Below are 1,053,100 nucleotides of genomic sequence, written 5' to 3' on the forward strand. Positions count from 1 at the left end.
CTGTGATTCCTTCTGTGGAAATTACAAACCTACCCCTTCTGTAAGAGAAATCTAATTTGTGGGCATTAGCAGTAAGCATTGTTGATCAGGTTACTGCAGATGCTCTTTTCAAAATAGAATCACTGGAGAACAATCATCAGTTCATAATTTGTGAGTCAAGTCCTAGTTAATCTACCAGGCAGAGGCTTGCTTTGCAAGAAGAACTGCATGATCCAATTGCACACTGGATGGTGTTATAGTTGAAACTTCAGATGAAGAAAATTAAATCAGAGGAATTAAGAGTTCAGTTGTTACTAGTTCCTACAAAAGATGATTGCCTCTGCATTTAGGTCATATAGTCAAAGAAGGGATATGGGATTTCACAGGTAAAGAGATAGGATTAATGAAAAGTGCAAAACTTGTGAGAATTAATGACAAACCTACTGGAGGAGTTTTGCCTAGAAATAGGCAATACAGACTTTAAAAAGAGTCAGAAGATGGAATGAAGCCTGTTATAAAAAACATGATAGAATCAGTGGCATAACAAAATCCCTTGCAGCCCCGCAGTGCGGGAGCCGCCCGTGAGTTCTGTGGGCCCCCTCCGGCCCTGGCAGGTCTCTGGCCTGAGAGCTTCAGACTGGGTCCGGAGTATGGGGGCCCTCTGCATGTACTTTGCATGGAGGCCCCCTCAAGTTTCGTTCCAGATTCCTGCAGATATAGAATGATATTCATCCCTTAACATATTCCAAGTGCTATTCTCCATTCCTCTGCATGAGGTTAGTCAATTTCGCTTCGCACTTCAGTTCCAAAATAAAGTTCTTCTTTGGTGTTGAATTCGACAGGGGTATACTGGAAATTCCTTGTCTTTTCCATGATGTTTACCAAAGTCTGTAAACTCTGCGAGTTTGTCCATAGAACCTTATATAAACTATCATGTTCTCAAGAACTGGTCTTTTCCATGATGTTGGGGGCATTATGCTCATGACCCCTCCTTCATGAGTTTCAGTGGTGGATCGCTGTAATGAGCATCAAAGCTCTGCCTTCCTTGACTTCTGCCCATATTTTATTACATCAATATAGATTATTAGCCTCCTATTTACTATTAGAAAATAAAAAAAATGCAGATCCTAGCTAGAGGAGTGAAGTAGAAGTGCCAGGTATTGGTCTCATGGCTGGCACAGGTGCATAGAGACACCGGCACGAGCCATCAAAAATATTTCCAGTGCTGGTGAAGTCCTAGCCTTTGCCTCAGAGATTTGAACAGCCTCAGTACCCCTCTGTTAGTGGTATAATGCAGTGTCTTAAGTACAAATAACCCAAGGCACTTTGGTTTTAAGCCTGGCAGTGCCATGGGCTATCAGGAACACACCATGACACATCATCTTCTCTCATCTTGTAAAAGGGTGGGGTGGGGTAGGCTAGGGTAAATTGTCTCACTGACCCGCCACATCCTGAGATTAGATGATAAAGAGTGTGGTGAAAAAAAGAAAATCTTAAAAACAATTCTGCACACTAAATCATGTATTTACTACGCAGATATTGGCTTGCAATTTGTATTTAAGATCGTGAGGAGGGAATCAGCTGTGGGTCAGCCCAAGGGTCCATGCACAACTAGCTTAGGCGCAGATTGGGCCTGTTCAGGAATTTGAGGTCAGGTAATTAAAAAAAATCTGTTAAACGCTATTTGTATGAGAATGAGACTGTGTGTGTGAGTGTGAGAGAAAGAGAAACGGAGTGGGTTACAGTGAGTGAAAATAAGTGAGTAAGACAGAGTGAGTAATAGTGAGATGAAGTGAGTGTATATATGTGACTGAGACAGTAAAGTAAGAACGCATAAAAGTGTGAGAAAGCGAGAGTGAGTGAAAAGAAAGTGTCTGAGAAAGAGTGAGTAAAACAGTGAAGCAGTGTGTGGGTATAAATGAAGCATAGAGAGACTGAATGAGATTAAGAGTGCAAGTGAGTGAGATTGAATGAGTGTGAGGAAGTAAATGAGCAAACGTGTGTGTATGTTTTACGCTGGCAGGTGTGTTGCTGGTCCTTGTATGAGGTAATTTTTATCTAATGTGGCATCCATGGCATAAGTTTGGTGCTGGTATACTAGTGGTTATTCTTGCTGCATGGGGCATCAATGGCAAAATTCTGGTGCTTGATTATGGGTGGTAATTCGTGGTATATGGGGTATCCATGGCAAAATGCTGGAGTTAGCATATTGTCAAGAAATGTTGGCATATTGGGTACCCACAACAAAATGCTATAGCTGGCTTGCTTGAGTTAATATTTGGCATATGATGTTGGCTCTGCTTTTTCGAGGTAATTGGTGGCATTAAGGAGAACAACTTTGACATGTAGGAGAGGGGGCATACAATCAAGACAAAATATTAACCCTAACTTTGTAGAGGTAATTCTTGACATCTGGAACACCCATGGTATAGGATGGCATCAATGGCAAAGTTCTGGCACTGACATATTCCGTACAATTCTTAGTATAAGGAAGCACCTATGACAAAATGCTGGCTCTGGCACAATGGATGTAATTCACTTACGGGGGACACCTACTGTGCATTCAGAAAAAAATGGGGTCGACTTCTGAGGGGCTTCAGACTGCATTGTCTTGCCACTCCAGTGGCTTGTGTGAAAATATTTTTTTTAAAGGTAATGTTTAACCCAATTCTTTTAAAAAATATCCTAGTGGGAGAATCCCCCCAAGACAACATCCCCTCAATCCTGCTAGAAAAAGTCAGTCTAGCTTTTTACTAAACAGTACACCAGAAATGTGACTACGAGAGATGACCTTGCAAATTCTATATTGAAGGAAGGTGAGGAGCTATCATAGATGTAGCCTTCCCTTTCCTCCTGTAATTTTTACAAGAGTATTGTTTGCTGTCCAGTGCAACAGAGCAGAAGAGTGCACGCTGCCGCCTCGTTCGATAGAGTGCCATTTTTTTTGCAGTTTTTTTTATATAGCGCAAACTTGACCCGAAGATATTGGAGCACTTTATATGAGTTCCAGTTACGTTACAGAAGGATATTTAGCCGATGCCAAGGCTCGTGCCTGGTTCCCCAGCTCCAAAGATGGCAGCTCTGGCCGTTATGCCACATCATCTCCCCAAGGATACATGGAGTTATGCATAAGCACGGCATATAAGTGGCCAATGTTTAAAGCAAGGTAAGACACACGGAACAGTTGCTAAAAGGATATTAAAATACCGACTTTAGACTTCATGCAGGATGGAAAGGATACTGGGAGGCCAGCTGCATCAGCTGCGGATGTCGTTTACTGAGAGGAACAGGCAACAGTCGGGAGTACGTCAACGGATGGAAGGTGGTCTGTGCCAGAGCCATAGCCTGAAGAGAACACAGCAGGTCCCTTGAAGGAGCAGGAAAGCGGGAAGCAGGACCGCCGACCGGAACTGTCTCAGAGGAGGAGGGGGACTACACCTCCCATCATCCCTAGCGCGCAGGTCGCGCTCAAAAGCGAAACGCTGACCTGCGGTGCGGTGTTTCCACTTGCCTTTTGCCACAGCCATAGCCTGAAGAGAACCCAGCAGGTCCCTTGGAGGAGCAGGAAAGCGGGAAGCGGGACCAGCGACAGAGGAACTGTCACGGAGGAGGAGGGGGACTACACCTCCCATCATCCCTAGTGCAACGCACTCTACGCCGGAATAAACAAAAACCTCATCCACAAGCTACAGAACATCCAGAACGCCACCACAAGACTGGTCCTCAACCTGCCAAAACACTGCCACATCTCCCAGCACCTGCGCACACTCCACTGGCTCCCCGTCGAGGCGAGAATCACCTTTAAGATGCTCACCCACGCACACAAGGCCCTCCACGGCACCGGACCAGCATGCCTGAACAGCCGACTCAAATTCCACGCACCCCAAAGGACCCTACGATCAGCCCAGCTTTCCTACGCCATGGTCCCTCGCACCAGAAAGACCAGATCGGGAGGCCGCTCCTTCTCCTTCCCCGCGGCCAAAGCATGGAACGCTCTTCCGCTCCACCTCAGACAGACAACATTGCTCCCCATCTTCGCAAGAAACCTCAAAACCTGGCTCTTCGACAGCCCCCCTCCTTGATGGAATGGAACCTACACCCCCCCTCCCCCCCTCCCCCCCACCCCTAGCGCCTTGAGACCCTCACGGGTGAGTAGTCGCGCTCTAACAAACTCCTGATTGATTGATTGACTGATTGAAACTCCAGGTCGCGCTCAAAAGCAAAGCGCTAACCCGCAGCACGGTGTGTCCACTTGCCTTATGCCGCAGCCATAGCCTGAAGAGAACCCAGCAGGTACCTGGGAGGTGCAGGAAGCAGGACCGCCGACAGAGGAACTGTCACAGAGGAGGAGGGGGACTGCACCTCCCATCATCCCTCGTGCTTAGAAGTGAAGCGCTGACCCGCGGCGTTTTGTTTCCACTTGCCTTTTGCCACAGCCATAGCCTGAAGAGAACCCAGCAGGTCATTTGGAGGAGCGGGAAGCGGGACCGCCGACAGAGGAACTGTCACGGAGGAGGAGGGGGACTACACCTCCCATCATCCCTAGCATGCAGGTCGCGCTCAAAAGTGAAGCGCTTACCCGCGGTGCGGGGAGGTGCCCAGGGAGGGAGGGCCTGTCCACGCCCATCGGAGTCAGTCGGAGGCTGAGCTGGGCCCCCTTCTGACGCCAAAGATTTCCCAAGGTAAAGTGTTCAACGCTGCTACTTATTACTACTACAATCACAGGGCCTACGTCATCTTACAGCACCTTAGCAGAAGGATGAGTAAACAATAGGGCTTGAGCACCCAAGTGGGCGGTAGCATCGTGGGGACACTTGATTCTTTTCTAACTAGGGCAACATCAGTTCTGGAGCATGACATCGAACTGACGGAACGTCTTCTACCATTGGAGCCCTTTAACTACAAAAGATCCTCATTGGGGGGTATACCGCACCATAACTTGTTAGATGGACCAGGGCCGAATGAAATGGTTCCGATCAGAGTTACAAATATAGTGTTGCAGGGATTCTGCTCCTATACAGAACGGTGCACAGAGACTTGGGACCTCAGTGAATTATGGTGTGCCAAAACTCACCTTAGTACCCAAAATCCCCTACCAGACTAGCATCAGTGTCTCATTGGCTCTTCCAAAATACCAATGATTAGACAACTCAGAACATGCAACTTAGGTTACCTCAAGCAATGTGGAAAACATGAACACTCTTTCGTTATACTCTCATACCCGTCCAAAACAGGGAGTAAAAGAAGACACATGCAAGTTTGAAATATTTATTTCTAACGCCGTGTTCTCATGCGCAGCATCTTAGCTAATACAAGAAGACATATTATCAGAAACAAGATTGTCAGCATAGTTACTATTCCATAAAACACAAAGGGAGAAAGCATGTTATAATGCTAAATGGAAACAGGTTTAAAATATACCTATAATTCACCCTCACTTGCTAGTAGGTTATTTTATATCTACAGAAGGTCTCTTTGGATTACAAAGGTGGCGCTATACCTCTGGTATTAACAGAAATGGATCACATCAGATTCTGCACTAGCTATCAGCATACAAATGTTCTCCAAGTGTGTGAAATCATGCCTACGCAGTGCATTATTAAAACGTGCCAATCTCGGAGGTGGCCACAGCTGCATATGTGTTATGTCTAGAACGTGCGCTGATCAGTCCGAACAACAACCACTGTGTTGAAATAACCTTGAAGGCCTTGGTACTCACTGTTCAGACTAAGCTTACCAAGCAAGGCTGCTACTATAGAAAAACATGTTATTCTTGTGTGAATCAAAACACTCTGCTAAACTCTAAACATTTAATACAGTGTGTGCCGTATGCAAAAGGCAGCAGAAAGGAAAAATGGCTTTTAAACTTCTAATAAGCTCATGTCAACTTAACACCGTGTGAATGCAAGGCTCAGTCCCACGACACCCTCCCTTGATCTGAGCACGGATAAGAAGGGGGCAAATTTGGAAAGCAGAGTTCAGGAACAAGAGCCAGAACAAGTTCAAATTGCCACAGGGAGAGAGCGAAAAGAAAAAAAAAAAGACATCCGATGTCCAACATGTGACCTCGGCAATGGAAGAGAGAGAAGCGACGACACATCTCACTCCAACAATGTATATGCAAAGTACGTTACAACAGCCTCCAACAGGAAGTCATTGTTCTCATCTGAAAACATTTCAGCCATCCAATTTAGCAATGGGAAGGAACAAACATGTTCCTTAACAACCGGAGCCTCTAGCACCTTCAGAGGACAACTCTGGTTTTCTTCAATGTAACTGCGTGCCAAGAATTCATGCGCCGCTGCAAAAACATTCCAACGTCCCAGGACTCCATGCATCGCTGCAAAGGCCATAATCCCTCTGCCAGAACAAAGCAATTCATGAGCAAAAAAGGGGCTGATCAGTTGATTATAATCCACGTTGGAAGACACCGTATTGCAGAGACACAAATCCAGGGGCCAGTCGAAATTGCAACTCAGGCAATGAAAGACAGGCTGGACGCATGTGAAAAAGGAAAATCGAAACGATGATCCATAAGCTGCACTCAAAGAAGCGAGAGGCAGCGCTCCATAATATTCAAGGATTCGGTTGCGGAGCAGCAACAGCCGTGGCAGATCGTCTTGCAACACAGAACGTGCATCCATTTTGAAATAAACAAAGCAAGAGAAGTACATCTGCAACCAAAGTGAGCATCAAAGGAAACCCACCAAAGAGGCTGGAAAAAAAATCGAATTAAAACATTTTGGGAACACACCAAATATAGTTTGAAAAGAAGTCACAAGGCCACTACTAACAACTTTAAAAAAGTGAGCCAGCCCTGTGGTGGAGGAAGCATTAAAGAAAATGTGAATTAATTCACCGAAATGCAAGGGCAAATCCGTATTTAATAAAGCATGCACCTCTGTACGGGTGTTTGCCACGTGAAGGACAAATGTTTCATGAGCAGATGTGAGGGCGACTTCTTTTTGAGACAAAAGAGCTCTTATGCGACTCATCTTGTTAAACTCTGCTTTCAAGGTCGGAATCGACGGCCAGATGGAAACATCCAGCTTCCCATGTGGAGGAGGAAACATTACATTTTTGCAGCAGACTACTCGTTCACTGACTGTAACCATGTAAGTAATGCCAGCTAACATCCCACAACAATCCTCATTATTTAAAAGTAAATAACTACCGTTTGCTAGTAATGTGAATGTCGGTATGATAGCATGGGTCGTTGTACCTTTCAAAACACAGGCTAGATTAGGCGCATTTTGGTTGCATGAGCCAAGAAATTGGATATTCCTAGACACTAATGAGTGATCTGGTGTTTTTGTACAATCCTCACCATTCAAATAAACCTCATCTCCCTCCCTCAGGTACCTATAGGTAAAAGGAAGGGACCAAGCTTCATGGAGATAAGCTGTGCCCAGAGGTTCATATCTGCCTATTGCATAGTACTTCATGCAAGCTTTGAAACTTGAACAGCAGAATTTGTCTCTGCCACGCAAAATGGTAAAGGTTCTAACTTTTCAATAAGTAACATTGAAAAAGTTGCATCCTCCATAGACCTAAAACGTTGCTTGTCAGTCAAATTTTCCCTCTTGTACCTCCTTCCTCTGTGTTCTTTTTTGCCGTGTGCATTACACCTTCTGCTCGTTTGGCCCGTTTCGCCCTTGTGCCCCCTTCCTTCATTGTCCCCTTGCCTCTGTTTCACATCCTTGCGGCCTGCCCCCTTGTCTCCCATTGGCCGCCCGCTCCCACCTCCCAGCAGTTCCTCCCTCCTTCTGACCCTCAATTGGAGGCCGCGCAGCAGTAGAGAGCGACCTTTGACCCTGTAACCAGGCTGGTCGCTCCCCTCACCGCCACGCAGCCCCCTGTGTGACCTGTGACTCACTGCGGCCGCGGCCCGTGATCAGCCCACCTCGCCTGCGTCTCCACTGGTATTGTCTTTGTCTCCTTCCTCTGTGCCCATTTGGCATTTTGCCTCTTGTACCCCCTTCTTCTGTGTTCATCTTTGCCTTGTGCATTACACCTTCTGCTCGTTTGGCCAGTTTCCCCATTGTGCCCCCTTCATTCGTTATCCCTTTGCTCCTGTATCCCGCCGCTGCGTCCCCGCCCCCTCATCTTCCATTGGCCGCCAGCTCCCACCTCCCAGCTGCTCATCCCTCCCTCTGACCCTCATATGGAGGCTGCATAGCGGCTGCACGCGCCCCAAAGGCGCACCAAAGGCAAGCCCGTCTGCGCCCGGACCGCGCCCAGTGCAGGAACCCCTGGCCCCAGCCGATGCCAGGGCACCCGACTGAGATACGACACAGCCACCCTCATCGCACTCAACACTGGACGACCTGCCGCCTGCCACTGAGTCACCCCGAGGCGCACCCACCGACCCTTCACCTGCCAAGCCTGCAAATTCACCTGCCTCCGAACCTGCACCCAGCCCACCGAACACAGCAACGATAACAACAACCACCTCAAGTGCATCCTCCTCAACACCCGCTCCAGCCACAAACACGCCATCGAACTCTGGGAACTCCTTGATACATTAGCACCAGACGTTGCCTTCCTCACGGAAACCTGGATGAACGCCTTCTCGGCCCCAGACATCGCCATAGCCATCCCGGATGGCTACAAAATTACCCGAAAGGACCGCATCAACAAAACTGGAGGAGGAATCGCCATAATCTACAGAAAAACCATCAGCGTCACGACCAACGCCGAAGACACACTCACCGCCGCCGAACACCTACACTTCCAGATCTACACCGACCCCCAGACCACCCTCAGAGGAACGCTCATCTACAGGCCCACGGACACAATTCAGCGAAACCATTGCCGACTTCATCAGCCCGCACGCCCTAGCCTCACCAGAGTACATCCTCCTAGGGGACCTGAACTTCCACCTGGAGAAAAACGACAACACCACCACCATCCTGCTCGCCAACCTCGCCAACCTGGGACTCAAGCAACTGGTGCACACGCTCACCCACCTCGCTGGCCACATGCTCGACCCCATCTTCTCCTTCAGCCACTCCACCGGACTACACTGGACTGACCACAGCTGCATCCACTTCACCTTCAAGAAGACCACATCCCACCACCACATGCTACAGATCCCCCGCAGATGCTGGATCAAAGTCACCACAGACCAGCTGACCACATCGCTGAGCCAGAACCCACCTGTCGACACCCTTGACACCAATGACGCAGCACACAATCTCGCACAGTGGATCACCAACTGCGCCGACGACCTCGCTCCACTGAAGAAACCCCCAGGCAAGACTAGCAACAGAAAAACCTCATGGTTCACAGACGCCCTCAAAATCGCAAAGAAATCATGCTGAACTCTCGAAAAAGCTTGGCGCCACAAACGGACATCAGAAAACATGACAGCCCTCAAGAGCGCCACCCGCGAATACCACCAGATGATCCACACCACCAAAAGGACATCGTTCAAAGAGCGGCTGGACAACAACACCCACAACACCAAGGAACTCTTCAGCATCGTCATAGCTCTCCAACCCCAGCGCCAGCAACAACGACATCACACCGTCGCAAGACCTCTGCAACTCCCTTGCCACATTCTTCCACTGCAAGATCGCAGATATACACGACAGCTTCGGACCCCAGTCTCCACCTCCAGCCACCAAACCAACGACCCCCACCACCAGCCTCAGCGCCTGGACCCCCATCAGCACTGAAGACACCACCCATGTCATGAACACCATCCACTCTGGCTCTCCCTCCGACCCATGCCCTCATCATATCTTCAACAAAGCCGACACCATCATCGCACCCCACCTCCGGAACGTCATAAACAGCTCCTTCACGTCAGCCACCCTCCCTGAAAGCTGGAAACCCGCAGAAATCAACGCCCTTCTGAAGAAACCAACAGCGGACCCCAAAGACCTCAAGAACTTCCGCCCCATCTCTCTGCTCCCCTTCCCGGCTAAAGTCATCGAGAAGACTGTCAATAAACAGCTGACTGCATTCCTCGAAGCAAACAACTCGCTCGACCCATCCCAGTCCGGATTTCGAGCCAACCACAGCACAGAGACCGCCCTCATCGCAGCCACCGACAACATCAGGACCCTGATGGACAATGGAGAGACAGCCGCTCTCATCCTCCTGGACCTCTCGGCAGCCTTTGATACCGTCTGCCACCGCACCCTAATAACCCGCCTCTACAACACTGGGATCGAAGGAAAGGCCCTGGACTGGATCACATCGTTCCTCTCCGACAGAACCCAGAGAGTCTGCCTCCCTCTCTTCCCCTCCGAGGCCACCAAGATCATCTGCGGCATACCTAAAGGCTCCTCACTCAGCCCAACCCCCTTCAATATCTACATTAGCCCCCTCGCCACCATCGCACGCAAACACAACATCAACATCATCTCCTACGCCGACGACACCCAACTTATGCTCTCCCTCACCAAAGACCCATTCACTGCCAAAACCAACTTCCAGGACGGAATGAAAGATATCGTTGAATGGATGAAGCACAGCCATCTGAAGCTCAACTCTGACAAGATGGAGGTCCTCATCCTCGGATAATCCCCATCTGCCTGGGACTCCTCCTGGTGGCCCACGACGCTGGGCACCGCACGAACACCCATGGACCACGCACGCAACCTGGGATTCATCCTGGACTCCTCCCTCATGATGACCAAGCAAGTCAACGCAGTCTCGTCCTCATGTTTCAACACCCTGAGCTTGCTCCGAAAGATCTTCCGGTGGATCCCCACCAAAACCAGAAAGACGTCACTCAGGCCCTCGTCACCAGCCGACTGGACTACGGGAACGCCCTATACGCAGGAATCACAGCCAAACTTCAGAAACGCATTCAGCACATACAGAACGCCTCCGCACGACTCATCCTCAACATCCCTCGTCACAGCCACATATCCGCCCACCTGAGAAACCTGCACTGGCTCCCCGTCAGCAAGAGGATCACGTTCAGGCTGCTCTCCCACGCACACAAAGCGCTCCACAACATGGGCCTCAACAACTGCCTCTCGTTCTACACCCCCACCCGCCAGCTCCGCTCCACCAGCCTTGCCCTCGCCACCGTCCCACGGATTCGCAGAACCACCCCCGGAGGAAGATCGTTCTCCTACCTGGCAGCCAAGACATGGAACTCCCTCCCCGCACACCTACGACTGACCCAGGACCATCTCACCTTCAGGAAACACCTCATGATCTGGTTATTCGAGCAATAGCGGCACCCCCCTCCCTTCAGTGCCTTGAGACCCTCATGGGTGAGTAGCGCGCTCTACAAATGTATTGATTGATTGATGGATAATGGAACGCTGTTGATTTTTACCATGATACAAAACAGAGACATCATCTTGCACAATATCAACAACAGATGAAACAATATTATCTAAAGTGTAAATGCGGGAAGAAATCGTGTTAATGCTGTTATCTACAACTGCTAGTACTTTTTCTAAATTTTGCTTGATCTATAGCTCGTAAGCGGGAAGCAGCCTCAATCTGGGGCAGTTTCCAAAATGTGTTGTAAATAGCATATATCCACCTTTTGGATCTGCCAGAAGCCGGGCCCTTGACAAAATAATTTAGCTCAACATCGTCAGTCAATTTAGACAAATGTAGCTTAAATGTCGCTAAAGTGCAATGTTGGAGCCAACTCTGACATAATTTGCCTGCAGAGTAGGTAGTCACAGAATGGCCACTTTCAAAACAGGGATCCACTCTAACCTGTGTGTAGCCTTAGCTAAACCCAGAAAACGATGTTGGCAAGAATCTGCACCTCAATGCCACAGTATCCAACCATTAGGATCCAAACTGGATATGTTAAAAGAAGAATTAAGCAGCAGGGTTTGCAAATCTCGAATAGATAAGTTAGTATTATTATCGTAACCCGGGTATTCTTCCAATTCTGGAAAAGTAGGAGCATTTCATTTTTTAGTTGTAGCCAATCCAAAGCATGTAGTTTGTGAAGTTGTAGAATTCAAAAACAACATATGGGTCGGGATGAGACATGCACGATGCAAAGCCTCAGTGCCTTGCACTTGCCAACTTTTAGAACCCCAAACAGATTTAAGATCAATTGTATCCTTCGACAGTTCATTGCCCCCACCAGCCAATTGGTCAAGAAAGGACTTGAAATATAGTAATTTTGTGAGGGTAAGTCGAACTTTGGAAGTGGACTTCTCGGTCATTTTAAAATAAAATGGATTTGGATTTGACTGATTAAAATCAGTAAAATAGGTGAACCTCTTTAAAAGAGAACTGGAGCTGCCTTCAACAGGAGCGGGGCAATGTTCTTATTGGGTATAATTAACCATATTTCTCATTGTGTTTGCCTTATGCAGGTAGTGATTGCCAAAGTGTTGGTAACTAAACAAATCACCATAATTCGCTGAGTCTAAATATAAATCCTCAGCATCAAAAGCAGCATAATATTTCAAATCTGAAAACAAAGCCTCTACAGCCTGAACATCCCAATCATCAGAACGTATATTTTGTTTATTCACATCTCCCATAGAAACCCTTAGCACATTCGGGACATTTACAACCTCTGTGGGACCATGGATTTGAAATCTGACAGCAAAGACGGGCCAAGCAGTAATGTTTACAAAAGCCAGGTCCCTCTTCAATCTGTGTGAAGAGGAATGGGGTGCCAAAGTTCTATTAATGTGTCATATAGATGTTCTCTCCTCAACATAGTGTCCGTTGACAAGACGGAAAAAATACATTACAAATCCAATTGACATGAACAAAAAAATTGAAAAAAGCACCAACCAAATGTAGGTCCAAGGAGGAATCAAAAGTTTTTTAAACCATGGAGCAAAAACAGAATTTTTTGAAGGGGTCGTCGATGTGGTAGAGTCAGTGTCAAATGAAAATCTGGACTCAGTAGCCAAACAAGTTTGCAAATCGGGCATCGATAAATCTGTGGGGTAAGTATATTCAGTCTCATCAAGATGAGCATCAGGTGGGAAAACTACAGGCATCTCGAGGGCAACGTCAGGCCTGGTATTAGGAGCCGGAGCCAAAACAGAATGTCTCAGTATAGATGGACAAGACACCGCAGGCGTCATACTAAGAAGAATCGGCCACTCCTTGTAATTTGACATTGTTAATGGAGAAGTACCTTTTCTCTTTACGGCCTGGAAGTGGTGGTAAAATGACTGTTCTTGTGTCCTGCACGCCAAGTACAGGAACAGGAGCTCGATAAGAGGGACCAAATTCTTTCTTCTCGATCTTCTCTCAAACCAGTTCTCCAACTCGGGGTAGCCAACCAACTACCGGAATCTGCAACGCAGCATCAGATGTGGAGGGCAAGTGTTCCTTTGCAAGACTGTCTCTCGTTTCTTGTAGATTTAGTAAAACATGACAATGTTCATCTACGTCAAAGGGGGCAGCAGCCGCCACCTGGTCTAGACCTTCAAGGTCCGGGACGAACATTTTGATACCAAAGAGCATTTCGTATGCGGTCCGCCCACCCAGAGACCTTCTAGGGAGATTATTAAGTGCATGTTGTATGCTATTGAGATGGGCTAGCCAGTTACTGCCAGTACCTATAACCCTGGCTGTCATAGACTGCTTTAAATCTTAGTTCATTTGTTCCACAACACTATTACCCATAGGTCTATGTGGAAACAAAAATTTGACTTGGACCCCCAACAAACTCTTGGCATCCTTATACGCCTTAGAGGCGAACGCTGGACCCTGATCCAAATGAAAGGTCACGCAAGTCTCTTATGACAGTTTGCGAATCAGCGCTGCAGTGTGGCCAGACCCAAACAAAGCATGTGCAAGAATTAACTGCAACTAAGATGTACTTATACGCAGTATTAGAGGAAAAAGGAACGCAGTGATCTAAATAAACACAACTAAGTGGTCTATTAGAAACTGTGTCTGTGGTGGACGCGTTGCAGTCGAAGGCTTTATTTGCTGACAAATGTCACGCGTCTGTTTGTACAGTCCCCGCCACCAGAAACGTTGTTGTAACTGAGATACAGTAGCCGAAACGCCTGCATGTACTGACGCAACCCTCGTGGGCAGCTGTAATCAGTGTGGACCTGCGGTCTGCGTTGGGAATCAATCTTTCACCAACAAACGGTATTTTCACATAAGGAACTTTATCAGGACTTAAGTGATAAGAATACTTTGAAGGAAATCCAGAAGGACATTTATTTCCCTTCTCAGTAGCGGCAATTGCTGCCAAGATGTCATCATCAATCTTACTTTTGGAACTGCTGCAACCAAATATGTTGAAACTGCTGTTTTTGTGGCCTCATAGGCCAAACTAATGCCAACAGCGTGAACTCCCACACATTGATGACCCAGAGTATGAATTACATACACAAGTGGCATCTGCTCTTTAAGTTCAGCCACTCGGACCCAGATAATTTTATGTTTTATTGTGCTACCCTTGGAATCACAGAAATCATTCTGAATCCTAAAGAACAGGTTTTCATTGTAAAACTGGACACAGTAGTAAGAATCACTCACAATGAGAGTAGTCACACTAGGATCTGCGTACTCCAATGCGAGCATCAGAGCACAGAGCTAATCCAATTGGGCGGTAAAGTTCCATAATGTCTGCATATATACGACATCAGACTTGAATTCATCATTCACCATGGTACCAACCACAATGGCGCAAGCTGAAACGTATGCATGCTTAGACCCATGCGCAACTTGCGCTGAACCATCAGTGTAAATGATACAATGGAAATCCTGCAAAAACGACAGCATAGTCAAAGGAGCAGGATGAACAAATTCATACTGCAAAAACTCTTGTGACTGCAAGGAAGCATCAAAAATGAATGTGACATCTGGAGATGTCAATGATGAAGCCCATTGCATCCACAGTGGGTGCAAAGCTTTAGAATTAGGTACACTGGCTTTCGTCACTGCCTCTAGTGAAGGATACAGGGTTACAACCAACATGCGTTTTCCATGCGACAGTGCACGTTCCTTCAGAATCGCCATTTGCACTGCTGTCAACTTTTTCCACAGTGGAAAACCACATTTTAGCCGAAGTATACAAGTGTGACTTGTAAGCGATAGGAACTGTGTCGCCTTCGTTAAAAGTAAGGTATGTGAAACCCACCACCCCAGGGTGTCGTGTTCTTATCTAGGACCCAAATTTGATATTCCCGATTTATGCCCTTGTGAGGTTATAATCAATAATGTCCTGACAACGGCATAAGAATCAGATTCATATTCAGTAATAGCCCATGCAATCCAAAGCACAGCATGGCTACTCCCATCGACTCCTAGAAAGCACACCGCGTTCTTTAAACAAACCAAGCCTTCAGCAGCCCTGGAAACCCCCCCCCCCCCTGCTTTTGTTTTGATTTGAACAAGAACTCCTGAAGTCCTGCAAGAACTGTTAGTTCTTGGTGACGTCTTATGTCCAACCTTACGTCAAACCCGGCACCTTTCAGGTATAAAATACCAACAGTAGCCTTAAGCAAACACACAGTGGTTTGGAGCAGAGCGGCCATCTACTTGCCCGAGAGCCCAGCTGATGCGAGTGCCCACGGAAGCCGCCCCTCCTGTTTGACGCACTGAGAGAGACGCTGTCTTTTTCTCCAGCCGAGAAAATCCAGCTCCGGTGTTTCCAGCCTACCCTTGCGGGTTGCTGGGATATCGAGTCCTGAGGAAAGAGATACCAGACCTCCCACATTCTATTACCAAGGTACGGAGCTGACTAAACCCTTGAGAGAATTCTTGATGCAGATTCTTGGCAAAATTATCTTAACCAACTTAACTTAATATCGCTACTTACTTGTCCCTTCCCGAGTATTAGGCTTAGGTCAGGTACACCGGGGTAGGCTTAATGAGAAGCACCAGTTGAGCCTTTTAGCCAATGTCTATATGTATGTATATATTTTATCCATTTTAAAGTATCATATGGCTAAGAAACCGTATCAATGCTTTTACAGTATTATTTCATAATACTACTTTTACTGTTCGCACTTTACTTTACTTTAAGTATTGCAATTGTGGCAATTCATTTCTCTTGCATGAGAAGGAATACTGCTCAATAAATAACACCTTTTTATTGAAAACGCCTGTCTCTCCATTTCTCTGCATTCTGGTGAAACTAAGTATGCACTGTTGACTGAGTGAAATATCTGTCTATTGTTTTCACACGACTCTAGAGATATACTCTTATTCTGAGGGAGCAAAGTTGTCATGTTTATGCAGTTGTCGGAAACTGAATCCCTTCTTGTCTGAGCCAGGGAAGGTTATCCATCCCTCTTCATTCGAGAAAGTTTCCAGTGACCTCTGAGCTAGCTGGCGCAAACCTAAATTAAGTTTAACATAGTCAGTAGAGACCTAGATGACCTCAGTCCTACGTCTACACTGCTGTTTATGTTATTCCAATGCGCAGAGACTATTGGGAAAATAGGAACTACACTACATGGCGCCCAACGTTTGATAAGGCGATAATCTAACGCAAGACAATAGAGTAACTCAGTCGTGCTTTTTCACACAGAACCCTTTCCCCGTAAAAACTCCAATAGACGTCTGAAGTGGGTGAAAGGTTAATATCCGCCGGAACTTAGTAGGAAGAGAATCCTATGTATCAGTTTCTGGTTTTGATCAACGTTGAAGGATACAGTGTTCCAAAATACTGTGCACCTAATCTTTGTTTCCTTGAAACTCGAACTGCAACAGAAAACTTTCAGTCCGTAAAATGCCAGAAAGTGACGAAGAAAGGGAGCGAGCAAGACTAGCAGCTCGACTCTTAGAGGAAGACACAAGTCTTCATGAAACCGAACCGGATGCAATACTCATTCCGGTCAATCTAAGAAGAACTATAACTCAAAAACTTATAGAAAATGGCCTGACACTGCGAGGTGGTACAGTCATATTCGTGATAGAGGCACACGAGTATCGGCTGACAGAGTTATTCTATGCATTGATACATTTTCCAGCAGCACACGCTACAACAAAAGATTTCCACTATTACAAAATAGAGGAACCTCCGGATGAATACACTCCTTTCGAGGAGATTGAAATTCCACTAAAATACCAAGAGCATCTGCTCTGGTTTAAAGGCGCCCTAAAACATAATGATCACATCACCAGGTTCGGTCCACTAGGTAGACCAGGAGCAACGTGGCCGGTTCTAGGCAGCTACACACCACATCCAGACATTGATAAAATGTCAGTTCCTGAACTTTTAGCTCAGCTAAAACTCTTAATTAAAATACATAGACAATTAGTCCAATATGTCATGCGGACCTCAATAGTCCAACCGACATTTAACATTCCATAGCAGACCCCTCACCAGGGGACCATAAACAAAATCACACTACAGAACATACAATTATGTCTTGGTAAAGTACCCATAAAACGGGAACTAATTCCATTTTGGTTAGCACAGAAAATTACTCAAATAGAGGCAGTATTTCCTGATACTACGCCTACTGATAAACACAGAATTCTGACTATCTGCCTCCCGATGGGGATCGCACCACATGTGGAGGACTGTGACACTTGGGGCACAGTCTTTACTTCCATCTACACAAAACATACGGTGTCCAGTCTATGGCGGTCATACCAGATGTATTAAGACAGATTCAAAATGAATACGGTCCAGAACCAGCTTTAACTCTGGGTATGAAATTACTAAAGGACTTCAAGCTGGTCTCGGCTATATTATTAGCCAACATAAAAGGTGAAGCAGTATCTGTGGCGATCCGCCAAAAACTGAAGGAAACAGATATAGCAGCCCAACCAATGGAACTTGCCAGAATCATAGGAAAATCCTATGAAGAGCTAGGAAGAAATAGTTTGGGTGGGAAACCGATAAAACCCAACTAACTGAAAATCCTGAAAAATCATTTATTAAAAATAATTTAAAAATTTCAAAAAAGAGCTGGGATGATAATAAACAATCCATTCCCAGAGAAAAACGTTTCCAGACCAGAGGAAGGTCTCCTCAGCGTAGAGAGAGATCTCCAGGACGAGAAGACAAGTCTCCCCAAAGGGAACCCTCTGAAAAAAGATACAACCTTAGAGATAGGGATAAAATAAGAAAAACAGACAGATATCAAGATGTTGATACACGTCCCTCTCGATCCTTCTCACTGAATTCTTCTCGATCTTCCTCACAGAAATCGGAAAGAAGAGGACGGTCAGAACACAGAGAAGATCACGTCAAGTCCAAAGACAAGGAACCTGCTCATCAAAGTAAAAAATTACAATTTCCCAGAAAGAAGTTAGCAAGTATTAAGATTAAACATGCCGAGAATTCTGAGGTCACAGCTGAAAAAGGGAGCGTGGGCACAGACAATGCTAGACAGCGGAGCAGAAGTGACCATAGCTCACAAGACCCTGATGAATCTTCTGGAGACAGTGGACACGAATGAGTACATTCAAGTGGAAACTGCAGACACACGAGTTGGTGTGCCCCATAAGCTATATGAAATAACATTACGTATAGAGGGAGATAAAACCAGGAAAATAAAGTCTCTTTTGGGAAAAACTTTCAAAAGGCTATGACATTCTGTTAGCTGAGAAGGACTGGCCACCAGAGTTTGTCAGGGAGTGCCCTCATGGCGAAGAAATGATTATGCCTGCCTTCTCGAATCATATCCCGATTCATAAAAAATATACTTATGCAAGAAAATGGGCAGTAGCCCAAGCTCCTGCTTTATACAAAAATCATGTAGGATGGGATGAGGACTCACCTCACCACAAGATCCAGTTAAAAAAATCAGCCCACTGCACAAAGGCAGTATCCAGTTAAACAAGAAGCTAAAAAACAAGTCAGGGAGATCTTAGATCAACTTGAGTATCAAGGGGTGATCGAAACATGCACCTCTCAAATGAACAATCCTTTGTTTCCTGTCTCCAAGCCAGACGATTCGTATCATCTAGTTTTGGACTACAGACACCTAAACTCTTGTTGTAAAACATTTGCAGTGCAAAACTAACATAGTGCAGCACTAATGAATAACATTGTGCGCAAAAAATATAAAACGACATTAGACATCTCTAATGGATTCTTCTGTCAAAACATTGCACCAGAAAGCAGGTATTTGACCGCTTTCTCAATATTTGGGTCGCAAAAACAATTTTGCCGACTCCCACAGGGATTCAAGAATAGCCCAGGATTATTCTCAGCAAGAGTAACGGAATTACTACAAATATATGATGATGAAGCATTATCATATGTCGATGACATCTATCTCACAGATGATGACCTGGAGACTCACTTAAAAAGGGTGAACACCATAATACTTGGACTCGCCTCAAAGGTTTACACATTCAACTTTAAAAAGTCAGGAATTACCCATCTAACTGTCCTATTTTTAGGTTATGAATTATCAAGTGAAGGCAAAAGCCTAGCAAACAATTTCTTAGAGAAATGTGCGGTACTCCAAGCACCAAAAACGCTGAAGAATTTACAATCACTAGGTTTCCTGAATTTCGGAAGAACATATATTCTAAATCATGCTGAAAGAGTTGAACCTCTTTATGAATTAATAAAACCAGATTTCAAACAAACCAATTGGACTCAGAAACACACAGAAATTTTGAGATCACTACAAACAGACATGTTACCTAAAACAAAATTGCAAACACGCGAAAACACACGCAATCTTGTAATCCGAGTCATCCCAGGAAGATGCGGATTCACATACCTGACCTCTAATGAGGGCGAAACGGTACCTATAGCTTACAAATCCCATTTGTACACTCTGAAATGAAATTCAGTTCCACAGAGAAGATTCTAACTGCGGTTCAAACTGCTGTAGCAAGAGAAAGAGCCCTAGCACAAGGTAAACGTTACACCGATACCTGCTTTAGAAGCAGTGACAAAAGCAAGCATACCAAATACGAAAGCATTACATCCAAGATGGATACAATGGGTTAATTCCCTTGCAGCGACAGGCGTGGTATACATATTTGATCCTAATTTGAAAACACAAGAATTTCTGCAATATGGATGTCCTCTGCCAGCTGAAATCCTGCCTCTGGATCAGTACGGATGTATAATATATACAGACGGATCAGCACAACCCGCAGTTGGGGGTAAACAAGCATATAGAGCTGCATGCGTGATCGTTAAAGGTCGATGGCATGAAGGGAAATTTAGACCAACGGTCACTAAAACTCAATCTCTAGGAGAATCTCTAGGAGATTGTACAGCTCAGCGAGCTGAACTACTAGCATTTAAGATGGCGCTTGAAAATACCGATCGCGAATTCCCCACACTAATAGTGTGCGATTCATATTATTGCACTCAGTCTTATAATGAATACTTGCAGAACTGGGTTCAGAATGGCTTCAGCGATGCAAAAGGTGGCACAATCAAGCATAAAATGCTTTGGGAACAAATAGTTCTGTTACAGAAAGAACTACAAAAGACTCACGTGATACACACACTGAGTCATCAACGTGATGGCGTTCACGTTGCAGGGAATTCATTGGCTGATGAAGCCGCGAAGGCAGCTGTGCAAACTGCTATCACCTGGTCAAAAACAAAAATAGACAGCGACATACTACAAGCTGTCAGTGCGTCAGTAAAAAAAGACAGAAAAACACTCCCGAAAGGCTTTCCAGTAAAGTACTCATACATAACTGATGCGAACAATGTTCCATTTGCTCAAATCCCTGGAGTGGGGGATAGAGCGATTCTAAACATGGAACACAGATTAGGACTAATTTCAGCGGCACACGAAGGGTTAGCATCGGCACATGCTGGTATTTCCGCCACAACATCATTATTAAAACAGAGATATTGGTGGCCGGGTATTAGGAAGCAAACTAAGAACTATGTTCTAGAATGCGAAATATGCCAAAAAAAAAGTATCAACAGTGAAACGCCAGCACAGACACCCCTTCTAATCTCAAATAAACCATTAGCATGTGTTTACCTGGACCACTGTGGTCCCTTACAAAGAGATGGCAACTATAACTATATCATGGTCGCAGTGGATTCTTGTACGAGATTCATGTGGATGTGGCCCCAGCACTCGGCTGACGCCAGAACTGTTATAAAAGATTTGCGAGTCTTTATCCGCACATACGCAATTGGCATGCTACATTCTGATCAGGGTCCCGCGTTTAGCTCTCGAGCTTACAAAGAGGCCATGAACAGAATGGGCATCGCATTGCGGTATTCTAGTCCCTTCCATCCTGAAGGAAATGCGGTTGTGGAAAGAAAAAAACGGGACATAAAGCAATCTATAACGGCGAGGGTATTAGGTTCAGGTGATGGGTGGGTCAAACATTTAACAAGTGTCCAACGTAGTCTTAATAATCTGCCAAGAAACTCTCTAAAAGGTCTCACTCCATACGAACTATTGTTCGGAACTAGAATGCATATTCAGGACTTAGATAGTCATACTTCAGTGGTGAAAGAAAAAAGCTTTGATATCAAAGATCGCTTGGCTGTTTTACAGGATCTAAATGAAAAAAGAAAAAACCAGAGTAACATAAAGTTGAAACAACAGCCAACATCCACTGAAGAAAAACCACCTGTCCCAGCAAGACCTGTCTGGATTCCAAAGATTGGGGATCTGGTCAGAGAAAAGATCACGGTAAAGAAGGAATTTGGGCCTTCTTACAGATAAGCAGTACCTGTCTTAGCTATCAACGGAACAAGATCAGTAGTACTACCGCCACTTGCTGGTAAATAGGAGAACCGAGTTGTATCCATCGACCTGGTAAAACCACAATCATGTGGCCAATAATAAGTAGTAGGCCCAGTGGACTCCCAAGAAATAGCAGAATGTCAAAGTTTGCTACAATCCAAGAGGCTCATGCCGAGAGACTTATCAAAATTGAAAAATCTGCGATTAATGAAAAAGGACTATGCAAAAATGCCATGGAACTTGTGCCTCTAGAAACCCAAATAATAACAGTTTGTCAAGAAACACCAATCTACAATGGTGTAGCTGCAGACTATTCAAATGAAACAAAGAAAAATGCAAAAGCAAGTGAAAATGCGTAAGCAATTCCAACAATTGACAGAACTGCATCAGGCTACTTCATCAAAATCGACAATTTCTCTGAAGACCCAAGCGAACATGAAGAAACGCCTCCAACACAGAGTTTTAAAAACAAAGTAATTGAACTTTTCCACCAACTGAAAAAGACTTACCTAATTTCACCATGGATTGAATTTTGGATTGTGTTAGGTGTACTTTTCCTCCTGCTTTGGCTCATAATGGTTATATGTTTGGGAAGATTCATTGAAGGAAAATATAGTACAATGGACACAGCAAGTCAGAACACCAACTTGGTCCTAAAGCCACACACATCTTCTCACATCGTGAAAAGAGAACTGTCATCAGTGAACATCACAGCCATTCCAATACCCTGTGGGGTAGCATGGGACAGACCTGATTATGACATTTTGGGCCCGGTCGAGCTTTTAAAGTATCCCCACCAGCTCAAGATTTCATTAAGTGACTTTGTAAGACCTAGTACCTTCTCTGATGACTGGGACTTTGAAAACATTAATAATATGATGTCAGATTTAGTAATGTCAGCAAAATTTACAGAACATGATTACTTGCAGGGTTCGTCCAATTATGAGGAGCTTTACTGCTACAACCATTACGGTGATCACTATTTGCATAAAAGTGCTCAGCCTAGAAATGTTTTATCTTTTAACCAGTGGGAACACTGTCCTACTCCACCAAAAGGCAGTTTAAAAAAGTTTTCTGATAAATTCCAATACTTCTCAGGACTTAATAACAGTGACCCAAGAACGTTTTATTTTAAAATGTCAAATAGAACAGGAATGAAAACAATGTTGACAAATACTAAATTGATTTATTCAGAAAAATGTTATGACAAAATGTCTACATTAGGTTTCGATATTTGGAAAAACACCATTGAAACAAAAACAATCTGAGGTTCCAAAGATTGGCAAGTACAAGGCCTAGAATCACTTTTTAGGGCTTGCATGATCCCTGAACAAATTATTTTCTTGAATGACACAATTCAACAAACTACTTGTCTTGGCCTTGCTAAGATAAAAGACATGAACACACCGTCTATTCCAAAACCCATGCCTGATGGTGATAGCACTACTGATGTGGAGATAGACGTTTCTAATATTTTATACCAAAACAGAACACATACTGATTGGAAAAAGTGGTTGATCTGGCCAACAGACACAAATAACTGTCAAGATAGATTCCTGAATAAAACACAGGGGTTCAAAATGACCAGACCAGACCCTAGATATTCCCAGAGACAACATCCAGGGATAATTACAACAAACAGTGTAGGGAAACTATGCCTTGAGTGGCTACAGAAATCCACACTGGCAGAAATTAAGCAACACTTGACTTTACTTAAAGATGGTGCTGACTTGCGTGATTTCGTAATGGGACCACGCAAACAGCGTCAAAAACGTTTCGTAGCGGCCGGTATACATGATGCATACAACGAAGCATGGAAAGTATTGCAAATTGAAACTGCTGAGAAAATACGAGAAATTGATCGTATTAATTTGGAAAAATCACTTTCTGTTGTGGACAATGGGTTAACGACTCTGTCTTCCAGAATATATTCACTGGACAGTATTGTATCATCTGCCTTTGATATAATAGAGCAGGACTTACTAATGCTACAACATGGTCAGTCTCAGTTACGTACTATTGTATAGCTTGGATGGACGTTGCAAAATCTGGCTTCAGGCTACGTACCAGGGCGTTTAATCAACACAACGTCATTATTCGGTCTCTTTAACCTTACTGATAAACAAATCAGTTTGGCACAAAAAGGAGCAGATTATACAATCCTGAGCATTGAAAAACTCGAGAGATTCCCATTGACAATGTCAGAAAGACCTGTCATTGAATGGATAATACATGGAACGATTACAATTCCGATAACAACTTTCCAGTTTAATTACTGTCAAGAGTATATACCAGCAGGCCAGTATGAAAGGTTGGGTAAGGAATACATCAAATCAACCTGGGATTTACCTTATACACACAAATGTTACAGTGAAGGAAACAGAGAGGTATTTCTTAGTGGTGAAAATTGTAAAAAATCACTAAGCGGTACACTTCTGTGTCAAGGAATTAATTTGCATGGAGCCTGCGAAGGGTCTTCAAATAACCTTTCATGTCACCTGCATGGCACGCCTGCAAAACAGATAGAACCATTCTTCAGACCAGTTTAGAATGGTAGCTACATTTTAATAAGTGACCACAGCTGTTGTGGCATGCTGCCAGGCAAAGCCTATCTGACAACTGTAACTTCCAAGGCCATTTGCTGTATGCAAGTATTGTATCCACACAGCAATCCAGATAGGAGGGCTGCGTTATGGCCTCGGTTGAATATCTCTTCTATTCGAATTGATACTTTAAGCAGAATAAAGTCTATTCTTTTACAAACAACTGTGCCTCTAACGTCATCAAAAGAAACGTATGAACTGCAAGTTGCAAGGACAACAGCAGAGATACATACCCTTTTATCAACAAATTGCCCCGTACATTTTGTACAAGTATTAAGCCAAATCTTAAACATGTCTGATACCAGTGGCATGTATTAAAGACAATTTTTTCGGGACTGTTAACACCATTTGAAACAGTTCTGGGCATCTTTCTGAATTTTGTCCATTCTGTCTTTGGCGGCCTACCCTTGATCTTGGGACTCGTAGCAGGAATTTTATTTTTGCTTCTTCTGCACCGATATGGCAAGCCAATCCACAGGCAAGACTCTAGCAACGATGGAAGAAACGATCCTAGCAGTACGATACCGAGACCGTATCACTAAGGTCCTCGGATTGGCCCGGCTAAGAGATCTAAGTACAACTTAGTTTCTTTCATTCAGACCGATCTGGAAAGATTGCACCATACCTGTGCTTCGATGTCTGCTATGCGGAGAAGAATGCGTGTTGGACATCTGTCTTACACTACAATCAGCAGTACCAATGGATATCGATACTTTGCTAGGTCCGGTAACGACTCCTGCATCGTGTTGTCCCCACCGGCTACCGATTCTGATGACAGCATTTGTTGAGACTTCACCACTACGAGAATGTGGCGGTGAGGTAAGAGAGGAAAGCAGCACCGAACAGGTACAGTCTTCTGTGAGCATTGCTGATCCTACCATCGATGATAGCACTCACACAGAAAATTGCACTGTTGCAGCATTTTCATACTTGGTAGAACTTTCACCTGATGTGGTAGACCTATTTTTTGCGAACATGTCTGAAACAATGTTCTCTCCATCCAACGAGAATAAATCTTAAGAAAAACAATGAGCACACAGCGTTCCCTGAACTCTAAATTCGGCCTTCAGTTTTTGATAAACAAAGCTACAGAAAATATTTGGAACTTTTCCCCTGAAAGCGAAATTATTTTGCCCATATTTCCAAAATATAAAAAAATAAATTGGCACATGGTACTCTGCTTAAAGTAGAACTATTCTTAGAGGACAGAGCTTCTATTTTAGGATACTAGAGACAATATTTTACCTCAGCCTCTAGCACATATAATAGAAATTTGTATAAATATGTGTTGAAATGGTCTCGAACTTCTTTTCTGTATTTAGAGCCATTTCATGTGTAATTTTTGCAATTCGTTCAGCTGATATATATATATATGCATTTCTCTGAATGATAACACTGCTTGAAAAGCGTACAGTACAAATACTAATTTCCGTGTATTTACTGTATACCATTTCAAATGCGAAATATGTATTTTGGGATGGGTCGGAAAAAACACATGCACCTTTGAATGTTTAATATTGCTTAGTTTTAGTAATGATGGACATCAATTCGTGGAGTGGGTGTTGTGTTCTTATCTAGGACCCTAATTTGATATTCCCGATGTATGCCCTTGTGAGGTTATAATCAATAATGTCCTGACAACGGCATAAGAATCAGATTCATATTCAGTAATAGCCCATGCAATCCAAAGCACAGCATGGCTACTCCCATTGACTCCTAGAAAGCACACGAGTTCTTTAAACAAACCAAGCCTCCAGCATCCCGGGAAACCCCCCCCCTGCCTTTGTTTTGATTTGAACAAGAACTCCTGAAGTCCTGCAAGAACTGTTAGTTCTTGGTGACGTCTTATGTCCAACCTTACGTCAAACCCGGCACCTTTCAGGTATAAAATACCAACAGTTGCCTTAAGCAAACACACAGTGGTTTGGAGCAGAGCGGCCATCTACTTGCCCGAGAGCCCAGCTGATGCGAGTGCCCACAGAAGCCGCCCCTCTTGTTTGACGCACTGAGAGAGACGCTGTCTTTTTCTCCAGTCGAGAAAATCCAGCTCCGGTGTTTCCAGCCTACCCTTGCGGGTTGCTGGGATATCGAGTCCTGAGGAAAGAGATACCAGACCTCCCACATTCCATTACCAATTTACAGGGCTGACTAAACCCTTAGGAGAATTCTTGATGCAGATTCTTGGCAAAATTATCTTAACCAACTTAACTTAACATCGCTACTTACTTGTCCCTTCCCGAGTATTAGGCTTAGGTCAGGTACACTGGGGTAGGCTTAGTTAGAAGCACCAGTTGAGCCTTTTAGCCAATGTATATATGTATGCATATATTTTATCGATTTTAAAGTAGCGTATGGCTAAGAAACCGTATCAATGCTTTTACAGTATTATTTTATAATAATACTTTTACTGTACACACTTTACTTTAAGTATTGCAATTGTGGCAATTCATTTCTCTTGCATGAGAAGGAAGACTGCTAAATAAATAACACCTTTTTATTGAAAACAACCCGTCTCTCCATTTCTCTGGATTCTAGTGAAATTAGGTATGCACTCTTGACTGTGAAATATCTGTCTATTGTTTTCACACGACTCTAGAAATATACTCTTTTTCTGAGGGAGCAAAGTTGTCATGTTTATGCGGTTGTCGGAAACTGAATCCCTTCTTGTTTGAGCCAGGGAAGGTTATCCATCCCTCGTCATTCGAGAAAGTTTCCAGTGACCTCTGAGCTAGCTGGCGCAAACCTAAATTAAGTTTAACATAGTCAGTAGAGACCTAGATGACCTCAGTCCTATGTCTACACTGCTGTTTATGTTGTTCCAATGCGCAGAGCCTATTGGGAAAATAGGAACTACACTACAAGGGATGATTCTTATCACAAGGTTGGTGTGGTTATCACGAGTCAGTAAGAATTTAGATTCTAGAAGATCAGCCTGCAAAGATTGCAAAATGGCTGAATGTTTAAGCAGCCAGCATGATTTGGTAAAAGTAGGTTGTATCAAAGCATACAATGGCTTGATACGCTGGGCATATTCGGGAATATATGTACGCCCGAAATTCAAAAATCCCAGCAAGGACTGTAATCTTTTTAGTGTTGTAGGAGCGCGCAGCTGTGCGCATTTCTCCAAGAAGTGAGGAGCCAATCCTCGAGCTTCATTATTGAGCTCATAGCCCTGGAACAACACTGTGTACTCTGCAATGTGAGACTTTGCAAAGTTGAATTTGTAACCGAAGTCCGCAAAATTACAAATAATGCGGTCAACTCGACACAGATGCACCCACATTTCGTCGTCTGTGAGATAGATGTCATCCACATACGAACATGCATCAGGGTCTACTCTCTCTAAGAGAGAGACTATATGGGCAGCAAACACACCCGGACTATTCTTATAGCCCATGGCTAGGCATTTAAATTGGCGTTGTTTGCTGCCACTGGTAAAACTGGTCCATTGGGAACTCAGACCAGACAGATTGTGGGCAAAAAAAACGTTGGATATGTCAAGTGTGGCTTTGAACCGTTTACGCACAAGACCATCCACTAAAGCAGAGCTGTGGGTATTCTGTACTGCACAGGTACGGCAATGCGAGTTTAAATGCCGGTAATCCAATACCAAACAGTACGAACCATCAGGCTTGGTCACAGTAAAAAGTGGGTTATTCATCGGTGACACACAAGTTTCAAACACTCCCTGATATTCCAATTGTTCAAGGATTTCTGCAACGGAAGCTTTTGCATCATGCCGCATGGGATATTGAGATAGAGGCTGTGGCATAGACCGCAAGGGAATCTCGTGGTGGGGGGAGAATTTATCCCAACCACAGTGAGTACGGTACAAAGTCCACTCTTCTGCAAAATTCAGCGCATGCTCCTTGAACACTGTGTGCGCGAAACTAGGGAGGATCACCTTCTCCCCTCTCGGAGCTGCAAGAACAAAAGGTGGGGCCCAGTCTGCCTCCGCTAACAAAATGTCATAGGTAGTTGTAAGATTTTCCCAAAATACCCCTTTTATGGTACGTTATGTGACCTTCAATTAAAAGGTCAATTTCAAAAAGCCTATCAGGGGAGCTACTCTAGTATCAGCTGTCTCTACAACAACAAATTGGTCAGTCGCTGTCACCTTCAGTAGTGGACGCAGAGTTTCTCGTACTGTGGTACAGTGCCCATGTCTGATTCCGAAGCTGCGTTCTCACTATCTGTGGCATATCTCGCTGTTAAAGCAGCAACTTTCTTTTTCTGAAACTGGGGTCTTTTCTGTGAAGAATCGTCCTGCTTGCCTTTTCTGTCTTTCGGGCGGGGCTGGTCGCGAATCTGCTGGCCACCCCGACCTCTGCCGCCGCCTCCACCACCGGACAAAGAGGCTGATGTGTCCTGTAAAGAACGAGGAGAGCGTTGATCAGGAACCTGAAATCGATCAGGTGACTTAATCGTAGTGCGGTCATGCAAATCATAAACGTGCTCAGACGCAGGCACTGGTGATGGGGGACGGGACTCTTATTTCTGTTGCTGTTTCCCCTGTTTATTATTTCTGTTCCAATTTTGCTTTGGAGCTTTGGGTTGAACGTCCGTTTCAGACTTCGAACCCTGAGTTTGTTTTTTATCTTTAGCAGAAAAGGGCTTGACACCTAAACTATTGCAGGAAATGGTCTTTTAAGCCGCCAAAATAATTCTCGGTAACTGTCGGGGTTTGTCGGCATCGGGGACATCGCGCAAGGCATTAGCCACTTGAAAGTTCACTGCATCTCCCGTTATATTAAAAAAGGACAAGATTGGAAACTACGTCAAATGTGCCTACGAGTCTCATTCCTAATTCAACCGCAGCCTCGGTCTGTGTTCATCTTGAAGACGCTTAATGACCGTCGGAAGAACAGCCATTGACGGAGTGCCGAAGCACCTCGTGTACACTGCCGCAAAAATTCTACCCCATGACTCGCAGTCACCGGCTTCTGGTACCAAGTCCTTCGTTAAACTAATTGTAAGAATCCTGTGTTTTTCTATGGGAGTCGATTTAGGAAAAATCGCCTCCAGATGGTCAAATTTCTCGTCAAGCCAAAAAGGCATATTATCCTTATCCTGGGGACGCTTGGCCATAACCGCATTAACCATCACGGGACTAAGCTTCATTCTGCTCTGTCCAGCTGGGAGAGCTGAAACACCAGGGGCCCGCCCTGGAAATTGCAGGTGATATATTCAACTAGGGCCCGGATAACACTGATTGCAGAGTTATACAGGGGCCATAATTCAGCAACGGGGACTACCCCCCGCACGAGGATGCGGGGTGAATCCTGCCAAACACGTCCAAGAAGTGCCTGGAATGGACAAATGACCCAATCTAATCGCTGTTACACTGTGGGGAAGGGCGCCATCAAACCAAACACAGTGCTGCCATGCAGAAATCGGAATCTCCTGTGTCCTATAAGGAACATATTCTACGGGCATGACTGTGTGAGTATAAGTGTGAAACACCTGCGTAGCCGCATCCACTGTAGGAAACGTCACCCATGAGTAGAAAATCTCAAACGGGTAAGCAACCTCCGCACTAACCACCAAAATAACTGCCATGTTCTCCAAACCAATGTTATATGCCTGCAAATTATTGTGGACCGCAATGCGACTATGCTGCGGTATGTCAACGTTAGCCATAGCGACACAGAGAAGAAGAGATGCAATGTAGCACAACTGGGTAGTAACTCAAAAGGAAACCGTTTTCATAGATTCAAGCTTGAAAAGACCTATGTAACTATAGCTAGATTTATTAGACACCACTGTTAACCGGAACCAATAGCGAAGGGGCTAAGGACTGATATAAGTACTACTCAAGCATCATGAAATGAGACCACCATCGTTAGGGCACCATGTTGCAGGGATTCTGCTCCTATACAGAACTGTACATAGAGACTTGGAACCGCAGTGAATTAGGGTGTGCCAAAACTCATCTTAGTACCCAAAATCCCCTACCAGACTAGCATCAGTGTCTCATTGGCTCTTCCAAAATACCAATGATTAGACAACCCAGAACATGCGATTTAGGTTCCTTAGGCAATGTGGAAAACATGAACACTCTTTCGTTATACTCTCATACCTGCCCAAAACAGGGAGTAAAAGAAGACACGTGCAAGTTTGAAATATTTATTTCTAATGCCGTGTTCTCGTGCGCAGCATCTTAGCTAATACAAGCAGACATATTATCAGAAACAAGATTGTCAGCATAGTTACTATTCCATAAAACACAAAGGAAGAAAGCATGTTATAATGCTAAATGGAAACTGGTTTAAAATATACCTATATTTCACCCTCCCTTGCTAATAGGTTATTTTATATCTACAGAAGGTCTCTTGGGATTACAAAGGCGGCCCAATACCTCTGGTATTAACAGAAATGGATCACATCAGATTCTGCACCAGCTCTCAGCATACAAATGTTCTCCAAGTGTGTGTAATCATGCCTATGCAGAGCATTGTTAAAAAGCACCAATCTCCGAGGTGGCCACAGCTGATGTGTTATGTCTAGAACGTGCGCTGATCATTCCGAACAATAACCATTCTGTTGAAATAACTCTGAAGGCCTTGGCACTCACTGTTCAGACTAAGCTTACCAAGCAAGGCTGCTAATATAGAAAAACATGTTTTTCTCGTGTGAAGCAAAATACTCTGCTAAACTCTAAACATTTAATAAAGTGTGTGCCGCCTGCAAAAGGCAGCAGAAAGGAAAAATGGCGTTTAAACTTGTAAAATACTCATGTCAACTTAACACTGTGTGAATGCAAGGCTCAGCCCCACGACAATAGAACCTACACCGCATGACTCTGTTTTGCCTGCTGTCTCACAAAGAACTTCCACCAGCACTGAAAATGTGGCAAAGAGAAAGAGGGGGTGGGAGTGGGGGGAGGGGGGATAGGCACAAAGACCAAAACCAGCAAAAGCCCCGAGATCAAACAAAAATGTGGGGGGATATTAACACAATCAGCAGATTGTGATCTAAGTGGTCCGGAAACACAAAATATTGCCCATGCCCCCTGACAAATGAGGCTATGTGGCAGAGACTAGAGACACTGGTTTCCGCTGTACTTAACCCTTTTGTATAAGACTAGGCCAAATAGAGGAGAGATTAACTGGCCTAGAAGCCCAGGCGAAAGATAATTCATGCGCACTAGAGGCCATAGTAAGAAAGATTGGCCCATTGATCACCCCAAAGCCCCCAATTCACCAGGAGAGACCTAGACCAGATCTCACTTTAATAGCCCCGAATATGCTCCCCACTACTTCAAATACGGCGCACTACCTTAGTGATAGCTTGGTGAGAGCAACCCCCAATGTAACAACAGATATACCTAGTAATTCTGTTTCTAGTAATCAAAATCAAGAAAGGGTTAATCTCAACACAGCATCCAAAGGACACGAAAGAACACTGAAAGAAGGGGGCAGCCAAGATGACATGCAGAGGGAAGCAAGCCTTGGGTATCCTAAGGAATGGTCATCAGACTCTACATCTCCCTCCAGATGCTGCCCTTTTGGTAATAGTGTTGAGAAATATACCACCATTGTGGGAGAGACAAGCAGAACCAACAGCTTGATTAATGTCCGAAGCTCTCAATTGGTTAACTCAAAACCTAAATAAGGTGGGGTCCGTGGGTAGAAATATCTCAAGCCATAAATTATGGCAAGAAGAGTATCATGGGTGGGCCCCGCTAGGAAAGAAATGGCGGATGATTGTGTGGTATTGAACTTTAAAAGTGAATTTTTTTGTTGGTTTTCTCCTGACACAACTAGGCAATGCTCCCATTAGAAGTACCCAGATCACTGTTCTACCACTGGCTTTCTTCTATAGACCTCTGGCGCCACCAAGAAGGGAGGGTCGTTTTTCGCCTAGGGAGAGACAGACAGGGAATTATTTTGGGGCAAATCGGGACACCTGAATAGGGGCTGGAGAATTAATTTGTGACTCGGTCCGACCTCGAAGCCAGTGCAGGCAAGCTCTGAAATGAATTGTGAAGAGCAACCCATTCAGGCTAGGACCAGCAGAGAGAGTGCACAGTTACCACTAATACATCAGGAGCCACAAAAATAGTACTAAAAATAGCATTGTGGAATGTGGCTGGCATCGCCCTCAAATTGAATGATATTAATTGGATAAAGTCATGGCAGGGTCATGAAATAGTATGTTTTCAGGAGACATGGGCCACGGAACCAGTATTTATTAAGGTTATAGATCTTTCAGACCCAAGCTAATCCAGCTACCTCGGGGAGGGCGAAGAGGGGGATCCTGACTCTAACCCGGAATGACCTACCTGTAAAAGTAAAGATGAATGCCCAACTAAATATAAACTTTCACATTATGACACTGGAGGTACAACAGGAAGGGACATGGATATTAATAAACTACTATAATAATAGATTTCATCCAAATATGCACTCACTCGTGGGGGAGGTCGATAAAGCAATTGCCGATACAGTAGGCAACATTAAGAATGAGAACATAAATTGTATATGGCTAGGTGATTTTAATATACACCCGTGCAAACATAACACACTGCTTGTATGCAGAATTGAGGAAATTGCGGGAAATCCGATACACCATTTCACACATAGTGAGTATGGCAATGGCTTGAATAAATTATTAGCTTGTATGAATATGGAAATAATTTGTGACCCAGACCCCGCAACAGACACCTTGATGAACACCTTCCAACGAAATGGGGTTGAGTCCACGATTGACTACATACGTTTAACCCTCCCTCTTAGAGGTAGGGCCAACCCAAAGAATTACAGACCAATTTACTTGCTGGATGCAACATCAAAGCTCATGGGTCGCCTTCTCCTATCTAGACTTGAGGAATGGGCAAAGGAGAATAACATCTTAATTCAGGCCCAATATGGATTCCAGCATGGAAGGGGCACTGTGGATCAATGCTTGAATTTAGCATTGACCATAGAAAAGTATACTAGAATTAAGGATGGGAAAATCTATATGGCATTCATGGACCTAATTGCTGTGTTCGATTGCATGGTCCATGATAAGCTATGGAACATAATGGAGATGATGGGGGTAGACTCAGCTATTTTAAATTTAACAGGCAGTTGTATGTAAATGCGACGGCATTAGTGCATTACACCAAAAATGGAGATTGTACACGTTTTTTTAAAACCTCCAAGGGAGTAAGGTAGGGATGCGTATTGGCCCCATTTTTCTTCTCCATATATACGAATGGAGTTGAGGAAGCACTTACCGTGGCCATGCGGGATACCCCACTTTTTGAAAATCAAATGCTAGCAATACTGGTGTATGCGGATGACACGGTTCTAATTGCCAGAACCGGCCTTGGGCTGCAAAGGCTGATAACCGCGTATATCACATTCATGGACTCACTTTATTTGAAAGTGAACCAAACAAAGTCTTTCATAATAGCAGCCGGGACAACAAAAAGAGAAAAAATCCTGCAATTCTATGCAGAAGCGGAAAAAATAGAGGTAGTAAACTCTTTTCCCTATTTGGGGATTCTTTTTGATGAATACCTGACATGGGCTAAACTGATGAAAGAAAGATGGTGATGGAGAGGGGTATCCTTGCTGTAAAATCCTTTGCTAGAAAACTGGGCGCGAAACCCCTATTACCAATAAAAAATATTTACCAGTCAAGAGTAAAGTCAGTAGCGACCTATGGAGCCGGCGTTTGGGATGTGGTGCCATAAACACCACTACAAATGATTGAAAATAAAAAATTTTTAATCTATAGTGGCCCTCCCATCATCTATTGCAAATAGTATCCTACATAAAAAACTAGGTTTGTCCTATATGTCAGATTACATACAACTAGCCCCACTCCTCCTTTGGCACGCAATCAGGAGAAGAGACACAGTGCCACTTCCTTAATCAATAATAAGGAGCTGCTTAACCATGGATAAGTGGAAACGGTCTAGGTGGCTTAGTTATGTAGAGACAGTGTTAAGGGAGATTGGCCTTCATGAATTAATTATAGATCCATTGACCATGTAAGAAGGTCTCCAAGCAGAAGTTTGCCAACATGTTCCTGCTAATGTTTGAGTACAAGAGTAGAGTACAGCAAAAAGAGAAACACACCGTTTGTATATATAGCCTCAATCCACTATTAACAGAAGGGGAGTTCTCTTATTTAGTGAATGTGAATAGGACCCAACACAGATTTATATTACTCAGGTTCCGCACTAACTTGATCCCTCTTAAGTTAGGTTATCCGGAAAAAACATATAATCATTCTGAGTTTAGTGCGTGCCCTTGTGATAATCTGTCATCCCAAACCGAATTGCATCTAGTTTTATTCTGCAGGCTATATAAGAATGAAAGAAATGATTACTTAAAAGCAATTTTAAATAAAGGGAATTGTAAACAGTGTCGGATGGCACTCTACTTTTTAAAATCATTACCTGACCCTTTGGGTTGCTACTCAGTAGCGTCGTTCTCATGGGCCTGTATGAGGAAGAGGATCGTGTGTATATTAAATGGTTTCTTTTTTTTTTAAAGATTTTAATGCATTCATGTCTTTATTCTAGAATCATTGTTGAAATATCTGTAATTTTTACAAACAAAAAACTCGTACAATTTTATGAGGATGTATTTATTTGTACATTTATGATCATTTTTAACCTGATCGAATAAAGAAATTAAATGAAAATGACTGCTTTACATGACTTGACCTTTACAATTACACTAATACAACTAATGTTTTAGATAGCTAGTTAGTACTTAAGTAGTAAATAGACTAATTGATGAGGGATGTGTGATGAAATATGATTGTGAGGTATCTAAACTTAGTTCTAATGAGTATGTTAAATGCTGAGATGTTCCTGTTTCAGTTCTTTTTCACATTGTCTACACAAATAGTGTAAAGAAAATTAATATAAAATGCCAGTACCTGTGTGTTTACCTATTTCTGGGATTGAAGTGGGGCTGTATCGTATTGTGTGTAGGTAAGAGAGTATCTGACAGGTCTGTCTCATTCCTAACATTCCTGGCCATATCACCCGACTCACCGTGGAGGAGAAAAAGACACCTAGCAGTTTTACATTTCTCAAAAAAAAATAAAGATAATTGCTGTATTCTTCTGGCGTTTGGAAAAATTTACTGGGTGTGAACCCAGTAATGTAGAGGTAGCATAACAAGATGAGCTTCTGACAAGCCTTCTCTCAATCCTTTCGCATTTAAAGATTCATTCACTTTGTTGTGATGGCCATTGTTTGACTTGAATCTGTAATAGTATGGACAGATGTGGTAAAGCATTTTAGGGCCGGCTCCACAAAAAGAGATTTCAGACTCAGGTAAAAAAAATGCACGTCTAAATTGTTATTGTTGTTATTGTTATTGTTATTTTTGATTTGTAGCGTGCTCAATCACCTACAGGCCTCTAAGCGCTCGGGAATCGATGGTAAAACAACAACTTTGACAATACAGAAGGCATCCACTAGCCTAAGTGGCTCACAAGGCTCTCCTAAACAGCAACGTTTTCAACCCCCTTCTAAAGCGTAGGAGGTTTCCTTCCCTGCGCAGTGGCTCAGGTAATGTGTTCCATAGCTGAGGAACCAGCACCGAAAAGGCTCTTCCGCCCTTGGTGGCAAGTTTGTACCGAGGGCAGACCAATAGTTGAGAGTCTGAGGATCTAAGAACTCTCTTTGGGCTGTACACTGCCAGACGATCTTTAATGTATGCGGGCGCCATACCATAGATGGCTTTGTGGGCTATACACAAACTTTTAAATTCCACTCGTTCCTTGATAGGGAGCCAATGGAGACTTTGTAACAGGAGGGATGCTTTGGTACGTCTTGGCAGTCTGAAGATAAGACGAGCAGCGTCATTCATCACCACCTGTAGCCTATTTGTCAGAGTTTTTGGTAGGCCAAGGTAGAGGGCATTTCCATAATCTATTCTTGAGATCACAGTGGCTGCGACAATGGAACGTAGCATAGATTGGGAAATGATAGGTACTAATTTCCGTAGCTGTCGAATAATGTTAGTACAACTGCCCACTACTGAGGAAATTTGGTTGACCATAGAGAGGTCACAGTCCAATTTAATCCCCAGGCTCTTCACGTTCAGGCTGGGTTTTGGGGCTGGACCTAGCTCTGCGGGCCAGTAGAGATCACACCATGGTGAAGTGGCGGATGGAATCACCAGGACCTCAGTCTTATCTGGGTTGATTTTTAGGAGGTTTCCTGTCATCCACTGGACCGTGTATCTCAAGATATTCTGAGTGTGGAGTTGAGTGGCACTTGTATTGTCAACGCTCAGCAACAACTGCGTGTCATCCGCATAATTGTATACTGTGCAGCCCATACTCGCCAGGGAGGCAATCAGAGTCTGTAGGTATAAGTTAAACAGCAGTGGGGATAGGGCCGAGCCCTGAGGCACCCCACATTCTAACTCTCCCACTGCGGAAACTTCCTCTCCAAGTTGTATTCTTTGTGTCCTTCCTGACAGAAAAGACTGCAACCAACTAAAGGCCAGGCCTTTGATGCCAAAATCATTCAGTCTTTCCAGCAACAACGCATGGCTGACGGTATCGAACGCCGCTGAAAGGTCTAACAAAATCAGGGCGCTCGGTTTTTTACCGTCAGCCAGGCCTCTCAATTCATCCAGCACCGAGAGCATCACCAACTCGGTGCTGTGATGCGCTCGGAACCCTGCCTGTCGTTCGTGAAGCAGGGAATGGGACTCCAAGTACATGGACAGGGATTTTAGTACATGTTGTTCCAGCACTTTAGAGAGGAATGGTAACTGAGAGATCGGCCTGTAATTTTTTAGTATTGCGGGGTCTGCACCTGGTTTTTTTAACAGCGGTCTTCCTTGAGTTCTGCTGGTAGTTGTACTGTTTTCAAAGACCTATTTAGGAGAGAGATGACATGCTCCTCCAATAGGGGACGGGCTGCCTGAAAGACTTTAGGTGGACAAGGGTCCGCTGGGGATCCAGACTTGATTCTATCCATCAACTGCTGCAGGCTCAGGGTGTCAATCTCTGGAAACAGTGTGATAGAACAGTCAGTTTGTTTACGAGGGCCTATAGGTATGGCCATCCCATTAAGCATCCCGCTTTTTATGTCCTGGATGATGGTTCTTACTTTCTCCAGGAAGTATCCCTGAAAGGAATTGCAGTTTATGGGGGACTGAACACTGTCCGGTTTTTTAGTCAACTCCGACAGAATCTTAAAGGTCTCTTTCTGCACGTTGGCTGCCTTACTTAAACAAGATTCGTAGTACTCGGCTTTGGCGAGAGTGATATGTTTTTTGTATGCGTTCAAAGAGGTTCGGTAAAGGTTCCTGGCTGAGTCCTGTTTGGTTTTCCTCCAGCCTCTTTCTAGGGCTCTAAGTTTCTTTTTGTGGTCCCTCAGTGCTGGCGTGAACCATGGGGCATCCTTACCCGGACCTTTTAACACCTTCATTTTCATTGGTGCTATCTGGTCAATAGCTAGTGTCAGGCATCGCGTTAGATCCGCGTATTGCTGATCCAGACTATGATCTAAGCTCAGAGGGCAGTCTCTGGGCAGGAATACCTTGGTCAGGGTCCTCAAGTCGACCTCTGCCCATTTGCGAGTATTTCTGGCCTCCGATATTGGCTTAATTATTAGGCCCTTGATACGTATCGCGCAGGATATTAGATAATGATCAGACCAGATACATGGGGCTACTTCTTTCAGTGTTAGGGACGGATCTGTAGTCCACACCAGGTCAAGGGTGTGACCTTTGGTATGCGTGGGGACCTTCACGATTTGTTTAAAATTTAACGCTGACATCAGGGTGTCCAAGTGACGCATAGGAACGTCCCAGTGGGGTTTATCCCAGTGCAAGTTGAAGTCTCCTGTGACTAAAATTTTCGAGTAGCGAGTGCAGAGGTCTGATATAATGGGGTCAAACAGGTCCTGGAATATTGGGGTTGCATTGGGAGGGCGGTAAACCGCTAACACCACCCAACATGAGCTGTTTACTGTAACTTTCACCCCAAGTAAATCAGCCAGGTCGACTGTCTCTGATAGTAGAATTTCCACTGACAGAGCCTTTTTAAAAATCACAGCTACCCCTCCTCCCCGTGTGTTTCCTGGGCGATTTTGCCATAAAGCATCATAGCCGCTAGGAAGAGCGGCCAGGATGTCTGGCATTGAGCTCTCACTCATCCAGGTCTCTGTTAAGGTCAATATATCTGTGTCGTTATTTTGCAACAGGTTATAGACCTTAACGTGGTGGCAATGGAGTGATCTGGTGTTTAGGCTTGCTATTTTCAGAGTAGAGTATGCATCTAGAGGTGTAGTATTCAGTGGTCTATAGATCGCATATGTTTTTAGTTTCTTCAGGGTGTCGTTATCCAGGCATGCCTCACCCTTATCCAGGTTACGCAAGTCCTCCGAGGTGTAGGAGCGCATTTGTCCAGAAGTCCCTGCCCCCGAGCCCGTCCGTGCGCGGACGGGCGCAGACGGGCTGGACTCTGGCGCGACTCCGGCGAGCCCGCCGCGCGTCAACATGGCTGCCTTAAGTACTGTTCTAGCGTCCTTCTGACGACTAGACCAGCCAATCCTTGCCCTCACCAAAGATGTCCGCCGTTCTGGCGGTGTGGTGCCATTCCCAGAGAGCAATGATCCGCTCTAAGCGCGGTAGTGTGGCAAATTCGAGTGCAGGTATGCGGTCAGTTCAATTTTAAAAACAGGGTACAGTGTCAAAATTAAACTAACATAAAATGGACAAAATGGGGATTTTTTAAAAAAGCGATATTTTGCTCTCAGCGAGCGCGCAAATTATTTCACATTTAAGCGGAACACCTCTGCGTTGTCCAAGAGGCTATTCCCAAGTAGTTGGCCGCCTAATTTGCCTGCCTTAAGTACTGTTCTAGCGTCCTTCTGACGACTAGACCAGCCAATCCTTGCCCTCACCAAAGATGTCCGCCGTTCTGGCGGTGTGGTGCCCTTCCCAGAGAGCAATGATCCGCTCTAAGCTCGGTAGTGTGGCAAATTCAAGTGCAGGTATGCGGTCAGTTCAATTTTAAAAACAGGGTACAGTGTCAAAATTAAACTAACATAAAATGGACAAAACGGGGATTTTTAAAAAAAGCGATATTTTGCTCTCAGCGAGCGCGCAAATTATTTCACATTAAAGCGGAACACCTCTGCGTTGTCCAAGAAGCTATTCCCAAGTAATGCCTTTCCTGAATCCTTAAGCAATTGATTCCTCCTATTTTACCAATATAAAACATGTTGTATTACTTATGCCTTCATGAATGCGTTGTCCAAAGACTTTATTGTAAAAAAGAAGGAACTTATGTTTTTTAACCTGAAACAGGAAAGGAACAATGGCTCTAGTGGATGTGGATCTGTGTGCTCTGTCTCTACAGTGTGTCAAGACTGGATTTACACAAGAATACTCACTGCTTTGACTCCACATCATGACTGCCTTCTGACTGTATTATTTCTTTATGATTGAAACTTCTAACAGCTCGTTTCTCTATCCCCAGGCACCAGACTGGAAGCAGAAGCTTTAACAGTATTGCTCCTGCATACCGAAAAGTGGCTTTTTTTGGCTCTGATGCCAACTTCCTGTTCCACCAGAAGTGACTAATGAAGCAGCATATAACGTCCGTTCCTATCTTTACATAAATTCGTACATGGATCCAGAACTTTTTGCTTGCCTTTAAAGATTTTGACCCCAAATTCATTTTTCCACTGTGCGAGGCCTATGTCCCATCCTGAAACTGTAGTCTTTATCCTTGTAGGGACCGTTGCAAACATATGTCTGTGACGGATTTCCGCGGTACACAGTCAAAATATCTAGTATTAAATATCGACCTACCAAAATATCGTGTTTGAAATTTCGAAGGTGCAGAATATCGATGTCAAGAATATCGTTGGACAGAATATCGACCCTAAGGTAAGTAATATTGAAATTCTTTATATCGATGTAAGTAATATCGAAGTTAGTAATATCGATAGCATATATATCGATGTTACCAATTTCGATGACACTAATATCGATATTTGTATTTTTTTGTTTTTTATTATGCATGTGTTATGTTTTACTTAAGTATTTAAAATAATTAATATTATATGTGTATTAAATTTATATATTAATATATTTATTTATAAGCAAATTATATGTTTTAGTACCTGAGCGGGTTGTGGGTTTATAGGGGAATAGGGTGGGAAGGAATTTAATTATGTTAATTTGATTATTAATTAGTAGGATTTATTAATAAATTGTAATTAATTGGTAATTATTTTAATTAATTGGAAATTAATTTTAATTAATTGATAAATATGTTCTGTAGCGGGTTATGGATTTATAGGGAAATAGGGTGGGAAGTAATATAATTAGGTTAAATTAATTAATAATTAGTAGTTATAATTAATTTTAAATAATTGGTAATTACATTTAATTGGTAATTCATTTTAATTAATTGATTAATTGATAAATATGTTCTATAGTGGGTTATGCGTTTATAGGGGAATAGGGTGGGAATTAATTTAATTATGTTAAATTAATTATTAATGAGTAGTTATTATTAAATAATTTTAAATAATTGGTAATTACATTTAATTAATTGGTATTTCATTTTAATTTTATTAATTGATATATATGTTCTGTAGCGGGTTGTGGGTTTATAGGGGAATAGGGTGGGAAGTAATTCAATTATGTTTAATTAATTATTAATTAGTAGGAATTATAAATTAATTTGAATTAATTAGTAAATAATTTTAATTAATTCATAAGTAGATAAATGTGTTCTGTTGCGGGTAGTGGGTTTATAGGGGAATATGGTGGGAAGTTATTTAAATGTAATTAAGTAATAATGTTTTTAAAATAATTGTTTTGTTAACAATATAATTGTTAATTATTAATTGGTAATTAAATATTATAAAATGGTATGTTTTAATATTTATTTTCGGTTAAATATATTTAGCTAATCATGATTTTTATAATTATGTATAGGTATTGTATATGGTTTATATTTATTTAATAGTTTATATTTTTATTATTAAAAAAAGCTTTTCTTTAGAAGTATGTTATTTTAACCCCTACGCTATCCAACACTTTCCCTACTGTTGCACTCTCTGGAGTGGGAAAAGTAATTTTTACCCCTACGCTATCCAACGCTTTCCCTACTGTTGCACTCTCTGGAGTGGGAATAGTAATTTTTACTCCTACGCTATCCAACGCTTTCCCTACTGTTACACTGTCTGGAGTGGGAATAGTAATTGTTACCCCTACGCTATGCAATGCTTTCCCTACTGTTGCACTCTCTGGAGTGGAAATAGTAATTTTTACCACTACGCTATCCAACGCTTACCCTACTGTTGCACTCTCTGGAGTGGGAATAGTAATTTTTACTCCTACGCTATCCAACGCTTTCCTTACTGTTGCACTCTCTGGAGTGGGAATAGTAATTGTTACCTCTACGCCATCCAACGCTTTCCCTACTGTTGCACTCTCTGGAGTGGGAATAGTAATTTTTACCCCCACGCTATCCAATGCTTTCCCTACTGTTGTACTCTCTGGAGTGGGAATAGTAATTTTTACCCCTACGCTATCCAACGCTTTCCCTACTGTTGCACTCTCTGGAGTGGGAATAGTAATTTATACTCCTACGCTATCCAACGCTTTCCCTACTGTTGCACTCTCTGGAGTGGGAATAGTAATTTTTACTCTTACGCTATCCAATGCTTTCCCTACTGTTGCACTCTCTGGAGTGGGAATAGTAATTTTTACTCCTACGCTATCCAACGCATACCTTACTGTTGCACTCTCTGGAGTGGGAATAGTCATTTTTACCCCTACGCTATCCAACGCTTTCCCTACTGTTGCACTCTGTGGAGTGGGAATAGTAATTTTTACTCCTACGCTATCCAACGTTTTCCCTACTGTTGCACTCTCTGGAGTGGGAATAGTAATTTTTACTATTACGCTATCCAACGCTTTCCCTACTGTTGCACTCTCTGGAGTGGGAATAGTAATTTATACTCCTACGCTATCCAACGCTTTCCCTACTGTTGCACTCTCTGGAGTGGGAATAGTAATTTTTACCCTTACGCTATCCAACGTTTTATATAATTAATTTTAAAAATATTAAAAGTATATTTATTATTTATATTTTTTACATTTTATTTATGTTATTGTTTTATGTTTGTAAATCTATTAGTAATTTAGAATATATTTTATTAATTTATAAATTAGTAAAATAATTATTACAACTTATTGTTCAGTACGTATGTATTATATATTTACTGTATATATTTATTAATGTATTATTATTATTATATATGTATTTATTAATTTTAAACATTAGATACTTTTAACTATGTAGATTTTATTTATTAGTGTTATTTACTTTATTTTACATTTATATTTTAAAAGAAAAAAACGATATTTTTAACATCTATATTATTTTTTCGTTATTTTTGTACTTACCATGTTATAGATAGGATGTCGATATTCTTGCCCTCAATATTTTTGACTCAATATTCCTGTAGGTCGATATTTTGCAGGTCAATATTTTGTCAGTGATCCGGATTTCCGCATGGTCTGACCCTGGTGTTTGTATTTGGTTTTGGCGCACAACTCAAAGTCCTGTTTGGAGGGCACCCTTATGAACCCAAAAGCAATCCAGGAATACAAAGCTGAGCTGTACTTTGCCAAATACAGAAAGAAATCTCTGACGTCCTTCCCCAGCACAAAAGTGAGGGCATGAATTCATTCCAGCTCTGAAGTATGGTCCCATGACGTCATTGTTTAGGTCCAAGTCTTCCAGTATGTCAGAGTCAGAATGGAAGCACAAAAAGGCCAAACTTGATTCATCCAACCTGAGAGATTGCAAGGAAATCATTGTGCTTTCCTGTCTCTCTCTTGGTCCACCGCCAAAGACCCTATTTTCAACTAATTCCAATACGTCCCAAGTTTATGGGCGATGCGACAAATCATCTGGTGAGCCTTGGGGCTCCAGGGCTTCACAAAGGCCTCAAGTCAGGATACTGCTAGTGGGTCTGCCCTTGGCAATGCCTGTGCCTCCAGAACCCTCCTGACGTGCTTCAACACTAAACTGACTTCCAATTTAGCACCAAGATCTGTGCCGGCCCCAGTGACTACAATGCTGACACCAATGCTGCCGGCACCACGGGGCAACTCTGTTCCTATCGTCCTATCTGATTTGGAGCCTAATCCAACATGATTGAGGTCTTGCGTCAGTGCAGTACCAACACACCCTGCCCAAGTCCATTCAAATTCAGACAGAACCATGCCTTTATCTGAGAGCCTCACCCCAGCTTTTCGTTCAGACTTTGACCAGGGCCATCCTGCCTTTAGGGATGATAAAGACAATGGTGATGAGGAGGAGTACTTCGTCCAGTGTTACAATGATGACAATGATACTTGGAATTACAAGGTGTCTGAGGATTGGACACTTCACCAGGACTGGATTGTGTTCTTCCTGTGGACTAGCGTCAGAAGAGAATGCCTCCTCTGTCGTAGATTTTAAACTTGCAGTTGCCCACTATGGAGATCAAAACCAATGTCCCAACAGGTTTTTCAATGTGGAAAAACTTCATTGGAGCCTTCTCTCCCGTTTATCGGGGCCTTGATGGTGACACCCTTTTGAATACCTGGTCTAAGCCAGGTTCCTGTCCCACAGTAAACATGTAACTTGCCAGATGCCACAGGCCAGCACCAAGTGACCCTGAAATTCTTTCACAGCACCTTCCACCAGAGAGTGTAGTGGTTCAATCTTCCACCAGTAGTGTGAGCACCAACACTTTCCCCATGCCAAGTCCCACTGCCACACAACAGGCACTCCAGCCCTTTTGGCGTTGGTGACTGGGATCAAGCAGGCAACCTTAGTGAGAACAACAAGGACCCCCTGATTGACCAATTGTTACAATTCCTAGGTCAGGGATATAAACATGTGAAATAACCTAGGCAATTTAGACAATTTCCTCTTTGCTTGTCAAAATTAATAGGGAAGAGGAAAAGACCAATGAAACATAAAAAATCTCAGTTTTTTATTAATTCGGTCAATAACATAATATTTAAAAAGATGTCTGACTCAGAGACCAAAAGCCAATACATCAAAGATTAACAAAGAATATCATACATTTTTACAAAAAATATTTTAAAAGGGTAGACAATTTATTTTAAATAAAAAGACAATCCAGTGGCACAACAATATTATCAAATATTTCACAGCACCTTCCATCAGAGAGTGTAGTGGTTCAAGCTTCCACCAGTAGTGTGAGCACCAACTTTTTCCCCATGCCAAGTCCCACTGCCCACACAACAGGCACTCCAGCCCTTTTGGGGTCGGTGAATGGGATCAAGCAGGCAACCTCCAGAACATTGGTGGCAGTGGATTTCCCAGTCCCCCAGCCCCTCTGGCATCTGCCTCTATGCCGCTTTAATCTGCCCTTATTGGCACACAACTACTCTGTGAGAGGCAGGATGAGACTTCCTCCAGAGATGGCAAAATATAACATCTGACAGGTGAGTTCTCCAGATCCTCCAACAAGGCTATGTTCGGTCATTCCTTTTAGATCCACCATACCGCCCACCCACATCTGAATACCTCTTGGAGGCATACTTGTCCATCATGTTTAAGAGATGGAGACTCTTTTGGCCCAATGAGCCATAGAGATGGGACGGCACAGGAAATAAGGACTGACTACTACACTCACCTTATTTCCCCAAGCAGAAGGAGGACAGAGGTATTTGTCCCATTTTAGATCTCCACCCTCTGAATGTCTTCTTGTGGAAGTATGAATTCAAGATGTTCATGCTGGCCCAGGTTCTGCCAGCCCCGGATCCAGGTGGCAAGGTGATGGCCTTAGACCTGTAGGATGCTTACTTTCATGTATCAGTCATGCAGTCCCACAGGCACTATTTGCGATTCAAGGTGGATCAGGAGCATCTTCAATGGGCTGTGCTCCTCTTCATCCTCACTGATGCCTCTCTGGTGTACTCGAAAGTAATGGCGGTGGTCTCAACACACCTTTGGTGGTTGAGGATCCTCCTTTTCCCCTAGCTTTTCAACTGATTTTGAAAGCGTGCTTTCCACAGTCATTCGTAGACCACCACTAGACCTCAGCAAACCTCTTGACATCATTGGGTTCACGATCAATGTATCAAAGTCACACCAACTCCTTTGCAGAGGTTCCCTTTCATTGGAACAGTCCTGGATACGGCGTATGAGCATATGTCCTCCAAATAGGCTTCCTCATTGGGAGTACCTCCAGTTGATGCAGCAGAGTAGCGTCCTGCACCTGAACCTGCACAATATACACTTTCATGCATGGAGATTTAGCAGTGGCAGTTGATGAGATTCAGTTTTCCTCCTGAAAGTGTGGATGTCATCCTAGCTGTCAGGTGTCCTTCTACATAGTCTTTATATGCTGCTACCACCGCATTGGCACGTGGAGTGCCTGTATTTGACGTCTGTTAGGCTGTGAAATGTGCATCAGTACACACGTTCATGAAGCACTACTGCTTGAAAGCTAGGTTCTATGGGAAGGGCATTTTGCTTGGTGCTCCCTCATGATTTTTTGATCTGAGCCATTCTACAGACCAACTATCTTGGGACGTGGTGCTTTGGTATCTATTTTAAGGGCGCTGAATCTGCAGTTAGAAGTATCAGAAGAACAAGTTACTTACCTTCGGTAACGTTCTTTCTAGTGGACACTCTAACTGCAGATTCCTCATCGCCCACATTCCTCCCCGTTTTATCGTATGATCCCCTCTTCAATCTACAAAAGGATCCAGTATAGTACTCCTCACAGCGATATTGCTGATTGCTGTTGGGCTTTGCATCTGAGGGTGTGGACAGAATTAGGAAAGAAATGGATATGCAGGGGTGGTGCATATCTGCAACTCCCTTTGTCACTTTGAGGGCAGAGCGAAGTGGGTGCAGAGCCCCACGATGTCACTACTGCGTGCAGGAGTAATGTTAATATTTTTTCTGGATCCAGTATTGCACCCAGAGATTTTCTGAAGGTGGGGAATCTAAGATTAGTATCTTGTTTGTCTGGGGGTAACATACATGTGAGAAATTGGGTTGTTGGTTGAGTGGGCTGAAATCCTACTCAAGCAACAACCACAATCCTTGCCAGGGTGAACTAGTAAAAGTCACTAAATTAACCTGTGCTTAACCCTCTGGAAACTTGGAACAAAAGCAGTTAAGCTTAACTCAGAGTAATGTGTAAATGTCTAAGTATTTATGCAGCATTTAAACAGTAATAAAGTGAAATCACAACACAAGAAAAATACCACACTCATTTGGAAAAATAGATTGCAATGTTATAAATTATTTGACTCCAAAACTACAACAATCCAATCAGTAGAACCGGAGTTATGAAGTTTTAAACTTTTTAGTGAAAAATAGCACCTAAAAGATTAAAGAGCCAGATGCTGATCTCTAGTCATGCGAAACCGGGGTAAAGTTAAAAGTTAGGGCCGACCTCAATATTGCACGACTTGGATCCACGATGTGGATTGGAGCCTGGCGATGCTTGAGTTAGAAGGAATTTTAAAGACGAATGTATGAGAAGGTAAAGTTCAGCAGGGCAAGGCATTTGTTGGTGTCTGAGGAGGATGTCCTCATCGGTGAGCCACTGCACAAGGTCGCGATGAAGATTTCTACATTCAGAATTAGTCTCTTTTACGGAAGTCGAAAATCTCACACAGTACAAAGCTGCCGGCTGTAGCCGAGGAGGACTTCAGAAGGCAAAATATCCCTTCTGTGAGGAGCTGCTGAACAGGATTGCTGTGGTGGAAAAGAACATAGCTGGAGATGACAAAAAGTCAAGCTGACCAGCGATGCATCTTGTGTAGATTGGCAAGCAGGTGAATCCCGGTCTCCCTTCAATTCTCAGAGCAGTTTTTGGCATAACATTTTCTAATTCCCAACATTGTTATTTGAGCTATCTGTGCTTTGGATTTGAGCTAACCCCAGCACCACGCTGCAGACTGGAGGGGCACCATTTGGAGTGTCAGGACTCACTCAGGCTGGGTTCAGATGCGGGTTAAAGATCATTGAAGCCTTTTCTATCAATAAGGCTCTGATCAGGCCTTTGACTAGACCTTCGAGGCACTCTGGAAGTCTTGTATTCAAGCAGCATAGCAGGTCCTTAAGCAGCAGGACAGTCCTCTGAGGGCACTGGGCAGGCTTCAGGCAGCAGGGCAGTCCTCTGAAGTACACAGCAGACCACAGGCAGCAGGACAGTCCTCTGAAAGTCCTTCCGCAGATACAGAAGTGAACTGAAGAGTGGGTCTTATTATATACCTAATGCCAGCTTTGGAGTGGAAGAAACTTTTGGGATCTGAAGTGTCTGGATTTTCCTGCCTCCTTGCCCTGGTCCATTCTGTTTGCAGTCAGATTAGGCTAGTGTGAAGTTCTTTGTGTGTGAGCTAAGGTTGTATCTTTGAAGCGTAAGTAGGGCTGTGCAGCTCTGCCCCGATCCTGCTTTGGATGTCCCACCCTGCCAACACCCAGCCCCTCTACTATGTGTCTGCCTAGGAGAAATACACAACTATCAACTTGTGTCATGTGAACCAGGAAACCGGCTGCAAGCACCACATTTTAAGGACAGGAAAATGCCAACTTTCTTAAAGTAGCCTTTCCAGAATTGTGACTTAAAATCAGACTACCATTAAAGAGGATTTTAAATGATAATTCCCTATGACTTTTCTACTTGCTCCCAAAGAAAAGTTTTTACTTATGAAATGTAATAAGGTAACCCAATGGAAGAGAGAAAGGCCTCCCAGTAGTTAATTTTACACTACTAGGACTTGTAAAACTTAAAAGTACATGTTCGACCTTTTAATTAGAATACACCCTGCCCTATGGGCTGTCTCAGGCCTAACTTAATGGTGACCTGCATGTAATAAAAAGGAAGGTTTAGGCTTGGCAAGGGGATTATTTTGTGAAGGTGAATTGGCAGTGTAAAGCTACATACAAGCTGCAAAGGCAGGTCGTACACATGTTTAAGGGGCTACTTAAGTGGGTGGCACAATAAGTCCTACAGGCCTACTAGTACCATTTAGATTTCAGCCTTGGGTAAATGGTATGCCGCTTTACTAGGAACTTATAGGTAAGCTAAATATGCCAATCAGGTGTAAGCCAATATAACCATGTTTTAGGGAGTGAGTATAAGCGTTTTAGCACCGGTTCGCAGTGGTAGAGTGCACAGAGTCCTAAGGCTAATACAAATTAAAAGGGCAAAGCAGGAAGAGAGAAGACAAGGTTTGGGGAGAAGACCACCCTAAGGCAGAAAAGTATAGCATATGCCCCGATCCCAGCTGAAACTGGAGAGAACTACCCAACTTCCTAGGAGTTCTCCTCACTAAGGGGAAGAACCTGGAAAGACTGTCAGCATTGGAGTGATCTGACCTAGGGCAGTGTTCCACTGTAAAGTCAATTACTGTAGGGAGATTGACCATCACAACAGATTAGGATTCTCGCCCTGCATTTGTATGAGTCATTTGAGGGGTCTGCGGTCTGAACTCGGAAGTAACTTCCAAACAAGCATGGTCTCAACTTCTCAGTGTCAGACACACAGTAAAGGTTTCCCTCTCAATAGCACTGCACCTCTGTTCCCTGGGAAGTAGCCTCCAACTAATAAAGGGTACTGGTTGGTCTAGGCCTTCCTATTTCAACTATGATAATACAGCTCCTATGCCATTCTCTGAAGCATCAGTCTGTACTATGAACTCTTTGGATAATTCAGGAGCATAGAGAGCATGCATTGTACACATGACCTCCTTGAAGGTGTCAAATTCTATCTGACATGCCTTAGATAACTCTTTTAAGCTGCTTCTTAGCAGTTGGCTCAGATAAGGTGTCAACAGTGGTGTCACAACCATATAAAAACATTTCTGTAATATCCAGTGAGGCCCAGGAAGGTCCTCCCTTCAGTCTGAGTTGTGGGGTTTCCCAGGCCAGGGTGGTCTCAATCTTGGCCTGGAGGGGCTGCACCTTGCTTTCACCCACCAGGTGTCAAGGCACTCTGCTATTAAACGGAGAAACTTTCCAACGCCTGGTCTGTCTATGAGGTCATCACGTATGGGAATGGGGTGAGCATCAGTCTTTGTGACTGAGTTGAGTCCCCTGAGGTCCACACAGAACCTGAGTTTAGGGTGGCATCAATGGGGCACCTTTGAGCACCAGCACTACTGGACAGTACGAGGAACTGTTGGGCAAGCTAAATTAGCCCTAAAGCCAGGAGTTTGGAGATATCATCCTTAATGCTTGCCTTCACTTTATCTGACAACCTGTAAATGTTATTCTTTACAGGCATACTGTGCCCTCTGTGTAATGGGTAACAAGTGTGTGAGCCCAGGGGTGAGGGAAAACAAGCCAGACTACCCCAAAAACTGACAACGTCCCTCTGCTGTTCTGGTGTGAGAGTAGGGGAGAGGTAGACGCCATTCACTGACCCATCGATCTTCTTAGAAGATAGGAGGTCAGGAAGTGGCTCACTCTCCTCTCTTCTGCCCCCTCATCTATCAACAGGCGCATTGTGACCTCAGTCCTCTCACAGAGAGGTTTGAGGTGATTGACATGGAGAACCCTTAAGGAGTTTCTGTGGGTCTTGAGGTCCACCAAGTAGGTGACCTCCCCCTTCCTCTCCTTCACCTCATAGGGCCATGACCAGCGATATCGAAGGTCCATCGACTCTACAGGCACCATCACCCTTACTTTCTGTCCAGGTTCAAACTCTACCACAGTGGCTTTCTGGTCGTACCAGAGCTTCATGACCCCCTGGTTAACTTCTAAGTTCTCTGAAATCTTTTTCCAGAAATTCTATTTCTGGTTTCTGAGGGGAAGCATGTAGCTGGCTATATCCTGGGGTGTTCTTGGGAGCATGCTCCCACCCTTCCTTCACCAGACTGAGAGGTTCCCTAACAGGGTGAGCATAGAAAAACTCAAAGGGGCTAAACTCCAACCCCTTCTATGGCACCTCCCTGTAGGAAAAGAGCAGGCATAGAAAGAGGATGTCCCACTTCCACCTCATGGGCTTTGACAGGCCCTTAGGGATGCCCATGAGTGTCTTGTTGAACCTTTCAACAAGCCTGTTAGTTTGAGGGTTATAGGGTGTGGAGAATGTGTAGGTTACCCAACAATCATCCCACATGGACTTCATGATGGAAGGCATGAAGGCGGTGTTCCTGTCAGACACCACTTATTGCATGTAGCAAGCACAAATGCATTCAGTGTCTCATACCTTGCAAAACACTTGTACCGCTCACCTTTATAAGTGTAAAACTACCCTGATTTGCATATGTGGGCTACTATTTTTAAAAATTTTTTATTTACAGCTGACCTCTTGCTGATCACAGACAAAGGTCATATTCTGTGGGGGGTGTTGATTGAATATGATAAAAAAAACTAAAATTAATTGAAAAAAAACAAAGGTAAAGTGACATTATAGTTGGTAGGGAAATATGATCCCCCTTTACATTAAAATAAAAAAATGGAAATGCAATTAAAAAAACAACCGTTAAAATGATATGATAGTTAGGTACGCTAATAAGATCTTAGTTTATGTTACAAAAACCTTCGGAATTCACTGAAAAAAAACAAAGGTTGAACTAACATTCTAGTTAGGTGTTGAAATGAGTTCAAAACTAAGGTTTCAAACCCACAGAGGTCAGCTGCGGGGTACCCACGGCTCCTCCATGAGCCTCATGCTTTTCAGCATCTACATGGCCCCACTCACAGCCATCGTCCGGAACCACCGACTCGACATCATCTCCTACGCTGGCGTCACCCAGCTGATTTTCTCCCTCACCAACAAACCCAAAGCCGCCAAGAACAACTTTCATGACAGGATGAAGATTGTCACTGCCTGGATGAATAACAGCTGCCTCAAGTTCAACTCAGAGAAAACAGAAGTCCTCATCATGGGCTCCACCCACTCTGCCTGAGATGACTCCTGGTGGCCCGCAGCACTTGGAATCACCCCCATACACACCATGAATTGCCAGATCAATACCGTCTTATTATCATCCTGCTTCCACACCCTACGCCTGCTCCGAAAGATCTTCAAATTGATCCACCCTGAGTCCAGAATGAAGGTCACCCGCGCACTCATCCGCATCAAAATTGACTACAGCAATGCACTCTATGCCGGCATCACCCAGAAACTCCTCAAGAAACTGCAGAAACCCCAGAACGTCTTTGTCAGACTCATCCTCTACATCCCCCACTGCAGCCACATCTCCAGCCACCTTAGAGACGGTCACTGGCTGCCAGTCAAAAAAAGAATCCCCTTCAGGCTCCTCACGCACACCTACAAAGCCCTACACGACAACAGACCAGCATACCTTAATCACTGCCCCACATCCCATGCATCCACCAATCACTCTATAAACTACTAGGTGTATTAATAGGGGGTTTACCCAACTATAGTCACTGGGACCTGGGCTAGCTAGATACTCAAAGGAAGGGGTCCCAGTGTAAGTAGGAAAAATATTAGAAAAAATAAAAATCACAAAGACATTGAATCCATCCACATTGTTTTAATCACAATGGGAATGTATATTGAATATACTGGATATTTGAACAATAAATAAGTGGTTGAACAGTGCCCCAAGAAGGGAGGGGGGGTTGCGTGATCATGTGAGGATAATGTGATAGGGGGGAAACATTTTTAGTGACAGTACAATCAACCAATAGAGACCATTTGGTTGGCAAGGTTACATATTATGTACAAAACACAGGACCATAAGTTCAATTGATATGTCAAAACAAGTTATACTCCACATTGTTCATTCAATGAAAAATTAGGGCGTGAAGTTGATGTTCAAAAGCAGGCGGTTGTCGATGTTTCGACCCTCAAAAATACGCAGGTAATAGTGCTATCCTTGCTGTGGGGTCTTCATCAGGACAGGAAAGCGGGGCAGGCAACCTATTTAGTATATAAAACAGAAATATTGCTTGAATTAGAAATTGAAGTGATGTCCCTCACTGCTTAGACATAGGACCACAAACAGCACACTGATCCCATGACGGGTCGGTAATGGGGGGAACAAGGATTAGAAATAAACGCGTAACTAATATCGAGCGTTTGGAGACAATATTTGTTGTTAAGGAATTAATCACCAAAATGAAGTACAGTTTGTTATTGAGGAAATCATCAAAATTAATGTACATGAGCGATTAGGTAGAAGAAGAGCAATTGGAGCCGTAAACCAGCCCAGCGGGGGTAGCTATGGCCAGGAATTCCAACACGAGAATCTCGGAGAGCATTAAAGGTTATACATATTTACCACAATGGTGCATAGTCAAGACATGAAAAATCGCTGGGAAATTTGTAGGAGGTGGAAGGATCGCCTCCCCCCAAGTAGCGAGGACTGGCTAAATGTAACATTCAATATGGCCCGGTTGGAATATGAAAGGGCAGAGGAGAAGGCATCTAACATCTGGCACCCTCTAATGAGATGGGGAAGGGACCTAAGGTTGATCCGGACACTCCAATGATTACACCATGTCCCCGGTACTAAAGGGGAGGAGGTCTGGTGACCCAAGTTACAGTGTGGTCAGCCTGGTGGCCCACAGAGAGATAGTAAGGCTGTAAATGTTCCACAAAGACTTGACACGGTGAGATGAGGAGTAAAAAAAATTTAAAAAAAGAAAAAAGACATGAAAAATCGCTGTGTCTGAAAAGGGGTACAGACACAGGGTAAAACTGTAACTCGTCGGTACAGTTTGTGAGCAATGCAGGCATAAATGATTACTTGGGGCGTAATCAGGCTCACGCAGAGTTAAAGGAACAATGACTTACCAATTAGCTGCGTTAAACACGCGTTCACCATTCAGGGATCATAGGATATCAATGGTCCAGCGGACTTGCGATTATGAAGAATCTATCGGGTGGAATTTGGGGGAACCATTAGATGTGGGCGATACAGGAGTAACTACATGAATGGTTACTAGTGGCATGATCAGGCTGGGGTAGAATTGGCAGAAAGGTGACTTACCAATTAACTGCGTTAACCACGCGTTCACCATTCGGGAATCTCAAAATTAAATGGTCCAGCGGACATACGATTTCGAAGGGCGCACCCCTGGTCGATCATTTCACATTGGCATCACACCCCCCCGAAAGTCTCAGATGGGTAGCAATAGAAAAAGCTGTCCTAGGACCCCGGGGTGGGAACATCGCGAGTATTTTAAATACATGTGAGCTTAAATGGATGTTTTTCTTTGACTCCATAGAAACAGGTCTCAACGAGCACGATAGCTCTTTTCCCCAATTAGCTACCCTGTCTTGATTGTATACTTACCTGTACCATTTTCGGCCTTTACCCTCATGTGAGAGGTACGCCGTATCATTTCTGATGATGCATGAACGCACATGTTAACCTGTTTTCTCGTTTTTCCTTGTCTCGATTGGATATCTAATATGCAATGTTCCATCTGTGGCTTTTACCCTCATGTGAGAGGTACGCCATCTCATTTAAGTTGCGGTATCTACTCGGATGTTTTCCATCAAGTGTCATGGCCTTTACCCTCATGTGAGAGGTACGCCATTTCATTTAAGTTGCCGTATTAACTTGAATATTCTCCATCAAGTGTCATGGCCTTTACCCTGCTATCACCAATCACCATGTCCGATACCTAACCACGTCTGGCACGGCATGCACGACAAATATGTGGATCTTTACACCTGACCCTATGAAAGTATTGTTATACGACATCCGCCCAGCATGTCGTAATTGAACCTGAATGTACCCGCTTCTATGTTAACAGATCTCGATTTGGCTCATGTTACAATGTCCACTCCTTTTGTGATTACCAGGCAACCAACCAAACAGGACGGTGATTGTCCCAAGTCTTTCTGCTACCTCTACATGGGTGCTCCGCACCACGTGGCCCATTCCCATGGTAACATATCGAATCCGGAACCTCGGCTCGCCATTGCGAACTCAAGCGTAATTCAGTGCCTGATTCACTCGGTGCCTGGTAAGTGCAATTTTTAACCCTCGTGGCAGTAACTTTTCTGTCCCGCTAGTTAACCCCTTCCACGCTCATGACGAGCTGGGCTCGTCATAGTGTAGCCTCCTTGCACGCTGATGACGAGCCCAGCTCGTCATGTAACATGGGTTTTTTAAAATCTCAGCATACGTGCAGAATTCATATAGCGCGCATGAGGTTAATGGTGCCACTAATGGTTCCTTGTAATCTCGTCCTTTAGACTCTTCGAAATCATATGTCCGCTGGACCATTTCATTTTGAGATTCCCGAATGGTGAACGCGTGGTTAACGCAGTTATTTGGTAAGTCACCTTTCTGCCAATTCTACCCCAGCCTGATCATGCCGCTAGTAACCATTCATGTAGTTACTCCCGTATCGCCCACATCTAATGGTTCCCCCGAATTCCACCCAATAGATTCTTCATAATCGTAAGTCCGCTGGACCATTGATATCCTATGATCCCTGAATGTTGAACGCGTGTTTAACGCAGCTAATTGGTAAGTCATTGTTCCTTTAACTCTGCGTGAGCCTGATTACGCCCCAGTAATCATTTATGCCTGCATTGCTCACAAACTGTACCGACGAGTTACAGTTTGACCATGTGTCTGTACCCCTTTTCAGACACAGCGATTTTTCATGTCTTGACTATGCACCATTGTGGTAAATATGTATTACCTTTAATGCTCTCCGAGATTCTCGTGTTGGAATTCCTGGCCATAGCTACCCCCGCTGGGCTGGTTTACGGCTCCAATTGCTCTTCTTCTACCTAATCGCTCATGTACATTAATTTTGATGATTTCCTCAATAACAAATTGTACTTCATTTTGGTGATTAATTCCTTAACAACAAATATTGTCTCCAAGCGCTCGATATTAGTTACGCGTTTATTTCTAATCCTTGTTCCCCCCCATCACCGACCCGTCATGGGATCAGTGTGCTGTTTGTGGTCCTATGTCTAAGCAGTGAGGGACATCCCTTCAATTTCTAATTCAAGCAATATTTCCGTTTTATATACTAAATAGGTTGCCTGCCCCGCTTTCCTGATGAAGACCCCACAGCAAGGATAGCACTATTACCTGCGTATTTTTGAGGGTCGAAACGTCGACAACCGCCTGCTTTTGAACATCAACTTCACGCCCTAATTTTTCATTGAATGAACAATGTGGAGTATGACTTGTTTTGACATATCAATTGAACTTATGGTCCTGTGTTTTGTACATAATATGTAACCTTGACAACCAAATGGTCTCTATTGGTTGATTGTACTGTCACTAAATAAAATTCCCCCCTTTCACATTATCCTCACATGATCACGCAACCCCCCCCCCTCCCTTCTTGGGGCACTGTTCAACCACTTATTTATTGTTCAAATATCCAGTATATTCAATATACATTCCCATTGTGATTAAAACAATGTGGATGGATTCAATGTCTTTGTGATTTTTATTTTTACTATTATCTATTATTTTTCCTACTTACACTGGGACCCCTTCCTTTGAGTATAAACTACTAGAGCATTTTAGAAATCAAGTAGATAGTAAATGGCCCATAAACATATGCAGCATAGATTGACAGTATGTACCTGTACATGCACGAGATTGAATTAGTGTGGTACTGGAGACAAGTCTGATTCAGTATTGTAAAAAATGTATGTTACCCAGTTTAACTACCAGTTAAGTTTTAATTGCTAATAGTACTTCTTTGAAATAATGGCGTCCCCACTTTCAGCTGGAAAGGTAGCAATCTTTTAAGGTGGAGGAAATGTGCCCACCACTGACCCTATGAACTGGAGTGGTTGGGAAGGCCTCAGGTGAGATTTAAGATTGTTGATAAAAAAAGACCAAGTTGAACCGCAAGGATACTGTTTACGGCAAATGGCAAGACACCACCCCCAGCGTCCTCTCTTTGATTAGCCATTCACCCAAGTACGGGAAAATTGGGATGCCCAACCTTCGGAGATGAGCCGGAAACACTGTCATCACCTTCATGAAGGCTCGAGGTGCCGACGTTAAGCCAAGCGGAGCACTGCATATTGCTAGGGGATAGAACCCACAGCAAACCGCAAGTACTTCCGATGTGACTGCAGGAACGGAATATGGATGTATGCATCCTGAAGGTCAAGTGGCACCATTCGGTCTCTAGCTTCCAATGTCTGGAACACTTTCAAAGATGTTCAGCATCTTTAAGTTTTCCTTGCCGAGGCAGACGTTTAGGATCGAGCTGTTGCTTTACTGGCTTTAAATCGCTCCAGTGACAAATCCACTTTATCCCTGAAGAGGCCTGTCCCATCAAACGGAAGGTCCATTATGTTGGATATTAGCTTGGATAGCAAGGAGGACACAAACAGACAAAAATAAACAGAAAGACAGAAAATAACAACTACAAAGGCACAATAAAAAAAAGACAGATGAAAGACAGAAAACGGGCACAAACACAAAGACAGACAACAGCGGACCAGCAGAAGAGTAAGGCTCTCCCACTGAACCACCAGGTATGAGGTTGAGGCAGGAGCCTGCGGGTGGAGGAGGGCCTCGAACGCCTACCCCAGCAGAGAGGTGTAGGGATAAGTGGCAGCTGCACAACAGCAGCTCTGCTGGGGCAGAAGCTGAATCCCTGATCAGGAGGTCAGAGGTCTTGCTCACATGCCCGAGCAGCGGCCCCCCATCAAATAGGGAAGGGGGAGGAAAGCGCAGCTGGGAGGCCGGAGCGGGAATCGGCAGAGGGGAGGGGCCTTGGGGGCAGCAGCGGCGGGAAAGGAAATGGGCAGTCGTCAGGGAGTGTGCTTGGAGAGCATGCCTGAGTTATAGATATTTGTAAAATTGGATATGTCTAAGGTTGTAGTACTGTCAAAGCTCTTGGAAGGAGTGCATGTGCATCCCCAACCATAAATCCCTGTGGCGTTCTAATCTAGGATCCTGATCGATACTGTGACCTTATGCCCCTATTCGGCTATAAATCCATTTATTCCCTATATTCGCATAACCGTTCAAGTGCAATATTCAGAAACTCATCTCTGGCCTGACACGAACAGAGCCACATTTCAGAATAGCTTTCTCTGCCACTTCCTTTGCAACCAATTAGTGCAATGACAGAGCAGAAGTCACTATCTGAGATTCCTAGATTAACACTCTGAGTTCTTCAACAAGATAAAAACTCAGCAAACCTGGAAATCCCCGCTTGCTGTGTTTTGATTAGTAATAGAACTCTAATGAGCACTGATAGACGATCACTTCCTAGTGACATCTTTATTGACGTCTTATGTCCAGCAAACTTACGTCAACCAAGGCACCTTTCAGGTATAAATACTACCAACGTTGCCTTAAGCAATGCCCTGTTGCCCGTCGCCTGAAGCTGCTGTTATGCTGAAGATATCATAGCTGCTATCGCTACTGCTATCGCTGCTAACTAGCGAATGATGGTGTGGTGAACTTAGGAGCTGAACAGCCGTCCCCCTGCAAGAGCCCAGCAGATGCAAGCTGCCCGCGGACGCTGCCCCTCCTCCTCCTCGACGCGCTGAAGAAGAGACGCTGTCTTTCTCCTGTAGAGAAATCCAGCTCTAGCGTTTCTAGTCTACCCTTGCGGGTGACTGGGATATCGAGCCCTGAGGGAGATACCAGACCTCCATCCTTCTATTCCAGAGGTATGGTGTTGACTAAACCCTTGAGAGAGAATTCTTGAAGCAAACCTTGGCAAAACCAACTTAACTTAAAGCTACTTACTTACTCCCCTCCCAAGTATTAGGCTTAGGTCAGGTACACTGGGGTAGGCGTAGTTAGAAGCATCAGTTGAGTATTTTAGCCTAATGTATATATGAATGTATATATGTTTTATTACTTTTAAAACTATTGTATGGCTAAGAAACCATATCAATGCTTTTACAGTATTATTTTGCAATACTTATCTTACTGTACGTACTTTTTATAATAACAAGTCTTGCAATTGTGGCAATTCATTTCTCTTGTATGAGAAGAAAGACTGTTCAATAAATGTTAACCTTTTATTGACAAACGCCCGTCTCTGTATTCTCTACATATTGTGAAAGTAATCTGCACCAACCTGACTGAGTAAAATAACTGTCTATTGTTTCACACGACCCTAGAGATTGACTCTTGATCTGAGGAGCAAAGTTGTCATGTTGCACGGTTGTTGGAAAACTGAATCCCTTCTTGTCTGTGCCAGGGAAGCTGATCACTTCCTATTTCAGTCAAGAAAGTTTCCAGTGACCTCTGAGCTAGTTGGTAACAAACCCAATTAAGTTTAGCATAGTCAGTAGAGGCCTGGAAGATCCGCACTTCTACGTCGATACTACTGTTTATGTTATTCCAATGCGCAGGGCCTATTGGGAAAATAGGAACTACGCTACATGGCGCCCAACGTTTGGTAAGGCGATAAACTAACGCAAGACGTTAGAGTAACTCAGTCGTGCATATTTCACACAGACCCCTTTCTCCCTTAAATACTCCAATAGACGTCTGGAGTGGGTGAAAGGTTAAAATCCGCCCGAACTCAGTAGGAAGAGATTCCTATATAAAGCTCTGGCTTATTCAACGTTGAAGGATACAGTGTTCCAAAATATTGTGCACCTAATCTTTGTCTCCTTGGAGACCTACTCTGCAAAGCCTGCATTTATAAAATGTCAGACAGTGAAGAAGAAAGGGAAGCAGCTAGGCTGGCAACCCTACTAATCGAGGAAGACTCGAGTCTCCTACAGACAGACCCGGATGCTATCGACATCCCGGTACATTTAAGAAAGTCTATAACGTTAAAACTTATAGAAAACGGACTGACACCACAAGGTGGTACAGTAATTTTCGTGATAGAGGCACACGAATATCGGCAGACAGAGGTATTCTATTCATGGATAAACTTTCCAGCGGCAAACGCTAGAACAATAGACTTTCACTATTACAAAATAGAGAAACCTCCGGAAGAGTACGTTCCTTTCGAGGAGACTGAAATCCCACTAAAATTCCAAGAGCACCTGCTCTGGTTTAATGGCTCCCTAAAACATAATGATCATATTACCAGGCTTGGTCCACTAGGTAGACCAGGAGCAACGTGGCCGGTTCTAGCCAGCTACACACCACATCCGGACATTGGAAAAATGTCTAGAGAAGAGCTGTTAGTAAAGCTAAAAACCCTTATAAGAATACATAGGCAATTAGTCCAATATGTAATGCGGACTGCAACAGTCCAGCCAGCTGTTAATGTACCACAGCTGACCCCTCATCAGGGGAACACTAATAAAATTTCACCACAGAACATACAGTCATGTCTTGGTAAAACACCCATAAAACGGGAACAAATTCCTTTCTGGTTAGCACAGAAAATCACTCAAATAGAGGCAGTATTTCCGGATACTACCCCTATTGAGAAACACAGAATCTTGACAATCTGCCTTCCTATGGGAATCACACCACACATAGAGGACTGTGACACTTGGGGTACAGTCTTTGCTTCCATTTACACAAAAACACACAGTGTTCCGTCTATGGCGGTAATACCAGAAGTGCTAAAACAGATTCAAAATGAATACGGTCCAGAGCCAGCTTTAAATCTTGGTATGAAATTACTGAAAGACTTCAAGCAGGTCTCGGCTATACTATTAGCCAACATAAAGGGAGAAGCAGCATCTGTGGCGATCCGCCAGAAGTTGAAGGAAACAGATATAACAGATCAGCCAATTGAGCTTGCCAGAATCATAGAGAAATGCTATGAAGAATTAGGTAGAGACCGCTTGGGTGGGAAACCAGTAAAACCCCAACTGCTCGAAAATCCTGAAAAATTATGTATTAAAAATAATTCAAACACTCCTAAAAAGAGCTGGGATGGAAATAAACAATCCACTCCCAAGGAAAAAGTTTTCCAGTCCAGAGGAAGGTCTCCTCGACGGAGGGAAAGAACTCAGACTCGAGAACACCAGTCTCCCCAGAGGGAGCCCTCTGAGAAAAGATATAACCTTAGAAATAGGGATAATTTGAAAAAACCTGATAGATATCAAAGTATTGATACACGTCCCTCTGGATCTTTTTCGCAGAAATCGGAAAGAAGAGGACGGTCAGACCCAGGAGAGCACACCAAGTCCAAAGACAAGGAACCTGCTCAGAGTAAAAAATCTCAATTTCCAAAAAAGAAGGTAGCCAGTATTAGAGTAGTCAACCATGCCGAGAATACTGAGGACACAGCTCAAAAACGGGGAGTGGGCATTGACAATGTTGGACAGTGCAGCAGAAATCAGTATAGCCCGCAAGATCTTGATGAGTCATCTGGAGACAGTGGACAAGAATGATTACATTTAGGTTGAAACTGCCGACACCAGACTTAGCGAGCCCCATAAAATATATGAAATAACATTGCGTATAGAGGGTGATTAGACTAGGAAAATAAAGGGTCTATTTTGGGAAAAACTCTCAAAAGGCTATGATATTCTGTTAGCTGAAAAAGATTGGCCCCCAGAGTTTGTCAGGGAGTGCCCTCGTGGCGAAGAAATGATTATGCCTGCCTTCTCGAATCACATTCTGATTCACAAAAAATATACATACGCAAGGAAATGGGCAGTAGCCCAAGCACCGGCATTATATAAAAATCATGTAGGATGGGATGAGGACTCTCCTCCTCACAAAATCCAATTAAAAAGTGAACTAACTGCCCAACGGAAGTATCCCATTAAGCAAGAAGCTAAAAAACAGGTCAGGGAGATCTTAGATCAACTTGAATACCAGGGGGTGATTGAAACATGCACCTCTCAAATGAACAATCCTTTGTTTCCTGTCTCCAAGCCAGACAATTCATATTGTCTAGTTTTGGACTACAGACACCTTAATGCATGTTGCAAAACATTTGCAGTACAAAACTCGCATAGTGCAGCCCTAATGAATAACATAGTTATGAAAAAATATAAAACGACATTAGACATATCTAATGGTTTCTTTTGTCAAAATATTGCACCAGAAAGCAGATATTTGACCGCTTTCTCAGCATTTGGGTCGCAGAAAAAATTCTGTCGATTCCCACAGGGGTTCAAGAACAGCCCAGGACTATTCTCAGCTAGGGTAACAGAGTTACTACAAATATATGATGATGAGGCATTATCTTACGTAGATGATATCTATCTCACAGACGACGACTTGGATACTCACTTGAAAAGAGTGAACACCATTATACTTGGGTTCGCAGCAGAGGGTTACAAATTCAACTTTAAAAAGTCTCGAATTGCCCATCTGACAGTACTATTCTTAGGGTACGAATTATCAAGTGAAGAAAAAAGCTTAGCGGACAACTTCTTAGAGAAGTGCGCTGTACTCCAAGCTCCAAAAACGCTGAAGAATCTACAATCCATACTAGGTTTTCTGAATTTCGGAAGAACTTACATTCTAAATTACGCAGAGAGGGTTAAACCTCTCTACGAACTAATTAAACCTGATTTTAAACAAATCAATTGGACTCAAAAACACACAGAAATTTTGAGATCACTGCAAACAGACATGTTAGCAAAAACAAAATTAGATACACGTGACAACACACGCGATCTTGTAATCCGAGTCATCCCAGGAAGATGCGGATTCACGTACCTAACCTCTAATGAGGGAGAAAAGGTACCAATAGCATACAAATCACATTTGTACACAAAGGCTGAAATAAAATTCAGTTCAACGGAGAAAATTCTAACTGCGCTTCAGACTGCTGTAGCAAAAGAAAGGCCCCTAGCACAAGGTAAACGAATAGTAATCGTAACACCTATACCGGCTTTAGAAGCGGTAACTAAAGCAAGCATTCCTAATGCTAAAGCTTTGCATCCGAGATGGATCCAGTGGGTTAATTCTCTTGCTGCAACAGACGTAGTTTACGAATTTGATCCTAATTTAAAGACACAAGAATTTTTACAATATGAATATGAATGTCCTCTGCCAATTGAAATCCTGCCTCTCAAATAATACGGAAGTATTATATATACTGACGGATCAGCACAACCCGCAGTTGGGGGTAAGCAAGCTTACAGTGCTGCGTGCGCGATTGTCAAAGGTCGTTGGCACAAAGGTAAATTTAGACCAATGGTCACCAAAACACAATCTCTAGGAGATTGCTCGGCTCAACGAGCTGAATTAATTGCATTTAAGATGGCGCTAGAAAATACCGATCGCGAATTCCCCACACTAATAGTGTGCGATTCTTATTATTGCGTACAATCTTATAATGAATACTTGCAGAATTGGGTGGAAAATGGTTTCAAAGATGCAAAAGGTGGCACAATAAAGCATAAAATGCTTTGGGAACAGGTAGTTCTTTTACAGAAAGAACTACAAAAGACTCACGTGATACATACACTGAGTCATCAACGTGATGGCGTTCACGTTGCAGGGAATTCATTGGCTGATGAAGCCGCGAAGGCAGCTGTGCAAACGGCTTCCGTAGCTGCGATAACTCGGTCACAAACAAAAATAGACAGCAATATTCTACAAGCTGTCAGTGCGTCAGTAAAAAATGATAAGAAAACACTTCCAAAAGGCTTTCCAGAAAAGTACTTATACTTAACAGATACGAATAATGTTCCTTTTGCTCGAATCCCTGGAGTGGGGGATAGGGTAATTCCAAACATGGAACACAGGTTGGGACTAATCAAAGCGGCACACGAAGGGCTTGCCTCTGCACACGCTGGCGTTTCCGCAACAATATCACTATTAAAACAGAGATATTGGTGGCCTCGCTTGAGAATACAAACTAAAAAGTATGTATTAGAATGCGATATATGCCAAAGGATAAAAGTATCAACAGTAAAACGACCAGCGCAGACACCCCTTCTCATCTCGGATAAACCATTTGCATGCGTTTACCTGGACCACTGTGGTCCCCTACAAAGGGACGGCAACTATATATATATCATGGTAGCAGTGGATTCCTGTACGAGGTTCATATGGATGTGGCCCCAGCGCTCGGCTGACGCTAGAACGGTTATAAAAGATTTGCGAGTCTTTATCGGCACATACGCAATTACCACGTTCCATTCTGACCAGGGTCCTGCTTTCAGCTCTCGAGCTTATAAGGAGGCCATGGCCAGCATGGGAATTGGGTTGCGGTATTCTTGTCCGTCGCACCCCGAATATAACAGCGAAGGTATTAGGTTCAGGCGCTGGGTGGGTCAAACATTTAATAAGTGTCCAGACCAGTCTTAACAATTTGCCAAGAAAATCTCTAAAAGGTTTCAGCCCATACAAACTATTGTTCGGAATTAGAATGACAATTCAGGACTTAGATAGTCAGGTATCAGTGGTACAAGATAAGAAAACAGACTTTGACATCAAAGATCGTTTGACTGTTTTACAGGAACTGAATGAAACAAGAAAATCCTTAAGCAACATAAAGTTAAAGCAACAGCCAGATACCACTGACGAGGCACCACAAGCAACAGCCCCAGCAAGGCCTGTCTGGATTCCAAAGATTGGGGATCTAGTCAGAGAAAAAATCGCGGTGAAGAAGGAATTTGGGCCTTCTTACAGAAAAGCAGTACCTGTCTTGGCAGTCACCGGAACAAGATCAGTAGTACTACCGCCCCTTGCTGGTAAAAAGGAGAACAGAGTCGTATCTATAGACCTGGTAAAACCACAACCAGGTGGCCTATAATCAACAGTCGGCCCAGTGGACTCCCAAGAAACAACAGAATACCCAAACTTGCAACAATCCAAGAGGTTCAAACTGAAAGACTAATCACATTCGATCAGCCTGCAGTGCACAGAGAAGGACTATGCAATAATGCCATGGAACTCGTGCCTCTTGAGACACAGATTGAAACAGTTCGTCAAGAAACACCAGTCTACAATAATGTTGCATCAGAAAATGCTACAGAGAGACAGATTGAAAGAACAATCCCAACAATTGGCAGAACTGCCTCTGGTTATTTCATCGACTTCGACAACTTTTCCGAGGATCAAAGTAACCCCGAAGTGATGCCAGAAACAAAAATGACTTTAAAAGAAAATACAACAGGACTCCTTCAACAAATCAAAGAATTATATCTGGATTCACCGTTGATTGAGCATTGGATTATTTCAGGGGTATTCATACTCCTACTATGCCTAATTTTAGTTTTAATTTTAGGAAAGTTTATTACAATTGAATGGACACAGCAAGTCAGAACATCAACCTAGTCCTCAAACCACACAGATCATCCCACGTGAAGAAAAGAGAACTGTCAACAGTAAATGTCACAGCAATTCCAATACCTGGTGGGGTAGTATTGGAGAAAACTGACTATGAGATCTATGGTCCGGTCGAAATCCTGAAGTATCCTCATCAACTGAAGGTTTCCTTAAGTGACTTTGTAAAACCTAGTACATTCTCTGATGATTTGGACTTTAACAGTATTAATGACATGATGTCTGATTTAGTAATGTCAGCTAGATTTACAGAACATGATTATTTACAAGGTTCGTCTAGTTATGAACAGTTATTCTGCTACACACATTATGGCGATCATTATTTGCATAAATCTGCACAGCCTAGAAATGTTTTTAAGTATAATCAATGGGAACATTGTTCTACACCACCGAAAAGCAGTTCTAAAGCATTTTTTGAGAAATTCAAATACTTCTCAGGGTTTAACACCAGTGATGCAGAAACGTTTTATTACAAACTGTTAGATAAAACAGGAATGAAAACAATGCTGACAAATTCTAAATTGATATATTCAGAAGCATTTTATGACAAAATGATGACATTTGGTTTTGATTATTGGAAAAATAACATTGAAACGAAAACCATTTGGGGTACAAAAGATTGGCAGGTACAAGGCCTTGAAGCACTATTCAGAACCTGCATGATACCAGAACAAATGATGTTTTTAAATGACACAATTCACCAAACATCCTGTCTTGGCTTAGCTAAGATCAAAGACCTTAACAAACCGTCTATTCCAAAGCCAATACCTGAGAATGCAACAACAGATATTGAGATAGACGTATCTAAAATTTTACATTTTAACAGAACACATCCTGATTGGAAAAAGTGGTTAATCTGCCTACTGACACAAACAACTGTCAAGATAGATTCCTGAACAAAACACAGGGGTTAAAAATGACCAGACAAGACCCTAGATACTCCCAGAGACAACATCCAGGGATAGTAACAACATACAGTGTAGGGAAACTCTGCCTCGAATGGCTAGGATCATCCACACTGGCAGAAATTAAGCCACACTTGTCTTTACTAAAAGATGGTGCTGATTTGCGCGATTTCATTCTTTGACCACGCAAACAGCGTCAAAAACGTTTCATAGCGACCAGTATCTATGCTGCGTACAACGAAGCTTGGAAAGTCACACAAATTGAAACAGCAGAGAAAATACGAGAAATTGATCGTATTAATTTGGAGAAATCACTTTCTGTAGTGGACAATGGGTTAATGACTCTGTCCTCCAGAATATATTTGTTGGACAATATTGTATCTTCTGCCTTTGACATAATAGACAGAGACTTGCTAATGTTACAGCATGGCCAATCTCAATTACGTTCTATTGTACAATTAGGCTGGACGCTGCAAAATCTTCGTTCAAACTATGTGCCTTGGCGTTTAATCAACACAACGTCATTATTTTCCATTTTTAACCTTACTGATAAACAGATCAGTTTGGCACAGAAAGGAGCAGACTATACAATCCTGAGCATCGAAAAACTTGAGAGATTACCATTGACAATGTCAGAGAATCCTGTTATTGAATGGATAATACACGGAATTATCACAATTCCGATAACAACTTTCCAATTTAAAAAGTGCCTTGAATACATACCTACTGGCCAGTATGAACGATTGGGTAAAGGTTATGTTAAATCAGAATGGAAATTACCATACACACATTCATGCTATAGTGACAGCGACAAAAATGTATTTCTTAGTGGTGAAAATTGTAAACATTCACTAAGCGGTATACTTTTGTGTCAGGGTATTAATTTACACGGAGCCTGTGAAGGTAATTCTAACAACCTTTCATGCCACCAGCTTGTCACACCTGCAACTCAGATAGAGCCCTTCTTTATGCAACTCGCGAATGGGAGTTACATTCTAAGAACGGATCACAGATGTTGTGGCCTTGTTCCAGGGAGAAGTTATCTCGTAAGCGTAACATCCATGGTCAAATGCTCTATGCAAGCATTGTTCCCGAGCGGGCCTGGAGACACAGAGACTCACATATGGCCTCGTCTGCATTTCTCTTCTATACGAATTGATACTTTAAGCAAAATGAAATCTGTGCTTTTACAGACAACAGTGCCCATAACGTCATCAAAAGAGACGTATGATCTTCTAGTTGCAAGGACAGCTACGGAGGTTCATGACCTTTTATCAACAAATTGCCCCGTGCATTTCGTAGAAATGCTTAGCCAACTCCTTAACATGTCTAGTGCCACAGGCATCCCAGGCATATTTAAGACGATTTTTACGGGACTGCTAACACCATTTCAAGCAATTCTGGGAATCGTTCCAAATTTTGTCCACTCTGTTTTTGGCGGCATACCCCTATTTTTGGGACTTGTAGCAGGGATTTTATTTTTGACCCTCCTGCTTCGTTATGGCAAGCCAAAGCTCAGACATGACTCCTATGGGAATGGAAGAGACAATCCTAGCAATGCGCTACCGGGACAGAATAACTAGAGTCCTTGGATTGGCCAGGCTGAGAGATCTAAACATGACCTGGTTCCTTTCATTCAGACCGATATGGCAATCCTGTATCTTAACTGTACTACGATGTATGCTATGCAGAGATGAGTGCGTGTTGGACATCTGTCTTTCACTTCCATCAGCAATACCAATGGACGTCGATACTTTGCTCAGTCCGATAACGGCTCACGCATTGTGTTGTCCCCAGCGGCTACCAATCCTGATGACGGCATTCGTTGAGACTCCTGTGCTACGACTAGGAGGTAACAGTGGAGCGAGTGACAAAAGCAGCATCACCCAGGTACGACCTTCTGTGAGCATTGCTGATCCCGACTATGATGACAGCAATCATTCTCACACTTGCCAAGTTACAGCACTATCGAATTTGGTCGAACTGTCACCTGATTTTGTAGACCAATTCTTTGAGAGCCTGTCTGATATGATGTTCTCACCCGAACAGAAATAATAACTTTGGAGAAGCATTCCGACACACAGCGTTCCCATGAACTCTGAATTCGGCCTTCAGTTTTGAACAACAAAAACTGCTAAAAGCGTTGGAACTCTATTTCCCCGTTCAAGCAATAATTCTTTTGAATTGAACACATTTTAATATTCACCCTTTTTGGCACGAAAAATTATTTGCTTAAAGTAAAAACTATTCTTAGAGAACAGAAGCTTCAAACTTCTATTTCTACATACATCTAGAGACATAATAACTTTACACCAGCCTCTAGCACATGTTATTGCAATGCATTTATATGTGATGATTTATCTCGCCCTTCTTCTGTTTCAGAGATATTTCATGTGTAATTCTTTTTGCATAATCGTTCATTGATTTCATATGCTATAATTTTTGAATGATTTCTATGCTTCAAAAACGTACAGTACCTAAAATTTCACGTATTACCATATACGCCTATTTCAAATGCATATATGTATTTTGGGGTGGGCAATGTTACACATGCATCTTATTGCTCTAGTTTTAGTAATTTGATGGACATGAATTCGTGGAGTGGGTGTGGCGTTCTAATCTAGGATCCTGATCGATACTGTGACCTTATGCCCCTATTCGGCTATAAATCCATTTATTCCCTATATTGGCATAACCGTTCAAGTGCAATATTCAGAAACTCATCTCTGGCCTCACACGAACAGAGCCACATTTCAGAATAGCTTTCTCTGCCACTTCCTTTGCAACCAATTAGTGCAATGACAGAGCAGAAGTCACTATCTGAGATTCCTAGATTAACACTCTGAGTTCTTCAACAAGATAAAAACTCAGCAAACCTGGAAATCCCCGCTTGCTGTGTTTTGATTAGTAATAGAACTCTAATGAGCACTGATAGACGATCACTTCCTAGTGACATCTTTATTGATGTCTTATGTCAGGCAAACTTACGTCAACCAAGGCACCTTTCAGGTATAAATACTACCAACGTTGCCTTAAGCAATGCCCTGTTGCCTGTCGCCTGAAGCAGCTGTTATGCTGAAGATATCATAGCTGCTATCGCTACTGCTATCGCTGCTAACTAGCGAACGATGGTGTGGTGAACTTAGGAGCTGAACAGCCGTCCCCCTGCAAGAGCCCAGCAGATGCAAGCTGCCCGCGGACGCTGCCCCTCCTCCTCCTCGACGCGCTGAAGAAGAGACGCTGTCTTTCTCCTGTAGAGAAATCCAGCTCCAGCGTTTCTAGTCTACCCTTGCGGGTGACTAGGATATCGAGCCCTGAGGGAGATACCAGACCTCCATCATTCTATTCCAGAGGTATGGTGTTGACTAAACCCTTGAGAGAGAATTCTTGAAGCAAACCTTGGCAAAACCAACTTAACTTAAAGCTACTTACTTACTCCCCTCCCAAGTATTAGGCTTAGGTCAGGTACACTGGGGTAGGCGTAGTTAGAAGCACCAGTTGAGTATTTTAGCCTAATGTATATTTGAATGTATATATGTTTTATTACTTTTAAAACCATTGTATGGCTAAGAAACCATATCAATGCTTTTACAGTATTATTTCGCAATACTTATCTTACTGTACGTACTTTTTATAATAACAAGTCTTGCAATTGTGGCAATTCATTTCTCTTGTATGAGAAGAAAGACTGTTCAATAAATGTTAACCTTTTATTGACAAACGCCCGTCTCTCTATTCTCTACATATTGTGAAAGTAATCTGCACCAACCTGACTGAGTAAAATAACTGTCTATTGTTTCACACGACCCTAGAGATTGACTCTTGATCTGAGGAGCAAAGTTGTCATGTTGCACGGTTGTTGGAAAACTGAATCCCTTCTTGTCTGTGCCAGGGAAGCTGATCACTTCTTATTTCAGTCAAGAAAGTTTCCAGTGACCTCTGAGCTAGTTGGTAACAAACCCAATTAAGTTTAGCATAGTCAGTAGAGGCCTGGAAGATCCGCACTTCTACGTCGATACTACTGTTTATGTTATTCCAATGCGCAGGGCCTATTGGGAAAATAGGAACTACGCTACATCCCCAAGTTATGTGATAACCAGTAAGATCCCAGGAATGGCAGTCGCAGAACGAGATTACTTCATTCAACCAGGTGCCATGCCAGGGCAGTGTCTGTTGCATGAGCCTGGCTTTCCATCATACATGCTGAAGCGCAGTACGCCACGCAAGGAACACCACTCGAGTTACATGGGGCAGGGAAAGAGAAACCAGAGACCCATTGAACATAACCTGTAGGTGAGAGTTCCAATTGGTATGTGGGATCAGACCATCCCGCATTGAACCAATCATGGAGAGCGAGGAGGTGGTGAGATAAATAATAGAGGTGGAGATTGTTTATCCCCAAGCAACCATCGTAGGACCCCATGCTGACAGTGCATAAAGGTTATACATGGGTGGGAAGCCTGCCACAGGAATGTCTTTATGGCGCCAGGTGGCCTATAAAGGGGAATGCCTTTGAAAGTGAACTGATGGGAGTAGTATAGGCAGAACTCCCAATGCCTCACAATCTAAAATGGATGCTGTTGCAAAAGTTGCATTTATGGTAGTGTGGTAAATAACCACAAGACCCCCCACCTTTCCTAGTTGGCCTATTTAAGGTATGACAACAATAGCCTGAGGGTGTGGCCTTAGCTAAATCTGGACAAGATGCCTCATCTGTCCAAGATTCCATGATAAAAGCAACCATTATATCTTCTTCCTCCATTAATCTGGCGCTCTCCACACTGTGCTTTACCAAGGACCTAGCGTTTACCAGAATGCACTTCAACCCCTGAAATTGTGAGGTGTCTGTCCTATTCCATCTAGTTTATTTTCGAGGGTTAGTTGGTTGATGCAATGAATCCGGTAGCACAGTGTTAAACTTAGGACACGATGCAGAACTGGAGGGAGACCCCTTTTTAAAACTAATTTTGGACACCCAGCCACTCTGCCTGTGGCATTAATGCTGTGTAAGTAATCACTTGTGTATTGTAGTTTAATTTAGTTTAGTATCTGTCACCCTGTATGAAAAGCCTTTGGAAAAAAATAGGAAACGTAACCTTGTGAGCATCATAACAGAGGTAAGAGATAAGAGGGAAAGAAAGAAAAAGGACAAACCCCATCACAGCAGAAATCGTTCAAGCAGAACAAGATGACCTGAGCCACCATCGCATAAGCAGGTATGAGGCCCCTGAGTATAAAGCAAGCCAAGAGGTAAAGTAATAGGCAGCTGAAACCACATGGAGAAGCAGCGGACAAAATAGCAGCACGAACCAGGAGTAGTGCATGTGGTAGAGTCAAGCTTTATCCAGTTGCGTAGCTCCGGAGCAGCAAGAGGAGTGCACAGTCAATGGATGTCGACCTCTGTCAGATGGTGGGTGTTAGATCTGGGGGTCTCTAATTGGCAGAGGTAAGTACCTTAGACCAAGTAGGGACCCTTGCTTCTAGTCAGGGTGAAGGAAATACACACAGTTGATAACCCCTGCTCACCCTCTAGGTAGCTTGGCTCGAGCAGGCTGGCTTATCCCCAAGGCAATGTGTATAATAAATGCACTTAACACAAACAATGACTCCCAATCCACTACAAACTGAGACCACACAGGTAAGTATATTTATAAAAATATAGCTTTATCTTGTTGCAGCAATTAAAAATCAACAATACACAATGGTTGCTTCTTTAAAGAAAGGTTACACTTAATCTTGATAGTTGCAGTGGTAATTAGGAAGTTCTTATTAAAAATTAGTCTCAAGTCTCTTAAATCAGTGTTAAATCTAATATCACCGAATTAGGCTCTACTCAGCTCATCAAATGATTCACTAAAGTAATGCCAGCGTGTTATTCACTTCAATAATGAGCCCTTCGAATCATGGGGCCCGAGCAAGGCTAGCGCGCCTCACTGTCGGTTAATTGGGCACCACTGTGCCGAGCAGACTAGACTCTCTCTCTCAGCCCCGGCCGGTCCCAGCAGCCCTCCGCCCGCTCTCAGATCCTCGGGGAGCTAGCTCGGCACTCCTGCCCAGGGACAACAGGCCAGGGGCAGAGAGTACTCATGTCGCTCCCTCGGCGAGGTCGGATCAGTCTTCCCTGGCTTCGGTGCCCCCAACACGGCTCTCGGCGGCTTCCTCAGAGGTCCCGATTACAGGGACCAATCACTGCGTGGCTCGGCAGACGTGCCCCTCTATGACGATAAACAGCTTCCAGGAGTCAGCCACTCGCAGCGCGGCTCCTGGGCCAGGCCCCTGTGACACGTAGCACTTGCAGGGCGACTTGGCCAATCAGAGCGCGACTCTTGGCGATGACGTGGCGGCGCTGGGCCAATCCCAGCGCGGCGTTACTGGAGGGGCTCATCTCGTTGGGCCAATGGGAGCGTGGCGGCTTCGGTATTCGTCTCCGCAGCTCTGGCCAAGGACGGGAAACTTTTTAGGGCCACGGGCCACGGCGGTGAACAGGCGGCAAGTGATTTACGAGGGCACAGGTCACAGCAAGACCGCCCTCACGGCCACACTATCATTTTTGGACAAAACTCATGAGGGGAGGCACCACAGACCCCCGCCCTTCACAGAGTATGTGCCGATGAGCACACCGATCTCTGCCCACGATCATCAGCTGGGCATAAATCCCGCAGACAGTCAAAACAGCACAATCTTCCCTGCATGTTTAGTTATGATGGAACTTTTTTGACCCTCAGGCCCTTGGAGATTCAGTTAGGAGACACAACACACAGCAAAGTCTCTGGAGATCAAGTAAGCAGGGTCACAGCACACAGCAAAGTCCCTCTTCTCCTCAGCTTCAGTTGGTCAGCAAAACCGGTCAGCCCTTAGAGCACACAGCAAGGCAATCTTCCTTCAGTTCTCCAGCAGAGGTTCCTCTTAATTGTAGAATCTGATTTTCTGTTGTCAGGGGTCCTTCTCTTATACCCCAAACAGTCTTTGAAGTCTTTGTGCAAGTGGGCCCTGAGCCCGGTCTAAACCAGTTCTGGGCGTTGCTGGAACCCCTGGGCTTTCTGGCTTCCTTCCTTCTTTCTTTCAGTATCAGGGACAGAGGTGACAGTCGCCCAGCGGGAGGTGGGGCCAGCATGGTGGTCAGGCAGGCACAGCCCTAGTCACTCCCAGGTGCTATCTCCTCCCACTTCCTTGGCAGCAGATGCAGCCTTTCATCCACAGGATGACTCAGACAACCTCCTGGGGGCTCTGCAGCCCCTGTCACCCTCAAACCAGACAGTCAATCCACAAGCAGTCCCAGGCACACAGAAAGGTTAGACAAGAGCCCAGCCACTTTCTAAAAGTACTATTCTCAAACACAGAATTTAAAAACAACCTTTCCTAAAAGATGTGTTATTAAATTCTGAGTTCAGGGATATCAATCACTTATGTCCCATCTTGTTCCTATGGGAAGATAGGTTGGTATCCATTGGGACCAGCCTCCCCCATGTTAATCTATGGAGCAAGACAACCTTGTAGCAGTGAGCACACAAAGTGGCTGCTGCTCACTACCATAGCATGTTACCAGCTCTAGTACATGCTCTACCTTACCCATACACTGCACCCTGCCCAGGGGGGGTACCTTGAGCCTTCCATAGGGGTGACTGATGTGCACAGACAGGGAAGGGTTAGGCCCAGCCAGTGGGGACACTGGCCAGGCGGACATGGCAGTCCACTGACTGCACACAGGCACTGCGCTGGCAGGCCTGAGACAGCATTTTCGGGCTACTTATGTGGGTGGCGCAATCTGCGCTGCAGGCCCACTAGCAGCATCTGTCATCACCAGCCCTGGCACACACAGTGCTCTTTACTAGGGACTTCATGGTGATACAAATATGCCAATCAGGTATACCCAATCAATATGACAATTTATATAGGGAGCACTTACATTCTGGCACTGATCAGCAGTGGCAGAGTGTCCAAAGCATCTAACCCAGCAAAAACGAAATCCAGCACATCATCAAAAATACAGGAGGCAGAGGCAAAAAGATCGGGGAAAACCATCCCAAGGGTGTCAGGTCTAACAGGTGTCCCCTACAGCTGAAAGTGGGGAGAACTATCCAACCTCTTGGGAGTCCACTTCACTAAGGCGGAAGAATCTGGACAGAGCATCAGCATTGGCGTGTTCTGTACCAGGGCGGTGCTCCACCGTAAAGTCCATCCCCTGTAGGGAAATGGACCACCCTAACAGTTTTGGATTCTCACCCCTCATCTGCATTAACCATCTGAGGGGCCTGTGGTCGGTCTGAACACGGAAGTGAGTCCCAACCAGGTAGGGCCTCAGCTTCTTCAGAGCCCAGACCACAGCGAAAGCTTCCCTTTCATTTGCACTCAATCTCTGTTCCCTGGGGAGTAGCCTCCTACTAATGAAAGCCACTGGTTGGTCTCCGCCCTCATCGTTGATTTGTGAGAGTACTGCTCCCACGCCTTGCTCTGAAGCGTCAGTTTGCACAATGAACTCACTGGAAAAGTCAGGCGCCTTAAGCACCAGTTCTGTGCATATGGCAGTTTTGAGGGCATCAAAAGCAGTTTGACAGGCCTCGGTCCAATTCACTTTCCTGGGCTGATTTCTAGATGTCAGTTCTGTCAAAGGGTCCACAATAGTGCCATAACCTTTGACAAACCGTCTGTAATACCCGGTGAGACCTAGAAAGGCTCTTACCTCAGTCTGGGTCTTGGGGGGGTTCCCAAGCCAGAATGGTACCAATATTTGCCGGTAGGGGCGCCACCTGGCCGCTCCTCACCTGGTGTCCCAAGTACACAACTGATCCCTGTCCTATCTGGCATTTACTGGCCTTGATAGTGAGGCCTGCCTTCTGCAGAGCCTTCAACACTTCGCAGAGGTGTTGCAGGTGTTCCTCCCAAGTGGAGCTGAACACAGCAATGTCATCCAGGTATGCTGCGCTGAATTCCTCCAGCCCTGCTAATACCTGGTTGACCAGTCTCTGGAATGTGGCAGGGGCACTTTTCAACCAAAAGGGCATGACACGAAACTCGAAGTGCCCCTCAATCGTTGAAAATGCTGATCTCTCCTTGGCCCCCTCAGTTAAGGCAATCTGCCAGTACCCTGAAGTCAAATCAAAGGTGCTCAGGTACTGGGCAGCTCCCAACCGATCCACAAGCTCATCAGCTCTGGGGATGGGGTGTGCGTCAGTCTTGGTGACCGTATTGAGCCCACGGTAGTCCACGCAGAAACGGAGTTCTGGGGGCCACCGGGGGTAGCAGCTTTCGTAGGCACTAAGACCACTGGGCTAGCCCAGGGGCTGCTGGAGGGCTCAATTACCCCTAGTGCCAACATCTTGGAAACTTCTTCCTTGATGCTAGCTCTGACCTTGTCAGCCACCCTGTAAAACTTTTGTTTCACAGGCAGACTATCCCCAGTGTCCACATCATGGGCGCACCAATTGGTGACACGTGGGGTCAGGGAGAACAGGGGGGCGAACTGACCCAAGACTTGGCGACAATCCTTCTGCTGCTCTGGGGTCAGGGTGGGTGAGAGTACCAGACCATCCACTGACCCGTCTTGCTCCTTGGTTGCCAGGAGGTCAGGGAGAGGGTCACTACCCTCCTCCCCTCCAGAATCTGTAGCCATGAGCATAGTCACTTCAGACCTCTCAAAGTGGGGTTTGAGGCGGTTCACATGCAACACTCTCAGGGGCTGCCTGGGAGTCTTCAGGTTAACCAAGTAGGTAACCTCGCTCTTGCGCTCCACCACCTTATATGGCCCGGTCCACTAGTCGTGGAGCGCACTAGGCTCCACCGGCTCCATCACCCACACTTTCTGACCAGGGTGGAACTCAACCAGAGAGGTGTTCTGGTCGTACCATCTTTTCATTTCCTCCTGGCTAGCCTCCAGGTTCTCTTGAGCGAGCTTCTTGAAGCGCTTGGTCTGGTTGCGGATGGCCAGCACATAGCTGAACACATCCTGAGGGGTTTTCCCACGAGATTTCTCCCACCCCTCCTTCACCAGAGTGAGAGGCCCTCTGACAGGGTGGCCATACAGCAACTCAAAGGGACTGAACCCTAAGGATTTCTGAGGCACCTCCCTGTAGGCACACAACAGGCATGGTAACAAGACGTCCCACTTCCGCCTCATGGGCTCCTCTAGGCCCATAATCATGCCCTTCAGGGTGTCGTTGAATCTTTCAACCAACCCATTTCCTTGAGGGTGGTAAGGAGTGGTGAACTTATATATCACCCCACACTCCTCCCACAGAGACTTCATGTACCTAGAGATGAACTTTGTACCCCGGTCAGAGACCACCTCTCTGGGGAACCCCACACGGGAAAAGATCCCCATTAAGGCACGGCCCACCACGGGGGCTGTGACTGTCCTGAGAGGGACTGCTTCCAGGTACCGGGTGGCATGGTCCACCAAGACCAGGACAAACCTGTTGCCTAAGGCTGTCTTGGGGTCCAGGGGCCCCACGATATCAATGCCCACCCGCTCAAAAGGGGTGCTCACCACAGGAAAGGGTTAGAGGGGTGCCACGCACTTCTCTCCGCTCTTGCCACTGGCCTGACAAGTTTGGCAAAACTTACAAAAGGCAGCAACGTGCTTCTTCATCTGGGGCCAGTAGAAGTGGGTGACATGCCTGTGATAGGTCTTGTCTTGCCCCAGATGTCCTGCGAGAGGCACGTCATGAGCCAGACCCAGTAGGAAGTTCCTGAAGCGCTCGGGTACCACCAGCACACGGGCCGCACCGGGCTCAGCGAACTTATGCTCACTATAAAGTAAGTCATCCTCCCAGTAAATCAAATATTACTTGGACCCCAGGCCTGCTGCCTGGTCTGCAGCCTGTTGCTGCACACCAATGAGGGAAGGGCACTCCTTCTGAGCCTGGTAGAATTCCTCCCTGGAGGGACCACCATCTTGCTGCCACTGGGACAGCTCAGGCAATTCCCCCAGTTCGGCCACCTGTTCCCCTGTAGGTTCCAGGGCATCCCCCTCAGGTTCTGCTTCCTCCTGGACCATGGGAACGGTAGGGGCTGGTTTCCCACGCCCTCTACCCCTTCCTCTCTTGACAGGTCCCTGGGCCATTGTTCCAGGCTCCAGTTCTGCTAATCCACCCTTACTGGCTGCCATTGCACGTGTGGTCCCACAGATCCACGCAGGCAAGCCCAACATTTTCAAATGAGTTCTGTGCTCCACATCTTTCCATGGAGAGCTCTCCAGGTCATTACCTAATAGACAATCTACAGGCAAGGCATCACTTACAACAACTTCCAAAATACCGGAGACTCCTCCCCATTCAAATGGAACACGTGCCAACTTGCAGAGGCGCATTGAACTGTCAGCTGCCACCACAGGACGGAGTACATTGGGAATGATCTGCTCTTCAGACACCCACTGACACCTGACAGATGTCACGCTGGCCCCTGTGTCTCTCAGAGCTTCTATCTCTTTTCCATTGATGGTCACCTTCTGCCCATATTTTTTAGTGTTTAGGGGCAGCAAGGTTTCCTGGGCCATCTCTTGGTTTCCTAAAGAGACCAGGGTCATCACTGCTAACACCTCCTCCCAACTAGAAATCAAATCCCCTCCCAAAGCTACACTGGCTAACCCACGGGTTGGAGCACCAGTGGGTGCTGGAGGTGTGTTTGGAAATTTGGGGGCAATGTGCCCCACCTCCCTACATGCAAAGCAAGTAGGCGGGGACCAGTTGTCCTGCTTGCCCTTATGGGGCCAGGACTTCTTAGGCTTGGGGGGTTGAGACTCCTTTTCCTGGGAACCATTTTGGGGCCCTTTAGAAGACTCCTTTTGATTACCCTTGTCCCCCCCACTCTTCTGCTGGGGACCCTGTCCACCTTTGGCTGGGGTACTTACCACCCCCTTGTGGACCCTGGTGCTAGTCCAGCGGTCCGCCTCCTTAGCAAGCTCACTGGGATCAGTTAACTTGCTGTCTAAAAGATGCTGGCGTTGCTCTGGAACACATAGACTACTCAAGTGCTCCCAACTAATCAAGTGACCTAACTCCACATAAAGTTCCTTCCAGTGCACGCGTGTACATACTCACACACTCCACCCAAGTACTTGAATCAAGCTTCTTGAAGTTCATAAACTTCTGGCGGTACTGTTCTGGAGTGAGCCCATACCTGAGGCATAAAGCCTCCTTCATAGCGGGGTAGGATAAAGTACCTGCTGCTTCTAAGGGTGCCAAGACATCCCTCCCAGAGGCCTCAAAGTGCTTCCACAAACCTGCCCCCAACTCTTCTCAGGCACTTCATTCACCTTCAAGGCAAGCTCCTACGATCTAAACCACGCATAAATATCCTCACCCCTCTGATAAGTCTGTACCAGATCTTTTGGTATGTATATTTTACCCGCCTGTACTGGTTGTGCGCTGCCACCATTAGGACTGGACTCCACCTGTTTAGCTTTAATGTCCAGCTCCCTTATGCTCAACTCATGAGCCAACTGGAGTTTCCTCTCTTCAAAAGCAAGAGCATTCCTCCTCTCCTCCGCCTTCTTTTTACTTTCAAGGCGCAGTCTCCTCTCTTCTGCTTGGGCTTTGAGTTTAAAAAGCTCAATCTCATGGGCCCTAGCTCTCTGATTATCCTCCAGCTCCTCTGGAGAAATAACCCTACTGGAGTGGTTGCTGCCAACCCTAGAAGCTGGCCTATTCACTGGCAAATCACCGGATTCAAAAGCATTCTCCTGTGTGCCTCCCTCTCCAGTAACATCTTCTGGAACAACATGTTTGGCCTCCCACCAGGCCCTTATAGCTTTCTGTAGTTCTTCCTTGTTTGAGCTGCCCTTCACTGGGCATCCAAGCTGTTTGCAGAATTGTGATGTACAAGAAATTACTGCAGGTCAAGTGCAAATATTAGTTCAAAATCCACACCGCTAGTCAACAATGTTAGATCTGGGGGTCTCTAATTGGCAGAGGTAAGTACCTTAGACCAAGTAGGGACCCTTGCTTCTAGTCAGTGAGAAGGAAATACACACAGTAGATAACCCCTGCTCGCCCTCTAGGTAGCTTGGCTAGAGCAGGCTGGCTTATCCCCAAGTCAATGTGTATAATAAATGCACTTAAGACAAACAATGACTCCCAATCCACCACAAACTGAGACCACACAGGTAAGTATATTTATAAAAATATAGCTTTATCTATTTGCAGCAATTAAAAATCAACAATACACAATGGTTGCTTCTTTGAAGAAAGGTTGCACTTAATCTTGATGGTTGCAGTGGTAATTAGGAAGTTCTTATTAAAAATTTGTCTCAAGTCTCTTAAATCAGTGTTAAATAAAATATCACTGAATTAGGCTCTACTCAGCTCATTAAATGATTCACTAAAGTAATGCCAGCATGTTATTCACTTCATAATGAGCCCTTCGAATCACGGGGCCCGAGCAAGGCTAGCGCGCCTCACTGTCGGTTAATCGGGCACCACTGTGCCGAGCAGACTAGACTCTCTCTCTCTGCCACGGCCGGTCCCAGCAGCCCTCCGCCCGCTCTCAGATCCTCGGGGAGCGGCGGGGAGCTAGCTCGGCGCTACTGCGCAGGGACAACAGGCCAGGGGCAGAGAGTACTCACGTTGCTCCCTCGGCGAGGTCGGGTCAGTCTTCCCGGGCTTGGGCGCCCCCAACACGGCTCTCGGTGGCTTACTCAGAGGTCCCGATTACGGGGACCAATCACTGCGCGGCTCGGCAGACGAGACCCTCTATGACGATGCACAGCTTCCAGGAGTCAGTCACTCACAGTGTGGCTCCTGGGCTAGGCTCCTGTGACACGTAGCACTTGCAGGGCGACTCGGCCAATCAGAGCGTGACTCTCGGCGATGACGCGGCGGCGCTGGGCCAATCCCAGCGCAGCGTTACTGGAGGGGCTCGTCTCATTGGGCCAATGGGAGCGCGGCGGCTTCGGTCTTCGTCTCCGCAGCTCCGGCCAAGGACGGGAAACTTCTTAGGGCCACGGGCCGCGGCGGTGAACAGGCGGCAAGTGATTTACGAGGGCACAGGTCACAGCAAGACCACCCTCACGGCCACACAATCGTTTTTGGACGAAACTCACGAGGGGAGGCACCACGGACCCCCGCCCTTCACAGAGTATGCACTGATGAGCACACCGATCTCTGCCCATGATCAGCAGCTGGGCATAAATTCCGCAGACAGTCAAAAGCACGATCTTCCCTGCGTGTTTAGTTATGATGGAACCTTTTTGACCCTGGGTTCCAGGACAGGAGGCCAGCTCTTCTCAGGCCCTTGGAGATTCAGTTAGGAGACACAGCACACAGCAAAGTCTCTGGAGATCAAGTAAGCAGGGTCACAGCACACAGCAAAGTCCCTCTTCTCCTCAGCTTCAGTTGGTCTGCAGAACAGGTCAGCCCTTAGAGCACACAGCAAGGCAATCTTCCTTCAGTTCTCCAGCAGTCCTTCTTCCAGAATAGGTTACTCTTGATTGTAGAATTAGATTTTCTGTTGTCAGGGGTCCTTCTCTTATACCCCAAAAAGTCGTTGAAGTCTTTGTGCAAGTGGGCCCTGAGCCCGGTCTAAACCAGTTCTGGGTGTTGCTGGACCCCCTGGGCTTCCTGGCTTCCTTCTTTCTTTCAGTCACTCCCAGGTGCTATCTCCTCCCACTTCCTTGGCAGCAGATGCAGCCTTTCATCCACGGGCTGACTCAGACAACCTCCTGGGGCTCTACAGCCCCTGTCACCCTCAAACCAGACAGTCAATCCACAAGCAGTCCCAGGCACACAGAAAGGTTAGACAAGAGAACAGCCACTTTCTAAAAGTACTATTCTCAAACACAGAATTTAAAACCAACCTTCCTAAAAGATGTGTTATTAAATTCTGAGTTCAGGGATATCAATCTCTTATGTCCCATCTTGCTCCTATGGGAAGATATGCTGGTATCCATTGGGACCAGCCTCCCCCATGTTAATCTATGGAGCAAGACAACCTTGCAGCAGTGAGCACACAAAATGGCTGCTGCTCACTAACAGAGCATGTTACCTGCACTAGTACATGCTCTACCTTACCCATACACTGCACCCTTCCCAGGGGGGTACCTTGAGCCTTCCATTGGGGTGACTGATGTGCACAGACAGGGAAGAGTTAGGCCTAGCCAGTGGGGACACTGGCCAGGCGGACATGGCAGTCCACTGACTGCACACAGGCACTGCGCTGGCAGGCCTGAGACACCATTTTAGGGCTACTTATGTGGGTGGCGTAATCTGCGCTGCAGGCCCATTAGCAGCATCTGTCATCACCAGCCCTGGCAAACACAGTGCACTTTACTAGGGACTTCATGGTGGTACAAATATGCCAATCAGGTATACCCAATCAATATGACAATTTATATAGGGAGCACTTACACTCTGGCACTGATCAGCAGTGGCAGAGTGTCCAAAGCATCTAAACCAGCAAAAACGAAATCCAGCACAGCATCAAAAATACAGGAGGCAGAGGCAAAAAGATGGGGGGGAAAACCACGCCAAGGGTGTCAGGTCTAACAGTGGGACTGCGGGACAAGTCAGTGTCCATGTGGAGAGTAGCCGGATTAGGGAGTGCAGCGACTTCGTCGTGAGTCCCTCCCTCACCATCTCCCGCCTCAGAGGAAGAGTTTGAAGCCTGTCTGGAAAGTGCTTGCAACCGCTCTCGGGGAGACTCCGTTGGTGAGAGTGACCGACCACTTCTATGGCCCTTCTGTGACTGGGTCTAGTGTCGACATGGCTTTGGCAGTGTCTGCGAAGGGGGGTCAACAGAGCATGAGATCTTCCGTCAGCCACTGCCAGGCGCAGTCCGAGTCTCAAAGAAGTGAGACTTACTGAGATGGATGACGCAGGGGCGTGGAGGGAATAGTAAGCAGTACTGAAGCCCCATTGCTCACAACTATTGTTTCCCTTCTGCATAGGAGTGCCTACTTTGCTGGACCTCAGGGTGTAGTCTGGGAAAAGGAGGACTTTGGCGTCTCTGCAACGGAGGTCAAGATGCTGCCGAGCCATGTTGAGAAAGGCTTCTCTGTCCCGGTAGTGAAGAATTTGAGCTAATGTAGGCCGCGGTGAAGCTCCCGGTGGCGGCCTGGGGGACAGGGCCAGATGCGCTTTTTCAATGGTGAACCATGAGGACAAACGATCAGCTGGCATCCAGGACTTGATCCAGTGCTCCACATAATCCACCATCCTCTGCGGGTCGGCCCCCTCCGCCTTCTCCGGGTCTCCAACCAGATGGACATTGTTGTCCCTAAAGTGGTTCTCCACCTCTTAGGTGCACATGTGTAGTTCAGCCGTTCTGCTGTTCAATGAGCAAGGTGGAGACCAGGGGGCGTATTATCAAGTGGGTATATCTCCGCATTTTTGGCTTTAAAAGCCAAGAAATCAGAGATAAAATTATCTCCCTATTACCTAGCTGTCGCTAACACCAGTTAGCGACAGCTAGTAGGAGATAGCGACCATCTTGGGCCCCACTTTGCATGTCAGTGGTATTTATCACTAATGACATGCAAAGTGGGCGTTCCAAGATGTTAGCGACTGGAAACAGTGGCTAACATCGCTATCTCCTATTACCAACTTTTGGAGATATTCGCGCTAAGCGCGTATATCTCCAAAAGCTAACACCTGCCCTGAGCAGTTATTAGCCATGTTATCCAATGGGAGGTTGATAACCTGGCTAAGAGCATTTGCTCGGTAATGCATGAATATCGCTGACTTTTCAGCGATATTCATGCATTTCGGCCGATTTTTATCGCTTAGGAGATAAACCTTGATAATATCAAGGCTCCTAAGCGATAAAAATCGCCGCAGCTCGGCGATAAAAATATTGCCGCTAAGCCAACCTAGCGATAATTATCGCTAGTTGTTGGTAATATGCCCCCTGGCTTTTAAGGATCGAGATGTCGTCTTCAGCTGAGGAGATCTGGTATTCAGCCTCCGTGATTCGCGTTGTGGCGTTGCAGAGATCTTGGTGCAGCAGTGCAACGTCCATTCTAACTTCGCCGCAGTCATCTGCGAAGTCTGGATGGCCTGCAGTATCACTGTGAGGTCATTGTTAGAGTGGGCGGACCAGTCTCCCTCTGGGGGCCCCGCAGCACTACCAACCAAGCTGGTCGTGTACTGGTCCATTTTCATCTGAGAGGGCACAGTACAGGGTATTCTATCCTTCCCCATCGTGGCAGGGCAGTGATTGGTGAGGCAGAAATCATGGAGGAGGATGACTTGCCTCAGGCAGGTAATCGCCAGGGCGAGCTGCAAGGTGCTAATGGAGTGCTCGGCCAGTGCAGAGGAGGGGCATTATTGGAGGAGGCACCTCTTGATCAGGGGTGATTAACATTCTCTGTGGGGTTCTGCTAGAGGTGCCTCCTTTATGGAGAATAGTAGTCCCAAAGCATACATGGACCCCAGAGGGCCAGAACTCCACCCCAGAGGAGGACCAGATAAGGCCAAGTGCAGCCAGCAACTTCTGCGAATGAGCCTGGGAGCAGTACGAAGAGGAGCTTATCCAACCAGGGTCCACCGGTCAGCCCAGCCGTGCCAGCGCAGTGCATGTCATAGGTCGTGTAGCAGGGTCTCATGCAACACATGGTACAGGCTTCCTCAGGGGGCAAGGCCACAGTCCCAACTCGCTGCAGAGAAGTAGCCGGGCAGTCCACCAACGAGGATCCCAACCCTGTGAGGGTAAGCAATGCACTCTGGAAGGCTGCCGTGGCAGTGTCCGTCTCTGCCACAGCGCCGCTCAAGTAAGGCCAATGCCCCCGCCCACAGACTTACAGATGCAGTAGGGTTCCTGACAGCGGGTGGCGAGCCAGGTCAAGGATCCATGTAGAAACGCTTGACGCAGTACCTTGACAGTCTGTGGGTCCACACAAGGGGGTCATACAGTGACATCCAGGTCAGCCCGACAGTTGTTAGGCGCAAGGCCTCTAGCAAGGAGGACTCTCTCACTTGCAGAGAGCATAGGCAGGTGACAGTGCAGTAGGTACCCTACCGCTTCTGTCCGCACCAGTCCCAGGTGGCAGTTGAGGTGGTGCCTGTGCATAACATCACCCTGGTAACCGGGCCCCTCTGGTCCCGGGTGCTTCCTCCAGGTTTCTCCCGGCCATGATCCCAGCAGGCATGCCAGCTTTTGGAGCAGGGTCCCCACAGGTGGTGCCGAGGTGGTGCAGGTTCAGAGGAAACTACGGGCCGGGGTGCCCAGCCACTTATTGAAGTGTAGGAGCAAGGCACCCTACCGACCCCAGTATCCACAAGGGGGTAGCACAGCAATGACCACTTAAGCAAAGGGGACCCCTGGAAGGACTGATGCTAGGCAGGAGGGCAGGGTAATCAAGAACACAATCCGAGAACAAAACAGCTTGCTAGATCTAGTAAATATACGGGCCCATATAGAGTCCCAAACTACTAAAGACAGTCAGAAGCTCACTAGAACACAATTTTAATATTATCAAAGGGCCACCGCTATATTAGAAAAGGGATTTAATTTTTATTGTATTTTTCAAGTTTTCAAATTGGACATCAAATTAGAAAAATATCAGTATATATTCATAATAAATAATCACCACATTCAAACAAAGTCCCACACATCCCTTCAACCATTCATACTAAAACACACATATCCACCGGGTACATTCATCCTTCTCGCAACAACAACCAAATCGCCGACTGATGTAGATGACTCGGGTCACATGGGGTCTCATACACAGTTGAGACCAGGTGAAACACTTTTGGGACTATCTTCAAGCGCCAACGCGCGTTTCGGTGTCCGGCCTGGACTTGAGCCACATCTTCATTAGGGCACAGTAGAGAAGTGGGGGGACAGCAGCACAACTCTAAAACAATTAATAAGAAAAATATATATAATCAATTAACAAATTCTAATATCGCATGGGCAACTCCTATTCAGATGAGTAGAACACAGTTTCACATGATCAATTTAACTTGGCCGTCTCATAGTGAGCTTTGGACGAGGTGTAGGAGAGTAGGGTCTGCAATCCTATGGTCAGCCCCGATTTTTGCTTTTTGCTTTTTGCTTCACTGGTTTACGACTTTCCCTGGCTGTGGGCCTGCTAATCAGACTAGCTGTGCTCTCTCTAAATTGACAACCATGTACCTTAGGTGCATATCTAATTGGATACTGAGTCACCTTATCAGTCCCTGTACAGTGTACCTTAGGTACCCAGGGCATAGGTTCACCCAGGGCCTACCAGGGGCTGCAGCATGTATTATGCCACCCCTGGCTGGCCATCCAAATCTGACACAACTGGCTGATCAATCAGCTGGGGCAAGGTGGTGTAATCACCTTTTGCTTTAGATATAGTATCCCTATATCTAACCCTACAATGGACACATATCCTCCTATCAGTCACTCCTATGGCAGGCCTTATCAATCCTGAAGGCAGAGTGCTTGGAATTATGTGAGATGGTGCTCTAGCATGAGCTGAGCCTGTCTGCAGCTTTCGGAACCAAGTCCTTTAGCTGTTTCCATGATAACGCTATACCATATACTCTTAAGTGCATTATAATCCTCGCAGTTATTGCCAACTTTGGTATAGCATTATCAAAACATGTCGAGTAAGGTGTCATACGAATTGGAATACTACCACCTCGCCAATTCTGGCGACGGGGGTAGCATTCCACCCTTCTAGAGGGACACGACATGTATGTAACTGTGAACCCCGGTTAAAGTTAACTCGAGCCTCAGCATCACAAAATGGATGCTGCCGCCACAGACACAAGTCTGACCTCCTGCTGCTGGAAGTCCTTCCAGCGAGGGAGGCTTGGACAAAGGGTTTCCTGCCTTGGGAGGTGCTAGCACCACCCCAGACAGGATTTTGTGTATTAGGTAGGACAGGGCTGAAAGGAATGAGACATGCCTGGGGCACACAAGGTGTCCCTGTGCATACTCCGGTCCAAACCAGTTCCTGGGGCACTCCAGCCCCAGAGCTGGCGCAAGACCGGACAAAGGATAGGGGGTGTAACCACCCCCCTTCCTGGTCCCACCCAGAGGAGGGACCTAGTCGTAGTACAGCCCCCTTTAGCCGGATAAAGGTAGGAGCTGGTCCCATTCCAGATTAGATTATCCTGAACAACTTTACAAGAAGAAACTCTGGACTTCAACGTTCTGCTCCACAGAAGACTGAAGAAATCTCCCCTGTGGGCATGGAGTGTCCACCCTGCACAAGCAGGTACCATCAGCGTCCAGCGGCTTCCCTTTGTCGTCTTCCTTCAGGGATCCAGACTTCACAGCCAGACGAGACCCGGATTCCCAGACCTCTTTGACCTCTACCTACATCTGCAGCACAGCTGAGATCCGTGGGTGCGACGAGACACGTGGGACCGGCCATCTTGAAAGAAGCAGCACTTCGCTCCAGCACGACTTCTGAGGTATCCTCGTCCAAGTGCTTTGGGGACTGAGAAGCCCAGACCACGAGATCTGCGTGGGGCCCTTCTGCCTGTTTGCTGCTCGACGCGTTGTCTGGTCACTTTCTGGCTGGCTGGTGACCTCCTAGACGACGAACTCCGAAATCTTCACTGCTGGTCTGGTTGCTCCAGACTGGCCCTTGCTCCCTTCCAAAAGAAGAGCACCCCGGACCCTCCTGGTCCACTCCAGATGCAGTTTCCACTCACCGCGTGGGTTGCCTTTGCCAAGGCCTGTTGACTCCGAAGCCAACACCACTGACAGCGAGAGCCTGCGTGGGACAGCTTGTGCCTCCATCCTGGTCGTCGAAGACACCACCTGGTCCACGTGGCTGCAGAGATAAGCTTCCACCCTCACCTGATCGCGACAACGACATCTGGTTCCACTCCTGGCTCCACTCCAGTCACTGGCTAGTGACTCTGAACATTGTCCCCTCTGCTTTCAGGTTCTTCTCTTCACTGATACACCCTTGGATCACACCGGACATCTTCCTCCTGACCGCCTGCAGCATCTTTTCTTCCAGGCTCCATAGACTTCAACGCCGGAACCCGACACGACTTGGCACCTATGCACCCGCAGCCTGTGGGTGAGGTAACTCGAGCATTTCTGTGCTCAAGGGTAGCTTGACTTTCCTAGTGTCCAGTTCCACAGTCGTTTTAGTTCTACCTAGTCAGGATTGTCCGTACTCACCTTTTTCTTGAACTGTACTGTCCATATAAACTGTTAGGCATCTCGCGTGTGAGTTCACACTCAGCACACGCGTTCCGTGGGCCTCCTATTACCTACCTAGAGTTAGTATAGCGTGGTCCCAGCGATCCTACAGCCTCTGGACAGCTCCATTCCTTTTATCGACTTTCACATTCCACTTACTTAGTATATGGTTTGTCGTGCCCCTAGGGCACCATTGTAATTTGTGCAACTAATAAAGTCACACAATTTAGATGTGAGCAATCTTGTGCCTCACAGCAGTGTCTTATTAAAAGAAAACCATACCTCATTTAGTACCAAAAATAAAAATAAAAAATTGAAAAACAACAATGAGCCTATGGTCTTTCTGCCAGTGTGGTTCAAGCTAGCAGCCTACCATGTATAGTATAAAAGACTAGTAGGGATTGTCTTTTCTGATTAAACACTCTGTATCAGAGCCTAAGTACCTTGAGAACATGGACGTGCAGTACAATAAAGTAAAAGAGAATTTCTATCCGAACAGAAAATATCAAAAAGGGTCCAAGTGTGTTACCTACCACAGATTCCAAACAAGAGATGTGTTTAGAGAGGGCTAGGGATATCTATCACAGAGTCCCTCAGTGATGAACATGGGTGGCACAGGGATAGCTCAAACACTGTTCAAAAAAGGAATATCTCACAATTGGATAGACCGGGGATTGCAGATCGGCTCCAACATCTCTCATAGAGCAGACCTACAAAGTAAAAAATAGACTCATGTTCAAAGTCCAGCATTTAGACATTTAAATAGGATGTATGTCGTTACTACGCATGCTTTTACAATGCATGCCTTTACTACGCAGGTTTTACAATGCAAGTCGTTACAACGACTTGCGTTGGGGGGCGCTGGATAGTGAATAGTTTAATTTACTATTCCAACTCCAGTCCCCGTGGATAGTAGGGAAGGTTTTGGATAGTAAATTAAACTATTCCCTATCCTACAGCGCCCCCCAGCGCAAGTCGTTGTAACGACTTGCATTGTAAAAGTTGTGTGGTAAAGGTACTGCGTGGTAAAAGTTGCATTGTAAACGCTGTTCCCCTTTAAATAATCCCCCTCCATTTGACTAGCAGTTCAGCCTAACATCACTGGCAAGGGACGCTTACCTGAGCATAATAGCTGAAGAATGGATAAACTGGGGTCAGGTCCGGCCAAACAATGTCGTCGGGTCAACGTGGTGCCTTTAATTAATCCAGACGGCAATGAGGTTCTGTTCTGGAAAATAAGGCAGCACGTAAACCAGTCATCCTGCTTTTAGATAGGCCTAGGAAAGTGGTACGTATTATATGGCGGGGAGCGGTGGACCACGAAGTCTTAAAGTGGTCCAAGCGCCAAAAAGACTCCCTTCGAGAAATGTAGCAGAAAGATAATAAACCGAGTGTCTTACTTTTAATAAACTAGCCTCTGTAGATGTTATATATTTTGCTGCGAAGTGCGGTAGAAAACACCGGGTGCCATTCTATGTAAACATTTGAGGCACATAGTTGTACCATTTAGGTTACATCAAACCCGGTTGCGGCGTATAGCTCTACCTGTCGTAATAGTTACCAGAGCGGAGCACACCTCCACACATACAGTCTCACATAAAATATGACCCCCGCCACCCTTCTTGATGGGTTAAGCGATTAGCCGAGTCACAATATACCGCTATAATTACCTTAGAGCAAGAGAGGAAATAAAACGCCACCAAGGCTGCGCCGGATAAGGCGGGGGCTTGAAGCTGTAAAAATGTAAATGGACAAAATCCTGTGAGGGTATGTAGAGGCTAACTGGTAAGTAACATCCGCTAAACGTCAACGCACACAGTCTGGCATTCCCGATTGGGACCGGTAGTAATGGCAATCGTGCCTAGCGCAGACTATTTCAAGTCAAAGAAGTGGGCCTCAATCACATACCTTATTCCATGGGCGGCTAGTGACATTTGAAAGTGTTGGAGCGTAAATACTGCACTGTGGCGAGCGCGTGCAGCGAGCGAGGCCCAACCACCTATGGGGGATTCGGGGGTTCTCCCACGAGAACATTTTGGAAAAAGAGTGGGCAAATGGTGCATTCTTAAGCACCCTGGACTCACACAGGCACACTGCTCACCCTGCGCTTACACAGACATCACCAACCCTGCACTGTCACAGACATCACTCACCTTGGACTCACACAGGCACACTGCTCAACCTGCGCTCACACAGACATCACCGACCCTGCACTGTCACAGACATCACTCACACAGGCACACTGCTGACCCTGCGCTCACACAGACATCACTCACCCAGGACTCACACAGGCACACTGCTCACCCTATACTCACACAGACATCACTCACCCAGGACTCACACAGGCACACTGCTCACCCTATACTCACACAGACAACACTCATATAGGACTCAATTTTTTTCACTCTCCCTTGCTCTTTAAAATGGTGGTGCCTGTGCATGCATTAGTGCAGACGCAGTGTGTCAAGTTTGGCCACCCTAACTACGCAGCCTCCTTTCAGCTGCTTGGCGAGCTTGGGAGCAGCCTGACGCAATAGACGGCCTGTTTACGCCAGCCACCACTGGCGAGTCAGACTATGATATCACCAAATCCATACAATGCTCATACTTTAGAGATGCCACAGTCTGCTCAACATCTCGGCATTTTGCTCAAGTTGCCACTCCACACTGTTTGTGAGGCCTGTCTGCATGAAACGCCGGAGCCAGTAGGTTTCCATATTGAAAGCATAATGCAATGCCCCATAGAAGCGACGGTAGCAAAACTCTACTAAAGCACTGGCGCATGACAAAATGAACAATGCACACATTCTGATCTGAAAACTGGCTAGCCCATCAATATACATACAACTGTGATGAGCAAAAAACACGGAGCATGTATATGTTTCACTTTTTAACAATCATTGTTGCTTAGATTTAGGTGACCGTTTTGACCAATATTTGGTAATTGTCTGTCCACGGTTACACAACGTTGTGTTTCATCTATCCCTTAAAGAGAATAATATTCATAATGTGTATAGAACCGTTCACAAAGCGACTCGTCAAATGGATGGTGATGTTTAAGTCAGAGTGGATGACGTAGGACTGCTAGGGTTTGAACCTGGGATTGCTGCAGCAAAGGCTTAACCCATGGAACTATCCTACCAGTTGGAAGTAATATAGAATAGACACTCTCGCTCTGTTCTGTTAATGATGACTTCAAGTTCGGAAACAATGCAATGATGTTATAGCTATACATTATCTATGTGAAGAGGTGAAGAGATGAACGCATGAACACTTTAACAAACTGACAAATCAATGCTGTACTCGCGAGGGGGGATGGAGGGGGGGTTGCGGGGGGAGGGGTTCGCAGTGGGGGGTGCGCCAAGGGAGATAACATTAAGAAAACTTACCTGACCGCCTCTGCTTCTGGTCCACGTTGGCGCCTGATCTCCAAACAGGAACCGGAACAGGAACAGCAGCACCGAGTGGCCCTAAGCCAATCTGCAGCACCAGGGCACAGTTAATCCTCGCCCGCAGCACGCCCATTAGGAGACCTAATGGGCATGCGCTAACAAGTTAAAACACAAGTGCGCATGCGTGAGCACGGTGCGAAAATTCGCCCTCCGTCCCCACTCATGCGCACTTGTGTTGTGCTGCTGCCCCCATGTCTGACAATGCATGTCAGTCAACATGACGCGCGGTCTGACGTCATGCTGGCTGGCATGCATTATCAGTTCTCCCTCGGCGTCGGTCTTTGAACTTAAGTAAACTATTCAGTTTACTTAAGTTCAGAAACGTCGGAGCTGAGGGCGGCTGCGGGCGGGGGGCAGCGCCCCCATGCCTTAATGGACGCACCGCGCCTGCCTTATTCGCTTCCGCTCAATGGCATAGGGGTCGGCTTCCCGGGGTACGACAGAGTTAAGCCACGCAAAGGATTCAAACATAGCGAATGGATACGGGCACTATTTAAGGATCCCGCGAAATCCACGAGATGGTACGGCTGCCCAAAAAGGGGGAGGGGTTTCTGACCGTAACGACGATCAGGAAAAAAGCCAAACATAAACGTAGGACATGATAGTATTTCCCGCACTAAAATCGATAGAGGCTCGTAAGTTATACTATAAAGGAATGACAGGGCTGAATAGACAGCAGATGTCCATATCTTCACACTTAACAAACTAGCTCCGAAAAAACCTGTCTAACCTGAACACGACTACAGGGGGTGGGAGTATATCAGTCATGGCGGTAATTATGCATTTGGACTGCCAAGAAAGACAAGCATTTACAATGCAACAGTCTCGCCTTTGCAAAAGTTAGAGCTATTGGCATTGTAAATGAAAAACTTTTTATTTATGTGTTGGTTTTGCAAACAGATAAATAAATGGCATTGTCATTTACAATGCCAATAGCTTAATCTCTCGCAAATGCGAGACCTATTGCATCTCCTCCTGCACAGGGAGCTGAGCGAGCTTCCCACACACATAAGGCTACAGCACAGACCGTGCCTCTCGCACAGGGAGCAAGGACTGCACAGAGAGCTGTGCCAGACAGGTGCAGGTCTCACAGTAGCATCCTGAGCTCCCCACTCACATTACAGGGAGAGCTTCGGAGCCAGCTGCACATGCATCCCTCATGCAGTCACCAGAGATGTGCACTACAGGATGCAGCGCAAGCTTCCTTCACACACAGACCAAGCTTGGCAATGGCGGCAACTTTGCAAGCTGCCTCACACCCAAGAACAGGTGCCAAACAGTCATTATTCAGGCTGGCAGGATTCCCTCTCTCACTCCGAGAACAGGCTCGGTATAAGACAACATGGTGCACGTTTAGCTCACAAAGAGAACAGGCGCAGTAAAACAGCAGCAGAATAATTAAAACACAAAAAGGGGTTTACTGTAAAATGTCAAATTAGTCCACTTCCCGCCAAAACACCAAGGTGGCACGGTCATTGCCAGACTCGCCTTACTACACAACACCCGCGCCACTCAGTCGATGCCCATGTAGCTCAAGGGCGTGCCTGGCTGTCACTACTGTCCTGGGGCGTAGCTTTTATTTGTGTAGCGGGTGCAGTGGCGCCGTGACCCATAGTGGCCCACTGACTGAACCTTCAGTATGACTAATCCACAGTTCAAACGGCAGGAGGAAAGGGAGGGTGGTATTACAGGGCACACGAAACACCTGTTACGCCACTGCCGCTGCCTTGTCTTACAGTACACCTGATCTAATAGGGGCAGTCTTTCATTTGGTAACGTAGTGTCTGAATAAATATTTTTCACTGAAATGCTCTAGTGGGCAATGTCGACACATTGTTCGAGAATGATGAAGCATTTAATCAGAGTTGCGAATTTTTGACGATGCATTATGGGTAATTATAGCGTATTCGCCGTGTGAGATGTGTATTAATATGGCAAAAGATAACTTCCGACCTGAAAATGGCTATCCTTTCTCCGCAGTCTCCCATTAAAATGTACATTTCAATAAAGTGGACTGTCCTTCAAATTGACTAACTGGCCTTCACATCTTCCCCTCCATCAATAAACTCCCACCTCTGTGATGGGCGGTGCTTTCCGTCTCCTAATAAGCAGGCTCTTACCTGACACCTGCACACCAGGTCTGCGTCCATGGCAAGCAGGTTGACTACCTTCCCTTTGCCCTCGTCACCCCATTGTGCGCCCAGCACTACTGTCACCCGGTTGCCCCCGTCGCCACCCTCCAGCTTCCCGTTGGTAATACCCCTCAGAGCTGCCATGCTGCAATTAGAGAGCAGGAAAGGGCGCCAAGAACAGCTTCCGCCCTCACCAACATGGTGGAGACCCCCCGTCTTCCCCATCAAATATGGTGGAGGATCCTTTTCCGCACTTTCCATTGCAACATGATGCCACAGACTCACATCCGGGTTCGTCACGTGACGTTGCAGAGTACTATCGCGTACCTGCTGGGTTTTACTATAGAACCTAAATTGTGTTTGTGCTACTACAGCAGTGATATGGTAACCTAATTAGACATGGCGGATTTAATTGCAAAATCTGCGCACACCCCCAACCCCCGCAGAAGAAGACCAGGCAGCCCAGGCAAAGCCCTGCGCCGCCGCCAACTAGGTGACCCGCCCACTGGGCCGGCAACACTAATCCGCGGCCGCTGAGCCGGAAGTCTTGCAATCATTGAGGATGAATAGCATCACCTGACCATTTAAGACAGTAAGTTGCCATGATGCCATCAATCTGATTCCTATCTCCAGTCATCAGCACATTATTAACACAACCAGTAGTACGGTATGGTAACTTTCTAACACAGTGACAGGCCAGCAACACTTGTTACAGTCCGTACAGCAGCAGCACAAGCTCTCTACACGCTCTCTGTGCCAGTGCCTGCCACTCATTATAAAATCAAATTACTGACCTGACGTGCATAAATGCGTGACTGTAGACCCGGCCCTGATAATTAGGTACCGGTGGTAAGCACCGGCAAGCCCCGGCACAAATTAAGCACTGATTTTAGGAGAGGTGCAACATCTCAATGGCGCAATTAAAAAAAGGTTTGATAGAGACCCCAGATTTTGCGCCTCAGGTAACGATACGAGGGGATCTGGGAGCTGTGCAGCATGCATTCAGTGGTGGACAGGTACTGCCTGCCTCTCTTTAGCCTTCAGTTACCCGATCTGTAGTTATTGTATGATCGACTTCAGGAGGATGAAATTCAGGGATGTGAACCTGTGACGCTGGTGTCAACGCATATGACCGCAGCGGATGCGAGAATACACTGAAGTATTTCCGAGTCTGTGGGCGCTGCGAAGCCAGCCAGACAGCTAAATTAGTGCTTTACAAATCCAACCAACCACCAAGCGAGACAAATGGGAGAGCGGGAGAGGTGAAGGTGTGAGAGAGAGACCGAGAAAGAGTGAGAGTTAGGAGCAGGGGCGTTGCCGCCATTGGTACAGCAGGTGCAGCGGCGCCGGGCCATTGAACCCTGAATACCACCACATCCAATAAACATTTAACAGGACCACAAACACAGACCCGCGGTTCCGTGGGTGTGCTCTGTGCTCAACTTCACAACATTTGAGCCAGTCAAAGACAGAACGGAGACCTCAGAGAGTCACGCTCATCCAGTCATTTCCCTTTGCATTCTGGGACTCGTAGTCATGTATTTATGAAGCTCAAATATAATAACCAGCACAGGAAAGCAAATGAAAAACGGAAGGCTGGATAAGCTGCGGTCTGTGTTTCTACATGGCGGCATGGGTGGGGGTGGAGATGTAAGGTGGCCGAGAGAGGCCATTCCACATGAGTGGGAATCAAAAAGGGGACATTCATTGCTCCTTTTCCAAGTTGATGACTATAAGCGCTATACAAATTCAAATACACTTCCCATAAGCCCTAGAGGCAGGTGTGACCTTGGCAGACAGGCTCCGGGCACAAACTCCAGTAACAGCTGCATAAAGGGCCCGAGGCTGCCCAGCAGGCGACTATTTAAAGAAGGGAATTGTTATCCATGGTGTGATGGGGACGGCTGGCAGGCGCGCGCTACTCTTATTAGTGTGTGCTTAGAAGGCGCTGGGACAGTCTCCTAAAACCGTGCAGGGCCGCGGAAAATCCGGGACGTCTGGGCGCCCTAGTGAGAGTAAAAGAAAGCGTCATATAGAGACAAAGCATCAACGAAACATAAATTAATGACAATTATTCCGAAAACCTGACTACCTCTTTGAGGCAGCTTTGTCAATGTGATGCCATAGACTCACATCCGGGTTCGTCACTTGACTTTGCAGAGTACTATCGCGTACCCGCTGGGTTTTACTATAAAACCTAAATTGTGTTTGCGCTACTACAGCAGTGATATGGTAACATAATTAGACAGCTACGTTCTACAATTGGATTCGTAGTATGTTTATGCTTCAGTCTGCAGAAACGTTGGAAATATTTGTTTTGTATGCCTCTGCCTAGCCCTCGCTCTCCTCCCAGCCCTCTCCCCTGCACGACCAATGCCCCTCCCCATTAGCCATCTTCCTCGCCTCCCACCAAGCCCACTCCTCTCCGGCAGCCGTCTTCCACCTCACCGCAGCCTGACGAACACTTCCATGCTAGGTAGAGTCCAGCTTCCTGCAAGGGACAGCTCTCTCGGAGTCTCTCCTCCCCCACCCCAAGCAAGCCCCCTCAGAAGTGAAGATCTGTGTTATCCCGTCGCCCCTGCCTCAGGTCATCGCCTGGGGGAGGAGGCCACAGGCAGAGCCGGGACTCGGAGAAGCTCCGACGAGGGAGGGGGTGGGGGGAACGCGGGGCTCTCGCTCTACTTCGGTCCAAACCTAATCTACACTGCAGCGAGTGAGGCGCAAATGGCAGAGCATGGCTTTGGGAAGGACAGACTCCTAATCCACCCTGAGTAATGATGGCGCACAGGGGTCTTTGCTTGCAGCCATAGACAGTGCCCCCTGCAAGTCCCCCGGGATGTGCTGGTACCCCTGATATCCTAAGGGCATAAACACAGGACTAGAAGTTAATATTTGAACAGAAATGGTATTCCCCGTTGAGCGCCTCACAGACCTGTCCCGCCTGCGCTGTATCAGATTTACACACACACAGTGAAATGCTTTCCAGGAAGCCAAGGGACTCGCTCACAGCAAAGGTGTAGATTTATAAAGCACAGAAGTAAGCCTCAGGACGCATGCATTAATAATAAGGATTAAACAAGCACAACGAACAACGAGGGGGGCAGGACAGCAAGCACGAACAGGGGGGGGGGGCAGGACAGCAAACACGAACAAAACAGACGAGATTACTAACTTTGAACAGATGGCTTACCTTAAACACAAAAACGGGAGCATACATACCAGGCAAAGACGGAAGACAGAGACGACGGCAACGAGCCATGCACGACAATACATGGAGACGACAGGACACCCAGACGACAGGAGACGAAGACAACAGCCACGCACAACAATATACGGAGACGACAGGACACGGGGTAGACCTACAAAGTAAACAACATAAAAAGACGGAGACAAGCCACGGACGACAGTACACGGAGACGACAGGAGACAGGGTAGACGAACAAAGTAAATAAAAAAAATATTACAAAATGCTGCTTACCTACTCGCAAATAGATAAATCCAACCCGGCAACAGAAATCGCGCAGCCGAACCCTGCAACAGACACGTTAGGAATGACCTAAACATGCTGTGAAGAAAAAACAAAAAAAAACAAACGCCCACCGCTGCATGATGGAAAAAAGGGGTGGAGCTTAAAAAAAACACAGAAACGCCCACGAATCTGCTCCAACAATGATTGACATATCTCTCTTCCAATGGCTAGCCTCCATTTATGGAGCTAGCCAATGGAAGAGAGAGGCGGGTTAAAGCCCCAATACTGGAGATCAAAAAATCTTGGCTGCGCGACACTGCTGCGCAGTGAACGCCAGTCGAGACCTATAAAAGACGCAGAACGATCGAGCCACCTAGTTGCTTTCTGGGGAAACAGCATGCAAAGAATTTATTTGTAAAATACACTAACTCTTGGACATTCCAAACAGCTGCTATTAACAGAGAAATGTTGGCACCCAGGAGCTACTTTCTTTTCATGGAAAAGGCAGGCAATGCACGCCTTTGTGGACGCCGGTATTTAAACTTGGGGACTTCACATTTAAATTACGGTTTTATATACGTAATAGTCAGCACAAACAAACTACCTAAATTAAGTTCATTTGTATAACTAAGACCTAGCAGCTATGGAATGGATTGTTTCGACTAGAGCAGAGTCGAGATTGATTTACATATGACTGGGTCCAAAGTCAGATGGCATGGTGAGCAAAAGAGCGATGGATGGGTTGGAACGCTCCCCCCCAAGAGATAGTCAGTGGTTAGACTTATTGCAAGCATTCCCCCATTATCATTTGCGTGTTTCCAGATTACCCACTCACGCACATGCATCTGAACTCCAACTGCTAGCTTTCATGCTCTCATAAAGTGTGACCTCGACAAGTTGATGCACTTGCGAATGTAAACGTAGCGCCACGTAGGAAACTACATACAGTTCCTTCATGATACAAAAGATTTTTACATGTTGTCTCCACCTTCACAAATGATCTCCTTTAGAGCCTGCATGGTATACCATTTCCCCTAATGCTTTACACATTTGGTTGACATTTCGGAATGCAGTGGCTTGATAAGACTGACTTTACCAATAAACATACACGTTATTCTGCCTTCGGATGGGGGTGGTTTACCAAAGACAGGGAACTATACATTAAGTCTAGCAATGTTAGTGTGATGCGCAGGCATATGGAGTGAAAGCGACGCAACAAGAAGCATCCTGGCTGCAGAGTCAGGAATATCCTAGTCTTCTTGGCCCAGTTGATTCCCAAAGTCTCCCACCTGTAGCTCCGAGAACAGTTCTCGCACAGCACCCTGCAATCTCAATATAGTGATAGACGGCGCCCTGGAGGGCCATACATCGGAAATTAAACTCTGCAGTTTACAATATGGGAGAAGCGAAGCACGGCCTCGGGCCAACAACTGGTGGACAAATTTGCAGCTCAAAACATGGGCCTCTTGTGTTAATAATTTATAAGCAGGACGGAGACACAGCCTTGCAATGCCCGGGCGCGTCCTTTCTTGCCGACCAAGACCCAGGTCAGAAAGCACTGACCAGATACCGCTCCTTCCCTTTTGGTGCCTGAGTCCTACTTCTTCCCAGACCTTCCATCTCAAGTACCTGAGGATCCAGATCTCCAACCGGGTAGAACTTGACATTCTTAAACATGTCCTCGGGGACCGTCCGCTCCTCCATGGCCTCGGCCCGCAGTTCCGTCCCCCTACCCCTGCATAAGCAGATGCTACTTCCAGTACCCAAACACCCAGGCCCAGCGTGTTCTTTCCGCGCCACAGACTGAAGCGCCCCACCCCCTGGAGCCACTGAACCGCCAGAGCCAGCGCGTGCCTTGGCCTGTACCATTGTGCAGGCTTCAGAGGGGGAAACGGGCCATACAGCACACCTAAAGACTCACTCAGTACTGATTTTGCTATGTAGGCACTGTATTTAACAGCGCCAAATAGCTACATATATTGCAAGCCATTTGTGGAAATTATTCTTTTTGTGAATGCGTGTCTACTTTTGCGGTACAATAAATAACCCTTCTTAATGGTACGGACGGGAAAAAGATCCCCTAGACAGGAAGAGAAACAAGCCGTGAGCGTGCATGTGAGAAGTTGGCCTGATATATGATGCTCACTAGTTCTAGTGATCACCTTGTATCAGTCCAAACAACCCTTATGGTGATTGGTTGTAAGTCAACCTTATAGACCAGCTATCCTAATGGTAGCATGGACAAAGCAGTCTTTAGGCTAAACTCTTTTGGCATGTGAAGCCAGCTGTTTTACCACATATAACCCCTTGAATACCAAGTGAAGGGACAACACACAGGTTGTTATGAAAATAAACAAGGATTTATTAACTAACATACACCTCTGAACTCTTTATGAGGTCAGAGGGCTAAGCACATGACAAACTCTTAGGAAAAATACGCTTAAGTTGCACGATTTACAATAGTGACCTAGGGGCACGACAAACCATATACTAAGTAAGTGGAATGGAGCTGTCCAGAGGCTGTAGGATCGCTGGGACCACGCTATACTAACTTGAGGTAAGTAATAGGAGGCCCACGGAACGTGTGTGCAGAGTGTGAACTCACACGCGAGATGCGTACAAACGTCTATGGACAGTACAGTTTAAGAAAAAAGGTGAGTACGGACGTCCCTGACTAGATAGGACCAAAACGACTGTGGAACTGGACACTAGGAGAGTCAAGCTACCCTTGAGCACCGAAATGCTCGTGTTACCTCACCCACAGGCTGCAGGTGCATAGGTGCCAAGTCGTGTCGGGTTCCGGCGTTGAAGTCTATGGAGCCTGGAGGAAAAGATGCTGCAGGCGGTCAGGAGGAAGGTGTCCGGTGTGATCCAAGGGTGGATCAGTGAAGAGAAGAACCTGAAAGCAGAGGGGACAATGTTCAAAGTCATTAGCCAGTGACTGGAGTGGAACCAGGAGTGGAACCAGATGTGGTCGTCGCGATCAGGTGAAGGTGGACGCTTGTCTCTGCAGCCAGGTGGTGTCTTCGACGACCAGGACTGAGGCACGAGCTGTCCCACGCAGGCTCTCGCTGTCGGCGGTGTCGTCTTCGGATTCGGAGTCAACAGGCCTTGGCAAAGGCAACCCACGCAGTGAGGGGAAACGGCGTCTGGAGTGGACCAGGAGGATCCGGGGTGCTCCTCTTTTGAAAGGGAGCAAGGGCCAGTCTGGAGCAACCAGACCAGCAGTGAAGATTTCGCAGTTTGTCGTCTAGGAGGCCACTAGCCAGCCGGCAAGTGATCAGACAACGCGTCGAGCAGCAAACAGGCAGAAGGGCCCCACGCAGATCTCGTGGATGTAGGAGGGCTGGTCTTCGGTGCAGGAGCTGCTCGGGGTCGGGGCTTCTCAGTTCCCAAAGCACTTGGACGAGGATGCCTCTGAAGTTGTGCTGGAGCAAAGTGCTGCTTCTTTCAAGATGGCCGGTCCCACGTGTCTCGTCGCACCCACGGATCTCAGCTGTGCTGCAGATGTAGGTAGAGGTCGGAGAGGTCTGGGAATCCGGGTCTCGTCGGGCTCTGAAGTCTGGATCCTTACAGGAAGACGACAAAGGGAAGCTGCTGTACGCTGATGGTGCCTGCTTGTGCAGGGTGGACACTCCTTGCCCACAAGGGAGATTTCTTCAGTCTTCTGTGGAGCAGAACGTCGAAGTCCAGAGTTTCTTCTTGTAAAGTTGTTCAGGATAATCTAATTTAAAATGGGACCAGCTCCTACCTTTATCCGGCTAAAGGGGGCTGCACTACGACTAGGTCCCTCCTCTGGGTGGGACCAGGAAGGGGGGTGGTTACACCCCCCTTCCTTTGTCCGGTCTTGCGCCAGCTCTGGGGCTGGAGTGCCCCAGGAACTGGTTTAGACCGGTGTATGCACAGGGACACCTTGTGTGCCCCAGGCATGTCTCATTCCTTTCAGCGCTGTCCTTCCTAATACACAAAATCCTGTCTGGGGTGGTGCTAGCACCTCCCAAGGCAGGAAACCCTTTGTCCAATCCTCCCTCGCTGGAAGGACTCCCAGCAGCAGGAGGTCAGACTTGTGTCTGCGGTGGCAGCATCCATTTTGTGATGCTGAGGCTCGAGTTAACTTTAACCGGGGTTCACAGTTACATGCATGTCCTGTCCCTCTAGAAGGGTGGAATGCTACCCCCGTCGCCAGAATTGGCGAGGGGGTAGTATTCCAATTCATATGACACCTTACTCGACATGTTTTGATAATGCTATACCAAAGTTAGCAATAACCGCGAGGATTATAATGCACTTAAGAGTATATGGTATGGCGTTATCATGGAAACAGCTAAACCACTTGGTTCCGAAAGCTGCAGACAGGCTCAGCTCATGCTAGAGCACCATCTCACATAATTCCGAGCACTCTACCTTCAGGATTGATAAGGCCTGCCATAGGAGTGACTGATAGGAGGATATGTGCCCATTTTAGGTTTAGATATAGGGATACTATATCTAAAGCAATGGGTGATTACACCACCTTGCCCCAGCTGATTGATCAGCCAGTTGTGTCAGATTTGGATGGCCAGCCAGGGGTGGCATAATACATGCTGCAGCCCCGGGAAACATCACTTACAACGCAACTTTTACAACGACATACCATTACAACGCAACTTTTACAACGCAAAAACTTTTACAACGCATGTATTTACAACAAATGTTTTTACAACGCAGGTACCTTTACAACGCATACCATTACAACGTAAGTATTGGTAAGTATATAATTATATTTTAAATGTTATATGTTTGGGGTAAAGGGGTATTTTTAGGGTTCAGGGTCAGTTTTGGGTTTTTGGGTAAAGGGGTATTTTGGGGGTTCAGGGTCAGTTTTTAGTTTTTGGGTAAAGGGGTATTTTTGGGGTTCAGGGTCAGTTTTTAGTTTTTGGGTAAAGGGGTATTTTTGGGGTTCAGGGTCAGTTTTTAGTTTTTGGGTAAAGGGGTATTTTTGGGGTTCAGGGTCAGTTTTTAGTTTTTGGGTAAAGGGGTATTTTTAGGGTTCAGGGTCAGTTTTTAGTTTTTGGGTAAAGGGGTATTTTTGGGGTTCAGGGTCAGTTTTTAGTTTTTGGGTAAAGGGGTATTTTTGGGGTTCAGGGTCAGTTTTTCGTTTTTGGGTAAAGGGGTATTTTTGGGGTTCAGGGTCAGTTTTTAGTTTTTGGGTAAAGGGGTATTTTGGGGGTTCAGGGTCAGTTTTTAGTTTTTGGGTAAAGGGGTATTTTTGGGGTTCAGGGTCAGTTTTGGGTTTTGAGGGTACAGGGGTACAGGGTAAAAATAAATTAAAATTAAATTTAAATTAAATTACATTACATTATATTTTTTTTAATTAATATACGATTATAAAATTAATATATATTTACCAATACTTACGTTGTAATGGTATGCGTTGTAAAGGTACCTGCGTTGTAAAAACATTTGTTGTAAATACATGCGTTGTAAAAGTTTTTGCGTTGTAAAAATTGCGTTGTAAAAGCATGCGTTGTAATAACATGCGTTGTATCAACATAGATCCTGCAGCCCCTGGTAGGCCCTGGGTACACCTAGGCCCTGGGTACCTAAGGTACACTGTACAGGGACTGATATGGTGACTCAGTATCCAATTGGGTATGCACCTAAGCTACAGGGTTGTCAATTTTAGAGAGAGCACAGCTAGGCTGTGGGTCTGATTAGCAGGCCCACAGCCAGGGAAGTCATAAACCAGTGAAGCAAAAAGCAAAAATCGGGGGTGACCATAGGATTGCAGACCCTACTCTCCTACAGTGCACTCTCCCGAACTTCCGGTGTCGGGATTTGCACGCTCACGTCCGTCTTATGCGCCCACAGAGTGGATGGCCGGCCCAGAGGAGCGGTGGCAGCAGAAGTCAGGAGTGGCGGCTGAGGCCGTTGATGCGGTAAGTGGGGCTTGGGGGGCTCGTGTGTGTCTGTGCGTGTGTGAGTGTGTGTGTCTGCGCGTGTGTGTGTGTCTGCGTGTGTGTGTGTCTGCGTGTGTGTGTGTCTGCGCGTGTGTGTGTGTGTGTGTGCGTGCCTTCGGCCGGCCGGCGTAAGTGCGTCCACAGACCCTGGTAGGCTTGTGCACCGCTCTGTCTCCCTTGAGAGGCAAGTGGGCGACAATAGGTCTCGAGAGCCGAGACCTAAAAAATAAACAAATACATAAAATTAATATACCCGTCTTCATGTGTTCAAAAAGATCTGGGCAGAGGACTCACACTTCACGGAGTCTACACATTTGCTCAATCCACAGTAACCCATTAAATGATCCCAATGGGGACGGTGGAGAAAAAAACCGCCTATTGAAATAAATCACTAGGTGGGCAGGCATGGAGGGGAGGGAGGAGATAACTTTACGGATAGCAGGGGCCCTGCTCCCAGACCCCTTCGGTACCCCCAAGCGCAGGAGGTCATAAAAAGACAATACACATAGCCTTCAGGGATATAGAGACCAGCTATAACGGCAGCCCCCTAGTCTGGAGAACAAAGACATACAGGAGTTTACCTAATGGCATTGTCCCACGGACAATGCTCATTGAGGCCATTGCGGGTAGCATTCAAAACAAAGATCCAGAAAACCTCCCTTTTCTTTCTTATGGAGGTAGAGTCTTTCCCTAGGACAGCACATATTTTTTCCAGAATTGACCACTTCAATTCAGATTCATCATGGTTTTTATCCAACCAATGCTGGACCAACGGGGCACCGATCTTACGGGTTCTAATGTGAAACTTACTCTATCGGTGCGGGACGCCGGCAGATTGACAAGGGACTGATTCGGAGTGAATTGTACGTGGCGGGTGACGTGGGTTGGAGCTACGACGGGAGATCTACTAACTCCAACTTTGGGCAAAGCGATATTAATTCTACCTACGTGGGATACAAAACGCCAGGGAATTGCTGCGGTATTCTTGTGAACGTAACCTCACTAAGCAGGTGACCCTTTTGATGCACAACAAAAGACCTAACGCCCACGAACGTCTTTGAAACGTATTACTTTGGGGATAGAACAGTACCTAGAAATTACTAAACTTGAGTCTACTAGCCACGACTGACATTGGGACAGGGATCTTGACGAAAGTCATCTACAAAACTTTTGTGTTTCGACTTCTGAACCTAGGACGACTACATTTTTATAAGACATTACTTCATACAGATTTTGAAGCCTTGAAAAAGTTGTTAAGTACGACGAAACATGTGTCGGCTGTATCGTTGCTACGACAACTAGGCATTTGGAGCGAAGATTTACATGCTGAACAAAGTGTTATATGTTGTCCCATTTTGTGCGTTAAATAATTTTCTGACTGCTTCAAGTCAAATATATACTTGTTTTTGCTGTGCTCGGCTTTTGCCTTTGTTTCCAAAAAAGATACTGGGTGGCAGTGGATGGATAAGGAGGCTCAGGCGTTTGCTGATGTCAAGAGGGCCTAGCTAAAAGAGCCACCATGGCTTATTTTCAGCCGAGAGCGGCGACGGAACTGATTGTGGATGCCAGCCCAGTGGGGCTAAGGGCAGTACTCCTACTTTTATGAGGACACTGAACAAAGCCCTGTGGATTGGAGTAGCTCAAAGCATCAATCTGGAAAATTGCTTACACCAGTTTCTGAGAGCTTACCGGCAAACGCCTCATTGCATGACCAAGTGTGCTCCCCATGATCTTTTACTGAAACGAGCCGTACGGGACGGCATACCCAGCAGTGTTGCCTGGACCCCTGCCGTTATGGATGTGGAGCAGTCTCAAGCCCGCCGACAAAAGAACAATGATCGGGCCAGCCAGAAAAGAGGGGCCAGGCCAGTGGACATCCAGGTGGGAGACTATGTGGTGGGTAAAGACAGACACCCGGGGTCCAAGTTTCGCACACGGTTTGAGCCTGATCCGTGGAAGGTGGTGAGAATCCAAGGTACTCTTGTGGTGGCTGAAAAAGGGAACCAGTGCATAGCTCGCAACGTGTCCTGGTTTAAGAAGTGTCCTAGGCCAAGCGAGGTCGCCTTGGAGCCCAAGAGGGCCCTCTGGGAAGATGATGCAGCAGAGGCGGCTGCAGAAGAGAGCCAAACAGTGGAGGCGACTCCGGACGAAGAAGGACCGAGTGTGGTAGCCGGGCAAAGTGGGTCTACTCCCAGCAGTACCTGCAACCAACCGAGTGTTGAGGGTGGAAAAGACCGAGGCCGACACCATCACTATGAGTTCCACAACAACCCTACTCCAAGCACTCGGCTGAGGTACTTTGTGCGTTAACGTCTCCCGGAGGAAGCATGCCCAGGGAAGTACCCTACAGCAGGTACCTGAGCTGTGTGTGGGGTCGTGTGGAGGACTGAGAATATATTGTGTGTGTGGACATTATTTTACCATTCTTTTTTGGTTCAAATCCCGAGGTTGGAAGGGATGTGGTAAGCCACCCAGCCACTGTAATACATTGTTTGCACGCAACTCCCTGGGCCGGGCGCGGACCGGGAAGTATTTAATAAACTGTGACGTCGGGGCACGTGACCGACGGCACGGACGAAGTACACGAGTGGTCTTGCCTCTATTGCTGTTCCGCTGATCAAATAGTTTGGCCTGGGTTGTATGCCCGAAGTGTTACCCCCTCCTACCCTATTCAACTCCGAGTATCTCTCCGTGAGTAAGGGTACCACACAACAGACAATTCCCGTTATAACTCAAACTTTGCTAGTTTTTGACTCAGCAATACACATAAACTTCAGGAATTTCCAACAAAACATCAAATAATTTCCTTGGAGACAGACTGTAACTGTATGCCTACCCGTATGTACGGTATTTCTAATAGAAAACTGCATTAACAGACTTTTACGCTCCGCCATTAGAGCTGGACAAGTCAAGACGATGTGACAAATATCTTCCTTAAAGTAGTTGGAATAGGAAGGAGACTTCCTATTTACGTAGTCAAAAAAAAATATTCTAACATTCCCCATTTTCAACTTGCCTGCAAGTTATTGGGGAAATAAAAATCTCACCATTTATATATCTTCGATGGTCCTAAGTGTCCTGAAGGGCAACATGTGGGCCCTAGGTAAAGGGAAGGCTGCGTGATATCAGAAGCAGCAGGTGCGAATTGCAAGGCGAGGTCGCTGCTTAAAAGTAGCTCCGCCTGGGTTGGCTGGTCCCTGCTGAGATGCGGCTCACCAGCAGGGGCGGGGCAGGGATAGAGCGGTTCATGACGAAGCAGTGCTGAGGCGCACAAAGCCAAGAGTGCGTGACGAGGCCTGGGGAGTTCCGAAGGCAGCCGGTGCGCAGTCGGGGATACATACATTCGGTAGCCCACCAAATATTAGACAACACCGGCCTCTAGCGGATTTCACAGGCTTCTGCTCGCTGCGAGATAGGGGGGCCGGAGACTGCGAGGCGCGCTGTGGTGAATGAAGCCTGCTGCTGAGGGAAGCCGGAGACCTGCGCTGCTCCAGGAAATCCCCACAGAGAAGGAGGAGCGGCGCTTGACTCCAGCCGCGGAGGCCGAGACCGGCAGCAGCGCCCGGGCAGAGGGCTGTGGTGAGCTCAGCGCCACCCTTCGGCGCGTCCTTCGCTGCCTTATCATTTTGGTAGGTGCGCACCCCCCCCCCCCCCCCACCCCCCCCCCCTCTGCATCACAGCAGCCGCACTGCACATGTCCCCGCAGCCCACCTTATCCACACTAGGATATAAAAACTGTACGCACCACTGGAGGGGGTGGGGAGCTTTCACTGCAGTATTCGTGCCCCCCCCTCTCCGCTCCCTTCCCTTCTATTGCACCACAAGCTGTTTTTAGTAAAATGGAACTTGATAGCGTAAGCCGTTGATGGCATGTTTTTATGGCCAGCCTTAAGTTCTGATCCTTGTGTAGATCCATGCCATGCTCCATCCCATGTACAAATCGGTTTGCCTTGCATGTGTCCCAGAGTATACCCTGAATTTCGTGTACATGGCTTGCTGTTCCTCGTTTGCGTGTGTGCATACTGCGGTTCGTGTGCAGGACTGTGCTTGCATTCTATGGGGCCACAATCAACCTTTCCGGTGCTTGTCACTGCACAAACTGTCTTTAATTTACATGATTTGTATCAGCCCCTTGATTTGCTGAATCTCATGACCTGGACTGTGACCAGGTTCATGGCGCTGTACATTTCACGTTCATGACTGGCCGTGTATAGCCCGGAGCATGGTGCGACATCCCCATGTGTTAACATGTCGATTGTACTGGCCCAGGGAAGGATGCTTTTTTAGGTACAAGGTATTGAACGAATGAAGTCCCTCTTCAAATAGTCCCCCTCTGGGGCAAAATTACGTTCCTATTTTTTTGTTAAGGATTGCCTTTTTTTTCATTTAAAGAAAATTAATTTCCCGGTATAATTTCATATGTGGTTAGAGGTTGTTCCTTATGAGCCGTGCCCTTCTTTCTAAGTTTTTGACGTAAGTAGCTTAGGAGGACATAGTGGTTTGCTGAAAATGTGTGCAGAATGGGAGCCCGTGACATTGCACCGTCTGTACTGCAGTCAGACACTAGCGTGTTTTCAGCTGCTCGCTAGCCCACCGCATTGTCACGATGCCCCGGGCGACCATCAGCGGGGTACCGAGGAGGCCAAGCCGCAACTAACTTAACTAGATACATAAGAAAAGGAAAACATGTTAATTTGACGTTTCTCTATTGTAAATCTGCTACCATTTAAAATTGGTATGGTGCTAATCATTTAGATGGTGGCTAACGGAGAGTACCATTTTGCATAGGTACATAACCTGAAGCGAGCTTACAAAATACGTATAGTTGGTGCGTGAGTTTCAGCTACATAGCTACAGCTATGAGAGAAAAGTCATGGCTCTAATGGTCTGAGCGCCCCTGTGTCTGTCTAGCGGAAGCCACCGGCGGATGCGCCAGCATCCCAGAGCCAGGTCGGGCTGACGTCATCTTGCTGAGTGATGAGAGGACCCACGCCTCGGTGCGGGTCCTTCACGTGTAGCAGCAGTGAGTCACATTAACTCAAGTAAGAAAGACATTCTGATTTTAATGAATGCACACGCATGCCAGACTTTGTCTGGGTACCGTCCCACCTCCCCGTTTCCTGCTAACCTAATTATCATATTTATTTTGTGAGCTGCGTTTCTGTTTTGAGTTTGCAACTTTTTAGATTCTGTATCGCGTGGGTGCTGCTGAGGCAGAGTGCATCAATGCAGAATCGTTCTGTTACTGCCTTAGGCAGGAGAACCAGGGTTCCCAAGGTCGAACAGAAATCTGCAGTGGTAAAGGACAATGAGATGACCCTTAAATGATGTCCAAGAGGCACAATGCAGGGAACGGGAAGTCATAATGTGAGCTTGCATTTTCATCTGGCAAATTACATCGAAAAGGAAACAGTACTGTTTAGTGTGCATTTTATTCTAAGACTCTCAATCGATGGAATCGATTCAACATCGAAGATCATGACACGCATTTACTTAAGCGTTTTCAATTTGAACGTTTTTTAAATATTTTAATGTAGAATTACAACATACTAGAAGACAGGCAAAATTATCAACTTGTTAAATGTTTAGGTCTGTAATAAATATAAAAGCATGGCCGATGATATAATTCTTTGCTTTACTAATATCAATATTTAACTGCAGATTTTTTGCCCACTTGATTAAGTTTGGCCTGCACAGCTGAAATACCATTTCATTGTTATGTTACACTACTTGTATATAAGAGCAAAACAAAGCTACACGTTATTGTGTAATGACTGCAATTTCAATAGACAAACACACTTATTTGGTTGCACGATTCTGTAACTGCAAATGCCACATGCGCCTGAAGTTGAATGTTTTGGCTAAATAATTCGCAATTCTTGATCCTAAATCCTTCTGATTAGATTAATTCTTTATTGAGGAGTCCATGAGATGCTGAAATAGAAGTACAGGTACGGTTTCATTAGTCATTCATATCAGAATTGAGTGTCATCATGGAGAAGGTGTGATGAATGCAGTGGGTGAGAGTAGAGTTGCAGTAGACTGCTGCCTCGCAGTAGAGTGACTATGTATTAAGTATTTTGTAATGAGCTTTGAATTCGCTTTTGCCTTTCACTTAAGTCAGCAGGCTGGTTGGTTTCCATGAATGCTTTGGGGAGATTCTGATAACCGCTGATCCTGTGCCTAAACCATACACGCACAGAGTAATTTTCTTGGTTTCTTGCACTTTTCAAAACTTGTCCCCTCCTCAGCAGATCTTCAGTTACCTCGTACTTGAGGATATGATGATTGACAAACACCGTGAGTACTAGTCTCTTTCACCACAGTTAGAGTAGGATTCTATGTTTTTTCCCTTTCTTGATCTGCTAAAAATCCTTACCATTGAGAAGAATGCTGCTTGTGCATTTTCAGTTCTGCAAGAGCATGTGGCTGTTTATGGTTCTGCCCAAAAGGGGGTAGACTTAGCACAAAGCCACTCTTTAGAAAAGATATGGAGAAACAGGTAAATATAAACTCAATTTAAAATAGACACAGAATAGTATAATAAGCACTGTTCAGTTCAGTATCATTAAAAGTAGCAATTTAGTTAAGATACAGTAGAAAAAAACCCCACAGTTGTGGCTTATGTATGGAGTAAAGTACCGTCACCTTTGTATGATAAGGCTATCGAAAGCTACCAAGGAGATCTGCGATCATATGTAGGCATGAGGTCACAACTCAGGTGGCTTTGTGAGGTTATGTAATTTCAAGGTGACTTTTAATATCCTTTTATTTTAGAGTCGAGAGTATTTCATACTATTTAATAAATAGATGTCTCCAACCACAACAGAGCTTGCTAACTACCCTGGGTCCACCTGTAAGTAGGTGAGAAAAAACATGGATACACCACTCATACTTTTTTGGATAACAGCATGGCTTTTGCGTGGGAAAACACTGAAAGATGTGCTTTCTCTTTGGTTGGTTATGTCTTTTTCACTACATTTCTGCATGCAGCCTTGTCCTATGCCATCGAGCTACCAGTTGGCTACCAAGGAAAGATATTTCCAGTAGTGGGGAGACCTGTGTGTGCACTGCAAGGTAAAGGAATCCCTGACTGCAGTACGGACAATCTAGCCAGTATCTTTTTCAGCTTGATTATCCGGCACATAGCCAAGCAGGAGTTTGGGTGGGGTTCAGGCAGTCAAAAAGGTACCTTTCAAACATTGACAGAAATGTATCTGACACTGATATCTTGTATACCGTTATCATTTTCCACAGGTGAGGTTGTGGGCAGGGGTGGGAAAGCAGGCTAGAGGTTCCCTGGGACGCAGAATGCAGAGGTTCAGAGTAGGAAATTGTATGAAGTCGCAACTCCTTTGTAATGAAGTTTAACATACATGTAGTGACACAATTTTCAAATTATAGACGTGGTCTGATGTTGGAGCGAGCCTATTACAAAAAATTATGCACATTTTTAAGGAAAATAGAAACTCCCACATATACTTATGGCCTAATTGCATATGTGGTAAAATGTCTGCCTTCAAAATAAGCAAACAACTTATATTGAATGGTGCAGCACCAGGAGACAGTAAGAAATGGATTCCCCAGTGTGAAACAGAGACCAAAAGATGTGTAGAGCACTAGATAAAATCATTGACTGTTTATCTAGTAGTGCAAGTACCTAAGTGGAGTACTGGGGAAGAAGCTTCAGCTTATCGTTCAATGTCATTCAAGGTATTCTTATGGTTTGGAAGGAGCGACATATTCTTACAACGTTGTGTCTTTCCAGCATTAATAAAAATTTGTCCTATGGTAAGCTATCGTTAGTTTGATATGTTGGAAAGTCTTCATTGCTGCAGTCTTAAGTGCTATTTTTAAGTTTATGAAATATATATGTTGCAGAATTTTGAGAAAAAATATTCTTGAAATTTAAATTCAGTATTACATGGTTTCTCCCTGTGGCTCGACCAGCATCAATGTTTTTCCCCTAACTGTCTTTTGGTGAATGTGGAATGTACCATGGAAACACTGAATCTCCACAACAGCGGCTGTTGGTCCTTCTTGTGGCCCTCTACTCTGGTAAGGCATAACTTCTCTACCCCATTATGCTTTTCAAACCTACAGAATAGCCCAAAAAGTCCTAACCGCAATAACAAATTTCCATGTTCCAATAGAAGAAAAACATCACAAGAGAATCAAGAAGGCAAGCCCCTCTTCAGTTCTGAGGTAGCAGGATTTTGCTTCTTCAAGGTGTGGTCCAAACGATCTTAGCAAAGCGAAAACTGGTGAAACTAGCCTTGGAATTCTTAAAACTAAAATGGATCAGATACAGATAGACCATAGAGTGAAACTCTAAGGATACTGAAAGTTGACAAAGCTAATGTGCTAGTGACTAAAATTTGGCAACACATCCATAGGGCATTGTGAAGTGACCCCAAAAAGAACTGAAACTATTAATTAACTCTTGTACAGTCTGATATGGCTGATAAGTGGGATAGAATTTGCTGGACACATTTTAAGTCACAGAAGTGGGAAGGGTCTACCCCATCAGAAGCTATCATTATCAGATATTTGGTACCCTTGGACGATTGTGTTTGATGAAGTGAGGTAGATTTGCTGAAGGTTTGCGTCTTGGCCTGAGTGGCGCAATGAAGAATTTAGGGTAACTTAGGCACACTGAAATGGTTACCCACAGTGGTGAGCGGAGAGGACGGATGATAATGATTTAACATTGGTGTGTTCAATGTACAATTGATATTTGCTCTCACGCAAAACCTGGAGGGCTGAAGGAAGAGTGTCGGGTTTTAAAATAACTTGGAAAAATGCGAGCATCTCTTGTTAAAATATTGAAGGAACTAGTGAATAAAGAGCTACCTATTCATAATGACTAAACAATTGATCTGATATCTTGGAGTTCAATTAATATCTTCAATAAGTGGGTGTTGGAAATAGCCCTTTCTGCAGGGTCACCCCCAAACTTATTTTTGCTTTCCTCCTCCCCTTTTTGCTGAATTTGTTTTTTATGGCTATAGGACTCTGAGCACCTTACTACTGCTAACCAGTGCTAAAGTGCATGTGCTCTGTACCGTAAACATGGTAACATTGGTTATCCACAATTGGTATATTTAATTTAGTTATAAGTCCCTATTAAAGTGCACTATATGTGCCCAAGTCCTGTACATTAAATTCTACTGGTGTGCCTGCAGCACTGATTGTGCCCCCCATTCAATATTCCTTTAAACATGGCCCAGGCCTGCCAGTGCAAAGCCGGTGTGTGCAGTTTTAAACTGCCATCTCCACCTAGAAAGTTACCCTACTTGCAAGGCCCGAGACATCCTTTTTTATTATATACAAGTCATCCCCAAGGTAGGCCTTAGGCACCCCTGTATTTAAAAAGTAGGATATGTACTTTGAAGTTATACATGTCTTGGTAGTAAAATACTCTTACATTTTCTTTTCTCAACTGTAAGGCCTATCTCTCCCATAGGGTAGCATTGGACCTGCCTTAAAACATAATTTAAGTGTCATTTCCAATTGGGAAAATATATACATTTTAAGTTTGATGTCTCTGGACTCACAATTTACAATCTCAATTCATGGTGATGTTGGATTTTAAGTTGCCAGTATGTAAATGGCAATTTTTTAGAAAGTTCCCATTTTCTTTCCCTTAACTATTCTGTGCCTCTGCCTGTCTCTGAATACACATCTATGTTCAGTGACAGCTGGGGTTTGTGCGTTCCCTCCAGACAGTCACACACAAAGGGAAGTGAGGTGTGACACTCACATCCTGATGGCCCGTCACCAGGCTGATGGGTCTGCCTGAGCTAGATTGAGAGGGATGACTTCACACTTGCACCTGAATAGGACTATGCCTGTCCCCACACAAAGAGCTGCATAAACCCCCATAATGCGTCTGGACCCAGGGAAGGATGGGCAGGGACCTTGTGCGGTTCAAAGGCCCCTTTGAAGACTACCTACTTCAAAGGCTAAAATGGATGTAAGTACTGGACCTCTGATACCCAATACTTAATTCCCTTTTGGGACCTGAGGAGATTCTGCCAGGAAGAGGAGTTGCGCTGTAGGAGGATCTGCCACCTTGCTAACTGCTTTGCTGTGTGGCGTACTGCCTGCCAACAGTTGTGCTATAGGAGGGACTGCCACTTTGCGACTTGTTTTGCTGTGTAGTCCTGCTGCCTGTTGCTTGGGAGTGAGACGGACTGGATCTACTCTCTACAACCTCTAAAACCCAAGTAACTCCAAGGGTTTGCTGGCTTGCCTCCTGTTCAGGAAGTCTTAGGGTTATGACAGACTGTTTTCCACCTACGCTGCTGGACTCTGCCACCCAGGAGCCCTGCATCTGAGTTTTACAAAGGTCAGCATTCGTGCCTGACCTGTTACTGGTGTTCCACTTATCAGTGCTTGTCTGACCTTTAGTGGAGTATTCCTTTGTGGCTGTGTGCCCAGCGAAATCACTGCGTTCATTTCCTCCGCTTGAATACATCCCAGTGCAGCTCAATGGCGACCCGTTGCCTGGGTTATATGAAGTTTACCCGCAACATCCATCATACATCAGCCCACCTACGTAAAGCAGAACTAATGCTGTGCTTTTAACATCTATGGTCCCTCCAAAATGATTCAACAACACAGATCTCGCCTACAAGGCATGTCAACCTCATCAGCGCTGACACTTTGGGCTTTGAATGTCATTGACCCCTCAGGTCAGGTATTGTTCTCATCAGAACCTTTGTGGTGCCTGTAACTGGCCTGTGCTCCCTCGCAGGCAGCTGGAACTATGTGATTATACCGGTCTAAGTGATCTGCCATAACATTTGAATTGCTAGTGAGATATATATTGGTCACTAGTAGGTAGTTATAGTTAGGACCTTGTTTCCATATGAAGAGTGTTTTTTCATTTGCCAATAACTTTGCGGTCATTTGATGAATCCTCGAGAATTTTTCAGAACTGTGTACCGCTCACTTCAGCTGCTGTCTTCAAAAGGTGGGGGTTCTAAAACTAATTCCCATAGGACATTTAGACACGGCTACAGCCCGCACTGCTTAACAGAATTACACCAAATTTGACAGAAAGGTAGATGTTGGTTCAGGGAAGTGCCGTTTCTTTGATTTGATGCAAATCTGTTCAGTATTTTTTTATATATTAAGGAACATTCAAATGTGGAAATATAAGGGCGCAATGGATCCTCAACCCCTCCCGATCTCTTGCTAAGATCTGATTGGCTACCAACACTTCAAACTAGGAAGTGTTGGCAGTCATGTTGTGACTTGACTTGAACCGAGCCACATGAAAAAAAAAGAAAGAAAAGGGAGCAGGGTAGAAATACCCTGACCCTCCAGGCCTCTTGTAACAGGACCAAACTAGCATTAAAAATTTTTTTTTGCATTTGCGGGAGGCACACTAGATCTGCAGACTCACCAAATTCTTTTTAAAAAGAAAGTGCGGACTTCCCACTTCGTTATTAATTGGCCTCTGGGTGGGCAAGGTACTGGGGGCATATTATATGACAGGGGAGGGGTGCATTTGCACATCCTCCTGGGTCTTAATAATGCCCCGGGGACCACCACCTCCCTGGGACTTCTTTATAAATGAATACAGTGGAGGTCCGCTGCCCCGGTGACCACCACCTACCCGGGGCAAATTAAATTATAAATGGGGGGGCCCTCTTGGAACCCTCCCCCCAGCCCAGGGGCCCACCACCTCCCTGGGTCTTTCTAATTAAACAATGCAGGGGCTGCACCTCCTCATCTCCCCCCGCATCTCCGGGGTCCGCTAACTCCCCAGGGCTTTTGGCAAATTGAAAGCGGGGGGCCACACCACCCACAGCCTTGGGGACCACCTCCTCCCTGGGGCAAAATTGAAGGAAGGAGGGGGGCCACGCGGCCCCACTCCTGAAGCCAATAATGGCCCACGGTACTGCCAACACGCACCCCCCCTCTCCCCCTCCCCACCGGGCTGGCTCTTTCTGTGTTCCGGGTTGCCCACCTCCGGGACATAGCTGTTTGCTATGGCTTGGCGGGAGCTTTACCGCTCCCGCCAAGCCATAGCAAAATGTGCTCCAATTCCAGCAAGCAAGAGCATTAGGAATTCTCCTGCTTCCTGGAAGCAGAGCAAGAGTGCTTTGACAGAGAGGGAGCTGCTTGTTCAGCAGCTCCTCCTCTGTCAAAGCAATGCCAGCCCCCGCAGGAGGCGGGGAGCTGGCAGGGACCGCGGTCCGCAATAAAAGCAACTAGGTGGGAGTCCAAACTGGGGTGGTGTATAAATGCAACCCATCATTTTTTGCAGTTATACTGGGTGGGACCAGGGCACCCAGAAAAGAGGCTAGGCCCTGGGGATGAGATCCCTGGGGCCTTAATCGCCCTGGGAAGGGGGCTGCGTGGGCCCCCTTATTTAATACAAAAAAATTAATTTAAAATGTGGCCTAGGATGGAGTCCCCGTTGCTTAAATTAGCCCGGAAGAGGAGCTGCACAGACCCCTCCCCTGTTAAAAAAAGGCCTGGCCCCGGTATGAGGTCCCCGGGGCCAAAACCAACCCAGGTGAGGGGGCTACCCGGTTCCCTTTCCCTGAAAATAATTTTTTAAAAAGCAGCCGCAAGTCCCTGGAGGCTCTTCCCCCTTTCACCACCATTCTGCAAACTCGCCTCCTGGTGCCCTACTAGCTGGGGGATGAAGTACACATGGATGCTGAGAGTCCTTGGGGGCCAACAAGTCCTCCTGTTACCTCCAGTAAGTCCCACAGAGCGCAATTGCTGAGAGGACTTCGAAGGCCACGCCCCTTTCTCCACCACTCTGCAAATGCTCCTCTTGGCACACTGCTGGTTGGGGGATGAAGTCCCCATGACTCCGGATGGTCCTTGTGGGCCAACAAGCCCTCCTATTACCTCCAGTAAGTCCCACAGAACGCGATTGCTGAGAGGACTTCGGAGGCCATGCCCCCTTTCTCCACCACACTGCAAACGCACCTTCTGGTCCACTGCTGTTGGTTGGGGGATGAAGTCCTCTTGAATGCTAAGGGTTCTTGGGGTCTCAGAACCCCTCCTGTTACCTCCAGTAAATCTGACACAGCAGGATCTTGAGAGCTGGTCGAAGGCCCGCCCACTTTCTCCACCACTCTGCAAATGCGTATACTAGTTAAAAAACCATCGAAATTCACTTAAAAAACCAAAGGTTACAGGGACATTATAGTTCGGAACTAGAATTTGAAAAACCTTAGAAATTCACTTAAAAAACCAAAGGTTACAGGGCTGTTATAGTTAGGCTGACATTTCACTCATACAAAACAAGGGAAATTAATCATTTATAGTTACCTGAGCTAACTATAACTTACGCCCAAGCAATGCACTGCTTATGACCTCACATATTACATCACTCCTGACATGGTCAGTGATATCACTCATGACATCATCAAGTCTTGTCTTGTAAACATATTATTACATTTCCATGTCTGACTAAACTTCAATGGACGATTGGCATGCTGCAAGCACTCCCTCCCTGTCTGCTTCCCACATTTTCTTTACCTAAAATGAACTTAAAAAATGAAACAGAAAAAAAAAAAATACAGTAATGTTTTACTTGGAAAATGTATTTCAGTTACCTTTTTCACAAATAAGTAAATACATACTGAAAGAAAGTATGTTGGTGCCCAAACGTTATAATACATGTGTAATGGTGCACTATTAGGTATACTACATAATATATATGTATATATATACTTTAGGTCATTGTGCCAACCAAGTGGTATATGGCATTGATGGCTGTGGGAGGTGAGTGATTGTATTGGCTCATTATGGACCTCTGGAGTAGTGTGATCTACTTCACACTGCAAGGTGTCATCAGTAGTGAGTGATCTTCCTTGCCATTAGAGGTCTTCCAGGGATATTTATGCTAGTTATGTGCAACATGCTTCATAGACACCTATTAGGTACATGGGATGCGGTACCATGTTTGCAAAGCCATACCTGCTCATCTCACAACCAGACACACTCTTTGAAAGGTGCAAAGTAATATAGTTTATGCAGGGTAATAGGTCCATACCTCATTATATCCAGTTCTGGTGCACTGGCTCACAGTGATATTCAGAGAGGCTTCACAGATACTGTGCATGCCTGTGACATTGCCACATGCCTTTTTAGCAAAGTCAGATCCTCCTTTGCACAGTCAGATTCATTCATAGCATAAACTGGTGTATTATTTGCCCATCCAAACACTTACTTAAGTAAGCCAACATCCCCCATGCTGTTGTAGTGTAGAAGGACCTCTGTCGTTGTAGGACTTAGTATACAGTAAGAAAAAATGTAGCACACAAAACAGTGTTGCAGATTTCTTTCCCCACCCACCAATAAAACCTACTGGCACTATTTGTTATCTTTAAAGCTGGTGTCCTCACACATCTAACTCCAAAATCCAGGTTGATGTTGTCCCTGCACCGACAACAACCTCAGAAACAAATTTCTGCTAGGAAAATGCAGAGTTTTCAGCAACCAGATATGAGATATCCAAGAATTGTTTTGACCTCCAGCCTTCAACATATGAAGTGCACCCCAAATGTTATATGTAAACTTGCAGACCTGTTAAACATGGTGTGGCACTGTAATTTCAAAAAGAGTCCCACTGTATTTTGGGCAAGAAAATATGTAGTGATTTATTTTATATTTTCCTGGTGGAGGAAAACTCAAAGGGCCAAAATCAGAAAGAAGGCACTAGTAGCATTGTGTGGAGAAAAAGTAAATTTTTCAGCTGAGCCAAGTGCGCACGCACCAGCAATCTAATGTCCAAGCAGACTTCATAGATACTCCTCATGTGAAATTGGTGCATCTTGGCTTATTCTTTGCATGGCTTGATGCATTCTTTACATGTTTGGAACATTTGCTGTTCAGCAAAATAGCTGGCAAAGAGTTCTCAGCTTTTTTTTTTGCCTAGAGCAGGTATGCTGGCAAGTGGGACTGATCTTAAGTCAAGTCAAGTCAGAGAATTTATATAGCGCACTACATACCCAGAGGGTCTCAAGGCGCTAAGGAGGGGGGGGAGGATTACTTGTCAAATATCCACGTTTTAAGTTGTTTTCTAAAAGCTAGGTGGTTCTGGGTAAGGCGAAGGTGAGTGGGGAGTGAGTTCCATGTTTTAGCAGCCAGGTAAGAGAAGGATCTGCCTCCCATGGTGGTCTTGTTGATGCGAGGTACAGTGGCGAGGGCTTGGCTGGAGGAACGTAGTTGGCGGGAGGGGGTGTAGAAGGACAGTCTTGAGTTGAGGCATTCTGGTCCAATGTCGTAGAGTGATTTGTGTGCGTGGGTTAGCAGTCGGAAAGTGATTCTCTTATTGACGGGTAGCCAGTGGAGGTCTTTCAGGTGACCAGAGATGTGTTCGTTGCGTGGGATGTCTAATATGATTCTGGCTGAGGCGTTTTGGATTCGTTGGAGTTTCTTTTGGAGTTTAGCGGTAGTGCCTGCGTAGAGGGTGTTTCCGTAGTCCAGTCGGCTCGTGACTAGAGCATGGGTGACAGTTTTCCTGGTTTCGGTGGGGATCCATCGAAATGTTTTTTTGAGCATGCGAAGAATGTTGAAGCAAGATGAGGATACGGCGCTGACTTGTCTGTTCATTGAAAGTGAAGAATCCAGGATAACGCCTAGGTTCCGTGCGTGGTCTGTCGGGATGGGTGCTTTTCCAAGGGCTTCCGGCCACTAAGAGTCGTCCCATGCAGAGGGGGATGTACCTAGGATGAGGACTTCTGTTTTATCTGAATTCAGTTTCAGACGGCTGTGTTTCATCCATTCAGCAACTTCTTTCATTCCTTCGTGTAGGTTAGTTTTGGCGGTGCTGGGGTCCTTGGTGAGAGAAAGGATCAGTTGAGTGTCATCCGCGTAAGAGATGATGTTGAGGTTGTGTTGGCGGGCGATGGTCGCGAGGGGGCTCATGTATACGTTGAAGAGGGTGGGGCTGAGAGAGGATCCTTGTGGTACGCCACAGATGACTTCGGTGGCCTCGGACTTGAATGGTGGAAGGCGGACTCTCTGGGTTCTTCCGGTGAGGAACGAAGTGATCCATTCAAGTGCTTTTCCATGTATTCTGATGTTGGTGAGGCGTTGTAAAAGGGTGCTGTGGCAGACTGTGTCGAATGCTGCAGAGAGGTCGAGGAGGATGAGGGCGACTGTGTCTCCATTGTCCAGTAGAGTTCGAATGTCGTCTGTTGCTGCGATGAGGGCGGTCTCAGTGCTGTGTTTTGCTCGGAAGCCAGATTGTGAGGAGTCGAGGGATTTGTTGGCTTCGAGGAAAGCGGCGAGCTGGTTGTTGACAGCTTTCTCGATGACTTTGGCCGGGAATGGAAGGAGCGAGATGGGGCGGTAATTTTTGAGTTCGGTGGGGTCCGCTGTGGGTTTTTTCAGAAGGGCGGTGAGTTCAGCGTGTTTCCAGTTTTCCGGAAAGGTGGCGGAGTTGAAGGAGCAGTTGATGACGTCTCGGAGGTGCGGTGCTATGACGGAGTCTGCTTTGTTGAAGATGTGGTGAGGGCATGGGTCTGTGGGGGATCCTGAGTGGATGGAGTTCATTAGGCGGATGGTGTCCTCAGTGGAGATTGGGTTCCAGTCGTTGAGGGTGGTCGCGGGGGGAGAGTGTTCAGCATGTGGTTGGGTGGGTTGGGCTCCGGGTTGGTTGTCGAAGCTGTTGTGGATGTCTGCAATCTTGTTGTGGAAGAATGAGGCTAGGGAGTCGCAGAGGGCTTGAGAGGGGGTGATGTCGTTGGAGTTGGCCGAGGGATTGGAAAACTCCTTGACGATGTTGAAAAGTTCCTTGCTGTTGTGGGCGTTGTTGTCAAGTCGATCCTTGAATGCTGTTTTCTTGGCCTTTCGGATTAGTTGGTGGTGAGTGCGGGTGGCGTTTTTGAAGGCGTCCTTGGTGCTGGTGGATGGGTCTTTTTTCCACGCTTTTTCAAGGGTGCGGCAGAGTTTCTTGGACTTCTTAAGATCATCGTTGAACCATGAGGCCTTCTTGTTGCCAGGTTTGCTTTGACGTTTTTTCAGTGGTGCTAAGGTGTCGGCGGTGTTGGATAACCATAGGGTGAAGTTGGCGGCGGCTAGGTTTGGGTCCGAGGAGTGGGCTGGGGTGTTTAGAAGGAGCGATGAGGAGATCTGGTCGGTGGTGATTTTGTTCCAGTTTCTTTGCAGAGTCGGTTGGAGGTGGTTGGTGGGTTTGGGCTTGTTGTAGGTGAAGTGAACGCAGCTGTGGTCAGTCCAGAGGAGATCCGTAGTGTGGCTGACGGAGACATGATTGCTGGAGGTGAAGATGGGGTCGAGTGTGTGACCTGCGATGTGGGTGGGGGAAGTGACCAGTTGTTTAAGTCCGAGGTTGGCGAGGTTGTCCAAGAGGGTGGTGGTGTTGCGGTCGTTGATCTTTTCAAGGTGAAAGTTGAGGTCTCCCAGGAGGATGTATTCTTTGGAGGGGAGCGCGTGTGGAGTGATGAAGTCCGTGATGTCTTCACTGAATTTTGTGCGGGGTCCTGGTGGTCTGTAGAGGAGGGTGCCTCTGAGTGTGGTTTTGGGGTCGATGTGGATCTGGAAGTGAAGGTGTTCGGAGTTGGCGAGGTTGGCGTCAGAGCTGGTTGAGATGCGGATTGATTTCTTATGGACGATAGCGATTCCTCCTCCTGTGTGGCTGGTACGGTCTTTGCGAGTGATCTTATAGTCTTCAGGGATGGCAATGGTGATGTCTGGGGCGGAGGAGGCGTTCATCCATGTTTCCGTTAGGAAGGCGACGTCCGGGGAGGTGGTGTCTAGTAGATTCCATAGGTCAATGGCGTGCCTGTGGACTGAACGGGTGTTGAGAAGGATGCATTGTAGGTGGTTGGGGTCGGGAGTCAGTGGTGTGGTCGTAGCGGAGATGTTGTCGGTACCGCTGAATTTGCAGGAGTAGCAGGAGAAAGGACAGTGAAATCCCTTAAATTCTTCACAAAAGAATACCATCATTTTAAGATACCTTATTTCATCAATCCTTAAAATAATTTTTTAACTAATCTTTACTAAAATAATTAAAATCCTAGTAATCATAAACTTTCATAGCTTCCTCCTTTTAAGGTCTCTAAACATTCTAGAAGTACTCACCATCTTTAATAGAAAGGCATAACGAAAGCTGAAAAAAATTAAACTGATCTTATTTTGAGACACCCTAATTGTTTGAAAGCTCAGAAAATACAGTGTAACAAATACTAGTAATTTCACTCCCAGGTTGGCTGAATAACTACTTTTAGCGAGGTGTAGAGTAAGGAACAACACTCCAGAAAGCAGTAGAAACAAAGGTTAAACAATGCACAGTCCAGCCCAAGTTCATACAATTTAAACAATTGTTAGCTAACTACCAAAAATTGTTTACAAAGACTGATATAAGGAAAAGATATATGTCTATAGAAACCATTGTGTGATATGGCTTTGGAGTTTTTCCCAGTAAACAACATATATCAAACCTCTCCAACGATAAATGTGTCCGTGCTGTATCTGAAAAGGGCTTCAAAAGACCAGATATGCTGTGCAGGAACATCTGATGGAAAGGCTTATGAAGAAGAAAAGGCTTCAATGGCAATAAAGCATGTGAAGGAAAGGGAGATTGATTCTCTTACACAATAGAGCTGTAACTTTGTCTTCATAATCTGACTGGTCTTCCGACAACTGTCTTATTTCCTGGGCAAAAAGGTTCTACCTCTGACAGAAATGTTTAGGCAGCTGCCCTGCGACAATGCCCCAGCACAACAGCTGGTCAGTGTTTACCAGTGTATCTCTCACCTTGCCTACTCTTTCCCTTGGGTGGCAAAGTTCTCTCTATGCTACAGTGTTAATTGTTTAATATATCTGGGAATTTGGTTTGAGGTTGGAATTTCCATTTAAATGAAACGACACAGGATGTGCACATCTAAACCCCACAGTAGAGGCAGACGAAGGACAATGAATATCTCTCATCAAACTTACATGAAAAATAATGCTGTGTTTTACAGCGGTATCAACAGACATGCCCATTGAGCTTTTTCATTGAAGCCATTTTCCCCATGCATTTTCCAGCAGGTTTTAAAGGGAGGCAATAGAGGGAGGCACAAGAAGTGAGAAGTGGGATAAGTGACACCTATTATGACAAGGTCAATCTGACACTGACTATAGTGACACAATCTGTAAGCAGGCAGAGGCAACAAAGAGGCCATTGGTGGGATGGGTATAAGACATTGGGTTAGTTAGTTGAGTGGAATAAAAACACATCTCAAGTAATATTCACAGTCCTTGTCAGGGAGAACTGTTAAAGTCAATAAATAGATCCAAGTTCGATCCCCTGGTAGCTAAGGCACAGAATAGACAGGCTTAATTTGGAGGCAATGTGTAAATTATTTATGCAGTACTAAAACAGCAATAAAGTCAAAATGCAACATCCCAAAACAGTTCGGTAAACAGAGCAACCTTTTATAAACCAAATGACCAGACGATGAGAGAAATCTGACAAGGGTAACTAACCATAGATATGAAATTCTAAACCCAAGAAACCCAAAGTGCCAATGACAGTTGATAGTTACAGAAGAACAGGATCTAAGTGCAATTTGGCACTGAATGTGATGGAGCGTGGTCCGATGCACTAACCAGGTTTGTCCTGGTCAAAGATCTTAACTTCCAAATTTAGTTCTTTAAGCCCTAGTCTGCCACGGGACATCAGAAGAGACACTTAGAGACTCTGAGGGTGGCAGACAGAGGCCAATAGGAGGGTCTAGCTCAGGTCAAGTTAGCACTGGTCAGCTGGGCAGTTGCAAGAAAAGGCCTCTTGTAGCTGGTTGTGTCCCTGTAGCTTTAACAGGATCCTAGACGTATGCCCCTTGGAATCCACTTCTTTGTCCTGAGTACAAGAGGGAGAGCAGGTACAGTCTTCTAGGCTTTTCTCAGGTCTCAAACATCAGGTTCAGTCCCTTCTGATCCATAGGTCCAGAAGGGTTCTGAAGTAGGTGCCTCGAGATGCCACATGTATTCTGGGCACAAGCGATTGGATTCTTGGCACAAGTTAGCCGGTGGAACTGACCACTAGGGATTCCCTAACCAATGGGGTAAAGGTTCCCAGGACTCACCCTACCCAGTTTGGGCATTTTCAAGATGGCCAACTTCTTTGGCCACACTATACCTGGGCTCTGGTTGCTGGGGGTACACTTAGGGAATGCACTATGGAGATCCTGGTGTTCTCCCACATCTAACACCAACACCCATATTGATGTTGTCCCTGTACCCACAACAACCTCAGAGACAAATGTCTGGCAGAAAAAGGCAGAGTTTTTAGCAATCCGATATGGAATACACAAGAACTGTTTTGATCTCCGGCCTTCGACGTGTGAAGTGCACCCCAAATGTTATATGTAAACCCACAGACCTGTTTAACAGTCTGAGGCACTGTAATTTCAAAAAGAGACCCACTGTATTTGGGCAAGACTAGCTTGGGGTGAGTGGACAAATGGGCCATGCCCAAGCGTCAGCTAACATTTGCCTGTGACAGATTAGGCATCTGCAGTACGGCCCAAGTGTCATGAAAAATCCCAGCAGACCTGTCAAGTAGTATGTGATATTCAAGCTGAACTTCTGTCAGGCCAGATGTGCTATCTCTGTCGATTCATGTCAGCCTATGTAGACCTGGGAGCAAGAGCCAAACATATTCACGCTAATGTAAATGATAATTACTGGCTGACTAACGTGGGAGAGAAAAATGCTGATTTAGCTTCCAGTGACTTCAGGTAGGACTAAGGCAACTTTCTAAAGCTACTTTTTCATATTATTCAGAAGAAATGTGACCTCACCACTAAATTTCTAATAACTATTTTAAATGTTTTTTGTTTATTTTTCTAGCTAGTACTATTCCAGAGATACAGTATTAGTATGTAATATTGTATTCCATGCCCCCCGTTGGAACAGCCAAGCCTGCTAACGTGAAAATTGCTTTGATGGGCTAGTCATTGTAAGGACATGTTTAACAGTACACCTATACATGTCCTACTTTTAAATACCATGCACCCTACCTCATGGGCAATCCAACCTAGTAGTTGTGACTGAGAAAATGTAAAAGGAAGTTTTTAGGCCTGTCAAAAGGGTTCTTTTGACAGGTCTAATTTTCAGTCCAGTACAGGTCTACAGTCATGTTTACATTGTCACTGTAGTGGATGGGGCAATGGGTGCTGCAGTCCACTTGTCAAGTCAAGTCAAGTCAAAAGATTTATATAGCGCGCTACATACCCAGAGGGTCTCAAGGCGCTTGAAGAGGGTGGGGAGTCACTTGTCGAATATCCACGTTTTGAGTTGTTTTCTGAATGCTAGGTGGTTCTGAGTAAGGCGAAGGTGAGTGGGAAGTGAGTTCCAAGTTTTAGCTGCTAGGTAGGAGAAGGATCTACCTCCCATGGTGGTTTTGTTGATGCGGGGTACAGTGGCAAGGGCTTGGTTGGAGGATCGTAGCTGGCGGGAGGGGGTGTAGAAGGATAGTCGTGTGTTGAGGCATTCGGGTCCGATTTCGTAGAGTGCTTTGTGTGCGTGGGTTAGGAGCCGGAAAGTGATCCTCTTATTGAGGGGGAGCCAGTGGAGGTTTTTCAGGTGATCAGAGATGTGTTCTTTACGCGGGATGTCTAATATGAGCCTGGCTGAGGCGTTCTGGATGCGTTGTAGTTTTTTCTGGAGTTTTGCGGTGGTGCCGGCGTAGAGGGTGTTTCCGTAGTCCAGTCGGCTCGTGACCAGAGCGTGGGTGACTGTTTTTCTAGTTTCGGTAGGGATCCAGCGAAATGTTTTTTTTGAGCATGCGAAGAATGTTGAAGCAAGATGAAGAAACGGCGTTGACTTGTCTGTTCATCGAGAGTGAGGAATCCAGGATGACGCCCAGGTTCCGTGCGTGGTCCGTCGGGATGGGTGCTTTTCCAAGGGCCTCTGGCCACCAAGAGTCGTCCCAGGCGGAGGGGGAGGTACCTAAGATGAGGACTTCTGTTTTGTCTGAGTTCAGTTTCAGACGGCTGTGCTTCATCCATTCGGCTACTTCTTTCATTCCTTCGTGTAGGTTGGTTTTGGCCGTGTTAGGGTCTCTGGTGAGTGATAGGATCAGTTGAGTGTCGTCGGCGTAGGAGATGATGTTGAGGTTATGTTGGTGTGCGATGGTCGTGAGGGGGCTCATGTAAACGTTGAAGAGGGTGGGACTGAGTGAGGACCCCTGAGGTACGCCGCAGATGACTTCAGTGGCCTCTGACTTGAATGGTGGAAGGCGGACTCTCTGGGTTCTTCCGGAGAGGAACGAGGTGATTCATTCCAGTGCTTTTCCTTGGATTCCGATGTTTTTGAGGCGCTGTAGAAGGGTGCTATGGCAGACTGTGTCGAAGGCTGCGGAGAGGTCGAGGAGGATGAGGGCGACTGTGTCTCCATTGTCCAGTAGAGTTCGAATGTCGTCTGTTGCTGCGATGAGGGCGGTTTCGGTGCTGTGCTTGGCTCGGAAGCCGGACTGTGAGGAGTCGAGGGATTTGTCGGTTTCGAGGAATGCGGCGAGCTGGTTGTTGACAGCTTTCTCGATGACTTTGGCCGGGAATGGAAGGAGTGAGATAGGGCGATAGTTTTTGAGTTCGGTGGGGTCAGCTGTGGGTTTCTTCAGGAGGGCGCTGAGTTCGGCATGTTTCCAGCTTTCCGGGAAGGTTGCGGAGTTGAGGGAGCAGTTGATGACGTCTCGGAGGTGTGGTGCAATAATGGAGTCTGCTTTGTTGAAGATGTGGTGAGGGCAAGGGTCTGTGGGGGATCCTGAGTGGATAGAGTTCATCAGACGGATGGTGTCCTCAGTGGAGATTGGCTTCCAGTCATTGAGGATGTTCAGGGGGGGTGGGGGTCCTGCAGGGGATTGGGTGGGTTGGTCCCCGGGTTGGTTGTCGAAGCTGTTGTGGATGTCTGCAATTTTGTTGTGGAAGAATGAGGCTAGGGAGTCGCAGAGGGCTTGGGAGGGGGTGATGTCGTTGGAGTTGGCAGAGGGGTTGGTAAATTCCTTGACGATGTTGAATAATTCCTTGCTGTTGTGGGCGTTGTTATCTAGACGGTCCTTGAAGGCTGCTTTCTTGGCATTTCGGATTAGTTGGTGGTGTATGCGGGTGGCGTTTTTGAAGGCGTCTTTGGTGCTGGTGGTTGGGTCTTTTTTCCAGGCCTTCTCCAGGGAGCGACAGAGTTTCTTGGATTTCTTAAGATCATCGTTGAACCAGGAGGCCTTCTTGCTGCCTAGTTTGATTTGTCGTTTTTTCAGTGGTGCTAGGATGTCGGCGCTGTTGGATAACCATTGGGTGAGGTTGGTGGCTGCTTGGTCTGGGTTTGAGGAGTGGGCGGGGGGCTTTTGAAGAAGCGATGAGGAGATCTGGTCGATGGTGATTTTGTTCCAGTTTCTTTGCAGAGTGGGTTGGGGGTGGTTGTTGGATGTGGGCTTGTTGTAGGTGAAGTGAACGCAGCTGTGGTCAGTCCAAAGGAGAGCAGTGGTGTGGCTGAAGGAAACATGTTTGCTGGAGGTGAAGATAGGGTCGAGTGTGTGACCTGCGATGTGGGTGGAGGTAGTGACAAGTTGTTTAAGTCCGAGGTTTGCGAGGTTGTCCAAAAGGGTGGTGGTGTTGCGGTCGTTGTTCTTTTCAAGGTGAAAGTTGAGGTCTCCCAAAAGGATGTAGTCCTCGGAGGGGAGCGCGTGTGGAGTGATGAAATCCGTGATGTCTTCACTAAATTGTGCGCGGGGTCCTGGTGGCCTGTAAAGGAGGGTGCCTCTGAGTGTGGTCTTGGGGTTGATGTGGATCTGGAAGTGAAGGTGTTCAGAGTTGGCGAGATTGACGTCTGAGCTGGTTGAGATGCGGATGGATTTCTTATGGACGATAGCGATGCCTCCTCCTGTGTGGCCGGTACGGTCCTTGCGAATGATCTTGTAGCCTTTCGGGATGGCAATGGTGATGTCTGGGGCTGAAGAGGCATTCATCCATGTTTCTGTTAGGAAGGCGACGTCCGGAGAGATGGTGTCGAGTAGATTCCAGAGGTCAATGGCGTGTCTGTGGACCGAGCGGGTGTTGAGCAGGATGCATTGTAGGTGGTTGGGATCGGATATCTGTTGTGTGTTCGTAGATGAGGAGTTGTTCTTGGTGCCGTCGAACTTGCAGGAGTTGCAAGAGAAGGGACCATGGGTGTGTCCAGGAGCGGCTTGGACGCAGATGGGGGAGCGGCCAGGGTTAAGGGCTAGGAGGGTGGTGGCATCGTAAGTAATGCGGGAGGGGTGGGCATTACGAGGACCAGGAGTTCTGGCGCTGGGCGCGGTCCAGGCGCGGACGGGCGTAGATGGGCTTACCTTTGGCGCACCTTCGGCGTGTACGTAGCGCGTGGATGCTGCGCGTTGGGACATCTGACATTTAAAGGATGGTGGAGGGGGCGGAGCGTGGGAGGGTCAGCAGCTGGGAGGTGGTAGCGGGGAGGAGGGGCGTGCCTGGAAACAACAACACGGAATACAAAATGGAGGTCAAAGGGGAGGCGAGGCAGGGGCAGCAAATCGCCTGAGTCACTGAGAGAGAAATCGATGTATTGCAGTTGCTGGTAGAAGAGAGCAAACACACTCAAATATAAAGCAGGGCGGGCGGCGCTACAATTTCAAGCGCTATGAGAGTCGGTCTAATATAATGCGGAGCCTACGTAATAATTAGCAGCTTCTGAAATGGCACTACGCTAATGTAGCTGATCGCAGGCGATACCGTATTGTTCTGTGAGGGCTGCGATGATCACCAGGGCAGGCAGGCAGCAGTAGCAATGGGAGGCAGGCAGCAGCAGCAATGGGAGAGGAGCGAGGAGGGAGCAACCGGTCAGGAACGAGTCCGGGCGGTCACAAGGGTAGGGAGGGGGTGGCGAGCTCTGTGAACGTGGGTGGGAGGGTCAGCAGCTGGGAGGCGGTAGCGGGGAGGAGGGGCGTGCCTGGAAACAACAACACGGAATACAAAATGGAGGTCAAAGGGGAGGCGAGGCAGGGGCAGCAAATCGCCTGAGTCACTGAGAGAGAAATCGATGTATTGCAGTTGCTGGTAGAAGAGAGCAAACACACTCAAATATAAAGCAGGGCGGGCGGCGCTACAATTTCAAGCGCTATGAGAGTCGGTCTAATATAATGCGGAGCCTACGTAATAATTAGCAGCTTCTGAAAGGGCACTACGCTAATGTAGCTGATCGCAGGCGATACCGTATTGTTCTGTGAGGGCTGCGATGATCACCAGGGCAGGCAGGCAGCAGTAGCAATGGGAGGCAGGCAGCAGCAGCAATGGGAGAGGAGCGAGGAGGGAGCAACCGGTCAGGAACGAGTCCGGGCGGTCACCTGTGACATTTAACTTACAGGCCCTGGGTACACCTTGGTACCATATACTAGGGACTTGTAGGTAAGTTAAAGATGCCAATCAGTTCTATATAACTTTCATCATTTTGAAAGGAGGAGCAGAAGCAATTTACGACTGGTTAGCTGGGATAAAGTGCAGAGAGTTCTGTAGCCCCCAACAATAGGGTTCAAATCTGGGGTGGCTCTGCAGAAAGGACAAACATTCGAACAGTGGGGATAAGGTGGCACTAAAGCAAAGCCATTTGTCAATATTGGTGGTGGAGGCACTGGCCGCCATACCATGGGTGTGCAAGCAGGAGGATAATCCACAGAGACCATAGGTTTTTCATGGTACAAGGTTGGCACTGAGAGCAAACTTAGTATATGCAGTGCTGGCTGCCACTGGGATTTGAAGTTGTCTGAATGGTATATGATGTTATATATTATCTTTGTATATAATATCATCAGGTATATGACATCCACGTCATGTATGTGAGCGCTGACAGTTTGAAGACAAGATATAAACTTTTGTAAAATGTATGCAATTTAAAGACCAGCATTGTTGGTACAGTGTCCTCAATCTAGTCCTTGATCCACTGCAAGGGAAGAGATGATAAATCAAAGATGATGGCAGTGTACATTAATTAAGCCCAAATGCAGACATCCCAAAGTGATCCAGGGTCCCTCGGTTTTATGATGTATGGTCCGCGTGCCTTTATCCTGACACATAGTTTACACAGCACGAAGAGCCATAGAGATATATAAATACCTGCCTTATCCTCCTCTGAAAGGACTGATATGGCCTTACCAGACTTGCCTCATATGAATTGACACAGGGTGTGGCCACAAGGGGCGATAGAGGTCTCAAACATATATGGCTACAAGGCCTGGCGCGTTTTCCTGACTTTGGGATGATGTCAGGCAGCGCAATTATGATAGGGGACAGTTGAGCTTGGGGGCTGAGTACTCAGTCATTTTTCACTTTCCACCTTGTTCTAATTGATGTGTGCTTGTTCTTGTGAGTATATTTAAGACGCATTTTATAAAATGACACAATATTGATCATGGCACTTAATATTGTATCCAGCATAGATGTGGCTTGTAACTTACCTTTTATCTATCTCATCCCTTTCCCTGTCCTGTAGATTGTAAGTTAGCTGACTGTGCTAAGCTATCAGGACCATCCTTTCGAACATACCAGATATGTTTACACAGGTGTTCTCTAGACTCTAGCAAACCCGCTGTAGGGAAGTGCCTCTTTTGGACATGGTTAACTCCCACTATTTTCCTGGAAAATGGTAAATGATGTAATTTCGACTGGAAGTGCACAGGGCCTCTGCGAACCAGGTCCCCTGCGCCTCATGCTCTTTCCCTCCACTGTACCTTTGTTTCCCAATTGGCACAACTTCAGTACCCCTTGTAAGTCCCTAGAAAATGGTACCCCTGGTACCTAGGGCATTGGCACTAGAGAGGAAATCCAATGGTAGCAGCACAAATTGTGCTACCCTAAAGTTTCCTCACTAAGGTCATGCACCCAGCCATCACAGACTGCATGCCTAAAACCTAAGAGTCGACATGACGCATATCCCTGTGTGCCATGCCCACAAATGGGATATAGGTAAGACACCGCTCTAGCAGGCCTTAAAGCCCTACATCAGGATGCACTATATCTCCTGTGAGGACATAGCTGCATGAGCGGATATGCCCCTACAATAACTGTTGATTCTTGGATATTGTAAATGAGCAGGGAAGCCTTAGAGAGTAAGGGGCTGGACACTCCTCATTACGAGTTACCCAACTCCATGATGGCTTCACTGCCATGGGATGGGATGTTTGGTACCAAACATCTCGTCTTAATAAACCTGCAGTGATTCCAATGTCAGATGTATTAATAATTGCACACAGGGGACTCCATAGAATGGTTTCCTGAAAACTACCAACCCATAATGTGGTCACCAACTGGTCTAAGCCTGTCTGTCACCACCAGAGTTCTGACCTCATGGGGTGAGTGCTAGCGCGCTCCGATTTCGAGAACAAAGCCTGTCCTGGGCGGAGGTGTTCAAACCTTCCCCCTGGTCATGAAGAACCATCTGTGGCGGGAAGCTTCAAAGGCCCTACCACCTTTGAAATGCTACCCCAGACTCTACCCCAGACTCTCCTGATAGAAGGGGCAGGCCCACCCCCTTCCTGTCCTTACACCCGTTTAGCGGGAAGACAGGCAGAATAGGAGGTGTGCCGCTCTCTACCAATTCCACCTCTCAGGTGCTGGAGGTGAGGTGAAGCACATTTTTCAGTTCCGATCATCTTGAAGATGGTGGGATTTCTCCAACCAGGGCTAGGGCTATGTCCCCCTCCCACCAGAGGGGGACATAATAGAGAATGTAGACACCCCACGTAAGATTCCCATTGGCCACTACCTATCACTCTGCCCAATAGTTTAGTATTTAGGTGGCTTCGCCAGACCCTGAACTTAGATTCCACGGACACTAGAAGAAAAAGAACAAAGGAAAGCTGTTGGACTGAGAACTGCAGACCTTGTGGTGGACTTTGGGTGCAAACTCCTACTTGCTGCTATGGAACTCGACAATCACCACCCTCCAGCTCGTCTCATCTCTGTGTCACCTCCATAAACCCAGGAGGGTCACCAACACTTCACAAATTGCCAAAGAACTCCCTCAAAATAGAGCTTTCTCCCTGCAGCCGCAAGTCTTCAAAAACAGAAAAGTCCGGTCCAGCATCGTACGTCTCTGAGTGCCATCCGAAGGTACACTTGCTCTGGAGGGTCAGCTTGGCCTCTGCTTCAGGTCTTGAGGCCCCAAGACCCACTGGAGCTGCAAGGCACCAACACCTGGGCTACCGGATCAGTTGCTGTAAAAACCTACAAAGACAAGTCCAGGCAGACTCCAACTTTACAGCTAGCCAGCACCCGACAAGGTACTTCAGGACTCTGGCGACTCACCTCAGAAGTGACCCAGAAGCTCCAGAATTGTCGCTCCAAGGTGCCAGCTCCTGACTGAGAGGGCTTCTTTAATCACAGTTTCCCAGCTGTACATCTCTGCACGCAGCGTGTCTAGCCGGGCATCTTCAATCCAGCTGTGCTCCCATCGCCCCAGAGCCCTTGCGACCCCTACTGTCCCTTGAGAGCCTTCTGAAGTTCCTGCAAGTCCCCTTTTGTAGGCAGCTCCTTGTCGTCTTAGTGCCAGTTACAGAGAACCGTTTTGCCTGGTTTCCTGAGCATTCCAGGAAGCTCCAGAGAACTTGGCCATGGCACTTTGGACCTTGACCTCGAACCTTCCGATTTCTAAAAGAGTAACACAGTAACCTTCATGACATCCTTTAACGGGAAACAAACAATATATCCTAGTTAAGTGATGTGATCAGCAGAAAACTATGGCACGAAGGAGAATTGCAGCGTCAATTTGTCTTTCCCCATAGGACATCTGAGGCAATGTACCCTTGTTCAACAAAGCGCATTAGTAAAAGGGGTGAGTGTTCCTGTTTTGCTCCCAGGTTAACTGTTGAGGGTGAACAGCAGCAGTGGTGAGAACGATTTGCACCTGTTGAGAAGGACTCGAGAACTGGTGTGGAGCCCAAGCATGCTAAATCTGGCATCTGGCCGGAAGTTGTTGCCTCGATATAGCCACACTGTGTCCCCAAAGGGTCCAACTTCCTAAAGAGGATCGTAATATGCATGTTACAAGTTTCTATGAAGGTGGTGCACAGATGAGACGCTTAACCCCCCATCCCGGCACTGGTTTCTGGCTGAGAGACACAAAACTGCAAAATGCATGTGTCAATTGCACGAGCCATTGGCTCCAGGTACACTATCACTCATTTGTGTATAGTGCAGCAGCACCACTGTCGCCTTTCCATCAACACACTTTGACATTCTCAGTGAACTGGCCAATAGAAACATTAATGCTCCTACACTTGACATTCCCATGGAAAACGATAACCACGTGTGGAGAAAGGGAAGTCGAAAAGAAGGATGGCAATGACTTAGAATGGCATTGGGGGGATCATTATGAGCCCCCTTCCTGAATCTGCCCACATGGTGGCCTTCTACCCTGCGAGTTTTGAATAATTCATGTTAAACAACTCGTAAGCCATAATAGATTTTATCGTCTTTCCCCTGGATATGGAATGACACCAATCTATATGAGATGGGACACATGCCACCTAAGTCTGAGTGACTTTGGGATTGTGGGTGACGTGGGTACCAAGTGGGGCTCCCAAACTCCAGTCACAATGCCCTACACCATAACTGATTGAAATATATAACCATGCAAATTGTGCTTCTGCCTAAATTGCATGGCGCAGGAACCATCCCTACAAATAGATTAAAAGGTTGCATCTGTGTGACGGTGGGTCTTCATTGTTGCAAATACTTCTATGAGGCAAAGGGCAACAACAGAGGACATCTCGCTGGCTATGAGGGGTGAACTAGTCACCAGTTTGCTGTAAATGAAGTGATGCTATGACTATCCTGATCAACGATCAGCCACTCATTCTCTCCCTCACGTTCTCATCTGACCCCAACATCTGTACTTCATCTCATTGCATGACTGTGATATAAAGTCAGAGTCAAGGGCTGGGGCACCCCTTCCCTCCCAAACAGACTTCTGTGGTGTCTCTTCAGCTCACCTTAGCAGTGCAGATGCCGATGGATGAGCGGGTGCGAAGGTGTGACCCTCCGGTTCCCCTGAAGGGTCACATGGTTTTTGTGAGCAAGCACAAACTCCCTGAAGCATTGACCGTTTCGCAATGTGTGGACCAGGCCCTTCCCCTGGCCAAGGACCATGGGTCTATTTAAGTCGTATAATCCACTGATTGGGAGGACGGGTGACATGACCTGCCCCTTTCACTTACTGCTGTGTGAGGAGTCTGGGGGATCAGAGTTCATTTCAGCTCCTCTCCAGTCGCCCCCTCATGGCACCAGTGGCTTGGGAGTAGTCTAGTCCTAACAGTGCCTGCCTTTTGGCCCCTGAGGATCCCGTCACACACAATGCCCAACGCAGATCCAGTGCCCACAGTCGCAGTAGACTCAGCACACGCAGTCTTCCTGCAGTACAGCTTGTATGGACACCCGTACTCTTGCAGCTTAACGGACAACAGGATACTTTGCCTCTCATCACACTCTCACTTGTACTCCACGTTTAGTCAAAAAAAACCCAAAGAAGTCTCATGGTTTGTAACCCAGGTAAGGGCACACATAATGTCGTAGTAAAGCCTTGTTTAACAGAAGACTTGACGGGACTTGTCTAGCGTCATTAGTCGGTAACGCAAGAACAATTTGATTGTCCTGTATACGATGTTGGTTTTGTTTGGTGAGAACACTAGGTATACCCGTGAGTGAGTATGATTTGGCGTTCGAAATACTTGTGTGCATTTTCAACATTATTTATTGATCATTTTGTGAGTGTATTTTGTTGTATAAAATGTTTTCATGTAAACTGACTGAAAAATATTTAATTCAAAGTGTATGGCAGGCTCCTAAACACTGACAAATTGTAATATGAAAGTGTCTGGTTGTCTAAACAAAGCCTGATGTGTTCAGTCGTGACATGCTTAAACTATTTTCAGCAACTGGGTAAATTGTGAAATTTGCAGAATAGGTTAAGGCTGGGACGATTATTGGTGAAGGGCCCCAGAGATATTAGTGTCTGTGGGTACAGTTCAAATATACTCGTTACATGACTGTGCCACACACATAGTTTTACCACACTTTCCTCATTAACAAAATAGTGGTGTGATTTTGAAGCTCATTTAATCCACAGCAGTTGAGATGCGAAAGTACAGAGTAAGGAAAGACTGCAATCCTCTGGGTGACGAAGGGTGGGGGCCAGTTAGAAATGTCCAGATCAATTAAACATATGTAATAACTAATGTAGTAATTCTCACTATGTTGGGAGTGACATCCTACAACTTGCAGTCCTTGGTTGCTAAAAGAAAATAGAGACATATCAGTAAATGCGGGTTCCCATGTCAATGCACTGGTCCTCGTTGGTGGATCTTCAGGCACAGATCATCTTAGATCTCTTGCTACTGTGATCTAATATTTATCTCTCGCCTTGTTTCTGATCCCATGCAAACAAAAACAGGGCCAACATGGAAGTACTCAGTAAGAGTTCACATCGACATGAAAAGAACAACTAGCCGCTAATACAATATGTTATCACAACACGCTCCAATTAAAAGAACAAAGCTGTTGTCATATGAGGGACTTAAATGACACACACAATGAGACGCCTATTGTGGCATTCCCCTACATGAATCCACAGCCAAAGAATCATGTACTTCACTATAAATCCGCACCATGAAAAATGAGGTGCCGAAGTTTTAATTTAGGAAAAAAGAATTAATTCACTGAGGAGAAAATACCCTTGACCTATAGAAATTGAACTGCAAAGACTTGCGTATTAGCTATCCTAAAACCTTTAAAGTATTTATGAAACACAGTCAGGCTCCTAGAATAAAATGTCGTACCCTAAAATAGGATTGGGATCACAAGCCACACCATAAGAACCCTAACCGTTAATAGCAATAATCCTATTGTAGTTGCAAACACCATAAAGAGTGAATGAAAACCAAAGACTGTGAGTTCTCTTTTAAAGTGCAAATGCAAACGTGGACCATGTTTGCACTTCCACTTGCCACTGATGTGCTGCAATCGACTTTTAGGTTTGTTTGCCAGATTTGTAACATGTGCGTAGAGGTTTATCATCCAAGTTTTTTTGAAAGAGTTAGAGCCCATGGACTGACAAGTTTCTTAAAAGCATTTTTACTGGGATGTTCACTACTCATGATTTATGGCAGATGGGACCCACATCCATGCCCTTCCCAATCATTCCAGCGTCTGTCCCCTCAGCTGTGGTGTACCGCAGGGCTCTGCCTTGAGCCCCACGCTGTTTAACATTTATGTCCGACCACTGGCCCTTTTAGAAAATGCACTGAACATCAAGTTGTTATCATATGCTAATGATACCCAGCTGCTATTCACTTTTACTAACAACATTAATCAGGACTGAGCACAATTCCAAGAGGACCTTCTGGCCATTGCAGACTGGATGGCAGACAACTGTCTGCTAATGGACTCCACCAAGTCTAAGCTGCTCTTGGTGGGGCGGAATACCCATCAGTGGACAATCAATGGGGGCTGAAGGCCTTAGGCGCCCCTCCACAACCTTAATTGGAAGTTAAGAATCTAGGGGTCCTGATGGACAAGGCCCTTTCACTTGAGAACCATGCAAAAAAAAGTGGCAGGCACTTGTTTCGGCCTCCTACACACGTATTCGCCAAACAATTGTACACGCAATTGTGCTGTCCCGCCTGGATTATTGCAATGGGCTCCTACTTGGACTCAATTAAACTTTCATCAAAAGACTCCAGCGGGTTCAGAATGTGGCAGCTCGCATTCTTTTTGCCCTTCCGCAGCACTGCCACACCTCCCACCTCTTCCGCCGTTTCCACTGGCTGCCGATTGAACAAAGAGTACAGTTCAAGACTGTCTGTACTATGCATAAGATTCTGCATGGTCAAGTCCCTCACATTTTGCAGGGGTTCTGCTCTCCATATGTTCCAGGGCGGGCTCTGCGCATGTCCGATAAGCATCTGGCTAGTATCCCAAGAATTTGCAGACAATGAGCAGGTGGACGCTCTTTTAAAGCATTGGCCCCTGCCCTGTGGAATGCCTCCCCTCTTGCTGTGCGGAGAACACAAGATCTCTGGGCCTTCAGGAAATTGACTTGCCTTTTCTCCCCCTTCTAGGTCTTCATGTACACTTCTCCGTGGTCCGCTAGCGCTGGGACACCCCGATGCTGGGCCAGCCATTTGCTTTTTAAATTCACTTAGCATAACATAACATAACATAACATAACATAGTATACCCTATGTCACTACGTTTTGCTGTGCTGTAATTTTGACAGTGGTCTCCAGCTCTGTCATTGCACTTGTATATTGTGGTTCTCATTAGAAAACTTTGCAACCTTTAAAATTAGAAAATATGTTTTGCGAATACTGAAAAGACACAATCTTCTATAGCCTTATAGCCCGCCGTAGAGGGCTATACCGGCTATTAAAGGCCCTCTCCAGCGTTAAAGGCCCCGAGCCGAAGGCGAGGGCCTTTAACAAGGGAGAGGGACTTTAATAGCGGTATAGCCCATCTACGAAGGGCTATAAGGCTATTAGAACATTCTGTCACTAGAGGACAGAATGTTCTAACAAAAAAAACAAAGCTTTTGGAAGCGTGAGGGGATTGGAATCCCCTCAGGCTCCCTGAAGCCTTTGTTCACAGCCAGAGCTGTGAATAAAGAAACATTGGCATGTTGGAGCTCCAGGCTTATACCAGCCATTATAAGCCCGGAGCACTCCATTGTTTTCAATGGAGCTCCCAACATTCCAATGTTCTAATATTGCTTTTATGTTGTACACACATTTTTAAGTGTTGTTTCTTGCAGATTGTACACAATCATAATCCTACTCAAACAGAACACTTCCTGTATTGTGAAGTGGCATGGTTGCCGCTCGCTCTAATGCAACCAAGGAAAATGGGCCACCTTGAGTAATACCTCAAATACGCAGACTCCCAAGTCAAGTCAAGTCAAGTCAGAAATTTATATAGCGCGCTACATACCCATAGGGTCTCAAGGCGCTTGAGGAAGGGGGGGAAATTACTTGTCGAATATCCAAGTTTTAAGTTGCTTTCTGAATGCTAGATGGTTCTGAGTAAGGCGAAGGTGAGAGGGAAGAGAGTTCCAGGTTTTGGCTGCCAGGTAGGAGAAGGATCTACCTCCCATGGTGGCTTTGTTGATGCGAGGAACAGTGGCAAGGGCTTGGTTGGAGGATCGTAGCTGACGGGAGGGGGTGTAGAAGGACAGTCGTGTGTTGAGGCATTCGGGTCCAAGTTCGTAAAGTGCTTTGTGTGCGTGGGTTAAGAGGCGGAAGGTAATCCTCTTATTTACGGGGAGCCAGTGGAGGTTTTTCAGGTGACCAGAGATGTGTTCTTTACGCGGGATATCAAGTATGAGCCTGGCTGAGGCGTTCTGGATGCATTGGAGTTTTTTCTGGAGTTTTGCGGTGGAACCGGCGTATAGGGTGTTTCCTTAGTCCAGGCGACTCGTGACCAGTGCGTGAGTGACCGTTTTTCTAGTTTCGGTGGGGATCCAGCGAAATGTTTTTTTGAGCATGCGAAGAATGTTGAAGCAGGATGATGAGACAGCGTTGACTTGTCTGGTCATTGAGAGTGAGGAGTCCAGGATGACGCCCAAGTTCCGTGCGTGGTCCGTCGGGATGGGTGCTTTTCCAAGGGCCTCTGGCCACCAAGAGTCGTCCCAGGCGGAGGGGGAGGTACCTAAGATTAGGACTTCTGTTTTGTCTGAATTCAGTTTCAGACGGCTGTGCTTCATCCACTTGGCTACTTCTTTCATTCCTTCGTGTAAGTTGTTTTTGGCGGTGTTGGGGTTCTTGGTGAGTGAGAGGATCAGTTGGGTGTCGTCAGCGTAGGAGATGATGTTGAGATTGTGTTGGCGAACGATGGCCGCGAGGGGGCTCATGTACACGTTGAAGAGGGTGGGGCTGAGTGACGATCCTTGCGGCACGCCGCAGATGACTTCAGAGGCCTCTGATTTGAATGGAGGGGGCCGGACTCTCTGAGTTCTTCCGGTGAGGAACGAGGTGATCCATTCCAGTGCTTTTCCTTGGATTCCGATGTTACTGAGGCGCTGTAATAGGGTGCTATGGCAGACTGTGTCGAAGGCTGCGGAGAGGTCAAGGAGGATGAGGGTGACTGTTTCTCCATTGTCCAGTAGGGTTCGAATGTCATCTGTTGCTGCGATGAGTGCGGTCTCAGTACTGTGTTTGGCTCGGAATCCGGACTGTGAGGGGTCGAGGGATTTGTTGCTTTCGAGAAAGGCGGCAAGCCTAATACAACATCAGACCCGCAAACCTAATCAACAACCACCACTCCAGACCACAGACGTGTTGCGTTTTCTCCGTATCGCACTGCAGGTGTTAAAGTCAGAGTAACACCTCTCAGAAGAGAAGTGGAGGTGAAGACACAGCCCATCTGTTAGCATTGTTTTTGGCTACATATAGTAACCAGTATGTGTGTCAGAATAATAGCTTGATGAACATTACTTCTGACAGCCAATTCCTTGTTGATTGCCAGGTACACTATTTGTCCCGCTTCTACAATTACAACAGTTTGCACGAATGCAACTAAATTATTAATAAGATTGAGTTCAATTTTTCTCAGCAGCAATAAACTGCAAATCCATCTTCAGTCACACTCTACGTTTGAAAGTTAATTTTAGCCTAATTCAGTTTAATCAAAACTTTTAAGAAATGAAAAAGCTGGAGTTAGTTAGACGTAAATTCGCAGAGAAAAAGTAGACTGTGTTTTTTTAACTATAAACTGTAGCATTGTATTTGCCACTACCTACAAAGCAAGAACATTTTTGCTCTTCTCGTACTTAGTATCAGCCAGGTTTATGGATATTAAGCTTTCAGGTTATGATTTAAAAAGACCCTGAAGCCCGCGTCAGCTGGGTAAAGTTCTTACCACCGAGAGCCCTGACAATCTACAAGTCAGATGGTGAAAATGCAAATAGGCAAGAATGTTTATGCATCGCCCACTGGAGGGAAATAATTGTGGGACTGGGAGAGAACTACCATAACCAGAATGCTCTAATGACTCAGCCTGTCGTGGCGCCCAACAGGGGGCAAACATTAAAAGGAGCAATCAGGTTAATTCGTTTTTTCAACCTCAAGATGCAGCTGGCTCTCCCCCTTTGAAAAAGGTCAATGTTACCGAAATGCATCAGGGAAATTGAAACGCCAGCGCTGTTTGAAAATACAATACAAGCTGTTTACTTCATCGCTATGTGTGCAGCTCACTCTTTTCTCTGTGAGAGAGGTTTTCTGATATATATATGTATATATATATATACACACACATATATACATATATATATTAATAAGTGATTAGAACGTTCAATAACTTGAAAGAAAATTCATTAGCTAAAAGATCTTGGTTTTGTATGATCTCAGATACAGAAATAATATGCCTGCTGCTCGTTACTCCCAGCATTCCTTGCACAAAGTGCTCAATACTACGGATCAAAATACAGTCACACAGTGCCAAATTGATGCAATGTGGGACTTTATGGGAGGAGAATTGAAAGCATCATGAAATGCAAAAGAGCTTTAAAAGTGCAGAGAGATGGTATGAGGCAAAAGTTAACACAGTGGAAAATACAAAAGGGAAAAAGCCTGTGCACACGTCTAAACTCTATAGTTGAGCGAGTACTCTGTATGTAACGTTCACAAAACACAAATATACGTCATGCAAATGTTTAAAAAAGCAATAAACATTTCAGAAGTTCTCTTTATGTTCTTCTTTAATCTTGCAAGGTTGCCCAGCCATCAGTGTTTCCTCTGGGAAATGGACCCAAGACTTCAATGAAGAAATGCTTTATAAAGTGCAGAGAGATGTTATAGGGCAAGGATAACACAGTGCAGGGAGAAGTTCATTAATTTGAGAAGGGGCAACATAGAGTGCGGGGTCCAAGTGCTTTATGAAGTGTAGAAAACGTTATAAGTCAGAGTTGACATGGTTTGATTGAGGGGCTGTTATCTTGTTAGTCCTGCCTCCTATTGGAGCCACACCAGTGAATGGTTTAATATTTAATTGTCCCTGCCCCTTCTGCTTGCGCCTCATGTTGGAATAAATTATTAACAACAACAGGGGCAGCCCTGTACACCTGAACCATGGGCAAACAGGTATTATGAACATTTCAGTTTTACATGCAGACAATAACAATATTCAAATGTTAAGAAAAAGAAACAACTATACATGCATAAGAAAGTAAAAAAATAGAGAAGCAAGAGAAAAGCCCATATAAGAATTATTTAGAAAAATATGCAAAATGAATTCAATATATAAATATAAAAGTAAGTTTATAACATTGAGCACCAGGTAGGAGCTGTTCAGGGCAGTAGGATAGCTGAGTTCTTTAGCAAAGTTAGGTCCTGGCCACTTGAGATTACCTTCAGGTGTCTATTGATTACCGTCTTCTAGGCTGTGTCAGGGACCTCCCCGCTCTTTAACCTCATGCGCGCTAGCGGAATTCCGCTCCTGCGCTGAGATTTTTTAAATCGCACTTTACGTGACGAGCTGGGCTCGTCATCAGCGTGCGAGGAGGCTACACCATGACGAGCCCAGCTCGTCATCAGCCTGGAAGGGGTTAACCCCGTTTCTTCAATTTGAAAAAAAGTAATGGCTTCTAGCAATTGCTGGTGCCAGGGATTGCCTGGGGTCTCGAAAATACCTTTCAAATGAGCCTTTAGCAAGTTGTCAGGCACTTTCAGGACCCTAAAGTATGGCAGATTCACAGACTAGAGAAACTGCCAAACTGAATTCCAATCTGAGTCTAGTCCAGGGGATAGAGCATGACTGTTGGAATATTTTCCTGTGCGCTATACAATGGATGAGCTCTTTGGTTGATGCATAAGCACCGGGGAGGCCTGGTGCCCATACAGCAGGGCAGGAAGGAGAGTTGCCTTCATGACCCTCAGTATGAGGACAGCTGATGCGCTGTTTAAAGTCTAATTCAATTGGTTGATGCTGTGGATGATTGTTGCACCATTCTGCTTCAAGGCATTTAAGTGAGTAGTGCACTTGGAGTTCTCTGAAAACCAGACTCACAAGTAGTTGAAATTCCTGGCTGTATTGATGGTCTTACTGCCTATATGGCAGGTAAGATGTTTATTTCTATACCTCCCAAAGATGAGAACCATGATCGTATCCTGATTTACCCTAAGATGGTTTGTTTAGTTGTAAATGTTTAGAGTGTTCAGGGACTGTTGGATGCCTACTTTCGTATTATCCATTACCGCAGTGTCATCAACATATTGAATGATATGTCATTTAGTAAAGGTGACGGTATTAGGACCTTTTTTCATGTGGACCGAAGTTTCTGTGTGTAATTAAATTATTGCCTCTGATACTTTTGAGGGAATGCCCCACGCTTCCAGTTTTCTCCATTGTGTAGGCGGGTCTACCCTGTCAAATGCTGTGCTATAATCTGTAAAGCAATTCAGAAAAGGGGGTGGTGATGAACAGAGTGTCTGAATTAAGCAGACCACTCTTACCCAGTCCAAAGATCAGGGCTTGATCCATCACCGTTTTTTAGCTCACTGCACCATCCCAGCTCAGAACTTGGCTATATGCAAATTAGTCTGACCCTGGCCCAGTGCATCATGGGAACAGGGCAGACCAAACTACCAAGCCAATTCTTATACTGGGAAGGAAACAAGCTACCGGGGACCGGTTTCTGGCATTTCAGCCGTCTTCGGCCCGGCTTGCTTGAATCCTGATGGTGCAATGAGCTAGGGACTCACATCTGAGTATACCCTTCCACGCTTATGGTGGACAAAAATGATTCAGAAAAGGGGGTGGTGATGAACAGAGTGTCTGAATTAAGCAGACCACTCTTACCCAGTCCAAAGATCAGGGCTTGATCCATCACCGTTTTTTAGCTCACTGCACCATCCCAGCTCAGAACTTGGCTATATGCAAATTAGTCTGACCCTGGCCCAGTGCATCATGGGAACAGGGCAGACCAAACTACCAAGCCAATTCTTATACTGGGAAGGAAACAAGCTACCGGGGACCGGTTTCTGGCATTTCAGCCGTCTTCGGCCCGGCTTGCTTGAATCCTGATGGTGCAATGAGCTAGGGACTCACATCTGAGTATACCCTTCCACGCTTATGGTGGACAAAAATGATTCAGAAAAGGGGGTGGTGATGAACAGAGTGTCTGAATTAAGCAGACCACTCTTACCCAGTCCAAAGATCAGGGCTTGATTCATCACCGTTTTTTAGCTCACTGCACCATCCCAGCTCAGAACTTGGCTATATGCAAATTAGTCTGACCCTGGCCCAGTGCATCATGGGAACAGGGCAGACCAAACTACCAAGCCAATTCTTATACTGGGAAGGAAACAAGCTACCAGGGACCGGTTTCTGGCATTTCAGCCGTCTTCGGCCCGGCTTGCTTGAATCCTGATGGTGCAATGAAGTAGGGACTCACATCTGAGTATACCCTTCCACGCTTATGGTGGACAAAAATGATTCAGAAAAGGGGGTGGTGATGAACAGAGTGTCTGAATTAAGCAGACCACTCTTACCCAGTCCAAAGATCAGGGCTTGATCCATCACCGTTTTTTGTTTTCCGTAAAGCAGCAAAAAAGTTGTATCTGGTATTTCTGTGCTGTTCGATGATGCAAAGATGTAAGCGAAATGATATCGGTTGTTGATGCGGCAGCCCAGGACCTTATCTGAAAAAAGGCAGGAATTTGTGTTCAACGGGCAAAGGATCTAGGTGTTTGAGTAGTGCTTGTGCAAAGGCTTTCGCCTCTAGGTCCAAAAGCGCAATTAGGCTTTAATTTGATGATTTTGTCTGTTTTCTTGAATATGTGACACAATATAGACCCTCTCCATGGATCTGGCACTTGGCCTACTAGGAAGGCATGATTGAAAAGGGGGGGTTAAGAGCCTTGACCATTCTTCCAGAGTGCATTTGAAATAGCTGGCTGGAAGGCCATTGTGCCAGGCACGACGTCTTTTTTCATTACCCTGATCTTTCTGCAGGCCAAGGCAACACAAGTTAGTTCCTGGGAGAAGCCACAGTTTGTATCTGCAGTCACCAACGTAAGTGCTTGGCAAGAAAGTGAGGGCTGATTTGTGTAAAGGTCCACTACATATCTTGTTCATGCTTCTTCCGAGACTCTCTTGAGCATTTGGCAGATTTAATTTGTTGATGTAGTACTTGAAGCGGGCATGATTTCTTTCTTGGCTTGGCACTTCGGGCTGGACTGGGGTGGCGGGCAAAAAAATTGATTAAACCCAGATTTGTTGATTGGGGTGAATGTTTGCTTTGTTCAGAATTCTGTCCATCATCTGTTATTTTTGTTTTTGTTGCCTTGAGTGGGAAGGATATGCCAGATGTGGGTCCTGTGCTCACCGTGCCACTAGATTTAAGCTAGCCTTGTTGATGAGGGGTGATCCCCCGAAACAGGTCCTAGGATGCATGTTACCGGCCCAGGGAGGACCTGACTTGGCAGTTTGGGCCGGTCTGTTTCCATGAGGAGCAGAGTCAAGACTGATTTGCATATGGCTTGTTGCAAACTGGGGTGGGGTGGTGGGCAAACAAAACGATGGTTTGAACCCAGATCCTTTGACTGGGGGTGAATGTTTGCATTGTTCATCATTCTGTCCATCGTCTGTTCTTTTTTATTTCTTTCCAGCAGAATTCGTAAGACCTTCTCACATTCTTTTTGCTAGTTGGCGGTCTTTTGCTCCCCTTTCTGTGCAGCCTATGTGATGTTTTTTAAGAGCCACTGGAGTCTTTGCTGTGGGGTTGTATTTATGAGCTCACAGGGACCTCCTTAGATATCCTTGTATAGAAACAATTATGGTGTTGTATTGGAGGTGGGATCTCCCCTTCCAGTCGTTCCCTTGTTGCGCCTGTGTCTTGTTGGGCTGTAGCAGCATGAACATTTCGTAGAATCCTTGTTTCATTGATGGAGTGAGAGCCCAAGTCTCTTTCAGACAGAGAACATCACTTTTATCCATGTAAACGTATGCTTGCTTACTTGCCCTAATGGTATTAAAGCCAGCCACACTCCATGATGTTTTTTGCGAGGTAGGACATGTTTGTCTTCAGAGATTGGTGCTGGGTAGCTGTTATAGTACTAGGAGTACAGCTCTGGACCTTCATACAGAAAGGAGCTGTTCATCCCCAGTCATTGTGCCTGTTGCTTGTTCTAGCACAACTCACCTTTCTTTGGTTTTACGAGCATGATCTCATTAAGAAATGAGCCTTCTTGGGCGCTCTTGGGGACCTATCATGATTGCCTCCGGTTGTGCTCCTCAGTATGTTCTTGTTTGGTCTGGGTTGCACACAGGGTATCAGCATGTGGGGATATTTAAGTGGTTGCTGTTTTAGGAGCTCAATTCCCCAGACTTCACATGTCCTCTTTTCGCCCAGAACCGCGTCACTGTGGGCCTCCCTTTTCCATGACGTCACAGTAGCTTCTATATTTCCGTTTACAGGTGTGTGTGTGTGTGTAAACCTCACCCAAGCTAAGTTATCCGCGGTGAGATCTTTCAGTGAGGTAATATGATGGAACAGCTGTCAGAGATTTTCTCTATTAAGTGTGTCGTTAGGGCCCTTAGAGCAATAATGAAGAATAAAGATCAGTTCAAAACCCTCTTGGGCACCTTCATAAGTGCTTCTGCCCAGTGTGGAAGGAGACGGCACTGGGTCTTTTGAGTATTGGGTTTCTAAGGGCCTGATTGTTGGCTAGGGCATGTTGTTTGTTATCTGAAAGAGACTCATTGATAGACAGGTTCTGCTAGCAGCCGTTGGATGGTTGTCCGTTTAGATGTCTTATGTTGTTGCAAAAGGCCGCTGCTGTAGCTGGATTCAATATTATCCCCCTGGACTATTGACATTATTGCAACTTATTTGCTGAATCAATATACAAGTGGTCTGACTGTGGCTGTATCCGCTGTCTGACCATCCACAGGGGACACAGAAATGTCTATAATCAGCTGTGGACCCATGTCCCCTTGTATGTTCTGACTGCTGTTGCATGAGGTACGGACTGATGTGTCCACAGTCCCAATGACCATAGTCAGTCCCGCCGTGGTCTTCTCGGTGGAGCTGTTGCTTAGCTTTATTTCTTTGATCCCCTCCTTTGGTCTCGTGCTTTGTGGGGCTGCAGTGTTTGGCTTAGTTTGAGGACCAAATATGGAAAAATACTTTGTGGAGCCTAGCCCACAGTACACAGCAGTGTGTTAGCTGCTCCTAAAATCAGAGAAATTATTTTTTGGGTGCATTGTTTCTTTACCAGCTTTATGAGTTTCTTTTACGCTCTCCTTGAGAGATTGGCGTATGCTGCAGGGGGCTGAATTGACGGGGAACCCATGTGCTGTTCTATTCCCTGATCTAGTGCTCTTAGTCTGGCTCGAAGGGGTGTATCTTCAGCAGAACAGATGGATAATGTATTGGTCTCATTGGCTGATCCAGGTGGAGCCACTGTGATCTTAGCTGATGATAAGCTGCAGTCCGATATGTTAGCAGGGCCATTCGTAGTTGGAATTATACCCTGCTTGTTTATACCATCCCACCATGTGGTGTTCCATACACTTTCCACTAGAGTTTCTAACATCTTCGGTAAAGTACTTAGTTTATCTATCATAGATGAGCAGGTGCATGATCTTTTCTCCCTAAGCCCCCTAGTAGCCTCTCGAATGAGCTTCATTTCGATCCCAAGTCAGCGAGGTGAACAGCTATGGACTGTATTTAGTTTGTCTGCAGCTCCATCTTTTGAGAATGCCAGAGGAGCGCCCTAGTGATCGTGTCGTGCGAGACCTTGATGGTGACCAAGGAGAAGCTATTGGGGAGACATGGGCCTGTGTTGAACAGGCACAAGTGTTTCTTCATTTCGGGCCTCAATTGAGGAGAGAAAGCGGTCCAAGAGATTTCCTAGTTGCAAGTCCATTATGCTTTCCCTCTTTGCCCTCATATAGGAGATGGTATTGAAGGTGTTGATGTTGGGGGCATAGCAGACTCATGTTCCTGTGACGGTAATTGGCTCAAAAGACCCGATCGGCCTCAAGTAAACTTAAACAACCACTTTCTGCTTGGTTTCAAAACTTCTGCTGCTGGGGCTCCTTTGAGGACCAGGCTGGGGAAAGGTGAATCATCAAACCATAATTGCTCTTCTGGGGCAGTTCCCAACTTATGAATCTTGTAGTTTTTGGGAGGCGAATGAGTTTGGGGCATCTGCTCGGTGCTCAGTTCCTTCCAGGTCAGCCGAGATGAGTGGAACCTACGAACTTGTTGATCTGTGGAAAGCAAATCCTCCTGGCAAACTGTGTAGGAGTTCATATAAAGGTTATCCAAGGACCATTTTGGCTGTGGTTGCAGGTCCTTGAATTGCATGATTAGAGATTTTGTGGAAGAATTCTCAAATTGACCCTATTGCCCCATTTAGGGTTGTTGTTTTGTCCATGATTGTTTTGACTTTGATGCTTCCTTTTCACCCATGGGTTGACCTCCTCATTAGTGGGTGATATGAGGAAGGCTGTGGGTAATGGTGGTATAGGAAATTAGGGTGGTGTGTCTACATGAGCTTTTTTCCAAGACTGGATTTACCCTTTGGCATTTTGACTTGTTTAATTTAAGTTGAGTAGGAGGGCCCTTTTTTCTGCTCTGTTCACTGGGATATTTAATTTCCAGAGGGGAGTGTAGTGTGGTACCAAAAGCACCAGTAAGCCCCTTTTCCCCGGCACTGTTTACTAGTCCTCTAATGCTGTTGGGCTTTGAGTTCATCCCTCTTCTTGCCGCCCCTTGTCCCCCCACCAACTCATCTCTAATGCCTCTGGCACCGCTGTCTCCTTCTGTCTCCTCTGTTGTGTCCTGCAAGTGTCCCAGGCAATGAGGGAGGCGATTTGGAGGGAGAGGGCTGGAGGATTTGAATAAATTGGGATGCTTTAAAATGTGAGGGAATATGATGGAAAGTTTTCCAGATGTGCGGGTGTTATTTCTTGTTGTATCCTTTATTTCTCCAGGGACTAGTTATCCAGTTACATCGCTTGCTGGTGTAGTTGGAGGTCTCACTGGAGGCTCACAGCAGGGGGGATTATGGATTGAGCTGGAACTCACCAGGCCCCCCAAAAGGGGCACCCAGGCCAAGCTTGGCTGCCTCCGCGAGGGCCCCGGGTTCGCGAGTAGAACCTCTGACTCACCCACCACATGCGAAGTGTTCCTTGTTGTTCCAGAGAGGAGGGTGTCCTTTGATCCCCTTTTCAGACTGCTGCAAGGTAGTGGCGCCCAAAGCCCACCTGCCGGTCACCCTGCAAGGGTGGCAATGGCTGTAGTGCGATGGACGCGATGTGCAAAGTAATAGCAGAGGAAGGGGCGGTCAGTCCAGCAAAGGCAGGCCGCGAGCCACAGGCAGGTCACAGCCTCGGCGCACCATCACACTGAGTGCCAAGTACTGAATGTTGACTGCAGCTATGCAGCCATACGGCCCCCAGGCACATTCTCCCTGCGGGAAATACGGCCTGATAGGGGATCCGCAGCCACAGGATTATCTGTCGGTGCTCCTCCCATATGACGTGCTCAGAGTCTCTCTGTACTCCGTCTACTCCTGTGCACAATGCAGATTTACCAGTGATCCATCCGTTCTCAGTTTCCTCTACTGACCGTTTGATCTTCCTCGCGTCTGAGCTCTTGCTGTCCCTCCTATGACAGCAATAAGAGGTGTGGCTTTATAGCATGGCATCAGTATATTTGCTTGCTTTATTCAGGGCCAGTGTGGCACTCCAACCTTGAGCTTGTGCAGTACTAGAGATGTGTCACTCATCATCAACTATTGCTCTGTGCATAAGAAGCAGAGGCTCGCTCAGCAGAGCCTTGAACCAGAATCAAGCTGAGAGTTGTTTGTCGGAACCATTCCTGCTAGTCTGGGTCTTTCTGGAACCTGCTATACCCCCAGCTGCTTCACTCTAAATAACCTGAAAAGCCCTGGCAGTGGTCACTTCTTTACCCTGGTCCCACTCCATTGGATCCATCACAAGTTGTCTCCTCTCGTCATTGCTACAGTAAATCTGTTCCTTATAAAAACAAAGCTAGAACTATTGAATTTCTCGTGATGGCTGTTATTACTTTTTTCTTTTCTTCAGATAACAAAGTGAAACATAACGTTCTCATTTTCTGGTATATACAACTTTGTTTTAATTAATTTACTGCATTTTTTCCACAGCACACATATAATAATTATTCACATTTAAGGCTCCAGATAGAAGGCATCCGCTGTCTGAAAAGCACTATATAGCAAACCCCCTTTTGGATCTACTATGCATGAAAATTGGCTGGAAAAGGTAGACTGGGAGATAGTCTCCTGTCCCCCGACCAGCCATCTTGGGTACATCTGGTATGTGGCTCAATTTTTGGACCAGCATGCTGGGTCCATGTGCAGTTATAGACTGGTTTGAGCACAGTCACAAAGAAGATGGATGGTGCAATGGGGTTCACCTCCTGACAACTTTAGTTCACTGGTGAGTACTGATTGGTAGTGTGCTCGTTCTCCCTATACCTCACACAGCATTCTAAGATGGTTCTGAATCTGGCTAAAATGGCGGAGACCTGGTCCTGCTGGCTGTAACCCTCTTGTCACCTCACCACCAGGTGCTCAATGAAATGTCTATTCCTTGGAGGTCTATATAGTTTTACCCAACGTGAGCAAGAGTCTCTGGGTGATGTTCATGATTGTGTAAGCAAGGTATCACATGCAAGGTATCACATGCAAGGCCATGTAGCACTGCAGGGATTACACGGGACCATGAGGGTGACTTAAACGCACACTACATTTGAATAGACTTAGCAGAGAACTATCTGTGCACTAGGAGGATGACGGGTTTGGCAGACAATGAATTGCAAATCATTCACTCTTTTCAATTCCACACTGATATTCTTTGTCAGTCTTCTGTTTGTTGAGGTGGGTCATTCAGGAGGAACTGCACGCATGGTACCCCAACACGTGGAAAGAAATTGAGCAGCCTTAATTCTGACAGTAAGAACTAGGTAGCACTTCGTCGATGTGGCAAAGGCCATTTAATCCCCTTTTAAAAGCTGCTTGGAAATCTGGACTGTACATTAGAGATCACAATGGAGCCAGACCATCACTATGCTTCATGTGGTGCTGGAATCATGCAGATTGTGTAAATGAGGTTGATAACATATTTGGGTCCAACCACACTGGCCATAATCATCTGTAAGACTCTTTGATACCTCTCTTAAAGAACTTTGCACAAACCTGAAGTCCTTTCTTTGCCACAAGAAAGTCATAAATCTGCATATATCACTAAAGTCACTCTTTGATTCTGCCTGCTCCCCAGTGGAGGGGGTTAGTTGCTAATGTAGTTTATTTAATGATCTGTTAAGGATAGTTGTTTTTTGTTCATAAAGAGTTCGCAATCTTCGTTGCCTGACGTTATGACCTAATAATGACCCCTGCATGTAGGCAGAGATGTTTAGCTTCGAAGTAACTACAACTAAGACAAATATTTGAAATATAAACGTGATCATTCTCCTGTTTTGGCAAGCTTTCACGGCTCCATCTGTTCTCACTATTATTAGAAATTTGAATAAACACATTAGAACTGGGGCATTGCCAGTGTTTGTGTTTTTTACCAATATGTTTACGGTTACCTTCCTTAAAATGACAGGTTTAGATTGGGTTATCGTGGGAGAGAAGGGATCCGGTAAGTGGCGTTGTTTTGTACATTCTGCGGGTTTAAAGGAAAACCACATTTGTGAAACATTCTACGCGCTACACTTTCTGGAAATAGTTACACCATCCCGTATTTTAAAGTTGAAGGTCTATACTAATGAACAGTCGGATAGTATTTTGAAATTATTTTAGTGAAATAACCTCTTCGTGATGCTCACGTTGGAAAGACATTTTTAAAATGATAAACAGCAGCGCTTAAGAGTTCCCTTTTTCAGATAATATGGTTATATGTTTTGTAGCCCTGTCCACATCAAGTGCAGTGAAGGTCATGGGACTAGGTGTAGTCCTCCGTCCCCATGATGAAGATAAGAAGTGAAATGAGGTGTGAAGGTGGAATTACTGTCCCACAATGCCTTGATTATTGGTGACACTATATTCCCGAAGTGCTGCAGGGTCCAGATTTCTATACGTACATTTTTAGTGCCTCCTCTTGGGGACAGCAGCCTGTGTCTGTGGTGGCTCTCCTAGGCAGAAATGTATAGGAATGTTTTGCTACTACTTTGTACATGGATGTGGACTGCACTCACTTCAGCTACGATCAATAGAGGACATTGCCTTTTGGAGGAATAAGGCACATATATACATTTTGGAAGGGTCTACGACATACCTAGTAAACACTCATTTGAGGCACACTCTTGCACCCAATTAGCACTGCCTTAATTTCCTTTCCTACACAAAGGGATTACAGTCAGTAGGCGCCTGCCAACAACGTGTCCCTAGGTTACCTAGGTTATATCTTTAATCAGGTAGCTTGTCCCTAATGAATGCTTAAGCAGGATCTTTTCTTTACTTAGCAAAACCAAAAGGGATGATGGATGGAGTGTTGAAAATTGCAAGCACTCACCCCCAGTCAACTGATCTGGGTTTAATCCGTCATCATTCTTTAGCTCACTCCGCCACCCCAGTTCAGACATGGACATATGCAAATCAATCTGACCCTGTGCTTTGTGGGAACAGTCCAGCCCGAACTGACAAGCCATGTCCTCCCTGGACCGGAAACAAGCATCCTGGAACCAGTTTCGGGTTCATAACCCTCATCAGCCAGGCTATCTTGAATCCAGTGGCAAAGTGAGCAAGGAACCCACGTCTGGTAGAACAATTGTCCCTCCTTTCCTTCTTGCGGGTGAACCTTTGCATTTGTTTGACATGTCTACGTCTCCAGCATCATATAAAGTATAAACTAGAACTAGTGGTCTATAAACTTGCAGAGCACCCAGCCAGGACATGCTGAGGGCACTACCTACATGGCCATACTCACTGTCAGCTTAATGATCTGAAAATCTTTGAGCTCTGTCATCAGGAGTTACGTATTACAGTTCATCAGAGTATTTGGGGGACAAGACACATTACCTACCTCCCATAATCTTGGGTAGCACTCATTCAGTTATCTACTTGGGGACACCTTTCAAAGGTTGCAGACGGATGTGAAAAGGACCAGCATCTAAAGAATTATCTACTGCAGGCCCGCCCAGAGCCCTCTCATCTCACAGAACATTGTGACCCTGTTGCCTCTCCTGTCCTCCATCCACCTGTTCAACCGATTGCCGTATTGACCTACTTAGTATTCTGTTTACTTGCGGTGGGAATACACATCCCATCTGTCTTTCATACAACAAATTATCCATCAGGCACAATTAAAATTTTCATGCTTAATAGGAATCTGAACCTTACTTTGATTATGTTCAACATTGGTAATCTCGGTTTAGAGGGCTACAGTTAATGCAGAGTGTAACAGTTAGATTACTCTCTGAAATCAGGAAAAATTAATATCTTTACAGCCTTGACAATAATTCCGAAGCATGTACCAATATTCAGAGAGTTTAATGGCTGCTAAGTTTAGCTGGCACTTCCTCCTCAGATGCTCAGGTCTGCATACTTTAGCCCTGTAGAAGGTTCTTCAACTTGAACAGTAAAAATTGGTTAGACAACATTCCTAGTGGCACAAGAACTCTGAGACTTCCTTCCTCGGTATCCTTTGCGAGTCGCAAATTGCAACGTTTTGCGACTCGCAAAATGGGATGTACAACAGTGTCTCACACACTATTTGCGATTTCTAATGGGGTAGCTAAAGACCCACCTCATTAATATTAATGAGGTAGGTCACAATTTGCGACCCCTTAGGAATCTCTTGTATCACAGGGATGGTGGCCTGCTGGGGACAGCAGACCACCATGTCTGTGTTGGCTTTTTTAAATAAAAATTTTTTTTCCAAGCACAGCCCATTTTCATCAAAGGAAAAGGGGATGCGTTTTTTGTTTTTTTTAGGGAAACTAAAGCACATTTATTAACAGAAATTAGAATTAAGAGTTCTCCTAATGCTAACAGAGAAAAGAGGCTAGAGATCCAACTGTAAGTTATACTGACTGCTCCACATCCGACTTGGCAATGTGGATGGCTAAGTTTCTGGAAACCTGAGAAATGTTGCTGAGAAATGGTAAAGCATTGGGAAAATCCCCAAAGTAGGAAAAACAGCAATAAAAGCAGGCAACGAGAAAATATCCGGAAATCGTGATGGTTAAAGTTTGCAGTCATTGGAAAGAGATGGGACACGATGCACTGGGACAGACTCCATCATAGGTCTCAAAGAATAGGCCTTAGTTGTTGCGTCAGGAGTAGACCAAATCGCTTTTTGATGGCCACACGTTGGCGAGAGTACTTGTCATCAGGCGAAAAGCGGGCAGGATGGGTAGAAGAGGTTGGGCTCCCATTTGGGTCAATTTTCTTCAAGGTATAGACTCTCTCCCCACTCAAGTAGAATTGCAAGAACGTGACTCTGGTCCTCCGCTACAAGTGTTTACTCTCTCCGGTTCAGGCGCTCGCAGCTCGTGTGTTCTTAAACACGTTTTAAAGAAAAAAAATTAAAGTGTGCTTTTCATTTTTTAAAGGCAGGCAGTGGTCCGAACCAATGCTTGCTCTTAAAAAATATTTTTGCATACATACACAAAGGGGAAGGGTTCACCTTAGACACCTTCTCGCTTGAGACTGGTCTACCCAAGGCTTGAAGTAGGTGGTAACTGCGATTGTTTATACGGTCGCAAAACGAGCGTACATACCAGTGCGACTGGGACGCCCTTGGCATGCCCCTTCTTAAGAGCGACTCACAAACCCTATTTTTTCAAGTTGCTAATAGGTTACCGACTCACAAATAGGGTTTGTACATACCGCAACCCTTTTTAGCAGGGGCAAACGGGCCGATATCCTGTTTGCGACTGCTAAAAAGGGTCATACATCTGACCCCTGGTTTACTAGAAAGTATGTCTATCAGTACTGAATCAGTTAGTTTTGGTATGCCTGGCAATTGAAAAGAATATTCCAGAATGAGTCTGGTATCTAGGTCATAGATCCAGAGCTCTGACGTCTGATACTCTTATTGAATGGTATAAAACATAAAGCAATGGTTGCTTTGGTGTATGCTTTCTTCAGTGTTCATTGAAAAAATACATTTAGGACTAGTGTGACTTCCTAAAAAAGTGGGATATTCTGTTTGTAGAGAATTTAAAATCCCTATTCCATGTACATCTATATCATTCATCCATTGGTTTATTCTAAATCTTCATGTATGCCCGACTTCTCTGCAGATATGTGTTAGTATACATGCTGAAAGCTTTGTACACTGCTCAGCTGAGCCTGGGTCATGCCACGCACAACAGAAAACAAGGTTGCCTTGTTAGACTGCCTGAGTAAGTGTCAGAAGGCATGAATGAGTGCAGCTTTATAGCACTTGGGGGGTGTTGAGAGATGGCACCTGAAGTGAGAGGAGCCAAGCTTGTAAGTGCTGCCGGCGGGGCAGCCCTATGTTGCAAATGCCTGCAAACCCAGGCTAGGGTGGTGATAAGAAATAATATCTATTGCAGGTGAGACCCTGGTTGTCCAGATTCTCCACCCAAGAGGAAGGACCGGAACTGAGGAGAAACTGAGGGACACAAGACGTGGATCTCTAGGCAAGGACTAAGTGAAAAGAGCAAATCGCCACTAGAGGGTAACAAACATGGACGAGTTCAGGGCACTGGTTGGGGACTTAAGTTTTCAGCCAGAAGGAACAGAACTTTTCCCAACAGACTGCACCCCACAGTCACATGCCTTACATTGACAGGAATTTGAGGCATAGACAAACTTACTTGGATATTTGATAGGCATGGGGTATAAGTGAAAGTGACCCACGGGAAATTTATCAGCCTGTGACAGAGATTTCAGTAATTATTTTTCACATGGATTTTTTATTCAGTTTAACTGTCCATGTCTCACTCGACTTTGATCCAGTTTGGCACAGTTTCTTTTCCAAGTCTGCACTCCTCTGGTTCTATCACCCTATTTTGAAGACGACAAAAGACGGTGGTTCTTATGGCAGGGCTGTTGTGAACTGTTGCTCACTCTGCCATCATAAGCATCCACTTTGTCGGCCAATAGGCCAGTTGAAATGTCAGAGGGGTTACCCATCTCAGGATATCCAGTGCATCGCCATTTCCACTGATGTATTTTCTAAGTTAATCCTGGCAGTCTCACACAGAAATCTGAGCAAATGTCATTGAGGCATCAAGGACATTTTTTGTGTAAATTCTGAAAGTTTATTTTTGTTTTGGGGGAATATTTCCAGAACCCACATCTGTTGTGTGCTCATGGTAGGCAGAAAAGGGAGAATCTTGTCAAAGGTTTCTTCTCTGAAGGGGGACACCATCCTGAAGTATTGACTCTATTCAGTAAAACCAGACCCATATGTTAAGGTGGTGCTGTGAAGTGAGTGGTGCATCCTTTGAACTGAGGTAAGCCTTCACAATCCCAAATAAAGCAACATTAATAGATGTGTGTCGCCACAATGCTTTTTCTTGTTGGTGAGTCAACAAGTAAGACTAAATGCGTGGGAGCCTAAATGATGAATGCTCTCGAAAAAGTAAGCTGGGAAGGTAAATCTAGCACCTCCTCCCATATTACGTTGGCTTCAGTACTATCTGGGAGCCAAGTCGAATAACTGGTCAGTACCATGGAAGTGGCCTTTGTTGTGTGACATGAGCCTGTGCAGTTTAAACAAGAGGGGCAATCGCATTGTTTTGATTTCTGACCTGAGTCCTATTGAAATGACGTAAATTCTGCTTTTCATTGTAATTTGAATTGATGTATATTGCATATGGACATTGGTATGCTGCATGATATCATTTATTTACATGTAGTGCCTCCACTCTTGCTACACACTACAGCGCACAATTGAGAGATTCCCCCACACCCCATTATTCAAACATCTAGATTCAGTTATAAATGCTCACTGTCCGCCCAAAATATTTGGATATGTAGCTTGCTGTTTAAGTCATAAGTGACCCAATGTACACATAAATAATGCCTTTTAGTATTAGAGATTCAAGAGACCTACATAGTGTTAATTATGTCCCTTTTGATCGTCTTTTACTCCTTAGTCAGCAGCATTGCACGTTTATTGGTATTTTATTCATCACCACCTTGTTTTCTCTGCATGTTAACATCTCACAGTTTACTAAGAATTGTGCCATACTCTTCACAGTGGTGCTGGAACACTTTTCCGAGTGGGATGCTCTCCATCAACTTAAGTGGTTCGTTTATACTTCCCATTAGGCTGATATATATATTTTTGAGTTATTTGTACTTTACTTTGTAAAGTAAGCACATATTTGTATTTATATATGCTAGAAACATTCAGGAATACAGTGACATTCTCTTTTCACTCTCTTAGCAGGAGTGTCCATAGTTAAAATTAAAAAATAATATTGCAGCCAGAGAAGGGAACAATAAACACAGCTCTCCATCTAAAAAGAATTATAAAGGCACTTTGTCAAACGAAATTGCATACCCAGAGACCATTTGTACTGAAGTGCACAGTACTTGCGCCAAGGCGTATAAATGATCGTTCCTATATTATTAATTTTTCATCTGAACTTTATCAAGGATATCTGGGGGAACTGCAGCACCCCCTGCCCTGCCACGCCTACCTCCAGTGCCATTGATTCTTCAGCTCTAATAAAAAAAATATAAAGTTCTATGCGAGGTAAATTAACTAGTTTATTTAAACAGATAATCTCCTCAACTCCACAAACATATTCTCTCTTCTGAACCACTACTTTCAGTGATTATGCGGCAGTTGTCTCAATAATTCTCTTAGTGAGCAAGAAACAAATTAAGAGCCATGGGTCTGAGGTTCAGCATTAAGTAACAGCATGCAAATAATTGCTTTGTTAGTTTGTCAAGCTATGTGCAATTTAGCAAAGCCTTCTCATAATTGTAACATACCTATGTTGATATTCTTTCAGTTTAATACATTGTTTACTGACTTTTGTCTACCACGAGAAAACACCAAATGAACAAACGAATGTGACAGTTCCAGCACTCTTTTCATCCTGACTATAAAAAAGTGTGACAGTAGCTTTGCTACTTAAACAAAGAGTAGAGAAAGAGAATGACAGCACCAGCATGCATGCATGAAAGATTTACAGAAACAGAGACAGCAGCCATATTGTTCCACGAGGCGAACAGACACAGTGTGATATTAGTACTACTAACCAAGAAACGTGTGAGAGAACAGCACTGGTCACACAAGGCATTCAGAAACAGTGTCCTTAAGGAGGTAGTCTATATGCATAAGCACAGTAACAATGCGATATACCCTCAACCGCTTGCACAACAACAGAACGCACATGCTGGTTGTATGAAATCGGCTCAGTTAGCTACTGGCATCAGTTCTGCAGAAATACAGTGAGACAGCAGCAGTGCTGCCGGTAGAGAGTGAACAAATACCATGCGTTAGTATAAGTGCTACTACAAGCACCAGTCTCAGATAAATGCTTTCCCATTCTTAACCATTCAGCAGCAATTGAGAAAAAGAAATGGAAATCAGAGTATCTTACACCTACGCAAACAATGTGTGGAGAACCCCCTAGCTGACCTTTGTCTTGCTCTAGCGGGACGTACCCACGTATAGCGACAGCAGAATTTGTGCAGCCAGGCTAGCCTTGGTGCAGTATGCAATGACACCGGGTGGAGTTTTGGCTTCTTGCAAGTAACACATATGGCTAACGTGTTTTATGGATCTGCAATGGTGGTTTTAGCTGCACTTAGTAGGCTTTATTGCCCCCAAAGTTCACACAAGTTTGTCTGAAGATATGAAGTCTTTGGTATAATCCAGCTCGATGTACAAAGTGTTCTTGATGTTCAAATTACGGAGGGTACTCTAATCCACAGAGGCATGAGGAAATAAAGTTGAAAGAACAATGTCTTTGTTTTGATGAAACACTGCCAATACTAATAGATAGAGGGGTAGGTGAGTACTGAGAATCACCCTGCTTCTGTGAAAGGTCATAAATGGCTCTGTCGTTCAAAGAGCCAAAAACTCGCTTTTGCAGACAACCAAAGTTTTGTGCATTAAACAAGCGATTTTCACTGAAAATAGCCTTAAATTGGAAGATGCTTGTGTTATTTGCTTAGCTAGAAAAAAATAAAGACCTGCGGTTGCTTTACTATAGGAAACAAGTGCATCAAGCCATTAGATATCCCTTAATGTCCTCATTGGCCATGTAGAAGCTCTCCCTAGGGCTGTATCGAAGTTAGTTACTGCCCCAAGCTAGATCTTGCAGGTAGGTAGGTGGCTGCCACCAAGAGATGTTAAAACGACATCACATCACTTGTAGAACATAAGGTTGACGTTCCTCTAGACTAGTGACAGAACATGACCCATTTGCTCTTGCATTTGGTTCCCTAGAAGCTTTCCTTCGATTCGCCACATTTGTTGAAAGCTAGACATTGATGTCAAAAGGCCTGTTATGCAAAAACCATGTGCTCAAATTGAGCAATGGTATGGAGGGTGAAAAATTCTGCGGCCATCCTTTAGGTAAAGCTGATGTGCTTCCTCTGTTATAGTTAGAACATATCCAAGTACCTGACCTGGTGGGAAAGCTGGTTCCATCATGGTAATTGTGCGCCATAAGCTCTTTATTTTGTGGTGAACCTTCAAATGGTGGGAGAGGCTCATAGAGGTTGTCGTTTCAAAAGGAGTCCTCATGCTTGCACTAGCTCCGACTCTGAGTAGGTCGTGTCTGTTATTTATCACTTAACACAGCATTGAGCCCTTATAGTTGACCCCTCAATTTGTTTTAAAAAGCATCTGTTGCAGCCCATGGCAGCATTCGTGGCAACGCACAGATCGCTGTGTTTTCATGCAAAAGGCTCAGAGTCATTCAAGGTAGAGATAAGCTACAATGTATCGGAGCAGTTATCTTTTGCTCCGCTTTTGCTTTGTTAGCAGCCCATGGTAAAACATGCAACATTGCAGAAATATACACTTATGCATATAACATTTTTCTGTGTATGTGTGTAATATTCATTCCTTATTACAAGTGACAGTGTATCTGAGCAGTTGTTATTGGCTCAACTTGCAAATAACTCACTATGGCTTGTAACAGCCATTAGGTATCAATTGGCTACAGAGCATCGGAGCTTTCAGTCACGGCTTCTTTTTCTGATGAAACACTTTTTGTAGCAATTATTGTCCTGTTTTTACTATCGTCCATGCAGTGACTTTTAATTAAAAGATCTCATATGGGTGCATCTCTCATTGCTATCAGCATTGTGCAATTAGTTATACTCTGTATAGTTCGTGGCTGTTATCGCCTTATACACAACATTACAGCACACAGATGTGGTTCTGCTCCCTGTTTCCAAAATATTTGTTGAAGTCCGTGTTAATACACACGATCATGCATAGACCTCTTGGTTTGCATGCAACAAGTCTTGTGTCAAAGATTGGTAACACTGTATCGGGGTGGACTGCTTTGTCTCCGTCTTTGATCTCTTTCTGCAGTCCAAGGTATTAGACGTGGTATTGCCTAAATATTCATACAGTTATGTGCAGTCATTTGTATTAGTGCTGTATGTGCTTTCCGTCGCATGTATATATGGGGCATTATTGCTTAGTAGGACACAGGGTCTTTTTTTTTCCTTCCCGTGTTTTGAAATATGTGGATTGTAGGTCACCACCATTTAGAGGGGGCAATATTACCAACAATTGCTTAAGGCCTATTTATTCGTGTAATGTGCTTTATTATCACTGCATGGCTACACACTTATAAGGTCCAGAAGGTGAGACCTATTGGCTATGCCAGTGCTTGTTAGCTTGAGCTGTCAGTTAGCCAGACCTGTTGTTTCTAGTTTACACACAGGGACTTGGGTGAGTACCTTGCTCATGACTAGATGGCTTTGTTGACTACCTCACCTCCCTGCTCTTAATTCAATGACTTTCATCCCTATTCATGTGTTTGTCCCGCACAGCGGCATTTCGGTCTCACATTGTTCTGACGGGATACGCTTTATCCTTCCAAGGGAAGGATAAAGCGTATCCTTCCCTTGGAAGGATACGCTTGAAGGGACTCTTTTTTTAATTCTGTGTGGAGCGCTTCATGTGAGTGTATGTGGTCCTGTTCTCTTTTCCCAATTTCCTTCCTTTGGCTTTGCATAGCAGAGATTTTGGCTGCAGTGCCAGGGATGCAGCCGGGCCCTGCACCCATACTGTCATGGACAGCTAACTCCCCTGCGTAGAACCCCCACTATGCACAGCCTTTGACCCTCCAAATCCCTGTCATTTTTTCACTGCCTCTCTTGTTCTGTATAGCTCTCTGCCATACACCCCTTCAGTCTCCTTATGTGTATTAATACTCTGAAAATGGCAAATTTAATTTTGAGTCACAAATGACGCACAGTATTCAATTTTTCTTTTCCTGGTCTGTTACTCAAGTTCTTTAAGCCTCTGGGCCCACGCTAAGTTTTTGAAGTGCCTGCCCTTGCATGTGGACTTTTTCTCAACAGTGCACATTTTGCAATCCAAAACTGATGTGTGATTTTTCAAGATGCCAGAAAAACAATTCTACTGAGACCTTCACTAGCCAACCACATTTGTCAAACTTAACAAAGTGACAGGAGTGGCAAATCCCTACTTAGCCTACCTGCCACTTTTTGTAAAACCTATTTCCCAAAACCTACTAAACAGATTTTCACCAAAGCTACAACAGCAATATTTTGGAATAAAGCTGTACTTTCATGCTAACTTTGGTATAAATCCATTAAGCACTTTTTGTTGTAGACTCAAGCAAAAGTTCTATGGGAGCTAAAACGGGAAAACACATTTACCCCCTTCCCCTTTTAACATTTTTCACTGCACTGATCTGCATACAGTGCAAATTGGCATGCAAGGATTCAGCTGACGAAGCCAAGTGATTGTCAAATCCAAATTTGGTGCAGCTTGGTGCATGGGGTCAAAAATTATAGGCAAATAGAACAAAATGCCTTTTTCTTATATTGTGTGCGTTTGTGGTTTTTTTCATCTCTCTACCCATATAGGTAGCTATCATATGGCCATAACATGCATGACTGTGCTAACCGATTCTGTTTTTTACCTAATAGAGTTATTAAATTTGGCATTTATGGTTTTGAATTCACTGCAATAGCCATAGTTTTATACATTACAGACTGCAAAATACTGCTAGTCAAAAATCCAAATAAGGCTTTAGATTTAAGTTATTAGGTGGTCACATTGATGTGCTCTACCATTATTCATCACCGTGCACGGCTCTTATACACCGCTCACCCTAAATGTACGCAGCCTGATGCCCCTGAATTGTACATCACCCAGTGCCCTCCATATCAAAGTGCACAGCTCTTTGTTCGTGTACAGCACCAAGTGCTCTTCTCATGGACAGAACCTAGGGCTTCCCTAATGAGCCTCACACAGGCCTTCCATGAAGTACATCATCTATGCTGCCTGCTTTTTCTGGGTCCTGAGAAAACAGTCGCTAGGCTGTAATTCGGAAAAAAAAACTGTTGGCATGACGGGCACATTACACCCCCTGGTTGAACCACTTCACAATAAGGAATGAAAGATCAGAAATGTTTTAGAAATCATATTTGCACACTATAGTGTGAAGTTGCGCTTACAGTAACCGAATGTAAATGATATAAAGGTTTTTAGAGAAGCTCAACAACCTAAACTTATACAGTTGTGCGGCAGAACTACTAGATACAATTCCTTAAGAAATTGGGAAAGTTGCTAAATCAAACAGATAGAATGAGAATAGTGAACGTTTTTGTGGGTTTTAGAGCCAATGACAGCAAAATATGGTACTTCTCGTGTCCAAAAAAGGCATCGAGTTGCAGCTAGAGTAGGAATAGAAAGCTGTAACTGCGCCCACGCTGTCCCAATCCGCACGAAATGCCACTGTTTAATGCTGAGTTAAAGACCACGTTTAAAACTTCAACCCCAATGCAAAAATGTATGTTTGGTAACAGGATTGCAACATTTAACTATAGACTGGTCATCATTATCTTTGTAAAAGAGGTGATGAGAGTCATATATGAGCGAATCATGTATCTGCTGTGCTGAGAGGGACAGGCACCTCTACTGTTATCATTCAGGATTCAGCATTGCGCTTCTGAGGGATAATGTTCCAGATACTAGGTACATTGATAGAAAAGACCTTCAGCCTTTTTTTCTTTTTGTACACTTCTTTGTTTCCAGCCTGATGGCGTCCTGCCTGCAGGTGTGCCGAGAGCCACCGGCGGGATTGCAGGAAGAGCTAATGGATCTCCATCCAGATGAGAGTGATATGATCATATTTCTTCAAGCTCTGGATTAGACCTGCTGGGGCGTGTAAAACAACTCTAAGGGGGGCCAGTGTGGGATCTGGTAGGCATGGAGCAAAGCATTACTACCATCCATATGTGAGGGAACACAGACTTGGACAGCATATCCAAAGTTGCTTTGTGGAAGAAACAATTTGACTTAGAAGAGAGACAGAGCTGGTATCAGGCAGTCTTTGTTTATTTGACACTGTGTTACTTCAGGGTGAGGTTGGTATTCAGTGTGAATCTATGTGATTTTACATGTGGTGAAAGCTGCAGTTCTAAGCTGCAAAAGTCCATAACTGTGAGACAGATTTGTACTATTTCTTGCTTTTTTGTTCTGGACAAATAATAGGAATTCTGTCTTGCTGGGGTTTGAGCTTTAGGTATGCACTAGACAGCCAGGTCTGGGTGACCTGGATGCAGTGGTTGAGGCATTGGATGTAGTGGAAGAGACTTTGAAGTAGACTTGTGTATTTTCTGCCTATTGGTGATGTTTTATGCTCTTTCTGTGAATAGAGCCCCAAGGGATTTCATGTAGCGCTTGAAAATGTCAGTGGACCATATGAAACCTTGAGTACCTCGGCAGGTGAGAGGAATCATTTGGCACCTGGAGGTTCCCATGTGAATGAACCTGTGTCAGTTGGAAAGGTGGGAGAAGATCCAGGGAAAGACGTTGCCAGTGAATCCCATTCAAGGCTGCAGGGTCTGGATGAGGGTAGGATTGTGAGCTGTGTCAAACACAGCTGACAGGTGCATCAGTATCTTGAGGTAAAGGTCATCTGGGGTCAGGACGGTGTCATCTATGAAGCGTAGGTTAGCAGTATCTCTGCTGCAGCCTGACCTGAAGCCGGATTGATAGACACGCAGAAGATGGTTAGCACAGATGTGATATTTTAGTTGAGCGTAACTGTCTTTTCAATTATCTTGCTGCTGAATGGTTGTGACTGATGGGTCGGTAGTTGGTAAGGTCATCGGAGTCTAGTGTAGACTTATTTAGGAATTTCAGTATCTGACATGTCTAGAGAGCTTTTGGGAAGATGCCTTGAGTGATGGAGGCATTGACAATGTGGAGTAAGTGTGAAAAAGGTTCTAGAGAGAGCTTTTGATAAAGGATGAAAGTTAGACGTTGTCTTCGTAGGAAGTGGCTTTAAGGGAGCTGGTTATACATGGATACCACGAAAGAGCGACTTGTTGCTAGAGCCTATCGTCATTCAACATGTATGATTCTGTTGTTTATTAGTGTGCACGATTCAGTGGTGACAATTTCATCTGTGATTGATAGACACTCGCCAGCACTTCGGCCGATTTAGGAGATCAGTTAGTGTGGTTTCATTGTGTGAGGAAATCAAAGCAATGTGTCTGTATGCGGCTGGCGAGGGTGCCCTGCTGATCCTGTTGGGGCTCAAGTGCAACTTAATACCATCGAGCATGACCATTGTGCCAGTTATTTGTGACTTCTTAGGAATTTTTGAAGACAAGATGACTCTGCTTTTTTTTTTTTTTTTAAATTTTTTATTTGACAGACAAGTCACAAGCAAAAAGACATTATAGAGGAAAAAAAAGAAAAACCAAAGAAAAAAATAATATATCATACTTTTAGAGTGACATCGGGAAGACCGTCCATACATTAATTCAAACAACAATCTTTATACGTTACTTCTTAGCCTGAACAACAAGACATTCATAAAAAAAAAAAAAAAAATGAAAAACACGCCAATTCATCTCAAAATCCATTAATATTTAGACAAAGTTAGCACAGATCTTTTCCATTCTATCTACTGTTTTCCAGCTCCTATTCTTAGCAAGGGCCTTCTCCATAGTGTATATTTCATGTAATAGCATGAGCCATTCCGACCTCAGTGGTGGATTCGGTGATATCCAGGCTCTAGTAACTACCAGTCTGGCACAAGAAATCGCTATATCTAGCCAGCTTCTATTATCATGACCCTTCTCATGTATATAAAGTAACACCAAAGATGACGTAAGTGGGGAGCTGATCAGTTGTTTCTCATATAAAGTAGATTCTATTTCTCGCCAGAAAGGATTCAAAACTGGACAGGAATAGATCATATGAATAAGATCAGCTGCATTCAGATCGCATTTAGGGCATTTAGTACGTTCGTTATTTTGTGACCATTTGGCAATTTTCTGAGGGGTATGATAAAGTTGACTGACCGTTCTGTATAGTTGAAGTTTTAAGCTTGAAGAATGTATTGTTTTGTTAAGGACTGTGAAAGCATTAGAGATATTCTGGGGTGTCACATTAGTTCCCAATGCAAGCGTCCATTTTTGAGACAATCGAGGACAATCGTCCGAGTTATGCTGGGATAACTGTTTATATCCTGTGCTAATTATTGATTTCTCTTTAGAACTATACAGAACTTCCCAAATATCCGAACTAGTAATTTTTTTTATGTTCCTTTTCCGCACCAGATAATCCCTTACTTGCATATATTTAAGTATCATCTCACTTGGTAGCGAATAAATTAATTGTAAAGTAGAAAACTGTAGAAACCCCTCTTGCCCATATAAGTCTCCCAGTCTCTTGATCCCGTATTCAGCCCACTCTCTCCCAGTTCTGTCATTAAAAATACCTGGTAGCCCTGGGTTGTCCCATAGAGGTAACTCTGAATGAAAAAAGGAAGTGTCACAAAACTTCATGACTAAATTAAACATCCCTACAATATCCCTTGCTGTCTTAAATTTTACTCTTTTGAAGAAGTTCGGATCTTGAATTCTTGTTAGAAATTGAGATGCATTCGTCCCTAACATGAATTGGTGAAAAAAAAGAGTTTTGTTCTTGTTTAATAAGCTTCTAAAACGCCCTATAAAAGATGCAAAATAGTAAGACTTAAAGTCCGGGAAATCCAATCCACCCTTCTCTAACGGTAATTTTAGTATCGCTATTGACCTCCTAGGTTTTTTATAGCTCCAGATAAAGCTACTACATGTTCCTTCCAGTTTCTTAAAAAAAATATTATGAACTCGAAGGGGAATAGAGCGAAAAAAATATAAAAATTTTGGCAAAATATTCATTTTTATCAAATTAATTCTTCCCAAAATGTTCAGTGGAATTTTATGCCATTTTTTAAGCATCGCAGTAACTTGTTTGAGTAAAGGTTCGTAGTTCAATTTGTTTATTTCATTTGTTTTAGAAGATATGGTCACCCCTAAGTAAACGGCCGAGTTGCATAGCCCAGTAACTGATTGATTAGCTTGGTAGTTCATAATGGTTTGAGTTTTATTAAAGTTTAATTTGTAACCGGAAATCTCTCCAAATTTTTCCGCTTCGTCTGTGATTCCTGCTAAAGCATCTATAACATTAGTAGTGAATATAGCTAAATCATCAGCATATGCAGTGATTTTAAGAATTTTATTTTCATGCTCAACTGGAGATATCTTCTCTTGGTTCTGCAACGCATTTATGAAGGGCTCCATAGAGAGGGCAAACAGCAGGGGTGAAAGTGGACACCCCTGTCGAGTCCCCCTTGATATAGTAAACGTTGATGAAAGTGCTCCGGCATAGCTAATTTTAGCGTCAGGGTCTCTGTATATAGCCTGTATGCCTCCAAGGAAGCGATCCTTAAACCCATACTGCTTTAGCACTTTCCACAGATAATCCCACCCCACACGATCGAACGCCTTTTCTGCATCCAGTAATATCATACCGAGTGGGGTGAGATTAGTTGCAGCAACATCAAATGCCGTGATCGCCATATTGATGTGGGCGGTAGTATCCCTACCCTCTATGAAGCCATGTTGTTGATCATTAACTAGCTGCGGCATAATAGATGCCAATCGCCTTGATATTAATTTGGAATAGGCCTTAGCATCAGCATTTATTAAAGAAATAGGCCGATATGACCCACATTCCATTGGAGGTTTATTTTTTTTCAAAAAAAACATAATTTTCGCCGTTTTCCAAGAGTCCGGGGCCTTACCAGATATGCCTATAGAGTTTATCACTGAGCAAAGTAAAGGAAGTAGTTCTTCTGCACATATCTTATATAATTCAATCGGAATCGAGTCCTCTCCTGCCGCTTTATTAGAGGGAAGCGAGAACACCGCTGAACGTACTTCATCTAATGTATAATCAAGTTCCAGGTTATCCAAAATCTCCTGATCTAAAAAGTGTCCCGAGGGAAGATTGTCATTTAGATAGGATTGGATCTGCTCTGACCTAGCCCTACTATCAGGAGTATATAGTTCTTCGTAATATGAAGCAAATTGCTCCATTATATCTCCAGGCTGTGTATAAATAATACCATTAGGACCTTTTATCGCTTTAATTAATGTAGATGCTCGGTCCTCGGCTACCTTGTATGCCAAGAGCTTTCCTATTCGATCTCCAGATTCATACTGTGATAATCTGTATTTAAGTATCTTACAACTGTTTTTTTCCTTAAAAGAACTTTTCATGCCTGTGCGTATATTTATAAGTCTACTTTCCAAAATTAATATATCTCTGCTATTCCGTTCCCCATCTCTAAGCTTGTCTGCCAATAGTTTTTCTATATATAGAATATTATCTGTCATTAGCTTTGTTTCTCTTTTCCTTGAAGCATTTTGTTTAAATATATATTGTTGAGTTGTTCCTCTGATAAAGGCCTTGCAAGCATCCCAGACTGAGAGCAGACTAGCAGTATCCTTATTATATGTTATAAACTCCTTTATCTGTTTTTTAAGCATGGTAACAAAGACCTCATCTGAGAGTAAATATCTTGGAAAAGAGAAAGAGCGTCTTTTTTTTTATACCTGGGGCCAGTTCAAATGTAAATATTATAGGATTGTGATCCGACGAAATTTTTGGCATGACCTTCATATCTCCTCTGCTCATTACTTCGTCCGAGGCCCAAGCTAAATCAATCCTAGAGCAGAGTTTATGAGGAGCTGAGTAATACGTAAAACCAGGTATACCTGGATATAAACTACGCCATATATCTTTTATATTGTGTATTTTAGCTAGTTCCAATATTGCTGCTCTTGTTTGGCGCATACGTAGCCCTACACCTTTTTTAGTTGTATCCTGTTGATAGTTCAAAACACAGTTAAAATCTCCCATTAGAATTAGTTCTCCTGACCAAGATAATAATTCCATATTCAACCAATCAAATAACCGTGGCTCATCTTTGTTAGGACCATACACTGAACAAAAAACATATAAAGTACCTTCCAATCTCATTTGCATTATTGCCCAACGCCCTCCCTTATCTGCTGCTGTTTTAACAACTTCCCCTTGCCAGTATTTTTTCTTTAAGATAGCCACACCTCTTATCGGTGCATTTAATGTCGTGCAGATCACCAATTCGTATCCCAATTGACTCAACAATTTTTTATCTTTATAACATATATGGGTTTCTGTGAGCATTATTATCTGTGCATCATACATCTTTAGCTCTTGATAGATTAGATTTCTTTTAGTCTTGTTGTTCAGACCTGATACGTTCCAGGCAAGACACCTGCAGTACGTCATTTTACATACAATAAATCAAAATTCCTCTTCCCTTTTCTTATTACTCCATAAAGCTCTCTTTCTTATTAAATACATTGTAACTTCGCCTTCGCCTTGACTTGTCTTGTCCTTTTTGTTTTCCCCCCCCTTCCTTTCTCTCCCCCCCTGTACCAAAGAAAAACACCCCCCCCTTTATATCTGCTGCCTGTTGGTAGGGCAGCCTCTCATCGGTGCAGCTACCCGCCGCTTTCCACCACCCACAATACGTATGCCATTTTTACAAGGTTTAGCTTGTCTTGTATCCCATATCCTCACTTTTTATCCTGTAAATTGTCACATTGTCACATTAATCAGACCTTTTCAGCTAACAATCCCAAAGGTGTAGTATTAAATTACTTATGCTTTTGTAAGCTTATCTAGCACAATTTCTGCCTCCTTGACCTGATTGAGATAATACGTATGCCCGTCTTTCATAACCTTTAAACATGCAGGCTCTTGGAGGAAAACCTGAGCCCCTGCGGTTTTAAAAGAATCGATTAGCTGACGCAGTTTCCATCGTCTGTCCATAGTAGATTTACACAAATCTGAGCGAACAAAGAAGGTCACATCTTCGGTGGTAATCGGAGAATTAGGTTTAGCTTTTAAAGAAACCGCTTGTCTCAACAGAAAATTTCCAAAATAAATCAAAAAAGGGCGAGGATACTTGTTGTCTCTGTTTCTATTAACTAAAGGCAGCCTATGGGCTCTTTGGATCTGAGAGTCCCAATCCCAGTCCGCCAGATCTGGGAAGGCACGTTGGCATAGTCTAACTATGTAGGCCCTGGTGTCCGCCCCTTCAGCCCCCTCCGGGATCCCAAAAAGTCTGAGATTCTGCCTTCTTTGCCTATTTTCCAAGTCCTCCATCTTGGATTGTAAGGCCCGAATTTCTTCATCATGCCCAATACTTTTCTGATTGTGCTTGACTGAAGTCTCCTCTATTTGTGCCACTCGTTGTTGAAGTTCCTCCACTTCTTGAGTTACTTTGTTCATTTTTCCATTAACTTCGAGCAAGTATGACTGAATTTTAGCACTATCCTCCTTAAGTTGTGAGAAATTTTGTTGTGCCTCTTGTCTCTGTTCGGTCAGCATATGCAAAATTAGTGCCATAGAAGGGATCTCCAAAGAGGAGACCTCCTGGTCTATTTCCTTCGTAATTTGCATGGCCTGCTCTGTTTCTTCCTCTACTGAAGCAATAAATTTGCCCACATTTAGGGCCATCTCAGTCCCATCCCCCCTTAAGGTAGAATCTAGTTGTATATCTTGTGCTCCTTTACATTCTGTTACTATCAGTTGATTAGTAGAAGTAGGTGAATTGTCAGAACCGATATCTTGAATATCTTGAATATCCTGATTAGATAGTAACGGAGTTTATGGCTCGATGGAGCTATTGCCTGATAGGCGTAGGGCCATTGATTTAACTCCTCCCTTAGCTTTTATCCAATTACGCAAGGGACTATCATCAATAATAGATTTTCCACGGTTATTATTAGTCAAGTGTAATGTAGAGGAAAGAGTAGACTGATTAGTGTTTTTCCTACTCCTTGTTTTATTTTTGGCTTTCCCTTTTCCTTTTTTCCGTGTCACTGTTTTCCAGTTATCCTGTGGAGAACTCCCCATATTGTCCTCCTCCTCTTCCAATAATTCCTCATATTCATCATTCGACTCTACATGAATTCCGCTACTTTCTTCTACTTTATCTTTAGGAATACTAATAGCTGGAGCTAAGTTTTGTGTGCCCGAAGTCTCGACTGCAATAGCTTCGCAGTTCATCTGAATCAAGTTGGTTCCAGCGGGGTCCTTTCTAATATCAGAGTCTGAGTCTGAGATTTTTGTAAGTGTCTGCGCCTGTGGCATCAGCTCTGCAGCTCCATTTTCAGTAACCTTCTCTTTCCCTTTATCCGTATCATTTTCCTTTTGGGCGAGTGTATCCTCTTGTACCCCCATCTCAGTCTCATTCTCACTCTCGGTTACACAATACTCATTTCCTAAAGCCCTCTGGGGATCTCTCCTCAGATCTGTATCCAATTCTCCATTATCAGTTATCTGCCCAGTCTCTTTACTGACCCCTGCAGGCGCTGGATTTGCAGCTAATTTAACTTCTTTTTTTTGGGCAAAATTATCTTTATCTGTAGCAGCAAGCATTAAGGATCGCAATGATAGTTGTTGCTTACCAGCCATGTTAACTGCTTTGTCCTGGCTCCCGGTACTGAGCAAGTTCTTCACAGCCGTGACAGCGGTAATCACTACCTCTGCTCCGTGAGGTTTAGCTGGAGTTTTAGCCTTTGCTGCCGCAGCCGCCGCCGCCTTCTTCTCTGCTAGTCCATTTACTGCAGCTGTGGTAACATTCTCCTCGGAGTTCCCTGCTCCTCTCGCATTCCTGGCGCCTCTTGCTTGAGTCTTCGGAGCCATGACAGCTCTCCCTGTCTCTGACTCAAGAACGCTCCACTCAATCAAAGCGTCTCTCCGATCCCGATCCCGCTTGTCCTGCTTATCCCGTTTGTCAGGGCTGGCTAACCTCCTCTCATCGACAATTCCGAGGCTTCCACTCAAACCTGGGCCTGCGGATCCTAGCCACGTCAGCAGAGACCAGCGAGCCCAGCGTGCGCAGCCTGTCTCCGCTCCTCGCTCGCGGACACCACCGCAGCCGCTGCCGCCCACAAACAAAAGCCGCATCCAGCCTTCTGCTTTCTCTAAGGCTCCAGCAGTGTGTAGCAGGTCTCAGTAGAACGTTTCCGTTATTTTCGCACCGTTCGATTACCGCCTGTTGTGACAGAGAGTATCTGTTAGTCTGCTATCCGTAAGGTGGTGGGAGCGGCGTTCTCGAGCTGCACCCGGCGGCACCTTCAATCCGCCATCTTGTTTTTCCGACAAGATGACTCTGCTAATTTCCGTAAAAATATACATTCAGAACTTGTCTGGAAAACCTTATTTTGAAAGAACATGCTGAACATTTCAACTTGCAGAACACATCTAGAGGTCAGCCCAGATCTTAGTTGTTGAATTGCTGGGCAGTACCACAGAGTGAGGAGATTGCCAACACTTGGCTAAAGAATGGAAGAAAATATTTTGTCATATGCAAGAAATTGGGGCTCTACCCATTTTTTTGCTTGGTGGGAAGCCACCTATGATTTGGCAGATAGGAAAGGAAGCATTTGAGCCTAGTTGTTAGTCATTAGTTAGGAAGGTTTGTAAAAGAATAGAAAGCTGTCTGGGACCTCATTGCTTTGCTGTTCCTGACCCTGGTCAAGTCAAGTCAAGTCAAGAAATTTATATAGCGCGCTACATACCCAGAGGGTCTCAAGGCGCTTGAGGAAGGGTGGGGAATTAATTGTCGAATATCCAGGTTTTAAGTTGTTTTCTGAATGTAAGGTGGTTCTGAGTGAGGCGAAGGTGAGTGGGAAGTGAGTTCCAGGTTTTAGCTGCCAGGTAGGAGAATGATCTGCCTCCCATGGTGGTTTTGTTGATACGGGGTACAGTTGCAAGGGCTTGGTTGGAGGATCGTAGGTGGCGGGAGGGGGTGTAGAAGGAGAGTCGTGAGTTGAGGCATTCGGGTCCAAGTTCATAGAGTGCTTTGTGTGCGTGGGTTAGGAGGCGGAAAGTAATCCTCTTGTTAACGGGGAGCCAGTGGAGGTTTTTCAGGTGTCCAGAGATGTGGTCTTTGCGCGGGATGTCTAATATGAGTCTGGCTGATGCGTTCTGGATGCGTTGGAGTTTTTTCTGGAGTTTTGCGGTGGTACCGGCGTATAGGGTGTTGCCGTAGTCCAGGCGGCTCGTGACCAGTGTGTGGGTGACCGTTTTCTAGTTTCGGTGGGGATCCAGCGAAATGTTTTTTTGAGCATGCGGAGAATATTGAAGCAAGAAGATGAGACGGCGTTGACTTGTCTGTTCATAGAGAGTGAGGAGTCCAGGATGACGCCCAGGTTCCGTGCGTGGTCCGTCGGGATGGGTGCTTTTCCAAGGGACTCTGGCCACCAAGAGTCATCCCAGGAGGAGGGGGAGGTGCCTAGGATAAGGACTTCAGTTTTGTCTGAGTTCAGTTTCAGACGGCTGTGCTTCATCCACTCGGCTACTTCTTTCATTCCTTCATGTAGGTTGGTTTTGGCGGTGTTAGGGTCTCTGGTGAGTGATAGGATCAGTTGAGTGTCATCAGCGTAGGAGATGATGTTGAGGTTGTGTTGGCGAGCGATGATTGCAAGGGGGCTTATGTATACGTTGAAGAGGGTGGGGCTGAGTGAAGATCCCTGAGGCACGCCGCAGATGACTTCGGTGGCTTCTGATTTGAACGGAGGAAGGCGAACTCTCTGAGTTCTTCCGGCAAGGAACGAGGTGATCCATTCCAGTGCTTTTCCTTGGATTCCGATGTTTCTGAGGCGTTGTATTAAGGTGCTATGACAAACTGTGTCAAAGGCTGCGGAGAGGTCGAGGAGGATGAGGGCGACTGTGTCTCCGTTGTCTAGCAGATTTCGGATGTCGTCTGTTGCTGCGATGAGTGCGGTCTCAGTGCTGTGTTTGGCTCGGAAGCCGGACTGAGAGGAGTCGAGGGATTTGTTGGTTTCGAGGAAGGCGGCAAGTTGGTTGTTGACAGCTTTCTCAATGACTTTGGCCGGGAATGGGAGGAGCGAGATGGGGCGGTAGTTTTTGAGTTCGGTGGGGTCAGCTGTGGGTTTCTTCAGAAGGGCGCTGAGTTCGGCATGTTTCCAACTTTCTGGAAAGATGGCGGAGTTGAGGGAGCAGTTGATGACGTCTCGGAGATGTGGAGCTATGATGGAATCTGCTTTGTTGAAGATGTGGTGAGGGCAAGGGTCTGTGGGGGATCCTGAGTGGATGGAGTTCATCAGGCGGATGGTGTCCTCAGTGGAGATTGGGTTCCAGTAATTGAGGATGTTCAAGGGGGGTGGGGGTACTGCAGCGGGTAGGGTGGGTAGGTGTTCGGGTCGATTGTCGAAGCTGTTGTGGATGTCTGCAATCTTGTTGTGGAAGAATGAGGCTAGGGAGTCGCAGAGGGCTTGAGAGGGGGTGATGTCGTTGGAGTTGGCTAATTCCTTGACGATGTTGAATAGTTCCTTGCTGTTGTGGGCGTTGCTATCTAGTCGGTCCTTGAAAGCGGCTTTCTTGGCAGACCGGATTAGTTGGTGGTGTATACGGGTGGCATTTTTGAAGGCGTCCTTGGTGCTGGTGTTTGGGTCTTTTTTCCAGGCCTTCTCAAGGAAGCGGCAGAGTTTCTTGGATTTCTTAAGATCATCGTTGAACCAGGAGGCCTTCTTGTTGCCTAGTTTGATTTGACGTTTTTTCAATGGTGCTAGGGTGTCGGCGCTGTTGGAAAGCCATTGGGTGAGGTTAATGGCTGCTTGGTCAGGGTTTGAGGAGTGGGCGGGGGGATTTTGAAGAAGTGATGAGGAGATCTGGTCGATGGTGATTTTGTTCCAGTTTCTTCGCAGAGTGGGTTGAGGATGGTTGTTGGAAGTGGTCTTGTTGTAGGTAAAGTGAACGCAGCTTTGATCCGTCCAGAGGAGAGCTGTGGTGTGGCTGAAGGAGATATGTTTGCTGGAAGTGAAGATAGGGTCAAGTGTGTGACCTGCGATATGGGTGGGGGTAGTGACAAGTTGTTTAAGTCCGAGGTTGGCGAGGTTGTCCAGAAGGGTGGTGGTGTTGCGGTCATTGTTCTTTTCAAGGGGAAAGTTGAGGTCTCCCAGAAGAATGTAATTCTCGGAGGGGAGGGCGTGTGGGGTGATGAAGTCCGTGATGTCCTCACTGAATTGTGCCCGGGGTCCTGGTGGCCTGTAGAGGAGGGTGCCTCTGAGTGTGGTCTTGGGGTCGATGTGGATCAGGAATGAAGGTGTTCAGAGTTGGCGAGATGGACGTCAGAGCTGGTTGAGATGCGGATGGAATTCTTATGGACGATAGCGATGCCTCCTTCTGTTTGGTCGGTACGGTCCTTACGGATGATCTTATAGCCTTCCGGGATGGCAATGGTGATATCTGGGGCTGATGTGGCGTTCATCCATGTTTCAGTTCGGAAGGCGACGTCTGGAGAGATGGTGTCAAGCAGATTCCAGAGGTCGATGGCGTGCCTGTGGACTGAGCGGGTGTTGAGCAGGATGCATTGTAGGTGTTTGGTGTCAGACAGCTGTTTTGTGTTCGTGGGTGAGGAGTTGTTCTTTGTGCCGTCGAACTTGCAGGAGAGGCAAGAGAAGGGTCCGTGGATGTGTCCGGGAGCGGCTTGGACGCAGTTGGGGGAACGGCCGGGGTTAAGGGCTAGGAGGGTATTGGCATCGTAAGTGATGCGAGTGGGCTGGGCATTACGGGAACCAGGGGGTCTGGCGCTGGGCGCGGTCCAGGCGCGGACGGGCGTAGACGGGCTTACCTTTGGCGCACCTTCGGCGCGACCGTAGCGCGTGGACGCTGCGCATGTGGACATCTGACATAAATGGAGAGTGGAGGGGGCGGAGCGTGGGAGGGGCGGCTGGGAGGCGGGAGCGAGGTGCAGGGAGGGTCTGGGACGGGCCGAAAGTAAACACGAAATGGCGCTTAGGAAAACAAATGCTGCGAGGGTTCCCAACAATAGTTCAGGCCAGCAGAGGATAGCGCTATACCAGTTAGAGCGACGAAGCGCTGTACAGGGAAAATAGCGAGGCACCCCACGAGAACAATATAATTAAATAGATAGCAAGGCACAGCAGCTTTGCAGAGCGCAGCGTAGCTAAGTATTTCTATATAATTAATATCAAGGCAGTAATCCCCAATCAGGTACAGCAGCTTGGCAGAGCGCAGCGTAGCTAAGTAATTCAATAAAATGAATAGCAAGGCAGTAATCCCCAATCAGGTGCAGCAGCTTGGCAGAGCGCAGCGTAGCTAAGTAATTCAATAAAATGAATAGCAAGGCAGTAATCCCCAATCAGGTACGATACCACGAGAGGAGGTGGGGGAGCGATCCGCTTCTGGAGGCAGCAGGGCGGTCACAGCTATCTACGAGGGCGAGCGCAGCCTGTATCTCTGTGGGTGGGAGGGGCGGCTGGGAGGCGGGAGCGAGGTGCAGGGAGGGTCTGGGACGGGCCGAAAGTAAACACGAAATGGCGCTTAGGAAAACAAATACTGCGAGGGTTCCCAACAATAGTTCAGACCAGCAGAGGATAGCGCTATACCAGTTAGAGCGACGAAGCGCTGTACAGGGAAAATAGCGAGGCACCCCACGAGAACAATATAATGAAATAGATAGCAAGGCACAGCAGCTTTGCAGAGCGCAGCGTAGCTAAGTATTTCTATATAATTAATATCAAGGCAGTAATCCCCAATCAGGTACAGCAGCTTGGCAGAGCGCAGCGTAGCTAAGTAATTCAATAAAATGAATAGCAAGGCAGTAATCCCCAATCAGGTATGATACCACGAGAGGAGGTGGGGGAGCGATCCGCTTCTGGAGGCAGCAGTCAGTACCCTGGGACTTGCTGTCCCAGGGTACTGTTTGCTACCACCAGCTGCATTGATAGGAAGGCGTTGTGAATGCACTTATAGCGGTGCCTCCTGCTCCGCAGCGCTGGATGCTCTGCTACCTCATTGCTTTGCTGTTCCAGCCCCTGGTGGGATTCGCTGCCACAGGGTACTGTTTACTAACACCAGCTGTGTTGAGAGGTTGGCGATGTGAATTGCGCTGCCTCCTGCTCTGCAGTGCAGGACACGGCCGGGCGAAGGGTGGTCCCATCCTGCCCCTACCAGCGACAGGAAGAAGCAGGGTGGAGCCACCCCCTTTGGCTCTACATTTTACCTTGGGTTCTCATCTACCTGGACTTTACTGGTCACTGCATATAGTCTAGATTCCCTGTAACCCTCAGTTTGTGATTATATGCCGTCTTTGAGCTTACTCAGATGACTTTTAAATTGTTTTAAATTGTTTAGTTTAAGGTTTTATGGGGGCTTCACCATTTCTGTTTTTATATTGAACTACCACTAACTGTTTGGGGGCACCATTTTTTGTTTAACTGTCCTGTAAGTTCTCACGCGGATCACTCTCAAAACGTGTTTTGTGATCTTGGCTATTATGAGGCCGTCCACCTACGTACGGTACAGCTTCACCTTAGGTGAGCGAGCAGGTTTCTATTAACTTACTCACTGAGCGCTTATTCCTTATCTTTGAGTATGAGTAAGATAAAGCATACCAATAGTGCAGATAAAGCTAAGCCCTCAAGCAAGCAAACGTGCACATCAATAATGAACTACCTTACCACTGCTTTTGGGTATATTGAAAAACAAATTATAAGCGCAGAAGAGAGCTTGGCTACCGGCACTGATGCTCTGTCAGACCCCTAGTAGGCTCCATCACAAGACGGCACTTCCGACTACGATTCTCTCTCCAGTGTTATAGGTATAGGTGCCATGGATAAGGGAGATGAAGTTATAGCCACAGATGCCACAGAAAAGGGAAATAGTGGCTGTGTTCAAATTATTTCAGACTCCATTTCTTTTGTGTTCCAGATTCACAACCACCCACAAAGCACCCTAGGACCTTTGGAATCTGTCCTGTAAACAATGATTCATGCTCGGTGAAGAAACAAGACACCCACACTAAGGCTAAGCGAAATGCAGTCACCAGACCCACTACCACTAAGGTTCCCACTAAAATGGCCTCTGCTAATGTATCTCTGGTTGGGTTTAAATCTCTATGTACTACAGTTAACTCACTAGAGAAGCTCGCTAAATCTATCCTGTGGATGTTGAACATCAGGCTAAAACATGGTAAAGTCTTGCTTCCACCTGTGTGGATTTATTAAAGGCTATATCTGATGTCCCTTTCATAACTACCTGTCCTGTAGTATTGGCTCTCTTTCCCAGGGAGTTAGTGTTTTTTACACAAATAAACAGCGCTCTCCCGCGGTAGCACATTTCTCTGGGGTTTCACAGATTCATGCTGCAAACGATAGACGCACAGACTGCCAACAGGACTGGGCAGTTTACTGCAGCACCCACCATTTTGTCCTCATGCGATCATTGGCCAGGCTAGATGTTTCTTTGAGGGAGGAGGAGGGGCTTATATAGTGTGAACTCGACCCAAAGTTATCAGAGCACTTTACATAAACACCAGTTGTGTTACAGACTGGCACATTCCTTTTGGTAAGCACAGGAAGATTAAGTGATTTGCTCGGAATCGCAGGATGTTGAGCGTCCCCGCTGAGACCTGAACCTGGCTCCACAGATTCAAGGTTGCGGCCGCTCTAGCCGTTATGCCACTTACTCTTTATCCAAAACTAGATCCCACTGTGAGTAACACACTCATTACAAGTCCACACCCAAAGATAGATGACTTCCCTGATCTCCCTCTTGCTGCGTCCCCATACGTGATAAGCCTGGCCAATTTTCCTACTTTACCACCAACAGCTAATGGGACTCTTAGAGAAATAAAACCCTGCATTGGTTAGGCTAAAGAACTGGTCTGTCAAGAGCCCTATTTGCCAATATTAAAATGGTCGGAAGAGTAAAATCGATCGGAAGGGTCCATAAAGTTCTTCCGGGTGATTGCGTGGTGCTGTCTTTTAAGTCTCTGCGTCTTGAAAAAAAACGATTCTATGTAGAAACAGCATCACAAGCATTTCTCATCATGAAATTTCAGTACTTCCTTTAGGCTGTTTTTACCAACCTGTAAATAAAATGGTCAACCCAACAAGTATGGTGCGATCTGATTAAGGCTGCCCCTGATCCTTACGATGCCATTTCGACTCACAATTGCTTTGACAGTTTGGCTATGCTAGATAGGGTATTAAGCATGGGCGGATTTTGCGGATCCACGATCCGCGGATTTTGCGGATCGTAGATCCGCAAAATCCGCGGATTTTGCAGATTTGCGGATCCGCGGATTTGGGGCGGGGCTTCCATGCGAGTGCACATGCCTCTTGTGTGTTTGAAAGGTCTGAGAAAGATCAGTTCAGCAGATGAAGAGAAAGAAGCCTCTGGTCACAAGAACAGCACGGGTATTGTGCTCGTGAAAGTCAAGGATGCAAAGGCCTCTATCCAGCATCACAGCTGATTTTCCACGGTAGAGTTGGGAAGAAGGCACACCTGTCCAGCCTCGACGACGCTCACGATTGTTTTTGGGCTCACAGGAAGGGCATGTTGTAAATATTTTACGATGGCGCCGGCAAGCTGCCAGTGCCATCCTAAAATACTTACTAAATTAGCTTCAACAGGAAGCTCTAATAGATCAAATAAAGCAAGTTGACAGGCCAGCCAGGCTTCAACTTTTGCCCCCGGAATCCGCCGCTCGCGGATTTGCGAATTCGCGGTAATTTCGCGGGAGTTCGCAGATCGCGAATTTACCGAAAATTCACAAAATCCGCGAGCGGAACGGATTTTGCGCTCATACTTATAGGGTATATTGACTTAAAGCAGAATTTTCACTGGACCCTAATTCAAGGAAATTGGATCTGGTAAACACGTTGGTCATGGCACAGGCATACAGCCGCTTATGCTTGATGACAATGCACGTTCATCTTGCTCCATAATTAATATGCCAAATAATAATATAAGTTTCTCCAACAACACCGACCGATTCTATAGGCAGATATGCACGTACCACTGAGGGGATTTTATATTGGAAGGTGGCGGGACTTCGTAATAAGATCAATAATACAGACGGTCAGACTCTTTAACACCTTAGCAGCTATGGAACGTCCAGCTCCAGTGCTGAACATTCCATTGCGCAGGTGAAGTTCGAACGTCCAACGGCCGACGACAGCACTCCTGAGGTAGTGGTGCCGTCGGCCGTTGGAATAGGCGCAGCACCTAAGAGGTTAAGAGGATTTCAAATTCTATGCTCACTGGAGACCTGGGCATTAGATTATGTCCACATTATTGGCTATAGAGCATACCATGAGCCATCCGTTGCATCCGGCTCCGGCAGATCTAAGGGGGGTCTTTGTACTTCTGTCTCCAACCATTTCGCTTTTTCAAACAGAACTATGGTGGCATATAAATTGTATAACCAGATTACTTTATGTGAAATTTTACCATTTGTTTTGCTAGCGGTGATTCATTTTTATAACAATACTTTACTGTTAGATATAACGGCTGACCGTTCAATGACAGTTTGATAAATATCTGGTTATATAGAAAGCCACAAAGAACTGATTCCACTGTGGTGGGGAGACTTTAACCTACATCTGAGCAAGTCACCATCTCATAAAATACTCGGGCTGACAGATCTGGAATAATATCTCCAACACATTTTCCTCACAACTGTTATGGAGACAAACTGAATGACTTGACTTGAACTTGTGTTTTCTAATGAAGTATACACCCCCTGCTTTCCTTTTAAATGCAATTTTAATGCTAGAAGCGACAGTAGTGTTATTGACTGTGTTGTTATCTTAATATGAATCAGCCAGGGCTGTTGATTTTATCACACACAATGTATCGCTTAGCGATCATTTCCCTCAAAGTGTCCACCTTGTCGTTAATTACCCTAGTAATCAGCCCTTGTGTCCCATACCCTGTGTTGCATACAACATTGAGTTGGCCTCTCTTAATGGTTACTCCTTGCATTGAACCCAAGTCGAGCTTAATAGCTTTTGGAAACAACTAATTAATACACACAATGGGGCCTTCGATAAATGTCTTGATGACTCTGCTGATTCCCGTCAAGTCATCAAGGCTTTCTTGGAAGTAACGAGGGGTATAAGGAGGGGCTAACTATTCATAGGAGGCACATAACACCTGCGAAAAAAGGGTGGTTTCACTCTCCTTGTTTTAAAGCACACAGTAGACTTAAAGAAGCGCTGCGCAAATCCCTCAGATGCAAATTAGCAATCCTGACATGTTGACAGGGCTATAGGAACGGGCGTGAATCCGAGGAAACTTGCCCTGAGAGATGAAGCTTTGGAGTCCAGGCACAAAGCGAGTTTAAGAAAAGATAATATAGCTTTCTGGTGAGTAGTTAACTCCCCTTTTTTGAGAAGAGGTAAATATCCTATGCCGGGGGGGGGGCTGCAATTATAGAAGCAGAATAGATACGTCACTTTTCCAATATTTATTCAAAATCCCCAGGGGGTTTGTCCATACCAGCTCAAACCTTCAGTCGACCCTGCCCTAATCGCACAACTTGCCTTTCATTCTTCTTAGAGGAAATTGCGATGGCTTTAAAAGCTAGTAAAGGTGGTAAAGCACCAGATCCAGACAGCATCCTCATGGACCTTTTTAAAGCTAACATCTTCCTGTGGGGTCCTTTCTTGACCATGGTCCTAGTGCTTCTTGTAGAGAAGGTTTCCTGTTGATATGGTCCGTATATATTATCGCCCCTATATATAAGAAAGATGACCCTGCATGCTACTGGCCAATTTCCTTACTAGATTCACTAGTAAAGGTGTTTGGCTGAATTATTCTGAATAGATTACAAGAATTGGCAGACTCCAATGAAATCCGGCAGATGTGATGTAATGTAAGGTCACATTTATATAGCGCTACTACCACTCCAAGGAGCATCTTGGCGCTCAGATCTACAATATGGTTTTCGGGCAGGTTTAGTGGCGATAGAGCAGGCCTTAAATTTGAGCCTTCTAATAGGGAAGTACACTAGGATTAAGCGAGGCAACCTTTTTTGACTTTTGTAGACCTATCTTCTGCATTAATTGCATCATCTATAGCAAACTATGGGCCACCGCGCTAGAACTTGGGGTGGAGGCTCCCATTGTGAATTTTCTTAGGGATCTAGGTGTTTTGAAGCATTTATTACATTTATTGGTAACTCCAGAGGGAGAAAATTAATTGGATGAGTATGAAATAGCACAACAAATGTTGAATGAGATGTACTGTGAAATAATTAAGTGGTTGAAGGGCACATGTTTTTTGCAGCAAGAGGACAGTTGATGGGAAGGAAGTGTGCAGATTTGTTGCAGCACCAGGGCTTTGGTTGTGACTTATATTAACAAGTATTTCACAAAGTAAATCACAATACACATGCAGTGTAGAAAGTTTGTAATTCACACACTGCTAATAATTGAGAAAGCCTCCCCAATTACAAAAGGGACATAGGAGACAGGAAAACTCTGAAGGAATTGGACCAGTGGGTGGAGGACAAAGGACTGGTACAAGTAGTGTAATCACACGAGTAAAAGGGGATGTCTCTAACATATACACATGTGTGTATGTAAAGCAGCAAAAGATATGTTGGCATCATGGCATCAATTAGGAAACCTGCATGAGTAAGAAATGACGGAGTAAAGAAAATACGTTTGTGTATGTTATGAGTGTTTCCAGAGATTATGCCAAATCATGGAGTGTGTTGGTGGATGATGAGGTAATCAGAGATTCTAGAACTTATACATTTTGCGGACAAAGGTATGAGTTTTTTTATTGTTGTTTTTTAAGTGAGTTGGTTTGAAAGAAACGGGTAGTAAGCCAGATGGGTTTGAAGGAAAGATGATTAGGGTAATGGGATTTTGTAGTGCCAAGTTTAATGTGAGAAGGGCAGAATAAAAGGGGTGCATGGCAAAGAATAGAGGCATGTGTAGAGTTGCGCTCTAGTCATCGCGTTGCAACGCGATGACGTAGAGCATCACCGCCATTTTGGCAGAGAGAGCGGAGCCCGCAATTATAGCGGATGTGTCTCCCAGAGCTCTAATTGCATATATAATAAAGATAACTATTTACCTTATACAGCGCCTCAGCCTGTCATTGGGGGTCGACCTATATGCTAAAAATTGGCAACGAGGACGGGATCGGGTATCGGGGATCGGGCAGCACTGAAGTCCATTGTGCCCCACCACCGACCTATAAGGACCACACCACGAGGCAGTAGGAAACCACAAGGCAGGCCCCGTTCGGAGCATAGAGCGTGGCAGCGAAGAACCACTGCGACCGCCACTCAGAGACACAAAACTTCGGGAACACACCCTGTGAGAGAGGTGAGCGTATCCCGGAATGGCCACAGGCAGGTGAGCCACCTTTACAAAGGCACATGGAAAGACAAGCACATGTGAGGCAGGCGTAAGTCACTGCCAGAGAAACACGCCTAGCACGAACCATCCGAGCACACGCCCTACTGAGGGAGGATAGGACTGCCGTGAGGTCGTCAGCTCGAGAAAAGAAAAGAAGGGCGGGGTGGCAGAGCTAATGTCGGTGCAAGGAGACACCAGGCACCACGTTCGCAACAACCAGCCTGCTCACCCAGGGCCCTGGCAGAGCAAGCTCAACGCAGTGAGGGAGGCGGACCCACGCCTCAAAAGAGCCCACAGCGCCAAAACAGGCAAAACGCCCCAGGAAGCCCCAGAAGAGCGTAGGAACTCCCAGAAAGACGGGCAGAAATATGTGCCCAAGCCTCCTCACTCACAACGCCAATTCCATTCCTACCCAGGCCAGGAGATCTATCGATGAAGTGGGAGGATTGGAGAGAGTACTTTATGAACTACCTGGAGGCGCTGGAAGATGAGAGTGGAGAGGCATTTCCCAGCAAGAGAAATAGAAGGATACTACTCCACAACCTAGGCCCAGAAGGCATCAGAGTTTTCCAGGATCTAGTACCAAAAACTCGCCAAGCGGATGACGATGACGTTTTCCAGCATGCGATTGAAGACCTGAATGATCATTATAGAACGGCGGTATGCATGTCCATAGAGAGGTACAACTTCCAACAGAGAAAACAAGCAGTGGGGGAGTCCATAGACAAATATGTGGCGGCAGCAATCACGTGTAAGTTTGGCATCTTACACAACAAATTTATTAAGGACCAAATTGTCATGCACACCACGAACACCACAATCCAAGACAAGCTCTGGGTGAATGGATCCCTGAAGGAGGTCATAGCCATGGTAAAGAAGGCGGAGCTGACAAAAAGATGTGCAGAGGCGGCAAAGAGAGACACGCCACAAGGACCATGGTCAACAAAGTCACTGAAGCAGACCCACCTGACAGGGGCCAAGGCAAAGCAGGGAATACGAAGAATCTTACCAGATATTCTCCCAGAACATCCCCCGGGAAGAAGCCCACAAGCGAGAGCAGGAATGCGTGCTACAGGTGCCGGAGCCTCTCCCATGCAAGCCACGACAAACGTCCAGCATTCCGTGCCAAAATTATGTTTTGCGTAATCATGGGGCACTACGAGAAAGTGTGTCGCCGTAAGCAGAAAAGGTCGGCAGTCAAGTATGTTGCACAAAATTTAGATAATGAAGGTGAAGAGGTTGAAGATGAAGATAACGTGCTATGCATAGAGGAGCATATACTAGGTATTGACTGCAACCGCTCCAAGAAACCACAATGTGAAATTTCACTAAGAGGAATACAAATAAAGATGGTGGCAGATTCAGGGTCCCGGTACATGATAATACAACGCAAAGTATGGGACGAACACTTCAAGCAACACCTGGGACCCTACCTGGAACCTCCAGACATCAGACCAGTCACGTTCACGGGAGAGCCCATCTCCATGGTGGGGTATTGAGTCCTGAAATTTGTGTTTATAGACCGAAGCGCAGAGTGCAAGCTTTATGTAGCTGAAAAAGGGCCCTCAGTCTTCGGATGGGTCAACCAGGGCGAGTTGGGCATACAACTGAATCCTGGAGACATCACGCAGGTTCTGATGACAAGCGCAGAGCGACAGCCAGATGTTTCAGAACTTCAGAACTGAAAGAGGAATTTCCCACTGTATTTGATGGCAAAATAGGAAAACTGATAAAGTGCATGCACAAGATTGACCTCAAAGCGGAAGCCAAGCCTGTATGCCACAAAGTGAGGAACATCCCCATGGCAGTACGAGAGGCGGTGCAACTGGAGTTACAGAGGCTGGAAGACAATGGCATCATTGAGCCAATAAACAGTGCGGAATGGTTGCCTCCATTAGTGGTGGCAAGGAAACCCAACGGCAAGGTACGCCTATGTGTGGACCTGAGAGAACTGAATAAGAATATAATTTTTTAAAAGTTCCCACTACCAAAAATAGACGAGATGTTGGCCAAGACAAAATGAGTGAAATGGTTTTCAACCATCAATCTTACCTCAGCGTATCATCAAATTGCGTTACATCATTCATGCCTCAAGCTGACTTCCTTCATAACCCCCTTTGGATGCTACCAATTTCGAAGGATGCCTTTTGGACTAGCTTCGGCAGCTGCCATATTCCAGAAGCGTATGCATAAGCTGTTCAAGGACACCGAAGGGATACAGTATTTTCAAGATGACATCTTAATAATGGGCCGGAACAGAGCTGACCATCATACGAAACTGTCCACAGTGTTGCATGTCCTGACGCGCAATGGTCTCACGGCAGAATGGGAGAAATGTCGATTTGGAATGTCCTCTGTCACCTACTTAGGCCATGAGATCAGTGATCAAGGAATCAAACCCAAACACACCAACGCCAAAGCCATATGTGATGCACCCTCATCGAAAAGCAAAGAGGAAGTTCCCTCCTTTTTAGGGATGGACAAGTTTTATAGTAAATTTGTACCGCACTTTGCCGCGAAAACGCACCACTTGCGCCAACTTCTCAGAGACAAGACGTCCTTCATGTGGACGGAGGAGACACAAGAGGAATTTATGAACATCAAAGAGGACATTAGGGCAGCAATACCTCTTCATGGGTTTGACCAACAGGCAATGTCCATACTGACTACAGATGCAAGCGAGAGAGGAAAGGAGGGGAACTGTCCACCATTAGCTTTGCGTCCAGGTCCTTATCGCCTACAGAGCAGAAGTTCAGTGTAGTGGAAAAGGAGATGCTCGCGGCAGTCTGGGCCATAGAGAAATTCCACCAATTCATATGGGGATGGAGGTTTAAGCTCAGGACGGACCACAAGCCTCTGGTTAAGGTACTCACGTCAAGTGGACATGCACATGCAACCCCTCAGATTGCAAAGATGACGTTGAAACTGCTGGACTACAGATATGATGTCGAGTATATTCCGGGAACAAAGAACAGAGTCGCGGATTATCTAAGTAGAGCATCTGCCATGGAAGAAGCTCCCAACAGTAAGGAGGATGTAGACGTCAGTGTAGCATTCATGGAAGATCACGAAAGAGTGATAAGTGCACATGAATGGAAGGAGGCTTATGACAATGACATGGATATCACAGAGATCAAGCAGTTCATACTACAAGGGTGGCCTGAGAAGAGGCACTTGAACGCAGAGCATAGAAAGTTCTCCGAAGTACGGGAGGAACTATCAATCGGGTACCAAGGCACCTTCCTGCTAAGGGGAGATAAAGTAGTGCCTCCCACTTCATTGGTGCCGCACCTACTTGCCATCCTGCTCAAAGGACACCTAGGTATTGTGAAGATGAAGCTCAGGGTGAAACAAGTATACTGGTGGCCGGCAATGGATAGCCAGATGGAAAGGCATGTCCGAGAGTGCACGCAATGCCAGAATGCTGACAAATCCATAAGTTTGATGCAACCGTCGTTGGGAAAGTTTGACAATCTAGCCAACCCGTGGGAGAAGTTGTCGATAGATATCCTGGGACCAGTGCTAGATGCCCAAAGGATCCAGAAATACGTAGCGGTACTCATAGATAGATATTCCAAATGGCCGGAGATTGACATACAGGAGAACATGGACTCGGAGACGGTGTTGAGATTCCTCACAGCCACATTCTTAAGGGAGGGCATCCCACGTTCCATTCTAAGTGACAATGGTCCTCAGTTCACTTCAGAAAAGTGGAACGCCTACATGGAAAGGAACGGGATGAAGACCAAGCACACATCAGTATACCACCCGGCTGGAAATGGCTCAGCCGAAAGGTTCAAGAGAGTCATAATGGGTTCAGTACAATCTGCAATAGCAGCAGGCAAGAATTGGGAAATGGAGTTGAAGAACACACTGTGGGCCTACAATATCACCCCAACCAGCACCGGGTACAGTCCCTTCAAAATCCTAAGGGGTAGGGACCTTCACCAAGGATAATGTGCCATGGAAGTAACGCACCGTAGTGAGCAAATGGTCTCCGGGAGTGGTACACCATAATCTGGAAAGAGCACAGAGGATATACATGGTACACTTCAACAAGCAACGCAATGTGAAGGAGACGACTTAGGGAAAGGAGAGTGGGTCAGAGTCAAGCTAGCCCATTTGAGAAGGAAAGGAGATAGCAAGTTCAGTTAAAAAATACTTTTAAGAGGGTCAAAGGGAATATATTTACCGACCTGACATCTCACTTCCCTCCTATAGTCCTATCATAATACAAAACAGAGATGCCCGGTCCACTGTGTGTGCTTCTGTACTAGTAACTAGGAACCAACAGGAATTATACAAAAGAAAAATGAGTTACACCTGGCTGAGAAATTCCCATCAGCCCACCCTTCTGGCGGAATCTCATCATGTGGTGGTTGGTAATCAATCCAAACACCGCCCAAACCATCAAGTGACGGTACGGATGTGGATATCAGAAGAAACTCTAGCCAGAATGTTGCTCAAGAGGTGATGCTAATGAAGTGCAGTGCTCTAGTGAAAGTGATTATTAAAATTAACTACTTAGACAAAAAATGTGTTTAATGAGGATTGTCCAAGTGTCAAAGTTAAAACCATGCCTGGTAGTCTGAATCTATAACTACACTATGGCGCTGTGCAGGACGGTCAACATGTTTCAGCCAAATGGAAACTCTATCCGGCTTTCTTCAGGACCCTAGTGATGGTAAGCTACTGCAACATAAAGAAAATCTGGTGTGTTGATAATGTGCAAATTAAAGTTAAATGATATACTTTACAATACTTGTATCTACCAGGAACTTGGAGCCCCAATGTATACTGGAAGAAGTAAATTGTCTTTCTCCTGTTGGAAGAAAAATACACAAAAAAACACATATTTACATGTATATATCCACATAGTTACAAAGAAACTGCACAGACAACACAACTGCGTAAGTATTTTATACTCCGCTTAATCGTGAGCATAATAGCTCTATCACAGAAAGGAAATTCCTCTCAGTAATACTCACCCATCTTTTTGTGGGAGACAACCTCACCTCACCCGGCAACCGCTCGGGAATATGAGGCCCCGCTCTAGTATGTAAGAAAAATTATTAATGGACATAATTAACAAGCACTGTCTCATATGCCCAGGCAAATTACTTTACATCTAAACCCTAACATTTTGTTATGGACGCTATCCTATCATCCTATGGCCTAACCTACTCAGGTGCCAGCAAAAGAAACAAAAAGTCTCATACTCATAGAAAATACCAGAAGTATTCATGGCATTATCATTAACGTAAAGACAGATACTCTGTGCTGTTTCCTTTCCTCCCACATCTAGTATTAACTAAGTACATGGGACATGAAAATTGCAGAAAGTTATAGATCAAACATCTGCATGGTCAAAACAGATTAATCAGACCTGCCTCACTTCAGCCGAGTGTCAATAGCCCAAAAGGTGAGAGCCTTACCTGTCCGTCGGTACCTCTCTCTGGCATCCGAGAGGAAGTGGAGGTACCGACTGGACTTCCCCTTGCGTTTTTATAGTGGGGCTGATTGGTTGATTGCCTCCGTTTACCGGCCAATTAAGATTCCTTCATCGCGTTTCTAGGAGCCATGCCACTCTGCGCCTGTGCATAGCCGACCCGGTTTCTAGCTAGTCGCTCGGGCATGTATGAGGAGCGCTAGTCAACACGCGCATGCCCGGAAGAAGGAATACTATTTTCTCGCGCATGTGCTAGTGCATACCGCCCGACGACACATTTAACTGTATAAGAAGTGTACTCAATGTACCTTCGTATCAAGATCGATATCTTTTGTGACTGAAGGGCATGTATAGCGCTGTTATGGCAGACCCTTATTCTATGCCCATATTATAAATGTGCATTTTGGCTGATTGTTACGGCACCCACCAATTTACAAATCATAAGCATACGCCTTATTAGAAATTTTGATGGGATGTGCAATCGTACTAGCATTCGTATCATTACATCTCTATGCCTGCACATTGATGTTCGTTAAGGGGAATACTGTTAGAAAAAGATCTCAGTTCACGAGCAATCACCGCGCATGCCCCAAAGAAGAGACACTGCTCTCCCGTTTGAACACTCACGGGGATGCAACCCTTAGCTCAAAGGCAATTCATTCTTGCAAATTCATACAAGGATATTAGTCTTTACAATTTGGTCCATAAATAGAAAGATGTCACTACACTAAGTGTTAGTTGAACGGAAAGTGTTATTTAAACATAAAATGCATTATGTCTTGAGGGGTATTTATATATCAGATGGTATTGCATAAAGATGTTACTGTAACAAGAACAGGGAAGGTAAGTTGAACCATCTCCCTTATCTCAAAATCTCACTCCACCTCTCAATCTGAGGATTCCTCCTTTGTAAGATTATACTAATCCTGAAGCCAATGGGGATAATGTGGGTATATTGCCTACTACAGTGACACCCACGGGATGACATCATTCAATCCTCTGCTGTCGCTTTGGAGCCTGAAAATCCATTTCTGCTCCTTTATAAATAGAAACTTTGAGATGTAACTTATGTGTGATGGAATGTATGGATGTTCCAAAATCACCCTCTTCAGATCTTCTGCCTGATGTTTCATAGAGAGAAAGTGGTTGGTCAAACAAGTAGACTGCTTATGACACCGCATGGTGCTCTTATGTTCGCTAATTCGAACCTTCATTTTACGTGTAGTATGGTCAATAAACCTTAGTAGACAGGGACAAGTTATCATGTATATGACACCTTCCGTGTTGCAATAAGTGTGTTTCTTAAGCAACCACGGTTTACCTGTGCCAAAACCCACCCTATCAGCTTTGCAAGTCTGAGGGCATGCACTGCAGGAGCCGCAGGGAAAATGACCACGTACTGGGGGAAGATTCCAGAGTGTGTTAGACGTTTCTGTCACTTGTGCTTTAGGTCTAGTATGGACCAAGCTGTCAAGTAGACTCTGGGCTTTCTTAAAGGAAAACAGAGGTGGCAGAATACTGGTTTGGGCTACATTCAAGATGTTCCAATGCCTACGAACTGTCTTCTGAATCTTGTTAGAAAGCACACTGAATGTGCTGACACAAGTCAGCCTATCCAAAGGTGCCTTTTCAGGCTTTTTGTCCAAAAGGGCTTCTCGGTTATTGTTTGAAGCCTGTTTCCAAGCTTTTTTCACTAGATGCTGTGGGTACTGCCGCTCCTGTAGTTGCTTGGAAAGTACTCTGGCATGTTTCTCAAAGAGTGGTTTAGACAAACAGTTTCTACGGACCCGTAGGAATTGTCCCACTGGGAGATTCTCACGTAGAGCCCGGGGGTGGTGGCTGTTGAAAACCAGCAGCAAGTTCCTAGACATAGGTATTTTGTAGAGTTCACATTCAAGTTTCCCTTCTTTGGGGAAGATAAGAATGTCCAGGAATGGCAGTTGTTCCTGGCTGGTTCTGTTCGTTGAGCCATTCATGAAATAATTTAACTTCTGATGGTGTACCTCGCCAAACCAAAAAGATGTCATCTATGTATCTCTTCCATAGCACCACCTGATGGAAATAGGGGTTGCTATGGTTGAGAACATGATGCTGTTCAAACAAGTGAACATACAGGTTGGCGAGGCCGGGGGCAAAAATACTCCCCATGGATGTCCCTGAGGTTTGGAGGTAAATTTGATCTTCAAATTTGAAGTAATTCTCCATCATTGCCAGTCTGGCACACTCCATAATGAAATTGACTGGAGTTATGCTCTTTAAGTCACGTACGGCTAGGAGTGATCTAATAGCCTCCAGAGTCTCTTCCTGCGGAATGCAGGTGTATAAGGACTCGACATCGAAACTGACCTAAAGGTCAGTTGCGACGTTGAATTCCACCTCTGGTAACAGTCTGAGTGCGTCAGCCGTATCTTGCAAGTACGTAGGCATCTCTTTAACAAGTGGCCTCAGAAAAAAATGCACAAATGTGGACAGCGGTTCCAACAAGGAGCCAATCCCTGAAATGATCGGGCGTCCTGGGGGGGCCTAGTGGGTTTGTGTATTTTCGGTAAACAATAAAATCCGGGCATGACCGGGTTAGTTGTTACCAAAAACCTAGCCTCTTGAGGTGGAATCCACCCTTCCGCACTCCCTTCATCCACTGGGGTCTTGATCTTTGTTAGGAGTCGTGGGGTGGGGTCACTAGCTAGTCGTTGATAGGAGTTGGTATTATCCAATTGTCTTTGGCACTCCTGACGGTGGGTAACCATGTCCATAATGACAGTGGCACACCCTTTGTCCGCCGGCTTAATGATGATTGATTGATCTTGAGATAAATTTACAAGGGCACTTCTTTCTTTGGTGGAAAGATTCTGGAAACTCCGTTGATTTTCATCAAATAAAGCCATGACATCGTGGGTCACTGCTTGTTCGAACGCTGTTACTTTTGAGGGGACCTGATGTGCTAGCGGAGTGAATGTTGATTTAGGGCGTAGTCCCATATTAATTAGGCGGTCGTCTTCCTCTGTAGTCAAATCGTTCTCTTTAGTCCTAAAGAAAAAGTGAAGACGAACTTTCCTAAAGAATTTTTCTAACTCACATCTTGTCTCAAAAGGGTCACCCTTGTTAGTAGGAACGAAGCCCAATCCTTTTTCCAGGACATCCTGTTCATCAATGGTCAAATCCTGTGAGCTAAGGTTTACTATTAGGTTCCTGTCGCCCCTGTGCTGGATGTCGCCTGAGCTATTCTCCGGCTCCTGGTGTTGGGGAAAGTCTGCTCTGTCTCCCACTGGACATTCTGTTGTCCTCTTCTTCTGCCGTAGCTGCGGCCTCGGCCCTGCCCTAAAAAAGATGGGTCTTGGAAGAATTGAGGATGTTGAGGAAATGCCTGCATGTGTTGTGCAAACGGATGTGGTTGAAAACCCCACGGCCCTGGTGGCCACAGGTACTGATTCTGGGTAGTGCCACAGAAAATATTAGCTCATGTGATTTGTACCCAACAGCATTTATAAGGGAACCTGGAAGGTCAGAACTTTGAATTCAAAACATGAGAAAGTACAACAACCAAAGGTACACAATCCGCTCAGTGTTCCAGTATGGTGAGTAAATGTTTGAGGGAAGATTTAGAGTGGTTATGTAAGGGCTTTGTAGAAGTCGCCAGCCAAAGGCACCCATAGAACAGATATGCATGTTTGTGTTAGGTGGAGAGAGGGGATAGTAACGGATGATATGCTGAAAAGAGTTGCAGATACATATGCGATGGCTAGCCTATCAGGATTACATTCTGGACGTGGTGATGCCAACTTACAATTAAACACGTTAAGTGGGAGAAGTCGTCTGATACAGAGAAAGGAGTTGTTGGTGGCTTTTGCCTGCAATGACTTACATAATTGCATGATTGTATTGAAAAGACAGTAACACTTGTATTTTTCATGGCAGTTGTGGATACACATTTGCAGATGATGGTGAGGATTTCTCTACTTTGCTCAGTGAAGAAATGACAAAAGCTGTTGCAGTCCCAGTCCTTGTGATAGAGTTTCTAATGAACCATCAGCAAAGGTGGTGTTGGGTATTTCCAGTTATGTGCTGTGCTAAGAACATGTCCAGTTTATACTTTTTCCATGGTGGACAGATTATTTGTCAGATGGCCGGAGGTGAAGTGTGGCACGTGAGTGCCTTTGTGGTCATTGACATTATGGGAGGGGTTGTTGCGCATAAAGGTTAACTGTGTTCAATAGTTACAAACAGCAGAGTACCGATGGATTTGGTTAAGAAGAGGAAGTATGCAGGAAAATAAGTCATTTGATTTGTAAGGATATCAGTGTATTTCCTGTTTATGTTCTTATTGAACAAATGAATAGGGTGTAATAATTTCAGTTGTTAATGTGTGAAGAGGTACCTCTATTGCTTCACTGGCCAGGTTCCATTTGATGTTATGTAGGATAGATGTACGTGTACCAAACGGAACAAAAGTTTGATGACGAAGGACAAAAAAAGCGGAAAAGGTTGGCAGGGAGGATAAAAAGGTAGAAGAGAGTATGGCTGTCGATAGAAGGGTAAAGGGAGTGGGCAGTTGCAAAAATTAGAATGGATGAGTGAGAACACTGTGGTAAGTGACAAAGTTTTCGCTACCATTCCAAATAGGAGAAAGATTTCGTAGTAAGATATGGTGACAGAAATGTGGGGAATGTATTAAAGGTGATCGGTTTGCTCGCATGATTGAAAAACTATTATAAAATGGTGTGAAAAGAAAATGATCATTTTCTAAAGCAGATGGGGAAAGTGGAAAGGGGATGCATAAAATGAAAAGACGAACACACATGGAGATAAGAATGGTAGATTAGTAGGTTTTGGTGCCGATCTATCGGCCACATGCATCAAAGTCCGGTTTTGTGATTCCTTATTTGCGATTTTTAGGGAATCGCAAATAAGGAATCGCAAAATGGGATGCATGATTTAAATCGCATAATTTTAGCGATTCGGTAAAAATCGCAATTTTTACCGAATCGCAAATATTATGCGAATTCTAATTTGCGATTTCGCAATTCCCATTGATTCCTATGGGCCAAAAGGCCCATAGGAATCAATGGGAATTGCGAAATCGCAAATTAGAATTCGCAAAATGTTAATGCATTCCATGGGTGCAGGGGGGGTCCAAAGGACCCAGAGGCACCCCTGAAATGTATTTTGAAGTGCATGTTTCACACACACATGTCCTAAGGACATGTGTGTCTGTAACATGACAGTGTTTTATAATGCAATTTTGAGCATTTTAATACATTTTCGCAAATTATCACGAGGTTCACCCTTGTGGTAATTTGCACCCCCTCTAATTGCGAATTCGCAATTTTAAAAGTCATCATGCATTGCTTTTAAGGAATCGCAAATTTGCGATTCCTTAAAAGCAATCGCATTTTTGGAATTCGCTAAAAATAGCGATTTTGCCAAAAATGCTTGATGCATCCCAAAAACCTATTTAGGAATCGCAAACGGCCGAATTTACCGATTCGCACCGTTTGCACTTCCTAAATAGGTTGATGCATGTGGCCGTATGTTTGTTATTAGTTAAAGGTTAAGTTGGGGGAGTTGGGTTTAGGTTGAGAGCGAGAGAGGAAGAAAGAATGTGTATGTGCGGTTAGTGTAGGTTATTGAGTGGTGTAGAGAGAGGATGTGTGTAGAAGTGGATTGTTCCTATCATGGAAACAAGGATTTGAAGGTGTTTCTGAAATTAACATTGTGATGGAGTTGTATGTCTCATTGAATGGAAATGCAAGAGAGGCCTTCCCAGTTGCTGCACAAACACTGACCCTTTTTCTGGAGATAAGCTTGTTAACACGACTTGGCCCCCATCATTCTTATAACAGGTGTGTAACCCAAATGTTTTTGCAGTAATGCAAACTTGCTTTTTTAATGCTAGAGATTAAGCTATGATAAACATTACCAATGCAAATATGGTTATGCAATAGCTTGTAATACTGAAGAAAGTATGAAACCAAGACTCGAAGTAGTACGGCAACATCAGTGCTGCACGTCAGTATAACCTAAGCACCATGAAAAAGTAAAAGTTGAATCAAAATACACACAGTACTATATAAATCAGTGGAAACGAATTACAGCTTCAAGATACAGGAGCATAGGAAAAAAATACCAAAATTCTTTTTTTAATCTTTAACCCTTCTTTTTACTCTGGGATTATGTCTATTTTTTTACCATTTGGCTTTAGGATCAAATTATTTTGTATTCTGTAGATTTGGGATGAGACATACACTGACTAATGCCTAGGTCCCCGTTTTTTCCAAAGGTGAAACTGCAGTTTTATGGAAACCAGGCAGCTAGATATCAATGAGCGTGTAGACTTTAACAATCTGACGATTGGAAGAGTAATCTCACATTTAGACTGTTGATTTTACTCTGGCTTTTGAGTTTAGATCTGGATAGTCTCAGTAAACCTGATAGAGCGCGCAGTTCACCCGGGTCACCGAGGTTACCAATTTCTTACACGCACTGGGCCCTGGCGTGCATCCGTACAATCAATGACTTGCGTGAACCGGGTGAAATCCTACACGCTGCTATGAGCAATTAAAGTTTAACTTCACGCCTCTGCTGACCATGTACCTGACTTACCACAGGCTCAATACTCTTGACAGACCAGGAGCTAACAGGGATTAGGTGACAAGGGACCTAGAAATTTCACTTTATAATCAGAACATACTTATCCACGACTTTTGGTAAAATGACCACAGACACCTGATGAGTTTAAGACCTTTATATAAAGATTTCAAGGAAAATATGCCAAAGCAAAAAGCGATATGCAAAGTAATACATCAATCATTAAGATCAGAACCATAAAATAGCTGTGAATTAGAGCAAGTACCATTTGAATATATGGGAAACGCTAAAGGTAAATATTAAGAACAGAACTAGTTCACCGCAACTTTATACTAGAACATGGGATATGAATGGGACCTAAAACATGTACTTAACTTAGACTAATTAGGCTATTCTTGATAAGTTCACTGCAATCATGCTAAAGGAAAGGGAAAAATAGGAACATACTAATAAATTCGATAGTTCAGCAATGTTCTAAAGGAAGGGAGAGATGTGGAACAAGTCTAATAAGCAATTGCAGATATGATTGGCATTTCAGGAAACAACATCACAGGCAAGACTGCTTTATTTGAGAAAGGAGAGTAAGGAATGGGACAGAGAGAGAAGAGAGAGAACTATGGGAAAACGCAAACCCACAGCTTATATTTACCCAGATAGGAGTGAGGACTAACCCTGGCCACGGGTCAGTTTGGAAAGACGGGGACAAGGACCCTCAAGGATTGGAATACCAGAATGCGAGCAGGTACAGCTCACGGACAGTTCAGGACAGGATACCCCTCAGGTTTGGGTCAAGACTGGGCCTCCCAGGGTACGACCAACACCTACAGCTTCGGATGCAACGCCTACGTTACCCCTCTCCTGCAAGTAATCCGCCAGCAACCCCGATTGGGTTTTCGAATTTCCCCAGCAAAGTGCCTCGCCAGCACTTAGGACTAATTCCACCCCTTTGGAGTTTGTGGAAAGTATGGACAGAGTGCTCCGCAGCACTCTCAGATTGAGCACCTATAGAGTTCGTAGGGTCAGTGACAGGTCTGCTACTCGGACAAGTCGGACAAATTCTTCATGGAATACCCGATCAATTATACTCTTTGGGGTCCCTCAGACCACCCACTAATGTTGCAAGTGACAGTTTTTTCACATTGTGATTGGTCAGGAGAGGTGATGTGATCATTGTCACCTCCTAAAATTCAGTGTTCCCATCATGCATATTACATTTTCCCTACCCGCCCCTTGGGTTCACGTTCCCAGGCATAAGAATACAGCAAAACAGCATAGTTCACAGTAGGTAGCAACAGAATTGCATCTTTCCAAGGTAAGACTTGGTCTCTCAGAGAAGTTTCTCAGGCGCATTGTGCTTCAGGAGCCAGCTGGCTTGTTTCAGCGTCTGCACAGTAGAGTTTCTCCTCGGTCACATGTTGGTGCCCAGCAGAGCCTCAAGTATGGCTCCGCTCCCGATTTTCCCAGCCCCAGAGACGCAGTACATGTAAAGTAAGCGAGAACAAATTAAAATCATACATAAAACTGATCACACTGTATACCATGGTAGAGTTTACTACATCCCTTACTTTATAATCTCTATAGCATTACAGTTTAGTGCGAAAAGACAGATAGGCTGAAGCAGCTGTAGCAAGCACAGTGCGTGGTGAAAGACAAGCGGCCATGTTTGCAACAGTGCGCATGAGCAACTTATTCCCTCCAGAATGCGAGTGCGTCACATCACATGGGTATGACCGACGCATGCGCAGACTGAATTTCAGCGAAGCGGCCATTTCTTTAGTTCAAGCTTTGTTAGTATGAAAAGACACACAAGCAAGCATCCTGGGGACACCTGCGTACTGGGGAAAACGCTGAACAAATGACGAACAATTGGATTAATATGATTATACATTATACGAGGTTCTTGAATGAGAGCAAGTCGCTTTACGTGCGAATCCTTGCTCCATCAAACCTACTTCGGCTCTTTCTTCTGGGACACCATTGAGTGACATGTATACAATTTAGACACCCTTTTTTTCTAAAGGCAATAATGAGGAAAGTGCTTGAGGTGAGGGCCATGAAACAAGGACATTTTTTTCCATTTAAACAGTCTCTGGACAAGCACAGCACATAGAGGCACAATTTGTACCTGGAAGCATCTGGCAACAGTGAAACAGGTGCTGTGTATGTATACACCTAGAAGAGCAAGGTCGTGCACTGTAGCAGTGCACAGAATAATAACATAATATAAGCAACAGAGAGGAATGTTAACGAGGGAGAAGGGGGAGTAAGGAGGGAAAAGGCAACATAAACTTGATAAATATTTAATGGTGTTTATAAATCAGAAAAAGTGAAAATTGGTAAAAGATAAAAGTTAACTAACATGTATTCTATTTTGCGACAAATGCTTGTATTAAGCCGTGTTTAAATGAGAAGAGCGTCATCATTCTGTTGCCTTAGTGAAGTAAACATTTGCCATAGTTCTGCAGTAATTATTATGCAGTGAATAGAATGTCTCAGTTCTACAGACTTAGTTCCACAAGCGCAATGCTCGCTGTAGCTGTCATACATCTTTCCTCCTGACCGTCAGAATGCCTGAATTTTCCAACGTGGGCCACATACTCAATGGCTTGGGGTATGTTTTCTTTGCTCTCTAACTTATTGATCTAAATATGACTAGATCTTATTTTTTTACCTAATCTTTGCACTGATCTTTTTCATTTTATTATGCATACGTTTTAGTGTATTAATGTTGATGTTTCCTTCATTTACACCACGCTTTAGAAATCTATTTCTCTACTAAACTTTGTTGAATCTGAATTGGTTATTTTTTATATAAAGTCGACCTTGCGAGGTGTGTTCATATGATTCAGCAAACTCCGGTGGTGTGGTAACGCATCCAGAGGGACTAATACTTAGTAAAATGTAAGATACAATAGATTGACATAGCTAAGTACAATTTAATCTAAACTTTCAGTGAAACCCCCATGCCACTAATTTTCCATGTATGCCTGTGATGAACAGAAGTAAGTCCATTCTTTTGGACTTATTTTTGTTCATTACAATGCCTTTGCTGTTTAGGTGGTTTTGGCTGACATCAGCTGCACATCCCTATCTCGGCATTATACTTTCCTTTTAATAATAGAATGTTTTACCTTCCTAATTCAAGGTTGATCAAACCTGTATACAAATGGTAACATTATGATCTGTAATTACCAATATACCTTGACCAGCCCATTGATACTGCAGCAGCTCTTTTTTTTTTTACTAAGGTCCTATTCTAGTGCAATACAGATTTCAGCTGGGCCCCTGAGAGACATTCTTAATCCATAAATTAAACTATTGGAGACCTTTAGAGGTACCTTTCGGCAGACATGATAATGTTCCCTAGAATTAATTTGCCATCACTTCAAGTTTACTATCATTTTCTTCCCCATATCTTTGCTCTTTACAGGTCTTCACGCACCACCTGGGCATTATAGATCTTCATGGATAGCAAAATATGTCTTGCACCAAAAGACTGACTACATCTTGGGATTTCTGTTGTTATGTGTCTTTTGCTATTGCAACTTATCCTTGGATAGTCACAAACCTAGTTAGTCAAACCATGGGGCTTATTCTAAATACACCCCAGGCAGCACTATATTTCATTGACACATTTATGGTATTTATCTACTGTAAATATGCAGGTCCACACCAATGTAGGAGAATTACTATTTATGACCCCAGCCAGGGAAGCAAGAAAAACGGCCTTCGTATGCTTACTTCAACCTTTCCAACCGCCTTTCAACTTGTCCTCACATTCACAGAGTGTAGCTGAGAATGTGTTGATAAATGGCATACAATAGACTCAAGATATCACCCTGCTTAACAATAAATAACTCCCCAACTTAACAATAAATAATTTCGTAACAGCTTAAAATACAACAAATAGTACACATAAGGAAATAACATTTTTTTTAAAAAAACCTTTATTTACGAGTCAAAGTACACAGCTATTCAGCCCCACATCCCGGAGGCTAGGCAGCATGATAAAGGGAGGATGACCAGTGCACACAGTGCATATTATAAAATCGTACAAGGTTTAGTTTTTCGTTATAAATGATGAGAACAAAAAATTTTAAACACAATAAAAGACCACCAGAACCAGTGCGAAAAGGCAAGGCAAAAGAACCTAAATGCGACAGCACTCAGAGCAGGGTAATGCTGGGCCATGGACCCAAAGAGTACACGTATGAACAGTGCAAAATGGACGATATCGGGAGGGAAAGAGTACAGGATATGCAATGTAGTGACATTTGGGTTGGAACCGTAGGCTAGGGGGAAAGTCGTTCCTCCAATGGGGCAGTGTCGGGTGGGAGACAGATATCACCCCTGTATTCGTTCCAGGCCCCCCAGATCTTATGCCACTTCTTGGGTTTACCCCGGGCCACATACACTGTTTTCTCACGAACCATACACCAATCCATATTGGTCTTCCACAATTCCACAGAGGGAGGCGACGTAGCGCCCCACTTCTGAGCGATGTCACGCTTTGCCACCATGTTTCCCAAAGTGATCCATTGGGTTTGCGCATTGTTGTAATCCGTGGGGCCCCACACATTCAGTAAGCAACGCCGGGCCTCAGCCGGCAAGTCGACTCCAGTCACCTCACACATCACCGCGTGGACATGCCTCCAGTAGGAAGCGACCGCGTGACACTCCCAAATGATGTGCATGAAGGTGGCCAATGCACCACAACCACGCCTACAAAGTCCGTCCACCGAATGGCCCATATGTATCAACCGAGGGCCGGTCATATACACTCTATGCAAGATTTTCAACTGGACCAAGCGTAGCCTGGCTGGAATTGCTACCTCCTTGGGGGATGACACCGCACACTGCCAATCTTCATCATCCAACTCAACACCATCACCCACCCATTGTTCTCTCACACACAGAAGGAGGTCCGCTCGGACATTGATCAGTTTTTTATAGACCAACGAGATGGCACTGTCCGGCATATGGCCGTCCAGCAACCTATCTTCCAACGGGGACGACTCAGGGACCTTCTCACCCTCCGGCAGCACTGCCAAAAGGGCGTGTCGCAATTGGGTGTATCTAAAAAATTCCGTCGCTCTCAGTTGAAACTCTGTTTGCAGAGCGGCGAAAGATTTTATCTCACCCTTGGTCATCATATCTTTGACCTTGGAGATACCAATGAGGGCCCATCGATCAAACCCCTTGGTATGCCACAATTTACCCAGTAGGTCCGAGTCGTAAAGTGGGGTGGCCAACGTGAGTCTCCCTTTCCATCCCTGTGCCTTTGTGACAGTCCTCCATATGTGTACCGCTGTTCCAGTCAGACCTGTCATTCTGTCATCCAGAGATCTCGAGTACAACGCCCTGTAATATTTCCCATCGTCAAGGAGCCACCGGTCCATAGCGTACCCCGGACTGTCAGCTGGACCGTAGAGACCATGGTTGAGGGCGGCTAGTTGGGAGGCCCAATAGTATCTCCGGATGTCAGGCAAAGCGATACCTCCGTCATACCACGGAAGCGTGAGTTTAGCTATAGCAATGCGCGGTCTGCCATCCCAGAGAAGGGCCCGCTGTAAGCCCTCGCCCTCTCTGAAATACCCGGAGGGGACTGGGTCCTGGGTATTCTGGAGAGCATACAAGAATCTGTGCAGGGACATCATTTTGAACAACGCCGCACGTCCAAGCAGGGAAAGCGGTAGCTTCCGCCACCCCTCTACGTCACGCCGCAGGCGTGCAAGAGGGGGAAGCAAGTTGTTCGCATAACGTATCTTGGCATCGGTTGAAATATAGATGCCCAAGTATTTAAACCCCTGCCTCGCGATCTGTATAGTGCAACCCCTCGGGAGCCGCGGAGCCTCACCTCTCAAAACGTATAAGTGTGATTTCGACCAGTTGATAACCAGGCCCGAATACCTACCGAAGGTATGCAGCACGTCGCATACCACGATAAGGGACTTGCAGGGAGAGGTGAGGTAAAGCAAGATGTCGTCCGCGTATAAAGACACGCGGTCCTCAAAGCCGGGAGACCACCGTATCCCATTGATATCCGGGTGAACCCGTAACGAGGCAGCCAAAGGCTCAAGCGCCAACGCAAACAACAAGGGCGACAAGGGGCAACCCTGCCTGGTGCCCCTACGAAGAGCAAAGGATGCAGACACTCGGCCATTGACCGCAACGTTGGCCAGTGGACTAGCATACAGAAGCTTGACCCATCCTATAAATTCAGGGCCAAACCCGAACTTCGTCAGCACCGCCCACCGGTAGTTCCACTCGAGGGAGTCAAAGGCCATTGTGGCATCCAAAGACGCCAAAACGGCCGGCTCCCGAAGCATACGGATCCTCGCCAAAGCCCCGTGGAGTCTCCTAAGGTTAAGGGCGGTGTTGCGGTGAGGAATAAAGCCCGACTGATCCGGGTGAACCAAGTCGCTAATCGTGCCCACAAGCCGATTGGCCAGTAATTTAGCCACGATCTTAGGCTCGGCATTCAGCAAAGAAATAGGGCGATACGATCGGCACAGGTCTCTGGGCTTCCCTTCCTTATGTATGACCACAATAGTGGCCAACCTCTGGTCCGGGGGGGCGCGCCCGTCTCCCGCGCCTCCAGGAACATGTCCCGTAAGGGCGGGGCGATGGCGTCAGGTTTTATCTTATAAAGCTCCACCGGGAGGCCGTTAGGGCCGGGTGCCTTGCCGGACCGCAGAGAGCGTATCGCAAGTGCGACCTCGTCGGCAGTTATACCTCTATCCATGTCGTCGCGTTCAGTATCCGACAAACACGGAAGGTCCACCTCCCTCAAAAGGGCGTCGGAGTCCGCCTCAGACATCTCAGAGACCGAGGTGTAAACGGACTCGAAGTAGTCGGCGAAGACCGTGGCTATAGCGCTGGGGTCGGTGACAGCCACGCCGTCCTCCCCCAGCACCTCAGGGACCACCCGGGAGGCCATCTCCTTTTTATCGAGCCACGCAATAAGCTTGCCTGCCTTGTCCCCAACATCATAGATCCTCCCTTGCTGTTCTCTGCCCATAACCTTGGCAGCGTCAGTAACAGTGGCCCGGTACTCCGACTGCTTAAGCGAGAGAGCGTGGATCAAGGCAGGTGTCGGATCAGTCTCCAATTGGGAGTTAAGATCCTCGATCTCTGATTCTATTCGCACCACGTCCTCGTCCCTACGTCTTCGCACCTCGGCTATTAAGGAGAAGGCCTCGCCTCTCAGGACAGTCTTGAAGGCCTCCCATAGGGATACTGCTGATGTAACCGAACCCGTGTTTTCAGAAAAGTAGAGCTCAATGGCTTTAGCCAGGAGTCCACGGGTCTTAGGGTTACGAAAGTACCACGGGTTAACCGGCGCCACCCTCTTAGCCACCACGATGTCAAAGTCAAAAGACACCCAAACCGGAGAATGGTCCGAGATACCCCTAGCCATCAGTCGGGCCTCAGAGACCACCGACGCGTGGGCCGCCAAAGCCAGAACGTAATCAATTCTGGAGAGGCTACCATGTGCGCCGGAGTGAAAGGAGTACTGACGCTGGGTAGGATGAATAAGCCTCCAGCAGTCAATGAGCCTCATAGTGTCCAAGAAATCGGGAAGCCAGGATTGCGCACTCCGAAGATCTCTGGATGGATGTCTGTCTAAGGTCCCAGAGCCAACCGCATTAAAGTCGCCACCAACAATAAGCAAACCTTCGGGCAAACCCAAAATGGCGCCCCCAAGATCCTGAAACGTAGTCGTTTGCAAACCAGGAGGGAAGTAAACAGAAACCAACACTAGGGTACGCCCTCCCACCTACCCGTTACGGCGACGTAGCGCCCCCTCTCATCATGTCACGCTGGAGTCAATCTCGAATGGGAGTGACGTACGCACCATGATCCCCACCCTGCGGGACCCGGAAGAGAACCCCTAATGTGCCACCATCTTGAAACCTTTTCTATTAAGCGTGTGGCACATGTTCCCTACCAAATGAGTTTCCTGCAGCAGAATGACATCAGGCATGCATCTTTTAAACATTTGTAGTACTACACCTCGCTTAATACGATCCCCCAGCCCATTGACGTTCCAACACAGGACATTCAACTTCTTACTCCCCATAGTCAAAACACAGGCCCCTGCCAGCCCTGCAGGGTGGCGTCGCTACAACACAGTTAGCAGCATAACAGTTACCTTGCCGTGAAATAGAAAAAAGAAGGAAGAGAACAAGTAAAAAACAAACAGCCCATCCACCCCCCGCCCTGCACCCCTGCATTAGACTAAAGAGCCCCCCCAACTAGCAGTGTGCCTGTCGCCCCCAGAAAACTACTCTACGAAAAGCCCCTAGAGGATAAAGGAGTCTATCCTATCCCCCCCGTTTCCCCCGTTCATAAAGCGAGGATAGTAACAAAGAATACAGTACCGTGTAACCAACTGCCTGGGCAGTCCCATTGTCCGAATAAGGTCCAGAGGATCATTCTATTCCTGAGGATCAGGGCCACCCGCTGCCCCCTCCGACTGTTCCTCGGGTTCCTCACGGCGCTGAGGCAAATTGTCCAGCCAGTCCCCGACGACTTCAGGCATGTCGAAAAACAATGCACGGCCATCATGTTCGATGCGTAGTTTCGCGTGGAACAGCATGGAGTACTTCATCCCCAGCTCACTTAGTCTCCGTTTCACGCCCGTGAAGCTTTGCCTCCGCCTCTGCACTGCTTGGGTGAAGTCCGGGAAAAAGTTAATATCAGCATTTTGAAATTTCAGCGGCCCACCTCTCCTCGATGCCTGCAGGATAGCGTCCCGGTCCCTAAAATTGAACACACGGGCGATGATGGGACGCGGAAGGGCCCCCAACTTCGGGCGACCTCCAGGCAGTCGTTGAGCTCGCTCCACCGAGAAAAACTTGCTGAGGCCCCCAGGGGCCAGATGATTCTGGACCAAGTTCTCAACAAAGAGGTCGGTGGCATCCTCCTCGGCCCCCTCCGGGACACCTACAATTCGGACGTTCTGGCGCCTGGCACGTCCCTCAAAGTCCTCAAGCCTACGGGCAAATAGCGAGTTCGCAGCTTTCAGGTCTCGAACCTCTGATTGCAGGTCCGAGACGTCTGTGGTCAGGCTCGAGGTTTTTATATCAAGTGACTTGACCCGATCATTGGTCTTGCCCAAATCGGCCCTGATCAAGTTGACCTCTATGGCCAGCGTATCGACCTTATGCGTCAGGACCTCATGTTGTTTGTGCATCTTGGCTTTTATGCCCGCGATGGCGCCCATGACGTCCCTGAGGGTTGGGGCCGAATCATCCGGCGACACATCTCGATGCATGTCCTTAGGCCTCGCTGCGGTACCGGGTGAGCCCTTAGGGTGGGCATAACGTTCCATGTTGATGGATTGGGAGTAGGTTGATTTTCTACTGGCCCGGGGCTTCCCTCTGTCGGGTTCACCATTGCCCGCCATGATTAGCGAGCGGCCACCACGATCGGGAAAACCCCTAGCCCTTGCCGGATCACCAACACGACGAGCGATCGCAGCCGTACTCGCCGTCCGTTCAGCACCAACACACTCCGGAACTCTGCAAGCTCCGCGTCGAGGCGGGGCAGTCACTCTCTTTCCAGTCCACCACCATACGACTGTGTCGCACTCGCCGGTTCAGGCATGGGCGCTGGTCACGTAGTCGTCCCAAACTTGCACAGGGTGTAACTCCACCTAGGGACCTCAGATTTTCAATCGGACAACGAGTCCCGCACCAGCAGCAGTTCCCCAAAAATTTCCCACTTCTGTGGGGCAGGATAGACGACAGGATTAATTCGGAGGATCAGAGGGTCTTCGGAGCTCCAAGCACACGCGGCCATCTTGGTTGCCCGCGAAGCTCCTCCCGGAAATAACATTTCTTACACAAATCAACAGCATACATATATGTCTTACAATAAATTATGTACATGCAGGACTACTTGATGCAGGCTACATCATCATCCTTACATCTGTGAGGTTTACTTGCCAGACGACCCCCTCTAGTTGAACAAAACACTTCTCTCCTACATACACAAGTACTAGAATGAGAAGTCTTTGGCATTTCTTCTTCTGGCATCACATACCCAACCATAGTCTCCAAAACGACATCTATCAACCATCCTTTGCGCATCCCATCATATGTTACACTGTTTCCAGCCTTCTTAATTCCAACACACTGCTGGCACTTAGCATGTTCAGTAAAATGATATACCTTTACATCACTCAATTTAGCTGAGTAATTAAACAGCTCCAAACCTTCAAAAAAATAAAACCAAAAACTGCTGTTACCTTTCCCGCTTTTTCTTCTAATCCATTACTTTGACGTAATCACCATCTTGCAGCATCACCTCCTTTGCACCATGTTTTTGATCTTAATACTTTGAATAATTTGACCTACATTTGCTTATATTCTCTTTAACAACATCCATTGAAACATCATGCTGCCTCTCCTGCCTCATCCATGCTTGTTTATCTTTGGTAAGTGGGTCTCTCCCTTTCTGAATTCTAGGAGGCGAGAACCCTGTCACAGAGGGGGTTGTGCGAGAAGTCCACACAACTTTTTTAAACTTCCAGTTTCAAACTATTACAATCTATAACCACCATCTCTATATTGCTAGTTAACACTATGTTAAAGCATTCACTGCACCATTGCTCGCAGGATGGTGTGTTCCCATGAAATGTACTCAGTAAGTGATCCTGGAACACACTTGTCACAAACTGAGAACCAATTTCACTGAGTAAGGACTTTGGGAATGCCCTCAAACTGGGACACTTCATCTATGAACCCTAAAACTGCAATGGAATCAGCTTTATCCAAAACACTCCCCTCAGGCCACTTCGTAAGCAAATCAGATAACACAACTACATATTGACTAACACCTTGCTGATCTTCTGTAGGCCCTAGAATGTCAGCAGCTAAAATTTCCCAAGACCCATTTGGACAAGCTGAAAGAGACAAAGGCGGTCTAAAATTCTTATCCGCATACAAGCACTCCACTCACTCACGCACACACCTTTCCATCTTCATATCAATTCCAGGCTACCAATAATGCGTTTTACTATCTTCTTACACTTGATAAATACCATATGCCCCTGAGACATATTTCTAGAATTTTGTTCCTGAACTACGAATGTAGAATTACTTTGTAAACAGGAATCCATCGTCACCCACTGACAACACATATTTGATCTCCCAAAATGGTCTAACAGCTACATTGATCATCTTCTTATCTGGCCAACCCTTTTCCATGTACCGTTTGACTTCACTCAGCATGGTATCAGACTCATAACCTTCCAACCATTGTTCCTTACAGATGCCATTAGTATCCACATCATCCATGATTGCAATGCACATATCACTCCACTCGTTACCCTTCTCTCAAGTTTCCTGTAAGTATGCTCGCCTTAAATGATCAGCCACCTTATGTACTGCACCTGGCAAATATTGTTCTTTTATTTGTATTATAACAATTGCAAAGATCACCTTTTAAGGAGAGGGGTCCTTATCCATTCCAGTATTAGTAAGAATTATGTGGTTTGTGCGGTTCAAAAGTTCTGACCCACAAACGTATTGCCTAACTTTATCAATACCCCACATTCATGCTAGCATCTCCCTTTCAATTGTAGAGAATTTCTCCTTAGCTGGAAAAAGGAACATGATGTTTAAGAGATTGTGACTTCGTGAGCACTTTCATCTATTTGTGACAACATTACTCCCAAACCCTCCCCACTGGTAATGACAGTTTTGGCACAAGGATCAAATCCATGTAAAGGAATGGCATCAGAAATGCCATCCTTGATGCGTTCTTCGCATTTTTGATGAACACTATTCCATTCAAATTTACTTGAATTCTTTAAAAGTTGTCTTATTTCAGATGTCTTTGTAGCTTAGTCTTTGTCAACCTAGGCGTAAAACTCTGCTAAACCCCAAAAGGATTTAACATCATCCTTTGAATTAGGAGCTGGTGCATTCTTCATAATTTCCACCAACTCGTTTTGGGCAAAATTCCTCACACTGAGATTTCATGACCCAAATATGTAAATGAACTAACTGCAAATGTACATTTGTTTAACTCTGCAGTGAGACCAATTTCATTCATGACTCATCACATATTCCTTACCCTTCTATCATGTTCAGTGCAGTCTTTACCCTTAATGAGGATGTGGTCCTGAAAGAACATAACTCCTTCCTGACTTTTGAACAGTTGCTACAATAATTGTTGAAACACAGCAGTGTCAGAAGCTAAACCCAAAGGCGTGTGCTTGAACTGGAAGCCTTCATATGGCGTAATGAAGGCAGTTAGGTGTCTACTCTTGGGATGCAGTATAACCTGATGGTATGCCGAATTTAGATCGAGAGATGCAAACCATTTTACACCCCTAATCAGGGCCAGCATCTCGCTAATTTTAGGTGGCGGGAATGTATCCGAAATTATGTTATGAATAAGATCATACAAAATGCAAAGTCTCACCTTACCATTGGCACGTCTCACTCCAAAAAGAGGACTAGCTTCAATATTTTCAATAATCCCCCCTTTTGCCAGCCTGTCTAATTCATCTTTAACCTCAATGCATAATAGTATATTACTAGCTATGTGTGTGGCACGGGTATGATCCTCAATTATAATAATCCTATGCTGGAAATCTGTGTAGTTACTGAACCATACCAGCAAAAAACTATTTGGGAATTCATCATACATCTGTTGTGAAAAATGTCCTCTTAATTTAGCAACAACTCCTGTTCAGGACTATTGGCGTTCAATGTGATTCCTAAATTCCTCTGATCCAACCACTCCAATACTGACAGCCCTTTCTCAGCAACTTAAAGTTTCCCTTCTGCCGCCCTTCCTCTGAATTCAAACTTGACCACCCAATGCCCCACCTTTGGTATTGGTTCACCAGTAAAACTCTCAGGGTGCACATATTTCGGAAATAAATCCTCTCTTACGGAGTTCACAGGCTTTTCTATCCACACCGATTTACTTTTAATAGTAAATGGTAAGCTAGAATCAGCTGTGATGTCAACTAACACCTCACCTAATGTAATAAAACTTACTGGTTTGGATCTCTTGTGTGCGTTCAACCCTAAGACATCCGACTGTAAGTTTAAAACACACTGTGGCTCACACTCTTCATCATTATCTGATGAAAATTCTGATAAATTCGCAATAAATTAACTGTGGCATGATTTTTTTCACCCACAACACACTATTGCAAAATGCCCAGTGATGCCACAAAAAGAGTATTCCTGTTTCCAAGCAGGACAACGTTTATCGTTTGCCTAGTGCTTCTTGTTACCACATCTATAGCTTCTCTTCCAGCCGGTAAGGGAATTTCCTTCAGGTTTGTACGCTTTTCACAAATTTCTTTTGTGTTCAGTGACACTTTTAGAACAAGCATCCCCATGCACTGCAATTTTTCAAATTAGTTTTTTTTCATATTAGCTAGGGCTGCTTTTGACACAAAATTTTGAATGTTATGCTTTCTTCGGTATGGCGTTTTTTAAGCCATTTGCACAACAGCTTTCCTGAACATTAGAGTTGTTGTCATGCATTACAATCCTGTCTGGGATGTGACTGTCTAAAACTCTATCTTCCAGTGGGGAGGATTCGGGAGGGGCAGTTCCACACTGCAAACAGGATCCCAGGGCGTGCCTAACCTGTGTATAATGGAAGTACTCCGAGTCAACCAAGTCAAATTGCTTTTGCAGTGCCAAGAATGTCTTGTCCCATAGGTCACCAATGCGTGAGTGGCCTATTAGGTCTCATTTTTCATACCCCCTTACTTTTCCACAAGCTACCCAGCTGTTCCAAGTACCATAGTAGTGTCGCAAGTGTAAGTCTTCGATCCCAACCCAGGCCCTTAGAGGCTGCGTGCCACACATGTACTGAGTGCTTGGTGGGGCCCGTAAGTGGAAAACGTTGCGGTTTGGAATAAAGAGCTCTATTGTAGTTTCCACCAGAGAACAACCATCTGTCCATGCTATAGCCTGGATCTTCGCGTCGGGCGTACGTACCGTGGTTGATGGAGGCTAGGTGAGCCGCCCAATTATACTTTTTAACATCGGGGAGGCCAATACCGCCATCATACCAATTCAGGGAGAGTTTACCAAGAGTGATGAGTGGCTTTCCTTCCCACAATAGATCTCGCTGGAGGCCCTCTACCTCCCTGAAATATGAAGCCCGGACTGGGTCCAAGGAGTTCTGTAAAACATATAGAAACTGAGGCAAAGACATCATCGTAAAAAGGGCTACCTTTCCCAATAGGGAAAGGGGAAGCATCTTCCAATGAAGTATGTCTTTTCGCAGCCTGATGAAAGGGGGACGTAAATTCTGGGTATAACGAAGTGAAGGATCCAGGGAAAGAAAGTTCCCCAGGTACTTAACACCTTAGCTGCGTGTAAACATTTCTCCCCAGTGCTGCGCTGTCCATTAGAACTAGTGCTGAATGGACGTTCAATGGTCGTGCGCAGCACTGGGGAGGTAGCGCTGCTGACGACCATTGGCCGTCAGCAGCACTTAAGGGGTTAAAGCTGTCAGTGCGTATTTGTATTGGACATCCCTGCTGTGGAGCCGGAGGCCCCCCGCCACCACAAAAATCGAATAACCAGAAAATCAAGCGAAAGCAATGGGGATATCCAGTACCACAATCAAGGACCGCCTCGGATAAGTCAGATAAAGTAAAATAACGTCTGCATAGAGGGAGATGCAGTCCTCCCACTCCAGCGTCCAACGCATCCCCCGGATCATAGGGTCCCTGCGGATTCAGGCCGCCAATGGGCTTGTGAGCACTTCTAATTGTAAACTAGAGGCTAGAGGGCGGGTAACAAATAATGCCATGTGCCCAGGATCACACGGCTTTCTTCAAGCGTCAATTAATAATATTGTGTCTAAAATGGGGGCAAAGACTGCTTAGCCTTCCTTTACATCTGAAAACATGTAGGGAAATGTGGCAACATGTATCTTATGCCGCTCCAATGCATGCCTCAAATGGGCAGATTACAGATTTCTGACACCCCCAAGGGTGCCCCACACCTGGCCCCCAGCCCACAACCCTTTCCTGAAGCATGTTCAAATAAAAAGAAATTGTGCTCTACCTGATCTTTGTAATCCAACCAATCCCAAATGAAAGTAACATCCAAAAAGTTTCTAAGGAAGCATCTTGTAAATTTCTATGGCAAATCTACCTCCAAGTATCCACTCAGTTTCTCAATCAATCAATCATATCATTTGGTAAGCGCACTACTCACCCGTGAGGGTCTCATGGCGCTGGGGTGGGGAATGCTGCTACTGCTTGAAAAGCAAGGTCTTGAGGAGTTTTCTGAAGGTCAGCAGGTCTTGGGTCTGCCGTAGGTGGATGGGGAGGGTGTTCCAGGTCTTAGCGGCAAGATGGGAGAACGATCTGTCGCCGGAGGTCGCTCTACGGAAGTGGGGGACTGTGGCGAGGGCGAGGTCGTCAGAGCGCAGCTGGCGGGTGGGGATGTAGGAGCGGAGTCGTCTTTTGAGGTACATTGGTCTGGTGTTGTGGAGTGCCTTGTGTGCGTGGGTGAAGAGTTTGAAGGTTATTCTCTTGTTGACCGGGAGCTAGTGCAGGTTTCTCAGGTGGAGTGTGATATGGCTGCGGAGAGGGATGTCGAGGATCAGGCGTGCAGAGGAGTTCTGGATGCGTTGGAGCCGTCTCATGAGTTTGGCCGAGGCTCCTGCGTAGAGGGCGTTTTTGTAGTTCAACCTGCTGCTGACGAAGGCCTGGGTGACCGTTCTTCTTGTTTCAGTGGGGATCCACTTGTAGATCCTGTGGAGCATGCAGAGGGTGTTGAAGCAGGAGGAGTGGACAGCGTTGACCTGTTTGGTCATGGAGAGGGTTGAGTCGAGGATGACCCCCTAGGTTGTGTGCGTAGTCGGTGGATGTTGGAGGGGTTCCCAGTGCGGTCGGCCACCAGGAGTCTTCACAGGCCGAAGGGGTGGATCTTAGGATGAGGACCTCCGCCTTGTCCGAGTTCAGCTTCAGTCGGCTGTTCCTGTTAACACATGAGTAAAAGGCATTGTCATTTACAATGGCAACAGCTCTAACTGAAACAATTGTGAGATCTATTTCATTTTTAATGCTTGTTTGCATCTTCTCATATATTCATAGGCTCTCCGGACCTAAGGTATGCAAGAGAATTTTTTCCCCGAGTAGCAGGCAGTTCCGCCCAAAGCCCTCCTAAATAGTAGATTTGTAAATGAGAAAGTAGGCCTTCCATTGAGGCCACTTCATAACTGGCTCACCTGGAGCTGGTAAAAATGTCTGAGTCAGTGTTAATGTAAAGGTTTGAGCACACGTCTAAGATTAAGTATATCAACTTCCCAAAAGAGGACAACAGTGCTCACAGATGAATTTGCAGAATACTCACTCATAATAAATACTCTTTGAAATAGAGGGCGTCGTTGATAATGTTGTGGATGATGTGCACCACTGCAGAAGATTTTGTTTAAAAAAGAGGATATTGTTGCCAGCTGCCTTAAACAGCCAGCAATGCCTAAACAAAGATGGTGGCACGTTGGAGTCATATTATCTTACCTAGTGATGTGTGCAGCGCAAGGGATTCTGGGGATCGACCATATGTCGTAGGATTTACAACACGGAGAAGAATAGCAGCCATGATGAAGAACTGAGCTCGAGCCCAGCTGCAGTACTTCTTGTTGGTTTTTAAAAGATTGGTGCGTGAACAGTAACAGTTATGGCTGGGGTGTGACTAACCATGCAATAAGAGTTAAAATTCTCCTTCACCACATATGCGGGCGCTCACAGCAGGGTGTTAATAGCGTCCGCTCTTGCTGAAATCGACATTCTTAAAATGGTCTCTGCCCAAAAAATCACCCAGGAAATACATTTAGAGATGTGTGATGTTCCTTTTCTGTGTCCTCGTCGCCATTTTGTAAAGATACAGGTCTGCACCTATGCAGGAAAATTACTCTTTATTCCTATGAAGCCCCCAGCCAGTTGCAACAAGAGAAACAGTCTTCGCACTCATCCTTCAACCTGTCGTTCCAGCTGCATTTCACCTCTCCAACCTATTCTCAGAGCGTACCTCAGCCCCTGTGAGAAGAGAAGGCGGAGCTCTAGGTGCTACAAGTACCAGCGCGCTCCCCCACAGCGCGGGTAATGTCATGAATCAAGGACCAGCCTGCAGTGGATCTCTCCCAGCCCACTGTGTGAATAGGAGGCAGGGCTCTTAGGCACTACAGGTACCAGTGCATTCTTCCAATAGCACAGGTAATGCCGTCAATCAAGGACCACAGGGACCAGCCTTCAGTGGCCTCTCCCAGCCCCCTGTGTGAAGAGGAGGCAGGGTCTAGATACTACAAGTACCAGTGTGCTTTCCTGCAGTGCGGGATATGGCTGGGCTGTTCCCACACAAATACCAGGCCAATAAGGGCCTGCCTGAGTCCATCAGTTGGTGTGAGCTGCACAGTTAATTTTATTTCAAACTACTCGAAAGTAGCAATGGGTGTGAATGATAACGAAACTGAATCAGTATTAGAGAGAATTTGGGCTGTCGAGCACAGTTGAGGAGGCTTGTAGCCTGCCATCCACCCCTCACCCCCTACTAAGCAACGCATCTAATGGCCAGTCCACAGCAGGGTAAACGTCACAAGCATAACTCTGCTTTAAACATGGCTGTTACTAATAACCCTTGTGTTTTTTACGAACAACTTAGTGACTTTAGTGTTTCACTTTCTACTACTATCACCTCCCCTCGTTGGGCGTAAGACTGATGTCGGATTGTCGTATTTGGCCTCTAACCTAGACATTAAGTTACTGTTAAATAAATTAAATACAAAAATGGTGGACATGAGGGCCTACGTAAAATCTTCAGTAGAAGTGGTCCAACATAAATTAGCAGCCTTGGAGTTAGCTGTATTTGTGCTAACAGCCACTCTGGATGACTTGAATAAAAGCCCCCCTTTGGGCAGCAATGGACATTTGGGTCCAAGATCACACCCATTGGCAATGGTGAACTAATTGAGGCAGATAGGCAAGATCTGACCTGCAATGTAATCAGCAAATATATTTCCAGTGGCCAGCCCGGGATATAGAGTTGCTCTGCCACTTTAGTAAACGGGTATTTCACGTACTATACTCCTCCTTCTCTAGATACTGGGTCCCTACTCACCTTCCAATTGACACCAGATGCTACACCTTATCTGATCATCTTAACTGATGATCCACACCTAAAGCCCGCCCAGTCATAGAAATGAAAAGATTTTAAAAAGAAAACATTGCATCGGTTCTCTCAAAGAGGAGGCATCATCAGCATATTTATAACGGGATCTTCACAGTTAGGGAGGTGCACTGGATTGAAATCAAGGAAATCATGCAGAGGAAACTCCATGGTAGTGAACTTGAAATGCCCACATTTGGCGGTGTTGATTCTAAGTAGGTGTACTGCCATTCAACGTTCCAATGATTGAATTAAATTCTGCAGTTGGGCTTTTTTTTATTAGGTCACAGTACTACAAACTAGACCAGGGGCTAAACATATGTGATGCAAGATATACCTCAACTGGCTTGCTTCAGAATGTTGTGCCTCGGCCCCTTTTATCTTCACCTTGTACATTAATGAAATTGACAATGGTTTTCAAGCTAAAGGATGAGACCACCCCAGAGTAGGTCCTCGTCCAACTCAGTATTCATTGCAAGGACAGATAACGAACTGCAGAAACTTATTGACACATTTGTAGTGTTCCTGGATAATAGAGATTTGAAGGTTAATCTAAGCATATCATTCACCATTGGATCCGTGGATCCGGTACAGCAAAATCTTGGACACAAAATAAAAAGAGTGCATTTTGATAGTGTATTGAATTTTTCTTACTTTGGTGTACAATTTGATTAACTTTGCAGCTGGAACCTCTTCCAAATATTAAAAGTAAGCATTTGTTTAATCATTTTGTGACTTTTTCAAGGCTTGAGAAAGAAAGTATATCAGGATCTAATCTGTAATCCACAGCACGCTACTATAGTAATATGTGGCGCAATAGAGCTGTTTCAGATGGAAAATTATTGAATTAGGCAAAGAGCCGAGTCTGATGAACAAGTGGTGAAGGATGTTCTCCAATAATGTAGTAGAACCAAGTATTATACAATGTGTCACATGTGCCAGGAAGGCGCAATCAGTAGAGTACAATCAGTAAAGTACACCCAAAGATTTAGGTTAACACAGGTTAGTTATCAGGTCCCAAAAAAAGAGCGTCAAGCAAGATTATTTATTGTTTCAGACAAATAAAGTAGAACAATCTGATATACTGAGTGTAGGCTAGACTAATACGGTAGGGAGTCCACGATAAGCTCCACTGAATGGTGCGAGTGCCGAGTATCTGTGCTGCTCAACTTCTCTGCGTGTTGGTCTCAGACTTTTATAAAGTATAGAGAGTTAGGGTTATTATGTATAGAAAACATCTTGAAAATACAGCCCTTACTCTGGGCCAAAACCGAAATTACTTTTACCAAGGCCATTATAAAAGATTGTCTTGCTCTTGAACATGCTCTAAAGATTTCCTGGATTTATTATATAAAAAGTGCTATGTGTGCTCAAAAATAGTGTCACATATGAAACTCAAGAATCAATACTATGTTTACTTGTAAAAGGAACTTAATAAAACAGTGTTGTAAGGTTGTCCTTTGAAAGTGGTGATGGCAGTCATTAATCTAGCTGACTAAACTAATTTAGGATAGAAACTCCTCTGCATGCTTGTGATGAAAATGGTCTCCTGGCCTATGTTGGTTTATCTGTTCAGACCATATTTTTTTTGCCCTAGTCGGCCATGCATTTATGCCAGCAAACTGAGGACTAACCTATTAAAATGGACTGATACCCTAAACCAGTGCTCTGAGAGGTCTAGAGGGGATGCAAAATGCCCCGCTCTTTCCCTCTTTATGAAAGTAACTGTTGTCTTCTCTAACCACTCTTTATGGGAGTGGAGGGGTTGCCTATTGAAGAGACAGGGGCAGATCTTGAGACTATCTACCGCAAGAGAATATATCTGCTGCGCTCCCCCATGTAAAAGTTTCAGCTATTCTCCAATAACCAGGACTTTCTCTTCCTTGGGTGTGAGATATGTCTTGATAGTCTGATGAAATGTGTGAATATGATGTCAATGAATGTCATGATATGTGCAGGCCAGACAATGGCAATATCAGTAAATGCAGTGTGAACGTACGCAACAGCTTATACCCGCACAATGCCCGTCAATGCAATGTCAATTTATACTGTAGCTTTTGCCCGCCCAGCAGCGCCAACATCAACAATAATTATACCCATGTATGCCATATTCCATATTCATACGATAATATTATTTTTGTGAATAAGAACAATGTCAATGTACATTCAGACCAGAAGAAACATAACCTTGTTAATACCAGAATAAACAATATCCATGTACAAAATGACAACTGCATGCTTAATGTTGATAATGTCGATAAAAATGTTATCGGTGGCTGTCATATTATTGTAGGAGATCCGATGAACTCACATCACTGCGTTAGGATTCACCCAAGTTGACCTTTTCATCAACCCCTAGTCAGAGAAACGTTGTCAGGCAGGTCCTGCGACTCATTCCCACACCTATCGACTAACAGGTCACAGATGGGGTCCCCCATAATCTAAAGATAAACATGCACCCATGGAAAATCCTTATGGATTCCACAGATAGATAGTTGCACGTCTACCAAGTCCGAGGTAATTGGCCTCAATAAAACCCGTTTGGACAAAGGCTTACGTTCCTCAGAAATAACACCAAGCTAGATACCACATGTATATAGCTCGGCACATGACTGGCAGACCACACGACAGGTCCACCACACGTAGTAATCATGCGCTCCTCATTTTTTTAAAAAACATACTTTTATTGATTTTGCACAAACCGAGTCGGTGGGTCCGGGGACGCCTCTCAGCAGAAGACAAAAGTACAACCATGAAATTTTGAATCAGGTGGCAAAATAGAGTGTCCAGGCCCTCCTGTCAGGCATAGAATGCAGACTGCTCTGTGAGAAAAATACAACAATTACAAAAATCATGCCCTCCTCATGCTGAACATCTGGACACATACACACCAGCCCACACTAGCTCTCTCCAAGATCAAGAGCCTTTTGTGTCCTTATCAGATGCCGTATTTGTTCATTCAATTATCAAGAAGAGAGAGAGGACTGGAGAGCGATCCGTATCCCCAGGTTTATTATATGTAATCAAGAGAGGACTGGCCTATTAATATGTGGTACAGGACTCAGGACTGTATGGAGAAGGGAAAGGAACTGTTTCGTTTCCTTATGAAGCCCTCAACCACCAACCTAGTTGGTGGAATGCTTCATCATCGGGCCCACCCAGGGACACTGAATGTATCCCGGGTTTGCTTCAATGCCTGCATTACAGCGGAGCAGGTATTTTACTGAGAGTGCAGTGATAGGTTTTAAAAATCCCACTTTTCACTTCACTATCTACATATTAATAGGCCAGTCCTCTCTTGATTACATACGTGTTTGTTGATTTACAGTTGAGATGCTTTTCTGGAATATAGACAATTATTTTACTTTACCTCATGAATTATATACATTGACGGCCAAAACGTTGTACATTGAGAGATTTTGGGCGGACGCATTCTATTCAGGTTCTCACTGTCACAACGTTTAAATAAACCGACTTATTCCTGTTTTGCCAAACACCTCTTTTGTTTAATTTAATTAAGGTAAAATCATATCAGAGCAACAAGTGTAAGTGTACATTATGGGTTGACTGACTGTTAGTGCTGGTGTGCCTAACCCGTAAATTCTTCCAGGATTTCTCTCTAGTTCAAATCAGAACTGCACAGCAGTGTGGCAGAGAGAATTGTGTTCGATGGGCAGTAATTTGTCAGTGTCTGTCCTCCTTCACCACAATGAGTAGTTTTGGATCTGGCACCAATACAAAAGCTTCCTGTAGCTAAAAGGAGCTGTGCTGCACTTGTCAGCAGGAGCCCTTCTTTGCCAGAGGATCAGAGCCTGGCTTAAGCGATGCCACCTCCGTGAGACGTCATCGAACTGTGCCAATTTAGGAGCCCATGTTTTCCCAGTCCAGTTGCTTGAGGGCATGCCAACCTTCATCTGCCTGCATCACCTCAGGGTCCAGGGGAAGTGTCTAGTCTAGTGTGTCTAAGGATGAAAACATTCCTGTACCAAAATGTTTTTTGTGTACATACAGTGGAGAAGTTGCCACACGCGTTTTGACCTAGTTATACCACGAGGATTCCATTCGAGGAGCCACTCAAAGTGAGTAATTCAGGAACTATGACAACACCAAAGGACAGATTACATAAATTAGCAGCTGTGATGGGTAACTTTGCATAAAAATGTACACGTATTCACCAGTACAATTAAGGCACTTAAAAATGCACATTTTGAAATGAACAAGGCCATCTAGTTCTGGGGCATTTTTGAAAGGCCATGGCAGGACTACTGGATGAAATCACTCTTCATAGAAGGGATGGATTTTTATCAAATTAAGGCATCACCTCAAGACGAAATAACATAGTGTTTGTTTACACAGATCTACGGTGAGGCAGGAGACTCGTTTTCTTGTGGAAAAGGCACATTTTAAAATAGATAGCAAAATATTATATTCCCAAACACACCGACTTTTTTTTTTAACTAGCCATAGTAATTCAACAGCGTTATGCCCATATGCAATTGCCAACAATAAGATGCGGTGAGGCTTATGGTTTTTTCCAGGTGAATATAAGAAAGCGGACGCTATACTTTAGGTGGGCACTATAATTTCCAATACCTGCAATAAAGCTCCATTTACTGGCAGGTACTGCCAGCGAACAAATATAAACTATGTTTCTGTCAAAAGCAGTGTTTGACAAAAGACTAAATAAAGAAGATATTTGTTTATGTAGAAGCACTTTTCCTCGACCTTATGTTGGCATTTTCATAACACATTGACAGTCTTGCGTAGGTAATAAAAGGGTGAAGTGAGAGAAAAGTGACAAGAGACTACTGCTATTGTGCAGATAATATGTAGTCAAAAATATTACATGTGCAATAATATTAAATTGTTGCAAGTCAGCATGTTTGCTGATCAACAAGGCAGATAGAGGCTCTAATACCTGTGTAAGTATTCCTTCATCGAAGCATGGAAAGTATCAGGTTCACCCTCTGACTGTGATACATGCTCTACATACATCGGCAGTCCTTCTCCTGCCCTCTCTTGTGGTTTCACTCAAATCCCCCTCCCGCTCTACATGACCTAAAGAAGCGCTTTAGACATTACCTGCCCCCCCACATCAAGACGGGAGGAGTCATTGTCCATACCTATGCCAAAAAGTGTTCTGAGTATAGCTGCTCACATAGCACATAGCGGAGATGCATCTAGCCCAAAGCGCTGAAGTAGAGCAAGCATTGGAAATGCAATAGGTCTCGCATTAGGAAAGTTTGAGCGATTGTTATTGTAAATGACACTTTTTTATTTATGTGTTGGTTTTGAAGATAGCAAAATTAATAGCTTTATCAGTTACAATGTCAATAGTTTTAACTTTCGCAAATGTGACACCTATAGCATTTGTAATGCAATGTGTGTTGTATTTACGTGACTTAGATGTATTGATATTACAAATAACAATGGCTTTTATTTTTGTGGATATGGTGGTGGATGTGGTGGTGGATGTGGTGGTGGATGTGGTGGTGGATGTGGTGGTGATGGTGGATGTGGTGGTGGTGGATGTGGTGGTGGATGTGGTGGTGGTGGATGCGGTGGTGGTGGTGGTGGTGGATGGGGTGATGGATGTAGTGGTGGTGGGTGTGGTGATGGATGTAGTGGTGGTGGGTGTGGTGGATCTGGAGGCGGTGGATGTGGCGGTGGATGTGGTGGTGATGGTGGATGTGGTGGTGGTGGATGTGGTGGTGGATGTGGTGGTGGTGGATGCGGTGGTGGTGGTGGTGGATGGGGTGATGGATGTAGTGGTGGTGGGTGTGGTGATGGATGTAGTGGTGGTGGGTGTGGTGGATCTGGTGGCGGTGGATGTGGCGGTGGATGTGGCTGTGGATGTGGCGGTGGATGTGGCAGTGGATATGATGGTGGATGTGGTGGTGGATGTGGTGGTGGATGTGGAGGTGGATTTGGAGTTGATGGTGGATGTGGTGGTGGTGGATGTGGTGGTGGATGTGGTGGTGGATGTGGTGATGGTGGATGCAGTGGTGGTGGTGGATACGGTGGTGGTGGTGGATGGGGTGGTGGATGTAGTGGTGGTGGTGGATGCGGTGGTGGTGGTGGTGGATGGGGTGGTGGATGTAGTGGTGGTGGGTGTGGTGGATCTGGTGGCGGTGGATGTGGCTGTGGATGTGGCGGTGGATGTGGCAGTGGATGTGATGGTGGATGTGGTGGTGGATATGGTGGTGCATGTGGAGGTGGATTTGGAGTTGATGGTGGATGTGGTGGTGGTGGATGTGGTGATGGTGGATGCGGTGGTGGTGGTGGATGCGGTTGTGGTGGTGGAAGGGGTGGTGGTGGATGGGGTGGTGGATGTAGTGGTGGTGGGTGTGGTGGTGGATGTGCTGGATGTGGTGGTGGTGGTGGTGGGTGTGGTGGTGGATGTGGTGGTGGATGTGGTGGTGATGGTGGATGTGGTGGTGGATGTGGTGGTGGTGGATGGGGTGGTGGATGTTATGTGACAGTAGCGGGGGTGGGGGGTGAACGCTGTGGTAGAGATGCTACTGCCTCCGGGAGTTGTGATAAGGCTGCCAGCTGCAAGGCCGTGGTACAGGCTCCAACCTGGCAGTGACAAGGCGCCCCCATAAGTGGCACACAGATAGCCTTGTAATCATGACTTCTAGACTTAGCGTATCAAGATTACTTTGACCTCTAAGAAATTCGATCAGCTTAAACATAAAGGTGGATTTAACAAAGAACAACCCTTTTTACACAATTAACTTGCGCACAGAAAGCAAAGTATTCAGTTTGCGACAGCTCCTCCGTTTCCGATAAAGCAAGACCCGCAAATTAAAAGGAAGCTTTCTAAAGAATTATTTACAGCGTGGAAGGCGCCCGGCGTGAACCCTCGACAGATGCTAGGTGTGACCTTTCACTAATTGTACTGCCTGTTTGCTCGGTGAAGCGGCACGCTATAGACACTGTAACACGCGTTGGATAAAGTGCCAGTTCTTTTGAAGTTAATGGATTTCATTGTGCAGCATGAGGGGGGCAATATGGGCCCAGGTGGGCTGTTTGCACCCACATAATCTTGGCGGGGAACTTTGTGAGCACTGACAGTTGCCTCAAAAAATGCAGGCTGCTATGTAGTAAGAATATAGACTTTAAAAAAACAGTAAATAGGCTCTTGGTGTGTTGACATTTTAAAACTGATGACTTCTCACTTTCTGTAGTTAACATCTCATCTGCTGGGCAAAGCGTCTGCACCCTTTCTGGTTGTTTATGCTGTCTCACATACTTAAAGTTGCGGCAAGGTTGTGCTGGGAGAGAGAGAGTGGGGAGGAGAGTAGGAGGAGGAGGGGGGAGGAGAGTAGGAGGAGGAGGGGGGAGGAGAGGAGGGGAGGCACGGCCTAGCGGCCGTGCAACCAAGAAGTGAGGGGGCGGAGCTGGTGGAGATAAAGCAAGACCCGCAAATTAAAAGGAAGCTTTCTAAAGAATTATTTACAGCATGGTGGAGGCTGTGAGAGAGAAAATGGGGAGGAGAGTAGGAGGAGGAGGGGGGAGGAGAGCAGGGGCCTGGAGTGCGGCTGAGGGAAGTGACGAAATGCGACACAGCAGGCAGGGGAGGGGGCAGAGCGGGAGTGTGGGAGGAGTGCGCCTGAGGGAAAATCCATGCAAGGCAGGCGGCTGGGGGCATGTGCACGCGCTTTCAAGCTCAATGCGCATGCGCATTGAGCTTGAATTTCACGGGCACTGCAAGGAATCGCCACGATTCCTTGCAAGTTAGTTAAAGAGTGTTTAAGCCCCCATAGTCTCGCAAGCTCGATGCGCATGCGCATCGACAGGCGAGACCTAAAAACCACTCTTTTGACGGCACGCTTTCTTTATTGTTTGCTTTTTTCGCTGGGAGCCCAAAAACCTGCATGTCTTGTATTCGTCAATAAAACCAAAGGAAAATGACTAGGAATCTTTGCCTTTACTTCCCACTTCTACTGTTTGGTTTGTTGTGATGCAGTAAGTGTATGTGTACCGCAGGCTGAACAAACACTGACAAAGCAACTATGGGGCATAGTTACAAAGAAATGATGCATCACGGCCCTGTGTCATTTAAAAAACGCAGAAATGCGTCGTATTCACAAGAAGACGGCGCACCCCTGTGTTTTCCTTTGTGCTACAAAACCTGCCTAGTGCAAACACAGACACCCTTGCACCATGGTGCAAGGGTTCCTGCGTTGCAGGGATGATTGTTTATGTGCAGGAAGGGAAACCTTCTTGCACATAAACATTCATTAAAGGTGATTTGCTCCTTTTAGCAAGTGCAAACAAGCATTTGCAATGCAATAGGTCTCGCATTTGTGATTTTGAGCTATTGGCATTGTTTCAACTCGATAAAGATATCTACGTTTTTAATCTCTGACTTTACACAAGTGTGTCTTGAATGATATGCCTTGAAGTCTTCACATTAGTCTGTGAGAACTGAAGTTATTTTGGTCTGTAAGCAGGAGTGAAGAAACATTACAAACAAAGGACAGGATCCAATGTTACAAGACTGGGTAGGAAAGCCCGACCAGGGGCAGTGTCCATCTTGTTCTTTCTGCCTTGCTCCACCAATTGCTTAACAAGGTGCCCAAACGCACTGTGACATACACAGCATTCCATCTAACATCACACATTCGAGGGAGAGCAGGGAAGCATGAGTGTATGTGCAGAAGGATGTCGCAATACACACAATGAACCAGAGCTGGGCCTATCACAGCTGGGCACCACCAAAGTCTGGCGGCCCACCCCAATCTGTATGTCCCCTCCCAGTCAGACTCTGCAACCTTCATAGCTGTGCTTTATCTGCTCATATCTAAGCCAGATCCTATCAGAGTCCGGTGGTAACAGATCCGGCTAGACCGTAATCTGTCAAGAGAAGATCATTCATGAGACGGCCAACTGCGACCTATAGCTAGGCAGGTGAAGGCACCTATATGCTATATATAAAGGATCATATAAACCAACATTACACATTGCAGTGTTATCAAAACTTGTTGGCATCATAGCTGCACGCAACATGTCATTCAACAGATCTACGCATGTGGCCGCTTTCATATAGTGCAATCATTCTAGCTGTATATGATGACATATCGCATTACAGATTATATTCCACCTGGGGCTCTGACACATTGCAATGCTCTCATAGCCGGCCACAGGCGTGCAGCCAGGCTCTTCTTTCATGTTTAAGCTCGAATTCAACTCTATCTCCCCAGCCTGGCTTGGACAAAGGCAAGTAGGTGCGGAAGAAGCCAGAGTCAAAGCAGAACCCCTGCAGCAGAGCAAAACACATGGAGGAAGTGACTGGCAGCTTGAAGGGTGGTTCTGAGCTTTTCCTCAGGACGGCTGCACGGTCATGCAAAAAGGAACTACTCTTAATATTTTGACAAGCCATGACAAATCTTGAACCCCTGCCACACCCCAGCCCTGCTCCAAAACATTACAGATTCATAGAAGTGAGGTCAAAGAATGATGACCAGGCAGGCCCACAAAGTCTGCTCTTTCCCATCGGATGCCGAAAACACATGACCTCTGAAATTATTCGGGTAGCCGTCGAAGTCTATTATTTATTGCCCGTTCTGTGGCTGCACCGGTTTCGATAGGCCTTTGTACAGGAGAAACCATTAACAAGCAACACTTCACTGTAATTTGCGATATGGTTCGCGCGCATATAACGTGCAAGCTGTGACAGAAGAGCAGCTGGCTCTGAACATAAACTTTGTTAAATTTTTTATTTTTTTTGTACGTTTTATTGTTTATGAATATACATTAAAGGCCACACAGTTTGTCGCAGCATTTTTTATCACTATGGAATTACATGGCAGGTTATAAACGCTACAATCAACCGTTAACTTAGAGGCACAGGGTTAGTGGGGTAGGCATTGTGCAGAGTAGACTGTGGTATGTTGCACATTACATGAAAAGACAACACACTATTAAGCATATCTGCACAACTTCTTCTTAAAAAAAAGTGAAAGCACGCACGGTGCGCAGAAGCAGCTTCGGTTGTTGCTTTGTATTTGCATAGAGAAGTGTACTGTGAAATACTCAGACCTTACCAGCCTGCGCCCAGATGAAGCGCTGCTGTTTTCAGGTCCACTGAGTCCACGCGTCCTGCGCCATTGTTCAAGGGCAGCATCCTGCAAGTGGTGTGATGGTGGTGACAGTCATTGTTAAAAACAAAAGTGAAAACGACGCGCGGGCACATCTCCTGTCCCCCTTCTGCCGAAAAAGCCACAACAATAGATCTCGCAAGGCGTGAATGAATGAATGAATGAAATGGCATTTGTATTGCGCAGCTATGCCCAATGGGCGTCAAGGCGCCTAAATCAAATATCAGACTGTCAGCAGTCAGAAACAGAGCTTACTGGTATGCTTTAATAAAAAGCCAAGTTTTCAGTGACTTCCTGAAAAGGTCAAGAGAAGGCAGTGACTTAATCTCCAGGGGGATTGAATTCCACATCTGGGGTGCCGGTATGGAAAAAGCTTTGCTCCCCCACCTAGCCTTCTTGGCTCGAGGGGTTACCAGTTGGTTGAGCTCACTGGAGCGTAGGCATCTGTTCGGGACATATCTAGTGAGTAGGGATCCAAGGGCATCAGCCGAACCTGCAGTTAAAGCCTTATATGTTAGACAGAGAAGTTTGAACGTGATCCTTGAGGGAATAGGGAGCCAATGGAGATTCTTCCTTGCCAAGGTCATAGATGACAACCAAGGCAGGGCAAGGGCAAAGCGTGCTGCCGCATTTTGTATAACCTGCAGGCGCTGCAGAAGGCCCTTGTTGGCCCCGGCGTAAAGTGAATTACAATAATCGAGTCTTGAACCAACAAGGGCGATCACCACCTGTTTCCGCGCCTGTGGGGAAAGATAATGGACGATCCTTTTCAGGGTCTTGATGACGCCCCAACAGGTAGCCACCGTTCTGTTGACCTGAAGCTCCATCGAGAGTTGGGTGTCAAAGATGACACCAAGGTTCCTGGCAGATTGTGTAGGTGTGGGGCAGATGCCTAAAGAGGGAGGCCACCACTCATCTGACCACATGCCCTGATCTTTCCCAAAGACCAGGACCTCTGTCTTATCCCCGTTCAACTTTAGGGAGTTGGAAACCATCCACTCTGCAACAAGTTGCATGCAGGCCCTAAAGTTTGACGCGGCTTCATTCACAGAGTGGGTCAGGGATACCATAATCTGCGTGTCGTCGGCATACGACACTACCTCCATCCCCTGAGATCTTACTAGTCTTGCAAGGGGGGCCACGTAGATATTGAACAGGGTGGGGCTCAATGCCGACCCCTGTGGCACCCCACATTGCAAAGACTTAGCAGGGGAGAGGTATTCACCTAGCATGACACGCTGCTCTCGTTGGTGTAAGAAGGAGCTCAGGAGACTGAGGGCCGGTCCTTCAACCCCTGCCTCCCTTAACCTGGATGTTAAAGTGAGGGGAGACAGGGTGTCGAATGCCGCTGTAAGGTCCAGCAGTACCAGCACGGTGGTTTGACCCAAATCCACTTTTCTGCAGATGTTATCCATGACTTTAGTCAAGGCAGACTCCGTGCTATGTAGTTTTCTAAAGCCATGTTGGGACCCGTCCAGGAAACCTGAGGCATCAAGGAAGTTAGAAAGATGAAGGTTCAAATGGGTCTCCAACATCTTGGCAGGGGCCGGCAGAAGGGAGATGGGTCTGAAGTTTTTCAGTACTCCGGGGTCTAAGGTGGTCTTTTTCAGTAGCAGCTTTACAATGGCTTTCTTCCAAAGTGAAGGAAAAATGCCTTGTTCCAAGGCTCCATTCATTACTTCCAGCATCGGAGGAAGAATGATATCCCTACAGTTCTTTAGTTGTTTCAAAGGAACTGGATCAAGTGGGGAAGACGATTTCAATGTGTCCAACAGGCTATTAAGTCCCTCCAAAGAAAGAGCAGGGAAATGTTCAAGGGCCAGGGGGGTGTCTCTGCTCCAGGATTCCAGCAGTTTAATTCGAGAAGAGTCCTCAGAACTCAAAGAGTTCCTCTGTGATTGTAGAGCTATGTAGATATCATCTATTTTTTTATAGAAGAAATCTGATATATTGTTGCATAGCTCCTGTGAGGCAACCACAGGATCTGGTACCTGGAGAGAGCACAGTGAGTCCACTATTTTAAAGAGCTCTTTAGAGGAAGTTAGAGAACAGGTTAGGTTGGTAAAATAGTCCTGTTTTTCCTTAATCACTCTATTTTTGTACTCTCGTAATATGCTCTTATAGATTTCTCGATCTTTGGGATCCCAGGATTTACGCCATCCACGTTCCTTCTGTCTGCATTTTTGTCTAAGAAGCCTCAGGTGCAGCATCCTGCAAGTGGTGTGATGGTGGTGACAGTCATTGTTAAAAACAAAAGTGAAAACGACGCGCGGGCACATCTCCTGTCCCCGTTCTGCCAAAAAAGCCACAACAATAGATCTCGCAAGGCGTGCAGCGCATGCACTGCGTCGGTAGGCGATACCTAAAAATGAGGAGAAAGAAAGTATTTCTCCTCGTTGCGCCATTCTAACACCTGCTTTTCAGTAGCGTTAGATTTTGTTGCTGTCACAGATTTACAGGTACTTGTGAATCTGGAGTAGCGTCAAAAAGAAATGGATGTTGCGGTGGAACGTCCAAAGCAACACCCATTGCACGCCCCTTTCATCTAGATACCTACATGAAAGGGTACGATATTTACAAAGCGGCATTAAGCCACGCACAGTGGCTTAGTGCCGCATTGTAGATATGGATCAGGGCACTGCACCATCAGAGATTCGTAAAAAGTGATGCTCCGGTGATGCAGTGCCCTTGTGAGTATGCCACTATATTTCTCCTTTTACATAATGCACAGCAGCATGGGCTGCTGTGCAGCATGGCTTGAACCAAAAAATAAATAAACGTCATGATGCGGCCAGCGTTGATCGCATCACTGTGCTTTTTTTTAAACTTTAAGCCAAGTTGCACAGCAGCTGCTATGCAACATGTAAAAAATTGATAAAGCCAATAGAGCTTGCATAGGTGAAACCTGTTTGCTTGGCCAGTGCTTGTCTTGTTTCTTTTCGTAACCTCTGGTAGTGTTGGTCTTCTTTTTGATACTTTATGATCCCTGTTTGTTTGCAGGTATGTTTGTGTGTATGTGCATGTGTGTGTCTGCCTGCACCTTACCCTCTCCTGCCCTCCCCACCAACATTTAATCTCCCACTCTCAAATGCCAGTGGGAAGGCTACCTAATTGATTACAATACCACAGTTTGCCTGTCCATACCTGCTGATCAAGCACGGTAGCACCCACAACACCCAGGGTGTGAAATTAACTTGGTCTGTGTGCTGCTCCAGCTTCTCCCCAGACAAGACATGGTCCGACCACATCCCTGCTAATCTCCTTCCATAATTACATTTTCTTTACTGTGTTCTATAATAGAAGCCACAATGAATTTTATGTAAACGCTCTAAAAAAGTACAGCTTATTAAATGCTGGTGATGATAATGATGCCATGCAAAAGGGACTTATACCACTTATTGACTGACCATACACCCTAGTTTTGTGGTGCAGCTGCTTGCTTGCTTGTTATTGATTGCTTCATGAGTCTGTAACTAATCTGTTTCCCTTACCAATACCTTCCTGTTTTTCCCTCTCATTTCCTGTTTCTTTTTGCTTTCCTCTGCCATGCTTTGTGACTGAGCAGACTCTTTAAATGCCAATGTCTTAGTCGTGGTTCAAATGCCACTTTGAAAAGATGTGTTAATCCACAAATTCTGTAATTACAATGTTGTGTTTTTGTCAAGCAAAAGTGAATTCTTATGGTCAGAATAACAATTCTTGCTTAATTTATATTCTGGTTTTCACAGAAACCACAGGAGCTTTATTCATTCGTCTTAATAGCAAGACTCAGCATACTGCTTCTTTTTGATTTAAAGAGGCTGGAATCCTTCCTTTACTCAGCATTTTCTTAGTGGGTCTGGAGATGATTAATCACCTTTCCCTACTACCATCTGTCTATTTGGGTCTTTGCCTTGTCTGTTTTTCTCTAAGTAATGATTAAATAGAATGTCAGGATATGATGAATGAAAAGGGGGTTGGTGTTAGTAAATATAACGTTTTAATTTATTTAGACTTAATGTGAATGCCTCAGTTCGTAATAACAATGCATGCATGTTTATATGGGTATTTATAATATAAACCTTCTTCAATAGTGCAAAAGTGTAATGCTTGTGTTAAGGTGTCTAACTGGGTATACATTTTGCCCGTATATTATAATGTGTGTATGTGTTAGACTTGGCCCTCTCTGCAGGGTCACAACCAAACATTTTACCTTCATCTTTCTGTTTTGTGAATTTTGTGCTAAAGTGCTTGTGCTCTCTCCCTTCTTAAGAAAGATGAAATTGGCATATACCTGGTTGTCACATTTAATTTATTTAGAAAATAATAAATGGTACTACATGTACCCAGGACCATGTAAATGAAATGATCCTAGTGGGCCTGCAGCACTCATTGTGCCACCTACTGAAGTAGTACTTTAAAACATGTCTCAGGCCTGCCATTGCATCCTGAGGTGCATATTTAAACTGCCAATTCGACCTTGCAGAATAAACCTTTTGCCAGGACTAAACCTTCCTTTTTAGGTCTCGGCTAGCGTAGGCTGCGCACAAGCGCAAACTCGCTGGCGAGAATTAATGACTCTGAGTAGCAAGGGTAAACCCCGCCCCTCTTCTCCATTGGCTGGTGTTAGACCTGGCGCCATTGCGTGGGTCTCCCTTCCATTTTTGTTGTAGCCTCATGTGTTTTTCTGGTGTTAGATGCTTTGAGCACTGTGCCACTGCTGTCCAGTGCCACAGTGCGAATGCTCCCTACTGTAAATTGATGTATTGATTAGTGGTTCCATGATTGGATATTTGGTTTACTTGTCAGACCCTAGTACAGTGCACTGAGTGTGCCCAGGGCGTGTAAATGCAAATGCTGCTAGTGGGCTTGCAGCACTGGTTGTGCCACCCACAGAAGCAGCCTTGTAAAATGTGCCTAAGGTCTGCCATTGCAGAGCCTGCGTGCAGTCTGGTACTGTCATGCTGACTGGGCAAGTCCACCCACTTGCCAGTCCCTAAACCTTCCCTTGTCTTCATATTAGTCACCCATATGGTAGGCCCAAGGGCAGATTGCATTGTAAGTATAAGGTAGGACAAGCCTGGATGTGTATGGCATGTCCTAATAGTGAATTACAGCCATTTTCGTTTTTCACTATTGCAAGCTGGCCCGGACTGACCGTTGCTGGCACCGGGCAATCCCCCGGTGCGCCGCAAGGGTGGCGGCCGGTTTTGGGCCCTGGGGCCGTTTTTGTTACAGGGTCGTTTTCGCAGCATAGCTGCAAAATCGGCACCTGTAACAAAATCGGCTGAAAACCGGCCCGCCAAAGAGCTCGGTCGCACCCCCGGGGGGCCGGCCGAGCACTTTGCCAGGGCCGGTTATGGTTTTCAGTCCGGCCCTGATTGCAAGGCTACCTGTTCCCCATAGGATAGAATGGGCTGCTGGATTGTTACATGTTTATAATCCTAGCAGACTCAGGGAACATGGTAGAAATTAGAGTTTAGTATGCCTGGACTCAGAATAATGAAATACATCTTTTAGTAAAGTTTATTTTAATATTCTGTGTTTGCCAATACCACTTTTAGAAAGTAGGTATTTGCTTGCCTAACCATTTGAGCCCGCCTCTGCTAGGTTGTGGATTCCTTGTCTGGGTTTGTGTGTGACAGGACTGGGGGATTCCAGGAGACAGGCTGGGGCTGCCCAGTGGTGAATAGGGAGATCTGCATCCAAGATGGGAGGGAGGAGTTGCACCTGGGACCTGAATAGGGCTGGGCCTTCCCTCTACAATGCTGGCTTCACCCCCTGTGGTGTGTCTGATGTCTCTGCCCTGCACACTGAAAGAAGAGAAGGAAGACTGTCAACAAAGTGCTTCTGCCTGTACTTGCCTTCCAAAATGCTGGCTCCACCTCCTGTGGGGCGTCTGATGTGCCTGCCCTGTGCTGTGAAAGGAAAGGAGAAGTCTGGTAAACAGAGGGCTTCAGAACTGGCTTGAACTGGGCACAGGCCCCTCTCCCCTCAGAGAACCAAGGATTTTGGGGTATAAGTATTGGGACCCTGAGCCCCTGAAATTAGATCACTCCTGGAACTGACGGGAAGAAACCTCTGCTGAGGAGAAGGAACCTGAAGAAACTGAGGAGAGACTATTCCCAAGCTGAAGTGCTGCTTGGGGGATTGGCCTGCAGTGGTTGCCTGGCTGCCTAGAGAGGAGAACGGACTTTGTGGATTTTACCTTTGCTTTCAACTTGTGCTAAAAAAATCTCCAAGGGCTTGGAAGAGAGCTTTCCCCCTGACCGAAGTCCCAGGACCAGTGGACTTCACCAGCCTTTGTGAACTGCTACTATTGCAGTAACTACAGAGGCAGGAAACTGTGACCGACTGTCACAACCTGCCAGGTGTCCTGTTGGCACCGCACTGAGCAACGTCCGCCTCGAACATCACGAGCTCTGCGCTCACCGACTTCGTCTCAATGCTGAGAACGAGCCGTAGCCTGCACTGCGACTGCAAGCACACCGCAACGTGCAACGCCTCGCTACACCGAATCAAACGGGTCTGACCGACACAGTCACTGCTGCTGACTTCGAGTCCTGTGACCGCACCGGAGTTGGGCACCGTCTTGCACACTTTGCGACGCACCGCCCGACTCGCACCGCTGTCTGGACTGACGGACGCCAGCTCCCAAACTCCGGCTCGAACGCCTTACTGTAGAGCTGGAAGCACCGCAACGAGCAACGTCCGCCCGAACCACGCAAGCTCTGAGCTCACCGACGCCGTCAACGAACCGTAGCCTGCACCGTGACAGATTGGACACCGTGACCTGCAACGCTTTCTTTTTTTGTACACCGCAACGATCCCTTGAACCAGCTCGCACATCCGTGCCGGCCGCCTCAAGGAAAAGGTACTGTGTTTGAGTCTGTCAACATTTGAGTGGGCCCGGACCGCCGCGGTCCGCTGGATTTGTTAGACTCTGTGTTCTTTCAGCACGCCGTAGCTGGACAAGGCTACCGACTCGCACAGAACTTTGATTTACACCTTTCTAACCAGAACTCTTGAAATGTAATAGTACTTTGGATTTTTTTTTGTCGTTTATTGGTTCTGTGATAATTCTAAATGAAGTAAACTTATTGTTTGATATAACACCTCGTGTGGTGTCCATTTGTAGGGTTGTCACTGGGTTACTGTATGTGTTATGTTATGTTATTTTATGTCTTTTATAGCGCTCGGCTACTCAGAAGAGTGTCCCGGCGCTTTATTGACAACCAAGAAAGACAAACACAACACAGCAAGATAAAAGAAAACAGGGTCAACAAAGCATTAAAAGAAGCTAGGAGGCAAAGAGCCAGGTTTCCAAACCCTTCCTAAAAGCCAGCAGATTAGAGGTGCTGCGTAACGTCAGGGGCAAAGTGTTCCAAAGCTGAGGGGCGCGAAGCATAAATGAGCGACCTCCAATACATGCCCTCCTCACACGCGGCACAATGGCAAGAAACTCGACTCTGACCTCAAAGATCGAGCAGGACGATAGGAAGCTAACCTCTTCTGAAGGTATTTCGCCCCCGTGGCATAAAAGGCCTTGTGAGCGAGGGTTAAAGCTTTAAAAACTATCCGCTGTCGGATAGGCAGCCAATGAAGCGACTGCAACTGGCCAGAGACTCTGACTCGCCTCTGCAAGCCAAAAATGGCACGTGCTGCAGCGTTCTGGACCACCTGCATCCGTTGCAGGAGATATTCGGGCAGGCCGAGATATAGGACATTGGAGTAATCCAGTCTTGACCCGATCAGGGCCTGAACGGTAATCCTCCTATGGTCCTCGGAGAGCAACGGAAAAAACTTCCTAAGCATGCGGAGAAGCCCAAAGCAGGTGCCAGTGAGGGTAAGGATCTGAGATCTTAGGGTCAGACCGTTGTCAATTTTAACCCCCAGATTCTTAGCTAACTGAGACGACCGTCCCGGGGGAGACATGTCGGCCGGCCACCATACCTGCCTGTCCGGATCGAATTGACAACCGAAGAAGAGCACCTCCGATTTGTCTGAGTTGCACTTGAGGCTGTTCAGTTGGAGCCATTTGAACACAGCCCCAAGGCACTTACGGATGCTCTCTCCATCAAAGTCCTCTCCTTTCCGGCAGGTGAAGAGCAGCTGGGTGTCATCTGCGTAGGATACGATCTGGGCCCCGAAGGACTCGGCCAGAGCCGCCAGAGGGGTCATAAAGATATTGAAGAGAGTCGGGCTCAATACAGAGCCCTGTGGGACTCCGACTCCCAGTGGCGGCATCTCGGCAGAGCTAGAAGAGGCCCAGACCGTCTGTCGGCGGCCGGCCAAAAAAGATATAAACCAGCTGAGCACCGTCCCCCTCAGACCGATCTCATCAAGTCTGACGAGCAGATCCTCATGGGGGACGGTGTCGAAAGCCGCCGACAAATCCAGCATGATCAGCATGGCTCTACCACCCAGGTCTAGCGTCTCCTTGATGGCCTCAGACACCTCCAGCAGTGCCGTCTCTGTACTAAGATTAGGACGAAAGCCCGATTGGGTGGAATGGAGGAGATCGTGAGACTCCAGAAAATTGGAAAGCACGTTATGCACGTGCTTCTCCACGGTCTTGGCCAGGGCGGGGAGAAGAGAAATAGGCCTATAATTGGCCAAAACCTCGGGGCCAAGCCGGGCTTCTTAATAAGGGGGATAACCATCGCTTGTGTCCAAGCCACAGGGACCACTCCCTGGCTCAGAGAGAGATTCAGAAGGGGGTTGACCAGTGGATTTACGACTGCCGCCATCTTCGCCAAAAATTTTGCCGGGCATGGATCGAGCGGCGATCCGGATTTAAGATTGGCGAGAAGTGTCAGGGACGCAGCAGTTGAAATAGTTCAGATAAGACTGGCCCTACAGACGCCGATGGAGTTAGACCAGCCTTAGAACAAAGGAAGGCACCAGCCGGCCGCGGCGCAAAGGAATCTTGTATCAGCTTGATCTTGGTCGTAAAAAAGCATGCAAGATCCGATGCCCGCGACTCTGTCGGAGCAATCTGGGCCGGATTCGACCGTGGGGCAGTGAATTCCCTAACGATCGAGAAGATCTCTTTGCAGGAGTTTGCAGCATCTTCAATCCTCCTCGCAAAGTAGCTCTTCTTCTCCAGGAAAATATCACGATGGTAAGCTTTAACCATGGTTCTGTATTCAAGTCTGGCGGCTGGATTATACTGCGCTCGCCATGCTCTTTCAGCCACCTTGCACTGCCTGCGGGAGGCAAGCAGCGCACCCGTGAACCAAGGTGCAGAGACCCGTTTAGGCAGTGAGTGGGGGGTCCTCAAAGGGGCCAGGTCATTTAACCTCTGTGTGGTCACAAATGCTTAACTTGCATCGCCTCTGAACTAGCCTTGACTGCTTGCGGCACGCCGCCTCAAGGGTGAGCAGGGGTTATTTTAAGAGGGTAATTCCCTTGCCCTGACTAGAGGAGAGGGCCCCTGCTTGTCACAAGTACCAACCTGTGCCAACCACAGACCCCCAATTCTAACATTGGAAGTCAAGCGTAAAGGATTCCGAATTTGCATTTGTGACTCATGTACAGTGATTGGTGAACACTAATTAGTGAGTGCAGACCATAACGCAGCCATGTACTTGTTTTTGCCAGAGATCGCCATTTTTTAAAATCATGCCTGATTTAGTCAGAATAGAAAAGGCAACGTCCATTGCATCTGTTGACTGTGATTTGGAGGAAGAGAAACTAGAAAGCTACACCAACAACCAGCTCAAGAGCCTCTGCAAAAACATTAAAATTTCAGTAGCTGGAATCACCAAAAAGGAGCAATACCACAAGGCGCTGAGGGCCTGGGTGGAAGCAAGGAATGCCCCTAGTGAGTTATTGAATGAGGAGGATGCAGAGCAGCAGCTTGGTGAGCCACTGGGTCTTGAGAGGAGGGTTGCGCCCCAGTGGGTAGCAGTGTTTCTGCCCGAGGTCTGCCCCCTGAAGAGTTGGCAGGCAGAAAAGAAAACAGGACGCATGAACTGGAGATGGCCAAGCTCAAATTGAATGGGCAACTGGAGCTAGAAAGCAGGAAAATGGCTCTAGAAGTGGAGCTAGAGAGCAAGAAATTGGCTCTGGAAGAAAAGAGATTGCAATTGGAGCATGACCTGGTTTTGAGGGAGTTGGATCTGAAAGCCTGGAGCCTAGAGAGCACTCCCTCTGGAAGCAGCACACCGCCAGCGCATGGGGAGGTAGAGTGTACATCCCCAAAGGTGTTTTTTTAAGAATGATGATATTGGGCAGTGGTTCAGAGCCTATTAGGTAGCCATGTCTTCCCACCGGGTCCCTGAGAGAGATTGGGGAGTGGGGTTGTGGGGAAGGTTCCTTAGTGAGGGGCGGGACACACTGTTGGACTTGCCTTCTGAAATCCATAATTCCTATAGCCACATGAAAGAGGCACTCATGACTAGGTATGGGTTGACTCCTGAGCTCTATAGGCAGAGGTTCAGGAAGGGCAAGAAGATAGAAAGTAGTACCTGGGTCAAGTATGTCACTTTCTTTTGCAGAGCATTGGATGGTTAGGTAAAGGGGAGCAAAGTCAATGATTTTCAAGGTCTCTTGGATTTGATTGCATGGGAGCACTTGTCTGATAATTGTTTTCCAGAGCTGCGCCAGCACCTGATTGATAGTAAGCTGACTAACCCTAGGAAGCTTGCTGAGGAGGCGGACCGCTGGGTCAGTACCAGGGTCCACAGGGGTCACATGGGAGACTCCACCAAAGGTGGGCAAGGTCCCCAGCAGAAGAATGGGGGGGACAAGGGTAAACAGAAGGAGTTCCGCAGAGGGCCCCAAAGTAATTCCCAAGGGAACCAAGGGAAAGGTTCCCAGCCTCCCCCTGAGAAAAAGTCTGTGGTCTCGACAGGTAATTCTGTTCCACAGGGACCCCTGAAATGATGTGAGGACCTGGGTCATAAGGCGAATGATACCTGGTGCCGCCTGTTTGGTAAATCAGCACCCACTGGTGTTCCGCCCTGGCAGATGGCTAGTGTAGCCTTTGGGGAGGAGGTAGAAGTCCAAGGTGGGTGGGGGCCCACAGGGATGTCCCTTGTCTCTTTAGGAGACTGTGAGGTGGTCCCAGAGAACCAACTGCCCAACAACACTAAGAAATATGGGCAGCGGGTGACCATCAATGGCCAAAAGGTGGAGGCTCTTAGAGACACCTGAGCCAGTGTGACAGCTGTCAGGTGTCACCTGGTGTATCAAGAGCAGGTTGTCCCACATGCATTCTGCCGAGTTGTTAACGCAGACAACACAGAGAGTCATTTTCCAATGGCTCAGGTTCCCTTTGTGTGGGGGGGTCTCTGGTACTCTTCAGGTAGCTGTGAGGCCCGCCATGCCTGTTGACTGTTTGTTGGGGAACGATTTGGAAAGCTCCCCTTGGGAGAAGGTGGAGAAGAGTACTCACCTGAGGATGGTGGGTCTGCCTGACTGGGCATGCGTGACCACCCGGTCAATGGTAGCCAGTAGGGGTGCTCAAGAGGACCTGAAGCCTGAGAGGGAGGCCCTGGAACCTACCTAGAGAGAAGTGGCAGGGGGCGCTGGAAACTGGCCCCTGAAGTTCCCACGGCCCAGGAGGAGGTAGACCCTGAGGGGGATGCCCTGGAGCCTACTGGGGAACAAGTAGCTGAACTGGGGAACCTGCCTGAGCTGACCCATTGGCAGAAAGAAGGAGGCCCCTCCAGGGAGGAATTCTGCAGGGAGCAGAGAGAATGCCCTTCTCTTGAGGGCTTGCGGCAGCAGACTGCAAGCCAGGCAGCAGGTGATCAGTCTGGGTCACATTAGATCTATTGGGAGAATGGCCTCCTGTATAGTGAGCATAAGGTTGCTCAGCCTGGGTCAGCCTGTGTGCTGGTGGTACCCCAGAGCTTCAGAACCTTCCGACTGGTGCTGGCTCATGATGTGCCATTGGCAGGACATTTGGGGCATGACAAGACCTTTGAGAGGCTTGTCACCCACTTTCATTGGCCCCAAATGCTCAAGAGTTCGGACACTCATTGCAGGACCTGTCAGACTTGCCAGGCAAGTGGAAAGAGTGGGAGGAAGCAGAGGGCTCCTCCTCAGCCCTTCCCTGTTGTCAGTACCCCCTTTAAACGGGTGGGGATTGCCATTGTGGGGCCACTGGACCCCAAGACAGCCATGGGAAACAAGTACATCCTGGTCTTGGTGGACCATGCCACCCGGTACCCGGAAGCCATACCTCTGAGGACAGTGACGGCCCCCGTGGTGGGACGAGCACTGATGGGAATTTTCTCCTGAGTAGGATTCCCTCAAGAGGTTGTGTCTGACCGGGGCACCAACTTCATTTCTAAGTATATGAAGTGCCTGTGGCAGGAGTGTGGGGTAACCTACAAGTTCACCACTCCTTACCACCCCCAAGGAAATGGGTTGGTTGAAAGGTTCAACCGAACCCTGAAGGGCATGATTATGGGTCTTGAGGAACCCATGATGCATAAGTGGGACGTCCTCTTACCATGCCTGTTGTTTGCATACCGGGAGGTGCCACAGAAATCTCTAGGATTCAGTCCCTTTGAGCTTCTCTATGGACACCCGGTCAGAGGACCTCTGAGTCTGGTCAAGGAAGGCTGGGAGCAATCTCCCAGGAAACCTCCCCAGGATGTATATAGCTACATGCTGGCCTTCAGGAACCAGACTAGGCGTTTCAGGCAGCTCGCTGAGGCGAATCTGGAAGGCAGCCAGGAGGAGGTGAAGCGGTGGTACAACCAGAATGCCACACTGGTGGAGCTTCAACCTGGCCAGAAAGTGTGGGTCATGGCCCCAGTGGAGCCCTGCGCACTCCAAGATAAGTGGATCGGACCATTTGAGGTTGTGGAGCTCAAGAGTCCAGTTACCTACTTGGTGGACTTGCGGTCTCCCAGGAACCCCTTGAGGGTTTTGCATGTCAACCGCCTTAAGCCCCACTTAGAGAGGTCTGAAGTGGGCATGCTCTTAGCGACAGATGATGGAATGGAAGTAGAGACTGACCCTCTTCCTGACCTCCTGTCAGCCTCAGAGCAAGATGGGTCAGTGGATGGTGTTAACCTCTCTTCCACCCTGACCCCTGAGCAACAGAATGACTGCCGCCAGTTGCTCGGACAGTTTTCTGATCTGTTCTCCCTGGTTCCTAGTATCACAGATTGGTGCGTCCATGATGTGGATACAGGAGACAGCTTACCTGTGAAGCACAAGTCTTACAGGGTAACTGATAGGGTAAGGGCTTGCATCAAAGAGGAGGTCTCAAAGATGCTTGCACTTGGGGTGATTGAGTCCTCCAGCAGTCATTGGGCCAGCCCAGTGGTCTTGGTCCCGAAGGCTGCAGTGCCGGGTGCCACACCTGAACTCCGGTTCTGTGTGGACTACCGAGGGCTCAATTCGGTCACGAAGACCGACGCTCACCTCATCCCCAGACCTGATGAGCTCATTGATCGGTTAGGGGCTGCACGGTACCTCAGCACGTTTGACTTGACGTGTGGGTATTGGCATCGCCTTGACTGATGGGGCGGAGGAGAGGTCAGCATTCTCCACATCAGATGGGCATTTCCAGTTCCGTGTTATTCCCTTTGGGATAAAGAATGCCCCTGCCACCTTTCAGAGGTTGGTCAACCAGGTGTTGGTTGGACTGGATGAGTTCAATGCCGCCTATCTGGATGACATTGTAGTGTTCAGTGTCACTTGGGAAGAACATCTGCTCCACCTCGGGGAAGTGTTGTTGGCACTGCGGAAGGCAGGCCTCACAATCAAGGCGAGTAAGTGCCAGATCGGGCAGGGTTCTGTGGTGTACTTGGGACACCAAGTTGGGAGCGGCCAGGTGGCTCCCCTATAACCCAAGATTGAAACCATCCTGGCTTGGGAACCACCAAAACCCAGACCGAGGTGAAGGCCTTCTTAGGACTCACCGGGTACTACAGGAGGTTCGTCAAGGGGTATGGCAACATGGTTGCACCATTGACAGAGCTGACTTCCAAGAAGCAGCCCAAGAAAGTGATTTGGACTGACACCTGTCAGAAAGCTTTTGAGCCCTGAAAGCTGCCATGTGCACGGCGCACGTGCTCCTGGCACCCAACTTCTCCAAAGAGTTCATCGTTCAAACAGACACTACAGAGCATGGTGTGGGAGCTGTTTTGTCAAGGATGAATGAGGAGGGCCTAGATCAACCTGTAGCCTTCATTAGTTGGAGATTACTTCCACGGGAACAGAGGTGGAGTGCTATTGAGCGTGAGGCATTTGCTGTGGTCTGGGCACTGAAGAAGATGAGACCAGACTTGTTTGGGACTCACTTCCGGATTCAGACAGACCACAGACCCCTCAGATGGTTGATGCAGATGAGGGGTGAGAATTCAAGGCTGTTGAGTTAGACCATTTCCCTACAGGGTATGGACTTCACGGTGGAACACCGCCCTGTTACAGAACACGCCAATGCTGATGGTCTGTCCAGATTTTTCTGCCTTAGTGATGAAAACTCCCAGGAGGTAGGGTAGTTCTCCCCACATTTCAGCTGGAAGGGACACGTGTTAGACCTGGCACCATTGGCGTGGGTCTCCCTTCTTTTTTGCTGTTGCCTCATGTGTTTTTCTGGTGTTAGATGCTTTGGGCACTGTGCCACTGCTGTCCAGTGACACAGTGCGAGTGCTCCCTACTGTAAATTGATGTATTGATTAGTGGTTCCATGATTGGATATTTGGTGTACTTGTCAGACCCTAGTACAGTGCACTGAGTATGCCCAGGGCGTGTAAATCCAAATGCTGCTAGTGAGCTTGCAGCATTGGTTGTGCCACCCACAGAAGCAGCCTTGTAAGATGTGTCTAAGGTCTGCCATTGCAGAGCCTGCGTGCAGTCTGGTACTGTCATGCTGACTCGGCATGTGCACCCACTTGCCAGTCCCTAAACCTTCCCTTGTCTTCATATTAGTCACCCTTATGGTAGGCCCAAGGGCAGGGTGCATTTTAAGTATAAGGGAGGACAAGCCCTGATGTGTGTGGCATGTCCTAATAGTGAATTACAGCAATTTTCGTTTTTCACTATTGCAAGGCTACCTGTTCCCCATAGGAAAGAATGGGCTGCTGGATTGTTACCTGTCAATAATCCTAGCAGACTCAGGGAACATGGTAGAAATTTGAGTTTAGTATGCCATCTTTTAGTAAAGTTTATTTTAATATTCTGTGTTTGCCAATACCACTTTTAGAAAGTATGTATTTGCTTGCCTAACCATTTGAGCCCGCCTCTGCTAGGTTGTGGATTCCTTGTCTGGGTTTGTGTGTGACAGGACTGGGGAATTCCAGGAGACACGCTGGGGCTGCCCGGTGGTGAATAGGGAGATCTGCATCCAAGATGGAAGGGAGGAGTTGCACCTGGGACCTGAATAGGGCTGGGCCTTCCCTCTACAATGCTGGCTCCACCCTCTGTGGTGTGTCTGATGTCTCTGCCCTGCACACTGAAGGAAGAGAAGGAAGACTGTCAACAAAGTGCTCCTGGCCTTTACTTGGCTTCCACAATGCTGGCTCCACCTCCTGTGGGGCGTCTGATGTGCCTGCCCTGTGCTGTGAAAGGAAAGGGGAAGTCTGGTAAACAGAGTGCTTCAGAACTGGCTTGAACTAGGCACAGGCCCCTCTCCCTTCAGAGAACAAAGGATTTTGGGGTATAAGTATTGGGACCCTGAGCCCATGAAATTAGATCACTCCTGGAACTGACAAGATGAAACCTCTGCTGAGGAGAAGGAACCTGAAGAAACTGAGGAGAGACTATTCCCAAGCTGAAATGCTGCTCGGGGGATTGGCCTGCAGTGGTTGCCTGGTTGCCTGGAGAGGAGAAAGGACTTTGTGGATTTTACCTTTGCTTTCAACTTGTGCTAAAAAGATCTCCAAGGGCTTGGAAGAGAGCTTGCCCCCTTACCGAAGTCCCAGGACCAGTGTACTTCACCAGCCTTTGTGAATTGCTACTATTCCAGTGGCTACAAAGACAGGGAGTTGTGACCGACTCTCACGACCTGCCCGGTGTCCTGTTGGCACCGCACTGAGCAACGTCCGCCTCGAACAACGCAAGCTCTGCGCTCACCTACTCCATCTTGACGCTGTCAACGAGCCGTAGCCTGCACCGTGAATTCAAGGACATCGCAACATGCAACGCCTCGCTACACCGAATCAAACAGGTCTGACCGACATGATCACTGCTGCTGACTTCGAGTCCTGTAACCGCACCGGAGTTGGGCACTGCCTCGCACACTTCGCAAAAGCACCGCCCGGCTCACACCGCTGTCCGGACTGACCAACGCCAGCTCCCAAACTCCGGCTCGAACGCCGCACCGTAAAGCTGGAAGCACTGCAACGCGCAACGTCCGCCCCGAACCACGTAAGCTTTGAGCTCACCGACGCCGTCAACAAGCCATAGCCTGCACCGTGATGGAAGGGACACTGTGACCTGCAACACTTTCTTTTTTTGTACACCGCGACGATCCCCGGAACCTGCTCGCACGTCCATGCCAGTCGCCTCAAGGACGCCAGCCGCCTCAAGGAAAAGGTACTGTATTTGAGTATGTCGCCTTTTGAGTGGGCCCGGATCGCCGCGGTCCGCTGGATTTGTTAGACTCTGTGTTCTTTCAGCACGCCGTAGCCGGACAAGGCTACCGACTCACACATAACTTTGATTTACACCTTTCTAACCAGAACTCTTGAAATTTAATAGTACTGTGGATTCTTTTTGTCGTTTATTGGTCTTGTGATGATTCTATATAAAGTATACTTATTTTTTGATATAACACCTCGTGTGGTGTCCATTTGTAGGGTTGTCACTGGGTTACTGTATGTGGTCACAAACGCTTAATTTACAGCGCCTCTGAACTAGCCTTGACTGCTCGCGCCACGCCGCCTAGAGGGCGAGCAGGGGTTATTTTAAGAGGGTAATTCCCTTGCCCTGACTAGAGGAGAGAGTCCCTGCTTGTTACAAGTACCTACCTGTGCCAACCAGAGGCCCCCAATTCTAACAGCTGGCCTCCTAAATGGCGGCCAGCCATTGGAGAAGAGGTCTCAGTGAGGTCATTCTCTCGCTCTAAGCTCCGTCTTTTTCGGATGGGGGGACGTGTTTTTTTCATTTCTTTCTCCCCTCTTTCCATTGACTGGAATGTAAACAACAAATCAAAAACACGCCCGTTGTTTACATTCCAGCCAATGGAGAAGAGGGGAGAAAGAAAAACACGCCCCCCAATCGCAAAAGGACGGGGCTTACAGACATGGCGAGCGCTTGTTTCTCTTTCTTGTTTTTTCTCTGATGTGGAAAACTCCTAATGCAAGGCAGTCACTTCTAATTCCAGAAAACACTTTGCATTTCAAGGGAATGCTAGAAGTTAAGGGAATCATTTTCTTTGCTTCGGTTATCGTTGCATATACACAAATACTATCACATTTACATGTAATTGTGTTAATATTACCTCCGTGAAAAAAAACACGGCATCGGTTTCCGAAAAACAGGCAAATGTGAAAACCCTCCATGAGCAGATTCCATTATATAACACTGCGGCCACCTTCCCCATCAGTTCTTTGTCTGAACCTGGCGTCCACCTCTCAGACACCTTCAATACGCCTCACCGACACTTCTAATGCGCCTCACTTAAATATAACAACAACCTCCATTGCGCTCTCTTTGCCAAATTTCATTTGCAACGTGCTATTTCCATGAGTCCACATATCTCAATTTGACTCCCCTTTCCTTTCTATTTCACGTCACTTAAATTCCGGCCGCTTACCCCGATCTTGACGCCGTTCGGTGAGTGTTTTTCTCCTCCCTATTCCTTCGGGGGCAAAGCTGCTAGCCCGGCCATTGCCGTGGCTGCAGCCACTTTTTGGGGGCGGGCGGGCAGGAGAGCTCCAGGGAGCTTATGGTAGTGGCGCCCACCCTGGCTGGCCGCTAGCCTTACTGCCTTTAGTTTCTCGCCGTCGGGTTCGGTAGCCCTTAGGTGCGGTGAATGCCTTTTACACACCCCGACCCCCCCTCCCTGTTCCCCTGCTTAGATTTGAGTTGGGCAACCAACTGTCCATTGCCGGGGTTTGGGGTTGGCAGGGAGGGGAGGAGGCAAGGCTCCCGGTGTTTGGCCACCCCCATAGGGGCGTGTGTCGCGGTGCTAGGCTGCGTTTGCCGGTGCGTCGGGTCGGGATAGGGTGGGCTCATTGGGTGGCCCATTAGTTCCCCACGGGACACGCTGTGTCCGCCTGGTCTAACAACTCGCAGGTGTTGGGTTGCGTTGGTGAGCGTGGTTAGCCATTCCTTTCTCCAGTACATGCTTGATTTACAGCCGTCCTCTGCACAGCAGGAGCCTTGTTGTGGGTTGCGCAGATGGTTCCCCACGCCCTGGGACCCAGCCGGGCAGAGTACCCTCGGGCGGTTCGAGCATTTGTTTGTCGCGGGAGCAAGAGGCGGGGCTCTGTTACGGGGGATTGGTCTGGGTCCCTGCTTTGCGTAGGCGACTTGCTTCGCCATGCGGGGAGAGTGGGTTGTCTCCTCTGCCCACACGCGGTGCCTGGGGCGGGGGCCTTTGGGCGAGGGGTATCGGGAAGTGCACATGTGCGTGGGCCAATATAGCGGAGGTCGGCCGGGAGCTGCTCGCTATTGGCTTTGGCCTGCGGGGTTGTCTCCAGTGCGAGGGCCAATAATGTGGAGGTCGGCAGAGTCACATACATTAGTGGCTCATGCTGCAATTTAAATTAAAAAAAAAAGCCTCCAGAGTCAATTTGAAGACGAAGTGCCCATTGCACTTCAGCGTGTTTTCTAATGTGAAATACCCTGCAGCCCACGATTGACTTTGGCTCTCTGGGGCCGTCGGGGAGGGGCAGCGGGGAGCGCACCAGTGCGAGGGCAAAGATGGCCTCGCACTCATACACCAAGTTGGGGTTGAGGTAAGCGGCCGCCATGTTCTTGATGGGTGCTAGCTGTCGGTCATATTCTGAAAGAGAAAAGAGGCCACAACGCAACATTAGTGTTAACTTGCCAGATGGAGCATGGAAATCGGTACACATTTGAAAAATGAAAACTTTATTTCAAGGAACAATTTACATCCTGCCGCCTTCATTGTGCATTTAGACAGTTATAGAAAAGTTGGTGTTCTAAAGCTGTAAATTTCTGTTTGCTCATCAGCGGTAACTGCAGTAGTCCCTTTTAATGGCGTGTCAGCTCACCGTGTTGGGTTAAGTAGTGTGACTGTTTAGTCTGTGGCCGTCAGTGTGCATGGAGTAAAGTTTGTGAAAACTATAAGCAGGGCTTTAAGTGGGCCGGGTCCTGCCGAGCACCGGCAGTTCTTACAAGCAGGTGCTGAGACGGGTCCCTAGTGGGCTCTCCATTTTTGCTCTCACCCTGAGGGTGAAAAAAAACCTAAACTCCGCCGCAGCACAACTGCTCAAAGCCTTTGATATAGCTTTACAGAGACTCCTCTTAGTTCTTTTAGAGAGCCAGAGAATGTAACCAGTGATGCTCCCTACCAAGGGGGTGTAACCTTAGAGGTGTGTCCTCATGGGGGACAGTGGCAAGAGGCCTGTCTGTGAAGGGAATGTAACTAGTGCCTGCCTACTACGGGACTGTAAGCCTAGGTGGCTCCACAGCCAAGAAACATAGGTGTGTAAATGTCCCTGTAGTATGTAGCTGTATATATCCTGTTACGCTTGCACTATGACTACCAATGTCAAAGATTACAAGAAAGCCTAACTGCATAATTCTAGATTCTATACGATTGTGGAAATGTCATTAAAGACTGTTACACACCAAGGGAATGTAATTGCAGATGCCTCTTAAGCAGCTATTGTACATTTCTGGCGACCCATGGGATGTTAGCGCAGCTGTTTAGGAATGTGCAGTGAGGTGTGTGTGTGTGGCTCTGTGTGTGTCTGTGGCTCTGTGTGTGTGTGTGTGGCTCTGTGTGTGTGTTTGTGGCTCTGTGTGTGTGTGTGGGTGCAAATGCAATAGGTCTCGCATTTGCGAGAGATTAAGCTATTGGCATTGTAAATGACAATGCCATTTTTTATCTGTTTTCAAAACCAACACATAAATAACAATGTTGTCATTTACAATACCAATAGCTCTTACTTTTGCAAAGGCGAGACCGTTGCATTGTAAATGTCTGTTAATACATATAACTCATCCATAAGGTAAGCTCTAAACAGCCTAAAGTGTAGGGTGCATTATATTTTAAAAGCAGGATATAAGTTTTAAGGTTTCACCTGTCCTGCTTGTGAAAACTTCCAAATTCCTTTTTCACTACTGTAAGGCCTATCTCTCCCATTGGATAACATTTGGTTACCTTATTACATTTAATAAGTGCTAACTTTTGATTGGGTGCAAAAACAACAATTGATGGACAGAATGCAGAACAATGTCATACATTCACCCCAGTACAGAGATCTGGGCCTAAATCCATCGTTTTTTTGCACTCCACACCACCCCAGTTCAGACATGGCCATATGCAAATCAGCCTTGCCCCTGTGCCTCATGGGAACAGTCCAGCTCGAACTGCCAAGCCATATCTTTCCTGGACCGGAATCAAGCATCCTCGGACCGGTTTCTTGACTCCAGTGGTGTGGAGAGCATGGGATTCACGTCTGAGCATACCCATCCCACTCGGGGTGACAAATGCAAAAACAACAATTGATGGACAGAATGCAGAACAATGTCATACATTCACCCCAGTACAGAGATCTGGGCCTAAATCCATTGTTTTTTTGCACTCCACACCACTCCAGTTCAGACATGGCCATATGCAAATCAGCCTTGACCCTGTGCCTCATGGGAACAGTCCAGCCCGAACTGCCAAGCCATATCTTTCCTGGACCGGAATCAAGCATCCTAGGACCGGTTTCTGGCTATCAGCCGTCTTCAGCCAGGATAGCTTGCCTCCAGTGGTGTGGAGAGCATGGGACTCATGTCTGAGCATACCCATCCCACTCGCGGTGACAAATGCAAAAACAACAATTGATGGACAGAATGCAGAACAATGTCATACATTCACCCCAGTACAGAGATCTGGCCCTAAATCCATCGTTTTTTTGCAGACCGTCCATCGCCACCCCCTTTTGTACCGCTTTGTTCGCCATAAGTTGGCAGGGTATGCTCAGATGTGAGTCCCTTACTCACTTTGCCACTGGATTCAAGCAAGCCGGGCTGAAGACTGCTGAAATGCCAGAAGCCGGTCCTCCGAAGCTTGTTTCCGGTCCTGGGAAGGCCCCTTGATCTGGCCGCACTCTATTGCGGTCAGCCTGAAATTATTATTTTCCCTCGGTCTAGCACATCCAGGTGACTGTGAGTGGAGCTTTCTGCTTTTGTGCTCTATTCTTCCATAAAACTTTGAAATTGCATATCTCTGATTGGATTTTTCCTGTTGTTGTTCTGGTATAATTTTATTTATTAAGCTTTACTCTATTTTTCTAAATTGTTGTGGTATTTTTCTTGTCTAGTATTTTCCCTTTGTAACTGTTTGTTTATTGTATAAAGACTTAAAACAGTTAGTCTATCTCTCTCTCCCTCTCTCTCTATATGTATGTGTGTGTGTGTATAAATATATATATATATATATATAAATATATATATATATATATATATATATATATATATCCACAACTCACTTCCACCATCTGCCGCTCCTCATTTTCCCGGGTGCCTCCTTAACGCACGGTGGAGTGCGCATAATATCTCCAAACACGCAGCTCGAATTCCCGAGCTGTTCCACAAGTTAAGACACTCCAGCCAATATTCTTTGTCTCTGCACTTGGTTTATTTTCGCGCGCACACTCAGTCAACAAACGCGTTTCGGCGTTGCCGCCTTCGTCAGGCTGGAGTGTCCTTACTTGTGGAACAGCTCGGGAATTCGAGCTGCGTGTTTGGAGATATATATATATATATATATATATATATATCTGCTCCAACAATCCCTCCCCGCAATCCTCGGGAAACAGGAGGCAGCACTCCAAAGATAGGTTGCACAAAGTTCTTTAATCTCTCACAAAGCGCTTTCGGCACTCGGCCTTCATCAGTAATGAGACGCTGGCAACAACCATCAACTTACATTTAAACTCCCGCGTTGCACGGGTAGTAAACATAAAGATAGGACTTCAATCACAAATCAAAATCGGAAAGTGGCGGTCGCCATCTTAGAGTGGTTATTGTTGCATTGTGTTAATCGCTAATGCTGACAATAATGCATAAGTTGATATCCAAATGTATAAAAAGCACACTAAGGCTATTATCAACACACAATGCAACTGTATAACATTTGTCATAGAATCACGCCCAGGATGGGCAAAATAAAAGCCAAATTCAGACGGCATCTGCCAATTCAGAATGGGTGCAATATGCAATATAACATACAAATATAACAGTGTTAGAATGATATGGAGATCGAAATTGATCCCAAACGCCATATGGCTACAATATTAACACTAAACTCATAGTCCCCCTTTCTCTTCATGTTATAAAGCCCTGGATGGGCATAAATCAATCATAATGTTTGCAACGTATCACAACCCTCATGGAAAAAATTCATTAGGAATTAACTCATCATTCTAGTTGAAAACAACCAGAGAACATGAAACAATGTTACGGTCAATTCAAGTCAATAGTCTTAGATATCAAATCATCCCAGATGTACAGCTAAATCCTCATGCATGTTCAGTCCAGTTGGCATTTTACTTAACAAGTCTATAATATATCGTGATTCCAACCGCCTTAACTTTAGGAGTCTGTCACCACCCCTAACACTCACCCCTAACAATCGCCCTTACAAATGTTTTTAACAAAGCCAGCATTGATAAAAGTAGACTGCCTACGACCTGGTCACGGTCTATAATAGTCCCCATTTTCAAGAAGGGTCAGAGGGGGGATGCAAGATGTTATAGGCCGATATCATTGTTGGATTCGTCTTTTAAAATATTAGGGAAGGTGATTCTAAATAAGATTGTATCATGGGAAACAAATAATGACATCTTGTGCGATGCACAGTATGGTTTCAGATCTGGCAGAGGCACTGAGGACCAGTGCCTAAATTTACAACTAATAGTCAGTAAATACACTGTGGCTGCAGAGGGGTCAATCTATCTAGCGTGCATGGACTTGTCCACAGCTTTTGACCTAGTGAATAGGTCAAAGCTGTGGACTATGCTCCTGGATATGGGCCTAGACCAGGCATTGGTGTACTTCATGGCCGATCTGCATAGGGACCTGAAAGCGGTTATACGCATGTCACAAGATGGGAAGTGCACGGCTGACTTTAAATCCGGGAGGGGAGTACGACAGGGGTGTATTTTGGCCCCAATATTATTTTCTTTATACATTAATGCATTAAGTGTAAATTTGGCGGCGGCATCTGCAGACGTCCCATGTATGGGGGGTACTAAATTACCAGTATTACTATATGCTGATGATACAGTTCTGCTGTCAAGGACTCCCGTAGGTTTGCAACGCCTCTTAAACTCCTTTGGGAATTTTATGCAAAACCTGGAACTCGTAATTAATGTGGAGAAATCGCATGTGATGTTTGTGGGGAAAGGGAAGAATAATACCAAGACGCTCTTGTGCAATGGCTCAGTAATATCAAAAGTAAAAATTTTCACATATCTGGGTGTAGTGTTTGATGACCTGGGCAGCTGGGCCCCCCAAGTGGCAAATAAAAGAGTAGCAGTGAAAAAGTCATCGGCTGCAATACTTGGCTTCGCAAAAAGATTGGGTGGGAAACCTCCTGAGGCCATTTTGGCGATTTACAGAGCTAAAACTATGGCCATAGCCAGGTATGGGGCAGCAATTTGGGGTTATAAAGACCTAACTTTGATCCAGAGAGAGGAAAACAAATTCTTGCGAGCCCTCCTAGGCCTTCCCCAATCCACTTCCTCATTTGCGGTCCATGTAGAGCTGGGTATGGGCTATATTGCGGACATGTTAAACATGGCACCGCTTTTATTATGGATCAGAACTTGGCTTAACCCAAAACTAACACTGAACCATAAAATTATTAAGGACTGTTTGGGGCGGGACAGAGTGGCTGATATCAAGTGGCTGGCATACATTAAAACATCTACCGCACTCCTGGGTCGCCCGGAATTATACTTACATCCGGAAAATCTGAATGAAGATGACATAAACTGGGTAAAACAGAATTTCATTAGGTGCCGTGAAATGGAGCGAGAGTCGATTGAAATGTCTAAATCGACAGTAAGATCACATTTTTTGTTGCTCAGTTCAATGTCAATGCAACCATATCTGACTATTGTCACACGTCCCTATCACCGTTGGTTGCTAACCAAATTTAGATTCAACCAGGCACATTCTCTGTTGGGTAAATATGAAAATTGGTGCACGCCAATGGAAAATGCTCCATGTGAATGCGATAATTTTTCCGACCAGGATTTGTTACATTTTATCTTTTTTTGCCCCTTCTTCTCGGAAGGTAGGGTAAAGTACATCAAGCCTCTTCTGAGGGAAATGGGGTTCTTACAGGTGAAACCTGCATTGCTGTTCCTACAATTAATGGAAAATCATCGAGTGATGTTCTGTGTAGCCAATTTTTTGATTGCTTCTATTCGTGCTAGACGGAAGAGATCTCATATGAGCCTAGATGGAGTTAATGTAAATGTATGTCCATACCTGGTAGTATGAATTAACTTCCAAGCTCTGCTCCATCTTTCATATACTCTTAAAAACGGGTTCATGAATTGTTTAAATATAACGATGAAATTCCTGTGCACTGGGTCATTTTATATGCACTGTTAATGAATTTTAAAATGTACAGTATTTTTAAAGTTTTGTATGATGTTTTATGTACTTGTATAGCATACTTTTATGATTTTTATTTAATCGAATAAAGTGATCTTTGACTTTGACACCCCTAACACTCACAGGGACAGAATGTTATACAGTCGCATTGTGTGTTGATAATAGCCTTAGTGTGCTTTTTATACATTTGGATATCAACTTGTGCATTATTGTCAGCATTAGCGATTAACACAATGCAACAATAACCACTCTAAGATGGCGACCGCCACTTTCCGATTTTGATTTGTGATTGAAGTCCTATCTTTATGTTTACTACCCGTGCAACGCGGGAGTTTAAATGTAAGTTGATGGTTGTCGCCAGCGTCTCATTACTGACGAAGGCCGAGTGCCGAAAGCGCTTTGTGAGAGATTAAAGAACTTTGTGCAACCTATCTTTGGAGTGCTGCCTCCTGTTTCCCGAGGATTGCGGGGAGGGATTGTTGGAGCAGACATTGTTGTCGGGTGCACCCCCGACTGGCAGGCACCCGCCTTTGAGTGCGACAGGCTGGTGCGAGTGGAGCTGATATTTATATTCCAGTTGCACCGCGGACCCAACGTTTTCTGGATATATTAGCGGTTTTTCCACCAAAAGGACGCCGTTTCCCGAGGGCAACAACTGAGTAGCGTCCCTGGATTATACCGGGTAAGAGATCAACCGCCTATAAACCATACATGTACAGTTGGAATACCGCTGGCGAGATAGGTACACATTTCGTGGTCACGGCTGTAACCACGTGTGGCAAAAATGTTTTGTGAAACTGAGAGACGCAAGGCTGAGGAAGGCATGTTTAAGAACAAGAAAAAAGCTGCCGGGGCACAAGGAGATGCACCTGAGATTACAGATAAAAACGCAACTGATCTGAATGCGAAGTTGATTGCGTTAGAACGCCTCTATGAAAGGGAATGCAGAAAATGGTGGGAAGCTACGTCGCTTCAAAATTATATTGATGTCAATCGTGTGCCTAGGGGGCTAAGGATCTACACCATCCCTGCATACGAAAACCTGACCCACAGTTATTGGACGCATGGGCGGAGCACACTGCCCAGTCATGCAAGGGCAGCTTGATGATATTGGTACGCTTTGCCTGGTCTGATAGAGAGAAAGCCTTGGCTGAAATTAAAGATATTGAACATGACCTTTCCAAAGAGCAAGATCAACCCAAATTGGAAGAAAAACGTGAAGCAATGAAGAAAAGATTGAAAAAGTATGAAGAGAAAATTAAATTGAGAAAGGAGGAGAAATTTGAGAGGGATGAAAAAGACTATCGGATGGGAAGAGTACTTACCTTCTTAAAGAAGTATGACCAACCACGCAAAGAATTGAAAATGAAAAAGAAAAAGCAATCTGGGGCAAGTATCCCCGTGCCTGAAACCTAGGAATCATCTGTAACTGGAGAAGAGGCATCAAGCGAGGACGGTCAGGAAGATGCAACCGAGCCCTCGGGTTTTCAGGAGGAGTATCAAGTTATGCACACAAAACAGTATCCAGGGGGCAGGGGCAAACCCCCGGAAAGAAGAACACAAAGAGGAAGACGAGGAGGGGGGGCTGGAGCCACAAAAACTGTAGGCTTGCCACCCGTAACGAGGAGCATGAAGAGTGCCTACAAGAAGAAAACATAGGCACTGAAGATAATCTCACTATCGTGAACTTGACACCCAAAATCCTGACTACTGAGGAACAAAATATCTTGAAATTGGGACTCACTTTTTGCCCTGAAAAGAACTTTGAGTTTACGCAGACACGCATAGACCTGTTCAAGTACACCCGCAAACTAAAGCTGTATAAATACTTCAAACTGAAACCTCCCTTACCAAAACCAGCGGCTGCTGGCGACACAGAAGAAAGTATGTTGTTATGTAAAGATCTTGTGGGTATTCGATCTCTGGAAGAATTAAGAAGGGAGATAGAAGATGAGGATACTGTCAACCTAAGAGACACACAAATGGTGACACATATGGAAGTACAGCAAAGAGGGGGTGCAACGAACATTAAACCGAGTTCCACTTTTATGCCAATAATGGGAGCGGATGCGATAGACACTTTTTCTGAAGCTGTTATTCAGGATCTAAAATCTCTCAGATGCAAACATAAAACAGATCATGGTAGATCTAACTTCACCTATAAGCAACGAACAGCTTTAAAGAAGCTCTGTGATGATTCGTCCCTGGTGTGCAAACCCTCGGATAAAGGAGGTAATATCGTGTTGCTAACCAAATTGCAGTATGAACAAGAAGCACTGCGGCAACTGAATGATCTATACACGTATGTAAGGGTGAACAAATCTACATATAATAAGAGCATAAAAGACTACCACGACATGATACTAAAGTGGTATAATAACAACATGCTGAATGGTGATGAACATCTGTTTCTGAGATGTCTAAATCCAGTAACTCCGACCTTTTACTATCTACCCAAGATACACAAGGATCCGGTGAATCCTCCCGGGAGGCCTATTGTAGCTTCTCAGGGCAGCTTGACTGAAAACTTGTCTATATATGTGGACTCTTTTCTTTCTCCCCATGTGGTCAATTTGAAATCCTATCTTAAGGATACGAAACATTTTTTGAACTGTATTGAGAAGATGGTTTGGTTGGAGGGGTACACTATGATGGTCATCGACATTGCCAGCTTGTACACGTGCATCGAGCATGAAGAAGGGCTACAAGCTATTTCCTGGTTTCTGGAGAGTAGGCCAGTGAAATATTATGAACACAATAAAATGTTGATGGAATTTCTAAGATTTTGCCTCAAGAATAACATCTTCCTTTTTGGAACGAACCTCTATAAACAGCTAACAGGCGTGGCGATGGGCACTTGCTCGGCCCCCAGCTTCGCGAATTTATTCGTGGGGCACTGGGAGGAGCGGGTGGCTTGGTCCAATACCAACAACAAATGGAACGAACTGGTAAGATGTTGGTACCGCTATATAGATGACCTGTTTATCATCATTGAAGGATCAGTTGAGTTAGCTGAAGAATATCTGGAGGTACTCAATAACAATGAGAATAACTTGAAATTTACAGGAGAAATCAGCCAAAAGGAAGTGAATTATCTAGATCTGACTGTCTTTATCGAAGGAGGCAATCTGCATACTAAGCTCTTTCGCAAGGCCACCGCAGGTAATTCAACACTATATGCAACCAGTGGGCATCCTAAGAGTTTGGTTAATAGTATACCCTATGGTGAGCTATTAAGGATAAGGAGGAACAATACTAAGGACAATGAGTTCAAAAAAGCAGCCGGCAATTGCATACAAAGGTTCAAAGCAAGAGGATACAATGCCACAACATTGAAACAAGCACTGAGCAAAGTCGAGAACCTAGAAAGGAGCAGGTTGCTGGAAGATAAAACTCATGAAAAAGATAAAAACTCCGAGACTGGGCAATTCCGATTAATAACCACTTATTCAAGGAATTCTGGAGACATCAAACGCATTTTGCGTAAACATTGGAATATCCTGATGACGGATAATGTTATCAAGCAAGATCTGCCCTCCTATCCTTTGATCACATTTAGGAAAGCAAGAGCACTAAAAGACTATTTGGTCCATAGTCACCATGATGAACTGAGACCCAAACCCAAAATTGAGCCTATGAAAGGTTTCTTTCCCTGCGGACGATGCAAGGCGTGCAAGGGAAGTAAACGTGTAACTCAGTACAGCATTCCAGGTGTGAAGGAACCTAAGAGAATTCTAAAATTCCTCACATGTACCACGCCTTACGTGGTGTACTGTCTAACATGTCCTTGTGGCAGAAGGTATGTGGGCAGTACAACCAATCCGGTGAAACTAAGGATATTAGAACACCAGAGAGCGATCCAGAATGCAGATGTCAGTTACCCTGTTGCGAGACATTTTGATAAAGAGCATGGACGCAACAGAGAATTGCTTACCTTCTTCTGCTTGGACTCTGTCCCTGTGAGTGTTAGGGGTGGTGACAGACTCCTAAAGTTAAGGCGGTTGGAATCACGATATATTATAGACTTGTTAAGTAAAATGCCAACTGGACTGAACATGCATGAGGATTTAGCTGTACATCTGGGATGATTTGATATCTAAGACTATTGACTTGAATTGACCGTAACATTGTTTCATGTTCTCTGGTTGTTTTCAACTAGAATGATGAGTTAATTCCTAATTAATTTTTTCCATGAGGGTTGTGATACGTTGCAAATATTATGATTGATTTATGCCCATCCAGGGCTTTATAACATGAAGAGAAAGGGGGACTATGAGTTTAGTGTTAATATTGTAGCCATATGGCGTTTGGGATCAATTTCGATCTCCATATCATTCTAACACTGTTATATTTGTATGTTATATTGCATATTGCACCCATTCTGAATTGGCAGATGCCGTCTGAATTTGGCTTTTATTTTGCCCATCCTGGGCGTCATTCTATGACAAATGTTATACAGTCGCATTGTGTGTTGATAATAGCCTTAGTGTGCTTTTTATACATTTGGATATCAACTTGTGCATTATTGTCAGCATTAGCGATTAACACAATGCAACAATAACCACTCTAAGATGGCGACCGCCACTTTCCGATTTTGATTTGTGATTGAAGTCCTATCTTTATGTTTACTACCCGTGCAACGCGGGAGTTTAAATGTAAGTTGATGGTTGTCGCCAGCGTCTCATTACTGACGAAGGCCGAGTGCCGAAAGCGCTTTGTGAGAGATTAAAGAACTTTGTGCAACCTATCTTTGGAGTGCTGCCTCCTGTTTCCCGAGGATTGCGGGGAGGGATTGTTGGAGCAGACATTGTTGTCGGGTGCACCCCCGACTGGCAGGCACCCGCCTTTGAGTGCGACAGGCTGGTGCGAGTGGAGCTGATATATATATATATATATATATATATATATATATATATATATATATATATATATATATATATATATATATATATCCATACTAATATTATAATAAAGAGAGAGCCCACAAAAACCTTTGAGGCGGGTAATCTCAGGAACCACAGCACCAATCACAACACCCAATACAGCGTTGGAAAGGGCAGTTGCAGCAGAAGGACATAGGCTATGCAGACGCCCACCATATACATTTAAAAGGTAAAAGAACTGTGCCAGCAATGTAGTCCCTGGTGGGCGTGTCTGCGTTGTGCTGTGGGTGTGGGCTGGGGGCGATACAAACGCTGGGGCGTGTGGTACATTCCGCCCTTCATGCCATGTCTCATATCGTGTGCTAATCCCACCCTGCTCCCTTTAAATACACCCGCACCCCATAATCATAACTAGGGCTCCCGGTTTTCCGTTTAAACGGATTTTTACATATAAATACAGACGGAAAACTATTTTTCCTTTGTCTGTATTTATATGTAAAAACGGCAAAATACTAGAAAATTGCAGTGCTACCTTGCTCGAATCCAGAGCTATCTGCCCCCCCCTCCTGTCCTGTGTGGCAGGCCGGGATGAGTCAGCTTCTAGGGCACACACACAGCCGCAAAGGTCTTTAAAAGACCATTTGTATGTTAATGAAGGTTTGTTTACCTCTTAGCCCCCTGCTGCCCCACTCCGACTGTTGCTTAAAGATTCAGCCACCCCCGTCCCGAATTTTTTTACCCGTGCCATCTCTCACAGTGGCAGGGCTGCTGGGCGCCAGCTGTTTGTAGTGGTGGTACAGTGGCTTGCCACTCACTCTCACTGGTAGGGCTTCGTTGTTACCTGGAGCACTTTGCATACTACTCACATCACGGCTCAGTAATATGCTGTCTGGTTGTATGCCACCCATCTTCATCAAGTCTCAGCAGCAGTGTTGTTTGCAATCAGGTCCACTTATCAGTCATTGTATTTTTTTTATCAGCTGTGTGTCATTATTTCTTTGGTTTTTTTTTTAGCTGTTTGGAGCCGTAGTTTTAATCCGTTTATAGTGCCTGGTGCGTTTTCCAGTGATAAGATTTGTTGTAGTTACTTTTTTCACAGGGGCTCGGTGTGAGCTCCTAGCACGCATATTTACGTGCTCCGATTTGCAGCACTTATTCCTTGTAATCCCCTCTAGAAGAGTTTTGGCCTTTTTGACACAATCCGCGAATGCCCTTTGGCCCGTGTTTTGACAAGATAAAAGTGTTCCTGCTGGAAATAATATTATATAAGTATACATAATCCTTGCATCCCACCTTCTTAAAGTTTGATGGAGTTCTGGCAACGCAAATCACGAGCAGCTTAAATCACGAGCAGCTTGGGTCCGTATGCTGTTATTTTGTATTTACACAGGCGCTCCACGCATTGTGATGCTGTTGGCTTGCAGACAAGAGCGTGCATAGTGTTGTTGGGGAGGTGCTTGGGCGGGAATCAGGAGGATCCTCTGTGGCAGGAGTGCTTTAGTCCTCTTGTAGTGAGTTTAGCAATGAAGCCAAGTGAGACAGTTTTGCAGGAAGGTTCAATGAAACGAACTGCACATTTCATACTTGCCCTGGTCTTGAATGGCATCACTTTAGTTGTTGCGCGTAAAAGCTCTTTGTCGCTGGCAATTTTCCCCACAAACATTAGTTCACCCTGTTAAATATTACACAAAAGTCAACGAAGGAGGCATAGCAACTCCCTTACTCATGGACAGGTGCTTACACACAGTCACACCTGGGACTGCAGTGTTTCTTTCCAATTTCAGTTTGGCAAACCGGTATTGTGTCAACTATAATAGTAAATTAATTTTTTCACAGAACGTGAGTATGGTGAGAGATAAAATTAAAAGGCAATCTAGCTTGCTTAACTCTCCCCTCTCCCCCAAATGCAGCCTCTTCCAGTGTGTCTCGTCTATTTTTTATAATTGTTCTCATTGTGTCCCCATCACCCAGATGACATCATTTGCAATGCAATAGGTCTCACATTTGCGAGAGTTTGAGCTATTGTCATTGTAGATGACATGCCCTTTATTTGTGTTTTTCAAAACAGATAAATATAACACTTTGTCATTTACAATGCCAATAACTTAAACTCTTGCAAATGCCAGACCTATTGCATTGCAAATACTTGTTTGTGTAGTGCTTGCTTCCAAATTCTTACTGATTCATAGCACTGCAAATGGGATGATGTGCCGAACTTTGGAAGTGTTAAAAACCGAGACTGCACAGAGATTGAACGTGGGACCTGTATCTTGCACAATGGTTAATACCATGCGCGCAAAGCCCATTGGGCTCAAAGGGCTTCAGCTGCTCAGAAGCCAGTACTGTCTTGTTCTATTCTCTATATGAAGAGAACAATATTTGGGGTCTGGTACTTCCTCTCTAGTACTACCCTATTACGGTAACTAGTCCCCAAAATTCGCACTCCCACATCGGTGCTGTCTGGGCTCTCACCTGCCCCTTCTCCACCTAGGGGCGCCAACATCATGCCGTAGCCTCGCCCAATGCCCCTGACTCCACTGCACTGCTAAGGCCACAACAAATCGCTAGTTTAAGTGAGTGCATGTGTGCATTGTCAATATAAATAAATGAGGAAAAATACTAGCTGTAGCTTTATCTTTTGCTTGTGACAAAAATAAATGTGGATAAATACAGAAAAAAGGCCCAAAAAATAAATATGGATAAATACAGACGGAAATGACAAAAAAATAAATACCATAAAAACGGGAGCCCTAATCATAACCCACCCTTACTCCTTAAAATACCCCAACACCCTTAAAGACTAACCCATCTTAACCCTACAAATATACCCTGTACCCCAAAACCCAAACCTATCCCTAAACCCTAAAATACCCCTGTACCCCAAAACCCAAACCTAGCCCTGAACCCTATAAATACCCCTGTACCTCAAAACCCAAACCTACCCCTGAACCCTAAAAAACCCCTGTACCCCAAAGCCCAAACCTAGCCCTGAACCCTAAAACTACCACTGTACCACAAAACCCAAACCTACCCCTGAACCCTAAAATACCCCGGTACCCCAAAACCCAAACCTAGCCCTGAACCCTTAAAATACCCCTGTACCCCAAAACCCAAACGTACCCCTGAACCCTAAAACTCCCCCTGTACCCCATAACCCAAAACTATATCTGAACTCTTAAAATACCCAAACACCCCAAACCATATACCTCAGTACCCCAAAATATATACCCCTATACCCATACTTACCTTATCCAAACATTTAAAAAAAAACATGCTTTTACCATTCATGCATTTACTGCAAATTTCGTTATAAATGTATGCGTGGTAAAAGCATATAAAATGTAATGCCATGCGTTATAATGGCATTGCGGAGTCATGGTACTTTCGTAATGAAAGTATGCGGAGTGATGGTATGCGGAAAGAAAGTTGCGGAATAATGGGTGTTAACCCTCCCCCGGTAAGTACATTGGTGGCACGGCGGCCCACATCTCCAGCAACATACTCATATTTTTTCACCACCCATTTGAAAAATGCACAGGTCTCTCTCATTGATGGCCAGCACCGACATACACTTTTAGACACAACTCCCACCACAAGTTCTAGAATTGCGAACTTTAGAGCTGGGGAGCTACGTTCGAATCTCGGCATCAGCTCAACATCCTGTGATTCCTGGCAAATCGCTTTGTCTCCCCGAGCCTACCACAAATGAATGTGTTCTTCTGTAATGTAAATTGTGCTCATGCCATGTTGTCGAGTTCGCGCTATATAATATTACAAGGAAAAATAAAGTAGGGAAACTCGAGTTCACTCACTACTGAACGCGCACTCTTAAGTGCATCAGCAGTGCACTGTGAATTGGAGCGTTTCACAGGCCTGTCACAGATAAGAAATGCTACAAAAACAAAATCCTACAAAACAATATGCTACTGGCCGGCAGCAATTCATTCCCGGACAACGTCGGGACGGGCTGCTGATATATATATATATTTGTCATCGCCGGCGTGGATTCCGAATTTGGAAAGGAATTTGGACTGGTAGTGTATATATCCATACTAATATAATAAAGAGAGAGCCCAAACCTTTGAGGCGGGTAATCTCAGGAACCACAGCACCAATCACAACACCCAATACAGCGTTGGAAAGGGCAGTTGCAGCAGAAGGGCATAGGCTATGCAGACGCCCAAGATATACATTTAAAAGGTAAAAGAACCGTGCCAGCAAAGTAGTCCTTGGTGGGCGAGTCTGCGTTGTGCTGTGGGCGTGTGCTGGGGGGGCGTGACAAACGCTGGGGGAGTGTGGTACATTCTGCCCTTCATGCCATGTCTCATATCGTGTGTTAATTCCACCCTGCTCACTTTAAATACCCCCGCACCCCATAATCATAACCCACCCTTACTCCTTAAAATACCCCAACACCCTTAAACACTAACCCATCTTAACCCTATAAATATACCCTGTACCCCAAAACCCAAACCTATCCCTAAACCCTAAAATACCCCTGTACCCCAAAACCCAAACCTAGCCCTGAACCCTAAAAGTACCACTGTACCACAAAACCCAAACCTACCCCTGAACCCTAAAATACCCCTGTACCCCAAAACCCAAACCTAGCCCTGAACCCTTAAAATACCCCTGTACCCCAAAACCCAAACGTACCCCTGAACCCTAAAAATACCCCTGTACCCCAAAACCCAAACCTAGCCCGAACCCTAAAAATAACCCTGTACCCAAAACCCAAACCTACCCCTGAACCCTAAAATACCCCTGTACCCCAAAACCCAAACCTAGCCCTGAACCCTAAAAATACCCCTCTACCCCAAAACCCAAACCTAGCCCTGAACCCTTAAAATACCCCTGTACCCCAAAACCCAAACGTACCCCTGAACCCTAAAAATACCTCTGTACCCCAAAACCCAAACCTAGCCCGAACCCTAAAAATAACCCTGTACCCCAAAACCCAAACCTAGCCCTAAACCCTTAAAATACCCCTGTACCCCAAAACCCAAACCTACCCCTGAACCTTAAAAATACCCCTATACCCCAAAACCCAAACCTAGCCCTGAACCCTAAAATTACCCCTGTACCCCAAAACCCATACCTATCCCTAAACCCTAAAACTACCCCTGTACCCCATAACCCAAAACTATATCTGAACCCTTAAAAGACCCAAACACCCCAAAACATATACCTCAGTACCCCAAAACATATACCCCTATACCCATACTTACCTTATCCAAACATTTTTAAAAAAACATGCTTTTACCATTCATGCATTTACTGCGAATTTCGTTGTAAATGTATGCGTAGTAAAAGCATATAAAATGTAATGCCATGCGTTATAATGGCATTGCGGAGTCATGGTACTTTTGTAATGAAAGTATGCGGAGTGATGGTATGCGGAAAGAAAGTTGCGGAATAATGGGTGTTTACCCTCCCCCGGTAAGTACATTGGTGGCACGGCGGCCCACATCTCCAGCAACATACTCATATTTTTTCACCACCCATTTGAAAAATGCACAGGTCTCTCTCATTGATGGCCAGCACCGACATACACTTTTAGACACAACTCCCGCCACAAGTTCTAAAATTGCGAACATTTAGAGCTGGGGAGCTATGTTCGAATCTCGGCATCAGCTCAACATCCTGTGATTCCTGGCAAATCGCTTTGTCTCCCCGTGCCTACCACAAATGATAGTGTTCTTCTGTAATGTAAATTGTGCCCATGCCATGTTGTCGAGTTCGTGCTATATAATATTGCAAGGAAAAATAAAGTAGGGAAAATCGAGTTTACACACTACTGAACGCTCACTCTTAAGTGCATCAGTAGTGCACTGTGAATCGGAGCGTTTCACAGGCCTGTCACAGATAAGAAATGCTACAAAAACGAAATCCTACAAAACAATATACTACTGGCCGGCAGCAATTCATACCCGGACAACATCGGGACGGGCTGCTAGTCACCTTATAAATGTTGATATTTTGATCTACATATACATGAATATACGGATAAAGATATTAGGTGTGTGTGTGTGTATATATACATATATATAATTATATACACACACACACATATACGCAACTTTAAGTTAAGGGATAGAACGCTGGTCATGTTTAGACCAAGTTGAAGCTTGGAGGAGGGGTGTTTTTTAATGCGTTGTATGCACGAGGTTTGGGTGCAGGGGTTTGACTGATGAGAGTGGTGATTGGTCTTTGCTGGGAGTTTTCGTGGGGAGGTTGAGTTTAGTGGAGGAGGGAGTGGCTTGGTGTATAGCTATGAAACATGTATGATGAGCCCAAAGTGTTTTAGTTTGTAAGGCGGGGAGCCAACGTTGTTTTATTGAATTGTGCATCTGTTTCATCAAAGCGTCCTTTTCCACATTAATTCAAGTCGTCAGTTGTTCTTGGATACCCCACCCGCCCGATGCCTGGTGTTAGCCTTAACTAAAGAATGTGACACCAGAAAGAAGTCACTTTTGAAAATCATCAAAAGTGACTTATTGAGCTATATATTTAACACCGAAGAAAACCACTGGAGCTAGACCGATCTGCACTAAATCATGGCATAACATGTTTTGGTCCTTTGTAAACGTTTCTTTTCCTTTGGATGGCTGTCTTTTCTTTCGTATTGTAAAATGGACATGACTCAAGAGAAAAGAGAAATATGTACGCAGTAACATGTCCGGATAAGGAAATGCAGTCTCTAGCTTGCAGTGTTAACAGCATTAATCCGGACTGCTGCCAAGATGGCGCTTCCGAGTGACTGGCTGACCCTCTGGCAGATGTCTGTGTTGATCCGGAGGCAGCCTGATTGAGAAGAGACGCTGAATTTGCAGAATGACCTCATACGATGCATCCCAGCGCTCAGCAGGTCATGCCATGGATACAGAGAGCTTGGCAATCTGTTAATTGCAATGTCAAGCGTTCTAGAAATAGAAAGCAGACCTTTATTCTTAATACGGATATGGTTTACTGTTTTATTTTATGGAATGCAATTTGCGTTTGCATTCATTGTAAGCCTAACTAGTTACATCTGTTCTGTAATGCCATCAAGGGCTTACTACCCATAGGCTTTCAGCTGCCTTGGAACCCAGCCTGGGCTAAAGCACTTCATTAAAAACTGTAACATTGCCATTTTGCTTTCCCTACCGCCGCTTTTTGTCAAATAAATTAAGGTTTTATTTTTTTTAGAAATATTATTTAATGGTTTCTGTTTTTACTGCATACAAAGTAGAGTATGATATCAGAAATGCAGCAATCCGAAATAGATTTGGGTTATGCTTCCTGCAGGTGCTACACGCTCCGTCCATCACCACCCCCTTTTGTTCCGCTTTTGGCCGCCATAAGTGTGGCAGGGTATGCTCAGACGTGAGTCCCTTGCTCACTTTGCCACTGGATTCAAGCAAGCCGGGCTGAAGACGGCTGGAATGCCAGAAACCGGTCCTCGGAAGCTTGTTTCCGGTCCAGGGAAGATATGGCTTGGCAGTTCGGGCTGGACTGGACTGTTCCCATGAGGCACAGGGTCAGACTGATTTGCATATAGCCATGTCTGAACTGGGGTGGCAGAGTGGGCTAAAGAACAGTGATGGATTAAACCCAGATCTTTTGACTGAGTGTGAATGTTTGATTGATTCAGATGCTCCGTCCATCACCACCCCCTTTTGTACCACTTTTGGCCGCCATAAGTGTGGCAGGGTATGCTCAGTCGTGAGTCCCTTGCTCACTTTGCCACTGGATTCAAACAAGCCGGGCTGAAGACGGCTGGAATGCCAGAAACCGGTCCTCGGAAGCTTGTTTCCGGTCCAGGAAAGACATGGCTTGGCAGTTCGGGCTGGACTGTTCCCATGAGGCACAGGGTCAGACTGATTTGCATATAGCCATGTCTGAACTGGGGTGGCAGAGTGGGCTAAAAAACGGTGATGGATTAAACCCAGATCTTTTGACTGGGTGTGAGTGTTTGATTGATTCAGATGCTCCGTCCATCACCACCCCCTTTTGTACACGCTTAAATTTAGGCATAGTTGGCACTGGTGACCTCTGCCTTGCCTCAAAGGGAGAACTGGAATTCTATGATTGAACTGTTCCTCTGTGGCTGAAGGTTACCTGGGTAAGACAAGCTCAGTTGAGCCTAGCGCATGTATACAGTTAGTTGCAGCATTCCTTTCTAAGCAACATAAGAACTCAAACTAGGGACGAAGAGTACTCCAAGTCTCACAGCACTTGAGGGAGGTGATTACTGGTATACAATGTGAGTTACAGTAATTAGATATGTAGTTAAGAATAGTTAGTATATGTGAACCTTCACGATGTAGTGGATTCAGTAATATTGTAAGCCAGAATTATCAACCTCAGTGTAAGGCCATAAATCCCAGACAGCAATAGTGATTGTTACATAAAAATCAGCTTGATGTAAATGTTTGGAAATGCAATCATTTTGCTCCCGATTATGAGCTCTTTGTGGGAACGTGTACTTGTAGGTTATCAAATGCAAGCTATTTTCCCGAAACAAAAACCCACAACTTTTGTCTTGGAGTTCAAGCTTTTAATTTTTCTGAATACATTTTTAGTGCCCAAACATCAATTTGTCATTTCGATAAATTATTCACCTTTAGTACTGTCAGACAGTAGGACTTGCGTACCCTATCACATGCTACTGCTGGTCACAATATGCCAATAATATTACTTTGTGTTGAAATTGTGATGCCATGAATGTTTACATCCAGCCAGGAATTACCACAATTATCCCCTGTCTGCATTATTTCAAGGGCAGGTACCTCATGCTACTGATGCGCATAGTAGGCCACAAATTGTGTAATATTGGCTATAACACCATAATGCAAGTGCCATCTTGTACTAGGGGATACCTCCACTATTCCAAAGGTACCACTGTTATAACAAGGCCGTCCCTTTACAAAGTTGGACACCATCATGCCACGGATTTCCACAATATGCAAAGAATTACCATCACTTTGCTACAGCTATCCTTTTCCTAGGGATGGGCAGCATCATGCCATAGAAGCCCACAATATTCCAAAATTACCGGCCCATTCTTACTTCAGTCCTTGGTCCAGGTCTCCATTCTCAGATAATTCTAAGAGTGTGCCAAAGAACAAGTCTCAGTGCAAGATAGGAAACAGTCATGCACATTTTAAGGGCCAGTCTGGACACCAAAGACTGTGAGGGACAAGCCTCAGACACTAATGTGATGATTTCCCTGTCATGCCTGGATGTATGCCTCACAATTCTCCAAGGACATGCACACACCTCTTATAAATATGCATTTTGATAGCTTAAGAAAATCTTTCTCTATGCAATCATTTCTGCTTATAGCCTTTATGAACTGCATTTGCTGTCTGTGCAATCTCTCTATTCCCCCTTCTTCTGGTACAAGTATGTGCTTTGAACTCAAGCATGCTTTCTTCCTAAAGCGGTGTCTCCCTTCCATGTGGGACATTTCATCACACATCCCATTTTCCTCGCTCCATCACATACATCCCTCTTGTGAGAAAGAGAGGCTCAACTGGTTGGATCCGGCAAGAATCTTTAGGTTTAAATTGACAAACTAAGGAGCACCAGGTAGACACAGCCATTTTCCTCGCTCCATCACATACATCCCTCTTGTGAGAAAGAGAGGCTCAACAGGTTGGATCCGGCAAGAGTCTTTAGGTTTAAATTGACAAACTAAGGAGCACCAGGTAGACACAGCCAGCTATATGTCAGTTCAAGGAAGGCAAAGGCAGTACAACAAAAGATTTCAATAAGGATTGTTCTCTGTATCAAATTTTGCTATACCCTCAAATTTTGCTATCTATTGACCAAGAAGGGGCCTCCTGAGAGCCTTCTGGAATCATTCCGCCAGAGCCAAAGCCACCACTTTGGCCTTAGCTGTATCTGTGCTGGACATCTGCTACGCTGCTACCAGTGCATCCCTCTACATGTGCACTAGGTACTACTATATTGGTTTTCCGATCCACAGGCCAGTCAGTCTCACAGGTCCTCCTTGTGTAAAGTCTATTGACAGTTGATACTCTAACTGCAGATACTTAGCTTTTAAATTCCTCCAGGAGCCAGACTAGATCTGGAAACATTTGAGCAATTATTCCCACGTGCTGAGAGGTGGCGCTATCCAAATGGGACCCAGGATTGGTTGGTGCCTGGTGCCAGAGTTGTCTAAATAAATAAAACAACATTTCATATTTGAAAAACACAATAGGATGCCCAATATAAATCATTTTTTAGGAAATAAAAATAAATCGGTATTAAAGAGTTCCTAGGAAAGTCAATTTTTCCGAGACAGAAATTTAGGAGTGAAATGGCAGATTTCAAGGAATCAAAAATCATCCAAACCTTGCATGCTGAGTGATTGACAAGAGAAACATTAGTTCCTCTCAACTGGAGTGTATCCTCTGTTGAACATTGGTAATAGTAAATAATAAAGAGCTGCAGTATAAGAAATTAGGGAAAAGAGTTTCCGTGCTTACCTGATGTGCATTTCATTGATGTAATCGGAAACTTACTTCATAGTTATTGGAAGAAATCTTATTTCTGTTTTGACTGGATGACTATCCACCTTAAGGAATATTCACAACCCTTGTCACAGTGAACCCTCAAAGTCACAAAACTAACCTGAGCTCACCCCTTTGGTAGTTAAGGCATAGAGCAGACAGGCTTATTGGAGCAGTATGTAAAGTATTTATGCAGTACTAAAACAGTAATAAAGTCAGAAAGCAAAGCAATACAAATCCCAAGCTTACTTAGTAAATAGAGTAAACCATTTTTTTTAATACTCCAAAATGGCAAAAAATGCAATAAACGCAACAGGAGATATGCATTTTTATAGTTTTATTTAGAAATAAAGCCAAAAAGCACAAAGCACCAGTGATAGTTAAATGTTGCGGTAGACCGGGACCTAGGTGCTATGAGAGGCTGACCGTGACAGAGCAGGTCGAGTGCACAAACCAAGTTCATTCTGGTCAAAGATTTTAAAATCTTAGTCTTTTGAAGCTCACTCTACCATAGGAGTACACTTCCAAATCCTCCTGTAACCTCAATTGAGGCACTTAGAGGCTCAAAGGGTGTCAGGTAAAAGCCTACAGCAGGGTCAAGTTCAGATCCAGTTTCCACTGGTCAGCTGGATACTTCCCAGAAAAGGGCTCTTGACCTTGTATTCCTGTAGCTTGAACAAGGGGTTAGTCGTTTGACTCTTGAATGCCATATCTTTGTCCTGGGTACAAGAGGAAGCTGGTCCAGTCTTTCAGGGCTTCTCTCAGGTCACAGACAGAAGGTTCAGTCCTTTCTTGATTCTCTGCCAGGGCCGGACTGGGAACCAAAATCAGCCCTGACAAAGTGCTTGGCCGCCCCCCCCACCCCCACCCCCGGGTGTTGGGGGTGCGGCCGAGCTCTTTGCTAGGGCCGGTTTTCAGCTGATTTTGTTTCAAAAACAGCCCTGTAACAAAAACGGCCCCCAAGGGCCCAAAACCGGCCCGCACCCGTGCGGCATACCGGGGGATTGCCCAGTGCCTGCTACGGCCACCGGGCAATCCCCCGGTGGCCGTAGCAGGCCACCGGGGGATTGCCCCGTCCGGCCCTGTTCTCTGCAGGGCCATAAAATATTCTTCAGTGGGTTCCTTGAGATGCCACATTTATGAGAATGACTCCCAGGGTCATTCACCTAATTTGGTTATTTACAAGATGGCAAATGTTTTCAGCCACACTAAACTTGTGATCTGATGGTTGGGGGTGTATGTATGTAGTGTACTAGGGTCCTCCCACATCTAACACTAAATTTAAGTTTGAGGCAGCCACTGTACACACAATAAACCCAGAGACAGAAATCTGGTAGGACATAAGCAAATTCTTTTATCAACCAGACAGTGATTCCACAAGAATTGTCTTTGCGTCCTGTTCTCTTCAAGTGCACCCCAAGTGCTTCATGTTAACCCAGCAGGCCTGTCAAGCAGGATGTGACACTCAGGAAGGATTTGACACTGTAGTTTAAAAAATGATGCCCACAGCCCCCACTCTTCATATTCTGTGGAGCTCTTAGTCATCTCTGGCCATTAAGGTAAGCCTATTGTTTTCTCCAGTGAGGTATTTCACACCTATTTAAGGCTAATTACTGGTTAGAAGAAGCTGGAGATCCAATGAAAGTAAGCCTACAGGAACTTCAGGGAGGGAAATGCTAACTTTCTAAAAGTTACTTTTCATTAATATTCAATAAAAATCCGATTTTACCGCTTGCATTATTAATAACTATTAAAGATAGTTTAACTATTTTTCTAGCTAGACCCATTCCCGAGGTACAATATTCGTATTTGAATCTGTACACATGTTTTCTACACAGGGCAGCTTAGCTTGCCACAGTAAAAATAGCTCATGGGTGCTAGTAACTGTTAACATTAATTTTTAATAAGCCCTACATTTAAGACATGCAACCTGTCTTGTGGGCTACAAGGCCTACATAGAGGTGACTTGTTAATACTTAAAAGGGATTTTATTTCCTGACAAATGTGTTTATTTTTACAGTCCGTATTGTGTTTTTTAACACTGCTACAATGGTAGGCCTGAAGCCATGTTTGCACTGCCACAGTAGTGAATTGCACAATACATCCTGTAGTCAAATAGTGACATTTAAGGTCCAGCCCAGGTACACTTTGTATCACATTCTAGGAACTTATATATCGGCATGCTGGATATGACCATAAGGAGTATGCCAATTCAACCCTGGTAAAAGGGGAGCACAAACACTTTACTACTGGATAGTGGAGGTGCAAAGCATAGAGTTCTAAACCAGCAAAATATAGGTTTCAGTAAAAGGCAAAGCATATGGGGTGACAAAACAGTCATCACCGTTCGTTGTTTACACATAGAATACTGAATTATGATTCACCAAGATCTTGAACGCTCAAGTCCATTTTGTTCCTTGTGCGTTTCTTATTATTTAGAACACTGAGATTGTAATTACTTAAAATTATATTGTTACATCCCTCTACAAACATACTTGTGACAACCAGGCATGCAACAATTATTTTTTCTAAATATGCAATTGATATAAATCAAAGAAAAGCTTACTTGTATTAGCGAAGACACGAAAATGTAGCCACTTGGTGCCCAAAAGTATTTTTTGTTCTTAATAAATTATTTGCATCTATCAAAGTGCCCCGTTTCTCACACACATTAACCCCTTCCATGCTCATGACGAGCTCAGCTCTTCATGAGGCACAGTTGAGCTGTGCTGATGACGAGCTGAGCTCGTCATGAACAATGGGGATTCTGGGAATGCAGCGCAGAAGGAAAATATCGCTAGCAGCCAAGGTGTTAAATGTGCCTGACATCCCCCTTTATTTGCACCGTGCAACAGTTATGAAATTCCAGCTGCCCAGTTTTATGCATTTTTATGGAGTCCCTAGTAAGAAGTGACAGATAAATGTAATTAATGTAGAAATAAGGGATTAAAAGGGAAATCTCTTCCTGTTGGGCGTTGGGTAATAAAGAGATTATATAGGTCAAAATTGTTCAGTCCAGTCACTTTTTTGATTTTTTTTTAAAAAGTAAGAATCTGGTTTATTGAGCATTTCATATGATTTAAAATGTTCCATTCTTTGTATTATTAACATTCTTGACTGTGGAATCTAATTACATTGATTTGTCAATGCTACCTTGAAGATGGTGAGGTTGAATTTAAAGCGTATTTGTGCACAAGACAAAGGAATCCTCTCTGTTATAGATCTTGTTGGAGCAGGGCCAATACTGGTTTGCATATGTTTCCTCCATGTCTGGAGTGATAAAGACCAAAAAGGTTGAATCTGTATTGCAGTGTTTGTGTTTCTGTTGAGAGGGGATGTGAGTTGTTAGTTTGGAGTTCCTGTTGAGAGGGGATGTGAGTACTTAGTTTTGAGTGTTCGTATTAGAACTCAACCAAGTCTCGATTTGTGATGAAGGCTATTGCAGAGTATTTAATGATTTCACTGATTAGTGGTGAATGTTAGCCTCTTTAAATTACTTTGCATGAGTGACACCTACAGAAGTTATTGCAGTTTGGCTCTAAAATAAGACTTGAGCGTATCTTAAATTATACCAAGAAATCTTTCCATGAGGTGATGCATATGAATTCTCTAACCTCATTAAACAAATCTTAAGTAAAAGTTTCCAGATCCCCTTCTCAATCCTACATCATCTACAGTAAACGGAAGAAAGAGTTCACCATTATATATACAGTCAGTCTGAAAAGTAGGAGCAGTATAATTGTTGCTTCCAAAATGAGATTAGTATCAAATCTAACTAGAGGCTTGCTTGAGCCCCGGGTGATACAAATCCTAGATCTTCCATCAGCTGACCTATGCTGTTGTTCTCTAAATCTCCAATTATATTTGGTATTAGAGGTGTCAAGGTTCAGGCAAATCATGAAAATTAAGTCACCAGAAACTATTAGTGGCTTGGTCCATGTAGACAATTCTAGTTTTTATCACTGAATAAAAACATCAAACTCAAAACATAGTAGTTGGTCCCTAAACAGAATGCGAAGAAGTGGAAGACATTCTGCAGCCTGATCAAGACCAATGGGAATACTGTGAAAATAAAGAACAACCAATTCAAGTGACACTACTAATTACAAACATTACTACAATGAAGAAAATAGCAATCCATAAGTCTAGACATATAAAAGTCAATACAGACATGTAATGTAAGATCAACTTAACAGAGAAATAGTAGAAATACACAGTCCTGTACAGATGTCTCCAAGTTCATGTCAAAACAAAAAATGCACAGAAGCATAAGAACTAGTAACACATTACTGACATAGTTATTGATTAATACAGTGCCAGAGAATATACATGATAAAAAAGGCAGTTCAGAGAAAACAGACCTGACATGCAAACCCCATATATTTCAAAAGGGAACTCTTTGGAACGCAATAGGCAAATCACTTTTAGACTGTTTCAAATTGACAAGTGTATAGAGATCAACCAAAGAGAAAATTTAGATACACTCCCTGGAAGCTGTGTGCTATACAAATACACATAACATTACAAACACTAAAATACTAAAAGGAGATGTAGCAATACTTAAGGAATAAGTCAGTGGAACAAGGACAACCAAAACCTAGTGGAAAAATAAACAATTAAACAAGAATACTATACCAAAAGTGAACAAATTCTGAGGCTTGATGCTTGTAGTAAAATAAAAATGAAAATCTGTGCTAAAACCCAAAATTTAAAAAGTACGAAGAAAAAAATAAGAGTGATTAAAAGTCAAATTACTAAGTCAAGGAAGATTGAAAACACAGAAAATATAAAATCAGATAACAGTACCACGAGATAACATTTTGAACTGTTGTAGATTCAGATTTAAGAAGACCCTGTAGTACTGAAGTTAACTCATTACATCAAGTGAACAAGTTTATATCTAAAACATAGCAAATGGACATTGAAGGACACCCAATAACAACAGACGAAATGTTAGAAAAGCTTAATATGATCCCAGACAGAAAAACGGGGACCTGATATTGTGCCAAATTTCTGGGTAAAATATTTTATAGCTACAGGTGAAGATTTAGCTAAACGCAAACGTATTTGCACTAGTACCTTGTAGCAACCCTATCATTCTACTCCCCAAATCAGAACTGGCCCTCTTTAGACCATACATATTGAATACTTGTCCATCTTTAAACTATGCACCTAAACAGATTGAGGCACAACATGAGCACACATCATATCTAGCAATATTATGGAAATAGAACAAAAGAGCATTGTTTGTAACCCAAGAACAGTTAATGCAATTGGCGGCTGGTGAGGTTTGTGAGTAGTGAGGCTCAGCTTGGTTTGTGGGGAGAATGACAGAGATTTTTTGGGAGGTTAGGTGCCCATTGCCTGTGCAAATCCTATTTAACAAAAAAGGGATAAAAAGCGGCATTTTTCAGCTCAATTTAAAAAGAAAAAAAGAACAAAAATGAATAACTTTCCTAGAAATGTTTACTCCTTTATCAAATTACTTTAGAGTGCAAAATCAATTTCTCATCCTGCTACTGAAATAGTAGTATTTGTGAAATGGATTCCAACCCAAAGCCTTGCAAGAGAAACTATGCACTGTTAATTTTATAGTGGATAACAAACATAATTTGCAAATGCTACCGTGCTTATCAGAAGTAGCCTGTTGAAGTTTGTGCACAACATCAGTAAGGGTTGATTGACAGACTAATTAACTGAGTATATCAGAAAAAACGATACTTTACTACTACCTACATTCCTGCATTGACCTAAAGTAAACAAAAATGTATCCAAGTGGCTGGCATAAATTCCAGTTTCAACCCAGTCTACTTCTTTGTCCTCCAATAATCTCCAAGAACAAAAATACAAATCCCAGAATGCAACGTTGCTCTGGACTAAAAAAGCAAAAATAGCTGAAGATGCCTCACAATCCTTTCTGAAATGTATCTCATTACATAGGCATAACTAATTTGCTCAACTTGTGGTAAAGTGTTACTTAAAATTGTCACTCACGCATTTGAATGTCACACGCAAACGCATTCAAAATATGGACATGTGACACATAAGCAGTCTGGGAGCGTGACAGCTATGATGACATACAATTACAAAACCACCCCCCACCCACCTATGTCGCAGTGAATGCCCTATAACCGAGCGTACTCTTGCCATTAATGTGTTTGAATTGAATTGATTTACAATTGCATTTGCCAAATATAGAAAGCCTCCTACTCCAAGTTAGGCGTAGTGGGTGAAAGGTAGGTGCATGCATGTTGAAAGGCAGGTGCAATTTTCACAATAATTGTGCTGCACATATTGCTGGATCTTTATTTAAAAGGTTTTATATAGCGCTGGCTAGACCCGGAGGTATCAGCGCGCTTTACATGGGTATAAGATAATAAATTGCAGGTTACAGCTTTACAAAGGTTACACAGTTATTAGAGCATGTTAATTTTAATTACAGGTAAGGTTGAGACAAACAAAAAGGAACAAATAGGTAGGGGAAAAAGCTGTCAAGGGGAAAAATTCCAAGGAGTGCGGGGGGGGTGTAAGAGCAGGGGAAGTAGACAAAGTGGAGGAGGGAAAGAGGAGGGGAGGGTTAGAGACACGGCATGGCAAAAGGAGGGGGAGGGTGACAGGGACACAAATCGGTAGACGAGTCAGACCTGCGCCCAAAGTCCAGAAGCTGTGATCCCAGGGGGAGTGGTATAATTTCCCCACATCTCTGTAGCGAGAGGCTCCCTAAGCGCAGTGGACTCTCTCAGACGGGTCTCTGAGACTCCAAGGCCTATTTACTGGATCCTCCCCCAAAAAGGGGAGAGGGAGTGCTTTGGCAAGGGGTGCCATACCATACCTCAATTTTGAGTGGCTCCCTTGGCACTGTGGACTCTCTCAGCGGGTATGCTGAGACTCCAGCGTATATAACTCGGATCTTTCCCCAAAAAGGGCAGAAGGAGTGCTTAGTCAGGGGCACAAAAGGACAGGGGAAAAAGGGCAGAAGGAGTGCTTAGTCAGGGGCACAAAAGGACAGGGGGCTAGGTGCTGAAAGCAGGCAAGGGGAGATATTCTGGGGAGTGGGGGGGTAGGAGCAGGGAAAGTAGACAGAGAGTGGCAGAGGGAAAGAGGAGGAGAGGATTAGAGACACGGCAAGGCAAGAGGAGGGGGAGGGCGACGGGGTCACAAACCGGTAGGAGAGTCAAAGCTGCGCCCAAAGTCCAGTAAGCTGTGATCCCAGATTGGTAGGAGACAATGAAAAAGCAGAGTCACAGAAATACGATATAGGGGGTGGGAAGGACAGGGAGATAGGGAGGAAAACTGTGCCCAAAGTCCGGCTGGGTAGGTTACAGTCAGGGGATGAACCACGGCCGATCTCGTCAATAGCTGAACAGAGCAGCTCCACTGGGCGTCAGACATAGTGCCCGGACTCCGCTGTCAGGATGGGGACCAGGAGTATGCTCAGAGATTGTCATTGTATGTTGATTAGGTAGTGGTCACTACCACCCCTCGTTCACCTTAGCTCCATTGCTGCCTCTTTGGTCATTTTACTCTGTCTCAGGGTCCCAACAGGTGCTCTGGTCCCAGGCACATTCTCTACCTAGAGACGGTAGTAGCGAAGAATTGTAAGACCACTGCTTCCCCATTTTGGTATTTGCAAGGGCGTACTGTGTATTGGGCGTAGGCGTGGATCAGGCGTGACAACAACCTAAATTTCTGGGGTGCGTCCCCCGCGTTCCGGGCAACCCTCCGTGGATGGTCACTGTCTGTAGAACTTCACTGGAGGGTCCCGAGATGCAGCATGACACTATGGGGTCTGCTCCGGTGATTCCACCAGTGAAGCGATGTTCCCTTTATGGTTCACTTAGCGGTTTCATCAGGGGAAGCATTCCCCACCAGCCAGTGCCAATGATATGCAGCTTTGGCTCGCAGTATTTTACTGACCAATTATGGTCCACACAGTTTCTCCTTGGGCGCTTACAAAACCACATTTACACATTCCACCAAAAGCTAATTCTAACGATTTTTTTTAAGCAAACCTAATAAAGTGATGTTACGCTCTTATAATCCCAATTTTCTCATTAACTGCATGTGTCCCAGCTTATATTATTACCACCGGAAATTGTAATTCATTTAAACACAAGAGAAGTTTTAAAATAGTGCCTGATTTTGACAGAAAGGCGCAGTGCTTCTGAAGAACAGACTTTCCCATAACATGCCCTTGCTTGTGGGGTCCCCAATCATTTTACGTGCCTCTGCCCTCTACATGTATGCATAGTAATTAATCATGTCAGATGCCAAGGGTTATGCACGGATGCATGTCAATGAGTATGGCAGACACAGTGCAAAATATTTTAAGTGGCCCCTGAAAGCCCCATTATATATTCATAGTCCACTCCTGAGGCAAAATGCGCCCATCACCCCCCAAATCCTGCTGCAATACACCTCCACATATATTCGACCCAATTACAATTAATGAGACAGGCCTGGGCCTGGCAGCTGTCAATGTATTTTTAAGGTCCTTACTTGGTGAACTGCCAAGTGCCAGCCCGACTCCTTCACACGCGTCCACAAGTCACGACGACCGGAATCTGCAGTGCTTTCGGCACTGCAGTAAATCATTTGTCTGTCTGAACAGACACACACACGGCATGCACAATTGCTAAAATGGTGGTTAGCGCTCACATGTGGGAGTTATGGCTGTCTCAGACACCGCTCAAGTCGAGTTTGTGCAGATTCTATTTCTTCCCTTCCCACTTGCTACACCCTTTCCCAACTTATCACAGGGTGGGTGAGGACTCATCCGGCCCACACCTTGTAACGAGTTGGGAAAGGGTGGGGTGACGGTGCTCTCCACTCCCTGATTGACGTGGGGGCTACCAGGCTTATATTTAAAACACCCGGGGCTAACTTTACCTCCACATCATCAGGGGGTGGAGACTAGGCCTGGATGCTAAGTCTTTGCCAAGTTGATGCCCTCATAGGCCTCAGGGCTGTGAGATTGTCCGCCTGGCAAATACTTAGACTTTGAGCCTACCCAGGGGAGCAGTTAAACCACTGTGTTAGTCTTGTGTCCGCATTGGTATCGTTGAGTACAGCAACAACGCTGGTGTCGGTGAATGGAGCTAACAGTGCCCCTGCCCCCCATTCTATAAACTTACACTGGTGTATTTTTAAAAAAAACAGATTTACCATTACAACGATTGCTTAGTTTTTACTGTGAAAGTAAAGGGGCGGAGCCCCAAATCCCATACACAGAAACCGCTGCTGGTTAATGCTTTAAAAAAGTAACAATGGACAGATGCAAGAAAAACAGAAATCTTTTGGCTGCTTTGATCTTTTATAAAAAATGAAAAAAACTAAACATTTGAATGTTATACCTCACTGAAGGATCCTAGAAGACCAATAATTTTACAACAAGCTTGATGAATTTGATGAAAACTATGATGAATCAAGGGTAAACCATACTCCATCTGAAACCTGAAAATCTATCTCAAAGTAAAATTAGGACATGCCTTTCAAGAAGATTCCTTTCACCCCTTCTATACCCGCCGACATTTAACCCACTAAGCATCCTCAGTATTGAACTTAGGCAATTTTACTTTTTTTTGTTTGAATCTTTTTATTAAGTGTTTATGCATTTGGGTACATCATTTTCAATGATGTAAAGCAGGATAGTAATCACATTTACAGCCAACGTATAGCTTTTAAGTGATATCGCAGAGTTGACGAATACAACTCTCAACAAGTACAGAGGATAGTGCAATCAGTGATCACATAAATGACAAATTGCACATGTTTAACAAAATTCAGCAAAGTAATGAACAAGATTAAGCATAAAACGGTTCATGTGAATCCTTCAAGGGGTCAGATACACATACTTTGCAATAGGGGATAAAAGATTCCATTATATGAGAACAAAACAATAGGAGCCTGTAACTTCAGATCCCGCTGCATCCCCCTGCTCCCAACCCACACTGACCAATAAAGTATCTCTCTACACCAGATGATATGGAAAATGAAATACAACCTAAATGGGCTGTGGCAAGAAGAAAGACGGATCAGCATGTGAAACCGCTAGTTAGTGTGTGTAGCGCCCATCCAATGCGTCATCTCAGTTTTCCTATAAGCCTGAACCGCTTCCATCATTCTCCTGTGTGAGAGTCTGGAGATCTGACAGCATGGTGTCCCAGTTGGAGGCTATGACATATCCTCCCTGTGCAACGCTACACTTTCCACCCGTACTCACAGAAGGAAGGACTGCATCAATGCCTGTAGTGAAGGGGGCTCAGGTGACTTCCACCTACAGGTGATGAAGCATTTTGCCATCGGAAAGCCCAAATCGAGAAAACTGGAGGTTACCCTAGTCTTTTTGTCCCTGTGGAACAGACTCTGTATGCATGTTTCCCATTTATGTAATGCGAGGCACTCTGTGCCAGATGATTGCCAGATCGTGACATCATGCCACTAAGTATCAAGAGAGGGGCAAGACCACAACATATAGAGCAGGTCTGCATCTACCAGGGAAGATTGGGGGTAGGCATCGTCCATGCGGTGGAAATAGTGGTTGATTTTGTCAGGGGTGAGGTAGGCCCTGTGTACAATATAAAACTGTATCAGGCAAAACCTCGTATTGCGTGGTATATTAGTACTGCTCCCCAGAATTGAAGCCCATTCCCCGTCTGCGCAGAGGTGGATAAAGTCAGCCTCCTAGTGGGCACACAGGTCTGCATGTGAAGGTGCGGTGTGGGTTTGCAGCGATTCTGCCAGCCAGTGTATCAAATGCCTACCTGGTCCCATAACCTGCAGGTATTGCACTATTAAGTGGGTCGGTGGCTCGTTAGTTAAGTCGTCCCATACATGAGTCTGTATTGTTGAACTTAGGCAATTTTATATGTTGACCTCCAGGGACTAGTTCAACCGCTAGATGCCAAACAAATCTGCTATTTATAGATGATCTGGAACTATGCTGAGTGATAAGGAACTTAAGAACAGGGTGTGGAATTTTATAAAAGCTGTACTTGTCCATAAGACAACTGCTTCCTAAATCTATGTGCCCTATATATAATTCTACTTGCCGTATTTGATGCCATGCAGTGAGGTGATATTTTGACATGGTTCACATATGGTTTGGATTCCACCAAGCTTCTGATTATGCTGCATTTCTGATTTTACCAAATTTGAAGCATAACAGAATTCTGTTACTGTCAAATATTTGAATATTCTCAGACTTTGAATAGGCTTCTGTCAAGAGCAGATTTTTCCTATCACAGTAGAGCTCTGAATATGCCAGAGGTTTTGTTATGTTCAAGTTCTGACTACAGCAGAGTTCAGATATACCACTATTCTAACTTCATCGTTGCTCCCTTTCTAACTTTAGCTTCTTCTGTGGAACCATCTAGTGAAATGATTTGACAAATGTACTTGATTTTCCAAAATGTTACTGTAAATAAATCAATAGTATGTTTACTGTCTAGTGTCAAGATTCCCTAATGGAGATCAACAAGTCCTCTCACATTCCTTCCTTCTCCACTTTATGTAATTATTGGGCAAATCACTTCATCTCACTCTGCCTCAGTTCCCTTGTTTGCCATTATATCCAAGCATTTACCTAGTCCTAGATTTATGACTCTTTTCCATTTTGCAACTAGAGTAACACTGTAAGGTCTTCTCAGTATAACAAAGGGAGTAGGAGGAAACACATTGACCACCCCTTCAGAAAACACATAACTATTTATTTTCCACTGTCAATATTTTTGATGGCTCCACAAGCAAAATTTCTCAACACCCTGTCCATATCCATTATTCTAAAATAAAAATGCATATTTCTTATCTTGTATATGTTGCGTATTCAGGCTCTTTAAAATCTGTACGTTTTTCTATAATAACTTTGTACCATTCTTATCGTTCTTATCATTATTACTATTCCTATTTCTTTGTTTTAGTTACGTCCAGATTCTCACTCATTACCTGTCCTGCTGATGAGCCTACCAGGGGCCTATTACACATTGGGCGCACGTTTCCTGTTTGTGCCCCAGGGCACCTTAAAACAGATGCACATGGCACAAACAGGGAAAATGCACCCTATTACATTGAATGCTCTGACACCAGGGCAGCTGAGAAGTCGTACTGCCTTGGAGGCAGCGCATTCTAGTGAAAAACTGAGCGTCTGATGGGTGGCAACCCATCTGCAATTTTAAGAGGGAAGAGAGATCCACTTGCAGGCTGGTGCAGTGAGTGACTGCACCCGCCTGGAAGGGGATGTTGGAGGGATCAATAGGACCCCCTTCCCCTCCTCCAAAAGGCTGCCATCAGGGGGCGCACTGAATGCTTTTTTGCCTCTGCGTTAGTGTCTATAATACAGCACGGGTGCAGAGGCAAAGGGATTCCCTCATTTGCATGGGGCCACGCCTCTATGCAGAGGTTATAGCTCTGACACTACATATGTGCCAGCGATATCTGTATTACAGAAAGGGACGCATAAGCATCTGCAGCCATTCTGTAATCCCAAAATGCCCCCGGGGCATACAGAGCGGGCGCACATGCCCTTACACCCCCGGGCACTTGCCATAATACGGCCCCATGATCCTATAGATGGGAACATAAGGACTAGTAGACTGTTTTTAATTTTTAGAGAAAGAGAATTATTTGTGCCATTATTTATGTTTTTGTACATAATCCTTCTTTTGCTGCTGCGGGAACACATTTGGATGACTGTGCTGATTTTCCCATGGTTCTTCTACCAATATATATTTTATATTCATTTATTCAGTACAAACAGGAGCATTATTTGTAATGGACTGTGAATCGTACAATTTGTGGTTGTTTTGCATAATTCAGTCATGAGTTTTTAAAAAAGTTGCACAGGGATGCTAAAGTGAAATTGGTTGTAACTAGGGATGGGCGATAAATTCCACCAGTGGAGTTGGCAGAGATTGGGCCACTCCGCGTTAACCATGTAATGCAGAGTTCTGGCCAAATTTCACCATCCACTCTGTTTTTTTTTTGCACAGCTCACCAATCGTAAGTTGGCAAGCGTGAGTGAGATTTAGTCTCGCCTATCATTATTTTCAGTCGTTAGGAGGGCACTCAACACGATTTCGCCAACGCAGGCGGTGGCAACCATTTGTGGTCACGACTGCCTGCGTTGCTCGAGTAGAAAATCTACTCGAGCAGCAGCAAACTCAACTCAAGAATCAGTCCAACGTTTCTAATTCTGCCCGTTCACAGAACTCCATGGACTCTTGCAGAGTTTTCATGTAACTCCGTGGAATTCCACTGAGGAGAACATCATGAGTTCTGCCCACCCTTAGTTGTAACCTCTTTTTTGAGCAGTTATCAGATTGGTTTAACCTGTTTTTGATAGGGATAATGCTCTGTGTTCGAAATGACCAAGCAAATGTAATCAATACACTCTGTAGTTCTTTTAGAAACATATTTGCTACCTTAAGTGAGTAATCTTGAAAAAAAAATATATATATATATTATTTTCAGTATGTTAATGAATCCTGTAAATAAGAAATGTAGCACATCGCATTTTTGGATAATGAAAGTATTTATTTAAATACATTTAAATTGTTTATCCTAAGTAAATCATGCTGGCTTTTTGTATCCTTGTTTCCAAATTATATGACTTCAATAACACATTTAACAGTGCTAGCGGATAATTTGGTGGGTTGAAAAGAATGGTAATAAGTTCTTTGATGTGCTTAAAATGTAACAGGAAAAAAGGCAGAGGGAGATACGTTCTCTATAATCACAAAAAATGAGGATGGAGTAAAAATATTTTTGCTTTTGAACATGGTACGGTTAACAGCAATAAAACTGCAAACAGAGCATTACTAGAAACCTATTAAGAGGCTGCCTTAAGCGTATAACATTAAAGAAATGAATACAGAATTAATTAATTACAAGTTTTATTAGAATGAATTACAAATAATATTGTAATTTAAATTAGACTAGTTTGCTGAGAAGATCTCCCCATAGGGAAGAACTTCACCGCTGTACTTGTTATTCCACAGGTTGCTTCTAATATTAGATGAATGCAGACTTCTTTAAAAACACTTAATTCACACCATTTTCTAAGCAAAAAAGTTTCTCTTGTAGCAGAGTCGAGGCTACCCTCCTACAACTCCAAGTTTTTTTCCAATTGAAAAACGAAATTGCTTTCCAAGCATATACTTTACCACTTTTATGACATAACGCAGTCTCTGACCAAGAATTGGATGCGTTTGTATTGCAAGTATCAGTCTTTTCTACTGGAGTATTTAAAAAAAAAAAATATGCACAGTCTTTTCGTATGTCAGTTTTATTTCGACTTTTCTTCTTTAATGTCTTTTTAGTAAGCCACACCATTTAAGTGCTCTGGACCAACAACCACTGTATCCACATCTCTTTCAATAAACCCACCGTACATCAGCACTTCCACCGTTTACCCCACAGAAGATGGAACAGAGTGACAGAAGATCAACTCACTACCTTCCTCAACGACTCATCACCATCAATATCCTCAGACATCAACACTACAGCATGCAATTTCCACCAATGGATCGCAAACTGCGTCGACACCCTTGCCCCCCTCAAGAAAGCCACAGGCAAGCAACATGTCAAGAAAGCCAGCTAGTTACCCCCATTCTTTGAGTCCAGACGCACCTGTAGACAGCTCGAGAAGACATAGAAGAACAAAAAAAACAGCAAAACTCATGTAGCCTTCAAACCAGCCACCACATCACACCACCACCTCATCAAAACCAAAAAGAAGAAGGCACTCTAAGACAGAATCACCAATAACACACACAATGGCAAAGAACTCTGCAGCATCATCATCATCAAGGAGTTCGCCAAACTCCACAAGGCCACAGACGTCCCACCCTCCCAAGACCTCTGCAACAGACTCGGCATCTTCTTCTACCACAAGATCAAGACTCTCTACAAAAACTTTGACACCCAGGACCACCCTGCTGCGCCAGCAACCACCACAACTGATGCCGACCCCCTCGACCAACTGCACAGCTGGTCCCCACTCACCACAGACGACACCATAAAGACCAAAAAAAACATCCACCACTCCGGAGCACCTTTGGACCCCTGCGTGCACCCCATCTTCCACAGAGCCTCCTCCGCCATCGCACCTGAGCTAAGCTGAACCATCAACTGCTCTCATGAGACTGCCACCTTCCCCAATGACTGGAAACATGCCAAGCTCAACTCCCTTCTGAAGAAACCCTCCACGGACCCGACGGGCCTCAAGGACTTCATGCCCTTCTCCCTGCTCCCCTGCCCAGTCAAAGTATTGAAAAAGCCCTCAACGCCCAACTCGCTGACTTTAACTAAACAACCACGTCCTGGACATCTCCTAATCCGGATGCGAAGCGATCATAGCACAAGACTGCCCCCTCTGCTGCCACTGATGACACCCGCTCCCTCCTCAACCAGGCCGAAACCGCAACCCTTGTCCTACTGGACCTCTCGGCGGCCTTTGACACTGTCTCCCACTGCACCCTAGCAACAAGACTCCTTGATGCTGGTATCTGAGACAAGGCTCTCAACTGGATTCACTCCTCCCTCACTGGCAGAACGACTCCTGGTGGCCCTCTGCTCTAGGAAGTCTCCCTACCCCCAGGAACCACGCAAGAAACCTCGGCATCATGCTGGACTCCTCGCTCCTAATGGCCCCCAAGATAAACCCTGTCTCCTCGGTCTGCTTAAACACACTCCGCCTGCTTCAAAAGACCTTCAGATAGATCCCCACCAAATCCAGGAAGACAGTCAACCATGTCCTCATCAAAACAGACTAGACTACAGCAACGCACTCTACACCTGTGTCACCCAGAAACTCCTATGAAGACTCCAGAATGTCCAGAATGCTGCAGCAAGACTAATCCGCAACATCCCCGGTCCCAACCACATCACTCAACACCTCTGCGACTTCCACTGCCTCCCAATCGACAGAAGAATAACCTTTAAACTTCTCACCCACGCATACAAGGCCCTTCTCAATGCCAGATGTGCATACCTGAATCACCGCCTCACATTCCACGTACCAAACAGACACCTCTGCTCCGCCCAGCTTTCCCTGGCAACCGTCCCACAAATCTGCAAGCCCTGAACTGGAGGAATGTCCTTCTCCTACATTGCCTATGAGACATGGAACATCCTGCCCATCCACCTCAGGAAATTCCCTCGCTGACACAATTTAGGAAGGACCTCAAGACCTGGCTCTTCGGATGAACTCAGCACTTAATATGATCCGCTGAAATTCTCACCCTCCCTGTCTCCCTCCCCTCCACAGCGCCTTGAGACCCTCATACCCTGATTGATGGATTGATTTATTATGACATTTTTTCACGTTACCCATTTCCCTGCATCTGTTTGTTTTTTTGCATTACCCTGTCCCAGAAGCAAACTTCTGCCAAGATTTGTTTCAAATTTTATCTGCTACTGTCTTACAATGTATAGTTCATTTGCTACATAACGCAGACAGCCTACCTTTATATTGTATCTTTTGGTATGACCAGGACTTTTTTGTTTTGATGCCACCAACATGCACATGTCAGACATAAAAAAAAAAATTTTTTCCATTACTCTCCAGAATACCGCAATACCTTTTTAAATTTCTCACACAAAGAGTAATGTTGTCCTTGAGTACTCATTGTGAATATTCGAAAGATATTTACGTTTTCATATGCTATGTGGTCTTCACAGGTGCATGTTTAATATCTGTACATATCAGAGTATGCCAAAATGGTTATAGTGCATTTTTCATTGAGAGAAATAACTCTGAAAGTGTAGCTTTGACTTCCAAAACCATCTATATTATGATTTAGCATCAGCTAAGACATTTACAAGTGTGTGAACGTTTTCTTTCTAAGAAATTTGGGGCTTTAAAAGACTTCTGTGTGTGTGTGTATGTATGTATGTATGTATGTATGTATGTATGTATGTATGTGGTATTGGGATAGAGTGAACCTAGCCAAAAGGTAGCGTTTCGTTGAAGAGGGTCAAAAGCAAAACTACTGTCAGCTGGCGACAGAAGAGGTAGCTCGTTTCTGGGTTATCTATACAAAGTCTTACTTGCATGCAAACTTGCAAAAGGGGACATCGTTTGTAGATATCTGTAACCCAAGATCTCATGAAAGCAGGGATAATTGAAATTTGTAGCATTACAATATAATTGGTGCTTCCAGAGACCTGAGATCCTAAATCAGGAGGAGCTGAACTTGTACAACAGTTTGAGTCAAGACACCTTCTGTATGTGTAATAGTGTATAGAGGTCAGGTACAAAATTGAGCTTATGCCTAACACACATATGTTTGTATTCATTTGCCACTTGCTACCATAAGTGTGTCGCTGAAACACATATATTTTTCAAATGGAAGGCATCTCTGTAAGAGGTGTTAGGTATTTTCCTGGGTATGATCCAGTTGTATTTTGTAGAAGTTAATGCATTGGTTGAAGGCTGAATTTGGACGAAAAAGGGGGGGGGAGGCAGCATCTGTTTCTTTGTGGCATAGGGCCTCTAATAAAGCAGACAGATGATATCTGTGGGTGTTTAGTAATGATTGGTGTGCATGTAGGTTACTTATATAGGAATCAGTCGTGCTAGTTAGCACTGCAGCGCTGGCCTCTCTATCTGGTAGCCCTGTCAACAATATGGAGAGCATTGCTAGAGTTTTTAGAGAATACCTGGAGGTAAAACCATACCTGCTTATCATGTCTGCAACTCTTTATGAAGAGAAAAATATATCCAGCGAGAGATCATTTTCTGCAAAATGGGTGGCATTTATTGTGCTCCTCCTGCTTTTATCACATCAGCTCATGGAAATGACTAGCATGATCTGGAGGGATGTCTCATAACAGTAAATGAGATTGAGGAACGAGTGTTGATGTCAGCTTTCGCTGAGCTCCCACAGAGTCAAAAGAAATCCTAACAAGCTGGCAGGTTTCTGTGAGGAAGACCCACCTTACCCTTGGTAGTTTGGAAGACACACCACGACCTTCCTCAAAGAAAGTTACAAGAATTACAACACAGAAATAACTTTATTGTTAAGAAATAAGAAAGCTAAAGTTCCCAAACCAACTAATAAACTTATTATCAAGAAATAAGAAAGCTAAAGTTTCCAAACCAACAAATTTACGTGAAAAGATTAAAATTGAATCATGAAAATGTCCCCAAAGGGATGACTATCTTATAAAGGGATCAGGAGCTGTTAAAAAAACAAACAATATTACATAGATAAGAATAGGAATAACAATCCTATCCAGTCCAGTTGTGTTTAGTTGAGTGGGTGTTAGCTTCCATTGTCAACCTGCAATGGAGCTACATCAACATAGGCTGTTGGTTCACTGCGGGCAGGTTCTGTGCAGTAATAGGACTTCAGCATCCTCTGCCACTTACTGGTGATTGAGTTAGATCAAGCATGGATTTGCAGTTTATCCCAGTCAAAGGTTTTAGAAATGTTTCTGAAGGTGGGAATCTTCAGTGGGGCAAGGATTGAAGCAGTTGCCAAGCAGGTCTCCGTGAGGTTCGATACACCTCTTTCACAGTTCTGTACTTGTGATCAAAATCACCATTATAGGCAAACCAGGAAAATTCAGCCAGTGTGGTCATATGAACATATAGTTAGCTAAGCATCTTGTCCTAGTCCATAAAGGTGAACTTATATGCTAAGTTCTGTATCCTCTTCTCGGTGTTTGAATAGTTCCATTCTTTCAGGAAAGATTTATTTAACTGCAGGCCACTGGTTCAAGTTGTGAAAAAGCGTCCCACAACTTACAGTCAGGTTTGCAGCCAGGTTCTCAGTCACAGCTGGTTTGCTGGCTTTCTTCTTGAAGGATTATCTCGACCTATGGAGTTACAATATTCTGCTTCACTCAGGAGAGAGGTTCCGATGGCAGATAGGTGCTCCTGGTCGGGTCTTGGCCCACCCCTTGTCACTGTGGGTCAGGAGAATGCTAGCTTCCCTTGCCTTTGGAGCAGCTTCCAGTTCCAGAGATTCAGGATAAAGTTGGAGACATGTTATCACTGTCTTTCACAACGCATCAGAAACGCAGGATAAAAACAAAATTGATTTTAAGTCAAACTATGACTTTGAAATTCCGTTTTGAACAAACATGACTCTGAGCTGAGCTCAGCTTTTAGGTTGCACGTAGGGCAAACATTTTAGTTCTTCACATGTATATAGATCCACACACCAAGCAGTTATGCATTATTATGCAGTGCACACTTATATCTCACTTACAGAGTGATAATGATGGCAATTTAAAGGGACATACAACTTTACGTTTTCTTTTTAAATGTAAGTCTAGTCTATGTTGCTAATTGACTGTGCTTAAGGCCATGTTTCAGGTTTTGCTTTAAGTAGAGTCAACTTCTCTGTAGGCGTACTTTAGAAATTTGAATGTTATGCAGCTTGCACCATCTGTATATACATTCCACGCCAAAACGTTAAAATCCAAGATGTACTGAGTCCAAAATTCAAATAAATTCAGTGGAAACAAAGAGAAAAGATGAATTTCATAAAGGATGGGGTGGAACAGGAGAATTTCACCCATAGCACCAGAATTTCTGAAGCTGGTTCTACATACTGCGAAGATGTATTAAAAATAATCTAAATTTTTTCTTTTTCCATATAAAAATCAACTAAATGCTATGTGTTGGTCACCACGTTTTTAGTTCTTTCTTGACAGCCTTGCAAACTTTCTGTTCTCTTGTAGTGGATTTCAGTGTATAGTCATAAGCACTTGAATAGTCCAGCCCACGTGTTGGGACCCGGGAGCACTTCCTTAGATATATCTTCATAAGTGGATATTTGTCACCTTTCTTCAGGAAGGCCTGCAAAGACACTTAAGAGATAAAAAGACAATAGTGTAGCCTAACTAACCAGGCTACACTAGCCAGCAAACTTACATTTTGTACATTTTTGGAGTTTAATAAACAGAGAAAACTCCCCTTCACAAACCACTTTTTTTCATGGTAGAGATGAAATGGTTGGACATAGAAGCCCCATAGGATGCCATTATATGTCTGAAAATAGAAGCTGTGCCTTTAAGTGTCTCCAGAGACAACCAGTATCCCATGATGCACAGCCAGTGGCAGTTACTTCAGTTCTTTTTGAAGGCGAAGAGAAGTGAATGCCTATTCTAAGTGACAAATATGTCTGTTTATTCCATAAAGGAGGAGAGAGGGTTGCTTATGACTTATCACAGAAATACCCAGAGAACTGGTGTTACAGGTAAGAAACTATTCCTTCTCTTGTAGGGGATTTCCGTGTATAGTCATAAGCACTTGAATAGACTAGCAAGCCCATCCCATAAACACACACAAGGTGGAAGAAACAAAGAATTTACATGTCAGATTTAAGCAAACAGGTTCTGAAGGGAAGCCTGTCTGACCTGAATATCTGCCTTGGCATCAGAGTCCAGGCAGTAGTGTTTTGTGAATGTATGGACTGACTTCTAGGCAGCACCCTTACAAATCTCAGAAATGGGTATATTACGAAGCAATTGCAGCTTTTCCTCTGGTAGAGTGAGCCCTAGGCTTACTATCAAGAGTTTTGTGGGCTTTCTGGTAACAAAGTAGAATACATGAAACAATCCACCTGGAGATGGATTGCTTGGAAGTCGCTAGACCAGTAGGGAGAGAGCTATAGTTCACAAATAACTGATCTGATCTCCTTATATCTTTAGTTTTGTTCAAATAAAACTTCAAAACCCTTCTAACACCTAGGGAATTAAGTGATCTCTCTGTAGGAGAAGAAGGCTGCTGAAGAAATGTAGGAAGAGAAATAGTTTGATTCACATGGAAATCCGAAATTACTTTAGGAAGGAATTTTGGAGGTGTCCTCATGACCTCTTCAGATGAATGGAAAACCGTGTATGGTTCTATGCAACACAGTGCCTGGATTTAGCTTACCCTGCGGGAAGACGTGTTAGCCATCAGGAAAGCTGTCTTCTAAGACAGATGCTGAAGAGCAGCCTTATGAATGGGTTCAAAGGGCTTTTGCATCAGTCGAGAAAGAACTACATTAAGCACCCAAGGAGCAGAAGCACGTCAGATGGCAGTAAAAACTTTCTTCAAACCTTCCAAGAAATCTCTAATGACAGGGATTTAAAAAAAGGAAGTTTGTGAAGGGCATTTTCTGTAAGCAGTCAGAGCTTCTAGGTGAACCTTAATGGAAGCAAATTGAAGGCCGGATTGTGCGAGATGAAGCAAGTATGGAAGGATGATATCTTCCTGACAAGAAGTAGGAACTTCATTCTTCGATAAACACCAGATACAGAATCTCTTCCACTTATACACATAAGCGGAGTGTGTGGATGGCCTTTTAGCTTTCTTAAGGATGTCCATGCAGTCCTGAGGTAAGTTCAAGTGTCCATACTGCACTAACTCAGGAGCCAAGCTGCTAAATTCAATGATGAAAAATTGGGGTGCACCATCTGCCCTCCGAATTTCGTTATTAGGTCTGATTTGCATGGCAGACTGAGATGTGGAAGGATAGACCAGTGAAGAATGTCTGTGAACCACCACTGACGTGGCCACTCCAGGACTATGAGGTGCTCTTGTCACGCGGCCGGGACTATTCAAGTGCTTATGACTTATCACAGAAATACCCCTACAAGAGAACTAGAGTTACAGGTAAGAAACTATTCCTTACTCTTTATCACCTGCTTGAATGTCACTGCAGGGAAACCACAGAGACATTCTGTGTAATACTGGTGTGCCTGCAGAATAGAACTCTGCCAGAGCAATCAGCAATTGTCAATACAGGATTTAAAATGGACCTTTTATTTTCCCAAGCAAAACAATGAAGTATCTTTTCACTTCTGCCCAATATCCTAATTAGGCTTTTAGGCATATATGCCTTTGCTTGGCACAGAGACATGGATAAACCTGGCCACGTATCACCCCTTATATTTAGAGCTAAATTATCACATTATAAGAGCACAGTAAGCCATCACAGAATTGCCTTTTATTTTTTCTTTATTCAAATCCACAGTGTAAAGTAACAAATATATTTGGCACTTTTTATACAGGGGCTCCTGTTATAGATTTTTCAGATTTATATTTTGGCCTTTGGTTTAATAGAGAAAACAATTAGAAGGGTAGCAGCGACATTCTTGTTCTGTGCCCCAGAAAATTAATGATCTTTTCAAAATTTTGATTCATTTCTTCTTTTGTTGCAGCCGCAAACCACTCGCAGTGGTAATCCACTCACAAACAGGAAGAGGTCCCTTAGGGACCCCTTCCTCTTTGTGACTGGCATTGAAAATATTTTTTAAGAGCAGGCAGTTTCATTTTTCTTTTTTAAATGCATCCCGTTTTCCTTTAAGGAAAACGGGCTGCATTTTTTTTTTAAAACTGCTTTTTAAAAAAAATAAGTCACAGACATGGTGGTCTGCTGACCCCAAAAGGCCTCCATCCATGGGAGTGCTAGCCATTCCCAATGCGATCGCAAATTACACCTGCCTCATGAATATTAATGAGGCAGGCATTTTGCCACCTCATTAGGAATCGCAAACAGTATCTGAGACAATGTTGTAAATTCCAATTTGCGAGTCGCAAAACTCAGCAATGCAGCTGGGGTTGGAAGACAGCTTCAGTGTGCATGGCGCTTTAGACCGGCCAAACCGTCATGCACATTGAATCACAGTGCTCACCACACTCCCTCCGTGACTACCCCCTGCCCCATCCCGATGGACCCACCCCCAAGACTCGCCTGGGAGAGAAAAATACAATATAATAACCCTAGTTTATTATCATTTTAGGTTTCAATTTATGCTGCTGCTGGCGGGGGGAGGGGGCGACACTCCTCGGCCATAATGGAGGAGCCGCTGCTGAAAAATAGTAAATGGGACATGATGGAATATAACATTAGGTATAAAAAACTCATGCAGAAGATACTGGATTAAATCTAGAATTATGCAGAAAACGCTGCAGCCGCTGAATCGCACAAGTATGGAGCACTTAGTAGTTTAAGGGGTTAAAAAAAGTGAGTGGGACTGAGATGAGAAAACTGGATTGGAGAAATAGGGAGACTTCACAAAGCAGAAAACAGAACTAAAATAAAACTGTAATGAGGGATAGGAAATTAGAGAGCAGCAGAGAGATACAAAATTGGAGATACAAAGAGTCCAGAGAGAGAGAGGTGCTTTGTCTCACTCTTATGGGAATGGGTGTAGTTTTTGGGCTCAGTTGTCACACGGAACCCTACCAACCCTTGGCTTTTCTGAAAACTCGATAAACGGCTAAATTCATAGTGGCATGTCTTGCATGGATCTCTGCACATTCCCTTATCCTGAATGCTCTATGAACATCAACACTATACCTAAAACACCCAAAATCCTCTCATTGTCATCATAACTTTATTTCGATCTCAAAGGATCATAAAAGTATAGATGAAACATAATAAAAATATCAATCCATTGTACATAAAAGCCATATGAATCAAGGGCATCAAAGATTAAAACAATATGCACTTAGGTCAGAATCATTTCATATAAAGCATCGGGCTGATCTCCAATTCAACTTTAGAAGCAGACCTTTAAGGATTTATAAAGACTTCACATAGAATCGCATTGAATCAACATATTATGCATAGAAACCCTACAACCATCCATCAGAAATTAGAGTAATGCACTGTGCAATCAAATTTAATACAGGTCCCTAGCTGTGCTATGCAAAGCCTGTGCAAATATTGGAATAAAGTGCAGATTCCTCCTATAGGCCAAATAATGCCCAAATGATTAGGCCTTATACACCCTAATAGCATGTGCCAATTAGCCATGGACACTAAGCCGTAAAGTGCAAATTTTTCATCTAGGCTCCTCAGCAAACCCCTAACATGCCAATTTTTATAGGTCGCTCTAAAACAGCATTCGCATGCAACTACAAAATGGATCGGATGACTGGAGCATCACTCGTTTCCGCTGATAGAGCTAATGCTGTGCTGGTTGTGCAATCAGTGCCAGTGGAGGTAGAACACAACTATTTAAATCATTTAAAACAGTCATTAAAATTAAAACATAAAATCAAGAGTAAATACTGAAAGTTAAAAGTGTAGGAGACTGTATACAACAAGGGTTGGGGCGGCCACTATCAGCTCCTCGCGTTATGAGTCTAGAAGTTAGCTGGTGGATTTAGCTTTGTTCGACACCTCTAAAAGAGGCAGAGTAAGAGGAGTGGAAAATGTGGCATAGTATTCAACGAGAAGACCATCTGCACCTGGTGTCTTGTTACGGGCTATCTGGGCTATAGCTGCTCCAATCTCTTCCAGGCTAATGGGTTCCTCCAACTTGGCCCTCTGGAGCAGGGGTTACTGAGCCAGAGGAAGGCCTTTCAGAAAGCCATCCTTCTGCCCTGGGATCGGGGGCTTTGACCACGCCGTACAGTGTGCAATAATCTCGAAATGCATCATTAATTTGGGCCTTCGTGGAAGCCATGGTGCCATTGTCACATCTGATGGCTCCAATTGGGGTGTGCTGTTTGTCTTCCCTCGCTAGCCACTCCAGCAGCATACTGGAGTGATCCCCCTTCACAGAGATGCTGTTTAACTTTGGCATAGGATACTCGCTGGTGCTGCACCTCTGTTGTGAAGTTTGGGTGTGCAATTATTGTGTCTGAAAACACTGAAGTGGCAGGTCCCAGTCTCTGAAATTAAGGAGCTGGGCAATAATGGAGCAGGTGGAGCGCCCAGGAAAGGGGAGGGCTGCTAGGTATTCGGTGCACCCTTCCCAACGAAAAGAACGTAGGTACCTTGTCGGATAACACTGTGTCCATCAATCATTGTTCTACAAAGAGCTCCATGCTGGGGCCTTCCAATCATTCAGGAAATCCAAGGAGGCGAATGGTATTGTGCCTGGAGCGCCCCTCAGCGTTGTCCACTCTGTGACATAGGGAACCCACTTCCTTGCTCAGGGACTTCAGTTGGTCCTGCAGCTCCTGCACTGTGGGTCTCAGGGTAATCAGGGAGGATTCGGTTTCAACTGCCTGGTCGAACAGTTTGCAATGGTTGGCCTGGAGCAAGTTGACATCCAGGGAAACACTCTCAATGTTTTAGTGTCCAGAATCGCTTGCAGGACCTTCTCAAACTGGCGTGAGTGTGTCTGCAGTGTGGCTGCCAGTTGTTTCAGAGCATCAGAGATGCAGTCTATAGGTGCAAGAGAAGGTGTCAGATCTATGACGTCTTGCGACACAGGTTTGGGGGTCTTTGACTTCACTATCATGATATGCTGCACTGGAATATACCTCGTTATCACTTAGTCTTTTTCCCCGCAGGGAATTACAACGCGGTTGTTACAACGACCGCATTGTAATTCCGCATACCATTACCCTGCAAGTCGTAACAATGACTTGCGGAGGGTGGGCGCTGTAGGTTGGAATAGTATAATTTACTATTCCAACTCCAGTCTGTGCGGACAGTGGGGAAGGTGTTGGATTTTAAACCCAAAAACTTCTCCCTCCTTCGCAAGTCGTTTTTACAACTGGCGGAGTAATGGAACACTACTAGCCCAGGGTGTTTCTGAAAACTAGGGGGAAGGGCATGTTATCTCTATGACAAATCTGAAACTTTCTCTCACAAATTTGTGAGTACATTTTGGGGTTTCACCCAAAAATTGACATTTGCAGGCTATTTTGGGTAAGAAAACCCATAGGAATCCATACAGACCATGGAACCTTGGACGCCCACACATGTCAAGGTCTCAAAAATATCTCTCGTTGGTAAGCTTTCTTGGATGCTGGGCAGAATTCAATGGAGATAGCGCATCTACCCACATCCTAAGAATCTATTTACATTCAAAGCAAAATTGTGTTTTTTTGTGTTATGTCATGTCCTGGATGAAAGGCCATACACTCAAGTGGGGTTTTTATCAACAGAATTGTGTGAATGCTGGATGATTGGAAGTTTGTCATACCCACAGAATCTATTACTTTCCCTCACAGAAATATGAGGAAATTCTATGATTTCACCCAGTTTGATGTCTGCAAAAAAAAAAGAAATAGGAAGTATGGACCACCATTTAGAAAACTGGACAAAACTACAGTTTCATTTTTTCCCCCCTCATTTTGCCTGTCTCTGAAATCTGGCATTATTAGCATATTAAACCTTTTGATGATGCCATTTAAAAAAAAATGCTAACTATTGCACTGCACCCTTTCACATTTTCTGTTTTAAAAAAATACTGCCATAATTTGACAATACACTCGGGTCAGTCGAAGGTGAAACACTTACTTTGGATACTTTTACCTTCCCCAACATGTGAAAAAGATGTTGCAAATTTGTCTTTCACATCTGCTGTATAAAAAAAAGTTAGGAAAGCTTAATTGTATACTGCCTCAAATGTCAAAATATGGTTTCTACAGTGGAGGTGGATAACCGTGAACACTTAAAGGGATTATTTTAAGGTATTTTTTGTAAATCCACACTGTATATCGCACATCCCACTTCTGCAGGTATTGTGTTCAATGCCCATTTTAATTTTGACCTGTTGTCTTTTCCTCGCAGGCGTAGCCCTGGATACTTCCCACCAAGTGCCATTTTCGAGTGGAGGATGCAAAATCTGAAGTGGAATAATGTTTAAATTCAAATATTTAACTATCTCTTTGTGAACCCTCGAAATATTTGATATGGTCGTAAAAAAGTGTTGTGACAAGTAAAATCTCCAGGAGTCATGAATTCGGAAGAGAAATCAGTCACTTCTCCAACCCATAAACTATCTACTCCAACTCATAAAAATGGCTCTTCCTCGTCATCTTCTCAAAGAGATAGTAGGCAGGTACGTCGAACTCCATTTGGAAAACCATTAATGTTTTCATGTATGTTTATGCATATATTATCCACTTACAGGAATTGGGATTACAGTAATGTGTACATTAATTTACTTTGTGAATATTTAGTGGATCATAAAGCAATTTAATCCCCAATGTTGACATCTTGGCCATATGAGAATTTTTTTGCTGTACTTGCATTGTCGGTACTAGAAATATTATTAAATCTTTTTTATGTGGATTTTTTCTAAGAACCTTATCTATATGTAGTTTGATGGAGATGGAGATGTATCTGCTCAGTCAAGCACTGCAATGCAAACAAAGTTAGTACTTGTCATGGAGCTGGAGTGAGGTCATGTTGTGTTTTTGATGTCATATAACCAGAATGTGCATTTAAAGTTCCACATTTTTAATGCAAATTCTTAACTTTTATTAATGACAATTACACGAGAAGCCTGTGAACTTTCCTCTTCGTTGCCTAAAAAATAAGTTTCAAAATTAAACCCAATACCGCCTACTGTCTGTTGCTCTTTGTGGAAGTAACTCAAAAAATTAAAAGCAGAAAGTTGATGACAGAAATGGAACACTAAGCATTTTAATAGATATTGTGCAAATGGCAGTTTTAAAAGGTACATGTTTAGAGAAAATCCCCAATTGTTTAGGCAAATAGGAAGATACACTGTACATACATTTCAAGGGAAATATAGCAGATATGGGATTGGCTATCTACAGTAACTAGCAATGGGCCTACAAATTTGTTGGGTTAATCGGGTACCTCGCAAATACAGATAGACCCCAGCATCTGCTAGCAATGAGCAATTTTGCCATTATGTCAGGAGTGCATACCTTGGGGAATACTCCCAAGATTAAAACCTCCCTTTGCTGGTCTTAATTTGGGTATGTTTATTACCCTTCCAACAGGCTCTCGCATACAAGGTTTGAGGTAAAAGGTGAGAGATAGGGCACTATACTGTGCTTCAGGGAAACTGTAATAAAAAATAGGACTCCTCTTGGCAAGGTAGAAGCAGGTTACTGTTGCGTCAGGGAGAGTAGCTATCTTCACACAGGTAAACAGCTAGTCTGAAATGGCTGTTTACAGGCAGCCCCTTACATAGTTTACAAAACTATGCGTGTTAGAAAAGGTCAAATAATATGTTATTCAATAATTACATATTTGTAACAAAATATCACATCACCTGTGTCTTTGAACAACTGATCTTTTCCTCAACTCATTCTTTACTGTAATTCTAACAATGCTTAAAAACATGTATTTGTTCTTTTGTATGCATGTGTTTGCAAGTGTGTTGTATTGTTCTGCTCCCAAGATTTCTTATCAGATTGTGTACTCTATCTCTTGCTCCTATTCTTCAATCACATTTTCAATTTACTTAGAACACAGTATATGTGCCACATTAAGCAGAAAAATTCATAACACAAATACGGTCAGCATATTAAGTAATCGGTAAATCATAAAAGGAGCTGTCAGTGAAAGACAGCTTAGCCTAACCCCCCCTGCCCCCCTTGTCTAGAAGCAGAATAAATATACATTAGAAGATCTCTGGGCATTATCTGCTTATTGTGGCACGTATACTTCATTCTAGAGCACGTTAGTTAAAATAAATATTTTAAATTTGCTTGTGTCTCTGTCAGATCTTATTGTGGACAAGTGCAAGAGTGTTAGCGAAAGGGTGTGTCTTGCAACCGCGATTCCTGAGAGAGTTGGGAATGTTGTGTTCTGTGGTGTTAAACCAAAGAAAAAAACACAATTCCCATGACTTCAAAATGAAAATATCAATGCAGTAGTCGAATTAATAAGTTTGTTACTTCATAATAGAATATTTATTTATATTTATTCAAAAAGTTAAAAATGAAAGATACACATCTTTCTATATAAAACAAAAAACAATTCTTAAAAGACATATAAAAAACAATTCACATCAATACAACAAATTATAGCAATGCATATATATTGTAGGTCTAACATAGAAAAACTCTACCCCTCTTGTTTTCCTACTACTTCTCATGACCAGCATAAAAAGAAAGAGGAAAAGAGACAATATAGTAGTTTGACCTAACCCCTTGTCAAATACTTATACACATTCTGGAACAGTGAATACAAAAAACCTTACAATCAATATTACAATTTCTTCAACATTTGATCAGATAAGGTTGTTCCTTGAATTGTGTGAACCCAGCGTCAACGCGTTTCGATGGTATTTAATTTATGCTCCTATCTTTATCAAGACCAAAACAAAATTCTGTCTCTTATTCTTATATTTGTGTTGGTTTTTCTTGTTAATCCTGGTGATAATAATACTCTGGCACTTGAAAGTAATACTTCAAAGCGTTCTGAATTTAAACAATTGAGATAGTATCCTCCAACCGTGAATGCCTCTTATTCTCGCTGTTCTCCTAGCCTATTAGTCACAGGACAATGTGGTGGTCTGCATAGGTGTCAGTGGGGCCCGAATATTTCACTCTTGGGTAATCTGTTAAATAAAGTTTTAACAAAATCCAGTCCCTTGTGGTTCTTTTTCATGAGAGATACTTCCCTGTAGAAGTTTCCATATACGGTAAACCTTCGTCACAGTGTGAGTCAAATTTCATGCAATCCCGGGGTGTCCAATCACTTGTTCCTCTGTGAGTGAGTAGGAGGGCAAGTGAGAAACTATAGCTAGTCGGTCCCGGGCTTATGGGTACTAAGGTGGTAGAATGACTCACTCCCTATATAAGAAGGCTCCACAATTCTACACATAGTTTTGTATTTGTGCAGAATCCCTGCAGCAATGTACCTACATATATGTATTGCTTTGTATAAACGTGTATAATAATTATGTTTTTTTTTAAAATATAGATATTTTTTCAGTTCTGCTTAACAAATTTACCTATTACTTATAGTTACATTATTCTACGTTTTAATATGTATATAAGTGACTGCATAAGTAAGTAAATATTTTATCATAACTATTTATCTACAATTGTTTCACTCAAAGTACACTTTTTTTTAATTTAGAGTACAACAACACTTGAAAGCCGGAGTTTTTTTAAATGCATCCTTAATCTATATATATTACCTTCCTTATGCATATATATATATCGCCAGTAGGTATATATAGTTAGGATTTTTTCTCTATGGGACTTTTGAAAATTCTATGTCTAATAACTTTGGCGTTTGTGGACGGAATCGGCTGAAATTTTCAGGAAAATGGCACATTTTGTTTCTGAGCAGCCCCTGAACATTTGGGGGGTTTCGTCAAGGGGGGGCCGAGAAAAAAGGGGGGTCCCAAAACGCGTTTTTCCCATGTTAATTTCCATAGGGCGTTTGGCCTCACTTTTAGCTCGAACGGCTGAATGGATTTGCACGAAACTTGGCAAAATTGTAGGGACTGTTAGCCCGATGTGCCTTTGCTGGGTCTCAATATATGTGCTCCAGTAGATTTTGAGAAATTAACGTTTAAAAAAATGTATATATCTGTGACAGCGTCCCAGATAGCGCTCCAGATCGCGTACTTTTCGCGTCACGGAGCTTTGCGAAGCGATGCTGAATGGCTCTCCGGTGTCTGTCAACATTCTAAACAGTCCGGTGCGGCCGCCATCTTGTCTCTCGGTAGGATCGAGAGACAAGAAGAGGTGAAAAACGAAGGGGGAATTTAATGAAAGGGGGCAAGGTAGACCCCTCTCGACCCCCTAGGAATGATGTTGGGGTTATTAAAGGGTCCCGCGGGGAAAATTAAAAAAAAATTATTTTTCACGGTAGAAGCGCTTCCCGGATCGCGAACCGGGCCGCAAACTGGTAGCGAAACGGGAATTCGCCATTTTGTGTTTCGATTTAATTAAATTACAGGGTATAAGGGGGTACGGGAGACATATCCTGATCCCTTATGTTTTCTGAGGGTGGCTGAGGAGGCTCATATATGTAGATACATGTCTTCCAGCGGCTGTGCGTGAGCGTTTTATTTTTTTTGCTGCGTGACGTCTGTTAACGTTCGATTCGATGGAAATCAGGAAGTGTTGACCGCCATTTTGTCACTGCGATAAAATATTTTGTTATAAATTAATCCTTATTGATAAACATTGTCTGCGCCATCTTGCCTTTTTTCCAATGCCACAATTTTGTTGTGCACGGCAGCCATTTTAGATGCCTTGACCAGACCCACTCTCTGCACGCCGTCGATTCTCAGCACGGCTCCCCACCCTCGCAAGCATCTCCCACGCGCACTGGTCACCCCCGCTCTCTCTCTCATGCATGGGCCATAAACCTCCCCCCATCTGCGCTGCTCTTCCCTGAGAATCACACCCCGTGCCCGCCCGACACCTCCCTTTCACCCTATTCACTACCGCACCCTCTGACACTCCTCTTCCTCTGTGTCCGATTGTTCAGGCCGGTCCCAGGCTATCACCTAGCCCTGCGGATGTAGTTTATGGCCCCAGCTGTAGAGAATCCAGACATGCCAACCCTCCCGATTCAGGCGTGAGACTACCGATTTCAGTGCTAGTCTCCCGCCTCCCGATTCCTGCAAGCAAAAACCCAATTCCTCAGGGGTTTCAGCTGACAGGGCTTGGTATTGTGTTACGTGCTAATTCTTCCCGGAAATGTCAGAGGGCCGATGCAGGGGCTCTAGAAGGGGTGATAAACCATTTAAGCCTCATTAACAAGCGCATGGTCTTTTAAAGATGTGTGAAGTACTCGGGGCGGCGGTGTGTGTGCCCTGTTTCAGGAGCGGGCGGGGGGCGGGGGGGTGGGGGGGGGCACTGCCAGCAACTTGCCAGGCCAGGCAGTGTTCAACACTTGCATCACCCTTTCTCTGCCTGCTATTGCGCTCCATGCTTCGGAAAGGTAAGAAAAAGAACGTGCATTTGAGTTTGAAATGTCCGATCCTGCAGCAGCACACTTCCAAAGCCCACACATGACAATAACCCGATTCAAGGCCCCATTCTCCCGATTTTTAAAAAAAAAATCTCCCACTTTGCTCTTCTGAAATGTTGGCATGTATGAGAATCATCCCTCTTCAAAGGAGTTACAGTAGATGAAGGCCCCCACCCCATGAGATCCGTCACACCATACGGGTTCCTACTATCTGATAACCATCCTGTATTGTGCTTGGGGAGGGGATTCTCACTGTGAGGGTGTGTGGGACCGAGCCTGAAGCGGAAGATTCCAGGGATGCCTCTTTGTACATCAGTGTTTTTACAATTATGTGTCACATTAAAAATATACTCCAACAAAGTAGTAGGATTATAACACTTTAATAACTTATAAATATATAGAACGCAACAAAAACAGTAAATACATTTAAACATTTTTTTGAAAAAAGAAGCAACAATGGTCAGTAGCTGTGTTTTGTGCGAATAGTCCCAAGGCAGCACAACGTGCTGAGTTCTGGACGGCACCCAGGTGATGTTACCTGGGTGCCGCACTGGTTTTTGGTATCCTACAATGCAGCTCCGAAAAACGGCGTGGGGCGTCCCGGGGGGTGCGCGGGGAGGCCTCGTCAGTAGCGGTCTGTTGTGCGAATAGTCCCAAGGCAGCAGAACGCGCTGAGATGTGGATGGCACCCAGGTGATGTCCAGTAAGTTGTCGCACTGGTTTTGGCATCCTACAATGCTGCTCCGAAAAACGGCGTGGGGCGCCCCGGGGGGGGGGGGGGGGGCGGCGTGAACGGGCCTCCCCAGGTGGCGGCTCGTGTGCTGTAGTGGGGCGCCCCTTTACCGTTTCAGTTGCCATTCCGCCCGCTTTTGGTACACTGTGCCAAAATCCGCCATTCAGCTGAGTTGCGCCTACTCTTGCGGTTCAGTGATAGGCGGCTGCCACAGGACTCTCAAAATGGCGGCAGGCTCTTTCCTTTTTGGGCCTGGTCCACTAAAATGGCCCTGGGACACCTTGGAACTCGGACGCTTGTCTGCTAGGTCTTGGACCCCATTCTCGAAAGCGTCCCCTCAGCCGTGAAGAGTCTACAAAAGTCTTGGGGGCCCTCGACTCCTGCAGGCTTCCGGTGGGGAGCGGCTGCCATGATTGCTCGCGGAATGACCACGACAGAGCCACGAGATGGTGGTGCTTTCATGCTGACGCCAGCTTCAGTCTGAAACATCCAGAAACAAGGTGGGGCTTTCATCGTTTGGGAAAAAAAAATGTTCTAAACCAACGAAAAGTGTTATTTTTAGGTCATATGACCAAGCCTTCCATCATTAGGAAACCAAAAGTAAAATGAACCAATGAAAAGTTTTATAAACAAGTCACATGACCTGTTATGCGGCATAGGGCTATAAAAAGCGTAGAAAATCCGTTGGCACGTGAGGCGGCGTCAGTAGCGGACCGATGTGCGAATAGGCCGAAGGCAGCACAACGCGCCGAGATCTGGATGGCACTGAGGTGGTGTCCAGCAAGTTGCTGCACTGGTATGGCTATCCTACAATGCTGCGCCGAAAGTCGGCGTGGGGCGCCCCGTTGGCCTGTGAGGTCGCGTCAGTCAGTGGGGGCTGTGCGTCTCCCCCAAGATGGAGGCTCCTCGGCTGCAGTGGGGCGCCCCTTAGCGTTTCACTCGCCGTGCAACTGAGTTCCGTCCGCACTTGCGGGTACAGTAGGCCGAAGGCAGCACAGCGCGCCGAGATCTGGATGGCACCGAGGTGGTGTCCAGCAAGTTGCCGCACTGGTGTGGCCATCCTACAATGCTGCGCCGAAAGACGGCGTGTCCAGCTGAGTTGCGGTCACTCTTGCGGTACAGTGACTCGAACGCGTCGAGATCCGGATGGCACCGAGGTGGTGTCCAGCAAGTTGCCGCACTGGTGTGGCCATCCTACAATGCTGCGCCGAAAGTCGGCGTGAGGCGCCCCGTTGGCCTGTGAGGTCGCGTCAGTCAGTGGGGGCTGTTTGAGGATCTGACTGCATTGGTGATGCTGTGCGTCGCCCCCCAAGATGGCACCGAGGTGGTGTTTAGCAAGTTGCTGCTCTGGTGTGGCCATCCTACAATGCTGCGCCGAAAGTCGGCGTGGGGTGCCCCGTTGGCCTGTGAGGTGGTGTCAGTAGCGGACCGATGTGTGAATAGGCCGGAACCAGCACAAGGCGCCAAGATCCGGATGGCACCGAGGTGGTGTCATAGTTGAGAGTTCTGAGCAGTGCTTGTAACACTGTCTGAAGCTTATTTGCACCTGCTGCAGCTTCACTATCGCCCTGGTGTGGCCAAGGATCGCCCATGACATAGGCGGCCGGCTCCAGGGGTCCGGCGGAACTTTTTTCCTTTTCCTTTCTGCATCTTGTCCCACAATCCGTTTGACCTGAAGACACGACCAGGTCCCTGAATGTGTGCAGGGGGACATTATTGATTGAATCAAAATGGCGGCTTCACACAAAGCTGAGTCAAGCGTTGCTGTTGATGCTATACAGACAAAAATTGGTTTTCAGTTTGTACATTCTTCAGGATTTTTTTTTCCATCCAAGGCTGGTTGAGAGTTTGTAGAACAATGGCTTCAGATTTTCAACATACTACTCTTCAACATTCTTCCTAAATGTAACAATGTGAGACTCACTAGGAGAACGGCCGTTTATCTTTCCTTTCAAAATGCTGCCAACAATATTTTCTGAATGGAAGACACCATCTTGTAGCATAAAGGGCCGAAAGGGGTTCTGGTCTGGCCGATGGTTGGTGGAGACATTTTGACTATATCCTGGACCTGCCCGGCCTCGCCCAAAATGGCGCCGGTATAAATGGGACTCGTAACTCCTTGTTGTGTACTGGTTTTGATGCTCATGGCGGGCGGGAATTGATTGAATATTTCGACATCCCTATTGATATTAAGTTCTGATGTGTTATTGATTACTGTACTATTGAAAGTTCGAATTAACGTCACCCATGGTACTTGCCCGCAAATGTATATCTAGATAATTTTATTGAAAGTGGCCGTGTCGTATTTTAATTACAAAATGTACGTCCACCGATTCCGCAACTGTTAGACACCTTAGTTCTTGCAACCTAATGGCCCGCTCGTTACGTTCCTCTACAATGTAAATGTCTCCTCATCATATACGATTTCAGTTTGCTACGTGGCCGGCCCACGTGGTTATAGGCCCGTATTTGTATACTGACATTTTCACAATAAAGGTTTTTAAAACAAAACATGGTAGTAGTATTTACATTGGTAAAGTTTTTAATTTTAGTCACTGTTTTCGAATCAGTAAAAGGCAAGTGAAATAAAGCAGTCCAATTACATGACGGATAAAAGGTATAATACGCAGGAACGCAGTAAAGATAAATGGTCAAGGGCAGTTGTGTTTTCCACTCCTGCAACATAAAGTGATCGATAAGAATCTGATAATCAGGCGTATCGGCGACTAAGACAGCAGGCCGAGTCTCTTTTACTCAACGGCTCCGTCATGGGACGAAGAAACGCCCTTTTTCTCGAAAAAGGAATATATTTTACTTGCAGGACAGTTGTAAATTTTCCGGGAAAGTACATTAGCCTGGAACATTATAACATATATGTTTAAGAAAAAATAATGTTCGAAACCAATAAAAAGCGTAATTTTTAGGTCATATGACCAAGCTTTTCATCATTAAAATAACAAAAGTAAAATGAACCAATGAAAAGTTTTATTAACAAGTCACATGACCTGTTATGCTTACGTTACGCGCTGCGCGCCGCGCCCCGGATCGCTTCCGGGAAGCTGCGCTTCGCGCACCGGAGCACTTCCGGGTGCGCCAACGCGGCGTGTCATATAACGCATTACGCGACAACGTAGGTCCAGAATATAGTCAAAATGTCTCCACCAACCAGCGTTCGGAACACAACCCCTTTCAGCAGTCTAAAAAGTTCTGTTAAATGACAACAGAAGGGACAGGCAACAAGAACCATCAGTCAAAGAGGGGAGGGCAAGTTCTTCTCTACCGGGTCATGTTGGGGCGCTACCGGAACTGATCGAATTGGTAGTCTACAGTGTTTCTGGATGTTTCAGACTGAAGCTGGCGTCAGCATGAGAGCACCACCATCTCGTAGCTCAGTCGTGGCCATTCCACGAGCAATCATGGCAGCCGCTCCCCACCAGAAGCCTGCGGGAGTCGGGGGCCCCCAAGACTTTTGTAGAATCTTCAAGGCTGAGGGGACGCTTTCGAGAATGGGACCCAAGCCCTATCAGGAAAGCGTCCGAGTTCCAAGGTGTCCCAGGGCCATTTTAGTGGACCACGCCCAAATCTGAAGAGCCGGCCGCCATTTTGAGAGTCCTGTGGCAGCCGCCTATCGTTGCATCGCAAGAGCGGGAGCAACTCAACTACATGGTGAGCGAGATGCTGTAGTCGCAAGAGCGGGCGGTAAACAGCTGAATGGCGGAAGAGGCACAGTGTATCAAAAGCGGGCGGAATGGCAACTGAAACGGTAAAGGGGCGCCCCACTACAGCGTGTCTTCAGGTCAGACGGATTGTGGGACAAGGTCCAGAATGGAAGAGTCATCAAAAGGCAAAAAGTTCCGCCGGACCCCGGGAGCCGGCCGCCTATGTCGGGGGCGATCTCAGGCCACACCAGGGCAACACGACTTGGGGAGGAGGCAGGAGCTAAGTGCCATCTCACCGCCCCTCGGGGGCCTCCGTCAAGCGGTTCAGGGAGGCACCGCATCACATTGTTTAACAATGCAGTCAGGTCCACAAACGGCCCTCACTTACTTTGAGAATAGTGAAGCTGCAGTAGGTGCAAATAAGCTTCAGACAGTGTTACAAGCGCTGCTCAGAACTCTGAACTATGGCACCCAACATCCAGGACTTATGCCATTTGAGCATGGCAGTGACATCGAAGCAACTCAGGGACCAAAACCATGAACGTACACTCACGTATGAAAATCTTGCTTGGGGAGGGGGCAGGAGCCAAGCGCCCCCTCCCAGTCCGCGCCACCACACCGTATGTTGAAAATCTGAAGCCATCGTTCTACAAACTCAACCAGCCTTGGATGGAAAAATCTAGAAGAATGTACAAACTGAAAACCAGTTTTGGTCTGCATAGCATCAGCAGCAACGCTTGCTATCAGAGTGCATGAGTTTCATGCTCGATCAATTGAGCTAGCCCGATCGGGCAACAAAAAGTATAAAATAGTTATGTAAATAGTTATTTAATAAAATGTTTTACCCTGTTACTTTGCTGGTGTGTTGTATATATTTATAATATTTGCATAGGGTTTGTCGTTATTTTGGGTGGGGTGGGGTGGGCGGCGGAGTCGAGCTGTCTTGCAGCCATCATGGTGTGGAGCTAAGTTCATCTTACTAGTTTCGTATTTCTCATGAGGGGTTGTTCTTAATGTTTCTATTTTAGCGAGGTCAAAAACAGATCCCATTAGTGGCCTACTGATTTTGCTCGATTCCTTTTGTTTTTTTAAACTATTTTTCACTATCTGCAAAGACTAAACAGAGTATTGCGACTCTGTGCTTGTTTGTAAATACAGAATGAACCAAAGAGAACCAATTCTAAAACAGTAAATGCTTGGATAGCAATCAATCAAATAGAGAGAGAAGCAGGCACGACGGATTACAACGGGGGCAAAGGCCTGCGTTAACTACCCTTCACTATCTGCAAAGAGAGAGTACTGCTAAGAGAAAAGAGGGGGGGAAGCGTTCAAAGCACATCAGCGTGCATAAACACGAAAATGTTTTTACCTATCATGTACTTGACATTTGACAGCATTTGATATTTGCTATTAAAAAAACAATGAAATTCACTGAAAAAAACCATAGGTTATAGACCATATATAGTTAGGAATTAGCATTTACAAAACCTTGAAAATTCACTGAAAAAACCATAGGTTATAGATCATATATAGTTAGGGATTAGCATTTACAAAACCTTATTTTACTCGCATAAAACCATTGAAATTCGCATATATAGTTAGTTGCGCTAACTATATATCGCGCCCCCGAATCCACTGCTGATGATGTCACATATTACATCATTCATGACATGGTCAGTGACATCACTGATGACATCACTGATGACATCTCAAATGACATCACTGATGACATCACTGATGACATCTCAAATGACATCACTGATGACATCACTGATGACATCTCAAATGATATCACTGATAACATCACTGATGACATCTCATTTGACATTACTGATCACATCAATGATGACATCATTCATGTGATAATACGATGAACCTCTTCAGACTCTAATATAACCTTAGATACACTCAGTGTAAACAGACACTCACAGACTGTCACTCATCCATGGAGTTACTCACACACCTAGTCAGTCATGCAAAGAATCAATCACATCTCCATTTCCTCAACTATACAGTTATACACACCTTACTTATTCAAACATATACTAACACATATTTACTCTCTTATACAATCACTGATACAAGTTCACAATGATCCATGCAGCCACTCACATATTCACTGGCTCTTATGCACAGTTATTTATATATGTCAACTCTCACATGTACTGTGTTTTACATATGTACTTACTTTGACATGTAGCACTGAGATATCCATTCACTCACCAATACACTCATGCACACAGTCAACCGCTCATACAGCTGTTTCCACATGCACTTTTGAACCCATAGATCTAGTGAATCAACTGCTCACACATCTATGCACAGAGTCATACACCTCCCAGCCACCCCCACACACACTCAGTCTCCCATACAAATACTTGGGCAACCAACCAATAACCCATATAGTTACTCATATAGCTCCTGATCAACACATGCAGCAGTTTACAGAACAACAGACATAATGATGCACACATTAAGACAGTTTAGTCACTAACCCATGCACTCAGTGAGACACATTTAATCACTCACTCATACAGTCTGCTCACACATCTATGCACAGAGTCATACACCTCCCAGCCACCCCCACACACACTCAGTCTCCCATACAAATACTTGGGCAACCAACCATTAACCCATATAGTTACTCATATAGCTCCTGATCAACACATGCAGCAGTTTACAGAACAACAGACATAATGATGCACACATTAAGACAGTTTAGTCACTAACCCATGCACTCAGTGAGACACATTTAATCACTCACTCATACAGTCAGTCATGCACCTACTAAATCCTTCATCCATACACTTATACATCCACTCATTCTTCAAAATGTAAGACAAATTGTAACTTTTCAGAAACAGACAGCCACTGGATGATGTCATCAGTGATGTCATCAGTGATGTCATTTGAGATGTCATCAGTGATGTCATCAGTGATGTCACTGACCATGTCATGAATGATGTAATATGTGACATCATCAGCAGTGGATTGCGGGTGCGCGATATATAGTTAGCGCAACTAACTATATATGCGAATTTCAATGGTTTTATGCGAGTAAAATAAGGTTTTGTAAATGCTAATCCCTAGCTATATATGATCTATAACCTATGGTTTTTTCAGTGAATTTTCAAGGTTTTGTAAATGCTAATTCCTAACTATATATGGTCTATAACCTATGGTTTTTTCAGTGAATATATATATATATATATATATATGAGAACACTGGATCTCTTCACTCTAGCTCTGCGTATGCGGACACAGCCTCCACGCCAACCACAGGAAGGAAGAGACGAACCACCAAATTGGCAGGCAAATAGTATTTTATTTTCTTGCAGTTCACTCAGCCATACATCAGCGACGCGTTTCGGACACGGATGCCCTTGCTCACGCTGCTATGCAAAGAATAAAACAATCACAAGCCGTTTTTAAATGCATGTCACCTGTGTAGGTTACCACCCCCTGGTGGTAACTTCCTGTACCACGTGAAAAACATAAGTGTAGAAAGACTATCGCTGCTAGGGGGTTATTACTCTTTGAGCACACTTTAAACAAATGTCAGGTTAAATCCATGATCAATAAATAGACAATGTTACTGAATTGCACAAAATAACTGGTTAAATCCACATATATACAGAGTGATTCATTATTGTATTGGCATGCATAGCGTGTAATATGAAAAAGACTGTTATAAATGTTGGGAATGGAAATCCAATAAGTGCAAACAGGCGTCAGGACCATATTATAAGTGTGCAAAATATAGCAAAGTAGTATTTAGCAGCAAATAGACCATAATAAAGTGCATATGTGACAATAAAGTGCAAAAAATGGTGATTGCGACGGAAGATGGACAACGTCTTATGGAAGTATATGTTAAGCCTCAAATACCACCAGGACAACGGAAGCCTAAGCAATAAATATAACTGTTATTCAGAGCCCTGAAATAAAAACAGGTCATAAATATATATATATATATATATATATACCTTCCATGTACCTATGTATTTATTATGTTGCTTCTAATTCAGTAAATTAAATTCTCTACCCTATTTCTCACCCTCAACCTCTCTCAATATATCCTCTACCTCAACTCTCTGACTCATCTCAACCCTCATTTTACTACTCCTTCCAATGCATTAACCTATTTCTCACCCTATACCTCTTCCAATATATCCTCTACCTCCACTCTCTTATTCATCCTAAACCCTGTACCATTACTATGATCCCCAAAATAACCCTTTCTAGACTCTTCCCTCCTCTAACCCCCCCTTGGATCATCTCCAACCTCCTTTTACTATTCAGGTCTCCCAAACAAGCCTTTCTAAACTATTCCCTCTGGTTCTTCCCTTTCCACCTACCCGTTACTCATCTCAAATCCGCTCCTACTGCTATGAGACCATGCCCTCTTATATCCCTCCTTCCCTCTTCAATCCCTCCACTATTCCTTTTCAAATCAAATAATAGACTTACATGTCCACCACTCAAATTAATTTATTTCCCTATACTAGCTCCCCTCAACCTCCCCTTTACTCACCACAAACCCCCTCCTACAGCTATAAACTTCCCAAAAAAACCAACGTATTTCTAGACTCTTCCCCCTTTTATCCCTCCACTATTCCGTTTCAATCCAAATAACAGACTAACATGTCCACTGCTCAAATTAATTGCATATTTCCCTATACTTATTCCCACTAATGCTGTGTGGGTCCTAAAGAAATGTGCTACTCACCATAAATGCGCTTCAATACCTCATATGGGGTAGCAAGCACTATATAAATGCAAACCTTTTCCCCTATGCTATCTCTCCACTCTTTCTCACTCCAAATAATAGACTAACATATCCACCTCTCAAATTACTTTCATATTTCACTATACTAATTCACCTCTAATCCTCTGTGGGTTCCGGAGTAGCGTGCTACTTGCCGAAAAAGGGCTTCAACACCTCATCAGGAGTAGCAAGTGTTACATATGTGAAAACCTTTTTCCCTCTTCTATGTCTCTCTACTATCTTTCTCAATCCAAATAAGTGACTAAGATATCCACCGCTCAAATTACTTTCATATTTCACAATACTAATTCACCACTAATAGTTTATGGGTTCCGGAGTAGCTTGCTACTCGCCGAAACAGCGCTTTGACGCCTAATCAGGGGCAGTAAGCACTATATAAATGCAATTACAATACAATACCATGGATGTTTTAGTAGTCTTATGCTGACAACAATTAAATGATTTAGATGAGAGATGTTTCCTCCTATAATCAATGGTCACTGGAGACAACCAATTTAATGACGCCTCAGCTAAAGAGAGATTTTAGGCTGATTCACTGGCCACTAATCCAGTTGGGCACTGACAATCATTTTCGATCTGAAGTTGACCTCCAGGCCTCCATGCTTGCAGTCATGGGTATGTAATCCATAGAATAGTGGTTTGTTTTGCTATTCACTGAAAGTTGAAAGTCATTTATCTTTAGGTACATAAGTGCATTCTTTTTTATTTGCTCTGAGTGATATAAACAACTTATTGCAAGTACTCATACAGAAATATTTGCAGCTAGTATTAATTCTTCTGCGTTCAATTTCAATGCTAATGTTTCAAATATATGAATGGTTTGAAAATGTTTTTCTTGTAATTTGAGGGATTATCAGAGGAGGTAGAGCGCCTCATTCTGATTTTCAATGAAATGTACCATAATGTGTTTTTTTATTATAAAACATGATGTATGAAAAATGTTTTAATTATAATCTCATGTGTTCCTTTTTTGTAGGAAGTGGACAGCTGGGAAATTATAGAAGGGTTGAAAATAGGACAAACTAACGTCCAGAAGCCAGACAAATATGAAGGATTCATGCTGAAAAAAAGGAAATGGCCTTTAAAAGGCTGGCACAAAGTAAGTTTAATTATGAAGATGTGCGGAGAACACTGCATGTGAATTCCTGTAGGATGTTTATTATCAGTCTTTCTGTTTCAGCAAAAATGTATTTTCAGTTTGAGAATTGAGAGCGTTGTCTATGAAAACATTTTAGGAGCTCTGCTCCCAATGTAAATGCGGTTAAGTACTCTGTGGATGTGCAGGCTTGCTTACTCATGGCACAGTCAAGCCTGCCCTCTTTCATAAATCGATCTGAACAATATAAACTGACCAGTGGCGTAGGAAGAGGGGTGCGGTGGGTGCGGGCCGCCCCGCGTGTCATCATTGAGGGGAGTGACAAAATGGCACTGACGGGGGTGACAAAATGGCAAAAATATGTTTAACTATCTTTTTTTCCTTATTTTAATAATTTCAGTGTAGGCGGGGGGTTGACAAGAAATTTTACGCACCGGGTACCACCTGACCTTGCTACGTCACTGAAACTGACAAGTTTACAAAATAAAAACTCGAAGAAGCTTTACAGTGTAGCTCACAGTGTATACACTTCTTTCACATCCTCGGCCTCCTCTGTTAAATAAGAAAGCCGTACAATCTCGCTCCTTCTCTGGTAAGGCTCCCAGCATCTGGAATGCCCTCCCTAAAGATCTACGACTCTTCATACGCCAGTTTCAAAAAAAGACCTTATAATGCACCCGCTCAACAAATATTGGGGTCCATAATCCTTCTATTGCCATACTTGCTACACTCTCCCTTCTATTTGAAACTCTTGTCTTCCCCCTCTCTTCACCCTGATTGTGTCGACTTCACCTATTCACCCCATCCCTACCCTTCTTCACCTTTTTCTTCCCCCTTCCACTCCATTTCGAACACTTCCCCTCCCGCCTTTTTCTCACTCTCCCAACCCTTCCTTATTCACAAAATAATTAGTCTACCTCCTTTATACCGTTTAATAATTGTAAATTTCTCTATTCACGTGTTTTTTCGTAAATAGCTACTTCTTTGCACTTTTTATTGATTCAAGCTATATTGCTCAATGTGTTCTCTTAGTCCACCATGTTCTGAATGCTTCATTTGGATACCACTGTTTTGTATTCCATGTACTATTGTCATTCCAATGTAAAGCACTCCGATACCCCCGGGTGGAGCCAGCGCTATATAAAACCTTTTAAATAAATAATAAATAAATACATCCAAGTGCCTCTCAGTCAGCAATGCAAGACAGCTATCTGCTATAGCTAGGACCCAATAGCACTACCTGACTCTTTCCAGGTTTGAATATTAATCTGTCAGAATATCATCACCAAAACTATCATTAAACTATTGTGATATCATGAGAGTAAGTATGCTTAGGTAAGTATATGTTTACTATTCTTAACTCCACATATATATGTTCATATATATATATATATCTTAAAAGTAAGGACATTTTGAGCAAAGAATAGTATATCTATACTTAAATTCACGAGATCATGCAAGTCGACATTTAGGTCAAGATGTTCTGGCAAAACAATATTTTGACACTCGATGTTGTCACATACAACAAATCTAATGCTTGCATTTATGCTATCAGGTTAAGAAACAAAGGCTTGCTATATTCAAACTAATTTTGCCACAGTGCCCGGTGTCTGAGCAAGACTGGCCTTTCCCATGCGTGGCCCAGTGGGCATTACTGCTCTAGGTGCATTTCTACAATGTTAGCATGCCTATTTCTCCTTTCATCTCTCAGTTATATTTTCTCGTTGTCTTCAGGGCCGGACTGGGAAACAGAACCGGCCCTGGCAAAGTGCTCGGCCGGCCCCCTTCCCCCCTCCGGGAGGAGGGGGAGGTGTGGCCGCGATCTGTGCCAAGGCCGATTTTCGGCCGTTTTTGTTACAGGGCCGTTTTTGAAAGCATAACGGCCCTGTAACAAAAACGGCCCCCAGGGGGCCAAAACCGGCCCCCAACCATGCGGCCCACCGGGGAATTGCCCGGTGCCCGCAACGGCCAGTCCGGGCCTGGTTGTCTTGTTTTTTCGTTCTTATTCAGATTGGTGGCCTCAGGTGCCTGGTATTCATGCCAATATTTGAAGAGTGCATCATCTGTGCGCATCCATTCTCTGTAACCCTCATCATGGTTTTATTTGTTGTTTGTAAAAAACATGTTTTTCTCGAGACTGTACTCGTAAGACTTTGGAAGGACATATCTGTTCAATGGCCCTGCAAATACCAAGGTTGGACAAATCCATGACAATTCCTATGATAGAACGGCTCCCTTCTTCTGCTATAAAAAAATTTCAGAAAGAAAACGAAACTTTCTGATGAAAAACGGACTTTCAAGTGCAAAGCTTGTGTGACTTGCCTAGATGTTAATTCACAAAAGGAAAGGGAGGGAGAGGTTTGTATGAACTGGGTCCACCTAGATGTTACCCAGCTATCACTGTGTTTGGCTAAAAGACCCAGCATTCATTGGTCTTCCTTTGTGATCTGAGTTTTAAAAAAAAACTATGTGCTCCTTCTTCAACACAAGTCGCCTCTGAATTAGGGAATGAGTGTCACAGCGGCCATTTTGAGAGTTTTCAATCCCTCCCACATTCTCATTTCACCGACGTAACTTTCCTTTACACTCCTTTTGTGATCGACCATCACACATTTTTCAGCTGTTTTTAAATTGTTTCTTAAGATCTAAAATAGCCTTCGTTTTTTCTTTCGGATCACACTTTGTTTCCAGCTCTTACTCAAGCCCAGATTCTGAGCCATCGATACATCCAGTTTTGTATTTAGAATCAGCAGGAGTCTCTGTCTTTCCTGCAATACCATCACCACAACACATGTATTGGCTCTTTTAGATGATGAAGGCATTGATTGGAAACTGGGACAGAAAATACACGCAAAAATACAGTTATGCTATTACTGGCTGCATTTTCTGGCACAAAAGGTCTGGCCTGATGATTTTAAACAATGGGTGACAGAAACTCAGCTCATGCTGGATGATTCTAATTGCAAATTCCTCACCTTTAGAATATGCTGAGGCGCCAGATTGGACCTTAATCTTTGCTTCCACGTGCTGGTAGGTGGCGTCATGCTGCGCTGAATTGACTTTGTTCCACTCTGGAAGTAACAAATGAAGTTGCATATAAGCGCCACCCCTGCTTTGCAACGTCGGTTTTCTTTCTTTCTTTCTTTCTTTCTTTCCTTCTTTCTTTCTTTCTTTCCTTCTTTCCTTCTTTCTTTCCTTCTTTCCTTCTTTCTTCCCTTCTTTCCTTCTTTCTTTCTTTCCTTCTTTCTTTCTTCCACTTTGAGATCCAGGAGCTCCACTCCCACCTTTTTTCTCCTCTGTTGATGAGTGTTTTTCCTCTAAACATTTTCTTTGCTAAAATTAGCTAGAGGGCAAGAGAACTATGTTCTCTGCAACAACTTTAGGGTTTAAACCTTGTAGGAACTGTTATGTACAAATATCTGTCACACAAGTGCACAAGATATGCCTTCAGTGTTTAGGATTGGGGTGGAAGGAGTGTGTCCTTTTTAACCCAAAGACTATCTGGGACTGTGAAGTATGAAGCTGTATGTCGATGAACATTGGAAGAAGAAAACATGCAAGTCCTGCTTGAAGTTGAGAGCATGGGCTGTTCCTGCTTGGAAACAGCACAATAAGGCCAAGTGGAATTTGTTTCTATACCACCAAGCTACATTGGAGAAGATGTGAGGGCACTCAGTCTTGCTCATGAACTAGTTGCGAGGGGCCAATGCCACACTTGAACCTGATGCACCATGAGTTCCATAGGTCATCAGTGATGCTGCAACAGCCTTTAGAAAGGGTGTGTTGCTAATCTTTAGTACTCTTCCAGCTCCCTCTAGCACACCTTCAGATCCAACAAATCTATGGATGCCTCCAGTTAAATTACCATAGATACTATCCTTGGCTCTGTCTGTGCTTCCCAAATCAGTCTTGGGTTCCACTGCAGCTTTGAAGCCGACTTACATCCCAAATTCACGTTGGTTCATTCAACATCAATGCCAAAAGACGACTTGTTCCGAGTTCGGGTGACTAACTCTGAGCCTAGCTCATCTCAACCGAAGTTGCTTCCCGATTTCTCAATTACACACCCAACCCCCATATGCTCAGATTCAGACATGACGCTGACTCTACCAGGGAGCAAGCCTCCAATACTCCACCATGTTTGTGGATCTTACTCTGATTAAAGTCATCCAGCCTTCGAAAATCACCATGTGGATGATTTGCCCCACATTAGGATGACAACAAATTAGATATGGATTTACGGGAGGTCGGGGGGTTGGACACTTTCCTTGATACTGGGTTGCTTCCCACCCCCAGCTAGCAATAGAAGACACAGTTTCTTTTGCAATGGTGATAAGACATGCAGCAGAGGTGTTAGACGTACAATTCTCTTCTTTGCATGTTAAGACAAATATGCTTACAGAGGTATTGCAGTCTGAGCAGGCTTACTCTAAACCCTTTCGTGCCATTTAATGGTCACCTGATCTAAGCCATTTTCTTTCCCACCGGTGAACAGGCAGGTACCAGGCGACCCTGATTCGTTGACACAACATCCTACATCAGAAAGTCTGCTAGTACAAGTTTCCACCAGTAAGATGAGCCATCATTCATTACCTACAACCCCCGCCCCCGGACAGAGAGTCAAATTGAAAACAGGCCTTCGAAAAACAGATGCTCGCAGCCAATGCCAGCTGTCTGCCTCCAGATATACAAAAGCTCTTTGAGACATGGTCAGCAAAATAGCATTGACAGAAGTCCCTGAAGAATTTCGGCCCACCCTAGCTCAAACCATTACAGATGGTTTGGATGCAGCCAAATACGTCATTCAATCTGACCTGGACACAACCAATTGCTTGGGGCAAGAAATTGGCACTAGTGAGATGCTTCACCACCACACATGAATGAGATCCACTGGATTTTTGTGGGATGTATAGAGACAGGCATTGGCACATTCCTTGGTCATCTGAACCCCCTCCGTCCTGTTCGACAGCAGGTTTGTCCCTTTCGGGCATATGCTAAGCCTTGATGTACAGACAGTACCAGTGCACCCTTCCCATGCATATTTCACCCTACGAATTTTGGGGCTGAGGACAAGGATCAATCAGACACTTGACAAGTATCAGTGTGTGGGAACTTTTCAGTTCACATGCTCCGTGGCATCACCATCAGAAGCACTATAGTTGTCATCAGTGATGTTATTAGTGATGTCATCAGTGATGTCACTGACCATGTCATGAGTGATGTAATATGTGACGTCAAAAGCAGTGGATTGCGGGCGCGCGAGTTATAGTTAGCTGAACTAACTAAACGGGGGAATTTCAATGGTTTTGAATGAGTGAAATGTCCAGCTAACTATAACATGTGTGAAACCTATGGTTTTTTCATAAATTTCTAAGGTTTTCTAAATGCTAATTCCTAACTATAACGTGGCTAAAACCTATGGTTTCTTCAGTGAATTTCCAAGGTTTTGTAAATGCTAATTCCTTACTGTAAAGTGGCTGAAACCTATGGTTTTTTCAGTGAATTTCAAAGGTTTTGTAAATGATAATTTTTAAATGTATTAATTGTTATATTTTTATATTGATTTACTACATTGTTTTAAACTATTTATTTTTAGATATTTTATTTTTTAAATGACATTACATATTTTTTATATAAATTGGAAAAAAAATGTGTTTAAAAGTATTGAAATTGTAATATTTGTTTTTTTTATTTTATATATTTTTCAATTTATATATATTTTATATAGCAGGCAATTAAATCCGATGGAAGGAAATTCAAGTTAGTGGTAAGTACGGTTAAAATTACTTTTCAGGATCAGTACTGGGCTGAAAGATGCAGCACTGAGGTCTCTCCTGATAACAGGTAAGTAAATCAAAATTCGGAATTCGGTTAATTTTAGAGGAATTTTTTAAAGTTCCAAAACTCCACACTTAGAAGAATTTCCAAGTGAAACCAGTCAATCGATTCCTATGGAAGGAAATTCAAGTTACTGTAAGTACGGTTAGATTTACTTTTCAGGCTCAGTAGTGGGCTGAAGATGCAGCGCTGAGGTTTCTCCTGATAACAGGTGAGTAAATCGGAATTCGTAGTACGGCTGATTTTAGAGGAATTTTTTAAACTTACAAAACTCCACACTTAGAAGAATTTCCAAGTAAAACCACTCAATGTAATCCTATGGAAGTAAATTCACTTAGCAAGTAAGTAGTGTTATCATTACTTTTTCTTACTCAGTGGTGGATCCTGGATCCAGCACTGGTGCATCTCCTGTAAACAGTTGTAAATGCTTTCAAATCATACAGGCGATTTTTAAGGAATATTTTTAGTTTGTAAAAATAGACACTTTGAAACCAGGGGGCGCATTTGCAGAGTGGTGCAATGAGGGGGCGTGGCCTCCTCCCTGATCCATTTTTTTATTTTATTTATTTTTAAAGAAGGGGGCTGTGTAGCTCCCCTTCTTTTTCTTTTTTTTTGGCCCTGGGAACCCCATTCCCCAGGGCCTCACCCCAATTCTTAATTTTATTTTTATTTTTACGGGAAGGGGGTCGCGTGGCTCCCCTCCCGTGGCCAATTCCGGGGACCCCATTCCCCAGGGCATGGCCAACTTTTGTATTATTTTTCTGGAGGGGGCTGCATAGCCCCCTCCTATTCCCACTTAAGCCCCGGGGACCCCATCCGCCGGGACCTGCCAATCTTTTTTATTTTTTTATTTTCTTTAATGGTGGAGGGGGGCCGCGTGGTCCCCCTACTGGGCAACTTATGGGCCTTGGGGACCCCATCCCCGGGGGCCTGCCCCCTCGTTGGGGACCGTGGAGGGTCCCCAATCCCCCCACGCTCCCTTCCGGCTCCCCGCATCCTGCGGGAGCCGGAATTGCTTTTCTGCATGGGGAGCAGCTAACATGCTGCTGCCCATGCAGAAAAGCAATCAGCTTTGGTTTATGAAAGAGAGAGCAGGTTTCCTGATCTCTCTTTCAAAAACCATAGCAAACTGCAGTGTCCCGGGGGTAGGCACCCCGGGACACTGCAGGAGCCGGCCCTCGGGGGTGGCGGTCCCCAGGGCCACCACAAGGCTCCAGGAGGGGGGCTGAGCGGCCCCCCTCTTAACAGTTAAAAGCCCCGGGGGTGGTGGTCCCCTGGGCTGGGGGGTCCGTCACAGACCCTATTATAATCAACTATATTGCCCCCAGGATTTCGCCCCCTTGGGGGCTAATTTAAAAAAAGCAGACTTCGGGTTTTTTTTCCCGCGGGATACGGGTACCGTACACGTATACCGCGATTTAAAAATAAATACATTTGGGGGGCCTTGGGGGTCCTTGTGGGACCCCCTAAGCAGGCCTAGGGGGTCAGGGTGTTTCTACCCTGTCCCCTTTGTGTGTTTTATGTGATTTCTTTCACTGCTTTCTTGTGCCTCGGTTCTACAGAGGCACAAGATGGCTGCCAACAGTTCCTGGTTTGGAGTGTTGACAGCCAATTAGCATAAAGCTTGTGCTCGGGAGGGTACTTCGTCTATAGACATATCTATGATTTTACTTTTGATTATCTCAGGAACTACTGAACTGATTTACACCATTTAACAAAAAGCGTAATCTGCGAACCTAACTCAACCTTTTTGCCAAATTTGGTGTAATGAGGCCACGCCCCTTTTTACACCTCGGCAACAAAGGGAATTACTTCCCCCTCTGCAAACAGGCCAGGGAGCGCGTTTGCAGAGTGGTGCGGGGAGAGGGCGGGGCTTGAGGTGACGGATTGCACCACTCTGCAAACGCGCCCCCTGGCACGTTTGCAGAGGGGGAACTAATTCCCCTTGAATACTGGGGGTCCCTGGGGGACAACTAGCCCACCAGGAACCTCCAATATGCGCTAGGGGGCTGCGTTGCAGAGACGTGTAAAGAGGCCACGCCCCTTTTTACACCTCTCTGCAACGCAGCCCCCTGGTGCATACTAGAGGTTCCTGGTAGGCTAGTTGGCCACATGGGACCCCCAGTATTCAAGGGGACTTAATCCCCCAACTTAGAATGTGCCCTGTGGCGCGTTTGCACAGTGGTGAAGGTAGGGTGCGGGGCTGGAGGCCCTGTGGCGCGTTTTAAGTCGGGGAATTAATTCCTCTTCAATCCAGAGGTTCCCTAGGGGCCAACTAGCCCACCAGGTACCTCCAGTAAGCGCCACAGAACTGCGTTGCAGAGTGTTGTAAAAAGGGGCACGGCAAGAGGCATGAACTTTGATGAAGAACTTTATGTCCACCTAGAATAAAACTCTGCCACTTTATCTGAAACTTATAAGACAAAATTCCAGTAGGGTAATGAATGTGTAAAACATATAAAAAATATCTAAATGGATTGACTAGTTGGGCCAGGTACTATACCTAAACCGCCCTGCAATACTTTGAACCTGTCACTTATGATTGAATTAAGGAATTGCATGTACTATACATGATCCTCAAAAAAAGTTTTTTTCATTTCAGGTCAAAATGTAAATATCATTAATATTATGAATAATGTCATCCATTTATAATATGTTTTGTAAAAAATGTGAAATTTAAAATGACAATGACGGTATCCCAAATGTAAAGCACTTTCCTGTCTGTCATAATGAACTACATGTCCCAGAATTCATGGGTATGTGAAAAAACAGGAAATAGCATAAACCGTTGCAAGAAAGTAGTGCCCCCTACCGTGAGCAAGGCCGCAAGGCTGAAACGCGTTGGTGTGTCAGACTGGGAACTGAATAAATCTTAAATCCAAGTTGCTGTGTGCGGCATCCTTTGTGTAAAAATTGACTTTGGCCTCTGGTCTGGCCCAACACCGGCACCCGCTGTTGAGCGATCCTGCCTTTGACCACATTGCAGTTAGCAGAATTGAAGCAGGAAGCGCCCGAGAAGAGAAACGCCGATACAACACGCCGAGGGAGCACTGACATCCCTGCTGGGTCGAGCGCTGAAGGGCGAGGCAGAGAGCGCCGCCCACACAGGAGTCTCCCCTCCGGGTAAATGCTCATCATTGTGCGATTAAATAACTGGCACCTTTATCTCAATCTCGAAGCGTCTTGTGCGGTAGGAAATCGAGCAATTAAGTGCCGCGGAAAATAAACGGCACTCTTCCTCGTACCACGAAAGCGGCAACTTTAATAAGCACACAATCATCAACAACGTGCCTCTTTGTGCTAAACAAAACGTGAAAACCTGAAGACATTGTCAGATTATTTCACTTACAATAACACATTTAATCACTCTACAAACAATGGAAGCACGGAAGGCTAAACGTGCACAAAAGGTAGCATCCATGTTTTTACTGAATGCTGGTGAAGACCCGTCAACAAACACGGACAATACTCAACTACCATTGGCAGATGCCAGCCTAAAGCAACTTTTTTTTCAAGTAGAGAAACAATACAAACGGGAGATTAATAAGAGTTGGGAAATATGAACTCTACAAAAATACCTAGAAGTGGACAGAGTGCCACAAGGGCTATGGATATTTACTATGCCCACACAGCCAGACACAAGGATGGATATGCTGGAAGAATGGGGGACGAATAACATGATGTGCAGCAAAAATATGATGCGTATATTTATCAAATATTCTGAACAAGATTTAGAGGATGTACATGCCCTGATTAAAGAACTAGAAGACAAAATATCTAAAAAAAGAGAAAAATTACTGTGATAAATTGCGTAAGGAGATGGAAGATCGTTTAGAAAAATATGAAGACGACATCCAACAACACAAAAAGAGGAAATTCCTAAGAGATGAGTTGGACTATAAAAATGGCCAAATATTAACCTTTGCCAGGAGATTCAATGCTCTAAAAAGCATTTATGCCAAAAATCAACCACAACCTGAATCGGGAAGCGAGTCTGATGTAAGTCTAGGTGAAAATGATGCTACCACCAACAGAAGTGTAAGAATTGCAATTTCTACACCTTTCTCTTTTTTAGAGGAAATGCACCAGGTCAATCTAGACCAGAATATATCTCGGAACCGGGGACAAGGCAGGGGCAGAGGACGAGGCAGAGGGTTGGCAGGGACGCGTCAAAATCTTCAGAAGCCACAGAAAAACCCGAAGAGCCAAGCGCAAAAAGATTCTATCCATTGAGAAATTGAACAAAGAGGAATTAACATCAGAAGGTCTAGTAATCAATTTATCGGATTATCCGCTGACACAAATGGAACACAGAGTATTGAACAAGGGACTATCATTCTGTCCTCCAAAACATTTCATCTTTACAAAAAAAAAAAATCGACATATATAAATATGTACGCAAACTGAAACGGTCAAAAATTCATGCAACCAAAGCATCATTTGCCAGCCAAAGTCAAAATACACCAAATTTGTCATCTGCGGAAAGCACATCACTAACAATCCAGGAAATACCTCATCTAAAAAACCTTTATGATCTTGCAAACAAACTGTCGGATGATGAAAGTACGGAGATCACAGTACTCCAACATTTGGAGATTCCAACAAAACAACATGAAACTAGTGGACTAAAAAAGAAATCCAAGTACTGTCCACAATTATCACCAGGCAACAAGATAGATTCATTCTCAGATGCGTTTATGGATGAAATAGACAAAATGGAGAAACTAAGAAACGCAAAAACAAGAGAAAATCTGTCAACTTGTGAAAACAATGCAATTGAATCACTAGCAAACAACTTCAAAATAGTGATAAAGCCCGCAGACAAGGGCGGTAACATTGTGATACAAAATGTAGATGACTACAAAAAAGAGGCTTATCGTCAACTCCTTGATTCCAGCAAATACAGAAAACTATCTTCAAATCCAATTCACAAAATGATCAATGAGATTCGAAGAAATCTAGATGAATGGCATGACCATAAATTACTTAACATGGAGGAAAGGCAATTTTTATTCAAGGAACATCCAACCATTCCAGCAATCTACTTTTTGCCAAAGGTACATGAAACAATGATTAATCCTCCCAGGCGACCAATATTATAAAAATGCGAATCAGCCTATGAAAACATCTCATCGTACATTGATCACTATTTGGCACCCATGGATAAAAACTTAAGTTCATATATTCAAGACACAGAGAACTTCCTTCGTGTCTTATCAAATATATACTGGAATCCATCTTACCTATTAATCACAATCAACGTGGTTTCTTTATACACGTCCATTGCACACCCAGTTGGTCTAAATGCATGTGCTTACTTCTTGAAACAAAGAAACATCAATGAATTGGAACATTCTGCCATGCTTCTCACAATGATTCAGATGTGTCTGTGCAATAACATCTTCTTCTTTAATCACAAAATCTTTCATCAATTATGTGGCTGTGCAATGGGCATGTCCTTCTCCCCCAACTATGCCAACTTGAACATGGGTTGGTGGGAGAAGGAGATAGCATGGAGCCTGGAATATGGCCATGTGTTGGATAAAATCATACTATGGACAAGATACATAGATGATCTTTTTCTAATCTGGAATGGCAGCAAGGAGGAATTCATTCAATACTTTGATTCATTAAATCAGAATGAAATTGGATTATCCTTTACTTATAACATCAATCGCCATAAAATTGACTTCCTTGACATCTGTGAATATATTGACGAAGGCCAAATACAAACTACGCTCTTCAGAAAGAAAAGAGCCACTAATAGCATTCTACATGCCGACAGCTTTCATCCCCATTCGCTAAACAAAAGTATCCCCTATGGGGAATTCATAAGGATGAAACGTAACTGTTCACAAGAAGGAAAATGCTGAAAAAGAAATTGAGAACAGTGTGAACAGACTGAGGAAAAGAGGCTATTGAGAAAGAGATTTACAAACATGCAGAGAGAAAGTTGAGAAGAAAACACGTACTAAAATCCTTATCCAAAAACCAAAAACATCAGTCACATCTGAACAGGAGATTAACCAACAAAAGCCAAGACTGATTTTATCGTACAGTAAGGAGTCACACAAAATACGCCAAAGTGTACAAAAATACTGGCCACTTATAACACAAGATCCGGATATGAAGAAACTAATAGGCACACCTCCACAAATCACTTTCAGAAAAGCTCCTTCAATTAAAGATATACATGTTCAAAGCCATTTCAACCAGAGAACAAAAACCCAAAGCTGGCTAGAAAAACAAAAAAATGGTTTTACAAAATGTAACACCTGTAAAGCTTGTGAAACTGGTACCAACAAAAGGAACATTAGAGACCCAGAAGGACGTCTGATCGAGATCAATAAAAGACACAGACACAGCAAGGTCCTTGGGGACATTGCAATACCACAAATTGCCTTTTTGGGGGGCAAGAGGAAAAGGTTTTTCTACTCACAGAGGAGGATACCAACAGCACTACTCCTCCTATTCACAATCGTACAAACCTCAGTACTCTCAACGCCAAGGCCAGTCAGCGTCTTTCTCTCGCCAGCCTTCAAGAGGATGACAGGGGCGTCAAATAAGAGATGCTCCTAAACGCCAATAGCGGCTTCCCGGCACTGCCTACTATTCCTTCACCCCCTGTAAAATCAGTAGGGGCAGGATATCACAATGTCTCCACAGCTGGAAGATCATAACATTAGATCGGTGGGTTCTCAATATCATCCGGTTTGGCCACACTTTAGAGTTCCAACACCTCCCACCTTCATGGGCCCCTCGCGCCACGGAATCAAAACATCAATATTTTCTACGTCTCAGCTCATCAACTGCTCATCAAAAGAGCAATAGAGCCAGTACCTCCCAATGAGGAGAAGGATTCTATTCCAGGTTTTTCCTGGTTCGCAAGACAGAAGAAAAATGGCACCCAATCTTAGACCTGAGGGAGCTCAACACCTATCTCATAAAACTCTCGTTTCGGATGGTATCTCTTCAGGATGTCTTGCGTCTCCTGAATCCAGGCAATTAAATGGCAACTCTGGATCTCGAGGACGCATACCTCCACGTTCCTATCCACCCGGCCCACAGGAGATTTTTACTCTTCACAGTAGCCAAGAGCCACTCTCAATTCAAGGTCCTGCCTTTCGGGCTCAGATCCGCTCCGTGGATATTCACAAAGGTATTAGCCCAAGTAGCAGTGTTTCTCAGAAGACAATCTCTACAGGTTTTTCCCTACCTGGACGATTGGTTGATAAAGGCTCCATCTTCTCAAGCAACTACAAGGGCAGTCGACAGTTGCAAAGTTGCAATCAACTTTTCAGTAATCTGGGTCTTCAACTCAACAAGGACAAGTCAGTCCTTCTTCCATCCAGGTCGGCCAAGTTTCTAGGGTCCATTCTGGATGCGACAGAAAAAGACAGAAAAAGCTGATTCTCTCTGCCCGTCAATTGCAAGAAAATGATCTCTGTTGGTCGTTCTATACAAATCTCTCCTAGGATCGATGTCATCCTGCATATCCTGCATATCCTGCATATCCTTAATTCCGCATTGCAGACTTCGTAGGCACCCTTTGCAGGAGCAATTGGATATCCAATGGCGCCAGGCGGAAGACACGTTCGACAACAAGATAATGGTCACTTCTCTTATGAGAGAGGCGGTCAACTGGTGGACGATCAAGGACAATATCTCGAAAGGTCTCACTTTCAAGGTTGCTCCAGCTCCTTTGATTCTCACCACGGATGTCTCTCTAGAAGGCTGGGGAGCGGTTTTGCAAGACCATTAGGTGAGCGATCACCGGACGTCTGAACAACGCACTCTCCACATCAATCTTCTGGAGCTCAAGGCGATTCGTTTGGCTTTTCAGGTTTTCCTTCCGAGGATTCGGAACTCCACCGTCCTGGTCGCTACAGACAACACAACGGCCATGCATTATGTGAACAAACAAGGTGGAACGAGATCTCAACTTCTCTCCAAAGAGGCCCAGGAGATATGGGAATGGGCAATTCTCCCAAAAATCACTCTCTCAGCAGAGCATCTACCAACCTCAACACAACTGCAGATACATTGAGTCGTCTGAAGTCGGTCTATCACGAGTGGGAACTGGATCAGGACACTCTCTACAGTGTTTTTGCACGTTGGGGCACTCAGTACATAGACCTGTTCGCTACCCCAGCCAACAGGAAATGACGGTTTTATGCAAGCTGGGATCACCATCGAGGGTCGTTGGGGAATGCTCTTTCGATGGCCTAGTCAGGCGCATTTGTTTACGCCTTTCCGCCAATTCCCCTGATTCCAAGATTACTCAGAAAACTCAAGCCGGAACCCTGCACAATGATTCTAATAGCACCAGCATGGCCATGCCAGTTCTGGTTCACAGAGCTTCTCCTGCTCTCTCAAGATCAGCCGATTCACTTGCGTCCCATTCCTTCTCTGTTGACGATGTCCCAGGGCAAAGTGGTGCATCCAAATCCAAGCTCACGGCAGTTGACAGCGTGGCTCCTGAGCACCGAGAGTTCCAGAGTTTAAATATCTCTCAAGAATGTAAAGAGGTTTTAGCTCAAGCCCGTGCACCTATCGCTCAAAATGGAAACGTTTCTGTTTGTGGTGCTGCCGAGAAAACCTTCATCCGTTCTCTTTTGCTCCTCATCAAGTATTGCCCTACATTCTATCACTGTACAAGTCAGGTCTTGCACATTCCTCCATCAAGGTACACCTGGCGGCCATCTCCGTATTCAGACGGACAAGGATTGTCAAACAATTCCTGAAAAAACTCTTTAGGGTTTTCCTTCCATTTCGGCCTCTGCCTCCAATGTGGCAACTTAACTTGGTTCTAGCTCATCTCATGAGGCCTCCGTTTGAGCCTATTCATAGAGCGGATCTTAAATTTCTGTTATGGAAGGTGGCCCTCCTTCTAGTCTTAACGTCAACCAGGAGAGTTGAAGAACTTCAAGCTCTCACGATTAAGGAACCTTTTTTACAGTTCAAAAACGACACTCTAATTCTAAGAACAAATCCGAAGTTTATTCCAAAGGTTCCTTCGGATTATTATTTGAATGAACTGGTTTTTCTAAAATCTTTCTTCCCTCAACCTACGGCTCCAGCAGAAAGGTCTCTTCATTTCTTGGATGTCCAGAGATGTTTAAAATTTTATCTTGAGCGCACAAAGGATTTCAGGAAATCTTCACAACTCTTTGTCGCTTTTAGTGCTCCTCGAAATGGTTTTCCCCTTTCAAGACAAAGAATTTCACGTTGGATTTCCAGTGCAATTCACTACTGTCACCAAGCGGCGGGTAAGCCGCTAGAAGGACGTGTACGACCTCACTCCACAAGATCAGTTTCATCTTCTGCTGCTCTTTTCGCTGGTGTTTCTTTCAAGGACAATTGTAGGGAAGCTACATGGAGCAGTACCCATACTTTCACAAAGCACTACTGCTTTAAATCTTCCACGCAAAGTGAGGCTGCAGTGGGACAAGCTGTACTGAGGAATCTCTTCCAATAAGCGATGAGCTTTCCCTTTTATCCCTCCTTCCGGTTATTGCACATTTTGTATCTGGTAATGTTTACTGACTAATGTTTCAATGTCTATTTACTTCTTATGAAAATATGGATACAAAGTTGTGTCATTTTTTATATCACAAAATGTGCTTGGTTGCTAACTGCTGGCTACTCTGATACAAGCTATGGGAATCTATGAAAGTTCCAATACTAGAGTAAGAAAACAAGTTACTTACCTGTAACTTTGGGTATCCAGTATTGGTAACTTTCATAGATTCCCATGTGTCCACCCTCCTCCCCTGGGAAAGCTCAGCGTTCAGCAAATGTGGTTACTGTTAAACAACGGCTACGAAAATCTGAGGCTCTCTCTGGAAGGTTCTATGGGGTGAGGCTAATCTGATTGGTTGTTTTATGTTTTTGGTCTCTTTGGCAAACAGAGGTGGATATGCTACAAAATGAGATGAGGCCTAGGCCTTTCTTTCTCTTTTGTACCTACTGCTATGTTATTTTTTACTTACTGAGGCTCCCATTCCGATGGCGGGGAATGATACAAGCTATGGGAATCTATGAAAGTTACCAATACTGGAGAACCAAAGTTACAGGTAAGTAACATGTTTTCTTAGAAACCCTCCAAAAGTTCCTAAGTATAGGAATACATCTATTCGATCGGCTTGGACAAAGTCACAAGCCATGTTACAAGGTATTCAGGCTCTTCTAATCAAACAGAGAATAGTCCAAGTATCTCAGCTTCAGAGCGGTCAGAGTTGTACTCAGTGCTGTTTCTCATTCCCTGGCCAGATGGTTCCTTTCAAACTATTCTAGATCTTAAGAGACTGAACAAGTACGTAAAACACATACCATTTAAACTCCTTTCACTTCAGGCTGTGATCCTGGATGCATATATGCCCAAGAGATTTCATGTCAACAGTCGATCTCGTAGATGCATACTTTCATATTTCTATACACCCACAATATCAATGGTTCCTGAAACTTGCAGCAGGGGAGGATCATTACCAGTTTCAAGTCTTATTGTTTGGTCTATCATCTGGTCCGGCAAGCTAACCAAAGGTACTACCTCCTGTGGTTGCATCTTTACATCTGGAAGTTATTCGTTTTTATCCTTATCTGGATACGTAGTTAATAGTTGTTTCTTCTTTTTCAAAGGCAGTGTTCCATACTAAGAGGGTGTGCTACAGACTACGGGAACTGAGTGTTTTTTCTGAACAGTAAGAAGTGCAAGGGAGTCGTTACGAATACGTTTAATGCAACCCCCACTGTTGTAGTCTCTTGGACCAGATTCCATCTGAAATTCTCGGTACCTCATCTAGTACATCAGTGGACCGCTGTATATCAGGATTACAAGAAATGTATCCTAGGATCTCAAGAAATACACATGGCTCTGGATCGGTGGTTAGTTTCAGAGAACTTCCAAAAGGGCAAATCTCTTTCTCCTAATTCCAAGTAGTTCTAACTGAAGATGCCAGCAGGATGGGGTGCGGCACTTTTCTCCTAGACAAGGAGGTATTGAGGAAATGGTATTGGTCTCAATCAATGAGATCATCTTATTAGAGGGAATTATCAGCAATCTTGTTTGCTTTCCAGGACTTTCCTGCCATGTTAATAGGAAAGAATGTTCTTTTGAGCGAGCAGAAAATGTCAGAGTTTATCTCAGTTTGACAAGAAGATTTATGCCTGGGTAGAGACAAGTCGATTCCCAGCACCAAGCATAAGTTCCAGGTGTGGAGAACAATTCTCTAGATCATGTGAGCATAACCTTTTCTTTGTCACTATCCTTCCACTTATCACAGAAGATGTTCAGGATGATAGAGTGGACTCTAGGTCATACATGGGTAGATCTCTTGGTAACCAAGGAGTCAACTCTGCTTTCCCAATTTTGTTCAGAGATATGATGCTAGGAATCATGGGGAGTGGATGCACTGCCTCTCTAATGGTCACCTTTCTCCTTTATGCTTTCCTTCCAAGTACCCTCCTCCCCAGAATGTTAGGGAAGATTTAGGAGAAGAGGACAATGATAATATTAGAGGCACCTTATTGGCCACAGCGCCATTGGTTCCCCTAGCTTCTACAGATGACAGATTTACCTCCATTTCATCTGTCCCTGGATACACCTTCCCTACAATATACTCATATGTCCCAACAGGCATTAAGCCGTCTTTATCTCATGGCATGAAAGTTTGAAGGATAGGACTTCAAAAGTAAGGGTGTTCAAGAAAGGTACTAGAGCCATTCACAGTTTCAAAACGCAATCTATTAGTATTAGTTATTTTTAATATTGGAATCATTTTGAATTGTGGTGTACTCAAAAAGTATAAAAAATTCAAAATTGTGCAATCCTTTTTTAATTCTGAATATTCTTAGAGATGGTTTTCAGTTAGGATTAGCTGCATCCATTCTAGAAGGTCAATGTCCAGCTATAAGAGGTTTTAGAGAGCCTTGGTGGGGGTCTAAGTGAGATAATGTCTCAATTTCTGTACTTTCTAATTTTAGTAATTAAAAAAAAAAAAAGAATTCTCTATTCTCCATTAGTCCTTTGGACTCTTCACACATTTTACTGGGATTACAGTAAGGTCATTTAACCTTTGTCTTCAGTTGATTTGCAGTGGCTATCAGCCAAGGTTGCCTTTCTTGTAGCAATTACTTCTACATGCAGTTCTCAGAACAGGCCCAGGTTTTGTTCCAAAGGTTAAATACCATTTCCACGTAGATTAGGATTGGTTCTTCAAGAAGTTTGTCAAAAGGGAGAAACAGTAGATTAAAACCCTCTAGATGTTAAGAGAGATATTTCCACATAATGAGAAAGAAGAAAAAACGTATGTTTATCAGAATCCTTGTTTATTTCATTTGCACGTCTTTTGAAGGGGTAAAACCCCCAAAATAGCTATGCATAGTAAATCAGTACAGTTAGCCCTCTCGCAAGCTTAAGCAACTAATGGGTAAAAAAATTCCAAACATAATCCAGGAAAATGTACAAAGAAGTATAGCTTCATTGTGTTTAGAAGCAAATGGGATTCTTTTACAAGACGCATGTATGGGGCACCAACATGTGCTGCTTCAAACACTTTTGTTAGCCCTTGTCATCTAAATGTATCTCACACCTGAGAAAATTAATTTTTTTCTACAGTACTGGTAGCAGGTTCTGTTTAAATTGTAGTTAAAGTAAATAAAAGAGAGGCCATTCTGTTTAAGCATCCCATGTTATCCAGTATTAGGGTATCTTTCATAGATTCACATTCCCCGTCGTCGGGATGGGAGTCCACGGTACATAGGTGAAGTAATGTCCCATTAGACATAGAGAATAATAGGACTAAGGCCTCACATTAGTAACATATCCATATCCTTTTGTAATAAGGACCAAATTCTTAGAGAACAGCTGTGAGTAGTTGACCTGGCATATGCTGTCCACTATTCTAGTGGGCACCTTGCACCATTCCAAATGACCCCTTATTGATGGTAGGTTAAAGATAACCTTATAGAAAGCTATCCTAGTGGTAGCTGTGGAGAGCAGTCTTCAGGCTAAGTCTTCAAGGAATGTAAAGCAGCTTGTTTTACCAGCCTGTAATCTCATGAATGACAAATTAAAGGAGAACCACACCAGGTATATATATATAAAATATATGTATTTATTTTAAACACATCCCTCTAGTCTCTTTATGAGGCTAGAGGCAAAAGTACAATCAGTAAATTTAAGTAGCACAGAGTAAATTAGCACAATATACGTTGAGCCCTAGGGGCGTACCAAACCATATATTAAGAGTGTGGTATAAGAACCACGACTGACATAGATACAAGGCCTAGAAACTTTAGAACCGCTGGGGCCACCAGGAACCACCCAAAGTAGTGACACAGGGGTCCCATGGGGGACGTGTGCAGTATCTAAACACAGCCGCGAATCACCATTAACTTCTATGGGGGAAGTCGCGGTTGGAAATTTAAGGATAAAGGACACTTAGAAGAGGACTTGGAGCAAACCCCTTTAGAACTAGGAGGTTCTAGAGTCAACACCCACGGGAGCACCGGAGTACTCGAGTTACCTCACCCAGGGAAGCCGGGTGCATAGGTGTCTTTTTGTGTCGGGTTTCGTTGTCATTTTCAATGGCGATCTGCTGCAAAGTGCTGCTGGCATCCAAGTGGAAAGTGTCCAGGTGGATCCAAGCCAGGATGAGAAGAATCTGAAAGCGGTGGGGACAGAGTCTGGGTCACTTGCCAGTGACCAGGGAGGCGATGGGCGGATGCCCACCGATATCGGGTGCTTGCAGGTGAAGAAGGAGAAGCTTGACTCTTCAGCACGAGGACCAGGAGGTGTTGACGACGGCCAGGTTCTGGATTCGAGCTGTCAAACGAAGGATGTCCAGTGCTGCGGTGTCGGTTTCCGGATTGGACCCAACAAGCCTTGGGAATAGAAACCCATGCAGAAAGCAGAGATTGGCTTTGGTGCAGACCAGCAAGGTCTGAGGGACTCACCACGCGGTGGAGAGTCAGGGCATGCCTGGGGCAACCAGGGAAGCCCAAAGGAAAGTAGAGTTACCTTTGTGGGGACCCACCAGTCGACGGACCAGGGATCGTGAAGGGACCTCGAGCAGAAATGCTAGAAGCGAGCTCACTGAAAACTCGTGGAGTGTAGGCCCACAATCTTTGGTACAGATGGTGCTCGGGGCTTGGTCTACAAGTAGCCCAATGCATAACTTCAGGAAAGGTCGGGAAGTCAATGCACTTGCAAATGTGCACGGTGTCCAGGAGTTCCAATTCCACGGCACTCGTGAGGACTGCGGGTCTCAGCTTTGCTGGGATCCCGTGCCGGCCTCTGAGAAGTCTGGAAGTCTATGTCCTAAGTCACAAATACTTTAGCGTCTGACGGGAACGTTGGAAATGCTGACTGGCAAGATCCTTCTTTGGTGCATGCTTGAGCAGGGGAGTCACTCCTTGACCCCAAGGGAGATTCTTCAGTCCTGTAGTCGATTTAGTGCGTCGAAGTTCCAAGATTCAGCTTCAGAGTTTGGTCCAGGTATAATCTAAAATCCTGTTCCCAGGGTTTCCATACTTACACTCAAGAAAGGGGTTGGACATACTCTGGGGACCCACCTATGGGAGGGTCAGGAAAGAGGGGTGGTTATACCCACCCAGCCCCAATACACTAAAGCCTGTCTGGGAGGTGGTTACACCTCCCTGTGACAGGAAACCTATTGTCCAGGCCTCCCCTGCCGGAGTTTTGTCCAGCAGCAGGAGGTCAGACTCGTGGCTGTGGCATCCATTTTGTGATGCCAGGGCTGGCTGGTGGGGGGGGGGGGGTAGGATTCCAAAGTGTTTGACACCAAACACGACATGTTTCTATGCAGCCATTCCAAAGTTAGCATTTACTGCAAGGTTATAATGCACTTGAAAGTATACAGTCTGGCTGCATCTCAGAACAGCCTCAGAGAAAAGATTCTGAAAGCTGCAGAGGGGTCCTGCTCATTCATGGGCACCCTCTCACACAAAACCAAGCACTCTGCCTTCAGGATTGATAAGGCCTGCCACAGGAGTGTCTGATAGGTTTATATGTGTCAGTGATTAAAGGTAGATATAGCTAACGTCTATCTTAGTAAGGGTATCCAGGCTACCGTAGCAGTCCTGTGGTGCCATTCTGGAAGGCTTCCCAGGGGTGGCATAATACATGCTGCAGCCACTGGTAGGCCTCTGGGGGTGCCTATGCCCTTAGTACCTAAGGTACCATATACTAAGGACTCACAAGGGAAACCCAGTAACCAATCTGGAGTGTACCTGTAAATGCAATCATTTTAGAGAGGAAGCAGCTAGGCTGGGGTCCTGGATAACAGGGCCCCAGCTAGGCTAAAGTCGAAAAACAGTGAAACACCAGCAAAAAATTGGGGGTAATCATAGTAAGCAGATCCTACTCTCCTACAGCAGCCAATCAGCTATCACCACCATCTGGAACCTTCCTGGAAGGAGCTATAGTCCCTCAGATTTTCTACCACAAGTCGCGCTAAGGGAGTCTCCACTGAGCTCTGCTCAGGTTTTCCTTGTATCTTGGATCCAAGTGATTTTTCTTCAAGATTATCATTGTCTGAGTGAAGTCTTATCTGTCTTCATGCCAGACACTCCTACAAAAGGCCTTTTTAGTCCCTGTGGTACATGTAAAAGAAGAGGTTACATGTCGACGACCAGCATGAGGACTGCCTTTACTGTCTTTATCCGGACCATTACCTAAGGGCTACAAGGTATGTCATACCTTTTCTACTAAAACACTTAAAGACCTTGAGGGAAGGCTTTTAACAAAGACAAAGAAGACCCCTTGTCCTCTGAAGAGAGTGAGAGCTCATCAAAATCCTCCTCTAAAACTCCTCAAAAAAGGCCCAGAGATGTCTCTCCAGGTCCTTCTGCGCAGCACCCTCAAAAGAAGACACAGAAAAAGTCTTCAGAGGCTTCAAAACCTAAGGATTTACCAACCAGGGAGTCTCCTCCCCTAAAAGGTTTGCAGAAACCAGCTTCTAGCCCTCTGACTCCTCTGCCGAGGGTGATACACACTTTTAAAAACCCTTCTCAGCCCCTTCGACTACCATCTCGTCGACGACAAGATCTCCTTGTACAGCTTTGGGAGTGACCTCGTCGACGATGACCGTTTCTACAATCTCAGTCTCGTCGGCATCCATCTCGTTAACGACGACGTCATCGTCGACGGCACATACCACTTTGTCGTCGACAATCCAGATCAAGAAATTGTCATCGACTTCGAAGATAGCATTGACGACTCACTCGACGACGGTACAGTGACAAGTGGTTCGTCGTCGATGATACGTACGTTGATGCAGAGTGTACCGTCAACGACTCTAGCATCGACGACGACTTTGTCGTCAACAAGAGGTTCCTCACCGACGCCAGTGCCAATTGTGACTATCAATGATTCTTCATCAATGACGAATATTTTGACGACGGCCCGTCGGCAACACCTAAATCAAAGGTGCAAAGTACATATTTTCAACATAAATTTACAAAGAAAAGGCTGACGCCTTCCCTTACATCACCCAGCAGGGTCCAACCATTACATCCAACTCATCTTTTGGACGAGGATGAGGATGAGGACGAGGATTGCATGTTCAGGGCTGCAAGTAGTCCCTCTGAACTTAATGTCAAATATCAGGAGGCTTCTGAGTATGACAAACAAGATATGGATGAACAGGCATATTATCAGGACGAAAGCCATCATCAACATCCACAGATGGTTTTTCTTCCTTCAGCCCTGGTCTCTGACCTGCAATTTATGATTTCAGACTACAAAAAGAGGTTCCCTACCTCTGCCCAGTCTCCTGCTCCAGTTCTCTCTCCACCTCCGATGGCGCAAGTTCCACCACCGCCTCTTACCATTGACGTACCTGACCCACCTCCCCCCTCTACGGATGATGAGGGGAAGGAATAACAAGAAGAAGGGGAAATTCAGGATACTCAGTCACATCATGGCGAATGGGACGACTACGTTTTCCCTCTTCCAGCATCACCATTGCCTCCTCAAGTGGACTCGCCTCCCGAAGATATCGGAGGCTTCCATAATCTCCTGGAAAGAGTGGCACATTGATTTTAACTTCCTAAGCCTTCTCACCAACAGGACTGTTTTCTTTACGACTTCAAGGAACCTTTCAAGAAATTGGTAAGATCTATGCCTATCATAGATTATATCTGGGATCAAGGCATCAAAATAATGCAAAATCCTTCTACGGTTCCCCCAGTCTTGACAAAAAATATAGAGCTCCAGACAACGCTCCAGCCTGCCTTATAGACCATCCCAAGTCTGATTCAGTCATTACTCAGGCAGCTTAGCGGAGGTCTAAAAACCCTTCTGCCCCCCTTTCAGCTCCTCCGGATAAAGAGGGCAGACGCCTAGACAATATTGGAAAGCGTTTTTCTTCCATGTCGGCGTTAACGGTGGGAGCGTCTAACTCGGCATTATTGGGGAGCTACAACAGGCAGATGTGGTGAGACCTTGCCGCAAGAGTTAAAGAGGAGGCAATTAAAGTATTATTAGAGGGTGAAAGATCAGCTTCAGAAATTATCGATTGTGCGACGGACATCGCATCTACTGGTCAGCCAACTGGCTGGGGCGGCAGTCTTACAACGCCAGGGTTGGCTTAAGGCAACAACATTCCGGCCTGAGATCCAGACCAAAATTCTGGACATGCCCTATTATGGTTAACTCTTCTTTGGCACTCATATTGATGAAGACCTTCAAGGAATAAATAAGGATACAGACACAACCAGAGCTTTGGGTACCCTTCAATAGAAAAGCACCCCTTTTTGAGGCTCAGGGGTAGGCAATATTCCAACAGAGGAGGCTACCAGCAGTATAGGTCTTCCTACTCCTCCTCAAACCAACAATACAGGCCACAAATTCAACAGACACAAACTTCATACAACAAGTCTTCCTTTCGCGGGAGGGCCGGACGACAGAAGGATTCCGCCCGACGCCAATGATTTCTCTCTACCGCCAATCCCCATTTCCTCTCCTCCTTCCAAAGCAGGAGGAAAAATATCCCACTCTCTATAGAATTGGAAACAAATAACAACAGACCGTTGGGTTCCCCAACTAGTGCAATTTGGACATTCGCTGGAGGTTGTGCAAACTCCTCCACAAACACCTCCGCAACCTATGGTTCACAAGCATTTACACCTTTTACTCCTGGAAATATCATCAATGATCCAGAAGAGAGCTATAGAACGGGTTCCTGTTCGTCAAAGAGGACAAGGTTTTTACTCCCGATTCTTCTTGGTATGCAAAAAGGAAAAGAAATGGAGACCAATACTATATTTTAGAAGTCTAAACAAATTCTTGAAGAACCAATCGTTTCGCATGGTCACCATTCAGGAAGTCCTGCATCTTCTCAATGCGAATGACTACATGGTATCCTTAGGTCTCCAAGATGCCTATTTTCATATTCCTATCCACAGAAGGCACAAAAAGTTTCTGAGGTTCGCTGTGGCTGGCAGACATTACCAGTTCTGGGTCCTGCCCTTCGGACTCAAGTCAGCCCCATGCATCTACACAAAATGTCTCTCTCCAGTGGCTGCATACCTCAGACAGCAACATCACCAAGTCTTTCCTTATCTCGACGACTGTCTCGTCAAGTCACCCTCTCTCGACAGCGCGAGGAGATCTTCCAGAGCCTGATTACGGCTTTTCAAAAAATTGGGTCTCACCCAAAACCTATACAAATCAACCCTACAGCCTTCTCAACTAATAACATTTCTGGGAGCTGTCCTGGATACGGTCCTGAAAAAAGCTTTCCTGTCACAGGAGCGACAACAAAAACTTCTACAATTAGCAGAGCGCATAAGGAAAAGCTTTCCTGTCACAGGAGAGACAACAAAAACTTGTATAATTAGCAGAGCGCATAAGGAAAAGAAAGTCTCTTTCAGTGCGCCTATTCAAATCCCTCCTCGGAATGATGTCTTCCTGCATTCTTCTAGTTCCCTACTGTTGCCTCCGTATGCGTCCTCTCCAGGAGTCTCTCTCCACTCAGTGGATTCAAGTTGACGGATTCTTCGACGACATTATACAGGTGACTTCTCAGATGGTCGTTGCTCTACACTGGTGGACTCTTCCAAAAAATCTCTCTTGAGGCCTACCTTTTCTAACTCAATCCTCTCCCCAAGTAATAACCACGGATGCATCTCTAGAAGGTTGAGGAGCCTTCCCTCAAGAGCTTCAGCTCAGCGGAAGGTGGTTATCTTCACAACGGAAACTGCACATAAACCTCCTGGCGCTGAGAGCAGTTTATCTAGCCCTTCTGGCGTTCCTTCCCCGGACTTTCACCTTAATGAACCTATCGTCTTGAAGACCTTCTTTCCAAAATTCTCAAACAGCAGCCGAAAAAGCTCTACATTCTTTAGATCTGAAACGCTTCTTTAAATTCTACCTTGACAGGACAAAAGCATTCCGCAAGTCCAACCAACTCTTTGTGGCTTGCAGTTTACCTAGGAAAGGTTTTCCAATTACTAAACAAAGTATTTCTAGATAGTTCTCTGGTGCTATTCGCTTCTGTCACCAGCAAGCTGGGCAACCTTTACAATCGAGAATTTGTGCCCATTCCACTAGGGCAGTTTCTACTTCTATGGCACTTTTTGCAGGTGTGCCTATCACAGACATCTGCAGAGTGGCAACATGGAAGACGCTGCATATATTTACCAAGCATTACTGCTTGGATACAGAACTAATGAAGGATGCTGCAGTGGGACTGGCAGTGTTACGTCATCTATTTCGATAGAGGCGAGCCTTCTTTCCTTCCCACCAACCTTTCTTTTCTTTTTAGATGCACATTTCTCTGTTATTTCTATGATTTTTCCATACTTGCAATTTATTACTTTCCATTTTCACATTGATATGTCTATTATCTGGTAAATGTGTTCATTCTATATATAACTAAATGTGCTTATCATTGCTTTCTATTCTGATACAGGCATGTGAATCTATGAAAGATACCCTAATACTGGATAAGAAATGCGTTACTTACCTGTAACTGCAGTTATCCAGTATTGGTATCTTTCATAGATTCACATGCAACCCACCCGCTTTCCCTGGAAGGGCTCACCTAGTACTCTCCGTTGCACCTCCATATAGCACTGTGCTTACGAAAATCTGAGGGACTAGAGCTCCTCCCAGGAAGGTTCCAGAGGGTGGTGATAGCTGATTGGCTGTTCTCTAAGAGTTTGGTCCTTATTACAAAAGGACCTGCCTATGTTACTTATGTGAGGCCTTAGGCCTATTACTCTCTATGTCTAGTGGGACATTACTTTACTTATGTACCGGGGACTGCCATCCCGACGACGGGGAATGATTCAGGCATGTGAATCTATGAAAGATACCAATACTGGGTAACTGCAGTTAGAGGTAAGTAACACATTTCTTTTAAGCGTTCATCAGTAAACTTTAATACATTCTCATAACAGTTAGCACTGGGATGAGGAAGATGTACCAGAAGATAATTTCTTGTTTCTTACTGGTAATCTTCATCCTTCCTCATCCAACTCTTCCCTCCCTCATTCCACTTCCCTCCCTTCTTTGAAGAACACTAACGCTGGTATGCTCATAACATTCAGGACTGGAATGAGGAAGATTTGGCAGAGGAGAAAATAAGATTGGCAGTAACATTTCCTTGGTAGGCTGCATGCTTGGGGGCTGCTTTCTGAACTACGTGGGCTGCTGAGACCCTGACATCCCCTGTAGCTCCTTTCTAGTTGCAGCTTCTTGCAGTATTGGGCTGGTTGGAGCAGTTTTACCTGGGGTGAATTCCAGACCATCGCTGTACTTCATATGAAACTATATAATCTCTCTAATGAAGCAAGGGAATAATCCTACCATTGGATAAAATGATGGAAAAATAGGACTTTTACACATTTGGTTACCTGAAGAGTTTTAACGTCCTCTTCTCTTAACAGTTGGGTACTAACACAATTGAATTAAAATTTGGTGAGCAAATGTTTTGGATTTAGAACATCCACAGCACCCCAGCTGTGGAATAGGGAAGTGCAGCCTTCCAGAGGATTGATAAACATTTACGAATACAGGATATGAAAGCAGTGAATAGACCAAATGCGATTCACATGGGGCAAATGAGTTGTATGCTTTGTTTCTGCATGTTAGACTTCCACATGCACAACAGCAAGGCCCTGCTGTTTGTTTATTTACACATGTCTGTAACAGAAATCAGGGGGGGGATAAAGGATATTGGCATATTCTCAACATAGCTTCAGAATTCAGCCATTTAGTTACCAAAGTTTGACTAGTAGCATAGCCCATATCGTTTACAATTGATCTCATAAATTCTGTTTTTGCCTAACATGTTGGGATAATCGGTATAAATGGATCAGAAGTTTAGTATTAACTTAAAATGTAAGGGCAAAGTTTAGCAGATCCCAGCAATACGATACATCAACTTTAAATCATTTCACATTTCCTGAAAGGACACACCTATAGATTTGTGCACTTGTTTGACTAAGAACAACATTTGCTTTGTACGTTTTAAGAAAGGGTATCATAGACAAACCAGTATACGGTGCATTACATCTTACAAAGCACCTCGTCACCATAAGGATGTTACTATCTTTCCCCTAGGAACCTATGTCGTAGACAGCTTGTGAACATAAAACCCAAGTATTTTTTAATTAGAGACTTATTACAAGTTTTTAATTTCCAATAACCAGTGATGGTTTGGCCTTGATTTCATAAAGAGTAATCCTTGGGTTTTCCTCCAAATTGGTGCTGCAATCCCATTATGGTACTCTCATGAATCATCAGGTCCCTGGCATAAGGCATAACTTTAATAAGTACAGAACCAACTTTAGGAGGACATCCCAACTTTTTGCTGAATGGTACTGGTGGTAACTTACTTTGACTGACCCTGGGCTCTGCCTAACCAGGCCCAGTGCCAGTGCTATGCTGAAAGACACACATTTAGAATACAGTAAAAACACAAACATACACTATGGTACACTATGGTATGGGGTACCCCTGTGTTTGGCCAATGAAAATAAAGGAATCAATCGTGAACTGCAACTTGTCCACTTGGAGTCTTGGGGTTCTGAAGGCAGAAGAGGAGTCTGACAGCTTCCCATACCCTCGTGCATATTAGGGCAGGGGGATTGAAACTACCTAGCAGTCTCTAGTATGAATAGGGCATGGCAGTTTGGAGGCCAGCAACTTTTCTTCACTCTGCTGAAGCCTGAAGTCAGTTTAAAAGCAGCCCTGGGTGGTAGAACTGCTTTTAAAAAGTAAATTATGCTCAAATTGTGCTTTGGTGTACTTAAAAATTGATAACCTACAATGTTTTGGCATATTAGGAACCCCCAGTGTCTCCCCTAGGTATCCCAGGGGTGGGGATCAGGTATTTATAAGGTAGACCCTTATAAAATGAGTTTTATATGGCCTGGGTTAAGTGAAATTTCACATTTCACCCCCCACATTGTGATAAAGTGCTGCCCAAATTCGACTTTGATGCTAGGAGCACTGTGGAGGACGAATATGCAATATATCTACAGATTCAAAACCCCTAAAGTCTCCCCTAGTTGTCCCATGGGTGGAGGGCCTGTAGATATAAGCAAAGTACTTATAAAATCTTTTTTTGTAAGTCCTGGTGCTGGAAAAATGGCCCAAGTCATTTTTCCCATTGCAAATCCCCTGCCACATAGGTTAACATAGCAGAAAGTTATTAAATAATGTAAATGCAAATTGATACTTGTATAGCGCACTACTCACCTGCAAGGGTCTCAAGGCGCTTGTACGAATACCGCTGTGGAACCCATCCTGGCTTTCCCTGTGAGGCGTCCACTCCTGGGCACCTGGCCTCCTCCAAGGTGGAGGCCAGGCATCCTTAGCGTTGTGGTGGCCGTTGTGGAGATTAAGCAAGCTATTGCCCAGAGTTGCAGAGTGGGACTCCATGATTGGAATAGGCACCAAGGCGAGAATTATCAGGTCTGTGGAATTTTGAGCCCAAGACCCGCCGAGGCGGGGAATTAAACCCTGGTCCCTGGCTAGACCTCTGCATCAGGGTCTGCCGCTCTAACCATTGAGCCACACTTCTCCACTAAAAATAATAACTCTTGATAGGAGAGGGCTAGAAGTACCATTCAAAGACTTCCCAGAATGGTATTAATAAACTCAAGAATATGATATGGTTGAAATTATACTAAAGTGTACATACAAGAAGTTATGAGACTTTCTTGTATGCAAGTCCAGATCCAGCCTTCCAGTGGCCTGTCCTGATTGGTCAGAGTTAAGTGGATTAGCCAGGCTGCCTTGAAGAGGTGATAAAGAGCACCTGGGGTTAACCAGTTCTGCTGGGAGGGCAGTGTGCTGCTACACAGGAAAAACATAGCAAGGGGAGGAGTTGTAAACCATGGTCTTCAAAGAGAAGAGGAGGCCTTAGTGTAATTTACAACTCTAAACTTTTCACCTCAGCCAGAGCAAAGCTTATGGAAGGAATGCACAGATGCAAGGGGGAGAGTTTATGAAAAGTAGCCATCCTAGGGGTGTGTTTAGTCAGCTTTTACCTCCCTGCTGGAAGATCAGCCATTATGAATTTGGAGGATTTGGTGCATTCTGGGACAAAATAATGCCACACTCTACAGGATGTGGTCATATTCTTGGAGAGTTGCCCTGGTCCCATTGGTCAGCAGTGACCTCCTGCTTGACCCAGAAAATAGAAAATTTGGAATAAGTATTGGAGATGGGCAGAGTCTCTCAGATCTGCTGCTTGATACTTAGGAGGCAAGACGTTGCTATCCTGAGAAGTTGGGGTGCAAAATTCTAAGACCTGTCCTCTGAAGACTGCACCAGCTGAAACGACAGCCCTGTGGATTACCTCGCTGCAAAAGAACTAAAGAGTGGACTCCCTGCAAGATACAGGTTAACATAGAGCTCGCCTGGACCATCACCACCAAGGATCCTCAACCCGGAGAACACCAGTGGATTTGTAAGGGTTTTGTCCAAGTGGATTGTGGGAACTGAAGTCCTCAACTTTCAAGGACCATCTTGGAGCTTTCAGACTCTTGGAGTGAGTTTGAGACACGTTGGGACCCCTTGAGTAACTTCAGGAAAAAGTTCAAGAAGTTTGGAAAACTTTGGAGCAACTTTGAAAAAAAGCTCCATAGAGGGACTGACTTAACCTGGTCAGCCAAGCTGCCTTCCATCAACCGCAAGCCGGCCAAGCCATCCAGGTTAGTCCAGCTAAAAGCTCCGTAGATCCCACTTCCAGAGTTTGACCAGGAGCAGAAGAAATCCAAGGCCGGAAAACCCTCACCGAATCCGGCTTGTTGAAGAGCATTGAGGGACCCAGCGAGAAAAAGCTCTGTAAAAGTTTCTAAGTCAGAATGAAGAAAAGGTGACCGGGAGCAACCACGAAAACCAAGCCGTCTGCCTTCAACCGCGTGTTGGCCTGGGTCCTGGGCTTGCCCCACTGAAACGCTCCGGAGGTCGGTCTTCCATAAGTTTGACATGGAGCTCATGGCAAGGCAATCCGGCGAACCCTCACTGAATCCGGACTGGCTGAGAGCTTCGAGGGACCCCGGGAAGAAAAGCTCCAGAAAAGTTTCTAAGTCCGAAGGTAAAACCTGTGACCGGGACCTACTGCTAGTGGTATCCGCTCAGGGGTTCATCGCGGTCGGCCGGAAACTTTGACTTTGAGCTTGTCTATCGCGACCAGATATTTCAATAAGGTGCTATATATTTCTAAGTGCTATATAATTCTAAATCTTTGAAAATTCATATCTCTGGTTCCTTACATTGGATTTTTGTTGTTTTTGTGTCATTTTAAAGATACAAATATTTCCTATTGTTATACATTGGTGTTGGATTTTTATTATGTGTTGTGTCTTAATTCTTTACTGAATCTGTGTTTTTAAATGCTTTACATACCTGTCTTTGAAGTTAAGCCTGCCTGCTGGCAGCCAAGCTACCAGGGGTTGAGCATAGGAATACTTGTCTAAGACCTGTGCTGAGTCCTATCATGTTTTAGTGGCCTTATTGCCAGTGGCAGACCTACATCTGCCCCTACCAATGATCCACTTTCCAACAAGTAAGGAAGAAGAAAAAGAGCAGGGGTGTCAGTATGCAACAAAAAACAAAAGTGGATAGAGGGTCTACAGGGGAACAAGAGTTTAAAGACCTATATACACCCTAACCCCTAATGAAACTAGCAGAAAACACAAAGGGGTGCAGTCGGACTGTAATGGCTAGAGAGTGTCTGTTTTCTAATAGATGAGTGTTTGTAAAGACTAATAAGGGTGACAAAAGAGAGAGGAAAAAGTTAAGACAAGAAAACCCATCAGCCCACCCATTGGCGGAACATCATCATCTGGGATTTTTGAATACAAACTGGTATCCACTAGGTGCCTCACCATGGAGTGTTGTGAGGGAACTCTAGTATTGGATCCACCAGTGATGGAAAGCCAGGCAGAAGTGTATCATGAGCTGTGGGTGATGATAAGTTGCAGTGCTCAAAGAAAGTGTGTGCTAATGAAGAGTGAGACTAAACAGTGTTGGCTTAAAATTGGCTAACATGGTGCCTAGTGACTAATTTTATTGAGGCGGTCGCCATGGTGCCAAGGTTAAAAGCAGAGTGTGGATGGTTCAGAACAAATATTACCATCCATTGATGGATCATTTGGTCACCTATTATTATAACACTACTGCAACTGTGAAAAATAGTGAAAATTACGTACCATGCAGACCTACCATTTGTGGATATACTTAGTCGTAGGACATGAAGTCATGGTTTGTGAAAAACTCCTCTCCTGAAACACAAGTAGTAAATACCAAATAATCCATCAATGGATGGTAATATTTGTTTAAACCAACACTGTTTAGTCTCACTCTTCAGGGTCTACAAGTGTTCTCGAATGGTCAGGTGGTTGTCCCTCTGAACCTTGTCAAGCACACAGAAGGTTGAAGATGGATTAAATCACTGTGTGTAAGAACTAGATGCTCAACTGGATGTAGTTTACACTAGACTCTGGAAGACAGGGAGCAGTAGGCGAGAACAAAAGAAGCATTTTCAACATCTTCGAAAAATGAAGAAGGGGCTAGGGGCCAGATGTAGGTGGCCATTTACCGGCCGGTAACGGACGATTTCGGCCGTTACCGACCGGTAAATGGGTTTTTGGGATGTAGGGGGCCGATTTTACCGATTCAGTAAATTTACTGAATCTGTAAATTTACCGAATCAGTATTTTTACCGATTTGGTAACTTCTAGATGTCGGTGGGACTCTTCTGAGTCCCAAAGGCCTTTCAGATTCGATATTTTACCACCCAATCCAATTGGGTGGTAAAATATCGAATCCAGGTGTGCATGCACATGTGTGCATGCACACCTATGCCATGTGACAGACAGACATGCCCTTAGGGCATGTCTGTGTACCACATGGCACCCATGCCTGTATTTGGGGTGCTAGAGGGTGTCAAAGTGACACCCCCTGCACCCTTGCTGGAATCGGTATTTACCGATTCTGTAAATACCGATTCGGTAATGCCCATTGATTCCTATGGGCTTCAATGCCCATAGGAATCAATCGGTATTTACAGAATCGGTAAATACCGAATCTTAACGATTCGGTATTTACCGATTCTGTAATACCTACATCCCCCCTCCTCTATTTTACCACTTCTTAAATACTGAATCGGTAAAATTCGGTATTTAAGAAGTGGTAAAATAAAATTACCTACATCTAGCCCTTAGTTATGTTTTTGAACTTTGAAGGACCGAGACAGGCACCATAGTCCCCCTAGAACTGCTAAGGGGTACTAAGGGGCTATTAGGGTAGAGTCCGCTAAATTAAAGAAACCAAAAGTGAACATTTCGCAGCGATCGCTGAATGTTGAAGAATTTGAAGACTGGTCCAAAATCAGGCCTCAAACAATTATACAATTTTACCAGACCTGCATTGCTTGGCCCATAAGCTGGTCTTAAATTGTGTGATCCGAGAAAAATATTTAATTTCACTGAATTGCCTTTTCTTCATTATTATATATGAGCACACCTTCAAATATGTAAGTTAAGTCAAGGGAGGCAAGATGGCCGCCAGTGGGTTGTAGAACACAGTCGCACTACTATCCCTCTCCCTCTTCTAACTTGATGGGGAAGGACTAATCCCCGATGCCTTGGTAATGGAATACATCGAAGAATCGGAGAATCCTAGTGCTTGGTATGCAGGCGATTCTGTGGCTGATAGACGTTCGGAGAATCGGGCTGCGAGGTGCGGCTAGTACAACTCAGAGGAGTCACGCCCGGACTGTGCTTAGAGCTGCAAGAGCTGCGAGAGAGCACTGGGAAGCGGCGTGGATTGGCTTCTGGAAAATGGCACAAAGGGGCAAAACGGAGAAAGAAAAGATGGTGCTGGCGGGAGTAGGCGCTCCTAAACCGCCAGGGACAGGCACAATACCGAAGGTTCCAGCATCGACGAAACGAGTAACTACTGGCCCCCCCAGAACACAACAGAAGAAAGCTGAGAAGGCGGGGGAAAAAAAGCTGGAGGATAAATCGGCACAGCTAAGCGAACCCCCGATCTCGGCTCAAGGATCAAACAAAGAGCATAACTCATTAACACGGAACAGTAAGACAGCAGTCATTAAAGACAATAAGGAATTAAATTACAGAAAACCCACCGTATCGGAAGCTTTTGGGCCAAAAACTGGAACACCCAGAGCAATAAGCATCTCTGTAAAACAACAAACAGCCGAAAACCAAGAAACAGACGCCGAGGTAGACGCAGATGCCGATAGAGACGCGAAGTCAGCTGGAGCCGTCCTCGAGGACGCAAGCGGTGTGGTTGCTGGGCAACCAGGAAGCTCTGCCGGTGCACGTTCGGCGAGAGTAACGGAGAGAGGAGAGACAGAGGACGCAAGCAGGAAGCAGATACAACCGGTGAGCGGGGGGACTATAGAATCTGTAAGCTACACTCTGGAGGGGGCAGCGGGGCATAACAATGACCCAATGATGAATTCACAACTCCAGGTCGAGGAGGAAATGGCGAAAGAACTGACTAAAGCGCAGGGTGCAAAATGGGGGAGTTTGGCGAGCCTAGACTCACAGAAAGATCGGGAAGGGGAGTTCTTTTCAGTAAATGAAGGCACAGACTCCTCCACGAGCGAGGAGGAAGGAGGAATAACTACAGATATCAGTACCGATACAGAAGGGAGCAGCGGGCCAGAGGGTAAAAATACACAGAAAAGGAGGAAACCGCAGTCAAGGAGAGGAGGTAGAGGAGAAGGCTCTTCTGTTAGCTTGAATAAAACAAATAAAAAACTTTTGTGGGACTATTCAGCAACATCCACTATATATCAGGAGGAGGATAGGAGAGGTTGTACATACAGGAGAGGCAAAAGATGGAAATCAGCAGAAGGTAACAATGGATGTGCTGTATAACACATTAAAAACAATGCAAGCTGAAGCCAGAGTAGAGAGTCGTAGGGCCAGGCATGACACTAAAAAATTACAAGCGGCAATAAGAAAAATGAATAAAAATATGAGGATGTGGAAGAGAGAGTCGTGCAGGTTGAAGAAAGGACGGGCAGACTGGAGGACGAGGTTTCAGACTGGCAAACATTTAAGATGGAACAGACGAAGATAACGGAGGACTTGAATTGGAAAATGGAGGATTTCGAAAATCGTCAGAGGCGTAATAATGTGAGACTTTTGGGACTAGAGGAAGGAGTCGAGGGCCAGGACCCAAGAGGCTTTGTTATTAAGCTTTTGAAAGATGCTTTCCCTGAGGCTCAATGGCAGTGGGAGATAGAGGTACAAAGAGCACACAGGTTCCCATTGATAAACAAAAAACGAAAGGACAGACAGGGTAATTTACCAAGAGCTATGCTGGTATTCTGCGGAAATTTCTTGGCCAGGCAGGAAATTATAGAAAAAGCTAGACCTGACTCGAAAAAAACAGCTCAGGGAGTAACTTTCTTTGCTCGACCAGACTTCTGCCATGTCACCGTGGAGAGGAGGTGGCGACTCAGGCAGTTAATCGCGCCCTTTCAGCGACAAGGGGCAGAGGCTTACTTAATGTACCCGGCAAAACTAAAAATTATCACAGGAGGTGTTACTAGGATGATGTTCTCAGAAATAAAAGCAGGAGAGTATTTGGCAGAGCTCACAGAGCTGAATAAAGAGAAAGGAAAGAACTAGGTAGGATGAAGAGAAAAAGATGCAGAAAAACATAGTTGTTATAGGAATAGGGGTTCAAGGCAAAGGAAAGAGAGAATGAGTATACGGGGGGAGAGGGAAGCGATTCTACAACACACAGCAGCCACATATAGTTCATGTATGACCTATTTTCCTATATCAGGGTGGGTGTAGGAAATTCGGGGTGTTGCTGGAAGGGATGGGGGGAAGGGGGGAATGATGATATACAGGAAAAAACAACAGCACAACTGAACAAAAGCACAAGAAGAAACAGAAAGGAAGGAGTTTTGACAATAGCATACAATAATGAGATCAGGTTACTTTGGTTGGGTATAAGAATAGGGAAGGACAGAAATTATAAATGGCATTACGGATTATTTCTCTAAATATATGTGGGCTGAATAATGGAGATAAAAGACAGAAAGTGGTGGCATTTTTAAGAATGTCTAAACTAGAAATAATGTGTCTGCAAGAGACACACATCCCTGGAAAAGAAACATTTTTGTTGGAACAGATGGGGTTTGAAGTACTTGTACATACAAATCAGGAAACTAGAACTAAAGGAGTTGCCATATTAGCTAAAAAAAGGGATAGTCCAACTTGAGAGAAAAAAAGCGGACCAGGATGGAAGATGGGCCATAGTAGAGATAGATACACTAGCTGGATGTTTTACAATTGTATCAGTATACGGTTCAAATGAAGATGAACCTGGAATTTATGAGTACTTAGATACAGAATTGGCATTGTGGCCGGGGCCGTTAATATGCTGCGGCGATTTTAACTTTAACGGTCTGTTTGTAGCTGGATTTTCGGAAAAAGAAGGGTATGTAGGTCGGAAGAGGAGAACGTATAAAGCTATACATAACATGGCGTCACATAATGCTCTGGTAGACGCCTGGGGGGAAAAAAATCCAATAGGGACAGGGAGTAAGTTTTTCTCTGCCCCACATAGAACGGTCTCTAGGCTAGATTATTTTCTTATTTCAAGAGCCATTTTGAGTAGGTCACAGATAGAAAGATGGCCAAGACTTGTGTCGGATCATAACCCATTGGTATTAAGCCTCCCGCTGATTAATGGGGGTACGGCAAGAGGTAGCACATGGACATTTGAGAGGAGTTTACTGAGAGACTCAGGGTATATTAGACAAATGCAAGAATGGATTCCTCAATTCTGGGAGACTAATTGGAATTCAGCACCTATCAATATGATTTGGGATGCATTCAAGGCCGGGGTGAGAGGGGAGACTTTAAGCTTTACAATAAGAAGGAGCAAGATGGAGAAAATAGAATGGATAATAGAATGAGGGACTTAGAGAGATTATAAGATAGACTAATTGAGGCCGTAGTTAAACAAGAAACAATAGAAGAGATATTATTGGATATTGAACTAAACAAAGCACAGGCAGGTGAACATCTGGCACAGAAAGCGGCGAGTAATTTTTTATCGAAAAAGGAAAAGTGCTATGAATTCAATGGAAGAGTAGGACACCTTCTAGCTATTCAGACACGTCAAAATATTGCAGCAGGAGAAATAAAGGAAATCAAAGATCACTCAGGAACTATAGTTAACACCCCAGAAGGAATACAGCAGGCTTTTAGGAGTTTTTATGAAAATCTTTATAGTCAGGAAACAAGCAAGAGGGATAAGGAGATTACTGACTATTTGGCAGATATACCACATGATGTATTAAGCATTGAGGAAAAACAGAATCTAGATCTTACTCTAAAGCTACAAGAAGTAACTGAGGCTGTGAAGCAACTACCAGCAGGGAAGGCTACAGGTCCCGACCAAATACCAGTAGAATTTTATAAAACATTTTGGGATGTACTGGGGGTAAATATGCTGGAAATTCTTAGACAGGCACAGACAGGTAGAGCAGTTCCACAATCGTGGGCAGAGGCAGATATAATAGTGATCTTAAAGAAAGACAAGTCGCCACTAGAGCCAGGGTCCTATAGACCAATCACACTGCTAAATGCAGATACAAAAATCTTTTCCAAAGCACTGGCACAAAGACTGAGTAAGGTGATTGAGGGGCTAGTTTGCACTATTCAGCATGACTTTATTCCTGGGAAAGGAACCACCCAGCACACCAGACAGATGATCACCATTCTGGACGCAGCCGGGGTTGCAGGAGATCCTGTCGCGGCTATATTTCTTGATGCCGAGAAGGCTTTCGACACGGTCTCCTGGGACTACCTGTGGAGGGTGATGGAGTGGTTTGGGATAGGTGAGAGATATACCAGGGCAATCCAGGCTCTCTATCAAGGCCCAACAGCAAGAATAAGAATTAACAGGAGTTACACAAAGGCAGATCAGATAAACCGAGGGACGAGGCAGGGTTGTCCAGCCTCACCATTATTGTTTGCTCTATATTTAGACTCATTCTTAAGAAAACTCATAAGCAACAATAATATCCAGCCAGTAAGGTTACACGAGTCTGAGCATAAGATATTGGCATATGCAGACGATGTGGCTATAATAACACCGAATCCAGGGAGAGCGATAGTGGAAGTTGAACAAGAGGCGATGAATTTTGGAGTAATAGCATATTACTCGATTAATAAAAGCAAGACTCAGATTGTGCAGAATAGTAATACGACATATCAGGATGTTAGAGTGGTGTCAGTAGCTACATATCTTGGTGTAAAAGTCACTGCTGACTTAGATAAACTCGTAGGGCTCAATATGGAACCACTTTTACTTAAGGTTAAAAGAAACACAGAAAGGATCCATAATTTGCACTTGACACTAATGGGTAGGATAAACGTCATCAAAATGATCACGTTTCCGAAATTTCTATATATTTTCAGAGCAATACCGTTATTTTTTGAGCAGATATGGTTTAGCAAAATAGAAAAAGTACTTAACAGACTGATATGGGCTCAAGGGAAGACTAGAAGGGCATATCGCTATATGACATTACCGAGGGAGAAGGGGGGTTGGGGGGCACCGGATTTTAGATTATATTACTGGGCAGCTGTCCTACAGTATTCACAGGGGCTCCTGGGAGGAGGAGTAGAACAACTTGGTGATGGCACAAATTGCATAAATGTCTACAGAGCATTGCTGGGGGGGGGGGGGGGGTAGAGAACGCTCTGCTAAACACGATTGACTATAATTATTTGAAACATACCAGGTTCAAGACTCTGAGAGCAGTTTATAACGTTTGGAAGGCGATCGCTAAAAAGCTTGGTATAGGGAGATACAATTTCTATACTCATTTGTATACAAATCAATCACTCCCAGGCGAAATATTCCGAGATGAAATCATGAAGGACTGGGACAACAAGGGGATTAGAAGGATAGGGGACCTATTGGACACAGAGGGAGGTGTAATATTATTTCAGGAACTACAAAAGGAATATGGGTTATTGAACAACAGTTTTTTTAAGTATCTCCAGATAAGAAGCTTTCTCATGAAAAAAAGAGGTGGATCGATAGGATTTAATCAATGCAGAATAATGGACCATCTTGGTATACAGAATTATTGCACAATCCGACAGCTATACGCAGAAATTTACTTGTTAAATAATGATGATAGAGAAAAATATGCTGAGAAGTGGGTGGAGAAGGTGGGATCTACCATAGAGGATTTACAGATATCGATAGACTTAGGACGAACAGTGCTATGCTCTGCGACACTACAATCACAACACTACAAAACATTGTACTCCCTCTACCATACTCCGGCAAGAATCGCACAGTGGGGGGGAGTCAATGGGATTACATGCCCACAATGCGATGCAAGGGAAGCAGACATTGTTCATATGTTTGCGCAATGCCCACAACTACACACGCTAAAAGGAGCTATTGAGGGTTTTTTGGAAAACCCATTGGGAATCAAGATTAAATTAACAAATGATCTAATGATCCTAGGTGTTTCTGCAGGAACACCGGACCTCTGCACAGAATTTTTGTTTATGGTAACAGCGGTATACCCGATTGGAATTGCAAGGGCCTGGCTTGATAGGATGCCCCCAACATTCCAAAGCTGGATTGCTAGGCTATTATCTACATATAATTTGGAGAAAGCCATATATGAAAGGAAGGGTAGAAGAGCGAGAGTACTAGGGGGAAGAATTTGGCAACCAATAGATCAATGGAAAAATAGATTAAGAGCAGAGAGGCTGGGAGATAACATATAGGTGGTGAAAAAAGTTTGACAGGTAAAACTGATATGTTCACTATCAAAATGTATGTTTATGATGTAAATTAGCTTGTTTGTTTGTATGCCATTATTTTTATATTTACTGTGCTCTTTCTTTCTTTTTCTTTTGTTTTTCTTTGGAAATAAAAAAAAAAAAGCAAAAAAAATCAAATATGTAAGTTAAGCATGTCTACTGTGCAAAACCTCGTGTTTGATTCAGTAGGCTAAACTATTGCCAAATGTATAATAAGAGTCTAGCCCACATATAGGGTACACATGACCCCTGACTTGCCTCTTAGTTCACTAACAGCATTGTCATCAGGACAGGCGCAGGAAAGTTTCTAACCCCATGTTTAAAAACTCTCACTTTTAATAAACATATTTCAAAAGCAATATATGGTAGTGCACGGTCATTTACAAACAGCACATTTGCCATTAAAATGACCACATACTTTCCCACTGACATGCAGTTTTAATGATAAAACTATATAGCGTACAAATGATAATGTGTTGAAATCAAGGTTCCACAAATATTTATCATAAACACATTGAGTTTTGATTTTCTTTGATTTGTTATAAAAAAAACTGACATCCCACAGCCTTTCATGTGACCCTCAATCTACCCCAGCACAATGTCCCGACAGTTCGCACTTCAAAATCCTCTATTTTTGTAGTCTCAAAAAGAAAAGTAAACACCAATCTCCAGGATAAACACGCAGTAGTTTGTAAGAAGACATAAGCTGGCATTTGACCTCTGTCTTTGAATACACAGCAAATATGACAAGATAAAAGCAATATTTAAAAGCATCCTCATTGCTCATTCACTTTCTGAAGGAGCGTAACACCAGTCCTTTGCCAGCTGGAATTCTCTCACCAGCACGGGATAGTAGAGACTAAATATAGCATTCCCTGATCAAATCTGACTCATTGTAGCGAAGTGGGCATGTAGATCTTTTGAAGCCTGATGATGCAAGCAAGAGAAAGTGGGAGAAATCTACATGCCTAGATCTTTTAACCTCTAGGAGGAACAAGGAAAGTAGATCATTCTGGCACATCCTTAACATGGTACTCGACCAGTAGTCGGGAATGAGACGTTTTATACACAGCCTCTGAGTACGGCATAAGCACTTTATAGATCTTTACACTTTATGTGAAGGTCATGGGTGTAGTTCCCCAATTAAATTCTTGGTAGCTGAAACATTAAAAGCTGTTGAGACTTTAAAAAGTGGTAAAGCACTAGGACTGGATCAGATACCTAGGGATTTATTTCGCCCAGAACCTGTTGTATGGGGGCACATATTTTGAATTACTATCAAATGCGGTTATAGTGTGTACCACTATATAGACATCTTGAAAAGAGACAGAAATCATTCTAATATATAAAAAGTAGAAACGAATAATTATTGGAAATTGTAGGCCAATCAAGCTGATCGATAACCCCCAGAAGATCTTTGATAAACAAACACTGACCAAGATGCAGAATTGGATTCAAGAATCATGCATCATCTCATTTACGGGCAAGATTTAGAGAGCAAATAAGTTCTATAGATCATGTTTTTCATTTTGTTTTACTGTATAGAAGTCTATCTATTTGAACCACGAACACCTGTTTGTAGTAGTGTTCTGGGACACAAAGGCATCCTTCAACCTGGTCCGTCGAGTTAACCTGTGAAGGGTGCTGAGGTATTTAAATAGGCTAGCCAATCTATTTGAGGTAATAATCAGGCTACATACTGATAACTACGCCCAAGTAAGATGGGGCAAGGAAAGAGAGCTGACTGACCCGATAAAGATCCAGAGAGGGGTCGGTCAGGGGTGTGTGCTTGTCATAACTTTATTCACCCTGTATATAAATGTAGTGATTGATTCTCTTTATATATGTAATAATGATTCCCCAAAGTTAGCTGACTAAAATATTCCAGCACTCTTGTTTGCAGATGATACTCTGTTAATCTCTAAAGCTCCAGTGGGCTTGCAAACCTTGCTTGATAGATTTGCTAATTCCTGCAAACAATATTTTAGATTTATTTTTATTATTTGGAGTTTTATATAGCGTGAGCATGACCTGTTAGGGTATCAGCGCGCTGTACATACAACAGGTAAGTTATGCATACAAGGGAGAAATGCAAAAGGAATAAGCAGTCATCAAAACATATACAATATAACACTCAATCAGTGTAATTAAGCACCGGATGTGCCCCAGAAAGTAGAAAAACTCACAGGCTTCAGGTCTAGTCTTATTAGAATTTATTTAGCAGATGCATTTTTACTTCTTTTTTAAAGGAGATGAATTAGAAATGAATCCCAGTAAAACAAAATTATGGCATTTAGTCTTCATAGGTGTTTTTCGGGTAAAATGAAATGGGAGACATTTTGCTGGAAAGAATGCGTGATTTTGATTACATGGGGGGTCAGGTTGGCTAAACTACTATCATGAGCCACTCAGTTTACAAAGAGGTAAACGACCCTCCAACACAAAGCTTTTGCAATACTGAAATCGCAGAAACCGTCATATTACTGATTGGTATCTCCAGTTGTAGAAATCTACAGAGCAAAAGGGCTAGGCACTGCATTGTATGACTCTGAACTGTGGTGCAATTACAATTTAACCAACCCTGTAAAAGCAGAGACCAAATAATAAGATCATTACTTAGTATGCCCCCTACTGCTCCTATGACTCCCCTCTACCTGAAATTAGGTTTGAAAAATATATTGCATGTTGCAAATGTACGGACAATTTTATACTGATCAAGACTCTGGTTGATTAGCCTTTTAGGCCCTTATAGGGAATTGTTCATGGAACTGAAAGAATTGGATTGAGGGTTCAACTTATCATGGTTTGTTTATGTAAAATATATTACATTTACAAGAAGTTTGGGAAACACCTGCAAGCCATTACAAAAGTATCAGTGCCATTGTTAAAATCAAGATATTGGTTGTTGGTATTCGAAAGGTGGACCAAGAGTAAAAAAATAGTACTCTGGTGGAAGGCAATGTGGAATTGCGATTTGGATTTTTAAAGCAGAAAATACTGATGTGATAGTTTTTTGTCTTTCTAGATTTTTATATTAAGGATGGCGATTAAGACATAAATGAAGTGGTCAATTTTAAGCTTATTTCTGTCTGCACACATTGTGTTTTAATGATTCATTAAATGGAACCTATTTTGTTGTATTTATGTATGTATATTTTTTTAATGTTGTAATGATCTGTGCTTTTGAGCTTATATGTTTTATGAGAGATTTTCTTGAAAAAAGAACGAAATACATTTAAAAAAATTAAAGACTCAAAATAATAAAAACGACTTGAAATTATCACAAGTAATAATGAAGGACACAACATTATTACCACAACAATATTAACTTTAATATAGGTCCCATTTCAAAAGTCAATGTTATTCATACAACCCTTTTTGAATTAAAAAAAAATATATATTTGCATTTAGCCATTTTTTTTTTATATTGGCGAGTGCTCGCCCTGTAGCTTCCCCAACAAAGTTTTACAAAGACATTGACAAAAAAATGCCATTGACAAAACCAAACAGCTGGCAGCTAGTGCCAAATCTATTGGCTTTTTTTAGTGCTTCTTCTGAAATGGTTTAGTAATTTTATTGTGTTGTGCTCTTAACTTAAATGTTATTTGGTACTGCTTGAACCTATCAGGCATTGTGATAAATGAAGATTAGAGGTAATTTCTTGGGGCCTGATTAGGAGTTTGGCATTGCGGGACTGCCACGCCACTGCCCCGCACCAACAAACCTGTTTGCACACTGCCTGCCAGATTCCAACTTTTTTGTCACTGGTGGGCCGTTCTTTGGTGGTGCCTATGAAATAGGACCACAATGGGAACATCAAAGGCAGTACCTGCAGGCACTGGAGTGCATGTACACAGGGGGGCCACCGCATTACCCTTAGGACCCACTTTATTTCCTCTCCACCACAGTGTTCATGGAGTTGGAACCGCCATGAAAATTGTGGTGGAGAGGAAACTTGTAATATGCTTGGCGGTACCACATATTGCGACCTCAAGACCACTGCACCACCGCTAGGGATCTCTGATCCCTGGGAGTGTGGTGGTGCAATGGCTGTCCGACTGTTCTAGTTGAAATAGGGCGGTCGTACTGCTGCCACCATCACACCACAGTGAGTCTAGCAGCCTGTGGACCACCAGACTCATAATTAGGCCCTTGGTGGTATACCTTTGTGTAAAATTGATGAACGTATCTTGAGAGATAAGCAAATCCAATAGTCGTAGGTATTCTTAAGTAGGTTTATTAGTTATAAATTAGGTAGTAAGGAAGGCCCCACCGGGAGCAGCATCCGGCTGCTCAGCCCCACTCACTCAAACTGACCACACATTCAAACCATGGATACACGAACATTCTAATTACATCACACACACAGGCTAAGCAGCAGGGAAGGAGAAGACCAGAATATAACACGTTGCCCCTCGCACTCCCCCCAATACACTCTAACAGTTTAGAACTCGTGTTGGAAATAAGGAATGTCCAACTTTTTTAGGGCAACCATGCCTGGGACGGGAAATATTTTTGCCAGCTATACGGCTCTGATGTGGTTTTTGTTCTAACACAAAAATGTAAAACCTATATTAAAGATTTAGTTAAAAAACATAGAAGCATTTAAAGTTTAGAAGGTTCATAAATAATAACTAAATTGCTGATATTTCTGGCTGTGGCGTTCATGCAGCAACTTGAAAGCATTTCTAATGCAATGCCGTTATCCCAGGGCACTTACCATACAGGGTCAGACTGGCCTATATGGCAATCTGCCAGTGCCAGAAGGACTGGTCTGGCAGGTCAGTGTGTGGGCTTGTTTTCTGGTTGTTTGTGAGTCCGTTTTCTGGTCATTGGCTATAACCAGGATCAGCCACGGCCGGTAATAGGTGTAACTGCAGGGCGGTGACGTAGGGAGGGGGAGGGGCAGGGTGGGGGGTTGTAATGTATGAATTACGGACTATAACAGGTAAGTAAACTTATAAATAAATAAAACAAATTTTGTTGTGTGCACTGCATCACCAAATGCGATGCAGTGCACACAACGAAATTCGTTTTATTTATTTATGTTTATTTACCTGTTATAGTCCGTAATTCATACATTGCAACCTCCCACCCTGCCCCTCCCCCTCGCTACGTCACAGCCCTGCAGTTACACCCACTACCGGCCGTGCCTGACCAGGATTGGACTATCCTTTAGGGTAAAGAGGCAGTGCTCGGTATGCTGGTCTGACAGATCAGTGTGTGAGCCTTTTTTTTTTAGCAGTTTGTGTGCCTGTTTTATAGTAAGGTTTTTGCTGTTTATTTCACTGATATTACCACAAACATTGCCTGCAACAAAGAGAAATGCATGCAGCCTTCCATACCTGGCAAAATACTCATACAGCGTGTCTATCGTTACAAGTTCAAAATTGACCTGATTTCCAAATGTAGGCCTCTTTTTAGCTATCTGTTTCGTTAATGGGGCCACGTTTATTTTGGTACCAGGGCCTATTTTTTTGTCCCAGTCCAACCCCGCCCAAATGCAAGTAGTCTGCCAAACCTTACATAGCACCTATAAAGCCCTTTATAAATTAAAACTGCCCCGATTTTCAGATTGAGGGCCACTTTTTAGCTACGTGGTTCGCTAATGAGGCCACTTATATTTTGGTTCCCTGGCCCATTTTCTGCCCCAGTCCGATCCTGGCCACAGGCCATCCTTTGAATGTCTGAACGAGTTTTGATTCACGCTGGCGCCACCTCATTGAACAGTGCTAAAATCGAAGGTGGAAAAGTACTCCAAAAAGAGGAAAACACTTAAAAGATCCGACAGAGGGTCAAAAGGGCTGGATGTGGTTAAAGAAAATTACATCGTCATGATCACAAAGTTATTAAAAACAGTCAGCAGCTGCAAATGAATCGAAAAAAAGTCCGAGCATATTTGGTATAATATTTTTGCACGACCTGTAAATATCATTTGACAGTAAAAGCGCGTTCTTCTTTGTCCTCTAATGACTAATACCTCTGTTCCTTTTACAGCGTTTTTTCGTTCTGGATAATGGGATCTTGAAGTACTCAAAGTCTCCAATAGATGTAAGTACACCGTGAACATGAACAATGTTCGTCAGAAAAGCGAACAAACCTGGGCTGCATGACTCACGCGCGTGGCCGCACGCGCCCCACCTCAGCAGCAGCGGCGGCTCTCCAGGCTGCTCGTCCCACACAGCTCGCGTGGGCATCCAGAAGCGCCCCCCGCCTTCAGAGGGAATTACTGGCACACCGTGATTGATGGGCTAATATGTTTGTGAATTGGAAGAGGCCGTGGCCAGATTTACAGTGAAGAGTAACTTGTTTACAGTCTTAGAATGCTAAAGTCAGTGGGATTGCAAGTATGTTGTCCATTTCCCTTGTGGTGTGCTTTATCATACATGTATGTAATAATTAATATCAGTAAATATATTTCATGTATGATTTTTAATATGTTACGTCCACCACAACAGATACTACGAATGGCAATTACCTCCTCGTCTGTCTTCTTCTTCCCAGTGCGTATCCAATGAGATCCCGTGCTCGATGACAGATTTTTCTACCCTAGTAGAATGCTCACCTTAAAAGAAAAGTATAATTTATTGAAAGTTTGGTGAGAACAACAAGGACCCCCTGAATGACCGATTATAACAATTCCTAGGTCAGGGACATAACAACATATATAGTGGCGGTGCGTCCATTGGGGGCGTTGGGGCGTTGCCCCACTAGCCATGGACGCACCTGCCAACAAGACATGGCATGCTTAATTTATTTTAAAAAACGTCAGAACGGTACGGCCGGGATTATAATTGCAGCGCGCTATCGTCCCCGGCCGGGAGAAGCCCGACAGAATCTGGCAGCGCATAAGGCAGTGGGCCGTGCGGGGGCGGTGCAAGCAGAATAGCGTTGGCCAGTAACTGCGCGCGGCGCGGGCCTGTCAAAATATTGAGGACTCGTGGGTTTCACATGCGCAGTGTGTACTACAGTAACTGTACACCTGCGCATGGGAAATCCAGGAGGCCTCGATATTTTGACTGGCCTGCGCATGCGTACTGTGGTCCGTCCACCCCCCCCCCACCCTTAGCACTAAGAAACTAGACAGGCATGCAGTCCCGGCCCCGGTCTCATTAGGGGCAAATAGCAGTCTGCTCGTAAGCCAATCCTGGCGCAGTGGCGCTGTTAACGCTGCGCCAGGATTGGCTGCTACAGCAGCAGGATGGTGCCACGCGTGGGTGTTGGCTGCTCTGCTGTGGCCCGCACTGCTTGGCCAATCACCTGTGCAGCTGGATTCAGTCTTATTCCTGCTTCCCACGCTGCAGTTATGCAGGACGCCATTTCTGCACCAGTCAGACTCGTGGTTTTATGAGAAGCTGCGTGTGAAGATTGAAGGACTAGTCACCAACTTGAAGGCTTGAAGCTTTTCCCCATTTCCGACGATGCCCCGCAATCTCACAACGAGCAGAAATGTAAAAAAAAAACCCACATAGCAGCCCGCCTCCGTGGGGAAACAAGTAAGCAAAGCAACTCGCTCAGGCCTGGTCTGTTAGAAGTTTTTGCATAAGTTCTGTTTACTGTTGCTTCAACTCTACTGAGGCACTTTAAATTTAATGACACCTGTTCTGTTTTCCATGGCGCAGCAGAGCAATTGATATATTTATTCTTTATGTGCAGGCTTTTGCATTTCGCTTCCGTTTCTGGTCTATGTCATTGGAAATGCTTATAAATTAAATGAGCTGGTGCGGGCAAAATCGGAAACGCGTCTCCTTTTATCACTGGGGAAATCGATTTTTTTTAAATCAAAGCACAGAGTTCTCCCCTCTTTCCCTGTTGACAAAACACACTGCTTTGGCGCGCATATGAAACAGGAGGATCGGATGGTGTCTGAACCCTTCAGTGCATCTCCCATACTCCTAGTTTTCCTCACAGCCGCTCATGAAGATGGAGATAGATTAAGATTTAAAAAATGAGAATCGAGAGAACATATTTCTCCTTTTGGCTTGTACTGACTTGGGAGCAAATTCAGACCGCGGGAGAAAGATGAATGAAAGCCATGTTTGGCTTTCGAAATTCAAGCGTCTCCCACCTGGATCCGGTCTGTAGCTGCGTTGTATGCAACCCACAACCCTGCTCTGCTCTCACCCTGAGAGCATCATGTTTCTCTTGTAGCCGTTAGTGATCTTCTTTATAAAAGCTCTTTTCTTATTTGCAGAATTGCAGGTTTAAATTGTAGCGCAAACTTGACCAGAACGTATTGGAGTACTTTACCAGTTACATTACACAAGAACGCATTTGTGTTTTTTAGGCACGAGGAGATTGTGATCTTCCCAGAATTAATCCTATGATGCTGTTGAACTGATGCTGAGACTTACACCTCGTTTTCTAGTTTTCACAGCTGCAACTCTCTCTATTATCTCATATTTGCCCTGCTCTCATCGGTCTGAGCTATACCCTTCTGGAGGAAGGTGAGGGGTCAGAGGCCTGGACAATACGCTTTCCCACGGTTAACTTCGGAGCAGGATTTCCCACTTATATCCTTCCCTAGTTTAGTTTTTATACATCGGCCTAAACTTTCACAAGCAAAACTGTCTAAAACCATGTGGAAGTCAGCTGAAATTTTTTTAACACATCTTGGCAATGCAGACTGGCATATGTGCATGGTACTGAGAAGACGCCTTCAGTTTGGGCCTGCCCTTGAGGTAAGGGTGCTTACGTTTTAAAAAGTCTATGGTAGCTGCCCCAGCTCTGCGGTGCAAAAAACAAGCAAGGAAAATAGACCCCCATCATCTGTCTTCTTAGTTCAAAAACACCTTTGGGGTGGAGAAGGCCCTTGTGCCACAGTATCTGCTGCACTAATGCTATTTATGTTGCTGCAACCACGTGGAGTATTCGCAATTCCAATTTCACAATTGCTTTTTTTGACCTTCTTGCTTATGTCAAGTTTGTTTGAAAATGCACCAATTGCCCACTCTTTGTTCATACTTTTCTCGGGGGAGACTCTGTGGAACACCTTTTGGGCAGTTGGCCTCACTCGCTACTCTCACTCACATGGGACACTCAACCCAAACTTTTACGCCCCACCACTTTCAAATGTCACCAGCCGCCACTGTAACAACATAGGTAATTTACTATTTGCTTGTCAAATCTAATAATAGAGAGGAGAAGAAAAAACTAATGACATATAAAAAATCAGCTTTTTATTAATTCAGTTAAAAGGTCATACATAATAACACATTCTTTAAAAAGATGTATAACTCAGTGGCAATGAGCCAATACACCAAAAATTAACAAAAGATATCATGAATTTATACAAACAATATTTTCTTAAAAAGAAAAGGACTTTTTTTCAATAAAAAACAACACAGTGGCAAAATAGTATTATCTGAAAGTGCCTGAAAATGACTCTAGACCCCGTCCAACGGAATTCAAAAAGTAATTCAAAACTCCTTCCTGTTCTTTCTTCTCTTGTGTCGGACAGATTTGCTGCCTACCCGGCAAGTGACTTTTCTAAGAAAACCTTTTATTAATAATTATGCTCTAGCGGTCTCATTTTCTCAAGTTATAGCATTTTCGCTCGGGCAACCATGCTATAGGCGGTACTAATACGACTACCAGTGCATTGCAAGAGGACCAGAACCTCATTTAGCGGTCCTGGGTCCTGCTAACATGGCATAAATCCTACTATTTGAGCCCGCTGACCCTCGCTAAGTGGAGGTAAAATTGCTGAAAGAGTTAGTCTGCAACTCACGTTTATTCATTCGGAGTCCTCTACAACTGGCTGCTTCACAAGGAACCTGCAAAGAGGACTCTGCTTCCGTTTCGACAAGGAGTCAGTATCCTGCTATACAATAGAGCCTAAAACGACAGCGCCAACTGCAACCACGCTGAAACCTCTGAGGAGTTTTCTGCTCACCAGGAGGAGAGAAATAGTGATTCAAGTCCTGTAGAACACTCTCTCTATATCCCCATTTTAACAGACAATCAATAAGGCAGCTGCTGCAGCAATGCAGACAAGAGAGGCTGTTCCTCTCTGAGCTTCATAGGCATGTCCCTGGCAAACAGCGGGATGTCAGAGGACGCTATAATTCAAGAAACTGATTTGGACGAAGTTTTAGCTCATAAAAGATTTGATTTGTCGTTTCCAGAGGCCGTTCCTGAGGATATGGAAGAGGGTTTCTTACAACAAAATTGTTTCCAGAGAGTAGAAGGAGGTGAGAAAGTCAAGCGTTCCACAGTTCTTTTCAAAAAGATATCCTTTACAAGGCTTCAGTGAGGATTTTCCCCTGTAGTCAAAGTGAATTCTTTGATCACTGACGTGTCTTGAGAGGGCTCTGTAATATTGGACGAAGGTCCACCTTCAGATTTGGCCAATAAGAGGGTGGAGTTGGCAGTAAAAATGTCTTGCGCTGTTTTAAACTTTTATGTTTGTTCCAACATCTACCCCCTTAAGTTGTGCATTTACTGCTAAGAGATTTTCAGCCTTTTCTCTGATTAGCAGGTCCAGGATTGTTTATCCTTTCTATTATGCAGCAGCTGATAAGGTTCTTCCTAGATAAAGCCTTTGACCCGTTGTGCGCACCACCATCAGTTTCTGAGGTAGTTTCCTGTAGATATTTGTAGATCTGTTCCTGGGGGCATACACTTCACAAAAATCCCAACCAATGTGTCTTCCTTTCCAAGGCTCAAAATGTTTTGATCTACAATTGGAAGAGACTGTTGAGAGATCAGCAGAGGATCGATAACAAATTACCCTTTGTAGCCACTTCTTCTGGCTAGGCTTTGGTTCTAAAAGAGTTTTGGGTTGTTCCACAACTGCCGTAACTCAGGAATAGCCCTTTAGATGGAGGGGTCGATTCCAGGGTCCTTGTTGGAAAAAAGGCATGGCTCCAATCTGTCAAAATCCTGATTATCTGTCTTTGGAGTGGTCAGAAGAAGGTCTGGTGGGCGGCCGGCTATATAAAGTTTTTTCAGCCTGAGAGAAGACAGTGGCAGATGTATGAGCTCTTTAAGTTGTTTGTCAAGGTTGTAAGATTAAATTCTCAGAGGGTCTTCCTGATGTATTTCCTTGTTGCCCTCTCCATCAGAAAGGGCTATTGCAGGGAGTGAAAGATCAACTGACAAAGGAACTTTCGTACCAAAGCCAAATTCAGAAATTGGAATGGGTTGTTATTCTATGCCACTTCCAACCAATTTTAAATCTGAAGGATGTCAATCTGTTCAACCTGCATCTCACTTTATTTATTTATTTATTTTTAAAAATATATTTTTATAACATTTTTGCGCGTACACACAGCACCACACAGAAGAACTCAAAATGACAGAAAAAGAACAATAATCATATTACGTTAAGCACCAATAGCTTACAATAAACAAAGAAAAGCAGCAACACCCCTGGTTCCCAAAAAGGTAAACATCCTTAAAAAGACCACAATACAAAAACCCAAACCATACAGTATAGAAGAAGAAATTCAACTTTCAACTTACAAACATACCCTCCTTCCAACACTGAATTGGCTCCCAAATTTTTCTCCCTAGCCCCCTTGCCCTTCTACCCTTTCTAGCATAAATGCCTTTTTCTAGGTTATAAACTGCCAGGAGATTGGCCAGCCACTGCTGCATCGCCGGAGGGGATTTGTCCAACCAAGCCCTGGCAATCACCAGTCTGTAGACAGCCATTGCCACAAACAAAAATTCCCCAGAAAGCCCTCCATGCCTTTGAGAAGAGTATGGAGTTGAGGGCAGGTAGCGAATATATGTATACTATCTGCCTCTAAGACATTACATTGAGGGCAAGTGATCCCGGAGGTCCCGCCCCACTGTGCATTTTCCTGCCTGAGTAAAAAAAAAGTTTTTTTATAGTGCTGGGATTGTAGAGAGGCGGAGCTGAGAACTGAGTGCCCTAGCTCTAGAGAATCATGAAAATAGCTTACATCGATTTCCAGTTTTGTGGCCCATTTGGCTGCATGCTTTTCCAGGTCGTCTGGTTTAGTTACTGCCAGGGCAGCACAAAAGCTGCGAATAGAGCACTTCCCCCCCCCCCCCTCCTTCTATAGCTTCCAAGATGTTGTTTTTGGCAAATCCTGCAGCCCCACCTTTCTTGTTGCTTAAAAAACTCAGAACCTGAAGATATTAAAAAAAACTCCTCCTGCTTATATGGAATTTCGCCTCTAACGTGGAAAATTGCTGCATCCCCCCATCCGGGCCCAACAGATCCCCTATCTTGACAATCCCCTAAGTTGCCCAATCTGCCATGGTTGAATCAGCAAACATCGATGGAGGTAGGGTACGATTTTTGTACAGCCGGGTATATCTGTTAAACCTCCCCAGCCCAAATTTCTTTAAGAAAGCAGACCAGATGTTGTGGGCGGCCATGACAGTCTTAAACTTCGTCCGTTTAAAGTAGGAGGAGTCGGTTCAACTAAGGAATGCGTTCTCTGTGCTTAAGCCAAGAATGGTTGCATAGACCTTAGTAGATGATGCTGTAATTTTAGGGTCTAACCCCCCTCCTCCAATCAATCCTTGCATAAACTGCAGAGCAGAAGCCCAGTAATAAAATCTGAAGTCAGGGACCCCCACCCTCCCCTTGCCCTGGGTAGTGTCATAAACTTATATGCCCTTCTAGTTTTCCCATGTGCCCAAATAAATTTGTTCAAAAGTGCCTCTAACTTATTAAACCAGTGAGCCTCGAATAGCTGGGGGATTGCCCTAAAAAATATAGAAACTTGGGGAGTATTAACATTTTAATTACATTTGTGCGTCCTACCAGGGAAAGCTGGAGGTTGTTCATCCTCACAAGGCCTAGGCTTACTTTAGACATTAGCGAAGTCATATTTCGCTCTACTACCGTGCCTAGATCTGCCGCAATCTCCACGCCCAGATAAACTGCTGCGGTGACCACCCGTGGATCATTACAGATGACGTGGGAATTCTTCACTATTTGTGTTTTATTATTGTTGAGCCTATATCCCGAGATCCCGCCAAATCTATGTGCCTCCAGCTCTACTTCACCTATTGCCAGTGAAGGGTTGGGAGTAATTATAGCCACGTCGTCCGCATATGCTAAAACTTTAAGCTGCAAACCATTTGTACTAAGGGCAGGAATTTTGGGGTTGCCAATCAATTTGCGCAAGAAAGGATCCATATACAACGCAAAGAAGAGGGGAGATGAGGGGCACCCTTGCCTCGTTCCTCTTCTTATTTGCACCAAAGAGGTAAACCCCCTATTAATCCTGATCCTAGCGGTTGAGCCGCTTGAATATATCCATCCCGAAGACCGAACCACCTCATTACCTCCCAGAGATAATCCCAGGAGACCCTATTGAACGCCTTCTCCGCATCGAGAAATAAGGCTGCAATGGGGTCTCCTGGGATCTCGGTGGCATCAAACAAGGTAATGACCTGCCTAATATGCTCGGTGGCCCCCTTTCCCGGAATAAATCCATGCTGCACCGGGCTGACCATGTTCTCAATTACTTTAGCTAATCTTTTCGCTAGAATTTTGCGGAAGAGTTTGGCGTCTGAGTTCATTAGCGTAATAGGTCTATAGGACCCAGGAGCTGTGAGGGCTTACCTTTCTTAAGTATCACTATTACTTCTGCTCCTCCCCAAGAATCTGGAATTGAGAGCCCTTTGTTGAGCTTGAATAACTGTGTCAAGTAGATCCACTACAAGAACGTCCTGAAATACTTTATAAAACTCGAGCGGGATCTGATCTGGTGCTGCCGCTTTTGCTAAAGGGAGATCTGCTAAAGCTAAGGACAGTTCTTCAAGAGTAATTTGGGATTCTAATCTTTCTTTCTCCTCCTCAGGTAGTTCTGCTGCTACAAAATGTTTTAAATACTCCTCAGTGTCTTTACTCCTGCCTCCCCCTTCTGTATCATACAATTCCGAGTAAAACTCCCTAAAAACCTCCCGGACGCCTCCAGGATCAAAAATCAAGCCCCCTTGTTTATCCATAATGCTCTTAATGTCACCTGCCGCTGCTTTCTGCCTTGTTCGTATCGCCAGGATGTGCCCAACCCTCTCACTCAGCTCAAAGGCTTGCTCCTTCTTTGCCAAGTAATTGGCAGCAGTCTTGCTGGCTATACCCTCTATTGCTTCCGCCTTTAATACCATAATTTCCAGCAGCTGCTGTTCCAAGGGCCTGCCCAGTTAGATTAACAGGCTCAATTCTTCCTCCGCCTCTGTTAAAGTTCTAACTAATTCCTCCACTCTTGTCTTCTCTTCTTTCTGCTTATGCAGCGAATAACTAAGTGTCTCTCCTCGGATTCCTGCTTTGAACACATCCCAGGCATTACCCGAGGATGTGCTCCCCCTATTAATAATCAAGAACTCCCTAATCCAGTTGCTCATATACCTACTGTAGCCATTGTCCTTGAGAAGGGCCCTCTCAAATGTCCAACAGTATGGTTTAGCGGCTGCCCCCGCTAAATTAATTGATCAAATTAAAGGGTTATGGTCCGAGATTATACGGGGAAGTTTCTTAATTTTTGATCTGGAGAGTAGAGAGTTAGGTATCGAAAAATAATCTAACCTTACCATGATTCTGTGTGGGGCTGAAAAATATGTAGTGCCATCCAGCTGCGGATAAAGGTTGGCCCAGAGGTCTATCAGTGCGTTATGCTGTGCCATATCTACTAAGGCTCGATGTGTTCTCTTCTTCCGCCCTATATACCCCTGCCTATTTTGAATCTCCAACCCAGAGGGACTATAAATGTTGAAATCCCCACAGCATATAATTGGCTCGGGCCATCTCGCCAATTCTGTATCCAAAAATTCAAATATATCCTGATCATCCCCTGTAGAGCCGTAGATTGAGACCAAAGTAAACTTTTCCCCCTTAAATGCTAATTCAACTATAGCCCACCTCCCCCATTGATCCTCGGCCTTCCTATACACTGTGCATTCCCTTCCTCTCCCCAATATGGCTACTCCTCGTGTTTTAGACCCTTGTTTTGTATGGGCTAATACGGAGAACCCTATGCTGCTCGTGCAGATACCCCTTCCCTCCCTCAATATGTGTTTCTTGCAAACATACCAGATCAGGTTTCATTGTTTTCAGCAATGCCGATACCCGCAGCCTTTTCTGTATATCGTTCAGCCCACAAATATTGTCTGAAACAATTCGACAATACATTAGAATACGTCAAAAGGTTGTTCTAACTTTCTAACCGACTTTACAAAGTGAAAGGTGCTTTGTTGCCGATATGTGTGTGCTGTGCGTGCCCCATTTCTCCTTCTTCTCCAACCCCCCTCCCCGGAACCCATCCTCCCTTACCCTCCCCCCCTACAGGCAAATAGGTCACCCATGACCTATGTGTTGATGCTTGGAGTGCAGCTGTCGCCTCCCCCTCCCTCCCATCCGTGCTAGTTACCAAAAATAGAAAGAAATTTTGCGACCCTTATGGCCTTACTGAGCTTCACCTTTCCCTATACCCCAGAACTTCCACCATGTACTCCTTAGTCTTAATCTCAGAAAAAAACATTTTCACCTGTCCCTTAGTAATTACTTTCAGCTTTGCTGGGTACAGTAAGTAAGCCTCTAATCCCAGAGCCTGTAGGGGAGCAATGAGCTGCCTAAGTCTCCACCTTCGCTCAACAGTGACGTGGCAGAAATCGGGCCTGGCAAAGAAAGTGACATTATTAAATGAGCGCTTAGACTCTGGCTTTGCTTTTTCCAAGATTAGCTGTCTGAGCAAAAAGTTACCCACAAAAATAAGTATCGCTCTGGTTCTACCCTCTTGGGCCCCTGCCTGCCCTCTTTTGATTGTAAATGAGAATCGGTGCGCCCTCTGGACCTCTATCTCCCACTGCCATGAAGATAACTCCGGGAAGGCCCCCTTTAATAGGTTTACAACAAAAAGTCCTGCGTCGTCCCCTTCCAGGCCCTCTGTCACCCCCAACAGTCTGATGTTATTGCGACGCTGCCGATTTTCATAGTCCTCCATCTTCCATTGTATATCCTCAGCTACTTTATGCTGCTCTTGTTTAAAAGTCTTGAGACTATTAAGGTCATCCTCCAGTTTCCCTGTCCTCTCCTCCACTTGGGTAACCCTCTCTGCGACCTCCTCATAAAGTTTGTTCATTTTTCTTAAGGTGTTCTGTATTTTCCTTGATTCTTGCCGTGCTCTCCGACTCTCAACCCTAGCCTCACTTTGCATAGTTTTTAGAGTGCTAAATATTAAGTCCATTGAGACTGGTTGGGGTGTCAGATGGGGAGAGGCCTGGCCCCCGGAAAGGAGAGTGGCGCCATCCTGCTCCAAATAAGTTTGTGAGGTGGCTGAATAATCCCAATCTAATTTTTTCGTGGGATCCACGGGGCTGTCTGCTGGGGTGGGTTTCCTCCTGGACAAGCATTTCTTTTTTTGCGTGCTCTTATGGACCGGGGAGCTACTTCCTGTGTCCGTTTATTTGCCTGAGCTTTCCTCCTCCGTGTCCAGAGATTGACAGTCCTCATTGACCGAAAAAAACGGTCAGGAGAAGTAGCGCCACTGCCAACCCCAATCTCACTAAGGATGCCATGGCCCGCTCTTGGCTGTGCAGCTATCGAATCAGACCAATCTGCCATACTCGGGCGATTCCCCCAATCAGCCAGTGCATCAGCTCCATTTTGTTCCCCCTCGGCCCCCTCAGGTCCTGCAGCTTCTTCTACTAAGACTCTGCCTGGGCCTTCACCAAGTACATCCCCACCGCTCGGGTCATGGAGCCTTCTGCTGCTTGCTTTACTACTCACATCACCCCCGATGTCAGGATCTGCTGACAAGTCCTCCGATCTGCTCTCCTGACTTCACGCCAGCTCCTGCTCCGATGATGCCGCCCTCGCCGGCTCCGGTTGCTTGGTAACCGTTAAGCCGGCGTCCACGAGGACGTTCTGCCTGTCAGAGCCCTCTCCATTCTTCGGTCTCTTGGCAGCGGCCTCCGCACTTCTCGTGGGTAAGTTTGTGAAGCTTTCAACCATCGTAGGCTGCCGCATATTGTTCTCCTTTGGCTTGGATACCGCGGGGGGAGCATTATCACGGGGTGCACCCGGGATAGGCGCAGCTTCGATACCTGTTTTTTTCCTGGTGGATTTTTCCATGTTGTGCTTTTCTGAGTACCAGCGCCCGTTAGTGTTTTAGGGTCTATCTAGCTCTTCTCCTGGCCGGGGAGCTCCTTCTGTATCTCTGCTTCTTTAGCCGCATCTTCAGCCTCGCTTCCTTTTACCCCTCGCGGAGGCATCCTGTAGGTTACTTTGAGGACCAGCGCGATTACAGCCGTGAACTTCCCCTGGGCTCGGAGAAGTGCTTTCCTAATGCTTTCGCCTGTATATTTCCACCAAATTGTGTCAGCCTGATCGCTGAAGTTGCTACTTTGTAACCCCTCTGCTGGGCCACAAGTATCCGCTCTCATTGCTGTGTGGGAGTCACTCTCTGCTCATCCAGAGATTGTGGAAGGAAGGAGGAGTGATGTGCGACTACTCACTGCAAACCAACAGCGGCCATCTTGCCTCCAAGACTCGCATCTCACTTTTTTTTTTTTAAACATACTTCTGTTCAGACCATTTTTCTGATGATCAGTCCAAGAGATTGGCTAGCTCCTTTGGATTTAAATACTCATATTTGCATATTCTGTTGCACCCAAAGTCCCTGAGGTGTCTACGGTTTTGCATAATCGACCCACATTCTTAATTTGCTGCATACCTCCAAGAGTATTTACAAAGGTTTTAGCCCTAGTTATGTGACTTTTACATTCTAAGGGAATTAATATCTTACCAGATCTTGCTAATCTGTTGATCATTGCATCCTCTTTTTGAAAGGGTCTCAAGGATGTTCAAGAGGTTTGCCAGATAGGTGGTCCTCTCATTGGAATGATTATCAGCTGGGCAAAATCTTAGTTTACCACAGTTCAAAACCTCCAGTTTCTCAACATGTCCATTCAAAAAGACCTAGGTCAGGTTGTGGAGCAAGTTATTAATAATTTGCTGGTGCACGGTCACCACTTAGCCACGGGTTCTTAACAAGTAAGGAGGATTCGACACTGGAGTTAAGTTCAAACCATAGGTCATTTATTAAGCATTCATGAATGGGTCTCCATCCAACGAGCACCATAGAGATACTCAAGAAGAGAGCACACTGAACGATGGTTACATGGGTTTTTATAGCAAAGATCACAAGCATGAGATGCCTGGAGCTAAAAAGAGCCTTGGGAAGAGCACACAAATGAGACAATCGGTAAGAATCAACAACCTTGGTGTCTTGTGTAACTGTTGCGTCCTGATGCTGAACAACTAGAGAGGCTATCTGAACAAACTTTATCTAAGGCTTTACCATTGTTTAAAGAACCCAGTGCAGACATCAGCTGTTCTTTTTTGCTGCCTTTGCATGTTTACGCAGCATAGAATGTCTCAATTTAGATTTGTTACCTAATGTATATGCAGGTGTGGTGTCAAGGATAGCGCTAGGCTGAAAACAGAGCAGGGGTGAAAACGGATGAGGCACAGCTTAATTAAAAAACAAAAGAATTACATTTTACATTTCCACAGTCCTTCCTTTTCAGCGGTGCTGAGTCCATTCTAAGAGGTACACATATTAATCATGTACATTAATATTCATCAGTTCATAAATTTCAGTATGCATCATCATTTCTCTATTTAATTCATGAACATTGACTGTGGAAGGTTTAATACTACTACAAATATTTATGCAAGTGTTGCATATCATAGGGGCACATTGTATGCAACAGCAGCAAGTTAGAAAGAAGGCTCCTATATTTACTATTCCCATGAATAATTTCCAACCCCAAGTGGAAATAGGTCCCTGTAACCACTTGGACCAGGACCATGTTCCTTGGTCTTGATGTATTTCTGCAGCTATTTTATGTAATTTGGAAATGGCGTTATAGACAGAAGGGGCTTGGTCAGGTATGAACACACATCAGCTACTGCCAATGATGCTACAGGCTCCACCACGGTCGGCGAGCACTACATCAAGCACCATTCTATTTTGAAGAGTTACATGTAATTTGGAGCTCTTCTGTAATATTTCCCAGAGCCATTGCTGTCTGATTAGTCACTGCTTCTATCACCTGGGTCAGGTGTCTAATCTTTCTACTGTTTAAGGCTGCATCAACAAAGAAAAAGAGTCCCAAATTAACATCAAGGTACTGCTGCAAGGATGTCTCAGTCTGATCTACTTAATCACTATTTATTGTCCTTTTGAATCTATTTAAAGAAATGTCATTAAACAATTTCTGGTCTTTGTGATAGGAGGCAGGTGCTAAAATCACAGGGGAAAGCAAAAAGGACACGTAACAGATACCGAACCAACTGAGTAGGAGTCGATAGTACCCCTTTTTTCCACAGATGAAGTAAGTGTTATGGGAAGATAGGAAAGTGCTATTGTTCATTCCAGTAATATTTAAAACAGTGGTACAGTCACTTTTTCCCAGAGGAATACTGCCAATACTGCTCACACAAAGCTCTGCTGGGGCTCTGGTTACAGCAATAGCAGGATGCCCTTTACCCTTGGCTGTTCGGGTGTTGGGGAAAACATATTTGGTGGAGGAATTCCCTCTGCGATACTCCTCCATTTCCCATACAGTTCCTTTGGCTTGAGGATCTCCTTCCTCATTAGGGTAACAAACCCTGTTTAATTGGGCATTGAATTTTGCTACATCAACACAAACCCTTTGTCAAATTTCAGAATCCCACAACAATGCAAACCAGGCTCTACAGGAGCCATTATGTGAGAATGGCAAGGGAATAAAAGGCGTTCCTCCCTTCTTCTGATGAGCTGGCATCATTCCACATACCCAGCAGTTGGTAATGTTTGTAGCGTTGTGGGTATGATGTAGCATTTGTATGAAAGTGTTAATGAGGTAGGACATTTTTGTTTTTTCTCATGGTAGGGAAGAGTATAGTAAAAATGTTCTGTGGGGACAGGAGAAGTAGGGGGCGATAGGGTTTGAGTCAGAATCACTTTTTCCATTGTCCAAAAAACTGCTGCCAATATTATCAATAGTATGATCAGAGTCCCCATACAAAGAGTCTTGTCTTTGTTTTGCAACTGCAATTTAGATCCCAATTTCTGCATCTCTCTTTCCCGGTATTGATACAACTACAGGTCGGAGAGAGATCCAGGCAACACTGAACACGTATCACAACCCCCTCTGAACCTAGTTCAGCTGATTCTGTGATTCTACTGTGTCACAGCTGAACCGTTCCACTATATCTATCTGCTCCTTCCCTTCCTTGGTCGTGAATCGTACCTTGTTGCAGAAGGTGTAGTTTGATCAGGAAACAAAGTATCTTCATTCAGAGGAGCAACACTTTTCTGAGTCGGTAATATATCTTTCAGATCGTTTCTGCCTTCTGGCTGGAGAACAGTTACTGGGATTTGCTTGCAGTGCCTTGCATTGATCCAGTGGCATTTGTTAGTGACACGGACAGCAGTTTGAGTCGCAAGTAGGATCTGCTCCGGATTCTTCCAGCGAGACGCCAAGTTCTTAAAACGCTGAAAGTTCTTTATAAGCACATACTCTCCAGGTTAAAGACCATGGGCCGGACCCTCTGATTTGTCTGGAATAGCTTCACGCACCTGTTGATGAATCAGAGACAATTTTCCAGTAAATTTTTCAAGATAATCACTCTAAACAGGGTCCTGTATTTCTTTAATCACATTTGGCCTTCGGGTCCCCATACATTCATAGGTCCACCAAAGACAATCTCTTAGGGAGAAAGTCCAATCTTACTATTTGGGATGGAACAAACAGATAACAAAGCTAGGGGCAAGGCATTTGGCCAATTAAGGCCCTTTGTTGCCTGTATTTTCGCTAATTTTAGTTTCAACGTGGCATTGTACCTCTCTACCAAACCCGCTGCCTGAGGAGAATTAGCAGCATGAAACTTCTGCTTTATACCTAAACCCTTCATTAGGTATTCTATTATCTGGCCAGTAAAGTGGGGGCCGTTGTCACTCCATAGGACTCTACAAACCCCAAAACGGGGGGAAACTCCTTTACCAAGACTTTGGCTGTTGTCAAGGCTGTGTTGTCTTTGGTGGGATAGGCTTCTACCCACTTACTGAAGGAACTGACCACAACTAGTACATACTTTAATTGTTACAGTGCTCTAATTGTATGTAGTTCATTTGGAGTGCTTCAAAAGGAACCTGAGGTGGAGAAAATCCACCAGTAGGGGTTGATGCTCCCTTCCCAGGATTGTGCGGTAAACGGATCATACACTTTTTGACCAAATCCTCAGCCATTTTCTGAATGTGCTTATTATCCCAAACCTGTTCTAATTGGGAGATTGTGTTTTTGGCATTAACGTGAGCAGGTTCATGAGCCATAGTCACAAAAGGCAATACATAGGCATAGGGCAATTTCCATTTTGACATATCTTTTGACCTCCAACATCCCTCATCATCTAACTCTCCTTCCTTTTGCCATTCTACCTTTTCTTGTTCAGTGGCTGACTGTTGTATTTCCTTAATCTCTGTATACATGTTTTCCCATCTTTTAGCTTGGGATCGTAACACATTTGTTTTACTCATGAGTGCACTTACAGTCTCTCGTGCAACTTCGTCGGCAAAAGCATTTCCTTGTCCTACCTTATCTGTAAATCTCTTGTGGACACTACATTTGTTAATGGCTACACTATTTGGCAATGTCAAGGCAGTAAGAAGACTATTTACCAATTCGCATGTTGTGTTTTAGAACCATGGGAGGTTAGGAATCTCCGTTCCTTCCAGAGCTTGCCAAAGTTGTGTGCCACACCAAATGCATACTGGATGTCCGTATAAATATTCACTCTTAATCCTTGACTGAGTTCGCAAGCCCGCAAAAGCACAATAAGTTCAGCTGCCTGGGCAGATTTTTGTGGGATACAGGCTGTTTCTATCACAGTCTGTAATGTAGTTATGCATAAGATGCAGAGGTGGTGCCATCAGGTAATCTTAAACAAGAGCCGTCCACCCATAGTTCTAGCTCAGGGTCTAATAGAGGTGTATCCTTTAAATCTATTCTTCCCTTAGTCTGAACTTCTGTGAGAAAAATACACTTGTGCGAATCATGAGCTTGTTCAGCTGGCAAAGGTAACAATGTATCTGGGTTCAATGTCAAACATCCCTTAAATGTGACATGAGGTGCCAAAAGTGTAAGTTTGTAGACTGTGAGTCTAGCGCTAGTCAAGTGTTGTGTCTTAGTCTGATTGAGGAGGGCATCCACAGAATGTGGTACCATGACCATATGCTTGTTACTCAACACTATTCCCTCAGATTATAGAAATCACTGTGGTGGCATCCGCTCTTAGACAACCTGGAAGTCCTCTTGCCACTGGATCTAGTACAGCTGAGAAATAGGCACAGGGACGATGCTTATTACCACATGGCTGTTTTAAAACTGACAATTCACATCCTTCTCTCGAGTACATAGAATAAGAAAGGTTTTGCATAGTCTGGAGTGTCTAACACTGGAGCAGAACAAAGGGATGCACAAAGCTGCTGATATGCGTCCTGACATTCAGACGTCCATGGTAGAGGAGAGGGAGTGTCTTTAGTAACAAGAGGCAAAAGAGGTTTGATAAGTGAGAAGTTCAGGATCCACTGTCTACAGTAGGAAGTAATACCAATAAGTGCCCTAACTTCTTTTTGGGTACTTGGAATAGGAATTTTTAGCATAGTTTGAATTCTTTCTTTAGTCAAAGTGCGGCTTTCCTTAGACAAGAGGTGACCTAAATAAGTGACCTCAGATTGACAATATTGCAACTTATTCTTAGAGTCTTTATGTCCCTTAACAGCAAGGTGATGCATGAGAGAGAGAGTGGCCTCTTTACAATGCTCAACAGTGTCTGCGGCTAACAAAATGTCATCGACATATTGCACAAGTGTAACTCCTGGTGGTAAAAGAAGTTCATCCAACTGTCGCTTAAATATAAATGCTAGGGCTTTCTGTATAGCCTTGTGGAGCCCTCCAAATCTGAATGAGCGGCCCGTAATGAAAAAAGATATCTAGTGTCTTCATGTATAGGAATAGAGAAAAAGGCATTTTGTAGGTCAACGGAAAATACAGTGGCTGTAGGTGGTATTAATGTCAACAAAGTCGTGATATCAGAGACAACAGGATATTGAGGAATCACTATTTTGTTAACTTCTCTCAAATCAATCCCAAATCTGTAAATCTTATCCCCTTTTCCATTTCCCCATTTTAGAATGGGACTATCGCATACATTAGAGGATATTTCCTCAACAACTCCTGTACGTATCATGTCGTCAATGATAGATATAAATGCATCCTTACCTTCTTTTGATATTTTATATTGTGGGACCCTTTGGAAGGAAGCACCCTCTCGGACCTGTATATGTACTGGGGAAATGTCCATTCTTCCCACATCTTTGTCAGCCCAACCACATGAAGGGACAGAATCAAGATCCGAACATGAGGAAAAATTGTATTGTTTAGGCAATATCTTTTTCCCAAAAATGACTCGTAGTCCAGATGGGGAACAATGTATAGAAGCATGGAAATATTACAAAAGATCAAGTCCCATTAGATTATCTGGAGCATGTGGGGGAAGTAAAAATGGGTTGTAGTGATGACATTCTCAACCTGCAAAGGTAGTTTTTGGGACACAGGGCTAGGAGTTGGTGTTCCATCAAACCCTATTGATGTGATCATTTGACCAGACAAGGTTGTCCCAGGGACCAGTTTCTGAGATATCGCACTACGTGTCGCCCCTGTATCCACAAAAAACTTCTGATCCTGCTCAAGTATGATAGCTGTTATATAGGGCCCTGACTGATCTACAGGTATCTTAACTGGTCCTCCCTGTCCTACGCTGTACTAGGCAAAATGTGTTCCCACAGTTTCCTCTGATTCCCAATCCTCCATAGAATATTGATTATTTTATTGATCAAAATAATTTCCTGACCTATTCCTCTCTTGAGCTTGAACCAGCTGTGGCTGCTGTCGGGGAGCTGTAGTCTCTCGATTACTATTTACTTGTCCCCTTCCTCTCCCACCAGCAACTAAAATAGGACATTCAGAATGTCAATGTCCTTTCTCCTTGCAATAAGCACGTTGATCCAGTTGTTGTGGAGTTTGTCCACGCGGTGGCCCTATTGGAGGTGTCTGTCTATTATTTTACCCATAATTTTGACCACGGCCTCGACCTTGAGATCCATAGGCCTGAACCATCATTATCTTAGTTTTTAATTCTTTTAATTTTCCCTCTTTTTGTTCTCGCTCAGTGGTTACCTGATTCTGATAATACTGAGCCATATCTATATAGCTTTCAGGGTTAGTGAAGCCCATGTACTCTCAGAATTCTTTAGGCGAACCGATATCTCAGGAAGTAAGGTGTATAAGTATCTTGCCCACTAACATCATGGAACACTTCCTCAAAGCGAGTAAAGAAATCAGGGACGGCCTCTCCCTGTTTTTTTTACAAGCAGTGAGAAGTGCCCAATCTATTTTACTGGCTGGAAGCATCGTTTTTATGTAAGTAAGTATGTTACCAGGCAGATCCAGTATGAGCTGACTAAATCAAATCAAAAACAACTTTATTCGGTTTTTCGATAAAAACCATAAAAGTTACAACATGTCCAGACCTCATTAAAAACTGATACTTAAGAGATTTTGCAATTTATAACAATAGATAAAAACAAATAAATACATAGAGTTAAAAATAAAGTTTTACAATTCAGATCATTAATTAATGTACAGAAGACATAGTCCTTGATTTTATACCTTCTTCCTCTAGTATGACTAAAATTCAAGACAACCCCTTGTTCTCACCACTGCTTTCAGATATCCCACGATGAAGAAAATACAGTCTGGTTTTAGCATCTGCAAAAACAAAAGAGCTGGTCGGACCTGGTTAAAATTCAACCTCTTTAGAAGGGGGAGCAAAAAGTGTCTTTGTAGTATATCATAAAATTTGCAGATGAACATAAAGTGTAGCAGGTCCTGTGGAGAAACTTGATCACAGCCACAGGGTGCTAACACAAATAAAAAAGATCGAAGTGGAACCTAGACAATAAAAAACGCTCATAAGTAGTCAGTGTTCCCAAAAGATATGGCACTGTTGATGGATCAGTTTTAAGAGTAAAACATTTGTGAACATTTGTTTTTTTTAGTTCCAGCTCATCTCTTTCTAGCTTCCTGGTGCAACTGAAAGCTTTCTTAACCAGTTCCACATCCTTTTTTACTATAACTGAAGGTTTTAAAAAGAGATCAGGGCGGCCCAATTCGGCAAGACAACCACTAATGTATTTAAACCATGGAATTCGAAGTATATGGTCAAGGCTCATACAGTCTGTTATAATCTGTTGGGTGAGCTCTAATTCCTTGTTTAACCAGCACTTAAGCCAAAACACCAAGGGACGCAGTGTCAATATATCGTGTAATTATGGAACCCCCAATTCCTCATGGACTCCCAAGTTGGATAAACTTTTTGGCACACCCAGCAGGCGTTTTAAGAAATTATTCTCAACCACCTGCAATGCGTCTATGGTGGTGTATCCCCAGATCTCGCTGCCATAGCAGGCAGTTGCTTCACCTTTGGCCTGATAGATTTTCAGCATAGCGCCTGCCCATCTTGGCGGCAAAGTTGAAAATAGCGGCGGTTATTAGTGTAAACTCCCATTTTTTTTTCTGTATGAGGGGTCCCCACTTTAATCGGTCGTCCAACAGAACCCCCAGGTATTGAAACACTGTCGTCACGGGGACCCTGTCGGGCCCACCATGAAGGAATACTTTTTCGTGGGCCGATCCCTTACCAGCATTATTAAAGATTTGGCGTTGTTGATTGCCAGGTCTCGGGTCCCCATAAAGGACACAAAAGAATCCAATAAGGATTGTAGTCCCCTGGCTGTTCTGGCTATGAGGACTGCGTCATCCTCATATAGTAGGATCGGGGGACCCCGTCGCCACATATGCGGATAATCAGCCCCCGTTGCAACCGAGGCTCCTTCGAGGTCATTTATACAAAGGTTTAACAGGAAGGGGGCAAGGATGCAGCCTTGGCGTACTCCCCTTCTGATTTTAAAATCCCTAGAAACCTGAAGATCCTGGGCAAATCTAACATTCACCTTTGTTTCTCTATGCAGATCCATTAGGAAGTCCACGATATTGGCCTCCACCCGCATGGCCCTCATGGACTGCCACAGTTTGGCCCGGTTAACACAGTCAAACGCAGATGAAAGGTCCATAAAGGCCATGTAGATCGTACCTGGGTGGGCCAGAATGTACTTACCAAGGATCAGGTACAGGTTTAAACATTGGGCCACTGTCGACTGCCCCGGGCAAAACCCAAATTGGATGTCAGAGATAATGTTATGCTCCTCGGCCCAAGAGGATAATCTTTGCAGTAGCTCACCTCCCACCACCTTTACTATTGAGTCGATGAGGGAGATTGGCCAATAGCAAAACGTGCCATTGCAATCCCCCTTTTTAAATACTGGCACAATGGTAGAAATAGCCTAGGATTTAGGGCAGCCTTCCCTGGCTGTCGCGTTAAGCACGGCCACAAGGATCGGTGCCCAAAAGGGAGGGTCTGATTTATAGAGGTCCGGCGGGATTCCATCCGGGCCCGGAGCCTTGTTACATGTTAGACCGGCGATCCCCACCTCCACCTCGGACTGCTCGAAGACCAAACTGTCAGTTTTGGTTTCCCAATGTGGCTGTCCACAGGGGGCCGTACACCCCATAAACATGGACTGGAAGTGGGCACCCATTCTTCCTCCATAATATGGGAGGCTATGACACTACCTGTATCTGTAGCGAACAAAGGTCTGCTAACAATCCCCCAGAATTTTGAACTGTTCCTTAAAGTACTAGACTCTAACATCTCCTTCCATGCCTCCTCCTTGAGAACTCCCTTGCGCATAGCTAAAGCCTGTTTGTATGCTAGGCAACAAGAGCGTATGAGTTGTTGGTTTATCGGGATAGCCTTCAGGGCCTCTTTCAGTCTTCGTGCCGCCTGGGTACAGGAAGAATCAAACCATCTTGGGTTTGTATTGGATTCTGTAGGTACCGGTGCACTTTAGAGATCCCCTGCCTTAAACGAGATGACGTTAAAGGCATTAAGAACATCCCTTGGCAAGCTATCCGGCAGGACAGAGAGAGCAAGTTCGGCGGCACATGAATCTCTCACTTCTCTATAAAAAACATTTGGTTCAATCAGAGACCATTTGAGGCGGCGCCCACCGTCCATAGGTCTTGATATACCTGGTGCCCTCCCCTTATGTTTTCCAGATACAAAATGGACTGTTCAGGTGGACACATAGGGGATTGTAGTCACTATAAGCGCTGTCCCGAAGGTTGAACCCTTGAAATGCGAACTGGATAGTAGAAGAGATTAAGATATAATCAATAAAAGACCCAATACCACTTCCTTTATAAGTGGGAACCAGTGCTTTGCTGTTAGGAGCCGTGGGGGACATTAATGTCAATAAATCATATTCATCAATTAGTTTATTCAATTTGTCTCCCTGGATAGAATGCTCAAAGTGGAACCCCTCCATTCTATGACATCTCAGGTCAGACATTATAGTAAGGTTTGGGTCACTGCATGGATGTATGAGCTGACTAGGTTTCTGACCAGGTTTCCTATCCCGATCAGCTACTATTATGGCAGCCCAATCTCCTCCCAAATCAACAGCATGATCCTGTTTCCGGGTAAATCGCCACATATCTGGTGGCAAGATCATACCAAAAACATATCAATATCTGCTGAAGTCATGATACAAGAATCAATGGCTGCCTGTACATCATCATAAAATGCTCTAGGATTTTTCCATATGTCTGGTAAGAAAGCTTTTAAAGTAAGTACATCCGTCCTTTTCCTGGGCGTATATATCCAGTTATACAAAAAATGAGCTCTAGCATCAGCACTATTTGGGTCATCATTATCTGCATTCCCTCTCCCAGGAATGAACTGTGGCGCAGCCTCCCTCATAGGTCTTATTAGAGGAGAGGAAAAGAGCTCATTACCGTATCCAATTATCGTTGCTCTGGCAGGGTTAACTCTACTTACAGGGAAGGCTCCTATCTGACACTGTTGATTAATAATTCTAACATCATCAGGACCATTCTGTCCTGTAGTCCTCTCCCATTGAACCATAAGTTGATAAGAAAGCTTATTTATGAGACAAAGAAGCTCACCCTCAGAGAAATCCTGTATCTGATCTATCTGAAAGAGACATGTTAGTGATAGATTCCTTACCTTAGAATATCCCCAGGCGTCAGACGGGATCCGGAAAGTTTTGCTTAGCAGTACCCTTGCCCGTCAGAAGGTGGAGTCCTGCGGCTCCGCGTCCGTCACTGGCGTCGGTCGTCAGCGCCGAGATGACATCATGGACAGTACTTAGGCACCACCCATGCGCGCTGACATCAGTACTTTCTTTTTCCGCACCAGTAAGCGCAGATCAGGATTGAGCACGTACCTTGGTCTATTTTTGACCATTATTTTGAGACTTTTGTCTCCCCACTTTCTCAATTGATGCATATAGGGATGCCCAGCTTTAAGTCCTGTGGGACCTGTCACCGAAACATGTCGGTAGGAGACCCCCACGATGTTTGACTCTACTGCCTGGAGGCCGACTACGACTCCCTGGACTGCAGTGACTGCCGTGCCATGGCCCCCAAGGCCTTGCGGGAGCAGCCTCAAAAGTTCCTGGAGGTCCAGCATTCGTCGCGTCACCACTCCCGGTCTAGGGGCCGTTCCAGGGACCGCTCTCCGGACCGGAGACATCCCTCCTCGGACTCCAAGTCTTCGCCTTCGGATTCTGGTAAACATCGCCATAAAAAGAAGTTGAAGAAACGTGTTCGCTCTCCGACGTCCCCTCGTAGCTCCTCGGAGGCGGACGAGGGGGACAGGGGCTTCACCCCTGTGGCTCCTCTGGAGCCGGAGAGTCCCGCGGCCTACCCGCCATACCTGGGTCCATCGACGACTCCGGAATAGATGCAAGAATTCCTTGCTACTTTGGACCGCCTTTACATGCCTCGGGCTCCCGCCGGCGCGCCTTCAGGCCTGCGGACCCCTGTCCAGATCCTGCTGGCCTGGCGGCTCCGCCTTCGGCTCCAACCCTGGTGCCACAGGATCCTGCGCCGCTGGCTCCGGCCCCAGTGCCACGAGGTGGGGCGTTACCGGCTCCGGCGCCACCCTCGGCTCCAGCCCCAGCACCACCCTCGGCTCCAGCCCCGGCGCCACCCTCAGCTCCACCCCCCGGCGCCGCACTGGGTGCCGTTTATCCCACACTTTCCCCGGTTCCTGGACCTTTTTGTTCCGGCCTGGGATCCGCATTGGGAATCGGCGCTGGTCCGGCCCTGGCCGCCGCCGTTCACAGCACCGTTCCCGACGCCGTTCGTCCCATCTCCGGCTCCATCTCTGCCGCCGCGACCGGCCCCCTCTGTGCCCGAGGCGGACGATGACTGGGAAGGGTCTGAGGATCCACTGGCTCGGCAATGTGACTCCGAACTCGCTTGGGTGGACGACTTGGAGGATGCAGGTGACCTTGATATCTCTTTTGACCCGGGATTCGCCTCTCCCCCGCCTACTATGGAGGAAGGGTCCTCCTATATGTTGGTCCTCCGTCGAGCTGCCGAGGCCCTCAATCTTGACCTCCCCACGGTGGCCCTCAAGACCAACCTCCTCACTGAGGTGCTCCAGACAGCATCTACTTTGGCGGAGCCGCTGCTTCCCTTTAATGACGCCCTAACAGAGGTCCTCTTGGGAACATGGTTGAGGCCGGCTACTGGAGCCCTGGTTGATAAAAACGTCACCAGACGCCACCGACCGGCGCCCGGTTTCGCCGCTTTCTTGACCACTCACTCTATGCCTGAGAGCCTGGTCATTCAGGCCTCGACGTGGCAGAGTGCCTTGCCCACGGCTCTGCTGGATAAGGACTCTAAAAGGTTGGACCAGTTTGGGAAGCGGTTGTTCTCTTCCGCCAGCCTCGGGCTGTGGTCAGTGAACACTGCCTGCTTATTGGGCCGCTACTCCAACGTGGTGTGGGACGCTGTTGCTCAGGTGTTGCCTCAGTTTCCTAAGGAGGTGCAGGCTACCCTTTCTCAGGCGATTGCTGAGGGCAAGGATGTGGCTAAGTTTGCCATCCGGTGTGGGTTAGACACCACCGACTCCCTGGGAAGGGCGATCTCTACGACCGTGGGGTTGCGGCGCCACGCCTGGTTGCGTTCAACCAGGTTCTCGCCCGTTGTCCAGAGTTCGCTCATGGACATACCCTTTGATGGCACCAGCCTGTTTGGCGTCAAGGCTGACAGTGCGCTGGAGCGCTTTAAAGACTCGCGGGCTACGGCCAAGTCCCTGGGTCTTTCTACTAAGGCCCCATCCACTCCTGGTTTTTGTTCCTTTCGTAATCAGTGTCGAGGTGCACAGGGGCACCCCTCCAACAGGCCTGTGCAGAAGCAGCCACAGCGAGGCTGCGGTTTCCATAGGGGCGGATCGGGTCCACTTCCACCCGCTGCTTCCTCCTCTAAACCCTCCTAATCTGCGCTTCAGAGAGCACCCCACGCAGGTGGGTGGCAGGCTCCTCCATCACCTCCACCGCTGGTGGCAGATTACGTCAGACAAATGGGTGCTGCAGATAATCTGCAAGGGTTTCTCCCTTCCCTTTCAATCCCCACCCCCAGCATGCCACCTCGGTGCCACAGCATGTCGGGGGATCATTTGGCTCTTCTCCAACAGGAAGTTGCATCCCTCTTGGCCAAGGGGGCCATCAAGTGCGTTCCTGGGCCAGAAGTGGGGAGTGGTTGCTATTCCCACTACTTTCTGGTCCCCAAGAAGGACAAAGGGAATCTGCGTCCTATCTTGGACCTCCGGGACATGAATCTCTTCCTCTGGAAGGAGAAGTTCAAGATGCTAACCCTGCTCAGATCTTGACTGCTCCCGACCCTGGAGCCTGGCTGGTAGCGTTGGACTTGCAGGATGCATATTTTCACATCCCCGACCTGCAGGCCCACCGGCATTACCTGCGGTTCATGGTGGGCCAGGAGCATTTTCAGATTACTGTGCTCCCCTTTGGCCTTACCAGCGCCCCTTGGTGTTCACGAAAGTGATGGCGGTGGTTGCAGCTCATCTGCGCTGGTCAGGAGTGTCAGACTTCCCCAACCTCGATGACTGGTTGTTGAAGGCGGGCTCACCCAGGCTGTCATCAACCACCTTCAGACTAAGGCCAACCTCCTGCATTTGCTGGGGTTTTTCCTCAACGTGCTGAAGTTGCACCTGAGTCCCTCTCGGAAGCTCCCCTTCATCAGAGCTGTTCTGGATTTGACGCAGTTTCGGGTTTATCCTCCCGAGCAGCGAGTCCAGGATATGCGGGCTTTGATTCTGATATTTTAGCCTCTACCCCGGGTTTCAGTCAGGATGACCCTCCTGCTCCTGGGCCTAATGGCCTCCTGCATCCTGCTAGTGTGACATGCCAGATGGCATATGCAGGCTCTGCAGTGGAACCTGAAGTTCCAGGGGGCACAGCATCTGGGCAACCTGTCCGATCATGTCCAGATCTCGGAGGGCACTGCACGACAACTGCAGTGGTGGCTCACGAATCGCGATCGGGTCAATGGCAGATCCCTCTCCCTTCCCCAACCAGAGCACACAGTGGTGACGAATGCATCCCTCCTGGGATGGGGAGGCCACTTGGGAGAGGCGGAGATCAGAGGCCTCTGGTCTCCGGCAGAGTCCCGGCTCCATATCAACCTTCTGGAGCTGCGAGCGATCCGACTTGCACTGAAGGCATTCCTTCACTCTGTTTGGGGAAGTGTAGTGCAGATGATCACGGACAACACCACTGCCATGTCGTATTGCAACAAAGAGGGCAGGGTGGGGTCCTGGACCCTATGTCAGGAGGCTCTGTGCCTCTGGACATGGCTGGAACATCAAGGCCTTACCTTGGTGGTTCAACACCTGGCAGATTCTCTGAACGCCAGGGCGGACGAACTCAGCCGCCGGTGCTTGATGGATCACGAATGGCGTCTGAACTCGGATGTGGCGCAAGGTCTCTTTCTGCATTGGGGAGAGCCTTAGTTAGATCTATTCGCCACCGAAGAGAGCACGCAATGTCATCAGTTCTGAGCGTTGGATTTTCCAAGGCGGCACTCGCTCGGAGACGCTTTTAGTCTCGAGTGGAGCTGCTGTCTACTGTACGCTTTTCCGTCTATACCACTTCTGCCCCAGAGTGCTGAAGAAGATCAGGCGCGACCGGGCCCATGTTATTCTTGTGGCTCCGGACTCGGCTCGAAGACTATGGTATTCCGAGCTACTCAGTATGAGCATCGATCACCCCATCCGTCTGCCTCTTTGGGAGGATCTTCTGTCGCAGCAATAGGGGACGGTCCTCCACCCGAGCCTGTCCATCCTCCACCTCCATGTATGGATATTGAGAGGCAACAGTTGACGGCTTTCGACCTTCCTCCCGAAGTCTGAAATCTCATTTTGGCAGCCAGGCGTTCCTCCACTAAAACGGTCTACGCCTGCCGATGGAACAAATTTGTGGCATGGTGCACAGTAAAGGCTATGAATCCTATTTCTGCCCCTCTTTGTGAGGTTCTTCTGTTTCTTCTGTCCTTGGCCCAGCAGGGCTCTGCTCTGGACACTATCAAAGGGTATCTTTCTGCCATCTCCGCCTTTCTGAGGCTTCCTGATCAGCCTTCTCTCTTTAAGTCCCCGGTAGTTAACTGTTTCCTAAAAGGCATTACACACACGCTTCCTCCTGTGCCTTTTATATTGCCTCAATGGGACTTATATCTTGTCTTGACTTTTCTGATGTGCACTCCTTTTAAGCCCCTTCATAATTGTCCTTTACATCTTCTCATTCTCAAGATGGCTTTTCTGGTAGCTATCACCTCTGCCAGAAGAGTGAGTGAGCTCCAGGCTCTTGCTTCTAAACCTCCTTTCCTTTCTGTTCATCCGGACAAGGTGGTTTTAAGGACCTGTTCTTCTTTCTTGCCAAAGGTTGTAACACCCTTCCACATTGGGCAGACCATCACTTTGGCCACCTTCTTTCTGCCTCCACATCCTTCCAGGGAAGAGGAGAGGCTCCACCATCTGGGCCCAAAACGTGCGCTTGCTTTCTATCTGCAGTGTACACAACAGTTCCGGGTGGATGATCAGCTCTTTGTTGACTACTTGGGTGCCAAAAAAGGTCGGGCTGTGCACAAACGGACCATTTCCCTTTGGGTCGATCTGTGCATCAAAGCATGTTACTTTTTGGCCAAGAAGGAGCCTCTTGTGGGGCTGCATGCCCATTCCACCAGGGCAACTGCAGCCACTACTGCCTTGGGATGCGGCGTTCCCTTGCAGGACATTTGTCAAGCAGCTATGGGCGTTCTGTCCTCTGTGACTTCGTGGTCTAATTTTCTTTGCAGACCCACCACCGTGGGGTTGGTATTGCTGGGGTGTCTAGTCTAAGGTAAGGAATCTATCACTAACGTGTCTCTTTCAGATGCAAAAGTTACTACTTGTGTAACAATATATCTGTAAGAGACATTAGTTAGTGATAGATTCCTTACTACCCCACCCATCCTCCCCTTCTGCGAACTAATTAGTAGGATTAAGGTCATCCCCTTTTAGGGCCCTAGTTTTATGCTCCAATAGTCAGTATTTTACATGGCTCCTCATTGGCGCGGAAAGTTGTGTACAGAACAGACGTCAGCGCACATGGGTGGCGCCTAAGTACTCTCCGTGATGTCATCTCGGCGCTGACGATGCCAGTGACGGACGCAGAGCTGCAGAATGCCACCTACTGACGCGCAAGGGTACTGCTAAGCAAAACTTTCCGGATCCAGTCTGACGCCTGGGGATAGTCTACGGTAAGGAATCTATCACTAACTAATGTTCTTACAGATGTATCGTTGCACAAGTTGTAAGTTGTGCATCATTTCTTCTACTTCCATTTCTAGATGACTCAACCAATTTCATACCATTAATCTTAGTGCATCCTGATGAAACTGGGGTACAAGAGAACGAAGAATTCGAGGGGTCAGAACATAAACAGGAGGTAGGGGATCATCAGTCATTTTAGGGGCAGTGGCAAGAGGTGGAATCTCATCGCGGAGGCCTGGGTTGGGGACGCAGTGGCCTGGGTAAGAGGGGGTAAGGAATGTACCAGTACTGGTTGGGAAATAGGGAGCTGGACAACCGCGGGCAAAGGAGGGGGAGCCGGGTGTACAGGGGGAATGACATTTGGTGGTCCATGGTGAAGCGGTGTTAAAGGTACATATGGGGGCAGGGGTCGTTCGGTTAGTAATCCATTAATGTCTGAGTCCACATCTTCTTGGTGGGCCTTAACTGCTACTTTTGGTCTAACCATATATTCCTTAGATGTTAATAATCTATGCTCTCTATCTAAACAGTCCTTTTTCTCCTGAACTTCCTTATCCTTCAGTTCCTTATACTTCTGATACTCGTCCTCCTTTCCTGTTTCCTTTGTGCCATCTCTGCCTTGAGCTGCCGCTCCTTCACTTCTTTCCTTCACATACGGAAAGTGTCAAACATAGCTGGCCTAACTTTCTTTAAAAACAATTGTTTCTCTAAATACTCGAGTTTGTGAGGGCCCATTGTTCCCTCTAGTGGTCATCGCAACTGGGGATCCCCTTTTGTATATTTGTTCCATAATGTATTATACATGATGGGACAAATACCATACTTGATGTACATCTCAAAATTCGGCGTACCTTCTGGTGGCGCCGGCTGACTTGCTTCCAAAATGCTCTGCTTATCGCAGCAGCAACAACAATACTTACAAAGAGTGCTAATCAGAGGCATGTTACATAAGGTTTTAAAAAACTTATAAACAGACAGAAATAAAAAATATTCTCACATTTCCTGTAAGAAAAATGTTCATCAAAACAAGTAGCATGTTCCAAAACAAAGTCTTAGTTTCAAAATTCCAAGCAAATTTCAAAGGGATACCAAACAAATTCCAAGGCAGATACAAAATAAATCCTAACCAAATGAACCGGGTTATTACAGAGTTACCTTATGTGTAGGCTTCGACCTCCACCTGTCGATCCTCCCTGATCCAAAGAAATCACCATCCAAAGGCCCCAGTCAAGGCATCAGCCGACAGGAAGATCAGAGTTAGAGAGCTGAAAAATCACCTTGGACCATGAGCAACACTAGTCTTCAGTTTTTAGTTATGAGACTAGTTGTTTATTCACCAGTTTCTATTTGTTTCGAGTTCTCTAGTCCCTACAGGATCTTCCCATTGAACCCTTGAAGTATTTGACTTAAAATTCTTATCAGCCAAAGTGCTATTTATTGTGGCAGTCTCTTCAGATCAAACGTTTGGTGAACTGGGTGCGTTACTTTTCAAATAATTTTTCTTACGTTTTTCCAGAAAAAGTGGTTGTTCTTCCTTCTCTAATTTTCTTAGCAGAAATTCCTTTTTCATTTCATTGTTTACAGGACTTTTTTCTTCCTGTTTTTTCCCCATCATCACATGACGGCTTTTATATCTGCTCGATGCTTCTAGTGCATTAGCCATCTGTTTTGATCGCTTCCTTTTAAAAGACAACATTTTTGTCCCCTCTGAATTATTGGGCCATAGTAAGTGTCCCTCGTCTTGTGAGGAAATGGATTTGTTTCAGTAGTTCTACAAGCTACAAAACGATGGGGATCCCATTGACAGAGACAATGGAAGGTCATTCAACAAACGAAATCTCAACTTTTAGGCTTCCTTTAAGAGCACTTCTTTCGGGAAAATCTGTTGTACAGCCACTTAGTCCTCTGCCCACACTTAGGGGCCTATTAGGATTGCGGTTTTTCCGCATCCTCCGGGCTGGCGGAAGCCACCGCCGGCCCGGAGGATGCGGAAAAAACGAAGCGGACCCACCAAAGACCCACCACCACATTAGGATGGCTGGTGGGTCCTGGTTTCCGTCCGCAGCTTTTCCGCCGCGGTTGGCTTACAACCGCGGCAGAAAAGCTCTAATATGATGACGGTGTCAGCCATATTAGGATGGACTGTTTAAAATGCTTTTCCACGGCGGGTTTTCCGCCGTGGAAAAGCATGTGTAACTTCACCTCGGGGGGCCGTTGTGGGCCCCCTGGGTGAAGGGGGGGTGGGGGGTGCACATGGGGGGTACCTATGGTACCCCCCTGCATTTGTATGCAGAAATAGGCAGGCACCGCACGGTGCCTGCCGCTTTCTGCATACAAATGCAATGTATGCATTTTTACCATTGCGGCGGATGCAGCTTGAAGCCGCACCCGCCGCAATGGTAAAAATAGAGGATGTGACCGCCAGGGTGGCAGTCACATCCTAATTGCACAGGAGGGAACTCTGCAGGCCATGCGGAGGTTCCCTCCTACTCTATGGTGGCGGACGGACTCGGGTCCCTCCGCCATCATAATCGGCCCCTTGATTTGGAAGCTGTTTTTCAAATGACTTTGCATGTTCTGTGTTCTGTTAACTCATAATGCTATTTTTCAGTTTGTTAAACTTTTCCTTTTAATGCACATTTTGTTTTAGCAAATATTTTCTTTATGGTCCTGTAAGAAGCAACTTTTATGAAGTTTGGGTATATCTTTATAGGGTAAGTAGTGGGATTAGGAAGATAGACGAGGAGGTAATGACTGGTTACTTATTGGTAATCTTCATTACTCCAAGTCCAAGACTTCTTCAAACTTCTAAAGTTTTTCTCCATCTTCTCCTGCTGTAAGCTTGCGGATCCCATAATGTATTTGTTAGAACGGAAGGGCTTTTTAATTATGTTTCTTTTTTTCCAGTAGGGGATGGATGGGTGCAGAGTCATTGTTAGGCACCTCAAACAAATGTTTTTTTATTTGAAGTGAGCATTTTACAAGGGCAGGTAAATACCTCATTGGGAGAGATTTGTGTCCAGGAAGGCTTACAGTCTGAGTAATCAAGATAACTGGTAAAAGTCATTTGCTAGTGGTATTCCAGCAAATAGGAGAAATTATTTTATAATGGCCTCTTTTGACTGTGTGATTGTGTATATAAAACTGATGTCTACATTTTGGTTTACTGGGCCAATCTCCTGTACTAGCCCTTATGATTGAGTTCAACTGTATTTCAATGCCTGTGCTCTTTTTAAGCCCTCTCTGTGAAACTTCAGTCTCAGAACTGTGCGTCATCTTACAGAAGCCACAGAGTCACTAAATAACTTTTCTGAAAGATAAAACATCACAGGTGCTACTAGACATTCTCATTCCTGCTGTAGAAGAAGCACACATGCTGTGCCTTTGACTGCCCACACTATTCTTTTTACTATTTTCTGCTGGCTATAAAGCACATTAAAATTCTTCCCATGCTCTCTGAGGGATTTGGGAGCAAAAACATATCCTCTTTCAGCTGAATACATTTCAGTCCACACTATGGGAGGCAAAGTAGATCACCATGGAGGTATCCCTCTTTTCTTGAATGTCTTTATTCTGTTTTATTGATCAAGTTTTTGGACTTTTGTACTGATATGTGGGCTGAGCAACATGACTATGAGAAGGGAAGGGCAGCCAGGGCTCCGTGCCTCAAGCCCCACACTTAATAGGAGCACCGCGTTTTTAGGCATCGCCGACGTCAGCGCATGTACTAGCATATTTGCTCTTGCTTGCAAGAGATATTGTGCTCTTCAAGGGACCTGGAGCCCGCCCATTGCTTACCACTTGTGAGCTTCATTGTCACTCTCATTCGCTGCCTTTTAATTGGCCTGCACAACCTTGCGTCATATCCTCTTCTTTCTGCCGGGGCATGCACCAAGTACTGATGGCTTCATTTTGATTAGGGTTCTTCTGCTACAAGCGCTGCGATTGAGGTACTATCTTTTGATTTTCTTACTTTTTCCAGCCCCACCCTTCTGTCAATGTTGCTTCTTCCCCTCCCAACCCCCATCATAGTGGGCTCTTTGAGTCCCTTCTCCTTCTACCCCTCCGACCTCTGTCTTTGTTTTCCTGTCCTTGTGGCTTCTTCCCACCTATCTCCCCGTCCATGGAGCTTCTTCCCATCCCACCCCCAGTCCATGTGACATCTCCCTCTCCCCCTACCTCCGCCTGTTTTGCCCAATCCGTTTTGCTTCTTCCTCTCCCCTACCACCCCATCTTTATCCTTATTTCCCATCCACCCTGTCATGTCCCTGTTGCTTATTTCCCCTCCCCCACACCGGTACAAGGGGGAAAAAGCTAAATGAGAAGGCCAGCACTGGCTGTTTGATGGCACTTTTTTATTTTTACTGTCCTGGTGACTATTGTGCGAGGCCTATTGACTTTTGCCAATGGTTGTTTTGTTATAACACCTATCTATTTAATATGAAGCAGGCCTAACCTGTTCCTTTGTGAGGCAGCTAATGCAACAACACCACTAGGTGGCACCAAATATGTTTTTCGTTTCCCCAATAGACTTGTTCCCTTAACTAAGAGCAGCAACCTATGGGAAACTATTAGACCTGGCATCTTTTGGCATGTTTCTCCTGCCTTTTGCTTTCTGACCTCCAGGTTTTGACTGCTGTTACTGGTTTAGTGTCTTTGCACACTTTCTCACTGCAGTTCAGTGTTAAAGTGCAAGTGCTCCTATTATAAATTGTATTATTGATAGGTGATTCCATGATTGGCATATTTGATTTACTGGTAAGTCCCTAGTAAAGTGCACTGAGAGTGCCAGCGCCTGTAAATCAAATGCTGCTTGTGGGCCTGCAAAGCAAAACCAAAGGGGATGATGGACAGAGTGTTTGAGCAATGCAAACACTCACCCCCAGTCAACTGATCTGGGTTTAATCAATCATTGTTCTTTATCTCACTCCGCCACACCAGTTCAGACATGGCCATATGCGAATCAGTCTGACCCTGTGCATCATGAGAACAGTCCAGCCCGAACTGCCAAGCCACGTCTTCCCTGGTCCGGAAACAAGCATCCTGGGACCGGTTTCGGGTTCATAACGCTCATCAGCCAGGCTATCTTGAATCCAGTGGCAAAGTGAGCAAGAGACCCACGTCTGGGCATACCCTGCCAACTTAGGGCGAACAAAGCAAAATTAAAGGGGATGATGGATGGAGCGTTTGAGCAATGCAAACACTCACCGCCACCTTCCCGGAGAGGTGGAAGCATGCCGAGCTCAACGCCCTACTGAAGAAACCAACAGCGGACCCCACCGACCTCAAGAACTTCCGCCCCATCTCGCTCCTCCCTTTTCCTGCCAAAGTCATCGAGAAGACCGTCAACAGACAGCTTGCAGCCTTCCTCGAGACAAACGGATCCCTCGACCCCTCGCAGTCGGGCTTCCGAGCCAACCACAGCACCGAGACTGCCCTCATCGCAGCCACCGACGACATCCGAGGCCTGTTCGACAACGGGGAAACAGCGGCCCTCATCCTCCTGGACCTCTCTGCAGTGTTCGACACCGTCTGCCACCGCACCCTAGTTCAACGCCTCAGCAACATCGGTATCCAAGAAAAGGCACCGGAGTGGATCATCTCGTTCCTCGCCGGAAGAACACAAAGAGTCCGCCTCCCCCGTTCCGATCCGAGGCCACCGAAGTCATCTGCGGCGTACCGCAAGGATCATCACTCAGCCCCACCCTCTTCAACGTCTACATGAGACCTCTTGCAGCCATCGCACGCCAACACAACCTCAACATCATCTCCTACGCCGACGACACCCAACTGATCCTCTCCCTCACCAGAGACCCCGCCACCGCCAGAACGAGCCTACACGAAGGGATGAAAGACGTCGCCGAGTGGATGAAGAACAGCCGCCTGAAACTGAACTCAGACAAGACGGAAGTCCTCATCCTGGGACCATCGCCCTCCGCCTGGGACGACTCCTGGTGGCCTCCCGCCCTGGGCACCGCTCCCAAGCCAACAGACCACGCACGCAACCTGGGCTTCATCCTGGACTCTTCCCTCTCGATGACCAGACAAGTCAATGCCGTCTCCTCATCGTGCTTCAACACCCTGCGTATGCTCCGAAAGATCTTCCGATGGATCCCGACCGAAACCAGGAAGACGGTCACCCAGCCGACTGGACTACGGAAACACCCTCTACGCGGGATCCACAGCCAAACTACAGAAAAGACTCCAGCGCATACAGAACGCCTCTGCCCGACTCATCTTGGACATCCCCCAACGCAGCCACAACTCCGGCCATCTGAGGGACCTGCACTGGCTCCCCATCAGCAAAAGGATCACGTTCAGGCTCCTTACCCACGCACACAAGTCTCTCCACGACCTAGGCCCCAAGTACCGCAACGACCGCCTAACCTTCTACACGCCCACCCGCCAGCTACGTTCTACGAGCCTCGCCCTCACCGCCGTACCACGCATCCGAAGAGCCACCGCCGGAGGAAGATCCTTCTCCTACCTGGCAGCCAAGACATGGAACTCCCTCCCCATCCACCTCCAGCTTACACAGGACCATCTCGCCTTCAGGAAACAACTCAAGACCTGGCTGTTCGAGCAGTAGCGGACCCCTCCCCCAAGCGCCTTGAGACCCTAGCGCGCTATACAAATGTTATGATTGATTGATTGATTGACCCCCAGTCAACTGATCTGGGTTTAATCCATCATTGTTCTTTAGCTCACTCCGCCACCCCAGTTCAGACATGGCCATATACAAATCAGTCTGACCCTGTGCATCATGGGAACATTCCAGCCCGAACTGCCAAGCCACGTCTTCCCTGGATCGGAAACAAGCATCCTGGGACCGGTTTCGGGTTCATAACCCTCATCCGCCAGGCTATCTTGAATCTAGTGGCAAAGTGAGCAATGTACCCACGTCTGGGCATACCCTGCCAACTTAGGGCGAACAAAGCAAAACCAAAGGGGATGATGGACGGAGCGTTTGAGGCTTGTGGGCCTGCAGCACTGATTGTACCTCCCACATGTGCAGTCTCTCAATGGGTTCTCCGATCAGTCACTGAAGGGTCTGCGCACAATTTTTACTGCCATGTCGACTTGGCAAGTGCACCCACTTGCTAAGCCCTACCCTTCCCTTTTATTACATGTGTACCCCTATGGGCAGGGTGCAGTGTATTTGAAAGGTAGGACATGTACTGGTGGGTGTGACATGTCCTAACAGTGAAATACAGGATATTTAGTCTTTCACTGTTGAAAGGCTATCGGTCCCATAGGATAAAATGGGGAATACTTTGTAAACATTTTACAAGTATATCTTCCCACTGGGACAAGATGGAGAAATGGAGTTTAGTATGCCTAAACTCAGAATGTAGAAATGCATCTTTTGGTAAAGATGATTTTTGTGTTCTGTGTTTGAAAATACCACTTTAAGGGGCCGATTAGGATGGCGGACGGATTGCCCCTGACAGACTGGCGGTAGCCACCGCTGGCCCGGCGGGGGCTATCCGTCCGCCATCCTCACAGAAATGACCCCCGCCACATTAGGATGGCAGGGGAGTCGACGGCGGATGGCAAGACTGTCTGCCGCTTTTCCGCTGGTCGCAAAGGCGACCGGCGGAAAAAAGTGCTTACATATGGTGGCGGTGTCTGCGAGACACCGCCAACCATATTAAGATGCCTGCGGTCCTATGAATTTCCATGGCGGCATTACTGCAGTGGAAAGGCATACGGTCTTTGCTTTGGGGGCCCGTTGCGGGCCCCAAGGTGAAGGGGAGGTGCACATGGGGGGTACCTATGGTACCCCCCTGCGTTTCAAAGTGCAACATGGCAGGCACCGCGCAGTGCTTGTAATGTTGTGCTTTGAAACGCACAACATGCATTTTTAGCATTGCGGCGGACGGTGCTTTCAGCACCGCCCGCCGCAATATTAAAAATGCGGGATGCACCCGCCACTCTGGCGGGTGCATCCTAATTTGTTGCACGGGACCTCCGCCCCTGTGGCGGACAGTCCCTTCCTACGATGGGATGACAGACGGACAAAGTCCGTCCACCATCCTAATCAGCCCCTTAGTTAGTAGGTATTTTCTTGCTTAGCCATCCTGTGTGCCTCTGCTGGGTTGTGGATTGACTGTTTGGAGTGATAGGGGCTGGGGATGTGCATTCTCTCAGCCACTGGGGGTTCGAGGTGTGTCCTGTCTTTTCTGGATGAGTTAGGGCTGGGCTGAATAGACCTGGGCTGCAGTTAATATAGTAGGAGGATATTTCCTTGCACATGAATGGGCCTTGTCTGCCTTGGACAATGCTGTCTTAACCTCCTGCTGGGAAGCTGGGCCAGAGAGGACCAAATTGGTTTGGACTGAGCACAGACACTCACTGCCTAAGAGAACAAAGATAAATTGAGTATAAATTTTGGGACCCAGACCCCAGAAGTTTAGCACCCGCTTGGATAAAGGAACCTGCCAAGGAGAAGAGCTGGAAGAACTGCCAGAAGAAGTATTACCCCATTGCTGTGTTGTTGCTTTGCTGGGTAGGCCTGCAGTTGCTGCTTCTGCCTTGGGCAGTGAAAGGACTGGACTGAACTTTCTTTATTTGTCGCGAGTATCTCCAAGGGCTTGAAATAGAGCTTGCCTCCTGTTCACAAGGTCTCAGGGGCAGCAAAGACTTCACTTAGCTCTTGTTACTGCCTCTGGAACCATGGTTTTTAGTTGCCACAGAGGGGAAAAGCAGCTGAAACCGCTCCTGGCTCCGTGTACTGAAGCCACCGCAGAAGGCACCGCCGCACTTCGCACTGCAACCCTGGTCTCACCGACGATCGCCTTCGCCACCGAGCCGCGTCTTGCATCTCGACCTGTGGGCACCGTACTCTGCACTGCCTCGACCTTGCCTCACCAATGACATTACTGCTTGCTGACCTAGACACCTGTGACTGCCTAGTGGTTTGGGGGCACTGCTCATAAGTCACACAACGCACCTCCCGTCCCACACCGTAGTCTGGGCCAACCGACTCCAGCTCCCATCAACCGGCACTGCCACTTGCACCGTGACTTATCAGCACCGTAACAAGCACTGCCTCACTCCGCACCACTGCCCTGTTTCACCGATTGCGCTGTACGGGCGTCACTGAGCTGTTCCTGCACCGCGACTTCAGGGCACCGCACGCCGCACCGTTATGCTTCATATTGCAATCGTGCTGGTTGCCATGGTGGCTCACAACCGACGCGGGCCACCGGAACCAGAGGCACTGTTTACGAGTCTGCTGACACTAACGCTGGTCCGCACTGACACGGTAGTCTGGAACTGTTGGAGACTGTTGTTTTCAGCACCGCAGTAGCCCCGGACGGAGCTACTAGCTTCAAGGACTTTAATTTAAAAGTTATTATTGCAAAGTGCATATTTTTGATTACTGCATGTTGGTCTTTTATCGTTTTGGTCTTGTTTGCATAGATAAATAAATATTGGTTATTTTTCCAAAACTGGCGTGTTGTCCTTTTCTAGTGTTCTATATTAATGTTGGTTATGTGCAAATGCTTTAGACACTGCCTCTAAGATAAGCCTGACTGCTTGTGCCAAGCTACGAAGGGGGTGAGCAGGGGTTATTTCAGGAGTGTATATGTGAATGTAAATGTAAATGTGTTTCGATTTATATAGCGCACTTTAACCCAGGGGTCCCAAGGCGCTTGCTTAGGGAACCCGTCCTGGTATTCCCCTGTGAGATATCCCGGCCGGGTATCCACAAGGTGAAAGCCAGGCATCCCGCCGCGAGGGGCCGTAGTGGAGATTAAGCAAGCTATTGCCCAGAGTCGCAGAGTGTGACCCCGTTCCCTTATCCTGACTTGAAGGAAGTGACCCTATTTAGACAAAGGTGCAAACCACTGCCAACTAGAGTCCCCCATTTCTAACAGAAACCAGTAAGCGCCTTACAGATTTTTGTATTCCCTAGCTTAACAGCTTCGTACATGACTGCTGCGGGAGCAAGGAAACACACGCCATTGCAACTTAAGTCATTACAACACACCTAATTTGGTAGTCACTACTTCAGATGTACTGTTACATAGTAACATTATATGTTAAAGTTAAAACCACGTTTCCATTGAAAAGCAATTTTTGGTTTGCTTAAAACTTTGGAGTCGTTTGACAAATCTAAAGAACACTTTCCAAAAAACGTCTCATCCACCTCAGGTCCATCCTGGAATGTTTCAAGGGATCCAATAAGTGGAGGCCAAAATCCAGAAATGAGTGTTTTCCCCATTAATTTTTCTATTAGAAAACTAGAAATAGCTACAGCCAAAACAGCTGAACAAAATAACACCAAATTAGGCAGAAAGCTAGTTCTTTGTCCAGAAAGTATGCTTTTTGTGATTTGGTGTAAATCTGTTCCATAGTTTTTGAAAAAATAAGGCTTACAAATGTATATTTCACACGGTTGAGTATCCGCAGAGCCGACAGATCTCAAGAATATTGTTATTATTAGTTCACTTGTCAAGCTCAATCCGTTACCTCGTTCCACTGAAACGGGAAGGCTCTATGCATAGGGATTTAAATTTCTTTTGCTTGGCCACAGGAAGCCAATGAAGAGAATCCAAAAATTCCATAAGTGGAAGTATAGCAAGGCAGAGAAAGTGCAATCTGTTACCTCGTTCCACTGAAACGGAAAGGCTCTATGCATAGGGATTTAAATTTATTTTGCTTGGCTACAGGAAGCCAATGAAGAGAATCCAAAAATTCCATAAGTGGAAGTATAGCAAGGCAGAGAAAGTGCGAGTTTTGCTGCTGCAGCCTGTATGCGATGCACACATTGAAGAAGGTATGCTGGTGACCTCAAAAACAGAGCAGTGCCATAATCAAGTGTACTCAAAATAGTCCTCTGCACTACACATAGGCGAACATTGAGGGGTAGTAGTGGTAATATTTTAGAAAGAGTCCTAATTAAACTGAAGCAGTAAAGTTTGTAGTGAAAACTAGAAAGATCAAAATGCCAACCGAGGACATCCAGTTGGGCGAGACCGGGTCAAAGTTGAAAAATATATCTGCCTGCGATGGAGCGTGGTTCAGGTACAAGAAGTGTTATTTGGGCCCAGTCTATGCTTACCTTTGGACTTAGTGAAATTCTTGTGAAAAATGTTCTGGAAATATAAAGTTCAGTGGGAGAAGGCTGCCTGTGGCGTCTGAAGAGTGAGCGACATTGCCGGATAGTCTTGTTTCGAAGCCATGTTGAATATTTCTAAGTTCAGACTTAGTTCCTGAAGCGAAAGTCAAAAATCTCCAGTGGGATGAGGTAGAGGGCTGTAGCTCTGGCGTTCCATGAGGACAGAGACCCCTTTGGCCAAGGACCGCTGAAGTAGATTTACTGCTGCAGAGAAGAACATCGCGGGATAAGCCACAATCAATCCGACGATGATGCACCTTTAGCAGATAGACAAATAGGTTGGTCCCGGTTTACTCCTGGTTCTCAGAGCAGTTTTTAGCTACAACCTTTTGCGTCTTTGTGGCTCTGACCAGGAGGCCAGCAAACTAGCCCTTGTGCATTACTCTGGAGGTCCTGGGACGTTTGAAGATCCAGTCCTTGTCCCCAGGCAGACGGTAGCAGAGCATCAGGACAAACAGGGTAGTAACTCAGCAGGGCAGCAGTCTTCAAAAGGGGCACCCCAGCAGAGTAGCACCAGCAGCACAGCAGTCCTTCTTCCTGGCAGAGTATCAGCAGATCCAAAAGTGTACTGAAGAGTTGGTGTCTGAGATCATCTTTTATACCCTAGTGCCCTGGTTCTGGTAGGTGGAAGAAGCTTATAGACAGTGGCTTTGAAGTGGATGGAATTTCCTGTCCCCCCTTCCGTGACTCCATGCAGGCTGTAATCACAATGTGGGGTGGTTAGGCTATTCAGTTGCAAGTGGGGCTGTGCTCAGCTCTGTCCCCATCCTGCGAGCAGATGGCCCATTGAGGCACACCTAATCCCTCTATTGTGTGACTGTCTGAGAGGAATTCACAAAGTCTCACTATCAGGCCAGGACACAGGCATAAAAGGATAAAGGACAAACAATGACAACTTCCTAGAAGTGGGATTTTTTAAATTGTGATCAAACGTCTGACTTTACTTTTGAACAGGACTCTTTACCACAATTCCAAAGACACCAAAGATGATATAGCTGCCAGTCCCATTTGGAAATGACAGCTTAATAAATGTAATAAGGAATCCCCAATGTTTTCTTATGGCGTCACAGTAGTGAAAAATTATTTTGGGAGATTTTCACTGCCAGGACATGTAGAACTTAAAAGTCCAACTTTTTAAATACACAGCACCCTGCCCTATGGGCCACCTAAGGCCTGCCTTAGGGGAAACCTATATGTAATAAAAGGGATGTTTGAGGCTTAGCATGGGATTTTTAAACTGCATTCAGGCTGCAACGGCAGCCGGAAACATGTTTTGAAGTGCTACATAAGTGGGTGGCACTGTAGGTGCTGCAGGCCCACTAGTAGCATTTAATTTACAGGCCCTAGGTATATGGTGTACCACTCTACAAGGGACTTACAAGTATGTTAAATATGCCAATTTGGTATAAGCCAATCTTACAATGTTTTAAGCACTTTAGCACTGGTTAGACACTGGTTAGTAGTGGTAAAGTGCATAGAGTTCTAAGGGGAACAAAAATAAATTCAGCAAAAAGTGGAGGTAAAAAGGCAAAACGGTTGTGTGTGACTCTGCGGAGAGGGCCAGATCCAACATTGGGTTTTTTATGAAAGGGATTGGCAAAAGATAGCTAGGCCTGAAATTACTTAGCACTGATGGATCTGCCGAAGACTCCTTTTAACGAGGAAGTACCAGTGCCTTTTTTCAATCATGGGGCACATTTGCTGTCTCTGGTGATTGGTTACATATAGCTGCTAAAGGACCAGCAAGATGTCCAGATAACCGCTTCCAGGTAAAGGGTATAATGGAGAGCCAGCATTGAAGGAATTTACATTGCCAGTAAATTTACTTCCTCATAGAAGACCTAAGTCATCTAACATTATTAAGGAAGAGCCTGCAATCAAAGAGGCCAGTCCTATATCCGATACTGGGAAAGATATAGTTAATATCTGAAATCTATTGTCCAACTGTATGTTCCCCCTAGTTCTCTTCGTTCTGCTAGTCAGATTAAATTTGTGGGCCCCAGATACAAATTGTCTAGAATGGGCGGTCGCTCTTTTTCTTATTTAGGACCAACCTTGTGGAACTTTCTTTCTCTGTCTTTGAGTAATGAGCCTAATTTTGTGCACTTTCGTGGGATGTTGAAGACCTGGCTCTTTAATCAATAGGCCCTTCTTCCGTATCTGTTTTTGACCTATGCAGGCGTGGCCGGGAAACCCTTGGGTAGCTGAGCGCCTTATAAAATTAAAATAACATAACATAATTCATTAGGATCAAAGGTGAGAGAGGGAAGAGTATCCTTGATTTTTTCCTAAAAAAAACACCCAGATGATCACAAAGTAAATACGTTGGGGTAACCAAGAAAAATGTGGTGGCAGCCATCTTCGTGCTCTGGAACTAGGGCCTGATTTAGATTTTGGTGGACGGATTACTCTGTCACAAACATGATGGATATCCCATTTGCTGTTGAGCCTTCCTCTCCAAACTATACACCCGTCCTGGAGACCCCATTACCTGGAGCCTGGTTCAGCAGTATACCGGGTACCCCATTCCCCTGTAAACTGCACTTCCCTGTTCGAGACAGTGTAGGCAAACCCAGTCCACACTATTCCTGGCAGGGAAGAAAACTTTGCCTTCGCCCAGTAGGGATCAGTGAAGCCCAGATACGAGCAAAGTAATGGAGTCAGCTCCCCCAAGCACCTAGTATGGTGATGGCTGGAGAGCCAGCAGGGGCCATGGGGCCTTAAGACTTCCCAATGGAAGCGGTATTGTGGGTGCCCCAGGTGGGCACTCGGGCACCCACTTCACGTTAAAAAAAAGATGCCTTTTGGCACGTTGGTGGCTGGGGAGCTGGGAGGAGCCATGCATTCAAAGTGCAGTGGTATTAAAACCCATTAATAAAATATGTCAGCTGCCCCTGTAAAATATGGGTTTCATCATCCTAATGACAGCCCCACACCACTCTGCACTGCTTTAACATTGTCCATTGTTTAATTATCATTCTATTCATGGTAAATAAATCTGAACATTTAATTCCAATTAGTGTTCATTGATAGCTGCACCTTGTGTAGTCACACCCTGGCACCTGCCAACGGTCCATGGCATATCCGGGATCCCCAGGGGGCCCGTATATAGCATGATTCACTGCCGTCAATTTGGAGGCCCAATAGTATTTTCGCAGATCCGGCAATCCTATCCCCCCATCATACCAGGGGAGAGTGAGTTTAGACAATGCTATACGGGGTGTACCGCCCCAGAGAAGCTGTCTCTGAAGGGCCTCTATTTCCCTGAAATAGGATGCCGGCACTGGGTCCATTGTGTTCTGGAGTGCGTAGAGAAATCGGGGAAGAGCCATCATCTTAAACAGTACTGCTCTTCCCAAGAGCGAGAGTGGAAGCGCCTGCCAATGCGTCACATCCCCTTTAAATCCCGTCAGGGGAGGGCCCGGATTGTTAGCATATCTTAACTTCGGGTCAAGCATGACATAAACACCGAGGTACCTAAACCCTGTTGGCTCGATTTGTTTTAGGCAAATCTGAGGGATGGCAGGTGGGCCACCTCTGAGTATGAAAAGCACAGATTTTTACCAGTTTATAGCAAAACAGGAGTACCTCCCGAATATGGCAAGCACTCCAGAAAACTCATCAGGGATCCCCTTGGGTTGCTGAGGTAAAGCAGGATATCGTCAGCATACAGTGAAATTTTGTCCTCCCATTCCAACGTCCATCGCAAGCCTCGGATTGATCTATCCCACCAAACCCACGCCACCAAGGGCTCCAGGGCCAGGGTAAATAGGAGCTGGGACAAGGGACATCCCTGTCTCGTGCCCCTCCCAAGGGGAAAATCGGCTGACTTTCGATTATTTACCACCACTCTAGCCAGGGGATTTGCATATAGAAGGCACACCCAATTAATAAACTCGGGTCCAAAACCCATCTTCCCCAATACTGCGAACACGTAGGGCCACTCGACCCTATCGAAAGCCATGGTGGCATCCAGTGACACCAGTACCGCTGGCTCCTGTATGTCGGGGGTCTTACCCAATATCCGGTGCAACCTGCGCAAATTAAGGCCGCTTTTCCGACGCGGCATGAAGCTGGACTGATCGCGGTATATCAACGTGGTGATGACCTTGACTAATCTCATCGCTAGCAACTTCGCCAAGACTTTAGGCTCAGCATTCAGCAACGCGATAGGTCTGTACGATGAACAGAGCGTCCTGGGTTTCCCAGCTTTGTGGATGACCACTATATTGGCCACGCGCTGGTTGTATGGGAGCTGACCCCTCTCCCTAATCTCTCCAAACATGGATCGAACAAACGGAGCTAGTTTATTGGCGCTCAGTTTGTACAGCTCTATGGGGATTCCGTTCGGGCCCGTGGCCTTCCCGGAATGTACTCCTCTAATAGCCAGCGCCACCTCATTATTTGTAAGTGGAGAGTCTAAATACTCCCAGTTGTCATCCGACAGCGTGGGCATCTGGATATCCTTAATCATTGCACTGTTATCTGCCTCAGTGTATACACCCCACCATAATATTTCAAGAATTTGTTCGCTACAGCTTGCGGGTCTATGATGGTACTGGAGTTTTCTCCCTGCAATTCTGGCACCAGCCTCAAAGCCCACTCTCCCTTTTCAAGCCACGCTATCAGTTTACCGGCTTTATCCCCATGCTTGTACACCCTGCTTTGAGTCTCTTCGCTCTGTGCCCTAGCCTTGTCCCTAGCTAGGCCCCTATATTCATCCTGTCTCAATTTTAACCGATGTACACCTTCCGGGGTTGCTGCCCTGGACACCTCCTCCTCCAACCTCGTCACTTCTGCCTCTGCTCTTTCTATGTCTGCCTGTCGTTGCCTTTTTTTCCCCGCAACCAGAGATAAAACCTCCCGCGGAATAACGGTTTTATATGCCTCTCACAGAATCTGCGCTGAGTCCACCGTGGCTCTATTCTCTTGGAAGTACCTCTCGGTATTTCGATTTCCACACGTAGTTGAGCCGGGAACATCATGGCATACTTTAGCCACTTGCCCCTGAGTTTCTTCTTCACCGGAAGAAAACGTTTCCGTTGTTTCTGCACCATCTGGGTGAAATCTGGGAAAAAGGAGAGCGTTGCATTTTCGAATTGCCGGGGAGCCCCCGCACGTGCTCCCTGTAGAATTGCGTCTCTATCCCGAAGGTTTAGAACTCTCGCAATCATTGGGCGAGGGGGAGCCCACGGCCTGGGCCTCCCCCCTTGCACTCTGTGGGCGTGCTCGATTGTGAAAAGGTTGCTCAGTCCCTTGGGCTTGAGACGATTAAGGACAATGTCTTCCACAAATAAGAATGAGTATGTTGTTACGCCTGGCCCTTCCCTCGTATTCATCGAGGTTCCGGTCTGTCAGATCACAAGAAGTCTTGAGATCACGCACCTCCCGCTGCAGCAACGCCATATCTTCGATTAAGCTAGCAGTCTTGATATAGAGCGCTTTACCTTTTTCACTCGCCTTTGTAAGATCCGCCCGTATCAAGTTGACCTCGATCGTGACAGTGTCTAATTTATTGTCCAAAGATTCCATTTTTTGTCCCAGAGATGATTGGACCCCATTAATGACCGCCATGACATCCGTGAGCGTCGGCTCAGTGGGAGAGATCAGAGAGTCTCCCATGGTCGACTGGTCCCTCTTCGGGTCTGTAGGGGAGCCTTTCGGCATCGTGTAACGGTCTAACTTGTTAAGCTGGATATGCTTCGACCCCTTAGAGGATATGGTCAAGGCCTTGTCAGTGTCCGGTTTGGTCGCCATCAGGGCGTTGGCCACTCTCCGTTGCAATCCGCAGAACTCGATAATTTTCCCAGGGGCCGGGATCCAAGGGCGCACTGTGTGTCTTCCGGCCGCCCGCACCCATCAGCAGCACCGTTGCGGTCCTAATATCTAGGCCAACGCCCATCCACGCATGTCAGCTAACCAGCAGGGACCCCAGAGACTCTAGCACCAGTGCGGTCTCACAACAAGGCGACGGCTGATCCCCTGCAATGAAAGTCTGCAACCCCAGCCTCAGGAGCACAACAATGTTACTCGCTCACAGTCCGCAATACGGGGTAGGTTGAAATAAGAAACACACAGGGCCACCTACTCTGCAAGCTTCACAAGGGTTCCCTGCTGGGAAAAGTCGCGCATGGCCTCCTGCCTTTCATGTCTGGGGCGCAATGCAGGAAGCCCAAGAACAATACCGCTATGTTCGTGATGCCAGTTATTTATATGCGTTCCTCCACAGCTGCCACTTTCTGAGAGTCCTACCACTGCACCCCAACACTGCTCCAGGGATTAAGGACACATGACCAGAGTCCTCACCGGGCCCAGTCACCCATGCAAACACAATATTCTTCCCGGCGCCCGGGTGTCCCTGTTGCTGCCAGACACTCTTTTACCGCATCCACCACGGAGCCCTCGGTACCTTCAATGCTCCAGCGCCACTAAATTCCAGTAGCAACTCCTCCAGTCCCCCGGTGCGGGTGTGTCAATGCAGCCAGTGCTTTCCAATCGCAGGGGCCGCCACAGTGGACCCGCGGTACACCAGGGCTACAGCAGGCGTTTTGCCTCCACCGGAGGTCACGGGTCTTCTCCTCAGCCCGTCTTAGCCCGACACTGCCTCAATGCAGCGCGCCCGCACCACACGGGGCAAGGAGCTGCGCCACTTCCCTTGGCTCCACACAAAGTCCGGGCGGATCGGGCCCGCAGCGCTAGACAGGAGACCCCACTGGGACGATGCGGCCCCGCGCTGAAATGCCGCACAGCGTATCGCAACCGCCAGCCTTCAACATAGCAGTTCCGGGGCCAGACCGGCAACTTCCGGTTTTCGGCCCAATGTTGATAACTTAGGTTCCGGACACAGCACCCACTCCAGTCCCCGGCTTATGAGACGAGTGGGCCGCTACTCGCCGTGCTGCGTACCTCCGGGTCCCGATGTCGCAGGCGGCCCGGAATCACAGCAGGGAGCGTTGCTGCAATTCAGCAGTCAGGTGATGGGGCCAGACTTCAGGATAATTGGCAGGATAACCCAGCTGGAGGAAGGGGTCGACGGAGCTTCGCTCTCACGCGGCCATCTTGGATAAGCGCGTGGCTCCTCCTCTAATAATTAACATTTTTATTGTCTTTTCCCATAGAGATCCACTTGAAAGAAAGCATTTTTCAAGCAAAAATTTCATAATGGGTTATTTCTGTAATATATTCCTATGTAGCTGTCTCAGGGTCCAGGTGGCAATTACAAAGCACTCAGCCTTCTGACTGCAGTTTCAGTGTTTAGAAGGGGAGGTTTTAGAGCAATGCAACAGCCAGTCAGGTTCTGAGTTGGTCGTAGTGAATGTTGCATCGGAAGAGAGGTGACCATTTGGGAGAAACAAAATCTTGAGAGCCCACTGGCTAGATCAAGAAAAGAGAAATATAAAAACCAGAGGAGTTACAAGTGTGAACCGGAGCATATACCACGATATACCATCCCCTACTTTTACCCTTTTGTACCAAGTGGAAGAAGAGTGTGGCAAGATTATAATTGGAAGTGGTGGGTGGGTACTTCCATGCTGCTCCTTCGTGGAAAATGTATGGTCTGTCACATCTGTGGATGTGCCAGAACTGTAAACCGCTTATTGAACGCACATTGAGAAATTAACTTAGTATTTTGAGGACAGCACCCAAAAGTAACATTGTGACCTAGACTGATTGCGGATTCATTTCACGCATCATTTAAACATACTAATTAGCTTTAACCTTGCACTACAAATTTTACAAGCTGCGGATGAGTATATTTTGTCCTCCAGATGCAGGGATGACGAATACACTAGATGCTTGTGATGAAGCTGGAGAAAGGCAGAGTGCAGGCATGCAGTGTGGAAATATGCTTTTATTTTCACACTTTGGTTTATGTGTTAGCATGATTAGAGACTGACATAGCATGAAGAGAATGTGCTGGTGAGAGTTCAGAGAAAGTGAAGCTTCAGAGCACTGTTTTGATCTCCAGCATCATCCATGTTTGCACCGTTACCACCGGCAAGTTTACCTAACAGTCATTTACAGAGTTAATTTGTCTCTGGCATTAGGATTATACGTGTATGCTCTCCCACCCCCAGTGTGCTTCTTCAAGCCATGCAGGGCACTCACTCCTTCTCCATCACTTAGGGCATGTGCACCTGTTTTTGAGCCACGAAGAGCATTCCCACCCCTCTCCACCAGCTGAATACTCATGGCACCAATTAGATAATAAGGCAAACTGTTTTAGTTATAAGACTAAATAAACTGCTCTGGATAAAGGTGTATTTCAGTTTGAGGTACCGTATCTATTATTTCACATTCCTGGCATATTTTGACATTCATGGTCCTTTCTGTATGTGTGGTTAGATTGTGCTAGTATATTTGAGGTGCAAATGCTTGTCTATGTTCTTCATATGCATGTATGTTGGTTTGTTCTTTGTGTGTGTGTGTGTGTGTGTGTGTATATATATATATATATATATATATATATATATATATATATATATATTCCACACAAAAAACAGTAATTACGCACTCTTAGAGGTTGTAGATGAAAGTGCAGAGTTTATTCCTCAGTTGGTAACGCGTTTCGAAAGTTAGACTTTCTTGATCACACATAGTGTTGTGAGGAAGTGCATTACATAGACAAAGTACCTAAACAACAACATAAACAAAGGCCTCAAAGTAAACGTCAATGTTCACTGCACCCCATACTCTGTGGCCATCTAAGAACTGTTTGTCATATATGTATAACCAAAGTAAATTACATGTTCCATATGATAATATCCTCAACAGATATCAATAGGCGTTGTTAATTCACAGCATGGATAAGTGGCAAAGTGCACAGAGCAAAAGGGGAAAGAAAGGTGGAAAGAGGGAAGAACTTCTTCTTACGTCGTCGGCTACTACAAATCAAATAGTTGTATGTTAATATATTAGCCCTGAGTCAGACCTGCTTCTGCCGCATATGCACCAATTTCAAAACCTTAAAGGAAATGCTGGGCTGCGGAGCGGAAGGTTCCAAATTACAGTGACCTTTCGGAATGGTACACGTTAGCCATCTTATAAATTGCAAAATTGCAACTGTACACACCCCAGGAAGCAAAATTAAGGGCTGCCGACAGCTAAAGACACATGTATGCATGTCTAAGTAATATACATAAATAAGACCAAGGCTCAATGAAGGCAAAAAAAAACAGGTTGTAAAAATCCCCAAGGAGGCAGAGAGGCCTGATAAGCTAGAGGTACAGTACATCAATACTAGCAGTTTATGGTGCTGATTGTATACTGAAGTACAGTCAAGAAACAAAGATATCCAAAAAGTGAAATTAAGTGAAAAAAGTTCTTATCTAAGTAGATTGTGCATTCCCGATGTCGGGGAAGAAAAGGGTAGGGAGCCCGTGAAGTGCCCGTTGACGATCGGTGGGCCCCTTCCTTTCCTCCTGTGGAAAAAAGAGAAAAGAAAAATATATAGTTAAAATATGCAGGTAAATTTACAATATGTAAAATACACGAGTGCACATTAAAATCAATATCGATATACATCTTCGAGATCCTTAGATTAATCAGTGAAACAACACATCAGAAACATGAATTATAGATATAATACATAAACTCTTCAAATGAGTGTGTTGCCAATTCCTCGTCAAGGTTATGTACCAAGGTCTCTAGATCAAGGATCCACTTGGATTCTTTTTTGCGTAGTTTTAATTCTCTGTTTGTATACAAAACAAGAGACAAGAGGGCTTTTTCCTCTCTAACAAGAGTGGGAGGTCCAGCATAAATACCCTAGAATCAAGATTCAAAGATTAAGGTTATGCTGTTCCTCAGTTTTTACTTAGGGTAGGAGACCCCCAAAATAAAGTTAGTCTTTCTTGGTACTCTGAACCTTATTTTAAATCACTTACCGAAAATTCTACATCTACACAGTTCTGGACTCTCACCCCCACTTCACCATACTGCTATTGGAAAAAGATCTTTGATAAAGTGCCCCTACTATAGGGAGCCCATTGGGCATTGCACTGCCGACCGAATGAGGAGCAAGCCCAGATGAAGAATGACAGCTGCCCCAGCTGTGTGAGAGCATTACAATCCAATACATGGATCCCTAACTCCCAAACCCCCGCTGGGGCTGAGTTGGTTCCGACATCCCTGACTTTTACACCTACTCATACACCTTGTCACTGAGACACAGCATAATCTTCATCTTCGAATTTTAATTATCTGTTGCCACCTCTTGGACACATCAAAACCTGTTCTAAAATAAAATAATGTAGGAGTGAGCTATTAGACGAATGATAGTCCTGGAAATGTTGAGCTACTGGGTAGTGAAGGTCCTTGTTAGTGATAGCTCGAAGATGTTCCAAGACTCTTTTCTTGGCCATCAATGTAGTGCTTCCTATATATCTTTTTCTACACGGGCCTTCAAGAATGTAAATCAAGTACGTGGAGCTACAAGAAAGGAATTAGCTGATTATTCTATTTCTATTTGAGTCAGGTGTACTAAACTCCTTCACCATATGACTGATTCGACATGCTTCGCTGTGTCCACAAAGTTAAAAACCTTTGAGGTTGTGTGTGCACATGCTGAGAGTTTCTTTGATGTTCCCATGCCCCAACATGTCTCTGAGACTGCGGCCCTAATGATACGTTACTTAAGGTCTATCACTGAAAGTAGGGCCCACCATGGTGTCACTATTAAGGATGTTACAATTGTCTGCTTAGATTTATTGTATTTTCTGTGAATCTCTGTTGTACATGAGAACCACTCTGGTCTCAGGGGGTTTGTTACTCTCCTCTTTAGGATTCAGAGTGCCTTGTCTGTTGATGGTTTTCATCTCAGAAAGGGCACAGTTGAGTACCCAATTGGGGTAACCCCATGCTTTGAATCTAGAAATCATGACAGTCTCCTCTTTCAAGTACGCCTCATCACTACTGCCGTTTCTTCTTGCCCGCAGCAGTTCACCATATGGAATACTCCATTTCAGGGTGTCAGGGTGGCTGCTGAGGGCATGGAGAAGGCTCTTTCCTGCTGTATCCTTGCGGAACAAAATAGTCTCCAGAGTGCCTTGCAGGGCCTTTATCCTGACATCCAAGAATTCAATTTCCTCACTATTTATGGTATGTGTGAGTGTTACGTTATAGGAGTTGTCATTAAGTTTGTTTATAAAATCAATGGCTTGTTGTTTGCTTCCTTTCCATATCACGAAAAGGTCATCAATGTAGCGAAGCCACACTACGATTGTCTCGAAATCTGGAGCATATCGTGTGTACTTCTGTATCTCCTCCTCCCACAGGCCCCAGAAACCGGTTGGCAAAACTAGGGGCAAAACACGTACCCATAGCTGTCCCCAGCACTTGTTTATACAGATCGCAATTAAACATAAAGATGTTGTTGCGGAGACAAAGATACATCATTTCTAAAAACATGGTGGTTTGTGCTAGGTAGCTTATGTGTTTCTCGTTTAAATAATGTGAACATGCTCTAATGCCTTGATCATGGTCAATTATTGTGTAGAGTAAGTTCACATCAAGGGTGATGAACATATATGTATCTTCCCAAGTTATGCCCTTTAGTTTACATAAGAAGTCTTTTGTGTCCTTGTCGTGAGATGGTAATGTAGTTACATAGTCAACGTATTTAGAAATGTTTTCAAATATGCTCTCTATTGATGATCACCTGTTTCATATGTATCTTGGGGAGAGAGTACATGATGGGAAGCTTTTAAGAAACAGGTATTCTTCCCATGTGATGATTCCCTGTTGCTGCCATTCAGATTGCTTCCCCATGTATAAATGATACTCTCTTTGTAAGTTCTAGTGTTACAACTACAGAATCTGCTGTTCTCCAATTGCACTAGTGCTTCATCGATGTACATTTCTTTGCTGAGAAGCACAATATTGCCACCTTTATCTGCGGGACTTATCACAATTTCTTTGTCATTGGCCAAGGAAATGATAATGTCTTTCTGCTTGATGGATACATTGAAAGTCATAGACCCTTTAGAGATCCTCTGATGTTTGCATTCAAGCACGGCCTTGGTTACCACTTCGTCGAATGTATCTATGTTGTCATGTGGGAGATTAGGGTAGAAGATTGAACGTGGTTTGAAGGGGGTAGAGGCTGCCCTATCAGTTTCTATGTCCAAAACCTCATTCGTGTTCAGTATGTTCCCATTATTAATGACCTCCGTAGTGGATTCAAGTTCCTGCATGGTCATAAGGATATTCGCATTTCCTACTGTGAGATTGGACGGAATTGTGATGTTACTATTGGTTCCATCTGGTGGTTTGCTTCCTTTGAGGCTATGCCAGATTTTTTTTTAAAGTTTAAGCTTCCTAAGAAACTTAAAGATGTCAGTACTGGTGTCTGAAAAATTGAATATTTCAATGGCGCAAAATGTCAAACCTAAGCATAAGGTTTTCTTCTCAATAAAAGGCAATGGGCGATTGGTAAGGTTACGGATGGTTTTGTTTACAATTGTGTTGTCCATCTTTGTAGCTTCTTCTTTGAGCCTCCACGCCTGTTTTCCATGGGCTCTAATTCCTTTCTTTTTTTGGACCCTTTGCTTCGTCTGCGTCTCCTTTGTTGGCTGCGCCCCTGCATCTTCCTCTTCCTCATTGTCCTCTCCCTCTCTTTGTAGTTGTTGGTGGCGGGGTAATTCTTCCAGTTTGCCGCCCCCTTCTCAGCATTTGGTATTTGTCCAAAAAAGTGTCCGGTTTCGCAATGATCTCTACTTCTGATGACGAATTGGCTGTGTTGATTGAGATGTCCGTGTCGGAGTCGCTCGCAATTGCAGATGAAGCAGGAGCCCTCTCAATGCCAGTTTGTATTCTTGTATTGGCCTCTGCTGGTTGGATGTTATAAAGATGGTCATATTTATGACTGTAAGTTAGAATGCGTCCACTTTCATAATCTATACAGTCACAATGGTGTTTCCTTTGTTTACGTTGTCTTATGTCCTCCTCGTGCTGTAGTAGCCTGCCTTTTAGGTCTTCTTTGAATTGTTTAATAGTTAATTGATCACTGCTTAGCTTGAAGTCGTCCTATATTTCAGCGATTTCCTTTATAATGGCCTCTCTGTACACCCAAGCATATTTGACTGATATGCATAGCATCTTCCTTGAACTTGTTGCTGAATTCTTTACCCATTCCTCAAGCATACGAGGATTGGGCGACTCGTAGGAGGGCGTAGTATAGATGGGAAGCCCCCGTTGCACCATATTCTTATCAACATAGTCTTGAAGGGAGATCGCCTCCCACCAATTTGATGTCTCCGATTTCTTTAGTTTTTCAGATCTTCTGAGTTTAGTGCTTAGTAATGTTTCAATGTCTTGTGTCATTATCACACTCTGGCCCATGCCTGATGCGCGCGCCAAGAGTATTTGCTCTGCCATGCGTCATTGGGATTCCTCCTCCAAGATGTTAATAGACAAATAGTGACCTTAGTTTGTCCACATGTTGTAATGCTTCAATGGCACGCGGGTAGTAGTATCTAGATGCACACGATGTACTGTCAAACTAGTCACAACAACCTCTCCTCCTTACAATCGTGGTTCCAGATGCCACCTATATTATCTGTGTGCACGTTCGTAAAAAGACGGTGCTCGTGTGCAATACAGAGTATTCAGTGCTGATAATGCATTTGTGCTCTTATCGGGATGTGCTTCTCCACCCTCAATTTGTTTCCTCATTCTCCCGATCGATCGATCAAGAAGAGATGCCCACCCCCGGTGCTGCACCCTAGCGGGCCGGGGCATGTAAATGCGCTGACCCCAGAATGCACCCCCCGGGGCAGGCTTACCTCTAGGACGTCGTCCCGGACGTGCAAGGCTCAATGATGGTTCCAAGCTGATCAGGCCTCTTTTTTTCCTTGGGGATTTTTACGACCTGTTTTTTGTTTTGGCTTCATTGAGCCTTGGTCTTGTTTATGTGTATTACTTAGACATACATACATCTGTCCTTAACTGTCCGCAGCCCTTAATTTTGCTCCCTGGGGTGTGTCTAACCCAATTGCAATTTTGCACTTTATAAGATGGCTACCGTGTACCATCCCGAAAGGTTTACGTAATTTGGAACCTTCCACCCCGCAGCCCAGCATTTCCTTTAAGGTTTTGAAATTGGCGCATATGCGGCAGAAGCAGGTCTGACTCGGGCTAATGTATTAACATACAACTATTTGATTTGCAGTAGCCGGCGATGTAGGAAAGCGTTCTTCCCTCTTTCCACTTTTCTTTCCCCTTTTGCTCTGTGCACTTTTCCACTTATCCATGCTGTGAATCAACAATGCATATTGATATCTGTTGAACATATTATAATGCAGAACATGTAATTTACTTTGGTTATACAAATATGACAAACAGTTCGAAGATGGCCGCCGAGTATGCGGTGCAGTGAACATTGACGTTTATATCAAGTCCTGTTTATGTTGCTGTCTAGGTACTTTGTCCATGTAATGCACTTCCTCACAACACTGTTTGATCAAGAAAGCCTAAATTTCGAAACACGTTACCAACTGAGGAATAAACTCTGCACTTTCATCTACAACCTCTGTGAGCGCGTAATTACTGTTTTTCGTGTGGAATCTACTGGCCGGGGTTGGCTCCACTGGCACAAGCCGCCACAGGACCAGGGGCAGGATGGGACACACACACACACGTTACCTAATGACAATTGCCCGTAGGTAGTTGTGGTTAGGACCTAATTTCAATAGGAAAAGTGTTTTTTGTTTTGCCAATATCTTTTGCCCCGCCTTATGAATATTCTCAAAATTTGCAAAACTTATACTTTAGTCGGATCAGCTTCTGTGTTGAAAGTTTCTGAGTGATGTGTCTAGTGGGGGCCGAGAAAAAGGAGGGCTCCCAAAACGTGTTTTCCCCCTTGATTATTTGCATAGGACTTTAAACAAACCTACAGCCTGAACTACTGACTGAATTACACCAAATTTGGGAGAACTGTAGATTTGGTTACGGAGTTCATGTTTTTTTGGATGTGGGGTAAATCTGTTCAGTAGTTTGAGATATTGAAGGTAAAAAAATAAATATATATATATATAGTGGGACACCACCGGTCGATCCGTGGATTCACGTGCCAAAGAAAGAATCTGATTAGCTGGCCACAACCTAACAGAAAAGTTGAAGCTGCCATTTTCTTTTATCGAGAAATGGTCTCCTGGGGCTGAAATATTGGCTGTAATGTTTATGAAGGAGTCAGGGTAGCGATTCCCCGACCCCATGGGTGGGGAATATAAGTGGGGTAAAAGCGTTAATTTTTATTTTAACATGTGTTCATTTTTCTTCTCCATATTCTGAGATCTTCGAATCCACTTGCTTGGTCCTATGTGGAACCGCAAATCCTGCACCACTCTTCAAACATCCGCCCTGGCGCACTAATTGTTGGGGGAGGAAGTCCCCTTGGATGCTGAGGGTTGTTGGTGGCTAAGAACCCCTCCTATTACCACCAGCGGGATTGCTGAGAGCTTGTCAGAGGCCCCACCCCGGAACCACAAATCCTGCCTGTGGAACCACAAATACTAAACTAATCTGGAAACGCGCCTCCTGGTGCACTAATCTTTGGGAGGTGATGAGGGTTGTTGGGGGCTAGGAACACCTCCTATTACCACCAGAAAGTCCCACAAAATGGGATTGCTGAGAGCTCGTCAGAGGCCCTGTCCCCAAACTGCGAATCCTGCCTGTGAAACCACAAATCCTGCACCACTCTGCGAATGCCCTTCCTGGTGTTCTAATCCTTGGGGGATGAAGTCCCCTTGAATGCTGAGGGTTGTTGGTGGCTAAGAACCCCTCCTGTTACCACCCAGCAGTGGGATTTCTGAAAGCTCATTGGAGGCCCGCCCCCTTTCTCCACCACTCTGCAAATGTACCTCCTGGTGTACTATTGACTGGTGGATGAAGTCCCCTCGTATACTGAGGGTCTTTGGGTGCCAATAACCACTCCTGTTACCCAGTAGCGGCTGCTACAGAACTGTAGTGGTGGGCGGGGGGGGGTGGAAGAAAAGAAAAAGCCACTTACTTGCCAGCCACTACCTCTTCTCCGTCTGACGCATGAAACAGGAAGCACACAGGCACCCAGACTCCCCTAGCGTGGTTCGGCGCTCAGACAGGGACTGTCATGCGCCCTTACTAAGGGCTCGTCACTCCGCTCTCTGCTCTGTGTGCACCCCCGCCCCCTCTCATCCCACCTGCACATAAGTAGAGCCAGTTTGGAAAAAAATGATAATAACATAGTGTTATTATCATTTTATTTTTCCTGTATAGCAACGCTCCTTCCTCTTAGCAGAGGAGCTGCTGCTGCTGTTACAGCCAGTAAGTACCGCAAAGTGGTATTGCTGAGTGCTCATCAGAGGCACGCCCCCTTTCAACACCTACTGTATAAACTCATACAGCCACTCACACCTCCTCACAGACCCATATAGCCACTCACAAACCCACTCGCACACACCCACGCAACTACTCACACACCCATTCAACGACCCATGCAGCCACTCACAAACCCATATAGCTACTCATAAACCCACTCACACACCTACATAGCGTCTCACACACCCATAAAACCACTGACACACCCACTCCTCGGCTTTTACAGCCACTCACACACCTACTCTGAAAGGTTAAAGGTTACAGTAAGGAAATACAATTAAAAAAACCTTTAAAATTCACTGAATAAACCAAAGGTTACAGGTTCTTTATAGTTAGGAATTAACATTTAAAAAGACTTAGAAATTCACTGAAAAAAACAAACGTTACAGGGAAGGTATTGTAAGTTTCTGAATTTACTCGCACAAACCATTGAAATTCAGCAGTTAGAGAGTTATTTCATGTAACTATAATTTGTGCCCTAAGTTAACTCGCACCCTCGCCATGCACAGCTAATTACATCACATATTTCTTCATTGATGACATCTTCTATAGCATGATTGATATTAGCAGTGGAAAATTTTTAATAAAATGATTGATGAGAAAAGCAAGGCGGGAGCACAACTTGTAGTTTCCTTTGAGCATCAGTTATAGTTACTTGAAATAACTAACTACAATTGCTGAATATCTGTCGTTTTGTTCGTGTAAATTCAGAACCTAACTAAAACTTCCCTGTAACATTAGTTTTTTAAGTGAATTAATTATATATACGTGACACGTGATCAAGGGCTTACGGGCTTGAAACGCGTTGTGTTTGGGTCACTAAAATAAAATACTGCCCACTTGAAAAAGCTCCGGAGGTCTGCGTCTCTTTCCTCGCCTGACTGCCGCTGGGAGAACTCAGGAAGTGGTTTGAGGGTTTCCAGATATATATATATATATATTAAAAAAAAGAAGCAGAGAACTTTGGGGAGTTCCCAAGTTTAGGTGGAAAGCAGCCCCTGTGTAGAACACCCTCAACACCAGCGACACTATAAATCTGCTCACCTCAAATGCCTGCCTTTCTCTCAAAGTCTTTAAGCATAGGATTAACACAGTGCCATCCATGCTAAGATAGAAAGGGACAAAGTATTTTGCAATTTCTACAGCAAAGCTTTTAACCATAGGACCAGCACAGTGTCATCCATGCCGACCTGTAAAATGACAAAAGCCCTTTACCACTCTAGGCACAGTATTACAACATTGAATTGGTAAAATACCAACCAAGCCAACCTTAAATTAACAAAAGCAACCCCTGACACGTGTTTTGCTCTCATTAGATCTCTTCAGACACAAGGGAGCACCTAGTATAAGTGATACTCTTTTAGGCATTCAGTGACGAATAAATTATGCAAAAAGGAAGCAGCAAACTCTGGGTAGTTCTCAAGTTTAGGTGGAAAGCAGCCCCTGTATAGAGCACCCTCAACACCAGTGACACTCTAAATCTGCTCACCTCAAATGTCTGCCTTTCTATCAAGTCTTTAAGCATAGGATTAGCACAGTGCCATGCACGCCGAGATAGAAAGGGACAAAGTGTTCTGCCATTTCTACAGCACAGTTTTTAAGCATAGGGTTAGCACAATGCTATCCATGCTGAGCTGTAAAATGAGAAAAGCCTTCATATATTATATAAAAATATATATATTTTCATATGTGTGTTTTCTATGTTTGAATAAATGTGTGCTGTCAATGCATGCATGTGTGCATGGGAGCCGGTATGTGGTGCCTGTATACATAATATATGTAAATTGTAGTTGTCTCTGTGCAGGTATCTGCTTGTATATATGTTTCTATGTGTGCATCTGTCTCTTTCTGTATTGACTGTTTGTGCATATGTATCTTGTCTCCGTGTCACATGTTCCTTTAGTGTTTTCAAGCTAATGCTTGTGAGCGTGCTGTATGAGAATGCCAGGCCTATTGGCAATCTTATAGTCTGCACATGCCGGCAATGTGCAACTAAAGTGCTTGATAATAATAAATTAATAAAAACTACCTCATTGTCTGGCATAATTTAGGATTCGCATTTTCTTTTATTACAGACTCAAAAAGGTAAAGTACACGGGAGTATTGACGTTGGTTTGTCGGTTATGTCAGTTAAAAAGAAAATGCGCAGAATAGACCTTGATACAGAAGAGCACATCTACCATCTGAAGGTGAGTTAGTTGGATTAAACAAGCTACCCCATAATCGACTGGTTAAAATGCTTTCGCCAATGAACTCAGGCTGCCCAACTGGTTTTTTTTTCAGGTGAAGTCTCAGGACACTTTTGACGCATGGGTTGTAAAACTCCGCCATCACAGGTTGTACCGACAGAATGAGATCGTAAGATCACCCAGGGATGCCAGCAGCCACGTGTTTCCTTCAGCCTCCGCCACAGCCTCAGCCACAGAATCCTCATCAGCTGCTAATGTCGCTGCATTTGATGGAAAGGTAAATAAAAGTGACCCACTCGAAGTTTGATTTTAAAAAAAACATGGCTGAACATGCCAGCAGTGACAAAAACAGAGGAAATTTACCCTGGGATCCAATAGATTGGTGGTCAAGAAGTGGTATCAGAAAAAGGGTGGAGTTATGAGGGGCGATGTCATGAGTAGCAAAGTCACCAGTAGCTGCTGGCATTGCTCGCTGGTGGGCGCGAGGGGCTGCGGAGGTGGTGGGAATTTGCAGGAGGTAGTGGAGGAGGTTCATGGGGGGTGTCACAGGAAAATAAAATAATAAAAGAAATAAAATTAAACTTACCTTTCCGCCAGGTCCCACGTCTTCTCTGCTCCTGCTCTCTTGCCTCCGATAGGAATAGGAAGCAGGCGGCTAAGCTCCCTCTCCTAAGCAAATCACAACACTGCAATGGGAGCGTTGTGATTGGTCGGGACGGCGCCCATCCAGGGGCTAATGGGGTGGGCATGTTCTCCATGCAGGCTGCAAGTTAGACTGCATGGAGAAAGGCAGAGTGCGCATGACTATAAGTTATTACCATGTTATGTTTTGGCTTTCTTGCACTGCGAGAAAGCAGTGAGGCGATGCTCCTCCACCCTAGTGGAGGAGCCTCCCCTGTCTGTTACTCAATTTAACATTTATTTGTGAAAATGGCCGCAGAGATATTGGCAAGGACAAATGTGATAGTAAATGTGTACGGGCCTACTTAACAGACTGCATGTTAAAATATGTTCTGGGTGAAATGACCTCCTGCAGAGATATGTGTGTGCTCAAGTATTTCCATATTTTTTTTTTAAATCTTTGTTTGCCTTTTCAAGTTTTGCTGAGTTACTGGATAACAGGAAGTATATTTGTAATGAGCGGTAATATAGTACAATATTTACGACAAAATGGAAATAAGAAAAAACAAAAGTAGTTTTTATTGTCGAAACATATATACTGAGTCGGATATCTATTCTGTTCCTCCATCCGATATTAAATGTAAACATGCCCGCCCAAGCATACCGGAAATTCAAGAGGAGGATGCAAAATATTGATATTCTTTTATATTATGACAAACTAACAAAACCATTGTCTACTTGTCTCTCCTGCATCGGTGTGTGTATAGAGCATACTCTCCATACCTCTTCCGTCATCTTAGTTAGGTTTCACGGATCTGTCCCGGTTTATGTCTATGCCCTCCCACTAGTACCATTGGTGTGTTATGTCTATAGCCCTTTTCCCCTAGGTAGTCTAGGGCCTCATCCTGAACCCATATCAGTGTGGGCCTCCAGCCTCGCCTCGCACATCTGCTACCGGTGAAGAGCCTCCCCCTTTCTCCCTATCCATGTGTTAAATCTAACAGTATAGTGTCCCAATTCTGCGCAATAGGGTATTTGCTTAGCCCAGCTATTTCCTCCCTGTGTTATGTTATGTTATGTTAAAAAATATTTGTAAAGCGCAACGTTCACCAGATAGGTTTCTTGGCGCTAAAGGGGGCGGGCTCCTGATAAAAACAGTGGTTCAGATTAAAGATAGGCTTGTTGAAAGAGCCAGGTTTTTAGTTGCTTTCTAAACTGGAAAAAGGTACCGGTAGTGCGAATTGCAAGGGGAATAGAGTTCCAGAGTTGAGGGGCAAGTGTCGAGAAACGAAGACCTCCGTGTTTTCTCCGCCTGGACCTGGGAATGGTCAATAAGGATTGGCCAGCAGATCGGAGAGTACGGAGGGGAGTGTATTTCTTGAGCCTGTTGTGAATGAACTTTGGGCGGGCGTCGGACAGTGCCTTATATGTAATACAACCAAGCTTAAAGGCACCACGTTGGCTCACCGGGAGCCAATGCAGTTTCTTCAAAGAGGGTTTTACATGCTGTCGGATAGGGAGGTGCAGAATTAATCTGGCCGCCTGATTTTGAATGAGTTGAAGACGCTGTGTTTGATATGCCGGAATGCCCACATAAAGGGAGTTAGCATAATCTAAACGGGATATTATGAGCGCTAAAATAACCAGGGTTAGCGCTTCTGAGGAAAGAAATCTTTTTATTCTTTTAATTTTCCGCAGAAGAAAGAAGCAGACCGACACCACAGAGCTGATCTGGGATTGTATTGACAGATCGTTGCTGATTTTTAACCCCAAACTTTTTACCGTAGGGGTAGAGATAGGTGGGGGACCCAAACAACAGGGCCAAATGTTGGAGCTCCATGGATTAGAGGCACCGCCTGTCAAAATTAGCTCAGTTTTGTCGGGGTTCAATTTCAACTGGTTCTAGTTGCTAATGTACGTCATAACAGACTGCAGATTGGCCTCAGAAGCAGTTGTGGGTTGTATGTTAAAAATGAGTTACAGGTCATCTGCATAGTTGAAAACCAGAACATCCATATCCTGTAGTGCACGAATCAGGGGTTGCAAATATAAATTAAATAAAAGAGGCGAAAGAGAAGAGCCCTGGGGGATCCACAAAGAAGTTTACCCTTTGGTGAACAGAAATTTTCCAATCGAACTGATTGAGATCTGTTTGACAAAAAGGAATGGATCCAACTTAGTGTCAGGCCCCCTATGCCAGCCCTGCTGACACGGTCGATCAGGATGTTATGATCGACCGTGTCAAATGCAGCGGATAAGTCAAGAAGGATCAAGGCTTGGGGAGCATTTTGGTCTGCACCAGATCATAATTCGTCCATGACTGTCAAAATGACAGTCTCGGTCGAATGGGCAGGCCTAAATCCTGCCTGATGAGGGTCTAGATAGGAAGATTCCTCAACAAAAGAGCTCAGGCAAGCAGTCACATGAGCCTCCAAGATCTTGCTCGGGTAGGGCAGGAGGGATATCGGGCAATAATTACTCATCACCCGAGGATCAGCACCAGGTTTCTTTAAGATGGCTAAAATCTCTGCGCTTTTGAAAGACTCCGGTACAGTGCCATAGCTAATAGAAGTGTTGAGGAGGGATAAAGGCGGGGCAGAGCAGGCACTAAAAGCTAAACGCAAAATGTGAGGAGGTGCACAGTCAAGGGGGGAACCAGATTACATTTTATCCATCGACTTGAGAAAAGATTCTGTAGTGATGGGAGGAAAAAGGTTTAATGCTGCTGAGTTTTGACAAGATGGGACAGGTACGAAGGATTTGTTAGTTTCCGGGATGCTAGCCTTTATGGTAATGATTTTATCAAAAAAGTATTTGTTAAGTGAATCACACAAAGGTTGGGAATGAACAGGTTGTACAGAGACTCTCTCAGTGCCGATCAGCTCATCCCCGATCGAGAAGATCTCTCGTGTTTTATTAGTGGATTTAAGAATTTTGGCTGAGATATACTCAGTTTTACATGATAGGATGGACGTTTTATACTCTCTCAGAAGGGACAGGTACGTAGTCTTAAGTTCCAGCTGTTAGTGGCTTCTCGATTTACGCTCAGCTTGTCTGAGACGTAGCTTAAGATCTTTTAGATTGGATGAGAACCATTTTTGAGCATCATGTGCTCTTTTTAGTCTGATGTTTTTCAGGGGGGAAACTATATCACAAGCCGACTCCAACCAAGTCGTGAGATTGTTTGATTGGGTGAGGAGGGAGCTCTCTTCACTCAAAGGAATTGTATTAAGTAGGATAGCCTGAAAAGACTCGGTGCATGCTCTACTCCAGTTTCTTGCTTTCATGTTACTGGGTCTAGGAGTTGGAGTGAAAAAAACCTCCGATATCATAAAAGTGATCAGACAATGGTCTGACCATGTACAAGGCAGTATGTTAAGCTGTGTGATATCTAGATTTTGAGACCATACCTGGTCTAAAATGTGTCCCTTGGAGTGTGTAGATGCTTGAACGTAGTGAGTGCTGTTTAGACTCCCTAAAAAGACTGAAAAATCACGAGATAAGGCGTCTTCAATTGGGTCGCCGAGCCAGTAATTAAAGTCTCCTACAATTAGGATTCTAGAGTGGTTGATCACTAATTGGGCTAGCATTTTGTCAAATTCCAAAGGGAATGAGGGCATGTGTCGGGGAGGGCGGTAAACTACCACGCAAACCAGAGGGAACTGGCCACTTTCAAGTTTAATTGTTAAAGTATCCGCCTGCGAAACCAGTTCGGTGTCAAGCAAGGTGCACTGAAGCCTCTTATTAATAATAGCAGCTACCCTCCCAACCTTTTTGCCGGTAACCCTGTCTACGTGGATGATGTAGTAGGGGTCGGGGATGGCTGCTAAAATATCAGGAGAGGAGTCCGGGGACAGCCAAGGTTGTGTCAGAAATAAAATGTCCGGCCTATGTAGATCGATCAAGGAGACAATCTCCAACTGATGTTTCCCTAAGGAGCGTGTATTTAAATAGTAGATTTTCAAGTCATTTAGGTCCTTGTTTGAGCAAAAAGTGGACTCTCGAGTTAGGATTTGTTCGATATAATCATCTCTGTGCTTGTTAGCCAAGAGTCCCTGTTGTAGTAAGGAGGTTCTGAGGACAATATATTTGTCATAGTTATCATAGAGGGATATCAGATCGTCTGCCGAATAACGTGAAAAATGGACAGAGGGGCTGACCCCTTGCCCCAGTCTGCCGCGGACGGGTGCAGATGGGCTTGCCTTTGGCGTGCCCGCTGCGCGAGGACCAGCACATCGGTTTTGTAGGGGGAGAGCGGCAGAACAACTAGACCGCTCTCTTGCCGTCGGCCGGAAGTGAGCGGATAAGCATTGAAGCACAGAGATAGTGAGACCTCCCTCCACAACAATCTAGCGAAGCTCGCGGTGGACCAGGGAGTGGGAAAGGAAATCCCTGAGCTGAGGCTGAGAATGGCGGTAAAATGCGCGAGCAGCGCTGCACAAGTATCAAATCAGTTTGATTTTTCACACTAGAAATAAAGACGAAATGTAAAGTTTAAAATGCAGTTTTAAATGCAGGTTTAAAAGCAATTACTCATCAGAGCACCAAAATCATACCACAGAGTGGAGCTCGTCGCGCGTGTAGTGATGTGCTTTCAGCTTGCGCCCAAACTAGGTGTGATTTTCTCCAACTATTAACGGCTAGAGGATCAGTGTGCTTCCATCTCTTGGTTATTAACCTCTTTGCGACTACCAATCCTAGGTCTGTAAATCCCGAAGTAACCCTGTTTGCCTTTGATCTAGGATAAAGTCCTAATATGCAGTCCTCTAATGTTCGCATGATTGTCTTGTTGATGCATATTTCGAGTGCTGCGATGACTTCCTGACAGTGAGTAGATATGGAGGTACAAAACCAAAGCATGTGCAGGAGGTCCGCATCTATCTGCAGACAGCGTGGTATGAAAGTATTTGTTTAATTTGTCTGGGGAAATGTATACCCCTTGAAGTATATACGTCTGAATTAGTTTAAACTTGGCATTTCTTAGAACAGTAGTGGGGTTTACTAGCAGTGTGTCCCATTCGCGGGCTGTCCATTGTTTCCCCATGTCCGCTTCCCATCATAATCGGAGGTCTGCCAAGGGTTTCATTACGTGGGTGAGTAATGCTTCAACCAGCCAGGCACTATGTGTTCCATTGCTCATTACATGCAAATATTGCATTAGGAGATGTCTCCAATTCAGTAGTGATAAGGCCCCATACCGTGGAGAGCGACCTCGTAATTGAATTATGTAATAGAAATTGACCGGTGGGTAAGTCCTAATCTTTTACTAAATTCTCAAATGGTATCAGGGTGCCTTCTGCATAAAGATCGCCCAATGTACTTAATCCTGCTTCGTGCCAATGTACGAGTGTTCCATTAGAGGTGCTCAGTGCACCCCTAGGTGTTCCTAAAAGTGGTATTGACACGGCTTAGGGAGTTGTATCCTTTGTGAGATACAGGCTCCTCTTGTAGAAGTGATGTGCAAAGACCACATACATCTGTAACGGGTGCTTTGATCGAGTAATGGGTGCTCAGGTATTTCCATGGTATAATAACTGTAAGATAATTCTGGTGTCTAATGCACTTGCCTGAGAAATCTGCATGCACTCTAGACACAGATTTAACTAGGCATAAAATAGCATATGGGCCTGCAGAATGCACAATGTGTAACATGCAAGTCGCATATTTCTATTCTATGTAGAAAGCTAAAAGGATTACGACTTTTGAGATAGAGATCCTTGTATTAATGAGTTATATTCATGGTTATTATTATAATTACTCATATAGACAGAAATAGAGGACTATCCTACAGTGCATGCATATCTGTTACATTATGAGCTTGGAAAACTCAAAAACGTCCTCCAAATCGCAGTTCAGTTTAGAGATTGTAACGTCACCAGCCGATTATCTTTGTTTCTTCAATGGCATTGGCATTAAGGTGTTAAAACGTCAGATGAGAAGCAGACAAAAAGAGTGTGGATGGCCCCTGAAGTGAGGTATTTGTGTTGGGTCCAACTGTAAATTAAAGACCTCCCGCACCACTTTAGGTTGCTTCAACTGTAAATTAAAGACCCCCTCACCAGTATAGGTTGCTTCAACTGTAAATTAAAGACCTCCCTCACCACTATAGGTTGCTTCAACTGTAAATTAAAGACCTCCCTCACCACTGCAGGTTACTCCTCTAAACACAGACCAGGTACAGAGTGTACACCGCGGACTTACCATATTCCCATAATGCCAGAACCGCCCAATAATAGCTACTAGATCTGGAATCCAGAAAAATCCTGCCTTTTTCCAGCATTGCAAGAGAAGCATAACAATTATGTTACGATTTGTTTGTGCTACATACATTCGATTGTCCAACAGTATCAGTTGACAACCCTTTAAGCATACACATTTAGGGCTGTGATTGGTTTGACTGTGGCCATAACAAGGACTTGCTGAAAAAGAAAGTTCCGGAGCGTATTACTTTAGGCCATATGTTAATAATATCGTTTTCTAAAATTACATTTTACTTTTAGAAGCATAATAAACGTTGAAAAGAAATCATATTACAAATGACATTACTTTCAAGCACTTTTGTATTTGTTTTTAGAAAACCCTTTCCACCGCCAATATGTGGTGTGTATTCACCACATGGTACAATTTCAAATAGATTTAAAAATGCTAACATTTTTTCTTTCATTACTTAAATCACAGATTTGGTATCACATAGATTTTAAGATTTGAAATAACCTAAACTAATTTGATTGTTTACTGAAAATAAGGTGACACCACTCCTAGAAATTATCTTTTTTATTTTGTCTACATGCTTAGAACCTCAGTGTGAAATATACCTAATTGTTGACGATTAACCCATTCACAATTTTTTTATATGAAAGCTTTTCAGTTACTTGCTCCTTCACCTCTCCTGACATGCCCATACAGACCAGTAGTGCTGAGGGTGTGTTTGCAGAGCATGGCAAACCCAAAAACACTAATAATGCCTCTTGTATCTTTGGTGTCTTTACACTCTACACTAATGCCCACGTGCTTCTAACATTTCAAAACCAGTAACTAAACCCTGCTGTCTGCTGCACCACAATCGCTTCGCCAATATCCCTATAAAGCAAACAGACAAAGCCATAGCCAGTGGTGCCGGAAGGGTGCCATGGGCTCCGGTTCATTCTAACATCAGGAGTCATTTGTTCCTTGTTGGGAAATTAAAGACAGCAACATGGGCAATGAATGGGCCCCGGTGCCACAGCACCTGCTGTACTGATGATAACTACCCCTCTGACCATACCTCGATTACGGCCAGCCTCACTCACCTTCTTGAGGCAAGCCGTGAAAAGGTATGTGTCCTACCCAACTGGTGTAGCTAATTTGGTGCCGTAAATTGTGCAGTTATCTCCCCAACAAATTAGCGTTATGAATTTTACATTCTGATTTATGAGCATGAAATATGAGTTATGCATTTTGGGCAAGGTGCATAGGCACTGCACTCTATGCTCCCTTAAAGATATGTATCTTAAAATAGCAACAGGATTTAACTTTCCTGATTATATAAACAAATCTAACATCATATAAATTCCAAACCAGCAATCAAACAGTCAGTTTTTACAACACAACAAGGAATCAATGTTAAGGCAGATTCGCATGGCTTTATAAAGCTGTAGATAAGCGATCGATAGGACCAACCCCCACAAAACTACCCTATACGGCTGCTTGTCTGAGCTGCCAGGTAAATCAATTTCATCAACATAATAAATGCCAATGCGGTAGAGCCACAAAAATGATGGCTCAATGAATTCAGAGAATGTTAGCTCAGCACACAATTGCAAAATGTAAATGGAGCCTTGTGCGAATATCGGTGTAATTCAGCAATGCTACAGCATCAAAATTACATGCTATTTCAAAGTCCCATCCAAACGAAAGGACTGTGGAGAAAAACAGCAACATGTAAATGAAACTTCAACATTGCACCTAAATGTGGAATGGCACCAAATTGAACCTCTTCATTATCTTTATAAAGAAAAATAAACCTTTTTCTTCCAGTGAATTGCAATCCAAAAAAAACGAAGGATGCCAGGACAGCATTCACACACAGATTGGAAACGTATTTATTTATTAAACGGTTTTACATAGCGCTTCAACATTGAAAGGTTTGAGAACGCTATAGGCATCGCAGAACAACTCATTTATTCATATGATTAAATGAAGATTGTCAGCTATGTAAATATTTATTAATTCTACCTCGCAAAAGAGCTTTGCTCCGAGTCCTTACTCGTGTAGCTTTTTATGTAAAATGTGATGGCTTGAGTTAAGACAATTTTGTTAGCCCAAAATAAACAATCCTTTTCAACATGTGTTCGTCATTGCGGGGGCGGGATTTTGATCGCTATCTTGTCACCCTTGATCTAAACCCCGTTCTGGTCGACTGAAACTTTATTGCCTGTCATTGAGGGAAGAAAGTGCATCTCTTACCAGGTTAGTTCAATCAATAATGGACTCCGCTCGGAAGAACCACAAACTACTTCTAGCTTTCAAGGATTTATTATAAGGTTAGGGTAAGTTGCAAATACAAGCATCTCAGCATGATATTCACCAAATACATGGGTACGATTACATACATGTGCTCTCTGAAAACCCTCAGACGAGCAAAGAAAACTACCAGGACTAGCTCCAAAATTAAAAGAGCTGCAAGCATAGACACGTATTGTGATCTCTCAATCATTTACAGCCGGAATAAAAGGGTCAGGTTAGGCTGTCCCTACCCTGCTCTGGATGGTATCCCTACTTAACAGAATCTCAACCTACCAAAAGGTGTCAGCGGTGAATGACTCCCTGGGGAGATCACCCACTCTTAGTATCTAGATGAAAACCTATGATCACCAGTCATGACCCCTCTCTGCCTACCCATCCGCTCTCTAAAGGGTCCTCAGGCATCTGCTCTAACTCCACCCAGGGGTGCTGTCCCTAATACAAAAACACAATCTCATTTGAGACGCCCCTCGAGAGACGCCCCTCACGTGATGTTGCTTCTGGCTTTTTCCATGATGATCCTCATTGGGGCCTCGTGCGTTAGAGTTGACCTTGCTTCTCAGACTCTTCTCCGGCCCGCCGATACCCCTTAAAACATTCCTAAACCCTCCTCCATGTCTGTTTCCTTTCCCTGAACAACCTTCTATTCATTCAAAGTATAATTGGATCCCCCTTCTCACTTGCAGACAGACATCTGCAGCCAGGATCCCAATTCTCATAAACTTCTAACAGAAGTTTGCAACATTCCGTCTCGGCGCACTTGGCTCATACTAATACGTGTAAATCAAGCATGGCTAAACATTTCAGGCCTACAACATTTCTCATAATGATTATATTCTTCATGTTAATACTCTATTTTATGATTAGGTAAGCACATCTATAAAATATAAACCTATCGAAAACAGACTAAATATCATTTAGTGCAATCCACGTCGTGCAAATGAATACCATTCCCAACCCTTTCAGCTCTAGCCCTGAGGCCTACTTCGTTCTTTGCTTGCAGCATGTCTTCCTTACATTTAGCAGCTACACGACATGGATCTGGATTAATCACGTCTAATAAGGTTATACATTTTCACACATCTCTGCATTAGTTCCACTTCTATATAATATCTCTAGATTAACTACACATTTCAAACTATAGATGAATATTCTCGGCACTCATGGCATTTCTCTTCATGATTGTGCGTACTACGTGTAAGTGTGATGCACTACTACAATTCGTTCAGTTTGCGCTCTCTCAGTTCCCCCCTTTGATGACCTCTAGGGGTCATCACCAACATTTAAACTGAACTAATTGCTAGTGTTCCTCGTTTCTGTGTTTCTAGAGCCCTCAGGCTCCTATACTGATTGTCTTGTATTGCAGCTAGTCTCTGTAGCTGCTCTCTCCGGGCTCTCTCCAATCTCTTTGATCTATACCATTTGTATGCCCTCACCAATCCCCACAACATGATCACACAGATCAATATTATGATGATAGGTTTCAGCACATACCATACGAAGCTCTTTCCCAAGTTGGCGAACCAACCTCCAACTTCACCCATTCCATGGCCCACTTTTTCCCAAACATTTTCTCTACTCAGGTCTTCGATCTCTTTGTGGATATTAGTTATGTTCATGATAACCTTCTCCAGGGGCTTTGAATTGTCTGGAATGTAAGTACAACATTCCTGGACCTTCAAAGCCTTACAGACTCCGCCCTCTTTTGCTAGCAGGACGTCTAATGCAAGACGGTTCTGAAGCACCATGGCCCTTATCGATTGCATCTCTCCTTCCACCAACATTAAGGACCTAGCAGTGCTAGCAGACAATCTGTCTACGACTGTTGCCAGTCGTCTAATTATGACATCATTGAGGATCAGTCCTAAAAGAGGAAATACGGCTCCAAATGGCTCCAAATACATCTCCAACCATTTCTGCATCTCCCAGGTCTCTCCTCCCCCTTGCTGAAGCCTTGCCCTCGATGATCTCTAAGTCTTGGGCATGATATATTTTGGGGAAGATAATTGCCAAATAACATGAGCCATACCAGTTGTCAGGCAGTCTCACGTAAGCATTTCTTCCACACACAAAATATACATTTGGAATTACTTGCATTCCTTTCAAGAAATCTTTTGTATAATATTCTAAATTGAAAGCATGTTCACAACTGACTTCTCCTACGTATACATTTTCATAATACGTTTTGGCTCTGTGAAGACATAACTTTCCTCTCTGCGTTTTATCCAAAGCTATTGGACCACTACTACCCTTTCTCTTGTGTGCCTTCTCTTCTTCGGTCCAATCTGTTTTCCATTGTCCTGATTTTTTCAAAATCTTTTGCTTTCTGTATCGATCTTCCACCTGCCCTATAAACTTCTTCTCGACCTCTGACACCTTGCATGTCAAATTATTTCTGCAGGCATGTGAAGTATCTAAGGTAATCCAAGGAATGAAGAACTTGGCCAATCTGTCTTCACTCTTCCAGTAGTCCCATTTATTCATCTGTTTGTAATTTGGGACTTCTGGTAACACTGAATCATAATTGGAGAAATAGTATTCAAAACTATCTCTCCCATAAAATATACTAAGCAATAAGCTACATGTAATGCCATATGTCAGCGGGAGGTGATGGTATCTAATGCCTTCATCTACAGACGCCGGCAACTGCATGCAGACATAAGTCCTTAACCTCCATGGCATCCACATATTCATACAAAAGTTTAGCATAAGCGTTTGACCTAAAATCACCTTGGGACTCATCCATATGTAACCTACGGGCTTCTGCTGCTAATAACGCCTTCTCCTGTATGTTTTCTCCTTTCTCACCAGCAACAGTGGGTTTTGGTGTCACCACAGACTTCTCGTCTGATACCCTTGCCTCCCTCTCATGTCCCACTACATATGAAACTGTGACTACTAAAGCTATTAGAAGTATCACTCCTACTATTAGTGTGCCTATTATACATTTGGCTCTACGATTCGGGGTGCCGGCTTCCATTTCGTCAGACAGTAGGATTTTCTTCCTTGCTCCAACGCAAAAGTTCTTTCTTTCTCTTTCCTTTACAGTCTCATTTGCTCCTTCAGTCTTTAAAACCCCACGACTGGAAGCTGGCAACTCCTTAGCAAAAGTCTTTAAGCTTTTAACACAGACAACCCTAGCCCTTCTCCAGCAACTTATAGGAAGGTCCCTAAGATTCTCTGCTTCCTGGGCGCTAGGTAATCTTCTTTTTCTTGCTTATTTACAAAAGTCTTTAAGCATCTACAATTAATTTCAGACCTGCGGCTTGAATAGCATAGTTCAATATTTCCAAACGAAGAACGTGCTCTTCATGGCTGGTTATCTTTGTCCCAAAGTCGGGGAATTGCAATTCGGTGAAAAACATGTGCTTAAACTTGCTCAGGCGGGGAGGGCTGGGGAGTGTGAAAGTTAGTGACCCTTCTGCTTCGACTCCGGGTACTAACAGCTGTACTTCCACCGTGATGATGGGCTCAGAGCTGGACACCACCACCGCTCGTATCCTGCCTGTCTCCCGCTCCAAAGACATTTGTCGCCAGATATGTCCACTCAGGGGTGGCGTATCTTCTGCTAGGCACACGTACTCTCCTTGATCTTCTTAGATCTGGTGCTTCAGAGCCCTGAGCACCTTCTTCCTGGTCTGAATCTTCGGATATTGGAGGGAGGGTTCTCTCGGGAGTCGACCTCAGGCTTGAACTCCTTCTTTGAGGCCAGCTGGCTTCTCCACGTCTTACCCTCCTGCTCCTTGTCCTCCTGCTTTGTTCTCGCTCTTCTTCAGCCTGGTCAGTATCTGATTCGTACTCCCAGCTACTTTCTCCTTCAGTAGCGTCGTCTGTTTCGCTGTTGTACTGACCGTCCTCAGGCTGATCAGATCCGTTCCCTGCTTCTTCTGGCACCTCTACAGCTTGGCTAGCCCCCTCTATGGATTCTCGGTCCTCAGCTGGACTCCTATCCGAGAGAGGAGCTGTTTCTTCCAGAGGTGCTGGAACCCTCCGCGTATGCGACGCGTGGATCCAATTGGGCAGGCCTCCCACCTTCACTGCGGTGTTCGTGATCAGGATGATCTGATAGGGCCCACGCCAGCGAACATCCAGGCAGCTTCTTCTCACGTGCTTTCGCACGAGCACCCAATCACCAGGGCACAGGTCATGGCACGGGTCCTGGCACGACGGAACTTCGGCAGCCTGCACCTGAAGGGACACAGAATGAATGGCGTCAGACAGCCCCTTACAATAGTCCAGGATCATATCATCTGTGATGTTTAACAGTGCAGTAGTTGGTACAGATGGCAACCTCATTGCTCTCCCCATTAACACCTCATGAGGCGACAGTCCCGTTCTTCTGTCTGGGGTACTACGGAGGCTCATAAGGACCAGTGGCAGAGCATCAGGCCAACTCAGGGACGTAGATGAACACATCTTTGCAATTCGGGCCTTTATGGTGCTATTTATCTGCTCCACGATTCCTGATGCTTCTGGTCGGTAACTACAATGCAATTTCTGATCTATGTTCAGGGCCGCACAAATCATCTTCATAAGCTCGCTGTTGAAATGCGTTCCCCTATCTGATTCCAAAGAGGCCGGCACCCCGAATCTCGGGATGAGTTCCCTAAGCAGTAACTTGGCTACTGTGAGGGTGTCACACCTGCGTGTGGGGTATGCCTCGACCCATCTGGAAAATGCGCAAACAACCACCAAGACATAACGGAGGCGGTTGCACCTTGGCATTTCAATAAAGTCTAACTGCATCCGATTGAATGGACCTCCAGACCTCCCTATGTGGCTCAGTGCAACTGGTGTTCTTTTACCTACGTTTAACTGCTGACAGGTCACACAACGTTGGCACACTGCTTCGGCTGCTACTCTGAATTTAGGATTATACCAGGTCTGTCTAAATACCCTCAGCATAGCGTCTCTCCCTAGGTGTACTGGACCATGGATTTGTCTAGCCATTGGGCTCACCAGCTCATTGGGTAACACTGCCCTTCCATCTGCGAATACCCAGAAATGAGCCTCACCCATCACACATCCTGCCTTTTCCCATGTTTGCTTTTCAAAATCCGGAGCCTTTTCTTGCATGCATTTCAGCTCATCCCAAGTGTCGACAGTTTCCAATATCATGGCTAATTCAGTTCTTACATTTATTCCACCCACTTCCACCTCTGTGAAAGAGTACCCTTGTTCCGCGCAATACCTCGCAACTTCGTCGGCATATCTATTGCCTTGTGACACGAAGTCCATATTTCGAGTATGAGCGGTACATTTCACAACTGCAATCCCTGCTGGACATTGCAAAGCTTCTAACAGTAGACGCACAAACTCTCCATTTTGAATGGGAGAGCCTGAAGACGTCATGTAACCTCTTTGAGACCATAACTGCCCGTAATCATGAACTACCCCGTAACCGTATTGGCTGTCGGTGTATATGGTGACTCGAATTTGGTTGCTTGCCAGGCAGGCACGCGTCAATGCAATAATCTCGGCTACCTGAGCGGAGTGTACTCCTTCCAGGCATCCGGCTTCCACAACTCCAGAAATTGTACAAACAGCGTAAGCTGCTCTCAACTGCCGAACTTCGTCTCTTACGCATGAGCCATCGACAAAGAAAATTTCATCGGGGTCAGTCAGTGGCTCATCCACGATGTCAGGTCTCGGTTTGGTGCATAGTTCAGTCACATCGAGGCAATCATGGTCTGTACATTCATCATCATTGATATCACTTGGGAGAGGCATCAAGGTAGCAGGGTTCAAAACAGAGCATCTCTTGAGGGTCACGTTCTCTGCAGCAAGAATGACTTGCTCATAGCGCGTGAGCCTGCTGTTGGTCAGATGCTGTGTTTTGGTCCTGGTCATCAACAATTCAACAGAGTGGGGCACATACACCTCTAACGGGTGCCCCATCACGATGTTCTCACAACGCTCGATACTGACACCTGTTGCGGCAACGGATTTGAGACATCCGGGCAACGCTGCGGCTACTGGGTCTAAAGTAGCTGAGAAATAGGCAACTGGTCTACGGGCATTCCCATGAATTTGGACCAACACAGACAATGCACAACCCTCTCTCTCACAACAGTAAAGCAAGAATGGTTTATCGTAATCAGGCATTCCCAGAGCAGGAGCACGACACAGGTCCTCTCTCAGCTGCAGGAATGCCATCAAACAGTCTTTGTCCCATGGTACCGGATCACTCACCTCCTTGTGCGTCAGTTTTTGCAAGGGTTTTGCTTTCAGTGAAAAGTTGGCTATCCACTGTCGGCAATACCCCACCATCCCTAGGAACATCCTGACTTCTCTCTGTGTTTTGGGCGCATTCATCTTCATGATCGCCTCTATTCTGTCTGGTGACACTTTCCGTTTGCCTTTCTCAATTCTGTGCCCCAAGTACTGCACTTCTGTCAGGCAGTACTGCAATTTTCCCGGGGACACCTTGTGCCCATTTACAGCTAGGTGATTTAACAAAGCAATGGAGTCCTCCCTGCAAGCTTCTTCAGTTTCTGACGCCACAAGTAGGTCGTCTATGTACTGGACCAGAACCGACTTCTGGGGCAGCACTAGACTTTCAAGGTTTTTCTTCAATAGCTGGTTAAAGATCGATGGGCTCTCTGTATACCCCTGGGGGATACGACACCATGTTAATACGCGATTTTCCAGCTTAAAAGCGAAAAGGAAATGGCTATCCTCGTCCAATGGGATCGAAAAGAAAGCCTGGCAAAGATCTATCACAGTGAACCATTCGGCCTGAAACGGTATCTGAAACAGTATCACTGATGGATTCGGTACCACTGGACAACATGAGACAACTATGTTATTAAACTTTCGGAGGTCTTGCACTATCCTGAATTTCCCATTTGGTTTCTGCAAACCCATAATCGGGGAGTTGCATGGACTACCCACGATTTCCTTCAATATTCCCTGCTTAATCATGGACTCGATCACAGGCTTTATGCCTGCAATCGTTTCTGGAGTCAATTTATATTGGGGTGTTCTTGGAAACTCGGCATGCGGTTTCACTACAATTTTCACTGGGTCCACTCCCTTGACCAGTCCGATCTCTTCCCCAGTGAAATCCCACACTTCTGGTGCTACCGTCTCTCTCAGATCCCATGGGAGCTCATCCACGGTCAAAGTGGGATACAGCTCCACACATATTCTTGAATTTGCGACTTTGAAGTCCGCATCGTCATCATTGGTCAACACCTCCACTCCTTGTGGGGTGCAGTATATTGTACAATTTAATTTGCACAAAAGGTCTCTTCCTAACAGACATACAGGACTCGAATCGCAAACCACAAACTGATGCTCATCGCTGTATTTCCCTATTTTCACCTGCACTGGTTCTGTCAATGGGCTAGTCATTCTCCTGTTTGCGACCCCCACCACTTGTATGGTCTCTCCAGACATGGGCAGGCCTGGAACTGCGGCTGATCTTATCGTGGATCGAGTGGCTCCTGTGTCCACTAGGAATGTCGTGGGGCACCCTGCCACTTCGGCCTCAACGTAGGGTCCCCTTTGGTCCACGTCTAAGGATGCCCCGAGGGTACAGTCTTCTCTTTCCACTCTCTGTCCTGTTAATGGATCAACGTAATAGCATTCTTCCCCTCCTACAAACAGAGGCATCTGTCTATATGTCTTACCCTTATGTCTTACCCATGGTCCCTACCCTGGGTGGCTGGGGGAACTGGGCTCGTGGGGGTGGGGTCCCCCCTTTGAGCACCTTTCCTTGGTAGGGTGTTACCCCTCTCACCGGAGTACTCTGAACCTCTTCCTCCTCTACCTCCTGTTCTCCAATTTCAACGTTGTAGGGACACTCAGGGACATCCCTGACCCAGTCCTGAGGCGGAAGCCGGGAGCTGGAGGTACGAATCAGACCTAGTCTGCATCAGCTTTTAACCTGTGTGGTGTCACTTTATTATTTGTATCACCGCTTTTTAATCTACCAGGCACGTTCTAAAAATCATCTATTTGTACTTTACAGCGCTGTTGACGCTGTCGCGCTACCATTACCAAAGCGGCCGCCATTGCACCTGGCGCGCTCGCCGACCACGCCCACTAGAGGCCACGCCCCCTTTCATCTTATATAAACGCTGACCTCTCAGCGCAACGTTCTCATCCCTGACCCAGTCCTGAGGCGGAAGCCGGGAGCTGGAGGTACGAATCAGACCTAGTCTGCATCAGCTTTTAACCTGTGTGGTGTCACTTTATTATTTGTATCACCGCTTTTAATCTACCAGGCACGTTCTAAAAATCATCTATTTGTACTTTACAGCGCTGTTGACGCTGTCGCGCTACCATTACCAAAGCGGCCGCCATTGCACCTGGCGCGCTCGCCGACCACGCCCACTAGAGGCCACGCCCCCTTTCATCTTATATAAACGCTGACCTCTCAGCGCAACGTTCTCATCCCTGACCCAGTCCTGAGGCGGAAGCCGGGAGCTGGAGGTACGAATCAGACCTAGTCTGCATCAGCTTTTAACCTGTGTGGTGTCACTCTATTATTTGTATCACCGCTTTTTAATCTACCAGGCACGTTCTAAAAATCATCTATTTGTACTTTACAGCGCTGTTGACGCTGTCGCGCTACCATTACCAAAGCGGCCGCCATTGCACCTGGCGCGCTCGCCGACCACGCCCACTAGAGGCCACGCCCCCTTTCATCTTATATAAACGCTGACCTCTCAGCGCAACGTTCTCATCCCTGACCCAGTCCTGAGGCGGAAGCCGGGAGCTGGAGGTACGAATCAGACCTAGTCTGCATCAGCTTTTAACCTGTGTGGTGTCACTTTATTATTTGTATCACCGCTTTTAATCTACCAGGCACGTTCTAAAAATCATCTATTTGTACTTTACAGCGCTGTTGACGCTGTCGCGCTACCATTACCAAAGCGGCCGCCATTGCACCTGGCGCGCTCGCCGACCACGCCCACTAGAGGCCACGCCCCCTTTCATCTTATATAAACGCTGACCTCTCAGCGCAACGTTCTCATCCCTGACCCAGTCCTGAGGCGGAAGCCGGGAGCTGGAGGTACGAATCAGACCTAGTCTGCATCAGCTTTTAACCTGTGTGGTGTCACTTTATTATTTGTATCACCGCTTTTTAATCTACCAGGCACGTTCTAAAAATCATCTATTTGTACTTTACAGCGCTGTTGACGCTGTCGCGCTACCATTACCAAAGCGGCCGCCATTGCACCTGGCGCGCTCGCCGACCACGCCCACTAGAGGCCACGCCCCCTTTCATCTTATATAAACGCTGACCTCTCAGCGCAACGTTCTCATCCCTGACCCAGTCCTGAGGCGGAAGCCGGGAGCTGGAGGTACGAATCAGACCTAGTCTGCATCAGCTTTTAACCTGTGTGGTGTCACTTTATTATTTGTATCACCGCTTTTAATCTACCAGGCACGTTCTAAAAATCATCTATTTGTACTTTACAGCGCTGTTGACGCTGTCGCGCTACCATTACCAAAGCGGCCGCCATTGCACCTGGCGCGCTCGCCGACCACGCCCACTAGAGGCCACGCCCCCTTTCATCTTATATAAACGCTGACCTCTCAGCGCAACGTTCTCATCCCTGAGCCAGTCCTGAGGCGGAAGCCGGGAGCTGGAGGTACGAATCAGACCTAGTCTGCATCAGCTTTTAACCTGTGTGGTGTCACTTTATTATTTGTATCACCGCTTTTAATCTACCAGGCACGTTCTAAAAATCATCTATTTGTACTTTACAGCGCTGTTGACGCTGTCGCGCTACCATTACCAAAGCGGCCGCCATTGCACCTGGCGCGCTCGCCGACCACGCCCACTAGAGGCCACGCCCCCTTTCATCTTATATAAACGCTGACCTCTCAGCGCAACGTTCTCATCCCTGACCCAGTCCTGAGGCGGAAGCCGGGAGCTGGAGGTACGAATCAGACCTAGTCTGCATCAGCTTTTAACCTGTGTGGTGTCACTTTATTATTTGTATCACCGCTTTTTAATCTACCAGGCACGTTCTAAAAATCATCTATTTGTACTTTACAGCGCTGTTGACGCTGTCGCGCTACCATTACCAAAGCGGCCGCCATTGCACCTGGCGCGCTCGCCGACCACGCCCACTAGAGGCCACGCCCCCTTTCATCTTATATAAACGCTGACCTCTCAGCGCAACGTTCTCATCCCTGACCCAGTCCTGAGGCGGAAGCCGGGAGCTGGAGGTACGAATCAGACCTAGTCTGCATCAGCTTTTAACCTGTGTGGTGTCACTTTATTATTTGTATCACCGCTTTTAATCTACCAGGCACGTTCTAAAAATCATCTATTTGTACTTTACAGCGCTGTTGACGCTGTCGCGCTACCATTACCAAAGCGGCCGCCATTGCACCTGGCGCGCTCGCCGACCACGCCCACTAGAGGCCACGCCTACTCCCCCTAGAAATGTGCCTGCATAGGAAGCGCAGCGGACGAGCGCAGCGGGAGCGCCGTTTGCGCGCCGAAGGCGCGCCTAAGGCAAGCCCGTCTGCGCCCGTCCGCGCTAAGACCGCGCCAGGCGCCAGACCCCCTGCCCAAACTCCTTCAATCCTTAGGTACGCCTCTAGCGACCTCCACCGACTCCGAGGTAAGCCTGACTGCCCCTGCAAATTTGATTTATCTACGGTACTTGTTTCCTCCAATTGCTCGAATTGCCACTGGACCCTCAACCTAGAAGCAGAACGGTCAACCCCCCCCAATATCTCACGACCTTTCTTTACAGGGGCCTTAATAAATGCCAGGTCAATGTGTAAACACAGCCAAGACATCCATGATCTCATCATTGATCACGACCTGGACTGCCTAATGATCACCGAGACCTGGCTCACTGAAGACAGCAACCCTGACATCGCCACCGCCCTCCCCCCGGGCTTCGCCTTCCATAGACAAGATAGACAGAAGGGTAGAGGAGGTGGGGTCGCAGTTATTGTCAGGAACACCTTTAACTGTCACACCTTCAGCCTTGATCCCCTCACCGACGCAGAAGGCTTAGGATTCTGCATAAACCTTAGCAAAACGCTCTCCTTTACCGGTGGCCTCATCTATCGTCCACCTGGAAATGCCACTAAATTCCTAGACTCGCTAGACGACGCTCTTGGTAGTTTCCTCCTTCGCTATCCACACTTTACCCTCCTTGGAGACTTCAATATACATCTTGAATCCATAGCAGACCCGCACTCCAGAGATTTTCTACAGTCGTTGGACGTCTTTAACCTTCAGCAAAGCGTCAAGCTTCCCACACACTCCCTAGGTCACACCTTGGACGGTATCTGTTCTAACCTCCCGTCCCTCTCCTCCCTATCCCCTATACCCCAAATCTGGACTGATCATTGTCTAATCCCCTTTCATATTTCTAGCGGTGTCACCCCTACTTGCAATAAACGTTTACGCCTGCCCGCCCGTTCCATCAACTGGAATACTGTCCAGAAAAACCTCACTCTTCACCCCCTTTCCCCATCTAATGCCCCTTCTCCCTCGGGCGATATAGATAGAGACGCTATAGGTCTCAACAACTGGCTCACTCACGAATTTTCGACTCGCTGCCCTCCCCACAAACGGGACAAGGCCACGAAAACAGTTAAACTCATGGCCCCTTGGTACACGCCGGACCTAACCGCCGCCCATCTTCTTTGCAGAAAAGCTGAGAGGAGATGGCGTAGTACCTACGACAACAGCGATCGCAAGAACTACATCCTACAGAGGAAAACCTACCTTGCATCCATCAAAACAGCAAAAAAAATCTACTACGTTAATGCTATTAATAACGCTAGCCAAAGGCAAAAAACCCTTTTTTCTATAGTTAAATCCTTTACCAAACCCAAAGCTCTTCAACCGGAAATCCCCCCATCCCAAGAATTCTGTGACAAAATTTCGGACTACTTTGATGACAAAATCACTCTCATCCACAAAAATTTCCCTCCCCCACCCCCAGCTCCCTTACCATGGGACCCGGACCATTTCAACCAGCCTACAAATAGTTTCAAAAGCTTTACTCCGGTTACCTTGTCCCAGACCAGAGACGCGATCCTTGCTTGCAAATCTGGCTCTCCCTCTGACCCCTGTCCACCTAGGATTCTCCACCTTATCATCGACGAAATTAACCCTTCCATCAACACCATAATCAATCAATCTCTCTCATCCGGTTCAGTACCATGCTCTTGGAAACAAGGGGTGGTCAAGCTGCTCTTGAAAAAGTCGAATAAACCCCCCTCCGACCTGACCAACCTTCGTCCGATCACCCTCCTACCTGCACTAGGTAAAATAACGGAACAGTTGGTCCACAAGGAGCTCAAGACCTTTCTGGACTCAAATAATTTACTTCACCCCCAACAATCCGGTTTCCGGCCGAAACATTCCACTGAGACGGCCCTGATCGAGCTGACCGACACAATCAAAACCCTTCTAGATCAAAGGAAGAAGGCTATCCTGATCCTTCTCGACCTCACGGCAGCTTTCGACACTATTTCCCATTCCATCCTGATCAAGAGACTCTCAGACATCGGCATTTCCAACTCTGCCCTATCTTGGATCAGTTCTTTCCTCAGTGACAGGTTCCAGACCGTCTCACTTGGCCCCTATCAATCCAAGGAGAAAAAGGTGTTCTGCGGCGTCCCCCAAGGTTCCATCCTGAGTCCCCTCCTCTTCAATATCTATCTTATCCCTCTCCTTACCCTCATAGAATCGTTCGGCATAACTGTCACTTCTTATGCCGACGATACTCAGCTGATCATCCCCCTTGATGAAAATACCAACACGGCTGAGCTCAACCTGAAACACTGCCTTACAGCAGTCTTCCAATGGATGGACACCAATCACTTGCGCTGCAACTCGAACAAAACCGAGATTCTTCCCATCGGAAAAAATGCATCCTTCTGCCCTGCCCTGTGGTGGCCGGACAACTCTGCCGCCCCTCCCCAAACCGTCTCATCAGCTAGGAACCTCGGTGTCCTCTTCGACTCCGAGCTATCCTTCGACCTCCACGCCTCGAACACGGCAGGTAAATGCTTCGGCATAATAAAGTCATTAAGGAAATTCTTTGACTTCCTCCCGCTCGAAGCGAGAAAAACGGTAGCGGTAGCCCTCATTCTGTCCCGAGTTGACTACTGCAACGGACTCATGGCAGGGACCAAAAAAATCGACCCTCGCCAAATTGCAAAGTGTCTTGCACACTGCCGCCCGGCTTGTCCTGAAACTTCCACGAAAATCCTCCATCTCCGCAGCCCTTAAGTCCCTGCACTGGCTCCCCCTACATAAGAGAATTCTCTTTAAAATTCTCATTGTAGCTTTTCGAGCCTTCAACAAAACCGGCCCTTCCTACTTAACCAAACGTTTCCCCCATTACACTCCGTGCCGATCCCTAAGATCTGCACAAGACAACCTCATGACCTTGTCTAAATTCAATCTGAAATCCAAAGGCGGCAAAACTTTAAACAGCTTAGCCATAAAAGCCTGGAATAGTATGCCAAGGCATCTCAGGCTTCAAACATCTGAGAAACCATTCCGGAAGCTGCTCAAAACCTGGATCTTCACGCTCCCTGACGATTGGTCCAAAGCTGCCATTTAGCCTCCCCCACTCCCCTCTATGACTGGAATCAGGACCTATAGCGCCATGATGCTCCTTCCGGAGCGACCGCTTGCGCTTTATAAATACCACTCCAAATTCCAAATTCCAAATTCCAATGCCCCACCTCGTTACACTGGTGGCATCGAGTCGTTTTCTTCAATGCGGCTATATCCACCCTTGGTCTAAAGGTGGAGTTCTCCTCATTGCCCTTGTTCTGACTATACTGTTTCTTACCCCCAGTTCCTGTTCCCTGTTGCTGTTGCTGCTGTCCACCCTTACCAGCTGACTGCATCTGCACCACCATCAGTTTCTCCTTTAGCTTCTTTGCCTTGGAGTCTATCTCATCACAGCAGTACCTGGCATATCTCAGAATTTCATCTAAAGGTTTATTTTGCCAACAAATCAAGTGTTGCTGAATCATTAAACTAATATCCGGTCTTAACCCCAAGACAAACTTAGACACGAACTGCCCTATGTCTTTCGGGTCCATTACATCCAACCCGCTATATTGTTTAAACGCTTTCAACAATCTCTCGTAATATTCATGAACAGTCTCCTTGGGTTCCTGTCTAGTTCGATCTATTTTGACCCAATCTATGTCCTGCATTGGCACCTTGTCTTTCAGCCAAGTCATCACTCTCTCGTATTTTGCCATTACTATCTCGGACGGTCCATTAGTCCGTGCATCTCTCTCTGGCTCTGTTGTGGGCCACTCAGCGCTAACCTTACATGCTGTCCATAAGTCTCCCGGTACCACTATGTCAAACAGGGTGTTCAGATCTATCCATAGGACTTTTGAGATTTTTACAAACCTCTCTACTTGCTTATACCACTCTACTGGGTTCTCCCTCAATTTAGGGAAGGAGTTGGTAAAAGCTGCCAAGTCCCCCCTGCTCCATGGCACATGTACATAGTTCCCATTTGCAACCTCACGCAAAGGGTATGCCTCTATTCTCTGTAATCCTCCTGGTGTCATACCAAGCATGCTTCTCCTGACGGTCCCCTTCTTGGACCACCTTTCCTCCCACTTATCTAGTGCCCTCCACGTCCTTATCCCAGTGATCAGTTCCCTTATGTGTGTTTTCAATCCTATTGTTCTTCTCTCATCTAGGTCTCGGTCTGAATAATGTAGCCTGTGGTTACCCTGTAATGCTTTGGTCCTTGACAGGTCCACCATATATTTGCCTGCCAGTTCAACTAACTTCTCATGGGTTGTTCTCGCCTTTCGAGTGATGTCCTTTGCCATGAACAGTATTTCATCCTGCTCATACATTTCCATTCTTTCTAGAGGTAGGGTACCATCTATCATGTCATCCAGATCTGACTTTAAGCTGGCGACATCGAGTCTCTTGGCTATTATCTCAGCCCGCAGTATGTCTTTCGAAGGGGGTTCACTGGCCTCTCTACCATCCCAACTCCGAGCCCTACGCTTGGGCTCAGGAGAGTTAAGGAGAGTTCTCCCTTGCTCCCATCTCTCTAGGTCCCATGCTCGGCCATCCGATCTTGGAAGGTGATGGAACACGGGCCTGTTACCCCCAATCTTATTTTGTCCACTCTCTCTTTCTTCACTCTCCACACGGCCAGTTTCCCTGCTATTCTCCCTTCGGTTGTCATTCTCTCTCTGTCTAGTGTCACTCAGTATTTGGTAAGATCCCTCTCGGTTCCCCATATCCCCTGGACTGCGTTCTTCTCCGTAATCGCAGGGGGTATGGCGAGGCCTCTCGCAACTCCCGTTCTGTCCACTATTCCCAGACACATAGTGGGTGCACTTGAAACTGTTTCTATACTCTTAAATTCTCCTGTCTCCTTCACTGTGCATTTGGCGAGACACCCCCCCCACACTCAGGGCTCCTATTTTCCAGGTCTGGTCTACTTCTACCCCTGGAAAGATGGGTGTCCCCCCTACTGTCCTGACCCCTCCCGTCCCACTCCGGACTGCTCTCCTCAGCCCCGCAGTGAGTCCGGGTTCTGCTATCTTGGCTTTCCCTTTCAGCTTCTGCTGCTATGATGCTCTTGTGAGCCTCTACTGCTTCATCCCACTTCTTCATGTATTCGCTTAGCTCTTGAAAGGATTTCCGTCCTGATCCCCTCATATCCTCCGGCCATCTAGGGCCCCCCGGACCTCCCATCTGATCTTCTGCTGTATGTACCGGGGTGCTCCAATCCCTTGGCCTTGGCAGCTGATTTGGAGAATTGACCATGTCATTCCTCCTTGCCATCTCCGCTCTTTCCCTGTCCCTCCGTACCTGTTCCTCCCCTCTACCTCTTTCTGGGTCATAAATCGATACTATAGGGCCTATAGTAACAGGTACTTGCAGGGCATCTGGTAGTGCGTAAGATGAGGCACACTCCATTTCCGGCACCCGTTGTACCACAAACCTTCCGACCACCTGCTGCACCGGACTAGGTTGGGACAGTTCCTTCTTTGCAGTAGGATCCCAGTCGGTAATGGGAAGCGGTCTATTCTCCCCTATGCTGGCCCCCCCCTCTCCTCCAGTCTCACCATTTCCTGTCTCTTTGTTATACGGGGGTGGCCTATCTGTCAGTAACCTATTTATCAGGCTGTCCTCTGTCTCACTCTCATCATCTTCTTCTAATGGGCTTTTGTTTCCTGGCACTTCTAATACTGGGTACAGTTTGTTTACTTCAATGTTATGCACTCTCCATCTTTTAGCATCCGCATCCCATTTGGCATCCTGCACTGCTCTTACCGATCGTTTCACCCTCTCCTGTCATCTATTCAGGTTCCTCTCGTGCGCTGCCCTAATCCAGGCATTGAGAGCTTCAAACTGGGTCGGTCTAGGCATAGGTCTCATTGAGGTCATGACTGCTTTCAATCTATGTAGCACCTCTAATCTGAACGTCCCATACTTTGGAAACGTCAATTCCTCATTTCCTTCCGTAATCTTACTCCACTCTGATATCCACATTATAGTGTGAAGCCCAACATTTGCCGCCATATAATAAGCCGGCGTACCCTCCGGCGGGGCTTCTTCCCCATCATAAGATCTCCGCCTCTCTCTTTTAAACGCCGCTCTTAACCATTTAAAACACTTCATGATTATACGCACAATTTCCAGCCTCACTATTCTATTTACTTCCTGATGACAATCCACCAATCCTAGCGCAGCCTTGCTAGCTGGCCTATCACAGCGCGGTCTTGCTCCGGCCGGCCAATCCCAGCGCGGCACTTTCTGACGTCACTCGTCTCCGCTTCGCAGCAGCACCCCTCCTTTCTCAGCTCGTCTCCCGGTCATGCATGCGTCCCATTCATACACCGAAAAATGACTACTTCCGACCAAGCCGTCACTTCTCTTGACTGTACGTCCACAGTCTATCTGTAATTGTCACACCAATTGACGAAACGTCCTCCGTCTCTCTGATAGGTTGCTTGCACACAGTAACTTCCGACCAGCGTCCGTTACTCATACACTCACTCTTACGTTCCCCCTATCTCGGTCCTGCGGGCGATCAATGGTACCTCATGACCCCCTTCACTCTGGTTGACAATTACTCTGGATGTCCGATACACCCGAACCACTTAAGCTCTCCTTGAACTCAAGATTTTCACCGGTTGCGCGCGCTCACAACCTGTTCCACAATCACTCTACAGGCATTCAACTCCGCCAGACATTACAACATAGATACAACACAAAAACACCGCAATCTAACACGCATGACACTTTATACTCACTCTCGACCGATACTGCTGCTTTTCTGTCTCACGTCATCCGGACCTTCTTCGGCGGGCGGCTCTTCCGATCATCGATCTCTAGGGGCCTTGGGGTAATCTAACCTGGCCTAGATCACCTTCCTCAAGAAGGCAACCATCCTCTATAGCTACCAACTGCGGGGGCGGGATTTTGATCGCTATCTTGTCACCCTTGATCTAAACCCCGTTCTGGTCGACTGAACCTTTATTGCCTGTCATTGAGGGAAGAAAGTGCATCTCTTACCAGGTTAGTTCAATCAATAATGGACTCCGCTCGGAAGAACCACAAACTACTTCTAGCTTTCAAGGATTTATTATAAGGTTAGGGTAAGTTGCAAATACAAGCATCTCAGCATGATATTCACCAAATACATGGGTACGATTACATACATGTGCTCTCTGAAAACCCTCAGACGAGCAAAGAAAACTACCAGGACTAGCTCCAAAATTAAAAGAGCTGCAAGCATAGACACGTATTGTGATCTCTCAATCATTTACAGCCGGAATAAAAGGGTCAGGTTAGGCTGTCCCAACCCTGCTCTGGATGGTATCCCTACTTAACAGAATCTCAACCTACCAAAAGGTGTCAGCGGTGAATGACTCCCTGGGGAGATCACCCACTCTTAGTATCTAGATGAAAACCTATGATCACCAGTCATGACCCCTCTGTGCCTACCCATCCGCTCTCTAAAGGGTCCTCAGGCATCTGCTCTAACTCCACCCAGGGGTGCTGTCCCTAATACAAAAACACAATCTCATTTGAGACGCCCCTCGAGAGACGCCCCTCACGTGATGTTGCTTCTGGCTTTTTCCATGATGATCCTCATTGGGGCCTCGTGCGTTAGAGTTGACCTTGCTTCTCAGACTCTTCTCCGGCCCGCCGATACCCCTTAAAACATTCCTAAACCCTCCTCCATGTCTGTTTCCTTTCCCTGAACAACCTTCTATTCATTCGAAGTATAATTGGATCCCCCTTCTCACTTGCAGACAGACATCTGCAGCCAGGATCCCAATTCTCATAAACTTCTAACAGAAGTTTGCAACATTCCGTCTCGGCGCACTTGGCTCATACTAATACGTGTAAATCAAGCATGGCTAAACATTTCAGGCCTACAACATTTCTCATAATGATTATATTCTTCATGTTAATACTCTATTTTATGATTAGGTAAGCACATCTATAAAATATAAACCTATCGAAAACAGACTAAATATCATTTAGTGCAATCCACGTCGTGCAAATGAATACCATTCCCAACCCTTTCAGCTCTAGCCCTGAGGCCTACTTCGTTCTTTGCTTGCAGCATGTCATCCTTACATTTAGCAGCTACACGACATGGATCTGGATTAATCACGTCTAATAAGGTTATACATTTTCACACATCTCTGCATTAGTTCCACTTCTATATAATATCTCTAGATTAACTACACATTTCAAACTATAGATGAATATTCTCGGCACTCATGGCATTTCTCTTCATGATTGTGCGTACTACGTGTAAGTGTGATGCACTACTACAATTCGTTCAGTTTGCGCTCTCTCATCATTTCATCAGATAATTGTTCTACAAGACAACACAATCGTTAGATCTTGCTTGGCATGCAGTGAAGTGGTGGGGACATGTGCTTTTAAACTGGAATATTATGTTGGGATGTAAAGGAATACAGTTTAGGTTAATCTATGTTATAATCAGTACCTAAGGACATTTAGCAAATTATTTTAGATGATCCGGACACAACTACCCCCATCAGTGGTTCCGCTGTAGCACCAGTTGGATCCTGAGTGTCCTATGTATTTAGTCATGGCTTTGCCTGATAATTCTGTAACTCAGTTATCAAGAGGAGGTTGGAAATCTTACTTTTATACTTCATTGGTTATTGTCTACCGCTTCGGCTCAGTTAGATCCTTTTGTTTATTCGTTCTTCAGACTTTGATCCCAGATCCAAATCATGCTTCCCAGATCGAGCACCTTCCCCTAGGTTTCAATCAGGATTAAGTATCACTTTTTATTATTCTCTTTTAAATTACAAAGCTGTTTCAAGATGCCCATTGAGTGATTTATGGCATCCTGAGTGGTAGTGCGTTTTTTTCCGAATGCATATTGAAAAATAAACATCATGCCACTCAGATCTTATGACTGTAAAGCTGCTAATTACGCTCTATGACCAAAATGTGTCCCATAGACCACCTATATTCAAGTAATCAATGTGCTGCCTTTGCATTATTTTTAAAGTGCAGTTGTTTTTACAATTTATTTTTTCTCTTAAATGCTTATTTTAACAAACATTGGCAAAGCCAATAGTTCTCGCCTATGCAAGAGCTATAGACTTTGCCAATGTGTTTTAGCTATGTTGTACACCAGTGTGGCTGCTGTTCAGGATGGCTAAAAGTTAGTGCTGTATAGGAGAGTGGCGTAAAGTGGAGTTGTGAAGAGTGTGGTAGAGTGGCAAAGAGTGGCGAAGAGTGGAGTGTTGTGAAGTAGAGTAGAGTGGAATAAAGTGTTGTAGAGTGGAGTGGCATTTAATGCCATAGAGAGGCATGAAGTGATGTAGAGTGTAGCATAGTTGTATACTGGAGTGGTGTAGAGTGGAATAGACTGGTCTAGAGTGAAGAAATGTAGAGTGGAGTGGAGTGTTGTGCCGTGGAGTGTATTGGAATGCAGTGTTGTGTAGTGTCTAAGAATAGAGTACAATGGAGGGGCAGAGAGTGGAATAAAGTGTTGTAGAGTGGAGTGGCGTAGAGTTGAATTTCAGGGTTGTGCAGAGTAGAGTGGAGTGGCGTAGAGTCGTAGAGCAGCATAGAGTGGAATTGCAAAGAATGGAGTAGTGGCATAGAGTGGAGTACAGTGTTGTAGAGTGCAAGATAGGAGACTAGCGTAGAGTGTCATGGAGTGGAGGGGCGTAGAGTTGTAGAGTGGCGTAGAGTGGAGTGTCAGAGTGGCATAGAGTAGAGTGTTGTGAAGTGGTGTAGAGTGTAATAAAGGTGTAGAGAAGCATACTGTGGAATGGCAAAGAGTGTGGTAGGGTGGCCTAGAGTGAAGTGGCGTAGAGTGGAGTGGCGTAAAGTGGCATAGAGTGGAGTACAGTGTCCCAGAGTGAAGTGTAGTAGAGTAGCGTTGAGTGCCATAGAGTGGAGGGGCTTAGAGTTGTAGGGCTTAGAGTGGCGTAATGTGTTGTAGAGTTCAGTGACATAGATTGGATTACCGTAGAGTGAATTGAAGTGGTGGAGAGTGAAGTCAAATGTCCTAGAGTGCTACAGGGGGTTGGCATAGAGTGGAGTAAAGTTGCATGTGGTCTTGTAGAGTGGCATAGACTGTTGTGGAGTGTCGTAGATTGTAGTGGCATGGAGTAGAGTGGGCTAGACTGAAGTGGTTTACAGTGGGGTGTGGTGAAGTGACATGTGGTTGAGTTGGGGTGAAGTATGCATGGTGAGGTTGCCCACTGCCATTCCAGACAACACTTTATCAATTGAAATGCCCATTTCATTTCCACATGCAGTCCTACTGATAAAATTGTACAGCACACAAACAATAATATGTGGAAATGGCATCAACCAGTGTACTGAATTCTTTTTATTGTTTTAAAACTTCAAAATTGCAAAAAAAGTGTTTCATTTGTCCTTTCCTAACTCTTATGTATTCTGTAATATTTGCACTGTTCATTTACAGACATATAAACATTGGTGTGTGCTCTAAAAAAACCTTTTCTTTCTCAGTACCTGCAAGATTGTCACACAAATCCTCTCACGTTGAAGTCAGAGAAGGAAAAGTAAACACCAAACTTTCTCAGTGTGACATACAAGTACCCCGGCACTCTAAAGTGATATATCTTCTCTTGTATAACCTTTATAAGTAGACTTCATCTGATTATATCAATACGTCACAGGCATCAAACAGAGATGGATTTATGAAAAAGACGTTCCTTTTAATTTAAACAAATATTATAAGAACATCACGATTTTAGTCAAGACGACAAAGACCCCTTGTTCAAAAGCATATAAATGGGGAAATTATTTGTAAAGAATGTCTGGAGCTATACAGTCTTGATCAAGATGCCTGTGAACAGGCGACACGTGTTTTGTCACATCCAGTGACTTCCTCAGGGCTTTCTAAGAAAGATTGTTTTATGTGACAAACAACAGACTAAAATTGTGATGTTCTTATAATATTTGTTTAAATTAAAAGGAACGTTTTTGCATAAATCCATCTCTGTTTGTTGCCTGTGATGTATTGATATAATCAGATGACGTCTACTTATAAAGGTTATATAAGAGAAGGGATATCAGTTTAGAGTGCCGGGGTACTTGTATGTTATACTGTATCACATAGTGACTGTTTGCAGGATCTGTGTATTTATGCACCTAAGGTATTAGGGTGCATTTGTTACCCTTAGTGGCACCACAGATGAATGTTTCATTGCTATTTGTGACCAGGGAAGTTAAAGATATTGTTTTTGTTGCCCAGTCTGATAATACACTTTTTCTGAGGTGCCAACAGAAAGACATTACTACCGCCTTCAGTATTTTACCAAACTCTCTCAGACGACAGAGCTTTACATTTGACCCCTGTCTTGAATGCACAGCAATATGGCCGGGATGCCCGCCACCCCCTCCCAACACCAATTCCCCAAGGGGAGGAGGCAGACACACGTTTGAGCTTTTGGAAGGCGGGGGGGAGTTACCCCCCCGGCCGTATTTATTAAAAATATGAAACAAAATTTAAAACATTAAATTAAAAACGTTTCATGAATTATGTACAATTTTACTTTCGTTACATTTTGATGAAGACATGTTCTTTGCCTAACCTTAACAGCTCTCTAATACAAAGGTTTCCTAGCCGAGTCTAGCATCCTGAAAATGTATACATTCTAAATTAAAATTGTACATCCTAGCATTAAGGGCCAACGGCAAGGTCTTAACCGGTGTCAGATCCCTACTACCAAACTCCTGCCCTCACGGTGTGAGTGGCGCATGCGCAGAGGACTTTACCCTCGTTGCCAACTGTAACTTCCCTTGTCGTGGGGGCCCCCTCTCACTCGACGCCATCTTAAAGGTCGTCCGAGTCCCCGTGTGAGGTATCTGTAAGAAGGACAGTGTGGACTCCCCCCCCCCCCCCCCCTTCCCCACACTCTCTTCCGCCTTCGCGGATATCCAGCCCCCGGGAAATTCGTAGGAGGGGCATCTAGCCGTCTCCCCCCTGGGAGGGGCCTATGGCCGTCTCCCCCTAGGCGACCCATCCGTAGTGGGTGCCGCCTACCCGTGGGAGGGGCCAATGGCCGCCTCCCCCCGGGCGCTCCCATCCATTCTGGGTGGCGCCCCCCCTAGGGACCTTGAAATTACTGCTCACCGATCATGTCCTTACCGCCCGACCAAAATAAATACGACAGTTGTTTTACCTACTAAGGGAAGAAAATTCACCTAACGTGAAACAGCTTAATGATGCATCAACTTTTCATTTATACAAAGGGAAAAAGGTCCTAAAGTACAAGACAATTATATTACTTGATACATTCCTTTACTTTTCTACAAAGGAAGAAAGGCCTATACACATTTATTCAGTGCTGAAACAACTTGACTGCATCTCTTTAATACAATCTGATATCATCCACAAATCACTTTATTCAAAAAGCATTGCAATAGGGGCTGGTGGGTGGGTCAAAATTGCCGCTTGTTCCGTCGAGGGCTCACGAGCAATCGAGTGGTGCAGCATTCAGAGCATTGGAACAAGAGGACGCTTCTTTGGATTCCCGCTCTTTTATCCGTCTGCAGGAGGGCGGGGACCCTCCTCCGGTACGCCCACGGGGCGCGGTCTTCCGGGTGGGTGTCTAGGACAACCCCTTCTGGGCGGGAAGGGCGTGCTCCAGCTACGCCGCTTTGGGCATACCAGCCGAACCACGACCCCGCCCAAAATGGTTTCCCGGGGGGATCGGGGCACCCATCCATACGTTCGGGGGGTCCGAGTGGTCTTCCCTTTCCATATGGCCAGGATGCCCGCCACCCCCTCCCAACACCAATTCCCCAAAGGGAGGAGACAGACACAGGTTTGAGCTTTTGGAAGGCGGGGGGGAGTTACCCCCCCGGCCGTATTTATTAAAAATATGAAACAAAATTTAAAACATTAAATTAAAAACGTTTCATGAATTATGTACAATTTTACTTTCGTTACATTTTGATGAAGACATGCTCTTTGGCTAACCTTAACAGCTCTCTAATACAAAGGTTTCCTAGCCGAGTCTAGCATCCTGAAAATGTATACATTCTAAATTAAAATTGTACATCCTAGCATTAAGGGCAAACGGCAAGGTCTTAACCGGTGTCAGATCCCTACTACCAAACTCCCGCCCTAACGGTGTGAGTGGCGCATGCGCAGAGGACTTTACCCTCGTTGCCAACTGTAACTTCCCTTGTCGTGGGAGCCCCTCTCACTCGACGCCATCTTAAAGGTCGTCCGAGTCCCCGTGTGAGGTATCTGTAAGAAGGACAGCGTGGACTCCCCCCCCCCCCCCCCCCCCCCCTTCCCCACACTCTCTTCTGCCGTCGCGGATATCCGGCCCCCGGGAAATTCGTAGGAGGGGCATCTAGCCGTCTCCCCCCTGGGAGGGGCCTATGGCCGTCTCCCACTAGGCGACCCATCCGTAGTGGGTGCCGCCTACCCGTGGGAGGGGCCAATGGCCGCCTCCCCCGGGCGCTCCCATCCATTCTGGGTGGCGCCCCCCTAGGGACCTTGAAATTACTGCTCACCGATCATGACCTTACCGCCACAGGCCGGATAGTTGACCAACTAACCGGCCCCCCCACACCCCCTAAAGGTCATGCCTCCTCAAACCCCTTAGCCAAGCTATGAAGTATCCTATGAGTAAATCATTCCCCTCCCTGGACAGGTGAACCCCATCATTCAAATGAAAGTGATCACCCCGAATACACCCATGTGAAATACTATGCAGATGCGCGGAGCGAAACAGTTTCCCAATTTTATTGTTGACCCTCTTAACCGAGTGGTTCAACGCTGACACAGAGAAACCCCCCCCGCCAAACTTTCCTTGGAATCATGTGAGACCAGGCAATTGTACACCCCGGAAGCCTCTTAGCCAACCAGCTGACTGCCGACAAAATGTGTTCCACTAACACTCGTCTTCCCAGTCTTACCAAGTCATTGCCCCCCAAGTGTACTATGATTATAGATGGCGGTGACCTTTGCCGCCCTAGAAGACCCTCCACAAACGATTGAAATTGGTCAAAACAGAGGCCTCTCTTCCCATGGAAGGACACTCTAAACCCGTATTCCCCAGATGCGTGAGTCGCGTCACCTGCCATGAATACGTCCCCGGCGTGCCTCACGTATGAGTGGCCCACAACCCATACCACTTGCTCTCCAGTCGGTGATCCTCGACCGCTGGTCCTCCGGTGATGGGTTGATCCCAGATTCCGGCCCGCGTCACAGGCTCGCGAAACTGTAATTCAAGCAAAAAGACAACAAGCGTGAGTGCATTTCATCAGTCTCTTACAACATGTGCAGCTGCACATACCTTTTGAAACAATTCGAGGACCAACGGCCTAGCTGTTTTACCTCTTCTGCACCCAGATCCCGAGCCGTAGCCTCAGTAGCGGCCCCTATTCTGAAGGAGTGGGTCCCAAAATCGCACGGGTCCATGCCCGCCTCGGATTGTCAGTGCTAGCACCCTCTGAAACTGAAATCTCGTCTGAGGGGTGCCATCTTTGTGCCTAAGCAGGCTCCCTCCCCATGTCACCGGCCTCTGTGCCAAGTATTCCTCTAAACACTTAATCGGACAAGTGGGGCACCTTCAAGCGCGCTGCACAACCACACTATCCCCCACAGCATCCTGGTCTGTCTTGGACCTAGCTATCGAGATTAGCATCGAATCACCCCGTATTTGCACGTGATCCCTGCAAAGGCCTCCCTCCATATCTTTCTTGTTCCTCGCCACGAGTTCGCTTACCCGCATGGCCCCATGAAATGCCAAGGCGAAAGCTGCCCGGAACAGAACTGCCTCAGAAGGGGAGGAGCATGTCTCATCCAGCTTTGCTAAAAGCCGAGACAATCTCTCTAAACCAATCGGGTGCCTCGTATCTTGTTTGCGACCCTCCAGGCGTTGCCAGCCGCGAAGCGCCTTTCTGACTAAAAAGGAACCCGTCGGATCCCTTATACCGTGGAGCTGTGCCATGAATTATATGGCCGCCCTATGTCTGTTGGCAGTCGCGGCTGATCGGCCTTCTCTGTGCAGTGCTACTAGGAAACCCAGGAAGGATTCCTCCCGCCCCCAGCTATGTCTCCCTGACGGGCCCAAAAAGGCGCAGTAAGAATGAAACGCTCCCTCATAAGCCTTCCTCGTCTTGGGCGCTAAGCTGGCTGCCACGAGATCTTGTAATCCGGGGCACCGATCCGCCACAGTGCTTCGGGGAACGGTGCCGCCACTAGGTCCGCTGTGGGTAGATAGCCCCTGAAAGCCTGCATGTGTGAACGAGAGAGTGCATCAGCTGCATTATTCAGTACACCCGGCACATGTTTTGCCCTGAACTGTACATTCAATCTCATGCAATGTAACACAATCTCTTTCAACAGTCTCAAGATCCACTTGCAGCGGGCCGCTTGCTGATTGATGCACTCAAAACAGTCATATTGTCCGACCAAAACACTACTGATCGGTCCCTGAAATCGTCTGGCCATGCCAACAGAGCCACCCAAATGGGGAACAGCTCCAAGAACCCAATGTTACCTGTTAGGCCACTGGAGTGCCACCACGTCGGCCATACTTGTGCCGACCATCGATTACCAAAGATGGCGCCAAAACCCACGCTCCCGGCTGAATCGGTCCAAAAACCCAGTTCATCCGATGAAGCTGGGGGTTTGTTCCACACTACTCGACCGTTGAAGTCCGCCAGAAATGCCAACCAAATGCGCATATCCTGGCGGACCTCTGCCGACAGTCTCGTGCTGTGGTGTCCCTCCTTGAGGCCGACCATAGCTTGTGCAATGGAGCGGGAGAATGGGCGAGCCATCGGTATTACTCTCAGGGCAAAGTTAAGCTGACCCACTGTTTGTTGTAACTGGTGCAGGGTCACTTTCTCTTTGCCTAGGCACTGCGCTAAGGACGCCCTGAACTTGGCGACCTTCTCCATTGGCAAACGGAAGTATCCCTCCACTGAGTCGAGCTCAATTCTCAGAAACTCAAGTGAAGTAGATGGCCCCACCGTCTTACCTGGTGCCAATGGGACGCCAAACTCCTGCATGAGAATGCAGAAATCCTGCAGTGCCTGTGCACAGTTCGCATTGCCTGCCGGCCCCAAGAACAGGAAGTCATCTAAATAGTGCATCACTTCTTCATGTCCTGTGGCCTTAGTGAATGCCCATTCTAAAAAACAGCTGAACATCTCAAAATAAGCACAAGAAATTGAGCAACCCATAGGCATGCATTTATCCATGTAATATTTCCCTTGGAACGTAAATCCTAGCAAGCGCTGGTCCCGTGGGTGTACCGGGAGCAACCTGAATGCGATTCAATGTCCGATTTCGCCATCAGAGCCCCAGGACCCAGGCGATTCAGCAGGGTCACAGCATCGTCAAACGATGCGTACCGGACTGAACAGATATCCGGATCAATGGCTTCATTCACCGAAGCGCCCCTTGGAGCCGACAGGTTGTGAATGAGTCTATACTCCCCTGGGTCTTTCTTCGGGACCACTCCCAGAGGTGAACACACGAAGTCCGCCACCGGTGGGCATGGGAAGGGTCCTGCTACCCGCCCAAGGCTGACTTCTTTGGTAATTTTCCTTCTGCCACTGCAGGGTTGTGTTGGACGGATAGCTGATTTTTACAAAAGGGGGTCCCCTGAAAATTTCCCGCCGGGATGTTGAAGCCATATAAGAAACCATTCCTCAACATCCCGGCGGATATATGATCAGGGTATTTGTTCAACCAGGGAATCAAAGCCATGATGTCAACGGGTGAAGGGGATTGTTTACCCAGCATCACCTTACTCTTGCTTGGACCCCCCCTTTCCTCCCGCACCACCGTTCTTGGATCTACAGCTACTCTCCGGGTGTGAGGAGTTCCCACAGCCCGCGCAAGCATGCCAGAACCTACACGTTCCCTGGGGTCTGCTACAGTTTCCTCTGTTGAAGCCCCAACAGACCCCGCGCTTGCCCCCATTTCCGCCGGTCTTGGGCTGTGATTCCCCACCGGCGCTTGCTCGAAAGGGCTGTGCTGGCCTTTGCTGAACTGTCCCAGGCCCGCTCCCGCCCGACGAGGACGTACCTGCCGATCCAGGCAAGAGCTGCCTGTGCCACGATACCGTGTCGAGGCAGTCTCATGTCAAAGTTACATCAAACTCTTTAGACTTTCGGAATTGCATGTCATATCCTTTCCACTCATTCCCCCCGTACATGTTATGAAAATCCATGATCCTATTCTGGTAACAGGATAGCTCGGTCAACACTTCAGGCTTACGCTCCCCCATTACTGCTGTAAATATCGAGAAGGCCTTCACCCAGTTCGTTACGGTCTCGTCGACCCTAAATTCCGCCATCTTGGCCCGCCATACGCTGGGGTGCCATAGATCTTTCTGGGTCTTTGCGTATTCCATCTCCCGATGGTCGGTCAATAAAGAAAACATATTCACATACTTGTCCCCCCATATCATTTCCTTGGTGGCCGCTGGGATGTGCTGGGCCACCCTCTCACGCCGCGAAGGCACTGAACTTTCCCCCACAATTGGCAATGGGTTCTTACCAGGTTCAACCGCCGTGTCTGTTGTCTTTTCCCGGCTAACCGTGGATGCTCTTGGCGCCACCTGTGGGGAAATAGAAGGAACATTCGCCGTCCCGGCTTCCCTCGACTGCCGTAACTGCTCGATTATTAATCTTGCCTCCTCGGCCGGATCCCCCACAGCCACTGGCCCCCCTGCTTTCTTTTTAAGCCAGGGCAACTCTGCCGCTAACTGAAGAGCCAGTTCCGGGGGCATCTGATCATCATTAACAGGGGTAATTACAACCGGGATTGGTAGACCTATAACTGGACTTGGTACCGGGCTGTCCGCCGGTGTGATGGGGGCGACTGGGGGTACCACAGGAACCGGATCCTCCCCGGAAACCGCCCTCCTCTTAATACGCTTCCCCCTACCCTCAGGGACAACTCCCGGCAAGGCCGGGCCTATTACCTTCTTAGGGCGGCCTGAGGGGTTGTTCTGGGCCGCTAACTGCTTTTTAACTTCGGCCAAACCTCGACCGATCGAATCAACTTTAACAAGTTTTCGGTCCATGATTGCCATTCGGTTCGACAAGGTGCGCAGTACCTTCTCCAGCTCGGAGCTCTTTCCCGCTTTTTTGCCGGCCATAGCGTCGTTTTACTCCGCTCAAGTCGATCAACGAGTTCCCAGATCCTTTGAACCGATAACTGAAAGAGAAAAAACAAGATTACAAGTTCTCAAAATTGCCGCTTGTTCCGTCGAGGGCTCACGAGCAATCGAGTGGTGCAGCCTTCAGAGCACTGGAACAAGAGGACGCTTCTTTGGATTCCCGCTCTTTTATCCGTCTGCGGGAGGGCGGGGACCCTCCTCCGGTATGCCCACGGGGCGCGGTCTTCCGGGTGGGTGTCTAGGACAACCCCTTCTGGGCGGGAAGGGCGTGCTCCGGCTACACCGCTTTGGGCATACCAGCCGAACCACGCCCCACACCCAAAATGGTTTCCCCGGGGGATCAGGGCACCCATCCATACGTTCGGGGGGACCGAGTGGTCTTCCCTTTCCATGAGAGTAAAATTTAAAGGCCTGCTTACAGAAAGTGAGGACTCATGGAAAATAGAAGGAGCGATGGCGAACAAAGTTTGCTCCTTGGGAAGGACTAAGAATACTGTGCAGCCTGAAACAAATAAGGCTATAAAATACAAAGCCATAACATGTGAGTTACAACTACAAAGCCAATGGGAAGTAATGGGTGGAATGCATTCCCAGGGAAGCTTTCAAAATACCCACAAGAAGTCTTTTCACAACCAGAGAGCTGCGCTTAGACCAAAAAATAATCAACCAGTATTGCTTGGGGACTGTTTCTGCGTTCAACAAGTCTGCTCAAAGCACTCCACTGTTAACATATCAAGAGACATTTATATTGCTTAACTACAACATGACGTGTTTTTTAATGACAGAGCTTTTGGTAGAGTAAATGTGGAACCTTTTCAGTAGTCCCTGGCAGTCAGGAGTTGCTGGGCGTAGATTAAAATGCTATACATAAAGGAGGTTTTGTTTTAAAAACACAAATGGGAACAGTACACACTGTAATCTGAGGACAGTTTTTTGAGGTAATGTGCATTCACCCATGGCCCCATATAGGGTTCCAAGTAGTACTATTGGGAATAGTTCTGGCAGGGTTTCTCTCTTGCTCGCTCTCTCTCTTGATCTAAGATCTCAGCCTCTCCAGATAGATGTGACTTTTCCCTTTCCATTTTGGTGGAGTGCCTTTGAACCTGTATGCCATTGGTGTAGAGTTCAGGTACTTCTGCCCCTGCAAGCATCAGCGGGAGCGGACCCCCCACCCTGGTCATGTGGTCTCTGCATACCCTACTGGGTAGGGATATTGCTTCCCTTGCTTTGGCCTAGGTGTGAACACTCTACAGGTTTAGTCTCTTTCAGTGGTGCCAGTTGTCTCTCTGCACCTGTTGTTTTTTACAGGATTGACTGACTGCCTGCGGAGGGCAATGGTCCTCCAGCCTTTTGGATATTTTTTTTGTGTCCTCATTCGTCATCAGGTGCCCAATACTGGGCGCCTTCAACATCTGAACACTAGATTTGTCAAAGATCTTGGGGGATACCAACTACCTTCTCTAAAGATCAGATTGTCTATTTTTCGGACACTTTTTGGTGCTAGTTGACACAGCAGAACTTCTCCTTTTGTGTTCCAAGATACCATCAACCTCAGATGTCAGATCAACCACTTATACTGTGTGGACACCTCGAGGCCCTCCTCCTTGATGTAACGGTGCAGATCTCAGCATATGTTGCAGCAATTATGCTGATCCACCTCATCTTGGCTCCTTAAGAGCACCTTATAATTCGTGCAAGGGCAGTGCTGTGCCCCTCCTGAGCTGTCAGTTAAGCTCTCTTCCTCGTAGCAGGGTTGAGGCAACACTTCATGGCAGACTAGTCAAGTTGATCCCAGGTTACTGATTCTGAACCTGGCAGGGGGCGTTGTTGGCAGTAGAGTTCAAAGGAATCTCACGGTCACCAACTGGTGTGGGATCCACTCTTTCTGGTCAAGAAATCTTGGCTGACTGGAAGTTTTTGTCCCATTGTTATATCCAAGTTGTTACCTGTCTTACCACTTCTCTATCTGAGCCAGTACAAAGAATCACCAGAAACGAGCCCTGCAATTTATATCTGTTGTCTTGGTTAGCTCCCTCCAAGCCTCCATCTTGGCTACCACTAAAGTATGGCCAATAGAAAATGGAATCCAGTGTGGCCACAGACATCGGTTATAATATACTCTCCACATGTGTCTTCTACACATGCATTTATTCATGGCATTATGCATCAAACTTTTATGATACTTTAAGATATATTTTCATCTGTCTGGAACCTATAATGGACATTTTACGTTTTAAGAGTCACCAGTCTCTTTCCTGAGAAGTCAGAAAATGTGTATTCCAATGTCATTCCACTGCCTGTGCTGCCATATCTGTTATAATGTTCCAGTCATTTGAAAAATTACCCCAGAATAAATTATTGTAGATTTGCAATAGTGCACATATTGAGCCACAATGATTAGAGCTTCAAAGCTTAACATATAGTATTTATAGTGGAGTATGTAACTAATGGGCTAATGCAGATGTAATCATTTTATTTCAAACTTATTTCAACTACATTAAACGTAGAAAACATGTTTTAAATATTTTTTGCATTTTGTAAAATTATTCCCCCAACAGGAGGCTTTACCAACATGTGCTCATAGTCCCGCTGCGAATTGCTGTAACTTTTGACCTGTCCTAGATAATACATTGATTTGACTCTTGCTTGTAGATGACATCATGTGTAGGTTTCTTTAAAATAGAAGGAACTGATTAAGTTAGGAAAATGCGAATGGATACAACCTTATCAGAAGTGACTTTGATTAAGTAATTTTATTCTTTACAAGTTACTGTAGTCGCAAATGCTAACCGTGTATATGGAGGCATTGGTATTGCTGTCGTCTCCATGCTTTATATGTGTTTCTTTGCACGTGGTACGAAAACACACAATTCTTCCCCTCTTACGTCAAATCAGTGACAACATTGAAGATCTGGTGAAGTGCAAATTTTCAATTCTTCCTGCGAGGCTACGAATAGAATGATACAGTCTCCATATTTTTAGGCTCTGTTAATTAGAGAGAAAAAACCCAGAGGCATCCTGGTAATGTTCTCTAATAACGTGGTACTCCAGATTCCTGCTGTACGTAGTACTTGTGTCACGTTCTCCCAATGAAAGAGGCAATCAATCCTGGGAAATGCATGTAGTAGGTGTAGTGTTTTCATGAATCTATTATGTATGACGTGGGTGTTTCTCTGCTGTTCTCATTTTACAAATATGACTCATCCTACAGTGGGTAGCCTGCTTCAGATGAGCCGATCGTTTTGCTGCTGCCTACTAGAGTATAGCGCTGCATTTTCATGATAGAGAGTTTCATAGGAGACTGAGGTCCTTTTCTTAGCGAGGTAAACTGTCTCCATACAGTTTAGGGACAACTCAGGGGCGTGTTTGATTGTTAGCTACCATCCAACCACAACCTGCCCAAACAAGGAACATAGATTGCCATATGCCTCAAAGGCCCCTGGAAAGTTGGGCCTAAAACCAGATTTTAACACCTCTTACCTGAACACTTTCTCAGCATTAACTGGGATAATAACCTAGAGGAACTTCCTTCTCCCAGCTTTGTCTATGAGGTGTACAGTGTTTCTCACATTATCTACTACTTTTCTGTTTGTGCATACCTTCTTAATTGACTTTTATGGAGCCAGACAGCATATCTGCCAAAATGTGGGTGAGAGCCTTGGTATAGCACTTTGCACATTTTAGTTATGCCCATACCCCTGTCTGAAGCACATTTAAGTTTTATCTCGTTGCTCCTATTGTGATATTTGGGATTGTGACCTCTCTTGTCGAGATTGTCAACAAACTAAAACTCATAAAAAAGATGAAGAGGTAAACCGGAAGCACCACCAGTGAAAGATACATTCCCATTAGAAGATTTAGTGTAACCCTTCCATTGTCTAGGACTTTATTTGGTTTGAGTGAGCTTACTGGAGCTTAATGCCATAGGTCCTCAGATCAAATTGGAGATGCCAGCTACTGCCTAGGTTGTTTTTACTGAGGGTAGCTCATGATACAACTTCTGAGACACAGCTACTCTTCCTTTTATTTTACTATGACTTCACTACTTCATTCTTTATTTCAGAGATGTAATTCTCTGTGGTTCTGGCGCCCACTGTAAATGCAGATACATATAGTTTATTGCTCATTTTCTCATAGTAGAGTTGTATCAACTTCATTAAAGAGTATTCCGTAATATTTTGCAGAAGGATAATTTAATGGTTACATAATCTACTGTCCTCCTAGCCTATTATAGATTTTATATAAAACTCCAAATGAATAAATACATACTGGGCCCGCTTTATTTGTATAAGGCCTCTGGCTTAGAGAATTCAACTGACTCTATTGGGCGGCTTACTGAAATGACTTGGAGTACAGTGGTTAAATGAGAAGAAGTAGTTTATTTAATCAACAACCCCAGGAGCATTCAAGGACCAACTTCCTCAGCATCTGTGCATCTCTGATCTGCTCCCTGGATTCCACACTCTGGAATCCAGTGAGCACAGTGACCATGAGACAATGACATCATTGCTAAGATACAACATATCTCCCTTTCTATAAAATAACAAAACAACAACGAAAACAAAAAACACATTTCATATTGATACATATAAGAAATACACCATCAAGGACATATGTAATCCTTCATCCAAACTGGTCTACATTTAGGCCTAGTAGATACCGACATAGAAATGGGTACATCATCTCTTTTCTCCACAGATGTTTTTGAAGAAATGTTTACCAGACCATCCATTTGTTTGCACTCTAGATCATTACATCTTGTGATGCTTCTCACATTCCACTGTTTACCATCATCTAACTTTACTATATTACCTGTTACACAGATAATTCGTTTGGGTTTTGACCATTTAGAAGAACCAGGTTTCCGATTGCCCATTAATTGAGAGCGTACCCAGTCCCCAACCCTAAATACATTAGCATTGCAAATGATCTTAGAATTGTGATTCTGAACATATTTATTTTGATATTGTTGAACCTTAGATGCAAGGTTCTTACCATCAGTCACTTTTGAAATATTTTTAAACATCCATACAGGTTTAACCTTAGATCCAGCCTCACGCCCTTTTAATAAAGAAAACGAAGATATTCCCGTAGCCGTGTGAGGGGTATTTCTGTAACACCATAACATCTCCTTGACAGCATCCTTACAGTTATCATTATTGTTGCTGGCAAGTTGGATGCATTCCTTCAACACCCGGTTGAATCTTTCTATTAAACCATTTTCTCTAGGATTATATACAGAGGTGGTAATGTGTTTAACTCCAACTTTTTTAAGATAAGCAGAAAATTCTTCGGCAATAAATTGCGGGCCGTTATCTGATAAAATAGTGCTAGGGTACCCTTCTCTACGGAAAATACCATCGCAAAATTCGATAATACTGGAAGCTTTGATGTCCCTTACAAAAGCTACTTCAGGCCATTTAGAGTGAAAATCCATCAAGACAATTGCAAACTTATTTTCAATTCCTTTGACATGAAATGGACCACAAATATCAATGGCAACTCTATCCCAAGGCTTTTCAGGAAAAGGAGTTGCCGAAATAGTGGTTTCATGCGATTTGTGAGATTTGTCACTAGACATACATGCTAGACAATTCCTAACGCACCTGTCTATGTCCTTGTCCATTCCAGCCCACCAAAAGTCATTCCTTGCCCTCTTCTTCATGCTAGTCATTCCACTGTGTCCTTCGTGTAATAAACTCAAAAGTTTGTCACGCAAAAGTGCAGGTACAACTAATCTGTCGCCCCTCCTAAGAATACCATCATAATAAGATAATTCTGGCCAAACCATCTTAAAATCAGCCAAAATACACTTATCCAAGGATGACAGATCTACACCAACATGTAAGTTATTAATGATTTGTTGTAGTAACGTGTCATCAGTTACAGCTTGAACCCACTCTTGTTCACTGATAGCATTATTACATGATTCTTCAATGCTGGCAACTAACCATTCATCTTTATCCTCAGAAGTATCGTCTTTGTCACACGGCAAGGGAAGGCGTGATAAACAGTCTGCATTAATATTTTTATGACCAGGAACATAGTTTATTTGAAAGTTGTACTCCTGTAGTCTATATAACCATTTGGCTATTCTGGGAGTGGCTCTTGAAGCACCCTTAGTTGTGAAGATATCAATAAGAGGTCGGTGATCTGTTCTTAATTCAAAACAAGTGCCCCAAATAAAAGTTTTAAAATGGTCTACACCCCACCAACATGCTAAAGCCTCTTTTTCAATTACAGAATAAGAAGGTTCAGCACCCTTAAGTGTGCGAGATGCAAACGCTATGATACGTTCAGCTTCATTGTGCTTTTGCATAAGGACAGCACCCAAACCATAAGCACTTGAGTCCACCACAATGATAGAGATATGATCAGGATCAAAAGGTTTAAGAGCCACTGCTTTTGTGATGTCTTTTTTGATGTTCTCAAAAGCCTGTTGACACAAGGTTGACCATGCAAAAGAAATGCCTTTTTTCATTAACAATCTTAAATTATGCACTTTGTCAGCAAAGTTTGGGACAAATTTAGAATAGTATTCCGCAAGTCCCAAGAATGATCGTAACTGATCTTTATTAATAGGGTGGGGTGCTTTTTCAATGGCATCTAAAAGTTTCATTTTAGGTTTAACCCCTTCGTTGGAAATGGTATGACCAAGATAATCAATTTCTTTGACTCCAAACTTGCATTTTTCCCCACATACAGTTAGACCAGCATCTTGTAATTTCTGCAGCACACCGTGTACTGCTTGATCATGAGAAAGTATATCTTTCCCCCAGATAAGAACATTGTCCTGAAAAATTCTTACATTAGATTCATCCCTCAGGACGCTGCACATAACTCTCTGAAAAACTGAGGATGCAGATGCCAATCCGAATGGCATTCTGAGATATTGGAAGGCACCCTCAGGTGTAATAAAAGATGTTAAATGCCTAGAGTCAGGATGTAATTTGATTTGGTGATATGCGTTTGACAAATCAATCGACGAGAAAAACATGGCATCTTTAATGCTTGAAATCATTTCATTGATGTGTGGCAGAGGATATCTATCAACCCAGATATTTTTATTTAAGTCCCTCAGGTCCACACACATCCTAATTTTTCCATTGGGTTTGCGAGCCAAAACGATGGGACTAAGCCAATTTGAAGCTTCAATAGGCTCTATTACCTTGGCATTACACAACCTATTTAATTCATCCTTCAAGGGATTTCGTAGGGCAAATGGTACATTCCTTACTTTATGCACAGATGGAGTATTGTCTGCTTTTAAAATAATTTTGTGTTCAAATTTGATCAAACATCCTAGTTCCTTGCTAAATAATTTGGGAAAAACAGATTCCCATTTAGAAGATGAATCCTCATTAGTTACCAATACATGTTCAAGATAATCATTAGCTAAAACTACTTGATCAGGATGATTAGGATTTAGTACCAACCCCATTTTTTTAAGATCTTTCCAACTCAATAAAGCACGTCCCTGTTCAACAACATAAACTTTGGTAGAACATGATCTACCTTTGAAAGTTACTTTGGCCTCAAAATAGCCTATAACAGGTAATCTAACACCACAGTAACCTTTAGGTCGTGCATCAGCTGTTATTAAGGTGTACTTGTTACCATTTTCCCACATGTTCTTATCAATGATGGTGTACGGCGAACATGAATCCGCCCAAAGCATCATGTAGACATCATTTATCAATACTTCACATTTAGGCGGACAATAGTCTTCAGAGATATCATTAACAAAATCATCTTGCAACATCATCACTTCAATATCATTCTCATTGCCATCAAGTACTTCCTCCTCACTATCAAGGTGAGATTCTACGAGATTTACAGAACGCTTCCAATTACTGTAATCACCAGTTCTACACCATTTGGCAAAATGACCGATTTTTTTGCATTTACTGCATGTAACTTTACTAGCAGGACATTTAATGAAATCAGCAGTGTGTTTCTGACTACCACATCTGTAACAGACTCTCTTGGAAAAACTAGATTTATTTTTGGAAAAACCAGATTTAACTTCCTTGTTATCGCTTTTATAATCAGTTTTTCTATAGCCTGTAGATACAGCATTGACATTACTAGATTCATCCTTAGAACTTAACTCTTTGACATAGTGAGACGTATTCTCCATTTTTCTGGCTGTGTCAAGAGTTTTCTGTAGAGATGGATTTTTTAGTTCAAGTAAACGCTCTTGAATTTTGATGTTTTTAATTCTATTTATAAACTGATCTCTTATTATTTCTTCGTGTAAGTCTTTGAACTTACATGTGATGGCTAAAGTTCTTAAACATGCCACATATTGTTGCACATTTTCACCAGCTAATTGTGCTCTAGAGAAAAATTTGTGTCTTTCAACAACAATACTCGTTTTCTTACCATAATTCTCTTCTAATGCTTTTAAAGCATCAGAATATACATCAATAGCTGTATCATTAGAACTGGTTTCACTAGTTTCACTTGTTTCATCATTATCAATAACTGTTGAAACAACACGATTTGTTACGGGTAAAGTTTTTAAAACTTTTCTGCCTTCAACGCCTAAATTATGTTTAAGTAATGCTAATTTTCTAGATGGTAAAAATACATCACCACCTATGGCTTCTAAATAGGTCTCAAAAGATTCTGACCAATCTTCCCAATTCATAGAAGGCGGACCAGGAGACTGCAAGAACTTGGGAGGAGCAACCACAGAAGATGAAACATCCATAATGACTTAATACAATTAAAATATTAGAATGACACTTAGTAAATGCAATAAAATAATAAATTAAAATAATTAATGTAGTCACCGTTGTCAAAGTGGTTTGAAAATAAATAACTAAAATATTTAATGTAGTCACCGTTGTCAAAGTGGTTTGAAAATAAATAACTAAAATAATTAATGTAGTCACCGTTGTCAATAGCTGATATATGCTCGAGAGACTGTTGTCAGGCGTTTATTCCATCAAGTTTGTAATTATTGTTCAAGGTTCATTTCTTGTTTTAAGTTCACTTCATGGAAAAAAAAAATGTTTTCCCCCAAAAAAAATTGAATGATCTTGTTTATTGAGGAACGTTTAATAATGCCAAATATAAGTAATGAATTGTAGACTTGCCGAAGGAAAATTGAGTCCGACGAGTGAAATAACACTGTTTGTTTACATTTGCCGTCTGTGCGAGTGAAATGGCATTGGTTGCTAAGGTTACTTAAGATGGCCGCTTGCGGAGCGTCAAACGTGATGATGTGTAATTGAAGTCAGAGCGTTGAATGCGCTGATGTAGCAACGCGATGACGCGGTAGCCCAGAAAAAGAATGCAGGTGATCAGCGTTAGACGCGCTGAGTGGCAGCGCGATGTGCACGCGACAGCAATCAACACGGCGGCATTTTTTGAATGAAGAAACGAAGTAAGATGTTAACATGCCGGCATTTTTCAAAATAACAAATAGTTGTAATCCTTAAAGCGACGGAAAAGAAAGCGATCCTTCGTATTTAAAAATGGCAACAAGATTACGATGCTGCGCGCTAATTTGACATATTAACAACAGTTTATATGCCAAAAACAGTTAAAAAATTGGATTTAGGCTCTCAAAACGCAAAAAAAAAAATCCAAAATAAGCGCAAAACAAGAGTTCATTCGTTTCAAAACGATAACAATAATAAAGGTACCTTGAAACTTTTATAAATGTTCAGGCTTCCTGGGGTTGTATGAAGAAATCTTCAGTTGGTAGAAAAATCTTCAATCCAAGTCTTCTTTTCTTCTTAAAATGAATCCCATCCTCGTCGCCACTGAAATGACTTGGAGTACAGTGGTTAAATGAGAAGAAGTAGTTTATTTAATCAACAACCCCAGGAGCATTCAAGGACCAACTTCCTCAGCATCTGTGCATCTCTGATCTGCTCCCTGGATTCCACACTCTGGAATCCAGTGAGCACAGTGACCATGAGACAATGACATCATTGCTAAGATACAACACTTACCACTCACCAGCCAAAATAATTTGTCCTTATGCCAATACATTAATTGTATGCAATGTAGTGGCTTCTCATGCCTGCACTGGTTTATTGTCAGGGGCGGCTGGTGACATTTGAAAGTGGTGAGGTGTAAACTAATTTGCATATTGCACCGCAGCGATCGAGCGCAGCGAGCGAGCCCGATCACCTTGCATCCATCCATACATCATTCATGCATCCACCCATCTATCCACCCACCCACCCTGCATCCATACATCATTCATTCATGCATCCACCCATCCATCCATCATGCATCTGAAAAGGTTACATCCATATTTAAGGATTTCACCCCAAATTCCAATATCATTGAACCAATTAACACACAAACAAACTTGAACTCAACATCTTTAATGGAATTTACTAAGATACACCCACAATACATCCATAAATTAATTTCGTCAATCAAATCTGGTTCCCCATTGGACCCCTGTCACCCTTCTATACTCAACACTATCCCAGATATCATTACTTTACCATTGACACACATTTGTAACGTCATGTTTTCAACAGGTTCATACCCAACCATTTGGAAAAACACCATAATTAAACCACTTCTCAAAAAACCATCGCTTGATCCTTTATTACCTTCCAGCTACCGTCCCATCGCATCCTTGCCGTTCCCAGCTAAAATCATTGAATCCGTCATGAATAAACAACTGTCTGATTACATTCAAAGCAACGACCTTTTAGATGACACTCAGTTCGGCTTCCGACAAGGTCATGGGACAGAAACGGCCCTGATTAAGGCTGCAGATGAAATAAGAACCACGATGGACAACGGCGGACAGGCTGTGTTGATTTTGTTGGACCTATCGGCGGCTTTCGACACGGTCGATCACTCTTCTTTGATCGGCCGTGTCGAGGCCATCGGTATTAAACACAAAGCCAGAGATCTTATTACATCTTTCTTGGCCAACCGCAAACAGGCAGTTAAGTTAGGCACATTCACCTCTCCTACCTTCACCCTCCCTTGTGGAGTTCGAGACACCTATGGGTAATTGCAGCGCTTTAAAAATCGCATAAATAAATAAATAAATAAATAAATCCACCCATCATGCATGCATGCATCCATACATCCATCCACCCATACATCCACCCACCCATCCTGCATCCATACATCATTCATTCATTCACCCACCCGTCCATCCATCCATCATGCATCCACCCATCATGCATGCATCCATGCATCCACCCATCCATCCAGCCACCCACCCTGCATACATCATTCATTCATGCATCCACCCATCCATCCATCCACCCAACCATCCTGCATCCATACATCATTCATTCATGCACCCACCCATCCACCCATCCATCCATCATGCATCCACCCATCATGCATGCATGCATCCACCCACCCATCCATCCACCCACCCATCCTGCATGCATGCATCCACCCATCCATCCACCCACCCATCCTGCATCCATACATCATTAATTCATGCAACCACCCATCCATCCATCCATCCATCCATCATGCATCCACCCATCATGCAAGCATCCATCCATACATCATTCATGCATCCATCCATCCATCCATACATCCATCCACCCATCCATCATTCATGCACCCACCCATCCATCATGCATCCATACATCATTCATTCATGCACCCACCCACCCATCCATCCTCCCACCCATCCATCATGCATCCACCCATCATGCATGCATCCATGCATCCATCCATACATCCATCCATCCATACATCATTCATGCATCCATCCATCCATCCATCCACCCATCCACCCATCATGCATCCACCCATCATGCATGCATCCACCCATCCATCCACCCATCCTTCATCCATACATCATTCATTCATGCATCCACCCATCCACCCACCCATACATCCTGCATCCATCATTCATGCATCCATCCACCCATCATGCATGCACCCATCCACCCACCCATCCACCCACCCATCCACCGAACAATCATTATGCACCCACCCTGCATCCATCCATCATTCATGTATTTTATGACCATATAAAAATAAATTATGGACTCTAACAAGCCTTTAGGATCGATGTTGAATGATGTGCCAGTTTACATATTACATCACCCCTACCTTTTTATGCTGGAAACCTTCTACCGCCCATGTATTTGCCATCCTGTAAGCCCTAGGTATGTACTATACAAATTCACATACAAACATACACCAACATGCATGCAATAATAAATGCATATATCATGCTATTCCGCCTCTACCGTTTGTTAACATTTTGAAATGTTATAACCTTAGTTCAAAGAGTATATTATATTTGTGGTGACAGTTGTTGACTCATTTTCTGGAAAATGTTTATAAAATGAAATCTGTTGAAGGCTGTTGTTGCAACTATCAAAAAAGAAATTCTGAGAATTTTTACATTTCCAAAACCCCATGCCGTGAAATAAACGGGTGACCTGGAATAGACGCACATATTTCTGCAGCAGATGCTTTAACACACTGAACTATCTCAAGTCATTTGTGCAAGCTAGTTTACTGGAACACCGAAAAACACACACTCTTACCTTGCTGCCAGTCCCGCACACGTCACAGGCTCACAGCGCCCCTGGCCAATCCGGGCGCCAGGGGCACAGGTACCTTCTCGCCCGCAGCACGCCCATTAGAGCTCCTGATGGGCATGCGCAACGCCGCCAAAACACAAGTGCGCATGCGTGGGCACGGGTAAAAATTCACCCTCTGTCCCCACGCATGTGTACTTGTGTTGCCGTCTGTACAATCATGTCAATGAATCAACATGCCGCCCGCCCGGCGGTCTGACGTCATGTTGATTCATTGACATGATTGTCATGAGGGAGCTGCGGGCGGCGTCGGGCAGGGGGGGCTACGCCCCCGACCCCCAATGGACGAACCGCGCCTGTTTATTGTTATGTTAACAGCTTGCAATTCTTCGTTTCAGCTTAAAACCAATACAGGGTCTTTAGGTATAGAATTATACGTCTCCACATGCTCAGTTGTTGTTCTTTGGAAGATATACTACCAAAAAGCATAGTATTGTAGATTTGAAAACTTGACCTTTTGATAGTGTACATTTCTAAAAAAGCAAAGAAGTAATCAACCATAGAACATACAACTAGTGGGTGTAGTCTTTGCGGCCCACCTTTAGAAACAGTTTTCAGAAGCAGGTGGCAATCACTTCACTGCCCATTGCAGCTCCTGATGGGCATGCGCAACGCCGCCAAAACACAAGTGCGCATGCGTGGGCACGGGTAAAAATTCACCCTCTGTCCCCACGCATGTGTACTTGTGTTGCCGTCTGTACAATCATGTCAATGAATCAACATGCCGCCCGCCCGGCGGTCAGACGTCATGTTGATTCATTGACATGATTGTCATGAGGGAGCTGCGGGCGGCGTCGGGCAGGGGGGGCTACGCCCCCACGCCCCAATGGACGAACCGCGCCTGTTTATTGTTATGTTAACAGCTTGCAATTCTTCGTTTCAGCTAAAAACCAATACAGGGTCTTTAGGTATAGAATTATACGTCTCCACATGCTCAGTTGTTGTTCTTTGGAAGATATACTACCAAAAAGCATAGTATTGTAGATTTGAAAACTTGACCTTTTGATAGTGTACATTTCTAAAAAAGCAAAGAAGTAATCAACCATAGAACATACAACTAGTGGGTGTAGTCTTTGCGGCCCACCTTTAGAAACAGTTTTCAGAAGCAGGTGGCAATCACTTCACTGCCCATTGCAAAATTCCATCAACCATGAAAAGAACTCTTTTGGAAATATTACTTACTAACAGCAGGTATATTTTAATAAATCATTCGACCCAATGTTTGAGTGTAGACAGATAGTGTGGAAATAGCAGCACCTCACTACCACCCCACATCACAAATAAGCCATACTTATCAGCGAGTTGGTCGTCTGACAGAAGTAAGAAATGCTTGTGTAGCAAAAGGCTATCCTATTTTTCTGTTCTGCACTAGAGTATTATTTCTGTTGTTAGTTCTCAGTGACATCTATTTCTGAACTTCCTGAGATATTCTGTCTCCTGTATGCACACCTTCCAAATATTTTACTGCTCTGAGTGCTTCAATCCCCACATTCTCTTGTTGGGGAAATTGAACAGGCCTGGGCGTAGTTCGCAGAGTTTTGATATGCGGAACTCTGCGAAGTTACAAAAGAACTCTGTGAACCTCCGCGAGTGGTAAAATGCAGTGTGAAAGGCAGTTTGTGTTGGTATTCCTGCCGCTCGAGTTGAAATTCAACACGAGCGGCAGCTTGCGCTCGCAAACTTCCTGTTCGCGATCACAAACTTACAGTTCGCAGTCGCGAACGGGGAAAAGAATCCGCTGCACACTGTGAAGTGGAGTTTTCTGCACTCCGCAAGCTCCACAGAGTGCAGAAAACTCTGCAAACTCAGCGAGCGGAGCGAAGTTCACCACCCAGGCCTAAAACTAAATACACTTTGGTAGATTAGCCACTGTCCCATAAAATGTATTCTTAAGTGTGCCCATCAAATAAATCCACAAACAATATCCCTATATAAAACTGTGGAAAACAAAAGCCCCTTCCCTCTTCTACTCAAAGATCCATTTAATATCAATTACATTGATGTTTCTCAAGGAGCACAAAATGATCAGAGGAGAGCCCTTACAGAAACCCCCTTGATTCCAGGGGAACGTCACAGTATGTCAAGACCAGGGCTATTGTACCAACAAATTAATGTTCTGTCGAACGCATTCTTTTGCTGCAGCCCTGCTGGAATAATGACCTTTAGTTCTGACATTTTGAGTCTCTTAAAGAATAAAATTAAATTTTTTAGAGAAATGTAAAAATGTGACACATCAACGACTTTTTTGATTTGTGTATGTCATTCATCTAGATTCTATACAGCACAGACATAGTAATACACACTGACATATGTCACAAACACTGCAGTTTGACCAAAGCTAGCTTTCAGATTAGTTTCATTTAATGAGACCCAATCTACTTTGTTGAAACAGTCTTAGTGCCAAGCAAGACTATGACTGAGTAACTCTTTCCTCTTTCTTCATTTCTAAATCCTTCTCATATTCTCTACCACCAGTCTGTCTCCCAGGTTGCTTACAGAGGTGTAATACAGTACCAAGGCACCAGGAGTTTGAAAGCCCTTGCTCCTACCCCATTACAAACCTTCAGCAACCGTATCTTCTTTCTTTACCAGCAACCCTATATACTGCTGTGTGCTGATATCCCTACCACGACAGAGTCCCAGTGACCCTGCTCTGCCTTCATGGCATGGATCCATCCTCTACAGCGCAAACGCCATGCTGCCATGTTCTCTGCTCGTTCACAGAACAGAACTACGCAATCAAATGCCACTGGATTCAAACTAGCCTGGCTGATGAGGGGTGAAACCCCGAAACCAGTCCCAGGATGCTTGTTTCTGGTCCAGGGAGGACCTGGCTTGGCAGTTCTGGCTGGACAGCTCCCATGAGGAACTGGGTCAAGTCTGATTTGCATGTGGCTGGGTCTAAACTGGGGTGGCATGGTGAGCAAAAGAATGATGAATTTAACCCAGCTATCTAGACTGGGGGTGGATGTTTATATTTGTGTCACATTCCGTCCATCAGTTGTGTGTCTTTTGCTCACAGGACAGGCCCGGACCACACAGCTAGTAGACACAAGCACTGGCGTAACAGTGAAGTTATTACATGATACTCTCTTCCTTTTGATGGTTAGTTGTCTGTTACCAGACACCATCAATGCCTTATTGTCTCTTCTTCTTCTGCACATGTGAAGAAGCTGGTCTTAGAGATGGATAAATGGTACAGTTTCCTCTGTCATACATTTCATGTTGATGTTGAGGGCTGCAATACAGCTGCAGTCTTGTACATCTGTTTTTCCTAGTGGCCCATGTATGCGTGTATTCAGCAGACTTACCTAAGTCCAACTTTTTTCGTTCAGCATGTGGGCCACTGGGCTACAATTGGGCTTGTTTTGTCTCGTTCTCTGGATTGATCCTGGTTCTCCTCTTCTTGGCTGTGCGGTCATCTTCTTCTTTACTGGACCACGAAGAGCTCAAAGGCTTTAGGCAGAATGCAAAATTACACATCCTCAAAGTAAATGTGGGAGGGCAGGCTTGATAAACAGGCGAGGAGGCTGAAGAATAGGTTTAAAGGAAGGTTAATTAATAATTGGTAAAGAAGTTGAAGGTTGTTGAGTTATTGGCTTTTGAGATTGTATAGCGTCATCCGAGTCCGACGAGGATGTTGAGGTCCGATCTTCGTTTTGTCCGTGATCGTGGTGTGTTCTCCGGAGGCTCATAGGAAACAAAGAAATGAAAAGGAGCCGTTAGAATAAGGTAGTGCTGTGTCAAAAAGTCATAACGTTATAACCTCGCAACCTAAGCGTTTGGAGACCAGTCCTACATACAGTAAAGACTGAAAGAAAGGACAAAAATGGGTGTTTCTACCACACCCAAAATGGTAGCATACTATTATCGACTAGTGTTTGATTCTAAAGAAGGGTTTACGGTAACATAGGATTTAAACTAAGGCAGCGTTTTATTCACAGAAAACTTGGAGTTATCACTTTGTTGGACGCTACCCCCACCCGTTCGTTACCACCCTCTCCCGTCTATTCCCAGTTTACAATCACTAACCTGGCTCCGCCGTAACTCTCCTGAGTCACGGCCGCTCTCCAGCCACCTCCAGACACCACCAATCTTCGGACCACGTTTCGTCTTCGTCCTCGTTGGTTCCTGGTGTCCAGGTCTTCTTCTGGTCGAGTTCTGCGTCTTTTTCCTGCTTTACACCGGGTCCCGCGTTTTACTGCTTGTTTTCGGGTTCCGCGTCTTCCCGCTTGAAACCGGGTCCCGCATCTTCCCGCTTGAATTCGGGTCCCGCGTCTTCCTGCTTGAATTCGGGTCCCGCGTCTTCCTGCTTGAATTCGGGTCCCGCGTCTTCCTGCTTGAATTCGGGTCCCGCATCTTCCTTCCACGCTGTCCTGGTTCCACCTACTTCCTTTCCGTAACGGTTATTCCACTCCCCTCTTATTGGCCCTGGGGAACTGCTTCCGGTGTTCGATGGAGGAACTTCCAGGTTGTGTCCCCGTTCGTAGCCCTGCGAAGACAGACGAGAGGAGCCTGGATACCGTAGTCGAAGGGGTCTGGTAGGCAACCTCTCACATCCCCTTTCCCTTGCTGTCTTTCTTCTAAGGGGAAGCCTTTCTTGTGGATATCTGGACAAATAGTCAGCATTTCCTTGTTCTTGACCTTTCCTATGTCGAGTCTGAAATCTGTATGGTTGTAAAGAGAGAAACCACCTCAGCACTCTCTCGTTGTGTCCTTTGTTTCGTGCTAACCATTCTAAGGGTGCGTGGTCTGTGAACAAAGTGAATTCTCTTCCCTCTAAATAATACCGTAATGTCTCGATAGCCCATTTGATGGCAAGGGCTTCTTTTTCGATCGTGGCATAGTTTTTTTCTCGAGGAAAAAGCTTGCGGCTAATATATAAAATAGGCTTCTCTCCTTGTGGTGTCTCTTGCGATAGCACAGCACCTAGTCCTTGATCAGAAGTGTCTGTTTGTAAAATAAACGGTCGTGAGTAGTCGGGGCTAATCAGAACAGTGTCTGACGTTAAAGATCGCTTTAGGGCTTCGAATGACTGTTGAACAGGCTTGGGGGGACATTGTAGAACTTATTCGGTGTTACACTGTTTTTGCAATAAATCAGTCAGTGGAGCTGCCTACTGTGAAAATTGGGGGATGAACCTTCTATAATATCCTAGTAAACCCAAGAAAGCCCGTAAATCTTTCTTTGTCTTGGGGAAAGGAATATGGGAAATGGCCGACAATTTTGAGGGTTGTGGCCGTATGACCCCTTCTCCCAACAGATAACCCAAATACTTGACGGTTTGAGCTGCCAAGTGACTTTTGGCCGGGGTGATCTTTAACCCTTGTGACCCTAGTGTATATACCACTGTAGCGAGATGTTCTAAATGCTGTTCCCACGTATCACTATATATGATGATATCATCAATATAGGCTCCAGCAAATCCTTCATATGGTCTTAGTATTGTGTTCATGGCCCGCTGGAACGTGGCAGGAGCCCCATGTAAACCAAAAGGTAACATCCTAAATTGCTACAACCCATCAGGTGTGGAAAAGGCTGTTTTTTCCCTGTCTTCTTTTTTCAACGGTATTTGCCAATATCCTTTGCACAAGTCCAAAGTGCTGATGTACTTGGCTTTTCCTATTCTTTCAACCATTTCATCCACTCGAGGAAGTGGGTAGGTATCAAATTCGGAAATTTTATTCACCTCTCTAAAGTCAATACAAAATCTAATGGAGCCATCAGGCTTTGGCACAAGTACGATGGGAGAATTCCATTCACTGTTGGATGGTTCTATAATTCCCATCTGTAACATCTTTTGTACCTCCTCTCGTATCGTCTGTCTCCTCGCTTCAGGTATCCTATAGGGTCGTAATCTAACTTTTTTCCCCGGGGTTGTTCTTATAGCATGTTCAATTAGATTAGTCACACCTGGAGTATTGGAAAAGACGGATTCATGAGACTGCAACTTCTCCACTAACTCCTCGGATAAAGACCCTGGTAGGTCTGGATCGATACACTGTTTGAAAAGAGGCTCTTGAATCTCAACAGAATGAACTGCTACTGGTGCTGGGCCCTCCCATTTCTTAAGCAAGTTCACATGGTATATCTGAGAGATTTTTTTGTTACTGTCTACCTCAATGCGATAGGTTACGGGTGTAACTTGTTGTAATATAGGATAGCGACCCTGCCATTGTCCTAATAACTTCTGATCAGAGGAGGACATCATAAGTAGTACCAGGTCTCCCACCTGGAAAGTTCTGAGTTTGGCTTTCTTGTCATATTGTGTCTTTTGCGCGTTCTGTGCCTCCTCTAAATTGTTGCGGACGATTTCTCGCATTTGCCTCAAATGCGTTTTTAGATTCGTGACATATTCGGGTAAAGGCTTGGTATTATCATGTTCAGCCTCCCATTGCTCTCGAGCCATATCCAAGAAAGTGCGAGGTTTATGGCCATAGAGCAACTCAAAGGGTGAGTACCCGGTACTCTTTTGTTCCTTGCACCTGATGGCAAAAAGAGCCAAAGGCAGAATGTCTTCCCATTTTCTGCTTTCTAGGTCTAACAGCTTCTTCAGAGTGGTTTTAATAGTAGCATTATATCTTTCTACCAAACCATCTGTCTGTGGATGGTAGGCCGATGTTCGGATCTGATGTATCCCTAATTGTTTGCACACATCTCTCATTAGTTTGGAAACAAAAGGAGTTCCCTGATCCGTTAGGATCTCTTCGGGAAACCCTACTCGGGAAAACACTCCAATCATGGCTTTAGCTACATTAGTTGTGTCAGGAGAGGTAAAGCTTCAGGGAATCTCGTGGCATAGTCAACAATCACTAGTACATATCTATAACCACTTCGAGAGGGTAATAGAGGTCCGATTATATCCATGCCCACCCGACTGAAGGGATCATTGATAATGGGCAATGGCAATAATGGTGCCCGAGGAGGATGATATCGACTATGTCGTTGACAAATGGGACACTCTCTACAATATTTCTTTACATGCTGATAAATTCCTGGCCAATAAAAATTGTCCAAAATGGTCTTTTCCGTCTTATCTGCCCCAAAATGACCACCCAATAAGTGACTATGAGCTAAATATAGCACTTTTTCTCGAAAAGGTTCTGGTACTAACAACTGCGATCTTTGCTCATGACCCTTTCTATATAACAATCCCTTTTTTATAAAAAAAATAAGGACCTACATGATTTGGATCTTCTTCATCGAGGGCGTTCTTCCATGCTTCTTGTAGTACAGGATCCTCTCGTTGTGCAGCATGAAAATTGCGGTCTGTTTCCCATGGATTTTCCACAGGAATGGACGGCATTACCAAGGGTGGCTTTCCTTTTTCCGCCCTTCTCTGATTTCGACTTTTTCGTGGTTTGGAAGGCGGCCACTCTTTTACAGTATCTGTGGAGAAAGGAGCTGTAGCCAGCCACTCTCTATTTTCTTCCGCGCCGGTTTCTTGTAATAACTGGGGTAATTTTTCATAATCGTTGCCAAGAATAGCCTGTTCTGGAAGTCGCGGTATTAAACCCACCGTCAAAGACGTGCCCTGGTCTTGGGGATGTTGAATTAAGACCTTGGCAGTCGGATATGGTTTGGTATCGCCGTGTACACACTTGATAGCCACCATACCGTCAATGGGTCCTATGCGATCTCCCAAGTCTTGTGGTCGAACCACACTATGCAAGCAGCCTGTATCAGCTAATGCGGTCAGGGGTTGTCCGTTCACTGAAACCGTACATTGGTATGGGGGCAGTTTCTTTAGGGGTGGAGAACAATAATAGTTGCGCGCCAACCCAATTTCCATGGGTTCTTCTCTTTGAGGACAAAACCGGGCTATGTGGCCGAATCCTCCACATTGAAAACATTGAGGCCCAGTCTGAGGAGGTCTGTTGAGAGGAATACTGGGTAAAGGCAGTGTAGGCGCACCTGGAACAAGAGCAAGAGGTTCAGGTTTCTTGAGTAAAAGGGGTCTGGCCGGTCTGTGCAGTGACTGTCCCACCGGTTTCCCTACGTCCTCTTTTCCTTTTTGAAAGTCCTGGGCTCTACTATATGCACTGGCTATTTCAACTGCCGTTTCTAGAGTGAGGTTTGCCTGTTGCCGAACCCATCGTTGAATGGGAGGATGCAGAGACGTTAAATATTGTTCTAAATATATTTTTGCCATAATTCCATCCTTATCTGTAGTAGTTGGTTTCAACCAACGATCGGCCATGTCCCTTACCCTAAAATAGAGTGCACGTGGAGTTTCTTGTGGACCCTCTTTCATTTGTCGTAACTTGATTCGATATGTTTCGTCATCAATTCCTAGTCTTTCCAAAATACATTTTTTTATATCTGTGTAGGGAACCGTTCCTTGAAGGGTTGCAGCTTGGTAAGCGGCCTGTAAGTCACCTGACAGCAGGGGACCCAAATATTGTCCCCATTTATCCGGGGGCCATGAGGCCGCGTTGGCCATGCGCTCGAAGTTACTAAAGAAAAAGTCTGGGTCCTCTCCTGCAACATACCGTTGTAGTACCACCGAGTGTAAGGTTGTAGGACCTCTTTGTTGACTGAGTGCCGCGGTTAACTTGTCCACCACGGTTCCCTGTGTTTGTTCCTGGTCGGTGAGTACTTTTTGCAGCTTCCCTCTATCTTCCTCCACGACCGTTAGGAATCGTTCCATTACTTTTCCCAAATGTTCTTGGTTTTCAGCCATTTTGGCTAAGGCGGCCTCCATTTCGCCTTCAGATCCCACTTCTGACACCACTTGTGGGAGGGCAGGCTTGATAAACAGGCAAGGAGGCTGAAGAATAGGTTTAAAGGAAGGTTTATTAATAATTGGTAAAGAAGTTGAAGGTTGTTGAGTTATTGGCTTTTGAGATTGTATAGCGTCATCCGAGTCCGACGAGGATGTTGAGGTCCGATCTTCGTTTTGTCCGTGATCGTGGTGTGTTCTCCGGAGGCTCATAGGAAACAAAGAAATGAAAAGGAGCCGTTAGAATAAGGTAGTGCTGTGTCAAAAAGTCATAACGTTATAACCTTGCAACCTAAGCGTTTGGAGACCAGTCCTACATACAGTAAAGACTGAAAGAAAGGACAAAAATGGGTGTTTCTACCACACCCAAAATGGTAGCATACTATTATCGACTAGTGTTTGATTCTAAAGAAGGGTTTACGGTAACATAGGATTTAAACTAAGGCAGCGTTTTATTCACAGAAAACTTGGAGTTATCACTTTGTTGGACGCTACCCCCACCCGTTCGTTACCACCCTCTCCCGTCTATTCCCAGTTTACAATCACTAACCTGGCTCCGCCGTAACTCTCCTGAGTCACGGCCGCTCTCCAGCCACCTCCGGACACCACCAATCTTCGGACCACGTTTCGTCTTCGTCCTCGTTGGTTCCTGGTGTCCAGGTCTTCTTCTGGTCGAGTTCTGCGTCTTTTTCCTGCTTTACACCGGGTCCCGCGTTTTCCTGCTTGTTTTCGGGTCCCGCGTCTTCCCGCTTGAAACCGGGTCCCGCGTCTTCCTGCTTGAATTCGGGTCCCGCGTCTTCCTGCTTGAATTCGGGTCCTGCGTCTTCCTGCTTGAATTCGGGTCCCGCGTCTTCCTTCCACGCTGTCCTGGTTCCACCTACTTCCTTTCCGTAACGGTTATTCCACTCCCCTCTTATTGGCCCTGGGGAACTGCTTCCGGTGTTCGATGGAGGAACTTCCAGGTTGTGTCCCCGTTCGTAGCCCTGCGAAGACAGACGAGAGGAGCCTGGATACCGTAGTCGAAGGGGTCTGGTAGGCAACCTCTCACAGTAAAGCACATATGCATATTGTATGTAGGCCACAATTGCTGCAGTCTAATTTTTACCAGTTCACATCTAATTGTTTGCCTCAATACTTTAAGCATTTTAATACATGTGAGGTCCAATTTACGGCATACAGATTTTGATCTCAACTGAACTGCTTAGGAAAATCCAAATTATACCAAATGCATTTAGACACTTGTATTTAGTGTCATTTGCCTTTGTTGGAGTCTTGTGTTGAGTTTTGCTTTCACTTAATGTTTTTATTTAATACACAGAATTTGACTTGTTTCCCCTGTGTGGGCATGTGTAGACTAATGTCTAGATGCTGTATGCCATTTGGCTGAAGTTCTAATAGATATTGCATCCAACCAGTCTGCCTCTACCCATTCTTTGCTCACAGATTGTATGTGGTCTCCAGATTTATCCTTGTCTTTTTTCCAATTCAGTTCCTACTGTGTGTCTTAGAGCTGTCCCGAGTCCCCTTTTCGGTGCATGTTCATTGTTATCAGATAGTACATCGTGAAAACTGGATAGACAATGGCAGCAAGGGAACTCTATGCCACACCACTACGTGTGTTATATATGTTAACGTTTTAAGTCCCTTTTTAGAATCCTTGATTCTTACCCAACTCTACAGGCCAGCCACTATCAATGACCTTTCATTAATTAAACTATTTATAAAAATAGAGCCGCAAGTAGCCAAGATTTTCAACAATACGTACAATCAATATCAATATCGAGGAACAAAGATGTACGATGCGAGAGGCCTTGTGTCCTTTTACATAATATGTTGCTTCTTTGATTCATTCTGTGTCAGTATACAAAGTTCGGCTGCATAGAATGAATAAAAGAAATAAAAACATGTTGAAAGAATACAAGGCCTCTCGCATCGTATTTGTTCCTCGATATTGCTACTGATTGCACTTATTTTTTGAAAACCTTGACTACTTGGATCTCTTTTTTTTGTAAATAGATACTACATGGTCTTGAGCTTCACTCTTCTTCACTCGAGAATATCTCACAGGCTGGGCCTCTATCGAAAAGAGAAGGGAGACACACAAGTGATAAGGTAGTAAAGAGAAGCGAGCGGAGAAGAAGAGAAAGAGACGGCAAGGTAGCCCAAAAAAAGAGACAATGGAAGGATAGGGCGAAGGATGAGAAAGAGAGAGGGGAAGGGAAGACGACTAAAGACTTGCACAAGATGGTAGGGAATGCGGGAAAAAAGTGAGAGGAGCAAAATGCGGGAAGAAAGTGAGAGGAGCAATGAAAGGAGATGGGCAGAGAGAAGACGGAGGGAAAGAAGACGTGGGCCATTTGACATTACCATTACTGTGCTCCGGGGATCAGTAGCAGGATTGTGGAATGCACATGAAATATTCAGCAAGCACACAGAAGGAGAGCATTCATTGACAGATGCCCTTGCAGTGTTGGTTCACATAACTGCAGGTGCAGGATGTGCTCTCAAGGTGACTGTGACCGACTGTGCGATGGCTAAATGTTGAAACGTATAGGTGAGAGCTAATGTTTCTTGCCTATCATGTTTGCTTGTGATGGTGGGATTGCCAGTTCCAGGAAGTCTTTCAGAAAGTACACAAAGGAGCTGGTGTGATGTTTTATGCATGATGGAACATCTTCTTGCACCGACAAGCACCTCCCAAAAGATCTTTATCGCCGGAGCTCCAAAAGGGAATCCAGTGCATGGTTTATGTATTGGTAGCTGCTACTGGAAAGATGGACAGGGACAACTATGAAGCAAATTTTCTCTCTTATTTGGTCTGAGAATATGTATCCTCCGAGAATGTAGCTGAGGATAATGAACAATACCTGCCAAATGACAAGATGACTGGTGAACTTTGAAAGTGGAGAGGCACACATGCTGACATCTAATTGAGCTATTGGAAGTGAGCACGCCCGATTTAGTTTTAGGGAGCCTATGCTGGGTGATCCTCTCATGGGAATAATTTTGAAAGGAATCAGAGACAAGTGGTGCATAAATCTTACAGGCCGTGCACCAATGCTGGCAGTCAATTTATAGAGAATTTACGAGGTCAGACAGCAAACGGGTTACACTTGTCTTACTCTCACCACAGACAACTAGTGCTAATATCGTGGAAAGCTTTATCAATATAAATGATTAAATGCCTCTATAACGATTTATGATGCACAACCATTAGGAAAAAGGGCTCTCTGATAAAAAGGAACTAAGATCGGAATAAATACCCAGATTTAGCATCCATTATGCTATTGATTTGCAGTATTATGGCAAGGAAGGAACACCATTACTACAATATAGTGATGGATGCCCACAGTATGGCAAGGATGGACACCATTAAACAAAGTGTAGTCAAATGTAAGCTTTTGTAAGTGATTGCCACAATATGGGCAGGATGGGCCACTATTATTTCAGGTTTTACCTGGATTTTGCCGAGAGTGGCCTCCCTTTGTCAAGGATGGGTGCAGTTAGGCCAAGATGAACTCCACTCCCCAAAAACATAAGGGATCACAGACATGTGCCTACCATTCACTCACTGAGACATCTATACAAGCATTTACAAACAGGCCCACAAATGTAATCACGCATGCAGATTGACGGAAGCTCTTCACATGCCTTCCCACTTCAGCTTGTATTTCAATGTCCAGTGGCACTGCAGATGGTTCTTATCTGATCCAGGCTTGGGCCCTGGATAAGTGACAAGGTCATGACAGCAAAGACAGGTGCGAGCTGTCATGTTTGACTTTGTCTCATTGTCTGTTAGTCCCAACTAGGTTCCTGCCTCCTCTGCTTGTGACTGAGATTGACGGACATTCACAGCCAATAAGCAGATAAGGGTGGGATCTTTGGAAGAACTTTGCCTGTGTGAATTCTGTTTTTTCACTGGCCTTAATACTTTAGGTTTACTGATTGTATGAGTGGTCATGTGAAACCTATGAGCTCCAACCCTACACACCCTAATGGGCGAAGACAGTATGCAATAAAACACATTAGGAGTATTTATTTTAAATTTTACAGGGCCTAAACAAAACTTACAAGAGATTGTTTGATAAATACAATAGCTTGCCAATTTGCAGCTTCCTTTAAATGCACTATCTGTAAAGCAGTACAGAGGGAGAGAATGTATCCAGAGACTAATTTGCCATTAAGATTTATGTCAGACAGGTAAAACTGGATCTAATGCTTCCTACATTTTTGGGAAGAGGCCCTGTCACAGAAATGGTGATAACTCCAAAAGATGTTACTGAATAAATGGTTGCTAGGACCCAGAAGAGGGCTTATGCCGGATCAGAGCTACCCTACGAATGAATATTAATGTTGCACATAAACTGTTCCCTACTAAAGGATGTCAACTCTTTTTACGAGGCCATAAATGGGGAAGCTCATTCAGAATAATCAGCATTAGTGTTGCATTCATTCCGATTCGTCTCCTATATAGACTTTGATTCAATAAGCTGACACAACATAAGGGATTGAGAATGGCATACAGGCCCATGGCAGTGAAAAATGATTCTGCATATGCCATTGTCAAATTAATATCTTTGTTCCTAATCTCAAAAACGTTGGTAAAAGGCATTTTACAATCGCCAGTAGGTAGTTATAGTTAGGACCTTGTTTCTATTCCAAAAGCGTTTTTTCTATTGCCAATATCTTTGGTGCCGAAATTTTCAAAACTAATGGGTCAATCGCTTTAGCTGCTCTCATATAAAATTTCGGGGTGATCCGTAAACGCTTTTTCGCCATATTAATTTCCATAGGGAATTGTTAATGCAGCTACAGCCCAAACTGCTGAACAGAATTACACCAAATTTGGCAAAATGGCAGCTCTTGGTCCAGAGTGCACTGTTTTGGTTAAATGGTGTAAATCTGTTCCGTAGTTACTGAGAAATGTAAGCATTTCTCAAATATACAAATATGGCAGCGGAGGATCCACAAACCCTCCCGATCTCGTGCTTGAGATCTGATTCAAACTTCAAACAAGGAAGTGTTGGCAGCCAACTTGGGACTCGGTTGAACCGAGTCACAAAGAAAAAGGTAAAAAAAATTTAGAAATTAAGGAAAGGGGGCTGGGTAGAACCACCCTGATCCCTAGACCTGCTCAGGGGTACCACAGGGATCATAGCAAGCTCTGCTTTGCAACAACAAAAAATAGAGTGCAGGCACCAGGGGATGGGGTCCTCTCGGCCCCCCTTCCTTAAAAAAAAAAAAGACCGTGCCCCATGGGATGGGGTCCTCGGTGCTGAAATCGGCCTGTATAAAAAGCGTCAAGGGAAAGGGGGCCACACAGCCCCCTTTCCTAAATTGAAAAAATAGGGAAACCAGCAACTCGCCGGAGTGGGCTAGTTGGCCCCTAAGGACACTCAGCAGTGAAGGGGACTTCATCCTCCAAACAAGAGAGCGCCAGGAGGTGCATTTGCAGAGTTGTGGAGAAATATACATATATATATAAGAATCCACGATCCTGAAGCGCCGAAGACACCAAACGGACACAGCCAGGTACAGACCACAAACCAAGGATTTCAGAAGAAAATAATGTGCTTTATTCTATCAATGGGGATGGCAGCATGACACGTTTCGTCCGGGAAACCCGGACTTGATCACATGACAAAACCCAGAGACATAAGTGGTTAAATACTGGTGCAGAAACGGAACTCCTCCCACATAATGATAGACATGAAAGAAATATCTTCCAAAGTATAAAGTGGAACATCCAAATACGCTGTACAGTATAATTCAATGCATAAATGCATACAACTATAACAATACACTATACATTAATATAAACACTTAAAATCAGTTAGTCGCATAGAGGGCAAGTGCCCAATGGATTACCACAATATTAAAGTGCATGTAATAACTTAATGATACAAAAATCAATGTCCGTTGGGTCCGTTATCTGTCCAGTAAATCGATCTAAAAGACCACTACTAAATTTAAAGTGCAAAGAAAAAAGTGCAGGGTGCATAATCCCAAAATTTGGGAACAAACATGATTTACCCAGGAAAAAACCTGGAGCAGAATAGTTGTGGTGATAAAGTGCAAAATAGCAAAAAAGTGCAAAAGTTCGGCAATGCATAAATATTATTAAAGGGGAGATAAAAAGGTAGTCACATCTCAATAAATTCATATGTAGCAGCAGTAACTTTGGAATACCACAATTCATAATGATACAGCTGGATTATAAATACACAATATAAATGCAGTATTATCAATAAATTGATTGTATAAATAAACAGAGTAAATCTTCATAAACCATCCTCAACATGAATAAATAGATTAAAACCATAAATAGTTATAAAATCCATTATAAGAAATCATGCATATGGTGGAATAAAATATTTACAAAAAGTTGTTAAGGTCTTCTCCCATGTTCAAGCCATTAGGGATCTTACTGTTTAGCCTCAGAATGTATTGACTTTCTAGTTGTCTAAGTCTTTTCTCTCTGTCACCACCCCTTTTATTTGGGGGAACTGAGTCAATAACATAGTATTGCAGGTCATTAAGATTATTACTATGCACCAGCTTAAAATGTCGTGCCACTGGGTAGTTGGGGTCAGAATTAACAATGGCACGAAGATGCTGTAAAATTCGATTAAATACCTGCAACTTAGTGCTGCCAACATAATGTAAATCGCACGTACACTTAAGAACATAGACCGCATGGTCTGTTTTGCAAGTATACACATTCTTAATAGGAATCACAGCATTGGTTAGACCCTCAACAAACTCGCTGGTGTTCACACCGAATTTACATGCCCGGCATGAACTACACTTTCGAAAGCCTGCTTTGTTAGAGAACCAGTTAGGTTTAACAATGGTTTCAGGGCTAGTTTAACCAGAGCATCCCTCATTGGGGGTGCTTGTCGAAAAGTGATGTTAGGCATATCTTCCAACAAGGGGCCCACCACAATGTCTGTTTTTAAGATGGGCCAATTAGATTTAATAATTTGCCTCATCTTTTTATGTTGGTTATTAAAAGTGGTGATTAGGCGAATGGAAGATTTCTCAGCTATAGAAATTCCCTCTTCAGGAATAACTGAAACAGGCTGTTCTACCGTGGCCATTATTTGAGTTGATAAAGCCCTTTTCAGAGAGTTAGTGAGGTTAGGGATTTCATAGCCTCTACGTAAAAATCTCTGGTAAGACCCATTCAAGCAGTTCATGAGGTCAATCTCATTATTACATATGCGTCTGATTCTTAAAAACTCCCCATAAGGGATGCTTTTAATAAGATGGTGTGGGTGGTTACTCTGAGCATGTAAAATTGAGTTTCCAGCCGTAGTTTTTCTATACATCCTAGTCATGATCTCATTGTTTTTAATGTAAACCTCTACATCCAAAAAGTTGACTTTTTCATTGCTGATGTTAGCACAGAATTCTAAATTTAGGGAATTGTTATTGATATTACTAACAAATTCTTCTGCTGATGTTCTACACCCCTGCCAGATTATAAAGACATCATCAATGAAACGCCACATCTTAACAATGCCAATTTCATTCTCATCCAAGCAACTGCGGATCCTACCCAGGACGTGCCTCTCCCACCAGCCCACATGTAAACACGCGTAGCTGGGGGAGAAGCACGCACCCATGGCAACACCACGCAGCTGCTGGAAGATTTCATTATTGAAAAGAGAAAAGTTATTCTTAAGGCATAAATCAATCATGCTGATGAGCATTTTACTATGTTCATAATACTTAATGTCTCTAGTAGATAAGAAGTATTCAATCGCATTCAAACCATCAACATGATTAATAGAGGTGTACAATGATGTAATATACATGACTAGAAACAGATAGTTTGGTTTCCACACAACTTCCTTCAATTTCATCAAAAAGTCACCAGTGTCTTTCAGGTAACTAGGCAAGGCCTCCATATATTCGTGTAAATAGAAATCAACATATTTGGAGAGGGGTTCCAACAAGCTATTTTGGGCGGAAATAATAGGTCGCCCTGGTATTGGTGTTGTGCCTTTATGAATTTTTGGTAGAAGGTACAACGTTGGAGTAATTGGAAAATCCTTCTTCAAGAAATCAAATTCTTTTTTACTGATAAGTCCTTCCCTCTTCCAAGTGGTTAGATTTGCATGTACTAGAGTTTTTACTTTGTTCAGTTCATTATAAGTGGCCTTTCTATAACAAGCTGGATGGGACTGACTAGGGTTAATAGGAGGGGTAGTTGTTCCCCCGGGACCTTAGAAATTCACTGAAAAAAACAAAGGTTACAAGAACGTTAGAGTTATCAAATAGAATTTTTTTGAACATAGAAATTCACAAAAAAACAAAGGTTACAGGGATGTTATAGCTAGGAATCAGCATTTAAAAAACCTTAGAAATATACAAAAAAAACAAGGGTTACAGAGACACTATAGTTAGGCTGACATTTCATTTGTACAAAACCAGAGAAATTCAGCCTTTGTAGTTACCTGAGGTAACTATAACTGCACTGCTTATTACCTCACATATTACAACACTCATAACATGGACAGTGACATCTCTGATGACATCTCAATATGTATATATATTCACTGAAAAAAACAAAGATTACAAGGATGTTATAGTTAGCAAATATATATACATATATATATATATATATATATATATATATATATATATATATATATATATATATATATATATATATATATATATATATATATATATATATATATATTACCTACTGGCGGGCGCCAGTAAGTATATATAGTTGGGACCTAGTTACCATAGGAAATTCTGAACATTCTATTGGGAATAACTTTGGCGCCGATTGAGGGATCTGCCTGTAATTTTCCTTAAATTTGCCTCGCTGCGCTCCGCTCCTTCCCTGAAAGTTTTGGGGGGATTCGTCATGCTGGGGCCGAGAAAAAAAGGGGGTCCCAAAACATGTTTTCCTCATGTTAATTTCTATAGGGACATTCTGACAAGGCTACAGCTCGAACGGCTGAACGGAATTACACCGGATTTGGCAAAATGGTAGGGACTGGTATGCAGCAGTGCCTTTTGTATGATTGGTGCAAATCCCTCCAGTAGTTCTTGAGAAAATTGAATTTGAAATTGTTCAAATGGCATTTCCTATGGGACCTTTAGACACGGCTACAGCCTGAACGGCTGAACGGAAATTACACCAAACTTAGCAAAATGGCAGGGACAGGTATGCAGTAGTGCCTTTTCTATATTTGGTGAAAATCCCGCCAGTAGTTGTTGAGAAATTGAATTTGAGCAAATTATATATCTATATGCGCTCAACATTCTATTGGGAATAATTTTGACGCCGATTGAGGAATCTGTGTGTAATTTTCCAGCATTTTGGCCAGCTACGCTCCGCTCTTTCCCTAAAAGTTTTGGGGGGATTCGTAAAGCAGGGGCTGAAAGGGGGGTCCGAAAACGTGTTTTGCACATGTTAATTTCCATAGGGACCTTAAGATACGGCTACAGCCCGAACGGCTGAATGGAATTACACCAAACTTGGCAAAATGGTAGGGCCTGGTATGCAGATGTGCCTTTGCTACGTTTGGTGAAAATCCCTCCAGTAGTTCTTGAGAAAATTGAATTTGAAATTTTTCAAATGGCATTTTCTATGGGACCTTTAGACACGGCTACAGCCCGAACGGCTGAACGGAATTACACCAAACTTGTCAAAATGGTAGGGACAGGTATGCAGTAGTGCCTTTTCTATATTTGGTGAAAATCCCTACAGTAGTTGTTGAGAAAATTGAATTTGAGCAAATTATATATCTATATGCGCTAACCGTACGCGTACCGTACGCGTACGTGCGTGTACCCTTACGTGCGCGAGCGATTTTTTGATTGGTTGGTAGTCGACTGTCAACATTCCAAACTGTCCAAACCAGGAAGTGTTGGCCACCATCTTGTTTTTCAGGAGAACTGAGGCACAAGAGAGCCCAAAACAAGATCCCCCAACCCTCTAGCCCTTCTCAGGGGGTCCCAAAAGGACCCCCAAGGGCAAAAAAAAAAACATCGACAAAATCGCTGGGTACGTGCACCGTACGCGTACGGTACGCGTACAGTGCGCGTACCCCGCGACTTAAAAAAAATAATACATTTTTTTTGCACTTGGTCCTTCTGGGACCCCGCCGAGAAGGGCTAGGGTGTCAGGGTGTCTCAACCCTGCCCCCTTTTCGCGTTTTCCACTCTTGTTTTGTGCTCTCTTGTGCCTCACTTCTCCTGAGAAACAAGATGGCTGCTCAGGTGGTCCCAGAAGGATAATATCATATATAAACGTTATCCGCTAATAGAATTAGCATTTACAAAACCTTTGAAATTTATTGAAAAAAAATATAGGTTTCACGCCTGATATAGTTAGGAATTAGCATTTAAAAAACCTTGCAAATTCACTGAAAAAACCATAGGTTTCAAGCCTTATATAGTGAGGAATTAGCATTTAAAAAAACCTTGCAAATTCACTTAAAAAAACCATAGGTTTCAGGCCTTATATAGTTAGGAATTAGCATTTAAAAAACCTTGCAAATTCACTTAAAAAACCATAGGTTTCAGGCCTTATATAGTTAGGAATTAGCATTTTAAAAACCTTGCAAATTCACTTAAAAAACCATAGGTTTCAGGCCTTATATAGTTAGGAATTAGCATTTAAAAAACCATTGAAATTGCTCCTATATAGTTAGTTGAACTAACTATATTTCGCGCACCCGCAATCCACTGCTGATGTCACATATTACATCATTCATTACATGGTCAGTGACATCACTGATGACATCACTGATGACATCTCAAATGACATCACTGATGACATCACTGACAACATCTCATTTGACATGTCACTGACCATGTCATGAATGATGTAATATGTGACATCATCAGCATTGGATTGCGGGTGAGTGAGTTATACTTAGTACAACTAACTATAACAGAGGAATTTCAATGGTTTTGTTCGAGTGAAATGCCCAGCTAACTATAACACCCCTTAAACCTATGTTTTTTCTGTGAATTTCTAGGGTTTTTTAAATGCTAATTCCTAACTATAACATGTCTGAAACCTATGGTTTTTTCAGTGAATTTCGAAGGTTTTTTAAATGCTAATTCCTAACTATAACATGTCTGAAATCTATGGTTTTTTCAGTGAATATCAAAGGTTTTGTAAATGACACTTTTTAAATGTATAAATTGTTATATTTATTTTTTTAATACTGATTTACTACATTTTTTTAGACTATTTGTTTTTAGATATTTTATTTTTAAAATGGCATTAGAATTACATTATACATTACATTACAAAATATACTTTCTCAGATGAATTACGTTAGTGTAAATACTTTGCAATAGGCAATAGACTTTTAAGTACAGTAGTTACAATTGTTGCAATGGGCAACACAATTTCAAACACAATGCAACATTGAGCTCAACGGGAATTTCTAGTTAAATGCAATTAGTTACTTTATGGATTACTTTTCTAACCACAGGACTGGATCCTAGATTCAGTCCTGGGACATCTCCTGTAAACAGGTAAGTACAAGCGTTTTGGTTACAGTTGTGATTTTTGATGCATATTATTGTATTTTAAAAGTTGACAGAAACTTTTTCACATAGAATCACCAATGTTATCCTATAGGAGGAAATTCACTTAGCAGGTAAGTAGTGTTATTGTTACTTTTTCTTACTCAGTGGTGGATCCTGGATCCAGCACTGGTGCATCTTATGTTAACAGTTGAAAGAATGTGTTTAAGTTATACAGATGATTTTTAAGGAATATTTGTAGTTTGTGAAACTCAGCACTTTAAAACTTTTCTGTTGAAAACCAGACAATGGATTCCTATGGAAGGAAATACAAGTTACTGGTGAGTACGGTTAGAATTACTTTTCAGGGTCAGTGCTGGGCTAAAAGATGCAGCACTGGGTTCTCTCTTGAGAACAGGTGAGTAAGTCTGAATTCGTCGTTCGGATGATTTCAGGTGAATATTTTAAAGTTCCAAAACTCCACACTTAGAAGAATTTCCAAGTGAAGCCAGTCAATGTTAGCCTATGGAAGGAAATTCAAGTTACTGGTAAGTACGGTTAGAATTACTTTTCAGGATCAGTACTGGGCTCAAAGATGCAGCACCGAGGTCTCTCCTGATAAAAGGTGAGTAAATCGAAATTCGTAGTTCGGCTGATTTTACTTCGGTCCAGTATATATAGAGCCATTTTCCTACACCGTCCCCTCCTTTCACCACTGTGCAAACACGCCCTGTGGCGCATTTCAAGTTGGGGAAATAATTCCCCTTCAATCCTGAGGGTCCCTAGATTCCAACTAGCCCACTAGGTACATCCAGTAAGCGCCACAGAGCTGCGTAGCAGAGAGATGTAAAAAGGGGCACGGCCTGCACTACCTCTCTGCAACGCTGCGCAGTGGCGCTTCCTGGAAGCACCTGGTGGGCTACTTGGCCCCCAGGGTCCCTCAGGATTGAAGAGGAACTTTTCCCCCAACTTAAAACGCACCACAGGGCGTGTTTGCACATATCACCTCAGGCCCCGTCCCCTCCCTTCACCACTGTGTAAACGCGCCCTGTTGCCGTTCTAAGTTGAGAGTTTACGTCCCCTTCGATCCTAAGGGTCCCTAGGATCAAACTAGCCCACAAGGTACCTTGCAGAGAGGTGTAAAAAGGGGCGTGGCCTCTGAACACCTGTCTGCAACACAGCTCCCTGGCGCATACTGGAGATACCTGTTGGGTATTTTTTTAAGAAGCACCTGGATCATCACATACACCTGCACCAGCACCTGGACAAGCACCGTCCCAAACGCACAGGGCCACCCCTACAGACATAGGAGGGGCTCAACCACCCCAGGCCGTCACGCATGGCAGTGGAGCATACCCCACCACCACCCAGGAGGCAGACACGCCGCACAGCCACTGTGCGCTTCCAGGCAAGCGTCAGGATGAGGCATCAGCGCTCCGTGGCCACACCACCAGACATGGGGCAACAGACACAAAACCTAGGGCTAGGAATTGAGGCTTGGATGCTTGCTGTGCGCCTCAAGCAGGCACAGCACATGGCAGCCATGCAGCTGTACAAGACTGCGTGCAACATCAACCAACTGACAGAAAGTGTGCACGAGCTAACGGCAGCAGTAAAAGAGAGCAACCAACTGATGGTGGCGCAGCAGGACATCACCCGCCGACGCCACCGCCAGCTGCTGACAAGGCTGTCTGCCTACACCCGGTCAAATCACGTCATCGGGAACGCCACTTCGCAGTTGTCGCGCAGGTCCTGGCAATGCAGCTGCAGATGGTACAATGCTTCCAAGATGTAGCAAGAGCCCTGGAGCAGGCCACCACCGCTGTGGAGAACCAACAGGTGTGCGGCCATGGCCATGCAAGGGGGGGGGGGGGGGTGATGATGCCAGTGAGGGTACATCGAGCCTGAGCAGCCTGTCTGTGTCGGTGCTACCTGTAAGGCGCCGCAGTTCCAGGCCCAATGCTGCATCATGGCTGGACACTCCCAACGTGGAGTTGGAGAGGCGACATGGTGCGTCCGGCAGGAGGCGCCAGTGACTGACTATACTTTACCGGCAGTGCCTGGTGAGGTAACCACGCACGCCTGCCTTGGAGACAAGAGCCTGTATGAATCAATACAGTTGTACACATTTTCGCTGATGTAAAGCACATCCAGAGCTTGTTGACCAAAAAAATAAGAATTTATTTTGAACACAAATCTTCCTCATGTCATTAATTCATGTGGCATGCATGAGTGCAATGTTGTGTGAGGGGTATGGGTGCACTAGAAATAGTTCAGTGTGATGTTGTTGCGGCGCCTGTGTCCTTCAGCACGATTCTCCCCACGTGCATGATGCACATGTGCAGGTGGCAGGTTGTCCCCCTTCGACTCACTACCAGACACCTCCACAGGTATCCTCCGCTTGGTGGCAATATTGTGGAGAATGGCACACACGGCCACGATGCAGCAGCAGGTCTCAGGCCGGTATTTGATGGCCCGCCAGTCTTGTGGAGGATGCGAAATCGACTCTTTAACATGCCAAATGTCCGCTCAATAACATTTCTTGTGTGTATGTGTGCAGCATTGTAACGCCGTTCCTGTGTTGTAGCAGGGTTGAGGTATGGGGTGAGGAGGTATTCACAGAGGCCGTAGGCGCTGTCACCTGAAGGTAGGAGCAGAGGGTCAGTGCCTGTTATGCTCAGCAACATGGTCATGACATACTGAATGTGGGCATGTGTACTTAACTAGGAGATGTCCTTCACCAAAATCACCTCTGAACAAGCGGGTGTGTATGCCGCTGTGCCGGAAGATGAACGAATCATGCGTGCTCCCCGGGTATTGGGCCGATATGACTTGCGGTTCCGGTACATGTATTCGGTCGCTGCGGGTGGACAGATGTGTATGTGGGTACAGTCAATGCAGCCAATTACATGTGGGAAATGTGCGGTGTGATAGAAGTCCAGTTTTGTTCGCGTTAAGTTAGGTTGGGTTGTTGGGAAGGTGATGTAGTGGTGTATCCAGCTCTGCATGGCGTCCAGGAAACTCTGTAGGCAGCGTGACAGTGTACGGTGGGATATCCCCCCTGCATATGCAACTATCCCCTGGAAGATTCCGGAGGCCAGGAGGTGCAGGCAGCGCAGGACCTGGACATGGGTGGGCACTGCATTGGTCCTCCTTGTTTGGTGCTGCATCAGGGGGTCAAGGTCTCTGATGAGCTTAGTTATCATTGCCCCATTGAGCCTGTATTTGGAGTAGATCTCCTCTTCAGTCTGGCCCAGTAGTGTAATCCGCAGCCAGGAGATGCGTGCCTGGATCCTGCGTCGGTTCTGGGCTGCAGCCTGGAGCCTCAGCCGGCTTGCCACGATGTAGAGACCTGGCATTGTGACTTTCCTCATGCTCCTACTGTGTCTCCTTAAGTGTGTTTGATTTACCCTACACCTGCTTCTTGTTAGCATTTTTTTTCCAATGGAACTTCATGGTTACCACCTGGTTTGGCTTCTCCTTAAATTGAGACTCATTTTTTGCAATTTTGGGGATTTTCGCTACTTGCGATTTATGATGCGAATTCGGATTTTAATTCGCTGAAAATGTGGGGAATCGCTGTTAAGGAATCGCAATGGGGGTTCCATATTGGTTTTGCGATTTTTTGTTTTCCGAATTCGCTATTTTATGCTTTTGTTGTTGATGAATTGCGGGAGCGGAAATTGCAATCGCAATTGCTGTTTTGCAGCGATTGCGATCGCAATTTCGCTTGATGAATCTTTGCCTTACTCCGTATTCCTTAAGGCACTTTTCCGTTTAGAATTTTGCAATGAAAGGCGAATAACTTGCAATGTATGCGGAAAGCAACACGCACGGTGCCGTCAAAGGGGAGGAGGAGTTAAAAGATATAAAGTGTATTTTCTTTGCATAGCCACAATATAGACAGGAGCGTAACCAATTAATTTGATTTTACCTTCCACCCTGCCCACCATATGAGGCTCTTTTCCATCCCAGTTTTCATTTAAAGTAATGATGATGACAAAGTGTTTTCGACATACCGAACTAAACCACTGAGCTTTTATTTCAAAATGGACTGTCGAGCACATTTGAGCCCAGTGTATTTATTCCATTATCTGCCTGACAGACTTTAATAGACGGTGATCGTCCATGAGTGTTAAATGAGATCTGGCATGCTGTAAATTGTTCTGCAGCGGACCATTGCATGAGCGATAGTTACCCTATAAAATGAAATGAACTAAACAGTTTTGATATAATGGGAGAATTAAATGCCCTAAAACATTTCTTGTTGCTCATGATGTGAACGCACTATTCAAGTAAGGTGAAGTATTGCGTGTGCAGGTGTTTTGTTATAAGAATTTTCTTTTGGCTGTAGTACAAACCAAATGTAGTATTCGGTGTCAGTGATGAGGTCTTTGTTTCATATTAATATTGTTGACTCTTCTCTGTGGATGCTCAGCCTTGCAGTATTGCGAGCGGTCTGATATGATTTCATATGGGGATACCAGTATAGACAGTCTGTTTGCAAATGTACCCTGTGTTTGTTTAGGTTCAACTGAATAGCCTTTCGTGGCATTCCACCGTGCCATGCAGCAGCACTCCCCCTGCAACCTACACATCTGGACAGAATAAAGTGGCAGCGTGGTTACAGGGCTCCGAAGAATTGGACAAATGTGCAGAGGGTCAGTATTCAAAGCTATGCTTCATTTTTCCAAAACGTATTTCTTGGTTTGAGCAATGACGTTGGGAACAACCTATTGGATTATTCATTTGCAGACATTTTTCTTGTTTCCAATAAAATGAAAATTTCCTCTTTGGAGGCAACTACATTAAGTGCATATTGTCTCTTTAGGATTTAGCTGTGCATGGGTGCATCATGTTCAATATTATTGAAAGGCGCAGGTGCACAGCGTGGAATATGTAAAGTGGTAGGCAAAGGAAGGAACATGGCCGTATAATGAATTCGAGAGGGATCCTATAGAATGGTATCGGAGTGTATTGATGAGCAGGCCAAGATCTCCACATGTATTTTGCCTTGAAAAACATATTCGTTTCCCATGGATACATAATGCTCACTCAAAACAGTGTGTTGGAAGCCAAAGTCACCGGAATGTCAGACTAAACTTCGGATTTAGTGAGTCTTTATTAAAGATAAGGTCAAGCAAGGGTGTTGATATCGTAAATGGAAATATCGTCTCACATAAATATTTTGTTCCAAATAGTGTCAAATAAATCCCCATAGGGTCCAGGTTTTCTATCACTAATTCCAATGGAGCAATATTTTTGTAGGCAATATTTAGGGCATAATATTTGTCAAACTATTTCTGTATACAGTATTCTGGTATTGCACAATGAGGTGCATGAACAGGACTGTGAGTGTGGCAGTTCTTATCTTAAAAATGAGTGGCTATGTGTGCTACAGAGGGGCTCAAGTGGAGACGGAAGTCACTAAGGCACATTTGGCTCCTAATGCCAGGTATTTCAAATCGTCAACCGTGATGCATTGTCACGATGGGGAGGATTATAAGCAATCAACAGTTTCTTAGCTGAGTCTGGGCTAATTTGTTATTTTAGGTACAATGGTTATAATGTGGGTGTAACACCAGTTAGTTTAGCAACGAATAAGGTTAAATCCTCTTTACAGCTATCCCTCCTCTACTACATAATTTATACACCCTCTAGCTGTCATATTGCAATGACACCAGAGTGCCTAGTAAGTTCGTTCTCTTGATGATCACCAGGTCTCAGTGATAAATAGCAAGTGGGGCTCAGGAGCCACAGTACACTCACGGATGTTTTTGCATAAAGAGTACAGATCTCATGGTAGTTAGTGCAGAAAAAAACTTGTACTTGGTGCTAAATGACAATGTTTCCCAAGTTGATAAATTCATATAGAATCACCTCTTTCACTATAACCATTCCACACAATATTTGAACTACATCAAAAAGCAAGAGGCATTCTAAGAAAATGGCAGGTGCTTTATCTTCTGTGACGTCATGGGGCAATTGCAAATGTGATCCTCAATGGACTGCTAGAGTCCTCTAGATAGTAAATAGGCACCTGTCCACCCTCAGGTAAATTGGAGGTAATTGTTTCCTTTCTCTATAAGAGGTAGCTAATTCTGAAGAACCTTTTTAGCCATAAGTAATTTAGCACAAAGAAGAACCATATTAAATATAATATGTTTTTTCCATTTCATCTTTTTGTATTAGCAGAACTGTAGGGAATCTGCCACCAAGAATAGTATCCATGTTTCTTTTCCAATGATTTCTTTAGTCTATTCTGCTCATTGATAATCTCATTGATAATCTGTGATTTTTGTAATTTGGAACAAAATATATTATTGTAACATTTAACATTTAATTTGATTTTATGTTTTATTTGTATCAGACCTTTCGCACTGCCAGTCAAGTTTAACAGAACTCAGCAAGCTTCTTAAAAATTTAGAAATACTGCAGAGAACTCAGTCCGCCCCAAATTTCACCGATATGCAGGTAAGGCTATTTTTTTTCAAGTTACGTAGTATGTACGAGAAGATGCATGTCACACAATTAACATTAACATATCCATATTATGTGTTCAAATATAGAACTTTTGTTTGATCATATGTGACATAACGTTGATAACCATCCTTTTTTGTATGAAATAAACTATAGCGTAGTTTCATTACAGTAATTTCTTTAATAAAGCTTTTGGTGGGACACCCTCATTTATTACATCTTTTTCTTAACACATTGTTTTCCTGGGATAAAGTGAAGTTCAGCAACAGGAAGCTGCTCATGAAACATGTCTGGGCAAATTATTATTCTTCAAACCCCTGACTCACCCTCTCTTTGAAGTACAACTCGTTTATGGGTCCGAAAGGTTGTCTTTCATACCTTTATTTTTGTAAGGCACACACCCGTTTCTCAACGATGCTATGTCAGTGCAAGGTATAATACGGAAATGGTTTAGCAATACTTATCTCCTTGTTCTCTCGGACAGCAATCCAGTTGTCTTAATAAAGTCTTTATAGTGAATGTCATAAAGTTGGACCCTTGGTATTCCATGTTTTAGTCCACTGACTTTTGGACTAGAACTTTGATATTTTCTTTTTATGAGAAATTACCAGGGTTAGTTGCATAATCCAAGCATTGCTGTTTGGAAACTATTCTGCAGGGCTACAGCAGGGATAGTGCATTTGTGTCTCTCCTACTGAGCTATTGAGTGCATGCTGTGGGCATGCACTGTGCTTTAAAAGGCAAGAATAGCATATAATAAAATCATACCCATGTGCATTTTGCAACACATGTGTTGCCATGTGCAGAAAGGTAAAGAAATATGATGAAACTCCACATTTGATATAGATGTGCCTCGTTAGCATTAATTTTTCTGAATTATGCTCATCATATTTAGTTGTTTGTTTAAAGAACGACATCCTCCCATATAAAATCTACCTACAAGTTTCTGATAAAAGTTCAATATTTTTATAGAACTCCCTGAAGCTAATTATATCCTAAATTCTCTACTCACATCATTGTAAATGACCAGTCCTCTAGGGTTTTCCATGCTACGTTACTGCATGAATTATTGCAAAAACATCTTTAGGAATATTGAAGAAAAATTCTAGGTTAGATGCTATCTAGTGTTAGCTCGTTTTTTCTGATGTGCTAGGGTGATGTTCATATCAATGAACTAATAATCAAATACAAATAATTCAGAAAGTTATAGATTCAATATTAGTAAAATGCATAGTAGATTCCTTCCCTTCTCTCCTTCCCATTAAAGTACCATCTACAGCTTAGCTTAGCCAGATCAATGACCACCCCCCTCCATCTGGATATTTCTACCTAAGATTTCTTTGGCGTTGTCTTCCCTTTGTCTTCCTTTGCTGGTCTACTCAAGGATTAAATGCCCTACCCCTTCTGCCCGAAATCTCCATCTAACTAACTCTGCTAATGCACACTTTCACCCTGGACGACCATCATACATTTGATTTCAAGATTTGATTCCCTTTTCTGTTATTTCGTCGTGCAATAAGGCAGCCAATTTATCCTTAACTGTCTGCAATACACTTCAAATTTTGGCACACCTACTAGGTCGGCAGAGCATGTTGATGAGTAAAAGATGTGAAGCATCAAGAAGATCTAGAGAAGTAGTTTGAATTTATGCCCATTGAGAGTTAACTATATCTGGCAACTTAAATTCATGCTTCTGCAGACATAGGTATGCATGGTGCACTTAACATGTCTTATTTCATATCATTAATATCCTTGTATGTGTTTTTGTTGAATAAACCTGTCTTGCTGTGTGATGCTGCCTAAAATACAAAGACTTAGGTATTTATAAGTAGATGTAAACACGCAGTGCCTTTGATTAAGAGGTATTTACTATTTCTACAGCATTCAAATTAAATAATGTACTATTTATTAACTACTATTTCTACAGCATTCCGATTAAATAATGTACTATTTATTAATATTAAATGTTGAAATCAAATTGTATTTTAAGCAGCATATTCAACGTCTTCCCAGTAAAATGTCTCAGTTTAGTTAAATTACACTGACCAGGTGATTTCTTCTACCATTCAGCTGTTTATGTTTGCAGGAGTCAACTTGTCAGTGTAGTGCCTTTTCTCTGTTTCTGCGAACATTTCTAATATTTGACTGTACTAGAGTCTCGTTGCTGTTTCATGAATATAACATTTGGTACAGTTCACACCAGTTAACATTTTGGGAGAGAAAGTGGTCATATTCCATTTCCAATTTGAAGTCTGAGTGGACCCTGCCTTAAAATTTAGGAATAGCATAAATGAAATAAAATATATAGTAGTTAGGCAAGGTGTCTGGCTTAATTTCATTATCGTTATGCCAATAAATACCCAAAGAAAGCCAAGGTTTGATTTAGAAGCACCGGCTGTCTTTGAGCAATAAACACATTTCTCAAGGAGTCGGTAAAGGAAAACTACTCTGCATTAACCAGTTGTATAATACAGTGCCGGCTCCATAGCTAGAAATTACATTTTAAACAAATTTCAGTCTATGGAAGTCGGGCATTGTTTCTGACCTTTTCTGACCCTATTTATCAGGCGCTTTGTAGCCAAAAATATAATATGAGACCACAGTGTTGATGATAATTGATCACCAAAATTAATCTTTTTTTTTGTCAGTACCTTTATGTTCTCAATTCAACAGGAGTAAAGCAAAGTTCGGGATTCAGGAATTACTTTTTTTGAATATTACCATTTTCAGTTTGTAAGATTATCAGGGAAAACCCAATGCTATATTGCCCTGATTCTGTCATATTTATACTTTAACAGCTGAAACGGATGTAGAAATCCTTTGACTAAAGGTAAAAACCTTCATCTATGTATGCTCTCCCATGCGAATTTGTCTGGCCATGTTTCAATTCAATTTACTTTGACAAAGAAGACAGCAGCACTCACTGTATGGTTTGTAGTAAACCATACAATTAGTACTTTTCACCTTGGGGTTTCCATACAATTCTCAATTCTGGCTCTTGTAATAAACTAGCAAACACATGATATTCTGTTCCAGACCTGCAACAGAGCGTTGTATTTCATTGTTCATGAGACTGAGGGGCACATTAGGACCTCGAGAAGCTCGCCACCGCCCGCATGGTGGTGGCGATCTGGGCGTAAAAGAGTTTAATATGGTGGCGGTGTCTGTTAGACACTGTCAGCCATATTACTATGGGGGCGGAAACATGCCTTTCTGTGCTGGCATTGCCGCCACAGAAAGGCATGCAGGAATTGCTTGCGGTGGCCCGTTGCGGCCCCCTGGGACTCTGGGGTGTGGGGGTGCACATGGGGGGTACATATGGTACCCCCCTGCAGTTCCATGCACAACATGGCAGGCACTGTGCAGTGCCTGCCGGCATGTTGTGCATGGAAGTGCACAACATGCCGTCCTGGCATTGTGGCGGGCGGTGCTGAGTGCACCACCCGCCACAATGTCAGGAATGCAGGATGCTCCTGCCACTGTGGTGGGTGCATCCTAATGGCCCCCACAGAACCCCCACCCTTATGGCGGGCGGTCCCATTTCACAATAGGATGGCGGGCAGACAAAGTCCGCCCGCCATCCTAATGACCCCCTTAGTATTAGTTGACATATTTCTTGTTCTTCTTTGAATCTGTGTCTCCCTGGTCCCTTATTTTACAGCTTCCTTCCCACAAACGTTAGTAGTTAATCAAACTAAATAATAGTATGAAACATGCATCTGGGCATGCCAACCATTTGAATGTAGCTAGTATTAATTTTACTTATTCCATCTCTCATCTCAGTTAGAGGCAGACAAGAATTTTGATAGTAGGAGATGTTATCTGTGCTTTAGTTGGGCCACCTCGTGAAGATTTCTTTTATTCTTCCGTCTGGATTGGTCAATTGGGCAATAGCAGGAGTCACAGGAGCTCAAGATACTCACTTGGAGGACTCCAAGATCCAGAGTATCTGATTCGAGTAAGCACCTGCAGAATTTGAGGAGTTTACAAATCCCACAGCATGGTATGCAAAAGGAGGATAGGCAGGCGCAAACATCAGGAGCCAATAGAAATCAATATACTGGCCAGGGTACTTCATGATCCATTGACCCCAGCTGAAGAAAGCCTCAGCTTACCAATGTCGAGGATTTAGGAAATCTGTGCCAAGGGCATACCCCTCCCTTTTGGCTTCTAAGCTCTGATTACATGTGACAAGAAAACTTAGGAGGCCTTTTTCAAGAGACCCAGCCTCAGTTTCGATGAGCTGAGTTGGTGAGCCACCCCCCCCCCCCCCCTATGTGTTTTCCTATCCCTCATTCTTTCCCTCCCCTGAACTTCCTCCTTTAAATATCCTGGTCACCCTCCCCTCGCCCCTTTGTCTAGATTCACACATATCTCATTGATTTATTTATATGGAATGATGGTTTTCATAATCTTGTTTTTTATCAAATCTTTCTGTCCAATTTCTTTAGAAGAAATAGTTGTTGCTCTACTTTTTAGGTCTGCCTGTTGGTATTATATTTACCCTTCCTGCACTTTTCCTCCTAGGTCATGCCTCCTAGGTCATGGGCAAACTGAAAAGTGATGGCACTGACTGCAAGAATAATAAAAGACCATAGAGAAGCCCTAATATACACTTTATTTATTAGGCTAGCATAGCAAACAATGGAGTCCTCATTTGAGGATGTAGATCCAGAGGTACTTTACAGTGGCCCAGATGCTAATGAATGATAATATTTATAATTACAACAGGTAACCTACAATGGTGTCTCAAAAGTGACAGTAAGGGAATAAACCGGGTAGCATAAGGGCTAACAAATAACAATGTCTTGATGTATTTAAAAAAGGAAAGATATATTGATTCTTATCTGTTGAGTGAAGAAAGCTTGTTCCATGGGAAATAGGAAAAGGAATGTTCGTCTAGGCAGGTATTATGTGCTCTGGGAGTAGAGATGGAACAACCTGAAGTAGAACAAAGAGTCTGAGATCTACGATAAGGAATGGTGTGTATCTGGATAGGGAGAGGACTTTTGTCAGACAAAGATCATCGGACAGATAAGTAGTGTGTTGAACATAGAGCTTTTCTGATTAGGGAGCCAAAGGAGGGCCCAAATGTGTTCAGAAATTGATTTGAAGAAAGGGATTCAGAGAAGAGGATTTGCACCACTGTTTTATATGGCACACTATATATAAAATAAGGAGCAAAGATGGTACAGCCAGAACCTGAGTCGCCCTCCACTCAGATAGTCATCCAAACAACAATGACCGGGTCCTCATAGGCAGCTTTATATAGATTCAAACGCGTAAATCATATTGTAATTTTACAATTATCTCCCCTTTCTTATATTGCAATTGGGGTAGAGAATACATCGTTTATTTCCCAACTCAAAAAGCCATCATCCCAACTGCGACAGTCTCTATGAAAGCACCAAACAATAGTGTGTAACTACTGTGAAAAGCCAAAAATAAATGTGTTCAAACATGCATACCAGTGGTACTTGTGGTACTGGTATGCATGTTTAGCAGCCATCCTCGCTTTTTAACTTGATAGGCTGCACGAAGTTAAAGAATAAAAGTAACGTGCATACCTATGCATTTTAATTACACATTTTGATTATTTTTCACTTTTTCACTGCACTCACTTTTCTTTGTTGGCTTGATGACCGCCAATGATGAGAACAGGGCTTATCTAGTGAGTGCCTATCAGGTATCCCGATGGTGGTTCGCCCGTCAGGTGTCATTTCGCCTTTGCACACTTTTTACACAGTAGTTACACACTATTGTTTGGTGCTTTCAGAGAGACTGTCGCAGTTGGGATGGTAGCTTTTTAAGTTGGCAAAAAAACGCTGTATTCTCTACCCCAATTGCAATATAAGAAAGGGGAGATAATTGTAAAATTACAATATGATTTACGCGTTTGAATGTATATAAAGTTGCCTATGAGGACCCGGTCATTGTTATATGGCAACTGACAAAATATTGACACCCAAAATATCCCCATACAAAAATATTGTGACAAAAATATCATTGTCAAAAATATCTGCATCCTATACTCATATATAATGGTAAGTACAAATATATCGAAAGAAAGAATATCGTCGTCATAAATAAAGTTGTATAAAATCTCGTTTTTTAGATATACATATATATAAAATAAATTGATGAATATTGAATATATTAAACAATAAAATTAATTAAAAAACAACATAGGTTTAATATGCCTTTTAACAAATATAACAAATAAACCTAATTTAAAAAAAGTTAAACACACACACACATATAATAATTAATATATATATATATATATATATACTTTAAAACAGTTATTAAACTAATAATTTTAATGTATTTTATAATTTTAAAATTATATAAAAATTTAACAAGTAAATAAATATAAATATACCAAGAACATACAATCTATTAAAAAAACATTCTATTATAAATTTAAACTATTGAAAAATCTTTAAACTTAAATTTCCTATTCCAATGAGTGCAACAGTAGTGAAAGTTTTGGATAGCGGAGGGGTAAAAATTACTATTCCACTCCTATGAGTGCAACAGTAGGGAAAGTGTTAAATAGCGGAGGGGTAAAAATTACTATTCCCACTCCAATGAGTGCAACAGTAGGGAAAGTGTTGGATAGCAGAGGGATAGCATTTACTATTCCCACTCCAGTCAGTGCAACTGTAGAGAAAATGTTGGATAGCATAGGGGTACAAATTACTATTCCCACTCCAGTGAGTGCAACAGTAGGGAAAGTGTTCGATAGCAGAGGGACAACATTTATATTCCCACTCCAGTCAGTGCATCAATAGGGACAGTGTTGGATTGCAGAGGGGTAAAATTGACTATTCTCACTCCAGTCAGTTCAAAATTAAAAACAAATAAAATAAAATTATTTTTATAAAAAGTAAATTAAAAAATATATTCATATGTTAAAAATAAAAATATATTTACTATTACAAATAAAAACATAATGTTAAATGCATATCACAAATACCTACATATATATTGAATAACATATTTTTTTTTCAAATACATATTTTTATTTAGAAATTGTTTAATAACCTAGGGCCCGATTCACAGAATGAACTTAAGACTCAATCCTAAACTTACTACTATTTTGGTATTCACAGAATGAACTCACTACTTTTGGTATTCACAGAAGTTAGGATTTTGTCTTAAGTTTGTCTTAAGACAAACTTAAGACAGACTTAAGACAGACTTAAGACAGACTTAAGACAGACTTAAGACAGACTTAAGACAGACTTAAGACAGACTTAAGACAGACTTAAGACAATCTTAAGACAAACTTAAGACAAACTTAAGACAGACTTAAGACAAAATCCTAACTTAAGTCTGTTTTAAGTTTGTCTTAAGACAAACTTACAGACAAAATCCTAACTTCTGTGAATACCAAAAGTAGTAAATTCATTCTGTGAATGCAAAAATTATTAAGTGCATTCTGTGAATGTCAAAATAGTAGTACGTTTAGGATTGAGTCTTAAGTTCATTCTGTGAATCGGGCCCAAAAACATTAATTATTACAGAAATCTAGTCTAATTACTTCCTACCCAAACAACACCACACAACTCACAACCCACATCAAAAAACAAATGTATTTGCATAATTAACATAATTAATTTAACACAATTACTAATTAAAAAATAAATTAAAATGCATAAAATGTCATTAAATTCCCACCCTGTACACCTATAATCCCTATAGCCCACACCTAAAATTAAACTGTAAACAAATTAATTAAACAATTAAAAACTGTTTCAATGAAATAACTAATAGTATTTAACAACTAATTATAAAGTAAGTAAAATGCATTAACTCCCCACCCTTCACCCCTATAAACTTAAAACCCACACACAAAAAATAATTAAACAACTAAACTAATTAATGATCAATTAAGTAATCTAATTATCAACTAATCACATTAACTAATTAAAAGTAAATTACTTCCCAACCTTTACCCCTACAAACCCTATAACCCGCAAATAAAATTAATTACACATTTTTCATATTTTATTGTCAGTTAATATTAACAACTAATTATTAATTAAATTATTAAAAATAAATTACTTTCCATCCTTTACCCCTATAAACCCTACAACTCACACCTAAAATTAATTACGCAATGACCATAATTAACTGTCAGTTAATTAATTTATGTTAATTAACAACTAATTATTAATTTTAATTAAAAAAAATGACTTCCCACTCTTTACCCCTATAAATCCCACAACCCGCACCTAAAATTAGTGACACAATTACCATAATTAATTGTTCATCAATAATAATTAACAATTAATTATTAATTAATTTAAAATACACTACTTCCCACCCTTTACCCCTATAAAGCCCACAACCTGCACATAACATTTGCCCCCAACATTTAAAAACGCAATTAACATTATAAAATCTGAATTAAAAAAAAATAATAAATATATATATTCATTAACTTATTATAATTAAATTACAACCCACCCTATTCCCAAACCCACAACCCGCTACAGAACTAAAACACGTAAAATGTAATTAAAATAAAATTAATAACTACTAAAAGTTTAACACATATATTAAAAAACATAATCAGTACTTAAACAAAAAATACATCACATACATTTAAAATATATACTAAAATATATAACACTAATAAAAAAAATCGGTATTTTATACAACTATAATTTTGCAAACGATATTAATGACTTCTATATTTTTAACATCTATATTTCTTACTTTAAAGTCGATATTCTTGACCACGATAATCTTGGTGTCGATATTCTGTGGCACGATATTTAAAACTTGATATTAGTCGACATTTCCATCTCAATATTTTGACTGAATACTGTATATTAAATGAAGTCCATTGATCAATTTTGGAGGAATACCTAGATGCAGTGAATTGCAGTAGTCCAGATGGCGGAGTATTACTACCTGAACTAACGATTTGCAATGCGCAAGAGGAAGCAAACATAGAACTTTGCGCAGCAAACACAGGTAGATGAAACATAGAGGTCTGTTTGTTCATCTGCATAATGTAGGAATGAGGGCAATTGAATATGGAGCTGTGATTTTTGTGTTATTGGATGGCATAGGAAGCTGACCCAGTTCTTCTGGCCACCAACACAAAGACCAAATAGAAAGAGGTCCTCCAAAAATGAAGGCCTCGGTTTTGTCTCCATTCAGTTTTAAAGAACTGACTATCATCCATGAGGCAACTTTTGACATAGAAGTTATCATAGGTTCCCTGAATGTCCTCTCTAAAAGAGATGGTGATCTTCTTATAATCTACTTATGATACTAGTTGAAATCTGAAAGGGTATATATGGTTGCCAAATGGGAAACATGAAGGTTAAAGAGATGAAAAACAGCTGACTACAACCGTCTCCACAGCGTCTTGTTTGTTAAAGGCTCACGAGTGCTCAGGACTCTAGTGACCACACTGTCCTGCTTCAAGTTGGAGGCTGAGGAGGAAGGGCAACACAGCCACTTAGCTGAGTGGGCTCAATAGCACATATTTTCTTCCAATGGCACAGGTCGCACCCAGGATAAGACCAGGCCAAGAGCAGGCCCGGTCAGTATGTTTTTCTTGCAGTTTTGGGGGCCTGTATCATGTACAAATGAGGCAGTTTAAACTTTTGATTTCAATAATATTACCACATGCATTGCCTGCAGCAAACACAAGTGCATGTGGTCTCCCATACCTTGCAAAAAACCCACACACTGTGTCTTCACTAGTTCAATATTGCAAATGTGGACCACTTTTTAGTTATCTGATTCGCTAATGGGGGCGACTTTTATTTTGCTGCCAGTGCCTATTTCTTGTCCCAGTCCGACCTTGACTTCAGCTGTTGGGGCAAAAAGTGAGAAAAACATGTCACTGGAGGAGAAATTTGGGCTAAGTATCCAAGACACCAGATTAGTGGGGGTCAATGACGCTGTCTCAACTAATCCAATGCTGCAAACTATAAGGGGTCCTAACTCCATCTCCATTCCCAACCCTTAGTTGGGAGGTAACCTACACACGGTAGACGCAGTGGTTCATCAATCTATTCCTGGGGACCTGTTGACGTTCACCCACCAGCAAAGAAGATAGGAGAAATGATGACTTCAATAAAGGGGTAGGCAGAGTTGACTGGAGAGGTTTCGAACAGGTTAATGTGATACTGAACTCCTTATTTGATTATTAGAGACTTTAAACACTTGAGGTAAATCTTTTGAGTTATGTAATCAGAGACTTACCGAATTCAAAACATTATTAATGGTTTGCTAGTGTCTACTAAACTATCCGATATTGCAGAGACCCGCACTACCTTAGTTGTACCCATTAATCACACTAGGTCAGGTCTTATTACAGCATGCTATCAGCGACTATTACCTAGGTTACTCCCGATCATCTAACCTCATGGGACAAGCTGGCTATAGAATGGGCGGTTCTATGAGTGAGAGTGTTTCGCAGAGCGATTGTGTAAAAGATAAACCCATAGTTTTAGGACCAACTAATACAAGGGTACAAATTATTAGTAGGTATGCTGTGCCACATTCATTTCATCACCAGTCTAATAAGGAAGGCATTGTTGTTTCCAAAGGAATTTAGCAAATATCCAGATTGGCTAAAGTGCCTTTTATCTTTAATCTACGACCTGAAGCCACTCCATTTGTCTTGGTTGTGGCTAGCCTTCCACCACTTCAGGGAGAGTTCTCTGAAAATGTCTCCCAGTTGAGAAATAAGGTCGTCTATTGGTTAGATAAGCGACTAGGCAGAGGCTAGTATTTTTTCGCCACATTAATATGGTTTGAAGGGTGTCATGGATGGGAATGGACCTCAACGTTTTTTTGAAGAAGACTGTATTGTGGTAAACTTTTATATGGCCTTCTTGGCCGGTCATTTGCTGTCAGAGGTCACCTTCTTGCAGAGCATTTCTGCAGGTAGACAGGCCTTGCCATTCAAATATTTTTTAAACCCCACCTCTTGTACGGTTCATGTCCGCCGCTTATTCCCTTGTCTGTCCCTGATACAACAAATGTTGTCATTTGTAATGTATTCGCCTCAGTCATATTTGAACCATTGTGTACCTTGAATAATGATGATTAATTTTCACCTTGTGCTAAGTTGCATGAAAGCCCTACTTTAAATGTTAATACATTCGACTTTTTATGTTGCTTAATTGCTTGATATTTCGAGCTGGACCATAACGGGCATTTTGAGTAAGAAAGATTATATAAGCTGGTTAGCATTAATCTGTTTTCAAGAGACCTAGGGGCAGATGTATCAAGATTCGATTTTGCGATTTCTGAATAGCGATTTTTAAGGAATCGCTATTTAGTAATCGCAAAATGGTATGCATGTACAATATCGCTATTTTTTAGCGATTTCTTATTTTTTCTTATTTGCGAATTCGCATTTTGCGAATTCGCAATTAAGGAATAATTCCCATGCATTCCTATGGGCCAGGAGGCCCATAGGAATATATTGTAAAATATTTCTCAAATTGTGAATTCGCAATTTTCTAATCGCAATTTGAGAATTATTACAAGGGTGCAGGGGTGTCTCAAAGACACCCTGCTGCACCCCTGAAATTTACATGTGTGTGCATGTGGCGCACATACATGCCCCATGGGCATGTATGTGCGTCACATGCCACCCTCACAAATGCCAAATAGGGCATTTTGAAAAGAAATCTTAACCCAAATTCGCAATCTCTAAAAGTTACATACATCTCATTTAAGGAATCGCAAAATATGCGATTCCTTAAATGCTTAAGCAAAATAAGGAATCGCAAATTTTAGCGATTCCTTATTTAGCGATTTTTTGGTACATATCAGAAAATGCTAAAATGCCTTTTGCAAGTCGTAAAGGCCGAAATTCTGCGAATTTCGGCAGAATTTCGGCCTTTGCGAGTCGCAAAATGCTTGATACATCTGCCCCCTAGTATGTTAGAAATCCGTTTTTTAGATGGTTATAGCCAATTTTGTGTTCCTACCATAGCTGGCCTCATTATTTTGGTAGCTCTTTGCGTGAACTGTAAAATTGAAATTACAGATAAGGAGTCGCCTAATTTGGCTGAGGTGGTGTTACTGTTTTATAATTCCCGACCTTTGTTAATTAATAATTTGTATAATTCCAGTTGTTCGAAACGAAATCACAATCCTGTTTGCTCTCTGAGATGTTTCATGTTTAGAACCCAATAATGTTAATTTCATTCTGCATCTTTGCACAAAATATCATTTGTGTTAGGAAAGGTTGTGGTGCTGCTGCCCATATTCTACTTTTGTTGTGATGTGAAGCACGGTATTCAACTTTCTACTTCACAAAAACAAAACGATTGGCATTGCCAATGCTTGTTTTACTGCATGATGTGACTGAAAGCGTGAACTATTTCAAAATAAGCCATCTCGGTTTTGTTTGACGTTTGAAACAAGCATTTGTTTTTGTTTTTAGTGAATTTGTAAAAAATGTAAACCTAGTTTACACGTGGCTTAATGTCTTGTACTACACCTTTGGCCTAATCTGGCATTTGTAGCCAACGTCACTCATCATGCGGTGGTTTTGAGACCATAGTGGCATTATTCATAGCAAACCTATATACCCACAGTGCACCATGCCATTGGCTGAAAAGCCAGAAATAGCAGAGGGCATTACATGCAGCGCCATTATAATTATGTATCAGTAGAGGATACAACAGATTCGACAAAATTATGTCACTAGGAAAGGCAAATTATGTGGCATAATGCTGGAGAAATTGTTGCAGTACTATTCCATCATTTTGTAATTTTAGCAGCTGTTAAGTGTGTAGACAATGCCGAAACACATTAGTGCCAGTATAGCATCCAAATACAGCAATCTGCAACAAAAAAATGACCAGTTAAACTTTGCAAAGGATCTGCCACTCAGGAATTACATGTAGCGCTTTTTGGGTAATAACTTTTAATCTGTTTGAGCTTGAAACAACATTTCTTTTTGAAGTGAAATCTTCAAAATATTCAGCAGATGTTGCATTATGTGGCAAATGTGTAATGGCCATAAGTATGCAAAAAATACACAGGATAATCAGAAACATGTAATACCTGTGTGCCTATTACATGCCAATATGCCAATGGTCAGACTTCTGAAAGGCAAAATAAAATGTTGTTCTTGTCATTTTTTTGTAGGCAATCAAGGGTTAAACAGCCCAGTGGGCGAGAAATCACAAAGGGACGGCCTTAAATGCAGATTACGAATTTTACTGCTAACGGGCTAAACAAATGGGTGTGCTAAAAATATGGTTACTAGAACAGCGGGAACAGCAGCAGTTAAAGTGTCTGAAGAGACACTGTGAAAAGGCAAAACAATATGGTGTTCCTGCCCTCTTCCTGGGTCCATCATCAGCCCTGAAGTTAGTGTGATTTAGGTAGAGCAGCTGAAATGGCACCTGCCTTGAACAAGTGCAGCACATGCTGCAGATGCTGCCCAGAGAGATCCATCAATAAAAATACTGGTTTAATCCTTCAGTGTCCTAGATTGAATAGATCATATACCAGTTACTTACTGGTAATCTTCATTACCTTTAGGATAATTCTTCTCATCATAGTCCCAACTTGTGAAACCCTCCTGCCTCCAGACAAAACCCACTATACTAAGCCTTCTACTATTAATTTTATTTTTATTGTGCTAAAAGGCATAAAATCCATTCTCTCAAATCACATTTCCTGTTATGCCCAAGGTAATATAGTAGTGTTCCAAGAAGTGGAGGGAGGGATCTTACTGTGACGAGAAGGACTATCCTAAAGGTAATGAAGATTACCCGTAAGTAATTGGTTCATTACCCATACATTAGTTCTCCTTGTCATATTCCTAACTTGTGAGGCTGTATCCAAGCATTTAAGAATGAAACAGGGTCATTTGTATGCTGCTTATCATGACTATATTTACAAGAATTACGTCACGTCATTAGTACAGATACACAATTTATAAGAGGGAAGAAAAGTGTTAGAATTTGCCCATGTGGCCACCCTATATATTTCCTGGAGCAAATCCCCCCACTGCAGCAAAGAAAGCTACTACTGCTCTAGTATACTTTGCAATAATATTTCTGGATAATTCGAGATCCACAGAGGTATGAACCTGGGAGATTGCTTGTTTCCCCCATCTACTAATCTACTAATCGTTGTACCTGAGGCTTTTTTCCCCCCTGCATGTTGTACCATGGGAGATGAGACATTCTGGAAGGTTTTGTTTTCTCTGCATATATCAAAAAGGCTCTCGTTAAGTCAAGGGTTTAATGGAACATTATCTGAGGCCTGAAAGGCAGGTTGAACAACTTCCTGAGGGTAGTGAAATTGAGACTGTACTTTAGGCCTAAAGGTTGGATCCTCTCTCACAACCACTTTGGGTCCGATTCCGATCAGGGTCGGAAAGCTCTCTGACCGAGCCAGATCCGGAGTGTTTTCCTACCGAGCCAGAGTCCTGCAGTCCGTCCAAGCGAGTACGATGCGGCCGTATGCTGCCGGACTCGGTTCGGTCGGACTCCTATAGAAGTCAATGGGAGCCGGTCGTACGATGGGCTCCAATTGACTGAATGGGTATGTCTCGTACAAGGGCGCCCCCTTCAGTGGGTACGCGTCGGTGCCAACCGCACCATACATGCCTGTGTTGGGGAGACACTTGGGTCTCCCCCTATGCCCGAGTCGTAAGGCTATGTGTGACAGGGGGTCCCCCAAAGGCAACGACACGGACATTTTGCGAGCCGGAAACTTCGTCTCTCACCTGCTGTCCGACGAGTGCATCGTACTGGCTTGGTCATAATTTGCATCCATTGCACGGCACGGTCAGCTTAAGGACGAGTGGTACAGAGTGGTTCAGGCCCGGAAACGACTCGGTCAGTGAATTTCACATTGCTCGCATCGTAACAGGTGTACGAGTCTGGCGGAAAAAACGCGTACGGCTCGAACTTTTTCCGACCGGATCGTGATCGGTGCCCTTCCGACCCAGATCGGAATCGGACCTTTTGTCGTGAAAAAAGTTCAAGTACTGGTAAGAAATTAATAAAGAAGTTAGCTTTCCTAATCTTCTTCTTGAGGTTATGGCTAATAGGAAAACAACCTTTGATGAGACCCATTATATGTTGACGTGAGCCAAAGGGTCACATTGATCTTTTTGTAAGCCCTTCAAAACAGCAGATGAATCCCAGGAAGGAACTGGTGATAAAAGGAGAGTTTTTTTAATCTAAGAAACTTACAAGAGGGTTTTTTTTTTGCTAAAGACAGTTTTATGGCTCAGTGTCCTTCTGGATTCCTTACAATATCTATAGTTGCCCACTGTTAGTAAAGCGTTGAAATATCTAAACCTTTTTAGAAAATCTGTCTCTTAAAAAGTCTAGAATCTTGAAGGGATCAACATACACCATATTGTAGTCCAGTGTTTAGAATATGCTTGAAGAGTAGACTCTTTATTTAACTACTTAAATGTCACGTGCAATCCCTCTGGAACATCCCAACTGTTGCAACCCTCTCAACTTCCAGGCTGTCAGTTTCAACTGACGTTTTTGTCTGGGTGCTAGAGATGGAAACTGAAGAGGGCCTGGACTTATCGGGAGAGTTACATGTAACTCTGTTGCAAGATGGGTTAGCAATGGAAAATTAAGGCCTCCTTGGCGAAAAAGGTGCAGTGAGAATTACTGGTACTTCCTCCCTCCGAATCCTCTGAAGCATCTTCGGGAGGAGGAAAATCGGATGGAAGGCAGGCAGAAGTTACCAAAGCCATAGCACTAGTAATGCATCCACACCCCAAGCTTCCAGACATACCATCTCCATACAAAAACCAGAGAGTAGGGCATTTTTTGGTGATGCAAAAAGATTGAGAGTGGGATGGCCAAAATTATTTGTGACTATTTGGACACCTGCACACTCAGGCAAAGATGAAATATTGGTGATTGACTTAAACCCACCCTCTCCCCAGAATGTAAATGGCTTGCATCAACAACAGGTTGTACTCTGCTGAAGAGAATATTTTGTCTGCTAGTGTGTCCCAGGGACTGAGACCTTTTTCGCCTTTGCCTGCTTATATATGATTTCTCAACCAGATTGTCTGTCTTTACCAACACGGTTTTGTTGATCACAGAGTTTGGGCTTTCGATTGCTACCAACTCCCACCAATTTCAAGAGTTCAAGGACTTCTGATAATACCAATTTCCCCGAGTTTCCCTTACACCGAAGGCTGTCCCCCAGCTCCACTGACTTCCATTGATTATCAAAAACTGCGGAACAGACTCTACTATCTAAACTCCTTTCTTAAGATTCAGAGGACAAAACTACCATTGAAGGTCTTGGATTATTTTTCGGGATAGCATAATTTAAATATTGTAGTTTAGCGATGCAGGGAACCAATGCGCTATAATATATCTGCGAACGGCTTCAAATGAAGTCTGGCATAAGAAAGTGTTCCTGTACAAGCCTACATCAGTCCCTGAATTCTTAACCACTGAGGATCAGAAGCCAAATAAGCGTGAGCAAGGTCTTGAAGGTGAGCTTTCTCTCTTCTGGCAGAAACACCATCACTTTCTCTGTGTCGAAGAGGGTGCAGAGGATTTTCTTTTGATGTGTTGGAGTCAGTTGTAATTTGTCTTCCTCGAGAAAACTCCCAGAGAGTTGTGAACCTTACATATGAAGAACGCAGCTTCTCCTGCATTAGAAAGAGAAGATGCTACAATTAGCCAGTCATCTAGATAGGGAAAAAGATGCACACCAAGCATATGTAAACAAGCAACCATTGGTGAAAGTACCCTTGTAAAAACTCTTGGTGAGGAAGAGAGACTGAACAGATGAACCTTCATTTGGACATGCTGGTTCCTAAACGCAAACCGAAGAAGCCCCTGGCAATCCTTGTAAATTGGGATGTGAAAATAATTGTCTTTAAGTCCACCGTCATCAGAAAGGCCCCCTGAGAAACTTGGGGAATCACTCTCTGCAGAAATACCATTTTGAACGTCACGTATTTCACAAACGTGTTGAGGTTTTTCAGATCCAACACAGGCCAATATCTCCTGCCCAGCCTTTGCACAGTAATAGTTAAGAATAAAAATATTTTTCTCTTTCGATCTATGGTAATGATATGATCACTCCTTTCTGTACAGGAATTTGAAATCCCTGGTGTATTGCTTACTTCTTTATTTTTTCGGCATCGGAAATGTATAAAGGGCAGTTCGGTAGGGAGAGTCTGAAATCCTGTTTGATAGCCTGATCTATCAACAGGACCCATTTGTCTGCTATGACTCTTTGCCACTGGCCCAAAAAGAGGCTTAATATTCCTCCCACCATAGGTTAGCAACTGACATTGTTTTTGTTGTTGCTGCGGAGAATGAGAGACTTTTGAGCATGATTAAGCTTCCACATTTTCAACCAAAGCAGATGTCTAGCAATAATTGCAGCCCTTGCCAAGGTGGCCGATGACCAGAGGATACCAAAACACAGGACAGAAAGACCTAATAGTAACATATTTGTAAACATTTCCGTAGGATCCTCCTGATCTTGAAGACAATCAAAAAGAAGTTGTAAATCTTTAAGGAGGGTCTGAGAAAATACGCTGTATATGTTGCTATAAGCAGAGCGAAATTGAAGGCTGCATATGTCCTTTTCAGAGAACCCTATTCCTTTTTATCTGTAGGGTCAGGTAAAGATGCCAAAGAAGTATCCTTAGTCATACTGACCAGCAAAGCGTTGATCTTAGGTACTTGTGGGAACCTGTCTTCATAGAATTTCGAAGAGTACCTTTTAAAAAGTAAACAAGGAAAATAAATAGGTCTAATTTCTTCCATTCTGTATTTATCTTAGCCTCAATAACCTTATGCATCGGAAGGTCATCTGCAACAGATTTCTTGTATTGAGAGAAGAATTCATCCTCTGGAGTCTGTCTGAAATCCTAATTTCTCTCTAAAGTGTTTCAGTACTTGTACATAGTTGCCTTTCGTACTTATGTCAGACTCCTGTTCATCATGAGAAAGAACTCTTTGCTTTTTTGCTGATGGTTGAAATAGAGCTGTGTTCACTGATTCATCTATCATTAATTAGAGGTCTGGCCAAGACACTGTCAGAACCTTTAGCTAAATTAGCTGCTGCCAAAGTGCTTGGTAAAGGCTCCATGATCTGTGAGTCATGCTAGATGCAGCGACTTCTGCTTATGTAGGTTGCCCAGTGACTGAAATATCGTCTCACAAGATGATATTCAGCCGAAAAGGCGACCCAGTGCGTACCCATCTGAACACGCGTGTGCTCTCGTGAGTGCTGCGCAGGCAGCGAGGAAACAGCTAAATTACTCTCTCTCTGCTTAACTCTACCTGCGTTTCTGCTTCCCACCCCAGCTAAGGAACCTGAGCGGGAGGTGCACTAAGAGATACAAGTGTAGGAACTAGTTGCGATCACTACAGCAAATCAAGGTGAATATAACTTACGTTAACCTTCCAGTCAACTAGACAAGAATGCTGCAAAGCTGGTTCTTGGACAGAAACACAGAGTGTGATTTGAGAGACGAGATTGTATCGTATTACACTCTCTTTTTTTTAAAGGAAATAGTAGAAACCTTAGTGAAGCCGTTTCCATCTGAAGGCAAGACAGTTTCACAAGTTAGGGCTATGATGAGGCAGACAGAGTTTGGGGCAATGATGTATCCTTTCAAGATGTTCAGTCCTGTGGCTCTGGGCCTCCGGTTCCTGAAAAGGAATGGATTAGGGGTGCAATTTAGAGTTCGGCAAATGTGTACTTTGTCACAAACGTAACGGATATCCTGTCTACCTCATTACAATTGACAAAGGATATATTGCACTTGTAACATGTCAGGTGGGATATTCGTCATATTTTTGATGGAGTAACCCGTCTGCCATACCACATCAGGTCCTAAGTATGAAAGAGCACAGCTATGTACTGACAGGTCCATAAAAGATTTTACCTTTAGTCAAATGATTCTCTGTTCCTCCCGGTGGAGAGGTGTCCTCAAATCACTTTATTATGTGAAGAGATCATTTCGTGAAGAGGACCAACATTGCAAGTAAGAATCTTGTTCTTTGCTTTTCCATATTTTGGTTTTTATATGTTGCTGATTTTATTCCAGAATATAATGGTCTCTAGCATGTTAACTTTCCTTTTAATGTCTTGCTTGACAGTGCAGCTGTTTCGAGACAGTTATGTGATAATCTCCAGTAGAAAGTGGCTTTAGCTCCACCCACATTTGTGAGTCAGGAGTACATGCTTTGATTGGGCAGAGTTGGTGTGCTTCCACAAAAAAAGTTTTTGCTGTCCACACAACATTCAGGCGAAAGCACATGGCATTGTAAATCTAATAAAGTGTCTTAGATAACAAGATTTGTGTGGTATTTTTCTCTGGCAGCAGCCCAGGTGGGAGGAAGGGAGTCATTAACCTACGTGGATTTTTAGGTCTGGCATGCCAGTGGAGCTGCCACCTGCCCTTTTAACCTACACCAATTTATTCTGCAGTTCTTTGCTTCCACACAAATGCATTTCTATTCCTGTGCTATCTACTTGTAATGCTCCACATTACCATACAACATTCCTTTAAAACCAGACCAATTAGTGTTGATACAAGGTGCTTGTTGGCACCTTGTATCGATAAAGCCAACCATAATTACAACTTAGAACTCAGACGCACAGATTTTTCCATGCACATATGTGGTCTTTCAAAGCCCAGTATGACTGTTTCCCCTCACAAACAGGGTTCTTGGTACATTAAGGAATAGGCATACAGTTCTTAAGAATTGGAAAACAACATGCCCTTCTGAAATGTTGAGCACTTCCCTGCACCTAGTGTGTGCAAAATTGCAGAAATTCCCTTTGTGCAAAATGTTCTGGTGAAAAGTTATACAAAAGTTATTGTGCAATATACATTTTGGCATATGTAGCCCTAAAAAGATCTGTATGGAAATAAATTATACAAATTTTTGATCAAATCTGCCGACAAATTCGTTTGGTAGGCGTTTATCATACAAATAGGGTTGTACAGGACAAAAATGTAACTGAATAAAAACTAGTATAACTTAAATTGTGTACATTCATTCAAATGTGACACAAAATAATGTCCATCTCGTAGAGTACTCTTTTCCATCAGGTGTACTGACTCAGTGAGCTGAAACACACCAACACGAACTCTGCTGCTCCTTTTGTGCATGCGCAGAAGCATGGTCCTTTTAAGTGTGCTTGACTAACTGGATAAACATTGAAGGCCGACTACCATAAGTAAAGTTAAAAAACAACAACGACTCTCATTTATCTGACAATAACAAGGCGTTTTCTTTGTAGAACATGTGTGATTATTTAAATGCTCAGAAGGCATTGTTTTGGGAACTCTAGTGTGCTTCTCATCGGATATACTTGTCTCAGTGCACATTGTCTTTTAATTGTTTTCTTCATTTTTTGTTGTTAGTTTGCAGCAGAATCCTGCTTCTCCCTGTGGCTGTCATAGTGCTATTAAACGTTGACTCACCCGCATGTACTGTCTGTCTCTGTGCCTGCCTGTCTTCAAACTTACTAGCGCTTTATTGCTTTTAACTATTTGTGTAATGTAGGCTAACTGTGTAGATATTTCAAAGAAAGACAAGCGAGCCTCGAGGCGGTGGAGGACAAAAAGTGTCAGCAAAGACGCAAAAATACAGCTTCAGGTACAGAGCTATTTTATCCTAATCCTTTCGTAGGATAATTTTTTCAGAGATCGATGTGTGTTATAAACAGTCTAAGAATAAAATGTGTTGTGACTGTCTTGTATCTGATAACTCACGTTTAAAATTGACAGTGGTGGTCAAATTGAAGCTACAGAACGATCTAGTAAGTTCTGTTGTCCTGCCTGACTTGTCAGAAGATAGTTATCTGAAAAGAAGAAAAGTAAAATATGTTTATTATTCACCAAACTTCCAATATCCTCCGAAGACTTTAAAAGGTGTACGCTATTTGGAAGAAATGTTGCTTTGCAGGTTGTCACACATGCTCACTTTACTGATAGTTTATAGTTTAAGAAATAGAAAAATAAGATGATAGTACATTCTTGAGCGAGAATTCTTACTTTCTCTCTGTGTCAAGTATAGATAAAAAGGTATTTAGTTATTTTACATGGTGACTAGTGGTATTTTTACCTCTGTAGATTATTTCCTTTGAGAATGCCCATTCCTTGTTAGATTAAAAGGCTAAGACCAATATTGCTATAATTATTTGTATATGCTGACTGAGTCAGACAAATAAAGCTTGACTCTATTGACATGAATATGATTTCATAAAATTCTGGCTATTTGTACGATTTCAAAATCTATTTCGGTGGCACATGATGTGGTCTGATACTAGCTGGACGGTTAGGGCATCTGCATAGAAGGGGAAGTAATACACCCACCGAGAGCTAGTGATAATGAAAAAAAAAGTCTTTATGGAGGGTGGGGATACCTCAAATTTGCTTAGATATGCAATAATCGTCTATTGACCCTGTTATAGGTGTGTGTATATTTCAGATTTGTGTACACTCTAGTCCCTTCTCTACTTGAAATAGTTGTGTGTTTATTAGGAAACATTTATGTCTGTTAATCTCCTGTTTTTGTAATGTGTTGTCCAGGGATTTCACTGCGAAACTGTGCCTTACCTATGCAATGTATGTATCTCAAATCATTCCACTTAAGATGTGTTTCTCACAATTCCTATGCTGCGTGTATTCTTCTAGTCCTTAATACATAAAGGTCGATAATAATGTATGGTCTAAAAACAAAGAAACAGGTATTATTAATAGGGAAGTAGCTGCGTTATTAAGTACACAGTGGTACGTACTTCACCAGTCTTCGCATCATAATGACAGTTTGTTAGGTCGCAGCCTACCAGAGAGCAAAGTTGTCTGGTTTGCTATAGACACCTTTGGGACTCTCAGAAAGCTGACCTAGGAATGCATTCGGCCTGTTGCTTACCATTGGCTTTGTGGTTTGTAACTCACATTTTCTGGCAATCTGTTTGCTGGCTTTATTTGCTTTAGGCTGCCAAGCTTGACTTTGTCCCACCAGTAACCTAAACTTGGTTAACTGTATTCTTCCATGAACTTGCTTACTGTAAACAGGCCTTTAAACTTCGTTCTCATCTTTTCACATTTCCTGTGCATTCAAAGACAGAGTCTCTCTTTCGAGGGAGCTTGGTGTTTGCTTTTCTTTCTCTGACTGCAAAGTGAGAGAATTTATGTAACAATCCTACTGAGTACAGTCAAAGGTATGCAGTTCCTTAGAAGGGAAGGAGGGGAAAGTTCTGAAGCACTTGAGGTCTCAGATCAGGGGATCTGATCCATCAGGAGCAAGAACCCTCACACAACCCAAGGAGTGTCATGCTTCATCATCAGGCAGCTTTTCTTTGGGCCAGCACTGCAATGCCCAACGGGCCCCAAAGGAGGGCTCTTTGGCAGAGTGATAAAGTGAGTAGGCTGCTTTGAAGTAAGTTTACAATTAGCAAAAGTCGATCCAAAGGTAAATTTAATGCAATCAGGCAATCGTCCCCACCCCACTCCAGCCTACCCCACTATAGACACACTCAGCTATTGAGTTGTTTTCAACATGACCCTCAGGTTGCTTTTATTGATTTGGGAATTTAACAGTGTTCTTGTGTAAGGTGTAACATCTGATGTTTGTTTGATTCTTAGAATATTTTGGGATACCATCTTGTTGTTTTAACTAAGCTTCCATTTCAGTGCGTTTTAAAGTTGGTTGCCATTTATCCCATGTAGGTGCCTATCAGTGCATCAGTGTGCCCACTCCGGCTGCATTCCTCCAATCCCAACCTTACTGAGGACATTGAATTTCAGCCTCCCCCGCCCTCCTTTGTGGATAACCTGGAATATGCTGCAGATTACACTAAGCTGCAAGAAGAGTTTTGCCTTACTGCTCAAAAAGGTAAACTGATATGCAAATAGTGCATTTTTTTTATTTAACTTGTGATCGAGTGAATGGGAGGAAAGTCGCTTTCCATGCGAATGTAGAAATGAGCTTTGCAAAAGCATGTACCATAACATAAGGCTTGATAAACAAGCAGTGATTTCCAAATGTTTTATTTCAACAACATTATAAAGAATATTGGTTGCTAGCAATGGATACTACTTAACCCTTTCGATGCTGATGACGAGCTCAGCTCGTCATCACCCACGGGTGTCGTGTGCTGATGACGAGCTGAGCTCGTCATGGTGCCACTAAAATGGCATTTTCCAGCACAGGGGGGGGAAAACGCCCAGCAGCCATGTGGTTAAAACATTTGAGTTCAGAGGTTTGTCGAAAGCCAGGCTAAACTGCATTTTAAAAGCAGTTCTGGATAAGGTTTTATTCCAAGCTTCTTATGCACTGAGCAAGTTTATCTCTTTTCAGAAGGATTTGGGGGTGCTCTTCAAGAAACAATGAAAAAATACTGCCACCAAACGATTTGTTTACAGCGCAATTTTCAAACTGGATTAGCTGAAAGCCGTACTTTTTCTAAGGTAGAAGAGAAACACATGAAATGTTCCAAAATATAAGTGTCAGAAGTGTTCTATCTTTATAAGAATAAATCATGACTGTACCTTTTTAGAAATGCTGTTACTGGGCCTCGGGGCTGCAGTTATTGCTAATGGGCAAAGCCCATTAAGCTTGAAAGCAGCCTCCTAACTCCTGCCTACCCGGAACTGCATTACACAAACTGCACGTGGGTGCAACCAGTGTTCATGCCTACTTTCAGCACTCCCAGCACATTTTAGTATTATAGACGGGGTAGTAGGTACTTATGGATGACCTTTCTGTAATATGGATCACACTGGTGTAAATTGTGTGCCAGTCTGTCTAATAGTGGCATTCCCGCATTTGTGTGGGTGTGACCCAAAATACTCGAAAGTATGTCTTTGCCCTACTACCCATGTTAGACTACAGGCATGGGCACAAAGGCAATGGAGCTTTGAGGAGTCAGTCGGATTCTGTACCACATATGAGTGCACTCACTTAACCCCTTCGCCGCGCTCCAAGTCCACCGCAGTGCGAGGGGGGGCGGGGTGTGGCCCTCTGGTACCCAGGACGGCTCCCGGCCGGCATGAGTCACAGTTGGCGTGTGCTCATGACGCCCGGTAGCCGTCCGAACTCCCCCCACTGATTAATTCTCCCACACAGACGGGGAATTAATCGCGCGTGGGTGGAGCGGCAACGTTCGGACTCCCCTGTCTTGAGCACACACCTACTGTGACTCATGACGGCCGGGAGCCGTCCTGAGCATGGAATGTGTTAATCTTTATAAAACACTGAGACAAGAAGACATATTCCACTTCTTTAACAAAGACATACATCGGCAATTAAAATGTTGTCATGTCTTCAAAGTAAATGCATCAAATAGCACACTCTGGCTCTTAATTCCAAGCTATGGTCCATGTTAAATCTTCAGTCTGTCAAAAGAATTATTTTTTAATAATCTCACGGAGGAAACCTCTGCCTATACCTCCTGCAAAGTGCCTGGATCTCCTCACAGGTGATTAGCAAATATACATAACATAACAAGAAGTTTGACTCGAACACAAACAGAGATTTTAGTTCCTAGCATGAATTATTTAGAAGAAGCCTGTTGGTGACCAATCATATGAACAAATGCTCCTAAAGGATCCCTGATTAAGCCCCATGTGGTGACGAAACACGTAGGCTGGGCTGACATCTGTTTTAAAAGAAGAATGAAGAACAAGGATTGACTATATTTTTTATAATTAACAACGTTTGAGTCTTCTTATTGGATTGCATATGATTGATAACATGATCTTAGTTTCCTGGCCTTTAGAATCTTGTCTATTTGAATATCTGAAAAGTGAATTAAGGACTGAATTGGATTCTGAGTGCTTGTCTTACTTGTGATTATTCTATATGTGATTAAGGTGGTTGGAGGGCAGTTCAACCCTGGGGTTGAAGCACCAAACTGAATATAATATCATACCATCCACATAACATACCTTGATGCCCCATCAATATAAATATATTGGGAATACAAATGGGGCAATGTGACCATGCATGAAGTGGCATGGCATGGCTTGATAAACAGCACATCCAGGCAAAGGCAAAGCATGATAAACACACGAAACCCAGTGATTCAAGGGGGATGACATAAAACACCCATTCCAGCTCTGTTTGTTGTCCTTGGCAAGACATTCAGTGGCAGTGTGCAACCATACAATTAAATCATTTAGCAATAACCCTCCAATGGAAGGAAACAAAAATAATGTGTATCTCAATCCTCCTGAAGTATTAGCAGTATGGATGGTGCTATCTAAATAAACACAGCAAAAGAGGGCCAAGGGAGATTTATAGACCAGCAGCTCCCCAAAATAACAATATAACACACAAATAAACACCTGGGTCTTTGACAAGAAAAAGAGGCAACAGGTCTGGAAAAATAGGGCAGCCCAAATGAAAAGGAGTATTCCTTTTAAGGATGGTTTCCCTCACCCACCAGAGGTGGCATGCTTCATCATTAGGAACCTCCTTGTACTGTTAAACCTAGTCATAGTATGGGCTACGGCCCCTCCACTCAGGAGGGATAGTTCAATGGATGTTTTCGTGAGATAAGTTGGATGCCCAACTATGAGCTATAGGCTGGTGAGGCAAACTGGCTACATGGTATGCATTCAGCTTTAGTTGGGCACCCCTGGCTAAGGATTAACAAGGGACACTGCAGGAGTGGATTAAACATGCTGGAGTGTGCCCGGCTATCTGTCATTTATGTGAGGGAGCCACACAGCACATACAGACGGCATTGGGAAAGGATGTGGTCCTGGCACCGTAATTGGGGCCACTCAACATATGGGCCGCAACAGACCTTACTGACATTGAACAACAATTAGCGACGCCTGGGTACACACTGGTCAAGCGGGAACTAGCGAGGGGATGGGGGAAAGCGACTTCACCCTCCACTTCCATATGGATGAAAGAATTGGGTAGATGTATGATGGCGGAGACGGAGGTCTTCATAGCCCAGGGCTGCACCAAAAATGGGACAGGAAATGGTCCAAATGGAATGTGTATCGTGGAGACATATGCGTATCCCTGATGGTGGAGTTAGAAATGCGCAGAAATAACAACAGAGATATGATCAATTGATGCATATGTTATACTGACCCCTGTATAATGTTTACTGATATGAGTAACTTGTTAATTAATCATTCGGTGCTGTATGTATAGTTGTCAATGAAATAAATAAAAAATTCAAAAGATGGTCAACATGTTTCTGCCAATGTTCCTTCAAACGAGGTGTGTGTGGCATCTGTCTGGACCTAAGGTAGAAGTGCTTCTGCTCGAAAAACCTGCTGTGATTAAGAAGTGAGATGAAGCTACAAAACTGCACAGTGGTCCACTGTTTAGTTCAGAGGAGATCCACTGTTTATCCACATCGCTGCTGCACATTTTCCCCTCCGGTGCTGAAGAATTCAGATTTACATCATTTCATGACGAGCTCAGCTCGTCATCAGCACAGCTCCACTGTGCCTCATGACGAGCTGAGCTCGTCATGAGCATGGAAAGGGTTAAAGACCCAAAAACACTGGGTGTGGTGCCTCAATTTGGGGGGCTTAGGGTACTCTCTATCTTATAGAGGGAGCCAAGAACGTCCGCTTCTAATGCCAGGTACGGTTTTGTATCTTCATCTCAATTTATAATCACCCTCAACGAACACATTGCAAACAAAACAAAGAGGATCTGGTACCAGCTGTCTTCTAAAAAAAAAAGTCAAACCATTTCTTCCAGAAAGTGATTTCAGTAGGGCTGTTCAAGCAAACCCCATACTCTTGCATCTGGGAAGTGATAGTGCCCTACTCCATGGCCTCCGATACTCGAAACTGGCACCCATTAGAGGCATCCTACACGCTAAGCATGTCTCATCCAGGGACAGCAGTGGTTCCTCCGTGAGAGCATCACCCTCCCCACACTACTGTGCAGAAAGTGTTGAATATAAAATGGTAATAAAAGGATTTTATTGACATTTTATTTTTTGCTCTCTGCCAGCAATCAGAGTGTGAGGGCAGGAAGGGGCCAGTGCGTCACTAATTGGCAGCCGTGAGGAGTGGCCAGATAAGTTTGCATTGTGCATGTTGGTTTGGCCAGCTACCATGCACAATTCAAACCTCTCTAACCTGGCTGTCTTGGACAGCTGGGTTGGAGAGCAGGCACAGAGCTACAGTGCCTTTTGGATCATTCAGCATGACAGCTTCAGCCATTCAAGACACTTCACTCATGCTGCTTAACTGCATGAGAACAGCGTCTTGATTGGATGTAGACTTTGCGCTCCGAGGACATGCTGCAGAACAACGAAGACTTGGTGCAAGGCAAGTGATTTTTGAATGTGTATATTTATATTAGTGTGTATATTATGTGCATATTGTATGTGTTTTGCGCCCCTGCAATGTGATATGCCACCAACCACCACTGTCCAGGGCCTGATTATATCACCCCCTCATCCGGATGGAAGTGCTTTGGCTCCCCTTGCTGGCCCACACCAATTTCAAAACCAGTGCTTAATTTACTTTTTTTTTTATTGTCCTTTTTTTAACATTTTATTTTTCAGAACCAGATAAAACAGGCACATACAAAAGAAAAAGTATTCAAAATACAATAATATTATACAATAAACAATGGTTTTCATGTTTGATTTGTTTTCATTCTCATATTGAGAGAGAAAGTGAAATAGAAAATGAAGAAAACAATAAAAAATAAAATAAAAAAATAAAATAAAAAATAAATAATAAAAAAAGGCATATAAAAAGAGATATTAGGGTAAGTCATTATCATACAATCATACTGTGCTAAGCCTCCTTTTCCAATTAGTGATGGGTTGCCAGATCGCCATACCACGCATAGCGGATCTTGGCCCTCTAGTGGCATAGATAGCACTTTCCTGATTGAAGACCCCGAGAAGGCGTGCTAACCACATTTGAAAACACGGTGGATCTGAGTCTTTCCACCGTGCTGCCAGTATTACCCTGAGGACTGCCGAGCTTATAAAAAGCATGTCCTCTTCTTTCCTGCTCAGGTTTAGTGTATTATCAGTACCTAGCAGATATAGAGTAGGGGAGTCGAGTATTTTATGGCCAAACACTTCCTCCCAGAATTCACAGATCATTTTTTTTAATAAGTGTTAGTTGGTCGCATTCGCAGAACATGTGAATAAGCGTTGCAGAGCCTTTAAGACATCTGGGGCAGTGATCGTTCTCTCTTTTACCCCAGGCATATAATTTGGCCGGAGTATAGTATAGATTATAGATAGTCTTATAGGTCTGGGCTATTAAACTGGCTGACATAAGTAGTCGTGATGATAGGTAGAGACTCATATCAATATCTACATTCGGATTATCAAGTCTGTCTGCCCACGCAATTTCTGTATGTTCTAGATCAGGGGTCTCCAACCTTTTGTGTAGTCCGAGCTACTTCTGGCCAGTTAAAATCGTCGTGAGCTACTGAACCCGAATCAACTCGCGCTTTACTATGTTTCATGCCAAAACGACAGGTTCCAAGCTTGGAGGCATCAGCTGTCTGAACCCAATACTAATAAATGAATATATTGCAGTTTTAAAATAAGTGATTTTTTTGGGGTATTGCAAGTAAACACATGTCAAAAGTTTACAGTAGCGCAGCCTGTCCTCACATCGTTCAGCATACATGCTGGAAAATCTATAACCTTGCTCGCTGACCTTTAACCTCCAAGAAGATAATCATGTATGCAACACCTTCCCCACTGAACCAGGTTTTCATATTGGCTTGTAAAGGGGATTAACAACTGGGAGACAGGCCATCTCTGAACAAGTACAGACTCTGAAAACTGTACCTTCCTGGACTGGAGAGACCCAGGAGATGAGCAATGGTACATCGAGCCTTCCACCTCTAGGAGTGCAGAGCTCTGATAATTGATATGGGGATGCACTATTCCATCACTGGAGACTTGTAGAGTCGGGGGATGAAGTCTCAGAGTGCTGAGCTTGAATCTCAGACGTTTCAGAAGACTGGCAATGTGATTCTGGGTCAGGCACTGGTAGGGCTGTACTGGGGTTTGTCACTTTTAGGGCACGCTGGGCTCGGGGGACTGGCACTGTGACACTGACTCTCACTTCCACTGATTTGGGAGCTCAGGTGGTTGGCACAGTGATGCAGAGAATGACAGCTCTAGTGCAAAGTGGGTTCAGTAACTAAACATGCTTGGAGCAAAGAGGAGGTCTACCACCAATATGTCAGCATCACCATGAAAATGGCAGGATTGCCCCAAAGGTGGAAAAGTTTGTATCATTTTCTCACCATGCACAAACATGCATTTTGGTCCGTTCTACAAAATTCTCCATCTCCTGTCCGTCCCATGATTACACCACACTTTCTTTTCCCTCTAACTCTCTCCCTCTCTCTTAGTCAATCTTTCTCTCTTCCTATCTGTAGCTGTCTTTCTTGCGGTTTGTCTCATTCCCCCTCTCTGTATGTCGGTCTCTTTTTCGCCCAATCTCTGCTCCTCTAGTCTTTGCTCTTGCCACATCTCTATCCTTTGTATTCTCCATTTTGCTTTCTCACTCACCCCTTTCTCTTCTAACTCCTCTCTTGTAACCTTTCTTTCTACCTTTCTCTATGCTGCCCCTTCTTTCTGTTTTTCTCTTTCTTCCTGTGCGTCTCTGGTTTGTTGCCTCTCAGAGTTTGTCTTTTCTCACTCTCCCTGAATATTGCCAGTCTCTCTTTCAGGCTCAATTTCTCTCTCAGCTCCTCTCTTTTTCTCCCATTTAGTCACTCTTGCCTCGCATAGCCTCTCTCACTTTCCCTTTCTATATCGCCATCTCTATGCTTTACCCTCTCCCTCACACCTTCTCACCCCCCACCTTTCTCTCTGCCCGTCTCCTTGTACCCTTATTTCTACATTTTCTATTCCCATACCAGGGAGTGAGAGCCTTCCAGTGCCCCATCCTTACGAGTCACCCATTCAAGCACTCCTCGCACTCAGCACAAGTGCTATGATTCCCTGTTAGTTGTTCTGCTCCTGGTCTCCTAGAACTTGCGCTGCTCCTTGTGATGCCCCACATCCTACACTGCTCCCCCTTGTGCTGAGCGTTTCCCACCAGAGTGGGTATTATGTCAGCCAGACCTTGCACCGTTCCTCTCGGACTCTTGGCTGCGGTCCCTGAATTCCCTTCCTCTCCCCATGCACTGGGCGCCGGCACCACCACCACCTCGTGTCTGCATGTCACGCAGTCAGGACACCTGGCTGTGCTGTCGAAAACAGACACTGGCTGCAAAGAGCTGCACAACGTAACAGAGCAGCGGCTTACTTTCACTGCCCATTTTTTATTCCGTTTTCTAGAAAAGCTCCCCCCGCCAACTGCACGAGGTTCTAATACAAAAGGAACGAAAAACGGCACAATCAGGGGGGGGAAGCTTACCTGCAGTCAAAGGCACGTCTCCTCTCCTGGCTGCTTCTGGCTGTCTCCTACTGCTCCGCGCTGGCACCCGTCGCACAATGGCAGACAGTGCGATGCCAGCGCGTTTTCAGTAGACAAGAGAAGCCAGAAGCTCCAGGAGAGAAGCGTCATTGCGTCATAACGTCATCCTGTTCTCCCGCCCCATCCACACATTATACCCAATCCGGGCGAAGGGCTAGAGCTAGACGAGCTACTCCCGGGGTCTCCACGAGCTACCGGTAGCTCGCGATCGACCGGTTGGAGACCCCGGTTCTAGATCATCTTGTATCTTATCCAGTAGCTGACCATAGATTGTACCTATTCTTGCTGTTCTTTTAGCGATAGTATCGATAATTTCAATTTTCTCTGAGTTAATAATAGGGTTCTTATGTTTGAGCATAGTATGAATCTGCAAATATTTAAAATAGTGCCCATTTGGAAGATTACATTTTTGTTGTAAATCAGTAAAAGTATAAGCCTCATTCGCACCAAAAAGGTCACCAACTGAGGTAATTCCTACAGAGTGCCATTTCTTTGCGATAGCATCGCTCCCTAGTTCGGGAAGAAGGTTAGAATGCCATAGGGGACAATACCTGTTAAGCTTTGGGATGTGCATATATTTCGTAATCCTTAACCAGATTGTCCAGGCATTCGTGATAACTTTGAATTTATTTTTCTTGTAGTAGCTTCTCTCTACTTGTCTTAGAAAAAGACCTTTAGCTTTTTCCCCTATGGATAGCTCGTATATAGATGGGATAGGTGCATCCTCCATAGTATCTGAGCTAGGATTCTCATAAAGTAGAGGAGCCATCTGTTGGAGAAATGAAGCCCAGATATATAGCAGAATGTTTGGAACAGCTAGTCCACCTTTGTTCTGTGGTAGTGACAAAAGCTTCAAGGATCTTCTGGTTTTGCCCTGTTGCCACATAAATTTGGACATAATAGAGTCTAGAATTTTGAGGACCTTTTCTTCGGGTATCAATGGAATAGCCCGGAAAAGATAAAGCACCCTTGGCAAGATATTCATTTTTAAAAAGTTTCCTCTACCAATTATTGACAACTGTAGACTATTAACCCGATCTAGGTCTTTCTTTACAGTGTTTAGTAATGGCTCATAATTGAGTTGAGAGATTCGTGTAACATCGGGGCTTATGCTAACACCTAGGTATGTAGCATTGTCAGTTTTCCTGTGATCATTACAAATAATGTTATCGGTACATAGGATGATTGTTTTTTCTTTATTCAGAGAATATCCAGAGTAGCGTCCATAGACTTGCGTTACTGCCTCCGATTCTGATATTGCCACTGAAGGATTAGGCGTTAGTACCGCAATATCATCTGCATTGGCCAATACTTTGATTTCAAATTTGTTAACAACTATAGGTGTGATTAGTGGGTTCTCTAAAAGTTTCAAAATCAAAGGGGTTTATATACAGGGCAAATAATATCGGAGAACATGGACAGCCTTGGCGTGTGCCTCTGGATACTCTAATTATACTTGATTCAGAGCCCATTATTTGTAATTTTGCTATTGGTTTAGAATACATAGCCATTATAGACTTGATAAATTTGGGGCCGAAATTATACTGCGTCAGGGCTGCCCATAAAAAGTTCCAGGACACCCGGTCAAAGGCTTTCTCGGCATCCAGAAGGATCATCGACATCTGGCCTCCTGTTGCGGACATTACATCAAAATGGGAGATTGCTCTTCGAGTATGGTCGGTCGTACCTTTGCCGGGAATAAACCTCTGCTGCCACGAGGAGACCAGATGTTCGACGACCCATCCGAGCCGGATGGCCATTATTTTAGCGTATAATTTGGAATCCGAATTGATTAGGGAAATTGGACGATATGATGATAATTGATCATGAGGTTTGCCCTTTTTTGGAAAGATAATTATATTTGTTTCTCTCCATGAGGTGGGTGGGATACCACTCCATTGGATCCCTAAAAGTAGATCATATATTAGCGGGCCCAGGGTATGACTGAGAATTTTATATAGTTCCAGAGGTATTTTATCGGGGCCTGCCGCCTTCCCAGAAGCCAGTGAAGACAAAGCAAGCTGGACTTCAATAAGGGTAATTTCTTTCTCAATCTCTTCTCTGGTATTATCATCTAAAGTCTTGTTTACTCCTGGTTGATCAAGAAGATCTTTCAAAAATAAGTCTGCGTCTGCCCTGCTGGTTTTGTTATCATCCTGGTAGAGGGTCTGATAGTATTGTTGAAATGCCCCGATTATTTCTGGTGTTTGTGTGAACATCTGCCCTTGAGATTGTATCTTTGTGATGGCATTATGGGACATTTGCTGGCGTGTATGTAGTGCGAGATGTTTGCCAACTTTCTCCCCATTCTCGTACACTTCTTTCCGGTGTGTTTTATATGTCTCAGCAGCTTTCTGAGTCAGGCCAGAGTTAAGCTCGGTTTTTAACACTAGCAGACGGTGCATAGCTAGTTTCCCGTTTTTACCTTGAGCTATTTGTGCCATGTGCTCTTCCTCTGCTCTGGTCAAATCAGCCAATTGTTGATGATATCCCATATTGTTTTGCTTCCGTATTCTAGCTTGATAGCTCATAGTTTCGCCTCTTAGAGCCGCTTTAAAGCTATCCCATACAACAACCCTGGAGGCACTATATCTGTTTATATCAAAAAACTCTTGGGCCCAGCTAGTAATGTGAGTAATATAATCTTTGTTGGCTAGCAGCTTCCTATCAAATGTCCAGATTCTACGTTCCCTTTTAATGGATCCAAGTTCAATAGTAAGAATTAGAGCATTATGGTCCGAGATAATTTTAGATTCCTTTAAAATTGTGGCATTGTCAGCCAAATCACTAGTAGCAAATAGATAGTCAATCCTGACATATTTGCTATGGGGGAAGGAATAATAAGTGTAGCCAGGGTCCGGGTAGTTTTTTAGGTCCCATACATCGCTTAACCCAAAGCTATCACAAAGTCTGCTAAGAGCTTTGAAGACTCGTGGCTTACGGCCAATATAGTGAGGATGTGTATGGCTACTGAATTGAGGGCCTAGTGATATGTTTAGATCGCCACATAATATAAGTGGGCCCTGTATAGGTGCTAGCTCAAGCTCAAGTGTCTCAAATATAGTCGGATCATCCTGATTAGATCCATAGATAGAGCAGATAGTGATACCAATGCCTAGTTTGATAATTACCCATCTGCCATGAGTGTCTACTATTTTATGAGTGGCCTGTCCCAGAAAAGGTTTAGCAAGCACTGCTACCCCCCTAATATTGGAGGTTTGTGTGGTACATGCTAATAAATTGTATCCTCTGATTTTAAGAAGGTGTCTTTTCAGCCAGGGCAGGTGTGTTTCTTGAAGGCAGATGTTATCTGCTGGGTTTTGGTAGATTAACTCTCCCAGCCGTTGGCGTTTATCACTATCTAAGAGTCCTGAAACATTCCAAGTTTGTATAGTTAACTTCCCCATGGTCCTATGTTTAGCAAGCCATAATCAGCCAGTGCCCTCAGTTCATATTGATAGTGTGTTTGATCTGACTTGATTTTGATTGCCCTATACCGTAAGAGTAATATTGATTGAAAATAAAAAGTAAGACTTGAATTGACTCTGGTTCTGTTTTTTAAGTTTCTTTTAACTGTTTCCCCCCTCCCCCACTTTTCTCCCCCCGCCTCCCCTCCCCTCCCCCTAACCCCCCCCCTCTCCCTGCGAGACGTCCTGGGTCATAGGGCGCCCAGGTGTGGCCGTCGGCAGGGACTGAACGTCCCAGCACGCATGCACCGTGGCCTGATCAAGAATATATACATTTTGGGTACATAGAATACATATAAGTTACTTCACTTTGTTGTTATCCTAACCGAAATTTTTACAGAATTGAGATGCTCTCCTTCTTTATCTTGGTCCTATATTTTTGTTTATTCTCGTTTATTTATTTATTTATTTATTTATTTATTTATTTATTTTCCCCTCCAATGAACTGCCGGTGTGTAATCCGCTGGTGCATATGTTCAATAAATTGTAATGCTGTGATGGTTAAGACTGTTACAGAATGCCTTTTGTTATTTTCCGGTGTTCTGCTTGCTTTTCTCAGTAATTTCTTTTAGATAGGCCTCAGCCTGGATCTCACTTGTGAAAGTTTTAATTGTTCCTTTATAGATGATTTTCAGACGCGCCGGGTTTTGTAGGTATACTGTTGCTCCAGTTTGTTCAAATGGGGCGAATAGTTGTCTCATTCGCCATCTGCGTTCTACTGTCGCGTGAGCGAAGTCGGGGCGCACAAAGAAAGTAAATCCCTTGAATTCTGTTTTATTTGACGGTCTGGCAATATCATAATTTTTTTCCCTTAAGATGAAATTTCCGAAGTTGACCAACATGGCCCTCGGGCACTGTGGAGTTTGATGGTTACGTTTGGGGAGTACCAAGGGAAAGCGATGTGCGCGTTGGATCTCTTTATTCAGGTTCCAAGTTTGGAGCTCGGGAAAAGATGTTTTCAGAAGGTCAGCCATGAAGCCCCTTGGATCATTTCCCTCTGTGCCCTCGGGAATTCCGAGAAAGCGCAGATTGTTTCTCCTGCCTCTTTTCTCAAGGTCTTCAACCTTTTGCATCGGGTCTTTAATAACACCTTCATGTTCTTTTTCCTGAGTTTGGAGTTTTGTGACATCGAGCTCGAGATTTTCAGTACGGGTTTCGACAGAGGCCATTCAGTTAGATATTTCGGAGCAAGTTTGGTCTACTTTTTGTACAGCATCTTGGAGTTTTTGTATAGCCGCATGATTCCTGTTGCTGTCCATTTTGACATCCTTATGGAAAAGTTTGATGGAATTAAGTACTTTGCTCAGAGATGGTTCACTTGTAATTTCATGTCTGTCACTGTACTTTCCATTTTGTGCTGACGCCATTTCCAATGGAGCCCGATTAGAACACATGTCTGATTCAGATTCTATGAGCTTTTTAAATAGTGAGTCGTTCTGGGTATGGTTAGGTCTTTCTTTAGCATGTTCCGTATTACTCCCAGGGTCAGTAGTTTCATCATATATAGTTTACGGTGTCTTCTATGTCTAGTTCTTTTTTTTCCAGCTTCTTTTTGGGAGTGGGATTTTGAACCCCTGCCCCTGATTTCCCTTCGCCTTTGGTATCAGAAACCTCCAGCATTGCTTCTACCAGTTTGAGGCTTGAGCTTCTTTCAGTTGGATTATCTTCCTCTCCTGCCTCGCTTGAATCAGTTGTCGCACTAGAAATAGATACTCCTGTCTCATAGATGTCCGAGTCAGAGTCCGCATCTATGGCGGATACTTTTGGCTCAGGGTATAGTTCGCCACCATAGCTAGATGTTTGTAACAGGGGCCTTGCGGAAGAGTGTTCAACTTTCAGGGGTTCAGTTGAAAGTATAGGCAAAGATTCAGTCGCATCACTTGTATTTGCAGATGAGATAGTGTTTTTACTCGTATTTGCGTTTGAGTTTGCTGTCAGTTTGTTCTGCCCTTCCTTGAATAATGGCGTAAAAATATTAGAGATCCTGGGCTGGGAGCCTACCTGCTGACCTGTGTTTTTGGCTGCTGCTTTCAGATTTTTTATATTTTGCAACCTCCTTGCCTTTTTGGCTATCAACTCCAGATTCTCATTGTCGTCGCTTTGTTCTTTTATTAGGATTACTCTGTCCTTTTCCTTTACTTTATCATTACCTTCATTTTTGTTCTTGTCTTTGTCGTTATCTTTATCAATGTTTTTTTCTGCTTTTTTATCAGAGGCCTTGTGTGTGTTTTTTTCCGTCGCTTTATTTTTGTTTTTGTCCTTATTTTTATTTTTCTCCACATTGCTACTACTAGCGTTGCTTTTCTCATCGGGGTTTTCTTTAGCCTTGGACCCTCTAGTTTCAGGTCGTCGTTGCCCATCTTTTGGTTTTTGGACATTGTTGGTGTTATGTGTCTCTAAAGCGGCTTTTCTGGGTTCTTCTGGCACTTCTGGCTCTTCTGGCTCTGCTGGATTACCTTGTTGAGTGTTTGATTCGATTAACTGTTCAGATATTTTTTCGGATATTTGCTCTGATGCCTGTCCCTCTACCCGAGCAAGATCTGCCATGTTGTATATCCTCTGTGCCCGAGTCAGGCTTTGGCCCGCAGCTTGCCCGCTCAGCTGTGCCTGAGTTCGTTTGTGTGTTCTTAGGGCAAGAGTTATAGTAGCTATAATGGTTATAGTGGGGAATTTAGAGAGTTTTGACCCCTTTGCTGCCACTACCTCAGAGGCCACTGAAACGACTAATGCCCTTCCCTTATGTTTTAGAAATAATTGTGGTTCTCGCGCAGACCTCACTTTTATGGTATTACTGTCACTTGTCATGCGGTGGAGGTAATACGGTGTGCATCTGCCTGGTTGGAGTTTGGCATAAGCGTTTGGCTGGCCCGTCTGTCTTTTAAACTTCACAGGCACCCGAGTGTCCGTTCTTTGAGCCCCACTGTCCCCCCACAGTTTATCAAAGTGAGCCTGCACTCTAGCTCAACAAGCCTTTAAAAAGCCACCCCACCGGTATCTCTGGTCTGGAATCTGGAGTTAGCTGCTTAGCTTCTTTATTCTTCGTTGTTGGGGGTTTGGTTACTTAGTTGGTTGTTTAGTCTACCAGCCTTGACTGTTTTTTAAGTTATTTTTAGGGTTATCTTTCTTGCCTCTTTGCCAAGTCTACTATGCCCTGAGCCGTACCAAGTTAGATAGTCAATAGATAGTCAATTAGCAGAGCAGCACTGTAGACCTTCAGAATAGCTCAGGAGCAGCGCAATGGTAGAGGCACATTGGCACATATACAGCACAAACACAGCACAATACGTGGCAGCAGATTAGCATTGATAGTATTTTGAAAAAAACTCATGCAGTGCAACTGGCCTTTACCTATACTTTAGCTATTTTCCCTCTCTGAACAGGCCTTGGTTCTATTTTGTTATTCAGCTTTGTATTGGTTTTGCTTTACTTTTGTTATTTTGTTCTTGCTCTTTATCTGTCAATCAGCCCAATCTGTGTGACCTGTGTGATCTCAGTTTTTTATCCTCCCCGGTTTTTCCCAGCTTGTTGCTTTTTCAGCTTTTTTAGGCCTCGGCTAATTGGCAGTGAAACTCAGATCAATTAACAATTAACAATTAAAGAAGCAGCTGCTGAGATCGTGGATGAGAGTTGAGATGCCACAAAAATGCCACTGAAATGCCACTGAAAGCGCCTGGATGCCTGCCAAAGCCACTGGGTTTTTCGAAATTGAATGATAAATTAAGCAAAAAAAAAGTCAGGGGCCCTTTAATCCTTAAAGCCCTTAAAGCACAGTGACTCAGACTCTGCAGATGACGTTGAAAATCTGCCTGGAACACACGAGTAGATGATCAGCTCCTCAATGCGTATGCAACGCAGGGAGCCACGGAGCTACAGATGCTTAGCCAGTAATTTAACGATTCAATAAGCGCCTGATTCCTTCACACAGCCCCCACGTTGCATGCCGTGCCCTTCCGACTTGCCGTGACCCTTCAGCCACACCACAGACCAAAAAAAGTACACGCGTGAAGCAGGTTGTTATGGCTGGATTTTCCGTTGAAATGGGATCAGCCCCCAGGGGCCCCTATGACCCAGCCAAAACGTACTCACCTTCCCTCCTTAGACAGTATTCACAATGGATAGATGTACGGATATATATATATATATATATATATAGGTCGTACCTAAGGATGGGGAATATACATAGATTTTCTACAATATCTTATTCACATCAGTTGGTCTCGCGGCCACCCTGACCCAGACCGGTCTACCCTAGGGCAGATCTGACACACAATCCGGTGCGTCTACACATGGGCCTGCAGAACCCAATGCTCCCTTTTCCAAACTGTTCGCAATCCTGCGAAACTACACGCCAGTGTCCTCCCTGGCGTTCTCACTTATTCAAGCCACAATCCTGTGGGTATAGGCGTTGGTCTCCCACCCAACGTTCTCACTAACGCCGCATATCAACGACGACCACATTCCTATGAACCATTATCAGGACAATATCTCAGTTACCTACTCGGGATAAAACTATAATAATGACTTTTGATACGGTTCCCAAATTATATGGTATACCTCCTATTCTTGGCATCAAAGGTCCACTCACTCCCTCTTTATTCGATCACTATTTACCTGATCGGGATTTCACATCCGCTCACATAAACAACGCTCGACTAGGAGATACATTTACCAAGATTGAACATGAATACAAGGCACACGATAATTCCATAAGAATTAGGATATTTATTAACAGTAAACATAAATCACATTACTATGCAACATAACGTCTGTAAAGAAAAGGTAAAGATTAGAGTGCACGTTCTATTAGAGCTGGTCAGACGTCACCTGATTAATATGAAGTCTGGGCTCGGCAGTCATCTAGGTTCCCTTCTCGTCTCTGTGTCCTGGCTCGCCTTGCAGTCACACCCCAGCCGTCACAAGTACACGTCTGCACCGCTAGGCTCAACCTCGTCTGCTTCCCTCCAGGGCACCGGAACCTTGCTGGTTATTAGCTACCGTCTCTCTCTCTCTCTCTGTATCAGTGCGCTCCGCGCTAATTCTCCTTCAGTCTTTCTCAGAGAGTTTCGGTCTTAAATCTTTCTAGGACTTCAAAGATGGCGACTGTCCGCCATGAGATAATTAATGGCAGAGATGCTAACGGCTAGATGCCGCCTACGAACTAACCCCAAAACTGACTAACACCTTCGCTAATATCAAAGCCCGTTCCTTCATGGAAAGCTACGGCCAGTAACCTGCCGCCCACCAAATTCTTGTACCTCCCCGTACCAAGGACACGTTCCCAGCCGGCCGGCCTGAAGTTGTGTCTTCGGTGTGGAGAAAAATACATTCCTTCGATAAGGGTCAGCCTGAACCGGTTCTCTCCAAGCGAACAACAGCTTGAAACTAAAACATTACTCTTCACCTAGAAAGCCTTCTCGAGCTACCGGGCAGAAAGCAAAATGGAGTCTGTCTCGTTTAAGGCCTACGGAGCCCACAATATGCATAGCTCCATGGAAAATATCCCAGCATGTTAGCAAATGAGCAAATCATGACTAATACTTATATATCTATCCCCTAACTTAAATTCATAAGCCCTACTTTAAGGAAAGTGACACGCAAATGCCCTAATATATGTAAGACAGGGGCCCTGTCTATAGTCCTAACCCCTATGCTATGGGGGTGATAGGCTGGAGTCACTCTCCATCATTCTCCCTCTCCAAAAGGCCAGCAAAAGGGCAGCCATTACATTACACCCCTTGACTCCAGTCTATTAACCACAAACTAAATGGAGCTAACATCAGTAGAAGAATAATATGAAACAAAATTAACTGATCTACGACCCTTACTAAGTCTAAAAAATTGGAGCAAGGAAGGGATGCACTGAATAAAGCAACAAATAGCTATCAAGACACAAATAGCGACAATAACCCCCCCTAAAATCTGTCGTAAAGAATGCAGGTCAGGCAGCCAATTAAAAAAACAGTCAAAGAAACCCTGATCTATATGTTGTCTAATTTCTGCAGTCAAGTCGTGGAGTTTGTCAATATGGGATTGGATAGCTTTAGAATGGTCAGACAAATTAAAACAGCACAGACCTTCAAAATCAGAACATTCGTGTCCATGTTTTAACAAAAGATAATCAATAGCAGCTCTATTCTGCAAAATAGCTCTACGTTCACCTTGGGCATCCAATAAGAGATCAGATAAAACAGTGGATGTCTGATTGATAGACTTAACCATCCAGCAGGCCATTTTGCCGATTGTCTTGGCATTATAAACGGCCAATGCGGGCACTCCAATAATAGAAAAAGCTAAACCAAGGTATTCTGATCTAGAATAGAGGTGAACAGAGGAATCACAATCTTCATGCAATGACATTGAATCACGTACAATACGGGAATGTGAAGTAGGATGTGAGGAAAACATCAGCAAACTCAATCTAGTGATGGCACATGGGCCACCAGAAATATTCGCAGGAATATAGGGCCAAGATGAATTCCCGCAGGAAAATAGCCATCCAGCTGGCAGTAACATTGAACGATAATGGCTAGTGGCTACTAATAAACGTTTACAAGTCATATTGTTTTTTACTGAAAGACATAAAGTCGGAAGTCTTTTTGAACATAGCAATCGTTGATGAGGTGAAAAAGAAGTAGCGGCCTGGAGCTTTAGCTTCAAGCATTCAGTAATAGCCTTAGGGTCACAAGTCATAATGAAACATAGGTCTCCAGGAGTAATATTAAAAGTAGTAATACGGGAATGAATAGCAACATCAAGGTCTGGAAGAGCAGTACATAAGGGGCAAAATTCATGAGCCGCAAAGTCGCCCAAGATAACATTAGGTCGGGCATTTGAAATATTAAAAACGTGTCGCAAAGTCTCGGTAGATGCAGGGACAGCAACCAAACAGGTCGCTAAAATGTCAGTGACAGATTTCATTGGGGTAAGACAAAAATGCGGAGAGTTCGTCACCCGCTTTGCGAGTGTAATCCAGAAGTTGGTAGACGACGCCCACGCAGACCGCGGGGCTCGGATTATCCCATCAACCGGCGTCGGTGGATCCTCTCCTCTCCCGGCGTAGCAAGCCAAAAGGAGTCCAGCGCCGACACATCCTGCAGCAGCAGTCCAAAGAATGATCTGAAAAAATACAAACACAGACCTTAATCATTCTCGTAAGTAAAATTTATCAGCTGGGACAGCTTCCCAGCCATCTTTCCCTGGCTTCATCACCAAAACGGTGTTGTCATGACCGGTCGCAATAATATCAGCCTGTTCAGGAGGATTTTTAGGCGATTGCACCCATATCTTAGCTCCAGGAAGATCAGATGATCCGAATCCTATTTGTCCTCGCACAGTTAGCAACGTTGGGGCAGAGCCTTTTTTTGATCTCACCACTGAAGACAGGCATAATCAGTAACTGAGCAACGCGGTCAGACTTCTTTATAAACAGATCCGTCTCACTGCTATTAAGCAGGAGAACCTTAATCTCTCCCTGATAATCACTGTCAATTACTCCTCCGAGCACTTGTACACCTTTCAGGGCCAGGCCAGATCTAGGGGCAATTAATCCAAAGCTACCGGCAGGTATACAGACACCAATGCCAGTTTCAACAATGATTCGATCTTTTCCTGGAAATTTAGCATCATTTAAAGCATGCAGGTCGAGGCCTGCGGAACCTGGGGTTGCTCTACATGGAGCTAGAGCACCGGGGGCAATTTCCCAATACATGACAGTGTTCGATAAAGAATTAGGTTTCATATCAACATTTGGAGGAAACAAACGCATTAAAGGAGATTCAGCATGTAACAAAGGGCGATTATTCAAAATTAACAAAGCTTGAAGCAGGACATCTCTCCACTGGCTGTAACGGTCATCAGTCAACTTGCGCAACTGTTCTTTCAACAAACCATTCATCCTCTCAATCAGACCTGAAGCTTGTGGATAATATGGAATATGAAACACCCAATCAATATTATTTTCCGCACAGAATTCCTGCACCAATCTTCCACGAAAGTGGGATGCATTATCAGATTGAATTTGGAATGGGACACCATAATACAGAATAATTAGCTCCAGGGTCTTAATGGTATTCACTTGGGTAGCGTTCTTACAAGGGAAAGCGACCAAAAGGCCACTATAAGTGTCAACCACTGTACAAATATATTGACAATTTCTGCTCATAGGGAGCGGACCAATATAGTCAATCTGCCAAATTTGGGCGGGCAATTTACCTCGATGTAAGTGTCCTCGAACAATCTGAGGCACCTCTTTTTTCCTAGAATGCTGACAAATGGGACAATGTAGAACGACATCTTTTATTAAAGAAAAAGGAATATGAATTCCTCTATCGGCAGCCCACCTGCTAGTGGCTTTCTCTCCAAAATGTCCTGCTTTCTGATGGGCCCACTTCGCCAATCCCGCCAAATTAGAATCCTGCATGTCCACCACTGCCTCAGCAATTTTAGACTTTTCATCTGCAATGTTATGGAAAAATTTGTCAAGGGAGTCAATTGGAGTGTGAGCATCCACGTGAAAGATTGTTACAGTGCTCTGCGGGAGCAGCTCCCAAATCTCTTGCCACAATTCCTTTCCCCACAACTCTTTCGAATGCAATTCCCAATTATGAGAATGCCATGTTGGTAACCATACCGCCAGTCCATTCGCAGTGGACCAGGAATCAGTGAAAATATGACATGTGCCAGGTAATTCCTGTTTCAAAACTTGGTAAACTGCATAGAGTTCAGCATATTGACTACTCTTACCATCACCAGTTGTGCTCAACAATTTCTGCGTGATCGGGTTGAATGAAACAGCTTTCCAATGTCTTTTGTCACCAATGAACTTCGCAGAACCATCCGTAAACCACACATGTTTTCTATCCTCCACGGATAGATCATCAAATGATTTACCCCACCTCACGGGAGACTCCTGCACCACGGGAACCGAACACTCACTTTCAGTCTCATTGGAGGGCGCCTGCGCCACTCGCTCATGTAAAACCGCCACACCTTTCGGACCCACACGTGCCCTGTCCTGAATGTACCATTTCCATTTAATGACACTAGCCTCCTGAGCATGTCCAATTCGATGGGACTTCGGTGAACTCAAAACCCACTGCATAATGGGAATTTCAGGCCTCAAAATCACAGCATTGCCTAGGGTCAATTGCTCGGTATCTACCAGAGCCCAATAACAAGCAAGCAACTGTTTTTCAAAAGGTGAGTAACGCTCACCAGCCTCGGGCAACTTCTTGGTCCAAAAACCCAATGGCACTTTTTGTCTGCCCTGCTTTTGCCATAGGCTCCAATTGGCATACAAGCCTTCCACGGACACATTCAAATCCACATCACCTTCACTCACGGGCCACAAATCCAAGGCATACTGAATAGCTTCTTTAGCCAAATTAAAAGCCGTCTGTTGAGACTCACCCCATTCAAACGCATTCTTTTTACGAGTGACTCGATACAATGGAGCTAAAATCTGAGTTAGATGTGGAATATGTTGACGCCAAAATCCAAACAAACCAATGAAGCATTGAGCCTCTTTCCTGTTTCTGGGAACTGCAAAATCAAGTATTTTACGCTTTACCTGTGGGATCACTTCTCTGTGACCTTCATGCCAATTAATTCCTAAAAATTTCACATTTTGGGATGGAGTTTGTAATTTGTCGGGATTAATTTCCCAGCCTTTCGCTCGCAAACAGTCAATGATCTGATCTAAATGGGACTGCACCTGATCTTGCGTTTCACCTTGAATCAAAATGTCGTCAATATAATGACAAACCTGAACTTGTGGATTCGTGGGCACTTCAGACAAATGCTCCGCCACCAGCCGATGACAGATCGTAGGACTATGCACATAGCCTTGAGGAAGACTTCGGAACGTCATTTGACGTCCATTCCATGTAAAACTGAACTGTTCCTGACATTCGGGGGCAATCGGTATCGAAAAGAAAGCATTAGCAATATCAATTGAAGCATACCACGTACCTGGATGCTTTTGAATTCTCTGAATTAGCGTGACAATATCAGGCACTGCGATCGTCAATTTAGGTGTGTTTTTATTCAATTCTCGATAATCAACAGTCATGCGCCAAGAATTGTCACTTTTGCGCACGGGCCAAACGGGATTATTCCAAGCAGATGTGACCGGAGTAATGACTCCCGCGTCAACCAAATCCTGAATAGTGGCAGTAATCTCTTCATGGCCACCTGGGATACGATACTGCTTCTGACAAACCACCTTCGTGGCTAAAGGTATTTTAATAGGTGGCATTCGTAAACGGCCAACCCGTACGGGTCTGGTCGAAATGTACTGTCTAGTTCCAAATTGATAACAACCATCCTCCAGATGCAAAGTCATTCCTTTCAAAATGTCAATTCCAATTATGAATTCCAAAAGTGGTACAACCAACACAGAGTATTCTCTACGAGGAATCCTACCAATCTTAATTTCGAGTGCAGTTTGAACTGCGGGTGTTTCTTTACCACCCAAACCAGTAATCGTAAAAGATTGTCCATGAAATTTTTTCGACTTACCATGAATTAAAGTGGCCTCCGCCCCAGTATCAACTAATGCTCGGGCCCTTTGGATATTACGATGTTTCCAAAAAATCTCAATATCTACATAGGGTCTGTTATCTCTGTGAGCCCACTTGCGTACCGGAGCTTGACCTATTTCCTAGTCCTTTTTCCCACGTTCCGTCAACCAAGACAAATCAGGGTAAATGCCCTCAGTTTTCTTTGGTATCAAAATATCTTGTTCATATCCATCCCCAGTACGAAACGGATTAGTGTCATGTTCAAAAAATTGTGAATTACGGTCAGAAAGTTTGTTACGATCCTCTCTCCTTCTCATGTCAGGGGAATAACTCCTTTCATCTTTTCGTCTGTTAGAAACACGCTCCTCTCTCCCCCTCTCACGATCATCCTCTCTCCCCCTCCCGTCATTACGATGAGGGGATCCATCACGTTCATAACGCCGATCATCATTGCGATCAGAATTCACACGTCGCTTCTCATCACCACTGTCATCTGAACCACGATCATACTCATTCTTTCGCACACGACGGGCACCCTCCTTCCGATCCAAACCGCGCTTACGAAACATGTCCCATAAGCGATTATTAGGCTCCCCGTCAATGTCTTCCCTTTTGACACCATCAGCAATGAGAGCAAGAAACATGTCACGTCTAGAGAACTTATAGTCCCCACCAGTACGACCCTCAGGTCGAGATTGTCTTTCAGGTTTAAACCATTCACCCAGCTCACCAAGCTGACGAACAGACTCAAGCACAGCAGACAAAGGATTGCCAGTTTGATTGATCAATAATGTCATCATGACCTGCTTGTAAGCAACAGGAGCAGAACGGATAATGCGATTGCGCACAGAAGACGTCAAAAGACCATCCAATAACCTATCAGCAGTACTAAGAAAGATAGTAGTTTTCATTACTTCCTCCTTTAAACGTTGGGACGCATCGCGCAAAGTGTACCACGGTTTCTCATCAGTGGGCCAATCAGATTCAGTTGGATATTTATGATTACAGCCGTCAGACGCAAGCTGGTGCAAAGTGATTTGACCAGCACCATTATAGTTTCGAAAATGATCTTGAATCGTAGAATCAGAACTTAAAGAGCAAAATCGTAAGCAATCAACAGCATCAAGAAAAATACCGGCATCGCCAAGTTCATAAAGACGCACCATCCAGGTAAGCAAGGCCTCACCAGGCCGTTGTCGAAATCGTTGTAAAATGTCACTAACCTCCTGCTGAGTAAAATCTTCAATACAATCTAAAGCTATACCAGCCGGATTACCAGGGGCTTGTTGTACTTTTCGTCGAAAAACAGGGTGAGCAGAAACTTCAGGAAGAGCTTCCGAGGAAGCCCGCATCTTAGATTTAGTATGGCAATCAGGGCAAGCTACGTCATCCGATCGGGAAGAACGAGCACGGCCGTTGTCAGGACCTGTATCAATACATGAAGCAGATTTACAATCACGTCCGGAGCGAGAAGACTCGCGCTTATCACCCTCCTCTGCCGAGGAGTCAGAAGTATGAGAATCCCAGATATTACCGTCCCACTCATCGGGGTTCCAATCTATTCCAGCTTTTGCTACAACCATACGCACTTTGCGTGTAGATACACAACCACGACGATGTTTATACTTATAACGTGCAATACGGACCGCAGCTCTTTCAGCAATGGTCTGATATGTTTCAAGTTTGTCGGCAAGCAATTTATTTTGACAACGTAAAAGAGTATGCGCATTTTGCAACTCAACACACTGTCCCTCCATGTCCTTAAACTGCTTTTGTAGCTGTACAAACCTCTCATGCAGTATTCTATATGCATTAAGAACAATCCAACCTCTGCGTCCTAAAATAGGAAGCTCATCACCCTTCACTACTGGCGCTTTCTGCAAGCATGACACCACATCGGCAGGCTCCGCCTGCTCCAGGCATGAAGACCAATTCTCACTCAAGCCAGTAGAATCGGCCCACTCACGGGCCAAAGCCTCGTAAGGGGTACATTCCCAGCCGGGAATCTGAATCGGTAACTTGAAAACCGACGATGATTTTTTCGCAAACATAATGATACAACAAAGTTATATACACAACTATAAACAAAATTTTATACGTACAAGCCGAGCTCAAACCAACAAGATTAAAACAATACAATGCACACAGGCTTCGTAAACAGTTCGTGACGCCAGATGTTATGGCTGGATTTTCCGTTGAAATGGGATCAGCCCCCAGGGGCCCCTATGACCCAGCCAAAACGTACTCACCTTCCCTCCTTAGACAGTATTCACAATGGATAGATGTACGGATATATATATATATATATATATATATATAGGTCGTACCTAAGGATGGGGAATATACATAGATTTTCTACAATATCTTATTCACATCAGTTGGTCTCGCGGCCACCCTGACCCAGACCGGTCTACCCTAGGGCAGATCTGACACACAATCCGGTGCGTCTACACATGGGCCTGCAGAACCCAATGCTCCCTTTTCCAAACTGTTCGCAATCCTGCGAAACTACACGCCAGTGTCCTCCCTGGCGTTCTCACTTATTCAAGCCACAATCCTGTGGGTATAGGCGTTGGTCTCCCACCCAACGTTCTCACTAACGCCGCATATCAACGACGACCACATTCCTATGAACCATTATCAGGACAATATCTCAGTTACCTACTCGGGATAAAACTATAATAATGACTTTTGATACGGTTCCCAAATTATATGGTATACCTCCTGTTCTTGGCATCAAAGGTCCACTCACTCCCTCTTTATTCGATCACTATTTACCTGATCGGGATTTCACATCCGCTCACATAAACAACGCTCGACTAGGAGATACATTTACCAAGATTGAACATGAATACAAGGCACACGATAATTCCATAAGAATTAGGATATTTATTAACAGTAAACATAAATCACATTACTATGCAACATAACGTCTGCAAAGAAAAGGTAAAGATTAGAGTGCACGTTCTATTAGAGCTGGTCGGACGTCACCTGATTAATATGAAGTCTGGGCTCGGCAGTCATCTAGGTTCCCTTCTCGTCTCTGTGTCCTGGCTCGCCTTGCAGTCACACCCCAGCCGTCACAAGTACACGTCTGCACCGCTAGGCTCAACCTCGTCTGCTTCCCTCCAGGGCACCGGAACCTTGCTGGTTATTAGCTACCGTCTCTCTCTCTCTCTGTATCAGTGCGCTCCGCGCTAATTCTCCTTCAGTCTTTCTCAGAGAGTTTCGGTCTTAAATCTTTCTAGGACTTCAAAGATGGCGACTGTCCGCCATGAGATAATTAATGGCAGAGATGCTAACGGCTAGATGCCGCCTACGAACTAACCCCAAAACTGACTAACACCTTCGCTAATATCAAAGCCCGTTCCTTCATGGAAAGCTACGGCCAGTAACCTGCCGCCCACCAAATTCTTGTACCTCCCCGTACCAAGGACACGTTCCCAGCCGGCCGGCCTGAAGTTGCGTCTTCGGTGTGGAGAAAAATACATTCCTTCGATAAGGGTCAGCCTGAACCGGTTCTCTCCAAGCGAACAACAGCTTGAAACTAAAACATTACTCTTCACCTAGAAAGCCTTCTCGAGCTACCGGGCAGAAAGCAAAATGGAGTCTGTCTCGTTTAAGGCCTACGGAGCCCACAATATGCATAGCTCCATGGAAAATATCCCAGCATGTTAGCAAATGAGCAAATCATGACTAATACTTATATATCTATCCCCTAACTTAAATTCATAAGCCCTACTTTAAGGAAAGTGACACGCAAATGCCCTAATATATGTAAGACAGGGGCCCTGTCTATAGTCCTAACCCCTATGCTATGGGGGTGATAGGCTGGAGTCACTCTCCATCATTCTCCCTCTCCAAAAGGCCAGCAAAAGGGCAGCCATTACACAGGTGTAAAGCTGGGTGAAAGCAAGTGAAAATATAGAGCAGGAGACAGCGGGGAGTAAGCCTCGTTCTGCCGGCAAAGTGCTACATACAGCTGTACTCACACAGGCTTTTGAAGTGTCCTGAAATGTTTCAGCTCCTTTCAGTCCCGATATCTCAGGCACGTCCGGACCCAAGCCCAAGCCCAAGCCAAGTCCACGCTTGAGAGCTCAAGGCAGAATCACTGGTTGAAGGTCGACATTCTCCGGTTAATCCTTGTCATTTTCGATGCTGCACTTTCCTCGCCGTGCAGCGCCTCTGCAGGCCCCCTGTAAGATAGCGGTTGATAGACGAAGGAAAGGGTGTTCTCTTTCTTTTTTTTTTCCCCCACAGCCTAACAGTCTCAGTGCGCTGTCATCCCCATAACTTCCATATCATGGTGCTACAAATCGCATATTGCCCTCAGTGCCCTCAGTGCCAGTACCTGCAGTACCAGAAACAGAGTCTTTCCTTTTCCCTTAGCCCATCGGCCTCGACGGCAACTGCGGGAAAAGCAGTAAGTTGAGCAAAGCAGCAACTGGCAGAGCTTATTCCAGCATTGCTAGGATTGCTAGGAGAGACTTCAGATCAGGGCTCACGGAGCAAGCAGCCGGTACGTCCTCTCACTCCGACGCCATTTTCCCTTCTCGAAATATTGTCTGCCAGTGCTTAATTTACAACGCTATCACGACCTGGCACACCTGCAGCCAGGACGACATCAGACCGCAGACTAAGAAATTTAAACAAGAAAACACAGTAGTCCTTTTCGATGTGCGCCCCCAGTATCATGTTCAACATCCCCGTATCCATCAAGATTGTTCCTACACTGCACCAGGTTAGGAAAAAGCTGAAAACTCGCCTGTTCAAAGAAAACTCCATCACAATGCATTAAGCATCTATAACCCAGCTTCCTCGTGTCCGGTGATTATATGCTTGTCTTTGACTATGTACAGCACTCCCCAGCCTTTTAACTAGGTTTGCGCAGTAGCAATGCAATATACATACAGAGCAGCATCGGAATGCTCTAAGGGCTAGATAGAAAAGCCAAAGGAGGCTGTTTTGGCACAGAAATATTTCTGCCTGGCAAGCTGTGCTCTAACCATCTTGTGCAGATCTTACTCATAAGGTGATTTCACAAGCTGTACTTTCTGCTTATATTGTGAGAGTCATACTTCAAAAGACACTCATTTGCTGTCGTTTATATAAGCCAAGCAGACCTTGGTTTGGTAGCCAATCTTGCCAGCCCCAAGTCAAATCACCTCAGGTGCTCTTATGCACCCTCCATTCTGGAGCGAGGTGTTTGAAATAGACTGTGTACAGATCCGACTTGACACCCTGGAATTTGTATGCCATTTGCCTGCAAGATTCTCATCAGATTTTACCTCACAAACTCTTTTGAACATATACCAGGGGGTATGTAGCTTGTACATAAGTGAAAAGCATGTAATAAGCAGTTAGCTTATGGCAAAATACTGCCTGATTTGGAATGCTGTTTCAGGTACAAACAGAAGTTTTCGCCAGAACTAATTGTATATCCCTCCCCATATATGTTAACGGGCCAAGGTGGTTTCTCAGTTTTTGCATTTGCATCAAAAGCATAGATTTTCCCAATTACATTTCTCACTTTGTCTCTTACTAAAAGTTTGACCTTTTTTAAGCTTTCAATATAGAATCACCAAAAAGGCATTGTGACAGGGGCATAGGTCAAATGGTTTCCCATTCAGAATTGATAGCGCGGCAGCAGTCTTGTGTCTCATAGAAGCCGCAGTCATTCATTTATTACTGATGTCATGTGCCAGTGATGCACCTACCCATTACATGCTTTATGCATATTGATGAGGTGATCTATGTCAGTTAAACAGAGAAGAAATTGTTGCTTTACGATAATATCAAATGATGTGCTACAGATTAGGTACTATATAGTGAAACCCGAACCAGAGTTTAACAACGCCAAGTGAGATAAAATCATGATGAAGGTGATAATCTTGAGCCTCTCTTTGCAGTGATTGTTGTATACTTTTGTTTATTTTGTGTGCCATACCTTGGATATATCAAGGCACAGTCTCTCGATATTATTCCACTTGCTGTGTCGTAGATACCACATCCATTGTCTTCTAATTGCTAAATAAATATAGTGCACATGATCATAATAGGCAGTAGCTCTTTGTCACACCCCTCAAAGACAAGTCATTGAAGTGCTATCAAATGAATATTCAACTATTTCCTCACTGAGTCTTCTAATGACAATGCATAATTTCATGCCTTTCTAAAGAGGTTCCTATTTCGACACATTATTTGTAGATGAGACTAATTCTATCTCACATGGAAAAGTGTATTGATTTGCTGCACAGGAAAAATGCTTAAAAGAATCTGTATTAAAGAAAATTAATATATACTGCTACAAATTCAGACTGTGTTAGTCTTCACTTGAAGCAACCTACTGCCCTTGCTGATGGTGCAGGCAAGTTACGTTACAGTATTCCATTCCATTATATCATACTTTACATGGGTCCAAAACATATAGCAGAACATACAACCCCCATCCCAAAATGCTAGAGCAATATTCGTATATCGCATCCCAATTCAGTGCGGTGCACACACATGCCCACAAAATCTAAGTTTCCATGCATACAGTGTTAATGTGCTTTATAGTCTACAATATTGTTAATACATCAGATTCACCACAAAGTGCAAGTAATTTGGTGCAAGTTTACAGGTACTGGTTTGTGAGCTTCACTTTTATATATTTGGCTCCATGTCTAAACCAGACTTCTCCAACGAGTAGCTTGTGAGCTACTGGCACTTCTCAAGCTGCCTGTAAGTAGCTCTCATGTGTGCAACCCAGCCTACTAAATTGAAAGCTTTTACTGCACACGGCAAAGGCTGTGCGTGGTGTGAGGTTGGCTGCCTGTGGGGAGTTGGAAGCAGTGCCTGTCTGGAAAACTGGCCCTGTGGCTAACCTCACACCATGGACAACCAAAGGCTGTGCGTGGCGTGAGGTTGTCTGCCTGCGGCCAACCCCATTTCGCACCTGATGAAAGGCTGTGTGCAGCATGGGGTTGGGTACCTGTGGGGGGTAGCCTGCCTCGGATGAGTTGGCCAAATGGTCTGGCCCCAGGCCAGGTCCTATGGCCAATTCCCTGCAGTATACGGCTGAATGCCAGGTGCAGCTGGGGTTGGCTGCCGGTGGAGGGTTTATCGCAGGGCCAGCCAAACCTTCACCGCAGGGGTTTGGGTTTATGTATGGTAATAAAACATTACTTTATGGTTAAAGTAACGTATAGTTAGATGTAATAAAAAAAGAGCTGTTTTGTTTCAAACAACATTAGAGATTTACTGAAAATAACAAAGTTTAAAGCGATGGTATGTAGTTAGGTGAATATGTCAGTGACAACATGGTATGTAGTTAGGTGAATATGTCAGTGACAACATTTACGTTTTGAACTATTCACCATTGATAGTTAGCAGAGCTAACTATAACTTGCGACCCCACCATGCACTGATATGACTTCACATATTGCATCACTCTTGACATGTTCTATGACATCATTGATGACATCACTGATGACATCATCCAACAAGTGTGGTAGTTTATTTGATAGTTTACATAGTGGCAGGTAACTGCCATATTTCATCTCTACCTAATTTTGTACATCCTGTGCCCAACAAATGGCTTTAAGTGTTTACAAAACGTATGTGCTCCTAATGCATCATTGGTGTGTAGAGGTATTTGAACACCTTATAAATCTTTGTATTCAAGAGTAAGTCCAAGTGCTGGTGACAGTTGACAATTTGTGTTCAGCATGTTCTACAAAAGTTTTTTGGTTCTGTAGAAAAAGTTTCCAACACGGAGAAGATTGTACGTGGTAGATACTAAAGGGCAGATTTAAAAGCCCCGTATTCCACTTTTGCGCTGCCTTTGCGTCACTTCTGTGATGCAGAGGCGGCGCAAACGCAGCACCATGCTAGGGGGTATTTACAACGTGCATCAGGTTTCAGGTGGGCATTCCGGCGCAGGTTGGGCGGGGGTTGCGGCCCCGGAACGCCTCGGAGAAGTGGCTGAGTGAAATCTACAAGAATTCGCTCAGTCACTTTTCCGACCCTGCTGCGTCAAAACCTTACGCGTGCTTGTAGCAAGGGTCAGGAGTGACGCAGCACAGCTATTATAGGGCACCCCCGAGCAGTGCTGGAGTTGCGTCGTGCTTGCCTATGGCACAACCTAAAGATAGACCAGGAAATGATATACTCGCAAAAATGGTCAAATAATGGCATAAACCTAGTCAAAGATCTCTATGTTGGAAAACTCCCCTCCCCCTTTTCTGACTTTCAAACCCATTTTGCCCTACAGTGTAGCGGGAATTCCGTTCTCCTACAGAACTGTGCATAGAGACCTGGAACCTCAGTGAATTAGGATGGCCCAAAACTCACCTCAGTACCCAAAATCCCCTTACCGAGCTAGCTACAGTGTCTCAATGGTCATAACAAACTCCCAATGCTTAGACAGACCAGAACATGAACTTAGATTACCTCAGGTATCGTGGAACACATGAACACTCTTTCGCTATATAATCATTGCAAACCAGAACGTGGAGTAAATGAAGACACGTGCATATTTGAAATATTTATTTACTAATGCAGGGTTCTCAAACGCAGTATCTTGTACAATACTAGCAAACATATTGTAAGCAACAAAGTCATCAGCATAGTTATTAGTCCATAAAAGGCGAATGGTGACAGCATACTAAGATGCTGAAATGAATAGGAATTAACAACACCTAATTCACACCCTCCCTATTTAGCATAGTATTTTATATCTATGAAGGTCTCATTTGGGTTTTAGCAGGGCGGGCCCATACCTCAAAATCTCAGTGACAGAGGATCACATCATCTTCCACCAGCTCTCTGCATGCGAAGCACCATCAAGTGTCCTAAGTGTGTGTTCAGCACAACAATATAAAACCCGCCTAGAGCCAGATTTTGGCAGCAGCATGTGTGTTATGTCTATGGAAGTGTGAAGATCAGACCTCACAACAACATCGTGTCGAGTTATCCTTGGAGCCTTCAGCACTCGCTGTGCAGACAGTGTACCAAGCAAAACTGATATCAGAGCAATTACATATTATTTCTCAAGTAAATCACGAAGCTCTTCTGGGTTGAAAGCTAAAACAACAATTATGTGTCGTGTGCAAAATGAAGCAGAAAGGAAAAATGGCGTTTAAACATTTAATAAGCTCATGCTAACTTAACACAGTATATAGAAAAGAATTAGCTATATGACACCCTCCCAATGATCCGAGCACAGACAAAATCAAGGCAAGGTAAGACCAGAACAGGGGCATAACATGAAAGCAAAGTTCAATAATAATGAGCCGAGCTAATCTTAAAAAGCATACATGATGGCCTACAGTGGCCAAATGAAATGGTCTAAACTTTTCAACACAAGGCCCCTACAGTTTAAGTCAATAGGCCAGGGGCGTATAAAAAGAATTGATCGTAAGAAAAAGGCACCTTCCAAAAATACAAACGTGTACGTGCCCAAATAATAAAAAGTCTCAACGGCATCTCAGGATAGGACTGTATACGCAAAATATGCAGCAACAGCCTCCAACATGAAATCACTGTCATCATCCGAAAACAGTTCAGCCATCCAATTAAGCAGCGGAAAAGAACATACGTGCTCCTCCAGCACTGGATCCTCTAGCATCATCAGAGGACAACTCGGTGGGTTTTCAAAAACGCTCTGTGCCAAGAACTCATGCGCTGCTGCGAGTATGTCCCAATGACCCATTAGTCCATGCATCGCTGCCAAGGCCATAATCCTTTCGCCAGAACAAACCAACTCGTGAGCAACTACGGGGCTCATCAGATGATTAAAATCGACATCAGGAGACACCGTCAAGCAGAGACACAAATCAAGGGCCCATTCGAAATCGCAGCTCAAGCAATGAAACACAGGCTGGACACATGTGAAATAGGAAAATCGGAACGATAATCCAAATGCCGTGCTTAAAGTCGCAAGCGGCAGAGTGCCATAGTAATCAAGCATACGGTTGCGAAACAGCAGTAGGAGGGGCTCTGCGGCTTCTAACGCAGGACGGGCATCCATGTTTAATAAAACAAAATATCACCAAAACGCCTGCAGCTAATGCCAGCAAAACAGGGAAGCCACCAAACAGACTTGAAAATATAGAATGAAAAAAGCCAGGGATGACTCCAAATATTCTCTCGAATGAAGTCACGAGACCACTGCTAACTAATTTAAAAAAGTGAGCCAGGCCAGAAGTGGAGGAGGCATTAAAGATTTGATGAACCAGCTCGCTGAAATGTAACGGCAAATCAGTATTTAAAAGCGCCTGCACCTCTGTGCGCATGTTAGCTATGTGAAGGACGAATGTTTCTCGGGCCGAACTCAGGGCCACTTCTTTTTGAGACAAAAGGGCTCTTATTCTACTCATACCATTGAACTCTGCTTTCAAGGTTGGGATACGCGGCCAGATGGATACAGCTGAATTCCCATGCATAGGGGGATACAGAACGTTTTTGCAACAGACGACACGTTCTGATACAGTTACCACATAAGCAACACCTTTAATTAAACCACAACACTCTTCGTTATTCAACAGTAAATAACTACCATTCGCCAGTAATATGAATGTGGGAACAATTGCGGGAACCGGAGTTCGTTTTAAAAAACAGGCCAAATTTGGCCGGTCCTGATTACAGGAACCATGTAACTGGATGTGCCTGCATATCAATGAATGGTCAGGAGACTCCGTGCATTCTTCCCCATTAAGATACACTTCTTTCCCGTCTTTCAGGCATCTATAAGTGAACGGAAGAGACCATGCCTCGTGGAGGAATGAGCTCCCTAATGGTTCATATCTCTCTATCGCAATGTAACGCATACAATTAGTAAACTTGTACAAGGCAAAAGGTAACGTGATCAATAAGCCACGTTGCAGCAGTGGCCTCAGCTACAGAGAACGGTAAAGACTCCATCCAACCTCTCAATGTGTAACATGGAAAAGGACGCGTCACGCATAGAAAGCATGCGCTGTTTGTCAGTCAAATTAAATGGGGCAAAGAGGGAGGACACGTTCATGTAACTCCAAAGCACTCTACCAGCCTTAAGCGTCTGCAGGGTCCATGCAAATTGCATAGTAGAACGCAATTGATTTTGACCATGGTATAATACAGGCACTTCATCATGTACAATGTCAACAACAGAAGATACAATATTATTTAACGTATAAATGCGGGAAGAAAGCATGTTAATACTGTTGTCGACAACTGCAAGCACCTTTTCCAAATTAGCTTGGTCAATTGCCCTTAGGCGCTTAGCAGCCTCAACCTGTGAAGTTTTCCAGATTTCATTGTAAATCGCATAAATCCATCTTTTAGATCTACTACTAGCCGGGCCCTTTATGAAATCATTTAAATCCACATCATCAGTCAGCTTGGATAGATGTAATTTAACAGCAGCTAATGTAGAATGTTATAGCCAATTCTGACATAATTTGCCAAGTGAGTAAGTTGTAACAGTATGGTCAGTATCAAAACGTGGATCAGGCCTGACTTGTGTAAAACCTTCAGCTAAACTCAAAAAGCGACGTTGGCAAGAATCAGAGCTTCTGTGCCACATCAGCCAACCCTTCGGATCCAAACTGGATACATTAAAGGATGAATTGTGCATTGATGTTTGCAATTCTCAAGTGGAAAACTGTGTGAAATTATTCCAACCGGAATATTCTTCCAAATCAGGAATAGAAGGGGTATTTAACTTTTTTGAAGTAGCCAATCCAAAGCATGTTGTCTGGAAAAGGGTAGAATTTAAAAAGAACATATGATTTGGGATGAGACATGCACGCTGCAAAGCCTCATTGCCTTGTACCTGCCAACTTTTAGGACCCCAAACCGATTTAAGGTCAATGGTTTCCTTCGATAGCTCGTAGCCCTCTACAGCTAATTTGTCTAGAAAGGACTTCGAATACAACAATTTAGTATTGGTAAGTCTAACTATGGACATGGACTTTTGTGTCATCTTAAAATAAAAAGACTCGGACTTGATTGATTAAAGTCGGTAAAATAAGTGTACTTTTTCAAAAATGTACTGGAGCTGCCTTGTAATGGTACTGGGCAGTGTTCCCACTGTGTGTAATTTACAGTACCCCTTCTGGAACTCGTTTTATGCAGAAAATGGTTACCAAAATGTTGGAAGCAAAATAATTCACCATAATTAGCAGATTCTAAATATAAATCTTCAGCATCAAAGGCAGCATAATATTTTAAATCAGAGAATAATGATTCTACGGCCTGAACATCCCAATCATCAGAACGTATGTTTTGTTTCACCACATTCCCCATGTTCACTCTCAGTACATTAGGGACATTAACCACTTCTGTAGGGCCATGGATTTGAAATTTAACTGCATCCCACACAATCCCATCAAGAACCGGCCAAGCAGTGATGTTAACAAAATTCAAGTCTCTTTTCAGTCTGTGAGCTGAATGTGATGAGGAAAAGGGGGCCATAGTTCCATTAAGATGTCGAATGCATGTTCTCTCCTCGACATAGTGTCCATCGATGATACGGAAAAAATAAAACACAAAACCAAATTATATAAAAAGGTAAACCGAAAAAAGCACCAGCCAAATATATGTCCAAGGGGGAATCAAAAAATGTTTTTTAAATAAAGAGGTATAGATTGCACAACGTGAGGGTTTTTTCGATGTCACTGAAACAGAGTCAAAGGAGAATCTGGATTCCGTGGCCAAACGTGTTTGTAAATCAGGCATCGACAAATCAGCAGGATAGGCATAGTCTAGGTCATCAATGTTATAAACGGGATAAGTATTCAATAATGGATTGGAAACAGCAGGCATCTTGAGGGCCACTCCTGGCTCAGTATTAGAAGTAGTGGCCATAACAGAATTTCTCACAATCGAAGGACAGGAGACTGCCGGTGTCATACTATGAAGAATCGGCCACCCTGTGTACCTTGACATTGTCTATAGAGATAAACCTGTTTTCCTTACGACCTGGAAGTGGTGGTAAAATGACTGTTCTTGTGCCCTTCACTCCAAGAACGGGAACCGGTGCTCGATAGGAAGGACCGAATTCTTTCTTGTTATCGATCTTCTCTCGAACCAGTTCTCCAACTTTGGATAGCCAGCCAACTACCGGGATCTGCAACGCATCATCCGATGTGGAGGGCAAATGTTCCTTTCCAAGACTGTCTCTGGTCTTTTGTAGATCCTGTAAAACATTGCAATGTTCATCTACGTCAAAGGCCGTGGCTTGAGCCACGCAGTATAGATCGTCTAGGTCAGGGACATACATCTTGATACCAAAGAGCATTTCGTACGGGGTCCGCCCACCCAGAGACCTTCTAGGGAGATTATTTAGAGCACGCTGCACGCCATTGAGATGGGCCAACCAGTTTCTGCCAGTGCCTATAACTCGTGCTGTCAAAGATTGCTTTAAGTCACGGTTCATTCGCTCCACTACACTATTACCCTCAGGTCTGTACGGAGACGAAAAATTGACTTGGACCCCCAATGAAATCAAAGCATCCTTATACGCCTTAGAGGCGAAAGCCAGACCCTGATCCGAATGGAAGGTACCACAGGCAAAAATCCCTACAAAGACACGCAAATCTCTTATGACAGTCCGTGAATCAGCGCTGCGATGGGGCTATACCCACACAAAGCGTGTGCATGAATCAACTGCTACTAAGATGTACTTATATGCAGTATCAGAAGAAAAAGGACCGCAGTGATCTAAATAAATGAAACCCAGTGGTTTATTAGATATGTACAACTGTGTCTGTGGCGGACGCGCAGCAGTTGAAGGCTTAATCTGCTGGCAAATGTCACATTGAAGGACATAATCGCACGTCTGTTTGTAGAGTCCCCGCCAGCAGAACTGTTGTTGTAGCTGAGCTACAGTGGCTGAGACGCCCGCATGCGCAGACGCCACACCTTCATGCGCCGCTGTAATCAAAGTAGCTCTGCGATCCGAGTTGGGAATCAACCGTTCCCCAACATCAGGAATTTTCACATAAGGAACCTTATCAGGACTTAAGTGGTATGTGTACTTTGAAGGGAACCCCGCAGGATATTTACCTCCCTTCTCAGTGGCAGCTACTGCCGCCAAGATGTCATCATCTATTTTACTTTTGGACCGTGTAACTGCTGCAACTAAATATTTTGATACTGCAGATTTCGCCGCTTCATCAGCAAGCGAGTTACCGACAGCGTGAACTCCAACACGCTGATGGCCGAGAGTATGAATCACAAACACAAGTGGCAACTGCTCTTTAAGCTCAGCCACTCGGACCCAGATAATTTTATGTTTTATTGTGCTACCCTTGGAATCACGAAAGTCATTCTGAATCCAAAAGAACAAGTTCTCATTGTAAGACTGGACACAGTAGTAAGAATCATTTACTATAAGTGTTGTCACACTAGGATCAGCGTACTCCAATGCAAGCATCAGAGCACGAAGCTCTGCTAATTGTGCGGTGCAGTCCCCTAGTGTCTGCGTGTGCACGACACTGGACTTGAACTCATCGTTCACCATGGCACCGACCACAATGGCGCATGCGGAAACATAGGCATGTTTAGAGCCATGCGCAACCTGCGCCGAACCATCAGTGTAAATGATGCAATGGAAATCCTCCAAGGGCCGCATTGCTAAAGGAGCCGGATGAACGAATTCATACTGTAAGTACTCCTGCGACCGAAAGGAGGCGTCAAAAATAAACGTGACATCCTGGGATGTCAAGGATGCAGCGCATTGTATCCACCAAGGGTGCAAAGCTTTGGAATTTGGTACACTGGCTTTCGTGACTGCCTCCAAGGCAGGACACGGGGTAACAACCAACATGCGCTTTCCCTGTGACAAGGCACGTTCCTTAAGAATTGCCATCTGCATAGCCGTCAAAACTTTCTCCACAGTGGAAAAGCGCAATTCAGCCGAAGTGTACAAGTGTGACTTGTAAGCAATAGGTACTGTGTCTCCTTCATTAAAAGTCAGGTACGTGAAACCTACCGTCCCAGGGATAATTCTTATCACCAGGTTGGTCTGGTTATCACGAGTCAGTAAGAATTTAGAAGCGAGCAGATCAGCCTGCAATGACTGCAGAATAGCTGAATGCTCAGGCAGCCAGCATGATTTGGAAAAAGATGGTTGTATCAAAGCATACAAAGGCTTGATACGCTGGGCATATTCCGGAATATATGTTCTCCCGAAATTCAAGAAGCCCAGTAAAGATTGTAATTTTTTCAGTGTTGTCGGAGCGCGCAGTTGTGCGCATTTCTCCAGGAAGTGAGGAGCTAATCCCTTTCCCTCATTGTTGAGCTTGTAGCCCAGAAACAACACTGTGTACTCTGCAAAGTTGAATTTGTAACCCAAGTTTGCAAAGGTACAAATTATCCCATTTACTCAACACAGATGCTCCCAAAGTTCGTCGTCTGTGAGATATATGTCATCCACATACGAACAAGCATCCGGGTCGATTCTCTCCAAAAGAGAGACTATGCGGGCAGTAAAAATCCTAGGACTATTCTTATAGCCCATAGGCAAACGCCGAAATTGTTTTTTGACACCGCCGCAAGTAAAGGAGGTTCATTGGGAACTTAGACCATCTAATCGATGGGCATAAAAACCATTGGAAATGTCAAGCATGGTTTTAAACCGCTTACGCACAAGACTATTCACTAGAGCAGAGCCGTGGGTATTGTGTACTGCACAGTTACGGCAATGCGAGTTTAAATGCCGGTAATCCAATACCAAACGATATGAACCGTCTGGCTTGTTTACAGTAAAAAGAGGGTTATGCATCGGTGACACACATGTTTCAATTACACCTTGATATTCCAATTGTTCGAGGATAGCCGCGACGGAAGCCTTAGCTTCACGCCGTATGGGATTTTGAGGTTGAAGTTGTGGCTGAGACCGTAAAGGAATCTCGTGGCATGGGGACAATTTATCCCAACCACATTGATTGCGGTACACAGCCGGCGCTAGAGCCAGAGCCCACTCTTCTGCAAAATGCAGGGCAATCTCTTTCGAGACTGTGTTCGCGAAACTGGGGAGGATTACCTCCTCCCCCGCGGAGCTGCGAGAACAAAAGGTGGGGGCCAGTCAGCCTCCGAAAGCAAAATGTCATAGGTAGACGAAATATTTTCCCAAAATACCCCTTTTATGGTTTGTTGTATGTCACCCTCTATTAACAGGACAATTTCAAAAAGTCTATCAGGGGGAGCAACTCTTGTATCAGCTGTTTCAATCACAATATAAGTATCAGTCGCTGTCACATTCAGTAGTGGACGCAGGGCATCTCTCACTATGGTAATCTCTGCCGCGCTGTCCAGCAAGGTCAGAACCCACGTCAGATTCCGAAGCCGCGTTCTCACTATCTGTGGCATATCGATGCGCTGTTAAGGCTGCAACTTTCTTCTTGGCAAACTGCGGTCTCTTAGGCATAGAGCCTTCCTGCTTTTCTGCACCGTTCCTCGGGCGGGGCGGGTCACGTCCTTGCTGGCCACCCCGACCCCTGCCGCCCCCTCCACCACCGGTTGTCGGGCCGATGAGTCCTGAAAGGAACGAGGAGAGCGTTGGTCAGAAGCCTGAAATCGATCAGGGGTTTTAATCGTTGCGCGATCGCGCAAGTCATAAACACGTTCCGACTGCGCAGGCAACGGAGACGCAGGACGAGAAACCTGTGTTTGTTGTTGTTGCTGTTGCTTTCCCTGTTTCTGTTTTTTAGGCCAATTTTGTTTCTTGGACTTGGGCTGAACTTCCGTTTCCGAAGTTTGTCCCTGGGGCTGCTTTTTCTCCTTAACAGAAAAAGGCTTAAGACCATTACTATTGCGACCCACGGTTTTATAATCTGCCACAATAATTTTCGCTAACTGTCGGGGTTTCTCGGCATCGGGAAGCGCCGCCAAAGCGTTAGCAACCTGAAAGTTCACTGCATCCCCCTTGACATTAGCAAGTATAAGATTGCAAACCACATCAAAGGTGCCACACAGGCGCATGCCCAACTCAACCGTTGAACACGTTTAAGGACCATAGACAGCACTGACATAGACGGGGTGCCGTAGCACCTCGCATAGACCGCTTCAAAAGTCTTACCCCAGGTCTCACATTCAACGAGCTCAGGGGCCAAATCTTTTGGCAAACTAAGTGTAAGAATCCAGTGTTTTTCACCAGGAGTCGTATTAGGAAATACAGCTTCCAGCTGGTCAAATTTCTCGGCAAGCCAGAAAGGAAAATCATCCTTATCCTGGGGCTTCATGCCCATTACAGCATTGACCATGACGGGACTGAGTTTCAGACCACCCTGTCCGGCCGGAAGCGATGCACCCCCCGGGGCTCCACCCGGAAGATTACGTCCCATGTAATGCACTAAGGCTCTAATCACGGCAATTGCGACTACATGTAGTCGTCTAAGTTCAGCCACGTTACAATTGCCGTGTAGAGGATGAGGAGTAAATCCAGCCAAAACAGGCCAACTAGCGCCTTGGATGGACAACGGACCTAACCTTGGAGCGGTTAAAGAATGGGGTAGGGCGCCACCAAACCAAACTCGATGCTGCCAAACGTCAATAGGAACTTCCTGTGCCCTGTATGGAGTATACTCATTAGGTACAGCCATGGGAGTGTATGTGTGGAACACACGAGAATTAGCGTCCACCTCCGGAAATGTCACCCACGAATAAAACAGTTCGTAAGGGTAAGCAGCATCCGCACTCACCACCATGATCACAGCCAAGCCTTCCAAAGGCACATTGTACATCCGCAAATGATCTCGCACCGCAATGCGACTATGCTGCGGAATGTCCACAGCAGCCATGACAGCACAGGAAATACGAAAAACAAAGTAAACTTTGTAGCACAACTGGGTAGTAATTCAAGGAAACCATTTTAGTTAAGATTCAAGCTTGAAAAGACCTATTTTAAAAATAGGTAGGTTTTTCCGACACCACCGTTTTCCGGAAACGGCAGTGAAGGGGTTAAGGATTGAATGGTATACTACTCGAGTGTCATGATATAAGGCCAACAACGTATGGGCGCCATGTAGCGGGAATTCCGTTCTCCTACAGAACTGTGCATAGAGACCTGGAACCTCGGTGAATTAGGATGGCCCAAAACTCACCTCAGTACCCAAAATCCCATTACCGAGCTAGCTACAGTGTCTCATTGGTCATAACAAACTCCCAATGCTTAGACAGACCAGAACATAAACTTAGATTACCTCAGGTATCGTGGAACACATGAACACTCTTTCGCTATATAATCATTTCAAACCAGAACGTGGAGTAAATGAGGACACGTGCATATTTGAAATATTTATTTACTAATGCAGGGTTCTCAAACGCAGTATCTTGTACAATACTAGCAAACATATTATAAGCAACAAAGTTATCAGCATAGTTATTAGTCCATAAAAGGTGAATGGTGACAGCATACTAAGATGCTGAAATGAATAGGAATTAACAACACCTAATTCACACCCTCCCTATTTAGCATAGTATTTTATATCTATGAAGGTCTCATTTGGGTTTTAGCAGGGCGGGCCCATACCTCAAAATCTCAGTGGCAGAGGATCACATCATCTTCCACCAGCTCTCTGCATGGGAAGCACCATCAAGTGTCCTAAGTGTGTGTTCAGCACAACAATATAAAACCCGCCTAGAGCCAGATTTTGGCAGCAGCATGTGTGTTATGTCTATGGAAGTGCGAAGATCAGACCTCACAACAACATCGTGTCGAGTTATCCTTGGAGCCTTCAGCACTCACTGTGCAGACAGTGTACCGAGCAAAACTGATATCAGAGCAATAACATATTATTTCTCAAGTAAATCACGAAGCTCTTCTGGGTTGAAAGCTAAAACAACAATTATGTGTTGTGTGCAAAATGAAGCAGAAAGGAAAAATGGTGTTTAAACATTTAATAAGCTCATGCTAACTTAACACAGTATATAGAAAAGAATTAGCTATATGACAACAGACCATGCATTTTTATAAATTATTGAAACTTAAAGCACAACTCATGTCACAATCAATACTACCTAGTAATCTGTCTACCCTTACACTGACAATCCAACTCATAAAATCAGGACATACTGTGTCTATAATATACAAACTACTGCTTCCAAAACCATGCAAATCCCACTTTCGTAAAGAGGTGAAATGGGAGTCTGAATCTTACTCTAAGAATATTTCCTTTGCCTGGAATAAGATAGACAGAACCCCTTTCGCAAATAAGATCTCTCCTGTATTATCCCAAACAAAATTCATGCTAATAAACAGAACATATTGAACACTAACAAGAATCTTTAAGCTCAACCTCAGTCGTAGCCCAACATGCTCGAATTGCAAAACACAGGGAGGTTATTTAGCCCACATGCTCTTCCACTTCCCTACTGTGTAAACCTACTGGGATAAAATATTCAATTGTATAAATAACACTTTTAATATTGAACCTCCCAGGGAATTCTCTCTAATATCCTACCGGGATTCTAGACCCAAGACTCAAAGATGAGGATGATCGATTCCTGCTGGATCTAATGCTCGCACTCGCCTGCAAACTAATTCTTAATCACTAGAAGAATTCAAAACAAGTCTTCTTCAGGAAGTGACAAGAATGGTTGACTTTTCTCAGAGGGGCTGACAATATCTCTCTACACTCCTCACCCTGGCGTCCTTCACATAGAAAACTATGGAAATTCCTTGATGCCTTCTCCTTTAAGTATGAACCACCATGAGCACAAGGAGCTCCTCTATCTAATCTCGCATGGTCCGTGTAGTCGTACCACACGCAAAACAAAATCACTGGGGAAACACACAGTTTATTGACCTTCTTGTTTGTAAACAGTATAACATTACTTGAGAAGTGACATTCCTCCCTTTAGACCTATTCTACAAACATGCACCTTTTCATTTGTTCCATCAGTCAGAGACTGTAACAAACTGGACAGGCTTATTGTTATCCCCATAAGGTCTTCAATATGATACCAAAGATGTAACAATGTTGGGATATGAATTAAATAAGATGATTAGGTAAGCTAGGTAGACATAAAGATTATATTCAGGACATGTTCATATGAATTACATAATACTGTTCAGGATGTCCTGATACTCTACTCTAGATGATGTTTCTAATATGAACCCGTATGTCAGACAAAATTTAGGTCTATCATTCGGCTTATCTGGTTAGATAACATAAGCGTGTCTGTAACAGGGAACATCTTATACTTTAATTTTATTCGTAATTTCATTTGTAATTTCATCTGCAACCTCATCTTATTTCATGCCATCTTGTTGTTTCTTTCATTTTCATTATTGTTTTCGTTTTGGAAACCCAATAAAAATGATTTGGAAAAAAAAGATCTCTACAACTTTTTTATGTGCTTGACACCATGATTACTTCCAATCAGATCAAAAAGAAAAAGGAACATGTAAAATTTGCTTGTTGATTCTACTGTGCAAATCAGTAACACTTTCAGTTAGTTTTCAGTGTAAATGTGTTGGTTCAGTCAGCTTTAGGATAAGGAACCTGCTATCTTTACTGGATACCTAAATTGGCAAAAGTCCTACTCTTCTGCTCTAGCCTGTGGACATCTAATATCTTCTACTGGATCTCTAAGGGAGGTACAAAACATGACATGTCAATGTCTGGACGTATGTCACTTGAGTTCAGTAGTCAAAAATACCATTTAATCTTTAATTGTGGTGGCACTGTTCATGGAGGCTTTTCAACAATTCTTTGATGATTCTCAGAGTCATGAGCTCTCAGGTCAGGTTTGCTTTTAACAATGTAGGCCCACTCAGGAGCTGAATACCTTTGGTCTTCTGACTTCTAATTGTTCACTGTCACCTGCACTTTGTTCAATTGGCTGTATTTCTTCTCTGATCATTTCTGAGATGGGTTCTTCTGACACAACTGATCTCAGTCTCTCACCACCTTTAAGCTATTTTTCTTTTCCCTGCACTCTACTAGCTGAAGTGCTTGCACTTTCTTTCAGTTTGTAGTGCACACTCGCGTTTTCAGCTGCTTGACTTCCTGTTGTTTCTGTTGGCTCATTCACCATAGAAAGTTCACTTGTCACAGTTTGAATTTGAGACCCCAGTGTGCGTTCTTCTCCTCCCTCTGAATATTTGTACTGTTTTTGAGTTTGAGTCTGTGAATTAATGGTTGTTGTCACCACTTCTTCACCGGCTTGTCTCCCTCTCTTGGTGTGGGAGGCATGAATCCAGTTCATCACCAGAATAATCTGGAAAGGTCCTTGAAAACCGGACTCGAGGCAAGACTTCCTCATATGTTTCTTCAATGGAACCCATTCTCCAGGACTTAAGTCTTGATGAAGTTCTTCTCTTGCAGGAGGGGTTGGAAAGTCAACCTTGTGAGAGACAGAATGCACCATGTCAGTCAATACTTTGCAGTAGCCAAGAACCACAGCATTGTTATAGTCAAGAGGAGCTGCAGTACGGATGGATGTCTCATGGCTCAACCCATCAGGATTTCATGGGGTGAGAGTCCATTCATTCAATTCGGAGTGGTTCAAATGCTCATCAAAACAAGTAGAAGGTTATCAGGCCATTTCAAAGCTTGCCTTGCCAATCGGAATTTCAGAGTACCATTATTTTTCCTGACAATGCCAGAAGCCTCTGGCCTATAACTAGCAACGTCTCTGATTGATCATAGTGGTACACACAATAGCCGCATGGCTTTGTTTTTGAAGTGTGTGTTGTGATTTAACTCCAGAGAAAATGGTAGGACGAACTGGGGAATCTGTTCCCTCAGCAATAATTTTGCCACATTAATGCTGTCACACCTTCTGGTTGGGTTTACTTCAACACGATGGGAGAAAAGACTGACTACCACCAGAATATAGTGGAGCCTACTGCAAATGGGTATCTCTGTGAAGTCCAACTGCATTCAGCTGAGGGGGCCATCTGGCCTCCCCATGTGACTAATAGTTACAACTGTCCTCTTGCCCTCATTTAACTGCTGGCAAGCAACACACCTGTGACACAAACTCCAAGCAATTACATGTGAATGGGATCTAAACCAGTAAATCCTGAAGGTGCAGACCAGAGTGTCACTTTTATATGGATAGAACTTTGGAGAAGCCTGGCCAACAGTGAAAGTATAGCACCAGGCAAAACAGGTCTCCCAACATTTGAAACCCAAACCTCACTCTGATTTTTTACACATCCAGACCAAACCCACTTTTCCTTCTCTGTCTAAGAAGCTTCATCCTATAATTCTTTGAATTCTTCCCAAGTGTTAATTGTACTCAATAACGTGTTTGAAACAGAATCATTATCGGATTCACATGGTTCCTCATGATAAAATGTACAGGACTCAAGAGCACAGTACCTTGTCATTTCATCCACATAGCATTTTCCCAGCAGTCACAAAATCCAATTCGCTCCTGTGTGCTGCACATTGTACAACTGATACCACTCTAGGCAGCTGCAACTCTTCTAGTAAATCTAATGCATATTTCCAGGGACCCAGAGGACGACCTTCTGTCCGATATCGAGGACCATACCAAAAGCTGTATAGACTGTTGGTATATATGTTGACACTCGGAGTTTTTAAAATGCAACATGCTCAGCTAAGAGCAATCAGTTTGGCCACCTGTGCGGAACTTACATTGCACCATAGGACGCTTCAACAACACCACCTACCATATGCTGCTTGGAATTCTTCACCCATCTCTTAAACAAGAGCCATCCACACACGAGGTAAAATCTGGCTTCTCCAAGGGGACATTTCGAATGTCCGGTCTTGTCATTGTGCACCATTTAGTACCATCAAGACAGTCATGGTCAATCTGATCATTGTCTGAGTCTCTCTTTGGAAGAGAGTAGAAGGGTTTAAAACATTGCATCTCCCAAGTACAAAATTTCCAGCTGCTAAAATCACATGTTCATATTTAGTAAGCCTGCTGTTCGTCATGTGCTGTGTTTGAGTTCGAGTCGATAAAATCTCAACTGAATCACAACAAGTGAGCAACCCATAACAATTCCTTCTTGCTGCTGGATACTAACATCAGCTACTGCTTTAAAACATCCAGGAAGCATCAAAGCCACTGGCCACTGTTGAGTGTGACAGAGAAGTATGTCACTGGCTGTTTTGCTTCCTTGTGGGTCTGAGTCAAAATGAACAACAGGCATCCTCCACACTTATGGCAGTGCAATCTTAAAATATTTTCGTAATTGGGCATTGCTAGTGCTGGTGTGAAGCAGAGTTTATCTCTGAGCTCTAGAAACGCACTCATACATTTGCTTTCCCAGGGTTGGCAGATCAGACAGATCATGTATAAGTCTCTGTAGGTGCTTAGCTAGTAGAGATTAGTTGGTGATCTGCTGACGACAGTACCCCACCTTTCCAATGAACATCCTTTCTTTTGTATGTGTTGTAAGCAGTTTCGTTTTCTAGATTGTAGAGATGCACTCTTGAAACACCATCCTAACTATATTTTCGATGTGGTGTCCCGAATAGAGAATCTCACTCTTTGAGTACTGTAATTTTGTAGGGAACACAGTATGTCCCTTCTCCGCCAAATGACTCAGCAGTGCAGTTGTCTCGTTTGGAAGCTTCTTGCTTTATTGGCACCACCTGTAGTCTATCAATGTACTGGAGCAGAATGTAGTGGCCAAGCAGTTTTCAGCTCTTCAGATCTTCAGTATCTGATAAAAAATTAAGGTACTCTCTGTATACCACTCAGCACCACACCAGAGTTAACCATCAGAAAGCAAAAAGGAATTGACTATGCTCATGTAAGGGAATGTAAAAGAATGCTTTACACAGATAAATGACTGAGAACATTTGGCATAACATGGAATTGAAAGAGCATCGCAGCAGGATTTGGTACCACTGAACACCATGAGATTACAATTTAATTCACCTTTCTCAGGTCTTGAACTATCCTCCATTTTCAGGTTGAGCCTAGACAGCGCTTGCGCTGTCTGGAAGATCTCTTGTATGTACTTTCTGGGTTCTGGAGATCAGTCCTAGGTCTTGTATGCTTCCGCCTTTGCTTAGGGACTTTTTTCTGTTCAACTGCCTCTATTTAACTGTCTTGATAGAAAATTACCAGTAGAGGTCAGTAAAATACTAGAATCGCTTTCTGCTTCTTCAACTGCCTCTCATTAACTGTCTTGATAGAAAACGACCAGTAGAGTACAGTAAAATACCAGAATGGCTTTCTACTTAGGGACTTTCTTTTTTAATTTTTCTGGCAACTGCCTCTATTTAACTTTCTTGAGGGAAAACGACCAGCAGTGGTCAGTAAAATACCAGAATCACTTTAGCATTCCCTAGATTCCAGGCCATAGAAGCTTGTATTCAACAAGCCCCCGTAGGCAATATTATTGTTTTTAAATCTTGTATTTTCAGTGATATGGCCACCAAAGGGACTGATTTTACTTTAAAAACAGAGCTTTGGATAATACAAGTTCCCGCTGATAGGCAGTATTTCTCTTCATGTGTTCCCATACCTGGTGTGTACCGCAGTTTGCTGCTTATGTTCCCTCCATGTTAAAGAACAGTAGATGTTTCAGCACCCAGACGAATGTGCTGCAGTGCCAGCTCCACTCGAGGGGTCGAGACCTTTTCGGAGGTCGCCAGCTTGATTCGAGCGGTCGAGGCCTTTTCGGAGGTTGCCAACGCTTGCTCCACTCCGCCAGTCGGGGGCTTTTTAGAGGTCTCGGACGCTGGCTCGACGTCACCTCAAAGCCGATCGACACCTGTACCGCCTCTGGCTTTATTGGTAGAGGCTGTGGTCCCGGTGGGTTCACCACCCCCTGAGTCATTTCACTGCTCTCCAGCACAGGCGCCAGTGGAGCATTGGCCTACTCATCCTGCCGCTGAGCCTCTATTAAGTGGCCGGTTTAGCTTGCGTCCATAACCTACTGATGACTTGTTAGCACCACCTTGCAGGGCCACAAGGGCTAGTGGGACGTTTGTCAGGGTTGTTTGCAGGGCTGCAGACATTTTAAGGATGGAGCCGCCCTCAGTCTCTAGTCCTTTGGAGCCTTTGCTGGATATTCTCCACCCGGGCATGGGGTACATGGAACAATTGTTGCCTTTGGCAGAGTCATTGTTTGACATCCTTCTCGGAACATGGGCATGGCCCTCCTCAGGGGACCCCATGGATCGTGCTGTGGCACACCGCCATTAGCTGGCTCCCGCCTGTTTGACCCTCTGTCCTGGAGCTGGAGGACTTGTGCCTCAGGCAGCTCTCTCTGTGACTCCTGTTAAGTTGCATCCTCCCACTCCGGAGTACCGGTGGTTGGAGTCATATGGCTATAATGTGTTTGCGTCCCCCAGCTCGGGACTCTGGTCCCTCAACACATTGTGTGTATTTGCTCAAGCTCAATTTCCCTTTGGGGTGCTCTTGAACGGCTCCTCCCCTCCTTGCTGGAGAACTCGTGTGCCGATATGCCCGCTATTCCGTGATGGCCATGATATGGCACACTTTTCAATTTGGTCTGCCATGGACACCACAGGCTCTGTGGGTCGTACTATGGCCAGGTCGGTTGCCATATGCTGCCATGCGTGGCTGCGTGCTGGCGTTTTCCCAGAGCATATTCAGGAGCGGCTTAGAGATGTACCATTTGATGGGGTCACTCTTTTTGACGCCCATGCTGATTCGGCGGGCAGGTGCCTCCTGTATCTTCCTCTGGCTTAATCTTTGTGGAAGATTTTGGGTTTCGTGGTGGTGCCGTCCCTTTCTTTTCTGTCACGCGTTGTGGGCTGCAGATGTTCTGGGTTGTGTGGCTGCTCAGCCGTGCTGTTCACTTATTCTGGTACAGCTGGTTCAGCTGTGTTTACCTTTCTTTTGAGCCTCTGCCTATGAGCTTGTCTCAAGAGGGACCCTTCTTTCGTAAGGATGTGCCTTACCCTATGTGGGGTATTTGTTGGCAATCACATTGGTACTCTTCCTTGCCCAGGAACTTTTGACGCAGCTGACTCTTTCTACTGTTGTAGAATGTCTCCTCTGGTGAGATCCATAGGATTAGTTTCTCTCCAAGGGTCAGCGTTGATTGTCCACGGTTGGTCCATAACACATCCCTGCCTCCGTAGGGGGTTTTGTCACCCTGGCGTGTTCCTACAGCCTCGCTGTGCACGTCTTGCCTGTTTATCAGTGGACATGCGCCCCTGGGGGGAGCAGGTCTTCCCTGGCACGGTCGCCGGTTCCTTGCTTTTTTTGGGACATGGGGTCCAGGTTGTCACTACCTGTCCTGTGCATATTCCTAGTTCTCAAGGTGTGGCTCTGGTCGATGCCTTTCTGCCACTGGACCTGTGTTCCACCCCTGACGTTTTTCTGGGTGTGAGTTCTTATTCCCATTCTGGCAAAGGTACTTCTGTAGGTAGCAATACTGTGTGTATTCTTCTCGATGTTCTCCACTTTGGTAGACCGTGTTAGTCTTCGGCGGTGTAGGTTTTTGTCTGTGTCTTCTTTCTATCCTTTATGGGCAGTCTTGTGGTCTATGTTTCGCTGTCTCACGGGAGACTAGGTTTCTTCCCCCTCGGGGACCGGTTATTATTTCTGCATTTTTTTACTGCTCTGCAGCACACCAGTACCATGGTACCGCTTGCATGATTCCCCTATTTAGGATTCGTCACTCCGTGTACGTGTGTTGACATTCCTTATTCTTTGTGGGTATATAGTGGATTCTACACGCCACTGGGGTGCTCGCATACTAAGTCTTTTTGCCTTAGTGTCAGTCATTCTTGCTTACTCTTTCCCTTCAGGATAGTGTCATCTATGTATTCATAGCCTTGCAGGTAGTCCACTCACAGTGGTGCCTTTTAATACATTTAGCTGCCCGACTATCTCTGTAGCTTTGTTCAATGGTGGCTCCTCTTTCTCTGTTGGCACTAGGCTCTGGGCTCGGCCCTGCAACTGTTGTCACATGTCCTAGGCAGTACACATTAATGTGGTTTTTCTTCCACCCATGGGCCTCATGCTGCGGCTCCTGTTCTGGGGTGGACAAACTTCCAAATGTCCCCTGTTTCTTGTGGCTTCCACTGTGGTGTGTGTTCAGGCGGTATGCTCTACTGTTGTCATGTTGTTTTGACCCTTGAGACTTTGTTCCCCTTGGATTATAGGGCCCGATGCTTGGATCCTTCTTGAAGGTCTTGCTGCATTGTTTCTTACTTTGGCAGAGAACTTCTAGTTCTGTTTTCCTTTCGTCTGTGTCTGGGCAAGAGATGTCTCACACCGTCCCTCGTCGGATTTGGTGTCTTTACCATTCCTTGTTCATACTCCTTAAGGTGAGTAATGGGTCTGATACCCGTTGTCCTGGCATTGCGGTTTCCACCGTTTTTCGTCAGCAGTTGACGAATAGGTTCTCCTGGAACTTGGTGGTTGTTTTGCAGACCATCCTCCTATGGGGACTGGCTTTGGTATCTATTCTAAGTTAAGGAATCTGTGGCTAGATGTCTATATCAGATGGAAGAGTTACTTACCTTTGGTAACAATATATCTGGTAGAGACACAGTCTAGCCGCAGATTCCTTAATGCCCGCCCACCCTCCCGCTCTGCGAAGGCCTTTTTCATATGGTGTTTTTCCACCAAGCCCCACTTTCTGGTGCCCTTGGTCTTCCGGAGGTGTGCTCTCGCACCTCACTCTGGGGTAGGGTGTGTTGTTCTGCGTGGGGCCCTTCGGACTCCCCTCTGTCTATTTGGTTGGTGGCGTGTTCTCGCACCTTCTTTTGGCGCAGGGGGTGTGGTTCGACTTTCGAGCCCTTTGGCTCTCCACTCCGTCCACGTTTTAAGGTGGTTCAGGTCTATACTTTTTACTACCTTTTATGTTGTTCCACCTGTACTCCTTACAAGTGGAGTTATTCTGTTTTTGATCCCCTCCCACCGCCCACACGTATGCCTCCTTCTTTCTCTGGCAGTCGTTTGGGTTGGGTTCTCTTTGGTGCTACAGTCCCTAAATCTCTGGAGGGTGTGTGTCGTAAACTTTCTAGTGGTCATTCACTTCTAGTCACTTGTCTTGCAACATGTTGCTTCATTATTGTGGTTGTTAATTTCCCTCCTGTGGTGACAAGCTGTGCCTGGCTTGTCATATCTTTCGTGCTGCAGTTCTTGCCCCCTCGAAGTGGGGCACAGCTTGGCACTTTGTTGGGCCCTTGCTCCCAACACGTACTCTGTGAGCTCCTTTCAGTCCCTCTGGGTACTGGGTGCCTTTTCAACAATTTTGTTCTTTTTTAACACACTGTTCCTATGCTATCGCAGTTTTTTGCGCAGCTCTGCTTTGTGGCGCGGAAAAGTTTCCTGCAGAAAACTGACGTCAGCACGCCGGGAGGGGCTTACATGGCTCCATTGACGTCACTTCTGTGGACAATGTCAGGATGGAGCTGGGCGACGCCGCCTCCGGGCGTGCAGAGGTATTGCTGGGGAAAAAGGATTTTCCGGATCCAGCCTGACGCTTGGGGAGATATTCTAAGTTAAGGAATCGGCGGTGAGACTGTGTCTCTACCAGATATATCGTTACCGAAGGTAAGTAACTCTTCCATTGGGGCGTTCAGGAATATTCTGCATTAGCTTTCACTGTGATTCTGACTGGTTCGACATTTTTAATCAGTCCAATGTCTTTGACTGTAAACTCCAGTCTTCCTCTTTCTCCATACATCATACGTCAGGAGGCAAATTTTCTTTTTGTTGAAACTGGGAACAACCTAACTGCTGTTTCTCAGGATTTTAATTTAAAGTCTACATCCTCATTGTGTGTCTGAAATTCCACGTCATCTGGTGTGTAATAGATCACACTGTTTAATGTGCGGAGTAAATCCCTGTACAACAGATTGACAGGACTTGAGTCATACACTACAAATTAATGGTCCTCTTCAAGAGACACTTTTTTTTTACAGGGACAGCAAACTTAGCTGAAACTGGGTTTGTACTCTGTTGATTAGAAATGCCTACGACTTGGACTTGTTTTCTCAAGAGAGATAGTTGTGGGACCTTTACTGTTTTTCTCAGTAGAGTGGCAAGATCCAGTATCAATCAAAAATGATAAAATGATACAGGGTGACTATTTACCATTCTATCTACATATGGCCCACTCTGATCTACCCCAGTCAGTCACCGTCATTATAATTGATCAGAGTCCTGTCCAATGGGACTGTCAAAACCCAGGAACTGTTGGAGATTATCAGCAAGAATGAAGGTGTTCTGTACAACCTTTGCGTTTGGATTCAAATTATATCTTTAGTTAACCATGTTTTGTTGCATCATTGGGGATTGAGGCATGTTGGCATTATATGACCTTTGAAACTGCACATTCTACATTGGCACCACCTTCATATTTGCATATGAGCACATTCTGCATTTGATATGGATTCCATCTACATTCTCGTTTCAAGTAGGCCACCTTATTACAAATATGACAAGTTATGGTGTTTTTCAACATATTTATGTCCATGCCTGAGCGATGTAACCCCTTCCACGTGGGGCTAATTCCCCCGCGGTGCGGGGGGGGCCACGCGTGGCGCCGCGGTGCTTGTCTCGAGCCCAGCTCGTCATGCTGCAGAGTGGAGCTGTGCTCATGACGAGCTGGGCTCGTCACGACTCCGTCCACTCCTTTAGAACGCCCGCACAGGCAGAGATTTAGTCCCGCGCCGGCCGGCCGCAGCAGTTATGACGAGCTCAGCTCGTCATGAGCACAGTTCCACTGTGCCTCATGACGAGCTGAGCTCGTCATAAGCATGCAAGGGTTATGTGAGGTCATAAGCAGTGCATTGAGGTACAAGTTATAATTAGCTCAGTAAACTATAACTGGTGAAATTCACTGTTTTTTGTTTTAGAACACAGTTTTATATTATTATAAAGCCTTACTATAATGTCTCTTTAACCTTTGTTTTTTCGGTGAATTTCTATGGGTTTTTTAACGAAAAGATATTATTATTATACTTAACTATAATGTCACGTTAACTTGTGTTTAAAACACACATGCACACAATCTTCGTGATTTCCTGTTGTAAGTTGCCAGCCAGTTTTATCTGTGGCCCCTTGTGTGCCCCGTCTAAAATCATGTCTAGAGATGCCACTGTGAAAGAAGGAATTCTAGTATGAAAAAAAAATACTAAACTATCATTTTTCAGAACTGATGATGAAACAACAACAAAAAACATTTGGACGGGGGCCCTTTCCTATCACAACTCAATTTAAACAAGAAATATGCACAGGTTACTTCAGGAAAGATAAATCACTCATACACTCTTCCTCTCATTACTTTGTGTCCTTCATGTAATCCCTGGGAAGAATAATCTGCATTTAAAACCGTCAGAGCTAGCACTAACTAGAATATTCTAATGCCATGTGCCATTGAAACTGTGCTATTAATCCTTGACAATGTATAACTTCCAGAAGTTAGAACACGTTTAAACCTACTTGAGAGGAACTGCTGCACGGCGTTATTGTCTTCAACACATTGCGGCAAGAAGAAAGGAAAGAGAACTGTGGCAATAAACAGAAGTGATGCAAATGATGTCTGCTGCTCTCTGGGAACAATGACAGGAGAGACCAGTGATTTGTAGAGATCTGAGGGCTATCACTTTTGTAGTTGATACAAGCAAGCCCTTCAGGAAGCCCCCACAACCCTTCTGTAAATAAATGTAAACACACTCACGGCTGCTATTGCTCTGGCAATTGCAGGATGCTGACCTTCTAGCCTATTCTCTGTCCCCCCTTCCCCCCCCCCCCCCCCCCCTGCCCCGGTGATACTTGTGCAGGCAGCTAACAACCCAGAGGGAAGAAGAGGGCAGCTGGCATTTAAACATAGCCCTGAAATGTTATAGAGAAATGTGTTTCTGACTCACTTTGGTTGCCGATGACACAGCACAGATGTCTGTGGAGAGGAGTGGGAGATGGAAAGTGGTACAGCTCTTTAGCGGGAAGCGGGCGGCACATCAATTAAGTGTACTTTTCATATGTACAATTGTCCTTTGTCACTGAAGCACTAGAAAGAAAATAAAAATAGCTGGGGTAGGGAAAGGAGGGAGCAACATGGAAAGTGCGTGTTAGAGGAGTGAGTAGTTATTTGCCTAGAGGAGTATCACACGAGGGAGAGAGCTAGAAACACATGCCCTCTCTTGGAGTGCTGGAAGCAAAAGGAAAAATAGTTCTCAAAAGTGAGCAGTGGAAGAATACAAGTCAGTCAGTCAAAAGGATGTTAACGAGGCGTTATTCTAGGGAAAGGACAAACACAAGAAGAGGAAGGTAAGCCATCGAATAATAAGTATTCGATAAGAAGCAAGCACATGGTAAGCAATAGGCAGGCTCTAAGCCCCACAGTACGTTTTTTGTAAGCCCACAAAAGGTCTTTCGCGACCAAACAGCCTACTCTTTCCTGGTAAGAGAGACCTAAAGCTGATGTCAGTAGCACATTGCTGCAGGATAGTCATCTCCGGGCAGCGTCTGGAATGAAAATTCCCACAGCTCTTCATAGTAAGGGACTGTCTTCACCCTAATGTTTTTTAAACCAGAATGCATAAGGGACCTCACAGTTAATAGATAAGGTTTTTTTATTCTTGTCTTGATCACGTAATTTGTATATATTACAGATCAGCCAACAAGTGTTACGCGCTGGGGCAATTGTTCCCAGGGCTTTTTGAAGGCAGCAGCGTTAGTTCATATGAAGGAACCGCAATGATCCATTCTCAGGGTACTGAAACCTGAAATTATAGCTGGCGGTTAAAATACTGTCAGCTGGGAGATAATGTGGTTTTTGGCCACGGGAGATACCATGTGGTTAAAGCGACAGGCCAGCAGAAGATTAAAGATAATGCAGTTGGTGATTGATAGATCAAGTCAGACTGGGGCTGCAGCATCAAAATAAATTGCTACATTCATGCCCTCTGAGTACTGTCCTTCTCAGCACAGCTTTATCAAAACATGTATAGATAAATCCATTGTCTTGATGTGTATGTATTGTGTAAAATATAGACAAGGTGATGGATTTGTGATTTAGTGTATGTTTGGATTTTTGATTCATATATGGGCTTGAGACTTTGGTGTCAAATAAACATACACACAGATATGATAGAACATAGAATGGCATAAAACACCTGAGACCACTTATCTATCCACTCTCCACAAGTACACACATTCACCTTAAAAAACAAACATATTGTCCTTGTCAATGCATATTCGATCTGATTTTCATTAGATGTTTGGTAGGTATCATTTTTAGGACTGCATTTAAAAAGATTTTCATAGTATGTGTTAATTTTCAATAAGGATTGAAAGCGTCAATTTCTGTTAGATTATAATGTGTCATAGGTAACTGTATGACTGTTGCTGAAATCTCTAGCACACTTTAAAAATGGTTTCAGATTGGGCATCGCGGCTGGTCCCAGAGTTACAGGGTGGGAACTCCACCATGCTTACGGACCCGCAAGACGTTGCGGATGAGTTCTCGGAATACCATCGGGGAGTATACACCTCAGCAGGGTCGTATTCAGAAGCCGACAATGTAGCAATGATTAAATATATTCAGATGCCCTCACTGTCAGACGACAACTGGGACTATTTAAATTCCCCATTCACAAACGATGAGGTGGCACAGGCCTTTCGGGGAGTGCACTCCGGGAGGGCCACGGGCCCGAACGGAATTCTCATTGAACGTTATAAGCTGAATGCTAACAAACTTGCTCCATTTGTCCGATACATGTTTGCAGAGAGTAGAGAGAGGGCCAGCTCTCATACGACCAGCGGGTGGCAAATATTGCAATCCACAAAACAGGTAAACCCAAGATGCTCTGCTCCTCATATAGACCTATATCGTTGCTGAACGCTGAACCTAAGGTCCTGGCTAAACTGTTAGTGACAAGACTCGTCAAAGTTATCAATAACCTAGTAATCCGGATCAATCCGGCTTCATGCCGCACCGGAACACTGCTCTTAACCTGCGAAGACGACATGGGGAACTGGGAAGGACCCCAACGATCCAGGAACCGGCGGCACTGGTGTCATTAGACGCCAGTATGGCATTCGATAGGGTTGAGTGGCCCTACCTGTTTGCTGTATTGGAAAAGATGGGCTTTGGCCCGGAGTTCACTGCCTGGGTGCGCCTATTATACGCTAATCCCCTCGCCAGAGTGGTGGTAAATAACCGAAAGTCCGCTGACTTTCTCCTCGGCAGGGGCAGGAGACAGGGGTGCCCCTTGTCCCCGCTCCTGTTTGCTCTGGCGTAGGAGCCCTTGGCGGCGTGGGTTCGATGGGACCGGTCGATACGTGGGCTGCGAAGGGAGGACAACATTTCATTGTACGCAGATGATATCCTACTCTACCTCACCAACCCAAGGGGATCTCTGATATGTTTTTTGGACATGCTTGCTATATTCGGGAGGTATTCCGTTTTTGCAATAAACTGGTCAAAGTCGGATCTCTTTGTCCTTAGGGGCGAGCCACCAGTGATGCCCGGCACCTGCCCGATACAAATTGAACCAATAGGGTTTCGATACCTCAGTATCTATATCATGCTTTATCCGAAGCTACGGTATACTGAAAATCTGTGCCCTCCTATAGCTCGGTTTAGGAGTGACGTGACGCGGTGGCGGGCACTTGCGCTTTTGCTTCTGGGCAAGGCAGTACTTTTTAAGCTGATGACTCTTCCCCGGTTCCTATATGCACTCCAAAACACGATGACCCTGTACCGGCGTCTTATTTTAAGGAAATAGAGACCCTCCTGAGACAGCTTCTTTTGGAGGGTAAGCCCTGTATTGCTTTCTCCAAGCTCACTCTTCCTTGGTATGATGGGGGGATAGGGCTGCCAGACCTTCAGAAATACTATTGGGCCTCCCAGCTGGTGGCGGTGAACCACGTCATTTATGCCCCCCCCTCCCCCCCAGGACCCGGGATATGCGATGGATCGCTGGCAGGTGCCGGGGGAGACTTCACAAGGGCACTCTACGCTCTACCTGGCCAATTTCCCCTTGCGGGGCCTACGGCCCACGCGGCGCAGGCATGGCACGTGGCTAACAGACATCTTAAGAGGGAGGAGAGGCTCACACGCCACCCCGTTATGGAATTCCGAGAAACGGGGAAACTTATGGAAATCCAAGGGATTTGATAAGTGGGACCTTATCGGGATTACGCAGATCAAAGATGTCTGAGGTAAAGATACAGTCCACACATTCCACTCCCTCAAGCAGCAATACCACCTCCACGACAGGGAACACTTCCGTTACCTTCAAATCAGACATGCTCTGCTCACGCACATCACCAGGGGTACGGCACTCCCTGACGCTTCCCCTCTTGAGAACCGAGACGGTCACCTCCCAGAGAAGACCATCTCACTAATATACAAACAGCTTATCAATAATATGGAGGATCCGCTGGCCCTTTGCAGGACACAATGGAGTGCAGATGGGTTAGAGCTAGATGATGAAGATTGGCAGGAGGCGGTCTCCTCTCCGCGGGTGGTGGCTATACAGATGAGGCTCAGATTAGTGCAGCTAAAGATTCTTCATAGATCATATGTCACGGGGCCTCGACTGGTTCGAATGGGTAGAGCAGAGAATGGGGAGTGCCGCAGAGGGTGCGGGGAGCTAGGAACTTTCTTGCATATTTTGTGGCACTGTACAGAAGTGCAGGACTTTAGGGCAAAAATCCATGACTGCCTGAAAGAGGTCCTGGGGATGGAATTAACGCCAGAGGCCCGCAGATGGGTTTTATTTGAACCCATGGATTTATGTGCTTATAAGAAACAATAGGTAACTCTAGCGTGTATGGTAGCCAAACGTAATATTGCACAGTTATGGGAAGCCTGACTGCCGCCCCGGGTAGACAAATGGACGGAAGACATGGATTGGGGCATGTTTCGAGAGAGGTCAGTCTACATGGCAAGGGGTTGTCCCCAAAAGTGGGTTGAGATCTGGGAGGATTGGAATCGGTACCGCACAAATATCTGTGCACCCCGAGACACCCAGAAGAAGCGGAGGCACATGAGTCCCTGTGATCCCCTTTTTGCTATCCTGTGTATACAGTTTTGAAGTATGGCAATGCGTATATGACACATGTGAAAACAGTTGCAGTAACCTAATGTCTTTGTTGTTGTTTTGGTATAATCAATAAAAAGATTTTTTTTTTAATGGTTTCAGTAAGTTGCCACAATTTGTAGATAGCGATTGTAAGTGTGTACCACTAAAACATTTATTTTGTTTTATAGTGAATTCTCTGTTAAAGGCTGCATTTAATACAATCGCGATTGAGAAGGAGAAGCTGAAGCAGGTGGTCTCCGAGCACGATTATTCTAGTCACAATTTTCAAGTTGTTCGTCTCCGCCAGTCACTTTCTCAGGTATTCTTTTCTGCATTATGCCGTTTCTCCTCAACTGCATAGTAAAGTTTTTTGTTCAAATGTTGTGTTTTAAAAATACCTAGAGTGCAAAGTTGTCGGGGTAATTTTTATGTCTTGAGGCGTACTACTCTGATTTTCGTTTCACAGCTAGCTTTGCAGCATGAATTTTACAATCTGCATTGGTGTGTACAATCTTTTTGCATTTCGCTGCTTTATGGCCATAAGCCCTTGAATTGCATGAATAATTGTGCCAGCCTGTCTTGCATTATAATTTATGCTTGACCCTTTCTTTTTCCCAACACGGACACACCATCTGCAAGCCACCGAATGTCCTCCCTGTATCTTTGGTTTGCTCACCAACAAAGCATTTTAAGGGTACACCCACCCATAGTGAAGGTGCTAGAAACTCTGCATTGAGCACACTTGTGTTTATTCCTTCATTTTGCAGGTTGTTGAGGCACTAGTGTTTTTCGGTGTCATTGCAGCTACTTCTATGAAGTTTACATGCTTTTGAAGTTGCTTAGCCATCGATGTTTCAACATATTTAATTCTTGTCTTTTGTACTACATTTTGTGGAGAGTAGTCTAACTTCTTGAGAGACTTGGCGTAGCCACCACAGAGCGCTCTGACGTCTCTCTTAAGTTCTTGCATATGTAGTTAGTGCCATTAGTGAAGTTTGCAGATTCATTATAGCAGATAGCCCGCCCCCCAGACAAGGACTGCTAGTTTGTTAATGGAGTTATGTATTCAATCAGATTTACGAAATATGACACCATCCTCATCTGAAGGCAATTATCTGTATTTGAAACTCCACTTCAAAGGTCGCATGGCTAGCATCGTGAAAAAGGCAAATGACCAATTTAAAGGTAGGAGTATTAGCCTATTCAGTGTATTCAATAAAATTAACTACTTACGCCTAGCTGTATGCAACAGGATAGAGGTAACATCTTCCTCATGAAACAGGGCGCCCGTAAACGTCTGTGCCACTGTGACCTTCTGCCCTCACAGCCTAATAACATTCCACTTATCTGGGAGGCAGACCACCACACCAGCTCCACACCTCATGCATGAGCCCAGCTCCTACAGCTGTCATAATCTCCCAGATGAGACAGACAAAACTACCCCACCTGCCACATTCTCAAATGTCCTGGATTGGCCACAGCAACACCAGACTGACACACATACAGGATGTCAACTGTCAGCTGGATGATCCCACCAATTACAGTCTGCAGTTCCTCCCAAGGGCAGTGGTTCAGATGCTTTTATTTGTAGGCCCCACCTCCCTCGTTTGTTGTGTCACCTTTCTTGTTCCTTACCGATGCATGAGTAGAGAGCTTAGGGCAGTCATCAAGCTCCAAGTAGCGATACAAGCAGCTCCCATACCCAAGTCTGCACCAAGTCCGAGTATTTCTTACTACTTCCCGAATATTTTAAAGGTATTTTCACCAATTTACAACCCCATTTTTGTTTAAGCCTCATATGGGAGTCCTCAGGGAGAGCTGAGCAGAGATATATCTGTTTGAGTCTACACCCTGGCCACAACCCCAGACATTTCTTAGTTTGTTAGTAACCCATGTTAGTAACCCATGTCTGTGTTTAACTTTGACATCCTTTTCAGCTCCTTCAATTTGTTTCCTGGTAAGTCCGAATGCTGAAACATATTTCCACTGTCACGTGAGGCTGGATCTGTTTCTGGTGCAGTTCCAGTCCCCGGCATCAATGCCCATCTCAGAATGCTTTCATTGGCAGTCTCATCTAGCTCTCTTTATTCTTAGTTTTGCCACAGTAACTGGGTTGAGATTATTCACAAAATATAATTTCTTGTTCTACCTACGTTTAAGAGGGATCTCTGGTTTGTTCCACTGCCAGAGGTGCTATGGAGAACAGTTAGGGCCCGATATAGGTAAATCTCATTTACCGACTCTATAAAACCGAATTTTACCGTTTCTGTATTCTAGATTCAGTAAATGAGATGTAGGAAATTATTTGGTAATGTTTACCGAATCGGTATGATTCGGTAATTACCGAATCAGTATTTATCGATTCTGTAATTACCATTGAATCCTATGGGCCTTGAGGCCCATAGGAATCAATGTCAATTACCGAATCGGTAAATACCGATTCGGTAAAATTACCAAACTGTCAAGGCGGACAGGGTGTCACTTTGACACCCTGTTGCACCCCTGATTCTGGCTTGTGTGCCATGTGGCACACATACATGCCCCAAGGGCATGTATGTGTGTCACATGGCACAGGTGCACATGCACAGATGTGCATGTACACTGGGATTCGTTATTTACCACAAAATATAATTTTGTGGTAAATAACAAATTCTTAAGGGCGTCACCTACATCTATATTTCCAGAATCAGTAAATTTACTGATTCTGTATTTTATCGAATCAGCAAATTTACAGAATCGGAAAATTTACTGATTCTGTAAAATTTAAGGCCCCTACATATCAAAATGAAATCGGCCGTTACCGACCGGTATTTGGTGTCCTACAGCGGGCTCTTAATCTTTTGTATTGTCAAGCGACCATCATTTATTTAAACAGTTGCTTATCACTGCTGATAGATTTGGTGTTGCGTTGACTGTGGGGTCTTCCTGATGCGTTCATGTTGTGTGGTGGGAAAAAGGCAGATACTACTGTGTAAGGAGATGTCAGAAGGTTTCATTCCGGGTTATCATCTTCTGGGTTTTTGTCTGGCTGAGTCAGGTCCAGTGCCGGGCCTTTGGCTAATTTGTAAAACATTAAGTGCCAGGGCTCTAGTACGGAGGCCACTGCGGCTTGCACCACTCCTTTCTCCTAATCACTCTGCCAATAACAGTAGTAGCACAGCTACCATCCACCGCACACTCAGCAGTGTGACCATTAAGACTATTCTAGGCCCCCCATAGCTATAAAAATGGCTTGTGCCACAGGTATTAGTCATTTTATTGTATATTAAATCAACAAACAAATGCTGCTGTGCTGTTCTCTAATTTAGGGCAGTATGCCACATGGTGGCACTTTTTGTCTACGTGTTGGTGTTGACAATTAAGTGCCAGTGCTCAGCGCCAGCTCAAATTAAGTACTGGTTGCAGATCTTTGCATATTTTGGGGATTGGTATATTTGGCATATTTAGCCAAATTCTCTCCAGCTTTACAGAGTTTTTATGACCAGGAAATTAAGTTTCTTTTAAGAGTTTGTGATGGTTGCCCTCAGGTGGAATATGTTATGCCTGTGCCTGTCTGGTGTAAGTTAGATAGATTTGTGTTCTGAATGGAAGCTTATTGCTGTATATAATCTAGTATTTTTAATCTGATTCATTTCTGAAGTTTTACTTTAGGGTTAGGGCGATTGTTTCAAATTGTTTCAAAGCTAATAATCTGACATTGAGTAAAAGGCTGCTGTTTATATTTTGAGCCCTGCAGAATGTATGACGTTACAACGCATGCTTTTACAATGCATACCTTTACAACACATTATTTACAACGCAACATCCATTACAACGCATTCCATCACAACGCATGCCATTACAACGAATTTTTAAAAACTACCTTACAACGCATTCCATTACAACGCATACTACCTTTACAATGCATACCATTGCAACGCATACCATTACATTGCATGTATGGTAAGTATTGGATAGTGTAGGGGTAAAAATGACTATTCTAACTCCAGGGGGTGCAACAGTAGGGTACGTTTTGGATAGTGTAGGGGTATAAATTACTATTCTAACTCCAGGGGGTGCAAGAGTAGGGTAAGTGTTGGAGAGTGTAGGGGTAAAAATTACTATTCTAACTCCAGGGGGTGCAACAGTAGGGTAAGTGTTGGATAGTGTAAGGGTACTATGCGTTGTGATGGTATGCATTGTAATGTTATGCGTTGTAATGACTGCGTTGTAATGACATGTGTTGTAGTGGTATGCGTTGTAGTGTCATGCGTTGTAATGGTTGCGTTGTAATAGCATGCAATGTAATGGATGTTGCGTTGTAAAAGTTTCATTGTAATGGTAGTGCGTTGTAAAAGTTGCGTTGTAAAGGTTGTTTCCCGCCATGCATGTTCTCCATTTTGACTAATTGTTTACTACGGTATTTCACTCACACAGAGGAATGTCCAAGATCAAAAAGACATAATGCTCTATTACTTACCAGTAATATTTATTACTCCGGGTCCCATTGTCCTCGTCCCATTCATAAACAAAGTGGAGATAATCATCTCCTGACAGTAAAAAAGAAAGAGGAATGCTGGGACCAAAAGCCTCTTCCACCGGGAGTACATAAGCAGTACTTACTCAGCATCCCGCCTGAACAAAAAAGCCCACACAGGAAGGCCGTCTGTCCAGGAGGGAGGGGTATATAAATGGGACGAGGACAACGGGTCCCAGACTAATGAAGATGACTGGTAAGTAATAGAGCATTATCCCCAGGTCCCTTATGTCCTCATCCCATTCATTAACAAAGTAGGGAATACCAAAGCAGAAAATCCTGCCTTCCAACTCCCAAGCTCACCCAGGAAACCATACCCAAGGCAGCACCCAGACAGGAAAGCACTACACTTAAGGAGGGTCGCACCCACCAAAACAAATGGGAGCTGACCGAGTGGAAGAAGAGGACAACCCACAGAGAGTAGAGAGCACCCAACAGAGGCCACCCACAACAAAAGAACTGCGAGGAGAACACACATAGAAGAAGACCCCAGCAGCCCAACTGGCCAGCAGGGAAACAACCAAGGACCGGAAACCAGGCCCAAGGAAAACCGAAGGCAACAACAAGGAGGCAGTCCACCAGTGTAAAAGGTAACAGAGGAACCAAAACCTGGAACGACAAAAGGGAAGCCCCCACACAAAATGAACACACAAGGCTCAAAAGTTGAGGGAAGAACGGAATGTCCCGGAGCCCCGAAAACAACCTGGCAAGAAGGATGAAAGGGGGCCCCCCACGGCAGCCAACACCACCGGGCAGACACACAGGAGAGCAACCCCAAAAAAGGGAAAGAGGAAAGCACTAGCCACAAGGGCAAAGGCCCAAACCAAAGAACCAATCAAGGGCAGGACCAACCGGACCAAACCCGGAAGGAAGGAAGCACCGGCCAGGCACCAGCACCCCCAACAACCAGAAGCACACAGCCCAGAACATAGCCGACACACAACAACCCCCAAGCACCCAGACTGGGAGGAGCAGAAAGATCCCAGGGATAGGCCAAGGGCAAAGGGCAAGGCCCCTCACAAGAACACTGGGGAAGAACGAACACAGCCCCTGGAACTCCGCCCCAGCAGGTCTCAAGAGCCAAAAGGAAGCAGCGAAGCATCTAAAGGAAAACCAGGCCCCAAAGGACAGAAAGACCAACCAGGAGGATCAGACAGCCAGACCCCAACTGAACCCGAAAGGGCAGGGGAGGGGCCAGGAACCAGAAACACAGAAGGACAAACACCACCCACAGAACAAGGCCAAAAACCGAACCAGGACCAGACCCAGAACGAACAGACCAGCAAAGATCACAGGCCAAGCAGAATCACCTGCAAAACCGGCCCACCAGGGCAACAAGAGAACAGCCCCAGACCGTCAACCACACAAGGGGCAAAGAAAGAGGAACACCCACAGCGGATTAGGCGGAACCAAAAAAAAGAGACAAAGAAGGAGCCAATGACCCCAACAGCCGGAGGACGCACCAGCAACCCCAGGCAGGCCCCCACACAGACACGGGCAAACAGGGCTGCAAGTAACAGGCCTCCAAAGAAGGCCAAGGGAAGAGGAGTATTCAGAAATGGAGCACCTCCGCACCCCCTGGAGCCAACCAGCTGCGAACCCACACAACGCTTGAAAACAGACGAGAACAGGAGCAGACGGGGGAACGGCCGTAGCCCAACATCAGAAAGAACCAACCTGCAACTCAGGGCAGACCCAGAAGGACAATCCATGAAGGACACCCGGGCCCCAGCACCAGGCACCCCAAGGCGCCAACCAAGCCCGACCAGGCACAATCACAGACAAGGCCAGGAGCGTGGCAACAAAACCCACTGCACCAGGACCCCGGTGGACGACCAGATAAGGAACAGAGACCAGAGCCAACAGCACCAGGAAGGCCAGGCGCCCCCCCCCCCCACCAGGCACCAAACAGGCCTCAGCCTGTGAGACCCCAGAGAGCAGAGGAGAGCAGGAGCACACAGGTGGGGGGAAGGCCGTAGAGGGAATTCCAAGCAGAGCAGAAGCAGGCCAGTACGGGAAGCCGGAGCAGCAAACAGGAACACAAACCAGAGCACTGGACACAGTGGAACGAACACGTGTAGTGGCAGAGCACACGTGAACCCCCAAAGGGGAAGCCTGGTGCACAATAACAGACGAGTATCATTACCCAAAGCACAATGGCACACATCTCACTGACCTCAAAAAGGAGGAGAGGCAGAGTGGACCCTCCAGGAGCTGACCCAGCGACCACGATGTCGAACACAGGTCTCAGTAGTGAAAGCAAGAACTCACTAAGCCATCAGTACCAGCAAAACCACCGGACAGAAGTCCAAACAGGAGAGCAACACAGGCGTCACAGACACCGCAAGGTGGAAGTAAGCACACACACCACAAGTCAGAAACAGCAAAGAGGGGACTCACAGCCGCGAGCCGCAGAGCACAGTACCCCACCCCAACACAGAGAGAGCCCCCCCTGCCTTTGGGAACAGAGTGAAAAGGAGCAAGGCTCCAAGGAGGCGGAGCGGAGACAACACACAAGCTGCCAGTGATGCCCGCCTGAGGCCAGCCGAGCATGGGCACAGACCCTGGGCAACACACTGACCCAGGAGAAAAAGACCAGAACAAACCCCCCGCAAACTCCTGAATCAGAAAGACAGGGACAGCACCACTAAGGATGGCAGGAAGAAAAGGCAGTGGAGCAAGCAGCAGCAACCCCCAAACCGCCAGAACAACCTCATCCAACCGAACCCCAGAGAGCAGAATAGAACACATACCCCCAAGATGGAACGGCAGCAGGCAGCGGGAGCGAGGACAACATGGAGAGCAGCCGGCACAAAGTCAAGCTGGAAGAAAGCAGACGTCTCCATGCAGCACTCACCCAGAGGGGGCCGGGCGGCAGGAACAAATCGCCCCCTCCCTCTCCACCCCACCCCCCATAAGCCAGCTCAAGGCGAACCAGAAACCAAGCCAGGGCAGGGAAGAACACCCAGCAGGGAGCTCCAAACGCCCCAGGAACCACCTGTGACACTGCACGCTGCACTCGCTGAGGGGAGGGGTCGGGAGACAGAAACTAGGCCCCCTTCTCCACCGCCAGCCAGCGCAAGGCCACAGCTACACATAAAAAAAGAGGCCAGATGCCTGTGTGCACATGAAAGTCTCTGACTTTTGCTGAGGTACTTATATAGTGTAAACATGCAATACACATGAAGTGTGCTTAGGCACCCAAACAATGCGCGATTCGCTGAGAGTCACAGGATGTCGAGCCAGCATAGAGACCCAAACTGGGTTCCCGTCATTCAAAGTCGTCACTCCACATCCTCTACTTGCAGGGCTCAAAGGGAATAAGAAAGAAAAACCGCTGTGTGGTACTTATGCCCTGGCCCGCAACCAGTCACTGTCACCGCCGCCAGCCACACTGCATCAGAATGCCTGACTTCCAACACCAAACCCAGGAAGTCAGGCAAAACCCAGAAGGAAGCACCCCAGAGTCCTGAAGAAACATCCAAGTGGAGGAAGGCAGGGGAACCAGCAAACAAGGCGTGGCATCCACCCAGCCAGGCAGGAAGACGAGCCCAGCAACCCAGAAGGACCCGGGAGGCCGGCTCATCAGCCATAAACTGCAAGCCGGGAAAACCAAGTCTCCCAACAAGCCCGGCAGGCCGGGAGGCAGAGCACCAGACACCCAAACCGCCAGGGCCGGACTGGGAACCACAACCGGCCCTGGCAAAGTGCACACCCCTCCTCCCCTCCCGCAGGGTGTTGGAGGTGTCTCGGAGCTCTTTGCCGGGGCCGGTTTTCGGCCGATTTTGGTACAGGGCCGATTTGAAACGGTCCTGTAACAAAACCGGCCCCCACCCATGCGGCGCACCAGGGGATTGCCCGGTGCCCCCTATGGCCAGTCCGGCTGTGCCAACCGCGCAGCCTGGCAGCCGGACGGGGTATACAAAGAAAAAAAGCCACTCAAGCCCAGCAGGAGCAGCACCAGCATCCACATCTAAATTCTGTTGACAGACATAAAAAAAGAACAGGCAGAATGCTGGGTAAGTACTGCTTATGAACTCCCGGTGGGAGGGGCTAGGCTTAGCGTCCCAGCATTCCTCTTTTCTTTTTTTCTGTCGGGAGATGATTATCTCCACTTTGTTAATGAATGGGACGACGACATAAGAGACCTGGGGGTAATAGGCATCTCAGCAATCATAAGAACGATACATTCAAGGAATGTATTGTGTAAATAAAATGTAAAGCTATACGTGCAGTGATAAATGAAAGAAGCTAGACATTCATACTGATTTTCTAATTATTGTGACATTGTGAAAAATTATATACTGGGAGGCAAAAGGTACAAACTGTCTCTTTATTGAGTTTTTCTTTATGTATCTTCAGAAAAAAGGAGGAACCGTTCTTAAAATCTAATACTCAGAAGTTTCTCTTAAAAACAGAGGCTGACATGGATCTTACAAAAAAATGTGGAGGTTGAACTTCCAGATGGCATAGTAGCCTTTGATGATAATGATGAAGTTGCAACAGCTTGTAGAGCAGCAGTGGCTGAACTTGATATCATTGGTTGACTTACATTGAAGCTTGAGCAGATACATATTGAAGTGCAGCATCAAGAGAATCCAAAGATGCAGACACTCTGCTTTCTGATCCTTGCCCGAGAAGATGATGGAGCATATGTTGCCAGGGTTGGAATCTCATTATATACTGCATATTTTAGAATTGCCATCTGCATAGCAGTGTATTCTGATTGGTGAACTGTCATCAGTTGAATCACTTCTTTCATGTTTCATGCCACTATTGACAACTCCAGTGGAACCTCCAGATAGTTTCATAACAGTTCATGCACCAAATCGATATCACTCGAAGGGCTTGAAGCTTATTAAATGATAAAGCCCAATTTTAATTTATTGCATTCAACAAATATCCTCCAAAGCAGAGTGCCATGTTTTCCCACCACTTCCAATAAAGAAGAGGGCCCCTGGAGCCGAAATATAGCTTTTCTGTTTCCCCATTGAGTTGGTTTATGCCCTCATCCGCACAGGCCGTTTGGGTATTTCTGGTCACTCTGTTGTCTTTTAGGGCGCTTATTAAATTTTCCACTTAGCAATTTTCCTATTCTGGGCTCGTTCAAGAACCCATCCCAATTTGGCAATATGGGTATTTCCGCCATGACCCCCCGCATTTATTTTTTTCTTTTTTTTCCCGAATGTGGGCCAATGTATTTAATTCACTCGGGTAGGACGCCTAGAGACCTCTACGCTCACACGGTACCGATACCGTTATCCTGTCTTGTTAGTACGAATGTATCCCGGTTTCTCTCATTTCTGCACTGTTTTCTAGAATTCCTTATTTAGCACTGTACTTGCTCTAGGTGTTGAACCCCTTTCTTCACCTGGTTTTCCTTTTGTAATGTACTATAGCAGTTTTGTTTGGGTAGAAGTTTCACTTTTTCATTTAGAATATCGGCCTTCTCACTTTCAATCTCTGACCATCCGGAAGATCTTTAATGCCTGTATCTGCTATTGGAAGACGTTCTTTTCGGCTGTGAGGTGTCCCCCTTTTGATTGGAACAGCCGGTTGGCATTCAGAGGTATGCTAAGGTGCCCTATGACAGTCATATTTTTTACTTCACGTTCTTGGCGCTGTATCCCTGCATGTGGTCCCCCTTTGTGGCCTTCATCTTTATGTTCTTTTTCGTTTCAGTGGTCCCTCCCTTTGGAGGTGAGACACTTTGGGTCATACGTCATTGCCCTCCTGCTGACCCCCAAACTGTGACATTAGCTTGGTCACTGTAAGTGCCTAGCTGGCTCTCGTAACCCCATTGGCCCCTTTATTTTCACCTTGGGTCCTGCATTCGTTTTTTAATTTCACCTTTTCTTCGGCCAGTCAGCAGTTCTTTATTGAATACATTTCTCTGGGTCTGTGAGTATGCACTCTGTGGTGATATTTCTCTCTTTCGGTCGCTCACAACCTCAGTCAGGGTGGTAGGTCCGAGTACCCTTACTGTGTTAAACAAGAGTTTTACTTTTTTATGTGGGCCTTATTTTTGGGATTATTATTCCACCTATAGTGTTCCCTCAGGGATGCCCTCCCTCCCCGCCCCTGTTTGGTTGGTTTTTATCTCCATTGCGCCCTGAAGAAGATGTGGCCGCCTATTGGGTCTCCCAACAAAACACGTGTCAGGGCTTACCAAGAAGTGGACCCAAAGATCTCGGAAGCTGATTACTAAAGCTAACTGGACCAGCTGAATATTCAAAGTTCTGTGTGCAAAACTATTTTCTTACGTGTAATATTACACTTCTGATTTTGTTTATTTTCTGTAGGTAACTTATACCTCTGCATGTGTAATTATGTATTTTGGATTATTAATGTTTTGAGCATTCTATATTTGTATGAAGCTAACTTTCATACCTGACCTCTCCTGTTGTTTGTGTGCATCATGGCCCGTGACCTGTATGAATGAGAGGTGTGAATACGATTGAAGGTGCGTTAGTAAGTGAGGTGTGAGTAGGAGGTTTCCAGAGAGAATACATACTGTGACGAACACTGAGATTAAAATATTCACTAGGTTTTTAATTTATATGTATATGATCAAAGTTGCTCAGCTATATACTTTTATTATGCTGATGAAAACAAATATATCTTTAAATAAATGTGATGTTTTTTAAGTTAAATAATTGTCATAGTGCTAGAAGTATTTCTTGAATCACAAGGCTCAGTTGTAACTCAGTAGCACCTCAGAATATACTTATTGCCTATCGAGTAGGTAGGTATTTTTTTCTGTTATGTTTTCTCGTCTCTCCAGCTCACTTGGTTAAAGATAGTTTCCATTCATGCTGGAATTCATGCTGGATTTATTTCTTCACTAGAAGAGCAAGCATTGTCAAAACCAGTAGGTCTCTCTTATGAAAGCTATAGGCTTTGACATAGTTTTGTAGCCATGCTGTTCAACTGTGGATGCTTTGCAGTGTAGCTAAAACGTAATGTAAAAAAGTGCTGTGATGAAGCCAGGGCTATGCGTTTTTTAAAGTGCATTTGCACTGGATGCATCATACTCTTTTTTATGTTATAATTATTTTTACCCATGTGTATTAGGGTCATGCTCAAATTTTACATCATTTCCATTTAAAGAAGATGCCCACTGAACCTAATGCAAGTGTAGAGCTGGAGCATTAGGAATGGTTGCTTTTGTTGCTGCTTCTTGTATAGGTATGGGAGAACTACAGTAATCTGCTGTTTTCGCCATATGCTCCTTGAGAGTCTAGCACTTCTGCGGTGCTGCACTGTCCAGAAGCACATCGTTAGCTTTGGTGGGTGGGAGAGCTACAGGAGTCATAGTAGCCTATGCAGACAGAAAGCTCTCAGAAGAGTCTTGCATTCAGAACGTCTGGCTGCGGCTTCGGATATATCTCTGCACAAAAGGATTTTGGCTCAGTCTGACCTTATAAGATGATTCATTCCCCTTTACTGATTCTGTGGGCGAATTGGGGCTCAGAAACTCAGCTACAGGATTATTTTACATAATAATGCTGTGTTTTACATGATGGCCTTCTGCTGAATAACTCTGGTGGTGACCTGACCTGAAGTAGCATCTAGAGGGCTGTGTTGTACTTTTTTGCACCCCAATGGGTCCATCTCATTTGTTTCACTGGTGGCTTCTTCAACTGGTGCACTTCCCTTGTAGCACAGTTCATACCTCTTGTAGGAAAGTAGGTTACCCCCACTTTTTGCTTGATTTTACACTGTTTTTGACTGGTCTGACTGGGATCCTGCTAACCAGGACCCCAGTCTATCCGCTTTCTCCTTAAAATATTATGCATGTACTTAGGTACACTCCAGTTTGCATACTGGGGTACCTTTGTCAGTCCCTAGTATATGGTACACAAGTACCCAGGGCATAGTTACCCCAGAAGCCTTCCATGGGCTGAAGCTTGTATTATGCCACCCATTGAGAGTCCATGCAAAATGGAACTACAGGCCTGCCATTGCAGCCTGTGTAAGGTGGTGCATGCACCACTTACTTTAGATATAGGTTTACTATATCTATAGGTCATTACACTTAAAATCAGTCACCCCTCTAGCAGGCCTTGACAATTCTGAAGGCTGGGTGCTGGGTTTTACTTGAGAGGGTGCCCCTGCTGCCTTTGGAGACCGTTCTCTCGGGTTGTCGGTGACTCAGCCAGACAAATAGGTAGAGGTGCATTATATGCTTGCGTAAACTGCTATCTCGAAAACGGCTACAACAAACCATGTCGTGTTAGGTATCAAACACCTTGGAATCATACCTTCACACCGGTAACCGGTGTGGGAGGTATGATTCTACCCTTCTGAAGTGAGCTTTGTAGGGTCCCTGGGAATCCCGGTACCAGCCTTCTCGACCCGGGCAGCACAAAATGTTTGGTGTCGACCAGAGACACATTCCTGCCCTCCAGTTGCTGTGCCAGGCTAGAGCAGGGGCAGGCAGAACAATAGGCATTGTGTCACAGGGAGGTGTGAAAACCTCCTAGACAGGATTTAGTGTATTGGGTCTGGGTGGGTGCACTTCCAAAGTGCCTGAAAGTCTGCATCTGGGGCACACTTGGTGTCCCTGTGCATAGTCCAGTTCAAACCAGTCCTGGGAGCTGTTGGCTCCTGCTCTGGTGCGAAACTGGACAAAGGACATGGGAGTGTCCGCCCCACTGTCCTGACCCTCCCCTGGGAGGGTCCCCTGAACCTGTCCAACCCACTCCAGTGGGTACAAAAGGGAATACATGGCTGTAGGACCCTAGATTGGACATGGACAAGATTCTGAATAAGAAATCACTGATCTTTGACTGTCTGGCCACTCTGGACTTCGACTGGGCCAGACTTTGTATCCCTGTCCGTCCAAAGCATCATCTGTGCCCGTGCACCACACAGGCGCCGTGCAGGACCTGTGGAGCATCAAGGATAACTGAAGTTATCCTCCCTTGGGGAGAAGGAGTCACTCCCTTGCCTTCTCAGGCACCGTAACGCAACTGACCGGTCTGCTGATCCTGATCTCCTGCAGACTCCGAAGGTTCCAGCAACACAGGAGGTGGGTTCCTACGTTACTTGAGGGCGAGCTGCCCTTTCACCAAGTCTGAGGCCAGTATCCCTCTTGGGGACTGCATAACCAGAACCCTTCTGCACCGCTTACTCTTGCAGGTGCATTTGCTTGTTGGCGTTCCCCAACTAAGGGCATTGGGCTATCGATAGCCCCAACCTCTGCGCACATTTCTTACAAAGGACTTCGGCCTCCTCACACTCTGTGCCCTGCAAGCTGTTACTGCTAGAGGTTCCCTCGCGACTCCTGTGCCTTCGGCCTGTGGGTCCATTCGAGGGATAACACTGCTTTTCTTGGGCTCCCCTGGTTGCTCCAGGCCTGCCCTGACTATCCTTGCTGTGGTGAGTCTCCTCGTTCTTGCTGAGCCAGACCGTAACTTTACTCGACCTTCTTCATGGGTTGCTGCTGCCACGGCTTGTTGGTGTTCCTGCCGGACACCAACTCTCAGCACTCGACATTTTTTGTGGGACAGCTCGTATCCGGCTCCTGGTCATCCTCGATGTCTCCTGGTCCCGTGGCTGCAGAGTCAAGGTCTCCATCTTCACACCTGAAACACCCGACATCGGTGGGCATTCGTCTACCGAGCCCCTGGTCATTCCTGAGTGACCCAGATTCTGTCCCCTCTGCTTTCAGGTTTCCTTCCATCAAGAATCCACCCGAGGGTTCCACCAGACACTTTTCTTCTTTCCAGCAGTCATATTTCTTTGAAGAGTCCCATTGAGATTGATGACGGTTTCCGATGCCACTTCAGCCATATGCACCCGGCTTCCCTGTTATAGGTAACTCTAGTACTTCAGAATCCACGGATGGGGTGGCTCTCCAACCTTCTATGTTCTGAAGGGTTTCTTCATAATCCACTAGGAAGGGTTCTTAAACTTTTAATCTACAACCGCGACTCTCCCATTGAATTGTACGTAGCAACGATCGTGGTTACTTGGGGTCCCATTGATTCTACAACATCTAGACACTGTCTTGACTTGAGTCGTGGATCTTATACCACTATTTTTGTATATGGTTTGGTCTCCGCTGGAGCCCATTGTGTATTAGTGCTACTTACATTTCTTTCTGTGCTACATTATTGTGTGTTTTGTGTTTATTTGCATGTAGCAGATACTGTGAGGTATTTGATGTGTGTTATAATAATGAATACATATTTTTATAACTACTGTGTGGCTCTCCTTTCATTTAACATATACAACAAGGTTGCATTCTTGTAAAACAAGCTGCTTAACATTCCTTCAAGTATAAGCCTGAAGGCTGCTCTCCACAGCTACCACTTGGATAGCTTTCTAAGGTTATCTCTGACCTCTTAAATCACTATAAGGGTTGTTTGGACTGGTGCAAGGTGCCCACTTTAATAAGTGGAAATCATGTACCAGGCCAAATTTTCACACTTCTACTTCACCAACGGCAACTGACCTTGGAAAGCCCACCTGGTATCTTTTTTTCCCTGAGATGTGCCTTTTCTTTGTCTTCTACTAATTAGCACCAGACTAGTTCCAATCTCACTTTGAGGTGATTGTGTAGTCAGAACACACTGACAGCTAAGCTAGACGTCAAAGGATGTTTATGAATGTCATTGTATTGTATGCATTATGTGGATTAGAATGTATGCTGTCCACCAGTAAGGACTTGGTTCCTTTTTATTATATAGGCCAGAATTTAGTGATATTGGTGTACGGCATGTTTTGATAAACCCAGGGTGCTACCTAAATCCCAGGGTGCTACCTATAACCATTGAACACAATTTGGCAACTGTTTTCTGCCTGTGCAGATTGTCTGTGCTTGAGGTGACTGTCCATCAGCCCTTGGTTCCTGTGTTTTGTTTATGTGAGGGGTGAGAGTTCTGAGGAGTCTGGTGAAGGACTGAATCCCTAGTGTGGCAGGATAGTTGTGTGTGCATGTAGAGATGAATTTGGAAGCAACCTTTCCTGGTGATCGTAGTACACAAGAATTGATCGTTGAAGAGGAGAATTTTAACGAGTATGACTGAGGCTCATTAGTCACTGTGTTAATGGGGTGCTACCAGTGCTGTGCACAGTCAAGGTGATATGAAGTGCAATGATGCTTCTGATGCCCACTGGAGAAAGAATAAAGATGGAATCTGTAGATTATAATGTCTTATATTTGCATATGTTGGATTTAATTTTTATCCTTGGCTTTTCAATGTATGTTCATATTTAGGTGCATCGCTGGCAGTGCTTTCTTGGATCAGGCATTTTGGAAGCATATCTGTTGTAACACTGTTTGTAATCGGGAGTATTTAATCTTATGTTTTAAGGCACTCAACCATAATGCTGAACTGAGGAGTCGTTTAACCAGGATACATTCAGAATCAGTCCTTTCTGACCAGGTTGTCAGTGTAAATATTGTTTCAAGTCCAGATGAGGTAAGAAGGTTGTATTTATTGGCTGCGTAACCTTTGATTGGCAACGCATACATGACATGGGTTTTGTCCTTCTGAGGTGGCAGTGAAATTACTTGGGTCCAGGGAGTCATTCAGCAGTTGCGCATGGTGGGCAGTAAAAACAAGGCCCAAGCATCAGCATTATTTGGGCATTTAAATAAATAAACTACAAGAGCAATGAAAAACAGTGTGCGTACATCTGCATAGTTCACAACAGTTGTGCATGGTTCACAACAATGAATGTGTTTACCGCTTGAAGTGCCTGCCATTCTGGTCCATTATTTTTTGTAACTTTAATGTGATATTTTATAATGTGTTTGTTGGAATGTATATGAGTTATATTTTTTCTGTCCGTAAAGTTCTCTCAATTTCTACGGTGGAACCAGAATCACCTTGATAGATGATCTCTAAAATTCTCCAAAACCATATGCATATCACTTCTTAAGTGCTGCTGCCAGTTCAAGCCACAGACACTCAAACTTAATCAACACCAATACCTTAAAGAGCAAAACGTTACCGTCAGACACCAATGGTTTAGTGCACCCTAACACCTACTCTTTCTGTGCTGCATTTTATTACAGATTTATTACAGATGCCCATTTTTAGAGCTGATCTGTTGCACATGGGTGCTCTCCAGGGTCGGAGTGGCCATACAGAGAATCTGGCATTTCCCCGGGAGGCTTGAAAGGTGGGGGCCGGTTTTGCAGTGCTGGAGGCCGGTTTTGTTACTGAGCACCGTTTTTGCTGCAGTTCTGCAATATCGGCCCTGCAGCAAAAGCAGCAAGCAAGCATTTCCAGCCTCCTGGGGCCAGGTAGTGCTTCCCCAGGGACAGGTCCGAGAATATTGCCAGGACTGCTTTGGGTTCCCAGTCTGGCCTTGATGCTCTTCTGTCCCCTAATATCCAATGAATCAATTTCATTAACTTAAAGTCTGGGTCCTGGACGCAGCTGTGAGAATGTATTAGACTTCGGTTAAGGAAGTAGGGTTCCTTGTTCCACAGCTGAAATTGCCTTCTCAGGATCACAAGACAGTGCACAGCGAGCTAGTTATTGCTTTATAATCTCTCAGCCCCGTTATTAGTAAACTCCTAATTCTGCAGTATAAAGAATTTCTCCATAAATGTCCTCTCCGTTGAAGTTATCCCAATGAATCTTGTTATTAGATACTTCGCAAAACTAAGAGGTCATTTTGAAACCATGTGTGATACAATGGTGAGCTTCCTACATGTAAGATCCATTTTACAAACCTTCTGTCTGTTACATCCTTAGAAAATTGATTGTTTCCTCTAAATTCCAAATCTTATTCACCAATCCAGTATAAGTAGATTTTATTAATGGGAATTGAGAGGCAGAGGGAGAGAGGTGATGTGCAAGTAAGGATGAGAGGAGGAGGTAATGGCCAGGGAAACTAAAGCCAATATCCACAAACCATAGTGGGTGGGGGATATCCATAGAAATTCCACTAAATATCCACAAGGTTATAGACTTGTGGGTATTGATAAATATTAAAAGGTGTGTTGAAGAAAGATGATTCAATTGTAAGACGGATTTCCTCTCTTGAAAGCCAAGGGCTTTACAGAAAAGTCAAAACGTACTGTCAACTATTCCCTGAAACCGACTGGGCTTAGGGGTATGAGGGGTTACACCAGATTTTATTTTTAATTTTGTAGATCTCCAAGTATAACTCTCTGTAACTCTTTAAATTCTCCAAAAATAGTGAATGCTGGCACAAGTTTACTCATTTAGATTTGCTCAGTTTTTTTGTGAATAATCCACAATAGAATTACCTTTCCCGACTAGAGACTATACACTGGTGTTACAATTGGAAGATGTGAAACATTGAACATAGCATGCCTTTCTCTGTTTGCACAAGAGGAGTAAGGACTTAATACATTTGGATAAAATGCAGGTGTTGTAAATTGGAGGGTCTGCTTCTCTCTCAAAAATGCATAAGCAGCTGTCTCTTTAGTTTCAGCTCCTCTCTGGTGATTTGTATTCCCCTACTGAGATTGTGGAAGCCTACCAAAAATATGCACCTTGTTTTAAAAGTCATGCATGAAGTTGACTATTATTTATTTATTATTTATTACTATACAAATCGGGGAATTGGAGATTGTGTTAAATATAACACAACTGCATCCTAAAAGCATTGTACTTTTATGAGAAACGTGTGAGTGATACAATATTTAATGTGGCACTATATTTGCCTGGAATTTCAAAGAAGTGATTTGCAGCGATCAACTCAAGTGTTAAATGAACACTGAAATCAACATGATTTGGTACTAGGAGGCATCATGGGATTTATGGTCCAATCACCTATTTCAAACCGTTTTTAAGAGTGCAAATAGCATGTTATTGGATACATCTAACACCTTTCCTATGCTATTTGCAAAGGAGACCAAAGAAAATTCTGAAAGAGCAGCTGATTCCTTGAGATCCTCTCTCAAGGATTCCAAAAAAGTCACCCCAATTCTTTTTGACAGCCTTGACACATATGAATCATAATTTGCTTCCACCTTCCATTCTTCCTTGGCGCGCCCTAAAAGTTATGTATTATTTCAGTCATCCATTTATATAACACTTGAAAATGCTCTTTGAGTTGTGAATCAAGCTACAAGATTAAACAAACACAGCTTTTTAAACTGGCCTCTGTCATCTCACTATAATCAAACATACGCATGTTTTGTTCTTGCAGCCTGCTGAGCAGATCCATGTTGGCCTTGCTTTGTCACAGCAAGGTGTTAATGATGGCCGCCTTTCTATGTCTGAATCAATATCTGAATTCTTTGATGCCCAAGAAGTGCTTTTGTCAGCCAGCTCATCAGAGAACGAGGTAGGCATTTGGGTCAGACCTGCACTTTGCATTCATTCAAGGGTTAATATGTAGTTAACAAATATGACCCACAAAGCAGAGACATGCCTCTCACATATGAAATCAGGGCACTTTCTTGATAGAAGCCAGGGGTATTTTGCTGTTGTCACCTTCACAAGCCTCCCTGCAAAGTTAGCAGTTTACCACCAAACTCTCCCTGCAATGTTGTGTGCAACCATCCAGTAAAGCTCTTTGTTTGGGGGTGTGAAGCACAGTACATGAATGCAACAATAAAAGAATGCCATGGTGTAACTTTTTGTTTCTTCTTGCTGTTTGAGAACTTGCATAGTGCATGACTTTCTGTATTTCATTTTCAATGTATGTGTGGGCATGTAAATTTTATAGTCTGAACCTAGTTGCAAGAGTGCTTTACAAGATCTGGGGACTGTAATGAAAAATTTAAAGTCCACTGATACTAATCTGTTTACCTGATTGAACAATACAATCAGTCCATTTAAATATTGAAGAGACAAAACTGAAACTCCCTGTGAGAGCGGGGAGTCTGACCCGCTTAAACCTCTCTAGTTTTTTTCATTTTGGAACACCTAGTTTTTGAACTGCTGCTGTGATTGAGTCTCGCCGGTTGAGTTCATTCACTTTAAACTAATGTAAAATGGCTTTGATGTCTAACTGCCAGTTCTCACCTTTGAAATAAGGAGGTCTGCTGCTCAGCTGAGGTAAGAGACTGTGGCAGGTACACGTGAACACATGCACATGCTGGCTAACTCAGTCCGGTATCTGCACACATGTAGCTTGTCACAAGTAGGACCATGAGTAAATTGGCAAAGGCATGTGCAGACCGTATAACTTAAAGAAACATCTAAAAAGAAATATGGTGAAAGCTGCACCAAAATATTAACTTGCATTGGCTCAAAGTAGACAAAAAGTAAAGTGTCTTTTCCTCCTTCCAAAAAGGTCTAAAGTGAAAATATGATATTAATTTGGACATATTTTCACTACTTCATATACTATACATTAGGTTTGGCAGCATTTCCTGGTTCGTCCTTTAACGAGATTTGGCTTTTGAACTGCCTTGCTGGGCAAAGTCAGGTACCCTCTGGGCTAACAGGTAAATTAATCAAGGTGATGAATTCAGGTAGATTTTACCCCTGGACAATAGGCCATTTCCCGGGAGGTAACGTTCTCCTGAGAGATTAAGACGATGGTGTAGGAACCAGCATGGTCTCATTAACTTCACATACTGACAATCCTGTGCCTGCCATTACTCACAGAGACAAACGGGGCAACCAGACCACTGCTACCACTCACGCCAGGAGCTACTTTTTGACGTTTTTGGAAGGAAGGAATTCACCATTTAGGAAAATTCCTGAACCATGAGTGGAAAAATTATGTGGCATCCTTGGATTCGGCAGAGACACCCATCTTCTAGAGCTCTCCAGGAGGACGGAAAATATAACAGCCTGCTGATTAATCCCTGCTTGAAGAGGGCTCCAAGCTTGTACTTCTACGGACTTTTGTCTCCATGGCCTGTGGCCTTGGTGTCCCAATTCCTCTGGATGAAAGGAGAGGGACATCTTGCTTGGAACCTCAGAGGAGAGAGTTCCATTTGAACTTCTGTGGACAGGTCCTCTGATGGGTACCCCTGGAGTGGGGACCCTTGTGTTAGACACACTGACACCCTGCAAATGCCCAGGGGGGTGTGGGGCTTGGGATGTGCATACAGGCAGTGTAATCAGCCTTAAGGGCCTTGGATAGTGCTGAAGAAAGACGGGGCGGCTCTTTCATTTGAGGGGAGGGGCGTCTCCCCAGAGCTGAAAAATAAAACGGTAATAAACTTTATTTAGCACCCTGTCCGAACAAAGTGTCAGGATGGGACATGGCCAGCGCTGCAGGGAGCTGTGTGCTTTAAAATTTGCAGGTATGTCTGGATGGCCGTCTTGGGACGACCAGTCAGACATGTGCATTTTAAAGTTCTCTAACCTGGTTTAGAGAAAGTGCAGGCCTCCAGTACTCTTAGTAGTGCAAGGAAAGCCTGCTCTATCTAACCTTGGCTCTGCTTCATGCTATAAAAGCCAGGATTGGGTAGTGCAGTTTTCTGCATCAGGAGCTTCGTGGAAGACACCTGAGGGATTAGGAAATCTCGCTGTGGAGGTAAGTGAATGCATTTAATTTTATTATTTGCCCGCACACCCTCCCCTGCCTCGCCACTCTCGGTATAATCCAGCCTGGAGAGAGATCCCAGACCAAGAAGATGACCAGGAGTCTAGATCGAAGAGCAGGTCTAAGGCCCTGTGCATCTCCTAAAGGCTGGAAGTCGGTAGCTGTGCATGTGAGTTGCAAAAGAGTCTTGCAACTGGGGCTTCCAGGAGCTAAAGTGGTATGAGGGCATGGTCCACTCCCTCATCGGAAATAGAGACAACTAAAATAAGTGCTCAATCAAGACACTCCAAATTATTAAATGCCAGGAGTCTGTAATTGATTTCTCCTGGTGACTGGAGCATGCCACCAGAAGTCTAAAAGATTAAAACCCATCTAAAAATTCCCATCGCGCCAGAGATTTCACTATTTTACTTGGGCACATGTGAGCAACATTCCCTTGGGCTGCTACGCTCGAAGCAAATCCAACCTTGTTTGTTGCAAAACTTAATTACCTATGGAGAGGCTTGTGGGACCTCCACTGGACTGCCTGCCAGAGACGAAGCACAGTTGGTCTGTGGTCAGGGGTTAGAGACAGGGAACCAGTCCCAGGGGAGTGCAAGGGTCTCTGGGGGATTATTCTGACTCAGGCGCGCTGCAGCCTTTCAAACAAAATCTCCTCTGTTGAGATCCAGCGCACTGAGCAGAACGCATTGTCCTGGTGGTTGGTCCATGTTCCTGTGTCTGAAGAGTGCAAAGAATAATTTAAAAAAAGGTGAGTGACCACGAAAAATGTAGTACCACAGATGTCACCCAGTCTACAGGGTACCCTCGTAAAGCTAAGGGACCATAAAATGTCTATATTTTTCTTGCTGTGACACAGGAGGGCAGGAACAATACTTATTTCATGAGTTTGCTTTAGGGGCCACCTAGGAGCACAGGTGGGCCCCCAACCTCACCACTGAAGTGGCCCTGCCAAAATTGTAATGACTTGTTCTATTCATTTCAGTATTTCAAATAATCCTGGAGCTGGGACATCTCTTTAAAAGCTTTGGGATACATAGGCCTTTGTTTTTATGTGCTGTGGTCTTATGCAGCCAGATTAAAGATTGAAGAAAGACTCATAACCTGGATTTCTGTTGAATGTAAAAATCTTTCACTTTTGTTACAGTGTTAACAGGGTAACTACAGAAAATATCGATTTCAAAATATCGAATTTCATTAATATCGAAATAAAAATATAGAATGGACAGATATCGAAAGGACAGAATATAGTCAACAAAAATATCGAATTTAAGGTAAGTAGTTTAATATCGATTTTTATAAATATAGAAAGTCAAAATATCGAAGTAGGTAATATAGGTATTAAAATATATCGAATTTTTAATAATATCGAATTTTTTAAAGTGTTTTCTATGTTAGTATATGTGTGAAAAGTGTATATTTTTATTATAATTTATTTTAAGTAATTAATTTTATGTTACTTAATTTTTGCGTAATTTAATTCTGTTGCGGGTTGTGGGTTTATAGGGGAATAGGGTGGGAAGTAATTTAATTGTAATTAATTAAATAGTTTAATTTGTTTTTTGGTATTTATTTTGAATTAATTGTTAATACATTTTTAATTGGTATTTAATGAATTTGTAATTGGTAATTCATTTTTATTAATTGATAATTATGTTATTTTTATTAATTTATTTTCTGTAGGAGGTTGTGGGTTTATAGGGGAATAGGGTGGGAAGTAATTTAATTGTAATTATTTAAATATTTTAATTTATTCATTGGTATTTATTTTGAATGAATTGTTAATTTTTAATTGGTAATTAATTAATTTTTAAATGGTAAATATTTGTATGAATTGATTAATTGATAATTATGTTAATTTTATTAATTCATTTTCCGTAGCTGGTTGTGGGTTTATAGGGGAATAGGGTGGGAAGTAATTTAAATGTAATTAATTAAATATTTTCATTTATTTATTGGTATTTATTTAGAATTATTGTTAATTAATTTTTAATTGCTAATTAATTGTTAATTGGTAATTAATTTGTATTAATAGGTATTGAATTTTAATAATTAATATATATTTGTAATTTTAATCGATTAATTATATTATATTAAATTGGTAATTACTTTTAATTAATTTTGTATTGGTATTATATTGTTTTTAATTAATATATTAAATATTTACTTTCTCTACTGTTGCACTCTCTGGAGTGGGAATAGTAATTTTAACCCCTACGCTATCCACATTTTTCCCTACTGTTGCCATCTTTGGAGTGGGAATAGTAATTTTAACCCCTGCCCTATCCAACGCTTTCCCTACTGTTGCACTCTCTGGAGTGGGAATAGTAATTTTTACTCCTACACTATCCAACGCTTTCCGTACTGTTGCACTCTCTGGAGTGGGAATATTAATTTTACCCGATACGCTATCCAACGCTTTCTCTACTGTTGCACTCTCAGGAGTGGGAATAGTAATTTTTACTCCTACGTTATCCAACATTTTCCCTACTGTTGCACTCTCTGGAGTGTGAATAGTCATTTTTACCCCTACGCTATCCAACTCTTTCCCTACTGTTGCTATCACTGGAGTGGGAATAGTAATTTTTACCCCTAAGCTATCCAATGCTTTCCCTACTGTTGCACTCACTGGAGTGGGAATAGTAATTTTTACCCATACGCTATCCAACGCTTTTCCTACTGTTGCACTCACTGGAGTGGGAATAGTTATTTTTACCCCTACGCTATCCAACGCTTTCCCTACTGTTGCACTCTCAGGAGTGGGAATAGTAATTTTTACCCCCACGTTATCCAACGTTTTCCCTACTGTTGCACTCTCTGGAGTGGGAATAGTCATTTTTACCCCTACGCTATCCAATTCTTTCCCTACTGTTGCTCTCACTGGAGTGGGAATAGTAATTTTTACCCCTAAGCTATCCAATGCTTTCCCTACTGTTGCACTCACTGGAGTGGGAATAGTAATTTTTTCCCATACGCTATCCAACGCTTTTACTACTGTTGCACTCACTGGAGTGGGAATAGTTATTTTTACCCCTACGCTATCCAACGCTTTTCCTACTGTTTCACTCTCTGGAGTGGGAATAGTAATTTTAACCACTACGCTATCCAACGCTTTCCCTACTGTTGCACTCTCAGGAGTGGGAATAGTAATTTTTACCCCTACGCTATCCAACGCTTTCCCTACTGTTGCTCTCACTGGAGTGGGAATAGTAATTTTTTACCCCTATGCTATCCAATGCTTTCCCTACTGTTCCACTCACTGGAGTGGGAATAGTAAGTTTTACCTGTACGCTATCCAACGCTTTCCCTACTGTTGCACTCACTGGAGTGGGAATAGTTTTTTTTACCCCTACGCTATCCAACGCTTTTCCTACTGTTGCACTCACTGGAGTGGTAATAGTAAATTTTACCCCTACGCTATCCAATGCTTTCCCTACTGTTGCACTCACTGGAGTGGTAATAGTAAATTTTACCCTCCTGCTATCCTACGGTAAGAATATTGTATATTTTTTATTAATAATTTGTTAACAAATCTATATAGTTAAAAAAAATTGTCTGTTTTTTTATAACTTAAATTAATAATTTAATAACTTTAAGGTTATTTAAGTATATTTTAGTTAATTATTTTTAATATTTCATGAATTTTAAATTATTTTTAAGACATTAAAAAAATCGATATTTTGACTAACTATATATATATATATATATATATATATATATATATATATATATATATATATATATATATATATATATATATATAAAAAATCTTTTTATTAGAACATAACAGCTCCATCACAATGCACATCAGATAGCAGTGGAGGTTCACTGGTAAATATCACAATACAATCACATAAGACCCCTCGTTGTAATCCACACTTGCCTACCCCCACAGCACCCCCCCTACGGAACTCAGTATTCTGTACTTAGGCACCCACAACATCCCGATCCAGTCCCCCCTCCCTCATTGTCGACCCCTCCCAGCCCCCTATTCCCCCCCCCTTTCTTGCATCGTGGCCATTATCTCCTGCCACAGCGGGTGGTTGATCCCTTAGTGAGCATGATCCACTAATTGTACACAAAACATGCCAACCAAAGGGGGATCTCCAGTATTAGACACCTCTTATCCCAGTGCTGATCCATCTGGGGTATCCAACCAGGCCCCTTTGTATCGTCTCCATGCCAGCCATATCTTCTCCCATTTCTTGGGGCACCCCTGACTGCTATAAATAACCTTCTCTGCCCTCTGGCACCAATCCAAGTCCCGTTCCCATTCCACCACCGTTGGCAACAGGTCACTCCCCAAGAGCCGGGCTATGTTCCTCTTGGCCACCGTACTTGTGAGGGCCAACCATGTCTTGTCCCACTTCGGCCAGGTAACATCACTCCATGATACCTTTTAGTCTGACCCAGTATGTGCGGATTTTGGTGCAGTCCCATAGAATGTGAAAGAAGGTTCCCTTCTCCCCACAACCCCTTAAACAAAATTGTGAAGCCGCAAACCCCATCTTATATTGCACCGTTCGAGGGGTGTATGGTCTATGGAGGATACGCAGCTGGACCAGTCTGAATCTAGCACGGATTGCTACCTCTCTGGGGCACTGTAAGGCCTCGTTCCAATCATCGTCCTCTAATAAACCAAGATCTGACTCCCATTTTTCCCTCCGTGATCCCAGTGGGTCCGGAAGATTATTAATGAGCTTTTTGTAGGAAAGGGAGATAGCTTTATCTATCATAGGGTCTAACAGCAGCCTATACTCAAGCGGGGCATATTCAGGTAATTGTTCCCCCTGCTTCAGGTGTGTGTGTAGGGCATGCTTGAGTTGTTGATAATGTAGGAATTCACCGTCACCCATGTGGTATTCCGTCTGTAGGGTCACAAAGTCCACCATCTTCCCCCTTTTCCACACATCCCCGAACATGTTTATGCCTATCAGCAGGGCTTTAAGTGGGCCGGGTCTCAAGGGGTCTGAGCACCGGCAGTTTTTTTAAGAGGGGCTCGAACGGGTCTCTATTGGGCTCTGTTTTGAGCCCTGGCACAGGCTGGCCATTTTATTTCCGAACTGCAGTGACAGCAGTTTGCTGTCCCTTCAGTCCGGAAAAAAGTGCCAGGGTGCAAAACAGCCCTATAGTGACCCGTTTCCAGACAGCAGGCACGTCGATGTGTGCTGCCTGCACTGCTCACTTCTCACTAGTGGAGAAGTTATGGCATGACATCATGCCAGGTGAGCGTTATGGGGGAAGGGAGATCCTTAAAGAGTCATTTTCTTTCTGGATTTCCCTTCTCTTTCTAAAACGCAAGAGCAGCAACATTGTGGTAGGGTCACCAGGGCTTTAATTGGAAGCTTTTTCAATATTATATGTAACAAGCATTAGATGAATCTTATTTATCTTATGCAAGTAATAACCATTGACAAAGCCAATAGTCCTTACTTGTTGTAGGTATGATGTCATTTGTTGTATCACATATCTGGATGCAATGACAGAAACACCAAAATGCAAGTCGGGTGGCACACTATGCTAAGCACAGATTTTTGTGTGTTTTAAAGCCACGCCCCTAATTACACTGGCCATGCCCCTTTGAGAGACCCCCCAGTTTTTTCATCCCACTTAAAGCCCTGCCTATCAGACTCCATTGGTGCAAGTCTAGTAGTTTCGCAACTTCCTGGAGGAAGTCGCCTGTCCATAAAGGCGTGTGGTCCGTAAGCTTCGCCTCCCAGCCCAACAATTTTGTTGCCCGTTTCCATACCCCTATCACCACTGCTGTTTGGGGCGGCAGGGTCCGTCTGTGTCTGGCTTTGAACTATAGAGCTGCCAGGTAGGATTACCCTCCCAGGGCCAAACGGTCTACCCGATATGTGGGTTCCTCCAGTGGGGCAAACACCCAGCCATTAACATTGATCAGCTGCGTAGCCCAGTAGTATAAACGGATGTCAGGAACCGCCAGCCCCCCCTCATATGGCCCCTTTGCAGCTTTTTAAGAGCTATTCTCGGGCACCGTCCACTCAACAATAAGGAGCAATGCTCCGACTCCACTGTTTTAAAAATGTGCTCCGGGATCGGAAAGGGCGAGCTTTGCAGAACATAGATTAGCCGAGGCAGGGCCATCATTTTGAATAAGACGGCACGTCCCAACAGGGAGACCGGGAGGGTCCTCCAATGCACCACGTTGCTGTGCAGGCGTTCCAATTGTGCCTGTACATTTAAACGGAGAAATGCAGTGTCAGATGGCGTGACCCATATTCCCAGGTATCGGAACACTTCGCGCCAAACCAGGCCCCTGCAGTCATCCATCATTTGCGGCTGGGGTCCCCTCAGAACATGACCCAGGGACTTGCCCCAGTTGATGCGATAACCGGAGTATTCCCCAAATGTGCGTAGAATGATCATCAGCCTTTGTATGGACTCAGATGGTCGCTGGACATACATAAAGATGTCATCGGCATATAATGATATGCGCTCCTCCCATCCTCCTCCTAAGTCTATGCCCCACACCCCTGGGTCCATTCGAACCCAGTGAGACAGCGGCTCCAGTGCTAGGGCGAAGAGGGTCGGGGAAAGGGGACAGCCCTGCCTCGTGCCACGCCCCAGTCGGAACTCCCTTGACATAGCTCCATTAACCCAGACCCTTCCAGTGGCTCTGTGTATAGCAATTTCACCCATGTGCAGAAGTTGTCTCCAAAGCCTAGCTTCTCCAAGACCGCATATATGTACCGTCATTCAATGCTATCAAAAGCCATATGGGCATCGAGAGACAGCTACGCCGCCGGTACCCCCGGGCGCTCATATACCGCTAGCAGGACCCCAAATAGGCGTCGCAGATTGAGTCGCATGCTTCTGTGGGGCATAAAGCCCGACTGGTCCGGATAAACCAGTGATTGCACAACCGCTCCCAGGCTTGTGGCCAGAATCTTCCCAAGGACCTTCGTCTCGTAGTTAAGGAGGCATATGGGTCTGTGTGAACTGCATTCCCCCTGTGGCTTTCCGGCCTTATGGATCACTACGATCGTCGCCAGCCGCAAATCCCTCCGAAGCAGCCCAGACTCCTGCGCCTCCTGCCCTTCCTGCGCCTCGAGGAACATATTGCACATATGTGGTGCTGTGCGACTTGCCGCACAACCGAACGCCTCTGCTGGGAACCCGTTGGGACCCGGGGCCTTTCCCGCCTTCAAGTCACCCATGGCCTCCTCCACTTCTTTGACTGTGATATCAGATTCCAGAATGTCCCTGTCAGCGGGTTCCAGTATGGGCAGCTGCAGGGGGGCTAGGAAATCCCGGCACTCCGGCTCCTCCTTAGCCGTCTGAGATCGGTAGACCTCCTCATAATAATGCGCAAATTCCTCCGCTATCGCCACGCTTGTGGCGCTCACCGTCCCGTCCTTCCGCTCTATCCCCGGCACCCAGTTGCGTTCCCGATCCCTCTTCTCCAGCCAAGCAATCATTTTATTGGCCTTATCCCCGAAGTCGTACACCCGTCGCTGGGTAGCGAGTGCATGTGAACGCACCTGTTCTGTCAGCACGTCCTTCAATTCTTTGCTCAGGAGGCGCGCCTTGTGCTGTCTGTCCTGCTCCTGCTCCTGGGTAAGTCCCATCTCTCCCTCCAGAGCATGAAGCTCCGATTCTAATTTCTCAACGTGGGCATGTTTTTCTTTGCGCCGTCGTCTGACCTCGGCCTGCACAAAATCCCTGGCCCCTGTCTTGTAAGCCTCCCAGACTATCCCAGGGGAGCTCACCGAGCCTACATTGTCCTCGAAATATTGATCTACCCTCTCCCGGAACCTCTCCTGGAACTCCTGGTCTTTAAATAAAAGGGTATCAAGCAGAGGGGGAACACTCCAATCCCGCCTAGGACCTACCAGCTGAACCCCCACCGGCGAATGGTTAGATATCCCTCTAGCTTTATGATGTCCTTTCCTAAAGAGGCCCATGCAGTCTGTTCGGGTGAATATGTAATCGATCCTGGAGCCCGACCCGTGGGCCGCAGAGACATGTGTATACTGACTAAACTGAGAGTTATGCACCCTCCAGAGGTCCACCAAACCCAGCGCTTGTACAAAGTCTCTAAGGTGATTCGCCCCTCCCCTAGCCAGCTGAGTCGGTGACCGGTCTAGATCCCTTGCCATCTCATCGTTCATGTCCCCCCCAAGGATCAGTGTCCCCGTGGGCATCTCCAGCAACAGTGTTCCAATATCGGAGAGAGTGGCAGTGTGAAGCTTCGGAGGAATGTAAAGTGAGCAGAAGTTCAGAGTTCGACCCTCCCATTGTACAGACAACGCCACATAGCGTCCTAAGGGATCCAACCAACACTGCCCCAGGACCAGCGGCAGGGAGTTCTTGACAAGGATCCCCACTCCCCTGGAGCCCGTGGTGAAACCTGCATGTGCACTTAAGGTGTAACCAAATCTGTCTAGGGCCTTACAGTGGTTCCCTAACAAATGTTTCTCTTGTAGGAAAACTACATCAGGGGCGTACCTGCGAAGATATTAAAGCACTACAGTGCGTTTGATCTTATTTTGCAGGCCATTTACATTCCAGGAAAATACATCAATGTGATGCGTCAGTTTTGTTTGCGTCCCAGCCATCGGTCCCACAAGTATGAGGTTTGGCGGCCAAACCTCCCCTCCTCCCACCTCCTACCCTCCAGCTGATAGTGCCAGTGGAGTCAAAACATATACACAGTATAAAAATAAGCATTTAAAACAGGAACAAACCCCTCCCCCCATCATCATCCCCCCTCCCTGCTACCCTGCCACGCCGGCCAACAGTGCCAGACATCCCCAACAAGGAGAGCGCCTGTAGCCCTTGGAACGAACAACTCAGGGGGCGAGTGCTACAACCAAGTTCAACATCCGAGGCCCCTGTTCGACCCCCCATTACAGTTCTTAATCTAGTCCACCACTTGCCCTGGTCTGGGGCAGTATCCCAACATTAAAGAATATATCCAGGAAACTCAAACGGGGTCCCACCTTCAGTGTGTCAGAGGATTACTGGCAGATAGTATTCGGGGTCACCATATCTTCCCCCGCAAGACCCCCAGACATTCCGGGACCCCCCATCCTGCAGTGACCCTGGAGGACCAGTCTCAGTAGCACCCGTATACATTACGTGTCCACAAGTGGCAGTCAGTCCAGACCAACAGGCTCCACCATGTCACCCCAGGTCCGGAGATGCCGAAAGGCTGCAGGATCTTCTCCTGTTCGCGTGGCGCTGGCTCTCCTGTCGTCGTTGTGCTCCCCCAGTAGATCCCACAGATGAAGCCGGAGACTGGGGCACCGCGCTCCTCCAGCTGCACCCTCGCTCTGGGCCTCTTTGCAGATGTCCGCACTCCTCGAGCCAGGTATGCACCTCCTCCGGGGTGGTGAAGAAAAAGGATTTCCCCTCCACCAAGATCTTGAGCCGCGCCAGGAAGAACATCATGTATTTAACTCCGCGCTCTGGGAGTTCCCTCTTGACGCTGTCAAACGACCGGTGCTCCTGCTGGACCTTAAGCGTGAAATCCGGGAAAAAACGAATAGTGGCGTTGTCCACACACAGGTCCCCATGTAGCCGGGCCGCCTGCAGAATAGCATCCCTGTTTCTGTATTTGAGAATCCACACGATGCTGTTGCGCGGTGGGGCCCCCGGGTGCGGAGGCGGGATCAGTGCCCTATGCGCCCGCTCGATAACAAAGAATTTAGACAGTCTCTTGGGTTGTAGGCGGTTCAAAATGAGATCCTCCAGGAAGAAGTCCACGCTGGCCCCCTCCATTTTCTCTGGCACTCCTACCACCCGCAGGTTATTTCTTCGTGCCCTCCCTTCCTGGTCCTCCAGCCGTGCTGCCATCTGCCTCTGTTGGTGCATGAGCTGTTGGACCCGCTGTTGTAACTTTTTGGTAGCGCCGTGGAGTTCCGTGATAGCGGCGGCATTCTGCGTGGCTTTTTCGGACGTTTGTTCAAGTCCTCCGCTGGAGCATCAGTTCAATAGACATTTTGTCTATTTTGGATTCCAGTGTGGTGCCTAATGACTGTTTGGCCTGCATTATGGAGGATAGGGAAGGCTCACAGGGCTCCTCCGGATTCCCTGTGTGGGTCACGGCTCCCCCCCCCTTGTTACGCCGTATAGTTGTCCATAGTGTTTGATTGGGTCACCGTGGACTTCTTGTTTCTCATGGCAGTGCGTGGTACAGGACGCTCGCCACCGGGCCCCCCATCCTCCGTTCACGTCCCACTCCGCTCGTGGAAGGCAGAGGTGGTCCTCGCCAGATCAGCGCGGTTCCACGAATGCTGGCCGTCCGTAGACTGGCTATGCCGCCCGCCAGGGACCTCACACCTCTCCCTCCGGTCTGGGTTTCGTGGCTGTCCTCGGCCTCGGGACTGTGGTCACCAAATTGCCGCCGCCGCCACTTCCTCCATGGACTGACACGCCCCCGCTGCTCACAGTTCTTGGGGCCGCCTAACGAGGGTGATCAAGCCTCTTCGCCACTTTATTGCGCCATGTGGTAGGGGCGCCGCCTCACCGAGCTGCCCCCACTTCGCCCACTCCTCAGGGGAACAGTCCTCTCGATGCCACACCGGACAGACCAGCTCGACACGCTGGTACTCACCAGGGGGGGCAGAGTTCTGACCACCTCGCTCCGATCCGGGGATCACCGCTACTTTGTTTCCCCCCTGCGTCGCGCACCTCTCAGTCGCCTGTCAGCGTTCCCGCGCCGGTCCGCCCACCACGCGAGGCCGGTGCTTCACAGACAGCCACAGGCCATCCTGGCCGCATCAGTTGTGCAGCGCCGTGGAGTCACAGGATCAATGCCAGATTTTAGGGGTCTTTGGGTGAGCCTCAGGAGCGCCGCGAAATTATGCGGCCATCTTGGTCGCCGTCAAACCACGCCCCCCAACTATATATTTTTTAAACAATATTTTTGATTCGATATTTTTGTACTTACCTGTTTGTAGATAGGAATTCAATATTTTTGTAGTCGATATTTTATCCTCGATATTTTTGTAATTCTATATTAGTGTAATCGATATTTTGTCAGTGATCCGTTAACAGTAAATCATTGCATATATTGTCTTATGTCCTTGAAAGGTGTTTTCACTTGAGAGGGTTTAAATATTTGTTTGCTCTGTGTAAACACTGTATTTTGCCTTTGATTGTTGTGGTGACACCCTGATAAAGCAAGTATGCTTTACGTTTAAATAGTACACTCCTCAATTTGTGTAATGCTCACGGGGGTGCTGTGTTTATAGGATTCTGGCAGTGGTGGATGGTGACATTTGAAAGTGGTGAGGCGTAAAGTTTGTCGGATTGGACCGTGGCGAGCGAGCGCAGCGAGCGAGCCCGAACATCTTAAGGGGGGGAAATTTTGAAAATGGTTCATTTTCAAGCAAATTTGAGAAGCAAGAAGGTTAATAAAGCAATTGTGAAAGTGCAGTTATTACATTAATAAAGGGATGTCACATAATAACATGTAGATAGAAATGTTTCTGAAGCTAGACCCTGCCAGTGCCATGCACCTCTGAGCAATATACACTAATGGTGGGTGTGCTTGTGAAGTTCACTCAGTAAGCCCTCACATACACTCTGTGACCCATACACTGTCAGCCAGGTGACACATCACAAAGACATGGTGTGAGCTTCCACAGTGAGCTCATGACACAGCCTACTAACCTGCACTAATGGAATTTTGTCCTTGAAGATCATATGGCAGGTTTGTTGAGGAAAGTTTTCAGGTCACATATCCACAGAAAGGCAAGACTCACCCCCTACTCTGAGAAAAGATTTGGGGCCCGATGTAGGTAATTCTAATTTACCACTTCTTAAATCCCGAATCATACCGATTCGGTATTTAAGAAGTGGTAAATTAGAGGGGGGGAAATGTAGGTAAATCAGAATCGGTAAATACCGAATCGGTAAGATTCGGTATTTACCGATTCTGTAAATACCGAATCGGTATCCCCCATTGATTCCTATGGGCCTTGAAGCCCATAGGAATCAATGTGGAATACCGAATCGGTATTTACCGATTCGGTAAATTCCGATTTTTGCAAGGGTGCAGGGGGTGTCACTTTGACACCCTCTGGCACCCCAATTCCGGACTTTTGTGCCATGTGGCACACAGACATGCCCTAAGGGCATGTCTGTGTGTCACATTGCACAGGTGTGCATGCACAGAAGTGCATGCACACCTGTATTCGGTATTTTACCACCCAATAGGATTGGGTGGTAAAATACCGAATCTGACTGGCCTTTGGGACTCAGAAGAGTCCCACTTACATATGGAAGTTACCGAATCGGTAAAAATACCGATTAGGAATTTTACTGATTCGGTAAATTTACCGATTCGGTAATTTTACCAAATCGGTAAAATAGGCCACCTACATCAGGAATGACCATTTACCGGTCGGTAACGGCCGAATTCGGCCGTTACCGGTCGGTAAATGGCCACCTACATCTGGCCCTTGGTCTTGAATGTCAAAACACCTACCAAACTCACCTATCACACCTACAGCATGGACAAGACGAGTCCATCAAAGCCATCTAATGCACCTCTACACACCGCCAAATGCGCTTTGCCGTGTGCTTTTGCAAGGTCACTAATAGACTGGGTGCATATACGGTAAACGTCTTTTGATAGAAAACATGACTTTTCGCTAGAAAGCGCAGATATTAAAATGAAAAAGAGCCAGCGCTACTAACTTCTAGAGAGGGAGTTGTGCAGCACACCAGCCTCTTTGGTACCACTGGGAGGAGAGCTGTATGACATCTTCTCATTTTCAACAACAGCTTAAGACACCCTTTCATTCCCCGAGGGTAGCACCTGCGACTGACTACAAACACAGCCATTTGAGGTGGCAGTGGGTCCCGCTTAAAATAAACAAACACTGCCAATATTTGACCCTTTTATATTATACGCTCTGAGATTGAATGTTCTCATTTTCATCCCAAATCACCCAAATGATAGCTGATTAACATGTTAGTAATGCGCTAACGATCACAGCACAGTGGAAGCAGACATTCATAAAAATACGAGATGCATACTGCCGATTGCAATTGAATTCTACATGAGCTTTCAACTGAAGCACACATCAAGTTAATAAAAATGTGTTTTACCTTGTTCTTCTTAAAATCCCATTTGACATCTTTTTGTCACCAGAGTAACAACAGCCTTATAGTCCTCTTGCAGCATTGCACTTTTTCGGCCCATGTCATCCAGAATGATGATACAGATGGTAACTTTATCCAGACATAGGCTAGAACTTACAAGGGGTATACATTCGATATATAATGTTGAGCACCTATCACGTGTACAGGTATACCAAAGTATAAACAACCTTTTACAGGGACACTCAAAAATACCTTCCCAAGACAGCCAGTGTCTATAGGAGAACCTAACTGGTCGCCTACTGCACCACGTTAAATGGTGCACCAAATACGAGGAAATATAAATAAAAAGAGGGTTGTAGACTGCATGGTGCACCTAGACAAGCAGCTCAGTATTTCAGGAATTCCATGCCATGTGATGTGTCATTAAATAAAACAAATAACACCCCCCTTCCTTGCTGCTGCTTTAAATGTAATCCCAAATGAGTATTTAGTAAGCACAGAGGGTCTGAAATGTCAAATTTGATAATTATCGCATATGCTGACTTTCTGGGGAATAACATTAGGATTTCCGTGCTTACCGCAACAAAATCTGCATGCCCCAGTAAATATCAAGCCCTTTCCCCCTTTTAAATTCCAGCTGGTTTCACCAGCTGAAGTTTAACGCGTCCATTGCAAAGATTATCGCACCTGGCAATGACCTGCTGCGATCAACAACGTACCACACATAATAGTGATTATTGCACAAACATCTGATCGCAATTTAATGGGTCTCTTAGTTATAATGAGGCGTGGTGTCATTAATGTCCCTGATATTTTATCCAAGAAAAAAATGAAAAAAATAAAACGGAAGAGTGGGCAGCGGTGGCAGGATTCATGACAAAGGATGGATTTCCTGCAGTGAGTAAAGTCTACTGTTGGGGAAATTAGTGTTAAACAGCACCCATGGTGCCCTTATGGCAACGTCTCATTGTGACCCCTACTGAGCAAACACTGCAACCAATCTGGATTACCCAAGGCGAGAGAAATGGTACCTTTTTGCAACGTTTGCTTGTTTCATAATATATTTCCATATCTGGAGATTTTGCAAATAAATAGACTTTCTGGCAATTGCGTTTCCGGCCTTGATTCGAAGCGTCCCTCCCCTGTTAGCGCTCTCCCCACCCTCCCCTCCCTCATTGTGCTATCGCGCTGCAAGAGCCTCCCCCGCGACATACACCCCCTCCCACCACCTCGGCCTTGCTAATGCCATTGGCGCACGGACCAGGACCATAAAGGATGTGGGAGCAAAGTTGCGCTCTATTCGTCTCCAGCGGCGGCCTGCATGCTCGAGGGAGGGAGGGGGAATAAAACAGCTAATAAAAATAAAAACCTACCTGAGTGCCGCATCACCTCTGCTCCTGCCGGTCATGCTGTCCTGCTGCAGGAACCCCGAACCAATGATGGCGCCTTCACGATTCCAACCACGGCACTGGTGGGTGGCAACCCCTCTCAGCCAATCCTGGCGCTGCCAGCAGCACCAGAATTGGCTAAGGGCACGGTTACTACTCGCCCGCCTGCCCATTAGGAGACCGAGGTTTGAGCCTTTGCTCAACCCTCGCTCTCCTAATGGGCATGCCCCAGCAGAGCAGACCGTAATGCGCATGAGTGGGCAGGGTGCACTCCGTCCCCACTCATGCGCACTTTTCCTTGCTGCCTGTTGCTCCTCGTTTGACCATCATGTCAGTCAACATGACACCCGACCGGTGGGCGGCCTGACGTCATGCTGAATGACATGATTGTCAGTTCGTTCTCCCTCCGGCCGGCGTCTTTGAACTTAAGTAAACTGATTCAGTTTACTTAAGTTCAAAGATGCCAGTGATGTGGCCGAGCGTAGGGCTACGCCCCCACGCCCCAATGGACGCACCGCACCTGGATTCTGGATTTGCTTGTGTACAGACTGTCATGGTGCATGCAGTGCAGGGAGTCTAAGTTACCATTAGGGGATTACCTGACCTTTAGTGTGCTCCACCTTTTGGTTGTGAGGCCCTTTGTAGAGGGTGTCACCAATGGTATTTCCACCTGCCATTTGTGTTCGTATTTGTAAATTTGTGTGTAGTATTTTGTAGTATGGTTAATAAAGTACTTTTTTCTTTTTATACAAAAAAAAGAAAAAGCACTGACAGGACAACAACTTAGGGCCTTATTACTATGTTGGTCGGAGTTGCCCCACATGGTGCGGTTGCATACTCCCATTTCTCAATGGGCGCTTGTGCTACAGCTGTAAACCGGCTGTAGCACAAGCTCCCATAGAGAAATGGGGGATTTTGTTCATCCCTACACCGCATGGAAGGCACCTCAAGGTGCCTGCCACAAGATGCAAGGGTCAACAGTGGAGCACCATGGATGGCGCCTCTGCCCCCAACCTGTGACTGCAAGGAGAAGGGGGCCCTACCAGGGGCCCCCAAACTCGCTTTCTGACGGGCATTTCATGTCGTAAAATATGGCGTGGAAAGCCTGTGGGAAACAGAGCATCATAATCCCAACAGTGGAAATGCCGTCCATTGGGATCACAAGCCGTTCTCTGACTGGCCGATGAGCCCCTTGAGCCTGTTGGAATCCAGCCTGAATGACCGGCTAGTTTCAATTCTGACTGCTTTGATTTGAATTAATTCGGAAGTGAAACCGACGATGAATGTCAAAGCCTCCGACCTGAGGTCGGAGGCTTTCCGACACTCATCATAATCGGTCCCTTAGCATGTGTTGCCGAGTTCCGAGACAATATCCCACATCATCTCCCTTAAATAATCCTTGCACTTTCTTTCCTCAATACCATGAGCCTTATATGCTAAAAAGGAGTACCTGGTGGGGTATTCGCAGTATGGGGACACCTGGACACCAGCATCAAAAGAGATGAGTTGTTACACTTTTAGCCCAGTGCCCCTGCCTGCTCTGGGACCATCTGACCCAGAATTCATACAGTCCCCGAAAACTCAAGGATTATATCCTAAAAAGAAGGCAGTCTAAGTATAGGAATGAGAAAGCTCAGTGTATATTATATAATACACATTTGAGTAATCTCTTGGAAGAAACTACTCTCATGTAATTATCACAATTTTTTATATTCAGAATGTTCATTAGGGGCATATATAATTGTCTAAGAAAATATATTCCACTGAACTGCTTGTTCTGCTGTGGTACCTTTTTCTGTGTATCAGTGAATAATTTCATTGTATTAACAGAGGAGTGTTTACTTCACTGTGATAACACATTTTTTTAATTATTGCAGAAGCTGCATCTTAAACAGGAGATGCTGTATGGTGAACTGTACTTTGTCTGTGCATGTTAGTGTTAAATCCATATTACTAAAGGATAAGTTATCTGGGGTTTAATAGCAATTGAAGTGAACAATGTTATTGCAATTAAATGGATAGCACAACTACTTTTTTCCTGGACATGACTTACACTAATGGTGTATACACTGTGATCAGAAAGAGGGAGGAAACCTGCTAGAGATCACTAACGTTTCCTTAAACGTTTGGAATCCCTGCTGAGAAGTGTCTATACTACTACAAAAGGATTCCAACTGGTTGGTTGCAAAGCACTGAAAAGTTACAGAGACCTAACTGATTTGCAATGGGGAAGCTGCCCCTTTGGGATAACTTCCTCTTTGGGAACCATGAGGGGGCAGCTTCAGGGGAGCAGGCAGTAATCCATATGACCAGTGCATGCTATCCCAAGTGTGTTCTCAGTATGGCAACTTTATTTTGTAAAAGCAGCACCTGGCCTCTTGTAATGGGCTGATTCGGCTTTACAAAATGGGTTAGTTTGGGAAAGTAAATGTAAGGATCCAGTCTGCTGTCTCTTGCACCCCACGATCTTTGAATTCTAAGTAATTCACTGTGATGCAGCCTATTACTACATAGTCAAGAATTGAACAGCGAGCAACCCTAAATACCATTGAGGGCTTGGGTAAGTAAATAGAGGGGTAAATATGCCTTCAAGGCAATTCGTTTAAGCAACTATTGATAATTCAAGTTTAATTCAAAAGGATAAATCAATGATCCTTATAGGAATTTAATTTCATAAAGTGAGTTACTGATTATAAAGAACACAATTCATCAAAACACAGAAACAATACATGGATAACAAACACAAACACAAGGTGTATAAGAAAAATAGAATTTATCAAGTGGTAAAAAAGTTAATTTCATATACAGGAAAAATAAATTCAAAATTGATTAGGTCTGCAGGTATACAAACAATATGTTAATGGGTAACTCAACAGAACCTAAGAACACCTATCCAAAATCAAAATGCGTGACATAAAAATTAGGATGAGGCGGAGGTCGACATTTCGGTCTCCTAGAGAACAATTTGTGAGACCATCTTCAGGACTGGTGTCAATTGAAAAATGTATATTTAACCAAGTGTAATCTGAAACAAAAATGTTGGCAGTTACACAACAGTATCTAATTTTTGTATTTTATCTATAACACCTTGGTGACTAAACAACAATAACATTACAGACAAGGAAACAAAAGACACTATTTACAATGGACATGTTGTTGAACTCTAGAAAGAACAAGGCAACACAGTGCAACACGTCATTCACATTATTACTTATAATCACAATTGTTACAGAGATTTTCATGTTGTCAATGTAGCATATGTCTAGTTAAACCCGAGTTTAACTACGGTAGCGTCATGTGGATAGATGAAAACTTCAATCTCATGAAATACAATTGCACGTCCGATCTATATGTTCAACGGATACCAACAAATATTACAATTTATTAAAATTAGCAGGACTAAATACACTGCTTCATATGCAGAAGGACTAGCACATTTATTATATATAAAGCATGTTTAAGAATTTAAAACAGTTCATTCAGGTTATTCATAACGTTCATCACTCTGATTTATACATTTCAGTTGGTCTGAAAACCTGAAGTTTATAGTTAATGGGTGTTTTACAAACAGAGAAAGTCTTAGACTGATGACCATTTTACCTTAATTTGGAAGGAGGGCAACGTTATCTTTCGGATTGGAGCGTTAGTCCAGAAAGCTGGTATAGTTATTCCTAAATATAAATGAATTAATTATTTACCAGGATCAGGAGCTATGTGTGGAATCTAATGAAAATACGAAAGTAATAAATACCCTGTATTAACGATATGTCACATCAATACACTTTCAATTACAGTAACCACGGATAGTGAATCTACGAGATAAAACACTGGGTTATAGGCCAAGTCAAGAGCGGGGACAATGTTAGTATCGTAATGATTCTCAAATTGGACCTACCTAAAGGTCTTTATCCAAGGCGTGGGGGTAAACAAAGTGAATAGCGTTGTTAGCTTGACCCACAAAGTGCGCATTATTTGGCTTGACCCCCGAAGTGTGGGACGATTTTAAATCTACAAGGTGGAAGGGTATCATTTTGAGTATTTAGTATTAACAATGATTTACACTACTCTTTGTGCTGGTAGTTGAATTAATTTACCTCTGGGTCCAGCAGTGATTTGGTGGTATCAAGCGGTCGGTCTTGTTAATAACGTGATACACCGAGTAGAAATATCGTTCCCAGACGGGATGAAAGGATCATGTAGATCTCCAGAATAGTTAATATCATTCTGAAATTAAGAGGACAGGGATATTTTAAAAACCTGTCACCAGGGTACCAAACGGAATTCTCTGGAACTAAAGCTACGGGCTTACCGTCAGACTCTTACTGTAGTCAGCGAAAACAGGTTCAGTTCGTAACCGGGCAGCAGAAGCAACCTGTGTTGGTTACATCAGTATTTAAAGCTCCGTTTGGAGATCGTAATAGGACTGCGGATACAGGCACCATATTGGATTTGCTAAAATCGCCGCCTGACTTGACTATAAGAAAGAACGGACTATACATTTAGTCACCCTCTTAAAAAGTCTGTGCAAATTTGGTCGATATGTCAAAAAAACGCTATGGAAACAGGTACGCATAAGATAGCGTTCTCAGAACGTCATATCTATGCGAAAGCAATGGCCAAAACTTTAATTAGAACTGGGGATTGCATTTGCGCTATCTTTGCCATATTGAATGGCAGGATGATGATGCCACTTGGTTTCTGAATACTAGGGGTTTCAAATAGATATCATTGTCTGATCTAACTAAGAGTGCACAGTGCGCGAATCTAGCTATGTGCATACAAAGAGGTCGTGTGAATGGGCTAATCGGTGTGTGATTTATATAAAGGATCTGATATGAGGAAGATGTTTCTCTGAGTGTACAACCACCATAATATACCTGTGGGTAGTTCTCGTGAGCAAGTTTCAAACATGATGATACAACAATCCGTTCAATATGGCAAAGATAGCGCAAATGCAATCCCCAGTTCTTTAGAGTCTGATGGTAAGCCCGTAGCTTTAGTTCCAGAGAATTCCGTTTGTTACCCTGGTGACAGGTTTTTAAAATATCCCTGTCCTCTTAATTTCAGAATGATATTAACTATTCTGGAGATCTACATGGCCCTTTCGTCCCGTTTGGGAACAATATTTCTACTCGGTGTATCACGTTATTAACAAGTCCGACCGCTTGATACCACCAAATCACTGGTGGACCCAGAGGTAAATTAATTCAACTACCAGCACATAGAGTAGTGTAAATCATTGTTAATACTAAGGGGTCGATTAGGATCGCGGACGGACTTGCGTCCGTCCGCGACCCCAGAGCAGGAGGGAACCTCCGCATGGCATGCGGAGTTCCCTCCTGTGCAATTAGGATGTGACCGCCACCCTGGCGGTCACATCCTCTATTTTTAACATTGCGGCGGGTGCAGCTTCAAGCTGCACCCGCGGCAATGTTAAAAATGCACGCATTGCATTTGCATGCAGAAAGAGGCAGGCACCGCGCGGTGCCTGCCGCTTTCTGCATGCAAATGCAGGGGGTACCATAGGTACCCCCCATGTGCATCCCCCACCCCCCCTTCACCTAGGGGGCCCGCAACGGGCCCCCGCAGTGAAGTTCCGTATGCTTTTCCACGGCGGAAAACCCGCCGCGGAAAAGGATAACTCACTGGCCATCCTAATATGGTGGACGGTGTCTGGAAGACACCGTCACCATATTAGAGGTTTTCCGCCGCGGTTGTAATCCGACCGCGGCGGAAAAGCTGCGGACGGAAACCAGGACCCACCAGCCATCCTAATGTGGCGGTGGGTCTTTGGTCAGTCTGCTGTGGTTTTTCCGCATCCTCTGGGCCGGCGGTGGCTTCCGCCGGCCCCGAGGATGCGGAAAAACCGCAATCGTAATGACCCCCTAAATACTCAAAATGATACCCTTCCAGCTTGTAGATTTAAAATCGTCCCGCACTTCGGGGGTCAAGCCAAATAACGCGCACTTCGTGGGTCAAGCTAACAACGCTATTCACTTTGTTTACCCCCACGCCTTGGATAAAGACCTTTAGGTAGGTCCAATTTGAGAATCATTACGATACTAACATTGTCCCCGCTCTTGACTTGGCCTATAACCCAGTGTTTTATCTCGTAGATTCACTATCCGTCGTTACTGTAATTGAAAGTGTATCGATGTGACATATCGTTAATACAGGGTATTTATTACTTTCGTATTTTCATTAGATTCCACACATAGCTCCGGATCCTGGTAAATAATTAATTCATTTATATTTAGGAATAACTATACCAGCTTTCTGGACTAACGCTCCAGTCCGAAAGATAACGTTGCCCTCCTTCCAAATTAAGGTAAAATGGTCATCAGTCTAAGACTTTCTCTGTTTGTAAAACACCCATTAACTATAAACTTCAGGTTTTCAGACCAACTGAAATGTATAAATCAGAGTGATGAACGTTATGAATAACCTGAATGAACTGTTTTAAATTCTTAAACATGCTTTATATATATTAAATTTGCTAGTCCTTCTGCATATGAAGCAGTGTATTTAGTCCTGCTAATTTTAATAAATTGTAATATTTTTTGGTATCAGTTGAACATATAGATCGGACGTGCAAATGTATTTGATGAGATTGAAGTTTTCATCTATCCACATGACGCTACCGTAGTTAAACTCAGGTTTAACTAGACATATGCTACCTTGGCAACATGAAAATCTCTGTAACAATTGTGATTATAAGTAATAATGTGAATGACGTGTTGCACTGTGTTGCCTTGTTCTTTCTAGAGTTCAACAACATGTCCATTGTAAATAGTGTCTTTTGTTTCCTTGTCTGTAATGTTATTGTTGTTTAGTCACCAAGGTGTTATAGATAAAATACAAAAATTAGATACTGTTGTGTAACTGCCAAAATTATTGTTTCAGATTACACTTGGTTAAATATACAGTTTTCAATTGACACCAGTCCTGAAGATGGTCTCACAAAGTGTTCTCTAGGAGACCGAAACGTCGACCTCCGCCTCATCCTAATTTTTATGTCACGCATTTTTATTTTGGATAGGTATTTTTAGGTTCTGTTGAGTTACCCATTAACATATTGTTTGTATACCTGCAGACCTAATCAATTTTGAATTTATTTTTCCTGTATATGAAATTAACTGTTTTACCACTTGATAAATTCTATTTTTCTTATACACCTTGTGTTTGTGTTTGTTATCCATGTATTGTTTCTGTGTTTTGATGAATTGTGTTCTTTGAAATCAGTAACTCACTTTATGAAATTAAATTCCTATAAGGATCGTTGATTTATCCTTTTGAATTAAACTTGAATTATCAATAGTTGCTTAAACGAATTCCCTTGAAGGCATCTTTACCCCTCTATTACTACATAGGTCACTTCACAAACTGGGGATATGAATCTTTGTATATCAGGCCTCAGACTCTTTTTGTCCTCTTCCATTTAGTTGTTCTATCAGTGGTGCAACTAGCTCGGACTTTCTGCTAGTTCTTTAGTCTATTTTGCTACATAATTTCCAGACTACCTCCTTACCTTATCTTCTCTTGTCACTTTTATGTTGCTTTGCTGTCAAAATGCAATAAAAGACAAATGAAGGAAAGACTTGTCATTAATGCATTTCTGTTCGGAATAAGTATCATTTTCTGTTAGCATTTTCCCCCATGGTTTACTTTTTGCATGTTTCTGCTTTTTGAAGGCTTCGGATGATGAATCGTACATCAGTGATGTGAGCGATAATATTTCTGAGGACAACACCTGTGGTGCAGACAATGCTTCCTGTCAAAGTAGAGTATAATTAGATTTTTTTCTATACGCACGCATGTGTATGCAGTCTCACAAAGTTGATCTAATATTACAGCCAATAGCCCATGCCTAGTAGTCAGTATGCCAATTTTGTTTCTCAACTTTATCTTAAAACAATAGGAAGGAAGGAATGCATATGTTTTTTCCATCAGAATTTCTCATAATTGTATTGAAGGTAAAACAAAAAGGAATGTAATTCTTAAAAATTACCTTGTTTTCTGCTCTTTATGATGACAAAGAAAATGAGTAAACAGTTTTAACCAAATACGGTGCGTGTACATTTCACAGCTTAATCTTAACATGTCAATATGGAAGCACAGCATCACGCACAAGCCCCATTCAGGAAGGAGTAGCAATTCTGTAGCCCCAAGTAGGAAAGGTGAATGTATACATATCAGTTAGCCTCTAGGAGAGAAGGAAACGCTTTATCTGGAAGGAATGATGTAGAACAAGCGGAAACACACATGTATACTCAACTGTGCACCATAAGATTATAACTGGGATTTGGGCATGGGACGAAGAGAACCAAAACTTACCTGTTTTCGCCGCCACCGCCACGAGAGTCAGAGGGCAGCCAGCAGCAGCAGCAGCCAGCCACCGCCAAGAGTCCCTGGACACCGGACTCCGCGCCGCCGCTCCGGGAGACCACAAATCCCGGCAGGCCTCGCGGCGGCGCGTCTGCAGTGACGCGGGTCGCGCTGCGTGGGGGCGCCAGAGCCCTTGAAAGGAAGGAGAGCCCCGGCAGAGCGGGGGGAACCAAAACTTACCTGTTTTCGCCGCCACCGCCACGAGAGTCAGAGGGCAGCCAGCAGCAGCAGCAGCCAGCCACCGCCAAGAGTCCCTGGACACCGGACTCCGCGCTGCCGCTCCGGGAGACCACAAATCCCGGCAGGCCTCGCGGCGGCGCGTCTGCAGTGACGCGGGTCGCGCTGCGTGGGAGCGCCAGAGCCCTTGAAAGGAAGGAGAGCCCCGGCAGAGCGGGGGGAACCAAAACTTACCTGTTTTCGCCGCCACCGCCACGAGAGTCAGAGGGCAGCCAGCAGCAGCAGCAGCCAGCCACCGCCAAGAGTCCCTGGACACCGGACTCCGCGCCGCCGCTCCGGGAGACCACAAATCCCGGCAGGCCTCGCGGCGGCGCGTCTGCAGTGACGCGGGTCGCGCTGCGTGGGGGCGCCAGAGCCCTTGAAAGGAAGGAGAGCCCCGGCAGAGCGGGGGGAACCAAAACTTACCTGTTTTCGCCGCCACCGCCACGAGAGTCAGAGGGCAGCCAGCAGCAGCAGCAGCCAGCCACCGCCAAGAGGCCCTGGACACCGGACTCCGCGCCGCCGCTCCGGGAGACCACAAATCCCGGCAGGCCTCGCGGCGGCGCGTCTGCAGTGACGCGGGTCGCGCTGCGTGGGGGCGCCAGAGCCCTTGAAAGGAAGGAGAACCCCGCATCGCGGGACGCCCGGGGCGAAGCCCGGGCAAAGGGCGGGCCCTCTGAGGCCCTCAGAGGTCAACAGTGGTCGGGCGGGCCACCCCACCAATATTTCTCTATAAGGTCAGTCTCCCAATAGGTCACTACAATGGCTGATTGTACAAGTAATAATGTTGACATCCTTACCCAGGACGCAGAGTCCCCTGTAACACTGCTAACGTCGTTCGAGGCATTGATAGACACTGCATTCAACGAGATTGTTGAGACTGAAAGGAGATTTTCTATGGGTCCAATGAGCATTAATCAACCACATGCCATGAGCTGTCTCAATGGCAATACCCATATAAACCCTGAAATAATTGTTGTAAAACCCTCACATCCCGCTGTTGATGTACCAATTGTCTTAGACGATGATGACACTGTCACGTACATAGCTCCAGAAGTGGCTCTTGGCCATGCCCCAGTAATAACATCTACAGAGGCTGCTAACAAGGTATCCGATAAAGTTGTAGCCAAGAGAAAGAGGGGCCCTGCTAAAATAACCCACAACAAACGGAAGCAGCCACCAAGGACTGTTAACCAACCTACTCCACATAGTATGTGGAATAAGGGGAAGAGTCAGAAGCTGGTCCAACATATAGTACCTACACAGGAACAACCGCATCTGGGTGACGTCGTTGTCATAAACAACGACGGGTTAAATCACATATCTATTTCCACCCAGACTGAATCCCCCTACGGAACTGACAAATCCAGTCATTATTCCAAGTCAGAGGGGAACCTTATTGAGACTATTGCAGATACCATTTTTAAAAATTTGGAAGGTCAAATGATCAAACAATTTAATAATATTTTTAAAAGACTTGATAAATTGGAGAATTTAATTAAAAATGAGGATGCAAAGAGAAAAGGTATAGCGAACTTGGACAAAATGAGAGTAGAACGTATGCTAAAAGACCTTGAATCCACTACTCGTGTCCCCACTACTGGTGACCATGGTAACATCAGGGTAGTGGAACAGCAAGCCACTACTAACCCAACGCAGTCTGTTACACCTAAGGTGACTAAAAGTAAGGGCACAACAGGCAGTAATCCGCCTGATCATCAAACCAACACCCCCTTACTCCCACGCAACCCTACACATGGACATGTTGCTTCGTCCAAACCCTCTGTCTCTGCTAACGCTGCAAGCGGATCATCAACTAATTCTATTAAAAAGAGTAATATAGCGATGCAGACCACTTTAGCACAGAAGGGTCCTGTTAATCCCAGCCAGCACGACAAAAAGACCACGCATGAGGACAACAGGCCTATCAAACATCAAGGCCCGGCCCTACATCTACCACCCGAGGCTTGTCCGTATGTTTTAGTTCTGGCTGGTATCCCACCGCTTAGGGAAGGTCAAGGAGAATCATGGGTTCAATTGCACAATAAGTGTATAGACTGGTTAACAAAACACAAGGGGGTGGGTTATGATATTTCAAAAGAGATCATAACCACACGGCGAGTAACCTGGGTCGGTCCCCTTTACAAAAACATCAATGGGGACTGTATTGTAATTAACTTTAGAAACCCGGGCACTGCAAAATTCTTGTTGAACTACAACCCTGGTCGACATGGCCCATCTACTGTGGTGACCCCTCTACCATTAAAATATTTTTACCGTCCTCCCCACAAGATGATGCAACCCCCTCCAGTTTTTCCATTACAGAATAGGTTTGGAATATTCCAGGACCTGGACACATTGGACTGACTGCCCTCTGAAAACACCGAACCACTTCCCGTGTGCTTTGAGGCAGTTCAGTTAGTGGAATCACCCCCAGAGGCGGCCCCGTTAACACTGGAGATCTCCCCATCTAGTATACTATGCGATCAACAGGGGCATGTTACAACTAAATCCGCCTCGAGAATCAACCAGGGCCCTTGTTTGAGGAATAATAAAAACAATAACTTAATAATTCTCAGTTGGAACATTGCGGGCCTGAAGTCCAAGATGGGAATTCCTTCATGGAGGGACTGTGTCAATTGTTATGACATATTAATGTTTCAAGAAACCTGGTGTGTTGAGGACCTATTGTTCGAGGGGTATAGTTGCCACAACAGGACTGTTCCGGTCCCTCTGGCTGGTCGTCCTAGTGGTGGATTGTCCATTTGGATAAAAATTTCTGCTGAAGCTAAAATTGACGAACTACAAACAAATTGTCCTAGTTTTATGGCACTCTCATATACCCAGAGGATAAAACTGTGTTTAATCAACTTCTATAACAATGATTTTTTGTCCCAACCTAACCCAAATTTTATTCTCTTATTTGATTTTATTAATGAAATTATGGATGGACAGGTACACGGGAAATTTGATGGCATTTGTTTAGGGGGGGATTTTAACGCACATGTACATCCAAGAAATCCCCCATGTAAAAGAGGTATAGAACTGTTAGATTTTCTTGCTACTAGTGAGCTTGTTAATTGCATGGAACATGCAGGTATGGAAAACCGCGCATCCCCATTTCCCACTTTCATTGGACATGGGGGTGGTACAACAATCGATTATGTTTTCGTTTCACACGCCGTTGCAAAGGCATTAATAAGGGCAGAAGTAGTGTGTGAAATCCACAGCGATCATTATCCAATTGCCATCCATTTATCATTGCCGAAGGGTAAGTGTCCAAGACATGAAATAGGCGCAAGGGGTCTGGAAGTCTCGACAGACAAGTTGAGGGTAATCTGGAAGGGAGCAGACAACAAGGGAATCCTGGCAGGAATTTGTAAAAAATACTCAATTTTGATCAAAGATTGTCTTACCACTGAGGACCATGGGGCTAACGTGATTAAATCATTTTCTGAACTCTGTACCATAATTAAAGGTGAGATTTCCAGACCAGCCTCTAGTAAGGCTGAGGAAACGCCTAGATGGTTTGATGCCCCATGCTCCAAAGCAAATAGGATGCTTAGAGCTGCCTTAAAAGCTGAACCGAGGGATATACCACGAGTAAGGTTGCTCAGAGCAGAGTACAAGCGTGCTCTACGCACCAGATCAAATGAATTACTTAAAACCCACTGGGATTCCCTGGCACGATCTGCTGACCTGAAAGATACCACTGGGTTCTGGAAGGAGGTAAAGGAAATAAAATCTATTGGTTCTAATTTGACTGAAATCAATTGTAACATTACTGGTCCTACCTGGGTTGCACATTTTGGTAAAATCTATGCAACACCAGATAATCCTCCTTTGTTGTTACCCCCTCTACACCCAATGTCTATTTCCACATCTGAGGTATTTGATGCTATTTTAGAAAGCGCCGGGAATAAAGCACCCGGTTCCGATGGGCTCTCTATAGACCAGTTAAAATGTGAGCCCGATTTTTGGGCCCCATTGCTATGCAATGTTTTTAACAACTTAACCGACGGGCAAATCCCGGAAACATGGTCACGTAGCATTATTGTTCCCATTTTTAAAAAGGGCGACAGGCTGGATCCTGGGTGTTACCGCCCAATTTCCTTAATAGATAATACCTTGAAAGTTTTGGGACGGATCATATTTAAAAGGATAAGAACTTGGACCGATGAGAACAACATCCTACACCCTAGCCAGCTTGGGTTCCGTAGTAGTGTCGGAACGGTGGAACAATGCTTGAATTTGAACCTGATCATGGCAAAATATAACATTGCTAAGAAATCCCCTTTGCATTTTGGTTTTATGGATTTGAGCTCGGCTTTTGATTTCGTTAACCGCTCCCGCCTCTGGTCTACCCTTCTTGAATACGGCTTAGATGACCATCTGGTACATTTTTTAGCTTTTTTACATCGTGATCTTAAAGCATGTGTACGTGTGAATCAAATGGGTGAAGTCTCTGATGATATTTGTATTGGTAGGGGGGTCAGACAAGGGTGTGTGCTGGCCCCTCTCCTGTTTATTTTGTATATCAATAAGCTAAGCGGCTCTCTGAGCACCCTAACTAGTGATGTGCCCCACATCAATGGAGTCCCTATACCCACCCTCCTTTATGCAGACGATGCGGTCCTGATGGGCCGCACTCCGAAGGCACTCCGTATTTTAATCTCAGGCTTTGTCCTTTTTATGGCCGATTTAGGCCTAACAACTAATTTTAAAAAATCACTGATCATGAGTTGTGGTCCAAATAATCATAAAATCCCCCAGATCATTTCAGGGTCAAATGTTTTAAAAAGCACCAGCACTTTTCCCTACCTAGGGCTGCTATTTTCAAACAGTGGTACGTGGCATGCACATGTATCTTATGCCAGGAATAAGTTGGGCAAGGCCATTAACTGTGTAACCTCTTTGAGACAACCCAACCAAGCTGATGTAATAACTCCCCTGGTTAAGATATATCAAACCCAATGTATGCCAACCGGCACTTACGGCGCTGAGGTTTGGGGTTATACCAACTGCTCCCATATTCAAATAGAAGAAAACAGATTTTGTCGTAAGGTATTGGGGGGGGTTATTTGTTCTCCTAACTATGTATGTCATAACGAATTAAATATTCCTTACATAGAGGATTTTGTGAGATCCAGACCAGCATTATTCTGGATAAAGATATGGAACAACACGGCTGCTACCCTGACCCGTGAAATTATTTTGGACTGCCTAAAGTGTGATAGGGGACACCACATACCATGGCTGAAAGCAGTAAAAGAGTGCCTTGCAAGTGTGGGTTTGGGTTCTCTGTTTATATCACCAAACCTAATAAATCGCTCCCATAAGACCATCATTTTAAGGGCATTGTATGACTTATATAGCGAAGAGCGTGACAGAAAGAACCGGACTAAATGCACGGTTGTAAAATATTTGGCCTACTCTGAACCACACACTAAAAAACCTGGCCCACCGTACAGATATCTACGCTTGCATCTTGGTAGATGGGTAAGGGGTTTATTGTTTCGTTTCCGAGATGGGAGTATAGTTAATCTACTGAACTTCCCGCTGGGATATAACAAACATCTCGAAACTTTAAACTGCCCTTGTAACCCTGACATGAAGCAAAATCTTATGCATTTCTTGTTCTTTTGTGGATTTTATAAAAAGCTCACTGTACATTATCTTATGCCCTATTGTAGGAAAAACGGATTGACTGATTTTAAATTGGCACTTCGGTCTTTCCTGGTATTGGGATCAGATGAAGTCATTTTTAGGATGAGTTGTTTTCTCAAAGCTGCTGTTAGATCAAGAATCACTCTTAACATTGAGGTATAACTATCGCACACTGCACTTTCTATTTTGCATTTTTAGAGAATTTTTCATCTACCTGTTTTTATCTTTTTGTAATACAAAAATTTCATGTGTATATAGATAAAATTATGATAATGTGACGCCCATCCTTTTTAACAATGGTTTTAAAATTGTGTTCTTAACAGTGTTTTTAAACAGCGTCTTTTAAACAGTGCTGTAAAATATTCTCTTCTTTTAAAAACTTAAAAATGTATCATTATGAAGGGACAAATTCTGTATAGTTGTGAAATCATAAATGGATTTTGATCATGCTCGTTTGTCCTCGGACTATTCTCCAATTGTAACTACTGAATTGAATGTTTTTAAAATGTATTTTGTTTGTACTTTTATGGATGTTTTTTATTCCGAATAAAGATCTTTTGACTTGACTTGACATTTCACAGCTTAATCTTAACATGTCAATATGGAAGCACAGCATCACGCACAAGCCCCATTCAGGAAGGAGTAGCAATTCTGTAGCCCCAAGTAGGAAAGGTGAATGTATACATATCAGTTAGCCTCTAGGAGAGAAGGAAACGCTTTATCTGGAAGTAATGATGTAGAACAAGCGGAAACACACATGTATACTCAACTGTGCACCATAAGATTATAACTGGGATTTGGGCATGGGACGAAGAGAATTTCACACAACCTAAACGGGGAACAGCCATGACAACGCGCGGATTACCCCGCAATGCCATTACAACGCAGGGATTACAACGAAAGTCGTTACAACGACTTTCGCTGGAGGGCGCTGTTGGATAGGGAATAGTTTAATTTTCTATCCAACACCTTCCCTACTGTCAACGTGGGCTGGAGTTGGAATAGAAAATTAAACTATTCCACTATCCAGTGCCCTCCAGCGAAAGTCGTTGTAACGACTTTCGTTGTAATCCCCGTGTTGCAATGGCATGCGGGGTAAATGCCCGCGTTGTAATGCCATACAACCAACATAATTCAGAAAAGGGGGTGGTGATGAACAGAGTGTCTGAATTAAGCAGACCACTCTTACCCAGTCCAAAGATCAGGGCTTGATCCATCACCGTTTTTCAGCTCACTGCACCATCCCAGCTCAGAACTTGGCTATATGCAAATTAGTCTGACCCTGGCACAGTGCATCATGGGAACAGGGCAGACCAAACTACCAAGCCAATTCTTATACTGGGAAGGAAACAAGCTACCGGGGACCGGTTTCTGGCATTTCAGCCGTCTTCGGCCCGGCTTGCTTGAATCCTGATGGTGCAATGAGCTAGGGACTCACATCTGAGTATACCCTTCCACGCTTATGGTGGACAAAAATGATTCAGAAAAGGGGGTGGTGATGAACAGTGTCTCTGAATTAAGCAGACCACTCTTACCCAGTCCAAAGATCAGGGCTTGATCCATCACCGTTTTTCAGCTCACTGCACCATCCCAGCTCAGAACTAGGCTATATGCAAATTAGTCTGACCCTGGCCCAGTGCATCATGGGAACAGGGCAGACCAAACTACCAAGCCAATTCTTATACTGGGAAGGAAACAAGCTACCGGGGACCGGTTTCTGGCATTTCAGCCGTCTTCGGCCCGGCTTGCTTGAATCCTGATGGTGCAATGAGCTAGGGACTCACATCTGAGTATACCCTTCCACGCTTATTGTGGACAAAAATGATTCAGAAAAGGGGGTGGTGATGAACAGAGTGTCTGAATTAAGCAGACCACTCTTACCCAGTCCAAAGATCAGGGCTTGATCCATCACCATTTTTCAGCTCACTGCACCATCCCAGCTCAGAACTTGGCTATATGCAAATTAGTCTGACCCTGGCCCAGTGCATCACGCACAAGCCCCATTCAGGAAGGAGTAGCAATTCTGTAGCCCCAAGTAGGAAAGGTGAATGTATACATATCAGTTAGCCTCTAGGAGAGAAGGAAACGCTTTATCTGGAAGGAATGATGTAGAACAAGCGGAAACACACATGTATACTCAACTGTGCACCATAAGATTATAACTGGGATTTGGGCATGGGACGAAGAGAATTTCACACAACCTAAACGGGGAACAGCCATGACAATGCGGGGATTACCCCGCAATGCCATTACAACGCAGGGATTACAACGAAAGTCGTTACAACGACTTTCGCTGGAGGGCGCTGTTGGATAGGGAATAGTTTAATTTTCTATCCAACACCTTCCCTACTGTCAACGTGGGCTGGAGTTGGAATAGAAAATTAAACTATTCCACTATCCAGTGCCCTCCAGCGAAAGTCGTTGTAATCCCCGCGTTGCAATGGCATGCGGGGTAAATGCCCGCGATGTAATGCCATACAACCAACATAAACACATGTACCCTTTATGTCAGTGTTATTAGACACTCATATATAAGGAAGACCTTGCTAATGTAAAAGAAAAGATAACACTTTGAGGAAGCCTAAAAAGTCTAACATAAGTTGAATGGAAAATTTGCCAGCATGTACGCAATGACTGCATGACAATTGCCATTTCAATGGACCAGAGCTTCCGCCATCAATCAGTTGGAGCATACAATGCTAAAATCCATACATTCTAAATTAGTTTTTGGACCATATTTTCTCAATACAAGTGAATGGCAGCGAGAGCACATGATCAATAGCGTCACTAAAAGAAAGTAAATAATGAGCAGGTAGTAGGATCTTTTCAAGAGAAGGAATGCAAGAAGTCACACTTTGTGATGCCAATTCTCAAAAAACAAAGCTATGTTTTCTATATAATGCAGAAAATCTGCAGTTGTGCAGCACTAAATAATATGGCTATGGTGCAGCGGAAATATGTGAAGCCTAGCTGATATACTAGAATTAATGTGCTCTGCTGGTTAATGTCTAACAACATTGCAATTCAATAATAAAATATATCATTACACATTACTGTAAGTAAGGGCAACTCTACTTTCTCACTACTATCAATAAAAAGTTGTGATTAATTTGAAAAAATAACATAAAACATAACGCAGCTACAACAAACACGTCTTTGAACACAGTAGGTAGAAGACCTAACCAAACTCCTAGTCAACCACTAGTTGATAAACGAGGTTTCTGGAAACCGAATCCTCTAAACAAAAGTAAAATTAATACAACATGAAATATTCTTAAGAAAATGTCCTAGCATGAGAGGTATATTTAAACAAATCAAATGCCAATACTGTTTTTTGTATATATAGTCCAATCAATACCCCCGTAGTGAAAGACTAAACACCATACGCTAAAGACTCCTTTTATTTCTTATTTTTCAAAGGAGAATTTAAAAAAAAAAATGTTTGCAAAACATTTACAATTTTTCAAAATTACAACACAAATATCACATTAAAACATACACCTCTACAAATTTCAAATTTCCCCATACAAACTCTCAATCTCTCTCGCTGTACTCTCAATCCTCTCAATCACCTTTTTACAAAACTCACACATTCATCCACTTCTCTCAAAATTGTCTTTATCTTAGAACAAAGCCATAGAAGAAATAATATCAAAATGTCAACATTTTGGGCCCGATTCCGATTCGGGAAAATCCACTCCGAATAGCCGTACGGAGTATTTTTCCCGTACGAATCGCACCCTGCAACGTCCCCGTACGTACGATGAAGTAGGATTCATACCAGGAGCAGGACTCCGTACGAATCGTACAAAGACCGTACGACTCTACTCTCCGCACGATTCTCCCTCGGAACCCGCTGTACGCAACATCCGTACAGTTCGAAGGAGGTTTTCCCGACCCAAGAAGTACGATTAGTGTCGGGTACGCACCGTACGCCGCTTTTTTACGAGAGCCCAAAACGTCTGGAGTAGCAGAACTCGCCTCAAAACAGGTACGGAACGCCCACCTCACCCCCCCCACCCCGGGTACGGTGCGTACACCCCATGTCTGCAGGGGTACGGTGCGTACCCCTGGATCATGGGGTGTTCGCACCGTATCCCATGATCGCAGGGTGTACGGTGCGTACACCCTGTGATCATGAAGTACGGTGCATACACCCCATGATCGCAGGGGTACGCACCGTACCCCTGCGATCATGGGGTGTACTCACCGTACGGTGTGTATGTGATTGTGTGGTTGTCCGTACGAATCGCCCTTACCTGACGTGGACCGTACGAATCGCGTCCTCATACCCCGGTCGGATCGTACTCGTCGGGTCGAACAGCATGTTTACGAATCGTACGGTTCACTGTGAGGGTCCGTGTCGTACGGTTTCACCCTTTCACAATTCGTACGGTTCGCAACGATTCGGATGGATTGACGAGATACGGATTGTACTACGCGATTCAGACGGACGTGTACGATTCGTACGGAGAGGGCTCCGGATACGATTCGGAAAAAGACTGATTGTCTAACGTCGGGTAGATTAAGCTCACTTCAAGAGAAGTTTTTTGGTCCTGAAGAGAACTCTACTACCAACATAGAGTTCGAAAGGCGTAGACCATTTGTAGCCATAAGAATATCAAAACCCAGCTTAAAACAAACATAATGTTGAAATTTTGATATTATTTCTTCTATGGCTTTGTTCTAAGAAAGAATCAACTTTATTAGCATTGTAAATAGATAAAGACAATTGTGAGAGGAGTGCATGAATGTGTGAGTTTTGTAAAAAGGTGATTGAGAGGATTGAGAGTAGAGCGAGAGAGATTGAGAGTTTGTTTGGGGAAATTTGAAATTTGTACAGGTGTATGTTTTTTTTTTAAAAACCATTTTTATTATTTTGTAAAAGAAAAACAGTAGGCATATCTGAATCACACGTTACAATTGTAGCTTCAATCAGTCAGGACGTGCAAATCGAGAATAGAGCTGCAAAATATGCATACAATCAGAAGGACAGGAATCCTTTGGCATATTATGTATTAGACAATGTTTCTTGCCCCCTTACTCCGAACCATCTTCACTATCCAACACAGGCGGCTCACACAAATAACTTCGATATGCATTCCACGCACCCCACAAATCTGATCCACTTCCGTGGGCACTTCCGATTCAAATACACATTGCATTCGGCCATCATTGCATAATCCAAATCATTGCACCAATCCTTGAGCGCAGGCACCAATGGGGATCCCCAGAATTTAGCTATGTTCCTTTTAGCGTACATGATGCCCAACGTCATCCAATCCTGAGCAAAGTGAGACAAGTTGTTAGGTTCCCAGTCATTCAACAGACAACACCTAGGATCTGGAGTCACTCATACCGTTACCACTTGTGACTTAGTTCTCATGACTTTGGCCCAATATGGAGTCACAAAGGGACAATCCCAGATAGTATGGAAAAACGATCCCTCCTCCCCACATCCCCTTAAACAGAATTTATGTAAGGCTCTCCCAACCGCATGTAAAGTGGTCCTAGTGTAATAGACCCGATGAAGTTTTTTCAGTTGTACCAGCCTAAGTCTGAAGGGTATAGCTACCTCCCTGGGGGAGGAGAGCGCAGCCTGCCAGTCCGCCTCATCAAACTCCCCCACGTCACGGGTCCATAAGTCCCTTAATTTCACGGTGGGGTCAAGAAGATTATTAATAAGCTTACGATATACAAAGGATGTCGCTTTTTTAGGCATATGCTCCGTGAGGAGACTGTCTTCGAGTGGAGTTGACTCAGGCACTACATCGCCAGGCCAGATGACTGATCCCAGGGTGTGACGTATTTGTAAATAATGGAATCGCTCTGTGAGGGCTAAATCATATTGGGTCTGAAGATGCTCAAAGGACAGAACTTTACCCTGTTTCCATAAGTCCCCAACAGTTGAGATCCCAATCAGATCCCACGCTTCAAAGCCTTTAGTGTGCCGTAGGCAACCCAGCCGCTGCGATGACCAAAGTGGTGTCATGAGAGTAAGTGTATCTGCGCATTTGAGCCGGGCTTGAGCAACATACCACAGATTGACTGTGTGTGCCGTTGGACCAATCAGGGTTGAGACGCCTCTTTTATCGTAGAGTGCGCCAAGTACCCCTGCCTCACCTAAATCATATCTATCCGCCTTAAATGCTGGGTCGTCTTGGGAGGCATGTAGCCAATAATTTACAATCTTTAGCTGGGCCGCCCAATATTAGAACTGGACATCTGGGAGGGCGATCCCCCCGTCGTACCAGCCCCTGACCAATTTCTGTCGGGATATACGTGCTCGTTTGTTGTCCCAGATGAGGACCGAAATCAATGCCTCTATCGATTTAAAATATTTCGGGTCGACCGGGTATGGGGTATTCTCGAGAACATACAATAATCGGGGCAAAGCCATCATTTTGTACAGAGCCGCTTTGCCAAGAAGGGTCAAAGGCAAAGAGCGCCAATGTCCAACATCAGCCCGGAAACGAGCAAGCGGGGGTTCCAAATTATGATGGAAAAAAGCAACACGATCAGGAGTGATCCAGATCCCTAAATACTTAAAAGGTCCATCCGTAATCTTCAGGGGACAGTCCTCCGGAAGTCGGGGCGGGGGACCCTGGAGGATAAATAGAACCAATTTGGACCAATTAATATTGTAGCCCGAAACCCGCCCGAAAATTTCAAAAATATTTAGGAGCATTATAATAGAACGCCGCGGGAGGGTCAAATAAAGAAGAATATCATCCGCATATAGTGATATGCGGTCTTCCCATGTAGCTGTCCAACTAAGGTCCCTAACCATAGGGTCCGCTAAGGGCTCGAAAACTAACGCGAAAAGCAGGGGCGACAGTGGGCATCCCTGGCGGGTTCCACGACTAAGCGGAAAGTTTCTGAAAATGTGACCATTTGCTACTACATGCGCCAGCGGCTCAGCATAAAGCAGTGCCACCCATGCACAGAATTTAGGCCCAAAGCCGAGATGGCGGAGAACCGCAAATAAATATGGCCATTCCACCATGTCAAACGCCATCCGAGCATCCAAGGACAAAATAACTGCTGGCTCTGGAAGACTCGGTATCTGTGCCAATACCGCATGTACTCGGCGCAAATTAAGAGCGGTGCTTCTATTGGGCATAAACCCAGATTGATCTGGGTGTATCAGTGTCCCCAGATGTGGAGTCAGCCGATTCGCTATCATTTTGGCCAGTATTTTGGCTTCAGCGTTAAGTAACGATATCGGGCGATACGACATACATTCATCCGGGGGCTTGCCCGGCTTAGGAATAGTAATTATAGTGGCTATCCTTTGGTCCAGCGGCAGCTTTCCCTTATCCAAGCTGTCACGGAACATTGCATGGAGGTACGGGATAGTTACATCAGAGACCCGTTTATATAATTCAATAGGGATCCCATTGGGTCCCACAGCCTTCCCCGACTGGAGCGAGTGAAGGGCCGCCGAGACCTCGTCGTGTGTAAAGTCAGAGTCCAGGAGCAGAGCTTCCTCTTCTGACAAAGATGGCATCCGTATGTCCTTAATGTAAGTCTGGGCCTCCTCCGTTGTTATAGGTGAAGTGGATGTATAAACCTGTTCGTAGTAGTCAGCTAGAACATCTGTGATGTCTGCCGGAGATGTGACTATAATATTCACCGGTGTACGAAGTTGTGCTATCGTCCTCTGCGCCCTTTCTTTCTTATCTAGCCATGCCAGAAGTTTGCCCGTCTTTTCACCCTGCTCGTAAATAGTATGTCTAGTAGTCTGAAGTCGCAGCCTGACCTGTGCCTTTTGAAATTCGGTAACCTCGCATTGTTTGAGGCGTAAACTATGCGCCGTCTCCTCAGTGGGGTCTGCCTCGTGTAGGTGCTGGAGCGTTACAAGTTCCGCTTCCAGCGCCTCTAGGTCGCTCCTCATCGCCTGTCTATGCCCCGTGATGGAAGAGATTGCCTGCCCACGCAGCACCGTCTTGTAGGCTTCCCACAGGACGCCCGGGGACTGCACCGAACCCTGGTTCTCCCGAAAGTATTACTTCGTGCACGTTACAATAACCTTCCTGATCGAAGGAACCTGCAAATAGCCCGGGGAAATGGGAAAAATTCGCTTACGCACTTTTGCATGGGAAGCGTAAGTGAGGTAGACCGGTGAGTGATCTGAAATACCCCTCGGACTTATCTCTGTCAGTCAAAGAGAAGAGACTATCCGCGGAGACAAAAAATAAATCAATGCGAGATAGACTATTGTGTGCCCCCGATTGGAAAGTATATCCCCGTTCCCCGGGGTGTTTGTATCTCCATCCGTCTATCAGCCCCAGTGCGTCCAAGAAACCACCCATATGGGAATCACTCGCCCCCGTCGTCTTGCTCGGGTGGCGGTCCAGCGCTCCATCCAACACTGCGTTAAAATCACCCCCTACAATGAGTTCACCCTCCGGCAGATTCAATAAAAATGCACTAAGAGCCGGAAAAGTCACAGAGTGGAGGGCAGGGGGAGCATACACCGAAACAATATTATATCGTTTCCCCTCCCACTGACAAGAAACAGCAGTAAACCTCCCGAGGGAGTCCTCCCATACCTGATGTATAATTAAAGGAAAGCGTTTTCGTATTAGGATACCCACCCCTCTTGAGCTCGTGGAGAATTCTGAGTGTGCTACCATTTTGTACCCCCACCGATCCATTGCCCTACAAGTCGAGCCCACCAGATGTGTTTCTTGGAGCAACGCTATAGCCGGTGCCGTGCGCCTCAAGTACTGCAATACCAAACCCCGTTTAATCCGATCTCCCAACCCATGTACATTCCATGTAACAACGGTCATCGGAGGCACAAGGGTCAAAGAGGGGGCAGCAGCAGAAACATTAGTGCACATCAATTCCTGGTCCTCCATTACCAACAGTACAATGTAACAAGCCATTCTCGTCATCACACATCCTTTCCAGCATATCAAGTGACTGCAGCCCACAACTAACACTCAAAACAAAACCCCAAAAACCTGTGCATTCCAACCCCACAATCTCAGACCTTACTGAAAATCCTTCTCACAACCCCAAACAACCACCCCATCCTCTCCCACTCAACCCCCTCCCTGCTCCCCTGCCTGTGGATGTAAAATGACCCACCCCCCAAAATGTCAGAGTGCCTCTCAACCATGGTAAAGCGCAAATGGGGGAGACCGAGCCCCCGTCCACTGGCGATCATTACTGTCAACTATACAGCACAGCCCAAAAAGAATCCAGGTGACGCCCCTCGTAATCCTCATAACATGTCTAGGCATACAATAAATCAAACATATTACACCTCTAAAATACTACCAGGTTAACCCCTACCTAAGGATCTCACTCAAACAAGTTCTGCTACCACCGATCCCCCCTCCCACTCTACTTGCGGTCTGCCAGGATATCATGTCCCTCAGTCAACCTGGAAGCTATTTCATTCCTGTTCCTCAAGACCACTCGGCTCCGTTGTGGGTTCTGTTTCGGCTCCCTCCTCTGCCTTGCTGGGACCAACACCATTCCGTCGTCTAGCTCTCTCACGACGATTACCCCTTCGGCCACCAACAGTGGTCCAACCCTCCAGCCACTCCCAGGCCGCGTCCGGAGAGTCGAAAAACCAGGGTTTACCATCCCATTTCACTCTTAACTTGGCCGGGAAGAGCATCGCGTATTTCATGTCTTTGCTACGTAGCTCTCGCTTGACCGCCTGGAAACTTCTCCTCTGTGCTTGGACTCTAGCCGTAAAGTCGGGGAAAAAAGACACCTCATGGTTGTCAATTTAAAGTGGAGGGCCGGATCTGGAGCATTGCAAAATGCTGTCCCTATCCCTGAAGTTGAAGACCCTGGCGATGATCGGCCGCGGCGGGGCCCCAGGCTTGGGCCGGCCTCCTGGCACCCTATGAGCCCGTACTATGGAAAAATAACTTGACAGTACCATGGGCTTCAGGTGTTTAGTGATAAGCTCTTCCACATAGAGATCAGCCACTGGCTCCTCCGTTCTTTCCGGAACTCCCAGGATCCTGATGTTGTTTCGACGGGCCCTCCCTTCATAGTCATCCAGCTGTTGCGCCATTCTGACCTGTCGTTTTTCTATGTCCTCCATTTGACGCTGAAGCTCCGAGGTGTCATCCCTTAGGGCTGTTGTGCTATCTTAAGCTCCTGCACATTCTTGTTCATTTGTTTGAAGTCCGCCCTCAGCAGGGAGACTTCCACGGAGACGGAGTCCATGGAAGTACGCATTCCACCGATGGCCGCCAAAACATCACGAAGCGCCGGTTCCTGCTCAGCTGGTTGGGACCTCCTACGGCGCACCCTTGTCAGACCTAGGCGAGTCGCCCTTATCTCCGCCCTTGGACCATGCAAACTTAGACAGCCTCCCCTGGGCATTGCCTCTGAAGCCCCTGCCCCTGTCGCCATCGTCTGGGGCCGCCCGTAGGTAAGTCGCCGCCCTGGAAGGATGAAGCCAAGGAGCAGTCCAGGCACTCCAACACTCAGCAGCAATTCCAATAGTCCGGGAGAAAATTAGGGAGAGGCACCAGGCCCCCCCAAAGGGTCACACCGAAGAAACAGTTCAGGCAGCAGTCCACAAGCCGCTTCACAGGGCCCAGCTCTCCCCCACACGATGGCCGAAGCAGCAAGCTCCGCAATACACCACCGCCTGTGAAGGGGGGGGCAGAGCAATGTCAGGAAGGCCACCCCAAGGGTCCACGTGACCCCACACTAGGATTCAAGGCCACCCAGACGTTAGCACAGAGCAATAAAGGGGCTAAGGTCTGCCCTGCAGTGCCACTCAGAGCGTGTCCCCAAAGCACCAGGGCCGCCCGGCCACTAAGCTCGTCTCCTGCAGCAGAGGGACTTCTCCAGGGGGGGTGGGGGGGGTCACCCCGCCGGCACCATCAGCTCTTCAGCCCTATCTTCTTGATGCCTCCAATACCCTCCGTGTCTTCTTCCCCGCCCAACTCCAGAAGCAGGGCACTCGCGGGGGCACCCCCTCTAACCCCCCCCGCAGCAACAACGAGGCCCACCAACACAGCCGCGTCCTCGCAGGGGGGGCGGAAGCACACACAATCAGCAGGCTCAGAAGCCGGGGCCTAGATTTGTGAGGCACCCGGACCGGGTCCTCCTTTTGGCAGGCACTCCGCGGTCAGGGGAAAAAAAGGCCACCCTGCTGCTCAGGGCTCCGTGATCACTCCCGACAGCAGCAGGGGGGGAGGTCCTGCCTCGTCCGGCTCACTCCTACGGGGGGGGGGGTCGTCCACAATACACAGGCCCAAGAGCCGGGGCCCAAATTCTGAAGCCGCTCCGCCCCGGGGCCTTCGCCGGTACTATCGCTACCTTCGGGGGAGAGAAGGGCTGCCACGCCGGGCGAAATCTCACCCCCACCTCCTCTGCTCCTCAGTCACCGCCGTATCCGCCACTCCACAGGCACCGCCGGGGCACCGAGTCCGCCACGGGGCTACTGATCACTGCGGCCGGCATCCCGGGCCGCCGCCATTTCCCTGAATTCGTCCCTGGGATCAGTGCCTCCAAACAACTTCTTCCTGAAGGCGAAGGCGCCTTCCGTCAGATCGCTACCAGGTAGGGCAAACTGGGCAGTCACCTCCACATTATCGCCCGCTTTTGGGCAGGATTTACGGGCTGTAGCTTCTCCGTTGCGCTGTGGGCAGGGGAGAGCTCATCTATGCCGCAGCCATTGCCTACGGCTGCCAGCCACGCCCCACCAGGTGTATGTTTTAATGTGATATTTGTGTTGTCATTTTGAACAATTGTAAATGTTTTGCATTATTTTTTTTTATTCTCCTTTGAAAAATAAGAAATAAAAGAGATTAATTCAGACAGAACTAGGAGTCTTTAGCGTATGGTGTTTAGTCTTTCACTACGGCTGTATTGATTGGACTATAAATACTAAAAACAGTATTGGCGTTTGTTTTGTTTAAATATAGGTCAGTGGCTTGGCCTTACTGTTGGGAGCCCGAACCCAGTGGTGTTATTAACTAGCATAAGAGGTAGCATGAAAGTTACTGAACCAAACTCAATAAACAGGAAACAGATTCAAAGAATGGCAAATAATGAGGCTCAAAATACCTGAAATTAAAGAAAGGCATACACATATTCCAGGGGAAGCTGTAACTCAATAGGATTTCCAAAATTTGTTAGACACTGCCAGAGATCAGAAATTAAAGATTGAAATTATTACTGACATCAAATTAAATATAGAACATGCTTTATATGGCTAGCGCGAATAAAGTTAAACATGGTGGCAGAGAGTGTGAAGTTTTGGGAGGACTGATTTAAATGTCGGTATAGTGATTTACTCGTCAGTTTAGTCTGTAAGAACTTTATGTAGCAGGCCGGATAGGGAGAAATCACAATCTCAATTGTCCAAAGTGAGAAAGAGGTGACGTTTTGTGGCAGAAAGAGACCATAGCAAACTCCTTGCGTAACTTCAAGGCCAGTGGGAGAGCAATTGAACTGCCATTTCTCTTAGGGAATTTTTGCAACAGTGCTTATGATAATGGTGTGGTTTTGAATGGTAAATGTATAAGTAGGGCAGGAGCATCCAGATGTCAGTCAGTCAGTCAGTCAAAGAATCTTTATTCGATTTAGTTAACAATCATACAAAGAGAATAAAAACATTTATCTACAAGTAAAACACAATTAAACAATGTCATATCAATCGAATTCATGTGGCGAAGTATATAAGCTAAAAAACAGGATTAAAAAAGGAGTATAAAGAACAATTCATACGGGGAAATCTTATAATGTCTTGCGTGATCTTGATCTAGCCGCCGCCACTAAAAAGTTTGCCATACAAAATGTGATACGGATGTTACACAATGATTGGAGATAAAACATGGCTGGTCTCACCTGGGAGAAGCCAGCTTCCCTTAAAACAGGTAACAAATATTTTTTTCTCTGGTCAGAAAAGAAATCACAAAACATAATAAAGTGCATGGTATCTTGTACAGAAAAATTATCACAAGTACAGGGCGGTGCTGACTCTGGTTTCGTCCATGTGTTAAAGCTTCCCAAGTAAAAATGTATAAAATTAAATCTAAATTTGGTTAAAAGGAACCTGTGGAATGGCTTAGTGACAAAACATAAATATGGTCCTAGTGCAATGGAATTCACTAACAAATACTGTTGTCTCACTGCAGGCTTTTGCAGTTCCCTTTCCTCTCGACACACTCTTGCCCTTGACATAAATTGTTTTTTAATGATATCTACATCTTATTTCATAATGCCAGAGGGGTCTGTAAAGAGTTCCGGGCGGCCCAGTTCCATAAAGGACTTCTTCAAGTAGGCCATCCACGGTATTCTACTGCTATGATCCAAAGACATGGCTTCCTTCATTATCAAATGATTAAGGGTTAATTCTGTATTGAGCCATGTCTTAAGCCAGTAGATTAGAGGCCCGAGATTTAACCTGTCATAAACATAATCCAGGCCCACTTCTGCATGTATGGAAAAGGTTGGTGTCGACTGGGGAACGGACAAGAGGGCGCGTAAAAATCTATTTTCTGTCTTTTGGATAGTTTCCAGACATACATAACCCCATAATGGTGCGCCATACAGTGCCACTGAAAACCATTTGCTGTTGTAGACCTTTAAGAGGGCTTCCATTGGTCTAGAACCCAACCTTTTAGCAAAACCCAGAATGGCCGTTGATGTCCTGGTCACTGCCAGGCTTTTGGCCCTTACCTGCGGGCCCCAGGTACCCTTGTTGTCAAAAAGCACCCCCAGGTAGGGAAAAACAGAAACACTAGAAACAACTTCGCCCTTACATATGAAGGTTTTTGCCAGGGCCCTTTTCCTCTTGTGATCAACAACCATGGTATGTGACTTGTTCGAATTAACCTTCAAGTCTAGTTGGTCCATGAATGTACCAAATGCGTCCAGGAGCTGCTGGAGACAGACGCCGGTGCGGGCTATCAGCACCGCGTCGTCTCCGTATAGGAGAGCAGGGATCTTAACTTCTCCTACACGCGGAACGTCTCTGGCCACTCCCTCCAGATGGCTGCCTAGGCCGTTGATATAGATTGTAAAAAGCAGGGGGGCCAGTATGCAACCCTGCCTGACCCCTCGCATTGAGTTAAAACGGGACGTGCATCTACCTTCTTTTGTGACCCGCACAACTGCAAAAAGCTCTTGGTGGAGTGAAGCCATATAACTAACCAGTGCCTCATCAATCCCAATCTTCAGAAGGATGTCCCACATCTGGAACCTGTTCACCAAGTCGAAGGCCGAGGAGAGGTCCATGAACGCTAGGTACAGAGACCCCTCCTTGGCCACCGTGTACTTTGAGACCAACAGGTGTAAGTTGGAGCACTGCTCTATTGTTCCTCTCTTCTCTCTGAAACAGTATTGGATATCGGCCAAACCTCCACAGCTCTCCAGACTATCCCTTAACGTGGCCAAGAGGACTCTGCCTAAGATCTTGATTGCAGAGTCCAAAAGGGATATGGGCCTGTAGCACCCTGGGTCATCCCAATGTCCCTTCTTAAATATGGGGACAATTGTAGAGGTTGCCCATGTGGTTGGAAGAGGGTTGCTGTTTGCAGCTGTAAATACATTAGCTAGAATGCCCGCCCATAAATCTGGGGAGTGTATGTAAAAATCAGCCGGCACCCCGTCTGGCCCAGGGGCTTTGTTCCTAGTGGTAGCCAGAATAGCTTTCTCAACCTCAACCCTGTTAAAGCACATGGGGGTGGCCTCTAGGACGGCCATATTAAATGGCTGGGCAGCCGTGCCATTATCTCCATAGACTGATCTAAAATGAGCCAACCATTTATCATCTGGGATGACACAGTCCATGGCTAGGTTGGATGAGTCAGAGAAGAAAGGCTGGTTAATTACGGCCCCAAATTGCCTGCTGTCCCGCAAGATATCAATAGAGAGTAAATTCTCCCAAGCCTCGTTTTTAAGTTTATCCTGCCTGACCTTGATAGCTCGATTATATTCTTTTCTTAAGATTGCAATGTCTGTCCTAACCCTTGGGTTTGCTTTAAGCGCCGCTTTTAAGGATTTATGGGCTTTCGAGCATGGGGCAATGTTTATTTCCCCCTTCCTCAATTTAACCGTGAGGTTAGAAGAAATTTTACTACAAAAGGCATCCATTATCTCATGATCTTGGGAGTCTGGGTTCAGACAGATCGTGACCTGATCCTCAATTTGCGGGAAAATATCAACATAAAAATTGTTAGGAACCACATTTGCCCACTTGAGCCTTCTTCCCTGATCTGTTGTGCGTAGGGCAAGCCTTGAATTGGCTTGCCCCGGCATCGGACCGATGGAGTCCCCCCCAAGCGACCTCCAGGAGAACGGGATTGTGGTCACTAAGGAGAGAGGGGACTGTGCAGTAAGAGATGGCCCTGTTAGAAATAGCTGGGGTCACAAATATATAATCAATTATTGTACCTGGTACTGCCCCCTTAAAGGTAGGTGTTCTAGACTCCCCTTCCGTATTCGTGGGTTCTGAAAGATTGAAATTAGCCAAAAGTTCTTCCAACTCTTCGCCTGATTTAGTATGCTCAAAGTGGGGTCCCTCAGGTCCCGTAACCCCCATAGGGTCGGTTAAGCCACACATAAGTTTACAAGGGTGGATATTAAAATCGCCCATAAGCACATATTCGTAATTTGTATGAGTATTATGACTGACTGAATTTAAGAAGGAATCTAGGGCAGCAATATTATTACCACAACAATCCCTGTTTCCTGAATTATAAAAATTTATAAACAAGGTACTCTTTGTGGGACTAATTTCCCTTTCAACAATTAAAAAGTTGGGAGAATCAAATTCAATCTGCCTTAAAGGTCCTTGAAGGTCAAGTGAAAATAGAGTCAAAAGGCCTCCCCTGGCTCTGCCTGCGTTACTGGGGGTTGCGGCTACAGCGAAACTCGTAAACCCATCCAACCAGAAGCAGGATAGGTATCCCAAGTTTCCTGTAGGGCAATAACTTTGTGCTCAGAAACAAATCTAGACCATTCATTGTCGCCAATTTAAGATCTAATTCCTGCGACATTCTAGCGGAGGATTTTACATGCTGCAACCCCATTTGACTTACTACCCCCCTCAACCGATATTAAGTCTTCATTTGGTAGTCAATCTGTGTCGTCCAAGCCGGACAAGAGGGCAAAATGATTGCTTGTGACCAACCCTCCGCCCTCTACTTGACCCTGGGGATCCTGGGGACGAGGTATCGGCGGGGCACTAGGTTCCATTGGAATTGTATTTTTGTAATGTCTTGAACCTTACTCCTCCCCTGTGATATCCTCAAGCCCTGCCATCTTGCTTGGTAGTTAGTTATTTGTTTGATACGGGCTGGGGGTTGATAAAAAAAGCCCAAGGGAACAGGTCTCAGACGATCCCTACTAGAGATCGCCGAGCCGTCCCAGAACAGCCTATCAGGCAGGTCGGCCCTACAAAGGTTTATTACCACACAGTCCCCTTGCGTGGTTTTCGGTTGTTTACCGATCCAACCCACCCTCCTTGCATGGATAATCATGTCTGCAATGTTTTCCCCACATCATTTCTCAGAGCACCACCTATTCACCTTAACCATAAGATCCCGGGTTGATTCCCTCTCCCCCTCCATAAGTGGTGGGACCCCAATAAACACTGCTACCAGTGGGGACGCCTCTGGAGGTAGATTAAGTTTGTATGTGCTTGGGGTAACTTTCCTGTGGGCAGGTGGGCTCATCTGAGGCAGAGTGGATATTTGGTCCACCATGTTAGAAGCACTGGCCATTGAACGAGGGGGAGCAGGTTTGATGACTTGTGGACTAACACCCTCATGCACAACTCTACTTTGGGGGTATGTAATTAACGTATTACCCGGTGACTCCAGGCTCCCTACACCATCCACAATCGATCCCTTACTAAATGAGACAATATTGGGGGGTATGGAGTTTACAAGTCTGTCAATGAGGGAGCATTTCTTTAAAAGGCCTTCCAGGCAGGTGTTTAAAGTGTCCACAATGTCTTTAGCAATTCCTACAAGTAGAGGTTCGATCCTGGCCACAAAGAGTTCCTCCAATTTATCTCCTAGAAGGTCCGCTTGTTCACTAGAAGTGATCGTCGTGTTAACGCTTTTGCCCTTCTTCCGCCTAGCTGATTGAGGTACCGTCTGGGGGTTCTGTCTTATGGGGTTCGTGGGCAGGGCAGGGGTGATATCCTTGCTCATAGGGCAGGGAAGGGGGGGATTTACTAGAGTCACAACAGGTTCCAGGGGTACTGCAGGTGAGTTGGTTGAGCGTAAGGCATCGGCCTCCAAAGGTTGAGATGGTACAATGTTAAAGGGGGAAAGAGATGACAGCCCCAGTTCATGCTCAGCGTTAGCAATCTCCTTGGTTAAGGACCCCACAGCAGAAGAGAGGTAAGTCATTATAGAATTAGAGTGTCTTGGAACTTTAGCATTTTTTTCGCCCTCCTCCGCGGTCAGTGTTTTCTTTCTCTTACCCATTTGTAGCTGCAGATGTCAGAGGTGTGGCCCTGCCCTGCCTCTTCCTGCCCCGGATGGCCACAGACGGCCCGCCCTTTGCCAGGGCTTCGCCCGGCGCCGCCCGCGCGCGTCCGCGACGCGGAGGGAGCTCTTGCAGTTTAAGCGCCTCCGGGCGCGGCAGAACAGGAAGTGGGCGGTGCTGTGTGCAGGGCTCGCTGGGAGCTGTAGTTTCCCCCCACAGCGGCCGTGCAGAGTGGAAAGCAACGGCGGCGAGGGAAACAGTCAGTGTCAGGTCCCCAGGAGTGAGCGCCGCGGCAAGTGCGACCCTTGAGGTAGGTCTCCGGTGTCCCCCGCTCCTTAGTGGGAGCTCTCGCAGTTTAAGCGCCTCCAGGCGCGGCAGAACAGGAAGTGGGCGGTGCTGTGTGCAGGGCTCGCTGGGAGCTGTAGTTTCCCCCCACAGCGGCCGTGCAGAGTGGAAAGGAACGGCGGCGAGGGAAACAGTCAGCGTCAGGGCCCCAGGAGTGAGCGCTGCGGCAAGTGCGACCCTTCAGGTAGGTCTCCGGTGTCCACCGCTCCTTAGTGGGAGCTCTCGCAGTTTAAGCGCCTCCGGGCGCGGCAGAACAGGAAGTGGGCGGTGCTGTGTGCAGGGCTCGCTGGGAGCTGTAGTTTCCCCCCCACAGCGGTCGTGCAGAGTGGAAAACAACGGCGGCGAGGGAAACAGTCAGCTTCAGGGCCTAAGGAGTGAGTGCCGCAGCAAGTGCGACCCTTCAGGTAGGTCTCCGGTGTCCCCCGCTCCTTAGTGGGAGCTCTCGCAGTTTAAGCGCCTCCGGGCGCGGCAGAACAGGAAGTGGGCGGTGCTGTGTGCAGGGCTCGCTGGGAGCTGTAGTTTCCCCCCACAGCGGCTGTGCAGAGTGGAAAGCAATGGCGGCGAGGGAAACAGTCAGTGTCAGGGCCCCAGGATGGAGCGCCGCGGCAAGTGCGACCCTTCAGGTAGGTCCCCAGATGATTTAGTGTGTACACTTTTCTAACACAGAGTGCACATTGGTGTCTCTGTTGTCCACAGGCAGGCAGTCAAAAAGTGCATCAGAAAGTGATCTAAACACAGTGCCAAGGTGAGCTTTGGCTGACTACTTTCTCCAGTGCTTCCAACTTTAGTTGTCAGTGTGCACCCCATGTCCAGGCCCTTCTCATTTATGAAAGAGGAGGACCTTCATGCAAGAGTTTTATGTCTGTGGAGTGGAGCCTACTGGTCATGGTGAAGCTGGGCAAGATTAGATTAGTTTTAACATTAACAATAGCACTTTCACCAGCACAGCCATCATCATCAATTAGAACATCTCTGATGAGGTGCTGCAGCTTTAAATACCACCTTATTTGTGGTTAGTGGCCTTCCACAGGCGCAGCCAGAGAATCTCGTTTCACCCTCCACTCATGTGATTGGCTGCAAACAGCAATGTGTGAGTAACCCTTCCCTGTCTAGTAATTCGATGGGTTCTGTCTGGATTTTCTTCCATGGAGATGAACTTAGAACCAAGTAAACTTTTCCACACGCCTTTCAGTTTGGGATGGAAATGTTAATGCTCACTAGTTGTGATCCTTTTAAGCAGGAGGAATCTGACGTCTATATTTGACTGTGCTTTTCGCTCATGTTCGCAGTCACAAATGTAAATGTAAATGTAAATGTACATGTATTTATATAGCGCAAATCGCCCACATCGCAGGCATCTATGCGCTTGCTTAGGGAACCCGTCCTGGTATTCCCCTGTGAGATACCCCGGCAGGGTATCCACAAGGTGAAAGCCAGGCATCCCACCGCGAGGGGCCGTTGTGGAGATTAAGCAAGCTATTGCCCAGAGTCGCAGAGTGTGAACCCGTGAGTCGAGTAGGCACCGGAGTGAGAATTATCAAGTCCGTGGAATTATTGAGCCCAACCCCCGTCGGGGCGGGGAATTGAACCCTGGTCCAGGGCCGATCTCAGCTTTGGGGTCTGCCGCCTCTAACCACAGCGTGGGATTTTGGCATTGTTGAAGTGCAGCACACTCACAAAAAGTACTTCTTGTTGCGCGACCTGCAATTGATCAAAGACCTTAACCTGCAAATGTTAACTTGGTTGTTTGAAAATGAAGACACCTCTTTTAGGTTACATGTTATTCAACCGGTAAATTGAGTTTGAAATGCATAGTGTTCATTCGCTTCCTTAAAAGCAACGGATTCAGTAGCAGAACCTTGGTTTTTGCAGCCGTAGATAAGTTCTCATTTTTTAAATATACACAAGCCTTGATTGAAAATAAGCAGTGAACAGAACTTCAGCAGATTTGAAAAACTCAATGCTTTTAAAATATCAGCCAGTGAAAATGTGAACAAAATATGAATGAAAACCTAACTCTGATTTTTCAACAGAGCTTCATGTGTTTGAAGCAGTACAGTCAATCAATCCGTGTTCTTATGATGCGCAACTACTCACCCGTGAGGGGCTCAAGGCGCTGAGTCGGGGGGGAGGGGATCGGTGAGGTGGATCTGCGGTTCAGTCAAAGAACCAGGCCTTGAGGTCCTTCCTGAATTGCGGCAGCGATTGTGATGGCCTGAGTTGCAGAGTGAGGGATTGCCAGGTCTTTGCAGCGAGGTAAGAGGAGGATATTCCTCCAGCTGTAGTCTTGCGGACCCAGTTAGGCGAAGCGGAGATGTCTGATGGGATTGTAGAAGGAGAGGTGGTGGTTGAGGTATGCAGGTTTGGCATTTTGGAGAGCTTTGTAGGTGTGTGTGAGGAGCTTGAATGTGATTCTTTTGTTGATAAGTAGACAGTTTAGGTCTCTCAGATGGCCGGTGATGTGGCTATGGCATGGAATGTTCAGGATGAGTCTGGCGGAGGTGTTCTGGATGTTCTGCAGTTTATTTTGGAGTTTCTGGGTAGTACCGGCAAAGAGTGTGCTGCAGCAGTTGAGTCTGCAGCTAACGAGCGCGTGGGTGACTGTTTTCCTGGACTCGGTTGGGATCCACCTGAAAATGTACAAAGCAGGTTGAGCGTGTGGAAGCAGGAGGACAACACTGCGCTAATTTGGTGGTTCTTTGAGAGTAAGGAGTCCAGGATGATGCAGTGGTTTCGTACATGGTCTATTTGTGTTGAGGTGGGGTCTTCCTGATCCCTGAGGGCCACCAGGAGTCCTCCCAGGCCGAAGGGGTGGAGCCCAGGATGAGTACTTCAGTCTTGTCTGAGTTAAGCTTGAGGCAACTGTCCTTCATCCAGATGCCAACAGCCTTCATCCCGTTGTGGAAGCTGCTCTTGGTGATTGTGGGTTCGTCTGTGAAGGAGATAATCAGCTGGATGTCATCAGCATAGGAGACCATGTTCAGTCTGTGACTTGAGACAATGGCTGCAAGTGGGGCCTTGTAGATGTTGAAGAGGGTGGGGATCAGGGAGGATTCCTGTGGCACTCCGCAACTGATCTCTGTGGGTTCTGAGTTGAACGGTGGAAGTTTGACTCTCTGTGTTCGGCTGGTGAGGAAGGAGCAGATTCATTCTAGGGCTTTATCGTGGATGCTGGTGTCGTGGAGTCTTGCACAGAGGGTGTGGTGGAGGCAGCTGAGAGGTCCAGGAGGATGAGGGCAGCAGTTTTGCCTTGGTTGAGGAGGGTGCGGATGTTGTTTGTAGCAGCGAGGAGAGCAGTCCCGGTGCTGTGATTGCTTCTGTTGCCCGATTGGGAGAGGTCTTGGATGTGGTTTGTTTCAATGAACTCAGAGAGTTGGCCGTTGATGGCTTTCTCAATTACTTTGGCTGGGAGGGGAGCAGAGAGATGGTTCTGTAATTCTTAAAGTTTGTCAGGTCACAGAGGGTTTCTTCAGCAGGGGTTTTATCTCTGTGTGCTTCCAGTCTTCAGGGAAGGTGGCGTACTCGATGGTGCAGTTGATGGCGTGGCAGAGTTTGGGTGTGATGGAGGTGCTGGCTCTGTTGAAGATGTTGGCAGGTGTCAAGCAGCTCCAGAGTGGATGCTATTCATGATCCTGAGGGTGTTGTCAGAGGTGAGGGTGGTCTAGTTGGGCAAGATCCGCTGGTGTCTGGATCCACTAGGTGTTGTTGTACTGGGTGGGTCTTGGGTTGCGAAGCTGTCGTAGGTTTCATTGATCTTGCAGTGGAAGAAGGCGGTGAGGTTGTTGTCTGCTGTCTCTGTGCTGGGTTTGGCAAATTCGTTGACCACGGTTGTGTGTGTTGGCGTTGATGTGTTCCTGGATGGCTGCTTTCTTTGTTGTTATAATGAGGTTGTGGTGTGCGGTGACGACAGATTTGAAGACTGTGTGGTCTGCCATGATCTTACCGTTCCTCCATCTTTTCACGAGCCGTCTACAGGTGCGCCTAGACTCTTGGAGGGTGGGGGAGAACAAGCTGGCTTGGAGGTGTAGCTGACAGAGATGTTGTTGCTTGCAGAGAAAATGGCGTTGAACGTATCTCCTGCTGAGTGGGTTGGCGTTGTCAAGCCCCATTTGCTTTATTTTCATTTTTTGGTTGGCTTTGTTTTTTTGTTTTTAATAATGAAAGTCTTACATAGGCCTTCCATTGTTAGAGAAGAGTTGCCAAGATTACCAAGGGATTGACTCTATTCTTAACAAGCTCAATCCTCGGACTAAGTACACAAACTGGCCGTTGCATAAATGAAGATGTTTCCATGTACCAAACCCTTTCTGGTGATATTTATCGACAAGGGGGACCATGCTCAATATGCCTGGCCGACCACCACACCGTTATTTAAGCACCTCACTAAAGGCATTAGGGCGGAATCTCTCCAATTCATCACCCTATTCTCTTTCTTCATTTGATTATGCTCAAACGTGGATTTTGTAATATAAAGTTTAAGCAGTTTTGTGACCAAGTTTGTTCTTTTTTTTCCTCCTTAAAGTTATAAATGGTGAACTCTCTGCAGTAGAATTCCGGAATGGAAGACGAACCTATCTCCCTGCTCCTTCTCCAGACAGCAGCAATATCAATTTATGGAATATTTTGAGAAATAACATTGGTAAAGATTTGTCTAAAGTCTCAATGCCAGTCGAGTTGAATGAGCCTCTTAACACTCTGCAGCATCTCTGTGAAGAAATGGAATATAGCGAATTATTAGACAAGGCTTCTGAGACCGAAGACCCTTACGAACGCATGGTACAGTAATGCTGGAAGAGTCTTTGATTTGTTTGATGCATGGTTTTCGATAATTGGTCATTTCACCAGTGCGCTGTTCATAAATTAACATAATGTACAAGTTTGCTAGCTAAGAGTAACTATACACTATCAGGAAAATTTAGAGTGTGTTGGTATATGCCTTTAGTAAAGGGAGAGCTGTAAATGTGAACATTTTGGTTTCCTGATTTTGATGAATACTTCTGTCTGCACATTCCTCATCTTATGAATATACCCAGGTGCCAGACTGAATCTGGAAATGTTTTCTTCTAGCAGTAGCTTTCTTGTCATTGAATGCCATTTGACTACATTCTCTGCTCTGCCTGCACAGGAAGTGGTAACACTGGCCAACATATGGTGGTGCCAAGCACCCCAGGGTTGGTTCCTATTTCTATTCTATTCCTTATTGATGAGAATGCAGAGCTCTTTGTTGGTATTAACCTAATTCATTGAGGTTTCTAACAGCAGACTATGTCAAATGCAACATTTCTCAGTATCAGGGGCCAAACCACGTTGATGTTCTTGAAATAAGTCCCTATCAAATCCCCACATCAGCTATAAGTAGTGTCTTTGGCCTCACCAAGATCCTTCACTGTATGACTCCTGTACCTCAGTGCACCCAAGGGCTACTAGGGAACAGAAAGTAAATTTGAACAAGAACTAGAGAAAGGCAGAAAGTGCTGCAAAGTAAGGATCAGAGCAGAAACGGAGGAAAGTGTGTATGTATGTATGTGCCAGTAACTCTCTAGGGGCACAAACACAGAAAAGGCCTGTCTCTTCCTTGTTTTTCAAAGTCTGATGAAGATAAGGTCTACAAGGACCAGAGTGCATCAATTAGGTAAGCTGGAAGTGAAAAGTGAAGCTGTGTTTGCACTGTGTTACAGAGAGATCATTAGAACACAGGGCTGAATGGAGGACTCCACAGAGACACTGGGAGCAGTGCCTGGTGGCAGAATCCTGACTTTTATCGCATTCCAAGAATCCTTTACAAAACACCCTTAACATTTGTCCTTTATTTAACTTTCCAGATACCATGCCTTAAGTATTTTGATTGCATGCTGTTAGGATTATTACTCTTTTCTTCCACTCTGTCCATTGCCCGCCCTCAGTTTTTCTTCAAATGTCATATTTCGCTACTCTACTCTTAAAATTTCCCACTATTCAACATTCGTTCGCTGTCTCCATCTAGGGTTTCTCAGTATTACCTATGAATATGATAGCAATGTAGCCCCTACACATGTGTCTCTTGTATTATACGTTTGTTCGCATACCGGTCTGGACCCTAGGCTCAATAACAACTGCAGCCTTGCATCACCATGCTTCACAGCGGGATCTTTCACCTGCGTCCACTGTCAGTTCACATCCACCCCAGCACCAACCAACACCACAGCATCCTGCATCACACCAGTAATGGATGCTGGCCCCCCTCCAGAGTAGCTCAGCTGCCTCCTGATCATTGCCAGTTCGCTCTGCAGTCATGCCCCCAAAGTCTTGGACACCATCTCCACCCTCGCTCCCGGCGTGATCTTCATTACTAGGACCTGGTACACCCCCACATTGGCCCGAGACATCGACACAGCAGCTCCTAGCGGCTACAAAAAGAAACAATGCAGCAACAGACAGGGAAGTGGCATCGCCATTGTACTCAAGGAATCAATCACCTGCACCATCACTGACGACGATACCAACCGATTATGGAACACATGAATTTCCAGCTCTGCCCTGACACCAAAACCACCATCAAAGGCATGCTGGCATACAAGCCACCAAGACCACAAACCAGCCTCAGCGGTGCCATTGATAAATTAATCACCCTACTCTCTGTTGAATCTGAACACTACATCTTCATGGGAGACCTCAATTTTCACCGGAACGACTCCACCTACACCAACTCCACCGACCTCTTAGAAAGATTGAACAACATCAGCCTGGAGCAGTTGGTCACTGACCCCACACACAAAGGACACACGCTGGACCCCATCTTCACTTCCAATAACAGAATCAGATAAAGGCACACTCGGAACTTGCCTGGTCAGACCGTACGCTTCAACCTCATGTCGATTTAGATTCTGTATGCATTTCCCGATTCATGCCCTTATATAGGTACATTTCACATTGCCCTTATATAGGCATAGAAATCCAGCCCTTATTTAGCTATAGCCCATGCTATCCAAATACAGGCATGGCTACTTACATCCATTCATCTACGTCACAAGTTCTTGGAAAACCAGACTCTTAAGCTGTTAGGGACTTCCCCTTGCTTGAATATTGATTTCTCCAGGAAAATCATTATTATGCATGATTCCTTAGAGGTTCATTCCTGACGTTCAAATGCCCGACTTTTATGCCAATACTGGCTTCCTAAACACCTTTGAGGTATAAATATACCTTCACTTGCTATGGCAAAGCACAGTGTGGTTCGGTGCAGTTTGACTACCTACTTGCACGACGCAGCTCGCCACAGCACGTCCTGAAGGAAGCCAACTCTCCAGCTGTCGCACTGACCAGAAGCTGTCATCCTCCTTCCGAGAAATCCAGCTCCAGTGTTTCTGACTCCCCTTGCAGGTGTTGGGAAATCGACTCCTGAGAAAGAGATACCAGCCTCTCTCGTTCTAAGGTATGGAGCTGATTAGAACCTAAAGAAACCTTTGGCAATTCTTGGCAAAACTAAACTATAGCTAAGACAGCACCTACTTCATCCCTCGTACTAGACCTAGGTTAGGTACACTGGGGTAGACGTATTTTAGAAGCACCAGTTGAGTATTCTAGCCTTTTTTTATTTATGTATGTATTTTTATATATGTCATACATAACAACAGACAATGCTATTACAGTATTATGTTATATTACTGTTTACGCTGTACGCATTTACTTTGCATTCTGTCTAACGATTGTAGCAGTTCATATCTCTTGCATGAGAAATAAGACTGTTCAATAAACCCTTTTATTGAAACGCCCATCTCTCTATTTCTATGCAACTCTGTAGAAACGAAGCATGCACGATTGACTGATTGAAATAGTTATCTATTGTTTCCACAACTCTGAAGATATTGTTCCAGTTCTAGGGGAAACAAAGTTGTCATGTTTATGCGGATGTCAGAGACTAATCCCTTCTTGTTTATTCGAGAAAGTTTCTAGTGACCTCTGAGTTAGCTGGCACACACTATTAAGTTTAATATACTCGATAGAGACATACTGACCTCAGTCCTATGTCAAATCTACAGTGTATATTATTCCAATGCGCAGAGCCTATTGAGAATATCGGAACTACACTACAGAACCTCTCCGCACCGCCCCTGGCCAACATATCGCCGGCTACCACAGCTGGACCAAGGTCACTCATCAGCTATGGACCGATGCCCTCTGCACCACACAGCCCAATATCACCACCAACCTGGACCAGAGAGTAGAGAACTACACCAACTGGATCACCAGCGCCACACACCAAGTCGCTCCCACCAATCCAGTTAAAACGCAAATACCCATCAAGTGAGCCAGCTGGTACACGCAAGGACTCAGCACTTGAAGAGCAGGTGCAAACAACTGCAAAGAAGATATTGCACCAGCAGGAACCACACCGAACGAGCCACCTACAAATCAGTCCTCAACGACTACCACCGCCAGCTCAAAGCCACAAAAAAGGAGGCCCTGACCCAATAAATCGAGACCAGCGCCAACCAAACCAAGGAACTCTTTACCATTGTCAGAGAGTTCACATGCTCATCAGCCACGGAAATCTCAAGCCCCTCCTCACAGGAACTCTGCGACGCCATCACCAACCACTTCCACAACAAGATAGCAACCATTTACAGAAACTTCGATCCTCAACCCTCCGGCCTTTCAGCAACCCATCGAACACAACTATTAGTTACCTGCTCACTGTATGGGAACAACCCAGCACACCGATCACTACCACTCTTACGAACTCCATCCACTCAGGAGCACCCAATGACCCATGCCCCCATCGACTCTTCAACCTCAGAAGAGATGCCTTCAGCCACCAGCTCACCACCATCCTTATCACCTCCATAACCACAGCCACCTTTACTGACGCATGGAAACATGCAGATGTTAGGCCCCTCCTCAAAAAAATTCATCAGATCCCAGTGAGCTCCAGAACTAGCGCCCCATCTTCCTGCTACAGTTCCCTGCCAAAGTCCTGGAGAAGGTCATCCGCCTCAAACTCCGCGAACACCTGGAGAAGAACAACTTGCTGGACCTGTCCTTCAGAGCCAACCACAGCACCGTTCTCCAAAATAGAGGAGAATCAGCTGACCTTATCCTCCGGGATCTCTCTGCAGCTTTTGACAGTGTCTCTCACCACACACTCCTCAATCAACTATGCAGTTTGGAATCACAGACGATGCACTCAGATGGATAGCATCCTTTCTGACGGGACATACCCAAAAAGCCTTCCCTTCACCACACAACCCAATCACACCATCTGTGGCGTGCCCCAAGGCTCATCTCTCAGTCCGACTCTTTTCAACATCAGCATTACACCTTCGCACACATTGTCAGATCAAGTGACATCAAGATAGTTTCCTACGCTGACGATACACAGTTCGTACTTTCACTCTCAGCGGACCTCACCTCGACTAAGACCAACTTCCCAATTGTGAAAGAAGGATGTGGCATGGATGAAAGAAAAATGTCTGAAACTCAACAAGGACAAAATGAAAGTCCTGATCTGCTGCAAACGCAGCACCCTCTGGAACAAATCCTGGTGGCTGGCGGAGTTCGGATCAAACCCCACACCAAAAGACCACCCCGTAACCTCAGCATCATCCTGGACAGGAAACTCTCCATACAACGTTAGGTCAACGCCATATCCTCAGCCTGCTTCTACACTATTCCCCTGCTCCGCAAAGTCTTCAGATGGCTCCCCATCAGTACCAGAAAAACTGTGACACATGCCTTCATCACCATCTGACTAGACTACGGCAATGCACTGTATGCAGGTACCACCCCAAAACTCATGCAAATACTCCATACAATCCAGAATGCTGCAGCCAGACTGATCCTCAACCTGCCAAAGAGGACACATATCACCCAGCATGTGAAGGACCTCCACAGGCTCCCCGTCCAGAAAAGATGCATTTTCAAGCTTCTACAAAGCCCTCCACAACCAAAGACTGCACTTCCACCTATCAAACAGGAATCTCTGCTCCACACACCTCACCCCACAAACACCACGTATCTGCGGCTGCCGCTCCGGAGGATTCTTTTTCTCCCACCTTGCTGCCAAAGCCTAGAATGTCCACCCCTTTCACTTCCACACCTTACCCTTGCTGACCCACTTCAGCAAGAGACTCAAGATATGGCTCTTTTTCTAATTCCTGAAGCATAGCACCTGGACACCCCTGGGGGAGATTAGCCATGCTATACACGTACAACGTGATTGATTGATACCTGTTTGCTGTCTTTTTTTATGTTTCCTAGTTTCATTTTGTGCCTCTTCTGATCTTGTTTTGCCCAATCCAGTTTTCACTCATTCCTTAATTCTCCTAAATACTAGAATACCTTACTGGTTTATGTTTGTACTCCTTTGTCCCTGAATTATTTCCACATCCTGCTTAAAATGTATTTACTCCCATTGTGTCTGTTGATTACTCGCTGCACCTAATTTCACCTAGTAACAACTGTATCGGTGCGATGGTGTGCTTGAGCCTCGGAATGCATTGGCTTGCATTTACGCTGTATCAAAGCTTGGCTTCGATATAAGTTGTCATCCTTTTTTTGTGGAAACATGGAATTGTTATTTACACTCTTTCGGCTATATATTTGTGATGGTACAACAGCTGCTTATAATGCAGGCACTTTTTTAGTGATTGTATTTAATATATAACTCCTGATAGCAGAAGTTATTGTCACTGTTGTGATCCATGATTTAAGTGTTAATTGCGTCAGTGGTAGAAGTGTTAACAATAGTAGTGATATCCTAATTTGTAATTTGATTAGCTCTTTAGTAGTGGAGATGAGCTTCTGTGGGCCCTCAACTTTTGTAAATTTAGTGGCAACCTCAATGTGTTTTTTAATATGCGTTATTTCGAGTCTCTATTGCCCATGTACTCAGGTGAAAGATGCTATGTGGTTAAATCCAAGCATTTACTAAATATATCAAGCAAAAACGATGTCTTTAAAAAACTAATGTACAGGCCATCTATGACACTGCATTACTTAACATGATTTTTTTAAATATACAGTTTATTAACATAAGCAAGGTGTTTTTTTTTTACTATGCACAATTAATATATCCATCCAATACTTTTTAAGTATTTTAAAGACATGGTTCAAAGGAAGCTATTTAAAATGTATCTAGTTTGAGGAAGATTAGTATATTATTTGTTTAAAACCCTTAATAATGCATAAAAACCCCATTGAACATGTAGTTTTCCAAATGCCAAGACAGCGATAATGGGAAAAAGTACAGACAAAAGCGCGTTTTAAAACCATGCAGCTTATTTATGAAGCCCTGTATCATTTTTGCGCCACAGGTGCGTCACTTTTTGTGATGCACCAATGGCGTAAAAAATGTGTCATGTTGCGCCATATTTACGAAGTGACCCATCTAGGTAGATGCGTCACTTCGTACACCCTTGTGCTACATTATACCTGCGCCAGATATAATGTATGCAGGGTGGGCGTTCCCCAGGAAGAAAGGGTCGTAGGAGTGGCGCAGCGAAATCTATGAGATTTTGCTGCGCCACTTCTATAACAGAAATGCGCCAAAACCTTACGCCTGCCTCATGGCAAGTGTAAGGGTGACGCAGGCCTTTTCACATGGGACTTGCCCCATGTGAAAGGAACATTGCTGGAGTTGCGTCAGGCTTCCGCCACAACTCCAGCAATGCGCCATTTTTTGCCCTGACAGATACGTCAGTTATACTGACGTATCTGTCCTTCCTTGCGACATGATGCGTCATATTGTAAATATAGGGCTCACTGAGAAGTGGCGCGTCGCTGCTTTCACCCAGCGATGCGCCACTTCTCGTAAATGAGGCCCCATGTCTCTTCATGCTTCCTGACCTGTTACAGTATTCAAGACCCCTGGCTTAGATAGGAACACAGTGACAGTTGCCACTTCAGGTGGGGCGGGTTGAAAAATAAATTAGATTGTAACTTACCGTGCTGCCATACCGCTGCCTCACATCGTCTTCTGAAGCAAGAAGCACACAGGCTCCTTTGAGCAAATCACAGCGCAGCGTTGTGATTGGTCTGAGTGCCGTGAATCGCGCCCAGATGGGGACAGAGAGCCTGTGCATGTTCCTCCTGCTGCAGAACATGCAAAGTGCACAGGACTGTTTGGCAGGCCCAAGAGGGACGGCCAAACCGTCATGCTTCCTTATGTGCCCACCATTCCTCCTCTTGCTGGCTGTGACGACAGCCAAGCCCTGCCCAGTCCTGCAAAGCTGCATGACAAAGGGAAAATAAAATTATAATAACGTAGTGTTATTATCATTTTATATTTCCTTTTTCCACTGCAAAAAATGCAGTGGGGCTGCTCTCCTCTGCCTTAGCAGAGGAGCCGCCACAGTAGGAACACCAAATCGGTGACACATTCATTAATCATGTAATTAGTTTTTCATTAGATTATCAAGATGCAGCTCTGATGTCCCACATTGTGTTCTCTTGTACTTGACTGTTTCTTACATTGCATACCCATGTGTATTTTCTTATTGAACAGGTACTAATTGCTGCATTCGCAGTTTCAGGATATTCTTCTACCTACTACAGAGCAGGAAGCAAGCCTTTTAATCCTATGCTTGGGGAGACGTATGAATGTGTGCGAGAAGACAAAGGATTTCGGTTTTTCTCTGAGCAGGTAAGTCCATTATCTTAGTAGGAACTGTAAAAACAATTCCCCTTCTGGGAAATGAATGGTTCCATCCAAAGCGTAAATGCTGCGTTTTTATTGTGCGGATGGGGGTGACTCCTGTTTGTAGCTGGCAGAGGATATAGATATGTCAAAAAAGCAGTTCTTTCATGAGCACCTCTGCCTTCCAATCCTCATGTTAGATTTTGGAGTTCCTCACAAAAGGTGCAAAAAAGTCATATCTAAAAGTGCTGAATGCAATCTAGCTATGTTACTAAGAGGACACAGGACAGTGAGACCAGAAACCCTGGACACTCCTTAAACTTCTAAGCGGAATGTTCATTTGTGAGGATTATTTGGTTTTAGTGATGATCGGATTGCTTGGTTGACTTTGTTGACATCACTGGAATTATATTTGCTTTAACTGTGTAGCGTTTGAGCAGACACGCTATAAAGGTCCCATTGTGTAATAGGAACAGAATAAGCAAATGTCAAATTAAATAATTAAATAATTACAATAGAAATCCCAGTTTTTTATAAAAAATGTAAGATAGGCAGATTGCCTACGAAGATTAATTGAGCTAGAAATCCAAATCAGGGCTCCTTACACTCTCAAGGCAAAATAGCACCATTTCCTAAGTTTTAAGTAAGTGTCTTCTAGTTACAGTTGGTCCTTTCACCTAAGGGCACTGCGTGGCACATGCGTTGTGACGTTCTTACTCATTAAAAAAGAGTTTTGGCTGTAGAAGATATGATGTGTTATGCCATTTTAAAGGGGATGCACTTTCTTACAGACTATCAGTTTTTGTTGCTGTTATAACAATCTAGCAGCAATATTTTGAATATACTCCTTTGTTTTGGATAGCCCTGTGTCTTGCTTATGATTGCTGACGTAATACCTATGGATAATTTCATCTTCTAGTGTCCTCCCTTTCCTATAAGTTATAGGCAGTGCCCTTGATAACTCTTCTCCTATCACCTTCGGCTATCGGCCAATGTCTTCTAATCACTTGGCTATCGGCCAATGTCTTCTTATCACTTGGCTCACTTTCTGCGACATAGTGTTAAAGCATGTAATCAATCGAGTTACAGACTTTTCATTTTCTGGTCTGACATTAGGATACTGCAACTAGTTCCTAGTTAAATTCTTAGATTTCCTTGTGGTCAAATTGACTATTTTGGAGCTTTATCCTCTTTTCAGAAATCTTCCCTTTATCTGTGCCAATTGTTTATCATGTCTTCTTCCTGACTTCATATTCTTTTAAATCTGAGAGATTACCCATATGAAATACTTTCTTTTCAATTCTTGGAATGTTGGCTTATAAAATGCAAAGTGATATTTCCAGCTGTGTCTTTGCGGTATACAGATGCATGGATTTTACCATCACTAATCTTCAATAGCATATCCAAGAATGTTATTTCACTGAAACTAATGTATGCCGTAAATTTGAAATAAAAATGATTGTTAAGCTTTTCTATATACTCATATGCTTTTCACCTTGTTCCATTCCATAATAAAAACAAATTGTCTATATACCGAGTCCAAATTAAAACAATATGCACAAATTCCAGGTAGTCATCTACTTAAACCACCTGCTTCTCCCACCAGCCCATCACCCAAATGGCACAGCTGGGGGTGAAGCAGGCGCCCATAGCGGTACCAGCCTTCTGTTAATACAGGACTTCATCATGCATAAATATGTTCTCTTTTAGACTAATTTATTCCAGAAAACATGCGCTTCTGGTTTTCAAGAAACATTGGCAAGCACGTTTTCCAAATGTGTGGTCAGCCCATGTACAAAATGCAGTCACGTCAGTGATATCATCAAATAATTATCTGACCATACCAAGTTTTGAATTTTTGTTATAAAATCACAACTGAAGGGTTTTCACAAAGGGGAATAAGAAGGTATCGATATATATGGCAGTATTCTCTAAAAAAAAACTCATTGGAAGAGACGATAGGTCTTCCAGGACAATTGATCAGGCTTTTTTGCCCATTGGGTAAAATATAAAATGATGGAATTCTAGTATCATATGAGTTTTAAAATGTATTGATCTAAAATGTCCTCTTCCATCCATTTCTTCAAAAGGGACTGGTAGGAACTGACAGAGAATTTATACTCCATCGAGATCACTTCATAACAATCTATATCTCAGAATTGTCTCATCACCTCTAGCTTATAGGCGCTTGATTCCATGATGACAACATAGCCTACCTTATCACTGTTCTTTATTACAGTAGAAGTATCTTCCTTAAGGGATTGCAGTGCCTTTCTCTGTTCCTCTGTGAGATTAGCAATATTTATACCACCATTTTTCCTCAGTCTCATTAGGTCTTTAGTCACCATCTCATGGAATACATCTAGATTATCATGGGTAGTGGTAGGTATTGGACTTGATTTAGATTTAAAACCACTACCACTGGCAGTTCTTGTAGCAATCCAGAGGGTTTCCATAACTTGCTCTATCTCCACTTTAGGATCTACTCCTTCACTTTCAAGATATAAGGTATTAAGAGCAACAAGCCCCTTTACTTTCCCAATCTGTAGGTCACATGTGGCCATGTCTTTTGAAATAATACTTGGTTTAGCCTTCAACAATTTATGCATTTTTTTTAAATTTTCAATTTCTTATGAACCGATAAAGGTAAATTCTGACCTGTGTATAATTAAATTCCGAGGTCTGACAAAATGAATGTCCTAATTCCAGAAGTGATACTTCATCTGTGGTCAGTCTTCTTTGTGATACATTGAGAAGTGTCATCTTTTCTTGTCGGTTCCATTCTTCTGGCATGTTGCACGCTTGTTCTGTGGTGTTCCTACTGTCATCTCGTCTGATCCTATGCCTCTGTTTGCGTCTTTTCCTTTTCCCCTCCGTCTTCCTCTTCTTAGGGGATGTCGGTCCTTCTTCGGTTTTTCGGCTTGTCCCAACAAGCGATATTCATTGTGAAAACCCAAAGTCATGCTTTTTCATGCTTAATTGTCACCATCATTGTTGTCTGTGCTAATGTCAGAACTTGATTGTGTAGATATCAAAGCTTGTCTTCTCCCCTATAAATATCATATTTTCCTGCGAAAGTTAATATTCGTCCTTCCGCATAATCACGTTTGTCTCTCTGAAATTTCTGTTGTTTTTTAACTTTGATCTCCTCTTCATATTTTCGCAATCGCTCCACCATTTTTTGCTGTAGCTCCTTCCCTGCACCTTGATCTTCCAAGTTTCTGGTGTCATTTTTTAAAACTTTTAATTCACCATGAATCCTATCTTGGTCCAGTTCAGCATGTTTCACCAATATCTATATCATACATTTACTGGATTTGGCAGTGAAATCAGACCATTCTTCCAAAAATCCAGGATGTGGGACTTCATACGTAGGGACCCTGAATCTTGGTAAACGTCTTGGTACCCTGTAAACCTCCAAATACCGCATCAATGAGGTCAGCTCCCTTCACTTACTAATTTCCTTTTTAGACAATTTTTCCAGCATGCACATTTCTTTTTAATAGTCATTGTATTTGCAAACCAACATCATCATCAAACTTTATTTCGGTCGTACGACCAAAAAAGTATGATGTACAGTACAACTCATACATACAAGGTTAAAATTTTGTTAAGACATGGGATGCATAGCGAGGCCATGAAGGTGCAATATGCAATTTGTCTCATACATAAAAGATTAAAAATAGATTAAAACATGAGTTTCATAGCAGGAGCAACAAGCCAAATAGGACTAGAGTCAAGTTTGTAGTTCACGTGCTGGGCATCCCTCTATCTAGTACAACCAGAACAGTAACAACAAAAACCTCACTGGAGCCATTTTTTCCAGTGTTGCCATTTCACATTTGGCATACAATGTTATGTTATGTTATGTTAGCCGGATTTATAGAGCGCACAGATGCCCCAGCAAAGGGGCGCCCTGGCGCTAACAGAACAGAAAAACCGGACAAGGGTGATAACAGAACTCAAACACAACAGCACTAAGGGGAAAGAGGAAAGTTTTTACAGCCTTCCTGAATGATAGAAGTCCATCAATGGCACGAATGTGAACAGGGAGAGAGTTCCATAACTTGGCAGCAAGAATCTAAAGGATCGGCCGCCAATCCGAGACCTCTTAAAACGCGGCACTATGGCCAGGTGGAGACCAGAGGACCTCAGAGAGCGGGTTGGAACATACGGGGAGATGAGGTGCTCCAGAATCTGAGGGGAAGAGTGCTTAAGGATTTTAAACGACAGACAGAGAGACTTGAACTGAATTCTCTGAGCAACAGGGAGCCAGTGGAGCTCGTGAATGGTTTTTCTGGCTGAACAAAATCTGGGTAGGCCAACCAGAGCCCTGGCGGCAGCGTTCTGGACGCGTTGGAGACGAGAGAGTTCAGCCTGATTAGCTCCGAGAAGAAGAGAGCTGGCGTAATCTAACTTAGACATAATCATTGCTTGTACAATGAGCTGTCTAGTAGATGCGTCAAAGAATTTAAAAATAGACCGAAGCTGACGCAAAGTCCCAAAACACGTGGCAGCAACCTTTTTTGTGTGAGTGGAAAAGCTCAATTGAGAGTCAAACCATACCCCTAAGTTTTTAACCTCAGTAACAGAGATAGGGGTAGGACCAAGCTCATGTGGCCACCAGTTGTCGCCCCATAAATGAGTCTGTTTCCCGACAATGAGCACCTCGGTTTTCTTGGCATTCAGGAAATTATCAGTCATCCAACGAGCTACAGATATAAGTCCCTCGCGGAACTTAGCAGCCTCGAGATCGCAGGCCCCACTTATGGCAACCGCTAGCTGTGTGTCGTCGGCGTAGGACACCATAGTCAGGTTCCCACGTCTGGCGATAGCAGCTAGCGGCTGCACATAGAGGTTGAATAAAGTGGGGCTAAGAGCCGATCCCTGCGGGACTCCCTGAGCAATTGCATGAGGTTTAGATTCAAAAGGTGGAGTGGCAACCTTGAAGGTGCGACCAGATAGAAAAGATCGAAACCACTCAAGTGCCAAGTTGTCAACACCAGCCTCAACCAGACGCTGAAGTAAGATATCATGGGAGACTGTGTCAAACGCTTCACTGAGATCAAGAAGAACCAGTGCCGCCGTATGACCAGAATCGACCAACATGCGAAGATGTTCAGCCATAGAGAGAAGCGCAGTCTCGGTACTATGACCGGGCCTAAAACCATTCTGCGAAGGATCTAAGATATTTGCAGAGTGGAGATGGTTAGCTAAGATGGAGTTAACATGGGCCTCGGTCCGTTTAGCTGCCCACGGGAGGAGGGAGATACGACGATAATTCTCCGATTTTTGTGGGTCCAGGGCAGGTTTTTTTAAAATGGGAATCACCTGGGCCTGTTTCCAAGCGCCAGGGACAATCAATGCACATCTTGAATCGTCCCCAATGGTGTGCTATACTGCTGATGCTTTAAATAGTTTAAAAAAATTAAGAACCCATATTCTCCTCATCCTCAACCTGTTTGCAGCAGCTTCCTCCTTATGCGCCACATGTGACCCAAGAACTTTGTAACTACACAGGCTACCACTGGTCTTGTGTCCGATCTAAGTATTTGAAAGGTTTAGGCATAGTTGTGTGTCCCCAACTACTTGCCTACATGTTTTGATCCACTTAGCTCTTGGACGTGAATTGGCTGGACAAGCAAATAGAACATGTACTGATGTTTCTGTAGTAGCAGTGCAAATTGAGCAAAACTGAGATGAAGCTGGGGTATTGTACCAGGAGCTAGTGAAGGCCTTGAGGAGTAACGTGCCTACCTGAACTGCACATATAATTTCCTATCAGTAGATAAGTGAATTATGTCCAAATAATGTTCTGGGGAGGTAATTGATTTAAAATCAGTGAATTCCGAACTTAACCAGCCTCCATTGGGGTTGACGGCTGCAGACTGAGCTACCCATCCCAGTACTTCGCTTTAATAAGATCTTTGGTAGGGAGTGATTTGGGGTCCCTGTTTTCCCAGTGGCCCTCTAACCCAATGTTGGCTAACAGGCGTGCTACATTCCTTAGCCATCCCATCTTATTCTGTTTATCTAGGGAGATAACTTTCTCGAGGGCCTTGGCATAAGAGCCTAACTCAGGGGTGGACCTAATCCTCCGCCAGTGGTCTTCACACAGCCTTGTTAGCAATCGATTTCCTGCCCAAGTCTAACCTTAAGGGATAGAGGGGCTTGCTCTGAGGTAACTGTACTATACTCTTCAGAAATGTGTTCTCATCCCTGGAGTGATCAACCTTCAAGTTGAAACCCCCACAATTCTGCCCCATATGGAGCTGAACTCACTGCTTTAGATTCATATATCTGCTGTGGAGCTGCCACTGGTTTGCTGTAGGAAATACTATGTTCTTTAATCAAAGCCCCTGCTATTTGCATGAGCTTCAAAGCCAATTTGGCCCCATGAGGTTTCCAGGACATAAGCTTCGGCGAGAGTTACACCCAGGTATTCAAAAATGCTAACTCTCTCAAATGGGGTGTCTCCCAGAATTGGTCTGCCGTTGTAGGATATCATAATCATATCACAAATGTTGTTTTCAATTATTAATCTCTAGACCGCGTAAGCTACAGAAATCATTAAATCGGTTAAGCTATAGCTGGAACCCCCAGGAGTTTTGGACACTAGCAGGGTGTCCTCAACAAACAGTAGTGTCATAATCTGTTCGCTCCCCAGCATGGGTGCATCAGCTGGCACCTGCTGTAGATACTGCACAACATTGTTCATATACAGGGAAAAGTGTATGTGAGCCAAAACACACCCTTGGCGGACACCCCTCCTGACGTCATTTGATTTGGAGCTGGCCTTGATTACCCCAGCGGACTTTGATGAAGTTTGCAACATGGAGGCGAATGACTAAAGATAAAATCTCCGGTGGCAACTTCATACCTGTTGGTACTTGCCACAATTTCTGTCTAGGGACAAGGTTAAAGGCAGTTTTTAGATCGATAAAAGCCACATATAAACTCCCCAGGCCAATGACCACAGTCTTCCAGAAAAGGAGGAGAAAACAGGACACCTGGTCTATTGTTTCCGTCTTGTCTCTAAAGCTGGCTTGGAAGGGAGTCAAGATGTTATTCTCACCGATCCAGTCCTGTATCTTAACCAGGAGCACTCGACAGACCACCTTTTGAATGGAGTCAATGAGGCTAATGAGTCTGTAGTTACTGGGTAATGACCCGGCACCTTTCTTTGTACATGGGGGTCACCTCTGCTACTTTACATGACTGAGGTACTGGGGCACCCCCTGCAATAGTGTTAGATGGGGTCAAGATGTAGGCCTACCAATTTTCACTGTCAAATAGGAACAGTACTCCAGGGATGTCATCAGGGCGAGGAGCCTTAGCTTGAGCGATTGAATTGATGGAAGAATATATTTTGCTTCTCGTAAAGAGCTCCATGGAAAAAGGTGAATCTAACTGGGTGCTACCAGGTCAGACAGGCACAGTCCTGCATACAATAGCTCAAAATGATTGCAGGTGGATATTGAAATATTATTTGTTGATGGTGGTGCCTCTTAACGTCCACCCTTGTTACTTGGAGCCAAACCGTTTTTGAGTCTTTGCAGGCACATGCCTCTCCAATAAGCTTCCACCTATTCTCATCCTACTCCCTTTTTGCTCTATCTTGGGCTTTTTTATAGGACCATCTCAGGTCTCTTACCAGGTCAGTGTTATTGGAGCTGAGTGCAGATGAAGGTTGTCGTTTTAGCTGCCTTCACTCGCGGTTAAACCATGCAGTCTGTGGGGTTACACTAGAGCTAAAGTTTGGGAGGGGTGAGTGATTGGCAAAATGGGTGGCCAGCTGTTTGAAAAAGCGGGAATGGCTAGGTGCTAAAGTTACCAGGCCTCCTGGTTGCTCAAGCAGAACTTTAAAGTCCTGGAATATCCATATCTGGTAGCACATTTGCCACCCCCTGACATTACTCGCAGCAGCTTCCTCCTCTGAGTCATCTAAGATGTGCTTAGCCGCCTCCAGTCGCTCCCCATCAAACTCTTTCACTGACATCGCTGCTTGTTCCATTCTCCCTGTCGATGCGCCACGTCTCGCACTCTGGCAAACCTCCTTCCCTCGTCAGAGTCACTCCCTGACACTGACACTCTTCAGCTGTGTCTCTATTTCCCCTCAGGGATCTTCGTTGGATTTTTCCTCCCCAGTCAGCCTCTTGGTTCGCGTCAGAAACTCCCATAGACGTGATCACTTTGCTGGCCATACTGCTACTTCTAACATGGCAGGTGCATCGGCGGGGTCGTTTCAAGAAGCAAAAACAAAACACTCTGTAATCACGACCTCATCCACCTTCAGGCTGGTGAACCAATTGCCACTGGGCAGATTTAGTTGAGATTGTCTTTCCATAGGAAATGCTTTTTTACTCCAGTATTGGAACTTTCATAGATTCACATGCTTGAATCGTTCCCCGTCGTCGAGATGGTAGTCCCCAGTATATCAAAAAAGCAATGCTTGAATCAATACAAAGCAGAAAAAAGGTCTAGTCCCATTTCAGTTTTGTAACCCTTAACTCTTGTTTTGTAAAAGAGACCAAAAATAATCCTTGAAATAATCAGGACCCTTCGCCCTCTAGAACACTGCTGAGAGAACCTTAGTCCTTCAGATTTTTCGACCGCACGTTGTGCTGAGTTTCCTCTGAGCTCTGCTCAGTTTTCTCTTGATAATTAGTGATTTTGGAGTATTCTTATCTTTCATCTCGGATTTCATCTACAGGATTTTTCTTCAGTACTGGCTGATGATCACTCTGACTTTATTATGTCAGGAAAGGAGAAAAAGGGTCTGTTTAGAGCCTGTACTACCTGCTCCAAGAAGAGGCTTTATACTGATGACCCTCATGAGGACTGTATTTATTGCCTCTATCCAGACCATCAAGCAAAGTACTGCAAGGTATGTCATACCTTTTCTAGTAAGACCTTAAAGGACCGTGAGGGACGCCTTTTGATATGACTTCAAAAGCTAAAAGCCTGAAAGGAGGTCATTTCCTTTGATAGCGATGAACCATCCTCTTCCACATCCAGAAGGTTCCATAAAAGAAGATCACCAAATGCCCATTCTTCTGAGGAGCGTCCAGGAAAAGCCCTTAAAAAGACCACTCAGGGGTCTCATGGGCGCAGTCCCTCAAAATCTCCTCCGAGACATGAAAAGGAGAGGAGAAGACATGCTTAGGGGGATGAAACTGCTAAAAAGGCGAGTTCTGAGCCGCCTAAGCCACCCCCTCAGGTCAGGCACTCCTTCAAAAAGCCTTCGTCAGTGCCTCCTGAAGTAAAAACGTCGATGAAAACCTCATTGTCGGCGGGACCATCGGCGAGGAAACCATCTATGTCTTCACCAACGAAGATTGAGATTCACCTGCTGCCAAAGGTCTCAGCGTCCACGGCTTAGCTGGGAGCTCCATCGATGAAGTCCATGTTGACAAAAATTTTATCATCGTCTATGACAATTTCGACGCCATTATCATCAACGACGGCGCCAACGACAGTTACAGTGTCAACAACGGCAGGGTCGTCGACGACTACGATGACGACAGCAATCACGTCATCGACGGCAGCTAGACCATCGCTGATGGTTTCCAAGTTACCTCCGACGGCTGCAACTTCGACGACGCTGTTGTTGTCGATCTTGTCGACAGGCTCTTCGAGGCAAAAAACACCAGACAGGTCAGAAAGCAATAGGAAGAGGATAATTACGCCTGAAATCACATCTCATAGCAAAGTTACGCCTCTCTTGCCATCTCACCTGCTAGAAGAGCAGGATGCTGAGGAAGAAGACGAAAGACCTTGTAGCTATGCAAGTAGCTCATCCCAGCTGCACGTTAAGGGGCCGATTATGATCGCGGATGGACTTGCATCCGTCCGTGATCATTGAGGAGGAGGGGACGTCCGCATGGGCTGCGGAGTCCCCTCCTGTGCGATTAGGATGTGACCGCCAGGGTGGCGGTCACATCCTCTATTTTTAACATTGCGGCGGGTGCGGCTTCAAGCTGCACCCGTGGCAATGTTAAAAATGCACGCATTGCATTTGCATGCAGAAAGAGGCAGGCACCGCGCGGTGCCTGCCGCTTTCTGCATACAAATGCAGGGGGGTACCATAGGTACCCCCCATGTGCACCCCCCACCCCACTTCACCTAGGGGGCCCGCAACGGGCCCCCACAGTGAAGTTACACATGCTTTTCCACGGCGTAAAAGCCGCCGCGGAAAAGCATGTTTGCAGGCACATACTAATCTGGCGGACGGTGTCTGAGAGACACCGTCACCAGATTAGTGCTTTTCCTCCGCGGTTGTAAGCCAACCGCGGAGGAAAAGCTGCGGACGGAAACCAGGACCCACCAGCCATCCTAATGTGGCGGTGGGTCTTTGGTGGGTCCGCTGCGGATTTTCCGCATCCTCCGGGCCGGCAGTGGCTTCCGCCGGCCCGAAGGATGCGGAAAATCCGCAATAATATTGAGCCCCTAAGTGTCAGGAAGACGAGTTTGATGAGAAATATGGCGAATATCAATGCATTCCTCAGGAACAATACAACTAGACTTATCAGGAGGAAGTGGTTTGCATGCCGTCCTCTTTGTTGACGGACCTACAATTCATATTGGCTGACTACAGGAAGAGATTTCCACCAGCTCCAGTATCTCAAGATATGCCATCAGCAGTTCCTCGCCCACGATCTATACTACCTACTCCGATGGGGGCAAAGGTGTGCTGGCGGAACCCTTACAGAGATCGCCTCCACCAATCCATCAACAGGATCCTGTTACTACAGACGATGACCAAGAGGAGGGAGAAATTACAGATCCTAATAGAGAATGGGATGACTACCTCATTCCCACGTCCTCATCTCCCTCTCCGGAACCAGTTGAATCACCACCAGAGGATATTGGTAAATTTCATAACTTGCTGGGAAGAGCTGCAAAAAGGTTTAACCTGCCTATGCCAGCTGCACAGACAGAGTGTTTATTATATGATTTTAAGGAGCCATGTAGGAAGTCGGTGAGGGCCATCCCAATATTAAGTCACGTATTGGAGGAAGGACGAAAGGTCTTGAAAACACCAGCTACAGTAACACCAGTATTCTCCAGGTTATTAAAGCAGTACAAGGCCCCAGAGGATACTCTATTTCTATTTAGGGGGTTTTGTAAAGCGCTTGGTGACGCACAACGGCGTGTCCCCGCGCTGAGGAGCAACTCTTACTGGAACCTATAGAAGCGGCATTACCTTACTGAGCGAATAGTGCAGTTTTAAGTTTGGCTCTAAAAATTGATTCTGATGGCTCTAATCTCAATGCCATGGGTAGTTTGTTCCATCTTGAGGCTGCAAGGTACCTGAAAGATCTTCCGCCCATTCGAGCTCTAGACACCTTGGGAACGACCAGGAGTCCAGAGCCAGAGGATCTCAACGAGCGGGACGGCTCGTAAGTAGTCAGAAGTCCCTGCAGAGGAAGAGGAGATCTCCCATTGATGATCCGATGGCACGTACATAGGGCTTTAAATTCTACCCTGCTTCTGACCGGGAGCCAATGCAGAGATCGGAGGGCCGCGGCAGATGCGGCTCTTCTGGGTAGTTTAAGCACTAAGCGGGCAGCGGCATTCTGTAGGACCTGTAGGCGGTTGAGGTTCTTCTCCAAGGTCCCTAAATAGAGAAGATTGCCATAGTCCATCTTTGATGTAACTAGTGCATGCACCAAGGTTTGTCGGGCTCTCACAGGTAAAAACTTCAAAGTCTTCCTGAGACTTTTAAGGGTCCCAAAACATGATCCGACCACCTGATTGATCTGGGGGCCGAAGGTGAGGTCAGTGTCAAACCAGATACCCAGATTCTTTGCTTTCTGGCATGGAGAGGGTGTTGGACCTAGGCAGGATGGCCACCATGCTGACGTCCACGCTGATTGGCAGCCCCCCACGACCAGCACCTCAGTCTTGCCTCCGTTGAGCTTGAGGCAATTGGCGGACATCCAGGCAGCTAGATCTTGCATGCAAGCTCTGAAGATGTCCGCCGAGAGACTGGGTGCACGCGACAGGGAGATCACCAACTGCGTGTCGTCGGCATAAGACACCAAACGGAGGCCGTGACTCTCTACTAAGGTGGCAATAGGAGCGACATAAAGGTTGAAAAGTGTTGGACTCAGGGACGAGCCCTGCGGCACCCCCTGGTCCAAAGAAATTCGCTCAGAGTAGTGGTCACCCTGCCTCACTTGGAAGCCTCGGCCAGTGAGAAATGAATAGATCCATTTCAACGCTGCCCCTCTCACCCCTCCTTTGTTCAGACACTGTAGCAGGATGGAATGTGCTACAGTGTCGAATGCAGCGCTGAGATCTAATAGGATTAAAGCCATGGTTTGTCCCTCGTCTGCACCCTGTCTGAGGGATTCGGTGGCCCTAAGAAGGGCAGATTCCGTAGAATGACGGGGTCGAAACCCAAATTGGGTAGGGTGAAGAATGTTGCCTTCCTCCACATACTTCATAAGCTGTTTATTTACCACCTTCTCCGCTACCTTAGAAAAATAAGGCAGCAGAGAGATGGGGCGTAGGTTATCCAACTTCTCAAAGCTAATGTTAGGCTTCTTGCGGAGGGGAAGCACCACAGCCTGTTTCCAGTCCTCGGGTATAGAGCTGGATCGGAAGGAGACATCCAGCACATGCCTGATATAGGGTTCAAGGGTCTCCAGACTGTCACTCAACCTTTTTGGGGATGCAGGGTCTCGGGGGGAGCCAGATTTAACAGATCTGCAGATTTTGACTAGCTCTACCGGTGAGGGGATGGTAAAGTTGAGAAGCAGATTTTGATCATCTTCCATCACTGCTAGGTCTGCAGGCTCTTCCGCTGCAGGAGGGATTTCGGGAAAAGCAGAATAAATTTTGGACACTTTATCTCCAAAGTAGTTAGCGATGCGGTTGCATGCTGCTACTGAGTAATCATCCTCTTGAGTAGAGGTTTTAGGGGTGGCCAAGGATTTATATATGCTGAACAGTTCCCTGGCAGAGTTCTCTGCCCCCTGAATTCTGTCTGCATAATATGTGGCTTTCTCTATCCGGATTTTGTTATGATAGGTGCGCCTCTTAATGAGATAGGCCTCTTTCATCCGGTCGTCGTATGCCACTCTCCATTGTCTCTCTGCTCGTTTGCATTCCCTTTTGGCGCAGCGCAACGCATCGCTAAACCAGGGAGCAGTTCTTTGTCTGTGGACATCTTTTGTTGGCCGGCCTAATGGGGCTGTGCAGTCCAGAGCAGCAGTGATGCGGTCATTGAGTAATTTGTTTGCCGTTGCCACATCATTGCCTCCTGGGGGCCCACCATCGATGAGAGCTTTGTTGAACTCTGGCAAGGAAAATCTTGCCCACCTGCGACGGGGGTAGTTGAGAGGGGCAGGAGCAGTTACTTTATGCTTAGGCAGGTGTATAACAAATGGGACATAAAAGTGATCTGTCCAGGGTAGGGGTTCTGGGGAGGCAACCAGGACATCCTCCCAATTGGCAAATATCGGATCTAACAGATGCCCACGGTTGTGTGTTGGGAGCTGCCCCTTGAGCTCTAGCTGTAGGGTGTGAAGTTCTTCCGGGAACTCCATCGCTCCTTTGTCTCGTGGATCTTCCAGATGTGTGTTTAAGTCACCCAGCAGCAGAAACTTGTCTCTTCTTATCGCTGTTTCAGTGACACACTCTAAAAGGTTGCCTTTAAATCTAGACATGGGTCCAGGTTGGCGATAGACAAGCAGACCTTTTATAGTCATGCTTCCGTCAATTGTTATGGTGAAAAAGCCCGCCTCACAATTTGCCAAACTAATTGGCTCTAGTTTGCAAGCCCAATGTCGTTTAAAGGCGATCGCAATTCCGCCTCCTCTGCCTATCGGTCTGTCCAGGCGCACCATCTGATAATCCTCTGGTAAGGCCTGTACGATATGTGGCTCGGAGTTGGTATCGAGCCAAGTTTCTGTGATGAACAGCAGATCAGGGTGTTTATCAATGAGAAGATCATATACATCATGTTTGTGACAGCTCAACGATCTAACATTGATGAGGCCACAAGACAGTGAAAGGTTGTTAATCTTGTTGTCTACTTTCGCTATGCTGAAGCGGAATTGGCAGTGACGACACCCTTCGTTCTCTCCTACTCTAACGCTGTGGAGCCCAGGGGTGCACACATTTGTAGCACAACTTAGTAGTACACTCCTGCTCCAGGTGAGTCTGCAGGCCGGGCCAGGGGTTGGGGTCCTGGGCCGTGTCCGGTCGCGGACAGGCGCAGACGGGCTTGGCTTAGGCGCGGCTTCGGCGCGCATCCGGCGCGCCCGCTGCGCCAGCCCGCTGCGCCGTCTGGCCGGAATGCACATTTTATAGAGTGTGAGGAGGGCGGGAGGGCGGCGCGACTAGAGCGCACCCCCAGCCCTACCTAAGATGGCGCCCGCCGCCGCCAACAGCAATTTACAAAAGACGGCTGGGCGAGGCAGGGATAAGAAAATTCAGCGTGAGAGAGAGGTGTCAGTGTGCCTGTAAAATTCCCCAATTTAAACTTGTATTTAGAACCCCCAAGTGCAATTCATAAAAAACGCTGTATTATCAGCTTAAAAACACAATTTCAACAGTTAAATATGCCAGCAGTTGAGTCCAGATAAAATCGCTCGCAGCCCTAGTGCCTCTCGCTAGGGAGAGCTCTAAAACGGGCAGCGAGGATGTCCAGTAGCAGCTCTAAATAGCCTGGGAGGGCGGGAGGGCGGCACGACTAGAGCGCACCCCCAGCCCTACCTAAGATGGCGCCCGCTGCCGCCAACAGCAATTTACAAAAGACGGCTGGGCGAGGCAGGGATAAGAAAATTCAGCGTGAGAGAGAGGTGTCAGTGTGCCTGTAAAATTCCCCAATTTAAACTTGTATTTAGAACCCCCAAGTGCAATTCATAAAAAACGCTGTATTATCAGCTTAAAAACACAATTTCAACAGTTAAATATGCCAGCAGTTGAGTCCAGATAAAAGCGCTCGCAGCCCTAGTGCCTCTCGCTAGGGAGAGCTCTAAAACGGGCAGCGAGGATGTCCAGTAGCAGCTCTAAATAGCCTGGGAGGGCGGGAGGGCGGCGCGACTAGAGCGCACCCCCAGCCCTACCTAAGATGGCGCCCGCCGCCGCCAACAGCAATTTACAAAAGACGGCTGGGCGAGGCAGGGATAAGAAAATTCAGCGTGAGAGAGAGGTGTCAGTGTGCCTTTAAAATTCCCCAATTTAAACTTGTATTTAGAACCCCCAAGTGCAATTCATAAAAAACGCTGTATTATCAGCTTAAAAACACAATTTCAACAGTTAAATATGCCAGCAGTTGAGTCCAGATAAAAGCGCTCGCAGCCCTAGTGCCTCTCGCTAGGGAGAGCTCTAAAACGGGCTCTCAAGCCTGTTCGGTGGGCCATTCCGAACCGGATTCTGTTATTTCCCAAGCAGCTCAATGGAAATCCAAAAAATCCATTGGCACCTATTACAACAACTCCAGATAGGGAAGGCAGATGCCTAGATAATGCTGGTAAGCATTTCTCCTCAATGTCAGCTCTGCTGGTCAGAGCGGCTAATGCCCTTGCCATTTGGCAGATATGACAGACAAATGTGGTGTTTCCTGGCTCTGTATATGGATCAGCTTCCAGAGGACAGTAAACCAGAGGTTAAGAAAATTCTCCAGGAGGGTGAGAGACCTTCTGCAGAAGTAATAGATTGTGTCATGGACATTGCAACTACAGCTTTCAGATTGCTGGGGGGGGGGGGGTTGCAGCGGTTTTGCACCGTCAAGGATGGCTAAGAGCAACATCATTTAGACTGGAGGTCCAAAATACGATCCTGGACCTTCCTTTTGATGGAGAGGCTTTATTTGGAAAGCATATAGACGATGCACTGCAGGATATCAAGAAAGATACCCATATAGCGAAGGCTCTAGGGGCACTACAGTATTGGAAAGTGCCCTTTAGAGGAGCCAGAGAAAGAGGCATTCCATCCTACAGAGGAGGATACCAATAATACAGATACCCCTCTTACGCTACATCTTCCCAACCATACCGTCTGCAGTATGTTCAACGACAGAAACAGTCAGGGGCGTATTCTAGATCTGCCCCAAGAGGAAAAACAGGTCATCAGGGAAAATACACCTCTAGACGTCAATGACGAACTTCAGGCTCCGTCTATTTTTATTCCCTCCTCTCCAGACTTTCCCCTGGGAGGACAAATGTCTTTTTATATTTACCTGTGTCCGAAAATAACCACAGACCAATGGGCCCTCAATCTAATACAATTTGGCCATACATTGGAGTTCCTTGAGATCCCTCCTTGTACTCCTACGGGATGCCAGGAAGTCAATTATCTACATCTCATGCGCTTGGAGATTCTTACAATGTTCCGAAAAGGACCAATAGAACTGGTGCCAATCTCCCAGAGGGGGAAGGGATTTTATTCCTGTTTCTTTCTGGTTCGCAAGAACTTTCATCAATGGTGTCTTATCCTGGATCTGAGAGCTCTAAATACTCATCTCAAAAAACAGTCCTTCTGCATGGTTTCCCTTCAGGACATTCTGTTACTCCTAAACCTAGGAGATCATATGACCACCTTAGACTTACAAGATGCATATTTTCACATCCCCACCCACACCTCCCACAGGCAGTACGTTTCGATTTGTCGTAGCCGGAAGCCATTGCCAGTTCAAGGTGCTCCCGTTTGACCTCAAATCCGCCCCAAGGATTTTCACAAAATGTCTCGCTCCAGTGGCAGCTGTTCTGAGGAAACAAAGGCATCAGGTATTTCCGTACCTGGACGACTGGTTGATCAAAGCACCTTCACATGCAGCTGCTCTGTCGTCCACGGTGGCATGCACAAGACTGTTTGCCGAATTAGGCCTGACTCTGAACAAAGGGAAATCTTCTCTCCATCCTTCCAAGAGCATTATGTTCTTAGGGGCAATTCTGGACACCACAATAAATAGGGTGTTTCCTTCTCTCTAGAGAAAGCAGAAGCTAATCTCTCTGTCCCAAGCATTTGCAAGAAGAAAGTCACTTTCAGTACGCCGCTACAAGTCACTCCTGGGGACAATGTCTTCTTGCATCCTTCTCGTCCCATTCGGGGAGTTAAGGATGCGTCCATTACATGAGGAACTGGATCGGCAATGGCATCAAGCTGTGGGATCCTTTGAGGATGTCATCACAATCACACCAGGTATGACACAGGCCGTGTCTTGGTGGAATCAACGTCAGAATATCTCAGTCGGCCTTTCCTTTCTCACCATGCCAGCTCCGCAGGTCATCACCACCAATGCTTCCCTGGAAGGTTGGGGGGCCTTCCTCCAAGACCTCCAGGTCAGTGGGCATTGGCAGAGTGAAAACCAACAACTTTACATCAATCTTTTGGAACTCATGGCATTGCTGGCTTTTCTTCCGAGGATAAAGAACTCAGTTGTGCTGATCAGGACAGACAACAGCAATGCATTATCTCAACAAGCAATGCAGCGTGAGATCTCTCCCCCAATCTCAGGAGGCCCAGAGAATCTGGAAATGAGCAGTTCAGAATGGAATCTTTCTAAAAGCAGAACACCTTCCGGGGGATCAAAATGTTAAGGCAGATACATTAAGCAGACTCAAGTCAATCTGCCACGAGTGGGAGATCGATCAGGAATCTCTAGACAGTATCTTTCTAAAGAGGGCCAAACCGACAGTAGACCTCTTTGCGACAGCTCAGAACAAGAAATGCTGTTTCCTTGCAAGTTTGCATCACCAATAGGGTTTTTGATGGCATGGTCAGGCGTCGTTACCTACGTCTTTCGCTGATTCCCCTACTACCACGTCTTATCATGAAGATGAAGAGAGAGCCATGTGGAATGATCCTGATAGCCCCATGGTGGCCCATACAACACTGGTTCACGTAGCTTTTCCTTTTATCAGAAACTCAACCGATTCTCCTTCAGCCCATTCCAACTCTCTTGACGATGTCGCGGGGACAAGTGCTTCATCCCGACCCCAAGTCAATACGTTTAGCAGCATGGCTCCTAAACACTGAGACCCATAAGATGTACAGAATGAAATGAAGATTCTGTTTATGGTTTCAGGAGTCTAATATTCATCTTCTAAGATCTGCTTCTCATCTTCGTTGATCTCATTGATAATATCATTGCAAGATTTGCAATAAAATTTGGGATGAGAAAACTATGCATGGGACTCAAGTTATAGTTACCTTAGGGCTCAAGTTATAGTTACTTGAGATAGCTATAATTGGTGAATTTCTGTGGTTTTGTACGATTAAAGTGCAACGTTCTTACTGAAATTTTCACCTAGCTATAACATTACTTTAATCATTTGTTTTCTCCGTAAATGTAGCTCTCTATCTAACTAATTATAGATGTATAGATCTATAGATTTATAGATAGATATTTACAGATATAGATAGATATATACGTATATATGTAGATATATACACATATATATTTCAAAATATGCATATATGTGCGTGTGTGTAAAATATAATATATATTCAATAATCTAAAAAAGGCTGCACTCCAAAGATCTGTATTTCAAGGTTTATTTCACAACCACTACCACCTACGCCTTTCGACACAAAGTCTTGTTCACTGAACTGTGAACAAGACCTCATGTTGAAATGCATTTTTGGTAGTGGTTGTGAAATAAACCTTAGCATATGGATCTCTGGAGTGCGGCATCTTTTTTTTGATTATTAGAAGGATTCTTTTTTATATAGCGCATGGCTACCCGGAAGTATCCCAGCGCTGTATTGGTCACTAGAGTAGGACCTGCCTTCTATGGAAAGAGCCAGGTTTTGAGTTGTTTCCGGAATGCTGGATGGTTGGGTTGTCTACGCAGATGCAGTGGCAGGCTTTTACACAGTTTAGAGGCGGTGTACGAAAAACACCGGCCTCCACTTATGGCCTTCTTGATCCTTGGCACCACTGCGAGGTACTCAAATTAATTCACGGGCTCGATTCCACCTGCTTTGCCTGCACCGGTTACGAGCATGCTCGAAGTTAGAATCCTCTTGTACATGTATATATATGTGTGTGTATATATATATATATCTATATATATCTATATATATCTATATATATATATATATATTTATATATATATATATATATATATATATATCCCCTCCACTTTTGCCGGAAAGTGATTACGATTCAGAAAAGGGGGTGGTGATGAACCACTTCTTATACTGGGAAGGAAACAAGCTTCCGGGGACTGTTGCTGGCGGTCCGAGTTGCAGAAGCCGGCGCTTCCCAAAGAATTCACTCAACCAGTTCCCGCAGCTCACAGGAACTACTCGGACACTCCAGATGCTTGCAAATAATTTATTCAGGCAAGAGAAAAACGACGCGTTTCGGTAATAAACCTTGATCACGCTCGTAAATTCATTAAAACGCCATGTTTAAATACACTCCCAACATTACGTGATAAACATTCACCCCATGTGATTAGAAGGCAACTTGTGGCGGCCATCTTTGAATGTGCAAAAATACATTGTAGAATCCCTCCATCTATCTACAAAATTTTACTGAACGGTGTAATACACAATTCATTGCTCAATATTTCATAATGTACAAATTTCACACATTCTGGATCATATATGAAATTTTGTTATTTAAACTTGTTAAATACCGCAAAACCAATATTAACCGACCTTATGGACAAATATATTTCTAATGATACAGTTCAATGTCTCAATTACATTTCCTGGCATTTCAGGTATTGGTACCCTTACAAGTTCGAGTGCTCAGCCTCGCTCTAGCATATCTCAATGTAAAACTTTATTGAGACTGGCTCTTGCATTCCAACGATCAATGCACACCTATTTTAACACAGTTGTTTCACACATTCAGGTCTCGCCAAGTGGGCAAATTAGATCTAGTTTGTCTATGGTGCACTCTCTATAGCATCAATATTTACTGATCCTGCATACTATACATGTCACGGTACCATATTCATAATTCATAACTGCATACGTCCATGCCAGTTATCTTTGCGTACAAGTGTTACAATGTTCCATTAAAGTTTTCACAAGTTGCAAAAATTGAAGTGCCCTAGATTAAGAATAAAAACATGATTTAAAATACAGATCAACTAACTGAATACGGATATATACATATTCTATTCATACAAATGAATTGCCAGTTCTTCGCTTACATTCAAGCCTTTCGGCACAAGACTTTCCAAATCAATGATATAACGTGATTCCAGTTTACGCAACAATAGCTCACGATTCCCACCTCTGACTCCATTTACAGTATCAATTACCACCATTTGTAACAAGGTTTCATCATTAAAATGGTACTCTGTAAAATGTCGGACTATGGGATACTGTCTGTTTTTATTCCTAATTGCCCGTAGGTGCTCTAACACCCGTTTCTTTGCTTCATGTTTGGAACTGCCCACGTACCATTTCTCACATGGGCAGATCAAAACATAAATACTGTGTGTTGTGTTGCAGGTAAGACTTTTCTTGATCACAAACTCTCTGTTGGAGTTAGGTATCTGTAGTCTATCACAGTCCTTACTACCCCTACAGGCTTTGCATCGTCTGCAACCTATGAAACCATTGGTTTCAGAGGTTTCTCCTGTCATTTGTGTCATAATATGGTTAGAACTGAGTTCATCCCTCAGCGTTCTTCCTTTCCTGAAAGTAATTTGCGGATTACTCCCCAAATTCTTTCTCAAATGTTCGTCAGTCAATAAGGTGTGGCAGTGTTTCTTAAAAATCTGTCGAACTTCATTTGCCTGTCCCAGAAACGTGGTGATAAACCTAATACATTCATCTTCCTCCTTCTTTTGCTTAGGGTACAGTAAATCATTTCTTGATTTGAGTTCCACTCTTTTCATCGCTTCCTTAATTGTCTTTTTACTGTAGCCTCTTTCCCTGAATCTTTGACACATGACGTTCTTTTCATGGTCAAACGTTGCCTCAGTACTGCAATTCCTCTTGGCTGGCAGCAATTCCCCATAAGGGATGCTGCGGATCAAGTTGGAAGGATGACTGATGTTCGCATTTAAGATGCTGTTCTCGGCGGTTCTCTTGCGAAACAGCCTCGCATCAGCTTATCATCCTTGACTTCTAAGAGGACGTCTAGGAATTCCATGGTCCTGCTGTTGATATGACCTGTGAACTGTAGATTTAGGTTGTTCACATTCAGTTTTGGAACAAAAGTTTTGGCAGAACCTTCATTCCCACACCAAACAAAAAAAATATCATCAATATAGCGCAGCCTCAGGGCAACGTTAGCAAAGTCGGCCATTTCAGCGACAACCTGCTCCTCCCACTAACCCATGAAAAGATTCGCGTAGCTTGGGGCGACGCAGGTTCCCATAGCCGTGCCCTGTGACTGTCTATAGAGGGTGTCGTCAAAGAAAAAGAAATTGTTAGTGAGACAAATTTCGATCTTTTTTATGATCATTTGGGAATGGTGGAAGAGTGTTATGGATCTGGTTTTAAAGTAATGTTGAATGGCCTGTAGGCCCAACTCATGTCGAATACATGTATAAAGACTACTAACATCAAGGGAAACCAAGATGTAATCTTTCTCCCAATGTATTCCATCGATCACCGTTAGAAAGTGTGTAGTGTCTGTGAGATAGGAAGGTAAGGCCACAACATATGGTCTCAGAGGATAACCAATGAAACAAGAGGTATTCTCTGAGAATATGTATTCCATCGATCACCGTTAGAAAGTGTGTAGTGTCCCTGAGATAGGAAGGTAAGGCCACAACATATGGTCTCAGATGATAATCAATGAAACGAGAGGTATTCTCTGTGCCGAAAGGCTTGAATGTAAGCGAAGAACTGGCAATTCATTTATATGAATAGAATATGTATATATCTGTATTCAGTTAGTTGATCTGAATTTTAAATCATGTTTTTATTCTTAATCTAGGGCACTTCAATTTTTGCAACTTGTGGAAACTTTAATGGAACATTTAAACACTTGTACGCAAAGATAACTGGCATAGACGTATGCAGTTATGAATTATGAATATGGTACCGTGACATGTGTAGTATGCAGGATCAGTAAATATTGATGCTATAGAGAGTGCATCATAGACATACTAGATCTAATTTTCCCACTTGGGCGAGACCTGAATGTGTGAAACGACAGTGTTAAAATAGGTGTGCATTGATCGTTGGAATGCAAGAGCCAGTCTCAATAAAGTTTTACATTGAGATATGCTAGAGCGAGGCTGAGCACTCGAACTTGCAAGGGTACCAATACCTGAAATGCCAGGAAATGTAATTGAGAAAAAGTGAATCCCCTTGAGAGTATCATAGGATTTAATTAACACATAGCCTAGAAAATCACAGTAACATTAAGTCTATTACAACCACAAATGTATATAGTACAAATTATTTATTAAACATAAATAGTTAAAAACAATTCATAATACTATTGAATAAATTTCGATTCCTAAAAGAAAAGGACTCAACATTTCACACAATCAACTATGACCTGCATAATTGACAAGACAGACATAAACTGTAAAACATAAAAATTGTAAAATACAATTTGTACATTCGTAGCTCACAGATATTATCTCCTATGTTTTATCGTTACAGCATTCATATATAAACATAAGTGATAGAGACTTGAATTGTACTGGAAGTGCGTCGTCGGGTTTCGGTGGTATGAACTGATTTGTTCCACCTTTTTCAAGACTTTTCTTGGTTGTCTGTCGTGGCTGGGGGTCTGATACAACTCCCTACGGTAAACATACATGTCGTTACAACATTGCATATCATCTATTGTATTCATAATTATAAAGTCAACTTATAACCTAATATTTCTACATCAAATTGAATATTAGGCTTAGGATATGCCCTGCTGGCATTTGACCCCTTTCTCAATGTTATCTAATTGTACACAAGTAGGGTAAAAATCCACAGTCTAACACTTAGGCAAAACAACATATCACTGAATCGTTCTATAGCTCTAAACCCCAGTAGCTATTGGTGTGGGTATGACTTAGATGTCTGGGACGTTTTCAGAAATGATTATATAATTGCACTTAAGTGTTTTCTTACTACCATACACAGACTTTTAAATAACTGCAGTATTTAGCTCAACCTTAAATAAGAGAATGGATGAATGGATCTCTAATATTCAAGATCTTATTCTATATTAGTTCTACAGGTAAAGGATCTACCGGCTGTAGAAGTCATATAGGGGGCACGAAAAATGTACGTGGAATCTAAATAAGGTTGCAAAATTTGTCAGTCCTATAGTTTGGCACATTTTCTCATATTAATTGTATGACGGGTATTAGGATCAAAATGTACCTGTTGGTGATCGCAAAGGTGACCCAAAGTTAAGTACTAAAGTACTATAATACTCGGCGTATCTCCGAGGATGCAATTTCCTATTTATCTGTATGGAGGAGCCTTGAGCCCTAATAGAAAAATAATATACATAAGGATAGATTTAAAACTGGGTATGCTTAAAAAAAAAATTGTTTCTAGAAAGGGGCTCACTCTCATCATAGATAGCATACCTGCGATGACAGAGGCTAGGCTAAAGTGTCCTCAGTGTATTTGTCCTCGGTGGGAGTGAATAAGTCTTGAGTGTTTGTGGAATAATCTAGGAATTGAAAGAATAAGGGGGCATAAGTTCAATGCTCTATAAGTCATCTCAGGATTGCGTGTTATTAGGGGAAGGACATTTCTACCAGGACTCAGAACCACACACCTAGATGGAGAGAGGCACAAATATATCCTCGCCAGGTGTTCAGTCTGAGTTCAGGGAATGCAGTGTAGTCTCTTCCAGGTTAAAAAATGGCCTGTAGAGCATACAAAATGATGGAACACCGAGCGTTAATTACTCTAGGGTAAATGGCGACACGATGTACTAGTACTAACTTCTAGTCGCAGTTGCTCACCTCCACTGAAAGTCATATGTTGTGTCTTGGTACAGGGAGGTTCAAGGAATAAAGTACAGATTCTTCCAGGTCAAAGGTATGGCCTATTAGGAATACAAAACGAGGGAACACAGAGCGCTAGTTAGTCTGAGATAAACGGCGCCACTATGTGCTTGTGTAGACTGCTAATCACGGATGCTCACCTCCAGTACGGATCGTGTCTCGCGTCTACTGGGGTTCTTTTTTCAATATACAATTCACCTGTGTTACCATGGTTTAAATATCCCTTTTATCTTGGTGGTTGGTCCAGAGGAGGGATTCACAGGACCAATCACGTGGGGAAGGCTCTAGGCGGGCTAATTAGAATATTGTTCCTTCTGAACGGTGGAGTTGATAGGTTTAAACTGTGTAGGGTGTTGCTCCACCTACTGTTATGTGCAGTTCCCGTTCTGGTCCACTACAGTTTTCCCGATAGGTTTCATATATTGGTGTGTGTGAGTTGAGAGAACTCGTTCTATACGGGGAAAGGAAAAGGGGGAGGATTATGTCTTCCCTGAGAAGATTACAGTTTTCTATTGGCGCGACATCCAGCCTATCATAGTAGCTCTCCTGTTAACTACGCAAAATGCGGGGTTACGTGGGCTACCTTTCGGTGTTCTTTCATGCACGAACAGATTAAAAAACACCGGTAAAATGTGAATATCCTTGTTGTAGAGGCATATAATAGGCTAATATTGTGCGGAGCAGTGATTTGCATTGCTTACCACAAACTAAATGTGTCTTTGAAAAATAGGATAAGAAAACAATCTAATCTAACAGTATTCGACGTCTAATGAATATAACTCTTAGTTCAAGCTGCAAATGAGAGACTGACTGGAAGATTATGTAGTATACACAGATTGTTGGATGATTGAGATATAATCCTTATCACTACAGGAATCCGCTGTGTAGGCCTACACGCTGTAATGAAAGAATAAAGTGTGACAGTGTCACGTTACAGATGAGGGTATTTATAGGCATTTCGCCCAGTCTTCCCTAGTGTTAAGACCTTTTACTATGGTATTAAGGTGGCAGAAGTACCACTGTTCCCTAATCTTGCTCGTTTTGTCACTATCACCTCCTCTTTCGTTAATCCTGACTTTCTCAAGAATAAACCATTTAAGGTCTTCACAGGAATGGTTTAGTGTATTGAAATGTTCGGTCAGTGGCGCATTACACTTGTTAGTTCGGATTGCTGATTTATGTTCAAGTACCCTCGTTCGTAACTCTCTGCTGGTCTCTCCCACATAACCCAAATTGCACGGGCACAGGAGAAGATAAATTACATTCTGACTTCGGCAATTGTTAAGGGTTTGGGGGATGACTGTTTTGCCATTATGTTCGATGTTTTTACTGACTATACAGTGGGGGCATACAGAGCATGTCCCACACTTGTAGTTCCCTATTGCTGGAGTGCCTAAAAGATTCCGTTGACTCGCTTTGGATGGCCTATATGTGTGAACCAGACTGTTTTTAATCATTCTATTCCTACGAAAGGAAAACAAGGGTCTACTTAGTTGTGTTTCACTGTTGTAGTTAAGGATTTTCCAGTGTCTGTTTACTATATTTTTGATTTGATTGCCTACGTGTGAATATTGTGTCACAAACACAATTCTATCTAATTTTGTTATCTTCTTATTGGTGTTTCTATTCTGATCCAGTAAGCTGTCTCTATCATAAAAACGTGCACGTTTAAGAGCATGTTTGATCAATTTATTCGGATATCCCCTATTTTTCAGTTTGATTTTTGTGTTCTCTGCGTGTCTGTAGTAGTCCTCTAGATCGGTACAATTCCTTCTAAGTCTTAGGAATTCACCGAATGGCACGTTGTCTTTTTGGGCCTTGGGGTGGTTACTAGAGTAGAGGAGAAGGGAATTTTTGTCAGTGGGTTTTGTGTATAATTCCACTTTGAGGGTGCCCTCATCATCTTTAATTAATATGTCAAGAAACTCCACTTTCAGATTGCTTTGATGTCCAGTGAATTTTAAATTTGGGTCTCCAAGGTTCAGCCATTCCAAGAAGCAACCCAATTCTTTGCTGGTACCGCTCCAGATGAAGATGATATCATCTATATAGCTGTACCAGCAGGAGATATTCTCGAAGAAAGGGGCAACTTCGTTGAAGATATGCTTCTCTTCGAAATTGCCCACGTACAAGCAGGCCAGACTGGGGGCAAATGTGGCCCCCATACTGGTCCCCTTGACCTGAAGGTAAAGGTCATCTTTAAAAAGGAAATAATTTCTCTTAAGAATTAGGTAGATACAAGACATGATGTAGCTGCTGTTGCCGCCTCTCAAGTCTTCTCTTTCCAGAGTTGATGCGATAACCTCAATGGTATCATTTTGTGGAATGTTGGTATAGAGGGCTTCTATGTCTAGGGCGACCAAGAGCTGGGTCGCCCTGTTAAACCCTCTACCCTCAAATGTAGTGATGGCATGCGAAGTATCTTTCAAGTAGGACCTCTGTTTCTTAACTATTGGCTGGAGGAAAAAGTCCACGTAGCGGCTCAAAGGTTCTAAAATAGAGCCAATGCCACTGATAATAGGCCTCATGGGGGGGCCAGCTATATTTTTGTGTGTTTTAGGCAGCCCATAGATCGCGGGGATAACTGGATGAGTGTTGAGAAGGAAATTGTATTCGCTGTCACTAATGGACCCTTCCTCTCTGCCCCTTTTGAGAAGGTCAGCTACCTCTGTTTTGAATGTGTTTAATTCGGAGAACTTAGATCTCTCATAATGTTCCTTGACTTTTAGTAGGTCACGAATCTTGTCCTCATATTTAGGGGTATTAAAAACTACTACTCCTCCACCTTTGGCCACTGGTTTGATGGTTAGTTCCTCACATTTTTGCAGATTAGTTAAAGCTAGTCTTTGTTCTCTAGTTAAATTGTTGTTTAATCTTTTACTTCCAGTTTTGTAGTAAAGGGTTTTAATATCCACCTCAACAACACGTTCAAAGATTTCCACATTTTTGTCTAGTTGGTGGAGACCAGGGAAAAAGGTGGATTTTGATTTAAGTCCTGTGATACTGGGTGGCGGTACATATTCTCTATTTTCAAAGAATTTGTTCAGGCGGATTTTCCTAAAGAAATTCTTAAGATCACTTTCTAGGTTAAAGAGGGAATAATTACTAGTTGGGGCAAAACTATTGGCTGGAGGAAAAAGTCCACGTAGCGGCTCAAAGGTTCTAAAATAGAGCCAATGCCACTGATAATAGGCCTCATGGGGGGGCCTGCTATATTTTTGTGTATTTTAGGCAGCCCATAGATCGCGGGGATAACTGGATGAGTGTTGAGAAGGAAATTGTATTCGCTGTCACTAATGGACCCTTCCTCTCTACCCCTTTTGAGAAGGTCAGCTACCTCTGTTTTGAATGTGTTTAATTCGGAGAACTTAGATCTCTCATAATGTTCCTTGACTTTTAGTAGGTCACAAATCTTGTCCTCATATTTAGGGGTATTAAAAACTACTACTCCTCCACCTTTGTCCGCTGGTTTGATGGTTAGTTCCTCACATTTTTGCAGATTAGTTAAAGCTAGTCTTTGTTCTCTAGTTATATTGTTGTTTAATCTTTTACTTCCAGTTTTGTAGTAAAGGGTTTTAATATCCACCTCAACAACACGTTCAAAGATTTCCACATTTTTGTCTAGTTGGTGGAGACCAGGGAAAAAGGTGGATTTTGATTTAAGTCCTGTGATACTGGGTGGCGGTACATATTCTCTATTTTCAAAGAATTTGTTCCGGCGGACTTTCCTAAAGAAATTCTTAAGATCACTTTCTAGGTCAAAGAGGGAATAATTACTAGTTGGGGCAAAACTGAACCCTTTCTGGAGCACATCCTGTTCTGCTCTACTTAGGATCCTGTTTGATAAATTTACTATGGGGAATTCTCCTACCTCCAGTACTGTCTGCTCCTGGTCGCAATGTATTCCTTTGTACTGGTTTGAGGTGGATGGTTCCGGGGAATTTCTGATCTGTTGTATCCTCTGTGATTCCTTTGTCCCCGGTTCGGGTGCCTCTCTAAAAAAGGTTCCCTATCAAAATTGGGACCACTCCGATTCTCTTGTGGTTTATCTGAATCTTCCTCGCTTCCTGAGCCTGAGGTCTCGGAGAATGTGATTCGTCTATTGACCCCACCTCTTGAATATATAGGTCTTTGATAGTTGGGTCTTTCCCCTCTGGGTTCGTTTTTGTTGGTATAGTAGTCCTTCTGGGTATATGGATATACTCCCTCCACTGTATATTTCTCTACATCTTTTAACAATTTTTTAGGTTTTTTATTAGTTAAGTATTCCCTATAGCCTTCTACATCATGGTTGATTTCCTCAAGTTTCTTTTTGGCTTACTCGAGTATGGGTGATTGTTTGAAGGAGGTTTCAAGTTTATCAATTTCCTGTTTCTCTAGTTCTATAATCTCTTGTGCTGTTTCAATGATTAATATGAACCAATCACAGCTGCAACGGTTAGCTATCAATGTCCAGGTCTCTATAAATTTGGGGTGTTCTGTGAAGAGGCCTGGTTCGTTCCGTACCTGCAGTCCGATTGGTATGACTCCTGATTTAAGGTAGTCTAATAAGAATTCAGCGTGAAGTTCTGTCCTAATCAACTTTTTTTTAAGGTTAAGAATCTTCACAAGCTGTTTGTGGCTAGAATTGTTAAGGCTCTTTGTGCCACCTGCCCTGGGGTTCAGGTTCATCAGTCTATTATACTGGTCGTCAGAAAACCCAAATGTTTTCAATTTATCCATACTGATTGGTGGTATAACTATATCACCTATCTCTTGCTGTGGAATAAGAGTCAATGGAACGAGACAGAACGCCTCTCCAACCAACCAGTTGTGCAAACAGAGAATATAGGTGAGAGGTACCCCTTAAGTTACTCAAGGGAAATGAGGTTATCTAACCTGAGAAAAAGTGAATCCCCTTGAGAGTATCATAGGAATTAATTAACACATAGCCTAGAAAATCACAGTAACATTAAGTCTATTACAATCACAAATGCATATAGTACAAATTATTTATTAAACATAAATAGTTAAAAACAATTCATAATACTATTGAACAAATTTCGATTCCTGAAAGAAAAGGACTCAACATTTCACACAATCAACTATGACCTGCATAATTGACAAGACAGACATAAACTGTGAAACATAAAAATTGTAAAATTTAATTTGTACATTCGTAGCTCACAGATATTATCTCCTATGTTTTATCGTTACAGCATTCATATATAAACATAAGTGATAGAGACTCGAAATGTAATTGAGACATTGAACTGTATCATTAGAAATATATTTGTCCATAAGGTTGGTTAATATTGGTTTTGCAGTATTTAACAAGTGTAAATAACAAAATTTCATATATGATCCAGAATGTGTGAAATTTGTACATTATGAAATATTGCGCAATGAATTGTGTATTACACCGTTCAGTAAAATTTTGTAGATAGATGGAGGGATTCTGCAATGTATTTTTGCACAATCAAAGATGGCCGCCACAAGTTGCCTTCTAATCACATGGGGTGAATGTTTTATCACATAATGTTGGGAGTGTATGTAAACATGGCGTTTTAATGAATTTACGAGCGTGATCAAGGTTTATTACCGAAACGCGTATATATATATATATATATATATATATATATATATATATATATATATATATATATATATGGGTGTCAGAAAAGGTCATCATCTAGCAGTATCTTTTTACCTTGATATCAGGATCTCACTCTCAGCATGGATGTATGGGTTTTAAAAATGAAAGAACACGAGTTGCTAAATGCATAATACTTACTTTGTTTATTGTATAGAAGGGCAATATTATGAATTTTCACTCCAGATATTGTTCTGCCCCTTAACATATGTCTATGTGCCATTAATTTCGCACACACTTCTCAGCTTTTCCCAAACACTTTATTATATAAGCAAGGGAGCATATTAGTGACTATTGATTGTGCATACCTAAACCTTTCTAGATTCCTCTGCAGGTTGGCGGGTAGGTTGGATGATGAATATTCTTTCAAGCAATTTTCTTAAAAGATAGACTTTACTTTTGCTTTTTTTGATTTTTAAAGAACTATGTTTATTAAACCATGTTTCAAAATGCATTAATATCAGTGACCACAGATGTGTTGTATTTTCCAGGTCAGCCACCACCCTCCCATTTCTGCCTGTCACTGTGATTCGAAGAATTTTGTGTTCTGGCAAGGTATTTATGTTGATTCTGAATACTTCGTTTTGAGTATTCTGATCCTACTGTACATTTAAGTTATATTTGAATGTGCTCATTCTAATGTCTCTAAGACACGTGCCCAGTCTATGATCTGTTGGTTTTGGGTTTGTTGTGTTGTATACATGCAGGTTAAATTATTGCTCCGTATTGAAGTTTTATGGGGCATAAATATATAAGATGAAATTGGGTAGTTCAAGCTTTCTGGAAATACAAGACTGTATGCCATTGGGATGCACTTGTGTTTTCTAGTATTCATGATAACATTAAGAGAGCGTATTATAACATGCACCATAATACTGACAAAGAAGTCTCATACAATATTATCAACATTGATTGTGATTCAAAAGGATGATGTACATGAGCCCCCAGCTTATCTTTTGCAAGTGATCAGTACAGTTTCACTACATATTTCACTGTTCTGTCTTCGATTCAAAACCAATGAAAACATTTACAACCTTGTCAGGGGATATGAAGGAGGTAGTAATTTTTTGAAATGCTGTAGGAGTCAGAAGCAGTTCTGCATGCACGGCACGGAGTCACATCCCATCCCTTGGGTAACTGCCAGTTTATCTTCCATTCTATAATAATTTATATTACTTTATTTATTTTATTTACTACCCAAAGTGGCTCACAGCCTTTCTCAAATTTTTCTCTTGCTTTTAATGACAGTCCATATATTTCTTTTCCAGCTCTGGCAACTTTACTTTCCGTACAATGCACTTTTTTAAACCATGATTTTTACCTTACTATTTGCAGCAGCTGACCCTCACTGATTCTCTGAAGTCAGTCAGTTAAAAGAATCTGATTAGCATTTCTATAAGGGGGCACTACATTTTACCTGGAAAAGAATAGAGAAGCCACTTTCTTGACAAGAATTTACTGGGGACATTTCCCAGTGCTGTCCTCAACTATCCTGAGTTTGAGGTGATGTAACTTTGAGTAACAGGTAGTAAATACATCCAGTACTTCAGACCTGCTTTTCCGGGATTTAGACTAATCATATAGCCAGGAAGTTGCATATTCCAGTTTCTGATCTTTCTTAATCTTCATTCAAGAGACCAAACGCTGCAACATGTGGCAGGCAAAAACAATATTCAAAGCCTCCTCAGCGGCTTCCTTCCACTTTGTTTGAGGGGAATCCCTTAACTGCAACCTTCTGCTCATATAATCAAGCGTCTGGGTGCTCTGATCAGCTTCACCTTTGAGCAGCTGCCTCTAGAAATACATTAGCATAACAGTTGCTGAAACAAATGAGGCAACTGAGAAAAGTCACCACAGTGATCTCATTACAGCACCTCAAATGTCGTTCAAGCAGTTCTAGAGTTATGTTTCACTGAGAATGATGCTCTTGCCTAAATTATTTCACCTTTAATGGTTGTGGTATTGCCCTAGCATTACACCTAAAATCCAGCAGGAGTGGTGCACTCTTCCTGAACCAGTTTCCACATACATAAGTATATGAGGGCTAGTAGAAGAAACTAGGAAAAAGGGAAGGAATAAAAGGGAAAACACTTCTGCCGGTCACTAGGTGCTGCAAGATGAAGTGTATTGTCTAAAGGCAATCAAAGATATCTTTAGTAAGTGGCCATAACACTCCTGTTCTGATTGTAACAGTGAATGGATATACGTTAATGATATCTATGTTTAAGTAACTCTGTGCTTTGATGTGGAAACTAAACTAACAGTAGATGTGTATCTTGAATATATGTGTATCAACACATCTCTTTAAGTAGGATAGCTACCGCAAGCTTCTTTTTTTCATGGACTTTCTTGTGAAAGATGAGCTATAATTTAAACTTCACTTGTGTGCCACTGCTACGTAACTGGCAAACATTAAAATTCAGTGATTTCTAACTTGGCAATGGTAATGGAACTCTAAATACCTAATGCAAATGCATAATTACAAATACATAACATTTGCACCATAGATCTGACTTAAGAATTCTTCCTGTCCGCCACAAGATAATCTAAAGTGTAAACAGCATTGTTACTGTCTGTAGAAAAGTTCAAGTTAAACATTCAAGAATAGTTTGTTTGTTTTCTTAACATGGTTTGTATTTGAAAATGCTTCTTTGAATATCAAATATCTTTCAGAACTACTCTAAAGGAAACAACTGTTATTTGCATGAAAACTCTAGATCTGCATAAAAAAGTCTCTGCCCCCGCAACATATTATCATTATTGCCTAACAAAGACGCCAAGGGCCATGAGGGAAGTTATTCCCAGTGTTGGACTTGGTCCTCTCTACAGGGTCACCCACAAATCTTTACTGTTCGCTCCTCCTGTTTTGCTGAATTCATTTTTGTTGGGTGTAGAATTCTATGCACTTTACCAGTGACAACCAGTGCTAAAGTGCTTATGCTCTCTCTTTTAAACATGGCAGAATTGATTCTCACACCCAACTGGCACAATAAATTCACATATAAGTCCCTAGTAACGTGGTACTACATGTACCCAAGGCCTGTAAATTAAATGTGAAAAGTGGGCCTGCAGCACTTATTGTGCCACCCACTTAGGTAGCCTTTTTAAACAGGCTTCAGGCTTGCCATTGCAGCTTGTAGGCAGTGTTAAACTGCCAATTTGGCTTGGTAAAATAAACCTGTTAAGGGCTTGAACAATCCACTCGCTGTGGCGAGCCAGATTTAATCAGGACAGGCTGTTTTTAGGGCCTACTCGCCCTTTCTGGCGAGTAGGAAGACAAACTAACATTTGACCTCTGTCCCTGAAAGCCGAGTAAATGTGACAAGATAACAAGATTTAAAGGCATCTTTATTGCTCACAAAGTGAATGAGCAATAAAGATGCCTTTACATCTTGTTATCTTGTCACATTTACTCTGCTTTCCGAGACAGAGGTCAAGTACATCACAGTTAGGGCGAGTAGATTTTTTAAGTTGGTAGACCAGTAGAATTGTTATGATTTTTAGAGCCATGCCCGTTCCCAGGCCTAAAACTCCCTTTTTATTGCATATATGTCACCCCTAAGATAAGCCCTAAAAATCCTATAGGGCAAGGTGTATTGCAGTCAAAAAGTGAGACATGTACTTTAAAGTTTTACATGTGCTTGAGTGAAAAACTCAAACATTTGTTTTTCACAACGGTGAGGTCAACCTCTCTCACAGGATTACATTGGGTTCTCTTATTACATTTTACAAGTGGTAACTTTTGCTTGGGAGCAGGTATAAATATCATGTTTGATGTCTAAGGAACTGTAATTTTAAATCCTCTTACGGTAAAGACAGATTTTAAGTCACAATTCTGAAAATGACACTTTTGGAAAGTTGGCATTTTCTTGTCCTAACGATTTGATGTCTGCAACCTATTTTCTGGGTCACATGACTGGGTGTAGTGGCAGTTGACATTTGTGTATTACTACCAAACAACTACATAATAGAGGGACTAAGTGTTGGCAGAATGGGCCATCAAAGCAGTATAGGGGGGCAGGGCGGTACACAGCCCCACTTGCACGCCAAAGGCCCTGCCTCAACTCACTCACGCTAGTCTATTATGCACCAAGTCAGACTTGAACCAAGGTAAGGGGGCTGGAAATTCCAGACACTTCTTTGGATGGAAACCTCCTGAAGTTTCTTCCACTTCCAAACTGGCATCATGTATAAAATTAGAATTCTCAGACCCATTCTTTGGAACCTGAGGAAGGACTCTGAGGACTGCTGTGCTGTCTGTGGTTTGCTGGGTACTTTAGAGGACTGCTCTGCTGCACCAAGAGGACTGTCTTGCTTCCTGAATCCTGCCTTGTGCCCCTCAGAGGACTGCCCTGCTGCCTGAGACCTACTTTCATCTTGAACCCAAGGCTGAATTATGGAGAATTATTTATATTCTGGATCCTGATCAGAGCCTTAAGGACAGAAATGGCTCACACCACTGGGAACCTGCACCTGGACCCAGCCTGAGCAAGTCCTTACCCTACAAGTGGTGTCCCTCCAGTCCTGTAACCTTGGAGGTGAACCTTGGAAGTGGTGCTAAAGGTGCCCAGATAGCTCATATCCAAAACTTGGGACTTTGGAAAGGTTTCTGCCAAAAGTGCTCTGAGAACCAAGAGGATACCAGGAACTACCTGCTTGCCAATCTGCCAATCTGCCCAAGGTGCCTCGCTGGTCAGCCTGACTTTGTGTCTGCTCCCACTCGGTTCTTCTGTGCAGTAGCAAATCCAGTTCAGCGGCTCCCCACAAAAGGGTTATCCCGCCTCATGGAGCCTTCATTGACTACAACCTGCAGCTTCATCCCGCTGGCGATTTATGGCTTTCATAAATGAGACAAAGTCCGAACGTAGAAATCTTCACGACAGCTTCTTCTAGCGTTTCCCTGATGACACCTCCTCCGCCTCACACTCCTCTAACTGCATTGCCCTACTGAACTTTCCCTTCTCATACATTTGTCTTTAAAAATTATTCTAAGTCAAGTAAAGGTAAGCAGAGACTGAGCCCAATCCACTTCTTGTATCCAAACTGTGCTTCATCACAGTTGGCCGCAACTTACAACTTTACCCCAGTCTCGGGGGGCGCAAGGTGGTGCTTGACCAAGATGGCCGCGCTTCTGTGAGGCTCCAGACCCTCTGAGCCCTTCATGATCCTTAATCCCATCCTTAGGTGAACTATCATGCCTGCACTCATCCCCGCTAGCACTGCAAAGTCATAAGGTCTCTGGCGATACCACACATGCTGCACTAACTGCAGGGATCGTCGCACTACAGCCGCCTTAATCTGTCTGCAGACTGCACCGGCTCTCCCTGGAGCTTCGGGTTCGGCCGCGACTGCCACTACATACCGCGGCTTCTGGGCCTGTCCGGACCCGCGGAGCTGCTTGGTCGGGAGGCCCTCGCCGGAAGGATCCGAGAACTCATACTGCTGTCCAGGGATGTTGGCGGCCCGCCCGGAGCTGAGGTGAGGAACCCGTCAGTGGATCCCTGCTCCCGCAGCCCAACGCCCACACAGAAACACAACCCTGCTGAGCCCGGACCCCCGTGCGGCTGGAGGCGCTACTCTAGACCAGGGCTTTGGGCCTTCTCCCCCGCGCTGTGGGACTGCATGTGCTTTCTGCTGACTACGGGGCAAGTGGAGCCCGAGGTTTTAAACTGGACATTGGGACCCGGTGATAGTCCCGGAGCGTGGTGCCGAGGGGTTGCCTCGAGCCCCCCCACCGAGTTGAACCCGCCGCACATACCTGTTGTAGCGCTGCCTCACTGCCTCAAGACGCCCATTGCCTGATACGCACAATTTGGGGGCATTGACATTTACCGACCACGGCGCTGGGAGTGCTGCACTATGCTTTGCCCGCCGCGAGTGCCTGTGGAGGCGCGGCCTTGATGTCGCCTGGCACCGACTCCTTGGCCTCTCCCCGGCGAGCGGAGCAGTCTCCTCGGCCGACGTGAGCATCAGACATCTGGGCCTTACCACCGATGCACATAGCCAGAGCTGCCGGACCTTCCTGAGACCTGTGGCCCCCACCCTCCAGGACAGCCCAGCCACGCAGTCTTGTATATACCCCACCTTTATGGACGCCGCAGCTTGGGGGGCACAGGATTAACTGTACTGCGCCAGCTCTCGAGACACGCCCCCCCTCCCTGAGAGCTGGGTCCAGTTGAGCGCCGCCTTGATCCTGGCCGCAATTCCAGTGAAGGACGTGGGAACAATCCTTGAGGTCACCATTTTGATTCGGCCTCCATCTTGTAAGTCACCCCCCCCCCCCCCCCCCCCCCCTCCTGTGGCACCACTGGCTCTGACTGCCTTTTACTGGACAAACCACTCTGTTCGGACCTCCCGGGCTGCTCAACACCGGCACTGTTATACGCCTACAACGGACTCCTACCTGGACACGTCTCCTCACCTGCCTCGTGCCGGGGTCAGGCACTAATTCCCTTCTGTCGCCATTCAACACACTTAACTGGCCACAACCTGCCACCTTGATCGCCTGCATTTCCTGCTGGGCCTGGAGCGTCCTACGGCTCGACCCTCCTTCACCTGTGCTTTTGGATTGTATACCAGACCATCATTGGATACAGCTCCTGCATGACTCCGTTAACCCCTGGCAGCCCACATCGCAAATTCTTCGTCTCTGATTGCAATATGGGGCAAAATGATGCCCGACAATCCAAACTGCCCTATGAAGCCCGGAAAAACCCAGAATCCCAGCCTGTGGAGCAACCACTACTGGGGCTGCAGCTCCACCTGACGAAGACTGGAAGTCACTTCTCCTGGGCATGAAACAAAGCCTCACTTCAATCGACTCCAAGATCGATGCGCTCAACACCAGATTGGACACTGTGGTGGCGAAACTAAGCCAGCATGACACCCGCTTGAAGGAGGCTGAGAGCAGAATCTCAGAGCTTGAGGACACCGCCACAGCCAACGGTCGCCAGGTCACTCAAATGGACAAGCTACTTTAAATCATAGCTGATAAAAACGAGGACCTTGAAGCCAGATCACGGAGAAACAACGTACAAATTTTAGACCTGGCGGGGACAACCAATACCGGACGCATGGAGGACTTCATAGAAAAACTGATAGTTGACCTGTTTGGCAGGGACTCCTTCTCCGCACACCTCACGATTGAGAGAGCACATCGTTCCCTTGCTGCCCCCCTGCCCCCGGCTCTCCACCCAGACCTATTATTGCCCGGTTCCTAAATTACCGAGACACAGTTCTGCGGTTGTCACGAGAGAAGCAACATGTCCCATATGAGAACACCTTGCTGTCCTTTTACCCCGACTATATAACAACAGTGCAGGAGGTGCGCCGCAAATTCGCTGGAGTAAAGAAAAAGCTGCAATCCCTTGAAATTCCCTATGCCATGCTGTATCCGGCCAAACTTAAAATCACTCATCGTGGGAAGCAACACATCTTTGTATCCACACAGCAGGCTGAGGACTACCTCAAGCGTCATAGACAGGCGACCTCCGGGACTGTGGAACCCAGCAGCCGCTCCAGATCACCCTCACCACTTTCCCAGCAGGACTGACTCCTTTGGCTGCGACGAATCCCTGAGAAGGACCTTACCTCCATTGCTATGATTCTGAACTGCTTGGTGATGTATAAGAATGTTTGTTTTTTGCACTCACTATATTGCTCAGATTTCCATCTTCGTTGCACGCTCGAGTTACCAGTGGGTGAAAGTAGGGAGATGAATGGGCGGGTCAATGGCCCCTAGCGACTCTTCCCTCGTCACAGGGCAAACCCCTGATCTTCCTCCACTGCTGTCTAGTTAGGGAGATCACTGTTTGGGTATTTGGATGAGTCTTAGTTTTGTGGGAGGGACTGTTTTGCCCGGCAAGTTGGGGATGCCGGAGTGGGTGGGGGGAGGGTTTACTGGACAACGTATCATACTTCATGCCAGAGCATTGTCTGAATCTGCGCCGCCCCCTGGGTCTGATTCACGTGACCACCTGCTTGTTTTCACCGCACACTCCACACATCCACTCCTGATGACACAGGACACACATGGTTATGTGCTCCTAGAGTGAGATTGGGACACTACAGCACATCAAATTGACCTCCTGGAACATACGAGGCCTAAACGACCCTAGAAAGCGCAGACAGGTATTGGGATACCTAGACAGGCATGGGATCCACATTGCCCTTCTACAAGAGACACATCTTGCTCCCGGTGGAACTACACAGTTCGCATCTAGATGGGCCGTGAGCCGCACTTTTTCCTCGTATTCTAGCTACTCCAGAGGGGTTACCATTCTTAATAAGCGGGGGTGGCATTCACTCCCAAAGGTGTAGACAATGATACATAGGGAAGATTCTGTCTAGTATGGGGACGGCTACATGCACATGATATCCTATTCGCCAACTATCATGGCCCTAATATTGACAACCCCAATGCCTTACTCGTACTATGGGGGAAGATCCAAACGCTGGGCATCACACACGTAATTTGGGGTGGGGATTTTAACACTGCATTGCGTCACACGATGGACAGATCCAGAGTGCTCCCTTCCCACTACACTACCACGCAGAGGACACTCTGTAGTATAATAGAAGATAACAACTTGACGGATGCTTGGAGGCACGCCCATCCCACCCTCAAGGAAGGCACACATTATTCTTACGTGCACTCTACATGGACGCGACTAGACTATTTTCATATCGGCAGGCTTGGCACCCTGGCTGCTGCATGTGAAGCATTTAGCTTGCACATATTCGGATCATTCTCCGGTCCTCCTGGAACTTCAAGTTCCCCTGGCTTGTTCACCTTACTCAAACTGGCAGCTTAATCCGGCACACCTTAGAGATGCCGTTTTTAAGGCCGAAATGGAACAAGACATTCGGGACTTCTTTGAACGCATCTTGTCCTCGGTCGATAGTGTCACTACAGTCTGGGAGGCCTTTAAGGTCACAGTTAGGGGCTGGTGCATAGCCAAAGGCGGTGGCATCCTGAGATCCTTACGCACAGACCTACATAATTTAGAAAAAGACCTACGAGAGCTCGAGCATTCCATCGCTCAAAGCCCTAATGATTGCGCAGCACAAGCCTGTATGCGAGAAAAACTTACTGAATACACTCAGGTGGCAGATAGGGAATGTAAATTCTTGGACGTCCACACATGGCCTGCATTTACGGGGAGGGGGACAGACCTGGCAAGGCCTTGGCGAACTCGATCAAACCCCCCAGGTTCCATAATTATGTCACCGAACTACATGAGACTGACGGCAACATACATAGGAACCTCCCAGACCAGCTCTGCATATTTCAGAACCACTATCGTGAGCTATACTCCTCACGCAGGACGGAACCTCTTGACCTCCCGGCATACTTCAGCGATGTTGCATTGGCCTGGCTAGGTGACACCCAGCAGAAATTCCTGCATCTGGAGCTAGAGTTGGATGAGATAACCAAGTCTATTATGGGTATGCGGTCTGGCAAAGCTCCTGGGTTCGATGGGCTACCTATTGACTTTTATAAACTTTTTGCTCCCATTTTGGCCCCCATTTTGAAACAAGTATATTAAGCGGCGCTAGAAGAAGGTATCCTCCCCCTCACCATGTGAGAAGTGCTTATAACCTCCCTGCTCAAGCCTGGTAAGCCCCCTACGCAATGTGACTCCTACCGGCCCCTATCGCTTTTAAATTGTAACACTAAAATCTTGGCTAAAGTGCTACCTACACGCCTTAATCTCCTCATGGAACGATTAGTCTTGCCAGATCAAGCTGGCTTTGTCCCGAACCGGGCAACTTCACACCATCTTCGCACTCTACAGGCGGTACTGCAGGACATTGACCCAAAATGCGAGGCCGTGGCGGTAATCTTGGATGCCACCAAGGCTTTCGACTCGCTCGAATGGGACTACCTGCTGGGCACACTTCAGCACATGGGGGTGCCGTTCAGCTTCTTAGACTGGGTTAGGTTATTATATCATCAGCCAACGGCTACTGTATTGCTCAATGGTGCCAGGTCTACCCCCTTTGCTGTCCAGAGGGGTACGCGTCAGGGCTGCCCTTTATCCCCTATTCTTTTTGCAATCGCGCCCCTAGCTGCGAAACTTCATCAACACCACAATCATTGTGCCCTCATCTACCCTGCCCGTCAATTGCTGGTATCGCTATACGCGGACGACATGGTGCTATTTATTAAGAAGCCCCAAGATAACTTAAACCCAGTGCTACGCGAAATCACCAAATTTGGGGGTCTGGCTGGCGTGCAAGTCAACTGGGCCAAATATGCAATTTTCCCGTTAACTGACAACACTCACCCACACCAGCTTGAATACCCTCTTGTATGGGAACAGTACAAACTGAAATACCTGGGCATCCGAATCTCCCGGCAAAAGGACGCCATGATGCGCGCCAACTATGGCACCGTAAGAGATAAAATAACGGATAGCGTCACTAAGTGGATCCACCTTCCACTATCAATGGCAGGGAGGATAGCCCTTGCCAAGATGGTCCTGTTGCCGAAACTCCTATACCTCTTTGTCAACATTCCGTATAACCAGGAAGGTTCTTCTTTGGTTCCCTTAGGTCCCAACTCACGAGACTAATATGGGGCAGGAAGCAGGCACGCCTCAGCCTTGACACACTTATGCTCCCCTTCCATTTAGGTGGGTTCGAAGTCCCCAACTTCGAAAGATATTATGAATGCGCCCAAGCGCACTTTGCTGTGTATTGGTACAATCCTATACCTTACATGGCACATCTTGCCGTGGAGATGGCCATATGGCTCCAACTGCTAGAACTGGTTATATTTACACCCCGGTGAAGCCCAGGGAGCGGACCCTACCACGGTGGATTGCACTGTGGCTGCATGGCGCCGAATTGCGCATACCCTTGATTGTCCGTTTCTTTATTCACCCAAGCTGCCACTGGACAATGATCCCAGCTTCAGGTCGCCTGCGAAGCGATCGGCCACAAAATGCTCAGGGAGCTGGGGTATAGCCTTTGGGGCAATCTATATGTGAATGCGACCTTCCGGACCAAGGAGCAGTTTTTTAAAGAGAAGTCAGCCTCTATTATGGATACCTTTATATTCGCCCGGCTAAGTCAGAACGTCCGAGCGATCACTCCTTCTTTCCCCACTAAGCCGGACACTTTTGGGCCACTACACACTATAGTACACACAGATGCACCACAACACGTTATCTCACGACTTTACAAACACGTGCAGGACGCGCCACGGTCCACCACATTGAGGGCTCGACTTGAATGTGATAGGGACCTCACAGAGCAATTAACAGATGAACAATGGGAGCGTAGCTGCACACAAACAAAAGCAATCACTAGTAACAATAGGTTAAGGCTCCTGCATTACAAATTCTTACACTGGACATATCACACCCCTGCTCGGCTACATAAATTCCATCTGCGCGAATCTGATTGCTGCCTCCGCTGCGGTTCAGCCGGGGCTGACTTCATGCATCTGGCCTGGTCCTGCCCCAGGGTTGCTGCCCATTGGGCACAGGTGTTTGAGGGACTCTCCACTATGCTGGGAGTTACAGTGACCCCCTGTCCGTTGATGGTGCTCCTAGGCCTGACACAATCTGTGGTAACTGTGCATAGAAAATTCTTGGCGCTTAGCCTCTTACTAGCCAAACGCTTAGTGGCATGTAGAAGGGGGCGAGGACGGGCTCCAAAGTTTAAGTGCTGGATCCGTTCCATGTCCACATGGCAGGAACATCTGCACGACTACGTAGAATTACTTCCTTTAAGATCCAAACCTAAAGACATTTGGGGCCCTTTTGTGTCCTTCCTCCTTCAACAGCAGGGGTAGGATGGGGACGAGCAGGCAGAACCACCCACTGCGGTCGTCAGTGCGTCGCAGACTTCAACCTAAAGATAACACTTGTAGAGAAATGCACACCTGTAACCACCCGGCGACACTCTTGATGGGCGAACATCCCTTATCGTAAAGGCTAGAATGTCTGTAAAATGCCGAACACCCGTACATTGTTTTGACTTGGGTCATGTTGTGCCTTGCTGTTCCTATTACTTGAGTGACCATTTGAAAGTAACTGAGGTTGTCCACATTTCGCTACTTCGTCTTGGACTCTGGATGTGCTAATTGCTTCAGAAATGCTTATTGTATTGATTTACTTGGGGTAATGTTGGTGGGAGGGATCGGGGTTAACGTCTAATTCCTTTCGTAATAAGATGCTGCTTCATATATAACGTTTAGCATGGGAAGATGCTCACAATTTGTACACTACGTGACATACAGTTGCTTGATTTCATCGCATTGATGTACCATGCTTCTTTTTTTAGAATAAAGGTTTTTGAAACTAAAAAAAAAAAAAACGTTACCCCAGTCTCGTGAGACTATATGTCCGTGGTCGGCGCTTTGATCTTTTAGGAGCTAGTTTTCACTTTAAACCTTGAAGTTCAAAAGTCTGTTAGATTTGTGTTGTTTTGGTGTCAAATAATTTTCTAAAATATACTCTATTGTTGGGAATTTTTTCTTGTATTCTGTTTTAACTTAATTACTGTTTAAGTGGTGCATAAATAAATGCTCATAAGTTAAGCTTCACTGCTTTTGTATCAGGTTGTCAGAAGGTTAAGCACAGGTTATTTTAGTGACTTTTTGTGGTTCGTCCTGACAAGGATTGTGGCTGTTGCTTGAGCAGGGCTCACACCCCTCTCAACCAACAACCCAATTTCTCACACCCAGAAATCCAAGATAGTCACTACATTTCCAAACTACATGCGAGTTCGGGACCAGCTGGGAAATGTCATCTGTCTGAGGGATGGTTTCATGCAATCCATTGACCTGTAAAATGGAAGCATCCCTCTGTAAAGACTGCCTGTCTTTCCTTCTTTGAGGTGGGCTCAACACCAGGAAGTTTAGAGTATCCATCCCCGAGCTTGCCAAGTATTAAGCCATGCTTCCAGACATACTTCCAGACAGTTATGGTCTATTTCTTGTGCCCATGAAATTGAGATATTCCTGTACCACTGCATTTCTTATGAAAGGTGCGACAAAGATCTCAGCCTTCCTGAAAAAAAGGAGACTGTTAAATGCTCTATCTGTCCAATGTATAGATACAAGATCACAAAGTTCTAGCTAGTTTTATATACACATGCTGTACTTGGTAAACAGCGCAGAGCCTCCCTGTTGTTGGCAGTTTAACACGGAGCAATTGCCGCAGGCCAGCGAGAAGCTGCGATCGGAGGACGAAGTCCGGAAAGAGCGGTAAGACGCTGGCTGGTTGGAAAGGAGTGACAGCGGGGAGAGAGGAAAGCAGTATTCATCTGCTCAACAGGACGCTTTACAATAATAGAAAGTTTTTTTCTAACCACGTTGTATGAGATATAGAGTGGCTCAAAGAGAGAGAGAGCGCAGCGGAGTAGTTATTTAGTGATGCAGAGATAACGGAGGATATTTCCAAATCAGGGAAAGAGGGTGAGCCCATCAACACCAATGATTTCAAAGAACTGTTAAAGGCATTGGAAAAGCTAATTAAACGGGAAACCTCCTAGTGGTGGAAGAGTAAGTCGCTCACAGGTTTTTGGAAGTGGAGCAGGTCCCAAGAGGCCTGCACATATTAATTGCACCCACATATGAACATCCAAATCCCAACATGTTTAAGGAATGGCCCCAAAACAACGCAGAATCATCTAGGCATATCAATTTTAGTTAAATATGCTGATATAGAAAGGGAAGCCCTCCTTAAGGAAATTGATATTCTCTCTAAGCAATTGTGTAAATTACTGGAACAGCACACTATCACAAAACTGCAATTGGAGGATAAAAAAGTATGAGCAGACCATCAAAGATGGGAAAGCGACAAAGTTCAGAAGGGACAAACTGGACTATCAGAGGGGCCAGATTTTTGCATTTTCAAAACGGTTTGAAAATATTTGATGCCAAAAGATGGCCACTGGCCTCAAGTTATTGCAGTATCAAGAAATGAGTAGTCAGAGTCTGAGGTTAGCTCTGAGGCAGATACCGATAATGGGGAGACACAGCAGACCAGTAGCATCCCCTTTGTAGAAGACGATTTGCGTTTTTTTGCCGTGGGACCGAAACATCAATCTAAGGCCCTTACTGGGGCAAGACAGACCCTTCCGAGGGGCAGAAGAGGAAGAGGAAGAACCGCAGGACAAGGAGAACAAGGGGAACAAACGAACAAGAACTCGAGAAACCAGAAGAACAAATAAGAGAGAATAACATCAGAATTATTAATTTGCCTGACCTAACATTGAACATAGAAGAAACAAAAATTCTGTCACGCGGTCCTTCTTATTGTATCCCTGAGGATATGGATTATGTGCAAACTCTGATTGATTGTTTTAAATTCACAGGCAAACTCAGACTTGATAAGTATTTTTCAGTGGGCAGGCCGACAGCGGCACAGCCAACTGAAGGTGTAGAGGAGACTACAGACCTGCAAATTTACGATATAGGTATTTTCAGGGATTTGGATAGTTTGGAAAGGGAAAGGGATGATGCCTTAGTGATGGAACAAGGTCTGAGAGTGTACAACTAACAGAGCAGGCCCTTTAAACCATTTTCTGTATTTCTACCAATGGTTCCTAAAGATTCTATAGATTCCTTCACTGAGTTAGTCATTCATGACTTAAGGAAGTTATACACAGACCAACTAGCCAAAAGTACCATACATGAATGGGACATAGGATATGAGAAACTAGTAACAAAACGGGTGGTTAGACAGGCAGATACGGGCGGAAGCATTCTCCTTTTGCCTCTCACTATGTACCAGGAAGAAGCAAGGCTACAACTCAGGGATAGACAATGCTATCAGAGAGTAGGTGAGGGTGCATTGAAAACTGTCACCACCAGTTTCGACTTACAGTTAGACCATTGGAGATCTGTGGATCTTATTTCCACTGCCGAATATAAATTCCTTCAAATTGATTCACCAGTGACACTGGTATCATACCTCATACATAAGAGTGCGAGTAAACCACCAGGTCGTCCGATAATTTCGGCAATTGGAAGCCGATTCGAGAACACCTCCAGGTTTTTAGATTTTTTCCTGCAAGACTTTGTAAAAAATCTGTCATCTTACACCAAGAACACGGGTGATGTTTTAAAAAAAGTATATGACATCAGTTGGGAGGAGAATTTGATTATGATAACTTTAGATGTCTCCTCCGTTTAGACCAGCATTGCACATGAGGATGGTGTGAGTGCAATGCAGTACTATTTGGGTTTGCACCCTCTTTCACTATATAGACATACAGAAATGCTGGTAGACATGCTCAATTGGTGTCTGAAAAACAACATCTTCCTAGTGTGGCGCCGCGGCCAGGGCGACTGACTCTGGAATCTGGGGACCACGGTTCGATCCCCGGCGCCGACAGCACATTAGCCCAGCACCATGTGACTCTGGGCAATAGCTTGCTTAATCTTCCCGACGGTCCCTAGAGACCCTAACTGGTGATTGTTCGCGCTTTACAAAATGTGGATTATTATTATTATTATTATTAAGCCTAGGGATCAGTTAATATTTGCCAAACCTCTGACGCCAAGGGGTCAAAAGAAAAAGAAGAACCACAATTCCATTTCATCACAGGTTACAGCAAACAGCACAGAAATATAAGATTCATTATGCAAAGACATTGGCATGTACTATGAGGGGAGGCCTTCCTGAGACAAAAGCTAGGGAGTGGGTCATTAATAGATTTTCGTGCGGCGAGATCCCTGCGGCAACACTGAGGAAGATTTACATATGCATCTGTGAGAAGTGAGAAAGCAAGTAGATGAGCAATCATTACATCAGCCAGAGGGAAAGAAAATGTATTTATGGTTAAAACTCTGAAGATCTCACATTAATATGCAATTAATTGGATTTGCAAATCTTGAGCCCTAAAGTTTTTAACTTATTTGTGAACTTTGGTGTCGTTCATAGAAGTATCGGGCACTGGCCCAAAATAATAAGAAGGATTGAACAATAGTGGAAAATCCGAACGCAGTCCAATCTTAAATGCATTTATATCTGGCCCTTCTTTGGATGTACTTTTATGTTACTATGAATTTTTAATAGTAATATGATATTGGTCGACAGCACTGGTCACCTTATTGTCCAAGGGACATGGCACAAAGAGCTTTCTATTATGCTTGCATATAGAGTGTTGGAAAAGGCCCTGTAATTTGGGTCAGGTGGCAGAATTATGACGTCAGTCAGGCACTTGCCTGTGGCTGGGTAAATTAATTTAGCCCCATGTATATATGTTCCGAGCATTTTTAATGATGAATTCAAATGCAGTTTGCAAGTGCAAAGAAATAAAGACATTGTGTTTTGCCAAAATATATCACAGTAATTTAAATGTAATATTATCATGACAACGCTCTTTTTCACAACATATAGGCCACATGGTCGATTGATTAAGTTAAGTTTTAGTTTTGCACATGTCACCTTGGTTACAACGTTGCACTGTCACTTTATTGTAATCTTGTTAAAACTTCATTCACATTGTTGCACTGTCACTTTAAATTTGAGATAAATAAAAAGGCACAAAAATGGCGGTGAAAACAGGTTTGACAAAGGGCGCTTGCGCGGTCGAAACACGTTACCTGGTTATGCGTGGTCAGAAATAAAACTTTTATTCAGCTATCCCGAGAGTGCCTACCTGCAACTGCCAGTCAATGCACAGTTTATCTCTTCTCAAGCATGGAAGAAATCCAGCCACACCTACAGGGCTATTTAGACAAGGTGTTTTCTTATTCGGCACCATGAAAATAGTAACGCGTTTCGACCTACTTCGGGACCATAGTTTCCCAGCAAACGGAAATAAATACAGCATCACACAGGATGCGTCAACAACAGTGGAAAACAGACTTTCACTTTCCAATCTTTTTGCTAATATTTAGGGCTATAATATTCAATGCCTAGCTTGAATTAAATTAAATTTCAAAGTAAATTGTAAATAATAAACATTAGTTATACAAATGATCACCATAATTTTCTTGATTTGAGTGGACCTGTCTTTTTACACAAATTCATTTGCATCTGCGGTGGGTATAAACTACATTACCAAAGGTCCTTTACTGTTGATTTATTTGTCTCGACACACCTATTCCTTCAGATGTCGCGTTTACTCATAAGGAGGTCCATGTATCAGACCACCATGATTGCAAATTCAGGTTAAGTACCTTAACATTAGGAATTTACTTTCATAATCCGTCAGTTGTATTGCCTGAGCAATCTTTCTCGAAAATATGAACAACGAGGGTGGGAGGGAAAAAGCAACACAGTCAAGGAAGACAGGGGAATTAAAATAAATTAAAGTAGCACCTCAACAACAGGGGATCAGCAGAAGGGCAGTAATCAAGCTAAAGTAATCAGTAGTTGGTCCATGCTCCAGCCAAAAGAAGAGAAAGTGAAGTCAGCATATGCTGGCCTATTAGAAAGCAGCACATAAAAGTGACAATGAAGCCAAAGAATGGTAAGCAATGGGCGGGTTGTGAGCCCCATGTTGTACAGATTACCTCTCGCAAGCAAGAGCGCATGCAGGGCGTACACTGTTACAGACGAGATCTAATAACAGTGGCTGGGATTAATAAGTTCCATAATGTTACATATGTGACAAACTATGCTAATTGAGGAACAGCAACATGACTGGATGGTGTACAAAATTGTCAGGATCAACCCCAGTTGTTGTAAATATAATGGACCTTCAACTCACTATTTGTAAAGTTACAGTTTGTTGATTTAAGTCTCACCAAAAGGATAAGTAATATACAATAGTGAGAGTGAGTTAGGCCATTTAATTATATTTTCTTAAGTTGTATCTGTATTTTCTGCAGCTGTGTGCGTTTATCTGTTTATGTGGTCTTGTAAAACAGGAAACTATCTGAACAGAAGCAAAATGTCTTCAGACTTGAAGGCAGAAATACAATCTAGGCAGAGTGCCATATTCTGAGAGAGGAGGTGAACTTTAACTGTGTGTTGATTTCATGCTGTTCAATGATATGTATCTCACCTAATATCTCAATTGAAGAGTAGTAAGACAGTCCTGTCTGAGATGGCATCATAGATTTTGGGTGCATAGCTAAAGAAAGACTCTGTTGCCTTGTGTTTTTCTTTTTCTCACTTTTTAGTATTCAGTCAGACGGTATCATGGATGCACGTGTGCTGAGAGCGACCAGAGACTGTGGGCTTATTAACCATATAGAGAGAGTGCTAGTCATAATAGCTTTTTACAGGATGCAGATGGCCTTGAAGGTGTTATAGCCCACCAATAGAAGCCCCTGGTGTTCCATTAGCGTAGGAGTGATGTGGTATTATTTCCTACGGACTTTGAAAATGTTTGCTGCTGGGTGTAGAATGCCCTTCACAGAGTGCAAGTGACGAGTCAAGTGGCCACAGGGTATTGACACCATCTAGTTGCATGAGCATGATGCTTTGAGTGCCATTTCTAAATTTGCTTTTTGATAGGAGTGGTTTGGCTCTATTTAATACAGTGTGCTGGTACCAACCCGTCTTGGTTTTGCTGATGGTGTGTTCCTTAAGGGTCAGTTTGGTCAGTGTCAAGGGTGCATCCGAGTGACATGGTGTAGGTCCACAGTTTGCCTTTGAATCTGTCCAGTTTTATTTTGTGAAGCAAATTGCTGTTGCTTTTTGTTGGGCAATTGTAAGCTTCCTACTCGAGTCACCACAAAATACTAAGTGTCGTTTTCAAGGTAGGTTTATTCTTCTTCTTTAAAAGATGACTGTCCACGATGAAAGCCTGGGCCATCTGTCGTCGTATGGAATCTGGATCTCCTGCTGACAACCAGATTCCATACAACGCCATTGACCAGGATAGCACACATCCCCTTCGTAAATAATAATAATCATTTGATTTACTCAAGCACTGACAAACAAATAGATTCCAATGCATGAGATAGTCATGCCATAAAAATATATAGCACAAAATGTCATGCTGTACAGAGAAGGAAAACACTAGCATTACATCACATAATCTTTGCTTCACACAGGTTTGGTTTTCAACCTACTATCCCGGAAACCAATCAAAACATCCCCACCACGGTTTCCATCACTTACATAGCTAGACACCATGTGTTTACTTTTGTTGTTGGTTCCTTTAGGCCACAACCACATTGGTACCCTGACAACCATACTCATGCGTCAGACGTTTCCATCAGATAATTTCACCAGCTGATATCCCACTCTGACAACCTTCATGGGTGTGGAAACTTGGAATCAACAGATCTAACCATTCTTCCCTTCCTTACACGGACCCAATCACCAACCTTGAACAGTGGTACCTGACCAAAGTGTCCACCCTTTGCCACCACTTTGTCATCCAATCTCCAATTATGACCAACTTTTTCCTGTTCCAAACCTTGATCTATCTCAGACTTCATTTCCATCATCCACATCTGATTTAATTTGCAAACTGCTTTTCTACTTTTAATTTTCTCAAATTGAGACACATCTTTCAAGGACCTGGGTGTAACCCTGTAACACCACAACAAGTCCTTTAGAGCTTGATAACATCTTTTCCATTGGATATTGCCAACTGTAAGCCATCTTTCAATACTCTTATCCACCTTTCCACAATGCCATTACTTTGTGGATAGTACACCAAAGTGCGTATGTGACTGATTCCATGTTTGTCTAAAAACTCTTTAATTTCCAAAGAACTCAATTGCACCCCATTGTCTCTGACCAAACATTTGGGAAAACCTTCCCTCTCAAATACTTCCTTGAGGAACTGGATCACAGTGTGAGAGTCTACTTGATGTACTAACTTTTAGATAATTGATCAATCAGAACTATGGCAAATACTTCGGTACTCGACAAACACATGGGACCTGCAATATCCATGGAAATTCTTTCCCACACTTTAATGGGTCTAGACACAGGAGCTTTATCATAAGTGACTTCCTTTTGACATTTGTCACTGACTGTACATTCCACACATGCTCTAACTTTGGCTTCAATGCATTTGTCAATGGATCGCCACCAAAACTTACTGCAAATTCTTCTTTTCATACTGCTCATGCCAGGGTAACCTACATGAGCCATATCTAAAATGACCTGTCTCATGCTTTGGGGTACAACCAATTGTTCACCGCAAAACAATAAATTATTCAAAACAGACAATTTATTAGCAGCATACAAGTAAGGTAACAAATCCTTATTTAAATCCTTATTTCTTGGCCGTCTTATTATGTTCAATGACTTCTTGAAATTCTTTATCTTGATAACATGCTTCAACCCATTGATCTTGTTTAATACACCCATTAGATACTAGACATATGAATACAACTTTTTCTAAACCATCATAAATAATACTCGAATCTTGGTCTTCTTTTATGGGCAACCTGGATAAACAATCCGCTAGGACATTTCTGGCATCGGAGACCATACCATACCCTTGGCCAGAATACCATAGCAATCATAAGAGATCCGTTTTGGTGGGAATTACATGTCACGTCCACTGGGTATCTACTGTAATAATCACATTTCTAATGATTATTTTACTGTCTTATATTTCAGCACCATTTGGAGATAGTTGGTAGTTTGATACAAGGTTGTTGTGGTTCCTGACCATAGTTAAGTCTGTGTCATCCGTTAATATGGGTTTACTGTAAAAACCTATGACACTGCCTCTAACATTAAAAATCGCAAATAGCAATTTAGTGCTTATGTTTGAATTTACATACACATCTATGCAAACTTCCTGATTTATAATCTGTACTCATTGTAGCATCTATATAGCATTTTTTTAGAAGGCAATTGTTTGTCTCTCTATCACATAAGGCCCCCATTTATATCCAAGATTACTGAACCGTGAAATGAAACCATTTTTTGTATGGTTCTATTATCCCAGTTTTCTGTTTTTTGGAAACCAACCACTTCAGAAAAGAGCACCTTTTGTATGGTCACTCCCCCCTCCCCCCTTCCTCCCCAACTCCTTTGTTCTCCAATGCTGATGGTTATGACTCTCTCCCCAAAACTATTATATGTAATTGGAAATCCCAATTGGCAATGACTTCACTCTCCTTATAAGTTCCTAGAATATGATACCAGTGGTACCCAGGACATGGGTGGTAATGGGGTCCCCAGGGCTTGCAGCACTGTTTGTGCCACCCTGAGTGGCCCAAATAAACTACTGACAGAAGGCCTGCCATTGCAAACTGCAGGAGCAGTGCAAACTGCTGGAACTCTACTTCATCCTCACCATGTGTGGCAAAGTCGATGCACTGTATTTAAGGTATGCCAGTCACCCCAAAGGAAGGCATTCTAAAGCCCAAGAGGTAGGGTGCATTATATCAAAGGTGTGGACATTTAAATGCAAGCTTATATGACCTTATAACCTTATAGTTCCATTTACCATTGAAGGACACTATAAGTGATAGACAGCCTATAGGATAACATGGGCTGGCACCCGGTCAAACCTGAGGTTGGCAGCTCCCTCATGATACCACCTAAATATGTCATGTTTGGTATCAAACAATGTGCCTTCTTACCCCTAACATAAATCTCGTGTTGAGGATGATGTGACATGCACCCAGTTGCCTTCCTTAGAGGTTGCCCACCTGGTTGGCCCAGCTTCTCTGTGCTCTGGCTGGGATGCCTGCGCCAAGACAGGATTCTGACCTCCTGCCAGTCAGTGTGATCACTCTTAGGAAGGCTAGTGAATAAATGAATGAATGACAGAATTTGTAAAGCGCTGGATTTGCCCCCGAAAGTGTATCTCCGCGCTAGAGGTGCAGAAATGCCAGGCGGTGAGCTTTATAGGCTGCACCGCCCCTGATATGCACCAGGGCTGACTCCCAGAGGAGGACGCAGTCCTACCTCTGCACCCGGTCCGGTGGGAAATGAGATCGTTAAGGAGGTGTACACCCCCAGAAGGCTAGCCACACCTCCACGGTGGGCAGCCCGGTCTGTACACCGGAAGGGTTCTGCTATTTTCTGAAGTGGCAGAATACAAATGTTTGAAGTAGAAAAGATGACCCACACCCCCTGATGTGGAAATCAACAGCAGCCTCGGTGTTGTGTTTTTGCGTCTTTTTTCCACGCAGCTTTTTTGGTGTTGTCCTCCCATAAGAGTGGGACCTGTCTCAGTTTTACAAAATGATAAATACATTTTATCAGTGATTCATTATACTATCCATAACCAGGTAAGTACCAATAATTGCATTCTATGCGCTTTGTTTCTGTGCAAATATAAATGCACTCTGCAGGTATAGTCAGAATCGAATGACTTGCTGGTGGAATAGAGGGAACAGTACAATTCAACTTTAAAGCTCTGTTAGAGATAATTCAGGTTAATGAAGTTGAATTATTAACTATGATGGCATATGAAGTCAGGGGCTTCAGATTTTCAGATAGGAAAATTGTTAGATTGAAATGTTGTGCTGATACTTCACAATAGAATATAAAATAGAATGAAAAATATATGTAATATCCCAGCAAACGTATATCATCAGTTCATGCTACTAGTGCAGTGTGATATAACTTTGTTTTTACAATACATTTTCTAATCCTTTAATCATTACATTTAGATATTAGATGGAAAAATAAGTTCTGGGGCAAGTCAATGGAAATACTCCCGTTCGGAACAGTGAATGTAGCACTTCCAAAGTAAGTTGCTGGTGATTTTTCCTGTGATTAATTCTGTCAATGTTGAAATTTTAAATTTATTTGTTGGATCCAACCATGCCTAAACGATGTGACTATGTTTCAATCACCATGACTAGAGTTGCATTCTATACGTGCTTCAGTTTATTTTCATGTACTGCTCACCACAAGAGAAATCAGTGCTTGTGTATTGATTTGATAGTAATAGGTGGCTATGATGTTCATTTGTGGTAATCACTATATAAGCACTCATAGCATCTTACAATCACAGCTAGGATTTATACTCTGAACTTTACCCACTCTAAGGGTATACAGCCATACATACAAGGAAATGAGAAAAAACACTACCAAAGCATGCAGTCTTTGACTTCATTTTGCACCTGATATTAAAATGTAATCCACAGGATTTCTTTATTAAACAATTCTCAGCTCCACCATTTAGTAGAGGATTTTGGACTACCGATGTCTCTCTTAACATCAAAGAGAGACCGTAAATTGTCCATAATGTATATATTGTGCAGGATCCAGAGATTACTAGCATGTGTAGCATGCTTCTTCCTGCCAGCCACTTCCATTTTTACAGTATCAGTGCATAATTTAATCCTCTCCTCTCCAATGAGACCTGATAATACCTTTAGTCTTATAGCAGGGAGATGAAACATAGGGCAGTTCTAAAGTCAAATTCAACAGTTTTGTAACAGAATAGCCATCTTTGGGCCTGTAGTTACTGCACCCACAACTGAGCATAGGATGAAATATTCCACCAAAGTACCCCTCGTAGTGGTATTTTCCCAAAATTTAGAAGTGAGTCACAGAAATCTGGTGTAACTTATGATACCTGAGTACAAGTACCACAACCAAAACACCTTACTGTATAGTAACAATGTAGGTTTTTTCTTAAAGGACAATAATAATAATACTAGGCTCCTAATTAATCCCTTGGATTCCTTCTTCTCATAGATGTAATACTTAGTTCCAATAATAAACATGTTTTAATGTGGGATCTATCATTAACATTTTATAATGTTTCCCTGAGATGCTGTGAACCTTATGGATTTGGTCAATATGTTGTCAAGAACCTGGCTTACTCTCTGCTCTACTCTTATATTGAGACATTTATTCAGTTCTGTTCTTTTATTTTATTAGTCAATATTTTTTGACTATCCTTGAGGTCAGAACTTCTTCTAGCTTCATTTAGTATCCTTTTCTTGCAAAGCGTGCAGGCATTTTCATCAGCAGCTTTCTGATGATCTAATGCACAACTGTAATCTGCACGAGCAAATACACTGTAAGGCATTGCTTTAATTGAACTACTTGGTGGATAGGTATGGGCTTCTCAAAAATTATGTATGTAAACTGTTTTTTGAAAGTTGATTTTAGGGTTAAAAAATTCAATACAATCTTTAAGATTTAACTTGAAATGTTAAGGCCATAAGGATTATTATTCGCCATCATTATATGCTAACGTAGTCTATTCTGATTTAAGCTTCCAACCAAGAATATGCTAACAATGGGCCTGAGCTAAATAGGTGCATCCTTGTAATAGTTTCCTAGGTCCAAACTCCAAGAATACTAAAAAAGAATCGAAAACATCAAATTCTCCTTTTTGGGTGTGCATGCATCATATGTTGTTTGCTACCATAATCTTGTGGCTTTGTACTACTCTACCATGGGTTACTGTTAATGCCTGCTCAGTCATTGCATTCACTATTAGCTATTACATTTTGATACAGGAACTTCAAGCATTCATTCACTACATAGTAATTAAAAAATACTGTTGAAACAAATAAAAGCGTTGTTTGATATAAAGACTTTTTATCATGTTACCTTAGCATCAAGTATGCCTTCAGGATAGATTACATCAAACTCTATTTAAGTATTCATCTTATGCATCTAGCTTTTAAGACAATCAAAAATAAATTAAGTTTCACTTTGTTAGTACAAGGCATTAGTCACAACATTCTCCCTTTTTACCCTGCAAGCACACTTTGAAGTCTTCCCCCTCTCTTAATGAAATGTTGTAAGTGAAACACTGAATGAGTATTGTACAGTTTTTATTACTCGTATTACCAAAACACCTAGCAACTCACGCATTTCTAAAGGTACATCCACAGAATTAACTTTTAAGACTGTAAGTTGGATACTGAACCCTGGGCACTGAATGATAAAAGACCACTCTATCGTGTTCATCCCGTCTAAACACTGTGAACGTTACTACAATAAAAAATTAGCACCCACCTTCACAGGTATCTTATTTTGTTATTCATAGGGTTCTGTAAAGAGGAAAGGCACAAATGAATCCTTCCACATCAGAGTATGCAAGGACATTGTAGTTTTCCCATTCACCCACTCATTACCTCCCTAGGTGGTGGATGGGGAGGAAATATGAATGCCTGGTGAATGGTCCATTGTGTTGTCACCCATAGAGAGGGGAATTCTGTATCCCTCCCTCTCTGAGGTTGGATGTAATCAGTCAGGGCACACATTCCCAGTCATCTGCCAGCAATGATGGAATAGGTGAGGGGCATTCATCGCCAGAGCTTTAACACCAGCAGAAACCTAGACCCACCACCGCTGCATCTTATATGATGAAGTAGAGACATCTTTGCTATTATAGACCATTCATTGTTTGGCAGATACTTGTGCAATTAGGATCCACGCCTTTTCTGTACCCTCACTTTTGGCGTACCTGAGGTCCAAGGCCTCTGTGCCTTACCTGCGACAGCCATTACGTGTATCTGGTACTACTTAGGTCAAACCTGCTGCTGTGTACACAAGAATAATTTTTCCATTAAAATTGCACCTATATAATGAAAAAGAGTGTGTTATGTTTTAATGTGAACTGGTGATAAATATTCATCTCTCGCCTGCTAACATGTGATCTGCAGTACTTTCAGCCTAATCGGGCACTGTAGGCATGTTATCAGGACAATCTGTTATTAACTACAGAATAAATTGGTGGGTGGTGTTAGTGTAATGATAATTGGAAGTTTCTTTAAATATCTCAATTTGGCGGTCGCTTGATACCAATTTTTCTTAACTCACTGATTGTATTAGTAGGGGAGGAGATATGCATTAGTAACCATATTTGTTAATGTAAAATCAGAATTCATAGCTTATATCTCAGTTTAATCAGCTGATCACATCGTATAGATGGTAGTTTAGACTCCTGGCAAAAGATAATAAGCATTGGCAAAGCAAGCAGGACTGGTTTTCCCTTGGTGCCAGTACAGATCAACAACACTGCAGGAAGATATGCATGCAAAGACAACATACATATAGGGAACATACCATCACAGATGCTTTGGCACATGTGTCCTACCTTATGGCCCATCATTGTAACATGGAAGATTAAGTGTTGCAAAAATTTTAAAAGGCACATTCTATTAGATATAGCATTTAAATATTTAATTTGTCTCAAATGTACAGCTATACTTCAGAAATTTCAAAAATGCCACAAAATTTAATGAATGTTTAAGATGTTTGCTAGATGTCTCCTATGTTTCTAGGTGGAAATACTATGATAATATGGTACTTGATAATATGTGAATCTCCTCTTTACAATATTACCTTTTACTTTACGTAATTAATAATAACTATATTTGCTGCTGATATTTTTAGATATGGAGACTCCTATGTTTGGAACAAAGTTACAACGTGCATACATAATATTCTCAGTGGAAGGCGATGGATTGAACATTATGGAGAAATAACAATTAGAAACACAAAAAACTCTACCTGTATGTGCAAAATTACATTCAACCAGGTAAGAATACCAACAGTCCGATCTCAAGGATAGTGTTTCATCTGAGAGGTTTACCTAGTCTCATTGAGCCAGTAGATATATTACTAGACTCTAGATCATTGGTATCCCAGAGGGACAGCCTTCCACACAGGGCATCAGTGTCCCTGATCTGCTTATGTTCTGCTTTTCTTTCTTCGTGGAAGGATCCCAGAACATTTGGCTGTACTGACAGGTTGACACCAGCCAGCTTTGATCCTTTTGCCAAAACACCATAACATGAATCTTTTCTCATGACAATCTTTAGCAAATTCATTGATATGTTGGGAGTAGGATAGCTAAACAGATTGTCTTGAATGCATCTTGTTGGCACAGAATTGTTTTAGAATCTGTATGAGAACACTCCTCATTTTTCTTTCAGGCATTGAGGAGTAACTGCTAAAAGCAGGGAGGGAAATGAAAGGGACTGACACATGTAGTGACAGTGATGGAAATTAAATGTGCTAATACTTTACTTATTCTAGGGACAATCAATAATTCCAATCATTGTCTTCTACCACAACAGTTTTATTCAGAATTTTTATGTTTAACCGACTTTCGACACAGGAAAACACCCATCTGTACATAATTGGGCAGGCTTAGAGAAAGGTTCTCATTCTGCGTGCCCTGTTTATACCGATAGGGTCAATATCCAAAGGTACTAGGCCTGTTGAAATTATAAGCTGTGGCCAAGATCTCTGGGTGAAATACTGTGGAAAACATACATACAGTCCCACATTCAGGAATATTTCTGCCCATAGGGTTGCTTATACTGTCAATAACTCCAGCTTCCAAAAAATCTATCTCTAAGTGGATAGTGTCTTGCATATCATTGTCATACCAACTGGCCAACAATACGTCCTATCTTCCACCTACCCCTTTACCCTATCCCCTTACCCTTCCTTGCTCAATTCACCCTGCCCCCTATGTTCTTTAAATGCTTTTCTTGATACTTATGTAACTTTTAACTGATGTAAATTGCAACATTATTGTCCCTCATGTAAAGCGCTCTGATTCTATTAGGTCTAGCCAGCGCTATATAATAATTCCTTCATTACATTTGTTCACATCTAGTACTCTTTCTCTCTTTGTCTACCTCCCTAGCTCCTATCCACTCTCCCCTGAAGCTCTCACCTTCTGCTAGTCTGCCTAGCCTCCTGTCCTTTGTGCCCTTTGACTAAGCACTCCTTCTCCCCTTGTTGGGGAAAGATCCAATAGTTATACTCTGGAGTCTCAGCGTACCCGCTGAGAGAGTCCACTGCGCCAAGGGAGCCACTCACAGCTGAGGTATGGTATGGCACCCCTTGCCAAAGCACTCCCTCTCTCCCTATTGGGGAAGGATCCAGTATGTAGGCCTTGGAGTCTCAGAGACCCCTCTGAGAGAGTCCACTGCGTAAAGGGAGCTTCCCGCAACAGAGATAGGGAAGTGATACCACTTCCTCTGGGATCACAGCTCACTGGACTTTGGACGTTGCTTTGACTCGTCTACCGGTTTGTGTCCCTGTCACCCTTCCCTGCCTCTTTCCATGCGGTGTCCTTCACCCTCCTCTCCTCTTTCCCGCCTTCATTACCTGTCTACTTCCCCAGCTCCTTCCCCCCTCCCCTGAATCTTTTCCCTTGTCTGCTTTTCCCCTTACGTATTTGTGCTTATTGTTTATCTTGACCTTACAAGTAACTATGTTGCCATGCTCTAATAACTGTGTAACCTTTGTAATGATGTAACCTGTAACTATGATCTGATGCTCATGTAAAGCGCTCTGATACCTAGCACTATATAAAACCTTTAAAATAAATAAAATAAAATAAACCCTCCCGGGCAAACCTTAGGCCCATTCTACAAGGGGAAAAGCCTCTACCACGGCTCTCCTTAGGAATGTACCCATTGCAGAGATGTGTAAAGCTGCCACATGGTGACCAGTTCACACTTTCACTCGCCAATCCTGTTTGGACTCGGACACACAGGCGGATGCTCAGTTTGGGCAAGTCTCTCTAGGAAATGTATTTAGTTAATGCCATGTAACATGTTTTCTTTAACTGTACTTGCTGCTGTTTGCTTGTCCGCAAGGAAGTGGGTATGGGCTTGCTACTCTATTCAATGCTTATGACTATTGATGAGTATCCCCTGGAAGAGAAAGATAAGTTACCTACCTGTAATCTTAGATCTCTTCCAGGGGTATACTCATAAAAGTCATAAGCAACCCTTCAGTCTCCCCAGACGAGCATTAACAGTACTATACTGAGTTGTTTGCATCATATATGCTAGTTCCTACAGGTGTATACACCGTGAAAAAGAACTGACCTAACCGTCACCTGAGGGGCATGATAGGAGCAGGGGGCTCCTGGAGGTCTTAAAGGCATGGTGTCCAGGTTCTTGGAAGCCTTAAAAGCAAGGTGCCAGTTTTTTTCTATACAGTGATGTTGTTTATCTATGCAGCCTCTGGGCTAATTGCCTGCTATTACATGTTTTTTCTTTCCTGAAAATAAAAGGTTGTTGTGGATCACTATTGCAGTGCATGTTCTTTATTACAGTATTTGTATGTGATATTATTTTCACATTATAGAAATACATGTCATTTTGGCTTCTTAGCCTATTGGATATATAATAGGCTGCATAGGTATGTGTTTATACATGTATATATGTATGTTTGGATACTACTATGTACTTGTGGTTCTATACATACACATATATATGTATTATTGTATATGCTCCGGGGTCCTGCACATGGGGGGAGGGATTATTCAGTGCTGGTGACTTTGATGAGTATATCCCTGGAAGAGAACTAGGATTACAGGTAAGTAATTTATCTTTTCATCCATCAGGCTCTGATGTGCTTTGAGCATTCTATCACATTTGCAACGAAAATGTGAAAAATGTTGATGCCGTACAACTGTGTCCAGGAAATTATGGACTCAGCGGGTTTAAAAAAAAAGTTTCCGGGGAGCCGTGCCCAACCATCGTGGCCACTGGACGTGATCCACATGGGCTCTCCTGTATTCACTCATTAACTCAAGGCAACTGACGCCCTAAGCCGGCGAATCATGCCCTTTTTTGTGATGTGGTGTTGATGAAGACTGGGGGGACACAGCAGGGGGCGCTTTTTAAGCCCTGGGCAGGTCAGAGAGGAACACAACAGCATCGAGCTAAAGTTGCCCATCGGCCCATGCGCTAAAACGACTAGCCCAACAGGTGGAACCACAGTGTCCAAACTCCTTCGCCACAGGGAGCTGAAGGCTTGGTGAGACAATGAGTGTAGGCAGCAGTGAAGACATCCTTGGGTGCACCATTATCTCTGTGCGGTACAGTGTTGTGGTGCTGACGAGCCTGCAGCACCCAGTGATAGTCAAGTGGCCTTCCCAGACAACCTAAGGTATGACTTAAATGACTTCATGCCAGCAACCCGACACCTCATACGGAGACTGCAAAAAGGATCTAAATAGTGCTACAAAAGGGGCCAACCCGCGATTCACACAGACTGTGGCAAGTTAATACTAACCCCGATGCATGACTTTAACATGGCGGGTGCGGCAAGCTTGCAGATCGGCGGCCTGTGCCTCCCGTGATGGGGCTCTGAGATTGGAGAGCCATGTGCGAGGTGGTACTGCCTTTGCCACGGGATGCTTTTGTGGCCAACTTGCTGATGCGGGTAATATTGACTGCAGAAAGCCTGCGGGTGAACGCCTTTCAATTCTACTAGTACTCAGCACTGACACGACCAGGCACTGTATTTTTCAGCAACCTCCACTATGCTGGGGATCAGGGGGCCATTTTCCGTAATGTACCTTGCTGCATCCTCAATCCCCACATTTTAACAGTCCCAAGGGCAAGAGAGACTTTAACCATAGTGGGTTGGCCTTCTTGAACTCCTAGAGGCGCTGTAACCAGTTACAAATCACAGCATTCAAGCCCCGATAATTCATTAACCTTGCCACTGTGGCCTCAGATTAGGCAGCCCTTAATGTCCAAAGGCTGTATCTTGAGCTGTGGAGCCCATTCGACTGAGGTCTCGCTTCACCCATGGAGGGTTGTTGTAAGAGAGAGTCACGTAGATGGAACACTCGCCTCTCCAGTCCCATCACCAGGCATACTGTAAACATCATTACTTCATAGCCTTCTCCTTTGAATTCATCTGTTGCCTTTATGCCTCAGAGAAAGACATAGTCCAATAGAGCATCAAGCTATTTCACACCAGCAGAGGCGAGAGACTCCTGTCCTGCTGTCCCGCCAACAATGCTGCCTCCTCCACACAGCCCTGTCTACGACTAAGATATGTATCCTCCATCAATGGAGATCGCATTATCTATAATATACAAGACCAGGCTGAGGTGGGCTACTTTCCTGAGAGACGGACCCTGAAGGGGAGGGTACCCCTGCCATCCCACATTTCCCACCCCCACTTCCTTTCATTCCACCAGGGGCACTGAGATCAGTGTCCCTATCTGCTGTGTAGGCAGACCTTTGCCATTCCTGTGTGGGGCCTCCCACTCCTCCTCCACCCACACCTTGCTGATCTCTTTCCCCACCACCTTCCCCTCTCATCACAGTATTTTCTTTCTCCCTCATGTTGCCTTTCACTCCATCCCTGACTCCCTACCTCCAGTCTTCACCCCTCTCCCCAGCTTTGTCTCCAGCCCTCCTTTTCTAGCGTTCCTACCTCCCCTTCCCGACCCCACTTTCATACCTCTCCTCCACCACTCCTCCCTCACCTCCCTTCCCTACCCTTGTTTCCCCAGTCTCCCAACCCCGACGCATCCCCTGCTCCTGCCCGCCTCCCCACTAGACATGGAGGCAGGCAGACCTCTCCTTAGAGGGACACCGTCTCCGTAAGCCCCCTTCTTCCCCTCCGTTGACGAATGGAGCATTACCCATTCCTCTCCCTTTGGAGAGAGCTCTATTGAAGCGGGATCCCTCATTCCCCTTTCCGATGCATGTCCTTTCCTTTCCCCAACCCTCCTTATTTATATTTTTCAGCTATTTTTCAGCTACAGGGAGCAAATCCCATCTCCCCCCACAGACTGGACGTATCGACTCCTCCGTCCCTTCCACTCCGCACATCCCCCAGTCATTTGATCCAAGGGGATGTCCAACTTTGGCAACATCCGTCCCCCTTGGATTTTATGTGTGATGGGCATCTACTTTGCAGCACAGTATCCCCTCTCCCCTGTTTCTTCGCACTGCATTGTATTACTTGGTACTTCTTGTCTATGTACCATAGTGTGTAATTGTTGTATGCTTTTGTTCCAATAAACAATTACAACACAAAATAAAAGAATAGATAGAGAAATCATGATGGCTGTCAACACTGCACATGAAGATATCCATTTTCCGAAAGGCTTCCCAGAGAAGTGCTCCTAGCAGTTAAGTGCCCAAAACATACCATTTGCTCGTATTCTCAGAGTGGGGGATAAAGTAATACCAAATTCAGATTGCAGGTTAGGTTTATAGCAGCACATGAGAGCTTAGCATCTGCACAGGCAGGGGTGGCTGCTACAATTTCACTATTGCAGCAATGCTAATGGCGGCCAGGTCTTTACAAACAAACTAAGGAGTTTGTCCTTAAATGTGACATCTGCCAGCTGATGAAGGGTTCCACCACGACACGTCCACCACAGACACCTCTATTGAGCTCAGACAAGTCTCTTTATTGTATTTATCTGGACCACTGCAGTCCCTTACAATCAGATGAGGCTTTAGGGCTGGCATGAGCTCATCTACCAATCTTCTGGTTCTTACTCTCGTGATCGAAATAGCAATCCACAGGGCCTCCAATTTATACACCTGCTTCGTTGACTTAAAATCTGCATTCGACACAGTCCAAAGAGGCCTCTTACGGGCAAAAATGGCCAGACTGGGTGTACCCCCAAACCTTCTTAATGCCATCATCAATTTATACTCAGATACCTGGGTTCAAATTAAAATAGGAAAGGGCGATAGAATCACCAGAAAGATCCCCACATCCATAGGTTTTAAAAAGGGATGTGTCCTCTCCCTTTGCCTTGTCAATATTTAGACTCTCATCGATTTGCAGCGCCAAATAACTGCCCTACACAGCATAACCGAAACCTTGGGCCTGAAGCTAAACTACACAAAAGCCAAAGTCATCTCCTTCTTGCCAAAAAATAGACAGCAACATTTTAACTTCAAATGGAAAGTTACTAGAAATAAGATTGACCAGGTTAGCACCCTTAAATATCTCGGGTGGAAATTGACTCTCGACTAAATTTCAAAAAGTATCTTGCTCAATGACGGGCCTTAGAAAACAAGCTGTTCTTCGCCCACAACTTAAAAACAAAAAGATAGGGAGCTCGTCTCAGTCATATCTACTGCAAATCATCAGAGCCAAATTCTTACCATCATTGACCCATGGCTCAGACCTCTTTAAGGGCAAAGAAGCATTGAATCTTAACATTCTACAGTCCGCCTTGCTCAAAAGCATCTACCGCATACCACAGCACACCTGCCAAGATCAAGTGCACCTGCAAATTGGGCTCCTGCACCAGCAACAGGTGAGAATGGCTGCTACACTCAAATTATGCTGGAAGTTGAGAACCCGCCCCACCTGAGTCCTTGGCCACCTTCTGCTGGTCCAAAATGCAAACCCAGCACATGATTAAAAACAATTGGCCAACAGTGCTCTGCCAAGCTTTGACATCCTTCAATCTACACGAGGTCTGGGAGCTAAATATCAGCCGTGCAGCATTAAAACAAATTACCAACAAAGCTGACAAGCAAAAATCATGGTCTGTTGACAAAGCAGAACTGGCAGGCAAAAACACAGCTGGTCAGTCTTGGGGCCCCAACCATACTTTACGTGTCACATCTTGCAAACCATTCAGCATTTTTTTTTAACACAAGTGGGAGCCTTTCCTTCAAAAGATCAGGTTCCACCCTGGGTACAAAAATGATTTAAACTTTTCTACCTATTCTGTGGTAAATCGGAGGAAAGCCTACTACACTTCCTGTGCATCTGTTCCGCTATAAACCACTTAAGGCAGAGACTACTCTGTTTTGGGCCCTCAAGATAAGATCATGCTGTACTGCACTGCTGACATTACTGGACAGTAAATCAATCCAGCTCTCTTATAGGGCCGCCAAGTTCTTGCTACAAGTGAACAAACTATTAACATCAATTCGGTCACTCTAGATGAACAATGGCCGCTGTGGGGTAGGGAATCTTCAGAAAACAATGCTGGCATTCGTCAGTTAAACCGTGCGCCCACTTTATATCATTTCCTGAAAATCTTGCTATCAATCCCCATGGGAGACCCCGTGCACAGAGCACTTTATGTACAATTGTTTTTAGGCTATTGCTTCTGTACCACAGGAAATTTGAACTAAGAATTCTTTTTTAACCTACGTTGCTTTCTCTTAGCATGTCTGTTATGTCAGATTTGTATTGCTTAAAATTGCAATGATTTTAATTAATCTGCAAAAAATAAAATACTACTACTAGGTGGGGCTTACAAATACATCTTGGTTGCAGTGAATGCCTGTTCTCCATTCGTATGGGTTTGGCCACAGTGCTCGACTGACACCTGAACTGATATCAAAGACTTGCAAGTCTTCATCGAGACATACACAGTTTTCACGGTCCACTCGGACCGGGGGCCGGTTTTGGCCTCTAAGGGCCATATGTATCAACAAACCCTTTTGCAATTCCTAAATAGCGATTTTTAAGGAATCGCTGTTTAGGAATCCCAAAATTGTATGTATGAACAAAATCGCTATTTGTTTGCGATTCCTTAATCTCCCTTATTTGCGAATTCGCATTTTGCGAATTTGCAATTAAGGAATAATTCCCAATGCATTCCTATGGGCCAGGAGGCCCATAGGAATGATTGCGAAATAATTCTCAAATTGCGAATTCGCAATTTGCTAATCGCAATTTGAGAATTATTTCAGGGGTGTCTCAAAGACACCCTGCTGCACCCCTTAAATGTACATGTGTGTGCATATGGCGCACATACATGCCCTATGGGCATGTGTGTGCATCACATGCCACCTTCAAAAATGCCAAATTGTGCATTTTTTGAAGAATTCGCAAGTTACCATCAACTACAAGTTGGTGGTAATTTGCGAATTCTTAACCATAATTCGCAACACAAAAATGCTACATACATAGCATTTAAGGAATCGCAAAATTGCGATTCCTTAAATGCTATGGCAAAATAAGGAATCGCAAAACTTTGCTATTCCTTATTTTGTGAATGTTTCATACATCCTAAAACATGCAAAAAGGCCGTTTGCGATTCTCAAAGGCCGAAATTCTGCGAATTTCGGCATTTGCGATTCACAAAAGGGTTGATACATATGGCCCTTTGTCTTATAAAGACATCTTGGAAAAATTTGGGTGTGACTGTGCTGTACTCCTCCCCCTTTGATCCCAAGGGAAAATCTGTAGTGACGAGAAAGAACCAGGATTTAAAGCAGTCTTTAAAAGTGAGGGTTTTAGGCTCAGGTCACAGTTATTATTATTATTATTATTAATTTAATTTTATACAGCTCAACAGCTACCCAAAGGTTTCCCGGCGCTAAGGTCTATCACCTAAATGGGGTCCAAAGAGCACTTCACAATCTGCCTAGAAAATCCCTGGGTGGACGGATTCCCTACGAAATCCTGTTTGGGGTTAAGATGTGGGTACCTGACCTCGACAGTCCCAGCACATTTGCGGCAGAAACACCCTTTGACATCAATGAATGATTGACTGTTGTACAGGAACTGAACAGTTTCTGGGATGCGCAGAGCAATGCCCAATGAAAAACGCTCTGCCACTGAAGAACTGAAGGAAACACCAGCAACTTCTGGCTGAATCCCCAAGATTGGTGAAATGGCCAGGGAGAAAATTGTGGAAAAGAAAAAATTGGGGCGATCCCTGCCAGAGATGCCGCGCCCTGCGATCCTGCAACCGGCAGAACTTGAGCCGTGACAAATACGCGGGATCGCCCTATATATAAGCAGTACTTATGGTTAATTTTTACCACCCCAGCTGACGGAAGCCACCTTCCCCTGCTTTAGTGATGAGCCCTGTATGAAAGGCAACTGTTAATAATTCCAAGACAAACATAATTTATATACTTGTCCTGAAGATGATGCCATGTATCTAAGTATTTGGCATCAAAACGTCGTCGACACAACAGTATCATATGTGCTTAGAATGCTTATGGATGCTTTGTATAATGATACCCTGAAGCATAATCAAGTCTGTTCACTGATTACAAGTATACAGACCGCCTTGTTCGCTCTTGCCTGAATCTGTTGTTTTGTCTTATTCACTATAGGTCGCGGGTTGTGCCCTCTTGACATTACTCTGAGAATTACTTTCAATTGTGTGCATCGTTTAAATAAATTTCTGTCCGGCTGGACAAAGGTCATAATCACTATTCAGTTTATGTCTATTCTTACCTTGATCCCTCAAACTACTAGGGTCCACTGTTTTTTGAAAAAAATTGTTCTACACAGTAGGTACATGGGCCCCTGACTCCTGAGTAGTTAGCTGTCTCCTCCCACTGCTATACTTGAAATCCCAAAGTATGTTTTGATAAGCGATGAAGCTTCTACTTCCTGGCTGGCGATAACAAATAATGAAGTAGCTCTCCTACCTACTGTATGAACAACAGCTATACATACAACTTGTACAGAAACACAGATTTCTATTCAGAAACCCGACACTGATGCGTCTACGTTAATATACCACAATTTGAATCAACTCCAAGTTCTTCACAGCCTCCAGAGTGCCAGAAATAGATCGAACAGCCTCCGTCTCCTTTATTGACTTTGAGTTCTCGTCAGATTTATCGGAGCCACTACCACCTCCAATTCCACCTCTACGAGATAGGTTGTGTATACTCTACTTTTGGATGAAGAAGGTGTACTTTGTTCCTCCATGGCCAAGCCTGTGGATTACAATTTCCTTACTTTTCCTTGTCCTGTGGATTGGTTTTGTGACAGTCTTTTTCTTGCTTCTGAATGGAGACTATCTCCCAGAATGCTCTGCTATACAATTGGTGAACTTGGTTTTAACACCTCATTCTCCATCACACAAAGTAAGAAGAGACCTTTCCCTAGTGAACATCTGTGCTGTTCCAGTTCTGAATGCAGTTGTTTGGGATAGGGCATTGTGTGATATATTTAGACCATCCAAACTTTTGCAAATAGCATATGCGTTCCGCATTTCTTTAAATTGTATTATCACCCCTAGTACTGTCTCAGATGATTTGGACATTGATACAGTGCATGAAATGGTAGAAGATCTAGAGTAATCCACTGTTTTCCGTTCTGAGGATATTTATGAAGGAATAACTGTTTATGATGAAATGTTCTCTTTTCAACATTTTGGTCATCATTTCCTGCATAAAGCAAGTACTCTACTAGCTGTGTCGAATTACATGCAATGGAACACAGCCCTACACCACAACAGGGTTGCTCACACAAGTTTGCAAAAAAGTTTGCATATTTTTCTGGTCATACCATAGACAAGGGGTCATAATAATATAGGCTCTGACCAACACAAGCAAAGAAGTCTATGCTTACTGATACGAGGCTGATATATTACAAATCTTTTCTTTTCCATCTGTCTATACAAGGGCTTGACTTTTGAAGGGACACTGTTGACTGAAAATCAAATTAGGGAAAAAAAGAATAGCAAGTTCAGGGAAATGAGACTTTATTTAGAGCATGCAAAATACCACATCATCAAATATTCTTGAACAAAACAGTGCTTCAAACACCATGTCTTGGCCTGGCTAAGATAAAAGTTTTAAATATACCAAACATTCCCACATTTGCATGTTTTGCGAACTGGCACTGGTTCACAAATTACACAGAGGAAACATTTGACAGTGTTCCGCAACGGTCCATACAATTTTTCAGGAACAAATCAGGGGGAGGGTTAGTGTGGCTGTTACATACTAACGAATGTCATGCACGTTTTCTGGGTGACACCTAGGGGTTCAAGATCAGCTGGCCTTAAGTATGTTAAGCACAGAAAAAACAATTGGGGTGGTAACAATTTACAGTGTTGGGATGTTTTGCCTTGATTGGCTAAAAACCTGAACACTGGTCCAGGTTAAACAACACGTATCCCTTGTTTATCTTTCTGACCACATGTTATTAGGTCTTCAAAAACCATATCAAAAGTGCTTCTTATATGCAATATATAATGAAGTCTGGAGGTTTCCCAACAGGAGGCCGCTGAGAGACTGCGCGCAATTAACAGGGCAAATTTAGAAAGGGCTCTTTCAGTAGTAGATAATGGTATGACTACCCTGTCCACTAGGATATACTATTTGGGTAACTTTGTATCATTGGCAATGGACATTATACAACATGATATGTCCACTTTACAACACAAGCAGTCACAGCTTAGAGCAACTATGTTACTGAGCTGGACTCTTCCGACACCTCGTGCTGGTCATGTACCATGGCGACACCTTAATGCCACAAACTTGTTTTTACTTTACGACTTAACAAAACAACAGACCATCATGGCAAGAAAGGATGCAACATACACCATGTTAACTCTAGAGAAGTTGGAGAAACTGCCATTCACTGTTGCAGAAATACCTTCTGCAGATTGAATATCCATGGGTTTATTTCTCTGCCTATCTCAACACTTCACCTTCAATACTGTTTAGAAAACCATCAAGTAGGCAGATACGAAGTACTAGGAGAAGGATAGGTGCATGAGTCATAGATCTTACCATTTAGATATCACTGTAGGAATGACGAGACTGAAATCTTTCTTAGCGGGTCAGTCTGCGAGAATAATTTAGGAAATTCCTTGGTGTGAAGGGAGGTTTCGCTTCATGATGCATGTAATGTGTCAATGGCAAATTTGTCCTGCTATCTCACAGGTTCTCCAGCTGCTGTGATACTTTCAGATTGCTCTTGAGTGGGAGTTATTTGATGTTGAACATTCAGAGCTGCTGCGGCATGACACCAGGCATCGCCTATCTGGTAACGTTTTCTGCAGTCGTGATTTGTTTCACACAAGTATGGTTTCCACCTGCCTCCACAGTGAGGGAGGCGATGCTTTGGCCTTCGATAAAGCTTTCAATTATGCGCTTTGATGCTTTTAGCAGAAAGACTTAATATATGCAAAGGTGACGTTTGATCTTCAAGGTGCAAGGTCCTCTTCTGAGATGCAGTCACTACTTGTCACTAATTTCCCACTACATTTTGGGGAACCTGTGCACTGCATTTTTAACATGTCTTGTATCGTGGTTGTGGCACACTTTTTAAAGAAAATAGACTCTGGCCTGGTTAGTACCTTCTAGATAGTCTTCAGAGTTATTCAATCATTCATTCACTCCATGCTGGGAAGCATTTTTGGAGGTCTTCTGCTGGTACTGTTCCTGATTGTCGAGACTGTGCTTTTATTATTTGTGCTCCGCAATGGATATCCCATCAAGAGACCAAATTGAACTAGCACTTCCACATGTGCTCATGGTCGTGAACTCATGATACAGTGTTTTGGCAGAAATTTTGAAATTAGAAATTAAATTAAAACAATTGTTTGTCCTTTCGGCCTGTGTGGCTTCACTGCGTGAGTCCGTATTATGTGTTTTCTGTGCACTTTCGAGTGTGCCTAGGAATGCAACTGGTCCGTCTTTGGACATGGACTGACTGGTGATCTTTTTAATGGTCCATAAGTACTGTTGTCCCTTGCATTTGACTTTGCTTCTGAATGCATCTACGAGCCCTCCTGGGATGCTTCTGCTCCTAGTGATCTGGATCTTAGCAAGGCTTCTGCGGTTCCTGCACAGGCTGCTCCTCCTTCCGCGGCTGATGAAGTGGATGGATGTTAACATGCTTGTTCGATGGATCTGAACCGATGGGTGCCTCTGGCAACATTGTCTGCGATTGCTGGAAACAGCAATGTTTTGACTACCTCTCAGAACACATAAATAATCTGGCAGTTTCGTGGGACAATTTTTAAATTTGGATTTCCTTTAATGTGAAATTGCTTTTTACATTTCTTTTATACAGGTATTATATATTTTTTAATTTTTATTTTTTTATAAAAACCTTTATTTGCGATATGCACAGTACACAGCGTCTGCCTACAACCCAATCGGGCCGGCCGCTATGACAATAAACATCTGGATACCAGATATAGAGGCAGTAAATCCAGGACAATGAATAGCAGCTTAATGGTGTACCGGCACCAAAGCACGGAAAAATCAAAGGATAAAACAGGTTTCGTTTTATAATTTTGATGAAAACATGTAACAAACACACCACACAATCACATGGTAGGAGCGATTTTAAGGGCTCATTTGGAGAGGGCGAGGGGATCAGACTCTAAAGAATATTGCTACATATGTCTAGGGACGGGGGATGGTGAAAGAAATTACGCAGGATATCACTATAGACAATCATCAAGAACGTCAACTACGGGGACGAAGGGACATCAATAGTATACTCAAGTGGAGAAGTGCAAATAACTCCACGATACGCATTCCACTGGGACCATATCCTGCCCCACTTCCCAGGACGGCCTCGGGCCTCATAGACCGTCTTCTCCCGAAACATGCACCAGCCCATGTTCTCCTTCCAAGCTGTTATCCCAGGCGGCCTATGGGAACCACAGAGTTGAGCTATGTCCCTCTTGGCAACCATGTTACCAAGAGTGACCCAGAAAGTCTGAGCAACTGTACAGTCGGTAGGCTCCCAGACGTTAAGCAGGCAACAACGAGCCTCAGGCAGAAGAGCGACCCCGGTAACCCGTCCCATAATATCATGCACTCTGGACCAAAAAGCGGATATCACAGGACATTCCCAAATAATGTGCAGAAAGGTACCATTCATGCCACAACCACGCTTACACAACCCGTCGATCGAGTAACCCATTGGCACCAGTCGCGTACCAGTCATGTAAACTCGATGGATGATCTTCAGTTGCACAAAACGAAGGTGGGCTGGAATGGCCCCCTCCTTAGGAGAGGCGATAGCCATCTGCCAATCCTCGTCGTCTAATTCCAGGCCGTCCGCGATCCACGAGGCCCTAAGCCGCACGAGGAGGTCAGCCCTGGTGTTTATAAGTTTTTTATAAATAAAAGAAATCGTGCTGTCAGGCACGTGGCCATCCAGAATCCTGTCCTCGAGCGGTGACGACTGGGGGATCTCCGTCCCCGGAGGGAAAACTGAGGTCAAAGCATGGCGCACCTGAAGGTAGTGGAAGTACTCATTATCACCAAGCTGGTACTCCACCTTAAGGGCATCGAAGGACTTAACTGTGCCCTTGGACCAAAGATCCTCCACCTTGCTGATACCAATCGTGTCCCACTTATCAAACCCTTTCGTTCGCCACAGGCCACCCAACCCATCCGAGTCATACAATGGAGTCAGTCGTGTCATCCTATCACCCCAGCCCGTAGCAACATTCGCATCTCTCCACTCACGCACAGCACACTTCGTAGGCCCCGTCAGGAGTCGGAATGGCTCCTTCGAGTACAAAGCCCTGTTAAAGTTACCGCCCGGCAAGAGGAACCTGTCCATAGCAAAAGCTGGGACAGGACCTGGGGAGTACGTTACATGGTTGACCGCGCTCAACTGGGAGGCCCAGTAATAGTGTCTGAAGTCCGGAAGGGCTATGCCACCATCGTACCATGGCAAAGTGAGTTTGGGCAGGGAAATACGTGCCCGTCTGTCCCAAATCAATTGCCTCTGGAGGCCCTCGACCTCACGGAAATAACTAAAGGGTACAGGATCGAAAAAATTCTGCAGAGCGTACAAAAATCTAGGGAGGGACATCATCTTAAAAAGGGCAGCACGCCCCAATGGAGATAGGGGCAAGCCGCACCACCGCTGGACATCCAATTTAAGCCGCCGAAGAGGGGCGTGCAAGTTACGGTCATAACGGACAGAGGGGTCTAAGGAGATATAAATTCCAAGGTACTTGAACCCAGTATCAGCCACCTGGATCGGGAATCTACGAGGCAGTGGAGGAAGCTCCCCCGCTATAACATAAATACATGATTTAGTCCAGTTAATGACGAGACCAGAGTTCTTCCCGAAGGAGGTGAGGACATCAAAAAGCACATTGAGTGACTTCTGAGGCGAAGTAAAATAAAGGAGAATGTCGTCTGCGTATAGCGATACACGATCTTCCAGATCCGGGGCCCACCGGATGCCCCTGATCGAGGGCTCCCACCGGAGCCACTCTGCCAGCGGTTCCAGTGCCAAGGCAAAGAGGAGGGGGGAGAGCGGACAGCCCTGTCGGGTTCCACGCCCAAGCGGGAATGAGCCAGACACTCTGCCATTAACCACCACCTGGGCCAATGGTTGTTCATAAAGGAGCTTCACCCAGGCAATATAATTAGGACCAAAACCAGGTATTATATTTTTAATATGGCTTTAGTCTTTTGCTATTGAAGAAGTGTGATGCTTTTTTAAATTTTAATAGGGTTCTTTCATACGTATTGACCCTTATTTTTTAGCATTTGTCTAGGGGCAGCTTTTATTGAATTCTGTCAAAGGAGTGGGTGTCACTTTAGTCAGGATAGGACTAGTAAGGAACACTGCTGTTTTACATACTCCTGTTTCTTAAGTTGCCTTTGCTTCTTCACACAAGGACCTTTGACATACTTTTGTGTGCATGAAAATGCAAAATAACATTCTCTGAATCGGCATTGATTACATTTATACTTTGTGGGTACATTATCACGACACCTTGAACATCCAGTACAAGGGAAAGAGTTTACTGTGCAAACTGTCATCATTGTTAATGTCCATAAGGCGACAGCGCTATCCAACTAGAATAAGCAATTGTGGCCTGACAGGGGTTTCAACACATGTGCTGTTAATATTCATACAGAACAACTTCCTTTTTGAGGGAGAGGAGCACTCAGCTGACACTGTGAGGTCACTACAGCTGATTCCTATTTACCGACACAAGAGATGTCCAACTCTAAACCAAGACTGACAGCTTGATGAAATATCCACAGGTAATGGGTAGTTGGTCCAACCTGGTAGGGATTTGGAAGCTCACCCACCCTAGGCAAAACTAGGTTAGGGAGTTCTAAGTAGGAGTACACTATGTAGAGCTCTTATATGCCCGCATATATTCACTGTCTTATTACAATGATGGAAATGTTCATCTTTTTGAATGTTCTTGTGATACGAATTACGCGGTTTCATTCTATTGATTATCGCAGCATGCTTATTTAATACAAGTATCACAATGCTTCAATAAATATTGAAAAACCTTGCTGAGTATTTCTTTGAGTATGCATGAGCATCCAAACTAAAACGTTATAGATCTGTTACCACAATTTCCTTGGGGATGAGGCTTGTAATGTTCTGAGGTTTCACACACATTTGTTATCCTGTAAGGTTAGGGGTGCAGATGGTGCACTGTGGGCTAGTAGGGACATAGGGCAACATATCCAGAGGGTGTGCACAGAATCAGTCTGGCACAATCCTGACATTTATGTTGTCCAACAAACAAAGTTTTACTAAAGGAGGAAGAAGCTGTATGAAAATGGGCTCCACTTTATTTCAATGCACCAAAAAAGTAATTACTTATTTGGGTATCAAAATCAACCCTAGAGTAGCTGAATTATACCGGGCAAACTACCCCCCTCTCCTACAACAACAAAAAGTTGACTTTAAAAGCTGGGCACCCATGTACACTTTCTGTCTAGGTCGCATCCATGCGTTTAAAATGACTGTCCTATGGAAACTATTGTATCTCTTCCAAGGGCTCCCCATTGAGCTAGATCGTGACTTTTAACCTGCCCCTCTCTCCTTGGTAACCCACTTTAGCAAAACCGCAGTGCTAGACGACCATACTATTGTTAAGAAGGCTACCGAAAGACTCTGGGGGGGGGGGGGGTCTTGCCCTACCCGACTTTCATCTATACTGTCAAGCACAGTTGATGGTGATCTCCTAATGGTCCTTTAGAGAATCTGGCAAACATTGACTCCATATGGATATGGCAGTGGTGGGCAGATACATATGAGGTGTCCTGTGGAAACCAAAGGTAGATCGACCCCTTATGCTTATCTTAGTACTCCAACTAAAACAAATCTTAAATTGTGGGATAAGTTGAATCGAGCGTCTAAGTGGACTACGTTTTCCTCCCCTTTTACCCTGATTCATTATAATAAGGTATTTATGCCCATGCTTCAGCCAAGCCCCCTTCACCTGTTAAGGGAGGGGGGATGGCTCACCATTTTTTGATTTGTTTCATGGCTGGGATATCCTTAGCCTTTGAAAACTGCCAGCGAGAATTCGCTCTTCCGAGCTCGGAATGCTGCCACTGCACACAGTTGAAACACTGGGTCCTCCACCCGGACATCAGAAAGGCAGCCACCAGAGAACTCACTCCTATTTATAGGTTTGCTAGACAAGTGCGTGGTTGAAGGGGATGCATTTCATTCCTCTACTCCCTGGTGATCAGTGCTATCATCACCCCACAGCGAACGCCACTTTACCTTTTGAGAGCGTATTCTTGAGGAGGCGATCCAAGGGAGGAGATGGTGCAAACTTTGGGGAGACATCACCAGGTTCAACCACTTTATGGGTATGTGGAGGCACACTACAAAATACTTTTTGACTGGCACCTATCCCAAACTGAAAAAAATCTTTCTGCCCATGTCTGTTCTCTGCTGGACTAGTTGTGGGCTGCTTGGGAACTTTCATCATATGTGCTGGAAGTTCTCAACTATCCAGCCATTCGTGACCAAAATTCTAGCCAAAATTAAGGGCATTCCGGGATACCTTCTCCCGAAATCCCCTGGGTTTCACCTTTTGGGATTAAGGGAAGAGTTTCTCAAGCGTCAAACCTCTGGTGACCGGGCGGTATTGTGGCTGTGCCTCAGGGTAGCTAAGATAGCTCTGGTGACTTCATGGAAGAAGAGGGAGGCACCCTCATTGCCTCAGTGGCATGCTAGTCTATTGCAGGCCATCACTTTGTAGAGGATGGGCAACATTCTCTTAGATGATTATACAAAATTTGAATATATCTGGGGCCCCTTAGTAGAATTCCTCTCAAATAGCCTCCTGCACTGCGCATGCCCTACCCGTACAGGGACAATCCACCTCATTCAAATTTAGGGTTAGCAATCATCACTGTTTCTGCCTGGGGTATTGTGTTTCCTTGTCCCATTACGGGCCAGTGCTCCTGTTTTACTTGTCTCATGTTGTATCATGTGGCACTGTAACTACTGCACTCGTACTTTTGTTTAGGGGGGTATATATTGGGCAAAGTTTATATTCAGTTTGGGCGGGAATACTAATTTCACTGTTTTTGAGAAGCATTTCTTTTACCCAGGGATACAAGCGGGTAATGAAACTCCCTCTAGCTGTATGTCTCGCCTATCCTAAAACACGACTTCCACTGAGATCTGATTACATTTTAAGTACTTATTTAAGAGTCCATATCAGCATCGAGAGGATGCTATGCATGTAGGAATCACAATAATAATTGCGATTCCTACATATTCCTTAATTGCGAATCGCACAACTTGGGTGCTTCTTACATTACATTTAAGGAATCTCAATTTGCGATTCCTTGAATGCATTCACAAAATAGGGAATCACAAATTTTGCGATTCCCTATTTTGCAAGGACCTTTTGGGATGATACATCCCAAAAGGCTTTTTCCCTTTCGCAAATGGTTCGAATCTGAGAATTGGCCCAAATGCGAACAGGAAAATGGCTTGATACATATGCCCCATAATGTAGGTAGGTAATAGCAACATTTTGAAAAATAAAAGAGAGAAATTGAATTAATTGATGTAATGGAAATATTATGTGTTTAGAGGAGTTGTGACAACTTTTGGACCCAGTGCCACTACACCTGCTGCATCATTCAAATCTTGCCCTTAATGCCTGCAAGGTAACTGCATTTGTGACTGCATTTTTAGTAGTAAAATATAGCAATATTTGGTGTTTAGAGGAGTTCTTACAGCATTTGGCCCTGGTTCCACTGCATCTTCAGCTCCATTGAAATCATTACAATAGTGCCTGGAAGGTAACTGCACTTGTGACGGCTTATTTAGTAGTTAAATATAGCAATATTTGGTGTTTAGAGGAGTTCTGACAACATTTGGCCCTGGCTCCACTGCATTTGCAGCTCCATTGAAATCATGGCACTAGCACCTGCTAAATAACTGCACTTGCGACTGCCTGTTTAGTAGTAACATTTGACAATAGTCTGCTGGTGGCTCGGGCGCCGAAGGGTTCAGCTTCAGGTCGTAGGAGGGTGGGGCTCCCTTCTTCGGCACCTGCCATCCCTGCCCCGCCGCTAATCCCTACGGGGCTCCCTTCTGGCGTTGCAGGAGATTGCCAGGACTCCGGGCTTGCCCCCAAGTTCCCCTCAGTCCTCTGAGCAGGTGGCTGCCTCACCAGAGGTCAAGCCGGGGCTGTTTCGGCGCCGGGAGCCTTCCTCCCCGGCTCCCGTGGAGTCATAGGTGGAGGCAGGGACCTAAAGCTCATTCCCGAGTCGCTCTCGGTCCTTGACGCGGGCGGCTGCCCCGTCTGAGGCTGACCCCGAAACCTTTTCGGTGCCGCTCCCTCACCATTCTGGCCTCGACCCCGCCCCATCATCCTGGAGAGCATGTGGCGGCAGAAGTCGCTATGGCGCCACTAGTGCCCTCTGCAGCGCTGATCGAAGTCGATCAGGTGCCGGTGGCAGACTCCACTGGGCAGCGTTGGGTTCTGGATTGGTCCCCTGAGGTCCCTTCTTCTCCAGAGGACTGCCTGCTGTTGTTGTGTTCCTCCCCGGAGACAGGGCGCCGTATTGTTGCCTTTTAACCGGCATCTTCCAGGGAGGGCTCCTCGCCATCCCCACAACCTAGATTCTCAAACCCTTCTTTCCTTGGCTCGTGGATGGCTTTTCCACCGGCCTCTCCACCTTCCCCTGGGCCCCTCAGGTTCCCCATTCATCTGTGGATCCCCCACCATTCCAGGGCTGGCCGCTTCCCCCGGGACATGGGACGGACGGCTCAGTCTGCAGCCGTCGCCCACGGAGGAAATACTTTCTCCTCCGCTGCGTCCTACGGACGCTAGTGTTGCCTTTGTTCAGGCTATTTCCACAGCCGCTGGTATTCTGCGGATGGGTGAACCTGTCACTCCGTTTCTTACGGACAATTTTTTGGAAATTCGCGACCAGGGCTCTGGTGAATGGGAGTTGTTCCTCCCGTTTGAAGCGTCACTCCACAATTCTCTTATGGGGGCTTGGGAGCGCCCTGCCACAGGTGATCCGGTGCCTCAGGCGCTTCTTCATCGTCATCTCCCTGCTTCGCATGATCCTGTCTGTCTTTCTTTCCACCTTTCCACTCAAGGCTCTCTTCTGCGGAATGCCTTTCCGTGTTTGTCTGTGGTATTGTTTCCTCCGTCTTGGGAGGCCTGGTGGTTGGATTCATGGGGGCATAATGTCTTTGCCTCTTTTAGCGCTGCCTTGCGGGCGCTTAACACTTTGTGTGTGATGACCAGTGGTACTTCCAGTCTGTGGGACTCTGTGGAGTCTCTTCTTTCTCATGTCTCTCATGAGGGTGCCCGTGCTGACCTATGGTGCCATGTGTTGGATGGTAGGGAGTTGGCCGCATTTATTCTTCGTGTGGCCTTGGATGTTGCCAATGCTCTCGGCTATGCTATGGCCAATTCTGTGGCTCTCCGTCGCCATGCTTGGCTACGTGATGCTGTTTTTCCTGAAAATATCAGGGAACGTCTGGTTGACCTACCCTTTGACAGGGTCCTTCTGTTTAACACTCATGCGGACTCTGCCATTCAGCGTCTTCTTACGTGGCTCCGCCCTCCTCCTTCTCAGTAGGTGGGTTTGTTGATCCTCCGGGCCTTGGTGGGAGGTGTTATCCCACTGCTCCTGGAAGTTGGAGTGACCGTTACACTTTCTGTGAGGGTTGCTGTGCCCTCGATGTCCTGGGTTGGCCTACCTCTTAAGTTGGCTGCTGGTCCAGCCCCCCCCCCCCCTTTGTTTTTGGCAAGGGTGTACTTTTTGACTGCTTACTAAGCCTTCTGTGGTTACTGCCGCAGGCTTTGTAGTTTGTTCTCTGATGCTGGATTTTCTTCCCTAAGAGTGGTTCTCATACTTTCTTTGGATGTGCCCTACCCTACATGGGGTATTTGTAGCTTCCTGGTGTTGCTGTATGCTGCTGGTGCATTTTCTTGGGCAGCTGCGGCGTTGTGCTGCAGTGTTTTTGCCCTTTGTCTGCTGTTCGGCCTGGTCCTCTGTCTGGTGTTCCAGAATGGTTATTTTCCTGTGTTGACGGCTTGATTCGTCCTACTTGTTTCTCCTCTTGTTTTCCGGCTGGTTGCTTGTTGGCACCCAGATGTGCCCACCTGGACTTTGTGGTCTGGACGCTTAGTTTAGTGGCACTTGTCGGCGTCCAGCTGCGCCTGCCTGTTCTTCTGGTCTATGGCTAGGGGCCTTGGAGTGGGGCCTGGCGCCCCTGCTTCTGTTTTATGGGATCTTGGCGGGCCTATGTTTTTCTTCTCCTACCTGCCTTATTGCTGAGGCGTTGTTCTGTATGGCCTGTTGACTTCCAGCTGTGATGGATTTGGCTGCCCTCTTCACTGGGTGTGTTCCCGGTGGAGGGCTCTTGTCCTCGTTTCTACTCTTCTCCTTGGAGTCTCTGGGTGCTCTTCTTCCTCTGTACTCCTCTGCATTGCCTGTACCTGGGGCTTCCAGTGGAGGTCCCTGGTACATGGGCTGTTGGCCTCCTTTCGTATTGCCTGTACCTGGAGCTTCCAGTGGAGGTCCCTGGTACATTGGCTGCAGGCCTCCTTGCGTATTGCCCATGCTTCTCCTGCTTGGTGGGGGCTGGGCTGCCTCTTTGTCATTATAACACATCCCCAGTGGGGCCGATGTTCTTCCACGATGCTGAGGTTCTCGTCTGCCCAGGGAAGGAAACTGGGCTCTTTCCCCTGTCCCTGGGACTCATCCCATGTTGGGGGAATGACTGGGCTATTTTCCCCGTCCCTATGATTGTCCCCTGTTAAGGTCTTGTGTTTGCCTGAGCTGGGGAGGTCCTCTTGCAGACCCTTCCTCCCCTTGGGTATGGCTACGGTATCTTTGCTACGTTAAGGAATCTGTGGCTAGTAGTCTCTATCAGATGTACGAGTTACTTACCTTCAGTATTGATGTATCTGGTAGAGATGATTCTAGCCACAGATTCCTCACGACCCGCCCTTCCTCCCCGTTCTGCGAGGGCCCTTCTTGTTCTTCTGCACTCGCCTGCCTCCTGGTGGTTGTCTTTTGCAAGTGCCTTTTCTTACTTGCTCCCTAGGGGGGTGCTCGCCTTGCTGCTGCTCCATTGCCTCCCTTCTGGTGCTGGTTGATGAATTCATGGGTACTTCTGCACCCCTGCACCCTAGTCTCTAGTGTGGAGTTCCTTTTGTTGCTTGCACTTCTGACTCTTTGGCAGTCCTTGGGGTTGAGGTCTCTTGGCTGGGTCTCGACCCTTAGCTCTTTCGGGAGACTTTCTGCCTGTTGGTGTTGTCTGGGGTTGAATGGTCGTTGCTCTCCGTTCTGACCTTGGTGCCATTTTCTGTTCCCGGCGGTGGCTGCAGTGTTCTTGGTCTGCTGTGTGTTTTTTCACATGCTTTCTGCCCCCAGGGAGGCTGCTGTATTTGGTTGCAGGCTTGCTTTCCAGTAGCTGTGCCTTGTTCTTTCATTCCATGACTTTTGGTGCCTTAGTACCTGGCACTACTCTGGATGGTGCTGTTCCTCACCATTAGTTTCTTTCCCTTCTGTTTAGCCGGGTTTTTGCACACTGTTCCAGTATTCTCACAGTTGTGTTTGTGATGGCTCCGCGTTGTGGCGCGGAAAAGTTCTCTGAAGAAAACTGACATAGGCGCGCTGGGGTGGGACTTATGTATTCTCGCTGACGTCACGAACGCGGACGACGTCTGGGCGGAGTCCCGTGGTACCGTCCCACCGACGCGCAGGGATGCTGTGGCAAAAAGTTTTCCGGATCCAGTCTCCCGCCTGGGGATAATTCTACGTTAAGGAATCTGTGGCTAGAATCGTCTCTACCAGATACATCGTTACCGAAGGTAAGTAACTCGTACTTTAGTAGTCAAATATAGCATAGCTCTTGTATTAACTTTATTTTTAACATGCAATGTTTATTATTCCATTTAGAATTTGACCAGAATGACCAAATAGATTAGGTTGAAAAAAAATCAATCCGATAAGGCCTACAAAGTGCATAGAAAGGTACTGAGGCATGAATAGGAAATGCCACAAACGTTCTAAAGCTAAAGGATCTGTTTTACACAACTAAGTAATAAAAAGCAAGCATTCAGCATACTACTAGAAGCTGTCTGCCGTTTCTGTGGGAATTCAATTCATGAATTCCTTATCTAGACAGTGAATCAGTTAATGGGACTTAAACAATGTTAACAGGTTAGTAGAAGTATTGTAAATGCTTGCAGTCAGGGGAATTTAACCAAAAAAAAGGTTCCACACAAACGTGAATGAACACAGTAATTTGGGATGGGAACTTATTTAAGATATATTAAATAGAAGAGATTTCACAAGCACAGCGCAAGCGCTGTGCAGGCGAAACCTAAATATGCATCATTCTGGAACTGTTTGCCATGCAGGTTTCCTGCCTCAGGAACATCTAAATCCCTACTGCACTGGAAACTAGGACAGTCCTGTCCAGAGCCTGCAGGCCAGCCATACTTGTGATTGGTGGACCCTGTGGCCTGCGAGGCGTTGAAAGCTTTACCTAGGCAACATTTTAGCCGATTAGACAATCTGAAACACCACAAAGTTTTGGCTGTGCCCGGCGAGTGCAGCCTTCAGGAACTGTTGTTAGAAAGAGACACAATGTAAAATGCACATGTGTTCTGTTTATGTTGCTTCCTTTGCAACATCTGAAGCCAGGTATCACAAACAAGGTGCTGGGGGCTGCAAGGGTCAAGCCAGTGGTCCCAGCCTATAATGAACAAAAATGAATAGACAAACCATGTTGTGTTAGGAAGTATAAGGATGATCGAAGACAAGAAGGTAAGGTGCCTATCTACTTGTACCCGGGGGTCTACACAGATAAATGGGAGATTAAGCACAGTCACCATTGAAAACCAGTTGAAGCCATTAGCAAGGTATTGAAGAGGACTCCTCCTGCCTTAATAACAACAGCATTCTGGCTGTAACAAAGAAGTTGGAATATTAGCTCCAACAACTTTCCAACTCCAGCGTAAGAAAACCTGAATGATTCCAACATCTGTTAGTTTTTATGGGTCACTGTCACACAGTTGAATGGAACAACTAAACTTTCTAGCCTCAAGTGTCACCACTTAAATTATTTTTATGTAAATCACCTAAGTTGCTCACATAGAATACAGGAGATACGCCAAGGTTTGAAACCTTTATAGTGGTGGTGGGGAGATAGGTGTGTGTGGAAAGTTAGTTGATCATTGTTGGTTATAATAAATCACCGCGCAAATGCTAGTTGATTTTGAGCAATTAGTAGTTGAACAGAACTGTGAAAGACACCTTAATTTGCATGATATCATACAGAAGATTCCACATGTAGATTTATTCTTACTGTTTAAATTCTGACTATTTTCAGTGCCTTATTAATTAAATTTGAGGTACTGTGTATTATTATTATTAGCTGTTTTTATAATTTATGTAATTCTGTTTACCTATGTCATTGGCTATTAACAGCAAGAACTAAACACACAGTTTTCATTTTTTATAATTTGCTATATTAACAAATCACCAAAGGCTGCATCTGTTTAGGTGCTTAAAATGTCCAGTATGGAATGCTCCAATATTCATAAATTAATAAATGTTTTAGGGAAATTATTTTAGTTCTAATATCAATGAAATTAACGGAGCTGTTATGGACCAGGAAGGAAAAGTGGTGCTTCGACTTTTTGGAAAGTGGCATGAAGGACTTTATTGTGGAGTTCCCCCCTCAGCCAAATGTGTATGGCGACCAGGTGAGTGTATTTTCGTTAACCCTACATTGTAAGAACGGCTTTGTGTTACATTGACACTTTGGCCAGGCCTAAGTATTCCAACCCCATCAGGTTCCATGGAACTGAGTGTGGTTTGTGTGGTTTTAATTCCTGAATTGAAGCTTGCAATGCAGATACAGACTTAAATTGCTCATGGTTGTATTTATAACGTTCTATGTAGTTTTTCATAATATTAAAAATAATAAACGTAATTTCTGAAATTGAATATTTTTTTTTATTACCATTGACTGTTACTTTAAATGTTACCTGAATATTTTCAGTATATATTGCTTTAATTTTCTGAAGAGCTTCTTCTGCAGTTTTATACATATTAGCCAAAACAGTTTTTTTTGGATAGATTTGTATTCTTTTTTTTATCATATACAAAGTAACTGGTCACATCAGTCAATACATGCAATGTCTTCCCCTCGTTTCATCGTGGGGCAAGAGAATCCACCCATGCCACTCCTCCCCAGATACATTATGAAGGGTCCAGTGGGAGGAGGGGAGAGGCCATGATCTCCAAGGCATGCTGCTTGTGGCCTGCGCTTATTATGTGTAAGCGGTGGCTAACTGGGCTGGGGCGAACAGGGTGTAGGAAGAACCAGGGAAGAGGCTAAACTATATCCCAGCAGCTAACGCAAGAGCACTGGCAGCAAGGGGTTCAGGGGACAAGGGTGACCCTTGTGTTTTCAGTTCCGGGCAAGAAATTGTGAGAGGCTGGCCAAGTAGAGGAGGTTGATCCATCATGAGGTGTGGAAAGGTTCTCCAGTAACTTTTCTCATACAGAGGCTATAAGATGATGGCATCGTGCCTCTTCCTTAAGCAGATGCAAAAACAACAATTGATGGACGGAATGTTGCACAGTGGCAAAACATTCACCCTCAGTCACAGATCTGGGTTTAATCCATCGTTATTTTGCTCACCACACCAACCCAGTTCAGATATGGCCATAGCAAATCAGTCTTGACCCTGTGCCTCATAGGAACAGTCCAGCCCGAACTGCCAAGCCATGTCTTCCCTGGACCAGAATCAAGCATCCTAGGACCGGTTTCTGACTATCAGCCGTCATCAGCCAGGATAGCTTGATTCCAGTGGCATGGAGAGCATGGGACTCAATGTGCAAATGTCTCTCCGTTGGGATTTAATCCCATGTGTCCTCTGCCGGATCGCAGCTGCGATCCGGTAGAGACAATTGCAGATTGCAGATTGTTACAGCCTCCACCAGCCCAACTTGCGACCCCTGAGCGCAGTTCGTTAACCTAAGACACGAACCGGTTGATTCAGCACACCATGGACGTGCTTCTACAGCAATCCAAGTGAGACTTCTCACCTCAATCCAAAAGCACCCGCCCTGTTGGTCTCAGATCCCTGAGACACCAGGATCATACTGCTCCTCCCTTGGGCGGTTTTAAATTGCTAAATACCAGGCAAATGTAAATATTGTCAGTCCTGATGATGATCCCAGGTTATTTAGAGCAAGGGATCGAAACGTCGACTTCTTCTAGTGCCCACACAACTCAACATTGTGTATAATTCTGTTGTGACCAGCACTTTGGCGATACTTCTAAATTGAAACACTGACTTGAAAGTAGCCAATTTTGCTCTGCCTTTTCCTGTAACTTTTACATGTTGTATGCGGTTTTCTCCTCTTGTACTTCCCTCCTAAGTACGGTACAGGATTGTGCCCTACTACTAACGGATGTTCGAATATCTTTTGTTCTCAATTTTTGTGATTTACTACAAAATAAAATCCTGGTCCGGCTGGACACAGGAGTAATATAGCTACCTATCACGGTCTATATTCTATAATTTTCTTAAACTTCTCAAGTGCTAAGGACCTTTGTTGTCTGTAATATATGCTTGATACCCTGTTCCTCAGCCAACTTTCGGGTCCCCTTGTTTCATTAAAAAGATCTAGTGAGCAATCATTAACCTGACCCTAGCAAAATTTACCTTCACTATAAGTGTCAATATTAGCATAGCCAAAGCTTGGAGATTATAAGTGTGAGAATGCTGTTCAGTTACTGTTGGTATCCAAGGTATTAAAAGATGTGACATAGTATGTTTATTGCGTAGAAAGCACTCTGTGTGATGTTGTTAAGATATGATTCAAGTATAGATCTGAATCCATGGTTACCCCTAGGTTTCTGACTTATCTTGATTTTGTTGGAGAGGCCTAATTTTAATTAGACCACAATGGCAGAAGGCTGATCTTTTTAGCATTGTCTGCAGGTCATAATCTCTGTCTTTGCAGTACTGAGCTTTAGATGGTTATTCATCATCCATGTGTTTATGGCCCCAAGGTAGTCATCAAGTTTTAAATTACAGAGGTCTTTTAGGCGTTTCATTTTCTAATGATTTGGGTGTCATTTGCATTGTTGTAATAGGCAGGGTTGAATGATTTAATCTGGTTTGGAAGGGGGTTAGGTAGATGTTGAGGAAATAAAGTGGATATTATGTACCCACGGGAGAAGCCACAGTGTTGTGTTTGAGGAGCTGATGTGAAATTTTGTACCAACACTAGTTTGTAAAATTACATTTGAATCCTGTTTAGTTTGTCACCACTTTTGAAGCCCTAAAATGTTTAAAACACACTGTTATCCAATAATTTCCCAAAATGTCCATGATGAATATTCTCTAAGCTCTCCATAAAGTTATTTTATATTAGTGGCAAGTTAAAGTAAAACTTTGCCTACGAAGTTGAACAGAATTCGGAAATTCCACAGTTTACATTGTAGAAGAAGCTTCCTCACTTTATTTGAGGTAAGGTTTATCTTGTGGGGCTTTCCAGGTGTGATGATTTCCTGATGCAGAATGTCCAAGGTAACATCCTACAGCAAACAAATTTGACTAAGGAGGCTGGGCACCCACTGCCTCATTAAGAAGCATGGGAGGGAGTGAGGGCTCTGAATTAAGGCCTGCTTAGAGTTTTTATGAAATAACTTCATAAGCTTTGCTTTTTACAAAGCTTGAACACTTTAGAAAATTCACAAAGTTGTGAGTCAGCTAACTTCACAACTTTGCATCCGTCTACTTTAAATCCCATCTAATTGATAGGATTTAAAGTTGGATTGTGGAAAGTTGACTGAGTATGCTTTAATATGTTCCTTAAAAAATCCATGTATTCCTTTGCATAGAATCTCACGTGAGCACCCTAAATATCAAAACCAAAATATCTATGACACAGAATATCGAGGACAGATTATTGAATACAAAATATCCATTTAAGACTTTCGGTATTCACAGAAGGCATTTAGGATTCCTAAAGTTAGGACTCCTAACTTCTGTGAATACCGAAATGAGTAAGTGCCTTCTGTGAATACCAAAATGAGTAAGTGCCTTCTGTGAATACCAAAATAGTAGTAAGTTTAGGATTTTGTCTTAATTAGTTCTGTGATTTGGGCCCGTAGTGCAGAGCTTTAATGTTTGGTCTTAGCTGAGGGCCATGCCCCTCTAAAAATACACTTCTGCCAGTGGTTCTGCACGTTTTTAGTGCTGATGTCAGGTTTTTGATCTTTGTTTTACCCCCTATGATGAAACATTATGACAGAGAACGATCTAATATTTGACAATGGTGGAGAATTGATTGTGTGGCTGTATTCATGTGTTAAGCTAAGAACAAATTAAAAGAAATTTAGACCATTATATCTTGATGAACAAATATGTATGACATCATTTAGAAAAAGGAGGAAGCATCCAGCAAAAATTGATGAATGTCCTGTCTTCACTCCTGTCAGGTCTTGCATGCCCCAGAGTATATGGGAAATTGATTTTCCCAATGGTGGATCAGCTACTGACTCCTACATCAGAAATAAGGCTTTCAGTGATGACAGAGTGTGTGCGAGTGGCATCCTTTTTGTCAATCAGCCATGATGTCTACCATCTTTTTGGGGGTCTGCCTTTGTAAATAGCATCTGTGATGACAGGTAAGCTATTCGCACATGGCCTGGAGAATGGCAACCTACTTCGCCATCTCCCCTGAAGCAGGTAAACCATGACGTCACCACCTGACTTTAGGGAAATGTCCACAAGTATGGCGAGCAACTTTAGATTCAGCAGTTTCATTGCTGTTGAGATGGTACCACCAGTCATACGGTGGCCATTGAAGGAACTCTAGATAACCCACATAGTCTAGAAAAGGTCAGTAAGTAAAATAAATGGCAATGATGAAAAAAATAGATACGAAGATCACTCTGGGAACACAATTAGTTAATGTCCACTGAGACTGCATGTCACTTAATGCATTACCTTAATGGACTGTAAATGTTATCTCCTTAAATGACCTGACTTGCAAGTAACTCTGGCACATTTACCCTTACCTCTCCTATTAACAAATGGCTTCTTCTATCATTGATTCAAAGTTAGTTAGCTATTTAACAATAACATTTTTAGAAACAGTAGGTGAGATGTGCATTCAACCTACACATTATGCACACGCCAGTAGGCTACTGGTGTTGTCTGCTGATCTCACTCTATTGAGAAAACATTACAAAAAACTTTCATCCTTTTCACTCATTGATGCTTTTCCTTCCGGATGGGGACATAAGAACGACTAATGAATTAGAACCAGATTTACTAGTAAGTAAATTTCCTCATAATATGTATCCAGCAATGTACAGTAAAGATGCATGCTTTTGTAGTTCTTGATTTGTATACTCAAGTTTGTGTGTAATGTAACCAGTGTTCATTTAAAGTGCTCCAATACGAGCACTTTAAAAGAGCTTGTGCAACATAAAACTGCACAAAAAAAGTTGACCATTTATACATGTTCGCATTGGGTTAATGTTATTTTATAATACAATGTCTTCTGTTTTTATATCAGGTTCCATGCCAACAAACTATGAACTTTATTATGGTTTTACAAGGTTTGCCATTGAGCTAAATGAGCTTGATCCTGTACAGAGGGAACTTCTTCCATCAACAGATGCACGGTTTAGACCTGATCAAAGGTAGAGTCATTTCTATTTACATGAAGGTTATTTATTAGGTAACTGTGTAATTTGGTCCCAAAATGCTATATTGGGGCTTCTGCTGTGACTGCCCGCTAAAATCTCTCCCCACCGTCACAATTATGAGTTTTGCTGATCCCCAGGTTTCCATCCACCAGAGTAGGACCATCAGCGCTACTTAAGTGCATGGGTGCCCCACGGCCGAGTGGGGAAGTAATAGACTGGTGTCTGCTCGCCTCGGCTGGGATTGCTAATTATCGCAATCACTACAGCAACAAGACCCTTGGGTATCCTCTGTGTACCCTGAAAAGCGATGAGTATTAGGCTGCTGTAGAAAAAGGTCAGCCGGGGACTACGAGTCCCAGAATCCGCTGCCTAGTTCAACCTGAGGACCATCAGCGCTACTTAAGCACATTGGGGTGGGCCCGTCGTTGCCAGGAAGAGGCAGGGCAGGGCCACCTATCTTGGTCCTTCTGTTGAGAACTGGTAAGATCATTAAGTTATACTGTGCTCTCTGCTGGATGTGCTTATCCTTCTACTTAACCACTGGGCCCTACATTGTGGACATTGGCAGCTCCTCGTGTGCTGCTGTATCCCAGCTTATCCAATTGTTTCACTTGAGATTGCCGTAACAGGAGATGGGCCAAACAGGAGGACAGAATGATAGGGGAATACCTCAAAGTCGTGATACGATTTCACAATGTAGGGAAGAACTGTTTGACTCTTTAAGAGTACTGTGCTCATTATCTACCTGTGAGTCAATGACCCTCTGTGTAAGGCGATAGTTAGGGGTCTTGTGTCCATGTTGTAAATTTATTTTTAGGCAAATATCACACCCAATACCAGTTTTGCATAGAGTTGCCTAACTTCTTGTTTGTAATGATTTTTTTTTTATTTCTGTGACATTATATACTTCATTTAAAGTGACAAATCTCCTGTATAAGAATATGAATGAGTTTAAATAGTGTTAAGCAATTTTGAAGTTGGGGCGGACGCAAGGGACCTAACTTCAGTAGTATTGTTGATTTATTATTATTGATAAGTTTTTAAAAGGGCCTGGTAGTTATTCTGGTTTTTACCAATTTTATTGTATTTTAATTTTTAGCTGTGAAGAATTACAATAAATATAGCTGGTCACCTGTAAAGCAAGGATCGATCCTCTTATCTAGAGAGGGACGAAAATAGTAGACCATCAACTACAACAAAAGTAGCTACAATCATGGTGAAACGGAAAGCAACTGGGAAGTCCCCGGAAAACGGGAAAGCCAAAAAACAACCTAGACACTCAACTGAAAATTGTATATTAGGCGAAATAGATGTTTTGTTGAAGGAAGTAGAAGGGCTCTTAGCTTCCAAGGAAACTAAGGCTAACTAAGGCTAACAAGCCCAAAAGAAAACATCTAGGGAAGGGGGACATAAAATCGTTCTTCCGAAAATGTGAGATCAAAGATACCCTGGCAGGCAATAGTGCAAATGGTGAGTTTGTCACTAGCTCCCTATCCATAGTTTCGGAAGAACAACAAGCCATGATAGTGGGCCACCCACTTGATTCTCTTACACCTATATTAGCAATTGAATGTCACTATTGATTTGAAGCCAATGGGGATTTGGGTGATCCACAAGCAAATAGAACAGCATATACTTCTCCCATTTTAGTGCATAACAAGTCCCCAGTGATAAAGAAGGAGGACATGAAAACACAGATAGAGGCCATACGTCTACAAATAGCTAGGTTAAAAGAATAAGCACTTTCATTTTAAATTATTAACAAAAAGGTTGATAAACTAACAGAGATAGTAGACACACTAAGCTCTGGAGGCCAATTTTCCAACTAGCACTAGAAATAAAGTTAAATATGGGGGAAAGTAATGTGCTGAGCCTATAGTACGTCCTTTAAACAGGTTACCATCAGTTGCGACTTCAGAGGGCCTGGAAATGAGTAGGCATTGTCCCTTGCCCCGCCAAGAAGCTGGTCGCACTTTCCATAAGCCCCATTGCAGCAAGACGATATCTAGTGAATGTCTATTGGCAAAGGAGCAAACAATTTGCAAAGCACAGGAAAGGCTACTTTAGTATCCAAATACAAAAATTCACTTAGCGCATTAGAGGGGCAAAAGAGCAATGGGATAGATATTTAGTGGATGTCCCAAAAAAGTCATATATAATCAGAGAAACTCAAGATTCATTAATTAACAAAGTCATCCATTGGATTATAAAAGTGAGGGGCTGCAAGTCGATTATAAGATATAATGAACGCATATAGATTTAGTGACGCCCAGTGCCCCACAGATTACATTGGCCTAAAACTAGTAAGCTTTGATTTAGTAGAGGGACTAATAAGGCTTGAACTCAAAAATTCAGACAAACATACAGAATCACATATAGGGGCCGATTCCGATCCGGTAAAATAACCGTCCGTACGACTCGCATCTGGAGTCGTCTCCGTACGACTCGTACACACGCCGTACTACCCGTCGAGTACGATCCGGACCGGGGAATCAGGACGCGATTTGTACGGTCCACGTCAGGTAAGGGCGATTCGTACGGAAAAGCGCACAATCACATACACACCGTAGGGCGCGTACACCCCATGATCGCAGGGGTACGCGCCATACCCCTGCAATCATGAGGGGTTCGCTCCCTACATCCAGCGTACATGGGGTACGCACAGTACACCCAGCGTACATGGGGTACTGTGCGTACCCCATGTACGCTGGGTGTACGGCGCGTATCCCCCATGATCGCAGGGGTACGGCGCATACCCCTGCAATCATGGGGGGTATGTGCCGTACCCGGGGGGCGCGTTCCGTACCTGTTTGGGCGCAAACTCTGCTTTTACAGCTGTTTTCAGCTCCCGTAGAAAAAGGGTCATACAGTGCGTACCCGGCATGTATCGTACTTGCTGGGTCGTATAAACCAGCCGCGAACCGTACATATGTCGCGTACAGCGGGTACCGGGTGAGAATCGTACGGAGATTAGAGTCGTACGGTCTCTGTACGATTCGTACGGAGTCCAGCTGCTGGTACTTCGTCGTACGTACGGGGGACGTTGCAGGGTACGAATCATACGGGAAAAACGCTCCGAACGGCTATTCGGAGCGGGTTTTTACCGGATCGGTATCGACCCCATAATGTTTAAGTGATTATGGCGGGGTCATTATCTTGCATAGATTGACAACAAAGAGATCTGAGTGGAGAAAGCAAACCACCACATTCGATCAAGAGAACTGTTTTAGACCTCCCTAAGAGTATCCCCTTAGCTAACTAAGAAAGAGTAAAAGATAAAGACTTTAATCCACCAATCCTAAATAGCAGAGTAGCATTACATTAAATATATGTTTCGTAAAAACTGCAGCTGTAAACTGCAACTGTTTGTGCAATAGCAGTAACAAATATATAATGTACATCATTACAGGAGGAATACTCAAACAAGAGCTTCATATTTTAGTTTTACATTTGTCTCACTGTGGTGTTGTTTCAGATGTAAGTACTTAGCCAGTAAAATTGAGAAAACATGTATGATCGTCCAATAAGAGTTTATAATAAAAAAATTATATAACTTCTTATCAGATTTACTGCCGGATTACGTATGATGTTTGCATCTTTACACATAAAACTGACAACCTAAACCACCTAATATAAGCCTAGAGTAAGAGATAGCCTGTCCGACTATACAGCAATTAATTTGGTACATTCTAAAAAAAAATCTTGTGTAGGTACAGTGAGTTTATTGAGCATGTTATTCAAATTAAATTCAGACCCCAAAATTCTATAACACTTAAATTTGAATCAAGGATCTTCTATGATAACTTTTGTTACTTGAAGCTTTTTTATTCAGATGGGAAAAAGAGGTGAGAGGGGGGGAGTTGGCATTATTTACACAAGCATTTACAATTGCAAAATGTTTAAACTAGATGAGATGATAGGAGCAGAAGCGCTGGGTTTTATCATCTCTACTGGGTGACAGCATCCCCGCTCAGGGGCTTTGGGTTACTGGCCCCCAGGATATGCAGGTGACTTTATAGCAGCTCTTAACCATTAGCTCTATAATGTATTGCCTACGCTAATTTCACCATTCTGGGTGACTCTGATATTCATTTGGATAAGGCAGAGGACCAGCTGGCTACTTGCTTGGTGGACACTTTGGCCTAATTTAATGTATTTTGAGCCAATACTAATAGAGCTATTGACAACATCTTATTTAACATATTGATAAAGTGGGAGACTCCCTGTCCAGTGCCCTGGTCAGACCATTTCTTACTTCCTTTCTCTTGGCACTTTGACAACCTGAAAGAATTCCGTCCTCCCCTTTCTCTGAATGAGAACAGATACTGGAGTAAGATGCCTGTTGATGACCTTAGAAGAACCCTAATGGACTCGAAACTAGAAAAACCAGATGCAGTTGTCGAGGGTGACACCTTTATCAGGTCATGGATTAAAGGGCGGCTTACTCTGTAGCTCCTATCACAGCCACTAAGAAAGCTACAACTACCCACTCAGCACATTGGTTCTCGCAGGAATTAGCTCAGGAAAGAGCGGCATGCAAACATTGGAAAGAACTTGGTAGCTTCACTATCTGGGAATAAACAAAGCACTTTAAAAAATGGCCCACCTTAAGAGGGCTCGTAGCACTTTTTACTCTCAATGTATCAAGGTTTACAATGACGATCAGAAAATCTTCAAAATTGTCGCCCACTTCACGAACCCCAAAATTATGCCCCCGCCCCCTTCTGTAGATTCTAGTCAGACTCTATGCTCCTGACTTAGTGATTTTTTTTAGGATAAAATCCTCAACATTCAGTCTGAACTAGTGAGGGTGGGTGTGGAGCACGTGGCTTGACGCGCACCGAAGATGGCGGCTCTAACCTAAGCTCTCTGGTGTATCTGCTGGACTGGATGGTGTTTTGATCCCTAACAACACCATGTTGATGTGGCAAAATCAATTGTAATCTTGGGGATGTGACTAACAACCCATACAGCCACCCAGAATCGGGCTTCTTAGGTCCAAATGGTTTTTGTGACAGTCACCCAAGATGATGGCACTCTCCTGTTCCCTCAGAGCCTCCACTTCCTGTTGAATGGCCTGCAGTGAGTAAGGTTTGCTGGATTTGGGGCACTTCAGAAAATTTCCTGACCCTGCTTGATAATGGTGACTGGCGAGACCGAGATTGCAACAGAGGTGGTAAGGTCTCACCACTAATCACCCGACACTAGTGTAGGCATAACAAGCGTGCCATGGCCAGGTCCACACGCACATTGAACTCTGAAAACTAGATGGTGCTTGCATTGGCATTGGGGGCAAGACAGTGAACCACCAATTAGAGAGAGGCATCTCCCCTCAAGGCAGTTGAGGCCATTGTCGTACTTTGGACCCCCTCTGATTTTTGGAAAGGTACTAAGTGCGCCATCCTCCGGTGTGCCCTCACAAAATGTTGGCTATATCCTGAGAACCTAACCACTTCTACATCGCATGGTTGTGTGATCGGATCCCCCATGCCCAGCTTCTAGAGTTGGATTGTTGCAGTAAGGTCCTCCATGAGGTTCTTGCTAATAGCTGATAGGTGACTGTCATCTTCATATCTACCAAATAGCCCTGATATCGCCATGCCATTAAACAGTATCATGAAACCAGCCACAGATTTTGCTCTGCCTCCCTGGTGCCATCACAAGCTCAAACAGCGTCTCTCTTTCTTGTCCATCTAAGCGTACCTTCTCCAGGGCAGCAGTGTTACTGGCCCCCTACCAGATGACCACAACAACCTGTGAGCTGACCCTAATTTCTCACTTACTGGTGGCAGACTGTGCCACCCATGCACTGGATAATTGCCAAACCGCTGCATGGTATAACTGAGATAATTGTACCTCCTTTTTACTGAGCCTTGGGGCTGGGTCACATCCAAGATTGGAGCTGGGGCTTGTGTCTGGCTTGGTCCTTACCAGATTTCCTACTCCTTAGGTTCTCGGTGGCCAACCTCCTTAACTTGACCTGTACCTATCTATGGTACATCTGCCTCAGGCGCATTACTCTTTGGACCAACATCTATCAGGGTTTTGGCCATAGTTACTAGCACAGGTTCCCTGGATATCCATGGCGGGCTAAAGGAGTGTTAAATATATCTAGCACATCTGTAACGAAGAATCCCACCCCTTCTGTACTAGGTCAGCATGAATCCAAAGTAATCATATTCACTTATGCACAGGATTATACACCTCTTAGACACAGGTTGTCAGACAACAGAAAGGTTGGCATGAAGGAGAGGGATACCAAGGCGAACCTTATGCATTCAAAGCAGTCGCACCTGGTTGTGGAGTCCACAGTAAAAGATAGTCCTGATTGTTCCTTGGAAGTTATACTCCTCAAACTAAAATTAGTCCATAATATTGCAGAATACACCAAAACAAATACGGATCTCCTTCAGGTCAAAGTTGCCAGGATTCGCAAAACAAGAAGAAACCGGAGACAAGTGTAAGCACAGTTGAAGACAACATCTGTGCCCAAGAACAACAACTACAATGCCTTGAGCGCTCTTTATCCTCACTGAAGAGAGAACGTACGGAGCAGGAAGACCAAAGTAGCATCCTTATTATATTTGGGTGAACGGAAGGTATTGAAAATTCTGCCTCTTCTGTGACCAAGTTCAAATCTTTACACCATTACACCATCAGCATACAGAACAAATCATGGCACAGATCAGAAAGATCAGAATGATCAAATGACAGGATCATAACATCAAAGAGAAAAAGGGGGGAGAGAAGGAGGATAAACAAAACTAGGTCAGCCTCCAGTCTATATCAAAAAGTCAGGAACCCACAGTAATGGGTCCAGAGACCTAGTTTGTGTGTATGGTAACTGCGTAATTCTGTCAGTAAGGCCCACTAGCACGGTATTTTTAATCACACAACCACTCCACCATCACAACACTTTACACCACACATAGCCTTTCACAAATACAGTGCTCCTGCGTAGTCCGCTAGTCGCCGCACGCCCCTTTTTGTAGAGAACTGGGATGGCCCCAATGATGAAGCATGTCACCGTGGGGAAACCCCGGTGAGTGAGGGGACTCTAGAAAGAAATTTTACTTTCTTCTTATGGTAGATACTGACAGAATTACGCAGTTACCATACACACAAACTAGGTCTCTGGACCCATTACTTTGGGTTCCTGACTTTTTTAGGATCATAACATCTCCATCTCATAGGACTATGCTATAGAAATCATCATTCATCGGAAAGGCTTTTTGGTCCTATGGAAAAGGCTCAGAGACGTGGAGATCATCTTCGTCTTCTCTGGCCCCTTGAAATTCTGTATCAAGTTTAAAGGCCAGATAAGAATCTTTTCATGCTTGATAACAAATCAGAGTCACAAATGGACGCAAGTCTCCCTTCCTGGATCTTCTACTAGTCTATCCTCTGCCTGATAGTCCCACACGGCACTTGTGCTAGCATTGTTATCACTTAAGCATCACCTTCATATCCTTTCAATTTTTGTCTATTCTTGCTATGAGAGCTCGGGCAGATGTTGGTCCTGTGGCTCCGTCTATTGATTATGAAGGCTAAGTGTTCATGGCTCCTGCCTCTGAGGCCGTGCCTACAACTATCGAGTATACTCTTAATTAAGGCTCTCTGTTTTCCACTTGTACGGATTTTTACAGATAAATACAAATAGAAACCTATTTATTTTTCTGTCTGTATTTATTTTTAAATGTGGCTAAAAATGGAAATTGGGTTGTTATTTGAGTGATTTTAAATGCTATCAGTCATGACTACGAAGCGAATAGCTAGGGAGATTGACCAATGGGGTTAAAAAAAAGGAATTTTAGTAAAAAGGCATAAACAGCAGCTGATATGTTGATACTAAAATGTGTATGTTTTCGTTTAAGTGCATTGATTCATCATCTGTGGGTTTTCATATCATTGATACCCCTCAGGCATTGAAGCATTAGTGCGCATTTATCGGTTAAATAAATGTGGAAATGTACTAGTTTTAGCCAAAAAAAAATCACAAAACCCAAAATAAATATGGATAAATACAGATAAAATTAGCAAAAAATAAATATAGAGGGACCAGCTGGCATACCGAAAGGGATGGACTACGTTCCCCTCACCGATGACACCTATTGTCGACAATCTGGACTTCCCTCCTGGCCGTGCGTCCCCGGTCTTCCATCGCTGGCGAGAGGAAGGCTGTAAGAGGGTGGGTTCCCTCTTCGACCTGGACAGATTGATTCAGTTTCCCCAGCTGCGAACGGAGTTCTTACAGTTGCCCCCGGCAGATGCCTTTTCTTACACGCAGGTGGCACACTGGGTTACCCAACCCACTAACGTAGCTGATATGTCTCGGCCGCTGACGAAGTTTGAAAAGTGGCTGGTCTTTAAGAAAGACGACCGGCGGCTCATCTCGGAGTTGTATGCTATGATTCTGAGTCACCCCAAGAGACAACGCACCCCTGCGCAGGTCCGATGGGAGACGGAGCTGGGATGCCCGCTCTCGAAAAAAGAGTGGGAACATGTGTTTTTCCGCGCTCAGCACACAGCCTTTGGAGGCTGTGTGCAGGGGCCGAATCAGAGTATAAAGTGGCGGCCTATTGGTATTACACCCGGCGCGCGTCCGAACTTGGGACGTCACTAAATCAGGTCTCTGCTGGAGGGGGTGTGGGCTAACGGGGACATTGGCACACTTGTTATGGCACTGCCCGAAGCTGGGGAGGTACTGGCCCACGATTTTGGACGAGCTAGATGAGGCGTTTCAGATTACATTCCCCCGATTGCCGGATCATACCTTGTTGGGGCTTCCCCATTCCAAGTTCTTCCCTCTGCGCTCGCTGAAGGGTAGACAGATTGCGCTGGCGCTGTTGGCTGCGAGGCAGGTGTTGCTGGCACACTGGGGCTCCCAGACGGTACCTGATTACCGAGACTGGTTTCAGAGGCTATGGCATATTTTGGCAATGGAAAGGCTCTCAATGGGAATAGATGGGAAAGGCACGGAGTATGCTAAATTGTGGGGCTCGTTCCTGCATCTTCAGTCCAAAGACCTGCGAGAAGTAACTTGCCCGAAATACCTGCAGATCCTACAACTCATCCCCTTAGTATCGGATAGAGCTAACCCAGTGGTTTGAACCTTCCCTTAGAGCTTTGATAGACTTTTGTAGTAATTCTACAGTTTAAGCTGGCTCGGAGAGGGATGGGTTGGGGAGGGTAGGGGAGGGGTGTGTGTATGTGTGGGTAGGTGGGGTGGGTGGGAGGGGGGGAGGGTGTTTGTTGTTTCATTTGTCCAGTTTCTGAAAAGGCGGTGGCCACTGCACAGGCGGGGCGATTACCGCATTTCACGGGGCCGACCTCCGGGTTGTAGGCCCAGACGCTGTGTTGATGCAATGTGTTTACGCCCTGCCGGCAAGTTGATGTAGGCAGCGGGGCTGTGTACTGTATTCCTTCCCGCATAATAAAAATGATTGACTCTAAAAATAAATATAGATAAATACAGACGGAAATGTCAAAAAAATAAATATAAATTCGGAGCCCTTCTCTTAATACACAGATTGTTATACTCTTGATACTATAGGGTATACTCTTGATTATCCTGGCCCTGTCTATGCTGACGTGGGTTGCTTAATATGGGCAAATATGTTCTCAAGGCGGGCATGTTAGCCCTACACTGCAGGCAACTAAGTAGAAATTATGTACCCGAGTTTAATTTGCTCTGAGTAACCTCACATTGGGACAACCTCTTCCTCACAGTCAATATGTTTGGCTGGTAGCCAAGAACGCTCCTACTAAAAAAGGGCCAGACGTACACTGTCCTTAGTAGTTGCCCATGCTGGCTGGTTGCCACACATAATAGCTGGCCCATTTCATCCACTCGACCACTTGAGTATTACAATATCTCCACTACATAGGGAATTACCATACACCTTAAGGTGGTTTTTACACACACATGCTGATCTTACAAGTCAAACCTATCAGCCCACACATACAGGGGATACCCCACATGTGGGCAGAGTGCAGATCCTCTACCATAGCGCTCATAACATTCTTAATGTTGATATACGCTCTCAGGGTTATTGTTTCAATCTCTAGCTCCTATCCCTAGCTTATCTCAGCAACCGCAGGATACACAGAGAGACGGCCTATTTGCTAGACCACAAGAATTGGCCTATACTGAAATTCTGCACTCCGTTACACCAGGTGCCACTGTAATTGTTTTGCCAATGATGATCACTCCGTAGCTCTTCACTATGCCATACGTCATATATACTAGTTTTCCCATCGTTTTGTCATTATAGTGGGAGTAGTGGTAGGAATATCACCATTACCACAGGGTAGTCATATGTTCGGATTTACAGGATTTACACAGTTGGGTTTTCACTTACAGTATACCTGTTTCCAACACGGAGTGATCTCTGTGGTTGCTATGTCCTAAGCATGCTTTATACTTGTTACCCAAACAGATACCTGGTTGTTCACATTATGTGTTTTTTTTCCTCTTTTTATTGTCCTGCGATCAAAGGACTATGTTGTTCTATCTAGTGTGCCAATTCAATACCAGCTCACCCGTCACTACACATGCATTTACCTATTCGCTCATGACTTCCACACCAGGCTAGCCCGCCTCACCGGACGTTGCTGCCTCATCCGCGTTCCACCACGTTCTCCTCCCATGCAATGTGTCTCGTACAGACATCCCCTGATGGGTAGGGACCTTAACATGGCTCCGGGCTACCCCGGAATTTGTGCTGTTATCTCCCCAGTTCTTTTCCAACCCCCATCCTCTCCGAGTTTCCAGATCCAGTGCGATAATTGGACTAATAAAGATCGGCATGCTGTTCTAATTATACTCCTCCTTGAGGCACCCTAAACCAGGCAGTCTATCAACGAATCAGAACAATTACCAAATTCCTCTTTAAATGTTATGGCCCTTAATGTCTAGAGGCTAAACCACCCAGTTAAAGGATCCAAAATCCTTGACTATTGTGAAGACTTAGTGAGCGTTATAGTACTCCTCCAAGAAACTAAAGCGCCTATTAGGATGGCGGACGGACCTGCGTTTCCTCCGCCACCTGAGGTGGAGGGACCGTCCGCAGGGGCAGCGGCTGTTCCTCCATACCAATTAGGATGTGACTGCCACCCTGGTGATCACATCCCGTATCTTTAACCTTGCGGCGGGTGCTGCTTGAAGCAGCACCCGCCCCAAGGTTAAAAATGCATGATTTGCATTTACATGAGGCACAAAGCGGCAGGCACTGCGAAGTGCCTGCTGCTATGTGCATGTAAATGCAGGGGGGTACCATAGGTACCCCCCATGTGCACCCCCCACTACCGACACCCTGGGGGCCCGCAAGGGCCCCCCAGAAGCTATTGTCCACATGCTTTTCCACAGCGGTAAATCCGCCGCGGAAAAGCATGTTTTCAAACCTATCGTAATTTGTCTGGCGGTTTCTTGCAGACACCGCCACCAAATTGCAGCCAACACCCCGCGGATCAGCGGCGGACAGACCTGCCGTTTGCCGCTGATCCCACCGCCATCATAATCTGGAGGTGGGTATTTTGAAGGTCCGCAGCGGTGATTCCGCATCTTCCGGGCCGGCGGTGGCTTCCACCGGCCCGGAGGATGCGGAATCACCGCAACCATAATCGACCCCTTAGTTAGGCTTTAAAGAGGCCATGTTGATGAGTAAGGGCTGGGTATCCGAAGTTATTTGCTCCAAAGCTTTATGGGAAGAAAATGTAGTTCTCACCCTTCGCTCCAGAAAATCCGGCCTGCATCGGAACATGACACTAACAGCAGATGGCTTCTTACCAGGTTGAACTACGGCGAACAGGATCTTTATTTTATGAACATAAACGCTCCCAACATTGATGACCTAGCATTTTGGTGCACACCTAATAACAATTAACTGGCCACCCACTAGACTTGAAATAAATTCTGGGAGGTGACTTTACATTCCCAATGGCTCCAACTCTAGATCGCTACTCAGCCTTCAAATTCTGAATCCTCAGGGCTACAAACAGATGATTAAGCTGTGCTCCTTGTAACACCTCTTAGATGTGTGGAGATTACACAACCTAAAGGGTAATGATTTTACCTTCTTCCCTCCCCATTCAAGCTACTCTCACATTGACTCCCTCCTGGTGGACGCCTCACTTTCTAGAGTCACTTCCTATCCAATGATTCATCCCATCCGTGCCTCAGACCATGCAGCCGCCTCAATATCCATTCTTAATTGTCCTGATAAAGTGGAAAAATTTGTTTGGTGCCTTACATAAGACATCTTAAGCAATTAAGCAGACATGGAATACCTAAATGTAGAAATTGTACACTTTTTTAGAGACAACGAGCACTCTGTTTCCTCCCCTGTGATGCTTTGGGACATGTTCAAGTGTGTCATTGGAGGTCAGATTAATAAACAAATGGCTCAAAAAATTGTTCTATAACAGAGTCCTTACAATCAGTAGACGCTGAAATCAAAAATAAGGAGGAATCCTTTAGACATTCTAGCAATAAGTCCCTACTTATAGATATTAAACAACTAAAATACTCATATAATACCATTGTCAGCTAAAGGGCATATTTATTTGTACAGGCCCAAAACTCATTTTCCGTAGTAGAGCTAGCAATGCTCTTGCCAATACCATCAAATACAAGAATATCAACAACTAAATCACACATATTATGCCCCAAGACAGTTCTCAGAAAATGTAAACCAAAGAGATACTTGACGTTCAGAGAGTTTTATGAAAAACTTTACACCCCACAGAATATATACGACAAAACTAAGTGTCTGGAGCTTCTAAACTCCTTCCCTATAGCTTCAGACTTAGACAGGGCTTGCTTAAATGAATGGATAAGTTCTGATGAGATTATCAGAGCAATAAAATCAGTCTGTTCTGGGAAAGCACCAGGCCTCGATGGCTTTCCCAACATCTATTATAAAATATTCACAAACTCAGTCATCAAACATCTTAAAAATACCCTTGATCACTCTGCTCTCCACGGCAAGGTATCCGTAACGGCTTCCGATGTCAAGATTGTCATTATTCCCAGAGAGGGCAAGGGCCACTCTGATCCAAATTGTTTTCGCCCCATCCCACTATTGAACATGGAAGCTAAACTTTTTGCCAGAATTCTTGCCATCAGGGGTGTGGCCTAATGGGAGAACATGGCGGCCGCACTGTAGATGAGTTTCCAGAAGTCATCCCATGATCCTACCCACATTACATTGATGCACTACTCGCCACATAAGGGATTGTCACTGAGGTGGAGGAGAGTACTACTGCTGTCCCCTGTGGTGGACCGGAACAGTCGGAGATGATCCCGGGAGGTCACAAAGTGCAGGGGGCTGTGGCACTGTGGCAGAGATGAAGAGGCCTGTGGCACAAGAAGGGATAAGCTGCGAGGAGCCAGCTTTTGCTGGAGAGCCAGTTGGGACACCTCCTGTGTCCGGTCTCTGGGTTTTGGGCGCACGCCGCAAGATTTGGGATTTGCCTGCATCAATGCAACCTTGATCGGAGGATGGTGTGAGCCTGGTTGCTGTCAGCCTGCCCGCGCTACAGCAGGGATGAGAGGCCGTGCTCCTGCTGGGTCTGGTTGCCCAGACGAGTACCCCGCCCAATAAACCTGCCTTGGCTAATGAGCAGGCAGGCTGCACTCAAGAGAGTGTGGAACTGGGACAGTGAGCAGCCTCGGGCCTGGAAATGGCAGGGACTTGCAGCATATGTTCCCTTCGCCTGGACCCTCCAGGGGCAGCGTATTGAAGGACGAATGAAAATGGATGGTACTGGGTCTTCCCTCCCACCTGCACAGACGTATGTGCAGAATCTGAAGATAGCAGCGGGGTGTGGGGATACTGCTAAGCCTGGTGCACTGGTTGGAGCTGGGGGAACCCCTTGAGATCGAGGACCTGGCCTGAGGCCCTGTAGGGAGCAAAAGAGGAGTGGTGATTCCCCCATAGCCCACTCATTTTGTGGCTTGACTGGACATACTGCATCGGAGACAAGAGACCTGATCTGTTTCCCGGTGGTGTCGTCTGGATTTGAAGAGGGGCCTAGATTGTGGTGCGGCCCGACCGTTCTCCAGCATCCTGGATAACCAGATAAGACGGTGGCGTCTGCCCCTGTCGGGGACTCATTCGCTCGGCTCATCTGCCTGGTGCCCTGGCGTGAGGCCCTGATGACAGCAACAACCGTAGTGGTACTCCGTTAGGTGGCCTCACTAGGAGTGGACAACTCTGTTGAAGAAGCGGTCAGTCTAAGTCATGGTGCAGCTTGTGGCAGGGTGCCGAGTGAGGTCGGGCGGAACTCATACACCGCCCCTAAACTGTGGACTACTTCCTTCCCTTCTTGAGTCAGATAATAGACCGAGGTCACTTGTCACCGACCGCTCGTGTCGCCCCTCATGTTCACCAATAGAGGTTCTGGTGGGTTGAGTGCATCCCTGGAGATTAGTAGGCACTTGGGTGCTGTCACAGGGAGCGCCATTCACCATTACGAAAGATAAAATACCTTCTCCTACTGCCAGAGTACCATAGATAAATATGCCCGGTTTGCACCCTCCACCCAGGGGCGAGAGAGTCAGTTGAGGAAGTCCCAGACAACGCGGCACTGCTAGCTGCCATTACACAGTCACACAACATGCTTGTTTCTAAGATTGGAGCAGTGGGCTTTGTTGTCATGCTGCTCCGGCAGAATCTTCGGAAAGCAATGGAAAGGATCACTGAGGCAGGGACCAGAGTGTCTAGCATGGAAGACTCTGTTTTGGCCCTGCAGAAAAACGTAAATACCCTGACGGTTGTGACAAAAGAATGAGCAGAACTAGTGGAGGATGCCGCAGGCCATACCTGTCACAGTAATCTACAGTTTGTCGGCTTTCTGGAAGTGTGCAAGGGTCCCTCCATGGACAAGTTCCTGACACAATGGCTCTGATCGGTTATGCCCTTAAAGTCCCTCTCATTGTGCTTTGTGGTGGAAAGAGCTCACAGAGCACTGGTGAAGAAGCCCCCTTGCATTGTGAGGTCTCCACCAGTAATTCTAAGATTCTAAATTATATGGACAGGGGTGCAATCTCTAAACATGCATATCAAAGACAATAGGTCCCACCAATCTCGCCATATCATGATATTCCCTGACTACATGAAAATTGTGCAATATCAGCGTCAATCCTTCACGGTGTCTAAGCAGTGCCTCCAAGACCCTAAGATACAGTACATGCTGCTATACTCAGCACATTTGAGAGTCGTCTGAACTTACAAAGATTATTCTTTGATTCCCCGGAGGAGGTCTTGTTTTGGGAAGATGAATCTGTGGTGCTGCGGCCACATATCCCACCTTGTATAGACCCAAACTCATCTAAGGTACGATAGGAGGAATCACCGAGTAAATTCCACAGTGAAACAATGCAACCAATCCAGATCCTCCTGTTAGAGCACATGCCAAGATGAAGAATCCTAGCCTGGAATGGGTCACCCAATCGGCCCAATACTCACCTGCGCATGTTTGAACTATCCTATATCTCTGGTAACATATGTATGGCTGATAATTCCTGCATACGTGTAATGTGGTACAAAATGTACATGATGCGACCCATAGAGAGGCAGGTCTAATTATCTCTAGTGGGATATCTTAGTTGGGAAATGGGGATGTCATCACCTCCTCAAGCGAAACACTGAGATAAACGCTAACATTTTTAGTGTGGTCATTCATTGGGGAACTTCACCAATGACCTACCCCTTCTCATGTGCCTGATGCAATGGATGATCGTGGTAAAAATATTAGTCTTTATCTCAGTGTTTCTCCCCCGAGGAGGTTATGACATCACCCTCATTGGGTCAGTGACTTTACATTCTGCAGGTACACTTATAGGGTTTGCACACTACTTGTCGCATCCTTGATCCCAGACACTGTGTAGATTAGTTATATATTTTACGGTCCTGAAGAATTGCCCCAGATCACATCTTGACTATTTGATGGCATGAAACATGTTGACCTTATAAGTCACCAGGGATCATTGTCCCCACGAGTGAAATCACATTTTTAATTCAGGCATACTCATGGATAAAAATATGATTTGATACTTGCTTAGCCTTTTTTAAGTCACTAATCACTACACTGACACCTACCTTTCCTCAATCTACAGAAAGGGTCCTTAACATGGACTTCGCATCACAGCTTTGGACAAAGATCTCCTATAAAGAGCCCCCATGAGGATGCCCATCAGGCATTGCTGCGCCGGCCCAACGAAGAGCAAGCCTGATGGTAAAGAATGGCACCTGCAAGGTTGTGTGAGGGTCCCAGTTCCAAAAAGGAACTACTCCCTTTGTAGTGGGTCCTTTTCTCTGACCTACTTCCCTTTGTGCTTTGTCCCCTTTAGGAACAGCATACCCTTTTCTTTTGAGAATTAACAGTGGAGCATGTATGCTGGACATTTGAGCCGGCTGCTGGTCCAATAAGCTGTCTGACCGAACTTGTCTCCTTTGGCCCCTTCTCGGAAGAGGAGGTTACAAAGGTCTTGTTGGAGATGAAGAGTGGATCTTCGAGTGATCCAGTGCCTATGAAACATCTTAAACCTGTGGCTAACACTCTGTCAGCTCCGCTGACCGACCTTATCAATCTTTCTCTCTCTCATGGCATAGTCCCTCAGAGATGGAAAAGGGCAGTAGTAAAAGCCTTACTGAAAAAACCAGGCTTGGATCCCGCCAATTTGACCAACTTCAGGCCAAACTCGCTTCTGCCGGGGTTTTCTAAAATCGCCGAGAAGCTGGTTAACCGTCAGCTTTCTTACTATCTTGAGTCCAACCACCTGTTGGGAGACTCCCAGACTGGTTTCCGTCCCGGCCAGGGAACGGACACAGCCCTGCTGGCGGTAGTGGAGGAAGCAAGGAGCACTCTTGATACTGGAGGATCAGTGGCAGTGATCCTCCTGGACTTGAGTGCTGCCTTTGACACCGTGAATCATCAGGTGCTCCTCCAACGCCTGTCAGAGGTAGGTGTCTCAGGGACGGCCCTGAAATGGTTGGGATCCTTCCTCTCCAACCGTTTCTACCAAGTCTGGGAAGGGGCAGAGCAGTCTTCCCTATTCCCTCTTCAATGTGGAGTCCCGCAGGGCTCATCGTTGAGCCCTACTTTGTTCAATGCATACATGACTCCACTTGAAAGAGTGGTAGCCCCTTCGGGGTTGAAGATCATCAGCTATGCTGATGATACTCAGCTGGTGGTGGGCCTCACTCAGCTGGCGGAACAACCCAACGTGTTACATGACTGCCTGGCCAATGTCTACCAATGGATGTCCAACTCGGCTCTAAAGCTCAATGGAGGAAAAACTGAGCGGATGCTCTTGGGCAACTCCAGTCCCTCCATTATTGCCAGCTGTTGGCCCCGGTCTCTTGGCGATCCACCATCCCCCAAGAAGGAGATCAAGTCCTTGGGAGTATGGTTGGAGGAAGATCTGTCCTTTAGGACTCACGCCAGGAAGACCGCGGGGATTTGCTTTGGTCTACTGAAGTCAGCCCGAAAGGTGCTACCACTGCTTCCGGATCCAGCTAAGAAGCTTTTGATGCGTGGTTTAATCCTGTCGAGGCTCGACTATGGAAATGCCCTGTTTCTTGGCGCCCCTGAAGCGACCTTTAAAACCCTCCAACAGGTGCAAAACGCAGCTGCCAGAGTCTTGATGGAGATCCCTAGAAGGCAGTCTGCTGCCCCGGCCCTCAAAGCGCTTCACTGGCTCCCTGTTAAGGAGCGGGTGAAATTCAAGGCGCTGTGTACGGCCCATAAAATTCTACATGGCAAAGGCCCCCCATCCTTTTTAATATGGCCCGTCCTTATAAACCTCCACGCCTTCTGCGCTCGGACCAGCAACATGTTTTGCAATCTGCGAGAGTTAAGAGAGCTCGGACTGGGGGCAGGCGTTTCTCGGTACAGGTGGCATCTCTGTGGAACTCTCTGCCCCTTAAGATTCGCTCAGAGCCCAAGATCCTACTATTCAGGAAACTCCTTAAAACCTACTTGTTTCCACAGTAGTGAGTAATCGAGTTTCTCCTTCTTTGGTCTGTCGCGCCGGGATGCCCCCGGGTAAGCTGAGCGCGTTACAAGTTTCATATAATAATAATAATAACATTTATACACTCTAGGTCCCCAATTTTTTGTGATGGCCCACTATCTTCATACCTAGGAAGTCCGATGTTGACATACTGGCCAGGGGATTGTCTGACCACTCCTTAGCGCCCCTTAGACTTCAAGTGGTTCTCTGTGGCATCTGCGAGATCCTACATACAAAGCACTTTTACTTGCTACATTGTGAAGAATAATTTACCTTCCATACTGATAAGGTTGCTTCCGCAGAAATATTATGGGAGGCTCTTAAGCAGACACTCCAGGGGTTAGACATTTGTTATTGTGCTGGGAAAACATAGATGTAGAGCCCAAGACCATTTAGACCTTGAGACGCCGAAGCAGCCGCTAGAGTGTATGGTCAGCGCAACAATATCAGACAAGTTTATAAAGCCTTTCCTCTGGCAGATCGATTGGGGTGGCCAGCGGCAGTGCTCTTGGTGGACATAGATAAAGAATTTCACTCTGTAAGTTGGGCGTTCCCTATTTGTCCTACTTAAGAGTTTAAACTTAGGTCTCAGGTTACTTTCCGATGATTATTATATACTGACCTGTCTGCGACGGTTATATTTGCAGGTGCTGTATCTGATCCATTCTTGATCCGTAGAGGGATGAGACTCGGGTGTCCGCTCTCCCCACTATTATTTGCACTGGCCATGGAGCCATTGGCTGCGTGGGTCATGATGGATGCCCAAGTGACTGTACCGCAAACATATCTGACTGGATTGCTCTTTATGCTGATGATGTGCTCACTGATGCAGAGAATTTGGGACCCGCATCTTGCAAATCTTTGGTGAAACATCCGGGCTATACAGGAATACCTCAAAATCCATTGTGTTCCTGGTGTCTGGCCGTGCTGGCACTGTGAAGTGGGCATCAGGGCTGATGCTAGCTGAGGGGAAAGGGGGGTTAAATGTCTAAGGGTTAACATCATTCTATGGAACCATAATCTAGTTGTCCTTACTGGGCAGGTTGGCAATCTTTGAAAATGGTTTCCCTACCTACTCTTATGCTGTCCCCCAGTTGTGGTTTTGACAGGTCAATGCCATCCTCTGCAGATTCTTGTGGGGGGGAGGGGTGGTTGCCCTTAGGACATGCTTCCAGTCCACGTACTGTGGAGGCATTGCCGCAGCCGATATATACTCCTACTGTTCTGCCTCTCATCTCTTGATCATAAATGAATGGTGGTATACACATCAAATAATCCTTGCCAATGCAGTTGAGAAATGGGCTATGGGCTCTACCTCTCTGAATACTATCTGTATAGTGGGAGGGGAGTAGAGTTCCTTCCACTGGCAACACAGGTGGTCATACATGTGTGTGGAGCCGCTCCCTCCGGCAGATGGGGTGGTGGAGAAAACTGACAGAGTGAACACCATTATTGCAGGGCATTGTGGTGAAACAAGAACCCAGCTAGAAGGCTTTCAGAAGTGGGATATTATTTGTATCTCCACCCTTGGAAATGTAATGTGTGGCGCTGTGTTGAAATTATTCCAGGAGATGCAAAGAAAATATCAATTGCACTGCAGCCAATTCTACAAATACAACTCTGCCACACTCTCACCCTGTATCTTAAAGACCTCACGGGCCTTCCAGAGTTCAGTCCATTAGGGGGCAAGCTCCTCCTGGGAGATTTAGGCCCTCACAAAATAATGAAGCTATAACAATCGCTGGTCACGAATAGCTCAAACATGTTATCTGCACTCAGATCTGTGTGGAAAGTCAACATTGACACACTGGATGATGATGGTGATTGGATGGAGGCCTTAGGAGCTCCTCAGGCGGTGGCGATCTCAGCTTATCTTTGATTTCCACAACTAAAATAACAGCTTATCTCCGATTGCCACAACTAAAATACCTGCACAGAGGCTACTACACGAGACACCGCCTATGGCCCATGGGAGTGATTGACTACCCAGTATGCCTCCAATGCAGGGCAGATGAAGGTACCTTCCTCCGTACAGTGTGGAGTTGTACAATGCTGTCTCGTTTATGGCCGTTGTGACGTCTTGCCTGGGGCAAGTCCTCTCTTGAGTTACTCCAGTGGACCCAAAGATTCTTCTTCTTCATAGTACAGCCGGCATAGGGTGGAACTGCTGTTGTTCCTAGGTCCTACTCTGGCAAAAAGAGGTATAGCTATCCCTCGAGCGTGAAAAAAGGAAATGGACCATTGTGTGGGACTTGAGGTAACAGTATATTAGATTAGGGGGTGCACTCACAAACACCCCAAAATTTGGCAGAGGTGGGCTGATTATAGGGGTATTGTCTTGACCCCAATTTCCTCTGCTAACTCCCTTCTGGACTGGGAAATACAGAGGTATGGAGCATGGGGGCAGGAGGCTGATGTACATGCCTATTGAGTAATCCATTGAAGGGCTTTCATGGTGTAATGTTAACATGGGGGGATAGTTGGGATTGACTCTGCAAGTTTACCTGTTGTCACCCTTCATAGGGCTTTTCACTGTAATCTCCTGTATATGTTTGGTGGCCAAAGTGGCCTTGAATTTGTGCTAAAACCCAATAGAATTGTTATGAAAAGAAAATTCTTCCCAAAAGATTAGAAGTGTTCATCCCTAACCTTAACCACAATTCCCAAAATGTGTTCATCAAGGGGAGACTTGCAGAGACAACATACCTACATTTTGTCATATAATTGAAAAGAAACACCTCTCTTCTACTCCGACAGTGGCGATCGCCCTTGACACCAAGAAGTCTCTTGATAAGGTCTCCTGGACATTTCCTCCCACAGTCCTTGAATCTCATGACAATGGAAACTCATTAATCAACATGGTTATGGCCCAAAGCTAACCGTACCAGTGTGCCCATCAGCACTCCTTTATGAGACGAATGTCTTCAACAAACGTAATCAATGGTGTAAATAATATAATCCAAATAAGTCAATCTGAATAATCTAAACGGTTCATGTCTTTTAATTTTAATAGTACGATCCCTTGTTTGAACTGCGGACACTGCAACAACATAATATGTGGCAATTCCCTTAATCATCCGACCACAGGCAGGCCGATTAGACTTCATACCAACGCCACCTGCGACAGTTAAAATCTCATTTATTTGTTGAAATGCCCATGTGGACTCCCATCTATACTACTAGTATAAGGAGAGAACAGAAACCTTTTGGCAAGGTAAACTCGGGAACCACAGCGCCAATCCACACACCCAATACATTGTTGGAATCCTCAGGGTGTGTAGATGGACATAGGCAACATAAAATAAAAATAAAACGTAAATTAAAAAATTTAGATTTACAAACAAAGTAGTCCCCTAAAACTAGCGCCGGCCGCGACGTAGCGCTGACCATGACCTACACGTGCGTGATGACGACAGGCGGGGAGGAGCGGTGACGAGCGGCGAGGAGTGGCGGTGAAATCCGGAGCTTGGGGAGGAGCGGCGGCTCAGGTAAGGCGAGGCGGGAGGCGGGAGGCGGTCTGGGCAGTGTCGGTGCGGGCGGCGGCCCGGGAGTGGCGGTGAAGTCCGGAGCGCGGCTCAGGTAAGGCAGAGGCGGGAGGCAGGTGGGCGGGAGGCGGAAGGCAGGCGGGCGGGAGGCGGGAGGCAGGCAGTCAGGGGGCGGGAGGCAGGCGGGCGGGAGGCGGTCTAGGCAATGTCGGGGCGGGCGGGGGCCCGGCCGGGACTGCACAAAAGCCGAAAATGCTGCCCCCAGCCCCCTTCTGCCCCGGGCAACGCCAGGGCGGGCTGCTAGTATGTTTGTAAAACGGAAAGGAAAATTAAGACTCGCATGACAGAGCACAAAAGCCCCATCAGGAACAAAGCAACGAAGGCACCGATAGCCACACACTTTGCCGCCAATAACCACAACATCAGCCAACTAAGGTTCATGGTCCTGGAGGTTGTTTCTGCAAAACAAGGCGCTCACAACAGGAAGAAATTACTGCAACGTAAGATGTACCGGATCAAGAAATTGGACTCATGTAACCCAAAGGGGTTAAATGACCGTATGGAATATAGCTGCTTCTTATAATTGCTTCTTAGAATTGTTTATTATGGTTTGTTTTTATTTATGGATGGTTATCATTCACGTTACCCTGATGTTACATGCCACATACCATTTGTCATCCACCTCTTAAATTTCTCTCCCCACTAATTTGTGTACATTCACATACATAACAGCTTGAACTTCCCTTCAGCTGTACCTTCCCTTTGCCCTTTAAACCTTTTTTTCCACCGTTCTTTTCTCGGATTTACCCTTTCTAAGATGGCCGCCGCCATCACAACATCCTATATCGTCCTGCCACACCTCTGGTTTACACCAGACTCAACAGACAGGCTTTCATTTACACAGGTTTTATTATCTCCTCCTCACTGCACATATTTTTAACACATTGTTATATACCCTACTCTCGGCACGGATACACCTTTACCGGTTACACTCACACATAGTCCGTTGCTTACTTTGATAATCCTCTACAAGCGTGCACATTTGAGATGGTTCGTTGTTGATGATAGTTACTAACCGGCTATCCACGCATGTGCAGCGTTTATTAAACATTGCGGAAGTATCGCGTAGGAGTTACTTGACTTCCACCCCGTACTGAAGGCTGGATGCTGTTCATTGGTAAGTTTATTTTTATGACACAGCACGATTTTTGAACTTTTGAGACCAAACCGGGTCACTCGCCCTGAGCGGGGTTAATGCCGTCACGGTTAAGAACAACCCAAATGTATTTCGAACACTGTTGTTTGTTTATGCACGCTAAACCCTTCTTTCACTTCCGAGTTTCTTTTAAGTCTGATAACCTTCACTGCTCCGATAAATTTCACTGCTCCGATCAGCTTTCGAGTCACAGCCCAATAACCGTCATTTACCTCAATGCCATTCCCCAACGTTTACACGTGTTCATCTACTTTTCTATATACGCCCTCGTTAGTGTTTATATGATTCACAAACCCGGTCACTCTTTACAGCATTCTTTATGTTCCCCAGTGCACGACCGACACAGACTACGGCATGGTATGTGCATGATTACCTTCTGCAAATGTTCATATTTTCATTTACCTTGTTGAAACTGTGTCTCCTTCCTTATCGTTTCATACACATTCAATTTACTTTATTTATAGATTAAATGCATTTCCCCTGATGAAGTGCTGTGGCACGAAATGCATAGGGAATGAACTTGCACAGACCAATCATTTGGATATTATCACGCATCTACTAGAGTTACATGGATAATGTTTTTGAACATCCTGAAGCTATGATGTAATAACAGTGAATTGACTGAATTTGGTTGAAAATTAAAAGACATGAACCGTTTGGATTATTCAGATTGATTTATTTGGATTATATTATTTACACTATTGATTACGTTTGTTGAAGACATTCGTCTCATAAAGGAGTGCTGATGGGCACACTGGTACGGTTAGCAGTGTCCTTGATTTATCTTTGTGCCCAACTCCCCAAGGTCAGAGAGAGCAACCCGCCAGCACCCAAACATTTAACCCATTCCCAGCTCATGACGAGCTCAGCTCGTCATGCAGTACACTGGTCGTGTGCTTATGACGAGCTGAGCTTGTCATGAACAATGGAAATCTGAAGAGTTCAGCACCAAGCGGGAATTGCTGTAGCATTCAATGTGTTAACTATTCCCACGCATGAAACAATCGGAGAAACAGAATAACGTGAATACACCTAGAATGCCACACACACACTGGACTTTGATATGGCCCAAAGCTAACATTAAAATTAATGGCACCACTTCTACTGCCTTCAACCTCCACCAAGATAAGAGACAGGGGTGCCCTCATTCCCCTGTGCACTTTCTACTCACCATTGACCCCGTACTTACATTACTCAACTCATCCCCTGATATAAAAAGATTTCAATTTGGCTCTAAAGTCTACAAAACCGCAGCATACACAGACAGCGTTCTCATTTTCACAGAAGACATTGAGAATGCGATCTCAAGTATCACCAACTTTATTCTGGAGTTATCACAGGTTTCTGGTTACACTTTAAACAGGGATGACACGGAGCTCTTTCCTCTGTACCCCTTATGCTTCTCCTCAAATTTAGGTGAAGCTGGAGTAAGTGGCAACCCAAATATCTTAAGTATTTAGGGGGTTGCTTTTGCAATGATTTATCTGAAGCACTTCAATAACCCACTTGTGGGACACCCCCGCGCTGCACGGCCACCAGCTGCTGCGTGTGCCCCATTGCCTTGCCCTCTGCCTCGCTGCCTGCCACGCTGCCGGTTGACCCTGCTGTTGTTCGTTTTTGATATTGTTTTGATCGCCATTTGTGCCTGTTTCTTTTTGTTATTCTGTGCCCGTGTTAGCGTTTTCCTTCCTGCTTGCTGTTGCTCGTTTTTTGGTATTGTTTTGATCGCCATTTGTGCCTGTTTCCATTTGTTACTCTGTGCCCGTGGTAGCATTTTCCTTTCTGTTTGCCCGCCTACCTCGCCGCCCTCCGTCTTCCCTCCCCGCTCCCCGCTTCCCGCCACCACCGCTGACCCCGCCCCTTTTTTTCCTTCTGTTCCCTCCCGCCTCCCAGCTGCTCCGCCCACCCGCGCACTTCGCCTTATATGGCGACCGTGCGAACGTGCAGCGGTCACGCGCAGCGGGCGCGCCGATTGTGCGCCGAAGGCGCGCCAAAGGTAAGCCCGTCTACGCCCGTCCGCGCCTGGACCGCGCCCAGCGCCAGGACCCCTGGCCCTCGAGGACCCCGAGCGACCCGCCTGACGTACACAGCCGCCACCCTCACCGCACTCAACACCGGCCGAGTCCCGGGATGCTGCAGAGCCACCCCACGCCGCATCCACGGACCCTTCAGCTGCAACACCTGCAAGTTCACCTGCATCCGGACCTGCCCGACACCAGCACCTGCCAAGCCAAACACCAGCAGCACCCACCTCAAGTGCATCCTGCTTAACACCCGCTCCGTCCACAGACACGCCATCGAACTCTGGCACCTCCTCAACACCACAGCCCCCGACGTTGCCTTCATCACGGAGACCTGGATGAACGCCTCCTCAGCGCCCGACATCGCCATCGCCATCCCAGAAGGATACAAGATCACCCGGAAGGACCGCAACGCCAACCAGGTGGGAGGAGGCATCGCCATCATCCACAAGAACACCATCCGCATCACGACCAGCACCGACAACACCCCACCCTCCGCCGAACACCTGCACTTCCAGATCCACACCGACCCGAAGACCACCCTCAGAGGCACGCTGATCTACCGACCTCCGGGACCACGCACTCAATTCAGCGAGGACATCACCGACTTCGTCAGCCCGCACGCCATCCCCGCCGCTGACTACATCCTCCTGGGGGACTTCAACTTCCACCTGGAGAACAACAACGACTGCAACACCAGCAGCCTGCTCGACAACCTCGCCAACCTTGGACTCAAGCAGCTGGTGTCCACCCCCACCCACCTCGCCGGACACACACTCGACGCCATCTTCTCATCCAGCAAAGACATCGCCTTCAGCCACGCCACAGAACTCCACTGGACAGATCACAGATGCATCCACTTCACCTTCAGAAGAACGACGACCCACCACCACCAGCAACAGGTTGCCCGAAGAAGCTGGAACAAGATCACAGCCGACCAGCTCGCCGCCTCCCTGAGCCAGCACCCTCCGGCCAGCTCAGCGAACCCCAGCCAGGCCGCCGACAACCTCACGAAGTGGATCAGCAACTGCGCGGACGAACTCGCCCCACTGAGGACCCCGCCCAGCAGACCCGGCAGTAAGAGAGCCCCATGGTTCACCGACGAACTCAAGAGCTCCAAGAAGAACTGCCGAGCCCTAGAGAAAGCCTGGAGAAGGGAACCCACGCCGGACAACAGGACCACCCTCAAGCACGCCACCCGGAAACACCACCAACTGATCCGCATCGCCAAGAAAACGGCTTTCAAAAACCGTCTGGACAACAACGCACACAACTGCAAGGAACTCTTCAACATCGTAAAAGAGCTCTCCAACCCCAACGCCGGAAACAACGACATCACCCCTTCGCAAGACCTCTGCAACTCCCTCGCTTCCTACTTCCACAACAAGATCGCGGACATACACGACAGCTTCAGCACTCAACCGACGCACGCCACGACCGCAGGACCTCCACCCACCACCACCCTCCGCGCCTGGACCCCGGTCAACACCGAAGACATCGTCCACACGATGAACTCCGTCCACTCCGGATCTCCAACCGACCCCTGCCCTCACCACGTCTTCAACAAAGCCGACGCTGTCATCGCACCCCACCTGCGGGACATCATCAACACCTCATTCGACACCGCCACCTTCCCCGAGAGCTGGAAGCACGCCAAACTCAGCGCCCTACTGAAGAAACCTACAGCAGACCCCACCGAACTCAAGAACTACCGCCCCATCTCGCTACTCCCGTTTCCAGCCAAAGTCATCGAGAAGACCGTCAACAAACAGCTGGCCACCTTCCTCGAGACGAAGGGATCCCTCGACCCATCGCAGTCCGGATTCCGTGCCAACCACAGCACCGAGACCGCCCTCATCGCCGCCACCGACGACATCCGAGCCCTGATGGACAACGGGGAAACAGCGGCCCTCATCCTCCTAGACCTCTCCGCGGCTTTCGACACGGTCTGCCACCGCACCCTAGTGCAGCGCCTCAGCAACGTCGGAATCCAGGAGAAGGCGCTGGAATGGATCGTCTCCTTTCTCGACGGAAGAACACAAAGAGTCCGCCTACCACCGTACAAGTCAGAGGCCACCAAAGTCATCTGCGGCGTCCCTCAAGGATCCTCACTGAGCCCGACTCTCTTCAACGTCTACATGAGCCCCCTCGCGGCCATCGCACGCCAACACAACCTCAACATAATCTCTTACGCCGACGACACCCAGCTGATCCTCTCCCTGACCAACGACCCCGCCGCCGCCAGAGCCAACCTGCACGAAGGGATGAGAGAGGTAGCCGAGTGGATGACGACGAGCCGCCTGAAGCTGAACACAGATAAGACGGAGGTCCTCATCCTGGGCTCCTCGCCCTCCGCCTGGGACGACTCCTGGTGGCCCCCCGCCCTGGGCACCGCACCCAAACCGACGGACCACGCACGCAACCTGGGTTTCATCTTGGACTCCTCCCTCTCCATGACCAGGCAAGTCAACGCCGTCTCCTCGTCGTGCTTCAACATCCTGCGCATGCTTCGGAAGATCTTCTGGTGGATCCCCACAGAGACCAGGAAGACCGTCACCCAGGCCCTCGTCACCAGCCGACTGGACTACGGCAACGCACTCTACTCCGGAACCACCGCCAAGATCCAGAAGAGACTCCAGCGCATCCAGAACGCCTCAGCCAGACTCATCCTCGACATCCCACGACACAGCCACATCTCCGGACACCTAAGAGACCTGCACTGGCTCCCGGTCAACAAGAGAATCACCTTCCGCCTCCTTACCCACGCACACAAAGCTCTCCACGACCAAGGCCCGAGCTACCTCAACAACCGAATCAACTTCTACGCTTCCAAACGCCACCTCCGTTCCGCCAGCCACGCCCTCGCCGCCGTCCCACGCATCCGCAGAGCCACCACAGGAGGAAGGTCCTTCTCCTACCTGGCCGCCAAGACCTGGAACTCCCTCCCTGCCGACCTGCGCCTGACCCAAGACCACCTCTCCTTCAGGAAGAAGCTCAAGACCTGGCTGTTCGAGCAGTAGCGGCACCCCCCCCCCCCCCCCCCCCAAAGCGCCTCGAGACCCTACGGGTAGGTAGTGCGCTCTATAAATGTCTTTGATTGATTGATTGATTGAATAAAACAAATCCCAGACCATTCCCAAAGTTAAAGACCCGCAGGCTTCAAATGCTTAAGATGATGATCACTCCAATAGTGAATTTTGTGCCTGCCACATTGCCTATGAAACTTTCTTTCGCCTTCTTCCAGGAAATTGATAGAATAACCTCTACAGTTCTGTGGTGGGACAAAAGAGCGAGGATATCCTATAAGGCTCTTAGAAAGAGCTTAGCTTTCCTCAAGGGGGCTGCAACCTCCTAACTGGAGCCTATATCAATCAGTCTTTCTGGCAGCGCAGGGCGTGTTCTGGTTAATCACAGATTGACTAAATACTGCATGTTGTATTGAGTTAGAATGTGTCCTTTGCTCTCCTTTTAACTTATCTTCCATGATTACAATGTAAAGTTTTACAGCCCTGCATTCTGATCGCATGCTTACAGATACTGCGGCTGCACTAAATCTCCTAGACAAATACATGCCTTAATCCTTTCTTAACTTAATGCTGGCATCACTGTGGCAAAATACTAAAACCAAGGTGGATGTTGCTGTTAACATTCCCCACTCATGGGCCTCCAAAGGCATCAGACAAATCAGAGTTTTATACGATGAAAAAATTGGCCCACTTCCTCTCTCACAATTGGCACAACTGTATGACCTTCCCAACTTATACTTTTATACCTTCCTAAAGATCAGAGTAAAACTGTCTAAGTTCAGCCATTCTAATCACCTGATACTTACAGTACAGCTGGCCACTTGGTGTAATTCGGGCCATATTGCCTCAAGAATTTACAAAACTTTATTCAATCCGTCCCATCCACATTCTTCAACATTACACTCAAAATGCTTCGATCCAGACGTGTTTGACCACATTTTCGAACAAAACTGGCAAAATATTAGTAATCTCTCTCTTCACGACAAAATCTCCTCCTCTCTCCCGCAATCCAAAGCCAGATCACATAAACTAAACCTGTGGGAGAATGATACTTGCGAGAATTGCAATCAAGAGTCTGGATCAGACCAACATATGTTCTTCCACTGTCCAATCCTTGTTCAATATTGGTTCCTGCTACAGAACCAAATCTCAGCTTTATTTAACACACCCATATTCTTAAATTTTACCATGGTGGTAATGGACCCCTGGGCCTCCAAGACTACTTTGAACCTAAATTCCAACAACATGGTGCTGCTTGACCTACTACTCTCAGAATGGAAATCTTTCAATCGTCTCTTCTATCACACCTAGTGGGCCTGGGGTTAACTTCTAAGGGTAGCTCATAGCTCTCAGTCTAGATGCCAGATTTATCCCCACGTCTTGAGTGTGGTTTGGCGTTCCTAGGATAAGTACATAGAACTTAAGCGTGACACAGCCACAGCTTTGCCACAGATAGGATCTTGACCCTAACTACCAACTTGCGCTAAGATCTCAGATATCCCACTATCTCCCTCACACCCTCTACCCCACCTTCTTTTTTTCACTCCCCAGTTTTCCTCTCTTCACTATTCAATTTATGCTGTGATACACACTAAGGGGCACTTTATGATGGCGGACGGACCTGAGTCCGTCCGCCACCATAGAGTAGGAGGGAACCTCCGCATGGGCTGCGGAGTTCCCTCCTGTGCAATTAGGATGTGACCGCCACCCTGGTGATCACATCCTCTATTTTTAACATTGTGGCGGGTGCGGCTTCAAGCTGCACCCGCAGCAATGTTAAAAATGCACGCATTGCATTTGTATGTAGAAAGTGGCAGGCACCGCGCGGTGCCTGCTGCTTTCTGCATTCAAATGCAGGGGGGTACGATAGGTACCCCCCATGTGCACCCCCCACACCCCCCCTTCACCTAGGGGGCCCGTAACAGGCCCCGCAGTGAAGTTACACATGCTTTTCCACGGCGGAAAAGCCGCCACGGAAAAGCATGTTTCAGAGCCCATCCTAATCTGGCTGACGGTGTCTGAGAGACACCGTCACCATATTAGTGCTTTTCCGCCGCGTTGTAAGCCAACCGCGGTGGAAAAGCTGCGGACGGAAACCAGGACCCACCAGCCATCCTGATGTGGCGGTGGGTCTTTGGTGGGTCCGCAGAGGATTTTCCGCATCCTCCGGGCTGGCGGTGGCTTCCGCCGGCCCGGAGGATGCGGAAAATCCTCCATCCTAATGAGGCCCATAGTTTCCACGTCACATATCACCTTGGAACAATTGTCACAGATCTTACCATATATCATTTCCTCCAGATCCATGTTGATTTGTTTCTTCTGTCCTCTTTCATTTTGGGATTAATGGGGAAACGTACTACCAGCTAGCGATATGGATCATATAACTGTATGTCTGTTGTCCTACCATAAGATTGTTTGATGTACACTCATTTGCTCTTGATTTTTTTCATCATATGCTAGGTATGTTGTGATTGTTTGCGTAACTATTATTTGTATCGCAATGCCACCACGATACTTGCATAACTGTATGTTCTTCTAAAAATACTATTAAAATGATTTGGAACAGAAAAAATAATCTAGTGGGGTTAATAATTTGACTTCAGGGTCAGGGGTTTTGACTTAGTAGGTCCGACACCAGATTCTAAGCTGTTGTTCTTTTAGGTCCTGTCTTTGGAAGAAGTGATGGCTTCATTTGCTAAATGTAAATCAGTGTCCCAAATGATCCTATACCACCTCACATTCTGAAGTCTATCTCGGATATTATGAAACCAATATATCGGGAGTTATTTGCTACCTCCCTCAATTCAGGGTCATACCCGATGATTGTAAGAGAGCTAATGTGATTCTTTTGCTCAAAAAAGGCTAATGCTGACCCTGAATTATTGGCAAACTTCAGGCCAGTCTCTCTGCTCCTAGCTGCCTCAGAGGTCTTGAAAAAGCAGGTGAACCAACAACTTGCCACCTTTCTGGCTGAGAACAATTTGCTCCTTCCCTCGCAATCAGGGTTTTGAGCATGCCACAGTAATGAAACAACGTTAGTAGAGGTTTGAGAATTTATGAAGACCAGTTTGGACTCTGGCCTACATGTTGCTCTTGTGTTGCTGGACCTGTCAGCTGCATTTGATACGGTAGATCATAACATCTTGCTGTACAGGTGTGAACACCTGGGGGTGTCGGGTGTGAGAAGTTGGCCTGATATATAGTGCTCACTATTCTAGTGATCACTTTGTATCATTCCAAACAACCCTTATTGATGGTTGGTTGTAAGTCAACCTTATAGACCAGCTATCCTAGTAGCATGGACAAGAGCAGTCTTTAGGCTAAACTCTAGAGGGCGTGTTAAGCCAGCTGTTATACCATCACATATACCCCTTGAACACCAAGTGAAAGGACACCACACAAGTTGTTATGAAAATAAAAGGATATTTATTTATAACAAGTCTACCCTGAACTCTTTATGAGTCAGGGAGCTAAGCACAATACAAAACTCTTAAGAAAATACTTTAAGTTGCACAATTTACACAAATGCCCGAGGGGCACGAAAAACCATATACACTAAAAGTGGAATGCGAAATACTAGCAGGTAAGTAACAAGATCCAGAGGCTTCAGGATCGCTAGGACTACACTACTGAACCCTAAGGTTAGGAGCAGGAGGCCTAGGGAGATCGGGTGCAGAGTGTGCACTCTCACACGGGATGCGGGACAAAGTCTATGGATGCTAGTATTTGTAAAGTTACTGTTTCCGGACGAATCTGACTAGCTAGACTAAAAACGAAAAAGGATCTGGACACTTGGATAGTGAACCTACGTTGGAGCACCAAAAATGCTCAGGTTACCTAGCCCAGGGGCTGCGGCTGCAAAGGGTTCAAAAGACGTCGGGAATCCTCGTTGAAGTCTATGGAGCCTGAAAGAAGAAGTTGCTGGCAGGCGACCAGTGAAGATATTCTGAGGGATCCAAGCCTGGATCGATGATGGAGATGACCTGAAAGCAGAGGGGACTCAGTTCTTAATCACTAGCCAGTGATTAGGTGGGCACCAGGATGGCACCGGATGAAGTGACCTCGACCAGGTGAGTGGGCGACGCTGGACTCTGCTGTCCCTCGGACCAGGAGGTGTTATCGGTGACCAGGATGGAGGTGCGAGCTGTCCCACGAAGGTGTCTGCTGTCGGCGCTGCTGAAACCAGGATTGGAGCAACAAGCCTTGGCAAAGGCAAGCCCACGCAGTGGAGTCAAGATGGCGTCTGGAGTGGACCAGGAGGGTCCGGGGTGCTCCTCCTTTGGAAGGGAGCAAGGGCCAGTCTGGAGCAACCAGACCAGCGATGTAATTGTCGTGGTTTGTCGTCAGGAGGGCCACTAGCCAGCAGGCAAGTGACCGGACAACGCGGTGAGCAGCAAAGAGCAGAAGGGCCCCACGCAGATCTCGTGGATGCTGGGGGGCTGGACTTCGGTGCTGGAGCTGCTCAGGGTTAGGGCTTCTCAAACCCCAAAGCACTCACTCGAGGATCCCTCGGCGGTCGTGCTGGATAAGCGTCGTGCAGGTTTTGAAGATGGCCGGTCCCTCAGGTCTCGTCACACCCACAAATCTCAGCTGGGCTGATGATGCAGGTAGAGGTCAGAGATGCCTGGGAATCCGGGTCTCGTCGAGCTGGTCAGTCTTGATCCGGAGTATGGACGTGCAGCAAACCGCAAGCGCTTAGATGGTGCCCGCTGGTGCAGGGTGGCTACTCCTTAGCCACAAGGGAGAGTCTTCAGAAGGTATCAAGAGTTCCTTTCGTGGAAATTAGTCAAGATTCAGAATTATCTAATTTGGGAAGGGGGCCTGCTCCTACCTTTATTCTAAGAAAAGGGGCTGGCACGCGACTAGGTCCTGCCCATGGGTGGGACCAGGAGGGGGGTGGTTACACCCCTCTCCCTTGTCCGGACTTTCCCCAGCTCAGGGGCTGGTGTGCCCCTGGAACTGGTTTAAGCCGGCATATGCACAGTGAGCACCGGGGTGCCACTTGCAGTCACCTTCCTCTCAGCCCTGCCTACCTGGGATACACAAAACCCTGTCTGGGATGGTGCTAGCACCGCCCCTGACAGGAAACCCTTTGTCCAAGCTCTCCTCGCTGGAAGGACTCCCAGCAGCAGGAGGTCAGACTTGTGTCTGTGGTGGCAGCATCCATTTTGTGATGCTGAGGCTCGAGTTAGCTTTAACCGGGGTTCACAGTTACATACATGTCGTGTCCCTCTAGAAGGGTGGAATGCTAACCCCGTCGCCAGAATTGGCGAGGGGTTAGTATTCCAATTCGTATGACACCTTACTCCACATGTTTTGATAAAGCGATACCAAAGATAGCAAATAACCGCGAGGAGTATAATGCACTTAAGAGTATATGGTACGCGTTATCATGGAACAGCTATTAGGACTTGGTTCCGCAAGCTGCAAACGGGCTCAGCTCATGCCAGAGCACCATCTCACATAATTCCAAGCACTCTGCCTTCAGGATTGATAAGGCCTGCCATAGGAGTGACTGATAGGAATGCATGTGTCCATTTTAGGGTTAGATATAGGTATACTATATCTAAAGCAAAGGATGATTACACCACCTTGCCCCAGCTGTCGTGCAGCCAGTTGTGTCAGATTCGGATGGCCAGCCAGGGGTGGCATGATACATGCTGCAGCCCCTGGTAGGCCCTGGGTACACCTATGCCCTGGGTACCTAAGGTCCACTGTACAGGGACTGATAAGGTGACTCAGTATCCAATTAGATATGTACCTAAGGTACATGGAATCCATTTTACAGAGAGAGCAGTAGGCCTGGGGCCCTGAATAGCGGGGTCCCAGGTCAACTAAGTCGAAAAACCAGCAAAACACCAGGCAAAAAGTTGGGGGTAACCATAGTCAGATATCCACCTTCCTACATCGGGCTCACCTTTAGCTGGCTGAGTCCTTTTCTTGAGTGACGAGAGCAGGTAGTCTGAATGAAGCTGTATGCCTCTGGAGCAAAAAGGTTGAAAAGCTGCAAGGCTCGTTCCTATTTGCTACACTCTTCAAGATTAACATGACCCCTTGGCATAATTGGTTGCATTGGTATGCAGATGATACGCAGATCCTGCTCACGTATGATGGGGATTTCGCAAATACTAAGGATGCATTTGCACGTTTCATGGTAACACTGCTTGGTTCCCCCACTGTCTCCACCCCCCACCACCACCACCAATGGCAGTGGACAGAAATCTGGGCATTATGTTCGACTCTCAACTTTCGTTTGGTACACTGGTGTCAGCAGTTGTGAAGTCATACTTCTAGATTTTCCACATACTGAAGAAGTTTCTTAACTTTCTTATGCATAATGGACAGGGCACGGTGGTCACTGATTCTCTCTAGGCTGCACTAGAAAAAGATTCTGTACTTGGGACTTCTGGACTATCTGATCCAGCAGTTACAAGATATGCAGAACATGGCGGTTTGCCTACTTTATAAAATATCCAAATACACATTGGTATCCTTATTTCGGGAGAGATTGCACTGGCTGCCAGTTCGACAAAAGCATAATGTACAAAGCATTGACTTTGACGCATTGAGCTCCCCATAATAAAGGACCAATGCATCTAAATGAGAGGATTGGGGATTCAGGCCAGGGAGGCCCCTGCATTCCAGTAATGCTAGCTTAATCAGGGTTCCTCATTTAAAAAAGCAACACAGAGGGGTCTCCTTTTTCTCTGTCAAAGCGGCCAGAATGTGAAATCAGCTGCCTGGACATTTGAAAAAATATTCTTATTCAAACTTTAGTGATTGTAAGACTCCTGCGGCTCTCCGCTTCTTTCTGTCTCTAGATGCCTCGAGCACAGGAACCCTCTTTTGAGTAGCCATGCACTATGGAAGAACCCCTTTATTCATGTATTCACTCTCTTTCTCGATCTCTCTCCATTCTATATATTTTGCGCATAATCTATTTGCGCAAACGTAGCTGAAAGGCAGGTGAGCACTGTACAAGATACCATGTTCATTTGCACGTTCAAGAAACAGCAAATATGTATTCATATAATTTCTGATCCCCTTTAATAAGATTTACATTGCTGTCTTGATTTATATTATGTTTGTTTTATTTGGAAGTTGCCTAATTTTTACTGTCATAATTTGCGCAGTCAGGGCAGACTGTTGCCATAATTGGGAACTGCAAGCCCCACAAACCACTGCATGGGGAACACATGCAACAGCAGGAGAAGGGTGGCCTTTTAGCTCTATAATGCACCACTGAGCCTCCTGCTGCGCAAGCCCATCCGCCCCCATTAGAGCCCGAAGGAGGCTGGCCTGGGAACCCCCTTTTGGTCTGTGTTTTTGCACCATGGCAAAAAGGAAAGCTTCCATAATAAACGCTTGGTAAGACTATCATCCCTTCCCCATTTATTGCTATTTTTTTAACAGTGATTTTCTTTTAATGAATATTTTTACTGCCATTTTGTAAATAACAAAACATGGTACTACCAAAGAATTTCAGTGGTGCAAACATGTTGTTTCTTTGTAGTACGTATCAATTACATGACAGATTTTTTACCCCAGATAAGTTCCACAGTGCTTTCCACTGGCAGACAACAGAGGTTACTGGTGCTATACATATCAAGTAGTGTTAGTTTCATCAATCACTGACATCCAACGATAAGTCCATACGTGGGGGTTCACAGATATGCCCACGGTAAGTGTTCCACCCGCCCCATATCCGTGCCCATTTCTTGGGGCATCCTCTTTGGATATAGACCACTTTTCAACCACCATTATATTGTCCATATCACAACGCCATTGGGATAGGGTAGGGGCCTATCGGGACTCCCAACATTGAGCTATGTTTCACTTCGCCAGTGTTATACAGAGTGTCACCCATTCCTGAGTCATGTGATTGAGATCTGTGGGCTCCCAAATGTTAAGAATGCATCTCTTTGGTTCTGGTAGAACCGTAACTTCCGTGACTTGCGAGATTGTGCACATAACTGCCCCCCCAGTACCTTGCGATCTTCGGACATTGCCAGATCGTATGCAGGAATGTGCCTGGTTCACCACATTCACGGAGGCAGAGTGTTGTTTCCGACCTAACCTATTTTATGCAGGAACGTGCACATATAGTACGTATGATACAGAATTTTTTATTGTATTAGCTTACATTTAGAAGATATCACCACCTCTTTGGGGGACGCAAGTGCCTCCTGCCAGTCTGTGTCATCTAAATCGCCTAGCTCTGATTCCCACCTGGCCTTTAGGGCTGTTGCAGTGTCTGATTGATTGTTTATTATTTTTCCATAGGTGTGGGAAAGGGCCTTTTTTGTCAGATGGTCCGTCAGGAGTCTATCCTCCAGCGGTGATGCCTCTGTGAGTTGTGTGCCTGGTGCGATGTTCTCATTGAGTGCATGCCTTATCTGTATATAACAGAATATTTCCTTTTGTGCTAGACGTAGGTTTGCTGTAGTTGTACAAATGTGACTATTTCACCTTTCTTCGACATATCTCCCACCTCCAAGATGCTTATCAAATCCCATTGCTAAAAGCATTTAGTGTTCCGTAACATACCTAGCCTCTGTGTCCCATAGTGGCGTGGGTTGTATTATGACCCCTTCCCAGCCCAGTGTTCGCTGCGCCTCAAACCACACCTGTATGGTGTGTGCCATTGGGCCCGTGAGAGAGGTCCTTTTGACCTTATTATTAGAGTGCTCCCATAATCCCACCAGGTTCCAGTAGAAGTCTGTCTATGAGGTATGCAGGGTCATCCTGAGGTGCGTGAAGCCACTGATTAATGACGGTTAGTTGCAAAGCCCAGTAATAGATTTTTATATTGGGGAGGGCAATACCACCATCGTGCCAACTCTTTACTGGTTTATTTGTGGCGATATAGGTCGCCTTTCCGTCCCACAGTAAGATGGTCACTTCAGCGTTTATTGCTGTGAAATATGCAGAAGGGACTGAAAACGGTGTATTATGAAGAGTATATAAAAATCTGGGGAGTGCCCTCATTTTAAAGAGGGCCGTCCTCCCCAGTAGTTTGAGTGGTAGGGAGCGCCAGTGTTTGACATCACACCAAAATCCCAATAGGGGCTGTGTGAGGTTTTCGGCAGTGAACTGTGTACTGTCGTGTGTTACGTATATCCTCTTGGTCTCGGTTGGTGGTATTTATTCTAGGTATTGGCGCCACAGAGGAAAATCCACCTACGTTATTCTAAATGGATATTTCTTAGGACGGTGCTACAAGGAGAAGAGAACCAAACTCCCTCTTCTAGATTAGGCTAGAACCACACAAAGCTATCAAACGTGTGCTAAGGAGTTTGCTGTTACGTATATCCCCAAGTATTTTTTAAGCCTCTGTTTGTAATTTGAGTTTCGCAACCTCTTGAGAGTCATGGTGGGGGACCGTGTAGTATATATAGGAGCGATTTTCCCCAATTTTTTGGTGTACCCGGAGACCCGCCCATATGAGGCAAAAATATCCAGTAGACAATAATGGATCGTGCCGGGGATGTTAGATATAACAATACATCATCCGCATATAGGGAGATGCGGTCTTCCCGGCCAGAAGCCCATTTCATGCCACAAATAACCGGGTCCTGGCGTATCCATGCTGCCAGGGGCTCCAGCACTAGTGCAAAGAGGAGCGGGGATAGGGGGCATCCCTGCCTTGTCCCTCTGCCCAGCGGGAAGTCAGTCGAGATATGGTCATTCACAACAACATGTGCTAATGGCTGCGTGTACAACAACTGTACCCAAGCACAGAACTTGGGACCGAAACCCAGATGCCGGAGGACCGCGAAAACGAAGGACCATTCAACGAGGTCGAACGCCATACGTGTGTCCAGTGATAGAATGACTGCGTCTTCCTCAACAGTGGGCTTACGCGCAATTACACCATGCAGCCTTCTTAAATAAAGTGCAGTATTGAGTTTAGGCATGAAGCCGGATTGATCCGGGTGAATCAATGTGATGACATACGGTTGCAGTCTCATGGCCAATACTTTCGCAAGTATTTTGGATTCTGCATTTATGAGGGAACTCGGGCTATAGGACATGCAGTCCTGTGGTGGTTTCCCTTGCTTGTGAATTGTCACTATCGTTACAAGGCGTTGATCTCTGGGCAGGATCCCCTTCTCTAAGTTATCAGTGTACATATTAAGTAAATGTGGTACAAGTTGAGATGAAGCTTTCTTATAAAATTCCACCGGAATCCCATTGGGCCTTAAAGCCTTGCCTGTGTGTAGTGCACCAGTCCCTAGGGCAAGTTCCTCGGAGGACAAGTCGTCTTCAAGAGCTTCAGTCGGGACTGGGGACAATACAGGCATCTTTATGTCTTTAAGAAAATCAAGATTTTCTGGTACTGTGGTGGTGGTCATGGGCGTGTATATTTTTTCGTAATGGGCTGCAAATGCCTCAGCTATTTGGTGAGGTTATGTCGTGATAGTGCCATCTTCTAATTGGATCTATGCTACCCATCTACTAACCCTTTCTCGTTTATCTAGCTATGCTAAAAGTTTGCCTGCCTTATCACTCAGTTCATAAATAGTGTTACTTTTTTGTAAGTCGGGGGAACCAGTAATCACCACTGCCTACCGCGGTAACACCGTCCACGTGCGACCTTTGGTTTTCCTGCTCCCAAAATGCGTCCCCCCCCCCTCCCAGCCGGGCGCCGCCAAGCGAGGTGCGTGGATGACTCTTGCAGTTATCTCAAAAGGACACCACAGTCCTCGTATCGGAATGTCCCCGTATCCTAATCCAAGTAGATTCAGTCGTCGCATGTCCGCCTATGGTCGGCGCTTGTTTGGGCACTTGCAGTCTATCAGGGAACCGGAGTGTGAGCTGTGCCAGTCAGTTGTGTGGGCCTTGGGCGGTTTTGCCAGGCAGAGGGTCTAAAAGTACACACCGCAGAAGATTTAACACTTCGTCAGTATTGCGTTGTGGCGTTGTCTCATTTTGGGGGGCCTTCACGTCGTCACCGCCCCAAAACCATCAAATTGAAAGGACCTTCCTGCTATGTGCGCTGCGGGAGGTCCGGATCACTGCTATCCCTGCAGGGTCACGCAGGCGTCTAGAAGGCCTGCTCAGTGTCTGGTAATTCTCATCTATGCCACACCACCGATGACTCATTGCTGCCTTCCGTTGTGCAACGCGGACTCACGACGCTGCCATCAGATTTCTCACTCGCTGGTGCATCCATCTACCAGGTGCTGCCTCCGGTAGGTAGAAGGAGCGCTCAAAATACGGGGGAGTGACACAATCCCGGCTGTGGTCGGCCCTTCAATCATGCGAGGTCCCGGCTTCACACCCACTGCAAGGCCTCAGCCACGCTCCACAGTTCCGCTTCACTCTTGTGGACCAGACTTTCAGGAGCTGTTGCGCTGGTGCTCCAGAGCAACATTACCCGGCTTGGGGGACTATAATCGCCGGATTAAGTACAGGATTGCCTGGGAGGAACTCACCAAGCACAGAGCTCCTTCTTCCACCGAAGATGGCTTCGGCCATCTTCGGTGGCTGCAAGCCACGCCCCCAACAGTGGGTTTTTTAACAGTGCAATGGGTGCCTCAAATCAGGAAATCACCTAAGTGAGGAAGCGTTTAAGGCTGGTAAAAACATCGCAGAAGATCCATCTCACCCTAATGACCTAGTTCAGTGGTGCTCTCCACCCTAAGCTTCCATTAGGCCGCTGGATCTAAAAGGAAATGCATGTGTACTTAACATCTGTTCTATTGACCCTCTTCCAGACTTGTCATCTCTCAGCCCACCCCTGCACAATAAAGAGAAGGACACTGTAAGAAGAAAGCCTTCTACTGCAGCCATTCTCCAAGACTGTAAAAGACTGTCAAAGACTTTACCGGCATTTATTTTTAACTCTGTCTAAATTTTGATAATTTCTCTGACTGAGTCAGAATTATTTATCAGATCTTCATTTTAAATGGTATAGTCAAGGCTGTGTGTTATTCAACAATCTCTGATGAACCTCACTAAAAACCTCACTAAATTAGTAGTGTGGAATGGAAATGAGTAGGAGGGGGAAGGCCAGCGGTGGCTTCTCTGTGATGGGGAAGGAGCGCCGCTCTACTGCTCAGGGCCAGCAGAAAATTAAATGATAATAAAACAATTCACTCACTGACTGAGCCAAAGGCAGTCTAGGGCCGGGCGGGGCCTTGCAGGGAGGTGGAGTGGTGGGTAGGGGTGGGCGTAGTTCGCGAAGTAGCGCTACGCGTAGCTACGCAAAGTGCACTTTGCACTACGCGAGCTACGTGTAGCACTACGCAAACTGCGTAGTAGCATGTTTGAACTGTGCAAAATGTCGTTTTCAATCATTGCACAGTGCAGACAAGCATCCAGCATTGTGCAATAATTGAAAACAGCGGGGCGCTAGAGGGCGCACGACCCACATGGCCGCGCACTATCGAGGCTTTTGCCGGCCCGGGCGGAATTACTAACATAACCCCCATCCTGAATTGCCCGGGGATTGCTGGGCCTTGGTGGTGAGGAGGACCGGCGGGCTGATACATAAACAGCCCCTCACGGCGGCGGACCTTGGGGCATAGGCGAGCGGTATGCCGCAAACAGCGGAGGTTGGAACCTGGTGATCGGAGTGTGCTTCGCTGACCGTAGCAATCAGACAGTCCCGAACACAAACCTGGGACTAGCAGTGCGGAGACCGAACTGCTGGAGAGTGGCGGAGGTGCCGAGAACAGCGCGGATGTGAGGATACTGAACGGGTGAGAGCCTGCCTGGCCTAGCTGGATTGTTGTGGAGCGCACTCCTTCAGACGCCATCCTTGCACGTACGCTGCCACTAGAGGTATGGAGGAGTGCGGTAGCTTCCATTTTGAGCTCACGCACGCTGGGAGAGAACCGGGCAGGTTACCCCCAGGAGGTCCATACCGCCCCTAACGTATAGGACACAACGAGGTGGAGCTGCAGAGACTAGCCATAGCTTCCTAGATCAGTGACGTAGCCTTGCTGGGGGAGCTGTCAATCTGCTGCCATACACTTGCCCCTCCCTGCGGAGGTGAGAGAAGAGTGCGCTGCGGGAGGAGCGGGTGTGGGTAGACCCCACTGACGCCTGTGGCTTCTCCCTTGGTTGGCTGGAGTGAGCTATTTTGTGGTGGGCGAGCTACGTGATTAATACCGGGCCTGACGGTGCAGAGGTCCTGTTCATTTCAGGACGTGGGACGGATACCGCTGAGAAGTTATTGCCTGCACGAGGGCCACAGAAGAGTTATCCCAGATCGGCACCCCTCACTACACAGCAGATATGGGGCGCAACAAACCTAAACAGGCCAAACTTTCATTTGACCCCCGAAAAGGGCAGCGCTCAGGCTCGGCTGAACGTTCAGATACCAGCCCATCGGAGCAGCAAGATGAAGATTGGAAAGCGATCCTGTTGGGTATGAAGCAAAGCCTCATGTCCATAGACGCCAAGATCGGTAATATGAACACTAGAATGGACTCAGTGGTTACCAGACTTCAGCAACATGATCATAGGCTCAAGGAAATTGAGACCAGGTTGTCGGACTTAGAAGATGGCGCCGCGTCGACAAGTACACATGTGCTCCAGCTGGACAAATTGCTGAAAGTGATCGCTGAAAAGAATGAGGACCTAGAAGCGAGCTCTCGCCAGAATAATGTACGAGTCATCGGCCTGGCAGAGACCACCAACACGGGCAGGATGGAGGCCTTCATGGAAAACTTGGTGGTTGAACTATTTGGCAGAGACGCCTTCTCCGCACACCTCACGGTAGAGAGAGCTCACCATTCACTTGCCATGCGGCCTGCGCCGGGGGCACCGCCTCGTCCAGTAATTGTCCTTGTCCTAAACTATCGAGATCGGGACACTGTACTGCAGCTAGCCCAGGAAATGAAACAAGTCCGCTACGAGAATACGACCTTATCTTTTTACCCGGACTTCACCCAAGCGGTTCAGGAAGCAAGGCGCAAGTATGCTGTAGTGAAGAAAAAACTATTGGCGGAAAATATTCAATATGCGATGCTCTACCCGGCAAAACTCTGGGTCACTCACTTGGGGAAGAAGCACTTTTTCACCACTCCACAACAAGCCAAAGACTACCTGAGGAGACATTGTAATGCAGCATCCCAGAAGACAGAGGTTAGCAGACGCTACAGATCTCTTTCACCCACCTCGACCCAGGCCTGAATATCAGGATATGGACATTACACAGTTGACGGACAGGTTTAGTTATCACCATGAGACTTTCTTCAAATTGGTGATGTATCATTAGTCCATTTTCTCTTTCATACTTTGCAGTTTCTGCCCGGGCACTCTCCTCCATCCCATTAATGTACCCTGCTCTGTTGGGCAGGGGTGCGGGTGGGTGAAACACGGGAGGTGAGAGGGCGAGTCGTGAGCGACTAGTGTTCCCCGTATGTGGGCATACCCCAGATTTCCCTCCACTGAGAGGAGGACTGTATCAGACTCTAAACTTGTTATTGGGGGGGCAGGTTGCATGCCTGGCAGGTTAGGGAAGCCGGAGTGGGTGGGCGAGAAGGCGGGGAGTTACAGGGTAATCCTAGATACAGGACTGAATAATGGACCAGATTGTCATATGATAGACGTACACATTTGCTGGGAAAATGGTTGAAGGGGCTTCGAACGTAAGAGAACCAATGTATTATCATGGAATGTGCGAGGTTTAAATGACCCACCGAAGAGGAGACAAGGGCTGAGTTATATGGACAGATATCACATTAATGTGGCCCTGCTGCAGGAAACCCACTTGAGCCCGAGTTGCCAACCCCAGTTTGCGAGCCGCTGGGCCATGCACCGTGTTTTGCCTCCTACTCGAGCTACTCTAGAGGGGTGCCTATTCTGGTTAAGAGGGGGACACCCTTTGTACAAGGAGGAGAGGAGGCGGATGTAAATGGGCAATATTGTTTACTATGGGGCAGGATACCTACTTATGATGTACTGTTTGCTAATTATTATGGTCCCAACACGGACGATCCACATGCGCTTCGGGAGGTGTGGGACAAGATTCTGATGATAGACCCTACTTACGTAGTGTAAGAGAAGACTTAAACACAGTTATAGACCCAAGAGCTGACAGATCCCGCCCTGATCAAATGCACTATGTTAACTGGCAAAGGACTTTGCAGGATATCGCAACCTCTAACCGGCTACTAGACACTTGGCGATACAAACACCCTACATTGAGGGAGGGGACACATTACTCTGCGTTGCACGGGTCCTGGGCGAGGCTTGATTATGTGCTGGTAACGGTGGGTATGGCGCACTGGGTAGAGGAGGCATCCCACTTGGCCTGTACGTATTCGGACCACCCGCCTGTCAGGGTTGGGTTGCAGCCCCCAGTGGAACACTCCCCTTATCTTCACTGGCGTCTGAATCCCCAACATCTCCAAAACCAAGTATTTAGGACTGAACTGGAACAGGAGTTAAAGGAGTTTTTTTTAACGTAACGTAAATTCAATCTCTAGCTTGACAACAGTGTGGGAGGCCTTTAAGGTCACTGTGCGTGGCTGGTGCATCCCCAAGGGGGGAGGTGTCCTGAAGGACCTCCTTAGACAATTACAAAGACTGGAAAGAAAACTCAAATCCCTAGAGAGGGACCTTGTGGAAGGGGATGAGACTGGGGCCACGATGGCTGCTCTTTGTGATAAAATGTCTGAATTTGTAGAGGCGGCCGATAAGGAGAAGAACCGGGTGGGTTACCCCCAGGAGGTCCATACTGCCGCTTACGTATAGGACACAACGAGGTGGAGCTGCAGAGACTGGCCATAGCTTCCTAGATCGGTGCCAGAGCCTTGGTGGGGGAGCTGTCAATCTGCTGCCATACACTTGCCCCTCCCTGCAGAGGTGGGAGAAGAGTGCGCTGCGGGAGGAGCGGGTGCGGATAGACTCCACTGACGCCTTTGGCTTCTCCCTTGGTTGGCTGGAGTGAGCTATTTTGTGGTAGGCGAGCTATGTGATTAATACCTGGCCTGACAGTGCAGAGGTCCTGTTCATTTCAGGACGTGGGACGGATACCGCTGAGACGACATTGCCTGCACGAGGGCCACAGAAGAGTTATCCCAGATCGGCACCCCTCACTACACGGCAGATATGGGGCGCAACAAACCTAAACAGGCCAAACTTTCATTTGACCCCCGAAAAGGGCAGCGCTCAGGCTCGGCTGAACGTTCAGATACCGGTCCATCGGAGCAGCAAGATGAAGATTGGAAAGCGATCCTGTTGGGTATGAAGTAAAGCCTCATGTCCATAGATGCCAAGATCGATACTATGAACACTGGAATGGACTCAATGGTTACAAGACTTATGCAACATGATCATAGGCTCAAGGAAATTGAGACCAGGGTATCGGACTTAGAAGATGGCGCCGCGTCGACAAGTACACATGTGCTCCAGCTGGACAAATTGCTGAAAGTGATCGCTGAAAAGAACGAGGAACTAGAAGCGGGCTCTCGCCAGAATAATGTACGAGTCATCGGCCTGGCGGAGACCACTAACACGGGCAGGATGGAGGCCTTCATGGAAAACTTGGTGGTTGAACTATTTGGAAGAGACGCCTTCTCCGCACACCTCACGGTAGAGAGGGCCCTTCCATTCACTTGCCATGCGGCCTCCGCCGGGGGCACCGCCTCTTCCAGTAATTGTCCTTTTCCTGAACTATCGAGATCGGGACACTGTACTGCGGCTAGCCCAGGAAATGAAACAAGTCCGCTACAAGAATACAACCTTATCTTTTTACCCGGACTTCACCCAAGCGGTTCAGGAAGCAAGGCGCAAGTATGCCTACCTAATCCTCTGGCCCTGCAGGATGTGGCAGGAGTGAGATGCAACCAATTAGCGGTCTTCTTTGGAAATAAAATCCAAAACATATTAAACACCTTACCACAAAGCAACTTAGCTTCTGACCCTGTACAATCGAATGCTCATAACACTGCCCACCTCCTTGATGCCTTTTCTTCGGTGTCCTGGGAGGAATTCCAAAAAACTCTTACTTCCTTAAAAAGTGGCTCCGCTTGTGATCCAACGCCAATGTACATCCTGAAACAAGTATCAACTGTTATCTCACCATTGGCTACAGATCTACTTAACGCTTCATTTGCTCAGGGAATTGTCCCCCCCAGCTGGAAGAAAGCAATGGTAAAGGCTCTATTAAAAATAACAGAGCTGGATCCCTCAGAGCTGGCCAATTTCCGGCCAATCTCCCTGCTTCCAGGCATCAGCAAGATCGCTGAGAAAATTGCTAACCAGCAGCTCTCATTCCATCTGGAATCTAATGGGCTCTTACGTAACTCCCAAACGGGATTTTGCCCAGGTCAGGGCACTGAGTCCGCCCTGATAGCTGTGGTCGAGGAGGCCAGGTGCATCTTAGATTCAGGAGGATCAGCGCTAGTGATCCTCCTGGATCTGAGTGCAGCCTTCGACACGGTAGACCACAGAATCCTAATCCAACGCCTGGCCAGTCTGGGAGTCACCGGAATGGAGCTGCTATGGCTAACATCCTTTTTGAGTAACCAAACCTTCCAGGTATGGAAAGGCAACGTACGCTCCAAACCAACCCCCCTCCATTGTGGGTCCCTCAGGGCTCTTCGTTGAGCCCTACTTTGTTTAACGTGTATATGGCCCCTCTGGAGGAGGTGGTTACTCCATTTGGAATTAGAGTTGTCACCTACGCAGACGACACCCAATTAGTCGTCTGACTGTCTCAAGAGAAACACTGTACGGAAAATCTTTACTCATGCCTCTCAGAAATTCATTCCTGGATGAGCAGATCGCGACTCAAACTGAATGGAGCAAAGACTGAGCTTATGCTCTTAGGTCACCAGATAACATCCATACGCAGTGCCATCTGGCCTGCCTGCATGGGGGACCTTCCCACCCCCAAGAACAAACTAAAAAGTCTGGGGGTCTGGCGAGAGCAAGACCTGTCGTTTAAGACCCATGCGAAAAAAACTGCGGGCATCTGCTTTGGCCTACTGCTTTGGCCTACTGTACGTTCTGTCCGGAAGATTCTCCCTCTCCTACCAGCCCACTCAAGAAGACTGCTTGTCCAAGGGCTAATCCTGTCCAGATTAGATTTTAGCAATGCCCTCTTTCTAGCTGCCCCAGCAACCACGATCAACATCCTCCAACGCGTCCAGAACTCAGCAGCCAGGTTGCTTACTGGCACTTCCCTTAGAACCTCTGCCAAACCCGCCCTCAGAGCCCTCCACTGGTTGCCAATTCGGGAGAGGATTAAATTCAAGTCCCATTGTATCGTTATTAAGGCATTACAGGGGAAGGTTACCCCCATTATAGGGAGTCTTGTCTATTCTTACAAGTCCACCAGGACTCTTCGCTCTGCTCATGGAAATCTAGCCAAAGTTCAGAGAGTTAAGAAGGCCCGAAAAGGGGGACGCCGCTTCTCTGTCAATGCGGCCACCCTGTGGAATGCCCTTCCTGTTAGAATCCGCACGGAACCAGCTATCCCAGGTTTCGAAAGCTCCTCAAGACTTTTCTGTTCCCCCAAGACTCCTAAAGTTCGGTACTCTCCTCAGTTCCTCCCTGTTCTATAGCGCTGGGACGCTCCCGGGCAGCCATGCGCTCTATAAATCTAATTCATTAATTTCATTTCATGTCATTATGCTGTAGTGAAGAAAAAGCTATTGGCGCAAAATATTCAATATGCAATGCTCTACCCGGCAAAACTCTGGGTCACTCACTTGGGGAAGGAGCACTTTTTCACCACTCCACAACAAGCCAAAGACTACCTGAGTAGACATCGTAAAGCAGCATCCCAGGAGACAGAGGTTAGCAGACGCTACAGATTTCTTTCACCCACCTCGAACCAGGCCTGAATATCAGGATATGGACATTACACAGTTGACGGACAGGTTTAGTTATCGCCATGAGACTTTCTTCAAATTGGTGATGTATCATTAGTCCATTTTCTCTTTCATACTTTGCAGTTTCTGCCCGGGCACTCGCCTCCATACAAATAATGTACCCTGCTCTGTTGGGCAGGGGTGCGGGTGGGTGAAACACGGGAGGTGAGAGGGCGAGTCGTGAGCGACTAGTGTTCCCCGTATGTGGGCATACCCCCAGATTTCCCTCAACTGAGAGGAGGATTGTATCAGACTCTAAACGTGTTATGGGGGGGAGGGGGGGGGGGTCGCATGTCCGGCAGGTTGGGGAAGCGGGAGTGGGTGGGGGAGGAGGCGGGGAGTTACAGGGTAATCCTAGATACAGGACTGAATAATGGACCAGATTGGCATATGATAGACGTACACATTTGCTGGGAAAATGGTTGAAGGGGCTCAAACGTAAGACGACTCAATGTATTTTAATTGAATGTGCGAGGTTTAAATGACCCACCGAAGAGGAGATAAGGGCTGAGTTATATGGACAGATATCACATTAATGTGGCCGTGCTGCAGAAAACCCACTTGAGCCCGAGTGGCCAACCCCAGTTTGCGAGCCGCTGGGCCATGCACCGTTGTTTTGCCTCCTACTCGAGCTACTCTAGAGGGGGGCCTATTCTGGTTAAGAGGGGGACACCCTTTGTACAAGGAGGAGAGGAGGCGGATGTAAATGGGCGATATTGTTTATTATGGGGCAGGATACATACTTATGACGTACTGTTTGCTAATTATTATGGTCCCAACACGGACGATCCACATGCGCTTCTGGAGGTGTGGGGCAATATTCCGATGATAGACCCTACTTACGTAGTGTGGGGGGACTTCAACACTGTTATAGACCCTAGAGCAGACAGATCCCGCCCTGATCAAATGCACTATGCTAACTGGCAAAGGACTTTGCAGGATATCACAACCTCTAACCGGCTACTAGACACTTGGCGATACAAACACCCTACATTGAGGGAGGGGACACATTACTCTGCGGTGCATGGGTCCTGGGCGAGGCTTGATTATGTGCTGGTAACGGTGGGTATGGCGCACTGGGTAGAGGAGGCATCCCACTTGGCCCGTACGTATTCGGACCACTCGCCTGTTAGGGTTGGGTTGCAGCCCCCAGTGGAACACTCCCCTTATCATCACTGGCGTCTGAATCCCCAACATCTCCAAACCTTTGTGACTACTTTAGCTCCCATCTTAAAGGCAATGTATTACGAAGCACTAGAGGAAGGGATGTTGCCGACTACTATGAGGGAAGCCCAGATTATTGTGCTGCTGACACCAGGAAAGTGCCCTGCCTCTTGCGACTCCTACCGGCCGCTGTGGCTTCTCAATTGTGATACCCAAATTTTAGCCAAAGTGCTTGTGACACGCCTCAACCTCCTAATGGAGTAACTCGTTCTGCCCGATCAGGCGGGATTCGTTCCCAACAGGTCCACCGCCCATAATCTTAGAACCTTGTTGTCAGTCATACAAGACATTGACCCTAACAGTGCTCCGGTGGCAGTCTTTTTTGACGCCACCAAAGCTTTTGATTCCCTCGAATGGGATTACCTCATTGGCACCCTAGGCCATATGGGCATGCCGTATTCCTTTCTTAACTGGATAAAGTTGTTATACTCTAACCCTCGGGCCTCGGGACTGCTGAACGGGACCAGATCTGATAGCTTCCCCATCTCCAGGGGCACGAGGCAGGGGTGCCCTTTGTCCCCTGTCCTCTTCCGCTGGCGATCGAGCCTCTAGCGGCAAAGCTAAGACAACACCACAAGCATAGAGCTCTGGTATATCCCGCTAGAGAATTGTTAATAACGCTCTACGCGGATGACATAACGTTGTATGTATACAAGCCCCAGGAAAATCTCAACCCAGTGCTGAGGGAAATTACGAAGTTTGGCGCCATTTCGGGTGTCCAGATTAACTGGACTAAATTAGCTATATTCCTACTGACCAATAAGACGAAAAAGTACCAGCTAGATTTCCCGCTACAGTGGAAGGCGGAGGATTTTAAGTATTTGGGCATACATGTGTGCCAGGAACAAGGACGAGCTCATGTGTGTAAACTATGGTAGGGCCATAGATAGAATCACTGACAGCATCACCCACTGGTTGAAGGTACCCCGCTTGATGGCAGGTCAGATATCTCTCATTAAAGTGACACTCTTACCTAAATTTCTTTATTTATTTATCAATATTCCATACCATCCAGGCAGTTTCTTTTTCCGTACCCTTAAAACACAGCTGCTTAGACTTATCTGGGGAGGGAAGCAGGCTCGGCTGAACTTGGCGACTCTCATGTTGCCTTATCATCGGGGTGGATTTGAGTTCCCCAACTTCGAGTACTACTTCTGTGCACAGGCACACTTCCCTTGTACTAGCTACACCCACCTCCATACATGGCGCACCTGACGGTGGAAGATGGGTATATGGCTCCGGTCCCCCACGAGGGATACTTATTTACACAAGTGAAGGAGCGTGGCAGAGACCCATCCACGGTGGATTGCACTGTGACAGCATGGAAATGGATAGCGCGTCAGATGGAGACGTCCCTTATGTACTCTCCTAGATTGCCGTTGCTACGCAGCCCACTACTGCAGGTCATGTGTGAAGGCTTGGGCAGCAAAATGTTGCGTATACTTCCTGGGGCAACCTATACATAGGAGGCCAATTTCGTACCGCTGAGCAACTTTTCAGAGACCACACTCCAACCAGCATGGACATGTTTTTGTATACTCTACTTCGACAGAATATCAGAGCGGTTACCCAAATATTCCCAGCAGAACCTGACCTATTCATACCACTACACATGCTATTACAGGTAGATGCACCCACACACGTTATTTCCCTACTGTATGAGCAAGTTAGGAATGTTCCCGTTGGGGCCCCCTAACGTGCGAGGGCGGAATGGGACAAGGACTTGGAGGTGGCATTGACCGATGACCAATGGGAGCAGAGCTGCCTGCAAACAGAGGTGATCACCGGCAGCAGCCGCTTGCTTTTAATCCATTACAAATTCCTCCATTGTCTGTATCACACCCCAGCTAAACTTCACAGCTTCCGATTAAGGGAGCACAATAATGATGCAGCAGGGAAGGAGCAGACTTTATACACTTGGCGTGGCAGTGCCCCAGGGTGGAAGCGTATTGGAGAGGTCTTTGAGGGGATGTCCGAGATGTTGGGGGTACAGATTGCAGCTTCCCCACTCGTTGGCCTCCTGGGGCTGACTTACACGGTACACACTGTACACAAGAAATTCCTTGCAATAGGGCTACTGATAGCCAAAAGGAAGGTGGCATATAGGTGGGGACGAGGGAGAGCCCCTAAATTCAAAGACTGGATTAAAGACTTGTCTACTTAGCTATATTCGCGTTTAGCGCGAATATCTCCAAAAGTTGGTAATAGGAGATAGCGATGTTAGCGACTGTTTCCAGTCGCTAACATCTTGGCACGCCCACTTTGCATGTCATTAGTGGTAAATATCACTGACATGCAAAGAGGGGCCCAAGATGGTCGCTATCTCCTACTAGCTGTAGCTAACTGGTGTTAGCGACAGCTAAGTAATAGGGAGATAAAATTAGATCCGCTTTCTTGTCTTTTAAAGCCAAAAAAGCAGAGATAAACCCCCTTGATAATATGCTCCACAGTCACTTTTCATTGTAAAAGAAATCCTTGCTCGGTTACCCAAGTATTAATTGCCCGCTCATACCTGACACCAAAAGATGGAAGCTAGTTAACATTTCAAATGAAAGTGAGAATGCTCAGATTTAGGGTTATTCTATTTGGTCGGTGAATTTGTGGTTTTATCTTGGTCAGTGAAACTCGAGCTTTGTTTAAGACCAGGTCAGGGAGCAGTGAGTCAAAGTTAAGGAAGAGGACTGAGCTATGTTGCAATAGTTTATATGGTGTCCGTAACAAGAATAGGGAGGCTTCCAGATAAAAATTCACCCAATTCAATTGAATCCGGCACCCTGTGTCCTCGTAAAGCTCAATGGCGTAGATGACAATGGCATTCTGTGAACCTTGTGATCCACCGGTCACAAAGATGTCACCAGTTAGTGCTTTAACCCACTGAAGTTTTGTTTAAATGGTCTCGGTGCTAAGACCCACCACTTTAAACACTGGAGGAAAACAGATATATAAACATACCCACTCATGCTACGTGACTGGGCATGGCGTTTTAAATAGGAAAACTGAGGGGAGTGATGGCAGTCCCTGTGCCCTTCGTCCAGTGATGTCACAGGAATTATAATTTAGGACTATTGTCTTTGCTCAGGCAGATGCTCGAGTGGAGGCAGTCGTCCAGCACCCCTTTTGCAATGAGTGGAAATGCAGTTTAAAAAATGCAAGAACAAAAGTGGAAGGACAGCTAAAAAGAGAACCACTTCAGAAGAGGAAGGGTAAAAATAAAATAAGTACACAAAAGGAGGGCAAAATGTTTGTAGGGGGTTGTCAGGCTTATTAAGAAAACATGGGTGGAGAGGCAAGAACATAACCGGCACAATCAGGTAATACAAAAGCAAAGTAAGTAGTAAGTGGGGACTAGGGGAGGTTAGATTGATAATCCCCCAATAAAGAAGCTTAGGGGCAGGGTGTGGGTAGGAGCTGGAAAATGGTCTGTAAGGGATGCGTAGTTAAGTGAGTTGGCATGATAAGATCAAAACATGCCTGTCTATAATTCAAACTGCAGTCTGCCTAAAAATTGAGAGCAAAATCTGGCAGTGTCACACACGTTACATTAATGCCCTGTTTTTATATATTGCTGCTCTACCACAACCCTGTGTGGCCCGACTGACATCTATTTTGTAGACATCCTATGTGTACATATTGTCTTTTTTACAAGTATCAAGACACTTGCAGTGCCTGAAACATGGTTTTATAGTTGCAAAAAGATTTACTCCCATCTTTTTCCATGCAAGTAAATCTCGGTCTTCTAGGTTGCAAATACCTCGAATAATAAAATATTTTAACAGCCAACTGAAACGGTCACCTAAAATGTATACCAGGAACCTTTCCATGCACACAAAGGAAGTTCGCCTCTCCCCTTTTAAACCGCAAACTGGCTCCCTTTCTCCGGATTTCACACAAAAATGGTCTGTAACTCTCCAATTCAAAAGTTCTTGCTGTATGAAACAAACCACTCTCAGCATCTAGGTACTAAGACTTCTTCTTACCTACAGCTCCCCGCAGGTCTTAATCCTGAAATCCTCCAAAGTCTTTGGATATGCATCAAACTGCTTTAGCCTGTGCAGTTTGTCCATAACCAGGATCAGCCTCAGAAATGCACCCACTTCCTGGACTGAACACAACAATCAACCACGCTACCCTCCAACGCACGCGCAACGCATGCAGCCAATCCTCATGCACCTTACACACCTTAGACACAATCAGCCTGATTCATCAAGCTGATTTGCGCTCGCAAAGGGCCAGATTCTGAGAATCTGGCCCTTTGCGAGTGCAATTTTTGCATTTGGGATTCATCATCCCAAATGCAAAAATCGGTAATAGCGATTTCGCTATTTTGCGAGGAATTACATTTAAGTAATCTCCATTTGAGATTCCTTAAAAGAAATTCATCATCCATTTTAAAATTGCGAATTCGCAATTTCGGCACGCTATTTACCGCGAGGTGAAACCTCGTGGTAAATAGCGAAAACGTAGAAAAATGCTTTTAAAAGCATTTTTCTAAGTTGCATGTTGCACACACACATGTCCTTTGGACATGTGTGAGCGCAACACCTGTTTAAATTTGCATTTAAGGGGTGCTACAGGGTGTCCTTTGGACACCCCTGGCACCCTTTAAATCGCTATCTTATTTGCGATTAGCAAATTGCTAATTGCAAATAAGGAATACTCCCCATTCATTCCTATGGGCCTTTTGGCCCATAGGAATGAATGGGGAGTTATTCCTTATTTGCGATTAGCAATTTGCTAATCGCAAATAAGGAATATGTAGGAATCGCATTTTTTTTTGCGATTCCTACATGAATCCCGTTTTGCGAGCCTGTAATAGCGATTCCTTATGAATCGCTATTAAAGACTCGCAAAACGGGTCTTTCATGAATCAGGCTGTATACCTCTCGTGGGCTTTGCTAATTGGGAATTCACTGCCTGGCCGCAAGCCATGTAAACTGAACAATCCGGCAATGCACAGCTACCCATCTCTATGAACTTAGGAAGACAGGCGGCATCGTAGTGTAAGTCAGGTTCACTATTTCGGTTTGCTTTAAAAAAAAATATTTCTGAGAGCTCTAACTAAAAGATTAACATGCGCACGCGCCTCGTGCAGCAGTAAGGGGAGGGGAGAGAGGAGGGGGCCTGCGCGATTCCCTTGCGGGAGCGAGCAGCAAGGTGCGATAATTGCTAACATATGACGCCACTGCTCGCTACCGCAAAGGAATCGCCAAACATACACGCGTTGCCATTGAAAGCAATGCAACCCGTGCACGTTTTTGCCTGCAAAGCTGGATCAATTACTAAATGTCTTTTTCCTATGCAGCGCATGCACTCTGCGTAGGCGAGACCTAAAAAGGAGACAAGAACGTCCCCCACAATTATCGGCCGATTGCACTGCTTTCCTCGTCTGGGAAAATCTTTGGTAGGGTCATTTTGGGGATGTTGGAAGCCTTGGCAAGTGAAAAATCCTTTTTCACCTAAGTACAATATGGGCTCCGCCCAGGATTGGGCACTACTGAGCAAGCTTTAAATCTTTCCCTAATCTTGGGTAAATATGTCAAGGCCAGGACAGATGCCATACATATGACTTTCATGGACCGCTCTTGTGTCTTCAACTTCGACTTTGTGGACAGAAATAAATTGTGGGACATGCATGAGTGGATTTATCTTTATTGAGTGTGCTAAAAAGTCTCCATCAAGACACAAATATGAGAGTTTGTTATTCTCAGACAGGCAAACAGACTCTCCCTATCCAAGTCACATGTGTGGTGAAACAAGGCCGTACCTTGGCACCTTTTATTTCATTTCTATAGTAATGCCCTTGATTCATTTTTAACCAACTGCACTTCTGATGTCCCGAAATTGTTTTGCATTTAGTTTGTTTTACTATACATGTATGATGCTGTTCTTTTAGCCCCTACTGCTCTCTACAAGCACTTATAGATAGGTTTTAATGTTTTATGCAGGGGCTGAATCTTAAGGTAAACAATGACAAATCCTGTATTTTAACACGCGGGCAAAAGACTGCCCGTTAAAAGAAGTTTTTTGTGGAAATACCCCCATAATTAAAACAATGAATTTTTGTTATGTGGACATTTTATTTAGTGCTAACTTGAGACGGGACTGTTTAAAAGTCCCATTTGATGAAGGCAGTATGTGAATCCCTGTTCAGATTTGCAAAACATTTGGGACATAAACCTCCCAAAGACTTGACCATGCTATATCGAAGTAAATGTCTGACTGTGGGCACTTATGGTGCTGGAGTGTGGGGGCATACATCTGTAAAGATACTTCAGGCAGCAGAAAACACGCTTTTAACTAGGCTTTTAGGACTCCCCAGATCCACATCACATTTTATCACTCACAACAAAATGGGTCTAGATTTCGTCAAAGACATGGTGGCTTGGCGCCTATCCTGCTTTGGGTGATAATTTGGCCTACTCCAGAGTTAAGTTGTACTCAGGGAATAGTGGAGGATTACCTGAAACAGACTTACATGTTAGCTATTCCATGGATTAGGTATATAAAAAGTACTCTCCAAGACTGAGGATTATCTAGTCTCTTTGAGAATACTAGTGAGATCTGCTCAAACACGAAGGCCTTGGTAAAGGACACATATAATGCCCTCAGAGACCAGATGAGACTTGAGAAAGTTTTAGCAATGGTTACTGTCCAATCATATATTCCATTGTCAACCTGTGACGGCATGGAGCCTTATTTATCATGGAGAAAGGCACCAGAACATGGATTCTATTTAACAAGCCTGCAAGTAAACATGATTCATGTTTTTTAGTGGCTTTCTCCTCACTAGGACTTGGTTTGTCCCCAGGGGCGTAACACAGGCCCCCGCAGCCTCCGCTGTGCGGGGGGTCCCAAGCTCCAGTGGGCCCCTCGCCACTGCAATCTGGCGAGAGGGCTCCTGATTGGCCCTTGTTCGTACCGTGCAGGGAGGCCCCCTCAATTTCCGTTACGCCAGTGTTTATCCCTACAGTCTAATAAGCACTTTGTTATTCTGCACTTTATACTCGTTTTTAGAACTTGGGGGCATATTAGCAAGGACATTATGGCCGCTTTAGCAGGACTTTTTCCCGCTAAAGCGGCGATAATTTTATCGCCCTATTAGCAAGCTGTCGCTAACATCAGTTAGCGACAGCTTTTAGGCGATAGCGACCGGTTTGGGGCCCGCTTTGCATGTCAGCAATATTTATCGCTAATGACATGCAAAGTGGGCGTACCCAACCTGTTAGCGACTAAAAGCAGTTGCTAACACAGCTATCGCCTATTAGCAAGGCAGGCGAAGAGATAGAAAAATTTGCGCTAAGCGTGAATATCGCTAAAACCTAACGCCTGCCCAGACCACTTCTTAAACTGTATATCCAATGGGAGGTGGATATTCAAGTTAAGACCCTATTAGTGTTAATTCCTGGATATCGCTGGATTTCCATCGATATTCACACATTGAGCCGCTATCGCTGGATATTTTATCGCTTTTGAGATAAACGTTGATAATAGCACGTTATCTCAGCGATAATATCCGGCGATGCGCGGCGATAGGAAAACAAATGCGCTAACCTCATTTAGCGATAAATACCACTAATTGTTGCTAATATGCCCCTTGGTTTTTATGTCCAATACTATCGGGAAAATATTTTAAAATACATTACTGTTTCTACAACATCTTGAGTCACCAACAATCTACGACACAGTGTTAAATGTTACTATTCTAGTGATGAGTTTAAAGAAAAGGTATGCAGCATGATCCAGCTATGATGACACGGAGGGTTAATAATGATGTACATATTAGTAACTGGTATTTGTGCTACTGATTTATGTGAGTTGTTTGTACTTTTTTTTAACATGTGCTTTTATGGTAATATAGCTGTCACAAATAAAGAATAATTGAACTTGAACTTGACAGATCCCTAGAAGCTGTCTTTAGATTTTCTGCCAAAGTAGGTTCTAAACAGGTTAGACATTTGCTGGCTGTGTATAAGCCTAATGGTTACCGGTTTCAAGCTAAGGTGCAGGATTATGGGCCTATACTTCTCTAAAGTAATTAGAAATTGCAGCAAATTATTTTTACGCTTCTAACTTTCAGTCCTAAAGAGTACCTCATTTTTCATATATCATGAAATCGATTATGGAGATTATATTAGGCTCCAACCCTTGTGTTGTGATTGTCAGTTTGGTCAAAACAAGAATCTTCATTCAGTTGTCTGATGACCGAATCCCCTGGTTTAAACATGTGAAGGAGAGATTCTAATGAATTGGAAATCCATTTTGTTTTAATTCACCAAGTGTAAATACCTACACAAAATATAATCTGAAAAATGTGTTTATCTATATACTTTATATATATAAAAACGAAAGTATGTCTGTTTATTCTTTATGCATTACTACACCATTCATCCGATCAGGTTTCTGGCCAAAAAAAAAAATTTGTTAAAAGTTGTTGAGTACACTCCAGCGAAGGTTTATGGCAAAAAAGAAAAATGTGTTAAATATCGGTTCCCCGGCCCCCCAGGGCCCTCATAATCTTTCCAATACTGAACGTTTACAGTTTACGGTGCAACTCGCTTTTGCAATGACCATCACCAAAGCACAAGGACAATCGCTGCAAGGGTGTGGACTAGATTTGAAGAATCCGTGCTTCTCACATGGACAACTGGGATGTATAACATTACAATGCATGCTTTTACCACGCATGCCTTTACAACGTGGTTTTTACAATGAAAACCTTTACAACGCATAGCGCTTTGGGGTGCTGGATAGTGAATAGTTTAATTTACTATTCCAACTCCAGTCCCCGTGGACACTAGGGAAGGTGTTGGATGGTAAATTAAACGTATTCCCTATCCTAGAGCGCCCCCCAGCTCAATGCGTTGTAATGGTTTGCGTTGTAAAAGTTGCGTGGTAAAGGCACTGCGTGGTAAAAGTTGCGTTGTAAAGGATGTTTCCCGGACAACTGTATGTGGCCAGCTCACGCGTTGGAAAACCTTCTGGTTTATTAGTGTACGCACCAGACGGAAAAAAATACTGTGTATCCACAAGCACTCGAATAAATAAACAGAATTAAACCAACACTTTAAAATGTTTTCCGTATTAAAATGAATAAGTTTCAATAAAAATGACACAATGCAAATTGAATGTTATCATAACAAGTTTCCTTAAATGTCCTTTCTTCTGAGATCGCAGCAACGTGCGACGGGTAAGCTAGTAGAAAATGCGATAATGTTAGGTTTTTGGATAAGTCGTCAAAAGCAAAAATTATTTCTTATGTTCTCATTTCCACATTCAATTCCGTTGAACCATATCTTGATTTTATAGCAGATACATTTTAACTAGTTTTAAATTTAGTTCATGCACTAGTATTTCTTCCTGAAAAGAGCCTCTGCAAGAATCTGCCGTGTTGTCCTTGTGACAGCACCTCAGAACAATCTACCCTGTATTTAACTTTATTCTCTTCTTTTTATATAATGCCCAGGCAAAAGTTCTTGTTACCACTACAACGTTCTCCTAATTTTGGGTTGGCGTTTTTATTTTGATAACAATTTAGCACGGAGTTTGTATTTTAAAAAATTAATTTTATTAAACACTCTGTCAGGATAAGGAACTTAATGATATTGCTTTGGTATATGTAATACTGAATGATCTATTTAATTTGAAGTGTAGCCCATTTGAAATGTATTATTTTATAGTTCAATTATATTGTGAATTGTAAACAGCCTTCTAATTAACTGCACAATTTTTCTTATGAAATGCATTTATTTTCTTGTAGTATCTTTTAGGGCCGGTGTGGCTGATTTAAGACTTTTTTTTTTACTAAGTTCTTAGCCATAAAAGGTGTTATTATGCAGCGGGAAATTACCTCAAGAAAATTGAAAACTCGGGTATACTGGCACTCTAGTGTTTTTGTGGCAGGCAACATGCCATCCTTTTTGGTGTAAAGACTGGAATTTCTGAGCCCATGTCCAAGATTCATCATTTTTTTTTGTAAATATCTTTTTATTGCAGCAAAATCAGAAAGGCATACAGTATATTTAATCCATTCCCCTTGGTGCTCAGTGAAAGCGCCGCCACCTCACCCCTGTATCACACAGCCATTCAGCTCACACCCCGGAGGTCGAGCGGCAAAGTCACGGGTACAAAGAAACTGCGCTGGAGCGTTCTGTATATGGCTGTAGCCACCAGGTGGGTGGGAAATGGCAGAGCTGCTTTTGGGTCCTAACACTCCCTCTCCCATGTCCCAAGTCCAGTTTGAACCAAGAGTCACTGTACACCCTCCTTGAACAAACGCCCCCCCCCTCCCCCGTAACACCCTCATCCCCACCTACCCCGCCACCCTAGTCTAGGATCCCCCCTGACCACCCCCTGCCCCTGCCCGGACCCCCCACCCCCCCAGGCGTGCCAGAGTATCACCAAACCGAGCTCTCAACCCCTCCACCAAGATCAGATCCGAAGCATGGCACCAGGATTCATCAGCAAACATTCGTAAATCATCACATTGGAACGCAAAGGTAGTGAAGCAGCAGAGTGGGACTAAGCCGTCCCCCCGTCAGGCGGGTGCCCCGCCGGAGCCGGACTATGCACCGGGGAGTCCTCCTCTTCCACGTCCAGGAGCGTGAGATCTAGGACCAGCCCCTCCCACGCCCTGGCTCTCTCCAGTGCCATGTCATTGTCTATCCTGAGCGCGGCCCGCAGGCGAAGCTCACCCTCACATCTGGCCCATTTAAGCAGCTCAGCCTTCCAGCGCTCTACCACGGGGCCCCGGGACGCCTTCCATTGGGTCGTAATGGCCCGCTTCGCCAGGAGGAGCCCCAAGTCCAGAAACTTGCTAGTGACTTTATTCTTTGATTTGTGTGGGAACCAGTGTAGTATGCAATGTGCCATGGTGAGTTGCAGGTCCCTCTCCGTCACCTCCCTCAGAACCTCCACTACTTCCTTCCAAAAGGGCCCCAGCTCAGGACAGGACCAGAACATGTGTTGGAAGTCGGCGGGATCCGCCGGGCAACGCTGACAGGACGCCGGGTGTGCCGGGAAGTACTTATGTAATTTATCAGGGGTCAGGTATGCCCTATGTAGGACATAAAAGTGCACCAGCTGGAACCTTGCGTTGCGCGTGCCACTCCGGGCCCCCTCCAGTATGCCATTCCAGGCCTCCTCAGGGGCTTCCCATTTCGCCTTCAAGGCCAGCAGGGGAGCGGTGGACTCCGAGACCATGCGTCGAGACAGGCACGTGACAGCTTTGACCGTCCCCGCCATCATCACGACGTACTGACAGCCCAGGGACAATGGCGGCTCCGACATGCCCGCCCCCCAGTGTTTGCGGATCGCCGCCGTTAAAGCCGCATGAAGGAGGAAGTCCCCACCCGCCAGTTCAAAACGGTCCTGCAGGAGGTCGAAGGGCAACATCACCCCGTTTTCGTACAGATCACCCATGGATGACAGCCCCTGCTGATCCCAACCGTCCAGCCCGTGCCACGAGCCCCCGTGTGGAAGCGCCCCGCAGAGTCTAAGTGGGATCTCAGGTGCGTACGGAACCGTAATACCGCATCTCCGGCGATATCTGTTCCAGCATTTCCGGGCCGTCGCAAACTCCTGAGTGAGGTGGAAATCCCCCATCGGAAGTCCCAGGACAATCCGGGACAGCACCTGGACCGGACCCGCCGGCTCTCCCGATCCGTCCGCCCCTCTCCTGGCCCGCGCTACCCACTGTGTCAGCCACTGCAGCTGCGCCGCCAAGTAGTAGAGCTCATAGTCCGGCACTGCTAGACCTCCGTCCGCCCTTGGGCGGAGAAGTGTGGCATGGGCCACCCTGCGCCTGCCCGCCCCCCACAGGAAGCCGATGACCATCGATCGCAGCCGTCGAAAGTAGCTCGCCGGGATCCAGATCGGGAGGGTCCCGAAGAAGTAAAGCAGCCGCGGCAGGGTTACCATCTTGAGTAGCGCCACCCTTCACATGAGTGACAATGGGAGCGTGCCCCAAAAGTCGAAGTTCCCTTTAGTGTGCCTGTTCGCCATACCGATATTCCCCTCAAGGATATCGGCTCTGTCATGGAAGATCGAGGTGCCAAGGTATCGTAGGCTCCTCTCTTTCCAAGTCACGCCCTCCGTAGATTGCGGGCATGCTCTCCGTGGGCGGGCCGGGAATAGGTGGGACTTCGCCCAGTTCACTCGGAGGCCCGAGATTCTACTCAGCGATTGCAGGAGAGTCTTAGCTCCCCGCAGGGAGTCCACCGAGTCCGCCAGGAACATCAGCAGATCATCTGCATATAGTGCGATGTGGTGTACTTGGCCATAGACGTCCAGGCCCCGATACGCCCGGCCCAGCCGGGCCCGCGCCGCAAGGGGCTCGACGGCCAAGGCAAACAGCAAGGGGGAAAGAGGGCAACCCCGACGGGTGCCCCTGCCCACCCCGCACATCTCAGAGATAACCCTCCCTGTCCTGACCCTCACCGTCGCGTTCGTATAGAGCAGCCTCGTCCAATCTACGAAGCCTTCGCCAAGGCCCAGCGCTCGTAGAACATGGAAGAGATAAGGCCATTCCAGGCTGTCGAAGGCTTTCTCCATGTCGACAGCAAATACCACTGCCTCGTCGCCGTCATAGGTGTCGGCCTCTAGTATATGCAGGAGTCGCCGCACATTAAGCGCCGTATTGCGGGCCGGGATGAAACCCGATTGGTCCGCATGTACCAGCACGGGCATGTGAGGGAGCAAACGCGTCGCCAAGATCTTGCTCAGAATCTTGTAGTCCAGGTTGAGCATGGACAGTGGGCGATACGCCGATCTGTCCCATGGCTGCTTACCCGGCTTCAGTAGGGGGACAATCAGCGCCTCTCTCGTGGTCGCAGGGAGACAGCCCAGCCGCTTCGACTCGTTGTACAGCCATGTCAGCCGGGGCGCTAGGAGATCCGCGTAGGTGAGATAGAATTCTGTAGGGAATCCATCGGTGCCATGCTCTTGATGGCGACCCGCACCTCTCTCTCCTCGATCTTGTCCCCGAGTCGTTTCGCGACCTCCTCTTCCAGTTCCGGCAGGTCAAGACCCTCCAGAAAGGCCCGGAACTCCTCCACCGAAGGGAGGACCCTGCTGCGGTAGAGCTCTGTGTAGTAGTCGTAAAACAGCGCGTTAATCCCCTGTTGATCAAATCTCGCCGCCCCCGCATGGTCTCTGAGCTCAAGGATGACCGAGCTCCGGCAGGTCGGGTTGGCCAGCCAGGCCAGGAGAGCCCCCGATTTGTCGCGTTCCGAGTGCGCTCGCGTGAGGTAGGCCTTGTAATCAAAGCATCGGAGACGCTCCACCATCGCCGCCACCGCCTCCCGCGCCCCCAGCAGGGCCTCGTGAGTGTCCGGCCGCTCAGGCCTCGCCCTCTCCAGCCTCCGTAGGGTCTCGTCCTCTTTCTCAATTTCTTCCAGTAGCGTTCTCCGCACTCCCGATGACGTCGCAATGCACTGGCCCCGCAGTACCGATTTAAAGGCGTCCCATTCCGTCGCGGCCGAACCCGCCGTGCCCGCGTTCACCTGGAAATATGCCTCGATGCCCGAGGCAATCGTGGTACGGAAGAGCTGGTCGTCTAGTGCCTCAGGGCGGAGTTTCCAAGCCGGAATCCTCGGGCGGATCTGCGACCAGCGCAGCCGCACGAGAAGCGGGTTGTGGTCCGAGATCGAGCGCGTGAGATACTCACTGTGGCACACTTCCGCGTGCACGTCTTGCGAGCACAGGAAGGCGTCAATACGGACATGTAATTCGTGGAGAGCGGAGAAGAATGAGTAGTCCCTGTCCGACGGGTGGTTAGCCCTCCAGGAGTCGACCAGTCCCCACTGGCGTTGCCAGGCCGAGCGCGTGAGTGCAAGTCTACCAGCTGGTGCGTTCGGAAGGGGGGGGTGGGATCTATCCAGAGCAACGTCGGCCACGCTGTTAAAGTCGCCGCCCAGGAGCAAGGGCTCCACCAGGAACTGAGCTAGCTTTTTGGACAGTAGTGAGAGGAATGCAGGTTGGTCCACATTTGGGGCGTACAACCCAGGTTAAGGTCCCTCCCGTCCAGCTTGCCACGCACCATTATGTATCTCCCCTCTGGGTCAATTACCTGTTGTGCGCACTGGTAGGGTACCCCCGCCCGTATCCAGATGGCCACCCCCTAGCATAAGCAGAGTAACCAGTGTGAAAGACCTGCCCCCTCCAGCGCCGCTGCAGTGCCCTCCCTTCTTTATCCAGCAGATGAGTTTCCTGAAGGAAGGCGATGTGTATGCCCCGCCTGACCAGATAGGAGTGGATCTTATGACGCCTATGCATCGAGTGCATCCCCCTTACGTTCCATGTGAGACATTTGTAGCCTAAGTCGGATGCCATGGTAGAGTCCGCCAAGCCCCATCCACTCTCTCGGCAACCCCCCCAGCACGACTAGGCCCCACCCCGTCCCCCCCCCAACTTGCATAATCAAACTACCCCAACTCCCACACCCCCGGACAGACAACCAACGTGGAAACCCCATCCAAACTCAAGTATCAAAAGGCGTATCACTACAAAATAGGGCTGGAGTGGCAGCGATGCCGGCCCCAGACAGGCCCGAAGCCCCCCGCCCCCGCCCCACCTCCCCTAACAACAATCAGGAGAGGTCCCCCAACTCTCCCCGTCCCCAAGGTTTCAGTAATAAGTCCCGGGGGGCATCCGCACCCCACTGCATAGCGTCCAGAAGCGCCCCCCCCCCCGCCTGCGTACCCCAGTACCTTACTCGTGTGGCCAATGTCTCACGAACCGTCACAGCCAAGGATATCATCCGCTGTCTGGGGAGTCACCACCGGCAGGTCCGTCTCTGAAAGTTCGTGCCCACTGCTGGAGCCAGGGCTGGGAGTACTGGCCTTCGACTGCTCCGACGCGCTGCTGGAGGGGCTGGCGTCCCCCAGGCTGATGGCCGCCACTGCTTGCACCGCCTTGGCTCGCTCCTGCTGCCAGCCCGATGGGGAACCAGATCGTCGTGTCGGCGTCGCTTCCGTGGAGTGTCTCCTGGGAGAGGTCCGTGGCGTGGGGCCTGTGCCCGGCTCCCCCCTCGCGTCCAACCAGCTCCAAGCTTCCTGCGGCGTCAGGAAAAAGTGGGTGCGCTCCCCATCGACCACCCGCAGCCGCGCCGGGAACAGCATAGCGTAGGGTAGTTGCAGCGATCTCAATTTCCTCTTGACCGCCAGGAAGGAGGCCCGCTGCTTTTGCACATCTCTGGTGAAGTCCGGAAAGACCATGACCCTGCTGTTGTCGATTCTCAGGTCCGGGATGTCCCTCACCCTCCGCAGTATATGGTCTCTGTCCCTGAAGTGCAGGAGCCGCAGTACAATCGGGCGCGGGGCGCCCCCGGCTTGGGGGGACGCGCAGGGACCCTGTGTGCGCGTTCAATGGCAAAGAACTGCGAGAGTCCCTCCGGGGCCACCTCAGATCGTAGCCAGCCCTCCAGGTAGGTGACCGCGTCTCGCCCCTCCGTGTTTTCAGGGACCCCCACGAGGCGGAGGTTATTGCGCCGAGAGCGCCCTTCACTGTCCTCAGCTCGGAGCTCTAGCACCCGTACCTTCTGCGCCATTTCCGCCAGTGTCGTTTTTAGCTCCGCCACGTCCCCTGGCAAACTTTTCAGGGTAACCTCGGAGGTCGCCACCCGCTCCTTCAGCTTCCTGTGGTCGTCCTTCAGCAGGGTCAGGTCCGATCCAATGGTGTCTATGCGCTTCTCAAGAGCCTCCCGCGACGCCACAATCGCCTGCATTATGTCCCCCAGGGAGGGATCCCGCGGGCGGGACGAGCTCCCGGCCCCCTCCCCCGGCGGGACGTCGTCGACGAGGTGCCCCGGGTCGTCCAGCCTCAGGGCCTCGAAGCCTTTCTTCCTGCTGCCACGTACCATCCTGGCGGGCAGCGACCGTCAAGTGCCCCTGCGGTGGTCGCTGATGCTCCCGCTCTCCGCCCTTGGTCCGCCTCAGGTCTGTTGTTCCCTCCGACCTCTGGGCCCGCGCCTCGTGGGGTCCAGTTCGTGGAGCTGTCCAAGGGCCAGGTCTCTCTTCACCAGGGTCGTGGGGCACCAGTGCCCCGGGTCCGGGCGCTGAGAAGGCTCAGGCAGGGTGTGCACCTATGAGCACCAGTCTCGATGTGGCCCGCTGTACTCGGGCGTCCCCGGCCAGGTAGGCGCCTCTTCCCGCCCGGAAATTCAGTGCCTCGTGGGGGTGGGGAGCCAGCACCGCATCCCCTGCACCCCTCGTCGTCCTCTTTGCTCGTGCACCGCCAACCACCAGTGGCGCAGGCTCCCTGGCAATTCCACCACCAGGAGGGCGGGACAGGTGCTCCCCGCAGACCCAGTTCTCCACGCGGTCTCCGCGGCTCCGTGGACGGTCGCCGAGGCCAGGTAGGCGCCTCTTCCCACCTGCAACGTCAGTGCTTCGTGGGAGAGGGTTGCCAGCCCCTCATCCCCCGCTCTCCTCGTCGTCCTCTGCACTCGTGCGCCCCCCAACCACCTGTGGTGCAGGCTCCCCGGCAATGCCACCACTAGGAGGGCGGGTCGGGTGCCTCACGCAGATCCAGCGCTCCACGCGGCTCCAGCAGCTCCACAGTCGGCCGCCAAGGCGGTCACTGGGTCTCCGTCGGCGCCATTTTAGGGTCAGGCAGGGCGGTCGTCTCCCGTCCTCCGGATCCGCCTGCGAGGGTGCCAGCCAGTTCCCCTCACCTCTGCCCGCTCTCCGGGGGTCCCCGCCGGCCAGCGGTCAGCCACCACAGCGTTAGGGGGCTCCTCTTCGCCTCCCAAACTCCACCGCCAGGCGCGTCAGAGCAGGACGGCGGCCGCCATTTTGGGCGCTCTCTTCTCCGGGTGCCGCGCTTGTCTCTCAGAGTCCAGCGGGGGTAGTTACAGGGGCCCCCAGTCCTCCAGAATCACCCTGCGTGCCCCCGATGCCCTCCTGGGCACTTTTGAGGGGTCGGGATGTGAGTCGGGCGCAGGATATGTGGTGGTGCGAGGCGGGCACGGAGGAGCTCCGGAGTCCCGCTTCCACCTACATCGGCGCCTTAGCCACGCCCCATGTCCAAGATTCATCATGTGTGTGTTTATAGTTTGGTACCAGATAAGCAAAGGCTGAATTAAGCAAACGTCTGTGCACTAACTCGTATTACGCAAAGTTGAGCAAATGGCAACATCAGTCAACTTTTAAATGCAAAAGGTTTTTTGGCGGTGAATGTCAACAAGAGCGGAATGTCAAAACACGTTGACAATTTTCTGCAAAAAAAATCCGCTGTAATGCATATATTTCGGGGCGGGAATAGCACAAAAAACTCATAGCCATCAATGGTAACTTATACCTACTAAAATTATGAGGAGTGCCTGCATACGTTTTGTTTAAAAAAAATGTGGAATGAATGCTTTTGCAAACATTTTTCACAATATTTAAACAGCTTAAAGGGCATTTCAGACCTACCCCTCTTCTCCGAGAAAAGTAAATGGAGGTTGTAATACTCTAGCAGAAACTACAGCAGATGGCATTGGCCAGGAAAAAACATTGAAGAAGTGAAACATGTAAGAAGTGAGGTGGCACAGTTTAGGAAACCTGTGGAGATCAAGAATGTAGGCTAAGCAATGATCCTAAATGTTGTGATTCCTTAAGCAAATTACACCCTCTCCTCCACCAATTACACGTCGGCTGTATGTAATACCTACTTATGTTAGACTACTTACAATATTACATCTTCTGGCATCAGGTTTCTTCACGAGCGCATGTGTCAATGTGGATGGATTGTCGCAAAGTGTACCCTGTATTCCTGACACGTGTGTTAGTAGCCATCCTGCCCATCACACATCAACACCCTCAGGTTCCCCAGACCAGGTACAATCAGTAAGTGCTCAAAAATACGTTTCTGTGATTGTACCAACTTCTATCGCGTTCTGAGTACCTTTGTCTTTGTGTACGTTGTATTGATTCCTCCTGCTGACAAGGCTCATACGCAGAGAGACTGTTTTAATAATAAAGGACAATGTGGTGTCACTCATCTGCGAACAAACGAGATGGTGAATGGGCACATGACTCCAAGCACATCAGCTGTTCTATGTAGAGCTGAGCCAATGTGCCTGAAGGTTTGGCCATTAGGGCACTGATAGAGCTGTTTTATCTCGCTATCATGTGAATTAGCCTTGTGAATAAGTTTAACTTCCATCTTAGAGCCTGCACTGACTTTTTACATTTCTAAAAAGCTCAAATATGGCATCCTTCTCAGACAGGACTGGTCCTGCTGACATCTTACAAAGCATCTTCTAGATGGCATTGAGAGGCGGATTGTAGAGATGAACTGTCATGATATCAATCAAGGTGTCATCCATCCTTATGAGGGAGATGTTCATGTTCTAAGAATGCATACCCATATTCTATGTTCGTTTAGATGTCCAGAAGGTCGCTATGAATTGTTGCTAGTCCGTACTCAATGGCTAGCTCTATTGGTGTAGCTCTCATTTCTCATTTTAAACAAATGTAGGCCATTCTCTCCCTCTATGGACGACAAGGCACCCCTAACTTTAGGAGTTTTACCATTATCAAGGGGACTGTACTGAACTGAACGTAATCATTACTGAACTGGGGTAATATGCACCTTTGATTCATGCATAGACATTTGAACCCTAGAGGGGACCTGCCATGATTTACATGAGGAGGGACACTCCGGTAAAGGTAAGAGGTAGACAGTATCCCTTGGTGCCGTTGTCCAAACACCAGTTCATTTTATTGTACTTGTTAACATTATCTATGTGGTATTTCATTTTAGGTGCATGTGTTAAATTACTATCTTTTCTGAGTAAAGCATTGGGTTGGACAATCAGCTGTTTAACAGATGGGTGATTGTTGAGTTCTGAGCTTGGACAATGCCCATTCCCTTGCTATTCCTGAGGTGCAAATCTCCCATTCATTTCCAAAGCCTTCCTTCTGAGTAGTGAGTAAATCCCTATTTGTGCATAAATTATAATTTTTGCACAAATCGTGATTTTGAGTTTTGTAGTTATTTATGAACATCCTGTAGGTTTATTCCAGTTTACAGTAACAGTCTATGACTGGGGTATGGGAGTTTGCTAACTCCTTGGCTGCAGAAAGTTGTTTCTTGTTGGAGTTGTTGAAATTGGGGGATTCACTCTATCACAGGTCCAGTGAAGGACCCCAGGCGTGATTTTGAGCAAGGGCAAGGGTGAGCAATACCAATTACTGAGTTAGGATTTGCCATGAAAAACAACATATTAAATGTACGGCTCCATATACCTGTTCTCTTCCCTCTGATAATCGCAACAATCAAAATGCATTGTGTAGCAATCTATCTTCTTTATCTCACTGCTAATTTTGGTGACTGTGTCAGCTGTAGTCTAAACAATCCCCAGTCCCTCTTTGACACTTTATCTTCTTTGTCCAACAAATTGCATTCTCATTTATATTTTCCACCGAGCACCTGAACTATTTCTTCACTGAAATGTTGAGGTTGTTGTTTAGGGCATTCATTTCGTCACTGATTCTCTTATTATCCTCAGCTGTCAACCTTCAAATGCCTGGAAGGGAGCGTATTGACTGATCACTGAACAGACAGTGATCAGTGACGTGGTGGAAGGGCCCAGGTTGTCCAGTGATGATTTTGCAAAGCAGGTTATGATCATCTGCATAGGGTTAGAGTCGCCACAAGCGTGCCTCTTTGGAGGATGTTTGTCTCTATTCATTTAGAAAATGTGTCACACAGTCAAGGCACCACAGTGGCATGATATTGAATTATCTATGTAGGTCAGCACCCGATTGACACCTGTCACACTGCTCCGAGTGGGAGAGGCAGGGCCTCAGCCCCTTCTCTTCCTATTTATTTATTTATTTGGGCATTTGTTAAGCGCCTGGTTACGCCACTGGCGTGTCCCCGCGCTTCCTAAAGTGAGATTGTGGAGAATAACAGTTGGTGTAGGCCCAATAATAGAGCACGATGCCTAAACCAGTAGTATGATGCTCAGCTGTGAGGTCTCTTTTCATTGCACACCAGGTTAACTCAGAGAACGGCTGCAAAGTCAATATACAGGTCTGAAAGAGGCAGGGGAGCTCACTCTGAGAGTGTGCAACCTGGTGAAAAAGATTTCTTGTGGGTGAAAGAGGTCTATGCTAGGTGCATAGTGCAATTGTTGATATCTTATTGCAATTGTTCATATCTTTTACTAGCTCCTTAACCGGACCGTACCATCTTCACAACACTCATTAAAGTGTCTTGACATGAGTCTACTACGAAAACATATGATAAGACTATTATTATCATTTTGATTATCTGAAAGTTGAGTGCGTCGTAGAAAGCACCATGCATGACACCTCCAGAGTCACTTTATACAGTGACCTGTGGAAAGCAATCAATGCCCTCAAAAATGCCAGAGAACCTTTGAGGACAGTCATAAGAATGCTTTTCCTTTATATGATGCGGTGGCGCATTGAAACCTCAGAAACTGGAGCCATTAGGTGCAGTTGATCTTCTATGTGCAGTTGATTTTACGAGTTGAAGAATTTCAAAAGTCTGTAACTGGTGGATGTCTCACTAAACAGTCTATGGATCTAGAGCAAATGGTGGTCCTATTAGAACATCCCTGTTAAAAACAAACATAAAAGAATACATTACCTTTTATAGATGTGCCTAAAAGTTATTTAATCCTGTTATCTGCAACGCTATCCCATGTGGAATATTGTGAATCATTTGCTTTCTAAATTCCTGGAGTTCAAGTCTTCCTGATTAATCAATAGTCAAAACTCAGGGAGCTACCAGGATCCTTAGGAATGTGCCACTGTCATCTGTAGGGCTCCTAGGACACCTAGCTTACAATATGGACATCATGAGATCCTTTTATTAAAGGCATAATTAAACTGCATGTAATGATTAGTAGTTCTGCATTAAGCTGAAAACAAAAATGAAGCAACATATGGATAAACTTTTTAGGACAAAATGGTAATGTCAACATTCATGTGCAGTTCTTTTTTCTGTAGATCCCATGGCTGGTTAATGATGATCTGGCCCATTTGTTATAAGGCTTTTATTATATGGGAAATGATTCATAGAAGGTAAGCCTATTTGCCATTTGTGAGGAATGTGAGGCTAACCTGAGTTATTTTGGAACACAGGTCCAGTGGCAAGAGTGTACATAGCGGGGTTATCTTTTTCTAGGTTGCCTACTAAGTAAAGTCTTATTATTTTTGTGACAAGAATGGATGTGGACACAAGGGTGTCTCTACAATCTATAGATGTGGCAATTTCCAGTACAGCAGAGAAACATTGTCTAAGAATGGTGATGGACCAGCATATATATGAAATCTTCTTTTCAGTAAGTTTAAGTTAATATACTTTAAATGCATAATTTGTATGCATGTTCCATGGCAAACATTAGGTTTTCTATAAATTAAGTTTGGCCATTCCCCCTAAATGTCAAAGATGCTTATCTGAACCACAAGACTTTAACCATAATTGGTAGGTGTAAGAAAGTTAATTATTTATTTGGGTGAATGGTAGGTCTACCACAAGTAATAAAGTAATTAAACTGTTTGGACCAGTGAAACATTTTAATAATTTAAACCGAAGCTCATCCTCTGGTAGCTGTTGCACAGAACAGATAGGCATAACATAAAGAAAATCTGTAAAGCACTGAGAAATACCAAAACAGTTAAAAAGTCAACGCAACACAATAAAAATACCAACCCAACTTGTAAAAATAGAGGAAAGTGTAATTAGTAAATTGACATAAAAAAAATCTAAGAGAGAACTGAAAATATGAATTTGCAAATATTTAAGTGAAAAAAGCACCCAAAAACGCTACGCACCAGTGGTAAGCAAGGTTGCAGTAGACAAGATCTTGGCCTGATTTGAGGCCGACCACGATGAGACCTGAGACAGATTGGCCCTGGTGAAAGTCTGAAAGTCAAAAGTTCAAAAAGGTTTATAAGTCCCACTTCAGAAAGAGACTTTGTCACTTCTTTTGAAAGTAGCAACACAGAATAGGACTTGATCACTTTTTGACAAAAAAAGCCGCATCTGGGTGCAGCTGAAAATGTCACTGCTGGCTTGGAACTGAAGGTCAGATACCTAAAAAGGTTGGTCACATTGGCGCATGAAAGCTTTGGATATTTTTCACTGAAAATGTTTTAAGTCCCTATGCTTTTTTTCATTTTTTTAGAGGTGAGGAGATCTCTGAGCAAGATGAAGTTAAAATCCCATCCATCACTGTGTAACTGGTAATTGGGAGGTACATAGAGACTCTTACTGTGTCAGACAGAGTCCAACAGCAATTTCTAGTCAAGGTCAAGTTTCTACTGGTCATTTGGACACTTAAGAAAACAGGATCTTGCCTCTTGCAGCCAACTGACCCTTGGAGTTCACTTTAGTATTCTGGGCACAAGTCTGGGCAGGTTAAGTCCTTCAGGCCCCTACTCAGGTCTTAAACAGCAGGTGCGGTCCTTATTCTGTTCCTTCACAGGTCCAGCATGTGTTCCGAGGATGGTGCAATTGGGGTGCACATTTATGCCTGGCACCAGCTAGTGTTTGGTGGTGACTTTTTGCACTAATCAAAAGGCTAAAAGTTCCCTGGGGCAGTCTACCCACGTTTGTAGCAGTTTCTTTTTGCCCTACTGCAAACAGTCCCACAGGACACCTTTTACCCAAAATCCAAAATGGAGAAACCATCCTCTGTGGTCCCTCAAAACCGGTTCTGTTAGTAGCTTTCCTCCCCCTGGCTTTGGTGCCATACTACGGGGCAAAGGTCGGCCTTTCCAGGTGTTAACATTACTTGTCACAGAACAGGCGCCTTTGAAGGTAATTAAGTTCCTGGACCCACCCCAACTGGTATTTCTGCCAGGGAAAGAGAACCCCTCTCCACGCCCAGGCCATTGTCCCTACTCTGGTAGCAGTTATCACACCTCATTAAGGTCAAGCACTTGATTGACAGTTCCTAAATATTATAAAATATCCAACTTCACAATTGAATTTGGGCTCTTAATAAATACTAAACATGGATTGCTTTTTTAGCTGGTGCCTAACTCGAGATATAGAATTTATATTATAATCTGTACTCTAGTTTTCATCATAGGATAGCTTGATTTTTCCACAGTGAAAATAGCTTTTGGGTCCTTGTCACTGTAGGGACACGGTAACATTACATTTCTAAATGTCCCACTTTTAGATACTATGTACCCTTCTTTGTGGGCTACAAGGCCTATATAGGGGTGAGTTATTAATAATTAAAAGGAAGGCTTTCCCCTGTCATAAAGGATATTTTGACAGGTTGGGTTGTAGAGCTAAACTGCAGCAGTCCGGATACAATGTGTTTGTGTGTCATACTAGTTGATGGCACATTAAATAATGCAGTCCACAGGAGACTTTTATCTGTCTATGCCATAGGCTTATTTTCTGAACCATATACTATGGCTTTATAAGAGAGTAAACACGCCAGTCAGGGATTAGCTAATTTCTACATGTTTTAGAGATCAGAGCACATACACTGGACAGCAGTGCCCCAGTGTGCAGGGTCTAAAAACATGCAATAAAATTCAGCAACAAATGGGGGCAACCACATAAGCAGAGATGTCTTCTCAATGTAGAGATGTGTAGAAATGAACAGTTGTTATAATTATGTTAAGTTAAGTATCTGGGTGAGTTCACTGCTCATTTATATCTTCAGAGAGGCTCTGCCTACTGGATCCTTTGCCAAGGAAAAGGAGGCGTTCAATCAACATTAGGTTGTTAGTATTCAGATGGTTTTGGAAAAAACAGGGTGTCGTTACTGGATAAGATGGCACTGTTTGCCATATTTAAAAAGTCCTGGTTAAGATGCCTGAATGAACAGTCCATGGCTGAGTGAGGGATACGTTTTGCAGAAGTCCAAAGGGTAAAGAGGGTCCTACCTACATAATGTCAACAGAGTTGATGCCACCATAAATATCGATACCTGGGTTTTTATAGCCAGTAGATAAAGGAGATGCTCCCGTTACTGGGGAGGGAGGAGGATTGGGCTGTTTACACGTTGAAGGCGTCTTGTAATGGTTTTAGAATGGGCTAAGAAAGAGTAAATATTGTTGATGCAATGAAGGTTACTGCTGGCTGGTATTCTACTTATTTTGAAGAGGCTCTGTGATTGTGAATTTTTAATCTTTCACGACCTCGCATTTCGAGGTGGCAATGAAGCAATTATGAAAATTAAAAAAGTAAATTTTAAAAAGAAAGATTTTCCAAATTGCTTAGCTTTGTCTTAGGGAATTCCTCCACTTTATGCATCATTACCCACCCACTGTTCAGAGTTTTAGGTTGAGATCCCATTTCATTGGTATCTTTTTTACAATGGCTCTAACTAATGGGGTTCCTATTATTCGAGTAGAAGTGAATTCTGGTTTTCTTTCTCTGAAACACTCTTAGCCAGTGGTGGTATACTTATAACTTGCATATTAAATACCCTGCAACTCTCTCGATATTTAATATAGAGAGACCTTTCCAGATTAACCTGTTTGCCATTAGAGTTAACACTTGATGTCCCTACTCTGGTTTCTGGATGTGCAAGTGGTTAGACCTTTTTATGGCCATTGTCATTTTAGTTCCTTGCTCTGATAAGTGTTCTTTACAGAATACAGATTTAGCTCTAAAATGCAGGAAAGCTTTTTATGAAAGGCACCAAAGCTCCTTATGTAGGCATTGGATACAGGGGCTGAGACAAGCAGGTTAAAGCTGCTTAGGGGGATGTTTACAAACTTAATGGTGCCCATTTTGCAGATAACACAGCTGTACAGTACATATGCACAGTGAGGACAAAAAGGAATACTTAGAAATAGATGGGGTTCTGGATTATGTTCAGAAGAGATGAATGAAGATAAGACATCTCCTGAGCTTCTCAAGGTTAAAACTCCTAACAGTCAACTGTATTGAATGTGTGACCAATGTACCACCTTTAAATATCATGTGGCCTATAGATGCTTAAAGCATAATGCACATCACTAAAATGTCCAGCTTTCAGCACATCTGCCCCAGACTGCAGGTGCCTTTGCAGTCCTTCCCCTAAACAAAGTAGGGTGAGTCCTCACACCCATGGAATATCGAAGTCCGGAAGTGTTTAGTGTCTTCCAACATGAGAGTTTCCAGGTAAGTTACTTTTACAGCAGTTCTAATTTGGATACGTTTTTTTAGAAATAAAATGGTGAATCACGTTAAACATAGCTTGATTTTCCAATTTATCAATGACCAATGCCAATTGTAAATTATAATTTTCCATATATTTAGATATTTGGAAGAAGGTAACATTGAAGCTGCATCCTCAGAAAAACAAAGAATAGAAGAGCTCCAAAGAAATCGAAGGAAGCACATGGAGGAAAACTGTGAGGAATATCAACCAAAATACTTCAAGTGAGTGCAATGGTCGTGGCAAATTTAAACAAAGATTCTTTAAATTGTTGCATCTTTCATATGATGCCAGTCATAAATGAGAATGTGTGATGTAGCAGAAGAAGCAGAAGCAGGACAAAACTATGCCAGCATCACCATATAAAACAATGTGAGCAGCAGAGTAAATATCTGTACACAGTCAAACTTCCTCAGGATAGATGCTTAGCTGAGGTAAGAGGCACCATGATTCCCTTTAGCTGTATGCTCCATGGAAAAGAAGGCCACATGGGCATAAGGCAAAAATTTGGAGTGATAATAAGGGCGATAGTCTCAAGAGTGGGGAAAAAAACAGGCTTAAAAAAACCTCTCAATAAGAGAATAAAATGTCAACAACAAAATGACCAAATCAAGCATTGGAAAATATAAGACAAACAATTTGAAGGCAAGAAAAACAAAGAGAGACATGGATCGAGCCAACAAGAAAAAACGAGAATTCGCTGCTGGTAGAACGCTTAGAACTAGTTTTAAATTTTGGACTAGCTTACCATTGACTGTGGCTGGCAGAATAGTGGTAGGTAAGATGAGAGTGCTACCACAATTGCTCTATTTTTTCAACACACTAACCTTGGTGGTGCCACGCCAAATGTTTAGGGAATTGGAATCGCTACTTCTGCCACTTGTTTTAGGGGAACCCGTTGGCACAGAGTAGCACTAAGAAAACTACAGCACCCTGTAACGGAGGGAGGGTTGGCTGCTCCTGATCTTGAATCTTATTATCTGGCGTCTCAACTTCAGTTGTTAAGTAGATGAGTTTACTATCAAATGAACCCAGAGGAGGGTGTTAATGGCTCACTGCAGGATTTGGAGGACTTCTTGAAAGTCTTCTTGCTTCCTCGGCGGAGACTACCTGCAATTTCTCAAGAGCTGCTAGTGATACAGCAGTGCTAGTGACTTTGCCTACAGCAAACCAGAGTCCAGGTACCCTATTCGCCTGATATGCCATTAAAATGGATGAAGATAGTGGCCCAGGTAGGAGCATTAGCAGGGATTGAAAGATGGACTATTGCTTAAGTTTAAAGACTTGGCTGAAGAATTCAATATACCCAGATGGCAAGTTTTAGCACATAGGGCATTGGTTGCAGCAATAAGGAATTTTTGGAGAAATGTAGATGCTGAACCTGCCACACATCAGGTGTGTCAACATCTCTGAACAACAACAGTTGTGTTAGAGCGGTTTGTATCTATATTGTGCGATTCAGGCAAATATTCTTTCTCCTCTTGCTGAATTGAAAATAAAATGGGAGAGAGATTTAGAGCTCCAAATTAATGATTTTGAACTTGGATAGTATTGTAGCACATATACCAGCTGTTTCTACAAATGCTAGGTTTAAATTAATTAATTTCTATATCTTGTATAGAGCTTATCTTACACCTGGCAGGATTAAAACGTTCTATGCGACTGCTGCTGAAAAATACCCTAATGTGGGGCGTTGGGGGCAGAAATGTTCCACGTGGTATGGTCCTGCGCTTCTTTAGCGGAGTTCTGGGAGGAAGTAATAGAATATATTACTGGAATAACCTTGCGGGATATCTCTTGTACACCCTTGGTCTGCCTGATAGGGGGATACCCTCATCCTAAAGTAAGAAAACTACTACTAGATTTACTGACTTAGGTTTCTGTTTGAAAAACCAAGAATTGACTATGAACTGGAAATCAGTGCATGGTCCTCAGATTACTAGATGACATGAAGATATGGTTAAATGGGCAAGTTTGGAGAGCGCTCTGTTGTTTTGCGAGATAAAAAGAGGACGAGGTAAAATTGAAAGGCTTAAAGAGTGGGAACATTTGGTGGATAGTTTGCTGGCCCCGTAAGCAGACACTGATTCATTGAATAGCTTCCTGAGTCCTTGCCGTAATAGAAGGGATATTTAGTTTAATACTGATAACTTGGGTGATAATGGGTATTACTGTGATATACATGTGCATGTGGAATATACTGACACTTTATTTATGACTGTTTTTCTTGATTCCGGTTAACTGTGGGTGAGGGGTTGATATCATTTTATTTTACTAGTTTTAGTAGACATAAGATATGTATGAAATAAACAGTATTTATAATATGCTTGAATGCTTGTGGATGCATGTCATATGAGATTTATTAATATCAGTTTTCATTTGTAAATTATAGTTATCTGGGTATTTCTCCTTTTAATTTATATTTTAACCTATTTATTATAATTGTCTGTGTACCTTTTTAAAGAAAATTGTTGTATATGTAGTGCACATCATTTATAATATGTATCATATGCCTGTCACTATTGCACTAAGGTCTATTTAATGAAACTGATCAAAATTATTTAAACTGAAAAAGAAAAAGGGAGACTATTAGTTACCCTCATGTCCTCCCTGACACGGAACTGTGGCTCGTTCACATGGGATAATTGTAAGGTGTACAGACTGGGCACAGTAATAGCGCCAATGTTCAACTCTGTACTAAGAGAGGTAATAGTATTAAAGTCAGAAATTCAGACCATCTGCCTACTGATTTTATTTAGGCGTTAAGCTCACAGTCCGTTGTCAGAACAAACAATGTAGCACAGAACACAGCAGCAAAGACCACAGTAGAGAATGGCCGAGAAAAGTCAAACAAGATGCCAACTGGAAGCAAAGAAGCAGGAGATACCCACTGGTCAATGGGAACATATTTTACATGCAATTAACTATTTCATTACAGTAAGATATTGTTGGTATTTGCACACAGCTGACAACGTTAAAAGATGATTTAAACCCATACAGTCCAGCCCTCCCCTGTAGTTATGTTAGTAGAAAATAGTCAATGGCCATCTGAATCTGGACAAGCTTGAAGACAGAGAGTGCAGGGAGAAAACGAATTCCCTTAAATGGTATGGTTTCATTAAAATTATTTTCGAAAGTGCAAAATCCGTCAAACCTGTGGGGTTCCATATCATAAGATTTATAGAATGCATGCAGTCAAACTCCATTGTTGTGGTGCCTACATGCAGGGCTACTTTAAAACTTTACTAGTGGTAGTCATTGTACACGAAATACTATGTGCCTGAAGACATTTTTCATGTTTTATCAGTCTATACATTTTTACGTTTAAGACGAAAAAACATTATGGCCTGTGGTACTGAGATTACGGAGTAGGAAGCCATGGAATATTGTTAGGCTTTGAAGAAAAAGACAGTGAACGCATGAATATTTTTCACATTTATTGTATCTCAGTGACAAGGCTTATAGATTTGAGTCTCATTAGTGAAGGCTAATCTTCAGGGATTAAGGAGGGAATTTCTTCCAGTACTGAAACTTGTATATCCATTAGAAATAAATATTTAAGTTGATAGTGTCACTAGTGGATGGAGATAGATATATATATATATATATATATATATATGCTTTTTTTATCATGCCTTGTTTATTTTGACTTCTGTGCTTGTTTGTATTTGTTTTGCAGGAAAGTCATTGATGCCCAGCAAACGGAATCCTGGGTTTCCAATGATACCTACTGGGAATTAAGAAGGGACCCTGGCTTTAGTAAACTTGAAATGCCTGTACTCTGGTAAACTGAGAATGCACATTAAGAAAACATATCAGTTCCTGAACAGATAACTAACTATGCACAATTATATTTCATATAGTTATATATGCGATTTTGAAGTCAACAGAAGACTTGCCATTCGCTTTTATATTCATCTTTGTAAAGATGCTCTGAACTTGCATTTCACTGTGGCCCAGATCAACTTTTCGTTCGAGAGACATTTCATCGCTAATGTCCTTCTCCGGGCAATATGCCCAGTGTTGAGGAAGCAGAACAAGGAACATGTTTGAGTTTTTTTAAGTCATCTAGAAGTGCGGCAACCAGAAGATTAAGCAAGTGAACAGAAAAGAACAATGTTTCTGAATCTCACAAGAGTCATCAAATCAGTGCGACTGAGCTTCGACCCCAAGATTCACTTCCGGTTTGACGTTATTTAACTTAAAATATCACAAATTATTCCTTCCTGCAAATCCTGCTCCTGTGCCACTGTTCATGCCTTAACATGCGAAGCTATGTAGTAAATCAATTTAAATTATATGCATCCAAAACTAAGTGCAGGAAGCTATTTTTAACTAACTTTAATTTTGAGAAAATATGTGGAAAAGCCACTGGAAGTGAAGATGCTTTGGAAAGGGGGACATATCAGGGACGTTGGCTGTGTAATCTATGTTTATGTAGTTTTAAATTCTCAAATTTGCACTTCTTACCAAATAGTTCTTCTTTTTATTTGTTTATCTTTGTTTAGTTTTATGATAAAGGCTTCTTATGCTCCACCCATGCTCCACCCATGCAATGGAGTTTAATGGCACTTAGAACTGATGAGCAGAAGTCCTAGCTGGATCTGCGATGTAAACCCATTAACTCAAAAATATCCATCAGAAAAACGCTGAGTAAATAACTTTGAGTCCATTAAAGCAGAGGTTTATTATTAAAAACCACAATACATCAATTTACATAAAGCATCCCAACAGTTTTTAGGTGCCAATAAATAATTGTCAAGTCATACATATAATGTTTTTTCCATGTTTTGCTGACAATATAATGTTGTTTAGCTAAATGTAATCTTACAGGTTACCATTACCTTTCATAAGGTGGACACCTGCCATTACCATTAATTGTTTCCTAAATGGTTTTGTTTTTGTATCTCTTCATCTGGTCAGCCCATAGTATTTTCACTCAATACTTTGCCCCATTACCTTATTAGAAGATACAACTTGGTCTGACTATGACCTGTCAGACCTGACCATGAATGCTCTCCTACTGATTTGCCAGATATTTCATTTCATGAATGTGAAAGTTTGAAATGTTCGGATATGAACATTATTCGATGGTAACTAATATATATATATGTGTATATATATATATATATATATATATATATATATATATATATATATATATATATATTGCACAGAAATCATCATATGTATGTTTTTGATTAAGAGTGCCGTCCTGACTCAATGCAGTTTACACAAGCAGCGTTTTTAGACTTGCATAGGTAAGCTAATGGGTTTGATAAAGTTGAGTGCAATAATGTATACGTGAACTTTGCACAAATGTGTATTTCACTTGATTACCACAGATACTATAGTAATTGAATCATATAAATCTAAAATTTAATTTAGACATCTGCCTTGTTCTTAGAAGTAAAAGGTCTTCATTGGAATGACCACTGTTTCCCTAATTCTTGAAAGGTGAAGCTGAAAATAGAATCAGAAATAGGATCTTTTTTATGATGTTGAAAATATAGCTTGGGTCCTTGGTTACAAAACAGGCTTATTCTACTACACTGTTTCACCATGTTCTGTTTGACTAATTCATTTCTGAATGATGTTAGCTTACTCACTACCAATTCAGAAACTTGCTTGAATAGAAAATTGCAAGGGTAGAAATATAAAGTTGTAACTAAATATAAATGCCTAATTTGATTTATATTGGCTGTTGATAAAGGTTGCCAGTCCAGTTTAGGGTGCACATGTCCCTACTTAATGCCGAACTGATGACCCCACTTAGTTTCTAGCTCTGGTCAGAGTGGGAAAGTGATGCTCACAAAAAAGTTACACATTTTGGAGGTTGACATGTGCTTTCTTTACTTCAACGGATTTCAGCATAAAATCACAGGAAAGAAATTCAAGATCAGATAAAGGTGACTGACATTGGTAAATTGTACTTTTTCATACGAGTTCTCCAACACAAATGTTCAATTAGTGTATAAGATGCTGTATCTGATTGGCCTTTCTAAACTCTTTTTAGTGTGTGGCTACGGACAGCTTCAGCTGTCTGATTGCAAGCTAATGAGACTCATACTACCAGCCATAGATTATCATGGATATGTACATTCTGTATTTGACCCTATGTGTTGGGGTAAAGCTCACAATTTAGGATACGTGAAATGATAGTGACAATGCTGAAAGTAGTACAGGCAAGCCAAGTGTTTTGGCATTGCCAAGGATTGTATATTAATAATTAATGCCTTGGGAATGTGGACAGGCTTGTGAGACCGTATGAGTTGGTTGCATGCAGTATATGATCCGGGTTCCTATTCCATTTGTATAAATAGTACATTGACTTGACTTGACTTGACCTCGATCTGAGTGCCGCCTTTGACACAGTAAACCACAAAATTCTCTTAAATCGCCTCTTCAATCTGGGAATTTCTGGAGAAGCCCTGGACTGGTTCAGGTCCTTCTTGAGCGATCGCACCTTTCAGGTGTTTGAAGGTTCGGCCACCTCCTCCAGCAGACCGCTGGGATGTGGGGTGCCGCAGGGCTCCTCGCTGAGCCCTACACTTTTTAATGCATATATGAGGCCGCTGGCTGGGATTGTTCGTCCGCATGGTATTAACATCATTACCTATGCGGATGACACCCAGCTAGTGGTCTCCCTTGTGCAAGGGAACAACTGCCGACCACAAACCAACCTAGCGACATGCTTGAAGGAGGTCAAGAGCTGGATGACCATGTCCTGCCTGAAACTCAACGATGATAAAACGGAGCTCATGCTCCTAGGTCCCGCAGCCCCTACCACCTTGGAGCTGTTATGGCCTCTGAGCATGGGCGTTCCTCCCACTCCCAGAGATAATATAAAAAGTCTGGGAGTGTGGTTGGACAAATCGTTGACTTTTAATACCCAGGCAACCAAGGTCTCGGCGGTCTGCTTTGGCCTCCTTAGGTCGATTAAAAAAATCCTTCCTCTTCTCCCCTTTGAGGCCAGGCAGATAGTGATCCAAGGATTAATTCAATCTCGCCTTGACTTTAGCAACTCACTGTACCTCGGGGCTCCGGAGTACAGCCTACAAAAGTTGCAGCGAACACAAAACTGTGCAGCCCGCACTCTGCTGGGACTTCCACGCAGAACCTCAATAAGGCATGGCTTAAGGACCCTACACTGGCTTCCCGTCAGGGATAGAATAAAGTATAAAACTCTCTGTATTGCCCACCAAGCCTTCTGGAAGACAGGCCCAGAAATCAATCATGCCCTCATCCTCCCCTACCAGCCCAATAAGTCACTTCGTTCCTCAAATGCCTTTTTGGCAAAAGTCCCTAGGATCTACAGAGCCAGATCAGGAGGACGCTCTTTTGCCTACAACGCGTCCAGACTGTGGAACACTCTTCCATGTCACCTGAGAAGCAACTCCAATCTGTCAAGTTTCCGCAAACAGCTCAAGACCTTCTTGTTTAATTAATTCGGATCCTTCCTGGACTGTTTCTCTGGAAGACACTGTTCTAGTTTTAGCGCCTGGACGCCTCAGGGCAACTGTTGCGCTATATAAAACTGCTTTTCATTTCATTCATTTCATAATTAGGCATTAGAAACACCTTACACTCACAGGACTAAATTACCTTTTCTGTAGTTCATAAACAACTAAATTGTACCTTCCACAAAATCCACCCATAATGGCAACTTTCTATTGGCCACTCTACCAGGATGAACCTGTGCTCCACAGCAATGTGATGTTCGACACCTCAAAACACATTTCTCATAGGAAAGATGTGAATCCATGCTTGGCCAGACCCAAGCAAGCAGAAACATTGAACCCAGCTTGCAGAAAATCAAGATAATGTATTAAAAAACTGACTTCAGTTCAAGCACATGTGCGTCTGGTATGGGGATCCTAGCCTCTTATGTAATCTCAATGACAAGGGTCCCTTTTCTGGAATGCAATGCAGCTAGAATAAATAGTATCCAATGAGGATCACAATCCAGTACCACACCACAATGCGTAGTGAAAGACCCCCAATTTAAATGTTGTACAGTAGCCAGATAATCTCATTTGGCGTCTCAGTTTAAATACCAAACACAGAATATACAGTGAAAAGCATAATTTTGCTTTTTAAATCTAAATATGCACGTCTTAACAAACTGTGCCCAACAAACAAGATAGATTAAAAATTTTGTCTGGAATGTTTTTTCTTATACAAATATGAAACCAAAACAAGGGTTTTCTAACAATTACTGGTGGCATTATTTGATTTGCTCCCACAAAGGCAAGTGAAAAGCTGAACAATGCTCTTAGTTATGTAACTAGTAAGGCTGTCCGTTATTACTATGACCACATAACCATGGAAAATGAATGCTAACATTGTGTCTGAACCTTATTTTTGAGGAACTGATTTCAGCAGCAGCACAGCATTCAAATGCCGAGAATAATATTCCAGATTGTTGACCTCAGCTCAATTGTACGAAGACAATTTAAATACCACTATTGGTAAATACAACTAGAGATAAATATAAACCACCAGGGAAGAACACATTTTCCCATAATTTGCATCAGTTTAAGCAGTTAAAAAAGTGCTCGGAACTTAAAATAGCATTTACTTTTTTCTCGACTTCCTCAGATGAATCCTTTTCTATCTTGCAAATCAATTTCTATATTTTATGTTGAGGGTGCTTGTGTTTTGCGCATTTATTTCGATGATTTTTATTATATGTGTTAGGGATAGAGGTTACTCACTTTCCAGTGAAGACTGTGTGATGGGTGCCTTCCTCTCTCTACATTTATTTTGGTGCCACCTCTTGTGAAAAGAAGTTCAGCCTTCCTCTTGCTTTCATCTCTGCCTTTCACGGCTGTGTGTTCTATTAATCTTATATTTTCACCCAAATGCCATATTGGGCAAATTCTCACAAGTATCCTAGCTGATATTACCCACATTTGCCCCACACCTATTTCAGATTTTCTACAGCACTGCAATCTGGGTACACAGCTGAACTCTCTCTGGTATCACTAGCCCATGCAGCCCGCACGTCTTTCTCTACCTGTATCTGATCATACACGTGTTGTGGGTCCTCGCTGTCTTTTGCCTGGCTTCTCAAGGGTTTCCCACCCTTGGCTCCTGATGGGGAGGGAAAGCTCTTTCGTGGTTAATCTGGTTATGTGCAGGTGGTCTGCACTTCATGAATCTGCCAGTGCTTTTGCTCATTGGCTTTTCACACGTTTGGAATTGTGTCCTTCCTTTACGCCTTTAGCAAACTCACGCAGCTCCTCTCAGTATCGGACCTGTTTCTTTCAAGCTTCAAGCGCCACTGCTTCCTTCCTTCTCGTAGAACTCTATGGAAGAGTGTTTCACAGATGGGAGTTGGAGTCCGTTTTCACAAGTTTTTTGGGGGGAGCTTTTGATCTTCGTGTGTTGAATCATGGCAGTAAGCCGTGCTTTTTTCTTTGGTATTTGATTTGATGAGGTTCTTCTGAGCATGATAAATTTTAAGATTTCATTGTCTTTTTTGGAGTCTAAACGATTTCTTTCAGCTTATTTGCTTGATCGCCTCTCATGAAAGGGGTTTTTATCATATAAATGGCACATGTTCAGCGTATTTTGAGCAATATTGAGCCACTCAAATGGCCTCTGTCTGATTTACTGCATGGGCCTGACACCCTCTGAGTATAAAAGTGTTTGGGTAACATGAGTTTCATATGTCTTTGCACTTCATCATGCCAATATAACTTACAACTGTTGTACTCATTTCTATATCAGGACTTCGCAGGTTCTGATTATCATGGTGTTGGGTGTAAACCATTGTCCCCAGCTACCATCTCGATGCGCTACCATCTTGATGTATCAGTCATGCGGGAGTACCTAGAATCCAATTTCTGTTTACTTTTCTAGTCATTGCATCACTGCTAGTTCAATTATGTGGACTAGGAAACATTGTTATACATCTTCTTTGGAATTCCGGGAATGCACATTTTGCAGATTCGCTAAAAAGTTTTAAATGTAGAAAATGAAAGATAATCTGTGTTTGCAACTTCCTCTATTAATTGTGGGATTTAATATCACTATCAGAATCAACCTAGTTATTTAAACATCTAACCGCAGCTTTAATAACCTTATATTACACAAACACATTCACTGCGCTGCACCAGTTATCGATTGAATACTCACAGGTATTCAATCTACCGCATGCCATACGTTTGCTATAGGGCTGTGGCACAATTTTTCATGGTGGTAAAATTGAAACAAAAGGAACTGGTCTAAAAGCTACAAATTACGGGGATTTCCCTCGTGCAACTAAAGCGTAAAGGAATATTGTCTGGAGCCCGAACTTTCAAATGACTATTTACATTCTGTAACAGTTAGTAGTGAAAATGTGAAACAGAACAATGAGTGCTCCACAAAAATCGCGACATAAAAGTAGAAAAGTAAAAAATCTGTATTAAGAAACAACCGTAATATTAATATTGAATTAACACTTTGACCTTTTCTTTTTTTTAAAAAAAAACAAAGGTCATGCACGCATATTAGTTGTAGGCAGCAAGAGATGTTAAAAAAACATATTTGAATATGTTTTCCACATTCCTTACGTAATAATTAGGAATTACATATGTTGAGTTTGCTTTCTCCTAGCATAGCACAGAGCAATCCCAGCTCTATTGCTGTGTAAGGAAGTGAGCTGAAAATAAAACGTTGACATTAGACAAATATGTTCAGAAAGGTAGACTTGCACCTTGAGAAGTAACAGGAGCAATGGGGATTTTTTCAAGTTGGTTATAAGCTTACATTATCAAATGGTAGACTCTTTACATATGAACTAGAGTGCATTTTACGTGCAGACAAAGAAGAAGAAAGGTCAACATAGATGATAGTTGCTGTCATATAACCTGTGACCGTAACAACACAGATGCATGGACTAGGGAGTCTTTTGGGACCACATAAAAAATAGATACCAAGAAATTCAATTTATTTCGATTAGTATTACTATATGTATGTTAATTTAATAAAGCAAAATGTTTACATTTAGAAGGCTAAGCTGCACACAAGAGAGCTACTGAGAAGTAGGTGGAGAGCTACCGGTAGCTCACGAGCTACTTGGTGGAGAAGCCTATTCTAGACCCTTTCCTCTTCTATCCCTCTTATCCTTTTTAATCCAACTAACAGACTCACATGTTCACCGCTCAAATAAATTTCATACTTCCCTATACTAATTCCCCACTAATCCTGTTTGATTTCTGGAGTAGCATGCTACCCACCGTAAAGCACTTTGACACCTCATCTGGGGTAGCAAGCTCTATATATATATGCAACCCCTTCCCTCTTCTATCCCTCCAATATCCTTGTTCAATCCAAATAACAAACTTGCATGTCAACCGTTCAAATTAATTTCATATCTCCCTATACTAATTCTTCACTAATTCTTTTTGGGTTCCGGAGTAGCATGCTACTCGCCGAAAAACACTTTAATGCCTTGTCAGGGGTAGTAAGGTCTTTATAAATGCAATTACAATTAGTAAATTACATATGAAATACATGTAAAATATGGTATTTTAGTTGCAACCTTTATAGGGCTTTGGTTTTGACTACTACAGTTTTGCAGGGGGATATTTTACATACAAATGCGTGAGATAATAAATATTCAACACCACAGGATGTCAAGCCATTATGACACAATGAAGATCAATAAAAAGACTTAGTCGTCATTAAAACATTGTGATAACTAAAACCATTATACCTCTAAAATGTTCTACAAAGCTTAGATATATGCTCCACACCCCGTGCGTAAAGGATGCTTCAGTCATGCATGTAGAGCATGAGAAATGCGTTTCTATTCCGTTAGCTCCTGGAAAACAAGCATTGGCAAAGCAGGTAGTTCTGGATAATATGTTCTAACTCGGCAGCACAGCACAGTGAAGTCACAAAAGAAACAAATGATGGCTGTATTGAAGGATCCCTTGCTTTTGATTTAGTCCTGTTTTGATTCTATTTCAAGAAATTAGGACTACAATTGCAGTGAAGCCCCTCATACAGTTCAATGGTGGCGCCGATGGTGGCGGCACAAGACACACCCAAACAGCCAGTCGCATTTGGTGAGAGATGAATAATTCACTGAATTGAGCCAAGATGTGAGTGACAAAGTCTCTAACCAGTGTCTGAAAGATGATGATCGAAGCAAGCCGATGGTTGAAGGGGTGACCCAAGTTCACTTTATGCATATTGAAAGCAAGTGGTCTGTTCGACAGCTGCTATCAAAACCCACATCTGGAAGAAAGTGTTGCATTGGCTGCTACAAGCTAGTCCCAATTTCTGAAATGAAAAGTCATGCCAACTTCTGAATGGGGTACTTAATGAATGTAGGGACTACGTTTGCACAATGAAGCCTCTAGTTTAAAATGTGTAACTTATTTGTAAATGTCATGGGACATGGTAATGGATATGTGACTTACAGAAACAGCACTACTTTCAATTAATTGATATTTTGAGCCGTTGGTAGTACAGGATAAGTTTTAAGAATATAGAATGTCTGAATGAATTTTTTTCATTTATGCAAGCGCCCAATCCCTGGTTACGACCACTGAATGTGCTAACCAAAGGAACAATACATTATGCATCTTGGTGCCCATAACATCAAAAAGCATCTTATCTGCTTAAAATTCACCCTTTGTGAACTTATGACTGGTCATTAAAATTATGTGTATACCCACGTACTACGTCAATCTTGTGCAATTGATAGTTTTTATTCTGAGACAGTTTGATATTCTAAAAACTCCCTGAAAGTGTATTTTCATTAAGTATAACATGTAGCAATATTCACATACCTATTCGTTTTTTGTTTGCCTTCTGTGGTATGAATTTTGACAGCAATTTCCTGACTTGGCCACATCTTTAAAGAATAGCATGTTAAGTGGGCAAGATTAAACGATGAATATAGACAATAGGCTCTCAGTGAATTTCCCCATTCTTCATGTTTAATATCCATTCACATGAAATGGATGTTAACAAATGTCCTTTGATACATTGGCAAGATATATTGTCACACTAAGTCTGGCATTTAATGTAATAGCAATAGATTATGGTGTTACATATGCGATGCTGAAATAGTGTAAAACTCACATCAAGAAAGTTTATAAAGAAAGTTCATACAGTTACAGAATTAAGATGCTTAGGTAGGTTTTTCAAATGAACACCCCATTTAAGTATAGCCATTATTTATATGAGGAAATACAGATGTGCTTGTCTGATCCTAAACCCAGTTTTTGAATGTTCAATGTCCATGTACAGCACTAGTTTCAAAAGTCTTCCAAACTATTCTTAATTTGCTTATAAGCACACTCTAGTGAATGAAACTGTTAGGGTATGTGTGAGAGGGTGTTCACAGTCTTGATGCGAGTTGCAACTGTGCTCCTGCAATTCCCAAACACCCACAGATATTAAAAAGTATTTCACTAGCAGTCACCGAGATAGAGTGACCTTTGGTAGCGTATCTAGAACAGCAAGACTGAGAATGTGAAACTGTTCAAGGATCACGTAGGATAGGTCCTTTAATTCAAGTTCTTTTCCAATGCACATATTTATTTATTTATTTATACACAGTTTTCTATAGCGCGAACTATACCCATGGGTATCAGAGCGCTTTACATCAGTGGCATAGGATAAACAGCAATGTATATAACAAGCAGTGAGATTGCGAACCATATTTGGTAATATTTCCAGCATAGTCTGTAGGAATATAATAATAAAGAAAAGGATGCTACTAAATCACAGGATACAAGTAGTATTGTTCTGAGGTAGAGCTGATTGTTTTCTGTTCTCTCCTGGCTTTTCTTTGACTTCCGCTAGTCTTCATATTTCTTATTTTGTTATCTTAATACCCTCACAGCTAAGTCACAGAAGGCGAAATTCTTGCCTATGGGAGGAATTTGCTCATGAGGAAGGTCTTAGCTTCCTTCTTAAATGTTGCAGTGTTCGAAATTTTTCTGATGTTCACAGGCAGAGAGTTCCAGATTCTAGGGGCTGCGCCCGAGAACGCTATCTCATAAGTTATTTTCTTCCGGAAGATAGGTGGTCTCAGCAGTAGCAAATTGGCCCTCTGGGTTGGTCTGATTTCTCCTGAAATTTCTATTTTCTGGGCAAGATATCTAGGTGTGTTGTGATGAATCGCTTTGTGGGCGATACATGCCATTTTTAGTTGTATTCTAGCTTCAAAGGGTAGCCAGTTTAGCACTTTCAGGGTCTTGCTAATGTAAAAGATCCATGTTCCTGCAGCCTTTATTGGTGATGAGAGCAAATGAATAACGAAGAGTCAGGTGTATGCCTGATAAATGGGTATTTAAGGAGGGTAGGCATGCACTACCTTTGCTCACAGTGTCCATCTCTTCCACAATATACAGGTCCCCTATGTAAATATTGGGACTTCTATCTAGTGCAGCCTTCTCACACACTGCAATGTGCAAACACTGCTATGGATTAATATGCCTTTATAAACAAAAGGTACTCATAACTTGTTTGGTATGTGTGAATGAGTTCTCGCAAATTTATTTAGACACTTGATGGTAAAATGACCATACATGAGCTGAAGAGGAGTACTATGATTTGAAGCATACGATTGTACATTTTGTGTTATAAGTATGAACTACTGAAACAGCCAGCCACTCATTCAACGATTAAAGATGCAACTTAGGCTTATTCTCTTTTTTTCGTCCTAGAATGTATGCATTACATCATTATAAGTTTAGTTTCTAGTTTAATAGAAAGTTAATTTGCAAGATATTGACAGCCACCATTGAGGTTTGCCCATTACCTCACCTGCTTTGATACTGAGTTTTAGGATACTTAGAATGACATTGACAGGCAAAACAATGTTATCTATCACCCTAGTAAAAGTATCATGTATTTGTGAGAAAAAGTTGTTACTTATATACAAACATAGCAAAACTAAAGGTGCCATACTTTGGTGCAACCGTAATTTCATAATCTTATCATATTGTATTTACAGTCTAGTTGCTAATGTCTTTGTTCTTGATTCAACAGCTTCTCTTGCAAATTAAATAGACTACTCCAATTTAACCTAAAGCAAAAAAAGTTCAGGCCATAAAGTTACTATGAATACTTTTCATCCTAGGGTTTGGTGTTGTATTGCAGTATCTGGTAAAAATTAATTTTGTACAATCTGCCAATCTGTGTCCGATGACACATGATTATGAGCTTAATGTTTATGGGCCTGACTCACAACGCCATTGGTGCATAGAAATTCGACTTATATAAACGAATGGCATGGCTTATGAATGATTGGATGACAAATTACTTGTTATAGCAAAAAACAGTGACCTCAATGTGGTATCCTGGCGCTATAGTGAGTAAAAATTTACTAAACATGATTTTGCAGTTTTATTTATTTAATCACATGTGGTATTACACCAGTAGTAATGTTACATGGAAGAACATCTACGCCTGGGAAGAGTGAGCCGGCATTCCAGGATGAATGGGGATACCTTGAAAAATAGTGAACTTGTAATTTTGTGGGTATTCTCAATCATTTCCAAGGAAAATGTCCCCTTAGATAAAGTCTAAGATTTACTTCTTTCAAGGGAAGGAGAAAGCCTATAAATATTTCCCTTCCAGGGAAAAAAGTTAGCACTTGCAATTCATGTTTGCTAATTATTTACTAATGCTCGAATGTACACCATGTATATTTACAGATTTTCCTGGAAAGCTACAATTGTTGCAGTTTCCAGGAGGACTCTGGAATGCATCAAGAGTCACAGAAATGTGTAAACCTCCTCTAAAAATGTGTAAAGTTAGAAACATAGATTCAGGCATATGTTTGATAATTGAGTCAGTGAGGCCAATGACATAAGTGTACATGTAAAATAAAAAACAGTGAATTCTGAGGAACCATGGTAATGATCCAACAGAAAATAATAGTTCTTTGGGTAACTCTATAAACAGTGAAGCTTATTGGTCAGCTGTCCATACACCTATGTGTGTCTTCAAAGGTCTAAAAAATTCAAAAAAGGATAGCTGACTCAGTTGCTCGTAAAGATTAAGGGCCTCATTTATGAGAAGTCTTGCATTGCTGCTACAAAGTAGCAATGCAACACTTCTCAGTGTGCCCTCCTTGCCACACCATAGATGTAGCGTATTTAAAGTACGGCCCATCATGTCGCAAGGAGTTACAGATACTGCAGTATTACTAACGTATCTGTATGTGCAAAAGTGGCGCATTGCTGGGGAATGTCTGCTGGATTTGCGTCTGTTTTCAATGTGTCCATTCACATGGGGGCAAGCCCCATGTGAAAGAGCCTGCATCACCCTTACGCCAGCCATGAGGCAGGCATAAGGTTTCCACTCATTGGCGTCCTAGAAGTGGCACACTGAAATCGTATAGATTTCAATGTGCCACTTCTACAAGGCTCTGATGTGGGGGAATGCCCACCCTGCATACATTATACCTGACACAGGTATAATTGTAGTGTAGGGCTTTATAAAGTGACGCATCTGCCTAGATGTGTCACTTTGTAAATAGGGTGCAACATGGTGCATTTTTTATGACACCTGTGCGACACAAAAAGTGATGCATCAGCAGTGAAAAAGTGTTGCAAGGGCTTATAAATAAGCCCCTAAATTTAAAGCAGTTGTTTTTCATCTAGTGCATTTGAAGGAAATCTGTATGAGAAAATAGGGGTAATCCTGATTTTAGGTTCCTAAATCAGGGAGAGCATACAGAATGTAAACAACATTATTTAGGAACAATACTAAAAAAAAACGTGGACCTACCAAAAATTGGATATACACTAGACAATTACAGATAAAACAGTCCGTGAGAACTGGATATGTTTATCACAAAAATGTTTTTAATTAATATATTTTTTAAATATATTAGTCTGCTTTTTGTTGAATATATCTCAACTACAATAGATAACATATACACAAAATTGGTTACAGAAATATATCAGTATGTTATCTATTGTAGTTGAGATATATTCAACAAAAAACAGACTAATATATTTAAAAAAATATTAAATAAAAACATTTTTGTGATAAACATATCCAGTTCTCACAGACTGTTTTATCTGTAATTGTCTAGTGTATATCCAGTTTTTGGTAGGTCCACGGTTTTTATAGTATTGTTCCTAAATAATGTTGTTTACATTTTGAAGGAAATCTAGACAGCACAAGGTTCAGAAAACCCACCACGTTCCTAACAACTTCTCATGTGACCCCCACCTGAATTATGCACTTTTGAGAAAGTGGTTCTAAAAGATTTGGAGGGCTTACACCTATTAGGAACTTTTCGAATTCTTCACAACATGCCATTCAATCCTTTGAAAGTAATAAGGAATTGTGCTCAAACCAGCCGATATGGGAGGTGCAGTTGTCATTTTGAAGACTGAGTTGTGCACAGGAAGTACAACCCATCTCCTTAACCCTTTCCATGCGGCCGCGATTCCCCTGGTGTCTTGTAAACAGCACGAACAGGGGCGGGCCGTGACGAACCCCAGCCGTCATCAGCACACGACGGCTGGGGTTCGTCATCAGCATGGAAGGGGTTAAATATGCTCAGAACTATACAACCTTCCAAGGTTCGCCACTGAGCCTATTGAGTTTGAGATAAGAGCTAAAGGCGGATCAGGCATGTAAGAATAAGAGTATCATACCAGGACAACCCTTCAATGCATATGTTTTATACCATTCCAACGATTCCCAAAAATGACATTCTTTCAACAGCATGCCCAAAGTATGGGTGATTGGGTCACTTTTAAAACCCCTTTCCAGCTGTGGCCTATGACAATGAGCCGTTTTGATCTCCAACAGCCCACAATCGAGGCAAGTGCAAATTCTCTGCTGTGCTCAGAAGGATTCCACGATGTACCCATTATCCTTACTTGCATGCACATGGGATTCACTAGGAACTTGTTTAATTTTGTAGAACCAACCAGCCCGTCTTCAAATTAACAACAAACTAAAATTATAAAAGCTGTAGTATATAAATGATATTTTGATCATCTGGCATGGTACTTGTGAATAGGCACTGTTCCTTATATGTGCAAAATATCTGTGATCCACATCGTTTCACACGCCAGAGTAGCAGCCGAGAGCTGGTCTTTGTACACCTTTTATATCAGGGTAGTGAAGGGTATAATAAAAACAGAAGGACCACACAAACACAACTGACTGAAGCTCTCTATTGTGCCACAGTAGTTTCCGAGATCATTGAGGAAGAGATTACCCAATGGGCAATAACTCAGGATTAGGAAGATTTGCTCTGTGACTGTGGAGCACGATAAGAAACAACTCAAGGTTTTAACTCAGATTTAACTCTGATTATGAGGGTAGCGAATAAGGGTAAGAACACAGGCAAACAAAAGAGGTTTGACTAATAACAATGACAACATAGTTGAGAAGCAAAAAATGAAGGATAACTTTGTTAAACATGTAGCAAAATACACACCACTTTCAAACCAAAGAAGATAATTGAACAAACTAGCATATTATTTATGTATTCTCGACCACAATTCAGCAATCCAAGTTTGCCTTCAGACTGGGGAAAAAAACTAAAGGACCAATTGGCCCATAAACACGACAGTGCAACCCGCATTTAAACTACATTTTGGGTACGCCCTCTGCCCTGGCACGCTACCTCTCCAGAGTTTGCAAGGTATGCAGGTGTCTGACAGCATTAAAAAGATAAGATCTAGATCTAGCCACTCCTTCGATTCATCAGAAACATGCCAACTTCAGCTCACCAAATGTAGTAGATGCCATGAATGCTCCAGTAATCGTGTGCATACAGTTTTAACAAGTAGAAAAGGAAAATTCAGAATCACAGAATCTTGGTAGCGTCATACAATGAAAATAACCCACCAAACTGGGTTGACAGTTCATTGAGGAAAAGCATGGTTGTTTAACCCTGTGGTGTCAGTGAGAGAGCATGTAGGGTCACCTGTCACAACTGCACTATGCTGGTGTGAACAGAGTTCAATCAATCGACTTTGTCAACTTTGCAGTTTAATATCAGGACTGATGGTGTTGATTGGCATGCTGTGGCCAGTCACTCATCACACTAATTTAAGATTTGCTTTGTTTGTTTATACAGCACACCAGTGACCAGATAGTTATTCTGTCGATAAAGTGCTATATACTCCAGATAGACGCGGGTGTTGGACATATGTATAAAATAATTATTGGACAAGCACCCTTCCATCAGTTTGCTCCTCTCTACCCTGTATCATATGACTAACACAATATTCACATACCACTGATCCATAGCCCTTAATTTCACTTTATGGCCATAGAGATAAAACATATAAGTGATGCAACTGCCAGGTTCAGGGAGCATAATGAAACGCATTCATCCACCAGCCGAACAAGTGTCACTAGAAGGCCAACATCCAAAACTGGTTTCAGGCGCAGATGTGGATACGCGTAAGAGTGTGTTCAGCTGTGTTCAGGCAGTGTGAGGTATTATGTTTGTGCACCTGAAACGCAGCTATCTTCCAACCATGGAACAGAGTTGTTTCCCAAGTCCATTCACCGGGTTCTAAATTACAGAAAGGCTAATATACTAATTTGCAGAGCTCTTGCTCAGCAAAGATAAGGGTCGATGTATCATAAATTGGGTATGCACACTGCTTTCCTGATATCATTTGCAAATACGGGGGTAAGGAAGAACCTTTTTTCCTGACAGGTGGAGGGTTAAAACCACTATTTACTTTAGATCTGCATTGATTGGTGTAAAACATGCATGTAAGTGACTTGGTCAGCTAATTTAAGCACAGTTCACAAATAACGAGTGTCTTAATACTACTCTCTATAGATGTTGTGCCTTTTTTAATTTGAAAATAAGGGAGGGGGGTTCTGTTAAACCTTTCTCTTCCAGAAGTCAATAAGACTGGCACTCATTTGCTGAAACCCCTCTTACTTCATTGTGCAAGTTTAAAAAACATTGCAAACTGAGAGGGCTATATTTGAGTGTATTGAGATACTGAAGAAGATAATTAATCCCTAGTTAACCTGAAACATGTTGACCTCCAGCATGCTGCGTCCTTTTAATCTTCTGTTTGACACCAGCTCTGTGCTGCAGTAAAAATTATAAATGGGCTGCTGGGACTGAGTACAAGATGAACAACATGGTCTGTTGGCGTTCTTCAGGTTGTTCTAAGGATCACCACCCCACTGATCATCTCACCATTCATGCTACTCTGGTGCTGTTCCTGCTCTGTACAGGACCAAAATATCTCAATTGTTTTTGATGCTAATATATGAAAGTGGTAACTTCCTCACCTTGGCAGCACAGGGATCCCTGGCAACCAGTTGAAAGTGAGATGCAATGGCCTATCAGGCAGGGGAGAGGCTCATGACATGGCACCTTGGTGGCTGTATCTGCTCAGCTCCCCCTAAAGAAGAGACAAATTAGAGTTCAAATGTTTTAGGAGTCAATTACCAAGTTGTATACTGACATACCAAAGCAAGTGCATTATTAACTAACTGAATTTGTGGAGTTTTTGGAATTGCTTGACACGTAAATGTGTATTCGATTTATGAAAACGGGCACGAATGACATGTGTTGATCAGGTGCAAAAGAAGACATTTAGAAAGGGCGAGAATGTCTTACCTACCCCTCTAACAAATATAAAAGTTACAATCACGTTTCATCCAGCAGGTTTTGGGATATGTGGACATTATATTTTTGCATTGATAATTCAAGGAAGCAGGGAGTAGTGACTTTCAAATGGGTTGCCATATTAAGAAACTAGCATGCTGAGCAGATCCTAGAGGATATTAGAATGTTGATTCCACACTATACAAATCTGCCAAAGACAATAATGTCCCACCACGTTCTCCTGAATAGGATAAACCTGTTTCTGAAAGTATAATAAACATGTCTTTGGTTGCCAGAACAAAAAGAGTAAATGCAATATTAGCAACAGTATTTAAAGCTTCAAAGCGTAACGTCAAGGCAATATTTGTAATGTGATCTTATATGTCATAATAAATACTTTTTTTTAACGTGGTGAACTGTTTATCACATATCTTATGATACTAGATTGCCCCTCCACCAATAGAGCAGAGAAAACTGCAGGGTGAATCAAGTAAAATAAATATGGGGGTTTATCATCTCTTTTGAAATGCAGGGTTTGCGCAATGGATCGTGTGCAGATATATCCATGCACGTTACATAGATAGTGTTTCAATGGCAAATGCAATATCAGGCTTTGATAGATGATTTGTATGTAAATGTAACAAAGCTCCATATCCCCTGCACATTCTTTCCATCTATTTTGTATTGTTCTTACCTTCGGTTTATTTTTAAACCAATCCATTGAGTACCCCTCGAGGAGTTAAATTTTGTAAGACAACAAGTAGTGTGCTTCTGTGAAAAGTAGGTTGGTGGGAGAAAAGTGTGCAGAAATCCCACTTTTAACAGAAGAATTTTCTCGAAAGAAGGATTTTGAAGGCGAGTTCCATTGTATTGCAAACACCTTTTTTTTGCAGTAAACCTCCTTCACTACAAAAAGAAGTAGAGTCAGCAAAATTCATAGAATGTGTAATTTGTGAAGTTTACTTACTTCACCTTCCTTTAAGAGCGAAATTAAAAAAATCTCCCACTTCGAATTTAAAGCATCACCATTTCTTTTGTTTGTAGAAGCTTAGCCCTTGACTGCTTAATACAGCAATGAATGTTAAAACGTATTAACTAATTAATCTGCTCATGGATCCTTTAAAGGAATACTACAGATACATAAAGAGAAATGTTAATGGTGATGTAATACTCTCATTTAGTGGAAACACTGTGTTTTAATCATTGACCAAATCAGATATGTCCTAGGCTTCTATGAACAGGACATGAACTTGGATATTAACCCTTTCCTTAAGCTTGGCTATTGCTGAAACAAAATGGTGCCCATCATCAGCAACGTCTTTTTACCTAAACGTGTTGTTCAACGTAATTACTCTTCTTTTTACAAATCAAGGTTCTTTCTGTTGGTTGCAGTGTAAATTAATATTGCATGCACACATGACTTGTTTCGCCTGCCAATGAATGTTGCTGATGCCTTACTGAAACATGCGTTTTTGTATTTTTTCTCATTGGAGATAAACATAACCAAGCTGAATTTGGGAAACAGTTTACTGAAGTGCATTTTCTAAAGCAAAATATGAAGTGCAATTGTCTTATTATTGTTAAATGCATACACTGTCTCCTAATCACTGCTGCTACTAGTGCTTGTTCCAATAAAGCGATACATATTCTGTTTAAAAGATATGATCTCCTGTTTTGTCTTATAACATACAGTCTCCTAACATGTAATAATGTCTGAAAGGCGCCCTCTATGTTGAAATACGAAAACAACCTAATGTTTAAAACCCCCTAAAAAACACTGAAATTCACCAGATATAGTTTATTGAGCTACATATAACTTGTGCCCCCACTAGCACTGCTTATGACCTCGCATATTGCATCACTCATGACATTAAATGAGATCACTGATGACATCATACAATACTGACCAACACTGGTTGCGCACAGCTGAAGAACAAGCATAACGTCAAAGAGTGATGGGAATGGTAGTCGGTTTGTGGCTAGTAAATTCATTGTTCTGTAGTGTACTTTGAAGAGGTGGGTCTTCAACTCTTTTCTAAATTTGAGCATCGTTGGGGCAGGTATGATATATATGGGGATGTTGTTTCGGATCCTGGTTGCAAAGATGGAAAAGATCTTCTTGCTTTTTTTTTTATGCTTCATAGTCTGCAGTCTGATGGAGTCATAGCTGCGGGTTTGCTTAGAACAACCAGAGATGAGGAGCTTGTCTGCCAGATTAATTGGGTTACTGGTAGAAATGGCTTTTTAAAGCTATCAGGAGGTTTTGAACATGGTGTGAGCTGGCAAAGGGGAGCCAACGGAGTTCCATAAGGATGAGGGTGATGTGATAATATTTCTTCAGGACCTGGATAACACATAATGCATGTAAGATGCTCTTATGGGGTGCCAGTGTGAAATTTTGGAGGCCATGGAGAAGAATGTTTCCACCATCAAAATGTGAGAGTATGAGGGCTTGAACACCAGTTCTGAAGTCGTTTTCTGAAAGAAACGTTTTCAGTTTCCTTTCTTTTTTGTTTGATGTTTTTATTAATTTCACAGTAATAGATGTCACATAAATATTCCAATCAACATTTTTGCAGTTTACATGGTACAGCAAATCCAGTGAGGCAGTAATGACATTTACAATCATGGTTCACTCACGTGTCGCTCTCTATTGCGCTGCATTTCGATTTCTACTGTAGGGGAAACACACAAGTCCCCCCGGTAAGCATTCCATTTACCCCACTTCTTGTCCCATTTCTTGGGGCATCCTCTTGCTTTAAACACCCCTTTTTCTGCTATCATGCATTTGTCCTATTCTCTGGTCCACAGTTTAAGCGAAGGTCTATCCGCCACCCCCCATCTCTTCGCAATTTCCCTTTTAACTAAAGTGTATCCCAGTGTCATCATTTGTTGTTCAATCTCCATTAAGTCTGTCTGGTCCCACATGTTAAGGAGCCCCAATCTTGACGTAAGGGCAAGCTCTTTCCCCAGGGCATTCTGAACGTGGCCCGGGGCCCCTTCCCATATCGGTTGCACCCCCGGGCAGTCCCAGACCGTATGATAAAAGGTCGCTTCTTGTTGGCAGCCGCGAAGGCAAAGTGCGCTCGTCCTTGAACCTATTTGCGCTAGTGTTAGTCCAGTCAGGTAAGATCTGTGTAAAATCTTGAGATGGATAAGTTGGTAGTGGAGGGTGATGGCCGCCTCTCAGGGGGACATCAGTGCCGCCTGCCAGTCTTCGTCGTCAATGTGCCCAAGGTCTACTTGCCACTTCTCTCGAAGTTTATGGAGCGTGTTGGGTATGTTGTTACATAGTTTTTTGTAAGTAAGAGATTTGGCTTTGGTAAGCAGCGGTCTGTCAAGTAGCCTGTCTTCCAAAGTGGATGATTCCGGTACGTCCATCATGTCAGGAAGAGCTGTGGTGAGGGCATGTCGGATTTGTAGATATCTAAATACTTCTTCTTGGGCCATGTCGTATTTCTCTCGTAGTTCTCCAAATTTAAGGAGCGTGCCCTTTTGCACCAAGTCACCTGTAGTGGGGATCCCAATGAGGTCCCACTTATCAAACTGGTGACACAAAAGTCCGAGTCGTTGAGTGTACCAGAGTGGTGTGGCTTTGGTGAGGACATTTAGCCAACCAAGACTGGAGTTTGCCTGGTGCCATAGTGCCACTGTGTGTGCTATGGGGCTGAGAGACTGTCCTTTTTGAGCCTTCGAGTATATGGCTCCCAGGTATCCCGCACCCCTAACAAGTATGGTGGGTCAGCTGGGGAGCGATAAAGCCAGTGATTCACTACCATGAGCTGCGATGCACAGTAATAGAGTTTAATATTCAGAAGGGCAATTGTCCGTCGTACCATCCCTTGGTTAACTTGTTTAACGCCATACTAGGGGCTTTACCATCTCATAGCAGTGTCCGGACTTCACTCTCCACCTGTGAAAAGTACGTGTCTGGGACCCCATGGGGACAGTTCGGCAGGATATAAAGAAATCGTGGAAGGGCCAACATTTTAAAAAGAGCCGCTCAACCCACTAAAGATAGCGGCAGAGATCGCCAGTGCTTAACATCCGCATGCAGCTGATCGAGAGGAGCGGCCAGGTTGCGATCATAAAAAAGCTGGGAGTCTGTAGTTATGAAGATAGTGAAATCCCTCCGTGGTTACCTCTACCGTGCATCCTCGGGGGAGCCAGGGAGGTTGGCCCTATAGGACAAACAGTACTGACTTGCTCCAGTTTATCGCGTAGCTGGAGTATTTCCCGTAATTCGTGAATATATTCAATACTCATTGAATGGATCTGTAGGGGGATGCGAGGTATAGCAGTATATCATCGGCATATAGCGATATGCAATCTTCGTGCCCTTCCGCCAACTTCAGCCCTCTCACCATGACGTCACGTCTGACCCATGAGGCCAACGGTTCCATCACTAAGGGGGATAGAGGACAGCCTTGTCTAGTGACCCGCTTTCGTGAAAAAATGCGAGAGGTATAGTTATTCACCCGAACTTGGCCCTGTATATCTTTGTACAGCAGCTTTACCCAACCCATGAATTATGGACCAAAGCCCAGACGTCCCAGGACTTCGAATAAGTATGCCCATTCAATAGACTCAAACGCCAATGAGGCCTCAAGGGATAGTACCACTGCATCTTCCTTAATAAACTCTTGGCGTCTGAGCATGTTATGGAGACGTCGGATATTGAGCGCTGTATTTCTCCCTGGCATAAAGCCCGACTGATCTGGGTAGACTAGCGAGGATATAACCTTGACTAAGCGGAGGGCCAGCACTTTTGCCAGGATTTTCGCTTCAACATTGATCAGAGATATGGGCCTGTAGGAGCCACAATTGTCAGCGGATTTCCCTGGCTTTCGGATCACCACTATAAAGGCTAGTCTCTGATCTTCTGGTAGAATCTCGTCTCGTAGCTCTCTACATATATGGCCCATAAATGAGGCGCCATTTGGGTGGTTACCATTTTCAGGAATTCTATGAGGATCCCATTAGGTCCCATCGCCTTCCCGGATTGAATTTTGCTCATAGCCTGTTGGATTTCAGTGTCTGTCAAGGCTTCGTCTAGAGCTTCCCTGTTACTGTCAGAGAGTGTCAGTAGGTCACTAACCGAGAGGAATTGACAAGACTCTTCTGTCGTGTATGTATCGGATGGGGAGTAAATGCATTCCAGGTGGTCTGCGAATGCTGCCTCTATGTCTCTTGGGTGTGTGATCTGCGATCCATCTCTGAGAGTTAACCTAGGTACCCACCCGTCACCCTGCTCCCTCTTCTCCAACTAAGCTAGTAATTTCCCTGTCCTATCTCCTAATTCATATAGCCTATTATTGGTGTGGAGAAGTTTGGACTGCATTTGTTCTCTGGCTAGGATCTTATATTCTTCTTGTTTAAGCAGCAGGCAATGTGTGGCCTCCGACGAGGGGGCAGTGATACTTTTGTCTTCTAGTTGCTGGAGTTCTTCTTCTAAACAGAAAACTTGTTGTTGCTTTTTTTGTTATATCCAACCTTAAGGGCTAGGGCTTGTCCCTTCACTACCACCTTAAATTCTTCCCATACTATCCTTGCTGAGTCGGTTTGTGTGAGTAATTCCACTTTGATGTCAGGGACCGTTAGTAACTACGGACTGATAGTTAAATTGGCCCGTGGCTGGTGATCAAAATTTGTAAGTTCAACCCTCACCGGAGAGTGGTCCGAAATACCTCTTGGTGGAGCATGGGGATGCGGAAGTGACCCATAGATGTCAAATGTGTTAGGAAATAGTCAATGGGGGGGTGAGCTCTTGTGGGCATTGGAGTAGTAAGTATATTGAATGCCATCGGGCTGCAGTGTACGCCTCACATCAGTTAGACCCATGGCCGTAGTAAAATCTGCCATATATGTATGGGGTGGGGACAGTGGCCGTTGTGGATGTCTTTCCCTTTGATCGTCCATAGTCATATTAAAGTCCCGACCAACTATTAGGGTGCCCATGGGGAAGTCAGCTAAAATAGTCCCCAAATCTGCTAGCGCTTCTTTAGCCTGCGCCGGTGGGAGGTACACCAAAACCACATTTAGCGCCCTGCACTCCCATTGCGTTTCAAATACTGCAAACCTGCCCGCGGGTATGCCCAAGTACATGTTGATGTGAGTGCAAGGTTTTTTCAGACCAGAATACCCGTCCCACGGGATCTGGTAGTATAGTCTGCGTGTATCAGTAATTTATATCCCCACCTTGTAAGGGCTTTACATTTATTGCCCACCATGTGTGCAATAACACCAGATCAGGGGCCTGTCGTTTTAAGTATTGTGTCCCTATACCTCGTTTAATCTTGTCCCTCATTCCATTTACATTCCAGGTCAGTATGGAGAGTGACGTTTCCCTATTAACCCCAGTCATCTGATGTCAGGGAAGATAGATGAGTGCTCCAGAACACTCCAGGGCTCGGTGTCTGCAACTTGGAGGCGTGGCCGCCCATGTTCACAATTGCAGCTAATGTCTCATTGAGGTTGCCGTTGATAGTGGAAATGAAACATGACATCATTTGACTCGTGACTTGCATATTCAAATATTCAAAAGTCCCAACTCCCACCACCCCAAATTTCCTTCCCACCCTCCTCCCTGCCCCCCTGCCAGTGGATTTAGAACTGCCCACACCCCAACTAGGCAGAGTGCCTCGTTCCCCCCCAAATTACTACAAGTAGGTGCTGGCTGGCAGCTCTCCCTCCCCCGCCTTAAAGAAAGTCTATCATGTCTCTTGCGATAACTGAGGTCAGCTCTCTGGTTTCACCCAGGCCGCCTCTCAACACCGTGGTGCATTTACTAGAAACTTGTAAATGAATTAAGTCTGTCTCCTTGCCTGTTTCGGCCCTGCCGGCAGAAGGAACATTTAGGAATCTTCCCCTCCTTGTTCCCCTAGCCCAAAAGGGTTACTTATCTGCGAACAGTACCTATCTGTCCAATCCTGGGCTCAGTCCGAACCACTGCGCGTCGTCTCGCCCCATTTCTACCAGGGATGGACCTTCTTCCTGCTCTGTTCTCAAAGTGGATTTGTTTGATCAGATTCCTCAATCTCCCCCTCTTCACTGGCCGCCAACTCTGCACCAACCGGCCATCCAGTCCCATGCGTCCTCCGGCGAGGTGAAGAACCACGTTTTGCCCTCTGACTCAACCCGGAGCTTCGCCGGAAACAGCATGGCATATTTCACCCGATCTCGAAGCTCCTTTTTCACTGCCAGAAAAATATGTTGTTGGGCCTGGACCTTGGCCGTGAAGTCTGGGAAGAATGGGACCATGCTATTGTCCAGTTTGAGCGGAGGATTAACTTGCACCGTCTGTAGTATTATACGTCTGTCTCTATAGTTGAAGACACGGGCGCTGAGTGGACGTGGGGTGGCCCCTGGCTTAAAGTTCCCTCCCAGAACCCGATGGGTTCTTTCAATGGAAAAGTAACTTGAGAGCCTTTTGGGCTGCCGATGATTCAGTATCAGGTCTTCCACGTAGAGGTCTGCCGCAAGCCCCTCTGCGCATTCCGACACACCTAGGATGCGTATGTTATTCCTAAGCGCCCTCCCTTCTAGTTGTCCAGTTGTTTTGCATCACTGTCTGTTGGGCTTGTAGTTCGCTCACTTCTTTCTGGAGTTGGGATGTATCTGTTCATAGTGCAGCCGTCGTGTCCCCAGGTCTTTGACTTTGGCATCCATTTAGCAGAAATCTGCACGGAGTAGGGACACTTCCCCTTTCACAGAGTCAATACGGGCTTCCAGGGAGGTACGTACCCCTGTGATAGCCTCCATTATATCATGGAGAGTGAGATCTGGCTGCATTTGATTACTGTTTCTTTTATCTTGGACATCCGTCAACCCTCCGTCTTGCTCGTCCCCTGGCTTATTCCAGGCAAATTTTGGCAGCCTGGTTTGGGCCGACGCCTTGGGCCCCTTAGCACTTGCCATGGTCAGGTTGTCGTACCACAACTGTATTTCTCTACTAGAGACCTGCCCCGGTAATCTCCTCTACCTGCCCAGTGGAAAGGACGAATTAACTGGCGGCCTGTCGGGTTTCCCAGGGGTGCCATCAAGAGGATATTGTTGGGGGTAGTGTGGTTGGCGTCCCTTGGGGACCCTCTTTCCTCCGTTCACGCTGTGGACTGGTAGGACCTCGGGTTTCACAATACTTGGTGAAACCTCTTGTGTCCCCTCTAATGTGCAGCAGAGCCCTTGTGGTGCAAGTGGAAGGCCTATACTGCTGGCCGTATCTCTCACCTCCACAGCTTAATCGTGTCCCGATAGTAAGGTCGGTTACAGGGCTTCTCTACCTCCAGAGGCACCCAGTCTTCCCGGGGTCCCTCGTCAGCTGGTGTCGTGGAATATAAGCTCCGTCATGGCCTTCAGCACTTCACTCTCTTCGAGCTTGCAAACGCTGTCCCAGTGGTGTCAGAGGGGCAGGGGGCAAACACCAAGGCTCCCTTGCAGGCACTCTGTGTGTGGCAAGCTTACTGGCTAGCGGCGGATTGCTGGCCGGTGTTCCTGGTTCGCCGCTTGATCAAAGAGGGGGGGGGGGGGGGGCACAGGTCCTGAGCCATCTTACTCTGTTTAGAGGCCTGGTAGGTCGTCTCCGCTGGGGCCTCGATTAAGCCCGGCCGCTACTTATCGTTTCCTGCTAAGCCTCCTCTCAATCACCGCCTCGGTGGACGATGGGCCCACAGAGCATACCACACTGCCGTCTCTTCCCGCGCCTCTCAGTTACTCAACAGGATCGTCGGTGTGCTAGCTTGTGGCACAGGGGCTCCGGAGATTCGCCACTGCTTCAGGGTTCCGCTGCCATCCTCACTGTCGGTTCGCCTCAGTCGCCCTTCTCCGTAGCGATTTCGAGCACCATGGAGTCTTGCAGCTGAACATTCCAGGTGCAGTGGGTGCAGCAACCAAAGGACCCCTTGAACCCAGAATCAAAATGTCATTTTAGACAGGATATATGCCGGATTAGTGGCAAGGGTTAGGGAGCCTCGCTAGAGAGCCGCCATTCTCCTCGGCTGCTCGCCACGCCCTCTTCAGTTAATGAGGTGCTTTTTATTTTTTGGGGCAATGTGTTCCTTGAAGGCCAGGCTGGTGTTGCAGGCGATTTCAAATGACTTGGCTTTGGTGAAAATTGTGTATCATCAGCAGGTTGGTGAACCTTGATGCTGTTATTTGCAGGTAGGGCATAAAGCTGCTCCATGTAAACGTTAAAGATGACAGGGGACAGTATGTAACTCAGGGGAACTTCACAGGTGATGGGGATCTTTTAGGAGGGGCCCTGTCAACTCTGTAGCAGGCACCCAAGAGGTCTAGCAATATCAAGAGGGAGGATTCATCTTCATCTGGGGTCAGGAGGGCATCATCTCCAATCTGTACGGTAGTTGTCTTTGTGCTACAACATGATCTGAAGTCAGACTGGTAGTCATGAAGGAGATGATTAGAATTAATGTGATTTTGGAGTTGAACATAGACATGCTTTCAAAGAGCTTGCCGATAAATGGTATGTGAGTGAACAGAGAGGTCATCATGGTCTAGAATAGGTTCCCTTAAGAGTGGGAGGATGTTGCCTTTCTTGAGAGCGTCTAGGAGATTCCTTGAGTGAGGGAAGGAAGCATTGACAATGAAGAGTAGGGGTGGTAGACTATGCTGAGGGAGCTTCGATGGAGGACGAGTGTAAGATATCATCTTCAGGCTTTAAGTTAGTTGAGTATGTCATAAGATCTGCAACAGTTCTTTGATGGATACTTTCCCCGCATACCTTGGGCTATTTAATTTGCTGCCATTTAATAGGGACAATCATACCCTCGTAGGAACCCCTATACATAGCTCTTTCTCTCCCTACATCTGAGTGCAAAGACTGACCGCTACTCACTTCTTAAAGTGTGTGCCATCTCCCTCTCATGCACATGACCTGATGGATTACCATCAGAGTCAAACTGGTTGTTAAGTCCTCCGTTATTTCAGATGGGAGCCTTTCCCAGAAATCAAAAATCTACTTGAACCACAGCTCCTTCGTTACACCCTAAAGTAAGTTCAACTGTGACCTACAGATTTCATGATGCTGTAACTCTGACTGTTTATTGAGTGTTAGTCTTAGAAAGGTCTCCATAGACATCTGCTTATGTGGCTTTATTCTGTTCATCTTCATCAGCGTCTAAACTAAATTGACGTTCTAAACTTTCCGCTTGATCATCCAGTGCAATTTTTTGTTCAATTAAGTCTTGCAGTTGCTGTTGAATGTTGTCTGTTTTGATAAGTTTTAGGACGCTCTGTTGCCTTGCTGTCCTGTTGTTTACCTGCACATTCGCCTGAATGCCAGCTTTTCGAGGAGGAGGAGCCAGCCAGCCCCCAGCTGACCTGCGTTGCGCACCGTAAAGGTGCTGCACTTCTCCCACGGCACGGCTATTCAAGATTTAAGGTCTGAAAGTTACTGCAATGGGAAAACGTAAGGCGGTGGCGGGGCTACATCAAGAGATCCCACAAACATGGTGAGCACTATGGATGCTCTTATACAGCGAGCTGTTGGGGTTGTGGATATGGAGATCGAATTGGCCACCCGGCTGATGTCGTGATTACCTTTACCCCCTTGGTCATTGTTTTGTTCTGTCCCCTTACGAGAAGGCTCACCAGTACTGGCTCAGGATGTATGTGTCGGGCAGACAGTCACAGCACAAGATTGGGCCGTGGTTACCCGTCTAGCTACATCTACACCAACACCCACCATGCAGGTCACTGACCAGCCATCAGTGCTTAGGGCATGTCCTGGCAGTAACCCTGGAGTTGGGAAGGGAGCAGGTGGTGCAAAACGGAAATGTCCCTCGACAGGGAGCCTTGCCAAGGGCAGGAAGAGTACTGGCCCACAGTCGAATTTAACTGTGTCCCAAGAAGGGCCCAGGATGGATACTACATCGTTCAGAACCTTTAAAGCAGCCCTGTTGTCAGCATTGGATACTAAATTAGACCCAATCCTACTCTGTTTATCCGTGCTCAAAACAAATGTAATCAATCTACTTGCCTTTCTGCAAAGGAACAGCACACTACCCTTTATAAGCCCCCAATCCTCATGGGCCATGGACAATAGTTCCTGTAGTAAAGGTACAGGGCCAGGCTTCAAGTCTGTGATGGAGGCCACCATGAAACAGACGAGTCACCTAGCGACCAAAGCATGTCATGCTACAACAGCTCTATCCATGAACAGAAATTAACCAAAGGCCCGACAAGTTATCCGTTAGGGGTGGGGGTCGATTCCAGCCTCAATGCCCCGTAGTGGGCAGTTCCAACAGCTCCCCTGAAGACACGCTGAGAGGCGCAATCTCAGGGGAATGTAATAATCCTCCCCTGAGTCTGTGTCCTGTTTACCTGCCACCAAGTCTCCCCGCTTGTCGTGGTCCTAGCCAATGTGCCCCATCTTCATTCAAGGATTAAAGAAGAAATTGAATATTTGAAAAATAAGGTGGTTTACTGGCTAAATTCGAACATCGTTCCTGGGCTGAGAGTGGAAGACCAAATCATCATGCTGTGCTGGAGATCTTGGGTGGGTAGTGCCAAGAAAGGTTAGGCCGAGCACTCTGTTATTATTAATTTTAACAATTCTTTTATAGTTAACCATATTTTAAGTACAGTGTGCAATCTGATTACAGGAGTTGGAACTCAGGAATTGTGGCACTCCCGCTGGGATACTTTTATAGGCCAAGGAGTTATCATTTTCTCTCATCCAGCCACCACAGGGGCGGCCCAAAGATGTGGGCCCCAGGAGTCGACTCAAGGCGACCACAAGAGTATTTTGGCAAATATGTTCACGTCACTGAGTATACTAGATCGCTGCGATTGACGCTGTGCTGGCTCTCTGACCACAGGGGGAGGCACAGCCTTTGGAATCGGGATTTAATGAGTGTAAATGATGTAATTTTCTCCCATGGAGTATCGCTGGGCTTGTGAGCAAGATAGAGGATCCTAATTGGTTACTCTTTGTAAAACGCTTTGACATGATCTGCCTCCAGGAACCTTGGTTGTAGAGAATAGATTTCCCCTGGAAGGCTATTAAACTTCGCTTCGTGCCAGCCACCCCCTCTAGGTTAGGTTGAGCCAAGGGGGGTTTTAAAACTTTTGTCTCAGTAGCAGTCCGAGGCAGCTCTGTTACCATCCTCCACACTTCCTCCACCCTGCAGGTGCTGTTACTATCGAGTGGAAAGAGTAAGCTCTTGCTCCTAAACTTCTATAATGCTGGAGTTGCCCACAGGGAACAATGTAACATTACATTGCTGGGATCTGTATTACAGAACATCATTCCAAGATGGCAGAGCTACCATAACATCTTTTAACAGGGGTTTTTACAGGGAGGCGCTAGGGGGCGCACAGCGGAATGGCTGAGTAAAAACACAGCTCCGCCGGACGGCTTGGATAACGCTGTCTGAGCCGGTCGAAAGCACCCCCCGACCGCCGTAAATCGAAAGATCGATGGTATGAATGCACCCAGCACCAGATGCAGCGCTTGTAGAGACCATTACATCAAGTTTAATGCCCAAAAACAGCGATGAAAGCGGGAGTGATCGGAGCGGGATAACAAGATGGCGGACAACAATACGAGGGGCAGTTAGACCATCGAGGAGCTGGGCGCCCTGGACCCCATAGGCGGATCATAACGACGGACTGAAGGTAAAGGACATCAGCACGGCAGATAAACGGGGGAAATGTAAAGTAAGGAGCGAACAAGAAATAATGTTTTAAAAAACACTGCTTGGCTCCTTTAAGAGACTCCGGTCTCTAGAACACAAAATGGCGGCGCCCATCGGAATTACACAGGCCGAGGTTGTTTGACCCGGGGATAGCGCTGTGCAGGACTGTCTGCGACGTGGGACAGGTTCTAAAATCAACGCGCTGTTGGCCGAGGTTTACACGCTAGGATCGGAGCAACCTGGGTTCATCTGAGGTGCGGAGCTTCACTGAAACTAACGCTTTTGGGGAAAATGGCGCGCAGACGCGGGAAGATCGCCCCCTGAATTGCATATGGGCCCAGAGTCTGTGAAGGGCCGATCGACATGTGGTCAACACCGCTCCAGATACATCTGCCTCTGCTTTAAGGACGGGCTGTCTCCCGGTTCTGAATAACATTATGGTACAATAACGGCGGGCTGACAGCTGAATGTCGGATACTGCAAGTACAGACAGGCCACGGAAGTGTATGTGTGCTGCTGCCTACTGCGGCCACCAAAACACGTACCGGGTGTATAAATGGACAAGTTGATATGGTGGGGGGAGGGGCACTTATCCTTGTGATGTTTCAGCCATTACCACGTGCATGAGCCAGTTAAGCAACAGGGGATACACGCCACTGCTACCACCCACATGTAAATGAGCAGATTCCCTGCCCCACCTTTGGCAAGTGGCAATACACATAGCAAAAGAGACAAACACCCTGCCAGGAGTGGTGTAATAAGGGCGCTGTCACAAAGAGATCTGCCGCCGCACCGGCATACGATCAGCAACCCCGAAAGGCTACGTCCCACAACGACATTTTATTCATGGCAAAGGCGCGCTGCTAGGAGACAAGACCGGCCTGTTAGATCCACGTCGATGCGCACGTGCTGCAGCGCAGAGGTAATTCTACACCGAGACACCATCCAAACGCGCCAAGAACTACGCTCACTGTGGACTAACGATACATTGGGGGAAGAAAACGCAGAGGAGAGAGCTGGCGAACCAATTGACTGAGGTGTGCCCCACGATTGCTGCAGGGGGACAGAAGGCGGCGGCGGCAGCTAGAACCACCAGATCCACGCGACAATCGACGGACAAGAAACCGTCTGAGACTCTTACAATGGGAAAGCCAGATAAACAACAAAAGATTTCATTTGAGAATAAAAAAACGCCAAAAATCACCAAACAATCGCCTGAGGTAGAAGGGGCACCGACGATGGAAGCTACCTCTAACATGGAAAAGATACTACTGTCAATACAGGCTAATGTCCAGGATATCAACGGAAAACTGGATAACCTAACATGTAGAATGGACAGGATGTCTGACAAGCTCGAGAAACATGGCGAAAGACTGGAAAATGCCGAAGCCAGGATATCATCGGTGGAGGATGAGGCACATGCTACGACCAGCAAATGTACTGGCATGGAACGCGTCCTAGAAGTGATCAAAGCAAAGGAGGAAGAGTTGGAAGCGCACTCCAGAAGAAATAATATACGCATTACGGGCCTACCAGAGTCAACCAACACGGGCAAGATGGAGGTCTACATAGAACAATTGTGCAGAGACATTTTTGGTGCGGAGGCCCTATCCCAAATTTTCATTGTTGAAAGAGCCCATAGATCCCTAGCGCCCAGCCCAAGACCGGGAGCGACGCCACGCCCGATCGTAGCGAGAATTCTAAATTATCGTGACAGACACTATCTTGCGCCTGGCGCGTGAGAAAGGGAAGATCACGCATCAAGGAAACACTTTAGAGTTCTACCCAGATCATACAGTAGCGGTTCAACAAGCGAGGAAGGAATTTGCATCCGTAAAGTCAAAACTGAGAGAACTCAACGTGGGATACTCCATGCTGTATCCGGCGAGACTACGTGTCACATGGGAGGACAAAGCAGTGGTGTTACCGTCCCCAAAGGCAGTGCAAGAATTTGTGAAGAAGATGATACAGCACAACAAGCAGCGGGCACGAGATGATCATCACACGGACTCAGATGGTAGTGAGTAAGGGAGGGAGTAGAAATCAACGGACTTATGGTAAGACCTAACTTCTTTCTACCCCACGTTGTACTGTACACACGGTTCTAGGGGGCCATGAGGTTAGATGGTCGATACTCCCTTTGATAGGAACGGGCCCAAACTTGAGACCCACTTGGATGGCAACAACTGCGTTCCAACACCATGGCCTAAGACCTAGACTGAGATGGCTGAGGGGCAGAATCACACAGCCTACGCTGACCAAAAACATTGGATTTACTATGTGGTGGAGGGTACTGAGAGACTTGATGCGCAAAAGGGGGCCCTGGAACGTTGAACAATCGTGTAATGCACTAACTATAGACACAATAATTGTGCTGAAGGTCTCTGTGTACTCCTAAACTGAGACTGTTATTGACGTTACACGCTCTTACCCACTTCGAAGCCCACACTGAATGGAGCAGCACAGTTGAGTGCGGGACTGCGCATGTGTGATGCTTTATGGTCGGGGGATGTGGCAGAGTTTTTTTGACACAAGAATAGAGTGGGTATGGATGTTGATGTTTACGGTCTAAGTGCAAGACTACGAGGAGTACTAACGACACGCCTGTGACTGGCATATACTGCGAGTAACGTCACAGCAAAATGACCTCACCAAAGAAGGGTTGCATCACATCGATCCATTGATTTAATGACAACAGTATTGTTTATCAGTTTGCGGTGGGAGGGGGGGGATCGCAGGGACATGTCCAACAAACATGGTTGAACAAATTTGTAGAAGAGCCGTCCACGCCCATTTGATTGGGCGCTGAGTTGTGCCCCAGGCGGACCTACCAAGGGTACTCCCCACAACAGTTTGTTCTAAATTGCTCTAGTTTATGGGTATCTATTCCAAGGGTAAATGGCTTCGGCAGGTTTGGGTTGCTGGAGTGGGAGGGGGGTTGAAGGGTAAGGGTAAAGTTTATGTTCAGAGACCAATCGCTAATGAAGTTGTTGTGATAATTAACATGATATGGCGGGGTAATGTCGGGCTAATTGACACTGAGAGCACTATTATGCTAAGAATGGACTACCAATCGTTAATTTCTGGGATGTCATGGCCTTATAGATGACCCCAGACACGACAGATGCAGACAGAACACACTTAAAATTTCTAATGTGGAATATTAGAGGTTTCATGCAACCACGTAAAATCAGACAAGTGTTTGCCTATTTGAATAGGTGGAATATTGACATAGCCATACTGCAGGAGACTCATATTGCACCAAATACACAGCAACACATAGGAAAACGCCGGGCCGAAGCAACTTACGCTGCCACATACTCATCGTATTCAAGAGGGGTGATCACCCTGGTCAGGAAAGGGGTGAACTTTAAGATATATCAAGTGATACAGAACCCTAATGGGAGATATGTAGTAGTGTCCAGCACTTTAAGAGGACAAAGCTTAACGCTCCTAAATGTATATGGTCCAAATATAGACTCGCCAGACTTCTTTCAGGAAATATGGGGGCATTTACAAACATTCACTAACACCAATATTATATGTGGGGAAGACTGGAATGTAACAATGACGGATGGGGTCGATCGATCCATACATTCTGTTGAACAACATAGACAAGCAAGGACCAAACTGATGCATATGCTACAGGACATCTCACTAACAGATATATGGAGGCAGAGGAACACAGATACGCCGGGGGCCACTCACATATCAGTGATACACAATAGCTGGTCACGCCTAGACTACTGGCTGGGCACTAATAACATTGCCTTATGGACGACACGTATGAGCGTATTACCACGCACCTTATCGGATCATAACCCAGTGCTGATACAACTGACGATTCCACAATACACTCCACCTCCATTCCACTGGCGGTTCAATTCACGTGCACTTACTGACAATGTCTATGAAGACACTATTAAAAAAGCGATCAAAGAATATTTTCACATAAACGAGCCGGTGGTGGATGACCCGGTGCTTCTGTGGGAGGCTTTCAAGGCCACTATACGGGGGTCTGTATGACAACTACCATTGGCATACTAAAAGACATCCGACACCAGATAAAGCGATGTGAAAAACGCATGAGGGAGCTTGAGACAATGTTTGAAGCTACGCAAGATACCGTCTTGCTGGCTGAGCTGCGACAGGTACATTCAGAGCATCAAACATTCATTGAAGATGAAATTAAATATCTAGACCGAAAACACACCGCTAGAACATTTGGAGAGGGTGGTAGACCAGGTAAGGTGCTAGCACATAAAATATGCGAGGGCAAGAGTCACTCGGCTGTGCTACGTATCCAATCAGACGATGGCAAGATACACACACAAGCGGAGGGCATATTGAATAGCTTTGTGGACACATATTCGACACTATATAAATCACAGCCGACCGCATCCGGGTTAAAAAACTTTCCAATATTTAGATGATGTAGCAATTGGGTGGCTATCGGACGGACATAGAGAGTACTTAGCGATACCAATCTCAGTAGAAGAAGTATCTGAAGTAATTAAGACCCTCCCCAACGGTAAAGCGCCTGGCCCAGATGGGTACACTAATGAATTCTACAAACAATATGTAGATCTTCTTGCTCCGCACATAGTGGGCATGTTTGGGGCAGCGTTCGACCAGAAAGAGCTACCTCCCACACTTTGTGAGGCTGTGATAATAGCTCTCCTCAAACCCTCCAAAGACCCGGAAAGATGCGACTCCTACAGACCGCTGTCACTCATCAATACTGACTCTAACATACTAGCGAAACTACTGGTGGTTCGCCTAACCCCATTGATGACAAAATTAGTTCTCCCAGACCAGGCAGGGTTCATTCCCACACGATCAACGTCACATAACACTCGATCACTATTTGCTTTATCACACTACTTACAGCCCACTACAAAGGCGGCAGCGATTTTACTCGACCCCGCCAAGGCTTTTTATTCCATAGAATGCAGATACCTGATTGCTGTGTTACAGAGGATGGGCTTTCCTAAACGGTTCATCCAATGGGTGACGATACCATATGTCACCCATACCGCCATCGAAAGGGATGACGCTGCACCAGTCCCACTGACAGGAATTATATCCCACACTAGACAACCACTGCATGCACGAGACATCAACTCTGTAGATGTGACGGTTAGGGCCGGGCAAAAACTAGCTCAACTAGCACATAAGACACCTCTATATGCACCCGCAATGCCACTGCATCACCATCAAGCACTATCAGTAACTGGGGTGAAAGTGGGCATGACATTGCTGCAGCGGGCAGGAATTGACAAAATGGGAGATCTATTTAACGAGGGCGAATTTCTAGAAGCTACAGACCTTACATATATTCAGAACAAATCACCTATGTTTCACTTCACATATCACAGATTGAAAAGTGCTTTAAAGGAATTATACCCTACATTCCCTACTGAACATGACAGTCTGATTACACTGCAAATGGTTATTACAACATCAGATACGGCGCACTTGGTATCCATACTATACTCCATGGCACAGGAGGAAATACCGCACGACACGGGGAAAGCCAAAACACGATGGGACAGGGTATTAATGGAACCACTGACAGACCAAGAATGGGTGCAAGCATGTGCACTGACGCAGATCCACACCCCGAATGGCAACCTTAGATTCATTCATTATAAATTCCTCCACCAAGCATATTATACACCCGCACGGATGTGCAAATTTGGTGGTCAAATGGAAGATAGATGCAGGAGATGCGGCCTAGACAGGGCAGATTTTTCAGACTTAGCATGGAGCTGCATAAAAGTGCAGGACTATTGGATGGAAGTAAGCAGAACCCTCTCCGTTATGCTGGGTACTGAAGTGGACTGCACAATACAGGTTTGCATATTGGGGCTAGTACCACACCGTAAATCCACTAAAAGAAAATTCTGTGCGGTTTCGCTATTATTGGCCAAAAGGCAGGTTGCACAATGCTGGCACAGTAGAAAAGTGCCTAAGTTGTCCAGATGGATGCAAGATATGTCCAGCTGCAGAGATAAGCTTATAACGTATGAGGAAGATTTGCTAGCGAAATCCAGACCTAAAGACTTTTGGTGCTATCTAACAGATTATTTGATCACATTGAATGATGAAGACATGGGGGGATCGTAAGGCCTGATTATCTAATTGATATCTATTCTTGTGTTGATAAGATGCCCGATATGTTCCGCTGTAACACGAAACTGTTACCACTTATCAATCCACACGGATTGTAAGATAAAGATGTATGGATTGCAACGCGTATTATGATTAGGTCTCTAAGTTTCAGGTTATAGTTAGTTTCTTTAATTCAACAAAAAAGAAAAAAAAAGTGCAAAACGTAAGACCACTATTGCAACATTGTTATATAAGCGGCGACGTCATCGACGGCGCAAATGACTATCGTCAGCATTCATATAGAAAAGTATATTAATCCTACGTCAGGGTTGTGTTGGTTTGAGGCCGGCCCCAGGGTTGTAGGCCAATAATGATGTACTTTTGTAAAAGATCAATAAAGGTTTTGCAAAAAAAAAGAAAAAAAAAAAACAGGGGATTTTACCATTCACATGTGCAATGATATTAGACTTGGGGGTGTCAAAGCCATGGGTTGTGCGCGAGAAGCTGGTTTGCACATGGAACACTCCCCACAGGGTACCAAACTTAATGCTATCTTGCATGAATTCAATTTAACATCTGCAATGATTAAACTGATATCGTTCCCACATTCATCGGGAGAGAGTGTGAGTCTTTTATTGATTTTATTTTTGTCTCCACATCTTTTTTTCCCCTGATTAAGTACTTTTCAGTCAAGGCGAGTGCTCATAGTGACCATACCCTGTGTGTGTCTCTGCAGGATGGTTCCAAGAAAACATGCCTATTAAGGAGACTTTGGGGGCGCCTCTTAAAGCTATGGAAGCTGGGAGGAGATTAAAGTGGGGTCAAATTGTTCCGGATCAGTTTTATGAATCCTTATCAACTCAGTGTCACAGTGAGTTTGCCACCTGTCTAGACAGTGATGCCATTCCAACGGACATCATGGATACCTTTGGAAAATGTCCAGTATTATAGAGAAGCTACTACAGGCCCCAGGAGGGTGCCAGATGCAATTAGGACCAAGATGGTTATGACTCTTAGTGTTTTCGTGCCTCCAGGACACTGAAAAAGGCCCTGAGAGTGATGACTCATGACCAGGTGGTTGTTAACCCGTTCGCTGCGCGCATTGGCCAACGGCTGTCGTGAGCACTACCTGGCTAGTGCTGCTCACATCTGTTGGCTGATGTGGCCCCGCCCCCTCTTCAGAACTCCCGCACCGCAGCAAAATTTGCGCCGCAGTTAAGGAGTTAAGAACCTGCGGAGAGCCTATAAGGCTGCTTAGCACAAGTTTGCCATCAAGGAGGAGGCCTGGTCAGAACTAGTAGAAGCCAGTACTCTGAGCAACAGCAAAAGGTTTTGGAGCATTATCAATAGCCCTTTTTAGCAGGAGACACTGGCAACCTAATTCATGGCCACATCCTAGAGGAAGACTGGGTAAACCACTTTGAGGGTATTTTCTAGACTGTCACTTTTTTTTGACAGAAGGGCAGGAATGGGAGCAAGGCAAATGCAAGGTTGTTGTCTAAAAACAAGGCCCCAGGCCCTGATGGGATTTCCCCAGACCTTTACAACATGAACGTGGAAACTTGGGTGCGTGCACTTACAGCAGTCATTAATGCTTCGGTTCAGGCCTGCCGCAAAGACTCTTGGGCTTATCGACTATCTGGATAGCACTCTTTGTTACAGGCCTATCTCTCCTGTGGATTCTGTGGTGAAGGTGGTGGGTCTCATGGTTTTAGAGAGATTTGTAACCTGGGCAAATAAAAATAACACCTTAGCCGAGGTGCAATACTGTTTCCGCCCAGCGCATTCAACTTTGGAACAATGTTTGAACCTGTATATGGTTTTAAACAAGCACTCTGTGGCTTGCACCAGCTCTATCCACCTAGCCTTTATGGATCTGTCGTCAGCTTTCGATTGTGTAAATAGTTTGAAGCTTTGGCAGGTCCTGTCCTCTATTGGTATTGAAAGGGACATCATCTTGTTTCCAATGGACTTCCAGAGAGACTCAAAAACGAGTGTCCGTTACTCAAAAGATCTTAAAGTGACCCACAAGTTTGACATCAAGAGAGGGGTGCACCAGGGGTGCATCCTGGCCCTCTTTCTCTTTAATCTATATATTAAGTCCTTGGAGAAGGTACTTTTAGAGGCAAGAGCTGACTGCCCACAGGTGGGTAAGCGCAGCCTGCCGGTTCTCCTAGATGCAGATGGTGCTGACCTCAGGGCGAGGACAGCCAGGGGTTTACGACTTCTGTTGTAATTCTTTGTCCATTTTATGGAGGATCTGGACCTGCTGATTAATCACAGCAAGTCGTTTGTTATGCAGGTGAGATCGTCAATTCCAAGGACAAACTTCTTTTCATATCTGGGAGTAGTGTTTAACGACGCTCTGAGTTGGACCCCCTTGATTACTCGGAGGAAGGGGGACATGGTCAGAGCGACCGCAGCGGTTTTAAATTTGCTTCAGAGTGGGGGGGGCCAATAGGAGGCCTTTGACATTCTAAAGAGCCAAATGTATTGCAAAGGCCAGTTACAGGAGGGAGATATGAGGTTACACTGGGCTGGAGACTTTGCAAATTGCAGAAAACACCTTCCTGAGACAGGTACTCTTATTACAGCAGAGCACCTCGACGTACGTTGTGCAAAAAGAGATGGGGATGGCTTGTGTCTCAGAAACTGGCGTTTCCTCCATTAGCATTGTGGTTAAGGATTTGGGCTAAGAAAGAAAATGCCCTTGGTAAGGATATCTTAAAGGATTGTCTTTCCCTCGAACACTTTAACTACATCCGCTGGTTACAGTATGTAAGAGAAGGCCTCCATAACCTGGGAAGAGCGGATCTATTTGATAACCCAGAGGGCACATGTAAGAGGGACTTTACCTGGGTAAAAGCGTGTTTACTTAGAGGCACTGTTGTGATAGAAAAGAAACAGAGCTGAGCATACCCAGTGTGCCTAGGTACATTAGGTTAACCCTTTCCATGTGGCCGCGATTCCCCTGGTGTGCTGTAAACAGCACGAACAGGGGCGGGCCGTGACGAACCCCAGCCGTCATCAGCACACGAGCACCGTAGTGCATGACGGCTGGGGTTCGTCATCAGCATGGAAGGGGTTAAAAACCATACCAACCACTGAACTATGTCTTCTAGGGATCAAAAGCAACCATGATCGTTTCCTACTGACCAGATTTAGGCTTGAACTTTTTCACTACCTCCTGGCCCAACCACTTGGCGCTTATGCCTCATTCCCTGTGGCTGCGACGGTCGGTCTTCTCAGGGCATGATGCACTTTTTTATGTTTTGTGGTTTTTAGGAGGGTCTAGAAAGTCTTTTCTCATTCCTATTCTTAAAAAGGCTTGTTTTAGGAGTGTGAGACCTGCTTTTATCTTTTTACAACTTCTTTTAAATTATACTGTACTGTATACGCTCACCATCAGGCTTAGGTCAAGCTGTGATTACATCTGAATGTGGGATTTATTTATATACTGTAACTAGAGCACCATGGCCCCACTGTTTTGTTATTCTGTACATACATGGAGTTTTATTGATGTTTGTATGACTTTTATGATTTTATCTGAAAAAAACTAAATTTTGATGATGCTGATGATAGCAGTATCTACCATTTACACATTTTAAACACATTTCTGGCCATAGTTCATTGATGGTGCCATTCACCCACCAGAAGACATTCATTGTCATGGCTATGCTAATCTTTTTTGTGTTACTTAATACCTTTTGAAATGTAATAATTCTTGGTCAAATTAACAGATCTTTTCGATTACTTTGAGACTTATGCTTTGTCAAAGCATTTGACCCACCTGTTTTTAATACTTATTAAGAAATCTCCATATGTTCCTCAAACTCCTGTTTTCTATAGATTATCCATCAACAGGATGGTGTTTTCCTCCAACATAAGGTGAACATTCCCCTGGATCAGTATGCATTAATTTTGATTTTATTCAAGCCGTTGCGTTTTAGCTATTGCTTAGATTTTCCATATCCTGTATTACACCACCATACAACGCAAAGCAGGTGAAATTTAAAGCACATAATTGCTTTACCACTGCCATTAATACAAAATATTTAGTCAGGAGTGTGATGCTGCATGATGAATAGAGACATCTGATGTTCCAGATTTTCCTTCTAAACATATGCCAATTGTAAAGATGCTATATACATGAGAGTTGTGGCAAGAAGAAGTTTAATAGCATCCAGATCCTTCAGTGCCAACTACCAGAGTGGGCTCACCAATATTCTAAGGTGAGCTTCACTCCAACGTTCTATCAGAGAGTGTACCAATGGGCGGGGAAAGGGAGGGGGGAACATGGGAGAGGGAAATACCACGTTACAACACCAATTTTCCACCTGCTCTCCTCGCTGTCAAACTCCCAAATAGCACACAGATTGTTGTAGTTTTTTTTTCCAGAAGAAACCCCTGAGATGGCTGTAATCTTGCTGCTTCTGTCACAGACATCCTATTGTATCCTCAACTGTGCTCGAGTGTGATCTGCAGTTCGTGAGTTCAAATCTTAATTAGACACGCTCAGCCTTTCTTCCTTCCAACAAGGAAGACACACCTGTTACTTTCAGAGACAGCAAATATGAAGTGTGATGTGATATACCACAATCAAGTTAAATGCTAAAATACTCAAGGAGGCACAGCCTTAACACTCTGTATGCTAGGTTTATGAAACTTGGGGGAGCTGTGATTGCCGGTGATGAGAGGACAATGTTTTTAAGGTGTGGTGGAGTACTTGGTGTAGTGTCCCACTACAAGGATACACGGACACGGGCAGGTTTATTCTTAACTCTTTATTATCGTGTCCTTCTCGTTCCCCGTCCCTACACTAACTGACCCTTTCCTGTCTTGTCCCCACCTCTTCCCCTCTGCCCACCTAGCTCCGCCCACCCCAGCTACTGGACTGCTAACTCTTACATCTCCCCCTTTCTTAATAACACAACCAATGAAAGGATTAGTCCATTTCTACAATTAGTCTCTTTGGTGGCTGCACGTGACGCCGAGGTCTCGCTGGTGTGGACACAATGTTCTCGGTGGATGGCTCCTTTGCCAAGGAATGCCCAGTGTCTGATGTGACAGGTTCAGGTTCGTCTTGACTCTCGGATATGGGGGTTGTGGTCGTGCTTTCACGAACCTCAGGGGAACATTTCTGAAGTGAGAAGCGTTGCGGGTGACTCGCCTATTTTCCGATTCTGCGGTCACCATGGTGCCCTTTTGTTGTACAATTGTGAGAGGCTCATCCTTGAAACGACAGTCAGTCTTGTGGCGCTGTTCTTGCTTGACAAGGACTCTGTCGCCCTCTTTGAGGGATGGTGACCGGGCTCTTCGCTTGTGGTCAGCATATTCCTTCATCTTTTCTTTGCGGCACTGATCCGTTATGGCCATGTCTCGGTGCTGCTGATCCGAGAGGGGCTTCTTCAGTGCTCCGTCCCAGGTTGGGATCCTATTTCTCATTGTTCTCCCAAGCATGAGAGTGGCAGGGCACTGGCCCGTCGTGGAGTGTGGAGTGGTCCTATAAGCGCATAGAACTTCATTCAGGGCTGACCCCAGATCTTTCTTCTCGGCGGTGGCTTGCTGGAAAGTTCTCTTGATGGTGGACATGAATCGCTCAACGGTGCCGTTGGCTTGGGGCCAGAGCGATGTGACTTTACGGTGTTGGAAGTCCATGTGCCTCGCGAAGTCGCTGAACTCGCGACTGTTGAACGGGGGTCCGTTGTCTGTCTTAATGATCTTGGGGACGCCCCATGTTGCGAAGGTTTCTTCCAGCACCTTGAGGGTGCAGGCGGCACTGGTGGATGATGTGAATTGGGCCACTGGGAATCTGGAATACTCATCCATGATGACAACTACGTACTTCCCGGATTGCAAGGGTCCATAAAAGTCCATGGCAACTTCTTGCCACACCCCGTCGGGCAGTGGGGTCATCTGCAGGGGTGCAGGAGGGTTGCTTTGGCTGGTCAGTTGACACGAGTGACAGTCTTTCAATGTGTCCTCAACCATCTGGTCGAGGGCTGGGAACCAGACACGCTCTCTCAGTGCCCTTTTTGTGGATACGACCCCGCGATGTCCTTCGTGGGCGAGATCAATTACTCCTTGTCTCAGTGTCGCCGGGATGACTAATCTGTGATCTCTCAGGAGGAGGCCATCACTGGTTACGGAGAGTTCGTCAGCGATGTGTCGGAAGGCCTGGAGTTCTTTCTTGATGGCAGGGTCCTCCTCTTCTTCCTGCGGGTGGTACCTCCATCTATTGGATTGTATGCGCTTTAGTACTGCTTGCAAGACGTTGTCTTGAGTGGTTGCTTCCCGAATGGTGAGCATGGGGATAGCTGGTGGACGAGCATGACCAGTCACAAAGTGGATGTATTCTTCCGCGATGGAGGGCGCAGTCTCTGAGGAATCTTGGGGATGACGGGACATGTAGTCCGCTGGATTCTCTGCCTTCCCCGGTTTGTGAATGATCGTGAAGGTGTACTCTTGAAGCCGCAAGCCCCACCTCTCAATCCTGGGGGGCATTTTGCACTTGGGATTCCCATAGATTGTGACAAGGGCTTGGTGGTCGGTTATGAGCGTGAAGTGTTTTCCATAGATGAAGATGTGGAAATGTTCACACGCCCACACAACGGCCAGGCTCTCCTTCTCAGGTTGGGAGTATTTCTTTTCGGGGTCAGTCAGGCTCCGACTGGCGTAGGCGATGATTCGCCTCTGGTCCGTATCGTTGTCATATTGGGCCAGGATGGCTCCTAGGCATACGGGACTGGCATCAACGGTGATTTCAGTTTTCCTCCTTGGGTTGAAATAAGAGAGACAGTCAGCCGACTCCACTGCGCGTTTGATGTCAACGAAGGCGCGCTCACATTCGGGGGTCCACTCAAAGGGCTGACCAGCTTTTGTGAGCAGTCTCAGTGGGTGACTCACGGTGGCGTAGTCACGAATGTAGCGGGCACAGTAGCTCGCCATTCCTAGGAAGGAACGTAGGTTATTGACGTCAACTGGGCTCTTGGTGTTGTTGAGCATGGCGATTTTGTCGGGGTCCGGTTTCATGCCACTGGACGAGAAGATGTGACCGAAGAATTTCAAGGCGGATTGATGAAATTCGCATTTCGCTTTGTTGAGGGTCAAGTTGGCGTCCATCAAGGCGTGGCAGACACGGTCAAGGGCGATGTTGTGCTCTCGCATGTCAGATCCGTAAACTAAGATATCGTCGCTATAATTGAGGGCATTTGGTACGTGCTGGATGACAAGACGTATTGCCTCTTGGAAGATTTCAGCGGCTGATGATACGCCGAAGCTGAGTCTTTTATAGCGGAACAGACCAAGGTGTGTCGCAAAAGTAGTAATGGAACGGGAGCTGTCGTCCAGTTCGAGCTGATGATAGCCCTTATTCAGGTCCAGTTTGGAAAATACTTTCGCCCCATTGAGCGCTGTGATCATGTCGCTCAAATGTGGGCCGGGGTGTCTCTCCCTTTCGATGGCCGTGTTCGGCAGGCGCATGTCCACACAGAGACGAACCTTGTTGGGGGTCCCTTTCTTGGGAACAATGACCACCGGGGACACCCAGGGGGTGGGGCCCTCAGTGCGCTCAATGATGTCTGCGTCCAAGAGTTCTTGCAGTTCATCTTCAACTGCCGATTGTAGTTGGAAGGGCACCCGCCGTGGATGTTGGGCCACTGGCTTGATTCGTTCATTTACGTGTAAGTGAATTTGTCGGCCTTTCAATTTGCCCAGGCCCTGGAATAGTGATGGAAATTTGACAACATAGTCCGGGCTGTCGTTCACATTGAAGAGCACATGCACTAAACGGAGGCGTTCAGCGGTGGGGAGGCTCAACAGACAGTCAGCATCCGGCCCCTTAATGACATGGATGACTGCTGGGATGGAGATGTCGCCGTGCGTGAGGGTGGTATCGAACTTGCCGAGGCACGGGAGTGGTTTTCTCGACATCCAGGTGTACACACGGACAGGCGCGAAACGCAAGTGGGGTTTTGGGTCCATGCGTTCATGTTCGGCAACTGAGATGTAGTTGAGGGATGCGCCACTGTCCATCACGAATTTCGCTGCGTGGTTGCCCACTTTGATGTCGAGACGTGGGTAGCGTTTGAGCTGATCGTTGTCAGCGATGTTGACGTATTCGGTGGTGTAGAGAGACCGCCTGGAAGAGGATGATCTTGATTCTCTTGATGGAGAACGACGGTCCCATCTGGAGCGTCTAGATTCGTGGCTGGAGTGAGAGGACGCTGGAGACCGAGTGGAGTCACCCTGAACTGCTCTGATGTGGTGACGTTTGGTCTCAGATCTCGAGGGCCTCTGCTGGCTGTCTCTTCTGTCGTTTTCACTGCGTCTTTCTCTGTGATATTCGCTACACATGGCCTCAAAGTGATTGGACCGTCCGCATTTTCTGCATCGTTGTCCCATGGCAGGGCAGGAGTCGATGTGAGGGTAGTCATACCCGCACCTGAAGCACCGCCTCGTGCGGTCGGGCCGCCGATCTCTCCTCTCAGGTTCCTTCCTTCTGTAATCCGAGCGTCGCCTGGGCGAAAATCTGGATCGGCGTGATCTGTCACGTGGGTTGCCACGATGATCTTGTCTTCCATGTCGTCGGTCAGAGATGCGATTGACCTGTTCATTGCTGGTGCCGGGTCTAGTCTCGATATCTGCCGCATTTTCTTCCGCCTGGTCATACAGCCGGGAATTCTCCTCTATCTCCGCTAGTTCTTGCGGTTTCCTTAGTAGTCGTCGTCTCAGCGACTCCGAGTGGCACCCAGAGATTATTTGGGATTTGATGGCTGCATCGGGCGAGAAGTTCGTGAAGTCACAGTATTGGGACTGACGTCGCAGTCGATGTATGAAGGAGCTCAGTGGCTCTTCTTTGCCCTAGTGCTGTTGGTGGAACTTGTGTCGCTCGTAGTCAACATTTCTTTTGTGCAGAAAATGGTTATTTAGCACGCCCTTCACTTTGGCAAAAGTATCACCTTCATCAGTTGGGATCTCTCGTACGATCTTGCTGATCTCACGCCCTCCTAGGTTGCGAAGGGTTATTATTTTATCTTTGTCTGATTCTATTTTGGACCCTTCAAGGTAGTCCTCAAGGTCCTCTAGCCATTCCTGCCACTTCAGGCCCATGCTGCTCCCTGTTGTGACGGTCAATGGCTCCGGTGCTCGCAAGTGCGTTCCTCCCTTGACTTCCCTTTGCGCGGGAGGGTTAGACATTTTGACGGTGGATTGACAGTGCTTGTTTGACTTCGGTTGCAGTTACTGGCGTTTGTTGCACAATTGTCTGCTACAGCTACCAATGCTCGTTTATTTCTTGCTTTCCAGGTGCACTTGGTGAGATTCGCTGGGCTACCTTGCCCCGATGCGTCAGTTTGCGCTGCCAGTGCTTGTTTCTGTACTTTGCCTGACTCAAAGATGGCCGCCGCCCATTCACGTAGGGTCTGTCTTTCAAGCTGCCTGACCTCAAGATGGCCGCCCCCTCTACAGCTCACGAGGTTTTCTCTCTCCTCAGGCACACACACACTCGGTGCTGCTGGACTCACTGTTGTGCTGTGGCGGGTCTCCACTCTTCTGGCGAGGTTTGGGTGAGTTAAGTCCGCTATGTGTGGCTTGCTGGCCTCGCGCGCCGCGTATCAGGTGGCTGGGCTTTACTTCTGCCGGCAGATTCAGCGCTGGCTTCGGACACTCTGCCACGCGCACTTGGGGCCCTTCTCCCGCTCTCGCGGCGCTGCAGGCGTACTGGGGCAGTGTCGGAGTGAGCTTCCGACCCTCACTTGGTCCCGATGCACTCCTGGTCTTCGCGCGTCCAGCGCTACCGGCACTCCGGCGCTCTCACTTGGCGCCTTTTCCTGTGGTGCTGCAGCGCTCTCACTCAGCGCTCTTTCGCGTGGCGCTTCGGCGCTTGCACACTTAGCCGTTTTCTTTTCTCGACCCTCTTCCGCTGTCGAGGGGAGATCAGGCCGCTCCTGGGGGGCTCGCTATCGGCGCCGCAGGGTCTCGGTTGCAGCGGAGCTCTGGACGCTCCACGCTGCGGGACGGGGCACTCTCGGGTGGGTTACTGCTTCTTGCCACCCTTCGTCGCCAGTTGTAGTGTCCCACTACAAGGATACACGGACACGGGCAGGTTTATTCTTAACTCTTTATTATCGTGTCCTTCTCGTTCCCCGTCCCTACACTAACTGACCCTTTCCTGTCTTGTCCCCACCTCTTCCCCTCTGCCCACCTAGCTCCGCCCACCCCAGCAACTGGACTGCTAACTCTTACACTTGGTATCGACAAGTAAGATGGTGGCTACTTAAGAATGAGGTTCCCGACCCAACTCATTCATTCTGCCGGAATATCGTTGCCTAGGATAGCCACTGCGGAGCTGCCAAGGTTTCAGATTGCTATGTGTGGCATTTTCATGGGTTCAGTGTAATTATGAGTGACATTTCAACTACTATGAGTAACTCTTTCTTGCGAGCACAATCAAGCAATGAAGACAAGGGAAACATATAAATATCAGAAATTAACACTAATTTGAGCAACAAGAACCTCTAAGCAGATCTTAAAACTGCTGCAAAGCACCAGAAACGGAAGGGCACTAACTGGAGACAGACTGCGTGCCTGCAGTTCTCAATAACGAAGGGCAGGCAGGCACTGCAGCTGCTCAGAAGATGATCACGATTATCTCATTGATCTGATCATTCATGACTGCGTGCTTGCTTAAATGGCAAAGTTTATAGCATAGCAAGTGCATCTAGGAGATTACAAGGTCACTCAGACACGTAATTCTTTGTTAGCCTGCCATGCCTGGTATTTCACAAATGCTTCAGCAAAAAATAAATTAAAGAATTAGACATAGTATTTTTTAATGTGTGTCAAAGTAAAACAATCAGTGAAATGTGAAGACACTACAAATCTACTGGTGGCTTCAGCACCACTCTGCCAAGTAGTGGCACTCATTGACACCGGAGCATCCGTCAATGTCATGGACAGTGTGCAATGTGAACGCCTCTCACCCCGGCCTCCCCTGTTACCATCCAAGACGAAAATCTTCATGTGCAGCGGAACAGAGCTGCTTCCCCTGAGAGGGGTAATTGAGGTGGAAGTTGCTAGCGAAGGACACTGTATCCTAACGAAATTCCTCATCACTGAAGGGAAGAGAGGTACCCTACTCAGCTGTCACACAGCCGAAGACCTGGAGCTGGTCTTTTTTGCTAACTAAGTCCACAATTCCCACGCAGACTCCATCCTGTGGGAATGCCCCAAGTTGTTTTACGGCCTCAGATGTCTCAAAGGAAAACAATTCAAACCACACATCGACTCTTCGGTCCGGCTGACGGCACTGAGGCATCATAGGGTGTCCTTTCACCTATGTCCACAAGTTGCAAAAGCTGGAACAACTGAGGGTCATTGAGAAAGTCTCTGGCCCCACCCCGTGGGTATCTCCTCTGGTTGTCGCCCCCAAACTTAAGCAGCCGGGGGCCATTTGGCTGTGCGTTGACATGCGCCTTCCCAACCAGGCGGTGAAGAGAGAGAGAGGCACCTGACACCCACGATGGACGACATTGTGGCAGACCTCAACGGAGCAAAATGGTTCTCCAAGCTCGACTTGAATGCCGGATACCATCAGCTCGAACTTGCCCGGAGAGCAGGTACATAACCACCGTCTCCATGCACGTCGGGCTAAGGAGGTACAAATGGCAGATTTTTGGGGTGTCGTCAGCAGCGGAGGTTTTCCAGACCGCCATCCGCGAGATCCTCTCTAGTCTGCAAGGATTAATTAACCTCAGCTGTGACATCCTCTGCTTCTCAGGGAGCCCTCGAGGAACAAGGCATGCACCTGAATAACACGGTCCAACGCCTTGCAGATAGCGGCCTCACCCTCAACAAATCGAAATGCTCTTTCTACATGGAGTCTGTCAATTTCTTTGGCTACATCTTCTCCCGAGAGGGACTGCATGTCGATCTGAAGAAATCGATTTCCATACGTTCAGCACCAGTGCCCACCTCCACGACGGAAGACCAGAGTTTTCTGGGGATGCCCACGTTTCATCCCAGACCTAGCATCCAAACCTCGCAAAGAATGGGGTGCCGTGGAACTAGACCAGCAAAGCCAACACGTCCTTTCAAGCCATCAAGGAGACTCTGATGGACAGACCGTTATGGCGTACTTTCACCCAGGATGCAGCACTGAGGTAGTCATTGATGCTAGCCCCGTCGGGCTAGGTGCTGTTCTCCAAGAAACTATCAGCAGGGAATGGGTCACTGTAGCCCACACTGAGCTAAAGAATGGTGATGGATTAAACCCAGATCAGTTGACTGGGGATGAGTGTTTGATTTGCTCAAACGCTCCGTCCATCATCCCCTTTTGTTTCGCTTTGTTCGCCCTAAGTTGGCAGGGTATGCTCAGACGTGAGTCCCTTGCTCACTTGGCCACTGGATTCAAGATAGCCTGGCTGATGATGATTATGAATCCGAAACCGGTCCTAGGATACTTGTTTCCGGTCCAGGAAAGACATGGCTTGGCAGTTCGGGCTGGACTGTTCCCACGAGGCACAGGGCCAGACTGATTTGCATATGGCCATGTCTGAACTGGGGTGGCTGAGTGAGCTAAAGAATGGTGATGGATTAAACCCAGATCAGTTGACTGGGGGTGAGTGTTTGATTTGCTCAAACGCTCCGTCCATCATCCCCTTTTGTTTCGCTTTGTTTGCCCTAAGTTGCAGGGTATGCTCAGACGTGAGTCCCTTGCTCACTTGGCCACTGGATTCAAGATAGCCTGGCTGATGAGGATTATGAATCCGAAACCGGTCCCAGGATACTTGTTTCCGGTCCAGGGAAGACATGGCTTGGCAGTTCGGGCTGGACTGTTCCCATGAGTCACAGGGTCAGACTGATTTGCATATGGCCATGTCTGAACTGGGGTGGCTGAGTGAGCTAAAGAATGGTGATGAATTAAACCTAGATCAGTTGACTGGGGGTGATCAATAGAGCACTTATGCATGGTACTACGGCAGAGGTAGAAAAGGTTTGTGATGATGTGCTGTTTCATTCATTGGTCCTTAGCAGGATTCTAGGGAAAATAAAGAGTTATTAAGAGGAGAAGTTGCAGAACAGGGCACCGATTTTACAGTTGGTAGTTTTGAAAAAGTGATTACAAAATGTAACAGTGTGGTCTCAAAAACGACAGTATGTTTGACTATGTTGTCAACGTACTCACTAGAATTGAGAGTACTTGGGAGATGACTACAGAGAATCACGCCTTCGAGGAGCCTCAGGTGAACTTGCCCACTCCGCCCCCAGCCCTGGAGAATTGCTGGTCGGCGTTCCTCGTGTGAAGGCGGCAGGAAAGCTGCTAGAATTACAAAGCACGCAGATAGAACGGAGCCTCCACAGGTCTTTTCTTTTTTTTTTCTTTTTTTTGAAAACCTTTATTGTGCAGTAACAGCAAACAGTTACGGGCCTACAACCACCTGGCCGGCCTCGGCTACGATATGGAGCACAGCAGCAAATTTACGGTTACTCAGTAGCACATCGATAAAAGTAGCAAGCATATCAAGCAACACTAGAACCAGAGCAACCACCGAGAGTCAGGAAGAATTAAGGTTCATTTTAAATATTATAGAATATAAAGGATCAAATGCCGCACAATCTAGCAGGGAGTACCGAGTGGGCAATGCGTGCAACATAGCAATTGAGCAGCAAGCATTTTCAGAGTACCGGTGCTAAAGACTATCAATGGGTGAAGCGTAAACCATACAGGCTACATACCAGTCATCGCCCATACCAGGTACATAAAGCAACCCTGACACCTCCCACAGAACCGCAAGAAGTGGAGAACAACGAGAGGCACCCAACCAACCCAGCATAACGATCCAAAAGAATGAGAGAAAAGAAAAAGAAAGAAAGAAACACAGGAGAAAGGAAGAAAAAGAAAAAGGCCCATAGTAACTTAGGGAAAACAAAACAAGAACCCCCAACCCCCAACCCCCCACCCTGCACCCCTGCAGAGGCTACGTCCTACCCCCCCCTAGCAGCGTGCCTGTCGCCCTCAAAACGAATACCCGAAATTTAGAGAGAAAGACGTAGACAAGAAAGGCCATAGAGTAAAGAACAGATAAACCCAAGAGCCCCCCCCTCCAACCCCCCACCCTGCATGTCAAAGAGGCTATGGCCCACCCCTCAACTAACGTGCCCGCCACCCCAAAAGTGTCCCAATGAAAGGGAAAAAACGGGGGGAAAGACAATAATTCCAAACCCCCGCCCTCCCCCCACTCACATCCAGTAGCTCAGGGTCAAACACAAATAGATCAACAAGTCAACAAACAATAGTGGCATCGTAGTACAGTTCAGAGAAACGTTCTCATCCAATGATTGACCGGGCATCCGTCCCTCAAAACAAGGAAGAAGAGTTCACCCCTGGCCCATTTTGACCCTGCCATCAATACGTGGCCACTGATAGTGAGCGATGCAGTACAACTTCGGACGATCAAAGTGACCAGTCAGACAAAGTAGAACCAACTCCATGAGATACCCCAGCGACAATGGGCCAAGAAAACAGCACTCCCAGCAGTGTAGGCGCAACAGCAAGGGACCTGGCCAATCTCCCAAATCGCAACACGCCAAAAGCAACGTTGGTTGGATGGACAAAGGAGCAATGCCCAGGAAACAATCCGCCTGCATTCCAGTTCCAGGCCCCAATGCCTCACGCACGTAGTCGATCGACTCAGACTCATATTCAACACCAGGCAGGGCCCCCCGCGGAGCCAGCAATAGGTACACAGCAGCTTCATCCGGTGGCAGTGGAGAGCCACTAACAACAGCACACGCTTCCAGATCGTCGAGGCCATCATCCAGCAATGGAGTAAGAATGGCGTCCAATTTCCTTCCAAGGTCACTGGCTTCCCTTACCCAGGCAAGATGGAGAGTGCCCAGGGCAACAATAAGGTCCCGAACCGTGGGTTCCATCGCACATGGCCGGCACAAACTCCCTCGCACTCAGAGTAGTTTCCTCCCCAACCAGCCCCAGCAGTTCCCACAGGCTCAACTGGTCAGAGAGCAAGTAAGAGAGCCACCAAAAGAGGGGGGGACCAGCTCCACACTAAACTGCTGCGAGCAATCCGCCATTTCCACAGTAGCCACAAGCAAGTCACTCAGTCTGTGGGCACCCGAGAGAAGGCACGGGCAGCGGTCGCACTGTGTTGCTGGTAATAATATTACCAGGGACAGACCCGCCAGCCGCATCCAAAATTACCGACCTGCAGGACACTGGGGTCTGCGGAAGAAGCACAGGTCTGTCCCCGAACGCTCATTGCTTTACACACGATCTAAAATGGCGACCACACACCCGTCCAGCCAGCCCACACAAAGCTGCCTCGATAACAAAGGAGCAATCTTACTGGACGATGGTGTGGAATCTTTCAAGCGCGCGGCCGTATCCTGGGCATCGCTCGTCAACCACGGCCGTCTGAGAGGTTCTGATGCTGCCTCCAGCAGTTCCAAGCCTCGGATGACCTGGCCTGCAAAGCCGCGTCCTTGAGTGTCGTTAGCAGCCGTCACCAACCTCCGGCCCCTCGGCCAGCGGGCGGACTCAGTCGCGGTCCAGGCGGAAAGGAACAAAATGGGAGGGTTGCCGGACACGTCCAAGCTCCGGAGTTACAGCCGGTCAGTCACCAATTCTTCCGACACCGCATCAGGTGAGCCCCGAGCTTGTGCAAGCAGGGGAAGGCAGGATGATATCAGGATTTGTATCGTGGCGAGCGGAGCTCGCAAACTAAGCAGCCATCTCGCTTCGCGCTCGGCCACGCCCCCCGGTCTTTTCTTTGTTGGGTTCCACACAGCAGGATAGTGGGGAAGCGGTGTTCGCCATTCCTCATCTGAACGTGGCAGGAAAACTGTTTGTATTGCAAGAACGTGGAAAGCAAGGAGCCCCTCCTGGTATCTTCTTTGTTAGTTTCGCCGCAGAAGGATAGTGGGGAAGCTGTATGGCTTTTACACGGCTTCTGACTTTGCCGCAGGTGTTCCCAGGGTCTCTTTCCGCACATCGGACTTGCCGGCACCAGGGCTTACGAGGCGCTAGGGCTGGAAAGAAGTGCCAGTGACTGTCTTTGTGCAAGAAGATGCCAGGGCTCCTGAAAACCAGAAATAACTTTAACGCCAGGAAAAACAGTGAAAAGTAACTGTGTGGATTTGTATGGAGACTGCATGTGGAGGTGGCTGAAGAGGTACTGTGGCTCAGAGGTACTAAACTGTAAATTGGTGGAAAGAGGTAGGAGGAATTTTGTCCTGTGTGCACAATTATACGAGAGTAGCCTGATCATACAGACTTTTGCGAAAATCTGGGAGTAGCTGGTGTGGTCAGGGGGACACCTGGACGGACTTGAGGGGAAAAACTGGTTGGTGAAAATGGGAAAGCTTTTTAAACACTCTAGCGCAACTGCCAAGGTTGACTCAGCGGCCGGACTGAAAGCCAAAACTCGCTTAGCGTAGGCAAAAGCAACCGCACTGGTAGCTAGAAGGGAGCATAGCACCAATCTTCATGGCTCAGATGGCAGCTTTGAAAGTCCAGAAGAGACGCCCCCTCTCTGTCCCAGGAACTGGTAGAAAATGAGATAATAGTTGCACCTAATTTGACGGAAGGTTCAGCATAATCCGTTAAGCAATGACAAGACACCTCAATAATTGATGGACATAAAAAGGAGTTAAAAGGTGCAAAGGAATTTCTTCTTTTTCTGAAAAATGCGTCCCTAACAGCTCTCCCCAAATTGATTACAAAAGCACTAGATGTGCCAGGGGATTTATCAAAAGATTCAGCACAAGGCCCAATAACATCACAGTGTGCCCAGTTGTTTGGACAGGTTCCATCTCCTTCCCCAAAAAAAGAGTCCGGCAGGCCATGAGCAAGACCAGGATGGCTCAACAGAACTATCTGCTTTAGCAGAAGAGAAGACTCACAGCCCCACCCAGTTAGTGATGCTTCCGCTCGAAGTAAATAAGACGCCACAAAGAGAGGTGCAAAATCTTCCACGACTACAGGATTTGATTCAGCTCCAGTCTCAAACTCGGTCTCTGTCATGGGGGATACTGCCGGGTGATACCATCCAGGAAATTGAAAATTCATCCACTGAGAATCTGAACCAGGACGGGATGGCATCAAAAATCAACTGCAGAAATGCAGTGGATGGGCCCTTTACGCATCAGATGGATATAAGAGACATGCTGAACCTGATTCTGGAGGAGGTCAGGGAAATGAAAAAATCACAAAAGCTTGAGATTGCCTCCCTACATCAGCGGCTAGGCAAAATTGAAGAGGCAATGACATGTTTACCAATCAAACTGCAGGAAGCTGAAACAAGAATCTCGCTGCTGGAAGATCAGATGAACGAGATGCTCGGGAAGGTGAAGGAAGCAGTAAAAAACAAAAGTCTCCTGGAGAACAAGTTAGAGGAACTCAAGAATCATTCCCGGAGGTCGAACCTTCGAATAGAGGGAGCCACCGAAAGAATCGAGGGGACTTAAACCCTTCAATGGGTCAACACGTTTATTAAACAAAAGGTTCTTCCCGAATTTGATGGAGATTTAACTATCACAAGGGTCCATCGAGTTCCCACTCATCTCTTCCCAAACTCAAAGATACCATGACCAATTTTGCTGAACTTCGCAGTTTTCCGTGTTAAGAGCGCATTCTGACAAAGGCGATTCAGCAAGGACAGTTTTCTATAAATGAAACCTCTAAATGTCGTATATTTTCTGACATGACAGTTTTGGCAGCGTGTAGGCAAAAGGAATTTGTAAAGATATTCTACATGTTTAAAGCTGAGGGCGCCCAAGCCTCAATAGTGCAACAATCAAAGCTTCAGGTTCTGGTCAAGGGGAAGTTCCATCTATTTTCAAATTTGGAAGATGCTCAGTGTTTACTGAAAGAAATCTCGGTCGGAAGTGGAAAATGATTCAATACTACTTTCTTTTGTGCTGGGGGGGCAGCAGGGTCACCTAGGGTGTGGTTTCATGACACCCTTGAGGTTAGTAGGTAGGGTGAAATATGGCTAGCGTGGCTAGTGGGGTTTCCACATTTCTGTGGGGGTTTCTCTTTTTCCGGGGAGTGAGATGGGTTGGTGGGGGGACTATTAGCAGAAAAAAGAGCAGTAACAAAAGGAAAAAAATATTGGTACATACAGGTACTTCTATTTGAGCAAAAAACAAGCTTATTTAAGAAATTGAAATTGTTAGTAAATGTAGGATTTTGTCAGTCAATGCCAATGGCATGCTCAACAAACTTAATTCACCTAAGCTGTACTTAACGATGGTATTTTCGGATGCTTTATTTGCCTCAGCAGGCCTAGCTATGAGAGGGGTTGTTATCTATTTTTCAAAGAATTTGTCATGGGAATTTCAACGAATTCGTAGGGATCCACAGGGGAGATGGTTATGGGTAATGGCAAAGTTGAAGGAGAGGATTTAAAATTTCATAAATTACTATGGCCCGGTCAACGATGACGCTTCAGGCCTGGTTAAAATCAATTAACTCATGAGGGGGGCACAGGGTCAGATTATAATCGGGGGAGATTTCAACTATATATAGGATCTAAAGAAGGATACCTCAAATAAAAACTAAAAACAATTGAAACCAAATGCTAAAAAAATCTTTGAGGTTATCAGGCATGGTTACCAACTAATAGATCCTTGGTGGAAAGTCAATACTGATAAAAATAGCTACACAGACAGCATCCCGAATTGACTTCTTTTTAACATCGAGATCCCTTCTTGTTCTGAAGGCAGATATTGGGATTAACCCCTTCTCGTACCACTCTTATATTGGGCTTGAGCTAGAGATTGGTGAAGAAAGGAGTGACCCAGGTGTCAGATGGATCGCCTCCTTCTCCAAGATCAAAAAAGGGTTGAGAGTTTTAGAGCATGGATCTCTGACTACTTCAGGATCAATGAGGAGACGGCTGGACCCTTTGCAGTTTGGGGAGGGTTTAAGGCCGTGGCTCGAGGACAGATTATTTCCTTCGTGGCCACCCAGTCAAGAGCTCGACGGGGAAAAATAGCTGAACTGCAGGGGGAGGTGGAAAGGGCATAGGCTCAGAGGATTCTGTCACATCCACACCAATTGGATAATGCTAGAAAGACCCAGAGAGACTTCTTTGTTTTAGAAGAGATTAGCAGCTCCCGATCCTACCAACAAAAGGTTTACGAAGCTAGCCAGAAGGTTGGCAAACTTCTAGCCAGCTCTACAAAAACTAAACAAGAAGCTGCTTTAGTTTTGAAGGTGCTCAACCCCAAGACCAGAGTTGAAGTAACAAATAGTGATGAGATTTCACAGATCTTTCTGGAACATTTCCAGCAACTCTACACCATGGAATATCTGGTGGGGGAGAGACTATGTAGGAGTACTTCGACAATGTAAATATTCCTAGACTATCTGATTCTCTGATAGACCAGCTACAATCAGATTCAGAAAGTTCAGAGATTTTTGCAGCCATTAAATCTACATCTGGAGCCAAAGCGTGTGGGGAGGACGGTTTCCCTATGGAACTTTATACGGTTTTTTCAGAAGAATTGATTCCACCTTTGAAAAAACCTTTTAATTGCATTAAAAACGGTGGTCAGGTGTCCTCATTTTTCAAAGAAGCAACTGTTGTCTGCTTTGTAAAAAAGGACAAGAACCCGAAGGATGTTAATTCTTATAGGCTCATTAGCTTCCTCAATTCAGATTACAATATTTTAATGAAGGTGTGGGTGCAGCGTTTTTTACCTGCTGCGCAGGAAACAATTCACAAGGACCAGGCCGGCTTCATAGAAGGAAGATCTATGGCTGCAAATTCAGAATTTTTAAATCAGGCTTTAGACTATTTTAATACTAACTCTATCCCGGCCTGTATTATGATGGCCAATGCGGAGAAAGCATTCGACCTGGTGAATTAAAACACTTTGTTTTTTGCCCTGGTAGATTCGGCATCCATCCCCAGATCATTGTAATGTTGTGAAACATTCATCAGTGTGCACAGGCTAAGGTGGTAATCAATACAAACAGGCTGGTACATTAAAAATTAATCGGGGGACAAAACAAGGATTTCAGCTCTCCCCATTGCTTTTTACTTTTTTTTATAGAACCTTTAGCCATTAGAATGTGAGGTAATGCAGCTTTTAAAGCTCCAATTCTGGGTATGCCCAATTTGAAGCTTTTTGCGGACGACATTATTTTATATCTGAAGCCTAACAAACACAATTTGGAAGTGGTGATGAAGGAATTTAGTAAATTCTAATTAATTGGGGGCTACAAAATAAACCAGAACAAAACTGAAGTTCTCATTTTGAATACAAATATAAACTTTCTCCCAGCCAAACTCAGGGGGCCTTATTTATGAGGCCTTGCGTCAGTTTTGCGCTGCTGATGCGTCACTTTTTGTGACGCATCGGCAGCGTAAAACATGCGCCTTGTTGCGCAATATTTAAAAAGACACGCATCTAGGTAGATGAGTCACTTTTTAAACCCCTGCGCCACATTATACCTGCGTCAGGTATAATGTATGCAGAGGGGGCGTTCCCCCGCAAAAAGCCTCATAATAGTGACGCAGGGAAATCTATGAGATTTCACTGCGTCACTTTTAGGACGCTGTTGCTTCAAAATCTTGCGCCTGCCTCACAGCAGGCGTAGGACTGACGCAAGCCCTTTCACATGGGGCTTTCCCCATGTGAAAGGATGCATTGCTGGAGTTGCGTCACTTTTGTGACACACTCCAGCAATGCGTCACTTTTGCGCTTACAGATACGTCAGAAATACTGACGTATCTGTAACTCCTTGCGACATGATGCGTCATACATTAAATATGACGCATCATTGGTGTCGCAAGGAGTGCGCAGTGAAAAGTGACACATCGTTGTTTTCACGCAGCGATGCGTCACTTTTCATAAATAAGGCCCAGGGTGTAAGCTGCGAAGCTCGACCCCAGTAGCTATTTGGGGATTTTTGTGACTGATATATAAACTGAACTATGTCAGAATGCAAGGTAAAATTAAGAGGTTGTTAGAGCAGTGGTTTATACTCCTTTTGGCCATGGGGGAACGTGTATCTCCTATTAAGATGTTTATACTCTGTTACTAATTTTTCTTTTGATCAACGCACCCATTAAAATTAATATAGTCTTTTTTAAAGAGATGGAAACTCTGATTAGACAGTTTGTCTGGGGGAAAAAGAAACCAAGGGTTACGCTCTCATCACTTCAATTAACGATTGGGCAGGGAGGTCTGGCTTTCCCCCATATACGAACGTACTATGATGCTGCTTTTATAGATTCACTAGCTGGTTTATTGGTCTCTAAAGGGTTCAAAGATATTTTTTTGTGGATAAAATGGTGCAGGAAACCGGTTCCCAGGTTTAGATATTTTTAAAAACCTCCAAAAGTCCGAAAAAACAAGATACAAGCCACTGAAGAACTACTCCACTAGACTGCAATCCTTTTTTAAAGGGACTGGCTCCTCTGGGCTGCATTACTTAAAATTGAGGGAATGCAAGAATCTCGACCTTCAAATTCAATCATGCCACTTGAAAAACTGGGGAGGGCTGTAGGCTAGGAGAATTATGATACTTTTTAATTCAGAATAGGGTAATAACGTGATAGGAGGTGTTACTGAGGAATGGAAATCAGAAGAAGCCAGTTTTTTTTTTAATATTTACAAATCGTCCATTTAAAAAAAAAAAAAAATGTTTTTGATACCCCAAACAAACTTGTGGAGTAGGGAATTGGTATCGTTTGCTACGAAATCAGGGCCAACCTACAGTGATAGAGAACCATTTGGAAAGGGTGACCCGTGAAACACAATGTAGCCTCTCCTATAAGGAATGGGAAGCGGTATATTAGAGAGGGAGCAAGGCCCTGAGAGCAGCCAATTTTAAAAGAATGGCTTTTTTTATCCCGGTGGCTGGCATATATCACTTCGAAAGACCTTAATAAAAGGTACCTGGAAGTCTTGAATGAATGAATACTTATTGTATGATTACCTAAAATCATTTACAAAAGCAATGCATATTAGGATCATGGTTAAAACAGTAGGTTGATAAAAGAAAAGCGTTTAAAAGCATTAAAAGTGCAGAGGGATTTAAAAGAAGAAGAAACCCCCCCCCCCAAAAAAAAGCATATACATATACGTGGGGTTGGACAGTCAGTGCCCTAGTGTCAGTTCCTCTTAACTTATCGGGCTTGGTACCAAATCACTGATGGCCATAATATGCTTTGTTTATTGTTTGCTCAATGAAAGTGTCAATGTGCTTGACCATTGGAATTAGCAAAGTGTCACTATTGATGCTATAGATGCTCATCGACGGTCGGCAAGTGGATTGTTATTATGCAGTTATTCTTCTGTACCTTGAGTTTGACATAAGATCTTTCCAGCAGTGGCAACAAACTTTCCGGCACGTGCCAGCTCCATTGGTACTGTTGTGGTATATATATGCGGTAAGCCTCCTTGCATGTTCTTACTTTATTTAGATTGAACATTGCCCTTAAGTATTTGCGGCTCGGGCTTACCAACACTGGACAACAACAGATGACATGCTCTGCTGATTCTTTGTGGTATTGACACAGTCGACATCCTCTATTTCCAGTTGGTACGGTTGACCAATGTGCTCTATAGTCCTTTATTGGTAGAGTTAGAAGCCTGGTCTTCAAGACATTTTGAAGAGCATATCTACCACTCCGGCTTTCAGGTATGGTTGGCATCGAGTGGCTTCATGTGGACTCTGGAGCCAAATCTTGAAGTTGAGATTGGACCTCTGAAGGGACTCTCTGCCCTGGTGCTGTTGCGGCTGCTATTGAAGTTGAGGGTCCTATTGCCTTCATATTGCTTTTACACTATTGCTATGGTATATTTTTCGATGGTAAATCATGGACTTAGTCTCGCAAGAATATTTTTTATTTGTACCCCTTGACAATGTCTTGTGACATATTGTGCATTGAGCAAATGTTCAATATGAACTCCTAATAAAGAATGTTCAAGATAGATAAATGGGTGTGTTCTTCTCATTCTTTTAGTTGAAACATGCACTAACAAATGATATTCCTTTATTTCCCGGTAACATGATTTTCTATTTTTTTTTGTGGTTTTGTAAAATGTTTTTGTTCTTTTTTATGGTAACAAAAATGGCAAATGGGAAAGAGGAATTTGAAAAATGTGCACTGAGAAATGTGCAAAAAAAATAAAAAGTGAAAAAATTAGCATGTATGATTTTTCACAGCATTGTTAATAGCTGTAACACATTGCTCACCAGCACTTATACCAACACTACAGTGCATGAAATACGTGGCAATTCTCGAAAATTCTGGGGCCATATCAGTTGTAGTAGTTAGTTTGCACCTCTGAAGGGACTTTCTGGCCGGGAATTGTTGCTGCTGCCACTGATGTAGATAGTCCTCCAGTTTCCCCCTGCTAAATCACCAGTAGTGGACGTTTTCTATGATAGGTTTTAAGATGATGTAACATGTAATTGGTCTGACATTAATATTTTTTGTTTGTCCCTTTACAGAGAGTCTTCTTACAGATTGTATGTATGTATTGCACATTTGTATAGCGCAAGCGGTCACCCCAAGGGTATCCTGGCGCTTTGACTCTACTGAACCAGATACACAATCACACCGTTACACTGTCCTAGGGAAGAGGTAGGTCTTTAAGCCCCTTTTAAAAGATGGAAATACCCTTAGACTCCTCAAAGACAGGGGGAGGGAGTTCCAGAGTTTGGCGGCTGCGTATCCAAAGGAGTGACCACCCATCCGTAGCCTCTGGATTCTCAGTACCACCACCAAACATGCCGAGAAAGAGCGTAATGGTCTTGTTGCATGGTACCATGAAAAAAGTTTCTGCAGCATGACTGGTCCTTGATCGTGCAAAGCCTTAAAGACCAGAAAGGATGCTTTAAAGCAGATTCGCTGCTGAACTGGTAGCCAGTGAAGGTCTTTTAGCGCAAGGGAGGAGGAGGCTGCGCGCAGCCTGGAAAGAGCGAGCTTCGCTGCCATGTTTTGAACATGCTGCAGCTTGCTGATCAAAGTGCTGGGTGCCCCCAGAAGCAGTGCGCTGCAGTAATCAATCCTGCTAAGGATAATGCCACACACCACCTCTGGCCTGCCCTGAGCCGGGAGCAAGGGAAGAATTTTACGCAGAGTGCGGAGTAGCATCATGCAAGTGGAAATGGTTTTGTTAACAAAACCATCGAGCTGTAAAGTAGGGGCGAACATAACTCCAAGGTTGCGAGCAGAGTCCGCCGCCACCACTGTGCCCAAGGAGGATGAAGGCCAAAAGTCTGCCGGTAAAGGACGCGGGGCACGGTCAGATGAACAATACAGTACCTCGGTCTTTGAACCATTAAACTGGAGAGAATTATTTCTCAACCAGTCTGCAGTGGCAGTCATGCATCGATGGAAAGTCTCCTTGGACACAGCGTCTTCTCCTTCAAGGGAGAAGATAAGCTGGGTGTCGTCAGCGCAGTTAATCACAGAGATGCCGAAGGACTTAATCAAACTAATCAGGGGACGGAGGCACAAATTAAATAAAATGGGACTAATCACTGACCCTTGGGGACACCCTGCCCTACGCTCCTGATGCCTGACCTGAAAGGCGGTAAAGCCACCACCTGGTGTCTATTCTGAAGATATGAGATTAGCCAATCCCGTGCCAGTCCCACTACCCCAATTTCCTCCAGCCTGCTGATGAGAGTGGACTGGCTGACTGTGTCGAACGCAGCCGACATGTCGAGCAGCACTAAAAAGGCTGCCCGACCAGTGTCGACCCGCGAGCGAAGAGCATCCAATAAGATCACCAGCGCCGACTCCGTACCATGAGCCGGCCGGAAGCCGAACTGGGCCACATCCAAACAGGTGTTACTTTCCAGAAAGCTGGACAGAGACTGGGTCACAAGTTTCTCCATGATCTTGATCGGGAAGGGAAGCAACGAGATTGGCTGATAATTCGCCAGGCAGGTGGGGTCAAGTGTGGGTTTCTTCAAGAGGGGAGAGACCACTGCCAGCTTCCAACACTCCGGGACCGTGGCAGTACTAAAAGACTGATGAGAGATGGAATAGAGGGGGCTAAAGAGTTCCTCGTGAAAAAGCTTCCAGAATTTATGGGGTAGTGGGTCAAGGGGAGAGCCTGAGGACACACCATTTGCTAGAGAACAGAAATCATCGAACGGGGGAAGAGTAAAACTCTCCAGCCGTGGATGACCTGTCAGTTCTTCTGACTCACCTAAGATGAGAGTAGATGCAGGGGCAGCTAGTGACTGGGGACAGGGCGTACCTGAATTAGAAAGTCCATATAGGATAGTGGCAATCTTATCCTCAAAGGCAGCTGCCAAAGTATCACATAGGGACTGTGAGGCCGGGATGTTGTTAGCCGCACAAGTCGGCCTAGAAAGGTCATTAACTATTTTAAACAAGGTCTGCGATTTGTTGGATGCCTGCAGCAGCATATCCTCTAGATATTTTGCTTTAGCGCACTTGATCTGGGCTTTATAGTCCAGCAGTGCTTGTTTAAAGAGTGATCTGGCAGACTCAGAGTAGTGCTTCCTCCATGCCCTTTCTGCCTGTTTGCACCGCAGTTTCAATTGGAGAAGGTTGTTAGAATACCATGGCATGGCAGGCCTACATCTATCTCTTGATTTCCGTAGGGAAACCAGCTTGTCCAGCGAGTTGGTGATTTGCTGATACAGACTGGAACTGCATTGCATTAGTTTTGCAGCAGTTTTTGATTCTAAGTGACTTTGGATAGCAATGGGTAGTTTGGTGGGTGTTTGGTAGTTATGTTCAATTCGTGCGTTCAGATGTTGAAAGTTATTTTTTGAAATTATTATTTTTTACAAATGTGTTGTGAAAATAAAGTTAAACCAATATGTTACTAAACAGCTGGACTCAAACGTTTGTGTAAAATATGTCTATATATCTGTTTTAAACTTTGTCATTGGTATGTGTGACTACTGATGTCATTGCGACCTCAGGTGTTGGTGTGAAGAAGGAAAATGCATTTTTGATGTAGATATTTCGACAAATGAATACAAAGGGGAAAGTTAAATTAGTATCTTACTAAATAGCTACACTGAAAATGTATGTATATCTATATCTGTGTTTTACACTTTGTAAAAAACACTGAGTATTCACAGTTTGTCCTTGGCAATTGCACTCATAGAATCACACAGGCACTGCCTATGCAATCACGCAGGCACTACTCATGCACTTACGTAATTACCCAGGTATTACACACTCACAAACCCATACAGCTACTCACACACCAAGTCATCAAAACATACAGTGACACACACCCATTCTCAAAGTTTACAGGTTACAGTTAGGAAACAAAATGAAATGAAATTCACATAAAAAACAAAGTTTACAGCGATGCTATAGTTAGGAATGAACATTAGAAAAACCTTGGAAATTCACTGAAGAAAACAAAGATTACAAGGGCAATATAGTTAGGAAATAACATTTTAAAAAACCTTAGAAATTCAGTGAAAAAAACAAAGGTTTCAAAGACGTTATAGTAAGGCTCAACTCAAGTTTCACTCCTACAAAACCAGTGAAAATCAGCAGTTATAGTTAGCTGAGCAAACTATAACTTGCTTCCCCTCAATGCGCTGCTTATGACCTCAGATATTGCATCACTCATGACATGGTCAGTGACATCTCAAATGCCATCACTGATATCATCCAGTGACTGTGAGTGTTTTTAAAATGTTTATGAGTGTGAGATTTTTTTTATATATATATATATATATATATATATATATATATATATATATATATCCAGCACAACTTCCTCCACGTTCTTGAAAGGAATGCACCACACACTGGACTGTCCGAAAAACACTTGTTTATTCACCATCTACGCAGAGTGCCAGCAAGCAGATAATCTTTTGTAGAAGCCTTAAATCCAACCCTGATGCGTTTCAGCTGTCACAGCAGCCTTGTTCACAGGTAACTTTCACGGGATTTTGCATTTCCTGCGTGATTACGCTAGCATTTTGAAGACTACTGGTCTCCAATGTAGTCTTCAAATACTTCAGTTCCCACAATGCAATGTAACCCATGTCGCACATTAAGTCTATTTATTTAAACTTGCAGTTCGTTTTCCCTTCATTTTAGTATTATGGGGACATTGCAGTTATATTTAAAGTTCGCCAAGTGCGGTTACATGCATGTTTTCTTCCGATGTTATTTTGCATTTTATATATATATATATATATATTATAGTTAGGACCTAGTTTCCATAGGAAATCCGCAACATTCTATTTGTATTAACTTTGGCGCTGGTGAACGAATCTTTGCGAATTTCTCAAAGAAGATGGCTCGGTCCGCTGCGCTCCTTCCCTGAAAGTTTTGGGGGTATTCGTCAAGTGGGGGCTGAGATAAAAGGGGGGTCCCAAAATGTGTTTTCCCCATGTTATTTTCCAGAGGACGTTTAGACACGGCTACAGCTTGAACGGCTGAATGGATTTATTAGAAATTTGGTAAAAAGGTAGAGTCCAGCTTGCAAATTAATCTTTTGATTGCATGGTGTAAATCCGTTTAGTAGTTGCTGAGAAAATAAAGTTGAAATCAATTATATATCTATGAGCGCGCACAGGTGCGTGCACTAGTGCGGCTGTGCGCGAGCGGAATTCAGATTTGTTGTTTGACGTCTGTCAACATTCGATTCAGAGGAAATCAGGAAGTGTTGACCGCCATTTTGTTAGTGCGAGTGAATATATTGTACAGAACAAAGGGTTAGAACATGGAAAGGGGACAAGGTAGAGATTGTCTGGCCGCGTAGGTTTTCTCAGGGGGTGCAGTAAGGACCCTGAAAGCGAAAACTTTTTTTTTTTTTGAAAAAAAGTTGCGGGGTGCGCGCACTGCTATTTACAAGAGTGTGAAAAACTATAGTGGAGAGCATGGAAAGGGAGCAGGGTGGAGACTGTTTGATCTCGTAGGTTTCCTCAGGGGTTTATTAAGGACGCCAAAAGTCTAAAAGTAGCTTTTTTTTGCAAAAAAGTTGCGGGGTGCGCGCACCCGGTCGTGCACGGCGAACAAAAAAATAAAAAAAGATGGAGATAAATTACAAGTTTGAGTGTTTAGATGTAAGGTGGCTCTAAAAGAGCCCCAAAGTCTCATGTTACAGAGGAAGATTCTATTTCCCTCATCCGTGAAATGAACACCATCGCTCCTATAGATGCCTTGCATGTTGTAACGCAAGTTGTTGTGGTATATAGAACCCATGCTATATTCTCTGAGGAAAGCAGAAACAGATTTATTTACATATTTCCTTGCTTTCTCAATCTGTGGACAATGTTGATTGGACCAATTCCATTTCTGTCTTTGGCATATATTGGAATACACCAAGACAGTTCGAGGAAAAAGTGTCATCAATTGCCGAAAGGTGTCCTTTAGAAGCATTTCCAGACCTACCCCAGTCAATGTGCCTAGATCATTTCCACCACAGTGCACAATTATAAGGTCAGGTTCTGGGAGATGCATAAAAGTTTTCACCAATGGTATCAATTGGTGACATCTGAATCCTCTCTGGCCAATCCACGTAATGTCCACATTTGGTAAATCAAGGTTGGAAATTCGTCTGTTTGCTGCATATTTTTCACTCCAGTGACTATAGCTGTGTCCTAAAAGCCAAACCTTCATTTTCAAGGCAGATGCAGTAGTACTCCGATGGGTTCTGGAAGTGGAATGGCAGTTAGAAGCTGAAAGTTAGGATAAAAAAGTAGATGAGGTTTGGTGTGCTTGAAAAACTAAAAATGATTGGTTGATTCTTATACCTCAAGATTGAAGACTAGGTTGCATGTTAATGTTTTTTTAAAACGACAAATACTATTGGTTGTGAAAAAAAAATGAAATGTAACGAAGCAGTGGATAAGCAGGTGTGTTTGGAAGGAAATCAGCCTTGTTGCTTTGATTTAGAACATTGAGATATGAACTTTTGACATGTGCCTTCAGCCAGGTGCAGAATGAGGTGTTACCATGGTAACAGCCAGAGAAGGCAGAGGGTGAAGGGTGACCTATATGTGACTTTGAAAATATTGAAATGGACAACCAACTGAAATGTTAATTTGATTTTAAAATTGTGCAGGAACAAATATGATTGGTTGAACAGACATATATGAGTCTGTATTGAAAGGAAATCTGTGCCATTAATCTTTGGTTGCAGTGATAGAAGCATTATTGAGAGTTCCTTCAAACGAATATTTGTTTTGTGACTGTCACTGTTCTACATCTTATAAAGCATTGGTAAAGGTGAGTCTCTAACTGTTTCTATTGTGAATTACCGTAAAATGTGGCTTAGTCACTATAATTGTTTATTTCCCTCATAGTCTGTGACTAACCTCATTTTTGACTTTGGCACTGTTTTCTAGTTTTTTCAACTACTTCCATTTCGTTTCATCACTCTTTATATACATTGTTTGTTCGCAATTATTAGTTTTAAATTTTGATTAATAAATTTGATTAAGCTCAGTGCTCTTCAGTCATGTTCTTATGTAATCCCGTACTATTAGTTCTTTTTATTCACTGTTAGTCAGAGACGGAACTGGAGCGAAATTTCGGGGGGGCTAACAAAACATTTTTGTTAGAGGGGCCTGAACGTTTAATCAGTAGGCAGAGTAAAGCTGCAGGGGCTCTTAAAAGGGGTGAAACAACTGCAAGGCCTAATTAACATTCAAATGGTTCTTTACAGACATGTGACACGTTCAGGTGCGGCTCTGTGTATATCTGGGATCTATGTTATCTTGGGCTGCCACACCCGACCGGAGGGGGGGGGGGGCTGAAGTCCTGTGAATTTAATGGGGGTTGCGCGCCCTTTCTTCAGTTTCTTTCTTTCAACTGTCAATTATAGTTTTGCAACTATTTTTGGTATACTGAAAAAATGGTATATAAAATGTGTTTAAAACAAACAGTAATTATTTGAGTGATTTGGAAGCGTTTCTATGTAATCTGTAAAGTTGGTTTGGAGATCAAGAAATGGTATTAGCAGAGACACATATAATGCAGATAGAGAGAGAAATGGTAGATTACATGTGATACCCTCGTCATTTGTCTACAATTATATAGTGAATTAAGTTTATTTTTCAATGAATGTGGATGAAAAATTATGTCAGTTGATGTGTTACGAAGTCATTTTTTCAATTAAGTTACTCTTCGAGAAATGTACTGGTACAGAATGTTAGGTAGCATGTCTGTTAGGTCTGTTACTTGCGATAAAGAGGAAGGGTGTGGTGTTGAAATGAGAAAGGAATGTTTTTTCTTGCATACATATATATGGTGCATGTTTTGCAAGTAAAGGTACTGAGATGGTATTTGTAGAGATACATATAGTGTAGATACACAGAGACATGGTAGATTGCATGTAACATGGTCATGTGTGTTAGATGAAACTGTGAGTGAAGTTTCATTTTAAATGAATCTGGGTGAATAGTTTGCTTAGTTGATGTGTTAAAAAAACAATTGTTGAAGTTAGTTAGGCAAGATGGTATGCGCTGATTCAGAATCTTAGGCAGTATGTTTCTTAGGCCTCGTCGTTGTGAAAAGATACATGGTAATTCTTTTAAGCAAGTAAGAGGTCTAACAGACTGTCGCAGGGATTCCGTGCTTAGACAGAACTGTGCATAGAGGTATGGAACCTCAGTGAATTACGATGTCGCAAAACTAACCTTAGTACCCAAAAATGCTCTACCAGACTAGCATTCAGTCACTTATTGGTCATCATAAACTGCCAATGCTTAAGGTATTCATAAACTTTCTGTTGGAGGATAAAATTACAGTGTGGTTTGTGGCCGAGGGCTGCACTGGTGGGGGTGGGGTGAGAGGGGGAGGGGGCCGAGTAAAGTAAAATGAAAACTTGTGACCATGAGGTTGTACACAGGTCCGTGGAGTAGACGCCTTCATACATTGAGGTAGCAGACCGAGTATACATAGATCTCTCCCCCTCCTGCCATCTGTCTCCATCTTTATCTCCCTCCTGCTTTCTGTCTCTGTTCCCCTGTGTTATCTTAGTGTATGTGTGTCTGTCTGTGTTTGCCTTCAGTCCGGGATGAGACAGTTTGGTCTGCAGGCACACACAGATAGTCGCATCAAAGTACTTGGCAGGTGTTCAAAAGACCATTTATATAATTGAGATGCTTTGTTGAAGCGCCAGTGAATCTCCACTTTCACAATTACCGCTCGCTCGGCTCCTCAGAGCAGAGGGTTTGTTGTATTTCACTTCTTAGTGCCTTTGCTTTTCCACTCTGTTCTGTGGTGGCTGGCGGAGAAGTGTTTGTTAGAGTGCAGATGAAAGGGCGATAAGAAGTGAAATACGACAAAGCCTCTGCTCTGTAGAAGCGGGGGAGCAGTGATTATCAGTCTGAGTGAAGCGCAACTGCGGTGGTGCTTGGTAACACTAATAAATTATTTTTTAGCAGAGGTACGATTGTTTGCATGGTCTGCGAACCGCTAAGAAAGGCTTGACGGGCCGTCACAGGCCCGCGGGTTGTAGTATGAGTAACTCAGGTCGACAAAGTACAACATGAACTTAGTACAGCTGAGGTTAGGTGGAACACATGAATACTCTTTCAGTATACAATAATTTCAGTTCAGAATATGGATTAAAAGTGTATATTTGAAATGTTTATTCACTAATGCAGTGCTTTCAAGCGAAGTATCTTATCTAATACGTATTATAAAAAAACAAAGTAATCGGCATAGTTACTAGTCCATAGAACACAAACGGTGCAAGCATAGTATGATGCCAAATGAATAGGGTTTAACAAAACTTATTCCACACCCTCCCGAGCAAGTATATTAAATTATATTAAATCTAAGAAGGTGTCTTTTGACTTTAAGTAGAGCAACCATATATGAAAATGCTAGTGGTTAGAGATCACATCATTAACAATCAGCACCATCAAGTTTGTGTTATGCTCTGGTGTAAGGAAATAAAAAATGCGCCAAAAGCGAGAACTTGGCTACAGCTGCATGTATGTTATCTGTAGGGACATTCGAAAATCAGTGTTGAGAACAACTACTGTATTGAGATATCTTTTGAAGGTTTCAGTAGTCGCTGTACAGATACAGCTCGACAAGCAAGGCTAATATCAGTGTAACAACATATTTTTCTCGTATGAATCGAAAACATTTCACTAGGCAGAAAAGTAAAGCAGCAGATGTGTGTCAGGCGCAAATAAGCAGCAGAAAGGAAAAATGGCGTTGAAACTTATAAAAAACTCATGCTAACTTTACACATTAATCAGGGCACATTTAACCATATATTACCCTGCCTTGCTCCGAGTACGTTTCAAATAAGATAAGATAAGTTAAGCAACTCAATTGTTGAAATCAGAGTTCAATGAAATGTTTAGTTCGAAAATCGAGTAGGTGAAGTAAAAAAATTTAGTCCACATAAAAAACTAAAATCTCACCAGCACGAAATTGTAATGTCCACTGTTAGTAAAGCCAATAGGTCTGTTTATATAAAAAAAGAAGTCCAAAAAAGGTCAGAAAGATAGGGAGAGAAAAAAAAATTAAGACGTCAATGGCTTCCATAAGAGTCATCATACAACAGACTAGGCGAAAAAAGCAGCAACCGCTTCTAAAAGGAAGTCACTGTTATCATCCGAAAACAACTCAGCCATCCAATTGAAAAGAGGAAAAGAACATACATGCTCTTCAATTACCGGACCCTCTAGTACCATCAGAGGGCAACTCAGTGGGTTTTCAATGTAGCTGTGTGCCAAGAAATCTTGCGCCGCTGCGAATATATTCCAATGACCCAGAACTCCATGTATCGCTGCAAAAGCCATAATCCCTCCGTCGGAACAAAGCTGTTCATGATCAATTAACGGATTCATGAGATGATTGTAATTCACTTCAGGAGATACCAAGTTGCAGAGACATAAGTCCAGGGCCCAAATGAAATCACAGCTCAGGCAATGAAATACAGGCAGCACACAGGTGAAATAGTAAAATCAAAATGATAATGCATATGATGCACTCAAAGTCGCGAGTGGCAGGATGCCATAGTACTCAAGCATCCTGTGGCGAAACAATCCTAAGTGCTCCGGCTCGTTTGCGAAGACAGGACGGACATCCATTTTATAATAAACAAAATAGGAACACAAAACCAGCAGTCACTGGTAGTAGAACAGGAAGTCCACAAAATAGATCGGAGAATATGGAGTGAAGAGTAGCAGGAATTACTTCAAATATTTTTGGCAAAGAAGTCACTAAACCATTGCTCAGTACTTATAAAAAAAATGGGCCAGCCCTGAAGTGGAGGATGCGTTAAAGATTATGGGAGTCACCTCAGCAAATTGTAAAGGAAGGTCACTATTTAATAAGGTATGCACTTCTCTGTGTTAGCTAAGTGAAGGAGAAATGTTTGCGAACAGATGCTAGGGTAACTTGTTTTTGTGACAATAAGGCTCTTGTTCATCTCATGTGATTGAACTTTGAATTCAAGGCCGGAATTCGCGGCCAGATGGAAACATCAAGGTTCCCATGCGGGGGTGGATAAAGTACATTCTTACAGGGAAGCATATGCAGAGCATGTAAGCAAGGAAAAATACACAGTTATATACACCAGGACTATAGAAAAGGGAGAAAAAATTGAGAGGTTGCTTTACGTGTAAAACAGATTACGCCATCTACGTGCTTCAGTGCCCATGTGGCCTGAGGTACGTGGGTAGCACAATCCACCCTGCCCACATGAGAATTCTACAACATATGAGGGCTAAACGGAATGCAGATAAAACATACTCAGTCGCTCGTCATTTTGAGCTAGAACATAACAAAGATGATTCAGGACTTAGTTATTTTGTCATAGACAGTGTGTCGCCAAATATCCGAGGTGGTGACAGGGAGAAAAAAAATTAAGACGCCTTGAATCCCGATACATTGTCGAATTAAACACCAAAGTTTCAATGGGTTTGAACGTAGAAGAGGACCTAATCACCCACCTGTAAAAGTTTTCGTAGTATCGTAGTGTTCAGTATAAACAATGAAATTTATGAAATGGATAAGGCAGCCCCATTAAGTTCGATTTTAAGGTTTTATGTAGGGTTTTTTAATCTGAGCATTTTGTAACACGGGAGGGATTGGGGTTTCACTTAAATTTAGGAGAGAGTTAAAAAAATGAAAAGCAAACACGCCCACTGGGGCCAAATTTATGAAAAACAGCAGTAATACACAATATGTATATATAAGGTACCTATTGAGCCCACTGTGGCAAGAATTTTGGTGATTAATGCACTAGAGGGTTTTAAAGGATCTAGGCGCACTTGCGCATTTGCCCTACTAAAGAATGTTAGCACAATTAAAAGGCTAATGTCGATAAGGCACCTTTGAGCCAGGACAAATAAAGTTGCATTTTAGAGGAAAAAGTACTTTTTCTCGTAAAAAGAATGGGGTAAGCGTTAGCACTATGCGAGTTGATAAATATGTACATAATTGTGTTGAACCGTATGCACAACAATGCTTAAATCCTGCAGTTTCTCAAATGCATAATTATGTTGTATTAATGTCTCGATATGCGTTTTGTGTTATGAACTACGAGTCTGTTATCTATGCTATTCTCCCTGTAGTTCTAATGTCACGTGATTAAGTTTCTGTTACACAGCATTTTTAATGGCCAATTTGAGACATAAGCCTTTGGTGATCAAGCCTGCGGGTCAGGCGAAACGCGTTCGAAGGGCTGACTTTAATAAATTACTTGGTCAGCTCATGGTGTCGTCATAGCGTGGTGTTTGCTGTAGGTAGTTATAGTTAGGACCTAGTTTCCATAGGAAATCAGCAACATTCTATTGGGAATAACTTTGGCGCCGGTTGATGAATCTTCACGAATTTCTCAAAGAAGATGGCCCGCTCCGCTCCGCTCCTTCCCTGAAAGTTTTGGGGGGATTCGTCAAGTGGGGGCTGAGAAAAAGGGGGGTCCCAAAACGTGTTTTCCCCATGTTATTTTCCATAGGACGATTAGACACGGCTACAGCCCGAACGGCTGAACGGAATTACACCAAATTTGGCAGAGAGGTAGAGTTCGGTTCGCATATTACCCTTTGCTCAAATGGTGTAAATCCCTCCAGTAGTTCCTGAGAAAATCAAAAGAGAAAAAATATATATATCTATAAGCACGCACCGTACACGTACCATACGCGTACCGTGCGCATACGGTACGCGTACGTGCGCGGATCTTCGCATGCGCGAGCTGCGTGCTGATTGGCTGCCAATGTCTGTCAACACTCCAAAACAGAAATTGTTGGCAGCCATCTTGTGCCTCGGTAGACTGAGGCACAAGAAAGCAGAAAAACAAAGGTGTAGAACTCAAAAAGGGGGCAGGGTAGAAGCACCCTGACCCCCTAGGCCTGCTCAGGGGTCCCACAAGGACCCCCAAGGCAAAAATTATTATTATTTAGCTAGCACTACCGGGCATCGAGGAAGAAGTCTTGCACTTACTGAATACTTCTCTTTACACAGGACAGGTCCCTCTAGCATTTAAAGAGGCTCGACTGATCCCTTTATTAAAAAAACCTGGTTCGGACACAAAGTGTCTAAAGAACTTTCGTCCCATCTCCCAGTTGCCTTTTCTGGCTAAGGTAATTGAGCAGCATGTGTTGGTATCGCTCTCAAAACATCTAGAGAGTAACAACCTGCTGGAGGCCAATCAGGCAGGGTTCCGTGCTAACCATAGCACGGAACTAGTCATGCTATCAATTCTGGATGAATTGAGGAGCCGGGCAGATACAAAAACACCTAGCGCCCTGGTACTACTAGATCTCTCCGCGGCCTTTGACACCGTGTGTCATGAACAACTTCTGTCGCGGTTGAGGTCTTTTGGTATCAGGGGTACAGCTCTGGCATGGCTTGCATCATTTCTGCAGGGCAGGACACAAAGAGTACAACTCGGGGACCTGCTTTCCACCTCCGCGCCTATTACTTGCGGGGTCCCACAGGGTTCTGCTTTGTCACCCCTACTCTTCAACATCTATTTGCAGCCATTGATTGCACTCCTGAACAGGATGGACTGCCTAGTATATAACTACGCTGATGACACCCAGATTATCATCCGGTTGGATGAAGGTCCAGGAGCGTCTACCAGGCTACAGGACATACTTAAAGCCACGGTTAATTGGATGTCTAAAATCTCCCTAAAAATTAACCCGGACAAGACGGAAGTGTTGCCCATTTCCATCACGGGCAACCCCTGTAACGAGAAATTCTGGCCTGTGGAGCTGGGTGTACCACCGAAACCAGCGGTTGCAGTTAAAAGTCTGGGTCTGTACATGGATGGAAAACTTTCCATGGAAAAACAGGTCACGACTGTAGTAGGTACCTGTATTGGCTTAATGCGGCAATTGAGAAAAATATCGGCACTGCTATCGTTTTCCACCCTGAAACATGTGGTTTCAGCTATAATCTTGGCCAGGCTGGATTATGGAAACTCTCTGTACATAGGGCTACCCCAGCGGTTGCTGGATAAGCTACAGGGGGTTATGAACGACGCAGCCAGGCTGATTTACAAGAAACCCAGGATGACCCACTCGTCCCCTCTGATGCAGGAGCTTCATTGGCTCCCAATTCGGCAGAGAGTAGCATTCAAAGGACTGTGTATAGTGCATAAGGCGCTGTACGGGAATGCACCAAAATACCTGAAGTCCCGAATATCCCTCTATACGCCGAGTAGGACTCTACGTTCATCAGATGCTACTCTCCTATCCCAACCCCGGTTTAAATTGGCCACGGTGGGGGGACGTGCTTTTTCTAAAACACTCCCAGCTCTGTGGAACAAACTGACCCCAGATCTAAGGAAGGAACGCAATTTGTTAACCTTCAGAAAAAAGCTAATAACTGTTTTGTTTAAACAAGCATGGAGCAGCCACTAGGTGCACCGCCAAGATCAAGTAATATGCTGAGCCCCACTAGGTAATTTGGACAATCAGCGCTTAGAGACCCCGGTGGTTATAACGCGCTATACAAATTAAATAAATAAAATAAATAAAATAAAATAAATTTTTTTTTTTTTTTTTGAAAGATCGCAGGGTGCGCGTATGGTGCGCGTACCTTTCAGAGAAAGCTGTATGTTTATTGGCTGTCAACACTCCAAACCAAGAAGTGTTGGAGCCATCTTGTGCTCAGTAGACCAAGGCACAAGAAAGCTGAAAAACAAACGTGTAGAACACAAAAAGGGGGCAGGGTAGAAACACCCTGACCCCCTAGGCCTGACAATGTGGTCCCACAAGGACCCCCAAGGCCCAAATTTCTTTTTTTTTAAAACCCGGTATGTTTTTTTTTAAATTACCCCCTAGCGGGACCAAATCGCGGGGGCATAGTGATAAAGAAGTGTGGGGGTGCCCAATTCCCCCACACTGGCCCGGGGACCGCCGCCCTCCAGGGCAAAGCAATGCAGCCCTCTGGCGCATACTGGAGGCTCCTGGTGGGCTAGTTGGCCCCCAGGGACCCCCAGTATTCAAGGGGAATTAGTTCCCCCTCTGCAAACGCGCCAGGGGGCTGCGTTGCAGAGAGGTGTAAAAAGGGGCATAGCCTCATTACGCCTCTCTGTAATGCAGCCCCCTGGTGCATACTGGAGGTTCCAGGTGGGCTAGTTGGCCCCCAGGGACCCCCATTATGCAAGAGGAATTAGTTCCCCCTCTGCAAACACGCCCGGGGGCTGCGTTGCAGAGAGGTGTAAAAAAGGGTGTGGCCTCATTACACCTCTCTGCAATGCAGCCCACTGGCGCATACTGGAGGTTCCAGGTGGGCTAGTTGGCCCCCAGGGACTCCCAGTATGCAAGGGGAATTAGTTCCCCCTCTGCAAACACGCCCGGGGCCTGCGTTGCAGAGAGGTGTAAAAAAGGGTGTGGCCTCATTACACCTCTCTGCAATGCAGCCCACTGGCGCATACTGGAGGTTCCAGGTGGGCTAGTTGGCCCCCAGGGACTCCCAGTATGCAAGGGGAATTAGTTCCCCCTCTACAAACACGCCCGGGGGCTGCGTTGCAGAGAATAGTTGGCTAGAGGCTCAGACAGTGGAGAAACTTTCAAGGGAGGAAAAATAATCTCAGGAAGAAGATATAATTCAGAATGGGCTTTACTCATTGAGAAAAAAAGGGAAAAAGAATAAAGAAGCTGGTCCCGATGCGCTCCCAAATGAGTTTTATTTAAAACATAGAGATACCCTATGTCCAGAATTGATCCAACTGTTCAGGTATTTGGGAAGATGGAGCACCCTTACCTAAATCTTTGGAGGAAGCAGAAGTTACTTTAGTTTTAAAACCGAAGAAGGATCCAAAGTCCAGTGAGGCCTAGAGACCAATGTCCCTTTAAAATTGCGATCATAAATGATATACTAATATTCTTACTAACAGATTGAGTAAGGTAATTGGGAGTTTAGTAGCAGAAGATCAGAAAGGGTTTATAAAAGGTAGATATATGCTTCAATTAAGACATTAGCTTATGGGCACAATTGATCTGGCTGTGGAGCATAAAATGCTACTTAAGCCTTTGATAGGGTGGACTGGCAATTTCTGTATTCTATGCTGAATCGCTATAATATGGGTGACAAGTTATGCAGGGCTATATGGAGGATATGATATATAATGCCCATGTGGCAAAGATTATGTTGAATGGGAACTTAAATTTAAATTTTAAAATAACTAGGGGGACGAGACAAGGCTGCCCCCTATCTCCTCTTTTACTCAATTTATATATTGACTTTTTTGCAGGAAATATTAGGTTGGAACAACAAATCACCCCCTTCGAATGTGGATCTTGGCGGAAAAAATCTATTTATATACCTCTGCACTTCAAGAACATATGGTTTCAACAACTCCATAGAAGGGTAGATTCCTTTATATGGGCAGCTAAGGGAATAAGAATTGCAAGAAGGAAGGTGCGGAAAAAGTATGATAGAGGGGGTATTGCACTACCAGACTTCCAATAATATGCCTGGGCTTTACAGCTAAAAACATCACATTTCTTCCATCTGATAGAGGTGGGGCATGCAGCGAGAGGCTTTGGGCGACCCTGCTCAAGGAGGTGGGAACTGGAAATCAGAGCCAGAATATTTCGTAGTAGAGTAGTTGTAAATCTACTGAGAACCAAGAAACAGTATAGAAAAAGGAGAAAGGCCCTGAAACAGAAAGAACAAATTGAGAGAGTAGTTGATAAGGCCTTTGATTTGAAGGTTAATCTTTTCCTTTTGATTATAAACAGAATGAAGACTCTTGACAAAACGGTGAATGAGGAGGCAAAAAAAAGATTAGTGAATAGAAGTAACTTTGAACAGTTTTTAGTGGAGAATGAATATATACGTCTAGTACAGCGTCTTTCTTTACTGAAGAAAGCTATCTCTAGGATAATAGAACAGTTATGGCTATTGAATACAGAGGAGGATGTTATGAAATGAAGAATGGCACTCCTATAGCTAAAGCGGTGAGTAATGTTTAAGTTTGGACACCAGGGGCCGTACTACATAAGGTGCCCCAGTGGCGTTAAGGGCGTTTCCACCCTTTGCGCGCCCCGGGGCACTTTGGTATTACTCCTTGGTAGTCTAATATATAAACAAATCACTACACCTAGGAAACCTTTTTCCCAATTGACTAGTTTCACTGTAGACACCCCCCAATTTATTCACAAACCATGGCACACTTACTATGTTCATACCTATGAATAAATCTTATTTTTTTTATTTTCCCTTTCTCCCCTCCCCCCTTTCTTATCTTTTGGTTACAGCAGGCATATTCTACCAAAGCATGGTTTTCTCAGGCTAGACATTCTTTTAGTCCTGATGATGATCCCATTATTTGTTGTGGGACAAAACGCCGTCAGCTTTAGCACACTGACACAAAATATTGTATACTAGCAGCCCGCCCCAGCGTTGCCTGGGGCAGAAGGGGGCTGGGGGCAGCATTTCAGGCTTGCGTGCACTCCCGCCCTGGCCCCCGCCCGCCATGACATTGTCTGTGTCCTGGACAATGTCGTGGCGGGCGGGGCCGGGGCGGGAGTGCACGCAAGCCTGAAATGCTGCCCACAGAGCCTGAGCCTTACCTCAGCCGCATTTGTTCAGAGCCAACCTCCCGCACCGGCTCCCTCCCGCCCCGACATTTCCCGTGTCCCAGAGCCTTACCTGAACCGCCGCTCCTCCCCGCGCTCCTCACTTCAATGCCGCTCCTCCTCGTCATGACGCACCTGAGCTGCCGCTCCTCCCCGCGCTCCTCACTTCACCGCCGCTCCTTCTCGTCATCACGTACGTTGCAGCCAGCGCTACGTCGCAGCGTCGCGGCCGGCGCTACTTTCAGGGCACTACTTTTTTTTTAAGTTATATTTTTAAATGTACCTTTTTTTTAAATTTTCTATAGCCTATGTCCATCTGCACACCCTGAGGATTACAACAATGTATTGAGTGTGTGGATTGGCGCTGTGGTTCCCGAGTTTACCTTGCCAAAAGGTTTGTGTTCTCTCTTTATAATAGTAGTATAGATTAAGTATTTCTGTATAGGTGAGATTGTGCTCCCAATATGTGGTTAGGCCTATTTGATTATATTCTGGCTATGTTATTTTGTCCTGCTTATGCCTGAGTTTTTTCTGTTTTTCCCTTTTCCTAAATATTGTAGACACTGTCCCACTTTTTCCTATGTTTTCCATTAGGTTCATTAAATATTATGTTATTTTATAACAGTACATGACACTATATTTCTGACATTATATTTCTGTGTTGATTTGCTCGATTCATATATTGTTGAAAGGGAACGCTGTTTTCTTATAGTTAGGTTGTAAGTTTGTGACAGACCTCTTGCAAAAACGCAATTGTAGGTAACTCTTGAACTAATTATTTTTGGGTTTCACAGAGACGGTAGCCAAATTGGATCTTGGTAATAAGATGGTGTTTACTTAATACTATTAGGAAGGAGGTTGATTTGCAAACATTGGATTTACTCAACACCACCGTCAAAATCAGAATGGCTTGATTCAGTCCTTAACATATAGAACATGTGAGATAAACCAATCTGCTTAAAAAAAAGTGACTAAGCTTTGGTACCCTTTGACATGTTGGCTGGAAAGAAGGAGAGATAATGGGAAACATCCTGAACAACGACTCTTGGACAACGAGTTGGAAAACGAGTTCCGGAGTCACGCAAGCCGAACAACGACTTACCCGAACAAAGACTCAGCCTTAACCATGCTTGTGGTCTGCGCTTCTGGTCTAAGCCCTGCTGCCAGGCTGACATGCAACAAATCAGACGTTCGCATTCGACTCCATGGATCAACGTACAAACAAGCACAGTTTAAAGAAGAATTAGCCCCCCTCTCCTCCGAAATTTCACTCTAGTTGCGCATCTGAGTGCCAACAATCTATATGTGCATTGGTCATTCTCACACCACTAATTCAATAACAGACGTTATATGACCTGATCTTAAAATACACACAACACTGGCACATTTGATTTCTTAAGTACAACTTAAGGAGCTGTAATAGTGTGAACTCACTGCACTTCCACTCCATTATTTGTGCTTTTCAGTTCACCCCAACTCCAAGTTCTTAATCACGAGAGATGCTTCTGCCCTCATGCTGATAATATATAAGCGCTCATTCTGTGATCAAGATACATGAAAAAGAAAATGACCACTAGCTGGTAGGCTAGCATTCTGCATGATCGAACTTTAACATCATAACATGAACTACCTCTGGGGTTACTTGGAGTCTATACACACTATACCGCATTTGGTATAGTTTTGTGTTTTGGTTTGGTACATTGAAGTAAGTGCTTGTAGTTATGTAGCTAGGTTCATCTGTAGATTTAAAACTGAAATATAACATAAAAACAGTTTTTTGTATTATGTGTAAGCCAGTAGTAAAGTAGTTGGTACGGTGGCTAGAATAAAAACTCAAATACACTTATTTTGTTTTACAGAACAATATCTGCATAACCACAGACAGAATGCCTACAAAAGCTCAGAGGATAAAGGAACAGAAGCAACTACAGTATCTCTGCAGACTAGAGACACAAATGGGGCAAAATTAAGAAAAAACTGAGAAAGAAAAAACACCTACTGGTTAGAGGACAAAGTCATTTCTTAAAAATATATGTGGACATTGCCAAAGATTACAAAATAATGAAAATAAAATTCAGACTATGAGAAAAAATCTATATAACAAGGACAGGAAAGAATGAAACAATGATGAACAGACCTTAACCAGGAGACAGAAGCTGTTTAAGGAAATCAGACCCAGGATGTTTCGTAGTAGAGTAGTTATAAATCTACTGAGAATTATGAGACAGTATAGAAAAAGGAGAAAGGTCCTGAAACAGAAAAAACAAATTGAGAGAGTAGTTGATAAGGCCTTTGCTTTTAAGGTGAATCTTTGCTTTTGATTATAAACAGAATGAAGACTCTTGACAAAATCGTGTTGTGAATGAGGAGACAAAACCAAAAAAAAGATTAGTGAATAAAAGTAACTTTTGAACAGTTTTTAGTGGAGAATGCATACATACATCTAGTACAGAGTCTTTCTTTAATGAAGAACGCTATCTCCAGGATAATGGAAGAGTTCATGCTATTGATTACAGAGGATAATGGTATGAAATGAAGAATGGCATTCCTATAGCTAAAGCGGTGATGGAACCTGCAAATGTAGAACAAGTTATCAGAGAAGAGGTACCAGGAAGGCAGAGTCAGGCGCCTGTATAGAATTGTAATTGTAGTAGTGTTTGTAGTATTCAACAGCAATCCATAGATAAATTAGGGACATTTCTACATATCTTTCCAAGGAGAAATGTAAAACACAAAATAAGTACTTTACAAGGATTGGATCTTTGCCAGATTAGAAAGCGTACAATTTTGCAGGGACACTCAATAGCTTGTTTATCAAACAAAGTGTGCCAAAGCACCTTTTATCATTTCGGCATGTTAGCTGCACACCACTCAACAATGCAAACTTTAGTTAGGGGCTGTACTATGTGAAAACACCTGCTTTATGTTTAGAAGAAATCAATAGAGCGCTTATGCATGGGACTACGGCAGAGGTAGAAAAGGTTTGTGATGATGTGCTGTTTCATTCATTGGTCCTTAGCAGGATTCTAGGGAAAATAAAGAGTTATTAAGAGGAGGAGTTGCAGAACAGGGCACCGATTTTACAGTTGGTAGTTTTGAAAAAGTGATTACAAAATGTAATAGTGTGATCTCAAAAACGACAGTATGTTTGACTATGTTGTCAACGTACTCACTAGAATTGAGAGTACTTGGGAGTTGACTACAGAGAATCACGCCTTCGAGGAGCCTCAGGTGAACATGCCCACTCCGCCCCCAGCCCTGGAGAATTGCTGGTCGGCGTTCCTTGTGTGAAGGCGGCAGGAAAGCTGCTAGAATTACAAAGCACGCAGATAGAACGGAGCCTCCACGGGTCTTTTCTTTGTTGGGTTCCACACAGCAGGATAGTGGGGAAGCGGTGTTCGCCATTCCTCATGTGAACGTGGCAGGAAAACTGTTTGTATTGCAAGAACGTGGAAAGCACGGAGCCCCTCCTGGTATCTTCTTTGTTAGTTTCGCCGCAGAAGGATAGCGGGGAAGCTGTATGGCTTTCACACGGCTTCTGACTTTGCCGCAGGTTTTCCCAGGGTCTCTTTTGGCACATCGGACTTGCCGGCACCAGGGCTTAGTGTAGTGTAGTGGTGCTTAGCGTAGGCAAAAGCAACCGCACTGGTAGCTAGAAGGGAGCATAGCACCAATCTTCATGGCTCAGATGGCAGCTTTGAAAGCCAAGAAGAGTCGCCCCTCTCTGTCCCAGGAACTGGTAGAAAATTAGATAATAGTTGCACCTAATTTGACGGAAGGTTCAGCATAATCAGCTAGGGCTGGAAAGAAGTGCCAGTGACTGTCTTTGTGCAAGAAGATGCCAGGGCTCCTGAAAACCAGAAATAACTTTAACGCCAGGAAAAACAGTGAAAAGTAACTGTGTGGATTTCTATGGAGGCTGCATGTGGAGGTGGCTGAAGAGGCATTGTGGCTCAGAGGTACTAAACTGTAAATTGGTGGAAGGAGGTAGGAGGAATTTTGTCCTGTGTGCACAATTATACGAGAGTAGTCAGATCATACGGACTTTTGCGAAAATCTGGGAGTAGCTGGTGTGGTCAGGGGGACACCTGGACAGACTTGAGGGGAAAACAGGGTGGTGAAAATGGGAAAGCTTTTTAAACACTCTAGCGCAACTGCCAAGGTTGACTCAGCGGCCGGACTGAAAGCCAAAACTTGCTTAGCGTAGGCAAAAGCAACCGCACTGGTAGCTAGAAGGGAGCATAGCACCAATCTTCATGGCTCAGATGGCAGCTTTGAAAGTCCAGAAGAGTCGCCCCCTCTCTGTCCCAGGAACTGGTAGAAAATTAGATAATAGTTGCACCTAATTTGACGGAAGGCTCAGCATAATCAGTTAAGCAATGACAAGACGCCTCAATAATTGATGGACATAAAAAGGAGTTAAAAGGTGCAAAGGAATTTCTTCTTTTTCTGAAAAATGCGTCCCTAACAGCTCTCCCCAAATTGATTACAAAAGCACTAGATGTGCCAGGGGATTTATCAAAAGATTCAGCACAAGGCCCAATAACATCACAGTGTGCCCAGTTGTTTGGACAGGTTCCATCTCCTTCCCCAAAAAAAAGTCCAGCAGGCCATGACCAAGACCAGGATGGCTCACCAGAACTATCTGCTTTAGCAGAAGAGAAGACTCACAGCCCCACCCAGTTAGTGATGCTTCCGCTCGAAGTAAATAAGACGCCACAAAGAGAGGCGCAAAATCTTCCACGACTACAGGATTTGATGCAGCTCCAGTCTCAAACTCGGTCTCTGTCACGGGGGATACTGCTGGGTGATACCATCCAGGAAATTGAAAATTCATCCACTGAGAATCTGAACCAGGACGGGATGGCATCAAAAATCAACTGCAGCAATGCAATAGATGGGCCCTTTACGCATCAGATGGATATAAGAGACATGCTGAACCTGATTCTGGAGGAGGTCAGGGAAATGAAAAAAATCACAAAAGCTTGAGATTGCCTCCCTACATCAGCGGCTAGGCAAAATTGAGGAGGCAATGACATGTTTACCAATCAAACTGCTGGAAGCTGAAACAAGAATCTCGCTGGTGGAAGATCAGATGAACGAGATGCTCGGGAAGGTGAATGAAGCAGTAAAAAACAAAGTCTCCTGGAGAACAAGTTAGAGGAACTCGAGAATCATTCCCGGAGGTCGAACCTTCGAATAGAGGGGGTCACCGAAAGAATCAAGGGGACTTAAACTCTTCAATGGGTCAACACGTTTATTAAACAAAAGGTTCTTCCCGAATTTGATGGAGATTTAACCATCACAAGGGTCCATCGAGTTCCTGCTCATCTCTTCCCAAACTCAAAGATACCATGAACAATTTTGCTGAACTTCGCACACTTCCGTGTTAAGGAGCGCATTCTGACAAAGGCGATTCAGCAAAGACAGTTTTCTATAAATGAAACCTCTAAATGTCATATATTTTCTGACATGACAGTTTTGGCAGCGTGTAGGCGAAAGGAATTTGTAAAGATATTATACATGTTTAAAGCTGAGGGCGCCCAAGCCTCAATAGCGCAACAATCAAAGCTTCAGGTTCTGGTCAAGGGGAAGTTCCATCTATTCTCAAATTTGGAAGAAGCTCAGTGTTTACTGAAAGAAATCTCGGTCGGAAGTGGAAAATGATTCAATACTACTTTCTTTTGTGCTGGGGGGCAGCAGGGTCACCTAGGGTGTGGTTTCATGACACCCTTGAGGTCAGTAGGGAGGGTGAAATATGGCTAGCGTGGCTAGTGGGGTTTTCCACATTTCTGTGGGGGGTTCTCTTTTTCCGGGGAGTGAGATGGGTTGGTGGGGGGACTATTAGCAGAAAAAAGAGCAGTAACAAAAGGAGAAAATAATGGTACATACAGGTACTTCTATTTGAGCAAACAACAAGCTTATTTAAGAAATTGAAATTGTTAGTAAATGTAGGATTTTGTCAGTCAATGTCAATGGCATGCTCAGCAAACCTAATTCACCTAAGCTGTACTTAACGATGGTATTTTCGGATGCTTTATTTGCCTCAGCAGGCCTAGCTATGAGAGGGGTTGCTATCTATTTTTCAAAGAATTTGTCATGGGAATTTCAACAAATTTGTAGGGATCCACAGGGGAGATGGTTATGGGTAGTGGCAAAGTTGAAGGAGAGGATTTAAAATTTCATAAATTACTATGGCCCGGTCACTGATGACGCTTCAGAGCTGGTTAAAATCAATTAACTCTTGAGGGGGGCCCAGGGTCAGATTATAATCGGGGGAAATTTAACTATATACAGGATCTAAAGAAGGATACCTCAAATAAAAACTAAAAACAATTGAAACCAAATGCTAAAAAAATCTTTGAGGTTATCAGGCATGGTTACCAACTAATAGATCCTTGGTGGAAAATCAATACTGATAAAAATAGCTACACAGACAGCATCCCGAATTGACTTCTTTTTAACATCGAGATCCCTTCTTGTTCTAAAGGCAGATATTGGGATTAACCCCTTCTCGGACCACTCTTATATTGGGCTTGAGCTAGAGATTGGTGAAGAAAGGAGTGACCCAGGTGGCAGATGGATCGCCTCCTTCTCCAAGATCAAAAAAGGGTTGAGAGTTTTAGAGCATGGATCTCTGACTACTTCAGGATCAATGAGGATACGGCTGGACCCTTTGCAGTTTTGGGAGGGTTTAAGGCCGTCGCTCAAGGACAGATTATTTCCTTCGTGGCCACCCAGTCAAGAGCTCGACGGGGAAAAATAGATGAACTGCAGGGGGCAGTGGAAAGGGCATAGGCTCAGAGGATTCTGTCACATCCACACCAATTGGATAATGCTAGAAAGACCCTGAGAGACTTCTTTGTTTTAGAAGAGATTAGCAGCTCCCAATCCTACCAACAAAAGGTTTACTAAGATAGCCAGATGGTTGGCAAACTTCTAGCCAGCTCTACAAAAACTAAACAAGAAGCTGCTTTAGTTTTGAAGGTGCTCAACCCCAAGACCAGAGTTGAAGTAACAAATAGTGATGAGATTTCACAGATCTTTCTGGAACATTTCCAGCAACTCTACACCACGGAATATCTGGTGGGGGAAGAGACTATGCAGGAGTACTTCGACAATGTAAATATTCCTAGACTATCTGATTCTCTGATAGACCAGATACAATCAGATTCAGAAAGTTCAGAGATTTTTGCAGCCATTAAATCTACATCTGGAGCCAAAGCGTGTGGGGAGGACGGTTTCCCTATGGAACTTTATAAGGTTTTTTCAGAAGAATTGATTCCACCTTTGAAAAAACCTTTTAATTACATTAAAAACGGTGGTCAGGTGCCCTCATTTTTCAAAGAGGCAACTGTTGTCTGCTTGGTAAAAAAGGACAATAACCCGAAGGATGTTAATTCTTATAGGCCCATTAGCCTCCTCAATTCAGATTACAATATTTTAATGAAGGTGTGGGCGCATCGTTTTTTACCTACTGCGCAGCAAACAATTCACAAAGACCAGGAAGATCTATGGCTGCGAATTCAGAATTTATAATACAGGCTTTGGACTATTTTAATACTAACTCTATCCCGGCCTGTAGTATGATGGCCGATACGGAGAAAGCATTCGACCTGGTGAATTGTAAATGTAAATTGATACTTGTATAGCGCACTACTCACCCGCAAGGGTCTCAAGGCGCTTGTACGAATACCGCTGTCGAACCCGTCCTGGCTTTCCCTGTGAGGCGTCCACTCCTGGGCACCCCAAGGTGGAGGCCAGGCATCCTTCGCGTTGTGGGGGCCGTTGTGGAGATTAAGCAAGCTATTGCCCAGAGTTGCAGAGTGGGACTCCATGATTAGAATAGGCACGAGGCGAGAATTATCAGGTCCGTGGAATTTTGAGCCCAAGACTCGCCGAGGTGGGGAATTGAACCCTGGTCCTGGGCTAGACCTCTGCATCAGGGTCTGCCGCTTTAATCATTGAGCCACACTTCTCCACAGTGTGCACAGGCTAAGTTGGTAATCAATACAAAGCAGGCTGGTACAGTAAAAATGAATCTGGGGACAAGACGAGGATGGCAGCTCTCCCCTTTGCTTTTTACTTTTTTTTATAGAACCTTTAGCCATTAGAATGCGAGGTAATGCAGCTTTTAAAGCCCCAATTCTGGGTATGCCCAATTTGAAGCTTTTTGCGGACGACATTATTTTATATCTGAAGCCTAACAAACACAATTTGGAAGTGGTGATGAAGGAATTTAGTAAATTCTAATTAATTGGGGGCTACAAAATAAACCAGAACAAAACTGAAGTTCTCATTTTGAATACAAATATTAACTTTCTCCCAGCCAAACTCAGGGTGTAAGCTGCAAAGCTCGACCCTATTAGCTATTTGGGGATTTATGGGACTGATATATAAACTGAAGTATGTCAGAATGCAAGGTAAAATTAAGAGCTTGTTAGAGAAGTGGTTTTTACTCCTTTTGGCCATGGGGGAACGTGTTTCTCCTATTAAGATGTTTATACTCTGTTACTCATTTTTCTTTTTATCAAGGCACCCATTAAAATTAATATAGTCTTTTTTAAAGAGATGGAAACTATGATTAGACAGTTTGTCCGGGGGAAAAGGCACCAAGGGTTACGCTCTCATCACTTCAATTAACGATTGGGCAGGGAGGTCTGGCTTTCCCCCATATACGAACTTACTATGATGCTGCTTTTATAGATTCACTAGCTGGTTTATTGGTCTCCAAAGGGTTCAAAGATAGTTTTTTTGTGGATAAAATGGTGCAGGAAACCGGTTCCCAGATTTAGATATTCTTAAAAACCTCCAAAAGTCCAAAAAAACAAGATACAAGCCACTGAAGAACTACTCCACTCGACTGCAATCCTTTTTTAAAGGGACTGGCTCCTCTGGGCTGAATTACTTAAAATTGAGGGAATGCAAGAATCTCGACCTTCAAATTCAATCATGCCACTTGAAAAACTGGGGAGGGCTGTGGGCTAGGAGAATTATGATACTTTTTAATTCAGAATAGGGTAATAACGTGGTAGGAGGTGTTACTGAGGAATGAAAATCAGAAGAAGCCAGTTTTTTTTTTAATATTTACAAATCGTCCATTTAAAAAAATAAAAATAGTTTTTGATACCCCAAACAAAATTGTGGAGTAGGGAATTGGTATCGTTTGCTGCAAAATCAGGGCCAACCTACAGTGATAGAGAACCATTTGGAAAGGGTGACCCGTGAAACACAATGTAGCCTCTCCTATAAGGAATGGTAACCGGTATATTGGAGAGGGAGCAAGGCCCTGAGAGCAGCCAATTTTAAAAGAATGGCTTTTTTTATCCCGGTGACTGGCATATTTCACTCCGAAAGGACTTAACACCTTGGCTGCTAAGGGTTTTCCCCTCCGGTGCTGACTTTTTTTGAAAGTCCATTATTCATGACGAGCTCAGCTCGTCATGAGCACAGCTCAACCGTGCCTCATGACGAGCTGAGCTCGTCATGAGCATGGAAGGGGTTAATAAAAGGTACCTGGAAGTCTTGAATGAATGAATGAATGAATACTTATTGTATGATTACCTAAAATCATTTACAAAAGCGATGCATATTATGATCATGGTTAAAACAGTCGGTTGATAAAAGAAAAGCTATTAAAAGCATTAAAAGTGCAGAGGGATTTAAAAAAGAAGAAAAAAAAAAACAAAAAAGCATATACATATACGTCGGGTTGGACAGTCAGTGCCCTAGTGTCAGTTCATCTTAACTTATCGGGCTTGGCACCAAATCACTGATGGCCATAATATGCTTTGTTTATTGTTTGCTCAATGAAAGTGTCAATGTTCTTGACCATTGGAATTAGCAAAGTGTCACTATTGATGCTATAGATGCTCATCGACGGTCGGCAAGTGGATTGTTATTATGCAGTTATTTTTCTGTACCTTGAGTTTGACATAAGATCTTTCCAGCAGTGGCAACGAACTTTCCGGCACGTGCCAGCTCCATTCGTACTGTTGTGGTATATATGTGCGGTAAGGCCTCCTTGCATGTTCTTACTTTAGATTGAACATTATTTATTTTCTAAACTTATAAAGCGCAAACAAATACCACGAATGGTGTCTCGGCGCTGAGCAGACAGAGAGGCACCTCCTGTGCATTATTGAATGAATAGCCAGGTCTTCACTTGCTTTCTGAAAATCATCAGTGAAGAGCTGCTTTTTATATGGTGGGGCAAGGTATTCCAGAGCTTCGAGGCGGCCACCAAGAAGCGTCTGTCTCCCCATGTAACTGTTCTCACCCGTTGAATGCAAAGGGATGCGGATGAGGCAGATCTTAACGCTCTCTTAGGGACATACACCTGCAGTGATTCCCTAAAAAAGTCAGGTCCTTGGCTATTCAGTGCTTTGTATATAATACATAAAGCCTTGAATTTGGTTCTCTTTTTTACTGGGAGCCAGTGTAGTTGGTGAACGATGGAGGAGATGGGTGCGAACTTGGGAGTTTTGGTCAAAATTCGTGCAGCGGCATTCTGCACCATTTGTAGCTTTTTAAAGACCTGCTCCTGAGCATTCAGCAGAAGCCCATTACAGTAGTCCACCTTGGATAACACCACGGAGGACATAAGGGTTTTCCCTGCCGACCGGGGAAGGTAAGGTAGCAACTTTTTCACTTTTCGTAGCGTGAAAAAGGAAGAAGAGACTACTGCATTGGCATGATTGGTGAAACTTAGTTTGTTGTCAAACAACACTCCTAGGTTTCTGACCTTTGAAACTGGGGTGGGTGGATTACCCATTTCAGGTGGCCACCAGATCGGGGACCAAGATGGTTTTAGGTCTCCAAACACCATTACCTCGGTCTTATCGGTGTTTAGTTTTAGACAATTACTGTCCATCCAGTGACTGATGGCTCTCATGCCCGTCTGAAAGTTGGCTGCCACTTCGATCCCATTTTTATGCACTGCTAACACCAACTGAGTGTCGTCGGCGTACAAAGTCACTCCCATTCCATGGGTTTTAATGACCCTCGCCAAGTCCGACATATAGATGTTAAAAAGTGTCGGACTTAGTGAGGATCCCTGGGGGACTCCGCAAGGCAGCACAAACGTGGGTGAATAGAAGTTCCCCATCTTTACCGACTGTTCTCTGTTAGACAGGAAAGAAGCCATTGCCCTTAAGTATTTGCGCCTCGGGCTTACCAACGCTGGACAACAACAAATGACATGCTCTGCTGATTCTTTGTGGTATTGACACAGTCGACATCCTCTATTTCCAGTTGGTATGGTTGACCAATGTGCTCTATAGTCCTTTATTGGTAGAGTTAGCAGCCTGGTCTTCAAGACATTTTGAAGAGCATATCTACCACTCCGGCTTTCAGGTATGGTTGGCATCGAGTGGCTTCATGTGGACTGTGGAGCCAAATCTTGAAGTTGAGATTGGACCTCTGAAGGGACTCTATGCCTTGGTGCTGTTGCAGCTGCTATTGAAGTTTAGGGTCCTTCAGCCTTGCTTGCCTTCATATTGCATTTACATTATTGCTAAGGTATATTTTTCGATGGTAAATCATGGACTTAGTCTGGCAAGAATATTTTTTATTTGTACCCCTTGACAATGTCTTGTGACATATTGTGCATTGCGCAAATGCTCAATATGAACTCCTAATGAAGAATGTTCAAGATAGATAAATGGGTGTGTTCTTCTCATTCTTTTAGTTGAAACATGCATTAACAAATGATATTCCTTTATTTCCCGGTAACATGATTTTCTATTTTTTTTTGTGGTTTTGTAAAAAAATTTTGTTCTTTTTTATGGTAACAACAATGGCAAATGGGAAAGGAGGAATTTGAAAAATGTGCACTGAGAAATGTGCAAAAAAAATAAAAAGTGCAAAAATTAGCATGTATGATTTTTCACAGCATTGTTAATAGCTGTAACACATTGCTCACCAGCACTTATAACAACACTACAGTGCATGAAATACATGGCAATTCTCGAAAACTCTGGGGCCATATCAGTTGTAGTAGTTTGCACCTCTGAAGGGACTTTCTGGCCTGGAATTGTTGCTGCTGCCACTGATGTAGATAGTCCTCCAGTTTCCCCCTGCTAAATCACCAGTTGTAGACGTTTTCTATGATAGGTTTTAAGATGATGTAACATGTTCTTTGTCTGACATTAATATTTTTTGTTTGTCCCTTTACAGAGAGTCTTGTTACAGATTGTATGTATGTATTGCACATTTGTATAGCGCAAGCGGTCACCCCAAGGGTATCCTGGCGCTTTGACTCTACTGAACCAGATACACAATCACACCGTTACACTGTCCTAGGGAAGAGGTAGGTCTTTAAGCCCCTTTTAAAAGATGGAAATACCCTTAGACTCCTCAAAGACAGGGAGAGGGAGTTCCAGAGTTTGGCGGCTGCGTATCCAAAGGAGCGACCACCCATCCGTAGACTCTGGATTCTCGGTACCACCACCAAACATGCCGAGAAAGAACGTAATGGTCTCGCTGCATGGTACCACGAAAAAAGTTTCTGCAGCATGACTGGTCCTTGATCGTGCAAAGCCTTAAAGACCAGGCAGGATGCTTTAAAGCAGATTCGCTGCTGAACTGGTAGCCAGTGAAGGTCTTTTAGCGCAAGGGAGGTGGAGGCTGCGCACAGCCTGGAAAGAGCGAGCTTCGCTGCCATGTTTTGAATATGCTGCAGCTTGCTGATCAAAGTGCTGGGTGCCCCCAGAAGCAGTGCGTTGCAGTAATCAATCCTGCTAAGGATAATACCACGCACCACCTCTGGCCTGGCCTGAGCCGGGAGCAAGGGAAGAATTTTACGCAGAGTGCGGAGTAGCATCATGCAAGTGGAATTGGTTTTGTTAACAAAACCATCGAGCTGTAAATTAGGGGCAAACATAACTCCAAGGTTGCGAGCAGAGTCCGCCGCCACCACTGTGCCCAAGGAGGATGAAGGCCAAAAGTCTGCCGGTAAAGGACGCGGGGTATGGTCAGATGAACAATACAGTACCTCGGTCTTTGAACCGTTAAACTGGAGAGAATTATTTCTCAACCAGTCTGCAGTGGCAGTCATGCATCGATGGAAAGTCTCCTTGGACACAGCGTCTTCTCCTTCAAGGGAGAAGATAAGCTGGGTGTCGTCAGCGTAGTTAATCACAGAGATGCTGAAGGACTTAATCAAACTAATCAGGGGACGGAGGTACAAATTAAATAAAATGAGACTAATCACTGACCCTTGGGGACACCCTGCCCTACGCTCCTGATGCCTGACCTGAAAGGCGGTAAAGCCACCATCTGGTGTCTATTCTGAAGATATGAGATTAGCAAATCCCGTGCCAGTCCCGCTACCCCAATTTCCTCCAGCCTGCTGATGAGAGTGGAGTGGCTGACTGTGTCCAACGCGGCCGACATGTCGAGCAGCACTATAAAGGCTGCCTGACCAGTGTCGACCCGCGAGCGAAGAGCATCCAACACGATCACCTGCGCCGACTCCGTACCATGAGCCGGCCGGAAGCCGAACTGGGCCACATCCAAACAGGTGCTACTTTCCAGAAAGCTGGACAGAGACTGGGTCACGAGTTTCTCCATGATCTTGATCGGGAAGGGAAGCAACGAGATTGTCTGATAATTCACCAGGCAGGTGGGGTCAAGTGTGGGTTTCTTCAAAAGGGGAGAGACCACTGCCACCTTCCAACACTCCGGGACCGTGGCAGTACTAAAAGACTGATGAGAGATGGAATAGAGGGGCTAAAGAGTTCCTCGTGAAAAAGCTTCCAGAATTTATGGGGTAGTGGGTCAAGGGGAGAGCCCGAGGACACACCATTTGCTAGAGAACAGAAATCATCGAACGGGGGTAGAGTAAAACTCTCCAGCCGTGGATGACCTGTCAGTTCTTCTGACTCACCTAAGATGAGAGTAGATGCAGGGGCAGCTAGTGACTGGGGACAGGGAGTACCTGAATTAGAAAGTCCATTCAGGATAGTGGCAATCTTATCCTCAAAGGCAGCTGCCAAAGTATCACATAGGGACTGTGAGGCCGGGATGTTGTTAGCCGCACAAGTCGGCCTAGAAAGGTCATTAACTATTTTAAACAAGGTCTGCGATTTGTTGGATGCCTGCAGCAGCATATCCTCTAGAGTAGTGCTTCCTCCATGCCCTTTCTGCCTGTTTGCACCGCAGTTTCAATTGGAGAAGGTTGTTAGAATACCATGGCATGGCAGGCCTACGTCTATCTCTTGATTTCCGTAGGGGAACCAGCTTGTCCAGCGAGTTGGTGATTTGCTGACACAGACTGGAACTGCATTGCACTAGTTTTGCAGCAGTTTTTGATTCTACGTGACTTTGGATAGCAATGGGTAGTTTGGTGGGTGTTTGGTAGTTATGTTCAATTCGTGCGTTCAGATGTTGAAAGTTATTTTTTGAAATTTTTATTTTTTACAAATGTGTTGTGAAAATAAAGTTAAACCAATATGTTACTAAACAGCTGGACTCAAACTTTTGTGTAAAATATGTCTATATATCTGTTTTAAACTTTGTCATTTGTATTTGTGACTACTGATGTCATTGAGACCTCAGGTGTTGCTGTGAAGTAGGAAAATGCACTTTTGATGTAGATATTTCGACAAATGAATACAAAGGGGAAAGTTAAATTAGTATCTTACTAAATACCTACACTGAAAATGTATGTATATCTATAGCTGTGTTTTACACTTTGTAATAAACACTGAGTATTCACAGTTTGTCCTTGGCAATTGCACTCATAGAATCACACAGGCACTGCCTATGCAATCACGCAGGCACTACTCATGCACTTACGTAATTACCCAGGTATTACACACTCACAAACCCATACAGCTACTCACACACCAAGTCATCAAAGCATACAGTGACACACACCCATTCTCAAAGTTTACAGGTTACAGTTAGGAAACAAAATGAAATAAAATTCACATAAAAAACAAAGTTTACAGCGATGCTATAGTTAGGAACGAACATTAGAAAAACCTTGAAAATTCACTGAAGAAAACAAAGATCACAAGGACAATATAGTTAGAAAATAACATTTTAAAAAACCTTAGAAATTCAGTGAAAAAAACAAAGGTTTCATAGACGTCATAGTAAGGCTCAACTCAAGTTTCACTCCTACAAAACCAGTGAAAATCAGCAGTTATAGTTAGCTGAGCAAACTATAACTTGCTTCCCCTCAATGCGCTGCTTATGACCTCAGATATTGCATCACTCATGACATGGTCAGTGTTAGACCTGACATCTTTTGGCGTGATTACCCCTATCTTTTTGCCTCTGCCTCCTGTATTTTTCGATGCTGTGCTGGATTCGTTTTTGCTGGTTTAGATGCTTTGGACACTCTGCCACTGCTGATCAGTGCCAGAGTGTAAGTGCTCCCTATGTAAATTGTTATTCTGATTGGATATACATGTTTGGCATATTTGTATCACCACGAAGTCCCTAGTAAAGTGCACTGGGTGTGCCAGGGCTGGTGATGACAAATGCTACTAGTGGGCCTGCAGCACTGATTGTGCCACCCACAGGAGTAGCTCTAAAATGGTGTCTCGGGCCTGCCACTGCAGCGCCTACGGGCAGTTTAGAACTGCCATGTCCTCCTGGTCCGCGTCCCCGCTGACCAGGCCTAACCCTTCCCTTTTCGTGCACATCAGTCATCCCTATGGAAGGCCCAAGGTACCCCCCTGGGCAGGGTGCAGTGTATGTGAAAGGTAGAGCATGTACTAGTGCAGGTGACATGCTCTGGTAGTGAATTACAGCCATTTTCGTTTTTCACTATTGTAAGGCTATCTTGCTCCATAGGTTAACATGGGGGATGCTGGCTACAGTGGTTAACGGCATTTCTTCCCATAGGAACAAGATAGGACATAAGTATCTAGTGTCCCTGAACTCAGAATTTAATAACGCATCTTTTAGGAAAGATGGTTTTTGGATCCTGTGTTTGAGGACAGCGCTTTTAGAAAGTTGCCGTTCTCTTGTCTGACCCTTCTGTGTGCCTGAGACTGTTTGTGTATTGACTGTCTGGTTTGTGAGTGACAGGGGCTGGGGAGTCCCCCCAGAGGCTGGATGAGTCAGCACTAGGCTGAGTGGAGCAATTGCTACCTGAGTGGTGGGAGGAGTTAGCACCTGAGCTGAATAGGGCTGTGCCTGCCTGCCACAATGCTGGCTCCACCTCCTGCTGGGCGGCTGAGGACTCTGCCCCTCACTCTGAAAGGAAAGATGCAGCCAGCAAAACAAAGTGCTCAGGACCCACCCAGAACTGGTTCAGACCGGGCTCAGGGCCCACATGCACAGAGAGAACAAAGACTTCAGGGGTATAAGTACAGGACCCCTGACAACAGAAAATTAGATCATCCTGGAATCAAGAAGGAACCTCTGCCAAGGAGAAAGCTGACTCTGAAGAAGGAAGACTGTCCTGCTGTTGCTCTGCTGGACTGACCTGCTGTTGCTTTGCTGCCAAGGAGAGGGGAAGGACTTTGCTGTGAGCTGTGTCCCCTGTCTTGAAGGAATCTCCAAGGGCCTGAGAAGAGCTGGCTCCCTGTTTCCGAAGTCCCAGGAACAAAAGGACTTCACCCCCAGTCTCCTTGAACTCTGCTGAGAGAGTTCTGTCCTTCCTAGAGTGCTTGATCCAGTTGTGGGGCCTCTGGAAGTTGAACCTGAGCTGGGAAGCTTGAGACTAAGCTGAGAAACTTGTGAAGCTGAAAAGTGTCGCATCGCTCGCTTGCGGAGCGCTCCCCCGACAGTGCGAGAAGTTTCCCGCCGCTACGAAGGTCGAGATCGGCGCAGCACCTGACATCGCTGCCGGAGCCGTCGCACCCTTCGTTTGCGGGACGCACCAGACCGGTGCGGGAGAATCGAACATCGCTGCGAGTGTCGTCGCAGAGCCTGTCGTCGCTGGGTGAGATCGCCGCACCGCTTGCTTGCGGACCGCATCACGTCGCTGCGAACATCGTCGCAGAAACATCACATCGAGGAGCTGCGAGAGAGAGAGGATCACCGCTGGACCGCGCATCGTCGCCCCGGAGATCGTCGCAGCCCCTACGAGATCATCGCATCGTGCCTTTGCGAGAACAGACTTCCCACGGAACCTACGCACCGGAATCTACGCAAGCTGCCTTCCTCCCCATACAGACCGGATTCGTCGCAACACGCCCGCTGCTGCAGCGGGGCTGTCGCATCGCCCCCCCAGGGTCTCAGGAGTGACGCATCGCTTGTTTCCACCGCATCAGCTTCCTGCTTGTGGAACTTTGTTGCATCTAAAAGGTACTGTGAGTAAACGTGACGCAACTGTGAACTTTTCACGCATCTGTGGATTATTTTAACGCAACTTAAAGAACTTTGATTACAACCTGAAGAACTCATTTGAAACCGTAACCTTGAACTGTGTATGTTGGATTTTTTTTGCCGTTTTGGTCTTGTGTAGTTTAGAATAAATATCTTTATTTTCCTAAACTGTTGTGGAATCAGTTTGTGGTGTTTTCACTGTGTTACTGTGAGTGTTGGTACAAATACTTAACGCATTGCCTCTGGTTAGCCTAGACTGCTCAGGCCAAGCTACCTTGAGGGCGAGCAGGGGTTATCTGAGAGGGTTATCTCCTTGTCCTGACTAGAAGCAAGGGTCCCTATTTGGACAGTGGTACCTACCTCTGCCAACTAGAGACCCCCAGTTCTAACAGTCAGTGACATCTCAAATGCCATCACTGATATCATCCAGTGACTGTGAGTGTTTTTATATATATATGTATATATATGTATATATATATATATATATATATATATATATATATATATATATATATATATATATATATATATATATATATATATACATATATATATATTACCTACTGGCGGTCGCCAGTAGGTAGTTATAGTTAGGACCTAGTTTCCATAGGAAATCCGCAACATTCTATTTGTATTGACTTTGGCGCCAGTGGACGAATCTTTGCCAATTTCTCAAAGAAGATGGCTCGGTCCGCTGCGCTCCTTCCCTGAAAGTTTTGTGGGGATTCGTCAAGTGGGGGCTGAGATAAAAGGGGGTCCCAAAACGTGTTTTCCCCATGTTATTTTCCATAGGACGTTTAGACACAGCTACAGCTTGAACGGCTGAATGAATTTATTAGAAATTTGGTAAAAAGGAAGAGTCCGGCTCGCAGATTAGGCTTTTGTTTGAATGGTGTCCGTTTAGTAGTTGCTGAGAAAATTAAATTTGAAATCAATTATATATCTATAAGCGCGCACAGGTGCGCGCACTAGTGCGGCTGTGCGCGAGCGGAATTCTGATTTGTTGTTTGACGTCTGTCAACATTTGATTCAGAGGAAATCAGGAAGTGTTGACCGCCATTTTGTTAGTGCGAGTGGATATATTGTACAGAACAAAGGGTTAGAACATCAAAAGGGGACAAGGTAGAGATTGTCTGGCCGCGTAGGTTTTCTCAGGGGGTGCAGTAAGGACCCTGAAAGCGAAATTCTTTTTTTTTTTTTTTTGAAAAAAAGTTGCGGGGTGCGAGCACTGCTATTTACAAGAGTGTGAAAAACTATAGTGGAGAGCATGGAAAGGGAGCAGGGTGGAGATTGTTTGATCTCGTAGGGTTCCTCAGGGTTTTATTAAGGACGCCGAAAGTCTAAAAGTAGCTTTTCTTTTGCAAAAAAGTTGCGGGGTGCGCGCACCCGGTCGTGCACGGCGAACAAAAAAAAAAAAAAAGATGGAGATAAATTACAAGTTTGAGTGTTTAGATGTAAGGTGGCTCTAAAAAGAGCCCTTGTGTTAATTGAGTTTTTCCTGCACTTATAAGTAAGTACCGATGCAGAGTCTCATGTTACAGAGGAAGATTCTATTTCCCTCATCCGTGAAATGAACACCATCTCTCCTATAGATGCCTTGCATGTTGTAACGCAAGTTGTTGTGGTATATAGAACCCATGCTATATTCTCTGAGGAAAACAGAAACAGATTTATTTGCATATTTCCTTGCTTTCTCAATCTGTGGACAATGTTGATTAGACCAATTCCATTTCTGTCTTTGGCATATATTGGAATACACCAAGACAGTTCGAGGAAAAAGTGTCATCAATTGCCGAAAGGTGTCCTTTAGAAGCATTTCGAGACCTACCCCAGTCAATGTGCCTAGATCATTTCCTCCACAGTGCATAATTATAAGGTCAGGTTCTGGGAGATGCATAAAGGTTTTCACCAATGGTATCAATTGGTGACATCTGAATCCTCTCTGGCCAATCCACGTAATGTCCACATTTGGTAAATCAAGGTTGGAAATTCGTCTGTTTGCTGCATATTTTTCACTCCAGTGAATATAGCTGTGTCCTAAAAGCCAAACCTTCATTTTCAAGGCAGATGCAGTAGTACTCCGATGGGTTCTGGAAGTGGAATGCTGAAAGTTAGGATAAAAAAGTAGATGAGGTTTGGTGTGCTTGAAAAACTAAAAATGATTGGTTGATTCTTATACCTCAAGATTGAAGACTAGGTTGCATGTTAATGTTTTTTTAAAACGACAAATACTATTGGTTGTGAAAAAAAAATGAAATGTAACAAAGCAGTGGATAAGCAGGTGTGTTTGGAGGGAAATCAGCCTTGTTGCTTTGATTTAGAACATTGAGATATGAACTTTTGACCTGTCCATTCAGCCAGGTGCAGAATGAGGTATTACCATGGTAACAGCCAGAGAAGGCAGAGGGTGAAGGGTGACCTATATGTGACTTTGAAAATATTGAAATGGACAACCAACTGAAATGTTAATTTGATTTTAAAATTGTGCGGGAACAAATATGATTGGTTGAACAGACATATATGAGTCTGTTTTGAAAGGAAATATGTGCCAATAATCTTTGGTTGCAGTGATAGAAGCATTATTGAGAGTTCCTTCAAACGAATATCTGTTTTGTGACTGTCACTGTTCTACATCTTATAAAGCATGGTAAAGGTGAGTCTCTAACTGTTTCTATTGTGATTTACCGTAAAATGTGGTTTAGTCACTTTAATTGTTTATTTCCCTCACAGTCTCTGACTAACCTCAATTTTTGACTTTGGCACTGTTTTCTATTTTTTCAACTACTCTTCCATTTAGTTTCATCACTCTTTATATACATTATTTGTTCGCAATTATTAGTTTTAAATTTTGATTAATAAATTTGATTAAGCTCAGTGCTCTTCAGTCATGCTCTTATGTAATCCCGTACTATTAGTTCTTTTTATTCACTGTCAGTCAGAGACGGAACTGGAATGAAATTTCGGGGGGGGGGGAGGGGGGATGGCTAACAAAATATTTTTGTTAGGGGGCCTGAACGTTTAATCAGTAGGCAGAGTAAAGCTGCAGGGGCTCTTAGAAGGGGTGAAACAACTGCAAGGCCTAATTAACATTCAAATGGTTCTTTACAGACATGTGAAACGTTCAGGTGCCACTCTGTGTGTATCTGGGATCTATGTTATCTTGGGCTGCCACACCAGACCGGAGGGGGGGGGGCTGAAGTCCTGTGAATTTAATGGGGGTTGCGCCCCCTTTCTTCAGTTTTTTCTTTCAACTGTCAATTATAATTTTGCAACTATTTTTGGTATACTGAAAAAATGGTATATAAAATGTGCTTAAAACAGACAGTAATTATTTGAGTGATTTGGAAGCATTTCTATGTACTCTGTAAAGTTGGTTTGGAGATCAAGAAATGGTATTAGCAGAGACACAGATAATGCCGGTAGAGAGAGAAATGGTAGATTACATGTGATACCGTCGTCATTTGTCTACAATTATATAGTGAATTAAGTTTATTTTTCAATGAATGTGGATGAAAAATTATGTCAGTTGATGTGTTACGAAGTCATTTTTTCAATTAAGTTACTCTTCGAGAAATGTACTGGTACAGAATGTTAGGTAGCATGTCTGTTAGGTCTGTTACTTGCGATAAAGAGGAAGGGTGTGGTGTTGAAAGGAGAAAGGAATGTTTTTTCTTGCATACATATATATGGTGAATTTTTTGCAAGTAAAGGTACTGAGATGGTATTTGTAGAGATACATATAGTGTAGATACACAGAGACATGGTAGATTGCATGTAACATGGTCATGTGTGTTAGATGAAACTGTGAGTGAAGTTTCATTTTAAATGAATCTGGGTGAATAGTTTGCTTAGTTGATGTGTTAAAAAAACAATTGTTGAAGTTAGTTAGGCAAGATGGTATGCGCTGATTCAGAATCTTAGGCAGCATGTTTCTTAGGCCTCGTCGTTGTGAAAAGATACATGGTAATTCTTTTAAGCGAGTAAGAGGTCTAACAGACTGTCGCAGGAATTCCGTGCTTAGACAGAACTGTGCATAGAGGTATGGAACCTCAGTGAATTACGATATCGCAAAACTCACCTTAATACCCAAAAATCCTCTACCAGACTAGCATTCAGTCACTTATTGGTCATCATAAACTGCCAATGCTTAAGGTATTCATAAACTTTCTGTCGGAGGATAAAATTACCGTGTGGTTTGTGGCCGAGGGCTGCACTGGTGGGGGTGGGGTGAGAGGGGGAGGGGGCCAAGTAAAGTAAAATGAAAACTTGTGACCATGAGGTTGTACACAGGTCCGTGGAGTAGATACCTTCATACATTGAGGGAGCAGACCGAGTATACATAGATCTCTCTCCCTCCTGCCGTCTGTCTCCATCTTTATCTCCCTCCTGCTTTCCGTCTCTGTTCCCCTGTGTATCTTAGTGTGTGTGTGTCTGTCTGTGTCTGCCTTCAGTCCGGGATGAGACAGTTTGGTCGGCAGGCACACACAGATAGTCGCATCAAAGTACTTGGCAGGTGTTCAAAAGACCATTTATATAATTGAGATGCTTTGTTGAAGCGCCAGTGAATCTCCACTTTCACAATTACCACTCGCTCGGCTCCACAGAGCAGAGGGTTTGTCGTATTTCACTTCTTAGTGCCTTTGCTTTTCCACTCTGTTCTGTGGTGGCTGGCGGAGAAGTGTTTGTTAGAGTGCAGATGTAAGGGTTATAAGAAGTGAAATACGACAAAGCCTATGCTCTGTAGAAGCGGGGGAGCACTGATTATCAGTCTGAGTGAAGCGCAACTGCGGTGGTGCTTGGTAACACTACTAAATTATTTTTTAGCAGAGGTACGATTGTTTGCATGGTCCACGAACCGCTAAGAAAGGCTTGACGGGCCGTCACAGGCCCGCGGGTTGTAGTATGAGTAACTCAGGTCGACAAAGTACAACATGAACTTAGTACAGCTGAGGTTACGTGGAACACATGAATACTCTTTCAGTATACAATAATTTCAGTTCAGAATATCGATTAAAAGAGGGAACGTGTATATTTGAAATGTTTATTCACTAATGCAGTGCTTTCAAGCGAAGTATCTTATCTAATACGAGTAAACATATTATAAAAAAACAAAGTAATCGGCATAGTTACTAGTCCATAGAACACAAACGGTGCAAGCATAGTATGATGCCAAATGAATAGGGTTAACAAAACTCATTCCACACCCTCCCGAGCAAGTATATTAAATTATATTAAATCTAAGAAGGTGTCTTTTGACTTTAAGTAGAGCAACCATATATGAAAATGCTAGTGGTTAGAGATCACATCATTAACAATCAGCTCTCTGCATGCAAAGCACCATCAAGTTTGTGTTATGATCTTGTGTAAGGAAATAAAAAACGCGCCAAAAGCGAGAACTTGGCTACAGCTGCATGTATGTTATCTGTAGGGACGTTCGAAAATCAGTGTTGAGAACAACTACTGTATTGAGATATCTTTTGAAGGTTTCAGTAGTCGCTGTACAGATACAGCTCGACAAGCAAGGCTAATATCAGTGTAACAACATATTTTTCTCGTATGAATCGGAAACATTTCACTAGGCAGAAAAGTAAAGCAGCAGATGTGTGTCAGGCGCAAATAAGCAGCAGAAAAGAAAAATGTCGTTTAAACTTATAAAAAACTCATGCTAACTTTACACATTAATCAGGGCACATTTAACCATATATGACCCTGCCTTGCTCCGAGTACGTTTCAAATAAGATAAGATAAGATAAGCAACTCAATTGTTGAAATCAGAGTTCAATGAAATGTTTAGTTCGAAATCGAGTAGGTGAAGTAAAAAAATTTAGTCCACATAAAAAACTAAAATCTCACCAGCACGAAATTGTAATGTCCACTGTTAGTAAAGCCAATAGGTCTGTTTATATAACAAAAGAAGTCCAAAAAAGGTCAGAAAGATAGGGAGAGAAAAAAAAATTAAGACGTCAATGGCTTTCATAAGAGTCATCCTACAACTGAGTAGGCGAAAAAAGCAGCCTCCGCTTCTAAAAGGAAGTGACTGTTATCATCCGAAAACAACTCAGCCATCCAATTGAAAAGAGGAAAAGAACATACATGCTCTTCAATTACCGGAGCCTCTAGTACCATCAGAGGACAACTCGGTGGGTTTTCAATGTAGCTGTGTGACAAGAAATCTTGCGCCGCTACGAATATATTCCAATAACCCAGAACTCCATGTATCGCTGCAAAGCCCAAAATCCCTCCGTCGGAACAAAGCTGTTCATGATCAATTAACGGATTCATGAGATGATTGTAATTCACTTCAGGAGATACCAAGTTGCAGAGACATAAGTCCAGGGCCCACATGAAATCACAGCTCAGGCAATGAAATACAGGCAGCACACAGGTGAAATAGGGAAATCGAAATGATAATGCATATGATGCACTCAAAGTCGCGAGTGGCAGGATGCCATAGTACTCAAGCATCCTGTGGCGAAACAATCCTAAGTGCTCCGGCTTGTTTGCGAAGACAGGAGGAACATCCATTTTGAAATAAACAAAATAGGAACACAAAACCAGCAGCCACTGGTAGCCGGACAGGAAGTCCACAAAATAGATCGGAGAATATGGAGTGAAGAGTAGCAGGAATGACTTCAAATATTTTTGGCAAAGAAGTCACTAAACCATTGCTCAGTACTTATAAAAAAAATGGGCCAGCCCTGAAGTGGAGGATGCGTTAAAGATTATGGGAGTCACCTCAGCAAATTGTAAAGGAAGGTCACTATTTAATAAGGTATGCACTTCTCTGCTAGTGTTAGCTAGGTGAAGGAGAAAAGTTTGCGAACAGATGCTAGGGTAACTTGTTTTTGTGACAATAAGGCTCTTGTTCATCTCATGTGATTGAACTTTGAATTCAAGGCCGGAATTCGCGGCCAGATGGAAACATCAAGGTTCCCATGCGGGGGTGGATAAAGTACATTCTTACAGGGAAGCATATGCAGATTGACTATTACAACGGAAGCTGTGTCGTTTAATAACTCATAGCAATTCTCATTGCTTGAAAATAAATAACCACCGTTGACCAATAAGGTAAAAGTCGGCATTATAGCAGGCACCGGTGTACCTTTGAAAACACATGCTACATTACAGCGGTTCTGGTTACATAAGTCATGCAATTGGAAGGGCCTAGATATCAACGACTAATCCCCTGTTTCTGTACACTCATCTCTATACAGATATAATTGTTTGCCGTCTCTAAGGCATTTGTAAGTGAAAGGGAGCGACTTCGGTTCATGCCAGTCGGAGGTACTGAGCCGCTCGTATCTACTTATGTGAAAAAAAAAGCGAAACGTAGAGTAATTAATCCATGGATTAGCCTGATACTGATACTAAAAAGGGAAAAGTCTCTAGGCGTTGAATGTGGAACATCGAAAAAGAAGCGTGTGTCGTGGAAAGCAAACGTGGTTTGAAAGTCAAATTTAAGGGTGCAAAGAGAGAGGAGACATTAACATAGTTTGAGGGCTTTAAGTTGGCCGGGTCTCTTCGGGTCTGAGCACAGGCAGTTTTTTAAAGGCAGGCTCGAAACTGGTGTATATCGGGCTCTACTTTTGAGCCCTGGCATAGGCAGACAGTTTTTTTGCCGGCCTGTAGTGACAGCCTGCTGTTGCAGTAGTTCAAGAAAAAGTGGCAAGGCAAAAAACAGAGCCCAATCCAGACATCTTCAGAGACTGCAGGTAGATTATGTGCGCTATTGATGCTGCTGACACTGCCTACTTGTGACTAGCGGAGAAGTGACGGCATGAGATCATGGTAGGTGAGCGTAGTAAAGGATGGGAAATTCTTTAAAGAGAGTAATTTTCTGTGTTGATTTCCCTTCTTTTTCTGAAACTCAGGTACAGCAATATTGTTGTGGCGTCACCAGGACTGTAAGTTGAAGTTTTCTGAAAATTATTGAGAGGCCAAAATTTATTTTTATTTAACTTGTGCAGCTATGAATCTGTGCCAAAGGCAATAGTCCTCAGTTGCTGTAGGTATGATGTTACCTGTTGTATCATACTTACATGCAATGATATGGGGGCAAAATTTACAGTGTGGTTTGTGGCCGAGGGCTGCACTGGTGGGTGAGGGGTCAGAGAGGAAAGGGGTGGGTCTAAAGGGAAACAAAGAGTTGTGACTATGAGGTTATACAGAAGTCCCTGCAGCAGATGCCTTCATGCACTAAGTTAGTAGACTCAGCATACATACATCTGTGTTCCTCCTTCCCTTTCTCAACATCTCTGTCTTTGTGCTGCTTCCTTCATATATTTCTGTCTGTCCGGCTCGCCCTCTGTATCTCTGTCTATTGTGCAGTTTCTCTCCATGTTGCCTACCCTCTGCTTTCTACCCTTCCTGTCCCTCATGCATTTTCTCTCTATCCTGTTCTTGTTCTCCCTCACTCTTTGTCCTACTCTTTCTGTTTCTCCTGCTCTCCCTCTCTTTGTTGTCCTTTTTACTACTCTTTTTTCCCTTCTGTCCTTCTTCTCCTTTCTGGCCTGTCTCACCCTCTTGCCTTCCCTCTACCTTGTGATCTCTTGCTCCTTCCCGCGTTCGTTTTGTATCTCTCTCTGCCTCCTGCTCTCAGTCTTTCTCCTGCAGTGTCTCCATGGTGGTCTATCTCTCTCTCCCTCCTATTCACCCTCCTTCTCTCCATCTCTCTCTCCCTTCTGCTCTGCTTGTCCATCTCTGTGTCCCTTCTGCTCTCTCTCTCCTTGTTGTCCTGTTTGCCTGCTGTCGTCTCTCTCCCTGTGCCTCCTGCCGTTTGTCTCCCTCCTGCCCTGTCTGTTCCTCCTACTCTGTGACTCCCTTTCCATGTTAATCTTTCTCTTTTTTGTGCCTTCCCTCTCTTTCTTGACTTCTCTCTGCCTCCTGTCATTTTTCTCTGTCTCCATTTGTGTCTTTCAATGCTGCTCTCTCTCTGCATCTTCCTCTCCCTGCTACCCTCTCTCTCTCTCCTGCGGTCTGTGTCCCTCCTGCCCTGTGTCTCTTTCCTACTCTCGGTCTCCCTCCATCTCTGTCATTAGTTTTGTGCAACTAGTGATTGTCAAAATGTAGGAAAGAAAACAAATCACTATAATTAGCAGAATCTAAATATAAATCTAGTAAGCAAATTATTCACCCAAAATCATGTAAAAAGAAGCTTAAATCACAGTGTGATGTTGGTGTTCCATGGTGATTTCTTTTGGCAAGTAAGATGGGTAACAGATATGCTACGTAAGATTCTCTAGCAGTACAAATCATAAAGATTGCATGTAGTATCCTGGAAATGTGTGGGAGATTACACTGTAAATGAAGTTTGATTTTAAATAAATCTGGGTGAAAAATTTCGTTATTTGATGTGTTTAAAAACATTTCTTGAACTTAGTTAGGCTTTAGGATATCTAATGGTAGAGAATCTTAGGGAATATATCTGTTAGGCTTGTTATTTGCCACAAAGGGTGTATGTTGTGTAATAAATTTGTGTGTAATACATTAATAAAATTTGAGTATTTTTCTTTTTTATAGTGTTTGGTGCTGAAAAGCAAGAATCTGCATTGTACTCAATAGAGCTTCAACATTCAAAATCTTTTTTACAGGTGAGTTGGTATTTTTTAAAGGAAATTTATTTTTGTGCAGATTAAAATAATAAGCAAGATTTTTCAGAATATTTGCACTGTTTCTCTTCTGCTGGAGGATTTTATCTTCTATTTTTACCATGTCTGTATCTGCTTGCACTACATATGTATTTTGACATACTTTTTTACTGTCTGTTGGCACTATCTTTATATGGGCCTGGTCCATGTGTTCTTTTCTTTGCAGTTCTGCTTCATCTATCCTTTGACTATAACAGTTTTCTGTCTGCGTGCATTAATTCTTGCTAAGTCTTCATTATCTCTCTAACTCATGCTGTACCATCTGTGTGCAGTCGTTCTTCTGCATTTACAGAGGTGCATTATGATATGGCTGTTGGTGTGTTGGGCATCTTCTCTGCATATCTGTGGCCGTACCATCTGTCTGCACCCTTTTATATGCATTTGCAGAGGTCTATTATGATATGGTTGCTCGTGGTTAGCATGAAATGCTGTACATGCTGTGAAATTCAGATGCTGAGTATGCTGTTGAAAGGAACAAAAGCAACTGTCTCTGTGGCAAGTAGTAATCTGTTTAGTAAATGTTTTGATTTGTACATTGTGAGCCCCCCCCTTCAGACTGTATACAGTTTGTATAGCAGTTTATAGTGGTGAACTCAGAAAATTGATCCCTAAAAATAAATGATAAAGTCTTTCAACAGTTCTACAGTCCAGAAAACCTAAAAACAAATTTCACAGTAAGATGTCTTTTTACTGCAGTAATTATTTAAAAAAATTTAAAAGGGATAGTGTTAATGTCTAGGATCACAGTGTCAGTTTGTTTTCAAAGAAGAGGAAGGTGCTATCTTAATCTATGTAGTTAATGTGTTACAAAGTATGATAATGTATGTACTTTAAAAATTAGTAAAGGTACTTCTTAGTTATCTATTCATGAAAAAGATATAATTTAGTCTTTATATTTTTTTAAAAGGATAAAGAAGAAACAAAAAGATTCGTAAAATGGAAAATTATTCAGACAACATTGATTTACATTTTGAAACTGCCAATGAATTGATAGAGGAATTAATAGATGGATTTTTTCAAGAGGATATTGACTCTGAAAATGAGGATTTTATGGACAACACATTCGACAGTGCATATTGAATTAGAAGGGGAAGAAGAGATTTTGGATGATCAGAATTTTGATTATGAAGAAGAAGTACCTGATGAAATTATGTTACAAGTATTACTAGAATATGAATTTTTAAATAAATAAAATTATTTTTGATATAAAAACATTCTTGAAGTCAGTTTTCTTCTACTATTCATCGTTGATCTGCTTTATGAGAATGAGAATAAATGTTTTCATGAAGTGTGTTAGAGATTATAGTCAAAAATATTAAATGCACTAGGATCACCTACAGTGCTTGAAAATCAGTGTACTGTTCTTATGCCTGAGAAATTATTATCAGAAAATACGTCTATAATGTTGACACAGCTATGGACTGTCATAAACTTAGAAACAACATTCACTACATGATTTCCTACTCTGTTCAGAGACTGTTGCTTTGTCTTTATTCTACTTATAAAGTAAACCAGTGGTTATAATTCCTATGTTATATGCTAGTAGAGGTCAATAACATTTTTTTACTTTTTTTCTTAACAGATTGTCCTTTTTATCACAAACATAAATCAGTATGTCGACCAGAAATGAAAAAAGAAAGCTGTATAAACGGACATACCATTTGAAGAGAAAAGAATTAGAAGAATTACCTAATCAACAAAGGACGGATAAAAACAAGAGTGGTCCTGGTAAGAGAAGCAAGGATTTTATAAAAAAGTTGTCTCAAAGGAAAAATAAATTGGATAATGTTCAAAAGGAAAAACAGTTGTCAGTATCTACAAGGAAAAATCAGAGAAAAAAGAAAAATGTTTCTGAACTCTGCGGTGAGGAAAATATGTACAGTAAAAGACGTACTAATCAGTTTGCAGAAATCAGGAAGCATATGTTTTATAAGAGTAGTTTCGAATTTATTAAAAAAGGAAAAAGTTTCTAAAAGGAAATCAGCTTTTTATAAGAAAAAAAAATATATAGAGGATGTTGTTGAGCGCGCGTTTGAGACAAAAAAAATTAATTTTAGTAATTAATAGAATAAATACACTGAATAAGGCAATCAGAGTTTTAAAAGCTAAGAGTAAATGGAAGAGACACATAAATAGAAGTAATTTTTGTAAAGTTTTTTCTGGGAAATGGATGCATACTTCAAGTTCTGAGCCATTTTTAATGAAGAGAGTTACTTTCAAAGTAACGATTTTTTGCATGCAGTTGACACCAGTGGTCGAGCATATGAGGTGAAGGATGGTTGTCCTATTGAGAAAGAGAAAATTGTGCTTAGAAATGCAGAAGAGGTGATAGCTGAAGAAGTTTTAGAGGCACGTCCTAACGTTCCTGTTTACAGTTGGAATTGTAGTAGTATTTGCAGAGTACAACAAGATTCAATTGATTTCTTTCGCAATTTCTTACGTAAGTATACTAAGGAAAGTCTAAAAAAAAAGATTGTAATGTTGCAAGAATTAGACCGTTGCAGAGTGAGAGAAAAAACAGGTCTGCAAGGCCATTCTCCGGCTAGTCTTTCTAAAAAAATATGCCAGAGTGTTTTTCATCACTTCAGGATGTTAGCAGTGCATCATACCAAAATGAGAAAATTTGTGAGAAAGTTGTATTATGCAAAAAGTCCAGCACTTAAACTTAAACAGTTAAATAGTACTCTTTTGCATGGATGTGAATTAGATGTTAAGAAGATTTGTGCAGAAATTGAGGTTAGTTACTTTGGTCCAGAAGAAGACAATGCAGAAACTGATACAGTTATAGAAGGAAATGTGTTAGAAAATGTCGGAAATTTATATACTGAAGATTTTGAACAGGAAATAACAAAGTGTAAGGTCATTGCAGGTGAAAAACCAAATTTTCCTTGTGTGTGTTGTCGACGCATTCATTACAAAAGTCAAACTAGGTTAGTTGATTTATATTTAAAAAGTGAAGATGAAAATAATAGTCAGTGGAAAGATTGTGCGACTTTTTTGTTGGTAGAAAACTGTTTTGATTTGGGTTTTGAGCAACGTATTTGTAAATATTGTTATAATAAATTAGATGAAAATAGAATGCCTGCTAGAGCTGTACATAATAATCTTGAGTTGATAAATATTCCATCGGAACTGAAGGATTTAAATACTTATGAGACTATTCTGATTCAATGTGTACATCCTTTTCAGGCTATTGTTCGTATGGAGCCCAAGACTGGGAAATTAAATCCTTCAGATTTACAAAGAGGATTAAAGGGTAGAGTTGTATATTTGCCACTTGATTATGATTAAAAAAATTATTGAGACAATTGGTGTTGAAAATGTAGAAGAGGAACTTCTAGTTATTCTAGGTAATGGTATACCTACAAAGAGTAAGACAATCTGGCAAGATTTAGTGGATGTTAGAAAAGTCAAAAAGGCAACGTTGTATTTAGTCAAAAACAATAAATACTATAAAAATGTATACGTAGAAGAAGAGGAAGTAAGTGAAGAAGAGGATAATGATTTGTCTATTGGACAAATTGAAAAAGTCGACTTGTCCAGAAGCGAAGAAATGTATTAACATTACAGTGTTCATCCACTGCATTCCAAAGAAGCAATGGGGAATGCTATTGAATTATTTCAGATGAAAAAAGCAAAAGGAAGTCCTATTAGTGTATGGGAAGAAAGTTTGGAAGGTCGTTGTTTCCCACAGTTATTTCCAACAGGTCAAGGTGCACGATATGATGATCGACCTATGCAGATTCCTGCATCTGAGTACCGGACAACAAGATTATATGCAGAAGATCCGAGATTTCATCAATGTATTCCATATTTGTTTCATCTTCTGTTTGAGAGTGACTTATCTGGACTTTCTTATGCAGTAAACCATATCTTAAAAAGTGGAGTGCATCTGCATAATGTTTCAGCAAAGGAATTTATGGATAAAGTGCAACAGAAAGACAGTGTTTTGGATTCTCACCTAATTAATTTAATGGCATGTCAGCGTGGTACTAATGAGTATTGGTACCGTCGTCATGGAGATTTGAAATGCATGCTAAGAAACTTAGGAGCACCTACATGGTTTTTAACTCTAAGCTGTGCAGAGTATGCTTGGGAAGATTTACTTGAATTTCTTCGGGAGGCGAATGCAAATATAGAAAATATAAACTACAAGACACCTGGAGAACTGTGTTCGGTGGATCTGGTTAATGTTTGCAGATATTTTAATCATAGATTTGAAGCTATGATGTCTTTTATTACAAACAAGAAAAATCCACCTCTTGGTGAATTTCTGGATTTCTTTTGGAGAAAAGAGTATCAAGCGAGAGGTGCTCCTCATATTCATATGCTATTATGGATCAAGGATGCTCCCAAATTTGGAACAGACTCAGATGACACTATACTGTCTTTCATTGAAGAATATGCAACTTGTGAGATACCTAAAAGTACAACTGATAAGGACTTAAGAGGAAAAGTGTTACGATTTCAAAGGCATCATTGTGGAAAATATTGTCGGCGAAAATTCAAATCAAAGGATACATTCTATACCAAATGTCGTTTTGGATTTGCACGACCGGTACTTTCAAAAGGAAGAGTCAACAATTTTATGTCATCTTTGCGACATAATATCACAAGAAGATCACCCAAAAATACCTACAATTTAAGAAGAGGTGAAGAGTCCAAATATATAAATGACTATAACCCAGTCATTTTGTCCATGTGGAATGCTAACATGGATATATAATATGTTGCAGACAACTCTATTGCTGTGCCTCGATATGTAGCGTCTTACATCACCAAATCTGAAAAGACGGAACTGAAGGAGATGTGGGAAGACATTTCTCATGAAAAGAGGCTAAGCAAGAAATTGTATACGTACAGTTTGAAGATGTTATCTCATCGAGAAATTGGAGTATATAAATGTTGTGATCGATTGTCATCAGCAAGTCATTATGCGAAATCTAGAACTATCCTGTGGGTGAGTTTAGGTCTTGCAGGAACACAAAACCGTGTTTTGAAACTTGTTCAAGAAATTGAATATTTAGCACAGAAAGAAGCAAACAGTACAGACATTCTGAAGACAAATATGTTGGATACATAATATACAAATAGAAGTACTCTGCTTGAAAACATTTGTCTGTATGAAATACTTCAAAACTACACTTTTAAAAGGAATATTACAGAGAATATTGATAAAGGTGTATACGCTGTGATTGGACATGAAGGATGTCTGGTCAAACAAAGAAAAGGACACTTGATCAATCACCGAAAACTGAGTTGCGAAACTCCTGACAAAAGAGAATTTTACTATTTAGCTCTTTTGAAACTCTTTAAACCATGGCGTACAGAAGAGGAACTACTTGGTGAGTTTGATAGTTATGAACATTCAATCAACGCATCTAAAAATAGTATAGAAAGTCCTGTTTTTAGTAATTATCTCCAAATGTTGAACGACGAAATAGAGCAAGAAGCAACAATTGCAGCGGAGATTGCTAGAGACAGTTCTCAAAATAGTCAAAGTTCTGCTTCGTTGAGTCAAGATCCACTGGGACAACCAATTATCCAAAATGAAGCAGCCAATGCCATGGATGAGGTGGAAAGAGCAATGGAGCAAGCTCAAGAGGATGTAATAAACTTAGAAGAATTAGAGAAGCAACTTAATCTTGAGCAAAAACAGATATATGATGAAGTGACAGAGCAGATTGAGCATGGTTTACTTCATGAGAAAAAAGAATGCTCATGTATGTCATTTGAACCTGTTCGACTATATGTAAGTGGAGAAGCTGGAACTGGTAAAAGTTTTCTAATTAAAGGAATTACTACATATCTACAGCAAAGAACTCAGTCAACACTGTCTTGTGTTGTTACTGTTCCAACTGGATTGGCAGCACATAATATTAAAGGTATTACTTTACATCGTTTATTGATGCTGCCAGTTGAACATGAAAATAAATTACAATATCACAAGTTATCTGGAGAAGCTTGTTGTGAAGTTTCTAGAGTCCTTAAAAAAATGAAACTTCTCATTATTGATGAGGTAAGCATGGTATCAAATTTAATGCTTGCTTTTGTGCATTTAAGAATGCAACAGATTCTTAAAACAGAGTATGATGTGTTATTTGGAGGCAAACATGTCATAGTTTTTGGAGATCTACTGCAGCTAACTCCTGTAAAAGGACAACCTGTATTTGAAACTGTTACACATGAAGACACCAGAAAGTGCCTGGGCAGTATTGGAAATGTTAATATATGGTCACATGTCAAATATACTGAACTCATTCAAAATATGCGACAGGCAAAGGATACTAAATATGGAAATATTCTTCAAGATATAAGAATTGGAAAACTAACTGAAGATGCAAAAGAAACTTTACAAACACGATTACTTTCCAAGTTGTTTCCCAATGAAGATAATGTAGCTGAGAAAATATATACTAAAGAGGTAGAAGATAAGTCAGTCACATGCTTGATGCCAACTCTAAAAGAATGTTCGGTGTTCAATGAAAAAATGTTGAAGTTAGAAAATCAAGAAATTAAGAAACTGGAAGCTAAAGATAGAATAGAGCATGAAGGAAGCACTATTGTTTTGTCCCAAAAGTTGAAGTTAAAATTGGATTCTCTACAGAAATCTATACCTAAAACTGCTGCCTTAGAAAAGAATCTGTATGTATGTTTAAATTGTCGGATTATTTTACGGAGAAATTTACATGTAGAAAGAGGTTTGGTGAATGGAGCAATGGGTAATGTTGTTGGTTTTGTGAATTACCCAAAGAGAGATGAGATTGAATTTTTAAGAATCAAATTTGATGGAATTGAGGAAGTTCAACAATTCAGTCATTGTTCAACTCGTTTTTTGCTTGTGAAAGACTTATATGTCCGTCGGAAGCAATTTCCTATTTGTTTGGCATATGCAGTGACTATTCACAAATCTCAAGGTTTAAGTGTAGATTGTGCTTTGGTAAATATTGGAAGCACTGTATTCAAAGAGGGTATGGCCTATGTTGCTTTATCTTGAGTTAGAACTTTATCTGGACTTTATCTAATTGATTTTGATGAGACAAAGATTAGTGCAGATCTTTAAATTGTGTGAAGGAGTATAATAGGTTAAGAAGAGAATATGCTCCAAGTTTACCTCAATATCCTTTAATTCAAAAGTGTATGGTAGGTCAAAAAAGGAGATATGAGGAAAAATGTAGTGAAGTAGTAGAGAAACGAAGAAAAAAAGATGAAGCTGTCATTGGTAGCAGAAAGAAAAAGGTTACTATTGAAGTTATTGTTGGATTTAAATTTGAAAACAGTTCTGGTGTCAACTGCTATGCAAATGGAAACTGCCGATATAGCGGCGATAACGGCCTTGATAATATGCTCTATGAATTGCAATCGAACCTAATGTTAGATGTAAACACATCTAACATAGGTTTCAATTGGAATTCATAGAACATATTATGCAGGCCATTATCGTCGCTTTATCGGCAGTGTCCTGCCGATAAAAGCGACGATAACGTATCACGTCTCCTTCATAATATGCCCCAAGTATCGACGCTTTCTTGAATAATTGTGCTAAGAAAGCGGCGATACTTCAGCTTGTGAATAGAGCTCTTTTTGGTACAATGAGTTAGTTCTGAAAAGAACTTTTTTTTTGTTTTGTAGTTTTTTTTGGGGGGGGGGGGAAAGTTTTATATTGTTTTTGATTTTTTCAACTGGAACCGAAATTTTCAACTGTAAAACTGTTAAACAGGAACAAAATAAATTTTAAAAAAATCATCTTCTGTCGGAGCATTGATGTTCATTAATTCTTTTCTCAATCAGAGTGAGGCTCTGCTCCCCGTACACAATAATTTCAGAACACAAGTTGCATTTCATATGCACTCTTGACAAGCACGGTATCAAGTCCAACTGTTATGTTATGTTATGTTAACTCCATTTTTAAGCGCACAGCTGCCCCAGCTAAGGGGCGTCCCGACGCTGCACCTGGAAAGGAGCACAACACAAACAGAACAACAAAAAGGATAAGACTAAAAAGAATTAACAGCTATTAGGGAAAATGTAAGTTTTAACAGCCTTCCTAAATGTCAAAAGATCGTCAAGGGCATGGACATGGGCAGGAAGAGAGTTCCAAAGTTTGGGGGCAAGCACTCTAAAAGAGCGCCCGCCAGACCTACTTCTCAAAAAGCGAGGAACTACGGCTAAATTTTGTCAACAAGATCTCAACTGACGGGAAGGAATGTAAGGAAGAATAAGATGCTCTAATATCTGAGGAGAAGCAAGTTTCAATATCTTAAAAGAAAGACATAAAGTCTTAAATTCTATCCTCTGGAGCACAGGCAGCCAGTGGAGCTTGAGAATAGTACTTTTAGCAGAGCAGAATCTGGGAAGACCAACTAGGGCCCTAGCTGCAGCGTTCTGGACGCGCTGCAATCTCGTAGTTTCGGCCTGATTGACTCCAAGCAGCAACGAGCTTGCATAATCGAACCTAGACAGTATAGCTGCCTGAATTATCAGTTGACGAGTCGGAGCATCAAAAAATTTCAACACCGGCCTAAGTCCACGTAAGATACCAAAACAGGACGCGGCTACTTTTTTTGTGTGACATGAAAAACTAAGAGTGGAATCCAGCCAAATGCCCAAGTTTTTCACCTCAGTAACCGGGGTAGGGGTGGGGGCCCGGATCAGCTTGCCACCACTTATCACCCCAAAGATTGCTCTGTTTGCCCACAATCAGAACCTCATTTTTTTCGCGTTGAGCTGCAGGCAATTAGCCGTCATCCATCCTGCCACTGCACTGAGACCCTCACGAAATTTGGAGGCCTCAGGGTCAGAGTCTTCCCTAAGTGTAACCGCAAGCTGCGTGTCGTCAGCGTAGGACACCATCGTAAGGTCCCAACGCTTGGCGACAGCAGCCAGCACCTGCACATAAAGATTGAAAAGCGTGGGACTCAATGCTGATCCCTGTGGAACTCCCTGTTCGATGACGTGGGGTTTAGACTCGAAGGGAGGTGTAGAGACCCGAAAGGTACGATCGAAACCATTCCAGCGCCAAACCCTCAATGCCCGCCTCTCCCAGCCGCTGCAGAAGTGTTGCGTGGGAAACAGTGTCAAATGCGGCACTGAGGTCAAGTAGTAACAGAGCCGCCGTTTGACCCGCGTCCAACACTGCGCGCAGATGTTCAACCATGGAGAGAAGAGCAGTTTCAGTGCAGTGCCCAGCACGAAAGCCATTCTGCGAAGGGTCTAGAAAGTTAGCAGACTGAAGATGATTGGACAGAATGCCATTTACATGGGCTTCTGCCACCTTCGCAGCCCACGGGAGAAGGGAGATAGGACGATAGTTCTCGAGTTTAAGAGGGTCCAGTGATGTTTTTTTCAGGATGGGAGTGACGTGAGCTTGCTTCCATCTTGAGGGGGCTTTACCCGAAGAGAGAGATAAATTTATAAGATGACAAATAGGGGGGAAGCAGAGAGCAGCCGACTCTTTAAATTGGGCAGGTCTAAGTGGATCCACAGGGGAGCCAGATTTCACTTTAACCACCAATTTCTCAAACCCCTCCTCCGAAAGAGCTGGAAGTGTTGATTAAGTCAGGTTATTACAAGACAAGGAAACCAAATCCTCACTTGCCAGCATAGTACTAGGGAAGGAGCGGTAGATATTAATCACTTTTTCCACAAAGAAAGCCTCGAGATCCTCACAGTGTGAAAGTGAACAGACCTCGGGCACTGAAACTCTATTAGCAGTAAGATCTTTCAGAACTTTAAAGATCAACTTTGAGGGATTAATGCTGGTATTGAATTCCTGTGAATAATAAGCTGCTCGAACCCTGCAAACAGCTCGATGATAGAGCTTAACTTTCGCAAGATAAAGAGTTTTCAGTCCCACCTCATAAGTCTTGCGCCAAGTTCTCTCTGCTTGCCTACAAGTAGCATTCAAGAGCCGTAAGGCATCGTTATACCATGGACTGGATCCTGACCGGCGGCTCTTACTCCACGCCGCAGGAATCAAGGCGTCAAGGGCTTTAGTGATCCAATCACAGAAAAGAGTATAACCAGACTCAACATTGTCAAATGGGGCCAAAGGAGAGAGCTCCAGAAGATGGTGAAAATCCGCAAGTTTAAGTTTTTTCCATGGACGTCTAAGGATAGTATGGCTGAGATACCCGCCACCCCCTCTCAACACAATCCCCAAAGGAGGGAAACCGGAAACAGTTCTTGAAGTTTTTGGAAGTGGGAGGGAGTGACCCTCCCGGCCGTATTTATTAAAACAAAAAATTATAAACATTTAAACATTAATGTACAATTTCATACCACATTGCGATGTTTGGCTAACCTTAACAGATTCTCTAATACAGAGGTTCTCCTAGCCGAACTAACATCCTACAAAACATTTACTTGAAATATTGAAATTGTACATCCTAACGTTTAAGGGCCAACGGCAAGGTCGTAACCGGTGTCAAGATCCCTAACCAGACATACCCCCCCCACTTGGAGGGGCGACAGCACTGAGGCGTACTCAAGTGCAACTACTACCAATTTCCCTTGACTTGACGGGGGCACTTATCAACTCGACGCCAGTTAAAGGTTGTTCGAAGACTCGTGTGAGGTATCTAGAAGGTATCGTAGACCTCCCCCCAACCCCACACAACTTACCGCATCTGCCGTCGCAGATGTCACTGGCCCCGGGAAATTCCCCAGGAGGGGGCTGTTACCCCTCCTACACAGGAAGGGGCCTTGACCGCCTTTCCTCTTCTTTCGGCGACCCATCCTTAGAAGGGACCGCCTCCCCGTTGAGGGGCCAAAGGCCACCTCCCCCGAGCGCTCCCATCCGTGTTGGGTGACGCCCACTCATAGGGATCTTCCAATTAGTGCTCACCGATCATGACCTTACCGCCCGACCAAAATAAATACGACAAATGCTAACTAAACGAAACTACATTGGCCACTATGACCGAAAAAACCTGTTTATAAATGGACCTTACATCCGAAGTTCTTTAATCGCAAACTTGTAAAATTAGACCAATCTTTATTACACATTCAACATCAACACAACACTATAATAACCTGTAAACGAAATAGAATAATTGATCAAATTTATTAAAACAACTGGCTGTCCTCAGGGGCTGGTGGGTGGGTCAAAATTGGCTCTTCGTTCCGTCTCGAGCTCACGTGTAGCGAGGAGGTGCAGCTTCAGAGCACAGGAACAAGAGGATGTCTTCTGGTCTTGCGTCCCTTTTTATCCATCTTCAGGGCGGGCGTAAACCCGCCCCTGCCTGCCCCGAGGGCGTGGCCAGCCGCGTCAGTGTCTAGGCCAGCCCACTCTAGGGCGGGAAAAAGCGCGCCCCGGCTACGCCGCTTTGGGCATACCAGCCGAGACGCGCCTCCCGCCCAAAATGGCTTCCCGGGGGGATCGAGGCACTCTGCCATACGTTCGGGGGGACCGAGTGGTCGCCCCTTTCCATATGGCTGAGATACCCGCCACCCCCTCTCAACACAATCCCCAAAGGAGGGAAACCGGAAACAGTTCTTGAAGTTTTTGGAAGTGGGAGGGAGTGACCCTCCCGGCCGTATTTATTAAAACAAAAAATTATAAACATTTAAACATTAATGTACAATTTCATACCACATTGCGATGTTTGGCTAACCTTAACAGATTCTCTAATACAGAGGTTCTCCTAGCCGAACTAACATCCTACAAAACATTTACTTGAAATATTGAAATTGTACATCCTAACGTTTAAGGGCCAACGGCAAGGTCGTAACCGGTGTCAAGATCCCTAACCAGACATACCCCCCCCACTTGGAGGGGCGACAGCACTGAGGCGTACTCAAGTGCAACTACTACCAATTTCCCTTGACTTGACGGGGGCACTTATCAACTCGACGCCAGTTAAAGGTCGTTCGAAGACTCGTGTGAGGTATCTAGAAGGTATCGTAGACCTCCCCCCAACCCCACACAACTTACCGCATCTGCCGTCGCAGATGTCACTGGCCCCGGGAAATTCCCCAGGAGGGGGCTGTAACCCATCCTACACAGGAAGGGGCCTTGACCGCCTTTCCTCTTCTTTCGGCGACCCATCCTTAGAAGGGACCGCCTCCCCGTTGAGGGGCCAAAGGCCACCTCCCCCGAGCGCTCCCATCCGTGTTGGGTGACGCCCACTCATAGGGATCTTCCAATTAGTGCTCACCGATCATGACCTTACCGCCACAGGCCGGATAGTTGACCGGCTATCCGGACCCCCCACACAACTCCTACCTAAAGGTCATGTTTCAACGATTTTAACCATGCTAAGAAGTCTCCTAAGAGTAACTCATTCCCCACCCAAGACAAATGCACACCATCCCCCAAATACATACTGCCATCATTAATACAGCTATGAGAAATAGAATGCAATGTCCTGGAACGGAACAACCTACTCACTTTATTGTTAAGCTTTCTAACAGAATGGTTCAAAGCAGGAATAGAGATAGCCCCCCGCCACACCTTTCGTGGAATCAAATGGGACCATGCAATCGTGCACCCCGGAACTCTCCTCGCCAACCAACTTACGGTGGAAAGCATTGCCTCCAGGAGTAGTCGTCTACCGATGGTGACCAAATCATTACCCCCAACATGCACTATAACTATAGACGGCGGTGACCTTGTCCGCCCTAACAAACCCTCGAAAAATGTTTGAAACTGGTCAATACAGAGACCGCCCCTTCCGTAGAAGGACATCCTGTACCCGTATTCCCCAGCTACGTGAATCATGTCACCTGCTTTGAATACGTCTGCGGCACGCCTCACGTATGAGTGGCCCACGACCCACACCTCCTTTTTCACAGCCGGTGATGTCTGACCGCTGGCCCGGTGTAGGGTCGACTGCATAGTCCGCCCCGCCTCGTAGGCTTGCGTAACTGAAAACCAAACAAAAACAAGAAGCGTGAGTACATTATTACAGCTTCACAACATGTGCAACCGCACGTATCTTTTGTAACAATTGGAGGACCAACGCCCCACTCGTTTCACTTGCTCAACATTAAGACCCCTGGCTGTAGCTTCCGTAGCAGCCCCTATCCGAAAGGAATGGGTCCCAAATTCGCCCGGGTTCAAGCCCGCAGCGGCAATTGACATCGCAAGCACCCGCTGAAACTGAAATTTCGTCAGTGGGGTGGCGTCAGCGTGTCTTAACAAAGTCCCCCCCCATGATGCCACCCTTCGTGCTAGGTAATCCTCTAAACACTTTACCGGACATATGGAGGACCCAGGAATCCTGCGTATGATGACGCAGTCACCCATCCCATCTTGATCAGTCTTGGATTTTACAAAGGAGACAGTCATTGTTTCTCCCCTGATCTGAACGTGTTCCTGGCACAAACCCCCTGCCACATCCAGTTTGTTCCTTGCAACTAGTTCGCTTACCCGCATTGCTCCGTGAAATGCTAGCGTAAAAGCGGCTCGGAACAGCACTGCCTCAAACTGAGATGAACATGTGGCCGGGAGTGTGGCCAACAACCGGGACAATCTATCCAAACCTATCGGGCGCCTTTCATCTACTCTGCGACCCTCAAGGCGTTGCCACCCACGCAGCGCTTTCTGTACAACGAAAGACGCTGTTGGGTCCTGGATAGCGTGTGCTCTGGCAACAAAGGAAATGGCAGCACGATGCCTCTGGGCCGTAGCCACCGATTTCCCAGCCCTACGTAAGGACATCAGGAAATTCACTACCCATTCCTCGTGACCCCAAAGTCGCTCTCTATCACTCCCCAAAAAGGCTAAATAGGCCCGAAACGCCCCTTCGTATGCCTTCCTCGTCCTTGGTGCTAGACTCTCTCCCACGAGGTGACGAAGTTCGGGGCACCGAGAGACCAGAGAGCTTCGGGAAAGGGTGCCGGCTCTGGGTCCGCTGAGGGGAGGAAACCCGAAAAAGCCTGCATTTGAAAACGAGACAGTGCGTCAGCCGCCTGATTCATCACCTCTGGAACATGCTTTGCTCTGAATAGCACGTTCAATTGCATACATAGTAAAACAATTTCCTTAAGCAGTCTTAAAATTAGTTTACAACGTGCTGCCTGACTATTGATGCACTCGACCACGGTCATATTGTCAGACCAAAATATGACAGAGTGATCTTTGAACCCATCGGGCCATGTTCTCAAGGCCACCAAGATGGGAAACAGTTCCAGGAAAGCAATATTACTCGTCAGACCATTCTCATGCCACCATGTCGGCCATCTTTGTGCCGACCATTTCGTGCCGAAGATGGCGCCAAAACCTATGCTTCCTGCTGAATCTGTCCACAGCCCCAGCTCTTCAGAAGACACGGCTGGTTCATTCCAGACGATTCTACCATTGAAGTCCGCCAGAAATGCTAACCAAATACGCATGTCCTGGCGGATCTCGGCCGATAGTCTCGTGCGATGATGGCACTCTTTAAGGCCGACCATCGCTTGGGAAATTGAACGGGAAAAGGGGCGGGCCATTGGTATTACCCTCAGGGCAAAATTCAACTGTCCCACCAACTGCTGTAATTGTTGCAGCGTAACTTTTGATGCATTTATACACACTTGCAGCGCAGCCCTGAACTTCAACACTTTCTCGGCTGGCAAACGGAAACACCCTTCAATAGAGTCCAACTCGATCCCCAGAAACTCGAGGCGAGTCGTAGGACCCACTGTTTTACCCGGCGCCAATGGCACACCAAATTGTTTCATTAACACACAAAATTCGGCCAAGGCCCGGCCACATTCAAGATCCCCGGCTGCCCCAAGAAACAGAAAATCATCAAGGTAGTGCATTACATCTTGGAAACCTGTTTTCTTTGTGAAGACCCATTGTAGAAAACTGCTGAATTTCTCGAAATAAGCACAGGATATAGAGCACCCCATTGGCATACACCTATCCATGTAATAACAACCCTGAAACATGAATCCTAGGAGACGCTGGTCGTCTGGGTGTACCGGGAGCAATCGGAACGCTGACTCGATATCTGACTTCGCCATCAGCGCCCCGGGCCCCAGGCGATTTAAAATGGCTACGGCCTCATCGAAGGATGCGTACCGCACCGAACACACTTCTGGATCGATTGCATCATTTACGAAAAGACCTCGTGGAGCTGATAAATTATGAATCAGTCGGAACTCACCGGGGTCTTTCTTGGGGACTACCCCTAAGGGAGAACAAACAAAATTCTGGACCGGGGGTACACTAAACGGGCCGGCGACCCGACCTCGAGTCACCTCTTTCCGGATCTTATCCTGTACTACGGTCGTATGCTGCAGGACGGAAAGTTGATTTTTACACTTTTCCACACCCTGAAAGTCCCCTACCGGGATGCGGAAACCATACGAAAAACCGTTCCGCAGCACCCCAGCAGAAGTACGATCCGGGTATTCACTGAGCCAGGGAATCATCGCCAGGGTATCAATTGGGGTAGGTAAAGGCGCCCCTCGGACTATATTAGACCTGTTTGGCACCTCCTCTCCCCCCATTATCACCCGTTCTGGCTCTGCACGAGGACTCAGGATGGGACGACCCACAACCACTACATTCATGTTTGAATTTACACGATCCCTGGGGTCTAGTACATTTACCTCTGTTGTAATTAAAGCAGAAACCCCTTTTTCCGGTATTGCCGGCAGGTTTCGAGTAATCGTCGGTACCCGTACCTGATCGAAAGGGCGTCCCCGCATATTGCCGGGAGGATTCGCCAACATTGCTTCCCACCAACGGCATTTTCAACATTCCTGACTCCTTCATTTTATCCCAAGTCAAGGAATCATAACAATCCCAGGTTAAACTTTTATTATGCTCCTTTTCCTTTCTGAACAGATTATCGTAACAGAACCAATGATTACCCTGGTGCGATGTCGAGTACCCCATGATTCGTGATTGATAGATTGGGAACTCGGAAAGCAACTCAGGTCTACGTTCCCCCAAGATTGATGTAAAGATTCCCCAAGCATTGCCCCAATTGCCGATATTCTCATTCACTTTAAAGGCGGACATTTTTGCGCGCCAAACACTCGGATGCATGAGATCCTTCTGACTCTTTACATGCTCTACCTCATAATGATCAACAAGCAGTGAGAAAATGTTCACATACTCCCCCGCCCAAATCTTTTCCTTAATTGCCAAAGGAACATGTTGCCCCAACTTTTCTCTCCGAGAGGGTGTTGATTCATCCCTCGCGATCGGCAATGGCCGCTTACCTGCACCTGACGCTGCCTCTGTGGTCGCAATCGTCCCTGGTGTCTTGTCCCCTACTGCAGCCGGCACGGGCACCTTGGCTGCTTCCCGTTTCTCACGCAATTGCTCTATCAGCGCCTGCGCATCGACAGCCGTGGCGCCCTCGTTACCTTTTCCCAACCACGCTGCCAATTGTGCTGCCAGCTTGGGCGGCATATCATCCTCGGACACGGGGGTGACCACAACGGGAATCGGATTCCCCTCCTCCGGCACGGGAGTTGGAGCCTCGAGCGGGGCACTGGGACCCGGGATGTCTTCACCCGCTGCCCCCCTCCTGGGCCTCTTGTTCTTCCCTCCCGGTGCTGCTCCCGCCAAAGGACGTTTTGGACCCCCTTCCTCATTCTTGTCCACCCGCTTCTTTAGCTCGGACATCTCCTTCATGAGAACACGCAGCATCTGGTCAGTAGTCATGCGCTTTCCCACCTTCTTCGGCATTCTCCAACAAAGTAACTGTAAAACAAACAAGAACGATTAAAACGCTCAAAATTGGCTCTTCGTTCCGTCTCGAGCTCACGTGCAGCGAGGAGGTGCAGCTTCAGAGCACAGGAACAAGAGGATGTCTTCTGGTCTTGCGTCCCTTTTTATCCATCTTCAGGGCGGGCGTAAACCCGCCCCTGCCTGCCCCGAGGGCGTGGCCAGCCGCGTCAGTGTCTAGGCCAGCCCACTCTAGGGCGGGAAAAAGCGCGCCCCGGCTACGCCGCTTCGGGCATACCAGCCGAGACGCGCCTCCCGCCCAAAATGGCTTCCCGGGGGGATCGAGGCACTCTGCCATACGTTCGGGGGGACCGAGTGGTCGCCCCTTTCCATTCTGTCCGATGTTTTACAAGGGAGGCCCTTAGTAGTGACCTGGAACTCGATCAAATGGTTATCACTCCAAGCTATAGGTCTGGGCAGACTAACCTTGACCACACTCAAGTTAGTAAACAATGGGTCCAAGATATGGCCACACTCATGCGTGGGATGGAGAATCAGCTGCGAGAGCTGAAGAGCCTCTAGATCTGCAAAAATGCCACTTATGGCTGGGGTATTAGGGGCATCAAAATGAAGATTTAAATCCCCAATGATGCTAAAATTAGCTGAGGCTACTGCCAAGGAACTAACAAGTTCAGGAAGAGCTTTCCTAAATAATACATCACTACCTGGCGGTCTATATATCACCAGTCCAGAAAGTGTGAAATGATGGTTGATAGTAGCAGCAAAAAAAGCACATTCACATCCAGCTATATCTATAGGTTTCCAAATACAAGGGTAGCAGGATTTAATAGCCATGGCAATACCTCCTCCTCTGAAGTTGCGATTAAGCGTAAAAATAGCATATACCGAAGTAAGTGCTAAATTAATTATGGCCGTGGCCTCATCCTGCAGCCAAGTTTCCATCATACAAAATATGTCAGGAGATTCCTGAGATAACAGGTCATGGATATCTTGGTAATGTTTGGGCAGAGACCTGACATTAAGATGCCAAATTTTTAAATGTGACGAAGATTGAATATGTGAAGCAGGAGTGACCGACAGAGAATCAACTGAACAATGAGGTGTCATATAGGTTGAAATAAGGGTAGGGAAAGTGAGAGACAGCATACCACAGGAGCAGACATGAGGACCACAAAGAGGATATAAAGAAACATGCACACAAGGAGTGATCATACTCCGAATCCTAAAAAGTTCTGACCTGGAATAATGAGGAGCCATCTAAATAAAAGAGCAGAATCCCGCCACGCCTAACGCCTCCTTAGCGCTGACGGGAGCAGACGGGCGCAGACGGGCAGGACTCTGGCACGGCTCAGGCGCAGTGAAGGTGCGCCCGCTGCGCGGAACCGCTGCGAGTTCGAGGACTGGCTGAAGTAGGGCTACCACGTGTAGGCAGCAACACTAGACCGCACCAGATGGCGCCCAAAAGCATCACCACCCCTCCCAAGATGGCGGCCGAATTACAACTATTTCCCAAGCCCCCAGAACCGGACCCGCTAAAACAGCGGTGGATCACAATTAAATGCGGGTAAGAGAGAGAATGCCCAGTTAAAAACAGGGGATAAGAAATTAAAATAACAGAAATACAAAACAGGTATTAAAAAGCGCAGCGCGCCTGCAACACAGCGCTAGTATGCGCGAGTCCGTAGTGCAATGAAAATCGGGTGTACCTTTTCCAGGCAGAGCCAGAGAACGAATCGCCTTAAGTAGGGCTACCACGTGTAGGCAGCAACACTCGACCGCACCAGATGGCGCCCAAAAGCGTCACCACCGCTCCCAAGATGGCGGCCGAATTACAACTATTTCCCAAGCCCCCAGAACCGGACCCGCTAAAACAGCGGTGGATCACAATTAAATGCGGGTAAGAGGGAGAATGCCCAGTTAAAAACAGGAGATAAGAAGATAAAATAACAGAAATACAAAACAGGTATTGAAAAGTGCAGCGCGCCTGCAACACAGCGCTAGTATGCGCGAGTCCGTAGTGCAATGAAAATCGGGTGTACCTGTGCAGTGGATGGAGATGCAGGTCGTCCTCCAGATGATGTGCTGGCCACAGCTGGTGGTAGTTGTGTTGCCAGAGCTCTTGTAGATGCCTGTGCAAAATGCACAGGGTGCACTTGTCTGACATGCCTCATCATCGTATGTATCAAAAAGGAATACTTTTTTGAAGGATTTCCTCTTGAAAGAACAGCGTTACAGATTGTGCAAGTGACTTTCGGGGCATTCACTTTTTTTTGATCCTTAGGATAAGTAAAACATTTCCAGATGAAAGATTCCTTCCTTTTTGTTAGAGGCAGCTGATAATTTTCCTCAGATTCAGAAGATGAATTCTGTGCGGCAGCCATTTCACAAACGTCTTCGGAAAGATGTAAAAGGTTCTTCTCCCTTGAGAGTAAAAAAGATAGTGAGGGAAGTGGGTGGGGTTGTGAAAAATTCCAGAACAGAAACTACTATGAACCAATAAAAAGTGTTGTTTTCGAGTTACATGACTTGACATGCGCGCATTAGGACGTCTAAGCGGTGACATTACCCGGTCACGTACGTCGTTTGGAAATGGCGTATCGCTCTAATTTACAGAAGTTTCAAAACGTGAAAAGGAGGCAAGGTAGACACTCCCTGATCCCGTACACCTTCTATGGGGGGGGTCCAAGAAGAATATTGATAAACCATAAAACCTTTTTTATTCTTAAAAATATACCGGGGTGCGCGCACCCGGTCGCGCACGAAAGTTTAAAAAGGCGTTCTGCTCCATTTACTGAAAAGTTTCAAAGCGTTAAAAAGAAGGCAAGGTAGACATTCCTTGACCTATTACAGCTTCTCAGGGGGTCTAAGAAGAATCTCGATGGGCCGAAAAACCCAATTTCTTTTGAAAAAAATAGAGCGGGGTGCGCGCGCCGGGTCGCGCACTCCGGTTTAAAATGGCGTTTTGCTCTAATAACATAAATGTTTTAAAACATAAAAAGGAAGCAAGGTAGACACTCCCTGATCCCCTAGAGCTTTTCAGGGAGTCCCTAAACAACTCCGCCAGTCAAGAAAACTTTTTTTTCTGATGAAAACATTTGCCGAAATTCATTGAAAAAACTATAGGTTGCAGTCACGATATAGTTAAGAATTAGCATTTAAAAAACCTTTGAAATTCACTGAAAAAAACATAGGTTTTAAACACGTTATAGTTAGGAAGTAGCATTTAAAAAACCTTTGAAATTCACTGAAAAAACCATAGGTTTTACACAGGTTATAGTTAGGAAATAGCATTTACAAAACCTATGAAATTCACTGAAAAAACCATAGGTTTGACACATGTTATAGTTAGCTGGACATTTCACTCATATAAAACCATTGAAAATCCCCTGTTATAGTTACTTCAGCTAACTATAACTCGCGCGCCCGCAATGCACTGCTGATGACTTCACGGTCGCCAGTAGGTATATATAGTTAGGACCTAGTTACCATAGGAAATTCCGAACATTCTATTGGGAATAACTTTATTGCGGATTGAGGGATCTGCCTGTTTTTTTCCTCAAATTTGCCTTGCTGCACTCCGCTCCTTCCCTGAAAGTTTCGGGGGGATTCGTCAAGCAGGGGCCGAGAAAAAAGGGGGGTCCCAAAACATGTTTTCCCCATGTTAATTTCTATAGGGACATTCTGACAAGGCTACAGCCCGAACGACTGAACGGAATTACACCAGATTTGGCAAAATGGTAGGGACTGGTATGCAGCAGTGCTTTTTGTATGTTTGGTGTAAATCCCTCCAGTAGTTTTTGAGAAATTTGAATGTGAAATTGAGTCCAATGCAATATTCCATAGGACCTTTAGACACAGCTACAGCCCGAACGGCTGAATGGAATTACTGCAAACTTGGCAAAATGGTAGAGCCTGGTATGCAGAAGTGCCTTTTGTATATTTGGTGAAAATCACTTCAGTAATTGTTGAGAAAATCGACTTTTTTCAAATGATATATCTATGGACGGGACACGGTGCACGCACGGGCTTGCTCCGTACTTGCACTGTCCTTGCACGTGCGCGGACCTTAGCGTGCGCGCACGGAATTCTGATTGGCTGATGGACGTCTGTCAACATTCCAGTCAGTCGAAATGAGGAAGTGTTGTCCGCCATCTTGTTTTTGTGGCAGATGATAGTGGGTGTAATAGTTGACAAGGAGGCAGGGTAGAGAATCCTGAGCCCCTTAGGTTTTGTCATGGGGTCTGTAAAGGACCCCGAAGGGTGAAAAAAATAAAAACACATTTTTTTAAATCGCGGGGTTTGCGCACAGTGCGCGGACTTCGGCTCAAAAAGACAAAAAAGTAATACATTAAAATAACAAGTTTCAGTGTTTAGATGTTGGTTGAGTGCAACATTGAGTGATGACTCTTTCACCTTTGGGTTTAGGTAGGTGTTTTGTGGAGAGTTAGTATGGTAATTGGTAGAGAGCATTGGGGGTAGGTTGAACATTAAGTGAGTTTGAAAGTGTTGATAATTTGAACCAATTAAAATGTTACTTTGGTTTTGATTTTGTGTTTGATAAAATGTGATTGGCTGGGTATTTGTATATGTATGAGAAATGAGAGGGGAAACACAGCCATTTTGAGATTTAATGTTTGAGGTATACTTCTGAGGTGTGAGATTTAGACAGAATTTACTGTTCAACAGTTTTCTAGAAGGTGAGTTGTTAACGTGTAAGGAGAACTCTGTTGTTCACTTTAAGTTAATAGGAAAAATGTTTTCTGTTAGTTATTTAATGTTTTTCTGTTATACTTATGAATTGAGTAGGGCAACATCAGATGCAGTGCTTTGTATTTCTAAGTCTTGCTTGATACTATACACTGTCCAGGGAAACACGGCCATTTTGTGAATAGAGAGTCTGAGGTAGTTTTGTGAGGAAATTTTGGTGTTCAATTTCTGGTGTGAGATTTACACAGTAGTGACTCTTTTAATAGAATTTAATAGTTTTTCTCTGCCCTATCTCACTCTTCCTAAGCGCTGTTTTTCTTTCTTTTAATAGTACACTAACATAAAATGATGAATGAAAATGAGGAGCCTACCAACGTCTTCTTTGAAATATCAGCAACGTTTATTGAGGCAACTTATTCTGTGGTGGATATTGATCCTATAGATGAAACAAATCATGAAGAACATGAAGGAGATACCAATTAATGGAATGTGTAGACATTGAGTTTGACAAATCATTTTCAGACACTTTGACGGATGAAATTCCTGATGAAGAAATGCAACAAGTTCTTTTAGATTTTGAAAATTCTTATAAATTAATTTTAATTTAGTAAAGAAAAATAGTTTTGAAAATTATACTTATTTCAATGTAATTTATGAGGTAGTAGAAAAGTGATACAATTTTGTGTTCTTCATGTCCTGCATCCTTTCTTTCACTGACTGTCTGTGATTCAGTAGTTTACAACATAAGTAAGTATATAGAACAGCAAGTGTGTTTCACCAGAGTAGGAACTCATGACCTCCTATGCCAATTCTGACCACACATTGAGAAAGGAAGGAATCATGTGAACAAATCTGTTTCTGCTTTCCTGAAAGTCTACAGTATTGATTCAATATACCACAATAACTTGCATTACAACATACAAGGTATCTACAGAGGAGACGATGTCCATTTCCATTTAGTTTTGTTTAAAAAAAAAAATTCCAATAGGTCCGCGCACCGTGAGTGCTTGGTAAATGCACGGTGCGCGAACCCTATCGCCGCCATTTTGTGGTTTCAGAAGAGAGTGAAAAATATAACTTAAAAACGTGGGAAGGGGGTAGGATAGAGTGTCCCTGGCCCCTTAGGCCTTCTCAGGGGGTCCTTCAAGGACTCCTAAGGTTAAAAATAATGTTTATTTTTTCTTTAAAAATAACAGAAAACCCGATAGGTCCGCGCACGGGGAGTGCTCGGTGAGTGCTCGGTGCGCGGATCTCGGTAAAAATTAAGATAAAAAAAATAAAGTTAAAAATCATATTTGAGTGTTTACATGTTAGTTGGCTCTAAAAAGAGCTGTTGTGTTCATTGTGTTTTTTTTGGTACCTACAAGTAAGTACCAATGTAGAGTCTGATGTTACAGAGATAGACTCTGTTCCCTTCATCAGTGAAATGTACACCATCTGTCCTATAGATGCCTTGCATGTTGTAACGCAAGTTGTTGTGGTACATACAACCCATTCCATAGTCTCTTATGTATGCAGTAACAGATTTATTTACATGTTTCCTTGCTTTCTCAATCTGTGGACAAAATTGATTGGACCAATTTCATTTTTGCCTTTGGCATATATTGGAATAGACAAAGGCAGTTTGAGGAAAAAGTGACATCAATTGTCCAAAGATGTCCTTCAATAGCATTTCCAGACCAACCCCAGTCAAAGGGCATAAGTCATTTCCACCACAGTGCACAATTATGAGGTCAGGGTGTGGGAGATGCATGAAGGATTTCACCAATGGTATCAATTGGTGACATCTCAATCCTCTCTGGCCAATCCATAAAATATCCACATTTGGTAAATCAAGGTTTAAAATTCCTGTTTGTTGCATTCCTTTTAGACCAGAATACAAAGCTGTGTCCTACAAACTATACTGAAAGCATGTTCAAGGCAGATCTGGTTGTACTCAGATGAGGGCTGTAAATGAAATGGCAGTTGGAAAGCTTGCAGTTTGGAAAAAAAGAGGAGGACATTCACTGCACTTGAAGCTTAAGAAATGATTGGTGCTTTCTGAAAATGCAAAAGAGCATATTAGGGTGCATAGTTTTGTTTTTTAAAAGAAGCAATTCTAATGGTTCAGAAAAGGTCTTTGAAAGGAACATTGCACATGATTAGCTGTTATATTGAAAGCTCTAACAACCTTGCTGGATTCATTTGCAACATAGTATGATGAACTTTTAAACTCTGTTCTTCCTTAGGTGGGAGTTACCATGGAAACAGGTTAAATGAGCAGTAGGGGGATGGGTGAATATTATGTATGGCCGGGATGCCCGTCACCCCCTCCCAACACAATCCCCAAGGATGGGAGAAGTCGGACACAAGTTGAACTTTTGGAAGGCGGGAGGGAGTCACCCTCCCGGCCGTATTTATTAAAATATGAAACAAAATTTAAAACATTAAATAAAAGTTTCATAATCATGTACAATTTTACATTTATTACATTTCGATGAAGACATGTTCTTTGGCTAACCTTAACAGATCTCTAATACAAAGGTTTCCTAGCCGAGTCTAACATCCTGCAAATGCATACATTCTAAATTAAAATTGTACATCCTAGCATTAAGGGCCAACGGCAAGGTCTTAACCAGTGTCAGATCCCTACTACCAAAACTCTCGCCCTCACTGTGTGAGTGGCGCATGCGCAGAGGACTCTACTCTCGTTGCCAACTGTAACTTCCCTTGTCGTGGTGGGGGCCCCCTTTCCACTCGACGCCATCTTAGAGGTCGTCCGAGTTCCTGTGTGAGGTATCTGTAGGAAGGACAGCGTGGACTCCCCCCCATCCCCACACTCTCTATCCGCCGTCGCGGATATTGGTAGGAGGGGCATCTAGCCGCCTCCCCCCCTGGGAGGGGCCTATGGCCGTCTCCCCCTAGGCGACCCATCCTTACTGGGTGCCGCCTCCCCGTGGGAGGGGCCAATGGCCGCCTCCCCCCGGGCGCTCCCATCCATTCTGGGTGGCGCCCCCCTCTAGGGACCTTGAAATTACTGCTCACCGATCATGACCTTACCGCCACAGGCCGGATAGTTGACCGACTATCCGGCCCCCCCTACTCCTCCTAAAGGTCATGCTTCCTCAAACCCCTTAGCCATGCTATGAAGTCTCCTATGAGTAAATCATTTCCCTCCCTGGACAAGTGAACCCCCATCATTCAGATACATGTGATCACCCCGAATACACCCTTGAGGAATGTTATGCAACTGCGAAGAGCGAAACAATTTACCAATTTTATTGTTAACCCTTTTCACCGAATGGTTCAGTGCAGACACCGAAAGGCCCCCCTGCCATACCTTCCTGGGAATCATGTGGGACCAGGCAATCGTGCACCCCAGGATTCTTTTAGCCAGCCAGCTAACAGCAGAAAAAATTTGTTCAAACAACACTCGTCTACCCAGTGTCCCCAAGTAATTGCCCCCCAGGTGTACTATGACTACAGATGGCGGTGACCTTTGCCGCCCTAAGAGACCCTCAAAAAATGATTCGAATTGGTCAAAACAGAGCCCGCCCTTCCCAGGGAAGACCACTCTGTACCCGTATTCCCCAGCTGCGTGAGTCGCGTCACCTGCTTTGAATACGTCCCCGGCGCGCCTCACATATGAGTGGCCCACGACCCATACCACTCTCACTCCAGACGGTGGTCCTTGACCGCTGGTCTCCTGGTGCTGGGTCGACTGCAAATTCCGCCCCGCGTGACAGGCTCGCGAAACTGTAATTCAAACAAAAGACAAGAAGCGTGAGTGCATGTCAATTGACTTTACAACATGTGCAATCGCACATACCTTTTGAAGCAATTCGAGGACCATCGTCCCAACTGCTTCACTTCCTCCGCACTCTGACCCCTGGCTGTAGCTTCAGTAGCAGCCCCTATCCTAAAGGAGTGGGTCCCAAAATCACACGGGTCCATGCCCGCAGCAGTGATTGTCAGTGCTAGCACCCTCTGGAACTGAAACCTCGTCAGTGGGATGCCATCCTTGTGCCTCAGCAAACTCCCCCCCCATGTAGCCGCCCTTAGTGCCAAGTATTCCTCTATACACTTTATCGGGCAGGTGGGGGACCCTCGCGCGCGCTGCACGACAACACTATTTCCCTTAGCCCCCTGGTCGGTCTTGGACCTAGCTATCGAGACAACCATCGAATCACCCCTAATTTGGACGTGATCCCTGCACAAACCTCCCTCAACGTCTTTCTTATTCCTTGCGATCAGTTCGCTCACCCGCATAGCCCCATGGAATGCTAATGCGAAAGCTGCCCGGAACAGAACTGCTTCGAAGTGGGAGGAGCATGTCTCGTCTAGTTTCGCTACAAGTAGAGACAACCTGTCTAAGCCAATCGGGCGCCTCGCATCTTGCTTGCGACCCTCGAGGCGCTGCCAGCTGCGAAGGGCCTTCTTAACCAAAAAGGAACCCGATGGGTCTCTTATGCCATGCACCTGCGCCATGAATGAAATGGCCGCCCTATGCCTACTGGCCGTTGCCGCTGATCGGCCTTCTCTGTGCAGCGCTACCAGGAACCCCAGGAAGGATTCCTCCTGACCCCATCTCTGACTCCCTGTCGGACCCAAAAATGTGCAATAGGAACGAAACGCTCCTTCGTATGCCTTCCTTGTCCTGGGGGCTAAGCTTGCTGCCACGAGGTCTTGTAATCCGGGGCACCGATTAGCTATAGTGCTTCGGGGAATGGTGCCGCCACTAGGTCTGCTGTAGGTAGATAACCCCTGAACACCTGCATATGTGAACGAGAGAGTGCATCAGCTGCATGATTCAGTACGCCCGGCACATGTTTCGCCCTGAACTGTACATTCAGTCTCATGCAAAGCATCACAACTTCTTTCAACAATCTCAAGATCAATTTGCAGCGTGCTGCCTGTTGGTTAATGCATTCGACAACAGTCATATTATCAGACCAAACACCACTGAGCGGTCCCTGAAGTCGTCTGGCCATGCCATCAGAGCAACCCAAATGGGGAATAACTCCAAGAACCCAATGTTACCTGTGAGACCGCTGGAGTGCCACCACGTCGGCCATGTTTGCGCCGACCATCGATTACCAAAGATGGCGCCAAATCCCACGCTCCCCGCTGAGTCAGTCCACAGACCTAGTTCATCTGAAGACGCTGGCGGCCTGTTCCACACGACTCGACCGTTGAAGTCCGCCAGAAATGCCAACCAAATGCGCATATCCTGGCGAACCTCTGCCGACAGTCTCGTACGGTGGTGTCCCTCTTTGAGACCAACCATAGCTTGTGCAATAGAGCGTGAGAAGGGGCGGGCCATTGGTATCACCCTCAAGGCAAAGTTAAGCTGACCCACTGATTGTTGTAACTGGTGCAGGGTCACTTTCTCCTTGCCCAGGCATTGCGTCAAGGACGCCCTAAACTTGGCCACTTTTTCCATCGGTAAACGGAAACATCCCTCCACCGAATCGAGCTCAATTCCCAGAAACTCCAGTGAAGTAGATGGTCCAACCGTCTTACCTGGTGCCAATGGGACTCCAAACTCCCTCATGAGGATGCAGAAGTCATGCAGCGCCTGCGCACATTTCGTATCGCCGGCTGCTCCCAAGAACAGGAAGTCATCAAGATAGTGCATAACATGCCTATGCCCTGTGGCCTCGGTGAATGCCCACTCTAAAAAACAGCTGAACATTTCAAAATAGGCACAAGAAATGGAGCAACCCATAGGCATGCATTTATCCATGTAATAACTCCCTTGAAATGCAAAACCTAGGAAGCGCTGATCCTGTGGGTGTACCGGGAGCAACCAGAATGCCGATTCGATATCTGATTTCGCCATCAGCGCCCCGGGGCCCAGGCGATTTAACATGGCCACGGCATCATCGAACGATGCGTACCGCACTGAACAAACTTCCGGGTCAATGGCCTCGTTCACCGAGGAACCCCTTGGAGCAGACAGGTTATGAATAAGTCAAAACTCCCCTGGGTCTTTCTTCGGGACAATCCCTAACGGGGAACAGATGAACTCCGCCACCGGCGGGCGATGAAAAGGCCCTGCCACTCGCCCTAAGCTGACTTCTTTTGCAATTTTCCTCTCTGCCACGCTTGGGTTGTGCTGTACCGATAACTGGTTTTTACAAAAGGAGTCCCCCCGAAAATCCCCCGCCGGGATGCGGAAGCCTTGTAAGAATCCCTTCCTCAACACCCCAGCGGATACATGATCAGGGTATTTGTTCAACCAAGGAGTCATAGCCATGAGATCAACGGGTGTAGGCAATCGGTCACAACGTTCTACCTCACTCCTGCTTGGACCCTCCTTTTCCTCCCGTCCCGCTATTTTTAGATCTACATGAACTCTCCGGGTGTGAGGAATTCCCACAGCCCGCACACACATGCTTGAACCTACATGTTCCCTGCGGTCTGTTACAGTTGCCTCGATTGAAGCCCCAACAGACCCCACGCTTGCCGCCATTCCCGCCGTTCTTAGGCTGGTAATCCCCACCGGCGCCCGCTCGAAAGGGCACCGTGGGCTTTTGGCGGACGACCCCTGACCCACTCCCGCCTGGCGAGGATGTACCTGCCGCCCCTGGCAGGAGCTGCTTGTGCCATGACACTGAGTCCAGGCAATCCCACGTCAGAGTAGCATCATATTCTTTCGCTTTCCGGAATTTCATGTCATAACCTTTCCATTCCTCCCCCTCATACATTGCATAAAAATCCATAATACGATTTTGATAGCAAGACAATTCAGTCAACACCTTGGGTTTACGTTCCCCCATAACTGCAGTAAATATAGAAAAGGCCTTAACCCAGTTCGTTACTGTCTCAGCCACCCTGAATTCCGCCATCTTGGCGCGCCAGACGCTCGGGTGCCACAAATCCTTCTGGGTTTTAGCATATTCCATCTCGCGATGGTCAGTTAATAATGAAAACATGTTAACATATTTGTCTCCCCATATTAACTCTTCGTGGCCATAGGGATGTGCTGTGCCACCTTCTCCCGCCTCGAGGGTAATGAACCCTCCCCCGCCATTGGCAAATCGAGCTTACCCGGTTCGGCCGTTGTTACCGCCGTCTTCTCGTGACCAACTGCAGGTCCTACCGGTGCCACCTGTGGGGAAACAAGAGGAACATTTGCCTTTGCGGCATCTCTCGACTGCCGCAATTGCTCGATTAGTAGTCTGGCCTCTTCGGCCGGGTCTCCAGGGGCCACTGCGCCCCCTGCCTTCTTCTTGAGCCATGCTGCCAACTGGATGGCCAATTCGGGAGGCATTTCTTCATCATTAGCGGGAGTAATCACAACCGGGATCGGCTGACCCGCATCTGGGTTTGGTACCGGGTTGTCTGCCGGCGTGACGGGGGTGACTGGGGGTACCTCAGGAACCGGGACCTCCCCAGAAACCGCCCTCCTACTGACCCGCTTCCCCCTACCCTCGGGAACGACTCCCGGCAAGGTCGGGCCTATTACCTTCTTAGGGCGACCTGAATTGCTCAGGGCCGCCAACTGTTTCTTAACCTCCGACAAACCTCGACCGATCGAATCAACTTTTCAGAGCTTTCGGTCCATGCCAGCCATTCGGTTCAACAACAGGCGTAATACCTTCTCCATCTCGGAGTCCTTTCCTGCTTTCTTGCCAGCCATGGTTTCGAGTATTCTGCTCTTGGTCGATCACGAGGTCCTGGATCCTTCGTACTCCAAATAACTGAAAGAGAAACAACAAGATTACAAGTTCTCAAAATTGCTGCTTGTTCCGTCGAGGGCTCACGAGCAACGAGTGGGTGCAGCCTTCAGAGCACAGGAACAAGAGGACGCTTCTTCGGATTCCCGCTCTATTTATCCTTCTGCGGGAGGGCGTGTACCCTCCTCCGGTATGCCTACTGGGCGTGGTCTTCGGTGTAGGTGTCTAGGACAACCCCTCTTGGGCAGGAAAAGGCGCACCCCGGCTACGCCGCTTCGGGCATACCAGCCGAGCCACACCCCCCGCCCAAAATGGTTTCCCGGGGGGATCGGGGCATCCAGCCATACGTTCGGGGGGACCGAGTCGTCGCCCCTTTCCATGAGTTTGAAAGTGTGGAAATGGAGAACCAATTGAAATGTTAGTTTCGTTTTGAAATAGTGTGGGAAGACATTTCATTGGTTATGAGCAGAAATAAGTGAGTAGAATGAGTGGGAAACTGTGCCATTTCTGTTTCCAGTGTCTGAGCTGCAGTTCAGGGATTCTGCTTAAGAAAATCTGGTGTGTGTTTCACACTGTTCTACATTTTCAATAGCGATTTTAAAGGTTAGTAATATAGATATTTCATATTCTTGTCTGTGTTTCAATTTAATTACTCTGCAAGCATTTTCTGGTTGCACCCATGTGAAACATAGAGCAAGGGGCTTGTAAATATGCCTCTCTTTTTTGTATATTCTATCTCAATTTATGCCATTAGTAAAATCCTTTACGCATCTCTCACAGGCATTTTATATTCTTGTCTGTGTGGCATTTTTATTACTCTGCATGCATTTTCTGCTTGCACCCACGTCAAACATTGCGCAAGGGGCTTGTAAATATGCCTCTCTTTTTTGTATATTCTATCTCAATTTATGCCATTAGTAAAATCCTTTATGCAAATCCCACACCAATTCATATTGTTTTCTATCTGCTATTCCTATTCCCTCTCCATATATTCACTGCTTGCACCCATGTTAAAGGTTGCGCAAGGCGCATGTAAAAAAGGAGCATATTTACAAGCCAAATTAAACTATTAGCACTATCTCTGTACCAGCATTGAATCCAAGCATTAGAAACACTTTAAAAAGAAATGTACCCTGTAAGCTAAAAGATACAAACTGAGAGCACACACAGCTAACATTATGGAAATAGATGAAAATATAATTCCTTAATTCACATACACACTCAGTGTGTTCCTTGTCAAACAAGCATTTGCAATGCAAAACTATGGGACTATGGGAACGTCATTTATAACGGTGCGCCGGCCTACCTGCTCCGTCGGCTCCAACAGATTCAAAATCAGGCGGCTCGCCTGATTTACGGACTCCCCAGGTTCAATCACACGACCCCCCTGTTGCAGTCTCTCCATTGGCTCCCAGTGAGGGAGAGGGCCCTTTTCAAGCTTGGATGCATCACCTACCAGGCCAGATCAGGGACCGCCCCCGTTTTCTTGTGCGAAGCCATTTCCCCTTACCTACCTTCCCGAGAACTCCGTTCCACTCATTTGGCCCTTCTGTCAGTCCCTCGTTTTAGGAAACAGAAGTCCGGTGGGGTCAGATTTGCAGTGCTGGCTCCTTCCTTTTGGAACTCACTTCCTTTTACTCTTAGGTCGTCATCTTCCTACCTGGAATTTCGCAAGCATCTTAAGACCTTCTTGTTTTCCAGATCTGTAGCTGTATAGCCCTCTTCCCCGTATCCACTGGTCTCCTGCTATCTAGCGCCATGAAACCGATTCTGGTATAAGAGCGCTTTATAAATATTTTAAAATTCAAATTCAAAGGTCTCGCATTAGGAAAGTTTGAGCTATTGGTCTTGTAAATGACAATTTTTTTATTTATTTGTTGTTTTTGAAAATATCTAAATTAATAGCTTTGTCATTTACAATGCCAATAGTTATAACTTTCGCAAATGTGACACCTATAGCATTTGTAATGCAACATGTTTTGTATTTATGTTACTTACATGTATTGATATTACAAATAACAATGGCTTTTAATTTTTTTAAATAATTAATACTTGAATAAAAGTGATTGTGATTTATAATGGCAATAGCTTACACTTTTGTAACTAACTTTTGTGAAGATTATGTTCAGTGTATTTTATTGTGACGAAAATCCAAGAACAGAAGTGAAATATTAACATCTTTTTTGTGATATTTGTAATAAAGCTTGAAAAATTGAGAGAACATATTTGAACCAGTGATGCTGTGGTTGCTCTGAGTGATGCTGTGGTTACTCTGAGTGATGCTGTGGTTGCGCTGAGTGATGCTGTGGTTGCGCTGAGTGATGCTGTGGTTGCGCTGAGTGATGCTGTGGTTGCGCTGAGTGATGCTGTGGTTGCACTGAGTGGTGCTGAGTGGTGCTGTGGTGGTGCTGAGTGATGTTGTAGTAGTGCTGAGTGGTGCTGTGGTGGTGCTGGGTGATGTTCTGGTGGTGCTGAGTGGTGCTCTGGTGGTGCTGGGTGGTGCTGTGGTGGTGCTGTGGTGGTGCTGAGTGATGTTGTGGTGGGGCTGAGTGGTGCTGTGGTGGTGCTGAGGGATGCTGTGGTGGTGCTGAGTGGTGCTGAGTGGTGCTGTGGTGGTGCTGAGTGAAGCTGTGGTGGTGCTGAGTGGTGCTGTGAGTAGGTACTTCTGCCCTGGCAAGTGAAGACAGAGAACGCTACCTCTTGTGTGAGAGTGAACCTCAGTACCCTGTGAGTGAAACTGATGCTATGAGTTCCCTGCATGCATGAGAAACATGCACTCTCGGCTGCCCTGGCTGCCTCCTGCGTGTAATGATTGTACAGTGCACTGCTGCGTCTGTGGACTTGAGATAGGGTTTAATTAGAGGTATGTGAGCTGTGTGTATATGGTCTTCTTGGACCCCAAGGACCGATGGAGGCACAAAGTGAAATGTTATTACATTTTCTAGGAAATATCAAAATACCCCTCAAACACTGTTGCACATGAACTGTGATATGAGCTCATGTCAGTGCCAACATAGACATGCTGGATGCTTGGAAGGAAGGGTGCGGGAGGGGGGTTGGATGGGGTGACAAATATTGAAGCCAGCTACAATCTGTTCTGTCACTGCCTATTTCGTTTTGTTTGTTTATTTCGAGTATGTAATGTGTGTGTGTTTGTGTATCACCTATTTACATTGCCCTGTGATTATTTATTTTTCCTTGTGCATTTCGTGTCTTTATCTTTCATTTTGTTTTCATCATCTGTTTGCACTGATTTGTGGCTGCCCATTTTTGAGTCTGTGTTTTGTGCCTATATGAATCACGGTGTGAGAGAGAGGGTGGGGAGGCAACGAGAGAGAGAGCGCGCGTGTCTATGTGTGTGTGTGTTTGCATGTCTCTCTTTCGGTACCACGGAAAGCAGGGGCGAATTGGCAAGGCGGGCATTCGGGAATGGGCCGAAGGGCCGATGACTCAGTGCCCTCTGTGGGCCGTTTTTTTTCTCCCCTGTCCCAGTCGACAGAGAGTGGACTAGGAAAGGGGAGAAAAAAAACGGCCCACAGAGTGCACGGAGACAGACACAGAGAAAATGAAAGCAGCCTCGCTGTGGGGCCAGACAGCGATTGTCAGCTGTGGGCTCTCCTTCACCCCTACCCTGCCAAGCAATCAAGCTGAGGCTGGGCTGGGGAGTAGTGATTGTTTGCAATAATCGGCCTCCCTGGGGGCCAGGTGTTTCTCAGGCCTTTGAGCCATTTGCACCTCGGCCCCCTGGCGCCCATGCAGCCCAGAAACAGTGTTAGTCTTAACACCTCGCCCACACCCCTTCACATTCAGGGCATAGTGGGCGAGGAAGAATGGGTCTTGCTGTGGGGGCCTGGTGATGTTTGGAATTTTTTTGTTTCATTTATTTATTTATGCGATTTTATATAGCGCGGACTTTACCCGAAGGTGTCAGAGCGCTTCACACTAGGAACAGCAATAATACATGAGGAGAAAATTATAAGTGGACAAATTACAAAAGCAAACGTTAAGTTACATGAATCAAAAGTGACAATAGTGAGCAACCAAAATACAAGAGGAGCAAACGATACATTACAGGAGGAAAAAGTGATATGTATGCAGGTTACAAAAGCATACAAAATACAAGTAGAGGTATAATACTGCAATTAATGGCAGACACTCCAGCACAAGAACAAACGTTACGTAGGTAATGATGGCACTTGTGCAAGTATCTAAAGCAAACAAAAGTGAGAGGTAGCAAACAGTGTGTTATAAGAGAAAAGTGACGTGTGCAAGTTACAAAAGGGTACCACACACAGGTACAAGCGTAATACTACAGTAAATGGTAAATACTCAAACTGCCAGAACACACTGGGAAGGCACTTCCCATGCACCAGCTTCACCTCAGCCTCCCCCCTGGCTACCTGGCTACCTTGGATGACCCAGAAAGCTGTGTTTTGTGCTCCCCTGCCAGGACATTTTCCCAAGGCCTGGAGGGTTGATTATTTACTAATTGCAGGGGCCTTACCTCTGTTCATGTGCTCCTGAGCTGAAGGTCTGGGGAGGGCTAAGTAGGTTAGTAATAGCAGTGGCTTTGCTGCTTTTCAGGTGCTCCTGTGCTGGAGGGCTGGAAATATTTTGTGACAAAAAGGGGCCTTGCTATTTTGTTGCTCAGCATGTAGGCCATTGTCACCTTGGCCCTGTGTCCTGTGCAAGAACAGTATCCTCGCACTTTCATTCCTTGTCTGTGCAAATGGTGTTTCATGAAAGGGCACGCCCCTTGAATGTGGGCCACGCCCCTTAAATATGGGCCACGCCTCTTGAATGTGGGCCACTTTTTTCGTCAGTGCCCGGGCCAAATTGTGATCCAAATCCGACCCTGACGGAAAGATGCAAACAGTAATTGGCTGCCTTTGAAACGGAGCCTGGTTGTGGAGTGGAGGCAGGGGGTGACAGCTGGAGGTGCGATCCAGCTGTAATACGGGAGAGCTGAGGGGGGCGCGAGGGGCGTGCAAGGAGCTAGGCAGAGCATGGCGAAATGGAGGGACTACAAGATGCAATATATGGCAATTTCTGCAAAACTTACATATTAGGCTATTGCCGCTTAGGTGGCAGTGTATGCAAGAAGATTTGCACTCAAGGTCATGCCTTGAGAACAAAACTGACAAAAGACATACCTCACTAAGTTTAGCGCATGACCCAAGACTCTTCATTTTCAGTGTCAAGCAAACATAGCATATACAGTGCTTGCTTGGTGATGACATAATCAGCACGTGCCATATTTTATATATGGTGCCCATCTAGCCTGCTCAGCACGGTATACTTCTCTGTTCCTTTCCTCAAACACATATACTGGAAAACTGCTCTTCACTATCCTTAATGCATTATTTATCAATTTTCCTTTGAGTATCTTCCACACAGTCGCATATCATGCTATATCTATTTCTGGCAGCCTTCTTCCAACAGAAAAAATAAATAGCTTTTTTGGTTTTCCCTGTCACAATTTTCAATATTTTATCATGTATTCGACGAAATTCTGCTACTGATTATGTCAAACACCAACAAAATACATTGTGTTTGGAACTGAACTTAAAATAAGTAAAACACTGATCATGGTAATTAAAACGTTGTGCCCCAGTCAATGCTCTGAGCACATTGTTGTAAATGTAAAGTCTTCCTGTCGACTGCTGCGAAAAATTGACTGAGGAAAGGCTGTCAACTAGTTCTATTTACTGATCTTGTTCGTTTATACTTGAATTCATGACAAACGTTGTAGCCAGCGTAACATAGAGACACCCCCTTTACGTAGGAATGTTCACGTGCAAAGAAATATGTGGACATTGGCAACCTACATCTGAAACCAGGTATGTCTTACTAGCAAAAGTTGATGAATGGCCACAAGCTTGCAAGTTTGTTGTTATATGTAAATCCCTTGCAGACGGTTTCATAGGAGAGAAACATTCACAGATATTCTCATGTCATGGGCAGGAGTAAGTATATTTCCAGAGTGGCAATAGTCAGGGGGCCCTCATCACATTCTGCAGGAGGGCGCCATCATGCTTACGCCACTGTTTCAGGGCAGGGACTAAGTGCCTCGATGCACCGAGGCTAGGCATGCGGTTTTGGTTGCCTGCAGCCCTGTGAACAGTGCATGACTTCACGATGAAACCCCTGGGTTGTGTGCTCTCTCGGGGAGGGTCCCTGTGCGGGCATCTGCACCGTGGGCGGCAACGTTGTCACCTTTCGGCACATTCCGTATGCAAATACCTGCTCCCCGGGAGTCTCTTCACACCACAGCTCTAACTGGCAAGGTGGGCGCAGCGAAGGAAGGGGCCGCATGTCCTTTCCCAGGCGTCTACCTGAACGCAAGGGTGTGAAAACATCTGCGCGCACAGAAATGCATGCAGCAGATGCCTCTGTCGAACAATATTATGTGGATTTTTTATTTTCGAGACGGCATGGCTTCGCCTTGCTCTGCCCTCTCAGGTTTGTGGAAATCACTGACCTCAAAGTTTCTAGAGTCCAGAAGCAGGGAGTCGGGGCGCTAGTGCTGAGGGCACAGGAAAGAGGTCCGTAGAAAGGAAAATAATGGACCAATCAAAAAACAAAATACAACTAACTGGCAACTGGCTGGTAGATGTCCATTTGTTGTAGACAAAAGTGGTATCAGGAACACTGATCTTTGGGTGGCAGATGTTAAAATCACCCAAGAGGAGGGTGGCCATGCATTTTACTACACAGTGAGAAATTCCACCATTGGTCGATACATGATTCCTATGAAAACACTACAGTACATGAGCAAAAGTCTGACATACTCTCCATGTAGGCCTAGTAGAAAGGCTCACTAACACTATAGTTGTATTTTTATTGAACACAAGGTAACTTACTCATTAACAGGCACGCTGGAATTATGTGGCAAGAGAGGGTCACATTATGTGGCAGGGTTGAGTCAAATATGTGGTAAGAAAAGGCAAATTATGTGGCACAATGCAGCTCTTTTCGCGATGGTGTTACTTAATTAGTTTGTCATGTTGAACAAGGTAACTCTCTATGGGCATTGCTTGTACATTATTAGTAATGGTTTAACACCCAAATATAGCCAGAAGCCTCCGAAAGGTGACCAGTCCTACTTTGCAAAGGGCCTTCCACTGCGACAACACGTGTAGCTGCATTTCAGTAACATTTGAGCAGTTTGAAGAGGAAAAATGTTTTTCCCATTACAATCTGCAGATTACGCAGAAGACAACTGAGTATGTGGCAAAAGCAGCAAAATAATAACTATGCAAAAATTGCAGCAGCTAAAACAATTGCATAATTGCAGCGGCCCTGCTTATTAGGCAGGAGAATGACTGGTAATAAATTGCAGTATTGACATCCATGTTCTGCAGTGGGAACCGCTAGCTAAATCAAACTAACAAAACACAGGGGATCAAAACTTGTCTATACAGTTCTATTAGACTAATATTATTATCACCTCATGAAATACATTTTCCTCCCACTTGTGGGCCTTGTTACTGACCATGTATTTTCGGACAGGGACAGTTAACGTCCTGTTTCTAAGTGCAAATAAATCCAAGAAAGTTTCAAAAGAGCAACCTGTGCCTGACAGGCACTTAAAACTTGAAAGTCCACCAGGAAGTACACCGAGGAGCAGACCCCTACAGCGCTGCAAGTATCTAAAATGAAAGCCCGAATGGGAATTTTGTGTCTGAGGTGTATGTTTATCTGGAGTGCACCACCAAAACGGTTACACTGTAATCAAACATTCCTCCCTGCATCCATGCCAAAGGCAGTCTGCAGAAAACGCTGTAGTTCTGCCTCAGAGAGGTGAGGATGAGGCAGACGGACTGAATCCGTGAGCCCAGGTGAGCGCGTTCAAAGATCCAAGGATGTGGAGGTCTAATAACTAATAGCCAGCAGTATACAGCCTGCGGCGCGGAGGCTGCGAAAGAAGAACTGTGAGCATCAAGCACCAGAGAAGTCTTGAGTGTACGGAGTTGAATAGGTGTGGAGGAAGGCATGCACTTCAAATACGTCAATTCCTGCTGAAGGTACTTCAAGCCTTATACTCCTGTACAGAGATCCCGTAAGCATATGACATGAACCTGCTCGGACTCGTTGTTTTAGTTTTGGGACGCTTGCTTAACTAGAAAAGAAAGCGTACTACAAATCTAATGTAACTGGTGCTCACATACAGCTCCAATAACTTCCAGTCATTTTCGCACTACATCAACCTGCGAAAAAAACAAGGCATACCAGCAGACGAGAATGACATGCATTAATATTGTCAAGAGGGCGGTCAGCGCTATAACAATGTGCAGTGTTATCAGTGTTTAAACTCACTTTCATTGCCTACTCGTGTCAATATTAGGATGTGATTTCGGACTACAATTCTTCAGAAAGAAAAAAAAGCGGCCGGGAAAGGATCATATCAAAAATACCTAAAATAGCACAATGTTCACATAATGTTTGAAGCTTTTTTCCTACAGTCTTGCATCCTCAAATTGCATGCCATCACAAAAGAAATCCTCTGCATTCCCAAAATCTGGCATGAAAAACCGTCCTTTACTCAAAAGGTTTTATTGTTGTCATGTCTTTTTTTCTTCAAAAAAGCACTACCTCCCTGCTTAAACAAGGCACGGCCTGCAGCCGTGAATAAGTGACGGCGGGTGGCGGGGCAGCTGAAGCCTTTGATGTGGCAAATGCTGCTGGCAGGGGGAAGACTGTGGGGAAATGCAAGCTCGTGCACGAAGGAGCTTGTGGTCACGTGATTTCACGTGAACTGTTGAGAATCCTAATCATCAAAAGTCAGCTTTGTGGATGGATGGCAAAAGGTCTCTCTATGAGACCTAAAAACTTAAGGCCAGCCATTTCAACCAAAAAACATTTAGAATGGTAAATCGTTTAAGACACAGAAAGTGAGATGAGACACACACACACAAACAGACAGATGGTGTAGGCAGAGATTGAGATGACACACACATACAAACAGAGAGATGGTGGAAGGAGAGAGTGAGATGAGGCATGGAAAAAGGGAGATGGTGCAGGCAGAGAGTGATATGAGACACACAAAGAGAGATGTGAACTCGTGTTTATATTGTTTAGTTAATGTAATTGCTATGTGCTATGTTAGTAGTGGTCTATAATATGTCATATTTTTCTTTTCAATAGATTGTAAATATCTACAAAGTCATAATAGATAATGCCTACCAAGAACCGCATACAAAGAGTTTATAAGCAAGCTTTATCAATCAAGAGGACTGAATTAGAAGATTCATCCAGAAGACAATCTTCAGAGAAAAGATAAAATGCTCCTGGTAATGCACCTGTGCTTCCTGTTTTTTTGCAGGATAACTTGAATGGACTCTTGTGCAAAGGTTATTAGTTTCTAGCAACAAATGCATTGCATCATCAAATTCTTAAGTTCAGGTTGGATATTTGCAACCATTGATGCTTGCATTGGTGGTGCTGTTGCTTCAGAAGAAGTGCTGGGAGCAGAGCCCTGCTCATCTGATGATCTTTTTATTACAGCTTTACTCCAATTGTTTGGGTGTATATTACGGACATGGCATTCCATGCTATAAGTTTCAAAGCTGTACTGTTTCTGTGGATTCCCTCTTGAAAGTACTGTGTGACAGATTTTACATGTGACAAAAGGCGCATTTACCTTTTTCTCTCTTTCTGTTTTGTTTTTTTAATTTCCGTACTATGGACTCTCTCTGTGTTCTAGGGGTTTCAGGAACAAACTCTTCTGAAGATGAAGTAGAAGAATGAACTTTTTACACAAAACAATTGTTTCATCTTTGGTTCCTGTTCTTATTATTATCTGTTTATATTCCTGTTCTTCATGATTTGTTTAATTTATAAGATCAATATCCACCACAGAATAAGTTGCCTCATTAAACGTGGCTGATATTTCAAAGAAGACGTTGTTAGGCTCCTCATTTTCATTCATCGTTTTTTGTTAGTGTACTATTAAAAGAAAGAGAAACAGCACTTAGGAAGAGTGAGATAGGGCAGAGAAAAACAATTAAATTCTATTAGAAGAGTCACTACTGTGTAAATCTCACACCAGAAATTGAACACCAAAATTTCCTCACAAAACTACCTCAGACACTTTAATCACAAAATGGCCGTGTTTCCCTGGACAGTGTATAGTATCAAGCAAGAATTAGAAATATAAAGCACTGCATCTGATGTTGCCCTACTCAATCCATAAGTATAACAGAAAAACATTAAAAAACTAACAGAAAACATTTTTCCTATTAACTTAAAGTGAACAACAGAGTTCTCCTTACAAATTAACAACTCACCTTCTAGAAAACTGTTAACCAGTAAATTCTGTCTCAATCTCACACCTCAGAAGTATACCTCAAACACAAAAATCTCACAATGACTGTGTTTCCCTCTCATTTTTCATACATATACAAATACCCAGCCATCACATTTTATCACACACAAAATCAAAACCAAAATCAAAATTGGTTCAAATTATCAACACTTGGAGTAGGAAGTATTATAAACCAATTACATTTTTTGTTTTAAGGTCACATGGTTGGACGTAAGCTTACGGAGCACTTATGAAGCGTTTACGGAGTGCTTACGTAAGCTTACGTTGCGTTTACGTTTTATTTACAGAGTGCTTACGTCATCTTATGATGTGCTTATGTGGTACGCACCCTCGTGAGATTTATAATTGTTTAAATAAAGCTATATATGTTGTTTAAAAGTTTAAAATAAACATGTTCTTTATTATCCCAGTTAATATGTTCCTTTATATTGTACAATGAATATGTAGATATAATGATTTAGCACCCTCGTGAGATTTATAATTGTTTAAATAAAGTTATATATGTTGTTTAAAAGTTTAAAATAAACATGTTCTTTATTATCCCAGGTAATGTGTTCCTTTATATTGTTCAATGAATACGTAGATATAATGATTTAAAGTTTATAAATCTTTTGAAGGTAAATAATGAATTCCTGTGTACATGCATATCTGTGCATGTACATTTGTGCCATGTGGCACACATACATGCTCTACAACCATGTATGTGTGTGACATGGCACACAAATCAGAATCAAGGGTGCAACAGGGTGTCAAATTGACAACCTGTCTCCCTTGACAATTTGGTAATTTTATCGATTCGGTATTTACTGATTCGGTAATTGCTATTGATTCCTATTGGCCTTAAGACTTATAGGAATCAATGGCAATAACCAAATCGGTAAATACCGATTCGGTAAAATGACTGAATTATACAGATTCGTAATTTCAAAAGACAAATTACCTACATCCAAATTACCTACTCTTAAATATTGAAGTGGTATGATTTGGTATTTATGAGTAGGTAAATCGAGATTATGTACATCTGGCCTATTGAGTTGTAACATATTTATATACATATGTTACATTTCAGTGCTTTGGAAGTAGTACAGTATACTATAGGTAAACACCTTATAGGTTTTTGCTGTACCACATCCTTATAGTTTTGCACTTTGACGTTCAGTATGACAAACTTTTACATACAAACATAGAAATGTGTTTTTTTTTTTAACCGGTAGAGGTAGTTGTAAAAGAACTGTTTGGTATGATGTAATATGTGACATCATAAGCAGTGGATTGCAGGTGCGCGAAATATAGTTAGTACAACTAACTATATAGGAGCAATTTCAATGGTTTTTTAAATGCTAATTCCTAACTATATATGACCTGAAACCTATGGTTTTTTCAGTGAATATATATATATATATATATATATATATATATATATATATATATATATATATATATATATATATATCCAAACGTGCAGGAAAGCCCCAAACGAGTGAAGCCACTGGAAGAATATCGCACTTAGATTTATTTCACAGCTTGCCAGCAGACATCATTTCAGGTACAAGCTTCGGTAAGTATAACTCGCCAGACGCGTTTCAGGAATTAAAGTCCCTTCCTCAGTGGCGTTGTCGAAGCATCATTGGAAGCACTGTTTCTACACACAGCATATATAACAACTCCCGGCCCTAGTGGGCGTCTCCATTCAGATGGATTTCTGGGCATTGTAGTGTGTAGAGTTTTCCTCAAGTGGGGCGGCTTCCCAATGTCTTCACCTTTCAACCGCAATTGTCCCCAGTGGGTAGAAGTCTTTACCGGAATGCCGCCTGCCCACTTTCCAGTTGTGAAATCAGTGCACCAAGCCGGCATCACCCTGCAATGGCGCCGTAGCTTGCGTCTTCCCCTAATTGCAGGCAACAATTTGGAACCCGCAACAGGCCCGCTGCACCTGCGGTGGGCTTCACTACCACGGCTGGGCACAGCCGTATTTCATCCAAACGTGCAGGAAAGCCCCAAACGAGTGAAGCCACTGGAAGAATATCGCACTTAGATTTATTTCACAGCTTGCCAGCAGACATCATTTCAGGTACAAGCTTCGGTAAGTATAACTCGCCAGACGCGTTTCAGGAATTAAAGTCCCTTCCTCAGTGGCGTTGTCGAAGCATCATTGGAAGCACTGTTTCTACACACAGCATATATAACAACTCCCGGCCCTATATATATATATATATATATATATATATATATATATATATATATATATCCACAAAAGAGTTCCCAATGGCAACGCTCTCAGAAAAACGACACACCACGCCAGAATACCAAGTCCAAGGGTGTTTAATCACACCTCCCTGACCTCTCTTATTGGAACCCAGTTTGGGTTCTGACCTCTCCTTTGTTATTATCACTATCTCCTCCATCTTTTTCAATGCTGTAATTTGTTTAATCATGGCGTGTATATATTATGATATGTCTTCTCTTCAGCATTTTAACTCACAATGTTTTTACATATCTTTCTTTACAGGAGCACAGTTGGGGAATAGGGCCACGCCACTTCACTAATCTGCACGGCCCATTTAAGTCCTCTTTTTCTATTGTCACTCACTGCACTGAGCACGCCCTGATGGGCACTAGTCAAAAACAACGGGACATTACAGGATTTTACCGGGTCTGGCTTACTAGCACTATGTCCCTGACCAGGGCGTTGTAAGGAATTTTACCTAATAACTGGACAATACAACGTAGACACATTTCCTCTTGGGTTCGGCATTTGTATCCCACATCTGGGCATTTGATCTGTTGATACGTTATTACTGAACAGTAATGTACCTACAACTGGACATTCCAATGTACATGTTTTCCATTGGGGTTTGCAATTGCCATTTGCAATCGAGTATTTGACCTGTTAACTGTCAACACCCACAAGTGACATTCATCCTCTGCGATCCTTCGCATATTATCTAGATGCCAACTTTAAGTTGAATGGGGTTTATGCATTGAGCCTTGGACTTGGGCAGTATGTTACTATACCAGACATTTTGGCAAGAACAATTAATTGAAACAAATTGCAATTTTGTCACATTTTGATGTTGAACTACGTACATTCATTATGTTTTTACCATTTCAAGATGTCTGCCGTCAATATGCCAGGATAGTAGTCTGTTGTTTGTGTTCACATTCTTGTGCGTATCTTTATTAACTATCCCTGCACACATTCGCACTTACGTGAACAAGGCTTGTCTCAAGCCGAAACATGTTGTAGGTGTGATTAAACACCCTTGGACTTGGAAAGAAGAAGAAAAAACAAGAAAAAATTAAGTGTGATTAAACACCCTTGGACTTGGTATTCTAGCGTGGTTGCCATTGGGAACTCTTTTGTGGATTAAATTACCGGCGTGCTTGGCCGGAGTGCACGCCACCTCCCACGGGGCCACCCGCAGTTACAGGGAGCAAACTTGGAAAGGATATATATATATATATATATATATATATATATATATATATATATATATATATATATATATATATATATATATATATGTAGAAGCAAATGTCCCAATAGTGAGAGGAGCTCATGTAGCTGGTGCCGGCGGCGAGGTTCAGGACACCCTCGCAGGATACCTCACAGCAAAACAGTTTCAATAAAGAAACACGCCGCACACTACTCCATAGGTTGAATGTTTAGGTTTATTTTCTGTAGGATCCCCACCTACGCGTTTCGGACAACAATCTGTCCCTGTACCGTGACCAGGGACAGATTGTTGTCCGAAACGCGTAGGTGGGGATCCTACAGAAAATAAACCTAAACATTCAACCTATGGAGTAGTGTGCGGCATGTTTCTTTATTGAAACTGTTTTGCTGTGAGATATATATATATATATATATATATATATATATATATATATATATATATATATATATATATATATATTCACTGAAAAAACCATAGGTTTTAGGCCATATATAGTTAGGGATTAGCATTTACAAAACCTTAATTTACTCGCACAAAACCATAGAAATTCACATATATAGTTAGATGCAATAACTATATATCGCGCACCCGCAATCCACTGCTGATGATGTCACATATTACATCATTCATGACATGGTCAGTGACATCACTGATGACATCACTGATGACATCTCAAATGACATCATTCATGACATGGTCAGTGACATCACTGATGACATCACTGATGACAACTCAAATGACATCACTGATGACAACTCAAATGACATCACTGACAACATCACTGATGACATCAATCATGTGATAATACGATCAACCTCTTCAGACTCTAATATAACCTTAGATACACTCAGAGTAAACAAACACTCACAGACTGTCACTCATCCATGAAGTTACTCACACACCTAGTCAGTCATGCACTGAATCAATCACACCTCCATTTCATCAACTATACAGTTATACACACCTTACTTATTCAAACATATACTAACACATATTTACTCTCTTATACAATTCCTGATACAAGTTTTCAATGATCCATTCAGCCACTCACACATTCACTGGCTCTTATACACAGTAATTTATATATGTGAACTCTCACATGTACTGTGGTTTACATATTTACTTACTTTGACATGTAGCACTGAGATATCCATTCACTCACCAATACACTTGTACACAGTCAACCACCCATACAGCTGTTTCAACATGCAGTTTTGAACCCATAGATCTAGTGAATCAACTGTTCACACATGTATACACAGAGTCACACACCTCCCAGCCACCCCCCACACACACTCACTCTCCCATAGAAATACTTAGGCAACCAATCAATAACCCATATAGTTACTCATATAGCTACTGATTAACACATGCAGCACTTCATAGAACAACAGATATAATGATGCACAAATTAAGACAGTTTAGTCACTAACCCATGCACTCAGTGAGACACATTTAATCACTCTCTCATACAGTCAGTCATGCACCTACTAAATCCTTCATCCAGACACTTATACATCCACTCATTCTTCAATATGTAAGACATATTTTAACTTTACAGAAACATACAGTCACTGGATGTTGTCATCAGTGATGTCATCAGTGATGTCACTGACCATGTCATGAATGATGTAATATGTGACATCATCAGCAGTGGATTGCGGGTGCGCGATATATAGTTATTGCATCTAACTATATATGCGAATTTCTATGGTTTTGTGCGAGTAAATTAAGGTTTTGTAAATGCTAATCCCTAACTATATATGGCCTAAAACCTATGTTTTTTTCAGTGAATTTCAATGGTTTTTTAATAGCAAATATCAAAAGCTGTCAAATGTGAAGTACGTGATAGGTAAACACATTTTCGTATTTATGCACGCTGATGTACTTTGAACGCTGCCCCCCCCCCCCTCGCCCCCCCTCGCTTTTCTCTTAGCAGTACTCTCTCTTTGCAGATAGTGAAGGGTAGTTAACGCAGGCCTTTGCCCCCGTTCTAATCCGCCGTGTCTGCTTCTCTCTCCATTTGATTGATTGTTATCCAAGCATTTACTGTTTTAGAATTGGTTCTCTTTGGTTCATTCTCTATTTACAAACAAGCACAGAGTCGCAATACTCTGTTTAGTCTTTGCAGATAGTGAAAAATCGTTTTAAAAAACAAAAGGAATCGAGCAAAATCAGTAGGCCACTAATGGGATCTCTTTTTGACCTAGCTAAAATAGAAACATTAAGAACAACCCCTCATGAGAAATACGAAACTAGTGAGATGAACTGAGCTCCACACGATGATGGCTGCAAGACAGCTCGGCTCCGCCACCTACCCCACCCAAAATAACGACAAACCCTATGCAAATATTATAAATATATACAACACACCAGCAAAGTAACAGGGTAAAACATTTTATTAAATAACTATTTACATAACTATTTTATACTTTTAGTTGCCCGATCCGGCTAGCTCAATCGATCGAGCATGAGACTCATGCACTCTGATCTCCTTGGCCTCAGTCAAGCATCAATAGTAAGATTTTCATACATGAGTGTTCGTTCATGGTTTTGGTCCCTGAGTTGTTTCGATGTCACTGCCTTGCACAAATGGCATAAGTCCTGGATGTTGGGTGCCATACTTCAGAGTTCTGAGCAGCGCTTGTGGAAAGGGGAGACCATTCGGTCCCCCCGAACGTATGGTGGAGTACCACGATCCCCCCGGGAAGCCATCTTGGGCGGGAGGCGAGCCTCGGCTGGTATGCCCGAAGCGGCGTAGCCGGGGCGCGCCTTTTTCCCGCCCTGGAGTGGGCTGGCCTAGACACTGACGCGGCCGGCCACGCCCCTTTGGGGCAGGCAGGGGCGGGTGTACGCCTGCCCTGAAGACGGATAAAAGGAGCAACAAGCCAAGAAAGCATCCTCTTGTTCCTGTGCTCTGAAGCTGCACCTCCTCGCTGCACGTGAGCTCGAGACGGAACGAAGAGCCAATTTTTGAGCGTTGTAATCTTTCTTGTTTGTTTTGCAGATACTCTGTCGGAGAAATGCCTAAGAAGGCGGGAAAGAGAATGACTACCGAACAGATGCTGCGTGTTCTCATGAAGGAGGTTACCGACCTGAAGAAGCGAATGGCGGATAAAGACGAGGAAGGGGGGCCGAAACGTCCTCTGGCAGGAACAGCTCCAGGTGGGAAAGGCAAGAGGCCCAGAAGGGGAGCAGCGGGGGGAGACGTCCCAGTTCCCTGTAACCCACGTGAGGCACCCATTCCGGTGCCGGAGGAAGGGAATCCGATTCCTGTGGTGGTCACCCCCGTGTCCGGAGAGGATATGCCGCCCGAGCTGGCAGCACAATTAGCAGCGTGGTTGGGTAAAGGTAGCAAGGGCGCCACGGCTGACGACGCGCAGGTGTTGATGAAGCAACTGCGGGAAACAAGGGAAGCGACGAAGGCGCCATTGCCGGCTGCGGCAGTCGCAGATACAGCTTCCGGTTCAGGTAAGCGGCCTTTGCCGGTTGCGAGGGATGAGTCGGCACCCTCTCGAAGGGAAAAGTTGGGTCAACATGTCCCTCTAGCTATCAAAGAAAAGATATGGGCAGGGGAGTATATAAACATCTTCTTGTTGCTTACCGATCATTATGAGATGGAGCATGTTAAGAGCCAGAAGGAGCTCATGCATCCGAGTGTTTGGCGCGCAAAGATGGCCGCCTTCAAGGTAAATGAAAACATTGGCAATTGGGGCAAAGCATGGGGGGTTTTTACATCCATCTTAGGTGAACGGAGGCCCGAATTGCTGCCTGAATTGCCGATTTATCAGTCACGGATCATGGGGTATTCTGTATCACACGAGGGCAATCATTGGTTCTGTTACGATAATATTTTCAGAAAAGCGAAAGAGCATGATAGAAACTTAACTTGGGATTGTTATGATTCTGTGTCCTGGTCCAAAATAGAGGACTCTGGTATGTTGAAAGTGCCATTAGTAGGGAGTAATGTTGGTGAATCCTCCCGCCAATATGCGGGGACGCCCTTTCGATCGGGTACGAGTAACGACAATCACCCAAGGCCAATCGGCAACACAGGTAAAAGGGGGGTATGTTGGAACTTTAACAGGGGAAAATGTACTAGGCCCCAGGGGTCATGCAAATTTAGGCATGAGTGTAGTGGGTGTGGGCAATCATCCCATCCTGAGTCCATGTGCAGAGCCAAAACTGGGGATAACGGGGGTAGAGGAGGCGCCAAACAGGTCTAACATAGTCCGAGGGGCGCCTTTACCTACTCCAATTGATACCATGGCAATGATTCCCTGGCTCAGCGAATACCCGGATCACGCTTCCGCTCGGGTGTTGCGGAACGGGTTTTCATATGGTTTCCGCATCCCAGTGGGGGATTTTCAGGGTAGAGAAAAATGTAAAAACCAGATGTCGGTCCTGCAGCATACGACCGTGGTACAAGAAAAGATCGTGAAAGAGGTGGCTCGAGGTCGAGTCGCCGGTCCATTTAATGTGCCACCAGTGGCTAACTTTGTTTGTTCCCCTTTAGGGGTGGTCCCCAAGAAGGACCCGGGTGAGTTTCGGCTGATACATAATTTATCAGCCCCACGTGGTCTTTCCGTAAACGATGCGATAGACCCGGAAGTGTGTTCGGTGCGGTACGCATCCTTCGATGAGGCCGTAGCCATATTGAATCGCCTGGGGCCCGGGGCGCTGATGGCAAAATCTGATATCGAGTCAGCGTTCCGGTTGCTCCCGGTACATCCAGACGATCAGCGTCTTCTTGGTTTCATGTTTCAAGGTCACTATTACATGGATAGGTGTATGCCAATGGGGTGCTCTATATCTTGTGCCTATTTCGAAAAGTTCAGTTGCTTCCTGCAATGGGTCTTCACAAAGAAGACGGGGTTTCAACATGTTATGCATTATCTCGATGACTTTTTGTTTCTGGGGGCAGCCGGGGATCCGGAATGTGGGCAGGCTTTGACTGCATTTTGTGTCTTGGTAAATCAGTTTGGCGTGCCACTGGCACCAGGTAAGACTGTGGGTCCCTCGACTTGCCTCGAGTTTCTGGGGATCGAGCTCGATTCCGAAGAAGGTTGTTTTCGTTTACCACGTGACAAAGTGTTAAAATTCAGGGCATCCCTGCAAATGTGTTTAAGTGAGTCTAAGGTTAAGCTACATCAATTACAGCAATTGGTGGGACAATTGAATTTTGCCCTAAGAGTTATACCGATGGCCCGCCCCTTTTCTCGCTCGATCGCTCAAGCCATGGTCGGCCTGAAGGAGGGTCATCATCACACAAGGCTCTCGGCAGAGGTTCGCCAGGATATGCGCATTTGGTTGGCATTTCTGTCGGATTTCAATGGTCGAGTTGTATGGAACAAACCGGCCGTGTCCTCTGAGGAGCTGGGGCTGTGGACAGATTCGGCAGGGAGCATTGGTTTTGGTGCCATATTCGGCACTCGGTGGTCGGCACAAAAATGGCCGTCATGGTGGCATGAGAGTGGACTGACAAGTAACATTGCTTTCCTAGAACTGTTTCCCATTCTGGTGGCCCTGAGAACTTGGCCTGAGGGATTCAGAGATCACTCTGTGGTGTTCTGGTCTGATAACATGACCGTTGTTGAGTGTGTCAATAGCCAGGCAGCACGATGCAAATGGATTCTGAGATTGCTCAAGGAAATCGTATTACTATGTATGCAATTGAATGTACTATTTAGGGCAAGACATGTCCCGGGGGTGATGAACAAGGCGGCTGATGCGCTTTCTCGTTTTCATATGCAGGCCTTCTGGGGTTTTCTGCCCACAGCGGACCCGGTGGCGGCACCCTTTCCCGAAGCTCTCTGGTCTCTCGGTGCCCCGAACTTCGTAACCTCGTGGGAGAGAGTTTAGCACCCAGGACGAAAAAGGCATATGAAGGGGCGTTCCGATCCTATTGGGCCTTTTTGGGGGCTGCTAGGGGGGAGCTTTGGGGCCAGGAAGAGTCTGTAGTAAACTTTCTGCTGTCTTTACATCAGGCAGGCAAATCAGTGGCTACGGCCCAGAGGCATCGGGCCGCCATTTCCTTTGTGGCTAGGGCTCATGGGATCCAGGACCCGACAGCGTCTTTCATTGTGCAGAAAGCGCTACGTGGGTGGCAACGCCTTGAGGGTCGCAAAGTAGATGAAAGGCGCCCGATAGGTTTGGATAGGTTGGCCCTGTTATTATCCAGACTCCCTGCAACATGTTCATCCCAGTTTGAAACAGTGTTATTCCGAGCCGCTTTTACGCTGGCATTCCATGGGGCTATGCGGGTGAGCAAACTAGTGGCGAGGAACAAGCGGGATGTGATGGGGGGACTGTGTCGAGAGCACGTCCAGATCAGAGGGGAGACAATGACTGTCTCGTTTGTCAGGTCCAAGACCGATCAGGGTGCGATGGGTGATTGCATAATCATACAAAGGATTCCCGGGTCCTCCATGTGCCCGGTGAGTTGTGTAGAGAAATATTTAGCACAAAGGGTGGCATCATGGGGGGGGACCTTGTTGAGACACGCTGACGCCACCCCACTGACGAGGTTTCAGTTTCAGCGGGTGCTTGCGATGTCGATTACTGCTGCGGGCTTGAACCCGGGCGAGTTTGGGACCCATTCCTTTCGGATAGGGGCTGCTACAGAGGCTACAGCCAGGGGTCTGAATGTTGAACAAGTTAAACGTGTGGGGCGTTGGTCCTCCAATTGTTATAAAAGGTATGTGCGGTTGCACATGTTGTGAAGCTGTAATGATGTACTCATGCTTCTTGTTTTTGTTTGGTTTCAGTTGCGCGAGCCTACGAGGCGGGGCGAACTGTGCAGTCGACCCAACACCGGGCCAGCGGTCAGACGTCACCGGCTGTGAAAAAGGAGGTGTGGGTCGTGGGCCACTCATACGTGAGGCGTGCCGCGGACGTATTCAAAGCAGGTGACATGATTCACGTGGCTGGGGAATACGGGTACAGGGTGTCCTTCTACGGAAAGGGCGGACTCTGTATTGACCAGTTTCAATCATTTTTTGAGGGTTTGCTAGGGCGGACGAGGTCACCGCCGTCTATAGTCATAGTACATCTTGGGGGCAATGATTTGGTCACCACTGGTAGACGACTTCTTCTTGAGGCAATGCTTTCCACTGTAAGTTGGTTGGCAAGGAGAGTTCCAGGGTGCACGATTGCATGGTCCCATATGATCCCACGTAAAGTGTGGCGGGGGGCTATTTCTGTTGCTGCTCTGAATCATTCAGTAAGGAAAATTAATAACAAAGTGGGTAGATTGTTCCGTTCCAATACACTGCATTCTATTTCGCATGGTTGTATTACTGGTGACAGTATGTATTTGGGGGACGGTGTTCATTTGTCCCGGGTGGGGAACGAGTTACTCATAGGAGACTGCATAGCTTGGCTAAAGACTTTAAGACATGACCTTTAAGTAGGAGTGTTGTGGGGGGTCCGGATAGCCGGTCAACTATCCGGCCTGTGGCGGTAAGGTCATGATCGGTGAGCACTAATTGGTAGATCCCTATGAGTGGGCGTCACCCATTACGGATGGGAGCGCGCGAGGGAGGTGGCCATTGGCCCCTCAACGGGGAGGCGGTCCCTTCTAAGGATGGGCCGCCGAAAGGAAAGGAAAGGCGGTCAAGGCCCCTTCCTGGGTAGGAGGGGTTACAGCCCCCTCCTGGAGAATTTCCCGGGGCCATGTCATCTGCGACGGCAGATGTGGTAAGTTGTGTGGGGTTTGGGAGGGGGGTCTACGCTACCTTCTAGATACCTCACACGAGTCCTCGAACGACCTTTAAGTGGCGTCGAGTTTAATGGGGCCCCCGTCAAGTCAAGGGAAATTGGTAGTTGCACTTGAGGTACGCCTCTGTGCGGTCGCCCCTCACAAGTGAGGGGGTCATTTCTGGTTTAGGGATCTTGACACCGGTTACGACCTTGCCGTTGGCCCTTAAACGTTAGGATGTACAATTTCAAATTGCAAGTTAAATATTTTGTAGGATGTTAGTTCGGCTAGGAGAACCTTTGTATTAGAGAATATGTTAAGGTTAGCCAAACATCGCAAATGTGGTAATGAAATTGTACATAATATGAAACTGTTATTTTAATGTTTTAATTTTGTTTCATATTTTAATAAATACGGCCGGGAGGGTCACTCCCTCCCGTCTTCCAAAAGTTCAGAACTGTTTCCGGTTTCCCATCCTTGGGGATTGTGTTGCGAGGGGGTGGCGGGTATCTCAGCCATATAACACTGTCTAAACCTTATTTGCACCTGCTGCAGCTTCACTATTCTCAAAGTAAGTGGGGGCCGTTTGTGGACCTGACTGCATTTGAAAACAATGTGATACGGTACCTCCCTAAACCGCTTGACGGAGGCCCCCGAGGGGCGGTGTGATGGCACGGACTCGGAGAAGACGCTTGGCTCCGACCCCCTCCCCAAGTCTTATAGCCCTGGTGTAGCCTGTGATCGCACCCGACATAGGCGGCCGGCTCCCGGGGTCAAGCTGTCTTTGACGTTTTGTAGCCTTTCGAATTCTATCCTTAGACGGCATTGTCTAATTCCCAAATAATCTGCAGTTGAATCTGTGGTGAAATATAATAAAAAATGTTATTAACCACTATTACCAAACAGTAAATCAATAACAGTAAGAACTAGATTCGACAATGCTATAAAAAAAAAAAAAAAGTATGCACAAGGGTGCAGGGGGTATCACTTTGACACCCTCTGACACCCTCAAAACAGGCACAGGTGCCATGTGGCAAGCAAACCAGCCCTAAGGGCAGGTCTGCCTTTCACATGACATAGGTGTGCGAGCACACATGTGCATGCACACCGGAATCGGTATTTTACCATGAAGTTTGATTTCATGCTAAAATACCGATTCGTTAAGGCCTTTGGGACTCAGAAGACTCCCCCTACATAACAAATTAACAGAATCGGTAAAATTACCGATACGGTATTTTACCGAACAAATAATTTTTCCAATTCTGTAAATGTAGATTTACCTACACGTGGCCTTGGATTTAAGCCCCTACATACCGATTTGCCATTTAACGATCGGAAACGGCCGAAAACGGCCGTAACCGGTCGGTAAATGGCCTGAAACGACTACCTACATCTGGCCCTAAGTGTGCATGCATTTGATTTCAAACAAAGTTTTAAAACATTTTACGTAAAACAATAATACACCTAGGGCCAGATGTAGGTAAATCACATTTACCGATTTTGAAATACCGAATATTACCGAATTTTACCGATTCGGTATTTCAAAATCGGTAAATGGGATGTAAGTACCAACATCTGATTTATTACCGATTCCTTAAAAATTCGGTATTTACCGATTCGGTAAATACCGAATCGGTATTTGCTATTGAATCCTATGGGCCTTGAAGCCCATAGGATTCAATTCAAATACCGATTCAGTATTTACCGAAACGGTAAATACCGAATTTGTCAAGGGTGCAGGGGGTATCACTTTGACACCATCTAGCACCCCCAAAACGGGCATGTGTGCAATGTGGCACACAGACATGCCCTAAGGACACGTCTGTCTGTCACATGGCATATGTGTACATGCACAGATGTGCATGTACACAGGAATCGGTATTTTACCATGGATTTGTATTCCATGGTAAAATACCGATTCTGAAAGCCATGTGCCAATGGAAAATTGGCTACCCACATTTCAATCTTGCATTTTCGGTAAAATTACCGAATCGGTAAAATTACCGATTCGGTAAAATTACCGAAAACGCAACATTTAAGGGCAAATTAATTAATTTTACACATGGGGGCCTATTTACAAGGGCCTTACACTACAAGGAAAATGACTTCAAATGACCAGACACACATGGGGACGTATTTACAAGGCCCTTGAACCCGGGGGAAGTGACTTGAAATTGCTAAGCACACATAGAGTATCAACAATGCCCGTGCAACACTTATGCATCATTTTTTACATGTACACCGTAACATTAACAACACAATTACATCATATATCTGTTCCGCAAAAGCGACGCATTGCAGGAGTCACATCATTTTACCATCAAAAACAATTTCTCCGATTCTGTAAATGTAAATTTACCTACATGTGACCCTGGATTTAGGCGCCTACATACCTTTTCGCCATTAACTTTTTGCCTTTTGGTGACTCTTCCATTCTGAACATTGTCCCACAATCCGTTTGACCTGAAACGATTACACAAATAAAACATTTGTGAGTTTTAAATTTCCGGAGAAGTATAATTCACCAATACCTTAAGAAACATGGAAGTGGTGAAAAAAGCCAAGCTTGACGTTACGGCAGCCACGAAGTAGCTAGGCTCCGCCACCCCCCCACTGCTCCAAGCATGTCTGTCCCACCGCCCGCCACGCCCATTAACGGTAACATGAAATAGATATAAATCAGCAGATACCTACCCCCATTCCGGAAACTCCCGAAGTGCAACAGGACCACGGTTACGCCCATCCGGAAGATGAGGCCTCGACACGTGCAGGGCGGGGCCCGGCTAACCGCCATCAGCCGTGGGGTGGCTGGCCCAAAATGTACTGGTCTCCCGATTCCCTTCTTCTGCCGCCTTGCAGGCCATGGGGGGGGATGTCTTGCCTCTGCCTCCGACCCCCCCCCCCCCTCTTATCGCCTGGTCCGGACATCACGGATATCAACGCCAGGTGTCGGCACGTTTGCTGAATACTGTAAAGGTTTTCCTACACTTGGCGACGTGCTCGCTGCTTTGAATTCCTGGCGTGAGTCCATGAAGTTTCAGTCAACAAGGCCGGAGGGTGTTCTTCTAGACTGGCTCGCTGACCCGCTTCCCACGTGGGCTTGATATGAGCTCCCCGTTCGGGCCTGAAGCGACGCCCTGCAGGCCACGGGGGGGATGTCTTGCCTCTGACCCCCCTCCCCTCTTATCGCCTGGTCCGGATATCACGGATATCAACGCCAGGTGTCGGCGTGGGGTGCGCTGGGAGGAAGAGGCGGCGCGAACGAGCCTCTCACACCCCCACAGGTGGGGGCCCCTCAGCTGCACCCCCAACGCTCCACTCACCCAACAAAAGGGTTCCTCCACTCTTGCGATGCAGCGGCGCTGCACTCACCCGACAAAAGGTCTCGTCCACTATTGCGAGGCAATGATGCTCCGCTCACCCAGCAGGGGTCTCGTCCACTGTTGCGGTGCAACGACGCTTCTAGTTTCCTGCGTCCAGAAACGTTCTCCTCAACTTTGAAGATTCTATAAGAGCCACGGGGGCCCCCGACCCCCGATGGGGAATGACTGCCATGATCACCCACGGAACGACCACGACGTAGCCGCGGGACGTCGGCGCGCTCATGCCGGCGCCGGCCTCAGTCTTGAAATAACCAAAATCCTGCAAGATTACCAACTTGATCAGTTCCGGTGGGACACCAGTATGACCCGGTAGGAGAGATTGTTTCCTCCCACCCCACTTTCACTGATGGTTCATTTCACCAGTCCCCTCTGCTACCCTTCAACGAAAACTTTTGGACTGCCGAAAGAGGTCCCGGTCCAACCACGAGTTGGTGGAGACATTTTGACTATACTTGGACCTTCCTGACCTCACCCAAAATGGCGCCGGTACAAATGAAACTCTCAACTCCTTGTTGTGCCCCGATTGCTCAGCCTTGATATCATGAGATATGTATGCAGTTTTTAGCACATGAATTGATATGGGATAGGACTGATTATATGTTCGGACAATGAATTGATCCAGGATGGGTATTGATTATACGTTCGAACAATGAATTGACATGGGACGGGTACTGATTACACGTTCGAACAATGAATTGATATTAACTTCTAATGCATCATTGATTACTGTATTTATTATTGAAGGTTCGAATTGTCGACACTTTTGGTACTTGCTCACAATGAATTATCGATATGATTTTGTTGCACTTGTCGCACTTTTTACTATGAAATCAACGACCACTGACTCTCTGTTATGTTTTCCACAAATAAATCCCCCCCCCCCCCATTTTCAGTTCCAGCCTGCTCCGTGGCCGGCCCACGGGGTTGTAAGCCCGTATTTGGGCACCAACATTTTTATTAAAGGTTTTTGAAAAAGCAAACGTAGTTGTAACGCGTAGATTGGTAAGTTTCGAAGAAATGGCCACTGTTTCCGATTTTTTTTTTTTTTTTTTTAAAAGCAGGTGAAATGAAGCAGCTCAATTAGTTAAGGGTTAAAAAGTATAGTACGCAGAAACATTGAAAATATGAATGGTCCAGGTTTGTTGTGTGTTTTTCATTTTTCTACAGCATAAAGCAATCAATAAAGATCCTGGTATTTAGCCTCTACTTTATATGCTACCTGTATCAGGGAAGTTGTTTTAAATGCCCCTAAGCCACCCCGAACGAATGTCACCTGGCCCCCCTAGTACGAACGAAAACGACCCCGTACCACTGTAGGTTATTTCTCTTCCTCAAAAATGACAAAAATTACTTTCTAGGACGTTTTGGACATTGATGATTTTCATATGATCTATTTATTAAAGTAATACTCATCTCTCCGCATGAAATTAATTTTCCACATGCTACACAAGTCAATCTCATCTGCCTAAAGTTCTTTTACAGATTTGGGAATGTTTCCCTTGTCTCTGACTCACTTATTGCTAAGTCATTGGTGGATGTTTTTGCCGGTCGGGGATTATCCACCAAATCTCGAAGTTGTGCTTTAGAATAATTAAGAGAGTGCCACCTCTCCATATGCCGATGCATGGTATGATTACCATAGCTATATTTTTTTTCGGTCCCTCTCGAGAGTTTTTTTTTTTTTGCAGATGAGGCAGGTAACGAACCTGGCATTAACTTTCTTTTCATGAGAAGGAAAAGAAAAAAATTGCCAGATAAAATTCACTTTCACATGGGACGTTCTTGGCATTTCTTTCAGAAACTTTTACATCACTGTGTCATTTCTTTGTCTATCCTGGTTAAAGCAATGTCATGTAAATAGTTGTTTAAAAAGTTTTTTTTTACGTGTTTACTTTGTTGGAGCGTTGTATATATTTATAAGTTATTAAAGTGTTATAATCCTACAACTTTGTTGGAGTGCTATATATTTTTAATGTGACACATAATTGTGAAGTCTTTGATGTACAAAAAGGCATCCCTGGAATCTTCCGCTTCAGGCTCGGACCCACACACCCTCACAGTGAGAATCCCCTCCCCAAGCACAATACAGGATGGTTATCAGATAGTAGGAACGCGTGTGGTGTGACGGATCTCATCGGGTGGGGGCCTTGATCTACTGTAACTCCTTTGAAGAGGGGTGATTCTCTACAGCTGGGGCCATAAACTACATCTGCAGGGCTAGGTGATAGCCTGGGACCGGCCTGGACAATCGGACACAGAGGAAGAGGAGTGTCAGAGGGTGCGGTAGTGAATAGGGTGAAAGGGAGGTGTCGGGCGGGCACAGGGTGTGATTCTCAGGGAAGAGCAGCGCAAATGGGGGGAGGTTTATGGCCCATGCATGAGAGAGAGAGCGGGGGTGACCAGTGCGTGGGGGAGATGCTTGCGAGGGTGGGGAGCCATGATGAGGATCGGCGGCGTGCAGAGAGTGGGTCTGGTCAAGGCATCTAAAATGGCTGCCGTGCACGACATAAGTGTGGCATTGCAAAAAAGGCAAGATGGCGCAGACAATGTTTATCAATACGGATTCATTTATAACAATTATTTTTAACAATATATTTACTCGCAGTGTCAAAATGGCGATCAACACTTCCTAATTTCCTTCGAATCGAACGTTAACAGAAGTCAAGTGGCAAAAAAAAACCAAAAAAAACGCTCACGCGCAACCACTGGAAGACAAGAATCAACACATATGAGCCTCCTCAACCACCCTCAGAAAACATAGGGGGTCAGGATAAGTCTCCCATACCCCCTTATACCCAATACTCACATTGCTTTTCCTCCATCTAGTAATTTAATTAAATCGAAACACAAAATGGCGAATTCCCGTTTCGCTACCAGTTTGCAACCCGGTTCGCGAACCGAGAAGCGCTTCTACAGCGAAAAATCATTTTTTTTTTATTTGCCCCACGGGACCCTTTAATAACCCCAACATCATTCCTAGGGGGTCAAGAGGAGTCTACCTTGCCCCCTTTCATTATATTCCCCCTTCGTTTTTCTCCTCCTCTTGTCTCTCGATCCTACCGAGAGACAAGATGGCGGCCGCACCGGACTGTTTAGAATGTTGACAGACACCGGAGAGCCAATCAGCTTCGCTACGCAAAGCTCCGTTACGCGAAAAGTACGCGATCTGGAGCGCTATCTGGGACGCTGTCACAGATATATCTGTTTTTTTAAACGTTAATTTCTCAAAATCCACTGGAGCACATATATAGAGACCCAGCAAAGGCACATCGGGCTAACAGTCCCTACAATTTTGCCAAGTTTCGTGTAAATCCATTCAGCCGTTCGAGCTAAAAGTGAGGCCAAAGGCCCTATGTAAAAATGAATGGGAAAAACGCGTTTTGGGACCCCCCTTTTTTCTCGGCCCCCCCTTGACGGAATCCCCCCAACTTTTCAGGGGCTGCTCAGAAACAAAATGTGCAATTTTCCTGAAAATTTCAGCCGATTCCGTCCACAAACGCAAAAGTTATTAGACATAGAATTTTCAGAAGTTCCATAGAGAAAAAATCCTAACTATATATACCTACTGGCGACCGCCAGTAGGTAATATATATATATATATATATATATATATATATATATATATATATATATATATATATATATATGTATTACCTACTGCCAATAGCAGTAGGTATATATAGTTAGGACCTAGCTACCATAGGAAATCCGCAACATTCTATTGGGAATAACTTTGGCGCCGGTTGAGGAATTTGCATGTAATTTTCCAAATTTTAGGCCAGCTCCGCTCCGCTCCTTCCCTGGAAGTTTTGGGGGGATTCATCATGCGGGGCCCTAGAAAAAAGGGGGGTCCCAAAACGTGTTTTCCCCATGATAATTTCCGTAGGACGATTCGACACGGCTACAGCCTGAACGGCTGAACGGAATTACACCAAACTTGGCAAAATTGTAGGGACTGGTACGCAAAAGTGCCTTTTCTATATTTGGTGAAAATTGCTCCAGTGGTTTTTACGAAAATTAACTTAAAAAACAAATATATATTTATATGCGTGCTTCGAGCGCTTACAGGTATGCGTACCGGGGAGCGCACCCGGTGCGACACGGAAGTGCGCGAGCGGAAAGCTGATTGGCTCTCGAGTGTCCGTGAACATTCCAAACGGTCCGGAGAGTCCGCCATCTTGTGTCTCGGTAGAACCAAGACACAAGAGGTGAAAAACAAAAGGGGAATACTATAAAAGGGGGCAGGGTAGAGACCCCCTAACCCCCTAGGTTTTATCAGGGAGGCCTAGGAGGACCCCGAAGGTCAAAAAAACTATATATTTTTTTAATTTCGAGGAGTACGTGCTGGGTGCGAGCGTACCACGGGGAAAACCAAAAAAATAAAATTATTTTTTGGCCTGGGGGGTCCTTGTGGGACCCCCTGAGCAGGCCAAGGGGGTCAGGGTGCTTCTACTCTGCCCCCTTTGCGTGTTTTTCACCTTTGTTTCACTGCTTTCTTGTGCCTTGGTTCTACCGAGGCACAAGATGGCTGCCAACACTTCCTGGTTTGGAGTGTTGACAGACAGTGGCAGCCAATCAGCATGCCTTTCGCAGGAAAGCAGCATCCTCATTGGCTGTCAACACTTCTAACCAGGAAGTGTTGGCCTTCATCTTGTGCTAGGTAGACCGAGGCACAAAAGAAGCAGAAAAACAAACGTGTAAAATGCAAAAAGGGGGCAGGGTAGAAAAAACCTGACCCCCAGGGCTGCTCAGGTAGTCCCACAAGGATATTAACATATTTAAACGTTATCCGCTAATAGAATTAGCATTTAAAAAACCTTGCGAATTCACTGAAAAAACCATAGGTTTCAGGTCTTATTTAGTTAGGAATTAGCATTAAAAAAACCTTGCAAATTCACGGAAAAAACCATAGGTTTCAGACCTTATATAGTTAGGAATTAGCATTTAAAAAACCAATGAAATTGCTCCTATATAGTTAGTTGTACTAACTGTATTTCGTGCACCCGCAATCCACTGCTGATGATGTCACATATTAGATCATTCATGACATGGTCAGTGACATCACTGATGACATCTCAAATGACATCACTGATGACATCACTGATGACATCATCCACGTGACAATCTTACACCTTTTCATACACTATTAAAATCTTTCATCACTCTTTGTAAAATACAGAGTATCATATTTGAATCCATTGTCACAGCAATACAAGTATCTAAAAATCCACTCAGTGATTCATAGATGTATACACACATCTAATCACTTACCTGTAGATTCACTCATACATGCTGTCAATGAACAATAGAACACTATCAAAAATACTTATACACCTATATCAACATTAAACAACAGCACACATCCAATTCACATATGAAGTCATCCTACTCACTTATGCAAACAATGGATCATACTTACATATTTACTTAGCAACACACTTATACAAACACCACTTCATCTATTCATTTAGATAGTAAGTCATACTTAGTGAATTTTAAAATCATTATTACAAGTATACAGTTATCCATACAGTCACTCACACAATCATTGAGTCTTATGTATACTTATTTATATACAACAACTGACACATACACTGCCTTTTATTTTTCTAGTTTGTTGGACGTGTACCATTGAGAAATATATTTGCTCATCACCACACCCAAAAAGAGATTCACTCACCCAAACTGTTAGAGCATGTACTTTTAACTTCATATATCTACTGAATCAACTATTCACACATCTTTGGACAGTCACACACCCCCCACCGAACCACACTCACTTTCACACTCCCATACAAATACTCGGTTAACTAGTCAATAACTAATATAGACTTTCACATAGCTAGTAACCAACGGTAGAATCAGTTTACACAACAACTGACAAAGTGATACAGATATTCACACAGTTTAGTCACTATCCACTATATTTAGTGAGACACTATAAATTGGTCAAGTAAACAGTCAATTGCACTGCTACTAAATCCTCCATCCAAATATTTATTTATATATATCCAATCATTCTTCAATGCAAATTTCAATATATATAATGCATATTTAAATAACGAAGCAAACCACATTCACTGGATGATGTCATCAGTGATGTCATCAGTGATGTCATTTGAGATGTCAACTGGTTGCAGGACTATTGCTCCATAATCCTCTCACCCTGGGCATCAGGAAGTTGCTGATACTACAGCAAAATAAAGTTCAAAACTCGACTGTTGATTGTTTACAAAACTAGTTCCATCAATTTTTATTCCTCTTCATTCATTCTTTTTCAAAATATATCCATGTTGTATTCACATGTGCATTCTTTCAAATTGAGGTTTTCATTATTCCCATTTTATCATTTCCAATGCATTTCGGTGCCATTTGCACCTTCATCAGGGAAATCTGCAAAGTTATAAAACAAAAAACTTGCTTCAACCTGTCCTATTAATATCAACAAACAATAATAATGACTCGACTTAATATTAGCGCTACAACAGTAGATTTAAGTTACTGGTTTCAACTGTGAAATTCTTCTGTGCACGTTAACAATAAAGCTTTCAACTCTGAATCGTTATCACGCTATTGCTAGTATCTAGAACATCCTGCTAATACGTTCGGTATAGTGCGCTTTTATTTATGCTATCAAAAATGTGCTGTGATGGTCAGCCGCCGTCATTACACTTGCAAAAATAAACATATTCAACGAGCTAACGCTTTGCGCTTTACCACTCTTGTTCTTACCTACTTATTGTGATCGACTTTCTCAACTCGCTAACGCGAATGTGCTCTACTCAACGTTCTGTCACGGGTGCTGGTATTTCTGTTGAAATCTAGCGCGTGCGCTGTGCTGTGTGTAATGTTTGATAGCATAAATGAAAGCGCAATATACCGAACGTATTAGGAGGATGTTCTAGATACTAGCAATAGCGTGATAACGATTCAGAGTTGAAAGCTTTATTGTTAACGTGCACAGAAGAATTTCACAGTTGAAACCAGTAACTTAAATCTACTGTTGTAGCGCTAATATTAAGTCGAGTCATTATTATTGTTTGTTGATATTAATAGGACAGGTTGAAGCAAGTTTTTTGTTTTATAACTTTGCAGATTTCCCTGATGAAGGTGCAAATGGCACCGAAATGCATTGGAAATGATAAAATGGGAATAATGAAAACCTCAATTTGAAAGAATGCACATGTGAATACAACATGGATATATTTTGAAAAAGAATGAATGAAGATGAATACAAATTGATGGAACTAGTTTTGTAAACAATCAACAGTCGAGTTTTGAACTTTATTTTGCTGTAGTATCAGCAACTTCCTGATGCCCAGGGTGAGAGGATTATGGAGCAATAGTCCTGCAACCAGTTGATTATTCTATACACTCCAGGAGGAGAGTGATACCCAGGAGGCACGGTCAACCATAACATTTAACATAGGTTGTGCACATCCCACACCTTGTAGTTCTTGTACACGATTTCCCCCAACGGGAAGTGGCACGCCTTGCAAACACCATGCAATACGATGATATCACGCACTCAACGGATATTAGAGCGGATACATTTGCTTTTGCCGCAAAAGCAAGTGAAAGAATTTACTCGTTAATTAACACAGAAACCACTGAACACACGTTCGTGAAAAATAAAGAACAACATATAAAACACTTGCTGTACCTGACCAGAAAGTAGATTCACCAGCGTCTACACGCCAGTACCATGGTGAAATACCATAAAGCACAAAGAATCCCCCGAGGCCTCAGAATTTCCCTGCGTCCTTCCCTTTGTAAAAATTCTAAACCATTCACTGAACGTTGGTATGCAATACTGAATAAATGCAGCTTGGACCTCATCTTATTGATAATCGAAGAATTATCTAATATTCTTGTAGAACTCAAAACCGAAATTGACGCAACCACAGAAGAATTGAAAAAAACAATAACTGAAGATGAACTAAAAAACATTTTGGAGGACATTAACAATCAACTAGTAAAACATACACAAGAAGTCAACGACCGCAAATTACGAAAGTATAGGCGAGATACTCTTGACTATAAATTACAGGAAGTATATACATGGGCAGAGGTATATGCCAGGAGACGACAAACAAAAACCTACACATCTCAAACAGACTCATCATCCACGGATGAGGACAGACGACCAGCACGCACAGATCGTAGCAGAAAAGGTCCACAACCTACAGATCAAGCGGGAGCCTCAACTGAACGACGTCCTTTTTTAGAAGGAGGCCCCATAGAAACGGTAGAACCCGCAGGGGACTCGGAAAAAACAAAAGACAGAGACAAATCACCACCACAGACGAGAACTGTAACGTCCAAGAAGGACAAAACCAAGAAAATACAACAGAATTGAAGAATTTGGTTATCAACATATCTGATGAAACTCTCAAGAAAGCTCAAATGGATACATTACAAAAAGGGATGTCATTCGTGCCCACTGCACGTACAAACAGATTAGAACTAGAAATAAGCCTGTTTAAATTAACCAGAAAAATCAGATTACGTCATTTTTTTGACAATGTCCTCACAGAACCCACTCAACCAAAAGCAGATGAACTTAAAGGATTGAAAAGCACCAGCACATACATGCCTCCAGTGAGCCATAAGACGATAGATCTTTTCGAAACATTGTGTAAAGAAGATCAGAAAAAGATTAACATCAACGAGGGGAATAAGCTTAAAAACATGTCTAATAAAGAATATGGCATTATAGGTGCTCTTGCTAAAAATGACAAAATAACGTGTCAAAAGGCGGATAAAGGAGGAGCTATGGTAATTTTAAATAAATCTTACTATGAATCAGCTATCAAGGAACATATTGAAGATCAACTACTATACTTGGAAATTGATTTTGACCCAACTGAAGAAATAGGGAAAACTTTAGAAACTATTCTGAAGAGAGCGCAAGAACAAGGAACCATCACAGAAAAAACTAAAACATACCTCACACAAGACAACCCCAGGAGTCCCATCATATATATGGTACCAAAGGTCCATAAGGATTTGAACAGACCACCCTGCCGTCCAATAGTCTCCACGAAAGGAAGCCTCCACAAACCCGTGGGTAAATTTATTGATAAATACTTGCAACCACTGGTGGTAAAATCTTTGTCGTACATCAAGGATTCAACAGACTGTTTGCTGAAATTACAGAGCATTCAAACCACTGATAATATCATCATGGCAACCATTGACGTGAAGACGTTATATACGTCGATACCGCACAAGGAAGGTTTGGAAGCTATTGAAAATGCGCTGCTCAACAGTCCATATGACCTTAACCTACAAGTATTCCTAATGGAGTTAATGGAATTCACTCTGGTACATAGCTATTTTGTACACCAACAACGATGGCTTATACAACGCAGCGGAACTTCGATGGGCAATTGCGCCGCTCCGGCGTACACTAACTTGTTCATGACAGCTTTTGAAGACCAGCATATTTACCAACGTGAAGAATGGGCAACTTATTTATTGATGTACGTAAGGTTCATCGATGATATTTTCCTAATATGGAAAGTGGAAGAGGAAATGTTAAACAATGAATTGCAACTATTGAACACCAGAAATGAACGCATTAGTTTTACATGGCAAACTAATACCAAAATAATCCAAATTTTGGATGTTGAAATCACCAGGTTCAACCATCAATTCCAAACCAATTTGTATCGAAAACCTACTGACCGGAACAACCTACTCAAATATGATAGCCACCACCCTCAATCACTGAAGACACACATGCCATATTCACAATTTCTCAGGGTCAGGAGAGTGGTCTCGGAAACAGAAGAATGCCAAAAACAACTGACCACCATGTCGCAAAGGTTCTCAGACAGAGGATACCCGCAACCCATCATAGAAACAGCACTAACAAGAGCACAAAAAATGCCCAGAGAGGAATTGTTCAAGCAGAAGAAGGAGCAAACCTCACAGAGAATAACATGTGTGAGCAAATATTCGAACGTCAGCACACAATTCAAGACCATAATAAGACGACACTGGCAAATCTTAAAACTAGAGGAGGATTTTAAAGGAATTTACCAAGAAGAACCACTATTTGCATTTACCAGGGGGAGAAACTTAGGAGAAATGTTGAAACATCCCAACGAACGAGCACCATTGAGCACATTTCGAGGTACCATCCCATGTATGAATTGCAGCAGCTGTCATAATATTATGAAAGGGAATGCAATTTTCCACCCAATGAAAGTTTTCAGAAAACCATTGAGAGTGAATGGCACTTGTGACACCATGAAATTAATCTACATGTTAAAGTGCCCCTGCGGCTCGGTATATGTTGGGCACACAGAGAGAAAATTAAAAACACGGCTAACAGAACATAAAAGTAACATAAGAACTGAATCCGTGAAATCAACAGTGGCAGCCCACTTCAAAGAAAAACATCATCACATAAGCCAACTACGAGCTTGCATCTTGGAAATTGTCCCAAAGTCAGCAGATCCTTTAAACAAGAAGAACTTACTTAAGAGAGAAAACTACTGGATTTACCACCTAAACAGGGGGGGTGTGGTACGTTCCGCCCTTCATGCCATGTCTCATATCGTGTGCTAATCCGACCCTGCTACCCTAAAATACCCCTGCACCCCATAATCATAACCCACCCTTACTCCTTAAAATACACCAACTTCCTTAAACACTAACCCATCTTAACCCTATAAACATACCCTGTACCCCAAAACCCAAACCTACCCCTGAACCCTAAAATATCCCTGTACCCCAAAACCCAAACCTAGCCCTGAACCCTGAAAATACCCCTATACCCCAAAACCCAAACCTAGCCCTGAACCCTAAAAATACCCCTGTACCCCAAACCCCATAACTATCCCTAAACCCTAAAACTACCCCTGTACGCCATAACCCAAAACTATATCTGAACCCTTAAAATACCCTAACACCCCAAAACATACACCGCAGTACCCCAAAACATATACCCCTATAACCATACTTACCATATCCAAACATTAAATAAACCATGCTTTTACCATTCATACATTTACAACGAATTTCGTTGTAAATGTATGCGTGGTAAAAGCATATAAAATGTAATGCCAAGCGTTTTAATGACATTGCAGAGTCATGGTACTTTCATAATGAAAGTATGCAGAGTGATGGTATGCGGAAAGAAAGTTGCGGAATAATGGGTGTTTACCCTCCCCCGGTAAGTACATTGGTGGCACGGCGGCCCACATCCCCAGCAACATACTCACATGGTCAGTGACGGCTACCGCCCCTCTCCCTGTATGCCCACATCAACCCAGAACACAACGAAACGGAACAGGATTTGTCTTTGGAAGGCGGGGGTCGCAAAACCCCCCGGTCGTATTTATCAAGATACAAAATAATAAAATTGTTAAACAAAATATACAATTTTTATGCAAAAATATTCAGACACATTTAGATACATTTATATCGACAATTGTGATCGGCTAGCCTTAACAAGATTCTAATACAGCTTGTTTCCTAACCGAATCTAACATCCTCATCTGAAAATTTTTGCATACTAACATTTATGGCGATATGGCAAGGTCGCTAACCGGTGTCGGTCTTAACAGCTGCACCCTTACGCAGGTGCGCATGCGCAGCGGGGCCCGTTAATTACCCGGTCCACGCCTGCAGCCGAGCCCGTTAATTACTCGGTACACCCTTGCAGCCGAGCCCGGTAATTACTCGGTCCACCCCTACAGCCGAGCCCATTAATTACTAGGTCCACCCATGCAGCCGAGCCCGTTAATTACTCGGTCCACCCCGTGAACTTCATTTAACCAGTGAAGGAGGGCCCTAACTTGCGTTACCAGCTGCCCCTGAAGTTCTAGAAGCGGCCAGTGACCCCTCCTCCCCCTGGGCGGACACCTCCAAAAGATGATGCCGCCCCCTAAGACCTTAAAATAGCTGCTCACCGGTCATGACCTTACCGCATGTCCAATACCCTAATAAATACGACGACCTGTGGAGAAAAGGAACTAAAGGACAGCTACACTATCTACAACACATGGCATGTATACCATCATCAAGCTACTATGGGAAAAAAGGCCTAAACAAAACAGCAAACATTAATAATTACATTTTAACACTTCTCCCCAAAACGGAAAGCCAATACTTTAATACACGAGAGATATACACAACTCCAGTCAACATCAAACAGTCTACTGACATTTCTGCTTCAATTATACATCCTAAAAGGAAAACAACTTAATCAAATAACAAAACAGGTATACATAATGCACAACACAGCTTTGTTCCAGGGATGGTGGGTGGGGAAAATTAGGAGGTCCCGAGCGCGGGGCACGACCAGTGTGGGGGAGCGTCAGGCGACAAGAAGGGCCAACTGAGCGCTCCCCCCTCCTTTATTCCCAGGGACGTGGGGAGAGGGCGGGGCGCCCCCTCCCCTCAACCCTCGACGCCCGCCCCTTTGACCCGGAAGACTGCACCACGCCTCCGAGTCAGGGATTAGGCGTCGGCCGACCGGTGGTGTGGCGCACACCTCCCGCGTAACCATTGGGCGCCGGAGATCACGCCCCCACACCCCCGGTAGGCAAGGGGAGAGGGGATCGCCGCACCGCCATGCGGGTGGGGGGGCCAAAGGCCCCCCCTTTTCACATGGTCAGTGACGGCTACCGCCCCTCTCCCTGTATGCCCACATCAACCCAGAACACAACGAAACGGAACAGGATTTGTCTTTGGAAGGTGGGGGGGTCGCAAAACCCCCAGCCGTATTTATTAAGATACAAAATAATAAAATTGTTAAACAAAATATACAATTTTTATGCAAAAATATTCAGACACATTTAGATACATTTATATCGACAATTGTGATCGGCTAGCCTTAACAAGATTCTAATAGAGCTTGTTTCCTAACCGAATCTAACATACTCATCTGAAACTTTTTGCATACTAACATTTATGGCGATATGGCAAGGTCGCTAACCGGTGTTAGGTCTTAACAGCTGCGCCCTTACGCAGGTGCGCATGCGCAGCCGGGCCCGTTAATTACCCGGGCCACCAATGCAGCCGAGCCCGTTAATTACTCGGTCCACCCTTGCAGCCAGCCCGTTAATTCCTCGGTCCACCCTTGCAGCCGAGCCCATTAATTACTCGGTCCACCCTTGCAGCCGAGCCCCTTAAATACTCGATTCACCCATGCAGCCGAGCCCGTAAATTACTCGGTCCACCCCGTGAACTTCATTTAACCAGTGAAGGAGGGCCTTAACTTGCGTTACCAGCTGCCCCTGAAGTTCTAGGAGGGGCCAGTGACCCCTTCTCCCCCCTGGGCGGACACCTCCAAAGGATGATGCCGCCCCCTAAGACCTTAAAATAGCTGCTCACCGGTCATGACCTTACCGCCACAGGCCAGCATTGTTTCCCGACGATCTGGCCTCCCCGCTTCCTAAACCTCAGAAAGGTCATGTTCCCCTCGCAAATCCCTCCAGCCATGCTAATATGTTGTTCGACCACAGAACGTTCCCAGCCTCAGTCAAGTGCCCCCCATCCTGCAGGTAGAAATGCTCGCCCCAAATACACCCGTGAGGAATCGTCTGCAACCGGGGGGCTCGAAACAACTTGTCCAACTGAGTGTTGATCCTCTTTACCGAGTGATTCAACGCCTTAACCGAGTCCGCCCCTCGCCACTGCCAACGAGGAATAAGTTGCGACCAGACTACCGTGCAACCCGCGCATGTTCTAGACACCCACCCCGCAGTGGATATGATTTCATCTATCAGGATGCGTCTCCCCAGTTTGGTCAAATCAATCTCCCCTAGGTGAAGTATCACCACTGACGGGGGGGGGGGGCGGGTTGCTGAGACAATAGTTCCAAGAAGTAGTCCTTAAACTGCCTAATGCCCAAGCCTCCACTCCCGAAGAAGGAGATGGAGAACCCCTCTTCCTCAGCCCTTCTCACCCTATCACCTGCAAGAAATACATTTTTTGCGCGCCTAACATAAGAGTGGCCCACAATCCAAGTCACCATTGGCCGACGATCTTCTTGTTGCTTGTGTTGCGATGCTGATGCTTCCTGCCGACATTCGGCAAGTTCCTCTCCCACGTGACAGGTTCGAGAAACTGCAAAACCAAGAGATACCAAGTGTGAGTCATCTGGCCATGTCACAACATGTCAACACGTGCATAGCGTTTGTAACACTCAGAAGACCACCTCCCAATCCTTTTAACCTTTTCGGCTGGGAGTCCCCTTACCACTACCTCAGTCGCTGCCCCGATTCTAAAAGAGTGGGAGCCAAATTCCGTGGGATCCAGGCCTGCTTTTGCGACCGTCAGGTCCAGGACTTTCCTAAACTGATACCTGGTCAAAGGAGTACCATCCATGTGACACAATAGTGCCCCCCCAGCGTACCGTCCTGCTGCCTTCTAAAAGCCTCTACATGCGAGACTGGGCAACAAGGGTTGGTCCGAGCCTGGTGAAGCACTATGGTCTCCCCCTTCCCTCCTGGTCGGTCTTCGATCTTTGAATCGTTACCCACATGGTATCATCATGGATCAACACACAGCCCACTTGCAGGTCGCCTATTTTGTCAACTTTGGACGAGGCTACTAGCTCGTCTAATCTTAGGGCCCCATAAAACGCTAGCGTGAACGCCGCTTTGAAAAGCAGCCCCTCCCATGACAAACTACAGACACCCTGGAGTACTAACAAGAGGGCTGTAAGCCTTGCCAGCCCAATCGGCTTTCTCGAATCTGTCGAGTGTCCCTGAATGCGACGCCAGCCCCTCAACGCTTTGCGCACTACAAACGTGTTCGTAGGGTCCCTCACGCCCTTGGCCTGTGCAAAGAAGGAAACTGCCGCCCTGTGCCTGTTTGCGACTGCCACCGAGCGCCCTTCCTTGTGGATCAGCTCTAGGTATGCAACAAAACTGTCTTCCTGTGCCCAGCTAGCCTCCCAACTGTGCCCTAAGAAAGTACAGTAAGACAAGAACGCCCCTTTGTATGCTGTCTTGGTCCTGGGAGCTAAGCTAGATGCCACGAGGTACAGTAATCTGGGGCACCAATCCGCCAGAGAGTAACCGGGAAAGGTGCTGGCGATGGGTCTGCTGCTGGAAGCTGCTCCCTGAACACCTGCATTTTGAAGCGAGAAAGGGCATCAGCTGCATTATTGAGAACACCTGGCACATGTTTGGCCCTGAAAGTCACATTCCATTTTAAACATTGTAGCACAATCTCCGTTACCAAGCGCAGTATGAATGGACACCTTGCCGCTTGCTGGTTAATGCATTCTACCACGCTCATGTTGTCCGACTAGAACACCACTGACTGATTGCTAAGGTGTTCTGGCCAGACCATCAGTGCTACCCATATCGGGAACAATTCCAGGAATCCTGAAGAATGGGGGTCGTGGGGATTGACCACCAACATCGGCCACTTCTGGGTGACCCACTTGGTGCCCAGGATGGCGCCGATGCCCAAGCTACCAGCAGCGTCTGTCCAGAAACCCAACTCTGCTGATGTCGTGGGGGGGCCCGGCCACACTACCCTCCCATTGAAATCCTCCAGGAATGCCGCTCATATCCGCATATCCTGGCGAACCTCAGCTGACAGCCTAGTGCGGTGATGTTTCTCTCTCAAACCTTTCATAGCTTAGGCAATCGACTGAGAGAAGGGGCGTGCCATCGGGATAACTCGCAATGCAAAGTTCAATTGACCCACCATCTCCTGTAGCTGCTGTAAGGTAACCTTCTCCTTCAGGAGGCACTGGCTCAATGCCGCCCTGAATTTCACCACTTTGTCTTTAGGTAACCTGAAGCACCCTTCCAATGAATCAATCTCGACACCCAAGAACTCTAAACAGGTGGTCGGGCCAACCGTTTTCCCGGGCGCAAGCGGAACCCCAAAGCCCGCATGAGCACGCAAAATTCCTGCAATGCCCAGGCACACTCCCGAGTCCCCGCCGCCCCCAGGAAAAGGAAGTCATCCAAATAATGCATGACCTGTTTGTGGCCCGTGGCCTGTCTCATGACCCACCCCAGAAAAGAGCTAAAAGTCTCAAAGTACGCACAAGGGATTGAGCAACCCATAGGCATGCATTTGTCCATGTAAAACATTCCCTCAAAAGCAAAGCCCAGTAAATGGTGGTCGAAAGGATGCACCGGCAACAAACGTAAGGCGGATTCAATGTCCGATTTGGCCATGAGAGTGCCTCGCCCCAGCCCCCGCAATAGCTCCACTGCTTGGTCTTAGGAAGCATACTTTACACTACAAATTCCTTCATCTATCGCATCATTCAAGGACGCTCCTCTCGGCGCCGATAAGTTGTGGATCAGTCGAAACTCGCCCTTCTCTTTCTTGGGGACTACGCCCAATGGTGAACACACAAAATCGGGCACTGGGACTTCCTGGAATGGCCCCGCTATCCTTCCCAAAGACAGTTCCTTTTGGATTTTAGCCATAACTACCGCTGGATTATGTTGCACTCTGATAATTGATTCCTACAGAGCGCACTGCCGGTGTATGCCCCAGCCGGGATCCGGAAACCTTGGGAGAAACCTTCCTGTAGTCAATCCCCACGACCCCCATTCCTCAGGCCACTTCTGGGTGACCAACTTGGTGCCCAGGATGGTGCCGAAGCCCACGCTACCAGCAGCGTCTGTCCACAAACCCAACTCTGCTGATGTCGTGGGGGGGCCCGGCCACACTACCCTGCCATTGAAATCCTCCAGGAATGCCGCCCATATCTGCATATCCTGGCGAACCTCAGCTGACAGCCTAGTGCGGTGATGTTTCTCTCTCAAACCTTTCATAGCTTGGGCAATCGACTGAGAGAAGGGGCGTGCCATCGGGATAACTCGCAATGCAAAGTTCAATTGACCCACCGTCTCCTGTAGCTGCTGTAAGGTAACCTTCTCCTTCAGGAGGCACTGGCGCAATGCCGCCCTGAATTTCACCACTTTGTCTCTGGGTAACCTGAAGCACCCTTCCAATGAATCAATCTCGATACCCAAGAACTCTAAACAGGTGGTCGGGCCAACCGTTTACCCGGGCGCAAGCGGAACCCCGAAAGCCCGCATGAGCACGCAAAATTCCTGCAATGCCCAGGCACACTCCCGAGTCCCCGCTGCCCCCAGGAAAAGGAGGTCGTCCAAATAACGTATGACCTGTTTGTGGCCCGTGGCCTGTCTCATGACCCACTCCAGAAAAGAGCTAAAAGTCTCAAAGTACGCACAAGGGATTGAGCAACCCATAGGCATGCATTTGTCCATGTAAAACATTCCCTCAAAAGCAAAGCCCAGTAAATGGTGGTCGAAAGGATGCACAGGCAACAAACGTAAGGCGGATTCAATGTCCAATTCGGCCATGAGAGTGCCCCGCCCCAGCCCCATTATAGCTCCACTGCTTGGTCAAAGGAAGCATACTTTACACTACAAATTCCTTCGTCTATCGCATCATTCAAGGACGCTCCTCTCTGCACTGATAAGTTGTGGATCAGTCGAAACTCGCCCTTCTCTTTCTTGGGGACTACGCCCAATGGTGAACACACAAAATCGGGCACTCGGACTTCCTGGAATGGCCCTGCTATCCTGCCCAAAGACAGTTCCTTTTGGATTTTAGCCATAACTACCGCTGGATTATGTTGTACTGATAATTGATTCCTACAGTGCGCACTGCCGGTGTATGCCCCAGCCGGGATCCGGAAACCTTGGGAGAAACCTTCCTGTAGTAAAACAGCTGCAGCGTGGCCTGGGTATCTATTCAACCATGGGATCGTTGCCAGGACATTAACAGGGGAGGGGCTAACCGTGCATCCGGCACTACTCTGGTTTCTTTCGCTCTCTCTGACTCTGGTTACCATTCTTAGATCTGCATGCTGTCTCGGGATGGGAGGTGTGACCACAGATTGCACATGCATGTCTGAATCGACATGTGCCAGCCGGCCTTGTAGAGGAACGCTTATTAAAGTCCCAACACACACCCTTCCTTTCCCCGCCGCTTCCCCTATTCCTCCCTGGGAACTCATTCCCCGGCGCCGCCAGAAAGGGCTGCTGGGCTTTTGCGGGGAACACACTGGCTACGGTCCCGGGCTGGGCAGGGGCCGTGTTCCCTCCTTACTGTTTATGCCAAGACAGCGAGTCCACCTTATCCCATGATAACGACAAGTTGAACTCCTTCGATTTCCTAAAATTAACATCATATTCCTTCCATGCGTCCCCAGCATATTGTTCGCTGGAACCTACAATCCTGCTCTGATAGCAAGCCATTGCCGCATGCACATTTGGAGGGCGTTCAACAGTGATGGCCGTAAGGATGGAGAAGGCCCTGATCCAATTGCGCAGAGTTTCCTCCACCCTAAACTTTGCACACTGTACTCTCCATTCACTAGGATGCATCCATTCTTTTTGCATTTTGGCATTTTCCATTTCCCTATTGTCTAATAGCAAAGAGAAAATATATATGTACTTTCCCGCCCAAATCATCTCTTTCACCGCCCGAGAAACGTGTTGCGCTAAATCTTCGCTCCTAGATGGGATCGTACCGTCCCCTAAAAGAGGGAGGGCTACCTCCTTACCATTACCGGACACCGGGTCTGGTCCCGCGTCGCTTCCGTTCGGTCGAGCGGCATCCAAACCTGCAGAAGAAGGAGAAACAGAGGCCGCAGCCGCACTTGCAACTGCTCCTGCCCTAATCTTTTCCACCATCTTGGCCGCCTCCGCGGCATGGTCTAGTGTTGAGGGCACCATACCCCCCTTCTGCAGCCAAGGAAGTATAGCCGCTATCTGCGCCGTTAACTCGGGAGGGATCTGAGGTTCGCAATCCGGGACTGCTACCGGCACCGTCGGCGGGGGGGGGGGTGCCATGGGTGCCGACACGGAAGGCAACGGAAGTGGGCCAACTGGGGCAGGCGGCACCGGCCCGACAGGAGTGGCCGCTGCTGGCAAGGTGGGAGCCGGTGCCAAGGGAGCCGGGAGTACCGGCTCCGGGGTGGTGGGCACCGCCACCAGTGCATGAGCGAGTGCATTACGCCTAGGTCTTTTGGACTTGCCCCTTTTAGGCGAGGAGTCGGAATCTCCCTCCAGTAAAGGCGCATCAATCTGTCGCTTGGGTCTACCGCGTGGGCCTGCGATATCATCCATCCTTTCCATCATACGAGCCTCTAGGCCGTCAACCTTGTTCAATCTCTTATCCATGGCATTCATTTTAAGCATCATGGCCTGCAACATCAACTCCATTTTTGACCCTTTAGCGCCCTTGGCTCCCGGCATTTTGACTATTGATCGATTCGCTTACTGCTCGGATTCGCAACCCGTGCGCCCTGTACCTTCACGAGATGGAGGATGCGCAGGGGGCTATGAGCCCCACGCAACTGCGACCGCAACACTGGCTATTCCAAGTGTTCGGGGTGGCCAAACTAACGTAGACCCACCCGGCGGCCACAAGCAGCGATGAAATGCAAGCCCTCCGCTTCCTCTTACTGTCGATGGCTTGCGTGTCCTGTATTCTACCGATTCACCATACACCGGTAATACCGCGTGAGCGCTTCGATCTCTACGGTCAACTCTCCGTCTGTCTGCTTCCAACGTCGCGCTACCACACACTCCAAGCAGCAATCCTTGACCTGAAAGATAAAACAGAAAATTAGGAGGCCCCGAGTGCGGGGCACGACCAGTGTGGGGGAGCGTCAGGCGACAAGAAGGGCCAACTGAGCTCTCCCCCCTCCTTTAATCCCAGGGACGTGGGGAGAGGGCGGGGCGCCCCCTCCCCTCAACCCTCGACGCCCACCCCTTTGACCCGGAAGACTGCACCACGCCTCCGAGTCAGGGATTGGGCGTCAGCCGACCGGTGGTGTGGCGCACACCTCCCGCGTAACCATCGGGCGCCGGGAGATCACGCCCCCACACCACCGGGAGGCAAGGGGAGAGGGGATCTCCGCACCGCCATGCGAGCGGGGGGCCAAAGGCCCTCCCCTTTTCATATTTTTTCACCACCCATTTGAAAAATGCACAGGTCTCTCTCATAAATGGCCAGCACCGACATACACTTTTAGACACACCTCCCGCAACAAGTTCTAGAATTGCGAACTTTAGAGCTGGGGAGCTATGTTTGAATCTCGGCATCAGCTCAACATCCTGTGATTCCAGGCAAATCGCTTTGTCTCCCCGTGCCTACCACAAATGAATGTGTTCTTCTGTAATGTAAATTGTGCTCATGCCATGTTGTTGAGTTTGCGCTATATAATATTGCATGGAAAAATAAAGTAGGGAAACTCGAGTTCACACACTACTGAATGCACACTCTTAAGTGCATCAGCAGTGCACTGCAAATCGGAGCGTTTCACAGGCATGTCACAGATAATAAATGCTATCTAAACGAAATCCTACAAAACAATATACTACTGGCCGGCAGCAATTCATACCCGGACAACATCGGGACGGGCTGCTAGTATATATATATATAAATATATAGCAAACAATCTTTCACAGCAAATCCTTCCAGGAAATGAAGGAGGCGGACCACGAGAAACCAGGCAAGAAGGTAATTGTATTCTCCCCTCGCTCTGCTGCGACGCGTTTTGAGCACAGCTGTGCTCTTGCTCACACAAAGTTAAAGCAGCAAAATGGTACATTTTAAATTTAATTCCAAATGCCCGTTCCCTGTGCACATAATCACGTGATACTTTCAAGCATAGACATTGAAGATATACTAGTGCAAATTCGTCTCCAGTTATCTCAGGGCAGCAAATAACTTACAAATGTAAATCTAAACATAAACTCTCGTGTTCGGCTTAAATGCCTTAAAACACAACACATTGATCCCCTCTTATCTAAAGAATTATTGTGCAAACAACCGCAATAAATATAATATATTGGTACAATTTGTTTCAGTTTTTACCATGTTTTATAAAAAATATGGATAGATTAGCCTAACATTAAAAACCCATAACATTTTTATAAATATAGTTGATCTAATAAAACCATAAATATATATATTTCTATACAATTATGTTAGCTAATAAGTTCAATTTTATAAACCCATCCTTATCTATTAAAAACATGTTATAAAAGTGCAATGTTGCCACAAACCCTTAATTCTATAGAATAGTCAATCTATTGTATATCCAGAGAGTTAATATTGCTGCATAAATGCAAGATGCTGCTCACTGTTAAACCATACTGAGAGACTGCTTAAAGTGCTAGTGAATTATAAAGTGCCAAAGTGCAGAACAAATATTAGTCATAAAAAACATACCTCAAAAGAATATAATTTTTATAGTAATGTTTTCCATGTTATATTAAAATTCCTGAACAGGGTAGGGGGCTCATTAATTATTTCATGCATTTATACGATATTCACATTTTCTATTTATCTGGAAAGTTTTAAGTTTTTATCTCTTAGACTGGCTTGTATTGTCCTAGGATCTATAAATAATGATGCAGATCTTCTGTATTGTTTAGCCCATTAGGATTCTTGCTGTCAAACTCAACTATCATTTGAGTTTCCAGCCTCCTTAGTAGTTTTTCCCTATCCCCACCTCTACGTAAGGGTGCTACTGCGTTGATAACAAAATAGGATAGACAGTTCAGATCATTATTGAGTGCTGTTCTAAAATGTCTTGCCACTGGGTAAGCTGCATCGTTATTGACGATAGCCCTGAGATTCTGCAATATTCTGACATGCACCTGCAGCTTCGTGCTACCCACGAAACCCACAGGTGCACGTCAGAACATATACAGCGTACTCAGTACGACATCCATAATTACCCTTAATGGCTATACTCCTATTTGAAAATGGGGTGGTATAATGGGTCGTATTTATACCAAATCTGCATGCTCTGCAAGTTGAACACTTGAAGAATCCATTCCTCTGTTTTAGACAAGTCCTGTCAGATTTTATTTCCGGACTTGATCTAACCAATTTATTTCTCATTGATTTTTCTCGTCTGAAAGTAATTAGAGGGAATTCTGATAGTCTGCTAGCAAGTACACCATCAGTTAATACTATCGGCCAGTTCTTTTTAATAATGGCTTTAATCTTTCTTTCTTGTTTGCTGAATGTGGTTATAAGTCTTAGACTTTCATTCTCATTAACAACCACTGTGTTTTTATCAGCTAATAATGAACCACGGGAACAATCTTCAGTTTTAGCCCAGGCTCTCAAAAGGGTAGTTTTAGAATACCCTCTATTGCTTAGTCTCTCTATCATTTCTCTTGCAAATATTTTTTGTGCTTTCCGCCATAACGAGTTTCAGCCTCTGGAGGCCTTGATTATATGACGTACTGGTGTTTCCATTCATTTTTAAAGTGACAGTGCATAAGAAAAATGGAGAACAGACTCACCGTCTGTTTTCTCTGCAGCAGTATATATACTTTCTTTCAATGACATGTGTAGCTTAAATGCTAATCAATTTCAGTTTAAAATACCCAGATGTTCCCCCTGAAGCAAATGACATTCTGTATTTTGAAAAAACTTAATTATATATTTTGCGTAAATGCATGATTGTCTTGTATTTTTAAACATGGCAGGTATTTAGAATTGAGATAAGGCAGAATTAACCAATTGCATATCAAGGGTCCCAAAGGGAGATCCCAACCTTACTTGTCATTTCAGTATACATCATTACCTAAGCACATAAATACATACATTCATACATGAATAAATATACATAAATATGTAAATAAATAAATACATATCTATAACATAGTAAAAATGTGTGCAAATATCGCGATTGACCTGTGCAAATATTGCCTTTCCCACTTGTGCACATTAACACAGGACCTGATGGATACCTGAAAACTTTACCTATACTGAACACTAATAGAGACCATGTAGTATTGTCAAATACATATCTGCCTTGCCTGCTGAAACATGCCTTCGGGGAACATAAGTCATTTTATGAAACATAATGTTGAAAAGTGACTGGTACCGTGAAGTGCAAATTAGTAAGCATCCTTCGGTTGACCTTCAACGTTAGGAATCCTAATAAAGCCAAAATTATGGAGTAAATTCTATAGTCAACACTGGGACTATACATCTCAGCTATCCTGTGTGACTAAAATTTGGAACCAACAAATGGGTGGAGAAGGCATAAAAAGAAATGTTTATATAAAAAAGCTTGAATCCTACATAGGTTTCTACATTGTATCACAGCCCATATGTGATAAAACCCAGTTTTTTACAATAAAAATTACATCTATATATATTTGGAACAAACAACTTCTTGGATAACTGCCAGTGCTGCTACTGTGATTTTCACACAATGTTATATGCAGGTTGTTTTTAGAGCCATGTATGTAAGTCCTCTGTAGTGTTCAGTCCATTGGGAGTTTTACAATCTAAATCTAATATGTATTTTGTTTCCAAGCGTCTAAGATGTGCTTCCCTATCACCTCCCTACTTGGAAATCTGACCACTATCGATCACAAAATATTTTAGAGGCTCCAAATTATTTAAGTGCACCTCCTCAAAATGTCTTGCAGCAGGATAGGACTCGTCTGAGTTGGTGATGGCCCTTAGGTGCTGGAGCACTCTCTTGTGAACCTGCAGTTTAGTGCTTCCCACATACTGCAGGCCACAAGAGCACTCCAGCACATATATTGCATATTCAGTCTTGCATGATAACCACTTGTCAATTGTACAGGGCATGTCTTTGAATGGTGTAGTATATGCTGTTTTACTTACACCATATCTGCATGTCTTGCAAGCTAACATTTGAAAAACCCTTTTCGGTTAGATAACTAACTGCTCTGGGGTTTCAACTCCGGGCTGTTATCCACCACCAGAACTCTGGTACTGGAAGTCAGTCTATAAGTGATTGCAGGTGAACGTGGTAAGTTTTCACCCAAAATAGGATCACTTAAAACTAAATGCCAGCTTCTCTTCAAATTTTTGTGAAGGCTATCCTTCTGGTGGTTATAAGTTAGAATAAGTCTAGGGCTGTTTCTTTTTTTGTCTACCTTAGTCTGAGATGGTACCCCAGGAGTGCTTTTAGTACCCTTAGCAATTTTATTCAACAAATCAGTGCGGGACATTTTTCTAGTACATTTCATTGCATCATCCAAGATATGCTCAGCATATCCCCTCACACGGAACCTGTCTTTGCATTGTTGCTGAGCTATCTCTGAATCCTCATCTCTGCTGCAGATTCTCAGAATCCGCAACATTTCCCCATATGGAATACTACAAATCGTGTGTTTTGGATGGAAGCTGGATGTATGGAGTTGCCAGCTGTTATTTTGCGGTGCAACATGGTTTCAAGTTGGTTGCTAGCTACAAACACCTCCACGTCTAAAAACGTAATACAGACCTCACTGATATCATGGGTAAAATGCAGATTCAAATTATTCCCATTCAGTTTCGTCACAAACTCATCAGGACTCCTTCTGTCTCCTTGCCAAACTAGAAAAAGATCATCTATTTATCTGATCCACCTGATTACATTGTTGGATAGATATTCGGCAAACTCCGTTGTTAAAATCATGCATTCCCACCATCCCATATATAAGCAGGCGTAGCTAGGGGAAAAACCCGCCCCCATAGCTACGCCTCTTACTTGGTGGTAAATATTTTTATCAAACATGAAGTAATTATTCTCTAGGCAGAATCTTGAGAGATCTAGTAACATCTTATTATGTGTGAAGAACTCAATAGGTCTTTTGCCTAAGAAGTAGCTCAAAGCTCTCAAACCGTCCTCATGTCTGATTGACTTATATAGATTGGAGACATCCAATGCCAACAGTAAAAACTCATTATTCCATGGGAAACCGTGAATTTGTTTTTAAAAATCTGTTGTGTCTCGCACGTATGATGGGAGTTGTTTTGCATGTTCCTGTAAAAAGGAGTCTATATATACCGAAATGTTCTCCAATAATCCTTGTTTGGCTGAGATTATCGGTCTCCCTGGTGGACAGTTAATGTTCTTATGTACTATATATATATATATATATATATATATATATATATATATATATATATATATATATATTATATTTATATTACAAATTATGGTACTTGACCTTCACCTCTGTTTAGTCCACACAGAAAAGCTGGCATCTCTGAACACAAGACGCCAGTAACCTTTAAAACATTATGGTACTGAACCTTCACCTCTGTTTAGTCCTCATAGAAACGCTGGCATCTCTGAACACATGTAACTTGGCACACACAGGGCACTAGACCCACGAAAAACAGCTATACCACACTAGCCAATCGGTCAGACACGACATTTATTAACATACTACATGTTAAATCCCTGTCTCACTTCCATACAAACATTACAGGTTCAATCTGCAGCAAAGATGTATTATTGCACTGTATTGTAATGCACTTTCAGTAATTCCCCTTGAATGCTGAGGGTCCCTTGGGGCCAACTAGCCTACAAGGTGGCTCCAGTATGAGCCAGGGAGCTGCGTTGCAGAGAGGTGTTCAGAGGCCCTCCCCTTTTTACACCTCTCTGCAACACAGCTCTGTGGCGCTTACTGGAGGTACCTGGTGAGCTAGTTTGATCCCAGGGACCCTCTGGATTCAAGGGGAATGTATCCCCAACTCATAACGCGATACGGGGTGCGTTTAGCCAGTGATGAAGGGAGGGGGCCTGAGGTGACACCCTGTGGCGCGTTTTTTAAGTTGGGGAATTAATTCCTCTTCAATCCTGAGGGTCCCTGGGGCCAACTAGCCCACCACTTTTCACCATTGGCCGTACTGGATTGACAGAGAGTACTTAGGGTATAACTATTAGGAGAGCCACAGTTATGTTTGGTGATCTGACTAGTCGTGTTTGTTTTCCTATTTTTTTCCTAGGACTTGCGGTGAAATTATTATCCTGATTTGGTCCCTCACTGTATGTGCAGCATCATCCTCTCACTGGGGAAACAGGATGAATTGATTTGTGGAGTACTGTGATGTTGGTTATTGGATGTGATTCAGACTCAAAAGACTTATCCGTATATATTCATATCGGAGTCACTAACCGACTTGGGTAACAAATCATAATATTGAAGCACTGGCTCAGAATTATTTCCGTATTATTTTGTGGTGGGGGCACTCACCACTTAATTTGTGTTATTGAACGACAATTCATTGGTACACACTATGCATTAATATGTGAATGTACTAAGGGACGGTTATAAATGGAACTTTCCATTAATTGCAATTAAGTTCAAAACAGGATTTTATACCTCATATTAAGGCGCACATTGAGGAATGCGATATATATGTGATATATTTGGATTGATTAGCAACACGATGTATTTTTTGCTTTTCACGACTCCAAGATGGCCGCTACAATGAAATGTTTCATACCATCTGTTTATGTTTTCTGCCAAAAGTCACGTGCACATTTTGTTAGTTCACAACTTTATTTAAACACATGTATTTTGCTTGTTAGACCACCCGTGGCCAAGGCGAGTTATTGCCGAAACGCATTGGGGGTTGTTTCCTTACTCTTATCAACATGCTGGAGTGGAATTGATTAAATATGTACCTTGAATACACGCCTTGTTTTGGAGCGGTTATTTGAAAAGACTGGACTTGGAGTGCAAGGGTACATCAGTTTTGTTGTGCCTGGTAAAAGCTATATATATGTGATCAAGGCCTCGTCAGGCCGAAACGCGAGTGGTGTTGGGTTGAAGAATAAAAAACACGCACCTTATATTGGGTTTGCCTCGTCTTGTTACCGTGTTACTGGCTGTTGAGACGACAACGTACCGAATATATATATATATATATATATATATATATATATATATATATATATATATACAAGCAAAGTCCTGCAAGAGTGGCTCCCCACACGTTCCTCAGGTACAGATCTCTCGACACCAGATGTATAATTCAAAGTGGTTTTATTATTCCCTCGCCATCGGCATGGCGCGTTTCGGCCGTCAAAAACGGCCTTGATCACATGGCTTCAACTAACCAATGGGGGTGTTTATATACTGTGCTCAACAAAGATAACATCCGATCACATGGGCTATGAACATAAAGAGAATACTTATACAGAGAAGTGCATTATGTACAAAAAATATATATAAAACATACAATGTATGCAGGAACTATTGGAAACAATGATAAAAATAATTAATCATACTTATAAAGATCATATTAGATAACCATTGTTTCTAAAAATGTAATCGGTTCCATAAACCAATTATCCTAAAGTGCCAGTGCAAGTTTAAATTCCACAATTTACAATCTGAATATTGATGTTTGTACATAAATTGCTAATACGCTCTGTGCAAGAGATTGGTATATTCAGATTTATGATACCTAGTCCCAAAATGTTGGGACAAGCCCATTGGGATGTTATTCAAAAAAAGACCGTGCTAAAGTGCTTAAAAGTGCGCAATATAATTGCAGTTTGTACATATGGTTTGAATTTTCAAATAATTTGACCAATCGATGTCACATTCTAAAGTCACTGTGCCTGCGCACGTGATTATAACTATAAACACAGTTATAAAACATGTAAAGCATCTCTGCTGATGCTGAGAACCCAATATAGCCTTAGTGACTAAATATCATCAGTTGACTATAACATGGCATGTTAGTATATCATGACACGAATATACAGAAAACAGTTCTGGTATGTTAATATACATAGGAGAAAAAGAACTAAAAGGGTGAGATTACAGTGTTCCGAGGATTGTAATGGAGACAGTTAGACAATACTGGTATACTACCATAGAGAATCCTTGAACATGTACTCTGAACTGGGTTTTTAGAGGAAGACTTGTAAATCTTCCCCCCTATTCAGTCCATTAGGTATTCTGGTGTTTAAGAGTACTATATATTTACTCTCAAGTTGTCGCAAAAGCCTCTCTCGATCCCCACCACGGATGTTTTTAGGTACGGAATCGATAACAAAATAAGTGAGACGGTTCAAATTCTTGGCATGCACTAGTTCAAAATGTCGGGCAACAGGATAATTGGCATCAGAATAGACTATTGCCCTAAGATGCTGTAATATTCTATTAAATACCTGTAACTTTGTACTGCCCACATACTTCAACCTACATGAGCACTCTAGTACATATACAGCATGATCTGTACAACAGGTATATAGCTCCCTGATGGGTGTAGGGATTGGGTTGAATGGTGATAGGTATTCAGCAGTGTTGACCCCGAACTTGCATGCCCTGCACGAGATACACTTATAGAAGCCTTTTTTGTTGGAGACCCTCACTATGCTGTCACTCACTTCTGGACTAGTTCTTACTAGAGAATCTCTCATTGAGGATCCTCTCCTGAAAATGATGGAAGGTTCAGTCAGTAGTATTGGTGACAGATTAATGTCAGTGTGGAGTATGGGCCAGTGTTTTTTAAGAAAGCCCCTTATCTTCCTTTCCTCTGTATTGTATGTGGTAATTAGACTGACGATGTTAATGTCATGTCTAGGGGGAATTTCTGCCTCTATGTTCACAACTTCACTAGATCTGTCTAGAAATTCATCTCGACTAGTACTGTTAGCCTTATCTTTGGCTACCAAAAGGTCTTCAATGAGGTAGCCCCGTTTTAAGAATCTTTGAATGGCCTCATTCTGACAGATGATAAGATCAGATTCAGAGCTACATATCCTGCGCATCCTTATAAATTCCCCATAGGGGATACTTTTTATAAGGTGTCTTGGATGGGCACTAGAAGCGTGCAAAATAGAGTTGCCAGCTGTGCTCTTCCTGTGAAGTTTAGTGGCAAAGGCATTATTTTGGACGTAAATGTCAACATCCAAAAATTGTATGTTGGTTTTACTAATCTGACAGGTGAAGGAGAGATTGAAGTTATTGACATTCATGGCTTCAACAAAATCTTTAGCTGATCTTTCATCTCCCTTCCAAATCAGACAAATGTCGTCGATAAATCTCCAGTAATGGATGATATTGCTGGAATAACCAGGGATATGCCTGAGGACATGCTCCTCCCACCACCCTACGTGGAGACACGCATAGGTGGGAGAGAAACATGCCCCCATGGCAACCCCTCTTTGTTGCTGATAAATATCCTTGTTGAACAAAAAATAATTGTTCGTTAAACATAACCTAATCATAGTTATTAACATCTCATTATGGTTCTTAAAACTGAGGTTACGTTGATTCAAAAAATATCTAACAGCATTGAGGCCATCCGTGTGTTCTATACTGGTATACAGGGAGCAAATGTCAAGAGCCACCAGAATATACCCTTCTCTCCATTCTACCTCTTTCAGTTTAGTAAGGAAATGCCCCGTGTCCTTGATGTATGAGGGTAGGTCAACCACAAAATTCTGCAAAAAGAAATCAACATACTTTGAAATGGCCTCCATGAGGCTTCCCTGAGCTGAAATAATCGGTCGACCTGGTACTGGAGAGACCAATTTATGAATTTTAGGGATGAGATACAAAGTCGGTAACAGCGGATTGTCAATTTTCAAATACCCATGTTCTTGCTTTGTTAACAGGCCTTCCCTCTTCCACTGGTTCAGTTCTTTGTGAATACGGTCTTTGAAATTGCGAATTTCGCTGAAATTGCCCTTCCTATAACAGGAAATATCCGATAGATGCCAATATGCTTCTTCCATGTAGAGGTCTTTAGGCCAGATCACGATATTTCCTCCTTTATCAGCCTTGTTTATTATCAAATTGGAATTGCTCCTTAGTTTCTTCATGAAGTTGAAGTATTGTTTCTCCATATATTTGTGTCTTTTAACTTTCCTGGATGTTCTGATTTGCAATTCCTTTAGGTCTTCCGTAATCATGTCACTGAAAGTGTCTATGGCATCTTTCGGCATTAGTGGCACAAAGGTGGATCTTGGTTTAAAAGGTGTTACGCTTGGTGCATTAATGTTGATCCCCATTCTGTCGCATTTGTCTTGGGTGGAACTATTGACAAAACTTTCCTCCAAAGCCAATTCGTGTGCTGTTTGCAGTGCCCCCATGTCTGCAACCTGAAACACAGAGGACGGATGTAAAGAACTACTGATTGAGGTTGCTTTTTCCTGTGCATTGGCAAGTTTGAAATGTTTAATTAGTTTTAATTTTCGAATAAACTTGAAGACGTCTATTCTCGTTTGCACATAATTGTAGGAGTTCTTGGGGCAGAAGGAAAGGCCTAAAGACAACAACTGGATTTCCGCCTTGGAGAGGTCAGCTCCAGATAGATTAATGACAGTGTAATCAATGTCAGCCGTGGATGTATTCTCAATTGCATTGTCTTTTTGGATGGTCTCACATGGGGTTATAGTGGTGATGCTGTTTTCTGTTTCTACCATTTCTTGCCCCTGCCTCTTTTTGCGAAACCTCTCCCTGCGGCATTTCCTCCTTTCGTGGCATTTGTGGTTTTTGCATTTGCGTTTTTGTTCCGCTGTTGCTGGGTTTTTGGTCGTAATGTTTTTAATCTGTCCTCGATTAAAAAACCCAGTTCCTCTGATGGTGCAAAGTGAGTTGGTACACTGGATGATACACCCGCTGCTTGTTCATCCTCTGATCCCATACTACTTGCATTAGAGCTAAGTTCTGCTTCTGAGATAGTCATTTCACCTCCTTTGTTCATCATTGGTGTTGTAGATTTTGGGATTAATGCCTGCCTCTTCATAGTATCATATTTCCGTGCAAACGTGAAAATTCTCCCCGTCTCATAATCCTGCTTATCGCGGGCGAATTTATACTGTTTGCGCAGGCTGATGGTTTCTTGGTGTTTCACTAAGCGGGTGTTGATGTCATCTCGATATTTTTAATATATTCCGTTTCTTTGTGTGTGTCCAATTCATTGTTGAGTATCTCAATTTCCTTTAAGATGTCGTTTCTATCTATTTCTGCATATTTGATTAAAATGCAGATCATGTTTTTTGATGCTTCCAAGTTGTTGGTGGCCCACTCCTTCAACATAAGGGGGTTGGGGTTCTCAAACGATGGTGCTATGAGTACCCTTAAACCCCTTGGGACTCTGCCCACTTCCAAGTATTTTTCTAGTGAGCGTTTTTCCCACCATTTTGTAATCTCAGTCTTTAGTAATTTCTCCAGTTTTTTTAGTTTACCCTTTAAATCCATGTTAGGGTTACTGTTATCCGTGTTTTCCGTTGTTGGTCTTACTGCCGGTAAGTTCACAAACATGGCATCAGCTAATGCTTCCCGGTTCTTTAATGCCTCCGCCGATGATGTCATTGTTTTGGAGGGAAAAATATATAATATACCACTGCCCTTAAATTACGAAGTCTAATCTCGAATTAGGGGCGTTAATTAGCGGTGTTCAATGATCTCTCCACCCGTGCTTTGCAACTAACACATCCGTGTGTGACGACGCGCACTCACCAGTTTACCGCGCGTTACTTTGTAGTCCCTCTGGGGTCCTCCGACTCCAATTCGGTTCTACTCGGGAACACAGCGTTCTCGCTGCGAGTGCTTGTCGCGTCTTCCTGGTTGCACGGGGAGCTGCCGACTCGATTACTCCTTCCGGGTCAATCCAAGATCCGCATGCGCGGTGTCGGCCGTTTCAGCCCAGCAGCTCGTTTCAGAGAGAGGATCCGTAAGGACAAAAACAGCCGTATTTCGTCCAAATCGTATACAAGCAAAGTCCTGCAAGAGTGGCTCCCCACACGTTCCTCAGGTACAGATCTCTCGACACCAGATGTATAATTCAAAGTGGTTTTATTATTCCCTCGCCATCGGCATGACGCGTTTCGGCCGTCAAAAACGGCCTTGATCACATGGCTTCAACTAACCAATGGGGGTGTTTATATACTGTGCTCAACAAAGATAACTTCCGATAACATGGGCTATGAACATAAAGAGAATACTTATACAGAGAAGTGCATTATGTACAAAAAATATATATAAAACATACAATGTATGCAGGAACTATTGGAAACAATGATAAAAACAATTAATCATACTTATAAAGATCATATTAGATAACCATTGTTTCTAAAAATGTAATCGGTTCCATAAACCAATTATCCTAAAGTGCCAGTGCAAGTTTAAGTTCCACAATTTACAATCTGAATATTGATGTTTGTACATAAATTGCTAATACGCTCTGTGCAAGAGATTGGTATATTCAGATTTATGATACCTAGTCCCAAAATTTTGGGACAAGCCCATTGGGATGTTATTCAAAAAAAGACCGTGCTAAAGTGCTTAAAAGTGCGCAATATAATTGCAGTTTGTACATATGGTTTGAATTTTCAAATAATTTGACCAATTGATGTCACATTCTAAAGTCACTGTGCCTGCGCACGTGATTATAACTATAAACACAGTTATAAAACATGTAAAGCATCTCTGCTGATGCTGAGAACCCAATATAGCCTTAGTGACTAAATATCATCAGTTGACTATAACATGGCATGTTAGTATATCATGACACGAATATACAGAAAACAGTTTTGGTATGTTAATATACATAGGAGAAAAAGAACTAAAAGGGTGAGATTACAGTGTTCCAAGGATTGTAATGGAGACAGGTAGACAATACTGGTATACTACCATAGAGAATCCTTGAACATGTACTCTGTAATGGGTTTTTAGAGGAAGACCTGTAAATCTTCCCCCCTATTCAGTCCATTAGGTATTCTGGTGTTTAAGAGTACTATATATTTACTCTCAAGTTGTCGCAAAAGCCTCTCTCGATCCCCACCACGGATGATTTTAGGTACGGAATCGATAACAAAATAAGTGAGATGGTTCAAATTCTTGGCATGCACTAGTTCAAAATGTCGGGCAACAGGATAATTGGCATCAGAATTGACTATTGCCCTAAGATGCTGTAATATTCTATTAAATACCTGTAACTTTGTACTGCCCACATACTTCAACCTACATGAGCACTCTAGTACATATACAGCATGATCTGTACGACAGGTATATAGCTCCCTGATGGGTGTAGGGATTGGGTTGAATGGTGATAGGTATTCAGCAGTGTTGACCCCGAACTTGCATGCCCTGCACGAGATACACTTATAGAAGCCTTTTTTGTTGGAGACCCTCACTATGCTGTCACTCACTTCTGGACTAGTTCTTACTAGAGAATCTCTCATTGAGGGTCCTCTCCTGAAAATGATGGAAGGTTCAGTCGGTAGTATTGGCGACAGATTAATGTCAGTGTGGAGTATGGGCCAGTGTTTTTTAAGAATGCCCCTGATCTTCCTTTCCTCTGTATTGTATGTGGTAATAAGACTGATGATGTTAATGTCATGTCTAGGGGGAATTTCTGCCTCTATGTTCACAACTTCACTAGATCTGTCTAGAAATTCATCTCGACTAGTACTGTTAGCCTTATCTTTGGCTACCAAAAGGTCTTCAATGAGGTAGCCCCGTTTTAAGAATCTTTGAATGGCCTCATTCTGACAGATGATGAGATCAGATTCAGAGCTACATATCCTGCGCATCCTTATAAATTCCCCATAGGGGATACTTTTTATAAGGTGTCTTGGATGGGCACTAGAAGCGTGCAAAATAGAGTTGCCAGCTGTGCTCTTCCTGTGAAGTTTAGTGGCAAGGGCATTATTTTGGACGTAAATGTCAACATCCAAAAATTGTATGTTGGTTTTACTAATCTGACAGGTGAAGGAGAGATTGAGGTTATTGACATTCATGGCTTCAACAAAATCTTTAGCTGATCTTTCATCTCCCTTCCAAATCAGACAAATGTCGTCGATAAATGTCCAGTAATGGGTGATATTGCTGGAATAACCAGGGATATGCCTGAGGACATGCTCCTCCCACCACCCTACGTGGAGACACGCATAGGTGGGAGAGAAACATGCCCCCATGGCAACCCCTCTTTGTTGCTGATAAATATCCTTGTTGAACAAAAAATAATTGTTCGTTAAACATAGCCTAATCATAGTTATTAACATCTCATTATGGTTCTTAAAACTGAGGTTACGTTGATTCAAAAAATATCTAACAGCATTGAGGCCATCCGTGTGTTCTATACTGGTATACAGGGAGCAAATGTCAAGAGCCACCAGAATATACCCTTCTCTCCATTCTACCTCTTTCAGTTTAGTAAGGAAATGCCCCGTGTCCTTGATGTATGAGGGTAGGTCAACCACAAAATTCTGCAAAAAGAAATCAACATACTTTGAAATGGCCTCCATGAGGCTTCCCTGAGCTGAAATAATCTGTCAACCTGGTACTGGAGAGACCAATTTATGAATTTTAGGGATGAGATACAAAGTCGGTAACAGCGGATTGTCAATTTTCAAATACCCATGTTCTTGCTTTGTTAACAGGCCTTCCCTCTTCCACTGGTTCAGTTCTTTGTGAATACGGTCTTTGAAATTGCGAATTGCGCTGAAATTGCCCTTCCCATAACAGGAAATATCCGATAGATGCCAATATGCTTCTTCCATGTAGAGGTCTTTAGGCCAGATCACGATATTTCCTCCTTTATCAGCCTTGTTTATTATCAAATTGGAATTGCTCCTTAGTTTCTTCATCAAGTTGAAGTATTGTTTCTCCATATATTTGTGTCTTTTAACTTTCCTGGATGTTCTGATTTGCAATTCCTTTAGGTCTTCCGTAATCATGTCACTGAAAGTGTCTATGGCATCTTTCGGCATCAGTGGCACAAAGGTGGATCTTGGTTTAAAAGGTGTTACGCTTGGTGCATTAATGTTGATCCCCATTCTGTCGCATTTGTCTTGGGTGGAACTATTGACAAAACTTTCCTCCAAAGCCAATTCGTGTGCTGTTTGCAGTGCCCCCATGTCTGCAACCTGAAACACAGAGGACGGATGTAAAGAACTACTGATTGAGGTTGCTTTTTCCTGTGCATTGGCAAGTTTGAAATGTTTTTTTAGTTTTAATTTTCGAATAAACTTGAAGACGTCTATTCTCGTTTGCACATAATTGTAGGAGTTCTTGGGGCAGAAGGAAAGGCCTAAAGACAACAACTGGATTTCCGCCTTGGAGAGGTCAGCTTCAGATAGATTAATGACAGTGTTATCAATGTCAGCCGTGGATGTATTCTCAATTGCATTGTCTTTTTGGACGGTCTCACATGGGGTTATAGTGGTGATGCTGTTTTCTGTTTCTACCATTTCTTGCCCCTGCCTCTTTTTGCGAAACCTCTCCCTGCGGCATTTCCTCCTTTCGTGGCATTTGTGGTTTTTGCATTTGCGTTTTTGTTCCGCTGTTGCTGGGTTTTTGGTCGTAATGTTTTTAATCTGTCCTCGATTAAAAAACCCAGTTCCTCTGATGGTGCAAAGTGAGTTGGTACACTGGATGATACACCCGCTGCTTGTTCATCCTCTGATCCCATACTACTTGCATTAGAGCTAAGTTCTGCTTCTGAGATAGTCATTTCACCTCCTTCGTTCATCATTGGTGTTGTAGATTTTGGGATTAATGCCTGCCTCTTCATAGTATCATATTTCCGTGCAAACGTGAAAATTCTCCCCGTCTCATAATCCTGCTTATCGCGGGCGAATTTATACTGTTTGCGCAGGCTGATGGTTTCTTGGTGTTTCACTAAGCGGGTGTTGATGTCATCTCGATATTTTTTAATGTATTCCGTTTCTTTGTGTGTGTCCAATTCATTGTTGAGTATCTCAATTTCCTTTAAGATGTCGTTTCTATCTATCTATGAATATATATTCACAGAAAAAAACATAGGTTTCAGGCACGTTATAGTTAGGAATTAGCATTAAAAAAACCTTGGAAATTCACTGAAAAAAACATAGGTTTCACACATGTTATAGTTAGCTGGGCATTTGACTAAAACAAAACCTCTGAAATTCCCCCATAATAGTTAGTTCAGCTAACTATAACTCGCGCGCCCGCAATGCACTGCTGATGACGTCACATATTACATCACTCATGACATGGTCAGTGACATCAATCATGACATCACTGATGACATCTCAATGACATCACTGATGGCATCACTGATTACATCATCCTTGTGAAAGAGTGGCAGACCTCCTCTCACCCTAATATAACCTTTGATACACACATTCAAAAAAAGAACCTAACATTTTCAAAAAAATGAAGATACCAATACCAGTTAGAACAACCTATTCAGTAATTCCAAAATCTACATACACATCCACTCATTCACCAATAGTTCTATATAGTCACTCATACATGTACTCACTCATCATATGTACACCTACACCTATACATCCTGTTACACACTGTAATACCTGGGGTCACCAGCTCTTAAGGGGGTAGCATGGCTCGAGCAGGAAGGCAGCCAGGGGCTTGTGTGTAAAGCAGCTACTTAACGCACACATCCAATGAAACACACAGTGGCTAGAATAATGGAGACCACACCAGTAGTTGTATTTGAAAGAATCAAGATCTTTTATATAGGCTTTCAAATAGAGCGTTGCATTATTAATTTATCAGCATTTCATTGAGACATTTCATGAATCACGTTCAGGATACATTTCCTATAAATGGGTGAACATTTCATTAGAATAATAACCAGCTCATCTAGCAGTGAAACACTAGCTAACCCCGCCTGTCGTATCAAACTCTCTGACAGGCAACGGGGTAACTGTATTAACCTGGAGGATCCTACAAGAAGCGACTATAGTAATGCGTTTAAATATCACATCAAACCTACCTCTCATGGACGCTTTTCCTTAAAGGTAATAAAACATATCGGCAAGTACTTATCAGTCTAACAAAGAACTCCAAAGAACACAACCTTTAGTCATTTGTGACAAGCCTTTCTTCTTGTAAATACCGGTCGGCTTGCGACCTAGATCAGATCATCAGAATACTATGGAAGCCCATCTCTGCAAGAAAATTCAGTACAGTGAAGTGAATCTCCATCTCATTTCAGGCTTGTACATATGGTGCACAATGAGCAATTCAGGCTTGTGGATACAGTGCACTATAACATTTCAGGCTTGTAAATACCGTGCACGCTAAACACTTCAGGCTTGTAAATGTGGTGCACGCTAAACATTTCAGGCTTGTAAATACGGTGCACGCTAAACACTTCAGGCTTGAAAAGACGGTGCATGCTAAACACTTCAGGCTTGTAAATATGGTGCACGCTAAACACTTCAGGCTTCAAACTCCATTCTCGTGAGGCACATTCGAAGGGGGAAGGGGCCACAGGGCACAGTCTCAGAGAACCCCGGGGGAGGGGCGACCTCTGGCCTCTCCCGGCCTACCGCCCTTCTACCCAGGGGGTTACCTCACTTCTTCCGCCCTCCAGGGCCCTTGCGCCGGTTTTAAAGGAGGAGAGGGGGTTCCAACCCTCTCGTGGCCTCACTCGTCCCAGCACGGTGCAGGCTCAGCTTCAGGGCACCGGCACTGGGGATGAGGCAGGGGCCGGGGCTGCTGTCACCAATCGCGTGCTTCGCCTCGAGGGCTCGCCGGCCAGAACCAATGGCAGCGCGGCGCTCGGGGGTGGGGCGAAGGAGCTCCCCTGTCACGTGGGTTGTGTGCTGACTTTGGGACTACCGCGGCCTGGCTCACTTGAGGCGGCGGCCCTCTCCTGGCGTACGGGGGCCGCCGAGGGGGCAATCACAGCGCTGGACACCGCGTGGAGGCAGGCGGCCGCAGGACAGGCCGGAGGCACCTCGGAGGTGTCGCGTGGGCAGCGCCGATGCCGCGATGGTGATGCGGTCTCCTCAGGCGCCTCGGGGGCTAGACACAGCGCTTGAGACTGATGCAGGTGAGCGTGTGGGGGCAACTGCGGCACCTCACAGGGCAGGATGATTCTTGAGGCGAAAAGCGCCTCAGGATCACAGCGCTTGAACCACGGGGGCACAATTAGCTCAGGGCAGGCAGTCTTAAATACAGCGCTGGACAGGGGGAGCAGAATATAGTGCTTCCCACACAGTTTAGCAAGGATAGCAGAGCAGTTCAATCAGGGGGAGACAGGTAGGGCAAGGTGGGCCCAGTTGAAGGCAGGGGATGCGCAGGGCAGCACAAGTCCAGTACCTGGTCGATCACCTCCGCAGTCTCTGGTCAAGGAAAAGTAGACTTCTTGGCGCTTGGATGGTTCTGCGCCCTTAGTTGCTGGTTACTTGAAGTTGCTGAAAGGGGGGGTTCTGAGTTGAAGGCTTGAAGAATGTTCCTCAGTCACTGCAGATGGACCCTGGGGTTCCGTACCACTGGGCCAGATCAGGGGGCTAGCTTGGGACACCTCACCCAGCTTAAGAGGCAGCACCTAAATCCTGTCACTCCCAGTAGCATAGGTTCCTCACTAGGCCCTCCCGCCTAAAACTCCTGCGTGGGTTCCCCAGGCCAGTGATGCCCCAACTGACTAGAAAGTTTCCCTCCTTTTCCTTATAGAGTGTCAGTTGGCAGTTGGCAGTGGCAGTAGGTGCCTCCCCTATTCTGGAAGGTTCCAGGAGCTTCCCTCATTCTAGCTATGGGCAGGCTGGTATGACAACATTGTTTAAGGGTTCCAGCCAGCTCCTGGCTACTAGAGTGCGCCTATACAGACCACGCTGCAGTAGCACGGGTCAGTGGCAGCCATATTGGGGGAAGTCAAGCACCTGCATCTAGCATGGGTTTTAATATAACCCAGGGCATTTTAACCTCACAGGGCCAATACAATTACAGTACAAGGGGGGACATCTGGAATTAGGGGAGCAAAAAGCAAAACATTTCAGTGAAAAAGGGCCAAGTCCAACACAACTCCCCCCCCAGCTAAAAGCCAGGGTAGACCGATCATCACCTTGATGGTCTTCCCTGCTTGGGGCGGAAAAAGGTGGTCGCAGGCCCGTTACTTCCATGGCATCTGCCAGCTCTTCACCATTCAAACCACCCCACTGGTGTTCCCTAGTGGGATGTGGCCAGGACTGGCCTCTAGACAGTCCATAAGTCTCTGGCCCTAACTCTCTCACAGAGTGGGGGGCAGTAGCCCCGGGCCCGTAGTACCACTTGACCACTCTCCTTCTCCTCCTTGCAACTCCAAATGGCCACTGGTCATCCCACCTGGAGTTCGAACCCTCAGGCTGACCAGCCACCAGGGGCGAGGCTCTCCTCCCCCTAACTTCCCTTCTGGGGTTCCATCCTTTCCTCCTAAGCAGGACACCCTCAGAACACCACTCACTCCTCAACCTAGAGTCTAGACCCTTAGGTTGAACTGGTGACAGGGGCGAGTCCTCCCTCCCCCTGTACCCCCTCCCAGAGTTCCGCACCCTCCCACCGGGAGAAGTACCCCTGGAAGTCAAACTGGTAGGGACCTGGATTACAGGTACCCCACCCTCCAGGTCAGGCAACTCCTGAACCTGAAACCCCAGTCCAGGATCTAAACCCTGTGACTGGTCAGAACCCTGAACAACTGGAGCTCCGGTTACTGATGCTCTGGGTTCTTCTGGCACGAGGGGATCCCTTTTACAGGAAGGCACAACAGGACAGCCTAGGCTCCCAACCTGGGGTTCACTTACCAAACTCTCCAGGCCCTGAGACTGCGGTTGGGGCACCTCGGGACACCTCCCCGTCTCACTCCCTCCTATAGATGGGATGTGAGGCCCTACACCCCTCTCACTTTCCTGGGACCTAGCTGGGCTTCTCCTCACCTCTCCCGCCTCACTGGGTCGGAAGATCCCTGCACCACTCCCTTCAGGATCACTACCCCGCACCTCGGGTACGCTGCCACCGTTAGGAGTTCCTGACCCACTTAATTGTAAAGCTTTCAGCTCCAATTCCTTGAGCTGAAGCTTGTGCGCCATCTTCCTTTCTTCCATTGCTAACCTTTCTCTCTCCAAAGCAAACTCTCTATCTTCCCTTTCTCTTTCCCTCTCGTGCTCTAACTTGGCAAGCTCCCACCTCAATTGTCTCTCCTCCTTCCTGTCCTCGTACTCCTGCGGTGACACACTCTCCCTAGATACACTACTCCCAGCCCCGGAATGTCTTCCTGGCAATACATTGTCTGATATGTCAATGTTGAGTAGGCCTGGGTCTTCCTGAGTGTCTGCTTCCCCGTGTGTGAACTGTTCCCCATCCTCTTCCTCCTCTTCTGGGTGGGCCCTTACCCATGCCCTCAAGGCGGTACGGAGCTCTTCTTTAACAGCTCTCATCCCCACAGGCACCCCCATCCCCTGACAAAACTCCCTTAACTGCACTACTGTGTACTTATCAAGGTCAGCCAGCTGGAACTCCATTCTGTCAGGTGAGGACCTAGATATCCTGGAAGAAAAAATTCTAGCATGTGGGCAACACTACTGGTTCACCACACTTTGTTGCAGGCTAGACGTTGGTGAGCAATTGGGTATGCTTGAAGCACGATAGGTGTCCAATTAATTGCAGTACACCCTGTCCCACTGGAGGGTGTTAAGTAGCTACAGGTCCTGGATCCCACCGCTCGCCAGCAATGTAAGACCTGGGGTCACCAGCTCTTAAGGGGGTAGCATGGCTCGAGCAGGAAGGCAGCCAGGGGCTTGTGTGTAAAGCAGCTACTTAACGCACACACCCAATGAAACACACAGTGGCTACAATAATGGAGACCACACCAGTAGTTGTATTTGAAAGAATCAAGATCTTTTATATAGGCTTTCAAATAGAGCGTTGCATTATTAATTCATCAGCATTTCATTGAGACATTTCATGAATCACGTTCAGGTTACATTTCCTATAAATGGGTGAACATTTCATTAGAATAATAACCAGCTCATCTACTTATCAGTCTAACAAAGAACTCCAAAGAACACAACCTTTAGTCATTTGTGACAAGCCTTTCTTCTTGTAAATACCGGTCGGCTTCCGACCTAGATCAGATCATCAGAATACTATGGAAGCCCACCTCTGCAAGAAAATGAAGTACAGTGAAGTGAATCTCCCTCTCATTTCAGGCTTGTACATATGGTGCACTATGAGCAATTCAGGCTTGTGGATACGGTGCACTATAACATTTCAGGCTTGTAAATACGGTGCACGCTAAACATTTCAGGCTTGCAAATACGTTGAACGCTAAACACTTCAGGCTTCAAACTCCATTCTCGTGAGGCAAATTCGAAGGGGGCAGGGGCCAACAGGGCCCAGTCTCAGAGAACCCCAGGGGAGGGGCGACCTCGGGCCTCTCCCGGCCTACCGCCCTCCTCCCCAGGGGGTTACCTCACTTCTTCGGACCTCCAGGGCCCTTGCGTCGGCTTTAAAGGAGGAGAGGGTGTTCCAACCCTCTCGTGGCCTCACTCGGTGCAGGCTCAGCTTCAGGGCACCGGCGCTGGGGACGAGGCAGGGGTCGGGCTGCTGTCACCAATCGCGTGCTTCGCCTCGAGGGCTCGCCGGCCAGAACCAATGGCAGCGCGGCGCTCGGAGGTGGGGCGAAGGAGCTCCCCAGTCACGTGGGGTGCGTGCTGACTTCGGGCCTAGCGCGGCCTGGCTCACTTGAGGCGGCGGCCCTCTCCTGGCGTACGGGGGCCGCCGAGTGGGCAATCACAGCGCTGGACACCGCGCGGAGGCAGGCGGCCGCAGGACAGGCCGGAGGCACCTCAGAGGTGTCGCGTGGGCGGCGCCGATGCCGCGATGGTGACGCGGTCTCCTCAGGCGCCTCGGGGGCTAGACACAGCGCTTGACACCGAAGCAGGTGAGTGCGTGGGGGCAACTGCGGCGCCTCACAGGGCAGGATGATTCTTGAGGAGAAAAGCGCCTCAGGATCACAGCGCTTGAACCACGGGGGCACAATTAGCTCAGGGCAGGCAGTCTTAAATACAGCGCTGGACAGGGGGAGCAGAATATAGCACTTTCCACACAGTTTAGCAAGGATAGCAGAGCAGTTTAGGTAGGGCAAGGTGGGCCCAGTTGAAGGCAGGGGATGCGCAGAGCAGCACAAGTCAAGGTCGATCACCCCAGCAGTCTCTGGTCAAGGAAAAGTAGAATTCTTGGCGCTTGGATGGTTCTGCGCCCTAAGTTGCTGGTTACTTGAAGTTGCTGAGAGGGGGGGGGGGGGGTTCTGAGTTGAATGCTTGAAGAATGTTCCTCAGTCACTGCAGATGGAGCCTGGGGTTCCCTACCACTGGGCCAGATCAGGGGGCTAGCTTGGGATACCTCACCCAGCTTAAAAGGTAGCATCTAAATCCTGTCACTCCCAGTAGCATAGGTTCCTCACTAGGCCCTCCCGCCTAAAACTCTTGTGTGGGTTCCCCAGGTCAGTGATGCCCCAACTGACTAGAAAGTTTCCCTCCTTTTCCTTATATAGTGTCAGTTGGCAGTTGGCAGTGGCAGAAGGTGCCTCCCCTATTCTGGAAGGTTCCAGGAGCTTCCCTCATTCTAGCTATGGGCAGGCTGGCAGGCTGGTATGGCAACATTGTTGAAGGGTTCTAGCCAGCTCCTAGCTACTAGAGTGCGCCTATACAGACCACACTGCAGTAGCAGGGGTCAGTGGCAGCCATATTGGGGGAAGTCAAGCACCTGCATCTAGCATGGGTTTTAATATAACCCAGGGCATTTTAACCTCACAGGGCCTATACAATTACAGTACAAGGGGGGGACATCTGGAATTAGGGGAGCAAAAAGCAAAAAAAATGTCAGTGAAAAAGGGCCAAGTCCAACACACACCTACACTTATACATAGTTATTCACACACATACTCACACATGCAAATAAACTATCCATTTACTTGCATATACAGCTCTACACACACCAGTACACTTATTTCTACAGAAACGTACACATACTTACTCTCTTAAACAATCAGTTATAGAAACACACTTGTTTATACAGGAACTCTTCCAATCTGTCACTCTCATATATCCTTACTTATATACATCAATACTCACATATACTAGTTTAAAACATATGTATTTACTCATAAAGACACTATTGAGGCAGTCATTCACTCACTAACACACCTATACACACACTCATTCACCCATACAGTCCTGTACACATGCTGTCTTCAAAACACATACACACAGTGAGTCACTCATTCATGCATCTATACGCTAAGTAATACCCCCCATCAAGCCATACAGACACTGATACTGATACTCAAAAATCCAACTAATAACCCATATACACACTCATGTAGCTACTCACCAACCCATGCAGCCACTTATACACAACGTGAGACAGTGATACAGATATTTACATATTTAAACATTACTTGCTAATACATGTATTCACTAAGATGCACTTAATAAGTCAGTTATACAATCAATTTTAGAAAAAAACATCCATTTACACACTTATTTACCCATTTATTCTTCCATCGACCTTTAGATATACATATATAAATAATATTTATTTTTCACAAAGACGCACATTCACTGGATGATGTCATCAGTGATGTCATTTGAGATGTCATCAGTGATGTCATTAGTGATGTCACTGACCATATCATGAGTGATGTAATATATGACATCAGCAGTGCATTACGGGCGCGTGAGTTATAGTTTTTTTTCTGTGCAGGAGACAGACCCCACAGCTTCAGGCAAGATGTTGCATTTTATTGGTAACCTTTCTGGCGACGCGTTTCGAGTAACGTGTACTCTTGATCACACACCGATTAGTAGGTCAGCCTGCTATTTTTAAATGTTTAGTTTCCCTGACCCCTCCTAAGGGCCACACCTCCTAACGTGCATCACATGACCATTGATCATAGGCATAGAAAAGGTGCAAATTACAAAATGGAATACAAAAACAGACTATATTTAACGTTGTGTTCAGTTAAAAAGTACTCTTTGCCTGAAACCAATGCAAGTTATGAAACAAGTCAATCTTGTTTTCAAAATTACAATCTGTCTTATAATTTTATAATGAATAAAATTTACATTAAAAAATTATTTCCATTTAAAACGTTGCACACATCTCATTGGCATCCTCAACAACTATCATAACTGCGTAAATGCAAAATACCCGTAGGGCTAATAAAGTGACTAGTGCTTTATCTTTGCTGCATGAATGCATATACCTCGGTATATAAATTAATCCGTACTAGTTAATATTGAATAGCAATCAGATTTATAAAATTGTTGCCGCCCTGAATCAATCAAATCATGTGACATTTAATATAAGTGTGGTGGCACTCCACCCTAATACCCACAAGCTCATGTCCTAAATATTTATTAAAAATTCAAATTTCATGAATTATATACATCATAAATATGGAGACCTGTTCAAACTATATATACTTAAAAATCAAAGTATATGTGCTTTTTCTGTACATGTGCATACTAATAAGTGAGAAAAAAATAGGGAAAAAACGAAGTGAAAAAAATAATTAATGCTGATATGAAATACACATTTTACAACCTATGTACATAATTTACAAAAAGAGAGATACAATTCCATTGACACATACAGTACTTGATCTGGTGTGTTGATTGCATAATACACCCTACATATGTACCTATGTGTTGCTTGATGGGTTATTATTGATAGGTTCAGGTTTAACTCTAAAATACCTATGGGAAAAGACCAGGACGTATGATGTAAACCAAAAAAGAAGAACTACAAATGGACAAGTGAAGGTGATATTTACAGGAAGTTGTGAAGATCCTTGGTTGCGTTTAGCCCATAAGGCTGTTTACTGTCCAACGCGATAATGTACTGAGTTTCCAACTTTCTCAACATTTGTCCCCGTCTCCACCCTGTTTGTAAGGGCACTGCATCTATAACGCAATTACTCAAGCACGACAGAGCCCTGTCGTGTGTTGAATTAAAATGCCGTGCCACGGGGTAGGCTGAGTCATGATTTACGACTACCCGAAGATGCTGCAAAATTCTAACGTGCACCTGCAACCTCGTGCTTCCCACATAGCACAAGCCGCAGGTGCACGTTAGAACATACACAGCAAACTCTGTGCGGCAGCTGAAGTTGCCCTTGATTGCAATTTTGGTGCCAGAGATAGGATTGACATGGTGTGTGGTGTTTTGCCCAAACTTGCACGCCCGGCAAGAACTGCATTTGTAAAAGCCTTTTCTGTTGAGCCAGTAACTGACACTGACCAGATCTGGACTTGGCTTCACCAGCCTGCTGTGCATGCTGGAGGCTCTTTTGAAAGTGATGATTGGTCTATCTGTAACTCTTGAGCACAATACACCGTCAGTTTTAAGAATTGACCAGTGTCTGTTAATGATGGATTTAATCTGACGTTGTTGCTGACTGTAAGTGATTATCAACCTGGGAGATTGGTCACCACTCTCAACTTCAACAGGCTTGGGCATGAGGAGAGATTCTCTTGATCTTTCCTTGGTTTTGATTAATACTTTGGAAAGCGTTGACTCACAGTAACCCCTAGCCCTCAAACGTCTCAACATCAAGCTTGCTCCCTCATCAAATTTTTCAGTACTGTTGCAGATTCTTTTCAACCACAGAAGTTCCCCCAGAGGTATACTTTCGATTACATGACGGGGGTGTCCACTGCTGGCGTGCAGTATACTGTTGCCAGCAGTGGGTTTGCGGTATAATGATGTCATGATATTCATTCCTTCAATATCAATTTGGACATCTAGAAATTGGGCTGATTGACTGCTGACATTGGATGTGAAAAATAAATTGCTATTGTTGGTGTTGAGAGCTTTAACAAACTGGTGTGCGCTTGAAATATCACCCTCCCATATGCAAAAAAGTCATCAATGAATCGCATCCAATATTTGACATTGTTGAAACCCGGTGTTACGATAAGAGCCCGCTTCTCCCACCAGCCTACGTGTAAACACGCATAGCTGGGGGAGAAGCAGGATCCCATTGCAACACCCCTGATTTGTTTCCAGACATCCTTGCCGTACATGAAAAAGTTATTGTTGAGGCACCACATCACCAGGTCACACAGTGTTTGGTTGTGACCATAGGACTCAAAAGATTTGTGTCCCAAGTAGTGTCTGATGGCTTCAATACCCTTGCAGTGTTCAATACAGGTATACAATGATTCGATATCTAATGTTATTATACACCAGTTGGGCTGCCATTGTATTGCGCCAAGTTAAGACAGAAAATCGCCGGTGTCTTTAATGTAGCTAGCAAGACCTTGGACGTGACTTTGCAGGAAATAATCAATATAGCGGGAAACATTCTCGCCCATGCTTTTTATCGCAGAAATGATGGGTCTGCCGGGGGTGAGTTGTCTCATTTTGTGCACCTTTGGAATCAAGTATAGGTGCGGCATCACAGGATACTCTACATGCAAGAAAGCACACTCCTCAGATGAGATCAAAGTGTTTCGCTTATATGACATTAGCATTTGTTTCAGAGTGTCTCGGGCCCGTTTGTATTCAAAGCCACTGCTTCTAACATAGCAGTTGCTATCGCCCAATTGTCTCATTGCTTCTGTCATATATTCCTGCTTTTGCCAAAGGACGTTGTTATCTCCTTTGTCGGATGAATTAATTACTATGTCCGGATTCTTGCTTAGTTTGTCCATTAATTGCTCATATTAGACAGATTGAAATTCTTTTTTGATATTTTTATTGGTGGCATTTTTCTGTCTTTGTATACGCCTGTTGAGTGTTTTTAAGTCTTCCACCACACACTCATGGAATATGTCCACCGCGTCTTTGGCATGCCGGGGACAAACTTGCTCTTCACTTTAAAGGGACTTTCCCCGGCTCCTTTTTGTACAACATTTATAGCCCGAAGTTGGTTTTGGGTATCTGGTAGGTCTGTTGACTGATTGCTGCTAGAGATAGGAGATCCTGCTTTAAAATCACATAGAGTTAATAACATTCTTGCATCACTGGCTGCTGCCAAAGGAGAATCACTTGCCATTTCATCTCGGTCCTTACTGTTAGTCTCTTTAGGATTGGATTTAATGGCAAAAAACGTTTTCAATTTTTATTTCCTGATGAAAAGAAACACATCCGCTCTTGTGTTAGTGTAATTAAATGAGCTTTTAGGACAGTAGTTTAAACACAAAGACAGTATTTGTTGATCAGCAATTGTTAATGTCAAATTGGATAGATTGGTAATGGTGCTGGCCATGGTTACTGCTTTTTGTTCTTCTTGTTGTACCACGGCTTGTTTCTTCTGTTTTGTGGCAGTTTTGTCGCGTTTCCTCCTTGCTTTGCGCCTTGCGTTTCGCCGCTTTCCGGCACCATTGTTGCGCGTTCTGGGTCGAGGAGTTTTGAGGCGCTCCTCGACTTAAAAATCGATTTCCTCGCCCAAGTTTAAAACCACATGTGTTTCACTGTCTTGGGCTAAACTTCCAACAGATCCAAGTGAGCTGCCTGAGCTTGATATAGAAATGGAGTCCAGATCAGGAAGGACTGAAGGTCCTGGCTCATTACTTGAAATTGCATGTTGCACCACTTTTGCTTGGCTATTTGCCTGTCGTTTTCTCGCTTGGTCGAATTTCCTCGAGAAAGTGTAAATACAGCCTGTCTCATAGTCGTTGATATCCCGAGCAAATTTATTTATTTTGCGCACCTTTATTTTTTCTTCATGTTTTTTCAACCTGTCTCCAATTTCTTTGCGGCTTTTATCAATGAGTGCTTTGATGTCCACGTCCACTTGTTTATCCAATTCTTCATTGATTTTTTTTATTTCTTCAAGCAGGGTTTCTCTGTCGAGTATCGCATACTTTATCAGGATTTTAATTAAGTTCATGGATGCAGTGAGGTTACTCTCACCCCACTCTCTGAGCATGGCAGGATTAGGGTCCACAAAGCTGGGGGCAAGTAATATTCGCAGGCCCCTTGGTACCCTCTCCGCTTCCTCATATTTATTCAGGGACTTGGGTTCCCACCATTTCGTGAATATATATATATTGAAGATCCTTTTTCCTCCAGTCTCCCAAGAGAAAATACTGCACTCAAGGTAAGGGGGCTCACACAAGACTTTATTTGACAAGCTAAAGAACAAACGTTTCGGCGTAGAGCCTTCCCCTGTGTGTATATATATATATATATATATATATATATATATATATATATATATATATATATATATATATATATATATATATATATATATATATATATATATATTCACTGAAAAAACCATAGGTTATAGACCATATATAGTTAGGAATTAGCATTTACAAAACCTTGAAAATTCACTGAAAAAACCATAGGTTATAGACCATATATAGTTAGGGATTAGCATTTACAAAACCTTATTTTACTCGCACAAAACCATTGAAATTTGCATATATAGTTAGTTGCACTAACTATATATCGCGCACCCGCAATCCACTGCTGATGATGTCACATATTACATCATTCATGACATGGTCAGTGACATCACTGATGACATCTCAAATGACATCACTGATGACATCACTGATGACATCATCCAGTGACTGTATGTTTCTGTAAAGTTAAATTATGTCTTACATATTGAAGAATGAGTGGATGTATAAGTGTCTGGATGAAGGATTTAGTAGGTGCCTGACTGACTGTATGAGTGCATGGGTTAGTGTCTAAACTGTCTTAATTTGTGCATCATTATGTCTGTTGTTCTGTAACCTGCTGCATGTGTTGATCAGTAGCTATATGAGTAACTATATGGGTTTTTGATTGGTTGCCCAAGTATTTGTATGGGAGACTGAGTGTGTGTGTGGGTGGCTGGGAGGTGTATGACTCTGTGCATAGAGGTGTGGGCCGTTGATTCACTAGATGTATGGGTTCAACAGTGCATGTGGAAACAGCTGCATGGGCGGTTGACTGTGTGTATGAGTGTATTGGTGAGTGAATTGATATCTCAGTGCTTCATGTCAAAGTGAGTACATATGTAAAACACAGTACATGTGAGAGTTGACATATATAAATAACTGTGCATAAGAGCCAGTGAATGTGTGAGTGGCTGTATGGATCATTGTGAACTTGTATCAGGGATGTATAAATATGTGTTAGTATATATTTGAATAAGTAAGGCGTGTATAACTGTATAGTTGAGGAAATTGAGGTGTGATTGATTCTTTGCATGACTGACTAGGTGTGTGAGTAACTCCATGGATGAGTGACAGTCTGTGAGTGTCTGTTTACACTGAGTGTATCTAAGGTTATATTAGAGTCTGAAGGGGTTCATCGTATTATCACATGAATAATGTCATCAGTGATGTGATCATTGATGTCATTTGAGTTGTTAACAGTGATGTCATCAGTGATGTCATTTGAGATGTGATCAGTGATGTCATCAGTGATGTCACTGACCATGTCATGAATGATGTAATATGTGACATCATCAGCAGTGGATTGCGGGTGCGCGATATATAGTTAGTGCAACTAACTATATATGCGAATTTCAATGGTTTTGTGCGAGTAAAATAAGGTTTTGTAAATGCTAATCCCTAACTATATATGGTCTATAACCTATGGTTTTTTCTGTGAATTTTCAAGGTTTTGTAAATGCTAATTCCTAACTATATATGGTCTATAACCTATGGTTTTTTCAGTGAATTTCAATGTTTTTTTAATAGCAAATATCAAAAGATGTAAAATGTATTCTTTTTTTTTTCTTCACTAAAGTACGCTCCCCGGTTAGCTTACCGGTGTGCGTACCGAGCGCTCCCCTCGTGACATTTTTTATTTTCTTAATTTTTGCATGTATCAGCATCCTAATCCTCCCTCCGAAAACCTAGAGGGTCACAAAGTGTCTACCGTGCCCCCTTCTACCCATTCCGTACATTGTTTGTCCTCCATCTTATGTCTTAATTCTACCAATACACAAAATGGAGGACTCCCGTAACGCTGCCGGTTCGCGTACCGGGGAGCGCACCGGTAAGCGCTCGATAAAAAAAGGTGGGAAAGTAATTTACAGAAAAACCACTACAGACACTTTCATCAAATATAGAATAGCCCCTAGTACATAGCAGTCCCTACCATTTCCCCAAATTTGATGGAATTTCATTGTGAAAATTATGCTGTAAGCCTGATTAAATATGCTGAGGTAAATTACCTAACCAAAACACTTATGAAGTGTTAGAATTGACAACCAATCAAAATGCTACTTTCAATATCTTCTATTATTTCATGACATTTGATTGGTTATGTACCTGAATATATATAAAGAAAGAGAGAGAAACACAGCCATTTTGACTACTACTTCTTGAAGTACATATCAAGTACATTTCAACTGATAACTTGAAGTTCTATTTGAAAGGTAAGATGTTATTTTAAAAACTGAAGTATGTTCTGTACTGTAAGCTAATTAGGAAAACATTTTCTGATAGTTAAATACTATCCCTCTGTAATACTTATAGAATAAAATAGACTTCTCTGTTTTAGTTATGGATGGAGTTAGACTTGTCTTGTATAATTAAGAATTGACTTAGAGATTATTTCATACATTTTTTCATGTTTCTACTTCCAGTTTGATACCATACACTGCCCAACGAAAAAAATCACTGTTTAAAAAAAACAAACTACCTGTCTGTACTTAAACCCAACAGTGCCCTATCTGTACTGGTATATTTTTTTAAAATTCATTTTACAGCATAGAAATGGAAGGAGAGCAGAAAAATAACGTGGAAATTGCAGAATGCAACCAAGACAAAGAAAATGATTCAGAATTCTTTGATCAATCAATGGACATAGAACTTCTGCAATGTGTTGAATCTGTGGATTTGTTAATTGAAAATGAGTCAAAATCTGACCAAGAATTATTAGAAGTTCTTTTTAATTTTGAAAATAAATCAGAATAATAAATTTATATATAATAATTCAAAAATTGTTTGAGACATTATTCATTTTTATATGTATTTTTTAAACGAGTAGCAAATTGATTTTAATGTAAAATCAGACTTTAAATATACTGTGCAACTTTAAGTTTGCTCATAGTTACTTCCTTTCTTCCACTATATCATCTCCAATGTGTATTTAACATCTCTTTATCATCTCCTGCCTCCATGGTGTTTCTGCTTCCCTGACAGACTACGCTATGAATTCCATATACCCCAATAACTTCTGAAACAACCTGCAAGATATCTACAAAGGAAACAATGTATTTTTATTTTTAGACTCTGCATTGGTACCTAAATGTTGGTACTTAAATAAAATAAATAAAAAAAAACAAAAATAACAATCAATAAACATACAATATTTGAACATTCTTTCATCCTATTTTCCCAATATTACGCTTCCCGGACCGCTTCCCGGTGCGCGTACCGAGCGCACCCCCCGCAAAAAAAAACGATATAAAAATTAATATTTTGTAACCCCGCGAGGCCCTTTTAAAGCCCCCTCATCAAACTTAGGGGGTCAGGGAGGATGTACTCTGCCCCCTTATGCTCATTTCCCACTTTGTTTTGGCCACCTCTTGTGTCTCGATCCTACCGAGACACAAGATGGCGGCCGCTCCGGACTGTTTAGAATGTTTACAGACAGCCGAGAGCCAATCAGCTTCGCTTCGCGAAGTTCCGTTACGCGTCAGGTACGCGAACCGGAGCGCTAACCGGAGCGCTGTCACAGATATATCTGTTTTTTAAAACGTTAATTTCTCAAAATCCACTGGAGCACATATATTGAGACATAGCAAAGGCACGTCGGGCAAACCATATCTACAATTTTGCCAAGTTTCGTGTAAATCCATTCAGCCGTTCGAGCTAAAAGTGAGTCCAACCGCCCTATGGAAAACTCAATGTTAAAAACGCGTTTTGGGACCCCCCTTTTTTCTCAGCCCCCCCTTGACGAAACCCCACAAATTTTCAGGGGCTGCTCAGAAACAAAATGTGCCATTTTCCTGAAAATTTCAGCCAATTCCGTCCACAAACGCCAAAGTTATTCGACATAGAATTTTCAAAAATCCCAAAGGAAAAAAATCCTAACTATATATACCTACTGGCGACCGCCAGTAGGTAATATATATATATATCAATATATATATATATATATATATATATATACACACACACATACACTAAGGTGTATAGATGAATCAGTGGGTGTATGAGTGCCTGTATCAATGATTTAGTAGGTGTGTGACTGACTGTATAAGTGAGTGATTAGGTGTGTCAGTGAATGTATGGGTCACTGGCTAGGTTGTCTGAATATCTGTATCAGTCTGTCAGATGGTGTCTAAGTAGCTGTATTGGTTGGTGAGTGGGTGCATGAGTTGGTGTATGGATGAATGATTGGTTGTCTGAGTACCCTTATGGTTGAATGAGTGGGTGGGTGGGTGAGAGTGTGTATGACTGCCTGTATGGTTGAGTGAGTGATAGTATGGGTTAGTGAGTGTGTAAGAGTAGGGCTATATAAGTGACTGGGTGTGTTTATGGCTGTGCCAATGAGTGAATGAATGTATCAGTGGTATAATGGTGAGTAAGTGGATATGTGAAAGGCAGTATAGGTGAGTGTTGGAGTATATGAGTGGCTATGTGTGAGTGAGGGATTGTGATAGCGGCTGTATGTATTAGTGAGTACATGTGTGATGGGTTGTATGGGTGAGTATGTGTTAATATCTATATGAATAAGTGGGGGTGTGTGTGTATAACTTTATAGATGAGTAAATGGCTGTGGCTCTATAGGTGAGTGAGTAGGTGTGTGAGTGGCTATACGACCCTTGACCTTCTGGTAGGTCACTCCCCCCTCTGCTGCAGCACCACCAACTCCTGTACCAGCCTTGCCTTGCCACCTCTCCTCTGCTGACTGCGGCTCCCCTCACCGCCCCCACTGCCGCCTTCACTCCCTGAGTGCCTGGGCTCTTAACCCTTGCTTCCCTGTACCCCGTCTGCCTGTGACCCTTTTCTCCGTGTGCCCAGTCTGCCTGCCAGCCTTGCCTGCTGCCCCCTGCCGCCGAGCGGGCCTGCCTGGTTCCCTGGCCTTGCTCTTCCTCCGCCGTTTCTTTGCCGTTTTTCCCACCGTTTTCCTTCCCGCCGCTGCCTCCCCTGCGGCCCTGCCCCCCTGTGCCCATTCTCTGCCCTCTTTCCCACCTCCCAGCTGACCCTCCCTCCCCACCTCCCCCTTATATGGCAGGCTCGTAGCGGCCGTGCAGTGGACACGCGCAGCGGGCGGGCCGCTGGCGCGCCAAAGGCACGCCTAAGGCAAGCCCGTCCGCGCCTCGACCGTGCCCGAATCCCTGGCCCCCATGCTAGCGATGTAGCAAGACTCCACTATGATGCCAACACCCTCGCCGCACTCAACCATGGACGGGCCTCCAACTGCTACAAAGCCAAGCGCACCCACGGCCCTTTCACCTGTCGAAACTGCACCTTCACCTGCACCAACAACGCCAAATTACCAACAGCAACGGGGCCCAACCAACTGCAATGCATCTTGCTCAACACCCGCTCCGCACGCAAGCACACCGTCGAGCTCTGGAACCTACTCACCACCACATCACCAGAAATCGCCTTCCTGACGGAGACCTGGCTGAACGAAACCTCCGCCCCAGACATCGCAATGGCCATCCCCGACGTCTACAAGATCTCCCACAGAGACCGCGCCAATGGAGTCGGAGGAGGAATCGCCATCATCCACAAGAACACCATGAAGGTCTCCACTAACACCGACGACACCCTCACCACCGCCGAAAACATGCACTTCAAGATCCACATGGACCCCAAGACCACTCTCAGAAGCACCTTCATCTACAGACCACCTGGCCCACGTCCCCAATTCTGTAACACCATCGCCGACTTCATCAGCACGCACGCACTGACCTCCGCCAACTACATCCTGCTCGGCGACCTGAACTTCCACCTGGAAAACAACGACAGCAACCCCTCCACCCTGGTCGACAACCTCACCCCCTTCGGACTGAAACAGATCGTCACAACCCCGACCCACACCACTGGCCACACGCTCGATGCCATCTTCTCCTCTAGCCCACACGTCGCCCTCAGCCACGCCTCCGAGCTCACCTGGACCGACCACCACTATATCCACTTCACCTTCCAGAAACCCGTCACTCACCACCGCACCCCACAGATCCCCCGCCGACGCTGGGGCAAAGTAACCAAGGAATTGCTGGAAGATCACCTCGCATTCAACCCACGACCAGCCCCACCGACCAACCCCACCGACCCAGAGGAGGGGGGCCGCACCCTCAGACTCTGGATGGAATACTGCACCAACACCGTAGCACCAGTGCGACTACCCGCCGACAGAGACACCAGCCAGAGAGCCAGCTGGTTCACACCGGAGCTCCTGGCTTCCAAGCTCACCTGCCGGAAACTCAAAAACCTCTGGCTCAGCTATAGAACACCCGCCAACCACGCAGCCCACAAAGATGCCAGTCGCAACCATCACCGCCTCATCAGGACCACCAAAAGAGCCTCATTCAAAGACCGCCTCGACAACAACGCACAACAGCAAAGAGCTCTTTAACATCGTGAAGGAACTCTCCAGTCCCAGCTCCTGCACCAACGACATCCCACCGTCGCAAGTCCTGTGCGACACCCTCGCCGCCTTCTTCCACCACAAAATCCCCAACATCCACAACAGCTTCAACCCCCAGATGAACTCAATGAACCCCACTACGACGAACACACCAAACCCCACCGACCACGACCTTCTGACCACATGGACTAACGTGAGCACAGAAGACCTATCAAGACCATGAGCACCATCCACTCAGGCTCCCCTTCAGACCCTCATCCCCACCACATCGCCAACAAAGCCAACAGCCTCATCGCACCCCACCTGAGTAAACTCATCAACCTCTCCTTCGAAACCGCCACTCTGCCTAAGAGCTGGAAGCACGCCGAGATCAACGCCCTACTAAAGAAGCCCAAGGCGGACCAGAGCGACCTCAAGAACATCCGGCCCATCTCCTTGCTCCTGTTCCCAGCAAAAGTCATCGAAAAGACAGTCAACACCAAGCTCACCCGCTACCTAGAAGACAACAGTATCCTGGACCCCTCCCAGTCTGGCTTCCGCAGCAACCACAGCACCAAGACCGCCCTCATTGCCACCACAGACGACATCAGAATCCTCCTCGACAACGGCGAGACAGCAGCCCTCATCCTCTTGGACCTCTCCGCTGCCTTCGACACCGTCTGCCACCACACACTGCACACATGCCTCTTTGACGCAGGGATCCGAGACAAAGCCCTGGATTGGACCACCTCCTTCCTCACCGACAGAACCCAGAGAGTCCTCCTCCCCCGTTCCAATCCGGTACCACCAAAACCATCTGCGGCGTCCCGCAGGGATCCTCCCTCAGCCCGACGCTGTTCAATGTCTATATGGCTCCCCTCGCTCGCATCGCCAGACTACACGACCTCAACATAATCTCCTATGCCAACGACACCCAGCTGATCCTCTCCCTCACCAAGGACCCCCTCATCGCCAAATCCAACCTGCACCAGGGTATGAAGGCCGACTGGATGGAGGCAAGGAGGCTCAAGCTGAACACGAACAAGTCGGAGATCCTCATCCTCGAGCCCAACCCCTCGGCGTGGGACAACTCCTGGTGGCCTCCATCCCTGGGAACCCCCCCAGTACCGACCAACCACGCACGCAACCTAGGGGTCATCCTCGACTCCACGCTCAGCAAGACCAACCAAGTCAACGCAGTCTCCTCCTCCTGCTTCCACACCCTCCGCCACGCCCTCATCAGCAGCCGACTCGACTATGTAAACACCCTCTACACCGGAGCCCCATCCAAACTCATCAGCAGACTCCAAAGAATCCAGAACGCCTCCGCACGCCTGGTCCTAGACGTCCCACACAGAGGCCACATCACCCCTCACCTGAGAGACCTACACTGGCTCCCCGTCAACAAAAGAATCACTTTCAAACTCATGATCCAGCCCACCTATCTCAACAGCAGACTCTCCTTCTACTTACCCAACAGGATACTTCGCCCGCAGACCTTTCCCCTGGCCACCGTCCCACGCATCCACAAAACCAACTCCGGGGGCAGATCCTTCTCCCACCGCGTCGCCAAGACCTGGAATGCCCTCCCCCTCCTCCTACGACAGACCACAGACCTCCCGGCATTCAGAAGACTGCTCAAGACCTGGCTCTTCCACCAGCTCCCCACCCCCTCCCCGCCCAGCGCCTTGAGACCCTAGCGGGTAAGTAGCGCGCTTTACAAATGCCTTGATTGATTGATTGATTGATGAGTGGATAAATCAGTGGATGTATTAGTGAGTTGTATGGTTGACTGAGTGGATGTATGTAGACCTATGAATCAGAGAGTGGGTGTGTAAGTACTGGTATGGGTGTGCCAATGGTTTTCAGAATAGAAGTGTTGGAGTTGGTGTATGAAAGGTTACATGGGGGTGTGAGTGGGTGTGTCAGAGATTCTGTGGATTATGTCATCAGTGACGTCACTGACCATATCATGAGTGATGTAATATGTGAGGTCATAAGCAGTGCATTGCAGGGGCGTGAGTTATAGTTAGCTCAGCTAACTATGATGCTGAATTTCACTGGTTTTATACGAGGCTCTGTGAGTGGCTCTATGGGTAAGTGATTGGTTGCATGAGTTGCGGAGTGGGTGAGTGGTTGTTTGAGCGGGTGTGCGAGTGGCTCTTTGGTTGAGTGAGTAGTTGTGCGAGTACTTGCATGGGTCTGTGTGAGTGGGTGTATGTGGGGTTGTATAGAGGTGTGAGTGGTTCTGTGGGTGATGTAATTAGTGAAGCCATTTGAGATGTCATCAATGATATAATATGTGAGATCATAAGCAGTGAATTGCGAAGGCATAAGTTCTAGTTAGCTCAGCTAATAAGTGCTGAATTTCACTGATTTTGTACGAGTGAAATCTGAGACTAACTATAACATCCCTGTAACCTTTGGTTTTTCTTAGTATATCTATATGTTCATACAGAGAAGCTGTGAGTATGACGACAACGGAGACTCAAGTGAAATGCCCACAACTGCCTCTTTGGTTAAACGTACTCCGGCCGAAAACTGAATTTTTAAGTCAGGACCGGCGCCAGACCCAGCGGCCCGGTAATCCACAACACAAGCAAGGAGAAGGAGAACCCAACAGAGGAGGGAACGACAGGGCTCAGAGGAAAAACCAGAGGCACAGCAACAACAGCGAAGAAATGGTGAAAACAATAATTCAAAATGATAATACAGTGATAAAGCTTTCTGATACCATCTTGACGACGGTAGAGACCCAATTACTCTCTCTCGGTTTGACATTTTGCCCCGAGAGCAACTTCAGCTATACACAGACTTGTGTGGATATTTACAAATTCATCAGGAAACTTAAGTTAATTAAATTCTTTCAATTGAAAAATTCAACAAAAAGTAAAAATTAAGAGTCTTCTTCAGAAACAAGGGGTTCCAATCTATCCGTATCAGATACGATACTCTGAAACCTTTCCATTCTTTGGCCACCAATACAGACCGTGAGTCTAGGCCTACACAGGGAATCCTCCAAGAGACTGGCCTTATCACAAGCAATCCTGTAAGTAGTCTGTTTTGTCCGAATTCAACGTTTGTGCCTAGCATGCCAAAAGACGCTATCGATGTGTTTAATGACACGGTCACGGAAGATCTGAAAACCTTGAATAGATCTACTAAATCCAGAAATCGACATATGAGAAATTTTGAACTACAATACATCAACCTCATGCGGAAATTAAAGGACAATAAAAATCTCATCATTAATAAAGCGGACAAAGGAGGCAACATTGTCTTGTGGCCTAGAAATGTATATATGGATGAAGCTGAGTTGCACCTGAACAACACAGAAGGTTATAAAATGGCATATTTTTTAGACCTTAAAAAGGTAAAAGATAAGGTCTATAAAGAACTGTTCCAGTAGAAGAGAAGGAGGTCTTATTAGTAAAATGTATTCCCAAAAAACGAACATCCAACCACACCCATTTTATATTTTATTCCAAATGCGCATAAGAACATTACCTCTACTCCTAGTAGACCAATCATTTCAGCAGAAAGGAACCTTTTAGAACAGATCTCCAAATTTATTGACTACTATTTACAGGAATTTGTTCTTAGTCTTCCTCCATTTATCATAAACACTGGTGACTTTCTTAACAAACTTAAAAACATTACTTGGAACAATGAATATTTATTGATAGTTATGGACATGACATCTTTATATACAAGTATCCGCCACAGTGATTAAATCAATGCAGTTTCAGATTTTTTGGGACAACGTAGCATATTGGAAGCTAAGATCTTCCTATTGAGTAAGTTCCTTACATAGGCAAGAAAGGACATCACTGCCACTGCGACATAGATGTTGCCAAACCGAACAACAAATGGAAGAAAAGAGAAAGCCACCAGCTATACTGGGGATAACCTAGCGGTGCTATACCTACCCAGAATTAGGAGGGAGAATACACAGATAAAGACAATTCAGAACTATTATTACTGGAGTATATACAGTACAGTAGGCAAGTAGAATAACTTTTATGGTAACCTTGAAAACAGACTTAGACAGGAATTATATAGATATATATAAATTCCGATGTCATGTACTAGCCTAAATATACCACGCCATTGTACATATTTTATGCTATAATACTTTGTAGACGTATACCTAACCTACCTCATATCATTATGAAACGTTTACTATATAGCTCTGTACCTACCTACCTCATTCACTGAATGGTTATGCTATGCAAGATGTATCTCTAACCTACCTCATGTATATGTATCTGTGAAGCGCTCTGATACCCAAGGGTCACGTTCGCGCTATATAAAACTTTCTAAATAAAAATAAATAAATAAAAATAAAACCTACCGAAATGATTAGTGAGATGATGGAGATGTGCCTTAACAACAATTTCTTTCTGTTTAATAAACAGGATTACCATCAACTGTGGGGAGTAGCTATGGGGGCATGTTTTTTCCCCAGCTACGTGTGTTTTCATGGGGGCTGGTGAGGGGAACATGTCCTCCGAGGTCAACATAAAACTATTCATGATCAGCATGTCCTGTATTGGTGGAGGCTTATTGATGTGTGTCTAATTTTGAAAGGTTCACAATCAGCAGCCATACATTTCACAGACAACATCAACACTCTAAATCTAAATTTCACTGCTTCCATAAGTACCACCAGGGTAGAATTTCTAGATGTATTAATCTACATTGAGCAGGGATCTCTCCAGACTAAACTGCATAGAAAAGATACGCCGGGGAACTCAGTTCTCCATGTGGAAAGTTCCCATCCCAAACATCTTATCTGTAGTATTTTGTATGGGGAATATCTGAGGATTCGCTGTATATGTAGCACATACAAAGAATTAGAAATCTGTCACAATTAAGCCACACTCAGATTTCTAGCGCAAGGTTACAAAGATAAAGATTTGATTTTAGCCCGCACAAAAGCCAATAGTGTGTCACGTGATCACAGTCTAGGTAATACCATCAGCCAGGCAAATGATGAAGTCACCAATGATTCCCCCCATGAAGTTAAACTGATCACCCCATATTGTAGACAACAAAAACAGATCAGAAAAATTGTATATAAAAACTGGCCTATTGTTTTAACTGATCTGACTCTATCCCCGATTTTACCCCCTCAACCTTCATTGACTTTTAAAAGAGCACCATCCATGAGGGATGTTTTAGTTAGGAATAGCCCAGAGGTCACTTCGTCCAATACTTGGTTGTCACCAAGTTGTTTTTTTTTTTAAATGTAGCTCATGCCGGGCTTGTAAATTTGGTATTAACATGACAGAGTACATGACAGCTTTCAGTAACATACCTGTGAAAATACAAGATTAACTTGCTGCACAGATTTTGTGGTCTATGTGCTCAGTTGTACTTGCGATGTAAAGTATGTAGGGAACACCAACCTCCAGGTGCATGTCTGCATACTTCAACACCTTAGAGCCGCAGTGAACTCCGACCCAAATCACCCAGTAACCAGGCATTTAAAATTAGTTCACAATAACATCTTAAGTGACTTACAGTATTTTGTAATTGGGGCGGTTCCTAAATCCATTCGTGGGGGAGACAGAGAACGACAGTTGAGACAACAATAATCATAATTTATATTACAATTTGATACAATGATACCAAATGGTCTGAACATAGGAGAAGATCTTCATAATTTTTTGTGATGATCTGGCTATTGTCTCTCGCTCTGTCCTGAACTGTGTAAATACACTCAGTTCTCTATCTCACACTTTGTGAATTTAGTACATTCTCTGCAATATATCTCGAGATTTCTTTTCTCGTTATAGTATGGATTCATCGGATGTTTTTCCATATATACTGCTATCATGGTTTCAAAATGATTTGCATGAACAAGCTGGGCAATTGTCTAGAATATATGCTGCTATGATGATTGTTTACAGAACCTTGGGTTTCTTCCGGGGCTCCGGGTGAATTTTTTGTTGCATTATGAGTTTTAAATTTCGCTTTGCACTAGCACATTTTTGCACTTTTCATGTCTGACAAGATAGCAGTTTATGTGGTTTGTGGGAATCTTTTGTGAACTAATTTTGACTCAATTCTGCACGAGTACTTGTTTACATTTGATATTTGCACAATTTCCTTTAAACATAAAAGCCATTAGTCTAGGTTTATTAAATATTACCATGAATGTTTTATATTACACTATGTACTTATGCCTGGACCAAAGATTTTGAACATTATGTCCTTAGTTAATTGTATATCAAATTCTATTGTATTTATGATTCTTTATTTGTAATGGTTTTAGATATTTATTATCAATAACACTATGTACCTTTGTGAGTTTGCATTTTAGAGCCTGTTGTTCATTTTTTTGTGCCACGTAACATGAGCGCAATTGAGAAGCAATTGCTTACAGATGTGATTTCACTTTTTTTGACTGGGCTATTGAGAATCTAGATAGTATATACCCAGTAACGAGACACTTCAGCAAATACCACATACCTGACTAGTCGCCGTGTAGATGCCATTTAAATAAAGCACTGCATTGAAATACATTCCAGTGAGTGGTCTATACCTGTTTCCCTTCGCTGGTGGGGATCAAACCAGGATTTGCTTTATACATATATATATATATATATATATATATATATATATACATACACACACACATATATATATATATATATATATATATATATATATATATATATATATGTAAAAAGAATTTGCAGTAACCCCAAAGACCCGGCAGATGCCCAACAAGCTCAGTAAAAATAGTTTTTTGGCAAGAGGATACCCTTTGAAGACAATACAAGATGCCATAAACAAAACTCAGGAATTAGACAGAAACGACCTCCTTATTCCTAAGAAACTTAGAGACAATGCTCTGACGACTGAAACTACTCCCGATACTGTGAGACATATAATCGCATACAGCGCCCAAGAAAAAAACATCAAAACAATCATACAGAAAAACTGGGCCCTGGTGAAGAGCGATCTGATTATAGGTGCTGAACTACCTATTAAACCGAGCATTACGTTCAAAAGAGAACCCTCCATGTATGGCGATCTGTTTCTAGCAGCCCAGAATCGTCTGTATCCCCCAATTGGTTGACAGTTCCTAATGGCTTCACTAAGTGCAAATCTTGCAAAGCTTGCCAATATGGTACTAACAAAAAAAGCTATTGCACTGCTTTCAGTGAGAAGGAGGTTAAAATTAACAAACCCCTCCACTGCAAGACAGAATTTGCAATTTACATATTGGAATGCACATGTCCTTTAAAATACATTGACAGCACTAAATTACCTGCAAGCAAAAGAATTTTGCAACACATAAGGGCCATCAACAACAATGACCCTACCTATTTGGTTGCCAGGCACTTGCGAGAAGTACACAACAATAATCTTCATGACTTCTCATATTATGTAATTGATGCCATACCAAAAACTAAAAGGAGCGGTGATAGGGAACACTTGCTACGTAAACTAGAAACACGCTATATCCTGAACATGAACAGTAAAGCTCCGGGAGGGCTCAATATAACAGAGGATTTCACACTTGTCTGTAATTTAGCAGTTACAGGGCCTTTTCCCATCTCTTCCTCACTCTGTGCATCTTTTTCAAGGAATCCCAATTGATTGGAACTTTCTTATGGCACTCATTGGATATAATTGATTGAATTAATGTCCCTTCTTTATGAAAGTACTTAAATTTTTTCATCTTAGTCAAACTTGTTTTTGTCTTTTCATTAGAGACACTCAATTATAACTTTATTGGGACCCAAATTCCAGGCTGCTTACCTTTTCTAACCAACCAACATAATGTTTTTTTTTATCATTCTGCACCTATTTGCACATCACCTTTTGAACACTTTGTATGTTTTACTTTTAACATATTAGTGGTGTATCGAAGTAAAAAAAAACATTTTTTTAGGTGGCACCTTGCACATTAACTTTTATCAAATGCTGCTATCATTTACGATGATTCTTGATATAGACGCTTGGCATTTATGGTGGTATAACTGTTTGCATTTTGAGGATTTATCCTAATATGGCTTTGCGCTTTTTTTTGGTCCTTGTGGTATTTTACATGTATATTGGGTCTTTTACTACATCTGAATCTTAAAAACTTTTTTAATGATTAAATGTTTTTTAGATGTTTTAGGCATTATTTATATAATTATTTATTATGTCGATCACATTTATGAAGTATTTATCTAAAACAATTGGAAATTAAAAAAATTTTCCCCTTGTGCTTTTAAAATTAAATTACCCATATTTATATACATGTCCTTCTAGGCTCTACCAGGATTTTAAAGTGCTTCATTTGAACATTTTATTCGCACATGTAATGTCTCTATGTATCGTGACTACATTTGAATGTTTTTTCCATTTCTATATCACGTCAGCAATCACGTGCACATGTGTAGCAATTTAATTAGTCTTGAAACTCACTGGCGTTGTCATGTGATCAAGCCACTCTGTGTGGTGAAACGCGTTATGGCTGACATAAAAACGCTATTCTAAAGCACTACTACGTTGGGTCAGTGTCTGCTTGCTGTATGACTATCTGTGGAGCGGTAAAAAGCAGCTTTCCTGACATATATATATATATATATATTTTATCTTGAAGTCGTGAGTGACCTGAATTAATTAAAAGAAGCCTTTTACCTACAGCCTGGAGTCCGTGCCTGCTTCATTGGAGTTTCTTCTGAAGTTGGATGTTTTGCTCCAACTTCCTCCCCAGTCACGGAAAGGACGGCCGCACTCACAGGTTAAGTGAAATCAAATTTTATTTACACAGAATGCGTTTCGGCGTGAACGCCTTCCTCTCGCTGTGAGTAAAGTGCAAAGTAAAATGCGCCATTTTATTTACAAATCGCCTTAGCATTTCGGGCACGCTCGTCATTATAGAAAGAGGACTGCGCCTCAAAGCCCTATTTTAGTGTGGCGCCATGATGAAACATGCAATTATTACAATATTTACAAGATTATTCATCATTACTCACAATGTCATTTATAATTACTAAACACTTCCTAAATCACATAAACTCCGTTTATCATGGCATGATTGAGCATTGAATAGGTTTGCTCTGAGGCTATCAAAGAAATAACGTTAGTCAATTACATAAATAGGAGTCATACTCCGCAAAGTTTAAACATACTCCATTATGCTAATTCCTCAGAGCATTCATCAAAATACAATAACACACTATGAAGCCGCATATCGGCGTAATACCTAAGTTCTATTGTTTATATACATTATACATCATGTTAATGCACATCAAAATTGCGTCTGTATTTACTATTTTTCAACTAATGTTACAGGTAAACTACCTCATAGTCTAAAAAAATGGGTTCAAAATGGATTTCAATCAAAGTCAATTTCATACTCATAATTACCAAAATATCATACACTGTTAACCATTACCACCTCACTTACAGCTTAATCTAATTTTAGAATTGTTTTAAATTCATCTAACCTAAATGAATGGAAAGTTCCTCTTCCATGTTTAAGCCAATAGGTATTAGCTTAGGTTTAAGCCTACTGGGTATGTACTATCTAGATTCTCAATAGCCCTGGCATGTTCCAAAATTTTGCGTTATATATATATATATATATATATATATATATATATATATATATATATATATATGTGTGTGTGTGTATATATATATTACCTACTGGTGGTCGCCAGTAGGTAGTTATAGTTAGGACCTAGTTTCCATAGGAAATCTGCAACATTCTATTTGGAATAACTTTGGCGTCGGTCGACGAATCTTCGCAACATTCTCCAAGAAAATGGCCTGCTCTGCTCCGCTCCTACCCTGAAAGTTTTGGGGTGGTTCATGAAGCGGCGGCCGAGAAAAAAGGGGGGTCCCAAAAGGTGTTTTCCCCATGCAATTTTCCATTGGTCTCTTTAAGTGAGGCTACAGCCTGAACTGCTGAACGGAATTACACCAAATTTGGCATAAAGGTAGAGTTCGGTTCGCAGATTACGCTTTTTGTTAAATGGTGTAAAATTATAGATATATCTATAGACGAAGTACCGTACGCGTACGGTAAACGTAACGTAAAACGTACGATTACGAGCACGAGATGCATGGTGATTGGCTGTCAACTGTCTGTCAACACTGCAAATCAGGAAGTGTTGGCAGCCATCTTGCGCCTCGGTAGAACCGAGGCATAAGAAAGTAATGAAAGAACCGCCAAAAACACGCGAAGTGGGCAGGGTAGAAATATCCTGACCCCCTAGGCCTGCTTTTTTTTTTCAAAACGCGGGATACGCGTATGGTACGCGTACGCAGTGAAAAATAAAATAAAACGAAGCCCGCTTTATTGTTAATTAGCCCCCGGGGGGGCCAAATCTCAGGGGCAATTTATTTTTGATAATGGGGGTCCCCCTTCCCCAAGGACCGCTACCGTACCACCTTGTGGCTCCAACCCTACCATAGCAGGTTAAGCTGCTCTCTCTTTCAAGTAGGAAAGCAGATTGCTTTTAGTCAGAGAGAGCAGCATGTAAGCTGCTCTCTCTGACAAAAAGCAATGCCGGCTCCCGAAGGACGCGGGGAGCCGGCTGGGACCTTGGGGGATTGGGGCGTCCCCAACGTTCTATTTCAGCTCAGGGGGATGGGGTTCCCGAGGATTATAAAACATTAGTGATAGAGGCTATTTTTTTTACAGTAGATTTAGCATACGCGTACCATGCACGTCCGTGAGACGTATGGTGCAAAGTCTGTAAGTCTGTAAGTCGTCCAGTAAGCGTACCTAGGCAAGAATAAATACAAATATTTTTCAGATATTTATGAAGTGTATGTGTTTACATGTTGGGTGGCGCTAAAAAGAGCCCTTGTGTTTATTGGGAGATTTTAATACCTATACAAATAAGTACCGATGTAGAGTCTAAAGTTCATGAGGAAGACTCTGTTCCCTACATCTGTAAAATGTACACCATCTCTCCTATAGATGTCTTGCATATTGAAATGCAGATTGTTGTTGTAAATGGACCCCATTCTATAGTCTCTGAGAAAAGCAGAAACCGATTTATTCACATGTTTCGTAGCTTTCTCAATTTGTGGACAAAATTGATTGGACCAGTTCCAATTCTGCCTTAGGCATATATTAGAATAGACAAAGGTAGTTTGGGGGAAAAGTTACATCAGTTCAGTAAAGATGTCCTTCATAAACATTTCAGACGTACCCCAGTCAAGGTGCCTAGGTCATTGCCACCACAGAGCACAATTATGAGGTCAGGGTGTTGGAGATGCAAAAAGGATTTCCCCAATGGCATCAATTGGTGCCACTTTAACCCTCTCTGGCCAATCCATTTAATGTCTACATTTGGTAAACCTAGGTTAATTCCTTTCTGTTCTGCGTACCTTTGACTCCATAAAATATAGCTGTGTCCCACAATCCACACTCTAAGCATCTTGAAGAGAGGTCTTGATGCACTCAGATGGTCTCTGTAAATGAAAGGGCAGTTTGAAGATTTTTTTTCTAAAATGGAGGATAAGTGGAGTTTTGAAAAAAGCAAAGAAGTGATTGGTTGTTAGAAAACTTTATATAGAAAACTAGGGTGCAATTTTCTGTTTTTTTAAAGCCTGCTATTTATTGGTTACTAAAAAGTGATAGAAAAGAACATTACTTAAGATAAGCTGGTATATTGACAAGTCCAGCACACTTGCTGTTTGACAATGTATGATGAACCTTTCACCTGTATGCTCAGTTAGGTGTTCTCTGAAGTGTTTCTATGGTAACTTGCAGAATGTGGAATGGGGGTAGGGTTGAAAGGTATGTTAGTTGGAAAGAGTTCAAAAGTTCAAGTAATAGAAATGTGTGTTTCGTTTTGATTTAATGTGGGAATAAATGTGATTTGTTTTTTATTTGTATATGTGTGTAGATTGAGTGTGTAGATTTTCAGGAAAAGTTTTCTATTTGCTGTAGGACGACGTACAGTGCGAAGTCTGTAAGTCTCCCGTAAGCGTACCTAAGCTAGAAAAATCAATAAAAAAATATATTTTACAGATATCTATCAAGTTTATGTGTTTATATGTTGGTTGGTTCTAATGGGACCTTTTCTCTTTATTGGTACTTATAAGTAAGTACTTATGCATAGTCTAAACTTGTTGAGGAGCAGTGTTTTATAGAGTGCTGAACTTTTGACCTCTGTGGACAGTTGACTTTTGCATGATGTGTTGGGGTGGGGTGCAAAGTTAAGTCAGTTGGAAAGGGTTGAAATGTTGAGCCAATAGAAATGTGTGTTTAGTTTTGAATTAATGTGTGAAGGAATTTGATTTGTTATTGCCATGTATATATGTGTATATTGAGAGTTGCCATTCTTTGGTTTTGCTGCAAACACTGAAGTAGAGAGATTCTGTATAATACTATGTGCTGTGTGAGTGGCATTCTTCTTAATCTACAAATTAGTTTGAGAGGTGAGTTGATAACTTGTAAGGGAATGTATGTGGTGCGTTTTATTTTTAGTAAGAGTAATGTTTTCATCCTTCTAAGTTTGTAGAATCATATTCTGAGTTTGTCTGCATTTGGATAACATTTGTGATTACATTATTTGATAAGTTAATGTGTTTAGTGAGTCACCTTTGTGCAATAAAGTGCAGTACTACAAAATGTAGAATGTGTGCAGTCACTTTTGTAGTTGTAGAGTAGTTAGTAGTGTTGCTTGCTTAGAATTAGACTTGTGTTCTAAATCTACAATTTTGCAGTCAGTATACACTCTTGGGCAGATTTACAAGCCCCTTGTGCCTCTTTGTTGTTCTATTGTGTCAGTTTTTGGATGTAATGTTGGCAAAAATAATGCAGCAGATTGGAAATGTATTTTCAAAATGAGTCAGGGGTGTCCACTAAAATGTAGTAGTAGGAAATTGAAAAAAAACATTGGAAGCAACCACTTGTCAATTCGCCACTTACCCGTTATCGAGGGTAGAAGAGGGAGGACGCCAGCAGCCAACAAACCCCGAGGAGAGCAACACCGCAACCGCTACCGGTCCTTCCCCGCCGCCGCAGCCTTCCAATCAGTGTGCGGCCGTTGTGGGGGGTAGGACCGAGGGGAGCTGGGAACTTCAACACCCAAGCTCCCTTGCGGCCCGGCTGAGGGAAAAAACGCGCCAGGAGGCGCTTTAAATAGCACGTCACCCGTCGCGTAGCGGGAGTGCCGGGCTAAGCCCGGGCAAAGGGCGGGCCGTCTGTGGCCGTCCGGGGACGACAAGGGACAGGACAGGCCACCCCCCTGAGAAACATCGACCAAAATGGGTAAGCGTAAGCTACAAACCTCTGATAATGCGAGTGGTGTGAAATCTAAAGTCCCACGAAATTCCAATAACTCTTCCAATATACTGTCATACCTCACCTCTGCTGTGGGCAAATTAAACAAGGAAATTGCAACTACCGAACGCGAATTGGGACTCGAAACCTCCACAATTGAGTTTTCTGAAACCCCTGTAATTGATAAACAGCATATTGTAGTGTAGTTCCTATTTTACCAATAGGCCCTGCGCATTGGAATAACATAAACAGTAGTATGGACGTAGAAGTGCGGATCTTCTAGGTCTCCACTGACTATGCTAAACTTAATTGGGTTTGTTACCAACTAGCTCAGAGGTCACTGAAAACTTTCTTGACTGAATAGGAAGTGATCAGCTTCCCTGGTACAGACAAGAAGGGATTCAGTTTTCCAACAACCGCATAAACATGACAACTTTGCTCCTTAGAATAAGAGTCAATCTCTAGAGTCGTGTGAAACAATAGACAGTTATTTTACTCAGTCAGTTTTGTGCAGATTACTTTCACCAAAGTGCAGAGAATAGAGAGACGGGCGTTTTCAATAAAAAGGTATTATTTATTGAACAGTCTTTCTTCTCGTGCAAGAGAAATGAATTGCCACAATTGCAAGACTAGTTTTTATAAAAAGTGCGTACAGTAAAATGAGGATTGCGAAATAATACTGTAAAAGCATTGATATGGTTTCTTAGCCATACAATGGTTTAAAATGAATAAAACATATATACATTCATATATACATTAGGCTAACATACTCAACTGGTGCTTCTAACTACGCCTACCCCAGTGTACCTGACCTAAGCCTAATACTTGGGAGGGAGTAAGTAAGTAGCTTTAGTTAAGTTGGTTTTGCCAAGGTTTGCTTCAAGAATTCTCTCTAAGGGTTTAGTCAACACCATACCTCTGGAATAGAATGTTGGAGGTCTTGTATCTCCTTCCAGGACTCGATATCCCAGTCACTCGCAAGAGTGGGCTGGAAACGCCGGAGCTGGATTTTCTCAGCAAGAGAAAAGACAGCATCTCTCTCAGCGCGTCGAGGAAGAGGAGGAGGGGCAGCGTCCGTGGGCAGCTTGCATCTGCTGGGCTCTGCAGGGGACAGCTGTTCTGCTCCTATGTTCACCACACCATCGTTCGCTGATGTCGTTGAAGCAGCGATAGCATCAGTATCAGCGTGGCAGCATTTGCTTAAGGCAACGTTGGAAATATTTATACCTGAAAGGTGCCTTGTTTGACGTAAGTTTTTGGACATAAGACGTCAATAAAGATGTCACTAGGAAGTGATCGTCTCTCAGTGCTCATTAGAGTTCTATTACTAATCAAAACATAGCAAGCAGGGCTTTCCCAGGTTGCTGAGTTTTTATCTTGTTGAAGAAATTGGAGTGTAATCTAGGAATCTTAGATAGTGGCTTCTGCTGTGTCATTTGCTCTAATGAGCTGCAGAGGAAGCTGCAGAGGAAGAGATTCTGAAATGTGGCTCTGATCGTGTGAGGCCAGAGACGAGTTTCTGAATATTGCATTTGATCGGTTATGCCAATATAGGGGTACAAAGGGATTGTAGCAGTATAGGGGCATAAGGTCACAGTATTGATCGGGGTCCTAGATTAGAACGCGACAATATCCCTCTGGAGCCTACGATCGCTATTAGGACAATGACCGACATCATACCTTCGACCAGCTTAGCTACTCTAGAGAATGAAGAGGGCGTAAACATCCCAAATGATAAAATTCCTACTGAAGAGGCTATAAGTGCAGGCACGAGACATGTTAAGAGGCAGATTAAAAAATCAACAAAACCTACACCCTCTAAAATGAAACAAGGACAATCTGTATCTAGACATTTTGAAAACTCGATGAGAGATCTGGTTGAGGATATACTCACTGAAAAATTGGAAACAACTTTGTCTCAAATTTGCAGTGATATTACTGAAACATTAAGAGAGTGTGTACTAGAAATCTTGAAAAAATGCGAACGTATAAACACATTCCTGGCCTCAAAGGAACATTCTGCCATTATTGACAACACCGAGCTGACTAAAAAACCACAAATCAAGTCTATTGTAACAAAGGGGTCTTTAAATGCCTGTATTACATCGACAGTCCCGAACCCACCACTCTCTCCCATGCAACATAGTGGAATAACATTAACAGGCCGGGCTAAGGGTCCTGAAGAGACTAGGCAGTCTAGTGCCCAAGGTAGTTCACAACCTCACCCAGAGAACCCTGTAGCTGAGAGAGAGCACACCAAGAACAGGGATGTGGAATTGAAACGTACCGTGCACCTACCCCCAGAGGCCACACCTTATGTGGCTATTCTAGTAAATGTACCACCTCTTAAAACTGGAGAGTTAGAGTCACATGAAACCCTGTTAAGAAACATCAAGGTGTGGTGTGATGAAAATTGCACGGGGGGTAAAAATCTCTCTGCCAGTATAAATATGGGGAGACGGGTGACTTGGGTGAGAAACACCAAAAAAAACCTTAAGGGAGACTGTCTGATTGTGAATTTTAATAGACCACATGTAGCATCACGGTTATTTTGGGATGCAACGGACACGCTCTTACAAGAGGGAGAGATAAGAGCATTACCACTGGGGTTCTTTTATCCTACACCACAACCATTTAGGAGGAGCTCACAAGAGACTGTGCGAACAGTACCAGTAAGAAACGCAGAAATTGTACTACCACCCTTAAATAGCTGGGCAACTAAAAAATCTGGATTGCCCCCAAAAGTAGGTCACTATAATAGTACTGTATCAAATGAGGGCATTGCCATGTCAAATAGATTTACACCCTTATCCCAAACAGAGGATATTGATTGACTAACAAAAGAATGCCCATCTAACTCTCTCACATGCCCGACAGCCCAACAGGAAAAAAGGGAGATTCCTGTTAAGCTTATGAGTTGGAATATTGCAGGGCTACGTGCCAAGAGGGATAATAAGACATGGATTGAACTCTTGAGGCAATATGATATAGTCGCTTTGCAAGAAACATGGGACAGGGAGTGCAATTTTTGGGTGGACGGGTTCACCTCTTATTTTGTACCCTCATGTACATCCAAATCAGGAAGGGATAAAGGAGGACTAATATTTCTAATTGCGGTCAATATATTAGGTTCAGTGAAAGAGCTTAATCCTACTTCCCCTAATATGCTATAGAAGTTCTAATGCCAAATAAAAATAAAGTGCTATATATTAATTTCTATAATGCACCACAGGGAGACTCCCCTAATGAGCACATTTATGCATTAACAACATTTTTATCTACATACAAAGAAGCTCAAACCACTTTTTTTTCCATCATCCTAATGGGTGATTTCAACGTGCATTTATGTGATTTAAACTGTCAGTATTTAGACGCTGACTACCCGGCCCACTCAAGTTACCAGCATTTCGAACACTCAGTAAAGGGATCTGCCCTGGAGGAACTACTCACAGAGGTAGACCTGTTCGAACCCGGGTTTGCAGACATAAAGGACCGTGTACCTACATATAATGCAAGGGAAAGTGAAACCATCATAGACTACATGTTTATATCCCCTGCATTATTAAGTTTTGTTTTATACTACAATGCTATTCAATCTACGTTTAGTGACCATAACCCAGTGGTTATGGAACTGGTTAACACTACACTTTCTTTTAATAAAATGGAGACTTCCAAAGTTACCTCTAGAGTTCGGGCCAAGGATCAGGGGAGGAGATTACAATGGAACAAAATTATACCTGAGGAGTTCTTATCTACAATTAAATCTAAGGTGGGGAATGAAATTGACACTTGTATAGACCCACTCAGAGTTGGGGGTGATCTAATAACCTCCTTTGAAATGATCTGTCAACAGGTCACATTAGAACTCACGGTGAAGACATCACATAAACCAAACAAGGTGCAGAGATGGTTTGACCATAACTGTACTAAAATACATGGCGAGCTCCTGCAAGCCCTAAATAAGAAGCCTAGAGATAAGAGTAAGGTCTCCTTTTTAAGGAAATTATACAAAAAGACACTACAAACCAGGAAAAATGATTTCAAACAAGACGCTTGGGACTCACTATTTGACAAAGATACTCTAAGGAATAGTTCCAAATTCTGGACTATAGTCAATTCCCCTTTGTTTAATGGGATGGATAATGCACCACTAGAAGTAAATATTACAGAACAAGAATGGCTAACCCATTTTGAGAATGTATATGGTTGTAATTTGGAACTGGATAGTTATGAGACGTTCCCTAAAGAAATAGTAGGTCCCGTACAGAATATCACTATCAAAGAGGTACCGTTAGCGATAGCTGAAACATCTGCCAAGAAAGCCCCAGGACCAGATGGGGTACCGTCTGACTTGTACAAAGCCAACCCCGAGCTCTGGTCCATAATACTTACTAATGTTTTCAACTTAGCAGCAAATTCTAGCCCGGCTACCTTCCCCAAGACCTGGTCACGTTCTATTATAATACCAATATTTAAGAAGGGCCAAAGAGGGGACCCAAGATGTTATCGTCCTATTTCCTTGATTGACACATCAATCAAGATACAAGGAAAAGTAATTTTGGCAAGGATAAATGCCTGGGTGACGGATAAAGACATTTTATGTGATTCACAATACGGGTTTAGAGCGGGAAGAGGCACGGAAGATCAATGCCTAAACTTACATCAAATAGTTAATAAATCCACGCTGTCCTTCTTACGGATACCTTGCACACGAACTCAGACAACCTTAAGATGCCGTCTAGTGAAAGGGGGCCCCCACGACAAGGGAAGTTACAATTGGCGGCGAGGGTAAAGTCCTCTGCGCATGCGCCACTCACACCGTGAGGGCGGGAAGTTGGTGATAGGGATCTGACACCGGTTAAGACCTTGCCGTTGGCCCTTAATGTTAGGTTGTACAAATTCAAATGTAATGCATTTATCAGGATGCTAGACTCGGCTAGGAAACCTTTGTATTAGAGATTTGTTAAGGCTAGCCTGAAAAACCTGTCTTCATCAAGATGTAATTGAAGTTGAATTTGTACATGATTCATGAAACGTTTTAATTTAAAGTTTTAAATTTTGTTTCATATTTTAATAAATACGGCCGGGGGGGTCGTGAGGCCCACCCGCCTTCCAAAAGTTCAAATCTGTGTCTGTCTCCTCCCATGGGGAATTGGTGTTGGGAGGGGTGGCGGGCATCCCGGCCCATATACTTACAGTTTGAAGATGTTATCTCATCGAGAAATTGGAGCATATGAATGCTCGGATCGCTTATCATCTGCAAGTCTATACTCCAAATCTAGAAGAATCATTTGGGTGAGTCTAGGTCTTGCTGCAACATGAAATAGAGTACTTAAATCTGTACAAGAAATTGAATATTTCGCTGAAAAAGAGCCAGAAAGTACAGATATTGTGAAAACTAATATGTTGGATACATATTATGCAAATAGAAGTCATCCTCTTGAGAACATTTGTCTCTATGAAGTGCTGCAAAACTATATTTTGAAACGGAATATTACAGAAAAAACCAATAATGGTATATATGCCGTGATTGGTTCTGAAGGATGTTTGGTAAAACAAAGAAAAGGACATTTGATTAATCACTGTAAACTGAGTTGCGAAAATCCGGACAAAAGGAAATTTTACTATTGACCCTTTTGCAACTTTTCAAGCCGTGGCGTTCAAAATTGGAATTAGTTGGAGATTTTGAGAGCTATGAAGATTCCTTCAACGCAAGTAAAGATACTATAGAATGACCTGTTTTTGCTAATTATGTGAAAATGTTAAACGACAAAATTGAAAAGCTACAATTGCAGCTGAGATTGCTAGAGACAGTTCTCAAGACAGTCAAACTTCTGCTCCGTTGAGTCAGGATCCACTAGGAGAACCAATTGTTCAAAATGAAGCATCAACTGCTATGGAAGAGGTGGAAACAGCAATGTATCAAGCTCAAGAAGATATAACAAACTTAGGAAACTTGAAAGAACAACTAAATGTTGAGCAGAAACAAATATATGAGCAAGTGAGAGAACAGATTGACCATGGATTACTTCATGAAAAGAAAGAGTGCTCTTGCTCATCATTTCAACCTTTCCGAATGTACGTCAGTGGACAAGCTGGAACAGGAAAAACTTTTTTAATTAAAGTAATTACAACTTATCTACAGAAAAGAACTGAGTTGCATTTGTCTTATGTTGTCACTACTCCAACTGGGTTGGCAGTGCACAATATTAAAGGAATTACTTCACATCATTTATTAATGCTACCAGTAGAGCATGGAAACAAATTGGAATAAAACAAGCTATCTGGAGAAGCTTGTTGTGAAGTTTCAAGAGTCTTGAAAATAATGAACCTTCTCATTATTGATGAGGTAAGCATGGTATCAAACGTAATGCTTGCATTTGTGCATTTAAGAATGCAGCAAATTCTTAAAACAGAGTATGACGTATTATTTGGAGGAAAGCAAGTCATAGTTTTTGGAGATCTACTACAACTTACTCCTGTAAAAGGACAACCAGTGTTTAAAACACTGGTGCATGAAGATACCAGAAAGTCTTTGGGGAACATTGGAAATGTTAACATTTGGTCATTTTTTGAATATAAGGAACTTATTACAAATATGCGACAGGCAAATGAGGCTGATTATGGAAGCATTCATCAAGATATAAGAATTAGAAAAGTGACTGAACATGGCAAAGAAGCTTTAGAGAGATTACTTTCCAATTTGTTTCTAAATGAAAATATTGTTCCTGAGAAAATATATATGAGAATTGCAGAAAACAAATCTGTAATCTGCTTATTGCCAACACTGCGTGAATGTTCTATATTCAATGAAGACATTTTAAAGTTGGAAAATAAAGAAATTATTAAATTGGAAAATAGAACATGAAGGAATCACTATTATTTTGACTGAAAAGTTGAAGAGGAAATTGGATTCTTTAGAGTAATCGATAAGTAAAACTGCTGGCTTAGAAAACAATTTATATGCATGTGTAAACTATAGGGTAATTTTACAACATAATTTGAAAGTGGAAAAAGGTTTAGTAAATGGAGCAATGGGTAAAATTGTTGATTTCATTAATTATGTAAATAGAGATGGTATTGAATTTTTGAAAAATCAAATTTGATGAAATTGAAAAAGTACAACAGTTTAGTCATTGTTCAGCTCGGTTTTTGCTTGAAAAAGATTTGTATGTTCGCAAAAAACAGTTTCCTATTTCTTTGGTGTATGCGGTGACCATTCATAAATCTCAAGGTTTAAGTGTAGATAGTGCTTTAGTGAATATTGGAAGTACTGTGTTTAAAGAAGGTATGGCATATGTTGCTTTGTCTCAAGTGAGAACTTTATCTGGATTGTACATGATTGATTTTGATGAGACAAAGATTAGTGCAGATGCGAATTGTGTGAAAGAGTATAATAGGTTAAAAAGAGAATATGCACCCAATTTAGGTCAATATCCAGTATTTGAAAAGCGTGTGGTAGGTAGAAAAAGAAGATTTGAGAATATTTGTAGTGAAGTTGTAGAGAAAGAAAAAAAACAAGATGAAGTTGTGATTGCAAGCAAAAAGAAAAAGGACAGTGTTGAAGAGAATGTTGGTTATCAGTTTGAAAATAGTTCTGGTGTCAACTGCTATGCTAATGTAGTTGTTAATGTTGGTTTTTTTCTTGAAAGTTTGCAACAGCAAATTGTTGAAAATCCTGAAGAAAGATTCTATTCATTGTTGTATTCTGTTTATGAGAAATGTAGTAGTGATAAAAGTAAAATACAAAGTGTTTCTGATATTCGAAATGTTTTGGACATATGTTCTGGTTGTACTCAATTTATGCAGAATATTCAGCAAGATTGTCAGGAATTTCAAATGTATATGCCTGTTGTATTAGAAGATGAAGGTATAGATATTTAAAACCTTTTTGGCCTTTCTTATAAATGGCAACAGGACTGTGAAAATTGTTTGTTTACATGCAGCACTAACATAGACACTGAAAGATTTATATATTTGACTTTACCAGACTGTGAATCAGTGTCTTTTAACAATCTAGTTAGAGGAGCAAGTCAAAATATTGAGTGTAGCCAATGTAAATCAGAGACGACATCAACATTATTTATACAACGATATGGACATTATGTCATTTTAATGCTAAAACGTTGTAGAGCTGATGGAAGGAAATTGGAAACTTTAATTAAAAATGTTGTACCTACTCAACTATCAATATCAGGAAGAACTTTTGTAACTGTAGCAGTTATTTTTCATGATGGACCTTCTACAAAATCTGAACATTACACTGTTTATTTAAAATGTCTGAAAGGTTGGATACATTATAATGATAGTCAATTGGATTTTAAACACCTTTTGCCTAAAGAGTTACCAAATTCTGACCTAATATTTTTAAAGCCAAAATTTTAGGAACAAAATTTGGCCTTTTAGGATTACTGCTGTTAAGGTAGGTTGGTCTGGTGTTGTAGAGTACTTTGTAAGTGAGGGTGAGGAGCTTGAAGGTGATCCTCTTGTCAACGTGAAGCCAGTGTAGATCTCTCAGGTGGTGGGTGATGTGGCTGCGGCAGGGGACATTGATGATCAGTCGGGGGAAAGGTTTTGTACTCGTTGTAGGTGTTTGTCTGAGTTGAGATTTAGAGAGTTGATCCTTATGCAGTTGGTGATGTCTTTCGGTGGAATGTGGCTCCTTGGTGAGGGAGAAGATGAGTTGGGTGTCGTTGTCTTAGCAGATAATGTTCAGGTTGAGATAGCGGGCCACTTGTGTGAGGGTGCCATGTAGATGTTGAATAGCGTCACGTTGAGGGATGAGCCCTGGGGGACATTGCAAATTATGTTGGTGGTTTTGGATCAGAAAGGTGGGACACATATGCTGAGGATTACTACTGAGGAACTTCTGAACTAAGAATTTGAGATATACTATTCGGCCATGAGGAAAAGTATGTAAAACCATTAAGGACTATTTGTTGTATATTTTCTCAGCATATATTTGTAAGTTACTATTTTCAGTGTATGAAAATTAATGATAGTATTTTGTTATTTTAAGATTGAGATATCTCATAGTTACGTAAGAAATTGCTGTTAGAAAAAACATTTAACATATGTTTTATTTCTATTTTTAGATTGTTATTGAGAATGTTGAATGGTTTTTTTAAGGATTATCTTATTGTCTTTTTTTTGCCCGCTGTTATGTGATGAGTACTATTGAACTCCCTGTTGCTAGTGAAAAATATATTCTGAGAACAGCAAAAAAGGCAAATGAAATGCTTTACAAGTTATTTTGTGTTGTGAAAGATATATTGTAACTGTTTTTTTCGTCTTCCACAGATGCTAATTTTATAATATATAATTGTTTTATTATTTATTATGTTTAAGGTAAATATAAGTAACTGTTAAAAACGGTCGATGGGATGTGCTGCTACAGAGTTGAAGTAACAAAACATGGATGGAGTACATAAGTGTGCAAAGATGGTTTGTATCTTTTAAAGACATTTGAAAAACTTTATAGGTATATACTGAGTGTACTAGTATTCTTTGTATTTTGCTACAAAACATTACTATTTGGGACAGGTAAGGTGAATAGACATATTGTACTTTTTTTAAGAACTGCATTTTATTATAACAGCCTGAGTTTTTTCTTATAGTGATAAGGAGTGACTGGTTTGAAAATTTAAGAAAATTTAAAAACTGAACGTTCATATAAATAATTATATTTATATAATCTTATAAAGTAGTTGAGAATGTTATTTGTATAATATTTTTAAAGGACAAAATAGTAGATAAACCTAGTTTTGTGTTATGTATTAGGAAAAATGATATAATTAAGTGTTTATGTTTTTGTACAAGGACCTACAACATAAGAAATTCCATTATGGAAAAACAACAGAACAATATGGAAGACGGTTTTGAAATTAGCAACAGTCTCATAGAAGAGCTAAACATACGTTTCACAGGCAGCGAGAAAGAACAGGAAGAAATTAGTGCTGCAGATATCAGCTGTGATTTCCTAGATGAAAGCTTGGATGCTGATTTTGTAGAAGCATTAGATGATATTGAGTTTGATCATATAACTTCCAAAATTGATAACCAGTAAAATGAAATACCTGATGAAATTATTTTAGAAGCTCTATTAAATTATGAGATGTTATAAGGATAAATGTATTATATAATAATAATGGTTTGAGTACTATGTATTAACATATTCACTGTAATAAAAGTATAGCACTTAAGATTCTCTTATACATTTTTTAAATTCTTTGCCAGTCTGTATCCTCTATACTTCCTTCAAACACTCGGTTACTGTTGTTTTAGTATTATAGTGAGCCATTCAGCAGAATGTCCTTATCTATGCACTGTGCTAAAAATGAAGCTCTTTTAAATTCAGTCAGACACTCTCCTTGCAGAACTGTAATTATCCAGCCAGTACCCAAGTAATTATGGAGCAAAGTAGGCCTTAGGCTGTGGTAAATAAAATATTACCCTATCGGAATTTCTATACTTAAACAAAAGGTCATGCATATAATGAGAGGCAGAGTCCGTGGTGTCCGATTCAAAAGGGCTTTATTTCAGTAACTCGAGTTAAGGGAGAATCGGGTTCCATCACCACTAAGGTTCAGGAAGGGTCTTCCGAACTTTATTCACAGAGTACAATATTTATACATTGGAAATACATTAACTTGCATAGAGAAGGAGGAGCGCTCCAGGCAGAGCAAGAGAGAGATAAGAGCATGTGGGCGTGCAAGAGGGCGTGTAAGAAGGCGTTCACTTGAGGAGTCATAGGTGAGTCATAGGTGGGTGGATACATGGAGGGGGTCTGCATAGTCAGCTGGAACCTTTACTCTACTTGTGCGCGCAACTTGGTCATGACGTACAATTGACGTGTAACTGGGGGAAGCTGGGGGGAGCTGACTTTCGATCTAGTAGAGAAGCCTTGAAGTGTCAGGACGACCTGCACGTCTGGTATTATCTGATATCTTGAGTTTGGAGGATGTATTGTCTGAAGTAAAGGTCGCTCAAGCAAAGGTTGCTCATCACCAAGAGCCAGTGTAGGCATATATTTCTTTGTGCATTGCGTGGGGGCCATGGGCTTTCTATGGATGCAAGCTCTGTAAATCACTTAAACGGAGACAGGAAGGCTAGGCTCTATCTCTGTAGACGGGTTCTGTTTACCTTCCTCACTAGGCAGGAATGTGTTTCTGTGGAGCAAGCAGATAACTGTGTGCAAAATACTGTCTTGGCAGGCCGGACTGGGCCCCTCTCGACTGAGCCAGAAGTATGCGAGAGGTCAGGGATACGTAGCTGAGCTGCAGCTTTCAGAATGTCTGGAGGCATGGAGCCTGAATTCGGGTCCTGGCTCAGGCTGAGCCACAAAACGGGTTCATCTCGACTTTTAAACGTGCACCCTACAAATACATTGGCAACATAGGCCTCAGTGCAGAATTAACGTTTCTTTCATGGGGGACTTGGTAACTGACATTCTAATGTGGGACGGAAATGCAGAGGCATTATTATTACAGGCATGAGAGGGAAAATACACAGGTGACATGTACATACACTAAACGTGGGGTACAAGCAGGGGACACATTGGCCACGTAAAATTTCTATTTCCTCAAGGCCATGGACTGCTTTAAACCCCTATAGACTATGCTCACAGTCTTCTATGCACCTGCAAACTTGTCTTTTATACCTTCAATTCCCCAGCCTGTATCCTTACACTTGCAGCAAATACTCTGTCATTGCTGATTCAGTATTGTACTGAGCCATTCAGTAGAATGTCCTTATCTATGCACTGTTCTAAAAATGAAGCTCTTATAAATTCCATTAGGCACTCTCCTTGCAGAAGTGTAATCATCCAGTCAGTACCCAAGTAATTATGGAGCAAAGTAGGCCTTAGACAATGGACTGCTTTAAACCCCTATAGACTATGCTTGCAGTCATCTATGTACCTGTAAACTTGTTTTTTATACCTTCAATTCCCTAGTCTATATCCTTACACTTTCCCCAAACACTCTCACACTACTGTTTCAATATTGTAGTGATACATTCAGCAGTATTTGCGTATCTATGTACTGTGGTTAAACTGAAGCTGTAATAAATTCAGTTACACACTTTCCTTGCAGAACTGTAATCAGCCACTCACTACCTAAGTACTCATGCATTAAAACAGGCCTTAGGCCATAGACTGCTTCAAACCTCTATAGACTATGCATGCAGTCTTTTATGCACCTGCAAACATGCCTTTTATACCTTCAATTCCCCAGTCTGTATCGTTACACTTTCACCAAACACTCTCACACTACTGTTTCAGTATTGTAGTGAACCATACAGCAGTATGTGGTTATGAATACACTATTCTAAAAGTGAAGCAGTTATACATTCAGCTTGACACTGCTTGCAGAACTGTTATCATCCAGTCAGTACCCAAATATTCATGCAGTAAGGTAGGCCTTAGAATATGGACTGCTTCAAACTCCTATTTACTATGCATGTACTCTTCTATGCACTTGAAAACTTGTCTTTAAACCTTTAATTACCCAGTCTCTATCCTTACACTCCCTCCAAACACTTTGCCACTACTGTTTCAATATTGTAGTGAGCCATACAGCAATTTGTGCTTATCTATACACTGTAGAAAAAGTGAAGCACTTATACATTCAGCTCTACACTCTCCTTGGAGAACTGTAATCATTCAGCCACTACCCAAGTAGTCATGCAGCACAGTAGGCCTAAGGGCATGGACTGCTTCAAACACCTATAGATAATAAATGCACTTTTCTAAATATCTGCAAACTTGGCTTTTGAACTTTCAATTGCCCAGCCTGTATCCTTACACTTCCTCCAAATATTCTGCTACTGCTATCTTAGTATTGTAGTGAGTCACACAGCAGTATGTTCTTATGTATAGACTATTCTAAAAGTGAAGGTGCTATATATTCAGCCAGACACTCTCCTTGTAGAAGTGTGAGCATTCAGTCAGTTCCCAAGTAGTCATGCACCAAAGTAGGCCTTAGGACATGGACTGCTTCAAATCTCTATAGATTATGCATCCACTGTTCTAAACACCGGAAAACCTGTCTTTTATACCTTCAATTCCGCCGTCTGTATCCTTACAGTTCCAGTAAACACTATCACACTACTGTTTCAGTATTGTAGTGAGCCATACAGCACTATATACTTATCTATACACTGTTCTAAAACTGAAGCTGCTATACATTCAGGCAGACACTCTGCTTGTAGAATTGTAATCATTCAGCCAGTACCCAAGTACTCATAGTGCAAAGTGGGTCTTAGGGCATGGACTGCTTCAAACCCCTATAGACTATGCATGCACTGTTCTATGCACCAGCAAACTCGTCTTTTATACCTTTAATTCCCCAGTCTGTATCCTTACACTTCCAGCAAACTCTCTGTGATTGCTGATTCAGTATTGTACTGAGCTATTCAGTAGAATGTCCTTATCTATGCACTGTGCTAAAAATTAAGCTCTTATAAATTCAGTCATGCACTCTCCTTGCAAAACTGTAATCATGCAGTCAGTACCCAAGTAATTATGGAGCAAAGTAAGCCTTAGGCCATGGACTGCTTTAAACTCCAATAGACTATGCTTGTAGTCTTCTATGCACCTGCAAACTTACCTTTTATATGTTCAATTCCCCAGTCTCTATCCTTACACTTCCACCAAATACTTTTTCACTCCTGTTATAGTTTTGTAGTGACTCATTGATCAGTGTGTAGTAATCCCTTCACTACATTAAAACACTAATCAGCAGATGTACAATAAGTGGTACATCCTTAGGGATATGCCAGTTATTGTGCACTGTGACATCACCATCTTGGATGCTCCGTATTTACAATGTGGTGGATTATGGGGCAAAAAAGGGACAGATATGTGATGTATCTGTGCTGTGAATGCGGCGCAGTGCTTGATTTGCGTTGCAAGCACAACACAGCTCCAGCAATGCTCTTGGGGCCCTATGCTCACAATGCTGTGTCAATCCTTACACCTGCAAGTGACTAAATGGAATCTTATAGATTTCACTCAGTCACTTTTAGGAGACGTTTCTGCACCAGAACACCTCCCACCACCCATGTGCAGGAAAGCCTCCTTCTGGTGCACGGCTTTACAATGTGATGCACCTTCCAGATGTGTCACATTGTACCACACATCATGGCACATCTTTTGGACCGCCGATGCTTCATAAAAGTGATGCAACGGCTGTGTAAAAGAGGCACAAGGGGGTTGTAAATCCGCCTCCAACACATACAAATTCACCAAGGCAGTTTCACCAGCAGTGCAAATTGAAGCATAGACTTGTAACATATTTATGTGCATATGTTACATTCAAGTGCTTCAGAAGTATTACAGTATACTATAGGTAAACACCTTATAGATTTATGCTGTAGCACTTCCTTATAGTTGTGCACTTTCACAATCACCATACACTACTAAAGTATTCATTCAACTGCAACCCAAAAAGTGTCCAACAGGAACAAAACAATGAAATAAAAAATGTTATGTCGTGGACAACGATGCTCTTGTTTCCTTCATTTGATGAGGTCAATTGACTGTTCCCCATAACACAATAATTCATTGCAATAAATGCAAAGAATGTTCAGTTCTCCAAAATCAGGATCTATGTTAGGATGTGGACTGCTTGCCGAAGATGGTGGTGGTGCAGCTTATGTACTTGGTACAGCAGGCGGTGGGTTCTCCTGCATTCTTCGTGTTGCAGTTATTGCGAAGTTGTTGGGGGTGCAGAGTTTTTACGTGTCGCACCATACTCGCTGTCCCAAACGAGTACTTTTTGCTTGGATCGCCCCTCGAAAGAGTAGTCTCGCATATTTTGCAAGTTACTTTGGGTGCATTAACCTTTTTTTTCCCCTTCAGGGAAAGTAAAAAAATTCCAAATTAAAGCTTCTTTTTTTTACTTTGGAGGCTCTTCAGGAATAAATTCTTCCTCTGAAGAATGATTAGAAGAAGACTCCACTGGTGCAGTCATGGTGATCTTCTCTCTATTTTGACAAGATTCACAGAAGAGATGGTTCTCCTTAGAAAGTCAAAGTAGAATGATTAAAATTGGAGGGGTCTTTCAACAGTTGGAGTAGGAAGTGTTATGAACCAATCAAATCTCTTCTTTTAAAGTCACATGGCTTTGCGTACGCTTATGGTGCTCTTACGATGAGAGGACGTATGACGTACGGCCGCGATTTCCGTAATTGCTTTTGATAGTAATATACGCTTATTAAAAGTTTTAAAAAACTATTTTCATGATCATTCCAGATAATGTCTTTCCTTAATATATACATTAAATACATAAACATATGTTTTTGAACAATTACAAACTTTCGTGCCGTACATGACGTCACACGGAAGTGTTGATGTGAAGCGTAACGTCAAAGCGTATTCGTAACGTGTGTGCAGATTACAATTACCTGTAGAAAGTATGGTGCATTCACCGTACGCGTATGGCACGATTATCCCCCCCAAAAAACAATGAAAAAGGAACTATATAGAATTTAATTTTAATATATTGAAAAAAATAATTAAACATTTTTTTTTCATTTTGTTTGGTTATTATTTTACATTAATATGAAATATAACTTAAAAAAGTAAAATAAATATAAATATAATGAAAATGTAGGAAATTAGTATATAAAGAAATATAATACATTTAAAAATTATCATTTACAAAACCTTTCAAATTCACAGATAAAACCATATGTCTTACACACGTTATAGTTAGGAATTAGCATTTAAAAAATCTTGCAGATTCACTGAAAAAACCATAGGTTACAACTACGTTATAGTTTGGAATTAGCATTTAAAAAACCTTAGAGATTCACTGAAAAAAAGTGTCTGAAATGTCCAGCTAACTATAACATGTGTGAAACCTATGGTTTTTTCAGTGAATTTTTAAGGTTTTTTTAAATGCTAATTCCTAACTATAACGTGGCTGAAACCTGTTTTTTTCAGTGAATTTGCAAAGTTTTATAAATGCCAATTCCTAACTATATCGTGTGTAAAACCATGGTTTTTTCAGTGAATATTATATATATATATATGTATATATCTCCTTCGTCTTTCCAACTTTCACTCCGTAGTTCTGAAACAAAAGAGCCATAGCAATCTCTTGTTCTGCGAAGTATTTTTATTGGCAGCAAAGCAGAGAAAAACAAAGCGTTTCAACTGCACTTATTCGTGATCAAGACCTGCTTGTTGCCCTGCTGCCGGCTGCTCCCTGACTATGCTGAAGGAGGGCTGGACTCTGCCTTACCTCCTGAAGTCTCTTGAACACAAAAGACTTTCTGCAATTTTGCTGGTCTCTGCCTTTTGTGAGTCCTACCCTTACCTGTGGGACCCTCTCCAAGTTCTGGGACTCATAAGTGGGTTCTAAAGCTGTTTTACTACAAAACTGACATTGTCACCTCTGCGCAGATCAGACAACACTGTGTAGCTTGACAACGACGCCATTGCCTTCAGCTCAGCGAAGCACAACGACAACGCAGTGACCAGACTACAAGATAGATGCATCATGCCCTCAGATTCAACACTTTGTCCCAAGGTACTTTCTCAGCGGGCCCTGTGTTGGTCCTGTAGCTGGCCAGCCCTTCATGTTGGTCGGCCTGAACTTTGGATATGCACCAGTCCCTTGTGGCCTCAAGTAACCTTTAAACCGCTAGAGGCTTCTAAACACTGTTTTTGCATTTAATCTTTATAGTTTCTATCTTAACTTCTACTGATTGGATTTTTGTTGTTTCACGAAGATAACTATTCTCTAATTTTCTGAACCTACGTGGAGTCTTTTTGTGGTGCATTCATGGCATTGCTGTGTTATTGCCTCGTCAGATAAGCCTGACTGATCTGTGCCACGCTATGAGAGGGTGAGCACAGGTTATCTTTTAGTATGTATCTAGCTTATCCTGCCTAGAGTTGCGGTTCCTCCCTGGTCTGGGTGCATACCTCAGTCAACCAGGAATCCTATTTCTAACAATCAGCCACTCTGCCTGCCTTCCACAAATGTCTTCCATGAATAAGAGTGAGTCCTTTGGTTGATCACATTGTCCACCTTCAAAAGGTGTAGCATAGCATACAATATTTCATGTGGATAAAGGTGTACCCTAATATTCTCTCTTGGAGTCCGCAAAATGGGTCTGCGATCCCCATCAGTCAATAGTCTAGTGATTACAGGTCTGGGAACAACATGATTGTACTAGTTTGAGACTTACCAAAAAGAACTATGACGGGGTGTCTTAATTAATCATTCCATTAGGAGCTCTATGCATCTTTTTTTACTACGATTTTAGTGGTATCAATGTTGTTGTGTCTCTAATAATATTCCTGTTCCTTAGTTTGTGAAGAAGACACCTATGATCCATGGTAAATACTGTTATATACACCTAATTTACTCCACACTAATGGTACGCTTTTTAGGTTCTGTGAATCTGCTGTTAGTAAACTCAGTGTTGTTTTGCTTAGGGTTCATCATGATCTGTATAAGCACACCATTCCCTACGGCAGTTTATATCCCCTCTTTCTTTTCACAGAACACCCATATGATGAATGTCCAAACTGTTTATGCCAGCACCCTCCTGTGTGGGGAAGCATTGTGCAAACTCCTTAGACTTTTCCCATTTTATATACAGAACTGTTACTACAGCTTCCAGTGTTTTAGGGCCTGATTTAGATTTACTGAACTAAGATGACTGTATTCCACCCGCCCTATTCAGATGTGTACACGATCCACAGAACAGCCGCAGCTGTGGTCTTCTGTACTGGCGGACCACCTGCATTCTCGACAGTGAGGTGCTGCGGAGCAGGTTTAGACGTTCCGATTGGGCTGGCAGCTTCCTGTTGGTGCAGTACTGACGGGGCACGACCATGGTGGTGGGGATACTGGCAGGTAAAACATTTTTTTTACGTAAAACACATATGTTGTGTATGTGTACATATGTGAATGAAAGCTATGTGTAGTGAGCATATTTTGTACATTCTGCATTGCACCCCACCAACCTACACACACCATGCAATGTATACCCAGACACACCACAAACACATACCTTCGGGTCCATTAAAATGGTGTCCTGGTATGTTGTGGTCAAGGTGCAGCAGGTAATGAGTGACATGGACTAAGGAGTTGAGGATGAAATTGCAAACTTAACCCAGAAAAAAATTCTGCTGACTCAAAGTGGGAGTAAGCCCCTTCGAAACAGCCCACATCCTAATCTGGAGGGGGGAATCCTGGCTGGAGTCCCGCCGCCTGCTGCATCCTATCCCGCCGTAGGGGCACGGAGCGAAGTCCTGGCGGAGTTGGCGGGACCACAACGGTCTTCTCTCCTATTGCCAGCCAGGATCTAAATTGGGCAGGCAGACCGGCAGGTAGGCAGGCGGGAAGAGTGTCAAAAAAGCCTACTCCGTTGCAGTCCTACCAACATCCAAATCAGGCCCTTAGTCTTCTGCAAATAAATATTAACGTATTTTGGAAAGAGGCAGAAGTTCGGCTGAAACACTGCTACTCCGTGGTTGTGCATCACAGGGTCCCATTAGCTCTTATCTTGCATCAACCAGATAGTACTACAGAAAAACATTTAAGTTACTATTGTTGAATTAAATTCTAGTCAGTTCCTTAAATGCTTTAAAAGATATCACATTTGTCCTCCTGGATGTGCACTGAGCTCCTATAAGGTACAGTATATGGCTCCAAACAGCCCCTTTAGCCTTTAATGGTCTGTACTCCACAATGGATTATTTTTCTTAAAGATCTCAAATAAAACATTGGGTTCGAGGGTGTTCTTTTTAAGTTTGGACCAAATAGTAGAACATTCTAGAGGTTCTGGTTTTTTTCTTCTTTTTTTAGAGTTCAAGCAAGATCTGCCTTTTTTCTTTTATCTGGAGTGCTATATATATATATATATATATATATATATATATATATATATATATATAAAAAAGGAGAGAACTCAGGGTAGTTCTCAAATTAAGGTGGAAAGCAGCTTCTGTTAGAGCACCCTCAACACCAGCGACACTCTAGATCTGCTCACCTCAAATGTCTGTTTTTCTATCAAAGTCTTTAAGCATAGGATTAGCACAGTGCCATCCACGCCGAGATAGAAAAGGACAAAGTCTTTTGCCATTTCTACAGCAAAGTTTTGAAGCATAGTACTAGCACAGTGCTGTCCATGCCGAGCTGTAAAATGACAAAAGTCATTTATCACTCCAGGCACTGTATTACAGCTTTGAATTGGTAAAATACCAACTCAAGCCAACCTGAAATGAGTAAAAGCAACCCCTTACACAGTGTTTTGCTCAAATTAGAGCTCTTCAGAGAGGTATAGCTTTGTCCAGACACAAGGGAGCACCCAGTATAAGTTAAAAAAAACCCTTTCAGGTATGGAGTGAAGCATAAATTATGCAAAAAAGAAGGACAGAACTCTGGGTAGTTCTCAAATTTAGGTGGAAAGCAGCTCCTGTTAGAGCACTTTCAACACCAGCGACACTAGATCTGCTCACCTCAAATGTCTGTTTTTCTATCAAAGTCATATATATATTTCAACAAGTTGCCCTTGAGCTTCGAGAGGGCACACAATGCTGTCCCCACCATCCGGTCTATGCACCTCGCTATTCTTGCATCCATTTCTTTCTTCCATGCCCAACGCATTTCGAGGCTAAACGCCTCTTAATCATGGGCTGCTACACAGATACATCGAGGACTTACTAGTGTTATTTTCATTTCTAATTTATTGAAAATACAGCCCTCAGTGGGCGTGGCACACAATGAACGCTGGGTGGCACGATGGTAGTTGTGGTCCAAAAGGGGTTTCCCTCTAAAGCCTTTCCAGTTCACAGTTTGCAGGAAATAGTGCTCCTCTACCACGGCCATGATTAAGAGGCGTTTAGCCTCAAAAAGCGTCAGGCATGGAAGAAACCCCTTCACTCCGTGAAGCATGCTGTTCCGAATGTAAATCAGCCAGCATTTCTAACATCCCTGCCTACTAAAGGATTTTTTGGACCACAACTACCATCATGACACCTGGCGTTCACTGGGCGCCATGCCCACTGAGGGCAGTATTTTTCATAAATTAGGAATGAAAATAGCGAGCTGCGAGGTGCACAGACTGGATGGTGGGGACAGCATTGTGTGCCCTCTCGAAGTTCAAGGGCAACTTGTTGAATCATTATCACGCACAGCAGTCTTGGCCGTGCTAGGGGTGCACCATTTCCTGCAAACTGTGAACTGGAAAGGCTTTGGAGGGAAACCCCTTCTCTCCGTGAAGCATGCTGTCCTGAATGTAAATCAGCCCGCATTCCTGACATCCCTACCTACTAAAGGATTTATTTGCGCCTAAATAGGCACAGGGGGATTGAGCCTACTTAAGGCGAATATTAAATACTCACCTTTTCTGGACCACAACTACCATCATGCCACCCGGCGTTCATTGTGTGCCACGCCCACTGAGGGCGGTATTTTCAATAAATTAGGAATGAAAATAACACTGGTGGGTCCTCGATGCCTCTGTGTAGCAGCCCATGATTAAGAGGTATTTAGCCTCGAAACGCGTCGGGCATGGAAGAAATGAATGCAAGAATAGCGAGAAGCACAGACCGGATGGTGGGGACAGCATTGTGTGCCCTCTCGAAGCTCAAGGGAAACTTGTTGAATCATATATATATATATATATATATATATACACACATATAGATATACACACACACGCACACAATATATTCTGTAAAATCCATATACACAGACATACACACACAGCCATACTAATAAAAAACACTGTCTTGTAAATCTTGGGAATCCATGGAATGCTGTCATTTTTTAGGTAAGAACAGCGGTTGTTGGGTGTGTGTATATATATATATATATATATATATTACCTACTGGCGGTCGCCAGTAGGTATATATAGTTAGGATTTTTTCTCTATGGAACTTTTGAAAATTCTATGTCTAATAACTTTGGCGTTTGTGGACGGAATCGGCTGAAATTTTCAGGAAAATGGCACATTTTGTTTCTGAGCAGCCCCTGAAAATTTGGGGGGGATTCGTCAAGGGGGGGCCGAGAAAAAAGGGGGGTCCCAAAACGCGTTTTTCCCATTCATTTTTCCATAGGGCGTTTGACCTCACTTTTAGCTCGAACGGCTGAATGGATTTACACGAAACTTGGCAAAATTGTAGGGACTGTTAGCCCGATGTGCCTTTGCTGGGTCTCAATATATGTGCTCCAGTGGATTTTGAGAAATTAACGTTTAAAAAAACAGATATATCTGTGACAGCGTCCCGGATAGCGCTCCAGATCGCGTACTTTTCGCGTAACGGAGCTTTGCGAAGCGAAGCTGATTGGCTCTCCGGTGTCTGTCAACATTCTAAACAGTCCGGTGCGGCCGCCATCTTGTCTCTCGGTAGGATCGAGAGACAAGAGGAGGAGAAAAACGAAGGGGGAATTTAATGAAAGGGGGCAAGGTAGACTCCTCTTGACCCCCTAGGAATGATGTTGGGGTTATTAAAGGGTCCCGTGGGGCAAATAAAAAAAATTGATTTTTCGCGGTAGAAGCGCTTCTCGGTTCGCGAACCGGGTCGCAAACTGGTAGCGAAACAGGAATTCGCCATTTTGTGTTTCGATTTAATTAAATTACAAGATGGAGGAAAAGCAAAGTGAGTATTGGGTATAAGGGGGTATGGGAGACGTATCCTGGCCCCCTATGTTTTCTGAGGGTGGTTGAGGAGGCTCATATATGTTGATACTTGTCATCCAGCGGCTGCACAAGAGCGTTTTTTTTTTTTTTGCCGCTTGACTTCTGTTAACGTTCGATTCGAAGGAAATCAGGAAGTGTTGACCGCCATTTTGACACTGCGAGTAAATATATTGTTAAAAATAATTGTTATAAATGAATCCGTATTGATAAACATTGTCTGCGCCATCTTGCTTTTTTTCCAATGCCACACTTTTGTTGTGCACGACAGCCATTTTAGATGCCTTGACCAGACCCACTCTCTGCACGCCGCCGATCCTCAGCATGGCTCCCCACCCTCGCAAGCATCTCCCCCACGCACTGGTCACCCCTGCTCTCTCTCTCATGCATGGGCCATAAACCTCCCCCCATTTGCGCTGCTCTTCCCTGAGAATCACACCCTGTGCCCGCCCGACACCTCCCTTTCACCCTATTCACTACCGCACCCTCTGACACTCCTCTTCCTCGGTGTCTGATTGTTCAGGCCGGTCCCAGGCTATCACCTAGCCCTGCGGATGTAGTTTATGGCCCTAACTGTAAAGAATCACCCCTGTTCAAAGGAGTTACAGTAGATCAAGGCCCCCACCTCATGAGATCCGTCACACCACCCGCGTTCCTACTATCTGATAACGATCCTGTATTGTGATTGGGGAGGGGATTCTCACTGTAAGGGTGTGTGGGACCGAGACTGAAGCGGAAGATTCCAGGGATGCCTTTTTGTACTTCAAAGTCTTCACAATTATGTGTCACATTAAAAATATATAGCACTCCAACAAAGTAGTAGGATTATAACACTTTAATAACTTATAAATATATACAACGCTCCAACAAAGTAAACACGTTAAAAAAAAACTTTTTGAACAACTATTTACATGACATTGCTTTAACCAGGATAGACAAAGAAATGACACAGTGATGTAAAAGTTTCTGAAAGAAATGCCAAGAACGTCCCATGTGAAAGTGAATTTTATCTGGCAATTTTTTTCTTTTCCTTCTCATGAAAAGAAAGTTAAAGCCAGGTTCGTTACCTGCCTCATCTGCAAAAAAAAGAACTCTCGAGAGGGACCGAAAAAAATATAGCTATGGTAATCATACCATGCATCGGCACATGGAGAGGTGGCACCCTCTTAATTATTCTAAAGCACAACTTCGAGATTTGGTGGATAACCCCCGACCGGCAAAAACATCCACCAATGACTTAGCAATAAGTGAGTCAGAGGCAAGGGAAACGGTCCCAAATCTGCAAAAGAACTTTGGGCAGATGAGATTGACTTGTGTAGCATGTGGAAAATTAATTTCATGCGGAGAGATGAGTATTACTTTAATAAATAGATCATATGAAAATCATCAATGTCCAAAACGTCCTAGAAAGTAATTTTTGTCATTTTTGAGGAAGAGAGATAACCTACAGTGGTACGGGGTCGTTGTCGTTCGTACTAGGGGGGCCAGGTGACATTTCTTCGGGGTGGCTTAGGGGCATTTAAAACAACTTCCCTGATACAGGTAGCATATAAAGTAGAGGCTAAATACCAGGATCTTTATCAATTGCTTTATGCTGTACAAAAATGAAAAACACATACAACAAACCTGGACCATTCATATTTTCAATGTTTCTGCGTACTATACTTTTTAACCCTTAACTAATTGAGCTGCTTCATTTCACCTGCTTTTTAAAAAAAAATAAAAAAATAAAAAATCGGAAACAGTGGCCATTTATTCGAAACTTGCCAATCTACGCGTGTTATGGCAGAGTTTTTGGCTCTATTTAGCAGTGATATAGACCTTAGTCTTGCTCACATCTAGTATAGGTATTCTTAGCCTGTGTTGGCCCTTTTAAGCCCTTTTTTCCAGACCTAGAAGAGGATAGCTACTTAATATGATGATAGATCCTTTATTCTTGACTTTAACCTGTCTATTGCCTATTGGCTTTGACATACTTGACACCTTGGTATGGTTTATGTAGGTATTCTGGCAGAGCTAAGGGGCATTTCATCCCTTTCAGGCCTACAGGCCTAGAGCTAGAGGGACTCCATTTTGAGGGAGCTGAGAGGCTTTTCAGGGTAAAGTTAAAGTTTATAGTTAAGGCTGTTGTTCGCTTGGAGAGAACCGGCTCAGGCTGGCCCTTATCGAAGGAATGTATTTTTCTCCACTCCGAAGACACAACTTCAGGCTGGCCAGCTGGGAACGTGTCCTTGGTACGGGGAGGTACAAGAATTTGGTGGGCGGCAGGTTACTGGCCGTAACTTTCCATGAAAGGACAAGAATCCATAATAGTGAGCTACAGGAGAGGAGGAGTGGTCAGTTCAGTTTGGAGTTCAGTTCAGCGTGGTGCTCAGAACAGCTTGGAGCTCAGAACAGCTGGGAGCTCAGTTCAGCTTGGAGCTCAGAACAGCTTGGAGAGAGAGAGAATGTCTGCTGGAGCTGCAGACTAGAGTGCAGTTCTTGAATGGAGAAAGAAGGCAGACGATTGCTGGAGATGAGGAGAGAGAGAGCAGTGCAGAGGGCATCAAAGAAGGCTGTCAGCTGGAGCAACTGAACCAGAGGCGTGGTGATGTGGTGAAGGAGGGAGAGACAGAGAGAGCCCTAATCCCACCAGAGGCAGAGAGAGAAATCTTCCTTCTAATAGGTGAGGTAGTCTGAATTAGTTACACTTACACTTACACTTTAACCTTGTTCTTATTCCCTAGGCTATTGTATGTCTAATCTTTTCCCTTTCAGCGGTGTGTTCCTGTTACCCCGCAGATAAATTGTATGTCTAATTCTTTTCTTTCAGTGGTGTGTTAAAGTTACTGCTAGTTATAGAGACCCCATAGTTTTGTATATGTATACTTTATTATTGTTACAATAAACATCCCCATTAATAGTGTGCATGAGTTTTTTTATGATAAAGCTAACCTGGCTTCTAGCCAGTTGCCGTTGAGCCACTGATGGATCAGAAGGGAGTAGGAGCGCTTAAATCAAGGAATAACTCAATCACATAGTGTGTATATCTTTGTCCCCATACAGTGAGGGTAATCCCCTTTCCTAGTAGTATTACTGTTTGAACAGATGCTACCCCTGATCAGGTAAGTAATAGTGAGGGAGAGAGGAGACCTGCAACTAAGGGACTAAGTTAGTACACCCTCCCATAATCCTATAAACAGCGTCTTCTGTTCCAAAGCATAGGTAACCTTTTTCTCCTAGTCAGATGTTACAGCCAGAACAGATGCTGCCCCTGATCCGGTAAGTCTGAATAAATAGAGAGAACAGGGAGCCCTTGAGCTAGGGAATTGTTGACACTAAGTAATTCGGCTATCCCATAATATTATTGTAGTAGCAGACCCTTAGTGAAGAGACATATATCTGAAGGTGTTCATAGGAATGTGGTCGTCGTTGATATGCGGCGTTAGTGAGAACGCTGGGGAGGATTACCAGCGTGGATACCCACAGGATTGTGGCTTGTGTAAGTGAGAGCGTCAGGGGGGATACTGGCGTGGAGGTTTGCCGGATTGCGAACCGTTTGGAAAAGAGAGCATTGGGTTCTGCAGGCCCATGTGTAGACGCACCGGATTGTGTGTCATATCTGCCCTAGGGTAGACCGGTCTGGGTCGGGGTGGCCGCGAGACCAACTGATGTGAATATAAGTGTGGTGTAGGGTATGGATATCCCTAGTAATCAGTGAGTATTCTTAGTATCCCTATAGATTTAGTGGTGTTTTTAATAATATGAGCTTGTATATTGCGAGTTCCCCATCCTCAGGTAGGTCCCCAGGTGCCTGGATAGGTGGTCCTGAGGAGGGATGTGATTACGTTCTGGCTGGGTTGGAGGGGCCCCTAGGGGCTGATCCCATCTAATCAGAAAATCCAGCCATAACAACGCGTTACAACTACGTTTGCTTTTTCAAAAACCTTTAATAAAAATGTTGGTGCCCAAATACGGGCCTACAACCCCGTGGGCCGGCCACGGAGCAGGCTGGAACTGTAAATGTGGAAAACATAACAGAGAGTCAGTGGTCGTTGATTTCATAGTAAAAAGTGCGACAAGTGCAACAAAATCATATCAATAATTCATTGTGAGCAAGTACCAAAAGTGTCGACAATTCGAACCTTCAATATTAAATACAGTAATCAATGATGCATTAGAACTTAATATCAATTCATTGTTCGAACGTGTAATCAGTACCCGTCCCATGTCAATTCAGTGTTCGAACGTATAATCAATACCCATCCTGTATCAATTCATTGTTCGAACATATAATCAGTCTTATCCCATATCAATTCATGTGCTAAAAACTGCATACATATCTCATGATATCAAGGCTGAGCAATCGGGGCACAACAAGGAGTTGAGAGTTTCATTTGTACCGGCGCCATTTTGGGTGAGGTCAGGAAGGTCCAAGTATAGTCAAAATGTCTCCACCAACTCGTGGTTGGACCGGGACCTCTTTCGGCAGTCCAAAAGTTTCCGTTGAAGGGTAGCAGAGGGGACTGCCGACATGAACCATCAGTCAAAGTGGGGTGGGAGGCAACAATCTCTCTTACCGGGTCATACTGGTGTCCCACCGGAACTGATCAAGTTGGTAGTCTTGCAGGATTTTGGTCATTTCAAGACTGAGGCCGGCGCCGGCATGAGCGCGCCGACGTCCCTCGGCTACGTCGTGGTCGTTCCGTGGGTGATCAAGGCAGTCATTCCCCATCGGGGGTGTCTGCAGGGGTCGGGTTGCCCCCGTGGCTCTTATAGAATCTTCAAAGTTGAGGAGAACGTTTCTGGATGCAGGACTTATTTTCTAGTTGAACTCAGAAGCGCCGTTGC

The 1,053,100-nt window shown here is 44.7% G+C and overlaps 1 protein-coding gene and 1 pseudogene across 1 annotated transcript; both read left to right on the top strand.

Annotated features, from left to right (window-relative positions):
• Window positions 1-104,564: 104,564 nt before the first annotated feature.
• Window positions 104,565-804,235, top strand: OSBPL6 (oxysterol binding protein like 6). The gene is made up of 23 exons (XM_086956201.1): window positions 104,565-104,876; window positions 285,844-286,114; window positions 301,131-301,253; window positions 346,422-346,475; window positions 403,783-403,896; window positions 403,991-404,173; window positions 478,991-479,123; window positions 480,833-480,936; window positions 501,483-501,575; window positions 503,654-503,819; window positions 560,485-560,615; window positions 576,137-576,244; window positions 578,958-579,095; window positions 603,415-603,502; window positions 632,295-632,548; window positions 640,254-640,391; window positions 670,415-670,478; window positions 692,437-692,515; window positions 696,134-696,278; window positions 721,073-721,217; window positions 726,061-726,187; window positions 799,251-799,373; window positions 802,829-804,235. Exons 2-23 carry the CDS (start codon window positions 286,010-286,012, stop codon window positions 802,935-802,937), a joined length of 2,724 nt encoding a protein of 907 aa, XP_086812327.1. The 5' UTR covers window positions 104,565-104,876; window positions 285,844-286,009; the 3' UTR covers window positions 802,938-804,235.
• A 106,629-nt stretch (window positions 804,236-910,864) lies between these two features.
• On the top strand, window positions 910,865-912,468 carry LOC147731200 (ATP-dependent DNA helicase PIF1-like; annotated as a pseudogene).
• Window positions 912,469-1,053,100: the final 140,632 nt, after the last annotated feature.

The sequence above is a fragment of the Lissotriton vulgaris genome, chromosome 2_1, assembly GCF_964263255.1.
Source record: "Lissotriton vulgaris chromosome 2_1, aLisVul1.2, whole genome shotgun sequence".
Classification (NCBI taxonomy): domain Eukaryota; kingdom Metazoa; phylum Chordata; class Amphibia; order Caudata; family Salamandridae; genus Lissotriton; species Lissotriton vulgaris.

What these genes read in the sequence shown, in the direction of transcription:
- OSBPL6 (XM_086956201.1), top strand. Translation starts at nt 286,010, where the DNA reads ATGAATTCGGAAGAGAAATCAGTCACTTCTCCAACCCATAAACTATCT. An exon ending in ACTCAAAGTCTCCAATAGAT is followed by an intron (nt 346,476 to 403,782) that starts GTAAGTACACCG and finishes CTTTTATTACAG; the next exon opens with ACTCAAAAAGGTAAAGTACA. An exon ending in ATTGGACAAATGTGCAGAGG is followed by an intron (nt 479,124 to 480,832) that starts GTCAGTATTCAA and finishes TATTTGTATCAG; the next exon opens with ACCTTTCGCACTGCCAGTCA.